This window comes from Talaromyces rugulosus, chromosome V (assembly GCF_013368755.1).
Source record: "Talaromyces rugulosus chromosome V, complete sequence".
NCBI classification, from domain to species: domain Eukaryota; kingdom Fungi; phylum Ascomycota; class Eurotiomycetes; order Eurotiales; family Trichocomaceae; genus Talaromyces; species Talaromyces rugulosus.
Genome location: NC_049565.1, coordinates 2,877,327 through 3,969,364, shown reverse-complemented (window position 1 = coordinate 3,969,364; position 1,092,038 = coordinate 2,877,327). Strand labels below are relative to the sequence as shown.

Sequence of the window (1,092,038 nt, the reverse complement as noted above, 5' to 3'; positions counted from 1 at the left end):
CCCCCAAGCAGCTGGAACGGCTGCATGCTGAACGACCCAGATGTCCACTTTTTGTCTCTCTTTTCGAAATTCACAGCCAAATCAGACAATTTAGGCGTTGCAAAAATATCTGCCACGCGCAGATCGAAGCCCAGCTTTCGAGCACTAGCGACCAGCTTCATGGCCGAGATTGAGTCACCGTTGAGATCGAAGAAACTATCATCTGCTCCAATGTGTTCCGCCGAGGTTCCCAAAACTGCTGCCCATAGTTCTTGCATAGCCTTTTCGTTTGGAGTAGATGGATTTCGACGGATAGTTTTCCGGGTTGTACGGCCTCTATATACATGCTCTGCTTCAGCTGTATCGGCTAGTTCCATGAGCCGTTTCCTGTCAATTTTGCCGTTGTGCGTGCGCGGAAGCGTCGTGATGAAATAGTATACGGAGGGGACCATGTATTTGGGAAGAACAGCTCCAATTCTTTCGTCCAGCCCTTCCAGTGCATTGACGGTTGTTTGTTTAGGGCTCAAAAATTGACAAATGCCCTTTGTGTCTCTCTTGTCATTGACGAGAAATGCCGCCAGTCGTTGGTCCTCGCCAGAGCCTGACTGGCCCAGAATACAGCAAACGACTGGTCCAACATGGCCTACTAGAAGCTTGCTGACATGATACTGGACTTCTTCAAGCTCGATACGCTGACCGTGTAGTTTGACCTGGAGATCCTTGCGAGAAACGAAATGAATATTTCCATCTTCGTCGTATCGTGCCAGGTCTCCAGAAAGAAACCCTTTTCTGGGGCCTATAACCTGTATTTTCTCACTTGCAGGTTGAAGCTTTGGAAGCTCAAGTGACAGATATGATCTGCTGGTCAAAGTTTCATTACCGTAGTAGCCCTTGCCCACAATCGGACCTTCAATCAATATCTCACCCACTGCTCCAACTGGCATCAGTCGGCGATAGTTTTGTGGATCGACGATCCACACTACACATGCAGCTCCCTTTCCAATGCCAGCATCGGCAGAGCTAGCGCCTATACCAGGGTTCATGGTTGCAACAGACGTACATTCTGACGGCCCATAGCAGACAACCACACGTGCCCTAGGCTTCCATTCCTCAAACTCACGCAAGTCCACCGGCTCACCGGACAGAATGAGTGTTTCAAGATCGGGAAGCTGGCCCGGATCAAGCAACCGAGCAACCGATGCTGTGAGTTCAGTGAGAGTAGCAGCGGATCTGATTAATGCCCCGGAAAGATCGTTGTGTCGTTCCTCCTCGCTTGGAACGACGAGCGTACCCCCGACGGTAAGGACTTTGAATATCATGTTCCAGCTGACATCAAAGCTGTATGAAGCAAACTCAAATGCTCTTGTCTTTTCGGTGAATCCAGACTCTGCCGTTTGGTATTGGACGGCCGATGAGAGTGCTCGGTGTGTTTGCATGACGCCCTTCGGCGTTCCAGTGGTGCCAGATGTAAAGAGAATACAGGCATTGTCGTCGATATTAGCTATGTCAGAGTGTCGGAATTGCTCAGCTTTACCAGAAATAGGCTCGAGACATGCTTCAATCAGAACAATGTCCCCAGCAAGACTGGTAGCAAGTTCTCGCACCGACCCAGCAGCAAGAATGACTTTTGGCTTGACTTGATCTATGACCGCAACCAGTCGATTTAGTGGTTGTTTTGAATCCAGGGGCAAGAACGCTGCGCCTGTTTTTAGAACAGCCAACGCTGCTACAGGAACATAGCCGGATTTGGGCGAGAGAATAGGAATGACCGAGCCTCGGCCTACCCCATGGTTGTGAAGATGCATTGAGAGAGCGCCTGACATTTTGCCCAGTTGCGAGTATGACAATTTGGAGTCCCACGCATCAATAGCTAGTTTCTTGGCATTGTCGATTGCGCTTCCCAGAATTACTTCATGGAGAAGCCGACTACTTGATGGCGGAACATTGGAGTTCCATTTCAATATATCCTCGAGATCTTCCCTTCCTAGGCCATCGATTTCGGAAACAAGTACGTTCTTATTAAATGAGTAAATCACACTCTCCAATCGGCCAGTAAGACGCTCGATTTCTCGACGGTTGAAGATGGCCGGGTCATAAACAACCTGCAAGTCGAGATGGGTTTTCGAAGGGTACACGAATAAGACCAAGGCGAATGTGTGGAAGGCCCCCCCTTCTTTGCTTTCGACGTCATATGTCGAGGTTTTGATTGCATTGGCATCTTCACTGCTCGATTTTGAGCTGGGTGTGATGACAATGAGGGTCTGGACTTTACACGCAGCCCGTGTGTCTTCATTGATTTGCTCGATGTTCTTGATACCCATATGTTGATAGGGTGACATATCCGCTGTGTCTTTTTCAACCCCATCTAAGAGCTCGAGAGTTTTCTGGTTCTCGTTTTGCAGCTGTATCCGAATTGGCACTGGAGTGATTGTTGGGCCAACCACTTGTTCGACTCCCTCAACTGGAATATTGCGTCCAGCAAGCGTCGCAGCAAAAACAACATCGTTAGACCCAGAAATTTTGGAAACAACCAGTGCCCACGCAGCGTGCACTTTGGCCTGCAGGTTCCTGACAGAGCCACTGTCTGGACGAATTGTGCAATTGAATACCTGTGATGGTTGCACCTGATAATGTGCTGATGGCAATTGTGGGTAGACGTTGACAGAACTGCATCCAGAAAGACGAGTTTTCCAGAATTCTTGTCCTTTTCCGCGATCCTGTGAAGTGATATAAGCAACAACTGCGTTGAAACTAGGAGGCCTCTGGATTGTGCGCTCCTGATACGCCCGACGGAGCTGTTCATCGATGATCAAAGTTGACCACTCGTCGTAAAGAGCATGGTGTATTGTCCACGCGATTTTGGAAGAGTCTGTATCACGAATGATTGCTAGCTGACACAGCGGACTTCCCAAGTCTCTGTTCGAGGCAATGGACGAATCAATATACGACTGTAAACTGTCATGCTTGTTCCATGTATGTCCCTTGACGACGACTTGAACTAGACCAATATTTTCAACCTCGACAAAGCGCGTGCGCAGAATTGCATTGATTTTTATGACTACCTCCCACGCTTGTACGAGCTTTTCAACGTCGACTTTTGCTGGGACCTCATACACAGACCGTTTCATGTAAGCCTGAGGTTGTTTCAGCGTCAAGGCAACAAGTTCTATTTGCAATGGTGTCGATGGGTAAATATCTTCAATGTCCTCCACGGAGACGCCACAGGTTGCAGCGGTATTGGCCAAAATTTTCTCGCGGTTCGATGAATTAATCATGGAGAACGGGGCTGGTGAATTCGACGACGTTTGCAGAGAGCTAATACTGAGTGCCATCGCTGATAGTTTCGAATGCTTTATTATATCAGCAATAGTCAAGCCAATGTCCTGTTTTCGCGACAGATTTGACAGTTTCATTGCCGCGATTGAGTCGCCGCCCACGTCAACGAAATCAGTATCGGGTGAAAGCAAGATATCTTTTTGGCCAAGAGACGTAGCCCACAATGCACCCAGTATAGTTTCGTTTTCTGTAAGAGGCCCGTGCAAATACTCTACGCCGCCCTCGTTGTCTTGCTCTGTGGATGCAAGCAGAAGCTTAGGTCCTAATTCTCTCAAATTAAGACGATCAACTTTGCCGGACTTGTTCCTGGGGATATCTTCAATGCGAAAGAAGAATTCGGGCACCATATACGGTGGAAGCCGCTTGCTGAGATATACTCTGGTCGAGTGTTTATCCAAGGAGTCAGCTGCGGACAAAGCACAGAACGCCACGAGCATAGGACGACCAGAAAAGGGGTGAACGACAACATCGCATATAGTTGAAACATGTGGTAAAGCTCGCTTGAGATGATACTCTATCTCACCAAACTCGACTCGCTGTCCCCTCAGTTTCACTTGTGTGTCTGCCCGTCCCAAGTACTGGATTGTGCCATCATAACAGTACCTGACTAGATCTCCAGTTTTGTAGAGCCTGCCTCGGCGCCCCCTACTCCTCTTGAATCCACGTTGGAGGAATTCTGGATCTTCTATAAACACCTGGGCAGTCTTCTTGGGTAGGTTGTGATAACCGGATGTGACCAGAGGGCCTTCATTCACCATCTCTCCAACCGCTCCAATGGCCACCAACTCGTCGTGGTTGCTTGGATTAACAACCCATGACCTCACGCCGATACCTCTCCCAATGTTTGATGCGGATTCTGGAGCAAAGAGCCTGGTGAATATGCATAATGGCGTCGTTTCTGTGGGCCCGTAAGCTCCCCAGAGTTCCAGCGAATCTTTCCACATGGACACATCTAGAGGAGTCACTGCTTCTCCTCCCAAGTACAATCTCTTGACGGTTGGGACGTCTTTTGGGTCTATCGTACGAGCCACAGAGGGCGTTAGAAAGAGTGCGGTGCTTTTGAAGGCTGTGATGCTGCCTGCCAGGTTGCTAGTGCGCTCTTCGAGGGATGGAATGCATACGCAGGCTCCCACGACTAAACCAAGGTAGAAATGCCATATGTTTGCGTCGAACGCGTGAGACGAGAAGTCATAAACTCTGTCCTCGCAAACAAAGTCAAGTTCTCGGGTCTGGGCCACGGCGGCCGAGGCAAGGTTTTTATGTGTTACCTTTACTCCCTTGGGCACGCCGGTGCTTCCAGAAGTGAAGCAAACGTACATTAAGCGATCCGTATCCCGCGGTGAGGCCTCGATGATAGGATGTGTCTCGAGTGCGCCGTCGTCTTGGTAGGTGTTTTCATTGACAACAAGAACATTTTTGCCCAGTCTTTGCGCCAGAACAACCTGTGACGGGCTGCTAAGAAGCAAATGCGCCCCCAAGGCCTCAGTGATTAATTTTAGTCTGCTCTCAGGATAAGACACATCCATGACCCAAAATGCGGCTCCTGTCTTTATGACTGCTAACATTGCAGCGGGTACGAGAAAAGACTTTTCAAAACACAGCGGCACAAACGTATTTATGCCAACTCCCCTAGCAATAAGTTGTGCAGCTAGGTTGTTCGAGTATTGGTCGAGCTCTTTGTAAGTCATTTGACCATCATGACCTACTACGGCTAGCTTGTCTGGGTGCTTTTGTGCGTTTTGGGCAATCAGTTCATGGATGAATGCGTCGACAGTTTGCGCCGGCGTTGCATTCCATTCCCAGATTTGCGTCAAGTCCTGTTCACTGGCCACATCAAGCTCTCTGACCAGTGTGTGTAGCGGCAAGTCACATATAGCCGAGAAAGTAGAATGGAGTTGGTTGAGAACCAAATCTACGTATCCTCTTGAAACCGCATGTTCTCGGAAAACAGCCTGTGTCACCAGGCTTGTCCTCGTCAGACTTAAGTATATGAGAAGATGATTATTGTTGAAGTTTCGAATATCATCAATCGTGTCGTCTACCCGGAATATCGAGTCGCCGTCAACTCTGTCCTCTGCTTCTAGGAAAACGAGGAGTGTCTGGAAATTACAAGCCGCGCGAGCATCGTCACTGACACGAGATATATTTTGAAGACCAAGATGCTCAAACTCTTGCATTTGAATGCCGTCCTCTCGCACTGTGTCCAAAAGTGATTTGATGGCCTGCTCCCGGTCCACATTAAGCAGGATTGGAGCTGATGCAATAGTCGGACCAGGAATTTTCTCCATATCCTTCACAGGAACATTACGACCGAGACGTGTTTCGCCAAAGACGACAGCCTCGCTGCTCGTGTGTCGAGCCATGACGATAGCCCAGGCAGCTCGCAGCAGGACTGCTGGTGAATACCCTGGAGGTATTATCCGAGGTAAATCAAATTCTTTGCGAGTCAAGCTGTTTACTGAGTTCCCGACTAGGGACATAGGTGTTTTTGGGAAGAACGAAGCATTCGAGGCACCAGATAGATAGTTCCGCCACCACTTTGCACTCGTACCCTCTTGTCGCTGAAGAAAGTCCACAAAGATATTGTAACTCGGGGTAATTGTGTAGAGGCTTTGGGACTGGTAATATTCGGAAACTTGGCGAAGGATGATGTCCATAGTCCAGGCATCGTAAACAGCATGGTGCATTGTCCATATGAGAATATAGGAAGGCGGCGTTGTTGAATTATCGCGAACGACTCCAAAGCGAGAGAGCTCATTGCCTAGCTCCATGGGAACTTTTGCTGTCTCACGGATATACTCCTCTGTACTACTGTACCAATTCCATAGCTGATCTTTTTGCCGAACAACAACTTGGAAGAGCTGTGCATCCTCAGACTGGACAAGTCTGGTTCGTAAGATGCTAGTTGCGCCAATAACAGCATACCAAGCTCCTAGCACACGCTCGATATTTAGATCATTACCGAATCTCAACAGCGTATGCTGCACGTAGGCGGACGAGTTACTTGCTGTCAGTGCAAAGACTGCCTCCTGAAAAGCAGTACAGGGATACACGTCCATGATTGCATCGCGAGAAACATTACAGACGGTGGCTGCTGTCGAAACCAAGGAATCTACTGATTTACCTGAAACGAGCGAGAATGGCTGGATTATGTTTGCAATACTCTCTTTTTCCACAACTTCTGTGACCAGGCTGGTCAGTTCTTGGAGTTGTGAGTGTCGGAACACGTCTGCAACGGTGAACGACAATCCCATTTTTTGAGAGTACTTCACCAGGCGCATTGCGGAGATAGAATCGCCACCAAGCTGGAAAAAATCACTATGGGCTGTGATTTTGGCTATATCAGTCTTTAGTACGCTTGACCAAATCTGTGCTAGATCCAGCTGTCGCGGAGTAAGTGTCGTTTCTCCAGCATCCGCTTCGTGTCGTGTGAGTTCGCGAATCTGTTCCCACGAGATACTAGAAGCACGCTCTTTCAAAAGGTTACGATCAACCTTACGTGTTGTCGATAGAGGAATATGGGAGATTTGCAAAAACAGCCCAGGGATCATATAGCTAGGAAGGTCACTTTTCAGGGCTCGATTCAGCCCTAGAGGAGGAGGAATGGGCCCAACTGTCAAGGTGACATCCTTTTCTAGAGACATTACATGACCATCGTTTGAAGCAACGACGAATGCAGTCAGAATATTTGTTCCGCCAACGTCGACAACATCAGCGATAACTTCCTTTAGCGAAGTGTCCGCCTTTTTAACATAGAACTCAACCTCACTCAGTTCGATGCGCTGACCATGTAACTTGGCTTGCGTTGAAGCTCTGCCCATGTACACTATCGTCCCATTAGGTCGATAGCGGGCCAAATCTCCGGTTCGATAGAGATGGCCCTTTCTACCAGGTACTGAAGTAGAGCCCTCGGTCAACCACGATGGATCACGAATAAAACTATGATTCGAGTCATTCAGGTATCCTGGGCTGACAATGGGACCTTCAATAACGAGTTCTCCTATGGCGCCAATAGGTGTCAAATTGTCAGTTCCAAGATCCACGATCCAGGTTGCGCAGGCCACCCCAAGGCCAATGTCTGCTGCATTATCGACACCAGCAATAGTTCCATTGACCGTGCAAATCTGACATTCAGCTGGACCGTAGGCATTTATTAGGTGGACTTTCTTGCCCCATGTTTGTACGATATCTTTGCTGACCGCCTCCCCACTTAGAACAAGGGTTTCCAGGCCAGGAATAGCAGACGGATCAATCAGACGTGCCACAGATGGGGTGATATCGGCCCAATTGGCTTTTAGTCGCTTAAACGAGCCTTCAATATCGTTTTTTCGATCTTCCTCACTCGGTATACAAAGGCATCCTCCCACACTTAGGGCCATCAGTGCATTGTGGACAGCAATATCAAAACTGTAAGAGGCAAAGTCGAATATTCTCGAATCCTTCGTGAGCTTCAATTCCCGTGCATGATGTGCAATGGTTGTGGAAAAGTTCTCGTGTGTAATAATGATACCTTTGGGAACGCCGGTGCTTCCAGAGGTGAACACAACAAACGCAGTGTCAGAGGGTTGAGATTGGGCATCTTGTTTGAATGTATCATTGGTGCCAATTGTGAGATACTGTGACTTGTGGTCGCAAACAATGACTTCTTCACACAGCTGCCGTGCCAGGTCTGTGGTCTGGCTGGTGGTTACAATGCATGTAGCGTTTATCTGGTCAACAATAATCTTGAGGCGCTTCTTGGGCTGGCTGATAATGTCCATTGCAACAAAGCCGGCCCCTGTTTTCAAGATGGCGAGCATTGCGACTGTTGCCCACATGGACTTTTCCATGCAAATGGGAACCAAGCTACCACGACCAATGCCTTTGCTCTGCAAGGAATAGCAGAGATTTGAGGACAGCTTATCCAGCTCACTGAAACTTGCACTTCCGTCCCAGGCTGCGATGGCTTGCGCCTCTGGGTGAAGGCTAATAGTTTGACCTATTATATGGTGTACGCTCTCCTTTACTCCAGGAGAAATATACTCGTTCCACTGCCAGATCTTTTCAATGTCGCTTATGCCAGCTAACTTTAAATCTCTCAAGCTGCGCTTCACATTGTTGCTGCAACCAAGTTGCTCTGCTACATTCACAAATTGATCCAGCAATAGATTAGCATCGGCGTGGTTCAAAATTCGGGAGTCATAGCTGGCTTTGATCTGGAGTTGTTCATTTTTCTGCATGATGATAATCATCAAACTGTATTCGTTGAAGTTTGACAGCGCAGCACTTAATGTGTCATCCAGTTGTTCCAACGTTTCCTTTAGCTCCTGATCTGATGGACTTAATGACTTTGATATATCAATACTACATTCTCCCGGGGGGTCAACAATAAAAAGTGTCTGGAATTTGCTCCCGTCCCGCGTGGTTGCGTTGAATCTTCTGATGTTGTGCAGGCCCAGGTTCTCGAAAGGCATAGCTTCCAATGCTTGGTTCTGCACAGCTCTAACGAAAGTACTCACGCTGTCGTTGCTGTCAATTCTCACTCGTACCGGAATTGTCGATATGGTAGGGCTAAGAAGATCCTCAATACCATGGATCGCCACGTTGCGACCAGACACTGTTGCTCCAAAAATAACATCATCGTTTCCGGATAATTTAGATACCAGCAAAGCCCATGCAGCTCTGAGTAAGGAAGGTATTGATGTGTCTTGATTCGCGTTTGAGGGAACATGGACGCTTTTTGATACCACAGAGTCAGCTCTAGGCTCGCGAACTCCATTCCGTAGTGGTGGGAATGCTGCTGTCCTTTCTGGGTCTGCTAGTTGACGTGTCCAGAACTCTTCTGCTTGTTTGTAGGAAATCGACATGACATGTTTGACAAAGATATTGAATCCTACGCTGGGTTGAATTCGGACTCCATTATATGCCCGGAAAACTTCTTGACCTAGCCGTGGGAGAGTCCAGCCATCGTAAATTGCGTGATGCATAGTCAGGACGAGGTAGCTTAAGCCGAGATGACGCACAATACCCCAGCGACAGAGCTCCGTGCCTAGTCCCAACTTATTTTGACTGTCTTCTTTGAGATAACTCGCCAGCGGTTGTGTTTGGATGCCCCCAAACACAGGTCCGTCACGCAAAACCACTTGTAGCAGACCATTGGATTCTGTATCAACGATTCTGGTTCTTAAAATAGAATGAACAGCTGTTACACGCTGCCACGCTTGTGCAAACCGTTCAATGTCGATGTCCTTCGGTAGTGCAAATGTTCCGCGGCCGACATAATTTGTCGAATTCAAGCTCTCCGCTGATATCAAACCTTCTTGTAGTGGCGTGCACGGATAGGCGTCTTCTATGTCATCGATTTCAATTCCATACAGAGAACTTATTTCTGTGAGACCATCTTTTGAATTCAACAGTGAGAATCTTACAAGCGGTTCAAGAAATGATACGTAAGACCATTTTGCTTTGATTGATAGAGCAGAAAGCTGTGGATACCCAAATATCGTGGCGACATCAAGCTGAATGCCAACTTTAGAAGCAGCACTGACAAATTTGATAGCAGTTAAAGATTCACCGCCGTGAGAAAAGAAGGTATCTGAGTCATGGATCGACTTTATGTCGACGTGGAGGATATCGCTCCAGACACGCTTCAGCGTCTCCAGCTTGTTGTGCTGCTCTTGGCTGTTCACTCCATTTCCATTTTGCGGAATGGTAATTTCTCTAGAACCCCGAGTACTTCCATTGACAGGACCGTTTTCATTGGAGAGCTTTTTATCGTTGATGGGGGAATAGGAGCTTCCATTGGTACTTGGTTCAGCAACCGGCTTGTTTTGCCATACTATCCATTGACTTGTTGGCAAGGATAGTCCCAGCTGCTTGAGTCTTCTATGATCAACCTTGCCCGACAGAGAGAGTGGGACAGAGTCGATTTCTGCATATGCACTAGGCACCATGGAGGGAGGTAATCTTGTTTGTAGTTCTGTGTTGACGCGATCAACTAGTGTTCTCAGTCTTTTCGAGATTTGGTCCTTTGGCTCATCCGTAGTATTGACTACAAGGAATACAACGAGAAGCTCTGCTCCACTCTCCAGTTTCACAACCTCCGGACACCACTGGATAGATGGCGGAATGAACTCTTGTAGATGCGCCGAAACTTCTCCCAGCTCAACTCTCTGGCCCCGGATCTTAACTTGCAGGTCGCCACGGCCAATGTATTCAATATCTCCGTCATCTGTGTATCGAACAAGGTCGCCGGAGCGGTACAATCGCGCTTTACGCTCGTTCGCCAGCCCAGGAAGCCCATTTTCCAGCCACGGTGCGTGATCAAGAAATTTCTTCCTTGTAGTCTCTCCGTCGTGAAGATAACCTAATCCGACCAAGGGTCCTTCCAAAACGAGTTCGCCTACCCCCCCAACCGGTGCCAGCCGGCCATGGTCAACCGGATCGACTATCCAACAGGCGCCTAGTCCTTTTCCGATCACATTGGGCTTCTTCGACATTAGGACGTTGTAATTTGCAACCGTCTCTACAGTACACTCGGCTGGGCCGTATGAATTTATGATCCGCGTGTGAGATCCCCGCCACCTGGCGAGTGCATCCTCGCTGCACGGTTCGCCGCACAGTACTAGAACTTCTAAGCTCGGCGAATCCGATGGGCGAAGCGTCTTAGATATGGAAGGTGTAGTCATTAGGCGCGTCACTTTGTAGTTTTCGACCACTTGGTCGACATTATTTTTACATTCCCAGGATGAAGGAATACATAAGCAAGCTCCGGTCAGTAGGCTGATGAATGCGTCACCCAGAGACACATCATATGCGTATGAAGAGAGTGCAAGAATTCTTGACCGTGGTGTCAAGTCGCTCAAGGCTCCGCTCAATGTCACAAACGTGCACATGTTGTTGTGTGATAGCATGATCGCCTTCGGTACCCCCGTTGACCCTGAAGTGAACACAATGTATAGCAGAGAATCGGGTGTGACATGAATTTGAGCTCGCGTTTTTGTCGATGGCGGGTATGTAGTTTCCAGGAAGTTAGAATCTACAATAATAACCCGGGATGCCATGAGCTGCGCGCGATGTTTCTGCGAGCCTGATGAAAGTGCCAATATCGTTTCTTGCTTAACAAGCTTTGCAATTTGGCGCAATCTGTCGTTCGGAAGATTTTCATCAATCAAGGTGAACGCCGCTCCGGTTTTTATCACAGATAACATTGCAACTGGTGTCCATTTGGACTTTTCAAAGCACAATGGTACGATGTTGCCAGGTCCTAAACTAACCTCATTTGCCAGGCGCAAACTGAATTCAGTGGACAGGCTATCTAGCTCTGCATACGTGAAATCGCCATCCCATGCATTTACTGCTAGGGAATTCGGACGGTGTGCAACGTGTTCGGCAAATACATCGAGCGCCGTTCTTGATTCTGGGGTCGGGACGGTAGAGTTCCATTTCCATACACTATTGATGTCCCATTCGCTTGCGGTATCTATTTTATACACCAGGTGTCCGGATTGCTCGGTTAAGTTATTGACTTGACGAAGTACGTGCTCGAATTGGTGTAGAATACGTAGCGCCTGAGCGCTGCTGCTGAGGGTGGTATGCGGTATTGCAACGACCTTGACTTCTTGTTCATGGTCTAGAATTGTACATTTTACTGTCAAATCGATTTTTGAATTTGACAGTCGGGTAATATTATCGCCATTTGAGTGGTCTGTCTCTTTCAAGTGTCTATGACTTTTGGTTTGTTCGGAGTGTTTGTTGTCGATATGTAAATGTGTCTGAAACGCTGGCAGTTCATCGATTGTTGTAGAAAGAGATGGTTGTGAAAGCTGTGCCTGTAGACTTTTGGACAGCTGGTCAATCCTTTCCTGCTCGTCTATGTGTAGACTGATGAAATTCGGATTGTCCAGAGATGTGTAGCCGGTGGCAAGGAATGAGACACTTGACGAGCCGACATAGTCTTTGAGCAGAACTGTCCATGCTACAGCTATCTCTAGCTTAGAGGGGTTGTTTTGAAGCCGAAAATACGCGACGTGCATGTTGTCGTTTGAACTGTTGCGATATAATGTTTCACTAGCTAGCTGTTGCTAATGCAAGAATGAATCTATGCACCCAAAGCATGCATACACGTAGACTTGCAAAAGGTATTACTGCTGCTCGTGAACTCTGCAATTGGCACTAAGCTCACAGCTATCCTCTGTAAAGGAAGCTCTATGAGATCTACATGAATTGGGCCCATCCAAAGCTCATTTACCACATGTTGGTTTTTAGTAGATTATAGTACACGCCGCTAATCTTTTCTCGAAGGTAGCTGAATTTTCCAACATAGCACGGTAATTCTCCAGGTATTTCTCCACGGTATTTACCTACAAGCTGTATGTAATCATAACTTGGCCTAGGTACCCAGCCGTCAAGGTATACGAGCAGCGTTGCGCGTTACGGCGTGGGTACTTTCTGGTTCTAGCTCAGCGGGTCCATCTGGAAACGGGACAAGCAACCACAATTATCAAAACAAACACGGCTAACTTGAGAAAAGAGACTGATAAACTTGCAGTGTTGCCGTAGTAAGTGGCTGTAACATGTTGGTTTTGACTGCTGGAGTGTTCCGTATTCGTGCTCGGCTGTAGATGTTAGATCATGGGCATGACTCGACCGACTCCCGGAAGTGGAGCCGCCGCTAAAGTTTTAGTCCACGACTCCACCACTCCCGCGGGAGCCTCCATGTAATAAATATGTGGGCTGTATCGTCAGTAATGTAATGTCTGTATTGTTTGTATTGTATGTATAGAAACATGTCATAACAAAACACCCCTTTCGGTATTATTATGGCCGAGCAATCTCAAAGATAGCGAGGCCGTACCGTACGCTCGGCGGAATAGGCAAGCGCATGCAGTGTGTAGATTTCTTCGTTGTTTAGGCAAGCTACTGGCGTGTTTGTCAACGATGCCAGAATATACAGCACTCACACAGTCCGATCAAGGACCTCGCTCTACGAGTTCTACTACAATAGCGATTGATGATTCCGCTACAAAAATTTGCTGTGAGCATTGTGGACTGAGTTCGTTGCCCAGTCCTCGATTTCAGCGCCAGAGATGGCCGATTTATTTTCTTCTTTCTCTCTCTATTATTCTACTTGTTGTGAACCTAACTATATTCGTAATTCCGTACGTGAATTCCGAATCACCTTCGAGCCAGCCTGTTATAACATCCGGTTTGTCTTGTCGTTTTAATTGCACTGAAATGTACAGGAATGTTCTAACTTGATGCTCCAGCTTCCGAGTATGAGTACTTGATCCATGCAACAGATAAGAACTGCATCCAGAGGCTGTCACCTTATAGTATGTTTCTTGCTTTCTATTTTTCAACGCAAGTGCTCAAGTCAACCTTTCTAACTACTGTTTTGAAGCCCCGGCCATCGATGCCATTGAATATTTGACCGGGAACCTCTATGATACATACTCAAATGGAGATAAATACATTGGACCACCCACTGCGGAACGAGAACAAAGTTGGAGAGACCTTTGGCAACGTAGGTTCAATCCCTCCTCACTTCTTCACACCAGTTTTGAAGTAAATGGCCTCCTATTAGTGATCTTAACGCTCTTCTAAATATAGATGAAGCCACCATGGTCGAAAACTGGGCGATGCCAATCTTAAATCGCACCGACCCGGAGCCATATGAATCGGTTAAATCGGATGGAAAGGAGGGTTTTACAGCCATATCCAAAGTCTACCATCAGCTCGGGTGTCTCGTTAGTATTTACAATCACAAATAGTGGATACTTGCTTACAATTTCAATTCATCATTACAGGACTTAATCCGTCAATATACCTGGCTCCAGGCAGGGAAATATCCACAACATCTAATCTCGTTGGAAATGCAGAAGCCAGCAGACGAGATGCGCGGTTATATCAATCGATGCATTGAAGATCTGCGTATCAGCCTTCTCTGTTACAGCGATATGACGCCGCTACTTGTCACGAAGGAGCGAGACCTAGCCTCGGGGTTCAAGGTGGAATTAAATAGCCATTATAAGTGCCGGAACTTTCAGAAATTGCAAGAATGGACCAACTCGCATGGGGTTGAGCATTGGGAGAAACACGACGAATTCCACCAACACGACCGGCTGTAATACATGAGTCAGGTTATTCCGTACTCTTGCAAACTATGAACATATAATGAGGTGGAAAATGCGCATTTGAATAATTCACGTTAAATAATCTTTCTTGTATGTTTGAATAGTTGTATAATTTCATTTTGCACACAAGTCCAGTTTCTATAATAAAGCTTCGGGCCTGCTTAACGACCATTACCCGCGATACGTTTCCAGTACTTAAAACAAAGTAAATCCGATTGTTGACACTACTTTGAGTCGAGCACTAGATAGGGGAGGTAAGGACTTTATTTTTTTTTTAGCAATGTCCTATTTTTTCTAACTGCTATTTCAACTATATTCCTCGCACCTAATACGCAGAAAATACAGCAAGTATTTAGATTCAACTTAACAGTGGCAGAGTTCAAATTAATAACACAGATAACCCTCCAACCTTTCCCATGCAACCGCCTTGTAGTATTCCACACCGCTTCGTATATACTACTTTACATACGTGGCAACAACGGGTATTTCAAGCTCCAATACCTAAGAGCTGTTATTGAAAATAGCATTGTTATGCTCCTTAACAATCTCCTCCTCAGCTTTCTGCTGCTCTGGAGTCAACTCCCCAGAAGCTGAGTGATCCAAATTCCCTGAGTTTACGCGCCCAAGATCTTTATACGCTTTGATTAATGGCTCGTAAGGGCTTCCAGGCGGGCAGTAGGTGTATCGATCGAGCTGATGCTCAACGCCATGGTCCTCGCCGGAGCGAGTGATGTTGACGGTTTTGTAGCACGCAGTTCGTTCCTTTGCCCATGCCTCAAGTTTGCTCCAGTCACGGCATTTACGTGGCTGTCCATCCGCAACAAAGAACTGGTCGCCGTGATCTTTTGTGTAGTCCAAGAAGTCATCCGCCGCGCAGATGATGTCCTGGCGAAGCAAGTCAAGGCAGTGCTCGATATGGTGATAGGATACCAGGGGCTTTTTTCCAATATGAGAGTCATAGGTGTACGCATGGAGAAGACCCTAAATGATTGTTTAAGCCCAAGTGCGTTTGGAAGTCAAGCAGCAGTCACTTACGGTACAGTGCAGAGCATGATACCCGTGGGTAACATACATGCCTTTGTTAACATCCCAAGGAAATACCTGAGAACGTGGAAGTCCCAGGCTGTCTGCCTCATCATGTGTGATGGCTATAAACCCATCACTGATATCGATTGCGTTCCACATAGCGTCCTTTTCCTCAAGGGTATGATTATCGTCACTGTACTCCGTGGCGTAATGGAACGGGATTTCCATTTCACCTTCAGGTAACTTTGCTGTGATCATATATCGTTCAGCCATCCACCATCACAAGGGGTACCAATATGACTAGACCTACCATAGGCAGAACGAAAGACTGGCTTGTGCACAACGAAATATACAAATTGTGCAACGTTTAGAGCAAGCGATAGGATCAGAAAGACTGGAATCAACTTGACGATCTTTGCAAGCTTCTTCTTGTCAGCCGGACGAGGGACACCGGACACCAGACCATCATATTCTTGGTTGTATGATGACTCCGAATCACGGTGCTCGTCCGTATACTCGGCTCCCATGACTAAAACTCAAAGACAAGGCGGGCTTGTCGTATTGTTTTCGAATATCAAAGAGAGTGTTTTGGATCGAATGAAAAATTGAAAATTAATCCGTAAAGTCAAGTTTACGGATTATGCTGGAGGGAGACATCTTCCAGTCGAGTCCTCGCTAATTACGGCACTAAGATGCTAGTTTAGCGTCGGATTCAAACATAGATATCAGAAATTATGGATCTGGCCCAGTAACCGTTAGTCAAAAATACGAGGGAATTTTTGAGCATTAACCTCGATGTTATTGTAATGGTTATGACAGTACCATCCTTGCGTATTTACATGTGTTTCAAAACCCTCGCTTGGCCGAGCTAGGGTGCTGTGGAGAACCAACCGTAATACGTACTAATATCTGACAATAGACTGATTCTCGCTGAGCCGCACCCAGCAATAGTAATAATAGTACATATTAAGTACTACGAAAAAACCAACAGTATGGCGTGCTTATCTACAACACGGAAGATAGACTTGCAAACCTACTCCGTATGATTAAAAACATGTGCAATCAGTGCTAGGAAGGGCTTGCTTATCCAACCAACAACACACAAATACTACATAATATCAAAGTCCAAATTATTGGGCTTTACTTAGCCTTTTTAGAATGCTTGAGCTTATCATAAAATACATTGTTATGTATAATCAAACATTACAAGCTGCACGTATCAAGTTACAAACACGACTTTTTGCTCACTGACTCCTGTACGGAGTACTCCGTATTATCAAGTGAGCAAGCAGAACAAAAAATTGAGATTGAATAATTTCTCGCCCGCAGCGGCATGCAGGCTACTCAATGTAACACCAGCTAGGACCAGTTATTTTGTAATGCTTTAGGTATCTAGTGACTGTGTCTCGGCTCTTTTCTGTCAACTAACTTGTAGAAATTGCACAATGGCAAAAACCAAGTTATGAAGAGTTGGACCAACTTTTCCTTGATCAATGTTCTAGACCAATTACCTAGTAACTACCTAAGCAAAGTTTGCGGCAATTAATTGCCTCATGCCTTCAAAAGTAGTAGTCGCAAGGTGCAACTTGTTGGAATTGCGGTATCGCACAGTAACATTGAAAAAACAGTATTTTATTATGAGTCTTACATGTCCCATAAATGATACACGATGTGGTGGCTAGCTTCCATTATATCCTACAGCCTCTTTGCGGCAAAAGCCACGAGTAATGATAAGATTGAATTATCCGATTCGTTGTCTAGGTATTTGCCTCCTTGTTTTTATCACTTAGTAGTTTTGTTGGCTGCCAGGGCAGGTCAGGGGGTATGTCCAGCTCAATACCTTGGCTTATAGCCCAGTCTTCCAATCCGAGGTGATTGCCATACGGAGTCATAACTCCCTCTGGGTCCGTCTCAATGATAGGTTGGTCAGGGTACTCAGTCCAATTGGATAGCTTCGGTACGATAACATTGGCCTCCTTCCAATTTAGAATGTCTTCGTAGTTCCGGCATTGCTTGTTACTAGCAAAATTCATGCCCAATCCAGGCCATCCAGTGAACTTCTGGCCCACTTGGATTTCCAAGTCAGCGTGGCACATGAGACTTCGTAGCACAGTATATGTGCAGTGCAGGAGATGATCATCCCACTTCAGCGGATTATGCTTCCTTTTTTCTCGTATATCCCCATAATATTTAGGGAATGCGGTTTGTCGGAGAGCGTTGAGACAGTGAATCTGGTGGAAGACATCGATAACCCCGTAGTACACATCTTCTCCGAATTCGTTCTTGGGCGCCGGCCACACCGTAGCAGGATCATGACCGATACGGCGGATCTCCTCGGCAGTCAATGCAATGGAATCCTGTCTACTGATTCTGTCCCATGCGTCATCCACTTCGGGCGAGGGGTATTGCTGAAATATGGATGGATTGTTGTCTGTCCAGTAGTTGGAAAAATTGTGTCGTGATTCGGAACGATACACATGAAGACGATCGTACACGGGAGCTGTTGAAAGTTAGAACTTCTCAGACGCTTTCACCGAATAATGAATCAACTTACAAAAAGGACTATTATTCTTTTCCGTGTAATGAGTTTCTTTAAAGGCGATCCTGGCCAATATCAACGCCGTACTACTCAGCAGTAGTAGAATATTCGCTCCAACTAGAACAAAGACCAAAAGCCTGTGGGAAACATGCTGCCGCGTCTCCTTCGAATGAAGATATGATATGTGGGAACTGCCGGAATCATCAGAGCCTAGAGGTTGCAATTCATCTTTGGAGACGATATCTGAACGCTCATGCCTCGAGTAATTTGACGTCAGATAGGAGAACTGCATGATTAAGAAGTCATTTGTAATCCGTAGGAGAATTCGAAAGAGCTCGACATGAATATGTTTCGAGATGGATTGCTTCCACCGAAGCCACTCAATATGTCACTATGATCAGTGTCACGGGGAAGCTAACCTGATCTCGCTGGACGTGACTTGGCATATACCTAAAGAAGATCATAACCATTCATGAAGTAGTCTAGTTTCATAAATTTTACGAGTCTCCATTAAAAGCAGGATGGTACAATAAATACTAGTCTGTTATTCTGGGCCGTGTGTAAGAAACGTCATAAAATCGACGTACTGTCCTGTTAAAGACACATAGCCATACCAGTTTCAGATACAACGACCACAAATACGTAAATTACCTCTTTCCTCGAGTATGTATTATCCATCCTTCAGAACCCCAGTGCCATCACGCTTAGAGCTACGCGGCCCCTCCGGTGGGGCATACAATATGTGGCTGGACTAAATCTTGCTGATAAAGGCCGATCATACTTGGGTAATTTGTTCGACTCAAATAATAATATAAAGCTGAAGCGAAGGGCGTCGATTTTCTTCGAACTTTAACATCACAAACTGGTCCAAGAACCCGTAACACCTCAAAATCCTTCCTACATACATTGCTTTGTCTACTTATCACCATAACTACTTTCAAAATGCGTTTCTCTGGAACTTTGTTTGCCCTCCTGGCCACCTCGCCATTGCTAGCCCTCGCAGCTCCTGTCGAAAACGTGGCTAACGATGGCGCTGTTGTTGATAAACGCGCTTGCGCTGCGGTTGGTGGCGGCTCTGCTGCTGCTGCCTGTAAGCGTGATGAAGCTGTTGCTGCTGCTGCCCTGAAGCGCGAGGAAGATGCTGCTGTTGAGAAACGCGCTTGCGCTGCGGTTGGTGGTGGCTCAGCTGCTGCTGCCTGTAAGCGTGAGGAAGAGGTTGCTGCTGCCCTGAAGCGCGAGGAAGATGCTGTTGTTGAGAAACGCGCTTGCGCTGCGGTTGGCGGTGGCTCAGCTGCTGCTGCCTGTAAGCGTGAGGAAGAGGTTGCTGCTGCCCTGAAGCGCGAGGAAGATGCTGCTGTTGAGAAACGCAACTGCCGCCGTGCTACTGGTGGCACTGCTGCTGCTGCCTGTTAAGGTCTTTCAGTGGCTAGCACATGGCTCCTTGAAGTCTTCGGGGGTATATTTTCTCGCCAACTATCGCCGGTCCATACAGCAATACAAGTCTTATTGAGAGGTCTACCTACCTGGATTACTGTGTATGCAGTATACATGACTTCAGCTCGACAAGAAAGGAGTGTATCGTCACAGAAAACCTGTTCTCATCAACATGAGGAGTGAAGCAATGTTTTTAGCACCACGCCTTTTTCAAATACAGTCATTCTTTGGTCAAGGCAATTTCTATTTGATTAGCTTGGTTTTGATGTATTATTGTGTGATTTCCCAAGTTTAAAAGGTGTCCCAGTTCACATAGTACACTCAGTCTATAGTGAATTCAAGTTTGCGAGTACATCAATATATGTGTAGTGAAATATGCGTAGCTCGTTTTATGGACATCCACATTTTGGGCCAATGTGCCAGGCCAACTGCCGAACTACATGACGTTGCTCTTAGCAAATTTATTGTATAGGCTAAAATATAAGCAATACTGCCAGTATGTTAAAAATCAAGCAAAGGATGTATATACATAGCATACACAACATCGTGAATACAGGCTTTCCTATTTCCTTTCCTCTGACTGCAAGGGTCTAGGCATATCATTGATGTCTCAAGTGTTGATTATTCATGGACAACCAGGGAAGCTGTCATCGCGGGTGCCAGTGAATCTAGGCACTGACACATGTAAGATAGATACATGCAGTATTTCCCTCCCATATGCCTCTAATTATTCATATTTTTGACCTCCCAGGACAACAATGGAGCATAACTAAGAGGTTTTTTGCTTTCTGGCAGATGGGTCAAATAATTCTCAACTGCAAGGATCAAGTTGACAAAAAGGAGGAAGATTAGAAGGGCGAGGAGCCCTAAAAGAAGAGGCGACTGTTGATTTTGAAGCGGCCATGGTTCGTATCTTGGCTTTTCATCGATACTGGTATCTTTTGATGAGGGATCTGAATTCTCAAAGCCAGGGTCTGAATGCCCCAAGCTTGCATATTCTGGCATTCTGTTCTTGTGTGTGGTGGTGGGCTCAGGAAAGTCTTTGGTTCACAAATAATCGAATGTAGGACTTGAATTTTTGAGTTGAGGAATTGGGGCAGGACACCACGAAATATTTTTGCCTGGAAAGACACAGCGAATAATCTGGCGTCAATCTTCAGGGGTTCTCAAACAGATGCTGCGGAGTGCGGACCTGTGACAGCCCCTCGCTTCCATATTCTAGCGGGTTATCAACAAGCTTCCTTTTTTTTTTTTTTTTTTTTTTTGGCCCCATATCAAGCGCGGCTTGTTGGTAAACCAACTTCTTCACAACAGAGAAACTAGGGCTTGGTTATAGTTGCGTATTAGTATTACCACCGCTGCCGTTAAATACCGCAGAACAAAATTTGCCGGGAAATGAAGTACTCCCCGCGTAATCAGTAAGCAACTAGCAATTCTAGTCCCAACCAAAAATTAACTGCACCCTCTCGCTTATTAGTTATACTAAGCGCTGAATGACGGTGTGGCGTTCTGTTGGTTGCTGCTTGTTTGGTCCAATTCACGGCATGGCGACCCGCTGGATGGAACTGCAGCTTGTGTGTCATGGCAATGCCCCGACTCTGAGAGAGGTGTTCTTTGACGTTCTTTGAATTACTACTGCTTTGACTGTTATTACGTTACTGAGCAACACCGCGTCCGTGTTGTTCTAACGTAGGGAGACACTTTCAAGGCGCCTCAAAGGACGGTTTACCTTTGCAGGGCTGCTGACTAGGCTTGTTCTCAAGTTAAATATTTTAATACACAATACATTTTGATCTGGTCACAAGAGACAGGCTTCAAATGCTACATCTAATAAGGGCTGGCTTTCTATTCGGTCTGAAGTACCATGGGCACAAGACCGTCTCCTCCATCGCAACTTCCAAAGTTCTCAGTCACATCATCCCCTTTGGATGCGTAGCATGACGAGTATTCGGTGGCATACTTGCTCAGCTCGCTCCAATCCTTACATTTGCGAAGCTGACCATTTCCCACAACTGATCTTCCTGTGACACGCAAGGGGGTTGGGTCTGCGTGGCACAGTATGCCCTAGTTAAAGATTAGAAAAATGGTCCAGAAAAAGGAAATGAGCGAATCGCTCTACATACCTGCAGTAAAGTGTCGAAGCAGTGAGACACATGTTGCGGCAATGATGGCGATTGAGTACCAAGGCCATTCTTTGTAAATTCCCTCAGGAGTTGCACACAGTGGAGTTCATGATAGGCCTCCAACAGCCACACGCCTTTGCTATTATCGCTAGGTAAATCCATACCGTCATTAGGCCAGTTCTGCGACTCGGCCCATTTTCTATCCCTCGATATCATTCCATGAGTCCAAACAATCGAGTCCCAATACTCGTCTTGAGCAGTTTCATTGTAACCGCTGTACTGTGTGGTCCACAAGAAGGGCTTGTATGTTGTTTTGATTGACGGTGGAGTAGAGTACTCTGTAGGGGGATGGACTGTTTCTCTGTTCCTTTGTGTCGATATCCATAGCCCAGTAAATATACAATTCGATACGAAGAGGAGAAGAGTAATTGCTAGCAGATAGCTTGTGTACTTTCGGTTCCTATTGGACGCTACAGTATAGGCGCTTATTGAAGCGTCGTCCAGAGGCTTTTCAGTGTTCTCGTCGGTGGTAAGGGGAACATACTCCTCATTGTTCCCCATTTTGACACGAATCGTGGGCGTGCGGTGCGTAAATTGGTTTTTTTTTTTGGAATAATAGGTTAATTGGTAGCGAGTTGGTAATCTACCTAGGTATCTTTCACCTGGTGGTCACGAGTTGTTAGTCAATGAAACTTCTGCGAGATTCCGCTACGCCTTCTCCGCCCCCAACGACTCTTCGGTTGAGATTAGCAATAAGTCCCGAAGTCATCCAACTAAAATTTTGCCAAGTCCCACATTTATAGAAAGAAAACATAAACAAATTCAATGACAACCCGTATTTCACGTGTAACCGTACTATGAGCATCGTATAACAAGTAACTGTACAGAGTACTAAACGAGCGATAAGCTTTACTAGCAAATACACTGATGGGTCTTCCTACTGTTGCTCGCTGGACAATACTCCGAAAACAATAATACACAATAATTCAAATGTCCCTAACGGCCATTCGACCTATAAATTAGTCTAGTTTCTACAGAAGCGGGTCATTACGTGATATATATTACCGTGAACTTTAAAGTCAAACTGTTCCATACTTCTTAATGAACGTATTGTCACAGAAGCTTGTATAGATGGTGGGGAGAGCGGAAATTCAATGTTGGGCTTACTGCACCTGATGTGCTTTTAGCTTTACCAAGTACAGTAAATGTATCAAGCTTGTGTTTTCATACTGCCAAGAATACTCACGACCTTGTGGACATTTGACCTAATCTGAAACTGGAGAAACATGGCGCAACTACTCTCTTTCCATTATTGGCGAAGATGATCAAATACCGCATGTGGATCCTTTACTCCCGCTGAAGATGTTACATCTGAACATATATTAGACTTGTTCTGCAGCTCCCTACTCAGCTCATCTTGGAAATCCGCCTTCCTAAAATAGTAACACTATTTACTAGAAGGACAGACAGTCAAATAAAACTTGAGAAAAAGAGTTGCAACTGTTACAACAGCCTTCTCAAGTTAGATTGATTACCGCTTTTGGATGTGCAGTCATATAATTTAGTAGCTACGCGCGAGAGCGAAACTCAGGGGTTACTCGTTTTTGTAGGACCTATAATCATGTTGCAATTACCCCGACAGAGATAACCAATATCATTCATATGTATAACACAGAAGTGATGTCTGTGTTGATATTACGTCGCCGGCCGTAACATCGTCACCGAGACCACTAAACTTTAACACATCCCGCATCGAAATTAAATTGCCAGTATCAGAAGTCCCAAGACCTTCGTCGATACTATCATACCCTCTAAGTTCATTTTCGTGGCCGTGGCGCTGCCACCTCCACCACAACCGGTCAATCTGCGCATGATGGAGGAAGAAGATCGGGTCTGTAAATTCAAGTTAGGAATCCATGGATAATCGGCAGAGCCGCTGCAAATAAATCAGATAGAATTACCATTGCTCGACCACAGTTCAGGCATTTCACCTCCAATTCCCAAATGAATATATCGATGGGGTCCGCGTTCAAGCAGTAGGCGGAAGTCGTGGTACGTGCTTGTATTCGAGATTATATTGTCAACAATAGACGATGTGAATTCCATCCCGTGCATATTTTCAACCGCAAAGTTCCGTTTCAAGCAATGAGGCTGGGGATATTGTGGTTTCATGATAGCCAGCGGCCCATCTACCAGACAATTGTCTGGTCTACTGCCGTTGCCGCCTAAGCCGTATTGACTAGACCACACAGGAGATTCTGTGGGGTTAGATGAATCCAGCGTCCAGTCCCAATATCTATAAAGTATCAGTCGACTTAATCTTGTGGGAAAAAAAGAAAAAAAACAGGGAGCAAATCGACAACGGCACGTACGGTAAGGGATCTTTATATCCACACTCATTTCTCAAGGCATCTTCATATCGTTGCATATATAAACGATGCCATGGCAATGATATTGGAGTTCCATGGGCTGATTTACATCAGCTATCAGTCACATCGCATTCCAAGGCCCAAGGTCAACATACTATCATCGGCAACCCCTAGGTGAGAATAAACAAAGTCATCATAGCGAGTAGTGTTCAATCCCAAACGTGAAGGGCTGTTTGAAAGACATTGGATAGCAGCAACGTAGTTCTCCCGTTCTTTTAATGACAATGACCTCCATTCCGGCCGCACAGTTGTATGACCTGAAAATATGCGTTAGCCCAGAAAACAGGTATTGGCATTCCTATACCAGCGGTCAAAGATAACATAACTTACATGGTGTGCTCTTAAGGCTATTGAATGGAAGGCCCAAAACCCTTGAGCCCAAAAGAATGCATGATATAACTAATATAAATCCGCTGATAACAAAAATTATGCGGTACTTCACAGAGACGCGATGGCGGCTATCGGGGGTGCGCTCTGAGAGTAACGGCTCGAAGCTATCATCATACTTGGCAGAATTTTCTTTTCCATCCATAATCATATGTACGTGAATATCATACAAACTCCTACCCCCGACAAAAGTAAACAAACAAATGTCATCCCATCAATACATGGTAAGCGAGGCAGGTCAAGGCTATCACCGAATAAGAAAGTCTCATGCATGCATTTCATCATTCTACGGGATGAAGACGCAATAGTCTATTTAAAGTTTCGGGATGTCGGTTTAGGAACTTTTGCGGGGCCGACCCGTGCAGGGGTAGGATCACCGTCTAGCCGACCCTTGCCCCACTTAGCCAAGGTTTTCATATGCGCTGTATTCGGTAACGCCGATCGTCTTTTTCGTGTGTATTACCGATACATCAATACTAGAATTACAGATGATAATACCTAACCGAATGTAACATACATGGTCAGCACTATATAGTGCGATTGTCGGTGTCCACGTGTCTAGATTCTACTTAGTTCTTGACCAATAATAAACAATAATTGCAGTCTTAACATTCTTATTTCCTAAGTTGGTTGGGACCACTCACGTGCTAATTTTAGTAAAAAAGTATCCATAGTTACGCGCTCAATCAAATCGAGCTAGAAACAAAACAGTGCCTTCTTCCAAAATCATCGTGCGTTAGAAGCATCTGCAGAGTTGGTCGCATGGCTGAGGAATTTTAATTACCCCTCTTGTAGTGCATTGCTTGAACAACAGAAAAGACCAACCATGGGCAACGAAAGCAAACACGTATCTGCAGTCCATGAGCTATGGAAGCTTTTGCGCCAGCGCAAAAGTGAGGGGAGCTTTGAATTGAATGGGCAACTCCTACACATTGCTGAGGTTGTCGCTGCAGCGCAGTGAGCATTTATTCTAGCTGATCAAAGAACAGAGAAATTGTGCTGACGCTCAGTCAAGACAGGATAGCCTGCCCAAGCTCAGCGAAGATCCAAAACTCGGCAAGTCTTTGCAGGATAGTGTAAATGTGTTGTTTGACCATCTAGCGCAAGGATGGTATGTATATGGTTCGTATAGATTGATCTTTTTATTAGATTGCATAATATAAGAAACGCTACAGATGGCTAATATAACCCAGGTGTCAACACGGGTTTTGGAGGCAGCGCAGATTCGCGCACGACAGAGGTCATTGAGCTGCAAAAGTCTCTCATGCAGCATACCCAGAGTGGTATCCTCGTACGATCATCGGCGGAAGACACGGTCATTCCTGGACATTCCATGCCGCCATCGTGGGTTCGTGCGGCCATGGTTGTGAGATGCAACTCTACGCTGCGGGGTCATTCGGCGGTTTCGTTTCCTATTATCAAAGCCATGGAAAGGCTTTTTGAACATGGGCTAACACCTGTTGTTCCCCTCCGCGGCTCTGTTTCTGCGTCTGGTGACCTAATGCCTCTAGCCTACGTGGCTGGGAGTCTGGAGGGCAACCCGGACATCCTTCTCGAGAAAGATGGCAAGGTAAAGGCATCGCATGTGGCCCTAAAAGAGGCTGGACTTGAACCAATCTCTTTGGGGCCCAAAGAGGGTCTTGGTCTGATTAATGGAACTTCTGCATCCGCGGGCTTGGGAGCTCTAGTCGTGGCTGAGTCGCATTTTCTCGCATTGCTCACGCAGGTGTTGACCGGCGGAGCGGTCGAGGTATAGAGTCACACTATATATCTAGTTGGGTCAAGTTTGGCTAACTTTGTTTTAGGCACTCCGCGGCAGCGATGAGAGTTTCCATCCCTTTATAGCGCAAACACGACCGCACCCAGGTCAGATCGAGAGTGCGCGCAATATCTACTACTTCCTCCGCGGCTCCCACTTGTCACGAGACGTGCTCGAGCCCAAAAACCGCAGACGCGAGGACCTCGTTCAAGACCGATACTCCCTTCGAAGCGCGCCGCAGTGGATTGGGCCGCAGCTGGAAGACTTGCTGCTGGCAGATCAGCAGCTCAGCATCGAGCTAAACTCTTCCTGCGACAACCCGCTGGTCGACAGCAGTGTCAATGATATATATTATGGCTGTAACTTCCAGGCTGCAGCTGTGACATCATCTATGGAAAAGGTGCGCCTGGCGTTGCAGATGTTTGGACGTATCTTGTTTGCGCAGAGTACAGAAATGATCGACCCTCACCTCAGTGGCGGTCTGCCCGCGAATCTCGCAGCAGATGACCCCAGCCTGTCTTTTACGATGAAAGGTGTCGATGTGAACATGGCAGCCTATATGGCTGAGCTGTCGTATCTCGCTAACCCCATGAGCTCGCATGTACAGGCAGCGGAAATGCACAATCAATCTGTGAATTCGATGGCTCTCGCATCGGCGCGCATGAGCTTTGATGCCGTTGACATTCTGAAAAAGATGGCTGCATGCAGTGTGTATGTTGTTTGCCAGGCGCTAGACCTACGATCTCTCCATATCGAGTTCGTGAGGCAAGCCAGCAAGACCATTGCCGAAATTACGCGTACTTTCTTTTCTTCTGTCCTCGAAACCCAGAAACTGAGCGCCCTTCAAGACGCTCTTGAATTGCATGTTGGTCCGTCCTGGGCCACCACCTCAAAGCTCGACCTCCATGTCCGGTCCGAGCTATTGGTAACTTCAGCTGTGCCAATCGTTCTCTCACATGCTGTCGGCGATGTAAAGCACATTTCCGACTGGCAAAAACAAACCACCGATGCTGTGACCAATCTTTGGAATACGACTTTCAAGACCTTTTCGAATGCGCCTCATACCGCAACCCTTCTGGGTAAGGGCTCCAAGGTTCTCTACGAGTTTGTGCGCAACAAACTGGGCGTGCCGTTCCATGAGGGATTCGTGGAGCATCCCACATTCGATAACGACACTCACAAGGGTCGAGCGAAGAAGACAATTGGCGGGTGGATTTCTATCATCCATGGTAGTATTGAGGATCATTCAATATATGATGGGTTATTGGGTCTTGTTGAGGAGGGGTTGTTGAATACGACGAATGGGACGAATGGAACAAGCCACTAACTGGCATGCATTAGAGTATTTCCAGGTATAGATTATCGAGCTTGGATTCAATGTTACATGTACATGTAGAATTTAGTATGTAGCCAATCCTGCAATATCAAGGCACCAACATGTGAAAATATCGCTCTATCGCCGCTCCTCGGGTCCCGGTAGTCCTTGGTTTTATGTACAGAGATATTATATGTAGTCTAGTAAGATCTATAAAAGTACATATGTACATGTAGATGTAGCTTACAAATGAGTGATGAGAATAATATTTAAACAGATATCAGTTTGAATAAATTGTTTGATCTATCAACTGGTTTAAAAATTGACGATCAAATGTACATATATTAGAATTTAGATTAGTACCAGTTGACGGGACCAGGCTCCTATGACTAGGATATTACATGTAGGCTAATAAATATATATTATCTGTTTACTATGGGGATAATAAAACCATAGTGACAGGTACTTATAAATAAAGATATATAAAAAATAAGCAGAGACAGTAATAACAATAAATGTTAATTCAGCTTGATTGGATATAGTGTGCTGTGATTGGCCGTTTCTTATCAGGATTACATAACGGGCTCCTTCCCCGCTGTCCCTCACTCAACTCCACGATGCATCGATCAATCAATCAATTAATTCGCATACTTCCTGGAAATTGATCCATTGTCGTGTCTCAAGTATGCAATACCCAGGATGCGCGGCGTCAAGAAATCGCGCAATGGATGCGCCACCTGCAAAAGCAAACGGGTAACTAATAAACACACTATTGATACCAGATGATAAGTATAGATGTTGACATCTGATCAGTTAAAATGCGACGAGTCCAAACCATCCTGCGGCCGCTGTGTACGTCTCGGAATGATATGCCCGGGATATTCACAGTCTCTGCGATGGGTTACCAAACATGAAGTGCTCGAGAATACCGGCCTATCGAGAGCTAGTCCTACACACGCAGAGACAACGATGCAGGACGTGTCGAATACACCAGACGCGAATGAGCCAGACCAGGCTTCCGCTGTTGATAATGTATTACTGCTTAATGACGTTGACACGCCTTTGGATATTGACCAGTGGGATCGCCAAATGAATTCCATACTGCCTGGGCTGGATCAATTAGACACATGTAGCCCGTCGGCAGGGGGTCTGCTGGAGTTTTCCGCTGGCCCTATCATGGAAGGCTCATCTCGGCTCTCTGGCATTGATCCGAGTTCACCGAGAACACCAGTCTTTACCGACTTGTTGCCAGAGACTTTGCTCCATGAAGAGACGGCTCTGCACAAATCTCTCATTCCAGTACAGTCTTTACCTATAATACTACCTTCATTGCGCAGGTCGCTAGAAGACCCGTCATCGACTCTGGTCGAATACTACTTTAAAGAAGTTGCCGGGCTGTTCTCGAGCTATGATAGCCACATGAATCCTTTCCGGACTACCGTGTCTCGCCTATGGACATCCTCTTCCGCGCTGTATCGGACGTTGCAGAGCATGGCAGCGGCCACTTTGGTGGATGATTTCCCCCAATTCGGTGCAGTCGGACATAAAATGCGCTTAGAAGCCATTTCGATGCTGGAGAAACAAACAAGCCTCGACGACAAATCTCTGCTAGCGATTTTGATGCTTGGTCAAACCGCCAGCTGGCACAACGCCAATGACCTTGGTGTCTCCTTTTTCAACCTTCTTCGCAGCCATCTCAATACTATTTCTGCCGAGGGCGGCGGTGGGAATGCGTTATTGACTAACCGCAACAACTATCAGTTTTTCGAAGAAGCTCTCGTCTACTGGGAGATGCTGCTCTCATATGTAGCTGACCACGGCATATTGACGCCATCAACAAATCTCGAGTTACATTCGGAGGTAGACAACATTTTGACACAGCGAGTGCCGCATCCGTGGACAGGAATTGCTCGTGATACCCAGTTTGCCGTCCACGAGGTCGGCCGCCTCGTCCGGCGAGAGCGCAATCGGATGCGCTCCAAACGATTTACGTCGCGCGGAGATATTACACAGGCTGAGCGGGCAATTGAGGAGGCACAAGGACTAGAACAGAGACTTTTGGGTCTCTCGCACCCGACCGAGTTAGAGGTGGTCAACCCGGGCGATGACGATACACCAGTCTGGCACCTGCTCGCCATGGCCGAAGTGTACCGGTACACAGGCCTTCTTCAGCTTTATCGAGTGTTTCCAGATCTCCTCCAGGCGAGGATATTCTCGGAGGAGATTGTAGCAGGGTCACCGAATAGGAGAAACTCTACAAACCAGTCGACAAATACGACTTTTCTAGGCTACTCTGACGAACTTTTCGGTAATATGCAGTTCGACACTGAAACCAGCAATGTGTCACCCGCTGAGCAAGACGAGTGGCTCACTCGATTCGCGCTGGCCGCCATGTCGAAATTAAAGACAATCCCCTTTGAGTCACGAACAAGATGTCTACAGCCATTCCTACTCGTGGCCTCGTCCAGTGAACTCCGACTGCCGCCGGTGGCTAGCACGGAGACGTCAGACGACGACTACACTCTAAACCTGTCTACGCATGCGATTGACGTCTCGCGCACTCGGAAATTCATCCTTGGGCGGCTGAGCTCTTTTCTGCATGTGCTGCCGCCGAAGCCGATTCACATTTGTTTCGGGTTGGTCAAGGAGGTCTGGAGGCGCATGGATGCGGGCGAGGCGGATGTTTTTTGGATGGACGTGATGATTGAGAGGGGGTGGGAGACGACGATGGGATGATTTCTGGAACGAACTGAAGCAATAATACTCGAAATTGTATTCGATATTATTGGATTGCATTGGATGTGGCGAGTCTAGAACAATCAGCTGCACGATGCCGTGTAACCGGCACTAGCCAGCTGAAGGAACATTTAATGTTGCAGGATTTGCCATCTTGAGACAGCTATGCATGCACTCAGCCAGCCGCTAGCTGATGTCCAGCAGAATCTCGACACCAATGATTCTTCTATTCTCACCCTCTCTCTCTCTTTATATATATATACACATAATAATAACAGTCCTATCGCAGAGATTGGATTTGCAATTGGCCCAAAACGGCAAAAACGCGGAAAACTGTCTGCCCAATCGCGGCGAGCGAACCATATGCAACTAAGGAGTGCGCTGGGTGTGGCTAGCGTTCAATGCAGCCTAGCCTGGTAGCTTGCTCCTTGGTCAGGCAACAGAAATAATCATGAATAATAATAAATCTGTTTCTTAATTTCTCACATTTTTTCAGCTGTCTGGTTTTGGGGGAAGGGACAATTCCTTTGTATTTATTATTTTGGTTGGCCTTGAGAGTTTTCTCCTATTTAATCGGCACCCGCATTCTTCTTCTCTCCTCTCCCCGCCTCCCCCTTTCGAAAAATTTATTACTATCCCCGACATGCAGAATGGCCACTCGCGCAAGACGAATGGCAGCGTGAGGGGTTCCAAGAGCAAAAACAACAAGCCTCGAGCCACAGTGTCTGAACTGCAGGCACGATTCGCTGCGATCAACACCACGACCACAGATAACAACAGCAACGACGACAGCACCGACACCTCCGACGGCAGCATCCTGACGCCGTCCACCACCTCCGCCCCCAGCCCAAACGCCATTAATTCCTCCTCCATCTCCTCCAAAATGTCACACGGCCACGCGCGCAAGGCCTCGTCGCCCATGGCGCCGCCGTTCATGGTGTCGGCGCCCGGCAAAGTCATCGTGTTTGGCGAGCACGCCGTCGTGCACGGCAAAGCCGCGCTGGCTGCGGCCATTTCGCTGCGGTCATATCTGCTGGTCACCACGCTCTCCAAGTCGCACCGCACCGTGACGCTGAATTTCCGCGACATTGGGCTGGATCACACATGGGACATTGACAAACTGCCCTGGGACGTGTTCCAGCACCCATCGAAGAAGAAAATGTATTACGATCTGGTCACCGAGCTTGACCCGGAGCTGCTCGAGGCCATGCAGCCTCATGTCGCTGCTGTATCGCCAGATGAAGCGGAGGATCTACGCAAAATCCGTCAGAGCTCGGCCGCGGCGTTTTTGTATCTGTTCCTCTCGCTAGGCTCGCCAAACGCGCATGCTGCTGTTTATACCCTCCGATCAACGATCCCACCCGGTGCTGGCCTGGGTAGCAGCGCCAGTGTCTGTGTGTGTATCAGCTCAGCACTGTTACTGCAGATTCGCACTCTGGCAGGACCGCACCCAGACCAACCGCCGCAAGAAGCCGAAGTGCAAATCGAACGCATCAACCGCTGGGCCTTTGTCGGCGAAATGTGCATCCACGGGAACCCAAGCGGTGTCGACAACACGGTCTCAGCGGGCGGCAAAGCAGTACTCTTTCGGCGCGACGACTACAGCAAACCCCCAACTGTCAAATCCCTACATGATTTCCCCGAATTACCCTTGCTGCTCGTCAACACGAACCAGCCACGCTCCACAAAGACTGAAGTCGCCAAGGTCGGCCGTATGCGCGAGACGCATTCGCGTGTCACAGAGGCGATTCTGAATTCCATTGACCAGGTCACACTATCTGCAAACGAGATGATCTCCACCATGGACTTTGACGACGAGGACGACGACAGCAACGAAGCTCTAGAAAACTTTGGCGCTTTGTTCCGTATCAACCACGGCCTCCTCGTCTCCCTCGGCGTTTCTCACCCTCGCCTCGAACGTATCCGCGAACTGGTCGATTATGCAAACATTGGCTGGACAAAACTGACGGGCGCCGGCGGCGGTGGCTGCGCTATCACTCTCCTGCGACCCAACGCATCTGCGCCCACACTACGAAAACTCGAGCAAAAGCTCGACAGCGAAAACTTTCAACGCTTCGAAACGACTCTCGGTGGTGATGGCGTTGGCGTGCTGTACCCAGCCGTGCTACGCAACGGCACAACCGACGAAGAAGGCGGCGAAGAGATTGATCAACAGAAATTCGAGAATGCCGTGGGGAATGATGGCATTGAGCAACTTGTGGGTGTTGGTGGTGGAGTGAACAAGACGAAGAAGCGTGAAGGGTGGAAGTTTTGGAGGATAGGCGGTCGATGATCTCTTTTTTTTAATTTCTTTTTCATTTCTTCAACTGTTTTAATCACCGGGCTTTTGTGGGTAGCATTGTATATAGATATTTCTGTCTCTCAGACTCGGGTATAATTAATAATGATATGTCTAGGATATCTAACCAAAGGATTATGTTTAATATATCTCTATTTATTCCAAAACATCTTATATTTATGTCCTTTAAAAAAAACACTACAAATTCATAGTCACCGTCATACTATTACTATGCACCAACAAACACGGCGGCAACCCCTTACACAAAATCTCCAAATCACTGACATACGCTAAACTCGCCGACTCGTCCATACATGTGCCCTCAATCGGCGACGGAAGCGTGGTGAACATGACTGCCGTGTCGCTGCTGCTTTGGCGCGTCATGAGTTCGTTTAGAATCAAATGTTGTGCTTGGCAGGGGAGGTCGTTGAAGGAGAGTGGTTGTGCGGCTTGGCTTGGGTAGCCTGATGCAGCAGCTGTTGCTGTTGCTGTTGCTGTAGTAGAAGTAGTGGTAGGAGAAGAAGGCAATACAAGGCGAGAGTGCGAGTATATCGATTCGCGAACAGTAGCAGATGGCGATCCAAGGCGTCCTGCTGTCGCAGGCGGAGAATCAGAAAACATGATGGACGGTCCTGTTTCTTCAGTCGGGTTCACGCGTGTCTCCGGGATGGGCGATGATGTGAACCTATTGCTTGACGCCGTTCTCCCGAATTTTGGCCGTGATGGTGTGGTGGTTGTTGTCTCTGGATGGAGGTTTGTAGGGTTTGTTGGGGTTGTGGCAGCCCCGGTCATGTCTGGGGCCATGTGCTCGTCTGTATACGACGTGCTTTCTGGATCCGTTGCTGGTGGTTCTGTTGTGGAAAACATGACATCTCTAAAAAGAGGCGTCGGAAGTTCGGATCTCGGGGTAGGAGAGCCTTCATCCTCTTCCTCTTCTTCTTCCTCCTCCTCCTCCTCCTCCTCCTCCTCACTCACATACGGCTCAAACTCGTTGTCTCCAGAACTGATCGAGTCTTCGCTTTCCGAGTGATAGTCCACCATCGAGTCAAGCAACCTGCTAGTCTGCATACCCAGATTCACATTCATGCCTTGGAAGCTGGATATCGATTTTCGTCTTTGCCCTCGACCAGACCGCACCAGCCGCTGAATGCCCTCAAACTGCGGTAGCGCCTGGCGGTGGCCTCCCTGCTGCCATACCGAAACCGGCCAGGTAGGCCTTTCTCCAGAAGACCTACTATCTCGCTGAGAGCCTGGCGTCCCGCGCCGCAGATCCTGGATCTCGGTCCACCAGGGTTCTTCGCCAAGGACAGTGTTTACGTTCTCCAAAACATCCTCACTTGCATTTGTCGTGTCGTCGTTGACAATGATCTGGTACGTCTGCAACCCCTCGCTGGCTAGCGCGTACACAAGGATCTCCGCCTCGATTCGGAGCTTCTCGAGCAACGCCGAAACCCGTCCACGCTCCTCTTTCACGTCGCTTTCATACTCCACAAAAACAGCCACCCGCAGCTTGTACGATCTCTTCCACGATTGCACCGTGTTCAGAATGCATCCCAGCTGCAAGATCAGTGTATAAGTATCAAAATTCGTCGTCAATACGTTTTTCTTGCTCTCTCCATCCGCTGCAAGCTCGGCAGACATTTGGATAGGCCACAGGTCGATAAATGTCTTTTGGCTTTCGCCGAGAACATTCGGTAATTCGAGGCTCTCGAACCCGCGGGCAACAGCGACGTTGATGCGCAGTTTGAAGAGCAGATCTTCGAGAATGGTCAGATAGCTTTTGGCCGACTGTCCCGACGTGCCGTCCTGCGAATGAAGCGATGCAGGACCTTGATTTGAGTCATGCCTACTAAGCGCTAAATCAGCACCTTGAGACATGCGTCTTCCTCGTTTCTGGCTTAATATTTCTGCGATGCTTTCACCCGGTCGATGCTGATCAATAATCACAATATTAGGCCGCATGCCGCCCAGCCCCGAGTTCAAGACAACGTTGCGTACACCCCATTCTGCAGTCGGGGCCACCGTTACACTCGTAAATGCTTTCACTTTGGAGTTTTCAATAAACTTGGTCCAGCCAGCCTGTCGACGACGAGCTTCCGGCACACCATCGGTAAAGTCGTCTGTCACAACCACATGGCCCAGCACAAACAAGGCCCCCTTTTTGAGCGAATTGCAAAAATGAATCATCTTGTACTGTGAATCCAAGTCGTTCACAAAAAGGAGGATCTGAGGCCGCCAGAACTTGACATGTTCTTGCTTAAGTCGTAACAAGTATTTTCTCACCTGGTGATAAATCAGGCTTTGGCTGACATCGCCCCATAGTTTTGGAGGCGATGTATAATGGATGAGAACAAGGAGAAAAATCAAAATAATGATGCACCCTGTCGCATAAACACCGTCCACGAAAAACATGCAAGCAACGCTGAACACAGCACCCACTGCCGCTGTCTGCCAGTTGAAGTAGTGAAACGACGGCCGGAAATTGGGCGCCGATCCAATCTTCAAAAGAAAACAGGCAAGATTCGTCGCTAAAAAAGTCATTAGATATGTCATGGTTGTAAATGAGGCGATTTGATTGATGTCAAAAAGCATCGTGACCTGCGCTACAACGTATGTAAAGATAATCGCAAAAGTGGGATCGTCGCTTTTCTTGTTGCCTTGACTAAAAATCCCTAGTCCTGGGACTAGATTGTCTCGCGCAATGGCTTGGAGGAGCTTGGCTGAGCCAATAACGCCCATCAACGAGGAGAAAAATGAGGATGCGAATTCTCCGAGCAATACAACAAGCTCGGACAGGTTTGTCTAATGAAAGGTCAGCCATAGAAATTTTACTGTCTGCATGTCAAGTCTCACCACTTGAAGGACATTGACGTTGTTATAAAAGGACTGCCTAGTAGTTGATGCTGCCATGGACAGAATAACAATTGTATACGTGATGAATGTGAGAAGCAGCCCAGAAAGCGTTCCTTTTGGAATCGACTTGCTCGGGTTCTTCAAATCACCAGACATACTCGCGCCTCTATGTAGCATTAGTAAATGTAAACTGAAAAGTAAACTTAGGAGATTGAAAAAAAACAACAACAAACGTACGCGAATATTCCTCCAGTCGCTGGAAACAAGATGCCAAACAGGTCCTGAAAGTTCTCTCGGTGACTTAATTGACTGCCCGCTGCTCCTTTGGTAAGATGGGGCTTCAAGTTGTCCATAAAAGTTTTTACTTTAAACCCAGTAAACTCCACACCCAGTTCCGGGGACGTAAATGGGCGTTTAAACAACGCAGAAAAAGGAATGCTAAATGTGGAAATGAGAAGGATTGCCAGCAGGCCATTGCTGGCTCTAGCAAATATAGAACTTCCAGCCAAACATATCGCAGTGCAAAGAAGCAAGACCATAGTAGCCCACAAGTATTCCCACCAGAATCCTTCTTGCAGAAATTTTGACCACGACCCGGACTCGGTTCCAAAATATTGAACAATACAGTCGATCAGACCCAGGGCGTTCATTCCAGTGTTGAAGACGAATCCCATATAGAAAACGAGGCCGATAGATCCGCCAAACTCGGGCCCCAGAGAGCGCGAGATCAAGTAGTACGCTCCTCCACCGCGTACTGTCCCATTGGTAGCGATAGCCGAGATGGACATTGTCGTCAGCAGATTGATTGCGTAGGCCGTGATAAGCATGCCTGTGTTTATTAGCAACAAGTATCAAACAAAAGTATGCAGAATACCATACCCATTATTCCCAAAACACCACCTTGGCCAAGAATAAACCCGAACCGCAGGAACATCAGGATACTCAGCACGTTCAGCGTCGTAGGCACAAAGACACCTGAAAAAGTGCCTAGTTTATCTGGATGTGTGATTACACTTGTGGAAGCTCTCTGTGGCCGTCTCTTCTGATCCTGATCCACGTCCACAAGGGCATCGCCCGACATGGCCTGTTCCGGAGGGGTATTCCTCCTGACATTTTGTCTGTCCTGCAATCCAAACAGCCACAGAAACCTCCCGGAAAACAGTCCATCTGTCCACGAATTGCGCGGAGATGACTTTGACGCTGCGGTCAACGGTTCATATGGGTTTCTCGTGCTGGTAGTCGAAGAGCGCAAGCGGCGAGGGCTGTCCGGAGACAGTTCGCTAGGTTCCAATCTGGTTGCATCCTCGGCGGCCGATCGTGTCGAAAACACTGGTCTCTGTCGAGATTCACTCATTACACGTGAGGAATGGCCAGAACTTTCGATGGCCATTGTTTTCGTGAAGGAGAGGGCGTGTATTTGTCAAGCTGCTTATCGCATAATTGAGCACATGATTGTGTGCCCCGGAGACAGAGCGGGACAATTCAAGGTCAATAAAGAAATGCCAAACGTCAGAACCCGTTATTTACCCCCAATTAGCGCTGCTGTTAAACTGAAAACGCGGCAGATCTGCAAAAAATAGTCGTCCCCCTCTTGAAGTTGGAGAAGTTCGGGCAAGGCAGGTGATGACTTCACAGTGCATATCGCCGGGCAAACAGAGCAAACACCCGCAGGCGGTGGGGGGTGATGACAGGGCCACCTGATTTCGCCCGTTGGAGACTGCTATCGGTCCTCGCCGATATCTCTGCTCGATCTCACGCCACCAATTCCTCTTCTATTGCTTCTCTACGAAAGGAAGCAATATCAACCCTCTCAGTTCTGCATGGTCATTCCACAGTGAATCAATCTTTCCCCCCTCCCGCCATCCCGCCTCCGCATCTTTATCTACGATTGACGACATGGCTCACAATGACGAGGGAGCTTCCTCGCAGCCTCTGCTGATCGCGAGTTCGCCTAGTCGGCCGTCTTCGCCAGCTCAGCGAGAGTCGTCTATGGCGCGACTTGCATCTCCCATCCCGGCAAGTTCTTTTACCGGCACTCCTTCATCAGTAAGGTCCGGGGCAGTCGCGCCTGTCGTGCACAATGAGCACCTTCCAGCTCTGGAGAACCAGTCGTCTCTACCAGGCCCGGGACAATCTGCTTTAGCTTCAGCCCTCAGGGATCCTAGTCAATCCTTCTCTCAACAGCGAAATACCCCTCCGCAGCACTCGCCTCTCGCGAACGCTCTTAATCACCAACAATCCTTGGATATCATTCCTCGATCAAACTATGGGTCGTTCGAGTCCCGACCCGTTGACGATGGTACTGAGTCGAATCGTGGCATTGAAGATCCCGAGGTCGTGAGGAGGCATCTAGTGTTACCTCCTGACGTCGATACACGAGAGTCGGAGTCGCGAAGTGAGGTAGGAAATGGCCTTGATGGGGATGAGTTCTCAAGCTTGCGGTTACAAGGCGGCGACGTCACTCGACAGATTTATCGCTGGACAGAAGATGCGGAAGCCCAAGCATCTGGGCTAAGACGGCCCCTTCGAAGTAGAAGTTTCAGTGTCAATCGGCCTGAGCCAGAGAGCGATACTATGAATATAAACTCGATTCTTGTGCCCGGAGGTTTCCGAAGAGACCATCTACGGAGAACTCTGGGAAGTCCCGGCCCTCGAGGACCACAGGACGCCGATCATGCTGCCTCGGCACAACCTCAATTTCTGACAAGCAACTTTCTTGAATTTTTGACCTTGTATGGCCATTTTGCCGGTGAGGAGCTTGAGGAGGACGATGAAGCACTCGGACCGGGTGAATACTTTTCATCTGATGCCTGGGAGGGCAGTGACGAAGCTGAGCCAGGCGAAGGCACATCATTACTACGCCCGGAAACACCTGGTCGCAAGAAGCGCAAGTACAAGGAACGATCTCCGAAAGGGACAACTACTCCGATGGGAGCTGCACTTCTTCTGCTGAAATCCTTTGTCGGTACAGGTGTTTTGTTCTTGCCTCGTGCATTCTTGAACGGAGGCATGATTTTCAGCTCAGTCGTCCTTCTCGTTGTTTCGTTGCTCAGTTTCTACTGTTTTATCCTCCTGGTCAACTCCCGACTCAAGGTTGACGGGTCGTTCGGCGACATTGGAGGAGTCTTGTACGGGAAGTGGATGAGGCGAATTATTCTTGTGTCGATCGTGCTCAGTCAACTGGGTTTTGTTTCGGCATATATTGTCTTCACATCTCAAAACCTTCAAGCTTTCATTCTAGCTGTCAGCAAGTGCATGACTTATATCGACATCAAGTTCATGGTCCTGATGCAGCTGATCATCTTCCTCCCACTTTCGTTGATTCGCGATATCAGCAAGTTGGGATTCACCGCTCTGATAGCTGATGTCTTCATTATGCTGGGCTTGATCTACCTGTTCTACTACGACATAAGCACGATTGTTGACCAGAAAGGCGTGTCCGATATCATTCCCTTTAATGCAAATTCGTGGACTCTGTTTATTGGAACTGCCATTTTCACTTACGAGGGCGTTGGGTTGATTATTCCTATCCAAGAGTCGATGGCACATCCCAAAAAGTTTCCTTCTGTTCTCGCCGCCATTATGATCATCATCACCGTTATCTTTCTATCTGCTGGCGCTCTCAGCTACGCGGCATATGGATCTGCCACCAAGACTGTTGTCCTTCTCAACCTTCCACAGGACGACAAGTTTGTGAATGCAGTCCAGTTCTTGTATTCGCTAGCAATCTTGTTGAGCACGCCTCTGCAGCTTTTCCCTGCCATTCGTATCACCGAGAACGAGCTGTTCACTCGCAGCGGCAAGTACAATCCGGGTATCAAGTGGAAGAAGAACTTTTTCCGCTTCATGCTTGTCATGTTCTGCGCATTTGTAGCCTGGGGCGGTGCGGATGACCTTGATAAATTTGTCTCGCTTGTAGGTAGTTTTGCCTGCGTGCCTCTTGTCTACGTCTATCCGGTTAGTCTTCTCTCTTATTCGTCTTCCTAAAAGCCTTCTAACATTGCTGTAGCCTCTGCTCCACCTACGAGCCTGCGCAAGAACCCGCCTCCAGCGTGTCGCCGATATCTCACTTGCAGTATTCGGCATAATATGCTGTTTCTACACCACCGCGCTGACCGTCTATAACTGGCTTGGCGTGCCTACTCCACCCGCGCCTGGATACTGTGATACATAGAATAGTGTATTTCTATAACGGCGTTTCAACATGCTGTGTCTATCTTTGAGCTTTTTGGGCAGACATGTGTCTGATTATTTATATTTTTGGGTATCGTGTGTTTTTGATTGTAGATTTCAATAGACTAAATTGGATATTGGATAAACCTCTTTTGGTAGTGTTCTAATTTATAGGACGTATATAACATTAAACATTTATTATTTAAAAGTGTAGTGAGCCTTCTACATGTAGAAGTATTATCTCCAGCCACATGTCCACGAATCTCAAAAGACTGGCCATTCCCAAGTTCTCTAATACATACATCAATTGACGTTCTATTCCTTTAACATGTAGTATATAATACTTGATAGTCCCACAATTACGATATAAATCAACCCGAGTCAAATCACTTTCTATCATTCAAAATAACTTGATAGATGGTGTACATCAAAAGAGATATGAGACAGGCTAGTGACAAAAGAAGAAATGAGAAAAAGAAAATGAGTACAACTAAAAATAGTAATCAAATCAGAGATTATGTTTATTCCCCACCCTTCAAAGCAAGAGACTTCTCGCGACCTCCCCAGCTGTAAAAAAAAAAAAACTCCGTTAGAATGTCTTCGATCAAGTGCAAGTGCAAGTGGAAGGCGATAAGGTAACGTACTTCCAATAGTTCAGGTATCGGTATCCTTGTGTCAACTGCGAACCAAAGTTGATAGCGTGGCATGCGAAGAGAAGGTAGTTCTTGGGCGTGACGGCCATCGAGTAGCGCATGAAAGTGGCCGAGTAGATGACCAGGGCGCCGGTCATGGATCCGGAGATACTATATCGATGATCACACATGGTTAGCGAATGGTTCATGCCAAAAGAAAAGGAAATGTGTAAGAGTTGTCGTACATCTCGGGGTCTTTTTGAATGTCCAACACGGCAGCGATAGGAATACCAAAGTTGGAAGCTGGGCCCCAAAAGTCTAGGATAATCAATCATGTTAGCATTGTATCCTTTAAGAGGGAAAAAAAAACAGAGATAATCCCCCGAGTGTATCCTTCTCGACCCAGCGCTGAAGAAGTGTAAACACCCCCGGAGGTTCTCTTATCTATCGCTTGGGACGAACGTACGTGTTGAGCAAAAGTAGTCCAGCACCTTGTTGGAGCGGATCTTCGCATTGATAGCTTTGACAGCGGCCGCCATTGTGTCTAATTCCGACTGCGAGTAAAACTGAGGGAGAAGCGATTGATATCGTCGAGGTCTGCAGCTGGGCGAGGAAAGCTGTTCACCGGACGGAGTTAAAGCACAATCCTCTCTCTCCCCACCGGCATCGGCTGCCGTGCCGACTAGACCGGAGATCACGTGATACGGTTCACATAGTCATACATCGCATGGTTATAATTATGGATTTATAGAACAATAGAATAATAGATAAGTTAAACCGGCTATCTAGTCAGGTAGAATCTCCAATTTATATTATAACTACACTTCTTCCGCTTGATCGCACCGTCATCCACATGCGCCACAACGCCTTTGTCGTGATATTAGTTGATAGGTAGAAGAATCCTTTATAAGATGCAGTAGTACCCAATATCACGGCGGTTTTTCGGTTCAGAGCCGAACTTGAAATAAGGAGGAAAAAGGTGAAATAGCAAGACTTTTTTTTAAACAACCTTGAGACCACCAGTATTTGCTTTGAGAGGATATCGATATCGCATAAGCTTTTCGTGTCGCCTCCGACGTATCAGGCTAAAATCATCGTCCACCGAAGCCAGGGGGTGGGTATCCACGGCCTTGACCGGGAGGTTGGAATCCGGGAGGCGGTTGGAAATCTCCAGCTACGTAGCTATTAGTATAGATACAACAACGGGTTGAGACTCAAACTTACGAGGTCCACCAGGGCCACCTTGAGGGAATCCGGGGGGCGCAAATCCAGCTATATATGTTGTCAGGGACATAATCTTCATATGAATAGTACCATAAAACCAGAGACTTACCAGGTCCTCCAAGGGGTCCTCCACGTCCACCAAAACCAGGCGGCGGGCCTCCAGGGAATCCTCCAGGAGGTGCAGGTGGGAAGCCTCCAAAGCCAGCGGGAGCAGGGCCCCCAACACCAGCAGCCGGGCCGCCAAGTCCAACAGGCAGGCCTCGTCCGGCGGGCCTACTGATACCAGGACCGGCTGAAAGTGTAGCAGCGCCGGACGGAACGCCAGGCAGACTAGTCCCCAGACGTGCTGAAGGGTCTGCAGGAGGTGGTCCATCTACCGAGCACGAGACAACATTTGTGCCACGAACGATAGTCAACCCAAGAGTTCGCTTTTCCTCGGCTTCGACAAGAGGGGCGGTGGAGGCACCGGGGGCCTGTTTGGTGGCTTTCCGCTTCACACGGCGAAACTCTTCTGTATCGGCGAGAACAAGGTTCATATGCTGGAAGAGAAGTCAGTACTGTATACACAGAGACAGACAGACAGAACGAGCCGGGCTACCTTGTCGAATGCCATCATCTGGCCGGTCATCTGTCGACCATCGTTCAACGTCACACGCATGCGATAGTTGATCTGCGCAAGTAAGTACAAAGCGACAGAAACTCGAGAGGAAATGCAGTATATCACATACCAGGTTTTGCTAGAGAGGTGTCAGCTGTGCCGGTCAACCAAAGGTATGCCTGATAAAGCTTGCAGTGGGGGAAGACATACCATTTTACCCTGCTTGTTGGCCGCCATTCTGAATCGGAGCGCACGAATGCGGCTTGCAGTTTTCCAAAGAGTAAATATCCACAGACGCCGCCTGAAGCCTGGCAGTTGATAGTTGACGGTTGTTAACAAAGCGCGCAGACAGCTCGTCGCAAAGCCCGATGGAGAAAACAAGCGTGACTTTGCTAGTACTTTCGCAGGGCGGCTAAGCCCGGCCCAACTAGGAAAGGTGCCGCGGGCGTCTGGCGCTAAGCGCAACCGAGCAAGTGCCAAGCCACTAGGGCTTTCGCTTCCCACTGTCGTCGCCCACAACGACTTTTGCACAACTTTTTCGAGAGAGTTGTGAAGTCGAGAGACACTTCGATCCATTCCAACGAGTCGACCACCCATCACAACCGTCGCCATGGTATGTCACGAAATAATATCAATTATATTCTTGTTTACTTTTCTAACAAAATGCAGTCGGAAGGAAATGACAAGAGCGCCAACCCTATGCGCGAGCTGCGCATCCAAAAGCTCGTGCTGAACATCTCGGTCGGCGAATCTGGTGACAGACTCACTCGTGCCGCAAAGGTGCTCGAGCAGTTGAGCGGTCAAACCCCTGTTTACAGTATGGATACCCAGAAGACGAAACACTTGCGGCTTTCTCAACAGTGTGTGGTGTAAGGAAAGAAGCTGACACCGTCCAGGCAAGGCCCGCTACACCGTCCGTACCTTTGGTATCCGTCGTAACGAAAAGATCTCGGTGCACGTCACTGTTCGTGGCCCCAAGGCCGAGGAAATCCTGGAGCGTGGCCTCAAGGTCAAGGAATACGAACTGAGGAAGCGCAACTTCTCCGAGACCGGCAACTTTGGTTTCGGTATCAGCGAGCACATCGACTTGGGTATCAAGTACGACCCTGGTATCGGTATCTACGGCATGGACTTTTACTGCTGCATGTGAGTTTTACATTCTCGACGGTTTGTTTCGTTCGACGTATTGACAAAGATGTTAGGACCCGTCCTGGTGAGCGTGTCGCCAAGCGCCGCCGTGCCAACTCCCGCATCGGTGTCAACCACCGCATCAACCAGAACGAGACCGTCAAGTGGTTCAAGAACCGCTTCGAGGGTATTGTGCGGTAAATACTTTTCTCAGAGTGTGTGTGGGTGAAGGAAAAGGTCGGGTTATGTTTGTTGTGGGAAATGGTGAACTGGTGAAATAATTGGGCGCTATTTTACGAAAAACTTTTTTTTTCCTTGTCTCAATAAAAAAGAAGAAAAAGAAGGCAGTTTCCCGTCAACTTTTTGAGTCAAGACAGATGGGATGCCCAAGTCCAGCATCTCGTCTCTTTTTTTAGACGAATGCTCTGAAGATGGACTCGTTATCAAACATAGCTCACCATAGGGTGCTAGGATAACATGCATGAATGACATTATATGCTCGTCTACTCTTTCCTTTATGGTATCGCGGAATAACGTTATCAATTTGAGTACAGCTAATACAGACAACACAAGTCATAATACACGACAAGATCACAAGACAACAACGACAACAAAACAATGGCAGAACGCACTATCAGCTCATTTAAACATTATCAACTTCTCTTCTTTGATTCACTGATTCGGCCCCCGAGTATACCCTTGCCACAACTTTCCAAAAAAGCCCTTCTCCGGCGCCATCTCAGCCCAGCTCTTTCTGCGCTCAACGGATTCAGCGTCACTGGTTCGTTTTTGCGTATGCAGCTTCTCAAACAACGGCGAACTATTCTTCCTTCCTGCGGACGAGGAGCTCCCAGTTGACTTGGTAGATGCCTCGGAGGCCTAACATTACTCTTGTCAGGTATGTAACAACAAGGAGAAGAAGACAAAAAAAAGAAAAAGACTCACGCGACGCTTCTTGTCCGCGTCCCAGCCAGCCCATGGAGCTGGTCCCGCGGGAGACCGGACGCCGCCGTTCATCCACACGTTCTGGTGTTCATGGCGCGCGCCGGGCTCGCCATTCCAGTGGCGCCGGGGAGGGGAGGTGCCAGTGTTGTCTGACATTTTGATTTGTTTCTTCTTACTGATTTGATTGAGATGTAGTATTGTCTGGCAATGATAATAATCAAATAGAAGTAGTACTATTCAGAGAGCTACGTAATCGAAGCAAGATAGGTCATGCGACGTCTGGGAGGCCCGGCTTAATATAGTACCCCAGAAAAGCAATTACTAATACCACCCAACTCAATCCCTTTGGTCCAAACAAATCGTAAATAGAATACATCATTCCAGGGATTCTTCTACAGCCAGAGTTGCGTGACGGGTGTGGCCAGTCGGCCACTCAGAGACGAACAAATAAATTACGCATACAATGAAATCCAGTGACAAGGAAAATAACCGTTAGAGCGTTATTTCCCCGCTTTTACGTCTCATTCGAGGCTAGCTGTATTTATCATGCCTATTACGGCTAATGGAGATGTTCTGCCACCGCCTGCCGCATTCGCTGGCATCGTCAATATGAGGATAGATACCAGTCGACATTGTCTGGTACTGCCGGTACAAAACCTTTTTCTCATGAAAAGGGGTATGGACAGAATGCCTCACACATTGACAGAACGTTGTGGATTATCAACAGTCAAATGGCGGCTTTACTTGGCCGTATAGCTTCCTTTTTCGCAAGAGGAAAAGACACCCACGATCATATACAGCGCAGTTCACTCGAGCAGCTGCCGACCGAGCTGATCTTGCTAATACGCTCACACTTATCTCCCATGGACACTGCCTGCTTGACCTTGTGCTCACATGTCTTATTGCTCAAGATCGGAACCGACTCGCTTCTATTCGCAAACAATAGTGAGCAAGACGGCAAGAACCGAGAGGACATCCTCACCAGGATTTCACTGGACACTCCTTCATACTATTTCTGCCATGTCTGCTACAAACTTCATCTATGGAAGGCTGTGTGTATGCCGCAGGCAGGATATCCACGTGCCTTACTGTGCTTACTTCGCGACGATCATGGTTGTTTGGCATCGATCATGAACACGAATGTGACAGAGGTTACCACCTATTTTTTCCAATTCGTTCATCTGCAGCTCGCAATGAGAAGATATCAATATGGTCCCAGTTATGGCATCTCAACCGAGCTTTTGTCCCACGTGGAGGTAATGCATGCAGAGCCCGACGGTGTCACGACCCTGTTGTCTGTCGAAGCCCAAGTCTGTCCAGGGCAGGAGAATGGGAAAGGCTCACTACTGCTGCGGGTCCAACAGTGGGCGAAGATACCGGCTTCTTGTCCTGATATCGTTTCATTGGCTGACTTGGTCTATATGGAAATCTGCGATCATATCCATCTCAAAAATGCTTGTAAAGAATTTGCCCATTCGTCCAAGGCAGAGAAAATAAATACCATGTCACCGATGTATCAGTGCCACCGCTGTCTTGTTGATTTCCAGTTTCAGATTCAGGATATAGAGACTCGGGGTGATGGAAGAGCGCGGGTGCTGATCGTGACCAAATGGCTCGACCTGGGCGATGGGCTGGATCCCAAGGACCCTCAATGGGTAGCTCAGGTCCATCAGTACCCTAAGGTGCAACTCCCCCATCGGGATATTGGATCTGTGTGTTCGAGATTCGAGAGCAACTTTGGTTCGTCACAGCAGGAGTTGACACACCAAAACAGACGTTTGATGAGCAAAGAAGGATTTCGGGATGTCTTGCGGCGACACGGCACAGGGAGATGGTTTGGGCGTCCAAGATCGTAATACCAACTACTATATTATTGTCACCTAGGTATAATCAAATTCCAGGATCAGCTTCAGTCTCGTTTTTCCAAGATAAAAGGATACGGTACAGAAAATGAGGGGGAAATAGAGTAACTTGCGTTCACCCAAAGGCAGATGGCCGTCCGCACCTTCCCTGCGTGCAAGAGGGCTCCTTCCTCCCCAAGCACCAGGCACGGTCTGTTGGTGTTTCTCCCCCTCTTCCTCTCTCCCTCTTCTTCTCTTCTCTTTTTCTCTTCTCTTTTTCTCCTCCAGGATCGTTCCTATCGACTATTGTTCCTTATTCCTTTGATTCCTATTGAAGGCCATAATTTGGTTTCTCTGTCGCTTCGTGAATTTGACAACATGTCCGATCCCGCAAATCGCATCGCTCTCTGGGGGACGATTGGAACCTGGCTCAGCCCTGTTTACGGACCTGTCGTTACCTCGATTTGGAGCTACATGGTGGGTTTCGTGCAATCACATTACAAACACAACGCCCCCACTCAGGACATCGATCTTGAAGCTGGGGTGCCTTCCAGTGACCAGGTCCGTAAGTTGATCGCTGAGATTAGCCTCAATACTCGTGCCGTCACAAAGCATCGGGAGAAAATTGACGAGGTCCAGCAGTCTCTGGAAGAAATATCAAAACTTCTGAAGCTGAAGCCCTATGAGACTATACCCGCGGACCCCCGTGAAACCAGTGATAGTCCTCATCGCCAGGCTTCCTAGACATCCCGGAGTGGAAGTAGGGGCTACGCCTTCGAAACCTTCTGGTCGTTCTTTTGTGGTTCGTTTCGGCGGTCATGGGAGGGCGTATCGGAGTGGAAGTAGGGGTAAGCCTTCGAACCCTTCTGGGCGTCCTTTTATAGGACGCACCAGCGACGAGCTCGCACTTCTACGCAGTGCTGGTGACTAGTAATCCCCCCGTGGGGTGAAGCTAAGACGAGCTCTTGTGATGTATTTAGTACAGTTGGAATAGTCCTTTGATCTTTGTATCTCAACATCGACTGGGTTGACGATGGTCTTGTCTTGGCTTGGAGCTTTTCTCATTAGTGGTCTTTTTTTTCTCTAAACATCCTTTCAGTCAATTGATCTTTCTTCCACATTCCACTTGATATTGTCCATGTCTGGTTGCAACTTTTCATGATGTGACGAGATGATTCTTGAGAGAAGCTTTAGCCCTAAGCCGCTAGCTAGTTCGGGCTGAAGAGATAGCACGCTCGAAAGAACAACAACCCAATCTCTAATTGACAGTATGCTCATCTTTGACGAGATAATTAGTTCTCACATCACTAAGAAATTTATCATTTCTCCAAGCATTCAGATGTGACTGATACAGTTGACATGTGTATGTATGTGGTAGGCACGGGCCTTTTTTTATATACCACCCTTTGAGCTAACTAAGCATGTTAATGACAAACCATACAATACCGCGTATGTATCATAACCAGGCATAGAAACATGGTGTGCTAGAACGCCCAGTCATTGGATCTTTGTCCGTAATCAAATGTTCAAACCCGGGGAATCGATGACGCCTTGTGGGGTCGACTCGCTTTATCCAGATTTGCGGGGAACATGTTAATTACATACGACGTACACACTTGCAAAGAGAATCGGCCAATTGCGTGGCGCGGGGAAGGGCTGTTTCAGGATGTATTCATACAAAATACGTATCTGTATTTTGAGCGGTGTAAATTATCCGTATCAAGTGTCCGTTTCCGTTCCGTGTCGAGCGACGTCATAATCATCCGGTCAATATTTATATAATGTATATTTATCAACTGATATGTTTCATGTATTATATATATCATATCTACAGCTTCGCCGTCACCGCCGATTGCGCCTTACGCACAGCCTCCCATACCCTCACACCCCGATCAAACATCCCATCACGCCAGATATCAACCTGTCCATCCGATCTTAACCGCCTCACCTGCCGAATCCCATCTTCCCCTTCAGCCTGTGCTTGTGTCCACCGCATATCCTCCTGCCCCCTGACAAACCTTGCCAACGGCTCAATCAAGGCCGTCGATACAATCTGCTTCTCCTCTTCTTCCAACAACATCCCATTGCCCCAGAACCACATTGCCACATCCGACGAGTGCGTCACGCCCCAATGCGGCGGCAGCGGCACGCATTTCACGCGATACTCGATGCGATAGCGAAACACCAGATGTCCGGCGCCCGTATTAGCCAAGGCATTGACAAACCCGCGTTCGAGCATGTGAACCTGCGCATCTGCGTAGATGCGGCCAAAGGCGTCTTGCCAGTCGGCACAATTAGCCGGTAATTTGCCGTCTGGATAATAAAAGTTGATCAGGGCAGAGCAGGCTTCGCGCGGATAGTCGACTTCGAGACGTTGCCGCAGAGACGCCAGAGAGTTTTCGGAGGGTGTGTGCCATGTTCCATACAGGAAATGTTCGTCGCGGCATTCGCCGTTCATCAAACGCACATTACGATCCAGCATGCGCCGGGAAAAATCGCCGTTGTCAATGTCTTCGAATAAACTTTTCGAGACAAATTGTCCGTCGTTCCAGGGGCGGTATTGGTGATGTGTTACGTTCAGACTTGCGTTGATCAGTTTATTCACGGGGGTACGTCTGAGTATGACGAGTTTTTCTGTGGCGGGCGTGTTGAGAGGAATGTCTAGCGCGGTGAGAAGCTCGTCAAACTGTTCCTGCGAGCTCGCCGCTGATTTGGGCACCACGCCAGGTCCATTCGAAAACATGACAACGCGCCGGATGATGTTTTTGTCCTTGGGCAGGTACAAGTCGTGAGCGAGTTGATGAAACACCGAATACGATCCTGCCTATCAGTCAGCCCATATTCTGCTACGTATAGAAATAGACTTACCAGCAGAATACCCAGCGACAGTAATATTCGACACATTCCCGCCGAAAAAATGAGCATACTTGCTCGTCCACTCCAGCGCCATTCGCTGATCCCAAAAGCCTTGGTTTCCACTCGGCTCCCCGGCCGCAGCGGCCTCTTGCATGAGCTCTCGCGAGCTCAGAAACCCGAGAACGGCGAGTCTGTACGCTGGCGCCACAAAGACGCACTTGAGACTCGTCTCGCCCAGGAGCCGGGCTACATTGGAATCGTTTGGGCTGCCCATCTGGAGGAAGCCACCATCTAGACGCAGTCAGAAATTCACCCTTATAGTTAGAAATCGAAATCCAATACATACGTATATAAAACACAACCGGCCATCCTAACCCCATCATTAGCTTTAAACAAAAATCAGTAAGAGAATAATAGACATAACATACCACCCTCCGGCACCTCCCCCTCTGGCACCCACACATTACACCGAAAACAATCCTCATCGGCATCACCCCCAGAGTTCAACTGCGGACACGGCGCCACCCTTCCCTCACACTTCCCCGGGTTCGTCTGCGTGCCATATACATACCCATCCGGCAGCGGCCGCGCCAGACCCCATCGTTGTCTCTGTGGAGGTAGAGCGTATCGCACGCCACCGAAATAGCGCACTAGATATGTAGAGTCTGAGCCCTTTTCGACGTCTCTTGTATTAAAAGTAGCCGTGGTAGGCTCGCGCAGTCGTGATCCTTGGATGTACCCGTGCGGCCCGATACTCAGCACTGTAGGTTCACGCGCCAGCGCATCCATAGTATTGTAAGTCGCTGGCTGATACACACTCGTTGCAGTGTTACAAGTTGGGGGAGTCGTTGTCTTTTCCCTGCGTGCTCGGAATCTCCGAGATAGCTGTTTAAACCTCGGCGATAATCGGATCAAACTGCAAATAACCGCGATGATACAAAGCTGCACGAAGACGATACCACCAGCAAAATAGGAAATCATTTGGGTTTTTGCTTCCTCTTCTTCTTAAAACATTTATATATTTGTCAAGATGCAATACTAAAAGACGACAAGCTGAATGGCGAGTATGAATGTTTAGGAATGTTGTAAAGAAAGTCGGGGTGTTGTAGCAAGATGATCGGGGCGCTTAGTTAATCATTTTGTAAATACACTGTAAATTTAAATTACCGGCAGATAAAATACGAGTCTATATCAAGTTGTTCTACTTCACTGTTTCACATCTCCATCTGATCATTTGAAATCGTTGTTAACTATAAGAAAAACACTAAAAAAAATATCGCCTGACATGGCATGGCTCTTTTTCGCCATACGATATTACCCATAAACCGTAATGAAAATAAAAGTTCTACTTGGCAATCTTGCAAACAAGGTCCTGACCATCCACAGAATCGCCTTCTTTGACCGCCAGACTCGACACCTTTCCGTGGTGAGGCGCGGAAATAACCATTTCCTGTTATAATTAATTAATCGTTTTATAAAGTAAAAAAGACAAGTGGGTAACTTACCATCTTCATAGCGCTGAGCACAGCAATAGGATCGCCCTTCTTGACCTCGTGGCCATCGTGGACGCGGACCTCGACAACGACACCGCTCATAGGAGCGCCAACCTGGCTGGTATCTGTTGGGTCGGCCTTGGTGCGAGCCGTGTTGTCAACTGCCGCCTTGTTGTCATCGACAGTCACCTGACGCACTTCACCGTTCACTTCGTAAAAGACCTCGCGCTGGCCAGTCTGTTCGGAGAGAGGGCCAATAGCAAGCAGCTTCAGGATGAGCACCTTACCCTGCTGGAGCTCGACGTGGAATTCTTCGCCAAGTTCAGGCTTGGCCAGGAAGAATCGTGTCGGCAAGACAGACAAATCACCGTACTTTTGCACAAACTTTCGGTAGTCTTCAAAGACCTTGGGGTACATGGCATAGCTAGCAACATCTGTTTCGGAGGCATTACCAAACTTCTCCTTGATGTCGTTCTTGATCTTGACCAAGTCAAGAGGCTCCAGGTAAAGACCAGGACGCTTGTCAAGCTTGCGGCGGTTGCGCAGCGCCTTGGAGCGCAATGGTTCGGGGAAACCACCATATGGCTGGCCCATGAGACCCTCCAGGAACTCCAAGACGGAGCCGGGGAAGTCTAGCTGCTCAGCCCGGTCAATGACGTCCTGAGCGCTAAGCTTGTTGGACACCATGAACTGAGCCAAGTCACCGACGACCTTGGAAGTAGGGGTAACCTTGACAATATCTCCGAGAAGATCGTTGGCTGTCTCGTACGCCTTCTTAGTCTCCGCCCATTGGGCTCCAAGGCCAAGCTGGCTGGCCTGGAAAATGAGGTTGGTGAGCTGGCCACCAGGGATTTCGTGCTCGTACACCTCAGGATCGGGACCAGTCAAGCCAGCCTCGAAAGGAGAGTAGAGGAGGCGCAACTGTTGCCAGTATCCGTCGATAGCGCGTACATGGTGGACGTTGAGGTTCGGGTCAAGGTCGCTGCCTTCGAGAGAAGCCAAGATGGCACCCACGCTAGGCTGGGAAGTCATACCAGACAGGCTGTCAGTAGCGGCATCAACGGCATCAGCGCCGGCCTGGGCGCAGGCAATCATTGACGCAACACCAGTACCAGCGGAGTCGTGGGTGTGGACGTGGATCGGGAGGTCGGGGTATTTTTGGCGAATGCCGCCAATCAGGAGGGTAGCAGCCTTGGGCTTGAGCACACCGGCCATATCCTTGATACCCAGAATATGTGTGCCCATGGCGACAATCTTGTCAACCAAGCTCAGGTAGTATTCGAGGTTGTATTTTTTGCTTGGGTTCAGCATGTCTCCGCTGTAGCACATGGTGGCTTCGACGACACCACCGGCAGCCTTGACAGCCTTGACTCCGACTTCGAGCTGGTCAACGTCGTTCAGTGCATCAAAGATACGGAAGATATCCACGCCGTTCTTCTTGGCTTGTTTACAGAAGTGGTAAATGGCATTGTCCGGGAGCCTACATCATGCATTAGTTTATTAAATCGAGGTTACAGTTGGAGGGGGAAAAACTCACGAAGAATAAGCAACGCCGTTGGCACCACGGAGAAGCATCTGAAAGGGGATGTTGGGAACAGCCTTACGCAGCTTGCGAAGACGGTCCCAAGGATCTTCGTAAAGGAAACGCATGGCAACATCAAAGGTGGCACCTCCCCAGCATTCCAAACTGTAGGCGTTGCTGTAGGCGTGGCTAGTCTCGCGAGCAATGGCCAAAAGATCAACAGTTCGCACACGCGTAGCAAGCAACGACTGGTGGGCATCTCGCCAGGTGGTGTCCATGATGAGACAGCCCTTGTTGGCGCGAACGGCTTTGGCAAAGGCCTCCGGTCCTTGTTGGTCAAGAATCTGTTTCCATCCCTGTGTAGCTGGTTGGGAGACGTCAATGGGGTTGCCAGCGGCGTCACGCAACACGGGCTGGATAATGTCGCCCTTGAATTTGGGCTCGCCGATCTGGCCCTTGATGCTGCTTCCGTTCACAGCGAGATCTCCGAGGTACGCCAGCAGCTTCTGGGCACGGTTCTGGCCGCCAATGAGAGAGAACAGTTCGGGGGTATCATCAATAAAAGTAGTCCAGCAAGTGCCGTCAATAAAGACGGGATGCGACAGGAGAGAGCCCAGGAAGGGGATGTTGGTCTTGACACCGCGGATACGGAATTCAATAAGTGCACGGATAATTTTACGGCGAGCGATTTCATAAGTTGAACCCAAGCAGGTACACTTGACCAACATGGAGTCGTAGTGGGGTGTGATGATGGCACCGGCAAAGCCATTTCCACCGTCCAGACGGACACCGTTGCCACCTGCAGACCGGTACACTTCGATTTTTCCCGTGTCGGGAGAAAAGTTCTTGGCCGGGTCTTCAGTTGTGATACGGCATTGGATGGCAAATCCACGAGTGGAGATGCGATCCTGTGTGAGACCGAGCTGCTCAAGGGTAGCACCGGCGGCAATCTGGATCTGAGCGGCGACAATGTCAATGCCGGTGATTTCTTCTGTGATGGTGTGCTCGACTTGGATACGGGGGTTGATCTCGATAAAGTAGTAGCGGTTCTGCTGGTCGACCAAGAACTCGGCAGTACCGGCATTGCGGTAGTTGACAGACTTGGCCAGTTTGACGGCGTCTGCGAGGATCTTGTCGCGCACATCGGTGGGCAGGTCCTTGGCCGGAGCCAATTCGACGACCTTTTGGTGACGACGCTGAACAGAGCAGTCACGCTCGTACAGGTGAACAACGTTACCTTGGTTGTCACCCAGAAGCTGGACCTCAATGTGCTTGGGTTTGTCGAGGAAACGCTCGATAAAGACGGTACCGTTTCCAAAGGCAGAGCGGGCCTCGGAAGTGGCACGCTCGAAAGAGTCCTGCAGGCTCTCTTGCTCGCGCACAACACGCATACCACGGCCACCACCTCCAAAGGCAGCCTTAATGATGATGGGGAAGCCGTAGGTGTCGGTAAAGGCCTTGGCGTCCTCGAATCTTTCGACGGGGCCCGGGGTACCGGGCACGACGGGGACCTCGCACTTGATGGCCAGCCGGCGGGCAGAGACCTTGTCACCGAGGGCGTCAATTGTGTCTGGGGTAGGACCGACAAAGACGATGCCGGCCTTTTCGACATTGCGGGCGAACTCGGCGTTCTCGGACAGGAAACCGTATCCCGGGTGGATCAGCTGCACACCGTGCTCGAGAGCAATCTTGATGATCTCGTTGCCGGCCAGGTAGGCGCCGACAGGGGTATACTGGCCGCGCTTGCCGATGATATAGGCCTCGTCGGCCTTTTGGCGGTGCATGGACAGACGGTCCTCCCACGAGTAGACGGCGACGGTCTGCAGGGACAGCTCGTGGGCGGTACGGAAGATACGGATGGGGATTTCGCCTCGGTTGGCGACGAGGATCTTCTGGAAGTGCATGATGGTGGAATTGGCGCGCAGCCGGTGGTGCACGGAGTCGGCATGAATGTCATCGTCAATCTCAGAGTCGTCAATGGCCTCTTCGCGGAGGAGGACGGGGGCGTCGGTCGCCATGGTGGGCAGGTTGAAGGGAGGGGAGGGAGGAAGGAAGGAGGGGCAGATGATGAGAGAACTTGGATATAGATATGGATGCAGCTGCAGTGACAGCTGTCACCTAGCAAGACACACGACGTGAGACAGGCGAAGGAGGACAGACAGAGGACCGGTCTGGGGAGAGAGGGGGGGGGATGAAGAGGGACGAGGGCAAGTTTTATAAATGCTGCTGGCGATGCTTTTGGCCAAGCAGGCCGAGAAGCTCGGCGGGGCGGGCGCCGTGACCGGAGCAAGACCCGGCGGACAGCCAATCAGGGCGCGGAATGGCGGCAGCGTGGGCGCTGGTTGGCTGCGGGGGGAACAGCGGTACCGTGTATAACATACACGATTACACGATACAGAGACAGGAACTAGATATCTACACCGGTCAGCTCTCCGTATCTCTCGGCACACAGCAACAACAATCAATAGTGGTAAATCCAAGCAAGTAGTGGTAGCAGCCGTAGTAGATCTAGGACTTGGCGTACGATCAGCAACTTAGTGGGGGTAGAAACGCGGGGCCCGCAAAACAGGTCAACAAAGACACCAGCCAGCAAGCAATTGGCCAATCCTCAGCTTGGCCATGGGCATGCTGCAGTAGCCAGCGAGCCACAACACTAGTTGCGCTGCAGGATCGCACCGCAATGCTCGGCTTTGCTCCAAGTTTGGGGCTTTTGTTGGCTGTCCTTGGCTGAAGCTGGCCGGTCCCGTGACCCGCCCCGGGCATGTGGAGCTTTCCCGCCCTGATAACAAAATCGCATAACAAAAAGTTGATGCTAATCTTTGTACGTCACTGCCGCCCACCGACGAGATCGGCATGTTTGGCAAACAACATTACACTGAAAATTGTGGAAAAACTTTGGTGGAAAAAAAAAAATTGGCGTGCGCTCACCGGACCCCCTAACAAGAAATATATTGTAATCCGCAGCCAAGCGATGCAATGCGCGTTTCCTTGGAACTCTTGGAGTCTGCGGTGAACCGGTGAGTCACTCAGTGGTCGTTATCTCGTCCTTTTTTTTTTCTGATCAGCTGGTGTTTCCAACACCACAGCGCAGTCAGCACGACAATAATGCAACATATGAGTCCAAATGCAGCCAACAAAAAGAAGGCGTTGTGAACAGGGTAATGGTAGTATTCCTTCCGTCCGTCTGACAGGAGAAAAAAAACGGCAGCGGGAAATCCGGGGGTGCGGAGTCACTCACTGGTTGAACAATGATGATATTATTTGATATTATTGCAATTGCAGTCCAACGCCGTCGCTTCTCGCTCTCAAGTATAAATACATGCAGCACTTATCAGCACTATATATGGTGCTTCGGTGCTTTCTTCTACCGAAGTCTTGATTCTAATTGATTCCGCCCGGAGCTTACTTGGTACTTTATTTGTCCGAAAATCGCATTCTCCGCGCTTTTCCCTCCTTTTTCCGTCCCACATTCCACATGCGTACATACAAACTGTACACATTCAGTTGATCAATCGTCATCAGCCTAATAATAAACATTTGTTTTCCTTGTGGGGTTATGCTCCAGCTTCCGAGCCCGCCCGTCAGGACGTCAAGCGAACTAATGGCTGTCCCGACATATTCTCTTCAGCCCCGGCTGTCAGAACCGCTCAACCCACTCTATAAGTTCTCCTGACCTCGGCATCTCGGGTTTGTCTGGAGCAACCCTTTAATATCTTGATATCTCGTTGATTAAAAAGAGTCAATTCCCAGAAGTCTGGCCCATCGGTTATCCACGGTACCGGACTTACCCGACCCAACCGAGGCGTGCTCGTTTTCCGACTGGACCTGTGAATTGAAGATGCAAGATAAGATAGGCTATAGTAAAGCCTATCACGAATCCTTGTAGAAGCCTATACGTGCTTTGGGGAAAAAAAAAAAAAAAAAAAAAGGCCACGGCTTTGTGGAAATGTCAAAACCATCACGGGCCAAGACCCCTGACAAGCTTTGAGCCTCAGAATAGTATTGCTCCAAAGGGCCCTGTAATCTTTGGTCCACGAGGCTTAATCCTGTAATCCAGGAACATACAGTAATGCCAATGGCGAATCATATGCTAATCTCTAAATGGCTTAGGTTGATTTGCAGTGCTCTACGGGACTGTACTATCCAGTACGAGCATGTAGATCTAGTAGAATTATCATCACCAATGATAAAAAAGAAATGTGTTTTCTCTTCCGACTGACGTATGCACATATCCACTAAATTATGATTCAGCAATTGCACGTGTAATCTGCTTCCCGTTTCTGGGATCGGAAGATTAAGGGATCGAGCAGTGATTGTCTAGACATCAATTGATAGACATTTTTGTGCCCAGAGGTTGCATAAAGCTAACTTATATTATTAGATTACTTGAAGAAATATAAAACTATCTAAAGAGAAATATTATTTATGTATAAATAGTACTACTATAATAAAGAAATTTAATATTGAATTATGTCTCTATAGTATACATAGTATTACAACGCACTTCCACAGACACCTCCTCCTATTGGTTGATGTGTATGGGCATCTCTATGTTCTATTTCACTACTATTGCTTTAATGCACACCTTCGCCACAGTTGACATATCATATAGACATTTCACATAGACCTATTTCCGGGCCATACTCTTCTCAAATCTGTTCCTATGGAGTTGTGCTAAGAAAATTTAGAACTGCGGAACACCGGATAACATCATGGCAGTTGTCTAACAAATGTAGTCTAAAGACAGAGAGAGATCAAGCTGAACATAGCAAAACTACTCAACACATTCAGAGAGGGCTGGCACCGGTAGCGATGCAGTCAGGAGGTGTCGATCCAGATGGAACATGACCACCCTCAGCCAAATTGGTGGCCATGGCACAAACAGTCCGGCTATAAGTTACGTTGACACCAACACTAATCCATACAAGTACCCCGTCTTCCAGACGATCACCAATCTTGGTGTACTGGAAAAACGGGTATCCTCCGTGGGCTAGAGCAGCACTAAGGATAGGATCATCTGCGTTGCTAGTGACCGGCACATGATTAGTGCTATAAGGAGCGATCTTCTCAACTTCGCTCCGAAGATCCTCGTCAAAGAACAATTGCCCGACGTGCGAGGCAGTGTTGCCTAGGAGAGTGTGATTGCGCTGGGGGATGGCCGGATCTTTCGCGGATGAGTGATGCACCAGAGTGTGGATATGGGAAGCCCGGTGCAAGTAATGGCCGGGGAAAATAGTATCAAACTGGGCAACGCCGTTAATGTCTGTCGGCTGGATACCGCGAAGCCAGGTAGTTTCCCAGTTGGAATAATCGTCCCCAGTACCATCGAAGTCCGAAACAGTCCCGCTATACACGCCGGTCGTGTTGCAGTCTTGATTGCGTTCATTCCATGTCAGCAGAGGCGATAAATCGAAAGGTGAAGAGGAAAACAAAATTAAGAGAAAAGAGAGCGAAAGAAAAAAGGAAGTATGGGAAAAGTCTTACTCCAAATGTCTACAAAAGCACCAGCAACGGGCATACAAGTTTCACTATTGATAATCTGGATGTCGACATGCATAGGAATACCAGCCTGATCCTCAGCCAGATCCTTGCGGATGTACTCGCCCACAACCCCTGGTCAATTAGCACTTTGATCGCCTTGGAACGAACTTGGTCTTACAAAAAGGCCCAGAGTCAGTATCCTCAGGGGCGAGTGCGCAGGAATGATTTCCAGCAAAAATCTTCTCGGGACTAGTATGCGCAGTAAATCCGTCATTATTGTCATGCTCGTTTTTACCGCGCTCTTTTTTTTTCGGTCAGTCTCGAATTCATGTCCCAAAAGGGGTTGACCACCTACTTTCCAGACCTCTCTTTTCTCTCAAACCGTCTACAACAGCCGCTCGACGGTTGATTGCATCGCCCGAAATGCCTCTCTTCACTAGAGTTTCCGAGCAATGATCAAGGTTGGGTTTAACTCCAGCGAGAGCTCTCTCATACGCAGCAGCTTCAGCGCTTACATCATGCCCAGGGTGAGCGGATGCATGGCTTAAAACTGCAAGGGCAGCGAAAAGAGTATTTATTTGCATCTTGTTTTTAAGCTTCACAACAATTTATGTGAGCACAAATTCTCATAACTTTTTAACAGTGTATCAGCAGCCCCATCCCATATTTATAGCTGATAACCTAGGAAGAGAGGCCACCGTTCCACTCGGATATAAGACTGATCCTTTTCTATGAACTTATCATACCGCATATCCTGTGAACTCCTGTTTGACTACTACAATTGTACTATTTCAGGATTGGGTTAAGGATAGCGTTGTAGTAAGAATTAATGATTTCCAACCGTATGTGATAAATATTGCGGGACCTATTGAAACTTACTGCGGGACCACACGTATAGTGAACTAGGAACAGAACACTATGTAGCGTCCTCCTCGTCAGAGTCACATCTTCGCAAGGATCCCCAGATTTTCCAATAGTCACGCCTTGGCATGTTAAGCAAGGTAAATCAGTCTTGTTTAGCCGAATTTACGAGAATTAGCCTTATACAGAAGATTTACTAGAAACTAGACACTTGCTTTCAAAGTTTGAAATTACATGGATGAGAATGTTATCCTTTGCTTGAATCCCTCTTTCGGGAATGAAGTATAATTGTTTATTACTAAGCCCTTTTAACATTGCCCTAAAAATCCTTCCTGAATCCTTACTAACAGTCTGCTAGTTAAGTAGCATTTAACTATCACATTTGTCAGCTCATATTTGTCATATATCTGGTTTGGCAAGATTATGATATCCAATGAGGCAATAAATAATTTAATATAATGAGAATTATTTTGAGACCTTTATTCGGTCTGGCAAACCGAGTATGTAAAAATCCTTTCCTTTTCTCTTTTTTTTAAAAAGACGGTTAATTGAATCAATTTCGTACTCCTTATATTTATTTTCAATTAAAGATATTTCGAACTAGTTAAAAAACTATTACTTGACACTAATTTATTACTATATTTTAACTTTTTTTTGGTCTCCTAGTATGACCTGCAGGATTGTCGTCCCACAGGTTGTCGTCCCGCACGGTACCTGATATGCCATACCTGGTCAGCATTATTTCCAAGTATCCACACTGTTTATGCGATTTCAATCTACATAATGGCGCACCTTGAGCTCTTGCGTGTCGATATTAATCCACGCCTCGATATCTCAAAAGTGGGAAACGCCTATTGGGTAAGAGAATTACTTGAGATTACAAGTTTCTCTGATCTACTTCTTGAACATGATTTGCTCGTCCATTTTCTTCCTCGTTATTGGTTGGTCATCACTGGCTACAGCGTTGCCAAAATACAATGAGGCAGACCCAGCCCACACAATGTCTTTGATAAATCAAGATTATATCAACACTTTTTCAACATCTTTGCCCCATGGTTCCTGTACCTCTCAGAACATTGGAGTGCGCAAAGAATGGTAAGGCCTCATACACTACTTTACATAAATGGTGTACTCATAACATACTGTGGCTACAGGGAAATTTTGTCGGAAGATGAAAAAAATAACTACCTAAAGGCGGTACAATGCCTTCAGGCTAAACCTCCCCAATATAATGATACTATGGCTTTGAATAGGTATGAGGAATTCATACTCTCACACATAGAGCAGACCCTCAAGATCCACATCTCGGTATGTACGATTAAAACAGTGCTTCAAATTTTACATCATCTAATGACATATTTGGAAGGGTCTGCTTTTACCATGGCACCGGTACTTTGTTTCGTTATTTGAGCAAGCACTGCGTAACGAATGTGGTTATCAAGGATATCAGCCCTATTGGGATTGGTCCAAACATGTCATTCAGCAAAATTCAACCATTTTCAGTGGTTCTGAAAACTCTTATGGGGGCAACGGAGAGGCTATTCCACATGGAGAATATAATATTACAACAGCAGGCGGGCCACCTCCAGTCACGACATCCCTCCAACCTCCCGGAACAGGAGGAGGCTGCATATTTGGAGGGCCTTTTGCCAACCACAACCTTAGCATTGATGCGACTAACGATGGCGCTTCCACCCCAGTCCAAACTTTCAAGAAGCCTAGATGCCTGACACGGGATTTCAACTTAACGACGCTCTCACGGCAGAACTCTTACGAGAGAGTTACGGAACTGATTTTGAATAATGAAAATATAAAATCTTTTCATGCTCAGATCGAAGATGTAAATGGAGTCCATTTTGGTGGACATGCCTTTATTGGTGGAGAGAACTTCAACTTGTTTACTTCCCCATCAGATCCCGCGTTTTATCTTCATCATGGAATGCTAGATCGGGTTTGGGCAATCTGGCAAAGTCGGGACCCGAAGACCAGAACCTATGCTGTAGATGGAACATCGACCTGGGCTAATTGTGAGTTATTTCCCTCTTTTTCCAATGTTTCGTCTTGCTAAAAGAAATATCTATTTAAAATAGATCCCCCAAGTGCGAATGTTACCATTGATGACATCCTAGAAGTCAGTTCATTTGACTCAATGAAGATTAAAGATGTCTCGTCCACTATTGACGGAATTCTCTGCTACCGCTATCAGTAAAAGGAACAGCAGCTTTGAGGTCATTTTTCATAGTTACAAAATGCCGGGATATCAATTTACTTTGGTGTCACTGTTGTATTAGATAGAATAAATGCAATAGATATTATTTCTCCACTGTTCACGTATTTTGTATACAGATATGACTCGATTATTCCTGTACAGACTCATTCGAAAATGCTGTACTTTTATTTGACTTTTTGCCCGCTCGCCGTTTGCCACTGCTGATAGGTTGTGACCGGCGGGACGTACGTGGTGGGACTATGTAGCATCGTTTCAACTCTACGAGAAAGCGGGACATAACTGTATATGTATATATACTGACAAGCTGCATGTGTTCTTCCCCAAGCCTGTTTAAATCAATTGATCAATTGATAAATTAAAAGCATAATTTAATACACCCCTTCCTCCCCCCTAAAATGAGCGAAACCGTTGTTGACGGAGTTCAGAGACTCCCTGAAAATGGAATAAGCGTAATCATCATTGGTGCGGGTGTCTCAGGATTGCAAGTGGCATTAGAATCCTGGCGAAAAGGTTGTGATGTTGTGATTATTGAGAAAGCTCCCGAGCTGTCGCCAGTAGGTTAGTTGAACGGAGCTGATCCGATCAAGAAAAGTTTCAATTGTTTACGAGAGACCGCAGGGGACTTTTTCACCATTACTCCATCAGCCCTAACAACGCTAAAATGCTACCCAAGCATGCACAGCGACTACCATGAAAGGATCTACAATTGCTCGACTCATGTCTACACACCTTCAGGAGTTCAAATACACTCCAAGTTTCCGGAATGGAGGCAACCGGGTGTTGTCACAGCAGCACCTGACGTTGATATCTCTTTTTTGAAAAGGCGTCCTGTTTTTGCAAAAATGCAACTGGACCAGGTGACACGCTTGGGAATTCCGATATATTGGAACGAGTCCGTAATTGCCGTCCATGAGCATGAAAACTCCGTAAATGTGGTTACTGCTTCTGGTCAAGAATTTACAGGTGACGTATGTATCGGAGCAAACGGCATCTCTTCTAAGATTTCCGGATTCGATGCTGGACCCGACGTCGCTGTTCAAGATAGTGGATATGCAATCGCTCGCGTGGCTTTTCCGCGTTCGTCGATTAAAAGTGACTCGCTAGCATCGACACTCCTCAAGACCATCGATTCTGAACCCGAGTTCCGGGTCTACGTGGGCAAAGACATACATCTAATTCTGTTCCTCACCCCCGATTGGGTTGCGTTCGCGTTCACACATGCGGTAAGTTCTCCCTAACCTCACGACTCTTGTCGTAGCTTTTTAATACTAAAACAGACCCTTTATATATAAGGACTCGGATAATGCTAAAGAAACATGGACCAATCTAAAACGGCCATCTGATCTTATCCCGTATTTGGAAAAGGCAGCTGATGAATGGGACCCCGCTGTGCTTGACTTTGTCCGCTCAGCGCCACCCGAAATCGTTGATTGGAAATTGAGATGGCGTGACGGTGCAGAGCAGTGGACTTCAGATAGTGGCCGTCTCATTCGCCTCGGCGATGCTGCTCATGCCTTCTTTCCGACGGCTGGAAATGGGGCAGTGCAAGGGCTTGAGGATGCTGTATCGCTAGCGGAGTGTCTTCGAATTGCCGGTAAAGAATTTATCACAAAGGCGACCAAAGTGCATAACAAGCTAAGGTATATAAAATTTGTTGGTCACTTACACGTCTGTACATCTAGCTAACCTGGGACAAAGATTTGAGAGAGTGAGCATCCTTCAGCAAACAGGCTTCATAAACCGAGAGGAGTTGCATACCGCCGATACCGCTGCAGTAACTGGGAATCGCGAGAAGGCAAATATTGGTTTTTTCAAAATCGGCCGATGGGTTTGGAACCACAATCCCGAACATTACGCTCGTGACAACTATGATCAATGCCTGGCACATTTAGAGACTGGTGCACCATTCCACAACACAAATTTGCCGCCCGGGCACGTTTATCAGCCATGGAGTTTAAGTTCAGAAACTGAGCGCATGAGAGCCGGTATCAAATCAACTCTGAAGGAGAATGGTGATTGGAGTGCATAGGTGGTTGGACAAATCGGATTTAGGAATATTTGTTGGACGTAATGTTTAACATTTTTGAATTTAGTATCAATTGATATCGAGACAGATATATATATTTTGGTTTGATTCAGAATCACCGATAATTGGAGAACTCAACGTGACACAAAAATACCCAGAAAAAAGATATCCAGAGTTTCAGGACCCTCGTAGATCCAAACAGTCGAATTAGAAAAACAAAACACGTGTTTGTAGGATTTCAATATTTGTCACTGAATCTAACTTCACCGAGTGCGACTAACTGGAAGTCTACAAAATCCACAACAACGGAGACATGAAATTATTAAAGAAAATATGCAAAAGAACAGAAAGTCTGTGACAATTCAACATTTAAACCTATTTAACTTAACCTTGAGAGTTCTGCTCCGTACTTATCGCATGGCTAACGATTAGCTACGTCATTAGCAGGGTTGTTTCCAGCATGCAGTTTTCAATGTAAACAAGCTGCGATACATAATTTGCCATTTATTCTAGTCGCATGGGAGATTCCGTGGCAGATTATTAGTGGCAATTCTCAAACCTGTAGATATCAACGAAGCACCTATTATATACATATGCAACTTGAATGACCCAAGTAACAAATGCTGTAAATGGAAAGGTGATGTATAATGGAATATAACCCAAGACACCAATGGGGGTGAATGCCATGTCCAAGTGATAGTAAATTGAAATAAACATGACAATGACTTGACTTTTACTTCAATTATCCTCAGGACTAGTAAACTTCAATGTCGCAATCTCTCACTATAACCTTACTTTCTCCCGGATTCCAAGTTAACGCGTCTAATCAACCAATGGGTGTTGGGGTGAGAGCGAGCTATTGAATAATAGCCGGGTAGGGGTTCATAGTGATGGTTTTTTTTTAAAAAATTAATTTTAAAAAATTAAAAATAGTAATCGATGCAAACATAGAAATTCCCATATAATGCCGTCCCTGAGGTCTAGAATGATTCTAAGTTTAACCCACACGTGTTTGTTCCGTGAAGCCTTAAGGCTTAGGTAGCGCTCCCTAGGCGGCACGTGATATGAGGCAAGCGACCACCTAAGCAACTGACGGCCGCTGGTCCCCTGAAGCTCCTTCCGCATCCTCAAACGCTGTTCACTTCTCTCCCAGATTGTTCATTCTCTTTAATCGCCTGTCCTTTGCGACTCCCCTTTTTCATCAGGAGCCTTTGCTTTTATTTTAATTTCCTTTCTTCCCCCCTTTTTTTCCATTCCCTGGCTTTAGGTCAAGTCAAACCGGCGCTGGGTGGATGAGGTCGTCCTGCGGCCTAAAAGCATAAACATGGCTCCTCTTCCCATCAAGTTTACAGAGTTGCTACAGGTAACGTCCATTCTTCATATCAATTCACATTACAAAACCACCGAGACTGACTTGCAAACCTCTTTCTAGTTAACAAATGTCGAAATCGAGGTACGCGCTGTTTTATTGGTGTTGCTGTGGAAGTCGTCACCGTGTCGTCTATTCCACTTGACGCGAAATTTTTACTGACTCGATACAAAATATAGCCATCTTCAATTGGCTTCAACTCATGTGTAAGTTGCGACTGCAAAAACGAGTTCTCTATGAGAATTCTCGACTAATTTTCCTTTGTCCTGCAGACTCTAGAATCAGACCACTACATTTGTGTGCGACAAAAGGTCAACGAGACCGACAAACCCCAGGTCATCATCGTTGACCTCAAAAACAACAATGAAGTGATCCGACGCCCGATCAACGCCGACAGTGCTATTATGCACTGGACGCGAAACGTCATTGCACTCAAGGCCCAGTCACGAACCATCCAGATCTTTGATCTTCAGGCTAAGCAAAAGCTCAAGTCTGCCTTGATGAGTGAGGATGTTGTCTACTGGAAATGGTTCAGCGAGTCAAGCCTGGGTCTTGTCACAGATACCGCTGTCTACCACTGGGACGTCTTTGACGCCAACCAGCCAAACCCAGTGAAGCAATTTGAGCGACTTCCAAATTTGAGCGTACGTGTTTTCTTCTAATCTACAATGCTTTATGTGCTCATGTTGTGTTTCTTGAACAGGGTTGCCAAATCATCAACTATCGAGTCAACGACGAAGACAAATGGAGCGTGGTGGTCGGTATCAGCCAACAGCAAGGCCGTGTGGTCGGTTCGATGCAGCTGTGGTCTCGGGAGCGCGGAATTTCTCAGTCGATAGAAGGTCATGCCGCCACTTTCGCTTCCATCAAGGTCGAAGGCTCGCCTCTAGAACACAAACTCTTCACTTTCGCCGTGCGAACAAGTACCGGCGCGAAGCTCCAGATTGCAGAAATCGACCACCAAGAACCTAACCCCCGCTTCCAAAAGAAGGCCATCGATGTCTTCTTTCCTGCCGAAGCCGTCAACGATTTCCCCGTTGCCATGCAAGTGTCCAACAAGTATGACGTTGTTTACCTTGTTACCAAGTACGGTTTCATCCACTTGTACGACCTGGAGACAGGCACTTGCATCTTCATGAACCGAATCTCCAGCGAGACCATTTTCACTACCGCCCCCGATTCCGATTCGGCGGGTCTCGTAGGTGTGAACCGCAAGGGACAAGTCCTGGCTGTCAGCTTGGATGAAAACACCATCATCCCATACCTCATGGAGAACCCGGCTATGTCTGGTCTCGCTGTGAAGCTTGCTTCCAAGGCAGGTCTGCCAGGAGCGGATCACCTCTACCAACAGCAGTTTGAGAACTTGCTCGCTCAACAAAACTACTCCGAGGCAGCCAAGGTTGCGGCCAACTCTCCCCGTGGATTCCTGCGTACCCCCGAAACCATCAACCGCTTCAAGAATGCCCCCCAGAGCGGCCAGCAAATGTCTGTTATTCTTCAGTACTTCGGTATGCTTCTCGACAAGGGTACTCTGAACCGATACGAGAGTTTGGAGCTCGTGCGCCCTGTGCTCCAGCAAAACAGGAAGCACCTGCTGGAAAAGTGGATGCGTGAGAACAAACTGGAGGCTTCCGAAGAACTTGGTGACCTTGTTCGTCCGCATGACATGAACCTGGCCCTGGAAATTTACCTCAAGGCGAATGTTCCTCACAAGGTAGTTGCAGGTTTTGCCGAGACGGGCCAATTTGACAAGATTCTGCCGTACTCAAAGCAAGCCAACTACCAGCCCGACTTTACCCAACTTCTTCAACATATTGTGCGCATCAACCCCGAGAAAGGCGCTGAATTCGCCACACAACTGGCAAGCGAAGAGACTGGTGCTCTTGTCGACCTCGACCGCGTCGTCGATGTGTTCCTGTCCCAGAATATGATCCAACAGGCCACTTCGTTCTTGCTGGATGCTTTGAAAGACAACAAGCCCGACCAGGGTCACCTTCAAACGCGCTTGCTGGAGATGAACCTTATCAATGCTCCTCAGGTTGCGGATGCCATTCTTGGCAACGAAATCTTTACTCATTTCGACAAGACTCGCATTGCGCAGCTCTGCGAAAATGCCGGACTCATCCAGCGCGCTTTGGAAAACACTGAGGACCCCGCCGCCATCAAGCGAAACATTGTTCGCACTGATAGTCTGAACGCTGAATGGCTCAACAAGTACTTTGGTCGCCTCTCACAGGAGCAAGCTCTCGACTGCTTGGATGAGATGCTTAGCTTCAATATTCGCCAGAATCTGCAAGCAGTTGTCCAAATCGCGACCAAATTTTCGGATCTGCTGGGAGCTAACCGCCTCATTGATCTTTTCGAGAAATACCGCACCGCCGAAGGTCTGTATTACTACTTGGGAAGCATTGTCAACCTCAGCGAGGACTCGGAGGTCCACTTCAAGTACATTGAAGCTGCTACCACTATGGGCCAGATGACCGAGGTTGAGCGTATTTGCCGCGAGAGCAACTACTACAACCCAGAGAAGGTCAAGAACTTTTTGAAGGAAGCCAAACTTACAGAACAGCTTCCGTTGATCATTGTCTGCGACCGATACAACTTCATTCACGACCTTGTCTTGTACCTTTACCGCAACCAGCAATACAAGTCCATCGAAGTTTACGTCCAGCGGGTCAATCCTTCCCGCTCCCCAGCGGTCGTCGGTGGTCTGCTGGATGTTGATTGCGACGAGAGCATCATCAAGAACTTGCTGTCCAGCGTGGACCCTGCTCAGATTCCTATCGACGAACTTGTCCAAGAGGTGGAGTCCCGAAACCGTCTCAAGCTCCTTCTTCCTTTCTTGGAATCCACCCTGGCAAGTGGCAACCAGCAGCAGGCAGTGTACAATGCCCTGGCAAAGATCTACATCGACAGCAACAACAACCCAGAGAAATTCTTGAAGGAGAATGACATGTACGATACCTTGATTGTTGGTAAATACTGTGAAAAGCGAGATCCAAACCTGGCCTACATCGCTTACAGGAAGGGTCAAAATGACTTGGAGCTTATCAACATCACCAATGAGAATGCCATGTACCGCGCGCAGGCTCGTTACCTGCTCGAGCGGGCTGACACTGAAATCTGGTCATTTGTTCTCAATGATAACAACTTGCACCGTCGTTCCGTCGTTGACCAGGTGACTGCTACTGCTGTTCCCGAATCTACCGAGCCCGACAAGGTGTCCATCGCAGTCAAAGCCTTCTTGGATGCTGACTTGCCAGCTGAATTGATCGACTTGCTTGAGAAAATCATTCTCGAGCCCTCTCCTTTCAGCGACAACAGCAGTTTGCAGAACCTTCTTATGCTCACTGCTGCCAAGGCCGACAAGACTCGCTTGATGGACTATATCCACAAGCTCTCTGAATTCAACGCTGATGAGATTGCTCAAATGTGTATCTCCGTCGGTCTTTACGAGGAAGCATTTGAAATTTACAAGAAGGTCGACAACCACAGTGCTGCTACTGATGTCTTGGTTGAGAACGTCGTCAGCATCGACCGGGCTCAAGAATACGCCGAGCGCGTTGAACTCCCAGAAGTCTGGAGCAAGGTTGCAAAGGCCCAATTGGACGGTCTTCGCGTGACAGATTCCATTGAATCGTACATTCGCGCCAACGATGCCTCCAACTACACCGAGGTCATCGAGACTGCTACTCATGCTGGCAAGGATGAGGACCTCATCAAGTACCTGAAGATGGCCCGCAAGACTCTGCGCGAGCCTGTCATTGACACCGCAGTTGCATTCTCGTACGCTCGTCTCAACCAGCTTGCCGAACTCGAGGACTTTTTGCGTGCTACCAACGTCGCTGACATTGAAACATCGGGTGACAAGGCGTACGAAGAGGGATTCCACGAGGCAGCCAAGATCTTTTACACCAGCATCTCCAACTGGGCCAAGCTTGCAACTACGCTTGTCCACCTCGAAGACTACCAGGCTGCGGTGGAGTGCGCACGTAAGGCAAACAGTGTCAAGGTCTGGAAGCAGGTCAACGAAGCATGTGTCGACAAGAAGGAGTTCCGTCTCGCTCAAATCTGTGGTCTCAACCTTATTGTCCACGCCGAAGAGCTCCAGGACCTTGTTCGCCAGTATGAGCGCAATGGATACTTTGATGAGCTTATTTCGCTCCTCGAAGCCGGCCTGGGCTTGGAACGTGCTCACATGGGCATGTTCACAGAGCTGGGCATTGCTTTGTCCAAGTACCACCCTGACCGTGTTATGGAGCACATCAAACTGTTCTGGTCGCGTATCAACATTCCCAAGATGATTCGCGCCTGCGAAGAAGCCAACTTGTGGCCTGAGCTCGTATTCTTATACTGCCACTATGACGAGTGGGACAATGCTGCTCTGGCTATGATGGAGCGCGCCGCCGAGGCTTGGGAGCACCACTCTTTCAAGGACATTGTTATCAAGGTGGCCAACCTGGAAATTTACTACCGTGCCCTCAACTTCTACCTCCAGGAACAGCCTTTGCTGCTCACTGATCTTCTCCAGGTCTTGACTGCTCGTATTGATGTCAGCCGAGTCGTGCGCATTTTCCAGGCGTCCGACAACATTCCCCTCATCAAGCCTTTCTTGCTGAGTGTCCAGGCTCAAAATAAGCGTGCGGTCAACGATGCCATTAATGACTTGCTCATTGAGGAGGAAGATCACAAGACGCTCAAGGACTCGGTCGAGAACTATGACAACTACGACCCGGTAGACTTGGCCCAGCGCTTGGAGAAGCACGATTTGGTCTTTTTCCGTCAAATTGCCGCCAACATTTACCGCAAGAACAAGCGGTGGGAGAAGTCTATTGCTCTGTCCAAGCAAGACAAGCTTTTCAAGGACGCCATCGAGACAGCTGCCATCTCCGCCAAGGGCGAGGTTGTCGAAGAGTTGCTACGCTACGTAAGTTATATTTTTATCGTCTGTTTTTTCTCCGCCCCTTTATTAACACGTGCCTAGTTTGTCGACATCGGAAGCCGCGAATGCTACGTTGGCATGCTGTACGCATGCTACGATCTCATCCGACCTGACGTTATCCTAGAAATCTCGTGGCGCCACGGCCTGAACGACTTCACGATGCCCTACTTGATCAACATGTTGGCACGACAAACCGTGACGATCGACCAGCTCAAGAAGGACAACGAAGAGCGCAAAGCACAAGAAAAGAGCGGCCACAAAGAAGACGACAACGCGCCTATTCTAGGATCGAGGTTGATGCTTACACAAGGACCTGCATCTACAGGCAGCCCTGTGCCTTTCCAACCCAACGGCATCGCTCCACAGGTTACCGGATTCCGGCAATTTTAAATAATAGAGGGCCCCGTCTCTTCTTTTTTTTTTAGCAAATAATTTCCGTATGTAATCAACGATTTTGTAATCTAACGAAAGGGTGATGCTGCACAGTTTGTGGCCAGAATCGAATAGAGGTTCGAAAAGGTTCGAGCAAGCTTCGCAGCGGAAGATGCGCGGCTGGGGTTTGTTTTCATTTCTGCAATGATGTATTCGATATGCAATTGATTCTTTTCTTCACTTTTTTTCTTAACGTAATTCTAGCATTTATTCTCAACTCTATCAGTTGATAAATTAAACATAATATTTTTGAAATGCTTTATTGCACGTCTCCAGTATATACCCTACTGATATCAATTGATACCATTTTGAATAATGTACATATCAATCCGCTTTCAAGTTCAACTGCCTACTCGCCGTCCTTCTCGTTTTCGATTTTTGCAAATTCGTCAACACTTTAATCAATTTTGACCCGGAATCAATTGTTTCCTGCGACGTCTTGTGCCACGACCAGAACCGCATTGACCGATACTGATCGGACAACGAGCCACTATCGGTCCTGCTGAGCCCGCCTTTAAAGGGCGCGTCTGGATGGTCTTCGCCCTCGAGTTCTTCGCTGTTTGTGGTTAGGCGTTGGACTTCGCTGGCCTTGCGGATGTGGATTCTTTTTGTGACGCTGTTGTTGGTCGAGAGTAGGTAGGATGGGGTGCGGTTTAGGGTTGGGGAGAATAGGGGTGAGGATGGTGAGGATGGGGGGTTTTGCTGTTGTTGTTGCTGCTGCTGCTGTTGTGGTGGTGGTGGTTGCTGCTGGGAAGATGGTTTTTGAGATGAAGATGTCATCTGAAACGTCTCTTCGGAAAAAGTATCGAGATATTTCTTGCGCAAGATATATTTCCTTGCTTCTTCGCGCCGCACAGCATCCGAGCCAATCCTCTCCAGAGATGTACGCACAATATACTGAATAGCGAGATACGCCTGCTCGGTAATGAGCAGCGTCAACGGCAGCGACCACAGGTTTGTCAAACGCACATCGCCGTCTCGATACAAATGTACAATCGCCGCCGACGACAGCGTGCCCAGCAGACTCAGCACGCTGAGGACATCCAACCAGGGCCCAATGGAATCCGCACGAATAGGTGAGGGCCGTTGGCATTCTGTGCTGATTTTGAACAGGTCGCCACGCAGCTCGAGCCAGTTGTTTAGCCAGAACCCCAGTGGAACCAGAGGCCATGCCACGGCAAAAAGTGTAAGGTAGCCGAATTGAATACACATTTCGAGAATGTCGTCGTGCACGTTGTACACGTCAGCCTCGGCTTCGTTGCGGATGCGGGTTAGGAAAGCCGCTTCGTCTTGGTGGTCAACGAGCAAGGTATTTGTAGCCTGCGAGTATGCGCGGCTGCGCGTGGTGGCGTTTTGAGTTGATTGCGCTGTTTTCCAGTCGCGGTATTTGTGTAAGAGCACGCGTTTGACATAGGGCACGACCATTTCCTCGCAGAAGCTTAGGACCTGCGCAGTCAGGGTGAGTGACACAACTTCTTGCCGTAGACGCGCCGGGTCGACGACAAAGTTGTCTAGCTTGGCCCATTGCTTGGCTAGAAGAGTGTCGTTGCTGCTGCTGATCTGGGGCAAGGATGAGACCGTGTTCATCACACTGACGCGAAAAATGTCTAGATAGGGCACGAGTTGGGCGCCAAACGGGACGTAGACAAAGGCTGTCAGTATGATGGGCAGAAAGGCAGTGATGAAGTTTAGCATAAATGTCTTTTGCGTCTGCGCGCGTTCGTAGTGGTCTTCAGTGCGATGGTTTTCAAATTTGGAGAGTCGGGTTGCAATGCCTGTGAGGCGGGAGTTGATGGTTGGCAGGGTGAGAGAGAATAGGATTGTTGGGAGAAAGTCCTACAGATATTAGAAGAGAGGGGAGAAATAATAGCAAGATGAACTCACTAAATACGTCTTGAACGGCCCTTGATACATCTCGGAAATCAAAACCTCCATGGCAAAAGTAGCCACCACAAGCAGACCAAGCACAACTCCAGCCAAAATTCCAAAGGGAATCTGAAGCATCTGCCTCAGAACTTGTTTCCGCGAGGAAAAAACTTTACGAAGCTCGCCCGTCAAGGGGTCAATGACTTCCTTATCCCATACAAACTCCATGCGAGTGGCTTTGAGTACGCCGACACCTTTTACTCCCCATCGGATGCTCAGGTCGGTCTCTTTGAGTTTCCAATACTCGACAAAGACCACACTCCAGATGCAGTTAACCAACGCAAAGGCGATGGAGTAGGAGCCGTAGTACAACCAGCAGAGCACGCCGAGCACGGCCGGGAAGGTCAGAAAGGCAGAGTAGGATTGAGTAAAGGCAAAGTAGAAAGCCACCTGGCATTATTAACAACCGTATAGAAAGAGGGAGAGGAGAGAGAGAGAGAGAGATCTGCTTACTTTCTCCCCAAACAAAGCTCGAATCGCATCCAGATCTTGACTCGTCAAAAACGTAGTCCGGCTCCATCTGCGCAGCAACTCTTGGTTCGCCACCTGATTGTGCAGTGGGAACGATGCTTTTACATTCTGCCACAGACCCCAGTTCGGTGTGATGCCAGCGCCGCCGTCCTTGCGCTGCCAGGTGAGGAGATGATAGATAGAGCGCAGGTCTTCTGCCTCGGTCTCGCCCTCGATAGTTGCTTGGCTGTCACCAGCGGGTCGGATTTGCGTGATGCCGTATAGCCAGTCACGGACTCTACATGGTACATAGTGAGCACAAATGTTTCAATCTTATATAGAAAGCAAGGTCAATACGTACCTCGACATATAAATCCAGTTTCCGACCAGCTCATGCGGAGCCTTGACAAAGACCAGCAGCGACGAGCCATTGCCATGTCTGACTTCAGTGCGCAGCCCGACCTCATCCAGCGTGTATATCAGGCTCCGGTATTCCTCGACGGCAGATTGCTCGTCTTTTATCGACCAGTCATCAGCTTGGCTAGCTCCAGTCAGGTTTTAAAGAGAGAGAGAGAGAGAGAGAACGAACCAACGTCAGCAAAGTCATAGAGAATCACCCAGTCCACGCCGAGATTATCGGACGTCGTGCCCTGACTAGGTTCTGTGGTAGAGCGCTGTAGCAAGCCCATGTTGTGATGTTTTTACTCGTGTACGTCGTCAGTCATAGAGCGGGAAACAAGCGGGAAACAAGCTGAAAACTAGGCAGAAATTTATAAATTTAAAAAGCAAAAAATTCGACAGATCAGCACAACAGCATCACGTCTCGTTTCTTGACACCTAAGAAGACAGATAGACAAAACTCCTATTATGAAAGATGCACGATGATCACCGAGTTGAATTAATATTTGCCAGTCGAGACTCCGCCAAGTGCGGTATAAATAGAGCGCTTGGACCGACTGCTTATTGGCTCGGGAAGGGTCTTGGCTCTCCGTGTGACCCACAGTGGGTCGTGTAGCTGGATTGGATATATGATTGGCTGAAACTCTTTTGTGCAATACAATGAAACAAATGAACAACATATAGATTATAAACTCTTTTATGTATCTAACCTAGTGGTGGAACAGACGTGTACCCTGCTCGACAAACGTAATGCCAAGCTTCTCGGCAGTGTCAAAGACAGGTCCGTCGTTCTGGCTACCGCTCGGCGCAGCAATGTACTTGGCGCCCGAGCGCGCAGCCCGGAAGACGTTGTCGATAAAAGGGAAAAAGGCGTCCGACGAGACAGCAACATTAGTCAAATCCTTCAGCCATGATTCCCGCTCTTCAGCAGTGAAAGGAGCGGGCACCTGCTCAAAGACACGCTCGTAGTCGGCCTTTTCGACGTCGCTACGTGGGATCTGGCCCGAGCAGAGCATGTCGATGGCGTTGCTCTTGTCTGCGCGCTTGACGCCTGCCTTCCACTTGATGCCGAGTGTGCGCTCGTGGAAACGCATCCACCAGTTGTCGGCCTTGTCACCGGCAAGACGGGTGCAGTGGATTCGGCTCTGCTGGCCAGCTCCGAGACCGACGACTTGGCCGTTCAAAGCATAGCAGACCGAGTTGGACTGGGTGTACTTGAGCGCAATCGTGGCCACAGTCAAGTCCCGGAGAGCAGCTTCGGGGAGGGTCTTCAAGTCCTTGGGCGTAATGATGCTGTTAAAGGTCTTGAAAGGTGAGATGACAACGTCGTTACGACCCTGCTCCAGCTGAACACCGTACAAGGTGCGGGTCTCGGTGGGCGGGGGAGTGTAAGAGTCGTCAATTTGCAGAACAAGGTATTTCCCGCCCTTCTTTTTTTTAAGGATCTCCAGAGCTTCGGGCTCAAAGTCAGGTGCAATCACACCGTCAGAGACTTCTCGAGAGATGATCTTTGCCGTTGGCACATCCACCTTGTCGCTAAGAGCAATGACATCTCCAAAGCTGGACATGCGGTCGGCACCTCGCGCACGAGCATAGGCCTGGGCAAGACCAGACGACTCAATGCCGGCAATGTCGTCGACAAAGTAAACCTTGCGCTCTCTTTCATCCAGGGGGACACCAATGGCAGCGCCAGCTGGAGAGACGTGCTTGAAGCTGGCAGCAGCTGGAAGACCCAGTGCTTGCTTCAGCTCCTTGACGAGCGGCCATGCATTCAACGAGTCCAAGAGATTGACGTATCCGGGTGAACCACCGAGCACCTTGAAGGGCAGCTTGCCACTGGACACATAGGCAGCAGCGGGCTTCTGGTGTGGGTTGGTGCCGTAGCGAAGCGACAAGTGCTGGACGCCTTCGCCGGCGTACTGCTTGCGGAAGTATCCCGAGATGGCGGTGTCGTAGTCGGCAGTGTGCTCAAAGGCCTTGAGGGCGTACAGCTTGCGGGACTTGTCCGACACATCGCCGGCGTCGAGCTCCTTGATGAATTCCGCATAGTCGTTGGGGTCCGACAGGATAGTGACGCGGGCATGGTTCTTTGCAGCAGCGCGGAGCAAAGTCACGCCGCCAATGTCAACTTCCTCGACGGCTTCTTCGATGGTCACGTTCGGTTTGGCGATGGTGTCCTTGAATGGGTACAAGTTGCACACGACGTAGTCGACCTTGTCGATTTTCTGTTCGGCGAGGTCTTTCTCGTCCGATGCGATGTTGCGGGCAAGAATGCCTCCGTGGACTGCAGGGTGGAGGGTCTTGACACGGCCGCCCAGCATTTCGGGGGCATTGGTGATGGCAGAGACGTCCCTAAAAAGTCAGGTCTCGCGACGAACCACAAAAGAAGAGAGTAGACTCACTCGACAGGGAATCCAGCCTCACGGATCAATTTGGCAGTGCCGCCCGAGGCCAGCAGACGGACATTGTGCTTGACAAGGCTCTTTGCCAGGTCGAGCAGCCCGGTCTTGTCGTAGACGGAAAGAATGGCTAGTAACGAACTGTTGTTTAGCTGATGGTCTTGTATTGTGATGGTGTATGTGACATACCCGACTTTTGCTGCGCCATCTTGCTTTTATCTTTGGGGATAGACGGAACAGAGGAGAATGGGGAAAGTCAATTAGGATTAGGATTAGGATTAGGATAAATAATACATTCGTCTTGACGTCCGAGATCGCTCCCCGACTTTTTTCTCATCCCACTTTCTCGATTCGTCACTGCCGCCTCCCCGCCCTTGCCGCATGCAGGTTAGCGTGTATGCCTGGCTATTCAGGCCACAACTAGGCTTGGCACTCTAAGGAAGCCACTAGCGACAGCAATAAATACCCGCGTTTTTTTTCTCGCCTTTTTTTCTTTTCTCTTTTTTCTTTCTTCATGAACAACGCAAATTATCACATTCTCCTCAAAAAGCGTTCTTACGAGTGTACATTTCTAAATGTGTGCCATGAAGTACGGAAATCGTCTATGAGAATGAAGAGGGATTTTTTTTAAAAAAAGGTATCGATCTTGGGTGCAGTGCCTTTCTCATTATGTGGAAGGGATTGCAATGATTGATTCCACACTCCTACTGGATTGTAATATTATATTTACTGGTTCAAAAAGTTTATATATATGGAGATGCTCCGTCATAAGATAATAATAATGAAAATAAAAATATGGACATGACTTTTGAGAGTGAGTGAAAATTTCACTCTAGTAATATTAATCATTATATTAGGACAAGAACACGAGGATAATAATAGTAATTATAGTCGTATGCAACAACAGCAACAGCGGCTTCAACATCTTGAAGCTACCACCCTCGTTGTCTTTTTTTCACCTCTTGGCCGCTGCTTGCTGGCTTCCCCCCAGAGCAAGCTGTCGACCAATGTTCCCAAAACAGACACAGGCACTGAAAAACGCGCTGGCAAGCCAGATGGCAACCGCCGTGGCTTCTTGCGACAGTCCTCCCTGGATGTTAAGCGCGAGACGCCCGTTGTGCAGGCCGAGCCCGCCGGTTGGAGACGAAGGTATGATTTCCGGGTGCAGGCCCAGAGTGATTCCCATGCCGGTCAGGGCGACGACAGTCGACAGCCAGAAGCCAGTCTTGGTGCGGTCGATAAGGTACCACAAGAACGGGTTGACCAGGGCAAGCGTGAGCGATTCCTGTGTTGTGGACTCCCAGGGCAGTCTCCTCTGTTTTTTGTTAGACAATCAACTATATCCAAGATGAAATCTTTTTTTGGCAAGGCGAACTCACCATAGCAAAAGCAATTCCCACAAAGGCACCAATACTGCGTACTGCCAGAGTCCACCGAGAAGTGCGCGAGTCGTTGCCATTACCACTCCCTCCAACCTTTTGATATCCATTGGCAAACCGCTTGTTCTTCCCCGACGACGCGTTCTCCCACACATTATCCAGCCAGGGAAGTACAAAGGCCAGCGAGACACCGCCAAACCCCCACGCGGCCAGGTATACGTACGAGTTGCGGTCGATGAGCTCTAGCTTTATAGGCGTAATCCAGTTGTTCTCATGTAAATGGGCCATGATGGTACCATATGCGACTCCGCATACGAACAAGAGACTCGTCTTTGAGATCAGAGACACGTAAAACGCATTGCCCGCTCGACGAGAATGAGGAGGAGGAGCATGTTGTTGCTGCATCTGCGAATCCAGTGATTTGGCGCCACCGGCCGCCGCAGAGGGGAAGCGGTTATTCACATCAGTCTCAATCGGCGTGTGTACCTGCGTATCCCACGGACTGTTCTCGTCACGCCCGCTGTCAAACGCAGTCTGCTGAAAGATGCCCAGGAGCGTTGACGAGGTCAGGTTGAGGAGCGAGCCTGTGCGTTTCCCGTCCAAGTCGCTCTTGACGTCGAGCAGGTCGGCTGCACTGTTGCTGGCAGCTGTGTCGACGTTGGGTGGAGGAGAAGGTGGCCGTGACGATTCGTTCGAGGGGAGCTCAAAGGGCCGTCGCGGTCTGGGACGGAGGAGGCGGGGTGAGTCGGTCATTATCAATGTTGTTGTTATTGTTGTGTTGTAATTGGTGGTTTTGTAATAATTATAGGTCGTGGGATGAATGTCCTGCAGAGTTGAAAGGCCTGCGCGCAAAGTGTGGTTGAGGTAAGCAAGTCTGCTCAACAAATTTAGATCTGTCAACAGGATTTCGTATCCGCTTTATTTGGGTGATAAATAAGAGATGAAAAGCGCACTGAAACAGCAGCTTGAGCAGCCGGAATAATGCTCAGGATGCAGGGCAGAAGCGCACCAAAATAATATTAACGAAGAATATTATTATGTTGTTTGAAAGATTATTATTGAGGCCGCAGAGTTCAAAAGTCGGAGGAGCTGCTGGAGCGGAGCCTCGGCGCACCAATCGCGGGCCGCGGGTTTCAATCGTACTCTTTAGGAGTATTCTTCAGGGGTATATTGGCAATATTATTGAGCATTGTTATTCGACTATTTCTCTTGAGCGCAAGTTGGTTTGTCTTGAATATACAGGGTAGAATCACCTGTATATATGTCTGTACTACAACATTTGTCTCGGGCTCGCCCACCCACCCACCACGTCGTATTCCTCCTGTTTCGACCTGTCCAGAATCTTGATTCCTGCTGCACCCCTCTCACAAGCATAGTTTTCATTTGTTAGAATGCAAGTGGAGTTCTCCGGGGTTGAGTGGCAGAGAATGTGACATGTGCAACGAGACATGCAGCCCGAGGCAACGAATCACCACCCTTGCACATTTGATTACGGTACATACATTTATATGATCTACAAGGTCATACGCCGGAGGAGCAACATGCTAGATGTAGTAGCTATATGTTTAGCGGGTATTACAGTATATATTTTCATAATTAAATAAGAATGTATGTAACGTTTGAATTGTTTTCGTTCGAAATTTGCAGTAAACCGTAAGATCATCCCCAACTGAAACCGAAATATATACAGCCAACATACATACACCGAGTTGGGATCACATGTAAAAGCCACAAAGAATCATAAACGGGTTTTGGCCCATATTCATATTAAAGTTCCATCCATGGTATTCTCTATTTGTTCAGTGTGCATGCATAGTACATGTACATTTCAAACAACGTACTCCATGCATAGAAGAGGACTTCTAGATATGCCCAAGTGAAATATTCTCCTAACGTCTTACTTAACTAGAAGACAGAAATGCTCAAACATAAAACTGTTGACACAAAAACACCGAAAAAAAATAAGAGAGAAAAATAAAAATAAAAAGAAACAAGTGGGAAAAAAATTACTCCTCCATAACATCATCCCCATCGACATCATCTTCCCCGGCTTCCGAGTAGCTATCGTACCCGTTGCGACCTTCAAAAGTGGAATAATCACCGTATCCATCATCTCCCTCGCCCTCACCCTCGCCTTCCTCTAGCTCGTCCTCGTCGTCATGGTCGTCTTCTGCGTATGACAGTTCCGAGTCGTCGTCGTCTTCGTGGCCGCTTCCTTCGTTGAGAAGACCGTCCTTGTCGGCGTCGTCGAGGGTTTCGTCTCCGTCTAGATCTGCATCGAGACTGCGGCCTGTAGGGATAATGCCTGCGAGGAGGGACGGTGATGATGGTCGCTGGTGGTCTGATTTGATGGGCGTGACAGCGTCAGACATTGGTTGTTGGCTGGCACCGGCGTCGCCGTTTTTGCTACCAGATACACCGGCCGGACCCTCGGATTTCGACATGTTGGAAGGAGTGCTGGGAGCAGCAGCAATAGTCTTGCGTTTGGAAGGGCGAGGGGGTCTCGGTCGCGCCGAGCGAGATGACTGTCCACCAGTACGTCCTCCGCTGGCGCGTCCAGCGGCGGATCCGTTCTGGTATGCCCTTTGGCGCTCTTCGCGTACCTTTTTGCGGTCTTTGGTTGGTCCATTGGCCTTTTCCCAGTCCCAGCGGTCCAGTCGTCTAGAAGCCTTGCGAATGACTGACAAGAAGTAGTGAGCGGCCTCTCCATAGTCTTCCTGCGTGTTCCCGTTGCCCCAGAAATCTTCCTCTTCGATTGATCTAGTATTAGGCAAATCCTGAAGAATCCGCTTGTAGCGGAGAATAGCCGGTTCTCTCTCTCGACGGTTCCGTATCACCTTGAAGACTTCGGTTTTCCGTTGCGCTAGCAGGTATTCAATGCGGTGCCGGCGGTTCTGCTCCACAGCTAGCTGGTGCTGGGTAAGCGGTCGTGGCCGCCGAGTAGGTAGGCCATGCGCCGGCACTGCAGAATCGTTGACAAACTGATTAAGTACAGGATGGCTGGAACCCGGTGGCGCCGGCGAGGCCGCGTCCGAAGTCTGATCCATTCTCGTCTTGAGAACAAGACGCTGTCCTGTGGATCGGTTGAGAGACGACTCCCGCTTAGGCTTCTTGTAGCGAGGGCGAGCAGAGGACCCTGGCGTGGACCAGTCCTCCTCTTCATCAACCCCAACAATACGACGCGTAGACGGATGCAGTGGCGTAGAATTGGCAGAGCCAATCAAACCATCGTCATAGCCCGACTCTTGCTTTTTGGACCGTTTGGTGATTCTGGGCAGAGGCTCGTCTTCTTCCAGAATACGCTTGCGCTCCAGGCGCTTTTCTTCTCCGTATTTGATCTCCTCAGGACTATCTTTGTTCTCCTCGTTCGCCTGGTCCTCGGTCAAGCTCTCGAATGCCGGCACCTTGATAGGAAGCCCGCCGGCACCTTCTCCTTCCAGACCAGCGCCAAACGGATTGTTCAAGGCGGCCTCCCGGGTGAAGTCGCTTTCGAGGTACCACCACATGAGCCACAAAAACGCCCTCGCCCTGCTTTTGCTGCTGAGTGTGCTGCGCATGACGAGATCGAAAAAGTCGCGAGGCGCAAAGAAATGCGTCTCGGAGATCTTGGGCGCGTACTGTGCCAGAAGGAAAATGAGGTGGACCGGGTTGGTACGCGGCACCGAGCCGTCTTTGATCTTCTCGATGGTAGGCGGCTGGTCCATGTCTTCCGAAGCGCCTTTCAGGATTGACTTGAGACGGGGCGCGTCCTGGAGTTGTTTGTATGCGTTGGGATCTTGCTCTGCTTGTAAAGACGGAATCGAATGATACGTTCGCAGCTGCGCTCGCATTTCGGGGAAAACTAGACAAACAAACACATTAGTCGCGAGAACATAGAAAAAGGGAAAGAGAGAAAAGAAAACTCACAGTTCAATGTAGTATTCATCCTCCCAAAATTCACCAACAAACAAATCATAGCCATACTAATAGCCGCCTGCTTATCATTCTGCAACTTATCCTTGAGAATCTTACTCGTCTTACTACTCCGCGCCATGGCATCGATATACACATCCGCGAAATCGAGTTTTTTGGCACCGTCCGAATTGCGCGTGAACACAGGCGTCTTGTCCTCAAAGACCAGCTTCAGAAACTGATACTGAATGTCCTTGCGCCATAGCGGGATTCCATCTTCCTTTTTCAGGTGTTTGATTTTGTTGCCCGAGTATACCGATCCGATTGTACCGTTGGCTTGTCGACGCGTGCCGACGGTGGCGCTTACGGTGCTGTGTGAGGTGGCAGGTTGGTCGTCGCCTGCTTCTTCGGAGAGAGGACGATCGCCAGCAGCAGCATCAGGAGCATCAGGAACAGCCATCAGGGAGGAGTCGTCGTCGACGACTGCGGCGGCGGCAGCCGTCTCGATGTCTGCCATTGCGACTTTTCGATTCGGGGTAATCGGTTGGTAAGGTTTTTTTCGATCGAATTGACAAGTGTCTTGCGATGTAGGTTGTTTTGCGTTGCGTTGCGAGATAAGGGTTCGGAGCAAACGCAATAATATCTTCCTTCCTTCCTTCCCTTCCCAGCTTGTAATAATCACGCCGCTCTCAGTAAATACTCCTTGCCTGGGATACAATCGACAAGTAACAAAAGCGCGATAGAGAGCGTGCGTGATAGAAGAAGGATAGAAATTGTGGGAGGCAAAATGACGGATGCCAATGAATGAATGGTGGAAGCGCGCGGATTAATTAATTCTGGTCAGATCCGTTTGAGCTTGCTGCGGATGGCCGACCCACTCCGCCCTATACTGACTGATTACGGGATGCCTCATACACTGCATACATAATTTATTACTGCTAGTATCACTATCAACTTTATGCAGAATATTTCCCTAATAGCACTCCGTGATTAACATGTGAAAAATTCTACATTACTTGCCATTACTTGTCAACTACAAGATGAACGTCGAAAATTAGATAAAACGATAAGTCGATTCTTTTTAAGAGAATTTCAGGAGCCCTCTTCCCTGAGATGATCCTCTCCTATGCTCCTAACACGCCTTGTCATCATCACTAGTTTGTCCTGTAGCTAGCTAGCCCTTACAGAAATAGAAGTGTTTCGCAAGCAGAGACAGACCGACGATGCAGCGTATCATAAAAGAGACACAGAGCGCCAGCTAAAGCAGCCCAAATCCCAATCCTCCACAAGTCCATGAAAAAGAAAAAAAGAAAAAAAAAGAGAAACATCACATGTCGTATGTCGTAAAAAACGAAAATATCGTCTTTGGTTTTTCTCCCTTTCCCTTTGGACCCAGTACAGAGAATTCATCTGATCAAAGCAGCTCAAGCCAACGCCGAATGCAATGCAAATACTCCCCCGTTCTATAAGCTCGTCACCTTCCGCATGGTGTAAAAAAGAAAACCACTTTTTTCATCAAGAGAAGATGAAGAAACACAACATGCCTCCTTTCCAGTGCTTCAAAATCCAGAACATATGGAAGGGAACTTCATCTCTCAATGAGCCGAACACAACAATGGAGCCCGAAGAAGAAAGTCGTCTTTCTGGGAATAGTGTATGAAATAGAAACATAAAAAACGAAAAGAAAACAAAAACATAACAAAGCCTCAAACATTGGTCCCGCCGTAGATACCGAAACTCAAGAGATTTATCTTGGAATGCACGGTCTATCGATTATGTATGGAAGCGCCGAAAAAAATAATGCCAGCGCTCAGTTCGACAAGTCGCGCACTCGCTGCCTCCTGTCGAAGAATTCGTAAAGTTTTGGGTATCTGATAAAAGCGGTCGTGAGAACAGCAACGCTATCTATAATACATGCAATGCCGATCAATGCCGATGAGAAAGCTTCACGACGTAAAAAAAACGTCATGAGAGCCTGTGTGGAAAGCATCGAAACGCATCGCACGCCTGTCCCGTGTAGAGGGTGAGAGACAAGAGGAAGAAAACGTAACCCATGAAATGTGAACAAAGGAAATAAGAAACATTAAAAAAACGTTGGAAGAAAATCAAAAACACAAGTCGTTGCAGTCGTGACAAAGCCGCTCCGGAAGATTTAAAAAGTCGTTCCTCGGGAGTTTGAAAACCTGATCGTATCCGAAAAGAAGAAGAACCGTAGATGCAGAGACAACCAGATTAAAAGGCCTCGTCGAGAGACCACGATAGATTTACCACCAGGAAGATGGACCGGTGGAACCGGGGTTGCCGTAGCCACCGCCGCCATATCCACCAGCACCACCACCGCTGGCACCACCACCGTACGCAGAAGGAGCAGCAGCGCCGCCATAGGTACTACCGCCTAGTATCACAGTTAGTATGGATGGATGCGAATATACAAGATGCAGATGCTACTCACCACTGTTTCCACCCCAGCCAGCGCCGCTACCGCCGCTGCTGTAGCCAGTAGTACTACCACCGAAGCCACCACCACTGCCGCCATACGACGGGGGACCGCCAGCGTTACCACCCATACGACGCATGTCGCGAGTAGCATTGCCACCACGGCCACGACCACCACCTCGGCCGCCACGTCCTCCAAAGCCACTGCCCTCACGAGCAATGTTCTCCAAGAACGCAGGCACCTCCTGGTGGGCTTCCTTGAGAAGATCGATCATATCGCGGACAACACCACGGTTGCCACGGTTGAAGAAAGCGGTGGCGATACCGGTGTTACCAGCACGACCAGTACGACCAATACGGTGAACATAGTCGTCAATGTCGGTGGGCAGGTCGTAGTTGACAACGTGAGTGACATTGGGGATATCGAGACCACGGGCAGCAACGGCAGTGGCAACCAAGATGGGGCACCGTCCGTTACGGAAGAATTCAAGAGCCCGCTCACGCTCGCGCTGGGTGCGGTCTCCGTGGATAGCAGTTGCAGGGAAGCTCTGGTTGATCAGGAAGTCGCTCAGAGAGTCGGCCATACGCTTGGTCTCGACGAAGATGAGAGTGAGACCGGTAGTACCGTGGGTGTGCAGAATGTCCAAGAGCACGGAGCGCTTGTCGTGGTCCTCGACGTACTCAACACGCTGGGTGATGTTCTCAGAGGTGGAACCGACACGGCCAACGGACAAGAAAACGTAGTCCTTCAAGAAGTCACGGGCCAACATCTGGATGTCGCGGGGGAAGGTGGCCGAAAACATCAGGGTTTGGCGGGCGTTGACAGCGGGCATATCCTCACCCTCGACGATACGACGAATCTGGGGCTCGAAACCCATGTCCAACATGCGGTCAGCCTCGTCGAGAACAAGGTACTTGATGTTGACCAGAGAGATACGGCCACGCTCGATCAAGTCGACAAGACGACCGGGGGTAGCAACGAGCAAGTCACAGCCGCGTTCGATCTGGCGAAGCTGCGAGCCAATGTCGGCACCGCCGTAAACCACACAGGGGCGGACCCACGAACGGTAGGCAAACTTGCGGGCCTCATCGTAGATCTGAGACACCAACTCACGGGTAGGGGCCAGGATCAGAGAGGTTGGGTACGCCTTACGCTGACGACCATAGAAGGTGCCGCCAGACTGCTGGGTTGGGGCAGTCGAGGGACCGTTCTGGAATGCCTGAGACAGGATAGGGAACAGGAAACCACCAGTCTTTCCGGAACCGGTCTGGGCACAGGCCATCAGATCACGGCCGCTCATGACAATGGGGATCGAGTACTTTTGGACGGGGGTCGGGGTGGCGTAGTGAGCCAGGGAGATGTTGGAGATCAGATGGTCGTCCAGGGGAGGGTTGGTGAAGGTGTTGACGGGATCGGGGACGTTCTGGCCAGAGGCTTCGACGGGGATGTCATCGTAGTTGGAAAAGTTGATTCCAGTCTGCTGCTTGGAGGGGTCGTTGGGGACACCGAAGAGCTCACGCTCGACACGAGCGTTGACAGGGCCGGGGATGTGCTTGCCGTCGCGCCACTGTCCGTCGCCAGAGCCTCGTGCAGAGCCGCCGCCGCCGCCGCTGCTACCACCGCCGTAGCTTCCTGAGGTTCCTTGTCCTGGGTTTCCGTAAGCATTGGGATCGAATGAAGGGCGATTAGCTCCTTGGGTCCAGCTATCATTACCATTTGATTCTCGGAAGTTGTTGGTGTAGTTGCCACGGGGGGGTGCCGCGGTTCTAGGTCTGCATACAGCGTTAGCCACCGCGCTTTCTTTCCCTAGCAAGGACGTAGATACATACCCAGCGCTCCAAGCACCGGGAGCTGGTGCAGGGCCAGGGCCAGGCGCAGGTCCAGCACCAGGAAGAGGGCCAGCAGCAGCACCGTCCACGGCAGCGACGGGGTTCACGTTGCCGCCTCGGCCACGCAGGTGTGGCGGGATGTAGGCAGCCCGGCCAGTTGCCGCAGGAGGGCCGTTGGGGGCATGCTGGGAATCGTTGAGCGAAAGGTTTTGGATCTTGATGCTATCAGCCATTTTGGCGATTTGTCCTTCGAAAACGATATTAAGTGAGGTAGGTTCTGATGGGATGAAGTCAGCAAGGATGCCACGGAGCAGTGGGGGAAAAAAGAGAAGCAAACGGGGAAGGCGAGACTCGACATACAGTCAAATTTTTTTGGGGATTCTCTAAACGAGATGCAGATCGCCGCGTGGATGATTGGACTGTTCGAGTGAAAAACAGTGCCAAAGGAATTCGAAGAGAGCGACAGCTGGTCGGTAGGATTCTCGTCTGTAGTAGTGTCGATCGGATGACACAGAAGACCTCGCCGTGAGAGAAAAAGGCGTGAAAAAGGGAAGAATCTCTCTGAAACAAGGTCTAAAGTCTATGCTCGGAAAATGAGAAGGGAAAAAAAAGGAAGAAGGAAAAAAAACAACTGAAAGCGTCAAAACAAGAGGGTGTTTTGAGGGGAGATGTCAGGTTTAATTTTTTTTCCAGAGGCAAGGAAGTTGGTTGTGGAGGAAGTGCGACTGTTTTATTTGAAAAGGGAGTGGCGAAAAGGGTCCTGGCCAGTGGCCACAGGGAAGGGAGAAAAAAAAAATAAAGGTTGGGCCTGGATTGGCTGGATGCGGCCATTGTGGGGCTCGCTGGGCCACAGTTTGCGAACTAGTCGATTTGTCTTCAGTACTCACCACTACTTACGATTGTACTACTATTACTATTACTGGTATTACTATTAATGATGGGCTTGCTGTTTATTGTTGTGTCGTCCTTTTACTGCAGGCAGTCTGTCTATTAGACAGTTATCTGGTATTGTGGGAGAACTCTTTGCCTGCCTCAATAATAGCCTGGCATACAATAAAATTGATAGATGAACCCTCAAGAAAATCGCCAGCAGAGAGTCAGTGAGCACTGCCTAGGGAGAACCTGTCGCATAGGGACAAGATCGTCGCCGCATGTTCCTCAGTTTCATCTGGTTGACCGAGCAAGCAAAACGCCATCTCATGTATCATGTATGACTGTACCCCGTAGGCAAGACTGATAATCGGCCAAGCGTCGCACTGCCTGCTACCTAGTATTCGCATAGTGCGAATTTAAAAAAAATCTTGCGCGTGCCAAGGTCACAAGCGCCGATCATCCTGGCTGATGTTCTGGGCAATAGACTAAAAGTAGTAGTAAGAGAGGGCAGAAGCATGTGACATGTGGTTTCTACAGTTACACGCACACCGATAGAACATTGAATCATCTCGAGGAAACATCCCAATTCTTTTATATTGATCAAATATACCCAACTTATAGACAGCAACCATCTCAGACGACCGACCGCCGGCTCCGAAGATAAAGCACACAAACAACAGCAAAACCGACAAACGCAATCCAAGCCAAAACCTGGACTGTGCCGCTCCCCTTGACAATTCCAGAAAGTAGCTGCGAGGGTGTTTTGGGTGATTCAACCTCAACCTCATCCTCATTCACATTCTCAGTCTCAGTTGCGGTCTTCTCCGAGGATTCTGACGATTCTGGTGGCGAGGTGGTGACGTCCAACCAGTCGCCCTCGATGGCCGGTCCCGCGGTACCGTAAAGGTCTTGAAGTAGAAGAAGCAATCAGCAAACAAACCCCCCTCTCGCAGCAATGTGAAAAATTCAACACTGGAAAATTTAGAGCTCTTCGTGGCTACCTTCGGCAGGTTTCTCTAGTTCACCACTCTTGGCAATCGTGATCGCCTGGGCAGGCTTGTCGCCGGGCTTGGTCTTGGTGTTTTCGATCTTCTCGATCACATCGTATCCTTCGAGGACCTCGCCAAAGACGACGTGGCGGCCATCAAGCCAGCTGTTGGACATGTTAGCTTCGTACTATGACAGTAGGGTGGGTTGTTCTAACCTGGTGACGACAGTAGTAATGAAGAACTGAGAGCCATTGGTATCCTTTCCGGCGTTGGCCATGCCTATTAACAATTAGCTTTCTCTTCACATGCCCGACGGAGGGAGTCCGTACTGAGAAGTCCTTTCTTGGTGTGACGAAGCTTGAAGTTCTCGTCCGCGAATTTCTGTCCATAGATGGACTTGCCGCCAGTGCCTAAAGAAAAAAGCCGTTAAACAGAGGAAAACCACAGACAACGCCCGCCAAAAGAAGATTTACCATCGTGGTTCGTAAAGTCACCACCCTGGATCATAAAGTTCTTGATAACACGGTGGAAGGTGGAGCCTTCATAACCATAGCCGTGTTCACCAGTTGCGAGAGCGCTGACCAATGGTTAGTTGAATTGCGGGGAAAGTGATGTCCTTCTTTGGATATAAAGCATACCGGAAGTTCTCGGCGGTCTGCAGGGTATTATTAGCATTTGCTATTCCAGCTGAATTCAAACTAAGCACTCACCTTGGGAACGGTCTTGCCGTACAGACCGAGCACAACCCGACCTAGAGGGGCGCCATCCTGTTCGATATCGAAGTAGACCTGTGGTAGAAAAGTGTCAATACAGCATCCTCAAGATAAAAGCCCGACTCTCAGTCACAATCGGCGCAATGCTTTCCGTACCTTGTTGGTAATCTTGGGTCCACGTGCTTCCTCGGCCTGAGCAAGAAGCCCAAAGCCAAGGCACACGACAAGGAAGAGGGAGAAAAGGAGGCTTCTGAAGTTCATCTTGGCGCGATATTCACAGGTTTCTAAACTTCTACACTCGAGGAAGAAACCGTGGTTGGGACGATCAGGACAGCTTGCATGGCGTTCTTTCCTCAATGGCGGCGGAGGAAGGCGCTAACCAGGACGAGGCAAGCCGAGGACGTGGGATCGGTCTCTGATTGGCCTGCTTGGTGCAACTTAAAATCCCAAGTGGGGCGTACTCGGCGGCACCGGATATACGTTGTTCCCGCGGCAGTTTTGCTGGAGACTAGCATTTGTCGCGATACAAGCAAGGCGAAGCACGCAAGCAAGGCAAACTGTATCTCCAGAACAAACCGCAACCATGGTGAGTAACCCCCAGGGAACAGCAACAGTCAATTGCTATTTTCTCATGCTCTGAGCTAATCCAAATCCTACAGGTTTTCATCCTCGGAGTCAACTTCCCTGAGCGGAACCTCGTCAAGGCAAGCCCCAAACCCAACATTACCCCAACACTCAATTGAGTAGTATTTTGAGCATTCAATCGCTAACAGCCTCAATACAGAAATCCCTCGAGAGCTTCTTCGGAATCGGCCCAAACGTCTCCGCCCGCCTCCTGGCTCGCTTCCACATTCACCCACAAGCCAAAGTCAGCGAACTCGCCAACCCGCAGGTGCTCGACATCACGGCCGCGCTGTCCGAAATGAAAATTGAGAATGATCTGCGGCGACAGGTACTCGACAATATCAAGCGGCTCAGGGATACCGGTACTTATCGGGGCCGGAGACATGCGCTTGGGTTGCCTGTTCGAGGGCAGAATACCCGTAACCAGGTGCGTTTTCCTCTTTCTTTCCTCTGTCTATTGCTGACGATGATACCTTAGATCAAAACTGCTGTTAGAAAGAACCAGGTTGAGAGACGGTTGTGATAAGGCCATCACTATTATTCAATTGTTGATGGGATAGATGTATATGGAGCATTGGCGCGGCGTTTCTTTTCAATTCATATTCCTGTATCTATATGTTTTTTTTTTTGACTCACATCGCTCAATTGATAATACAATAGAAGTCGAAAAGTATATTGATATCAACATTGAATTCATATTTTTGTAAACGAAAAAAAAAAAAAAAAAAACACTATTCGTGCGCCTGAAGAACTCCTTCACCACGGTTAATTTGTATCCGTTTATCCTCACCAGCACTGACAATGCCCACAGTCGAATCCCAACAAACCCCAAAAACTTTTACGCCGTCACCGCCCACTCTCTTAGATCCATCTCTCCCGGCTTCCTCCAAGCTCTTGCGCGGTATCGAGTATATACTCTCACCAACAACCCCATCCTTATCCGTCCTCGAAGCCCTAACGTCCCAGATCCGACACGTACCATCGTGACTGCCGCTAATCAACCCATACGTACTCTGCGGATCGCGCGCAAGCGTCACTACCGCATTGGTATGCCCACGCAGCGTCATAGCCGACACCGACGTCGCCGAGACACGCGGGTCCATGAGCGTGATATGTCTGGCTGATGTGCCCGCAGCCAGCAGATGTAGTTCGGCAAGGTGCTCGAGGGACAACAGCGAATGCGAAGTTGTGCGTGTATCGACGAGGGCAGATGTCACCAGATCCCATGTTCGGACTGTGTGGTCCCACGACGCAGAGTAGCCCACGGTCGAGTCTTTGGCATCAAAGATCGCGGCTGACACGGGGCCGGTGTGCGAGGACAGCAGGGCCAGAGGGCCGCGCTGGGGTGTGCTCACGGATGAGTTGAGCTTGCGGCGCTTGGAGTTGCGCGAGGAGTTTGATGGCAGCAGTTCAGCTGGAGCAGATGGTGCGTCGGACTTTTTCGTAGACCAGAATCCGACGCTGTGGTCCGCAGATGCAGACAGGATTCTGTTGGATGCACTGTGCACGGCGAGCGAATTGATGCCCAGTTTGTGTCCGTACAGCTCCAGCTGGGGAGTAATCTGTGCTGAAGACCCGTCCTCTTCCTCGCTGTATTTCCACAACTTCACCGTCCTGTCCAGTCCCGCCGAGGCAAGTTGGGTTGGTGATATGATCTTGGCTGCCTTGATGGAAGCCGAGTGTCCGCCCTCAGAAGCCGCTGGCGAGACTGCAATGGTTTCCGAAGACATATTCCACATTCTTAAAAACCCATCATAGCTTGCCGACAAGATCCTCTCTTGGCCTGCCGCGATACTATCACCACCAACCGACGTCCGCGACAAGACATCTACCGAACTGATCCAGTCGTCATGCATATACGACGCAATATGCAAAGGCGGGATAAGAGCCCGAACATATTCAACTTCGAGCGTTGTCTCAGCAGAGATACCATTGGCGGTCAGGTATTCATCAATCGAAGTTCGCAGATACGTTCCGTTGACCAAAAACTCTAGCGGAATCGGTTTGTCGTTTTCGAGCAAATTGTTTACCAGCGTTGAAAGAGCATATCGCCGTAGACCTACAGAAACAAAAATATTAGATTCGTATTCGTCAATGCTTGAATTGAAAGACTAGCCTGTGGGTACAAGAATTGGCCCGGTATTCTCAGGCAGAGCAATCTCGCCATCTCGAGTCGTCAGAAGCAGACGCACCTGTCGCTGCGCTGCTTGTACCGAAGAGGAGTCTTCTACACTCATTTTGAAATGTTTGTAACGCTCCAACGAGCTAACCGGAGCTTGGGTGGGATTGCTCGACAAGCTTTGATAAAAATAATGTTGCGATGTTTTATCAGTAAAAAAAAAGATTAGCGGCTATTTGCGCATGCCCCACTTTTACCCTAATCGGCCTCGAACATTTCAAGGACCAGACTTCCGCGCCGAAAGGATACTTAAACATACATATGTAACGAGAAGTTGAGTGTGAAAATTGTCATTAGCTATGCTTATAAGTTATTGCCTGGATATATACACCCCCCTCAAGCTCCTACCCACGCGCCCGTCGAATTTCAGAGATTGTCTTCCGCCGGTGATCCGACTCAGCAAACAACGCCTGTATCAGATCGATGACCTCATCTGGACTGAACTCTAAGCTCAGCTCTCCTTCTGTCCACATATATCTAATATCAGCGAGAGAGCTCTCAAGTATGGCGATCAGATACTGGAACTTCAACCAGTTGCGGACGTAGACTGCCGCCGTAGATACTCCGTCGGCTTGCGGTTCTGGCATGAACATGTCTTCTAGTTTGGAAAGCTTGTTGCAGAATGAAACTAGTTGCTGCGATTCTCCCTCGGAGATGTCGGACAAGTCCTCAATGTCGACAATCGTCTTGTTGATGACCGCAGAAAGGAGGGAGCCAATGGCCTGTAGCAGTGCCGAGTGAGAAAGAATTGGCTGCCATTCCATAAACACCCCGCGGATTCTGTCAACCGTTGCGTCAATGGCATTTTCGCACTCTCGTAGGAATGGCTGTTCCGAGCAATGGATGAAACCTTGACTTCCGTCAAGAAGGTCTGTGACAATCGTGCGTTGTGTGTGCATTTCTTTGCTGTACGACAGCCTACCAAACCGCTCCAAACCGTCAACATCGGCAGAGAGTCTTGTCATCTGCTTCTCTGTCACGAATTTCCGGACCTGTTCCGCCAAGTACATACTATCGTTGTACAGATATATGTTGCCGGCATTTAACTTCAGTGAGTAAAAGGATGAAGCAATTGCTTTGAACATGGCTAGAATCAAGGGTGGTAGCGCCACCAGACCGGTTTTGGAGGAAACGATACGCTTTGTAGAGGAGCTGTGTGCAGATATTAGTAAAATCGATTAAAAGAAAAGTACACTCAAGTGCTTACTTTGGGCTTGACAATGACTCCGAATCTGAAATCTGTTGTTCAATGAGGGCAATAACCGCATCTGGAATGTCCGTCACCGTATAAGTCTCCGTCAAAGTAATCTCTTTGGCCGACGAAGGCTGCCTAGCAGAAGAAGACTTTTCTTGTGCAGGTTTTCTGGTAGGAGCTTCGTCTTTCTCGGCGGGTATATCTTCGGTATCATCTCCCCAACCCCAAGCATCTTCATCGTCATCTTCGTCCGCTTTCTCGGCGTTCTCTGCCTCGTCCTCCAAGCCCCAAGCACTGACGTCTTCTTCTTCAGCTGCCTCAGCCGGCTGCTCTTCATTCTCATTACCCCAGTCGGCGTCCCAGTCATCTGTTACTGTGGAATCCAGCAAAACGTCATCTTTGTTTGTAACCATCTGTTTCTCAACCCTGCTCACTTCCTTTGTGACGCCCTTGCTATGAATGAGGATTTTTCGAACCTGGTCAAGAGAATCAACTCTGCGTCGTGTGAGCCACAAGCGAGGGAATTGATCAACCCAGGAAACAAGGGCTTCCTGGCCATGCCACCCAAACCCTTCGATCGTCTTACAAAAGTCGTTTATGCAAGCCAAGGTCGCCTCGAAGCCTTGCAGCTCGTCCAAGTGCAAAGGTATAAAAGGCGTAAACCATGAGTCACATAATGTCGTCGATATAACCGGAACTATGGCCTCCGAAAGAGGCCTTGAGATCGAATGTGGTAGTTTTTGCTGTAAATAGCTGAACACCGCAGAGATTCGGTGGAGCAATTCGGGTACTGAGGTAGGCAATGTGCTCCCTATGTGAACGCCATCATTATCAACCAAAACTTCACAGCTCTCTCCGGGGACATGTGGCACCAGGACGGGTTGTATTATTGAATCCATGAGATCACGTTGTAAGGAATTGTTCACTGATTCAAGCATGATGAGCTGCGAGAACGAGTCGATTAATTCAGGCAGTCTCGATTGGTCTAGGCAATGAAATTAGCTTGGCTGTTTCATGAACCCACTTCAGATATCCTTACCAGGCTTGTCGTTGATAAATAACGTCATTTCGCTTTTATTGATGCGCACTTCGCTCGTCCATTGTAACAAAAGCAGCTCCTCGATGGATTTCCGTAAATGCGTTATACTCTCGTGTAGTATGCTAGATAAGCCACCATAATCTGATAGGTCTGATTTTCCAAGAAATGACTCTGCGTAATCAACGCATTTGATAGCATCCGCAATGCGCTCCTCCTCGACAGCTTTGAGGCCATTGTCTATGCGCGACGAGAAGTCCTTTACTTTCTCTAGTATACCCGTGACGGCCTCGTTGAAAGCAAGTTCCGTCTGTACCAGTTTCACTTTTGCTGATGCGTCCTTGACCATAGATCTTAGCGGTACGGTGCTCTCATGTTGCGCAACGATTTCCCGCGCTGTCTCTCTCGATCGCTCAATGTCTGCATGTAACTGGCGGGCCTGGGAAACCCATCCGTCGACGTCGGTAGCGGTATTATTGCTTAGGGAGGATATTTCTCTCTAGAAGATAGAGAAACTGTGAGTTCTTGGTTGTCAAGAAAGGGTGCTCACGACCAACCTGTACTTGTGTGCGGACCTCGGAAATCCTCTGCAACTCCTCCGGAAGAGACGAAGCGGGGAATTCAGAGGCTATGACATCTTGAGACTCTGGATAGATGCCGTCAGCCGCGAAGGCCAGAATCGATCCGTTTAATTCGTTCTCGCGCACTGTCGAGGGCATCGTGCACGGTGTCGGCGAGCTGTCCTCGCGGTCGGTGGCTAGTTGCGCCCGTATTCAGGATGGCAGCTGCTAGTTAGATATTCATGCATTCATGTCGCATTTCCGTTCTTATGTTTATGCATAGAACAGTCCAGGTGCCGGGTCTGGCTGGAGCAGCGTTGGAGGCGCAGAAGACAACACAGCATCAACTGGGGGTGCGGAGACAAATCCAAAGCTATGACATGGACAGCTCTTGCCTCCTCTGCCGCCGTCTTGCGCTTGGCGGCTCCAGCACTGCTCGCAGCTTCTACACCTACACTCAATGATTCTGGCATTTTAATACAGAACTATTTTTTTTAAACTAAAAGTTGCCCTACAGAGTGCAGGCGACAAGGCAAAGGCTCGCCAGAATTCTGTCCCTGCATCAACAGTTTCTGCTTATATATTCAGGCACTGGAACAACACTCCCCACCTCCGCCGCAGAAGAAGTCGCCCGCGACAAAAAAACAACTACGAGGTCCACAGCTTCATACTACTACCTGAGTATATCAGGCTTTTGTCTATCCCCATAGTTGGTCCCTCTGTTTTTACTGCAATTACGCTGTGGCTTGCAGGTGAGTGTGGATACGAGCAATCTGTTTACCCCTCCGTCCCGCACCGGCTCTGTCGTCCATGCAGAGCTCCCGATTCAAGCCTGGATTTCTCTCTCTACTGTGGATCGTGACTGTTGTATTGGCATTATACCATACACCATGGGCTTCGTTCTCGCCTAGAAAATCCTCGCCCGAGACACAGTCCCCGTTGGCTTCTGAGATCTGGGCTTGGAACCGGCCTTTGTTAGACCTAGCTGCTTCACATGGTGGCGCTGCTCTTACTGACCAGACGAATAGAAACGCAAAACCGTGGCTGTCGACGCTTCAAAGCTTCCTACAACCAGTACTGTCTCCGCGGCCCACCTGCAGGATGGGGACGTCCAAGCAAAGCGGCCATTTTCGCCAGCTTTTGAAGTTTAAACCCGATTACTCGGTCAATGAATTCACTCAATATGAGTCTGACCGGACTGGGATGAGAGTAGTTGTCGTTGATCACAAGGGACCTAAGGTCGCTGGTTATTTTGTTCTTGCGACTGAAATCCATGACGATTCCGGCGCTCCTCATACCCTAGAGCACCTGTGTTTCATGGGATCTCGAAACTACCGCTACAAGGGATTTCTTGATAAGCTTGCGACAAGAGCTTACTCAAGCACCAATGCATGGACTGCTACAGACCACACAGCCTATACGCTCGACACAGCTGGATGGGCCGGTTTCTCGCAGATTCTCCCTGTCTATCTGGAGCATGTCATCGCTCCTACCCTCACGGACGCAGGCTGCTATACCGAAGTCCATCATATTGACGGGACCGGTAATGATGCAGGTGTTGTATACTCTGAGATGCAGGCTCTACAGAATAGCCAGTCGGAATTAATAGACCTGAAGTCTCGACGCTTGCTTTACCCAGACGGCATTGGCTTCCGATACGAGACCGGTGGTATGTTGGAGCAGCTTCGATCACTCACATCAGAGAGGATCAGGGAATTCCATCGCGAGATGTACCAGCCAAAAAATCTCTGTCTCATCATCACGGGCGAGGTGGACCATGCCGATCTCCTCCAGAAGCTGGAGGATTTTGAAAGCACAATCCTTGACGTAGTCCCCAGCCCTGATGCTCCATTCAAGCGTCCATGGATTGAGTCTCGAAAAACACCCGCGTTGGAAAAGTCAATCATCGAAACCATTGAATTTCCAGAGGAGGACGAGTCTTTTGGTGAGATCGAGATTAGATTTTTAGGCCCAGACTGCACGGACTCCATCCAGGGTATGTTTGATAGTCTCATTCGAAGATGAAATATCCTGTTAACTGTTTTTAGGTGGTGCGCTGAACGTTGTCCTGCTCTATCTCGCTGGCTCTTCGGCGACTGTTCTTGAGAATATTCTTGTCGAAAAGGAACAAGTTGCCAGTGCCGTGTATTTTTCCACTGATGACAGACCTGACATTGAGATTCGATTCACTCTCACCAGTGTAGAGACGGCGAAATTGGCCCAAGTTGAAAAACGGTTCTTTGAGATTTTACATGAAGCCATGGAGAAGCCTCTTGATATGCAGTACATCAAAGAATGCATAGAACGCCAAAAGCGCAGCTGGAAGTTCTCTACCGAGAGCTCTGCGGTTCCCTTTGCTGAGTATGTCATTTCAGACTTTTTGTACGGAAGAAAAGACGGTTCAACACTGCTGGATGTTGCTACTCTGCAAGAATATGAGGCGTTGGAGAAATGGAACGAGGGGCAGTGGAAGGAATACATCAAAAAATGGATTGCAGATGCTCCTCACGTGTCCATCCTTGGTGTCCCGTCAGCCAAACTCTCTGAAAAGCTCAAGGCAGACGAAGAAGCGAGAGTGGCAGCACAACAAAAGAAGCTTGGCGAGGAAGGACTGAAGGAAAAACAAAAGAAATTGGACGAAGCCAAGGCTGAGAACGACAGAGAGATTCCGACTGAGATGCTGGAACAATTCAAAGTACCTAAAACGGATTCGATCCATTTCATCTCAACAACAACGGCCAAGTCTGGGCCTGCATTGAAATCTGGAAAACCAGATAACCAATTCCAATCATTGATTGATGCTGACCCCATGGATGTGCCTTTCTTTATTCATTTTGAGCATATACAGAGCAACTTTGTCCAGCTTTCTCTCTTGGTTTCGTCTGAAAAAGTGCCGGTCCAGCTCCGGCCTTTGCTGGCCGTATACACAGAGGCTTTCTTCAATAGCCCTATCAAACGAGACGGCAAAACAATATCATTTGAACAAGTGATTGTCGAACTTGAGCGAGACACAGTGGGGTACTCCTTGGAAGGTGCTCGCGATTTAGGAAACTCGGAAATGCTTCGGGTTTCTTTCCAAGTTGAAGTGGAAAAATATGCTACTGCCATTGCGTGGCTGAAGGAGCTTACATGGAATACGATCTTTGATGTAGACAGACTCAAGGCCATCACAACGAGACTCCTTGCAGACGTACCGGATTCTAAGCGCAGTGGTGATGACATGCTTGCTGCTGTCTACGTTATGGTCCATTACGCCCCTGAGTCGATTGTACGAGCACGAAGCACGTTGGTCAAGGCACGCTACTTGAAACGCATCAAACGCCTTCTTGCTCTCCGGCCTGAAGTGGTAATTTCGCAGATGGAAGAGATTCGAAAAAGTCTTTTTGCCTTTGAGAACCTACGTGTCCTTGTTGTGGCCGATCTGGAGAAATTGCAAAAGCCCGTCTCTGCGTGGAAACCATTCCTCGAAGGCTTAACCCCAGCAAAAGATCCTTTACCCATACCAAACCGCAAGGAGCTGCTTAGTGAGGCTGGAAAGAACTTTGGTAACCTTTCATATGTGGTTCCAATGCCAACAGTTGATTCGTCATTTGCCTATGCTACTGCCAAGGGGTTGGACTCTTACGACCACCCTAAATTAGCTTCTCTGCTAGTGGCTATTGCTTATATGAATGCAGTAGAAGGCCCTCTCTGGGTCGCTGTCCGTGGAACTGGGCTTGCATACGGCACAAACTTTGGGTATAACATCGACCTGGGAACTATCAACTTCGATGTTTACCGGTCCCCGAATGCCTTCAAAGCATTCGAAGCTAGCAAGCAGATCGTGGAGAATCATCTCAACGGAACTGTGGCATTCGATCCCTTGATGCTGGAAGGCTCAATTAGCAGTATCGTGGTCAGCTTTGCTAACGAGCAAACGACTCTCGCCAGTGCCGCACAAGGCAGTTTCATTCGTCAAGTGATCCGCAACTTGCCGAGCGATTATAAGGAACGCATTCTGAACAATGTCCGCAATATTACCGTTGACCAAATCAAGGATGCTCTTAGGGACATTATTCTGCCTTTATTCAACGCACAGAAATCTAACCTAGTGATAACTTGTGCACCGACACTCGAAGAGGTTAGTGACTATATACACCCGCTTACAGGCAACATTACTAAACGTTTATAGGGAATCAAAAAGGGGCTCCAATCCTTTAGTTTCAAGCCAATAAGCCAGCCTCTGAAAGAATTTGAGGACGACTATGGTTTAAAGGTTGACGGCGAGGAGGAAGAGGAAGAGGGATCCGACGAAGAAGAGGAGTCGGATGAGGAGGATGAAAGCGACTCGGAGTGAAGCTAATTGAGTGTGGTGGAACGGGATAGTAGTGTTAACCTATAGACCCCAATACTCAAAATATCAAGGCTGTATAGACCTGCATACCCCGTATATCTTGAAGGATTAGGGTTATCTATTGATGTTGCCTAAAAAAGCCTAGATGCATGTACAAGCCCCGCCTATCTCTGCGATAGTCATGATGGGTTCCAAAACGTCATTTATAACTAACTATCGCTCATGGAGAAGGATAATTCTAGGCATACATATATACGTATAAGTGACTTGTAAAATCAATAAAAACCAGAAGCAAATGGAATTGTGATCTGGCTTAACAGTGTTAAGACGCTGCTTTGTTTGCACTGTTTGTTCGGCCTTCTCGGCGGTGCGATGCGGCAGTACTTTATTTGTCTCGAAGATGACACGGCATCATCTCTGTCAAACAACCAACATTTATATTGCTTGCTCTAGCCGGAGTCATGATTAACATTCTTCAGGTAGGTATTGCGCATTTTTTTGCGTTTGCATTGTCAAAAGCCGATGATGACTGACATGTTCTAGGCTCTTGCAAACTTCCTGGACCGTCCTCTCTTCCCGTGGAAGACGGTCCTGGTAGGCTTCTCCCTCGGACAATATGTCTTGGAAAGCTTCCTCTCGTTCCGTCAGTACCGTGTCCTTCAGCAGACAAAGCCTCCCAAGGTTTTAGAAGGAGAAGTCACCCAGAAAGTCTTTGACGATAGCCAGGTAATTCTAGTAGATACTAAGCATTCAGGTGAACAACAGCTGACCATCGTCTCATCCTCTTAGACATATGGCCGCGCAAAGGCAAAATTTGGATTCATCTCGGGACTCTATGGACAACTGCAAAACCTGGCTTTCATCTACTACGATTTCTTGCCCAAAATATGGGGTGTGTCTGGCCTTGCGCTCGTTCAGTATTTCCCATCATGGTTCCAAGGCGAAATCGGACAAACGCTTGTGTTCTTCTTCGCTTTCAACCTGTTGACTACCGTTCTGTCGCTGCCTCTGTCGTACTACAACACCTTTGTCCTTGAGGAAAAGTTTGGCTTCAACAAGCAGACGCTCAAGCTTTGGATTACGGATATGCTGAAAGGTCAAGCTCTTGGAATTGCGCTCGGCGGCCCGCTCATGGCTGCTTTCTTGAAGATCATCCAGAAGACTGGAAACCAGTTTTTCTACTACCTCTGGCTGTTCAGCATTGTGGTGCAGGTGTTTGCCATTACCATCTACCCGATCGTCATCTTGCCGCTGTTCAACAAACTGTCTCCTCTCGAAGCTGGCCCTATCAAATCTGGCGTTGAGAAGCTGGCGTCTAACCTTGACTTCCCGCTGCACGACATTTACTCAATTGATGGTAGCAAGAGAAGCGCCCACAGCAATGCTTACTTCTTTGGTTTCCCCTGGAAGAAACATATTGTCATCTACGACACCCTGATTGAGAAGAGTGAACCGGAGGAGGTTGTCGCTGTTTTGAGCCACGAACTAGGCCACTGGAAACTCGGACACACTACCAAACTTTTTGGAATTGCTCAGGTAAGACCATGCATGTTTCTCAAAGATGAATGAACCAGTTGCTGACCAAGCCAAAAGTTCCATATATTTTATATCTTTGCGCTATTCACAGCATTTGTCAACAATGGATCATTGTTCGAGTCTTTTGGTTTCCATAACGAGAGACCAATCATGATCGGCTTCCTCCTCTTCTCGGACGCTCTGGCGCCAATGGATGCCGTTGTGAAGCTGTTGATGAATATTCTTAGCCGTAAATTTGAATTTGAAGCTGGTATGTCTTGTTGTTGTATTTTTTTATTTCGTTACTAATTCTCATTCAGACGCTTTTGCTTCAAACCTTGGCCACTCCAAGCTTCTGGCCCAATCACTTCTCAAGCTTCAGATCCAGAACCTGAGCACTATGGACGCCGACTGGTTGTATGCCAGCTACCACTACTCGCACCCGATTCTTTCGGAGCGTCTTGCGGCTCTGGGCTGGAAGGGCAAGGGAGCCGACAAGGCGGAGGACAGTGAAAAGCCTGTCAAAGCTGCAGACAGGGAACTTTAATAATATGCCAGCTGTCTGTTGTCTCTACAGCTATGCCACACATTCTTCGAATGTTAAAGTGACATGTGTTAGATTATGAAGGAACAGGCTGGAGGTTGATATAATTCATTGGATTGTATTTCGTTAGTTGCTAATGTGATTTTGAAACTGATAAAACTTAAGACATAAAAACCCATCGTTTTGCTCACTCGCTTTTCTCCAAATCTTCCTCTCCTGCCTCTCTTTCTCGTTGCTGTCTTGCCTTTTTCTCCAACTGCTTCCTCTCCTTCTTCCTTCGCTTGCGTTCCTCTTTATCAATGGGTGCATCGACCGGCATGCCATCTTGGTCAACCTCCACTTGCGCCTCAGTAGTATTCGTGAAATCCGCAGAGCGATCTTTCGTCAGCCCTTCGCCTGCTTCCAATTCCCATTTCTGCATATCCTCCCACTGTGCCACCCCATCTGCTCCGCCTTCTTCTGCTTCTTCCTTTTCTTCCGGCTTCGGCGGCGAACCCGTACTCAACGTTAAATCACGCCCTAGCGTTTCGCCTGCGAGTCCGGCTTGCACACGTTTTAAATTGTGCAACGTTAGATTCGGCGCGGCAGCCGTTGTGCGCGAGATGGGCCCGTGTTCTGTGATCATGGCACTGGGCTGCAGTGAAGGGTCATTGGCGGCGCGGTCGAGGTATGCGCTGAGGAAATCGAGAGCGGCGGATTGGGATATTGAGCGTGTGGTGAGGATTTGTGTTGGTGGGACGGGGTTTGGACCGGATGTGGCCATTTTGATGTTTGATTAGTACAATTGTACTGAATCCTTTTTTTCTCTCTCGTTGATGTTGTTGAGGTTGGAGAGAAAAGAAAACTGCAGGTGTAATTGTCGTGCTCTCACGAATTGGATTTCATGCAGTTGTGACGAGTATGTTTAAATTTGTTTTTCTCATGCATAAATTCTCGAGTTTCTGAATTAAGCCGATTGCGTATTAACTCAATCTTATTGAAAAAGATTTGCAGCTTGGCTGTCTTGCCTTGAAGCAATAATTTTTTTTTTTGCCGGTTTTTTTGGGCGGAGGCGGCGGAGATGGTTGGCCATCGCGGCCGCCGACTGGGCCAATTCTTCTCCGCCTCCCAATCCCATACTGAAAAAGGACCACCGGCCAAAATACACGTCACCTCACCACCTCTACGTTCCAGTATTACTCGGCAGTTAAGCTCCAATTGGAGCTTTCAGTTCCAGTCCTATCGAGTCCGTGCAAAAAAGAAAAGGAAATATGCAGGCTCTCCGGTATGGGCGGAGAGCCGTGCCTGGGCTGACTTTGTCGCCAAATATCGCTCAGCCTTTACGGTACGATTATACCTTGTCCTGAGCTGAGAAGATGAATGAATGTATTGATTTACTGACTGAATTTTTGTTTTTTGTTTGTTTCAGATCACAATCCCGCACATTCACAAACGTCATTACCGCAAACAGCAGCAGACCCTCGTCGCGAACATTACTCTCATCAACATCAACATCACCATTCACCCCATCGACACAATCCTCTGTCCTTCTTCTTCGTCGACCAGCGGTCGCCGGACCCATCTCCACATCTCTGTTTGACCAGAAGATCCGTTCCTTTTCGGCAACGGCGTGCCTCGGCGGCAAGCGTCGTACCTACAACCCGTCCAGACGGGTTCAGAAGCGTCGGCATGGGTTTTTGTCGAGATTGCGGACTCGCTCTGGACGTGAGATTTTGAAGAGGCGGCGATTGAAGGGGCGGAAGAATTTGAGTTGGTAAAACAAAAACGAAAAACAGACATTATAGGGGATGGTGGGAGCTATATTTGAGCTCTGTTCGAAAGATATAGAAGGGAAGAAAGAAGAGGATGGGATATTTTCACCTGTATTATACCAATTACCAAATCTTAGTCAAATGGCCCTGGGTCCTGTGTATTCTATCTATCCTTTTTATTTACATGCAGTCTTTATATCTGCTTAACTGCTATATTGAGTACCATATGTATAATTTCAAATTTTTTATCGTAATTTGTCTATTACTGCAACTAACTGCAACTTTTTTGATCATTGTCTCATTTTCATCATCATCACCCTCTTCCTCTCCCATGATCCGTGATACAAATGAATAAACAAACCACACAACCTAATAAAAAAACCCTTTATGCAAATTTGTCGAAATATCAACGAAAATGGCCCACTAGGCCCCACGCCAAAAAAGAATATGGGTATTTTGCGAAGCAGGTGAAGAATCGCCTGATGCCGTTGAAAGAAAAGGAACGGCGACCTCGACTTTACGGTCATGTAGTCACGACAATGACCGTGTTTTAGCTAACTGCTTGACGGATACCCGGACGTGTGCTCAAGCAAGCGCATGCATGAATACCGAAAAAGAAGAAAACATTTGATTTGAATGACACCTTAATCAATGAGTGGCTCCAGTGTGTTTCCGCTAAAGAAAATCTCGTTAGCATCAATTATAATGAATAATGTAGGGTACAAAACTTACGCAACAATGTTGGCCCATCCAATCAGACGCCAGTGCTTTTCAATTCGGCGACTGATGGCAATCTTCTCACCAATGTTTGTGCAGGCAGGGTTAGTCAAAACGAGCTTGGCAGCATCGGCCTTGACGCCCACCACCTTAGCACCCGTGGCGGTCGAGCCAATGTTGACCATCAGCACTTCGTTCTTTGACAATTTGGCGACCTTGGCTTGCTTGCCATCGGCGGTTTTAACACCAAGCAGACGGCGAAGCAAGAAGTAGTTGACCTCCAACTCGTTGTAGATGGCAGGGAGCTGGCCACGCAGACCGAGAACGAAGCCAAGAAGACGATCAGCACGGCAAAGCGTAGGGTCAACGCGGGTTCCGACACCGATCAAACCACCAGGCACGGCAAACTTGAGATCGTTGTGCTCGGCGAACAGGGAAACAACCTTGGAGAAGATGGGGCGACATTGGACTTTGCCGTTTTCATCCTTGGTCACAATACCAGGTCTGATCTCGATTTCGTCGTCCACCTTTATGACACCGGTCAAGATAGAACCACCGGCAACACCACCCTTGAGATCTTCAATACCAGCACCAGGCTTGTTGACATCAAATGATCGAATGATGATCATGTGAGGTGCGGCAGTGAAGTCGCGAACAGGTACAGGGATGTGCGAGACAAGGTGTTCGTTCACAGCATCGATATTGTACTTGAGCTGAGCCGAGATTGGAACGATCGGAGATCCATCGGCAACTGTGCCGCGGATGAACTTCAAGATGGACTGGTAGTGAGCCAGAGCAGCATCCTCGCGCATCAGATCGACCTTATTTTGCAAAATGATGATGTGGCTCAGTTTCATGATTTCAATTGCAGCCAAGTGCTCTGACGTTTGAGGCTGAGGGCATGTTTCGTTTCCGGCAATAAGGAGAAGAGCGGCGTCCATGACAGCGGCACCAGACAACATAGTGCTCATCAGAATATCGTGCCCCGGGCAGTCGACGAACCTAGCATTACATTATTAGTATTCTGGACGATATACCAAACCGCTTTGGAGAGGAACTTACGAAACATGGCGCAACAAGCGGTATGTGCCTGTGCAACCTTCTCGCTCACATGGAGGATCAACCTCTTTCTCACTCTTGAAGCTCTTGTAGCAAGTTGGTCTTGGACACTCTGGGCTGTCGCACTTGTAAATCTTCGCGTTTGCATAACCGAGCTTGATGGTAATGTTTCGTTCCTGTTCGGTCTTGAAACGAATTGTGTGAACCTCAGAGATAGCCTTCACCACCGTCGATTTTCCGTGAGCGACATGGCCGATTGTTCCAATGTTGATAGTCGCCTGACGAGCAATGATTTCAGGCGACAGCGGGGAAAAAGTTGAAAAGTCCACAGTGTTTGGGTCGGGCTGCTCAGGGAGGACGGGGCGAGTGACTGCGGGAATAGGAGGCACTGAGTCCTTCTTCAACGAAGACTTCAGTGGCTTTTCCTCGCCCTCGTCAAGGGGTTCCTGGTCCTCAAATTCGTCCTCGTGCTCGGTGTTCCCCAGGAGGGGCGAGCCAGGCTGCGAGTCTTCGTCGGAGAAGTCGCCGTTGTTAGCCATGATTGCTGATGGCACGCAGGTGTTGTCGTAAACTAGATGTGGTGATTTCAGTAGAGAGATCGTGAGTATTGCGAGACGTAGGGTAGAAAGCTGTGTTGTATTGTCGTGGTAGGTGAGTTGGAAGGTGGTTTACTAGGGCAAAATTGTGCAGTGGGGGAAGCAGCGTTTTCGTACTAGCGGAAGGTGGATCGTCACAGGCGGAATTCGCAGGCGGAAACCCATCAGGACCGCCATGACTCACTCTAGCTTTGGCAACATGCCTGTTCCTTCGTTAATCGGGTTTGTTACTTGATTATGACAAGTTACAAGGCAGCCTTTTCATTCGTCATCATCGTTCTTTGTTTAAATTTTTTTTAATATTTATGCTTCGCGCCGCCCGTGCATGGAACGGACCCATCAGGCAGGTACTAGGTAGCCATGTATGCGGCGATGACTCGACCTATGTGATTTGGGACCAATATATTTCTGCATATTGGCGTAACACATTGCCTAGGTGTATGACTGCCTAGACCTTACTTTTCCCTTCACAGGAGACCAAGGATGCCATCTCATCTCGGCCCCGAAGGTGTACGTTCCGCCACATACGGCAAAGAAAGATATACATGAATATTGGGAGCACAAAGTTTACTCCTCATCACTTTCGTCACTGCTAGCCGCCTCTTCCTCTTCTAGATCATCTGATTCCAGATCCGAACCATCGATTCCATCCAGTGCGTGTGGTCGCTGCATCACAAATGACGCCAAGCAGGTTACGCGGTTCCCAGTCTCATATGTGTCGAGAAGGCGGTAGACTATCTCGCTGGATTTGTTTGCCTCCTGCTTCTTCGCATTGGCGTTGGATTGAGTCTTAAGTAGCCATACACGGACGGCCCCATCGCTACCACAAGTCAGTAGTACGAAATGGTGCTTCCAGTTCTCAATATCCGCAAGATCGAGAATCTCAAAGTCCTTGACACGTCCTGAAAGACCACTGGCCTTTCCGCCTAATTGGACTATTAGCTTAGCATCGGGTATCGATGAGTCATCTGCTTCGCTCGTCTCTTTAGTGGAATAAAAAATCACCCGGCCATCCTCGGTTGAAATAGCTAGTAGTTCGTTTGTGCCATCCTTCTTTGTGCTAAAGTCAAAGTAGCGAATACGATGGATTTTAGTGCGACTGGGCGGAAGAACTCTGCACTTGGGTGTGGAGTCCTAGGAAAAGGTCAATCGAGTTCTTTGTCTAACAATCTGCGAAGGAAGGCTTACCACTCCGAATACCACGACGCCCCATTCAAAGGCAACAGCAAACTCCTCTCCTTGAGAGTCCCAAACAATTCCTCGTCCTTCGCCGGTTCCTCGCTTGTTTTCATTGATGGACTGCAATATGTCCCTGCTAAAATTAAGCACACCAGCCTTTTTCCCCGTGATTAGATTCCACAATCTCATGCACTTTTCACCACGACCGACACTCAGCATCAACTTCATACTTGGATGCACAGCAAACGCATTGACCCCGCAGGGCTCGCTTCCGAAAGGTGCGGTATCTCCACTGGGTCTTCCCTGAGACTTGGGTTGGGGTGCTTTGATTGTAGATACCACATTCCAATCGCGTATTCTGGTTACGGATATGACATTATCCTCGCCCGCCGCTAATAATTTTGATTTGGAGGGGAAGTTCAGCGCGGTGATGCTGGATGAGTGGTGGAGGAGAGACCCTAGTTCTCGATTTTTCGGGTTCTCCAAGATCTTGTTTCCTGCCAGAGTCGGAACCGAGGGGAACCGGTCACTAACGAGAGGAGGAGACGAGGACAGAGAATATAAATTGATCCGCTCATCGGAACCGCCGCTGGCTAACACCAGGTTCTGAGGCTGCGATGGATCCGTATTGCTGAGTGGTGACAGCGCCAATGATCGAATTGCCGATGTATGCGCCTGGAAAAGAAACGTATCTGCAAAATGCACCGTTGCAGACGAGTCTACCTTTTCGCTCTCGCCAGAAGTCAGATCCGGTGGCTGGATAGGAAGGGCTGCAGTAAATCCGTGTAGAACTCGTTCATAAGAACCGGTGACGATCTGGATGGTACCAGCAATAGCGGCATTGTCGGGAGATTCAGCAGTAGTCGTGGCCTTGACGGCCTTGCGAGGCTGCTCAATAGAGACTTGCTCCTTAGCAGTGGCAGCAGCTTCTCTCTTTCGTTTAGCCATTGTAATGCAGCACAAAAAACAGCAATAATGCTTTACAGTCAGTCGTTCTTTCCCTTATTATCCTAGCTCGGATATTTTTTTTTGTTGCGCGGGATCGTACTGCCACCCGTCACCGCCGGGACCCGGAAATACAGTGGTGCCGAACTAGCCCCTCACGTGACGGACCGAGAACAGGAATTTCGTCCTGAGGCAGCAACGCTTGGCCTCGACCCAGCCGGGTTCGTAGCCAAAGTTCCGCTGAGTCCGCCGCTCCTTGCGTTCAGCGCCCAGTGCTCTCACCCCCCCCCCCCAAAGGCAGCACTCCCGTCGAATCCACGCATCTGCCTGCACCCCCAGTCAATTCTGCCAGCCAAAATCTCGCGTCGTGTATATCCTTCATCGAACCCCTTCGAAACACCACCCATTTTATCATTTTCGAGCGATTTTTTCGGTCTGAATGATATCGCTCTCCCTACTATCCTTTTTTTCCACGCGTTAGTCGGATGACGCGTGGTCGAGGTAGACTCCATGCTCCGCGACGAGCTCCTCCGGTCCAAAAATGATGAGATCACGTAAGTTAAAAATTTTTTCGAGCGATTGTTATTGCTCAACATTTCATGCGACATCGATTCATCGCTTACCGTGAATTTTAGACAATGTTTGCAGTCGCGAAAGAGAAAATTGAGTGAGCTCTACTTTGCGACCGTAGGGTTTCCAGGCGCGGCCGAGGGAGCGACCGCGGATTCTCTCTACCAGCAACAGGAACTTCAGTTTCTCGACGCCAATGATCTCTCCAAGTAAGTAACCATCCTCAAATAATCATTCGCGTATAATAAAAAAGAATCATTATTTTTATATAATTCTTCAATCCCCCAATTCGCAAATTGGTCAACTAACAAGTAATCCAGAGGTTACTATTTCAACGAAGCTACCCTCCCCCCCTTCCCAAATCTTCCTCAGAAACCATCCCAGCAAAGCTTTCCTTCCACCGACTCTCCTGCTGTGAGCGTTTCTGTCCCGCAGGAAACCGCGACCGGACCGCTCCCGGTTGATAATCGTCCTGGCAGCCAGGATGCTCAGAGTCGCGCAACAACGAACAAGGCAGAACTACAGAAACCCTCCACTCCTATACAAATAGATGTCGCACCAACCAATAAAGCTGCCCAGCAAGTTCCTCGCATTCCTCCATCACCATCAAAACCGTCTACGTCGCAATTGACCCCCGCCGCGACTGGTAATGCGCCTCAACTCACAGCACCAGGAACTCCAGTTAGCACAGTAGCTGATGTTTCCACCTCCCCATCCCAACTTCGACAAAGCCCCAGAGATAAACCTTCTCAACTACCTTCAGTCGAACAGGCTGTTCCGGCAAAATCGCAGACCGTTCCATCGAAACTTGAAGTCAAACAAGATCGCAAGCCCGCTCTATCCCTAGGCGCAGTTGCGCATCTCGATCAACCTCTTTCTCCAGCTTCATCTATCGAGCCCTATTCCACAAACACCCCTGTCCCTCCTACTGCTTCTTCCGATACAAGTCCGGATGAGGCCGAAGAGGCTGATGACCATATCACTGTCTCGGAAAAGTCTGAGGTTGTGCCTAAAGGACATCCTGCTCCTCAGGATGCCCCAACGACAACTGTGCCCTCCACCCCTGACGAGCAACTTAGACTTGAGGAGGCCCAATCTCTTCGGGGTAATGCGCAGGCTTTGACTGCTAGTGACGCCATTGGAGACCGTGGTCAACCAGGGATTACACCAGTTTCAAACCAGGTCATCAAGGAGGATGTACATGTTACGCCAATAGCTCCGTCATCCGTTGATAAAATAGGTGCCCAGAAAGACTCGAACCTTGCGCCATCGCACATAGACAAACGATTGCCGACCAACGAAGTTTCTTCAGAGAGTATAGAAAGTCACCCTGTGCCCTCCGTGGATATCCCCGCAAACATCAAAACTGAGCATCCAGCTTCCGATTTATCAGGGTGCGTTTCCAAGATTTCATCAACCCCGATGCATCCCGCACCTGAGAGGATGACAACTCGGGTGTCATCAGGTGCTATAAGGCATAAGTCAGTCTCGGAAATTCTTGGAGAGACTCCCAAAACCCCAATATCGCGCACTGATGGATTCTTGGGAGATTCAACGCGCGAGACTCCGATGTCCGAGTTGGGGACACCTGACACCGCTACCCGAATCAAACAGAGAAAGGACCGTGAAAAGGATCGTGTCCGGTTGTCTACTGTGGTGTTCCCGCAAAAGCAAGCCGAAAAACAAGAGTCTTTGGACCTTGTTAGCCAACATGGAGGCCAATTGATAGCTGGGTTGACTGATGAACAAGATTACTTATTGACCCTTTTCCAGAATAAGGCCTATTCACCTCCCCGCAGTTCGAACATAAGTACGCTTTTGGGATCTGCTCACAAGACTCTGAGTACATCCAATCACTTTCTGGAGTACCAAGAACAGATGGACTGTCGTACTTTACGGCGAATTTACTCCCTTCAGAACGCCAATCGGTGGCCACTTCGCCAGATGAAAAGATCAGTTGAACCTCAACGCCAGGGCACGCATTGGGATGTCTTGCTAGATCATATGAAATGGTTGCGCACAGACTTTCGAGAAGAGCGCAAATGGAAAATCGCAGCCGCCAAGAGCTGTGCTGACTGGTGTGCCGAATTCATCAATAGTGGCTCTGAACAGCGAGCGCAGCTTCGCGTGAATGCCAAGATACCATCTTCGAGACAGCCGGAGATTGCAGAGACCAAGGAACCTCGTGCCGAGACTACAATTGCCCCAGAAGATTTTCTACCTGCTTCTCAGCCTACGCCTGAATTGGTGCCATCCGCAGAGGATGAGTCTGGTAGCGAGGGCTTTGCAGAGGAGCTGCGAACAGATCTGAAAGACATGGTTGCTCCTGCAGCCATGTTTTCGCTCGGATCTGATGAATTCACGTTTTCCCTCGACTTTACCCCAACATCCGAGAAATTATTGGATGAGCTTCCTATTTACTCTCCAATGGGCATATCACCGGAAACATGTTTGCCAAATTTCAGATTTCAGCCGGATACGGATTGGAATATGGAGATTCTTCCAGTGTCTAAATATGCCACAGGCAGGATTAGCTTTAGCGACGACCTACCACCTCAAAAACGAAGTCGATATGACTCTGTTCAAAACAGTAATCCACCAGAACCCGAAAATGAGGATGTTTCTCCTGATCAGACGAACGTTGCGCTATTTCGTCCCGAAAATAAGCACATTCGGGATCGCATCCATCCTGGTCACTCTTTCCGCCCTCCTACTGAACACCCAATGCCATCGGTTGGCTTTTTTGAGTCTAGAAACTCTTCGCAATGGACTGTCATGGAAGATGACGAGCTTCGTCGTTTAGTGAAGGATTACTCATACAACTGGTCCCTTATTTCTAACTGTCTATCGTCCTCTTCGATGTTCCCATCCGCAGCAGAGCGGCGAACACCGTGGGAATGTTTCGAACGATGGATTAGTCTCGAAGGCTTGCCTGCTGATATGTCGAAGACTCAGTACTTTCGCGCTTATCACCAGCGACTCGAGGCAGCTCAGCGTGCTGTTATGGCACAACAAGCGGCGCAACAGCAGCAATTGCAACAGCAAGCGGCGCAACAACAAGGAAATGGAAATACGGGACAAACACAACCCTTCATTAGAAAGAGGACAACACAACCTATGAGAGTAGAACGTCGACGAACTTCGCGCCATTTGGCTCTCCTAGAAGCCATGCGCAAACTAGCAAAGAAACGGGAAACAACTCTTCAGAAGCAACAGCAAGGTAGATTTGACATTTTACACGTTTATTGTGACTTTTTCTTGTGTCAAAAGGCTAATTTTTTTTATAAGCATCTCACCTTGCTTCCCTGCGGAAGGTTAATGAAGCGAGTCAGCCCAAGCCACCCATCACCAACCCAGCTGAATTCAGTAAGATGAAGTACGAAAGAGAACAAAAACTCCAGGAGAGACAAGAGCACTACCGCCAACAGATGATTGCTCAACAAAGGGTAAGTTATCAACAGATCCTTTTTTGGTCGTTTAATCGCTTAGCTAAAACCAGCATTTGCAGGCCACCCTAGCTGCCCAACGTGCCGGACAACTCTCAAATCAGCAAACCACTGCACTGAACGGTGCCAACGGCCGAGCTCCAGGCAATGTACCTGCCACCGGTTCTCAGCCAATACCTGGTACCACGTCGAACGCAGTGGCGAGTGGCGTTTCTTCCAATGCAGTTATCAACAATGGTAACGCCATGCCTATGCAAGCTATGCCCAACGGAAGACCTATGAATAGCCCTCTACCGCCGAACTCGATGCCTGTGAAGATGGTTCCACAGCCAGGCATGCAACAGCAAATAGCTGCACGGCCAGGAATTGCCATTCAAGGATCTCCTGATAACGCGCGCATCATGCGGGAGGCTAATCGATTGTCGGAGCAACAACGCATGCTTCAGTCTCGCCAGCAACAAGTCCAGCCGTCCGGACAACAGCAATTCCATAATGCTCAACAGTTCAATCAGCAAGGAGCCCACTCGCCAAATGTTAATGTTCAAGGAATGAACGGCAATCCCAGCAACGCAGCGATGATTGCCGCTATGCAGGCTGCAGGTGGAATGGCCAGTCCGTCTTTTCATGGCACCAATGCTCAAGGCATATCACCATCTTCTCCACGAATGGCTCAACCTCCCCACCTTTCAACCGGCGTCGTTCCAACAATAACAAACATCCAAAACCAGATTCAGAGGAACCACCCGAATCTATCGCCTGAGCAAGTGACTAAATTGGCAACAGAACGTCTTCATGTATATCAACAGCAACAGCAGCGTATGTCTCAAGCAGCTATAAACGCTAATGCCGGAAATATGAATGCCGTGCAGTCCAACTATCAAATCTCCCCAGATTCCAATTTCCAAGCCAACGGAAATGCTGGAATACCGAACTCTCAGGCGCAATTTTCACCGTTGATGCGAGTAACTCAGCCCAATCAACAGAATCACGTTCCTGTGGGTAGCTCTCCATCTATGAATGGCAGCGTTCTCCCACAGAGCAGAAGTGCTACACCGCAAGCTCAACGCAGTGGAAGCGCAGCTGGCACCAACAAAAGTCCACATCCTCCTCCGGCCCAAATGGCTAGCAGTTAAGCTAGTCCCCTCTGTCAATGGACCTCGATCCACGGAGAAACTTTTGTACATACATGACCTTTCTTATCTTCCCATGGGCGACATCCAGCCCTATATCACCCAATCCTATCATACGATTTATACGACTTTATTCTCTCCTAATCCCTACCCTTTTACCCTTTACCCCTTTTCACTCTTCATTCTTCGTCCTTTTCTTCTTTTTTTCCTATCTATTATTGTCCATGTCATTTCTTATCGTCTCCCTGCAGGAAATAGCTAGGGCGGTATGTGTCACCATGGACTGGCGTTGGGATGGTTCTTCTTGGGCTCGGCTTTGGTGGCAACCTCTTTCTTCTTCTGGCTATTAATTTGTACGAGTAGTCTTGATAAGTTTATACATCATGGTCATTTCGCACTGGATATAACCAGCTGCGTGAAAGCAATGAATGCCATATACCTACTATTAGGTATATCATGTTATTGTTATAGTTTATTCGAAACTAAAGGTTTTTTAATATTCATCTTAAACTCTTTTAACGTTAAAAATTCCTAATTGGCAAGTGGTATGTATATCTTTTTTAACCAACGGTTCGAACTGATGCTTGACATCATTTAGTGATCCCGTCAGAAATGTCTCGTGATTTGCGATAAGACTTCCGCGGCGGCGATAAGGAAATTTCCACTCCTTGCCAATCCCTCGGCGAACTTAACTACCTTTGGCTCATATTACACCACATACATTCTTTACATATAGGAGCGCAAAGGGGGACGAACAATATACATACTACTTGCTCTTCAGAAAAGCCGCAAGAAATGTCGTCGCGACAAAACGACGCGCCCGGGCGCCCGGGAAACGCGAAGCCATTCACGGTATCGCTATCCAAGAAGACCACCGAAAACAAGGCCCCCTTCAAGTCCCAACTACCTCCTCCCTCAAGGGGCCCAAAGGGCTTTCCAAACAAACGATCAAACCGAAACTTATACCGAGATTTCTCCGACGAGGAAGAAGAGGAAGAACCTGCACACCAAGAGGTGGTTGGGTTCGATAGCACAGCCGGTGGCGCAATCAGCAAGCACGCTGCGGCAGAGGCAAAAGCGCCCCTTGTTATCCAAGTGCAAAGCAAAAACAACTGGCGCGATCGACCGGGTGTTAATCGCAAGGGCAAGAATTTACTTCCGCAGGAAGTTCAGGCTGCTGGCGCTGGTGCTGCGGTGGTGGAGACAGAAGGACCAAGTATCTCTTATGGACTCAGCCTTGCGCCTTCGCGAGAGGGCGATATAGAGCATGTTGCCGAGGAAAGAAAAGATGTCGATATGCCTGATGCTGCCGACGACTCTACTACGCCTCAAAAACCAGAGCCTCTTGGGCAGGATGAGCTCGCTTTACAGGCCCTGATCAGCGAAAGCCAAGGGAACAAGGACCGTAAACGGTCGGACTTGGTGATTGAGTCTTCCTCCAAAGGTGAAGGAAGATACGACGAGACAAGTTCATTCCGTACCGATGTCGCAACGCGTCCTGACCAGGCCAGCCTTGATGCCTACAATGCAGTCCCCGTCGAGGAATTTGGCGCTGCCCTGCTTCGGGGTATGGGTTGGAAGGATGGGCAAACTATTGGTCGCGGGAGATACGACGGCTCGAGTAGTACAGCAGCAGCGACCAAGACCTCTGTGCCTGAACGTCGACCGGGATTCTTGGGTATTGGAGCAAAGGATATCTCCGGCGGCAAAGGAGCAGAGACGGAAATAGGAGCGTGGGGTAAATCCGCCATGCGCAAGGGCTCAAGGAAGGCTGGAGATAATAGCGGCAATACGGAAGGTGTATATATGCCAATTGTCATGAAGAACAAATCGACAGGTGAACGTCTTACCGAGGATGAATTTAAGACACTTCAGCTAGACGCCAAAAACCATGTGGCGCCGACAAACGGACGGGGAGATCGAGAACGGAGGCATAGGTATGACGACGAGGGCGAGTCTAGCACTCGGGATCGTCGTCGAGAACGCAGTAAGGATTCGTCGTCGCGAAGACACCGAGACCGCAGTCGGTCATCTGGGGCCTACGACCGGCGTAGTCGTCGATATGATGATGACAGAGGCAGCGAGAGAGAAAACCGGCGTTATCGAGACCGGAGCGACCGAGACCGAAGTGACCGCGACTACAAGGATCGGTCAAGTCGTAAAGATGATTACAAGTCTTCAAGACGAGAAAGAGATTCTACTCGAGACGATGATCGAGACCGAGACCGAGATAGACATCCCCGCTCTGGTCGTGACCGCCGAGATGGTGATTCAGGAAGGGACCGCGATAAATACAAGGACTCCTCGAGGCGTCGCTAACGACGTAAATAATAGATCATTTTAGAGATTTCGGTATATTCAGGATCAAAATAGTTGACGCTGGTACACAAAATTATACATAATTTTGAATATACCCGGTTACGGTTTTAAATTTTGCGACCAGTCCTATCCTCTAGATGTCAAAATTTTGCTTTCAATAAGTCTATATCATTATAGACCAAATGCTGATATCACATAGAAGAACGCGCAGTGCTTTTTTGGTGTGTAAAAAACAGGGATTGCTATATACACAATCTATACAAAGAATGAGGTGACCAACTCCAAACAAAACTATCATGCCTCTAACATGATCACATCCTTTTCATGGTCAGGGACATTATGACCATTAGGATCAGTATTCGTAACTAATCCGATTCCACCGTCCATTTCATCGAGAATCCATTCAACGAGATAACTCTCGTCAACCAGCTCCTCGACTCGTCGATAATGCCGATCGGTGTATGCTGACAGGGCACCAAAAACCTCTTTCAAAGCCGTATTGCGGGCGAACTTCCCGCTTCGTTTGCCCTGAGCTGCGGCGGGGGGAGGACGGCTGGCGAGTTCAACAAAGGTTGTTGCGGGATAGGAGCGTACGAGAGCATATAGGATACGCTGCGCGACTTTGGCTGTGCGTGCATTGGTGTTCCAATCACGGAGGCGCAGAAGCAATAAGTAGAGGTTGTCATGGTCAAGAGATTGCAAGACTGTGTCCACAGAGCTGTTGCCAGTAAGGAGAATCTTGTCTTCGGCAGTGTTGTTATCAGCGTCTACAGTTCCGTCCGCTTCTTCAATAGCAGTAGTGAATAGCGAAAGCAAACGGCCTGGGTGGTTGAGTTGAAGAGCAAGCGTGATGGCTTCTCTGAAAGCACCAGCCCGGATGTAGTTTTGCAACTGCTGGTCCTGTTCAATGCGAGCTGAATTGGCCGACACTGCAGCAGTCAGCGTTGCCGATGTTGTATCTGCCCAGAATGTGACGGTGGAATCGGCAGCGCCTGAAATCAAGGCAAATGGCGGCTTTTCCTCTGAGAGTTTGGTGTCTTCTCGAGACCCAGATGGCGTTGGAGAAGCAAGTGCCCACACTCGGTCTGTATGGTTGTCTAATGTAGTTTCTAGCTCGCCCGTATAAGGAGACCAAATTTTCACCAGGCCATCTGCAGCAGATGAAGCGAGAAGCGGGCGAGTCGCGACAAGATCTTTGTTTGCCGCCTTTACGTCTTCCTTGTCGCCCTCCGAAGCCAGTTGAACAGGTGGTAGCCAAAGGACCTTGAGAACGCTGTTTGTGTGGCCCTCAAAGGTGAGGAGACAACTAAAGTCAGTCAGGTTCCAGATCTTGACGGTTTTGTCACCAGAACCTGTGGCCACCAAGCCACGGCTGGTACTGGTGCCGGAATTCGAATTTATAATGGGCATGTTTTTAGGCGAGAACCGGACAGACCATACACCTCGTTTGTGACCACGTAGGATGCCCACCACATTGCCATCTTCTGCCGACCAAACCTTCACAGTGCGATCTTGAGATGCAGAGGCGAATAACGTGGCTATGTGGTTGACATCCAAGGCGTTGATATCCTTTTCATGGGCTTTCCTGGTATATGTTGCTTTAGGAGACGACAATTGACTGGCGCTCATTTTCCCCGTGTCCCATCTTTTGATTGTTCGGTCTTGAGAACCGGTGAAAATAAAAGCTGGAGGATAGCTTAATGGATCAGTATATGCTTTTGACCCCACCGGGGGAGGAGTTCGAGGCAAAGCAATCGCTCCAAGTGATTCGGCATGGCCTGTGAAAGTAGCTGCACAAGTAAAGGAAGAAGTTTCAGGATCAAGGCGCCAGAGACGAGCTGTATTGTCTTTTGCACCAGTAGCAAGCCAATGGCCTGACCAGTCGACGTCAAGGCAAATGACTATATCGTCATGGCCATCCAAATACGTAACGTCTGCTCCGAAATAGTTGCTGCCCTCTTCAGAACTCTTGGTCGAACCACCCATAGAAACGACTCTGATGCTCTCTGTATTGGCTGCCATAGCCAAGAGAGACCGGTCTGGGCCGACATAAGCCAAGTCAATCACTTCATCGTCGTTTCCAGAGATCCGCCTAATGACGGGCAAGGGTGGTATCGAAGACCCAGGATTATAATCATCCAAGGGTGCTATAGAATGCAACCGCAATGTTTGGTCGGCGTGAACAGTCACTACAAATGACAGCCCCTGAGAGTATTCAGCAGCAACAATGGCATCAGTTTCTGCGCCTTCAGGTTGCTCTTGTGTAATCTCCCCTCCTCTGTTGCCGTCCCAAATACGTAGAGTTCCTCTCTCGCCTCCGATGAAAATAAGGGCAGTGTCAGAAATAAACCCCGCAGTCTCCACACTCTCCAAAACTGGAATGATTCGTCGGCTTTTCCACGTTCGAGCGTCCCATACGATGACAGTTTTGTCGCGAGAAGCCGAAAGCAGAGCATTCTCAGACTCCGAGTAAGACAAACTACGTACCACAGAGACGTGAGACTCTAGAATAACCAAAGACTTTTTCTTGTTCAAGTCCCATACTCTCACTTTTCCTTCTTCATCACCAGATGCCAATCGAAGCGTGGTTGACGTTGATGCTTCCTCTTGACTGAGTTGATTTTTCTTTTTTCGAAGCGACTTGGATTTCTCTCCGTCCTCGGTAGCGGCGGTACTCGCTTCAAAAAAGCAGAGCGCAGAGATAACTCCTCCATGTCCATGAAACGTGTGTGTGATATATCCACCTCTGATGTCCCAAACTTTGATAGTTCCGTCAGAGCACCCAGTAGCCAAAAGAGTACCTGTTGAATCGATGGCGGTGGTGACCACAGGCGATGTGTGTGCTTTGACACTCTTAACCATATTCGCATCAAGAGTTCTCATTTCAGTATCGATATTTGTTAAAGAGTAGATGCGCATAGACAACGACCGGGAGCAGATCACGACGTGCGAAGCCGACGGCGTAACTAGAAAGAGAAGATTAGATAAGTGAGTCTATTTTCTCCGTGGATTAACTTACTCGCTAAATCTGTGATAATTTCTCCATCCTATAGAGAGAAATTGTCAGTATTCAGGGACTTTTGAAAGTCGCGATTCCGGTAGACTCACTCCTTCAAGGCTGGCCAATTGGTCGCCTGTGGTCAAGTCGATTACGAGAGCATCCTCTCCCACGCAAGACGCAAGGATGCGACCACTGGAATCTAAAGACGTGCTTCCTCCTGTGTATATCGGCCGGAGTATTCGCGACGCTTCAAATGTCGTCTTGACACCGACTTTGGACATATTGGATCGTAATGGCCGGTTCTGATTTTGAGGCCCAAATAAATTACTCTTTCATGGCCTATTTTCTCAAAATGTGACCTTCGGATATTTCGCTGAATAGGAAATATATTCCTTCGTCAGGTGAGTGTCTCAAGTTCGTATCGTAGGCCAAGGCGCGTTTTGATAATCATGACTTCCTTCGCAGTAACCACCGATAACTTTTTTTTTATCAGTATTTGACTTGTTTGACTTGTTTGCTGTGTTTGCTTTATGCGGGGGGCAAAATAAGGTGTGGACCGTGCACGTAGCCATACTGTGTTGGGAAAGCGCCAGTCGACTTCATCGTGCTACGCGATTTCTGCTCTTCAATCAACACACCTACCTCTCTTCGATGGACCATCGCTAATTCCGTCTAATGCTGCCCTCTTGTGATTGCTCTATAGTGAGCCTCACGCGCTAGGGATATGGGCCGACAACAGTATCTGATCCGGCTTGCTTTGGTACAGTTTTTCCTACCTGTTTCAACCAACCCTTTTCTTGAATCAATACATGCCCTCTGATGCTAGAATGTCAAGTCTTCTGGTAGACAAGACGTCCCTTTGAAATTGAGCTCTTGTTTGATACCATCTAGTGTTGCTCAACTGAGCGAGAACGTGCAGTTTTATTCAGTGGATAACATCAATGGCTAACTCCTTTTAGGGCCGCTCTCCGTACGAAGCTCCAGATAGCTCAAACAGCAATGTCTTAGCACGCACAGCAGAGACTTCCCAAGACCGTGAAAGTCCAAATAATGACAGTGGCTATGTCCAACAGTATGATGAAAGGGGACATCCCACCTTTCCTAGATCAAAAGCTCTTGCCCGCGATCTGCGCAGAGCTAAGAATGATGTTTTATCAACCATGGGCGTCGTGGTAAGTGGGGAGACCGGCAGACCTGGAACACCCAGAGATAGAAAAAGGGTCAAAACTATCACGGCAGAGAATGATTACGGGTTGCTGGTTGTAGCATTCGATCATATTACGCATTTCTTTGGGGCGTGGTGGATTGTGAGTTTAGTGAGCCGCATTCAGGTACGAAAAACGATACAAACCCTTAACCTTTGCAACCCTTTTCTCGCAATATATTGTTTATTCTACCGCTTACTTTCTACTAGACATTCAGAAGGTACTCGGTTGGCTCGCTGTGGGATGTTGTTCAATCTGATATCCGCGAAATTGGATGGACAGGTGTCCTTTTTGCCGGTATTCCTATTTGGGCAGTGAGGATTGTGTTGTCTATTTGTCGCCCACACCTACTCGATCCATTGATGGCAAGACTGCAACAAGCATTAACATCCCGATTTGACGTGTGCAGTACGAATCTAGTTCGCAATACTTTCTCGTTATTTAGAATCTCGTAAGTTTTTCTTTTTGAAGACTGGATCTTCCGACACTCATCAGGTATTTACAGGACTCGAGCATTGTTTTTCGTGTTATTGGAGCAGCAAACTCACATGTTTTGCTTTCTACAAACACTCCATCTAATCCCTTACTCTTCTTTCCCGACTGCTTCATTTTTCATACCATTCACTGAGTCTTCTATGATTCGATATCCGTCATTCCCGACTGAATTTTCCCTCCCTGCTTTTGGACAGCTTGCATCTGAGCTTTTTGCAGGTTCATTTGCTATGGTCATTACCTACACATTTCTCCGATCATTCGTTGAGGACAGAATCTACCGAATCATACGAAGGCATTTGCCTAAACAAGGACAACCTGATGACCTCTCAATTCAAGTTGCCGTCGATAATGATCTCCTAGAGTGGACAGTACCGGCCGCAGGGCGACATATGGAATATGAAACTTATCGCAGCAACCTAAGCTTGCTAGAAGACATCAAGGAGGAATTTCGGGAATTAAAAAAGCAGGTGTTGATCTGGGTTGGTTGGAATCGAGAAGCACCGTCGGACATTAAAAGTAGTAACTCCCCTACCCGAGACGCGACAGAAACTGTTCGAAATCGCAATCATTTCGAAGCAGAGCGACAGGAAGTAGACGGTGCAATGTTGAGAACTCCAGTGCAGTCTTCATTTGACGCCAGCCAGGGTCAGATCCTGGCAAATGAGCAACTCACACATTCGCCAGCTCAGATTACTCCGATTTCTCTGGATGGGCTACGTTCAGTTGGACGGACTGAGGCCGACTCCAATATTCGACAAGATGGTGTGGAGACCTCTTGGTTGCCATTCCAGGACACCGAGCAAAGATCGCGCTCAAACACATTGTTCTCGCGGCCTGCAAGTCCGGAATCCCCACTGACTTCACCTCGTATTCGTGCTTCTCTAACCCATCGGAACTCTTTCACCACCACCATGGAAATTTCACTCCAGTCCAGCCGAAATAGGCAGAGAACCGAGCAGGTTGATGCTGATGTGGCCAATCTTGACACTACGATTTCTTTAGAAGACCTCAATTTCGAGTCTATTCCTCTAAATTCAATAATGGACCCGGACGAATTGAGAATACTGGATTCCATGACTATACAAAGCGAAGCAAGAGATGCAGGGGAACATGCTGGTATAGAGGATCCTCCAACGGAAATTCCCGATGCATCTGAAGCTGCCCAGCCGGTGGAAAATCCGGATGTTGAGGCGGAAGATACTCTGGCGGGCTTGAGTGACGAGAACACTCTGGTGCCAGCTAGGCTAGCCACGGCGCAGCTGACGGTTCTTCCAGATATGGTCGAGGAAGCGCTACACAGTCCCACTCGCCAGGACATCATGGACATGATATCTGAGGTCGGAACACAAGACTTGCGACCTCGCTCGCCACCGCAAGACAGGCTCGCAAGCCAACAACGGCAGCAGGACACCCATCCAATCCAACAGCGAGTCACAGTGCTATCTTCCTTCCCCATGGACGGCTTGGCACATCATCTCGCTTCTATGATAAGCAGCGCTCTATTCGTGCCTTTCCGGTCTCTGCTCTACCGTTCTCTAGCCACCACCTATCTATCCTCACCAGCCGCTGCAGTGTTTAGCAGGAACATTGCGGTTTCCACCACCGACATTCGCAGTCTCAACGCGTTTGCGGGCGGTGGGAATCGACACGATATGATCGCGTATATGGCTAACGTGGCCATGGTAATCGGTCTTCAAACTGCTGTGAGCGGCGGCATTCTTAGTGTAAGCTCGGCTGTCGCTATGCAGATTGGAAAGAGGATGTTTGGCTGGGGTCAGTTGTGATTTGTCTTTTGTCTTATCTGTGCGATAAAAATTATACCCATGGTTATATCAATTGATTTATACGTGTGCTGTTTCAGTATCTAAGTAGAGGTAAAGAAGAATGTGGCTAATTTCACCTTCATAGTCTCCGTTTTACTGAATTCCTGGCTCATACAGTGTTACATCACAGCAGAGACGCATGTTATGAATGGGTCCAACACTACTCGTTTCATCTATAACTATAAGAAAAAACGGGTATACACTTTTTTTTAAAATATACATTCTGAGGAAAACAAAATCTACTTGGCAGTCTTCTTCCCCGGCGTTTTCCGCCTCTCCCAAACCATAAGATAACTTTCCCGCGTAAAAAGAGTTTCACTTTCAGTTCGCTGAACATACAAATCCTGAATCTCAAGCCACTCTGGCCCCCGCTGCTGGGCATGCTGGTGGTGATGTTTGGCATTCTCGGTAGCCATGGCCTTGTCATGCAGTTGAACAAGCCATGAGACTTTCTCGCTGCCGGCTCCGGCACCTGTTGTTGCTGTAGACGATGTAGCAGCGCCAGCGACCCCGGCGGCTGCTGCAGCTGCTAGCCCCCTGTCTGGAGTTGCAGAATCGTCGCCACCCCCGGGGGCTGGAGCGTCGGCGTCTAGGATTATGTTTGCGACGAGGTCGTAGATGATGGGTTCGCCCGGTGGCCAGATTTCGGGGTTTGGTTCAACATATGGAGACATGTCGAGAGAGCGAGGCGAGGGGAAAGTGACAATAGTTGGGTTTCGTTCTGCGACGAATTTGTTTTTGCTGAAGCGTTTGATGTGGAAGAGCAAGTATGGGGGTAAAGGATGGAGAAGGCGATGGCGTACTCGGTGAGAAAGTTTCTCGGATGCGGTGAGTCCGTTGTATTTGTTTAGGAGAGTCGTTAATGGGACTTGTGGGATCATGCCTTCTTGATTCGCCGATTGGAACAAAGGTGTGGGTGGGAGGTCGAGGGTGAGGATTGAGAATGGGGTTATTTGCGTGTTGGTCTGGCTTGACTCGGCAAACACTAGACGTGAGTTTGTCGTGTCAGAGTGAGCTGTGATGGCCTGGCTTTCTATTCGCAAGTGTCCCTGGAATGCCTGTTGGACAACGCTTGTCGGGGTTTTTGACGGTCGTTTGGAGCCTCCAAGACTCAGGTGGAGATTATTCAAGAACCATGAAAGGAACTCGACAGGGTCCGACTGATGAGTAAGTGTAAACCGTTTCGACGAACGTAGTGCGATCTCTTGAAGTAGTTCGTGAGGCGATACATGGGACTTGAAAGCCTTTGGGTTCCATAGCTTGCGCACCAAGGTGCTGAACCTCAGGGATAGCTGAGGGGAGCCAGGAACTGGAAAGTTGTGCAACAGGAAAAAGTTTCGAATAGGTGTGACGTGAGCAAGAACTTGGACCACGACGTTGAGGTAGTCATTTGCTTTGATGTTATTCATTCCAACGTATCCTGTAATAACTGTTAGCTCCCCTATGATACCAGAAAGATTCACTATTGCAATGAGTAAGACAACTGACCTGGTCTGTACTTCTTCCCAAGCAAACCCCACGCATCCTGCACTTCCTTATCCAATTTCATGACCTCTGCTTTGGAATACGTCGGATCAACCACATATTTAATATCATCCAAACTCTTGCTTTTAACCTCGTACCCCTCCGGCAACACATAAACTTTCTTCGTCTCCATGTTTACGAATACATGGTGTCCAACCTCCAAGGCATGGAAATAGGCGTGGGACTTGTTGCCTCGACCCTGAAAGTATTTCCCACATACCAAACACGCATAGACATTGATATTCGACAGCGATATAGAGCAAAGCTTCTCGAAATCAAAGTCCAGTACAGCGCGATTGATTGTGTCAAGATATAAATCGCCGTATCCGTCGATCGGTTGCGATTGGCGCTGTGGAGCTATGGACAGCGTCTCGTCGAGATCATCGGGGGACTCGGCTCTTTCCTGCGCTTCCTCAGTTTCTTGCACCTCTGCATCATGGCCATTGCGATCGTCTTCCGTAGTAGTGTCGCGACCATCGAGGGCGGTGTCGACGCCAGCGAAGCGCGGCTTTTTGGAGGCGGGCGAGCGCACATCAGCCTCTGCTTCGAGATCGAGGTCCGCTTGGCGTTTCGACATTTTCGCTATGACTCTTTTGCGAGTAGTTCTGTGTCGTCTTGGGGAGCTGGAGAGGGAGTGCATATGAGAAGCTCCGCCGGAAGACAAAAAGAATGCGGTAATGATGCAAACATTCCAAACACGGCCAAACATCGGCTTGGCTATTTGCGTTGGTCAGAATGAGAACAGACAGTAGACAGTAGACATTGCAATTTAGCTTGGTTATACTAATTAGTTATTTAAATTTGACTGGCTGGGTTATTAAGATTGAATTTCTGTATTTTGCATAAAATCTTCTTGTGAATGGGTTTGAGTTGACGTTTAATTAAGATCCTACGAACGTATAAAAAGGTATTTTATCTAGTACGTCGGATTCCTACGAAGATCATTTGAAATGCTATGGTACACCGCCATATCCGGCCAACCTCTAGAAAAATCATGCACTCGTAACCACCCTATTGTTGTCCCACTCAAGTTCTCGAATGCCATCCTTTGTCACGACTTTGACGAGGACCTAACGAGAGTTAGCTGAATTCTACATCAAAATTTATGGTTTCTCCTAGGGCAGACATACTCCTTTGAAGTCTATCGGCAGTCTGCGCTTCAACTCATCCGTGCAGAGTTGGAGGAGCTTCAATCCTTGCTCCAGCTGGATATCCGGGTGATGATGTTTATCGAGTATTGACAAGCAATAATACCTGTAGGGAGATGGTTAGCAAGGATCTAGTATTGCAGATATATACTAGATGCTGGTGGTGAATGTGTGAGACATACTGGGCATAACCGTGAGCGGCGTATGGGACTTGGGCCAGAGAGGCTAGATAGTCTACCCAGTACAGGCTGGGGGTTTCGGTGATAGCGTCAACACCACCAAGCAAGAGGTTGACGGTATACGGTGTTCGAGATCGTAGACTGCGGGCAAGCTCCCCTCGGACATAGCTACCCACGGCGGGAGGGCTGAGCTCTGTGTCGTTGCGCATCGAGTATAGCTGTACGTTGGCCTGGATATATTCGGCGAATTGCACTAGATATCGTTAGTGAAAAATAATTCGTTTGAAAAGCGACAGATTCCCAGATTCTCACCTCCATCACCCGGCTCGCCAGAGTATGCCATCAGAGTGTGATTGTTTAATTGGCGGGTCTTGTCATCTGTCGCCTTGAGGATGGTTGGTCCTCTCACGGCAGCTTTGGAAGCCGCGATGAGGACAAAGTCCTTTCCAGTAATTCCGAGTAAAACCTCCCTGCGAGAAATCGAGCAATTAGTTGAAGGATGCCCAGTCCGGACGATGACAGAGCTCCTTACATGTTTTGAGATCTTGCAGCGGCTGTGTTTTAGAAAAGGTGGTAAATCAAGCTCAACAGAAGTCCTGCAGTCTCACGACAAGTATCGATAATAAACGGCCGTCCGGAACACACAGGTGAATCGAGGTGAAGGCAGGTGTGATGGTCTCTGGATGGCAGCTCAGGCGGAACGCGCATTGAGCTTGACGCCTAGCTACGTCGCCCAGCCCGGCCCGAGCAAACAGGACAAACATTTAGGCGTTACTGTTTTCCCGAAAGCCCGGCTCCAGCGCCAAGAATTTGCAGCACGGGCCAATTGCGATGAAAAAAAGTTGAGAGCGAAGCCGACTGTGTTTTGTTTTTTTAACGTCGATACTACAAGATGCACGCCTTTTACAGCCAACATTGAACTGCTGTTGACGACATATTTTATCTGCTGTCTCTTCGCTTGAGCAATTTCCACTGCAGGTAAAATGTCCTCCTTTTTTACGCTGCCAGCCTCGCAGCGCAAGCGGAAAAGGGAAGATCGTGTCGCCGCACCTGGGTCAAAGAAGCGCGGGGTGGCAGTCAATGGGGATTCTCGCGGCAAACAGTCATCGCAGAGACAGGAACGGGATGAGTCGATATCCGGGAGCGAGTCGGAAGACGACCAAGGCTCTGACGTGTCTGGCCTCTCTGACGAGGATGGCGACACCTCTGAAGACTCGGAGCAAGGCGAGACGGGTGCGGACCGGAGATTGAAGCTCGCCGAGAGGTATCTGGACAATATCCGTGAGGAGGTAGACGAGGTCGGGTTCGATGCTGCAGAGATTGACCGTGATCTTATTGCGGAGAGACTGAAGGAGGATGTGGTATGCATATATTTCCGTTCTCTGATATTTTTTTTCTTACGTTCTAATAATCTCTAGGACGAAGCCAAAGGCCGCATATTCCGCCAATTAGCCACTCAAGTAGATCTCCCAGCGGCTTCACTTTCGTTCTTTCGTGCAGATACGCAGTCTACGACGGCTGTCGCCGTGCATCCTCCCTTTGCCTACACGGTTTCGAAAGATCGCACTCTGATCAAGTGGGAATTGGCCACACCACGAGCGGATGAACCCCCGGCATTATCAAACGGTGACAGCGGGCGTCGATCCCACCCGGGGCGCACGAAACCAAAAAATCTAAAATTTGTCAAAGGACTGCGAAAAGTCCGCGGAAGTCGAGAGCGTCAGGGTCATACTGGGAACATACTATCCGTGGCAGTATCGCCGTCCGGAAAGTTCGTTGTTACTGGAGGAGACGACAAGAAGCTGATCATCTGGGAGGCCGACACACTCAGCCCTGTGAGAACGTTTACTCAACACCGCGACGCTGTCAGCAGTCTGGCATTCACTCGACACATCTCGAGTCACAGCTCTGGCGAGCAACTATTCTCAGGCTCCTTTGACCGAACCATCAAGACATGGTCACTCAGCCCGGGGGGGCATGCCTACGTGGAAACACTATTCGGCCACCAAGACAACGTCCTTTCAGTGGCCTCGATGATGACAGACCAGTGCGTGAGCGTCGGCGCCCGCGACCGAACCGCACGACTCTGGAAAGTCGTCGATGAAGCGCAGCTCGTCTTCCGCGGCGACTCGTCCAGAAAGGAAGAATACAAAACCAACAACATCGAATGCGTAACCGCCATCCCGCCAACCCATTTCGTCACGGGCTCCGACTCGGGCGCGCTGTCGCTGTGGTCAATTCATAAGAAAAAACCGCTGCACACGATCCCTCTCGCTCACGGCCTCGACCCGATTCCGCCGCTAGACCAGCTGTCACCCGAGACTGACGTGAAGACGGCCGCGCGCAACGCTCGGTTTATGCGGCGCATGCCACGCTGGATCACGGCGCTGACAGCTGTGCCCGGTACAGATATTGTGCTGAGCGGCAGCTGGGATGGCTGGATTCGCGCGTGGCGTGTTTCGGAGGACAAGAGGTTTCTCTCTGCGCTGGGGCCGGTGGGATGTCCGTCGCCATCGTCGTTGTCGTTATTATCATCATCATCATTATCTTCATCATCACAACTCAAACAGACCCTCTTCAGCGATAACCAGACCAACTCTCCAACAAACCCAGAAATAGAACCCGCACCAGAACCAGTTTCAGAACCAGAACCCCTCCTCAAAGGAGTCATCAACAGCATCGCCGTCTTCGAACGCCGCCCTACCTCAACAAAATCTACCCAAAATGAAAAAGGAGGACTCTGCATAGTCGCCGCCCTGGGCAAAGAGCATCGCCTCAGCCGGCTGAAATGCTTTGAGAACAACCACCACAACGGAGCCAGCGCGCAGGGCCGTAATGGCGCGGTTGTTTTGGAAGTGCCGTTCTTGGATACTGTTGAGCAGCAGCATGATGATGATTCTGGAAGTGTATGACTTTAAAAAAACTGTCATTATTTGCGTCGCTAAGAAAAAGTTGTTCTCTTTCTCTTTTTTTTCTCTTTCATTTTCAAGTTTTGCAGTATAGGAGTATTATACGGTGTATATAGTTTTCGTTTTTACATAGCATTTACGAGATAGTACATTGGGAGCAAAAAAAATGAATGATGGATTCTTCCTATCACATTGCACTACTTCTTTAAAAGTAATACCAAGACAATCAGCATCAATTGATACTATAATATGCAACCTCAACCCGAAAAGCAAAAGCTAATAGAAAGAGACGCCTTGCAAATACCACATCAAAATTACCACATCAATCAATTCAATGGTTGACAGCTATGGGTAATAAGTGATATTTTTCGTTCTTGTTGTAACGGATAATTAACTAGTTATTCGTCTGCTCATTAAAACCGTTTGTTTGTTTTTCTAAACAGTCCAACGCTCGACTTGGGGGAAAAAACAAATTGGGATTAAGATAGATGAATAGAATAGAATGCAGTTTGGTTGTGTGTTTTTTTTTTTTAACTCCTATTCAACCGCGCTCGCCTGCTCGCAGGCACCGGCATTTCATCCTCCGAGTCATCCTCCAAGTTAATCGCATTGTTGACAGATGTCCCTGCTGTTGTTGTCGTTGCTGCTGCGGCGGCCGTTCTCCTCTGCGCAGAGGACGGGTGAGGACGTCGTCTGTGGTTTATTCGGTGTGATCCATCGCGAAGACTTGCAAGGGCTGCAGTAAGGTATGGGTTTGATACTGAGTTTGGGTGTCGTCGTTGGGGTTGGGATTGGGATTGTGGCTGTGGCGGTGGTGGTGGTCGCCGCCGCGATGCCGGGCGAATAGGCCCTTCGTCTTCGTCTTCGTCTTCATCTCCCTCTTCTCCATCGCCTCCTTGTCCTTCCTCGTCGGATTCTTCAATCTCATAATGTTCACTGCCACCATAGGACTCTCCCGAGGCACTAACATTCTCAAAATGGGTGACTGCGTTATGTAGGGCAGAAAGTTCGCTAGAAGGGTTATTAAAGTCAAAACTCGTATAGCTGTGATCGCCGACGACCGTGGAACGATCAGTGCCCGATTCTACTTCTTCGTCATCGATGAACGAGCCCATCTCCTCGTCTTCATCTTCCTCCTCTGAGCCCGACTGGCCGTCCCCATCGCTCGTGTGGTCGACAGAGCCGATGGAGCTCGACGGAGCAGGACCCCATGTAAGAGAGTCCCAGTATGAGTGATGGTGATGGTGATGAGGCGTGTGGAAATGAACATGCGGGGCTGGAACGAAATACTGCTCGGCGAATCTCATATGATCAAAATCGGGTCGAGCATAGGTCCAGTTACCCGTGAAAGGGTCGCGCCAGGTGGCAGCAGATTGGTTGTAGTTGTGGTTGTGGTTGTGGTTATCAGGGCGGTGGTCGTCGATATCCTCATCCATATCATCATCATCATCATCATCATCATCAATGTCATCCGACAAATCGGAAAAGTCATCACTGAAGCCCGACCCGTCGCTATCGTCATCATCCACGTGATATCCACAGTTCGAACAAGAGTCTTCTTCTAATTCCCATGCGCAGTTCGGACAACGGGCGACTCCATCTTCGGCATCGATTATAGGCCCTTGTGGTTGCGGCTTCGGCTTAAAAAATCCCTGGAAAAGACCGCCATTCCGCGGGTTTTCGTTCGACTTGTCGGCCTCTAGCTTTTCGGCTTCTTCGCGCTGGTTCTTGCCATGCTCTGCTGTGGTTTCGTCTTTATCTAAAAGTTCGGCGCGGCCGGTGAAAATTTGAACGAGCGTCCGCACCTACTCGTGAGTTAGTAAGATGTCGCATATACAGGGCATGGTAGTACACGTACCAAATAAGCTGGAGCAGGTTGAGTCTTCACCTGTGCCCTGCAATCAGGACATGTTTTGTGAGACCTTCCGCTGGCGAACCATGACGTGAGACACTAAGAAATTAGCTTAGCACGAAAGAAAGAGAGAGAGAACACGCACCCCATAGCAAAAGGTATGTCCACAGGCCAAGGTATAGGGTTCGTAAAGCGGACGCACACATATGCCACACTGTAGTAGCGCGCGGATATCTTCGACGTGACCTTGAAGGGTTTGCAAGAGCTATTTCACCAGCTGTTAGTTTCTTGTTCGAAATCACTTGTAGTTTGGACAACCTACTCCTGAGGAATCCGCGGCGGATTGCGCAACCAGCGATTCGGCAGACATGGCCACCTTGTCCGACGACCGAAATCAAAATAAAAAGGTGAGTCGACTTTGACGTGTGAGTGAGCGTTAGCTATTATACGGTGTGGTCGGTCGACAGAGACGCAGGAAGTCTTGAGGAAAGTTATGAAGATGGAGGCGATCAGGTCCCGCAACGGAACTGCTTGATGGAAAATCACAGATAGGCGCTATTCATGATCTTTTCTTCAGCGGAGGATTCCAGGAAGAAAGAGAACAAAGAGGGTGTAGTCGCAAGGGGGAAAAAGGCGCAAAGGAAAGGTGCTTGGTGGTGGTTGAGCAGCTGGATGGTGATCAGGTCATAACAATAATAATCGATTCTTTGAAGGGAGATCGTCTGGCACTAACTAACTGGCGACTTATCGCCGGTATTGAGGTTACCGCCCGGTAAGCCACCCGCCAACTGGCCGCCTGCCGCTGCCTGGCGCGTATGGCGCCCAGCAGCCGATCTGATTTGCTGGTATATATTACTTGGTCGCCAACACCCTGGCAAGAAGGACTACTGGTTATGTGCATGCGGGTTTTTTTTTCCTCTCAGACAGTCCCCACTCGATACTTAGGATGTAGTATTAAGGACCACAATGCGGACTGTACGAAGCTTCGTATAGTCGCATTGTATCAGTCGTGTATTATTCTTCGGGCGTGATGTGTAAAAACCGTATTCTTCCGTTATGTCACATGAGCTAGCCTGTTTGGGAATAGCCCATCCGGCTACTGGTTAGTGTGGGGCAGTCTAGTCTATTCTAGGGATAGTGTTGATGCGCTCAATATAATAAACGATCTCATCTGACACCCTTGCTCTATGTCAATTTTTGTCAATGTGCTAGAAAGGATTATTAATCATGAGGAAACAGAAATTCAAGCAAGCTGAACCAATGCACGCAGCCACATAATACAGCATGTGAACCAGAAGTAAAGGCAAGAAAATTCGTCATCGCGTGGCAACCTGCTCATAGGACTTCATCCTCATAAGTCCCCAGCTTCTTCGACCGCGCCTTGATCTCGTCCGAGATTAGGTGGCCGTTGCCAATATAGCCCTGTTTTACTTTGTCATCGTCGATGATCTCGCGGTCCATCGCGCTGAGGAAGTCGATCTGCTGGCGGATAAACTGCTTGACAGCCGCCGTGTCGTACTCGCGGTTGGCTCGTGTGCGGTCTCGCATCTTGCGGCCCATGTCCTGGAGTCGGTCCTGCAGCATTTCGAAGCGGTACTCGGTATACTGCTGGTACAGTTCCTTGAGGTGCGAGATGCCGCGCACTGTGGTGAGCACGGTGTCGTCCTTGACTGCAGCGACACGCGGCCGGAATGAAGTCACCGAGGTGATGCGCTCGTTTGTGCCGAATGCGCGTAGAGCCCGGTGCTCGATATATCGGCCCTGCATGATAACAGCGGATCCCTACTAAAAATCAGCTCACTGCAACCTCGTTGCTAGCAAAGTTGCTTTACTTACCATTTGCGGACCGCGAACCTTGACCACACCACCATTACCCTTGCGCAAGGCTGTCTCGCCACCAACCATGTCGGTACAATCCGAAAGCATGGTTACGCAGACGAAAGGGTAGCTGTCGCTGTGCCAGTCCAGCACGGCCTCGTCTTCGCCAGGTTCGAGCTGGGCTTTCTTTAAGGCTTTGAGCTTTTCTTCATCACTATGCACGGCAACGTTGATGTGTCCGATCTCGAGGTCCATCACTGGAACCAAGTCAATGCCTGCAATTTTAGAGATGATAGAAAGCACCTCGGGGCTTCGCCAGGCATCATATGCAAACGGGGCACACCTAAGAAGAACAAAAACGTTAATGACATTTACTAGACGAGGTCAGGTTTTGGTCACTTACTTTGGCGCATACCCTCGCAACATGCAGTCGGACAAGTTGCTAGAAAACTTGTATTTGTGCCACACATTCTCGCTCAGGATTTCGGCGCGCATCTGCTTGACGGCTTCTGCGCTGAAAAGAGGAAAGGGCTCCGAGACGCCAACCGGCGAAATTCCTTGGCCATCGGTGTAGTTGAGCTCCTCCATGGTCCATATTTTGGACGGGGCCGTGAACTGGATGTGTTTGGATGGATCGAAAGAAACCTGACCAAGGCAAGACAGGTCCTCTTGGATAGGGACGATGGACTTTGAGAGGGAGGCTACTTTTGGAAGCTGCTGAGACTGTTCCTTTGGTTTCTGGTTAGGGATAGTTTGCGCCATCTCTGGGGTTTCTTTTGGAAAACCAGGAGAGCCATCTGACTCTGGCTCATGAATGGTGTGAGCCATCTCGGGATTCTGGCACGATGTCTGCTGGATATCTTCCACCATGGAATCTTGGAAAGTTCCTGGAGTCTCATACAGAATAATATCCCCCATCAATGGCGCCATCGGCAGCAGAGGAGCAGGCATTGTCTCTACAACAGACATTTTCTGTGTGCTGACGATCATTATGGAACCAGAGTCAGAGAGGGATCAAATTGGACCGCAACAAGAGATAACGGGAAAAAAGGGTTGAAGGATAGATAAGGGAAGAAGGGGACCAAACTTACGAAAATGATCAATATATAGATAATCGATGTGGAAACCTTGCGTTTAATCCCCGGTCAGGTTCCGATAAAAGACAAAGCCAAAGAGGAAATTTGAATAACAAAGCAAGATATGGAACTTGTTTATATCTACGACGGCCCCCTTCTCTGAACAGAAGAAACGAACAGCATAGACGAAGAGAACGACGCTATCTCTGACTACCTTGGGATCTAACACTTTTTTTGCCCCAGAGTGTATACCGCACCGCGCTGAACGGATGAAGATACCCAACCACGCCGCATTATTACGATTGCTGATAACGGGCGCAGTGGCGACGATGGAAATTGTTGCTCCGTTTGGCTTGGCCCATTACTATCATTGTCATTTCTCTGACTGATGATACCTTAATCACACTCTTTGTTTCGTACCTAACCATGACCAAAAACACACACAAAACCAGCGACTGAAGTCATGGTTTGGTGGCTGGCCGGAAACACACGACGACAAATCATCACAGAGTTGACAGGATCGCCTGGAGAAGAATGATCGACATCATTCCAGCTCGCACGCGAGGTGTGGAGGGGTCAAGTGCTGGGTCCATGGGCGGATATGGATTTTTTGACTTGTTTGGGGATAATGTAAATAGGTTCTGGATATGGGCTTATCGCTCGCCATTCCGTTATCGGCAAATCATCTTTCGCCCGGGGGAGGTTTCCCTGGTCTAGTTCCATGGCGGTAAGGTTGATTGCCATGTCCAGCCTTTCTTTTTATTTGCTTATTCTTTCTCTTTATTTGCTTATTCTTTCTCTTTTCTCTCTTTTTTTTGTTATTGTCCTTTTGCGGCTATCGGTTATCAGATCCTCCGCCAATCCAAATTGCGTGACTGATTACGAGTGGACCGCATATAGATTAGTCGTTGAGGTTATTATTATTATTGCCTAATACTATCAGACTAATCTGTGGTAGTCCAATCAACTATGAAGAATGAACAATGAAACAGTCCAATGTTTATTCTTTCCCTGCCTCATGCGGACAGCTTGTTCTCCCTGGTATCCCTGGTTTAGCCGATATCAATGCAGTTTTATTGCCCTTCCTAATTGGGACTGCATCACAGTACCTGAAATGTGCAGCCAATGACAGGCAGGGCCGTGGGAATCCTATCTCGAGCCCAATGACATCGATGGGACATAACCGCGGCGACGACATGTGGTTCTGCGCCCGAATCGGCCAGCCCAGGCCAGGCGCTTATCAGAACGTTATTGCTATTGGCTAATAAGTAGAAATAATTAATCATAGGAAACAATGATCACGAAATAGCCCTAGATATCAACTCAAGTTTGACAGCAATTAGTAGATTCTATACCTCCTCCAGCCTGATTGGCCCGAGCTCCCTGCCCCACCGGCGGCCGAGCTCCACCGCGCATCAAGTAAGCTTTTGGCGCAGCTTCCGCTCTTCCATCACCACCTCGCTCGCTGCCTTTCAAGATGGCGTCTTCCCCCAGCGACGAAGACAAGACCGCGTGGGGCAAGGTCGAGAAGAAGTTTGAACAGTAAGTCTGCTGCCATCGATCCACTCTCACGCCCTGCCGTCATCACCATTGCTTGCACCCTCTCCCCCTCCCGACCTGTCTCGACTGGCACTGGCACTGGCACTTGTACTCCATACCGAGTATGGATGTCGCATGGATGTCGCCTCATCGCCTCCTTGCACGCCACGGAGCTCGCTTCAATCCGTTGTCCTCCATGTTTTTTCCCCGGCCAATCGCTGATGGACAAGTCATGCTGTCTTTTCTCCTCTGCCCTCGTTTCGAGTCCACCGTCACCGATACAGTCAATTCCACAGCTTCATACTAATGTTCTCTTGATTTTGAAGTAAAAACGCAAGCGAATACTACGACCCGTGCCAGGCGTTTGCCGAACGCAGTATCAAGTGCTTGCGTCGCAATGCCGGCGATCGAGACATGTGCTCCGACTACTTTCAGTGAGCCTCCCCCTCACTTTCCGCGTGCCTGCTTGTTCTGCTGGCCTTTTAGCTTGCTACCTAGCAGCATTCAGCAGGCAGGATCCGTCGCCTCGTTCAGGACTTGGGGCCCATACAACAAGACAGGGTGATATCAGAAACAACTAACATGTGTCATGTGTACAGGGCATATCGGGACTGCAAGAAAGAGTGGGTATGTAGTTGTCTCTATTACCGCTCGGATGGGTGCCTAAGATCATATGTCTTGTGACGGCACACTAAGAATTGTTCCAGCTGCTAATAATCTTCCAGCTAACGCAACGAAAATTCGCCAAAGCAAACCCTTCTGACCCTTCCTCTGCGAAATCATGACACCCTCTCTAAATAGCGAGAAACACCGATTACGAATATATCATGTACGAAATCGGCCCTCCCCAAAACAAAGAACGCTTCCCACTCAAGAAACCTCGGATGATCATTTGGATGGTATTTACTATTTGCATGCTTGGTCTCTTTCCATCGTCTGGTCTAGTCTGATCAGGCAGCTATGAACCTCCGATAACGGGGGCGTGTCTCGTGTTAGGGAATCTCATTCCCGATTAAGCAATTATGCGCTATCAGACCAGCGGATAATAGCCTTTGTATTTGTGTGTATTATATACCTATTTTTGACGTTCGTATTCACGGACTGGGCGTTAGGCTGTAAACATAAGAAGAGTTTGTTCCATGTCACATCTGTTGGCACGTTTTGTTTTTGTTGGTGGCCGTTGAGATGTATACGGGTTAGAATAACATACCGGCACTTCAAGTGTATATTGTTATTTACTTGAATGTTCTCCGTCGGCTTATTGATTCTATCGCTGTTAAGATGCCAATTTCATATGAATGTTGTTCGTCGGGAATGTCCCCATCAGCCATTTCATCCAGCAATCTTTCACATATACATCTCACTAATTCAGTCAATTTATGAATAATTTGATAATCACTTATAGAACTCCGTAGAAAAAAATTAACGCGGCCTACTTCCACTGCTACAAACCGGCACCTCAGGCCAGTATTGTGGCATTTACCCTCTGTGCAGCGGGGTTTATCCACCGGTAAATGTGACTTCAAGTATGATATATTGTCAATTACCTGGTCCTGCTGTGGCGAAATATCTTCAGCACAATGTCTTCCTTTACCCTCAAAACATACATTTACAAGGTAGTTGACAATCTGTCTCTGTCGGTGGATGTTTTCATACCACCTGACTTCTTAGAAAAGACAGGAGTCATTGTTCTTCATTTCCACGGTGGATTTCTGGTAATTCCTCTCGGTCGTAGAAATTTCTCCATCTGCGGCTAACAAAATTTTTATTTATTTTTTTGAACAATATAGGTGATTGGAGAAAAGACCACTTTCCCTCCTCATTGGCTGATCAATTGTTGTCGTGCTCGAAACTGGGCCTATGCAACAGCATCGTACCAATTTTTATCAGAAGTATCAAGATTAGATATCTTGTCTGATGCACTTTATGTTACAAGATATGTTTATGAAAACATCGCAAAAAGATTAATACTTGCAGGAGGTTATCTCGCTTTAGCCACAGCTTCCTCCGCACATGCACCACCCATCTTATCCCTTTTATTATTTATGGTATGCTAGATTTTGACCCATTCCAACTATGTGCGGCCAGGTCAGATCCTCAAGGTGCCGGTCAACAATATCACCAAGCAACCTGAAGACATATGTAGAGCGTCGGAGACCGGTAAAGCGATTGATGGATACATGTTTCCCGAGAATCTTTCGGCAGATAAACGATTTCATTGGATTGCAGCTTTACATGTAGTTGCCAAGATACCTGATATCTTGACTAGGATTCCTGGCCTTGCGGCACGCATTAATACTGAAGGGGTGGGCGTCATACCCGAGTCGTATCGGGCCTTATTCCCAGCAACATTCGGCATTACTGCAAAGCTCCCACAGGTTGCATTAATCCATGGCGATCGAGATGGTTTTGTCGGTTTCCAGCAGAGCGTCGAAACTGGTCAGAAATTACAGCAACATGTCGTCAAAGTTCTTCTGGAAATTGCCGAGGGACAAGATCATGGGTTTGATGTCCAAGATGATATCGATGTCGATGTCGTTGGAATTAATGGCCCGAGATTTTTACCAAACTTGTCACGCATCATCAAGTTCTTGGAGGAAAGTGCGTCGAACGCATAGGGCTACTTCAATGTTGGGTTAGGGTTAGCCGTTTTTAAAATTCTCAGTAATTAGACTCTAGGTGTTGATATAATCAACTTGTCTTCGCCCTCTTAGGGTTGATCTCCAATATTAGTCAGTACAAATCTACCGCAATCAATTTAAATTATTTGCTTGAATAAAGGGAATAGACCATAATATTGGCGGAGAGAAAGATGCTACATCCGAGTTTAGATGGAAGGTAGAAGATTCGGGTCTAAAAAATGCTAACTCATAGTGCGTAGGGCTAATTCTTGACAATCAAGGAAGTACTTCCAAGATCGCGAACCGTGGGGAACTACTTACTTCCATCGGAAACAGGTACTTGCGGGGATTGTGAGATATAAGCCGCCGCAAATCATCGGGACCATAATGTGCGGGGAAGATGCGGGGGAATGAGGTGGATTTCCGCCGCAAATCTGCAGTTGTATTTATTCAATACCATAGCATATTGTAAGATACGTAAACTCCATTAAAAGGTTGTATTGCGTTTACTGAGAACTCTACAGAGATGTGAATGGAATCGTGATATAATGCCTGAGCGGCGGGAAATAGCCACCACAGCGGAGAGAAACTTTGACGATCATTATGTATCTTGAATAGAGTGCGAGGATGCCGCCTTTAGATTTTGAGACAAGAGCAACGTGGAAGTAGTAACATATAAATTGCCTAGAGAGACGAGAAATTTCATCATAATATAATCCCCAGGCTCTGATTTTACTTGACTAGTTGCGCCCAGTATGGATCCCAAGAGAGTCACATCTACAAATTCTTCTTCTCATAATGCTTTTGATAAAGGGTTTGATGTGGTTATAAGTTGTGGTTATTTTACGGGCCAATTGTGATGGCATCCTTAACAATTTATTGGATGCTCCAGATTCTTTACAACAGATTTTTCCACTCATTCAGCAAAGTCCCTGGCCCGGCACTGGCCAGTATCAGTCAGATATGGAGAGATATCCGGTACTTCCAAGGGACATGGCACGACGATGTGGTTTCTCTGCACAAAGAATACGGAAAGGTGGTACGAATTGCACCCAATGAAGTAAGCTTTGTGGACGCTACAGCTCTAAAGAGCTTATATGGGATAGGGAAAGTCTCACAGAAGGTGAGTGACCAGACTTTTTTTTTTTTGAGGAATACAAGTCCTAAAAACAATCCTAGTCAAATTGGTATGATACTTGGAAAATCCCCAATATGACGGTCAGCTTCTTCGCAGCCACTGAGCCAAAGGTGCATCGACACTTGCGTTCACGCGTCTCAAATGCGTATTCAATGAGCTCTATTCTAGCCATGGAGCCATTCATCCAGGAAGTTGCCTCCGAGCTATGGGCGCGTTTCCGTGAGTTTAGCAGATCACCTGAGCCAGTGCCTCTGCATATATGGGGTAATTACTTTACCTTTGATGTTGTTGGCCAGCTGTCTCTAGGTGGGAAAATTGGGTTTGTGGAGCGCGGTGAAGATGTTTCTGGCATTATTAAAAGCATCCACGACGGCTTTTATCTTATGGCCAATATGGGCAATGTTCCTCTCCAGATGTTCTGGCTTAACAACAGCATTTCACAGTGGATGGTAAAGAAATTTGGTGGGAAACGGTTGAACTCTTTCAATGTTTTCCTCCAGTGGTTGGAAGAGCGAGTCACAGAACGGATGACAAACGGACTCGGTGACAAAAGAAAGGACATGCTTCAACACTTTATCGAAGCTAAAGATATGAGCGGTCAGCCAGTCAAAAAAGAAGATGTGATGATTGAAGGAGTGAACATCCTGGGTGCTGGGGCTGACACTACATCTATCTCCATCCTGGCGGTCCTGGGAGCGATTATGATCCACCCCCAAGCAAAAAGGAAATTACAGGAAGAGATTGATCAAGCCTATAAGGATCTCAATCTAGAGGGAAACAACCAGGAAATTGAATTCAAAGATGCGGAAAAACTCCCTTACCTTGCTGCTGTGCTTAAGGAGAGCATGCGACTCCATCCTTCTATTAGCTACCAGTTGCCACGGATTGTTCCTTCGCCAGGAATCAAGATAGGTGAACACTTTATAAAGCAAGGATCTATTTGTGGCATCAGCGCCACATCAATGAATCGATCCAAGGAAATTTTCGGGCCCGATGCGGAGGAGTGGAGGCCTGAGAGATGGATTGCTCTCACTGAAGAGGACCAGAAACAGATTTCAAACATGAATGGGTATTTGACTACGGTATGTCTCATGGGGTGTGTTTTACAATTTCTTTACACAGAGCTAACCAGAGATGACCAGTTTGGAATGGGTGCTCGCAGCTGTGTAGGGAAAAATATTGCCCTGGTCGAGGTTCACAAATTTATCGCCCAGTTTTTCAGACATTTCGATGCTAGCGTGGTGAACGAAGAGAGGCCCTGGGTTACCAAATCACAATGGTTTTCTATTCAGAAAGAATTCTGGGTTACTATCAAAGACCGTGGAGTATAACGTTTGGTTAAAGGAACGAAGTGTATCTGGCTTTCTTGTTTCTACATTAGAGGGAATGATAAGAATATTTTATTTTTTTTAAAATTTCTTGGGGATCTCCTCAGCGATTGTAGTAAAATTAGCACAGGTCGTACGTCTCTAAAAATATACATTTGGTAATGTATTAAATTTGATGACAGGTACATATATAGTCAATGCAAAATCATAGCCTAACTAGTACGAGGCTCAAAAATACAAACGTGCATACGAAACATGAATACGGAGAAAACCACAATAAGGTACAAACAAATGTTCCTTCAGTCAGTTAGAGAGACTGTTTCAAATTGCTTCATCAAATCATTAACCTGTTTCATATCTGTCTGGTCATACTTCGTAAGGGCTCGTCCGGGAACGGAAGAAGTGCTGTCGTCATGCTCATTTGGCCTGATTCTCTCGAGAATGACACAACAGAGCAGCCAGAATTCGCATGCATCTCTCATAAAGCCTACTCTCTTCCACATTTGAAACGACGAGTCGGCATCCTCAATATCATCTGAATAGCAAAGAACTACTTTTCGGTAAACCCAGACGTCTTTCCAGCTTCGCAATGCATTTTCGATCCTTTGAAAGGCTTCTGGAGGGGCCATTGCATTTTGAAGTTGAAATACTAAGGTGTGTAGGGCTTTTCAAAAAAAAAAATGGATCTCGTTAGCAAGGAAGCAGGAATAACGTGAAGTACTGTAACATACCAGTAACAATTATGAACAAGTTCAGGATTCCAAAATGCGCATAAATCCCTTTTTTCTCAACACTCAGATCTCTCCGAAACATGGTTTCAAGTACGGACACAATAGAGTACTGATAAAATTGTGGCGTTTTTCCTGCCCATGTTTCCAATATGGCAAGACACTCCGAGGCACTAGGTGCTTGGAAGCATTCATCAGGGCAAGCGAGTCCCATTTCCAGTTCTGATACGACCATTCTCGGCGGCATGTTGTTGAAAATTACAAAGCCCCCGTCGAGGAGAAAGACATAACTCAACGTCCTGTAAAATAATTATTAATATTGCCCATCTGGCCGGCATGATGACAAACCTGATTTTCTCTTCTGTGTTGATAAAAGATTCCCATTCAAATAATTGGTTGTTAACTGCTCGCAACGTATTCATATGGGTTACAGAAGCAGGCTGGAGGCTTCGGACAATCTATACATCGTTAAACCAAGTACTTTCTGAAGGATACAATTGCGATAAAGGCAGATTTTAGGGAGGGGGGAACTAACTGCAATCAACGTATTGTATCGATGACGCCTGATTCGTTGCTTGCTGCTTTCGGAACCCTCCCAGTTCTGGAAAAGGCAGACAAAATAGGCCGCCTGGAGTGACCGCAGACGCTTCATGTCGGCTCCCGGGTTCTGAATCCAGCTTGACGCTGTGTAATTTTCTTCGAGCCATTCGTCATCAAAAACCATCTCTTCCACAGCATTAAACCACGCTGCTGCAATTTTATTGTCACTCTTTTCCGGAGATAGACAACTTCCGATAATCACCATAGATGATAGAAGAGATGGAGATGCTCTAAGCGGATCGAAAGTTGGCCTATGAATAATGGGACAATTTGGGTACCACGAACACCAAAATATCTGAAGAAATTTGCAAATATTGGGAGGAGAGAAGAAAAAAAGGCACATGTCTTCAACCAGGCTTGACCACTCAAGTGTAATAGAGCTCTTCCTCGGTTTGTGTTGAATGGTATACTTCAATTTGTTAATTATTTCCTGGGTTTTAAATGCCAGCGGGTGGTGAGTCCAACTATGAAAGCTGGAGGTATTCGGGCCTGATTCGACACTCCCTGCTTTCATGGTTGACGAACGTTCCCATACCCATGGTTCTGGTAGCAAGTCATCCAAATTACAAGAGGTCTCAGGGAAGACGGGTGCCATAGAGGTCGCAGGGATACCAGGCGTTTCTTTGGGAAAGATGTCCCAATCTATGGTCTCAATTGAAGCAAATTGTTGTCGCTGAAAAAGAGTTCCACAGCGAAAAGAGTTGGCAAGCCCCTCCGCAGTCGTGAATCTGGCAAGAAAGTCAAACTTGACTATTATTTTGTCATTATCATGGCTAATGTCCGGCCAAAGAGCGTTTAGCGACGATATAGAGAGATCAAATGGCCACCAAGTTGGTTCTAAATTGCAAATTGGTGGAATAGAACGTGATGGATCTGGAAAGAGAAGGGAATTTATGTGAGCTGGTGAAGTGGATTGTGATAATTCCGGGAATGCGGGTTGGCCATTCAGCTGAAAAGGCTGAACGACTTCTTCCTCCTCAGAAAAACGCCTTGCTGATGAATCTAGACCTAATTCCTCGAAGGCTGCTTGTTTTTTCACGCCATTGTATGAGCAGTCCTGTTGATTTGTGAAGCAAGTGTTACACGGGAAACACCAATCACACGCCCTCTTCAACTTTGTGCATCTGTCGCATGCCCTTTTCTTTCTACCACAAGCACGCTTAGGGTAAAAAGGGATAGCAAGGCCCCTACTTAGTCGTGATTTACATGTTGTCCAGTGTCGCTTGAGTGCATCACTAGAGGTCTGCAGTTAGTTCTATCGGGATCTGAATACATGGATCAATATCTCACCGGCGGTTAAAGGATTGTGAACAAAAGATACACGTGTACGATTGATCGCCTTTATCTAACAGAAAGTAAAGTGGTGAGATATCAATTCTGGTGGAATATTTTGATAGAAGAAAGTGGCAAGTCTTACGAGTCAAGAGATGATGCTCAAAACTCGGCAGAGTGAAAAACTGAATAGCGCACAGAGGGCATTCCATATCGATACTCTCATCAGCAAGCAAATATTGCACGATGGTGAAGAACTCGCCCTGCCAGGCTCACTGTGCCTGAAGATATTTGACGGGGATGATGGCAATGAGTCTGGTAGTAGCGGCGACATCTTGACGAACATCGGTAATAATTGGCCATGATCCTCCCCACAGTCGGTTCCCCAGAAGAGCCGAGATCCACCTACGACCCCGTGGGCTGGCTCCTCGAGTATCCAAGACGATCTAGAGAAGATGAGGCGGGGGTGGCTAAATCCCGCTTTCGTAGAGGAGAAGACGGGGAACGTCCACACGCCAACACAAAGTCTCATTCCGTTGCCTGTAACTGCCGTAACACGTTTTACAATACCGTTTTTACATGGTCAGACCTCCAGTAACTGTCGAATTCTGACAATAGACATCTATAGCTTAGCCCAAGTATGAGAAATCCTTTATAACAACCACCTCAACCTCGCCCACGGTTTCTCGCTTTCGTTTCTGTACCATGTCCAACGCTAAACAATTGCTATTTCACGTTTCTACACTATGTCTGAAGCCAATAAATTCAAACCTTTGGCTTTGCCACCCCAGTTGACGTTGGGTGACTTCAATCAATTCATCCAGGAGATTCTTGAACTTGTTGGCCCTAAGTATGTTGAAGTCATAAGCTCGACAGATCAGATTGACGACGGTTCCTATATGAACCCTACACACACGCACGATCCCCATCATATCATGCAACAAGATTATTTTCTCGCTTCAGCAATTGTCGCCCCGCGCAATGTCACGGACGTACAGTAAGAAGACCAGGACTAAAGACGCGAGACGCACCCGCTCACTCCTTCGAACAGAACCATTGTACGACTCGCCAACAAGATTTCCTTTCCACTTTAGCCCATCTCAATCGGAAGAAATTCTGGATATGGTGACGCCGCGCCACGGGTTCGTGGTAGTATCGTGCTGAACATGGGAAAGAACTTGAATAGGATTCTGGAGGTCAACGTTGAAGGTGCATATTGTCTGGTGGAACCAGGTAAGCATTGCGAACCTCGAATGAGAGAGTCAGCCTGTTAAATCATATGCAGGTGTGACATATCATGATTTGCATAAATACCTTGTAGCCAACAACCTTCGGGATAAGTTATGGCTTGATGTACCAGATCTCGGTGGCGGGTCGATTCTTGGAAATGCCGTCGAGCGAGGCGTGGGATATACACCTTACGGAGATTAGTCTTTTCTAAACGTGAAAGAGCAAGGGAAAAAAGGGTATTATTGGTCTTCATTCTGACTTATACTGGATATAATCTAGATCATTGGATGATGCATTGTGGCATGGAGGTCATCTTACCAAGTGGTGAGCTCCTGCAGACTGGTATGGGGGCGCTGCCTGGCCCTAGACATACTGAGACTATGGAAGCGAGACCAGAAGACCAACCGTGGAACAAAACTGCTCAGTTGTTTCCTTATGGCTTTGGCCCATATATCGATGGGCTATTCAGCCAGTCTAACATGGGAATTGTAACGAAGATCGGTATGTGGCTAATGCCCAATCCAGGGGGATATCAATCCTACCTGATTACACTTCCCAGAGACGACAATCTCAAGCAAGCAGTCGATATTATTCGCCCACTTCGTCTAGGCAGGCCCCTTCAACAAAATGTTCTCACTATTCGCCACATCATTTTAGATGCGGTAGTGCTTGGTAATAAGAGATCTTATTCATCAAAGATTGAGCCTCTCTCCAACTAAATACGAGCACTATATTGTGGCGCATAAACGCCAAAGAACGCGTGGGGCGAAGGCCCATAAAGCCCTAAAATGATAATTTTAAAACTTTAGTATTTGCAAATAATCTTTAAACCTTATGAAAAGCGATAGAGCTAACTAGATATATAAATTTTTGGATTTTTAGTATTAATAAGTAGAATCTTATTGATTTAAAATCCTTCAAATCTACAAAAGTAATGGAAGCTAATCTAAAAAGGAAATTTTTCGCTCCACGATAAAAAGAGTTTATAGAAAGAATCTAAAGAAGAAAAGGTTTATTATTTGACCCCATTAAATACCCATTTATTCAGGCAAAAGGTAAGCTATGTGGAATTTTAGCGTTATTGCGCCTGCCTATCTAATATTCCAATCTTGCACCCAGAAGATCAGCTACTGTCTTCAACTGTCACCACAGGTGTTGTAGGTAGGCTTAGATCCTTAGTGTATACAAATATTAGTTTTCTACCAGAGATTTTTTAAGTTACTTTTTAATTTTAGAAAGACATCCTGACATTCACCGATATCGTCCTCAGCTATCTTCATTAATGCACAAAGATAACCCACCATCCTACACTAATTCCTTATTTCGGAGATAGTTTTGATCAGGGTAATTCTCCCTAAGCTTATCACGCCAATTCTAAAACGCACAGCATAAATATATCCTTTCCCAAAGGCTTATCGTTATAAACTACCTCGAGAAATCCCCAGACTCTAGCTCCCCCAGTGGCGCGATAACGTATCCGGAGTAAACCACAACTGAAACAATAAGTTTATATAATTATCTGCAGGTCGACAAGCTCATCTTTTATATAGCTAAAACAATAAATATGGGAGATCAGAGGTGACAAAACGCTTTGTTGGCATCGTTGTACAGGACGGTGTATGGCGAGTTTCCAACCGACCTCGGAGCGTTTTAACCAGTTCTATGGGTTTATAAATGATTGCAAATAGTCCGAGTAAATAATGTCTGTGCACCACTGATGGCAAGCAGCATCCTGCTTCATGTGATGATGGTCAATGCTTATACTGAAAACACTTTTACCTGCAGCACTCGATTGGTGTCTCAGCCTTGCATTTTTAAGCCAATAGTGGCTTAGAAGGCCCGTTGCCAGGCAGCTTACGAAACACTTAGGTGCGGTTACCATTGGCCACAGCTCCTAGGTGCCGTATCCACCCACTTGTATGTAGTACGATATCTTCGGTTTGGCCACTAGCACTTTGTCTTTGATTCGTTAGTCGCACGGGTTATATTGAACTTCGGGTGATATTATATGGAACTAGTCAGTGCTGGGAAGAACTTATTGGTGATATTGTGTTCATCCACCCCCAGTTCATGTGGCGAGTTTTGAATATAGATCAATGATGTTAATTAGCCCGTGGTTGATTGCAGAAAGGGATGCTGTAAGGCAACCTTAGCTGTGGGACGTTTGGCCGGATCAATAACAAGCAAGTGCTCGATAAAGTCTACACAGGAGTCGGAGCAGATATCCCTGGGCAGCGTCTGTAGCTCTTCCGGTAGAGGGCCAACACTTACATAGGGTTTCGGTTCGCCTGTACTGGGATCCAGATACCCACTGGTTTCCAAACCTGCGGCCAGTTCAAAGTCATCTTTGTATTCTGGATTGCCTGGTGTATCGATAGGCCCAACGAGTCTGAATATCTTTGCGAGACACCACGCTGTGTTATGATATTAAATGACCTTATCGCAAGGACCGAATAGACCACAAGACATGAGCCAGTGAGACAGCTGTAATCCAAGTTAGTTAAGGAATAGTGTCACAAGAAAATTAAGCATACAGTGACACCCAGAGACCAGATATCAGACTTAAGCCATACACCAAGACCTTGCCATACTTCCGGAGCGCGAGTTTCATGAGTCTGGGCATTTTGATTGTTCTTGGCGACGCCTTCAGAAAAAGCTATTCAAAACAGCCATTTAAGAACTTACCGTTGTCTAAATCACCCAGCTTAACAGTAGGCAAAAACACATCCAAGTCAGATAAGTCAGATATAAATATGTTGTTGGGGTTCACATCTGGTATAGAACATTAAAAAACTGGCAAAGACGTCAAAAAAGTAGAGTATACCTGTGTGAACCCCCTGCATTTCTTGGAAGACCACCAATGCTTCTAAAATAGATCGAGCAACAATTTGGGGCAATCTTGGATTAGAGAAGCTTTTGTCAAAAGGTCGAGCGAGCCATAAATCTGTATCCATCCATTCTAGAACTATGCGCTTTGTGATAGATGGCGGTGATGGGCCCCAGTCTTCATCTTCACGCTTTTCAATTACATCCAAAGTCTGACGGATGTAGGGAGAAGGTTTAATAGCAGGAAGCTGGTGTGCGCGGAGCTCCCACTCAAGGGCAAGATCCTTGATTACTACACTGAACAAGGGGTTAGAAATGTCTTGCGTTGAAATTTGCAGGAGAAAACGAAACTCACTGCTTGTTGTCGGAAGGTACTTGAGGTGACTTAGGAGGTACGGCAGTAGCCTTGAAAATAGAGGGCGACTTGAGCACCTCAATCAATTTGTATGACATGTGACGGCCTTGTAAAATGCGATTAAGTGAAGATGCCATGACTGCAGGCGAAAGTAATAAATAATAGGTAATTCTCAGCTGAGAGCATGTTAGAAATGCGCACAGCTAACTTGAATCCCGGACCGATTATACTCCGATTAACCATTGGCCCGGAGGAAAAGGAGTATAGAACTCTAGAGATATCACATCATATAAAAGTATTCACGAATATTATGGCTTTTTTTGTGCTTATTAACGACTTTATAGTCTGACAAGTATTATGTGCAGGATAGATAAAGCATCACTAAGCTAACCTAAATTGTTCATGTCCTATCCTATTAGCGCCGACAGTTGTTGATTTGGGCTCCAGCGATTCCCGCCAATTCTAGAATATAAATATCGCCAGCCTATATTAGACCCTTACCAAGTAAGGGTGCCCTATTGAGAAGGCAGGCTAGGATTCCAAAATGAAATTCTCACCATTCTTTATAATGGGTATAAAGGTAAGAGATATTTGAGGTAACGACCAATCACAATAAAACGAATTCAAAATAAATTAAAAAGATAATGCCTAACTCCAAACCCACTCGTCAAGCCCTTAAAGAAAGGGAAAACATAACTTCGTGATCAATTTCAGAGCTGCGTGTTCCCGATCGGCTTTGAAAAGTAACATTGTGCAAAGGATTTGAACGCCGCCTCGTCTTTCGTACGAAGATCATAAAGTTTAGTCGCGCGAACCACGAGGCAACGGCCGTCAAAGTGTGCTTCGATCACTCTGGCATGTTGGGGGCCCATATAGGAGAGAAGCAAAACCTGGCCGATAATTCCCAGGTTAGATTTATATCGGTGAGCATAGAAGGCCAGGGTTGCTTTACCGGTACAGTTAAATGTGAGAGAAAACGAGCTCGTATCATTTGTGCTCCTATCAAGCGTGAGACAAGCACAAGCTCTCCTCGAAGGATCTGGTCATCTCGACTCAGGATAGGCATGAAATATTCCTAATCTTTGCAGAATACGATGATAGCTATCTTGACTATATTATGAACGGGGAAACTCAAAGTACAACTTCGTCATTCTTGATCATGCACCAAGTTGGCCCGTGGAATACCCAAGATGCTGATTCTATGCGCAAGTTGGGTCCAATCCTTCTTGCCATCACCCTCTATGCTGATGCCCAAATGAAATCGACCTGAAAGGATTAAGTACTACATCTATACTACTTCTTCCTCACAAGATAGATAATATTATTAAATAAATGCTGTGTCTATAGCTTATATAAAACCTTTTAGCTCTTTCCCTTAGGATTAGATCTTAAGTATGGGCCAAACTGGTTTACTGATTTTTCGCAAATAAACTAGCTGTTAAATTATTATCTATCAATTTTGCGTACCACTTAAGCGAGATCTATCTATCTGCGAGTGCATATTGGAGCCTGAGGCATCCAAGAGCATATGAGGTGCAAGCCTGCAAGGCGTCATAGTCCTAATAAAACAGGCAGCCGCTGGTGGGACGTGTGTTTCTCTTTCTCCAAAACTATCATCTATCATTTTGCAGTATCCTAATGGAAGTTGGGACGTTGAGTATTTTACACTATATGAAAGTTCTCATCTTGCTACGAGGTATTTACAAAAGATGTAGTCATATCTGATTTGAATAAACTATCACTAATGAATGTAATCTTTTGATAAAGTAATTGAAAAGATCCTAGGCGTCAGAGTGTGAATCAAAGGAGTGAACTATAGACCTTATTAAAAAGACAGAAGAAACCGAAAGACCAAAAATTCCTTTTTGGTAAGCATTTTTCACAACCCACTACTTATCCAAACTTTGCCCATCGCCTCTTCATGTCTTACTTCTCTGAGCGGCACGGCACCTCTTGCCAATAAAAGTTCTGGCAACTGTTTGGGTTAGATGCAATGCCTAAATGAGACTGGCCTGGTGCCAGCGGGCAAGGAGCATGAGCACCACCAGGAGGAAAGCTAATGCAAATTGCACAACTTCCGCCGAAGCAAGTAGTCGAACCACCCACGACAAGTGCCGAGCTGGAGGAGTTTTGAATCGAAAGATCGCCGGAACCGCCTAGCCATGCAAAACCAGAACCGTTGGGGTCTCCGAACTGGTCTTGCATGTACCATGTTCCATTGGTAGCAACGTATTGATCGGCCGAGGTGGTGCAGTCGGTAGTGTCGCCACAGACGCGGAACACAACACCAGGGTTTTCGCCGTTAACGACGTACTTCGTACCAGAATCATGGCCCAGATAGTTGTTATTGAGACTGAGGAGAACGTAGCAGTGGCTGTACTTGATGCCTATATCAGTGCCCGTTTTGTTCGGGCAGACAGGTTCACCAGTACAGGTGCTACCGTTGGAGGTAGGGGCGACACAGTTGAACCCGTCAAGAACTTGGCCTAGGGGACAACACACCCCAAGACCGAGAAGGATATCAACCCAGAAGAGCTCTGCAGTCACGGTATCACAGCAACCTGTGTCTTTGGTGACGGGGTTCTTGAAAGAAACACAAGCCTTCCTATCTAGCTCAACCTCAGCTGAATCACTGGGGAGAGCAGAGATGAGGGAGGGGAGGAGGAGAGGAATGGAGTAGAAAGCTTTCATGGCTGTGATGTTGCTTTTCAAAGAAGTGTTCTTTTCTTTTTCGCTGCTTCCGAATGTTATGTGTGATAAAGGCAGTAAGGATGATCGGTTTACTTGGAATCTTCTCCAGGAAAACAAGTGCCTTTTATAGACAACCCTACCCCCCTTTTCCCTCACAATCCCTTTCAAACAGCTCAACAGATAATGGCCAGTACTCGATATAGCCCAAAAATTGGTCTTCAATAAAAACATGGTGTACGAACTTGCATTACGCCCAATCAAAACCGTTAGCTGAATCTGTAGAGATTCATTAGAACAGCAACAGTGTTGGTCATATTAAGCGAGGTGGACCAGGATCTCTGATACGGCGTCAATAATTCGTTCGCTCTTGGTAGCATGTCCAACCCACTAATGCGGGTTCATTCACACCGACGTCCGGCCACGAGCGTAGCGATATAGACACAGACATGGAATGCGACCCACTAGTCCTAATAGTATTATAAAAGATCGTAGATTACGTTCCATTTTCAGGCTCGCCTGCATTTATTCTCACATGGCTGCTGTTGATCATGGGGACGGCACTAATACCTCGAGGTTAGTAAATCCGCCCATCCAAATATGGAAATTAATGCCTTCAGGAGGGTATTGCTTTCCTTGCTGCCTTTGCTTTCTTTTCAAAAATATCAACCAGTTCAATGTTGCTCAGCTAGCCTTTGGCGGAGTCTGCTGGCTGTTAGCCACAATAGGGTACGCAGATGATCTCTTGGTGATTTTCCCTCCATTCCAATGCCGGGTTTCACGACCTGATTAGCGACTCACAATTATAATTCTGTTAAATGGGATTCAGGTGATGACTTCATATGCGAAGTGTGGAAATCCTTCAGCCTCAATGTAGCTGAAAAAGAGGAGATTGAGCATGGCAGACTTCATTCCGATACGTGCCCCCGGTAAAAAGTGCCAAATTTGTGCAATGAAGAACATGGGTTCTAGACTCAAGTTCCTTAAATCATTCTGGACTTCGACATAGACGGTTAGTGCCAGTATCAAGGACATCTAGGGGGGGTGGAGTGGACAGGTGATGACCTTGGAGTGGGCTCAGATATGGATCGGAAGGTAAGCGTCAGTCAATGTTAGGGACCAGATCAATCAATGCTAGGGGCCAGATCAGTCAATATATATATACCCATCACTAGTTTTAATATTCAATTCAAGACTTCTCCCGGACATTGTGTGATTTTTAGACGGAATTGTGTGAAGTCCATATGGCACATATAACAAGAAGACATACCGGTTAGTCCCCGTCTAAGAATGTAGGAACCCGTGCACCCACATTAAAAATTGATCAACGGTTCATGGCCTTGTCAAAACAAACTCCTTAGCCCGACCAATTTGAAATAACATGGTCCAATAAAATGAGTGTATCGGTGCATTTACCGGCCACATGACAGAGAGTGAAAAAGTTTAAGCAGGCTAGATCTCCATCCTAAACGGTACGTTTGCTAGGTCGTACGATCCTATAGGCTATCACAGACAATGAAGATCATTTTGAAATAAGTGTAAACCCTGGAAGGCTTTCGGGCACATATGATCCGTCTATGCAAAGCGGGCTTAGCTGATGGTCGTACAGGATTAGACTTTCAGCCAGCCACCCCAGGCTGTCATGTGCGGGTAAAAACTTTCTAAATATTGGCTAGGATCTTGGCCTGCATCCTCTTTCTTACATTGTTGTTGATTCTTGCCGAGTGGAGTTCTTGAGCGACTAGTGCTATGTATCACTCAACTAACCTTGTCGCCTGTAGCCGTGCCAGAGCGGGCAATAATTTTCTATATTATTTTTCTATTTTTATAAAGCATTGTTTTATATAAAAGATATACCACTATATAGAGCTAAATCACCTAACCTTAGGCTGCGCAGGATCAGCAGCCTCATGAGGTTTCTATAGAACCGGCCATTAAATTACTAAAAAATATCTACATAAATTAGTAGAAAGATTATATAAGTTAAAACAATATATTTTCTTAGAATAATTAATAATATATTCTATATTAGAAATTATTGTCAAATATCGCTTAATAAGCGACCCTACGATCCCGAAGCTTGGCAGGTTTGCACCAAGCATTACTCTTTATTTTTATCTTATACCCCTCGTCCAAAATATATCCTCATTGATTGGCTGCCCATTTGCGGAGGTTATTTTTTATAGTAGCCTTTTTTTTTCAATTAAAAGGGATAAGATAAAAGACACAGCTGTTTTGTTTTGTTTTGTTTTTGTTGGGTGACATGTCTGCCCAAACAGATGTCGTTTTTCACCGGCGCAATAAACCAATACAGGAGGCCATCGACTCTCGAAACCTGAAGCAGGCGCTGCAGCTGATAGATAAACGGGTGAAAAAGGGCGAGGATACGCGGTTTTTAAAGGTATACTTTCTTTTAAAGGAAATCCAATGTTGCATGCTTGTGATTTTATATCTGGTGGATACTAACGTAAACAGGCATGGAGAGCTCACATTCTGTATCTGCATCCAGATGAGATACACGCGCAACAGGGCATTACTGCTACCCTTAATTTGTGTCGACTTGAGCCACCGGCCACGGATTTAGATACCCTGCAACTGCTGCACTCGACCCTCCGCCAGCTCAAGGGCCATGATGACGTCGCCAGGTCTATCTGGGAAAAGGCAGCAAAGGCGAAGCCGCAGGAACTGGAGATTCAGTCTCAGTGGTTCTCAATCTCATTTGAGGCGGATGACTGGAAATCTGCCCAGAAGGTACGACCTATCCCTGTATATGGGTTTAAAGGTATTGTTTGCTGACATGTTATACTAGGCGGCAATGAGTCTTCAGGTCAATTTCCCGAAACAGCGCAAATACTACTTCTGGGCTATCTTTCTGTGCTATCTTTTGGCCGTGGACTCGGCCTCGTCGGATCAAGAACGGAAGCTCTTTGGGACTCTGGCTTATCGAATGATTTCCAAAGCAGCCGAGAGTGTGCCAAGCGATCCGGTATGGATCTTCCTTCCGTGATTTTTTCCTACCTTCTAACTATGATATAGAAAGAATTGTTGAGTCCGCCACGCGCCATCCAGAGCCAAGAAGAGCTCTTCCTTCTCCTAAAGATTTTCCAATCACAAGACCGAAACGACGAGATTCTAAAAATTCTCGGCAGTGAGAGCCTCGGCTTGAAGTCTCGAATTGTCCAGAATGATTGGTTCTTCGTTAGAGAAAAGATACTTTGCTTGGGAAGATCAGAGAAATGGGCAGAGAGTCTCGACTTTGCGAGGGATTTTCTGTCTATGCCCGACGAGGATGCCAAGGCCCAGACGCTTTTGAAAGAAAGAGATGATTGGGAGGTTTGGACTCTCTTGTTGTCATCGGCCAAGAAAGACAACACTGAAGAGTGAGTAACTCCTACCAACTAACCCCTACTATGGCTAATATAAAATAAAGAACAACTCAGAATGTCCTTGAATTCCTCCAAAACTTTGTCAAACGATTTCAAAAGTCGCGCAATGGCCATCTGGCCCTTCTCGACTTCTCGTCTTGGAGACTACAGACTGGTGCGTTGACGCAGCCGGGATATCTTGCTGCTTGCCAGGAGTATTTTGATTTCAACCGTGGGAAGTTGTATTGCTTCGAGGATGTGCGAAAATACGCAACACATCTTGACAAAGATCACATCATCAAGCTGGTCGAGTACGCTTTGGAAAAAGTAAACTCTCAAAAAGACGTTCGTGAAGAAATACATTCATACTACTTACCAAAGCTAACGTACTGTTAGATGTCAAATACAGCCCAGCAGATTACAGTCATCAACGCATTTAAACTGGAATACTGCTTCAGCTTATTCTCTTCTGAGAACACATCGACAAAGAAAGTGGAAGACTTTGTGGCCCGCTGTCTGAAGATCTACCGCGTAACCAAACAGCCCGAGTCATCAGCGACAACGATTGAAACTCAGCCAAGAGACGACCTCGGGCTACTTGTCGTCATGAGCCTCATCCGCATGGGCGATCATTGGCAGCGCGTCCAGCTCCAAAAGGGCCCTAGCACTGAGCTAATCCGCGCAGCAGCTCTGCTAGAGCATTTCCTACAGGACTCGCCGCACAACTATCAGCTACTCCTTCTCCTCGTCCGAGTGTACCTCCTTCTGGGAGCAGGATCGATCGCCATGAAGACATTTAGCAGACTATCTGTGAAACAAGTACAGAACGAAACTGTTTCCCATAATCTGTTCACGCGTCTTGCCACTATCCATCCTCAAGGGGGCCCCCCTATTGAAGCCGAATACAAGGATTTCATTCCCGAGGTCGCCCTCAACCAGGCCATCTTATTCTATGGGAGCGCAGATAGAACATCTAACAAACAACGCAACAGCGGTATGAACCTGGGGAGCTACGTCAACGTAGAAGGAACCATCGAGCTGCAAAAGCGCTTGAAACAGAGTATCTGCAAATACATGTGGGCTCTTGAGGGACGGCGCATCGACCGGCTTATTGGCTCAAACAGGATAGACCGACATGCCGATCTCAGTAAGTTTCATATTATTTTTTGAGTGACATGTCTAATTGGTATTCATCGTGTAGTCTCGAATGTTCCCGAACTGTTTGATCAACGAAAATTTGATGCTTTCTTGAACTGCGAGCCACTGGATCAATCAACGTTTGAAGAGAAAATGCGACTGGGACCTCTGCCAAAGGTATATACTAGAGTAACCATGAGAATAAATGCATACTAACATTTTACAGCAAACATGGATGCGGTTCACGCGTACAATTGACCGAATTTTCACAATTTCCAACCAGCTACTCTTGCAGAAACCAGTCAAAACAGACGTCGAACTTCCAGACCTTGGAGAACTGACTTTATCTGATGTGCAAGACATGACACTAGCCGAGAAACAAAACTCTGGTATTCACACTGTGTTGCTAAAAGCCGTGCTATTACTCGCAGATTCAAAGTCAGTGCCAGGCCAGGAGATCGACATGCTGCTCAAACAAGCGGAAGAATGGCTTGTGCAGACGCTACCATCTATTTCGAGCGAGAACACGCTAGACGACATAACGATTTCGATACCTTCTACAAAGCTACGAGTGCCTTCGTGGCTGTTCTTCCATAGCAATTACTCGATTGTTGAGACCGTCAAGGCTCTGTCATTGCTGTTATCTGTGGCCAAATCAAAGAAATCGCCCAAGGGCGGCGCAAAACCCTCCAGGGATCTCATCGAGCGCCTCGTCGAGCTTGTCAACCAGGTTCACGAAGCGATCAAGACCAATGCTAAAGCCTTGAGATCGAATGTCATGGGATCCGGCATTCTGGGCTCCATGACCGATCTGGTCTTCTACAAAGATTCACAAGACGAGGGCGGCGAGCTTCAAAAAGAGCTCGAGGACAGCTTGGACTCCAGTGCCGTCGAGATCCTCTGTGGAGAGTTGATGGAAAGCTGGGAGGAAGCACTTGGAGGCATCGTGTTTCTCAAATGACAGCTGTACAGGATATAGTAGTAGTATATAGATCAAAAAAGTAAACTTTACCGAATCGGTCTATATATCACGTGACTCTCAGAGCAAGCCCTTTACCCTAAGCCCTGAGCCCTAGCTCTCGCCTACCACACTAAGCAGCCGCTCCAGCCCCACCCGCCTAAACCTGTTTTGTCCATGCGCCCGAATTGGCGAGCACATCGATCGCTCCCGCGTTTGACCTCGTCTGCTTGTCTCGAAGAACTTTTCGACAAAACGAGCAACAACAACCACCCAAGTCCGACCTTTCCTTCCAACACAACCGTCGCAATGGCTAAGGAACGTTCCGGTATCATTGTCGGCTTGAACAAGGGTCACGTATGTTTTTTATTCCTGCAAAATATTTTCTTCTCTGTTGGTGGTTTGTCGGCCAAAAAATGTCAAGATCCAGTCACGCTTCGATCGATGAATCACCCCTTAATACGGCATGGAAGATATGAACCTGAGGAGGGACATGGAATGCTGGGAATGAGTTGGAACGAACAGTCGACAAATTGTTGAGCCGGGGAAAGTCCTATTTGAGGGCTTGGGGAACTTGGAGCAGCGACAACAAAAATCGACGCAGCGAACTGGATTTTGACTTCTACGCCCACACCACCGACGAACCTTCACAACACACGACAAACAGCCCGAATAACTTGCTAACCCTTTTGTCTTTTACAGAAAACGACCCCTGTCGAGAGCAAAGCCCGCATCAGCCGCAGCAAGGGCCGTCTCTCACGCCGCACCGCTTTCGTCCGCGAAATCGTCAAGGAGGTCGCCGGTCTTGCTCCGTACGAGCGCCGCGTTGTCGAATTGTTGAGAAACTCGCAAGACAAGCGCGCCCGCAAGCTCGCCAAGAAGAGGGTACGCTCCCTTTCACAACTTCAACTTGTCCTTGCAAACTAACGAATTTATACAGCTCGGTACCATCGGCCGCGCCAAGGCCAAGGTCGACGAGATGCAAAAGGTCATCGCCGAAGCCAGACGGGCTGGTCACTAGATTCGTTTTGAAATTTAATTATTTTTTTACGACTTCCGACCTCGTTTTTTTCTCTCGTCGTTTTCTACTCTCGTGCATCATCTGTCATTTTTACCCCAAGGTGTTCGGAAGCCTTTTTTTTTTACTTTCCGAGTTCGAAAAAAATAAATGATCGACTTTTTTTCACACATGGTTTTCCAGACCTAAAAAAACATGATTTTGGGGAAGAGGTTGGCAATGGGAAAGGGATTTTCTCGATTGCTGTGGACATGGGTGGTTGGAGAAAAATGACATGACGATGGGAGTTGTGTTGGGAACTGGTGGATGGGTTTTGTTCAGTGTCAAATCTGACCTTATCCTATGGGCTACTACTACTACTATCACCAGTCCTCTTTTCTTTTTTTGTCTTGTTTGTTCAAACAGGATGGAAAGGAATGGCCTTTGGGAAAATTATAATATCAAAAATTAGAAAAAAAACCCTCACCAATCCAGATTCTGATGACCTCGGAATGACCGCTATGCTAAGAAACCTTTTTGAAACAATGTCGTCCTATTCCAATTCGTACTTTGGAACCAAGGAGTATCATTTACAGTAATGCATTTAATAGGGGAAAAAAGACTATTATTTCTTGCCTGGCAGTTTAAGCCATTTGGGCACACCACCTTTGCGGCCAGTACTAGGTTGGCCGCCGTCCTCCCTTTTCAAAGCTGCCCCTAGTTTTCCCAGGGCTGACTTTTTGCTGTCGTCCTCTTCTACCACAGGCACGGCTGGGACTTTTATATCCTGGGCTTGGCTGCGAAGTTGAGGCTTTAGCAGATTTGCCCCGCTGTTCCGTGCTGCTGCAGATGACCGGTCATCCCATGTGAAATTGACCAATACTCGGCTCTTGAGGCCGACATCTTTAATCAAACGTTGCCGGTCAGAGTCTGGAATGACCTGGTGTTGATCGACGGTGCCCCGACGTTGTCCAGGTCCGAATGTCACCAGAGAAAACTTAACCGCAGTAAATGACGTTTCCAAGCAATCCCGGACGAAGGAATATAAAGTAGCCCCGGTGTCGGATTGATTAAATTTGGCAAGCACCTGGCTTTGCTCTGGAAAGCGAATTTTGACTTCTATTTCTTTTATCCCGGCCAGGTTTTCTTCGACTGCTGCTGCTCTTTCGGCAATTTCTTTGTCGCTGGGAAGACGTTTGTTTTGAGATAGCTGGTTGAGCCGTTCTTGGTGTGACTTGGCGTGTTCGATGCTGGGTATGTAGTCTTCCTCGCGGTAGGATTCTAGAGCGGACTGTGGTGTATTACCTGTGGGGGGTCGATAAACAGTGATGGGTCGACCAGAGGCCGACAGTTCGGTAGCTTGTTCCTCTGATGGCAACGCTTCCGTGGGCGGTTCGGGAGGCGCTGAAGACACAACTTCGGGAGTTGCATCAACATCTTCGTCGTTTTCTTCTGCAATTGCAGTTGGTGATGGTTCCGAAACACTTGTACTAACTGCAGTGCTAGGGCCTGCCTCTTCTTCGTTTTCTTTGAAATATTGTGTGATTTTCAGCATTGCTCCCTCCAGCGGCTCCTCCGTTGTTCGAAACGACAACCGGAAGAGCACATTTCCACTGTTGTATCCCAGCTGGGCTAATGACTTTTGCAAGTCTGCGAATGTTGATAGTTCGCGGCCCATGCTCTGTAAAACCGGTGTTTGATAATACAATCTCCCAGCTCCGTTTGTTCCACCACTCGTAGCGGGTGCCCCCCTGGCGGTGAAGTTCTTAGTTTGGCCATTTCCTGCCACGCCAGCCTCGAATTTCCTAAGAACAAGCCATAGAGTTGTCGTGCTGGGAAATTTATCAAGGACTCTTCCTCCGCTGGGCGCACCGTTTATTTCGGAATCGGGGAGTTGCAGAGCCACAGTGACCACTGACGGCGATTTGGATAGCTGTACGAGTTCAAGTTTGGCGCCAGAGCTTAGACCAGAAAGGCGGAACAGTAACGATAAATCGAGTTGCTTGCTCTGATGTCTAACTCCTCCTTGTTAGCTATGTTTTAGTTTCTCATACGACTAAGTGACTCTGCTTACTTTAGTCCGTACTGGCCAGCAGCGAGGCCGAGCTTGGTGCAAGCTTCCTGTAGAACGTCTGCCAGCGGCTTTGAAGGATTCGTTTTTACCACGGCCCGACGAGCTGTGGAATCGATCACGACGACATGAGAGCTCATGATGAAGAACTACCGCCCGCCTCTATCAACTGGATATTGCGGGGCAGTTTCCTTGCGGGCAAACAGCGACGTTTTCTGCGGATAGATAGACGGGAAGAACAGTGGGAAACAAGAAAATAGCGGTCAAGAGATGAGGAACCCAATAAAGAATCTTTCAAAAGAACAAAATGCTGATGATGTTGACAAATCGTTGCTGCGTTGTTGCTTGTTCGATGGGGTTCGGCGGCAAAGCGTCATCGTACTAGCAACTAGCAGTCACCGCCTGGCCCGAGCTTCCATCTCACGCGTGTCTCTTTGGCCGCCTGGAGAAGCTCTCTCGTCTCCAGCCCAATTTACCCTTACTCAACACCTCTCCCTCCGCTCTTGTCGCCTCTTTCAGCCGCCATCTCGATTCTCTGTTTCTCGTTCATCTTCCAATAATAGATAGCTACAATGGTTAGTTTCTGGAATCGGGCCCTTTGTTCCGGGAGATTGAAAACAGCTAGCTGACCTCAAGTGTGCCCAGGGCTCTCCCTTCGACATCAGTATGTCCACCGTCCTCCTTCAGCCCAGCTACGTTGCAGAGATGGATGGGCCAAAAAGCTCAGTGATAGTACTAACAAATGCAAACAAACAGATGGCGGTGCGTGCGTCGCCATGGTGGGAAAAGACTGCGTTGCAATCGCCTGCGATCTCCGACTCGGCATGCAAGCGCTGACGGTTTCAAACAACTTCCCCAAGATCTTCAACTATGCGCCCTCGACCTATCTCGGCCTGACTGGGCTCGCTACTGACGTGACAACCGTCTCCGATCTCTTCCGTTACAAAGTCAACATGTACCGCCTGCGCGAGGAGCGACACATCGCTCCGCAGACTCTGGCCAACCTCGTCAGTTCGAGTCTGTATGAGCGGCGGTTCGGCCCTTACTTTGTCTCTCCGGTGGTTGCGGGCATTAACCATACGACTGGGAAGCCGTTCATCTGCGGGTTTGACAGCATTGGGTGTATTGATTTCGCCAAGGACTTTATTGTCAGTGGTACGGCTAGTGATCAGCTGTTTGGTACTTGCGAAGGTCTTTGGGAACCTGATCTGGTATTTTCCATTCCCTTTTTGTTTTTCAAATGCATTGCTCTAATAGAATTTAGGGCCCCGAGGATCTGTTCGAGACGATTTCCCAGGCGCTTCTCAACGCCGTCGACCGAGACGCACTTTCTGGCTGGGGTGCCAATGTCTATATCATAGAGAAGGACAAGGTTACAAAGAGATTACTCAAGGGACGACAAGACTAGAGGGGGGTGGCTGTTATGATGTATTAATTTCAGTCTTGATCAATGACCGCTTCACGGGTTGTTTGCGATGAATCTACACTACCATTATTCAGTGATTTTATAGGTGTATTACCGGAGTTTAAACACACACCTCAAGGCATTGCTGGTCGTAAATGTCGTAAATATCGTGCCAGAGACATTGACTACCAGTGCTCGTACCAGTCAGTCATGGTCAAATCCCACCTGTTCTGTTTCTCTGCCCTGCTTGTTAAGCAAGCGAGCCAGTCAACCGGAACACAAAGTTTTAAGCGAGTCCAGTCTCGACTCTGTGCAAGTCTCTCCCACGGTGCAAGAATCTCGTCGATCTTGCCATCATCTATAGTTCCTCCCACCTTCTCCCAGGCCCGCATATGCATCGTCAAGCGCAAGCTGTGCACGTTGCAGAAGCAGTGCTCGAACAGATCAAACAAGGCCGGGTAGACCGTTTCCCAAGCTGTAGCAGCCTCTAGTCTGTTGTCTAATTTGTACCAGCAATCAAACGAGATATCCATAGACATAATGAGAGAGGAGCAGACGGGCGATAAAAGCCTAGACATGATAAACGGAGTGTCCGTAGAACGAAGACATTAGTCCCATACAGGACAGTTAAGACCTCTTCATATCTGGAAGAGTAAGCCATGTTAAATGCCTACGTCCGCCGAATAGACTTCTTCAAGACTCACCCGATCTGACAACACCTCAGCCACTCCACGCCCCCAAGTTTCGTCCCAGCTGGCGCACTCTTTAACCCCTCGAACCTGTAAGCATGCCTCTCATTCCTCCGGTCCCAGCACCGGTCATCAACAAAACGTCCACTCCTCTGACAAACACCATGCCACCATTCCCATCGCTTCCCGTCCCGCCTTGGTTTCGGACGAAATGGCGATGGCAACATCCATGCATGCTCGATATGTATGGACCGATTACCCATTAGCTCGATGTATATCAGTGTCCTGACTTCTACTGGGAGGAGCTGGAAGAAGCGACTTGCTTGTTGACGGTTGCTGCATTGTTGTCGGGTGTCGAGTTTGAGAGCGCGTTGTCCTCCTGGTGGTGGGATCGGTAGTTTCCATCCATTGAAAGGGTCACCGTTGACTTGGCAGGTAGAATCTGAAATTCCAATTGGATTTGGCGAACGACATTTAGGCCGGAGGTACGAATCATTTTCTTTCTCTTTGTGCTTCCTTTTGAATAATCTGGTTAGAATTTTGGGTGCCATGATTTGTTACATGTTCTGCGGGTAGATGTGGCGGAGTATATCCAACTATCGTGTTCAGAGACTGGGCTGATTTTCAGTTTGGTCTATTATGATTATATTATTGTCTAAGCCACTACTCGTTTAAATGGCTCAGCAGTCCTGTTCCAGATGACCCCAGATCCTTTTCATTTGATGGGATCGAGACAGAAATTAGATATAAGGAGTTTACTACCTATCTGTACAAAGGAAAACTGGGCGCCATGAACAGAACCACCACCAAACAAGAAGAACCTTCGCCCCAACTACAAACACAAGAACAACAATCACAATGAAACGCATCGGCCTGGGTTTGTGGAAATGAATCAGTTGTTGAGGAAGTGGTCGACGAAGCCGGATCCAGGTAATGGAGGGATTGTGGATTGGTTTTGGAACATGTGGAAATGATGTCTGAATGGTATTCAATGTTCCGAATGGTATCTCTCGGTTAAATACAAAGAGCATGTTGGATATGGACAGGATAGCTCCAAGATAAACCTATAGAGGGAGATTATAAGAGGTAAGAGGCAATTTCTTACACCCATGAATAGTTGACATTGATGTAAACAACATAATTAATAACCATCTTTCCCCGAAACAATACCATAACCCTCCCCTGCCTTTGACATGAACGCTTTAACATCGTGCGCGAGCAAGGCCGGCACTTCCCATGCAGCAAAGTGACCACCCCTATCAAACGTCGTTTCACGCACAACATTGCCAGCAGCCTGAATCCAGCTTGATGGCGACTGTAAAATTTCCTTTGGAAAATTCGCAACGGCAATCTTGACACTAGACGGCAGCGGGTCGTATACAGTCTGATCGCGAGAGATCATTTTACCGTCGTTTTCTTGTGGTCTGACTGGATGTGTCGATTCGTAGTATATACGCAACGAGGCAGCAGGACCCGCGCGCGAGAAGAGATAGATTGACACCCACTGCAGAACCTCATCGTCCGTCCATGCGTACGAGTCGGTCCACGCTTGTAATTTCTCATACACCCAGGCCAGCAGACCCACGGGACTGTCGTGCAGAGCATACCCCAGTGTTTGCGGTCGAGTGTCTTGCTGTTTTGAATATCCGCTGCCGTCGTCGAGATAGGCCCGCAACACGCTGACTTTGGCGCGTTCGGTTGCAGAGAATGGAAGCGTCAGCAAGGTTTGGAGGAATAGTAGTGGATGTTTCCACGGGTATGGTGGTGGCATGGGGATGAAGTTGAGGTGGACGGCCTTGACGTGGGTGGGATAGAAAGTGGCCATGGCGCGGGCGATGAATGAGCCCCAGTCGCCTCCTTGGACAACTGTTATAGTTAGCTCTTTTACCTTTTTATGTATTCAGGGAGGATCAACCGTATTCCGAGTATCCTAGAGCGGCCATTACGGCATTCATGGATTCTGCATATTGCGCGAGACCGAATCCTTTCTGGAAACGAATGAGCTGGATTACTAATATGTATAGCAGAGACAATACCTTGGAAGCACCCTCGGAGAATCCAAAATTAGGCAGTGAGGGCGCGACTACGTCAAAGACTGGTAGATCGTCTTCATCTTCACTGACCTGTGTCAAAAGAGGCAGGATTTTCTGGACTTCGACGAAGCTCCCGGGCCCTGGGGATCATTAGCTGCTTGATAAATATGTGATAAGAAGAATTTCTTACATCCATGAATAAACAACAGCGGAATCGCCACTCTTCCTTTTCTTGTCTCGCCCCTTTGATATACAAAATGCACGTCAAGCTCTCCGAACCCAGACACAGGCACACTAGCAACAAACTGTGGCAGCGTCTCGTTCAGCTCGCGCTCGGCCTTGCGCCAGTCAAACGAGTGTTTCCAATGGTTTGTCAGGCGTTTGATATCGTCTAGGGGAGCGCCCATGCTCCACTGTTGAGAATCATCATGGTCAACCTCATCCGGGAACGAGGCTAGGGCGAGTTTTTGGTGGAGAGATGAGAGTTGGGCGTCTGGGATGGATATTTTGAAGGGTTTGATTGTGCTGGTGCCGGTTCCTACGGTTGTCCCCATTGTATATACAAAGTGTCTGAATTGTTTGGATATTGGGTTGATATTGATGATTGATTGTGGTTGAACGGAAATATACGTCACTTTCTATAGCGGTGGGCTACCCGGTGGACCTCGGCACGTGGAATGGGGTATACATATGTATACAACACGATGCTGCTTTTTAAATATCTTCCATAAAATCATGCAGATAATAAATATTTCTGTCAATCAGTTGACAAGCATCAGTTGATGTCATGGCCCAACTAGTGGATACATATGTAGAGGCTATAGATGCATGGTATGAATTGTGGACCAGTCTCAGTTGGCCACAGATAAGACATATCAGACAGAACAAAAATTGAACACAAAACAAACTATCGTAAGAAAAAAAACATACATAAATATATAAGATTTAATTAATAATACCGGGCAGCGTACCGGAATCGAGCCGAATCACCATAGATCGACTGGTCCTTGTAATCCCTGAGGTATATTAATTATGGACTTATAGCGGAGAAGGGTCCTGAGTCAGCACTGATAATGACGCAGTAGAAAGAGGGTCTGGCGATCCACATATGTAGCCGAGATTATGCAACTGAATGTTTTTGGCACTCGTATTTATAATGATAACATACACCGGTAGTCAGTAGATACATGCATACTGGAGCATACACATGATGAAAGTTACACAGATGTATAGCGCTGTTATGTACAAACGCGGCGGTAACGCTACGCACATGCTGATTGGATGCCAACGGTAAAAATGGTACCGGCCGGGCGTGCCCAGACCGTGGCTCGTCTCCACCAGCCCCGTTGTGGACTAGCGCAGGGCCTGTGATTGGCGGGACGAGTCGCTCTGAGCCGTTCGACATGGCCCGCGTGCGCGGTGATTGTGCGGGTGTGCGTGTGCCGAAAGAGCTTGTGCTGCTTGCTCGTTGTTCCATAATGCAGCATTAATATCGAGGCAGAAATGCTTCAATTCATCGGGGCGACGCTGCCAATACTAGTCGTAGTACTACAACCGTGATGGAGGTGGCGGACCCACGGGGCTCCATCGGGCCCATTCAGATGATCGCGGCGGGCGGTCTGGGCCCATGGGCCTCTCTCTCTCTCTCAAGAGACAGATGGAAATCTGAACAAGGAGGGGAAAGCGCTTTCTTTCGCTCTAGCTTCTGTGTTCTCCGCTAACACCGTTCTTCGTCCCAACTTCCACCATACGCCGCCTTGCTCTGTCCACTTCGATTGCATGGTTGTTTCCACTCTAACGTACTTTCTGCCCCTCTCGCCCTGAACGACTACCACGTACCAAGTCCCAGGGATGCCGACCCGGTGTCGCGGGTGTGGTTTCTGATTCTCCGGTCGCTGGTCTGCTCGCTGCAACGACACCGTAGCATCATATTTTTTTTTCCCCCAGTCGCCGAATTGCGGCATGTTTGGGTCTCTTTGTTGCTCGATGGTTCTGAATCGGCCTTGGTGAGTATAGTGCTTGTTCAGCCATGTCGAAATTTCTGTCACCGTATGCTAATTGCGCTGGCCAGCCCCAACACTGCTCGCGCTGAGCTTCCCTCGAATCGAATGGTGCCTCACCGCGCCTAGTTTCCAGCTACGATGGCCGCTTCAACACAACAGGCTCACGGGAGGCAATCGCTGTGCCTGGCGAGTGAAAAGCCCGGCCTTGCTGTTCACCACGGTGACACGGCCTTTCCGTCGCTGGTCAGCAATCACTTTGATAACCAAGAAAACGACGCGGCCGAGCGGCTGGTCGCTTTAAAAAGAACACTACGGACGACTGGGACAACATTGACATGGGAGAAGTTTCTGGAGGAGCTGGCCGGGTTCGGCCATGCCCAGTGCGCCTTTGTCGTCCGGCGCTTATGTCCCATAGGCGAAAACGACGACGAGGAGGAAGAAGAAGAAGAAGAAGAGATGGGCGATGACTGCCAGGACCTGGCCATGGCTTGCTATTACGACGACGGACGCGGAAAGAAGGGCTGGCTCCGAGATCACACATACTCTGCTACCAACACCCCCTGTGATCAGATGAAACACGGCAAAGTGTTTTTGATTCCCGGTCATCTGCAGTCCTGCGCCGTGTCTGACTGTTTCCCCTTCGCTGCCGACGCCTACATCGCAACCCCACTGTGGTCCGGAAACCGGAATGTCGGGCACTTTGGGATGGTGTGGTCGGATGAAGGCCTGAGGCAAAGGTCACTATCCTGGTCATATATAGAGATGCTTTTGCATTCTCTCGAGGACATGGTGGCCCAGCGTGTCCTAGATGACAACGTATCGTCTCCCAAAACAGAAAACCAACTTCCACTACCCACCCCGACTTTTCCAAAACCACAACCAGCGACCGCCCCCTCGTCACCTATATTCGCCCACCCTTTGAAGCCTTTCGCCCCAAGCTTGTCTCACGAGCTACGGACCCCAATGCAAGGTGTGGTCGGCATGCTCGATGTCATGCATGCCAACGTCCAAGAGGCAATTGATGAGGGAACCATGAGCAAGGCGTCTCTCCTCCTGCAAGACCTAAGGGGAAACATCGAGCTGGTTCAAGACAGTGCCCGGCGTGCTGTCGAAGCAGCAGACAATGTGGTACACGCTTACGATCTCAACATGGAGGTTCCGGAAACTCCCCACAAAGAGGTTTATACCAGCATCATGGGCGATCCTCTACATGCCGAATCTATGCCCTATTCAGAAACAAAACTACCCCCTAACCCCTACAAACGCCGTCGAAGCTTCTCCGTTGAATGGTCGAAGCATGGCCGCGCTCCCAAGCGCTCTGCCAGGCGGAACGCTTCCCACGGAGACCTGTCACCGCGTAGCGAGGTCAAGAACGCGATTCATGAAAGCGACAAGATTGTCTATTCTCCGACAAAACACCGCATCGAAGAGGTCGTCGTCAATGCCGTTTCTCAAAGACCGTCGCTAGCTGCCCGTCGTATGGCTCCGCAAATGCTTCTCGAAGGTGTCCCATCTACCGCCGTCCGTCACACAAAGATACGCGAGCTTCTACATCTAGTCATCAACGAATCTTTACATATTGGCAAGCGGCCCGAATCGACTAGAAGCGAGAAAACGTCGTTGGGTGAACGCATCGATGTCCATGCACTAGCACCAAACGGCGAAACATGTGTGAAGAATATTGAGTGGTCTGTAGACGCAAATGTGCCCGAGACCCTGTTTGTTGACGAACGGGATCTGGCCAAACTGATCTCATGTGTCTTTCTGAATGCTGTCAAATTCACCGAACGTGGGGGGATTGGTGTGTCAGCCACGTTAAGCAGCAAGGCTCCTCAGCACATCCGCCTCAACATTCGCGATACCGGCACTGGAATTCCAGAGGAGTTTTTCCCTAACCTGTTCAAGCCATTTTCGCGAGAGGACGACTCGACCACGCGAACAAGAGACGGATTAGGACTTGGACTACTGGTCGCCAAAGGCCTCGCCAGGAAAATGGGAGGAGACCTCCTTTGTGTTCATTCGTCTACTTCTGGCCCTGAACGAGGGTCAGAATTCGAAATCCGGATCCCTGTTAGTCCAAGTGGAACATTGAGTCGGCCAAGCACTCCTCAGTCTATCTCTACACCAATTCTACCCACGCCTTTACCCACTGACCAACCTTCTAATTTCAACTCTCCTGCCCCGCCTTTGGTAGATGAATCCGGGTCAATAGATCCAGCTGACGACCTTGGCATTGCTCTTCCAGCGGCTGGCATGGCTGATCCAGCGAGCAACGCGATTCCCCATTCAGTGCCAACAAGGTTGGATGATGTTGTTCCATCTCGACCCTTTCTACGCCCTATTCTTCCCCTCTCACCTTCGAATGCGATCAGCAAACCTCAGAGCAAGCTAAAAAGACCTTCCCTTGTACAGGAAAACCCTCTTACATTCCTTGTCGCAGAAGACAACCAAATCAACCGGAAAATTTTGGTGAATATGCTACGGAAACTGGGATATCGCGACATATACGAGGCGTATGACGGACAGCAGGCTGTTCATATCATGGAGAAACAGCTCCTTTCTTCATATCCTTTACCGTCACCGGAATCGTCGCCGTCATTGCAAGGAAGCGACAGCGGCGTTGATAGCCCGCCTTCCTCGGACAGCAACAACGACGACACCAACGATAAGAAAAGAACGAAGCCGATCGATGTCGTCTTGATGGATCTCTGGATGCCAGTGATGGATGGCTACGAGGCGACATCTCAGATCTTCCAGCTGGTCAACGAACACTGCAATCGACTTAGTCCGCCTGTCAATCGTAAACAGGGCAGCCCGGTGGGAGACAGCGGGCCACCCTCGTATTGGGAAAGCCACGAAGAAACCGAACATTTTTCGTCCTCTTCCTCCTCCTCTTCGCCATCATCTGTGTCAGCATCGGATATCTCGCCCAAGGTTCTGGCAGTCAGTGCCGACGTGACGGACGAAGCTTTGAACCGAGCTTCGCAAGTCGGTATCCAGGGGTACATGATGAAACCGTACAAACTGGCCGATTTGGAAAGACTGATTGCCGATTGTTGCATATCTGACTTTGTATAGACAACATATGAGGATAGAGTAAATCATTCGACAATTTTTTTCTTTTCTTTTTTGAACATTATCATTTTTGTTTTGTTTTAGCGGGTTTTAATTTGATGACCATACTATCTATAATCTTTGTTTTTGACTGTCGGTCGGTCTGGTACCGGATTTATCCATGGGTCGTTGACCCAGACTTTTTTGTGAGTCAGTCGGCTGGTAGAAACATACGAATCAATCAAATGTTTTATATATTCCAATGTGCAATGAATTACCGTAGGCTGTATGTAGTTTACTGTCTGTCTGACTTGGATAAGTCGGTCAACATCATGCAGTGAGTCATGTGACCTCCAAGTCGTTAATGATGCGATCGATGACTTCATTTTAGCTCGTGCAAGGTCCAAGCTCCCAGCTCCAGACCGCCACTATCAGACGTCAGTCGACAATTGCAGCAGGTGGACGTAGTCTATATCGATTCTATATTTATTAAAAACAAAAAATGAAGACTACAACGCTTTTTCAGGCACTGCTGCTTACTGGAGCTCCCAGCGTCGTGCTGGGATGGTTTTTCTCCCCGCAGCAGCAGCAGCAACCACAACAACCAATCCAGCAGCTTGAAACTCAGCAACAGTCAACAATTCAAATCGACGACAATGGACAGTCACAGCAAAATAAACACTACCTAAAACACATCATCGACACATCCCCGCTCCTCTCGTTCCATCGAGACATTGTCGAAATCGAATCCATCACGACCAATGAAGCCGAAGTAGGCAATTTCATCATCCAGTACTTGCAGGCCCGCGGCTTTGTTGTCGAGAAACAGATTGTGGGTTCTTCATCAATAAATGAAGATGAAGAAAAGAAAGAACGGTTTAATATATATGCGTACCCAGAGTCGGGTCCTACGCCACGGATTCTGCTTTCGAGTCATATTGATACCGTGCCGCCGTATATCCCGTACAGCCTGGACCATCCTGAATCCTCTTCTTCAAGCTCCTCCTCCTCCTCCTCAACCTGGCGCGACGAGATACGAATCGCCGGCCGCGGCTCAGTCGACGCCAAAGCAAGCGTGGCCACGCAAATATTCGCCGCGCTCGAATACCTCCAAACACATCCCGACGCTCCCTTGGGCTTGTTGTTCGTGGTAGGCGAGGAAGTCAATGGAATCGGTATGCAGTGGTTCTCTGATTCTGAACTCAACACGTCTCCGCCTACGATCCACACTGTCATCTTCGGTGAACCCACCGAACTCGCGCTTGTATCCGGCCACAAGGGCGCGTTGTCCTGCTCCATCTCTGCAACGGGTAAAGCCGCGCATTCGGGCTATCCATGGTTAGGACGCAGTGCCGTCTCAGCTATACTTCCAGCGCTGGTCAGGCTGGACAAACTGGGCGATACGCCCGTTGCCGAAGGTGGCCTGCCCACGAGCGACAAGTTTGGCAAATCGACACTCAATATCGGCCGTATCGAGGCTGGTGTTGCGAGCAACGTGGTGCCCGTCCACGCCGAAGCGAGTGTGAACGTGCGTCTTGCTACGGATAACGTCGACGAGGCCAAACGCATACTCACGCAGGCTGTGGTAGACGCCACCAATGGTGATGAAGCTGTTACTATAAAATGGACAAATAATGGGACTGGCCACGCGCCCATTGATTTTGATGCAGATGTTGACGGGTTCAATGTGACGACTGTTAATTATGCGACGGACGCATGGTTTCTCAACTTCCACAAGGGTTCTGCTGGAAGTCCCGAGGGTCGTGTATATCGGTATTTGTATGGCCCGGGAAGTATTTTTGTTGCTCATGGACCTGATGAGGCTATTACGGTGGGAGATCTGGAGGCTGCAGTGGAGGGGTATAAGAGGTTGATTGATGCTGCTGTGGAGAGGAATTCATGATTAGAAATCATTATGAACAGTATATATACCATCTACCAATACGTTATCAATTGATCTGAACTTTTAAAAAAAAAAAAAATCAATATTCATGCTTTGAAACGCAATAATCAGTCAATTATATACACCCTTGACACTTAACACCCGTTTTAATCTTGACAAAAATCAAACTAAACAACTCGTGGCTTCCTCGTCCACCCCGTCTTCAAATCTCCTCCCATCTTAAACCGCGGGAAGATATGCGCCTCGGTATTCAGCACCACATCCTGCAACGGAATAAAATCAGGTTCAGAGAACAACAGGTAAAAGTACTTGAGCGTCTCGGCCATCCAGAAACTCTCCATATTGTCTCGTTGAACGGGCGGGTTGAAGTTGCCGTTGGATAGAGAGGTGAAACCTACGATTTTGCTGGAAGCAGCAGCAGAAGAAGAAGGGTCGGGGTGGTCGACGACAGGCTGGATGACGGCGGTGTGCTTGACAAAGGCCTTGAACATGTCCCAGCCCCATTCGCGGTACTGCTCGTCGCCGGTGATGCGGTACATGTACAAGAGGGACTCGATTGTCTCGGGCCGCTGCAGGTTGTGCGTGTCTTGAGGGTGGATGTCAATATCTTGTTCCCATATCTCGGTGTCTTCGAGCGGTGCGGAAATGAGTTTGAGGTCTTGACCTGAGGAAGGAGAGGAGGAGGAGCTTCCGCCGCCGAGGAGAGTTGAGTCGGGGTATACGTCGGAGAGCATCTTGGGCGGGTTTTCGGTGCGGAAATAGGTGATTTCGGGGGCTAGCCCCGTCGCCGTGGCCAGGTATGTTGCCCAGCATGTCTTGGCGAGTTCTTTGGCAAGCAGGATTTCTTCGTCTTGTCGTCGGCTCCAAGTTGAGGATTGCTTGGCCACGGACAAGGGCTGGCCTTCGGTGGCCCCCAGGGCGATTGTGCCGGGCATGAAGCATACCAGATGGTCCATCTTGGCTAGTAGAGGCCGGTGGAGGCCGTCGGGTCTTTCGGCAATAAGTGACATGTCTCCGTTCTTGGTGTATGTGATTAGATGTTTGCTGATTCCCTCGATGGTTTCGTCCCACATTTCCTTGTAGATTGGTTCTCCCTTGGACGTTTGGAGGTATTGTTTGATAAGGTATTCTATAACTAAATCAGCTCATGATACAACAACAAGAGTTTCACAATCACTTACCATAGTACGAGTCACCCCGGCTTCCCAGGCGGATGTTGTCCCCGCGAAACTCGCCGCTGTCTGCATACAGGAAAATCGGGAGCAGGCCATCCTCTTGCTGCTGGTCATCCACGACTTTCATAACATTCTCCACGATTTGCCAGTACTCTGCCTCGCCAGTCAGCTTGGCCAGGTATTTGAATTCCAGCTGCACAGTGGTTGCCTCTGCCGTCGACGAGGCGCCGCCATCAGCGTGTGATGGAATCCCGACAGAGGTATTGAGGTTGATACTGGCATAAGGAATGCCGGATTTGGAATCAAAAGCACCCAACAATCTATCTGCCAGATCAGTGGCCTTTTCGATATAGAGGTCTTCCCCCGGAGCGCCAACGTCGTCGTCCGTGATGGGCGCCAGGGTTGGGTAGTTGGTCGAGAGATAGTGGGCGGACAAAAGCCCGCCAAGCATGCGTATCGTCGTTTCAAACGTGTTTACGTCGTGGTCCTGGTCGTATCGTAGTGAATTGTGAATCCAATTCCGGGCATGTTGCACACGCGAGGTCAGGTTCATCAGGATCATGGTGTCGAGAGCGTCGACAATGATCCAGCCCATGCCGCCTTCAACCATGTTTCTACCCTTTTTGGAGACGGGGTGGTACTCATCATAGCCTGTAAGTTGACCTTAGCACACTGACCAGAATGTTAAGTATATCTGGCTTACCCCAGCCGTAAGTCTCGTAAGAGTCCCAGCTAATAGTGAAAGCGTCTTTCACTCGCTCTCGCCGTTCCTCCCAATCCACGTATTTCGACGTGCTTGTCTCTTCCTCATCCAAAGTCTGCACCCATTTCCACAACTCCTCGCCGACATTGCTACTAGGACCGATATCCGCCACCGATCCCCAACCGCCCCAAAACACATACAACATGGTCGTAACAAAGAGAGCAAACATGACATAGATAAACCTCGCCTTCATCTTATCTGAACCTGTACGACGCGGCTTAAAGTATGGCTTGTCCTTGTAAACCGGCAAATCGCGATTCGACCCTTTGCCGCCGAAGAAGCTGTTTATTTTGCTGATGCTGCCGCCATTGTTGTGATTCGCATTCGCCGTGGTCTGCGATTGAGAGAAGCCATAACTGCCGAGACTACCACTGCTGCGCGCCGAAGATGCTCGCCAGTCGAGGCCTTGCTGGGAATGGAGGTTTTGGGATGAATGTCCAAAGGCGGCGCCGCCCGCCATTTCGTCCCAGCTAGTCAATCTTCTTCTCCTCGGGAGAGAAGAAAAAGTACGACCTTTTTTAGTGTAAACGTACGTTTCCGATTCTTAGGTCCGGTAGATGTTTTTTTTTCGAGTCTTCAAAGACGGTGCGATTGGAAAAAGAAAGAAAAGTCTAGCAGACAGAGTCAGTAGAGTGCTATGTGGCCGCAACGGAGCTCCCCCAGGAGCACAACTCGCCTCTTTCATCCACACGGACTAGCAAACATTACCGGAATGCCACAATCTAGTCCGAACGACAGCGCGGATTCTTCATATCAAATTCGCAAATTGTTGAAAATGCAAAGCTGGCCTTAAAATCCCAAAAACAAATAATTAAGGAATCTGCGACGTAGCGTCAATGGCGAACTAAAACATTAGCCGCCGACTACGGATAAACGCGATTGGACGAACGCCACAATGTGCATCATCTATACTACTACAGGTTACATTCTTTTGAATACGTAGAGATAAGCCTCTGTTGAGAGTTGTTTAAATCCAAAGCATAATAATGGAGTGTCTCGCTCGAAAGTTTATTTAAAAGTATACGTACAGCCAGCCTGGATCGAAGTTCCAAGGTGCAATTACTATCTATGTAATTTACAGAAGTCTTCGAAGCCAAGCTAGATGAGAAAGCTCCTAGCCGCTACAGTTTTTGGTATTCCAGCTTGCCTTCGAGTTTCTTTGATTCAGCGACCTTGCGGACTGCCTTGCTGAAGTCGTCTTGGCTGATGGCGTCGCGTTCGTCTTTGATGGTGCAAAAGCCACTGTAAAAAAGGGTTAGCTGGGTCTATGAAATCAATATAAAATGACTGGGAACGTACGCTTCAGTCACAACATTACGCAGATCAGCTCCGTTGAGCCCATCGCTCATCTTGACAATGCTCTCAAAATCAATTTCACCGTCTGTGACCACGGTGCTGGCGTGGATTTTGAGAATCTCCAGGCGGCCAACCTCATTGGGCAGAGGAATCTCGATCTTTCGGTCCAATCGGCCAGCACGGAGAAGAGCCGGGTCGAGGGTATCCGGTCGGTTGGTCGCCATGATGATCTTTGTTTTGCCGAGATAGTCGAATCCGTCAAGCTGGTTCAGCAACTCCATCAACGTTCGTTGGATTTCACGATCGGCTGACGTTCCTTCAGAGAAACGTCGACCACCGATGGCATCAATCTCGTCCATAAAAATAATACAAGGTTCGTGTTCTTTTGCGTATCCAAACATCTCCCGAATTAACCTGGCGGATTCACCAATGTATTTGTCAACGATGGCAGACGAGACAACTTAGTAACACAAGGTTAGTAACGATGAGACAATAGAAGAGCTCGCGATATATATAGGCACATACCCTTCAAAAAGTTGGTCTCCAGAGAGCTTGCAACAGCTCTTGCAAGCAGTGTCTTTCCGGTACCAGGAGGACCGTATAGTAAAACTCCCTTTGGCGGCTTGATTCCCACTCGCATGAAAAGCTCTGGGTTCTTTAAAGGCAGCTCGATAACCTCCCGTAACTCCCGAATCTGATCGTTCAGACCACCGATACCTCCAAAACTGACTTGACCGGGGTCTTCCAAGGACATGTTGTAGACCAAAGGATCAACTTCGCGAGGCAGCATCCGCATTATAGTAAGCGTGGTCATATCGAGAGCGACACGGGTGCCTTGTTTCAGCTTTGACTTGTCGACTTTGGACCGGCAGCCGACGACATATCGAGGACCTGACGAGGCTTTGACGATGACTGCTTGAATTAGTATCGACAAACAAATAGCAGTCAGAACCAAATGGAATAGAGTGCTCACATCGCTCCTCATCCAGCTGTTTGAGCACTTCACCGATGATCTGCCCGACACTTTGCAGAGCCTTGATGTTCTCCTCGGTTATATCAAACTCTTTCTGAGCATCCTTGATGCCCATACGCAGCGTCTTGAGCTTGGCCTCCCACTCTCGAAGATCCAAGAGCGTCTTCTTGTAATCTTCGACGGCTTGGTCCCTTGCGGGATCAACGGCGCCCTCCATAGCAATGAGCGAACCAAGCACTGGCTCTTTCGGATGAAATGTCAGACAGACTGTCGAGGTGTTGGCAGATGCGACTCGGACTCGGAAAGGACGAGGTCGGAGCGAGCAAGGATAAACAGAAGGGCGCGCTGTATGTTGGGTGTTGATGAGCTTCCAGGAAGCTCCCGCTGCAGGCTAACCACGCTGACGATTGCTGGCCGGGGTCACGTGCCTCCTACCACGCACGGCCCATGTGACGGGCAGCTGCAAACACTGCAAACTGCAATCTCGAGTTGCTGCCCCAGGCCGAAATAATATTCCTGCCTGACAAACCAGGCACCAACCGCGTTGCCCTGATCCGCATCTCTCCGACGACGAATGCGGAAGAATTCGCTGAACGCGCTCAATATACGGCGAAACAGCCAGACATGTGTTGAGATGTTTTCCGAATGCTCATCATTGTCGCCCCACTGCAATTGTACCCTCGGCGAGGTGCGGTGCCTTGGGCGCGCAAGAGTCGTGGTGTTCCGAGCTTGCTGCATGTATATAGCGACGTAATGCCCCTCCACAACAAGCACTGGCTTTGAGCGAGAACTCGACTCACCACACCATCCCCTCTAAAAACCCGACTACGCCTGGATATACAGAGCCTTACCCCTCTACCACGCATACTACTATCTTCAAGTAAGTATTTTATCTATCTTTCCTCATTACTGCCCTCTCTCAGACGCGCATCTGCTGCGCGAGAGTTTGCCCCACCATCCCACCAAGCACTGTCTAGCAACGCATCGAGCCAAAACAAACAGCAAGCCCGCCATTTCCTTGCCCCATGGCGAGGAACAAAAGCCTCACAGGTCAATAGACTGGGCATTATGAGTCAGATATTGGCCCTGGCTGAGCAATTGCCGCTGTTCACCGGGTGACGTTGCGAAATTTTGCTCGTCTCTCGATTTGGGTTGTCGGTGAAGCTAGTAGCTTGCCAACAACACCTTTTTCTGGCCCATTTCTGCTGCATCCCTCGATTGCTTTCTTTCTCACCCCTCCAAACTCAACTGCATTCTAATCTTTGGTTCATTCAACCTCACAGACATTCAGCATGCCTATCTCCAAGATCCACGCTCGCTCGGTCTACGACTCTCGCGGCAACCCCACCGTTGAGGTGGATGTCGTCACCGAGACTGGCCTGCACCGCGCCATCGTTCCCTCTGGTGCCTCTACTGGTTCGTCCTGCGTGTGACTCGACTAGAAGAAGACGCATATCTAATCAATACTCTAGGTCAGCACGAGGCTTGCGAGCTCCGTGATGGTGACAAGACGAAGTGGGGTGGCAAGGGTACGTGATTATTATCAATTAAATGCTCGTTTCAACAAAAAGGCATTGCTGACTGTATGTTATTCGATCAGGTGTCTTGAAAGCCGTTAAGAACGTTAACGAGACTATTGGACCCGCCATCATCAAGGAGAACATTGACGTGAAGGACCAGAGCAAGGTTGATGAGTTCCTCATCAAGCTTGACGGAACCACCAACAAGACCAACTTGGGTGCCAATGCTATCCTCGGTGTCAGTCTGGCTGTGGCCAAGGCTGGTGCCGCTGAGAAGGGCGTTCCTCTGTACGCCCACGTCTCTGACCTCGCTGGCACCAAGAAGCCCTACGTTCTTCCCGTCCCCTTCCAGAACGTCCTGAACGGTGGTTCCCACGCCGGTGGACGTCTTGCTTTCCAGGAGTTCATGATCGTTCCCGAGTAAGTACAGGTCTTGTGGAGAAAGATAAATAGTGAATGTTTGCTAATTGCTATCAGCACCGCTCCCACTTTCACCGAGGGTCTCCGCCAAGGTGCCGAGGTCTACCAGAAGCTCAAGACTTTGGCCAAGAAGAAGTATGGCCAGTCTGCTGGTAACGTTGGTGACGAAGGTGGTGTTGCCCCTGACATCCAGACCGCCGAGGAGGCTCTCGACTTGATCACAGAGTCCATCGAGCAGGCCGGCTACACTGGCAAGATCAAGATCGCCATGGACGTTGCTTCCAGCGAGTTCTACAAGCCTGAGGCCAAGAAATACGACCTTGACTTCAAGAACCCTGACAGCGACCCCACCAAGTGGCTCACCTACGAGCAGCTCGCTGATCTGTACAAGAGCCTGGCCGAAAAGTACCCCATTGTTAGCATCGAGGACCCCTTCGCCGAGGATGACTGGGAGGCCTGGAGCTACTTCTTCAAGACCTCTAACTTCCAGATTGTCGGGTAAGTTTTAATTGCTTCTGTATTTCGATAGGAAACTAATGGCAATATAGTGATGATCTGACTGTCACCAACCCTCTCCGCATCAAGAAGGCCATTGAGCTCAAGTCTTGCAATGCTCTTCTGCTCAAGGTCAACCAAATCGGTACCTTGACCGAGTCCATCCAGGCCGCCAAGGACTCTTACGCTGCCGGATGGGGCGTCATGGTCTCCCACCGCTCCGGCGAGACCGAGGATGTCACCATTGCCGACATTGTTGTCGGTCTCCGCTCTGGACAGATCAAGACCGGTGCCCCTGCCCGTTCTGAGCGCCTTGCCAAGCTCAACCAGATCCTCCGTATCGAAGAGGAGCTTGGTGACAACGCTGTCTACGCCGGCGAGAAGTTCCGCACCTCTGTTGAGCTGTAAGTGACTTGTTAATATACTACAAATGAGAGGAACGATACGATGCGATGCTTGAGAGCGAATTTACCAAAATGAAAACAAGCCACGAAACTATAATCAGCGGCAATTCACCGTCTGGGAATTTTGACAATAGAATCTAGCCGCTATATCAAAATTCAGTTTAATGTTATGATTCACCAGTATAAATAACCTCAAGTTTCTCCACAAAGTAGTTATGTAGGCCATCACATGCCGACTAAACCGATCTCGCTGATCAAGGTAGTATTTATTACTATTCACAGTTGGAAATGTTGGAACCATTTTTGCAGCCCAAAGGGGTTCACGTGATCCGTGCCCCTCCCTTCAGCCCACGGGGAGAGTGGGAAAAAACGATTTGTTCCTGGTTGGACTTTTTCTCTTCTTCTTCGTTTTCTCTCTCTCTCCAGGAATTTCGTTCGCTTCCCTGCCCCTCATTTTCGTGCTCGGCACAAAGTCCTGGCTTTCTGGGATCTTGCGACTCTGCCCCTCCTTTTCCGGCGACGTCACTAAATTTCTGTCGATTAAAATCCGACTCTCGGCCCCAAGGGATTTATTTTTTGATTCTTGAAGATCACCATGGCACCTCCTAAGTGGGGTGAGTAGATCTCTTTTTTCTGTCTATATATTTTTATTTCGTTACATGAACATATTTTCTGACGTGAAAATGTGAAAACTGCACAGACGACGAAGAGGACAGCACCCCTCCTTCATCCCCTCCGCTAGTCGCAGCTCGTCGCAAATTTGACGACGAGGAAGAGGAGGAGGTAAGACACCTCTAGAATGACGGCGAGCGCCAAAACCTTGACGCTCGCTAAGATACAAAACGTCACTAACCGGCAACGCTTTCTTTTTTTTCTTTAGGTCCTTGATTCGTGGGATGCAGCAGAAGACTCGGAAGTCGAGCGCGAAAAGGCCAAAGCCGCCGCCGCCGCCAAAGCCAAGGCTGATGCAGAAGCTGCTGCAAAGAAGAAGAGCAAGGTCAAGCGCATAGAAGAACACCAGGTAGAGCGGAGACGGCGCGCGGAAGACGACTCGGATAGCAGCGAGGACGAAGACGAGGCGGAACGACGCGCGCGACTACGGCAAACGGAACAGGACGCTGACCTGAAGCACGCCCAGGACCTCATTGGCGACATTGACCTGAACCGCAGCAAAAACAGGGGCAAGGCTAAAGCAGTCGTTATCGGAGACGCGTCCGATCCGACCAAGTCTATTGACCTCTCGGCGCTGCCTTTGTTCCAGCCTACGACAAAGGACCAGTTCGCAAACTTGACCAGCATCCTGATCCCGTTGCTGACGGCCAACTCGAAAAAGGCACAGTACGCACTGTGGGCACCCGAGTTTTGCAAACAGCTTGTGAAGGAACTCCCCAGCGACCAGATCAAAAAGGTCGCTAGCTCGCTGACAGCACTGAGCAACGAGAAAATGCGCGAGGAACGCGCAGCTGATAAAGGAGGCAAGAAGAGCAAGGCTGCAAAGAGCAAGACTACATTGAACACACAACGAGACTTTACCAAGGTTGATACCAACACCTATGAGGAAGAGGACTTTGGAGATGAGGATTTCATGTAGTTTGTTGACTTTCTCAAAAAATGGACGTTCCCTTTGTTTGTTTTTGCCTTTTTTTTTTGGGATTTATATGCATAGGTGATTTCTGGTGTCCTGTTAGTCTGTTTTATATTTGGGTCTTTTGCAATTAGCATGTAGCAGCAATGCTTCTTCTACCTTTTCCATCTCTATTATTATCTTGAGATATTGGTGTAACTTTCTCGCAATGTTTCAACTTGAATGTTTCTTATTCTTGCTTGATAAATCATCTGCCTTGCTTTGTATACGATATAGAGAAGTGCGGTATTATACATGTTGAAGCGGCCATATGGATTCATTACTAGACGCTTTCAAAAACTATTATTCTTAGATTCTTGGCGCTCACACAACCTGACATGTCTGCTAAATATATAAATCGAGACTATATTTTTATCGTTTTCCCAAAAAAAGGGAATCCCTTACATGCACATGTGCACTGTAGCGGGTTTTTTTGGTTGGAGTCGTATATGTAAGAGTCGGAAACAGATCGGAATTGTGGTCTACCCACCTCCAAAGAACCCAAACGTTACCATAATCGTTTTGTAGCCTCGTGAGGAAAAATGCCTCCTAGTATGTACCGTTCTTAACTTTTCTACTCAAGGTCAAGTATCGAGAAAGCGTACAGGGAGCAGGCTTGAGGAGTTTATATATAGGGAAATGTGATAATACAGCGAGTCTCTACATGTAATGGTTTGATAAATTGCAAGCAGAATTACATATACTTTGGCAGATATCTAGTAATAGCAAGAAGTTAATACGTACCCCCCTAAGAATACACCTATCCTAATATAATAGCGAGCAAGACAAGTTCGGCTTTCATTTCTCCGTCTTAAAAAACAAATCCAGTGTCCAGACATCCACCTGCATAGGTTAAAAAGAGTATTAAATTAGGGTTTTTTTAAAACCCTCTTTTAGAAAACTTGAAACACTAAAGAGTATATGTTGCGTGTGAGAGCGAGATTTGGAAAAGTAGGTTTCGGTTTTGGATTTTTCGTTTGGTATAGCTTGTTAAACCCCTGCTCTGACGGCAAAAAGGTCTGGCTTCTCACCGAGATAAGATATAAGAGAAACAAAAAAACAGAGAACAAATTTCAATGGCACAAGTACTGTCTGTCTGTCTTGTACGAAAAACAAGGACAAAACATAGACAAAAATCTTGGCACATAAGGGGGTTGGGGGGAGGGGGAGTAAAGATTGGTTGGCTTTATTATTGAAAATAAAAGCGTCAAGGGGTAAGGGGGATGGGGGGGGGCATATTCGTGATGATAGAAAACTGGAATAAAAGCAAGCTGGATCTTCCTTTTCTTTTTCTCTCTTTCAAATCTTTCCGAGTCACAGACATTGATTGATGTAAGTGAGTATTGGAAAAGTATTGAAAAATAAAGGAGACTTGCAGACCAATATCCAGCACACCAGCTTAGGAATCTCCAAAAATAGCAAAAGGAACAAGCAAAATAAAAAAGATCAAACTCCGCATCCAACTACACAAGTTAACCACAGGAATACAATATAGCTGATAAACAATCATAGAATCAAGGATGACAGAAAAGTCAAAAAAGAAATGGCTGCATTATGAATTCGCCGAAGCAATCACCATGTCAATATCGCAAAGGCTGGCCGAAAGCCAAGTCGACGCCGATTGAAATGTGAAGCTTATGACTCGGAGGCGGGTGCGGGAGCCTCAGCGGGGGCTTCTTCCTCCTTGGGCTCAGCGGCAGGCTCACCCTCAGTTGGCTTGTCCTCCTTGGCCTCGGCGTTCTCGGGCTCACCACCGTCGGAGGAGGTCCAGAGAGTAAGGTTGTCACGCAGCAGCTGCATGATGAGGGTGCTGTCGCGGTAGGACTCCTCCGAAAGCGAGTCGAGCTCGGCAATGGCGTCATCGAATGCCTGTTTGGCGAGGTGGCAGGCACGGTCTGGTGAGTTCAAGATCTCATAGTAGAAGACGGAGAAGTTCAGCGCAAGGCCAAGGCGGATGGGGTGGGTAGGCGTGAGCTCGGTCTGTGCAACATCGGTGGCGTTCTAAAGAGCAACAAATTAGGAGTAGTTCATGGAAAGAGGGGAATAGGTGGATTACCTTGTAAGCTTCGTGAGCGGCAGTAGCTGCAACCTTGCGCTTGTTGCCAGAAGCAAATTCAGCGAGATAACGGTGGTAGTCACCCTTCCTGCAGACAAAAGTTAAGTTCTGACGTTGAGATAAGAGCAGTGGGCTGTGTACATCTTGTGGTAAAAGACCTTGGACTCGCCAGACTCGGCCTTGGGGATGAGAGACTCGTCGAGGACATCGAGGACATCCTGGCAGACCTTCTCCAGCTCGGTCTCAATCTTTTGGCGGTAGTCGCGGATGATGGTGACGTGCTGCTCGGAGCCCTTGGATTCCTCCTTCTGCTCGATGGACGAAATAATGCGCCACGAGGCACGGCGGGTGCCAACCACGTTCTTGTAGGCGACGGAGAGGAGATTGCGCTCGTCGACAGTGAGTTCACCGCTCAGCTACCGAGTTGTTAAATGACTGCGCGAAGAAGAGATAAATGATATCAGGAACATACGTTGGCAACCTCCTATATAGATATGTTAGAGTTTGTGGGGGGGGATCGTTTGTTTTGGTATTGAGCAAGACGCACCTTCATGTATGTGACCATTTCTTCACAAACGCAAAAAAACACCAGTCAGTGAACGAGATCGGGCATCGTTAGCCTTTCAGTGGCTTACCGTCATAGCGCTCAGCCTGCTCGCAGAGCCTGGCGAGAAAAGTCTTGCTTTTGCGGGTGTTAGCATCGCGACGGTGGGCTGCAAGCCTGCAACGGCCGTGCAGGCGGAACACGCAGGGATTAATACCTTTCACGCTGATAGTGATGGATCGAGTCAGCCTAGATGACCTCACAGATATTTGAAGGGCGTGGGGTAGACACGCAGCCAGCCCAGCATGGCGCTGGCTGGCGGTACAAGGAGGGGTTGCGCGATGAGTGTACATACCTCAGAAGTCATGGTTGGGATGTGTTTGGTAGCGGGATGGGAAGTCGCCGAGATCGAGGGCACAGGTTGTGAGGATGAGATTGGAAAAGAGAAGAAGCTTGGGGGGGAAAAGTAGTCAGAGAGAGGAAAAAAGTCGGATGGAGAAAACCCACGAGGCAGTCTTTGCCTGATGAACGAACCAGCCCGCCCGATAACAGCGCAGCCGCTCTTTGGGCCTAGCGTCGCCCAGTCCAGCATATGACCGGATGACTATTTTTATTATTCTATTTCCTGCTATTAGTTCTATTCGATTTTACACTTTTTGTATTATTATCACCATGGAATTGCGCCTTTTGGGCTTGTCTGCCTTGGCGCTGGCAGGTGTCACGTGACAAGTGAGGGGAAGTCGAGGCTGAGTTGATGACTCTTACATTATTGTTGTTATTAGTATTAGTATTAGTATGAGATAGAATAAATGGTTTCTTGTTTGTGGATAGGTCAATAACAAGAGTCTGATAGTGATGTAGTGTAAGAGGGACATGTTATGCACGTGACGAGGCTGACCTGATGCATCATCAGCCACCACAAGACAGCGTCAACAACACAGATATAAAATAGTAAATATAATAATAATAATAATAATAATAATAACAACAACAACAATAGTGGAGCTGGAAAGCCAGAGAAAACCAGAGACTTCGAACGGTCACCTGACTGGGCATCACCTGACCGGGTCTAGAACCCTATTAATAACATCTCCAATCAGGCTGAAGAGAACACGTTGCCGGACCAGATTATGAAAAAAGTCATTCTTATTTACTGTTTATTTTTTATACTGTTTATACTGTTTACATTGTTTACTGACTTCTAAAGTTTGCTGATACTTGATAGCAGTAGAGAAGTTGTGTTTTCCGCCCCTCTGGTAGACAGTTTGGATTTTCATGTCATATTATAATAATAAACAATAGCTTGATATTAAAACAAACACAGATAATACAGCCTAATCTCCCAACCAGCAAAGCACATGTATTTTTATGTGGCCAGAACGAACCAAATATAATAGGTCCGTCCGAGTGCCGCTTGGCCCTGCACGGCGGCCGACTTCCGCCCTACCGGCGCGAATAGCCGCCCTCTTCTTGCTGTCCTCTTCTGCTTTTCTTTTCTCTTCCCTTGTCCGTCCCTCTTTTGTCCACCCTTTCGTCGTCGTGATCAGCCTGTCTGATATCGACCGTGGATTCTTGCTGCCCCCAATGGAGCACTCATATACTCGCTCGCCTGCGGATGTCTTAAAGGAGTTCGGCGTGGCGGCCGAAGCTGGCTTGTCCAAAGAACAAGTCCTACGGTCACGGGAAAAGTATGGTCCAAATGGTGAGTCGTTGCCTTTGCATTTCAAGTCTAGATGCGTTACTTGTTCAATGCTGATCCTGTATGATACGAACAGCTATCGCCGAAGACGAAGCCACCCCTCTCTGGAAACTGGTTTTGGAACAGTTCAAGGACCAGCTCGTCCTGATCCTCCTTGTTTCCGCCGCGATTTCCTTCGTGCTCGCTCTTTTTGAAGAAGGAGACGACTGGACTGCCTTTGTTGATCCGGCTGTTGTAAGTGGATTTTTAATCCGCTTGAAAAAAATAAATAAATAAAAAATCTTACTAATGCTTGTTCCGCTAGATTCTTACCATCCTGATCCTGAATGCCATCGTCGGCGTGTCGCAAGAAAGCAGTGCTGAAAAAGCAATTGCTGCTCTCCAGGAATACTCGGCCAACGAGGCCAAGGTCGTGCGCAATGGGACACTGCAAAAAATCAAGGCCGAGGAGTTGGTCCCCGGAGATGTTATCAACATCGCAGTGGGGGACCGCATCCCCGCCGATTGCCGGGTGCTCTCCGTTCAGAGCAACAGCTTCCGTATCGACCAGGCTATCTTGACTGGCGAGAGTGAAAGTGTTTCCAAGGATACTACCGTCGTCAAGGATACCCAAGCCGTCAAACAAGACCAGACCAACATGATTTTCTCCGGCACCACCGTCGTCGCCGGCCATGCAACTGCCATTGTCGTTCTCACCGGCGCTTCCACCGCCATCGGAGGCATCCATGAAAGCATTACTTCTCAAATTTCGGAGCCCACGCCTTTGAAGCAGAAATTGAATGACTTTGGCGATGTTCTCGCCAAGGTCATTACCGTTATCTGTATCGTCGTCTGGTTGATCAACATCGAACACTTCAACGACCCATCCCACGGAGGTTGGGTCAAGGGTGCCATCTATTACCTGAAGATTGCCGTCTCTCTCGGTGTTGCCGCCATTCCCGAAGGTCTCGCCGTCGTCATTACTACTTGTTTGGCTTTGGGAACTCGCAAAATGGCTGCAAAGAACGCCGTCGTTAGGTCGCTGCCCTCGGTTGAGACACTGGGAAGCTGCAGTGTAATCTGTTCAGACAAGACCGGAACCTTGACTACTAACCAGATGAGTGTGGAGACAATTGTCTATCTGAACAGCTCTGGAAAAGATCTTGAGGAGATCGACGTCGAAGGTACCACTTTTGCCCCGCAGGGCTCATTGACAAAGAATGGCAAAGAATTGATCGATTTGGCGGCTTCTTCTTCCACGATTCGCCAAATGTCGGAAGTACTCGCACTTAACAACGAGGCTACCTTGGCATACGACCCAAAGACTGGTTATTCCTGCATTGGCGAACCCACCGAAGGTGCTCTACGCGTACTTGTCGAGAAGATCGGTACCGACGATGCTGTTTTCAATAAGAATCTGCGAGCACTTGGTCCCTCTAGTAGAATGCATGCCACCAGTAAACACTACGAGTCCAAGTTGCCAGTGAAGGCTACCTATGAATTCTCTCGAGACCGCAAAAGCATGTCTGTACTGGCTGGTGAAGGCAAGGAGCAGAAGCTTCTGGTTAAGGGTGCTCCGGAATCGATCCTCGAGCGCTGCTCGCATACTGTTCTTGGTGATAATGGCTCTCGTGTGCCCCTGACCCAGAGCCAGATCAATCTGGTTTTGCAGAAGGTGACTGAATGTGGTAACCGGGGCCTTCGTGTCATTGCACTTGCCAGCGTCAGTGATATCTCGACTAACCCGCTCTTGCGCACTGCAAAGACTCCTGAAGAATACACTCAACTGGAACGCAACATGACTCTGATTGGCCTTGTCGGCATGCTTGATCCTCCTCGTCCTGAAGTTATCGGCTCTGTCAAGAACTGCCGCGAAGCCGGTATCCGCATTATCGTTATCACCGGTGATAACCGAAACACCGCCGAGTCCATTTGCCGTCAAATCGGCGTCTTTGGCCCGAATGAAAACCTTCAAGGCAAGAGTTTTACTGGAAGAGAGTTTGATAACCTCAGCGAGAGCGAACAAATCGATGCTATCAAAACCGCGTCTCTTTTCTCCCGAACTGAACCCTCCCACAAGTCGAAATTGGTTGACCTCCTTCAATCTCTCGGCCACGTTGTTGCCATGACTGGTGACGGTGTCAATGATGCCCCTGCTCTGAAGAAAGCCGACATTGGTGTGGCCATGGGAACTGGCACTGATGTCGCCAAACTCGCCGCTGACATGGTACTTGCCGATGACAACTTTGCCACCATCGAGGTTGCCGTCAGCGAGGGCCGATCTATCTACAGCAACACGCAGCAGTTTATCCGGTATTTGATTTCCTCCAACATTGGAGAGGTTGTGTCCATCTTCTTGACTGCGGCGTTGGGCCTGCCCGAGGCTTTGGTCCCGGTTCAGCTGCTGTGGGTGAACTTGGTCACCGATGGTCTGCCTGCTACTGCTCTCTCTTTCAACCCAGCCGATAACGATGTGATGAAGCGACCTCCTCGCGGACGGAACGAAGCTCTCGTCGGAGGGTGGCTGTTCTTCCGGTACATGGTTGTTGGCATCTACGTGGGTGCTGCGACTGTGTTTGGATACGTGTGGTGGTTCATGTACAACCCATCCGGCCCCCAAATTTCCTACTGGCAATTGGTGCGTTACCCATCCTATATATATATGATATATATAATACTAACATGTGTATAGTCTCACTTCCACAAATGCTCCACCGAATTCTCCGAGATCGGCTGCTCCATGTTCGGCAACGACATGTCCAAGTCAGCCTCGACCGTATCTCTATCCATCCTGGTGGTCATCGAGATGCTCAACGCCATGAACGCGCTCTCGTCGAGCGAGTCACTCCTCACTTTCCCACTGTGGAAAAACATGATGCTGATCTACGCCATCATCCTGTCCATGTCTCTACACTTTGCCATCCTTTACGTTCCTTTCTTGCAAGGTCTGTTTGCAATCATGCCCTTGGACTGGGATGAATGGAAGGCTGTTTTGATTATCAGCTCTCCAGTGATGTAAGCTCCCGCTCTTTTCCCCCACTTTCTTTGACTTTTATTTGCATATAACTGACCTTTTTTTTTTTTTAAAGTGTAATCGACGAAATCCTCAAATTCGTCGAACGCCGCGTCTACGATCGACGTGTCGAGTCCGTTGAATCCGTCAACGCCAACGGAAAAGTGAAAGCCGCATAAACAAAAACCTTGTCTGGTTATGGACACATAGATTGGATAGTACATGTTTTTTTTGTTTTTTTTTCTCTCTCCCTTTCTTAGTAAAACAAGAAGAATGATGTAGAGGGCTTTTGCTGTATACAGTTTAGTATTGCGTGTTCGAGTGTGTGTGTGGATGTGTTTGGTGTGGGATGTATGTATGGGGGGCAAAGAAAGAAATTTAGAATAGAAGCGAAGCATGCAAGCAATAGACCCTGCATTTCATTTCTGGTTTCTTTTTCTTTTTCGGTTTGCATTACTTTATTGTTCTATGTATTCATTCAATTTTTAGTGAAAAAAGAGATAAAAAAGCAGGCATTCCGTATTCCGTTTCTAATAACTATAAGTAGCAGCAAAACAAATATAAAAAAAAGTATCTCAATTAGACAGATAGTAGTAGCAGCTAGCAGTAGGCTAAAAGGGGTATAAACAAATATGGTTATAAAGTGTATATGTACTCAAAAAGAAAACAGAAACGAAGGGAAAGGGAAATATATGATGGACATCGACATGATATGACAAAAATCAAGATAGATAAATAACGAGTGATCAGATAAACAAAAAAACAAACAAACGGACGGGGGGAAACATTTCTTGAACGAATGATGATCTATTGTGCGGTCGTGGTATCAAGTGCAGAGTCTTTTGGGTTGGGCTGTAAGGTATGATCTTCTTCTTCGGTGATGGTGGTAGTAGTGGTGCTAGCGTTGGTCAACTCTTTGTCAACATGAGCAGCAGATGGAAGGATGGCCGTCAAGTCGTCTCTAGAATTCTCTTCTTCTTCTTCTTCTTCTCCCACTTCTTGCAGATCCGGCGTGTTAAGCGACGACGAACGAGGCGGGTGAACACCTGGAGATGGCAGATCGGGCGCTGGCTGAAGAACCGGTTTAGACGAACCGGATGCTTCCGCTTTTTCTGCAAAAGCAGTTTCAACGTGCAGCTTTTCCTCGATTGGCTCTATACAAGGCTCATTTTTCTCGTCTGTAATGTCCGGATTGCTGAATGTATCAACTTCCTCGATGTCTTCCTCGTCTATTTCATCGCCTTCTTCGATGATCTGACTTTTGCGGGTTGCAGGTTTTGCAATATCTTGTGCTCCAGCGCCCTTGAGAAGTGGTGGAGATAGATTAGGTGTAGCAAAGCCGTTAGACACGACAGTATTACCGGTGTGGACCATTGGCCCTTTGAAAGGAGTTCGCTTCCGCCGAGCAAATACAAACCCAGAAGGAGACGACATCATCGGACCTGGAGCCGTCTCGTTGAACACAGAGTATATGCCGTGGTTTTCGGGCTCGTTCACGTCCCGCAACCCATGGGCCGAATTCCGGACTAGTCGAATATTGTTGGGAAAACGAGCAGCAGCGATTGGAGTTGCAGGAAGCACCTTGACAGAGGTATGAGGTGACCGGCTTACCCTGTTCGACGCTGTCGGTGTTGACAGGGTATCGATGCTGTTAGACGAGATAGACGAGGCCTTTGAATGCGTGTGGGCGTGATGGATACTCCGGACAGAGGAAATTGAAGAAGAGGTCGATTTGCGCCCGCGCAGACCAACTGAAGAGCGCCGATAGGAGGAGCCTCGCGGGGTGATAGGAGTGGGTGACAGGGAATTGCGGTTTGTTCGAGGCTGGCGACCATATGAGTTCCGATGGTTGGCATAGGAGACGCTGTTAGGGGCCAGGCTACTGGCATTCGAGGACCGCTTTACCTGCGTCGGGGTAACAACGGAAGCATTTGTGTTGGCCGAAGATCCTCCACCGGGTGTCTTGTTCGAATCCTGGCTCTTTCCGGGGCTAGACTTGTCTACTCGGAACTTGAGAGTCTGTCCGTTGCCGCTTTTTGGTGTTCTCGGATGAGGCGACTTGGCGCGTTTTGCAGATTCAACAATCCAATGCTTGAGTGAAGCCAGTTGACTGATGAATGAGTGGTGGTTACGCCGACCTGTGCGGCGTCTGAAGAGACCACTTGAATGCGACGCTAGCTCTGGCTGAGAAGCACTAACGTGGAGCATGCTAGGTCTCGAGCGGCGATTTTCTTTAGGCGGCGGTACTGGACGTCGTCGTGTCGAGCTCAAGGAACGTACGGAATCCTTGTCAATGGGTCTTGGAGGCAGCGTGCTATCCAAAGGCACACTGCCAGTGAATTCTTCAGGCACCTTGGGAACCTCGGGGATTGAAAACTCGGCTGTGAAACGTTAGTACTCTTTCCGTATAAATTCGGCCATGAAACTTACGGTTGGGCAAACTGCGACGATCTCTCCTACCGCGAGCTTGAAGAGTGTCTATCGCCGTACCCTCCTCATCAACTTCAACCAAAGCAGCAGAAATCCGTTCCAAGCGGCTGCTGGCGGCACTCAATCGTCGGATACTGCGGGCTTCAACTTCCTTTTCTCTTCGTTTCCGCTCGCGCCTCTTTTCCTTGCGCTCCTCTTTTTCAATCAGCAGTGCCCACCATCCAGCTAGAGCGTCGCATCTTTGCGCCAGGACGTTTTCAATGACTTGGTCGATATTCACACCAGCGCCCTTCATCCGCAACAATGTTGTCTTCTCAAGTGCAGTTGTAAAAGGTGACGGCCGTGACCGTTCCAGAATGGCCTGTTGCTCGGCTCCATGTTCTCCTAGAAAGGGGTGCGCCAGAATATCGGCCAATGTTGGGCGTAACAGTGGCCGCTTAGAAAGTAGTTTACTAACAAGCGACCGGGCCTCCTCTGAAAATTTGTCGTCATATTTTGGGTCCTCCTTGAGGATTCTGGCTTTGGTTTCCTGGTCGTCATCGTCGTCATACGGCAGTTCTCCAGCTAGCAGGGCATATAGGATAATTCCTAAGCTCCACACGTCAACCTTTTCACCGGCGTATTTCTCCCCCTTGAGCATTTCCGGAGCACTGTAGCATATTGTTCCGCAGAAGGTTTGTAGATGGCTCGTCTTGCCTTCGTACTCGCGAGTAAACCCAAAATCGCATAGTTTGACGTTCTCGTTCTTATCCAACAGAATATTTTCCAACTTCAAATCCCGGTGAACACACGACTTGCTATGTACGTAGGAAACAGCACCAACAAGCTGCGCGAAGATCCGCTGAACCTTTTCGACCGGCAAAGGACCATTGTTCAAGAGGTAATTGTACAATTCGTCGCCTGCGTGTAAGAGATGGCGTTAGAAATGTACTGTCTAACCCGATATAATGTGACATACCTGGACAGTATTCCAAGACCAACCAAACCAAATTCTCCGTAACGATGACCTCGTACAACCGGGCAATATGAGGGTGCAAAAATTGTCGATGATGGTGAATCTCACGCGCAAGGTTGGAGTCTTGTTTATTCGACGATTTGAGAACAACCTGTATAGAAATCGCGTCAGCATCTTAACACTCATTCTAAGCATATGTCACAAACCTTGGAATTGTTGGTGAGCTTGTGCGTTGCGAGGTAGACCTTGCCAAAGGATCCCTTTCCCACCAGCCTTCCGAGAGCGTAATTCCCTACATTCCGGAGGTCTGTTGCTGAGAATTCCCTGTAAAGGGTGTTAGAAAGAGTATGATGGGGAAAGTCGATAGAGTGGCATACTGAAGTAATTCATTGTAGGAGCTAGCAAGCTGTGTCATCCCCATCCGTCAGTTCTAATCCAAGGGCCAGGTAGCCGGAAAGCAGCCGGAAATAAACAGTAGCCAGAAACCACAGACGCAACTCACCTTTTCCTTCTGGGTGAGGGCCTCTGCTCTCGTCCTGGCCGGCTGCATGTGTCGAGATTGGAGCGCGCACACGACAAGTTGCCTCGAGGGGAGAACGGCACGGGGTTGCTAGTATTTCCAATGTTTACCACTCCGAGGCAGCCAGCTGTCTTCACACACGTGCCATTCGGATACGTCTTTTGTTTTATGCGATGTGAGGGCGATGGATGTCGTTAAGGCCGATGCTGACTAAAATCTCTAGGTCGGGCGAGAGTGGCAAGGATATATTGCGCCGTGTGGTGAATATCTGGCAAGGAGCCGAAGATGGGCGGAGATGGCGAATATGGAGGGAAATGAGCGGATGGAAAAATGACCAAAAAAAAGATGATGATGACAGAGCAGTGAATCAAAGAAGCAAGAGTATTTCCGGACACATCTAGCAGGGATTCTCGGGGCTGATTGTCGAAGGAGGGGAGGATCGGCGACGGAGGAAATCAGGGAACAACGTAGCAAGTCCGGGTGAAATGTAATAGGTCCTGGTAGGGTCGGTCCGGTTAAGACACGATTGACGGATATTTATACCAAGGGGCTGGAGACCGATTTGCATACCCTTTGAAGCGTGATAGTGAAGAAGTCGTAGCGATCGGATTCAAGCTTGAGGTGCAGTGTAGTTAGTTGTCTGCAGAAGGAAGGCGCTCGCTCCGTCGGAGTTGCGGGAGCGTGCCTGGAAACGTGGGCCTTCCCCATACGGCTAGCCGCAACGGTGCTCTATTTATATTTTACATTTTATACTACGTATATTCTACGAACTTATCATTTCTGCATGCCTATTGATATTTCCTTAATATGTAATCACACATCTATGGTTCTACCACCATGGGAGAGACTCCAGGTTCTGTGAGAGACTTGCTCCTGTGCACAATGTTGCATCTGCAGCTTCAAGTCCAGGCTCATTGATCAGGGCAAGAGCCATCATGCCCAGGTAGGCGTGGTAAAGATCTGTGCTCGGTCAGAAACAATCTATTGAACAAAATCCGGGGGGAACGTCTTACCTGGTGGCTCACCCACAGATTTTCCGAACCCTCCAATTATATGTTGTGTCTTCTCCAGGAGGTATCGACGGAGACTGGTTGCATTGATAACGGGCAATTGTTCAATGATCTAGAATTAAGTTAGTAAGAAACGTGAATAATAGGAAGGTGGGTGCTCACATCTAGAGCCCCTGTCACCCAGAAACAATAGCATGTATCTGCGATTTTGTTAGAGCGGCCGCTGAAGCCGGCCCACACCAATGAGTCGGCATTTTGTGGTAGGAGGTCCGGTAATATTTCGAATTTTTCATTCAAAGAAAGCGAGTCCATGGCCATCTTTGTCTCTAAGACAGGGTTCGTTGCTGCTTCTGGGTCTTCTGAATCGCTGTGTTCATCTTCGTCGTCGTCATCCTCCTCCTCTTCTAATTCCGTAGTCTGCCTCGAAACAAGAAAACTGAGAAGAGAGTTGAATCTTTCGCTTTGGGGAAGTAATAATTCCGTTTCTTGAACATTTCCATCCGTTCTTTTTAAGAAAGATAAAGCGCCAATTCCGCAGTAGGTATGGCCCGCTGTTGAAAATGGTCAGAGATGTGGATTTATAGATAGACAAGGTGATAATTACCGTGAGCTTCACAAAAGGATGCTTCTGCCAAACCACCTTCATACGACTGTTCGATGTAACTATGAGTACTGCTCCGTTAAGCGAGAGAATAGATCGCACCTGAGAAGATTGGATAAAAGACACCAATCTCGCCGCATCGATATCCTCAACACCCGGCACATCATTCTTGTGCGGACCGCGAAGCAGATACCTGATGCCAGCGGCACAATAGCAAAACCTCAGATCACTACCTCCCTCAATCTCCTCATCCACTCCAAGAGTCTCTCCAAAACTGCCATTCTCTCGCTGCAGCTTCCGCAGCCAGATCAGACACCCTTTCCGATTCAGCCGCGAGAAATCGTCGCCCAACAAGAGCAATGTCTCCAACGCCAAAAAGGTAGAGGGCAGATTTGCCGGATCCCAGGCTTCGTTTTCGGGGGTTCGTTTATCGTCTCCGCCAAAGATGGTACCAGTGAAACCCCGAATGCCTCCAGACGGGTGTTGGCAATGATATAGCCAGTCGATGTAGCGCTGCCGCTCCTCGGCGGTGGTCTTGGTCTTGAGCACGCCGAGGAGATCGAGCCCGGAAATGATGAAGAAAGCGAGAAGGATACGGCCCGAGTCACCAGATGTGTATTGGTGAGGCAGTAAGGTGCGGAGACAGCGCAAAAAGTACTTGATATGTCGCTCTTTTGTGAACTCGGCAGGTGCCATTGCGGGGCTCCCCGTCTGCCGGGTTGGCAGTCAGTAGACACTGGTGAATGTTATTGAGTCAATACTATAATTTCGCGATATGCATCTAGATAGCTTGTGCGTCCGGATGCTAGTCTACTGATGGAGGTTGTCTGGTTTTCATTATCATTGCTGGAGATTTGCGGATGCATCTAGACAGCCCCGCACTGCGGAACCAATCTTCACCCTTGATACTGTACGGGTTAAAGACTATTGAAAATATTTTCATGACAGATGTTGAAATGAAATTGGTTATTTTATAGTTAATGGTGTTATTTTATATATTAATCTCTATCTTGCCATCTCCTAAAAAGAGGACAAAAAAAAAAAAAAACATCATAGATTGATACTACTAGCAATACATGTATAACATTTCAATTTCTACTGGGCACTAATATTAAAACCCAAAGACACACCTACTCGTACTCATCCTGTACGATTTTTCGATATGAAATCCTAATGGATTTAAACACCAAAAATTTAAAGCAAGTTTTTCAATTGAATAAAGCAACATTGTTTTCAGTGATTAATAGCATGGATTGATCACTATCTATACAAAAAGCTCGCCATGGAGTCCTAAATTTCTCATATGTATGACCGTATGGTTTATTATTGCATGATATAGACAAGAAAAGATCATTCATTCGTTCTCATTTCCACCTCTTCAGGCAAGACACATGGCAGCAAACACAGCAGCCACCATGACACCAGCTGTGACACTGCCGTCAGCTTTGGTAAACGAGGTAGCAGCATTGGTTCCCGATGGCGACGCAGCCGTAGAAGTCTCTGAGCTGGAACCAGCCGACGTAGTAGAGGCAGTGGCAGTGGCAGCAGTTTGGCTTTCACCAGCCGACGAGGTCTTGCTGCCACCAGTGGCACTGGCGGTCGAAGAGCAAACGGCGGAGGTGGGCAAGTTGCTGACACCAACACCAGCGCAAATCTTGTCGGCGTATTCGATTGTAGCTGAAGAAGAGGAAGAAAAAAAAAATTAGTATGTTGATAAGGCTTAAGAGCTCAGCCACCGGATAAGAATGCTTACTTTTTTGATCATCGGCGTTGCAAGCGTCGGCGATACAGCAGGAGACACCACTAATAAAAGACTGCGCGCTGCAGATGCATTTCACATCAAGGCCGCAGTCGCTCGGGATGGAGTCGGTAGCGCAGGATATCTGAGAGAGAAGAATAATCAGAAACGAGAGTCAAGACAGAGAGACGCTTCCAGATCAATTTACCGCGCAGCTGGGCAGACTAGACAGTGACTGCGATGCAGCACCAGCAGCGAAAGCTGCAATAGTAAAGGTGACGCCAGTGAACTTCATGTTGGCCAAAAGAGTAGCTTTGGGAGAGGCAATTCAATGAGGTAAGATTGTTTAATGGTTCAATGGAGAATGGTGACGATGACAAAATTGAGCCCCAGTGGTGGTGCGGAGGCAGGACGGGGCAAACGCTCCATATTAAAAAGTTGGGGTTGCAGTTGGTGCCCTCGAATTCAGGTATCCAAAATGAGACAGACCCACTGCGCAGTCTTCAACCACTAGCCAGTTGTAGTTAATTATTCGCTAGGTCAAACTGGAAGTCTGTTTTCAATCGGTTTCATGTGCTCCTACCCTCCATCACGAGAAGCAAACACGAGTCATACTCAGGCAACCATGTTCTTCTGTCGATCAGTACTACGACAGACGAGAGTATCCGTGATAGTAACAGTATGGAGTACTCCGTACAGCAAGCCAAATCACGATGACGACAGGGCAGTGCTTTGCGGTTGGCGGGAGCAGCCAATGAGCAGCCGCAGAACGCATGCAGCGGGCCCCGTACAAGGTTCACGCCCCACTGCGGAGAAGGCCCCGTATTCTCCAGCCACTCCCGGAATAGAATAATCCCCATAGTCTCCACTTCCTGCTTTATGCGTTTCTTATTGGTAGACCTGGTTCAGGCAGCCAATCACCGCGCCGTACAAGGAAATCCGGCCTCTGGACATCGCAGTATGACCAGTATGACCACGATACCATGCATTATTGTACAGAGTACGATGTTGCTGTAGTGTGATGTGATGGTCGCACAGTATATATTAGTAGTAACAATATATCTCAGACACAAGTTGCACTGATGTGCTTCCTTGATCTAATGTGAACGTGAAAGTGTGCTGCCCCCACACAGGACCTCGGCCCCGCTAGTCCCAAGTAAATTAAGCCTTGTGCCGTCCGATGGCTGCTTCCTCAACCTCTCAAACTGGCTATCGATGACTTTATCGGGTTTCTCTTAGGCTAGGACTGGAATCTGGCCTCGACAACAATATAATAGTTAATGTGTTCAATGATTAGACATCATCCTTGACTGCGTCAACGGCCTTGCGTCTTCTTTCCGTGAATTCGTCCTGAATTGCCCGATAGAAGCCTTGAACATGGGTCTCGGAGTGCTGCAGGATACAAAGTTAGGGAATGTTCCTGGTTGGTTATGACTCCTGTTGCGCGAATAACCTTTTCGCGCCATGGAACTCTACTGATCCATGGATTATGGTACTATTAGGAACATCCTACGTCTTGGAAGATGCAGGTTTTTCTTATGACGAACATCACCGGTCAGGGCTCAAGTGCGATCGCTCAGGGCCGGTCCCAATCATCCTCATTCCGCAGCCCAGCGATGACCCATATGATCCTTTGGTATGCCTTCCCTTCATGCTCGAAGCAACTTTCTAATACATAGTACCTACAGAACTGGCCGTTATGGAGACGCGATCTGATTCTCGCGATTCTTTCTCTGGTCGCAGTCCTTTGCGCAACCATGAGTCCAATCTTGGCTGCCGACACCGTCACTGTCGCCCTTGACTACTCCAAAAGTTTTACAGATGTCGCCTTGCTGACCGGTTACCACTTACTCGGTGTTGGCCTGGGCGGCATTCTCTGTGTCCCATCAGCGAGAGTATGGGGCAAGCGCCACCTGTTTATCATCGGAAATGTCTTGATGATTATCAGCTCTGCCTGGGCCGGAGCCAGCTCGGGCAATTATCGCAGCTTGACGGCTGCCCGCGTATTCCAAGGGTTTGCCCTAGCTCCCTTTGAAGCCCTAGTGAATACTTGCGTGGGTGATTTGTATTTTGTGCATGTTAGTTTACTCCTATCCATTACAGGTCTTGTAGTTCTGACGGCGATCTTCAGGAGCGTGGAAAGCGCATGGCCCTCTCAAACGTGGCGCTTTTTGGGGGATCATTTTTGACGCCTGTCTTTGTGGGAAAGATAACAGCAACACTGGGATGGCAGTGGACCTTTTACTTTGTAGCCATCTTCACCGCAGTTGCGCTTCCCTTTATGATTTTTTTTGTGCCGGAAACTGCTTACCGCCGACCCGATCATCTGAACATTGATTATAAAGTGGAGACTGCTCCCAGCTACGATGGTGCGGGACTTGAAGAAAACGATAATTCGGATTCACAATTGCCTCTTGGTCACGAGCAGCGACAATCGGACGAAAAAGAGGATCGCACTGTGTACCGAGAGTACTCTTATTGGCAAACTGTCAAGCTTTTCAATGGCCGGAAAACGGACGAAGACTTTTGGAAGCTCTTGCTACGTCCTTTTCCGCTATTCTTCCACCCGGGAATTCTTTGGGTATGACTCGAGCAATCAATTACCAGAGTACTTAGTTCTAACAAATCTTAGGCATGCCTGACACAAGGTGTCCTCATCGGCTGGACAGTGTTCATTGGAGTCGTGTTAGCTGTCGTTTTCATGATCCCTCCATTGTGGTTTGACGAGGTCAAGACGGGGTATATGTACACCTCGGCTTTCATTGGATCAATCATCGGTCTGATCTTGTCTGGTCTTTTGACTGACCGGATTAACCGGGGCATGATCAAGCTCAACAAGGGTACCTACGAGCCCGAGTTTCGTATCGTCCTGGTCTTTTTCCAGTTGCTTTTCAGCGGAATCGGACTCTATGGGTTTGGCATCACGGCCAACGACGTGTCGCGGTATGGCTGGCTGATCCCGGATGTTTTCTTTGCATGTGTTATCATCGGCATGGTGATGGGTGCTGTTTCTAGTGCTCTGTATATTGTCGATGCACACCGTAAGTGAATTGCGATATATGTATGTCCCCGCTCGCTGCTGACATTTTTCGGCCCTAGGCGAAATTGCCGTCGAAGCATTTACGTGCATGCTCATCTTCAAAAACGTCTTCAGTTTTGTCCTCACCTTCTTTGCGTACAACTGGCTGGTGGTCAAGGACGGCTCTCGCGTGCCTTTTCTGGCCCTTGGTTCTATTCAGATGGGTATTTGTTTGCTGGCGATCCCGATGTGTAAGTTTAGGCCGCTTTTCAGCTAGTATGAACTCGAGCTAATAATTCGGACCAGATATCTTTGGGAAACGAAATCGTTCGTTTTTCGCGCGTAATGATATTTTGAAAATGCTGCATCTTTGGTAATTATTTCGCGTGGCTGTATGAGAGGTAGACGGAGATGTATCTGCACTATTCAATGCTTGATCTACCATTGCATTTACATATCTTTACTATTACTATAAACCAAACTGTTTAATGAGCGATGAATACAAAATTCAATGATGACATACCTACTAGTAGTTAATTTCCACATGTGGACGCATCTGGCTGTGGGTAGGGCTAGCGCGCAAAGAGGGCCGCCTGATTAGGTTAGATCCAATGGGGTCATCCGGACCAATACTGTGCAGTGCGAGATGCAGCCAGCCAATAGCAGCTCACAAACGTGCATAAGGTTGGTGTGGCTGGCCTGCTTCATCCCAATCAGGCTTAGGACAATACTTGCACCGCCTCATCCAGAGAATTTCAGGAAGGCGCCAAGCCGCGGGCTTCCTTTCCTGGGCGGCGCTGGCCTCCCCGAAGCAGTTAGCTCATGATGATCGCAGCCACCATGCGCTGACTGAGCCAGGCCTCTGATCGGGGCTAGCCTGAGACGACTCGCCCCGTCGACGTCACCATCGCCAAAACCGACCTCGACTCTAGCGGAGCTTCCGGCGTGGTCTTTAAACTCGGTCTGGACCTCAGTTCTATCCTTTTTTTTCTCTTCTTGTCGCTGCTTGGTATGGTCGCCATCCTTTCTATATAGACAGCCGACCCCATTCGAGCTCTCCTCGACCTCGCGCGTGTCGGTTATATACTTCTTTACTTCCTCTCCAATTGAAATGGCCGCTGTGCGGAGCAATAATATGGCTGGCCCAGCCCCGAAGCTGGCTGATCATGGTACGTCATCCATTGCGCCGTGGGATATTTTCCATTGTCGTCCTCTTCTTTCTTAGGCCTCGACTAATATATGCAATTTTCTGTTTCAGCTGCCACTGCTGCCCTCTATGCGACTGACCCCGAACGGCGGCGGGCCGCCGACGAGGCGCTCGAGGCGGGACGTCGTCGCAATGACTGTAAGTCCGCATTGCGATCTTTGGTATATATATATATATATATAAGTACAATGCCTAATGTTTTTTTTAATATCTTCTAGCTGCTCCTCTCCCCGCCGGTCTCACTCTTGCCAATGCCAGCGCCGCAGCCAGTCTTGCGCATGCTCGGCAGAAATCCATGGATATTTGGAAGCCCGAAAGACAACCGCACGCCGAACAGGCCGCTCTTCTCGCCAAAGGCTATCAAAAGAGACCGGAACCAACTCCTCCACCGAAAATCAACCCGGACGTATACAAGGCAGCTCTGTTGGCCGCGCAGGACCGTGGTATTACGGGCCCAGCTTCCTCCACCGATGCGCCCAACGGTACTGGGACCGGCCGTGGCGCGCGAGAGACGACTGTGGTGGCTATACACCCTGGCGCGTTGACCGCGGCCAGCGGCGCTGTCGCCGCCCGTCAGCGTCCCAGAACCGAGTCTGCGCCTGTCAAGCCGGTGTTTAATCAGGATGCTGCCTATGCTCTGACCGCCGCCACTATATCTCACCAAGCTAGTCGAACCCCAGAGGATGTTTTGAACGACCTCGACCCGTCAATCGAAGCTGCCCGCATACACCATATCGCTAAATCGAATGCCCAGTTATACACGTCTACACCACAAGTGGGGATTGAAGTGGAAGAGAAAAAGCATCGGGACACCCTCAGGGCTGCTGCAATTTCAATGGCAAAGGACATGTACGCCACTGCCGCTGCCAAAACCGAGACCGATGCCGCCGAAACCGCCGGCTCTACTGCTGGCAACCGGCAATCTCGTCCCCTCTCCCAGTCCCAATTCTCGTGGGTTTCCGGCGAAGAACAACCTGTGACTCGGCCCGCTCCAAACCTTCATGAAGCAGCCCAGAAAATTGCGGCTGAAAAGCTTGCCAAGATGCAACAAAATGAATTGAGCAACCAGAAAACTTACTACGGGTTTGGCCCTCGACCCCGTCCAAGCTTGAGTCGCCGATTTAAAAGAAGAACGTCAAGCGACGGAGATGTCTCTGCAATGGATTGGGAAAGGTCCGAGAAGATCAGGAATCAAATGTCATCCTTGCAAAGCCGCCTGCATGAAGTAGACGAGAAAAAGAACAAAGACAGGTCCAATTTGATGGAAATCGCGCAGAAGAACGTCAACGCCAGAATACACGACTTGGACGAAAGAGTCTATGCGCGTACCGGCAAGCCCTCCCCGAGCATGCAACGTGAATGGGAGCAAAAGGCACAAGAGCGTGCCGAGGCAGAAAGCAGCGCACGCATGGCCAACTTTGGACGCATTTCTGTGGGTGGCCAAAAGTACATGGATGAAAAAGAGGTCGAAGCCATTGCACGAGCTCGCATTGAACCAACGTTGAACGAAATTGACGACCAAGTCGAAGAGAAAAGAGCCAGGGAGATTGAAAACCGACTGGATCGGGAGAGGACGCAGAGACTGTCACAACTGGGTTTTATTGGCAATTCCCAGCCAGTATCAGCGGAAAAGGAGCACAAGGGTTAGTTGCCCCGATTCACTCTATTATTGATATTATCATTATAGTCACTGACAACAAATAGCCACGCTTGAACAAGAGCGTATAGAAAGAAAGCGCTCGCGGAAAAGCAGTGAAGGCTTTATGGCCCGTACATCGAGAGTCTTTGCCCTCGGGCGAAAACCGACGGTAAAGGAGGGAGGTGAGAAGGAGAACTCAAAGCCAAAGGAGGTAAACGGAACTGCCTTGCAATCTGAGGACCGACCTGTTACTCCGGTCGAACAACGCGCCGAAACCCCAGAGACTGGCCCTTCTCCGCCTCAAGACTCGGAAATAGCAGAAACAACTGGTCTTGCCGTACAGCCTCCACGAGACGACGATGTTGGTGCCTTTAGCAGATCAGGAACTGAACCCACCGGTCTTGCCGTACAACCTCCGCGAGATGATGATACTGGTGCCTTTGGCGGATCGGGAACCGAACCCACCGGTCTTGCCGTACAGCCCCCGCGAGATGACGATGCTGGCGCCTTCAGCAGATCAGGAACTGCACCTACTGGTCTTGCCGTACAGCCTCCGCGAGATGATGATGCTGGTGCCTTCAGCAGATCAGGAACCGCACCCACCGGTCTTGCCGTACAACCTCCGCGAGATGATGATGCTGGTGCCTTTGGCGGATCGGGAACCGAACCCACTGCCACGAGCCAAGAGTCGCCAGAGTCGCCAAAATCGCAATCCAAATTGAAATCGTGGTTCAAGTCCAAAGTGAACCGCCGATCCAGCAAACAACCGGTAGCGGAGGAAACTGGAGGAGGAGCAGAAACTCAAGGCCGAGATAATAGTGCTGGTTTCGGAGGAGAGGATGTCACGGCCGGTGATGATGGCTCGCGAGCAGCTCCCTTGTCGTCTAACCCGGTAACGGAACAAGATATTGCTCCCAGCGTGCAGTCTGACGACCAGAATGCTGCCATTCGACAATGGAGCGAATCTACAACTGGATCACCACAAGATAAAACCACCGACAGTAACCGCCGCCGAAGTCGACTGCGCACGAGCATCATGGGCATGATTAGCAGAAAGTCACCCTCTGAGGCCGGCGAGTCCCCCTTGCCCTCACCAACGACTCCGACAGCAGCACCCTCCGGAAATGTAGGCACTACCGTTCTCGCCCGCCCAGGTGCCGCACGCTTAAACACAATGGAACGAGGCGAACTCCGCGACAGCTTCACTGAAGACTCTTTACCACCGCCGTCACATCTATTCGCCAGTCCCGAACGAGGCAGCGTGAGTTCGGCTCGAGATTCCAAGTTTTCCGAGGATATTTGATTGATTTTCCTCGGTATATTGTCTTACCAAAAACATAATAAAAAAAAGATGATGTTATCTGACGTGATGTAATACATTTTTCATGTGTCTCTTTTTTCAATTTCTTTTTGTTTAATACTCTCTTTATTATTATATTCTGCGCCTATTTCAGAGTCTATAATCTATTTGCGTATATATTCAATCTTTGAACTGGGGAAAAAAGAAAGAAAAGTTTTGAGCGCCAGCGAGACTGGCGGCGTATTTGCCTTTTTTTGTGCTCTTTTTGTTAAATAATTGGAATACATAATAATAATAATGAAATATCAAAAGTTAGCTTTGTTGAATAGTATTAATATCTTTTTGAAGTTGATGACTACATGGCAGAATGTTGAATAGGCACCGATTGATGGGGTGGCAGTATGTAGTGGGCAGGTGGCCAGAAAAGGAAGGTAGGGCTAGATTTTACATACCGAATCGAGAAAAAAAATGTAGATACGCAATATCATTAATAAACTCATTTTTGTCCTAGTTTAATAAATCACGTAGAACTATGAGCGGTGATTTTGCGATGTACTGAGGTACATAAAACTGCACAGCCCCCTAGCTAACATACTCCAGCCATTAAGCTGAGCCATTCAAATTTTGAGGGGTATTTGCTTGCTATCAATAATTGGCCGCTGATTTCATACATTGACATTAGGTGCCAGTTTCACAATGGTTTCGGCTTGCGTATTACCGCCTTCGTGTGCCTATTCAAGCGCGATGATGTTATTATCTGTGTCGTCCTGTGCTGGAAGAAACTTGAACAAGTAAAGGCCTTCGGTAGCTACGGCGAAACGAGCACGTTTGACGCATTCGTTGCGCGACATGAGCCAAAAAAAACGTATCGTAGTGGTAATGATTGAGCGGCCATGATTGATGATCGCGGAGGCCCTGGAAGGAAAAGTGCAAGAGTTTTTCCTCATCGTCGACATAGACATCAAGAAAAAGGTTTTTTATTGAGTTGTAGTACCGACCAGTATAGCTATGTAGTAACTTTGGGTGCGTTCCTGGGATCCGTTTCGACTCAAGTGTTTTGTTCAGTGCTGGAAACTTGGTGACCTGGGCTGCTGCGGTTTGCTGAGAGAGCAGCTGATAATCGGCAGGATTGGAAGTCTCGAGAACAGCCTCCAGGACAGCTTGGCCAACCCAGTCAGCTGCGTCGTTCAAGGACATGGAATTGGCCAAAACAACCACTGCGCTCTGGGACTTGGGGACCAGGATCAGTGAAGTTGTATAGCCGGACATACTGCCTTAGTAGTAAAGTACTTCAGTGCCCGGAGAGTCTGAGCCAACGTTTGGCTTCTTTTCCAAGAGAGCCGGATTTGCTCCCCCATCACCTATTGGATTGGGAAGGGTGGTCATCATGAAACCCATTCCTAATTCGCCGGGATAGGAGGACATTAGTTGACAGTGGCCGCTCATGATACTTGTCAGGTGTTTAAGTGGAAGACCTGGTGTCGATGATCGACCTGATTCTCTCTGGTCGACAAGACCCTTAAGTAAAGCTTGTGACCAGATTAGCAAATCGTTGACCGAACTTCTAAGGCCCATTGCAGGGGACATGATTTTACCGTCGGCCAACTTCGGCCAAGGTATAGAGTATGGAGATGCGTCATCAAGAGCAACATATGGTTTTGCAACATTGTCATCGTAGGACCCTTCATTATCATTCCAGAATATTGTTCGGGTGAGATTTAATGGTTCAAAAAGCTTTTCTTTGACTGTCGTGCCCCAGCTTTTACCCGAGAGCTCTTCTATAGCTTCGCCCGCCAGAGCAAAATGCCGGTTATTCATGCTGCCGACGCGACGAAACGGGTCGACTTGTCGCAAATAATCGACGATAGGCACAATTTGATTTTTGTTCAGGAGGAGGCCGTTGTCATTGCCAACCCAATATTGGTTTGACCTTGCCATCCCAGCGCACTGAGAAAGCACATCTACCATAGTAGCCTGGTTGATTTCATCGCTACGGTGAAAACCTGGAATGACCTCGTGTACGGGCGTGTCCCATGGGATTTTCCCTTCCTCAACCATGATTCCAAAGAGAGAAGAAGTGAACGCCTTGGTCAGTGAGGCAACTCCGTAGATAGTATCCGAATCTGGCTTTATGCCGGTCTCAATGTCTCTGAAACCAAAATTATCGCGGAATAAAATGTTGCCATGGTAAAGGACACCCAGAGACAACGCGGGAGTGCCAGATGACTCACAGATCTTCTCAATTGTCGGACCAAGCAAACGAAGAAGCTCTAACAGTCCTTTCATACTCGCTATTAAGACAGCAAAAAGTGACAAGCACATGGAACTATATTGCTAGTATTACGCAGCAGGAGGTATCGCCAGGAGTGTTCGTCATTGTTGGTAATAATAGTGTGGTGTGTGTATGAGAGGGAATCTTGAGACGAAGGGCGGTAAAAAAGGAGCCAAAGTTGAGTCAAGTCTGTTTCTAAGGAGTTACATACTAGAATTTGAATCATCTTTGGCTCATTTGGATTCTTTCTCAAAATATATCGGTACGATGGTACAATCAAATCCTCAGGTCGCAGCTTTTGTCTGGGGCAGACCCCAGATTTTGATAATGGTAAGAAAGCGTCATCTTCAGTAGTAAAATGATTATGCGCAATTAGACATATGTAAAATTGTTGTTTAGTGTCCACCAAATTCATTACGCTCCTCCCTCCACATGATTTCAAATATGCTTTGTGTTGTCAGAGGCTGGTTTCTCAGGCTGGCCACACCTAAGCGCGGCGGTCACCGTTTAAGGGTGACCGCACATTTCTTCTTTCTTTCAGAATTCAGGTTTTTTCCTCCTGAACCCAACAGGTTATGGCCAGTAATCAAAGATTACTGCCGTGACCCGACAGGATCTGACTTTATCAAGTTCGAATTCTTTAGAAAAATGAATGAGACTCTAAATCCGAAGATATACCTACATATATGTATGTATATCTCTCAAAATGCGTTAGAATATACAAGGGTTTTGTCTCCAGATGTTATCAGCAATGCTCTTATCCAGGAGTTCTTACCTGCTACATGTTCCATCTGTGAGGAAGTGGAAACATAACAGCAGACGATGAGACAAATGTCCTTTCAACCACCTACTCTAGCAAATTCTAGCCACCATTAACTTATCGATCGATGACTACCCGGACGAGTTGATAAAGTTGGTAAACAAGGCACATAGATCCCCCTAGTACTCGCGAACAACAACATCGACAAGCGGGGGCCGCCGGAAATTCTCAATGGCAATGTGATGGTTACTGCTAAAGCCGGTTACCAAAACTCTGAACAAGCTTTTCGACCAGGTATCAGCCGAAAAAATAATTCTCGAAGTATATTACCTAGCTTTGAATGAGTTGAAAAAATCGCATGAATGGTCTATATCTACGTCTCACGATGCACCTTCGAAATAATATCTATTATACCAGATACTGAACGCCCACATTCATGAAAACGATAAAAGCTGTACTGAGTTCTCGAACATCGAACAGCACATAGAGTATGCAGTCATATTAGACCTAGGAAGAAGCAACGAGCGCCGTTCGCATCTAGACTTTACTTGTACAGAAGATTTAGGGTCGTGGTTGTTTCCTAGAAGGACGTTACTAAATGGATCAGTTACAAAGCCAATGCCCCCGAAAGCCTCACAAGAAGCTGCTGAACCATTCTACACTCTATTAACAAGACCGTAAACACCTACACTTTTGGAGAGTCGAACAGCAAAAACACTGTAGCGCCGAGAATGACGAGTAAGAAACGAATTACTACAGTTGCCGTTTCTCACACAGGATCAGCATAATCTGGAAAATACCGTCTACCGCAAGCCCTTTTCAAAGCGTGCTGATGATTCTCAACCTGGCCAAGATGATGCTGGACCCAACGTTGCACTTCAAAGTCAGCTCAAAGTTATCATCCAAGGATAGGTGATTTTGCCCAATCGATGATCGGGAGATTGACTGGCATGGTAGCATATTGCTATATAGATCTGATTCGAAATATAAGGCTCTCTTTTAGAAAATATAGTTTTACTAGTAGCACATTTCTCTCATGTATCCACATTAGCCCAATAGGGAATTATGTAGCGCCAGCGGCAAGCTCGGTCATTTCGTAGACTCCTGATTGAGAAGACATTGACAAATCATATTCACAAGATCGATTCCCACTAACACAGGTATAAATAGGAGTAGAATTCTGTTTATGGAAATTTCTCCCGCTCAGTATCCTCTCTCACACAGTCCTCTTTCACAGCAATATCCCTCTCGTAGTAAATCTCTCTTACGCAAATTTTCTCTTGTTTAATAATTTCTGGGTCTCTTTCGTCTAGAGCTCTTATGTAAATAGTTTCTTGTACGAGATCCCTTTAGGATGAGGTTGCTCTTGGGCAAGATGTCTTTTGAGCAAGGATCCTCTTAGTATGAGATGAAACGGATATGGCCCGTAATCATTAATTACCTTAAGGTTAACTGCTAAGCATGCCAAGAATTTGAATTAGGGCTATTTAATCCTACCACTACATTGGGATTGGATGTGTTTTTCACTTCGCCCCCAATCCCTATCTATCTAATATTTGATGACATGTGGATCTGTGGAGAGATAATCTTAGCCCAATAGTTTAATGTTACATTTTAAATGCTAAATGTGTGTGGGGGATTATTTTTATATCTTATTTTTGGAATAAGGCTACATTTTATACTTTATCTGGCTTTCAGGTAGTATTAGGTAGCTATTAATAGTGTTGTATTTTTTTGGTTTTTGAACTCTCTACTCTACTCAAAACTATTTAAATCGTAGATTATTCGCCTTTTAGAAACTGTTTCTAATACCCAAGACAATTCCCCTTTTACTGTCTGAATATATTTACGAGACGACTATATCAAACACGCAAAACGTTTGAAAAAATCAAGATGAAGACTTTTGCCGTTTTTATGCTTCTGTTGGGTTTGGTAGCTGCAAACGTCCAAGATCTTGATTGGGATTGTGAGGATGATGGCTATTGGCCAGGGCCTGTAAGTGATTTAATCTAAATATATATACATTATACGAATATACATGTAACTGACAAAGACTGGGTAGTGCTCCATCTCGATAAATGAAGCAGCATACTGTGACGTGAGTAAAGTTTCAACGGTTAATTGGAGTTTTATTGGATACAGCTGATATATAAATGGAATAGTGTGCTAGGGCATGCAAACTCGGTGTCGACGAGGTGATAATTAACCCACATATGAATACATATATTACTACTACAAGGATGAGCTGACAGAGATGACAGTGCCCGGGCTCATAAGTGACATTACAACACATCAATATATCTGCATGTAATGGATACCCATTAATTTCTTATAAAAATGAGGTTCGTTCCTTTTTTAATAACCCACAAACAAAACGTTTATAAGGCTAACTAAACAATTTCTAGTAAAAAAAAATGGCATTCGTTATATCAATTGATATCGTTATTGATTGTGAAGAGAGGCAAGGGTGGGAATTGAACAATATATATTTATTGTGATAGGCTTCTGTCGAATATTTCAGGTTTGCCTGAATATAAATGGAAATATAGAGAATTTTCTTTATATATAAAGATATAAATTTGACATCTAACATCTCACATCGGAAAGTTTCTTGGATGTATTTTGTAGCCGGGGGGGCGGGGTTTGTTGACCTCTAAACCTCGTTAAGATGTGAGTTCATTGGACTGTCCTAAAATATAAAACTATCATCATACATAAATCTCTATTAAACAATGTTTGTGTTGCGTGAGGTCTAATTAACTATTTAGGTCAAAAGTGGGTCCTAGGCCTAGCCCCTAACGAATAGGGAGCTCTGATTATCCACGACTTTTGACTTCTTGACATCTCGATCGACAACTCGGTCGGTTATACCCACCTCAATCGTACTATCAATAGGTGACCAACTATTGCAGTGATACATAATGTTTCTCTGCTCTGTATGTCGCAAGTCGTACAAGAGAAAAAGTCACCTAACTCGGCATGAGTTGACGCGTAAGAAACACAATGCCTGGCAATTGGTTCCAAGCTTACAAATAAATAGACACAGGGCAGCCCTCTGCCAGTTGCCAATTCTGCAATAAACCATTTTTTAAACCGTGAGAATTATGCACAAGTTCCCATACACCCCGAGCTAGCATCGAAGCTGATATTGGATAGCGAGGTTGCACGGCGGCATAGCATAATCTGTGCCAGAAAAAATAACCAGCCTCTGCCAGCAGCAGCAAAACCAGGCAGAAAAAAGCAGTCTTGTGATGAATGTGCATATGCCAAAGTGGCATGTGATAAAAGGACACCATGCTCTCGCTGCTGTTCTCTTCAACGTCAATGTTCTTTTGGACGTCAGGAGACCTCTTTGTCTTCAGCAAACTCTTCCTGCATGACGCTTGCGTTGACATCTATGAATTCATCGAGGAACTACAACCCGTTCTTCTTCCTTCTTCATCTCACCGACCCCTTGATCAAAAGGGATAGACTGGCGATTGCAGAAACAGCAGGATCCTCGATTAGAAGAAACCTAGAGACGCTTAATTCCACCCTAGAGGATGCCCTCCTTCCCAACAACCCTCTGCAGTCTATCCTAGGTGATTTTCGGGCCATGGATTGGTTTCCCCAACCTTCAGTTACAGAAGACTTCCTCGCTACCGACTACATATTTGACGATTGCTTCTCTTCAAAGCTCTCCAATCAGCTTCACCAATTGACGGTGGAAATAGTCGAGACTTCCGAGTCCATGACTACTGGAAATTGCGATCAACACCAAAAGACTCTTGAAATGGCAGACCTAGCTTCGCTCTTCACAATATCAAACCTGTCTGCATTCATATCGGCATTTTTTCATTCCCTCCACTGGCATTTGCCCGTCGTGCATTTCCCGACTTTCGATCCAGGACAAGTTTCTAATCCTCTTCTTCTCGCAATATTTTTAGCTGGGGCAAAGTATACCAACACTCGAGGCGAATCTGATATTCCGCCGGGACTTCTTTGCGTGGCTGAAGAGCATATTTTTCGGCGAGTTGCGAACCTATCAACGACAAAGCTTCTAGAAAATCCTGCTGCTGGTCTTGGTTCCGCCGTCGAAACCATTCAAGCTGCTCTTATTATTGAAATGTTACAGTTTGCACAGGATGATGTGCAAACGCGACGACGTATTCGAGTCGTCAGGCATCCGTGTCTGGTGTCCATCATCCGGTCCTTGGGATTCTTCAGCTTGAGACGTCGTATGATGCTCGAAGTCTGCTGTGATGAATCTAGATGGCGAGCATTGATTTCGGAAGAGATATGTATTCGGTAAGTTCGTTCAATTCATCTTTGAAAAGAAATGTAACTAACGCTCTCTCAGCATCGCATGCTGGGCTTTCCTTGCAGATGGATTTCTTACAGTCTGTTTCAAAAACCACCCTGTGCTGTCAGCATTTGAGATGGCCTGTGATTTCCCGTGGAGCACCGAGTTATTCGAAGCTGAAAGTGTGACATCTTTTAACAAGCTTGTGCCTACCTATGCGGCCGAGTCGTCTCTTCCTCCGCTGAGAGAAGTTGTTACTAAGTTGCTGAACAATTCTGATGCTGACAATCCATTACCGTGGAGTCATTCAATGTCAGAAGAACATCTTTTGATTTTAATCTACGGTGCGTGTGGCTTGCTTTTTTTTTCAGTCTCTTAAGTTCTTATAATCTAACTGAACCAAAGGAATAAGCTCTTTCGCCTTTCAAGCACGAGCTGGCTTATTCGGCCACATATCCCTAAACACCATCAAACAAGCCGCCAGCAAATGGAAATCCATCTGGGAATCCATCACCACAGGTCTCTGCCACTTGAACAAAGAAAAAGCGTTACATTTGGGGTATTCAAAACACGCTGAAGAACTCTGGTGGCTGTTGAATGCTACACTAGAAGCTTCTACGGTAGATAATAAGACCGAAAGCCTACGGTATTTAGAAAGTGGAGAGACGGATGAGTTGACGAATCTGAATGAGTTTATTCAGTGGTGTTACAAGACGTGATTTGCTTTTCATGTGGAAAATGCGAGTGACCTTCGTTTGATGATCCACTGGATTTAAGGACAGAGCAGGAATTCTGAAGATCGATCGATACAGGTTGATTGATATACATGATTAATTGGGCATAAAAATACACATTCTAGTCGGGTTTAAGTCAGCCATTAAGAACTTGACACGGATTATCGAACCACGGTAGCTGCCTGAGATTGTTCACTTCGTGACCAATCAATCTTGTTTGCCCGCGACTCGAGCTGCTTTCTTCTGAAACCCGATCAAGTCATCGCCATAGGGCTTTCGGTAAGTGCCACTCAAACGATCCCAGAAAGTCGTGAATTGGCCATAGTTGTAGTTGAAATATAGATGGTGCATCGTATGGCATGGCGGCCCGTTGACGATTTTGGATTCTGAAAGGTATTCGGCGTCATCTATAGTCGCGGACACGAGAAGTTAGTACCGGAACTGTTCACTTCTGCAAAAGGAAAAAGGGAATGAAGGTCAACTCACGAATGAGAACAGTCCAGAGAGTCACAAAAAGGAACAAGCCCAAGTATGCACATTTCTGCAGCGGAAAGATGAATGGGAATATATGATAAGGCAGACTCTGCATCCAGCCGTCAAGCGGATGAAAGGCATAACTGGCAAAAGGCGTGGGTACAATCCATTTGTGGTGTGGCTTATGCAACCGCCGGTAAACGGCAGGTAGATGCAGCCATCGATGGATCCAGTATATCCCGGTGTCCGTGAAAGCGATGAATAAAGGATACTGCAGCCAAGTATACAAGCCGAATGGGCTCTCGTCTGCGAAGTCGTACAGCTTGGTCCACCCCTGAACCTCTGCGAGGAAAATCGGTGCAGTGAGGATGGCCATCACGGGCATTGCGACCAAGCCTTGTTTTATCTCCATCTTGATTTGGTCTTTGAGATATTTGGGATGGTGGAGCAGTGTCTTGTCGAAGAATGCGTGGTACATTATAGTGCTGCCTATCAGATACATGAACAGCCCCAATCCCCTGTTATAGGAACATGTTTGTCAATTTTTATTTTCTTGGATGTGAAGGACGCGGTGCTTACCATATAATCAGAAAAAGGGATATTCCCTGCCTGAGCAGGTTGTCTCGTTTCCAGAGACTCGAATCTGCCCATTGGGACGGCTGGAGAGGAACGTAAAGCCGAACATGTCTGTTGTGAAGCCCTGAAGATTCGGGGGCTGGAGTTGTATCTGGAAGGATGGCAGCGTATAGTCGATCAAAGACGAAGGTATCCAGAACATCTAGAAAAACGTCCATAGTGAATGCTTTTTGTTACAGTGGTATACCCCTGTGGATTGTAGGGTTTTCCGAGCAGGGGATTCAATGTTGCTAGTATCTATATGCGGGAAATACCTACCACGGCGAATCCCTACTTCGGAGTATACCTACCTCGGGCAATCCCTACATCAACGACTGGACACTGGACAGTGCAACCTGACAACACTCTAGGAGTGACTAAAAAAATAATTGTGAAATTTGCTGTGCTAACCGAGAATTTCCGATATATAATAGCCAGCTCTCTACCAATCAATGTTGATGCCCCAGAGCTCCATGTCGAGATGGGTTGAAGCCATCTCGTTGCCCGGGTTTTATTTTGCCAGCAACTTGGGAAAAACTTCATCAGCAAGAGTATAATTTGCATCACAATATGAAGTTCTGTGCGAGCAACAATTCAAGGACAGCTTCTGGTCTGCGCAGCTCGGGTTAATGGCAGCAAATGACTACTCAAAATAATTGAACTCCCCCGCAATCTGTAAGCAATAAACGCACCCCGCATAGTCCCCTGGCTAAAAGGATTTGTCTAGGATAATCTCGACCTTTATCGCACGTCGAGCGATGTCCATTTCTCCGGATGGTATTTGTTCCACCAATCATGCGGCGTTCGGGGTACGTTTGTGCGAAAGGCCGGGGTGATGCAATGTCGAAATACGCAGACCATAAATGAAAGCGAAGAGTGCTTAAGAGACGAGATTGTGCAAACACTGGAGAGATCGAGACAAACTAGTGCTGTATGCACAGCGACCCAAGACAGCAATGGGCTTCTTCCGTTCCGTCGTATCTTTCCTCTTCTGGATCTGGACTCTCGTGCTAGCAACAAACTCCTCTTCTCCGGTCACTTGGGACAAATACAGTCTGTCGGTCAATGGCCAGAGGCTGTTCGTCTTTGCTGGAGAGTTTCACTATCAACGCTTGCCCGTGCCTGAGCTATGGCTGGACGTTTTCGAGAAATTAAAGGCCAATGGCTTTAATGCCGTTTCTGGTAGGTGGACGTCGCCATGTAAACTGAGCCAAGTCTGAATATTTTTTTGCAGTGTACTTCTTCTGGAGTTACCATAGCGCTTCCAAAGACCATTATGACTTCGAGACCGGGGCGCACAATATCCAACGTTTGTTTGATTACGCGAAACAATCCGGAATCTATGTCATTGCCCGCCCAGGACCATACAGTAATGGCGAGACTTCTGCAGGAGGATATGCTCTTTGGGCCGCAAATGGCCAGCTCGGGGAAGAGCGCACAAGTGATCCCCAGTACTATCAACAATGGTATCCCTGGATGCAAAAACTGGGCAAAATCATCGCTGCCAACCAAATAACCGAGGGTGGGCCAGTGATTCTTGTTCAGCATGAGAATGAACTGCAAGAAACCAGCTATAGCGCCAACAATACACTGGTCGTATACATGGAGCAGATTTCGCAGGCTCTCGCTGATGCTGGCATTGTGGTACCGAGTACTAGCAATGAAAAGGGGATGCGCAGTGTCAGCTGGTCAACAGATTACAACGATGTCAGTGGTGCGGTCGATGTATACGGCTTGGATAGCTACCCCGGGGGTTTGTCTTGTACAGATCCTGAGGCCGGATTCCAGCTCATTCGCACTTACTACCAATGGTTCCAGAACTACTCATTTACTCAGCCTGAATACTTGCCTGAATTTCAAGGCGGCTATTTTCAACCCTGGGGAGGCTATTTCTACGATGACTGCAGCTCGTCTCTTGAACCGGATTTTGCAGATGTTTTCTATAAGAACAATGTCGGTTCTAGAGTGACTTTGCAGAGTCTGTACATGGCCTACGGGGGTACAAACTGGGGTTACAGTGCGGCACCAGTAGTATACACGTCATATGACTACGACGCTCCTTTGCGAGAGACTCGAGAAATTCGAGACAAGCTGAAGCAAACCAAACTTTTAGGTTTATTCACCCGAGTGTCATCAGGTCTTTTAGAGACAGACATGGTTGGAAACGGAACGGACTATACAAGCGATTCGAGCATATTCACTTGGGCGTTGAGAAACCCACAGACGAATGCAGGGTTTTATATTGTTTCGCATGATGATAGCGCTTCACAGGACACCACCGAGTTTAGTATCACGGTTGAAACATCAAAAGGTGGGTCAAGTTTCATCATTCAATTAAAGCTCCTTTTTAAACTCTTCCAATAGGCACTATCGATATTCCGGATGTTGAATTAGCTGGTCGTCAAAGCAAAATTATTGTCACGGATTACAAGCTAGGAGAATCGACACTTCTTTTCAGCTCCGTAGATGTGCTCACATATGCAACTCTTGATGCTGATGTCCTTGCACTCTATCTTAATATCGGGCAAGCAGGAAGTTTTGCATTATTAGATACTTCTTCGCTGAATTTCACAGTACATGGCGAATCAAACGTGACAGCTTCTCAGACCAGTCACGGTACTGTATACACATACACGCAAGCTGAAGGCATCTCGGTGGTTCAGTTCTCAAACGGACTGATAGTATACCTTCTCGACAAGGTCACGGCATGGAACTTTTTTGCGCCACCGCAAACATTGGACCCAATTGTGAAGCCTGATCAGCATATATTTGTCATTGGGCCGTATCTTGTCAGGGGAGCCTCATTCAAAGGGAGCAGCATTGAGATTGTCGGTGATAATGAGATTACCACATCTATCGAGTATGTTCACGGCAGTTTCTAGGACCATTCCATTTTACTTCATACTCAGCGTGTATTCTTAAGAAATTATTCTAATATGGGATGCTAGGGTATATACAGGAAATTCGTCGGTAACTTCGATCAAGTGGAACAAAAAGACCATTGCCACGAAACGCACACCATACGGCAGTTTAATCGGTACAGTCCCTGGTACAGAAAACGTCACAACCTCTCTTCCAAAACTCACATCGTGGAAATCACACGACGCTATTCCCGAGATCGATCCTGGTTATGACGATTCGCGATGGACAATTTGCGACAAAAACACGACTGTCAACGCAGTGACCCCATTGTCTCTTCCAGTTCTTTACTCTGGTGATTACGGGTATCACGCAGGACCAAAAATCTATCGCGGAAGGTTCAAGACGTTGAATGCTACTGGGGTAAATGTCACTGCTCAGAACGGGGTTGCGGCAGGATGGTCTGCGTGGCTAAACGGTCAATACGTTGGCGGCTCGCCTGGCAATTCCAGTCTGGCAACAACGTCTGATGTTCTAAAATTCAATACAAGTTCCCTCAAAACAACACTGAGAGACAGTAACGAAGATAACGTGCTTACAATCCTGACCGACTATACAGGCCACGACGAGGACAACGTCAAGCCAGAAGGCGCACAGAATCCACGTGGTATACTTGGCGCAGTTCTGCAGGGCGAGGGTAACTTTTCATCGTGGAAAATCCAAGGAAACGCCGGAGGAGAGAAGAATATCGATCCGACTCGTGGCCCCATGAATGAAGGCGGTTTGTACGCAGAGCGTATGGGGTGGCACCTTCCGGGCTTTCAACCTGATGATTCCTGGGACACTTCAGCACCCTACGATGGAGTGTCTGGTGCGTCTGGTAGATTCTACATTACAAATTTCACCTTGGACATTGACAATGGCCTGGATGTGCCGCTCGGCTTAAAGGTCAATGCATCTGCCTCTGTCCCCGCAGTGGTGTATATATGGCTGAATGGGTATCAATTCGGTCACTATCTCCCACATATTGGCCCTCAATCTGTCTTTTCCTTTCAGCCGGGTATTATAAATACACAGAAGAACAGACCAAACACTTTGGGAATGAGCCTGTGGGCCCTTACAGACAAGGAGGCAAAACTAGAGCAGGTCGAGCTTGTGGCATATGGGAAATACACGTCTGGCTTTGATTTTGCGCAGGACTGGAGCTATCTTCAACCAGAGTGGAAAGACCGAAGTGAATACGCTTGATTATACGTACTTGAGGATATCAAATTATACATGTTTATTATCTTAGTACAAAGAAAAAAAAATTCAGGGTATCTCAGCACATGTGCAACAAGAACTACTATCTCTCCAACACCAACCGTTGACAAATCGTATCCATCTTCTCCTCCCCAACCCCAATCGAGAGCAAATACGCCTTGACTCCTCCATACTTTGAATCCAGATACTCCCTAACCGCCTCTGCAAAACCCGGCGGACACTTGGCATAATCCTCATCCAGCCCGATCTGCGTAATCTCCTTCATCAGATACTCCAACTCTGGCTCAAGTTCAGTCTCGGACTTGACATAATCCGCGCTTATCGTGTTTAGCGGGATGTCGACCGCCGTCGTCTCGACGAGCAGCAGCAGCAATAACAGAATAATCAGCCCTGTGCGGTCTTTGCCCTGCGTACAGTGAACCACAACGGGATAAGCGGCGCTGTCGGCCAAAATGTCGAAGATCTCGCGAATCTCAGCGCCGGCGCAGTCGAGCATATCCTGCGCAAGCCCGATCAGACCGCGCGGTTTCATTACATTGGTAGCGACGAGGCGGGCTGCGTCGGTGCGGTAGCCTGATGCAGCGAGGCCGAGTGCTTTTCTGTTTGAATTAGTTTTTTTTTTCCCTTTTAATCTAAATAAAGAGATATAAAATGGGGAGGTACATGAAGTTATACCAGTCCAAACGCCAGAGAAGCATTCTCTCAAACGCGCGGCCGGTCATACTGATCATGCGTCGTTTGACTTGCGGCAAATTGAGTAGATGCTCATTATCATTAGTAGAAACAGAAACAGAATTCTCTGGGTCTGCAGCGTCTGCGTTTTCGATTAAACGGGCATTCTGGCGTCTTTGTGCAGCGAATGCATGTTCAGTGCTGCGATGCATGAGTTGCATTCACTTTAGAGTATCCAGAAAGAGAGAGAAAGCCCACCTCGAGCGCAAATCAATTATAGTCCCCAGACCAATCTCGTCTGTCAATCGCTGCTTGTCGCGCTCAGATGCATCGTCTGGCTGGACATTTATTATCCATTAGCTATTACTGCCTGCCTACCAGTCTGGTAAGAAATATGAAAGATGCATACCCTGGCACCGCGAAACAGAACGCCTTCTCTGAGTAACCTATGAACAGTTAATCGACAAGGAAAATAAAACGTATAGATACAGAAAACCTACTTGGACCCATTGAACCCGTTAATCGACCTTCCGACATCGCGAAAATTCAATATGTTATCAAACGGGCGATCCGCAGAGCCCAGAACGAAGCTTTCAGCCATTATTATTATGATTATTATGCGAGGGTATATGTGAGCATCAATGTATGAAGTTTCAGTCTTGTGGAATGGATTAATTATAAAGTGTAGAATGATGAACAGTCATTAAGAAAAAAGGACAGAGTCGAGTATATCTTGAGAAGAATATGGAGAAGGTAAAAAAAAGCTCAACGGCTCCCGTCGTCAATCCCGACGACAGCGCCTAGTGTTTGTTAGTTGATAGAACAGTCCAGACTAGCTCGTAGCAGCCAAAACATTAACTACATAGTGGTACAAAACCAAATTGTCGGTGAGTCAAGGCAAGGCTAGTATTTTTAACGTTAAAATTCAAGAGCTAGGGACAATAGTCGGTGGAGAGGTTTGTTACTCGGCAACGCAACACCGCTATTTCAATTATTGATGATTTTCTGTTAAATAAATCTACTAGCAAGTAAATATTGAATTGCTGGTATTAATTATCGGCATTATATAATAATATATCCTCTAACCATCATACACATAGTACATATTCTAAGCGCTAAACGCGGTCATGAGTCATAAACAACCATAAAAAATTTATACAGCGTTCCCCCCATGGATTACCTGGCCGCGGTAGGTGTTTCCTCTGTCGCCCATCGAATCCGTAGTGACTGGCTCCTCGTAGGTCAGGTTATTATTAGGCAAAGCTCCAGAGCTGGCACTGGGCCGGCTGCTCATCTGCAATCCCTTTTCGCCCTGCGGAAGATGATGGCGCCGGCGTACCGACGGTAGTAGATCAATGACGAACGAGAGAACGTAAAAGGTGAAAATGAAGGAAATAACTAAAGAGAATATGTTAGTCGACACGAGATTCAAGTCTTGCGAGATACTTTTTGTTTGTTGGACGCACCCCATTCAATAATCGCAGCAGCATTCTGACGTTTCGACACCTTGTCCAAAACTCCAAACGCAATAGCCAGGGCCAGCTCCACGACGACGAAGATCGCCTTGATCCAGAAACTGACGATCAGTACGACGTACTTGCTGCGGTAGAAGATGCCCATGCGTAGGTATTCCAGACAGATGAAAATCGCGCTGATCAGGTAGCCGCCACTATAAAAACTACAGTCAGTCCATCATCCAGATGAGACTCCCCGAGGAAAAAGAGCCTACATGAACAAGCCCAGAAAAGCGCGATGCATGCTCGGATGCCGCACAGTATCGAAAATCGTAAGCAAAATAAGCCCGGCAGCGCCCGCCGCAGCAAAGAAGAGCGAAATGATAGAGCAGGCCTTGTCGAACCGGCCTTTGTTTCTCACCAAATGCCCACTGTGTCGCATCCAGCGCTCGGCCAGAAAAGCCAGATCAAGCGTGACCACAGTGACACTGCCCATGGCGATAAACAGAGGTTTGAGCCCCCTCGCGCCAATGTCGGAGATGTATCTATAAAAAAGATGTCAGTTAGAACAACAGCAAGAATACAAAGCGAGGAGACATACGGCACATGTTCGTCAACCGACATTTCGGAATAGCGAGGCTTCCCCTGCGCAGCCCATGTCGATAACATGGCAATCAGCATCGCGAGCCATACTATGGCCGATATGACGGGCAGCAGCCAGAACGAGATGATCCACATGACTGCAGCAGGCAACCCCTTTTTTGAGTTTCGGTGAGAAACGCGTCAAGAAGTGAAGAGATCCCAGATACCACAGCTGCGGCGAGTGGCTCTGGTTAATATGTACTTGTTTTCGGACGTTGAAAAATCGGCAAAAAAGCTGATGACTTCACTCGGGCTCCACCGCGTCAACGACGTCATCGCCGGCAGCGCGCGCAAGTCGCACAACCCTGCATATCCGTGGGTTCGCGGTTGTACATGAATTAGTCACTGCTTGACCATAATTGACATTGAAGTATTCCGTCCAGCCATTTGCTTCACGAGAATTCGAGATGCTGACGCAGCTAAGATATAAGCTACCGGCGATCATTCGGTCAGGTCAGAGCGCGCCAAGGGTACTCTGAACTTACTACGTACTCAATATTACTACTCCGTCCTTCTGAATGACACGGATTAAGATTGTATAATTCTATAGCTGAAAGAGACTGAAAAACATTAATCATCCTCTGTACAACTCCTTGCCGAATAAACCACGATGAGGTTGACCCAACCCTTTTTGAAGAAAAAAGAAAAAGACAACACAACACGCATGACAAAAAATATAAGACCAAAATAATATAAAAAATGAAAAGGGGTACTCCTTGGGAAACAGGAATTTTATTAGCGACCATTGCGACGACGTGGGCGAGTATTGTTGTTGTTGTTGTTGTTGTTGTTTTTGTTCTGGGCAGCTGTAGTACGCGCGGCAGGCTTACGAATCGGTGGCTGTTCAACGACCGCCACCTGCACGCCATGCTCTCCGTCATCATCATCCTCTTCTTCCTCACTGTCCTCTTCCTCGTCCTCGTCCTCGTCCTCGCTGCTCGATTCCTCTTCTGAAGACTCGGCTCGGGTCTGACGACCAGAGGACCCGCGACGAGGCTCTTCAGATACGGGTGGATAGCCAGACCCGTTATATGGCATACTGGTGGGAGCATAGCGGCGACCATTGTAGTTGAGGCGTGGGTCGCCTGGTCCAAGTCCATAAGGCTGGCCATACATAAAATTGTCCACAGGATATGGTGCTGCGTTGGACGAGGATCGCTGTCGCGGAGCCCATTGAGGATCGTCAGGAAGAGCTCGGATATAAGGAGCATCACGTGGAGAAGCCGGTTGTAGAGGGTCACGATCAGGGTAGCGTTGACCGTAGGCAGGTTGATGCATGGTTAGAGGCGAATTGGCACTAGATTGTGGACGTAGTGATTGCATGGTAGGTGTTCGAGGGCGGGATGAAGAGCTTGATGGGCGGTTATTTGGGGCTGCATGAAACGCACCTGAAGACGCTTTGGCGTAAGCGATAGAAGACTCGTCTAGAAGATATTGTTCTTGTGAGCTTCGTCGGCGCTCAGCTTGAGACGACGTCTTGGCCAGCTCGCCACTTTTGCGTCGCTTGCTATCCAACGGGCGAGTAAAGCCAGTCGCTTTCGAGAGAGGAACTTTTTTGCTGCTGGCTGCTTGCTTGCGTCTTCGGTCCAACGCATCTAGCTCTTCTTGGGAAAGACGGACATTCTTCTTGCCAAGCATCTGAGCCCGTCTAATCCGCTCCAAAGCCTTCTCGACCAGCATGTCCTCTTTATCACGCATGGCCAATTGCACGGCAAAGGCCACCGTACTGTCGGCGTCGTCGTTCAGGTCAAAGTCTTCGCCGTCCGATAATTCGCTGTCGTAATCATACCCATCATCATTCCTAAGTCGTACCTCACGTGTGCTACTCGTATTATTATTTCCCTTGGTTCCATGTCGCTGTAGGCTGCCGAGAACTGCATCGTCACCGTCGTCGTCGCCATCAATCTCCTCAAAACGCACGCCGTCGAAATCCTCCCATTGTGTGGCCCTCCGGCGGGCCTGTTTCCCATTTCGTACCCCTGGTGGTCTTCCCCATCGGGGCATATCGTAAGGAGTTCGCGGCCGACCACCTAGACCGCCTCCTCGGAAAAAGCATTCTCGATAGGTTTTTCCAGTAGAGCGGCGTGACCGATAACAGTCACGCCAGTAGCACCGATCAGCCAGAGCACCGTGGTGATGGGCGAAGCGTAGAGGCCCAGGGGAACGGCGATGATAAGCAGACCAGTGTATAGTTGCGAGGTTGATGCGCGGGCGACACCAATGTCAAGATCGCGGCCCTCCAGCTTGCCGATTCCATACAGACCCACAGTCACCAAGATGATGACAAAGAGCAGGACCGGGTTGGTGAGCAGGCTGTAGATGCTCAGCATCACAAATACGGCAGCATAGTTGCTGGAGAAGTAGGACAGGTTGTAGTTGACACGGCTCTGCACCTCGCCAAAGTCGGCGGGCTTGGACAGGCGCTTGAGGTCGAGGAACTCGGAGATGGGCTTCAGGTTGGCGAAGCGCGAGCTCATGGAGGTCGAGCGGATGCTGTTCAGGCGATCGCCGAAGCGCGAGGTGATCATGTCGACGGGGAACTGCATGCGAGCCATTGGATTGGATTGGTGATTAAGAGAGAGGTGAAGAAGAGAAAGAAGGGGTGGTTGAGAAGTAGAGATAGTAGTGGTGGTAAACGAAGAGGACGCAGTTAAGACGAAGAGCAAGGAGGAAGAGGAAAGGAAGGAGCGATGTTTTTTTTTTTTTTGGGCAACAACTGTCTGGAGGCAGCCGCGATGGAGCCGGCCGGGCCCAGGGGTCAGCCCCGGTGTTCAGGCCAATCCGCACCTGCCAAATGCGTCGTTTCTACCCGTCTTGCTCCTGCTCTCTCGACGCGAGCGGACCTTCTTTGCTGTTGCCTTGAGAGTCAAGATCTGGGTATATAGAGTGTTATATATATATACATATTTATTTACTCTCCCACCTGCTCGCGGGGTCGATCCACCTTTTCTGCAGCTGCGAGTGGACTGACGTGGCCATCACGACTCTCGTCGATGGGCTGGCGGTGTGCTGTTCACTAGCCGACTTGGTCGTCTTTCGCTTTGGCTATTTGTAGCCACCCAATATACGAACTGCCTGATACCCAATGTCTAGTAACAATAGAGCAATCGGTAATTCGTAATTCTGCCACGACCATGACCACGATAATACCACCATAACAACAACAACAATAACAACAATTTGTAGTACAGTGGCATCGTCTAGCCGGCCAATCACCCGCCGCCCAGAGCGGGCCCGGCAGATCATTTTGTCGACGCTGCAGAATGGTGACAACAACACCACCAATTATTCTGTGTCCATTGTAATACTACCAATATTCCAATATTGGTTCCAACATTGCTGTCCTCTCTGGCGAAGTAAAATAAAAGTCAATTTTCTTCTCCATGGAGTAGTCCGTCTGCTTCTGCCCCTTTTTTTTTTTTTTTCCTCGCGAAATATTTCCGCTCAGCTCCTCGTGTGTTGACACATTTTACAACCCAACATGCGGCACTTTGCCCTCCAATTTCTCGTGGCAGCTGTCCTGCTGGTGCTAGCTGCTGCCTGGACCAAGGAAGGTAAGAAGAACCCCAGCCGACTTCATCGCAGCAACCAGTCTAACCATCGCAGATCATGAGATCTTCCAGCTTCGAGATGAGATTATGGCGAATGACGGCGCCAATCTTACTTTCTACGGTAAAAATTTTCCCACATCCTTTCTCAATTTCTCTGGCTAATCAAGGTAAAAACCAGACTTCCTCGCCGTGAGCCCCACCGCAAACCAGGACGCCATCAACAAGGCCTACCGCAAAAAATCCAAACAGCTGCACCCGGACAAAGTCAGACGCGCATTCATCGCCAACAACTCGCGCCAGCCACTCGACAAATCCACCAAAAACAAAAAACCCGGCGTGCACGTATCCAAGGGCCCCTCGGATCGCCAGATCGCCAACGCCGTCAAAGAAGCCAACGAGCGCTCCGCTCGCCTCAATCTTGCTGCCAACATCCTGCGTGGACCCTCGCGCGAACGCTACGATCATTTCCTCAAGTATGGTTTCCCCAAATGGAAGGGTACTGGATACTACTACTCGCGGTTTCGTCCGGGTCTGGGGTCTGTGTTGCTCGGTCTGTTTGTAGTCTTTGGCGGGTTTGGTCACTATATTGGTCTTGTACTGTCATACCGACGCCAGCGCGAGTTTATGGGTCGTTATATCCGCCATGCCAGAAAAGCTGCGTGGGGAGATGAGAGAGGTATTGGTGGTATTCCCGGTTTGGATGCTACCGCTGCTCCAGCTCCAGCTCCAGCCCCAGAACCCCAGGCAGATGAAGCTCCCGCTGCAGCAATGAACCGCCGCCAAAAACGCATGATGGACCGTGAGAGCCGCAAAGAAAACAAAAAGGGATCCAAAAAGGACGCCGGTGCTGGATCTGGCACCGCCACGCCCACAGGCGAACCCACCACCAGCACCCCCAGCCTCGTCGGCGCCGTGGGCACCAAGCGTCGCGTGTACGCCGAGAATGGAAAAGTCCTGATTGTCGACTCTGTCGGAAACGTATTCCTCGAAGAGGAAACCGAAGACGGCGACAAGCAGGAGTTCTTGCTCGATGTAGACGAGATCCCTCGTCCGCAGATCCGCGAAACCGTTGTTTTTACGCTACCCGCTTGGCTGTACCGCAAGGCCGCGGAGAAACTTCTTGGAAAGGACTCGACCAAGCTAGAGGACGACGAGGATGCGCAAGCCGCAGAAGAAGAAGAAGAAGCAGAGTATGTGGAGGAAGAAGTCGAAGAAAAGCAAGCCACTTCTACTGCCACGTCGGCTTCTTCATCCTCGAAAAAGCGTGGTAAGCGCAACCAGAGAAAATGATAGATTTTTTTGGATGTATGATTGGAGGGATTATGTATAATATTGTTTGAGTATATTAACTTGGCTTAAAATAACACTTACATCTTCTTTTTTTGCTTCGAGTTTACATACGTAACTAGATGAAAAAGGTTTTTATAGCCAGCGGCGTGAGAGATTGCATTCGCTTAATCTGTTATGCATAATCTATCATGCATATCATTCAACATAGGAGAGTAGTAGTGTACAAGGGAAAGAAACGGCCATCGCCTCGGAAAATATTCATAACACAATCAATCACATCAACAAGCGCCAGGCACCGACAATAAGAGCTGCCGTACCCGTGCAAACACCACTAAACACAACCGTTAGACAAAACCATACACAACCCAAAAAAAAAAATTAGAAAGAAAGAACTTACACAAGCCATTGCAGCGTCGACTGCTTCACCACCTGCACACGCTCCCGCAATCCCGCAACCTCCTGCTCAATCCGCGTCTCCGTCTCCTTGATGCGCATATCCTGGCTATTGGCCTCCTCGCGAATACGTCCCTTTTCTAGATTGAGATCCAGTCGAACCGACGCCTGTGTCCGTCCAATCTCGTCACGCAGGCGCGAGTTCATCTTGGCCAGGTCGGCGGCGATGCGCTCGTGCGATGAGCGCGTGAGTTGGGCTTCGTTGGAGTCGGAGTTGAGTAGTTCGGAGCGCAGTTTGGCGAAGTCGACTTTTTGCGTGTATGTTGCACGTTCCGAGTCTGGGCGGTTACAATTAGCAAGAAACTCATATACATATATCCCAGGGTTTATGGTATACCCTCTTTTAGTACCATAGTTCGTGTCAGGTTATGGATCGACTCCTGGATAACGTCGTTGAGCACCTTCATCAGCGCCACGGATTGCTCCTCGCTGAACCCTTCGTTCCTCAGCCGTTGCACAAACTTTAGTGTATCGAAATGATGGGTGCGCCGCATCACAGCAGATGCATGGAATGCGCGTCGCGCCGGCCTGAAAGCTGCAACATATACTCCATTATGCCTGACGGGGTTGCTGTTGTTTTCCCTCGTCGTGCTTGTCGTCGTCGTTGTAGGCGCAGAGGGGCGACGAGGCTGTTTGGAAACCAACGACGGTCCAAGAGAGCCACGAGCAGACTCAACCACAATATTATGAAACTTCCTCCGCTGCAACCCCAAAAACCGGTCGACTGTCCTATCTTCTTGACGAGTTGTTGAGGCCGAGACGCCCTGGAGCGCCGTGCTGGTGGTAAGGCGGGGTGTGCCATTCCATGTCAGGCGAGGTAGGAGGAATCGAGGAGTCGGGGCGATAGGCTTGGGCGGCGCCATTTTTGCGTATTTGTGTGTCTGTTGTGTTTTGCAAAAAGAAAAAAGGTTTCTTCACGACGTTCTTGTCCGGATTTGTGGTAGAAAGGAGGAAAAGTGACGCATTCGTTCCTTAGTTCCGATGCGGGCGAACTTTGTCTAACCGAATTGGGATTGATCTATGGGCTCAGCCACCAAAGAATAATAATCTGGATCCTGCGTGATAATAATAATTAAATTATACCAAGAATTATTATGATAGTGAGAATATTATATTTGATGTTTCATTATTATATAGCTGTTTTAGCATTGCAAATGCCAGGCCAGAGTCTACATATCGTTCATTGTATTGAGATATTGAGACCAAATAAACAGTATTCAGATTACCAAACTTATAAGGTATGCAACTTTTCTTTTTAGATAGCCCAATCACGACAGCTCAAACAACTCCCTCAGCAACTTCATCGTGTGCTCCGGGCTGTCGACTGAGTGGCCAATCGTCCTCTCGTCGCTAAAGATCTCGTGGTCGTTGCCGCCGGGCATGCACTTGTCGCCGAAGAAGTGGATGTTCTTGTACTCGACTCCGGTTGATTCCTTTTCGGCCTCGAGGTGGCGCAGGCAGTAGGTCTTGTCCCAGCCAGTGGGGAAGACGTCGAAGGAGATCTTACCGCCGATGGAGTAGCTGTACAATGTTACTATGGGGGTATTCATATATATACGTATGTAAAGGGATCACTCACGTCAGGCCATAGTCTGGGAATTCTTTCCTGAGGGCCTCCACCAGAGTCTTTCTGACATTATGCACATTGTCGTACCTAGTAATAATGTCAGCGTGAACTTTTTAAACCAGACCCCGCTCGAAACGAAGAAAACTCACTCCTCAAACTCATTCCTCTCTGCAATAGTAGCGTTCCTCCCCACGGGGCTGATGTTGATCATCCCCTTCCGGAACTCGATAAAAGTACCTCTTTTCCGCGGCAGTCGAACATCTGCAAGATACCTGAGCGTGAAATTCACAAGGTTCTGGTATTTGTCCTCCCCGAGCCATTCAATAAAGCTGGTGCTTGCAAGTGGCTTTCCCAGACGAAACGAATTCAGCCCGTTCTCCGCAAAGCAAAAGTCGAAAAGCGAAACCACCGGGACGGACGAGGAACCGAGCTGTTCTTGCTGTTTGACAAAGTCGGAACCGCTGATCTATTGTTTTTTTTTAATCTGTCAGAATTTGAAGAACCATAGCATGGGGATTTCAAACTAACGTAACCAATTGCGCATTTATGGCGGAGCTGCGAGAGCAACTCGTGCATTTCAGCCGTAGCAGGCTACCCATAGATATAATTAGCGCGTCACCCTTTTAGCATATATTCCAGGAACACCCACTTGTCGTGCAGGGCTGAGGGTTTCGTCGACATCAAAGAGACAAACTGTCCCCTTGAGAGGCCGATTCTCCAAGGAGGGGTAGACGCCGGTTGCTGCGGTGGCCATTGTTGGGATCGTATGGGCGGAAGCCTCTGGTAAATTCGGGAGATTAATTTGAATTGTCAAGTAGAAAGTGAACAAAAGGCAAAGATACCAGCAGGCTACTTTACTCTCGAGTCGTAGGACAGACAGAGTCTGGAGTCAACACGTAGCGGACAACGCGAAGGCGGTGAGAAGAGGGGTGTGGGGATACTGCAGCTTCACATGGACTGGAGCCTCGCGATACAAATAAATACTAAATATTTGGTAAGTTGTATTGATTAATTATCTACATTCCTAGTCTTGGGTTCACGTAAAATGTTCAAGGTAATATGTTGCAGCCAAAGCCCTCCAATGCTGGCACAAACGCCTCGTCCCAAAAAAATCAAAAACCGTCCCAGCTAGTGTCCCAACGTCGTCTGAAATACTTTGGCCGCAAGTTCACTCAAAAGTCTCGCGCGGTCTGATTGAGGCAGCTCAATGAACACGTCGTAGACACTCTTCCCTTTGGCGTCGCGAACAGCACCGAGTCTGTTTCCAGCGACAGCGCCGGCCAGGGCGCCAGGCACATTCGCGACAATAAAGCCCAATGCACCACCACTCACTGCCCCGACAAGAGACCAGAATTTCTTCGTTGGCACTGACTGTCCATCGGCTTCCTCGCTAGCCATCCCTTCCTCGCGCAGCATTTCCTCAAACACCGACCCGAATTGATCAGAGTCACGTCCCTGGCGTTCCTGTTCTGAGCCACCAAAGCCAAATGTCGACCATGGGAAAGCCCCGGCTCCTCCACGAGGGACCTCTTCATCAGCGGTATCGTCTTCCTCGGCAAAGTGGTCTCTGCGGGCTGCATCGTACTGTCGACGTCGCTCTCGGTCTGACAGAGTGTAGTAGGCGTCGTTTACTCTTTGAAATTGCCGAGTCCGGGAAGCTCTATCGGGGGAGTCTACTGGTACACGATCCGGATGGGTCTTTAGTGACGCTCTGTCGTTAAAGTCAGTCATTGAAGTCGGTCATTATTAAATTAGCATGGTATTTTGCTGGGTCATACCTCTTGTATGCATCGCGAATTTGCTGCGCTGTCGCAGATGAGGCAACACCCAGAACCTTGTCTATTAAACACAGTCAATTGGGAGTAAAAACGTATTCAGTGGAGTTGTCACTCACAATAATCGGGTTGGTCTGGTGGCATGTTAGCAAGCAGGACACCCCGCAGCAGACTTGGAGAGAATAATTCGAGACATACCTGCCATGAATGTGGCTGTAAATTGGAGGAAATCAATAAAGAAGATGTGTTTTTGCCGCTTCAAATGAATAGAAGTTCAAAATGACTTTGTTGAGAAAACTATGCGAAGAGTTTGTCCTCGACAATGACGTACGTCGACTTTATCACATGTCTAGCGCCACATCGCACAGCCACACTTCTTGCTGCCTCAGGCAACAAGACAGGGCGTCAAGTCACGTGAACATATGGGGCCAGCCCCTGAGACAGCAGAAAAAGCAGCCAATGGCGATGGATTTGCAGCGGCCCCACACCCCAGCCACCGACTTGACGGGCCGACCCACCGCCTGCCTGCCCTGCATCCAAAGAGGTTCAGCTGTAGGATGCAGCTGCGTTCTGTCTTTCACAATTGAAGCTCCCCGTCGTTAGCTGCCAGCTGTTGTCTTCATTTGGTATAGAGAAGGCTAGCTCCCTGACGAAGACTATCGTGAAGAATCCTCGGATTTGTTGCAGACCGCCTCCGGACGGGCTTAGTCCAGCACAGGAGCCACCGGCCAGGATAGACAATTCGCCAATCGACGTGAAGCTGCTCCTCTCAAGGACGCAGAGGGTCTTCTTATATCCAAGTCCAAGTCCTCGTGGCACCATTGACTCGTTTCTGTCGAAATAACCGAAATAGACAGCAAATATGGGCTGGTTCGACGGTACCTCGTCTCCTTCCAAAGGATACTTTGTACGCAAGCGCTCCCCGCGCCGGTCATCGTCGGGCTACTCTGTACATCATTCAAAACACTCACACTCCGCTCCGTCGATTTTCAGTCTCGGCGGCCATCACAACAAGTCGAGCAGCTCGTTCTTTTCCTCGTCGTCCTCCTCGCGGCGCGCCCGCCCGCGATCGGGCTTCATTGAGCGCATGGTTCGTCGTATCAAGCGATGGATCAGAGATATCTACTACTATGCCCGCCGCCATCCAGTAAAAGTGTTCATGCTTGTCATCGTGCCTCTGATCACAGGCGGTATCTTGCAGAAACTGCTCGCCATGGTCGGCTTGCGCTTGCCTGGCGGATTGGCAAACATCGCCGGTGGCGGGCAAGGTAGCCGCGACGGCTTTGGGGATCGTGGTCGTTCAGGTGGAGGTGACAATGGGCTGGGAGATAGTGTCAAAGGACTGATGAACATTGCGAAAATGTTCATGTGAGCGTGGTGCTGGAAGAAGCGCCGTCACGCCATGATGAAAGTCCAACTCGAATCGCCCTGTCATCACGATGTTAACGAATCTCTACCTCAATACCATAGCTTGCAGGGGAATTGTCCTCGCCATCTCACCTTTTCCGCCCTCTCATGTTGTGAATAAGTGATGTCATTATAAAAAAAAATGTCTTGAAATCAAGTGTGTATGGTTTTGCACGTTATATAGGATTTGTTGCCGGTCATTATCTTCAATTCGAGTAGCAATAGAGAAAAAAAAAAATAACATTCCTGAGAGAAGACAGCTGGAATGTGCACCCTTTAAGAGGACCCACCACAAGGATTCTTAGTGAAGGGCAGCGAATGCCCAAGTCTAGTCATATGCAGTAACCAAGCATCACTATTTAAGAACGTAGCGTTTAGAATCAACCAGATATATGCAGCGTCACTTGTTTTAACCGCGCTACTACTGTATTGGACAACCTAGACGAGTAAACGGCGACGCTAATAATGCGCGATGGATCCCCGTAAAGCGTTACGGGGGCTTAAGGCCATGGGAAATGCCCAATATCACATTGCAAGCCTGACCGCCTCATACCAAAGGATTTTCGTCTGATGTGTCAGGCTGTCAGTCGCTGGGTGGAGTTCTCAGTGGGGAATTTACTTTGTCCTGTTTTGTCTGCTCTATTTTTCTTAAACACGTGGATTGCGAGAATAGTTGTTGCTTTTCTAATTCAATAGAATTGATTGATCCGCTGTGATGCATATTTCAAAGAACCATGTCAACGGAAGCACAGGTACATACATACATGATAAAGCAGCGGATATTGCATGTTTACATTGTATGTTCACGCCGACCAACTATATGAAACATCACTAACAGACGTGTTAGTACATCCAACAACAATAGTAAATTGTGCCATGCAAAGGCGATATTTTACCAGAATGCATGGCCGGCCAATTATTTATGTCTTATCTCCGCATTGCAACAATGCAACGCCGCCCTGGCAACCTGCCTAGAACGCGATAGCTTGCGGATCCGCATCGCCTTCCCCTCTCCGTCTCCGCGCTGCATCAACCTGGAATTGACGCAATCGTATCAGTTTCAAGCAATTTTAGAGCTTGTGGCGTGCTGTTAACGCGCAAACTAGCGACTAGTTTTATCAATATTAATATGATTCCGGTGAACTAACTGTTACCCCCTCCCTGCTCATCGATAATTGACAAGGGGGATGTCGCCGTCACCGCGAGACACCCTGAGCATCTCTTCTCGCCCGGACGTGCAGTCTCTTGCTGAACCTTTTTACATACTCTTCAACCGCTCGCTTGGTGATTTCGACCTTTCCAGACACACTTCCTTTTTGAGCACTCATCTCGGTCGTACTTGTTTGGTCATCTTGTCTTTGGCCCTTGTGTGGTGGGCTGCTTGCGGGCTGTTTTGGAAGCCTAAACATACACAATCATCGCCAAACGTCTCACAATATGAGATAATAAAAACAGAAGACACGCTTGCTTCAAATTTCCAGTCCAAAAATCACAGTCATAGAGTCTTCAATAGGAAAACAACCAGTTCCCGCTGTGTTACCATCATGAGGTTTCTGGGCAACGTGTTTATAGGTCTCCTCGGCTTCTATTCACTAGCGAATGCATTCAACAGCAACGTAGGACATTCATATCCTCGGAGCTCTGCGGCAAACACGAGTTCAGTCCTCGATGTCTTCGAGGTTTATAAGCCTGTCGAATTTGACCCTCCGAGTCAAGGATGTAGCGAGGTTCTCCTCCTGATGGAGCACGAGTTTGCACTTAGTTATGGGAAACCTTTTGTTGGTAAGTAGCGCCTTTTTGTCACTTTTTCCCTTCATATGAACGGCCTCAACTAATATCTTGCAGGGGACTACATGCCCCCACAGTGTGATTTTGATACTGTCCGGATCAATCTCACTGTGACATCGAAAGGGCGCCAGTTTGACCGACTAGCAGTAATGTACTTGAATGACACTGAAGTGTTCCGTACGTCCACAGCTGAGCCAACTACGAATGGGATCATTTGGACCTATGTCAAGGAAATGTCCCAATATCTTGCCTTGTGGAAGAATCCCCAGAAAATCATCTTCGATCTCGGAAATCTGATCGACAGCACATATACTGGTCCTTTCAATGTGACGCTGACTGCCTCATTCACAAAGGAAGACAAGGGACGAGTAGCCGACGTCATTCTTCCCATCTCAGCACGTCAATCGGCAAAGAACGCCTCCAGCGCATTCACCGTCCCGGGCGACAATGCCACGGTGAGCCTAACGTTTCCGAAGAATGCCCAAAGGGCAGTCATCTCCATCTCTGCATGCGGTCAGATTGGGGAGGAATTTTGGTGGTCCAACGTCTTATCTCAGGACACGGACGACTTCAACTCTACAATCGGTGAGCTATATGGTTACTCGCCTTTCCGTGAGATACAGCTTTTCATCGACGGCATTCTCGCCGGAGTTGTATGGCCGTTCCCCATCATTTTCACGGGAGGCGTGGCTCCTGGTTTCTGGCGGCCTATCGTTGGCATCGATGCCTTTGATTTACGTGAGCCAGAAATCGACATCTCTCCCTTTTTGCCTCTCTTGGCCAACGGCAAGCCACATACGTTCCAGATAAAGATCGCCGGACTAAATACTCCGTCCGCTGATGCAATCAGTCTGTCCGAAACCGTTGGCTCGTATTGGGTTGTTACTGGCAAGGCATTTATATATCTCGATGATGGCACAAATACCAACAGCCTGACATCCGGTCAACCGCCTACAATCGACGCACCAGACCCCGAATTCAGTTTCACGCGCAACTTGGTTTACAATGCCACCAGCGGCGTGAATGAGACTTTGTCTTATTCAGTAAAGGCTCACCGAACCCTGAAAATCACCTCGGGACAGAATTCATGGACGCAGGACCTCTCGTTTTCCAACGATGGTCTTTTGAACCAAGACGGACTGAGCCAGAGGAATATTCAGAATACTACCGGAACATCTACTGCTTCCGGTATTGGCACTGATGGCAAGTTTGCCAAAGAACGTACATCATTTAGCTACCCCATAGACGCCAACACGACCTATGGCCTTGGGGCGAATTACACGATTATCGATGCGGCCATAGACCGCGAACTGCAAATCTCCTCTACGGGCGGTCTTGGTGGTATATCTACTTATACCCTTGTCTCTGGCCCTATCGATTTGAAAACACGCCAATGGGGAAGTGCGCATTACTTTGGTATTTCCGGCGGCTCATCGACCTCTTCTGGCGACACATCCAACGAGTTTCATGAATCATCCGGCGGGACAACTTATGACACTTTTGTACGAGCTGTAAATGGGACTGTAGTCACAGGTAACGGTCCTGCGGGATCTCTGTCGTTGGTTACCCAAGGCGATTTGTACCCAGGGAGCGGTCGATCTAGTATTCGAAGTATTCTAGGACGAGGTCCAAGCAGTAACATTCTACGTCGTTGATCGTGCAGATTTGCTATCAGATGATATAGGTAGATTTGCTGGTACTTTGACTATTAATATTAATATTTCGATCATAATGAATCAATGAATGGGCGAATAAAGTTCTAGAATAGGGTTGCTAAAAGGAATTCTATTTTAGGTCTAGCGCGTTAAAAGTCGATAAGAAAATGGACATTTCCAGCCACGCACATATATTTATGATAACGCATCCGCTAGCCAATTTTGGAACTAGTGGCATTATTTTGTTACATATTAAATTACTTGTACTTTTGTGTATCAACACTAGAGTATGGCGTCGTTTTTCGTACAAATTTAGACATCTTTCCCAAAATATATACATCTATAGTACTTCTCACACACTCATGTTCTTATAAACAGTTCAAAATGGAACTTTGAGCGGTAATGTGCGGTCATTATTGATCACGTGACATATACTTGGCTGTAACAAATTACAACGTAACCGTATCATCCAAATAAAGCTAGTTTCGTGTGGCTACAAGAACAAGGATGTGTCCGAAAATTAGCCCCATAATAATTAAAGTTCAGCGGTTCGCCCGTCTCTTATCGCCACGTGATTAGTGGGTCCTCGTCTGATCCATAGATTCCCCTTCCAACAGCCTTACCTTTGCCTCTTACTTCTCTCATACCCTCACTCCGCAGAGACTGCTCGGGCCCAGCGAACAGCAGTCGCAGGGGTCACCATGGTAGTGTACACCCTTTTTCAAGATATTACAGGTACGTTTCTAGATGATTCTTTGATGGATGACAAAAAACTGGGCTTTGTATAGAAGATGAGAGCTTATGGATGGTTATGGTTTATAGATGAGGCTGCGAGCTTTGTAGAGCAACAGATTCTTGCATCACGTGCAGATGATGATAAGAGATCTAACAAACGTCGCAAGCTCATCGATGGTGCAGTTGATGCTTCTAGTCACCCTGCGGTCGATGATGCTAATGATGGACACGTTGTTCTATGTCGGATCGTTATCAATCTGGTAAGTTGAGAAAGTATCATTATGCATTTAAATTTTTAAACGGGAAATACTAATATATTTTTATAAAGACAAGTCCTGGAGAGACTCCTTCCAAATCACTGTTAGAGACAGAAGGACTACCTGTTTTGCTAAAGTACCAGCATGATACGGATTCTCTCCAATCCTTGGACGCCGACTCCGGCGTTGAAGCCTCATCAGGCGAGAGTGCAGAGGAACACTGGCTGGAATTGTCCACAGTACAAAAAAAGAAGCTCATTTTCTCGCACAAGTTAACTGGTCCGGATGTAGAGGATATGGTCTCTCATCTGTCACTTGCAACAAGGGAACCTGCGTTTGACAAAGCCAAACCGGACCAATTATTGTGCAGCTACCGAGCCCGTCTCTTCTCTCATGAAAACAACAAGTCTTTTCAACTAGTGACCGATATCCTATGGAAAGATTCGCTGTATATCTCAGGTTTTTCCAAAATTAGGCCACATGCCGACCTGGCGCTTCTCAAGTATGCCCCGCATGGAGAAGGGGTATACCAGAAGACATCCAATGATGTACATTGGCAACGGTCGCGCTGGACACCTCGTGACTTCTACGATAATGTCCATATACCACCTGTATCAGCCGAGACATCTGCAGATTTGAATTGCCCCTTGATGAAAACCGAACTGTATCCTTTTCAAAATAGAGCAGTTCGGTGGTTATTAGAGAAAGAAGCTGTGGGGTTGGACAAGGATGGCAATGTCGTTCCGTGCGAGAAACTAACCAACGACCTCCCAGAGTTCTTTCAAGAATTCACAGACGTCCTTGGCCGTCGTTGTTTTGTCAGCCAGCTCTATAAAATCGCGACGAAAAATATCTCTGGATGGTTCGATTTTGCGAGGGCCCTTCGAGGGGGGATTCTTGCCGAAGAAATGGGTCTCGGCAAGACGGTTGAGATGATTCTCTTGATTTGCGTTCACACACGCAACATGTCTCTGAATGACCCGATCGATCCCTTCAACAAACTTGTCAAATCCAGAGCAACCCTTATTATTACTCCACCTGCTATTCTGAATCAGTGGAAAGAAGAGATTCTGGCGCACGCTCCATCCCTTTCTGTCTTTGAGTACACCGGACTTCACAGACATTTGGACACATCCGATGAAGATCTTCTACAAATGCTTGCAGGCAACGATGTGGTACTTACCACATACAATGTTCTTTCAAGAGAAGTTCACCATGCAGGTGTGGCTCCGACGTGGACATTACGCCATGAAAAGAAAGTAAAGATTAGGCATAGTCCTTTGGTTGGTATTTCATGGTGGCGTGTTTGCCTTGACGAGGCTCAGATGATTGAAAGTGGTGTAAGCGGCGCGGCTCGAATTGCTCGCCTTATTCCCAGGATAAATGCCTGGGCCATTACTGGAACACCCATTCGCAAGGACATGAGGGATCTCTTTGGTCTTCTTCAGTTCCTTAGGTACGAGCCACTTTGCAACTCTCCCACGCTTTGGACTGCGCTTTATAATGATTACTATCCGGCCTTGAAGTCCATCATTAATAGATTGGCGCTTCGACACAGCAAGGACTTTGTCAGAAAGGATCTTCGACTGCCCCCGCAAAAGCGAGTAGTGATAACGATTCCTTTCACAGCGGTTGAAGACCAACATTACAGCCATTTATTTGAGACAATGTGTACTGAGTGCGGCCTTGATTCATCGGGTTCCCCTTTGCAAGACGACTGGAATCCTGAGTCTCAATCAGTCATCGAGAGAATGCGCAGCTGGCTTACCAGGCTTCGTCAGAATTGCTTGTACCCGGAGATTGCAGGAAGCAACCGCAAAACACTGGGTTTCAAGCATGGACCCCTCAGGTCTGTGGGGGATGTGCTTGAGGTGATGATTGATCAGAACGATACTCTGATTTGGACCGAGGAGCGATCTTTGCTCCTTTCTCATGCTCGACGAGGCCAACTGCTTGAAAATGCCGCTCGCCGACACGAAGCTCTTGATTTATGGGAGAAGGGTTTGCAGCACGCCACCGATAGAGTAACCGATTTTCGGGAACAATTGCGAGTTGAAACTGAAAAGGCCAAGGCTGATCGTGACGATGACGGTGACGATGCTTCGAAAGAGGACAAAGAAGAAGAAATGTCAGATATCGACAGCGACAGCGACAAGGAAGACATTGATGAACAAGAAAAGAATACTCGACTTAGAACTTGCAAAGTGCGGCTAAGGGCAGCTCTTGAAGTGCAGCACATCTTCAAATTCTTCACAGCGAATGCATTTTATCAAATCAAGACAGACACCAACCTGACAAAGCCGGACTCGGAAGAGTTTCAAGCTCTTGAAAAATCCGAAAGCGAAGCATACGAGGCAGCCAAGCAGATGCGAAAGGAGATGCTGGTTGATGTTTCGCGAAAAGTTAAGAGATATCTGAAGGTCGTCGATGAGAAGAATAATCACAATTCATTTGTCAAGATTCCTGCCATGGATGCTCAGCTCCCAACCTATGGTATTACGGTACGCGATCTATTCGAAAGATTTGAAATCCTTTGCGAGGAAATGAATACAGCGAGTCAACAATACAAGGAGTGGCGCGTTGCAATGGTTAAACTCCTCACCCAGTCGCTGATCGATGAAGAGGAAAGTAGCGACCTTGAAGGAAATGAGTATGAAACTTCGACTAAACACCAAGACGAAATGTACGTGTATATGGAAGGGCTCAGGGTTCTCTTCGCCGATCGCCATGATGCTCTTACTGGGCAGGAAAACCTTTTGATAAACAATGAAGTCAAAAAGGATTTGGCTTTGGCGGAGAAAGGAGAGGGTGCATCTCCTTCCTTATACATTGAAATAATGAAGAAGCGCGACGAAATCAAGCCAGACACTCAGCTTGGCTCACTTCGTGGGATTGTCAGTGAGCTTCGTAGCATGGCCACCTCCTTGGACTACCAAGCCAAAGACGGAAGTCAACGAGCTCGAGCTGAACTCGCGACTGTGAACCAGGTTCTTCGGCATGCGAGCCATATTTCTGCCGAGCAGTCCAAAACTGCATCGAGACTGGAGAAAGAGGTGGAGTTGTTCCGTGACACGATGAACAACAGATTAGAATACTACCGCCAATTGCAACAAATTTCTGATACTGTGGCACCATACGACGAAGAGAGTGTAGGAAAGCCATTGGACAATGCGCTCTTTGCTTCGAAATTGGAGATCGAGGAGTCAATAGAGCAGAAAATATCTACTCTTCGATCTAAGCGAAGGTACTTAATTCATCTTCGAGATGATTCAGGGCCAGACGAAAGCTCGCGCTTATGTGTCATTTGCCAATGTTCATTCGAGATCGGTCAGTAAAAACCCCGTTCAATTCATAATATTGAGACCAAAGCTAATGCTATGTTGCTTTAGGAGTTTTGACCGTATGTGGTCATAAATACTGCAAAGACTGTTTGCGCAAGTGGTGGTATCAGTATCGGACATGTCCCACTTGTAAAAAGAGACTCAAGGCAAACGATTTCCACCAAATCACGTACAAACCGCAAGAACTCATAGTTCAGGAGGAAAAGAGCCCTGTGAAATCAGAATCGCAAGGGTTTAGCAAAACGCTGAATAATTTCATATACTCCGATATCAGCACTGGAATGCTGCAAGAGATCAAAAACGTTGATTTGTCGAGTTCCTTTGGCACGAAGATTGACACCCTCGCACGCCACATATTATGGCTGCGTGAGCACGATCCCGGGGCAAAATCTATTGTCTTTTCTCAGTATAAGAACTTTCTTACCGTGTTGGGTACCGCGTTCTCGCGGTTTAATATTGGACATAGCAATGTGGATGCAAAGGACGGCATTCGTCGATTCAAAGAAGACCCTGCGGTATGAAACTTTCATTCTAGCACTTAAAACCTGAAACAAACGCTAATTTTGTGATGTATAGGTTGAGTGCTTTCTTTTACATGCCAAGGCGCATTCGTCAGGGCTCAACCTTGTCAATGCAACCCACGTTTTCCTCTGTGAGCCTTTGATCAATACTGCCATCGAACTACAAGCCATTGCTCGTGTCCATCGAATTGGCCAGCATCACCCAACTACAGTATGGATGTACTTGGTATCGGATACAGTTGAAGAATCGATTTACCAAATCTCAGTGTCGCGCCGATTGAGTCACATTGCCCAGAAAGAAAAGGAGAATAAAACGAAGGATGGTAGTGCTCTCGAGCTTAGCAGAGATGGCTCTGCGATCCCAAGTCTCACAGAGACAGCTATCGACGCGGCGAATTCTTTGGAGATTCAAGATGCGACTCTGGGAAAGCTGATGACAGCTGGAGCTGGAGGAGAGTTGGTCCGCAAGGACGATCTATGGCAGTGTCTCTTTGGGAGTGCGAAGAAGAAAGGCTCCTCCGGCCAGGCCGCTACCGATGCTGGAGGGGAGGTTGACAGGTTTCTACGAGGAGAAGCGGCAGATCAGAGAAGACAGGATGCTTCTTCATTGTGAAGATGTGTCATGTACTCATTTTATTTTCCAATCTAGGGAGTTGGTATTGAACTATACTAAAATATAAACACCTAGAAATTTGAATAAAATTAGAATCAAGATTGAAGTTGCATAAAATAGTTCAACTATAGCTCCAGAGAGAAAACAGTCGATGTTAAAGCATTAGGGAGAGAGAACCTTGAGAGCGGACCATGACGACGCTTTCCTTTACTGAGTATGGTGAATATTAGGTAAAGCAGATAATAGCTGGCTACTCTTCTAGCAATAAAAAAAATAATGTCTTTTTCTACTTCCCCGGTGCCAGTAGTAACAGATATGACTAACCCATTCGGGAAACGCTTATTAATCCGCGGTGCCTTGGTGCCTGACGCTTGAGGCTTGAGCCTCTTTGTCTCCACTGTTGGCGACTTCCCGATCCGACGTCGTCAGCACCGTCACTGCCTGCGCGTGGCGAAGATATATATGAGAAGATAATGTATTAAACCCGCCTTCACCCCCCAACTCCAATTCTCCTCTCGCCCCATCACAGCCTCGTTGGTGGTAGCAAGACCGCCGCGCCCATCCCATACAAATGGCGTCAGACGCGCCCGCGGACAGCCTCGAGGCTCGCGAGTTAAACTTAGTATCCAAAGTGGAGCTCCGCATCGCTCTGGCAGACTCGGACGACAAGCTCCAGAAGCTGTTGCAGACATACCTGGCGCCGCTGCTGCTCAAACTTACATCAGAAAGCCTGGCCGTGCGCAACAAAGTCATTGCCGTGTGCCAGCATATCAACACAAGAATTAAGCCAAATTCGATCCAGCTCCCCGTGGCTGCCCTGTTGAAGCAGTTCACAGAGCAGAATTCCCAGTTGATCAGACACTTTGACTTGCTATATATCCAGCAGGGCCTAGATCGCCTAGACGCATCAGCCCGGGTAGAGCTTCTGCCGGTCGTTTTCCAGGGTATTTCCCGCCTTGATACTACATCTTCACAATCAGCCATCGGGTTTAATTTGATTCTGAGGCTGCTGCCCCTACTCCGAATCCCCCCAAAAGAGAGCCGAGAAGACATTGGTCTAAAGGACAAGCTCTCTCTGTCAGCTGAGGACCTACGCTTCTTATCGGTCTGGTTTGGCAAGCTCTTTCTCCTGTCATTTGCAGGCAATGATGCAACTACCTGCCCGGGGCTCTCTCCGTCAGAATATAGCTTTTTGAATAAATCGTCCACTTTTGCTGAAACATGGGACCCAAAGGTTCCCGGCGGCTTGAACTTGACCGAAACAAAACTTGTGGTTGCCAGGTTCCTTACCAGTGGAGCTTTTACAGACCCCGATCGGTTTCTTCCAGCTGTGATTCTATCTGCTGATTCTAATTCTCGTCTCTCGGATATTGGTGACGATGTCCTCAAGCGATTTAATCCTAATTTGGAAGATGCTGAGACGGTGGAGCAACTTTACAAGCTCTACTTTGGAACCACCGGCCAAAACGCCACCCCCCCTGTCCGCATTCCTCTTCAGATCAAGGTTCTGGCTCTCCTTGGAAGATCTGTGATAGCAACCTCATATACGGACGACGTCACCAGGCTGCTCGACGAAGGCCTATTTTCGGATGCGGCCAAATCCAACCAGGGCCTTCAAGCCTCGAAGCTCAGGTCACAGATCTTTACATTTACTACATGGCTTGTCCGCATGGGGGCCCCATCCGACCTGAAATTGATTGCGCCCAAAGCTGTCGTGGGTCTCCGCGGCTATGTAGAGTACCAAGGGTGGCCTGACCCCGGAATTAGTGGCCAGAAACTGTCAATAGCTGATATCTCTGCACGAGGCTTGGCCTACGAAAGTATCGGTATTTTGTCGCCCAAGATTGCGCCAATATCCGGCACCGATTACGTGGATATGGATTTATTGAGATGGCTTTTTGCATCTCTCGCCTCAGACGCCTCAGCTCCGGAAATTTCCGTTAGTATCGAGCAAGCTCTTGGAAGCATTATGAACTGCTTCACAGGCAACCTTCCTGAAGATACAAGGTCGGAGCTCGGTGACTTTCTTGTGAGTCAGATGAAAATTCAACCTGGGAAAGATAACCCTCTGAATGGCTTCCCTGTTGTTCGCAGTCCACATTATACGGCTGTTAGATATGCAAACCGGTGTCTGCCATACTGGGATCTTACTGCTAGATGGGTTGATATCTTAGCCATCGGAAGTAAAGTTGGCAGGGGCAGGGAGATCATTGAAGAAGGCAAAAAAGGGTTACATCCATATTGGTATCGAATGCTCAACCCTGCGAGAGGTGTCTATCCCGTGCCTACTTCTGCGAATGGCCAAGGTGCTCGATATGATTTTCCCAACTTTCAGCTTTCAACGAAGCTGTTCGAGCTGCTAGCCGATCTTGAGTCTACACCCGTAGATATAGACGGGGTGATTGCACCAGCTATCCGGTTTTGCAAGCACCTTCTCGTATGGGAGGCATTTTCAAAAGCAGAAATACCGCTTGAGATTGACCAGGACTGGGAATACCGACTGGACACACTGCTACAATCTGATACCCAGGCCCGAGAGTCTGTAAGGGGGCATATCCACCAGCAACCTGCTTCTAACATGGCAACTTGGTTAGATGCCGCACTTAAAGGTGTTCTTGGAAATGGGCCAGAAGCCACTGTGTGTGGCAAAGACTTTGTAGACATCAGCTCTTTAATTTCTAATGAGGTTTTAGCGCCCGTTGTCAATCGAGCAAATTCACTGCCAGAGGTAGTCTATGCTACAAACGATCATCCTTTACAACTTACCGCTGCAAGGGCTCTTGGAAGTCTCGCTTCCCACCCGTCACTAGCGGCACAAGATTGTCAACGAATCTCTTCCGAGGCAATCAACCTGAGCGGCACGTGGAAGGGATCTGTTGGACAGGCAGCAAACCGAGTGAGAGGAGCAGTTCTCACTGCCGCATTTGTTCTCAGCAGGCTTTCCTTTCACAAGAGAATTGATGTCATTGCTGAAGCCAAGGTCAAAGAATACATTGGCACTATTGTTGCAATTCTTTGTGAATCACGAGACGCCCAGCTTGTAGATGCTGTTCAATTAGCCATCAGCCAGCTCGCAATGTCGCAAATTTTGACCTTTGAGGTGATGTCTGAAGCTGGCTTACTACAAACTATTAAGGATAAACTCCTGGAGTCTGCCAAAAACGAGAAAGAAAACGCGATTGAAGCATTGGGACATCTGAGTCTAGTAATGCCAAAAGAGGGCGAGCACGCATCTACATTCGGCAGCATCATGGACTCGTTGTACGGCTTGCATGAAATTCGCAAACCCGAAGTGCAGCTTTCTGTGGGCGATTCACTCTGTGCTGCGGCTGCAGGGTGGGAATCAAAGTCATTGATTGGTGCAGTTGACGTCGATGGCCATCCATTAAAAATCGAGGTTCCCAGGAGCATCCTCACAGAGATGGCCGATAAATTCATAACGAACTGCAAAGCCTCAAAGCCATCGCTGCGAAAAGCATCTGCAATATGGCTACTTTGTTTGGTCAAAAATTGCGGGCATCTTGAAGAAGTTCACGAACGCCTCCGTCACTGTCAAGCAGCATTCAGTGGTCTTTTGGCGGATAGAGACGAATTTGTTCAAGAAAGTGGCTCGAGGGGGTTGAGTCTAGTTTATGAAATGGGAGATCAGAATCTTCGAGACGACTTGGTCCGAGATTTGGTCAGTTCCTTTACGGGTAATGAATCCGGCTTGAAGGGAAATGTCAGCAGTGATACAAAACTGTTCGACGCTGGGGCTTTACCAACTGGAGAAGGCAAGTCAGTTACAACCTACAAGGATATTATGAGTCTGGCTTCCGAAGTTGGAGATCCAAGTTTGGTTTACCGGTTTATGTCTCTCGCGTCGAACAATGCCATATGGTCGAGCCGAGCTGCGTTTGGCAAATTTGGCCTGAGTGCCGTGCTGTCTGATTCTAGCATGAGCGGCTATCTCTCTCGGAATCCAAAGATTTACCCCAAGCTGTATCGTTATCGCTTCGATCCGAATCCGAATGTACAGAGGTCAATGAATGGAATCTGGCAAGCGGTTGTCAAGGAACCTAATGTCTTGTTGGAAACACATTTCGACGCCATCATGGATGATTTGCTGTCTAGTATTATTGCTGGAAGGGAATGGCGAGTTCGTGAGGCTAGCTGTTCCGCCATTGCTGACCTCATTCAAGGGCGCCAAGTTGAAAAGTACGACAAGTACATGAATGATGTTTTGACCAAGGCCTTCAAGGTGATGGACGACATCAAAGAGTCAGTGCGCGCGGCCGCTCTGCGCCTCTGTCAAGTTATCACCAACATTCTAACGCGCACACTTGAAACCGGAGACACCGAGTCAAAGCGAGCAAAGACGATGTTGAACCATCTCATTCCTTTCTTGCTGAGTCAACGGGGCATGGAATCCAGCGCGCAAGAAGTGCAAGCTTATTCGATATCGACAGTAATTCAAATTATCAAGAAGAGTCCAAGTGCTCTGTTGCGCCCGTTTATACCTCAAATATTAGAGAAGTTCGTGTCTTCCCTAAGTTCGTTAGAGCCTCAGGCTGTGAACTATGTTCACTTGAACGCAGACAAATACGGGCTTACCGGCCAGGAGGTTGATAATATGAGACTTTCGAGTATCCGAATGTCTCCAATGATGGAGAGTATTGAGCGGTATCTTCTGGATGGCCTCGATGAAGATTCCATGAAAGAGGTTGCTGCAAAACTGGAAGGGGTTCTACGAACTGCTGTTGGGTTGCCTTCCAAGGTCGGGTGCAGCAGAGTTCTTGCTCTGTTGAGCACAAGAAGTTTACTGTTCCAGCCCTACGCGGACAAGTTTATTGTCATATTGAAAAAGTATGTACTTGACCGAAACGAAACAGTGAGCGTGTCGTACAGTGCTTCGATTGGATACATGATTCGATTGGCAAGCGACGAAAAGGTTTTGGATATGATTGAATTTGCAAAATCTATATACTTCAATGCCGATGAGCCTTCTCACCAAACGATTTCCGGAGAGATCCTGCACTCCATGTCAAAGCTCTCTAGCGATCGGTTTTCCCACTTTGCAAGTGCAGCACTGCCGTTTGTCTTTGTTGCCAAGCACGATACAGATGAGCAGACGCGCGAGATTTTTGAAAAGACATGGCAGGATAACGTCGGAGGGTCCCGAGCGGTCTCTCTGTATCTCAGTGAAATTAGAGAAATTATTTCGGAAAGACTGGATTCTCCTCGCTGGGCAATCAAACATAGTTCATCACTGGCAGCGGCTGATGTGGTCACAAGCCTGGGGACATCTCTTGACCGCTCGACAGCCGAGCTTATCTGGCCTCTGCTAGACCGGGCCCTGAGCGGAAAGACGTGGGAGGGCAAAGAAACAGTACTAAAGGCATTTGTCAAATTTACGGAGAATTCGAAAGCTATTTGGGAATCCAAGCCGGATATTGGCCAGCAAATGAAGGTGAGTCACCCTTTTTACTTTACATCTGGGCCTACAGGTTACGCCTTGGTATGCATTTACTAACTGGATTGTCAGGTAATCATGCTCAGGGAGGCCAAGAGGAATAACGAGACATACCGGCCGCATGGGCTTAGTGCACTAGCCTCGTTTGCAGAGGCCCGGCAGGACTTGTACCTGCTTCCTGAAGCCATCAAAATCGTTGAGCCAATCGTTGAGGATTTGACGGATAAAGACGGCACTAAGATGGACATAGACTCGGATCATTCCAAGACTACGCTGTGAGTGGCCCTTCTGACCACCGCCCTAGCTAGGTATTGATTGGCTAACAAGGTTTGGGTGATAGTGGCGACGAGACGTTGGCAGCCAGCACTGACTGTCTCCTGCGATGTGTCAACCCCACCCTGATGGGGCCCAGTTCAGGTGAGATTGGACAAATACGATAGTTTATTTGCATACTGACAGCGATACCGGGGAATGAAGAAGATCTGATCGCGGCGTCAACAATAATCAATGACTGCGTTCGAGGAAATAGTCGCCGAGTGCTGGACAATCTCTACACGGGATTACGGGCTTTGTTTAAGAGGTTTGGGAAAGTCATGTCGCAGGGGGGGCGAACACCAGATAACGACAACGTCGAAAAGGGACTGCGGGTTCTGGCTGATCAGCTCTTGTTCCGGGATCTGAGCCCGACAGTCGAAAGCCTCCGAACAAAACGGGCCCAGGCGGCGGATGAATTCATCACCATAGTTAGCGAGGCTGGTATGCCAGTTGGTGAAAAGGAGCGGCAGTTGGTTGGACAGTGGCTGGCGCAAGAGCGAGCAGGGCCGATTCAGCATATCCTGGAGACTGCCCTACGAAAGCTTTGACGGATTCGTCCAATGTATACAGTTCACCACGTGGCAGATCGACGGGTTTGACCGTAACGCTGGGACAGTACCGGGAAGTTCGACTCCAACGAGGGGGTTACGAAGAGCGGTAAGAGCTGTCGAAAGGGATGGTATCCGATGGGCTATTTCATTGCGGCGGCCGGGGATTGCTCCCAGAACGGAAGGGATTAGGCGGAAACTTGACTAGATTTGGGGAGGAGGCTGGAGGAAACCAGGGCTGCTGAGGGCCTGAGGTTAAGCGAGTTAAACTGTATTACGAGTATAAAGTATAGAAATAAATTACGGGCAGAGCCCAAGCTGACGGACCGTGGTTAGAGAGATCAAGTGACACGAATCATGCAAGTTTAGTTTTAGTCTTTTAAGAGGCAAAAAAAAAACATGCTCACCTACTGCCGGATGGAGAAAGACAGGCATAGAAATGCCATGTGCGTGACAAGGGCCTGGCCAGGCCGTTCGGCGAAAAAACAAATAAATAAAAAACACGCTAGTGCACGGCGGGCCGCACAGAGCGCACTAGTCCTGTTTGGGATATCGCAAGCGGACAGTCCAACCAGCTGCTCCTCAGCGTCCTTACGGTTCCAGACTCTCGGTAAACGGTCTAGACTCTGGTCTCTTCCCAGTCATACATACATGTAGATGCATACTGCATACATCGACTGGGCAGTGCTGTGTAGTAAGTCGTACAGTTGATGAAGATGATGGTGCATGAGAAGTTTTTTTTTTTTTTTTTTTTTTTTCCCTTCTTCTTCTTCCACCCTTGTCAATAATCAAGTCAGCCAGCCTCATCCATCCACCTGGCCACGTCGCAGAAAACGTCATGGCAATACTGATTAGAGTTGGAAAAACGTGGAAATTTGACTGATCATGTTACGCAGAAGCAGGTTTTGACTCGGCCGAGATGTCAGGGTTTTTGACTTTTCGAATTGATGACAGCTGTTTCTTTTAACATTCTTCCGATGACAGTGGAATATGTGGGGGTGGCAATCCATGCAACACAGGTGCTGTTCCAGAGAGACTGAGGTGGTATCACCTGGTTAGAAAAGGTGGCTTAGCATGTCGCATACTGCATATCGCAAGGGGTATATATACATCTTCATAATATAGTTTCTTTTTCCTCTCATGCAGATGCAGATATGCAGGCAATTAGAGTAATAATTTCGGCCAATTCTATAAAGCCCGGCTGTAAATTATTACAGACTAGTCTTGCTTTAGGATTAGTGTAATTTACACGGTTAGCGCTAATACGGCCCCACATAATGGGTCGAACCACCAATCCGGGCTCGTTTTAACGGTTTCTTGACAAAGCTTGGCGCCCTGCTGTCTAACCTGACTTGCGCTAATTGGAGGAAGAAAAATAAGGCCAGACTTGTACAACGTACAGAGTACGGGGTGGTCTTTCGTGTTCAAGGGCCAGGGTAAGAATAGTGGGTTTATTTGGAATCAAACACAACCAAAAGCTAGTCTGAAAACGTCAATTTTCTATACGAAGTAAACGAGTGGGTCAGAAATGGTGATGTCGTCTTTGAGTCTGTTTTGACGCTGAACATGACAATGTTGTTGCTGGGTCGTTTGTAGTCTGGACCGTGTCTATTATTTTTCCCTTTTAAAATATACATGTATCCTCCAGCAGTGCCATAGACCGATTTTTTAAGGGTCCAGCCGCTACGGACAGAGTACTCCGTACCGATTCCAGGGTATAAGGTTAACAGCAAAGACGCTTTGGCCGCATCGTGGCATGCAGCAGGTGAACCACGGCGCTGGGCTCTCGGGAACACGCTGATCGACCTCGTCTCGCTGTCAGAGATATCTCTTGAACGCTTGCTTAATTGCCAATTGCTATTTTAATAAATGCCGTTCAGCTGTGTACTCTAAATTTTTGGTGGGGGCCCCTAAACCAAGAACTATTCTCGGGTGAGAGTCCCCGGCAAGTAAATTTCAATATTAATATACCCCGTACAATAACACCGCATGGGCGTTGTTTTTGGGGCGTCCGGAGCGTCCGACAAGTAAAAAGGAACCCAGGCGCAAAGCCCTAAGCTTAAGCAAGCTAGCTAGTCTCGGACCAAGGTTCGGAATTGACTCGTTCTCACCAGACAGCTAAGAAGCAAAACAAGTTGTAGTTTATTTCCGGATGATGGAGGGGTGTTCGTTCTTGGATCCGGGTGAAGGATTTTCCTAGCTAAGAGAGATCGATCTTTCGGAGAGTCCCGGTAACGGACTTGCATAGAACTAATAGATATATGTAATACGCTTGTATTGTGGTACTGGTTCGTTGCGAGTCAAGGTCCCGTGACACTTTTGCTTGCTTAGTGCGTGCTAGGATGGGATCACATGACTCATCGAACGATGAAAATGAAAGAATACGACCCAAAAAAAAGAGCTTTGGGCACCGCGTTGTGGTCGATAAAGTAAGACACACTGACTAGCCTGTGCTTGTTCCGAGTGTTTTGACGTCGGTTACGGGCCAACGCGACTCGGTGGTACGTATAGTATGGTATGGTATCGTATTGTATCGTATCGCATCGGATAATACGCGCTTGGCTGCTCGTGGTATGTTACTAGTCTCGGTTAGAAGATGTTTTTATCTGTCCTTCTTTTCCTTCTTCTCACATCCTTGTCAGGGTGGCAGCTGCCTTGTCCGGCGATATTTAATCCGGGGTGGTTATTTTTTGGGGGTTTTTTATTTTGGTCGAGTCTTCCATGGCTGGCCGAAGCAAGGGAATAAGCCCGGCTGCTCCGGCCCCTTTTAGCCTCCTGCATACAGACAGCGTACATGTCCAGAATTAGAAACAACGATAAGTGGTGAATAGAGTTCGGATCGGTTCCCCAGATGCTAGTGCGCTCCTCGCTTAGTGGCATAGTGCAACTAGCACTACGTATCTTGTCTGCTGGACTGCGGTCTTTCTGCCCTATTTCGCTCAAGCTTCGACTTGTCAGCGCCCAATCACTGCACTCGGACTAGGATCTGGTCCAAAACGCGAGAAAATCCCCGCCTGCAAGCTTATGAATATGTACGGATGACTGAGCCGGCTATCTTGGAGTCTTGGGAGTATCTTCGTACTCCGTACGTAGTTCCAGTGACCCGGGAAATGACAAGGCTGAACCCGGAAATGACAATACGCCGTTTTATTTTTATTTTTTCTGACAGACAACGTGCTCGACTATCGTTTTTTGCCTCCCGCATGATATGCTCTTTTCGTCTGGTCTGTTTCTGGTAAGCAGAGGGGAGACAGCTGAATAGAGACTAGCCCGCCTTCCCGTTTAGTCGACAAGCTATTGCCTCGCTGTGCTGTCTATATATTCCTTCTCGTTGCCGCCACCACGTCAGCCACGGTCTACCACCACACCACACAACACACAAACACCATCCGCCTGCGCTTCTTTGCTGATATTCTTGTATCTTGTTCTTGCCTACACCCTCAGTCGTGTCGACAACTGCCTACTACTCACCACAACCGAACACCCCGCGTCGACCGGGGAAGTCAGTCGCGCGCGCCATGACAGCCACGAGCATTGTGATTCCCACCAGCAGCGACATGCTGTCTGGGAAACACTCACTGCGAGTGCCAGTCATTGCTCCGCGCATCAAGGGCTTCGCTCTCCCATCGCCGCCAGATTCGAGTCCCCTGAAATCCATCAGCTTGGGAACTCCTTCACCCCGCATTCGTCTTCCGCCGCGGTCACGCACGGGCTGCTGGTGAGTGAGCTGCTTCTGTGTTACTTGTCTAAGCCTGTTGTGGGACTAACTCGTGTTGCAGGACATGTCGGGTAAGCTTTCCACCGTCAAAACACTGCACTTTCGGTATCTTTGGTTTAGGGTTTCGAGTTTGCTGACTGAACATTTTGTTGGTCATTATACAGAGTCGGAAAGGTATTTTCAAACCTAAAACTCTCATCTTGGAAACTTTCTAATCTTGACTAGTTAAATGTGACGAAAACCGTCCCAATTGCGGCCAATGCTCTCGCCTAGGGCATCTATGCGATTACAGCCCCCGTCTATCCTTCCGCGATGATACGTCCCGAGTTATGGAGCGCATGTCCGAGGTATCAACTGCTGGAAACGCAGTTTGGGATCGTAAGTTTTTACGGCAGAAAGAATTGGACTAAAAGAACCGGACTAATTCGCGCCTCTTTATAGCGTCAACCCGGATTCACTCTCCTCCCATATCCCCCGGACTTTACGATTCCATGCCCCCATTCTTCACTCTGACCTCGGATGAAGAGCGTGAGAAGAAAGCGGAAAACAGCCATCCCGGTACTTATCATGTCATTGCGACACCTGATAGCTTCACTGGTCTTCCAGAGTACTCGGACGAGTTGTCCGTTGATTCAAGTAGCAAAAGCCTGAAATCCAGGCGAGGGTCAGCGACTAGCTCACTGCTCAGTCGCGAGAGCAGTGAGACAAATGATCCCAATATTGTCATTTTGGATCGCTTCGAGGACAACAGTCAACGCTACACCACACCACAATGGAGGAAACCAAGGTTGTCCTCTGCCTCTTCAATGGTTACGTCTCCTCCGCCTGCAGCGTCTCCCCTTCAGTTCCCATTTGATGGGTACTATGCTCTTTCGCATGTCCTTGGAGTTGAGCGCGGCAGTCAAGATGAGAGACTTCTTACTCACTTCCGCAATGTTGTGTGGAAACAGCTCATCCAGGGGCAATATACCCAGGAGCTATTCTCTCCCTTGTCTAGCCCTATTATTCCGGGAGCAGAGATGTTTGAAGAGATTGCCTCTACATTTCCACCGGTTAGTGACAGCGATGCTCAAAAAAAAACAATCTTTATACTAATTAGAACAGCTACTCCATGCGATGATGGCCGTATCGGCCTTTAGCCTTTCCCGGCAAGAAAGTACTCAGAGCCTCGAGGCCTTGCAACATTACCAACAAGCATTTCCCTCACTACAGACAGCCCTGCGCAGCAACGAGGATCTTTGCTCTGATGGGCTGTTTCTCACTCATTTTCTTTTGCTTGTCTACGAGGTGAGAGCCGAGCTTCAATATTAATAGCAGTTAGTTTACTCACTCTTCGGATAGATTGCGGCTGCCGAAGAGGGCGGATCAAACCTGTGGTCTCATCACATGTCCCAACTGCTCCAGATCTCAATGAGGCGAGCATCAACCTTGGGCACTGAACGATACCCCTATATCATATGGTTTGTTTGCAACATCGACCTCTATGCCCTGCTCAGCGGTGCAGGGACGGGAAAGTTTTTAAAGGCAATGCTCGAGAACAACATGCTGCCAGACTCGAAATGCCAACTATATCCGTTGGCCTCGAGTGGATATAGCGTGATATACCCGGAAGAGAATGCCACCCTGCCTCATATACTCCAGCTATACTACGACACGTTTGTTCTTGCAAGCAGGCTGGCTTTTCTAGCTTCAGAGCTACGAGATGGCGAAGTCTGCTACGATGCGTCTTCTCCTACGGCTGCGAGTCCCAAGTGGCTGTACGAGGTTAGAGGCCGCTTGCAGCAGCTGTGGAATTCGGCAGATAATCATTATCTGTGCCAGCATATGGAAATCCTTCCGCAACGGTCTCGCGAGGTTTTTCAGAATGTCAGTCTCCGTTTTCTTCCTCTAGTCCAAGACTAACATGTAATAGGCGATAACCCTGTATCACTCCTGCATGATCTACTCCTACACAAGCATGTGGAGGGGTCAGCGTCTGGGAGCAGACACTGGTTCCGAAGAAATGATTAGCCATCACGCATCGGCCATCCTGCAAGTTGCAGAGGCAATTGTGCGTGACGAGCGCTTTGATCTCCGCTTTGTCATCTTCCCTCTCTTCATGGCCGGTGTTTCTACCTCATCGGCCGGGCAGAAAATGATGGCCATGGACTTGATGTCCAGCATGGAAAAACAAGCGTTGGGCCGCAATGCAACAACGACGCGAGACTTGCTGCAAATGGTCTATCAGTCACAGACGGAGCATCTCATGACTGTGGGCCACTCGGTGCATGTCGACTGGCGAGATGTCATGACTCAGTATGCGATGCAGGTTGTTAATTTTGGGATGTAAGAGTGTTTTTCTTCTTGTTTTTTTGACGTATTTTTTTTAACTAGTACGATACACATGAGCGAATGAGCGTGGGATGAGTTATGATTTCTGTTTGTTTTCAGTCGGGTACTTTCAGCAAGCTATTTCGATTTTGTTCTGATATATAAATACACATACACAGCAAGCATGTATCAATGAGATGTACAATATAATATTATTTATGACTTTTATAGCACTACCAGTAGTAGTCATCTATAAATAGAATAGGGACCGCCTATCAACGCCGTGAATCACAGTGTCCTTGGTACCAGAGCGGGTCTCGGGCCGGCGAGAGAGCACGGGTCGAACCGTAATTCTATCATTTCTAGGGAAGTTGAAGAACAGTGGATCCGCCGTCCTCTCTTCACAGCAATTCCTGGACGATCAATGCCCCCCAGGCGCGAATAGATCGTCTCGCAGCTGTGCGTAGGCGCCCGGCAATTTAGGTGATATCTCTCGCGCCGCCAATCGCAGTGCTCAGCACGTTCCTTGGCCGGTCGCCCCGCCACATCGCGTCGAGCCAATCGATGCGGGGTTCCTCGCTTTCTCGCTGCACCTCTCCTGCTGCTTCTCCTTCTCCTCATCTGAGGGGTTACCTTTTTTTTTTTTTTTTTTCTGTACTCGATCTTTCATCCTCTCTCTTCTTTACAGACTCATTCATCGGTGACCAGGCTCGTTTTTTGGTGCAAACAGTCGAGCTGTCGCATTTGGGTACGTACGTTTTCTCTCGCTGTCTCTGCAGCCCAATGGTGCTTCTGTTTATTTCTCCTCTGTTGGAACATCTATTCACTTTGGATGCTTTTCTACTTCTTCACTGAGGCGATTCTCTGGACAATAACTAATTGCGCACAGCAAACCCTCTCTCCCCTCTCTCGCACTGTTTATCGACTCACCCCCGCCATCATCGGGCTGAGAGCTCGCCATGAGTCCGACAAACAGCAGCGGCCAACGCGGCATCCCCGATGATGAAATGTTTCTCGGTTCATCCACCGCTGGCGCTGGCGCTGGAAATCGGCGAGACGATGATCGCGAATCCCCCGTCGTGGGACCGCTGAGAATCAGTAAACCGCCATCCGGAGTGCCAAACCCGCAGCCAACATCTTCGTCATCGTCTTCGTCTCTCCCGTATCCGGATGACCGGGCTCGACTGCTGCAGCAACAGACTGTTTACGATGCGCCACCGAATAGCCACCAGCAGCAGCAGACTCCATATCCTCAGACAGTCTACCCCGCGCCACAAGGAGCAGGCCGTGTCGCGAGTCCTCCGGTACAGCAGCAGCAGCAACAGCAGTACCGAGTAGCATCTCCTGGCAGTGCGCTGTCTCCTGCAGATTACCCTTCGGCTTTGCGACCTCATGAGCCGCGCGAGAACAAGCCTTCTCTGGCCGAAAGGCGTGGCAATGCGCCTCCCAAACCGTTGCCAGAGTCGCCCATCACAGATAATATTAATAACTCAGAGCAACTCTACCAGAGATTCCCCCCTCCCACGAGCCACCAACCGCAGCCACAGCCGCAGCACCAGCAGCAACCCGTGGCAGCTGAAGCTGCGAATCCGGCGAATTACAATCAGCAGTACTTTCCGCCGCCTCCTTCAGGCGCGGAAGCCCGCCTGCAGCCACCCGGTACAACAAACTCGATCAATAGAATCAGCTCGACGGCATCGACCTCGACAACCAGGGCGCAACGGGGATCACCGCCGCCTCCAGAAACCCCCGTCGTGGGTCCTAACCAACAGCCGGGTGCAGACATTGAGGCGAGATTTGCAGCTGCTGGAATCGCTGGCACGTCTACGCTGGCAAGCTTGCAGTCGCATAACGCTGCTGCCCAACAGCGCGCAAACCAGTATGCCAGTCAGCGTCCAATCCAGAGACCTTGGACGCCTACCGAACAACCGGGGACACAGCCCCATGGCCCACCTACGGTATACCAGGGTGCAAATGAAATCGGGAACCAACAACAACCACAGCAGCAGCAACAGCAGCCGCAACAACAACCACAAGCAGCCACCCCAGTACCGGCTCACCCTGCTACTACACAGTCCCCTGCCCCCTCTAGCCAGAGTGACCGACCTGTGATTCCTCCCAACGCCCTGGAGCAGGATCTACACCGAATGCAGCTTTCCTCCTCACCTCCTCCTGCATACTCGAGCGTTTCCGGGTCGAACCAGTCTCAATCATATCCTAATGAAAAGGGACGCCCTGCAGCAGTTGCTATTGCGCCTCCACAGGGCCACCCAGCTTCATCAGTTCCACCGTCAACCGCTGGCTCGGCCGTCGGTGGTCCTGTTGCTGCCGCTGCTAGCATTGCTCCGCTAAGCTCTCCGGCTCCCTCGGTCCAAAGTCATCCAGCCTTTGCCAACGATCCTAGACAACAGCAGCCAGGTACATCTCCACAACCGGGTTACCAACAAGCAAACGCTACCCCTGAACAACAAGCTCAAATAAACGCATCTCCGGCTCCTGGTATTACGCCGGCCTCTCCCCCGCCATTGCCTGAAGGTTGGATTGCGCATTTGGACCCAAACTCTGGCCAATACTACTACATTCATATTCCTACTCAATCAACACAATGGGAGTTTCCAAAGGGTCCCACGCCGCTCAATCTTAACGAGACTCCTCTATCCCCCGTGGGAAGTGTTTACAGTGCCCACCCTTTGACATCACCTGCATTTTCTACTTTTGGAGGGAAACCTCTTGCCTCTCCGGGCATGCCGATGACACCAATGTACGAAGGAAGTGTGATGGGACTTAGTACTGCGGGCACCGTTTCTGGCCCTCCGCCCATCAGTGGAGTTGAACTATACAAAGTCGCCGCTACAAACGGTGTCTATTTTGGTCCCTATCTGCGGTATTGTAACATGGACCTTGAACGAGGTCTCTGGCTAGGGTCCATTCTCCTCGTCACAGACGCGCCTCAACCCCCGACCATTCATATTCACCAAAGCGTCGATCTTTCGCCTAACCCGAGGCAATTAAAGGCTTTGAATATCTCGCAGCATCAGCGATGGGTGTTTTACAAGTATGACATTGATCTACAAATGGACGATTCGGGGCCTGCAAAATGGACATATGCAATTACGTCTCACTTGGGCTGCACACGCTACGAGTTCTTGGTCGCTGGACGACACGAGACAAACTGGCGGTTCATTGCCACCTCGGGCAACGACTTTGCTCTCAACGTTAATGCAAACGAACGAGCCCGCCTTGGCGGCGTGGGGTTTATGTGGAAAGATATAATGCAGAAGCATGCTGAGGTCGGTGGATTCCATTGCCAGCTCGGCCTCGGTGGCCAGATCTTCGCGGACCGGATCTGGAAAGAGATTCCCCTTCTCAAGCAGTGGCTGGGAATTCGTGGGAAAGACCAACGAAAAAACGCGCCTTGGACCCCGTCACATGAGGAGGAAGTAACGCATGCTTATTTCCATTTCTATACGAGTCATTTTGATCAGCCGCATCTTCGAGAAGCGTTTGCCCAGATACCGTACATTCTACAGCTAGACGACCATGACATGTAAGTTTTTTTATAACTTCTTCTGGCATATATATACGAATGTACTAACTTTGCAGATTCGATGGCTTCGGGTCGTATCCTCAACACATGCAATTTTCAAACATGTTCAAGAACATCGGCCGCGTCGGCATTGAGATGTACTTGCTCTTCCAACACCACACCACCCTCGAGCAGCTCCGGCAGCTGAGCACCGACCACGATCTTTTTACAATTACAGGCACGGGTTGGCACTTTGTGAAATACCTGGGACCGGCCGTTGTCGTTGTCGGGCCCGATTGTCGATCAGAGCGAAACCCGCACCAAGTCATGGCTGGTCCAACATACCAAGGCCTGTTCCCCAAGATCGCACTTTTGCCGCCCAGCGTCCAGCACTGCATCTGGATGATTTCCGTGCCTTTGATCTACCCACGCCTGGAATCTACAGAACAAATAGCAAATGCCGTGGCTACCGGCAAGAAAGCCGTCACCGGCGCGTACAACCTCCTGGGCAAAGTCACCAGCTCTGTGGCCGGTGTTGTTGGCGCCAAAGATGCTGTGGGCTCTGGGTTTGATGCTGTCAAACGGGCCGTTGGCAAGACTGGCCTGATGGGCGGCGTGCTGAATCCCTTTGGCGAAATCGACATCCTCGACGAGCTTCGAGACCAATGGACTCATGAATCCAAAGACCTCGAACGCACATACTTGATCCGCACGTTACAGGGGATTGCAAAACAAAAGTCAATTCGTATGACTTTCCTGTCTGGTGCAGTCAACGTTTGTGGTGCCGGTCTGGTCCACGATCCAAGCCATCCTTCAGACCATAAAACCATGTATCAACTCATCACGGCGCCCGTCGTCAACACCCCTCCATCCGCATACATTCTAAAACTGCTGCACAACAACAAACCACTCTACGTGCCCGCCAACGGGCAACGCTCAACCCCATCCCAGCCATCAGATACCAAAGAGGATATGCTGGAACTCTTCCAAACAGACGTCACCGGCCAGCCCAGAGAGTATCGGCGCCTAATGGGCCGCCGCAACTACGTCGCTATTGTCGCGTATGACCCGGAAGTTGTTTCGGGAACATTTGGCCAGACGGATATGCAGCGGGGCGCTGGGAAGCTCAGTCTGGCGGCCGACTTTATGGTCCAGGGTGAAGGCGCGTATGGAAATGTGGTCAAGTATGGGCCGGTGATTGTGCCGAATTTGGAATTTGGCCGATAGTTTTCCTTTCCTTTTCTTTTTCCTTTTTTTTCTCTCCTTCCAATTGCAAATATTGTTTGTGTCTGTTTGAGCCTAGTAGTAGTGTAGCATCTTTTTGGATCAGCATACATATGATAGTTTCGAATATACTAATAATCGATTTAACGATTTGTATTTACATGAGTATAAAAAGTAACCAAGCGACAAGGTATCAATCATTCATTCATAACAATATGTGAAAAAGCAGTCCTACCATCTCCACGACCCCGGATCCCCGCCCGGCACACACAGCCCGATTCTCCAGAAATAATCCCGATGCGAAAAAAACAACTCCCACAGTCGATACTTGGCTGGAATTAGAGACAGCTGCATCTGCATTTCATTGGCATTCTGCTGTATTTGTATCATCGCGGATGATGTCTGAGTAGTCATGTGTTCGAGCGAATCCGCCGTCTCGACACCGGCAAGGCATCGCTCGTCCTCGTTGCCCTCGCACACTTCCAAATCTGTTATTGATGGCGGAAGGCTGAGTTTGGAGATGTAGATTTCGCCGGCGTGGCTAGCATATCCCCATTCTTTCAGGGGAAGCAGTGGTACCGGATCATTGACATGCGTGACTCTGCGATACCTATCTGAACTCGTAGTAGATAGGTCAAGGCGAAAAGCCGCGTTGATAAATTCCGCAAACTCGCCATTTCCAACTTTCGGTTCCCCAAACGTCGTCACCTGCGGATCCAACCCGCGCAGACTCAACTCGAGACCTGCCAGCGCCGCCACCGCACCGCCGAGAGAGTGTCCGACCAGGACGACTTGATAGTCTGGATTTTCTTGCTTTGCGAGTAGGATAGCAGGTAAGATGGTGCTGCGGGAGTTTTTCCATGAGGACCAGAAGCCGGAGTGCACGGTGCAGTTGTCGCATTTTTTAGTGTTGTCGGACGCCGTGAAAATCTCGTCGTCGTCGCCGTCGGCTGGATATGGGACGTACTCTTGCGGCACGGTTGAGAGATCTACAATGGTGTTCGCCAAAGAATATGTACCTCGAAACGCGACAATGATGCGTTTCGCATATGGTGGATGCGAAAGGGCGATATAGCCGCATGAGTCTGAGAGCAGCGGGCCTGTGTTCCAGGTCTAGCCAAAAAAAAAAAAAAAAAAATATTAGTCAGTACGGTAGTACTCCAAACAAAAATAAATATACACAAACTCACCGTGACCAGCTTGAACCCTTCAAACTCGTCGCAGTGGCTAAGGCATTTGAACGGATTGTACACTCCAGTGGATCCAACACAGTATGAAATATCCACTAAACGCGCGAGTTCTTCGAGGTCTGAGAATAATTCCGCAGATACGCCTCTTCCGTCGCTGGGACTGGCTCCATCACCATCTGTGATAACGAGTGCCTGGCCCAGAGTAGCGAGTAAACCGGCCACCGCCACAAGAAAGACGCGGTTGTTGAGTTTCATGATCACCGTCTCGTCGTCGTTGGTTGGGTTTCGGTTTCAGGATAGACGCTGGTGCCTTTGCCTTCTTTTTTCCAAAACAAAAATGCCGTGAGCTCTACGCATGTTTGGGTTGTGTAGAGCCCGATGGTTTGCAACAGGGTGTACTGTACAAGGCAGGTTGGATCTGGTGATGTCGAGGAGATCAAGAGTCAAGGCCAATCAAGTCACACGATCAAACCTGGGGTATTAGCGTGAACTTTAATAATATCACGTGATGTTGAATATGACGTCATACTATATAGACGTATGTACTTGGTACGTACATGTCTGCCTGATAGGCATGCAACATGCGAACAAATATACTTGTCATACTTTGGGAAATATTGAAAACAGAAAATCAGACATGATATTAAAGGTTCTATCTAGAGGTCTGCTACTTTGGAGAGCAAGCTATTTTTGCCATCGTAAGGCCACTAATCAACGACGGGTTCAGTCATCCTTTTCAGAAGTTTGTATCCTCCTCATAACAAGCCCACAGGTGTGACATTTCCTGGACAAGTAGATCGGCATTTTGTACATGTATATTTTCCACACTATAACTTAGTGGTGGTGGGGTGGAAGAGTTATTGTCATCATCGTCCTCATCCAACATTTCTTCCGGCCAGATATTAAAAGCCAGTATCCAGTCGTCGTTTTCGGTTATGGGAACCGTTTTGTTTTTTCCCCATAATACGTTTGTAAAACGTAAAATCCCACATGTAGCTGAGATACGTTAGCAGGGTTTACAGTAACTGTTAAAATTTTTAGCGAAGGCGAACAGTTTCTTTTTTTTCTTATCGTAAGCTAGGAAGTCTGGGTGCTGTCCGTAAAGAACCCGCCCATGAAGCCTCATATGCCTAAATAATGTACTCATTAGTTCAGTAAACGGTAGCATGTTTGAACCATCTCTCCTTACTCGAGAATCCTAGCAAGCTGTGTTCTGATGATCCGGAGGTGTTCATCTTCCAGATTTTCATAAATTTTATCCAAGCGTGCACCAGGGAGGCGAGTCATAAAATAAACGTCTATTCTCCACCTGGGTACGGCATGCCTGGTATTTATCGGTTCGTGAACCAGCCCAACAGCTCAGGTGCATGACCGATGTTGTGAACGAGTTCGACCAAATCAATTTCGATGAAGTAACACTGTTCATTCCGGTCCTTTGCTTTCTCAATTGCCTCATATCTAAGACCAGATCCTTTTAGGTCCAAACTGGCCCAAGTTAGTTGCCAGCCAAGGTCTGTTGAGTTGGAGTTATTGGACATACTCGTAACTGATTTTGAGCATCACAGGGGTATTGCTGATCTGGTCGTGAGCGAGCGCGATAACATGGTGACGAGCTTGACAGAGGTTTTCTGCCTCTGTGAGCTGCCGATCAACTTTGATTTTCCAATCCCTGCCTTAAATGCCATGCGATTTGAAAATAACCCCCTTCCAGTCGAAAGCCCGGCGCCCCATTGTAAAATGTAAATGACGTTTGTGGAGAGAGTTTATAGAAAGTGCAAGATAGAAAATAAACATGAGTTGTGAGCTACGTTCAATTTAAACTCCAGGCACCGGCGACCAGCAGCCTTCCTATTGTGGTAAGCAGTTGCCTTTTCAGGCACCAACAGGGGATCATTACGTAGCATATGTTTTGTCGAGTAAAATAAAAATCGTCGACTATAGGTGAAATAATAAACAACAGAAAAGCGCTAATTAGGAGTCTAGAATTTCTTTCTCTGGGGCGGTCCGCAAGAGCAGCTCCTGAAGACCGTCCAAGTATACCGGCATCCTCTTCTAGCACCGCTTACCTCCTTATAAAGAAAATTTCTCTCCCACAATCCCACAAATTCTTTCTCTCCTGGAAAAACCATCAATATTTTAACAACTCTCAGAATGTTAATCACCAACCACAAAACCATTTACATTGGTCAAACCTTATATCTAACAACAATAATGGCTTCTCAACTAAGCCAAGAGGATAGAATCCTCATTTAGTCACGCTTACCGGGCCTTAACACACGGAGAGGGTTCAGGGCTCTATAGCCCAGTAATTCCAAATTCGCCTTTACCCAGGCTCAGGTTCAACCCTGGTCCCAGTTTCCCTCTGAAGTCGAGGCCTCCATCTAGGATTCAGCACAACTGGGAAAACCACCAGGTCATTCCAGGCAGTCCGACAAGTGATGTATGGCGCCACCGTCAACTATACTGGCATCGAAACTGTGTTCATCGACTCCGATAGCCATGTTGTGAACCGAGTATTCCACAAAGTCGGTATATAGGTGACCGTCCGGGGCTTCCTGTCTGGAGTTCCCAGAGAAGGCTCTTTGCCTGGAGATAGGAAGCCGGGTTTGATCATTCTCAGAATGGCTGACCGAGCCATTTGCGTCGCGGCGAGCTCAAAACTCCGTGGATGTGAAAGAAAAAAGAGTGGTAAGCCCAGGAAGAATTTCTAGCCGAGAAATTTAGTAATGCTTCTTTCTCTAGTAGACTTGAAAACATAACTGACACGTATTTACCTTATACAGGCCAACTCGGGCGCTACATGGATGACTTGGGGTGTACGTGTGGCTTAATGAAATCTGGTTCCTAAAAAGGATTGACTGCAACCAAAGCGGTCAAGTGGGACAAGCTGGCTTCTGCTTCGAACTCGTCCAAAGCCCTCTCGTGAGTATTTTTCTCTCCTTGTTAAATCTATTTCAAGAGTCAATGCTAACTGTGTGAAAGTCATCTACTAGTAGCTTGAAGGCTTTTCAAAAGACTTTACCAGAGAGGTACCAGAAGCCAGGAAGCTGAAGACGTCGGAAGAGACGAAAGATTTGCTCGAGGAGTTGGGTTCAAATTCGAAAAGAAGCAAGTATTGCAGGATGAACCGGTAATATCATCTGAGATTATTTCTATGATATGCAACCACTAAGTCGTCTGCTGGTAGCACAGGACCGACACGAGATGTTCCTGTTGCTCGCACAGCTCAGCTAGAAATAACTTAAGTATCTAGACCAGAAAACATTATTGCTAAAAATAACAACGGCCTCCTTCCCGACCAGATATGTGGCCTATGGGACCTCAAAATCGCCCGTTCCATAAACAACCAATGCGAGGTGTTTCTCGAGTCAAGACCATCAATTTCCTGAAGGCAGAACAGGGCATCGTATCAGGAGCACGCCTGGCGGTACTCAAGGGACAGCTCACTGCAAAATTCATCCCCAAGGAAAAGAAGCATGGAAACGCCCAAAGAAGGATGTTCGCATCCTTCACGGCAATCACCGATGGACAGCTGCAGGACGTGGCGCTTTTGGGAACTAAAGCAGTGGGGGATGATGAAGATGGATATTGTTGTTAATAATCTTGTTGGGTCAAAGGTGTAGAGATCACAAGAGACGTTGAACACCTCAGGGGACTTCAATTCTTCACGCTAAGAATAGGGATGATCTTGATTACCTCCTTTCACTCACTCTGTCACGATGAACTCAAGAGAGGGATCTGGAAGTATTAAGAAAAAAACAGGAAAACCAGAAGCATAGAAACGATCGGATGTCAACCAAGAAGGGAGAGGTTCAATTGGATAAGAAGATCCGCCAAACTGATCAACGAAAGCTGTCAAGTGATTGATTTGGTCACTAAAAGGTGTAAACAGCTACAACACACTAACAGCACTCTGCATCTCAAGAAATTCGAGTGAGCGGAGCCCGTATATTTCAGAATACAAACGCAACAGGCTGTGCGGCGCTATTATCAATTTCAGTACTGGGGTGTTCGTCAGAAGTAAAAAGACCTAATGTCCCTTGGGCAGTCAACCTAGGGTATACATAGCCGCCAATAAAATGCAATTCTTGATTAAATCTTAGGTGGTCAAAGTTTATACGATTTTTAAAATATGCGGTTTTATGAGTATAAATTTTATAGACTATCTCGTGATTGGGGAAGAGTTGTGGTTCTATATTATGACCTAGCAAGCTAGATTTATCAGTTAAGTTGTGAGATATATTTGTATGTTAATTCCTATTTACAGTCTAAGACATAATAGGACCTAGTCAACCATTTAGATAGTCCACACTACGACCCTGCCATCAACACCGCTTGCTACAAAACTGTCAGATCTTGCTCTCAAACACGTCTTTCAAGATACTTACTAGAGAATTTCTTCACATGGCCGCCCTGCTCTTCATAGACTCGAACCGTGCTGATCGTGTTCTGGTGAACGGTGTCGAGTTTAGTGTTGCTTTGGGCCTGGCCGCGAAGATCCATCTGACGGAACATATTCAAAGCCGACTCCTCACGGGCAGCACCAGCTTGGTCGCTTTTGATTTCCAAGGATCCGGCTAGCTGCCATCCATTCTCGTCTCCTTGAAGTCGATGAACTTCGCAGTCCTGCAGGAAAATTAGCTTCTGCACTCACAATTATAAACGGACAGTGTGCTCACATGACCACCAGCAATAATCTCGGATTCGCCGTTCCAAATAAGGCTTGTGAATGGCAACAGTCTAGTGTTGATATTCAACATGGCCCGTGGTGGCTGGTCGGGGGCGCTTGGGTACACGACAGTAACGCTGCTATCGTGAGCCGAAAACGCGAGGGCATTTCCACTAGGAGAGAAAGCAACACCGTGAATCCACCCGGCGGTATTGTTCAAAAATTCGCCACAGACGGTGTTGAAAGGAAGACGCTCGCCCCAAGCGGATGGTTCAGGTCTCTCATCAATACCCTTGATGTAACTAGAAAACACCCTTGCGTGAGAGTCGGTAGATCCAGCTGCCAGCAAGACAGAGTTCGGGTGCCATGCAAGCGTAGTGATTGTACTCCGGATGGGCTTCTTGAGATGTTTCGAAATCCACCAGTCATTCTCTTCTTCAAAGTAGCAAACGGCAATCACGCGAGCTCCGGAGCCCACCGCAAACTTTTGCTCAGAGGGAGACCAACGGACAAAGGTGGCAGCACGGTTGATTCGGAGGAGCACAAGTGTTGGCTTCCAGCCGTTCGCAGTTCGTTCCCAGACATAGGCATTGCGGTCTAAAGGATTCCTTCAGTTAGCCTCGCGAAGACAGTAGTTGCGAACCAGCAACTCAAACCTTGAGAGCATGTCACAATACGCCCACTGTTCGGGGCGATATCGACACTGGTAACCGTCTTGTCGTGACCTTTCAATTCATCTTGCAGGGAAAACTTGTTGCCTTCTAGCTGATAAAGGTCAACGCTGTTGTCTCGGGCAACGGCAAGGGTACCCTTGTCCTGAGAGAACGAGTGGTCGGCAATGGGAGCATGGAATAGATGGTGAACTTCGGAGGAGGCCATTGTTTCGGGTGTTTGATACGACAGGAGTGGCTCTCTACTGTCGCAATGTCGAGGGGTTGTTGTGTTTGGCAGAGTGTGGGGTCTAGCTGATGATGATGATGAGGCACATCCCGCCGCAACAGATGCACGTGCAGCTGACCGTACCAGCAACACTCCAAGGGTGATATTGTCTTCATTTTTTTTAGTTTCGCAGTATATAGCTCTTGTGACTAGCGGAATGCATATTTCTGACCCGTTTTCTCCTTAACAAATTAGCAAGACAGGTTCTCATGATTCACATTTCCATGCATGGAGTCACGTGATATAAAGCACGGACTCTCTCGCGCTAGCTTCCCTTGAACTCTGCTCAATGCGAATATTTCTATCCACGCCTTGTTGTCCATTGAACCACACCATACACACATTTCACCATGAGTACGAAAACAACAGTCGTGCGCAATGGCCCACCTAGCGGGAAGGGCGGTGGTGCTCCCAACCAAACGTAAGTTGCCACGGTGGATTGGTGACTTTCTTGGCTAACATCGATTTCTCCCGCAGGCTATACCTTAAAAACCTGCCCGACAAACTCAAGAAACCCGATCTTCGGCTCTCGCTCTATACTCTGTTTTCCACATATGGTCCTGTCCTTGACGTGGTGGTCATGAAGACGGCAAAGATGCGAGGGCAAGGGCACGTTGTCTTCCGCGACGTACAAGCCAGCACCCAAGCCATGCGAGCTCTCCAAGGCTTTGATTTTTACGGAAAAGAACTAGTAAGACAATTTTCTTTGCATATACTAAGAACTAAATTGACTGAATGATGTATGGCAGTCGGTCGCATATGCCAAAGGAAGCTCCGATGTGATCAGCAAGCTTCGCGGTACTTACGTCGCTCCGACTGCGAACGCCCCAGCCGCGTTTACAACAGACCTACAAAAATCCATTTTCAGCGGTCCGCCAGCGGCAGTCGCTGCGGGTACCAAGCGTCCTCGTGACGAAGAGAGCGACGAGGGAGATGCACCTATGGACGAGGACGAAAGTGATGTGCCAATGGAGGCCTCTTCAGATGAGGATTAATCAAGCTATCGCCCCTAAATTGGTAATGGTGACGGTATACCTGCGAGTACAAGATTTATTGTCAACGATCAAGTCTTGTGGGCCGAGTTTTGCATGAACATGTGGCTCGGGAGGTTGAGACCGATACAATTGCCCACCAAGCCAAGCCAGATAAGCAAATAAGTTTCAGGCTCGACACCTCTATCACCAGCGATATCTCTCATGGCGGTGGCGGTGTTGCAAGGGTGGATAAAGTAAGCTGGGATACCAGACTGGGGATGATACTGCCGTTTATGAGTAATATGAAGTGATGACAGCGTCTCAATTAGCCATTACATACCCCGAAGCTGATGCCACCCATGACGCCGCTCGATTTCAGTGGCTGCCTGTGTCGGTCTGGGACGAGGAGCTGATATACAGCATCTATTGCAGCGAGACTTGTTTGATGAATGCCTGGCACAACAAAATACATGACAGGAACCTGATATGTTTCTGAAAAAGCAATGTCGTAGTCAATGACCAGTTGGGCCTTTTTGTCATGAGATGCGTCGCGAATAAGAGTTTCCTATTCGAAGGGCTCTAAATTAGCATAAAAAAATACATCGGCAAGATAGTGAAATTTAACATGATCTTCATCCTGAATTGTGTCGTCTAATGACTCTGTATCTTCATCCACCAAGGTGTGCCCTATTGTGTTATGTTGGTTCGGTCCGGGTGTTACTGTTTTTGATATCCTCAGGATTCCTGGACTCGGCTGTATAGAAACCTAGGATGCATTAGTGCCGTTGTGACTTGTCCTTCTGGCTTGTGGAACATGTGATGAGTTCGAAAAAGGGCGCGTCAAAATTGTTCACCGTATACTGACCTCGGCTGGGTGGATATGCCTGGCCGATGACCACCCCAGGGCCTCGGGGCCTCCAAAGGCATGGAGTCGCGTAAGAAACGCTCTACAAGCATGATCAAACTCGGCGGCCGTCAAGAATGGAAATTCAGACAGTGTTGTAGATGCCATAGAAGACTGTGCGTACTCGTAGGGTGCGATATGGCTTGTTGATGTCAAGTCTAAAAGTGAGGTATCGAAATATATCGTGAAATTTAACTCTCAATACAGCATCCGATTGGATGGGGCTGTGTATTACATGTATTAATACCGTAATCGCGGGGCACCTTCCTTCCTTCCTTCAGCCCTACAGGAAACTAGCCATTCTCCTACTGTTTGTCAAACTCTGTTTACTTCTTATTACATTTTTTTTTCTTCTGCCTCACCGCCGGATGTCTATTTCCACCGTGAATTGCTCATCTGACAGGTCTGTTCGGACGAGGCGATGCTCCCGCAAACATCCCCGGATGCGTCGTGCCTGAATGTGGCTGGGAATTCCGGATGATTACATCGCCACATGTTGCCACGACATGAAACTGCCCTGGCCGCTTGCGGAAGCGCGTTTGTTTTGGGATCTGAAGACGCTGGCGAGTTACGAATCTGTCCCTGGAGTCGGTGTACAAGCGCCATAGTATGGAATCAATGAGCGAAGGGCGCGTAGCGGTGAACCGATGACCTGTCTGCCGCGAGAACAGTTGTTTTGCGCTATGAACTACTAGCACGACATATGTATGTGCAGTGGTCATGCATGAGCGGCTTGTACTTGCAGGTTGAAGGTCCCAGGAAAGTCGCAGTGGACCCCCCTAGATGGATCATGATTCATGGGGCCCTGATCGGCGACCCCAGCTCTCGATCAGTCAACCTCAGCCAACGAATGCATGCATGGCAACTCCCGCGTTTCCGTTTTCCCTCAGACGAGCTCGACGTGTCCTACGTCTCTACTGCACAACTTGCTTCTACTAATGGGTCCAGTATTGGCCGCTAGCGTCTGCTCTCAGATGATAACAGCGTTCTGCGCCTGCCATAAAAAGCAATCAGCAATGGCCGCATACAATATGCAGAGGCGCTTGAGGCGCTGGTCTGAGCAATATGTACGCATTCGTGTTTAAAAAAAGTAGGTGGACGTACTATTTTATAATGTGATATCCTTGCTTGGCCTCCCATTTCTAAAACTTTTGGCTCTCTCAACGAACATCTGTACAGTTTCCCGCCTTTCAAATCAACATAGCAAATCAATACCTCCCTTTATAAACTTTATTTCAATACTTTTTCAGCAACTATTTGCCAATTGTTCTCCTCCACGGGCTGAAATGCGGCTTGTATAGGTTCAACTGACCTGGGCCGAAGACGTGGACAACCAGACAAACTATATTTTTGGTCTGGGATTCATGCGAAGCAACACCCTAACTCTTTATTATGGGTCACTCTTCTTCAAAAGAAGCGCTCCCAGAGCTCCCCACCAGACCGCGGTTGCCAAAGTCGCCGTCAGATCAGTCATCATTCGACATCCCACAACCCAAATTAGCAAAAGTTCGCAGAAGACCTAAAGACAATCATGCTCTTCTCGACGAATCCATGATATGGAAGAGCCCGTGGACAGGAGATCTTCTGCCTAAAGCCGCTCCGGAAGTGTATGACACTAATCATAACCGCGGGCGGTCTTTTCCATCGTTTTCTGCCTTGCAGCGAGGGTCCTCTTTTTCAAGCAGCAATGGTGGGAAGCGCTGGTCAACACCGGATGCTTCCCTCCCAAGTAGGCATGACACTCCATTGGCCCGGTCTAGCTCTTACGTTTCGAGGAAGTTATCCAAGAAGAGGTTCGACCCGCAGGTATCCAGCCAGCAGCGACAGAGACAAACCCGCCGAAGAGAGCCAACTTTTGGGTTTCTTGATTTCGATACTTCAAAGGAAGCTCTATCATCTTTCTATGTGACCAGAACGGGAGACACTCCCCCAAATTCTCCCATTGGGACACCCAACGTTCCTTTAATGCGCCGTAAGTCTTTACGGACGCCAGGGATTCCAATGAGACCCCCTCCGCGAAAGTTATATATTCGAGATACTTCGTCAGTTGAACAGGATCAAATGAATGCATGTTCCTTTGCTGCCATCCCTGCTTCGAGGTTCTCACGCTGGCCGCTATCCGAATCTGACGAGGAGCGGGATCATTCCCATCCCTCCACTTTTAATCATCGGTCTATTTCTCCGGTTGAATTGGATTATTCACACTTGGGTGGATTCAAGAGAGGATCGCTACGAATAATGAACCGTTCGGCATCTCCAGCAAACAGTGTTCATACTCGGCATCTCATGTCAGGCAATGGCTCGACCACGTTTCCGAAACTGGATGATCATACCCTAGTCAATGCCAACGGTTTACTTAACAACATCGACCCGACCTCGTGCGTATTTGATTCCCAGAATAAACCTCTAGTCCAGTACTGTGGTTATGACGACCCTGGCCAACCCCATGCGCGTGGTCGTTCTCCTAGGAAAGAGCAAATGCCCTCTGATGCCCAAGTTTTGCTGAATCCAACCTTGAAGTCCTACAAGCGGAGTTCTTCGAGGTTACGTGAAGTGATTGAGACTGTTGGTGTCATTGAATCGAAAGGAGTCAGTATTCCTGAGAGGAAACCGGATCGGTTTCCAGGGAATACTGATAGCGGCTACAGCTCACTGGACTCTGACGGATCTTCTTGTCCATCCAACTCACCGCCTCGAGGATATCAAATGGTTCCTCCTGAGCAAAAAACTGAAAATCATGGTGCTATGAATGCCGAGAGTCAATACTTGCTATTATGTGAACCCAGAGACAACGAACTTTATCTAAAGCAGTCGGTGGACGGCATTTCTGTTCCACGGATCACCACATCGCCAGAATGCCGTACCCCAGAAAACGAGCAAAACATGTACGATGACAGTATGCAGCAGGAGTATATCCCCCCTGGACCACCCCGGTACTATTCCAATCTTGGTCCTACTGCCGTTCCCCCGGTTCCAGATGCAATCAGCATTTACAAGGGAGACAGCGACTCGGATTCATCAAGTCACGAAACAGACAGCATCTTGTCATTACGTTCGCGCCGTCTGTCTACGTCTAATTTGAAACGGGTACTTGGCAAAAACGCTGATTCGGAGGATAATCTCACCTCATATTCGCCTCGAAAAGGCAACGTCCTCTCCAAGGGTCGGAGAAGCCCCTCGAAATCCCCGGTAAAGGACTCTCGGCTTCGGTCTCTGTCAGAACCACGTTATCAAATTCGATATCGCAGCACAAGCCCTAGTCCTTTGAGGGGTTCTCAAAATTCTCATGATATTATCCCCCCAGTGCCCCGTATTCCAAGTACGTTTGGGGGACGCCGCAGTTCGCCTTCGCCACGCCACGCGACGGAAACAGCCCTTCCCCGTGGGCGCACTCGATCACGTACTGTTGGTCCAGAACATACCAAGTTAGTCAAGGCTCGGCAAGTCTCGGTGAATAGGGTTTCGAATGCACAAGTCATCGATCTCTAATATCAAATAATGTCAGTGATGTTTTGGTTAGTTAGTTTGTTGTTTCTTGTTTTTTTTACTGGTTGGATGAAATCATGATTATGGGCTTGTTTCGATTGGATATGGAAAAGTTGCTATTATATCATTTTTCATTTTTGATTGGAGTCAAGGCTGGTCACTCACATTCTAAATCAGCAGAATTGAGATTTATGAAGTGTGGCCCTACATCTCTCGTTGGGATTTTTCTTTTGTTTTGTATGAACTTGTTGTTATGTTGTTAATGAGGACGGACTGCTGTTGTGGCGGAAGTGATGATTGATATTTTTAACACGTATATACGTGGTCACCTACTGCCAAGTTTGTACAATTTATGCCATTCTTACATGTACTCTTCATTAAGCTTACATCGAGACTTCTGCTGTATAGGACAAATGCAATATGGCTAAATTCTTGGACGATAGAAATACATTGCGTGTGTATATAGTACAGCGGTGAAAACCACCTTGTGTTCCAAAAAAAAAAATAAGGCCAAACAATCCCTAGAGCGCCTAATAATGCTCTCGAAGGTAATAATGTACAGTAAGCTAATCGAAATAGAGTTGACCATGTAAAAACTCTTTCAGCACAAAATTGGCGAGATATCTGCTCCCTTGGTTTTATATAAAGCTATTTGGTTTTTTTTTCACGGATATGCCACATCGGCATCAAGCCGACATGGTCTCATGGATCATCATCGATCAGCGAAGCCCTCACCAGCTGATGTTCTTTATACCGGGCGAAGAATACATCTCAAGCTGGCGGTGGCCCTTTCGCAACAGATGCTCAACAGTGGCAAAGTCTTTTTTGCTGACGTGGAGCTGTTTTCCAAACTCGGACCTGGATCAATCAGCTACAGTCGAAAATAAAGAATAAAGAATAAAGAATACACACCGTGCATAAGCTCGAAATTTATCTCTTGTGTCCTGCGAGATAAAAGATTAGCAAACTGATCCATTTGCAGAGCTTGTACAAATTGTATTCACCAAAGGCTTCTTCCGAATCTCTCTTAGACATTGGCGATAGAGAGCGAGAACCTCTCGCTGCAGGCCCGACAACCGACGCATTTCCTCAATCAGTCATGGGAAGCCAATCGCATCCTTTTGTTGTATACAGGGTGGATTGTTTTTTTAGATTTGGACGTGATTGAATAGGCTAACATGAATAATAATGCGGAGTCGGCAGTGCCGAGCGGGACCGACTCTTCCCGCGCTGCATTTTCCCGGCCGAGAACGTCATGCATCCCATCTGTGATAAGCAGCTATAAATCATAAATTCCTTGTCTTTCCAATGTGTACGTAGCTAATATACATATCCATTTTCAAGTATATATTCGGTTGTCTTTCGACCCAAAATTTTGAATATGGCTACATTTTCGGTACGTCACACTAAATCGCTATCTTCGTAAATGGCATGCATTAAGCTAATGCAATAATATATAGCGTCTAGTTCGCTTTATTGCCAAAGATGGGTCGACCTACTACGGCGATGCTATTCTGCCATCTGGAACAAGCGACATTGCGCGCGCAACGACAGCTCGAGTGATCACAGGCGATATTTTCGGCCAGCATCAGGTCACAGACCGGATCGTCGAGATCAAGAAGCTGCTTTCTCCGCTGTCTCGACAGGATATAAAATCAGTGCGGTGTCTGGGACTCAACTATGAACAACACGCAAAGGAGTCCAATGCGCCAATCCCCAAATATCCAGTCCTGTTCTTCAAGCCCCTAACATCAATCTCCGGTCCTTCAGATGACATTCCTGTCTCGGCTATGGCTCAGGAAATCGAAGGCCTGGATTATGAGTGTGAATTGGTCATAGTCATTGGTAAGGAGGCCAGAGACGTGCCCGAGTCGCGTGCCTTGGACTATGTTCTGGGCTATACCGTGGGCAACGACGTTTCTCATCGCGACTGGCAGTTGAAGCGAGGCAGTGGTCAATGGGCGCTGGGCAAAGGCTTTGATGGATGGGCACCCATTGGACCGGGAATTGTTTCTTCAAAGTTGATTCAAGACCCCAACGCTCTCCAGATATCAACGAAGCTGAATGGCAAGACTGTTCAGTCCTCCAACACCAAGGACATGATCTTTGGCGTTGCTCAGACGATTGCCTTTCTTTCCCGGGGGACTACCCTGCTCCCTGGTGATGTTATATTCACCGGAACGTAAGTGTCGTCCTTTTTATAGGAGTGGGAGAAGAAGTCTTGCTAACGATTCATCTTGTAGCCCTCAAGGCGTGGGAATGGGCCGGCAGCCGCAACTATGGTTAAAGGACGGAGACACGGTGGAAGTGGCACTCCAAGATGTAGGATCCTGCGTCAATCGCGTAGTATACGCCAAGCCGGTTGCAAAGCTTTGAAAATTCCGACGGCATTGATGGGTTCAGAGGCAGATACCATGTAATACTTCACATCTACAAACTATCGTAACGAAACCCTTGTTTACAAATCGCATCGAGTGTTATTATAAGTCGTCATATTGTAGTATTGTAGTAGACACTCAATCCACGCAAGTTCACACATAAACTCCTGTAAACTACCTAGTTGACCTGGGTTCCATATCCACGAATATTCTCGGCAAACGCCCAGCTTTGGGCCTCGAGCTTTTCTTGTTCCTTCAATTCAATACCGTCCTGGGTAATGATGGCAAGCGAGTACTGATCCAAGCTTCGCGCATCTCGGTAATACAAGACTTTCATGCAATCCTTCAAAGCTGCAATGGCATCCTCCTTGGAAATGTTCTCGATAGGTGTCTCTTCGGGGAACCGACGACGAAGGATCGGGACAGCCAAGTGGGCACCAAAGCCCGTGGCAAGATGCGGCGCGGTGTAAGTAGTTCCTAGGAGGTCTGCAGAACTTAGGAATGGTTTACCCTCGCCGTCAAAACCTGCCACAAGAATGTGATTCCACAGTGGGTTCATGTCGGATCGGCGCTTGTAAAAGACTTTGGATAGGTAGGTGTGAAGGTTCTTCGCATTCAACGTGTTCCCAGTCGCCGAATAGTTTTCTCTGGTCTGGATGGAGCCAAGCAGACGGTCGATGTGCTGCATGTCTGACACGTCGCCGCCGAAACCAACGATGGCCGAATCATCAAAAACACGAATACGCTTGACATCGGTGAATCTGGCAAGAGATCCGTATGACGCTATTCGAAAAATCCTGGGTCAGCCTGTCTAAACCACAGGAGGCTCGGGTAGTTTGGGTTCCAAAATACCTAGGTTGTCCGTGGCCATCACCACTCCTCCGCTGAACTTGACAGCCACAACTGATGTTCCAGTTACCGCAGGAGACTGTGTGTGGGCTTTAGGGCCGGTCGTTTGGAGATAGGAATGGTCGTAAGCTCCGTAGACATCATCTCTGGGCTATTTCATCATTAGCACAACCGGGCATCCGTGATGGACAAAGAAGGGGACGCACACGACCCCAGGTGCCGGGGAAATGATCCATGATGGAGACGTTAAGGTGCGATTATAGATGGTCAAGAAATTGGAACTGGAGCACTGGTGGAAGAAGAGGAGCAAGTGGGCGCAGTTGCGGGCGATTGATTCCGCGTCGTGATGGACGAGCTTCGGAGCTCCATGTCTAGGCAGGAAGCTGACGGAGGCGGTGGGTCCGCGCTCCAACCACCACGCTGTACTCTGTGACTGGCGATACGCCCGCATTTAATGTATTATTGGTATTTTTACAACTATATGACAAGTTTAATTTACATGCCCTGCAACAAATTAATAACCAGTGACTTACTTCAAAGTCACTAGACTCCATTAGTGTATTTCCATAGAGACGCCTATTCCTTTGAAGAGTCAGCCTGCCCTGGGATGGGCTGCTCTATGGATGCAGTGAAATTGGATGCTCATTATTTGTGTGCATAATATTATTACAACACCCCCAGGCTACTAGGGCGTCACCCACGCCGAGCCCCAGAGGATACAAAATCAATCGATTGTCTGTTTTTGCTAGACTGCTCAATCTTTTGCCGGACGGCCTGTTGCATTTTCCAAAGTTCTTCCTTGTAAGCCCAATCCGGTAACGAGTCAGGGTTCCATATGTCATGCGGAAGAACGGTGGCGTATTGATTGTGATCGTTGATATCATTATGATCTCGCAGCTTGGTGAAAAGCATTGGATTCTTAAGGGAAGAAGACGCAGACAACTTTTCGTTGAAATGCACGCCTTGTTTCTTCAGTGAAAGGAAGTGGGATACTTTGCTCGTGGCAGTTGGGTCCGGAGATCCAGGAGGCGATGGAGGAATCTCGAGATTGGGAATTGGGGGTAATGTCAAGTCTTGTATTAAAGCTTCAGATGTGGTGTATAGAGAAGAGTCGTCCGTTTTTGGTTGAGCCTCGGTAGACACTAACGCTTCTTGGGGCTGACTTGGCCCAAGCATGGGCCCATTAACGGGGCCTGGGGCGACATCTGGCATGGCTGTGACCTGGGGTTCAGCATTATCTAAGCAATTGTAAGTGATTGCTAACTAGGTGTAGGTGCGTCGAGTGATATACACACCTTCCACGTTCGCGTCATGCTTGGCACGGGAATGATCCTTGTCTTCAGAGGCAGTCTTGGTAGACAATTAGTGACTATTCAAAATAACCTGGATATTCAATGCACACCTTGTGAGTTATCTCCGGTTCTGTTGTGTTGATCTCATCCTCGTCACTGCTCTCATAAGAGACAAGTCCCAGCATTGCAGCGGTAGATTATGGTGATTTTATAGCCGATTGACAGCTTGTGCCGAAGACGGTCGGATCCCTTAAAGTAGAATACACTGAAGTGTTTCTGTATATTTCGTGAGTTGTAAGTACTGAGAGGAGTCAAGTGGCTTGCAAGAAGCAACAAAAAGAGAGCTCGCACTTTGCAATTGTAGATCCGCAGGCGGGCTGCAGGCGGCCAATGACGTCCGGCGGGAGCTCAACGTATGGACCACCTTGGAGTGATTCTTTTTAAAACCAACTTTATATCATATAACTGTGAATAATTCGTATTTCATACTACTCTCGAATTACAACGGGTTATAGGATACACGATAGTAATTTGTTTGTATCTGCTTTGGCATTGCGGGAGGTGATTGGCTGCCGAGCTCTGGGAACCTTACATAAGAATTTCGAAGGCAGCGACAGCTCCGCGTCACTCGCCGAGCAACACCAGCTTAATCACCTCCGCCTCGTCAACATCAAATATCTTCTCGATTAGCACCTCACAGTGCTAATATTTACATCCCTCACAAGACAGCCATTCTCTTTCCAGCTCTGCAATGGCCTCGATTATGCCCAACGTCGCTCCCATGGTGGCTGCCAGTCATGGTAACAGAGAGCATTCCTTTAACCCGTACGTCACCCCGTTCTTTTTTAAGGATCTAGTTCCTATCAACTAACTATCTATTGTTTTTGGGAATATACAGCTACACAGACAACGGTGGTTCAACCTTGGGTATCGCCGGCTCAGATTTCGCCATTCTCGCAGGCGACACACGTTCCGTCGCCGGTTACAACATCAACTCCAGATACTCTCCCAAAGTGTTCCAGATCGGTGGCGATGCCGAGACCGGCGAAGGAGCGCATATTGTACTCTCAGTAGTTGGATTTGCTGCAGATGGCCAAGCCCTGAAAGAGCGACTGGACAGTGTTGTCAAGGTCTACCGATACCAGCATGGCAAGCCAATGTCAGTCAAGGCCTGCGCACAGCGACTATCGACGATCCTCTACTCCAAACGCTTTTTCCCATACTACGCATACGCTATTCTCGCCGGCTTGGATGAAGACGGGAAGGGCGCTCTGTACAGCTATGATCCAGTGGGCTCGTACGAGCGGGAGCAGTGCCGTGCCGCAGGAGCCGCGTCCAGCCTCATCATGCCTTTCCTCGACAACCAGGTCAACTTTAAGAACCAGTACATCCCCGGCAGTGGAGAGGGACATGCTTTGGAGAAACGTGAACCAGCGCCTTTGCCGCAAGATCACGTGGAGCAGTTGGTACGAGATGCGTTTACAAGTGCAGTGGAGCGACACATCGAGGTGGGCGACGGCTTGCAAATGATGATTATTACCAAGAACGGTATCGAGGAGACGTACACGCCATTGAAGAAAGACTAGATTTCTACACTTTTTCATGTTTTACTATGCTGTACCTAAGAAAATGAAACCTTCGGGGCTATTAAAGAGCCGTTGTGAATAATCGTGACAATCATAACAGTAAACCCATATATCTAAACCGTTATAAAACCGAACGCCGATGCTAATGCTCTTGGAGGGGGGGGTATATCAAAAGCGCTCCTTCATCCGAGACGCAATGGTACGCAAGTTTCCATATACCTTGCCCTGTTTTAAATGATTAGCTGGGTGAAAACAGTAAACGAGAACAAGTACATACCGGAGGACTGCCCAGAATTAAGCTGACAATGGCTTCTTGTGCCATCTTGGCGTTTTTGAAAGTACCCAAGATGTGAACTTTCTGTCCAGCCAACACCACTCGAGTTCTGGTCGCGTTCTCAATGGCAAACTTGGTCTTGCCATTTTGGCCAGCGATACGGCCAATTGCTCGGCTGAGGTGATCACCGGTCAATGTCTTGACGTCTTTGATTTCGAATGAATTGATATACAAATCGTCCAGGCGCAGTAGAGCAATAGCGTCGTCGACGTCGAAGCACAGAGTGAAGGCTTTCACAAAGTCGGCTCCTCTTTGAAGTGCCGAGGGGTCGGTAGTCAATCTTGAGAATTGTTGTCAATACGATAGTCTCTTTCACGGAAAAAAAAAACCACAGCTCCATACCTGCTGTTTCTTAACTCGACTGCGCGGTTCTTCACGTTCATTCGTACTTGAAGCTTCAGGTGTTCAACAAGTGGAGGGTAAATCTTCGGCCAGAAGGTTTTCAATGGGCTCATTCTGTTTGGTGGGATAGGCACTTTTCTCGACTCGATGCGGTAGGCCCCAGGTGTGTCGTTGGCGGGGGTGAACACTGGGCGGCCTTCTTCGTCGATATGCATGGCATCCTCTGATTTGTCTTCTTGAACAGACTCCAATGCGGAGGCGTTGGCGGCAGGGTCGATCAGTACTTCGTCGAAATCTTGTATATAAATGTCAGCAAATGCCAAAGAATGGATTCGCAACTACTGACCATTGTCCGTCGGCATGGCGAGGGGGGCCTCTACAGCCGTCTGAGGCTCCTTCAGGGCAGTTGGAGCAGGCATGATGGTCGCTTTTCTTGGGGAATTCGGAGCAGCTGGATGATGCCGGGGAGTCGTTTCCACTGGAGAAGCAACTGAATTTTTTTTTCTTCCTGAATCGTCGAGATAATTATTTGTTGTAGATTGTAGATTAGATTGTGGGGTTCCGAAAAAAATCTAAATGCAAACACCGCAAACAACGGAGATTGCTTGATTTGGCATGGACCCGCTCCTGGCGCGGATGATTTCATCGCTGCACCATTTTTGCGGCAAAGCAATTAGCATCTCTCCAAACACGGGTCTTGTTTTGTTGACATTCGCTGGACCAGCTATTTCGCTTGCCTACTTTTGCTTTGCTTCTCGAATGCTGTCCCTTTTCAGAATGTAAGGAGAAAGAGGATGTCTCTCAATATTGGACAGAAGCTGGGCGTCTTTGGACAATCGGCAGGTCCAATCTTCTCCCGGGGCTTGCGGACACAGTCATATATATCCCCCTTGAGTTTGCTAAGGCCGATTCCCGTGGCCCAAAGTTTTTCTCGGCGACAGTACTATGGCAGGTCTCGACCTCGAGAGCAGCGGCGCATCAACTCGAAACTCGCCTCTGGCAGTTTACTGGTCTTGACGGCCAACTCAGTCGCCGAAACCGGGACGACGACGTGCGCGGTATCAAACGGGAACAATGTTTGCGCAAGGAGCTTGCACTATTCCAGCAAGCAAAGGACATTAGAAACATTGGCCCGGCAGCTTTGGAGGCGGACGATACACACACAACATGACAACAATTCAGGCGAATCTCCTGAGAATAATAGACCGAAGGGCACGGACGCACCGAAAGAACAACTCAAGACAGAAAGCAAAGAGCACACGTTATTAAACAAAAACCTTCGCGAACGTTTACCACACTTTCACCGGCCTACAAAGGAGGAGCTGTTAGCGGCAGCCACTGGGTTTTGGTCCAGGTTACGGGTTAGATTCAAATGGTTCTCGATTCGGAGCGTGCGCCCATTCAACTTGGACGAGATAGGCACTCTCTTTTCATGGGTAATTTTGGGGCATATGCTCTGGATCATCCTCGGAACAACAACTTTCTTCTCTCTGCTGATATTTGCCATCAACACAGTTTTTGCACAAGGTAAGGAAATGCCATTAATATAAGTGGTTCGACATGACTAACTTGGATTTAGAAACCTTGGCTCGTTGGGTTGGAAACTATCTCACCAAATCTTCAGGGGTCAAGGTTGTCTTTGAGTCTGCCATTGTGCCTAAATGGAAGAACGGAGTGATTACCTTCAAGAACGTATTCGTCTCTCGTAGGCCCGGACATGGTGAAGGCCACGTGAGCAAAGGATCTTCAAGAACAGCCGCTGCTGCAGCCGCTGCCGCCGCCGCTTTGAGTGACACCAAGGATTCGGAGACGGACGTTCAAGAGGAAGATACAAACTACACCCAATTCGATGTTTCAATCGACACAGTCAACGTGACCCTTTCCTTCACAAAGTGGTTCAATGGCAAAGGGCCCCTGCGAGATGTGGAAGTGAGAGGCATCAGGGGCGTCGTTGATCGCACACATGTCCATTGGGAAGATACAGATCCTGATCCAAAGTCTTACCGGCATGAACACAACCCAGGGGATTTTGAGATCGACTCCTTCAAAATGGAGGATCTCCTCGTGACGATCTATCAACCCAACAACTTTCGACCCTTCTCAGTCAGTATATTTTCCTGTGACCTCCCTCAGCTCAGGAAACAGTGGCTGTTTTACGATTTTCTATCCGCAAACATGATATCCGGCTCTTACGACAACTCACTGTTCACAATCCATCCGCGTCAGACGCATAATTTCACCGGGACTCAGCTGAATGACTACGGAGAAGACGGTGCTGGAAGCAGTCCTTGGAAAAAGCAGAGCCGGATTCGGATCGACGGTCTGAATATTGACCATTTGAACCGCGGGGTTGAGGGCCCATTTTCCTGGATACATGAGGGAGGGGTCGACATAGTCGCTGATATAATGCTACCCGCGGACAGCAACGACGGTCTAGCAAAGGTGGTTTCAGACTTTTACGACCGTGTTGAGGCCACAGTGACTTCACATCGTTACCCTTCAGAAGTGGAACAGAGTCACCCACCTCATCTAGGGCTTTCTTTAACCACCGATGAAAACGACAAGAGATTTCTTGTCACCGATCTACGCATTCATCTAACAAACGTACGCGCGGTTGTTCCCTTGTTCAACCGGGATCTTTCATATATAAACAATGCTCTCATTCGCCCGATAGTTGCATACATTAATTCTCGACGCACTTTTATTCCGGTGCATTGCCGGCTTATCAAAAGACTTGATGACTTCGACGGAAGCTGGACCGTGTTTGACAGCGGCTTGATGGATGACCTTTCTGCAGCGGTAGGCAACCCACTCCATTGCTAACAGTATCAAGCCCCAAAACTGACTATTTACCAGACGTATGACGCATTCGCTCGCGATGTAATGGACGACCAAGCACGCAAACGACGGTTCAAGAAAGTCGGCTTCTGGTCATTACAGCTTGCTGCCCAGGCGATTTTCCTGGGGATGGCCGGAAACATTGTTTAATATATTGATCTAGGAGTTCGGGCGTTTCACCGGATTCGACAGGCGTCTTTTCTGCTATTCTTCACGCTGGAGCTCGGGGCTGGAGAACACAAAAGCACTCACCGGGTGGTTATATAACCTTGTACAAATAGAAATTTGCGGCGGCATTACATTTTATTTTCACCGAGTCTTGGGCGACGAATGGCCCAATTTTTTGACGCAGCAACGACCACTTTTTGCAACTATCTGACAGTGTACTTATTACTTTATAATGATTGGCATTTCCGCCGTACGGCGTTGGGTTGGATAGAACATCTCCTTTGATAAAAATTACACAGCATCATTTTTTAGCGCATGTTAATTGTTCATTTCACTATGTGCTTCCATAATAATCCAAAGTCGTTCAAGCTTTAATGAGGTTTGGCCAGCCAACCTAGCTCCTGAGGCATTTGCTGTGTGTATCAAACCGGTAGCAGCTAGTTAGTTATAGAGAGAGCCAATTAAGTATATGCTCCCCTTACATCATGTTTAAAACTGCTATGAACGGATTCTACGTATTAATTAATACTCCAGTCTAACCACGCCATATATAATCTGTAATTAATATTAATATCATTCCCTCAGCACAAGCCTTCCTTTTTTTTGCGTGTTGCGGAGTTGGTGCTTGCCCGCACGTCGATCCTCGCTGGTGCATCGCAAGCTCCACCAGCAGAAATCGCTGACCCCTTATTCCTGCGTCTGCCTCTCCCCCCTCTCTGACTCCGACTAACCCCCCACAACTGCAATCCTGGTAGCAACGGGGATCGCCAGCTCACAATCAAACCTTTAATGTTCGACATTTGAATCGCCCTAGGAACGAATCGCTGCCCACCTTGCGACCTTGCGATATTACTGCGGGAGCCTGGCCCTGCCATCTACCGGCATCCCAGTTCCCCCTGCCACTTCAACTCGTCTTCAGTATTCTACCTGCTGTCGAAAACGCGCAGCCCACAAGAGCTTGTTTTGCTCTTGGGTCTTTGAATCTTTCTTCTCGGAATCCGCCAACCCCTTCAGGGATCAGCTTCGTTTCGGCCAATACAGTAGTAGATGCGAGGCTGAGCATGGTGTCAGGATGAACGAAGCCAACACCAACGGAGGGCGCCACAGGATGGCGGCGGAATCCATCGATGCGACTGCATCGAATGCCTCGCCGTCAGATTCGCCAACACAGTCTCCTCCTAGCGTCCTCAACAAGGCTGGTGTGCGCAACCTACCCCGGACCTCGTCGATCGATTCCGCTATTTCGTCCATTTCTTCGGTCTCGCATTCTCAAAAGTCTGCTCTCGATTCGAACTCTTTGACGTCTGCCGATATCACCAATCTCATCACTACAGCTGGCTCTGCGGAAGCGGTGATTCTACATCTTCTCAAGGAAAGGCACCACGCTGTCGCACGGAATGAGCAACTATGGAGACTTCTTGAGAAGCAAAGGGCGCTTGTCCTTGGTTTGAACAAGGACCTTGAGCGCGCTGTCAAGGACAGGGAAAATTACCGGAAACGTCTAAAGGAGCTACAGAGTCAACCACCCCCGTTGGCAGTCAACAAAGCCATAGAGTCTCTACCTCTAAAAGACAGCCCTCCCCTTGAACAGAACCCAAAGTCAACGTCTTCAGGTTCGCCGCTCTCAGACAAGAACCTCGCCCCGTCTACTTACTCGCCGTATCGCCCACGCGAAGATCCAAAGTCGCTGGTTTCTGCAAACATCCCGGTCCAGGCCAACCAACTACTTACCGAACGCTCAAGAAATAACCCTGCGCAAGCCAATCCGATGACTGCGCCTACTGCTGAGTTACCGAAATTACCGCCGCCAAATCGCAAACCCCCTCCAGCCCCGTTAAATCTCAACCAAATCCATCGTCGAAGTTCCCCGATAGACCCGAACGCACCACCATTAGACTCTGGCTCGGACTACGATGACTCTGATCGCGGGCGGCGCAGGACGAGAGAGGAGGACGACGAAGACCGTGAAGCCGCGGTTGTCCGTGAGCAAGAGACTCGCAGCAGGTCGACTAAACAAAAGGCTACCGTTGTTGAACCGACATCATTCCCGACAACACCAAAAGGCATTCCTTCTAGCCCGAGGATCATTGCTCCTTCGGGTCCTTACAATGGCAATGGGCAATTTGCGGGAACAGACTCTCTGGCAGCCATCATCAACTCGAATATTTCGGACCATGACAGAGCGGGCATGCCTATTTCAACTCCAGGTCTACCCTTGAGCCCTAGACCGGGAGACCGCCCTCTTGGGTCTCCACTCCCCAGGCAGCCCAGAGATGGCTCCGCGGTTATTGTTTCGCCCCCTATGTCGCCGAGAGCTGTTGTGACAGGTCTTCCCCAATCACCTCGGGCAACCAAAATGCCAACACAGAAACCTCCTCACCAATTTGATGGGAACCCACGCTCGTTACCTTCCATCGATAGCACGGTTAGAAGTGACGGCCGAGGCTCGCCCTACAGTTTAAATCGGAGCATATACCAAGGGCTTGTTTCCGATGACTACCCCGGGCTGCTTCTACCTCCAAACGCACTACCATCCATTGAAGTCAGGGTTGCGTCTTCTCGGCTTCGACCGTCTAGAACCAGCTACATGGGAGGTAGGCCTTCAGATGAAGAACAGGTCTTTATCCTCAGTATTTACTCGCGCTCCAGTAGATCGGAATTGTGGCGCGTGGAAAAGGCCATTCAGGCTTTGCCTCAAATTGACTACCAAGTTCGACAGGGATGCGAATTTACAGGAAGACTGCCGGATCGATCGATATTCAGTGGACACTCTCCGGCCAAGGTTGATGCAAGAAGAGATGCTTTGAATCAATACTTTGAAACCCTTTTAGACACACCAATGACAGAATCGGCTGCATTGGTGATCTGTCGGTTCCTGAGTTCAGATGCGATTGAACCACGTGATGACGAGACCAATCTCCTTAGAGCGAATGGAAAGGGAACGCCGGAGCTCGTCCGCGGCCCTAATGGAAAGCTTAGGAAGGAGGGTTATCTTACCAAACGAGGCAAGAATTTCGGTGGCTGGAAGTCTCGGTACTTTGTATTGCATGGGCCAGAATTCAAATATTTTGAATCACCTAGTGGCGCTCATCTCGGCACTATCAAACTTCACAATGCCCAGATTGGAAAGCAATCACAAGGCGGCCAGAACCAATCTCCTTCACGCGGCGAAGATGACTCTGACAACCATTACCGGCATGCATTCCTCATTCTAGAACCAAAGAAGAAGGACTCCTCGGCTCTCGTCCGGCATGTGCTATGTGCTGAAAGTGATGATGACAGAGACTTGTGGGTTGATGCGCTCCTCCAGTATGTGGATGACCTGTCATCAGATGAAGAGAAAGCTCCCAGCACACCACCTGTAAAACAGCCGCAGAAAATCGTCAAAAACCCATCAGTCACTAACCCCAAAACTCAAAATTTGCAAAACAACAACAGGAAAGACAGTGTCAAAGGATCTGATAGTCCAGATCCCAGGCCGCTAGAAAGCCTTCAAAGTTTTAGTTTTGATGATGCTGTCGCTGCCGACCCCCCAGTGTTTGGGACTACATACGAAAAAGATGGCGCGAAGACATCACCGGCGTTGGGCGATAGTGCCAATGCAGAAAACCAGTTTTTGGGGGCTCCAGGCCCCAAGGTTATATCCGGCCCAACAAACGGTGCCGTTATTCAGGATGTTGGCGCATGGGGCAACAAACCAGCAACTTCGACAAAGGAGAAGAAGCGAAGCATTTGGGGGTTCCGAGCACGCTCGGCGTCGGATATAGCAGCAGCGGAGGCCGCTGCTTCTCAAAATAGCGGTTCACCGTCTGACAGAAGGGACATAGTCCGGCCGGTCTTTGGAATGCCTCTGGCAGAGGCAGTACTATCATGCCCACCCAGGAATGTGCAGGACACCGACCTCCCAGCTGTAGCATATCGGTGCATTGAATACCTGCAAGCCAAGGGTGCGGCATCAGAAGAAGGTATATTTCGTTTGAGTGGTTCGAATGTCGTGATCAAGGCGCTTAAAGAGCGTTTCAATACCGAGGGAGATGTGGACTTTTTAACCGACGAGACCTACTACGATGTACATGCAGTTGCATCTCTTTTCAAGCAGTATCTACGCGAACTGCCTACAACGGTCTTGACTCTTGAGCTCCAGTATGATTTCAGACGTGTACCAGGTCAGTACTCCCTACTCATTTTCATTGCATAATACTTATATTTTGTGTGTAGAACTGGAAGACAAGGAGCAAAAGATCGCGGCGCTCAATGTGCTGGTGCATATGCTTCCCAAGCCAAATTTAGCACTCATAAGCGCTTTGTCTCAGTTTCTTATCCAAATTGTCGATAACGCTGATGTCAACAAGATGACATTGCGGAACGTTGGCATAGTTTTTGCACCAACCTTGAACATGCCTGCGCCTGTCTTCTCTTTGTTCCTTACGGAATATGACAGCATCTTTGGGGATTTAGCAGATCACATCAAGACAGCAGGACTGCAATTTAATCCACCGATCCTCCCAGAGGATGTGCGTTCGCCTCGGCATCAAGTCTTTCCAACAACAGCTGGCTACAACCAAGCCCCGGCACCAACACCGGCCTATAACCAGACGTCATTTTTCATGCCTGACGACGCCGATGCTCCCGTATCGCACGATTCTATAAAAGCAAATTACGACACCGGGTTTGTTCCTATTCAATCTTACGACAAACCGCGTCCTCGCCAGCAGGACAATCCGCCTCGCACGACTCGGATGTTGGACCCCAACGAAAATTCAAGGGCTGCTAAAGCACAGCGGAGAGAGAGTTCCATGTTGTTTATGGACATGAGTCAGCAGCGCAAAAGCTCTATATCTCAGTATGGTGATGAATAATGTGAGTAATCTGGATCAACATGGCTAGGAGCAGAGCATTTACTAACTCAAACTACTAGTCACTCATCAGTCAGGCTTTTACTGATAGCCTATTTCTATGCGCTGTTTGGACAGTGTCATAGGATTAATTATAATGTTTGACAAACGAGGGAGGGGGAAGGTCACTTTGTCTAAAGTGACAAACAAGTACGAGGGACATGACTGATGTTTATTTTGGCTATTTGCAAGCTATTATTTATCCCGTGACCGTCATTGAGCAGGCTCATGTTTTTTTTTTTTTTTTTTGGAAGCAATGATTTCTTCTTCTCTTCGTTTGGATATACTGTTAACTATACCCTTGTTCTAGACTCCGAGAGGTGTCATTTTTTTTCTTTTCTCATCTGCTTTAGCATTTAGTATCAATCTTATATGTTTCCTTTCATCAATTAGTTGTACTTGAATACTTAAACATGCCTACAATCTACGAGTGTGTCACCATGGGACATGGGCTGTCCATGTTCGTAAGATTCGTTCAACATAGTGCTATATGACGTATGGAGTATATAAAAACCGAAAGAAACAACAAACTGTTCGAAGATATCATTTCGTCATCAGAACCCGCGTGTTCGCTCTCCCTGGTAAAATCCCATGAGCTCGCCCGTCTCCGAAGCCCAGTCCCGAATATTGTCCACCAGAGCCTTTGCCAACCCGATATTCTTACTCTTGCCCTTGACTGACGCAGAAGAAAGAGCATCTTGGCCGCCGCCCGTGGCGTACTCTGAGCCCATCGTCGGCAGAACATTATCGCCGGCACTCAAGCTCACAAACAACGCAAACGGGACCAACCAGACACACAAGCCGAAATACGAAGCGACCTCGGTAAAAGTAGGCATGTTGTCGTAATCAGGCGTGTAAGGACGGCGCCATGCGCTGGCGCCCTGCGCCGGTGGAGTAGGTCGCGAAAAGTAGCGGAACCAGACCCAGTGGTTGATGCATACAAGAATGCAGGAGGTGATGAATAAGGGGTCGGATAGCTTGACAATGGGGAAGCGGCGGAGGTTGCTCGCGTAGACGAGGTGCGATACGGCGCTGAGAAGCGACAGTGTGAATGGGAAGCTGTCGAACAACCAGAGGAGAACCTGCACTATGATGATGCCATATATAAGTCTCGTTAATATTCGGCGGGCGATCACGGTGTGTTCTTCAACTATTTCCGATAGATAGTAGAGTCCCGATGCTATACATAATCGCATATTATTAGTAACTGTCCACTTCAAGCTTGGGATTGAGGGCGTACCGATAGCTAGTGTTAGGAAAGCAAACCCCAAAATCACACCCAAATAACCAATCAATGGGAGGATCCACATCCTGAGTCAAGGTTGAAAGTTCCGACGGCCCAGAAACTGAGGGGGGAATATCAAAATGATCTGGTTCGAATAGATGTCATAAAGGAAGACGTCAAGAGATCTCGAGGTTTATGGCTGACGTAGAACACCGTGGCCAATCATCATGTCATTGGTGCCTCAGGCATGAATCCGCCGCCCGCAATGCACATCATAGTCTAACCGTAATAGGCTTAGTGTTTAATACGCCGTACAAGACTCGTACACAAAATTATTTTATCGATAGTCAACTCCACACACTCACCAGCACTTTAATCCTGCTACGCTGCAGAACGACTCGGATTTGACGGCCAGCAAATATCCAATATAATACCCTCTTTAGACCACCATGTCGCGTCCAGAAGACATCTTGTGAGCCCCTCTATCTCTATCTCTCCTCGAATTTAGTGGGATAGGCTAACAAGACCAAATCGAATCGTAGGCCTCCCGATCTGTTCTATAATGACAATGAATCACGAAAATACACAACATCTTCTCGAATCCGCAATATCCAGGCCGACATGACCCACAGAGCCCTGGAACTTCTCGACTTGAACACACCTTCACTCATTCTCGATCTGGGCTGCGGGTCCGGTCTTTCGGGCGAGATTCTTTCCAGCGTACCTCCTGAAGAGGGCGGCCCACATACATGGATTGGCATGGACATATCGCCCAGCATGCTGGACATTGCTCTACAGCGGGAGGTCGAGGGGGACCTGTTCCTCGCTGATATCGGCCAGGGCGTACCGTTCCGACCGGGTACCTTTGACGCGGCAATCAGTATTAGTGCCATCCAGTGGCTTTGCAACGCAGAGACAAGCGACGTAAGCCCCGATGGCAGACTGCGCCGGTTTTTCGAGGGTCTGTACGCAAGTCTCCGTAAGGGAGGCCGCGCAGTCTGTCAGTTTTACCCAAAGAACGACGCCCAGCGCAGCATGATTAGCGGGGCAGCTGTCAGAGCTGGATTCGGTGCTGGTATTCTCGAAGACGATCCAGGTACTAAGAATGGCAAAACATATCTTGTGCTAACTGTTGGTGGTGGGGGTCTAAATGGAGACATCACCGGTGTCGTTGGGGGAATGGATGGCGTTGATATTGTCGACTCGCGAAGGCGAGAAAACGCTGCTGGTCACTCCGGCTCCTCACAAGACAAGAAAGGGAGCAGGGCATGGATTATGAGGAAAAAGGAGCAGATGGAGAGAAAGGGCAAAATCGTCAAGCAAAACTCCAAATACACTGGAAGGAAAAGACGCGTGGCTTTTTGAGAAGGTAACAGTAGCCTGTTATTAAAAACGAAGACCTACTTCCCTCAAAAATTTGGGAACCCCAGAGCGATCACCGAAAGCTACGTCTCGACCACAGCTATACAGCTTTAGACGCTTGGGCTGCCAATGAACAAACTCTTATGGCTAGGCCCTAGCAAGGTCAGGACAGAGCCTTATCTAAACAGAGCCTTGAAAACATCCCAGATTCCAGAACTTGGGAAGCGACTACCACTATACTACAGACTTCGGCCAGCAGCGGACAACGCTATGGCAGTGTCAAACCAGAGTAGATACTATTCAAGTCTAACATATACCATACAACCTGTACCTCTTAGCAGGAGCTAATTTTATATGAAGCCTATACATATTAATTAACCCACAATAACGAAAATCAGTAAACATATATATATGTATATCAAGAAATCAACACGCAAAACAGCATCATCACCAACATTATCTCTGCCACCTAGTACCGAATCAATCTACACATCACCAAAGACACCTCCTACATATATCTCCCTAGATTGAGCTATAAAAGCGGCCACGATTATACAATAATTATAAATATATAGATTTTATACTTAATATTAATAGATATAAACCAACAACTAGATTAAATGAATAAGGTTTAGTATAGAGGTTTAGTAAACTAAGCGGTTAGTATAATATAGTTATAATATAAATTTAATATTATAATGATAAATAGCAATAGTGCTTATACCTCTCAATTATAAAGAACAACTTGGATAATCTGGTTATAAAATATTACTTGCATTACTTAGCCCCGATGTCATAAATAGTGGTTTCAATATTTGTATCATCTAGTTAGAAAGAATGGTTCAAACAGCCTACTAACTGATATGATCGTCTCCCACTTGATCACCTCCCATTTGAGGGCCTCCCTAGATCACCGCTTCTTCTTTACTACGTGCAATGAAAGTCTCCAATCTCGCCAACACCCGGTGATGATGTAAATACCTGAATACGTTCAGTATCCTCTTACGAGAATCCATTGGAAGATCAAATCTGGTCGCTGCTTTGTTGGCTGTGATGGATTGACGCTGCCATATCTCATGTTGTAAGTCCAACATAAACTCATACATATAATCCCGTAATTGATCCGCTGTTGGAAAATTGGGAAATGGGAAATCCCGCGACCCGGAGTGAGTGGGATCCTTGAATTTGCAGGTGGGTATTCACCTAGGGTTACTATCAAATTGTTCTCTTCGCAATATAGCCGCCTCTCTTTCAGCAGCATTTCTACCTCGTGGAAGCTGCTTAAAAGATACTCACGAACTTTGTATTGGGTATCATTGGCTGTATTAAGATCATCCGCGTAGAGAGTTATTCTAGAATTATTCTCGATATGTTCAAGTTCTCCGGCGGTAGTCCGGATTTCATCAGGCATAGCAGACCGGGACTATATAAAGCGTGACCCTATCACGAGATCCATATTGACTTTTGAAGTGCTGGTTTTTGCTATGTTTTTGCTATGGTTTCGGTGGTCGTGTCCGTTCTCGATGTCGCTGCGCTGTGGTGATCTGTGGTTGGGAAGGATATAAGGGTCGATCAATGTGAAGTTTATATATTCATTTCCAGAATATTTTTAATACATTTCTTCCGGAAAGGTTTCTGTCTCTTTATGTAAATATATCTAATTTGTAGACCGAAGGTAAGGCCTATGAAGTTCTTAAAGAAATATTAAATCCCATAATAAAGGTAATGAGAAAGGAAATTTTTAAGACAAAGTATTATCTTCTTATTGACAAATGGTGGCCAAACAGGGGATTAGTGAATTGACAACTTGACCAATTGAATCTCTTAAAGAAGGATTTTTGAAGGTTAATTACGGAAATAACATATGGCTCAGTCTAAAAGCTGTTTTCTTTGTTCACTTCCATGTGACCACAAGTTGCTGAAGCAGTCAAACAAATTGTATAAGTTTAAGATACATTTCTCTGCACTTACAAAAGACTAGTTAATAATATGACTAATAGAGGTTACTAATTCAGTACAACCCTTTCAGACTGTACATTATATACAGTGAATACAGCCCGCCCGTTTTGAGCACATTATTGTCAAAACGTATCAACCGTTCTTTACCAGAAAGGTGTTTGTTGGTAGGATTCTACCGAATGAATAGATAAGATGTGGGTAAACTAGGGTTGGGACTGTATCTTGAGTATAAGATGCCAGTTTAGGATAATCAGTTGATAAACTGGATAAAGTATGGATCTAATTTGGTAAAAAGATAAAACACGATTCAACTAAATATATGTTGGTAAATGAGTGTCTTTATATAGTTATTCCTGAATATAGCAATTATAGCTTTTGCTAATATTGTGCTCTGATTGCTATGTCCTATTAACTACAGCGCTCCTATAACTTAGCATCCTGCTATATTTGTTATACAGGTTATATGTCTAGTCCTAAGATGCTGTAATCTTAATTATTGCTTTAAAGCATTCTTCTAATAATAGATTTCGCTGTAAAGTAGAGTCTTCTTGCTGCTGTCATCTGCTATCCCATAACAGTAACGCTTTTTCGCTCGTAATAAGCCTATTACTCGCAAGCGTATCTTTTTCTGAGGGTGTCCCAAATAGGCGATTTGTTTGCTTATATAAATAGCGTCCGCTGCTTCCATCGATTAGCTGAGCGTTATTGATTCTTGTGACAATTATATGTATTATACATGATAGCAATAGTGTCACAGTCTTTGATCCAGTTAACTAGATGGTGACTGTAGCGGTAGGCAGTGCAGTATAGGCATTTATCGATAGATTGCCCGGGCTACACAAGACAGTACTATTTCTTGCACAATAAAAATGATGCTCAATTCAGTAGTCATATTGATTCAATTAGCCGGGCGGTGACCATACCCATAATGGCGGTGTATGAATTGATATATTGGTAGATCATTTAAATGATATATTCACTAGTTATACAAATATTTAATATAATTATATAATGACTAACATTACATCAGCTATATGTCCAATCCAAACGGTTCGAACCGGCTTGGCTGATATAGATATGAATGGATTGTCGAGTCACCACAAAGAAATTTCTTACTAGCTACACAGAACCTTTAACCAACGAGTATCACAGCGCATAGTGGCACTGTAAAATCCATCCCACCAAACTAAAATGTCTGCCACCGATCTTGACCTGTTAGCAGTTTCCTTGGTCCTGACATGCCGTAAGCTATTATCCTTCATATTTCTATTGATATCATGAATGAAAATGAAAAGTAAATTCTCCAACAAATCGACCAAATCTAAATGAATCTTTAAACTATACAAGTGTACAAGTGTACAAGGAGCTGGACGACCAGCAGAGGTACCAAGAGAATTTTTTTTGAGGGTGGCCACACAGAGGTTGTTTTAGAATTACTCCATCTTGTCCAACACAGCGCGCGTGAATTCATGAGTCGTAGCCAGGCCGCCCATATCACGGGTCCTTATTTTACTATATAATAAGTTAGAACAAAAAACTGCACTTTTCTCTTGATTAGATTGTACTCACCCTTCACCAATAACATCGTAGACAGCCTTGGAGATGCGGTTAGCGTGCTCGTCGAGGCCAAGATGGCGGAGGAGCATCGAGCCCGACAGAATCAAAGCGGTGGGGTTTGCCTGGTCCTTGCCCTTGATGTCAAGACCGACGTGACGGCATCCGGGCTCGAAGACGGCGACATCACGGCCCATGTTGCAACCGGGGACAATACCAGGGCCGCCAACGAGAGCAGCGCCAATGTTGGAGAGAATACCACCGTACAAGTTGGGCATGACCATGACGTCAAACTGCTGTGGGCGAGAGACGGCCTGCATGGAGGCGTTGTCGACAATCATATCGTTCGTCTCCAATGTCGGGTAGTTTTCAGCGACCTTTTTGAATGTGTTGCGGAACAGACCGTCGGCAAGCTTCATGATGTTTGCCTTGTGGATACAGGTAACCTTCTTGCGGTTGTTGGCCAGGGCAAAGCCAAAGGCGAACTTGGCAATGCGTTCCGACTTGGCGCGAGTGATGATCTTCAAGGATTCGACGACGCCCTGGACGGACTGGTGTTCAAGGCCAGAGTATTCACCCTCGGTGTTTTCACGGATGATGCAAAGGTCAACATTCTCATGGCGGGTCTGGTAACCAGGGATGTTCTTAATGAGCACAACGGACGCGTAGATGTCGAGTTCCTGGCGCAACGCGACGTTGAAAGACTGGTGTCCCGAGCGCTCAACGGGAGTGTGCAGGATACCCTTGAGACCGAGCTTGTTGCGTCGCAGGGATGCGATTGATTCTCTGAAAAGCTCCTCGGAGTGTTTGCTTCCAGTGTCCACACCGGTCACGTCGACCTGCTCCCATTCGATAGGGACGTTTTCCGCCTTGAAGATGGTCTTGACTGACTCGGCAACCTCAGCACCGATACCGTCACCTAGGGGACAATGGAGAGTCAGTTTTGGCTGCAATTGAGGTGTGTGTGGTTGAGTATCCCCGCCATACCTGGGATCAAAGTAACCGTATACTTTCCACCGTACTTGGTGGGCTTGAAGATGTCGGACTGGACGGTGGCCATGGCTGCATTTCGCACGACAGTTAGTATGGCGACAAGCGCTATATGGAATGAATTGGACAGAGACATACACCGTGCTGCCACGTAGGAGCGAGGACCAGTGGAAGAGGCAGCGCGCAAAAGCGCCTAGACGCGGGATTTTAGCTTTTAATTGAGCGCAGGAGAGGGGGAACAGCATACCTGAGCGGGCTGCGCGGACCTGAGAGACATCATCTTTGCGATTTGCTTCGAGAGACGAGTATCGAAGAGAAGTAACAGATGGTGAAGGGTTTTTAGAGAGAAAGAGACAAAAAGGGCGATGTAGTAGTAACGAAAGCGGCCGCGGGATCCGCCCCGATGTACCTTTGCTGCGACAAACGCCCGCTACGTGCTTAATGCCACCCTCCGGCACCCAATCGCCGGCGGGAAGCCGACTGCGAATTCTCCGCATCTCGGAGCTCGCCTCCTTAACCGACGACTATCGGATCTTGCAAATAAAAATAGTGTTATCATTATTATTCCTGGATGCCAACCCATGGTTTTATGTTTCCGCGACAGAGAATATAAACAAATATAAACACACGCCTTGATCGCATCTGCTTTTCCGATCTTTGATCCTTGCCCCTTGAAACGACCCGGAATGCACCGTTTATGGCTATGACAGCGCCATCATGCTGTCCTCTGGCGCTCGATATGGATAATCAAGCTTGCCGCTTCCCCCATGCTCCCACCACTGCTGCTGATTGAACACTGGGTCGTTGTATGGCGAGTAGGCTGGGTCAGGCGCGGTCTTGCTTGGTTGAGTATCCTGTGATTTCCAGCTCTGCTCTTCCTCGTAGCCGAGGACCATGTACGGCTCAACCAGGTCGTTTTCATGCGAAGGCTCGGGCGAGCCAACTGGGACAGCCGTGGTGGGAATATCCACACCGGTTTTCAGTTCACTTTCTGGCAAGCAGTCCATCTGACTACCAGGGAATGCATCAGGAGAGAATCCTTGGTGGGAGCTATTTCCATTCACATGCATTTCAGCCTCTCTATAAACCCAAAAAATCTTAGCCAGGCATGGTCTAAAAACTGGAATTTAAACCTACCGGCCGACTACGCTGGTTGTGTTTGCCTGGGGCGGTGGTCTGTATGGCGGTATGTAGATGCTGTGTGCAGCAGAAGAGGCAAACGGTATATGCTTGACTGCCGGTTTCACTACTGCCGGTTTCTGCAGGTCACTGTGACTGATGGTGTAGGTAGTAAACTGATTTACGAGGTCCTCCTGCGCTCTAAGCAGCGCATTCGATGTTGATAGACAACACTAGGAGCCTGTCAGTTTTGGATGTAGTTATGGGTTTCAAGTAGAAGAACTCTTTCTGACCTGACGGCACAGTACATCCCCTTCAAGTTGCGCACTGAACGAGACTAGACTATCAATATAACCGCAGAACGGGCATTTGTATGCCATTGTGAAAGTGTCGGTGAAATGCGAGCAATTCTATTGGGAGTATAGTTTATTTGCAAAGACTGGTAAAATCGGGCGAGAGGTTGAATTTCTTTCTTTAGACAAGTCATACTGGATGTCTTGGATGGAGTAAAATACTTTATATGGAAATAGCTGCCTGATCGGGCATCCAAAAACGCACTGCCAAGGGTGGTTCCCAGACAACAAGCAGAAACCGGCGTCTGAGAGATGCAGGTGCAAGTTCGAAGCAGACGGCCAGCATGGGATCGACTGGAGTAACTTAGTTAGTAAAGGTATCAGGCTGAGGCAGTTGCAGCAGGGTTGTTGGATCGGAAGACATCACGTGACACTGCTGTTGGCGCGGGTCTTGGCAGCGGCGCCGGGGGGCCCAGGCAGAGACGGGTGACGCGATGCAAGCTCCAAAGCTCCAGCATCACCGGCAGCGCACTCACTCCAGAAACTCTCACCCACCTCCTCCAGCCATCCCATCTCGACCGACAGGAAGCTCCTCGGCCCTGTGCTTCGTTACCTCTCGACAAATTTCTGCCTAAACTGATCGCCGTCGCTGTTTCGTTTGCTATTGTTTTGCTCAGCAAAGCCTACCTGGAACGATGGTTAGTTACATGAGCGTGTGCTTTGATAAAGGTAATATCTACAACTAACCCGTGCTACAGACTTCAATTGGTACCGGATACGATCTATCCAACTCAGTCTTCTCCCCCGATGGCCGAAACTTCCAGGTATGCATGGCTGGGTCTTGGCCTTGAGCTTGAGAGACTAATAACGCACAGGTCGAATATGCAGTGAAAGCCGTCGAGAGTGGGGGAACCGCAATCGGTATCCGGTGCAAGGATGGCGTTGTACTTGCTGTCGAAAAACTGATTACAAGCAAACTGCTGAAGCCTGGTGCAAACAAGAGAATAGCAACCGTGGACCGAAATATTGGCATTGTGAGATTCCATTTCCCCATTTCCGAAGGAACTTGGCGTCCCTATCATTTTGAAGAAAATGTTTTATACAAGTGAGGAATACTAACGGGTGAACTTTATCAAAGGTATCATCTGGCCTGGTTCCTGATGGCCGGCATTTCATTTCACGAGCCCGAGACGAAGCGGCATCCTGGAGAAACACGTACAAAGCCCCGATCCCATCATCCGCTCTGGCCAACCGGTTAGGCGGCTATGTGCAAGCCTACACTCTATATTCAAGCGTGCGCCCATTCGGTGTGACGTCCATAGTCGGAGGTTGGGACCCTGAGTCTGAGATGGGCGTCGATGGCCAAGTCGGGACAGGACCCAGTATCGGTGCTGGTGGAAAAGCCGAAGGAGTCAAAGCTGGTGGCCCGGGACTCTACATGATCGAGCCCAGCGGCCTGTACTGGGTACGTTCTTGTTCCTTGCACAAAACTTTTAACGATAATGAGCCAGCCCTTTGCTAACTAGTTTCAATCTAGGGCTACTACGGTGCAGCCACCGGTAAAGGCCGACAAGCCGCCAAGGCAGAACTAGAAAAGTTGGATCTGAGCTCTGGCAACCTTAGTCTGCACGACGGCGTCAAGGAGGCAGCCCGAATCATCTACGTTGCCCACGAGGACAGCAAGGACAAAGAATTCGAACTCGAGATGACGTGGATCAGCTCGCTCGACGGTCCAACCAAGGGAAGGCATGAAGAAGTCCCCAAGGATCTGCTGGAGGAAGCCGAAAAGGCCGCCAAGGCTGAATTAGAGGGAGAAGTTGAAGAAGAGAAGTCTGGCGAAGGAGAGCGCATGGAAGAGTGATTGGAAAGTTCCAAGATTTGACTAGATATTTGATTTTGTGTCAAATTACTTTCAAGCATTTTAATCCTTAGATGTTCTTATGCCCCAAAAAAGAGAAGTAAAAAAAAAAAGTAATCTAACAAGGCAGTCTGTACTCTAGGCAATCTTGCCCTCAGCCCATGCCTTACGCTTAACAGCCAACTCAACAGCAGCACTCCCCCAATCCTCGCCATGGTTGTGCTTCTTCCCACTTCCCAAGCCAGCACGCTCCAAACCCTGTTCCTCAGTGAGCAAGGTAAGCAGGCCAAAAACAACAGGCACGCCCGTCTCGAGCTGCACGCGCATCAAGCCATGCGACGTCGCATCAGCAATGTACTCGAAATGCATCGTCTCGCCCTTGATCAGCACGCCAATCGCAATGATTGCATCAAAGGGAGCTTGTGAAGCCGCGGAGCTTTGTGGGGTAGTAGGAGTAGTTGCAGCAGCTTGGGTCAGATCGGTTGTGGACGAGGACAAGAGATCGGTGGCGCTGATATCGCCCGTCGCGGAGTTGGCAGCGGCTTGAACGTGTGATGCTGAATATAACCTGTATATATTTCGAGATGTTTTAGCTATATACTGAAACAGTCATCACGCACAGACAGACAGGCAGAAAGAGAAGACTGACCTTTGAACAGCAAACGGCAGTTCATAACTCCCAGGAACACTCTCCACGACAATATTCTGCTCTGCAACCCCAGCTGCTGCGAGACTCTTGCGAGCTCCGGCCACGAGAGCGTCGATGATGACCGTATTCCATCGCGCGTGAACAATGGCGACTCGAAGCCCCGCACCTGGTTTTGTTTTTTTGTTGTTTAGATATGTCAACACAGAGAGGGGGGCAATCTGGTCATACCGTCGTATGTCTCGCGCTCGCCGGGTCCCTTCAAAGATGCCATGGTTTCTGATTGAGCTTTTGGTGTGTTTGTTCAATTGTTGTTTGTATGTGGTATGATGTAGGAGCGAGTTAGAAAAGCAAATGACGACTTCCGTATGGTTGACAGGGTGTTGGTGGGGGGTTGGCGCTCCACATTATTACATTACGGCATGCATTACGGCTGTTGTTAAGGTGAACTAATAGTAGTACGTAGTATTATTATTGCAAAAGAAGCAAAGCTCCGTATTAACATTCAACGGCTTACTCCAGGCTGTGAGATAGAACAAAAAAAGACACATGCAAATAATTAACACCAACTTCCTATCATACCATCGTACTTTTTTACGTTATCCTTCGTAAGATTACTCCACCGTCACCGACTTGGCCAGGTTACGAGGGAAGTCGACATTCAAGCCCTCGGCAACAGCGAGCCAGTAGGCAATCAATTGCAGGGGAATCACGTTCAACAGTCCTTGCAAGCAGTCCACCGTCTTGGGGATCTCGATTCTCTCGGTCTGAGAAGGGGGGAACTCCTCGTCGTCTGTGTTGCAGATCACGATGGGACGGCCGCCACGGGCAATGACTGTAAACTGTTAGGGCTACCATCTCAAAAATATAATTGTTTGTTGACAAACGTACCTTGTTGGTAGGCATTGAGCGATTTGGCAAAGATGTTGTCACGGGTGAGAATCATGATAATGGGGAGATCCTCATCAACCAAAGCAAGAACACCGTGCTTCAATTCACCGGACATGACAGCCTCGCAGTGAAGATAAGAAATTTCCTTGATTTTCAAAGCACCTGCACAAATCCGTTAGACCTAGGTCGAAAAACAAAACAAAAAGTAGAAATAGTAACTAACCTTCCAAGGCGGTAGAGTACTGGCTACCACGACCGAGGAGCAGCAGACTCTTTTGGTTCTTGAAGAATTTGGCGCACATCTCCTTGATAGGATCATTGAGCTTGAGAATCTCGCGGAATTGATCCGAGATCTTGCCGAGGCCTTCCATGATTTCCTCACGTCTCTTCTGCTTCGATGCACGATCCTCGCTCAGAGAAAGGGCGAACATGACCATGGCAACGAACTGAGAAGTGTAAGCCTTGGTAGAGGCCACACCAATTTCGGGACCAGCGTTGATGTGGACACCGCAGTGGGTGAGCAGTGAGATGGAAGAGCCGACGACGTTGACAACACCAACAGTCAAGGCACCACGCTCCAAGCAGTAGCGGAGAGCAACGAGGGAGTCTGCAGTCTCGCCAGATTGCGACACAAACACGCATGTATCATCACGGAAGACCGGGGCTTGGCGATCCAGGAAATCCGATGCAAGCTCAACAGCAATTGGAATCTCAGTAAGTTCTTCAAAAACACCACGCACAGCCATGCAAGAGTGGTAACTTGTTCCACAAGCGATGAATATGATGCGACGGCAGCGACGAATCGTCGAAATGTACTGACGAAGCCCACCGAGGGTCACCATCTTGTTCTCGGCATCCAAGCGACCACGCATGGTGTTGACAACAGACTCGGGCTGCTCGAAGATCTCCTTTTGCATGAAGTGGTCGAATTTGCCCTTCATGATCTCCTGCAATTCCAACTCAATCGTTTGAATGGCACGGACGTTAGAAGTGCCATCATCCTTGGTAAGACGGTGAATGTTGAGCTGTCCTTCATGGATATGAGCAATATCATCGTCCTCCAGGTAGAGAACCTTTTTGGTGTGTTCCACGATGGAAGAAGGGTCGGAAGAGAGGAAGAACTCGGCTGGCTGAGGAATTCCATCATCGGAAAGGAAGGCGCGGGATTGCGAGCGGTGCAGGAGAGACTTGTCGGGAGGAGCAAGGAGGCTGGCAGCCGAGTTCTTGATGGCAACGTTCTGGGATGCCTGCTCGGCGGGGAGAGCGCCTTCTTCCGAATACTCGACATCGACAAAGTCAACCTTCATCTTCTTGGAGGTGCGAACACCGATGACCAAGGGCGAACCCTTGCGGGCGGCAATGACTTCATGTGGGTAATGCACGGACTTCATGAGAAGACCAAAGGCACCTTCCAGCTCCTTGATGACAGCCTTGGCCAGCACGGTGAAGTCGATGTCTGGATGTTGATCGTAGAGGTACTTGGCCAGTTTGGCAATGCATTCGGTGTCGGTCTCGGTTTCGAAGCGGAAGCCCTTGGTCTCCAAAAGGGCCTTCAATTCCTTGTAGTTGGTGATGATACCATTGTGAACGACGGCGAATTCCCACTTGGGGTCGGACCTGACATTCGGTGAGAAAGCGTGCATTTTCTGGACGGAGAGGAAGTGATCTTACCTGTGTGGGTGGCAGTTCAAGCGGGAGGGGGTGCCGTGAGTGGCCCATCGGGTGTGAGCAATGCCTGCATGAGAATCGAAAGTCTTTTCGAGGTCGACACTGGATTCGCCAATCAAGGCTTTCAGTTTGGCAACCTTTCCTACTTCCTTAAAGGCAAAAACCTCGTTCTTCTTGTCACCGTCGATGGCGAACCCCGCAGAGTCGTATCCACGGTACTCGAGCCGGGAGAGACCTTGGGACAGATGAGCCAGGGGACGGGCAAGTTAATACAGATGAGGAAACTCACCATTGACCAGAGTGTTGATGATGTGCTTGCGGTCTTTTTCAACCAGGTAGTTGATGTAGCCAAAAATACCACTATGCAGAGATTGGGAGTCAGTAATGCATGCACAGGCATCAATTGGCAGTCTGAGAAGCGCACCACATGTTTGCAAGCTGTAATCGAGACGAGCGAGAGAATCAGAGAGGGAGCGAGGTTTGAGAAGCAGCACAGGCGCGCGAGAGAAGATGTCGAGACCGAGACGAGGGGGTCTTGGCAGCGAGGGGTACAGGCGCCGATAAAGGAGGACCGAGCAGGCGCAGCAGCAGAGACTGGGATGGAGGAATCGAACGAGGACGGCAGCTAGCTGGTAGGATGAGAAGCAGAAAACGAGAGTTGGGTTTTGAAAAGCGAAGTAGAGGTGAGGGGAACCACTGTGTCGGTCAGAGCTTCTATTTATTAATTGGCCTCTCCGCGGCGGACTCGGATCCACGGGGGCAGGCGCCAAGCAAATGGCAGTCGTTCCAGCCATCGGCTATTTCCCTGCCCGGCAACACCGCTCCACCGCCTCTGAAACCATGTCTCAACTGCTGTTGATAATATTTTTAGTTTTGCGGCCATGTTGATGCTGGGACTGACCCCTGGCAGTCTGTTTCTGTTCCTGGCCCGCGGCTGACCCTGTCCCTTTCGTCACGTCATCGCTCTTCAGCCCTTCAGCTCTTCTACGCTTCTCAGCAGTTGTCCTGGATTTCTCAGAAGATCAGTCAATAACAACAACAACAACAGTGATGATGCCCTGATAACCCGGAATGTGGCCAGGCCAATCGCAGACACACACGCCATGCAATTGCCACTGTACAGGGCCCTGCGTTTCTTCCCTCTTGGTACCTTGATACGAGTACGATTCACGACAACGCCCGAGGGCCTAACGAGACTAACACGCCGACGCCCCCTAGCAGCTAGTACTGGTACGTGTACGTCAAAACATCGACTTATCTGGCTTTGCTCCCGATGGGCTGAGAGCTCCCACCAGGCATGCATGCGACTCCACTATTCTAACGCTATCGAAATGCCATTGCTTGGTATTCCAATAGTTAAAAAAAGAGTGCTTCGATCATACTAGCGAAGAAGAATCTGTCCCAATTCCGACCAACTATAGCTTATCGGTTGTGGCGGTGCTGTTTCTATTTCCGTAGCCGTTGTTTTAGCCAGGAGAGCTTCTATTATTAACCCCTAGCTATAGTACGTACTACTACTAGGATTATTACGGAATTCTTTGCGCTACCATGGAATAACTCGCCAGCCGCCATTTTCTGGCAGTGGTTCAGGTGCCCGCTGCTAACCTGAAAGAGAGTTATCCTCCGGCTTGACGATCTTATTGTTGTTATTATTTTATGATGATGATGATGATGACAGGAGAGCGAGCATTCTTCCTTCACCTAGCCGGCGCAAGCTGAGTTGACCGTGTCGAAAACAATAACAATAATAATAGAATAAGATTGCACCAGGATCGCATTAAGATTTATTATTATCTTAATGCCGTTTCAGGGAAATAAGGAAACCAGCCCAGGGGCAAATAAATCATTGCCGTTAGTCATCGGCATGTGGCTGAAGTGCGCTAGCCCGACTGGGGTTAGCCCGTCCACGGCCAGCTTCCTCCGCCTGCGACTTCGCAAACTTGCGCTATATTTACCTGTCGTGCGATATTATTCTTTCATTCCACAATAATGGCAGACTCATCCCACGGATCTCACGAATCAGAGCTAGCCAAGGTGAGAAACCCTCGCCGCTTGTTAATAATGCCTGCTGGGCACTATGGTTAACATCAATCCAATATATACAGGCTTTTAAAGACCTAGCCGAGTAAACTATATACGGGTCCCCGCATCTATAGCCTTGAATTCTGACTCTCTATTATAGTGGCGAACGAACAGCGCTGGCTCTGGAAGATCATCTGACCAACATAGAGCTCAAGATAGACGAACTGCTGGCATCGGTAGAGAAGGGTAGTAACAACCAAACCACATCTCCCGACGCCAGTGACACCACAACGAAAAAAACCGACGCTGGAAACTACGCTTCCTCGTCGAATAACGAATCAAAGTGAAAGAATCCATCCGATCCCTTTTCCACAACGCCCTTTTCTGTGATTACCCCGTCGATGAGGGCTGCCGGCGTGACATCAAATGCGGGGTTCCACACGTCTATCCCCGGCGCAGCAACTTTGACAGTTTCCATCTGCAACGTCTCTGCCGTGGGCCGGTGCAAAGGGCCCTTGATGACGGTCACTTCGGATGGCGCTCGTTCTTCTATTGTGATATCTGCTCCTGTTTTTGTTGCTCGGTCAATTGTTGTGCGCGGCGCTGCAACCAGGAATTTCACCCCATGATGTTTTGCAAGCACCGATAGGCCATATGTTCCAATTTTGTTCGCAGTATCTCCATTGGCTGCCACTCGGTCTGCCCCGACAACGATAGCCGACACGTTTGCTTTGGGATCGTTCATCAGTGCCGAGGCCATCGAGTCGGTGATCAGTGTCGCGGGGATCTTGTCGTGCACTAATTCAAACGCCGTAAGCCGCGCACCCTGGTTGTAGGGCCTGGTTTCAGTGCAATAGGCACGGCCGAGCGCATTTCCGGAGTGAAGGGATCGGATGACTCCCAGGGCTGTCCCGTAACCTGAAGTAGCCAGTGACCTAGTCAGACTGTTAGGAGAAAAAGCATAAATTCAACTCTCGCAAGAAAATGACTAACCCTGTATTGCAGTGGGTGAGAACATTGACCGTGGTTTTTCCTGTTTTCTCAAGTATCCACTTTGCTCCATGCGCTCCAATACTCTGGTTATCGCTCAGGTCGTTGGCAAGCATCTTTTCTGCTTCCTGGAAATACGCGCTGGCGACACTTTCACCTGTTGAACCCTCCTTTGCTATTTGTTTGTTCACCATCTGCTCAAACTTGTGAGCAGCATCTCCCAAATTGACCGCGGTTGGCCGACTGGTCACCAGATAATGAAGTTTCTCGATGACAAAGCTCCCAACATCTCCAGCTGACTTGTTCTTGTCGGCGAGGAAGGCTCGCAACTCGATGGCTAGAGACAATATAGCGACAATTGCAATAGCAGGGGCGCCGCGCACGCGCATCTCTTTAATCGCATCCCATCCATCCTTTGCAGATTGAATATTCACGTATTCCTCGAGAAAAGGAAGCTGCAGTTGATCTATGATCAGCAGCTGCTTGCCGTCGTATTTGATCGCCTGGAGGGACATTGCGATACTGAGAAACCCCGCGATGATGGTCTGATCGGTCGGCGTGAAAATCGTCTTGCAGTTGATGTTCAAAAGAGTAGGGAAAAGTCTTTTGGATTGTGATAACAACTAGGAAACGGTCTGGTAATTGGGCGATCTCGCTGGCAAATTATTCTCCGGCCGAGGTGGGGTTACCGCCACGCCGCAGTATAACCAACTAAATCGTACATAGCTACATGACGGATTTATTTTTACCCAAGCACCCGGTTCACATAAAGAAATAAATGCTTAAAAAAAGAACTGACTTGCGGTACCCATGGTACTTGGCCATTTCGAGTGTGTGATTAAGAAACTCATCTAAAACAACATCCATCCACTCTATACAGTGAACTGAGATCATCGATTTACACAGGGATTCTGTTTGCATTCCTTCGATCGGTAGATGATCGGCCCAATGTACCTCTCATGACTTCAGGAGGACAATATTCCATGCAGTAAACGACAGTCTGTTGGCGGGCGTGATGTTGTTCTGCGGTAGCTTTAAATCGATCGGGTCTGAGCAATGGTTTTGCCAATCTCTTGCAGCCTCTCGGGGATTTGGGGGTTTATGGCGAATCACTTGGCCGAGATGTATAGAACTATATATCAAGATCGATTGTTAGGAGAGAGGATTATTGAAATAGAAGAAGACCGTGGTTCTGCTCACCGTTGTTTCCGCGTACAAAGGCATCGCCATAACTCCGCCTCAGCTGCCCGTTGACAAACTCCTCCGTCTTCTCCAGAGCAATGTTCATATAGCCGTCGACTGATTGAAGCTCACCTGTGCACCCATGTCAGTTAGCGACGCATGCTGTCTAGAGGGGGTTGGGAGAGCCGTTACCCTCATACACCACGCCCGAGTTGAGTTTCACGACAACCGGCGATCCAATAATTTCACCAAGGAAAGTTGAAGGATCCTTGCCTTCGGAAGCGGCCCCGTTCTCCATTTTTGGCGATATTGTGAATGTCGATTGCGAAGGGCTGGCTGCTTGCTGGTCGGAGGGACGCGTCGCATTCATTCAAGTTGGAAGGTTCAAAAGGTCATCCAAGGCAAGTATCGTAATAATACAGCCCCGCACAGCGATACCACTAGTGGTAATTTAGTGATCGTCGTCGTTCACGCAAGTCAGCACCTAACTATTTCTCTCTCTCTCTCTCTCTCTCTCTTTCTCTGTCTGTATACCGATTTTTCTCAGGTTGTTTGATTACAAAAGCTTTTTGGAATATGTTTAGAATCGCCCATTGAAATTCCCTTTCATATGCGTTCGTTTTTCAACAAGCCCGCTTGGGCTGCTGCAGGCGACGAATCCAATACCGCTGATTTTTATCGAAGATCAAAGCAAACGTACGGTGACATTATAGCAGCAAATCGCCAGCAGCATCGAGCAGCTACTACCACACCGGATCCTCCGAGTGATCGTGGAACCGCAAAGCCAGCACCCAAGCGTCGCCGTGTTACAAGGCGCGACGATCAACCATCCGACGATTCAACAACCAACTCATTAAACGGCGATCTTGATCAGGGGACTGGGGGAAACGACAACGATGACAAGGGAATTGTACAGGAAAGCGCACAAGGAAATGGCGAGATAGTCACACTCAAAAGTCCCACAATCACTGCACTACCACCATCAGACGAAAATGCCGCCATAGCCATCGCATCTTCTCCGGAGTCGACAAACTCGACAAAACTACATGATTCTTATGATTCCAACTCTGCAAATGAGAAAGCTGATTCGCCCCTTGGCGGTAAAAGGCCACTTACCAACGACGAATCTCACAACAACGAAAGCCGAAATAATAACACGAGTCGCGCAAATTCTTCTCGGCCCCCCGAAGCGTTACACAGCGATTTTACAAAGGATCGTGTTCCAGAGGAGAACGATGAGATAGTGCAGATATTTGTCTCATCAGCAATCAAAAATACCAGACCATTGCTGGTCCATCGACGAATTTCACAGCGTTTTCGAGACGTCAGGGTGACATGGTGTGAGCGCCAAGGATTTGACAATAAGATGACATCGTCTGTGTACCTGACTTGGAATAAGAGAAGATTATTTGATGTTACAACGTGTAGAAGCCTCGGTGTGAAGGGCGCGTCCTCACCCATATATGACACTTCGCAGTTTGAGGACGAGACCTCTCCTGGGAATGAGCCATTGCGTATCCATGTCGAGGCTGTGACAGACGAACTGCTCCAGTCTCAAGCCGATGAGACTCTTCACTCTTCTTCTAAGCTTGCAAAAAGCGAAGTTAAACCGGAACCATCTTTCAGCATTGCTTTGAGGAGTCGGGACTACGAAGAGATTTGGATCAAGGTCCGAAAGCGCACCAAAGTCTCACAGATTCTCAACGACTTTCGAGCAAGGGCGAGTGTCCCTAGCGACACAAATATTCAGCTATCATTTGACGGGGATATCTTGGATCCTGCTTCTCGTCTGGAAGCACATGACATTGCAGAAGACGACTTGGTTGAAGTTTTGTTTCGGTGACATTGGAAATAGGAGCAATTGTTTTGTTTTGTACTTTCATACCCCTCTAGCTATACTAAGCGTCTATTATATGATTCTGTGCCTTTTATACAGTCAAAACACTAGCTAGTAGAACTGACTGAAAGAAAATCCGCCAACAAAAACATTCGAAAAAAACTATATAATTCAGCGCGTCCATGTTTAAATGTCGATACATATCGGTGGGGATATCAAACAACGCTAGCCATATAAAGTTAGCGTGCTGTTATCGCTCTACAAATTAATTACAGCCTCAAGAAAAATTTACTGACATCACCATTCTCAAATTAAAACAAAATGAAGGTCCTCACAGTCAATTTCCTCACATGCGCCGTCAGAGGCTGCCGAGTGTCACAGTCATCGTCATCACTTCACTTCAAGGATGCAGAGCTTGAAAAGCTGGAACTCGATTTCAATCCGACTTTTGTTCGAAACATTTTACCCCGCCTGGACTGGGATCGTCTCAGAGCAACAGCACAAGAGGTCAGTTAGGCATCATCCCCTTGGATAAAAACTTTGTTGGCACAATGTGTTCGGAGGCTAATTTATTACACTAGCTTGGGTTTCCAACAATTTCAGACACAAAACCAGAGGGCGACGGCGTCAACGAAACAAACCTGCAGGATCTCCACCGTTTACTACTGGAAACCGAAGTAGTTGAAGGAAAACTATGCTGCACGAACTGCGGTCATGAGTATGAGATCAAGGATGGAATCGCAAACTTTTTACTCCCAAGTCATTTGGGTATGTGCAAATAAATTCCTTGGACACTTTTTGTTGTTTGCATGTACTAACGCTTCGGAACAGTGTGACAGTGTAGCCCCGACCCAAAACGAGCCCAACAACCACCCACTAAGGCTATATCCTCGAATATAATTGCTTGGTTTTTGTTCCACAAAATGAATACCTTCGCGGAAGCCACATCATTCGCAGGTTCCAAGCAGCGAAGTGACGTCGCCCGGCGCATAACACCACAAACAGTTTTGCTTCTGTTGGTATGGAAACAAATCCAGCCTGCATACACCGGAGTTTCAATAGGGTAGAGAGGGTTGTGAACGAGGAAGATTTCTCGTGGATATTGACAATCAAGCATAAGACGTGAGGTGAGGACTATTAATCATTGTTGAAATAAACTGAACTATTATCTCGAATGACACCAGTTTCATGTCGAGAAAAATCATGCATTTGTATACGGGACAGAGTATGAAATCCACCACGGCTTTTATAGTAGACTCTAAATAGACACACTTTTCAAAAGCTCATCTAATCTGGTAATCTAAAATACAATTTCACACAATATGGCGATACCATGTATGGAGAAGAAAAAAAAAGGGGGTCTCCACGCCAAACAGAATAATATACATAGCACATGCAACCTGCAATCTGCAACCTGCACACACAGCAGGACGCCATAACTCCCGACAACGTGCCAAACACTGGTCACATAATAAATTGCGCCCAAAGAAAATCGACCGAGCTAACTAAGGCTTCGCGCCCTAGTTCAACGCCTATTCGATGCATCAAAATGCCAACTTTTCGCCGAAAGATCCCTAGACACATGTTGAAAAAAAGAAAAGAAAAAGAAAAGAAAAGAAAAAGAAAAGAAAAAAGTTTAGTTCAAGAACCCTTTACAGCCAGTGGATCCGCATAGACAGGGGATCCTATCATCACTATCCCATTCTCTTTCGAATTTATAGTCATAGGTCAACTCCTCATCTGCAGGTAGTAGTTAGCATTTTGATGCATCACCGTAGGATAAGTTATTTTTTGGGGTGTGAGGAAACTGACCTTTGTGTATGTCTCGCAACGCATATATGACAATTCTCTTACTCCCATCCACTCTGATGATTTTGGCTGTGCAATTTGGCGTACAGCTATGGTTGATGAATCTTGCAATGCCGCCGCGTTTTGTGGCATCAATAACCGCATTCTCATCAATACGGAAAAGGTAGCTGCTTCCAATACCACTCTTCAGGTATCTCCTCTCCCTCATATCGGCAACTTGCTGCCTAACCTTCTCACCGACATATTCAATAATCATGTCGTTGGCCGCGATGTTCTCCTCTGCGTAAAGCCCCCAGTTATGAATAGCGGAACGAGCAAATCTGACAGGCTTCTTGCGTTTTTTAAGTTGGTTAAACCGCAAAGCATCGCCATCACCCCCTTGAACCGGAAGCACTTGCTTCTGAGCGTTGATGTCTGCTGCCAGTCGCCGGTTTTGGACCCTAGTCGACCGAGAGGTCGAATTGGATACGTTCTTGGGGTTAACGCTCTTTGCAGCTTCGGCAGAGGCCGCCTGTGAATCGCGTTGTGCCATGGCTTCCCTTTCCTCTCGGGCTTTCTGGACTTTGATGCGATGCGGCAGGTATTTTGATTTCTCGGAATTGAATATTTTCTTTCTGCCCTCCGTACGGGCTGAGCCCGTGGTGTTTGGAACAAAGTATCCAGGCACGCATATGGTCTTACGGATTGGCCCTGTTTCCCCGTGGGCGTTGAGAGCCTTGATTTCCCGCTGTTTCCAAGCCCACGCCACGAGGCTACCAACTTCAGAAGGTACTGAATCCGAGAGTATAATTTTGAGAAAATCAATATCTTCGTCGTCTTTAACCGAAGTCTGCCAACCATCGAGGTCGAGGACTAAAGAATCATCATCGTCCACAGTAGGTCGTGGTTCATCATAAGAAGCTTCAAAGTCTACTTCGGGCCGTATGAAATCGGTTTCAAAGGTACCTAGTGAGTGTCAGTATTGCCGTTTTCGTGGAGTTGACTGTGTACTAACCTGGAGTGAGATATTGGGAGTAAAGGGCGGTTTTATCATCATCGAAAACATCGCTGTCGAATGAATGGGGGGAAACAAGGCTCCTCGTTGCATCGTCGACAATATGGACATCATTAAGAACATCATCATGGTCATCAAAAAGCTGAGAGCCATCTTTAGGCCGTTTTCGAGCATCGAGAGCATCAAGATCTTTGCTAGCTCGTTTTCTCTTCCTCGATTGGACAGAGGAGTCGAGGTCCAATTTCTGCAACGCTAAATCTTCATCGCTCTTTCCAAACTCAACGCTATCGGTGATGCCATATCCAGCAGCACCATCCTCTGCAGATGGGGTACGGATTGTATAGTCGCCATACTCATCTTCACTGTCCGAGGCACCTGATTCGAAGCTCATCCGACTTGAGGGACGACTTTCCGGTTCATCCGTGTCCCTTGAATTAGGTGTCTGTGTATCATCATCTGAATCTCCCGTATCATGAAGATGCTGTAGGCGATGATGAAGTGGCCGTACTTCCCTTCCCCGAACTAAATGCCGGCGTCTTTCGTCAAGATACGTCAGTTCATTGCGACCACTTTTGCGAATGCGAGGAAGCGCCAAGACGTCAAGATGGGAGGACCCGAATGGGTGGTGCCCAGTGCCTGTGCAGTAGTCAGAAAGAGATCTTGCAGTAGAGGAAGCGACTTACCATGTATGGCGATATTGAGCGAATTTGGTCTATTTGACTCTGGACCACGAATGCCCAGTGCCTCCCTCCTGGCTGAATGCCTATCTGGATCAAGATAATCATACAAAAATGGAGCAGCGATGCGTAATTTTACATCTTCAAGTAGCTTTGTCTTCAGTTCCTGGACAACAATGCTTAGAACCTCTTTTGACGGATCAAGATTAGCAGCACGCAAGCTTTTTTCTTCGTTGGCTTCCAGCTCGGATTCTTTGCGGATCCTGTCGTTTTCAGCTTTCACCTTTTGCTCTGTTCGTAATCTTTCGGGACTTGGACTGCGTTCATAATTGGGATTTCCGTAAGGCTGGCTTTCCATGTTCATGATGTAGGTGAACAACGGTGTCATGTGACAACTTTTGTGACACCTCATTGTCTCCTCTTCGCCTCGGCGAGAGTTTTCGAAAAGTATGTAATACCCAGTTTTATCGCAACGGACAGCCTTCCAGTCGAAAGTCCTCAGTCGCTTCTGCAAGTGAGGCAATGTTGAGCTCAGCACTGGAACGTAACAGTGGGCAATGAATATATAGGGATCGCGCTTGATCTGTTCTAGAATGGGCGTCTCCTCGATGAATGAAGATGGGGCTGTCTTGGTCGAAGCCTTGGGACCCTCTGGTGGGTTGAAAGCTGGACGCGTGGATGAACGAGCCGCTGGGCCTTTAGGAGCAGTCGGTGGGGGTTCGTTATTTTTTGAGGAAATATCACGCATGCTCATATCTAATGACGATGGGTTGTTTTTGTGCCATGATGCAATAGCCTTGTCAACCAATCGCTGCGACACAATGCCATCGCGGTCAAGTTCGACTCGAACGCGGCGTGTTCCAATCCGCTGCTCTTTCTTGCATTCATAGTAAGCTCTTCTGGCAGCAGTAGAAGCCAATACTGGGCCTCTGCCATGGGAAGATGCGGAATCTTTGAATTTAATGGAGCAGATGCCCAGAGGTCTCCCAGTAACCGGATCGGTACGATTATCAATGTGTGCAACATCCCCAAAGCTTGTAAATAGCGCGTTTATCGGAGCGACAGGTGTCAAGGGATCAAATCCGGTGACAACAAGTTGAGTTGGAGGTTCGGGACCGATCGATGTCGCAGGGTCAAACGGCCAGTGTCGAAGAGAATACGGGGCGTTTCGAAATTTCGCTTTTGGTTTGTTGGCAGCACCTCTGGTGTAGTTTGTAATGGAGCGCCGTGGGTCATTCGAGGGTGACGCTTGATTGGCGTGAGAAAAGTCAACGTATTGCGGTTTCCGCTTCTTCTCCTTTGTTGGTGCTTTTTTATCCAGCTCAGGGTCGTAGACCATTTTGCAACCTTTGGAGAAATTTGCGCGGGCGCGTGAGTTTTCCGGATCTGTCTGGGGCGTTCGGGGGGGTTTGGCATGGTCTCGCTTTCTATCGGATGTGTTGTTCCCATTTTCCGTATTAAGTTGCAGAGTTGTCACGGATAGATCTTTGGCGTTTTTAGGCGGTAGAACCTCGTCAATAATAATTTTGTATTCGCACCCAGTAAATCCTACGTCGGGGGTACTTTGAGATGCACCCGGGGCCAACAACCCTGCGTCCGATTGAGTTGGAGTCGAGCCTGTGTTAACACCAAGGGATATGGGGGTACAGGCATCATCTTTGTTCTCGCCATCTGTCGAGATGCCATCAGTATCGTTTTTCACTATAGTCGAAGCAGCAGCAGTGTCGACAATACTGTCAGGTGTCTCGAGCCTGGACAAAGTGGTTCGGTGGTCACCAGGTATTTCTCTGGATCGTCGCGACTGCAGCACTGATGGTGCAGTAGGGAAAAAGTCTGCGAATCCTGCAGAAGATCGCGACATAGTGTGAATGGCTACGCGCCAATATCCTTGCGACGATGTCCAAATACCGGCATTGTTGGAGATTGCACGATAGCCTGTCAAGCTAATATGCGCGCAGCAGTTAAGCCGATCAACATCGAATGGTCGCTGCGTTTCTCTTGACTTGGGAGGTCTGCGGAAAGTAAGAGGCTCGAATATCAGGTAATGGGGTGAGAATTCGGAGGCATGAAGCGAAAGCTCGTGGGTTTGCGGATTTCTTTGGAGGGGAATAATTTCAGGGACGGGGTTGAAATGAGGTTTGTCAGGTCGACCGCGGTCCGCGCGATCGCAGCAAAAATAGCCCATGCCAAGCAAAGGCCGCCGCATCCCCAGTGAAGCATGACTCAGCAACTCAATGTATAGGATAATTAGTTTGATTGGCTGGATCTTGTTAATATGTTTTGTTTTATTTTAAAAGAAACCATTGAGTGTAAGTAAATTACACATAGTATTGCAGCTATTGCTATAATTCCGAACATTTGCCTGAAATTCCTCATATACCTAGTCCATAAAGTCGCCTTGAAGATTTACTACTTATATAGGGCGACTACACTCTCATATCTCTAGATAATGCACAATTGCTATCCATTTATGTCTATCGAGAAGAGTTGTAGCACCACTCATTAATTACCAGTAGTAATTTCAGAGCTGGTACCAAGGAGCGTATTCCTATGTGTTTGTGGACAGCAAATTAAGCGTCAAAATAAACCAAATTAAACATTATTTTAAGTACAAATTGAAGAAATCAGGGCTTCCCCCCCTGGGCATCCAAATCATTATTTCTTTCAGCATCCCTCCTCCAACTCCCAGCAAATTTCCACTGTACAAGAGGTCCGATCAGCGCCACGGCTTGTATAGCAACGCAAACAGTGAAAGTAAGGCCCACGCCGATGCTATTAATCATCGGCATCACAAAACTTGTGCCGCCAGCAGCAAACAAGCATCTAGCAAGATTAAGACTGGCGCTAGCCGCAGCACTTCGATCAGGAAAGATGTCGACAAGATAGGTCATTATGACCGATTGCGTAGAGACGGCAGTCCATCCGGTGATGAAAGTGGAAACTATGGGGACGGCGATGTGAACGTGGTGAGGATATTGGATGGCCCAGCCAAAGAGAATTATCGAAAGACACTGCAGCAAAGAAAAGACGGGAATGAGTCGAAGTCGAGCTTTCTCGATAGGGAAGCTCTCATCCCGGTCAACTGTGACACCTGACAGACCGTTTCCATCTTCAACACCAGCGTCGAATGAACGAGACTCAAACTTAGCCTTGACACGGCGGTATTCCAGATCGAGGATCCTACCCGTGATCAAAGTTCCGACCATCGATCCGACACCGTTAGCAATGAATGTTAAACCAATCTGGATTTCACTAAGCCCATAGCGGCTTTTGAATAGCGAAGACATGGCTGTGATGCTCATCTGCCACACGGCATAGTATATGGCGAGGAAAATGACTATAGGTGCTGCGAATTTGGCACCAAGGATGCGAAACGGCCCAAGGACATCGATGTTCTTTCTCGTAGCAAGTTCTGGTGGCGGTGCTTCACGGTCCCACTCGACTTTGGTGGTCTTCTGATAAATATCGAGTGGAAATTTAGTTAGGATATTAGATGGCTTCAAGTTCCCATTAGCCACTAGTGACCGGAGTGTCTCTGGTAGCAGAACGAGTAATAAAACCAGAAAGACGCCGCTGTATATAGCCAGAAACCAAAAGATGGCCCTCCATCCTAGGGAACCGGCAATACCGCCGCCAATAACCGGTCCCACAGCAACAGGTACAAGGAGTCCCGCTTGGAAGATTCCCATAAATCCTCCTCGGTCAGCTCGAGTGGTAATGTCGCCAATCACGCCGGACCCAATAGCAATGGTGCTAGCACTGCCAGTACTCTGAAGACATCGGAGCACGATGAGTGCAGCGTAATCCTTGGTTTGCGCGAGTCCAATACAGGCGCCGAGGAATACGAGAAACGTGCAAGTGTACGTGATCCGGCGACCTCGAACATCGGACATCGGACCCCAAAAACTTGGCGCTATTCCTTGGAATATGAGGTAAGACGTGACAGTCAAATTGACGAGCTCTAGAGATACATCTAAGTCGTCTGCAATGGTTGGCAACGCCGGGAAGTAGATATTCGATGCAAATCCAGAAACTAAGATCTTAATCAATCATGCAGCGTACGACATAACTAGATGCCATGTCGTGAGAGACTTACAAGTTGCAGCAAATGAGACGATGAAGACTATCAGCCATTTTTGTCTCTTATCAAATATCGTGTACGGAGGCTCCGGGTTGGTGGATGCTTGCGGTGTTGAATCACTGCTCCCTGGCTGCTCTTTTGGGCCTGAAGAAGGCATGATATGTCGATTGGTGCTCATAAATAGATGGATATAATTATTCCCAAGTATCCGGAGGTTAAAGAGAGACTAAGATGCCTTCATCTAGAAGGGCAAACGTTGTATTTATATAATAATATCTCGAGGTGTTTGATGGCGGAGTTGAGAGTGGAGCTGATATCCCGATTAGATTGGACGAAGAGACAAAATTAAGAGGTTTCATTGGAGAATTAGGGAAGTAGTGGGTCCCGCTTTACCGCTCTAGGAAGGGAGAGCTTCAACTCCGCTCAACTCCGTCGATATGTAGGGTTAAGGATAAAGTGCTGGGGTCAGGGGTAAATATAGCTTGCTGTTTAAACACTGCAATATGTGGTATATTTCTTTCTGCCTTATTCTAATTATCCTGTTATATGTCCACAATGGCTTCTACGCGGGAGCCTGTGGACTTTGGGCAACACTATGCTGTCCTGAATCTTGATTGGGTTGGTCTTCTGATAAAGGCTATTGAGCATACGCCGGAAGGAGGGTCGATGATTTCAAGCTGCTCCAAATGGAATGATGCCGTGCATTCCAAAAGCAACCGCCCTCTCACCGTCTTCACAACTCTCACATTCAATCGTGGCCAGCCAGAACTCGAGGCCAACAAGCCCTTTGCCAGACTCATCAGTTCATCTTGTTCCTTTGAAAACGGAACCCCTGGAGTCGATATTGATCCGCGTTTTACAGTAGACGAGAAAGATGTCGTGCTTTGGAAAACTAGGTGGTCAGCTACAACTGGCAACAGCCTGGAGCAAATCCTGAAAGCGTAGGGAATAGATACCGTGGTTATTGTGCGTGGACATTTTTCTTTGGAATTGTAAAGGTAGTGAGCTAACAGGCGCTCTAGTCTGGGTTGAGCCTTTCCGGTGTCGTGATGGCGACCGTATACCGACTCTTTGACTTGGATTTCAATATTTTTGTCATCAGAGATAATGTGGTGGAGTTGCCCGTGGATCAACAAGATAAAGAATTCTCTAAAGTGCTGCTCGAGGCTATAATTCCTAGAATGAACCTTCGGGTCATTTCCCTGGATGAAGCTATTCAAGCGCTTGGTCAATAGCTAGTTTTGTTCATAGAGAATGAACGTTCTAAAAAGTATCGAAATACAGTCGCACTGTTTGCTTTCGTTGCATTGTTTTGTATGTTATTCGTTACTGGTATCAACCACCGTGCGTACACTCTGTCACCGCAAAGATCATAGTCCCAAATTCATCAATATTTTCCAACCATTGATCCACCCTCCTCCGCCTTCGGGCAATATCTGCATAGCCCAACTCGGGGGAAATGGGCCAAAGCTCATCAATGGCCAGACTTTTTTCTATCCACTCAGCAAGAAAAATATTATATTCCTTCTCCCAATCGCTTCGGCTCCCAGCTTGCCACAGTGACTTATTTGATGGTGCAGGAAGGCCACGTAGTTCAGTCCCGAAGAAAGTAGGGAGGTTTTCATGAGCTGAAAGTACGCTGTCGAAAAGGTACATCGCGTACAGTGTGCGCCGCTTCGCCTCAGCCACAATCCACTCTTCCCAACTTGGACGTGTATGAGTTGCATCGGCCGCGCAGACTAATCCGCCACGGGCTGAGGAGCAAGCAAGCTCCTGAAGAGTCATCATAGCATTGCGGAAGAAAGGGTTAGGCCCCTGACTGAGCCGAAAAAATAGAATCATGATATATACTAAGTAGGCCTGAAACGCAGCGAGTAGTAACATGTCATCATAGCTTTCGTGATCTTGCGCTATGTTCTCCATCTCGCGCTGAATAACAACGGCGGTAGCATCTTCACTTCCTGGCAATGGATTTTCAGATACTCGAGCCAAGCTCAAGCATGTGGCGAGATGCGAACCGGGTGTGTTCATTTGTGTGGGATGAACGAACAGGGGTATGGCACGACCACGCGCTGCCACGGCTGCGTATGACTTCAAAACGCTATGTATGAAACGAGTGACAGCGGGTGGGTACTCCTTTATTGCCTGGTCAATATCTGGAATGTAAGGGTTCAGCCAGCGGTTATTGATGTCGTCGGCATTGATAGGACAGATCAAGTTCAGATTTGAGAATTTGAGAACATCCGGCATCTCGGGTACTTCGCCCGGGGCACTTGGACCGGGATACCTTGGAAGACGAAATTCAGGTAGGGCAATAGATGAGACAGAGGAGGTAACAGGGCCTGCATCCGGCTGTGTGTCTGTGGTGTGCTGTGGCAAAGCCAGGTTTACCCTCTCGGCGTTGACTGACAGGTCTGAGTTAGGGCTGGGGAATGATGCATCGGATCTCGAAGCCGAGATAGAGGAGGTATCATCTCTAAAAATACCCTCACATGTTGTGGCCTCTGGTGGATTCGACCTAGGGTAGACGCATGGTAGGCCTCGTTGGGTGCATCTGGTGCAGCGCTCCTGCTTGCGATCGCACTTTGATTTGGAACTTGAGCACTGTTGGCATGATTTTTGCCTTGAGCTGGCGTAGCGTGAGACTTTCATGTTAGACAGGACATCGAAATATTTTCCTATCTGCAAGATGAGAAGTAGATGTGATGTTATCCGGGTGCGGGTTACTAATTGTGCCTTGACCCGCAGTGGGAGCCAAGGCATAGAGAGGCACTCGAACATACTATTATGGTCAGTTCACAAATATTTGCTTTTTTGCTGCATGATTATATTTAGGGTTACTAACCGTGCTGGTATATGTAGCAAGCATTAAGCAAATCTCTCTTGATTGAGTTCAACGTCGATGAAAAACAGAAGTTACGGTCTGAGAATGAAACGGTGTAGGAAGCGGTAACATTCTACCTTGGATTATTTAATCTTAACCAATACAATTTTACTTTATTACTTTTTATAGGGTCTAAGGATTATTTACAAATACTAAAGTTTTTTAAATTGTTTTTGGTTGGCTTTGCCTTATTGGCCGTCGCTCCATGAGCCTGGCGTTATGCGCCATATTTTATAGTGGTCGTATAACTGGCGGTTCCACAACCAGCTTTGCCCGACTCACCCAAGAGCCAATCTCTGTCCAGCACCATATAAGCTATAATAAGCCTTTTACAGTGCATTCAAATTAAAAAATGAGCTGATTGGAATATCCCCAACAGGTCCCACAGGATGGCCGATGAAACTGAGTTATTTTCCGCCTCGGATTCGCCAAGTATAAATACAGGATGGTTTGCCGCTGCACCTCGCTGATAATTCCATCCTATAATACGTATGCCTGTCTCTTTGGCATCTTCATCATCAGAAAACCGCCAAAATGTTTTGGACCATCCTATGCCCAGTTACCTTTATTCTCGTCAGCCTCGGGCAAACGGCAACTATCCCTCTTCCTTCAAGCACCGGACCATGCGACGTCACGCTTCATGCAAGTGAACTAGTTGACACGTCTCGAACCGACCCCTATGACCCAAAAGGGGGTAAACGTTTTATCATGGTCACCACCTTTACTCCCGTCAATTGCGGAAGTGTGCCCTCTACATCTTACATCCCGAATGCAACTGCCAAGTATGAAGATGAGAGTTTCCAGTCTTCTGGACTTCTCCCGGGAACATTCGAGTCCCTTCGCATCCAGGCCCAGACACAGCAGCAGCTACCACCTTTCAGTCTTCACGGGGATTACCCAGTAGTGCTTTTCTCACCGGCACTAGCAACCTCAAGATTGTTGTACACATTGCTGCTTCAAGACATTGCCAGTAACGGATTTGCCGTTGTCTCCGTCGATCACCCATATGATGCTGACATCGTAGAATATCCCGATGGCCACACGGTTCGCGGAATACTCGTAAACCTCACCGATGCAGAATTTCCTGCAGCAATGAACGTTCGTGTTAAGGACATGTTATTTTTACTGGATCAAATGCACGACGCAAAAGTGATCAGAGGCATATTCCCTTTGTCACAGGGAAATTCGCATCTTCTCTCGCTTGATCGAGTAACGATACTTGGTCATTCGCTCGGTGGAGCAACAGCAGCGCAGACAATGCTGGTAGACAATCGGTTTGTCGGGGGTATCAATCTAGATGGTGAACTGTGGGGGTCTGTCGTGGACAAAGGACTGTCGAGCCCTTTCCTGCTTTTCAGTCAAACAAACCACACCCAGGCAACAGAGCTCAACTGGGCAAAATTTTGGTCGCATTTACGAGGATGGAAACTTGAGCTACAACTCGCACAGTCTAAACACTATACTTTTTCTGACTTTCCAGTGCTTGTCGATGCTCTTGGTGTCTCTGATGAAGCTAGGCAAATTATTCAGGCCGAAAGTATTGGGACGATAGGCGGGTTGCGGGCTAAACATGTGCTTGCTTCATATATAAGTGCTACACTGCAGTACTTTGTTTATGGGCACACGTCAGATTTGCTGAGCGGCCCTTCTGTAGCATATCCTGATGTGAAATTTGTGTCTTCCTGACTAGTTAAATGACATTCTAGAAAGTGTCCGGAATATTGACTCTCAATAGATATGGATGCCCACACTTGTGAAGCTGTTGCATTTGCAGGACCACTGCGAGTTGCTTGCTGTATTTAGGATCCTCTTGCGTGGAAAATAGTCAGATGCAAACTGCGTATATCAACAGCGATAGGACAATCAACATGACGAATAATGCATTCCATCTCAAACCCCTTCCGCGCACCCAACCTCGTAGATCTAAATTGCTCCAGTCATTTATTAAATTAAAGGGAGTGTTACACCGACAATTTTACGTGTTATTTACCTTTAGGTGCCACCGCATCCAGAAATAGCCGCGCCCGATGAGGAAATCCCTCAGAATATCTAGCTATCGTCCCCGGACAGATGATCCCAACCTCAGGCTCGCAGAGAAGAAAGAGTCTCCTAGAATGCAGCTTAAAGCTATCTAAATATGGGGAACTAATAGCTCATTAAGAGGCACGTAACCTCGTTGCTTACTATACAGCGGTAAACATATAAGCCTAGAGTATTAGTTCACTCAGTTCACTGCGATGTGTGATATTAAGTCTGTGAGAACTTGGTCTGTCTCCACGATGGTCGATCATGCTTTAGAACCATGATGACAACAGCTTGTCACACTGTTCTGCAATGTTTTTTAAGATTATTTGACTGATTTTATAGACCATATCAACGGTGCTGAAACCAAACCCCATTACGTCGTTCCGGTGCGTTCCGTGCCTCTGATAATCTCTGCAACTTCGATCGCTTGGATAACGGACAAACACCCTTTAGTAGAGACAAGATTTTGATACATGCCAACGCTACTGATTTCTATTCTGTTAGGATAGGAAACATCATAGCCAATATTGGGTCCTAGTTTCAATCGCATCTGGTGATGGTGTGTAAACTGTATGGTTAGCGGCCCAGTTGCCACGGAGCTTGTCGGAGAGGACCCAACTACTTAAGCTCGGCCAATATTGAATTGCGTGCGTTCGATGAGAGGAAGTTTCTCTACAAATCTACTGTTTCATATATCAACCAGAAAACGTAAAGCTCGGTTGTCCACTAAACGGGGTAGAATGCTAGGAATCGATATCTGGGATGGTGGCCGCTGGGTTAATCTTAGTGAGATATTGGATGGCATGTGTGAAGGTTATGTAGCGTCTATAAGCCAGCTTATTTTCAGATAGTTTAATAGTCAGGTGGGAAGCTAGAGTTTATAATAATCTTCTAACGAGCACGGTTATATTTTGATCATAATGTTTAACAGGAACAAATTGTAACGTCTTTGTGCGGTCATTTGCGGCCGACTTTCCGTTTTCCTCTCTTCTGGGTGCCTCTGGAATTCTTTTTATTTTTAGATGTCACTCCGATAGAGGAAGAATTTTGAGTTAGCGAAGAACTTATATTGTCCCGCTGGATTTCTGTTGTCGCCTTTGTGCTAGACTTTTGTGGATAGTCAGTTTCGATGATCTTGATTTCGTCTGCAAAGACGATTTCAGAGGGCGAACTTTGACCTGAGACAATAATAATCTTGGGCGCCAACCATTGTGACGTGCATAGAAGACAATTCGATGCACGAGCAATTCTGAGGTGCTGTCCAGGTGCCCGGTTGCAAAGAAGACTGTAGAGCTCTACAAACGAACCGCGGTAGATCTTCGTGGGCCATTCTTCTCCTTCCCATCCATCGAGTCCTCTACGCCGGCCATCTTCTAAAAGGATCCACTCTTCTGGCCGCGGAAGCAGATCAGTTGAAGCATCCGTCTCTGTTGAGATGTCTTCCATGATTGTAGAGCAAACTCCATGGATGAGTTTATTGTCTCGCATCACTTGAGTCTTCGTATTCTTGCAGCGTGGCAGGAAAGTGCGTTCAAACAGATGTTGTTGAAGTTCGGCTATTCCAAATGCAGTAACCAGCATCCTTGCAACTGTGTCAGCACGGCCCAGGACGTTCGGCCTAGGGGCAACATTAAAAAGATGATATTGCCATGAGTAGTTTGCTTGCAGCTTTCGGGCTTCTACCGTCTCTTTCACCAAAAGACCAGGAGGATAGTCATGCAACGAATATTCATGATAAGCCGTAATTTCTCGTTTAAGTCGAGTTTTGTCACAGTGTTTTCTTTGACTCGCACACCAAACCTCGAATCAAGATCATACACTTCCCTGAAGAAAACTCCATCTTTCTCGATATGGCCAGGTATCAGGTGGAAGGACTTTTGCTCTGTTGGGGCCAATGAAGGGTTCAAAAGAGAAGTACAACAGATTGACAAGCCGAATCAGTTTGTTGGCTGAGCTGAGCATTTGTTGTTTCCACGGTTACTTGGAGTATTTTCGAGAAAGCAGGTCCCGCTTCCAATGAGAATAGCGTCTGTAGATGATGACTGCTGAATGTATTAACCAGTATTGAATCCCATGTTGAACGACCGCCAGCAAAAACCATCCCCGGATTGGCATGAAAGATTGAAGCACCACTTGGAAGAAAGCATGTTTTGTCCATTAGGCGAAACATGGAACTTTTTGTGCCAAGTGTCCGTAAGATGGTGATCTGGGCAGTCTCATAATTTGCATTATCCAATTTTTGATACAGATATCTCCCAATTTTGGCATCGATGACTTCTACGCTGAGACACAGCACCCACTCTGCAACCGCGGCAAGCCAGGCACAATCTGCACCGCCAACAAATGTCGCACAACGAAGGGTCCCGTTTGCAACGTCCGCTAAAATAGACAGTGCCTCGCTCAGGGCATGAGGAGAAAGAAGTAGCCCCTCTCAGCTTCCAGATTTCTCCACCTTCAGGGTCATACCAAAGTCGATAAAATCCATCAACCATGTTTGGAAACTCAGAAGGTGACAGTACTCCAGAGCAGATGTCTACCAAGGCCGACCATTGTTGAATTGATGGACTCAGGTTAGATGGTGCTGCTAGCAATTTAGTCATTGCACGCAATACCTGAGCACAATAAAATTTGTCATAGGACACTGACAGGCAGCTACAGAGCGTAACACAAGCTGCTCCTTGCTCGGACTCCACTAACGACCTCAGCACATGCTTGATACCAAATCCAAACCAAAGTATATTTCCGTACGAGGAAATACATTTGAGTTTCGTGAGCGTCGTCAGAAGTCTTTGCTGAGTCTCGGGGGGCCAACGGGAAAGGTGAGCATATTGCTTGTCCGATGGCAATTGTGAGAGGCTCAACACCAGCACGGGCTAGTCTCGATAATATCTCCACGGATAAAGTAATAGTGGACCGGGATAACTGGGTCCAGTCAACGGTTCCCTGTTGCGAAAACGAAGGTGGCCCAGATTGGCTTTAATCCCAGTGCCGCTGTGCAAAGTATACTGGCTTTGTGTAGCAAACAGGTCGTTACGTATTGTTTGTTGTAACTGAGTGAAACTTAAGTAAGAGATAAAGAAGAGAAAAAATTGTTGTGAGTCTCTGAGAGAAATAAGATTCTACCTTCAGGGTGGCCATCTTGCATCTCACAGCCTTGTGCTACATACACTGCACGGCCTCACTTGAGCCTGACCCAAGACCAAGGTGTGCCTTAGGACGGCGCGGTATATGAGTCCTATTTACCTATGACAAATACTCTTAGTACAAAACATCATACCTTATTTTTCTATACTTGATTCTGATATTCTGCACTATATAATTGCTCGTACTATAATGTTGTAAGACCTGGTGGTGATGTTTATGTTGTTTGCATCTGTCGGTTACAAAATATGTGACACTCTTGGCATAGTTTTTCGCAAAAATTATTAACATCCACTTTTTTTAAAATATACATTTTTTCATATTTAACTATAATTATTCTATTTAACTTATATTATTTTATATTAAATTTAAAAAATATTAACTTTTTTTTAAATCTTTGAATTTACGTATTAAATTTTAAAATAAATAAAATTTAATATATCTTATTTTAATGCTTTTATTTTAAAATAAGATAATAAAAAATAAGAAAGATATAAAGATTTAAAGATTTAAAGTTAAAAAAAATATCTAATAAAAAAAGTGGATGTCGATAATTTTTGTCTAAAAAACTGCACTAAGAGTGCCACATATTTTGCAACCGACAGATTCGCTTTACCCCACCACCTCATCTACACGACCCACCTTATTAACTATTAACTAGTTATGTACACCATAACCTAAATAACACCCTAACGAACGTATGGATCCATCTGGATATCAGTCAGGTCAGCACTCGTTGACCCATACGCCACGTTGCCAAAGAAAAAGTTGCCTCCACCGAAAATGCCTGGAAGGTCCTCAAGTCTTCTGGTGCTCACAATGCACAAGATTCTGGTGTGAAGACTGTTGGACAAACATTGATGCCCATGAGCCTTTGGAGGAGCAATTACCTGGAATGCAAGATCACAGAAAGATAGCTCCTTATCGCAGCCCCGGAAGGCGAAGTATTCTTGATTCCAAAGCAGCTGTTACGGGCTAGGTCCCGTCTTACTGGCCTTATGTAGGTCCAGGAATTGAGTAGATTCGAACGTGAGAAAGAGAAGGAAAAGGTTCGCAGGGGTTCGCATTGTCGAATGTCGATACAGGCGAGTGTGGGTCCCGGGGGCGCCCTAGCGAATCTGGTGTAGCGTCAGGGGGTTCTTCTATGGCGAACCAGGTGCGGACCAGGTGCGGTTATTCTACGAGAGCGAAGCCTGAGTATCCCAGGGGCTAAGACCCTAACATTACTCCCCCCCTTCGGCAAGGGCGTTGTGGTGTTGGAGCCAGTGGTCGAGTGCTTCGGTGTCTTCCATGGACCGGGCAGGTTCCCATATAGGTCGCGCATATCCGGTCCAACGGACAAGGTATTGCTTCATATGTCCGCGGCCCCGACGTATGGTCCGTTCGTCGAGTATGCTATCGACTAGGTACTCTTCATTGCCTTCTACTAGGTGCGCTGGTGGCTGGTAATCGTGTCGGGTCTGTGAAGGGAGCGGACGTGTGCCCGCAGGGCGGAGGAGCGTCGTATGAAAAACATCATGAATAGTTCCGGGGACATCGAGTCGGTACGCATGGGATCCCACTTTCTCTAGTATAGTATATTTCGCATGTCGGGCGTCCAGCTTCTTCGAAGGTCGTTCGGTCCGAATGTTCCGAAGGTCTAACCATACCTTCTGTCCTACTTTATACTCCAGAGGAGTCTCTCGGCGACGGTTCGCACTATCTTCCATTCGCTGCTGCGCTGAGACAAGCTCAGTCTGCGCTATATCAAAGGCCTGCCGTAGCTTAGTAACTATATCGTTTGCACGTTCGGCGGCGGGTCTTTGCTGCTCAGATGTGGGGATAGCTTCATCTAACTGGAGTGGTTCGACGTTGTATCCATGGGTCAGGAAGAAGGGGCTGATACCAGTTGCAGTAGCGTCGCGCCCGTTTATTGCGAGTTGCGCAATTGCGGTTAGTGGGCTCCAGTCGGTTTGGAGGTAGGTACAGAAGTTCCGCAGGTATTCTTCCACCACAGAGTTAGCACGTTCCGTCTGTCCATCAGTTTGGGGGTGATGCGCGGTTGACAATCGTCTCATGATCTTTAGACGTTCGCACACGCCTTTCCAAAGGTCATTAACAAATTGCGTGCCCCGATCCGATATAATGCTGCTAGGCGGCCCATGTTCGCGTATGAATCGGTCAACGAACTTCGATATCACTGTCTCAGTATCTATGTGTTTGCATGGTACCAATATAATCCCTTTTCCCAGTCGGTCAACGATTACCATGAGATTCGTATTCCCGTCGGACATTGGGAGTTTCTCTATAAAATCCATACTAATATCTCGCCACATTCGCGAGGGAACAGGGAGCGGTTTTAATAACCCTTGTCGGCGTTGTCTCCATACGGTGTTCGCACCACATTTGTCGCAGTTATTCACGAACCTTCGGACATCCTCAGATAGGTTCGGCCAATATAGTTGTCGGGCCACGATGGCATAGGTCATGTTTCGGCCTGGGTGTCCGGTGAGATAGGAGTCGTGCGTATCTTGTATAATACGAGTGCGGAGTGGTTCGCTGTTTGGTACCCATTGTCGGTTTCGAAATAGTAACCGGTCCGCTGCATCGATCGTGCATTCGGATACCATGGTGCGAAGTTGTAGGTCTTGAGGGAACCGCGGGAGCTTCTGGCGTACGGCCTCTTTGATTCGTTCATAATTCTTATCCTCGGCTTCGGCTAGTCGCCACTGTTCTCCAATTGACGTTAAGTGCTCTATGTGGGTAGCGTGGACATGGGGTTCAGGTGCGGTGTTCGATAAGCGACCCTGGGGAGGTTGTTCTGGATAGTCTCTCCGTACCTTGTTAGGGTTGATAAGACGCTTATTTCGGTATGCTAGGCGTTCATCGTCAATCCCATCGGGCATATCTTGCGAGCGTCGCGATAGTGCATCAGGTCTGGCAGCTAGTCGCCCTGGCCGGTATTGGAGCTTATAGTTGAAGCGTGAGAGTATACCGGCCCATCTCATTTGCCTTTCATTCAACCGTCGGAGCTGCATGAAGTATTTAAGATTCCGGTGGTCGGTCAGGATAGTAAACTCCTTAGTGCCAATTAGTTCAGGTTCCCATTGCTTCAGACACGCTATTATCGCCAATAGCTCCTTATCGTGGATCTCGTAATTGCACTCCGCGGGCGTGCACTTTCGGGAGAAGTAGGCGCAGGTTCGTAGGAGTCCTTTGTTATCGTACTGTGATAATGTCCCCCCTACGACATATCCCGAAGAGTCGGCTTCCACGATTGTATCCTGCTCGGGGTCGAATTGCACTAGTATTGGGTCGCTCACAAACATTTGCTTTAGTTGTTCGAAGGCTTCATTGGCGGCCTTGGTCCAAACGAAGGTAGTTCCCTTTTTAGTCAGTTCTGTCAGCGGACGGATTATGTCGGAATACCCTCGGATAAACTGTCGGTAGAAATTTGCGAACCCTAGGAACGATCGCACGTCTTTCACACACGTTGGGGCTTTCCATTCCAAAATGGCAGAGACTTTCGCGGGGTCCATTCGGATCCCTTTTCCAGCTTCTAATATGAATCCGAGGTATTTTGTTGTCTGCACCTCGAACTCGCATTTATTGATATCTAGCTGTAGTCCCGCAGTGCGCAGGCGTTCTAGCACCCTCATTACCTGTTTCCGATGGTGCGCGCGGCTGCCTTCCGTAAAGATAAGCACGTCGTCCAGATAGGCAGATACAAAGTCGTCCAGGAACTCGCGAAGGGTCCAATTGATGTATCGTTGAAACGTGCTCGGCGCATTGGTAAGGCCGAAAGGTGTTACTAACCATTCATAGAGTCCAAACCTGGTTCGGAAAGCTGTCTTCCACTCGTCTCCTTCGGCGATGCGTATCTTATGGAAGGCCGCTGTAACGTCAAGCTTTGTAAACCATCGGGCTTTAGATATTCGTTGTAGGGTCTCATGTATTAACGGTAGTGGATATCGGTCCCTTTTTGTCATAGCGTTGAGCGCCCGATAATCGACGCAGAAGCGCAGTCCTCCTCCGGGTTTCCTTACAAACAGTACCGGCGCTGCAGCGGGCGAGTTGCTCACACGTATGAAGTCCTTCGACAGTAAGTCGTGGAGAGTTTTCCGTAGGACCAGCAGTTCTTCCCGTGACATGTTATAGAGAGGGCCCCATGGTATCTCTGGCTTGCGCCCCTTCGCGTCGGCGTCAATTAGTTCAATCTGATGGTCGATATTCGGACGTGACGGTGGTAGCTTGTCAGCTTCCTTCGGGTCAAATAGTTCCAGGAACTCGTGGTAATGCTTAGGTAGCTTGTTCCCTGGGTCTGTCTGTGGTTTCGGGGCCAGAGCTTTCTCAATATCCCGCATGGAGACTGCAAATATGTCGACCTCCTTTTTCCTGCTTCGCATCCTTTTCAAAGCGTTCACCGCAGCTGCACCGATCTGTCGGGGGGCGTACTCAGGTCGTAACAGGTTCTTTTTATCGACGGATATTCCGTTCCCGAATTCCAGTCGGCCTCCAGCGGCGTCAATTCTTACATGTTGGTGTTCCATCCATGGGAGACCCAATATCATATCGTATTCGCACTTCGGAACCACATAGAAGTAGGCTTTCTCCTGTATATTTCCCCCGATATCTAATGTCACGCATGCAATTTCTTTGATGTATTGAGGTGCCGAACCATCATATCCCTTAATAGGTCGAGGTTTAATAGCGCTACAATTCAGCTTTTTCTTTCGAGCGAAGGTCTCTTTGATGATCCCATAGGTGAGGCACCCACTATCAATTAAAGCATTGGCATTGGTTCTACGGTCTAACCATGCGTCTATATTGAATGGGGGTCCGTCAAACCTTCCAACCATCTTCTTAAAATTCTCGAAGTCACGAGCTGTTTTGCATTTTGGCTCCTGCGGGCGACTTTGCGCAGGAGCTACTCTTTTGACTCTGATGTGCTATCTGAGCCTGTATCAGATTCGGTTTCATTCTCCTTTACTCCGGTGTTGGATATTCTCGTGAACGTATCGTGTTTCTTCTTGCCACGGTTCCTCGGAGATGGCGCCCGACGGAGCGGCGCAGGCTCGGGGCAGTATTGGGCAATATGACCCGGTTTTCCGCATCGAAAACAGTTGTCCGTTCTGACAGTATTAATTGGCAGGCCCGCAGGTGTCCAGTCCATGACTTGGGGCTGTCCTCTGTCGGGGGAGGTTCCTTTTGTGAGCGGACGGGAAGTGTTCCGCTTGTATCGGGACTGGATGTTGTCAATCCTTTTCAGCTCTTCAAGGTCGTTCGCTACTCGGTGTAAGCGTTCGCAGAAAGCTTCGTACTGCTTCGGCATGTCGCTCCCGACAGTCGCACGCCTCATTTCTTGGTTAATCGCGGTTTTCAGTCGTGAGATTTTTACGTCGTCGGTCCATGATTGACCTCCTGCAAGAAGTAATATCCGTTCAAATTCGCTGATAAAGTCCTGGAAAGGGGTGCGCCCCTGTCGTATACGGTTAAGTTCAAGGTTCGCCTTCTCCACAAGTTGATGATCTTCGAACAGCACGTTAAGGTGCGCAAAGAAAGCTTCTAGTGTAGCGGGGGTGACCGTATTTACGTTCCCATGAAGCCGCATCCAGGGGTAGACCTTCGTCTGGGCCTTTCCTGCCAACCGTCCATAGGCGTACCACAGTTGCTCGTACGGTCCTCCGATCGCTGGTGCATCGACCGTCAATTTTGCATATAGGATTGCCACGAACTGCATATATCGTGAACGATCAGAGTCGTCATATTTATCGGGATGGTCAAGGGAGTGGCGCGGTTTGTTCGCACTGTACATAGGGGTTACCGATGGTGTGGCATCAGTAGGGACCTCGGGCATAGGTGGTTCGGTCGTATTGTTAACTTGTCCTTCGACATGCGATAGGCGAGCGGACATATTCGTCAGAAGGAGTTCCATTCGTTGCATTTGTTCCAATAACAGCTGGTTCGGTTCCAAAGGTATGCCCCTTCGGTCCGGGCCGTCCCTCGGTGGGCTATTCGTCATAATGGGGAAATTTCTCAATGCTCAACTCGGTCGTCGAGGAGCGGCGATATAATAATTCAATCCTCCGAATGAGGAGAGTTGGTACGGTTCTCAGGGGCTCGACTCGAACGAACGAGGAGCGATCGTATAGCTCAACCCTTCGGGTGAGGGGAGTGGCGCGTTCTCGACCCTTTAAATAGGGGAGGGGGGCGAGACGTTCGAATCTAATGTTACGGGCTAGGTCCCGTCTTACTGGCCTTATGTAGGTCCAGGAATTGAGTAGATTCGAACGTGAGAAAGAGAAGGAAAAGGTTCGCAGGGGTTCGCATTGTCGAATGTCGATACAGGCGAGTGTGGGTCCCGGGGGCGCCCTAGCGAATCTGGTGTAGCGTCAGGGGGTTCTTCTATGGCGAACCAGGTGCGGACCAGGTGCGGTTATTCTACGAGAGCGAAGCCTGAGTATCCCAGGGGCTAAGACCCTAACAGAGAGCGAGAGGGGGAAGGATAGCGGGCAGGGGCGGCCCGCTATTGTAGGCAACGCCCAAACGTTAGTGGCCATAAGGAGGGGGTAGTGGTTGCCACCCACTATAAGCCCCCGAATCGTCCTGCGCATATAAGCGGCATGGGGTGAGGAAAGTGCAAGATACCTTGAAAGCCTGGATCCAATGGGGGTAGAGGCACCGGCTTATGGGGGGCAACCCCTATAAGCAGGCCTAATCCACACGAATCGCTGTCTGTCATAGCCTAGGGCTCGGTATAGACGTTAAATTTGATTAAATAATAATAATAATAATATTAGAAAAATATTAAGACTTTATTAAATTATTTATAAAAAAAGAATATTGATTATTATAATATAAAAGAAAATATAAAGTAGAGATATCTTTTAAAGTAGGAGTATAGATACTATAAATTAAATAATAGTAAATCTTATAAAATAAACTCTAAACTATTAAGAAATTTATTAAGAAATTTTTAGTAGCTAGTTATATTAAAGAATTAAAAGTAAAAGCTTTTATATAAATAATATTTATATTAAAATGTGATAGATTATTATAAATAATTATTAACTACTAAAAATTAAATAATATAACTAAAAATAATATAAATAAAATACTATACCAGGAATAGAAAAAAGATTTATTATAAGATGTAAAAATTATGATAATATTTAATATTAAATAGAGATACTATAATCTATAAATAAAAAATAATAATATCTAGAAAATAGTATTTTTTATAGATTTGGGACTGTATAAATAGTTAGTAGTGTCTATAGGACTTAAATAGCTATTAATAGAATTTATAAGATTTATAATCTATATTTTATAAGAATACTTTAATCTCTTTATTATAATATATTTTAATGATATTATAGTCTATTCAAAAGACTTAAAGGAATATAATAACTATATATAACTAGTTATAATAAAACTTATAGAAGTAGAATTGACTTTTAAAATTAAAAAATATAAATTTAATACTATATAAGTTAACTATCTAGAAATAATATATATAATAAATAAACTAGAAATATTAAAAGAAAAATTAGATATTATTCTTGAATAGCTAGTTTTAATAAATATTTATAATATATAATTCTTTCTTGGAGCCAGTAGATATATTTAATAATATCTTAAGAAATATTTAGATATTATAATATCAATGATAAAATTGTTGAAAAAAAATGAACTATTTAATTAGATAGTAAGAAAATAATGATCTTTTAAAAATATTAAAAAACTTGTTAAAAATATACTAATCTTATAACTATTTAACCTAGAATTATAAAGTATTCTATAAATAAATATATTTAGATATACTCTTAGAGTAATTTATAAATAAATTAATAAAAAAAGAGAAATATAGATTATTATATTCTATTTAAGAAAGTTTATATTGGCAGAAGTTAACTATAATATTTATAATTAAAAATTACTTATGATAGTTTAAGTATTTTGATAATAGTGATACTATTTTTAAGGAATAAAATATAAAGTAATTATTAAAAGTAATTATTATAACTTGAAATACTTTATAATAATAAAAGAATTATTTAAAAGATAAATATAATAGGCTGAAAAATTAGTTAAATTTAATTATAGAATTAAATATATTCTAGGAAAGTAAAATATAGCTGTAGATATATTAAGTAGATAATTAGATTACATGATTAAGATAGAACCTTCTAAGATAAATATTCTATAAGAAGAATTAGGAGTTCTATACTATAATTATAATATAATTATTATGACTGTAATAAGAGTTATTAATAATAACCTATTTTATAAACGACTATATTAAGAAATAAATAAAGATTAAAAAATCTAAAAAGAATTATAAGCTGGATAAGTAACAAAAGATATTCAGAAAGATTTAATAATATAGAATAGAATAATTAGAGTATTATAGAATATAACTATAAAAGTTATTTAGTATTACTATAATCCTCTAATAAAAAGATACCAAGGAGTTAAAAGAATAATTAAAATAATTATTTAAATATTTTACTTTTTTTATATCTAAAAAAGGGTTGAAAATTATATTAGAAACTGTGATGAATATAATAAAAATAAAGTAGTATATTATAAACTTTTTAAAAAAATATAAATATTAGAAGTACTAGAAGAAGTATAAAAAAGTATTATTATTAATTTTATCTAAAGACTATTATAGTCTAAGGATCTAGTAACAGGAGTTATCTATATTAATATTATAATAATAGTTAATTAACTTATAAAATATATTATCTTAGAATCAATACTAAAAAATATAATAATAGAATAATATATAAAACTTATATTATAAAAAATTTTTATATAAACTAGATTATTAAATAAACTTATTATGGATTAAGATAAATTATTTATATCTAAATATTAATAGATAATTATAAAAGTATATAGAATGTATTATAAGTTATTAATTATAAATTATTAATAGACTAATAGTTAGTCTAAAAAAATAATTTAAATAGTTAAATAATATTTTTGATATTATTAAGATTAAGAATAAGATAATTAGATAAAATTATTACTATTAGTATAATTTATATTAAATAATACAGAAAATGCTATGATAAAATAAGTTCTATATTTTATGAATTTTAGATAATATCTAAGAATAATATGGTCTAAAATACTATAAGAAGGAATATCTAAAGCTATAATAATATAAATTAAGAAACTATAGATACTTTATTAGATAATATCAAAAGACATTAAATAGGCTAAAAACTAAATAAAAATCTATTATAATAAAAAGCGCAAAGACGCACTAATTCTTAAAAAAGAAGAGAAAATTTACTTATTATAATAAATAATTAGATAAAAAAAATTTAATATTCTAAGTAAGAGACTAAGTAATAAACTTAATATTATTAAATATAAAATTTTTATAATTTAAAAAAAACTTATTAATAATAATTATAAATTTTAACTATTAGTAAAAATAAAAGTGTATCTAGTATTTATTTATTTATTTATTTATTTAATCAAATTTAACGTCTATACCGAGCCCTAGGCTATGACAGACAGCGATTCGTGTGGATTAGGCCTGCTTATAGGGGTTGCCCCCTATAAACCGGTGCCTCTACCCCCATTGGATCCATGCTTTCAAGGTATCTTGCACTTTCCTCGCCCCAAGCCACTTATATGCGCAGGACGATTCGGGGGCTTATAGTGGGTGGCAACCACTACCCCCTCCTTATGGCCACTAACGTTTGGGCGTTGCCTACAATAGCGGGCCGCCCCTGCCCGCTATCCTTCCCCCTCTCGCTCTCCCTCATCCAGGGCCTCAATGCCCCAATTATCAGTCTTATAGGCCTGCTCCCAGGCCTGTTGGTTATCCTCTCGCTCCCTAATGGCCCCTATAAACGCCAGCAGCGCTGTAGTGGCCTTTGGGTCCTGGAATAGGCGTGCTTCGGGGCACTGCTCGCTATCCTGCAGGGCCTTTACCCCCGCTTCGGCCAAGCCGGCATATAGTTTTTCCCGCTGGTGGCACCACTGTCGACAGTTTGTAAGAAGGTGTCTTACCGTCTCAGTCCCCCTAGAGCACCCCAAGCAATTAGGGAAGTCTCGGGCCTTAATTCGGTGCAAATAGGCCCCAATTGGTGCGTGGCCAGTCTTGAACTGGTAATATCGCCGCGCTAGGTGCTTGGGGGTGTTCGCCAACATTGGGTCAAGCTTCCATCCCCGGGGGGGATAGTAGGCCTGGCTTGCCCGCTGGGCACGCTTTGCAAGCTTTGCAGCAAGCCAGTTGGCCCTGGCAGCTCTATAAGCTTCGGTACAGGCCCGTTGAGCATGTGCCAGTGAGATGCCCGAGTATTTGCCTGTTCGGGGCTTCCCCGCAGCTTTCTTGGCGGCTTTATCGGCCTCTTCGTTGCCTGGGACCCCCTTATGGCCTGGCACCCAGCATATAGTAACCCTGCGGCCGGTGGCCTGCAGTTCCTTGGCTAGATCATGTGCCCGCAGCGCCAGGGCTTGGCCAGGGCCTGGCTGGGTATGCTGAAGCCTGCCTATAGCGGCTTGAGCATCGAGAAACACCCTAATTGGCCCTCTAAGATTCTCTGCCAGCGCCCACTCTAGGGCTTCGACTACTCCTATTAGTTCTGCATCAAAGACTTCGAAGCCTGCGCCCAGGGGAGCTAGGCGCGACCTCCAGGGGCCAATAAGTGGCTTATAAGCTACCGCAGCGCCTACGCGCTGATCGTCTAACCTGGAACCGTCTGAGTAAAGGTCAGTGTTCCCTATCCCACTTAGGGGGTCTGAGGCTAATTGCATAGCGGTTTCAGGGGAGTCTATCCTGAAATCTAGTGGTATAGACCTATTACTAGGCTCTATTGTACGCTCAAAGCCCTGGGAGGGGTCGGCGGTCAAGGCCTCTCGTAGCCTGCGGGCCAGGCCCATGCCCAGCTTCCAGGGGCCTCGGCGGGTTGGTGTTGCCCAAGCTCGGTCTTCTAGCGGCTGCTCTCCAGGCTGTGCATGGGCGTCTCCCTCCCTAAGCGTTATGGGGAGTATTTCTGCTGCTGGATGCCCCTGGGGAAGTCCTAGGAGTCTCAGGGCATACCGCCGCTGTTTACTATCTAATAGGGCCTCTGCTGGTTCCAAAGCTGCCTCCCTTATAAGCGGTCCTAATGGGGTGGACTTCAGCATGCCTGTGACTGCCCGGGCCTGGTTATTAATTAGGCCCTGCAGTCCTTCTAGGCAGTTCTTTTGCCCATGCCACCAAAGCTCGGCCCCATAAAGCGCCACTGACTGCGCGGTGGCCTTTTGGATTCGCCATGCCAGGCCTGGGGGGAGCCCCTGGGCCTTGCACAGTGCCCGCACTCGTCTTTCAGTATTTTGACCTTTTTGCAGGCGGTACTTATAGTGGGCTTTGAGGGTAAGCTTTGGATCTAGTAAGACCCCTAACCACCGGATGGCTGTTGGGGAGAATGCCACTAAAGCGTCTCCTACCTGCACCCTAGCTTCCTGGACCTGATTTTTATGTTCCCTGCTGGTGGCCCTAGAGAATAGGATGGCCTCTGTCTTTTTAGGGTCGAATTTGACGCTATCTGCCAGTCCCCACTCAATAGCAGCTTTTGCCGCTGCTTCTAGCTGCCTGCAGATCTCAGAGACCGAGCTTCCCTGGGCTACCAGGCCTATGTCATCGGCATAGGACAGGGCCTTGATTCCTGGCACCTGCTGTTCCATAGCCTGAAACACACCCCGGATATAGATAAGAAAGAGGATTGGGGAGACCGGTGAGCCCTGGGGCAGCCCTGAGTCAATAGGCTGTTCAGGGGCTTTATAACCGTCAATTACGAGGCTGACCCTTCTATTTGTAAGGAAGGATAAGGTCCACCTTATAAGGTCATTATCTAGGCCTGCAGCTTCCATAGCCTCACTAAGCTTATAGGGGTCAACATGGTCGAAGGCCCCCATAACATCAATAAAGATAGTGCCTGTGAGAAGCTTTTGAGTCCATCCCTCGTGCACTGTTTGCACGAGGCAGGCCACCGCGTCAATAGCCCCACGGCCCCGCCTGCACCCCATTTGTCCAGGGTGTAAAGCCCCCTGGGCCTCACACCAGTCCGCTATAAGGCCTGCAGCCAGCTTCTCAACAACCTTGCCCAGGCAGCTAAGCAAGCTTATCACCCTCCAGGCCTTCACCTGGGTGTAATCGGGCTTCCCTGGCTTCCGAAGTAGGATGCCTTTAGCGGTCTTCCAGGCCCCTGGGTGCACCCCAAGCCGAAAGCACTGCCTAGCCATCCCTATGATTCGGGGCGAGTCTAGTGCCCAGAGTAGCCGGCATGCTTTAAAATTGAGCCTGTCGGCCCCCGGAGCTTTCTTGATGCTCTGGCTGAATAGGGCCTGATGCACCCGCTCTGGCGTTATAAGCATGTGGGCCTGTCCACCTGGCAGCTCCCCAGGAGGGGAGCTACGGGGGGCGTTAGGAAATGCCGTTTCCCTGATTAGAGCTTCTTTATCGGCCATGGTAGTGGCAGGGGGAGCCTCTAGATCCGGGCCTTGGAGTGCTGGGGTGGTGGGATTAGTCCGTGGCTTAGTGTACTGTAGGGCTATCCAACACCTATTAGGATCTCCTGGAGAAGGCTTTTCCAGGTCATCCCTAGGGCCTTTGGGAAAAGGGTTCCCAGTGGGGTTAGAACCCTTTTTCCACTCTTCCTTCCCCCCAGGGCCTCCCTCAGCAAGGAAGGCCTCCCAGCAGGTCCTTTTAGCCGCCTTTATTTCATGGTAATAAGCGGTTCTTGCAGCCTTGAATTCGGTGTCGGTACAGGCATGGGCCTGCCACCGCAATAAACTAGATAAAATATAGATCTAATTTAGTATAAAAATAAAACACAATTAAACTAAATATATTATTATTATTATTATTATTTAATCAAATTTAACGTCTATACCGAGCCCTAGGCTATGACAGACAGCGATTTGTGTGGATTAGGCCTGCTTATAGAGGTTGCCCCCCATAAGCCAGTGCCTCTACTCTTATTGGATCTAGGTTTTCAAGGTATCTTGTACTTTCTTCACCCTATACTGTTTATATATATAAGATGATTTAGAGATTTATAATAGATAATAACTACTATCTTCTTCTTATAGCTACTAATGTTTAGGTATTGTTTATAATAGCAGGCTATCTTTATCTGCTATTCTTTTTTTTTTTGCTCTTCCTTATCTAGGGCTTTAATGCCCTAATTATTAGTTTTATAGACCTGCTTCTAGGTTTGTTAGTTATTCTTTTGCTCTTTAATAGTCTTTATAAATGTTAGTAGCACTGTAGTAGTCTTTAGATCTTAGAATAAGTATATTTTGAGGCACTATTTATTATTTTATGAGGCCTTTATGTCTATTTTAGCTAAGCTGGTATATAGTTTTTCCTATTAGTAGCATCACTATTAATAGTTTGTAAGAAGATATTTTACTATTTTAGTCCTTTTAGAGTATCCTAAATAATTAGAAAAGTTTTAGGTCTTGATTTGGTATAGATAGGCCCTAATTAGAGTATAGCTGGTCTTGAATTAGTAATATTATTATATTAGGTACTTAGAGATACTTGTTATTATTAGGTTAAGCTTCTATCTTTAGAGAGGTTAGTAGGTTTAGTTTATCTATTAGATATATCTTATAAGTTTTATAGTAAGCTAATTAGCTTTAATAATATTATAAGTCTTAGTATATATTTGTTAGGTATAAACTAGTAAAATGTCTGAGTACTTGTCTGTATAGAGCTTTTCTACAGCTTTTTTAATAGCTTTATTAGCTTTTTTATTATTTAGGATCTTTTTATAGCTTGGTACTTAGTATATAGTAACTTTATAGCTGGTAGTCTGTAGTTCTTTAGCTAGATTATATATCTATAGTATTAAGGCTTGTTCTAGGCTAAGCTGGGTATACTAGAGCTTATTTATAGTGGTTTAGGTGTTTAAAAATATCTTAATTAACTTTATAAGATTTTTTATTAGTATCTACTTTAGGGCTTTAACTATTCTTATTAGTTCTATATTAAAGATTTCAAAGTCTATGTTTAGAGAAGCTAGATGTGATCTTTAGAGGCTAATAAATAGTTTATAAACTATTATAGTATTTATATATTGATTATTTAATCTAGAACTGTTTAAGTAAAGATTGATGTTTCTTATTTTACTTAAAAAGTCTAAGGCTAATTATATAATAGTTTTAGGAGAGTCTATTCTAAAATCTAGTAGTATAGATTTATTATTAGGCTTTATTATATACTTAAAGTCTTGAGAAAGGTTAATAATTAAGGCTTCTTATAGTCTATGGGTTAAGTCTATACCTAGTTTCTAGAGGCCTTAGTAGGTTAGTATTATCTAAGTTTGATCTTTTAGTGGCTGCTCTTTAGATTATATATAGATATTTTCTTCTTTAAGCGTTATAGAGAGTATTTCTGCTGTTAGATATCTTTAGAGAAATCCTAGAAGTTTTAGAGTATACTATTATTATTTATTATCTAATAAAGTCTTTACTGGTTCTAGAGCTGTCTTCTTTATAAATAATTTTAATAGAGTAGATTTTAGTATACTTATAACTATCTAGACCTGGTTATTAATTAAGCCCTGTAGTTTTTCTAAATAGTTTTTTTATCTATACTATTAAAGCTTAGCTTTATAAAGTGCTATTAACTGTATAGTAGCTTTTTAGATTTATTATATTAAATCTAAAAAGAGTCTTTAGATTTTATATAGTATCTATACTTGTCTTTTAGTATTTTAATCTTTTTATAGATAGTATTTATAGTAGGTTTTAAAGATAAGCTTTAGATCTAATAAGATCTTTAACTACTAGAAAACTGTTAAGAAGAATATTATTAAAGTATTTTTTATCTGTATTTTAGCTTTCTAGATCTAATTTTTATATTCTCTACTAATAGCCTTAGAGAATAAAATAGTCTTTATCTTTTTAAGATTAAATTTAATACTATTTATTAGTTTTTATTTAATAATAACTTTTACTGCTGTTTCTAGTTGTTTATAGATTTTAAAGACTAAGCTTTTCTAGATTATTAAATCTATATTATTAGTATAAAATAGAGTTTTAATCTCTAATATCTACTGTTTTATAATCTAAAATATACTCTAGATATAGATAAAAAAAAGAATTAGAGAGATTGATAAGTCTTAAAATAGCTTTGAGTTAATAAGCTGTTTAGAGATTTTATAATTATTAATTATAAGACTGATCCTTCTATTTATAAAAAAAGATAAGGTCTATTTTATAAGATTATTATTTAGATCTATAGCTTCTATAGCTTTACTAAGCTTATAGAGGTTAATATAGTTAAAGGTCTCTATAATATTAATAAAGATAATGCTTGTAAGAAGCTTTTAAGTCTATTTTTTATATATTATTTATATAAGATAGGCTATTATATTAATAACTCTATGGCCCTGTCTATATCTTATTTATTTAGAGTATAAAGCTTTTTAGATTTTATATTAATCTGTTATAAGGCCTACAGTCAGCTTTTTAATAATTTTATTTAGGTAGCTAAATAAGTTTATTATCTTTTAAGTTTTTATCTAGGTATAATTAGGCTTCTCTAGCTTCTAAAGTAGGATATCTTTAATAGTCTTCTAAATCTCTAGATATATTCTAAACTGAAAGTATTACTTTACTATCTTTATAATTTAAGGTAAGTCTAATGTTTAGAGTAGCTAATATACTTTAAAATTAAGTCTATTAGACTTTAAAGCTTTCTTAATGCTTTAGCTAAATAGAATCTAATATACCTACTCTAGCATTATAAATATATAGGCCTGTTTATTTAGTAGCTCTCTAGAAGAGCAGCTATAGAGAGTATTAAAAAATATTATTTCTCTAATTAAAGCTTCTTTATTAGCTATAATAATAATAGAAAAAGTCTCTAGATCTAGGTCTTAGAGTATTGGAATAGTAGGATTAATCTATAGCTTAATATATTATAAAGCTATTTAATACTTATTAAAATCTTCTAGAAAAGACTTTTTTAAGCTATCTCTAAAATTTTTAAGAAAAGGGTTTCTAGTAGGATTAGAATCCTTTTTTCACTTTTTTTTTCTTCTAGTGCCTTTTTTAATAAGAAAGGTTTTTTAATAGGTTTTTTTAGCCACTTTTATTTTATGGTAATAAGCGGTTTTTATAGCTTTGAATTTAGTATTGATATAGATATAGGCCTGTTACTATTTATAGGCTACAGTCTATAAGCTCTGGGCTTACTATAGCTCTGGCTTTTATTACTACTTAAAATATATATAAAGCTGTATTGTTTTAGTATGTCTATTAAGTATATTAATTAAAATATCTTGTATTTAATTAGCCTTTTTAGCAAGGTTTTTTTTAGTATATTAATTATTAAAAAAAAGGTGGCTTATAATCTCTGAGGTCTAAGCTGCTGTAGCTAGTTTTAAGGCTTTTTTATTTATTTATAGAGCTTCTATTTATTACCTAGTAATCTTTTTAAAGATTTTTTCTAGGGGAAGTTCTTCTAGGGCTTTTTAGGCTAAGATAATAAGCTTATGATTAGATATTATAGGCTTATCTTTATTTATCTCTTAGGCTTACAGAGGCCTTAAGACTGATAAAAATAATACTAAATTAATAATTAATATCTTTTTAGTCTTTTTATAGTATATAGCCTCTTCTAATAAGTTATTAATATATAATAAATGCCGTTCTATAAATTATTCTAAAAACTTAGTATTAACCTAGTCCTTAGCTAGTGAGTTTTATAAAGGGCTATAGATATTGAAATTATTTATTAATAGATATCTACCTACTATAAGTAGGTCCTAGTCTATATTCTTAATAGTTTAGTATTATCTAAAGAAGGCTTTTTACTATTAGTAACTAGTTTTAATTTATATATTATAGTAGTTGATTATTCTAGTGTATTAAAGAGTATGTTTGTTAATTATTAATGTTTTCTATATATCTAAGGCCTATAAATAGAAGTAGTCTACTAAATCAGTGTAGTTCTTAATCTTAATTATCTTTATAAGATCTTTATAGATAGCTATAAGCATCTATTAATCTTACTTCTTCTTCTTTGACTAGTATAGCAGATAGCCTAGATAAAAGAAGTTATAGATAATATAAGATTTTTATAGATATATAATATCTATTTACTGTTTTATCTCTATTTTTAAAATTTTTAAGATTGTGGAATAAATATAGCTGTAATTATATTAAATAATTAATATTAATAGGGGCTACAGTTCTAGATATTAGTATTAAATATAGAGATAAATATAGTAAAGATAATATTCTTAAGGTATTTTCTATAGTGTTATTAAGCTTTAGGGCTTAGGGGGCGTCCTAAATAATAATTAAAGGAGAAGTCTTCTTAGTAATACCTTTCTATTCAGTCTATTTAAGGAGGGAAGGGGGCATAACAACCTCTATATCAAGAAAGTGCTTATAAAGTCGTTAACAGGCCTCCTAAAGTTTAGGGCATTCTAGAGAATTAATCTGGTGCTTTTTTTTATAGTTGTCACATTTAGTAGATATATGTAGATATAGATGGCCTATTTAGACCTTATAGTCTAGTATATTATAAGTGTGCTTTTAGACTTTATAGACGTTAGTATATATAGTGCAGAGTAGTGATTAGATACTGCAGCCTTTATAAATTTAGTGGCTAATGCCACAGTATCAGGTATAAATAGTATCTTTATCTATTTTATAATAGGGGCTAGTAGGATATCTATTATCTCTAAAGTATATATCTTAGGCTAGTAGCCTACAGATATTATCTAAGCCTTCTACTATTATAATAATAGTAGAGAAACGCTGTTTATTAGTCTAAATAAATACTATTAGCTTAATCTAGATAAAGTTTCTTATTAGAGTATATATATTTTCTAATTTAATTTTTTTTTTAACTAGATCTAGTCTTAAGATACTATAATAGGCTACTGGCATTATATATATCTTAATCTTGTACTATTGTTAGTCTATTTTTACTAAGATAATTATAAGATTAGCCTAATAGTAAATAGCTACTAATAAGTCTTTATAAACTAGTAATAATAAGTCTATAGTACTTCCTTAGTTTAATAAGACTAAGATAGCTTCTAATTTAGTATAATTAGCATTTATTATCCTAATAAAATTTAGAAAGTTTATCTAGACTAGATAATAGTTAAGCTATAAAATAATATTAGTTTTAGACTTTCTAGGAGCGGTATAGCTATTTTTATATCTAAATATAAGTCTATAGTCTCCCTTATTGCTTCTATAAATAGACTTTAGGCTTTCTAGATCTATTTAGACTTTTAAAGGCTGGTTTAGAGAATAAGCCTATTTTTTTATAATAATTTACTATTTCTAGGTATTATTAATCACTATATTAGTCTATTAAAAGCCTATTATAGGCTTTATTCTAAAAAATAGTTTTAATATTAGAGATAAGATTTTATATAGCTCTATAAGCTTAACAGCCTTATTTAGATTAGTTTAAAGGCTATAGATAATCTTTATAAATATTATTCTCTAGAATGGCAGAGGCTGTTATAGGCCCTAACAGTCGCCTTTTAATAATAAAGACTTTAGAAGATGGTTCAGGATATTTAAAAAAGCTTATTAAGCTTTTAAAATTAAGAAATAATATTTTAGAATATTTAATTAGTTTATAAAGTGCTACTTTATAGTCTTTACTAGAGAGATTATATAGACTTTTATAACAACTATCTCTGTATATAGTGCACTATTATTATTTATAAAGTGGTTTAATAAAACTTATTTTATGTCTTTATAGGCTAGGCTGAGTAAAGCCTTTATAAGGGCTTTATTAGCTCTATTAGGACTATAATCTTATTATCTTTTTCTTAGAGCTTTAGAGGCTTCCTGAGGGTGTAGAGAGAGGAATAGTTCTCTAAGTTTGATTTCTAGGTTAGGCGTGAAGCCCTTGCTCTGGGGGACTATTATACTGGTCTTAGGGGGCGCTGGTAGTACTGTCCCTACTAGGGTGTCTATATAGGCACCCTCGGGGTTCACCAGGCCTAGCGCCTGCCCCCCTGGGTCTAGAGGGGCGTTGTCGATATTGAGGGGTCCTTGGGCCATAGCGAGGCCCTGGACACCGTCAAAAGGCATTGAATTTCAAAAGGTTGATTTTTGATTTTCCCGGCGGGTTAAAACTATTCTTTTGTCTATAGACTTATTGATTAGCTATAGTTAATCAAATTTTTTAATAATCTCTTTCTCTAAAGGCTGGCATCCTGATAATTACATAAATAGTTGTATATCCCTATCATATAAATAAACAAGTTTTAATTTTATTAATATTCTTAATAATAATATTCTAATTATATTATCAAAACAAAATATAAATTCAAAAAACCTTTAACTATATATTAAATAGTCTAGTATTATCTTATTAATTATTTATTATTATTATACTATTTAAAAGAAAGTATATATAAAATCTAAAATTTTAAGTTATTATAATAAGTATATTAATTTTAATTATTATAAGTATTATGATATATATAGTTTTATCTAATCTAATATAGAAAAAGCTTATCAAAACTTAAAAAAAAATTAAGGCTAATAATAATTAATTAAATATCAAACTTAAAGCCTTTTTTGCTAAATATACTTATCTATATAAATAAAAAAAACTTTTTTAAAAGTATATTGGAGAGTTTATTTAAACTAATATAAAAAATATAGAAAAATTAGAGCAATTAGAAGAGGAGAAAAAAAAGAAATATAAAAAAAAATAAAAAAATAAAGCTAAGTAATAGAAAGATTATAAAATTATTATAATTATATTTAAAAAATTTTCTTTTAATTCTAATAATATAGATTATTTTGATTTAGTCTTTTTTAATTAATTTATTAATAATATTTCTAAATTTTATTTAAGTAATTTAGATATCTAACTAATTTTTATAAATTATATTCTTTAGAATATCTTTTCTACTTAATAAAATATAATTTTTTTTTTCTTTCTATTTTTTATTATATTTAATTAATTTTATATTTTTCTTCTTTTATTTTATTATAATTTTTATATTAATTTATTATTAGTTCTAGTAATAAAATATAGAATATTAGATATATTTTTATTCTACTTAGTAGCTAGAGTTTATAATTATTATTTATAAATTTTTTTTTAATTATAAATAGTCTATAACGTATTTCACGACCCCCGCGGGCCACCCGAGCCAGCCGGGCCACCCTCTCAATTTTCTCCCACTTTCTACCCTACACAAATTTGAAAATCGCACCAACACAGCAATATGCCTCAAAAAGCTGCGAAAACCCCTTTAAACAATAAAGGAAGACTTCAGCTTGCTGTAAATACGTTAAAAAAAGGCTAAATCACCAGTATGCGCAAAACGGCATGCCTTTTCAACATCCTAAGATCAACACTTCAAGCTTATTATAAGAATCGATTATAACGCTTATATAAATATGCACACAACACCAAATTATCAGAAACCAAGGAATCCATGCTTTGTAATTAGATTATTTCTATAAATAAGTATAGCTGCTCTATTAGATCTTCAATAGTAGAGCTTATAGCCAATTACTTACTTGCAAAACGTGATTCCATTGACTCACCACCTACCATTAATAAGAACTAGATGGGCACTTATTTAAAGCGCCAGTAAAACCTAAAGACTTATTATATTTAAAAATATAATTATAAGCATGCTTTATACAAAAATCCAATAATTATAAATAACTTTTTTGTAAGATTAAAAACGCTTTTATAGAGTACAGGATTGTCAAAGATAACATTTGGAATTTTAACAAGACCAGATTTATTATAGAAATCATTTCTATAATAAAAGTTGTATACAGCTCTAATCATAGAGAGAAACCTCATCTACTTCAGCCTAGAAACCAGGAATAAATCACAGCTATAGAATATATAAACATGTGTGGAATCACTTTACCCTCACTTATTATATTAAAATCAGTCAATAAGCTACTTAATTAATATAATCTACCCTACTTATCCCCTAATTAGTCAATTACTAAATCACTAAACAGTTAGATATCTGACAAATTAGAAATTAAATAGCTTCAAAAAATATTTAATCCTTATACAAGACCATTAACAACTAAAAGATATTATATACTGATTCTTAATAGCTATAGCAGCTATCTTATATCTTTATTTAATTAATACTATACCTAGAATAATATTATTTCTATATATATACTGCCACACTCGTTGTATCTGCTTCAGCCACTTAATATAAATGTTTTTACAGTTCTTAAATACTTATATAGACATATAGTTAAGAACCAGATGCACTACAACATCAACCATATCAATAAAAACAATTTTTTGACGATATACTCAAAAATTCAAGATAAAGCCTATTCCATACAAAATATCAAGAGCAGTTTTATAGAAACTAAGATTTCTCCATTTAACCCAGAACATATATTATCAAAGCTTAACATCCAATTAAAAACACCTACCCCCCTTAGTATAGCCTATTCTAGTGCAAATTAGTCCCTAAAAACACCAAATAACATCAAAAATTTGATACATTAGACAACAACAATAGATCGACTTATAAGACACCAGCTTACAAACTTAAATTCACCCACTAGGCACGCGTTAGACTAGTTAATAAAAAGATACTCTTTAACAATAAATTCTGCCACTATTCTTACACAAAAAAATCACAATTTACGAGCAGCAAACAATCACCAGAAGCAAAAACGTACAATCCAGAGTCATCCAATTAACCAATCTAAGATTTTAACAGTCTCCGAAGATCGTGAAATCACTACAGCAGCATTAACAGCCCAAGAAGCTCTACAACTTCCTAATCCAGAAGTGACTTTAGGGGCACGCAGGCGCGCGCCGCGGACATATTCAAATTGTAAACAAATCGGACATATTCGCACGTATTGCCCGAACAATTCTACATAGAAATTATATAGTAATTCTGTTAATTTGTTACATTTTTGTCGATATATATGATTTTAGTGGGTCTGGTGGCCCGGCTGGCTCGGGTGGCCCGCGGGGGTCGTGAAATACGTTATTTAATAATATCAAGTTTATAATAAAATTTTTATTTAGAATATTAAATTTTTTATTCTTTATTATTTGTTATAGTAAATTTTTTTTTTTTTTTTTAAAAATAGATATATTTTTATATTTTTTATTATAATATATTTTTATTTTTAGTTTTATTTATTAAATATTCTATAATATATTTTAATATAATATTTATATATATTGTTTTTTAATTATTATTTATTCTAATAATCTTTTTTTTAGAATATCTATTTATAATATTCATAAATATTATCTAAGATTATAAGATAATTTATAATAATAATTATATTAGTGTAGATAACTTCTATAACTAGATCTTTAGATTATAATAATCTTTAGATAAAATTAATTATGATATTATATATTTATATTAATATATTTATAATATTTATTTTTCTATATAATTTGTATTATAATAGTTTATTTTAGTTATATTTATTGTATTTATAGATATATTCAGTTATTTCTTTAGTAATATTAAGATAGTAGTATACTTACTATATTTTTTTAAATATTTTTTTAATTCTTTAATATTCTTTATTTAGTAGATTATGATTTTCTTAAATAATTTTAATAATTATTTTTAATAAAATTATAATTTAATTATTTTATAGTATAAATTTTTTAATTATAATATTTTAACTTGTAATTTTTTTTAAATTTTATTATTATTTCTTATTACTTTTTTGAATCTTTATTTAAATTTAGTTTTGTTAATTATAATAGTTATTATTAGAATTATTTTTTTATTATATCTAATTCTGTTTGAATTTTTTTATAAAATATTTATTTTTGGTTGTTTAATACTGATAAAGTGATTTAGTTATTAGTTAAAGATATTTATTATAATATTTTCTTTATTTTTAGTTTTATCTATTAAATATTTTTTAATATATTTTAGTATAATATTTATATATATTATTTTTTAATTACTATTTATTCTAATAATCTTTTTTTTAAGATATCTATTTATAATATTTATAAATATTATTTAAAATTAATATAAAATATTTATCTTATTATTATATTTTCTGTATTATTTAAAGTAAATTATATAATTAATAATAATTCTATCTAATTTATTTAGTTTTAATCTAAATAATATCTTAGATATTATTATATTATCTAAATTATCTTTTTAAACTAGCTATCAATCTATTAGTAATTAGTAGTTAATAATTTATATATTATTCTATATATCTTTATAATAATCTATTAATATTTTAATATAAACAATATCTAATCTAATTAAGTATTATTTTAAATATTAATATTATATATTACTTTATAATTATATCTTTTAATATTAGATTAAGAATAATATATTTTATAAGTTAATCTATAATAATGATTATATTAATATAGATAACTCTAATAACTGGATCTTTAGACTATGACAGTCCTTAAATAAAATTAATTATAATATTTTTTTTATACTTATATTAATATATTTATAATATTTATTTTTCTATATAATTTATATTATAATAGTTTATTTTAATTATATTTATTATATTTATAGATATATTTAATTATTTCTTTAATAATATTAGAATAATAATATACTTATTATATTTCTTTAAGTATTTTCTTAATTTTTTAATATTTTTTATTTAGTAGATTATAATTTTCTTAATAATTTTAATAATTATTTTTAATAAAATTATAATTTAATTATTTTATAATATAAATTTTTTATTTAATTATAATATTCTAACTTATAATTTCTTTTAAATTTTATTATCATTTTTTATTACTTTTCTAAATCTCTATTTAAATTTAGTTTTATTAATTATAATAATTATTACTAGAGTTATTTTTTTATTATATCTAATTCTATTTAAATCTTTTTATAAAATATTTATTTTTAGTTATTTAATATTAATAAAGTAATCTAATTATTAGTTAAAAATATTTACTATAATATATATATTTTTTTTAATATATTTAATCTTAAAGTTAAATTATATTAAATATTTAATTTATTTAGCTTATTATTCTAAAAGCTTTTTTATTATTATAAAATAAATTAGATTATAATAGTTATTTTTTATAATTATCTTATACTTTACTCTTTAAAGATAATATTTCTAGTATTTAAATACTTTAATAATTATTAATAATTTTTAATTATATATATTATAATTTTGTTTTACTATTATAAATTATTATAAATAGAATATAATAATAACCTTTTCTTTATTTTTCTTAATTTATTTATATACTAATTCTAAAGTAAATTTAAAGATATTTAGTTATATTATACTCTAAAATTCTAGATTATATAGCTAAAAAATAGATATTTTTTTAATAAGTTTTTTAATTTTATTAAATATTTATTATTATTTATTTTATTTAAATAATAATTTTTTTTTAAATATTTTTATTATAGGCTTTATAATAAATTAATATATTATTCTAAGTATCTTTGTATATATCTATTTACTTCTAAAAATCTTTATATTCTGGTAATATCTATTAGTATAGACTAATTAATAATTATATTAACTTTTTTTAATAGAATTTATAATCCTTTTATTAAGCAAATTATTCTAAAATATTTAATAATAGTTATATTAAATTTATTTTTTTTAATTTTTAGTATAATTCCTATTTTTATTAATTTATCTATAATACTTTATATATAGTTATTATATAGTTTAGATTCTTTAGAAAAGACTATAATATTATTAAAATATACTATTATAAATTTATTTATATAATTTTTTATCTATAAAGATAGCTATTTTTAAGATATCTTTTTTTTTTTTTTTAGATTATAGTAATCTTATTTAATATAAATATTATTATAATTTTTATTTAAATCTTTTTTTTATTTTTGATATAATATCTTATTTATATTATTAATCATCTAACTATTTAGTTATTAATAGTTATATATTACTTTCTTTGTTCTATTCTTTTTAGATATATAAAGATTTCATGCTAAATTTATTAAGCTAGATTTCTATAGATATTTAGTAGAATAAAAAATATTAATAAATTTATTTTTAACTTTTTATTTATTTTTTAATTTTTATTTCTATTTAATTTATTTAAGTTAAGTCTTAAGCTTTAGCTTAATTATTACTTTATATTTTAGTAAATATATTAAAATTTAATATTCTTTTTTTATAAATAATTTAATATAATTATAATATTTTTTTAATAATTTTTTTATAATATTTTAAAAAATATAATATTGAAAATAATCTCTATATAATAATTATTTAATTTAATAATAATATTACTAATTTTTTATTTATATTTTTTAATAATAGTTTTTTTATTAGTTTTAATAATCTTTATTTATTTATTAATCTATTTAAATAATAGATTATATTATTTTATAAATTTCTAGTTAATATAATTTCTAGTTATTTCTAAATTTATTAAAATTCTAGCTTTATATTTATTAATTATTATCTTTAATATTATTAAGTTTTTATAGTGTTCTATAGTAACAGAAATCTAGTATTATTATTAATATTATTTCTTATATTATTAAATACTTTTAAAGTAGGTTTTCTACTATTCTTTTATTTCTATATAGATTTTTTTATATATTAAGTATTCTACTAATTTATATTATACACTAATAAAATTATAATAAAATAAATATTTAATTTCAGTTTTTATACAGTTATATTAGTTATAATTTAATAGATATTTAAAGTATAGTATATACAAGATTTTTAATATTATTAAAATCTATTTCTATTAGTTCTTAATTCTCTAATATCTTTAATAGTTTAGATTAAAATATAATACCTAATCTATTTTAGTATAAATATTTTCTCTATAGTTTAAGTAATATTTATATATATAGTTCTAAATATATTTTTAAGCTTTATTATATAAGTTTATTTCTTTTAATTATAATAATTATTTATATTTTTTTATTATTTTTATATTATCTTTTCTATATATTAAATATTTATTATATATTTATTTATAACACTTTAAATAACTTTAAATATATTATTATTATATCTATATAAATTCTTCCTAGTATACTGCTTTTAATAGCTAATAATTATATTTATTAATTTTTTATTATTTTTTTTTTTTATAATTATATTCTTACTTTAATGTTTTATTAATTTTATTTTCTATTTTTTTAAGTTTATTAACTATTTTTTATTCTTAATTTAGATCTTTATAATTTGTCTAATCTTTATTATCTTATTATATTTTCTAGAATATTTTAATATAATAAAAAATTATTAGTATCTTATAAATATTAATATTCTTTATAAAGTTTTTCGAATTTAATACTAATATTTTATTTAAAATATTTTTCTTAAGTTAATTCTTTTTTAAAACTCTATTATAAGTGTTCTTTTAATAATTTAAAATAAATTTAATTTTTTATAAAGATTCTTATAAATCTTTTTTTAATAATTCTTTAATATTATTTCTTATCTAATAATTCTTTTTAACTATTATTATTTTTAGTAATATTATCTTTAAATATTTATAGATTTTCTATAATTATTATAATTTTTTTTTATTAAATTCTAATTAGTTTTTTTATTATTTAAATCTTATCTATATTATTTTATAAAATAATCTTTCTTTCTATATTTATAGTATGTTTTTTTTTTTTTTTTTTTTTTTTTCTTTCTTAGTAATAATAATATTTAGTTATATCTTAATATCTTTATCTTTATATTATAGATACTTAATTATAAAATATTACTTTAATATTCTTTTTAATAGCTATTCTTTTTTTCTAATTATCTGTTATATTATTATAAATTAATATAAAATATTACTAATATTATTTTATAAAATATTTCTAGTTAAAATTACATTATAGTGATTATATTTTTAATATTTTTTTTAAACTTTTAATAAAACTAGTCTTAATTTCTTTAGTTATTATATTTTAAATTATTTAATATCTAAAGATACTTTAAAATATATTCTTTAATAGATCGAATCTATTAAATATTCTATATTTTATAGATAATAATTAATTTTTTATTAATAGTTCTATATAACTATCTAAATTTATGTTAAAAATATTAATAATTACTAAATAATATAATTATTTCTAGTTCTAATAATTATATTTTATTATTAAGCTTGTCTTTAATATAAGATAAGAACTATTTTAATATATTTTTACATAGATAACTTAAAGCAGCTAAGATCTTATTAATATCTTTTCTAATAAAAAAAATATTATTTAAGTAGATTTTTATCTAAATAAAAAATAGTTTAAAGATTTCTAATACTTTTAAAAATAATTTAATCTTTTTAATCCTTAACTTTCTAATTCTAATATTTTCTTGCTTTATTTCTAAAATCTTAATTTTTTAAAGACTTTATTAAGCTATTTTATAGTTAAATTTATATTATATAATTCTTTAGTTAAAAATACTATTATATTACTAATCATTATTAGTTTATATTAAAAAATAACTATACCTTTATTCACTATCTTTATTTATTAAAATGTTTTATTATTAAAATATATTAACCATTCTTTACTAAAATAAATATTTGTTAGTAGTATTCTGCTAAATAAGATAAAGATATTAGTAACTAAGATTAAATAAAAGAATATTTAATAATAACTTATTGATAAATTAGATAAAGTATAGATCTAATTTAGTATAAGAATAAAATATGATTAAACTAAATATATATTAATAAATAGATATCTTTATATAATAAATCCTAAATATAGTAAATATAATAATTATTTTATTAGCTATATTACCTTAATATATCTAAATATAGTCTAGCTATATTTAACTATATTATTTATATAATTATATAGCTTTGTCTAATTAATCTTCTTATAACTATCTATGTAAGTTTTAAAATGCTATAATTTTACTTTATTATTTTAAAGTATTATCTAATAATAGACTTTATTATAAAGTAATATCTATTGTTTTTGTTATTTATCATTTTTATAATAGTAATGCTTTCTTGTCTATAATAAGATTATTACTCGTAAGTATAAATTATCTTAAGGGTATTCCAGGCAGCCTAGTCACTTATGTAACTAGTGTCCGCTACTTCTATTGATTGGCTGAACGTCATCGATTCTTGTGACACTATTTCTGAATCTTATAAAGTAAAAGAGTATAATAGAAAGATAATAGAACTAGTTATATATTTTATAATCTTAATATTGATTATTGATAGCTAGATATAATAATATTTACCTTTTCTTTTAGTATGACTCGGCTGTTATAATATTATTTTAGGTTATATATAGCTAGAGAAGTATAATATATTAATAGATTATAAGAATTATTACTTTTTATAGCTGGAGGATATATCTTTTAAAGATTAAATAGAAAAAAAGCAGTTTATTTACATACTAAAGATAATATTAAAGAGAGAGAAACTAATTAATTTAAAATACTAAGCTAATATAGAGTACTGAGATTAATTAATAAAAGAATCTGTTTTATCTCTATAACTAGAGTCTTAAGTGAAGGTAGCTATAATTATAAAAAAAATATAGAAGATATAATTAAGAATAGAATTATAGAAAATAAAGAAAGTATTATAACTAAAAAGTATAATAAGACTTATTTATAATATTAAGAAGGTATTACTAATTATTACTTTAAAAAGAAATATATACTATCAGTGTATAGAGAGAAAGTTTTATAATATAGATATAGTAGTTATTAAGACTGCTAGATTTTATTATTATATAAAAAGTAAGATTATAAATATTTTTATAATTAATCTTTATAAGATAGAGCAGGTGTTAAAAACTAAGAAAAAAAAAATAACTAAATTAATTAAAAATAAAAAGGTTAAATAGTAACTATTAGATTAGTATTATAAATTTATTAATATTTTTTTAAAAATTTATTTAGATATATTACTAATTTACTAAAAGTATAATTATAAGATTAAGTTAAATTAGGACTTAAAGCTAGATTATAGTCTTTTATATTAAATATCAGAAGAATAGCTTTAAATAATCTAAAACTATATTCTTAATAATCTAGATAAAAGATTTATTATTCTTAGTAATATATTATTTATATTTTTAATTTTTATAGCTAAAAAAACTAATAGTAGATTTTACTTCTATATTAATTACTATAAGCTAAACACTTTAACTAGAAAGAACTAATATCTATTACTACTTATTAAAAAAGTTTTTGAATATTTAAATAAAACTAAAATCTTTATTAAGCTAGATATTAAATAGAGGTTCTAATAGACTAGTAATATTTTAATAACTAATTAATAATATTTTTATAAACTATTTTAACCAGTTTATAATTATATTTATTAATAATCTGTTAATATATAATAAAAATAAGCTAGAGTATAAGATATATATAATAGATATTAAAAAGACTTTAAAAGATAGAACTATAAGTTAGTATTAAAAAATATAAGTTTTATATTATATTAACTAAATATCTAGGCTTTATTATTATCTTAAAAAAGATAAAGGTTATTTTTTTCTAGACGTCTATAATGATTCTAAAAATATAATTATTTTTTAGTTTTTGTAACTTTTACTAGAAGTACAAATCTATAACTAAACTATATAGCTACTATATTATCTTATTTAAACTAATATTCTATTTATATAGAGTAAAGAATATAAAAAGGTCTTTAAAAGTCTAAAGAAGAAATTATTAAAAGTTCTAGTATTAATTTATTATAATTTTAACTACTAAATCCATATAGAAATTAATATATTAGATAGAGTAGTAGCTATAATCTTATCTTAATTATATAAAGATAAAAAATAGTATCTAGTTATATACTATTTAGTATTAATAATTTTAGCTAAGTATAATTATAATATCTATAATAAAAAACTACTAATAGTAATAAAAACTTTAAAAAAAAAAATAAAAATCTAAGTTAGTTAAACTAAAAGAATAGAAATTTTTTAATATTCTATTAAATTATTAAGTTCTTAAGTACTTTATAACTATTAAAGTTCTAAATATTTAATAAACTTAATAATATAAATTTTTAAAAAAATACTACTTTATATTTAAATACCAACTAGAAAAAATAAATATATTAATAAATATTTTTATCTAAAAAAAAGATAAAAAGATAAAAAGTTTTAATTATTAAAACTAAATACTATTACTACAATATAAAATTAATAATAAGATTATATTTAAAATAGTATATATAGAACTAGTTACTTTAATTATAGAAAATAATATTATTATTAAGATATTAACAGCTAATAAAGAATATATTATAAAGAAAAATACTAAAATCTTATTTTTAAAAAAAAGAGCTATAAAATAATTAAAAAATAACTTTTTTTAATAAATAATTCTATATATTTGAAAAGAATAACTTATAAGTATAATTACTAAATAAAATATACTAATAACTTATAATAATACATCTAGAATATATAAAAATATTAAAGTTAATTAAAGAATAGTTTTACTAGAAAATCTAGAGTAATAATATAAATTGATATATAGATAACTATAAAATATATAAAAAAATAAATATATATAAAAATAAGATTTTTAGATTTCTTTAACTATTATTAATTTTAGTATAACTATAGTAATATTTATTAATAAACTTTATAAAGCTATCTTAAGATAAATATAGATTTAATATATTTTTCTATAGATAGACCTGCTAGATAGTATTATATTAAACTAAAAAGATTAGTTTATCTCTAAATTCTGAAAAGAAGTATACTGAGTTTATTATATTAAAATAAAGCTATTAACAGTATGATATATTTAAATAGATAGATAAACTAAAATAATAAATCAGTATCTATAGTAATAGCTATAGCTATATATTAATTTTATTATAGATAACTAATTAAAATATTTATTAATAATTAACTTTATAATTATATTATTACTATAGAAATCTACAGAGATATCTTTATTTAAGATAGAAAAAAGTTATATTCTCTAAATATTATTTAATTAGACACTATTAGGGCCATTTAGAAACTATATACTGAATAAAAAGAAAATCTAAGTATAGGTATAGTAGTTAGAATATATCTAAAACTATACCTATAAAAATATTATAAAAATATAAAATAGATAATAATAGTAAGTAAGCATAGAAAAAAAATAGACTTTAAAATAGATAATTATATTTATATTAGTAATAAAAGATAGGACATAGAATAATTAGATAAAAAGTTAGATTATTAATCTAAAAAACTATGTAAAATACTATATAAAAAAGGATATATCTTTAAATTAAATTTATTATTAAATATATAAATATACTATATCTTTTTTTTAAATAAATTCTATTATACTACTTTGACTAAGTCTTTAGATAGTTAACTAAAAGAAAAATGTTTTACATTTAAAATTAATAAAAATTTAAAATAGAAAGTCTACTAGATCTTAGATTTCTAAATACATTAGAAAAAACTATATACTATTAAGTTAACTAACTAAGTAAAGATCTAGATTTAGTATAATATTCTATAAAATACTTTTTAAATATTTTATTGATATTAAAATCATTCTATAATATTAATTCTAAGAAATTAAAACTACCGCGCTAGTTAGATATATAAATAAAAATTATAAAAAAAAATTAATTTATTAAAGTTTATATAGATGATAATAAAATAATAATTAACACTTAAGAACAAGTATTTCTAAAAAAAAAAGTAATATAATAACTAAGACTAAGATTAAGACTATCTCTAAGAGTAAGAACTATCTTAAAGCTAGGTAGAAACTTTAGATAGAAAGCGGTTTTAGGCAGAAAAGGCATCAACTTTAATCTACAGTGCCAGATCTGAGAATAGCCTCATCTTAAGACTATAAGGGGTTAAGCTGATTATCTAAGCATATAAGGTAAAATCTTCCTGCAGGTCCTGGTAGTTAGATTTCTTCTCTATGCTTGTTGTTTTAGAGAATCGCACCCCTAGATAGAAATCAACATCTTTGAAAAAGGCACGTCACATCTTTATATAAAACTAATTGATTATATATAAAAAAATTTTATTTTTATTATAATAATAAATATTAGTTTAAAAAAATAGAGTATAATAGCTATATAGATTAATAATAAAAAATATTATTCTATAAAATATAAATCTAGAATCTAGATTAAAACTAAATAAAAGTATAATATTAGTAAATATAAATATTAAATAATTTAAAAGACTTTTAAGAAATTTTAGTACTAGCTATATAATATCTATTTTATTTTAAAAATTAATATTAATATTCTAATAGCTTAATTAAATAGATCTATATTTAATCTATTTAATATACTAGCTATAAATTAGCTAGTCTAGATTTATTTTTTTAATTTTATTATAAAATATATTTTTAAATATAAATATACTACTATAAATAGTTTTTTTAAATAATCTATAACTAAGCAAGAGTATAAAAATTAAATATAAAAAATAGATATTGATAAATATATAATTATCTAGTTCTTAGATATTATAGCTAAGATTTTATTAATAATAGCTAGTTAGATAATAAAATATATACTTTTAAATTTCTATTTAAATATTTAAAAAGAAATAGTCTAATATTTAATAATATTAAAAAGACTTATATATATAAATAAAACTTTATTTTATTTAAAAAGAAAATTTTTTATTTTTTTATTTAAAATATCTTTTTTATTAAAAGAAAGACACTAATATAATTTTTAAAAAAATTATTAATAAGTTTAGTAATCAATATTAGATTATAACTTCTTTATATAATAATATAGATTATTAAAATTATAAAAATACTTATTAATATATATAAAAAATCTACTAATAAAAAGATATATTTAAAGATATTTTAAAATAGATTTAGGAATATTATAAATATTAAATATATATTTCTTAATAGTAAAAAAAAGAACTTAATTTTAGTTAAATATTTATAATTTAGTAATAGATAATTATTAATATTATATATATATTAGAAAACTAAAGAAAGCATTATTTAATAATAATGAAAAAAGATCTATCTAAATAGATAAAGACCTATATTATTTATTCTATTATTACTATTTTAATAAAAGATTTTTTATACAAAGATATATTTTATAAATAAAGAATTTTAGTTATTATAATTATAAATTAAGACTAAAAATTAAAATTTTAAAGTATATTTATTTAAAAAAATATAGTATATATATATTAATTATTATTTTATATTATCTATAGATTAATAGATTTATTAAAAATAGATATAAAATTATTAAAAATATACTTCTAAAAATTAATAAAAATATTAAATAAAGCTAATTATTAAATTTATTAATAATCTTTTTTATAGATTATATTATTATCTATTAATCTATAAAATTAATATTATTCTACATAAATATAAAATACTATATAATTTTACTAATTAAAGCTATTATATTAATTTAAAATTTTTTTTTTTAGAAAACTATATCTATAATAAAAAATCTAATTATATTATAAACCTAATAATTTAAAAAATAAAATATAAATATAAAGAAAGCTTTATTAAATATTAAAAAATAGTATTATCTAAATTAAGATCAAACTAGTAACTATAAAACTATCTATTTAGAGTATTTAGAAATTAGAGATCTTATTTTTTTATATGATATATTTTAGTTTTATAATATATTAACAAAGATAAAGCTATTCTAATATTAATTAGATCTATACTATATTATATAAATTAATAAATAGGAATCTTACTATATTATAAAATTAAATAGCTTTAAAGTATAAAATATTTATAATAATAATAAATTAAAGAAATATTTTATTAGAATAATTTCTAAATTAAAAAGAGACTTTCTCTTCTAGAAAAAAAAGAATAAAGAAAGAATTTATAGATATAGACTATAATAGTATTTTAATAGAATAAAACTTTATAATAATTATACTACTATTCTAATAAAATCTTAATTAAGAAATTATTAAAAATATCTATTTTATTTTTTTTATTTTAATTTTATAAGTTTTTATTCCCGCCGGGAAAATCAAAAATCAACCTTTTGAAATTCAACGCCATTTGACGGTGTCCAGGGCCTCGCTATGGCCCAAGGACCCCCCAATATCGACAATGCCCCCCTAGACCCAGGGGGGCAGGCGCTAAGCCTGGTGAACCCCGAGGGTATCTATATAGACATCCCAGCGGGAGCAGTACCGCCAGCGCCCTCTAAGGCTAATATAATAGTCCCCCAAAGTGAGAACTTCATGCCTAGCCTAAGAATTAAATTTAGAGAGCTATTCTCTCTCCTAGACAGTATATAATATTTCTAGAAAGTCTCTAAAGCTCTAGGAAAGAGATAACAGGATTATAGTCTTGATAGAGTATATAAAGCCTTTATGAAGATTTTAATTGATCCAGTCTATAAGGATATAAAATAGGCCTTAATAAACTATGTTATAAGTAATAATAGTATATTATATATAGAAATAGCTACTATAAAGGCTTATATAGCTTCTCTAGTAGAGACTATAGAGTAGCACTTTATAGGCTAATTATATATTTTAAAGCACTATTTTTTAACTCTAAAAGCTTAATAGGCTTTTTTAAATATTCTGAATTATCCTCTGAAACCTTTATTGTTAGGAGGTGACTACTAGGGCCTATAACAGTCTCTGTCACTTTAGAGAATAATGTTTATAAAGGTCGTCTATAGTTTCTAAGCTAATCTAAATAGGACTGCTAAGTCTATAGAGCTATATAGAGTTTTATTCCTAATATTAAAACTATCTTCTGTAAAGCCTATAGCAGGCCCCTAGTAGGCCGATATAGCGGCTGGCAATATTTAGAAGTAGAAAATTATTATTAAAAAATGGGCTTATACCCTGAACCAGCCCCTTAAAGTCTAAATAGACCTAAGGAACCTGAAATCTATTTGTAGAGGTAATAAAAGAGACTATAGATTTATATTTAAATGTGAAAATAGCTGTACTATTTCTAGAAAGTCTAAAGCTGATATTATTTTGCAGCTTAATTACTATTTAGTCTAGGCGGGCTTTCTAAGCTTCGCTAGGGTAATAGATGCTAATTACACTAAATTAGAGGCTATCTTAGCTCTATTGGATTAGGGAAGTATTATAGGCTTATTTCTATTAATCTATAAAGACTTATTAATGACTGTTTGTCATCAGGTTAACTCTATAGTTATTTTAGTAGAAATAGATTAGTAATAGTACAAGATTAAGGTATATATAATATTGGTGGCCTATTATAATGTTTTAGAGCTTAGCTTAGCTAGGAAAAAAATTGAATTAAGGGGTATATATATTTTAATAAGAAATCCTATCTGGATCAAGCTTACAGCGGCTATTTAGGCTAATAAGCAGTGTTTCTCTATTATTATTATAATAGTAAGAGGCTTAGATAACACTTATAGACTACTTATCTAGGGCATATACTTTAGAGATAATAGATATCTTATTAGCCTTTATTATAAAGTAGATAAAAACACTGTTTGTATCTAATACTATAGTATTAGTTATTAAACTTATAGAGACTATAGCATCTAGCTATTGCTTTATATTATGTGTATTGATATTTATAAAATCTAAAAGTATATCTGTAATATATTAGACCATAGAACCTAAACTAGCTATCTATGTCTGTATGTACCTATTAAATGTAGTAATTATAGAGAGAAGTACCAGGCTGATTTCTTAGAGTATTTTAAGCTTTGAGAAGCCTATTAATGATTTTATAAGTGGTTTCCTAGTATAGAGGTTGTTATGTCTTTTTTATTCTCTAAATAGACTGATTAAGAAGATGTTGCTGAGAAAGCTTCTTTTTTAACTATTATCTAGGATGCCCCCCAAGTCCTAGAGCTTAGGAAGGATGATAATTGTCAGAAGAATCAATAACTCACAGCCAATGAATTACACTGCACGGGACTATTACCTAAGCAACGCAGTGTATTGATGGGTATATAATAACATAGCAAATAGAAAGCTTGATGTGGCTACTCTTTAACTGCACTGTCATATAACAAAGAAACTAGAAATAGCGCTTCTAGATATAAAATCAATAATTCTATATAGCGAAGCAGTGCTACTAGATATCAAAGTGATATTTCAGTATAAAGGATTATATAAGGACATTTATTTACTATTATATATCTAGCTTATTATATTTTATTTTCTTAAGCAAATAGTATACTACTATTACTCTTCAATATACTTTATAGCCTATCATTATGATAGTACTCTATTTATCTTAAGATTATCTTATATAATATTCTCATCTTATCTTCTATTAGCAGAATATCTACCTTGATTTATATTTTGGTGACAAGTTATTGAATTAATTAATAATAAAACACCTTTATAATATAAAGTTTTAAGAACTAGATAAACAATTAAATTTTACTAATAAGCTAATTATAGTAAGAAATAGTAATATGTTAGTAGTAGGACTAATAACTCTGCACCTATCTATAAAATAAATAAGATTAGTTAATTAAGATAATGATAATGAACTTGATGAGTAAATTTAGTAAAGATTTACTATATTGAAAAGAGTTATTAATTAAATAAATAAGTATATTCAATAACTATAGGCTGTGGTTGTTGAAAAAGATAATTATATTAATCAATTTAAAGTATAAGTTATGGCTATATTACCTGGTGAAGCTAGAACAGCTGGTAATAGAGTTAAACTATTAAAATCTATAATTTTTAATAGAATTAGATCTAAGTTGAAAATATTTTTAGTTAATATAGAAATGTATATTAAGGCTAACTAGATTATTAATAACAAAAAGAAAATAATTTTTATAGTATTATGTTTTACTAATATAGCAGCTGAATAGATATAATCTATATTAAGTGAACTATATACTACTGATAGAGATAATTAGAGAATTATTACTAGAGAACTGTTTTTAAACTATAGTATATTTAAATAGAAACTTAAAAAAGTGTTTAGAAATATTAATAAGCTACGAACTATAGAAAGACAACTAAAATATTTATAATAGACTAGATCTGTTCAGCAGTTAATAACCAAATTCTAATAGATAGTAACATTATTATATTATAATAATACTATTTAAATTACAATCTTTAAGAATATATTTAAGGAAGAAATCTAGATGAAATTTATTAAATTTGATTAACCTAATAATATTAATAGATTTATTAAAATAGTGGTTAAGATTAATAATAAACTGTTTAAGATTAAATAGAAGTAATAGAAGTTTTAGAAATAAAAGAAAGTTAAAGAATTTTTTTAGTATATTAATATATTAGTAAAGTAAGGAATCTAATATAATAAAAATAATAATGTTAAGATACAGCTTAATAATATAATTAGTAAAAAAGAAATAGCTAAGTATAAAGAAAATAAAGCTTGTTACAAGTATAGATAAAAAGAATATTTTATATAATAGTACTAATTAAGATAAAATAGATAGAATAGTAATATTAGCTTTTAGAAAATAATAATAGTTTATTAATAAGTTATGGCTATATACTAAATAATTATAATCTCTTCAGATAGTAAAAAGAAGAAGTTAGAAAATAAATAGATTAATAAAGTTAAGGACTTTTAAAGACTAATATTAAAAAAAGAATTTTATAATATATTTAAGAATTTTAAATAAGAAAATAGCCTTAAGTAATCTAAAAAATATCTTAGACAGAGTTTAGAAAGAGAACTATCCCAGGAAAAAGATGCTAAACTAGAAAAAATGTAATCCTATCTATGACAAGATTAAGAGAAAAAACTAATTAAAGAATTTTATAGAGAAGATTAATATAGTAAAACTACTAGATAGTATATTGATGATTTTTTATTAAAAGGTGAAAGCTAATATTTTTTAATATTTTAAGATAGTAGAAAAGATAAAGAAGTTGATTATAAGGACTTAGATTAAGAATTAAATATTTTATAATAATTATAATTAACAAGAATAATAAATCTTAGAAGAGATACTATAAGAGTGATTAACTAAGTAAATAAAATAATTAGATTATTTTAAAAATAATCACTAATTATAAAAAAAGAATAGAATTCAGTTTTAGAAATTAGCATGATGGTTCTAGGAACAAAAATTAAGATTCTAGAAATAAGTAAAAAGGAACTAGAAATAGATAGTAAAGACTTTGAAATAATAAAGAAATTCTTTAAAATTAACTATAAAGAACTAAAATAAGAATGTAGTTATAAACTACCTAAACCAGTATATTAGGAAGACTTTATTTAGATATATTAATAATACATCTTTGAATGTGAAAAATGCTATGAGTAGATATTTTATAAATATAATATATATAGGAAAAGAATATTATATTTATAAATAAATTTAAATATATTTTACTTATTAAAGGAATATAGTTATACTATTTAATACTTAGATATATTAAAAGATGTTTATGTATATACTATCTATAATATAGAGAATATTATTATAAGAAGATATACTAGATGTAATATTATAAGTTAAGATATCTAACTTATCTTAAAAAAAAGGAAAAAAATAAATAGAAGCTAATGATATTAATAATTATTTATTAATTTATTTTGGACTGTCTGAAGGGCTGGAATAAATGTTAATGTTATATAGAAGAAATTTAGCATTTTTTCTATAATAGTATTAAAACTAACCAGTGTTATATGAAAAAATATCTATATTATAAAAGATAAGTTATCTATACTAATAAAGATTAGATTAAAATTATTTTATTATAGAAATAATACTTTAAAAGATATAGGAAGGGATATTATCTTATTATTATAACTATCAAGATAAAAGAAACTATGATTATTATTAAAGAAATAATTAATAGATATAAAGCTAAATTACTTTTTAACTTAGAAGTATTGATAAATTATATTAGCGAAGTATATATTAAGAAAAACAGGATCTAAATATATAAAACAAATCTATAGTATATTATATAAAATTTTGAAGGATAAATCATAATTAAAGGATTTGTATAATGAACTGAAAATATTACAATTAAATTAAGAGAATATGAAGAAAGTATCTAATTAGATTTAAGTCTGTTTAAGTAAAAGGATTTTAATGTTATATTTAGAATGATATAGCTATGGAAATATAATCTTATTATTGATTAGAAATATAAAATAGTATTAATAAATTTAAAGATACTATAAATAGAGTAAATAGAGATTAAACTAAACTAATAGTTGAAAATAAAATATATTAAAAAAATAAATAAAATAGACCAACAAATTGAAATATAAAAGAAATCAAAAGAAATCTATAAAAAGGAACTGAAAGAAGTGTTTAATAAGTTATTAAAAAAATATCAAGACTTTACTGAATTATTTATGAAAAAAGAATATTAATTATTATAATATGAAAAAAAATATAAAGTAGAAATACCTTTTAAAGTAGAAGTATAGGTATTATAAGTTAAGTAATAGTAAATCTTATAAAATGAATTCTGAATTATTAAAGAATTTATTAAGAAATTCTTGGCAGCTAATTATATTAGAGAATCAAAAGTAAAGGTTTTTATATAAGTAATATTTGTACTAAAATATAATAGATTACTATAGATGGTTATTAACTATAGAAAACTAAATAATATTATTGAAGATAATGTAAAAAAAGCATTATATTAAGAATAGAAAAAAGATTTATTATAAAGTGTAAAAATTATAATAATATTTAACATTAAATGGGGATACTATAATCTATAAATAAAAAATGATAATATTTGGAAAACAGTATTCTTTATAGATTTAAAACTGTATAAATGGCTAGTAGTGTCTATAGGACTTAAATAACTACTAGTAGAATTTATAAGGTTTATAATCTATATTCTATAAGAATACTTTAATCTTTTTATTATAGTATATTTTGATGATGTTATAGTCTATTTAAAAGACTTTAAGAAATATAATAACTATATATAATTGGTTATAACAAAACTTATAGAAGTAAGATTAATTTTTAAAATTAAGAAGTATAAATTTGATACTATATAAGTTAATTATCTAAGAATGATATATATAATAAATAGACTAGAAATACTGAAAAAAAAATTAGATATTATCTTTAAATAGCTAATTCTAATAAATATTTATGATATATAATTTTTTCTTGGAGCTAGTAGATACATTTAATAATATTTTGAGAAATATTTAGACATTATAACACTAATGATAGAATTGTTGAAAAAAGATAAACTATTTAATTAGATAGTAAAAAGATAATAATCTTTTAAAAATATTAAAAAACTTATTAAAATTGTGCTAATCTTATAACTATTTAACCTAAAGTTATAAAATATTCTATAAATAAATATATTTAGATATGTTTTTAGAGTAATCTATGAATAAATTAATAAAAAAGAAGAAATATAGATTATTGTATTCTACTTAAGAAAGTTTATATTGATAGAAGTTAACTATAATATCTATAATCAAGAATTATTCGCGATAATTTAAGCATTTCAACAATAGTGATACTATTTCTAAGGAGCAAAACATGAAGTAATTATTAAAAGTGATTATTATAATTTGAAATACTTTATAATAATAAAAAAATTATTTAAAAGATAAATATAATGGGCCAAAAAGCTAGCTAAATTTAATTATAAAATTAAACATATTCTAAGAAAATAAAATATAGCTGTAGATATATTAAGCAGATAACTAGATTATATAATTAGAATAGAATTTTCTAAGATAAATATTCTATAAGAAGAATTAGAAGTTCTATGCTATAATTATAATATAATTATTATAACTATAATAAGAGTTATTAATAATAATTTATTCTATAAATGAATGCATTAAGAAACTAATAAAGATTAAAAAATATAAGAAGAATTACAAGCTAGATAAGTTATAAAAAATATTCAGAAAGGCTTAGCAATATAGAATAGAATGATTAGAGTACTGTAAAATATAACTATAAAAGTTATTTAGCGCTATTATAATCTTTTAATAAAAAGACATTAAGGAGTTAAAAAAACAATTAAAATAATTATCTAAATATTCTACTTTCCTTATATCCAAAAAAGGGTTAAGAATTATATTAGAAACTGCGATAAATATAATAGAAATAAAGTAGTATATTATAAACTCTTTAAAAAAATATAAATATTAGAAATACTAGAAAAAATATAGAAAAATATCACTATTAACTTTATCTAAAGATTACTATAGTCTAAAGATCTAGTAATAGAAATTACCTATATTAATACTATAATAATAGTTAATTAATTTATAAAATATGTTATCTTAGAATCAATATTAAAAAATATAATAGTAGAATAATATATAAAATTTATATTATAAAAAGTTTTTATATAAACTAGATTATTAAATAAATTTATTATAAACTAAGATAAGTTATTTATATCTAAATATTAATAGATAATTATAAAAATATATAAAATATATTATAAATTATTAACTATAAATTACTAATAGACTAATAGCTAGTCTAAAAGAATAATTTAAACAGTTAAATAATATTTTTAATATTATTTAGATTAAGAATAAGATAATTAAGTAGAACTACTACTATTAATATAGTTTATATTAAATAATATAGAAAATATTATAATAAAATAAGTTCTATATTTTATAAATTTTAGATAATATCTAAAAATAACATAGTCTAAAGTACTATAAAAAAAATTATTTAAAGCTATAATAATATAAACTAATAAACTATAGACACTTTATTAAATAATATTAAAAGATATTAAATAGACTAAAAACTAAATAAAGATTTATTATAATAAGAAGCGCAAAGATATATTAATCTTTAAAAAAAAAAAGAAAATTTATTTATTATAATAAATAATTAAATAAAAAAATTTAATATTCTAAGTAAAAGATTTAAATAATAAACTTAATACTATTAAATATAGACTTTTTATAATTTAAAAAAAACTTATTAATAATAATTATAAACTCTAATTATTAGTAAAAATAAAAGTATATTTAATATTTTATATCTTATTATTAGAATTAACTAAAAATTTAGAAAATAGTAATAATAAAGCAACTAAAGATAAATATAAAATTAAAAATATTTTAAAAAGAAAATTAATAAATAAAAGAATCTTTTATTTAGTTAGTTAAAAAAGATATAGATCTGAATATAATTTATAGGAACTAATTAGGTATTTAAATTATCCTAAAAAGATTTGAGTATTTTACTAGAAAAGAAGTTAGAGAAGATATAATTAAATCTGCTATTAGATAATATAAGAAACTCTTAAATAGTAATAATAATTATTTTATTTAATTTTTACTACTTAATTTCTTATTTCCATTCTTTCTTTTTTTTTCTTTCTAAACGCTCTAACTCTTCTATTTTCTTTATATCTCTTATTATGAAATTACTAGTATATTTCTGAAGCAGTTTGTTCTATATTTCTAGATATTAAAACTTCATAAATATTTTCTTCTTTTGAATATGAATCTGTTTTTAGGCTATAATAAGTTTCCTCTACTTTTTATTAGAAAATATTATAAGAGATTTAATATATTTTTAGTTAAAACAAGCACATTTGCTATAATAAAAAGAATTAACACATTTAACATAAGACTTATTTAATTAAATATAACAAGTGTAAGAAATAACCATTTTAAAACTTTCTTCTATAAGATAACAAGCTAGTTTATTTTTATGAATATCTAAAATTTTTAAAAATATAGTTAGACTATTACTATAAACATAGAAAAAAAAAAAGAAGATAGTTATTTATCTAACAAAGTGGGCAGTATATAACTATTTATTGAGCTGTTAGGACGCCAGCCTTAAAGAAAAGGATTATCAAAAAAATTAATAATTTATAGCTAATAAATTATATTATATAGAACTATTATCTAAGTAATATAGTGTATTAATAGATATATAATAATATAGCAAATAGGACATTTAATATAGTTATTCTTTAACTATACTGTCACGTGATAAAAAAGCTAGAAGTGATACTTCTAGATATAGAATTAGTAATTCTATATAGTGAAGCAGTGCTACTAGATATCAAAGTAATGCTTTAGTATGAAGGACTATATAAAGATGTTTGTCTACTATTATATATCTAGCTTATTATATTTTATTCTCTTAAGTAAATAGTATACTATTATTACTTTTTAATATACTTTGCAGTTTATCATTATAATAGTACTCTATTTATCCTAGGATTACTTTATATAATGTTCTTATCTTGTCTTCTGTTAGCAGAATACCTACCCCGATTCACATCTTGGTGACGAGTTGTTGAACCGATTGACAATAATGTTATAGAAGATATCTTAAGGATATCATCTTTACTATACTTATTTCTATGCCTGATATTAACGCCTGGAGTTACAGTCCTTATTAATATTAATTATTTAATATAATTATAGCTATATCTACTCTATAGTCTTAGAGGCTTTAGAAGTAGAGATAAAGTAGTAAATTAATATTATATGTTTATAAAAGCTTTATATTATTTATAACTTTTTTTACTTAGGCTATCTACTGTATTGGCTAGGGGGAGAGAAGTAGGATTAATAGATGTTTATAGCTATCTATAAAAACTTTATAGAGGTAGTTAGGGTTAAGAACTATATTAATTTAGTAGACCATTTTTATTTACAGGTCTTAGATATATAGGAAATATTAATAATTAATAGATATGTCCTCTGGCGTATTAGAATAGTTAACTATTATAATATATAGATTAAGGCCAGCTACTAGTAGTAAAAGAGTTTTCTTAGATGATGCTGGGCCATTGAGGACGCAGATTAGGACTTACTTATAGTGAGTAGATATCTATTAGTAGGTAATTTTAATGTCCATAGCTCTATATAGAACCCACTAGCCAGAGACCAGATTAACGCTAAGCCTTTAGAATAGTTTATAGAGTAGTATTCACTATATATTAATAATCTATTAAAGAAAAATACATGTTATAAAAAAACCAAAAAGTGTGACGTGCCTTTTCCAAAGATATTGATTTCTATCTAGGGATGCGATTCTCTAAAACAACAAGCATAGGAAAAGAATCTAACTACCAAGACCTATAGAAAGGTTTTATCTTATATGCTTAGATAACCAACTTAACCCCTTATAGTCTTGGAATAAAGCTATTCCCAGATCTGGCACTATAGATTAAAGTTAATATCCTTTCTGCCTAAAGCCTTTCATCCAGCTATAAGACTACTTCTATCTTTAGAGATAGCCTCAGGTTCAGTTATTATATTATCTTTCTCTTTTAGAAATACTTACTCTTAAGTATTAATTACTAATCTATTATTATCTATATACTTTTTAATAAATTAATTCTCTTCTATAGCTTTCATCTATATATCTAATCAGCACAGTAGATCTAGCTTTTTAAGATTAGTATTATAGAATGATTTCAACACTAATAGAGTATTCAAAAAGTACCCTATTAAATACTATATTAGATCTAGATCTCTGTCTAGCTAGCTTATTTAATAACACAGCTTCTTTTAACATATTTAAGAGTCTAGGATCTTGTTAATTTTCTATTCTAAATTTTTATTAATTTAAAGCTCAAAACATTCTTCTTCTACTTAATTAATAAAAAACTCAGTCAAAATAGAATAATAAAGCTTATCTAAAAAAAAAAGATATAGTATACTTATACATTCTATAACAAATCTAATTTAAAAATATATTTTATTTTATATAGTATTTTATATAGCTTTTTAGATTAATAGCTTAGCTTTCTATTTAATTATTCTATATTCTATTCTTTATTACTAATATAGATGTGGTCACTAACTCTAAAATCTATTTCCTATCTATATTTATTTATTTACTATTACTATCTATTTTATACTTCTATAATATTATTACAGATATAGTTCTATATACACTCTAAATACTATATCTATACTTAGATTTCCTTTTTATTTAATATATAGCTTCTAAACAGCATTAATAGTATCTAATTAAATAATATCTAAAAAGTATAATTTTTTTCTATTTTAAATAAAAATATTCTTATAGATTTCTATAGCAGTGATATAGCTATAAAATTAATAATTAATAAATACTCTAACTAATTATTTATTATAAAGTTAATATATAGCTATAGCTATTACTAAAAATACTAATTTATTATCTTTATTTATCTATCTATCTAGATATACTATACTATCAATAGCTTTATCTTAATATAGAAAATTTAGTACACCTCTTCTTAAAACTTAGAGATAAACTAGCCTTTTTAGTTTAATATAATACTATCTAGCAGATCTATTTATAAAAAGATATACTAAATCTATAACTTTATTATATTTCTAGCTATTATTCTCTTATAGTATAATATAGAAACTAGTCTTTTAATTAAGTAATTAATAGTAATAAAAATATTATCAAATTTCTATTTATTCTAAAATAGCTTTATAAAGTCTATTAACAAATACTGTTAAGATTATACTAAGATAGATAGTAGTTAAAGAAGTCTAAAAGTCTTATTTCTATATATATTTATTCTTTTATATATCTTATAATTATCTATATATTAGTTTATATCATTGCTTTATATCTTCTAGTAGAATTATTTTTAGACTAGTTTTAATATCTTTATATATTCTAAATATATCATTATAGATTATTAATATATTTTATCTAGCAGTTATACTTATAAATTATCCTTTTTAAAAATATAAAGTTATTTATTAAAAAAAAATTATTTTTTAATTATTTTATAGCTTTCTTTTTTCTTTAAAAATAAGATTTTAATATTTTTCTTAGCTATATATTCCTTATTAACTGCTAATATCTTAGTAATAATATCATTCTCTATAATTAGAGTAACTAGTTCTATATATACCATCTTAAGTATAATTTTATTATTAATTTTATACCATAGCAATAATATTCAGTTTTAATAGTTAAGATTTTTCATCTTTTTATCTTTTTTTTAGATAAAAATATCCGCTAATATATTCATTTTTCCTAATTAGTATCTAAGTATAAAATAATATTTTTCTAAGAACTTATATTATCAGGCTCATTGGATATTCAAAGCTTTAGTAATTATAAAATACTTAAAAACCTAATAATCTAATAAAATATGAAAAGACTTCTATCCTCTTAATCTAACTAATTTAGATTTCTATTTTTTTAAAGCCTTTATTACTACTAGTAATTCTTTATTATAAATATTATAATTATACTATTTATAAAATTATAAAAAAAATTTTTAAAAAAAAATAATAAAAATACTATTTAAAATATATAAATTTATTAAATCTAAATAAAAAAATCTTAAAAGTATATCTTTAGAATATTTAAAAAAAAAATAGATTAGATTATTAAAAGGTTTAATAGAAACTTTTATTCTATTTATATTTAAAAAAAAAATTTTTTTTTTTTTTTAATATTAAAAATTTATAAAAGAAATAAATTAATTTTAATATTATTATTATTATTATTTGATTATATTTAATATCTATATTAAGTTCTAAACTATAATAGATAATATTTTATATAGATTAAATATATTTATAAAAAATATTTTTTTTATATATTAATATCTTTAGTTTTTATAATATTTAATATTTTTTTTATTCTAAACTATTTATATATATAAAATAATTTAAAAATTTTAATAAACAATAATTATTATTTTTTTTTTATAATTATTAATATTTAGATATTATTTATGATAATAAACTATTTATATTTATTAATTTTTTTTTTTTTTTAAAGTTTTTATAAATGTTAATAATAGTTTTACAATTTTTAAATTTTAAAATAAGTATATTTTAGAATATTATTTTTTATTTTATAAAGTTTTTATTTTTATATTGATTAAATTAGTATATAGTTTTTTTTTATTAATAATTTATTCAAAGATATTCTATTATTTTAATTTTTTTAAAATATTTTAAATAGTTAAAAAACGTTTAGATCTTAATTTAATATAAATAGATTTTAATTAAAATATAGTTTATTTTAAATTAATAATATTACTATACTAAATCTTTAAAAATATTTATTAATTATTAAATTAAATTTTTATTTTTAAAAAAAATAGTAGATTTAATTTATTTATTAGATTTTTATAGGTTTTATAGTAAGCTAATTAATTCTAGTTATTCTATATATTTTAGTATAGATATTAAATATATATTAATAAAATATTTAAATATTTTTTATTCAAAATTTTTTGTATTATTTTTTTAATAGTTTTATTAGTTTTTTTTATTATTTAAGATTTTTTTATAATTTAATATCTAATATATAGTAATTTTAAAATTAATAATTTATAATTTTTTAACTAGATTATATATCTATAATATTAAAATTTATTTAAAGTTTAACTAGATATATTAAAATCTATTAATAATAATTTAAATATCTAAAAATACTTTAATTAATTTTATAAAATTCTTTATTAATATCTATTTTTAAGTTTTAATTATTTTTATTAGTTTTATATTAAAGATTTTAAATTTTATATTTAGAAAAACTAAATATAATTTTTAAAAATTAATAAATAGTTTATAGATTACTCTAGTATTTATATATTAATTATCTAGTCTAGAATTATCTAAATAGAAATTAGTATTATTTATTTTATTTAAAAAATTTAAAACTAATTTATAGTAATTTTAAAGATATTTATCTTAAAATCTAGTAATATAGATTTATTATTTAGCTTTATTATATACTTAAAGTTTTAGAAAAAATTAATTATTAAAGCTTTTTATATTCTATAGACTAGATCTATATCTAGTTTCTAAAGATTTTAGTAGATTAAATTTAATTATTAATAAGTTTTAACGTATTTTATAACCCCCATCGGCCACATAAGCCATCTCGGCCACCCGCCCCACAAAAAATTATTATATCAACAAAAATGGAATAAATAATCAGAATTACTATATAATTTCTATATCAAATTGTTCAGACAGTACATGCGAATATGCCCAATTTGTTTACAATTAAAACAGGTCCACGGTGCGCGCCTGCGTGCCCCCGAAGCCACTTCCAAATTAGGAAGTTATAGAGCTTCCTAGGCTATCAACACTACTACAGCGATTTCACAACCCTCAGAGACCATCAAAATCCCTGATCAGTCAATTAAACGACCTCTTGTTGTACGTTTTTGCTTCTGATAATAGTTCGCTACTCATAGATCATAGTTTTCTTATACCAGAATAGTAGCAGAATTCATTACTAAAGAGCATTCTTTTATTAACTAGTCTAACGCGCGCCTGGTAAGTAAATTTGAATCAGTAAAACATTGTCTTATAAATCAATCTATCATCCTCACCTGGCAGGCCAAATTTTTAATATTTTTTAGTGTTTTTAGAGACCAATTTACACTAGAATAGGCCATACTAAAGGGGGTAGATATTCGCAATTGAATATCAAGCTTCAATAATACATGTTCTAGGTTAAATAGAGAAATACCAGTTGCTATAAAGCTGCTCTTAATATTTTATATAAAATAGGCTTTATCTCAAATTTCCGAATACATCGTCAAAAAATCATCTTTATCAATATAATTGACACCACAACATATCCAATTTTCGACCACACATCCATATAATCGCTTAAGAACTGCAAAAACACCCACATCAAGCAGCTAAAACAGATAAGACGAGTGTGGTAGCATATATATAAGAATAATATCATTCTAGGTGCAGTACTGGTTGAATAAAGATATAAAATAACTACTATAGCCATCAAGAACCAGCATACAGTACCTTCCAGTTATAATCAATCTTATACAAAAATCAAAAATCTTTTGAAGCCATTCGATCCCAAATTCATCAGACATCCAACCATTTAGCGACTCAGTGATTAACCAATCAAGAAATAAGCAAAGTAAATTATACCAGTCAAGCAGCTTATTAACTAACTTCAATATAATAAGTAAAGATAACGCGATTCCACACACACTTACACATTCTACAGCTGTGACCTATTCCTAATTCCCAGGCTGCACCAGACAAGATTTTCCTTTACAATCAGAGCTGCATACAACTTTTATAGTAGAAATAATCCCCATAGCAAACCCAGTCTCATCAAAATTCTAAATATCATCTTCAACAATCCCATACTCAGTAAAAACGCGTGTAAAATCATCAAAAAAGCCACTTATAATTATTAGATCCTCACATAAAACACGCTTATAGTTATATTTGCGAATATAACAAGTCTTAAGATCTTACTGGCGTCTTAAATAATTACTCACCCAGCATTTACCAACAGTAGGTGGTAAGTCAATAGAATCACATTTAGCAAGCAAGCAATTAGCCATAAGCTCTACCATCAAAGGTCTAACAGGGCAGCCACGTTTATCCATAGAAATAATCCACTCGCGAAGCAATATTTCCTCAGTTTCTAACAATTTAGTATTGTAGGCGCGCTTATATAAGTATTAAAAGCGACCGCTATATCTATCTTAAAACATCGATCTTAAAATATTGAAAAAGCGCGCCACTTCATGCACACTAGTGATTTAGCCTTTTTTTAACACATTTACAGCAAGCTGAAGTCTACCCTCATTATTTAAAAGATTTTTTACAGCGTTCCAAGGCATATTACTGTGTTGGTGCGATTTTCAAATATGTGTAGGGTGGAAAGTGGGAGAAAATTGAGGGGGTGGCCGAGATGGCTTATGTGGCCGACGGGGGTTATAAAATACGTTATAGTTTTTCTAAATAATTTTTTTATTTTTATTATTATAACTTAGTTTTATAAAATATTATTAACTATATAAGCTTTCTAGATTTATTATATTAGATCTAGAAAAAGGCTTTAAACTTTATATAATATCTATATTATTTTGCTATTATAAAAAATATTATTAAAATATTCTCTATCTATATTCTAGCTTTTTAGATTTAATCTTTATACTCTTTACTAATAGTCTAGAAAATAAAATAATTTTAGTTTTTTTAAAATTAAACTTAATATTATTTATTAATCTTTATTTAATAATATAATAGTCTTTATTATTATCTCCAACTATTTACTAATCTCTAAAACCAAACTTTTCTAGGCTATAAAACCTATATTATTAATATAAAATAAGGCTTTAATGCTTAATACTTATTATTTTATAATCTAGAATATACTTTAGATATAGATTAAAAATAGAATTAAAAAGATTAATAAACTTTAGAAAAGATCTAAATTAATAGATTATTTATTAAATTTATAATTATTAATTATTAAATTAATTCTTTTATCTGTAAAAAAGGATAAAATCTATTTTATAAAATTATTATTAAAATCTATATTTTTTATAACTTTACTAAACTTATAAAAATTAATATAATTAAAAGCTTTTATAATATTAATAAATATAAATATCTATAAAAAAATTTTTAATCTATTTTTTTTATATTATTTATATAAAATAAATGACTATATTTATAGTTTTATAATGTGGTGGAAGATGTGAGCGTCCTGGTAAAAGGACTGGCATGAGATATAGCAGGGTATATGTCGAACTATCGTTCTCTATGTGTAGGTAGGATATATATAAATAGACTAATAAAATATTTCTAAATAATAACTAAATCAATTTTTTTTTATATTAGCTATATTAGATATTTATTATTTATCTATTTAATACTTATATATAAATATATCCTTTTTAACTATTAAAAAAACTACTTTTCTAAAAATATTAATATAATAGGCTTTTTTTACTATATATATATATATTTTTTTTTTTTAAAATATAGTCTTAGCACTCTTTATAAAGCAAATACAAGAATTAAAAAAATCTATTTATAAAATATAAAAAATATAATAATAAAAAAAAACTAAAATAGAATATAGAAATAAATAAACTAAAAAACTTTTTATTAATTCTATTTTAATAATAATAATTTTTTTATTAAAAGAGTTTTTAAAAGTTTTTTTTAGTTCTATTTTCTACTCTAATTCTAATTTACTAGAAAAAAAGATTTTAATATCTCTTTTCTTATTTAAAAAGTATAAATTTTCTTTATAGATAGTTTATTTTATTAATTTTATTATCTTTTAGTATTTCTTTACTATTTTTATATAGCTGAATTATTATTAAAAATATTATTTTTAAAATATAATATTTTTATTTTTTTAATATATATTTACTTTTTAAATAATTATAGATTTTATTTATTTTTTTTATTTTATTAAAGTATCACTTATTAAGCTAAATTTATAAAAAAAATTATTATAAAGAAAATATATAAGATAGTATTATAATAATTATTTAAACTAAAAAAAAAGATAGATCTAAAAATAAAGTTATAATAAATAATAATAAAATCTTTTTAAGTATTAGCCCTAATTATATTTAAATCTAAGTAATTATTATAAATTCTAATAAACTATAGAAATATTATTTAATAAATACTATTAATAGATCTAGTTAATCTATAAAATAAATAAATATTAGTTATTTAAATAGTATATATTTAGTACTTAATCTTTATCTATTTAATCTAGAACTATTTCTTATTTTTTTTAGTCTATATAGTATCTTTAATATAATATATAAAATTATTAGTTTAAAGCCTATACTTTTTAATGTTTTTTTTATTAAAGTCTAAGCTTATAATATATTATAAATAATATCTTAGTATAGTTATTATTTATTTTAATATTTAAAAATAAAAAGCTTTAAATAATATTTATATTTTATTTATTTTTAATATATAATAGAATGTTAATATTAATATATTTAAAAAATATTTTATATCTAGATTTAATATATTTAATATAGTAAAGATAAGAGATTATTTTTTATTTATTATTAAATCTTAATATTATATATATAGATTAATATATAGAATTTTATTTTATAGTCTACTAACGTAATCGGTAAGCGAGCCGCCACTTCCGCTTAAAAACATGTCGCATAACAATTCCAATTTGTTCAACACGCCAATATGTTATTAATTCGTAATGAAAATTAGTTAAATTCTTAGGAATAAGAGGAAAAATTCTTATTAACTATTTCTGATTTATAAAATAAAAAAATCTTGACTATTGAATAAATGGTAAAGATTTATAATATTCTTTAAATAACTCTATGAGATTAACTAAATAGCATTTAATAAAGATCTTAGATACACGTTAATAATTATAAATTGAATAAATTTGAAGAGGAATTGCTTATTTAATAGATATTAGACTTAGATAAGTAAAGATTATCTCTCTAATTATCTATAGTATAAGATATAGCTAATATTTTACTTATATAACATAGAAATTAATAGATTAAAAAGAAATAGATATATAATCTAGTTTAATATTACTAAAAGCTTAAATTAAGATTTTTATAAAAATATAACTATGAGCGCGCTAAATATAAAGATTTAAAGATAATTTAAAAATATTTTAGATCTGTATAAAAGGCTATATTATAATATAGTATCTTACTAAAAGATATTTATAACTTTAATAAGACTTTATATAACTATAAAGGTTATTACTAGAAACAATTAATATACTTATCTAAAGCTATTATAACCTAGTAATTAAGAATAAGTAACTTTAATTAAGGCAGTTAATTTTATTAAGTAGACTTTATTTTTATATATAATTTTTAAAGTAATAAAATACTCTTAAAAAAACTAGTTTAAGATTTTTTTAGAAGATTAAAGAATTAATATTAGTAATAATAGATAGACTATAGATAAGATTAGAATAAATTAGTTTATTAATTATTTTATTCCTTTTACTAATAACCATATAATAGGAAGATATCGAATATTAATTTTTAATAGCTATAGAAGTTATCTGACTATAGAATTTAACTAAATTTATATTAAGAATAGTATTATTCCAGTTTATATATATATCTCCTTAATTTTTTACATCTTTTATAGCTTCTTAATGTCAGCTGTTTTATGATTTTAAAATAGTAATATAGATAGCTTGTTAAACAGTAGATAAGGCTTAGATTTAATTATATTAATAAAATTGACTTTTTTATTACATTTCTAGAAGCCTATATAGTGGTATATAAAGTTAAAACTATTTGGAATAGCTTTATAGTAATTAGATTAATATTATTTAATCTAAATCAAGTTTATTAATAGTTTATTATCTAATTAAAGACTTCTATACCCTCTTTAAGTTAATTAAATGATATATAATTATTCTACTTATAAATATCTTAAAATCTATATTAATTTAAACACTAATTAAATATAATAAAAAAGTAGATAAGCTAGCATATAAAAAATCTCTCTAAAGTTATTAATAAAATAATTAATTATATGTCAAAAGCTTATGAGATAAATATTAATAAATTTTAGATTATATAAAAAGAAGTTTATAATTTATAAGCTATATATAAGAAAGAAAAATAAAAATATAGATAATTTAGAAAGCAGATATTCTATAAGTAAGAAATTATTAAAAAAAAAGTTTAAGCATTTATATAGAGTCAGATTAAGACATCTCAAACTATTATTACTATTTTGATTAAGCTAGAGCTTTTAGTCTCTTAATCGTCTATACAATGTTAATTTTACTGTAATAGTTATGATATTATAAGATATAGAATAACTGGATGTTCTAGTTGTACTGATAATTAATTTTTTATATATAATTAATATTTTAGATATAAAATTGAGATTTGAAATTTATATAGATTGCATTTTCAGGCGGAAGTAGCGGCTCGCTTGCAGTGGCGGCTTGCTTACTGATTACGATATATAAAAGAGTAAAATATTTAATTATAGTTATCTTAATTATTAATTTTCTATAAATATTAGTTATATATAGAAAATTTTTTTTTTAAAAATCTTTATTAGTCTATATTTTTTCTATTATAATATATATATTAGTTAAAAATAGTAAATTTTATCTTTATTTATAATTTTTAATTATTATTTATATTTTTATTAAATAGAATAAATCTATTTAATTAAAAAATTTATTTTATATACTTTAGCCTTAATACTTTTTTTATAATAATAGAACATTAAAACTTTTTATTAATATAAATTTATATACTTTAAAAATATTTTTAGATTATATAGATATATAGTTTTATTAATAGTTAAAATATTTAAATTATATTATTTTTCTAGAATATATATAAACTATTTTACTAAAATAAGATAAAAAAAAAATTTATAAACTAATATAGAAATTAATAATCTTTAAATATTAATAATAGAATCTTATTATTATATTAAAAAATAATTATTTTAAATTTTAAATTATTTTTTTATTTTAGATATATATATCTTTTAGAAGCTATAATATCTATTTTTTTATTAAAAAAAGATAAGAATAAAGTTTTATAATAATCTTTTTATTTATTTTTTTATAACTATAGATAGCTATAAAAAATAATTTATTGTTAAAAATTTTATTAAATTACAAGAAAATAGTATATTTTTTATTATATATTTTATTATTAGTTTTATTATTAGTTTTATTAGTATTATCTTTTTTAATTAATTTTTAGGCTAATTTAAATATTGTTTTAGTAGTAATAATAGCTATTTATTTTACTTTAATATTTAAGATAGTAGATATAGTTTAAATTAATAAAGATATTTAATAAAAGCTAAAAATAGGACTATTAAATAAAGTTTTAATTATCTAATATTTTAATTAGTTTAAAAATTTTATTATTTATATAAAGTTAAAACTTAATTAATTATTAAATATTCTTTCTAATAATATATAATTATCTATATAAATAGAGAAAAAAAGAATTATTTTATATAAAATTTTATTTATTAAGATAAATTAAATATCTAATATTATTAATAAAGTTTATAAATATATTAAAGATTTAATTTTATTTTTTTTAATAATATATATTTTTATAAATATCTTAAGTCTTTACTTTTTCTAGAAAATATAATAATTATTTTTTATATTAATAATAATGTTATAATAGTAGTTAGTCTTTCTATTAATAGATTTATAATAATTTAAAGTTCTTTTTTTATTAATTAATAAATAAATCTATTATTACTTATAATTAAATAGACCTAATAAAATAAAAAAAGCTTTATTAAATTAATACTAGTATTAATAAAGATTATATTAATATTTTTTATTATTATTTAATCTATATTAATAATATTTTATAAAAAATATATAATCTTATATATAATAACTCTATTAATATAATATTAAAAAATATTATATAGTATTTATAGATTATAAAGCTTTTTAAATTTTTAGACTATTTATTTAGATATTATATACTTAAATATAAGCTTAGTGTTATCTATATTTTAAATATTTATAGCTATTCTTTTTATTTTTTTTTATATAATAGTAATAATTTTTAATCTTTTTTATAATCTAAATAAGCTATTTTTATAAAGAATAAAAATTTTTTTTTAATTTCTTATAAAGTTCTATAATTCTTTATTATTATAATATATTTTATTAAAAAAAAGATATAGTCTTTTATCTATTTTTTTCATTATTATTAATTATTTTAATACTATAATTTATTTGTAATATTTATTTTTTTATAATAACTACTAGATATAATAAATAATTATTATAAAATCTTTTTAATTTTAAAATAAGATATTACTTAGTATAAAGTTTAAATTCTTATTAAATAGTATAATAATAAAAAATTTTTAATTTTATTATCTCTTTACTATTAACTAGATTTTTTAATAACGATGAGATATATTAGCATTTATTAATTATAAAAAAAAAATAAAATAAAAAAGAAAATAAAAAAAATAAAAAATTTAGAATTTATAGATCTAACTTCTTCTTTTTAGTTTAAAAATAAAAAAAGAAAAGAAATTTTTAAAAAACTTATTATTATTATTATTTAATCATATTTAACGTCTATACCGAGCCCTAGGCTATGACAGACAGTGATTCGTGTGGGTTAGGCCTGTATATAGGGGTTGCCCTCTATAGATTGGTGTCTCTACCCCTTATTGGATCTAGGCTTTCAAGGTATCTAGCACTTTCCTTGTTCTAGGCTGCTTATATACGCAGGACAATTCAAGGGCTTATAGTAGATAATAGCTATTACTCTCTTTTTATAGCTATTAACATTTAAATATTATCTAAAATAATAGGCTGTCTATGTCTGTTATTCTTTCTCTTTTTACTCTCTTTTATCTAAGGCCTTAATGCTTTAATTATCAGTTTTATAAGCCTGCTTCTAGGTTTATTGATTATTCTCTTACTTTTTAATAGTCTTTATAAACACTAACAGCGCTATAATAGCTTTTGAATCCTAGAGTAAATATACTTCAGGGTATTATTCTCTATTCTATAAGATCTCTATCCCCGCTTCAGCTAAGCTAGTATATAGTTTTTTCTGCTAATAGTATTACTGCCGGCAGCTTATAAAAAAAATTTTATTATCTTAGTCCCTTTAAAATATCCTAAACAATTAAGAAAGTCTTAGATCTTAATTTAGTATAGATAGGTCCTAATTAGGATATAGCCAGTCTTAAATTAGTAATACCACTATACTAAACACTTAAAAATACTTACTACTACTAAATCCAGCTTCCATCCTTAGAAGGAGTAGTAGGCCTAATCTACTCACTAAATATAATTTATAAACTTTATAGTAAGCTAATTAATCTTAATAGCCCTATAAGCTTTAATACAGGCCTATTTAGCATATACTAATAAGATGTCTAAATATTTATCTATATAAAGCCTCTTTATAGCTTTCTTAGCAGTTTTATTAGCTTTCTTATTGTCTAGAATCTCTTTATAGTCTGATATCTAGTATATAATAACCTTGTAATCAGTAGTCTATAGTTTCTTAGCCAGATTATATACCTATAATACTAGGACTTACCCTAGATCTAGCTAAGTATACTAGAGTCTATTTATAGCAATCTAAGTATTTAGAAATATTTTAATTAGCTTTATAAAGTCTTCTGCTAGTACCTACTCTAAGACTTTAATTATTTTTATTAGTTCTATATTAAATACTTTAAAGCCTGTATCTAAAAAGACTAAGTATGACTTCTAAAAACTAATAAATAACTTAACTTATAAGCTATTATAGTATTTATTTGCTAATTATTAAGCTTAAAATTATCTAAGTAAAGATTAGTATTCTTTATCCTATTTAAGAAGTCTAAGGCTAACTATATAGTAATTTTAAAAATATCTATCTTAAAATCTAATAATATAAGTCTATTATTAGACTCTATAATATATTTAAAACTTTAAAAAGAATTAATTACTAAGACTTTATATAGTTTATAGACTAAGTCTATATCTAGCTTCTAGAGGCCTTAGTAGATTAATATTATCTAAGCTTAGTCCTTTAGTAGCTATTCTCTAGGCTGTATATAAGTATCTCCCTCTCTAAGTATTATAGAAAATAATTTTGCTGCTGGATATCTTTAGAAAAAACCTAAAAGCCTTAGAGCGTACTACTATTATTTATTATCTAATAAAGCCTCTATTAGTTCTAATACTGCTTTTTTTATAAGTAATTCTATTAAAATAGACTTAAGTATATCTATAACTATCTAGATTTAGTTATTAATTAATCTCTATAGCCCCTTTAAGCAGTCCTTTTATCTTTACTATCAAAACTTAGCTCTATAGAGCACCATTAACTGCGTAATAATCTTTTAGATTTGCTATATTAGATCTAAAGAAAGTCTCTAGGCTCTATATAGTATCTATATCTGTTTTTTAGTAACACTTCAATTAATGTAAGTGAGACTTGATAGTAAGTAGATACTGTGCATTCTAGGTTTGGAAGAACTAAGGCATGATATGCTTAGTGGTGAAAACACAGCCATATAAGCGTTTAAGAAGTTTCAATTTTTGAAATTACTCGCCCAAATCAGGCCGGATTTGGCCCAGAATCTGATTAATTATAATTAACTCTCCGCGCTATCGATTGGTCCCGATGTTGTCGAGATTGACTAGTAATATGGCGCAGAGAGATTAATTAACTCTATTCACGATAGAAAAGTCGCTCCTATTATATAATATATTAGGAAAAACACGTCAACCAAAGTACCTAGCAAGCATGGAGGAACTGGACAAAGCAGCCTAGAAGACCCTCTATTATATCAACAACAACAAGGAGCGCCTTGGGGATAAATTTATCATTAGATTTATTAATTAGATGCGTGAATTCATATAAATAGCTAATAGTAATATCTTGGACGCGCTGGCAAGCTTTAAAAAGATCCTGGAGTAAATTCAACAAGATACCATGCTAATCTGCAAGGAAATCATTACTAAGTAAGCAACAACTATCTTTTGGAATGCCTCTTAATTAGCTTTAACCTTCTAGAAAAGCTTCTAGGCCTAGGAATAGCAAGCTGGGCTAAGAACAATGTCTGCCCCCCAGGCTTATAACATTGGAATGTTGATGCTAGGGATTAGTCCTGTGGAATTAGGAATTGATAATAAGATTGTGGTTAAGATTCGTAATATTATTATCCGCAAAGAGTTCTGTCAGGCTAAGCCAGTTAACATTATTAGATAGATAGAATATACATAGGGAGAAGCGGCTAGAAAGATTCTAAGCCTTGTATTTACTAGCTATACAGTAGTAGTCGCATGATAGCTTTTATTAAAGGATATAAGCTTTTAGGCTTCTAATGTCGCTGCAGCTGAGGTTTTGAGAATATATGCTGTATATTGGGTTCAGGCCTTTAGTATAGAAGTGTGGGTTTAGATACCTATATAGGAAGTGGTTGTTAATGGGATAAAAGTATATTCTATGAATCTTAACACCTCAGAGCAAGCTATAGTAAGAAAAATGGAACTACTGGCTTAGAATCAATATGTATAGAGGGATAGTGTATAGATTACCTATCTTAGCTGGTTTGTTAAGCCTCGCCGCAGGGAGGGTTTATTGGTAGTAGAATTCACCAGTCTATTAATAGCCAACGCGGCCATCTCTAAAGGAACAATTTGGCAGTTTAAGATTCACACCAATAGGTCTTACTGTTAAGAGGGACGGTATAGAATATATATAAAGTGTTAAAAATATGGGTATTCCTACACTCAGTATCTATATGAGAAGTTTATCTACAGGATCTACACGGCAGGGCATCTAATCTAAAAATGCCCTGCTAAGTAGGGCTAGGAAGTCGTTCTAAAGTGCGCTAATTATAATAAGAAACATTACGCTATAAATAGCCTTTGTAAGGTAAGATAGAAAGCTATAGCCTACGCTAAAGTAGCTATCTAAAGCTGCAAGGCTTTCTACTGTGTGTTTGAGTATCTTAAGCCAAAACAGATACCAGCGCTAATCTCTATTAATAATGCTACACTGGTGGCATTAAACGCGCTAACAACTAGAAGATCAGTCTTAATAGAAGTCTGACCAGTCCCAATTCAGCTATAGAACTAGCCACCCCTGGTAATCTACAAGGCTATCTAAAGGCATGAACGACCCTCTACAAAGTTAAAATCTTTGGGAGAGGAACCCCTGCCTAATATAGATAAATAGATTGAATTAATACTCTTAACTACCTAATTTAGAAGCTAGTTAGCACCAAAAGAACTAAGCTAACCATAGTAGTGCTTAGCTTGAAAAGAAGCTATTATAGCCACCATAATAAGCAATCCTAAGCATATTTTTAGGACTACTAAATCTATAAAGCGTGTACGTTTATTAGTCAGTAAAAAATTATAACAACTAGTAGTTTCTAAGCTAAGGCTAGAGTTAGAGCTTTCTTTAATACTGCTAATTACTATGATAATCGATATTAATAACTTTCTAGTACTAAATAGTGAAGCAAGCTTCTAGAAGCTTGATTCTAAGAGACTTTTAGAAAAAGACTATTAACAGCTTTTAAACAGATTTATAAATTATCACTCTTTACAGAACTATATAGTCTTTATTTAGGAAGACTAGTCCCTACAAGTAGACGCTCTGGCTAAAGCTGAAGCTGGACTAGATAAGATGGTCTTTGTTGAGGTTAAATAGACAGAAAAAGCAGCCAGAGTCTGAAACTGAAAGTTAAGTATATTAGAATCAGAATAGGGCTTTGATACTATGTTGGAATCTAAATCTAGATCTAAATTTATAGAGTCTGAGGAATCTACTTCTAGATCTAAGTAAATAAGCTGTTATATAAGAATCTTTTTTTAATAGAAGGCTTCTAGATTATCTAATACAACATGCATAAATTAAGGGATAAAGTTATAGCTATGTTCTTTAGAGACCTCTATGTGCTCCAAGCCAACATTATAGCGCTACAAGAGCCCTGGAAGAATGAATTTAGTGAAACTATATATTAGCTGGCAGCAGCTATCCATTAATTACTTTACCCCAAAGCTCGGGAACACAGAGGTAGTGGCCTAGCCTATGTGGCTTTATATATCTTTAAACAAATAGATCTAAAGAAGTAGATCCACTCTATCATATTAAAAGATTATTAGATTCTCTATATTCGCCAAGAATCTGGTAATAACCTATTTATTCATAATATATATAATAAACCAAACAGTGGTATAGTTAACTAGATAGAAACTGAGCTATACTGACTTAGTGAATCTATGCCTAAGGCTAAGTACCTTCTTATAGGCGACTTCAATACTTACTACCCTACTTAGGATGGCCTAGGCATAAAGATTGATCCTGAGGGAGAGTAAATCCTTAAAATTATAGACTGCTACTACATTGAACTTACCACTAAAGAAGATGTATCTACATAGGAACAAAGCAATTTTAAAATTACTATTAACTTAATTCTAATTTTCACTAATCTAGTTAACTAGCTAATAAGCTATAAATGTACTGATAATCTTAGATATAACTTAGACTATTACTCTATTAGAATATTTATTAACATAGAAATACTACTAAATAAGACGCCAAAACGCTGGAACTGGAAGATTATAGACAACAAGGTCTTTCTTAACAAACTAGACAAGATATGCCTACCCCTGTTAACAGAAGCTTTGAAGTAATAAATTAAGCTAATTATTACCCTATTTCTATCAATAATTCAATATATTATTAAGAAATCAACCTTATAGACAAGGCCTACTTAATGGTCCAACCCTGATCTTATTAATGAATATAAGGAATGTGACGTGCCTTTTCCAAAGATATTCGATTCCTATCTAGGGGTGCGATTCTCTAAAACAACAAGCATGGGAAAGGAATCTAACTACCAGGACCTGCGGGAAGGTTTTATCTTGTGTGCTTAGGTAACCAGCTTGACCCCTTATGGCCCCGGGGTGAGGCTATCCCCAGATCTGGCACCGCGGGTTAGGGTTGATGCCCTTCCTGCCTGAGGCCTCCCATCCGGCCACGAGGCCGCTCCTACCCTTGGGGATAGCCTCAGGCTCAGCCGTCACAAGGAAGCTATTAAGACCTACCACTATCTATGGTGCCAGTTCACACGCACCCGAAGCCTTTTAAGCTAGCAGCTATATAAAACTGCCCGGAACAAGAAGAAACATATAGTCAGCAAAGCCCTATACCAAGACCACTAGCGTCGTGTCTAGTAAACTACTGAGAAAAGCCTCTAGGGCCTATGACAGTTGGAAAAGTGGGTATAAACATAGATAGGCTTATACAAATCAGGCATCACCTTAATACTGCAAAATCTAAGTGGCCAAGTGGCTGAGATGGTGAAGGCCAAGGTAGAGCTATTCTAGAAAGTATTTTTCCTGATAATATTAGAAACTAACTTATCTAATATCTTAAATACTATTTACCTAAACCAGCTTAGCTTCCCCCAGATTCAGTCTTATAAGATTATAGCGGCGGCCTAAGCAGTATCACCAGACAAGGCTCCTAGAAAGAATAATATTCTAAATAGCATATGATATAAGATAATTAGCATACTAAAGGCCCTAGAGACTATAGATAAAATCTTTAACACCTACATAGAAGCAGGCCATAATCTAGCACACTTTTAATATTTAATAATTATTATTCTCCATAAATCTAGGGAAGACTGAGACTACTATATATTTAAGATATATAGACTAATGACACTACTCAACACACTTAGAAAGATCCTGGAGTCAATTATTGCAAAGTGTCTTAGCTATGTAATTAAGACCTATAGTCTACTCTTCTCTACGTATCTAGGCGGCTGTAAAGGTGTTTCTACTGACTATATGATTTAATTGGTGATTAAACGGATTCAGAAAGCCTAGGGATAAAGACTGTTGATAGTGTCTATGCTTCTTTTAGATGTGGTAGGCGTATACAATAATATACACTATAATTGATTACTATATAATCTATGCAGGAAGTAACTGGGGTATTATATTCTATAGATCTAGGCCTTCTTTAGCAGATACACTATATAAATCTATATGTCTAAGGACATGTCAGAGCGTATCTCAATAGCTACTAACATTCTATAAAAAAGCCTAATCTCACCAATTCTATATTTTATCTATAACGCTGATTTACTTAGTAACTATACCAAACCCACTGAAGGAATTACCACCAGTGGCTGGGTTGACAATGTCAGCTTTATAACCACAGGGGCCTTAGAATAGGCCAATGTTCAGAGACTTAATTGGGCCTGCAACAAAGCCAATAAGTAGGCTAAAAAGCATGCTTCTATTTTCAACACTAAGAAATATAAATTAGTATACTTTATTAATCCCCACAGCTCTATAGAGCTTTATTACACGCCGATTATCCTGCCTAACAGCATGGTTATTAATGCCTCCCGCGAAATAGAGTGATATCTCGGTTTTTGATTAGACCTGAGCCTAATGTTTGAAGCCCACCGCGCTAAAGCGCTTGCCAAAGCTAGTATTAGTCTGTATACACTATAAGGCCTTTTAGACTTTATATAGGGAGTGGTACTAAGCTATATATAATGAATCTACTAAGCAATTATGATTCTATAGATGCTTTATAGAGTGGTGGTATGGTTTCAACCAGGCGTATTTACAAAGAAAGAAGTTAATAAGACTGTATGAGAATTCGCGGTAATCTAGAAGCGGGCAGCAGTTCTGATTAATGGTACTTTTAGTATTACAGCTATTGAAACACTTAATATAGAACTGCATCTACTTTCTATAAGGCTTTAGATAGAACAGCTGGCTAAGGAAACCGCTTTAAGAATTTATATGGGGCCCATTCACACTATGCTGACCTACCTTTGGGTATAGTGTCTAGAGGTGGAAATTCAACTTAGGGGCTTTACTCTTATGGAAGTGTATGCCTAGAAGAAAGGCAGATGCCTTGAGGCTCCTCTGGTAACTTCCTAAAGTTAATAGGAGAGCTAAGAAGTATTTATCTAGACATCCTGACATGCACTTTTTAATGTTATTATTGAAGAGAAAGAGGAGGCGATTTGTCTGTACAATGTTATGCTATATAAACTTACTAATAAACTACTTATACTCTATATGGATGGCAATAGCTTTTAAGGCTAGATTGCTACTTCTATGGTGAGCTTATAAGCAAAAAAGTAAAGAACCGAATACCTAGATATTGAAGGCACTTCTACAGTGTATATCGAAGAAGTCTGTAGCCTCGAATTCATACTGCAGGCAGCGCTGTAATATAGGGACTTATCAGATTAGGAAGACCAAGTCAAGCAAGCAGAGATAGTCATACTATCCAATAGCCAGGCCGCTCTTAAGACGCTTCTTAACCCCCGCATGGTCTCTGGGCAGATCTTTATAAGATCCTGCTAGAGCCTGCTGAACAAATACACTAAAGAAGGAATCCCTGTTACCTTACAGTGGATTCTAGCCTATATAGACATTCTAGGGAACAAAGCTGTTGACAGAGCCATCAAACAAGCAGCTCAGACAGCTGCAAGGCAGCCTGAAACAATTATCAACTGGCCTAGAAAAGGCATAAGAGTCAACACTAATCGACAATATTGGCTTGCCGCAGCAGGTAAGTACTAAATTTACTAGTCCACCAAAGACACCTGGAAGAAGGACTGGGAGAAGGGTACGATCACGGCACCTATAAGGCACCTAATCAACACACTTACCAAGAAAGCCCTGCGCTATTAGAGAGGTCTCTGTAAGGCCACAGCATCAATTCTAATACAATTACGCACCCAAAAAATAGCTTTGAATTACTACCTCTAGCGAATCAACCGCCAGGACTTACCGTTATGTCCATATAATCTCAGGGAACAGACCGTGCGCTATATCATCATAGACTACCTGTAGTTTATTGACGATAGAGACCACATGTTCAAGAAGATTCAGGGCGTCAAACGCGCTGCTGGATTCGACAAAATCATGACTAAGAAAGGCGCGGCAGTTGCTGTTGCACAGTTTATACTCAATATCAGTATCCTAGACCAGTTCCGGGCTGTCAATCTACAAGCAACAGATAACGCAGATTAAGAGAAGGCCGACGCTAAGACTGAAGCCAACTAATCAGAATACTGAGCGTGGTCTAACACGTAGGACGAACACGCAAGCACTAGCGCGCCAGATAGGCGCCAGGGCCAGTAAAGACCAGCATATCATTCTAACCTAATTAGGAATAGGGAGCGAGGAAACAAACAAGGTCTAGTGGTCCAGGAGAGTGGGAGAACGGCCGGGGCACGTCAGCGCTATTAAAGCGCCTCGCAGCTGTTGCAGCGGGCAGCACGCCAGGAAACAAGATTGGGGAGAGAAACAACAGCCATAAGGATGTGATTAAGATTGAGCTTATCACTAAGGGTAGCCACAGATGCGCGGCAAAGCAGGCCCTGGTGCAGGCTGCAGTGGGAGAAAGAAGTAGAAGAGGGAACTGTAAAGAGCCAGCGAGATCGCGAAGCGCGAGATTTTATTTGTTTGTTTGTATTATTTGTGTTATTTGCACTGTTTACCGCACATACCGGCTTAGCATTATATTCTGTTCCAGTGACGCACCCTAGGCTGCGCCATGAGTGGCTGTGCCACCCTTATTCTTACCTATGCCCTACCGGATTAGGGCCTCAACCCTGCATAGCGGCGATAGTACAGAAGCTAGCTACATCAGGTTAATGAAATCTACTACTACTACTACTATCTGTTTTTTAGTATTTTAGTCTTTCTATAGATAGTACCTATAGTAAACTTTTAAAATAAGTTTTAGGTCTAATAAGACCTCTAACTATTAAATAGCTATTAGAAAGAATATTATTAAGATATTCCTAATCTATACTCTAGCTTACTAGATTTAATCTTTAAATTCTTTACCAATAGTCTTAAAGAATAAAATAGCTTTAGTTTTTTTAAAATTAAATTAAATACTATTAGTATATCTTTATTTAATAATAGCTCTAGCTACTGTTTTTAACTATATATAAATTTCTAAGACTAAATTTCCCTAGGCTATAAAGCCTATATTATTAGTATATAATAAAGCTTTAATCTCTAGAACTTACTATTCTATAGCTTAGAATATACCTTAAATATAGATAAAAAATAAAATTAAAGAGGCTAGTAAGCCTTAAGATAAGCCTAAGTTAATAAACTATCTAAAGATTTTATAATTATTAATTACTAAGCTAATCTTCTTATCTATAAAAAAAAATAATTTTATTTTATAAGATTATTATCCAGATCTATAGCTTCTATAGCCTTACTAAGCTTATAAAAGTCAATATAGTTAAAGATCTCTATAATATCTATAAAGATAATATCTATAAAAAGTTTCTAAGCCTATCTCTTATACACTATTTATATAAGATAGACTATTATATTAATAGCTCTATAGCTCTATCTGTATTCTATTTATCTAGAATATAAAACCCCCTAGACCTTATATTAATCTATTATAAAATCTATAGCTAGCTTCTTAATAACTTTATTTAGGTAGCTAAATAGATTTATTATTCTTCAGGCCTTCATCTAGATATAATTAAGCTTTCTTAATTTCTAAAGTAGAATATCTTTAGTAGTTTTTTAGATTTTTAAATATATCTTAAATCAAAAGTACTGTCTAGCCATCTTTATAATTTAAAGCAAGTCTAATATCTAGAGTAACTAGTATACTTTAAAATTAAATCTATTAGTTTCTAAGATTTTCTTAATATTTTAGCTAAATAGAGCCTAATATACCTATTCTAGTATTATAAATATATAGATATATATATCTAGTAACTTCTTAAGAAAAAAACTTTAAAAAGTATTAAAAAATATTATTTTCTTAATTAAAGTTTCTTTATTAGCTAGAATAATAGCTAGAAAAATTTCTAACTCTAAGCTTTAGAATATTAAGGTAGTAAAATTACTTAGTAGTTTAGTATACTATAAAGCTATTTAACATCTATTAAAATTTTCTAGAGAAGGTTTTTCCAAGCCCTTTTTAAGGAGAAAATCTATAGAAGCTATTTACTTTTTAAATAGATCTTCTAGATTATTCCTTTTTAGAGAAGAGTCCTTCTTAAGATCTTTAAGAAAAGGATTCTTAGTAGAATCAGAACCCTTTTTTTACTCCTTCTTCCTCTAGATACTTCTCTCAGTAAAAAAGGCCTCCCAATAGACCCTTTTGACAGTCTTTATCTTTTAGTAATAAATAGTTCTTGTAGCTTTAAACTTAGTATTAGTATAGGTCTAGGTCTATTATCACTTGCAGACTATAGCCTATAAACTCTAGGTTTATTATAGCTCTAGCTTTTATCACTGTTTAGAGCGTGTATAAAGCTATATTGTTTTAGTATATCTATTAAGTATATTGGTTAGAGTATCTTATATCTAATTAGCTTTTCTAGCAAGGTTTTTCTTAGTGTATTAATCACTAAAAAGAGAGTAGCCTGCAGTCTCTAAAGCTTAACCTGCTGTAACTAGTTTTAGAGCTTCCTTATTTACCTATAGAGCTTTTATTTGCTATCTAGTAATCTCCCTGGAGATTTCTTCTAGAAAAAGTTCTTCTAGGGCTTCCTAGGCTAGGATGATAAGCTTATGATTAGATATTATAGGTCTATTCTTATTTACTTCTCAGGCTTATAAAGACCTTAGGGTTGGTAAAAATAATATTAAATTAATAATTAATACCTTTTGGGACGGCTGAACCTGAGGCTATCCCCAAGGGTAGGAGCGGCCTCATGGCTGGATGGGAGGCCTCAGGTAGGAAGGGTATCAACCCTAACCTATAATACTAAATCTGGGGATAGTCTTATCCTAGAATTATAAGAGGTTAAGCTGGTTATTTAAATATATAAAATAAAATCTTCTTATAGATCTTAATAATTAGATTTCTTTTCTATGCTTATTATTTTAGAGAATTATATCTCTAGATAGAAATTAAAATTTTTAGAAAAAATATATTATATTATAATAAGTATTACTATATTTTATTTTTATCTTTCTTATAACTAGTATAGTTAGTATTTAGCTATAATCAGCGCTCTAATTAAGAATAGATTTTTTTTTTTTATCTTAATCTTTTTATATTTAGTATAGTCTATATAACTATAATAAATATTTTATTAGTATTTTAACTTTAAATCTTTATTTATTTTTATTTGAAATCTAGAAATCTTGTGAGCTAGTATAATAGTAAAACTAAATACTATTAATAGATATTAATATACCCGCCGGGAAAATCAAAAATCAACCTTTTGAAATTCAATGCTACTGGAAGGCATCCAGGGCTTCGCTATGGCCCCTGGACTCCCCAATATCGACAACCACCCCCTAGACCCAGGGGGGCAGGCGCTAGGTCTGGTGAACCCCGTAGGGGCCTATATAGGCACCCCAGCGGGGACAGCACCACCAGCGCCCCCCGAGGCAAGTGCAACAGTCCCTCAGAGCGAGGGCTTCTTGCCTAGCCTGGAAATCAACCCTAGGGAGTTGTTTCCCCCCCTAAGCAGCGTGCCAGGCTCCCAGGAAGCACCTAAAACTCTAGGGAAGAGACTACAGGAACACAGCCCTGACGGGGCAGAAAGAGCCCCCATGAAGGCCCTAATCGGCCCAGCCTACAAGGACATGGAACAGGCCTTATTAGGCCACTTTGCAAGCAGCAATAGCGCGCTGCACGCGGAGATGGCCGCTATGAAGGCCTATATGACCTCTCTGGTAGAGGCTATGGAGCAGCGCCTCACAGGCCAATTGGGCGCTCTGGAGCGCCGTTTCTCAACCCTAGAAGCTCAACAGGCCTCCCCGAACGCCCCAAACCACCCCCTAAAGCCCCTATCGTCAGGGGGCGACCGCCAGGGCCCACGACAGCCTCTGCCATCCCAGGGGACGACGTTTGCAGAGGTCGCCCATGGCCCCCAAGCTAACCCGAATAGGGCCGCTAAGCCCATAGAGCCACGCAGAGCCTCACCCCCGATATCAAAACCACCCCCTGGGGTGAAGCCCGCAGCAGGCCCCCAGTGGGCCGATATAGCGGCCAGCAATGCCCAGGAGTGGCAAATCGTTACAAAAAAACGGGCTTACTCCCCGAACCAGCCCCCAAAAGTCCAAATAGACCCAGGGAGCCTGAAGCCTATTCGCGGAAGCAACAAGGGAGACCGCAGGCTTATATTTAGGCGTGAAAATGGCCGCACCGCCCCTAGAAAGTCTAAAGCCGATGTCATCTTGCAGCTTAACCCTGCCTAGCCCAGGCAGGCTTCCCGAACTTCGCCAGGGTAATAGACGCCAATTACTACCGAATCAGGGCTATCTCAGCCCTATTGGACCAAGAAGCACCGTAAGGCTCGCTATTACCAGCCTATAAGGACCTATTGGTGGCTGCCTGCCACCGGGTCGACCCCGCAGTCATCTCAGTGGAAGCAGACCAACAGTGGCACAAGATTAAGGTGCATGCGGTGCCGGTAGCCCGCTATAGCGCCTCCAGGGCTAGGCCTAGCCAGGGAAGAAATTGAATTAGGGGAATGGCCACATGCCACCCCTAATGAGAAACCCTACCTACCATCCAGGATCAAGCCGATAGCGGCTATCCAGACTAACATAAGCAGCGTTTCTCTACTATCGTTATAACAGTAGGAGGCCTAGATGACGCCCGCAGGCTACTCGCCCGGGCGTACGCTTCGGGGGCAACAGGCACCCCCTTACCAGCCCCTATCACGAAGTGGGTAAAGACACCGTTTGCACCCGAATGCTGCGGCATTGGCCACCGAAATTTATAGCAAGACGGCTTATAAGGGCTGCGGCACCCGACCACCACTCTGCACCGCTGTGTGCTGGCAGCCCTATGAAGCCCAAGAAGCACACCTGCAACGTGCTAGACTGCAGGGCCAAGCAAACAGGCACCCATATGCCTGCATGCAACCCACTAAAATGCGGCAACTGTGGCGGGGAAGCACCAGGCTGATTCCCCGGCGGACCTGCCCCAAGCTTCGGAGGCCCGCCGGCGACTCCATAAGCGCTTCCTGGCGTAGAGGTCGTTATGCCCCCTCCCCCCCCCCCTGAATGGACCCGAATGGGAAGGCGTTGCTGAGGAGGCTTCTCCCCCAACCACTACCCAGGACGCCCCCCAAGCCCCAAAGCTTAGGGAGGGTACGATGACGCTATGGAAGATGCCCCAGGGACATCACCCCTACCGTACTCATCCCCGTGTCCAACACCAACGCCTGGAAGCCTGCAGCCCCTATTAATGTTGATTATTCAACATAATTGCGGCCGTACCTACCCGCAACCTTAAGGGGCTCTAGAAGCGGCGGATAGAGCGGCAAATAGGCATTATATGCTGCAAGAGCCTATATATTGCCTATGACATTCTCCCACCCAGGCTATCTGCTGTACTGGCCAGGCGGGGAGAGAAGCGGGATCAACGGGTGCTTATGCGTGGCCATCCGACGTAAAGACCTTATAGGGGCGGGTTTAGGGTCGAGAACCGCACTGATTTTAGTAGACCACCCCATATTTACAGGCCCTGCGACATATGGGAAGCACACCAATAATTAGCGGGCATGCCCCCCGACGCACTAGAATAGTCAACTGTCGTATATGTGATTGTGTGGTGTGCGATTGGGCCATCAACTGCTAGATGTGTGGCATGTTTGAACCTCGCAGCCAGTTAACGATGGTGAGGCAAGGAGGTACGCAGACTGGACCTTCCCTAGCGCCATCGATAAGTGGGACCTGCTTATTTATATGTGGGCTGTGTAGGTGCCTATTAGTGGGTGATTTCAACGCCCATAGCCCCTTCGTGGAACCACTGCACAGCCAAGCTCGGGATTAACGCCTGAGCCTTGCGAACAGCTATTATAGAGCCTAGGTCACTCACTATATGTTAATAACCCACTGGGGGAGGCCACACGCTATAAGAAGACCGTAGCGTGGGGTGTCAATTTTTTTTATTGATTTAGCGTTATCCTCGCCAACCCTAGGGCCTCTGCAAGCCAGGGGTGGATAAGAGATAAGCCTACAACATCTGACCATGAGCTTATCGTCCTAGCCTGGGAAGCCCTAGAACCCCCCCAGGAGGAATCTCCGGGGAGAATTACTGTGGGTGGCAGATAGAAGCTCTGCACAGGCCTAAACGAGGAAGCCCTAAAGCTGCCACAGACAGCTTGGGCCTCAGAGGCTGTAGGCCACCCCCCTCCTTAGTGATCAATGCACCGAGGAAGACCTTGCTAGAGAGGCCAATTGGTGCAGGACACCCTAACCAGCGTACTCGATAGGCATGCCAAAGCAGTACGGCTTTGTGCACGCTCTAAGCGGTGGTGGGAAGCCAGAGCTGCGGCAAGCCCGAGCTTATGGGCTGCAGCCCGCAAGCGGTGGCAGGCCCATGCTGTACCGACACCGAATTCAAGGCTGCAAGAACCGCTTATTACCATGAAATAAAGGCGGCTAATGGGACCCTAAAAGGACCTGCTGGGAGGTCTTCCTTGGCTGAGGGATCCCTGGGAGGAAGGAAGAGTGCGAAAAAAGGTTCGAACCCCACTGCGGAACCCTTTTCCCAAAGGCCCTAGGGATGGCCTGGAAAAGCCTTCTCCAGGAGATCCTAATAGGTGTTGGATAGCCCTACAGTACAACTAAGCCACGGACTAATCCCACTCACCCCAGCCACTCCAAGGCCCGGATCTAGAGGATTAGCAGGCTACCCCCTGCCACTACCATAGGCCGATAAAGAAGCTACTAATCAGGGAGGAAAAAACGGCATTTCCTAACGCCCCCCGCACGTAGCTCCCCATCCTGCCGCGGAGCCTCGAGCCCAGCAAGTGGACAGCCCACATGCTTATAAACAGCGCGGTATCCCTGATACTCCTAGGACTTCCCGCAGGGGCATCCAGCACAGAAATATCCCGATAACGCTTAGGGAGGGAGACGCCCTCGCCGCCAGACAGCGGGGCATCAGGCCCTATTCAGCCAGAGCACCAGAAAGCTCCGGGGGCAGACAGGCTCAATTTTAAAAGGCATGCCGGCTACTCTGGCACTAGACCGCCCGAATCATGAGGGATGGCGTAGGCAGTGCTTTGGCTTGGGGTCTATACCACTAGATTTCAGGATAGACTTCCTGTGAAACCGCTTATGCAATTAAAGGCATCCTACTTCCCACCCCGGATCTAAGTGAGCCATAGGGAAGCACTGACCATTACACCCAGTGACGTGGTTTTGGAGATATAGCTTGCTTGTATCTGCTGGGGGGGGGGGGAAGTTTGTTGGTGAAGCCTGCTGCAGGCCTTATAGCGGACTGGGTGGAGGCCAGGGGGCTTTACACCCTGGACAAATGGGGTGCAGGCGGGGCCGTGGCGTAGGGCTATTGACGCGGTGGCCTGCCATGCTTCGTGCAAACAGTGCACGAGGGATTGGACTCAAAAGCCTTCTCGCACAGGCACTATCTTTATTGACGTTATGGGGGCCTGCGTCGACCATGTTTTGACCCCTATAAGCTTAGTGAGGCTATGGAAGCTGCAGGCCTGGATAATGACCTTATAAGGTGACCTTATCCTTCCTTACAAATAGAAGGGTCAGCCTCGTAATTGACGCGTTATAAAGCCCCTGAACAGCCTAATGACTCAGGGCTGCCCCAGGGCTCACCGGTCTCCCCCAATCTCTCTTTCTTATCTATATCCGGGGTGTGTTTCAGGCTATGGAACAGCAGTGCCCAGGATATCAAGGCCTGTCCTATGCCGATGACATTAGGCCTGGTAGCCCAGGAAGCTCGGTCTCTCTGAGATCTGCAGGCAGCTAGATAGCAGCGGCAAAAGCTGCTATGAGTGGGGACTGGCAGATAGCGTCAAATTCGACCCTAAAAGACAGAGGCCATCCTATTCTCTAGGGCTCACCAGCAGGGAACATAAAAATCAGTCCAGGAAGCTAGGGTGCAGGTAGGAGACGCTTTTAGTGGCATTCTCCCCAAAGCCATCCGGTGGTTAGGGGTCTTACTAGATCCAAAGCTTACCCTCAAAGCCCACTATAAGTACCGCCTGCAAAAAGGTCAAAATACTGAAAGACGAGTGCGGGCACTGTGCAAGGCCCCAGGGGGCTCCCCCCCAGGCCTGGCATGGCGAATCCAAAAGGCCACCGCGCAGTCAGTGGCGCTTTATGGGGCCGAGCTTTGGTGGCATGGGCAAAAGAACTGCCTAGAAGGACTGCAGGGCCTAATTAATAACCAGGCCCGGGCAGTCACAGGCATGCTGAAGTCCACCCCATTAGGACCGCTTATAAGGGAGGCAGCTCTGGAACCAGCAGAGGCCCTATTAGATAGTAAACAGCGGCGGTATGCCCTGAGACTCCTAGGACTTCCCCAGGGGCATCCAGCAGCAGAAATACTCCCCATAACGCTTAGGGAGGGAGACGCCCATGCACAGCCTGGAGAGCAGCCGCTAGAAGACCGAGCTTGGGCAACACCAACCCGCCGAGGCCCCTGGAAGCTGGGCATGGGCCTGGCCCGCAGGCTACGAGAGGCCTTGACCGCCGACCCCTCCCAGGGCTTTGAGCGTACAATAGAGCCTGGTAATAGGTCTATACCACTAGATTTCAGGATAGACTCCCCTGAAACCGCTATGCAATTAGCCTCAGACCCCCTAAGTGGGATAGGGAACACTGACCTTTACTCAGACGGTTCCAGGTTAGACGATCAGCGCGTAGGCGCTGCGGTAGCTTATAAGCCACTTATTGGCCCCTGGAGGTCGCGCCTAGCTCCCCTGGGCGCAGGCTTCGAAGTCTTTGATGCAGAACTAATAGGAGTAGTCGAAGCCCTAGAGTGGGCGCTGGCAGAGAATCTTAGAGGGCCAATTAGGGTGTTTCTCGATGCTCAAGCCGCTATAGGCAGGCTTCAGCATACCCAGCCAGGCCCTGGCCAAGCCCTGGCGCTGCGGGCACATGATCTAGCCAAGGAACTGCAGGCCACCGGCCGCAGGGTTACTATATGCTGGGTGCCAGGCCATAAGGGGGTCCCAGGCAACGAAGAGGCCGATAAAGCCGCCAAGAAAGCTGCGGGGAAGCCCCGAACAGGCAAATACTCGGGCATCTCACTGGCACATGCTCAACGGGCCTGTACCGAAGCTTATAGAGCTGCCAGGGCCAACTGGCTTGCTGCAAAGCTTGCAAAGCGTGCCCAGCGGGCAAGCCAGGCCTACTATCCCCCCCGGGGATGGAAGCTTGACCCAATGTTGGCGAACACCCCCAAGCACCTAGCGCGGCGATATTACCAGTTCAAGACTGGCCACGCACCAATTGGGGCCTATTTGCACCGAATTAAGGCCCGAGACTTCCCTAATTGCTTGGGGTGCTCTAGGGGGACTGAGACGGTAAGACACCTTCTTACAAACTGTCGACAGTGGTGCCACCAGCGGGAAAAACTATATGCCGGCTTGGCCGAAGCGGGGGTAAAGGCCCTGCAGGATAGCGAGCAGTGCCCCGAAGCACGCCTATTCCAGGACCCAAAGGCCACTACAGCGCTGCTGGCGTTTATAGGGGCCATTAGGGAGCGAGAGGATAACCAACAGGCCTGGGAGCAGGCCTATAAGACTGATAATTGGGGCATTGAGGCCCTGGATGAGGGAGAGCGAGAGGGGGAAGGATAGCGGGCAGGGGCGGCCCGCTATTGTAGGCAACGCCCAAACGTTAGTGGCCATAAGGAGGGGGTAGTGGTTGCCACCCACTATAAGCCCCCGAATCGTCCTGCGCATATAAGTGGCTTGGGGCGAGGAAAGTGCAAGATACCTTGAAAGCATGGATCCAATGGGGGTAGAGGCACCGGTTTATAGGGGGCAACCCCTATAAGCAGGCCTAATCCACACGAATCGCTGTCTGTCATAGCCTAGGGCTCGGTATAGACGTTAAATTTGATTAAATAAATAAATAGTAAAATACTATTTACTTAAAAGAATAAAATATAATAAGCTAGATATATAATAATAAATGAGTATTTTTATATAGCTAATCCTAAATATAGCAAACATAGTCAATGCTCTGTTGACTATATTATTAACATATCTAAACATAGTTTAGCTATATTTAGCTATATTATCTATATAATCATATGTTATAATGCACTTTCACTAATATAGTATATGCGCACCATTAGGGTGCATCTGTACTGAGTGTACTTGCATAGGGTAGATAGTTCTACACTAAGTATATTTGTATAGAAATGATACAGCCATACTATTTAGGATGTCTATCTATTTAGTATATCTTTACTAAATTAATATATCTGTACTATTCAGATTATATAAGTTCCTATATAGTTATTTCCGTCTTTATTCTTACAATTAGCAAGTCTACTCTATAGGAGTTTCAGGCAGCTTGCTTATGTAAGTAGCGTCCGCTACTTATCGATTGGCTGAGCGTTCACGATTCTTATGACAGGTATTAGACTTATCCTAAATTATAAAGATAGCTAGACAGTGCTTTTAGCTTAGAATATACCCAGAGACCTAAAAAATCACTAAAGATATCTTACTTTAGAAACCAAAAAAGCCTAATTACATCTAAGTAAAGATCTAAAAGATAATAAGCTTGCTTAGCTACTTAAGCAAAATTATTAAAAAACTGGCTGTAGGCCTTATAATAGACTGATATAAGATCTAAAAGGCTTTATACCCTAGATAAATAAAATATAAGCGGGGCCATAGGGCTATTAATATAATAGCCTGCCTTATACAAACAGTACATAAAAAATAGACTTAAAAGCTTCTCACAGACACTATTTTTATTAATATTATAAAGATCTTTAACTATATTAACCTCTATAAACTTAGTAAAGCTATAGAAACTATAGATCTAGATAATAATCTTATAAAATAGACCTTATCTTTCCTTATAAATAGAAAGATCAGCTTTATAATTAATAATTATAAAGCCTCTGAATAGCCTATTAACTTAAAACTATTCTAAGACTTATTAATCTCTTTAATCCTTTTTTTTATCTATATCTAGAGTGTATTTCAGGCTATAGAATAGCAGATACTAAAGATTAAAGCCCTGTTCTATACCAATAACATAGACCTAATAATCTAGAAAAGCTCAGTCTCTAAGATCTATAAACAGCTAAAAACAGTAGCAAAAGCTATTATTAAATAAAAACTAGCAGATAGCATCAAATTCAATCCTAAAAAAACAGAGACCATCCTATTCTCTAAAGCCACCAGCAGAGAACATAAAAATTAAATCTAGAAAACTAGGGTGTAGATAGAAAACGCTTTAGTAACATTCTCTTTAATAACTATCTAGTAGTTAAAAGTCTTATTAGATCTAAAGTTTATTTTTAAAGCTTACTATAAGTACTGCCTATAAAAAAGTTAAAATACTAAAAAATAAGTATAGACACTATACAAGACCTAGAGGCTTTTTCTAAGTCTAGCATAATAAATTTAAAAGGCTATTACACAGTTAGTAACGCTTTATAAGGCTGAGCTTTAGTAATATAAGTAAAAGAATTGCCTAGAAAGACTATAGAGCCTAATTAATAACTAGGTCTAAGCAGTTATAAATATACTAAAATCTATCTTATTAAAACTACTTATAAAAAAAGCAGCTCTAGAACCAGTAAAGACTTTATTAAATAATAAACAATAGTAATATACCTTAAGATTTCTAAGACTTCCTTAAAGGCATCTAATAATAGAAATATTCCCTATAATACTTAGAGAGAAAGATATCTATATATAGCCTAAAGAGTAGCTACTAAAAGACTAAGCTTAGATAATATTAATCTATTAAAACCCCTAAAAGCTAGATATAGACTTAATCTATAGACTATAAAAAGCTTTAACCGCTAACCCTTTTTAAGACTTTAAGCGTATAATAAAATTTAATAATAGATCTATACTATTAGATTTCAGAATAGATTCTTCTGAAACTATTATATAATTAGTCTCAAACTCTTTAAATAAAATAAAGAATATCGATCTTTACTCAGACAGTTCCAGATTAAATAATCAGTGTATAGACGCTATAGTAGCTTATAAGCTACTTATTAGTCTCTAAAGATTGTATTTAGCTTTTCTAAGTATAGACTTCGAAGTCTTTAATACAGAACTAATAGAAGTAGTCAAAGTCCTAAAATAGATATTAATAAAGAATTTTATAGAGCTAATTAAAATATTTTTAGATATCTAGACTACTATAAGTAGGCTTTAGTATATTTAGTCTAGCCTAAGACAAGCTCTAGTACTATAAGTATATAACCTAGCTAGAAAACTATAGATTACTGACTATAGAGTTACTATATACTGAATATTAAGCTATAAAGAGGTTCTAAGCAATAAAAAAACCAATAAAGCTACTAAGAAAACTATAGAGAGACTTTATATAGATAAATACTCAGATATCTTACTAGTCTATACTTAGTAGATATATATTAAGACTTATAGCACTATTAAGATTAACTAGCTTACTGTAAAGCTTATAAAATATATTTAATAAATAGACTAGGCCTACTAACCTCTTTAGGAATAGAAGCTTGACTTAATAATGACAAGCACCCCCAAATACCTAGTGTAGTAATATTACTAATTTAAGATTAACTATATCTTAATCAGGGTCTATCTATATTAAATCAAGACCCAAGACTCTTCTAATTGTTTAGAGTACTCTAAGAGGACTAAGATAGTAAAATACCTTCTTATAAACTATCGATAGTGATACTACCAGCAGGAAAAACTATATATTAGCTTGGCCGAAGTAAAGATAAAGGCTCTATAGAATAGTGAGTAATACCTTGAAGCATATCTATTCTAAGACTCAAAGGCCACTACAGTGCTGCTGGCGTTTATAAGGGCCATTAAAAAGCAAAAGGATAATCAATAAACCTGGAAATAAGCCTATAAAACCGATAATTGGGGTATTGAGGCCCTGGATGAGGAGGAGCAAAAAGGGAAAAGATAGCAGGTAAAAACAGCCCGCTATTATAGATAACACCTAAATATTAATAGCTATAAAAAAGGGGTAATGATTACTATCTACTATAAGCCCCCAAATCGTCCTATGTATATAAGCGACATAGGGTGAGGAAAGTGCAAGATACCTTAAAAGCCTGAATCCAATAGGAGTAGAGGCACCGGCTTATAGGGGGCAACCCCTATAAGCAGGCCTAATCCACACGAATCGCTGTCTGTCATAGCCTAGGGCTCGGTATAGACATTAAATTTGATTAAATAATAATAATAATAATAATATAATAATAAAATAAGTATTATATTATATTAATTTTAGATAATATTTATAAATATTATAAAATATATTATAAGATATCTAATAGATAGAATTAAAAATAAAAATATATTATAATAAAAAATATAAAAATATATTTATTTTTAAAAAAAAAAAAAAAGTTTATTTACTATAATAAATAATAAAAAATAAAAAATTTAATATTTTAAATAAAAAATCTAGTAATAAACTTAATATTATTAAATATAAACTATTTAAAAACTTATAAATAATAATTATAAACTCTAACTATTAAATAAAATAAAAATATATTTAATATTCTATATTTTATTACTAGAATTAATAGTAAATTAATATAAAAATTATAATAAAATAAAAAGCTTTTTACTAATTAACTACAAATATAACCCGCCGGGAAAATCAAAAATCAACCTTTTGAAATTCAATGCTACTGGAAGGCATCCAGGGCTTCGCTATGGCCCCTGGACTCCCCAATATCGACAACCACCCCCTAGACCCAGGGGGGCAGGCGCTAGGTCTGGTGAACCCCGTAGGGGCCTATATAGGCACCCCAGCGGGGACAGCACCACCAGCGCCCCCCGAGGCAAGTGCAACAGTCCCTCAGAGCGAGGGCTTCTTGCCTAGCCTGGAAATCAACCCTAGGGAGTTGTTTCCCCCCCTAAGCAGCGTGCCAGGCTCCCAGGAAGCACCTAAAACTCTAGGGAAGAGACTACAGGAACACAGCCCTGACGGGGCAGAAAGAGCCCCCATGAAGGCCCTAATCGGCCCAGCCTACAAGGACATGGAACAGGCCTTATTAGGCCACTTTGCAAGCAGCAATAGCGCGCTGCACGCGGAGATGGCCGCTATGAAGGCCTATATGACCTCTCTGGTAGAGGCTATGGAGCAGCGCCTCACAGGCCAATTGGGCGCTCTGGAGCGCCGTTTCTCAACCCTAGAAGCTCAACAGGCCTCCCCGAACGCCCCAAACCACCCCCTAAAGCCCCTATCGTCAGGGGGCGACCGCCAGGGCCCACGACAGCCTCTGCCATCCCAGGGGACGACGTTTGCAGAGGTCGCCCATGGCCCCCAAGCTAACCCGAATAGGGCCGCTAAGCCCATAGAGCCACGCAGAGCCTCACCCCCGATATCAAAACCACCCCCTGGGGTGAAGCCCGCAGCAGGCCCCCAGTGGGCCGATATAGCGGCCAGCAATGCCCAGGAGTGGCAAATCGTTACAAAAAAACGGGCTTACTCCCCGAACCAGCCCCCAAAAGTCCAAATGGACCCAGGGAGCCTGAAGCCTATTCGCGGAAGCAACAAGGGAGACCGCAGGCTTATATTTAGGCGTGAAAATGGCCGCACCGCCCCTAGAAAGTCTAAAGCCGATGTCATCTTGCAGCTTAACCGCTGCCTAGCCCAGGCAGGCTTCCCGAACTTCGCCAGGGTAATAGACGCCAATTACACCGAATCAGGGGCTATCTCAGCCCTATTGGACCAAGGAAGCACCGTAGGCTCGCTATTACCAGCCTATAAGGACCTATTGGTGGCTGCCTGCCACCGGGTCGACCCCGCAGTCATCTCAGTGGAAGCAGACCAACAGTGGCACAAGATTAAGGTGCATGCGGTGCCGGTAGCCCGCTATAGCGCCTCAGGGCTAGGCCTAGCCAGGGAAGAAATTGAATTAGGGGGCACATGCACCCTAATGAGAAACCCTACCTGGATCAAGCCGATAGCGGCTATCCAGACTAATAAGCAGCGTTTCTCTACTATCGTTATAACAGTAGGAGGCCTAGATGACGCCCGCAGGCTACTCGCCCGGGGCGTACGCTTCGGGGGCAACAGGCACCCTACCAGCCCCTATCACGAAGTGGGTAAAGACACCGTTTGCACCCGATGCTGCGGCATTGGCCACCGAACTTATAGAGGCTGCGGCACCCGACCACCACTCTGCACCGTGTGTGCTGGCGCCCATGAAGCCCAAGAGCACACCTGCAACGTGCTAGACTGCAGGGCCCAAACAGGCCACCCATGCCTGCATGCACCCACTAAATGCGGCAACTGTGGGGGGAAGCACCAGGCTGATTCCCCGGGGTGCCCCAAGCTTCGGGAGGCCCGCCGGCGACTCCATAAGCGCTTCCCTGGCGTAGAGGTCGTTATGCCCCCTCCCCCCCCTGAATGGACCGAATGGGAAGGCGTTGCTGAGGAGGCTTCTCCCCCAACCACTACCCAGGACGCCCCCCAAGCCCCAAAGCTTAGGGAGGTCGATGACGCTATGGAAGATGCCCCAGGGACATCACCCCTACCGTACTCATCCCCGTGTCCAACACCAACGCCTGGAGCTGCAGCCCCTATTAATGTTGATTATTCAACATAATTGCGGCCGTACCTACCCCGCAACCTTAGGGGCTCTAGAAGCGGGGATAGAGCGGCAAATAGGCATTATATGCCTGCAAGAGCCTTATATTGCCTATGACTTCTCCCACCCAGGCTATCTGCTGTACTGGCCAGGGGGGGAGAAGCGGGATCAACGGGTGCTTATGGCCATCCGTAAAGACCTTATAGGGGCGGTTAGGGTCGAGAACCGCACTGATTTAGTAGACCACCCCTATTTACAGGCCCTGGACATATGGGAAGCACCAATAATTAGCGGGCATGCCCCCCGACGCACTAGAATAGTCAACTGCTATGATGTGTGGATTGGGGCCAGTTACCGGTGGCAAGGGGCCTTCCCTAGACGACGCCGGGCCATCGAGGACGCAGACTGGGACCTGCTTATAGTGGGTAGGTGCCTATTAGTGGGTGATTTCAACGCCCATAGCCCTTCGTGGAACCCACTGGCCAAGGGCCGGGTTAACGCTGAGCCCTTGGAACAGCTTATAGAGCGGCACTCACTATATGTTAATAACCCACTGGGGGAGGCCACACGCTATAAGAAGACCGAGGGGGTGTCAATTATTGATTTAGCGTTATCCTCGCCAACCCTAGGGCCTCTGCAAGCCTGGGAGGTGGATAAGGATAAGCCTACAACATCTGACCATGAGCTTATCGTCCTAGCCTGGGAAGCCCTAGAACCCCCCCCAGGAGGAATCTCCGGGGAGATTACTGGGTGGCAGATAGAAGCTCTGCAGGTAAACGAGGAAGCCCTAAAGCTGGCCACAGCAGCTTGGGCCTCAGAGGCTGTAGGCCACCCCCCTCTTAGTGATCAATGCACCGAGGAAGACCTTGCTAGAGAGGCCAATTGGGTGCAGGACACCCTAACCAGCGTACTCGATAGGCATGCCAAAGCAGTACGGCTTTGTGCACGCTCTAAGCGGTGGTGGAAGCCAGAGCTGCGGCAAGCCCGGAGCTTATGGGCTGCAGCCCGCAAGCGGTGGCAGGCCCATGCCTGTACCGACACCGAATTCAAGGCTGCAAGAACCGCTTATTACCATGAAATAAAGGCGGCTAAAAGGACCTGCTGGGAGGTCTTCCTTGCTGAGGGAGGCCCTGGGGGGAAGGAAGAGTGGAAAAAAGGTTCGAACCCCACTGGGAACCCTTTTCCCAAAGGCCCTAGGGATGGCCTGGAAAAGCCTTCTCCAGGAGATCCTAATAGGTGTTGGATAGCCCTACAGTACACTAAGCCACGGACTAATCCCACCACCCCAGCACTCCAAGGCCCGGATCTAGAGGCTCCCCCTGCCACTACCATGGCCGATAAAGAAGCTCTAATCAGGGAAACGGCATTTCCTAACGCCCCCCGTAGCTCCCCTCCTGGGGAGCTGCCAGGTGGACAGGCCCACATGCTTATAACGCCAGAGCGGGTGCATCAGGCCCTATTCAGCCAGAGCATCAAGAAAGCTCCGGGGGCCGACAGGCTCAATTTTAAAGCATGCCGGCTACTCTGGGCACTAGACTCGCCCCGAATCATAGGGATGGCTAGGCAGTGCTTTCGGCTTGGGGTGCACCCAGGGGCCTGGAAGACCGCTAAAGGCATCCTACTTCGGAAGCCAGGGAAGCCCGATTACACCCAGGTGAAGGCCTGGAGGATGATAAGCTTGCTTAGCTGCCTGGGCAAGGTTGTTGAGAAGCTGGCTGCAGGCCTTATAGCGGACTGGTGTGAGGCCCAGGGGGCTTTACACCCTGGACAAATGGGGTGCAGGCGGGGCCGTGGGGCTATTGACGCGGTGGCCTGCCTCGTGCAAACAGTGCACGAGGGATGGACTCAAAAGCTTCTCACAGGCACTATCTTTATTGACGTTATGGGGGCCTTCGACCATGTTGACCCCTATAAGCTTAGTGAGGCTATGGAAGCTGCAGGCCTGGATAATGACCTTATAAGGTGGACCTTATCCTTCCTTACAAATAGAAGGGTCAGCCTCGTAATTGACGGTTATAAAGCCCCTGAACAGCCTATTGACTCAGGGCTGCCCCAGGGCTCACCGGTCTCCCCAATCCTCTTTCTTATCTATATCCGGGGTGTGTTTCAGGCTATGGAACAGCAGGTGCCAGGAATCAAGGCCCTGTCCTATGCCGATGACATAGGCCTGGTAGCCCAGGGAAGCTCGGTCTCTGAGATCTGCAGGCAGCTAGAAGCAGCGGCAAAAGCTGCTATTGAGTGGGGACTGGCAGATAGCGTCAAATTCGACCCTAAAAAGACAGAGGCCATCCTATTCTCTAGGGCCACCAGCAGGGAACATAAAAATCAGGTCCAGGAAGCTAGGGTGCAGGTAGGAGACGCTTTAGTGGCATTCTCCCCAACAGCCATCCGGTGGTTAGGGGTCTTACTAGATCCAAAGCTTACCCTCAAAGCCCACTATAAGTACCGCCTGCAAAAAGGTCAAAATACTGAAAGACGAGTGCGGGCACTGTGCAAGGCCGAGGGGCTCCCCCCAGGCCTGGCATGGCGAATCCAAAAGGCCACCGCGCAGTCAGTGGCGCTTTATGGGGCCGAGCTTTGGTGGCATGGGCAAAAGAACTGCCTAGAAGGACTGCAGGGCCTAATTAATAACCAGGCCCGGGCAGTCACAGGCATGCTGAAGTCCACCCCGTTAGGACCGCTTATAAGGGAGGCAGCTCTGGAACCAGCAGAGGCCCTATTAGATAGTAAACAGCGGCGGTATGCCCTGAGACTCCTAGGACTTCCCCAGGGGCATCCAGCAGCAGAAATACTCCCTATAACGCTTAGGGAGGGAGACGCCCATGCACAGCCTGGAGAGCAGCCACTAGAAGACCGAGCTTGGGCAACACCAACCCGCCGAGGCCCCTGGAAGCTGGGCATGGGCCTGGCCCGCAGGCTACGAGAGGCCTTGACCGCCGACCCCTCCCAGGGCTTTGAGCGTACAATAGAGCCTGGTAATAGGTCTATACCACTAGATTTCAGGATAGACTCCCCTGAAACCGCTATGCAATTAGCCTCAGACCCCCTAAGTGGGATAGGGAACACCGACCTTTACTCAGACGGTTCTAGGTTAGACGATCAGCGCGTAGGCGCTGCAGTAGCTTATAAGCCACTTATTGGCCCCTGGAGGTCGCGCCTAGCTCCCCTGGGCGCAGGCTTCGAAGTCTTTGATGCAGAACTAATAGGAGTAGTCGAAGCCCTAGAGTGGGCGCTGGCAGAGAATCTTATAGGGCCAATTAGGGTGTTTTTAGACGCCCAGGCCGCTATAAGCAGGCTCCAGCATACCCGGCCTGGCCCAGGGCAAGCCCTAGCGCTGCGGGCACACGACCTAGCCGGGGAACTACAGGCCACCGGCCGCAGGGTTACCATATGCTGGGTGCCAGGCCATAAAGGGGTCCCAGGCAACGAGGAGGCCGATAAGGCCGCTAAGAAAGCTGCAGGGAGGCCCTGTACAGGCAAGTACTCAGGCATCTCACTGGCCCATGCCCGGCGGGCATGCACCGAGACTTATAGCGCTATCAAGGCCAACTGGCTCACTGCAAAGCTTGCAAGACGCACCCAACAGGTAGGCCAGGCCTACCAACCCCCCCGGGGATGGAAGCTTGACCCAATAGTGGCAAGCACCCCCAAGCACCTGGCGCGGCGGTATTACCAATTCAAGACCGGCCACACCCCAATCGGGGCCTATCTGCACCGAATCAAGGCCCGAGACTCCCCTAATTGCTTGGGGTGCTCTAGGGGGACTGAGACGGTAAGACACCTTCTTACAAACTGTCGACAGTGGTGCCACCAGCGGGAAAAACTATATGCCGGCTTGGCCGAAGCGGGGGTAAAGGCCCCGCAGGATAGCGAGCAGTGCCCCGAAGCACGCCTATTCCAGGACCCAAAGGCCACTACAGCGCTGCTGGCGTTTATAGGGGCCATTAGGGAGCGAGAGGATAACCAACAGGCCTGGGAGCAGGCCTATAAGACTGATAATTGGGGCATTGAGGCCCTGGATGAGGGAGAGCGAGAGGGGGAAGGATAGCGGGCAGGGGCGGCCCGCTATTGTAGGCAACGCCCAAACGTTAGTGGCCATAAGGAGGGGGTAGTGGTTGCCACCCACTATAAGCCCCCGAATCGTCCTGCGCATATAAGCGGCATGGGGTGAGGAAAGTGCAAGATACCTTGAAAGCCTGGATCCAATGGGGGTAGAGGCACCGGCTTATGGGGGGCAACCCCTATAAGCAGGCCTAATCCACACGAATCGCTGTCTGTCATAGCCTAGGGCTCGGTATAGACGTTAAATTTGATTAAATAATAATAATAATAATTATATTTTTTTTTAAAAAATTCTATATTAAAAAAATTAAAATTTAATTAGATTATTTACTATTTTTATTATTTTTAAATATAGATAATAATTATATTATCTAAAATAATAATTAAATTATAATTTTATTTATTTAATAAAAATATATTTTTTTAGATTTTTTTTAATAAAAAATCTTAATTTTAAATCTTTCTAGATATTTTTCTAATAAAAAAGTTAATATTTAGAATTATTTTTTTTAAATTATAATTTATTTATTCTTTAAATCTTTATTTAATTTTAAAAAATTTAATATTTTAGCTCTATTAAATAAGCTTTTTATTTTATTTAAATATTTGTTTTTTAGATTTATTCTATTAATAATCTATCTAGCTATTTTATTATAAAAAATTAAATTTTAAATATTACTTTATTAGATACTAAAAATAATTATTTCTATTTTAATTTTTTTTCTAGTTTATTAAAATATAAAAAATTCTATTTATTTTTTTTTATAATTTTTATATTTTTTAATATATTATTATTATCTAATTTTATTTATATTATTTTTTATTTAGATTATTTTTAATATTATTAATTTTTTTTCTAAAGAGTAATTAAAATATAAAAATTATTTTTAAAAAATAAATATTTAAAATAATAATAAATATATAATTCTATATAATATTAAATTAATTATTAAATCTTTATATAATTTTTTAAAGATATTATAGTATATATAGTTTTAGATGATAATAATTTAGTAAAGAGTTATAATCTTATAAGGCTGGCGTATCTACAGTAGTGCCATAGTGTGGCACAGGGCGGGTGTATTGGCCTCACACAGGAACGTTCGGGAATAGCCTCACACAAACACCCGGCATGCCGCTGTTCACACTAGCCCATTCCACGGGGCGGTCATATCTTCCACCACACTAATATTCTATATTAAACTTTAAGAATATATTAAAATATACTATGATAATTAGTTTAGAATTAATTACTATTCTAAGTTACTCTATAGTTTTAGCTATTTAAAGCAGCTAGAATTAAGATTTAATAGATATATATCCTATTTTATATATATTAATCTACTAGTTATTTCCATTTCTAGCTTCTTCTCTTATACTTAGTATTTTTATTAATATAATATTATCAAGTACATCTTTCTACTAGTCGTAACAGATTAAAAAAAAGACAATAATTTGCTTTTTCTCTCAAAAATCCATAAATTCCCATGTCATATGTGACTGGTAACCATCGCATATGAGAAGCCGGGGCTAATTCAAAAGGCAGCAACACTAGCTAGGATTCTAAGGGATCTAGGCAAACGGGCGGGATATTATGTCACACAAACGATGCATGATTTCCGAGCGTGAGAATTTCTTTCGTGCAAGAGAAAGGCAGCAGAATTTATTCGAGATGACATTCGCATACCGAGTAAAGCACGTAAATAGCTATACTAGATTAATTCTCGTTTCGCCACACATGCTAAAGATACAAATCAATCGCCAAGCCCTTCTTATCCGGAAGCTCGTTTCAGCATTGACATTTCACATGCCCTCGCACTTGCACACCACATAGGCGGCGCAGAGGTCCTTGACACCTCCCCCGAAAGAAGTGTATGTTTTCTCAGCGTTCATACTCACATCTAGACCTAGCTCTTCGGTGAACTCGCAGACTGTGGTCTGCTGCAAAACAGTGAGCATGGCACTTGAGGCGAAGACAAGGCCCTCGTGTGCAACTGCAGTGTGGCCCCAGAGCTCCTGAACAGGGCGCTTCACGCCATCAACGGGGACAGCGACGTTGGCAATGGCACCAGATTGTTCGTTGGCGAGCTGGATAGTGGCAGGCTTGACCCAAGAAGGAGGAGCAGCAAGGCCAGAGGAGGTGAGGAGGCCAAGGACCAGCGCGGTGACATTGGTGAGCTGCATTACCAAATATAGTGTTTGTTCTTTTGGAGAAATTTAAGTTGAATTTGCTTTGGTCCTTTAATATTATTGAAGGAAACGATCTGATAAGGGGACCTTTTTGTCGTTCTGGTGCGGGTTTAATGTTGGGTCAGACTGTGTTAATATAGATTTTACTGGTTGCTGGTTGCAGTTGAATTAATTTTATAAAAATAAGTCATCTAGCTGGAAGCATTGCAATTTTCCGTCCTCGTCGAGTCATTTCCAAGTTGTGGATGATTGTCTTGGGCAACCCGGATCAAGTCTAGTGTCGGTGCCGCACTCGGTAATCGCTAATTATAGCTGAAGAAGAAACACCCAGCAAATGACCATTTTGCAATATTCAATTAGATGGAAAATTTTACTCCCGATCGCTTCGCGCTACTAAGTGCATATGATGGTGTAATTCGGAAGAAGGATGGGTGTTAGCTCGGCGTGGAAAAGGGACAATTGCAGATTGAATAACTCGGCCGCTGGTTTTGAAACATCATAATAACGTTACACAAGGCGCCCATAGGGGCGAAGGAATTTGCCGTGGGCGGTGAATAACTTCGCAAAAATAATTTCATTTTTAGTTACCTCTGACGTGCAATTACTAGATTCTAGATGTATCAGTATCCCAGAGAATGTTTTAAATATATGGTAGCAGCCGTAGCATTCCATGTTTCGAGGATCATGCTTTTGCTGTTCATCGGCCAGTTACCGGCTCCAAATGCAGCTTCTTGTTTGGGTTCGCTGTTACTGTACCATTTGTTCTTTACCAGAATAGGTGTTCGTTAGTAGTATTCTACCAAATAAGATAGAGATATCAGTAACTAGGGTTAGATAAAGAAATATCTTTTATAAATAAAAGGATATTTAATAATAATTTATTAATAGACTAGATAAAATATAGATCTAATTTTATATAAAATAAAACATAATTAAACTAAATATATATTAATAAATAAATATCTTTATATAGTAAATCTTTATTATAGCTATTAAAGTCTTTACTTAGATAGCTATAGTATCTTTATTATATTTATTATATTAATTATTATAATTACTTTAATAATTATATAATTTTATAACTTTAATCTATCTATAACTATCTATAGACCTATTAATTAGCTATAGTTAATTAAATCTTTTAATAATCTTTTTCTTTAAAGACTAGTATTTTAATAGTTATATAAATAGTTGTATACCTTTATTATATAGATAAACTAGTTTTAATTTTATTAATATTCTTAATAGTAATATTCTAACTATATTATTTAAAAAAATTTTAAAATCTAAAAATCTTATTTTTTAAATTAATAGATTTAGTATTTTTTTTATCTTATTTTATAATTATTATTATTATCTAAATAAAACCTATATTAAAACTAAATTTTTAAATTATTATAATAGTTACATTTATATTAATAATTATTATTATATTATTATATCTATTTCTAAGTTATTTTAAAAATATTTAGTTTTTATTTAAGATAAAATTAAAACTAATAAAGAAAAAACTTATAAAGAAATAATAACTTTAATAATCTAAATATTTTATTTTTAAAAATAAAAAAAACTTTTCTAAAAATATATTAGAGAATTTATTTAAACTAATATAAAAAATATATAAAAATTAAAATAGTTAAAAAAAAAAAAAAAAAAAAAAATTATAAAAAAAAAGCTAAATAATAAAAAATTAATAAAATTATTATAATTATTTTTAAAAAGTTTTTTTTTTAATTTTAATAATATATATGTGAGGATATTATATAGAGAGCAGGCAAGAGTTGGATTCGATAGTAAAGCTATGGTTCGCTAGGTAGTCAAACTGATTGCTGACCTTCGACAACCCCTGTGCAAAGGTCAGTATATATATGCCGCTTTATTAGTGGCTTGGTAACCCTCTGTGAGGCTAGTGTAGTGAGGTGTGGCATCTAGTATATCTTGAAGGTCTTATGGCCTCATATTACCCCTCTTTTTTTTAGAAGCTGCGCCAGTGTTCTTTATGTAGATTCTTATAGAAGATATAAATAAGCTTAGGCGCTATTATTATGGGGACTAGTGCGTATGGTATATAGACCTACCTATATATATTATTAATATATTGTTTATAGGTCAGGTTATTATTTATTTTTTCTTCTTTACTACCAAACAGTTTATTGCACTACTGCTAATCTTGTACTTATCCTTTCTGCTCTCTTATTTATTTATACTGTCTAAATATAAGTAATATATCCTTTACTGGTTATCTTATATTGATTGTAATATCTATTTAAATATTTACTTAGTTTGTTATTCGCTAACAGTTTATAAAATAGTTCTAAAAAAGAAGATCCTCTGCTGCCTTCTAGCTACTTTGCTAATTATCTCATTCTCTAACAAGGATATCTCTATATTAAGCTGTATCTGGCTAACACATACTATTAATAATATAGCTACTGGTACACTACAATCTACAGTGTAGAAGAAATTATTAAAGAAATCACTCTTAAAAAAGGACAAGTCCGCTGCTGCTCTTCTTTTTACAAAAAAGTGCATACACTCTCTCTCCTCTACTAATACTAATAGAGACAACATCAAGAATAAAGATGACAATGATGATAAAGATAACAAAGTCAATACTGTGCCACTCAACACATCAATCTTCTCGTCCTATTATAGGCCTCATGCGTGTTTTTTAAAAACACATTTTCTGCCTTACTAGTGATACCTACGGTTATTGAACCATAATCCTAATCTAGAGTGCCCTAGTCCTAATAATAAACCCTGCCCCTAGTGCAAGAGATTGAAAAAGTCTATAACTAAGTGCTACCTAGTAAGTTTCTTTTTTGTTTGTATATTTCCACAGGTGTTGACATTTACTAGATTCTTACAAAGCAACTCGACTAGGCTATTATAACTATAGAATTAGTGGCAATCTATGCTGCCAGTTGAGAGAATGCTATTAAGATATTAGATATAGCAATATATTATTAGTCTGATCTTTATTTAGCTAAGCTTTTAACTGATATAGATAGTTCTACTTCTACTGTAGTAATATAGAGTAATTTATCTATTATTATAACAGTAGATCTCTTAGCTACTGCTTAGCAGTCTATAAGCTAATACCTTACCTCCTTTGATAATCTTATATTAGGTGTTGCTGCCCCATATAGACCGACTATATCGCTCTATATACAATATGGATTACCTGTCTCTAGTTATAAGGAACCTTTTAGTGGTTATAGTGCTAGGTTCAATCTTAAACTCGCGCGCCTGCTGGCTAGGATACATAAGGCAACTCGCGCCCTTGGTGACTATCTCTACTATTAGGGGTATGTCTGAAAAATTCTTTCTTATATAGTGATGCCGCGGTCTTTAGGCCTGAATTAAAATGTGTTTGCTTGCTTTTTAGAGCTTTTTATAAATATCTTAGTATTTTGGTGTGATGCCTTACAGGGCTTATATTTAGATACCCCTGGGTAATTTAGATTTATTTTATTCTTTATCTTTTTTACGCAGCATATGCAGCCTTTAGACCTTTAATAGAAAGTCCCTTTTATTCCTCTTCCCTTTAGTTTACTAGCATAGTTCCAATATAGTTTGTCCTTTAGCTTTCTTTTGTAAATAGACATCAAAGGCTTCAGTTTCTCTGATAGTTTCTTCTAGTTCCTAGATAGCTTTCTTAATCAGCCACCCTTTCTACTAGACTATATATTCTATTCCCCTGTTTTTCTTCTGGTTCTAAATTATTCCTTAAATAGTATACTTAGGTTTGCTATCTACTAGTACTGGTCCTAGGGAAGTATAGTTCTTAGTGTTAGTGTAGTACAGCTCTAGTAAAGAGATATAGAAAACTAGATAGATTTCTTTATATCTTAAAGTAAGGTTAAGTTTGTATATATTTAATCTCTATATATTTACTATTTGGAATAGGCTTAGATATCTATTAGCTAGTTTTTTATTATATTGGAGCGAAGCTATATTTTTTGTCTAAAACATAACTTATTCTCTGATTTTGAATTCCTAATAGATTTTTTCCTAGTTATAGTACTTTATTTGTGCTTCTTTAGCTTTTTTTAAGTGTTTCTAAATGTTTGCCTGTTTAATATAGAGCTCTTCTATCTAATTTATGGTATGTAGCTCTCAATTCTTTAGACTTAAAGAAGCGTCCTTAGGAATATCTATTCTTAGATCTTTCTAGAATTCTATAAAGATTTCTATTAAAGATTACTCTATGACATTATACCAACTATTATTGTATACATTCTGTGTCAGTGAGATCCACCATAGCTAATCTATCTATTTATAGTTTGTATAGCATTAGAGGAAGTATTCTATTGTCTAATTCTAGTACTCTGTTTATCTATCCATTTGTAGATAGACTATTATTGATAGTTTCTGGATTATCTCTAGGTAGAAGCATATAGTTTGCTAAAATTCATTAATAAATAGCTTATCCCGATCTAAGATAATATACTGTGAGAAAGTAATCTACTATACTAGATTCTCTAGAAGTAGCTTTACTAGTCTTTTAACTAATAACACTTTCTATATCGGCAAGTAGATAGTGTATTTTAAGAATAGGTTTGTCAATCGGTTCAACAACTCGTCACCAAGATGTGAATCGGGGTGGGTATTCTGCTAACAGAAGACAAGATGAGAACGTTGTGTAAGGCAATCCTAGGATAAGTAGAGTACTATCGCAATGATAGGCTGCAAAGTATGTTGAAGAGTAATAGTAATATGCTATTTGCTTGAGAGAATAAAACACAATGAGCTAGATACATGATGGTAAATGAGTGTCCTTATATAGCTGATCCTAAACATAGCGAGCATAGTCGATGCTCTGTTGGCTATGTTGTTGACATATCCAAACATAGTCTGGCTATGTTTGGCTATGTTCCCTGCATAGTCACGTGCCATGGTGCACTTCCACTGACATGGTGCATGCGCACCGCTGGGGTGCATCCGCACCGGGTGTACTCGCACAGGGTAGGTGGTTCTGCACTAAGTGTATTTGCACGGAAATGGTGCAGCCGCACCATTTAGGGTGTATGTCCACCTGGTGTGTCTTCACTAAACCAGTGCATCTGCACTGTCCAGATCACGTGAGTTCTCGTGTAGTCACTTCCGTCTTCGTTCCTACAATTAGCAAGTCTACTCCATAGGAGTTTCAGGCAGCTTGCTTATGTAAGTAGCGTCCGCTACTTATCGATTGGCTGAGCGTTCACGATTCTTATGACAATCCCCTCCTTCGAAGGCTGGCGTCCCGACAGTCACATAAATAGTCGCAGGCCCCCCGTCGCATAGGTAGGCGAATTTCTTTCTTGTTAACATTCTTGGTGGTGATGTTCTGACCATGTCGTCAAAGCAAAACATAAATACGAAAAACCTTCGGCTGCGTATCGAACAGTCTGGTATTATTCTGCCGATTCCTTGTCATCGTTGTGCAGTCCAAGGGAAGGTTTGCATTAAATCTGAAATTTCGAGTCGCTGTAGCGAGTGCGTTGGTTTTGGTCGCTGCAAGTGTCGCGATATGGCCTCGTCTGACCTGGCGTGGAAAAAGCTCATCAAGGCTCAAGAGAAGATTGAGGCCGATGACGATCGGTTGAATGCTGAGCTTGAGGCTCTCCTTGCCAAACGGGCTCGTTTGCATAAACAAAGGAAACTTCTCCGAAAGCGTGCTGGAGAATTTATTCAAACGGATATAAAGGATGTGGAGGAGTTGGAGCGTTTGGAGGAAAAGGAGGAGGAGGAACGGAAACGAGAGGCCGAGCTGCAAAAATCAAACGAGATGATTGCGGCTGCCATCCAGGAGTTTCCCGTGTCGTCTAACAACGAGTTCGACCACGTCCTCTCCGAGTTTCTTTCTGGCGAAACGCTCGAATCTTTTCGGGGCAGTTCAAGTGCCTAACTGGTTCCCATGAGTTGTGTTCCGGTCCGTATCCTTTCCAGCTGACTAAGTAAAAGATTCTTCCTTCCACTAACTTTCTCTTTAGAATGTTTTCAACTTCATATTCATCCTCGGTTGCTTCGTCGTTACTGTTTTCTGGGTTTTCGGTTGGTTCCAATAATGAGATGTGAAATACTGGGTGCACTTTCATTCTTGCTGGTAGTCGGAGTTTGTAATTGTCGTTAGCGAGTTTTTCTTGAATTGTGAAAGGTCCGTATTTGATAGCGTCAAGTTTGTTGCTTGGTCTCTTGCTTGGAATGTTGAATTTTTTCTGTCCAATTGTTCGTCGTAGTAAGTAAACTTTCTCCCCCTTTTTGAGGATTGGCGCGTCCTCGCGCTTCTTGTCGTAGTAGGTCTTCATTCGGTTTTCAGCCCACTTGATGTCTTTCGATATTGTCTGATGGAGTGCCTGTAGTTTGTTGGCTTGTATTATCGCGGCTTCGGATAATCCTTCTCGTGGTACTTCAGACCATGTCATTCTTGGGTGTCGTCCAAGATTCGCAAAATGTGGAACTTGTTTTGTCGTAGCGTTTTCTGCATTGTTTAATGCGAACTGTGCTAATGGTAGTAGTTCTACCCAATTGTCTTGTTCCCAATCTAAATAGTGTCGAAAATACTGTTCAACTGTTTGAATCATTCTCTCGGACTGGCCATCAGTCTGTTGGTGATTCGCGGTTGATAACTTGTGATGCATTCCGCATGCCTTTGCAATTGTCTGCCAATATTTGGATGTAAACAACTTGTCTCGGTCTGTGATAAGTTCGTTTGGTAATCCGGTCCATACAAAAACTTTTCGTAACATAAGTTTTGCACATTGTTCTGCTGTCATATCCTTTGGTGTTGGTTCTAAGATAACATATTTCGTAAGTCGGTCGACTGTTATCATGGCATCGGTGTAGGTAATTCCTGTTACTGGGTCCTTGGACTGCGGTAGTCCTTGGATAAAGTCAACAGTGATACTTTTCCATGCTTCTTCTGGTACTTCCGGTATTTGCATTTTTCCAAAGGGTTTGTGGTGTACTGCTTTGTTTCTGTTGCATTCGTCGCAGTTTCTGATGTAATTCTCAACCCTTTTTCGGACATAAGGAAAGTAGAATGTTCGGGTAATCATTTCGATTGTCCTTTCAACTCCTTGGTGTCCTTTTGTTGGAGGATCGTGGTATCGCTGAATGACTTCCGTAGTCATATTCTGCGGTACTCTGATCATTCCATTCCATATCGCTAAGCCTTTCTGAACATTTTTCGTAACTTGTCCGGCTTGTAATTCTTCTTGTATTTTTTGATCCTTGTTGGTTTCCCGATACATTCGTTCGTAGAACGGATCATCGTCAACAACTCTTATTGCGGTCGCAATGATCGCATTGTGATTGTGGCGTAGAACTCCTGATTCTTCTTGCAGAATGTTTGTCTTGGGGGGTTCTATCCCGATTGCGTAATCTGGTCGTCTGCTTAATGCGTCTGCTGCTGCATTTTGTTTTCCTGGAATATGTTCAATCCTGTAATTGAATTTGGCTAGTTCTTCGGCCCATCGTATTTGTCTTCCAGATAATTCTTTTGTTGTCGTGAAGTACTTCAAATTGTGATGATCGCTTTTGACGATTACTTCATGTTTTGCTCCTTGGAGATAGTGCCGCCATTGTCGAAATGCTTGAACTATCGCGAGTAATTCTCGGTCGTGGACGTCGTAGTTAACTTCCGCCGATGTAAACTTTCTCGAGTAGAATGCGACAATCTGCGTTTCTCCTTTTTCATTGATTTGTTCATGGATTGCTCCAAGAGCATATCCAGATGCGTCTGTTCGTAGAATGCTTTGTAATTCTGGGTTAAACAGTTGTAATATTGGCGCAATTTTAACGAGTTCTTTAACGTTTTCAAAAGATCGTTGTCTTCTTGCTGTCCAATCGAATGGTTCGTCTTTTTTCAGCAATTCTGTCATTGGTGTTGTAACGTCTGAGTATTTCTCAAGATATCGTCGAACGTATCCGCTGGCTCCAAGAAAAGATTGTACGTCGTGGACGTTCGTTGGAGTTGGCCATTCGAGGATAGCGTCTAATTTCTCTTTCGGTATTTCTAGTCCGTTTGTTGTATATACCATTCCTAGGTAGTTGACTCGTGTGGTGTCGAATTCACACTTCTTGATTTTGAGAGTTAATCCTGCTTCCATGAGTTTTGTCATAACCAGTCGTACATGGTTATCGTGTTCCTTGGGGTCTTTTGAGTAGACTATAACATCATCGAAGTATACTGCAACGAAGAGGTTAAGGTATTCCCGTAGGATGTGGGTCATAAACCTCGCGAATTCTGCTGGTAGCCGTTTGAGTCCCATAGGCGCTACTAGCCATTCGTACAGTCCCAAGTCTGTAAGGAATGCTGTTTTCCAGATGTCGTCATTTTTCATTCGTAGGTTGTAGTATCCCCATTCAACGTCGAACATTGTCATGATTTTTGCGCCTTGCAATAAATCTCTCTTCTGTTCCTGGTGTGGTGCTTTGTTTGCGTCGTCTTCGGTCATATTGTTTAATTTTCGGTAGTCGATGACCATTCGTGGTGATCCGTCGCGTTTTGGTACAAACATTGCTTGTGCAGAAGCCTTTGCTTTTGATTCTCTGATGTAACCGGCTGCTAAGAATTTCTCAATGAATTCCTTAGTAGTTCGGAGTTCATCTTGTGAGATTTGTCGTTGCTTCACTTGTGGTACTTGTGCTCCTTCCTTGAGCGGTATCTCTGCTTCGTATTCTGTTTCGTGTTGTGGTAGTCGATATTCTTTCTTCACAAATAATTCGGTAAAGTCCCGATATTTTTCTGGTAGCTTGTCGAGCACTTCCTTTAGTTCTTTTTCGTAGATTTCTTTTGGTTTCTTTCGTGTTTCAATTTGTCGGCCTATTTCGTTTATTTCTTCAGCATGTTTCACCTTCAACTGCTGGTTCGGCTTGATCCCCATCTGCTCTGTTTGCAGCGTTTTCAGGTCTATTGACACCGTCTCGTGTTTCCAGTCAATGACAGGATTATGTTTCCGTAGCCACGTCATTCCGAGTATAATGTCGAAATCCTTTCGCTCGAACGGACTTAAATCCAGTTGGATGCTTTCTTCGTGTTCTCCTGATTTGAGTGTGATGTTTCCAGTTCGTCGTACGAATCCTTCGATCGTGATTTGTCCTTCAAAATTTTGTACAGTATGCCATAGGTTTGTCTCGTGCGTTTGGATCCTGTTTTTCTTGACGTATGCTTCGCTAATGTAGTTCGTTGATGCTCCCGAGTCGAGGAGTAGTTTGGCTTCGTGTCCGTTGATTGTTCCCTTGATAATGATCACAGTTTCTCCTGTCTTGATAGTTGTGGCAATAAGGTGGTGTCCCTTTCTGTGCCTCTCAAGGTATCGTTTCTGTGATAGAACAATTTCGGTCCAGTCTTCATCGGTGTAGATGACTCGTCCTTCGTGGTATGGACATTTTTTCGCGTAGCACTGGTCAGTTTCGATGCTATTATGGAAAGGGTGCCAAATTTCTTCTGCGTAGCACCAACATTCGTTCCAGCCCTTCGGGCAGTCCGGGATGGGTTGATAGATGATCATCGGTGCCGTTGGCTTCCATTTGTTCTTTTCCTTTTCTTCGAGGTGAGTCGGACATTTTGACTCATAGCATTGCGTCCAGTGTATTTTCTTGTGATGGTGTCCTCCATATTGTGGGTAGTACATGCATGAACATCTTTCGGTATGCCCAAGCATCGGGTGGCACAACCGTGTTCCTTTGGTGAGTGAGACGTATTCGAATTCGTTTGCGAGTGCGATGTTCTTTTTTCCGTGCATATCGCATTTGTGAAATGTCCACTCGTGGCATTTTTCGCATTCGAGGATGTGTTGTCGGTATGTCTGAATAGAGTCTTCCCAACATACTGGTTTGGGTGGTTTGCAACTGCATTCTCGTTTTGGTTCTTCGTAGTCGATTTCAGGGAATTCTTCTGTTGTTTCGGAGTCTTCGCTGTCTGTTTTCAGTTCTTCTTTGCTTGTTTCTGGAATCTCAATTTTTATTCCTGGAACCGTCGTGCTGGTTCCTAGGACTGAATCCCATTCTTTCTTTGTGATTGGTGGTCGTTTCTGGAACAGTCTGATTGTTTCATTTGCTTGGTCGATCGCCCTTGCGGCGTCTCTTCTGAGGTTTGTTGTTCTTGTTAACTGTGAATGTTGCGGGGTGTCTGATTCTCGATCCGAGTCCTCGTGGTCAACTTCTCTGTCTTTTCCACCGTCTCGAAACGTCAGGGGGTGTCGGCTTTCACTTCCTGATGAAAGGTCATCAATACGCCGTCCAGCGGTTTTGCTGTATTGGTCTTCTCTGCGAGGTTCTCTGATCGGTCCTTTCTCTTGACCTCGTCGTAGGTGAGGTTGCGCTTCTTCCGGGTTAGCGTCTTCTTCCTGGGGTGGTTCCCTTTCTGAACTCTGTCTGAGGCGTCCCTTAGATTGCCCAGGGCTATCTTCTTGCTCGAATTTCTTGAGCGATTCGTATATTTCCTTTTCTAGTATCGGTCCCCAGAAGTCCTTGACTTCGTCGACCTGTTCATTTTCTGACTCCTCCTCCTCACTGTCCGAGGGGGTCACAATTGTCTGGTGTATGGCCGCAACTTGTTGATGGACTGTTGTTATTTTTTGAGGGCTGACGTTACCGTTCTGTTTGTTTTGCCCTGATCGACACTGTCGTGCAAAGTGTCCTTTTCGTCCGCACTTGTAACAAGCTTTGTTTTCCTTGCGCTTGGCCATTTCTTCCTTACTGATCACGTTGTTGAGCTGCATCTTGACATCGCCGTCCTTGTCGTATTGGGTTCCTCGCTTTGCCGATGTGTTGGCATACTGAGGGAATCCTCCAACTTTCTTCCATCTCTGAAACTCCTGTCGCTTCTGTTTGATCTCGAACAGTTTGTTGTCAATCTTGACCGCCATCTCAATGAATCTGTCAATGTTGTCGGGTCGGTCGAGTTTGATGAGTTCCGTCTGGACTTCTTCCTTGAGCATGTTCTCAAAGGTTGCGATTTGAATAGCATCATCATAGTGTAGTGGTGTTACTATCTGTCGGAATTTGGTTGCCAACTGCTGAGCGGATCCGGTCTGTCGTAGGTATCTTAGTTGTCTTTCCGCGGTCCGTAGCTCGTCGATGTTTCCGAACGCTTCTCCAAGTTTCTGTTTGAACATGCCGTAGTTCGAAAACAGTTCCCTGGTGATAGTCCCCCAACTACTTCTGTCGGTAGTGTACAATTCACTTAGCATGGGTTGTATCCATTCTGCTGCTGCATCGGTAAAGCATGATGCCACAAAGATCATTTTCTTTTTGTCATGGGTGATCTGGTTGGCTTCGATATGCATTTCCATGTTGACCAAAAATGTCTTCAACTTAGATCTAGTTCCGTCGAAGGTCATGGGTTTTGGTAGTTTGACCCTGTTGCCGGCTGTTCCAGCTTCGCCAGGTGGTATAGCCATGACTTGAGCTTCGAGTTGGTTGACATGATCGTCTCTTTCAGCGATTGCAGCTTGCAGTCTTTGAATGTGTTCATTCATTTGATCGATGACTCTTTCCAACGTGGTGAATCTTTGCTGGGTTTGCTCGTCGGGTTCATCGTCACTGTCTTGATCGACTGGTCTTGCTTGTCTTGCAGGTGGGCGCGGAGTTGCCGGTCCTGCTGCTGGTGCATTGCTATTTCCTGCCATGATTAGCTCGTTAGTAAGGTTTGATTGCTTACCTAGTTCTCAAAACTTCGTGTTATGAGGGTGTTTTATTGTCAATCGGTTCAACAACTCGTCACCAAGATGTGAATCGGGGTGGGTATTCTGCTAACAGAAGACAAGATGAGAACGTTGTGTAAGGCAATCCTAGGATAAGTAGAGTACTATCGCAATGATAGGCTGCAAAGTATGTTGAAGAGTAATAGTAATATGCTATTTGCTTGAGAGAATAAAACACAATGAGCTAGATACATGATGGTAAATGAGTGTCCTTATATAGCTGATCCTAAACATAGCGAGCATAGTCGATGCTCTGTTGGCTATGTTGTTGACATATCCAAACATAGTCTGGCTATGTTTGGCTATGTTCCCTGCATAGTCACGTGCCATGGTGCACTTCCACTGACATGGTGCATGCGCACCGCTGGGGTGCATCCGCACCGGGTGTACTCGCACAGGGTAGGTGGTTCTGCACTAAGTGTATTTGCACGGAAATGGTGCAGCCGCACCATTTAGGGTGTATGTCCACCTGGTGTGTCTTCACTAAACCAGTGCATCTGCACTGTCCAGATCACGTGAGTTCTCGTGTAGTCACTTCCGTCTTCGTTCCTACAATTAGCAAGTCTACTCCATAGGAGTTTCAGGCAGCTTGCTTATGTAAGTAGCGTCCGCTACTTATCGATTGGCTGAGCGTTCACGATTCTTATGACAAGGTTGATAATGACCAGTATAGCGTCAACTGTCATTCCCTATCATCCCACAAATAGCAATCCTGTTATAAAGTCTATAATTATTATTTTAAATAGTTTTAATGGAACTAGTAACAGCTTAAGTAGCTTATACTGCCAATGTCTATATACCTTGATCTGTTAATAGATAGAATAGATTTGGATATAGTAGTCTATATTGGCTTTTAATACTAGCTAATAATATTTTTGATAGATAGCTACTATAGTGCAGGCTTTTCTGAAATAGCCTCTCTATACATTATCATAGTTATTCTTTATAATTTCTGACTGTAAGGCCTTATTAGATGGCACATATGCGGCCCTCTTATACTAGAGAAGATTATGCTTCTTAATACTCTATACTAAACCCTTGGCCTATCCTATATAGAGTTCTTTTGACTTTTTCTATATAAAGACGTCCCTTTATTGATATTTTTAAAGAAGACTCTCTATGTCAGGTTTTATTTCTGAATAGGCCATCTTAGTCCTTATAGCTTCGGTCGCTAGGGACTATGGTACTAAGAGTTCTAGATCCCCTGTATTACCAGCAATAGTGTTTTTATCTATAAAGGTATTTTCTTCTTCAGGTCTGTAGACATTTTCTTTATTAACAGTAAAAGATATCCCCTAAGCTTTCTGTACTTACGCCAGCACATTCATAAATAATTCTTGATTATATAAAGAGATTAGGTTTTGTTCTTATTTCCTAAAATAATCTCTTCGCAGCTTTTTCTACAGGATTAGGAGTATCATTATATCTTTTTTAACACTATCTATATAGTCCAGACAATAACTTAGCATATTTATAGGGTTTTTTGAACCTAGGCAGTATTCTATATTAAAATTAAATATTGATAGATATTCTGCCCATTAAGCCTAACACCTGTTGAGTTCTTTAGTGATAACAAAGTACTACAGGTTACTATAATCTATCAGGATCTTAATTATATATTAGCTATCTTCTAGGTATTACTACTAGTACTTGAAAGCTTCTATTACTATTAGAAGTTCCAAATTATATACTTTATAGCGCACCTCTAGTTCCTTAAGCTTCCAGGACTAGAAAATTATTAGATACTATTAAGAATTCTTAAACAGCTAAGTAATTACCGCTCTTAGGGCTCTGCCCAAAGTATCTATTTCTATACAAATTAAGAGCGCTGGGTTATAATTGTCAATCGGTTCAACAACTCATCACCAAGATGTGAATCGGGGTGGGTATTCTGCTAACAGAAGGCAAGATAAGAAGTTTGTATAAGGCAATCCTAGGATAAGTAGAGTACTATCACAATGATAGGCTGTAAAGTATATTAAAAAGTAATAGTACTATGCTATTTATTTAAGAGAATAAAATATAATAAGCTAGATATATAATAGTAAATGAGTGTTTTTATATAGCTGATCTTAAATATAATAAATATAGTTAATGCTCTATTGGCTATATTATTAATATATCTAAACATAGTTTGGCTATGTTTAGCTATATTCTTTGTATAGTCACGTGCTATAATATATTTTCACTGATATGGTGTATATATACTGTTGGGGTGCATCCACATTGGGTGTACTTGTACAGGGTAGGTGGTTCTGCACTAAGTGTATTTGCACAGAAATGGTGTAGCTGCACTATTTAGGGTGTATATCTATTTGGTGTATCTTCACTAAATCAGTGTATCTATACTATCTAGATTATATAAGTTCCTATGTAGTCATTTCCGTCTTTATTTCTATAATTAGCAAGTCTACTTTATAGGAGTTTCAGGCAGCTTGCTTATGTAAGTAGCGTCCGCTACTTATCGATTGGCTGAGCGTTCACGATTCTTATGACAAGAAATAGATATTATATATATCTAAAAATATTATACAAGCTTTTTTACTAAAAATATATCTAAAAAAACAAATCTATTAATTCTAATATTAGCTAAAGCTTTAATACAAATTAAATATCTATTCTTAGCTAGCTAAATAAATATAATTATACTATTCTTCTCTCTTTCTATTAGCTATAAAAGATCTAAAACTTTATTATCTATATTTAATATACCTAAAAAAAAGATTTCTTCTAAATATAGGTATTTTCTAACTCTTTATCTATATTATCCTTATTTTATTTCTCTAAAATCTTTAGATTTAGAGCTTTCTTCTTAAAAAAATACTTATCAATATAGTGACTACTTAATTTATAATTAAAATATTTATCTTCATTTATTAATTTCTTCTTTTCTTTCTAAAAAAGCTATAATTAAAAAACTTTATTCTTTAGCTTTAATTCTCTAAAAATATTTAATTAATAGCCTCTCTAGCTATAGCTTTTACTACTCCTAATTCTATAGCTATAGATATATCATTCTTCTTTAGTAATCTACTTAAGATAGTTAATAATAATATAATATCCTTATATAAAAATCTAATATAATATTATTAAATTAATATTTTTCTTAATTATAGCGCGCTATATATCAAATAAAAATTTATAATAAAATTCTTTTTTTTATTCTAATAAAACAAGACCAGCTTCCTAAATATTATTTATTTATTTATTTAATCAAATTTAACGTCTATACCGAGCCCTAGGCTATGACAGACAGCGATTCGTGTGGATTAGGCCTGCTTATAGGGGTTGCCCCCTATAAACCGGTGCCTCTACCCCCATTGGATCCATGCTTTCAAGGTATCTTGCACTTTCCTCGCCCCAAGCCACTTATATGCGCAGGACGATTCGGGGGCTTATAGTGGGTGGCAACCACTACCCCCTCCTTATGGCCACTAACGTTTGGGCGTTGCCTACAATAGCGGGCCGCCCCTGCCCGCTATCCTTCCCCCTCTCGCTCTCCCTCATCCAGGGCCTCAATGCCCCAATTATCAGTCTTATAGGCCTGCTCCCAGGCCTGTTGGTTATCCTCTCGCTCCCTAATGGCCCCTATAAACGCCAGCAGCGCTGTAGTGGCCTTTGGGTCCTGGAATAGGCGTGCTTCGGGGCACTGCTCGCTATCCTGCAGGGCCTTTACCCCCGCTTCGGCCAAGCCGGCATATAGTTTTTCCCGCTGGTGGCACCACTGTCGACAGTTTGTAAGAAGGTGTCTTACCGTCTCAGTCCCCCTAGAGCACCCCAAGCAATTAGGGAAGTCTCGGGCCTTAATTCGGTGCAAATAGGCCCCAATTGGTGCGTGGCCAGTCTTGAACTGGTAATATCGCCGCGCTAGGTGCTTGGGGGTGTTCGCCAACATTGGGTCAAGCTTCCATCCCCGGGGGGGATAGTAGGCCTGGCTTGCCCGCTGGGCACGCTTTGCAAGCTTTGCAGCAAGCCAGTTGGCCCTGGCAGCTCTATAAGCTTCGGTACAGGCCCGTTGAGCATGTGCCAGTGAGATGCCCGAGTATTTGCCTGTTCGGGGCTTCCCCGCAGCTTTCTTGGCGGCTTTATCGGCCTCTTCGTTGCCTGGGACCCCCTTATGGCCTGGCACCCAGCATATAGTAACCCTGCGGCCGGTGGCCTGCAGTTCCTTGGCTAGATCATGTGCCCGCAGCGCCAGGGCTTGGCCAGGGCCTGGCTGGGTATGCTGAAGCCTGCCTATAGCGGCTTGAGCATCGAGAAACACCCTAATTGGCCCTCTAAGATTCTCTGCCAGCGCCCACTCTAGGGCTTCGACTACTCCTATTAGTTCTGCATCAAAGACTTCGAAGCCTGCGCCCAGGGGAGCTAGGCGCGACCTCCAGGGGCCAATAAGTGGCTTATAAGCTACCGCAGCGCCTACGCGCTGATCGTCTAACCTGGAACCGTCTGAGTAAAGGTCAGTGTTCCCTATCCCACTTAGGGGGTCTGAGGCTAATTGCATAGCGGTTTCAGGGGAGTCTATCCTGAAATCTAGTGGTATAGACCTATTACCAGGCTCTATTGTACGCTCAAAGCCCTGGGAGGGGTCGGCGGTCAAGGCCTCTCGTAGCCTGCGGGCCAGGCCCATGCCCAGCTTCCAGGGGCCTCGGCGGGTTGGTGTTGCCCAAGCTCGGTCTTCTAGCGGCTGCTCTCCAGGCTGTGCATGGGCGTCTCCCTCCCTAAGCGTTATGGGGAGTATTTCTGCTGCTGGATGCCCCTGGGGAAGTCCTAGGAGTCTCAGGGCATACCGCCGCTGTTTACTATCTAATAGGGCCTCTGCTGGTTCCAGAGCTGCCTCCCTTATAAGCGGTCCTAATGGGGTGGACTTCAGCATGCCTGTGACTGCCCGGGCCTGGTTATTAATTAGGCCCTGCAGTCCTTCTAGGCAGTTCTTTTGCCCATGCCACCAAAGCTCGGCCCCATAAAGCGCCACTGACTGCGCGGTGGCCTTTTGGATTCGCCATGCCAGGCCTGGGGGGAGCCCCTGGGCCTTGCACAGTGCCCGCACTCGTCTTTCAGTATTTTGACCTTTTTGCAGGCGGTACTTATAGTGGGCTTTGAGGGTAAGCTTTGGATCTAGTAAGACCCCTAACCACCGGATGGCTGTTGGGGAGAATGCCACTAAAGCGTCTCCTACCTGCACCCTAGCTTCCTGGACCTGATTTTTATGTTCCCTGCTGGTGGCCCTAGAGAATAGGATGGCCTCTGTCTTTTTAGGGTCGAATTTGACGCTATCTGCCAGTCCCCACTCAATAGCAGCTTTTGCCGCTGCTTCTAGCTGCCTGCAGATCTCAGAGACCGAGCTTCCCTGGGCTACCAGGCCTATGTCATCGGCATAGGACAGGGCCTTGATTCCTGGCACCTGCTGTTCCATAGCCTGAAACACACCCCGGATATAGATAAGAAAGAGGATTGGGGAGACCGGTGAGCCCTGGGGCAGCCCTGAGTCAATAGGCTGTTCAGGGGCTTTATAACCGTCAATTACGAGGCTGACCCTTCTATTTGTAAGGAAGGATAAGGTCCACCTTATAAGGTCATTATCCAGGCCTGCAGCTTCCATAGCCTCACTAAGCTTATAGGGGTCAACATGGTCGAAGGCCCCCATAACGTCAATAAAGATAGTGCCTGTGAGAAGCTTTTGAGTCCATCCCTCGTGCACTGTTTGCACGAGGCAGGCCACCGCGTCAATAGCCCCACGGCCCCGCCTGCACCCCATTTGTCCAGGGTGTAAAGCCCCCTGGGCCTCACACCAGTCCGCTATAAGGCCTGCAGCCAGCTTCTCAACAACCTTGCCCAGGCAGCTAAGCAAGCTTATCATCCTCCAGGCCTTCACCTGGGTGTAATCGGGCTTCCCTGGCTTCCGAAGTAGGATGCCTTTAGCGGTCTTCCAGGCCCCTGGGTGCACCCCAAGCCGAAAGCACTGCCTAGCCATCCCTATGATTCGGGGCGAGTCTAGTGCCCAGAGTAGCCGGCATGCTTTAAAATTGAGCCTGTCGGCCCCCGGAGCTTTCTTGATGCTCTGGCTGAATAGGGCCTGATGCACCCGCTCTGGCGTTATAAGCATGTGGGCCTGTCCACCTGGCAGCTCCCCAGGAGGGGAGCTACGGGGGGCGTTAGGAAATGCCGTTTCCCTGATTAGAGCTTCTTTATCGGCCATGGTAGTGGCAGGGGGAGCCTCTAGATCCGGGCCTTGGAGTGCTGGGGTGGTGGGATTAGTCCGTGGCTTAGTGTACTGTAGGGCTATCCAACACCTATTAGGATCTCCTGGAGAAGGCTTTTCCAGGCCATCCCTAGGGCCTTTGGGAAAAGGGTTCCCAGTGGGGTTCGAACCTTTTTTCCACTCTTCCTTCCCCCCAGGGCCTCCCTCAGCAAGGAAGACCTCCCAGCAGGTCCTTTTAGCCGCCTTTATTTCATGGTAATAAGCGGTTCTTGCAGCCTTGAATTCGGTGTCGGTACAGGCATGGGCCTGCCACCGCTTGCGGGCTGCAGCCCATAAGCTCCGGGCTTGCCGCAGCTCTGGCTTCCACCACCGCTTAGAGCGTGCACAAAGCCGTACTGCTTTGGCATGCCTATCGAGTACGCTGGTTAGGGTGTCCTGCACCCAATTGGCCTCTCTAGCAAGGTCTTCCTCGGTGCATTGATCACTAAGAGGGGGGTGGCCTACAGCCTCTGAGGCCCAAGCTGCTGTGGCCAGCTTTAGGGCTTCCTCGTTTACCTGCAGAGCTTCTATCTGCCACCCAGTAATCTCCCCGGAGATTCCTCCTGGGGGGGGTTCTAGGGCTTCCCAGGCTAGGACGATAAGCTCATGGTCAGATGTTGTAGGCTTATCCTTATCCACCTCCCAGGCTTGCAGAGGCCCTAGGGTTGGCGAGGATAACGCTAAATCAATAATTGACACCCCCTCGGTCTTCTTATAGCGTGTGGCCTCCCCCAGTGGGTTATTAACATATAGTGAGTGCCGCTCTATAAGCTGTTCCAAGGGCTCAGCGTTAACCCGGCCCTTGGCCAGTGGGTTCCACGAAGGGCTATGGGCGTTGAAATCACCCACTAATAGGCACCTACCCACTATAAGCAGGTCCCAGTCTGCGTCCTCGATGGCCCGGCGTCGTCTAGGGAAGGCCCCTTGCCACCGGTAACTGGCCCCAATCCACACATCATAGCAGTTGACTATTCTAGTGCGTCGGGGGGCATGCCCGCTAATTATTGGTGCTTCCCATATGTCCAGGGCCTGTAAATAGGGGTGGTCTACTAAATCAGTGCGGTTCTCGACCCTAACCGCCCCTATAAGGTCTTTACGGATGGCCATAAGCACCCGTTGATCCCGCTTCTCCCCCCCTGGCCAGTACAGCAGATAGCCTGGGTGGGAGAAGTCATAGGCAATATAAGGCTCTTGCAGGCATATAATGCCTATTTGCCGCTCTATCCCCGCTTCTAGAGCCCCTAAGGTTGCGGGGTAGGTACGGCCGCAATTATGTTGAATAATCAACATTAATAGGGGCTGCAGCTCCAGGCGTTGGTGTTGGACACGGGGATGAGTACGGTAGGGGTGATGTCCCTGGGGCATCTTCCATAGCGTCATCGACCTCCCTAAGCTTTGGGGCTTGGGGGGCGTCCTGGGTAGTGGTTGGGGGAGAAGCCTCCTCAGCAACGCCTTCCCATTCGGTCCATTCAGGGGGGGGAGGGGGCATAACGACCTCTACGCCAGGGAAGCGCTTATGGAGTCGCCGGCGGGCCTCCCGAAGCTTGGGGCACCCCGGGGAATCAGCCTGGTGCTTCCCCCCACAGTTGCCGCATTTAGTGGGTGCATGCAGGCATGGGTGGCCTGTTTGGGCCCTGCAGTCTAGCACGTTGCAGGTGTGCTCTTGGGCTTCATGGGCGCCAGCACACACGGTGCAGAGTGGTGGTCGGGTGCCGCAGCCTCTATAAGTTCGGTGGCCAATGCCGCAGCATCGGGTGCAAACGGTGTCTTTACCCACTTCGTGATAGGGGCTGGTAGGGTGCCTGTTGCCCCCGAAGCGTACGCCCCGGGCGAGTAGCCTGCGGGCGTCATCTAGGCCTCCTACTGTTATAACGATAGTAGAGAAACGCTGCTTATTAGTCTGGATAGCCGCTATCGGCTTGATCCAGGTAGGGTTTCTCATTAGGGTGCATGTGCCCCCTAATTCAATTTCTTCCCTGGCTAGGCCTAGCCCTGAGGCGCTATAGCGGGCTACCGGCACCGCATGCACCTTAATCTTGTGCCACTGTTGGTCTGCTTCCACTGAGATGACTGCGGGGTCGACCCGGTGGCAGGCAGCCACCAATAGGTCCTTATAGGCTGGTAATAGCGAGCCTACGGTGCTTCCTTGGTCCAATAGGGCTGAGATAGCCCCTGATTCGGTGTAATTGGCGTCTATTACCCTGGCGAAGTTCGGGAAGCCTGCCTGGGCTAGGCAGCGGTTAAGCTGCAAGATGACATCGGCTTTAGACTTTCTAGGGGCGGTGCGGCCATTTTCACGCCTAAATATAAGCCTGCGGTCTCCCTTGTTGCTTCCGCGAATAGGCTTCAGGCTCCCTGGGTCTATTTGGACTTTTGGGGGCTGGTTCGGGGAGTAAGCCCGTTTTTTTGTAACGATTTGCCACTCCTGGGCATTGCTGGCCGCTATATCGGCCCACTGGGGGCCTGCTGCGGGCTTCACCCCAGGGGGTGGTTTTGATATCGGGGGTGAGGCTCTGCGTGGCTCTATGGGCTTAGCGGCCCTATTCGGGTTAGCTTGGGGGCCATGGGCGACCTCTGCAAACGTCGTCCCCTGGGATGGCAGAGGCTGTCGTGGGCCCTGGCGGTCGCCCCCTGACGATAGGGGCTTTAGGGGGTGGTTTGGGGCGTTCGGGGAGGCCTGTTGAGCTTCTAGGGTTGAGAAACGGCGCTCCAGAGCGCCCAATTGGCCTGTGAGGCGCTGCTCCATAGCCTCTACCAGAGAGGTCATATAGGCCTTCATAGCGGCCATCTCCGCGTGCAGCGCGCTATTGCTGCTTGCAAAGTGGCCTAATAAGGCCTGTTCCATGTCCTTGTAGGCTGGGCCGATTAGGGCCTTCATGGGGGCTCTTTCTGCCCCGTCAGGGCTGTGTTCCTGTAGTCTCTTCCCTAGAGTTTTAGGTGCTTCCTGGGAGCCTGGCACGCTGCTTAGGGGGGAAAACAACTCCCTAGGGTTGATTTCCAGGCTAGGCAAGAAGCCCTCGCTCTGAGGGACTGTTGCACTTGCCTCGGGGGGCGCTGGTGGTGCTGTCCCCGCTGGGGTGCCTATATAGGCCCCTACGGGGTTCACCAGACCTAGCGCCTGCCCCCCTGGGTCTAGGGGGTGGTTGTCGATATTGGGGAGTCCAGGGGCCATAGCGAAGCCCTGGATGCCTTCCAGTAGCATTGAATTTCAAAAGGTTGATTTTTGATTTTCCCGGCGGGTATGCTAGGATCCTATTGTATTTTACTATTACTCTTCAATATACTTTGTAGCCTATTATTGTGATAGTACTCTACTTATCTTAGGATTGCCTTACATAATGTTCTTATCTTGTCTTCTGTTAGCAGAATACCCACCCTGATTCACATCTTGGTGACGAGTTGTTGAACCGATTGACAATACCTAGAGTAACTAGTATATTTTAAAATTAAGCCTATTAGTTTCTAAAGCTTTTTTAATATTTTAGTTAAATAAAGTCTGATATACCTGCTCTAATATTATAAGTATATAAGCCTGTCTATCTAGTAGCTCTTTAAGAGGAAAGCTATAAAGAATATTAGAAAATATTGTTTCTTTAATTAGAGCTTCTTTATCAGCTATGATAATAATAGGGAGAGTCTCTAGATCTAGGTTTTAAAATACTAAGATAGTGGGATTAATCTATGGTTTAATATATTATAGAGCTATTTAATATTTATTAAGATTTTTTAAAGAAAGCTTTTTTAGGTTATCTCTAGGGCTTTTAAGAAAAGGATTCTTAGTGGGGTTAAAACTCTTTTTCTACTTTTTCTTCCTTCTAAGGCTTTTTTTAGGTTTTTTTAGCTATCTTTATTTCATAGTAATAAGTAGTTCTTATAGTTTTGAATTTAGTATTAGTATAGATATAGGTTTATTACTATTTATAGGCTGTAGTCTATAAGCTTTAGGTTTATTATAATTCTAGCTTCTATTACTGCTTAGAGTGTGTATAAAACTATACTATTTTAGTATATTTATTAAGTATACTAGTTAAAGTATTCTATATCTAATTAATCTCTTTAGTAAGATCTTCTTTAATATATTGATTATTAAAAGAGAGATAATCTATAGCTTTTAAGATCTAAACTGCTATAACCAGCTTTAAAATTTTTTTATTTATTTATAGAGCTTCTATCTACTATCTAATAATCTTCCTAGAGATTCCTCCTAAAGAAGGTTCTGTCAATCGGTTCAACAACTCGTCACCAAGATGTGAATCGGGGTGGGTATTCTGCTAACAGAAGACAAGATGAGAACGTTGTGTAAGGCAATCCTAGGATAAGTAGAGTACTATCGCAATGATAGGCTGCAAAGTATGTTGAAGAGTAATAGTAATATGCTATTTGCTTGAGAGAATAAAACACAATGAGCTAGATACATGATGGTAAATGAGTGTCCTTATATAGCTGATCCTAAACATAGCGAGCATAGTCGATGCTCTGTTGGCTATGTTGTTGACATATCCAAACATAGTCTGGCTATGTTTGGCTATGTTCCCTGCATAGTCACGTGCCATGGTGCACTTCCACTGACATGGTGCATGCGCACCGCTGGGGTGCATCCGCACCGGGTGTACTCGCACAGGGTAGGTGGTTCTGCACTAAGTGTATTTGCACGGAAATGGTGCAGCCGCACCATTTAGGGTGTATGTCCACCTGGTGTGTCTTCACTAAACCAGTGCATCTGCACTGTCCAGATCACGTGAGTTCTCGTGTAGTCACTTCCGTCTTCGTTCCTACAATTAGCAAGTCTACTCCATAGGAGTTTCAGGCAGCTTGCTTATGTAAGTAGCGTCCGCTACTTATCGATTGGCTGAGCGTTCACGATTCTTATGACAATCCCCTCCTTCGAAGGCTGGCGTCCCGACAGTCACATAAATAGTCGCAGGCCCCCCGTCGCATAGGTAGGCGAATTTCTTTCTTGTTAACATTCTTGGTGGTGATGTTCTGACCATGTCGTCAAAGCAAAACATAAATACGAAAAACCTTCGGCTGCGTATCGAACAGTCTGGTATTATTCTGCCGATTCCTTGTCATCGTTGTGCAGTCCAAGGGAAGGTTTGCATTAAATCTGAAATTTCGAGTCGCTGTAGCGAGTGCGTTGGTTTTGGTCGCTGCAAGTGTCGCGATATGGCCTCGTCTGACCTGGCGTGGAAAAAGCTCATCAAGGCTCAAGAGAAGATTGAGGCCGATGACGATCGGTTGAATGCTGAGCTTGAGGCTCTCCTTGCCAAACGGGCTCGTTTGCATAAACAAAGGAAACTTCTCCGAAAGCGTGCTGGAGAATTTATTCAAACGGATATAAAGGATGTGGAGGAGTTGGAGCGTTTGGAGGAAAAGGAGGAGGAGGAACGGAAACGAGAGGCCGAGCTGCAAAAATCAAACGAGATGATTGCGGCTGCCATCCAGGAGTTTCCCGTGTCGTCTAACAACGAGTTCGACCACGTCCTCTCCGAGTTTCTTTCTGGCGAAACGCTCGAATCTTTTCGGGGCAGTTCAAGTGCCTAACTGGTTCCCATGAATTGTGTTCAGGTCCGTATCCTTTCCAGCTGACTAAGTAAAAGATTCTTCCTTCCACTAACTTTCTCTTTAGAATGTTTTCAACTTCATATTCATCCTCGGTTGCTTCGTCGTTACTGTTTTCTGGGTTTTCGGTTGGTTCCAATAATGAGATGTGAAATACTGGGTGCACTTTCATTCTTGCTGGTAGTCGGAGTTTGTAATTGTCGTTAGCGAGTTTTTCTTGAATTGCGAAAGGTCCGTATTTGATAGCGTCAAGTTTGTTGCTTGGTCTCTTGCTTGGAATGTTGAATTTTTTCTGTCCAATTGTTCGTCGTAGTAAGTAAACTTTCTCCCCCTTTTTGAGGATTGGCGCGTCCTCGCGCTTCTTGTCGTAGTAGGTCTTCATTCGGTTTTCAGCCCACTTGATGTCTTTCGATATTGTGTGATGGAGTGCCTGTAGTTTGTTGGCTTGTATTATCGCGGCTTCGGATAATCCTTCTCGTGGTACTTCAGACCATGTCATTCTTGGGTGTCGTCCAAGATTCGCAAAATGTGGAACTTGTTTTGTCGTAGCGTTTTCTGCATTGTTTAATGCGAACTGTGCTAATGGTAGTAGTTCTACCCAATTGTCTTGTTCCCAATCTAAATAGTGTCGAAAATACTGTTCAACTGTTTGAATCATTCTCTCGGACTGGCCATCAGTCTGTTGGTGATTCGCGGTTGATAACTTGTGATGCATTCCGCATGCCTTTGCAATTGTCTGCCAATATTTGGATGTAAACAACTTGTCTCGGTCTGTGATAAGTTCGTTTGGTAATCCGGTCCATACAAAAACTTTTCGTAACATAAGTTTTGCACATTGTTCTGCTGTCATATCCTTTGGTGTTGGTTCTAAGATAACATATTTCGTAAGTCGGTCGACTGTTATCATGGCATCGGTGTAGGTAATTCCTGTTACTGGGTCCTTGGACTGCGGTAGTCCTTGGATAAAGTCAACAGTGATACTTTTCCATGCTTCTTCTGGTACTTCCGGTATTTGCATTTTTCCAAAGGGTTTGTGGTGTACTGCTTTGTTTCTGTTGCATTCGTCGCAGTTTCTGATGTAATTCTCAACCCTTTTTCGGACATAAGGAAAGTAGAATGTTCGGGTAATCATTTCGATTGTCCTTTCAACTCCTTGGTGTCCTTTTGTTGGAGGATCGTGGTATCGCTGAATGACTTCCGTAGTCATATTCTGCGGTACTCTGATCATTCCATTCCATATCGCTAAGCCTTTCTGAACATTTTTCGTAACTTGTCCGGCTTGTAATTCTTCTTGTATTTTTTGATCCTTGTTGGTTTCCCGATACATTCGTTCGTAGAACGGATCATCGTCAACAACTCTTATTGCGGTCGCAATGATCGCATTGTGATTGTGGCGTAGAACTCCTGATTCTTCTTGCAGAATGTTTGTCTTGGGGGGTTCTATCCCGATTGCGTAATCTGGTCGTCTGCTTAATGCGTCTGCTGCTGCATTTTGTTTTCCTGGAATATGTTCAATCCTGTAATTGAATTTGGCTAGTTCTTCGGCCCATCGTATTTGTCTTCCAGATAATTCTTTTGTTGTCGTGAAGTACTTCAAATTGTGATGATCGCTTTTGACGATTACTTCATGTTTTGCTCCTTGGAGATAGTGCCGCCATTGTCGAAATGCTTGAACTATCGCGAGTAATTCTCGGTCGTGGACGTCGTAGTTAACTTCCGCCGATGTAAACTTTCTCGAGTAGAATGCGACAATCTGCGTTTCTCCTTTTTCATTGATTTGTTCATGGATTGCTCCAAGAGCATATCCAGATGCGTCTGTTCGTAGAATGCTTTGTAATTCTGGGTTAAACAGTTGTAATATTGGCGCAATTTTAACGAGTTCTTTAACGTTTTCAAAAGATCGTTGTCTTCTTGCTGTCCAATCGAATGGTTCGTCTTTTTTCAGCAATTCTGTCATTGGTGTTGTAACGTCTGAGTATTTCTCAAGATATCGTCGAACGTATCCGCTGGCTCCAAGAAAAGATTGTACGTCGTGGACGTTCGTTGGAGTTGGCCATTCGAGGATAGCGTCTAATTTCTCTTTCGGTATTTCTAGTCCGTTTGTTGTATATACCATTCCTAGGTAGTTGACTCGTGTGGTGTCGAATTCACACTTCTTGATTTTGAGAGTTAATCCTGCTTCCATGAGTTTTGTCATAACCAGTCGTACATGGTTATCGTGTTCCTTGGGGTCTTTTGAGTAGACTATAACATCATCGAAGTATACTGCAACGAAGAGGTTAAGGTATTCCCGTAGGATGTGGGTCATAAACCTCGCGAATTCTGCTGGTAGCCGTTTGAGTCCCATAGGCGCTACTAGCCATTCGTACAGTCCCAAGTCTGTAAGGAATGCTGTTTTCCAGATGTCGTCATTTTTCATTCGTAGGTTGTAGTATCCCCATTCAACGTCGAACATTGTCATGATTTTTGCGCCTTGCAATAAATCTCTCTTCTGTTCCTGGTGTGGTGCTTTGTTTGCGTCGTCTTCGGTCATATTGTTTAATTTTCGGTAGTCGATGACCATTCGTGGTGATCCGTCGCGTTTTGGTACAAACATTGCTTGTGCAGAAGCCTTTGCTTTTGATTCTCTGATGTAACCGGCTGCTAAGAATTTCTCAATGAATTCCTTAGTAGTTCGGAGTTCATCTTGTGAGATTTGTCGTTGCTTCACTTGTGGTACTTGTGCTCCTTCCTTGAGCGGTATCTCTGCTTCGTATTCTTTTTCGTGTTGTGGTAGTCGATATTCTTTCTTCACAAATAATTCGGTAAAGTCCCGATATTTTTCTGGTAGCTTGTCGAGCACTTCCTTTAGTTCTTTTTCGTAGATTTCTTTTGGTTTCTTTCGTGTTTCAATTTGTCGGCCTATTTCGTTTATTTCTTCAGCATGTTTCACCTTCAACTGCTGGTTCGGCTTGATCCCCATCTGCTCTGTTTGCAGCGTTTTCAGGTCTATTGACACCGTCTCGTGTTTCCAGTCAATGACAGGATTATGTTTCCGTAGCCACGTCATTCCGAGTATAATGTCGAAATCCTTTCGCTCGAACGGACTTAAATCCAGTTGGATGCTTTCTTCGTGTTCTCCTGATTTGAGTGTGATGTTTCCAGTTCGTCGTACGAATCCTTCGATCGTGATTTGTCCTTCAAAATTTTGTACAGTATGCCATAGGTTTGTCTCGTGCGTTTGGATCCTGTTTTTCTTGACGTATGCTTCGCTAATGTAGTTCGTTGATGCTCCCGAGTCGAGGAGTAGTTTGGCTTCGTGTCCGTTGATTGTTCCCTTGATAATGATCACAGTTTCTCCTGTCTTGATAGTTGTGGCAATAAGGTGGTGTCCCTTTCTGTGCCTCTCAAGGTATCGTTTCTGTGATAGAACAATTTCGGTCCAGTCTTCATCGGTGTAGATGACTCGTCCTTCGTGGTATGGACATTTTTTCGCGTAGCATTGGTCAGTTTCGATGCTATTGTGGAAAGGGTGCCAAATTTCTTCTGCGTAGCACCAACATTCGTTCCAGCCCTTCGGGCAGTCCGGGATGGGTTGGTAGATGATCATCGGTGCCGTTGGCTTCCACTTGTTCTTTTCCTTTTCTTCGAGGTGAGTTGGACATCTTGACTCATAGCATTGCGTCCAGTGTATCTTCTTGTGATGGTGTCCTCCATATTGTGGGTAGTACATGCATGAACATCTTTCGGTATGCCCAAGCATCGGGTGGCACAACCGTGTTCCTTTGGTGAGTGAGACGTATTCGAATTCGTTTGCGAGTGCGATGTTCTTTTTTCCGTGCATATCGCATTTGTGAAATGTCCACTCGTGGCATTTTTCGCATTCGAGGATGTGTTGTCGGTATGTCTGAATAGAGTCTTCCCAACATACTGGTTTGGGTGGTTTGCAACTGCATTCTCGTTTTGGTTCTTCGTAGTCGATTTCAGGGAATTCTTCTGTTGTTTCGGAGTCTTCGCTGTCTGTTTTCAGTTCTTCTTTGCTTGTTTCTGGAATCTCAATTTTTATTCCTGGAACCGTCGTGCTGGTTCCTAGGACTGAATCCCATTCTTTCTTTGTGATTGGTGGTCGTTTCTGGAACAGTCTGATTGTTTCATTTGCTTGGTCGATCGCCCTTGCGGCGTCTCTTCTGAGGTTTGTTGTTCTTGTTAACTGTGAATGTTGCGGGGTGTCTGATTCTCGATCCGAGTCCTCGTGGTCAACTTCTCTGTCTTTTCCACCGTCTCGAAACGTCAGGGGGTGTCGGCTTTCACTTCCTGATGAAAGGTCATCAATACGCCGTCCAGCGGTTTTGCTGTATTGGTCTTCTCTGCGAGGTTCTCTGATCGGTCCTTTCTCTTGACCTCGTCGTAGGTGAGGTTGCGCTTCTTCCGGGTTAGCGTCTTCTTCCTGGGGTGGTTCCCTTTCTGAACTCTGTCTGAGGCGTCCCTTAGATTGCCCAGGGCTATCTTCTTGCTCGAATTTCTTGAGCGATTCGTATATTTCCTTTTCTAGTATCGGTCCCCAGAAGTCCTGGACTTCGTCGACCTGTTCATTTTCTGACTCCTCCTCCTCACTGTCCGAGGGGGTCACAATTGTCTGGTGTATGGCCGCAACTTGTTGATGGACTGTTGTTATTTTTTGAGGGCTGACGTTACCGTTCTGTTTGTTTTGCCCTGATCGACACTGTCGTGCAAAGTGTCCTTTTCGTCCGCACTTGTAACAAGCTTTGTTTTCCTTGCGCTTGGCCATTTCTTCCTTACTGATCACGTTGTTAAGCTGCATCTTGACATCGCCGTCCTTGTCGTATTGGGTTCCTCGTTTTGCCGATGTGTTGGCATACTGAGGGAATCCTCCAACTTTCTTCCATCTCTGAAACTCCTGTCGCTTCTGTTTGATCTCGAACAGTTTGTTGTCAATTTTGACCGCCATCTCAATGAATCTGTCAATGTTGTCGGGTCGGTCGAGTTTGATGAGTTCCGTCTGGACTTCTTCCTTGAGCATGTTCTCAAAGGTTGCGATTTGAATAGCATCATCATAGTGTAGTGGTGTTACTATCTGTCGGAATTTGGTTGCCAACTGCTGAGCGGATCCGGTCTGTCGTAGGTATCTTAGTTGTCTTTCCGCGGTCCGTAGCTCGTCGATGTTTCCGAACGCTTCTCCAAGTTTCTGTTTGAACATGCCGTAGTTCGAAAACAGTTCCCTGGTGATAGTTCCCCAACTACCTTTGTCGATAGTGTATAATTCACTTAGCATAGGTTGTATCCATTCTGCTGCTGCGTCGGTAAAGCATGATGCCACAAAGATCATTTTCTTTTTGTCATTGGTGATCTGGTTGGCTTCGATATGCATTTCCATGTTGACCAAAAATGTCTTCAACTTAGATCTAGTTCCGTCGAAGGTCATGGGTTTTGGTAGTTTGACCCTGTTGCCGGCTGTTCCAGCTTCGCCAGGTGGTATAGCCATGACTTGAGCTTCGAGTTGGTTGACATGATCGTCTCTTTCAGCGATTGCAGCTTGCAGTCTTTGAATGTGTTCATTCATTTGATCGATGACTCTTTCCAACGTGGTGAATCTTTGCTGAGTTTGTTCGTCGGGCTCATCGTCACTGTCTTGATCGACTGGTCTTGCTTGTCTTGCAGGTGGGCGCGGAGTTGCCGGTCCTGCTGCTGGGACGTTGCTATTTCCTGCCATGATTAGCTCGTTAGTAAGGTTTGATTGCTTACCTAGTTCTCAAAACTTCGTGTTATGAGGGTGTTTTATTGTCAATCGGTTCAACAACTCGTCACCAAGATGTGAATCGGGGTGGGTATTCTGCTAACAGAAGACAAGATGAGAACGTTGTGTAAGGCAATCCTAGGATAAGTAGAGTACTATCGCAATGATAGGCTGCAAAGTATGTTGAAGAGTAATAGTAATATGCTATTTGCTTGAGAGAATAAAACACAATGAGCTAGATACATGATGGTAAATGAGTGTCCTTATATAGCTGATCCTAAACATAGCGAGCATAGTCGATGCTCTGTTGGCTATGTTGTTGACATATCCAAACATAGTCTGGCTATGTTTGGCTATGTTCCCTGCATAGTCACGTGCCATGGTGCACTTCCACTGACATGGTGCATGCGCACCGCTGGGGTGCATCCGCACCGGGTGTACTCGCACAGGGTAGGTGGTTCTGCACTAAGTGTATTTGCACGGAAATGGTGCAGCCGCACCATTTAGGGTGTATGTCCACCTGGTGTGTCTTCACTAAACCAGTGCATCTGCACTGTCCAGATCACGTGAGTTCTCGTGTAGTCACTTCCGTCTTCGTTCCTACAATTAGCAAGTCTACTCCATAGGAGTTTCAGGCAGCTTGCTTATGTAAGTAGCGTCCGCTACTTATCGATTGGCTGAGCGTTCACGATTCTTATGACAGGTTCTTCTAGAGCTTCTTAGGCTAGGATAATAAGCTTATAGTTAGATATTATAGACTTATCCTTATCTATCTCTCAGACTTGCAGAGGCTCTAGAGCTGGTGAAAATAATATTAAATTAATAATTAATACCCTCTTAGTCTTCTTATAGCGTGTAGCCTTTTTTAGTAGATTATTAATATATAGTAAATACCACTCTATAAACTATTCTAAAAGCTTAGTATTAATCCAGTCCTTAGCTAATAGATTCTATAAAGAGCTATAGATATTAAAATCACCTACTAATAAATATCTATCTACTATAAATAGGTCCTAGTCTATATTCTTAATAACTTAGCATTGTTTAGAGAAGACCCCTTGCTACTAATAACTAGCTTTAATCTATATATTATAGTAGTTAACTATTCTAGTATATTAAAAGGTATATTTATTAATTATTAGTGCTTCTTATATATCTAGAGTCTGTAAATAAAGATAGTTTATTAAATTAGTACGGTTTTTAATCTTAACTACTTCTATAAGATCTTTATAGATAGCTATAAATATCTATTAATCTTATTTCTCCCTTTTTGACCAATATAGTAGATAGCTTGGATAAGAGAAGTCATAAATAATATAAAGCTTTTATAGATATATAATACTTATTTACTGTTTTATCTCTACTTCTAAAGCCTTTAAGATTATAAGGTAGATACAGCTGCAATTATATTAAATAATCAATATTAATAAAGGCTGTAGCTCTAGGCGTTGATATTAGATATAGGAATAAGTATAGTAGAGATAATGTCTTTAGAGCATCTTCTATAGCATTATTAATCTTCCTAAGCTCTAGGGCTTGGGGGACGTTCTGGGTAGTAATTAGGAAAGAAGCCTTCTCAGCAACGTCTTTCTATTCAGTCTATTTAGAGGAAGAAAGGGGCATAATGACCTTTATACTAAGGAAGTACTTATAGAGTCATTGATAGGTCTTCTGAAGCTTAAGACATTCTAAAGAATTAGCTTGGTACTTCCTCTTATAGTTGCTGCATTTAATGGGTATATACAGGTATAGATAGCCTGTTTAGGCCTTGTAGTCTAGTATGTTGCAGATATATTCTTAGGCTTCATAGGCACTAGCATATATAATATAGAGTGGTGATCAGATGTCGCAGTCTCTATAAGTTTGGTGGCTAATACTGCAGTATTAGGTATAAATAGTGTCTTTATCTACTTTGTGATAGGGATTGATAGGGTGTCTATTGCCTCTGAAGCGTATGCCCTGGGTGAGTAGCCTGTAGGTATTATCTAGGCCTCTTATTGTTATAATAATAGTAAAGAAACACTACTTATTAGTTTGGATAGCCGCTATTGGTTTGATCTAGATAGGGTTTTTTATTAGGGTATATATGTCTCTTAATTTAATTTTTTCCTTGGCTAGGCCTAGTCCTAAGATATTATAATAGGTTATTAGCATTATATACACTTTAATCTTGTGCCACTATTGGTCTATTTCTATTAAGATGACTGTAGGGTCGACCTAGTAGTAGATAGCTACTAATAGATCCTTATAAGCTAATAATAATAAGCCTATGGTACTTCCTTAGTCTAATAGGGCTGAGATAGCCTCTGATTTAGTGTAATTAGTGTCTATTACTCTAGTAAAGTTTAGGAAGTCTATCTAGGCTAGGCAGTGGTTAAGCTGTAAGATGATATTAACTTTAAACTTTCTAAGAGTGGTATGGCTATTTTTACATTTAAATATAAATCTATAGTCTTCTTTATTACTTCTATAAATAAGCTTTAGGCTTTTTAGGTCTATTTGGACTTTTAAAGGCTGGTTTAGAGAGTAAGCCTATTTTTTTATAATGATTTGCTATTTTTAGGTATTACTGACTGCTATATCAGCCTATTAAAGGCCTGCTATGGGCTTTATCCTAGAAGATGGTTTTGATATTAGAAGTAAGGCTTTATGTAGCTTTATAGACTTAATAGCCCTATTTAGATTAGCTTAGGGGCTATGGGCGACCTCTATAAATATTATCCCCTAGAATAGCAAAAACTGTTGTAGGTCTTAATAGTCGCTCTCTAACAATAGGGGCTTTAGAAGGTAGTTTAGAGTGTTTAAGAAGACCTATTAAGCTTTTAAGATTAAGAAATAATGTTTTAGAATATCTAATTAGCCTGTAAGGTGTTATTCTATAGTCTCTATTAAAAAGATTATATAGGTCTTTATAGCAGTTATCTCTATATATAGCGCACTATTACTATTTATAAAGTGATTTAATAAGGCCTGTTCTATGTCCTTATAGACTAGGCTGAGTAAGGTCTTTATAGGGGCTTTATTAGTTTTATTAGGGCTATAGTCCCATCATTTCTTTTCTGGAGCTTTAGGGGCTTTCTAGGAGTGTAGAGAGAAGAATAGTTCTTTAGGTTTGATTTCTAGGTTAGACATGAAGCTCTTGTTCTAGAAAACTATTATACTGGCCTTAGGGGGCGCTGGCAGTACTGTCTCTATTGGGGTGCTTATATAGGCGCCCTTGGGGTTTATCAGGTCTAGTGCCTGCCCCCCTGGGTCTAGGGGGGCGTTGTCGATATTGGGGGGTCCTTGGGCCATAGTGAGGCCCTGGACACCGTCAAAAGGCATTGAATTTCAAAAGGTTGATTTTTGATTTTCCCGGCGGGTTTATTTAGAAATGTTAGTTACTGCAAAACCACTTTTAATATTTTATATGATATAGGCTTTATTCTAAATTTCTAAATATACTATAAGAAAATCGTCTTTATCAATATAGTTAACACTACAGTGCATCTAATTCTCAACTACCCGCCTATATAAGCACTTAAAAACCATAAAAACACCTATATCAAGCAGCTAAAGTAGATATGACAAGTATAGCAGCATATATATAGAAATAATATTATTTATAATATAATATTAATCAAATTTAGATATAAGATAGCTGCTATATCTATTAAGAACTAGAATATAGTATTTTTTAACTATAAATAGTCTTATACAAGGATCAAATATTTTTTAAAGTTATTTAATCCCAAGTTCATCAGATGTTTAACTATTTAGAGACTTAGTAATTAACTAATTAGAGAATAAATAAAATAAATTATACCAGTCAAGCAGCTTATTAACTAACTTTAATATAATAAGTAAAGATAACATAATCCTATACACACTTATATATTCCACAGCTATAACCTATTCCCAATTTCTAGACTATAGTAAATAAGGTTTCCCTTTACAATCAAAGCTATATACAATTTTTATAATAAATATAATACCTATAAAGAATCTAGTCTTATTAAAATTCTAAATATCTTCTTTCTAGATCCTATACTCGGCAAAAACACACTCAAGATTATTAAAAAAGCCATTAATTATTATTAGATCTTCACATAAAGCGCGCTTATAATTATACTTACAAATATAGCAAATCTAAAGATTATACTAATATTTTAAATAATTAATCACCCAACATTTATTAACAATAGATAGTAAAGCAATAAAATCACATTTTACAAATAAACAATTAGCCATTTATTCAACCATCAACAGCCTAACAGGGCAGCCTCACTTATCCATAGAAAAAATCCATTTACGAAGCACAATTTCTTTAATTTCTAACAATTTGATATTGTTTAGATACTTATATAAGTAATACAAGCGACCCTTGACTCTGGCTTGAAGCGTCAATCTTGATATACTAAAAACACGCGCTGCTTCGCGTACACTAGTAATTTATTCTTTTTTCAACGTGTTTATAGCAAGCTAAATTCTTCCTTTATTATTTAATAGGATTTTTGCAGCGTTCTGAGACATATTGATGTGGTGGTACGATTTTCAAAATTATGTTAGGTTAAAACGGGGAGGAAATTGAGAGGGTGGCCCGGCACGCTTATGTGGCCCGCGGTGCTTATAAAATACGTTAGTTAATAATTTATATATTATTCTATATATTTTTATAATAGTTTACTAATATTTTAATATAAATAACTTATCTTAGTCTAAAGTTATTTTTATTAATAATCTGGTTTAATTGAATACTATTCTAAGTATTAATATTATATATTACTCTATAGTTATATTTTTTAATATTGGACTAAAAATAATATATTTTATATATCAATCTATAATAATAATTATATTAGTATAGATAATTTTAATAACTAGATCTTTAAACTATAGTAATCTTTAAATAAAGTTAATTATAATACTTTTCTATACTTATATTAATATATTTATAGATATATTCAATTACTTCTTTAATAATATTAAGATAATAATATACTTATTATATTTCTTTAAATATTTTCTTAATTCTTTAATATTCTTTATTTAGTGGATTATAATTTTTTTAAATAATTTTAGTAATTATTTTTAATAGAATTATAATTTAATTATTCTATAGTATAAATTCTTTATTTAGTTATAATATTCTAACTTATAATTTCTTTTATTATTATTATTATTATTTAATCAAATTTAACATCTATACCGAGCCCTAGGCTATGACAGACAGCGATTCGTGTGGATTAGACCTGCTTATAAAAGTTACCCCCTATAAGCCGGTGCTTCTATCCCTATTGAATCTAGGCTTTCAAGGTATCTTATACTTTCTTTATCCTATACCACTTATATATATAGAATAATTTAGAGACTTATAGTAAATAATAACTATTATCTTTTCTTTATAGCTACTAATATTTAGATATTATCTATAATAATAGATTATCTTTACCCGCTATTCTTTCTTTTTTTATTCTTTTTTATCTAGAGCCTTAATACTTTAATTATTAGTTTTATAAACCTGTTTTCAGGTTTATTAATTATCTTCTTACTCTTTAATAATCTTTATAAATACTAGTAGCGCTGTAGTGGTCTTTAGATTCTAAAATAGATATATTTTAAAATACTATTTATTATCTTATAAAATCTTTACTTTTATTTTGGCTAAGCTAGTATATAGTTTTTTCTATTAATAATATTACTATTAATAGTTTATAAAAAGATATTTTACTATCTTAATCTTCTTAAAGTATTCTAAGTAATTAGAGAAGTCTTAGATCTTAATTTAATATAGATAAGCTCTAATTAAAATATAGCTAGTCTTAAATTAGTAATATTATTATATTAGATATTTAGAAATACTTACTATTATTAAATTAAGCTTCTATCTCTAGAAAGATTAATAGACTTAGCCTATCTATTAAATATATCTTGTAAGCTTTATAATAAGCTAGTTAATCTTAATAACACTATAAATCTTAATATATATCTATTAGGCATAGATTAATAAAATATCTAAATATTTACCTATATAAAGCCTCTTTATAGCTTTCTTAACAGTCTTATTAGCTTCCTTATTACTTAGGACCTTTTTATAGTCTAACATCCAGTATATAATAATTCTACAGCTAGTGGCCTGTAGTTCTCTAGTTAGATTATATATTTGTAGCGCTAAAGCTTATTTTAGACCAGATTAGATATACTAAAGCCTGTTTATAATAATCTAAGTATCTAAAAATATCTTAATTAACTCTATAAGATTCTTTATTAATATTTATTTTAAAGCTTTAACTACTCTTATTAATTCTATATCAAAAACTTTAAAGTCTATATTTAGAAAAGCTAGATATAATCTCTAAAAACTAATAAATAGTTTATAAATTACTATAATATCTATATATTAATTATCTAATCTAGAACTATCTAAATAAAGATTAATATTTTCTATTTTATTTAAAAAATCTAAAGCTAATTATATAGTAGTTTCAGAGGAGTCTATTCTAAAATTTAATAATATAAATTTATTATTAAACTTTATTATATACTTAAAGCTCTAGAAAAAGTTAATAATTAAAGTCTTTTATAGCCTATAGACTAAGCTTATATCTAGCTTTTAGAGATCTTAGTAGGTTAATATTATCTAAACTTAGTTTTTTAGTAATTATTTTTTAGACTATATATAGATATCTTTTTTTTTAAGTATTATAAAGAGTATTTTTACTATTAAATATCTCTAAAGAAGTTTTAGAAGTCTTAGAATATATTATTACTATTTATTATTTAATAAAGTCTTTACTAGTTTTAAAGCTGTCTTTCTTATAAACAGTTTTAATAAAATAGATTTCAGTATACTTATAACTACCTAGACCTAATTATTAATTAGATTTTATAATCTTTCTAAATAATTTTTTTATCTATATTACTAAAGCTTAGCTTTATAAAGTGTTATTAACTATATAATAGCCTTTTAGATTTATTATATTAGGTTTAAAAGAAATCTTTAGGCTTTATATAATATCTATATTTATTTTTTAATATTTTAATCTTTTTATAGATAGTACTTATAGTAAACTTTAAAAATAAACTTTAAATCTAATAAAACCTCTAATCACTAAATAACTATTAAAAAGAATACTATTAAAATATTTTTTATCTATATCTTAGTTTTTTAAATTTAATTTTTATATTCCTTGCTAGTAGTCTTAAAGAATAGAATAGCCTTTATTTTTTTAAGATTAAATTTAATACTATCTACTAGTCCTTACTTAATTATAGCTTTTACCACTATTTCTAGCTATTTATAAATTTTAGAGATTAAGCTTCCTTAGACTACTAGATCTATATTATTAGTATAGAACAAAGCTTTAATCCCTGATATCTGCTATTCTATAGCCTGAAAAACATCCTAAATATAGATAAAAAAAAAGATTAAAAAAACTAATAAGCTCTAGAACAGCTTTAAATTAATAAACTGTTTAAAGATTTTATAATTATTAATTATAAGACTGACCTTTCTATTTATAAAAAAAGATAAAATCTATTTTATAAGATTATTATCTAAATCTATAGCTTCTATAGTCTTACTAAACTTATAGAGGTTAATATAGTTAAAAGTCTTTATAATATTAATAAAGATAATATCTATAAAAAATTTTTAAGTCTATTTCTTATATATTATTTATATAAAATAGACTACTATATTAATAGTCTTATGGCCCTACCTGTATCTTATTTATCTAGAATATAAAGCTCTTTAAGCTTTATATTAGTTTACTATAAAGTCTACAGCTAGCTTTTTAATAACCTTACCTAAACAGCTAAGTAAGTTTATCACCTTTTAAGTCTTTATTTAGATATAATCAGGCTTCCTTAGTTTCTAAAATAGAATATTTTTAGTGGTCTTTTAAATTTTTAAGTACATCCTAAGCTAAAAGCACTGTCTAGTTATTTTTATAATTCAAGATAAGTCTAGTACTTAGAGTAGTTAGTATATTTTAAAATTAAATCTATTAGTCTTTAGAACTTTCTTAATACTCTAACTAAATAAGGTCTAATATATCTATTCTAGTATTATAAATATATAGATCTGTCTATCTAATAACTTTTTAGAAAAGAAGCTATAAAAAGTATTAGAAAATATTATTTCCTTAATTAAAGCTTTTTTATTAGCTATAGTAATAATAGGGAGAGTCTTTAGATCTAGATTTTAGAATATTGAAGTAGTAAGATTAATCTATAACTTAATATACTATAGAATTATTTAATATCTATTAAGATCTTTTAGAGAAAGCTTTTTTAAATTATTTCTAAAGCCTTTAAGAAAAGGATTCCTAGTGGGATTAGAATTTTTTTTCTATTCTTTCTTCCCTTCAGAGCCTTTTTTAGTAAAAAAAACTTTTTAGCAAGTCTTTTTAGCTATTTTTATTTTATAGTAATAAGCGGTTTTTATAGTTTTAAATTCAGTATTAATATAGATATAGACCTGCTATTACTTATAGACTATAGTCTATAAATTTTAGACTTATTATAGCTCTAGCTTTTATCACTATTTAGAATATATATAAAGCTATACTGCTTTAATATACTTATTAAGTATACTAGTTAAGATGTTCTATATCTAATTAGTCTTTCTAGTAAGGTCTTTTTTAATATATTGATTACTAAAAGAAAAATAGTCTATAGCTTCTAAAGCCTAAGCTGCTATAGCTAGCTTTAGAGCTTTTTTATTTATTTATAGAGCTTTTATCTACTATCTAATAATCTTTCTAAAGATTTTTTCTAGAAGGAGTTCTTCTAAGGCTTTCTAGGCTAAGACAATAAGTTTATGGTTAGATATTATAAGCTTATTTTTATCTATCTCTTAGGCTTATAGAGATTCTAGAGCTAATAAAAATAATATTAAATTAATAATTAATATCTCTTTAGTCTTTTTATAGCGTGTGGCCTCTTTTAATAGATTATTAATATATAATAAGTGCTGTTTTATAAACTGTTCTAAAGGCTTAATATTAACCTAGTCCTTAGCTAATAGATTTTATAAAAAGCTATAGATATTAAAATTATCTATTAATAGATATCTATCTATTATAAGTAGATCCTAGTCTATATCTTTAATAATTTAATATTATTTAAAGAAAGCCTTTTACTACTAGTAACTAGCTTTAATCTATATATTATAATAATTAACTATTCTAGTATATTAAAAAGTATATCTATTAATTATTAGTATTTTCTATATATTTAAAATCTATAAATAGAGATGGTCTATTAAATTAATATAGTTCTTAATCTTAACTATCTTTATAAAATCTTTATAGATAGCTATAAGTATCTATTAATCTTACTTTTCTTTTCTTAACTAGTACAGTAGATAGCTGTCATAAGAATCGTGAACGCTCAGCCAATCGATAAGTAGCGGACGCTACTTACATAAGCAAGCTGCCTGAAACTCCTATGGAGTAGACTTGCTAATTGTAGGAACGAAGACGGAAGTGACTACACGAGAACTCACGTGATCTGGACAGTGCAGATGCACTGGTTTAGTGAAGACACACCAGGTGGACATACACCCTAAATGGTGCGGCTGCACCATTTCCGTGCAAATACACTTAGTGCAGAACCACCTACCCTGTGCGAGTACACCCGGTGCGGATGCACCCCAGCGGTGCGCATGCACCATGTCAGTGGAAGTGCACCATGGCACGTGACTATGCAGGGAACATAGCCAAACATAGCCAGACTATGTTTGGATATGTCAACAACATAGCCAACAGAGCATCGACTATGCTCGCTATGTTTAGGATCAGCTATATAAGGACACTCATTTACCATCATGTATCTAGCTCATTGTGTTTTATTCTCTCAAGCAAATAGCATATTACTATTACTCTTCAACATACTTTGCAGCCTATCATTGCGATAGTACTCTACTTATCCTAGGATTGCCTTACACAACGTTCTCATCTTGTCTTCTGTTAGCAGAATACCCACCCCGATTCACATCTTGGTGACGAGTTGTTGAACCGATTGACAATAAAACACCCTCATAACACGAAGTTTTGAGAACTAGGTAAGCAATCAAACCTTACTAACGAGCTAATCATGGCAGGAAATAGCAATGCACCAGCAGCAGGACCGGCAACTCCGCGCCCACCTGCAAGACAAGCAAGACCAGTCGATCAAGACAGTGACGATGAACCCGACGAGCAAACCCAGCAAAGATTCACCACGTTGGAAAGAGTCATCGATCAAATGAATGAACACATTCAAAGACTGCAAGCTGCAATCGCTGAAAGAGACGATCATGTCAACCAACTCGAAGCTCAAGTCATGGCTATACCACCTGGCGAAGCTGGAACAGCCGGCAACAGGGTCAAACTACCAAAACCCATGACCTTCGACGGAACTAGATCTAAGTTGAAGACATTTTTGGTCAACATGGAAATGCATATCGAAGCCAACCAGATCACCCATGACAAAAAGAAAATGATCTTTGTGGCATCATGCTTTACCGATGCAGCAGCAGAATGGATACAACCCATGCTAAGTGAATTGTACACTACCGACAGAAGTAGTTGGGGGACTATCACCAGGGAACTGTTTTCGAACTACGGCATGTTCAAACAGAAACTTGGAGAAGCGTTCGGAAACATCGACGAGCTACGGACCGCGGAAAGACAACTAAGATACCTACGACAGACCGGATCCGCTCAGCAGTTGGCAACCAAATTCCGACAGATAGTAACACCACTACACTATGATGATGCTATTCAAATCGCAACCTTTGAGAACATGCTCAAGGAAGAAGTCCAGACGGAACTCATCAAACTCGACCGACCCGACAACATTGACAGATTCATTGAGATGGCGGTCAAGATTGACAACAAACTGTTCGAGATCAAACAGAAGCGACAGGAGTTTCAGAGATGGAAGAAAGTTGGAGGATTCCCTCAGTATGCCAACACATCGGCAAAGCGAGGAACCCAATACGACAAGGACGGCGATGTCAAGATGCAGCTCAACAACGTGATCAGTAAGGAAGAAATGGCCAAGCGCAAGGAAAACAAAGCTTGTTACAAGTGCGGACGAAAAGGACACTTTGCACGACAGTGTCGATCAGGGCAAAACAAACAGAACGGTAACGTCAGCCCTCAAAAAATAACAACAGTCCATCAACAAGTTGCGGCCATACACCAGACAATTGTGACCCCCTCGGACAGTGAGGAGGAGGAGTCAGAAAATGAACAGGTCGACGAAGTCAAGGACTTCTGGGGACCGATACTAGAAAAGGAAATATACGAATCGCTCAAGAAATTCGAGCAAGAAGATAGCCCTGGGCAATCTAAGGGACGCCTCAGACAGAGTTCAGAAAGGGAACCACCCCAGGAAGAAGACGCTAACCCGGAAGAAGCGCAACCTCACCTACGACGAGGTCAAGAGAAAGGACCGATCAGAGAACCTCGCAGAGAAGACCAATACAGCAAAACCGCTGGACGGCGTATTGATGACCTTTCATCAGGAAGTGAAAGCCGACACCCCCTGACGTTTCGAGACGGTGGAAAAGACAGAGAAGTTGACCACGAGGACTCGGATCGAGAATCAGACACCCCGCAACATTCACAGTTAACAAGAACAACAAACCTCAGAAGAGACGCCGCAAGGGCGATCGACCAAGCAAATGAAACAATCAGACTGTTCCAGAAACGACCACCAATCACAAAGAAAGAATGGGATTCAGTCCTAGGAACCAGCACGACGGTTCCAGGAATAAAAATTGAGATTCCAGAAACAAGCAAAGAAGAACTGAAAACAGACAGCGAAGACTCCGAAACAACAGAAGAATTCCCTGAAATCGACTACGAAGAACCAAAACGAGAATGCAGTTGCAAACCACCCAAACCAGTATGTTGGGAAGACTCTATTCAGACATACCGACAACACATCCTCGAATGCGAAAAATGCCACGAGTGGACATTTCACAAATGCGATATGCACGGAAAAAAGAACATCGCACTCGCAAACGAATTCGAATACGTCTCACTCACCAAAGGAACACGGTTGTGCCACCCGATGCTTGGGCATACCGAAAGATGTTCATGCATGTACTACCCACAATATGGAGGACACCATCACAAGAAAATACACTGGACGCAATGCTATGAGTCAAAATGTCCGACTCACCTCGAAGAAAAGGAAAAGAACAAATGGAAGCCAACGGCACCGATGATCATCTATCAACCCATCCCGGACTGCCCGAAGGGCTGGAACGAATGTTGGTGCTACGCAGAAGAAATTTGGCACCCTTTCCATAATAGCATCGAAACTGACCAGTGCTACGCGAAAAAATGTCCATACCACGAAGGACGAGTCATCTACACCGATGAAGACTGGACCGAAATTGTTCTATCACAGAAACGATACCTTGAGAGGCACAGAAAGGGACACCACCTTATTGCCACAACTATCAAGACAGGAGAAACTGTGATCATTATCAAGGGAACAATCAACGGACACGAAGCCAAACTACTCCTCGACTCGGGAGCATCAACGAACTACATTAGCGAAGCATACGTCAAGAAAAACAGGATCCAAACGCACGAGACAAACCTATGGCATACTGTACAAAATTTTGAAGGACAAATCACGATCGAAGGATTCGTACGACGAACTGGAAACATCACACTCAAATCAGGAGAACACGAAGAAAGCATCCAACTGGATTTAAGTCCGTTCGAGCGAAAGGATTTCGACATTATACTCGGAATGACGTGGCTACGGAAACATAATCCTGTCATTGACTGGAAACACGAGACGGTGTCAATAGACCTGAAAACGCTGCAAACAGAGCAGATGGGGATCAAGCCGAACCAGCAGTTGAAGGTGAAACATGCTGAAGAAATAAACGAAATAGGCCGACAAATTGAAACACGAAAGAAACCAAAAGAAATCTACGAAAAAGAACTAAAGGAAGTGCTCGACAAGCTACCAGAAAAATATCGGGACTTTACCGAATTATTTGTGAAGAAAGAATATCGACTACCACAACACGAAACAGAATACGAAGCAGAGATACCGCTCAAGGAAGGAGCACAAGTACCACAAGTGAAGCAACGACAAATCTCACAAGATGAACTCCGAACTACTAAGGAATTCATTGAGAAATTCTTAGCAGCCGGTTACATCAGAGAATCAAAAGCAAAGGCTTCTGCACAAGCAATGTTTGTACCAAAACGCGACGGATCACCACGAATGGTCATCGACTACCGAAAATTAAACAATATGACCGAAGACGACGCAAACAAAGCACCACACCAGGAACAGAAGAGAGATTTATTGCAAGGCGCAAAAATCATGACAATGTTCGACGTTGAATGGGGATACTACAACCTACGAATGAAAAATGACGACATCTGGAAAACAGCATTCCTTACAGACTTGGGACTGTACGAATGGCTAGTAGCGCCTATGGGACTCAAACGGCTACCAGCAGAATTCGCGAGGTTTATGACCCACATCCTACGGGAATACCTTAACCTCTTCGTTGCAGTATACTTCGATGATGTTATAGTCTACTCAAAAGACCCCAAGGAACACGATAACCATGTACGACTGGTTATGACAAAACTCATGGAAGCAGGATTAACTCTCAAAATCAAGAAGTGTGAATTCGACACCACACGAGTCAACTACCTAGGAATGGTATATACAACAAACGGACTAGAAATACCGAAAGAGAAATTAGACGCTATCCTCGAATGGCCAACTCCAACGAACGTCCACGACGTACAATCTTTTCTTGGAGCCAGCGGATACGTTCGACGATATCTTGAGAAATACTCAGACGTTACAACACCAATGACAGAATTGCTGAAAAAAGACGAACCATTCGATTGGACAGCAAGAAGACAACGATCTTTTGAAAACGTTAAAGAACTCGTTAAAATTGCGCCAATATTACAACTGTTTAACCCAGAATTACAAAGCATTCTACGAACAGACGCATCTGGATATGCTCTTGGAGCAATCCATGAACAAATCAATGAAAAAGGAGAAACGCAGATTGTCGCATTCTACTCGAGAAAGTTTACATCGGCGGAAGTTAACTACGACGTCCACGACCGAGAATTACTCGCGATAGTTCAAGCATTTCGACAATGGCGGCACTATCTCCAAGGAGCAAAACATGAAGTAATCGTCAAAAGCGATCATCACAATTTGAAGTACTTCACGACAACAAAAGAATTATCTGGAAGACAAATACGATGGGCCGAAGAACTAGCCAAATTCAATTACAGGATTGAACATATTCCAGGAAAACAAAATGCAGCAGCAGACGCATTAAGCAGACGACCAGATTACGCAATCGGGATAGAACCCCCCAAGACAAACATTCTGCAAGAAGAATCAGGAGTTCTACGCCACAATCACAATGCGATCATTGCGACCGCAATAAGAGTTGTTGACGATGATCCGTTCTACGAACGAATGTATCGGGAAACCAACAAGGATCAAAAAATACAAGAAGAATTACAAGCCGGACAAGTTACGAAAAATGTTCAGAAAGGCTTAGCGATATGGAATGGAATGATCAGAGTACCGCAGAATATGACTACGGAAGTCATTCAGCGATACCACGATCCTCCAACAAAAGGACACCAAGGAGTTGAAAGGACAATCGAAATGATTACCCGAACATTCTACTTTCCTTATGTCCGAAAAAGGGTTGAGAATTACATCAGAAACTGCGACGAATGCAACAGAAACAAAGCAGTACACCACAAACCCTTTGGAAAAATGCAAATACCGGAAGTACCAGAAGAAGCATGGAAAAGTATCACTGTTGACTTTATCCAAGGACTACCGCAGTCCAAGGACCCAGTAACAGGAATTACCTACACCGATGCCATGATAACAGTCGACCGACTTACGAAATATGTTATCTTAGAACCAACACCAAAGGATATGACAGCAGAACAATGTGCAAAACTTATGTTACGAAAAGTTTTTGTATGGACCGGATTACCAAACGAACTTATCACAGACCGAGACAAGTTGTTTACATCCAAATATTGGCAGACAATTGCAAAGGCATGCGGAATGCATCACAAGTTATCAACCGCGAATCACCAACAGACTGATGGCCAGTCCGAGAGAATGATTCAAACAGTTGAACAGTATTTTCGACACTATTTAGATTGGGAACAAGACAATTGGGTAGAACTACTACCATTAGCACAGTTCGCATTAAACAATGCAGAAAACGCTACGACAAAACAAGTTCCACATTTTGCGAATCTTGGACGACACCCAAGAATGACATGGTCTGAAGTACCACGAGAAGGATTATCCGAAGCCGCGATAATACAAGCCAACAAACTACAGGCACTCCATCAGACAATATCGAAAGACATCAAGTGGGCTGAAAACCGAATGAAGACCTACTACGACAAGAAGCGCGAGGACGCGCCAATCCTCAAAAAGGGGGAGAAAGTTTACTTACTACGACGAACAATTGGACAGAAAAAATTCAACATTCCAAGCAAGAGACCAAGCAACAAACTTGACGCTATCAAATACGGACCTTTCACAATTCAAGAAAAACTCGCTAACGACAATTACAAACTCCGACTACCAGCAAGAATGAAAGTGCACCCAGTATTTCACATCTCATTATTGGAACCAACCGAAAACCCAGAAAACAGTAACGACGAAGCAACCGAGGATGAATATGAAGTTGAAAACATTCTAAAGAGAAAGTTAGTGGAAGGAAGAATCTTTTACTTAGTCAGCTGGAAAGGATACGGACCGGAACACAACTCATGGGAACCAGTTAGGCACTTGAACTGCCCCGAAAAGATTCGAGCGTTTCGCCAGAAAGAAACTCGGAGAGGACGTGGTCGAACTCGTTGTTAGACGACACGGGAAACTCCTGGATGGCAGCCGCAATCATCTCGTTTGATTTTTGCAGCTCGGCCTCTCGTTTCCGTTCCTCCTCCTCCTTTTCCTCCAAACGCTCCAACTCCTCCACATCCTTTATATCCGTTTGAATAAATTCTCCAGCACGCTTTCGGAGAAGTTTCCTTTGTTTATGCAAACGAGCCCGTTTGGCAAGGAGAGCCTCAAGCTCAGCATTCAACCGATCGTCATCGGCCTCAATCTTCTCTTGAGCCTTGATGAGCTTTTTCCACGCCAGGTCAGACGAGGCCATATCGCGACACTTGCAGCGACCAAAACCAACGCACTCGCTACAGCGACTCGAAATTTCAGATTTAATGCAAACCTTCCCTTGGACTGCACAACGATGACAAGGAATCGGCAGAATAATACCAGACTGTTCGATACGCAGCCGAAGGTTTTTCGTATTTATGTTTTGCTTTGACGACATGGTCAGAACATCACCACCAAGAATGTTAACAAGAAAGAAATTCGCCTACCTATGCGACGGGGGGCCTGCGACTATTTATGTGACTGTCGGGACGCCAGCCTTCGAAGGAGGGGATTGTCATAAGAATCGTGAACGCTCAGCCAATCGATAAGTAGCGGACGCTACTTACATAAGCAAGCTGCCTGAAACTCCTATGGAGTAGACTTGCTAATTGTAGGAACGAAGACGGAAGTGACTACACGAGAACTCACGTGATCTGGACAGTGCAGATGCACTGGTTTAGTGAAGACACACCAGGTGGACATACACCCTAAATGGTGCGGCTGCACCATTTCCGTGCAAATACACTTAGTGCAGAACCACCTACCCTGTGCGAGTACACCCGGTGCGGATGCACCCCAGCGGTGCGCATGCACCATGTCAGTGGAAGTGCACCATGGCACGTGACTATGCAGGGAACATAGCCAAACATAGCCAGACTATGTTTGGATATGTCAACAACATAGCCAACAGAGCATCGACTATGCTCGCTATGTTTAGGATCAGCTATATAAGGACACTCATTTACCATCATGTATCTAGCTCATTGTGTTTTATTCTCTCAAGCAAATAGCATATTACTATTACTCTTCAACATACTTTGCAGCCTATCATTGCGATAGTACTCTACTTATCCTAGGATTGCCTTACACAACGTTCTCATCTTGTCTTCTGTTAGCAGAATACCCACCCCGATTCACATCTTGGTGACGAGTTGTTGAACCGATTGACAATAGCTTAGATAAAAAAAGTTATAGATAATATAAAGTTCTTATAAATATATAATATCTATTTACTATTCTATCTCTATTTTTAAAGTCTTTAAGATTATAGAGTAGATATAGCTATAATTATATTAAATAATTAATATTAATAAAAGCTGCAGCTCTAGATATTAATATTAAATATAAGGATGAGTATAGTAAAGATAATATCCCTAGAGCATTTTTTATAGTATTATTGATCTCTCTAAGCTCTAGGGCTTGAAAAATATCCTGGGTAATAGTTAGAGAAAAAGTCTCCTTAGCAACATTTTCTTATTCAATCTATTTAGGGAAAGGAAGAGACATAATAACCTCTATGCTAAGGAAGCGCTTATAGAGTTATTAACAGGCTTTTTAAAGCTTAAGATATCTTAAAGAATCAGCCTAGTGCTTCTTTCTATAGTTATTATATTTAATAGATACATATAGATATAGATAGCTTATTTAGATCTTATAGTTTAGCACATTATAAATATGTTTTTAGGCTTTATAGGCATCAGTATATATAGTATAGAATAGTAATTAAGTACTATAGCCTTTATAAGTTTAGTAATTAATGCTATAGTATTAAGTATAAATAATGTCTTTATTTACTTTATAATAGGGGCTAATAGGATATTTATTATTTTTGAAGCATATGCTTCAGATTAATAGTCTATAGATATTATCTAGGCTTTCTACTGTTATAATGATAATAAAGAAATGTTGTTTATTAGTTTAAATAGCTATTATTAGCTTAATCTAGATAAAGTTTCTTATTAGAGTGCATGTGCCTCTTAATTTAATTTTTTCTCTAGCTAGGCCTAGCTTTGAGATACTATAACAAACTATTAACACTATATATATTTTAATTTTATGCTACTGTTGGTCTGCTTTTACTAAGATAACTATAGGGTCAACCTAGTGGTAGACAGCTATTAATAAGTTTTTATAGACTAGTAATAATGAGTCTATAGTGTTTCCTTAGTTTAATAAAGCTAAAATAGCTTCTAATTTAGTGTAATTAACGTCTATTATTCTAATAAAGTTTAGAAAGCCTGTCTAGGCTAAGTAATAGTTAAACTATAAAATAATATTGACTTTAGACTTTCTAAAAGTAATATAGCTATTTTTATATTTAAATATAAGTCTACAGTCTTTTTTATTACTTTTATAAATAGGCTTTAGACTCTTTAGATCTATTTAGACTTTTAAAGGCTGATTTAGGGAGTAAACCTATTTTTTTATAATAATTTACTATTTTTAGATATTATTAGCTACTATATTAGTCTACTAAAGATCTGCTATAGGCTTTATTCTAGAAAATAGTTTTAATATTAAGGGTAAAGCTTTACATAGCTTTATAGACTTAGTGGCCCTATTTAGGTTAGCTTAAGAACTATAGATAACCTCTATAAACATCATTCTTTAGGATAGCAGAGGCTATTATAAGCCTTAGCAGTTGCTTTCTAATAATAAAGGCTTTAAGAGATAGTTTAGGATATTTAGAGAGATCTATTGAGCTTCTAAAATTAAGAAATAATACTTTAAAATATCTAATTAGCCTATAAAATACTACTTTATAGTCTTTATTAGAGAGGTTATATAGATTTTTATAACAGCTATCTCTATATATAGCGTGCTATTACTATTTGTAAAGTAATCTAATAAAGCTTATTCTATATCTTTATAGGCTAGATTAAGTAAAGTTTTTATAGAGACTTTATTAGCTCTATTAGGGCTATAATCCTGTTATCTCTTTTTTAGAGTTTTAGGGGCTTTCTAAAGATATAGGAAAGGGAACAATTCTTTAGATTTAATTTCTAGGTTAGATATGAAGCCCTTGCTCTAAAGGATTATTATACTGGCCTTAGAGGGCGCTGGCAGTGCTATCTCTACTAGGGTGTCTATATAGGCACCCTTAGGGTTTACTGGGCCTAGCGCCTGCCTCCCTGGGTCTAGGGGGGTGTTGTCGATATTGGGGGGTCCTTGGGCCATAGCGAGGCCCTGGACACTGTCAAAAGGCATTAAATTTCAAAAGGTTGATTTTTGATTTTCCCGGCGGGTTTTCCAACTTGATTTATTTAGCTTATTAATAAGTTATTTTTAAATATTTTTTTGTTTATAAAAGATATTTTTTTATCCAACCTTAGTTACTAACATCTCTATCTTATTCAGCAGAATACTACCAATGAACACCCATTCTGGTAAAGAACAGTTGATACGTTTTGACAAAAACTAAATATAAAAAAAAAAAAATAAAAAAATAAATCTTTTTTACTAGTTATATAAAAAATATTTTTTTATATATACTAATCTATTTTCTTTATAGTTCTATATAAGATTATTCCTATCTTAGTACCACTCTCGGCTTTCTTTCCTTGGTGGTGCCTCAGGCCGCCACTGCTGGTTCCCGAGGCCTGGGTCAGGACCGTCACAATTACTATTATTCTGAACGTTTGCCTGCTCTCTGAGAATAATCCTCACATACTAATCTAATAGTCTTATTATATTTCTATAAACTATAGAATCTTATTACTCTAATCTTTTTTCAATATCTTTCTGTTATGCAGATATGGGCATATATTGGTTGTAACGAAGATGCTATGCTAATCGCTGCCGGCCGACCTCAATATGAGGTTGAGGATCAGGCGGTGAGCAGACGGGAGTACTAGTCCCAAAAGGGAAAACAGCCGGCAGAAAGAGTGCGCACCAACACTTTCCTATCATCGTTAAAGCGTGTATATAGTTGGTTTCGGTTACTAACATCTTATATAACCTATATACTAACCACGGGTAACCCATTCTATAACACATACAAATTCCTGCTTATATAAACCCTAGATATGAAACATGTTGGAACCTTCTATCTACAATTCTTTATAGCAGAAAACTTAAGAGAGAAAGAGATTGCACGGCCGAGGTTCTATTATGATTTAGAGCAGACTTATAACCACAGGTAAGTTAGAGTGACTCTCTAGATATTACGTAGTCCGACCTTTGGCATCGGACCTAAACGTCGGCGTTTCGGGAAGCTTAAATTAGGGTGTCAGGAGTTCCGAAGGCGGTGAGGGATTCTGACACCCGCGCGCATGCTGACGGCACTCGTGTTTTGATCATTTCATAAATCGTACAGATCCAGCCAAGATCGATGATTCAGGGGTCATAGGTCGTTTGCAACAACTTCGTTGCTTTTAGCCCCTCTCGTTGACATAACTCAAGACTAGGCCCGCCAATGGGTTTGAGGATCCCCGATGCCGTTCAAAGTAGGGCTAGTCGATGATGACGTGCATTCCCGAGTCCGTATTGCCGAAGAGGTCAATGGGATCTGGCGTACTCGCTGGTCAGCGAACCAATGAACCCGAGGTTTTTGTCGGTATAATTGTATATGCGAATATCACGGAGTACATGAAATGCCTGTTATCCGTGACGCTAGCCAATAGTTGCATAACGGCAGAGTATGACGCTTGCGGTTTGCCTGAGGTTTCCGCGTTTACATCGGGGAGCTGCGTTCACAAAGCGCATAAATCGAAACTGCAGACCATGGTGATGATCCATCCTCCAACTCGTTAAGTAGAGCAATCAGTTCGTGTGACGCTGTACGCACCAATCATCTGATATCAAACTGCTACTTGCCATGCATGTAAGTCACTTTTCCCCCCTTACATACATAGGCAGTAATGACCTTTTTGTAACAAGGTCATCGTCGTTGGAGCCGGCCCCTGTGGCTTTTCCTTGAGCTTGGTCCTGGCCCGGGCTGGTATACGCGTGACACTGCTCGACAAAGCAGACGGGGTAGATTCTCAGCCACGGGCTGCACACATCTTTGCTCCTGGCATACAATTACTCAGGCGTGCTGGAGCCTTGGGAGACGTTCGGCGTGCTGGTTTTGTCCCCAAGAATTCGACGTTTCGCAAGCCTGATGGCACGCCGATCGTGACAATTGAGGACTTTGCACTGTCGAAGGGTCCAGATGCTACGACTGTACTGCCAATAGACACTCTGGGAAAGATTCTATGGTCGCATGCGCAGAAAAATGACAATATATCTGTGAGATGGGGTTGTCAGGTTCTGGACGTTGGGCAAGACGAAGACTCTGCATGGGTATCAGTCCGCGAGAATGGTGGAACTGAGAAGACGATCAAAGCAGACTTTGTGTGTGGCTGTGATGGAGCGACTAGCCAAGTACGCAAGTCGCTCTTTGGAGGGGATTTTCACGGGAAGACCTGGAACGACCAGATGGTTGCAACTAACGTAGGTGGAGACTTGAGAACTCGAATTTCTCGCTAAACGCACCTAGATCTACTATCCATTCGACGAATGGGGTTACGATGATCTCAACACCTTCATTGACCCCAAGGACTGGCGTATTGCTGCTCGCCTGACGAAGGATGGACTTTGGCGTTTCTCATACCGAGAAGACGGTAGCAAAACTTTGCGTGAAGTTCTTGATGATTACCCAGCCCGTTTAGAGGAATTGCTTCCCGGCCACCCCAAACCTAAGGATTACACTATTCTCAACATAAGTCCATATCGACTACATCAACGATCCGCGGAGAAATATCGAGTTGGCCGTATCTGTCTGGTAGCCGATGCTGCACATCTCTGCAGTCCGTGGGGTGGCTTAGGCCTGACAGGAGGCTTTGCAGATGCCATAGGATTATCCGAGTGCCTAATAGGTGTTCATATGGGTCGGGCGGATCAGAGCATTTTGGACAAGTACGACGAGGTGCGTAGATCCATTTACAGGAATTTCACGGACCCGGTCTCAACCAGCAACTTCATGCGAGTCTCAACTTCGGATCCGGAGACGATCCTTGAGAAGGACCCAGTTCTGGCTACTTTTGCTCGTATGAACGATGATTCTAAAGTTAGGGATGATTTTGACAAGGTATGTTTACATTAAAATACATCTGTCAACTTGGTCTCACTCATCGCAGCACATTTACGGGATTCTTCATGACTTTACTCAATACTACAGTGCTGGTGAGTGACAAACATCACTCTGAAAGAGTGAGGTTATATGAAATTCGGTGGTTTGGCGGTTATGTATCTGGAACTAAAGACTCTTTCTGACCTGGCTCTCTTTCTGTGCTTTATGGCCGTAAGTGATAGAGTATTGTTGTTAGCAAAATTTCACATCAAAGGTCAGATACGTACCCGCATAACAGCCGACATCGGAATGACGCTAGCGATTGGAGTCGTCGCTTACTTAATGGCTTTTCTACATCTGGCAGATTTGTGACACTGCCCACAAATGGTATGACCGTACAACGTTGGGCTTGAAGTCCGTCATAAAAAGGCGTAGTCTCAGACCCTTCCTTTGCAGAGCGAGAAAAGAACATGATGTTCCGAGCCCCATTCTTTACTATTCATGTTGAGATCATCCGACCGAGTCCCCCCAGTTGGGTTGAAACCGGATAGATGCAGGGACTATAGTGGTTATAGGGCTAAAGTTTTGAGAGCCAAAATCGTGTTCAGCAGGGCGGGTGGCTAGATTAGCATACTCTGCTTCAGCTGTTGTCCATTAGAGCCTCGGTATCTTGATCTCCCCATAAAAAATCGCGTATTCGTAGTCATGGTCAACGTCTTTCGATTTGGGGCGATGGCTGAGGCCTTCGTATATTTTGAGGAGCGATTTGCTCAAGCTGACATTCATCGTGCGCTTCGGATCCAGTTCCACCGTAAGTTAGTAATGTCCTTGGCCGAGTATCATTAGGATGCTTGCAATAGATCTGGACGCTTGGGTAACCCAGATCATTTTGCCTTTTATGCCTGAGACAACCTCAACAAATTTAGAGAGTTCGGCTTCTGTGAATATGGCTGTTCTAGGCTTCCAGATAGTCAGTCCATACTGACAAATCTACCTTTGCTAGAGCGGAGGGCATCTTGTTGCAAGCCGCAGTATGGACAAAGGATAGAGTTGGGTTTAGGCGCGATTGCTTCGCAGCCACTACGTTTTACCCCATATATAAGCACGCAGCAACCATCGTGCTCCATTTACTCCATCAGCTTCTAGATGCTCTTATCGGGTCATCAGACACGCAGGCAAACCCACCGTATACTCCTCATATTCGTTTTCTGCTGCTATCCGCTTATGCATCCATACCGTCCTATGTGCCCACAGACGTTTACACCGAGACTAGAGCTTTGCTGGCTTGCTACTTGCCACCGCTCTTTCATTAGATGGTATCGATGCAAATGCCTTGTTACCGTGGTCGGTAAACGGATGAGGCTGTGTCTGCTTTACTCCGAACACCGAGAATCGGCACGATCCAATGTATGCCATGCCAGACCCAACCTCGGGAAATTACATCTGGTGCATTGACAATCAGTGATTCTGTCTGCCGAGTACCGACCAACAACGTCGGACCCGCGTCGATTGGCCTCCTGTTATGAAGGGGGGTTGCCACTTTGACAGTGCCGGCTAGGCTGGGACGATCCCTGAGCCGCTCTATATCCTTGGCCAGTAAGATTACATAACAATGAACGAGCACGTTCACTATCAAATTTTATTACTAGTAGGATGCTGAACTTTCTTATGCAAAAATTTAAATGATTCCATCTTTGATTTTTATTAAAAACTGGTTTTTTCTTTCACAAGCCTCGCCGTAGCAGTGGAATTACGTTAGCCTGTTTCGAGTGAGCATTGGTTATTTTTCCTGCTGAAGAGCGGGTAGGACCTTTCGAAATCTCCATCTATATAGTTGAAGATTAACTCGGAAAGGGGCTAGAGATTCTTCAAGCTTTAAGCATTATCCTGATCAATCACGCAATACGGCCCACGATGTTGGCTCTCCTGTTTGTCGGTCTCGCTGTTCTAGCCCAGGCTAAAGACGTACTGTTTGAAATTACACTCACCTGGAACACGTCGAGTCCTGATGGATATGCGCGAGAGGCCATCTTAGTCAATGACTTGATCCCGGGTCCGCCGCTTTACGTCGATCAAGGTGATCAAATCTACTTCGTTGTCTGGAACCTGATGCCGTTCAACACTACTATCCACTTTCACGGTATTTGGAATCTTCCCTCGCTTGTGGGCAGTTCGCCGCCGAGCTGGCCGGTGGACTCGTGTACTGATTTGTTTCTTAGGAATTGAACAAGTCAACACACCTTGGTCAGACGGTGTCCCCGGGCTCGCACAGCGTCCAATTCAACCTGGTGCGGGATTTCTGTATGAATGGAATGCGAATGAATATGGAAGTTATTTCTACCATTGCCATGCACAGGGACAGGTCGATGATGGCTGCTATGGGGCAATCCACGTCCGAGCTTTAGAGGAGGTCGCCCGTCCCTTTAGCCTTATCACGAACGATTCGCAGGAAATGGCTTCCATCACTAAAGCGGAGAAAAGAAGTAGTCCCATTATTTTGTCTGACTGGACGCACTTGACGTCGACACAGCGCTGGAAAGCTGAAGTGGCCGCTGGCCGTGATTCCCCCTGCACCAATTCGATTCTCATCAACGGAAAGGGCTCCGCCGTCTGCTTGAGCCAGGCCGAGATCAATTCCAGCATGACTCCAAGAATGTGGACCGTGACTGGCGGGGTCCCGTATACAGATATGGCGTAAGATTTTCCTTGCGTTGAATTCAGGGACCCGATATGGTATGGACATGATTGCTCACTGTACCAGATGTCTACCTCCGCAGCTGGCTGTTGGCCAAGGCAACTTTCCGCACAATCTCAGTGCTGCGCCGCAAGGATTGTGGTTTGGCTGCCAGGCCTCCACAGGATTCGCTGAAGTCCTGAATGTTGATGCTAAAACACAGTATGTGAGCTACGACGTGATCTCCGCGGCTAGTACATCCACTTTTATCTTCTCCATCGACGAACACCCAGTGTGGGTGTATGCGGTTGATGGCCGATACGTTACGCCGACTTTAGCTGATGCATTCACGATAAGCAACGGTCAGCGATTTTCGATCCTGGTCAAGCTGGATAAACCAGCCGCATTGTATAATATCCGCACGGTTGTCAGTGGACTCAACCAAATTATGGAGGCTACCTCTTATTTATCATATGCTGGAAGATTAAAGCCAAATTCCTCCTCACAGCCGTACATCACGTTGAATGGAACTGCCTTGACCTCGGAGACCGTGTTCTGGGAAGAGACTGCAGCAATACCTTTCCCGCCTGTTGCCCCTTCTCTGACGTCGGATGAGACGTATATCTTGCCTATCGCTCGGTACAAAGCTTCATACAATTGGACACTGGGCATTACCCAATACCCAACCTTCCAGGCGGGGGGAGATGAGCCGTTACTGTTTAATCTCAACGCGCAGGGCTCCTCCAGCCCGTGGGAAATCCGCACCCAGAATGGATCATGGGTTGATCTGGTTATTGTCACCGAAGGCGTCGCATCGCCACACCCGATTCACAAACATTCTAATAAATACTTTGTTATTGGTAAGGGAACCGGGCTATGGAATTATTCGTCCGTTGCAGACGCAATTTCCGCCCAGCCATCAAGTTTCAACCTCGTCAATCCGCCGATGCGAGACACGTACTCCACTCCGGCGGCGGCTGGGAACGGATCGTGGCTTGTTCTGCGCTATCAAGTTGTTAATCCGGGGGCATTTCTCCTGCACTGCCATATTCAGTCTCATCTTGATGGCGGAATGGCGATCGATTTACTGGATGGGATAAATAAGTGGCCCGCCGTGCCAGCCAGCTATTTGCATTCCAATGGGTTTTGAACGTGTTAGCTCACTCCATAGAGTAGACTGGCCATAAGCATATAGAGAAGGCTGAAGCTTTTTGTGATGAGTACCTTCCTTTCTCAAATCTCTATATCATATAATTTCAATGGAAAAAGTTAATTCACATGGTATGGTAGTCCTTGGATAATACTCCTTTCTCAGTTCCTAGCCTTTCTCGATGAGCAAACTCTCACTATCTATTTGTCATATGACAAATAGAAAATAAACACACCTCGGCGTGAATAAAAACTTTTCGATAGTGGGTTCACTGGAAGGCAAATACAATAGGCAATCTTATATCGGCACAATGGATGGCATCTCTATGATATTTAGTTCTAGCTGGACCACTGGTATATTCTAACTTGGTTACATAGCCTGTGCCATTACCACCCCAAAAACGCGTCTATATGAGGTTTTCTACATTGGAGCTACTTGTGAGGCCGTGAGACCTTCGGGACGCACCAGATGCCGCACCTCGCTACACTAGCCTCACAGAGGGTTGCCAAGCCACTAATGAAGCGGCATATATATACTGACCTTCGCACAGGGGTTGCCGAAGGTCAGCAATCAGTTTGACTACCTAGCGAACCATAGCTTTACTATCGAATCCAACTCTTGCCTGCTCTCTATATAATATCCTCACATTCTGATTGCTCTTTACCTTCGGGAAGAGGGCTAGCAAGTTTCGGAATTATGGTTACTACCAGGAGCACCCCTATTCCCACTGATACCACCGAACGTTCCGTACCGGCGGCAGAAATCCAACCCAGCATGTCGGAAACACTGGATGGACATGGTAATAGGGAAGAACCGGCGGTAGAACTGGAAGGGAATCACCCCACCAGTGAAGACCTGGACCTAGGGATGGTGCGGCCACCCCCGGAACAGGAACTGGAGGACATGTCGATGGAAGAACTCGAAGCCATGAAAACCCAGCTAGACCAAGAGCTCCATATCGCGAACCTGAAACGGCAGATCCTACAAACCCGAGCGCAGCTACGTGGCGCACCGGCGCACGAGAACCAAGACACCGGAACCCCCGACAGCAGCGCTCATGGGGAAAAGAGACCCCGAACCGATACGATTCCTGCGGAGAAGCGCCCCTCGAGATTCAAAATGAAGGACCCCTACAGTGGGAAATCCCTGACCGAACTCGAGACATTCATAGGACGTGCGGAATCATGGTTCGGTAGATATCCAGAGTGGTATAGCCAATATCCACACCATAAAGTTGGCGAAGCTTCGGACAACCTGAGCTCCAAGCAATTTCTCAACTTCAATATGTACCGGAAGGAGAAGGAACCAGAACCTATCACTTGGGAAGACTTCAAAGCGCACCTGCGGCGACTGTTTCATGATCCTGAGCTCCTTCGCATTGCTGCCACACGAGATCATAATGATGCCAGGCAGTTGGAGGGTCAATCGGTATGGGAATTTGCCCGCTACCTGCGAACCCTCGAAGACCAGATGGACATGCAGTATAGCGAGGAACAGCGTATGAAGCTTCTCATGGTAAAGGTCCTGCGGCCCATCCAAGATGAGTCGCAGAAGTATCCAGAGAAACCCCGAACGTACGAGGGCACCGTGCAATTCCTGCAGAAGCTGGAAGATGCCATGCCCGAACGTCAAAAGACAAGAAATTCCCGACGGCGGGATGGTCACGGCAGCAGCGGTAACGAATACCGGGCAGCCCCGAACCATCGCCGCGCTGGAGCGAGACCCCCCATGGACAAACGTGGGAAGGATGACCAGTTCCCCCGAAGGGACGAGGCCGCTGCGGGCAGAAGCAGTGGCGGAAACCCGAAGGGAAAGGAACGTGGGAAGCCTAAAGGGGATCGGACCGGGTCCACCTGCAACTATTGTGGCAAGGTAGGACACTGGGAAAGGGAATGCTACAAAAAGGGGTTCGATGAAGCGCGAAAGGCGTCCGAACCGTCAAAAAACTAGGACCCCGGTGCTTGCATGTAGCGGCCGCGCTGGGGATAGCCCATGAGGGGGATATGGGGGAAGAGCAACTGTTGATAATAGAAACAGAACTCCCCAAGCTACTGGGAACCGCGAAGGTGCGGACCCTTATTGATAGTGGTGCCCAGGGCAATTTCGTAAGCCGGGAACTCGCTGAGAAGTTCACCGGGACTACTGGAAAAGCCCCCAGGCTAGTAAAAGCCATTGACGGGCGAGTTGTCCGAACGTACGGGCAACGCCACACAGATATAAGAGTCACGGACTCCGAGGGGCTGACCCGAATGAGCGGGCACCCCCTTTATACAGTGGATATCGATGGATATGACATAATCCTCGGTATGCCCTGGTTAAAAAAGACAAATCCCGACATAGATTGGGTCGCAGGGCGGTTTAGATACCGGGACCGTGCGTTGGCCGAAGGGATAGAGACTATGTCTCCCCATGAAGCATATGAAAGCCTGGTAGCCGGGTGCGCGGCATACTGGATAGACCCCCAAGACGCACCAGAATTGGGCTTGCGCTTATATGCCGCTCGTATCCCGCAAGGGGATGACGGGGCGCGCATCTGGGAAGCACCGTCGGACACAGAGATGTCTGGAACGGATGAGCTTCGACTGCCAGATTATCTATCCGACTATGCGGATGTATTCTCAGAGAGAGCTGCCGGTATGCTGCCCGAACATGCGGAGCATGACCATGCTATAGACTTAGAACCGGGGACAGCTCCCCCTTACAAACCTATATACGGGCTCACGGAAACCGAACGTGAGGTCCTAAAGAACTACCTGAGTAAAGCACAGGAAAAAGGTTGGATTAAACCATCCAAAAGCCCAGCAGGAGCCCCTATCCTTTTCGTACCGAAAAAAGATGGTGAGCTCCGACTGTGCGTAGACTATCGGGGACTTAATGCAATCACGGTAAAGAACCGTTACCCAATTCCCCTGGTCCGAGAGACGTTGGACCGCTTTGCTGGCGCGAAGTATTTTACCAAGCTGGATCTGAAAGATGCATACCATCGTATCAGAATCCGAACGGGGGACGAGTGGAAGACCGCTTTCCGAACCCGTTATGGCCACTTCGAATACCAGGTGATGCCATTCGGCCTTGCAAATGCACCGGCCACATTCCAGGCATATGTCAATAAGGCAATGTCGAACCTATTGGACACCTGTGTGGTAGTATATCTAGACGATATAGTCATATATTCAGCCGACCTGCAGGTACATGAAGCCCAGGTGCGGGAAGTTATGAGCCGATTGAGAAGCCATAGCTTATACTGCAAGCGAAGCAAGTGTAGCTTCGGAGTGGACACCATAGAATATCTTGGGTTCATTATAAGCCCACAAGGAATAACGATGGACCCGGACCGGGTTCGTACCATCGCAGAATGGCCCGAACCGCGGACGGTTAAGGAGGTCCAGTCGTTCTTGGGGTTTGCAAATTTCTACCGTAATTTCATACATCAGTTCTCGCGCATGTCAGCGCCGCTATCCGAGGTGACCAAGGGTCCTGCGGGGAGAACAAAGCGCAATAGCCGAAAGGGCAGCGCCATCCAAGGATTTAATATAACCTCGGAAGCCAGAGAATCCTTCTTGAGCTTGAAGCAAGCGTTCCAGTGCGAACCTGTGCTAAGACATTATGACCCAGCGCTCCCGATTCGCATAGAAACAGATGCTTCGGGCGGAGCCCTAGGAGCGGTAATCACTCAGCTGTTTGAGGATTCCCAATGGCATCCGATAGCCTTCTGGTCCCGGAAGCTCAAGGGACCAGAGGTGCGCTATGAAGTGCATGATTCGGAACTTCTAGCGGTAGTAGAAGCTTTCAAGCACTGGCGGCAATACCTAGAAGGTAGCCGACATACAATTAGGGTCCTGACAGATCACAGTAACCTGCGGTACTTCGCTACCACTAAGGAACTCAGCAGGCGTCAGGCCCGATGGGCAGAATATCTATCGGCATTTGATTTTAATATAGAATACCGCCCGGGTTCAAAGAACCCCGCAGATGCGCCAAGTCGTCGTCCGGACTATATGGACAGTGTTGAAGAAGACACAACGACGCTCCCGACCCTGCAGGAAAAGCTGCGAAGGGGTTACTTTGGGAAACAAGAACAAAACCTAATCTCCCCACATAACCAAGAATTATCTGCGAATGTGCTGGCGCAAGTACGGAAGGCTCAGGGGACGTCTTTTACCGTCGACGAAGAAAATGCCCGCAGGCCCGAAGAGGGGAATGCCCCTGCGGATGAGAACACCACCGCTGGCGATACAGGGGGTCTAGAACTCCTGGTGCCACGGTCCCTAGCGACCGAAGCTATGAGGACTGAGACGGCCTATTCAGAAATGAAACCCGACATGGAGAGTCTCCTTCGAACATGCCAACAAGGGGACGCCTTTGTATGGAAGAAGTCGAAAGAACTCCGTGCGGGACAGGCCGAGGGTTCGGTATGGAGTATCGGGGAGCGTGATCTTCTCCGGTACAAGGGGGCCGCATATGTGCCACCCGATAAGGCCTTGCAGTCGGAAATCATGAAGAATAACCATGACGATGCGCAGGGAGGCCATTTCGGAAAAGCCCGCACTGTAGCGGCTATCCGTCGGAAATACTATTGGCCGGCATTAGAAGCCGACGTAGACTACTACATCCGAACCTGTTCTACCTGCCAACGGGTCAAGGTACACAGGCACCGGCAGTATGGGCTACTCAAGCCGTTGCCAGTTCCATCAGAACCGTTTGAAACGGTAACCATGGACTTTATAACAGGATTGCCACCTGCGGGATGGCAGGGAGCGACGGTTGACGCTATACTGGTCATCGTCGACCCATTCTCAAAATACACTATCTACTTGCCGACGCAGAAAGCGTTATCGGCCGAAGGACTAGCGAAGCTACTCCTAGAGAACCTAGTGCAGTGGATTACCTTCCCGCAGTATATCGTCTCAGATCGGGATAAGCTGTTCACCAGCGAATTCTGGCAAACCATGTGCTTCTACCTGGGGATAACCCGGAAACTGTCGACGACAGCCCATCCACAAACGGATGGACAGACGGAGCGCCAGAACCAGACGGTGGAACACTTCCTCCGATGCTACGCGAACTATGAGCAGACGGACTGGCCACGGTGGATCCCACTGGCGCAGAATGTGTACAACAACAGTCGGCATAGTGTCACAGGGCAATCTCCAATGGAAACCCTCATGGGATTCCAGGGAGACCTGAGAATAGATGTTCCCAAGGACGCTCCCTCAAGTCCGAAGGATTGGGAGCCACGTGCCATAAACCGGATAGAAGAGCTCCGTACCAAACGGGCAAACATTCGGGAACGCTTGGAAGAAGCTAAGGAAGCACAAGCGAAGTACTATAACCGGGGAAAGATTCATCGGGAATTCAAAATCGGAGAACAAGTCATGCTTCGGGCAAAGAATATAGCTTCGCTCCGATATAATGAAAAACTAGCCGATAGATATCTAGGCCCATTCCGAATAGTAGATACATGGGGGTCAAACGCATACAAACTTGACCTTACTCCAAGATATAGAGGAATCCATCCAGTTTTCCATGTCTCTCTACTGGAGCCGCACTACACCAACGCTGGGAACCATACTTCTCCAGGACCGGTACTAGTAGATGGCGAACCTGAGTATACTATTCAAGGAATAGTTCGGGACCGGAAGAGAGGCAGGGGAACGGAATATATGGTCCAATGGAAAGGGTGGCCGATTGAGGAAGCCACCTGGGAACCAGAAGAAACTGTCGGAGAAACCGAAGCCCTTGACGTCTATCTGCAAAAGAAAGCCGAAGGGCAAACTACGTTGGAACTACGCCAGCGAACTAAAGGGAAGAGGAACGAAAGGGACTTTCCATTGAGGGCCCGAAGGCCGCGCATGCTGCGCAAAAAAGACAAAGAACAAAACGAACCCGAACCACCCAGGGGTATCTAAACATAAGCCCCGCAGGGCACCGCACCAGAACACCAGGATATTCATAAAAAGCCCCGAAGGGCAAGCAAACACATTTCAATTCAGGCCCGAAGGCCGCGGCATCGCCGCACAAGAAGGAATTTTTCAGACATACCCCCGATAGTGGAGGTAGTCACCAAGGGCGCGAGTTGCCTCGTGCACCCCAGCCAGCAGGCGCGCGAGTTCGGGATCGAACCCGGCGCCATAACCACCAAAGGGTTCCCTGTAACCAGGGGCGGGTAACCCGCGCTGCATGTAGGGCGACATAGTCGGCCCATACGGGGCAGCAACACCCAACATGGGGCCGCCGAAGGGGGCAGGGTATCGGCTCATGGACTGCTGGGCAGCAGCCGGGGGATCCGCCGTCATAACGGCGGGCGAATCACCCTGCGTCGCCGCAGCAGGAGCAGAACTACCCACACCGGTTGGGGGCTTAGCCGAACGAGGATCAGACCGACGACGCATCGCCATGTCCAATGCCTTGACGGCATCCTCCCAACCGGCAGCACGGGTCGCCACCAGTTCCACGGTCGCGGCAGCCTGGTCGAGCTGCTCCGCGGGAACCTAGCGAACGTCAACACCTGCGGAAACACATAGGCGAAAGGGGAACTCACCGGGCAGCACTCGGCCGCAGACTTTTTCAACCCCTTGCACCGGGGGCAGGGTTCGTCGCCGGGGCCGGGGCACTCCAGGTCAGGGTCGCGGCCCAACGACCGCAGGCACCGCTGGCAAGGCAGGAAATGCGCCTCCAGGAGACGCGCACGAGGCCTGCGACGGGGCGAGGGGGTCGGCGTGCTGGGCGGCGCAGCATCGGCTTCGTCGTCTTCATCATCGTCGTCGTCTTCGTCCTCGACGTCGTCCCCATCGGCATTGGCAGGGGAGGGGGAGCGCACGCGCTTCTTCGCAGAGGGGGGAGCAGCGGCGGACTTGCCCTTCTTCGAGGGTGACTTCTTCGACGATTTCTTCTGCACTGCAGACCGCAGCGCACCAGCGGCCACACCACCAGCAGTACGTGTTGGCCGGGTACGGCCCGACGCAGAGATATCCCCGCCAGAGGACGAGGTGATCAGCGAAGTAGCTGGGAGGCGGCGGGGGGTCTTCTTTTTTGGAGCCATTCTGCAAACCGTCAGCGAACAACGAACCGAGCAAACGTTCGAACAGGCATCGCAATCGACATGAGACAACCAGCAGAGGACATATCACTTACGTTCGGACAGCACAAACGAACGAGAGAGCAGGGGGGACAAGCACAGGGTCGGCAGCAGCGCGATAGACTGTTTGGTGGTGAGGAAGAAGAAACAAACGACGGCCCGACCCACAAACGATATATCAACAACACGCGTGGGTGGGTCCACACACCACACGCGCTGGTCCCCGTAACAACGGCGCCTGAGCTTATTTACACCTCCTACAAGAACCTGCGCGAAGAACACCGGCGCAGCTTCTAAGAAAAGGGGGGGTAATGTGAGGCCGTGAGACCTTCGGGACGCACCAGATGCCGCACCTCGCTACACTAGCCTCACAGAGGGTTGCCAAGCCACTAATGAAGCGGCATATATATACTGACCTTCGCACAGGGGTTGCCGAAGGTCAGCAATCAGTTTGACTACCTAGCGAACCATAGCTTTACTATCGAATCCAACTCTTGCCTGCTCTCTATATAATATCCTCACATTTATATTATACAAAACTGATGGGCTATCACTAGAATTTCTGTGTGTAGTATCTACTAATAGAAAAGTATTGTCGCTGTTTCTATTTAAAAATAAAATACAATTCTATACTAGACTCGTAGTTAGCCTTATTCTATATTATATAAACAATATTCTGCTTGGGTATATCTCTAGAGGCTATTTAGACAGCCACTAATTAGATTTAGGTTATTAAGGGGATGCTCTATAAAGAGCCATTCTTGTTGCCCTCTTAATTATAAATTTGCTTGTTAGGGTTATCTGTTACGGGCTAGGTCCCGTCTTACTGGCCTTATGTAGGTCCAGGAATTGAGTAGATTCGAACGTGAGAAAGAGAAGGAAAAGGTTCGCAGGGGTTCGCATTGTCGAATGTCGATACAGGCGAGTGTGGGTCCCGGGGGCGCCCTAGCGAATCTGGTGTAGCGTCAGGGGGTTCTTCTATGGCGAACCAGGTGCGGACCAGGTGCGGTTATTCTACGAGAGCGAAGCCTGAGTATCCCAGGGGCTAAGACCCTAACATTACTCCCCCCCTTCGGCAAGGGCGTTGTGGTGTTGGAGCCAGTGGTCGAGTGCTTCGGTGTCTTCCATGGACCGGGCAGGTTCCCATGTAGGTCGCGCATATCCGGTCCAACGGACAAGGTATTGCTTCATATGTCCGCGGCCCCGACGTATGGTCCGTTCGTCGAGTATGCTATCGACTAGGTACTCTTCATTGCCTTCTACTAGGTGCGCTGGTGGCTGGTAATCGTGTCGGGTCTGTGAAGGGAGCGGACGTGTGCCCGCAGGGCGGAGGAGCGTCGTATGAAAAACATCATGAATAGTTCCGGGGACATCGAGTCGGTACGCATGGGATCCCACTTTCTCTAGTATAGTATATTTCGCATGTCGGGCGTCCAGCTTCTTCGAAGGTCGTTCGGTCCGAATGTTCCGAAGGTCTAACCATACCTTCTGTCCTACTTTATACTCCAGAGGAGTCTCTCGGCGACGGTTCGCACTATCTTCCATTCGCTGCTGCGCTGAGACAAGCTCAGTCTGCGCTATATCAAAGGCCTGCCGTAGCTTAGTAACTATATCGTTTGCACGTTCGGCGGCGGGTCTTTGCTGCTCAGATGTGGGGATAGCTTCATCTAACTGGAGTGGTTCGACGTTGTATCCATGGGTCAGGAAGAAGGGGCTGATACCAGTTGCAGTAGCGTCGCGCCCGTTTATTGCGAGTTGCGCAATTGCGGTTAGTGGGCTCCAGTCGGTTTGGAGGTAGGTACAGAAGTTCCGCAGGTATTCTTCCACCACAGAGTTAGCACGTTCCGTCTGTCCATCAGTTTGGGGGTGATGCGCGGTTGACAATCGTCTCATGATCTTTAGACGTTCGCACACGCCTTTCCAAAGGTCATTAACAAATTGCGTGCCCCGATCCGATATAATGCTGCTAGGCGGCCCATGTTCGCGTATGAATCGGTCAACGAACTTCGATATCACTGTCTCAGTATCTATGTGTTTGCATGGTACCAATATAATCCCTTTTCCCAGTCGGTCAACGATTACCATGAGATTCGTATTCCCGTCGGACATTGGGAGTTTCTCTATAAAATCCATACTAATATCTCGCCACATTCGCGAGGGAACAGGGAGCGGTTTTAATAACCCTTGTCGGCGTTGTCTCCATACGGTGTTCGCACCACATTTGTCGCAGTTATTCACGAACCTTCGGACATCCTCAGATAGGTTCGGCCAATATAGTTGTCGGGCCACGATGGCATAGGTCATGTTTCGGCCTGGGTGTCCGGTGAGATAGGAGTCGTGCGTATCTTGTATAATACGAGTGCGGAGTGGTTCGCTGTTTGGTACCCATTGTCGGTTTCGAAATAGTAACCGGTCCGCTGCATCGATCGTGCATTCGGATACCATGGTGCGAAGTTGTAGGTCTTGAGGGAACCGCGGGAGCTTCTGGCGTACGGCCTCTTTGATTCGTTCATAATTCTTATCCTCGGCTTCGGCTAGTCGCCACTGTTCTCCAATTGACGTTAAGTGCTCTATGTGGGTAGCGTGGACATGGGGTTCAGGTGCGGTGTTCGATAAGCGACCCTGGGGAGGTTGTTCTGGATAGTCTCTCCGTACCTTGTTAGGGTTGATAAGACGCTTATTTCGGTATGCTAGGCGTTCATCGTCAATCCCATCGGGCATATCTTGCGAGCGTCGCGATAGTGCATCAGGTCTGGCAGCTAGTCGCCCTGGCCGGTATTGGAGCTTATAGTTGAAGCGTGAGAGTATACCGGCCCATCTCATTTGCCTTTCATTCAACCGTCGGAGCTGCATGAAGTATTTAAGATTCCGGTGGTCGGTCAGGATAGTAAACTCCTTAGTGCCAATTAGTTCAGGTTCCCATTGCTTCAGACACGCTATTATCGCCAATAGCTCCTTATCGTGGATCTCGTAATTGCACTCCGCGGGCGTGCACTTTCGGGAGAAGTAGGCGCAGGTTCGTAGGAGTCCTTTGTTATCGTACTGTGATAATGTCCCCCCTACGACATATCCCGAAGAGTCGGCTTCCACGATTGTATCCTGCTCGGGGTCGAATTGCACTAGTATTGGGTCGCTCACAAACATTTGCTTTAGTTGTTCGAAGGCTTCATTGGCGGCCTTGGTCCAAACGAAGGTAGTTCCCTTTTTAGTCAGTTCTGTCAGCGGACGGATTATGTCGGAATACCCTCGGATAAACTGTCGGTAGAAATTTGCGAACCCTAGGAACGATCGCACGTCTTTCACACACGTTGGGGCTTTCCATTCCAAAATGGCAGAGACTTTCGCGGGGTCCATTCGGATCCCTTTTCCAGCTTCTAATATGAATCCGAGGTATTTTGTTGTCTGCACCTCGAACTCGCATTTATTGATATCTAGCTGTAGTCCCGCAGTGCGCAGGCGTTCTAGCACCCTCATTACCTGTTTCCGATGGTGCGCGCGGCTGCCTTCCGTAAAGATAAGCACGTCGTCCAGATAGGCAGATACAAAGTCGTCCAGGAACTCGCGAAGGGTCCAATTGATGTATCGTTGAAACGTGCTCGGCGCATTGGTAAGGCCGAAAGGTGTTACTAACCATTCATAGAGTCCAAACCTGGTTCGGAAAGCTGTCTTCCACTCGTCTCCTTCGGCGATGCGTATCTTATGGAAGGCCGCTGTAACGTCAAGCTTTGTAAACCATCGGGCTTTAGATATTCGTTGTAGGGTCTCATGTATTAACGGTAGTGGATATCGGTCCCTTTTTGTCATAGCGTTGAGCGCCCGATAATCGACGCAGAAGCGCAGTCCTCCTCCGGGTTTCCTTACAAACAGTACCGGCGCTGCAGCGGGCGAGTTGCTCACACGTATGAAGTCCTTCGACAGTAAGTCGTGGAGAGTTTTCCGTAGGACCAGCAGTTCTTCCCGTGACATGTTATAGAGAGGGCCCCATGGTATCTCTGGCTTGCGCCCCTTCGCGTCGGCGTCAATTAGTTCAATCTGATGGTCGATATTCGGACGTGACGGTGGTAGCTTGTCAGCTTCCTTCGGGTCAAATAGTTCCAGGAACTCGTGGTAATGCTTAGGTAGCTTGTTCCCTGGGTCTGTCTGTGGTTTCGGGGCCAGAGCTTTCTCAATATCCCGCATGGAGACTGCAAATATGTCGACCTCCTTTTTCCTGCTTCGCATCCTTTTCAAAGCGTTCACCGCAGCTGCACCGATCTGTCGGGGGGCGTACTCAGGTCGTAACAGGTTCTTTTTATCGACGGATATTCCGTTCCCGAATTCCAGTCGGCCTCCAGCGGCGTCAATTCTTACATGTTGGTGTTCCATCCATGGGAGACCCAATATCATATCGTATTCGCACTTCGGAACCACATAGAAGTAGGCTTTCTCCTGTATATTTCCCCCGATATCTAATGTCACGCATGCAATTTCTTTGATGTATTGAGGTGCCGAACCATCATATCCCTTAATAGGTCGAGGTTTAATAGCGCTACAATTCAGCTTTTTCTTTCGAGCGAAGGTCTCTTTGATGATCCCATAGGTGAGGCACCCACTATCAATTAAAGCATTGGCATTGGTTCTACGGTCTAACCATGCGTCTATATTGAATGGGGGTCCGTCAAACCTTCCAACCATCTTCTTAAAATTCTCGAAGTCACGAGCTGTTTTGCATTTTGGCTCCTGCGGGCGACTTTGCGCAGGAGCTACTCTTTTGACTCTGATGTGCTATCTGAGCCTGTATCAGATTCGGTTTCATTCTCCTTTACTCCGGTGTTGGATATTCTCGTGAACGTATCGTGTTTCTTCTTGCCACGGTTCCTCGGAGATGGCGCCCGACGGAGCGGCGCAGGTTCGGGGCAGTATTGGGCAATATGACCCGGTTTTCCGCATCGAAAACAGTTGTCCGTTCTGACAGTATTAATTGGCAGGCCCGCAGGTGTCCAGTCCATGACTTGGGGCTGTCCTCTGTCGGGGGAGGTTCCTTTTGTGAGCGGACGGGAAGTGTTCCGCTTGTATCGGGACTGGATGTTGTCAATCCTTTTCAGCTCTTCAAGGTCGTTCGCTACTCGGTGTAAGCGTTCGCAGAAAGCTTCGTACTGCTTCGGCATGTCGCTCCCGACAGTCGCACGCCTCATTTCTTGGTTAATCGCGGTTTTCAGTCGTGAGATTTTTACGTCGTCGGTCCATGATTGACCTCCTGCAAGAAGTAATATCCGTTCAAATTCGCTGATAAAGTCCTGGAAAGGGGTGCGCCCCTGTCGTATACGGTTAAGTTCAAGGTTCGCCTTCTCCACAAGTTGATGATCTTCGAACAGCACGTTAAGGTGCGCAAAGAAAGCTTCTAGTGTAGCGGGGGTGACCGTATTTACGTTCCCATGAAGCCGCATCCAGGGGTAGACCTTCGTCTGGGCCTTTCCTGCCAACCGTCCATAGGCGTACCACAGTTGCTCGTACGGTCCTCCGATCGCTGGTGCATCGACCGTCAATTTTGCATATAGGATTGCCACGAACTGCATATATCGTGAACGATCAGAGTCGTCATATTTATCGGGATGGTCAAGGGAGTGGCGCGGTTTGTTCGCACTGTACATAGGGGTTACCGATGGTGTGGCATCAGTAGGGACCTCGGGCATAGGTGGTTCGGTCGTATTGTTAACTTGTCCTTCGACATGCGATAGGCGAGCGGACATATTCGTCAGAAGGAGTTCCATTCGTTGCATTTGTTCCAATAACAGCTGGTTCGGTTCCAAAGGTATGCCCCTTCGGTCCGGGCCGTCCCTCGGTGGGCTATTCGTCATAATGGGGAAATTTCTCAATGCTCAACTCGGTCGTCGAGGAGCGGCGATATAATAATTCAATCCTCCGAATGAGGAGAGTTGGTACGGTTCTCAGGGGCTCGACTCGAACGAACGAGGAGCGATCGTATAGCTCAACCCTTCGGGTGAGGGGAGTGGCGCGTTCTCGACCCTTTAAATAGGGGAGGGGGGCGAGACGTTCGAATCTAATGTTACGGGCTAGGTCCCGTCTTACTGGCCTTATGTAGGTCCAGGAATTGAGTAGATTCGAACGTGAGAAAGAGAAGGAAAAGGTTCGCAGGGGTTCGCATTGTCGAATGTCGATACAGGCGAGTGTGGGTCCCGGGGGCGCCCTAGCGAATCTGGTGTAGCGTCAGGGGGGTTCTTCTATGGCGAACCAGGTGCGGACCAGGTGCGGTTATTCTACGAGAGCGAAGCCTGAGTATCCCAGGGGCTAAGACCCTAACATTATCTGAGTCAGACCAAGTCGCAGCATTAAAAGCCCACCTTGACTAGATTAAAGATATTATAGACTAGATTCTTTAAATCTTAAATCAGTAAGTAAGTGTAATCTCTTTTAATATTACTTTTAATAGAGCTTTTACCTAGTCTAGTACTAATAGTAATAGAATAAATATTTTGGTATTATATCTGTTACTGCCCTTGCTACTCCTGCTTTCTCTATCACCTACCGCTATGGTAATATTTTATAGAGTCCTTCTACATAGAATAATCCTTCAGGACAATAGTTTAATCTTAATAGTTGGTTTTCTTTTATTTTTTGAATAATAAAATCTTTTTTCTTATTATATAATTTCCTTATAGAATCCTCATTAAACCTAAAACCTGGTGGAAAAAACAAGAAGAGTAATTCTAAAACACAACCAGCTCCCTCTTATGACTAAGTAGTAATCTTTGTTAGTAATGCTAAGGAGTGTAATAGAGGGTGAGAAGATCATATTTATATACTAGGATGATTCTGAATTAGCTCTGAATTAGAGCCTTTATAGCTCCTAGTCAGCTTTAGATAGAAGGTTCTAAATGTCATAAGAATCGTGAACGCTCAGCCAATCGATAAGTAGCGGACGCTACTTACATAAGCAAGCTGCCTGAAACTCCTATAGAGTAGACTTGCTAAATGTAGGAACGAAGATAGAAATGACTATATAGGAACTTATATGATCTGGATAATACAGATATATTAGTTTAGTGAAGATATACTAAGTGGACAGATACCTTAAATGGTATAGCTGTATCATTTCTGTGTAAATATATTTAGTACAGAACCACCTACCCTATGCAAGTATATCCAGTGTGGATGCACCTTAATGGTGCGTATGTACTATATTAGTGAAAGTGCACTATAGCACATGATTATACAGAGAACATAGCTAAATATAGCTAGACTATATTTGGATATATTAACAACATAGCTAATAAAGCATCAACTATATTCACTATATTTAGGATCAGCTATATAAAGATACTCATTTACTATTATATATCTAGCTTATTATGTTTTATTCTTTTAAGTAAATAGTATACTACTATTACTCTTTAATATACTTTACAGTCTATCATTGCAATAGTACTCTATTTATCCTAGGATTACTTTATATAATATCCTTATTTTGTCTTCTATTAGCAGAATATCCACTTTAATTCACATCTTGGTGACGAGTTATTAAACTAATTAATAATAAAACACCCTTATAACACAAAGTTTTAAGAACTAAATAAGCAATTAACTCTTACTAACAAGCTAATCATAGCAGGAAATAGCAACATACTAATAGCAGGACTGGTAACCCCATGTTTATGTGAGGCCGTGAGACCTTCGGGACGCACCAGATGCCGCACCTTGCTATACTAGCCTCACAGAGAGTTGCCAAACCACTAATAAAGCGGCATATATATTCTGACCTTCACATAGGAGTTACCAAAGGTCAGCAATCAGTTTAATTACCTAGCAAACCATAGCTTTACTATTAAATCTAACTCTTGCCTGCTCTTTATATAATATCCTCATATTCTAATTGCTCTTTACCTTCAGAAAGAGGACTAGTAAGTATCAGAATTATAGTTACTATCAAGAGCACCTCTATTCCCACTGATAACACTGAACGTTCCATACCAGCAGCAGAAATCCAACTCAGCATATTGGAAACACTAGATAGACATAGTAATAGAGAAGAACCAGCAGTAAAACTAGAAAGAAATCACCCTATTAATAAAGACCTGGACCTAGGGATAGTACAGCTATCCTTAGAATAGAAACTGAAGGATATATCAATAGAAAAACTTAAAGCCATGAAAATCCAACTAGACTAAGAACTCTATATCGCAAATCTAAAACAGTAGATCCTATAAATCTAAACACAGCTACATGGCGTACCAGCACACAAAAACCAAGATACTAGAATCTTCAACAACAGCGCTCATAGAGAAAAAAGACCCCAAACTAATATAATTTCTACAGAGAAGTATCCCTCAAGATTTAAAATAAAGGACCCCTATAGTGGGAAATCCCTAACCAAACTCAAGACATTCATAGAACATATAGAATCATAGTTCAGTAGATATCCAGAGTGGTATAGCTAATATCTACACTATAAAGTTGGTAAAGCTTCAGACAACCTAAGCTCTAAACAATTTCTTAACTTCAATATATATCAGAAGGAGAAAAAACCAGAACCTATTACTTAAAAAGACTTCAAAACATACCTGTAGCAACTATTTCATAATCTTAAGCTCCTTCATATTACTGCTATATAAGATCATAATGATGCCAGGCAGTTAGAGGATTAATTAATATAAGAATTTATCTGCTATCTATAAATCCTCAAAGACTAGATAGACATATAATATAGCAAGAAACAGTATATAAAGCTTCTTATAGTAAAGGTCCTACAGCCTATCCAAGATAAGTCGTAGAAGTATTCAGAGAAATCCTAAACATACAAGAACACTATGCAATTCCTATAGAAGCTAGAAAATGCTATACCTAAATATTAAAAGACAAGAAATTCTTAATAATAGGATGATTATAATAGCAGTGATAATAAATACCAGATAGCCCTAAACCATCACTATGCTGGAGCGAGATCCCCTATAGATAAATATAGAAAGAATGATTAATTCTCCTAAAGAGACAAGGCCACTATAGACAAAAATAATAGTGGAAACCTAAAAAGAAAGGAATATGGGAAGCCTAAAAAGGATTAGACTAGATCTATCTACAATTATTATAGTAAGGTAGGACACTAAAAAAGGGAATACTATAAAAAGAAGTTTGATGAAACACAAAAGATGTCTAAACTATTAAAAAACTAGAACTCTGATATTTACATGTAGCAGCTACGCTAGAGATAGCTTATAAAAAGGATATAGAGAAAAAGTAACTATTAATAATAGAAATAGAACTCTTTAAGCTACTGAAAACTACAAAGATACAGACTTTTATTAATAATGGTGCCTAGAGCAATTTCATAAGCTAGAAACTTATTAAAAAATTTATTAGGACTACTAGAAAAGCTCCTAAACTAGTAAAAGCTATTAACAGACAAGTTATCTGAATATACGGGCAACACTATATAGATATAAAAGTCATAGACTCTGAGAAACTAATCTAAATAAACAGGCACCTTCTTTATACAGTAGATATCAATAGATATAATATAATCCTTGATATACCCTAGTTAAAAAAAATAAATCCTAATATAGATTAGGTCATAGGGCAGTTTAGATACCAGGACCGTACATTAATTAAAGGAATAGAGACTATATCTTTCCATAAAGCATATAAAAGCTTAATAGCTGGGTACACAGCATACTAGATAGACCCTCAAAACGCACCAGACTTAGGCTTGCGCTTATATACCACTCATATCCTGCAAAAGAATGATGGGACGCGTATTTAGGAAGCATCGTTGGACATAGAGATATCTAAAATAGATAAGCTTCAACTACTAGATTATCTATCCAACTATATAGATATATTCTTAGAGAGAGCTGCCAGTATACTATCTAAATATATAGAGTATAACTATACTATAGACTTAAAACTAAGAACAGCTTCCCTTTATAAATCTATATACAGGCTTACGGAAACTGAATATAAGATCCTAAAGAACTACCTAAGTAAAATATAAGAAAAAAATTAGATTAAATCATTCAAAAGTCCAATAAGAGTCTCTATTCTTTTTATATTAAAAAAAGATAATGAGCTCTAACTGTACATAGACTATCAGAGACTTAATATAATCATAGTAAAGAACTATTACTTAATTCCCTTAGTCCAAGAGACGTTGGACTACTTTGCTAGCGCGAAGTATTTTACTAAGCTAGATCTAAAAGATGCATATTATCATATTAGAATCTAAATAGAAGATGAGTAGAAGACTGTTTTCTGAACCTATTATTGTTAGGGTCTTAGCCCCTGGGATACTCAGGCTTCGCTCTCGTAGAATAACCGCACCTGGTCCGCACCTGGTTCGCCATAGAAGAACCCCCCTGACGCTACACCAGATTCGCTAGGGCGCCCCCGGGACCCACACTCGCCTGTATCGACATTCGACAATGCGAACCCCTGCGAACCTTTTCCTTCTCTTTCTCACGTTCGAATCTACTCAATTCCTGGACCTACATAAGGCCAGTAAGACGGGACCTAGCCCGTAACATTAGATTCGAACGTCTCGCCCCCCTCCCCTATTTAAAGGGTCGAGAACGCGCCACTCCCCTCACCCGAAGGGTTGAGCTATACGATCGCTCCTCGTTCGTTCGAGTCGAGCCCCTGAGAACCGTACCAACTCTCCTCATTCGGAGGATTGAATTATTATATCGCCGCTCCTCGACGACCGAGTTGAGCATTGAGAAATTTCCCCATTATGACGAATAGCCCACCGAGGGACGGCCCGGACCGAAGGGGCATACCTTTGGAACCGAACCAGCTGTTATTGGAACAAATGCAACGAATGGAACTCCTTCTGACGAATATGTCCGCTCGCCTATCGCATGTCGAAGGACAAGTTAACAATACGACCGAACCACCTATGCCCGAGGTCCCTACTGATGCCACACCATCGGTAACCCCTATGTACAGTGCGAACAAACCGCGCCACTCCCTTGACCATCCCGATAAATATGACGACTCTGATCGTTCACGATATATGCAGTTCGTGGCAATCCTATATGCAAAATTGACGGTCGATGCACCAGCGATCGGAGGACCGTACGAGCAACTGTGGTACGCCTATGGACGGTTGGCAGGAAAGGCCCAGACGAAGGTCTACCCCTGGATGCGGCTTCATGGGAACGTAAATACGGTCACCCCCGCTACACTAGAAGCTTTCTTTGCGCACCTTAACGTGCTGTTCGAAGATCATCAACTTGTGGAGAAGGCGAACCTTGAACTTAACCGTATACGACAGGGGCGCACCCCTTTCCAGGACTTTATCAGCGAATTTGAACGGATATTACTTCTTGCAGGAGGTCAATCATGGACCGACGACGTAAAAATCTCACGACTGAAAACCGCGATTAACCAAGAAATGAGGCGTGCGACTGTCGGGAGCGACATGCCGAAGCAGTACGAAGCTTTCTGCGAACGCTTACACCGAGTAGCGAACGACCTTGAAGAGCTGAAAAGGATTGACAACATCCAGTCCCGATACAAGCGGAACACTTCCCGTCCGCTCACAAAAGGAACCTCCCCCGACAGAGGACAGCCCCAAGTCATGGACTGGACACCTGCGGGCCTGCCAATTAATACTGTCAGAACGGACAACTGTTTTCGATGCGGAAAACCGGGTCATATTGCCCAATACTGCCCCGAACCTGCGCCGCTCCGTCGGGCGCCATCTCCGAGGAACCGTGGCAAGAAGAAACACGATACGTTCACGAGAATATCCAACACCGGAGTAAAGGAGAATGAAACCGAATCTGATACAGGCTCAGATAGCACATCAGAGTCAAAAGAGTAGCTCCTGCGCAAAGTCGCCCGCAGGAGCCAAAATGCAAAACAGCTCGTGACTTCGAGAATTTTAAGAAGATGGTTGGAAGGTTTGACGGACCCCCATTCAATATAGACGCATGGTTAGACCGTAGAACCAATGCCAATGCTTTAATTGATAGTGGGTGCCTCACCTATGGGATCATCAAAGAGACCTTCGCTCGAAAGAAAAAGCTGAATTGTAGCGCTATTAAACCTCGACCTATTAAGGGATATGATGGTTCGGCACCTCAATACATCAAAGAAATTGCATGCGTGACATTAGATATCGGGGGAAATATACAGGAGAAAGCCTACTTCTATGTGGTTCCGAAGTGCGAATACGATATGATATTGGGTCTCCCATGGATGGAACACCAACATGTAAGAATTGACGCCGCTGGAGGCCGACTGGAATTCGGGAACGGAATATCCGTCGATAAAAAGAACCTGTTACGACCTGAGTACGCCCCCCGACAGATCGGTGCAGCTGCGGTGAACGCTTTGAAAAGGATGCGAAGCAGGAAAAAGGAGGTCGACATATTTGCAGTCTCCATGCGGGATATTGAGAAAGCTCTGGCCCCGAAACCACAGACAGACCCAGGGAACAAGCTACCTAAGCATTACCACGAGTTCCTGGAACTATTTGACCCGAAGGAAGCTGACAAGCTACCACCGTCACGTCCGAATATCGACCATCAGATTGAACTAATTGACGCCGACGCGAAGGGGCGCAAGCCAGAGATACCATGGGGCCCTCTCTATAACATGTCACGGGAAGAACTGCTGGTCCTACGGAAAACTCTCCACGACTTACTGTCGAAGGACTTCATACGTGTGAGCAACTCGCCCGCTGCAGCGCCGGTACTGTTTGTAAGGAAACCCGGAGGAGGACTGCGCTTCTGCGTCGATTATCGGGCGCTCAACGCTATGACAAAAAGGGACCGATATCCACTACCGTTAATACATGAGACCCTACAACGAATATCTAAAGCCCGATGGTTTACAAAGCTTGACGTTACAGCGGCCTTCCATAAGATACGCATCGCCGAAGGAGACGAGTGGAAGACAGCTTTCCGAACCAGGTTTGGACTCTATGAATGGTTAGTAACACCTTTCGGCCTTACCAATGCGCCGAGCACGTTTCAACGATACATCAATTGGACCCTTCGCGAGTTCCTGGACGACTTTGTATCTGCCTATCTGGACGACGTGCTTATCTTTACGGAAGGCAGCCGCGCGCACCATCGGAAACAGGTAATGAGGGTGCTAGAACGCCTGCGCACTGCGGGACTACAGCTAGATATCAATAAATGCGAGTTCGAGGTGCAGACAACAAAATACCTCGGATTCATATTAGAAGCTGGAAAAGGGATCCGAATGGACCCCGCGAAAGTCTCTGCCATTTTGGAATGGAAAGCCCCAACGTGTGTGAAAGACGTGCGATCGTTCCTAGGGTTCGCAAATTTCTACCGACAGTTTATCCGAGGGTATTCCGACATAATCCGTCCGCTGACAGAACTGACTAAAAAGGGAACTACCTTCGTTTGGACCAAGGCCGCCAATGAAGCCTTCGAACAACTAAAGCAAATGTTTGTGAGCGACCCAATACTAGTGCAATTCGACCCCGAGCAGGATACAATCGTGGAAGCCGACTCTTCGGGATATGTCGTAGGGGGGACATTATCACAGTACGATAACAAAGGACTCCTACGAACCTGCGCCTACTTCTCCCGAAAGTGCACGCCCGCGGAGTGCAATTACGAGATCCACGATAAGGAGCTATTGGCGATAATAGCGTGTCTGAAGCAATGGGAACCTGAACTAATTGGCACTAAGGAGTTTACTATCCTGACCGACCACCGGAATCTTAAATACTTCATGCAGCTCCGACGGTTGAATGAAAGGCAAATGAGATGGGCCGGTATACTCTCACGCTTCAACTATAAGCTCCAATACCGGCCAGGGCGACTAGCTGCCAGACCTGATGCACTATCGCGACGCTCGCAAGATATGCCCGATGGGATTGACGATGAACGCCTAGCATACCGAAATAAGCGTCTTATCAACCCTAACAAGGTACGGAGAGACTATCCAGAACAACCTCCCCAGGGTCGCTTATCGAACACCGCACCTGAACCCCATGTCCACGCTACCCACATAGAGCACTTAACGTCAATTGGAGAACAGTGGCGACTAGCCGAAGCCGAGGATAAGAATTATGAACGAATCAAAGAGGCCGTACGCCAGAAGCTCCCGCGGTTCCCTCAAGACCTACAACTTCGCACCATGGTATCCGAATGCACGATCGATGCAGCGGACCGGTTACTATTTCGAAACCGACAATGGGTACCAAACAGCGAACCACTCCGCACTCGTATTATACAAGATACGCACGACTCCTATCTCACCGGACACCCAGGCCGAAACATGACCTATGCCATCGTGGCCCGACAACTATATTGGCCGAACCTATCTGAGGATGTCCGAAGGTTCGTGAATAACTGCGACAAATGTGGTGCGAACACCGTATGGAGACAACGCCGACAAGGGTTATTAAAACCGCTCCCTGTTCCCTCGCGAATGTGGCGAGATATTAGTATGGATTTTATAGAGAAACTCCCAATGTCCGACGGGAATACGAATCTCATGGTAATCGTTGACCGACTGGGAAAAGGGATTATATTGGTACCATGCAAACACATAGATACTGAGACAGTGATATCGAAGTTCGTTGACCGATTCATACGCGAACATGGGCCGCCTAGCAGCATTATATCGGATCGGGGCACGCAATTTGTTAATGACCTTTGGAAAGGCGTGTGCGAACGTCTAAAGATCATGAGACGATTGTCAACCGCGCATCACCCCCAAACTGATGGACAGACGGAACGTGCTAACTCTGTGGTGGAAGAATACCTGCGGAACTTCTGTACCTACCTCCAAACCGACTGGAGCCCACTAACCGCAATTGCGCAACTCGCAATAAACGGGCGCGACGCTACTGCAACTGGTATCAGCCCCTTCTTCCTGACCCATGGATACAACGTCGAACCACTCCAGTTAGATGAAGCTATCCCCACATCTGAGCAGCAAAGACCCGCCGCCGAACGTGCAAACGATATAGTTACTAAGCTACGGCAGGCCTTTGATATAGCGCAGACTGAGCTTGTCTCAGCGCAGCAGCGAATGGAAGATAGTGCGAACCGTCGCCGAGAGACTCCTCTGGAGTATAAAGTAGGACAGAAGGTATGGTTAGACCTTCGGAACATTCGGACCGAACGACCTTCGAAGAAGCTGGACGCCCGACATGCGAAATATACTATACTAGAGAAAGTGGGATCCCATGCGTACCGACTCGATGTCCCCGGAACTATTCATGATGTTTTTCATACGACGCTCCTCCGCCCTGCGGGCACACGTCCGCTCCCTTCACAGACCCGACACGATTACCAGCCACCAGCGCACCTAGTAGAAGGCAATGAAGAGTACCTAGTCGATAGCATACTCGACGAACGGACCATACGTCGGGGCCGCGGACATATGAAGCAATACCTTGTCCGTTGGACCGGATATGCGCGACCTACATGGGAACCTGCCCGGTCCATGGAAGACACCGAAGCACTCGACCACTGGCTCCAACACCACAACGCCCTTGCCGAAGGGGGGGAGTAATGTTAGGGTCTTAGCCCCTGGGATACTCAGGCTTCGCTCTCGTAGAATAACCGCACCTGGTCCGCACCTGGTTCGCCATAGAAGAACCCCCTGACGCTACACCAGATTCGCTAGGGCGCCCCCGGGACCCACACTCGCCTGTATCGACATTCGACAATGCGAACCCCTGCGAACCTTTTCCTTCTCTTTCTCACGTTCGAATCTACTCAATTCCTGGACCTACATAAGGCCAGTAAGACGGGACCTAGCCCGTAACAATTATAACTACTTTAAATACCAGATAATGCTATTTAGCTTTGTAAATATATCGGCCACATTCTAGATATATATCAATAAGGTAATATTAAATCTATTAGACATCTATATAGTAGTATATCTAGATAATATAGTTATATATTTAGCTAATCTACAGGTACATAAAGCCCAGGTATAGAAAGTTATAAGCTAATTAAGAAGCTATAGTTTATACTATAAGCGAAGCAAGTATAGCTTTAGAATAAATATCATAGAATATTTTAGATTTATTATAAGCCTACAAGGAATAATAATAGACCTAGACTAGATTTGTACTATCATAGAATAGCCTGAACCGCGGACAGTTAAAGAGGTCTAGTTATTTTTAGGATTTATAAATTTCTATTGTAATTTTATATATTAGTTCTCATGTATATTAGCGTCACTATCTAAGATAACTAAGAGTCCTATAGAGAGAACAAAGTATAATAGCCAAAAAGGCAGCACTATCTAAAGATTTAATATAATCTTAAAAGCTAGAGAATCTTTTTTAAGCTTAAAGTAAGCGTTTTAATATAAATCTATACTAAGATATTATAACCTAGCGCTTCTAATTTGCATAGAAATAAATACTTCAAGCAGAGCCCTAGGAGTGGTAATTACTCAGCTATTTAAAGATTTCTAATAATATCTAATAGCCTTCTGGTCCTAGAAGCTTAAGAGACTAAAGGTACACTATAAAGTATATAATTTAGAATTTCTAGTAGTAGTAAAAGCTTTCAAGCACTGGTAGTAATATCTAGAAGATAGTTAATATATAATTAGAGTCCTAATAGATTATAATAACCTATAATACTTTATTATTACTAAAAAACTCAGCAGATGTTAAGCCTGATAGGTAAAATATCTATTAATATTTAATTTTAATATAGAATACCGCCTAGATTCAAAGAACCCCATAGATACGCTAAGTTGTTGTCTGGACTATATAGACAATATTGAAGAAGATATAACGACGCTCCCAACCCTATAAGAAAAGCTGCGAAGAGGTTACTTTAAGAAATAAAAACAAAATCTAATCTCCCCATATAACTAAGAATTATCTACGAATATACTGGCACAAGTATAAAAGGCTTAAAGAATATCTTTTACTGTCAATAAAGAAAATGCCCATAGGCCCGAAAAAAGGAATATCTCTATGGATAAGAACATCACTGCTGGTGATATAAGGGATCTAGAACTTCTAATGCCACGGTCCCTAATGACCAAAGCTATAAGGACTGAGACAGCCTATTTAGAAATAAAACCCAACATAGAGAGTCTCCTTCGAACATACCAACAAGAGAATGCCTTTATATAGAAGAAGTTGAAAGAACTCCATGCGGGACAGGCCGAGGATTTGGTATAAAGTATTAGGAAGTGTGATCTTCTCTAGTATAAAAAAGCCACATATGTGCCACCTAATAAAACCTTATAGTTGGAAATTATAAAGAATAACTATAATAATACATAAAAAGGCCATTTTAGAAAAGCCTGCACTATAGTAGCTATCTATCAGAAATACTATTAGCCAGCATTAGAAGCCGATATAGACTACTATATCCAAACCTATTCTACCTGCTAATGGGTTAAGATACACAGACACCAGTAGTATAAGCTACTTAAGCTATTACCAGTTCTATTAGAACTATTTGAAACAATAACTATAGATTTTATAACAGGATTACCATCTATAGAATAGTAGGGAGCAATGGTTGACACTATATTAGTCATTATCAACCTATTCTTAAAATACATTATCTACTTGTTGACATAGAAAGTATTATTAGCTGAAAGACTAGCGAAGCTACTTCTAGAGAATCTAGTGCAGTAGATTATCTTCCTACAGTATATCGTCTCAGATCAGGATAAGCTGTTCACCAGTAAATTCTAGCAAACTATATACTTCTATCTAGAGATAACCTAGAAACTGTTGACAATAGCCTATCCATAAACAGATAGACAGACAGAGTGCTAGAATTAGATAGTAAAACACTTTCTTTAATACTACACGAACTATGAGTAGATGGACTAGTTATAGTGGATTCTACTAGCGTAGAATATATATAATAATAGTCAGTATAATATTATAGGGTAATCTTCAATAGAAATCCTTATAGGATTCTAGGGAGACCTGAGAATAGATGTTCCTAAAGATACTCTCTTAAGTCTGAAGGATTGAGAGCTATATGCTATAAACTAGATAAAAGAGCTCTGTACCAAATAGACAAATATTTAGAAATGCTTGGAAGAAGCTAAGGAAGCATAAGCGAAGTATTATAACTAGGAAAAGATCTATTGGGAATTCAAAATCAGAGAATAAGTCATGCTTTAAACAAAGAATATAGCTTCACTCCAATATAATGAAAAATTAGCTGATAGATATCTAGGCCTATTCTGAATAGTAGATACATAGGGATTAAATATATATAAACTTGACCTTATTCCAAGATATAGAGGAATCTATCCAGTTTTCTATGTTTTTCTACTGAAGCTGCACTACATCAACACTGGGAACTATACTTCCCCAGAACCGGTACTAGTAGATAGCAAACCTAAGTATACTATTCAAGGAATAGTTTAGGACCAGAAGAGAGACAGGGGAATAGAATATATAGTCCAATAGAAAGGATAGCTGATTAAAGAAGCTATCTAGGAACTAGAAGAAATTATTAAAGAAACTAAAGCTCTTGACGTCTATCTATAAAAGAAAACCAAAAAGCAAACTATATTAAAACTATACTAGTGAACTAAAGAAAAGAGAAACAAAAAAGACTTTCTATTAAAAGTCTACAAATTATTCAAAAAAAAAAAATATTTAAGGCCGCGCATGCTACATAAAAAAAACAAAAAACAAAATAAACCTGAACCACCTAGGGGTATCTAAATATAAACCCTACAGGGTATTATATTAGAACACCAGGATATTCATAAAAAGCTCTAAAGGGCAAGTAAATACATTTCAATTCAGGCCTGAAGGCTGCAGTATTACTATATAAGAAAGAATTTTTCAGATATACCCCTGATAGTAGAAATAGTTATCAAAAACACAAGTTGCTTCGTGCACCCCAGCCAGTAAACACATAAGTTTAGGATTAAACCTAGCACTATAACTACTAAAAGATTCCCTATAACTAGAGATAGGTAATCCGCGCTGCATATAGGATAACATAGTTGGCCTATACAGGACAGTAATACCCAATATAAGACCACTAAAAGAGATAAAATATTAGCTTATAGACTACTAAGCAGCAGCTAGAGGATCTACTGTCATAATAACAGATGAATTATCTTATATCACCATAACAGAAGCAGAACTACCTATATCAATTAAGGACTTAGCTGAATAAGGATTAGATCAATAATATATTACTATATCTAATATCTTGACGGTATCCTTCTAATTAGCAGCACAGGTCATTACTAGTTCTATAGTTGTAACAGCCTGGTCAAGCTGCTCTACAGGAATCTAATAAATATTAATATCTATAGAAATATATAAATGAAAGAAGAACTTACCAGGTAGTACTTAGCTATAGACTTTTTCAACCTTTTATATTGGGGGCAGGGTTTGTTACTAAGGCCAGGGTATTCCAAATTAGGGTCATGGCCTAATAACCATAGACACTACTGGTAAGATAGGAAATATGTCTCTAGGAAATACACACGAGGCTTATAATAAGGCGAGGAGGTCGGTATACTAGACAGCGCAGTATTGGCTTTATTATCTTTATTATCATCATTATCTTTGTCCTCGACATCGTCTCTATCAGTATTAGCAGAGAAAGGGGAGCGCATATACTTCTTTATAGAGAGAGGAGCAGCAGCAGACTTACCCTTTTTTAAAGATAACTTCTTTAATGATTTCTTCTACACTACAGATTATAGTATACTAGTGGCCACACCACCAGCAGTACGTGTTAACTAGGTATAGCCCAACATAGAGATATCCTTGTTAGAGGACGAGATAATCAGTAAAGTAGCTAAAAAATAATGGGAGATCTTCTTTTTTAGAACTATTCTACAAACTATTAATAAATAACAAACTGAGCAAACGTTTGAACAGGTATTGTAATTGATATGAGATAACTAGTAAAGGATATATCATTTACATTCAGACAGCATAAATAAACAAAAGAGTAGAGAGAATAAGCACAGAATTAGCAACAATATAATAAACTATTTAATAGTAAGGAAAAAAAAATAAATAACAGTCTAATCTATAAACAATATATCAATAATATGTGTAGGTAGATCTATATACTATATATACTAGTCCCTATAATAACAGTGTCTAAGCTTATTTATATCTTCTATAAGAACCTATATGAAGAACATCAGTGCAGCTTCTAAGAAAAGAGGAGATAATATAAAGTTATAAGACCTTCAGGATACACTAGATGCCATACCTTGCTACACTAGCCTTACAGAAGGTTACTAAGCCACTAATGAAGCGGTATATATATTCTAACCTTCACACAGGGATTGCCGAAGGTCAGCAATCAGTTTGACTACCTAGCAAACCATAGCTTTACTATCGAATCCAACTCTTGCCTGCTCTCTATATAATATCCTCACAGTTTATCTGTAAGACAAGTAAGACTAGTTGATTAAGACAGTAACAATGAACCTGATAAGCAAACCCAGTAAAGATTCACTATATTAGAAAGAGTCATTAATCAAATAAATAAACATATTTAAAGACTGCAAGCTACAGTTGTTGAAAAAGATAATTATGTTAATTAACTTAAAGCTCAAGTTATAGCTATACTACCTGGTAAAGCTAGAACAGCCAGTAACAAAATTAAACTATCAAAACCTATAACCTTTGATGGAACTAAATCCAAGTTGAAGATATTTTTAGTCAATATAGAAATATATATTGAAACCAACTAGATTACTTATAATAAAAAGAAAATAATCTTTATAGCATCATGTTTTACTAATATAGCAGCAGAATGAATATAATCTATGCTAAGTAAATTGTATACTATTAATAGAAGTAATTAGGGAACTATTATCAGAGAACTGTTTTTAAACTATAGCATATTCAAATAAAAACTTAGAGAAATGTTTAGAAATATCAATAAGCTATAGACTATAGAAAGATAACTAAGATATCTATAATAGACTAGATCCACTCAGTAGTTGGCAACTAAATTCTAATAAATAGTAATATCACTATACTATAATAATACTATTTAAATTGTAACCTTTGAGAATATACTTAAGAAAGAAGTCTAGATAGAATTTATTAAACTTGATCAACCTAACAATATTGACAGATTTATTAAGATGATGGTCAAGATTGACAATAAACTATTCAAGATCAAACAGAAGTAATAAGAGTTTTAGAGATAGAAGAAAGTTAGAAGATTCCTTTAATATACTAACACATCAGTAAAGTGAGGAACCCAATATGATAAGAATGGTGATATTAAGATATAGCTTAATAATATGATCAGTAAAGAAAAAATGGCTAAGTATAAAGAAAATAAAGCTTATTATAAATGTAGATAAAAAGAATACTTTATATAATAGTGTTAATCAGGATAAAATAAATAGAATAGTAATATTAGTCTTTAGAAAATAATAATAGTCTATTAATAAGTTGTGGCTATATATTAGATAATTATGATCTCTTTAGATAGTGAGGAGGAGGAGTTAGAAAATGAATAGATTAATAAAGTTAAGGACTTTTAGGAACTAATATTAGAAAAAAAAATATATAAATTACTTAAGAATTTTAAGCAAAAAGATAGCTCTAGGTAATCTAAGGGATGTCTTAGATAGAGTTTAGAAAGAGAACCATCTTAGAAAGAAGATGCTAATCTAAAAGAAGTGTAATCTCATCTATAACAAGATTAAGAGAAAGGACTGATCAGAGAACCTTACAGAGAAGACTAATATAGTAAAACTGTTAGATGGTATATTAATAACCTTTTATTAAAAAGTGAAAGTTAATATTCTTTAATATTTCAAGATAGTGGAAAAGATAAGGAAGTTGACTATAAGGACTTAGATCAAGAATTAGATATTTTGTAATAATTGTAGTTAGCAAAAATAACCAATCTTAGAGAAGATACTGTAAGGGTGATTAACCAAGTAAATAAAATAATTAGACTATTCTAAAAACAACTACCAATCACAAAGAAAGAATAGAATTTAGTCCTAAGAACCAGCACAACAGTTCTAAGAACAAGAATTAAGATTCTGGAAATAAACAGTGAAGACTCCGAAATAACAGAGAAATTCTCTGAAATTGACTATGAAGAACTAAAACAAGAATGTAGTTATAAACCACCTAAACCAGTATATTAGAAAGACTCTATTCAGATATACTAATAATATATCCTTGAATACAAAAAATGTTATAAGTGGATATTTTATAAATACAATATATATAGGAAAAAAAACATTGTATTTATAAATGAATTTAAATATATTTTACTTATTAAAGGAACATGGTTATGCTATCTGATGTTTAGATATACTAAAAAATGTTCATATATATATTATCTATAATATAGAAGACACTATTATAAGAAGATATATTGGATGCAATACTATGAGTCAAGATATCTAATTCACCTTGAAGAAAAGGAAAAGAATAAATAGAAGCTAATAGTATTGATGATTATCTATTAATCTATTTTAGACTGTCTAAAGGACTGGAATAAATGTTGATGCTATATAGAAGAAATTTGGCATCTTTTCTATAATAGTATTAAAACTGATTAATACTACGCGAAAAAATATCTATACTATAAAGGACGAGTCATCTATACTGATAAAGATTAGACTGAAATTGTTTTATTACAGAAATGATACCTTAAGAAGCACAGGAAGAGATATTATCTTATTGCCATAACTATCAAGATAAGAGAAACTATAATTATTATCAAAGGAATAATTAATAGATATGAAGCTAAATTATTCTTTAATTCAGGAGTATTGATGAATTATATTAGCAAAGTATATATTAAGAAAAACAGGATCTAAATATATAAGATAAATCTATGATATACTATACAAAATTTTAAAGAACAAATTATAATCAAAGGATTTATATGATAAACTAAAAATATTATAATTAAATCAGGAGAATATGAAAAAAGTATCTAACTAGATTTAAGTCTGTTTAAATGAAAGGATTTTAATATTATATTTAGAATAATATAGCTATAGAAATATAATCCTGTTATTAACTAGAAATATAAGATAGTATTAATAGATTTAAAAATACTACAAACAGAGCAAATAAGGATTAAACTGGACTAGTAGTTAAAGATGAAATATACTAAAGAAATAAATAAAATAGACTAACAAATTGAAACATAAAGGAAACTAAAAGAAATCTATGAAAAGGAATTAAAAAAAGTGTTTAACAAGCTATTAGAGAAATATCAAAACTTTACCAAATTATTTATAAAAAAAGAATACTAACTATTATAATATAAAAAAGAATACAAAGCAAAGATACTGCTTAAAGAAAGAGTATAGGTACTATAAATGAAGCAATGACAAATCTCATAAGATGAACTCCAAACTATTAAGAAATTCATTAAGAAATTCTTAGCAGCTAGTTATATTAGAGAATCAAAAGCAAAGACTTCTGTATAAGCAATATTTATATCAAAACGTAATAAATCACTATAAATGGTCATTGATTACTGAAAATTAAATAATATAACCAAAGACGACACAAATAAAGCACTATACTAGGAATAGAAAAGAGATTTATTATAAGGCATAAAAATCATAATAATATTTGATATTGAATAGGGATACTATAACCTACAAATGAAAAATGACGACATTTGGAAAATAGCATTCTTTATGGATTTAGGACTATATAAATGGCTAGTAGCGCCTATAGGATTTAAATAGCTACTAGTAGAATTCACAAGGTTTATAATCTATATTCTATAAGAATATTTTAATCCCTTTGTTGCAGTATACTTTAATAATATTATAGTCTATTTAAAGGACCCTAAAGAACACAATAACTATATATAACTGGTTATAATAAAACTTATAGAAGCAGGATTGACTTTTAAAATCAAGAAATATGAATTTAATACTATACAAGTTAATTATCTAAGAATAGTATATAAAACAAATAGACTAGAAATACTAAAAGAAAAATTAGATATTATTTTTGAATAGCTAATTTTAATAAATATCTATAATATACAATCTTTTCTTGGAGCTAGTAAATATGTTTAATGATATTTTGAGAAATACTTAGACATTATAATACTAATAACAGAATTACTAAAAAAAAATAAACTATTTAATTGGATAATAAGAAGACAATAGTCTTTTGAAAATATTAAAGAACTTATTAAAATTGTGCTAATATTATAATTATTTAACCTAGAATTATAAAGTATTCTATGAATAGACGTATTTAGATATATTTTTAGAGTAATCTATAAACAAATCAATAAAAAGAGAGAAATATAGATTATTGTATTCTACTTAAGAAAGTTTATATTAGTAGAAGTTAACTATAATATTTATAACTAAAAATTACTCGTAATAGTTTAAGTATTTTAATAATAGCGATACTATCTTTAAGAAGTAAAATATAAAGTAATTATTAAAAGTAATTATTATAATTTAAAATACTTTATAATAATAAAAGAATTATCTAGAAGATAAATATAATAGACTAAAGAATTAGCTAAATTTAATTACAGAATTAAATATATTCTAGAAAAATAAAATACAGCTACAGACATATTAAGCAGACAACCAGATTACATAATTAGAATAGAATTCTTTAAGATAAACATTCTGCAAGAAGAATTAGGAGTTCTATATTATAATTATAATATAATTATTGTGACTGTAATAAGAGTTATTAATAATAATTTATTCTATAAGTAAATACATTAGGAAACTAATAAAGATTAAAAAATATAAGAAGAATTACAAGCTAGATAAGTTATAAAAAATATTCAGAAAGGCTTAGTGATATAGAATAGAATAATTAGAGTACTATAGAATATAACTATAGAAGTTATTCAGTACTACTATAATCCTTTAATAAAAAGACATCAAAGAGTTGAAAGAATAATTAAAATAATTATCCAAATATTCTACTTTCTTTATATCCAAAAAAGGGTTGAGAATTATATTAGAAACTGTAATAAATATAATAGAAATAAAGTAGTACACTATAAACTCTTTAAAAAAATATAAATACTAGAAGTATTAGAAGAAGTATAGAAAAATATTATTATTGACTTTATTTAAGGATTATTATAGTCTAAGGACCTAGTAATAGGAGTTATTTATATTAATGCTATAATAACAGTTAACCAACTTACGAAATATATTATCTTAGAACCAATATTAAAGAATATAATAGTAGAATAATATATAAAATTTATATTATAAAAAGTTTTTATAAAGACTAGATTACTAAATAAATTTATTATAGACTAAGATAAGTTATTTATATCTAAATATTAGCAGATAATTATAAAAGTATGTAGAATATATCACAAGTTATTAACTATAAATTACTAATAGACTGATAGCTAGTCTAAAAGAATAATTTAAATAGTTAAATAGTATTTTTAACACTATTTAGACTAGGAATAAGATAATTAGATAGAACTATTACTATTAGTATAGTTTATATTAAATAATATAGAAAACGCTATAATAAAATAAGTTCTATATTTTATAAATCTTAGATGATATCTAAGAATAACATGGTCTAAAGTACTATAAGAAAAATTATCTAAAGCTATAATAATATAAGCCAATAAACTACAGACACTCTATTAAATAATATCAAAAAACATTAAATAGGTTAAAAACTAAATAAAGATCTATTATAATAAAAAGTATAAAGACGCGTTAATCTTTAAAAAAAGAAAAAAAGTTTATTTATTACAATAAATAATTAAATAAAAAAAATTTAATATTCTAAGTAAGAGATTAAATAATAAATTTAATATTATTAAATACAGACTTTTTATAATTTAAAAAAAACTTATTAATAATAATTATAAACTTTAATTATTAGTAAGAATAAAAGTACATCTAGTATTTCATATTTTATTATTAAAATTAACTAAAAATTTAGAAAATAGTAACAACAAAGCAACTAAGAATAAATATAAAATTAAAAATATTCTAAAGAAAAAATTAATAAAAAAAAAAATCTTTTACTTAGTTAACTAGAAAGAATATAGATCTAAATATAATTTATAGAAACTAGTTAGACATTTAAACTGCTCTAAAAAGATTTAAGTATTTCACTAAAAAAAAACTTAAAAAGGATATAGTCAAATTTATTATTAGATAATACAGGAAATTTTTAGATAGTAGCTATAATTATCTTATTTAATTTTTACAGCTTAACTTTTTATTTCTATTCTTTCTTTTCTTTTTTTTCTAAACGCTTTAACTTCTCTATATCCTTTATATCTATTTAAATAAATTCTTTAGTATACTTTTAAAGAAGTTTTCTTTATTTATATAAATAAGCCTATTTAGTAAAGAGAGCCTTAAGCTTAGTATTTAACTAATTATTATTAGCTTTAATCTTCTTTTAAGTTTTAATAAGCTTTTTCTATATTAGATTAGACAAGGCTATATTATAATACTTATAATGATCAAAACCAATACACTTACTATAATAACTTGAAATTTCAGATTTAATATAAATCTTTCTTTAGACTATATAACAATAACAAAGAATCAGTAGAATAATACTAGACTATTTAATACATAGCTAAAGATTTTTTATATTTATATTTTGCTTTAATAATATAGTTAGAATATCATCACCAAAAATGTTAATAAGAAAGAAATTAGCCTATCTATATAATAGGGAACCTATAACTATTTATATAACTGTCAGGACACTAGTCTTCAAAGAAAAGGATTATTATAAGAATTATAAATATTTAGCTAATTAATAAATAGTAAACGCTACTTACATAAGCAAGCTGTTTAAAACTTCTATAGAGTAGACTTACTAAATATAAGAATGAAAACAGAAATAACTATATAGTCCGCCCCGGATCTGAACGCGCCGCCCTCCCCCATCCGACGCGGCCGTCGGCGGCGGCCACCACCCCCGGCTGCCGCCCCGCTGCCGCCGGCTGGCGTCGGCTGGGGCGTGCTGCTCCAGGGCTGCCCCAGGGGACCCAACGCAGCTCTGCAAGCCATACAAGCCTGCACCGCCCCGCCGATATCGCTGGATGGGCGGGCTCCCTTCCCCGGCAGCCCTGGACTTCCAGGGGGGAGGGGGGTAAGAACGGGGACCACCTGGCAGGGCAGGCCGGAGATATCACCGCATTGGGGCTGTCAGGCGGTCTGACACGCACGGCGGACATGGGCCAATCTTGTTAGGAACCGAGAGGCGTGTGTATATAGGGCGATGATGTCCTCCCTGGATGCGGGATCTGGGCATCATCGGGGGCACTCTTAGGGTCTATCTGTTGTCTTCGATACCTTACAAAAAAGAAAACAAAACCAAAAAAAAAGAAACGTGCCACGATGCCGCGCCGGAGGACGGCAGCTGAGGTCTTAGACGGTGCCGGAGATGACGACGGCCGGTTTGAGATCAATGGGAACCGCATCTTTCGTTCCCTCGCTTGCGACAAGCCTTACAAGGACATGCTGGAGTTATGGGCCGAGTGAGAACCTCCGCCCTGGTACCCTTCCCTTCGACTTCGTCGCGTGTCTGACCATGTCGGCAGGTATCAAAATCGAAATCCGGGCGCGAGCATCCATGACCTGGCCACGGCAAAACGGTTCATGAAACAGGTCGCTGAGACCAGTCGAGGCAATCTCAAAGAATCGCCGATGATTGTGAATCCCGCGGGAGAGCGGGTGCGGGCCCCGACGTTGGCCTACATCCAGCTCCGATGGCAGCAGTTCATCGCGATGTGGCCGCGGCAGAAGGGCAACGAGAAGCTGGCCGGCGACTTGACAGAGTCGGTATACCACGTACGGCAGACCGTCCCCACCCCAGTCCCACCCGAATTCACGATGTGCTGACGCGGGACCAGTATATCAGGGACGTGCTCCGGAGGGAGATCCCTCTCTCCCTGGCAACCAGACCGATCTACTGGTTCACACTGGAACGATTCATCGTCCTACAAGAGCATACGTGGCGCAGGGAATGGTCGCTCAGCCGCCATACCAGAACCCTGGTCAATGACCATGCGGGCGACCTTCTCGCGTGCTACACCTCCGGCCGCGTTGGTGAGCACCATGAATCCTCTGCCCGGCGCGGCAGCGGGCGTGGCCTGCTGTATCGGGTCAGTGCAATCCCAGGCTGTAGTCGTTGCGGACGGCGGGCTGACTCCCCTGGCAGGACATCGTCTTTCATGTGATTCGAAATGCGAAAGGGAACGCGGAGTTGATCGTTTGTCCCACGAGAGACCCGAAGGGAGCGACCTTGTGTCCTAGCGACAGGTAAGCCTCGCCATGGATGATAGGAGGCATGAGGCGCCTGACTGACCCGTGGATTCACGGCGTAGACCCGAGGGAAACCTCTACGAGGACATGCAGCCACTGTACGCGAACCCAGTGCTGCCTTTCTTATCCCAGGCACTTGCAGATGGGTCCTTTGTTCGCTACAAGTCCTGGAGCGAGATCAAAGAGATCCCCGTGCCCTTGAAGGGGTTCCCGATAGAGCTAGAAATCCATCCGGAGAAATTGGATTGTCCGGTTCTGCAGGAGGTCGACGGGGACGGGCCGCAGGGGAAGATTCGGACAGCAGGCAGCTATGCCAAGCGGCTGGCCATGCGAGGGCGTCATGCCGGATTTGACGGGAACATCAAGGTCCACGATATGCGACGGGAGGCGCTTGTCAAGGCTGACGGTAGGCTGGATGTCCCCGGTACGATTCCGTTCCTGCAGTGCTGATCCGGCCCGTAGAGAACGGCTATTCGATTGACGCACGGATGCAGTTCGCGGGACAGCGGGACCCGAAGATCTTTAACAAATCATACAACCACAAAAACCGAGTAAGTGGCGTCGACAGCTACTGGGGCCGGCCGCGGAGGGAAGACCACCTGCAGGAGATACGGGCGAGCAACCTGAAGTACAAGCCGCAGCTACTACATTGGCTGCCGGCCAAGCAACGGTACGACCTCGAACACGGACCGGAGTTCGTGAGTATTGCCCAGGAACTCGCGGATCTGCAGCATGAGAAACAGCAGGAGGGCTTGACTGGCCAGGAGGTCTGCAACTTGACCGCACGACAAGGCCGGCTCTACGAAGAGAAACGTCAATTGATCCAAATGGCGCTTAAGGCGTGGCAAGAGGATCCACAAAGCATGCCGCCGGGAAATAAGACCGGCGTGATGGATCCGCAGACCATATTCTTTGAGAGAACCCGGCGACTCGATCCGGTGCGGGACCGGCTTGCGGAAAACCTCTTTCTGGATGTTCCTCTTCGCAGCGAGACCGGTGATATGGTGATCGAGGACATGATTCGGCTCTGCAAGGGGGCACCGGAGGTTGCTTACCGTCCAAGTTGCAGGCCCACGGACAAGGGACAATGCCTTGTAGAGGATTGCGGGGAGAATATGGAGAGGTACGTGATGCGATCGGTGGCCATTGACTACTGGGAATGTCTAATTCGCCTCGTTTGGACAGGCTTCGCCCCGACCAAAGGTGGCCTCACGTGTACAAATGCTACCGGGAGGATCTCATACGCCAGCATGGATTTGCTCAGCTATGTTATATCTGCGATGAATGGATCTTGGGAAGACCTCCGTGGATCGAGCACTGCACGGGCCATCTCGAACAACCCGAAACCCTCCCCATTCGCTGCGAACCGGTCAATTTTCGCCTGACGGTGGCTTGGCCAGGTTACTGTATCACGTGTATATTCAGCCAGAAGAATGCGGACGAACGTTTGCGCTCCTGGGAGTACCCAAACCGGTGGAAGGAGCACGTCGACCGATGTCTCCGGGAATATTGGGCGGCAAGCCTCTCGAGCCGAAAAGCAGTCTCATGCTGTGATCCGCGCTGTCAAGGCGACTATGCGACAGATTACGACCTGCGTTTTCACATGATTGACTGGCACGGTTATCCACTCTCCAGATCAGCACCAAAAGGTGTGTCAGACCCAGCAAAGGGGGACGTGGAACCGTTCACCTTCGTTTATGAACGGCCGAATCCTTCTTCGGGAAACGTCCCTCCCGTGGATATCAAACTAGACTGCTACCAGAAAGCACCTACTTCCTCAGATCTGACTGCACCCGGATGTGGCGATCTAATTGAATTAGACACTCAGGCGGGGGTCTCGCCTCCCCCCCACCGATCTTCTCCGGGTATGGAGGCTCTGATCGACCCGTGGCTCCTGAATGAAGCGGCTGGGAGCGCCGCCTCGCTCGAAGTGACAAAAGAAGCGGACGTGAAGATGAGGGCGCGACGCGACGCAGACGGCCGGCTTCGACCTCTACGGGGGGCTCCGTCCAGTGTGATTGAGCTTGATTGTCAGGGCCTGGTACACCACCGTAGCAGGTCCCGCAGCCCCGCTTCGAACAACAGTGACGGGCGAGCACAGAGTCGCTGCTTCAGCTGTCCAACGCATGGCGGAGACGCCCAAGGGCCTGTGGTCCGTAAAAGAAAACGGTCTCCACACCCCGATACCACACAGAAGTGTCGGAGAGTCTCAGAAAGGGCGAAGCCTTCACGGCGCGAGCAGTCTTCCTCGTCCCAGCACGTTGCCCACAAGGGGCCACCACCTGAACTCATCGACGGCCAAGAAGAGTATCTGGTCGACCGTATCCTCGATGAACGTATAGTACCGAGAGGCCGTGGGTTTTCAAAGCAGTACCTGGTAAAGTGGAGAGGATACCAACAGCCGACATGGACTGTCGCTCGTCTCCTCGACGATACAAAAGCTCTTGATCAATGGCTAGCCTGAAAAGACGATCCGCGGGCTCTCCAACGATACTCGCTGTCCCACTGCCAAGGTACTTGCTTTTACCGTTGTATGTATAAAGTTAGTGCTGTCTTATTCAGTATTGCTATGTTTTGTTCAAAAAATGTAAATAACAACTTTTGTCTGTTTAAAGATAACATTCTTATCAGATATGCAGTATTATATCAATAGTTTCTAAATAAAACACAAAATAAACAATACCTACATATTATGTTGAAGGCGGTGAGGCCCGTGTATCATGTGACCGCACACATATTAGATAGGTCGGTTGAGGCTTCTCCCTCCTTTCTCTAAGCAACTAATATATTATATTAATTTTAACGCTAACTCTATATGTTCTAGTGAATATTTTCAACCATAAGAGTGGGGCCGAATATAAGAGAAGGAGCATTACTCCGTACAGGTAAAGCTGGTTTCGTTATCTACACTTATTTTTAATCAATTTCGAAACTAGCTACTAGCGCTACACTGGAGATAGACTAGCGTAGAGGCATAATGGACAGCATATAAACCGCATCCTGTTCCCACCACATTCACTTCCTGAAACTTCTTCGGCCGACACATTGAAATTGAACCCCTCCATCAACATGGAAAAACCATCCCCACAAGCTCCAAACTCGGCACCTGAAGATCACGCATGTACAAAAAACACAATGAATGAAGTTGCCGCACCAAATCTACCAGCCTACGCCGTATGTATCACACCTTATGCTCCAACCACGTATATTCTTTGTCATGGCTGACACTATGTAGGAAAGAATTATTGAATCCGCGTGCCAATCTATGAATAAGATAGTTTCAGATTACACAAGAGATCTTCGAAAGACGATCGGGGATCAAAAAAAGACGATCAGGGATCAAAAAAAGACGATCAGGGATCAAAAGAAGACGATCAGGGATCAAAAGAAGATGATCGGAGATCGTCGAAGGAAGTACGGTGTGTCCTGCCGCCATTCCAACCTACGGTCACGTGCAAGCAAACAAAGGAAATCGGCTTTATTAGCGAATCATGTATAAATCCTGTAATTATCTTTACACACATTCAATTCAGTTATTTTGATCAATTCTTAGTTCATGAATTGCCGACCCGCAAAGGGTTCGGAGCAGAACTCTTGCGCACACTGTGGAGCCCATTGTAGATGACCAAATCTCTCGAGGAATGTCGTGAGTGGTTCTTTGATAAAGGTTTCATAACTGACAGGCGGGCTGACCATGTTGACATCAGGAAAGTAACATTTCAACAATAGGGCAGAATGTACAAATCAAGACATGATTGAGACGACTGATATATATGTCCTTATGCATATATCATGGCTATTAAGTGTACGCTGCAGTGTTTTCCATGAAAGCCTAATTCCCCTCAATTTCCTCGACATTAAAAACCAAACCGGTGTCTTATACTCTGAGAAGGATCTGTAGTGGAACAATTATAAACATGTAAAAATTTATATCTATTCTCTGAAAACTGCTGTAAGAAACCTTTGATACTAGGATAATCGCTCAATCCTTCCGCTCGATAAAGAATTGGTATTTCAAATCATCCTCATAGGACGATGTGCAATATACTACATCGATCTCGTGTCGACCAGAGACCTTCAGGCAGAACTGCTGGGCTTGCTGAGCAAAGCATGCCTTAGATAAGTTTCGACTTAGTGGTTTGAAGACTATCACTTCTCACTAATTTAAATAACAATAAATATAATGAGATAATAAAGAATAACCCTTAAATATGTATACAGACTCAAAGATATGTTACAAGCAGGATTATGCAGAATGTACGTTAAATAGCTGTGCCAAGAGAGATGGAGACCCGCGACTCCTTCCAGTTATGCTTCGTTGGGATAATACCATGCAGCTATCGCAAATAGTATAAATGATGAGGTGAGAATTACCCCCTGGATCCTTGACAACAAGTTAGCATCAGCTGAATCGGAGAAGCAACATCTTTCCGTACCAGTGAGAAGAGCCGGTATGCATGATATAATTTACTAATAGTACGACCAGCCCCAGAATGGTCACCTGGAAGGCATCAAAAAATAAGCTCATTGAGTCGTCTCCAGCAACCCAGCCAACCAATACGGCCAATGGCAACACAAAGAGCGTGACACGAATACTGGAGTCTATTGCAATCTCAATGATCCAATCAATGTTCTCGGCCCGAGATCGGGCAGCAGTCACGGTTTGTTCAGCACAGCCATAGATGCTTGGAATGACCACTAGTCCCACAAAGCTCTTTGACATACCAATAGCCGTATGAGGCGCTTCGATCGACTGCACAACAAGAAGCGAGACAAAAGCAGTCAGTGCAAGAGATACGAACAAAATACAGAGGTTTACCACTATGGGTAACTTGGCTTCCTTTCCGCTATGCTCTAGGCTTTGGCTGCGAAGTTCTTGCAAATTGACATCTTTGAATGCATCCAAGACGGGGGCAGAGGAAACAGCGCCAGCAGACGCCAGTCCTAACATGACTGATGGCGGTGTTGAGATAGCATGCCTCCGGTACTCATATACGACATAGAAAGAAAAAACAAGGAAGAGCACAATTGCGGAGCTTCGTGAAACTTCCGGTAAACCAGACTCTTGGCTCACCATTAGACTCAAGACAGATATATGTGGACTCTCAACACTTACCTGTTTTTGCTTGTGCAGATAACTTGAAAACCGTGGGTAGAACAATACTAGCCAAACTAAGAACAAGCAACTGTGCTTTGTCTCTCGCCATGACCACCGGGTACGTCCGCACTCCATTCTGGAAACCTCCGCAAAGAAAGCAGGTGCCCAGAATTAGGAGACAATTGCTCAGAACCGCGCCTGTTAGAGAAGTCTGCGCGACCAAGGCCTCATTCTGCGCAACCGCAACGATAGCAAAACATATTTCAATGGAATTACTGGTCAGACATCAGCAATATTCATAAAGAAAAGAATAATGTAGGTATTAAGAGTACCCGAAGATTGCATTTGTGAGCCCCGCCGCTACCTCGTGATTATCAAGCTGGAACCTCACGACGAGGTCTTCCCTTGCGATCCGAATCAGAATAGAGAGCGGAATAACAGTGAGGATAGATAAGAAAAATTGGCCTAGGCCGTTCTTGGCGGTAAAATAGAATACCAACGTCGCCGAGAACAACAGGAGTGAGGATAGGAGTCCAATTAAAAGTTGTATCCTGATTTGGTGAATCGCCTTCCCGCACTTCTCTGTGCCAATGCATGCCTGGGCCCATCGTCTCTTCAAGCCAATCATGACGCAATTTCATTCACTAAATTCTCCAACTTCACGTGAAAATACTCACGATTCCAAAATATAAACTGGGTAGAAAGTAGGAAGGAAACTGATCGTAAACTCAGCCGTGAGATATCGTCTGAAATCAAGTTTTCTTCCCCCCAAATACCATGAGGGTTGTATTTCGAGGTATGCTATTTAAAAAATTTGGGTGATAAGTGCTAATTATAGTATATATCAACCCCACTTTATCTTTTATGACACGGAACATTTGAACCAACAAAAGACACAACAATATAAGGGACAGATGTTTTTCTAGAAATGCCCGTTACTACAAGGTAATGATGCGTTGAATTTACTGTTACAGTAATAAACAGGTTACGAATAAAAAGACGGAAAGTGTGAAATTCTTTCCCTTATTGTTCCTCTAATGGCATGTCGCTTGATTACATGTAATCACCTATTTGAGCATAGCCTCGATAGGGGTTATTGTTATCTAAATTTGATCATCGTTAGCATGCCAACTAACGCGTAATCAAGTCAGCTTAACTGCTTGGAAATTCGATTCTGAAAGTTGCGCACGTTATTCCTCCAAGGCTACACGATCTCTATCACGGACATAATTGTAGGCATAAATGGTTAAGGGAAGGGTCCCAGAAGCCATAGTTCCCTTGGAGATATGATACTGTATTACAGTACATATGTGGAAGTGTCACATTGTTTAATTGAATGCCTATGGATAGATAAATGGAACCCTACGTCTTTTCGAGAATTATCACAGAGCAATTATGCTGACGCAGTTTCCATGATTCCCTCTATAAATAGCAACTGATTGCAACAATTAAAACTCAACCGTACTTTATTTATTTAGGCTTATCAAGTGCTAAATACGTCATCACTATATCTGACTATTTTGTTTCACTCTATTTATCTCATCCTACGACCGCAAATATGCTTGGTGAAAGTTTTGCTTCAACAGAATTGCCGGTATAGTACCATACCTGCTATCATATGAAGGATAATTGTACTGATAATTTATTAGTCCTCCTTCTACAACATTGTCAACTACGTCACTGGGGTTTTTATTCAACCTCTGAAAAGAATAACACTGAAACAGATGGTCATTATCGCATTGTCCTCCTTGATTCTATGGAGAATAATCTCGAATATAATCGGCCAGCTTCTGATATTCATAGCGATATTAACAACTGCCTCGTGGATTTTCAGTACCATCCTGTCTAGCGGCTTATTACAAGATTCTGAGTCGGGTGAAAAATGGGAAATAAAGTGGGATCCGAGTCAGAGGATATGATGGAGACTACTGTGGATTTAACGAATAAATCCCACGTACAGTATCAAACGTGGGATGAAATTCTAATAAGAGGTCCTGGTCTCTTCCAACTGACATTTTAAATCATAGAGGTGTGATAGGATACGGCGTGCGAGAGAATAAAACCCGTGGTTTCAATTCAATGAATATTTAAATGGGCCATATGGGCACAAATCTCTAGAGAGATGCACTTCAGACTGTCTGTATCTAAGCTGAACGTATTTAATAAATATCATCTACAGTTACAGCAATGTATTAGCAATAACAACATTAAGCTCTACCGGACTGTCCTACGCGTAACCATGGCGATGTTGAATAATCTTACAAACTCTTCCCCATGGCTCCTTTCAATATCTCTTTGACCTCCGTATTTTTGGTTAAATCAATCGGTTTGATTTTGAGAGAGCCAAAACCATCAGTGGCGTTAACGTTTGCCCCACGATCAATTAAAAGGCGGACATCATCAACAAACCCTCGCCTAGCAGCCCGATGAAGAGGCGTGGTTCCCTTCAAATCTTGACCATTCACATCGGCTCCGAGGTCGAGGATTATGCGCATGATTTCGACGTTTTCGGCACCAACGGCAATGTCAAGAAGCGCCAAACACCGTCCCGCTGGCGTACGTCCCACTCTGTTGGACCTAGCTCAAGAACAATCTCTCTATGCCCATGACAAACTGCACACCAGATCGAGTCATGGCGAGAATCAGCGCCTGCAGCGATTAAATTCTTTACTGTTTGTATATGGCCGCGACAAGCAGCGTCTGAAAGCCACGTGCCATTCCTATAATGTTTCCGATCTTTCTCCTCAATTTCTATTTTTGCTCCTGTGATATTCAATACTATATTAGTTATTCAAAATAACGAACAGAAAATATTTAACCTACCTATTTTATGCAACTTATTATGCAATAGTCTGTTGAAAAACTTATTACTTCGAAATAGTCTAGCTACATCTTTCGGATGTAGCAAGTCTTTGTCTATGAGCCGTCAGTACGCAGCTGACGTAGTGATTTCTTCAAATATTTGAAACTATAGACTGCAATTTACATAAAAGAATCAAGTTACGGATCATTCTTTAAAACAAAGTACTGTACGTACCGTAAAGGAAAACGCTTAAAAGTTTAAAGAATGATGGTGTATTTATTATGTATAGACTTCTATGCATATGTTCAGGTTAACTTCCGGTGACATTTTACAACAACCACGAAATAAATTCCACACATTTGGGATCACGCATAGTTGATGCTATCTCATTAGTCCAACCATTCCGAAACTGAGAAAAGTAGTCACAATTCCCTATCGCACAAGTCCAAAATCCTAAACCCGGGATGCCGGTGTCAACACCAGCTCGATCCTGACGACTGACGCCACCACAATAGCATGGTGGGTTACTATCACGTATGCCACGGCCATCGTTCCATGTAATTCATCCTCTGTAGTGATCCCGTGGCCTTTGGCTGCGACTCCGGTTTCGGCAGGGGAAACAAATATAGTACTTTCGGCCGATATTGCCATTTTGATTGGTTGGTTTCACGGTACGTTGATGTTCAGGTCGAGGTCTCCGGCCACAGTAACGGCAGGCAGGAGTAAGTGGAAATTGAGGCCGTAGCGGCTGACTTAAGAAGTCCAAGATCTCGTCGATTGGAACGTCTTGAAATGGATAATGATTGGCTGGGACGGTGTATAGAAAATTCCGATTGGTCATCTTGGTCTACCCCATAAAAAGGTGAAGCCGGTTTTGAATCTGGGTGTATCGACAATAACTGACAGAGTGCAATAGTTTTAGGTGTAAGACAAGCAAATCATAATCAGTTGTATTTAGACTTCATACTACAGTATAAGGGGGTTTGTTGACTAAGTGAGCTTCCCGAATTTCTGCAGAGGGTTAAACTTCATTTCTGTAGAATGGGCTGCAAGGGGTGAAACTACGGAAACAAGCAAAAGACCGAATGAAACATGAAGTAGAATTCTCGAATATGGAATCTGCTCACTCAATTCTCGACTCGGCAATTCAGAGTCTTTGCAACTAGCGCTACCTACTCATAGTTGCTCTCAACTGAAAGCCATGACAACTTAGCCACACCTCCTCGTTTTCATCAAGTCTCTCCCACCACGCAGCTGGCCGTGGTTGCTATCTTGAATGTGTAACAAACCTATGTCTTTGAGGTATTCAAGATTGCGTCTCACAGCGAGTTCGATCTCGAGCATGTCCCCATCCCTTGCAAAAGATTCATCGTGGTCCTGAAGCACAGTTCCTAAGTCGCCTAAAAATTGCTGTACGGGCCACAACGGGTGAAGCTCCCGCTCTAGTGCCATTTCCTCTTTTGCTAACTCGACCCAGTCCTTCCAAGCGAGAGGTCTCAGATCAACTCTAAGGTGATCCTCTATAGCACTCCAGAAGTTGTCGAGCCATATGCCTCGTTTAATCTCAATACGGTACTCTGTATTGGACGCTGTCATTTGCTGCAGGATAATTTCCGATATATGCCTTGCATCAGAGATTGCGAGCCATGACCGCCTGGTTTCAATCGGGCGTGCTTTTAAGCGCACCGTAGTGATAACGAGCCTCCACAGAAAATCGTCCGGGTTTGCGATACCTGCGCTAGCGTCACCAATAATGAGAGCCGGTTTGATGGTCATGAATTTACATCGGGAGTTGGGATATTTGGATACCACCGCACCGACAAGCCTTTCTGAGATATACTTAGTCAGATCATAACCTGTCATCTGGTTCGTCTCGCTATTCGATAATATCGCATCCCTGTTTGCAGAAATTTCACCTCCGGATATGTATATGAACCGATTCATGCAAGGCGATGCCAAAGCGACTCTCAATAACTGCAAGGTCGATTCAACATTGACCTTCTTCAATTTATCGTAACTACTTGTCCAGTGTACAACGGCGCCATTATGAATTATGGCATTAATAGGACCATCCGCCGTCTGTGAGCCACTCAATGATAGCCATTGAGAATCGGTTAAATCAAATTTCTCTTTGGAGAGGTCGCCTTGCCAGACATCGATCGTTGAAGCGAACATATCATCCCACCACCCTGCTAATTCTGCTGACTTTTTGACTCTTTCGAGGCCTCCTTGATTATCCATCGGGCGAACAAGCAAAACAACTCTATCAAAGGTTCTATTGACGAGGAGTGACCGGAGGATTTGCGTTCCCAAGTAACCGGTAGATCCTGTTACGAAGACAGTCGTTCGTTGGGCGGCACACAGAACGTTACCCGAAGGCGAGAACAGCTTGTCGCTCAGTGCTCTCATCTCACGATCTATGTCAAGTGCAGATTTCTTATGTGTTAAATGACCCTCCTGAAAGTTATCAATCAGAAATGACAAGTCGCGAAGCGAATTTCCTGGTTCGGCTAATATTGTTATCGGGATTTTAAGGTTCCATTGAGTTTGAATCGCTATGGCCAACGACATTATCGTGATTGAATCTCCACCAATATCGGGGAAGCTCTTTCTAAAATCGATAGTTGCATAATCGATATTCAGAATACTGGCACATAAATTAGACAGGCGAAGTTCTGTTTCTGTTGTTGGAGGGGAATCGAGTGATAAAGGAGTCTCAACATATTGAGAGTCATATAACGCCCCAATATGGCGTAGAACTTTCCGATCTGTCTTACCGGACGCTGTCATGGGAAGCTGGGCGATAGGTATATAGGTCGAAGGGATCATATATAACGGTAGTCGTCGCGGCAACTCTTTTTCAAGTTCCGCTATGAATGGTCTGGCTTTCTGCTGCGCGTCCTCATTCCCTTTTGCATCCAAAATTGTGAAGAAGACTGCCAACTTTTGACGGCCTGTCGAATGTGAGGAAATTATTTCAGCAACAACATGCTGGACATATTGAATACTAAGTAATTGACGGACATGATACTCAATTTCTCCCAACTCGATTCGTTGGCCGTGGATCTTAACCTGTGTGTCCGTGCGACCAACGAATATCAGTGAACCATTCGCGTTGTAGCGGACCAAGTCGCCCGTTCTGTACAGCCGTCCACGGCGTCCCGGTATTCCAGGAGCTCCCTGGAGAAGCCATGACGGATTTTCGATAAAGCTAGCTGCGGTTTTTTCATAGTCACCAAAATAGCCAGCGCCCACAATAGGACCCTCAAGCCAGAGCTCACCGATCAACCCAACAGGGGTGAGACGGTCGGGATTGTCTGGTTGCACAATCCAAGCCACACCGCCGAGAGCTCGGCCAATACTAGGGTCATTGGTCTCATTCGGACTGATGGGCTCAATGGTGCTTGTCACTGTGCATTCGGCGGGGCCATAGGTATTGTATATATGAGGTCTGCCTTTCCATCGCACTGTATCCGTGTGCCTGAGTGGCTCGCCAATGAATAGGACATGCTCTAGACTAGATAGGGCTGACGGGTCAAGAATTCGTGCTACCGTAGGTGTTAGATGCAGAAAGTTTGCACGAAGTCGGCGTATTGACCCAACAATATCTCCTAGACGGTCTGCCTCTGAGGGAATGCAGAGGCAGCCACCAGCAGCCCAGGTGTGAAGGACATTGGACCACGCTACATCGAAAGCATATGACGTAAAATCAAATACCCGTGCAGTCTTGGAAAACCCGAGAGCGTGCTGTTGGTGATGGACTGCACTACAGAAGTTGGCATGGGTTATAACAGCACCTTTGGGATGCCCTGTACTGCCGGAGGTGAACACAACATATAGAGGAGATGATGGGTCCACAGGCAATAACTGCGGCACATCATATAAGTGCGGGAGATTAGAGAGCGCTGACTCGCTCACAATAAGAGCAGGAATATCTGTTGCCTCACAAGCCAGGTGAAATTGAGATTGAGAGGTTAATATAAGCTTAGCATTAACCTGGGCGATGATATTCTGGACTCGGGCTGTTGGCAGTGCAGCATTTAAGATGACAGATGCAGCACCCATTTTCATCACTGCAAGCATGGCGAGTGGCGTCCACATTGATTTCTCAAAGTAAAGAGGCACAATCTCTCGAGGTCTAATACCGAGACCCTTAAGATGTTCAGCCAGCCGAGTAGAGAGCTTGTCTAGTTGACTGTATGTTAAATCTCCATCCCATGCACATATAGCTGGAGCATCAGGGTCTTCCTGGACCCTTTGAGCAATCAATTCGTGCATACAGCCATTCATAATCTCTGGCACATGTGCATTCCACTTCCAGATGTCGTGCAGATCATGGTCAGACACCGTCTTGATATCCTGCATTGTCGCGGTCTGATCCGGTTGGGTAATCTGATTTATCACTTGCTCTAATCTTTGCATCATTCTCTTTATGTCCTGTTCACTGATTATAGTGGAATCAAATCGGAGCTGTAGAAGCAATGAGGATCTTCGAACACTGGCATTTAAATTGATAGCATAGGTGTCAAACATTTGTGTCATAGTATTGCCAGATGTGAGTTCCTTGTCATACAGGTCATTTTTGAATAATGGACCATTATCACTGTTGTCACTCTGCACTGTGGGAGGCTGGACGATCAGAAGCGTCTGAAATCGGCAGGCACTTGCAGCATCCTCGCTTATGCCACGGATATACTGCAGTCCTGTGTGCTCGAAGGGAATCATTTCAGCAGCCTGTCGGTGCACACGCTGGAGTAGATCTTGCACAGTGCTTTCCCTGTCAACAGTGACACGCAGAGGAACTGTGGCAATAGTAGGTCCTGCAATCCTCTCGATTCCATGCACAGGCACCTGGCGGCCCAGGACAACCACTCCAAATACGGCATCCGGCGAGCCGGCATACCAAGATAGCACGATGGCCCATGCCGCTCGAATGACAGTAGACAATGTTACATCACCAGCAGGCCAGTTGACGTGCTCGATAACATGGTCGATCATCTGATCGGCTCGTGGCTGGTAGGAGGCTGCTGGGAGAACAGGAAACTGTGTTGCTTCCAGGCCCAAGAATTGCTCCTTCCAGAATTCATTCTGTGTTTCTGTATCACAGTTATGGAGATACCGAATGAACGGCTGCATAGGGACCAGAGGCTCATATGGCTCTCCTTTATATATCTTTTCTGCTACCTCTTGTAGCAGTGGAAGTGACCAGCCATCGTATACAGCATGATGTAGTAAGAGATTAAAATATCGTTTGTTATTTACTGCGTCGACAGTAATCCCGAATTGTGCCAAGTCTTGGCCAACGCCAATAGAGTGTGGGTTTTCTAATCCATTACTTGTGGTCTCTTCAAGAGATGATTGCTTTTTCCATTTAACTGGTTTCCGTAGCACAACTTGAACTAATCCGTGACCTGGTAGATGAGTGATGCATGAACGTAGAACTGGGGCTATAGAAATAACCTCTTCCCAAGCTGCTTGAAACTGTTCAATATTCACTTCTGGTTGTAGCTCAACTGTGATGTGCAGTATATAGTCATCTGGAGACTTGGCTGTCATTGCAAGTAGGCCTTCCTGTAAGGGCGTACAAGGAAAGACATCTTCAACTTGTGATATATTAACAGCGCACAGGTCGGCCGCCTGTTGCTGGATCTCATCGTTGTTCACACTTTCTCCGAGTAGAGAAAATGGCTGGATGACCTTCTCCTCTAGGAGAACTTGACGGTTCTCTATGACTTTGGCCAAATCACTTAGTTGTGGATGCTGAAGAATGTCACCAACTGAAATAGCAAGGCCTTGTTGTCGCGCAAGGACTGTGAGACGCATCGCAGAAATAGAATCACCACCAAGGCGGAGGAAGCTGTGATGCGTACTAATTCCATCTTCATCTATGTTCAAAATCTCCTTCCATAATTCTCGCAATTTCACTTCGACTACCGTACTCGGTTCTATGTTTGTCCTGGCGCTCGATTCATTTCCTCGCGACACGGCGCTTTGGTACATCAAGGCTCCTATGTTTCTTAATGCTCTTCGATGGACTTTGCCAGTTGCCGTCATTGGGATATCTGTGATGGGTATGTACACATCCGGAATCATGTATGCTGGCAGTCGTTGTGGTAACTCCATCTCAAGCTTTGATATTATAGGACTGGCTTCATTCTCCAGTTTCTCATCACGTGAAGTGCTCGAGACTGTAAAAAAGGCTGCGATTACCTTCTTGGATCCTGGAGGTGGATTAATCACTTCAGCTATCACATTTTTCATGTCATTTGATGGTATTAGGTCACGGATGTTGGACTCAATTTCGCCTAGCTCAAGACGTTGGCCCCGAATCTTGACCTGGTTGTCCTTACGCCCGACAAAGATCAGCGTACCATCCGTGTGATAGCGTACCAAGTCGCCGGTCCTGTAGATCCTTCCGACTCGTCCAGGTATTCCCGCCGCCCCACTGAGCATCCACGGAGGACTTTCAATAAAGGCTGAAGCTATTCTATCTGCGCCGCCCATATAACCCTTTCCAATAAGCGGACCTTCCAAGGCTAATTCTCCTATTGCACCTATAGGCACCAAGGTATCTTTGAAGAGATCAAGAACCCATGTGGTAGCTCCACACCCCAAACCAATGCTCCCCTTAGGAACTTGACACGCCTTGACATTGACTGCTGTCGTGTTAATTGTGCATTCAGCAGGGCCATATGCGACAACAATGTTTTTGATTTTCATCAGATGCTTTAGCTTGTCAAAATCAACAAGCTCACCTCCCAGAATGATAGTCTGGAGCCCAGATACCAATTGCAGATCCAAGACCGATGCGACTGATGGAGTAAGCGTTATATGATTTACTCGCGTTCTTATCATGAAATTGACAAGATCATGTTTGCGCTCTTTTTCAGAAGGAATACAGATGCATCCGCCTTCAATGAGAGGATTGAGAAAGTTATACCAGGCGACGTCGAAGGCATATGATGCAAAATCTGCGACTCTTGATGTTGGTGAAATACCAAATATCCCCCAATGTTTCACTGCACTCGTAGCGTTCGAATGCGTAATCATGACTCCCTTTGGTTTTCCAGTGCTACCAGAAGTGAAAACCACATACAAGAGATCGCTTGGACTCACACGAGGTAGTTTTGGCTCCAATATGCTTGGAGTGTCGTCCGGATCCGTAACTGATAGTCTCTCTCTTTCAACAATGAAAACCTTTCTATCGCCAATGCTTAAAGCTAAAGAGGCCACAGAGGCGCCACAAATTATATGTGCGGAATCAATATTTCCTATAATATATTTCAGTCGGTCAAGAGGTTGTGATACGTCTAAAAGTGCGGAACATGCGCCGATTTTCATCACCGCCAGCATAGCGATGGGAGTCCACATTGATTTCTCGAAAAGTAGTGGAACTGTCATATGCGGTTCAATTCCCGCTACCATAAAAGACAATGCTAGTCGGGTTGAGAGTATGTCCAGCTGACTATATGTAAGGTCTCCATCCCAGGCGCATACGGCTGGTTCGAGAGCTTTATCCTGAACATTCTTGGCAATAAGATCGTGCACACAAGCATCTATTGTCTCAGGAACATTTGAATTCCAACTCCAGATATCATTCAGATCATGATCATCAATCTTTTGAACATTTCGAACTTTCATACTAGCCACATCCGGTGAACAAAGTTGGCGAAGTAGATACTCCAGCTGAATGGCTATCCGCTTTGCCTGTACAACGCTAATAACGTTCGAGTCAAAGTGAACCTGCAAGCAAAGTCCAGACTCTTGAATGTTGCATGAAACTGATATCGCATAAGTACTAGCATCTGATCCTATATTTTTAAGGATCCCATTTCGACCACTCCTGAAATCAGCGTTGTTCAGAGGCTTCTTGAATATGCAACTCTGTTTGGCAAGGTTACCGTGCAAGCTAGCAGGCTGAATGACCAGAAGCGTCTGAAATCGGCAGGCACTTGCAGCATCCTCGCTTATGCCACGGATATACTGCAGTCCTGTGTGCTCGAAGGGAATCATTTCAGCAGCCTGTCGGTGCACACGCTGGAGTAGATCTTGCACAGTGCTTTCCCTGTCAACAGTGACACGCAGAGGAACTGTGGCAATAGTAGGTCCTGCAATCCTCTCGATTCCATGCACAGGCACCTGGCGGCCCAGGACAACCACTCCAAATACGGCATCCGGCGAGCCGGCATACCAAGATAGCACGATGGCCCATGCCGCTCGAATGACAGTAGACAATGTTACATCACCAGCAGGCCAGTTGACGTGCTCGATAACATGGTCGATCATCTGATCGGCTCGTGGCTGGTAGGAGGCTGCTGGGAGAACAGGAAACTGTGTTGCTTCCAGGCCCAAGAATTGCTCCTTCCAGAATTCATTCTGTGTTTCTGTATCACAGTTATGGAGATACCGAATGAACGGCTGCATAGGGACCAGAGGCTCATATGGCTCTCCTTTATATATCTTTTCTGCTACCTCTTGTAGCAGTGGAAGTGACCAGCCATCGTATACAGCATGATGTAGTAAGAGATTAAAATATCGTTTGTTATTTACTGCGTCGACAGTAATCCCGAATTGTGCCAAGTCTTGGCCAACGCCAATAGAGTGTGGGTTTTCTAATCCATTACTTGTGGTCTCTTCAAGAGATGATTGCTTTTTCCATTTAACTGGTTTCCGTAGCACAACTTGAACTAATCCGTGACCTGGTAGATGAGTGATGCATGAACGTAGAACTGGGGCTATAGAAATAACCTCTTCCCAAGCTGCTTGAAACTGTTCAATATTCACTTCTGGTTGTAGCTCAACTGTGATGTGCAGTATATAGTCATCTGGAGACTTGGCTGTCATTGCAAGTAGGCCTTCCTGTAAGGGCGTACAAGGAAAGACATCTTCAACTTGTGATATATTAACAGCGCACAGGTCGGCCGCCTGTTGCTGGATCTCATCGTTGTTCACACTTTCTCCGAGTAGAGAAAATGGCTGGATGACCTTCTCCTCTAGGAGAACTTGACGGTTCTCTATGACTTTGGCCAAATCACTTAGTTGTGGATGCTGAAGAATGTCACCAACTGAAATAGCAAGGCCTTGTTGTCGCGCAAGGACTGTGAGACGCATCGCAGAAATAGAATCACCACCAAGGCGGAGAAAGCTGTCCATTGCGCTTATTTCATCAGGTCGAATCAAAAAGATAGATGCCCACAAGAGCTGCATCTTGCGTTCAGTGGTAGAAGTTAGCAGGAGATGTTTGTCTGGCACATCTGAATTTGGCTTAAGGATTGATTTCCTACTCATTATAGCACCTAGTTCTCTCAGAATCTTTCTGTCTGTCTTACCGGACGCTGTCATGGGAAGCTGGGCGATAGGTATATAGGTCGAAGGGATCATATATAACGGTAGTCGTCGCGGCAACTCTTTTTCAAGTTCCGCTATGAATGGTCTGGCTTTCTGCTGCGCGTCCTCATTCCCTTTTGCATCCAAAATTGTGAAGAAGACTGCCAACTTTTGACGGCCTGTCGAATGTGAGGAAATTATTTCAGCAACAACATGCTGGACATATTGAATACTAAGTAATTGACGGACATGATACTCAATTTCTCCCAACTCGATTCGTTGGCCGTGGATCTTAACCTGTGTGTCCGTGCGACCAACGAATATCAGTGAACCATTCGCGTTGTAGCGGACCAAGTCGCCCGTTCTGTACAGCCGTCCACGGCGTCCCGGTATTCCAGGAGCTCCCTGGAGAAGCCATGACGGATTTTCGATAAAGCTAGCTGCGGTTTTTTCATAGTCACCAAAATAGCCAGCGCCCACAATAGGACCCTCAAGCCAGAGCTCACCGATCAACCCAACAGGGGTGAGACGGTCGGGATTGTCTGGTTGCACAATCCAAGCCACACCGCCGAGAGCTCGGCCAATACTAGGGTCATTGGTCTCATTCGGACTGATGGGCTCAATGGTGCTTGTCACTGTGCATTCGGCGGGGCCATAGGTATTGTATATATGAGGTCTGCCTTTCCATCGCACTGTATCCGTGTGCCTGAGTGGCTCGCCAATGAATAGGACATGCTCTAGACTAGATAGGGCTGACGGGTCAAGAATTCGTGCTACCGTAGGTGTTAGATGCAGAAAGTTTGCACGAAGTCGGCGTATTGACCCAACAATATCTCCTAGACGGTCTGCCTCTGAGGGAATGCAGAGGCAGCCACCAGCAGCCCAGGTGTGAAGGACATTGGACCACGCTACATCGAAAGCATATGACGTAAAATCAAATACCCGTGCAGTCTTGGAAAACCCGAGAGCGTGCTGTTGGTGATGGACTGCACTACAGAAGTTGGCATGGGTTATAACAGCACCTTTGGGATGCCCTGTACTGCCGGAGGTGAACACAACATATAGAGGAGATGATGGGTCCACAGGCAATAACTGCGGCACATCATATAAGTGCGGGAGATTAGAGAGCGCTGACTCGCTCACAATAAGAGCAGGAATATCTGTTGCCTCACAAGCCAGGTGAAATTGAGATTGAGAGGTTAATATAAGCTTAGCATTAACCTGGGCGATGATATTCTGGACTCGGGCTGTTGGCAGTGCAGCATTTAAGATGACAGATGCAGCACCCATTTTCATCACTGCAAGCATGGCGAGTGGCGTCCACATTGATTTCTCAAAGTAAAGAGGCACAATCTCTCGAGGTCTAATACCGAGACCCTTAAGATGTTCAGCCAGCCGAGTAGAGAGCTTGTCTAGTTGACTGTATGTTAAATCTCCATCCCATGCACATATAGCTGGAGCATCAGGGTCTTCCTGGACCCTTTGAGCAATCAATTCGTGCATACAGCCATTCATAATCTCTGGCACATGTGCATTCCACTTCCAGATGTCGTGCAGATCATGGTCAGACACCGTCTTGATATTCTCGGCAGAGTGTTCTCCATGAGGCAAATCCTCTGGTTCTTTCAAGCTTCCCGTTCTTGGAGTAATGTGAATTGGTTCCATTTCGGTAGCTCAATAAGTTTGTATCGTTGGTCTCGTGTTTAAGGCTTCCAAATAGCTGTTATTTCTCATCTTTTATTCTGGGTTTCGGGAACCCCTCGCTTAAATAACTCATCTTGACTGCCCCTGCTCATACCTGAATTACATCATGTTTAGTCCCCGAATTAATTACGCAATTTAAAAGGAGAACGCGTAAAGGTCGAGTCAACAAAACTAGCGGGCGCCATTCTTACAAGGCTGGCAGTTGCATTGTGCCATCCATGTCGAGGCGTACATTCGGACTAGCTGCGTTGAATGCGCCAGAGATTGTTCACATGCCTCCTGTGCCGCATTTTTTCCTACAGGGATTATGCCAACGATACCATGGAAGGTATGATCTAGTTCTAAGCTAAACATATTGTTACATTGGCTGTGCTATGATATCACATCGGTGGTTTATTCCTATCTATTCATGGGAAGTAGTACACGATGGTTTTGCAAGTAATGTCAGAATTCTCTCATACATAGATTTCATTCCCCCCGCGGCATATCCACTTCTAAGGGACACGTAGAGCGATCAGAACACTCTCCCGGGTTGCATAATTGATGAATATAGAATCACAGTTATTACGGCAGCCGCGCTAATCGTGCTGATTGCCAATGATCTGTAATTGCGAACTTGTAACTCAAAGACCGGAGAGCCAACATCACACACGGGCCGTTGCAGCACAATGCTTTTTCCCGAGCCTTCTATTTCATAATCGTCATACATCACCTGTTGGAGCAGTATTTGGTAGTCCAGAACACCACCAGGCCATGCGTTGGTGATGAGCCCAGATGCGGTCTTATACCAGCTCCTGCAGCGAGTGTCATTAAAGCTCATCTTTTGCAGTTTTCCTTGTATCGCCCTATTATATTCATCCAACTTCTCTCTTTTTGGGGATAGAATAAGCGATTGTCCAAGCGCTTGTGCTTCCAGGATTGGTCGGATCAATCCGTTGATATACCGGCTTTGAGACTCGATTTGAAGAATTATACTGTTGTGTACAATACTCGTGTTTGGACCAAACAACATTGCAAAGTTTGGCATATCATCGACACATGTCCCCAGATACGCCCTGGCTCCATCCTTCCAGACATCTCGCAAAGGTCGCTTGTTCTTTCCGTAGATCAAGATTGGGTGCATGAAGTCCACAGTTTTAAAACCAGTGGCACAGATGATCAGGTCGTAACAAATATCATGTTCTTGATGTTGACTTTCAGCACTAGAAACTGTGATATTGTGTCCACTGATGCTCTTAATTGGCCTAGTCTCGAGATTGATATGTGCAAGACTCAGTGTCTGATAGAAGTCGTCAGAGACAATAGGGCGTTTGCAACCGAAGGAATAGCTTGGAGTCAACTTCTCCCACATATCAGATTTGTTTGGTAGCTGGCTACGCATGTAGGCTAAGGCCATCTGCCTGAACATCCCGGCATGCTTTCCTTCAGGATCAACTAGTGCTGAATGTTGACCTTCATTGGAAATCATCTGTTTCAGTCGGAGGTGCCATAGCAAGGGTGGCATAAAACGATACAGCATGCGTGTGAATCGCGAGATAGGCTTGTCAAGGCGAGGGAATATCCAATTAGGGGACCTTTGGAAAACGGTAACTTTCCCCGCCACTTTTGCGATCTCAGGGAGAAGCTGAACCCCGCTACACCCTGTATGACGATAAGTTTGATCCCAAATAACTGTAGGCAGCAGAAGCTTACCAGTTCCGATGATGGCAATATTTTTGTTTGCCATGTCGTAAGACCAGTCCCATCTAGCACTATGCATTACCTTTCCATCGAAAGTCTCTAATCCTTCAATTCCTGGCCATTGTGGTTGGCTCAGCTGGCCAACTGCACTAATCAAAAACAAACTCTCAATTTCGTTCAAAGATTCCTTCTGTGAGTCCTGAACATCTGCAGCAATCGTAAACCTGGTCCTCCATTTCTTCAGATCGTCATCCCACGCTGCCTCTTCAACGTTTGCTTTGAAGAAAATATGCTGGTATAGTTTATACTCTCGCGCTACATTGATAAGGTAAGATAAAATCTCTTTTTGTTCTGGAAAAAGGCGCGTCCAAGCGCTGTTCTGAGCAAAAGTGTAGCTGTAGAGGACGCACTCCACGTCACAACCGCACCCCGGGTAAATGTTATCATACCTTGCTAGTGATCAGAGCAAGACTTGTAGGGGGACACCATATTTATACGTACCAAGTACCTCCAAGATCAGCAGATTTCTCTAATATAACGAAGTCCCTACAGTTATTGCGTTTGATCAAGTCGACAGCAGCGCAGAGGCCAGATATCCCAGCTCCGATAATGACGACTGCTGTACTCGAAAAGCCCTTGGAATCAACCATTTTTACTTGATAATGGATTGCGAACGAAGAGTTCTGAAAGAAGTGTATCGAAAATGAGTCGTGCGTGCGCGAGATGAGAGCATGCAAGTGTAATGCGAAAGAAAGGAACTTCTTAAAGTCTTATATATAAAATGAGCTAGGAAGATATCGAGGATCCCGGGATTCAGAGATACGCAATATTTTTCCCGGTTAGATACGCAGAGGCAACATATTAATTAATACACAGCTGGCTGAGACACGGACTTTAGTCCATATGAAAGTGTCTCAAACTCTTTTCATTCGTCAAATATCCCCTGTACGGAGGGCGGTGATGTGTACAAAATCTGCTCGGATGTAATTGAAAAATTCTGTAAAAACAGTATGTATGGGTATGACCTAGTAAGCATATATTGACCTGAGTAAGGAGTATCTAAAGCTGCATAGGGCCAAAATTGCCATGTAATTGACAAATTTATTGGGGGAAGAAAAAATAATCCAAGCGGGCCACGTTCAGGCACTAATCAACTCTCGCCATTAATCGCGACGTCCGTGCGCAAGTGGTGTCCCTAGTCTCCGCAACCAAACTAACTTAAGAGCTAGGCGTACTATATGCCACTTAAGCCGGCCAAAATGCAGTAGAACACATGGAATGGTGGAAACGGGGCGGCGTCTGCGGCGTAGGTCATAATAATCACAATTTTATTTTTATTTTTTATTTTTCATCACCACCATCGTCGTTTTTCGCAGTTGCTCCTCCTGGACTCTTATCGAATGGAGGGGCTATCGGTGCTCGGTGGGCGAATGACAAACCAACCAGTTTCTTCTGCAGCAACACCCTCCAGAATTATCTGACGACAGGATTATAATATCCTCAATACTACATGTGGCGCTGCGGTCGACATGCATCGGATACAACGATGTGCTGGCAATCCATCTTGACATGAAACCGTCCAGCCTTTTACGCGGCGGATGGGGAGAAAGGGAGGGGGTGGGGGGAGGGGTTTGATTGCTCATCTAGCACTAGGGTGCTAGGCGTCTCTTATTCGTCCAAAAATCCCAGCAGAACGGTAAGCTAAAAATTTAGTGCAACTTGGTGTCATTTTGCGCCGAATCGCCCTGTCTGCTGATGTTGGCCGTGTAGGAGGAGGAGTCTTTTGCCATACGCTTCTCGTTTGCTTATTCAACTCCACTCATGTCCTCCATACGACTGGCTCTCTCACTATGGCCGTAACCCGTGGTCCTGGCAAGTTACACGCCATCTGCCCTTGTCGGCTCCGGCGGCTAGGCAACGCTACCGCATTCCGTCCGACTGAGAACATTTTCCCATTGGCTTAGTTACATATTTCATAATATAAGATAGAGGCAGGTGATCAGCAATTTCCTCTTTAAAGACTGGAGACTGAGGGGCACTGTACCATCATGCCGTGTCAATACTGTGCTCCACTATAATGAATTGCTTTTCTAGCTCGTAGTTTACACTAAAATCCAAGCACTGTGACATGTCGCCATGCATAGGATTTCCTCGGCTCGTGCGGTACGACAAAATTGAGGAGAACTCTGTTAAAGTATGCTGCATTAACCTGTAGCTTATGGATTTTCGCCCGTTTTTACTCGTTTCCACTTAGGACAGCCTAGTACATTGTGCCATTTTGGAAAATGTCCTGTGGTACTCCACTATTTCAAAAGTATAGTTTGGATGCTTTTTCCGCAAGTTAATATCTCTCCTTTGCCTTCTACAACTCATGTTTTGACTCGGGTGTTACTAAACCACTAGGAACTCCAGCTACGCCTTCATTAGCGTCTGTGTTAACTTATGACCTGATGTGAAATATGATTGGCTTAGATATGTCGTTGTTACAATCTATTTGTATTTGACTGCACTACGCCGCAACTAGTATGCGGCGCAGCACTGTACAGAACCCATGCAGGTGTCGTTCTCAAAATTGGGCTGAAAGCTAATGGAAGTAATGAGAATGCATGTACTGTACTGCCACGCAATACAACAAGTATTTTAATCTATACAATAAGATGAATGCAACCAACACACACGGTGATGCATGATATATTCATAGAGAATAGCGCTTTTGTCTAATTAGCGATGGCAGAACTTTCTTAAGGCAATCCAGGCCACTTTACGCTCATGTTGAGTCGCTAAAATGCTAATGATGGTAGACACATTCTAAAGTATCATAATACGTACTTCTGCCACCGCGCACTAAAAGCGAGAAAAAGTGTGTTAGATCTGCTTTGAGGGGGCACCTTACTAGCCCGTGGTACCCATTTACTGCCATACAAAGGTGGCCAGATTAGTGAAACATATTACGTAGTAGTTAGTACAGCCTTCACCGGCGTTTTTTTCGGGGTCTCTTTCGGTTTGTTTTTTTTTTCTCCCTAGTTTTCAAACTAAACTTCTCGTACGTAAGAGAGAACACTGCGAAGGTCTGCCCAGGGATCATCGGCAGCATTATGACGGGGATGGGACTCGTAATTCTGATATATCCAAGGCTTGATTAGTGAATCTAACCCATTTTGTTGCGTCCGACAGACATTTTTGTAGAGCTGCTCACTTTAATGTATGTATCAATTACCCTGCTGACTACTGTATACTTTATTTTATTTATTACTGTTTATAGTGCGTACCCAGCCTACTGGGTGTGACACGACTACTGTATATCAAGTGCGAGTGATTTACCTTGGCTGGTCGAAGAAATAGAGATCGCAAGACGCAAGACTTGACACCACGGATATTTACAATCTAGATATCTAACTATCCGAAAGCTATAAGAGATGACAATGTTGACCACAGTGAAAAACTGTATTAGTTTGTCCGAGGTTCAAAAGTATCCTTAAAGAATGCTGTAGAGAAGGCTGACTAATTGACTTTCGATTCCTTTTTAACAGAGCGCCATTCCATTGCCAAACTCCCAAGGATTGTAATGCACGAGAGCACCAAGCCAATATCCCAGATCCGTATGAACGCATTTTCCAAGCCAGCAATTATCTCTGGAGAATTATCTCCTAATGGATCAGAGTGCAAATCAGTAAACCCCAGGGCCTCGATAGTGGTTGCGTTCACACCAGGTATCGATCCCTGTAAGTTTGATAATAATTCGCTGGTAAAGACTTGCTGAGCAACTGAGATAAACAAAGCTCCTCCGAAATTCTGCGCAAACAGTGTAATAGATAAACCCAGGGGACCATCATCTTCCTCAAGCACTGTCTGTACTGCAATTTGCGGTATCTCGAATGCCAAACCACATGCGAAGCCGAATATACCGGAGTAAATAATATGCCGTGACAAGTCCGTTGTGATTGTCCAGGTAGTGAGTAGACCGGCCCCAACAGGCATCAAAATGGAAGACATGAGCATAAACGGCGTATAGTATCCTAGGATAACCGTAAATATTCCCTGAATAATAAGAGCAATATTGAAGCCAATAGTGACAGGAAGCATCATATACCCGGACTTCAATGCGCTGTACCCTAAGACACTCTGGTAGTAGATAGGAATGTAATATTGTAACACTCCCAAAGCACCATTGAGACAGAAGCTGAATAGCGCGCCAGCCATGACACTTCTCTGCATCAGGATGCGAGGTGGGATTGATGCGGAGCTGCCCTGCTTGTATTGATCGTAAATGAAGATAGCTAGGCAACCTGCGCACACAACTAGTAAGATAATAATCGCAGCACTAGACCACGTATACTTCGTGTTAGCCCACGTCAGTGCCAGGAATAAGCAGGTGACGGAAATTATAAAGAAAAAGTTGCCAGTAGCGTCGACCTTATGGAAAAGCTTCTTCCAAGAGAGGGTCTCATTTGTTGAATTAGATCGAGAATCTGGAAGAAATATGGCGAGAGAGGCCAGAACTAATCCACCTATAGGGAGATTGATGTAGAAGCACCAGCGCCAGGAAACTTCCGTGAGAGCACCACCCAATATCGGAGCCGCAATAATTGCAACGGCTTCTAGACCAGTGAGAAAGCTGATCAGCACTGGGCGGAGACGTAGAGGCGCAACTACCATTAGGGCAGTGAAAGTACCGCCTAGTATCCCCCCGGAGCCTATGCCAGTGATTGCACGTCCTGCTACAAACATTGCTGACGACGTTGCTGCTGCCGACAAAATGGAACCCAACAAGAATATGACGATTGCGCCCAGAAAGGTTATTCGAACGGAGAAGTGACTGTATAGTTGTCCCCACGTAAATTGAAAAGAGCAGGCAGTGAGTCGGTAAGCAACATTGTACCAACCTACGTCCGATATGGTGTGAAATTGCTGGGTGATTGCCGGTACTGCAACCCCGATTATGGAGAAGTCCATTCCTCCTAAGATCACGACAAAGCTCAGAGCTAACAGAGTGAGCCGTAGCCTGGTTCCAGAGACCGGGTTTGAGTTTGGAACTTCGCCTTCGTCGACTTCTCTGGTCGCGCTGAGATTTTGAGGAGCGAGCCCATTTTCACTGTTGCGAGTGCTCACATTCTTGGGACTCTGGACATTAGACAAGGGACTGGTTATCTCCTCGCTAAGCTCCATGATCAAGCCTTTGGTACGTTCGACTAAATAAAAGTTTTTGAATGTGTGAAGAGAAATAATTTTGATCTCATACAGAAATGTAATATTCCGAAGCAAATTCGGAGTGGTGTTTTGCAATAGCTGTCACAAGAAATACTGACGTACTTCGCTATGATATTATTAGTAGCAATAAGCAATTATTTAACCAGCACCTTTTTGTCCATGAAGCGGGTGGTAAGCATTTTTATGCACTTGCAGGGGTAGAGATTCACTCTAGTTCTAACAAGCAATCGGTTACATTTTCCAATGCCCATTCAGGCTTCAGAATATATTTTCAATGCACCAGGCCGCAAAATAAATTACTAGTATGGTACGCGGACCGGTCCGTAAGACATGCGACAGGGATCAACTACGGCTGGTCTGGGCTGGGTATATATGCGCCGCCAGGCGCAAAGATTTTGTTTTGTTTGATAAGTCTATGCGATTTGCACTGCCTGCACTATTTGCAACAGTTACATAGCTTGATATTTAGTTTAATTAGCTGCATGTAGCGCTGTGCAGGCCCTGGATTCCGTGGCGCTCTGCGTCACGGTGGGCCAAGCCACCACTTGACACCGCGCGTGCAGGTTGCCCTGCATAGCGGCATGTAAAATTAGCTCGCTCTAATGCTCTAACAAGGCAATGACTTCTACTACTCCTCCTACTAAGGCGCCCTGGCCGGCTATTTATGTCGCTGTTTGCACTGATTGCACTTTTTGCAACAATTGCGATATGTAATTAAATTAGCTTGCATGCCGCACCGGCATAATGCGCGCTGGCCAGCTACAGTATTTATGTCGCTGTTTGCACTGATTGCACTCTTTTGCACCAACTGCATCGTATGATATTTAACTAAATTAGCTTGCATGCCGCACCCGCATAATGCGCGCTTGCCGGTCATTCATGTCGCTGTTTGCACCGTTTGCACTCTTTGCAACAATTGCGATATGTAATTAAATTAGCTTGCATGCCGCACCGGCATAATGCGCGCTGGCCAGCTACAGTATTTATGTCGCTGTTTGCACTGATTGCACTCTTTTGCACCAACTGCATCGTATGATATTTAACTAAATTAGCTTGCATGCCGCACCCGCATAATGCGCGCTTGCCGGTCATTCATGTCGCTGTTTGCACTGTTTGCACTCTTTGCAACTAATGTCGCACAAGCATAATGCGCGCTAGTTGTTCAATATTGATGGCGAAATTAAATGCAGCTTGAGGTCGGAGAACTTTGCTCATTTAGAGGCGTCCATAGCGTCTTGCGTTCTTTTGCTGGCGTGTTTTGAGGGCCCAGGCAGCATCAGTAAATGGCGACTTTGCTAGGTTTATCGACGCAATTCCTTGTGTCTTGATATAATTATGCAATGTACAATGTGAAGCGCCTTACTATTACCGTACCGCCTGGTACAAGGGTGACGATGTTTCTCCTGATCTGGTATTATACAGCCTGTGAAGATAGTGGTCGTCCGAAAAAGGCCAATTTTGGCGAGACGGAGATCGTGTAGTGGTCTGTCATATGCATATTTTTAAGCGTGATAGAATCCGGGCATAAGTGATTTAATTGGAAGAGCGGAAGAGCGGAAGAGCGTCACGGGCACTCACATGTATACGCCATGATCCTGCCGATCACTGAAATATTGTCAGTCAATGTGTGTGACTGCTCGAACATAAATGCACATAGAAGACCACTTGGCTGACCTTTACCAATCTCGAATCAAGTCAAGACTCATCTGAAGAGCAGACGTTTCAAGTCCTTGCGAGCAAATTATATATAAATTCTATGATTGAAATCATCCCAATCACATCTCACAAACACTGCGTCATATCAAAATGCCTAATGGATTCCCCAACTTCCGCTCAGTGCCCGAAGTCTATCACAAACCGAAAAAGCCAACAACGGTGGCCAAACCCTCACCAAAACAAGTTGACAGTTCATCGGCGTCTTTCACTAGTGATGCCGAGACTCTACGAGACATTCCTATGAAGAAATCAGTTTTTCGTGCTACGCTCGACAGTAAGTTTACAAAGACAATCACATTGTATATTTTGCTATCACTGCGGCGTGATTAGCCCTAAGAGACACGTAGCTTAAGTCGAAGCTAACAGGTATTGTTAACAGCCATACATGACATAATGAACTATCCGGCACACCGAAATACCCGATAAGTAGAATCGACTCGCTACTTTCACTAGGGGTTTCATGAGCGCTTGAACGGGTCCGATATGTACGTAAACAGATTCGGAGTACGGAGTCACAATGGTAATCTTGGCATGATAGCAAAATAATTTGATGATTCCAATATATGTTGAGCGAGACTATCCATGTAGTATTTCCAAGCGGCACGGGCGCGATGATAAAAACCGAAGACTCTTAGGTTTCCTCTAGCAGCAGCAGCGTAGAGAGCATTACACCCCCTGAGCATTGAAATCAGCTCCCATTTGCAGTACTTATTGGACAACTTCAGACTAACCTCGCGCACTAGCCCATTAAATTGCATGTGTTTCTTACATACCCTCAAATGCCGTCAAAGAGTATTATCAAGAGTTCTTGCTTATGGGATAAAAACCGGCCAGGAATTTCCTATTTGTGTATCACGGAAAGCCTATGACGTTGTTTATACCGTTCTTGGGGGTTTGAATGGACTAGCTTTTGGTATGTGAAGCCGTCAGTGTGGGTGGGAAGGCCTCTGGAGTCAACCTTGTTAAAACTATGCCCAAGACTGAGGTCGCACGATGAAACCGCTTGCGAAGCGGTGGAAAGATGTTATCAAAGCATATGAGCGAAAATGTTGATCGTGATGAGAACGTTGTGCTTGTGGCCCATGGCTTTGGGATCGCCGCGATGGTCCCGTATTTCAAGAAGCTAGTCTATAGCTACAATACTTCAGTTTCTCGCGCGAGACGAGTGCATCTGGTCTGGCAGGTCAAGACTATTGGACCTCTGACAGTATCAGATATCCCGATCGCCATGCAACCCATCCTGAATAGTCTTCTTGACGGTGACGTCTTGAAGAAGCGTTATGTAAGTATCTTTTACCCTAGTGGCCATCAATTCTGACGCTGATTGCGAGACTAGATTTTGACCATTTTGATTTATGTGGCATCGGGTACTGTACCATTATCGGAGATGTCATGAAATTTGGTGACCGTAATCGAGCCGTCGCGTACAATGGTCATGCCGACTATCTTGCAGGCGGAGATTGGGTCCTAGAGTCGGACGGTCCCATCATTAGAACCAGACGCTAGCACCCGGTCATCGGGTGAGAAGGCCATTGACCGAACCCAGTCTGAATGGCCCTCAAGGGTCTGTAATTCTGCACTCCATTTTTCGTTAACTTGTGGAGAGCCGAAAAATATAGAATTTTATTTTATCCCCATACATATATTGTAAATAAAGATGTGAGGTAGAGGGCAAGCAAGTGGATTTCTGGTGTAGAGCTATAGGTATCTATAGAATCAAACTGATTACTGATCTCTGTCAGTTCCTCCCCTCCTGTGCGAAGATACGTCCTTGGACCGTGGCAATCGCAGCAAACCCATCATCTACTTGAATACAATTGAGTGACTTCAACGTGCTGTTTGCAATAATATTCTCAAACAGATTTTCTGTTTCTCCTTTATGGCAACATCTGATTATTAACGTGCTTAATGAAGGAGGTAATAAGGGATTTGTTGGAAGAGTATCCTTGTCAGTACCTAATTTTGCTAGAGCTGAAAAATCTTGAAAAGAGTCGAATTTGGGTGTCTTGTCGAATTCTTGATGTAGGTAGTCTGGTAACTCGAAACAAACTTCTTCCAAGCTATCTTTGTGCAAGTGAAGAGCTGGGTATATCTGTTGGGCATCGAAGTGGCTTTTATCAACTAGCCAGGATGCCTCAGGACGAAGGTATTTGAATGTTTTAAGGCGTTTGCAGCTTAAGATCAATGCGCGAATACTCTCATTATCCAAGAAACATCTACTGAGGGTGATACGCTGAAGGGGAAGACTAGCAGGAAGTTGTCTCAAGGTCATTTGACGGTACCAGCAGTTCGTTATGGAGACCTGTGATAATTTAGGAAGGGGCTTAATGAATTCCGATATTTGAGTCGGATAGCGAGTAAACTCATTTGCCGAAAGGTGAAAGGTTTGCAGATGAGGCAAAGATAATCTCCCTTGCTCAAGAGGATCCCTCAATATTCCTAAATAGTTTTCGTAATCAGGGATTGTGAGATGGCGTATACTGGGTGTTTTAGAAAGTAGTGGCAAGAGCAGGTCTCGTAGAACGTCCATCCATTTCCCGCCCCTGGTGTTTTCTATCCGTACAGTATTGATTTAACATAGTCTCCGAAAGACGGATTGTTTTTAATTGTTTCAAAAAAATGTCGAAAGTGATCTGGTGTTTTTGAATAATTTGTAAAGGATTTATAGAGAAGCGAAGTGCTGACACTTCGGAAATGCCGACTGACACAACAAAGACGGCTTAAAATGGAAGGTAGTAGCTTTTCAAGTATCATCTCTAGGATCTCAGTAGGTAAGTCTTGGACGACAGTCATGTTTAATTGAGAAGCAGATACGACTTAAAGAAAATTAATAACCATGTTTCCACTATATATATACCAAATTAAGGAAGAGGGTTAATAAGGCTAAAAATTGATTACCTACCCTTGGGGCTGGAAATATTGACAAGTGGAATTTCATAGTTTACGTCGGCAGGTTCCTGCCATGAGTTACGACAAAACCCGCAGTTCCCGTAACTATTCCACTGCTTGTGATTACGTCCAAATACTATAAGCCACAGAACTCAAGTATTACATGTAAGCATCATAGGCGTACACCGTTGACACATTTTTGGCATCTGGGGTTTTGTGTAATCAATTATATTTCATGGAGATAATTTTACACTTGACGATAGCTTTAAAAGACTGCTACTGTAGTCTTTGAACTGACGAAGTAGTTCTAATATGTCTTATCAACTATCGAGACACGAAGCAACCAGATCGCAGGTATCTTGTCATAAATAGCGTCATTAATAATGAACATCCCTGGTCTCTCGTTCCTGTCGGATAATCAGTTGTCCACCTCGATCGACATTCAAAATGGCGTTGTGAAAGGGGTTCACGCATTTGTGACTTATCGATTGCATCGTTGGCAGAATAATTCACACAACGGTTTGACGAAGGTGGAAGTATTCGAGCAATCCCTCAAGAAGCTTGGGGCGGCGCGTTACCACGGGGTTTTTACGGTGATTGGATCTCAGGACCTCGTGCCTTGGCGACGAGCCGAATTCATTTTCGTTTTACTGCGTTTTGATCACCGCTTAAAGCGACCTATCAAAGATATGTTCGATTTTGAATTTTTCGGTCTACCTGAAATGGTATATGTCCCTGCATGGAAGAAAGGAAAAAATGCTGTGCAACAATTCATCGACGAATGTCAGTCATTTATTGCTAGCCATTCAAGAGAAGAAATCGGGGAAACATTTGGGACGACTATTTCTCGCGGGAATAGTCAAATTTCCGACAAACAAAGTAGGCCTATACCAAGACAGCCCTTGGAACTCTTGCTGGATATGATGCGGGACCTGAATTATGAGATGAAAGAACTGAAAATGCTGCTTTTGAATATTTCCAACGATCGACGGAGTGCGCTACGAGATTCTAAGACTACGGGATAAATTTTGATTGTCGCTTAGTTAGTTCTTTTCTGTTATGTATGCAATAGCTAAAGCCAGATTTCGAATGACAGGATCGATCTCTCCATTTAAAATTCTACGGAAAAGTTAAAGAATATACATAAATAGTTTGCCGAGTAGAAATGGACTCGATATCCAACGCATTCTTTAATCTTACAAGTGATATGTATGTGCCATACTAATTTACATCTACCTTTACTAGTCCAAGGCAACAAGATAGTGAATCAATGTGTTTATAGGATCTCTGCTCACGATTGATACAGTTTTGTGGGAGCTTTCCATGGGGTCCACGCACATGTAAATATACCCAGCCCCCTTATAACGTAGTAGGATTCCTTCATATTGCATTCACATTCCCATGTTCATTTCAGGACCGATAGTTGTATGCGAATCGTGTTGATACCCCTGCTAATCCCACTAGTGGCTTCAGTAACGTGGGATGTGATCTCTCCGGTAAGAATGTATGCTATTGTCATTTAGCAGAGAAGCGCCCTCTAGAGGCAAAACTTACGGTCATTAATTCTTGCGGTTGCTCCGAACATGTGCATTTAATAAAATCAATTACAGTTTCAGACCATTTCTTTGAGTCCACCAGCAGAGGTCTACCTTCAGGAGCACAATATTTTTCCATCAATGTAACGAGAATTCTCCCTAATGCGACACTATCTGTGTTATGATCATTTGATACATGGGAGTCGAAAGGTGAACAGCTTTCTATTCTCGCTATAAGATGATGTAAGTTAGAAGCCCACGCAAAGAAGTGTCTACGAACCTAGTTTCACATTCCCCTCTTGTGAGATAAGAACATTTGTGCAACTCAAAGCACCATGAATAAACTTTTCTGACGAAATATACGAAATGGCTTGCAAGAGCTAATCACAGCAGACTAAGCTATCAATCAAGATGAGATCTGGGGTCATACCTGAAAAGCTATTTCTTGTAGTTGCTGCTCGGTTGGATATACGGGAGCGCGTATGATATTTTCTAGTGATATATACATCGGCTCAGAGACAACGAATATGGTGTGTTCGCTCAGAAAGATTTGCATGATGCTCAAGATATGCTTGTGTTTGAGTTGTGTGAGTATTTGAAGAGTTTTATCGTTGTCCGATATGTCAAATTTTCGAATATTATATATGCTATACTCGTGGCTGTCATGAACAGCTATTACCATTTGTTCCAGCTTAAATTCGTAATCATTTGTATATTCGTTCCAGGGTTCTCCTCTCTTTATGGGGATTAACGGACCATCGTCATTTAGCGCTGTTGGATACTGAATCTTTTCCGATGTTACCTCTGCGGCTAAGATTCCTGTACCATTTGCCGGAGAGAGAAATCCATTTGAACCCATGAATTTTGTTCGCCGGTCGATGGACATTATGCTTGGTTGACGTAGAAAATTTGCCTGCCAGCGTCGGATTCTCTTATTCTCACTGATTCACTTTAAGTCATGACGAAGCTTTCATCCCAATATTTTGCGCAATATTATAAATAGACCGGTTCGTATTATGGGCCTAGAAACTGACGCTATAATTAGAAATTGTTGATAGAATATAGGACTAGAAATCTTGGACCTAGAAATCCTGGGCACTGAAACTGACGCTATAATTAGAAATTGTTGATAGAATATAGGACTAGAAATCTTGGACCCAGAAATCTTAGACCTAGAAATCCTGGGCACAGAAATTTATGCTATAATTAGAAATTTCTGGGAAAATATAGGCCCAGAAATCGTGGATTCAGACATCCTGGGCACTGAAACTGACGCTATAATTAGAAATTGTTGATAAAATATAGGACTAGAAATCTTGGACCCAGAAATCTTAGACCTAGAAATCCTGGGCACAGAAATTTATGCTATAATTAGAAATTTCTGGGAAAATATAGGCCCAGAAATCTTGGACCTAGAAATCTTGTGCACAGAAATTATGCTATAATTAAAAAAACTTGCAAGGCTAAAGTAAAATATCTGTCAAAAAATCTATCATGAAACTGACTTCACCAAGGCAGTGATCCCAGAAAGCCTCCAGAAAGAACAAAAGACTTGGAAATGAATTCATGATCCCTTATGTACCAGAGTGAAGTTGACAACCAGGATGCCAATCTTATCAAAGAAGCGGCAGACAAATTTCTCGGTACGGTACGAATCAAATTAGACTCGCTTGTATTTGACTTTCCGCCGCGAAGGGAAGATATTGCCAATAACGTAGAAAAAATCGTTGAGACTTTTCAGAGGGGGTGCCATCGGTTACACCCTACAAACTATATACCAGCAATTATTCATAGAGATTTGCTTCGAGAAGTAGTGCATTTTAACCATGTTGATCCTCGGTCTTTAAGCCAGTCCAGGAGCCATCCGCCATTGATTATATTTCCACCAGGAGCGAAAGTACGATGCTTAAGAGGGAGGAGTCGCTCAGAAGCTGCATTGCGGTTTTTTCCGCCCTCAGAACAATGGTGGGTTGTTGACATATATTCTGAAGGTAAATATCAAACTGTGACGACGTTCTTGTGTATCTGATCGATATAAGATTCCAGTGAAACACTCCGTCACGCCCTAACTCATGATGACTTCCATGTTGCAAAATTCTGCGATGGAGAAATTTATCGAAAGATAAGGTATAGCCAGATAAAGAAAGAGGAAACCGAAGAGGCTTTTTGGAGAAGCAAATTAAGCAGCAATGGAGATAGATGCATGACTCAGTTCTTTGAGGATGGATCATATGTTGCCACCTTTGACAAACTCCTTCCAATTCCTGGGGTCTGGGAAGGAATGCAAGTATTCAAATTGCCAGAGCTCATGGCGCTACATGCGAAAGAGGTACTACCCGTTGCGTGTGCTTACAGATCATGTTCATTAACTGATGTGTCTAGGAAATATTCAATTACATCAATCATATTTACGAAATTTACACCTTTATCCTGAATAATAGACAGGAGCTCATGCCGATGGTAGACTACGAGTCCGTCAGGAATATAAGAGGTCGAATTCCATCCATGTGCCATGCAGATTTCGACTATTTGGATATAGAGTTTCGATCCCGAAGACTATTACCAGCCATTCAGGACCAGAATACGCGTGACGAAATATGGGAGCAGCTTATGAAAGTCAAAACGATAATTCCTTCCATGTACACCATGCTCCAAGATATGTACTATTTGGAACCACTCTCAAGTGCCATGAAAGGGCTTCTTGGGAACGCCAAACCATCCGTCGACCAAGCTCTGGGGAAGATATTCGTTGGAGATCCAATGGCCGGGAACCAGGTAGTTATTCAAATGAGCGAACGTACCTTCCAACTTTATCCAGGTAGCCATACAGACCAAAAAAGAATGGGCGTTTTCCAGTTGTGGCTTTTCGCTGCTCGGAGCTTTCCTGATCTAGTGCCTAAATGCCCAAGGAAAGACAACAAAGCAGCGTTACCCATTCCACGAAAGCCTAGTCCCTCAACTTGGTCGCAATTTGCACGACTAGCACTAGATCTAGGATTCACGTCACCTAAAATTCGCAAATTAGCCGAGGTATCTCCGGAGATTGAATTCACCTCTCCGCCTACTGGCCCTAGGCTTCTGGTTCGTGGTGATGGAGAAAGTCTTAAACGTCGGTGCGGACGTACGTTTCAGCTTGCGCATGAACATGACAGTAATTTCTTGTTCATTCCGCACCTACAGAATATAAGTTATCAAATCAAAACGGGGATTGGGTCTTTTTTTGTTAGACATTCAGTTTTAGACGCCTTCTTTGCTTTCGGCAAGATGCAGCTTCCCGAAGTCAATGGCCTCGGTTCTTCGTACGTACCTCGCCACATTAAAGTGTGCACAGAGCCTGTGGTCACTCAAGTGCAAGAAGGCAGTCATACGCCGAGAAAAGATGATATAAACACTCTGGGAGAGCTCCAGGGGCTACGTCAGAAATTAGAGCTTGCGGGTGAAAAGGAACGAAATATGGCAGCGCAGCTGGCTGAGAAGGAGCGTATTCAACAGGAAGCTAATGCTAAGGTTGCAATGCAAACGGTGGCATTACAATCAGCCCAAGCAAAAGTCGCTTCGCAGGCAATAGAACTAGAAAAGGTAAAAAACCAAGAGGAAGAGAGATCGAACCAAAAAAATGACCACATTACAAAAACAACCCAACGGCTGACGCGAGCGGAAGGTGAAGTGTCGGCACTAAAAGTTGAGATTGAAAACTTGAGGAAAATCAATCAAACCCATACCGAGCAGAAAGCCCTAGTGGAGGAACAGTTAGCTCAACAACGTCAGCGAGTAAGGGAGATGGAAACTGCAAGGGAGCTAGATGATGGAGGTGTTTCTGATATACTGGATGCAGACCAGGAATTAAGAGGGAACAATGATACTGCAGAGCTCCACGACACAGTGAGGAACCTGACCAACAGTATCAACAGGTATGAAGCAGAAAATTCCGAATTGCGCCATAGAGTCGGGGAACAAGCTCAATCCTTGGAGACCAGAAATTCTCAGCTTGCCGACCTTCAAAACACACTTGCGATAGTTAACCGTGAAAAAGAGGCGTTTCGGCAGCAGAACGCCACATTGGAGTCCAAAAGTGCGAAACTAAACGAGATCGTTCTCTCCAAGGCTCAGGAACTTCTCAAGGAGAAGGAATCGCTGGCCAGTGGCCTCAAGGACTTGAAGAATACTATTCGACATTGTCAGAGTCGAATAAACACACTTACCGGAAAGGAGAACGAGCAACAGCAGCTATTATTTGATTTAAACCTTGTACAGACAACCATTACGGAAATGACTAAAGAGCAAGGATGCAGACCTATTAACATGGCCAGTGTTCGCAACGGATGTTTCGAGATGAAACATATGTATCGTCTGCTAGATCGAGTCCATTCCCACGATGCAGGCGTTCAAACCTTTAGCGAGGGGGGTCGTGTTGCGACGATCAATAAGTCAAATGCGGAGGCTGACCTGAAGCTTGCAAAACCTATTATAGAGTCCCTAGTGACAACGGAACGCCAGATGGTCAACAAGTCAAATGCAGAGACTGACCTGAAGCTTGCAAGATCTGTTATAGACTCCGTCGTAACAACTGAACGCCGTGTCATACACTATACTATTGTAGACGGCAAATCCACAGTTTTCGACAAGAAGCAGACTAAGGATGAAACGGTTCGAGAGCTTTTAAAGTACATAAGAAAGGAATATTTCTTGTTTGATGCTAATGACCAAGGCCTTACACCAGAAGGAGCTTTCATCACAGGCGCGGTGGTGGTTCGTAAAAATGTTTCAACCCAACCTGACCCCACGACTACACAAGAAGTTTCAGACCAATCCGAATCCGAGCCTCGGAAGATCAAGACCCTCAAGAAAAAGTAAGGAGACTTCTGCCTACGTTGATCGGCATTATGAAGCCCACAGCAGATATAGAGGAGAGAATGACCCAAAAAGATCACGTGAAAAGTAGGTTATTGCGAGGGGCGAATTCATAAGCTGTCATGGTTTGACACGTATAGTTATCAGTTAGTTAGTTGGTCTGTTGACAAAACTTTGTTCCCTTTTGACCAGTTAGCGTGCCAGCTCGTATTTGTTAAATTACAGCCAATCAGGAAAGGTCAATGGCTCCATAGCCAGGCTGCCAAGTCATGATCTAATAATAGATTGCACGAAATAATTTCTAAAAATAATACAGTATATTAAAAAGGAAATATCCGATACGCATTCATCTAGGGTGCAAAATGGATTTTACTTTCTGGTACGCGATCGGTGTCGCCGCGATACCCTCTTACCTATTGATAAGGCATGTAATATGGAGGCTGGTATACGTCACTGCCCATCGTTCCTCTCCTAGCGTTTACCGATATTTCGTGTATTATCGGATTCCATGGCTCTGGAAATTTTCCGTGAGTATCAATATCTTTACAGTAACGGCAATTCTCTTTTTTTTTGGGATAAATTTATTTTTCATTGTCTTTAAAGGTGAAAATTTGTCAGATTTTACCAGACAGACAGGCAGAATCATGCTCATTAATCTGATTCCTCTATCCCTGGGTGGACGTGTCAATTGGATATGCTGGCTTCTTAACATTGATCCTTGCCAGCTGAGAAGGATACATCAATGGATTGGCTTTATTGCTGCGGTAGAGGGTACCGCACATGTCATTTTGTCTGTATTTCAGAATATTGACCAGCTTCGGGAAACGGTCTCCGCAGCGGATATATTGGTAAGTTGTCATATTCTAGAACAACGTAGATGCTGAGGAGTATAACCAGACGGGTTCTTCATTAGCTTTGATCCTAATGTCCTTATTTCCTCTGTTCCGGAAAAAGTCATATGAATCATTTTCCATCATTCACGTTACAGGGTCGGTTCTCCTGGTAGGCACTCTGTGGCATCATGTCATCGGGAGTTCACCATTTCAAAAGCCTAGAGTCTATCTACTTATTGTGACTTCAATTTGGCTCGTCGACCAGATTCTACGACTAGGCTGTCTTCTATACCGAAGTTTGCCGCATCGTGGGGTTGGAAATAAAGCTACATTGGTCGCATTTCCCGATACAACTCATATCTGCGTGAAGCTTTCGGCTCCATGGAACTTCAGGCCTGGGCAATATGTTTATCTCACCATTCCTCGAGCTAGCAAAACCGCTCTTATACAGTCACACCCTTTCTATATTGCATGGTGGTACGAGTCGCTTGGAGATCACAACGACGAAAAACCGAAGGTCCACAAGCCGGACACAATTGTTCTCCTATCAGCGACCAAAAATGGATTCACAAAAGAATTGACTCGAGTCTCTCAGCAGAATCTGTTGATGAATACGCGAAAGGCACTGAAGGAGAAACAAATGCCTGACCCTTGTTGGTGTGCCACTTTAGATAAAACGTGTCAAATACCAGCAGTTATTGAGGGTCCTTTCGGGCACGAAGTTAATCTGGATACGTTTGAAACAGTTCTATTCTTCACGTCCGGGATTGGTATTGCAGCGCAACTACTATATATGAAGCACCTTGCAGAAGTTAAAGAAAAAGACGGCTCTAAGCGGGTTGCTCTCTTCTGGGAATTGCAATCAGAATGTGAGTTGGCCAATATAAATCACTAATAAGCTAATCAAAGCGAGCAGATCATGCTTTCTGGGTTAATTCATGGATGACTGAAATACTGAGCATCGACAGCAGTAAAAAGGTGACTTGATATGTGTCCTTATTTTCCACATGATCAAGCTAAACTCTACTAGTTAATATATGTTCACATCTATGTGCTGGGTGATTATGTTTCTGAAGATACGCAAGTGGGGAACAAAGGTATGCGAGGGAATCGCATTGAAGTAAACTACCATTCCATGGATGTAGATACCATCCTTTCGCGCGAAAAGATTCTTAGAAAAGGGAAAACAGCTATTTTCAGTAAGAATTCTTCAACTAACTACTAAACAATACTAAGTTTGATAGCGTCCGCAACAAAGGGATCGACACATCGGATATACGATCATTTGAGCAAAGACAATGGAGAGTCCTGGTCTGTGTATGATCTAGGATTTGATGAATGATTCAAGTGGCTTTTGTCTGGAAAATATCGCCGAATGATGATAGAAAGTGAGTTTCTGTCAATTTACAAACCAGGTTGTAGGGTATGCATGTATGTATCTATATAATCGCAGTATATTAGTGCATTGGCAAAGCGTTTGTATGACAACCTCTTTAAGTTGCTGTTTTTGTCTCAGAAGAAAAGTAAACTGCTATACTGTATAATACCTGAACGATAACACAAACAAGTCAGCAGAAGTTATCTATTACCTGTTATATGAATGAAACAAGCCTCGTTGGTGGTCAGGACGTCATGTTACTAAGCAATACTTCGCACAACCACGTTAACTAAGTACGTTGCTCCAGCCAATCACAACGCGTCTGAACTATGTTACATAGGTATCTCTCAATCTGAGTCCCCATGCGGTTGTTCGTTCCAGTCTAGGTATGCTATACATGCTTCTCAGTCCAGATCCTTAATCCTGTCTCAATGATACATCGCTCAGCCACCTGTCTGTGATGAAGACATCGTGCATAACGTACCTTGTCATATCGTAATGATAGACCCATTAGAAGATATAAGCAGAATAAAAAGCAATATAGATCACTTAGCTCTTCCACTATTCTCCAGGCTTTGGCAGTGAAGTTTTTGTAAAATTAGGTCTTTGAATGCATTCGAGACTAAAGCAGATAAAACGCTGGTGGTAACTACAAGCCTTAACATGACTGATCACCGTGCTGACAGATCATGCATTCGATACTCACAGCCCATAAAATCATGAACCGTTAATTACAGTGAAAGGACTTTGAGCTCCTTGAAATTTAGGGCATAATAGTCCGCTATCTCTGTCTGCTTAATATGTGTGTATTCTGCTTAGTATCTTCCTAGTACTGTAACAATAGCACACTGTGAGAAACATGGATTCGTGGATATCGGCAGAGTTCGTAGAAATGTCTGGACACATGCAAGTGGTCTTATGTCTCGGTATTCGCATGCCAAATGGTCAGTGTAGTGTACGTATGAACAAAACACTCCCCTAAATCGAAATCAATCTGTCGCTTTGCACCTTTAGAGACCAGATAGTCATACATTTCCTTTATCTGGTCTTTTCCAGGGTCGTTTTCGAGAAACCACTCAAAGCGATTTTCCCTGCGGATCTTTTCATCTTCGACTAACCAATCAAGCGGCGTATTTCTACCTTCACAAGAACCTGTATTGATATATGCACCGTGGTCAAGAAGTAATTTCACAGCATCAAGTTGACAATGTTGCACTGCCAAAAATAATGCTGTCTGGAACTTGCCATCCACCGCATCGACTTTTGCGCCACATTCCAGCAGAATCTCCATTATCTTTGTATGGCCGTGTATAGCAGCAATTGATAATAATAGTTCTCTGCTATACTTCCAATCCCATAATTCATTAATAGAGCTATGATCAACTTCATCAAGATATTCCTGGACAACATCTTCTCGGCCTTCTTCAAGTGCAGATTGAAACTCTGCGGGCAAATTATGTGGAACATACCTACGGATTGGCAGCGGAGGGGGCTTGATTGTGTAATTCATATCAAAAGACATGGTGATAACGTACTGAGAAATACGGAAAAATGGGCAGGAAATCAGAAGTAAAATCTAAGCCTATGTCAATATCGACTGGAAATGAGATTTTACCTTCTACGGTGATATGGTTTATATATTACAGCTATTTATAATTATCTTATATCAATCTGGCTGTATATAATTACACCTAAATTTTGGTATTGATATTTATACATATGTAGATCTTCCATGAATTCGGTCTGAGAGCGGTCTTTCTAATTATGGACTTACAGTATTATGCCTAGGACCGGCCCTGGTTCTATTTAGGGAAATAAGCCTTCAAGTTTTCAGCTCTACACTACCCTAGCCCACGAGGTCCTATATTCAAGTGTGCCATCTGAGAAATGTGTATGAAACTATCGTAGTATGTATGCACCTCTCTTCATATGCCCCTTTAGTTCATTGTCTTCTTGATAAGTACTCTACCGGACCGGCGCATCGGCCCTTAATAAAATCCAACGGAATTTTCAATATGCGAGGTGTGTTTATTACTATCTAGAGCGACTACTGTAGTCTCCGTCACATATTCTGACTCAGCTTTACCAATTTCCTCTGCTTTACCCAATTCCGCTATAAGTCACTATTTGTCAGCCAATCGCTGGGAATTTGATACAGTATTATATTTGCATAGATGATGCGTTATGTAAATCCAATTTATATACTTAATTAACAACTATGAAGGACTACAAACTATTGTCAACCTTTATACATATCGATGACATGGAAATTCAAGCTCATACAAGTTCGGTGAAATCAAAGAAAACATTGAATATATCCCGACGCACAAATTGTAACTTCCAAGGTTTTGTTACGACTTATACTTTGGAAAATTCATCACAGCTTAACCCCTTCCCGGATCTCTACGAATTTTCCATTGAAGTCGTCCATAATTGTTTGGAACTTTTTATCGGACTGCTGCGTAATAGCCGTCATCATTGCCTCGAATTTGAGATCGATTTCTTTTCTAAAATCATTTAATTTCTGGTCACTCTTTTCCACATAGCTTGCCAACTTATTGTCCAATTGTGTAAGACGAGTCTCAAGGTGACTCTCGAATGCAAGATCTGGTGTGTTGCTTCGGGAGCTGCTTCGGGAGATTGGTCCTTGGCTTACTCTCTTGGAAAACTTAAATGGTAGGTCGTTCTTTATATGAAAATCTTCTATCATTTTATCTGCGCATTTCATCGTCATTATCTTGCGGAAATCGCTTCGATTCATAACCCTAAATTCGCCGGCTTCCCACGTGACCAAGACGACACCAGTAGGGTACCTATTAGGAGCTGTTTCCGGGTCACAGTCAAATCCGACAACCTTCCCAACTTTGGCCCTGTCCGCCCTTGTGAATCCCTGTTTTCCAGTCCCGAGATCCAAGCGCCCTGAATCAGGGATGTCTTTTAGATAACCTTTACACGCGCGTTCGCCGAGCTCGGAAGAGTCGACATAGGCAATTTTATTCTTTTCTGTTGGCTTGTATACAGCAAATTTGCATCTGATAGGCACCACCTCATTCAATGCAGTAGTCTGGCGTGTTGGAGCCATTCCTACTATGTCCTCTCCTTGTTCAGTCAGCCCTGGTTTCCATTTTGTATCGAAATTGAGGTTTGGTTTGTTCTTTCTAAGTTTTTCCATGTTCGGTTGTGGAATTGCCCAGGTTTCTGGTAAACGACTGCTTCGAATCAGTTTATCAGTGTCATGTCTTCAGATTTCATAAGTGTTGTAAAAATCCTCGTTATATGGGTCCTGTATTAACTGTTTCATGTATTTTTGGCCATTGCCATAGGCTTCCCGCAATTGACTTATAGGGATTTCTCCGTTAGGATCTGCTATCTTCTGGTTAATTTCGAGTATTTTTTGGAAAGAATCACTATCATCTGCTTTGCCAAATAACTTGTCAATGTAAGGTTTAGCTTCCAGGAGTAGTTCATAACGAGTTCGCTTTGGGGGATCTATATTTTGAGGGAGCCAACTATTGGGGTAATTATGTTCCTGGATAAACTGGACTAGCTTATTACGGCAGAGCTGAAAGGTATCATAATTTCCTTGAGTTGGGGCCTGAGTGTGAGCTTGTAAACTCTCAGCAAGATCTTTTGCAGAAGCTTGATATCCGTTAATATCGATTTTCTTAGAGTCTTCTGTGATTTGCTCATTGATTTTCTCAAGCTCCCCAACAGCATTAGGCTCCTGAGGACTATTTCCTAGCTGGAAAATCCATTGATCGGCCTGTGCATACAGATCGGCCACTGTCTTTGGGGGTGGGATTTCCTTGGTTGGCACTTCTGGCAATGTGAGACTCCAATCTCCGGGGAAGGCATTTTTTTTAACAACAATATTCCATTTGTCACAAAGTTCTTGAAGCTTTGATAGCGCTTCGATATTTTCCGGATCCTCTACCAGACGTTTGAGATCCTCGTACTCTTGTATATTACTTTGAATTTCCGGGATTGGGATAAGTCCGTCATTTTCTGTAAACCGGTTCTCAGTATTATATTTTTTGATAGCGTCATTGGCTTCATTTAAATTCTTGACTGCGTCTTTATCAGATGGATTGCTCTTTAAAGCAGCCACAAAAGACGTAGCTTCTTTGTAGAGGTCATCTGGTGGTATGTAACGCTCAACCGATGTTCTTGGAGTGAGGGACATTGTGTAACTTGAGGCTGATGTTATACTTTGTCGGCGGGAAATGCGGTCGATTTATAGCTGTGTCGTAGTCTATTTTGAAACTAATCTATATTTAAACCAATCTATTTTTAAACACTCTCCAGAGTCTAAATTAAGCAATACCCTTTTCTATTTTTGAGTCGGATGTTTCTAATTCAGGGTTTAATATCGTTGATTTCGAATGCTCCAAAGATGAAACCACATAAAGGCCTTAGTGTGGATTTATTTACTTTGAACATATACTACTGTATGGATAGAGGTAGAGCGACAAATCATTTTCATTCAACTAAGTATTAAGTACGGAGATACTAATGTTTACTGGTCAAATCGATTTCAAGAATGACTGTATAGACGTACATATAAAGCATTTCTTTTACTATCTAGAGTTTAGCTCCTCAGGGAACTATTTATTCAACTACGATGGGAGTCTTTATACAATGTCTAGCCTATAGACAAAGTCAAGTATCGAGTTACTGTAGAATAGACGATGTTGAGAACCTCCAGTATGAAGTAGCATGCGAATATAGTTCCTCGTCTCTTTTGATCTCCGCAATATCTCTCATTCTCGTCTAAAGTTCCTCATATTATGCTGAGAGTCCTCTACATTAATCGTGACAATGCTATAGAAATGATAAGTTTCGAGTACTTTTATCACCACCTTTTTTACGCCTTATTATTAAAAAGACTTCCGTAATTTCTCGGAGGTTTTTCTTCCGAAGATTTGATTGGATTTCTAGAATTTAAGCTACTATGCACTGACAAACGAACAAAGAAAACAGGTAAAGAGCGTAGTATTCCCAAACCGGGAGCCTGAAAGTCAACCACAAAATGGCAATCTAAGCCCTGGGCCCAAATAAAGTAATTCTTGAAGTGCCCTCGGATGAAACTATTCTCTTCTTTAGATTTGGCTTTGTTTCATCGTCCAAGTCAGAAGATTCGTCACGAGGGCGCTTCCCAGTCTTTCTCTTCTTTGAACCTGGCTTTGTTTTATCGTCCTCCGAGTCAGGAGATTGGCCACGAAGGCGCTTTGAAACTGGCTTTCTTTCATTATCCTCCGAGTCCGAAGACTCGTCTCGAGAGCGCTTCCCCCCCATTGTCCATACTTGTCGCATGGTGTCCTCTATATCACGAGTAGCACCTGTATTTAAATCGGATGTTTTGCTTTGCTCAATGAAGTTGCAAAATTTATTCAATTCTTCCAAGTGGGAAAGTATTTCATGATTTCTAATGTACTGGCGAATCTTTTGTATTTGTTCTGCCATTGTGCTTATATGGAAGACAAGGATTGTGGGGTCTGAAGTGGAAGGATGTTTGAAGCTCAAGTGAAAGGGACGCGGAACGGTTGAAATACTCTTTTTGAACCAAATTTGGAACTCTATTTATAGAAAACGGCACGCTACCTATTAATAAATGCCCTATATCGAGATTAGTGTATACCTATACATACGCCTGGTGTACGAGGGTTGTGTACACGGATTACTAAAATTGGTGGCAGGTACCAAAAATAAATAGTTAGAAGATCCTGTCTGCAAGATGTCATTCAAACTGGCCAGATGAAGCAGTCTTTTTTGAGTTGAACAGTGAATCCCGAGGACAAAATAGCATCTGCTGCAGAATTCCCAAGTTAATCTGGTAGACACATAGATTATCAAATTCTTGTTCAGAAGAGAAGCCACTGAACTTTTCTCAGTACAGTAGTATTCATGTTAATCTTGTAAAGCATCTCCATGTGCTGCATGGTCATGAAAATTGATAATCTCCAACATGAAGAACATTTCGCCGATTAACATTGAAGATTCCAAGTCATTTAGAGGTTTCAAATTGAGCAGCAAAAATCGCTGCTATTTCTACCGCCAAACGTGTTACACCCAACCAACAAAGGTATTCCACTGCGTATAATTCGCATGAAGCCTTAATACAGACGTCTTACTGTTGCTGTCCAACGTTCTCCGCTATTGTATAGAAAATCAACTTGTAACCACATGCTCCGAGTTCAAATCTGCGTCTGGCGAAGCAGACTCGATAAAAATAGACAAGACCCCCCCCAAGGTTGCAAAGGCAAGCATGAATTCGCACACATTATGAAATGATTTTAAAATAGCGGGGGCGACCGTCTCGCGACTCCCGGTCAGGGTACTTATCAACGACATGGCGTCGGATGCAATCTCGGTTGGGAGATGCATCCTTCTCAGGTGAACCACAAGTTGATTCTGAAAAACGGCACCACCAAGGGCAACACCAAGGCAAATACCGCATGACCTTAAGAAAGTATACATGACCGCAGCGTTGGCAGAATTCTGGCTATTTCCGATGACCTGAGTGCAGTAGTTGAGAGACATGAGAAGAAGGCCGTAACCGACACCCACTACAATCAGGATTAGCACCCAAGAATGAGTGGTGGTGTCGGCATTGAGAAGGATCAATAGTCCAGTCGCTGGTATGGTGATCAGCCACCCAGACCATATTGCCCAACGAAATCTACCAAGTCGGCGCATCGCTGCTCCTGTGATAATGCTCATTGGGACCAAGGTTGCTGTTGCTGGCATCAAGCTGAGTCCTGTCTTGACGGGACCGAAGTTTTTGACTGCCTCGAAATATACGGGGACATAATAGAGAGTGCAAAACAACTATCTTATTTAGTTTTATTGGAGATTGAGGATTTTCATGAGCACATACCAGAAGACCCTGGATTAGAGAGCCAAAGTATGCGGCATTCGCAGATCTACTGTCAAATAGCGACAGCTGGAGGAATGGCCGCAAAGGGATATAGTGTTCATAGAAAATGGTAAAAGGTAAGATAATTACTCCCAAGATAAGAGGCACTAGGGTTTGCCAACTGTACCAAGCAAACTCAACTCCCCCCCACGTGAGTGGAACCAGAATAGAAGTGATGCTCACAGTAAACAGACTCATGCCAATCCAGTCCATCCTTCTCATTCGGTCTTTCAGACTTGGACGTTGCGCGTTCAACCGCACCGCGAATGGAATCATGATCACGCCCACAAGGCAAAATGGAAAATTCAAGTAAAAGATCCAGCGCCACTTAGTATGCTCAGCAAATAGGCCGCCGAGCAGAGGACCGGTGATGGTTCCGATCGCCCATGCGAGCTGCGGAGCAGCCAAATATAAAGGTCGTTGACGCAGGGGGATAATATCAGAGATGATGACGTTATTCAAAGCCATGATCCCGCCTCCCCCAACACCTTGAATCGCTCGACCGGGTAAAAGCTGTGAAAAACTTCGAGAAAGACAGCATATCAAGGTACCCAAACTGAACGAGAGGCTACACAGGAAAAGTAGCAGACGCCGACCAAACTCGTCGGACAAAGCAATAATAAAGGGCTGGAAAATGGCACTAGTAAGTAGATATGCTGATCCCACCCAGAATGTAGCGGTGGTGCTGCCATGAAGGGAAGAGGCAATAGTCTAACAGAGTTAGAGCAAGTATAATAATAAGATAATGTTGGATCACCTACCGGTAGAACCGGAACAATTACTGTTGCATCAAGTGCAATGACTAAGCTCATTTCCGTTAAGCATCCGAGAATCAACCATTCGCTGACCCCTGGTACCCAGTGTCGTTTTGGAATTTCCTTGGCCCCCTCAGAGCCGGCGTATGACAGAGGAACAGTCTGCTTGGACTTCTTCTGGTATCTAGCCATGGCTAAGAAACTATGCATAAACTAATCATTTCACAGCAGTGCTGCATGGGTGGTATTTATACTGACTGATTAGGCCTGTTCATTACGTGACGACGATTAGCCATAATCATGCTGACTCACAAGAAAAATCACCTGTAATCCTTGGCATGTTAAGAGATACGGGGTATGTTGGATGAACGCCTGGGGCGTGATAAATATAAATTCAAGAGCAAGGCTCTCCATGCTCCGGACTAAACCAGTTATTTCCGCTGCAGGTACATATGTCAAACCCTCAAAGATCTTGTGGGTCTCAAACCCGAGTTTCAGCTTACACGACTGGTCCTTTTCCCACCATACCTGGTCAGTTGATACTCATATGCAGTTGGACTGATGCGGATCGCCGACATATTACCAAATACATAGACCTGTACAAGGTAATAGCACCTGGCGCCCAAATACTCCTCATAGAAACCGCTGCTACCGACCTAATCTCTTCTTATGCTTGACAACGGGCCAGTCTCAAGCCGGCTGTGCGGTCTGTTCTTAACCATGCAGCAAATCAAATACACCCGTGGGAGGAAGAGCCCCAGAACAATGAGGTCAAAATATTGCTTCATTCATTTTCGAATGGCGGTGCCTTGACAATGACTCAACTCCTATTTTTGCTCCGTGAAAAAGCCGCTCGTCCGCTCCATCTGCTCGGAATCATCATGGACAGTAGTCCTGACGGTGGGATGTATTGCCGAACTCACAATGCTATAGTTGCTTCACAGCCTCGCTCAAAGGTACAAAGATGTGGGGTCGCGTTACTAGCACATACTATACTGCTTCCAGTCTGGGCATCATATATCATGGGACGAGAGGAGAATTCTCAAACGGTAATGCGGCGTACAGTCTTAGACCCCGAATTTGTGAACACGACGAATATTTGCTATATCTATTCGGCGACAGATCAGGTGACAAATTGGAAGGATGTTCATTCGCATGCGGAAGAGGCTCGAAGGAAAGGATGGCTTGTAGACGAGATTGTGTTTCGTGGAAGTTCACACTGTGCTCATGTGACTGTAGATAAGAATCGGTACGCTGCTGTTATAAAAAAGATGTGGGATGGTGGGGGACGTTGTTTAAAATTGTAAACTCCATGCTGTGCTGTACACAAACGGATTTATACGCACAAAATTACTGAGTTAAAACATTTTTTGTCAGGATCATCGGCAGTGGCAAAATTATCATTATTCTCTTATTCGAACTTGAAAATCTTGAAGCGAGCCTATGTTACGCAAGCTTTCGCGTCTACCTCACACCTGATCATGAAACATAAACCCTGGAATGGATTTGCATCATGTATGTATACTGTAATGTCAAATTGCTTCCATCAGTCCATTAAAGGCAGATTCGAAACTTGCCGGACCCCACTCACACTCTCCATTGTGTCCCGCTGCGGTGACACGGATGCTTGGTTAGTAAGAAAATAGTTTTAATATGGCACATACAGAGACATTCGAAACCTCCTTCAGTGTTTTACACATTCTTCTTTTTTTTTGGCCCACTATCTAGGCAACAGCAGTTTCACGCCAACTCGTATACCGCTAGGTCGTATTTTATCTGTCATGTAATTACGCACAGTTTGTGGAGGCCCTGTAGAAATGATTGGTTTTCCCCAGGCTTGTACCGTATCTATTGGAGGGAGACATCTAAATAGTATTATGTAAGCTGTATTACAACGACTGATAAGGTACAGCCTAGCTGTATACAGGTTGGTGTGAAACAACTGTTGCCTAGATAGTGGGCCAAAAAAAAAAGAGGAATGTGTAAAACACTGAAGGAGGTTTCGAATGTCTCTGTATCGGTGCCGCAAGAATATACTAATTAACTACTGGGAGGTAGAAATTTCTCTATGATGGGGCGGAATTACCGTAAATCAGAGGTTACAAATAAGGAAATCTGGTTTCAAATCTCCCTGCATGTAGACAAACGGACACTAATAGGGGCTAGCTGTAGCTTTCATTTTTGTAAACATATTGCCACCTTCAAGGAAGGTGTAGTTCCAAATAGGCTGTCCTATTTCCTGCAAGAGTTTGTCGTACGTAAAGCGAAGAAGTCTCAAGAAACTGTGAAATGACATGCGTAAAAAATGCTTGTTTTACTTCGCCGTCACGAAGTAGACTTTAAGCTTTCATGTCGGAAATGGAATTCAATTTACGTGGTTGAAAACAAGGATTTGGTTACAGTCTTGTAATTTCTAATTTCAATTCCAATACAATACAGTACCTTTTCGGAGATCAAACATCGACCAAAGTTCAACCAATAGTTACAGTCAATGAGGTTGGAGTTTTAGATGTAACAAGCCCAGATTGGGATTGACAAACATCATCATATGAGAACGCATACCCTTTCCCATCAGGTTCGTAATCGTGAACAAATTTGCTGTAATAATTAGTCGGGGTCGCACTGTAGTAGGCCATTAAATCTGAACTGGGTTGGATATTATCTAGTAGTAGTGAACTTCTCACAAAGGCAGCGCAGAGACGCGGTACGACTAGCTGATGAATATCATTGTCCGTTACATCGATGTCGAATGGCCCACTACTACAGCTGAATATATCTGCCGCGGTGGGTTTGACATAACCGCGGTTATCTCCTATACATGTAAGGTTATTGTTGAATGTGGTGTAGGTCACATTACTAGCAAATGTCTGCGTATTTATGACAAGACCCTCACTAGTATACATGTCCCAAACCGTATCTACATAGTCGGCATAGTATCCTTTGAAAGCTTCAGGATATATAGTAATATACGAGTTGGGAGAGAGAATCCGAATGATATTATTAGCAGGATCCTTTATGCAAAGTTTGTCCCACGGTTGACCATCCTTCGTCGCTTGTGCTTTCAGATCTTGGCAGATCCTTGTTGTTGCAGTGGCTGGAAGTCCTAAAACTTTCTGCTAAAGACCATTTGCGGAGGAGAGCGATATTCCAAGTGAAAGACAAATAAAATCCACGTAACTGATATTAGCGAATACGCCGTCTCGTTTCGAGTAGGTAAACTCGATGAATCCCCATTTTACAGAAGCGTTTGGGTCTGACGAATCAGTGACCGAAGGTTCCACCAGTCTGACAACACCACCTACATCAAGGACGGTAAAAAATGCCAGAGAGTTGATAGAAATCCATATGCGCCCGGCGAGAAGATCGCTTGTGAGGTTTATCGCGGTCGTAGTCCCCTTTCCACCGACACGGATCGCAAAGTCCTCCGCGATCGATTTTGGAATTGAAGATTGTACTGCAGGATCTGGGTAATACCAAGAACCATCAGGTTTTAGCAGAACCAATTCGTTGTTCAAGTCTAATCCAGTGACGTATGCATTGATGGTGTCATTTCCGGAGGCGTTGTTCACTATAAACACTGGAAGCTGAGCGGCTGCAAGAAAACCAACCTTCATAAAAAGAACGAGCGATAATAAATTCAATGCCATCATGCCGAATGTCAATGGGTCCAAGCATGCGTATGGAACTTGAATGGCGAACTGGTTTATATATAATCTATCCCCATGTTAAGGGTCATTTGCTGTCGCTAAAAATAGGTGAGCAGATCTCTAATAATAAATTACAAGAATTACCGTGCATGTACAGATCTGATACAAGTTAGATTTTCATATTTGCCTATTAACGCGCGTCACCTCGTAGACAACGGATTGGAAATAGCGTAATTGGTATCCTTCTAGTTTTGAACCACCCGCGGGGTGATTTGAACCCACATATTCTTCTGGAGAAATAAGTTGTGGTTGACACTGGTCCACACTTGGAGAGGATCGCCAATTTCAAAGTCAAATTGACGCAGCAGCTGTGGAGCGCCGATCAGAAACTTGCACGGAGGATGGCAATTTGTACATACCTCTACAATCACTTTATGTAGTTCAAGATAGGCAATCGATTTGCCAAGACAACCCCACCGCGCATGGCCAAACACCAGGTCGAGGGTCTGTTCCATTTTCTCTCGCTCTGGGCCGGCTTTCATCCAGCGATAGGGATCAAACTGGTCGGTACGGTCGCCAAATATAGCGTGACGTTGAACTCCCCATATGTTATGACCGATTTTAGTACCCCCCCGGAACAAACACTCCGTGGATGACGTCTCCTTGTGGTGGGACTTCTTTCATCAAGAGACCAGTGAAAGGAAGATGAATTCGCAAGCCTTCTTTCACACAGGCTTGCAGGAACGGGAGTCTTTTGACGTCCGCATCACTGATAGGGCATGAAATTAGATGGGCCCCAATCGCGGAATAAATTTCGCCGCGTAACATCTCTAGATACTTCGGTTTGGTGATAAGATGCAACAAAGTGGCCCGGAGAGCAGTCGCCGTCGTCTCAGATCCGGCGGTGATTTGAAATAGTACCTCAGCTTGCATCTGACGTCTAGGAAGACGTCGCTGTACAAAAGACCCGAGCATGTCAGATTTGGTCACGGATAGCTCACCATACCGTTCATCTACCACCGCTTCCGCGACTCTGCAGTGGTCAGTGTCCGCGTGGTTCGACGGTATTCATGAAGTAACCTCTGGACCCGGCCAATTCCTGCCTTATCGCCAGGGGAAGGGCCAACCAACCGATGTGCCCAGGTCGAATCGAAGAGGCGCGAGAGAGCTGGAAAGCTGGTACAGAAAGCCACAAATGGGACCACACGCTCAATGGTCCGGAGATAGTCAAACTTATCTTCGTCGTCCCGTAGATACCCGAACGCTTTACCGTAGGCGATCTTTGTGATGACGTCCATGGTGAAGAACTGACTAAGCCTGGCGAAATCAACGTGGCGGGGATGGGATTCAGTCCAAAGATACTTCCGCCGGATCAACTTGACAAGAGAGTGTACCTGAACATTGATGTCTTCTTCCAATGTGCGGTTGCTTTTCCCCGAATACTATTAATAGTCAGCCAAATATCACACCTAACCTCGTTGGACGGCATCGAATCCTGGTACCCCTGGAGCAAGTTTCCTTTTCAACTGACCGTGCTCTGCATTATCTTGAATGCTGAACACGTTGTCGGTTTTGGTCAACTTCCTTGGCCTGTACCAATCTGAACGTTTGTAGCCAGGCTACACTTGGACATCTGGCGGATCAGAAAAGGATCATCAGTGATTAGTTCCATAGGTCCAATCCGGGCTACCGGTCCTGGTTCAACAATCAGTCCATCTTGTTTTCCAAAGAGTCAACAGTTCTATCTGCTCCTCTGTGTACCATATACAAGACTAACCTTCTCATAGATGAGGTTCATATTCTGGATAACGCCATTCGAGCCATCCAAAGATGGGATACCCAGTCAAACAAGGCCCTCTAAATTGCCGCAACGGAAACCATGTTGAGAGTTGATGCAGAGTTGTGAGAAACGTGATCAGTAAGACCAGAACAGATGGGTTAAGTAATATTGTGATATAGCTAGGCTCTATGACTGCAGAAATAAAGAGTCAACAATCTATCGTTAATAGCAGTTCTATCGCATAGTAGCCCGGTTTAAGCGGTATTACTGCTCAGGGTTTTTTAAGTGAAGAAACGTTGACTTACTGATTGTGGTGTTCGAGAGACTTGCCTATTTCGGAATTTGGCCGACTCTAGCCCCGTAGCCGCCGCACTTAGACCAATCATATGGATCGGGAGTGCAAGTAGAATTTTCGTAAATATCCTGGGAAATTTAATGGAACTCTAATTGCATCATGTTGTCATCTACAAAGCAGAGTGCGCGGGAAAGTGTGTGATGTTTTGAACGAGACCCTGAGTCTAAAGTGCTGCTGACCACATTGATTACAATTTCGACGATGACCAATACCCACATCTTCACCGGACGAGATGTCATCACCCGTTTTCTATGTCATCATGGAGGCACGTCTAGTTGCGTGGGTAATCACGGAGGCAAGTCGTGGAGGCAGGTTGTGTGTAATCGTGTGTAATCGTGGAGGTAAATCACGTGGGCTAATCGTGGAGGCAGATCATGTGTAATCATGGTGCTGTTAAGAGCCAGGCTCCTCTCAGAGATTACTCACTTTACCATGCACCCGGCCTTGTATGTGATTATTTTAGAGTTCCAGTAAATATCTCAGGATATTTATGGGAATTCCAATTGCAGCCTTCGCCCGTATGATTGGTTTCTTGAGGTAGAGTCATCTTAACTGGTAGTTACCTTCTCCTGATCCACCATGCGGAAAGATATTTTCTTCTTCTTTTTGGCCATAGTCACAACATCTAGCTAGATTTCTCATCGATAGTATTACATCAAAGCATTCCCCCTCACTGTAAAATCACTCGTCTTCAAGAATTGTAGCCATTATAGAAACGACTCCTGAGATAAGTTTTCGGAACCTCGGTTGCGTTGTTCTTGAGCCGTTCGATAACTCAGGTGACCAGCGAAATGAGGATAGGCCATCACTGGAACATTTATCACGATGTGTGAAATGACTGTTCGCATCACTTTTTAATTCTTTGGAAGTAAAGTTGCTTGTACTGTACACTATCTTGCAAAACCGGCGTCCGCATTAAAAGCTGTATTTCCAATTCTTAAACCCTAATGCCAAGATGCACTAAACCTCTTTTGATATTTCTCCGAGATTGTTTGATACAAGGATCGTAAGTAAGCGGTATCATTAATACAATTACCGAATCTTTCGTTATCAGGTGTTTTAATGATGCAATATTTCAAACACATGCCTTCTGGCCACGTGTAACTTTCCTTGAATTCACCCCAGATCCTCCGGCAGGATCCTCCCGGAAGATCTGTGGATCATCCTCATAAAGCAAGCCTCATGGCACCCAATCTCGCCGCGTCGACCTTACAACTAATCCATGACATGATATTAAGTAATGACCTCACCGTCTCCAAGATTGCTGAGGCTGCTGGCTGCAGTGAGCGTACGATCAGAAGAATACGCTCCAACCTGCGCTTGTTCGGTAACGTGAAAGTCATCCCAGGCCCTTCTTTTAAAAAAGATATTTGAAAATAGTAGAGTAGCTGCTGTATTTATGAATGAAACATTAGATTAACTTCAGAAATGTAACTCGACCCGAAGTATGACCCATAGCAAGCATGCTCTCATGGGTGGCGGGGCAAGTTACTCGATACTCCACAGGCAACCAAATAACATTAGTATCATCTCGAGTCACCCACTCCTGCTTCGCTAATATATTGTTATGAAGACTACTTGCTGTTGGAGAGAGACTGTGAACATTCGCTACATTGTTGTAGAGATCACTTGCTGTTGGAGAGATACTGCGAACACAAAGAGATTCAATATTGAATCGTCCTTGTTCAGTCTCCAGAAATTTGCCATCAGGAGAGAACCACACAAACAGAACTGAATCAGAACAGCCTTCAAGGGTCTGTAGTAGGGTGCCAGTAGCTGGATCCCACAGCTTGACTGTCCGATCACCAGAGCCTGAGGCCAGTAGTTTGCCATCGGGAGAGAATGCCACTGTCCAAACTAAACTAGAATGGCCTTCAAGGGTCTGCAGAATGGTGCCAGTAGCTGGATCCCACAGCTTGACTGTCCGATCAGAGCATGAGGCCAGCAGTTTGCCATCAGGAGAAAACACCATTTTCCTAACTGAACCAGAATGGCCTTCAAGGGTCTGCAGAATGATGTCGGTAGCTGGATCCCACAGCTTGACTGTCCGATCATCAGAGCATGAGGCCAGTAGTTTGCCATCGGGAGAGAACGCCACTACCTGAACTGAATTTGAATGACCTTCAAGGGTCTGTAGTAGGGCGCCAGTAGCTGGATCCCACAGCTTGACTGTCCGATCATCAGAGCATGAGGCCAGTAGTTTGCCATCGGGAGAGAACATCACTGCCCGAACTGACTTAGAATGGCCTTCAAGGGTCTGCAGCATTGCACTCCAATCTGATTCAACTTCCGGCAATCTTTGAATAAAACTAGGAATTTTATCAATATATATATTCCTAATTATGCTTCTCTTAGGGCTGAAAATAAGCGCAGATGAATGCACCTGAAGAGGTGCACGGTCAATTATTGAGCTATTTTTTCGGATAAATCGTATTGCATCATCAAGTAATTTGGATATTTCTGTATTTCTATCATTCTGAGTGAAATGTTAGAATTGGGGAGTAACCTAAAATTGAATATAGAAACACATACAACAAGGGTTTGTAATGTACGAATTATGGTAATACTTTCCGCAATTCGTCCTAAAAGGCTCAATGATTCTAGCCAATGTAAAAAGTGGTTAAGTAGAAACATATGGACTGGATCATTGTCATTGATGCACGTCTGAGTTTCTTTTAGACTTTCTTTTAAATGGTACACCCAAAAGCGGCAAGCATATTGCACGTCTGGTGGTAAGTAGTCGGTTATAATTCTGCTATCGATCTCAGCTCGTAGTGTTCCGTGGTCTGGCAGATTGCACATATTTTCTTGCAGGCACCCCGGTCGAGACATCCGATCAAGACATTTCGCCAGAACCTCACTATGCTTCTCTCTTTCATTTATCCAGAATGGATTCGTCTTGCGTGTTTCGGGATCAACAAGGAAATCACGAAATGAGAGGTGCAGCATCCTAATCGGCGATTCTGCAGAGGATGGCACACTAAGGACAGAATGCAGGGATGAGAGCTGCCCTTCAACCTGTTGGCTGTCGATATCAAGCAAAGAGGCTAGAGATGACCGTGAAAGTGGCTCAGCTAAGTGAACAATTGTGCCTACAATGATTCGGAATCTCTCCACCAGTGATTTCTGCGCCTTTTCTGGGCGTCCATGAATCAGCTGCTTCAGAATTGGAGAGTAAGTGGCATCCAGCTTATCCATTTCAAAGTCACTTTTCATATTTCGATACTTAAGAACTTTTTTCAGCTGGTCTGATGGGTTTGAATACACTTCATCTTCGACAAATCGGCAAAGGGTAGCAGCAAAAATAAAAAGTGGAACAGCCATTTCAACCAAGGCTGATATTGCCTCGAGGCCAGGCCAATCAAATGGAAGTGACCGGCCATCTTTCGTATATTTCTCCTGGATTTGTGCAAACCTGTATTCTAAGAAAGTGGTAATGTCTTGCCTGATGATATGATGCGGTATTTCATGAAGCTCTATGTTCTCGCGTACCTCTTCCGGTACTTCTGCAAATCCAGATCGAATTTGCTGCTCCGGTCTGCTCGTGATAAATATCTGCAAGCTTGGTGACCATTTATTCCTCGTTTGTGATAAAAGGCGAAGGAGAGTGTCTCCCTTCTGTGTACATTCATCTAAGGCATCAATTACTATAATGAGTTTCGGAGCTTGGGGGAGATGATGCCGTATCTGTGACAGAGGTAGACAGATCAGCTTCTCAAACTGCTCTCCTATCGATTTGTCAGATATATTGGGATCGGCATCAGTCGCCATTTCGACGTGGGTGATCAGCGACGGAATCTTGGCTAAGAGTTGTACGCAAATCGTGGTAAAAAGCATAGCCACACTACCCCGATCGGCCTCACCTCGTTTGAAGAAGAAACTGGCTCCTAATTTTCCTTCCTCGTTAAATGACTCGGCTACTGTTCGAGAAATCGTTGATTTTCCTGTACCGGCCATCCCCTTCAGCCAGAACATCGACTTTCCTTGTCCATTTTCTGCCCATTCTTTAATTTGACGATGCAGGTCAACTCTTGTTCCTGGATGGCATCTTGGATCAAGGGCCCCATCAAAAGAGTCGAATGTGGAGCCTTTTGCATATGGCAGCTTCGCAATTACTTTCTCGCGCCGTCGATCACTATCCAGGAGCTTGATTACAGCATTTGTCTTCTGAGCAGTATTTTGTACTTCATTTATGTTCTCTATAACTATAAATCTTGTTAATAAGAATACCGTGGAAGGTTCGCTAGGAGACTAACCCGAAGAAAGTATATCATCGATTCTCTTCTCCACTTCAACTTTAATCGGCAGAATGCGAGAGAGTAGGTCTTTAGCATAGGAAGCCGCAGCCATTGCAGCATATCCTTGCCATTTTTTGTTCTTGTGTGAGTCTGAATAGTCACAGATACCCCGTATGACGAGGCAAGGGAAGTGGTTCATCAGTCCTGCAGCTTCCATTTCAAAGCAGAGGACATCCTTCTCAGCGGAAAGTTTGTCTCGAATTAAGGCATCCTTCATCATCTGGTTTGCAGATGCAATCAAGCCATAATGAATAGCTGGGTTATCATCTTCATCGCTTCGGTCAAGCCGCATAATCAACTTCGATTCGTCATCTCCACACACTGCGTCACAACTTCCATCATTGCAAGGATGAATAATGTGTGATTGGTATAGTCGGTCGCTATTTAGCTCTGGTCGCTTGTAGTTTTTTCGCAGCTTTGGTCGCTTTTCAAGCACACTATCGATTGCTTCCTCAAGGCGATGGCCGTCCATCTCATATTCAGCTTCAATGTCACCAATTGCGGCTCGGAGTACACCAGGGGGTTGATCTAAGAATCCTGTAGACCGAAATTCCTGGTCTTGTATAGTTTTCCCAAAGTCATACTGAAATAAACCTCCCTTTCCATTGTGGGGTGCACTAACCACAATATCACCGAGTCGGATATCGTGGCGTTTACTGGGTGCACCACCACCGATGCCAACCATAAGGCCAATCCTGATATTGGGAAAGCTGCGTACCATATCCCGCGCGACACTGGCTGCAGACGCTATCCCATACTCCCCTTTTGGCAGCCGAGTGATCACCACGTTGTGTTTCCCCATCTCACCCAGTGTGTAAGTGTTGTTATCGTTGGCAGATCCATACTCCAGACTTTCATGCTCTTTGTCAAGAAAGGCTCTTGCGGCAACATATTCAGTAGTGATGGCGCAGATCCATCCAACAATGTATTTGCTGCAGTCTCCCATTCCTGGCGGCGGTGGATCCCCGACGCATCCTATAGTGGGTCTTTAGATAGATTGTGACGGATATAGGTGTGCAGCGAAAGCAAGTAAATGAACAAGGTTTTTTTTCTGACGATGGAAGAGGTTATGTTTTACTTAAACAAGACCAGTCCGATAGGAGACAAGAAATGTTCAGCAATACAGATTTTCAGCCTTGAGGCTTTTTACCCCGCCCGCCACGTGACGCTTATCTGCTGTAAGACTTTGTAACCACTACGCCAAAAATGGAACCCTTAATGGGGATTTGATAAATGGTAGTCTTCCGGTATTCTGACATCTGCAAGGCCATCACATGCAAGTCGTGCATGCGCCCAATGGCATGTATAGGAGATTTATCGCCTTTGAATTTTTGGACGCAGCATGCGGTTGGTACGACATCAATATTGTATTCTGTTGTCTACGACCTCCGGGGAAATCATCGCCCAGATATATCATGATCCGTGTAATTTACAATGAGGTTTGGTCACATCGGTGTTCGTATTATCCAAGCGAACATTCTAGAACAGAGAAACTTGAGGAGCTTAACCGTATACGAACTAGTTTGTTTCAGGTATGGATCAGAAAAAACATCGAGTGTGTATAACCCTGGATGAGGGAGGTTTCGAATTTCTATGTATCCTAGGACCATTAGGAATCATGCATCATAGAGTATCTTCAAGTTGGAGTTAGAACTGAATCCGAGTAATATTGAAAAGCCTGTGAGAGCAGGTTCTATAGGTCTTTACAAGATTTGAATAACAATATATATCAAACTTCTTCCTCCCTAGCTTTCCTCTTGTCACAGTGTTGAATCCACAGGGGAATATCGTTGACCCACCTGCGCGCAGCACCAATCTTCACATCTTCCTTGTCAAAGAAGTCTGGTTCTATGTGATCGTGGATTTTTTTAAGATCAAGGCAATATACAGAGACATTCGAAACCTGCTTCATGTTTTACACACACTCTTCTTTTTTTTTGCCCCACTCTCTAGGCAACAGTTTTTACGCTAACCATTATATAGTTAAGTCGAAGTTTCCTGTCATCTAATTACACGCAGTGTATTGAGGCCCATAGAAATAATTAATTTTAACCAGTGTTATGCCCTTATCTACTGTCGCGCCCGAAATGTCCTTAATGGCTTTGCACAGAGAGATTTGTTCCCAAACCCTAATGCCAAGATATACTAGCTGTGTAGAGTTAGTACCATAACGGATGTTTCTGTTCCTGTACTGAAACCTATAATACTAAACGGAAAGAAGTATTAAAGTAAACTGTATTATTACAAGACTAAAAATAGATAAAATACACCCTATCTATTATGTGACTTGCGATGCTAACATTCTCTCCTATTTGGGTTTAGCACCCGACGTAGTTCAGCCCATCCAGATAGACCCAGCGACGTAGCCCCCTAATTGGACCATTCGTGCTTCCCAGTCCTCTTAATTACCCCTCTCTTTTCCCATGTGACGAGCCTCCCTTGGTATGTCCCTAGTACTGTATATAGCGATGCAACACTCTCCGCGATCAGATATGTGGACTTGTGGAATGAACCGTGCTTAAATATTTAGTCCTGTTTCTCATTTTGACTCGGCAGGATAATTACGAATGGCTCCTCTCACACATGATGACTACACAATCGCGTGGATATGCGCCTTGCCGTTAGAGATGGCGGCGGCAAAGGTCATGCTAGATGAGCTCCACCAGCCACTGTCCAAACCGTCTACTGATCCAAACGTCTATGTACTCGGCAAATTAAATGGCCACCTTGTTGTCATTGCCTGTCTGCCAATTGGGATATATGGAACCGTATCTGCTGCGACTGTTATATCGCATCTGACGTCGACATTTTGTCGGATCCAATTCGCACTGATGGTGGGAATTGGAGGGGGAGTCCCAAGCAGAACTGATGACATTCGGTTGGGCGATGTGGTGGTCAGCAAACCGACCGGAAAATATAGTGGAGTGATTCAATACGACTATGGCAAGACATTGCAAGGAAGACACTTCGAACAAACCGGCATGCTCAACTATCCACCACCGAGACTTTTAACACATATTGCTCAGCTCCAAGCAGATCAGATGACGAGAAAAGACAATGCTCTCTCAACCATTATTCAGGATGTGCTGGAACGAAATCCGGACATGAAAGAACATTTTACGTCCCCAAGTCAACACACAGATTATCTCTTTCAATCCTCATATCATCATGTTTATAGAGAAAGCAACTGTGCGAAGTGTAATAAAGAGCACTTAGTTTCTCGACGGCCGCGTGATACGAAGGCACCTCATGTCCACTATGGATTGATCGCATCCGGAGATCAGGTGATGAAAGACTCTGAAACACGGGACCGTTTAGCTCACCAGCTGGGGATTCTCTGTTTTGAAATGGAGGCAGCAGGCCTGATGAATCAGCTTCCGACTCTTGTAATCCGAGGAATTTGCGACTACTGTGATTCTCATAAACAAAAACAGTGGCAAGGATATTCAGCCCTGAGTGCAGCCGCCTATGCTAAAGTGCTTTTAACAGCTGTTCCTGTCTACAGCAGTGACATCGATGACGTAAAAAGTGATGAGAAAGCCAGGATTAAATCGAACAGCGCGGTACAGTTTCACGAGCCAGCCACTTTATCATTTAATAACTACGCTTCTGGGCTTCAGTTCAACACTTCTGAGGGTACCCAAAACAATAACACAGGCAATGGCAATCAATTCTCTGGGGCAAGCCTCAGTGGGCCTGTTCATTTTGGCTGTCTCCATCCAGTGCCTAGGGATATCTAGATAAAGGTCAACTTATAGGGAGCAAAACACATACAAATCTTATCTGTCACTATTTCTAGAACTTTATTTGTTGTATCTAATTTCATGATTGTCGTGCGTGACATTCTCATTAATACTCTAAAGCCTTTCAGTTTACAAATGACGGTTACCCGGATTTAGACATGTAGGAGCCATCTTGTCAATAAAAACACTAGTTGAAGAAAACGAAACCCAAAAAATATTAGGACATATTTCTGCCGAAATGAACAGGTCCACTGAAGCTTGCCCCAGAGAATTGATTGCCACTGCCTGTGTTGTTGTTTTGAGCACCCCCGGTGGCATTGAATTGATTACCAGAACCATAGCTGGAAAAAATGTTGCCCGACTGCTCATTTATCACAGACGGCTCCATCTTAGACAACTTTTCGATCGCTTCGCGTAATACTTTAACGCGAGTTCTCATAATTGCTTCAATCGCGCCGTCCTTGGCCATGTCACACACGTCACTCATCATTCCCATCACCAAGACCTCTACAGGATTGCATTCACCCTTTCGTCTCACAGCCCTTTTATAATACTCGAATCTCTCCGTCTCTGGAGCTTGAGAGACATCCTTGAATATGCCCTCAGACAACTCTGCTTTTGCTTTGCAGGCTTCCAACAATCTTATAGTGTCTCCATGGTCTCCACGTATGTTGCGTCCATCTGTTTGTGATTTGACATACTGGAAAACTTCCTCGATAAGAAGTAGCCCTTGACCTGCTTCATGGAATGCCCCTGGAAGACGCCTGTCACCACTGACATTATTGTAGTCGTTCTTGGTAGAATTAAGAACAGTGATCGTGCTGGAAACTAAGCTACTGAAATTCGCGTCCAACATCTTTGAATCAAAAGCAAGATGGCGTTAATCGATCTGCTCAAAAGAAGGAGAAAGTATGAGCATTTAACTGGGTTCAAAAAATCGCTCGCATCGACGTGGGCTGGGCTGGGTTGAACGTCTGGGTTGGGGCCGGACGCGCCAAGAAGTGGGTTTGGTTCCAAAAAATGAGTTTGACCCAATCCATTGGCCAGGGGGTCCCACTAACCCGCACGTGTCAACCTGAATGGTTTCATTCTTCCACTGCGGTAATCACGCAGTACTTGCACGGTGAAATCGCGAAAATTGATATAGGATTCCACGTCATCATCGCTAAGAAGCAGCCTTGGAGCTTTCTGCGCGTCAAACAGTTATATTTACCCGAGAGGCACTCTAACCCGACGTTTGAGATTGAGTATATTCCCTTCTCCGGATTGTCCAGGTACTGCCAACTGGAACCGCGTCAGACTGCTATTCGCCCCCGCCGGCAACCTATCCACTTGATCTGAACTATACAACGAGACGGACCGGCCTGGGCCGACTTTTGGGATGTCCAGCCCCAATAATTATGATATCCAGAACAAATTCAAAGCCTCCGGGGGTCCTCAGAACAACAACACAGGCACTGGCAGCCAATTTCCGGGCGCGATTTTCCATGGACCGGTGAATTTCAGTAATCCAAAAGTCGGTACGAATTATTCTATCGCTGATTGAACTGACATACAATGCGGGTAACTAACCTATGACAAAGCCTCGGGAAATGATGACTCTTGCCTGCTAGCTCTACAATGCGTGGACCCATTCATCGTCAAAAATCAGCTGAAAGAACACAAGGATAAATTACTTTTCAAAGCCATCGAATGGATCTTTCACGATTCGCACTATCATCAATGGCAGAATGAAGACAATGTTCGCCTCCTGTGGATCCGGGGGGGCGCGGGGAAAGGGAAAACCATGATGACGATCGGCCTCATCGAGAAACTTTCGCAGGATAATTCTTCTATCGCTACGTATTTCTTCTGCCAAAATGCAGATTACAAGCTCAACACCATCGAAGCCATCATCAAGGGATTGATTTGGCAACTAGTTCAGCAGCGAGCAGAGCTGATTAGGTCTCTTCAACGCCGCTGGGACGCAGTGCGCTCACGCTGGAAAGAGACCATGTCTTGGCGGACTCTGTGGGATATTCTTTTGGAAATGCTCAACCGATGTTCGCATCAGCGAGTGTACGTGGTGGTGGATGCTCTGGATGAGTGTGAACATCAGGGCATGGCTGAACTTTTGAGGCTCGTTGTCCGAACGGGACTGGACCACCATAATGTGAAATGGTTGTTGACGAGCCGCCCATTAGATAGTGCTGATCAAGAATTGCTTACGACGGCTGAACAAGTTGGGATTGGCTTAGAGCTCAACTCTAGTCATCTTGAGGCAGCCGTTCAAACATATGTCAGTCATAAAGTGAGTGAGCTCTATCCTGATCGCTACTACGGATCACAAACTCCATGGAAGGTCACATCTGAGCTTCTGAAACGAGCGGAAGGAACATTTTTATGGGTCAGTCTGGTCTGTAAGCGGCTCGAAAGTGGTGAGAATGCGGAGCGTGTCCCCCCAGATGAGGCATTGTCGACTATTCAGGATCTGCCCCCCGGCCTGCACTCTCTCTATGAACGGATTTTCAGTCAGATCATCGATGGCCATTCTGTAATTGTTCGGGGCTGCCTACGGCTCCTTAGGGTGATGATGCTGGTCTATCGGCCTCTAGAAAGGGCGGAACTGGCCAGTGTGACCGGCATCTCGGAGACCAAGGTCACAAGTGAAAAGATCGTAGATCGATGTGCGTCGTTTCTCAGGATGCGAGGAAGTGTCATTGAATTTGTGCATCAATCATCCCGAGACTTCTTGGCAGGATCATCGTCATTCCGCTCTTATGAGCAATACGGACATGGGGAGATCGCATTGAGCTGTTTGTCGTATATGTCGAAAGTGCTGAAGCCGAACCTGATTAAATTGCCACTGCCAGATTCAATGAGAGAGGGAAACCTGCAGGAAGCAGGAAGTCTTAACGAAGATATTACCGTTCTTCATAGCCTAAACTACGCTGCTACCCTGTGGGTGGACCATCTCGAATCCGCAAAGAACACAAAAGTTGGACAAAGCGCACTTGATGACCACGGCCCAGTCATGACGTTTCTGCGTGTCAACTTGTTAGAATGGCTGGAGTGTCTAAGCCTGCTAGGTCAGCTGCGGCATGTCATTAAGGCTCTAAACATATTGGAAAGTATTGCTGAAGTAAGTCTTGCTCCTACCGTCAGCCGTTGGGGGCTAACCATTTTAGAACTCTTTATTACAAGCTATTGTTTTCGATGCTACGCGTTTCTTGCTGCGCCACTACCAGACGATATCCGCTTGGCCGCTTCAGATCTATAGCTCGGCGATTGTGTTTAGTCCCGAATCCAGTCTTGTCCGGGCAGACCATAATATTAAGAAGACTCCCGAGTGGCTGAAAATAATCCCACATCTCGAAAACGCATGGGAAACTCTAATACAGACTTTAGAAGGCCATTCCGACTCGGTTACTGCCATCGCCTTCTCACCTGACGGCAAGCGAATCGCTTCAGCATCTTATGATAAAACCGTCCGGCTGTGGGATGCAAGCACAGGCGACCATCTAAAGACGTTGCAAGGCCATTTCAAATGGGTTACTGCTGTCGCCTTCTCACCTAACAGCAAGCAGATCGCTTCAGCGTCTTATGATAAAACTGTCCGGCTGTGGGATACAAGCACAGGCGACCATCTGAAGACGCTGCAAGGCCATTCCGACTGGGTTACTGCCGTCGCCTTCTCACCTGACGGCAAGCGGATCGCTTCAGCATCTCATGATAAAACCGTCCGGCTGTGGGATGCAAGCACAGGTGACCATCTGAAGACACTACAAGGCCATTCCAACTCAGTTACTGCCGTCGCCTTCTCACCTGACGGCAAGCAGATCGCTTCAGCATCTCATAATAAAACCGTCCGGCTGTGGGATGCAAGCACAGGCGACCATCTGAAGACACTACAAGGCCATTCCAACTGGGTTACTGCCGTCGCCTTCTCACCTGACGGCAAGCGAATCGCTTCAGCATCTTATGATAAAACCGTCCGGCTGTGGGATGCAAGCACAGGCGACCATCTAAAGACGTTGCAAGGCCATTTCAAATGGGTTACTGCTGTCGCCTTCTCACCTAACAGCAAGCAGATCGCTTCAGCGTCTTATGATAAAACTGTCCGGCTGTGGGATACAAGCACAGGCGACCATCTGAAGACGCTGCAAGGCCATTCCGACTGGGTTACTGCCGTCGCCTTCTCACCTGACGGCAAGCGGATCGCTTCAGCGTCTGATGATGAAACCGTCCAGCTGTGGGATGCAAGCACAGGCGACCATCTGAAGACAGTACAAGGCCATTCCAACTCAGTTACTGCCGTCGCCTTCTCACCTGACGGCAAGCGGATCGCTTCAATGTCTCATTATAAAACCATCCGGCTGTGGAATGCAAGCACAGGCGACCATCTGAAGACGCTGCAAGGCCATTCTAACTTGGTTACTGCCGTCGCCTTCTCACCTGATGGCAAGCGGATTGCTTCAGCGTCTGATGATGAAACTGTCCGGCTGTGGGATGCAAGCACAGGTGACCATCTGAAGACGCTGCAAGGCCATTCCAACTGGGTTACTGCCGTCGCCTTCTCACCTGACGGCAAGCAGATTGCTTCAGCATCTTATGATAAAACTGTCCGGCTGTGGGATACAAGCACAGGCGACCATCTGAAGACGCTGCAAGGCCATTCCAACTCAGTTACTGCCGTCGCCTTCTCACCTGACGGCAAGCGGATCGCTTCAGCATCTCATGATAAAACTATCCGGCTGTGGGATGCAAGCACAGGCGACCATCTGAAGACGCTGCAAGGCCATTCCGACTGGGTTACTGCCGTCGCCTTCTCACCTGACGGCAAGCAGATCGCTTCAGCGTCTGATGATGAAACTATCAAACTATGGGATGTTAGCGCTTTCGTGCGCTCAATAAGGTTGATGGGGAGCTCCTTAGGTGCCATCCGCAAGTTCCGTAAATGGTATCACCAAATTCAAACCTCAGCTATAGTTACAACCTTGAAATTTTCTCCTGACGGTCAATTTCTCCAAACAGACCTTGGTCTTATTAAAATTACCAATAGTGACTCCGAGGCCGGAGTTACAACCTTGAAATTTTCTCCTGACGGTCAATTTCTCCAAACAGACCTTGGTCTTATCAAAATTACCAATAGTGACTCCGAGGCCGGTCTCTATCTTGAGAACGGCTGGATATGCTATAGATCAAGACCTGTATTTAGAACCCTACCGGGCTTCCAACCGTCCTGTTATGATGTGCAAGGCAATTATATTACAGTCGGTTGTAGGAACGGTTGGGTGCTGTGTCTGGAGTTTGATTGTAGAATATTGGACGAGTTATTTGATCCTCATTACGACAGATAAGAAAATAGGTCGTCTACTTTCTCTCATATTTATCGAATCTCTACAAAGGAGTGCCTGGGATAACCGAGGAATTTATAACGTCACATTTTGCCACTGGACTTTTCTGGATCTCGCTTTTTGATTCTAGTGGCGAGAGACTGTCATGAAGGAATCGTAGCTGCATATGTGTGATTCTCCATAGTAGCCTAGAGTGGGGCCAACGACCTATGGGTCGATTGACAGGGACTGCAAGATAGATTTCAAAGAAGTAGTTCTCCGTCATTGTCCAAAACCTAATAAACTGGAACCCTGGCCATCGGTGGTTAGTCTCTTACACATCTTATATCCTGTAATGGAAATTACGTGGGCACTAACAACCATTGGTGTTTACTCTCAAACCCGCAGATAGACCCAGAAACCTGAGGAGGTAGAGAGGTGGATTAGGAAGATATAGCACATATATGTTGCTAGTCAATACGCTTCCTGTGCCCTATTCCCTAGTGCACGACATATCCAACCATGAGATTGACAACTCCACCCTCAATGATTAGAGTAATTAACTTTTGTAACTAGAGGTAAGTTAGTGCCGCAGAACTCGAGTGGTCCCGGTTGTCTGGGTAGCCTTGCAAGATACATAACGACGTGATGTTGACAGGTTGCCTAGTCATAGTGTTTGGTATGTTTGCAACCAACCGAACCTTCTAGACACGGTTTGTATCTATAGTACAGTCTTTGACGGGTACCAATACGAGTTTCATACAAAACAATGTAATTAGCTGTATACAAATTGGGTTTAGCGTTGTTACGTAATTAGGGTTTGCGAACAATTTTTTGTCTCTGGAACCATAAAGGACATTTCGGACGTGACAGTATTAAAAAAAACATCATATTTTTTATAAATTATTATATAAACCGTATTACAATGACAGATAAAATACAGCTTAGTTATAAGAGTGTGAAACAACTGTTGCCTGGATAGTGGGGCAAAAAAAAAGAAGAGTGTGTAAAAAGGTGAAGGAAGTTTCGAATCTGTCTGTACAGTGTCACGTCATATGCCTTTTGAATATTCTCTTTGAAGATCTCAGAGCTTACCTGAGACAGATGTCACTTGGCGTATTCCTCAACCGCTACATCGAGGAGGCCGGAAATATCGATAGCAGACTTTTTAGTGGGTTTACATGCAAGAGTTTCAGTGTCTGCATGTGATGTCGCCAATGGTTGGGATGAAGGAGGGAGAACATGGATATTGATTGGCGGGCACGTGGATCCAGTCTCTGGATGGCTGGAGGTTTTCTGCTTCTTTTTACGTCGCTCCTGCTTTTCATCGTATATCTGTTCCCGAATATCGTAAGGAACATTATTGTGAGTCTTTAAGGTGCCGTCTTTTTCCATGTACTCGACGAGCTTTCTTAGGTGAGTTGTGTTCAATCTATAGTGCTTTTTGTCCAGAGGATCCAGCCAGCAGAACTGCCAGCAGAACTGCCCATCATGGTCACATGGTTGGCCAGGACAACGCATTGTCCGGTACACACGTCGCCAGATATCTGGCTGTCCGGAGGAAAACTGTTCAGCGTCAATTTCAGCATCTCGGTCGCCTAGCATCCTCTTAGTTCTTGATGTGTTTCCTCTTTTGTCGGTAGTTGCTGCGAGAGAATTGTTGTCGTCTTCTACATAGTTAATAGTGATGGAAAGTCTGAGTTCCTTGCCCATAAGGAACAAATTTTCCCACATCAAGAGTTGCCTCTCTATAGCTGTCTAATCAACATCAGTTTTCTCGAAGTTTTTAGTAAGATCATGTTGTGAGCAATCATTTACACAGACCACTACTGTCATATCATCCACCCTTACCCGTTGCTTATGGTTTATTTTTCATTAAACAGCATTTTCGGCTTTCTCCTTTATCCTTTGCCAATACGAGCTAAGTCTTCGGGTCAGGTATTGTTAAGTATCTTTTGTCAGATTCTTTTAATTATTGAGGGTCACCTTCCACTTGATCAAATAACTGATTGATGAGGGCGGATCTCCGTCATTTATCCCCTCTTGGTATTCAGACCCCTCCGAAAATCCCAGGTGGTGGGATTCGGAATGACCTAAGGGAGTGGGGCATCCATTAATTGAACGGTTCGGGGAAAGGCAATATTCAGATGGCGTAGACCCCCGGCCAAAGTAACCTGGGGTGGGGGCATACAAAGGAGTTCGTTCCCATGCGCTATATTGGGAGGCAGCATTATTAGTGATATCCTCAACGCAATAAATACCACCGAGGAGCCTGATATCAGAATCATATAGTCTTGGTTGCCTCAGGCACCGAGTATCCACCCGCAGCCCCTCGTCTCGGCTAGCGAGACGCACAGAGATAATCCAGACCAATCCATTCCCCAAGATATAGTGTTATGTAGTTTTCACGCGGAGAAGGTATTTGGTACGTAGAAATCCTGATACAGACAAGCTGAGGAGAATTATGGACAGTATCATCAATGTAGATCCACTTAGTTCTTGCATCATGCATTTAATCACCAGGATGAGTATGATAAGAACAGGAAGAGTGTGGATAGTGTGCCACGTCTGCTAGGCGGCTTTCCTCTAGAGTTTGACTGGTTTGCATAGAATCTACCACGCAGATCATCCGTTAGGGTTATAATGGCGCGTATTATTTCATTGTATTACCGGCTAAAATTACATTACAGTAACATTGTTATTCCGGAACTTTTCCCTATATAGACTAGTATAAATATTCTTAGGGTTTAAAAACAAATAATTAATGCCCGGTGCGGACGCCGGTTTTGCAAGATAGTGTAGCAGAACGCTGGGATTTCTCGGAACACATCGTCTAGACAGATACTGTAAGGAATTTACCGACTTTCTTTTCCGTCAACTCGACGATATTGTACCGTAGTGGCGTTTCTATCTCGTTCGACTGTTCAGTATTTTATGTACGTGAAAGAAGAGATATAATTTTACACTGTACAGTGCATTATTTCATTATTGCGAGAAAAACGTACGTTAGAAAACATCGCTGGATTACAGTATCAGTCAATGCCTCACTGATGATACTGTAATCTTGATACATTGAAAGTATGCATAACCGGTACAGTAACTTGTCAAAAGCAATGGCGTTTATGGATGTAATCATCGTGGCCGGTGTATTTTCTTTTGCGGTGGTTTGCTTGGCCAAACAAGGCGTCCAGTCCTTGATCTCGTACCCTTTGATCCAGAGAAAAGGGAGAGCCACTAACATCGAGTAACTCAGAGTCCGGGAACTTTAAGCATATTGACACGCTATCACGCGTCTCGAACTTAACTGGCTGACCTCGGTTTGACTTGAACGTTGAGTAATCAATCCCACCAAGAATTTCCCGATTATTTATCCATACGCTGACAGAATCTGCAATTAGTCTTGCTATTAGGACATGATATGCTGGATGTTCCACCTTCAATCTACATTGGAGAAAGCCGGACACAAGAAATTTATCCGGCCCTTTACAAGGTAGTGTACAGAGACATTCGAAACCTCCTTCAGTGTTTTACACATTCTTCTTTTTTTTTTGGCCCACTATCTAGGCAACAGTTGTTTCACGCCAACCTGTATACAGCTAGGCTGTACCTTATCAGTCATTGTAATACAGCTTATATAATACTATTTAGATGTCTCCCTCCAATAGATACGGTACAAGCCTGGGGAAAACCAATCATTTCTACAGGGCCTCCACAAACTGTGCGTAATTACATGACAGATAAAATACGACCTAGCGGTATACGAGTTGGCGTGAAACTGCTGTTGCCTAGATAGTGGGCCAAAAAAAAAGAAGAATGTGTAAAACACTGAAGGAGGTTTCGAATGTCTCTGTATCCAATCTGAAATGGCCAAGTCCCAATCAAATAATAACAACATGCTCGATCCCGCATCCGAAGAATTCTTCATTTCAATAGTTGGAAATGCACCATAGACTGGGACCTTTAGCTGCACCGTTGGAAAGCTTGCTTGATATTGTTGAAGCAAGCCGATGGTTTCATGCAGATTGGTAAGGTCATAGTTCATTTGGAGAAAGTATTCTATGGAGTGCAATAAGAGATTGCCATTGCGCGTGTGTCAACTCGCCAGGGTTTTCACTTTGCTGCTTATCAATGCGATGCATTGTTTCTCGACCATGACAAGAGGGTGGTTTTGGTTTTGCTCGATAGCTTGATAGTGACGGGCGAGGTTTCTCTGTGTCAACAACATGCTGAAACCCTTGTGGCTGTAGCTCGCCCTGATTGGGTTGTTTAACACTGGCAGATTGAGAGTGTGCCGGTGAACTACTATCAGTGGCGTGTAAACTTCCGCGAGCGGCGTTGCTCAGTGCGTCTGATCGAGTTTGACCGTGCTCTACTGGACTAGGAGCTTCTAGCCCATTTTGCGTTGTCGCATGATTGTAACTTTCCGCTAACAGACTGGAGAGCCCCGGAGCCGGTTCGTGCTTAGCTAAAGACGCAGACGCTGGGGTGTGGATAGGATTGGAATTTTCAGATGAACTGGAGCTTCCAGCACGAATATGAAGTTCTCCGAAGCGATCCGCGCCAGGAGAAGTGGCAACCGAAGGAGGATCGGCCGTCGCTCCAGACAAAAATGCAAGAGTTGGGGCTTCGACGCCGCTGTGCATTGCGAATCTTAGTTGCATGCAATAAAAGTATCATGGTGATCGCACCTCTGGTTGTTCATTCTAAGTCTTGGAGACGCTGCTCGCATATGTCTTCTGGAGTATTAATCAAAACTTGCAAAATCTAGAGACACAGAACACATCGCTCGCTTTCAATAATTCGACTGAGGGCGGTCATCAGGTTTTAATCCTCGAGTTTCACCAAGGTTGTGTGCGGACGATCGCGGCTCAAGCTGCAAGGCAAACACTAACAGGCTGCACAAGGCTTTTTATTGGTATATATTCGTATTATTGCCACGAAGGCGAGCTAGTATTTACCCGGGCTCTGCATGCTGTAGCCTAGGCCTTGGGAACAACACTAAACATCCGCGAAATGCATGGTTGGTAACCAGTCATATTCATTTTACTCGATATCTCCGGCTCTTAAAAGAAGGAGCTACATCCATGCCATTGTAGAAGGACATGTGTCCAATCCCACAACCATGGCGGGAAAGCGGGAAGACAAGGATCGCATGCACTATACGAAGGGTATGACTCAAATACTCCCCGATATAGCAATTCGACCAGTAGGCTTAGGTGTAATTATGACTGGGTATCGACATTTATAAATGTTTGATCTCGGTATTAGCGTGTACTCCGACTTTACTAACTAACTTGGGTGGTCCTCTTTTCTAGACATGTCCTAATACAGCTGACACCTCCTGTGGCGTTGGAGGGCGGGTTGTGATCCACCGACTAGTAGCCAACAATACATTTGGCGATAGCCCTAAATATGCACTAACGCAATGTATCGCGATGCATCCTAAAAAGGAAAAACCGAAATTGTTACATGTAATTTTGTTACTATAAAACAACGCCATGCACACACCACCAAGGGGCTTGATCCCGACTGAGAAGCAACCTACCATGCACTTCAATAGGCAGTTCATCCAATAAGATTACAAGCATACGATTGCGCCGCGGGATGAATCCTTGATAATCCTTGTACTGTCTTGAGGTAGCCGGTGTCTAGATGGCCGCGGACCAGCGGCTAACTGCGGCGAGCTATATACAGCCCGCCGTCGCGGTCTGGACGCGCCGATATCGAACAATAGCTGAAAATTACCGTCTATGATCGGCAGATGTTTTGCATATCACAATAATTCGATAAGCGAGCTATGCGCTCGTTCACGCGGGTATAGAAGAGAGCAAGCTCCTCCGTCTTGCATGGGCTTGAAGCTTTGACAAGTTCACTTCCGCGCATGCGGTCAGCTTAGATCTGGGATCCCAGAGATTTGATAACAAAGGCGCTGTTCCTTTTATCCAAGCATACAACGATTTGATATGGCCCGACGGCAGTGCAAGAACTGCCGGAAACGCAAAGTATGTGCTTTTATTGCTGTCCAATCAATGCTGTACGAGTAACAAATACTAACATAGATTTCAAAAAAACAAACAGGAACACTGCCCGAGGAGTGAAGGTTTTTCCAATTGCGACAACTGCGTTCGAAAAGGACTGCCACGCGACACAGCCTTGAAGACATACATTTCAAATGAAGAGTATGTCACAATGATGATCGAGAAACCAACGTCGCTATTCTGGCAAATGGTTGTCGACAGGGAATCTCTTCCTCGTCTTAGATACAAAAACGAGCTGAGAATAGTACTGAAAGATACGGAGCGACGCTTGGAAAAACGATTCAAAGCTAGTCAATTCACTGAATGGCAAAAAAACAAGAAGGGCACATGCACAATTAAAATTTGGCGTCAAGGTCTAAATGCGCATAAGAAAGGTTTTCACATCGAGAGTGAGATATCCTTACTAAACTACTTGGCTTCGGTGCTACACGTTGAACAGCCCCGTCAACAAACTGAGACCGAGGATATTACCGAGGGTCTTCGGATTCTATTTCTGGAACTATTACTTCAAGATGGGCTTGGAATCAAAGGAGACGGGTTACCATGGTTTCTCTCAATCTCGCCAATCTCGTCATTCTTGGTTAGATTGAATCTGGATGCGATCCCCCCTCTGGCTAATCATCTGTGCGCGTTTTCGACGAAAGTCAGTATACAGACCACGTTTAATGGGAAACATGTCGAAGCATCACTTCCAACAGTCATAAAACGAATGTCGATGTTGAGGTTCTGTCCAGACTCGCATATTCGCATGAAGAACCTTCTCAACTCTCTTGAAATGGTGGATTGGTATCAAAATATGATCAATATGCAGTTGCCTTATCGTGCACCCGAGAATCCATATCAAACACGACCATCCGAATCATTGAAATCTTTCCCGGACAACCTGGAGCTGCCACAACCCCGGCCATTTCCCCCAAAGTATAAATCGACTTGTCTTATTATTGTTTTTTGAAGCTAATTTCTTTCTCTTATAGTTCAATTACTTTTCGAACCTCTCCACACATCGGACAACCAGTCGACCCCGACAACGCCCAAGCCCAAGAGCCAGGTTCAGTGCCCGAATCGATACCGGAAGTGCAGTTCTGGGACCATGGATTTAACGCCCACGAATTCACCTATGTCGGGGATCTCTATTCAATTGTTATGGACTAATCTAGTGGGGAGATAGATTGAAAATCTCTAGCGTTTGGGCTATCTTGTTTTCGTTCGCTTTAGGGGTCGATGTGAATAGTCTTGCTTGTTAAAAGTAGGGAAATTGATATCGTAAGGTCCCCATTTAGATTTGATTTCATGATTAAATCTTTTGCGAGATTCCTTCACTTTCGGGACGGCGTTTCTCTGCCATTGATTGTCCGAAAGAGTTTGGGATCGGTATGTTGGTAGAAGAGTGTTGCCTAGTGCTGGTAAAGTTTCCCTCCGACGGTAATGTTTCCCAGCGCTAGCAACCCGACACTGCGTCGGCAGCGGCTGGCTCACGTGATGGCACGGGCTGGATAAATAATCTTCCAGTAGCCCCCTGAACGGAAAAAGAAAGCAACAACTATTATCCGGCGCCCTTCCTTCTTCGTAGGTTTGATCTGGCAGTGTCATTCTATCTATAAAGATGTCTCAGGATCAAAACTCTCTTGCTGTCCGGAAGCCTCGTCTTTTAATCCGAGGCGAGATCACCTACTCTCATGCGGAAAAACAACATGCCAATATATTGTATGGAATATTAGCTGTCTTATTGACCTTGAGTGGGCCTGCTCTCGTCCTGTGGAGATGATACGACCGCCACGCATACAGCTTGAAACTTGTAGTGCCAGAACCGCCTCGCTCAGCGTAAATTTCGTATGATGACCCCCTCCCACAACTCTTGTTTTCTCGTTGCGAGCGAAGAAGAAAAAAAATTAACCAACTGGTTTTTATAGGCGCGAAGTTGAAGCGTCGCTTGGAAGATGCAGCATCATCCTCCGCGTCACCTGAAAAGTTGCATGCAAGCCCCGAGCAGCCCAAGTCGGCGAACAAGTCGTATTTGGCTCTATCCTGCAGTAATTCGACTCGCTCTAAGCAGCCATCCAAGACGCTCAACCACTTGAGTACGAGCGAGACCGAGATGAGCATGCAACTGGCCTATGGTGCTGGCTTGCAAGAAGACTACAACATGTTTAGCCAGCAGTCGACTCAGCAACTATTGACCTTGCCGCCGCTGTTCTTATCACATCCATCTCACTGGAATCTGTATGGTCAGTTCAACTACTCGTCGCAGCTAGCCCATTCATACCATCCTTACCAAACGATTGCACCGGTGACTTCGACTAGCAAGAGTGTCGAGGCCTGTCCCGACGATGAGGTTATACAGGGAATCACGAGGGAAAATCGACAATAGCGATTGCCATTGGGCGAGGGGCACGGTTACCATTGATACTTTTGCAGTCCAGGCTAGGACCCCTTTATGTTTAGAAATACCTATTTTGGTGCATCTTCCGTTGGTACACGTAGATTCTTATAATCGATTGGAATAGTTTTTCACAACATGCGATCGACTATTACGTCTGAGATACAACATATTCAATGCGTTATGCATTTGATGTTTTGTGTGAGAGGCCGTTCATAACTATACTTATTCAAGTTTAGGTCCTGGCCATGGCTTTAGGAAGCATAATCCAATTTCTGACAAAGTAACTCTCACGGCTGTATAACGGCTGTCGTAATGTCGAAATGTAATCAATCTTGCACTTGCCAACCTGTAATCAGTAACCGCTCAAGATAGCGTGGATATGCATTAATACACAATCGCCGACCCTCGGAGAATCACGAAAGTCACGTCTGCATCATGGAAGACGCAGTAGTTGGAACACCAATCGACAGGGTGCCGCTCTATCCTGGCCTGCTCTCGGGTTGGAATGGACCAGAAGATACGGAAAATCCACAGAACTGGTCCGTTCACCGTCGATGCTTAATTACGGCGTCTTTGTGCTCTCTTAATGTCTGCTATACGCTATCTAGCACAACGTTCTCGACACTGAATACGCCTGTTGCAGAGCAGTATGGTGTCTCAACCACAGCAGCATCTCTTGCGACAAGTTTGTTTGCCCTAGTAAGAAAAGTCTATCTTTTCATTTTCACCTACTCACTGCGTATATATCACAGGGCGCAGGCGGTGGTTCGCTACTGTGGGGCCCCTTGTCTGAACGATTCGGACGCCGTCTGCCTATCTTTGTCGGCTTTTCGACGTTTCTTCTTTTTCATGTATCCAGCGCAATCTCCACAAACTTTGCGACTCTCCTTGTCTCTCGTTTTCTACGCGGGGTTTTGGGAACGGCCCCAGTTATCGTCGCGGGCGGCATATTGACGGACATTTGGGACCCAGAGAGAAGAGCAGCCGCCGTTATGACGTTCACGATGGCGACGTTTATGGGGCTGGTCCACGGGCCAATACTTGGAGCATCAGTTGTCGCTGCTCATATCACGTGGCGCTGGGTGGTTTGGATCACCATGATTGTCTCCGGAATTTGTTTATGTCTCGCTTTGACCGTTCTTCGTGAGACGTATCAACCTACGATATTGCAAAAGCGAGCGCGTCGCATACGTTTTAGAGATCGGGACTGGGCTGTTCACGCTATACTCGATGAACAACAGCTTTCCCTCAAGGAGGTTTACCGAAACTATCTGGTCCGGCCTCTCGGTTTGCTGATGAGAGAAACCATCCTTCTCCTGGTTTCCATTTACCTTGCGTTTGTGTATAGCTTGCTTTACGTGTTTTTTGAGGCATACCCATATTCATTTTCTCACGTTCGAAAGTGGCAAAACATGGCTCTAGCCGCCCTTCCACTTCTCAGCATTGCTCTGGGTGTCTGTATCGGTGGTTCCCTCGTAGCATGGGACACATGCAAACGTTATAATCGTTACGTCAAACAGTACTCTGAGCAAAGGCGTGTTTCGCATCCAAATTCTCTGCTACATAATGAGCTGGCGGAGGAACGACTTCCGCCAATTATTGTTGGAGGTATCATTCTTTCAGTCGGCTTATTCTGGTTTGCAGCGACGTCGAATGCCAGTGTCCTGTGGTTACCGCAGGCCACAGCTGGCATATTCCTGGGATGTGGTATTTTCATGATCTTCCTTCCCGGTCTAAACTACATTATTGACGTATATGTGAACTGTGTCAATAGTGCCGTGGCTGCCAATTTTTCTTTCAGATGTCTTGCTGCGGCGGTCGCTCCTCTAGTAAGCCCACCAATGTTCCGTACTATGGGTGTCCCTTGGGCAATGGCTACCATGGGATTTTTGAGCATTGTACTGGTCCCCGTGCCGATCTACTTCTATCGGTGGGGGAAAAAGTTGCGTACAGTGAACCTGACGCCGCCTTCATACAGAGTCCACCCTGCATTGCGCACAAATATTTCACTGCCATCGGTACCACTTGAGTTGAACAATGTTGAAATAGAAATACCTCCACCGGTCTGGTCAAGCATTGGAAAGTGATCGGTCATTCACTAGATATCTCACTTGGTTACGGGGTGCTTTTGGGTTTTCGGTCCTAGTTACCAACATTGAGATTTTCAGTTTTGAGAGCTTTGTATCTTAGAATTGACATGTACGGGACATTAAGATTGCATCACTGGATACTATTTACCTTGCCTATTTGAAACTATTTAGATGGAGAGAAATCTTATGGTTCTTGCTTATGTTCTAGCAATAGTAGTGATGCATACCAATATGACGCGATCATTCAATTGGCTTTAAAAAGTAGCTCAGAGATATAAAACAGTAATTTAAAGGAAACTCTCAATTGTCTGTGAACATTGTGCGGCCGACGTTGTCTCAATTTGTCTTACTGTATGCATTAATTCTTGCTCGAGAACTTGAACCGTTGTAGCCCATTGAGTCAGCCCGCACCCAAGGGGGAAAAGGTCAGTCCAATAAGGTAAGCACAGGTCAATGTAATCAATTTTAAATAGACCTTTCTAATTTTAGAATAGAGTTAATCAGAAGCACTCCGAACCCGATAAAATAACAATGAAGCACACCGACATCCCCTAAGGAGCTTCACGCTCAGGAACTTCAATATGCGGAGGTATATTTTCACCCAGATCACTCCTTTACCCTGGTACATTGATCGACAAACTGTCGTGGAATGTCTACACAACCACCCGGAAATGATCAGATTAAACCCTTTGGTTATTGATCATGAGCGCTGTGATCCCGTTCGGGCGGTTCCTGCGGATGAATATCACTGTGTGTGGTTTCGTATCACGGACAAAATTCGCTACTTGCCCTGGCTCTCACGAAATGTGTCATACAAAGCGTGCTTCTACGATCTTCCATCTGGTCTACAAACACACGTGTATGCCCCGTCAAATTTGGACATTAGAGAAAAATGGTCCGTTGGTGGGAACATGCCCAATGAACCACGGCAGATTGTCGAACTTGGACTGACAGATGCTCCAAGGAACGGCCTTTATCTCCGAGAAGATGTGAATATGGGCTGCAAATCATTTGTGGTGCCATTTGTACAGAAAAAACTGAAGGATGCCCACAAAGCTTTGGTTGAGCGATTACTAATACGCGCTGACATACTACGGGGATCATCTGAAATGCAAACACCGTCGAACGAACAGTTCCGGGACAATTCTCCGATATCTCTTGATGATGATACATGCTTATCACCCGGCACTATAATTTGTAGTTCAGGGCATTATGAAGCAAATAGAAATGCGGGACGTCAGGATCCGGTTGAAATTCCATTACCTCTTCGACGAAGATATGAACTAGTTCCAGAGTTACCCTGAAAGTTTGATCGATTTGCCACAAATGTCGCGTAAACCTCTTTATTCACGGGGTATATTGGTCCCAAGTCGGAGCTCCCCAGTTCTCAACTACCGTGGAAGAGGTTTCATATCGTTCATTGGCATTCGTGCTTGAAAAGGAATAATTTGTGACTTCCTTTTTATATGACGAGGTGCGAGGTACTATGGTCGAAGTCGTACCGAACGGAGAGAAAGCGTTGTTAAAAGGTACCATACTTTGTGTATCCATTTCTTGGTGGTTGGGATAAAAGTTCAATGCACTTATCCATTCTGGCGCCGGGGTTGTATTCCACTGCAATAGATCAATTGGCTCTTGGAATGGCCCGGCCACATGTCCAACGTTGGACGAATATGGCAGTGGAGTCGTGCTCACTTGGGGTTCGTCGGCTGATATTTCATCAAACCCTTCCAATATGCCGTCTTCATGTCCCGCGATGTCGGCCTCTCGCTCTCTGTCTTTGGTTTCAAAGGTGGGAATGGGAGAGAATTGGTCAGATTCGGAAAACCACGAGGATAAATTGTCAACTTCCACAATCGGGTCTTCCTGTTGCGAGGACTGTCCCGTTGCTTCGGTGCCATTCTCTGCTGTGGTCTCGACCATAGAATGGTATTCTCCAACATTGTCCATGTTTGGACTGGGAGATGGTTTACGCCTCTGGGTACGAGTCCTGGGACCTTTTTCCTTGGGCTTCACATGGCCTTCAACCAATAAGCTTTAGAACGGGATGACCAGTGTTATCCACTTACGCATGCGGTATCTTTGTTGGTTCACTCGATTTTGCATTCTTCTTCTCTCCTTTTGGTCATTAGCCTGTCTGTAATCTTCGTCTTTTGAACTTGAGGCCATAATTGAGCGTTTGATGTGTTCGTTTGGGGCTTACAGAAAACCTTCAACAGGTCAAAGTGTTACTGCTTTATTATATATCTGAGAATTCGACTTAAGAATGTGAGACATGACTGTTCTAGACCAACAGATATTCCTCGATTGCCCCAAGTATATCGGACCTCCTTCCCATTTAGTAGCTAGAGCACCCTGTCACATACGCTAAATTAATTGCCAGTAACCAATCAACCTAACGGATTGGCCTGTTTTCAAAGACAAGGAATTATTTAGAGTTCCACTAATTATAATGGATGTTGCCAACGCGAGAGGAGTTATATTAAGTGTCCTTTACTGATTCGCGCTCGAATTACCGCAGCAGCTCAGATAATGATCAGAAGTTGTGTGCTTATTTTATAACAGAAAATGCTCTTGTGTTAATGAGAAAGAGAAAAAAGTATAAGAGTAAATGAAAGCTCTCTTATTCACACTGCGTCCCATGGGGTAATCCGGCCTGCGGTGTTTATATTTAAGTTTGTGGCTAAAACCTCGGTGGTGAAAAAAATAGCGATTCCACCACTGACTTGCATCCCTGTAAATTGCTTTACCCCTTGTAAAACGCTTTAACTCAGAGGGCTGTTTCTTCCTTTGTTAGGCAAAAATCTCGCCGTCTCTTTTACGGTATTGACTCTGTAAATCCATTGGAAGTTATTGGTTATGTTTCAACCAAATTCTGGTGATGGATCGCGCACCGTTGCATCTTTCACTTTGGCTTCCATCTGAAAAACCTCCAACATTAACTCTGTAGCAAAGAAAGCCATAATCCATCATAAAGCCTCCGTGCAGCGAGATAATGTTGAAAAAACAAAACAACCCCCCTCTTCCCAAAAACCAAAATAAGGTGGGGTGCAAGCGCCTACAGTAAGCATCAAGATTCGGTCGCAGTAACATTCTAGTTAGCCAGTGTGTAACAGAGAGTAGCGATAGCAATTTATACCAAAATGGGAAGGTGGAGACAGACTTTGCTTTGTATTGGATTTGCTATTGGCTAGTTTCTTCTCAAATAAGCCTTATATAACAGGGGCGAACCGATTTCCCGGGCCGCTCCTAGCGCAATGCTCCACATAAGTCGCTACCGAAGAGGGCCACTTGCATACGAAAGTTTGATCTCAGTCCGGAGGGGTTGATCCAGACCGCTCTAGCGCCGAAAGAAGCCGAAAGTTGTATGATGACACAACACCGACTATTGCTGACATTTTCGACACAAATTACAAATTTTGCGACGATCGAAGTAGCGGCCACCCAACAGTCTATAACAGAAAAACATCGGTTACATATCCCATTGAGAACCCCACTCAGACAACTAATAAATCGGTCACGCATGCAGTTCCGATTGCAATCTGTATACACAAGCAAGCCTATCACATCTCCAGCGCACGGGCCCCGCCAAGAGGGTAGACATGTAACGGTGTTCGCGGCTGATAATGTATTGGCTATTAAGTGGGCGCGTAATCATGACACTGCTGTAAGCGATCGTGCCGCTACTGCAAGGCTGCATTCGCAAATGCGAACAAAGAAACGCCATTTGGATAGTCCCCATTGGGCGGTTCACGAATTGGAATGGCTCTTATCCACCAATAATGTATTTCAGACAGCGCAGAGGAGTGCAACCGTCATACCCTTCCTAATGTGGTGGTACTAGAACCTACTGTAAAAGAACAGACACCAGAAGCTTTGCACTTGTGGTTGACAGGATCGATAAGCCGGCTGATTTAGAGCGCTCCTGAGAAGAAGAAAATGAGAGGCATGCATTGTGTAGAGCCAGCAGGCTCACTCTAATAATAGGGCTAGGATCACATGACCATGACATGCAAACATAGAGTCTGCGGGGACATCCGGCGGAGTTTCAACGGTCATCTATTGTGACCAACGTGTGGAATAATTTCTACCCAATCCAGCGACGACACAGCTTCACCCCGCTCTTCCCCTGTGAATCCAAATCCACCATGACGAATCAACTCCACCGCTCTTAGTTTAGTGTAGTTGACTCCCCAGGCTTTTCGCGGCCATTGGCTACATCTAGCCCCTAGCCAGTAGACGTTGCTGTGTTACCATCAATCATTGGTTGTCGCAGGTCGTCCTAGCCTCGTCCTAGCATTTCCATCGGAACAAAAACTGTTTTGTGGATTTAACTTCTTCTCCACACTAACATTGGCTGTCTTCTCCGCACGGTGGATTCTGAAAGAAATTCCCTTAGTTGGGAACAGCTGAGCTATTGCTGTGGCCGTGAGTCGGGTTAATTGGTTGCATAGCCGTGATTTATTTTCCTGGTAGAGCTAAGCCAAGGGATCGCGTAAGTCGCCTGTGATTTTCCTGTTGGAACATGTCCTTCCCCTCTTTTTCGAGTATGTTTCGAAAGATGCGCCACGTCGAGGTATTACTAGAAGGATATTTTCTGGTAGTACACTGTACCCGAGCGCTTACCAAGAAGGTTTCAAATATTTGGACAAATATTTGGACAAAAGTTCACCAGGGCTGATACCGTACTCTCAAAACAAGGCAACTAAACAATTCTGACGCACCCCTGTAAATTAGTGACAATTTATGCAATGCTCTTATGGAAAAGCGAAGCGTATGGAAACGGAATATCTCTCTCAGATTTCATTTTTTTAAGACCTATTCTCGAACTGGTCCGCTGGACTCATGGTCTCTGCGTGCATTCCTGACAAAAACAAAATGATAAGTCAAAAATATACACAACGTAATACCAGTACAAAAGGATCCTGATATAATTCCAATCTTTTGCACAGCAGATATGCCACTACTGGTGGTATAAACAGTTAGGACATTTCCGAGGCCAGTTGCGGAGTTGATGAATGACGGCCTTTTAAAGGTCAATAACCAGACCTTAGCAAGCTTCGATAACTTACAGAAATATCCTATTGGCAAGCCAAATATAGTTAGAAAACCATCGCCACCACAAGTATCCTAAGATTATTAAGCCCCCAATGAAACAAATTGCTGCAAGAACAATAAAGGCGTTCTTCTTTCTCAAATCCAACTTCATGGACAGTTCATCCACGTAAGGAGATGAAAGATAAGACCCGGGAAACATAAACGAGGCTGCTAAAAGAAGCCAAGCCGAAGTGTTTGCAAGAGAGTTATAAATCCATGGTATGTCTTCTTGTTCAACCAGCATGGCAGAGTAATAAGAACCATGACCCGTCTGTTGCAAAAAGAAAGCTCTGGATGGCACCATCATGAGTCTAAATCTTACGAGTGGATGTACAGATTAGAACTGTACGCGACTCAGAAATATAAGTCGTAAGTTTAGTTCTATTTTTAGAATATATGTCTGACGTCAATGTTTTTCTATTATGGTTGTATGGTTGTCTTAACCCATCATTGAAGTATCATGATCATTCGAGGCGGTCCCGAGACAGAGGGTAGCCAGCTGATATGGGAGCGATAAAGAGGGGGAGGAGGAGGAGAAATAATTAATAACGCCCAATTCGATAATTAGTTTATGTGACATTCTTCCTAAATATAGACTGGATGCGTGTCTTGCTACCGTCCATGTATAGCATGGTTTCGGAGACAGTACTTGAATTGATATAGTTTAGATCCATCCATTGGATGAAAAAGGTGTATCAGGTTTGTTAATGTAACGTTCGGCTTTTTGGCCCACTTCCAATTGAGAGATATGATTCTGGGAGAGAAGGATTGGTTGCAGAAGATCTGTGTTGTAACACGAAACCTTGTACGTGGCGTACTTAGCCAAGTATCAAGACCTATGCAAGGCTATGACACATGCCCAACCATCGCATCATTGGCCAAGGACTCAAAATTAATCTTACCTCACCGGACATAGAGCTAGAATCAGTATAGCTTATTCGCAACCTTAGTTTCACGTGAGTTCGGATTTGGTTACTTAAACATGTTCTGCCCCCTTTCACACTAAGGTGTAAAGTGACATGGAGAATTTCTTTTTTTCTCATTCTCAGCCATCTTATACTGCAGACTTCATCGGTGTATGTTGACCTTGTAACAAATATCTTTACAAGGGAGAAACTCGAAAGGAAATAATGACGAGCCAACTTTCTATGGCTAAGTCGTCTCGACGAGGGCGCGAATCTTCTCCTACCCCCCCTAACCCGCCGGCCAAGAAAATGAAAACTTCTGGTGGGCTTCCCGTTCCTGTGCTTTGTGGGACAGACCTCACAATAGAGAAGTTTGATGGCCTTGAAAAGTCGGCTCGGGAGAATCACTTTCAGTATATGAAGGAAACAATTCGACAATACGAGAACTTGTCAAAATCATTGCCACGAATTGACAGAAAAATCTTTGAAGAAGGGGATGATCGATTAAGTCAGGAAGAGCAGGAGCAAGCCGCCAAGCAAACGGAATATCTCAACGATATATGGGAGTTGAGACTTGAGGAAGAAGTGGAAGAGTTCAACAATATATCGGAATTGAGACGTGATACCCCACACAGAGTGACTAGATGGGATGATGATAATCTTTATTGGATTCCCAAAAAGTCTTTGTTTACGCACTGCACCAGGAGATATGCGAAACAATATGGATTCAACACCCAAGGTTTACACCCCCACATCTCTTCACAGCTCCTCATGTATCGCCTGGCTCTTTTTTTGCGCAAGCTGCCGATTAAAGAGTCTGATGGTTATAAGTCTTGCTGGGAAATACACATTTTCCACTCAGGCAAGCAAAGCTTTTTAAGGTTTTGGGATTCTAAAGGCTCTGCGAGAGTTGCTTTTGATGGTCTTCAAGAGTCTGAAAACGACGCTCTTGAACTACTTAATGTTCTTACAAAGTGGGATTTTCCTCATACTTACGATGGAGTGATTGCAGGGAGAATGGCCTAACAGGTATTCTATTTCACGGCGTGGCGGGAAGTTTTCCGTGAAACTCACATTGTAGAGGCATACAGTAGTTTGCACCTTCAGAGTACAGTGCTTTGCACCCTCAGAGTAACAACTAACACTCTCTTCTCTTTCCTCTGAAACAGCGCTAAGGATTGCCTAATGTATATATAGCTAGATCCGGAATAACCCTCGCTCGTGTAATTTTCTCCCTGGGATATTGCGCATTCGCAGATTTAATATGCACGTAAATTACATGTATTGCTGCCTAGAGTTTGGTATCTTGCCATTTTCAAGTCCTTTTCATTCCTTTCTTCTTCTGTACACCAGTCACTAGAACATAATGTAGCCTTGTACTATAGGATGGCACTGCCCCTTGCACGATCAACAGTTAAGCTCCTATGTGATATGCTAAGAAGTGATAAGCAGCTAACTGTATCTGAAATTGCGTGTACTGCTGAGTATAGCCGCAGAGCAGTCTATCATATTTAACGTTATATATTAGTAAGTGAATGATCAGCACAACCACCACAGAGCTCTGATAGTAGTATATCTACGTAAGACTAATGGCTTATTGAATAATTCCCTAGATTTCTTCATAGCCAACAGGCATGTCCTTCTCGGCAACCCAAGCCTCGACACCCTCCGCAAATAAAGCAGGATGCGACAAATTCCACATACGCATCGTATCACGGACGACGTACGCCTTGTTGTGATTATTTCCTTTGTGATTATTTCCAGGGCTTGCCTTTTCCAGTGTCATCCCCTGCTCTCTCGTCATCTCTATCGGATCCAGCTTGCCGCCTGCTAGCACGCATGTGCGCACTCCCGACTCGCTCACCTTCTTCCACACCTCTGGACCCGAACAGCTCATCAATCCCCTGATAATTATACCTGAGATGCCCCGCGCCGTAGCTGCTTGTATGTCTTGCAGGAGCTCCTCTGTCACTGCCGACGTGTCTTGCCATCCACATAATTTCAGCGACCAGGAGAGCGGGATCGCACGGGAAAAAGCAGCTCCGAGCGCATTTGCGGCGGAGAGGAAAGCACATATCAACCAGGCGGGCAGATTGGTGCCCCCCTCTCCCTGGTCGAAACGATGTGCACATCCCGTGGCGAAAAGGGAGAGACATAGTTCTGGATATTTTGCTGCCAGCGAGAGAGCTAAGCATCCGCCGAGCGATATGCCGACGATATGTGCGGTGCCTTCCTTGGCATGCTCGCGGATCAATTGAGCAATATACTCGACAGCCGTCGCGTGAGAGTACGGGATTTTTGACGATTCGCTGCCCTCTGCGCCGTGTTGGGGCAGATCTGCGACAAGCAAATGATACTGCGTCAGATGAGGAACGACGCTATTCCATTCGTGAGCGGAGGCTAGAATTCCATGCAGGAATACGATGGAGTTTGAGGCATCGGGATTGTGTTCTTGGAAGGAAAGACTTTGCGTCTGGTGGTCATCGATCTCGCACATAGTTCAAGTCAGGGTGTACCGTGATAGTTGGCCTGAGGTGAGGCTCAGGCAACCAGGCAGACCCGTAGGATCCAAGCCGAAAAAAGCTTAGGCCCGCCGGTCCCTGGCGGCAAGGCGGGATATTGGGTGGGGGGATATGGAAGGTCATTATCCCATGAATTGTAAGGCTAAGGCGATATAGTATTGTCTTGGCAGGACCTGTAACTCATGGCTACAGTGTGATACGTGGTGCTAGTGGATACATGCAAGAATAGTTATGCTTCCTTAGGTCTCAGCTTGGTGCGATATTAAAACTGACAATCCCATATTCATGTCAAACAAAATACAGAATATTCGGACACAGCCTTCCGGCGGTGGGATAGAGGGAGAATTAATGAATTGGAAATCATAAATTATAATAATGATGCAAAAAGGGACTGTCCCATTTCTGGAGTGTTCTGTCTGGAGATTTGTTCATTCAATTGTAAATTATGGAATGAGAAGAATGCATAAACTTTATCTGCGGTTATTCACAATTGGCCTCCAGAACATATTTCGCCAAAACACTTATTCCTTGATGATTTTCAGATTTGGAGAAAATTGTTTGAAATCACTACCATTTTTCTGGAGACATTCGAGGTCGGAAATTTCTTCAGCGGCTTCATACTACATATCAAAGAACTAGTTAACTGGATTCGAAACATGGGAGGGGATAGGAGACTCACAGATGATATGTCGTCAAATACCAGCATTTTCACGATAAACCCACGATCATTGTCGTAACGGACGTGATATCTAGCAAGCGATAGACGAATTCCAAGTTTGTTGGCGATTTTTACAACAGTTTTCAGTAAAGGCATGGTTCGTATGAGTTATGAGATTTCATATACATGTATCTGAATTGCAAACCCCAGCGGGGACTTGACGGCTTAAGTAACTGTTCAATAGTACAGGGTTGTGACCTGTGCACTACTGATAGCCTGCTTATCTCATGTCATCATTCCCCGGCCGCTTCGTATGGTTGAACTTGTCATAAGTATATATTCATCTAATAAAACTCACTTACATTGCTGACAGAAACATATAGTTTTAATACAATGATTTCCTATACCGTAGCTGTTTTTACCTGTAAAAAGTTTGAGGCTATTCATTGCCTTTTTTCGATTCATCAAAGCGTTAATGCTTCAAAGCAACCCCATGAATAGAATAGATCTACATAGCCTCGATGTGTATAATTATACATTTGTTGTGACGCAGACATGTAATACATTCACTTTGAATAGATCAATCAATCCTTGATAAAACAAGTCTGGAAACAGAATAGTGGCCGATGTGATTACTAGACAGACAGCCCCGCGTAATAGTTTCATCACTTGAATACTATTGACCGCACAGACTCAAAGCGCAACGACTCTCAGAACGCCACACTTTTCAGCTTTTTTTGCTCTCGACAAGTCGTTTCTTTTTTGACACCAACTATGCTGCGTTACTTTTTCCGTTGACTGGTTGGCAGACGTGATAAAAAGTAGCCTCATACAGTGTTTCCGGAAACTGGTGTCACCGCGATTGCTCTCTTTTTATTTCCGGAACCCTAATGTGAAACTGAGCTAAACTACATCTAGTCTGGAAGCGGAACAATAATGTTCAGTATATATTTCAGTATTGTACTTACAAGTAATAGTGTACAAGTGTGACAAAACTCAAAACAGATGGCAAGTTTACCCCACAATAGAATCACAGAGAAGATTAGATTTTAATAAAATTAGGATTAAATGATAGTATACTGTAGGAAGTTAACCGTAATTAAATCCTAGGCAAGATCTAGTCAGGATTAGGTGAGTAATTTTACGTAGTAGATCAGTGATAGTTGCCCTTTCGGTTTAGCCGCCGGGCGTTAATAAATTGTGTGTGTGTGTGTACATGCCCATGACTGCCCTGTAAATGAAACACAGTGCTTGCTGCCCGTGGAAAATTTTGACGGTCGCAACTCTCCCTCATGAGGGACCATGAATGCTTGTAGGCTTTTCGGTCGAAGTATATGTTTGAGTTGCTTTATCTTTAAGCTGTTTATCCATCTCTGTAATGTATTAGACGAGAACCAGTTTTTAGACCACGAGTTTCAACCTTTAGCATGTTTAATCTGATAGAGAAGCGTGTACCATGACTTGTCAAGGGATTTTTGGTATTCGCTGAGAGACCGAGACGGACTGGTGTCTGCATTGTTGCTAGACATACTGTTCGACGTCATCAGAAAGGAAGCATGTATTTGCCAGGTGAATAACTATTACCGTACCGTAAGCTTTCCCTCTGCCATATATTTAAATAATTCGGGTAGTTAATATGTATGTAATGCTAGTTAACTTAGTGGGAAAGTTGGATTTTTTCTGTCATCAATTGGTGCATCACCGATGAAAACCATTCCGTGATTACGGCAGTAAGCAATTTTAGACCAAGGAGAACTAAAATAAGCGATTACAAATTTCTAAAATTTATGAGATGAAATTGAGCAAAATATTACTGTAGCATACACTCGGAGGCAAAACCAGTGTCGGGTTTTTACATGTTTCCCAAACTTTACGCCAAGAAGGGCTAAACTATTTTTAGACTAAGTCCCACATAGCCTGGTCCGCGGTATGACGTATGGTACTGTACCAGACAGATATACACAAGTTTTGTATTTAGATTCCAACAGACTGGGAAACTACTGTATCTAAATTTCTTTGGCAAATGCTCTTCATTAGGCTTTCCAGATTAACACAATCCCAAACTTAATAGCTCAGAGGGTTGACTATCTCCAAGAGCTTTAGATTCGTACGTTATATAGTATTATCAGCCACTGATATATTAACATCCAACTTCTCCAGACCAACTAGTCAATGTCGCAGAGGATGATAAGGTATTAGGGTGATCAACGCCCAAAATCTTCCTCTGTAGCCGTACACAATCCTTCATTAAGTTAAGGGCTTCCACGCCGCGGCCCTGCTGTTTCCACGTGAAGGATAAGTTATTCATGCTAGTCAGTGTGTCAGGATGCTCTGCACCTAGCACTGTCTTTCTCATCTCTATCACTTGCACCTCCAGCTCTTCGGCCTCTTTCCATCGGTCTTGATTCCAGTACATCGATGCCAGGTTAGCCATGCTGGTCAGTGTGTCTGGATGTTCTGCATTCAGCACTCTCTTTCTTGTCTCCATCACTTGCATAAACAACTCTTCAGCCTCCTTCCATCGGCCTTGATTCTGGTATATTGATGCTAGGTTGTTCATGCTAGTTAACGTGTTAGGATGCTCTGCACCCAGCACTCTTTTTCTTGTCTCCATCACTTGTACAAACAGCTCTTTAGCCTCTTTCCATCGGCCTTGATTCTGGTATGTTGATGCCAGGTTGTTCATGCTGGCCAGTTTGTCTGGATGCTCTGCATCCAGCACCTTTAAACTTGTCTCTATCACTTGCACAAATAGCTCTTCGGCCTCTTTCCATTGGCCTTGCTCCTGGTATATTGATGCCAGGCTGGCCATGCTGGCCAGTGTGTCTGGATGCTCTGCACCCAGCACCTTTAAACTTGTCTCTGTTACTTGAACAAACAGTTCTTCGGCCTCCTTCCATCGTCCTTGTCTCCAGTACGTCGATGCCAGGTTGGCCATGCTGGTCAGTGTAGATGGATGTTCTGCACCCTGCATCTTTAAACTTGTCTCTATCACTTGCACAAACAGCTCTTTAGCCTCTTTCCATCGGCCTTGATTCTGGTACGTTGATGCCAGGTTGGTCATGCTGGCCAGTGTGTCTGGATGCTCTGTACCTAGCACCCTCTTTCTTGTCTCAATCACTTGCACAAACAGCTCTTCGGCCTCTTTCCATCGGCCTTGATTCCGGTACGTCGATGCCAGGTTGGCCATGCTGGCCAGTGTGTCTGGATGCTCTGCACCCAGCACCTTTAAACTTGTCTCTGTTACTTGCACAAACAGCTCTTCGGCCTCTTTCCATCGTCCTTGTCTCCAGTACGTCGACGCCAGGTTAGCCATGCTGGCTAGCGTGTCTGGATGCTCTGCACCCAGCACTGTCTTTCTCGTCTCAATCACTTGTACTTCCAGCTCTTCGGCCTCTTTCCATCGGCCTTGATTCCGGTATGTTGATGCTAGGTTGTTTATGCTGGTCAGCGTAGAAAGATGCTCTGCACCCTGCATCTTCAAACTTGTCTCCATCACTTGCACAAACAGCTCTTCAGCCTCTTTCCATCGTCCTTGTCTCCAGTATATCGATGCCAGGTTGTTCATGCTGGACAGCGTGTCTGAATGCTCTGCACCTAGCACTCTCTTTCTTGTCTCCATCACCTGCACAAACAGCTCTTCGGCCTCTTTCCACCGGCCCTTAAGCGAGTATATTAGCCCTGTCATTTCTATACTACTCAGCGTTTCTTTATGTTCCTGACCCAGTAACTTTGTCCGAGCTTTCAATGCTATAACTGACAGCTTCTCTCCCTCAGCTCTATTCCCTTTTCTCCAGTCATACCACGCCGCTTTATACATCAGCGAGGCCCACTCTAGCAGTGAGTCACGTTCCTGCGGTTGATGCGTGGCTGCAGACTTTGCATGCGGGAAAAGCACTTGGCATTGTGCCCAATTCTCATATTTTCCAGTGGGAAATTCCAAATTTAGATTCCGAATATACTGCCGTTTCCACTTTTCCAGCTCCCCATTCGCTTCAAGCCACATTCGCGTCGCTAGCTGCACCAGGTTGTGCATTTCGAACGTTGTTCTATCCACACTGATCGAGATAAACATGTACCTTCGCAGCACTAGAACATCATTTTGGAACTCATTGGTTACGCTAGACTGTAATTCACTGCCTTCGTCATCGTCGCGATCACTCTGCTCAGCGTTTTCCTGTCTGCTTCGATTTTGAAGGAGGGCCTCGGGTATCCCTTGGCGGTCGAAGAAACTCATCAGCGACAGCAAATCAGCAGCGGATCGCCGTGTTTGACGGATACGGTCAAATGAGATCTGCCAAGTCATGAGAACGCAGTTCTTAGTCTCCCAATCTCGACGAAGCTGTCCTCCGTCGTGATCCAAGAGACTCATCTTCTTGTAATCGCTTCTCTGGAACTCATCAAGGTACTGTCGCACTGAACAACCCCGATCTGGGTCAGAAATATATGCCGCGGCTTGGACAATCGCAAGCGGAATAAACTCTAGCGCGGCTGCAAGCTCGGTAATACCATGCATCTTATCCTGTTTCTCCAGCTTCTTCTCAAATAATTCTAGCGCTTGGGCCTTATCCATTGGTTCAATGGCGATGATATCACGCTGTTCGACCAGCTTCAACGCAGCCTCCTTGCTCCGTGATGTTATTAGAATGGACCCATTCTGGCTTTGTGGGAGATACTCTCGCAGTGGTTGACTTGTATGACCCTGACTATCATGGTGGACGTTGACAAGAAATTCAGCATCATCGACGTTGTCAAGTATTATCACCCACTTCCCATTCTTGGCATCTCGCAGCCAGTTATATACAAGCTTAAAGATGTTGGCCTGGGGATCCCGCCGCCCAAACAGCTTGACGGTATCTGCAATTTCCTGGTAGCTCTGTTCAAATCGGGTGGCATTACTGGCATGGGCCCAAAAAACCCATGTTTCGGGGGACTGCTCGTGGGCTCGGTACGCATATTCAATCGCAAGCTGTGATTTTCTTCATCTCAAGTTAGCACGACTGGTCAAGAGCATGGACCGTTTTCATACCCAACACCACCGAAGCCGACCAGCGCAGTCTTGGAACCTGGTGTAGCACATCTTTGGTGGAGCTGATTCAGGACTCTCCCACGATCGACAAAGTCCCGGTCGCGGGGGAAACAGATCGATAGTAATGGATTGGGAGGAGTCTCTGGACGCTCTGCGCAACCAGGATGCTATCAGCAAGTTCTTCTAGGGGCCCTCTACTGGAGAAACCAGTGACTTGCCTGCGTGAAAATGATGATGGGTCTCGACGTTCCCAGCGTTATAGCCAACTTGTACTCCTCGGTTATCCGAATCTAAGAAGGTAGCATGATACACAGGATGAGCCATAGCGACTTGTGATCATTTTAAAGTCTTGTTTTATCTCGAATTCAAGCCAAACGCAGCGGCATCTCGGATCGGGATGATCTCCCTCTTAAATGAAATGGACACAAGTGTTCTATTTATAGTTCTGCCAATGACACTTCGAAATATGGTGGCCAGCGGGATGGTTAGGCACGATGGCCCAGCGCCGCACTTGCATCTTCCGGGCTACCGTTGGCTGCTCTTGATGCGGAAGTGCCCAACTTCCGTGCCGCATAAATTTACAGGCCCTACCCCCCCCAAAACAATAGACTGACCTGTTTTCTACTGGTACCCGTCAATCCGACGTCCTCCTGCTTTACGGTAAGGTCTTAAGCATCTTTTATTTGATCACATGAGTCCAGAACACATGGATCCGTTCAGCATCGCTATCGGTGCCCTTAGAATTACCGAGTCCGCTATTTTCAGTATCAATCACCTTCGTGATTTGATTGGTAGCCTCGCAGAAGCTAAAGAAGTCGTCCAAGATATCGCTTCAACCCTGGAAGCTATCCAGCGTCCGCTAGCTGCTCTCGAAGAAATTAAAATTTCCGATAGCGGGACTTGTGCCGAGGCCAAATCAGATCTTGAGAAGACTGGTGTTGCGGATGTTGTGAACAAATGTGGTCAGGTGTGTGCTGATTTTAGCAAGAAACTTCAGTAATGGACAAAACATTCCAGCAGTACAAAGCTTTCTCTTAGAGATCGCCTTTCGGTCGGCGTATGGAACAAAGAAAAAATCCGTACATTCAGACTACAAATTCAATCGTGCCAGATTATCGTTCAGTTAGCTATCGAAAGCACCCAGCTGTAAGGAACCATTACTAAATATCTTCCTAATATACTGTACTAATACTCTGAAGACTTATTCAGTTTCGCTCAGAATTCGCCTCTAAGACGGATCGGGAGTTGAATAGCCAATTATAAAACCTGGGGAAAGCTATCCAGGAGCATATTGATCTTACAAAGAAACAGCAAACTGAAACCCTGAAGCGCAAGGAAGAGCTTCAGGAGGAGAGGCGAAGAAGATGGTGGCGCTCAACGAACTCTCGCAATGAGAGAGATTGAAGAGCAGTCACGCTTCCTAGAGGCTGACCAAGCTGCCTCTGGAGTAGTGTCATCGCAATTACGCTCTAAATTATTAGGTCAAGGTAGTGGCAACACATATAGCGTAGTAATTTTTAGGTAACAATAGTGGCATTCAAGTTGGTTACAGCACGGGTACTATCAGTTGGAATGCAAATGGAAAAAACAACTAAAAGGTGATTATGACGGTGAATCTTCGTTATACCTGGTGCAGATGCAGTGCACGCATCTATAACCCCTGGATCCTGTCTCAATCCTTAATGTCACGATGAGCCAAACTATGTTGGGTCAAGTCTCCGATGTAAGTTAGATATTTACTGAAACAGTGCAAGACTGCAAAATGAGATGATGTCAACTTGTACGGCCTCAGTATTTGAGATCATGTTCCCTGGAAGGTTCCATGCCTGGCAGATGTGACTGGTGTGTCAATACAGAGTAGTTACCCTCCCTTCCTCTGTCCAACCCAACTTTAGGTGCTTATTTGTGGGCTATGACAATTTAATAGAGCACCAAGAAATGACCCTGTTTATCATCCTTCTCAGCTTGTCAGCATCAACTCTCCCCTTCCACTCCTTGTGTTGAAGCTAACACTGAATGATCTCCATCCTTCCACGCTGACTAGTATGAACAACCTCGCCCTCACGTGGAAACAGCAGGGTCGCGGCGTGGAAGTCCTTAACTTAATGAAGTATTGTGTACAGCTACAGAGGAGGATTTTAGGCGCCGAACATCCCTATACTTTATCGTCTTCAACGACATTAACTAGTTGGCCAATGGAGAAGTTAGATGTCAATGTATCAGCGGCCGATAATACTATATAATATGCCAATCTAGTGCTCTTGGAGATAGTCAACCCCCTGAGTTATTAAGTTTGGGCTTGTGTTAATCTAGAAACGCCTAATAAAGAACATTTGCCAAAGGGTTTAGATAGTTTTCCAGTCAGAACCTAAATATAAAACTTTGTGTATATCTGTCTGGTACAATACCGTACGTATTACCGCGAACCAGAGTCGTTTCGGACTTGGTCTACAAGTGGTTTAGCCGTTCTTGGCCTAGACTTTGCGAAACAATTGAAAGAGTGTAAGACCCCGACACCGGTTTTGCCTCCGAGTGTATTTGTAAATCACGATTCAATTAAAATATACACGTTTAACCTATGTAAAATTTTGGCACTTCTCACGACGTACAGTATTTCAACAATTTCGGCTTTGTAAAGAGAAGAGGACATCCAATCTATTGACTGCAAAGCTTTGGACAATCTTGTATTTTTTTTTAACACAAGTGGCTTGTCGTTTTGCTTTCATCCACCTTGTTCTCTGAGCCGTAATACAATAAACTTTTTTTATCTTCGCGCACGTTCGGCAGGGCCGTTTAGGAACTCTTGGCGTCGCGGTCATGAAGTACTTCGTCCTAACAGAGACAATAGTCAGTAGGCTATTGAAGTTTGAATGTACTGTATACAGAAAGAAAAATATACAGTTGATAATTTATCATACTTCAAGTGGGCGGTGCCCATCATAAAGCCAGGATGTGTGAGAAAATAAGTAACTTGATAATATGATTCAATTGACCGATGCAACATGATTTGCCACCATGATTATACAAAACAGAGTATTATGACTGTCTAGCGTTGTTTCCAAAATATCAATATATCTGTGCTTTTGATATGTAAGTCTTAGGTTGGAAAATAGAGGAACATGAACATTAGATTAAATGCGGTCCCTAAACCTGTGATTATTTCTCTCTAAAAACGTTATGACACGCTACTATCGTACAAGATGACACCGATTATTGCCTCAATATTATATAGAAGATTACTACATCTTCATTTTTGGCACAGTTTGATTATGATGCACTAGTAATTGTTCATTCTTACAGTAATTTAAAAAAAAATAAAAAAATAAAAAAAAACACCACGAGTCACCACGATTTGTCACAACGAATATGGGAAAGTTGCCAAGTACAGAGAAGTTTGAAACCTCCTTCAGTGTTTTACACACATCTCTCTTTTTTTTTGCCCCACAGCCCAGGCTGTTGCCTGAAGCTACGTCAAACACAAATAGAGTGGTATTTTATAATACACCTGGTTGCAAAACCAGTGCGCGCTTTTACTCAGTTCGTTTCTTAAACATGTTTCACCCTAACCCATATAAGGGAAAGCTCCGGAATAATAATATTCCAAAATTTTCACGGTACGGTAATTTACCATAGAAAAAACATGACATCACTCGAAAATCTCAATACAATGTAGAAGGACGGTCCATGGTTTCTTTGCTGGAACCTTCCATGCTAACCAGGGGCGGTGGCAGATCTGGCAATCTGTCAACAACATCCTGGTTGCGCTCGTATTCCCGCCCTGCCATCTTACGTTGGCAATAGAGCCTCTAATTTAAGGTTGTGCAGGACGCAACTACGAGGAGCACCAATAATGATGACTCTGTTCATTATTCTTCTCAGCTTGTTGGCGCCACCTTCCCCATCCTGGTAATTCAATGAGAGCTGTACTAATGCCAGACGTATGAAACAATAGGCTCCTCAGCGGCATCTATTGCCTTGAGGAAAGTGGCTCTGTTTCTGATAATGGGATTGCTCCCCAAGCAGAACCCTGGGAACAGACCTCGTTGTATGCCCCCACCCCGGGTAACTTCGATCGTCATACGCCGTCTGTTTATTTTCCATCCCCGAGCCACGCTGAACGTTCAACCTCATTGCCTCGACCGGGCTTTTTAGGTTTCTACGACTCGGTTAGAAGCGGTAGTACCCCATATGATGACGATGGGCCAACATGTATAAACTACCTGATTGAGTGGAGGGTACTTCTGAACAACCGTGTTCTAGCCAAAGATACTGAACAAGATCTGGTTTTGAAGCCTTCTTCATACTGGCAACAAATAAAAGAGAAGGCCGATCAAGTTGTGCGCCAGAAAAAGGCTCGTCACCCCCACCATTCTTCCTCGGCGGCAGCCTGATTAGCTGTCGCCGTTGAGGTGCCTCGGGTGTTTGTATTCTCTTGCTGCGATTCACGGTCGGCACCAGTGGACGAGCTATTCGCTGAGTTGGTTGTTGAATGAGAAGAGGCTGGTGGAAAAACCTGGGCAGCTGATGTGGCATCGCGGTGCACTCCCCCGTTCAGCTCCTGTAGAAATAAGGGGGTGACAGCGGACGACCGATTGCAGCAACGCCGGATGATCAGCTCCCTCGCATGGTTGCTCAGTTCATCTGTATCGACATCCCACCGAAGAAGCTCGTCCGTTTCGTTTCCATCCACGTACTTCTTTCCAAACTGATACGTCTTCACTCCTCGATTCACAAACCAGGCCCATTCTGCCTGCTTCCGGCTCCTAAGTCGCTGGTTATACTTGTCCACCTGACCTTCCCAGAAGGTAGTGACAAAGGTCAGGTGCGGAAAGAAAGCCTCACCACATAGCTCAGTGAGCCATGTATATAGCCGCCGGTCGAGGGTATCAGGCTGTCGCATGAACGCATTAATTGGGGTAAGGAACAGGATTCCCGCGATGATTGCATGACCACGGATTTGGTCAAAGATGTTGGCAATGTCGCAGAAGATGCGCCATTGACTCTCCTCGTCGTGAAACCCGGGGGTATCGACGATGAAATACGTGGTTCCGTTAATCTCTGTGTCTACTATCTGACATGTTTCTGTGCCTGGGGAGAAAAATGGCAGGTGGTTAGATCATACAGTCATTGAGGAGTGGAGTAGAATAGAAGTACCTCTGTCATAACCTGAGAGACCGGTAACTCCTGCACTTTTCTCCGTAATTGATGACTTTCCTACCCCCTCCTTTCCAAGCATAAAAACAGCTAGGGCCGGAGGGTCGGTGTGACGTTTTATCGACTGGAGGCATCTTTGTGTCCTGGAGGTGGCTTCCGGGTTGTTTGATGCCATGATGCTTCGTATATCCTTGGAGAGTTAGATAGTGTCAGGGCCGGCCTGATTCCACGATTATGTGTGGTGAGTTAATATTCCTGTTCGATATTGTTTTTCCTGGCTGGAAAGATAACGTTTTATATTGAAAACTACGGGCTACGGAGAGGCGAATCGAGCCGGGTAATCGATCAGTGAGCCTCAAACCCATGACTTTTTTTCCTGTCTACGTAATCCGGGAGCTTCCGGTTAATAATGATTATGGTGGTTTGCCGCTCTCAGGCATTGGTCAGTGTCTTGGACGAGGCTGTAGCCGCGAGAACAGATTCAGCCACAACTGCACAATGCGAGAGAGAAGGAGCGCGTCAGCAAATGATATGACCCGATAACATTTGGTCGGGCTGCAAGCGTCGTATTCGTTGACCAACCAGTTGGGGACAAGTCGCTGTGCATCACATAACAGTATCACGAGTCAGCTCAAATGGCACCTGGGCGCAAGGCAGACACACCACTAGACGGTTTGCTGCTGAGTAAAAAATCCCCCGATAATCGGTACCAGGCACAAAAGCAGAAAGAGCTGGGTTCTGACGGGCTATAAACAAACCGCTCACCACCCATACTCTGTTCATCATATTGGCAGTTTCGATTACGACGGCAGAGGACCGCATATCAGCGGTCGCACATATAAATTCACCGATGTTAGACATTAATGATTACACCGTCGCATGGCTGTGTCCTCTCTACTTCGAGGCTGGAGCGGCCCTGTTCATGCTCGACGAGTACCATGGCGTCCCTCGACGATTTCCTGGCCAGACAGTCCAGTACCACCTCGGTCGGGTCGGGCAGCACAACGTCGTAATTGTTGGGTTTCCCCAGGGCGAAATTGGCATTGGTGTTGCTGCTAGCATAGCCACAGAAGTCAAGCGCGACTTCCCTCACCTGGAAACTGGAATGCTTATCGGTGTCGCGGCGGGTATTCCCTCGGCGGCGAATGACATTAGACTTGGCGACGTCGTTGTCGCGGTACCGACGGGTGACAGCTCTGGGGTCATTGGATATGACCTGGTTAATATTGAGCCAGAACGGATACGATTAAAGCAATGGCAGGACGCGACACACCCTGCGCTGAGATCTGCCATTTCGGCTCTCAGGGCACGCTCAACTCTGCTACTGGTATAACTGGCGAGGGTCTACCACTAGACTTGTTCTGGGCTCACGTCGATAAACTTGGAAACACATCTTTCCAGCGGCCTTCGACGCCACCACCGACTAGTTTCTCTCCACATGACACACGGCCATCTGGCGATAAGCCAGTTGTGCATTACGGGTGTATTCTGTCCGGAAACCGCGTTGTGAAGTCGGCAGCCCTTCGCGATGAAATGGCGCAAGCAAATAACCCTATCGCGATCGAGATGGAAGCTGCAGGAATAATGAATCGCTTGCGAGTGGCCGTTATTCGGGGAGTGAGTGACTTCGCTGATGTCGAAAAGAACGATGACTGGCAATTTTATGCGGCTGCGACGGCGGCAGCGTATGCCAAAGAACTCTTACTGTGTCTAAGTCCGCTACGAGCGGAGACTGGTGGGCTACCCCATCCTTCCCCGCGGATTATAGAGAATATCGTATCTGACCTCACATTGAAAAGCAGCACCAAGACCGACCGTAATCCCACAGGCGCGGGTAAGAATGTCACGTGCAGCCTTGAATCTCCGACTGGACGAGAAAGTGGAAAGTATGAACCGACGGCTGGACTGGAGGAATTCAGTCGTCAACTTGCTCAAAGTTCTTGATCTAGACTCCTCCCCCGAGGCACGAGCACGACTAGCGAGAAGGTGGTCGGTTTTTGTCGGCGAGGACGGGAGCGCCGCGCGAAATATTGCGCTTCATGGGGTAATCATGGATGAGGTTGCAAAGAATGATGGCAGAGCTACTGCAAATCTTGCCGCGGCCCTTTCCGTGGCGGGGAATCGTCATTGAAAATATTTCAGCGGTGAGAATCCGAGGTTGTAAGGATCAAGCGAAAGGTTCAAAAGCGGCCATATAGAGGGAGGCTGAACCCCGCTACTGACCATTTGCATAGAACCAAAATCATACCTTTTAACGCACGGTAGATTATGACTTGGCGTAGTCTTGTGCAAGGTATGGAGATGTGCGTAACTGAGGCTGCGAATGTAGGCTCAACGAGCTCAACCTGGGCTAACTGTCAGCTGAAAGGCAATGCGTAATCCGACCTTGGGATCCAGCCTGTAGAGGTCACGTCACACAAATTGTGGGCTCGCCTGCCGTGGTTGGACTTGCGGTGCATGCGATGCATGAAGGCTTTTCGATCACACCCACACCCAACTGGTGTATCGGGTTCTGGATAATCCTTGGGCCGGCTGAAGGTCCGATTTATTAAGAATCTGTTGAGTTAACTACGTTAACTTAATTCCCATCTGGGTAGCTTATGTAAGCCGTCTAAAAAACCAGATTGAAAGACATGAATGATAATAGGTCACGTGGTCTGTCGAGCGCAGTGTCACGGACGGCAGCGGGGCTCGTGAATGTAAATCTTAGTCAGTGGGTACGATTTTAAATTGTGGACCGCTCGACTTCCCCCACCCCTCGGCGTGCTTGTGACCCAGACGTATCACCAAAAAGCTGCCAATCGGTCTAAAAGGTTACAGTATATTTGTGCCTTAGAGATTTTATTCTTGCTAGCTTCACAGGATGAAATCTAAAGCCCAGAAGAAAAAGAACAAGTCGAAGAACGAATATTATGCCGTTTACAAAGGCCGCGTTGATGAGCCAACCATCTTTTCATCTTGGTATATTCTGCCTAAATGCCATATCAGTTGGGAGATTAACGCGATGTAAAGGGGCGACGCACATCCACGAGTGACTGAATGCGATGCAGATCACGGCGCTTTCCCAACTCTTGAAGAAGCTCGAGACTCTATGAAAAGACGTGGAATCATAGGGCCTAAGGAGGTTTTCAAGGAGGGAGCAGGTGAGACTGCACCATTACCAGGCAACCAGGCATTCTATGCCGTAGCCTATGGTAGAAATCCTGGAATTTATGAAGACTACCAGTTCGTGCGCATCCTCCGGCGTGTCTGTATTTTACTGACAAAGACTAGCAAAGAAGCTGGTGCGGAATCAAAAGTAAACGTTTTTCCCGGATCTTGTCATAAGGCTTTTAGAACGCGAGCTCAGGCGGAAGCTTTCATTGAGGATTGGAAAGACACGTATGCTGAAATATGGCGAAGAGAGATACGCAAGGCGCTGGATCAAGGCCTTAGGCCCGAGAATCTAAAGTTCCAGGTTGAAAAGATACTACATTCTCAGGAGAGCAGTGAATTATCAGATCAATTCAGCATTTTGAGTGTAAAGAAAGAATAGGGCTGTGCGAGTTCTTGTATTTTTGTTTACTGTACCCTTTCGTTAGTTTTGTTCAGCCCTATAGTGTCCTATTTAGACGCTGACGTCAATTTCCCTGAAAGATGAATCGAAGCAAATGCCTCAGGACTACATTGCTATTTCCTGTTTCATCAAGATTATTGCGGAAGATTTTGCGCGTCCTTTTTGTATATTCACGCAGCTCCTCCAAACTATGGAAGAGCCTAACCTGATCCTCACCTCCCCCATTGCGAGCCCAAGCAATCAGGTCAACGATATTAACATACAGTCCTCTAACAGCCTATCATATGATGTTAATATTCGTAGCTGTGGCAAAGTATAGACACCATGAATTACCTTCTCACAATCTAGACAAGTTCGTGGTAACGGTTCAATCCTTAGTGCGCGGCAAAGGGAATGCCAAGAGCCAAGGTCGTCCTCTGCCCCGAACCAGAGCTTGAACTCTTCAATCAGAGCTCTCTGGAAATTGTTCCAAGCCTGGTTAGATTCCTCGTCGCCTCTATGCCAGCCATAGAATCTTTGCAAAGCTAAATACGATTCATTTGGTGGAATATCTGGGTCAAAGGTAAAATCCGAAAATGACTGGAAAAATGTGTTTAACGGAGTTTCGGGCAGTTGGAAATGTGCAGGCGAATCCTGGGTATGTTGATCGAGAGCTTCCTGGGTGCTGAATGATCGGTTGCAGAGATCGCAGTCGTACGATGGTGCATGAGCAGGCGAGTTCTGGGTATGTTGATCGAGAGCTTCCTGGGTGCTGAATGATCGGTTGCAGAGCTCGCAGTCGTACGATGGTGCATGAGCAGGCGAGTTCTGGGTATGTTGATTGAGAGCTTCCTGGCTGCCGAATGATCGGTTGCAGAGCTCGCAGTCGTACGATGGTGCATGAGCAGGCGAGTTCTGGGTATGTTGATCGAGAGCTTCCTGGCTGCCGAATGATCGGTTGCAGAGCTCGCAGTCGTACGATGGTGCATGAGCAGGCGAGTTCTGGGTATGTTGATCGAGAGCTTCCTGGCTGCCGAATGATCGGTTGCAGAGCTCGCAGTCGTACGATGGTGCATGAGCAGGCGAGTTCTGGGTATGTTGATCGAGAGCTTCCTGGCTGCCGAACGACCGGCTACAGAACTCACACCTCGGCATCTGGGTCGTTATATATCAAGTTGACCTACAATATTTAACTTAATGTTTTGGACTGTGGAATCGGTCTTAACACAATGAATATTCAGTCCGGATTACCCCGCTTTGTACTATACGTATCCCAGGATAAAAGCAAAAGCAAGGCTGCCCAATCACCAAACCCTCCAATCACTCTATTGTAACCAAAAATAGAAACAAAAAAAGCTTAGAAAAGCACAAGCTGGTAGCGTACTGAAATTATCGCTGCATATACTGTGGCATCTATCTGCCCTCAACCACAGAACTTGGCTGTTGTTCTATGTCAATGCCCGCATTTCGAAAATGTCCCTTTGCACTCTGCTTCCTTGCACCCACTTTTTCAACACACCACCCAAGAAAGTTATTAAATCCTTGATCAGGGTTATCCTCATACGATTGCCAGTGACGTCGTATAAAGGCTTTCAACTCAGCAAAGAACTCCTCAATTGGATTTAAATCTGGAGAGTATGGCGGTAAATATACAAGCTTGACACCAGCTTTTGAACACATCGCTTCAATTTTTTCAGAATGGTGAAAAGAAGCATTGTCCATAACAAGAACAGACTTTGGCTCTGGCCATTTACCACAATGATGAAGTAGCTCTTCAATAAAGTCTTCGAAGAATGAGGCGTCAGTGGAGCCTTTAAAGACACGTGACATGATAACTCCATCCTGAGCATATGCTGGCAGGATTTGGTAACGTTGATCACGACGAAATTTGGTTACCTGAGATGGCGCTATGCCCAGAGGTGACCACCCTGTTCTCCTAAAGCCAACCCTCTTATCACATCCCGATTCATCCACATATACTAGGTGATATGATCGAAAATCAGATATGAAGTGCATATATGTGTCCCGTAAATCAAGATTTCTTTGGCTAGCTTTCTGTTTGGTTGTCTTTTTGGACCAGCCCGCACGTTTTAGAGCACGACTAATAATGTCTTTCTTCACTTGTACGCGAAATTCGTCCCATACAAAAATTGCCATCTCATCTAGGTATAACTGAGGCTTTTCAAGAAGGTGGTCACAAAGCGCCTTGACCATTACTGGTGTAAGACGGCGTGGGCGCCCGCCGTTATTTGGAGGCGATGTCACGCTACCATATAGGCGTAAATTGGAGCGATGTCTTCTGATTGTACTTGGATCGCATTCGGCAGCTCCAGCAATCTGGGACGTAGTGAGTTCATTACTCATAATCATATCTTGTATAAACTCTCGGGTTGATGGTGCTAGTGGTGGAGCCATTTGGCTTTAGGAATAGTTCTCCATCAAGTAGGATGGATGATCAAGGTTACAAGGATCTCCGGGAGGATCTCCCGCAGGTGGAAGCTAACTCACGTGAGATAACGTCTGTATTACGAATACACAGAATCTGCTATTCTGAGTCATAAAATTTCCCGTACCGTTTCATTACCAAAACCTGAGACAGGGGCTCGGATTAATTCACAAATATGGTCTAGCGCAATCTTGGCTACAGGGGTTGAGAAACAATTGAAGTGAGTAAAGGCGCGCACTGGTTTTGCAACCAGGTGTACAACTTCTATACGTAATATTTGCTATATTTAGTTATCAATACCTCATTAGAACTTGACATCTAGTATTACGGTAACAGGAAAGATACTAAGCTAATGTTTATTTGACTAGCGTCGGGCAACGGCCTGGGCTGTGGGGCTGTGGGGCAAAAAAAAAGAGAGATGTGTGTAAAACACTGAAGAAGGTTTCGAGTTTGTCTGTATGGGTTTTCATAATCATCCCATTCCAGTGAGTTTAAAATTTGGTTGTAAATATAGTTTCCCAAGGACCTGCGAAGCCAATTTGCTAAGAATGCGATATCGTCGGGCTTCGTGGTTCTACAGCTTGCAAATGATGAAAGTGTTTTTAGTTGCGTCTCATAAATTTTGAAGCTTCGAAGTTCAGTTGTCGAGCCTGACAGTTTCTTGGGACTCTGAGCACTCTTCCAGAGTGTATTTCAGCATCATTATCGCGTCAAATGTTTCCCGGAGGAGTTGAATTGTTGCATTCCACTTCTTCCGACCGAGCTTGATTTCTTGCCGGAGTAAAATATTTTCTTCTTTTATTTTATCAACCTGTGATGAGTCTTCAATTTCTTGTATAATATCGATCCTGTCTAAAATGGATCCTATATTGGAAACTTCACTAAAGACTGATGGCCGCCGCATATTTATCGTCTATGATTATTCTAAAGAGCAGTAAAAGCCGTGCAGAAGATCATTCTTATGCCATGTGTATGTTCCGGAAATAGCAACTATTATCTATTGTTAGAAATCAAACAGAAACCCAGTATGTATCTATATTTAACCCTCTTTGGTCAACCAATGACTTTATAGCGATAGAAAATTAACTACACAATTATGAAAATTTAGATAAAAGACTCCAAAACAATGTAAAACGACGCTATCAGGAGGACACCCTTGATTCCCATAAATGTTGACAAGCAACTGGCTGAGCTTAGAAAAGGGACCGGTGTGACATTAACCAGATGATTCGATAGACTGGCTGGTGCGATATGGTTGCTGTGAAATGCACTGCTAGGGCCAGATGTCATATTCCTAAATCGTGGATGTGCAGGGAGACTTGCACTAGGCGTGGATGTCGCCCGCATTGTGGGTGTTGGAATGAATATGGCTGAGGAATTAGGAATCGACAGCTCAATAAATGTGACTTCAACAATTTCGGTAAGACCATCAATATCCACCTCAATCATTACATCTTCAAGTACTGTATTATTGATTGGTTTGTCCATCCTTGCTTTCTCTCTTGCGGTACAGTTGCACACCATGGGATGTGGGAAGATTATCTCATGATATCCCGACTCTGGGAAATCCCAGATCTATTTTTAGCTGTACTATATATAGAACAAAGGTTGGATACAAGGTATAAGTATTCAGAACAAGAATAGGGCTGACTAGACTGTATTTATGATATATACTACCGGAAATTGCGAGACCACCCTCTTTTAGCACCCATTAACTCAGCCCAACACCTTCGAGTGCTGAATATTGACGCAGATATTGTACATGGATATGACCTATATCGATCTCAAATTAATTTGGCCATCATGAATTTCTGGAATTATTAAATTTATCATCAATACTGTTGAGCTATGGCGGCTTTTGTCAAAACATCTAAGTATATTCATTATAGTATATAACTGGATTTATTAATAGCCGGCCCGGCTTTATATCAGCGATAATAAATTGAGTGCTGTCAGGCGGACTGTCAATAGGTACAAGCATGCATATGGAACTTTATGTACAACCTATCCTCATGTTAAGGCGCGACTCTACGGTGGTCAGTGTCTGCAGGGTTCGACGATATATATGAACTCACCTCTGGACCCGGCCAATTCCTGCCTTATCGCCAGGGGAAGGACCAACCGATGTGCCAACGCTTTACCGTAGGCGATCCTTGTGATGACGCCAATGGTGAAGAACTGACTAAGCCTGGCGAAATCAACATGGCGGGGATGAGATTAAGTCCAAAGATACTTTCAAATCAACATGATAAGAGAGTGTACCTGGACATCGGTGTCTTCCTCCAATGTGCGGTTCCTTTTCCCCGAATACTATTGATAGTCAGCCAAATGTCACACCTAATCTTGTTGGACGGCATCGAATCCTGGTACCCCTGGCTGAACACTTTGTCGGTTTTTATCAACTTCATTGGCTTGTGTCAATCCAAACGTTTGTAGCCAGAGCTAAACTTGAACGTCTAGCGGATCAGAAGGGGATCATCAGTAATTAGTTCCGTAGGTCCGATCCAGGCTACCAGTCCTGGTTCAACAATCAGTCCATGTTGTTTTACAAAGAGTCAACAGTTCTATCTCCTCCTCTGTTCACCCTTCTCATAGATGAGGTTCATATATCTGGATAACTCCATTCGACCCATCCAAACATGGGATAGCTAGGCAAACAAGGCCCTCTAAATTGCCGTAATGAATACCATATCAAGAGTTAATGAAAAGTTGTGAGAACCGTGACTGGTAAAACCAGAATAGGTGGGTTAAGTAATACTGTTATATAGCTAAGCTTCATGACTGCGGAAATAAAGAGTCAACAATCTATTGTTAAGAGCAGTTCTATCGCATCGTAGTCCAGTACAGTGGTTTGCGCATTCAGCGTGACAACTTACTCTCTCTTTCACTTTGCTCTGAAACAGCGCTAAGAAGACACCATTGTAAATATGGAATAGTGTAGGAATAACATTAATCCAGAAATAATACGGTATCACTTAAAACAACTTTTTATTTACAATACATGTAAGGTGATAAAATACAATTCTGGAATATTCGACTCTCGAGTTTGAACACGTGTTCTGAAACTACGTGGTAAATCTGGCAATCCGTCGTTAGCAGTGTTCCGTAACCATCGCGAAGTAATCGATGTAATTTACTTATCTAGTAAGCCAAGCTTGCGGCTGTTAAGCCTATGGCTGTGTGGACGCTAGCAGCATGAAAGATCTGACTATGAAGACACCATGCCGATACTGTACAACTAATCGACGCCACAAGCCCGTTTCAATATTCTAAACACCTTTAACTATATAATATTACTGTACGTGCGCGTGCGATCTATGTCAACTTGAGCTTCCTGAGAAGCCTAAGTCGTTTTGATGATTTGGAAGCTGCTGATTCTGCCGCAGGTAAAATGTCTGCTACATGGCGAGTAAGCCGACTAGCGCGGCTTGTCGGCGAAGTCGAGCGAGAACATTGAGAGGTCTTCAGGTTCTTAAGCCGCTCCTGGACTGCCCGGTACCAGCGATCATCAGTTCCAAAGACAAGCTTATACCCTGCAAGTGCTTTTGTGTACATTAATTTTGCATTACTTAGGCGGCCTTGATCCTCGAAGAGCATACCATAGCTATAGGCGTTATGAAGCGCAGGAACGTACGATTGAATATAATCGGGCCCGAGGGCATCCTCGTATCCTTCCAGCGCCCGCTGGTACATCTTCTCCGCATCTGCCAGCTTCCCCTGGTTTTTGTAGAGATTGCCCAGGTTATTGACAGTATCAAGTGTCGATGTATGGTCAGGGCCCCAGGCCTTCTCGTAGCCTTCCAGCGCCCGCTGGTACATCTTCTCCGCATCTGCCAGCTTCCCCTGGCCGGCGTATAGAACAGCCAGATTATTGACGGTGTTAAGTGTCAATATATGGTCAAGGCCCCAGGCCTTCTCCTTGCCTTCCAGCGCCCGCTGGTACATCTTCTCCGCATCTGCCAGCTTCCCCTGGTTTTTGTAGAGATTTCCCAGGTTATTGACAGTGTCAAGTGTCGATGTATGGTCAGGGCCCCAGGCCTTCTCCTTGCCTTCCAGCGCCCGCTGGTACATCTTCTCCGCATCTGCCAGCTTCCCCTGGTCGGCGTATAGAACAGCCAGATTATTGACAGTTTCGAGAGTCGATGTATGGTCAAGGCCCCAGGCCTTCTCGTAGCCTTCCAGCGCCCGCTGGTACATCTTCTCTGCCTTTCCTAGGTTCCCTCGATCCGATAATAGCATACCCATCATATGCAGCGCGTATAATACCTCCACATTCACTTCTGCCATGGTATTCACTATTTCTCGCTCCATTCTTTCTATCCAAGACTCTGCATGTGGAAATAACTGCCGCTGCTTCTGGTGATATTCGGTGGCGTACTCGTCTGGAAAAGCATATCCAATTATGAGAACGGCTAGTCGTGATAGCTCTGCTCGTTGATCTTCATCTTGTATGTGAAATGCCCACTGGTGCACTACAGGATGAGTACTATTGGTCGAACTCCCATGTAGGCTGTCAATCAAACAATAGCTCCGTAGAAGTCGAACAACTTGCAAGAATTTCACTTCGTCATCGGCGGCGTCTCCCAGCCATGCCGACAGGTCTTTAGCCAAGGCACTAGAACCACGTGCTCCAGCTTGAAGAATCCAGAACGGCAGTGTTTTATGGTCAAGGTGGGCCCATAGCAAAAGAAGATTTGCTGCCCCCTCATTCTGGGCTCGTATCGCATTATAGGAGACCGTCCACGTCGTGTTTATGCTGCGGGCCCCATAGCTTCTCAGCGGTGCCGTGTTCTCAATCTCCATCAGATCCTTCCATTGCTCTTTGTATAGCCTGGTGTACGTACGAAAGCTCGTCCCCGTCTCGCTCATATAGGCCGCCGCTTGGGCTAGCGCTAGAGGTAGCCCATCAAGCAGTTGAAGCAGCTCGTCGCTGTCATTCAGATCTGTATGTCCCGGTTAGTCACACCATGCAACTACTAGATATAGATATGTACATAGAACTGCCTTACCAAAGTCTTGGTTATACCACTTTCGAAAGATAGCATGTGCTTCGCTCATATCAACAGTCCCCAGCTGCAAAGGTTCGCCCAGCTGTTGGAGGTTCGCAAGCCGCGTGGTAATCAGAATCGATCCCTGATCAACCTCGGGTATGTAGTTGCTGACATTATAAGCGTCGATATCAGTCTCTTGCTGGTAGTCGCGGTCCACATTATCAAATATAATCAGCCAGCGCTTGTTCTCTGTTCTGCTCAGCCACTCCATGAAATCACCGATAACAGCATTAAGGTCACCGTGTGCGCTAGACGAGTATTTCCTACTTGTCTCAGGAATCTGCCCTTCTGGAATACGACCGGCACAATCAGCAATGCTTTGCTGCAGGCTATCTTCGCTACTACCGTCCAACCAAAATACCGACGTGAACGCAGCCTGGTGCTTCCTGGCACACTCGGCGGCAAGCTGCGTCTTGCCTATTCCGCCTAGGCCATGCAGCACTACTACTTGCTGCCGATATTCTTCTGATTGAGCCTGTCTATGTGGTATAAGAACTTTTTCTAAACGTCTCATTTCTTCCGGCCTATCCACAAATCTACCTCGTGGAATGCCTTTCAGACTGAATGAGACTCGGTACTCTTCGGCATCTAACATGTATTTATTAGCAATACAACCCTGTCATCACACAACAAGCACACCTACCGCTTACTCTCTCAGATATGTTAGTCTTGACGATCTCTTCGGCCGGGACCACCCGCAGCAATTCTTTCGCAACTGCCGCCGCTGTCGCGGCAGCATATGGCTGCCAGCTCTTATTCTTGTGCGAGTCGGCATAGTCACAGATGCCACGAATCACCGCGGATGGAAATGCACCAGCCACACCGGCCCCCTCCATCTCAAAGCACAACACTTCACCGAGCTCAGCACTGATCCTGTCCCTGGTCACGCCATCCTTCATTACCTGGTTCCCTGACGCAATGGTGCCATAATGAATTACCACCTCTGTGGACTCTCGCTTAGGCCGTTCGATGATCATTTGCTTGTTGCAGCACTCGCAGTTGTCTCCCCCATTGTGCTTGTATGTCGCTTGAAAGAGAACATCAGGGCCTGTTGTGTTTCGACTAAATTGTGCCAACCGATCGAAAACAGAGAGATGTGCGGAGATGTCGTTCAGACGACGGTAGTGGTTTTCTCGCAGCTTTGCAATGGCATTGAGGAGCACCTTCGGCGGTGCGTTGGTGAATCCTGTTCTGTGTACTTGTCTGTTTGGACCAGTCTTACCGAAGTCATACTGGACCACGCCACCATACTGCGAGTGCGGGTGGCCGATCACAACGTCCCCGAGCCTTATATCTGCACTCGCTGTTGGGACGCCACCACCGATTCCCACCATCAGAGCGAACTTGATTGACGGGAATGCAGTTGTCAACCGCCCTGCGACGTCGGCGGCGGAGTTGTTTCCCATGTGGCCCGACGGTAGACAGGTCATCACGATGTTGTGGTTCCCTATCCGGCCGAAAATATATTGGTCCGTATTGCTACCGCGGCTTCGAGGATCACAGTGTTCTTCGTCTAGCATCTCTGCGGCCGCTGCCGACTCGAGAGGCAGGGCAGACACCCATGCCACGGTGTAAGTTGCTGGTAGAAGACGCGGTCGGCTCATCGTCGAGTTGCATAGTCAACGACCAGTAGAGGCAACAGCTCATGCTACGTAGAGAATCTATATGAAGGTGATAAACGGAAATATGCAGTCAAGAAAACACGATTTCGTTGTTGGAGGTTGCGGTTCAGCCTGGAAGTTGCGCGGAGCCTTGTGCTTTGTTGAGCATCGCGTAGCCTTGTCCCTCGCTGTGTCCGAGCTGGGCCTGAGCGCAAACTTAAGAATCTTATTCGAAGAACCGTCGGTACTACTACAGGAACAGAGCTAGTTAGTTAATGGAAATATACCGAAGCTAAACGGCGATACATGTAATTTACAGGCGTGTTAATTTTGTGAATGCAGAATACCAACGAAGAAAAATACGCGAGCCAGGGTTATTCCGGATCTAGCCATATATATACTAGTCCCATCCTTGGCGCTGTTTCAGAAGAAAGAGAAGAGACTTTGAGTTGTAACTCTGAACCTGCAAACCACTGTATAAGCAGTATTACTGCTCAGGGTTGTTTAAGTAGAGAACTATTGACTTACTGATCACGGTGTTCGAGAGACTTAGCCTATTTCCGAATCTAGCCCCGCAGCCGCCACACTTAGACCAATCATATGGATTGAGAGTGCAAGTAGAATTTGTGTAAATATCCTGGGAAATTTGATGGAACTCCAATTGCACCATGTTGTCAGCTACAAAGCAGAGTACGCGGGAAAGTGTGTGATGTTTTGAACGAGACCCCAAGTCTAGGGTGCCGCTTGCCACATTGATTACATTGATTACAATTTCGACGATGACTAATACCCACATCTTTACCGGATGAGATGTCATCACCCACTATGTCATCATGGAGGCACGTCTAGTTACGTGGGTAATCACGGAGGCAAGTCGTGGAGGCAGGTTGTGTGTAATCGTGGAGGTAAATCACGTGGGCTAATCATGCAGAATTGCAGATCATGTGTAATCATGGTGCTGTTAAGACCATGCATCCGGCATTGTATGTAATTATTTTAGTTTTTCACTAAATATCTCAGGATATTTATGGGAACTCCGATTGCAGCCTTTGCCCATGTGGTTGGTGTCTTGAGGTACATAGAGCTACTGTATCTTAACTGGTACAGAGACATTCGAAACCTCCTTCATGAGAAAACATACTCTTTAATTATTTTGCCCCACTGCCAAGGCAGCCTAATTTGGTTCAGTATTTTTCAGTGTCCTGCGGGATATGTTTTGTTTTGTTCATAACCTGTTTTGAAACACTAAACTGTTATAGGTTAGTGTATCTATCAAATGTGGTGTGTCCTGTCAATAATATGGCAAACAGGTATTTACCATATGTTTATATTACAGTAAATATTATACTAACCATTTGAGGTATAATGCAAGCGACTTTTTGTAGAAGTGGGGTAAATTTGAGAAAAGAGTGTGTGTTCAAGGTGAAGTAGGTTTTGGGTTTTGCACTTTATTTTGAATAAATTCGAAACCTCCTTCATCTTTCCATACCCTCTCTCTTTTAATTTTGCCCCGCTGCCAAGATCACCTAACTGTATTGGGCTAGGTAGCCAACTTTCATGACTGTAAGCAGCTTGAAATATTTACCTCGTTACAATACCTTACACCCGTCGTCACGGTTATGTTGGGAGTTTTGCTGACTCGCGCCAGGCTCGGTAGCAATCGGAGAATAGTAACACCTGATCCGACTACTGACTAAACTCGGACTCAGAAAGCTTTGGGGAGCAGGATGACGAGTTCAGAATAAAGATGCAGACAGTAACAGAATATCTTGGTGTACCCCAGTATGGATTGCTGTTGCCGCCAGCATGCAGATTGGCTATGCGACCATACGTTGAGTTGTCAGCCTTGCGGGAATTCGCAGGAAGCTCTTACCCCTCCCTCAGCTAATGAACAGTATTTTTCATTCTCTTGTCACCACGCAGAAAGGCTTCATATTTCATCGTGCCATCTATACATCTATACTAAGTCTGTTTGATCTATTTCTCTATTATGACCCACAATGACGACTGTGACGCGCGACAACTACTCAATCGCATGGATATGCGCCCTACCGCTAGAAGCAGCAGCGGCCCGCAGTATGCTGGACAGAACCCACAGTCCGCTGCCTATACCCCACACTGATTCGAATGCCTACCACCTTGGTGAATTAAACGGCCACTATATTGTGATTGCTTGCCTACCAACTGGAGTATACGGAACAGTATCTGCCGCGGCTGTGGTATCTCGCATGCGTTTCACATTTCCTCGGCTTCAATATGGACTGATGGTCGGAATTGGAGGAGGGGTTCCAGGCAAAAACAATGACATTCGACTGGGAGATGTCGTGGTCAGCAAACCGGTTGGAAAGCACAGTGGAGTAACCCAGTATGATTATGGCAAGGCAATTCAGGATGGCCAATTCGAGTCAACAGGCACCTTGAACAAACCACCACAGGCCCTTTTAACAAATATAGCTCAAATGGAGGCAAAACGAATGAGTGAGGGCGATGACGCTTTTTCTAAAATAGTGGAAGAAGCCCTGGCACAGAACCCTAACATGCAAGGACGATTTTCACCTCCAGAAGAGTATACGGACTTCTTATTTGATTCTTCTTATCACCATACCGCAGGGGAAGATACATGTGAAAAGTGCGATAAAGAACAGTTAATCAAACGGCAACCTCGTGGCACCAAGACACCTTATATCCATTATGGATTGATTGCTTCGGGAAATCAGGTTATGAAGGACTCCAAAACACGAGACCGTCTAGCACAACAGCATGGGATCCTCTGCTTTGAGATGGAGGCAGCAGGGATCATGGATGAGCTTCCAACGCTAGTAATCCGGGGGATATGCGACTATTGCGATTCCCATAAACAGAAACAGTGGCAAGGATACGCAGCGTTGACAGCGGCTTCCTACGCAAAGCTGCTGCTATCAGTTATACCCATAAACTGTACGGACACGGACCTCATGAAGACCCAGAAAAAGCGACATTGGGTGGTCTCTCTCGCAAGAAATCCCAAATTTGTCGGTCGTGAGGATGAAATCACAAAACTGGAAGAATTAATTACAATGCAAGATGGGCCCAGAAGGATCGCAATCACTGGATTAGGGGGGGTCGGCAAAACTCAAGTGGCCCTTGAGTTAGCATACCGCATACGGGACCGAGATAAGGAGTGCTCAATCATGTGGATTCCTTGTACCAGCCATGCCATGATTGAGCAGATGTACCTGCACATTGCACAGAAACTCGGACTTCATGACGTGAATCCGGCCGAGGTTAAAGAACAGGTTAAGATATACCTCAGCTCTGAGCGCGCGGGAAAGTGGCTTCTGGTTTTTGATAATGCAGATGATGCAGAAATATGGTTCGCCGCTAGTGATGCAGCTCCATCTCTTGAGGACTATCTCCCTGAGAGTGAACAAGGCCGTATCTTGTTCACCACCCGAAACCGAAAACTCGCCATGAAGCTGGCATCATTTAACGTTGTTTCCATTCCAGATGTGGACAAAGAAATTGCAAAAGAAATCCTAGACAAGACATTGGCACAGAAAGACTTGTTAAGAGATACTACCACGATTACTGCCCTTCTTGAACAACTAGCCTTTCTTCCCTTGGCAATAACGCAGGCATCAGCATATATAATCCAGAATGGGATTGATTTGTCGACCTATCTTGCACTTCTTCAAGAGCAGGAACAAGATGCTGTCGAGCTTCTCAGCGAAGACTTCAAAGATCCAGGACGCTATAACGATATCCAAAATCCTGTGATCACCTGCTGGTTGATATCCTTTCGGCAGATTCAACATCAAGATCCATTAGCGGCCGACTATCTCTCTTTCATCGCCTGTATTGACCCGCGAAACATCCCCCAGTCCCTCCTTCCTCAACCAACATCCAGAAAGCAGAAAGTCGATGCTTTAGGACTTCTAAATGCGTACTCGTTTACGAATGGCCAAGAGAGACATATAGGTATGCACCGACTTGTGTATATTGCCACCCGAAACTGGCTTCGAAAGAAAGCATCGTTTAGCCACTGGATCCAACGGGTAGCTGAGCATCTACAGGATGTATTTCCAGACGATCACCACACCAATCGAGAACTTTGGCGGGAATACCTTCCCCATGCTTTAACGCTGTTGCATGAAAATGAATTTGTTGTACAAGAAAATAATTACCTCGATTTAATTAAAAGGATTGCAGGTTGCCTCGCCAGCGATGGAAGATATCAAGAAGCGGAGGCATTTTATACGAAGCTGATGGAGATCAATCAGGAGAAATTTGGCCCTCACGATCCTTCCACTCTGGCCAGCATGCATAATCTAGCATTAACCTTCCGGAACCAGGGTCGATGGGATGAAGCTGAGAAGCTAGGTGTGCAAGTCATGGAGACAAGGAAGACAGTACTGGGCGCTGAGCATCCCGACACTCTGACCAGTATGGCAAATCTCGCATCAACCTTCCGGAACCAGGGTCGATGGGATGAAGCTGAGAAGCTAGGTGTGCAAGTTATAGAAACATCCAAGACAGTACTGGGCGCTGAGCATCCCGATACTCTGACCAGCATGGCAAATCTCGCATTAACCTACTGGAACCAGGGCCGATGGATTGAAGCTGAAAAGCTAGGTATGCAAGTCATGGAGACAAGGAAGACAGTACTAGGCGCCGAGCATCCCGACACTCTGACCAGCATGGCAAATCTCGCATCAACCTACCGGAACCAAGGCCGATGGATTGAAGCCGAGAAGCTAGGTGTGCAAGTTATCGAGACAAGGAAGACAGTACTAGGCGCCGAGCATCCCTCCACTCTGACCAGCATGGCAAATCTCGCATCAACCTACTGGAACCAGGGCCGATGGATTGAAGCTGAAAAGCTAGGTATGCAAGTCATAGAGACAAGAAAGACAGTACTGGGCGCTAAGCATCCCGATACTCTGACCAGTATGGCAAATCTCGCATCAACCTACTGGAACCAGGGCCGATGGGATGAAGCCGAGAAGCTAGAAGTGCAAGTTATAGAGACATCCAAGACAGTACTAGGCGCCGAGCATCCCGAAACTCTGACCAGTATGGCAAATCTCGCATCAACCTACTGGAACCAAGGCCGATGGGATGAAGCCGAGAAGCTAGAAGTGCAAGTCATGGAGACATCCAAGACAGTACTGGGCGCTGAGCATCCCGATACTCTGACCAGCATGCATAATCTTGCCTCAACCTACCGGAACCAAGGCCGATGGGATGAAGCCGAGAAGCTAGAAGTGCAAGTCATGGAGACATCCAAGACAGTACTGGGCGCTGAGCATCCCGATACTCTGACCAGCATGCATAATCTTGCCTATACGTGGAATTCGGTGGACAAACAGGCCGAAGCCTATCAATTGATGAGAGAATGTGCGGGACTCCGAGCCAAAAAGATAGGAACCAGTCACCCCGATACCTTATCTTCCAATAATGCTCTTACCGAATGGCAAAAAACGAAGCATAATGAAATTCCAAAGCCTGTCAAAGGCCAGAGAAGAGAGGCCGTGAAACGCGTCCTGGGCTTCAAATAGAGATACTATTTTATTGTGGCATATATCAAGTAGCACGACGTCTGTTCTTGCGATAAAGAGTGTGTTATACAGAAGTTTTCTCTAGTACTGATCAATGAAATAATAGTCCATATTGATGTTTACTTCAACTAAGTATTAGACAGATTCTTCGTCGTTGAACATTTGCCCGCTGCCAATAACATATCGGGTTAATGTCGGACCGACAACTTCTGGGATTGTAAAGAGTATGTACCAAACATACACTAGTAAGAAGTAAAATACAAGGGCTTCTACTAACTTATAACTAGTGTATCCACAGTGGAGCAAAATTAAACAAAGAGAGTGTAAAACACTGAAGGAGGTTTCGAATGTCTCTGTAGTTATCTTTTTCCTGATCATGCGGAAAGGTTTTTTTTTCCTTCTTCTTCTTTTTCTTTTTTTTCTTGTTTTTTTTTGGCCACAGTCACAGCGTCCGGCCATACAGTATTTCTCATCTATACTGTAGCATTACATCGAAGCATTGTCCCTCACGTCAACATGGATAATAACTATACACGCCAACTTGAAACCTTGGGGAATCCTATGATCAATCGGCCTCTTAGGACGTTCATGTTGATGGGTCGAAGCCGTGTATTACAATACTAGATAGCGATCGGAAGGAGAAACCTGACTAAATACTTGGATACTCGTCTTTCAGAAACGAAAAGACGATGAGTGCCAGCTGACGCCGTAATGGATGCCAAGACGGACTGCAACGAGAGGATTTGGTCGTGCTGAGCTTGTTCTAGCTTTATTTCTAAGTGTTTTATTTTATTCCTACCAATGCACATTGCTCAGCTGTATAGCCAGGGACGTAAGTTGCATCATCTCGAATCTAGCTGGTCGGCTTTATGTACATATCGATGTACTGTAGCCTGCCATCCTCTTCGTCAATTGTACCTCACTTCCAAGGATTTTCCGCCTTAGCTTGCAATTGGTTCAACAATTATCGCTGCTGAAAGGCCAGTATTGATGATCGTTTACGTGTAAGGTTATATACAACTAAACATAAGCTAGTAACACTTAAAAGTCATTATTAAACATCATTAAGAACTTATTGCTTACAGTAAAATGTTTAAATGATTACTTATTAAGATATTGTGATTACTTTAAAAGATTTAAATGATTGCTTAGGCGATTTCCTGGGGGATTTAAAGGATTTGTCGATACTGAGCATTTGGACTTTGTTGTTTTGTTTTGCCTTTTTTAAGTACGAATCCGTAGCATCTTACATGTATCTTGCGATATGAGTTGGAGACACAGTCTTTTTGCTTGTCATTGCGACAGAATATGTTAGTTCAGCCTATATAAAATGATATGGTTACTAACACTTTAGGCTTGCTTGGTAACTTCTTACCATGTATCGCTTTTGGTCGTATACAACAGCGACTAAAAGGTCAAAATCATGATGTATCAAACTGCAATCTTTCAGTAAGTACTTCTTTGAAACTATTTCGTGATACTTACATTTTAGTGTTGTACATGGTGTATTTTACTTCCATGTGGTCTATTTCCCTGTCTACAGTGTGCCCAAAGACGCAAGATCAAAGAGAGACGCGGCATGGAGGAAAACTGTTGTGCGGATTGTATCATATCATGGTGCTGTCCCCCATGCAGTCTGATTCAGCAATATAGAGAGGTGGAAGACCTCTCACAGGTGGAAATGCAACAGCCCCGTCCACTCGCACCAATGACCCTGCGTTCGGATTGGGTGGAAACATGAGCCACATTCGACACCAGCCACTTGAACGTTGAACTGGATATTCAATAAATATGGCTACCGATGCTGCTATTGCTCCTTGTTTGACCAAATACCTATTTGGGGTATGTAGGGTAAATAATTTATCGATATACAACCTTTTTTTTTCTGTTCTTAGTTATGATAATACTGTACCTGGGTGACCATACATATTTTGCGACAAGCTGCTGCCCCGTGTAGGAAGAGACTTTATAGGGGAAGCCCCAGAGGGATACAACACTAGTTGTATTACTGTACCAAACATATCAGTCTTGATGAAGTGAAAATGGACGGATGCTGGACGCAGATCACGGCAATATTATAACATGACCAAGAGGCACGGGAAATGGTACGTATCTGTGCTGAGCTAGCTCGTAATCCGCTTCAATAATATTGGTCGTTAAAACAATAAATGAGCCATACAGGTCGATCCAAGGAGTATATTACTTGAAATAAAGACATTGTGAACCATTCAAACGCAATCAACGCGTAAGCTGTATATTGTGCAAATGTCGACTCCCGCATACGTATCCAAGCTAGAAATAGAGATAAAACAGATTCTCGAATCGTTGGCAACATTCAACACACACAGAATATAACATTTTAAAGGCTTCACTGACACGTCGGCTCCCGATACTTCACAGCCATACCCCAAAGCTCCTGTAGAGAACATGTATGTAAAATACTCTCGCCCTTCCCTTCATTCGTCGGGCTTTCCTTGAACTGTGCGTTTTTCTTTTTAATTTTCCCCTGAAGCCTTGCATGTCAGCTGTCTCATATTTTGCTAACTCGTATTGACCCAGAATGGTCGACATTTTGTTCGAAGAATCAGGGAAGGAAGAAAAAAAGAAAAAGAGAGAGAGGGAAAAAGCGTTAATTTTCGGCTCTTCCGCGGCTGCTTTCCCGGCCAGTCAATGTTGGGGTGCATGACATGCATGTGCCGCGTGAGAGAATCGCGGCGCGAGAATGTCTTCTCATCAGTGCAAATAAGGCATCGCCATTTTTCGTTGTGGTTTTTGTGAACCGTATCCTCATGCCGAGCCAGGTCGTACGGCCGCGAGAAAATAGTTTTGCAAGGTTTGCCTCTTGAAGGATGGATCTGCAGGCACTGGAAAGGGCCAGCCCGCCGATGTTCGTACTTGTGTTTCTGGAGCTCGGATAGCGTCTTAAACCATAGGTTGCAGCCACGGTACGTGCAGGTGTACGTCCCCGGATCAGATGACGTGTAGCTAGGATGCTTCATGTCGATCAATGTTGATTCACTCTTTGTAGAGTCCATTGTAGTCCATGACGCCGGGAATACCGGTGTTTTCTGCATCGGCGCATGTTGTTCGAGATAGTCTAATGATGGATTCATCTGGGCTCGGCGATGGAGGAAGGGTATTTCGAAGCCGGGTGACATGTATGCATTGAATTCATTAGATTGTGTTTCATCATGAACGATTTCGAAGAAATCTTGGGTCCTGACAAGATTCAGTATAGGCTTAGTAGGTCTACATAAATCGACTCACATGCTTCTGGGTTATGAAAACGATAAGGGCTTGGTATTGGTAGAAGATGTGAACCGGCGCGAAGTGCTAGTTTTACACTGATGCTCCCAGGCTGTAAACCACCCTCGTTAGCGATGCCACTGCTCCGAATTTGTCCCTGTCTTCAGTCCGCCAATTACTGCTGATATTGAACTAGTCGGGACAGTTCTTGTACATGTGTGATGGTCATTTGTGTTGGTACTGTATAATCGACAGAGTCTTATTCCCCCTAGATCCACGTTCTGAGTACTCCACTACATATGTCCATGTGAGATCAGAAGCTCTATTGGAGATATTGGGAGAGGAGAATAGGGATTTAGTAAGTGTCCTATCAATTTGAGAAATATTGAAAGCTAATATTAAGTAAGACTATGATTGAGGAACTAATTCAGGCCTTGCCGGTACTTGAGAGCAAACTTGAGCGAATAAGTGATACTGTAGTATCGATGGTGGTCTCTCTTCCAACACGTTACGTGAGCATCTCCCTATCCTCATCGAGAACCTCAAGAATCACGAAAAGAATGTTTCATTTGCCCGCAAGGAATGGGAACGGATGGTATTGGATACAGCTGGATGGATGGATGGATGGATGGATGGTTTCATTTACCCCGACCTCTCCCCTGGGGGGATATGCAGGCTGCTACCACTATAAGTATCCTTGTAGCTCTAATTACAGTCATCGTCACATTTCTTACGGGCGAACTTTATGCCTCGCCTAGGGGCCTGTAGTCGGTCTTTGCCTTGGGTTCTGTTCATGTGGGCCCTTTGACCCACGGCTACGAAACCTTTGAGATGCTTCTGCGAAGTCAAGTACGGCACTTAAAATGCTGCCCTTCGCGGAGCTACTAGTAGTACCTTGACCCTTTGCCCCAAGCATGAGCGGTATGTTGCCAAACGTTTCACTAATCTCTTTCCGTAGTGTCTGCCTTTCTGTTGTCAATTTCGGGCAATCTATTAGGATGTGGGTGACGGTTTCCTTAGCACCGCATTCGCATTTCTCATCTTCGCGAAATCGGAGGACCTTCCCATGGGTTGCTAACCAAGAGTGTCCAGTTCGTAATTGAGTTAGTAAGTAGGCCCGGTGTCGTGGTAACGACTGGTATAGTCGTCGGGTGTGGATGGCTGGGAGCTTGGTGTCGATTCTCCGTAGGTGGGCCCCTTTGCGAGATGTCTTCCATTCGTCTTCCCATTCTTTCAGGATTTGTCTTCGAATCGCCGCTTTCTCGCGTGAGACTGGTCGACAGAAGGGGTGCGCCTTGTTGGGGCCGACCGCTGCCTTGGCCAGGTGGTCTGCCGCATCGTTCCCCGGGTTGTCGCAGTGGCCGGGGATCCATTGGAGGCGGAGAGGGATGCCTCGGCTGTCCAGTTCATACGCTGACTGGTTAATCGCCTGGATCACTCTTTGTCCAGATGTGTTGCGTGGGTTTTTGATTGCTTGTAGTGCCGATTTGCTGTCACTAAGGATGGTTATTACTTCGCTCATTCCGTTTCGGGTGGGCTGTTGGTTTTGGTGGGAGACTCTAAACGCCAGGCTGATTGCGTAATAAATGCCAATTAACTCAGCTATGTGAACGGACCAATGTGCCGTCGAGCCTATGGCTGTTTTGCGACACGCAACTATGTTCTGGTTGCGGTCTAAGACCACTGCGGCTGCTCCCAAATGGTTGTTATGTCCCGAGGCGTCTGAGTAGACTACTTGGTGAGGGTTCGCGAGGAGGGCCGAAGCGCTCTTTCTCGCTATTTCTCGATCTGGGTTGATGTCGATTTCGATAAATGCCGGTACTTTCCATGGGGCTGTCGGTTTGGGATTGATGGTTTCTAATCCGCTGAATTGTTCAAGGCCCATGGTTTTCATGGATTCTGCAAGGGGAAACCGTGGGCCGCTGCCATTGCCTGCGTTGTCACGTCGCCTTCTGGCCCTTGATAGTACCTCTTGTATCGGGTGGTCCCAAGGGAGCGTGAGCAGGTTGACAATAGTCATCTGTGCTCTCTGTCGGAGGCGGAGACGGGTCGGCAGTGTGAACAGTTCAACTTCCATGGTGGCGGTCGCTACCGATTTGAAGGCTGACAGGATTCGTATTAGTGCCGATCTCTGGATCGTGTTGAGAGCCCTGAGGTGCATTCTGTCTTTCGGGGGGTTGTGCCAGACCGTGGATGCGTAATCTATGATGGGGGTGACGTAGGCTTGATATAGCTGTCGCATTTGGCCTGGGCGCAGGTATCGTAGACCACCCAACGCCGTGTTGACCCTCGTGGCTCTTTTTAAAACCTGCTGTACATGTTGTTTCCATCGGAGTTCACTGTCGAACACCACGCCGAGGAGCTTGGCGGTGGTGCTCGGTTTGACAGTGGTGCCCTGTATGATCAGCTGTCCTTTGCTCAGCTCGGTCTTTCTCCGGGTTAGATGGATCAGTTCTGTTTTCTCTGCTGCGAAGCATGACCCTGTCCGTTTGGCCCATTTTTCGATCCGTGGAATATCGTCTTCCTGCAGTTTTCGAAGGTTCTCCTCAGCGGACGGTCCCACGACCCATCGGAAGTAGTCATCGATAAACGCCGATGAGCCACCCTTATGGTTGACCGGCTGGTTCACCAAACCAGCGTTGAAAAAGATGAACAGTATCGGCGACAACGGAGATCCTTGGGCCAGACCGGCGTTCTCCAGGGGGACTCTGGTGGATTCAAAGTCATCAAAGGTAATACTGGCGGTCCTATCTTCCATGAAACTGACGACCCAGGCTTGGAGGACGGACGGAATCCCTTTTGCTATGAGTTGGTTGTCGAGAACCCCTCCATTGACCCCGTTGAAGGCTCCTTTGAGGTCAAACGCAACCAGCGTTAGTACCTTAGATCGGAGCCACGCCTTGTCGATTGCGTTAGATAGTATTAGTAGTGCCTGTTCAGTGTTTCGTCCTGGTCTACCCCCAAATTGAGTGTTCGGTAACAGATTATAGGTCTCTGCATAGTAAGAGAGGCGTTTTGCGATAACTGCTTCCAGGATCTTGCCGAGTGTGTTCAGGAGTGAGATTGGACGGTACGCTTCCGGGATGGCATAGTCCGGTTTGTTCGGCTTCCGGAGAACCACGATTCTCGCTCTTTTCCACTGTCGAGGGTAATGTCCAAGGTTGATTGATGCCGTGAAGATCTGAAAGATCTCCTCGCTGAGGTATGGCCAAATTTGTTTCCACACTAGCGTCGGGATTTCATCTTCTCCTGGAGCTTTCATGGGACATGCTTCAGGTCGAGTTACTTTTCTGAAGTTGATCTAATGATGCTTCATTCATGGTGTAACTACTTTCAAATATCTTTTTAAAAGAAGGGCCTGGTAGGACTTGGGCCCACAAACCTGGAGTTTTGGAGGAATCTGTCTTGGCTGCTGGCTACATACTGTAACTGTACATTAGATATACAGTACAGAGACATTCGAAACCTCCTTCATTGTTTTACACTCTCTTTGTTTAATTTTGCTCCACTGTGGATACACTAGTTATAAGCTAGTGGAAGTCCTTGTATTTTACTTCTTACTAGTGTATGTTTGGTACATACTCTTTACAATCCCAGAAGTTGTCGGTCCGACATTAACCCGATATGTTCATTAGCAGTGCGCAAATGTTCGACAATCTCTCCGTGGACAGATCTTTTTATTTTTGCTTTCTTTTCCTCTGTCTAATAATTAGTTGAAGTAAATAGCAATATGTACTATTAGTTTGGCCCATTAATCCAAGTACATGCTGGGAAAAATAGTGGAAAAATTAGTAACAAGGTGAAATGTAAACTCTTGTAAACTTGTGGGATAACAAGTTTCCTCAACATATGATAAAAGGATGACCAGTTTACTACATTGGTATGACTCTTCAGGATTTGCACGTACGGACAGCAATAAAACTAGCCTAATTTGAACGGTTCAGCTGGAGACTAGGGTTACTGCCTGAGCTTGGAAGTCAGGTAACTCCTGTGGTTGCACGCACAACAAATAGCTTCAATTACTCTCTGTATTATAATTCTCTTCTCTAAGCTTAGTTTCTCGCAGTAGACACCATATGTCTATTTTATGACCAGTCCTTCACATACTCTAGTGCCCAAGCCTCAAATTTTCAAGCACCGAGCCCAGATTATTAACACTGGTCAGTGTATCAGGATGTTCAGCGCCTAGCACTTTCTCTCTGCCAGCCAATGCTCGTCGATACAGAACTTCTGCCTCTTTATATTTCCCTTGGATTTCAAGCACTGAGCCTAGATTACTGACACCAGTCAGTGTATCAGGATGTTCAGCACCTAACACTTTCTCACTGCCAGTAAGTGCTCGTCGATACATGGCTTCAGCCTCCTCATATTTCTCCTGGTAATGAAGCACCACGCCCAGATTATTAACACTGGTCAGTGTATCAGGATGTTCGGCGCCTAGCACTTTCTCACTGCCAGTAAGATCTCGTCGATGCATGGCTTCAGCCTCTTTATATTTCCCCTGGTAATCAAGTATCAAGCCCAGATTATTAACACTGGTCAGTGTATCAGGATGTTCAGCGCCTAACACTTTCTCACTGCCAGTAAGTGCTCGTCGATACATGGCTTCAGCCTCCTCATATTTCCCCTGGTGATCAAGCACCAAGCCCAGATTATGAACACTGGTCAGTGTATCAGGATGTTCAGCGCCTAACACTTTCTCTCTGCCAGTAAGTGCTCGTCGATACATGGCTTCAGCCTCCTCATATTTCCCCTGGTGATCAAGGACCATGCCCAGATTATTAACACAGGTCAGTGTATCAGGATGTTCAGCGCCTAACACTTTCTCTCTACCAGTAAGTGCTTGTTGATGCATGGCCTCAGCCTCTTTATATTTCCCCTGGTGATCAAGCACCAAGCCCAGATTATTAACACTGGCCAGTGTATCAGGATGTTCAGTGCCTAGCACTTTCTCTCTACCAGTAAGTGCTTGTTGATGCACAGCCTTAGCCTCTTTATATTTCCCCTGGCTATCAAGCACCAAGCCCAGATTATTAACACTGGTCAGTGTATCAGGATGTTTGGCGCCTAGCACTTTCTTTCTACCAATAAGTGCTTGTTGATGCATGGCCTCAGCCTCTTTATATTTCCCCTGGTGATCAAGCACCAAGCCCAGATTATTAACACTGGTCAGTGTATCAGGATGTTCAGTGCCTAGCACTGTCTCTCTGCCGGTAAGTGCTCGTCGATGCATGGCTTCGGCCTCCTCATATTTTCCCATAAGGTACAAATACCAGCCACATCGATTAGATATTCTCGGCACATTCAATTCCTTGTCATTGTGTAATTCCTCAGTGCAACGGATCAACTCTTTCACATGTGGAAGGAGCATATGACAAGACGCTGACGTTTCATAATCTCCACTTGGAAACACGATCTCCATCACTCGCAGACTTCGTCTTGCCCATTGATGAAACAGTCCTTGTTTTTTTAGCCACTGTCGAGTGGATAATTGTATAAGTCGGTGTAACTCGAAAAAACTTCCTCCAATCTCGACCTGGACGAGAGAAAAGCTCATCAATGGAGCCATTACATCCTCGAATTGTAATTGATCCATCCCTTTGCTAATTAATTTTTCTGGAATTCCTTGTCGGTCAAACATACTCATCAATGCCAGTAGGTCTGTAGTTTTCGGAGATATATGGCGGATCTGATCAAATGAGATCTGCCATGTAGTGATGACCGGATGTCGGATACTCCGATCTCGTCGGAGATCATGAGCATCGTCATAATTTAGAAGACGCTCTTGGTTAGATTCACTTCGCTGAAAAAGGTCCAAGTAAGTCGATACGTCCATTCGAGATGAGCGATTTGAAATGTAGGCACCAGCTTGTGTAACCGCTAATGGAATACATTCAAGTGTCTGTACTAGCATTCGAGCCTTCTCTTCATCTGGCTTTTTAACATCGATGCGGGTTCGCAATAGGGTAGTGGCATCATGCGTGTTCATTGGCTCCACTCGTATCACCTGACCGGAAGGCTCCACTATATTCCGTGCTACCGTCTGGTTTCGTGATGTAATCAAAATCGATCCGTGTGAAACACGAGGCAAATAATCCACTAGCGGTACGTGCTCATTGGAGATGTTGAAAAAGGTATCAATATCGTCAGCATTGTCCAGAACCATTAACCAACGGCCGTTCTTCTCATCACATAGCCATATATAGACCAGGTGGAGGATGTCAGATTTTGGATCATCGCATCTAGGAATCTTTGCTACGGTTGCAATATCTCGGTACCCTTGCTCAAATCTCGTCATATTACTAGCGTGAACCCAAAATATCCATGTGCTAGGCGTCGATTCTCGAACACGGTACGTATACTCGATCGCTATTTGAGATTTTCTGAGACATAATCAGTTATTGTATATCATCCTCTCGTACGTTACTCACCCTACCCCTCCTAGGCCAACGAGCGCGGCACGCCTTGAGGTCCGCCCAATTCTTTCTTCAACAGCCTGATTAACACTCATAATAGTATCTTCTCGACCAACAAACACTTCATCTCTCTCAAAGGGGACCGTTGAAGATGGCTTAGGATGACTTGATGTTTCTGCGAAAAATGAAAAACTAATCAGCGTCGGCAAATAAAGTTACAAATAGTAACTATAGACGGTTCTTCAATGAGCAGAGATAAACTTACGTCGCTGTTGCGGAAGACCTGCTACCCAGTACGTCAAGCAAGCCTTAGCACAACATGCTGCCATTACTGTAGCATAGTGCTGCCATGCCTTATTCTTATGGCTGTCTGCATAGTCGCAGACACCCTTTATGATAATACAAGGTAGATTGTCCCATACTCCAGCGCCTTCCATCTCAAATCCAATGATGCCCTCATCTTTGGTCAGTCTTTCGCGATGCTCGCCTGATCGCATCACTGTGTTCGCCGAAGCGATTGTACCTATGTGAATAAAGGCCTCTGGTATATCTGTGTCAAGCCGATGTCGCCGAATTGACTGCCCCGCGCAACCAAGTCGTTGACAGTCACTCTTTAACGCTAGCTCACACACAGGGTCTTGGCTAGAATGGCAGTCAAAGCAGGCGCATTCCACACCAGGGCCTGGCTCATAATGCCTATGGCGATAAGTGGCGGGAAACAGTATATCTTGCGGGACACCGGGATAACTCCAGTGTCTCTCATCATCGCGTCCTTGGATGTCTTCGAGATAACGAGCGATTTGCTGTTGTACATGAGCTTGTCTCCGGGAAGTCCGTAAACCGTTTAGGAAAGATCGGATCTCTTGATTAGGCTGTCCAAGTGTCTCTTTAACACCACTTTTCCGTACAAATCCATCAGGATATTGTCGGCCAAAATCGTATTCGATGACACTGTCGCTGATGATCACATCACCTAGGATGATCTCCCTCTTATCTGTTGAATATGGTGCCCCGCCGCAGATTCCAACCACTAGAGCAAGTTTGATCCGTGTAAAACTCATTCGCAAGCTTCGGGCAACGCTGGCAGAACTCCGATTTCCCATCCCTGGCATAACGGCCAGCACGACATGGTGGCTGTTGATCCTTCCTGTGGTATACGTGTTGTCATCCCCTTCTTGCTTGCCGTATGTACGAATATCATAGTATTCATCGAATAACGCTTCCACCGCATCGGCTTCCACAGGTAGGGCACAGATTATCGCAATTTCGAATTCCTCGCGGGACCGTGGAGGCATCACTGCATGATTTATTCGTTTCAGATTTGGGAGTACCAGTATGGAATGGACATATCACTGAATATTGTCTTTTCACATAGCAAAAAGCTGTGCAGTTATAATGATCTGGTAACTCATCAGCTCACGTTTTGATGGAAGTCGGAATGGGCAAAGCGGGGCATTACAGGTTGTAGGGATTGATTGGGTAGGATACAAACACGTCAACATCCCCCTTCACAAAGAGACGAACGTCACGTGAAAACTCTGGAACCTCAATCTACAGATAAGCATTGCTGATCCGCTCCCTCCTGTATTTGGCTTAGTGGATCTACGGGTGAGCCATGTTTCTTGGTCAACTGGAAACGTGGCCTGAACCTTGGAGTATTCCTAATACGGCATGGCTCGTCACGTGGATATCCACCCGCGAGTTACACTGATAACGCCTGACATGAGATTCCCCATGAACTTATCTGCAAGGGACGCCGCAGCCCCACGATCATCAACTTGCAGGCATGGCCCCCCATCTGGCCGATTGGCAGCACGACATGATCCATGGCATGATCCAAGGTGGGATAAAGAACCCCGAAATTGTAAAAGCAGCTAAATGTAGCGAGCGATCCGTTTTCAACATCAGGTCAAACCTGCGACGCTACGGCACAACCAGAGCCCCTGCGAATCGTGGAGGTCGACCGCCTTCGATAACACCAGCCATGCTAGAATTGCTCTGCGACAAGTTATTGGACAAACCAGGGTTATATATTGATGAGATGGTGGTATACCTATACGATGTACTAGGCATTGTCGTCACAGAATCCAGCGTTCAACGGGCTTTGGCTAGAGCTGGTTGGTCTAGAAAAGTATCTCGCCAAGTAGCGAAGGAACGAAACGCCGATTTGCGAGATTATTACCTCCATCGCTTATCGGAGTATCGTTCATATCATCTCGTGTACATTGACGAATCGGGGTGCGATAGACGAGTTGGGTTCCGACGCACCGCCTGGTCTCCGATTGGCGTGACGCCAGTCCAGATTTCTCAATTTCGAAGAGAGCAAAGGTATCAGATTTTACCCGCGTATGCTCAAGATGGAATCATTTTTGCACGTGTGTATCAAGGGTCTACTGATGCTGCAGCCTTTGAAGACTTTGTGAAGCAGCTTTTGCAACACTGCAATAAATACCCAGATCCAAAGTCTGTCCTAGTAATGGATAATGCATCGTTCCATCGGACAGCTCGGCTCCAACAGCTGTGTTCAGAAGCAGGGGTGAAGTTGGAATATTTGCCGCCTTACTCTCCAGATCTCAATCCGATTGAGGAGATGTTCGCGGAGCTGAAGGCTTTTATCAAAAAGCAATGGAGTATATATGAGAACGATCCACGCCAAGGTTTCGATACCTTTCTAGACTGGTGTGTTCATATGGTTGGTTCCAAGATGCAGAGCGCAGAGGGCCATTTCAGACACGCGGGAATCGAGGTTGAAGATACTCCAGCCGTTGAGAGCTCATCATCTCAGGCGTAGAATAGGTTGTTAAGAAAAAGCAGTCCTAGCGTCTAAGTTTCAATTTATTTATGCAGATCAGAAGCGAATCACATGGTAGACTATCTTGGTTGGTCTCGTTAAGTCATAGAACCATATCTAAGATAGGCTAGAAGATGGTTTTTCCCCGCAGCACCCGTTTACCACACTAAAGTATAAAGTTCGCATGGCGTACCCCGCCGAATTAGCTTTGAGGCTAAAAAGTCTCATGCAGTTCTTAACATAGCTTGGAGACGCGTTTCCGTGGCATTGATAGATTAATGACCTGGTACGGTATACTGAAATTTCGCTCGTGAATGTAGAGATGGCTCGGGAGTTGACTCACGACGTCATAATCACGTGATCAGGTGGCTTTTGCCAGAACATTCCTAGCCAATGAGGTTGACAGACCTGGACTAGCGTCGACCCTTTCGCTTGGCAGACTTGATTCAGAGAAGGCCGAAATGACCTGGTAACAGCTAGCACTTCTGTCTATACGCATGCTTGACTTTCTGTTTGATGGGCCATGAGATATCGCTAGCAATCTAGTGGTCTTTTTGGAGCGCCGTGTGGTCCAGAGCACCTGGGAGTCTCCAGCTGGTGATTCGATCTGGCAAGTGTTTTTTCGAGGCTCGATCAAGAGATACCACGGCCACCCTTCTTTTTGTTACACTGGCTCGAGCTGACAAGATGCTTTTGATTACTAGGATGATCCAAAATGACCCAGAATGCCTTCGATTCCCGCGAAACATCGTATGATCTCCAAGAGGACTGGAATAACTTCAGTCAGTGGCAGACTGAAGCGAGCACCCCGGTGTGGCAGGCACCAACACCTGGCTTTCTCAGTTCAGCTGCGTCGAATACCTCATTCACTGATCATCATAGCTCCCTTCAAGCCGAGTCACAGTCGCAATTCTCTGTCCCTCCACTCCTCCAGTCGGATAACTTTGCTGTCCATTATGCAGTCGAGTGGAAAGCCACCTTGAACAAGCGTCCGGTGCTACACGAAACAGAGGATTCAGAGATGAAACCAAGAGAATTCTGGGAGTCATATCTCAAACCAAAGATCGACAAACTTTTGGCCGATAACTTTCCGGATAAAATGCTGCAAATCGTGAACACAAATCTCATGGTTTTGGTGGATGAGCGTGGTTATAGAAACAAAATAAAGTTGATCAGACAATTTCCGAAACTCAAGATTGACTGGCACGTTGTAGAGAGCCAATTAATCGAATGGGCAGAGTTGTATGCGGGCATGCAACTGCGGGTCCAGATCACTGTCAACTACAATGGCAGTAATAATCAGTTATCAACCAATCATCGAGGGCGAGTCAATAAAAGGGGAGGCTCGTCGGCAAGTCAGCATTTGCAAGCGGACCGTGCCGCGCACATACGTGCCGAGGAAAATTCGTTGGGTCGGCCTTCTGCCTGGGAGAGGGTATATGACCTAATGCGGTGTCCAGGGCCCCCATGTCGTTTGGGTCCACATTGCTGGCGTGATCCAAAAGATAAGATGCATTACAAACTTGGACCCCGCCATCTGGAAATCATGGTTCGATATGTGGAGCAACGTGGCAAAATATCGAGTCATGAAGACGTACCTGACTTTATCCGCCAAGAGATAATGGCCGCGGCAGAGCAACGGCAAAACCAATCCAAAAATTCTCACCATCGAGCTGCGTCCTATCCCCCGATTAGTATCACTAATGTTTTACCCACACCATCTTCGTCAGCTGCTCATCAAATGGCAGCAGGAGAAGCATCAACCTCTGCAACACCAACAAGATCCAACTCAACAGATTGTTTGAATGTGCAGGGATGCAGGGATGACGCTGTCATTGACTATACAGAATGGCAGATATCTCAAGCGAGAAGTGACTCTTGGAGAGACGGCTTTCAACGTTGCGGCGCTATCGCTTTGGAACAAGGCCTTGATCTTGACTTGCTGTATAGGAAGGGCCCAGCGGTTTATGATGGCCATAATATTAAAAAAGGCTTGATAGAACAGTATGCGCGAGACATCAAATTCTATGTAGAGAAGGTTCGACCAAGAAGGAGAGAGTTCGAAAGTGCAACCAGTCAATCATTATGATGTTTCTTGCATCTTTCTTTGTTTTCTTGACCTTATGCTTTTAGTTAGCTGTTGAAATTTTTGTTGCATAAAGATTGATAAGGGTTCAAACACCTGGCAGGCCATAGTGCTATGTTCCGTGATCATTTTTGTTTCATCTCGAAACTAGAAGGAAGGGTAATAGTTAAACAACTTGTTAGATGACATGTGCATATGAATGGAGTAGTAGAAATAAGACGGGATAACGAGGCTGGTTACATTCCGAGTTTTCACGTCACTGTGGGGTCAGTAAAACCCTCCGACATAACCGGGACAAGAGGTGTAAGGTATCGTAATTAGGTAAATATTTCAAACTACTTACAAACATGAAAAACCGCAACCTAACCAAATACAGTTAGATGATATTGGCTGTGGGGCAAAATTAAAAGAGAAAGTTGTGGAAAAATGAAGGAGGTTTCGAAGTCGTTCAAAATAAAGTGCAAAACCCAAAACATGCTTCATGCTTGAACATAGTCCCTTATTCAAATTTGCCCCACTTCTACAAAATGAATTTTAAACTATACCCAAAATAGTTAGTATAATACTCTTTATAATATAAACGTGTTGGTAAATACTTGTTTGCCATATTTTTGAAATTACACCCCATATTCATTAGGTAGACTAGCCTATAGTAGTTTAGTGTTTTAAAACAGGTTATAAACAGAACAAAACATATCTTGTAGAACTCTGAAAAATACTGAACCCAAGTAGGCAGTCTTGGCAGTGGGGCAAAATAATCAAGGAGTGTGTTTTTCATGAAGGAGGTTTCGAATGTCTCTGTACTGTACCCATTTTTACCTTTGAACTCCACTTTCCCTTGTATGTTGACAACTCCATTTATCCTGCCTAGTCTGATTATATGAAAAGATATTGTCTCATGATGTTTTCGTATGTGGCTGTAAGAATGTAATACAGTGTCACGAAAATGGATGGCATGCAAGTATACTTCGTCTGTCAACGCCGTTCGATTCTCAAACCAGCATTCCGGAAATGTCCCTCAGCGCTTTGCTCTCTGGTAAGTACACTAAGTGAACTCTGGCCTGTGAGCATAGTTGCTTAATTTTCTCAGAGTGATGAAAAGATGCGTTATCCATGACAATAACAGAGTTGGGGCCAGGGTATGGGTTGCAGTGATGAAGAAGCTTTTCAATAAAATCCTCAAAGAGTGAAGCATCGGTTGATCCTTGGAAGATCTGATAGAAAAGTATGCCATCCTGGGAGTATGCTGGAAGGATATGATACCGCTTATCACGATGGAACTTGGTAATCTGAACTGGGCTAGTACCAAGTGGAGACCATGCTGTCCTTCTTATTCCTATCCGCTTGTCACAGCCCGTTTCATCAACGAAGAGGAGCTGATAAGAGTAATAATTTGAGATTGTGTGAAAGTAGTCATCACGTAAGTCGGAATTACGCTCTCGTGCTTGTTGCTTCGATTTCTTCTTTGACCAACCTTCGCGTTTAAGCGCACGGCTAATACTGCACTCCGTGACTTCTTTACCAAAATCTTCATATAAACGAAGAGCCACCTCATCAAGATATAAATGAGGCTTTTCGACTAAATAATCGCATACTGCTTTCACCATAACTGGCGGAAGACTTCGTGGCCGGCCGCCTGGGTTTAGAGGTGCTTTCACGTTACCGAACAGACGCAGGTTAAAGCGTATTCTTCTAATCGTACGCTCACTGCACTCAGCAGCCTCGGCAATCTTGGAGGTAGTCAGGTCATTACTTAATATCATGTCATGGATTAGTTGTAAGGTCGACGCGTCGAGGTTACGTCCCATGAGGCTTGCCTTACGAGGATGATCCACAGATCTTCCGGGAGGATCTCTGCCGGAGAATCTGGGGTAGATTGCAGGATACACGTGTCCAGAAGCCACGTGTTTAAAATCTTTCGCATCATTAAAACACCTAACAACGAAAGTTTCGGTAATTGTATTTATGATACCGCTAACTTACGATCCTCGTATCAAACAATCTCGGAGAAATATCAAAAGGGGTTTAGCTTGTCTTGGCATTAGGGTTTAGGAATTGTAAATACAGCTTTTGATGTGGACGCCAGTTTTGCAAGATAGTGTACCACCAATTTCTAAGTGCTCTGTTTTCAAGTGCGTTCAGTCTTAGTGTTAAGAATGTATTGTTGTTGGAGACGGATGGTCTAGCTCCATTTTCGGGTTTCGGATTAACTCACTTGCCGCGACTAGGTCACCGGATAGCTTTAACCTCATTAAGTGACATCATCTATTATCAAGGAAAATATTCCCTCCACCCCGATCGTCACTGATTTGCCGCATTCTCAGTTGATTCAAAATTTACTAGAGTATCCAGGAAAGAAAATACGAACAATATCCGAAACTAGCAAAGGGAATATCCGGCATGGAAACCTTCCCTTCGGCCGACGTTGTTTGGTGGACTGATACGGATGTTTGTATCAGCTGCCCCTACTGCGAAGAACTCCACCGTCATGGTTTCGTGGAACGCGAAAACGCGACACTTACATACGAAAGCGTGACACGTATACCACACTGTGGTTTTTCACGACCTCCATATCGACTTAATTTTCCTGTTGCGTACGAGATCGATAAAGTCAAAGCGCGTTTTGTCAATACCCGCACTATTCAATATTTAAATGACGAGTCTGAGGAAGAGATGTCTTTGCTGGGCGAATTTTCTAATATGAACATATCGGACACATCAAACGGGTCTCAAACGTACGAGAGTTCTTTTGACGATTCTACAGAGACAATCACCATTCAACTCAATGGTGAAGAAACCTGGGAAGAGCGTCGCATTATCTTTGCCATATCAGATTGTGTCAGTGGCCACATATCCGAAGTGAAGAAATACCTAGACGAAGCATCTGATAAATTGATCTTTCTTCGCGGGCACAATCGCAACGGAGATACGTGTCTGACCATGGCTTCACAAGAGAAGAACTCATCCATGGTTTCTCTTCTTCTCGATCATGGCGCTGAAATTAACGCCACGAATAAAGACGAAAGAACTGCGCTCATGGAGGCAGCCCTTTGGGGTAGATTGGAGACAGTAAAGATACTCCTCTCTCGAGGTGCTAATCGATACTTGCATGACGTCAAGAATCAGAGAGCCCTTGACCTTGCCCAGCCAACCCGACGAAACCAGAAAGAGAGACATATCAAAGCAGGTGGAATGTGGGGTGATCCATCCACTGAACCCGTTTACAAGGAAGATGTTATTAGTCGAGATACTGACCGGCGGGAGATTGCACGGATACTTGGGGGAAACTCACAAATGAGAACTGACCTCCAACCACATTTGCTGGAAAGGACATATCATTCCTTCAGTAGATCTCCTGATGGCCACTCAATCATTCATTGTGGTCCAATTAGAGAGTATCCCATATCGACTCGCAGAAAAACAATAGCCGTACTAGAAAGGGGCAGCCCTTTTCCAACTATAGCGGCAATGAGCGGATGGAGTCATTCGGAGTGGCCTTCAACAAGAGTGAGCGGCAGGGACTGGACGGGAAGAGTGTTGGAACTAGCAGCGATTGTTGGCCATAACTTGTCTGCTGATTCTATCAACGACCAAGGAATACCAGGAAAGTTTCAATCATCCCACGCCGAGAAACAGTTGATCGCTTATTTCCTTGACCGGCATGTTTTTCTACCAGAAGATACAACTCTGGATCCGCGCTTTGATACGGAAATAGCGCGTCTAGAATCTGAAATTGTAGATATGGTGGCAATGCAGCCCGACCCCAACCGTCTCTTTCGCCTTGAACAAGAAAAAAGGGAATTGGAAAACGAGCTTTTTGATAAAGATGATCGACTACTTGGAGAGGAGTACGATGCGGAATTGGTTGAACGGCTAAAGGAAAAAATTAAAAGCCTGAATAAAAAATGTGCTCCCCTCGAAAACAGGTCTGGTGTGAAGGCGATTAGGGCTCGAGAACATCAGATACGACTATGTGAACATGATAAAACTGTCCAGAGCCGCCTCAACCGCATATCAAAAATGACACGAAAACACAAGTTGAGTCGGGCAGCCATTTTCATAAGCGCACCCAATCATAAAATCTGTCCGGACTGCTTGCTATTTCAAGGCAGGGTCAATCATTTCTTCGGTCTTTCGATCGAACTTCATGAGTGTACTCAATGATCAAAAGTAGGTTCCTAGTTTCAGATGCAGTACTACTACGTAACATATTCAACTCTTTTTATAACTGAAGATAAAGCCGATTTCAGGCATAACTAACGTGCTCCATAATGACATAATGTAAAAAAATTGCTCAGGCCATGAAAGAGACGACATATAATAGTTGCATGCAAGGTCTCTCATGGTACATGATTATATGATTAATGAACCAACACCTAACTCACGTCTCATCTAGTATTAGACCAGCGTGCCGGAAATGACCTTTCGCGCTATCTTCTCGCGCACCGACTGTATCTACACACCATTCTAAGAAGCCACTGAAATCTTGATCGGGGTCCTCTTCAAAGACTTTCCAATTCCGCTTGATAAATGCTTTAAGTTCAGCGAAGAACTCTTCAATTGGATTTAAGTCTGGTGAGTATGGTGGTAAATATACCAGCTTAACACCTGCGATCGCACATATATCCTCTATTCGATCCGAGCGATGAAAAGATGCGTTATCCATGATGAGAACTGATTTTGGTTCCGGCCATTTTCCACAATGTTGAAGTAGTTGCTTGATGAAATCTTCGAATATAGCAGCATCCGTGGACCCCTGGAAGATTTTAGAGAACACTATACCATCTTGGGCGTAAGCAGGCAAAATTTGATGACGTTGTTCACGATGGAATTTGCATATCTGCAAGGGTGTTAAACCGAGAGGGGACCAGCCGGTTCGTCTAAACCCTACACGTTTATCACATCCAGATTCATCCACAAAGACCAGCTGATCAAGTTGAAAATCAGAGATATAATATCTATATTCATCTCGCAAGTCCTGATTGCGCTCCTTCGCCTTATTTCGTGCTGTCTTCTTCGACCAACCAATCGAGGTAAGGGCCTTGCTGATGCTGCTTGTTGTCACACATATGTTGAACTCATCCCATAGGAAGATAGCCATCTCATGTAAATATAAAGTAGGCTTTTCGATGAGGTAATCACAAAGGGCTTCCAACACCACGGGCGTGATGATACGTGGTCGACCAGCCCGAACCAGCGGGGCCCTGGCGCTACCAAATTGTTCCAGGTTTGATTGTATGTAATAAACTGATTGTCGGCTACATTTAACAGCGCTGGCAATCTCTGGTATTGTGACCCCATTGCTACTCAACATATCACAGATGAGTTGAATTTCTGATAGTGCAAGTCTTGGTGCCATGTTATGATAATGTACTCTAGAACGGTCTCATGTTGTCTCGCTTTGGAGATTGAACTCCGGATTGTGATGAGTCATAAAGTTCTAGATAGTAATACAGGTAATTTACAAGCGTATCTGTTCCATAACCATCTAATACTACAAAGCAAAATTACAGAATGCAGAATTGTTCCGGCACTAGCTACTTATACACTAGCGTAGCCTTGCTCCCGTCTATAGTTTAGAGTAATGTTTATTAGATTGTCAAGCTGATTATGCAACCTACTGTACTGTAGTACTACACCTTCGATTCGGTTTATTTAGTTGTCTTCAAATTCTCCTTGAAGATTTCTAAGCAGACCTATGGTCGACGACGCGGCATTGGCGTGGCACCCTGCTGTGTGATGTGGAGGGTATTCTTGAACATGATTGGCTAGTGTATGGCTGCGGGGATTGGTCATTGTTCAAATGTTCAAGCACTAAGTTATTGTGAGGTATAATATAGCCCAAACGCGACCCGTCAATAGTTTTACTTTCTGACAGGTAAATTCGACACCGGTTTCACCTTTTTACACTCTCTTTGTTCAATTGTGCCCCAGTAAAAGAAGTTTCTGCCTTAGACTATTTCAGAAATAGTTAGCAGGTATACATTTATAGTGGTGATAGACATCAAACCAACCATACATTCACTAGCCCAAGGCAGCAATACCACAGAAATGGGGCAAAATAGGACAAAGATAGTGTTAAAAAGTGTTAAAAAGTTAAGGCAGTTTCAAAACTGACTGTATCATAAATTAAAATTGATAAAATTCTGCAGGGCCTATGTTTTATGACTGTAGGGCTACTTTTATAATCAATAAAATTATTCTGATTCAATGTTCACTTATATAAAGGATCCTCAAGGCTAAAGAATTTCATTAACATAGTGATCAAATATCATACATTAACAGTCTCAAATAATGCAGCTTCGGTCTGGTGAAAGCTATCCGCCTCTCTACAGGTCGAAAAGACTAAAAGATGGCCCAAGTAAAGAAGATCTGATCTATGCCCTGATTGAAGCCGGAGAGATTACCGGCAAGACCCTCCAAGGTTATAAGTTTGAAGTCACCGTGACGGAATCACTGAGCAAAATACCTGCAATTTTTACCAAAGTGAAACAACACGAAAAAAAACAAAGAACCAAAATTCAAAAACCAAAAACAACGAAAGTGAGGCTCAAATAGGACCTTGGGGAAATTTTCGGTGCTAGGATAGTCCCTTCTATGTAATTTCAAGTATGCTACAGTATATTAGAGATTACCTTTACAGTACAATAAGTTGCGTAATCAGCTTGGCAATCAAATAAACATTACTCTACACTATAGACGGGATCAGAGACACGCTAGTATATATATGGCTTAGGTCAGTAATAATGTTAATCCGAAAGTTACGCTTGACGGTATTGTTACACATTTTATTCTATAATACAGGTAAACAATAAACCATTTCTAGAAGATTCTACTCCCACACCTGAACACGTGTCTAGGCGTGCCTCCTACCTGTCAAACTGGCAGGTTGGAAGCATGGTGTATCCTCGATTCAACATCAAGATACTGATCTTTGGGCAAGCTCTGTATACGCAAGCCAGCTAGAACTCTCGATTGCAGAGTACTGTCGCGCCCGGAATGTCCTTTATGGTTTTGCACAGAGATCTTTGTTCCTAAACCCTAATGCCAAGAAACACTAGCTGTATATAGTTAGTATAATACTTAATTTTTCTGTTCCCGTACTGAAACCTATAACATAAACAGAAAGATGTATTCGAGTAAACTGTATTATTACAAAACTAAAAATAGATAAAATACACCTTATTTCTCCAAGTGACTTACGATGCTACTAAATTGAGGCAGCCTATTTCCGCCAACTCACAACAAAATGGCACGACATATGAAGCCATGGCGTCGTACAAAGATTGTTCATATGATACGTAGTGGGAAATTTACCATACGAGAGATAGCACTGGCTGCGAAATGTTCTGACGTGTCCGTTTCGAATATTTGTAAGAAATTGCAATTGTTTGGCTGTGCTAAACCTGATCTAGTCCGTGCTGGTCGACCACCAAGTATCACTCCTCTGATGATTACTGACCTTTGCAATCATCTTGCTAAAAACCCCACGCTCTATGTGGAAGAAATGGCTATCTATCTACAAAATGAGTTTGACATTCCACTGCCTTCCTCGAGCAGTGTTAAACGAGCCCTTTCTCAAGCAGGCTGGACAAATAAGAAAGTACGATACAAAGCAAAAGAACAGAACCCTCAATTACAAGCATTCTACCAGCATAAACTGTCCCAGTATTTTTCATATCAGTTAGTTTTTGTCGACGAAACCAGGTGTGATAAACAGGTAGGAGATAAACAGAATAGCTGGTCTCCACTTAGCATAGCACCGGTTCAGATATCAAAATTTTATTGAAGCTAGAGATATTAGATATTACTAACTTACACTCAGGATAGTATTATTATATCTAATATTTTTCAAAGATCTACCGATACTGTTATTTTTAAAAACTTTATTAAACGGCTTCTTCAATACTACAGAAGATATCCGGCTCCAAAATCCATTCTCATTATAGATAATACATCATTTTATCACTCAGACAGAGTTAAACAGTTATGTTCTGATACCAGTGTTAAACTACTGTTTTTGCCACCTTATTCACCTGATTTTAATCCTATTAAAGAATTCTTTGCTGAGCTAAAGGGTTATATCAAGAAGGCTTGGCCAGTGTTCGAGGAAAATCCTGAACAAGGATTTCGTCATTTCCTCCAGAGATCCGTTCTTGCAGTTGGCGAAAGAAAAGAGAGCGCTGAAGGCCACTTTCAACACTCAGGGATCACGGTTACATGGCATTCCTGAGAGAACTACGAGTATTGTAATGTAAAATCGTCTGTTTTCTTTTATATGATATTGGTATGTCTAGTGTTACGTCAAGTTTTCTTAGAGTACTGACTTCCAAGTCTTTTCACTGTAAAACCGGTTTTTATATCGACAATCAAATAGACGTCATGCTCGAGATAGAGTTGACCACTTTGATACCCCATCCTACTCCAAGCAATCGCAATAGATTTTCTTAACGTTGAACCTACTTGTCCCGTGCAAATAGTATTTACTTCCTTCCAAAAATTTGATTTGGGAGTCAGGGACTTTTTTTTTTGTTGTAGAGTTTATCATTTTCCTCAGCGACTTGCTTCAAGACCTCAACTGCTTAATTCGGGTATTCAGCAAGAACGGCTTTTATGTCCGCTCCTCAACCTCAAGCCATTCACAAAACATCTCAGCAAAATCTCATAGAGGAATTCAGTCGGATCCAGGTTTGGGGCTGTTCATGTAGGTATCTGCTTCAGACTGGATCATACCCATCTGAATCTCACTCCAGGTGGGACTTTGGGGTATATCATCCTCACTATACTCGTAATCTGAACCCCACAATTCACGTCTTCTGGCTCTTCTCATTCTTTGTTCATCTCGCAGCCTAGCCCTTTCCTGTCGCGCCCTGTTTTCCTCGGTACGCTGTTCGATAGCTCTGGAGAATAGCCGACATCGTTTACATTCAGGCATTCCGCTGTCTCCGTCTACCGCCGCATCACCGAAGGCACCGCAAGATTGGCAAATCACATATTGTTCTCCTTGTATGATGATGAGAGAGCCACGGGTATATCGGGTAGTGCCTTCGCGAGGATTTATGCCGCAATCCACGCAGAACCGTTTCCCTGCATCAATAGCAGACCTTGCTTTCTTTTTTCTTACCATATTGTCCGCAAATTTGGCCCGTGGACGTAGGCGCAGACAATCTCGACATGTATACAGGTCTTTCCGTATGCCAAAAGCTGAGACCTCCACTTCCAGCATCTGATTGACACTGAGCCGGGGGATCAATTCGTGGAAATATTGGCATATCATTCTCAGTTGCATAAGGCTGGGAAAATCAAGGTACTGAGCGATGAGTTGATGGATTTCGGTTGGGAGGTCAAGAAGTTCTGTGGATTCCGCCATCATGGTGGTTGAGAGCATATAATGGCCCAGTGCGCCGTGAAGGATTGTTTGCTGCAATTAGCGGCATAGGTAGTCTGCAATGTAGTCAGTTCCAGCTGTGGGATTTTCAAGTTTCGCGCGCCATCACTTGCATGCAAGTTCCTTCTCATAACGGACCGAGAGGACACACAGACGGACTGCAATCGCGGGAACACCCACGTTGTGTATTATTAATACTAGCCTCATTTGGTCTAGTGTTTTTTAATGAACCTATTTACTTTACATATGGACCATCGTTAATCCGGTCTACACAATAAATATAACCAAGTACGTCATCGATAACTGATGTACTCGTTCTGTAGTAACCAGGCGACTGCAACGTTCGACTTCGCTATACAATAATGTCCCCCATGTCCACCGTCGATCGCGAAGTAGTTTTGAGTCTTTTACGTTCTTTATCTAATCCCTTCCTGGCCATAGAAGAGGACCAGCATCCATGGAGTATTAACCGGTTTCCGGTCTTTGAAAGGCCTTTTTTAAGAACATGGGACTTGATGTCAGGAAGCCAGCCAGATCAGGGAAATCGCATGCAATCGAGAGCCCCGCGTCAGCGTCTAGACACTATCGACACTCGAGTGCAGTCTTTGACCACACATGCCGATCATGGTGACTGGACGCCTACACCGTTCATCTCTTTCACGGTATCCAAAATAGCTCTTCAAAGCCTCGCCAATTACCGAGAAGGGCGTAGAGGAACGCAAACTATCACCGTTGTCAATCCGAATGCTCGAATAGCAAAAGGTCTTCCAGTTCTCGATATGATGAACGAAATGGATTATTACGATGTACCGAACCCGTATGGACGCATTTCGTATTTCGAGGACCATTATCTCTGCTTGTGGGAGATTACAGACGATGAGATTGTCGGACACTGGGACTGGGGTGACCTCTCCAAGAATGATTACTGGTTTGAAGAAATAATTATACCTGCATTCAGAGAACATGATGAAAGGGCCTCAATCGCTCCTCTACGTGGAGGAACATTCGATTTATCTGACCTCTTGAATGAGCTCCCGGGTATGATACTCCAAAAGGTTGATAATGCAGCTAACAAGCGAAGGTGTGGATATTTCCCCCGATCCAGAGATCTCATCTGGACACTCATCATTTGAAGATGGGCTTAGCACATCCTTCGATGATGAACTTGACTGGAGCGACACTGATGATGAAGCCGAGGAGGCCAATGCAACAGATGACATGTTCAAGATACTTGAAGAAGATTGGTAATTCGATACTCGTATCGAGCTAGGTAAAAGGTTTTCTCGACCAGGGCTGGCTGACTGACAGCTAAATTGTAAGGACAAAGTATTGTAACAATATAATTTATTTTTTTTTAAAAAAAAAAGAACAAAGGATGTGGTTGTATTTTGATTAGGATATTGGCTAATGTAGAACATATAAGGAAAAATGATAGTCTAAAAACGAGTTTCTTCAGCACGATATTAGCGAGCATACTCCGAAACGGTACTAGTAGTGATCTCCATCACAACTTACTGACCTGCACCCAGCCACACTGAGATAAGTTCATTGGTCAATATCATTCGAAATCCCCCTAGAGGGCGAGATTCGTTTCAGATATTCAGCCCATTTGGGGATTTCACAAATCACCCGAAGCGCAGTTCCTTCAGGTATCCCTTTATTCGTAAATCTATCGGGTTTTGGATCCTTGAGGATTAGTTCAAGATCCATACGAGTTTCTAGGATCACATCTCGAGCCCTCCGAAAATCAGCTTTGTACGACTCATTGGTGTACTGTGATTCCAGCCATTCAAAGAATTTCTCCACTGCCGTCACTCGATCTCCAGGAATTTCTGGAAAGGAAAATGAAGGGGTAGGTGGCAGGGAAGCGTCCATAGAATGCGTCGCTTGTGCTGGCACGAGATTGATGTTCACTGGATGCTGATAGGGCATCTCGCTTGTCGGCATGGTGGCCTTTTTAGATTTCCTCTGGCTTTCTAGAATCAGGGACCGACGGAGAGATTCAGGAACATCGCTGTGACTCTCTAGTCTGTTCTCATCATCGACGTAATCACAGAGTTGCTCCAGATGCGGTTGCCTGAGTTTATAATATTTTCCGTCTTTGGGGTTCTCCCAGCACCAATCAGAATTCAACTGACATGACGTGGTGTTACATTTCATAAGCCCGTACACACGGTTCCAGGTCGAAGGTCGTCCAGTTCTCTCTTCTTCTGCAGTAATATCTTCATCACATTCCGCAAGCATTATGTTCGTTGTTGACACACGGTTTCTTTTCTCGCCCTTTTTAGATTTGGTCACACGTTTAACATCACGTTCCCGTCTATATTTAAAGACGAGATTAACCGTAAGTGTTTTCCCAATACGGGGCAAGTGGCCCCATTTACACAGTTGGGCCTCAACTGGCAGCCAATCAATGTTAGTGGAACTGGCAAAATCCTCAAAGTTAGTCTGCGTTCGATCATTCACCGATACGACAATGTCTGCCCCTTCAAATCGAAAGCGGTGGTCCGTCTTGCTCTTGGTTTGTAACATTTCCTCAAGGGCGGCTTTGAGTTTTTCCTCCCAGTATTGACTGGGAGCTACAGTCAGATCCTTTGCAGTGCGGCTGCCTGCTTTCTTATCATTGACATGGAGCTTCCATGCAATCGTATAGCAAACATGCTCGGCTCCCTCCTCCCTTTCACCTGACTGGAGAAACCCGAGAGGTTGCTGTACCTGCGAGAGAGGATGCGGGGAAGGACTAGGGGAATATACGTGTAAATCTCCATAATAACCCGGAGTGGGGGCGACGACCCATGGGTCGACTGATGGGGATTGCGAGATATCATAGAATTGGCTATCCACCATTGTCCGAAACCTAATGTACTGGAAGCCTTGCCATCAGCGGTTAGCCTCTTCCATATCTGATATCCAATCATGAGATTGACAACTCGAACCTCAATGATAAACAGGAATTGACTCTGCAACTAGAGTCAGTGGTCCTGGTTATCTGGATAGCCCTGCGAAATACAGAACGACGAGAAGTTGACAAGTTGCCAAATTTACACTGCCATGGTGTTTGATATGTTTGCAATAGATCGAACCTTCTAGACATCTCTGTATGTACCGTACAATTTTTTACAGACAGCATTACGAGTCTCATACAAGTTAGTGTATTTGGAACTATCTAGATAAGGCTTAGCGTTGTTATGTAATTAGGGTTTGGGAAAAATCTCTGTGCAAATCAATAACTAAAGGACATTTCGGGCGCGACAGTACTGGTGGTGGAGAAGTGCATTATTCATGCAGCTACTAGTAATTCTTCTCGGCCTGTTAGCTGCAGCCTTCATGCAACCTGGTCGATGGTTTACAGCTAACATACGGGAACGCTAATATTAGATTTATCAGCCGCACTTTTCGTATCGAGACTATGAGTTACACTCCCGGCTATGCCGAAAACGAATCGCCTCAGCTTTGATTTTTCTCGTGATTAACATTGGCTTACTGAGTCCTAGTCTGAATAGTAGTAATCGTAGTCGCAATTGTTGATGATATCCCTGCAGCTGGTCGGACCATCATCCTCCCAATCATCAAATTCCTCAGGTCCATCGAAAACATCCGCCCAAAGCATTTCATCCAGGATATCATCCTCAAATGCATTATCCAGAATATCATCATTCCATTGATTAAGGGCTTCTTCGAGAGACTCTTTGTCCCAGGTTCCGCGGGCATTGGTATTCGATGTCCCATCAAAACTTGGGCTTTGTGAAAGCTTGATCCGCTCTTGAGTAGCTTCCAAAACATGAAGTTCCCAAAATTTATTGCCAGGTTGACATAACTTAGCATTATATGCATTAAAAAGATCTGGCAATAGCGTGACATCTCCTGCGCAGTATTTCACAATCATTGGCTGAATAGGACGCTCATTGAATATATCATATCGTCCTCCAAAAGCAGGATCAAAGAGTCGTCGAGTAGTGCTTTTGGTAAGCTCCCATGCCTGTTTCTCCGCTGCAGAAATCGTACTGTCTTTCTCAACGCATTTGCTTAGCCCAGCTAGGAAATCTTTCGGGCCCTTTCTTGTTCCGATTTCCATTAGTTGAATATCCCTGATACCGTCAAGGGCAATCCCGTAGTGGCTGAACAATGCATCCGAATCATGTCGAACATCAAATAGTACTTTCAAAATGACTGAAGATTCCAGTATGAATTTGAGAGATTTCCCCTTGCTGTTGACGGTAGAAATTGCTTCAGTTCCTAGTTTATGAATATCGATGAGGTATACCCGCTTCTTGGGGGCCAAATAAAGCGACATGATAGATAATGAACCATGCCGGCCAAGCTGTATCCCTTCCAAATCCATAAAAAGTGATGGAACGTTCGTTGGAAGTTGGATGATCTCATCTATGACTGACTGTAAGAGAGACCCCGAGTCCACAACACTCGTTTCAATCCCAGCTGGTTCAATGGGCATGGTGAATTATTGTGTGCGCTGAAAAGCCTGAATAGTTAGCTGCGGAAAGGCCTGAAGATACCGTAGTGTGTAAGATGTGCGAAGAAGAACTAGAGGTGAGGGAGTGGTTGCCACATCCCTTTTTAACCCTTGCTGCATCCAAAATATCCCTCGGATTAACACTGATGCTGATTTTGCCACCAGGTAGATTATTAGGCCCATGTAAATATCAAACGCTTGACATGTGTTCGCCACAAGATATTGAATATTTTCAGAAGTATCCCACACTAAGGGAAACTACCAAAATCTGCGACCAATTTCACGCGAATTGGTCACGGAACAACCAGGTTATATGGAGCGGCATTCCTCGTGCAACAACACAGGCATGGGCAGATCAACATCAAATGCAAACATTGACCACAGCAATGGGACCGTTGATGAATTATGGTCATTCAGAATCGAAGTCGCAATCAAAAAAATGAAGCATATACATGCAAGGCGCCTCCGCGCTTTTCGCTTATCACATCGCTCTAGAAGAAGGCACTGTCACAGTCCCTACACCACCGCCTCCCGAGAGATTCAACCCATTTGGAGAGACCAATTATCAGGCAATTGAAGAGCCCATATTGAAGGGCAAACTCGGAACCAATCGTGTTTCACATATTGAGTTGGTACATCTAACAGTGACCATTGCTCAGGAATTTCGCTACCAATTTTGGCCCGTGGACCAGGCCGATTCTTGGGATTCTCAATTTAAAAACTTGGCTCCACAACAGCGAAGCTAGAGACGGCCGAAAAAAAAAGCGCTGGACATTATAGCAAGCCAGTTGAGCTTGTCGTCATACAATACGCTACGTACTCGGTACCTTAGACAAAGCTCATAGTTTCAGGTTTCAAAAATAATTCATTTGTGGCTACTCTGTGCAAAAAAGTCTTATCACGAAGTTGGCAAAGCACAAATATGGAAGACACAGCTATTCACTATATCCTGGGGGTTTTCAGCAATTGCACCAATTATCTAGGTTATCTTTCAACGACTTACACGTAGGTGCGAAATGAAACAATGTCATCTCATCTACAGAAAACCGTCGCGTAACCTCTGCTTAAAATTCTGTTAATTTTCAACAAACAAGTGAAGAATTTTTACTTACTGTAGTCATAAATGAATTATTTTCGAAACCTGGATAACGAAAATAGTCAATGCACCTGGAAGACATGTGGCGGCATGATGCGGGGAGTATTCGGCATATTGGTAATCCCGCCTCCTTACACGCTGTTAATGGAAGGGAATCTTCAGGCAAGGGATGTTAAAATGATTTGCCTTTCGCCGCAGCAGCTAAATGGCCATATATAGCCCACCTAACCCTGCAAGTCCACTAGTGTTAGTACCCCCCTTAAGCGGCTATCTCCGTAGCACTGTCCATCATCTATTAATCTCAAAATCATCACATATTCTTGCACTGTACACTAGGTTTACAATATGTCAGATTCAGATACTGAATACTGCTTTACCCCAACCCACACGACAATCCCTCAGGAAGACCACGATAGCCAGTCTACCAGCCTACGCCTATCTCCGCCACTCGCTAACGAAACCTTTATAATCCGACACCCCCAAACCAACCTCGTTGTCACCCTCAAAAACAGCAAACTATGCCTTCACACCCTCGAATTCACCGACACAAATTGCCACTGGCGGGTAATCGAAGCTGCGAGCGGCTGGCTTGGATTCCGAAACATTCACTCAGACACATACATAATGCATAATAATAGCTGGAATAACTGGAAGTTCGTCGCGGATGTGAAGCATCATTCACTGTGGGAATATTTCTCGACAAGGCCTGGCCCGGATGCACGCCACGAGCTACTTGTTATGTATAACTTTGGGTTTCGGGGCATGAGGGTTGGTGGAGAGGAGGGTATGGAGCTCATGGTTGCTGAGCGCGGGGAGAGAGGTGTTGCGTGGGAGTTTATTAAGGTTAGCTAGGAGTTAGTGGAATAACCTCAGGTAATCAAAAGAGGCACTTGACGGATTCTCCTTTTAAATCGGTAGAATATAAGGTTTAGATTAGAACTGTATTATACTCCTAACCCGGCCTATTTCTTGATAGCTCTCACGATGAGTTTTGCTGTACTTGTTTCCTTGGCATGGGATTTGGAGTATTAAGATTTCGTAATTGCTACAAGTTCGATGCGTAACTTTATTTTTGCGAGTTTTTAATACTACCAATCTTGGTGCCATGTTGTGATAATATACTCTAGGCTGTTGTCCTGCTTTGGAGATTGAAGTCTGCAGTAATTCAGGGTAATTTACAAGTGTATCTGTTCCTTAACCTAATACCACAAAATGTAGAATTGTTCCGGCACTAGCCACTTAAATACAAGCGTATCCTCGCTCTCGTCTACAGTTGAGAGTAATGTCAATTGGATTGTCAAGCTGATTATGCAACCTACTGTATTATAAACCAGTCCAATGTAATGTATACATCAGTTGATATTTCAACACCACTATATCAAGCCTAGGCTGTAGATGTTTGTAATGGTTATATGCACATATAATACAATTTCTTTGCTCAGTCCACATGCTAACTCCTAACGGTTATGCAATATCTTTCTGCACTTTCCGTACTGTAGGGATTTATAAACAATATTTGAATATTGGACTTTATTCAGGAGTTTAAATAACCTGGTACAGACAGATTCGAAACCTCCTTCATGTTTTCCCTCTCTCTCTTTTCAAAATTTGCCCCACTGCGGAGACACTAGCAATAAGCCTAGTGTACAAATGTATTTTACCTACAATTAGCGTATGTTTCGTACATACTCTTACAGTTCCATGAGCCGCCGGTCCGAGATTGACCCGATATATCTTGGCAGTGGGAAGAATCTGTCCTTTTACTTTCCCTTTCCGTCCATCTCTGACAATTAACTTCTCCATTTACCGTAAGCCAGGCTTAAATTCTAAGACTGAACGCACTTCAAAAAGCACTTAAAATTGGTGGTATAGAGAAAGATTCGAAACCTTCTTCTGTTTTACACTCTCCTGGTGTTAAAACCTTAATCCTTGAATTTTGATTATTACCAGTGTATGTTCAATACGGTAGATACTCCTTACAATAACCCCAGATGTGATTGGAAGTGAACAGATTAACCAAAGCATAGTCCTAAAGTGAAATTACAGGATAGTAATTTCAGTCAATATATTATGAAAGAATAAGAATCTTCTCACAGCCCTATATGATTACTTAAGATTCTGAATGAAGTAGCTCAAAAACTACATTTTGTTGCATGTGTACATACAGTGATGAAATCAACGTAGTTTATACAATCTCAAATCAGTGCAGAGCCTCTCCATGCTTCCTGTGATGGGTGAATGTTGCAGCCTCAACCTTCCCTTGTTTTGCCAATACCCGGATCAAGTTGTTAACACTGGCAATTGTGTTAGGGTGTTTAGCACCTAGCACCTTTTCTCTGCCTGATAGAGCTCGTTTGTGCATAATTGCGGCCTCCTCAAACTTTCCCTGTTTTTCAAGCACCAATCCAAAATTATTAACACTGGATAATGTGTTAGGATGTTCAGTTCCAAGCACCTTTTCTCTGCCTAATAAAGCTTGTTCATACATAATTGCAGCCTCCTCATACTTTTCCTGTTTTTCAAGCGCCAAGCCTAGATTATTCATACTGGCAAGTGTGTTAGGATGTTCAGTACCTAGCACTTTCTGTCTTCCAGCAAGAGCCTGGTGATGCATCATTATAGCCTTCTCATAATGTCCCTGTTTTTCAAGCACTAAGCCTAGATTATTAACGCTGGCAAGTGTGTGAGGATGTTCAGTGCCTAGCACTTTCTGTCTTCCCACAAGGACCTGTTGGTGCAACATTGCAGCCTCCTCGTACTTTCCCAGGCATCTGAGTACCGAGCCTAAGTTATTGATGCTCGATAGTGTATCTGGATGCTCAGTGCCTAGCGCTTTCTCCCTGCTAGCCAAAGTTTTGCGATGCATAATTGCAGCCTCCTCATATTTTCCTTGTCTCGACATTACTGAGCCCAGAATACTAGCACTAATTAGTGTGTCAGGATGTTCAGTCCCTAACACCCTTTCTCTGCCACTTAATGCTCGCCATTGCATGATTTCAGCCTCCTTGTACTTCCCCTGTCTCGAAAAGACCCAGCCAAGAATACCAACACAGGTTAAGGTGTTAGGGTGATCAGCGCCCAGCACATTTTCTCTACCAATAAGAGCTTGTTGGTGCATAATTGCAGCTTCTTTATACTTCCCTTGTCTTGAGAGCACTAAGCCTAAGTTATTGATACTGGTTAGCGTATCAAGATGTTCAGCGCCTAGTACGCTCTCCCTGACAGTCAGAGCTTGTTGGTGCATGGTTTCAGCCTCCTCATATTTGCCTCTAAGATAAAGATACCAGCCACATCGATCGGCAATGCTCGATCGGTTCAACTGATCGTCCTCTTCCAGCTTTTCTGTGAAACGCATCATCTGGTTCAAATGCGGAAGGAGCATTTGACAAGATTCCCAAGTTTCGTAGTCTCCACTAGGAAATTTCTCCTTCATAATTCGTAGGCTTTGTCGTATGAACCTCTGAGATTGGCCTCTTTTTTTCAGCCATTGTTGGATTGATAATTGTACAAGTCGATGTATCTGAAAACACTGTCCTCCAATCTCTACTTGGATTAGGGAAAAGCTCAATAACGGAGCGACGGTATCCTCAAACTCCAATGGATGCATAATATGGCTAATCAAACTCTCTGGAATTCCTTGTCGGTCAAATATGCTCATCAATGCCAGCAGATCTGTAGCTTTTGGAAATATGCGATGGATCTGATCGAATGAAATCTGCCATGTAGTGATGACCGGATGCCGGATGCTTCGATCTCGTCGAAGATCATGAGCATCGTTGTAATTGAGAAGATGCTCTTGATTTGACTCACTTTGTTGAAAAAGTTGCAGGTAGGTCGACAAACTCGTTCGGGGTGAGCGATTCAAAATGTATGCACCAGCTTGTGCAATTGCCAGGGGAATGCATTCAAGTGCCTCAACGAGGAGTTTCGCTTCAGTTTCATACGATTGATCCACCGTAATGCGGGTTTTCAATAGGGTAATGGCATCATTAGTGCCCATTGGCTTCACTGGTATCACTTGACCGCGATGTCCCACGATGTTCCGTGCCGCTGTCTGATTTCGGGAGGTAACCAAAATGGATCCATGGGAAACATGAGGCAGGTAATCAACTAAAGGCGTATTGTCGCCAAATGTGTTAAAAAAGATATCCATATCGTCTGCATTGTCTAGAATGATCAACCAGTTGCCATTCGTCTCGTCACATAGCCAATTCTTAACCAGCCCGAGGACATCGTATTTTGGATCATCGCGCCTAGGAATCTTTGCGACTGCTGCAATATCTTGATACCCTTGCTCAAATCTCGATGTATTACTCCCGTGAACCCAAAATATCCAAGTATTCGGCGCAGATTCTCGAATACGGTATGTATACTCGATTGCGATCTGAGATTTGCTAGAATATATTTAGTTTGTCGCATCGTCAATATCTTCCACTTCACTCACCCTACGCCCCCCAAGCCAACGAGTGCGGCACGCTTTGAAGTATGCACCGTTCTTCCTTGAAGAGCGTTCCTAATACTCACGATGATGTCTTCTCGACCAACAAACATCTCGTCTCTCTCAAAGGGAACCGTTGAAGATGGCTTAGGACGACTTAAGGTTTTACCTAAAAATAAGGCTCTAATCAGAATTGACATAATAGAGATACAAATAGTTTCCACCGGTGACTCTCTGATGGGGTGGAGATCGACTTACGTGGCTGCTGCTGAGAACCATCCTGCCAGTACGCCAAGATACATTTCGCACAAGATGCTGCTGTTGCTGCAGCATAGTTCTGCCATGCCTTATTTTTATGACTGTCTGCGTAATCGCAAACACCTTTGATGATCACACAAGGCAGGCTGTCCGATACTCCAGCACCCTCCATCTCAAATCCAATCACCCCCTCCTTTTCAGCCAGTTGATCACGATGCTCACCAGACTTCATCACAGAGCTCGCTGACGCAATCTTGCCAATATGAATGATCGGTGCCGGGTTGTCGGAATGTAGTCGGCGTCGCGGAACCAAATCTCCTGCACATCCAACCGTCCCACAGTCACTCTTCAATGCCTGCTGGCAGACTGGATCGAAGCTCGAGTGGCAATCAGCACAGATGCATTCTGCTATAGATTTTTGATTATAGTGCTTGTGGCGATAAGAGGCGTCGAATAACCGGTCCTGTAAAATACCTGGATACATCCACTGATTTCCTTTCATTTCTTGAAGCATTTTCAGGTATTCCGTGGTTTGCCTTTGTACTAGATCTCTCATTTGTAGAGTTCGCAAAAAGTTCAGGAAGGACCGAATTTCTCGATTAGGTGATGCGGGCGCTTCCATGATACCTTTTTTCCGTTCGAACCCATCCGGGTACTGTCTGCCAAAATCGTACTCAATCACCCTATCGCCGATAATAATGTCGCCCAGGACGATCTCCGTACGATCAGATGTATACGGTACTCCACCGCAGATGCCGACAAGTAAAGCTAGCTTGATTCCCGTGAAACTGACGGGCAAGACACTAGCGACGCCAGCGGACGTTCGATTTCCCATACCCGGCATGTAAGCCAACACGACATCATGATTTTTGATTCTTCCAGTTGTATAAATGTTGGCGTCGCCCACGTGCTTGCCATGTATGGGACCCAGCTCATCGTAGCGTTCATCGAATAATGCCATCATAGCCTGCGCCTCTAGAGGCAGGGCGCAGATTATCGCGATCGTGAACTCATCACGGGACTGTGGAGGCATCTTTGCATGATTCTCGCTTTCTTCGACTCGAACACACTCATGGACACGTCGTGTGAGTGAATGTATTTTTCGCGCTATGCGTCGTCATAGAATTTGAGCAGGTCATCGCTCTCCATGGGGTCAAGCGGAGTATCAGGCTGAGAGTGGACTGTGGGCATTGGTTGGTGTTGGATGCAAACACGTCAAATGGAAGTGTCACGTGTGAATCACGTGCACGGCCCGATCGCGTGCCACTTTTATGGCTTAGTGGATCTGCGGGTAGGCCATGTTAGTGATTTACAGACAGATTCGAAACCTCCTTCATGCTGTTACCCTCTTTGTTTAATTTTGCCCCCACTGCGGAGACACTAGCCATAAGCCTAGTGTGAAAATATTTTTTTCCTGTATTTTACCGACAATTAGCGTATGTTTCGTATGTACTCTTACGATTCCACAATGTTTTGGCTCTGAGCAGAGTATCCAAACACGAGGAATCTGCCATTACTTTGGCTTTCTCGTCCATGTCTGACATTTAGGCTGTTACTGTAGTTACATATGTACTATAACTAGCAAAATGTTTTCCAGTCTGACTTATAAAACTAATCGCACTTGCAGACCACTCCCCGCGCAGTCTAAAAATTGAGCCATCAAAGTTGGAGGTAAATTTTGTTCAACGTGCGGTATTACAAGTACAGTATTATCAAGGCATGATAAAGGAACAAGTAATTTGCATTTGCGTGACTTATCTAACTATACATTAATGTGAAGAATTTAACCTGCTTTGAACCGCTGCCCTGTTCGACCTGAAGACTCTGTTGCCTAACCCTCGTATCCCACTTAGCTTTTACAGTCAGTTTCAAAATCGCCTTCACCTTATTTACATTCTCTTTGATAAAGTGTGCCCCATTATAGAGACAGGCTAGTAAATATATAGTTAGATTAGTGTCTATCACTACCGTAAATGTATACTACTTAACTATTATCAGACTAGTACAAGGCAGCAACTTCACAATAGTGGGGCAGAATTCAGCACAGAGTATGTAAAAAGGTGAAGCCAATTTCGAAATTGGCTGTAAGAACCGATCCTACACCTTCTCTTTGCCAGCGAGTACTCGTCGATGCATGGCCTCTGCCTCCTCATATTTTCCCTGGTTTTCAAGCACTAAGCCTAAATTATTGACACTGATCAGTGTGTCAGGATGTTCAGCGCCTAGCATTTTCTCACTACCAGCAAGTGCTCGTCGATGCATGGCCTCTGCCTCCTCATATTTTCCCCGACTTTGAAGTACAAAGCCTAGATTATCGACACTGGTCAGTGTCTCAGGATGTTCAGCGCCTAACACTTTTTCTTTGCCAGCGAGTGCTCGTCGATGCATGGCCTCTGCCGCCTCATATTTCCCCTGACTTTCAAGCACAAGGCTTAGATTATTGACACTGATCAATGTGTCAGGATGTTCAGCGCCCAGAATTTTCTCACTACCAGCAAGTGCTCGTCGATGCATGGCCTCTGCCTCCTTATATTTTCTCTGACTTTTAAGCACAAAGCCTAGATTATCGACACTGGTCAGTGTCTCAGGATGTTCAGCACCTAACACTTTCTCTTTGCCAGTGAGTGCTCGTTGATGCATGGCCTCCGCCGCCTCATATTTTCTCTGACTTTGAAGTACAAAGCCTAGATTATCGACACTGGTCAATGTCTCAGGATGTTCAGCACCTAACACTTTTTCTTTGCCAGCGAGTGCTCGTCGATGCATGGCCTCTGCCGCCTCATATTTCCCCTGACTTTCAAGCACTAAGCCTAAATTATTGACACTGATCAGTGTGTCAGGATGTTCAGCGCCTAGCATTTTCTCACTACCAGCAAGTGCTCGTCGATGCATGGCCTCTGCCTCCTCATGTTTTCCCTGACTTTTAAGCACAAAGCCTAGATTATCGACACTGGTCAGTGTCTCAGGATGTTCAGCACCTAACACTTTCTCTTTGCCAGTGAGTGCTCGTCGATGCATGGCCTCCGCCGCCTCATATTTCCCCTGACTTTTAAGCACAAAGCCTAGATTATCGACACTGGTCAGTGTCTCAGGATGTTCAGCACCTAACACTTTTTCTTTGCCAGCGAGTGCTCGTCGATGCATGGCCTCTGCCGCCTCATATTTCCCCTGACTTTCAAGCACTAAACCTAAATTATTGACACTGATCAGTGTGTCAGGATGTTCAGCGCCTGACACTTTTTCTTTGCCAGCAAGTGCTCGTCGATGCATGGCCTCCGCGTCTTCATATTTCCCTTGGCTTTTAAGTACTGAGCCCAAATTATCAACACTAATCAATGTATCAAGATGTTCAGCGCCTAGGAATTTCTCTCTGCCAGCGAGTGCTCGTCGATGCATAGTTTCAGCCTCGACATATTTCCCCATAAGATGGAGATACCAACCACATCGATTGGCAACGCTCGACACATTCAAGTGATCCTCCTCATCTAACTCCCAATATAACTCCTCAGTAAAACGGATCGCCTCTTTCAAATGTGGAAGGAGCATGTGACAAGATGCTGTTGTTTCATAATCTCCACTTGGAAATATAGTTTCCATTACTCGCAGGCTTCGCTTGGCTAATTGATGGGCCAGGCCTTGTTTCTTTAACCACTGTCGGATGGATAATTGTACAAGTCGGTGTAACTCGAACAACCGTCCTCCAACCTCGACCTGCACAAGAGAAAAGCTCATTAGTGGAGCCATTGCATCCTCGAATCCTAATTGATCCATCCCTTCACTAATCAGCTCTTCCGGAATCCCTTGTCGATCAAACATACTCATCAATGCCAGTAGATCTGTCGCTTTCGGAGAGATACGTCGGATCTGATCAAATGAGATCTGCCACGTAGTGATGACCGGATGCCGGATGCTCTGATCTCGTCGAAGATCATGAGCATCGTTATAATTTAGAAGATGCTCTTGGTTGGATTCACTCCGCTGAAAAAGGCCCAAGTAAGCTGATATACTCATTCGAGGTGAGCGATTTGAAATGTAGGCACCAGCTTGTGTAACCGCTAATGGGATGCATTCTAGTGCCTGTACTAGCAGTCGAGCGTCTTCATCTGACTGTTGTACATTAACGCGAGTTCGCAACAAGGCAATAGCATCATGCGTGTTCATTGGCTCGACTGGTATCATCTGACCGTAAGGCCCCACTATATTTCGTGCCGCGGTCTGATTTCGTGATGTAATCAAAATTGATCCGTGGGAAACACGAGGTAAGTAATCCACTAACGGCACGTTTTTACCAGAGTTGAAAAAGGTATCAATATCGTCCGCGTTATCCAGAACCATCAGCCAGCTGCCGTTCTTCTCATCAAATAGCCATTTATGGACTAGCTGGAGGATGTCAGATTTTGGATCGTCGCATCCAGGAACCTTTGCTATTGTTGCAATATCTCGGTACCCTTGCTCAAATCTCGTCGTATTACTAGCGTGGACCCAAAATATCCATGTGTTAGGCGCAGATTCTCGAACACGGTATGTATACTCGATCGCTATCTGAGATTTTCTGGGACATATTCAGTTATTGTATATCATTCTCTTATATGTTTGTTACTCACCCTATCCCTCCTAGACCAACAAGTGCGGCACGCTTAGAAGTCCGCCCAGTTCTTCCCTGAATAGCCTTCTTGATACTCATGATAATGTCCTCTCGACCAACAAACATTTCATCTCTCTCAAAGGGGACCGTTGAAGATGGCTGAGAATGACTTGATATTTCTGCTAAAAAATGGAACTCTGATCAGCATTGGCAAAATAAAGGTACAAATAGTAACCATAGGTCGCTGTCCAATAAGCAGAGATCAACTTACGTCGCTGTTGCTGAAGACCGGTTGTCCAATTTTCCAAGAAAGCTTTAGTACAACACGCTGCAGTTGCCGACGCATAGTTCTGCCATGCCTTGTTTTTATGACTGTCTGTATAGTCGCACACGCCTTTGATAATGATGCAGGGTAGATTATCCCATACTCCAGCACCTTCCATCTCAAATCCAATGATGCCCTCGTTTTCGGCTAGTCTGTCGCGATGCTCACCTGATCTCATCACTGTGTTTGCCGAAGCTACTGTGCCAATGTGAATAAAGGCCCCTGGTTTATCTTTGTCAAGCCTGCGTCGCTGAATCGACTGTCCTGCACAACCTAGTCGTTGGCAGTCACTCTTTAACGCTAGCTCGCACACCGGGTCTTGGTTAGAATGGCAGTCAATGCAGACGCATTCTACAGCTGGATCTTGCTCATAATGTCTATGGCGATAAGAGGCAGGAAACAGGATATCTTGTGAGACACCAGGATAAGTCCAGTCTCTCTCATTGTGTCCTTGAAGGTCTTGCAGATGCTCCATGATTTGTTGTTGAATCAGAGTTCGTTTTCTGGAGGTTCGTAAACTGTTGAGGAAAGATCGAATCTCTTGATTAGGCTGCCCAAATGTCTCTTTAACACCACTTTTCCGCACAAAGCCGTCAGGATATTGTCGGCCAAAATCATATTCAACAACACTATCGCTAATGATCACATCACCTAAGATGATCTCCGTATTGTCTGTTGAATATGGTGCTCCGCCACAGATCCCGACCACCAGAGCGAGCTTGATCTGTGCAAAACTGATTCGCAGGCCTCGAGCGACGCTGGCAGAACTCCGATTTCCCATCCCTGGCATAAAGGCTAGCACGATATGGTGGCCGGCGATCCTTCCTGTGGCATACGTGTTGTCGTCCCCTTCCTGCTTACCATATGTGTGACTATCATAATGTTCATCTAATAATGCTTCCACCGCATCGGCTTCCACAGGCAGGGCACAGATAATCGCAATTTCGAAGTCCTTGCGGGTCCGTGGAGGCATCGCTGCATCATTTATTCATTTCAGAATCGGGACGGAAGTAGGAAACAAAATATATCACCAAATGTTGTCTTTCCTATAGCAAGAGGCTGCAGACGACCAGAATGATTTGGTACAGTAACTCATTAGCTCATGTTTGAAGGAGTCGGAATGGGCAAAGCGGGGCATGAGGCTGATTGCGGGTTGTAGGAATTGATTGGGTAGGATGCAAACACGTCAAAACATCCCACGTCACAGAGCCGAACGTCACGTGAAAACTGTGGATTCTACAGATAAGCATTAGTGGATCTACGGATGAACCATGTTTCGTGACTCACTTGATCTACAGGAAACGTGGCCTGAACATGAGAGTATTCCCAATACGGCATGGTTGGTCACGTGGATAATCACACTGTCACTGACACTTACTGTGCAACATCTGCAAGGGATGCCGCAAAACCCAACAATTAACTTGCAGGCATGGCCCCCCATCTGGCGGATTGGCAGCACGACATGATCCGTGGCATGATCCAAGGTGGGAAAAAGAACCCCGAAATTGTAAAAGCAGCTAAATGTAGCGTGCGATCCGTTTTCAACATCAGATCAAACCTGCGACGCTACGGCACAACCAAAGCCCCTGCGAATCGTGGAGGTCGACCGCCTTCGATAACACCAACCATGCTAGAACTGCTCTGCGACAAGTTATTAGACAAACCAGGGTTATATATTGATGAGATGGTGGTATACCTATACGATGTACTAGGCATTGTTGTCACGGAATCCAGCGTTCAACGGGCTTTGGCTAGAGCTGGTTGGTCTAGAAAAGTATCTCGCCAAGTAGCGAAGGAACGAAACGCCGATTTGCGAGATTATTATCTCCATCGCTTATCGGAGTATCGTTCATATCATCTCGTGTACATTGACGAATCGGGGTGCGATAGACGAGTTGGGTTCCGACGCACCGCCTGGTCTCCGATTGGCGTGACGCCAGTCCAGATTTCTCAATTTCGAAGAGAGCAAAGGTATCAGATTTTACCCGCGTATGCTCAAGATGGAGTCATTCTTGCACGTGTGTATCAAGGATCTACTGATGCTGCAGCCTTTGAAGACTTTGTAGAGCGGCTTTTGCAGCACTGCAATAAATATCCAGGCCCAAAGTCTGTCCTAGTGATGGATAATGCATCGTTCCATCGGACAGCTCGGCTTCAATAGCTGTGTTCAGAAGCAGGGGTGAAGTTAGAATATTTGCCGCCTTACTCTCCAGATCTCAATCCGATTGAGGAGATGTTCGCGGAGTTGAAGGCTTTTATCAAAAAGCAATGGAGTATATATGAGAACGATCCACGCCAAGGTTTCGATACCTTTCTAGACTGGTGTGTTCATATGGTTGGTTCCAAGAGGCAGAGCGCAGAGGGCCATTTCAGACACGCGGGAATCGAGGTTGAAGATCCTCCAGCCGTTGAGAGCTCATCATCTCAGGCGTAGAATAGGTTGTTGAGAAAAAGCAGTCCTAGCGTCTAAGTTTCAATTTATTTATGCAGGTTAGAAGCAAATCGCATGGTAACCTACTTTGTTTAGTTTCGTTGGGTCATAGAACTATAACTATCCAAGATAGGCTACAAGATGAAGGTTTTTCCCCGCAGCACCCGTTTACGACACCAAAGTATAAAGTTCGCGTGGCGTACCCCGCAGAATTAGCTTTGAGGCTAAAAAGTCTCATGCAGTTATTAACTAGCTTGGAGACGCGTTTCCGAGGCATTGATAGATTAATGACCTGGTACGGTATATCGAGATTTCGCTCGTGAATGTAGAGATGGCTCTGGGGTTGATTCACGACGTCATAATCACGTGATCAGGTGACTTTTGCCAGAACATTCCTAGCCAATGAGCTTGAGAGACCTGGACTAGCGTCGATAAATTGGCTTGGCAGACTTCATTCAGAGAAGGCCAGAATGACCTGGTAACAGCCAGCACTTCTGTCTATAAGCATGCTTGACTTTCTGTCTGATGGGCCATAAGATATCGCTAGCATTTTAGTGGTCTTCTTGGAGCGCCGTGTGGGCCAGGGCACCTGGGAGTCTCCAGCAGGTGGTTCGATCTGGCAAGTGTTTTTTTGAGGCTCGATCAAGAGATACCATGGCCACTCTTCTTTGTGTTATGCTAGCTCAAGCTGACAAGATGCTGTTGATTACTAGGATGACGCAAAATGACCCAGAATGCCTTCGATTCCCGCGAAACGTCGTATGATCTCCAAGAGGACTGGAATAATTTCAGCCAGTGGCAGTCTGAGGCAAGCCCTCTGGTGCTGGCGTGATCCAAAAGATAAGATGCATCACAAACTTGGACCCCACCCTCTGGAAAGTATGGTTCGATATGTGGAGCAAGGTGGCAAAATATCGACTCATGAAGACGTACCTGACTTCATCCGCCAAGAGATATTAGGCGCAGAAGAGCAGCGGCAAAACCAACCAAAAAATTCACACCATCGAGCCGCCTCCTCTCCTTCAATTAATATCACCAACGTTTTACCTTCACCATCTTCATCAGCTGCTCATCAAATGGCAGCAGGCGAAGCATCCACCTCTGCACCACCAACAAGATCCAACTCAACAGATTGTTTGAATGTGCAGGGATGCAGGGATGACGCTGTCATTGACTATACAGACTGGCAGATATCTCAAGCGAGAAGTGACACGTGGAGAGACGGCTTTCAACGTTGCGGCGCTATCGCTTTAGAAAAAGGGCTTGATCTTGACTTGCTGTATAAGAAGGGCCCCACGGTTTATGATGGCCAAAATATTATAGAAGGCTTGATAGAACAGTATGTGCGAGACATCAAATTCTGGGCAGAGAAGGTTCGACCAAGAAGGAGAGAGTTCGAAAGTGCAACCAGTCAATCATTATGATGTTTCTTGCATCTTTGTTTGTTTTCTTGACCTTACGCTTTGAGTCGTCTGTTGAAATTTTTGTTGCAAAAGATTGATAAGGGTTCAAACACCAGGCAGGTTATAAGTGCTATGTTCTGTGATCATTTTTGTTTCATCTCGAAAATTAGAAGGAGGGTAATAGTTAAAGAACTTGTTAAATGACATGTGAATTAAAATGGAGTAGTAGATATAAGATGGGATGACGAGGCTGGTTACCTTCCGAGTTTTCACGTCACTATGGGGTCGGTAAAACCCTCCGACATAGTTAACCGAGACAAGAGTTGTAAGGTATCGTAATTTGGTAACATTTCAAGCTACTGACAACCATGAAAAATGACTACCTAACCCAATGTGGTTAAACAATATTGATTGCGGGGCAAATTTAAAAGAGAAAGTTTATAGAAAGATGAAGGAGGTTTCGAATTTGTTCAAAATAATGTGCAAAACCCAAAACCAGCTTCACCTTGAACACACAATCTTGTCTTAATTTGACCCCACTTTTACAAAAATATTTATATACTATACTATAAATGGTTAGTACATTACTTACTGTAATATAAACATATTGGTAAATACTTGTTTGCGATACTATTGACAGAACACACCACATTTAACAGATACACTAACCTACAAACGATTAGTGGTTTAAAACAGGTAACAAACAAAACAAAACATATCTCGTAAGACACTGAAAAATACTGAACCAACTAGGCTGCCTTGGCAGTGGGGCAAAATAATCAAGGAGTATGTTTTCTCATGAAGGAGGTTTCGAATGTCTCTGTAGTGACGGTGGCACCTTCAAAAGTTAACAACCCATTTGGTCTCTACATATATTATATTATACCTTGATTCATATCACCTCCTGAGTCAGATCATAGTATCATGTACCAGTCTACTAATATGTTTCTCCCATTGTTCTCTTTTCTTCTGGCAATTTTGGCCATGTCCAAAACTCCCAATACTACATATCCCACCGCCACCCCCAGTCCTCGTTCTACGTGTTTGTGTCAAATCTCACAGAGCAAAATGTTGTCATCTTGTTTGGCGGCATTGTCAGTAGTAAGGACAACCCCGGGGTTTGAGCTACCAACAACCTATTCTTCATTCTCGCCTTCAACGGATGTTTTGGGCTCTAGCTGGACAAACACCCATCCGATATCAGTTCAAACAACGTTATCGGAAAAAACGTCAACACCAACGCTACATACATCCAGCATGAACCCTTCACCTTCATCAATTGCAATGACTATACTTACAAGTAATTCGTCTGCAAGGAATGGAACTAATTACTTTTACACAATTCCTTTGAGAGTTGGAAAGTACATTTTGCATTTGCAATTACATACATTAGCGTCAAACACGTATGTTCTCAACACGTCTGAAGAGAAAACATAGACTGACTAGTTGAAGTATTGTGTACACCTCCCAACCCAGTATGGGTAATAATATTACTCTCTATGTGCCCTCCCACGCAAACTTGTCGCAGAAAATTCCGTGGAAGTGGCGCGGAGATAATATGGAAATAGACGGCCCCGATCTGAACGGGACTCTGGTTTATCGCGACAACATCATCATGCACGATGGTCCTGTATCTGTTAACCAAGCCCTTGCGATTGCCAATCCATCAAGGGAACTGGAATTACCACAAGGTGCTCTGGCCTATCAGTCGTGGGATGGGCTGCTGTCCCTGACCCGGCAAAATGCAAGCCTACTTTTCATACAGGACGGGGAGACCACTCTCATCTCACATGCGTCATGGTTTGACAATATCTTGCCCCAGCTTCGAGATCCAGTTATTGGAATTGCATTACGACATCAAGATGAGGGATTTATTGACCTTGGCTGGACGAATAGCAAAATGTATTCAGATAAGATCCAGTGGGCATACTCCAATTCTCTTGCGACTGGGTATTGGGCGTTTCATGTAAATTCGTGGAAGATTGGCACTCAACCTGCTGTACCCTGCGACTTTGACATGCAAATTAACACAGGCACAAGGTATACAACGCTAGATCCCGGAATTGTCAACAACTTTCGAGCACAAGTAGCGCTTCAAATGGATACTGAAACTCTCGGGGAATCAATGTACTATAAATGCAACATTACCCTACCCAATGTCACACTCACTGTTGATCGTGCCGGTGGTGGGACATTTGACTTGGATATTCCTGGAAAGGCTTTTAAATTAGGTGAGAATGACGACGGGACATGTGAGTTTGGGCTAGTTTCTATGGGAGGATTTAATCCAGATGACTTCGGAGGAGAATCAGCTTTGGGGATTACCGCCCTGCGGACTTTATACGTGGTTTTGAACGCATCAGAATCGATAGGCTTTGCGCCTCAGGTTGACATACCTATTCAATTTTGACTAGCTCATCCCTAAATTCTATCCGCTATGATGCTTTTCTGGTCTTTTTCTTCTATTTTAACATTCTAAAACCGCAGGACGCAGTTTCATTAAGCCATAGACAATAGATAGCAGAATATTCAAAGTAGTTACAGACAGATTCGAAACTGGCTTCACCTTATTTACACACTCTCTGTTGAATTTTACCCTAATATGGAGATATTTCTACGTTAGACTAGTGTGATATTGGTTAATTAGTATATATTTATAGTAGTGATATACTATATACTAACTCTATATTTATTAGCGCAAGGCAACATAGTGGGGCAGAATTTAACAGAGAGTGTGTAAACATAGTGAAGCCAATTTTGAATTTGCCTGTACTGCTTTACCCTTACCTGTGAAGCACACATTATACCGCTCTAGCTATTCAAAGTATACCAAATAGCATATAATAGCAGAAGGATAGAAATAAACTAAAATTTATAACAATACTGTAGAAGCGACCGAAGTTTCCTCGGTTGTTATTGGCAAGAAGACCACCAGGCACTTTCTTCGACACACTTCCAAGGAGTCGCACATACAGTAGAACCTTTATAGTCTTGGCCGCCGCACTTTATTTGTCAGCTATTGGTGGGAACCTGAGAGAATAGCACACTAACCTGACCCCATTGTGATATGAAAGGACCCGTCACAAATGATGTTGAATTAAGCGAAGAAGTTCGGCTCGGTGCGTTAGTTACTGTTGTTCCTGTACCTGATCCTGAGCAGGGTGAGCCTTTATTGAGGATATTTTTACTTTGTTGTGCATAGGTGCATCCACCAATGACATTTGCGTCTGAAAATCCAGCATCCCAGAGCATAATACCTCCCCAATGCGAATTCATGGTGTACTTTGTGACTGTAATGGCCAAATCACTTGGACTCATGTAGTATTTTTCTCCGCTTATTTTACCATTTGCTCCCTTTGTGGATGCCGGCACACCAATGAAGACCTTGGCGGCAGCTGAGGAGCCAGTTGTAATCAGATCTACCCAATCGTTATAATTTATGGGATTCGGGTGCGAACAGTCATCATTGTTGTAGAACTGAACCCAGAGATAGTCAAAAACCGCTTCCTGGATTGCTTGCCTCATATAAGGCTCATTAAGAGGGCACTGGGGCGCTCCACTTATATAGTAGACGTGGGAGGGATCTGAAGCAAAATTGGAACGTAAAACCGATATCAGGTATTGATAATACTGGCTACCTTCGGGCTTTTCAATATCAAAATCCCAACCATCAACAAATGTTTTGCCGAAAGGGCGAGGGATATTACCCTGTGAAGTATTTCCATATGCATCCCAAAGGTTTTGGCCGATTGCTTCAGCTTCAGCTTGTGACTGTAGTGAGTACGCACCACTTCCACCACCAAGGGACAGTATTATCTTAACACCATGAGATTTACAAGTTTCGATTGCAGATGCAAGATCATCGCAGTTACTGGGTTCCCCTTTCAAAGAAATAGAGCAAGATTGACCAATAGTACCCGACGGTATACTATTGCTATTCCCATATTCATAAAGGAAACTCAGAATAATAATATCAACTCCAGAATCTGGTGCACAGTAACTGGATAGATCATTATTTTCCACTGTGTTTCCGCCGTTTTGGCCCCAGTAAACCGCAACCTCTCCTGCAGAAGAGTTGGAACGACTGATATGGGAGGTCGCCGAGACAGCTGTAGCCACGAGACTGAATATGTTGACTGTTGTTGAAAAATGCATATTCTTAATATTTATCTTAATTTTTGTGCATAAAATATATCATTTTAGAAACCAGACAGAGTACTTTAGTCGATTTAAAAGTAATCCGGGTTTCTTTAATACTTTGTTCTTTGTTTGAAAAGTTAGTGCTGACATATGGACCTAAACAAGGCACAATTAGGCCGGGCTGATGAAATAAAGATTTTTGTTTAGATTTTCGACCAAAAACTTTCTGGTAGTTTGGTAAACCTTAATATCCAATATTGAACAGTTTATAATATATCTATATCAAAATGATCTATAGCATCTATAATTTCTCCTACCTTGACAAATCCAACATCCTCAATATCAATTGATACAGTACAATGTTTGAACAGATTGTTCCAGATAACTTCTCAATATACCTGAGGAGGTTTAATAACCTAAAATAAAGTTGGTGATGAATTCGCCTTTATCTAACTACCAACTCTATGCCGTATACTCCTAGAAATCTGTAGCATGCGAAATTATATGGGCAGATACAGGTAAATTCAAAACTGGCTGCACCTTGTTTACACACTCTCTGTTAAATTCTGTCCCACTGTGAAGATGTTGTTTCCTTGTGCTAATAAATATAGAGTTAGTAAATCGCATATCACTACATACCACAAACATATACTAATTAACCAATATCACACTAGTCTAAGGCAGAGATATCCCCACAGTGGGGTAAAATTCAATAAAGAGTGTGTAAACAAGGTGAAGTCAGTTTCGAATCTGCCTGTATTAGGTACATGTATCTCTAGTAGGATTCCTCTCTCTTGACTTTTTTGTGGTAGGAGATTTGAGTTGTTGAGGTACTGTAAACTAGATATCTTCTCAGCTGGTCTACAAAATCCAAACTTTCACATGTTTTTTATCTTAAATTTTGGTTAAGAGACAAGGTCTTCCTCACTAAATAATACGGTCTAACGGTCGATTGGAATAACATCTCTGATCATCCTACCAACCTATCCAGCCTGTTTCAGTTACGGTAAACTACGACTGAATCAATTATTATGCAAATATGTACAGTATTATTCTTAGATATATGAGGATAATTCCTGGGCAATTGGGGTCTTGTACGAATATGGTGTATATATGGGGAATCACACTAAGTCCATTCAAATGCTGTGCTACATAGCGAACCACCAATCTCCTGGATGAGAGATTCCAGTCAACAAGCCGCGAAATGCGGGCTACGCATGCATATATTAACTTTGGACATAAAAGGTTTAGCACGCTTAATCGGGAAATCGATCCAGGCTCCTATTCGGATCGGTTGATTAACCTTCAGAGCACCGATCCATTGCGGAAAATGGCCTGGCTTACATATGCGTAGCAAAACTTGTCAATCGATGGTCCTGCAAAGATGCGCCACAAGACAGGTACAAACAAGGATTTTTACTCTCCATGAGGTCCCTGTACTTTGAGAATACCTCACATAAACGAGTCTCTCGGCTCCTCCACGTGGTACATTGTTGCTTCGATTGATGATTTGCTTTGGTGATGATCATCCATTGCGTGCTGAGGTCAGCTAGATCTTCATCATCCAAGCATTCGTCACACAGGGTATCGATGAGAACATTCCGCTTTCCGGGGGAAAGAAAGATTAAAAGTCCTAGGTATGCTGCACCTGGATCCGAAAAACGGACACGAGCCTTCCAGTCACGAGAGTTGCGACGAGGACAATTCACACACATCCAGGTAAGGGAACCACTCCGAAAGCCCAACATGGTCAAACCCGCGCCAAAACGTATCAATTTGAGCCTGCATCGGAGTTCTCAATTAGCCCATATCAGAATTTTGTACAATGTAAACATTAAGTATGGGAGTTATCGTAAGGACAAGTGGCATACCGAGGATGAAATCCCTTTTCACTGTAATATATAGAATTGACAAACTCAGGGTTAGGTTTCTGAGGCAAATTTAAATGGCTTTTTTGGTGGTACTGTCAAGCGAAAGACAGGCTGTGTCTGGTTACAGTCTGGTGCCGAGATGCTGGCTAGGTTATATACCGGCAAAGAGAAGACCAGTTCCATTCATCCTCTATTGCCTCAGAATAAGAACCAGCTCTATCTAGGTTAAGGGGAATAAACACATGGTTGAGAATAACTTGATGCATAATAGTATAATGATGTGTTAACGTAAAGTTTATATTTAATCAGTGTATCGACCTGTTGTTAATGTCATATTTTAAACCCTTTTTTTAATAAGGATATATATAGACGAAACTTAAGCTGCCTCTTGAATAAATTGTGTAGGGTAACAGCAAAAAGTTGATCAGCAAATCGATAGTATCTATACTATCAAAATAATACAGTTTATTAGGTCTTTGAAGGAACTTAATAATGATAGCAAAGTTGTATTTCTTAATGTTTGTGGTTAGGATTAAGATCTTGTATTTTTATATGTTTAGAATGTGACGGCTGAACCTGAGGCTATCCCCAAGGGTAGGAACGGCCTCGTGGCCGATACGGGAGGCCTCAGGCAGGAAGGGCATCAACCCTAACCCGCGGTGTCAGATCTGGGGATAGCCTCACCCCGGGGCCATAAGGGGTCAAGCTGGTTACCTAAGCACACAAGATGAAACCTTCCCGCAGGTCCTGGTAGTTAGATTCCTTTCCCATGCTTGTTGTTTTAGAGAATCGCACCCCTAGATAGGAATCGAATATCTTTGGAAAAGGCACGTCACATAGAACCTCTACAGACAGATTCGGAGTTGGCTTCACCTTATTTACACACTCTCTGTTGAATTTTACCCCATTGTAGAGATATTTCTGTGTTAAACTAGTGTGATATTAGTTAATTAGTATGTATTTATAGTAGTGATATACTATATACTAACTTTATATTTATTAGCGCAAGGCAACATAGTAGGGCAGAATTTAACAGAGAGTGTGTAAACATAGTGAAGCCAATTTTGAATTTGCCTGTACATCAACAATTTAAACACAATATAGATTGCCTAGTTTAAATATTATATGTGACTATATTGTACTTTAAGTAGACAAATTAATATATATGTTGAAGAGATGTTTAAAAATGTCAGCCATGACAGTGGTGTGGTGAAATATTTGTGAAAGTTTTTGCTAGTCAAAAACATCACAATAAATGCCAGGTGGCCTTGTTCAAACATGTATGCCAAAACATAGCTTTACATTATTTTAAACCTATCTCTAGTTAAAAATATGATATTGCATTTATGTCTGTATTAGTTTAAGTATGTATATATACAGTCAGTTTCGAAACCACCTTTACCTTATTTATATTTTATTATAGAGATATTTCTATCTTATGTGACGTGCCTTTTCCAAAGATGTTGATTTCTATCTAGGGGTGCAGTTCTATAAAACAACAAGCATGGGAAAGGGATTTAACTACCAGGACCTGCAGGAAGGTTTTACCTTGTGTGCTTAGGTAACCAGCTTGACCCCTTATGGCCCCGGGGTGAGGCTATTCCCAGATCTGGCACCGCGGGTTAGGGTTGATGCCCTTCCTGCCTGAGGCCTCTTTCTGCCTGAGGCTCCCACCCGGCCCCGAGGCAGCTTCTACCCTTGGGGATAGCCTCAGCCTCAGCCCCAGCTGTCACATCTTAGACTAATAAAAATATAGCTAGTTTAGTATTTATTACTATTATAAATATATACTAATTAACTATGACTAAACTAGTATAAGATAGTAAGTTCACTATAGTAAAGCAGAATTATATAGAGTATATAAAAAGGTGAAGCTAGTTTCAAATCTGGCTGTATACTATCTTAACAGTGTTTATAAGTTGAAGATATGAGCACTATTTTAGACACTGAGAAAAGAAAACTTATCTGGTGTTGATTACGTAAGACACTATCTAGTGTAACGTAATCGGTAAGCGAGCCGCCACTGCAAGCGAGCCGCCACTTCCGCTCAAAAACGCGTCCCATAACAATTCCAATTTGTTCAACACGCCAATATGCCACCAATTCGCAATGAAAACCAGTCAAATTCTCAGGAACAAGAGGGAAGACTCTTATTAGCTATTTCCGATTTACAAAATAAAAAAATCTCGACTATTGGACGAGCGGCAAAGATTTATAATGTTCCTCGGACAACTCTACGAGATCGACTAAACGGCACTCAACAAAGATCTCAAACACGCGCCAATAACCATAAATTGAATAAATTTGAAGAGGAATCGCTTGTTCAATGGATATTGGACCTAGATAAGCGAGGATTACCTCCCCGACCATCTATGGTACGAGATATGGCCAATATTTTACTTGCACAACATGGAAATCAACAGGTTGGAGAGAAATGGGTATACAATCTAGTTCAACGTCGCTCAGAGCTCAAATCAAGATTTTCACGAAGATATAACTATGAGCGCGCTAAATGCGAAGATCCAAAGATAATTCAAGAATATTTTGGATCTGTACAAGAGGCTATATTACAATATGGTATCTTACCGGAAGATATTTACAACTTCGATGAGACTGGCTTTGCTATGGGACTTTGCGCAACTGCAAAAGTCATTACTGGAAGCGATCGATATGCTCGTCCAAAGCTATTACAACCTGGCAATCGAGAATGGGTAACTTCAATTGAGGCAGTTAATTCTACTGGGTGGGCTTTACCTTCATATGTGATCTTCAAAGCAACAAAATACTCTCAAGAAGGCTGGTTTGAGACTCTTCCAGAGGATTGGAGAATTAATATTAGCGACAACGGATGGACTACAGATAAGATTGGAATAGATTGGCTCATTAATCACTTCATTCCTCTTACCAATGGCCGCACGATGGGAAGATATCGAATGTTGATTCTTGATGGCCATGGAAGCCATCTGACTGCGGAATTTGACCAAATTTGCACTGAGAATAGTATTATTCCAGTCTGTATGCCTCCTCATTCTTCACACCTTTTACAGCCTCTTGATGTCAGCTGTTTTGCGGTTTTAAAACGGCAATATGGACAGCTTGTTGAACAGCGGATGAGGCTTGGATTTAATCATATCGACAAAATCGACTTTCTTACTGCATTTCCAGAGGCCCGTACGGTGGCATATAAAGCTGAGACTATTCGGAACGGCTTTGCAGCAACTGGATTAATGCCATTTGATCCAAATCGAGTTTATCAACAGCTTACTATCCAATTAAGGACTCCTACACCCCCTCCAAGTCGATCAAGCAATACACAATCATCCTGCTTACAAACACCTCAAAATCCACGTCAATTTAAGCGCCAATTAAGCACAATAAAAAAGCGGATAAGCCGGCGTACAAGGAGTCCCTCTGAAGTTATTGATGAGGCAATTAATCGCATGTCAAAAGCTTATGAGATGAGTATTAATGAGCTTCAGATTGTACGAAAGGAAGTTCATGATCTACGAGCTGCACATGAGAAAGAGAAGCAAAAACGCAGACGATCTAGAAAGCAGATATCCCATGAGCAAGGAATCACCAGAGAAGAAGCTCAGGCGCTTATACAGGGTCAGATTGAGGCATCTCAAACTGTTACTACTGCTCCGGTCGAGCCAGAGCTTCCAGTCTCTCAACCGCCTGTACGACGTCAATTTCGCTGCAGCGGTTGTGGTATTGCAGGACATAGAATAACTGGATGTCCTAATCGTACTGGTAATTAATTTTTTATATATAATTAATATTTTGGGTATAAAATTGAGATTTGAAATTTATATAGATTGCATTTTCGGGCGGAAGTGGCGGCTCGCTTGCAGTGGCGGCTCGCTTACCGATTACGTTATATTGTTAAATCAATTGACATGCTGATTATCATCGTATGGATAGAAAAACTGTAAGTTTAATAATCAGAAATCTGTTGAATTGGGTGCGGTTACGAGCATACGAATATGGCATGTTGCTTGGGGAAGTGGTCAGCGATGGCCTGGAAAACTGACCGAGTAGCTATATTATACGACACTGTCTAAGTAATCTGCTTATTGTCTGCGTAAGATTCCATCTAGGAGCGCGTCCTTATAGAACACGCTGAGGCTTCTTTTGAGCTAACCGCTTTAGGAAGCCACCTCCTGATTGGTTCCGAGTCGGACCAAACTGCCTCATCATGTTACCTCATTCCTGGGTGGGTTTCTAACAAAATCTAGCTTAATTTTATATTTTTCTTCCTGGAACAATCTGAAGCATTTTCTTTTTTTCCCAGATATCCATTCGATCCAATATATGGGTCACATGAGAGTAGAATCAATAGATTCCTAAAGGCACATATTTTACATAACAAAACTCCCTTTAGGACCTGTAAATTTCAGCTTTAGTTTTGGCTTTTGTTCTTTAGCTTTTTGTGGGCGACCATGTCTTTTCGCTTTGAATCTTTCTTGCTTTTGATATTTCGCCACTTTGGTAGTAATCGCAGGTACCTTGCTCAGCGAATCTGGCAAAAAGGTTTCAAATTTATACCCTCCCTGGGTCTTGCCAGTAATTTTTCCCGCCTCAATCATGGAATTGACTAAAGTCTCCGTACTGGGACCGTCGTTTGGCCTCTTATGCCCCGAGTCACTCGAATAGTTTATGCCAGAGCGAAGCTTCATTGTGGTTATGGATCTGTATCCCCTTACGGACGCAGCTGTAAAGAAAGCCGTGGTGGTGCAATCGTTTATATAATCAAATCCGATCAATACTAAATGTTAGAAGATGAACAAAGAACCGGCCCTGTTCAATATTAGGTATGATTTAACTGATGGTTTAGACTATATGAGGTTGAGAGACCTGACATATCAGGTCCCATAGAATCATATTCCGATAGTGAGGCAGCGAAAAAAAGGGAACTGCTCCGCCGTGAAGATTAATACATGGAGTACATATATCTAATGTTTACAAACCTTTCGTTTATATGAGGACATTTCTTATACGACAAGCATGTAGGTTCATATTCAAACTTCTAGAGAACCCTTGAAAGTTACAACGCCCATACCTTTATAAATGGAGCTAATTATACCTCACTAAACCATATCGACATATACCGGCAAGATATTGCCCATCTAGTAGATCTTAAGGATAAAAGAAGAGCTAGAGTTCAACATAACCCATGTGAATAGATCGAGGAGATACATTTTCAATTTAAAGAGCATATATTTGAGGTTTTTACATGTAATTCTCTTAGTGAACAGCATATATTGCTCTGGTATCTTGTTCAAACTGTAGTTTTAGAGTTATTGATCAATAATGGCTCCTGTTGGGTATGAAACCGTGAATGGTGACCCTCCGGACGATATTAGTTAGCTCGAATATACTGTTAATGGCCAGATATTCTATGACTGGTCTAATATCGACGGCCAGCCATTTATTGAGAATGATTTTACAGTTTGGCCATCTTACACGAACCCGCAGTAAAATTGCGTGGATATCATCTGTAAATGGGCATGCCCAGGAGTATACTAGTACAAGGCAGTAACTTCACCACAGTGGGGCAGAATTAAACACAGAGGTGTAAAAAGGTGAAGCCAGTTTCGAATCTGGCTGTAGGGATATGTGCGAGAACATTATAGGGCATTATTTCCTGTTATTAATTCATCCGTTATGTATCTCTGTGACGCGCCACTCAGGATTCAGTTAAATATGATGTGGCTCACAGGCTGTCGAGATTTCAAGTAAAAATTTCCGAGAACATACTCAGTTACTGTATGACATGTAGAATAATTCAATCATCGACAAATAAAACCGACTTCAAAGGGGAATAGTGACGGATGTAATTAATACGTAGATGACTCGGAAGTTTTGTTAAGCTAGAGAACGCTCCGAGAGGGAACTAATATTATCATTTGTATATGATTGGGCTAAGTCACGGATTGGCCCGTTTCACCTGCTAGTTTGTGCGAGTCAGGTGATGAACTAGATGATCTACTAGCCGATAAGGTTTTGCAATTGGCTGTAATAAGGATGCATTTTGACATGTAACTGTTAAAAGATCAGACAGAATGAAATGTTTCTTCTTCTGTCAATCTGACATGTGATTCTAATGTGGTGTCCGAGGTCTTTTCGATCAGATCCTTGAACCCATTACCGTCTCGCTTTTTTGGATCAATAAACGAATGCTAGTCATATTAGTTCCAATCTAAATTATCTTGGGATAGTAATATTGTCTAGGGTCCCTACGTAATGCATCTGGTGAAAATCTTTGTTATTTTGAAGATCCTGGAGAAACTTGCACGCTTCATCTTGTGGCGGCCATCGAGCGGAGTCTTGTATGCTCGTCTCGCCGGGCCCATTTTCATACTTTTGCATCAACAACACCATGATCAAGGCCAACTGCCTGATTAAAATTGTTGTCGAAGCGCGAATATCTTTCTGTATCTCCGCGTCTGCAAACGCCACTATTGCCAGTTAGATATTATATTCTCCGTGGCTTCGTGAACCCACCGATTTTGACGCAGCCATCTTTGTTAGCCAAGATCTTCGAACACGACAAAGAATTGCATATGATACCATTCGATACCAGGTATACAAGGCCGTCCATCACCTTTCACCGGTCAGTGCATTTTCGCATTGGTAGCATGGAATGAGCATGACGAACTTGGCCCATCATGGATGCTAATGCCCTGGAAGAGGGATATTGACGGCATACGACAATTCGTTCAAACGAAACGTCCGTAACGGGAGAACGAATCAAACCTCTATCTCCTTGCCTAAAGAATTCTTGCGCTGGGAGGACATTGTGGTGATCTAAGAGTTTGAATTGCTGCTCAATTACCTCGAAATTTTTATCCACAGGAAACGTGCGAAAGCAAAACATCTGGCCTGACGCCATCTTGCGGACTTTGGTCACCGTTTCGTGTTTTTTTATTATTTCATCGACGAACACGTATACCTCCCACGGGTTTTCATCACGGCGTTTCACATCTTTCGTTAACCTTGGTCCCTTGGACTTGGTCACCCTGCTCGGTCTACGCGACGGGTTCAGAGATCCGCCGGTGTCGAACGACACTGTCTTTTTCGACTTTGGGGCCGTGTCGCCGATTGAAGATTTAAGGGCGGGCTTGGGCTCTTGGCTTAACAGCGTATGCGGGAACTGGCTTACACGGCGAGTCGCAGTCATTTCTGTTGAATTGCCAGTCTTGAAATCTTAATCGGGTTCTCCTCTGAAGATATAAGCAACTGATTGTTGGGTGATGTGATTTCCTCAAGGAATGTTTGACGTGGTTTGACTAGGCGGCTTTTGAGTGCCGCATATATCAATGCCCATATAAAAATTTTTCTAAATGAGCTGTGCTTAAGAAGTCGCTGTGTTTCCAACTTCTCTTTCTGCTCGCATACTAACGATATGGCTCCCTTGGCAGGCCGGCAGGCTGAGTTAACGCGAGAGCCACTGCAAAAATTTCTAGGCACAGTGACTGTACAGTTGTCCCAATTGACACAATTCGAGGACAACCAACCTGCCTTGCAGCCAAACGAAGACAGAGTTAAGGTCTGGAAACGCAACTTTCGACGATCCGCTGTCAAGGACGCCATACATGAGAATCACCTCAGTGCAGTGGTCCGCAGTCAGAGTCTCGACCGCGCCCTACAAGTCAAAGGACTCAGTCGAACGGTACTTCAAGCTCGTGACTCGATTGATTACGTGAGGTTGGAATTTCAGCATGGCGAGTTGGTATGTCTCGATGGGCGCTCCCGAGTTATGGCGGCGCGCGATATCCCTCCGGGGGATCGGCTGTGGCCAATTGACTTATACCGTGAAGGTAAGTCGCCGTTGAACTGTGCAATCGGTGGATCTTATAGAACCTAGATATATCACTAGAGCTACGAAACATGTTAAAAAGAAAGCACGTGGTTCAAGCTCCCCTCAGCGACGGCGAGATCTTCCTTACTATTGAGCAATATAGGCACACTGGTGATCTTGAGTCGGCGAGGGATTGGTGTGCCTATCTCTCCCCAACAAAGGAGGATAACCTGATCCGCATAGCCGGAACCGAAATTGGTGTTCTTTTGACATCACTGCAGCGGATACCAGCGCTATGGGATGGCATTCATCTAGGCGTGCTCCACAAGATCCGGTCTCTTCATGTGAATTCAGTAAGTCCTTGTTTGACACTTCTAATAAGTTATGCTAATCCTATAGGAAATCGTGCACTATCTCACCGAGATCAAGGATTTTTTCACAAGACTGGTTAGCCAGGATGAGGGACGTATGACGGAGCTCACAGGGCGACATGTTGTCACCCTACAAGGTGTCGCACCGGGAACGGTTAAAGATGAAGGCTGGGAGCAGTTTTTACAAGATGGAAGAATTCTAGGGGCTTTCAGTGCAGTCGAACGTAGCCTTATTTTATCTCGGAGATTTTTGATCCCAACATTGTTCACATTTTTTCAGGATGTCCATATTCTCAATCAATGCGCCCCCGTGATCCTAAAACTAATCGATAAAGCCAACCTAGTTCCTGACATTGGATCACGCGAACCGGATATACGAGCGTCGATGCAACATATGTTCGAAAGAAAAGTTGACGCACAGCTGAGTGACAACTTCCAAATTGAAGTATCTGAGACAAGTACCCGAACTGTGACAGCTGATAGCAGGTTGCGCTTCGAACTCGCATATCGGCAGCTTTGGATATACACAATTCGGCATATTCTTCGGCCAGATCATCGGAGGCACAGAAAAATCAGGTTTCATATCGATGTAGAAGGCGAGACTAAAATGGTAGCGGTCTTTGCCTCGAAGCTTGGCTTTTCGTCCAATGCCATACAGTACCTCATTTCACAGGAAGGCCAGTCAAGGTCGAGACACTTGACATGCGAGTCTTCCGCCAGAATATATGCAGAATCGGCGGAGACATACGGACTTCCTAGCCCCCAAACATGGCAATGGGATTGCCAATTCCTCTTTTTGGACCATATATATACTATACGAAACGAGTCCAGAATTACAACATTTTTTGTGTTACAGAGTTTGTTCTACAATTTTTTTGGATTTCCACAAGGGTTTTCGCCAATTAGTGAAATACATGGGAACGGCAACATGGACCACAGCAATTACCATAACATGAACCACAACGTGGACGAGAATACGGGTGAAAATCTGGACCACACTATGGACGATGCTGTGAACCACAACATGAACCACGTGGACAATAATATGGGTGAAAATCTAGACCACACTATGGACGATGCCGTGGACCATAACATGAACCACAGCGTGGACAATAACATGGGTGAAAATCTAGACCACACTATGGACGATGCCGTGGACCATAACATGAACCACAGCGTGGACAATAACATGGGTGAAAATCTAGACAACACTATGGAAGGTGCTGTGGACCCCAATGGGATCGATGGCATATCTGGGGACGACTACAGGAACCCATCACCGACAGCTGGTCCTGAAATACTTCCACACCTTCGATATCCCGATACGAGCGACTCCATTGACGTGTCTGAGAATCCTGTATCTCAAATCAATGTGGATCTCACGATCAGTAGAATTGACGGCATGCTGAGTGATGTTTCAAAACTTGAATCTGATATATGCTGGATTGATGCCAACTTATGTAAACACCGTGGTGTGTTGCATATTTACGATGCCAACACATTAACATCAAAGGAGCAAAAGCGGCTCCAAGACCTTCGATCCCAGGCCGATGCCCTGCAGTTGCAGGTGGATTTACGACTTTCCGGTCTTGCAAATCCACGTGAAATGTCTTCACTCTTGAAATTCGAACTACAGCACATAAAAGAAGGATTGTTGAAACCTGTGCAGGATATTAATCCTGCAACAATCCAAGCTTTAAATGAGAGCAATCAGCTCTACACACGACTAGTCAACATATTGCCTGGCATTATCAACCATTACCGCTGTCAAGCTGATGATGACATATCATTCACACAGCAAATATCTACTCACATTAATCAATATAAGGTCGTATCTAACACCATGGAAATATCACACCTGTTTCATACTAGTAATCCCGTGTTCCAGGAGTTTTGTGGTATAGGGAAACATCTTAAGGAAATGATAATTGGAGAACAACGTGCGGAGCAGCTGGAAATATTGAAAAACAAGAAAATCGAGTGGGACAGTTGTTTCCGGCTGCTACAAAAGTGGACTAAATCAAAAACCACTTTTGAAAATGCACAAAATACTGTGACCACCCTGGATGAGCAATCGTGTTACGCCATACATATCAAGCAATCACACTGGATAGATGAATTTCACTCCTCTTCTAAACAGTTTACAAATTTTATACAGAATACACAACCTATAGTGCGAGAATACGCAAGCAACAATTTGAGGCTGAAATTCCAAGAGCAGACTAGGCGCGTGAGCTTAATCAAGAAGAACTGCAACTATGTGACGGATGAGAACAAAAAAGCCCAAATTAAAGAGGAGCTTCTCAAGGAGCATGAAGTGCTACAATCCGACATGACACTTCTAGACCGATTGGGTCCCAATGCCGTAATTGATGCTATGGTCAATACTACGACAGATTGTGAAAATCGAATACTCTCGCGAGGGAAAGTCTTAGACCAGCTGGAATCGAGACTTCAAGAACAGTTAGATGAATTCCAAAGAAGGCTGTGCAAAATATACAGTCATGTTGAGTGTGTTGTTGGACATCTTGCGAAAGACCATGATTTTGGACAAGAATTCAAAGATGCATATGGCAAATTTGAAACGGTCAAGAATAACGGTGCTACACAAACTCTTGAAAGCGGGAAGATGGCGGTCGATACTGCATGGAAACAGGCTGGAGTTGTAGAAGATTCAGTGTACCATGGACTGACACAACTGATACAGGGAAAAGTGAAGGAACTACTCGGGACTACCGCCCCTCCCACACAACAAGAAAAGCAGTCTCAGTTGAGTGGTCAGTGCAACATAATACAAGATCGAATAAATCAAAGGCAAGGCCATATCAGAGACAATATTGAGCTCGATGCCAGCCCTAATACAACAGAATGTGCCACAATTGAACAGCTCGCCCATGATTACTGCGAGATTTTGAAAGCGATGAATGACGAACTGGATAGCTGGAAGAATATGGAGTACTCTCCCCCCAGTGAAGCTGGAAATGCTCCGCATAAGGAAACACAGCGAATCATTGACAGCACCACTACTCCGCAAAGAAAGCGAAAAACAGCAGATGAACAAGGTCCACGGCGAAGTGTACGCCAAAAGGAACGCATACAGGTCAAATTCTGGGTCAGGCTCGCACCCAAAAAATGGCGGCCGATACTCTTCGATATAAAGCAGCTGCATTTGGCGGCATTGGGGGCAAAATTCACCCAGGATGGTTTTACTCTCGAGCGAGTTAAATCCACGGGAACAACAGATCCTGTTAATCTATCAATCAGCAGTGGATATATTACCTTGAACGGTGTGATAGGATTGGTTGCGTACAAGGAACGTATTGATTGGCAAAGTAGTTACGGCAGGTATCTTGATACTGTAGCATCTTTCTTACAAGTGAAGTGGGAACCTCAATCTGGGAGAGATAGGCCCTGGGATGTAGCAGACAACAATCTCGATTTTGACCTAAAATCAGCAGCGGATGAGGTAGAGGATGATGAAATCTTATAGTAAAGCGGCTAGGAGTCTATGAGTCCTACTACTACATACATCCCAGGAATAGTATCCTAGAAAACTATGTAATACAGGAGTAACTACCTGAAACCTCCCGCGACACCATCGCCGAATCTCCAGAAGCCGCAGTGAAAGAACATAACGCAACAGAACGAACAACACTAAGTATATATACCGATGGCAGTGGCATCGACGAACGCGTAGGGGCTGCTGCAATAGCACCTATGCTCCAGTTTCGAGATATACAGACAAAGAGGACAGAATACATGGGTGCATCGACCACTTCCACGGTGTATGCGGCTGAACTAAGAGGGATCGACCTGGCATTTCAGATTGTACTTGACATACACTCAAAGACGAACACGCCTGGAAAATGTGTGGTCTTTACCGACAATCAAGCCGCCATTCAAGCAATGGCCAACCCGAAATGTCCCTCGGGACAGTATATCCTAGCAGAGGCCATACGATCACTCGACAAACTCCGAGATCAGGGTTGGGAAGTGCAGATTCGATGGATTCCAGCACACATAGGGATTCCAGGTAACGAAGCAGCCGACCGAGCAGCCAAGGAAGCCGCCGGTCACAATCCCAACACAAGAACGAACCCAGAGCCACAGCCAGAACCGGAATCTGTCCAAACCCTAACGGCAACCACAAAATCGGCCATCCGACGGACGATGAAAAGCGAGTGGGAAAAATCTTGGGAAAAGGCTAAACATGGCAGAGAACTGTTCAGACTTGGTGTTCGGCCCGGAAAGGGGGTACTAACCACACATATCGGCACACACAGAGCGATTAGCTCGGTCATTACACAGATGCGCACAGCCAAGATAGCCCTACGCGCATATCTCCACAGCATCGACAAGACCGACACCGATCAATGCCAATGTGGACACGGGCGCCAAACAGTGCGCCATATCCTGCTAGAATGCAGGAACTGGACGGACGAACGACACCGAATGTGGGCAGGCAAGCATCCATGCATAGACATCAAAAGCATTCTCTGTAGCCCGACAATGGCAGTACAAGCAGCCAAGATGATGTTGAGGACGGGACTCCTGGAGCAATTCCGGGCAGTTCCAACCACAGTACTGAAATACACATAACGTAGACGAGTGTTTTATGGTATACAGAAGCAGAGGAGGACCAGGAAAGGTCTGACAAGAGCAGAGATATGGAACAGTTATTAGAGCTATGAGTAGGGTGCAACTGCCGGGACCAGAAGGAGGAAGTAACTCTGGCCGGAGCGACTTGATTTCTGGATGCAAGAAGCAGGAACACCTGTATTTATAGTTGTACGCTGCATAGCTGCCACTAGGGCGGCTGGGTCAGTCTATGAATTGAAGAAGAAGAAGAAGAAGAAGAAAAAAACCTCCCGCGACCTGGGAAGTGCTTCCCAGGAAAGTTCTCCTAACACAAGTGTCCTAGACCCACGTCTGATATGGGACTGGCACCCCAGGTTCAAAATAATACTGGGATTAAACACCCAGAACCAGATGATACCCAGAACTCTAAACCCAAGATATTATCCTGCCTGGGATAGAATGCGTCCTGGGAACTTCATCCTGGGAATCCTTTTCTGGATTAGGCTGCACGGTATAAAGTTTAGTCATTTCCTCGCCAAGCAGTGTGAAATATATGTAATTTATCATATACTCTATGGAAAAAACCATGCTATAAAGTTACAGGGCCCAGTAATATGAATACCTAAGAGTCAAACGAAAAATGGGACATGTTAGGGTTAGTTTCATTCCTAATTGGAATAGTGCCCGTCGTCCTTCGGAGACGACCTGTGAAGAAGAATACGGCCAATGCAAGACAGACAGCACCGCCGACGGCGCCCGCGGCAATTTCGACACTACTACTCAAAACGGGGTGTGAGTCGCTCGAGTTGTCTGAATTTGGCGATTGACTCGTGGAACTAGTTTGTTCGCTCGCGGCACTCCCTGTTTGGGCCGGAACCATGGAACCAGAAGTTTCACTTAGGGTAAATGTAAAGCTGGTAATGGTTTCCAACAGACCCGATGTGGATGTGGTATCACTCTGTGTCATTTTTACACGGGGTATACTATGAAGAGACGTGACATCTTTTGATGGGCCCGGGAAAGCTATCGGCAAAGTTGTGGCTTGTGAAAAAACGGAGATGAATGTACCAGTTTGTTGGTCTTCAGAATTAAATTTCTGGGTAGTATGTGCTTTAAGATGAGATGTTTCCCAGCCAACTGTATCTGACAATTGCAATTTATCACTTGATACGGATGGTAAACTAACACTTGTGGTAGATGGGTGTAGGTCTAGTTGGATGGCACTGTGTTGCCATTGTGTCAATGAATGAGTGGATACTGATGAGCATGAATCAGGGTCACAACTTGATGTGAGTGTATGTGAGACATCTAAGTCTCTGAGTGACCTCACTGACGTAAGTACATCTCCAGGTTTAAGACCACTTTGTGTTTGAGCCTCAATATCATTGAAAGAAGTTGCACTTCTTGTTGAAGTGGGATTATTTCCCAAAATTTCGTCATAGTTGGAATCGGCTTGACTGATTATTGTGGGCATGTTGGACACCGTGGAGAGCGGGATGCTACTGTGGTGGCCGTTGTCAAACGAGGGCTGAGTATTGCTGCTGTAGATTGGCAAACCATATGATGTTGGTAATGTAGTCATAGTAGATGACATTATTGAGCTGGGATGGGTGTAAACATCATCGCTGGCAGCGCTGACATCTGTCAATGTTCCGGCCAATGAAGAAGCAGGTAGATCCAAAGAAGCCGGCGGTATGGTGGTGGTCTCCACACCATGATCAACAGAATCATGGATTGCTACAGATTTTGAAATAACTGAGGGGTCAAAGGCCGTTGGTGGTTTTGTGGAATACAGGGACTGCAATGTATTCTGTGCGATAGAAGACTGTACCGTTCCCGGGTGTGTTACTTTCTCTGTGCCACTGTGCTGCACAGGGCTATAATGCACAGTTTTGGTTGGTGATGAAATAGTGTGGACAGTATTGCTATGGGTCCAATGAAGCGATTCCTTCCCAGAGAATGCCTTTGTTGTTGAATTATTTGACGGCCGATTTGCCCGAGCTTCGATATGACAAGATGTTGGAATGCACGTAAAAGCGGTTCCACTAAAAAGTATAAAGTACACAAAATGTATCAATGACATGGCGGAAAGCATTAAAGACTAGTAGTCCCTGCTTGGAATATCGAGCCTCCACTGTATGTACGAGGTAGTATACTCTGTCCATGTGTGTGGCATTGATGAGATACACCCAGAATCCGCTGTCTCATAAAATTTTAGATTGGGGAACCGAGAGGGATTTATGTATGAAATGGTTACTACCACTAGATGGCCCTCTGCTGTATTCGATTTTAAACTTTTTTTTTTTTTTTTTTTTTTTTTTCAATCTAGTTTCCAACATATACTTTCAAACAGCTATAGATTACAAATTGACTGCGAATTATGTGATTCCTGAAACTAAACATTTGGCTCTACACTAGCCGTCTAACGAAGGAAAGTTGTATGAGCCATTCACTCTACCAGTCCGTAGTTCAAACACGTTGCTGGCTTGTCTACGAAATTTGGACATTCTGTCATATACTTATCAAGGAATGGATTGTTGGCATAGATCATTGGTAGATATGAGCCCCATATTTCCTGATTATAGTACACCAAGAATTAATTTGTACTTTCTGCGGATAGAATCGAGTTTCCGTCATATGGTGGGCGTGGAAGAAGCAAAGGGGGTGGGTCACGAATTACAAATGAATCCCGAGGCTTAGACGCATAATCGGCCGGAGTTTTGTGAATAACAGGCTGTTTATTTTCGATCTAGTGTCGAATGGTCAATAGTGGCTCGTAAATTGCAGTTTTGCGACTTACCATCTCCTCTTCTGTGGGAACATGCTCATCGGGGTTGGTGTAGAAGGTGTAGATCCTGCCGTTCGGCGTTTTCATGATCATCCATATGTCCATACCATAGCGATCATTAAACTCTGCAAGGCGCTTGAAAAGGTTATGTCGTCTTTTCCTGATCTGTTCTGGCTGTGTACTATGTCCCTTTTTTGGGATCTGGGGCTTTCTTCCTAGCCGCGTCATTCTACGTTCGAGTTTGGTTTCCAAATAACAGGAGGACACTCTGAATTATATTTACTTTGGCGGAAAGCTGAATAACTATAGCCATGAACAGTCAAGAGAACTTGTTGCACACGCCGTTAAAAGAATAGGGGTGCAGCTTTCATATGGCGACCTTACTCTCGCTGGAAACCAAATCTGGTTTGAAAAATCACTGCGATCCCTCTTTATATCCAGGGCATCAAAACTTCAACATCCTTTTTTTGTTTCCATTTATCTAGCCATGCGTTCTTTGCTTCTTCCTCCTTTTGGTGTGCCCGCTGCACCTTTGCGTCCAACTTGCCCACAGCATCCCTCATAAACTCCTTGCTCATTGGTTCATCCTCGGGCTGCCACATGCGCTTTAGTGCCGCAAGTTGGCACTGAGATATTATCTCATTCGACACGTCTAATACAGAAAATAGAGTTTCGTGAAATGCATCGTTACAAACACCGAAAAATTCATTTTCCCATTTCAGTGAGTCCAGATCGTAGTCAAGGCGACGCTGCCGTTCTTCCTGTGATCTGGGAACGTTCTTCTTTGAAACTTGTAAACGAATAGGGGAAAGTTCTGCCGATACGGTGAAGCCGCCAATATCACGGATCTGATGCTCAATGTCCAAGGTAACAGGCTGTGTGGGCAATGGTGGTAGTAGTTTCTCGTACGCGCCTACGCATGGCGGCTCCCGGCCCCGTTCGTTATCCGCACTATAGCAACTTGATGAATCATCAGCCATCATTGTGTATCTCAAGACATCTAATTTCAGCCAAGGGCAACACGGCGATACTTATAATGACATTTGTACCACGTGATATCTACATTTTTTCTGATGTCCGCAGATAGCTTAGAATACTTACTATAAGCACAAGTAACAAACAGCCAGAGGCGTTCATTCAACGGCAAGTCAATTGACTTTTCTTCTAGCCTTGCTTTTACTGACTTAAGTCGCAGTATGATCACTTATATGTAGGCTTACGGGCAACACAAAACTTTCATTGTTGGGTTCAATTTAATAGGACTTCCTAACCACAAAACATTCTCGGCATTACGTTTAATAAAAACCTGGTCATCGATGAGGTTCTCAAAAACAATTGCTCCGGGAACATATTTCCCGCAGGCTTTCCTAACACCTAGAATACGCCACTCCTTTGAGGATGGTTATGACTGTCATAGACTGCATGTGCCCCGCATCATTCGAGTTCAGGGATTTTAAACGGAATATCTCTACACTGTCCTCGAGAACAGTTGCCTTTCGTTGGAAACATCCATGGGTCTATTTCATGCAGTCGATGGTAACGGCGTGATCGATACCTTTTACAGTTTTGACATCTGAGGATTAGAGTGTCATTGCGAGCTGTCCTCAACCTTTTTTTTAGAAGGCTTAGAAAGAATTTTCGCGCTCGTGTATCTTGGTTTCTACTGTAGAAAAATCCAAGAGAAGTGGCATGATTATTGGGAATCTTACTCTGTCCCGTTGGCCTTACTTCGTGTAATCCTGAACCCTGTCAGCATCATAAGCCATAAGTTGAAAGCCAAGTACCTTTCGCAGATTCCAAACCATAGCCCCCGCCAAAATTTCATTTTGATTCACAACAGATACTTGAAGTCAGAAAATGAGGCCATATATTCTCTTTATATCTGGGTCGTTGATCTTTTTTTTTTCTTCTTTAACAGTGTTTGAACAGCGCAGCCTATGATTAAATATGTTGGAAATTGAATTAATATTATACGCGTCGTTTGCCTGTTTAACCAATGCCTTGGCAATATGAGGGGCTATTTGATAATATAAACAACTTTTGTGTATCTAGCTAAAAGAAACAAGCCCTTTTCCCGCGTATTCAGTAATATTCGAGTCTTCTTCCACCCTTTCTCCTTATTAAATTCTGTCCCACTTTCTAGATATTACTGCCTGGGGCTGGCCAGAATATCTGCTACTGTTACACACTCAAGGCAAACATGTCTCCACACTGGGACAGAATTAAACATGTAGTTTGGATCTAGCTATATAAAAACTTGTAGCTGTTATGAGAAGAAAAGTTAGTGAGAGTGTTAGTAGTAGCATTCCCGTGGGATATAATATTCCACCGTCGACACAGATATCGATTCACGTAAAACTTACCAACATGCTATCTATACGAATGAGGATCTATGATATTCTTACACGCAGTCGATACATCCTAACCTGGGGGGTTTCGTCACTTTTTTGGGTAATACCACACGCAATAGTGGTGTTTTTCCAAACCTTGTCACGAGAACTCCGCCGTTAGTGCTAAAAACCCTGGTATTTGCTCTACCCGAGGACTTTATTCCTCTTGAGGTATATGCTGACGCTTCCGCAAGCCCTTATTTACCAAGACCCAGTGTCGTCCCTGTTCTTTCAATCTTCCGTTTCTTTTTCCTCCATTGGCGTCGTCTCGCTTATTTTTCTTGCGCCTGGGGAGTTTTTTGGTGAAAGTTGGCCAAGTGTCACCACAGAGACAATCGGACAGCAGGGCTACTCCCAACGCCAAGAACTTTCCGCATCTTTAGACGGTCACAACGATTGACATTTCGAGTGATTTTCGTAGTCCAAAAATATAAGAGCAACATGATATTCCGATTGACTAGTGCCTCAATGACCGCAGATAATCAAGTGATTTTCTTTGGTGATGACCGTTTCAAACATACAATTCACGATCCTCTATGTGGTTGCATTCCCAAGCTTAAAAAGGCGGAATTACACATTTTGCTGTCGAAGTCTATACACAAATGGACACCTCTGTTCCAATACCTTACTGAAAGCTATACGAAACTATCAGTCACTACGGCATAAAGGTTGTTCTATAGTCGATATTGACCAGCCTACAAACCTGAGTCGTGAAGAACGAGAGGTGTACTGTATACAGTATCACGGCAAACATTATCAATCTACTCCAGAATACAAAGGATATAAGGCTGGCCATACTGCTTGGAGAACTTCACCTAACAGGATCGACCTTGTCTGCCCAGATCGAATCCGCGGGTTATTCTCAAAAAATGGTATTGTTCCACGATTGTCCTGCGGGACGTGTTACGATGACAACAATACCTTTGACAACAAAGTTGATTTTGTTATATACCTTCCCCGTTTAATAGGAAACAGCAAATTTATCGAAATCAAATTTCAAAACCGACTTTGGACATAGGAATAACGTGATTCTACATTCATGGAAGAGCGATACAGTAATGGCACCGGTTTTACTTCAATACAGGTTGGATGGCATTGTTTATTCTATTTCTCATTCCAAATTCAGTGATAAGCCTTGTATTGCGTATGATCGGGAACTTGGGGGCGTAGATTGGTTAGAGGAATGTTCAAAATAGTGCCATGAAATACACAACCACGACTTGCAAATGTCAGCATGCAATTCAAATACTTAACACTTAAATACATAATTTTCTGAGTGGTGACTTATTATTAGCGTAATTTAATTATCAAACGAATTTAGAAAAGCTCTAGGCCCGTGAGAAATTGTAACGTAACAAGTATGTAAGGACCATAGTCTAGTAATAGCTAACATACATAACTAACTGCTTTAATACTAATTTATTAATCAAAGGTTTGAAAGTAGGACACAATGAATGAAAGAGGGTGTAACTAGATAAAGGCAGTTTTGATTCACCCTGTAACATGACGTCACTTCATACTCCAACGATAGAACCTTCACATACGAATGGTACTTGGAGGACATTGCAAGATCTCAACAGCATCTCCGGATAGCTTCGAGTCCCTACCTCGCTACTTTAGTCCAAGGAAAGCTATCATAAATAGGATATGGCCGCATATCTCAGTCCCCTACAGAAGTAGCCCGAGGACAATTGCCATAGCTTTTATTTGACTAACGCCCTACGCACCCTAAGAATTAATATCGGTTTTATCCTGGGGTAATCAACGCACATATTTATGGTCTGCACCATTACGGTATATAACCATCGGCAGAAGGCCCCAATGAGCCTGATAGCATTCTTGAGCTGGGATTGAATAAATGGCTACCATGTTCTCTTATTGGACGGCCTGGAGTCTATTATCCATTGTTGTACTAGGTGGTAGACACGAACGGAGCCCTGCACCTGGGAATCAATCCAACTTCAGCTCCGTGGTCCCGCTTACCATCTCCGACATTTGGGGGTATGTAGTTACCCCTACCCGCACAGTAGAACTGATGCATTGATACAAACAGCTTGACCGGGCAGATTGAAATAGGAACCCCTGGCCAACTTCTCGATGTCCGCTTGGATCTAGAAACCTCTGTGATGGTACTAAATTCCACAGGTCATTATAATAGCTCCGCTTCTACGTCCTTTACAGATGTGGACAAAAGCATCTGGATGGAACTAGACGATGGCTCTTGGCCTCTAGTCTGGCTAGGAAATGAAACTTTTAATATTGGTGGTACAAGTTTCAGTGACGTGTCGTTTCTGCAACTTGGCGAGTTTTCACCGCCAAGAGCTTCTAATAGTTTAGTTTTCGGTGGATTAGCTGGTATCTTTGGTCTGAATTTCATTGCATCACAGGGTTTTGAGTTTAGTTACAACCCTAGTTTCATGTGGGCCGTAAGGAAGTATTTACCAGGTGAGCTCCTACGTTTCATTTCCTTGTTATGCCATTGACCAAAAAAGAATGGGTAACCCCCATCCCGGCGACATGAAACGCCCTGTGTGATGAAACAACTCCCAGATACCTACACGTTCTAGCAACCTGATCACAACTCCACCGACTAGAAATCAATAAAAGGGAGTCTGCATATTTTCATTCATTTTGTTTCTTGAATCTCTTATCCAAGCAAAAATTACATGGTAGTGGGGCTGCCAATTACAGCCTGGCGCTTACCAGCATAAAACCTCCTCGACACGATAATGATGCCAAGATGGCCTCTATCAACATCTGAAATGCATGTTCAACAGGATGTGTTAATAAAGTATCGGCCTGAATTCCTGGGGTGCGTTTAATATCAATCATACCATCTGAGAGTGTAAATATTGATAATGTGTGCAATCCTTGGCGGTAGAAAAGATACATGGAGGAAAATTACAGACTAGCTCAATACGGTGAAATAAAAACAGCTGTGTAACAATTTGTATGAAATTTACTACTGCCGCTGAAAAGAACGAGGTCCAATTCAGATAGGTGACGGCCAAGGAGGCCAGCTTCGACAAGGAAAGAATGAAAGTACCAAATAATTGAAAGAGTACAAAAATGAACGGATGTAGATGTGGCTATTGCAGTAAATATGAAGGTTATAGGTACAAGATACGTATTGAAAGGGTGTACTATAAATTTACATGACTATAGTCCTATATGAGTATTTCTACATGCCAAAAGGTCGAATCAGTCAAAGCCATCTATCTACGCTTTCGTTGGTTAAAAAAGCGAGTAAGTCTATGTATCAATGGTAGCGAGCGTGTCGGAGTGTTCTGGACCAAGCACTTCTCATGTGTAATGTCCACTTCCGCCTCATCATATTTCCCTTGGCTGGAGAGCACATTGCCAAGGTTGTTGACACTGGTGAGCGTGTCGGGATGCTCATGTCCAAGCACCTTCTCACTTCCTTCTAGATCCCGTCGATGCATCGCTTCCGCCTCGTTATATTTCCCTTGGTTGGAGAGCACTAAGCCAAGATTACTGACACTAATAAGCGTGTATGGATGCTCATGTCCAAGCACCTTCTCATATCCTTCTAGTGCCCGTCGATGCATCGCTTCCGCCTCCTCATATTTCCCTTGCCTGGAGAGCACATAGCCAAGGTTGTTGACACTGGTGAGCGTGTATGGATGCTCACGGCCAAGTACCTTCTCACGTGCTTCTAGTGCTCGTCGATGCATCGCTTCCGCCTCGTCATATTTCCCTTGGCTGGAGAGCACATTGCCAAGGTTGTTGACACTGGTGAGCGTGTCAGGATGCTCGCGTCCAAGCACCTTCTCTCGTGCTTCTAGTACCCGTCGATGCATCGCTTCCGCCTCGTCATATTTCCCTTGCTCGGAGAGCACATGGCCAAGATTACTGACACTGGTGAGCGTGTCAGGATGCTCGCGTCCAAGCACCTTCTCATATCCTTCTAGTGCCCGTCGATGCATCGCTTCCGCCTCGTCATATTTCCCTTGGCTGGAGAGCACTATGCCAAGGTTGTCGACACTGGTGAGCGTGTATGAATGCTCATGTCCAAGCACCTTCTCATATCCTTCTAGTACCCGTCGATGCATCACTTCCGCCTCGTCATATTTCCCTTGGCTGGAGAACACTAATCCAAGGTTATTGACACTGGTGAGCGTGTCGGGATGCTCACGTCCAAGCACGTTCTCTCGTGCTTCTAGTGCCCGTCGATACATCGCTTCCGCCTCGTCATATCTTCCTTGGAGGTCTAAGTACCACCCAAGATTATATTGAACTGTGGCGGCGTGGAGTTGATCTCCGTCATCAATGTCACCCGTAGCCTCCAGCACACTTCTGGCATGCGCAAGGAGTGATCGACATCGTGTCCAGTTTTCATAATTGCCATTGGGGAACACCCGTGCCATGACCTTCCGTGATTTAGCCTGCCAGCCGCGGAGCTGCTGGTGCGTCTCCAGCCACGCTCGGACCGATAACTGCACTAGCCGGTGCATATCAAAAAGCCGTTCGTCCTGTTCCACCCGGATCAGGGAATAGCTGATCAGCGGCGTCAATGCATCGTGAAAGTCGAGGATATCTTGGCCCTCGTCGCGCACCAGGTCTTCCGGGACCCCCTGCCGATCAAACATACTCATCAGCGCCAGGAGATCCGTCGCCGCTGGCCGCGACCGCTGGATCTCTTCGAACGACAGCTGCCACGTCGTGATCACTGCATACCGAACGCTGGGATCGCGCCGCAGATCCGTGGAATCCTCATTCTGAAGAAGCCGGATCCGCTTCGGCTCGCTCTCATGGAACAGCCGAAGGTATGCCGATGCGGTAATCAGGGGCGACCGGGTGGCAATATACGCCGCCGCCTGCGTGATCGCTAGTGGGATATACTCTAAGGCCTGGACGAGCGCCGTTTCATCCTCGGCCGGCGATGGGCTGTCCGGGATCCTCGCCCGCAGCAACGCGAGCGATTCATCTTCGTTCATGGGCGGGAGGTCAATGACAAGACCGTCGGTCCCGACCAGATTCCGTGCCGCCAGACTATTTCGCGATGTGACCAGGACCGATCCGTGGGTGGCCTGGGGCAGGAAGCTCACCAGTGGGGCTCGTCCGTCCACGTCGTCGCTACGGAAAAAGATCTGGTCGTTATCCGCATTATCCAGCACCATCAGCCAGCGGCCATGGCTCTCATCACACAACCACCGATAGACGAGCTGCAGGGTGTTCGTCTTGGGGTCGTCGCGTCCTGGGATCTCGGCCACGGCCGCAATCTGCTGGTAGCCTTGCTCCACTCGCGCCGCATTGCTGGCGTGAATCCAGAACACCCACATGTCCGGTGCGGATGCTCGCACGCGGTCGGCATACTCGATGGCTGTCTGGGTTTTGCTAGGGAACAAATACATTAGTTGGAATGCAAATAGCCCTTTTAAGAGCAACTACTAACCCCACCCCGGCCAACCCTACCAATGCCATCCGTTCGTGGCGCTGACCGATCGCTTGATGCCACGTCTTGATGTCTTCGAGAGTATTCTCACGCCCCACGAACATCGGGTCCTTCTTGAACGGTACCGTAGAGCATGGCTGGGGTCGGTTACGTGCCTGCACTGGAAATCGTCCGCATTAGCTCGTGGAAAGTCTCTCGAATCAGTCACCCACCAAATCGAGCCGCCACCACCGGTGGGGCGTCTTGGGCGAACTGTCGCAGTTTATCGAGCGTCGTTCGATACCCAGCCGCGTTGCGATTGTTGAATTTTACGATCATCGAGTGATCAGCATGCAGTGGCACCTTGTCCTCCACATGGTCGGGAAGCTGGAGAAGCGCCGAGTCTGCATCCACCGTCGTGATGAAATCCCCCGTGCGTTCCCATCGTCCGTGATCCGAGTTCTATGGCGATAGTTAACACGTATCTCTGTCGAAGACGCAGACCAATACGTACAAAGACCAACTGCCTCGTCTGCTCCGTCTCGTAGAAGCTGACCACCTTGCGGTCTCGGATCAGATTCTTGAAATCCGCCAGCTGGTGGATCAGTAGGTCTGATTGGCTGGAGATCTGCTGCAGTAATCTCTCGCGCGGATGGCTCTTATCCCCAGCTAGCATCTGCTGGATATCGCTCACGAGGAGGCCCCTGTGCGGGATGGCAAAGAGGATCATGCCGTACGTGGCCCGATACAGCGATGTGATGGCTGGGTGGTCGTCCTCCATGGTCTGGATGGCCCGGACCAGGCACTAGAAGTGTCAGCATACTATACCTCAACTTTGATGGTGGTCTCACATGAGCCAAAATAATGCCTCCGAAGCTGTGTGCGATGAAGAAAAGCGGTCGTTGTTGCAGCTAGTCTCGTAATCAGCGCGAACTTGATCAAGCACACCGCTCAGTAGATAGAGTTCTACCTCCTTGGTATCCCGGATCTTCTTGATCTCCTCCATCAACTCTCGCCCGTAGTCAAGGATCGTGTCCACCCCATGACTCGAGAGCTTGGAGTTGTACCCATAGATCATCGTGCGACATCGAGGTAGGTCCTTTGATAGGAAATCGCGAAGCCACATTCGACCGAGATTCCCCCTTCCCTGCCACGATCCATATGCGTGTCCATCTAATCCCGCAATAGCGATGATACTATGGTGTTGTCCGTGAGCATTTCGCCTAGTAGTTACGAGTCGTCTTTCTTACTCTGCAATCACCGGTTCGTTTTCATCCAGCGCGTACAGTTGGGTAAACCCGAAGAAATGGCAGTCAAAGTTGATGTCACAGTCATCCATCTCGACCTGCCAGTCTCCGAGAGGGTCGACTCGCAGCTCACCGAGGAACCGAGGCACTCCACCACGAAACTGCACCAGCGCTATTCTCTCACTGTCAGATTCATAGCAAGATGGCGCGATTAAGATCTCAGCCTGGATTTGCAATCTCTCATCGTCGGTGAAATTGTCGTCGAGCGCCTTCTGTAATGCGGTGTGGAGATCTGGATCAGGTCGATCCCTAGAGAAACCCGTCACCCGGAAGACGTGCGACTTTCGCTGACTAGCCATAGCGATGTGCGGTCATACTCAACAATAATGGAATAAATGAGAGCGAGTTGGTCATGTACCGGGGAAAGAGTATTTCAGCCTGGTCGACAAGGCTGAATCGATCAGGTAGTGCGGGGTATTGGGTCAGCACTCTGCAACCCTCACCCTGTAACATTTCGTACAAAACAAAATGTACCTTATCTCCAACTAACTATCACGATGTATGGAGAATTTTTAACTGTTGGATATGAGTTTCCTACTCACAGGATCAAAAAGTAAAGAGTCCGGTCGCGAGCAATGCCAAGCACTGCCCTCGCATCAGTGACTAATATATGACTAGTTCACATTCGGTTTAGCCCCAATCTAGCTACTTTTGACGTAGCTTCGTGGGAAAACGCCGGTTTCCGTGGGACCTGCTTCAGGGACGAGCCAAAACATGTCTGCACCATGTCCGCACCTGGGGGGTGCTGTAGACCCTGTCATTCGCGTGACCTATGACTCATATCTAGGCAGCAAGATGTGGTTTCCATAAAGTGACCGTTAAACACACTGGTGAAAACATATAATTGGTCAAACTTGCCCATACAGTGTTTAAAAATGCACAGCGTCAGACCCACATACCTTGCCCTCTGAAAACACTCCAACAAGCAATTAAACACCAGTGCTACTACAGGAGGTCGATTGTTTTGAATTGTTTATTGATGGTCGATAATCGTTGTGCTGTCTATTTCAACATACCCACGTGGTCATAATTTGCTCATGCTCTTCAAATGTTCATCTATTGCTGTTTAAAGGTCAACACATATTTCATTTTATCATACTCCGATTTTATTTGCTGGGGTGGTTAACTGATAACTAATGAACCTAACCAGCATGTTCATTTCCCAGCAGTTGTCAATTTTGCGTGGCTGAAGAGTTAACAACATGGAGCAAAAAAATAATCGAGAAGTAATCAAGGCCAGATAATGATTTCACTGGTCAGTTGAAAGTTAATCAGCCCACATATACACTCATACACATAGATTCAATACTCTCAAGTTTCAATGAATTGCGCCACATAGTTTAAATCGGGTTTAAAAGTTTTGAACCGGGTAAGCTAAAGATGATCCTCCGCTACAATATAGCATATCTAAAATCTATTGTTGAGCGATAGACAGGTGTTTGGCAATGTCTAGGCTGTACCCTTGCTAGAAAGTGTGAATAGCTTCAATTCCATCCTGTGTAAAAGGCCGGACTTCGATGCCCTGCACCAATCGACGTCATACGCGGACATCATACGCGATCCAGTCCAGATCGACCGGGATTTCCGCCGCCACATTATGGCGTAGGGCCAACGAGAAGCCTTCCATCTCGGACAAGGCCGCTAATCAGCAGTATCTCACCCCACAGGAGGAGCAGGCGCTGACGGAATATGTCTTGCGAATGGCGGACAATGGCTATCCACTCCCAGTAAGGTTTCTCCGTTCGCTTGCCCAGACCATCGTGCGCCAACGATCCTCGATCTTCCAGATCGCAGACCCAGATCTCGAGGTCCGACCGCCGGGAAAGGATTGGCCACAAAGCTTTTATCAACGACATCCAGAGCTGAAGTCACGACGGCTAAAGGCGATCGATTGGAAGCGAGATGGCCGACAGATCAAGGCGAAAGTCCAGGAGTGGTTTGCTGTCATTGGCCGAGAGCTGGCCGATCCCGCCATTCTCCCGGCGAACGTGTATAATATGGACGAGACGGGAGTCCTCCTCAGCGTTCTCAATTCTCTAAAAGTCCTCGTCAACAAGGACGACCTGAGAAAGCATCGAGGGACCACGGTGAAGCGCACGCTAGTCACCGCCATCGAATGCATTTCTGCCGACGGTTGGTCCCTCTGTCCTCTCATTATCTGGCCAGCGACCACCCTTCGAAGTTCATGGACCACCCACGCCACGCCTGGATGGCACTTTGCGTGCTCTAAGACGGGCTATACGAATACAGACATCAGTCTGTACTGGGTGCGACATGTGTTTGATCCGCAGACCCGAGATCGAGCGGCCGGTCAGCCGCGACTGCTGATCTGCGATGGATTTGGCACGCATGAGTCTCTGGAGCTCATGGAATTTTGCTTTGCCAATCGTATTATCCTCTGCCGTCTGCCCTCCCACACATCTCACAAACTGCAGCCATGTGATGTGGGCGTCTTTGGTCCTCTGAAAACCGCATACCGCGCACAGGTGGAGCAGGCATGTCGAGCGGGAGTAAACACGATCGGCAAGCAACACTTCACCTATCTTTACGATCGCGCTCGTCAAGCAGCATTTACTTCTCGCAATATCCGATCCGGCTGGTCGAGAAGTGGCCTATTTCCGTTCGACCCATCCCATGTGCTCCAGGAGTTTCAGACCTCACAGCCCACGATACAGACCAAGATCCACGCAGACCACCCCGCCGTCTCCGATGCGTCGATTTACAGCCCCGTCACCTCCGATGGCTTTGCCTGGCTTCGCAACGAGGTGGAGCAAGACGCCCAGGGCTTGGACAGAATGTGCAAACAACGCCTGCAGCGACTGACCCGCGCCGCCGAAAAGGCCTTTGCGGAGCGCGCCCTGTTGCTGGACGAGAACCGGATCCTGTTCGAGCAGAATAATGAAAAGACCTGTCGACAATCCAGCAGCTCAACGATCGTAGGAAATGCGAAAGTGATGAGCTATGACGATATCATTGAAGCGCAGAGGAAGCGCGACCTGAAGGCGGTGAAACCAAGCTCCACACGTCAAGAGAGCTCGAAAACTGCAGACAGATTGCTGTCCAAGTTGGAGGAAAAACGCAAGGCCGAACGCGAGATTCATGGATGGAATATGAGTGATTATTGTTCCGTTCTGGACCTCTAATATCGTCATTCTCTTGCACCTGTCTTTGTGAGCCTGGCCTTGCGAAATCAGTGAATTTTAATTTTGCTAGCCAGGTACTCTAATTTTATATATAATATCCAAGATGCCTATCCCTATTGCTGTTGATGTTATAATATAGGTAATATCTCGGCATTATTGTTACTCATGAAGCCACTATTATTTTTTGGTAGCTACAGATGTGCTGATGGGTAGGCTGTTGGCGGATGTGCCTTGGATGGTAGGCTGGGTCAGGCATTGTTGCATTCCCGTGAGGCTGAATCAACGGAGCGGTTTGATGCGGGGTTCCGTCATACAACACATCTGGTACTGATATTAACGACCATCGCAATGATAAAAACACATGTCTCTTTTGACATTGTTGATAGTAATTGGATTTTTGAAAATTTTTCGGTTGATTCAATACCTTGATTTTCCAGAAGGCTCTCACAAGGCTGGATGCAAATTTCGCTATATAATCAAATCTGAGAGTGGAAATTCTCTTCTCTCCTTTAATTCTCCAACAATCAGCGCCCGGGCGACTCCATTTATCTTAAAATCCTGCGCTTTCACAAGATGACAGGTTCTGCACGAAACTCTTCACTGCCATGTCCATTTCAAAAGGCCGACCAGCTGAGCAGTGACCTTGACGGGTCGCAGGACTGCCTACCAGGCCATCCCCGGATCAAGCTCAGCGACCAGAAGAGTCTGTTCCACTTTATTCGGCAAGAAGTCTGGGCGACGGACCTCGAAACAATATCGAGCAAACTGTGGTGGATGTCGAAGCAGGATAACGGCAATATCTCTCCGTTGCATCGACAGATGGTCAAGGGGCGGAAGATCATCATCACGGAGGATCCTCGCCTTCATCTCGTCTGGATCGATGATCGGATTTTTGTCAAGCCTCTCCCCCAATACTTGGCATGCTATTCATTTTGGCATAAATATTTAAGCAATCCATCTCAGCACGATGATATCATCAATCTCAGAAAGGCTGCACTCGGCTACTTGCGATCTTATCTTTACCTGATCCAGCATGAGTCGGATCTTCGCATTGCTCAAGATGCGGCTCTCTGTCTGGTACCCAAGGAAGTGACCTGGTATCAATTTTGCCATTTTACTGCCAATCTCAACGACGTCACCGACAACGAGGTTTCCGGACGATATCATTACGGAGAAATTCGACTTACTCGACTCAACTACTATGCGCTAATTCTTTTAGGTAGAACACGTTATCAACGAGTGGATTATCAGTATCGGGCGTACTTCGCACGGATCCAAGGTCTAATTCTATGTGCGTTCGCCTTTCTTTCGATTTTGCTGAATTGCATGCAAGTCAACCTGGCCGCAGCAACGTTAGAAGAAAAGTATACGACTATCGCGATGACCGAAGTCTGCTATTGGATCAGCCTCATGATCGCAGTTGGAACATGCTTCCTTTTACTGATACTGGTGCATCTCTTCATATTCAAAATTATCAGGGAATGGAGATTTGCTGTACACAATCGTCTAGCGGGGAGAAAAGAGCAACAGAAGTTAACATCAAATGGCCTGCATGTGTAATGGGAACTGTACATGTGATACGAAGGATTCATTTTTTTTATTGAATTATAGTGAGGGAAATATCGATATGGGTTTTCCCACAGTTACCCAACAACATATTTTAGCTAGTAAATTTATAAGTTAGAAGGGTGCATGCAGTCCGAATACCCCGCACTAGTGATTTGTTTCAGCCTCGCACGTCAGCACAAGGCTATCCCCAGCTTTGTTCAGCCGGATGTAGAAAATGCAAATTCCCTGTTTATATGTATACCTTACTCTGTCAGTCATGACACATAATCGCTATGGCTAGCCAGCGAAAGTCGCACGTCTTCCGGGTGACGGGTTTCTCTAGGGATCGACCTGATCCAGATCTCCAGAAAGTATTACAAGAGACCCTCCAGGACCACTTCACCGACGACGAGAGAACGCAAGTCGAGGCGGATATTACGATTGTACCTTCATGCTACGAAGCGGATACACAGAGAGTGGCGCTGGTGCGGTTTCGTGGTGGGATACCTCAGTTCCTTAGTGAGCTGAGAGTCGACCCTCTCGGCGACTGGCAGGTCGAGATGGGAGACTGTGACATCAACTTTGACTGTCACTTCTTCGGCTTTACCCAGCTCTACGCGCCGGACGAACAAGAACCAGTCGTTGCAGAGTAAGAACCTGTGCATTTATCTATGCCTCGAAGATTATTAATAGATAACGGGAAACAGTATTATCGCAATCGCCGGACTGGACGGCCATGCTTACGGATCGTGGCAAGGGAGAGGGAATCTCGGTCGAATGTGGCTTCGCGATTTTCTATCCAAGGATCTGCCACAATGTCGCACGATGATCTACGGGTACAACTCCAAGCTGTCGAGCCACGGGGTGGACACGATCCTCGACTACGGGCGGGAGCTGATGGAGGAGATCAAGAAGATTCGGAATACGAAGGAGGTGAGACATACTATCTGGATTATCTGTTAATAGTAAGGTTAGGTTAATTCTTTGACTAGATCCAGCAACGACCACTTTTCTTTATTGCACATAGTTTTGGAGGGATTATTCTAGCCCATGTAGGTGAGCGGTCACGGTTGAGTTGGTATAGACTGACGGTAGTTCAAGTGCCTAGTGAGAGCCATCCAGACGATGGAAGAAGACCACCCGGCGATCACTTCGCTTCATCGGGCCACATACGGCTTGATCCTCTTTGCGATCCCGCACAAAGGTCTCATCGTGAATGATATGCAGCAGATGCTGTCAGGTGGAAATCATCTACGACAGCACTTACTGCAGCAGATCTCCAGCAAATCCGATCTGCTGGTCCACCAGCTGGCCGAATTCAAGAATCTGATCCGGGACCGCAAGGTGGTCAGCTTCTATGAGACCGAACAGACTAGGCAGTTGGTATATGTACGAGTTGGCCCCAAATATCACGCAAGTCGAGGTGTTGACACCCACAGTAGGATCGTAACGGCCGACAATGGAGACGAGCGGGAGACTTTATCACGACGGTTGACGCCGACTCGGCTCTGCTCCAGCTTCCCGACCATGTGGAGGACAAGGTACCGCTGCACGCAGATCACTCGATGATTGTCAAATTCGACTCGCGGAGCGCGCCTGAATATCGTACGGCGCTCGATAAACTGCAACAGTTCGCAAGAGACGCGCCGCAGGTGGTGGCGGCTCGGTTTAGTGAGTGACCTGCTCTGAACAAGGCCAAGGCCGACTGGCTAATGGCCGCTTCCCCCTAGAGCGACCAGAAACTCCGCTCAGCCCGTTATCAACTGTCCCGTTCACGCGCGATCCAGACTTTGTTAGTCGCAACACGCTCCTTGATTGGATTCACAAAAAAAGCTCAGTGCCAGGGTCCAGAATTGCGCTAGTCGGCCTTGGAGGTGTCGGCTGAGTGTAGAGCGAACAATGTGTGGCTAATAATCTCATTGCTCACAACTTCAAGAAAATCGCAACTTGCGATCGAGTACTCCTACCAGGTCCGATCTGAATCGCCGGCGACATGGGTTTTTTGGGTCCACGCAAGTAACGCAGCCCGGTTCGAGCAAAGTTTCCGAGACATAGCCGACCGGGTTAAAATCTCGGGGCGCCAGGATCCGCATGCTAATATATTCGGACTGGTCGAAAACTGGCTCCATGATAAGAAGAGAGAAAGGTGGGTTCTCGTTCTTGATAATGTCGATGATCATGAGTTCCTTCGTAAGTCTCCGGCGACAGGCCTAGGAGATCCGAACAGTCTAATGAACGCCTCCACGAAGCCACTGTTGGAATACCTCCCTAGAAGCTTGAATGGATCTGTCATTATCACGAGTCGGACTCGAGAGGTTGCATTAAAGATGGTCGATGACAAGGATATTATTGAGGTTAAACCTATGGAAAGGTCCGAGGCGCTAGAGCTTCTCCAAAGAAAGCTTGAACAACCAGGGGAAAGCCAAGAGAGTCGCGATTTAGTGGAAGAGCTCGAGCTTATGCCACTGGCGATCGTACAGGCAGCAAGCTATATTAGGAATCGAGCCCCTCGTTGTTCCGTATCGCAGTATCTGAGACACTTCCAAAAGAATGACTGTAAAGCAACAAAGCTCTTGGAAACCGAGCCGGGTAACCTCTACCGGGACTTGGAGGCAAAGAACTCAATTTTGTTGACGTGGCAAAAATCGTTCGATCATATTCGCCAAACAGAACCGTCGGCGGCGGATTTACTTTCTCTCATGAGCTTTTTCGATCGGCAAGGGATTCCAGAGAAACTTCTCCGAGTTCAACCTGAGAACAGCCATATATTAAGTTCGGATCTTTTGAACGACTGCAGTAGTGATGATGGGGAGGTATCTGAATCTGATACGGTCGACAATTTTGAAAATGATATTGCAATACTCAGGAATTTTTCATTCATCTCTGTTGGCAAGAACAGCGTCTTCACGATGCACCGGCTAGTGCAACTGACTACACGTGAATGGCTAAAGACTCATAATCAAATGGAGCAATGGAAGGAGAGGTTTATTAGTAACCTCTATTACATGTTTCCGATAGGTGACTATGAAAACTGGGAAATATGCCGACTGCTCTTCCCTCATGTTAAATTAGCGATATCGCAACGCCCAAAATCACAGGAATCTCTACGGAATTGGGCTACGCTACTTTATAATGGCGCATCGTATGCGTTGACTAGCGGTAACGTCGCGGATGGGAGGGATATGGCGTCAAAATCAATGAAGCAGAGGGTTAGTGTACTAGGTGGAGAAGACAGAGGCGCTCTTGAAAGCACCGAAATGTTAGCGGTAATTTGCATGTTTGAAGGGGACTGGAAGGTAGCCGAGAAACTCCTTATGCAGGCGATGGAGACTTGCAAGACGAAGCTTGGCGAGGATCATCGCGAGACGTTGACCGTCATGGCCATCCTGGCGGGGACATTTGGTGCCCAGGGACGGTTGGAGGAGGCCGAGAAGATACAGTTGCAATTGATGGAGATTCAGAAGAGGGAGCTCGCCGAGGACTATCCTAACATGCTGCCGAGTATTGCCACCCTGGAAACGATATTTGGTAACCAGGGCCGGTTGACTGAGGCCAAGAGGCTCCTAATGCAGGTGATAGAGATTCAGAAGAGGAAGCTCGGCGTGGACCATCCCATCACCCTCATGAGTATGACCAGCCTGGCGTTGGCGTACCAGAGCCAGGGCCGGTTGGAGGAGGCTGAGAGGCTCCTAATGCAGGTGATAGAGATTCAGAAGAGGAAGCTCGGCGTGGACCATCCCATCACCCTCACTAGTATGGCCAGCCTGGCGTTGGCGTACCAGAACCAGGGCCGGTTGGAGGAGGCTGAGAAGCTCGAGGTGCAGGTGATGGAGACTCGGAAGACGAAGCTTGGCAAGGACCATCCCAACACCCTCACTAGTATGGCCAACCTGGCATCGACGTACCAGAACCAAGGCCGGTTGGAGGAGGCCGAGAAGCTCGAGGTGCAGGTGATGGAGACTCGGAAGACGAAGCTTGGCAAGGACCATCCCGACACGCTGACAAGTATGGCCAACCTGGCATCGACGTACCAGAACCAAGGCCGGCTGGAGGAGGCCGAGAAGCTCCTAGTCCAGGTGATTGAGACTCGCAAGACAAAGCTCGGTGACGACCATCCTGACACGTTGACGAGTATGTCCGGCCTGGCGATCACGTTATGGAACCAAGGCTGGTTGGAGGAGGCCGAGAAGCTCCTAGTCCAGGTGATGGAGACTCGCAAGACCAAGCTCGGCGAGGACCACCCTGATACGCTGAGGAGTATGGCCAATCTTGCTTTCATGGAACTCTTCAGGTCAAAACGCCGATGCACTCAATTCACTCCTAGCTTGCTTAGCTGAGCAGGATGTCCTCGGCCCTAATCATCCTCGTTTTTTTTTTAACTTATGAAACTTTGCTGGAATGGGAAATGGAAGGTCCACATATGAATGCCTAGATACAGTAAACTAGATATTTAAATATCACATGTTTATATAGCAGTTTATTCTTTATATGTACGTACGTGCACCGACTAGTGCAGTTGCCGATCCCGACATGGTTGGAGGTTCACTAAGAGCTCCAACGCTGACAGGCTGAGTCGCGAAGAACTGTGGCACGGATATTCCCGAATGGAAATTACGCCAGCTGGGCACAAATTCAGACACTCCTTGCGCATGCCAAAAGTGTGCTGGCGCCTATCCCTGACATCGGTGATGAAGATCGATTGAATATAGCCAAACTCTTATCTCATTATGGATGGTATCTCGATCATCAGGGAGTTTATAATCAGGTGGAAGTGATGTATCGACGGGCATTAGAGGCACGAGAGAAGGTGCTTGGACTGAACCATCCCAACACCCTCACCAGTGTCAATAACTTGGGCAATGTACTCTTCCGTCAAGGGAAATATGACCAGCCCTTGTATCCTATCTAATTTCCTTGAGCCGCGCAGCGAATGTGGAATTAGTTGAAAATCTGAATTAAACGTATTATAGACATTCTTGTAGATGCTACGTACGCGGTCTTGAAGACTTTTTTCCGGTAATTTATTCTTTGATTTTTTTTACTAAAGAAATTGCATCCATATTGTCTGGTTGTATTGTAATTCCTAAGACCACGTTTGTTCGATCATTTTCTTATCGTCTCGTGTTTTAAAAAGTGAGGCATCGCAGTAACTACTATTTGCAATCGATCTTTGTTGTTCTCGCTGCAGTAGAAATTTTGGTATAAGGAATTTCACGCTTGTCTCAATTGTATCGTATTGGCCTAATCGGTAATTTTGTGCCATGTACCAAGAATCCCTCAACATCATGCACATTATCCCCTCAGACGGTATATAATTAAAAAACGATCACGGGCAACCACTCTAATAAAAATTTGATTATTTGATTATTTTCATTTGTTATAGACCTTCGCGGGGTGTATCTTGGAACCAAGGTGGTCATAAGCGGTTCAACTGGCAGTTTGCGTCATGGTGTAACTGCCTATTCTACTTCCGGTATTATTTCTTGAAATAGGAGGAACAGCACCTCAAAATGAGTCTGAAATATCTCAACCTATATCGGTTAATTTCCAACAGGTCGATGCTGGATAAACTCACTGGTAATCGTAGGTACCTGGGAGTTGTTCCATCACACAGGGCGTTTCATGTCACGGGGATGGGGGTTACTTGACTTCGCAGAAGCATCTCAAAGGTTTCGTAGCCGTGGGTCAAAGGGCCCACATGAACAGAACCCAAGGCAAAGACCGACTACAGGCCCCTAGGCGAGGCATAAAGTTCGCCCGTAAGAAATGTGACGATGACTGTAATTAGAGCTACAAGGATACTTATAGTGGTAGCAGCCTGCATATCCCCCCAGGGGAGAGGTCGGGGTAAATGAAACCATCCATCCATCCATCCATACTGTACAATAGAGGGTGTCTGGCTGATTATGAGATCTGACTATTTGGTTCACCAAAATAATACAATGGATTTGGATACAGTATTGTGTCTTGTCTCACATCGTAAATACATTTTCAAAGCTACTTAAACATCGAGTCTGGCGAGTTGTACAATATAAAACCATAGCTATATATAACTCTAGCTAGATAGGTCAGAGGAGGTACGCATCGAATTGAACAAGCACACAGTATCTACATGCAGTACTATTGTGAAAAGTACATATTGCCTATGAATATTCATTTAATCAAAGATCAACTCTATTGGAACCTTATAAAAAACATTTGTGGTCAAGAAATATTTATATGGTGTTACGGCGTGGAAGCGGAAAGGTAACCAGAACGCTAAGTCATGAATTTAACTAGGACGACAACTGACTAAGAGAACTAAATTACAGGGGGGAGCAGGCCTCTATTTATAATGGCCTGCGAGCACTAAAAGATCTGGGAATTTCTAGTAACAAAGAGTTGTTTGCCACTGCGGTTCTATACCGCCTGAGCGAATTACACTCCCAGGCAGGATAAGCTGCCTAGTGACGAATTAGGACTGATTTGGTTAGTAAGCACCCTGAAGGTTGACAGAATTAAACACAGAGTGTGTAAAAAGGTAAAGCTAGTTTCAAATCTAGTTGTATAATATATTATCTATACATACATCCATACATATGAAAGGGTTTAATAGTAGCTCAACCTAAATAAATCATGAAAAACATTGTCTTGAATGTGACGTGCGTTTCCGAAGACATTTGATTTCTATCTAGGGGTGCGGATCTCGAAGACAATAAGCATAGGGAAGGAATCTATCTGACAGGACTCACGGGAAGGTTTTATCTTGTGAGATTATGTAATAGGCTTGACCCTTTGTAGCCCCAGGGTGAGGCTATTCCCAGATCTGGCACCGCGGGTTAAAGTTGTTGCCCTTCCTGCCTGAGGCTCCTGCCAGGCTCCGAGTCAGTTCCTACCCTTGGGGATAGCCTCAGCCGTCACATTGAACACTTTAAGGCCAACTTTAGAAACTGATTTTACACGATGATGATGGTGTGAATGTGGCTGGGTTTGTATTTACATTTATGGAGACTGTCTAGGATCAAATTGAAGGAAATGGCGAGGCATCTTTCATTGCCACTAATCTTATCTCCCACCACAATGCTATCGTGTCGCCTCATATTGTGACCTCCCCAAGCCACACAAAGTTTTGTGGTCCATTAATGCTGATAGCCACTGTTGGCTTTTAGACTATGAGTGATGTATAGGTTAGATTAAGTTCAATAAAGTATATAATCTATTTTCAATTCTGACCGAGTAGAAAATTATATGTACTAGTTAGTCTAATATTATTGATGTATCACCGTTATAGTTTATTACCAGTTCTCTAACAGTGTAAAGCAGGACTAATTTCACAGTACAGACAAGTTCCACATAGAAAGTGCAAATGAGGTGAATATAGGTTTTGGTCTGGCAGGGCTATTAAATAATTAATAAGTAGAAGTGTACGTCTGTCCAATAATACTAAGATCTGTTCCAGAGAGGAGATATCCATCACTAACAAAAAAATAAGCGTAACGTTCGATAGCGGTATTATTAACAAGCCATGGAATGACGTCTTGTAGGAACGTGACCTGACTACCAACGGACCCTGTATGTTGAAACTCGGTGATCCAGACTCTTTCAATCCCGTTTCTACGTGCAAGTGTGACTACAGCAGTAATGTAATCAATAAAATCAGCCGAGTAACTATCAGCATAGTAATGGATCGCGACAGCATCTGGTTTGCACTGGTCATTGCATTCAGCAAACCAATTCTCCAACCAGTTCAAACCAACTAGCTCCCCCACGCCGTTTGTAACGGCTGGAGTAACAAGCTGGGTTTGATTTGCGTAAGGAGTAATGTATGTCTGATAATCTACTGCCGCCTGTTTTGGAGACATATTTGCCTGTTCTGCGTTGTCTGGTTCATTGAAGCCCAGCAAGCAGCCGCTTCCAGATAAAAGAGCGTTCAAGGCAGCAGAGTGCCACTGGTCATACATTTTTGGTCCCCAAAGCATGGGACAGTATTCCACACCAAATGGAAGAACTCCATCAGCGTACATATCCCAGTTGTAGGCCCAGGAGGCGTGTTTCAGACTGTCGACAAGTGTGACATTGTTGTATGCCGCTCCAATCTTCGTGATTCCAGTATTGCGCGTCATGTAGTTATCCTCGCCCAAGTCAAGTGATGTGGCGATCACTGAAGATATGCCTGCAACGGCAATAACTCTGTAGAAGAGCATACTGCTTCTTGGGACTTAATAGCAATGAAATGCAAGGAGGACATTCGGAACTCGCTTTCGCTGCCTTAAATAGCGCACAATATATAACATTGAAGCTTTTAAACATAATATATCCCTCATTGGTTGTTAGAATTCAATTTCCTGCTATGGCGGTAGGGTGAAACTATAGTCTTCTCACTTCTTGTATGTAGCTGCTGGAATACTCGTTTTATCCATATAGTTCCGGTAATGCAGCCGACAACCAACAGCGGTCCGCCCTGGTAAGTATTTGCTGATCTGCTCCCATGTTAAAAGAGGGTTGCAATAAGCTCAGTAAGTTTGGCATTTTCTTCCGATGACCACTCGCTTGACTTTTGAGGCTTGCTGTCCATGTTTTGTTGTCAGAAGTGGCACTGGCGTAAAGATAAGGTAGGTCATCAGATTCATTGACGATTAATAATGACTTTGTGTAATCCTATATTTGGATTAAGTATAAGTACCTTGGTAAAGATTTTATGTTGTGGCGCGACGTGACACAGATTTTTTCATACTTGATCAAACATCTGGAACGATCTTGCATTAGGAAAAGTTACCAGAGAGTCACCTCCCAACAAACTATATTAAAGCTCTCAGATAGTTTTAAACAGGTGTTGGAAAACTCAAATTTCAATCTAGTTTATGTATTTTCAAGCATAATGAACAAAAATACAACTTAAACCTACATTTGAACTTATATGTCGATAACAACAAGAATTAAACACTCATTGGTCATAAGAAACTGAACAGTTTACTTTGAAACATGAGATGCCCAAACCCCTAAGATACTCGATACTGGAAAGTGAACTAACACTATGAAATATTGGATTGGTTGATGTATCAATATTGTAATAAGCCTCCCTAAAATAGCAAATACTTCGGGCTCGCTGATACATCCCTTAGGTTACTATTACACATGTGTCTAAAATAGGTTATTGGTGGTGTTTGTGTATAGTATGCTATTTAAAATGAATCTACAGTGTTTGAAACGGTGGCAATATTTATACTGTTTACAGTGGGTGTTTAAAGTAGACCCACATGTTTAAAATGATCGACATAATTTAGACTAGTATTTGCGGGTACACTGATTCATACCCGCAGTGTTTAAAACCATCAGCAATATCTAAACCCTTTACGTGTATACTGTTGAAAATGAACCCACAATGTTAAAAAAGAGCAGAAAGTTCTTTACTATCGATACGAGTTTTTTTTTTGTTTTTTTTTTTTTTTTTTCAAATAATGAATTTATAGTGTTTAAGGAGATCAATTATTCTCTAACAATATAAACATTTCGAATATGTATAAACACTAGATCAAAATACTAGATGGCTAGTGTGAAACACTACTTACGCCACCAACAATAATTAACAAGGTTTTCATAAGCTAATTATAAACACATCTAACTATGTAACAGGTTAGTGCGAGATAGCTGGATATTAGATAAACTGTAATAGATATAAACTAGCGGACAGTATTTAATATATTTAATCACTACTTGGCCTTAGTCCAACTTAAAGAGAGTTCCAAGTCCAATAAGAAGAAATTTTATACCATAGAAATGGAATACGTCTATAGCTCTTACCATATTAAGTATCTTAGTTAGCAGCCTTTTCATGAAAAAGAAGACGCTAAAATCAATAATATAGATATCACGCAAAAGAAGATATAACAATAATAATATAAATATCTTTAGCAGTAGCATAAAAAACTCTAGCTATAAATTTCTATCAGTAAGTAAAATTATTTTAGAAAACTCATTTTTTACTCACTAAAGTTACAAAAGAAAGTTAAAAGTCTTCCAACCTCTCAGACCAAGCAAGCCAAGCCTCTGATTAATTAATATATATAGAGACAAAATCCACACAATAACTTACTGTAACAAACACAGGGCTTTCGATCTATCACCGAAAAGAATCAATCATTTGAGGGGTCCTTAGTGCAGTGCCAAGTTAGTAGTGAAAAGTGGATAGACAGATTATATAAAGGCATACATGCCTATGAAAGAACACTGAGAGCCCATGAAAAATCAGAGACGCCAAAAAAGAGCTCGAAGGCGCTAAAAAAGAAGTGCAAAGCATCTCAAAAGAAATTGAAGACGCCAAAAGGGAAGCCGAGGATGACAAAAAATTTGCTATGAATGTGAAGGAACTCCAGGTACATGTGGAAATCTTGAAAATTGAAAATCGTCGTACTGTTTTTGGTGATCTTCCCGTTCATAGAGTTTCGTGTGCTGATTTGCGTGAAGAAATTTATTTGGTACTGTATCTTGTGTTACTTGAGTAGAAAGAAAAATTATAGCTATGAAGGAGAGAATTTATAGCAAAAATATGTTTCTTGCTTGTACAGTAGATCGCATATTGACAGTTCCATCAACTTGAGCTCTCTATTATGCTACGTACCTACGTCCACAATCGCTAATCATAATGCTCGAAATAACATAGTAAGCTACCTATTGCGGTGTCCATCATTGTCTACGTATCAACCCACTCGGCTCTTTCAGGAGGAACGATGAACTGCAAGTGTAAGGGGTTTATTTTGCCAGTCCAGTGCTACAGCCTTCAATGCTAATATGTATTCTGCTGATTCGTTGTGCTGATTCAGAAGCTGTGTGTCGCCACCTTGAGACCATAGAAAACAAGTAATTCGCACATGCGAGGGCTGACACGGCAACTGGTGGTTTCGGACGGAGTGAAACTCCCAGAGGAAATGGAGAACGGTAAGGGAGGGGTGCGGGAGAAAAAAATATCCTTCCAGAGGGGTCCTAGTTGTTGATGACACCTCCATCAGAATGTGGTAACATCCTTATCAAGAGATAGTGTAGAAGATGAAACGATTGGTCACGCAGATGACAAATCCGTTAATGAATATCAGGCTTATCCAGAGCATTGGCCGACAGGAATCCTTCGCTGAGACACCGTCTGCTGCATTAGCAGGCCACGCTTCATCGAACTCGGTTAGCGGATTCTTCCGCTGAAGGTGACGTGGCTGGAGTCTTGGTGATATGGGGCCTCGTCAGATTGGCCGTGCTGGGGACCTAGGTACAGGAATCTGAAGAGGCAGGTCTGATAGGGGGTTAGTGCGTATCATCCCATTCCAACCCATCGATGCTTCAGCAATGTACTTCTTTCTGTAGGTCCGTAGGGATGATAAACGGGGATCCCCGGACGGGAGACTGTCTGAATTCATACGCAGCTTCACTGTCTGTCTTGATTTCTCACGCTTTATAAGCAAATCATATTCTATTGGTTACATTCTTAGTTAAGACCATACGATTCTGACACGGTAGAGTAGAGTATTGGGTGACACATCTTTGCTATGACCTTACCGGCTTGGATTGGGGGCAGCTTCACATGATGAAGGTGACAAGGAAGATCGGATTGGCGGTGTTGTCCGGTAAAGGCAAGGTAATGGGCCGGCTAGCACGGGGGCAGAGCCAAGAGGGGGACAGCGCTAGGGGATATTAGGCATTAATGATTCATCGAGTATTTATAAGCCGTGTTTTTCCTTCCACAAGCCCATTTCGACAAACTCCAGGATCCGCAGATACACCCATCGAGGCCACAACTGTTGCCAATACCCTCGAAATGAACACACTTATTGAACTCCCAGCTGAAATATGTCTCAATGTTTGCGAGTTCCTATATTGTACGGATATTTATGCATTCTGTGAAGCGTGCCGGTTTTCACAAGTCCCCCCCGAATATGTACGTCTATGTGGTGGCATAGAATCCGTTTTCAAATGGGCAGTTGGTGAATCCAAAGACATCATGGCGATCAACACCCTCAAAATGTTATTTGAAGAAAAGGAGTATGACTACAGCAGTATCAAGATCTGTGGCAGATCCCCGCTGGTATTCGCTGCTATTATCGGAAATTATGCGGCGGTTAGTCTCTTCATAAAAAATGGCTTTGTCGTGACAAGAGACAGTTTTACCACCGCCTATTGCCTTAGGAAAGACATCTTACTAACTGCGTCGAACGGAATGGTGTCAGCCCTTGAAATAATGATTGATTGTTTCCCTGAAGTCATAAGCGACATCTGGAAACATCTTGACCGCCATATGGTCCCTATGGGTACTTTAACAGGCGGGCTTAAAGCTATTAAGTGTCTCTTATCGATAGTACCTCCTGAGCATCATCGGAAGGTATTGTCTCAAGGGGTGTTTTGGATCATTCTGGATGAACGTTTCAGCCTAGCCGAGAAGATAAAGGCCGTGGGACTCCTCCTCCAGCAGGGTGCCGATGGATATTATCCGTGTGGTAGCAGGACCCCGCTAGAGTCCGCAGCATGTCGCGGTTACGTTGAAATTGTCCAACTATTAGTTAAGGAAAAATACGATCCGAGGTCAAGATCGTCTCGAAATGCACGAAAGCTTGCGAGAAAACACGGGCATAGTCAAGTTGTGGATATTTTAACGAGAAACAGCCGCAAAAGCCACAGGATAGCTGCAAGAGGTCGGAAAAGCTAGCTCGTTGGAACATTACAGGGGGTAGATGAAGATGGTGTTACTATTGATTTCTATAGATCCCTGTTTATTTCGCTACTGCATCCACTTTGGGCGTGTTTCCCAACTATCTCACTAGCAAAGGGGGGGTTCGGTGTTGGCTAGTTAGTTGATAATATTATTGTCTTGTGACCTTGTCAAAACCTATGCATGGTCTCATAGATTGCATGATACGAAGACCCACCTCTACTTCCTATCCTGCCAAGGCTGAAGCTGTGTTGGTAAGCTCAAAGTGACGTAGAAGGCGTTCCTGCAATGTTCTACTTCCTCCAATCTAGTCTAGCCTGCAAGAACCCTTGTCTGGTGGTGACGTGGTTCGTATTTAACTGCTGAGACCATCAAGCTCTGGAATGCCAATACCGGCATGTAGACGATTACAGGCCATTCATCTTCAGTCCAATTAGTGGTCTTTAACTTACTTCCAATGGGCAGACCCTGGCCTTAAGTTTAGACGACCACACATTTAACACTGATGGAGTGTGACATAATAATATCATGTTCTCCAGCTGCCATATAATGATTACAACCAAGGATTAAAGTGTCCTTGGCAAATAACTGGGTTACCTTGAATGGTGAGGATCTACTATGGCCCTCCCGAACATTGTCAATACAATTACTCCGCGTTCATAGGTGCCACCATTGGTTTAAGATACAATGACGGCCGAGCTTCTTTCATACACAGCAAACTTATTATTCCTCTCCACTATTCCAAATATAGTTTAGATTCGTTTTGTATTACATAAGATTATAGAAACAGTAAAGAGTTTACAATGGTGACAACGGTTTCTAATGCCTTATACATATTTCCATCCTACTTCCCCGCGGATAACCGGCTAAATTGGCATTTAAGCCATGAGAAACACTATTGGGCGTGGTCCGTCATGGTTTTAAGGAACTCAAAACAATAGTCTGTAGACATGAATCTTCAACAAGCCATAGAGATTGAACTCGTCCCTGCATACAGTCCGACCCTAGATATCCTTCCATGCTTGAACCGACGGTCTTGCTTTTAAACCCTGATTCCGAAGCCCTATTTTGCTAAAATACATTGGTTTATATTCCCGTACCTGTCGTGAATATCTGGCAGGAACTCAGATAACTTAACGATAGGCCAACAACCAAGCTTATGCAGTCATCAACATATATTAAACCAAATAAAAAAAAATTTTACGGCGACTTCAAGATTTTCAAGATTGTAGATGTTTTGGAATCAGAAAACAAATATCTTGAACACTGTGGCTCTAGAGAAAGCTAAAAATAGCATGAACTGCGTAGCAGGTCGATGCCGAGATGGTTGGGTGAAGACATTGTCGAAGCCATACCAAGGCAATAAAGCAAACAACTAGGCAGTAATATGACTTCTGCCAGCGTCATCCTACTAAACTATATTTGTTTTAAGCCTATGTATACAGTATCTCCCAATAGCCTCAACGTCTGGGCAAACGCAATATCGTCCTCTGGAACTTTTTCTACCTTTTTTTTACAACACTCAAGGACACGGAAAAGTTATATAAACATGAGCCGATGCACTTCTGAATTGGTAGTGTCGCCAAATACGAACAAACAAACATCATCTTATCCCACTCGCTTTGCTTTGTCGGATAAGTTTGCTGCTGCCGCAATTCCTCCAAAAGGTGTCCGGCGAAAGAAATCCCAGTCGTAGCAGTATCTATACTATAACTTCAAATATTACATAATGAAGGCACTAATTGCAATTATACAATGTACGGTGGCACCCCAGCTTATTTTCTCACAGTCAGTCTCGTCGTATGGGAGTCGGATGAGCCGATCAGTGCCCAGATTGTAGTCATTCTCGAAATCGGTTTGACCGACATTCAACGATTATTTGGTTGCCCCACCGCCAAGTCCTTAGTGTAGATTTATTTACTTTGATTGGACATACACTATGGATAGAGATAGAGCGACAAATCAATTTCATTCAACTATGAACTAGGGAGTTAGCAGTGGGGCCCTGTAACAATCAACGCTAATGTTTACTGGTCAACCCGATTTCGAGAATGACTGTAAGGAACAGAAGATGGGAGGTAGTTGAATCTCCTGGACTATGCCATAACTACTGAAAGATTATTTTATAAAGAGACCGGAATATTTCTGTTTAAAATGACGCAACAGTGCTCATCATACCCCCTTGGCAACCGCAATTAGGACGTCACATTATTACCTTCATGCTGAAGAATATATCATTCATGGTATAATTCCGCCTTGGCACCCTTGTGTACAAGATACTCGCGTATCTCGTTTATATTTTCTCCACCACCCGCCTCATTTAGCCACGTCAGAGGTGTTGTCCGCTCTTCATCTTCAGTGTTGACATCCGCTCCATGCTCAACCAGTGCCTTCACTGCCCAGTACTGACAATATTCCGATGCCCAGGATAATGCAGTTCGGCCATGAAAATCCGTCCCGTCAACTTCTGCACCATAACTGAGAAGAAGTTTGATAAGGTCTACATGCCCATTAATAGCGGCGAATATCAGTAATTGCCGCCCTTGTTTCCAAGGATCTTTGTCATTGCGAATATTTGGATCAATCCCGTCATCTAAATACTTTTGAACTGTAGATTGGCGGTTGTTCTCAATAGCCTTTATAAGCTCCTGTGGAGCTGTTTGTCTTGACATCTCCAGGCTAATAAATATCGGAACTCGTGATACTGTAAATACAGAGGAAACCACCATGTAGCATGACTTTATATGTAAGGGATTTACCCAAGATGCCCCATACCCTAGTAAAGACTAAGATCAGCTTGTCCTCAACTACATGCATGGCCCAATTTCATAGTACTGGGGTGTTCATAAGTATTAGAGTAACTAAAATGTACATGCGGGTACAAAATACACAAATTGATATAGCGGATACGATCGTAACGCAGTTTAATCAATTCTATAACAGTCAAAAGGTGTTTACATCTTTGTTTAGTAAGAATTTATTTGACTTGGCTAGACAACAAACTACAGTCAGATTCGAAACTGCCTTCATCTCATTCACACACTCTCTTTTTCAATTAGTCTCAAAACTGACTGTGGCATTTATCGAGCTTAGGGGTCAGCAAGGGATGTATCAGCGAGCCCGAAGTATTTGCTATTTTAGGGAGATTTATTACAATATTGATATATCAACCCATCCAATATTTATTCACTTTCCAGTATTGATTATCTTATGGGTTTTGGCATCTTATGTTTAAAGGTAAACTGTTCAGTTTCTTGTGACCAATGAGTGTTTAATTCTTGTTGATATGGACAAAGTCATTATAAATCATTAATAAATCAGATGACCTACCTTATCTTTTCCCCGGTGGCACTCATAAGAACAAAACCAATTAGCAGCTACGTAAAACAAGTGAGAAGACTATATACCCCACCGCCCTGGAAGGAAATTTAAGTATTACAACATCCCAGAAAGAAGGGGAATATCCGGCGAAGGATGCGACAGGGGATATAAACTTCACGGTAAGTAGTTAGCGAGCAACATATAGATCAGTACATATACCAAAGCATTGCCATTTACTTATTTTAAAAAAACTATAATTACTTGTACAATCCTCTACTGAACCATATAACCACAAATAATACAGTAGTTTGCACCTTCAGAGTACAGGCAAATTCAAACTACCTTCACCATGTTTACACACTCTCTCTTAAATTCTGCCCCACCGTGGAGATGTTGTTGCCTTGTGCTAGTAAAGATAGAGTTAGTATATAGCATATCAACATATACTAAATTAACAAATATCACACCAATATAAGGCAGAAATACCTCCACAGTGGGGTAAAATTCAACAGAGAGTGTGTAAACAAGGTTAACCAAGTTTCGAATCTGCCTGTACAGTTCTCTGCTAGTTCAGCTTTCATGAAGTGCTTTATTGGCTTGCTCAATAGCGGCACGAAGCTAGTACTTATTGCCGGACTGTCATCCATAGAACTCGGCCTGACCTGTCAGAATCAAACTCTATAGCGGGCGGTTCCTGTAGACTTTGAAAAAAAACATGTCTTGTTTCTTTGCCGCAAGGAATGGTGATAGCGTAGCCATATTTAAGAATTTCTGCATCGTACGGTGGCCCACCTACAGCAATTATATGAGATGGGAGGAGCGCAGAGATCTTGTTCCTGTCGTAAAAGGAGTACTGCGAAATAGCCCGGCTATTATATTTAGAAAAGAGTCGTACTAGCCATTCACTATCCAGTTGTAGGGGACCTTCCGGACATTCGATTTCTGAAACGTTGAGTATGATATCTTTACAGAATGTGATCTCCTTTGTAGATTCGTTATATTCATGTTTCTGTAATGATTCCCTGAACAGTCTAAAATCGTAATCAGGATTGGTTGTTTTATCGCCACAATGAATCGTTATATAAATTGGTTTCTGATGTTGTTTTAGCAACCCGATTTTATCAAGTTTCGGGCCGAAAAGAAAAGGGTTTCCCTTCATCTGGATCATTTTTCGAAGCCATTTATCATCCTTGAAAATGGAACTCCATAGTGCATGGTGTCCATCAAGGTACGACCGAATGTAGTCCCAAATTTGCCTGAGAATATACCGTACCATTGTAAAGGTAAGGTGTTTTTACTGTACTTTGGCGTCTGGTGAGGACAGCATACACAAGAACTAATAAAAATATGTGTTGGAAACGAATCCAGGAATAGGCTTCTGAGAGATGTCCTAGGAAACTGGATTGAGTAATTAATCAAGAAAGCTTCGCCATATAGCAGGAAGTGTAGCATTTATACATCTGAAGAAGTGCTGGTTTCCAACAATGTAAGCTTGTAAAGACTTTTTTTCAAGCTTGGTTGACGTGTATGTGACGAGGACTAGCGATACAGTCCCATGCGTACTTTCTAATTATATTTGTTATTATTGCTCTTTATTTTTTTAAACCAAATTCAGTTTACACAGTGTTTAAAACTTTAAAGAATATATCTCTAGTGTTTAATATACTTTGAAGTGTTTTACTGCACATGTACTAATGTGGCGATAGTTTGGTGTAGGAAAATAGAGAACTTTAATCTTCATTTATAGCTACAGAGAAATTTGAAACCTCCTTCAGTGTTTTACACACATCTCTCTTTGTTTTTGCCCCACAGCCTAGGCTGTTGCCTGAAGCTATGTTAAACATGACTAGAGTGGTATTTTATAATACGACTTTTATATGTAATATTTAGCTAAATTTAGTTATTACTATCTTATTAGAACTTGATAGCTAGTATTACAGTAACGGGAAAGATACTAAGCTAATGTTTATTTAACTGTGACGTGCCTTTTCCAAAGATATTCGATTCCTATCTAGGGGTGCGATTCTCTAAAACAACAAGCATGGGAAAGGAATCTAACTACCAGGACCTGCGGGAAGGTTTTATCTTGTGTGCTTAGGTAACCAGCTTGACCCCTTATGGCCCCGGGGTGAGGCTATCCCCAGATCTGGCACCGCGGGTTAGGGTTGATGCCCTTCCTGCCTGAGGCCTCCCATCCGGCCACGAGGCCGCTCCTACCCTTGGGGATAGCCTCAGGCTCAGCCGTCACATCACCCCCCCCTTCGGAAACGCTTGCCCTCAAGCGTTGGTTGCCGGTCTGTCATCATCTGCATGCTCTTCAACAAATCGATCCTCCTCCATGGCTTTCATCCACGCATCCAACCGGCGCGGCGGACCTGGCTTCTCGGGGTTGGCATCATGGAACGATTTCAGCGCCAGTGGAGCGTTCGAAAAGTACCCTGCTGGATACCATACTGGATCTGGGTCCCTGCCTAGCCAGCTTACTCGATAGCACAGCTTCTTCCAGCGCATCCGGGAGTCCAGGATCCTGTCGACTTCCCATTCCGAATTTCCGTTGACCTGGAGCTCAGGACATTCCTCCTCCAGTTGACCAGCGAGGGGCTCGGTCGAAGCGGCGCGGCGGAGCTTGTCCGGGGAAAAGATACGGTGCACTCGTACGCCCTGCGGCAAATCCAATTCAAAGGCATGTCCTATCTTACGCAGTATCTTGTATGGCCCTTCGGACTGATGGCCCAGCTTCCTGCCTGGTCGTCCTGTATCCCATCCTTCGTTACTGACGTAGACGTGGTCACCAACTCCGAAGTCTATCTCCCGTCTGCGCTTGTTCGCTTGCCGTTGCTGTCTGCCTTGTGCTTCCGCAATATTATTGCGGGCGTGGTCCCATATGCGCTCTAAACGCTGTACCCATGCTCGGGCTTCCTTCTCGTTCAGTGTGTAGCTTCTAGGCGGCGTTGGTGGCGCCCAATCAAACGACATCCGAGGAGCATAACCTTTTTCTATCTCAAATGGGGACATCCCTGTAGATTCCTGTGGCAGTGACGCAGCTGCAAAGTCGATGATTGGTAGGTACTCCGACCAGTCGTCCATTGCAAAGTTAACATATGGCCGCAGCCGCTGCTGAAGATACTGATTCGCTATCTCTGTTTGTCCATCTGTCTGGGCATGCCGTGCTGTCGACAGCTTTACCTTGATGTGAAGGATTCGGCACGCCTCTCCCCAGAACTCAGAGATGAACTGGCCTCCTCGGTCTGATACAATGCTGTCTGGCAGGCCTGTCCACGGGAAGATATACCGAATCCATAACTTTGCCATGTCTCTAGCTGTCACCCCCTTGTGGCACGGTATGGAGACCGGTCTTTTGGTCAAGCGGTCGACGGTGACAAAAACGTTATCGAATCCCCGTTTGTCCTGGGGCAGCTCCATGAAGTCCATCGACAAATGCTGCCAAGGTCGTACTGGGATAGGTAACGGTTGGAGGAGTCCAGGGGCCCTGTCCCTGCGCGTGTTCGTCCTCTTGCATGTCTTGCAATTGTCCACATACCGGTTCACATCATTGCTCCATGCCTCCCAGTAGAACCGTTCTCGGACTAGCTTCAGCATCTTTGTACGTCCTGGGTGCGCTGTTGCGGGTTGTCGATGTACTTCGTCTAGCAGTCGTGCTCGTAAATCGTCCTTCTTGGGAACATAGAGTCGTTCATTAAAGAAAAGTCGTCCTTCAATCACCCTATGGCTCTCCCCTTTCCCTGAGAGTAAGACTTCGGCACCTTTCTCGGCCACATATTCCTCGTTGGCCGCCAACACCTTGGTGACAATATCATCCTCTGCAGTTAGGGTGACCAGTTCTGCATATGCCATCTCAAGTGCGATCTTATCGTCGATTTTATGCCGCGGCAGTAGCGTTCGGTTCCGGTGGTCGAGGTTTTTCGCCTTTTCATCTTCTCTCCGGGTGAGGGTGTCCGCCAATACATTCGCTTTTCCTGGTCGGTATCTGAGTACAAAGTGGTATTCCTCCAAGAACTCGCACCATCGGGCTTGTCGGGCGTTCAGAGCTTTGGTAGTCATAAAGTACTCAAGAGCCCGGTGATCCGATAGGACATCAAAGGACTCCTGTCCTCTCAGTCCGACCAATTCGGACTTCCATTCCCTCAGAGCCTTTATTACTGCCAGTAGTTCCTTGTCATGGATGTCGTAATTATGCTCGGCTGGGGTCATCGATGCGGAGTAGTACGCGACCGGATGCCATTCCTCATCCTCACACAGTTGAGATAGGACTGCGGCCACTACTCCGTCTGACGCGTCCGTTTCCACGCGGGTTTGGCGATTGGGGTCGTAATGGGCTAGCACCGGGGCTTCCGATAATTTCTTTTTCAGACTTTCAAATGCTTCTTCGCACTCCTTACTCCATATAAATGGAACGTCAGTTCGAGTGAGGTAATGCAATGGCCTTGCAGTTCGGCTGTAGGCCTTTATGAACTTCCGATAGAAGTTGCAGAAACCAAGGAATGACTGTACTCCCAAAACTGTCATTGGCGTCTTCCAGGAAAGGATAACCTCAATCTTTGCTGGGTCGACCTCTATCCCCTCTGAGGTAATGATAAAGCCCAGATACTTGGTCGATGTGACATGGAACTCGCATTTTTTGATACTGGCTTGCAGTCCTGCCTCTCGGAGTCTCTCCAACACCTGTCGCACATGCATCTCATGCTCTAGCTCGTTCTCGCTGTATATCAATAGATCGTCGATGAACGCAATCACGAACTGGTCAAGGTAGTCCATGAAGATATCGTTGATCAGTCGTTGAAACGTCGCTGGTCCATTGGTGAGGCCAAACGGCATTACCTCATACTTAAAAGTGCCATACCGACAACGGAAGGTGGTCAGATCTGTGGAGTCTGGGTGCATTCGGATTCGGTGGAACCCCTGCCTAATGTCCAGCTTAGTGAAGATCTTTGCCTTACTCAAGCGCTCAAAGACTTCCTCGATGAGTGGCAGTGGATATCGGTCCTTTCTGGTCAAAGCGTTCAGCTTGCGGTAATCAACACAGAAGCGGAATCCGCCATCGGCTTTCTTGGCCATGAGGATTGGAGACGCGAATGGTGCATTGCTAGGGACGATAAATCCTTTATCCAGGTTATCAATAATATAGTCTCGGGCTGCTTGGAGCTGTTCCTCTGACATTCGATATAAAGGACTATAACCCAACTCTAGGTCCTGATTCAACTCGATCTTGTGGTCATACTTCTGGTGAACTGGCAACTCGTCTGAGCGGATCTTCGAGAAGACGTCGGCGAACTCGCGATACTGATCCGGCAGCTGCTGCTTGATCTCCTCGCTTTCAGTCGACTTGGCCGTTCTTTCCTTCTCAGTTTCCAGCGCCTGCTCTATCTCGCAAAGACTAGTCATGAAGACATCTGTAGTCTTGCTTTTCACACAACGATGGAATCCGGCAGCTCCGATGATTGCTATGTCCATTCCATACGTCCTTCTTTCTGAGCGTTGGCGATGTGGGTTTCTCGTCGGACTGACAACTGGTGACGCTTCCTTGGTACTGCCAAAGGGTCCTGTGGCGTTCTCTGATCGTAAGGCTTTCTCCATTTTCTGCAGTTCCATCCTTGATTGCGTCCTTTGCGTTCTTCCTGTAACTGCAGGCGCTTTCCTTTGGGGTTCTGGTTGTAGGAGTGGGACAGGTTCTTCCATCAACCGATCTCGGCGCTCCATATCAGCTTGGTGCTCGAGATTGACTGGTCCATTTCTCCTTAGTATTGTCTTTGGCATGCGGATGAACTGCTCTCTCTCCATTTGATCTTTGAGAGACACATCCTCCGGCCATAAAAGGCGACGGTTTCTGCAATCCACCAACACATTGTACTTCTCCAGCCACATACGACCCAAAATGACATCGTGACGGCCTAGTCGCACTAAGAGAAAGGGTAGATGCCGCTGCATCCGGCCATCAACAACCAGTGTTAAGATCATGAGGTGCGTGACCGGTTCCACTGTCTTCCCATCATACCCTCTCACCCCACAGGGTTCAGAAACGGGTACTGTGTATGTCTGAAAGTGTCGTGCAAGCTTCTCCGCTAAAAATACATCTAAAAAGGCAAATCCGTTGGCTCCAGTATCGGCCAAAGCTTTGGTGCAAATTGAATATCCATTCTTAGCTAGCTGAATAGATACAGTCATGCTGTCCTTCTCTCTCCCCATCAGCTGTGAGAGATCCAAAGCTTCGTTGTCCGTACTTGATGCGCCTAAGAAGGAGACTTCTCCTAGGCGTGGGCGTTTTCCGACTCCTTGCCTGCGTCATCCTCCAAGGCCTTCAGATCCGGAGCCTTCTTCTTGAGGGGGCACTTGTCAGCACGGTGACCGCTCAGTTTGCAATTGAAGCACTTGTCCTCGCTCATTAGCTTCTTCTTTTCTTCCCAGGAGAGCTGCGGTTGAGGGGCTTCATTCTTCGGCTTCGATCCTCCGGAGGTATTCGACTGGTGGCCTCCCTGGCTGTGGCCTTTGCTGCTCCCAATCCCACGGCTGCGGGCGCGTCGTTCCCCTTCAGCGATCTGCTCGAGGCGGTTGGCAGTAGTGTGGCATCCTTGTACAAAGGTCTGGTACGACACCATTGGGTCGGTGCTTTCCTTGATCATGGCGCGCTGCATGTCGAACGAGAGTTTGTGGTAGAGTTCCTCCTTCCATTCTGATAGGGCGAGGCCAGCTTCCTGGGCAAGAAGCGTGAATTTCGACAAAAAGATCTGAAACTTCGAATCTCTCATTGCTAGGCGACGGAGTTCCATCTTCGCATTGATCACGCGGTTCTCGTCCATGTAGATTGTTCTCAGATGCTCGAAGATGTCACCGACATCCTGGTAACGTTGTGCTGAGTCCTTCCGGAATCGTGGGAGCAAGTGGTTGGCCGCTTCTCCCTTACACATCCCCTTCACGTACGCCATACGGGCCAGGGCTGTTGGGTAATGGTCGGCGTTGGCTTCCAACTTGTTCTCGACGTCGATCTCCCATGATTCGTACTTGGGATCGATTCCATCCGATAGCAGCTGGCCATCTGGCAGCTTGGTGGTCTTCTTCTTGTGGTCTCCCCCGGCTGGAGAGGTATTGGCGATTGCGGCATCACGCTCCGTGATCAGTTCGGACATGGCCTGGCGATGGTCGGCCAGGTTGCTCTTGAGGTTCTGAATCTCCTCTCTCATAGAGTCGATTTCCTCTGTGTCGTTGTTGCTAGACTCAGCGAGAGCCTCTTCTAGTCGTTTCTCCTGCATGGAGAGGTGTTGGAATAAACCTTCAAACAGGCCTCCAGGGTCGCTTCTGCAAAGCTCAAGGAATTCATCCTTATTGAGTGGTCCCTCAGGAACATCTCCAAGCTTCAGTTCTTCGAGGTTAACGGTCAAGCGGCGACTGGGCTCTCCCACATCGTCGTTGCTGGCGCTCTCGCCATGCTGACGTCCGTCAGCGGTACTTGGTCTTGCCATCGTGCTGGCTCACAAGATTTCCAGGTTTCGAATGAAGGTAAATGAAGGTTCAGGGTCAGAGCGCTGACAAGGCGTTTGTCGTGGCTGTACGGACCGTGCTGAACACAAAGAGGTTGAGATAAAGAAAAGTCTACCCCCGACCAGAGCGCTGACTGCAGCTGAGTGCTGGCTGTGCTAGTCGTGAGAAAGACAAAGATAAAGTGTAGCGATGCTTGTTGTAATGTGACGTGCCTTTTCCAAAGATATTCGATTCCTATCTAGGGGTGCGATTCTCTAAAACAACAAGCATGGGAAAGGAATCTAACTACCAGGACCTGCGGGAAGGTTTTATCTTGTGTGCTTAGGTAACCAGCTTGACCCCTTATGGCCCCGGGGTGAGGCTATCCCCAGATCTGGCACCGCGGGTTAGGGTTGATGCCCTTCCTGCCTGAGGCCTCCCATCCGGCCACGAGGCCGCTCCTACCCTTGGGGATAGCCTCAGGCTCAGCCGTCACATAACTAGCGTTAGGCAACGGCCTGGGCTGTGGGGCAAAAACAAAGAGAGATGTGTGTAAAACACTGAAGGAGGTTTCGAGTTTGTCTGTACCACTTATACCAAGTATCAAAGGCAATAAAACTATCAAAAAAAACTATAAAATTAATACTAGTCTAAAAGATCATATTTTAATAGATATTCTTATTAATACTAACCTAGATAGATAATGAACTGGCCTTGCTATTAGCAGATTTAGGAGTGGGCACGCTGAACTTAGCTAAAACAGAAGTGAATATGGTCCCTGAGGAGGAAGCATTCAGAACAGCACCAGACCAGTTTGAAGAATAATTGGAATTAGTGGCGTCATTATGCATTGCCTGAACACTGTAGACTCGTTTTGAACAAAATATATGTAGAGTGTATAAATATTTCTGATTGTTTCAACACTGTAGATCCAGTTGAAGCTATACCCACAAATAACTAGTATAGACACTGCTGGTTTACTCTGACAACGTATCTAAATATCGTATAAACATTGCCAATAATTTTAAATACCATATATTCATTTTAAACACACCTGTAAATAGTTTAGACATTGCCGATCATTTTAAACACTGTGGATCCATTTTATACATCATGTGTAACAGCAACGAGTTAACAAAACTTATATTAGCCTCTATCCATAGAGTCTAGGAATCTTGAACAAATGAGGAAATTAGCAGCACGGTCATTTCTAATATATATGCGTTACTTACCTAGGCGAATACAACAAGGAGTCATTGCCTAGAAATGATATAGTCGTAGTTAATGCTTTATGAAGCTTTTCAAAATCCAAAACTGCGGCGGTCGCTCCCCTACAAGCAATACATATTATCAAAGATACATCTATTATCTAAAACTAGTCTATTCTGTGTTTATCGCAAGCACTGTTTGAATGAACACACTATTCTCAAAAACTGATTGGAGCGTTCAAAATAGCTCCTCATAGTTCTAGAAGTAGAAGTATTCAAAGGAAAAGCGTGCACAGAGGTCAGGGAGGTATCCAACCTATACGTACCATATATTTCAACTAAATCTATAGTGTTCATGTAACGCATGTTGGCTATGAATTGGTTCCTAGCGCGTACATAGTTTAATTATCCACCCTCATTTAAGGCTTTAATGAACACCTGCATCCCCTTCAGGTTCTTTTAACCATCCTCAACTCTTCTATAGGTTTGCTTCATATAATATATTAAATTAGATCTTCTTGCAGAAAAACTAACGAGATCCAGATGGTAATGGTGTCATTTCTCGAAAGCCAGCTCGTGGTATTAGAAGGGGATGCTCGCCAGACATGAACATTGTTCAAGAAAAACTACCAGAATGGGTCCCATCTAAGAGACACCATAACGACCTATTATCTTGACTATTCAATAAGCTCTTAGAGCAACAAACTGTCGACAAAATAACTTTGCTGTTGCTTGAACTGTGCCAATTATGATACTGTAGAAGCTTCCGATATCAAAGTGTGGTCTAAGTATTTCAAGGTAGGAGTGTCTCATTGGGCTGGAATTGAACCATTAGGCAGTCTTGAATCTCGTTGTACACATGTTTGTGTGTGTGTGTGTGTGTGTGTGTGTGTGTTCATACGCTGCAACCTCGCTGGGGCTATATACATTATTCATAGTAGAGTCGGTGGGTTGCACATTCAGAGTAACAACTGAATTACTTGTGATCTAAAATCTAGCGTTGGGAGATAAAGTCTATTAATCATCAAAATATTTCTCCCTAGGGATTCCGAGCTAAAACTTTCGAATGGAGTGTCTTAGTATAAAATGCTTCTCTCCTTTCTGGCTCTAGATGGAATTTGAAGCTTGGAAAAAGGTGTTTTTACAATGTATGAAGAGTGCACAAACATGGATAATCCCCGCGTCTGTCATAGATGGACGCCAAATACGATATCATCTGTCAATTCTTTCTCTGGTACCATCACTGGGGATATCGGCTCCAGCTTCTCTGTGCCGAAGATATCAGACGGGCTCAGTTTACAAACATTGTTCGCGGATTGTGATTCTCAATGTCTCGAAACCGCCGTCACCCACGGAATTAACGTGCTAGACCGTTTGAGGGAGCCATTAAGCCAGCTGTCTGATGTGGATAAGTCTCAGTGGCTGCAACCCCTCGAATATCTCCAGAAACAAGCCGTACGGCCGAAAATAATTATCGGTGTTGTCGGCAATACAGGAGCGGGAAAATCCTCAATTATCAATGCTGTGTTGGACGAAGAGCGATTGGTACCAACCAATTGTATGCGAGCTTGCACCGCGGTTGTCACCGAAATCTCCTATAATTACGAGGAGACCCCATATCGAGCAGAAGTTGAATTTATTACGGCCAACGATTGGGCAAAGGAACTTCGAATTCTTTTTGATGATTTGTTGGATGGCAAGGGAAATATTTCTCAAGACACCGACGCTGGCATAGCATACGCGAAGATCAAATCAGTGTATCCAAACTACACAAAGAACCAGCTAGAGAACAGTACCGTTTCGGAGCTAATTGAACATCCCAACGTGAAGAAAGTGCTCGGCAGGATAAAATCAGTTGTCGAGACTAACCCGAAAACTTTTTACAGGAATCTTCAGACTTACGTTGACAGTAGAGAAAAATTTACTGGGGAGAAAGACGCGACAGAAAACCCACCCCTAGATATGGAGGTCTGGCCCTTGATTAAGGTTGTTCGTGTCTATGTCAAGGCTACCGCGCTCTCAACAGGAATGGTCATCGTCGACTTGCCTGGTGTACATGACTCCAACCCGGCTCGGGCTGAAGTTTCTAGAAGCTACATAAAACAATGCACAAGCCTATGGATCGTGGCACCAATCACTCGGGCTGTTGACGACAAGGCGGCAAAGTGCCTTCTGGGCGGGACCTTCAAGCGCCAACTCAAGATGGACGGTGGCTTGAACAGCGTTACATTTATTTGCAGCAAGACCGACGAAATTAGCCTTCTGGAATGCCAGGATTGTTTGGGCCTTGAGAAGCGAATGAGCGCTCTTCGGGACAATGCGGACGAGCATTCTGAGAAGAAACATGGCAACAGACAATATCTGGAGAGACTCCAGAAAGCTATGTCTGAATGCGCCGCGGTTGCAGACGAAATCGATGAGCAAATTGAGATGTGGGAGACATTAAAGGAGGAAATTGCAGATGGCAAGGCAGCCTATGCTCCTAGTCGACCTAAGAAACGGAAGCGAGTCAGAAATGGTAACATCTCAAGAACGTTACTAAACCGCGCTAGACCATGGGACTACATTCTCAACGATTACCGTGCCGATGGCGATACCGGGTACGAAGTCGATGAACATCAGGGTCAATCGCCAACGTATAGTAGACCTCTCACGGCAGGAGAGGTCGATCGAAGGCTTTTAGAACTTAGGGCAAGAAAGAAGGAAAACCGTCACCACAGGCAAGATCTTAAAATCGAAACGGAAACTCTCTTGAGGCAGATTTCAGATATTGAGATTGTAATAGCCCACATTCAAGCTGAACTAAACGGTTTAGCGATCTCCGGTCGAAACGAGTATGCACGGTGTGCGATTCGGAGAGACTTTGCAACTGGAATCAAAGAGCTTAACCAAGAACTGGCAGAAGAGACTGATTCGTCCAGTTTTAATCCTGATGCTGATGATCGCGATTATGAGGAAGTAGCTCGATCTCTTCCTGTGTTTTGCGTGTCTTCTCGGGCGTATCAGAAGCTCCAAGGCCGCTTGGAAATGGAGCCCACTATACCGGGGTTTCAGGCCCTTGAGGACACAGAAGTCCCTCAACTTCAAGCCCACTGCAAGAAGCTAACGGAGGCTATTAGAGATGCAAATTCTCGATGCTTTTTGAATAATTTAGACCAACTTTTGAACTCTCTTCGGTTGACGATCTCAGCTGACGGGAATCAAACCTCTGACGAGGAAAAGACAATTTGGGCCAGCACAATCGAAACTCACTACAAAGTGCTCTACGTTGTACGTCGGGCTTCTTGGTTCCATCGCTCATTTTTCTAGTGCATGCGTGGTTGCCGTCATTTGATACGTGCTAATGATTATGATCAATGTAGGATCTTGAGGAACTTATTCTAGACATGTGCCAGCGATTCCGGAATACGATCCAATGCAACATATTTACGGTCTACGGTAGGTTGATTTCAAACCCACTTCCATTGGCTGATATGTATTGGTAAAATTTTACTGATCAGTGATGATGCATTTTGTAGAAGACGCGGTAGAAGCGGCGGCGAACAAAGCAGATGAGACTGTAAAACGATGGGGCGGGCGTGTAAACTACGATAACCGTGCTGCTGGGGGGTTTTTCTGGTCTACTTATAAAGCTATCTGCCGTCGTGGTGGAGTCTATACAAATGCAGAAGGCACTCATGATTGGAACGCGGAATTGACTGAGCCAGTTCTCAAGGTCGTCGCTTCTGGTTGGGAGCGTACCTTTTCCCGACGGGCTCAATCCCTCTTTCTTAGTACAGCATCAGAAGGGGCACGCTTACTGCAGTCGTTCCACGACAGTATCCATCATACCGATAGCCAAACCACTAACCGATTAGGAAACCATCTGCTGCCTCAGCAGTTGCGTGTCTATCAACAGCTTCTAAAGGGCCTCTGTCTGGAAGATCTTACAATGGTCACAAGGAGATCAAAAGAAATTAGTTGGATGTTCCAGCTTGTGGTAGCGGAGAAAATCAAACCCGCGTACGCGAATTGCACAGTATTATCAGGTAATATTTCTACTTTTGAATGAGAATATCTCGTTTGTTGCTAAGATGAACATTCTCCTGTAGGCCCTGGAAGTTTCGACCAAATGAAAGAAGTTATGTCTTGCTTTGTGAATCAAGCCAAGTCAACAATGTTTCATAGAAGTATTGAAACAGTCCGGAAAGCCCTTGATGAATTAGTCAGATCCCTGGAGGAGAGTATGATGATCAAAGTAGGCGAGATGTTAATTTCTGTAAAGCGAGATTACACATCTACACTTGGTGGAAACCAGTCCACCGCTAGCAAGTGCTTATTTCGATCGATTCTCAACATCATCACAGACAGCGAATCGTATTTCAGGCGTCTAGCTAATATAGAGCTCGAAGGGAATGTGACTACTGTGGATACAGAGTTCTTTTCTATTTCATCACACTTTTCGTCGTCGTCACCAAATTATTGCCCATTATCGCCAAATTTTGGTCCTACGTCTGTCAGTTTCAACTCACGTTCTCCGACGTACAATCCTACAAGTCCAGCAATTGGTAACAGCAGGCAACATTCGCATTCCCCCAAATACTCTCATAAATCCCCAGTACGATCACCAACAAGATCAGAGATTTCTGACTTTACAATCGATGTTGGCTCAAATGAAGAACGCCAGCTTGCATTACCATCTGAGGCAGAGACTGCCCGGTTCGGCCTGCTTAGGTCTTTGTTCAACCAACCTATTTACGATGAAGAGTTGCGTGAGATTTACCAAATAGGTGATCGGATAATTAGTGACACGGCTTTTGTTTTGAATGACTTAAAGGGATGGCTGTGGAAAGACTTCCAACAACATGGAACTTTGCTTCCATCTTGTCACAATCTTTCTTCAGCAAGAATCTCTACCTCAATGCTTCGGTTTTTAATAGAAACTAATAATGATAGACAACGAAAGTCGATATATCGTCGTCTAGCACGAGTACTTTTTTTCATCTTCGTCAAGAATCATGTGGAACAGCTCGAAAAGAGAGAAGCCAATGGGGAATTCATTGACCGCCATCATCAGAACTTAATAACTATAACCCATAAGACCATATTACAAGAGGTTGGTGACTTGTCAGTGAATGGCAAGGAGTTGGCCCAGAAACAGATATCAGATAGCAAGAGCTACGGCAAGCGATGGTGGAAACTTGGAAGTGGTATTGGGATCATTGCTATATTGGCCGGTGGACCAGACGTGGCGAAATATATGTATTCCACCACCCCTCTTTCCAATAAACTGAACTGGGTGCTTATTTTATATTAGGGAGAGTCGCTGTTTCTCTAATAGCTCACTAGAGCTCTTGGTCAATTACATGAGAAACGCGTATCGAAACGCTATAGCCCATTTCCATTCACTCGATGCCGTTATTCAACCACTTTTAGCGAAAGCATCGTTGACTACAAATCATATTATAGGCTGGACCGGCAAGATAAACCCCTTACACTTGCAGTTCATCGTTCCTCCTGAAAGAGCTGAGTGGGTTGATACGCAGACAATGATGGATTCCGCAACAAGTAGCTTACTATGTTACTTCGAGCATTATGATTAGAGATTGTGGACACAGCAGGTACGTAGCATAATAGAGAGCCCAAATTAAAGATCAACCTATGGAACTGTCGACTTGCATCTACAAGCACGAAGAATATTTTTGCCATGAATTCCATTTTTACAAGTTCGCCTTTCCACTCAAGTACTGTAACACGAGATACCAGATAAATGTCTTTCAGCAAATCAGCAAACGACCTCCTATGAATGGAAAGACCTTCATAAATAGCGCCATAGGACGATTTTCAATTTTCAAGATTTTCCACATGTACTTGGAGTTCCTTCACGTTCATAGCAAATCTTTTGTCATATTCGGCTTCTCGTTTGGCGTCTTCAATTTTTTCTTGGGTACTTTGCGCTGCTTTCTTAGCGTCTTCGAGCTCTTTTTTGGCGTCTTCAAGCTCTTGGTGGATGTCTTCGACTTCGTTTTTGGGATCTGCGAGTTTTTCATGGACTCTAAGTACTGTTTCATAGGCGTGTCCGGCATTTTTGAAAGCGTCAGTAGCTTCATATAAACCGTCTATCAACTTTTCACAGCTGACTTGGCACCGCACTAAGGACGCCTGAAATAATTGCTCGTATTTGGTGATAGATCGGAAGCCCTGCGATTGTTGTTGCGCGGATTTTGTCTTTGTATATATTATTTGATCAGAGGCTTGGCTCTCCCGGTCTGAGGGGTTGGCAGCCTTTTTTTCAACTTTCTTTTCCTTGTAGCTTTAGTAAGTAAAAAAGACTTTTCTAAGATAATTTGACTTACCGGTAGAGATATATATGTATATCCTTCTGTGCTGCTACTAGAGACACTCGTATTGTCGTCATCATGTCTCCTTTTATGTGGCATCTATATCATCGATTTAGTGTCTTCTTTTTTATGAAAATGCTGCTACCAAAGGCATCTAAGGTGATAAGAGCCACAGACGTATTTCATTTCCATGGTGCGAAATTTCTCCTTATTGGATTCGAAACTCCCTTGAGATAATAGTTAAGCCAGGCAGTGATTCAACACCTTGAGCTTACTGTCAGCTAGTTTATATCCATTGCAGTTTATCTAGTACCTAGCCATCTCAGCACTGACCTGCTACGTAGTTACATATGTTCATAACTAACTTACGCAAACCCCATCGATTATTGTTAGTGGCGTCAGTGGCGTTGGATTACCTACTAGTACGAGCAATTTACAGGGAATATACATTTCATGACTTACGCAATAGCAGAACAAATAAATACTAAGATTATAATTTTCAAATGAAAATAAAGCTGTATTAAAGATATTATTTGACAAATAGAACTAGTTATTGATATACACCTTGAATATAGATATAGAATGTTTGAAAACCACCTTCACATTTTACACACAATTTGTTCATATTTCTACCTTATAACTAGTGGTCTAAATAATAGTTAATAAACAAGTAGCTGTTTTTAGTAGTGATAAACATGAACCTAACTATAAATAGTCTAAGGCTGCACAAGTGGGGCAGAACTAAACAAAGAGTGTGTAAAGAAGTGAATGTTATGAAACTACCTGCATGACGCTAAGAAACACTATAACCAAAAGGGAAAGGACTATTTTGGTAATCGCAATACCAGAACCAACCATTAAGGACGAAGAGGAAACACTCGGTATGGGACACACGGGAAGTCACGTGTTGATATGAATAATATACCACTATCTCGGACCAGATAATAGTAGGAAGAACTAGGGAAGATTACTGGATAATGAAAGATATACCATCTACTGTCTACCATAGGTAATAGATGGTATACGATATACAGGACGCCAGGGACTGGATATATAAGGAAGCTTAACACTATGTATTTAGTCTTCATAGTTCTTTAACCTAAGTCACTCTGCTTAGTCTTTACCAAATCCTAATTGTTTACTATCGTGTTTACTTGTACTATTTGATCATTACTTTGAGGTCAGCAAGGCAATCCATCTCAAGATATACGTACCGCGAGAGGACCTCTTCCAACTTGTGTCGTGAGCTACTTAGAGTACTCTACACCAACGTCTACGAGCCGATCACGAACGAGACGGATCCAGGTCCGTGACAGTGAAGACCAAAATTGTCTATTACAATCATCAACATGCACACCACCTGGACGCATAGGCTTCCACAGGCTGCGATGGGACTCGAAATTTATTGATACTGTATGTAATTGGTCACTAAAATAGACAGATATAGCTAGAATAACACCCTACATATTACTTCAACAAGGTGGCTACGTATTAATATATGTCCACACATGTTCATATACACACATAAACATATATTTTAAGAGAGGTAAATTACATAATCATTACAGCAGTAGATACTACACTAATTATATATTCACATATATTTTTATCTTCATAAAAAAAGACCTTGGTTACATTCTTAGTTTTTTCCTAGAGCCACGGTGTTCAAGATATTTGTTTCCGATTCCAACAACAACATCTAGACTCTTGAACATCTTAGAGTTGCTGTTTGCAGAAATATATTTTGTTTTATTTGTTTTATTTTGTTCAAATACCTGAAGGTCAAGCAGAAGGTAAGCGCGTATATATCTATGTCTAGACATGCCCACCTGCTCCCCAAGGGTAGGCAAATCATTCCTTGAGACCAGCCTCATTAATGCTATGAGCTTCCGCGTGCACCTTTCTACCTATTTGTAACTGATATGCTACTATTCTTCCCGCCTTGACCTTCATGACGTTAATCTACCCCCCTTCATATTCAGGGTACACATTGCTGTGGAGCGATAGCTTTGCCGGTTCGGCGGGGACGTTACCCAACCCCAATACTTGGAATATTATGACAGGGAACCTGGGAGTGAATGGCGAATTAGAGACATACACCAGTTTGAACACAAATGTTCAGCTGAGTGGCGGCAACACTCTGCAACTAATTCCATGGACAGACAGTTCCGTGCCCGGTGGGTGGACTTCAGGCCGGGTCGAGAGTAAGAACATCATTTCGCCCAGTATGGGAGCGATTACTTTTGCCGAGGCCAGTATCCGGTTTGGAAGCAATTCTGTCTCGGGTAAACAGGGTATTTGGCCAGCTTTCTGGATGCTCGGCCGGTCGTTCCGATCGGGGACTTCGTGGCCCGAGTGTGGAGAACTCGACATTCTCGAGACCATCAATGGTGACTTAACCGGCTATGGCACTGCACATTGCGGTAGTACCACCGGTGGCATCTGCAATGACCCCAACGAACTTGGAGGGAGCATCACCATCTCTGATCAGTCATGGCATACATGGCGCATAACCTGGGACCGCACCCCTTCTACCTGGGAACTTGAAACTATTACATGGTATATGGACAACCAACAGTTTCACCAGATCACTGGTTCTCAAATTCATGACTTGAATACCTGGGCAACGCTATGTCATAACCCGCTATACTTTATTCTTAATGTGGCTATTGGCGGCGGTTGGGTACGTCCAAGGCACTTTATGCATATTTTTTTTTTCAGATATATGGTCGATGCTGATAACAATTTTGTTTTTTTAGCCTGGTTATCCTAACGTCGAAACTCTTGAAGGTTACGGTAGCATGATGGAGATCGCCTATGTGGCTGTCTACGCATCTTGAAACTTCTTGATTTTGAACCTCCACAGCCCCGTTGAAGATTCATGTCTAAGTACATTTAGATTTTTATTTTCCGTCATGATTTTATATCCTTCTGGGTCGCTGTGCCCTGTATGATGATGTTCTATAAGGATAAAACGGTATACAGAGACATTCGAAACTTCCTTCATCTTTTACAGATGTTCTCTTCTATTTTTGCCCCACTGTGGACACACTAAGAAACACACTAGATCGAATATAGAAGTTTTCGTATTTTACTATTACTAGTGTATTGTTCTTACATATCCCTTATCGAGACCGACGCTAACCTAAAATAATGACCCACGGCACTAATCACGTGCAACTTAACAGTGAAACGGGAATCCCATCTCTTCCTCAGCTTCCAGCATCTACCTGCTATAAGGATGTCGCTGCACCGGCATCAATCATCCTTATATCTCACCTCATAAAGCACACCGTTTGTTACTGCGCTGATATTAACCGTCGTCAAGTATCTTCCGATGAAGGTCATGAAGTGACTGAGCTTTCTGCCGTGATATGATGATGTCCAGACCGGAGGAGTATAGTGTTGGCTGGATATGCGGCATCACCACTGATTACGTCGCCGCACAAGCGCTCCTCGACGAACAGCATCAACCCCCGGAATATCTACACCCTGACGACAAAAATGACTACACTCTAGGAAAAATTGGAAAGCATAACGTGGCTCTTGCTGTAATACCTATTGGAGAACATGGTGCCTCTTCAGCTGCAGAGGTGGCAAAATATTTGATGCGCAGCTTTCCGAACATCCGGATCGGGCTATCTGTCGGCGTCGGCGGCGGGGCACCAAGTCAAAACAATGATATCCGCCTTGGAGATGTTGTTGTTGGTATTCCATACAATGGCCAAGGTAGCGTACTTCAGTACGACCTCTGTAAAACAATACAAAGTCAAAGCTATCCTACGATCTTGGATCGCCCACCCTTGATTCTCCGCACGGCAGTTAATGGGCTTCAGGCGGAGTATGAGACCAAAGGCCATCAACTTGAAGAAGCAATCAACAAGGCTCTTGAAAGGAAACCAAGATTGTGGAAGAAATTCAAGCGACCAGATCCAATCAGTGACAAGCTATACCGTAGTGACATATATCCTGCCGACATTGGGCCAACTTGTACTTTGCTTTCCCAGGATGATTCATCTGAACTGGTGTTACGAGATCTTCGCACCCATCAAGATGACAATCCAGTCCTTCATTACGGTCTGGTCCTATCAAGCAACCTTCTCATGAAAGATGCCTTACTTCGTGATAAACTTGCTGCGGAAAGGGGTGTTTTGTGCTTCGAAATGCAAGCAGTGGGGCTAATGCAGAATTTCCCCTGCCTTGTGATTCGCGGCATATGCAACTACGCCGATACCCATCAGAACAAAGAGTGGCAAGGATATGCGTCAATGGTCGCAGCAGCGTATGCAAAAGATCTCTTGTCTCGAATTTCGCCCCAAAGAATGGAGAGTGAGACCAAAGCAAAAGATGTTCTCATGGGGAGCGATCATCATACACATGCCACATTCGGAAGGAAAAACTCTGGATTACAGATTGGTGTAAATTATGGCCCTATTAATGGAGTTACTTTTGGGTCCAAAAGAAATACATAATGCTTTACTTGATACACTTATTTTCTACCTCTAAACCGGGTATGTATTGGGGTGGGATGGGCACCTTTTCAGAGATTAGATCGACCCGAATCAAGGGCAACACGCGATAAACCAGCGAAATTGACTTAACGTTAGCATGGTTTCGACCAGTCGGAGACCAGGACATGCAAGTCCCCTTTTTAGACGGCCAAGTCTCTTACAAGACGCAAGCAAACAAAACCCACTAGTTCTGTCTCGCTCATCCACACTTGCCCAATAGAACTAAACGTATTGCTAAATATTTTCTTTTCGCGCAACAAAAGGCTGCTGGTAACTTAGCAGTTTACGTTTGGAAATGGTTAAAGCGGGGCATGAGGCTGATCGCAAGTCGTCGCGATTGATTACCACCAACATCTAATAGCCTTGAAATGGCTGTCAGGTATTGTAATTAGGCGACCATTTCGAAACATATTCAATCATGAAATTTCCGTATCTAGACAAAATGTGGTTAGTGGATCTTGGCAGCGGGGCAAAATTTAAGAGAGTGTGTTTGTTACAGGTGAAGGAGGTTTCGAAATTCTTCGAAATAAGGTGCAAAACCCGAAACCTGCTTCACCTTGACACACTCTCTTCTTTAATTTTGCCCCACTTTTGAAGAAAAATTTGCAATCTATACTGTAAATGGTTAGTTGAACATTCTCTGCAATATTACCATAATCGTGCAATACTTGTTTCGCCTTGTTAATGACAGGACACACCATATTTAATAAATAAACTAACCCATAAAAGTTTAGTGGTTTAAAACATGTCATAAACAAAACATAACACATGTGGCGGAACACTAAAAAATACTGGGCCGCCTGGGCAGCGGGGGTAAAATAATCAAAGAGTGTGTTCGATATGAAGGAAGTTTCGAATGTCTCTGTATCCATCCTCTATTGCTGCGGTATGATTAGTCTATCAGTCGTCATGCATCCTCTGGCATCGTTTGGGAGAGTCTGATCGTAATGACTCTTCGGGAGTGTCGGTTGCATTAAATGAGAAGTATGATTTCTCAGTAATAGATGCCGCGGAATCATTACTCGATACTGTATTTCACAAACTGTACTGAATCTCGCATTAAGAGTCGAAACACCTAGGTTGTTGGTAGCTCGTTCGATTGCTTTGTCTCGTTGTTCCTTTGTCTATTCTCTAATATTCTGAAACCAGTGTGACGACGAGTCGATTCCTATCCTCTAAGAGTACTCTGCAACGAGAAAACCAAACATGAGAAGGGAAAGAGGAAGAGAAAGAACCTCCCCCGCTAGTTACATGAGAAATATTCCTTTGTGTGCGTCAGTCTATTCCCTTTATGGTTCCGCATGAGGTTATTCCCATCTCAGTACCGCTCTCGGTTCCCTTTCCCTGGTGGTGCCTCAGGCCGCCACTGCTGGTTCCCGAGGCCTGGGTCAGGACCGTCACACTACCCCCCCTTCTAGGCCATGCTTGCCCTCAAGCATGCTGTCATCTCCCCCGTCTGGCACGAATCTGTCCTCCTCCGCTGCCTTCAACCATTCCTGGAGGTGTTTCGGTGGTCCTGGCTTCTCTGGGTAGCAGTCATGGTACTCCTTCAACATGACAGGAGCGTTCTTGAAATTTCCGGCTGGGTACCACTCCATATCGATGTCATGACCTAACCATTTTATCCGGTAATAAAGCTTTTTCCAGCGTACCCGGGCGTCCAATACTTTTTCAACCACCCACTCATCCTGTCCATTCACCTCGATAGGCTCTGCCGGCTCTTCCAGCTGTCCTGGTAATGGTTCTGTGGTTGCCGCTCGCCTCAGTTTCTCCGGTGAGAATACAGGATGCACGTTGATCCCGTCCGGCAATTCCAGTTCGAAAGAGTTGCCAATTCGCTTCTTGATTCGGTATGGACCATTTGCCTGGATGTCCAGCTTCCTACTAGGCCGCCCCGTTTCCCAGTGCTTCGTGGTAACCATGACATGATCACCTACATCGAAGTTGAGTGGTCGGCGCTTCCTGTTGGCCGTCAACTGCTGTCGCTCCTGACTCTTCTGGAGGTTCGTCCTCGCCACTTCCCAGGCGCTATGCATTCGACCTAGCCATGACTTGGCATCCTCTTCGTTCAGGGTTAGTTTCCTTGGTGGTTCAGGTGACTTCCAATCGAATGAGGTGCGTGGCTGGTATCCCCTCTCGACCATGAATGGCGACAGTCCAATCGACTCTTGAGGTAGGGTTGCTGCTGCGTAATCCATCATCGGCAACCAGTCTGACCAGTCGTCCTGCGCGTGGTTCACAAATGCTCTCAGCTTCTGTGATAAGTACTGGTTGGCGATCTCTGTCTGTCCGTCGGTCTGAGGGTGGTGGGCAGTTGACAGCTTCAGCTTGATTCCAAGGCAGCGGCACACCTCCGACCAGAATTCTGACACGAATTGACCACCCCTGTCTGATACAATAGAGTCAGGGGGTCCTGTCCAGCGGAACACATTCTCCAACCACAACCGGGCCATTCCCTTGGCCGTGGTCTCTTTCTGACAAGGTATTGACACTGGTGCTTTGCTAAGTCGGTCCACAATCACGAATACTGTGTTGTATCCTTTGCGGTCCTGCGGGTAAGTCATGAAATCCATTGAGATATGTTGCCAAGGTCGATCTGGGATAGGCAACGGGTTCAGCAGTCCGGGAGGCAGGTCCCTCCAAGTATTCGTCCGCTTGCACACCATGCAGTTGTCCAGGTAACGGTTCACATCCTTACTCCATGACTCCCAATAATAGCGTTCTTTAACCAAGCTCCGAGTCTTTGTCCTTCCAGGATGGGCAGTAGATGGTTGGCGATGGATCTCATCCAACAAACGTGTGCGCAGGTCTCCTTCCTCAGGAACGTATAAGCGGCCTTTGAATAGTACCGTCTCGTTGATAATTTGCCAGTCCTCTCCCGAGTGCTCTACTCGTTCCTTTGCTTCAGCTGTGGCAGCATATTGCTTATTAGCCATTATGGCGCGAGGCACCAGATCGGTCCCAGCCATGACCACGTGGACTTCTGCTCCCAGGTTATCGGCCTGTGGATACTTTCCGCAGTTCAGCTCCTCAATGATTCTGCTATCTAAGACTTCTTCTGGGAGTAGAATCCTCTTCCGATGGTCCAGATTACCTGCCTCATTACCATGTCGTCGGGTCAAGGTGTCCGCGAGTACGTTGGCCTTGCCCGGTCGATACTTTAGAGTGAAGTGAAACTCATGCAAGAATTCGCACCATCTCGCCTGTCGGGCGTTTAATGACTTTGTGGACATGAAGTATTCAAGAGCTCGGTGGTCGGATAGGATCTCAAACCGCTCCTCCCCTTGGAGCCCTATCAACTCGGGTCTCCATTCTTTCAGGGCCTTGATGATCGCGAGCATCTCCTTATCATGAATGTCGTAGTTCCTCTCAGCTGGCATCATTGTTGCCGAGTAGAACGCTACCGGATGCCACTTGTTATCCTCGCAACACTGCGACAAGACCGCTGCGACCACCCCATCAGAGGCATCTGTTTCTACCCGTGTCGATCGCTCTGGTTGGTAGTGGCATAACACTGGAGCCTCGGTTAACAACTTCTTTAGCTTCTCAAATGCCAGTTCGCAGTCGCTGTCCCAGACAAAGGGGACATCTACCCGAGTTAGGCGGTTCAGGGGTTTGGCTATCCGACTATATTCCCGTATAAACTTCCGGTAGAAGTTGCAGAACCCTAGAAACGATTGCACTCCTCGCACAGTTCCTGGGGCCATCCATTTCAGGATAGTATCGATCTTAGTCGGGTCAACCTTGATTCCTTCTGGCGTGACGATGAATCCTAGATACCGTGTGGTTTTGACATGGAATTCGCATTTATGGATTGCAGCCTGCAGCCCAGCTGCTCTCAGTCTTTCCAGCACGAATTTCACATGTGCCTGATGCTCAAGCTCATTCTCACTGTAAATCAGTAGGTCGTCGACGAACGCTACTAGAAACTTGTCAAGACAGTCCATAAAGATGTCATTCACCAGTCGCTGAAAAGTTGCTGGTCCATTTGTCAACCCAAAAGGCATCACCTTGTACTTGTATGTTCCATATCGACATCGGAAGGTTGTCAAGTCCTCTGACTCCGAGCTCATTCTGATGCGATGGAAACCTTGCCGTATGTCCAATTTGGTGAATATCTTTGCCTTGCTCAGCCGCTCAAAGACTTCTTCAATTAGCGGCAGTGGATATCGGTCTTTCTTGGTCAGAGCGTTCAGCTTCCGGTAATCCACGCAGAATCGAAGTCCTCCATCTGGCTTGGATGCCATGAGAATTGGCGATGCGAAGGGTGCGTTGCTAGGCACAATAAAACCTTTATTCAGATTGTCCAGGATATATTCTCGCGCAGCCTCAAGCTCTTTCAGGTTCATTCGGTATAAGGGGCTGTAACCTAGCTCTTGCTCGCTGGTTAGCTCAATCCGATGATCGTAGCCTTTATGATCTGGAAGCTTGTCTGATTCCCGTTTAGAGAATACATCCGCGTATTCCTGATACCTCTCGGGTAGTTTCTGCCTAATCTCAGCAAGCTCCTCAATTCCTAGGTGGTCTTCCTGTTTATCCTGTATGACCTTTTCGATTTCATGGAAGCTCGTCATGAAGGTGGTTGTATTCTTATCCTTCAAGCACCTCACGAATCCTGTGGCCCCAATAAGTGCTATCTGCACCTCAGGCTTCGGTTTCGCAGGCTTGGCTTGTTTCTGGCGGTGTACTGGATTTGCCTTTTCCTCGGAGAGGTCATTACGCGCGCTGCTCAACTGTTGGTTCATCTTTGCCAACGCCACGAGCTGTTCCTTTCGGTGGCTGGTCCAACGTGATCTGGGGATAGTATCCACAGGTGTAGTCTCACATAGTGCTTCACCAGTAGCCTCCTGTCTGATTTCTTCATTAAAGAGACCATCTCGTCGATCGGCATCCTTCTGATGCTCTGTGGAAACTTTCTTCGGTCGGGAGAGGATTGCTTTGGGGATAAAGAGGTCTTGCTTGGACAACAGCTCATCCTTCAGGGAAACCTCTTCTGGCCAGAGTAACCGATGATGGCGACAGTCTATCAAGACACCGTGCTCTGCCATCCACATTCGTCCAAGGATGACATCATGTTTCCCTAGCTCTACTATCAGGAAAGGAAGATGCTGCTGTACTCGTCCTTGTATCTTCAAAGTCAGGCGTATTAGGTGTGTAATCGGTGCGGCTGTCTTGCCGTCATACCCTTTCACTGCACAGGGTTGTTCCAAGGGGATTACGTGAGTTTGGAAATGGCGTGCGAGCTTCTCGGCAAGAAAAATATCAAGGAAAGCGTAACCATTTGCTCCAGTGTCCATTAACGCTTTGGTGGCAATAGAAAGTCCATTCTTAGCTAATCGAATAGGTGAGACTAGACTATCCTGCTCTCTCCCCAATAACTGGGAAAGGTCCAAAGATGATAAATCAACACTCGCAATGCCTAGAGAGGAGTCTTTCCCTAGGCATGGTCGTTTTCCGACTGACTCTCCGGTGGGCTGACTTCCTCAAGATTCTTCAGCTCTGGTGCTTTCTTCTTCAGAGGGCAATCAAATGCTCTGTGCCCTGGCAACTTGCAGTTAAAGCACTTGTTCTCCTCCATCAGCTTCTTTCGTTCCAACCACGGTAGGCCTTCTGATCCATTCTTCGCTTTCGGAGTTGCTGGATTTGGGTAGCTCTCGCCAGGTCTAGGGTATGTATCGGTCTTACGTGGGCGTGCACGCTTCTCGCTGGTGTTGATCTGCTCGAGACGATTGGCAGTGGTGCTGCATTCCTTGACGAATTCCTGGTACGAGACGCGTGGGTCGTTACTCTCTTTGATCATTGCGCGCTGCAACTCAAAGGACAACTTGTAGAACAGGTCCTCTTTCCACTCGCTAGTGGCCAAGCCTGCATCCTGAGCAAGCAGTACGAATTGCGAGAGAAAAGGCTGGAACTTGGTGTCTCTCATCATGAGGCGTCGCAGTTCCATCTTGGCGTTGATGACCCTATTGGCGTCCTGGTACAGGGTACGAAGGTGGTCAAAGATGTCGTCCACATCATGATATCGATCAGGCGAGTCCTTTCTCATGCGAGCAAGCAGGTGATTCGCTGCTTCTCCTTTGCACATGCTCTTCACATAGGCCATGCGTGCCTGGGCAGTAGGATAGTGGTCAGCGTTGGCTTCGAGCTTCCCTTCGACATCGATAAGCCACGACTCAAACTTAGGGTCCTTCCCATCCACCAGCACCTGCCCATCTGGCAACTTGGTACTCTTGGTGTGCTTCCCTTCTGGAGCTGGAGTACCCCACCCAGTCCTGTCGGCTCTATCCTGAGCGGTGTCGCGCTCCTCAATGAGCTCCCTCATAGCAGCTGTCTGGTCACGGATGGTCTGCTTGAGGTTGGCGACTTCGACCATCAGGCTCTGCTGTTCTTTCTCGTTCTGGATCCTCAGATCCTCTGCTTGCTGTGCACTCTTGTCCTGCTGTTCGTACATCCGGTCGAACAACCTCTGGGGATCAGTGCGGCAAAGCGACAAAAATTCTTGTTCGTTCATCTGTGTAGGCGACAGATGTTCATCCAGCTCAAGGTCCTCCAGACCAAAGGTCAAACGACGTCCCGGTGCTTCGCTCGACTCGTTTGCCCCCATCGGGTCTGCCTGTGCCTCTTGCACTGGCCCTTGGCGATCCTCACCCATGCTTACTGGTCGTACCATCTTGGTCTTCCAGGCTCAGCGGTGATACAATAAAAGGATCAAGACGTAGCTTGAGCGATAGTCAGATTGCTGACACTGCTGTACAAGCTTTGCAGTCTTGAGTAAAAGATAAAGGAAGTGATGTTTGGTTTTATGTGACGACGAGTCGATTCCTATCCTCTAAGAGTACTCAGCAACGAGAAAACCAAACATGAGAAGGGAAAGAGGAAGAGAAAGAACCTCCCCCGCTAGTTACATGAGAAATATTCCTTTGTGTGCGTCAGTCTATTCCCTTTATGGTTCCGCATGAGGTTATTCCCATCTCAGTACCGCTCTCGGTTCCCTTTCCCTGGTGGTGCCTCAGGCCGCCACTGCTGGTTCCCGAGGCCTGGGTCAGGACCGTCACAGTTGTAATTATACTTAGCTAGGGTTATTAATATAGAGTAGTATATAACTAGATACTATTCTTTATCCTTATATAGTTAAGATAGAACTGTGGTCACTACTCTATCTAACATGTCTATTTCTACGCGGGTTTAGTGATTAAGATTATAATAAGCTAGTACTGAGACTTCTAATAATTTCTTTTTTAGATTTTTAAATATTTCTTCGCACTTTTTATTCTATATAAATAGAATATTAGTTTAAGTAAGATAATATAATAGCTTTATAGTTTAGCTGTAGGCCTTTATAAACTTTTAATAAAAATTATAAAAACTAAGGAATAACTATACTTCTAAAACTGTTATTAACGTCTTTTAGAAAAAGATAATCTTAATTTTTACTAGATCAACCTCTATTCTCTCTAAGATAATAATAAAGCCTAGATACTTAATCAATATAATATAAAACTTATATTTTTTGATACTAGCTTGTAGTTCTACCTCTCAGAGTCTCTCCAACACTTATTATATATATATCTTATACTCTAGCTTGTTCTTGCTATATATTAATAGATTATTGATAAATATAATTATAAACTGGTTAAGGTAGTTTATGAAGATATTATTAATTAATTATTGAAATATTGTTAATCTATTGATAAGGCTAAACAGTATTATTTTATACTTAAAAATACTATATCAACAATAGAAGATAATTAGATCTGTAAAGTCTGGGTGTATTTAGATTTAGTAGAATCTCTGTCTAATATTTAGCTTAGTAAAGATCTTTATTGTAAAGTGCGTGGTGTCTGAAAGACTTATATATGAGGGAGTTGGAACCTACTGGGCTCCGAGGGGGTTCCTACTAGGAGTCGAGGCAGTATATAAAGTAAATAGAGATGGGTTATATTGATATAGAATAAACCGCTTGAGCCCCTTCATCCTGGGGGATGGGGTCTCAAGCTTATAAGCCTGATCTAGATGAGATCCTACTTCCTAACAGGGTTATATTCACCGAGCATGAGGGGTAGATGTATCCTTTGTGATGTATCAACTCAATCCGCGGAGGATATGCAGGCCTTTGTAAGCTGGATTGGCATCCCCAAGCCTGGCACTTCACAATCTATCCCTCCTGGAAAGGATCGTCCTCAAGACCTTGTATCTGTAGGTTGGAAATAGACTTCCGCATAACCCATTTTGGGTCGAAGGTCACGACCCAAAACCCAACCCGGTCTGGGTCTGGGTCGAAGCTTCATAACCCAGGCCCAACCCAGGCCCAGTCACTGGGGCCCCAGAAAACCCAGAAATAACCCATTTCGACCCAGTTCCGGCATAAATTATGGTATAATTATTTAAATTACACGCCGTCATTTTTCCCGTTTTGATGTTTACACTGAAATAGAACACTTTCTACCAGGAAATCAATGAAATCTTTAAGGAATTTCTTAAATATGAAAAGGGCATATCGAATTCACTGTTGCTTATCTTTTACAATGCCTCGTTCTACATGGAAAGGCCGTATCTACGGTGTGGTGGGAAAATGCACATCTATCGTCGTACCGATGTAGTTATATATGTTAAACATATATTCACACATTATACATTTCTACATGAATCAAATAAATATTTCGGGGAATATTAGAATGTATTGAACTGTTTAAATGTTCTACTGTTGTCAGAATATCAAACCGTTCTATTGATAATTCCGACGCTTGTCAGAATACCTAGATATCTACATTTAAGTCGAAGGCTTCAACTTTGAAAGTAGGACGGGATGAATTTTTTTGGCTAGGCTTGGGGAAACTGGGGTGGGAATTGGGGTTTGACTGGGGTTTGACTGGGCCTTGACTGGGTTCTCTGGGTTGTCTCTGGGCTATTACTGGGTTATTACAGGGATAATGCATTAGGTCCACATAATATCAGTATACCAAACCAATGAATGAGAGGACAAGGATTCATTCCATCTGACATATCAATTAACTTGACTTTCTCATTTTTCTCATTTTTCTAATTGTAGTGCTTTTCCATCTCAGTATGTTATTCATATTTTCCCTTTACCTCTCCCCTTCGTGATGCTTACATATCTTTTGTCATGTCTCAAAGCCAGCTTTCCGACTTCACATCGTCACTTTATAGTGGAGATATTGATGATCTTCCATCTCTCTCAACGCAACAAATCACTCCATCCGCAAGTCATCATACAATTGATTCTGGCTTCCACCGGCCAGATGACCTCCTCGTTCCTCCTTCTTTGATACGTGTTGGACCTGATCGCCGGAATAGGTTTGTTCTCTACGACAAGATGTCACACAACGAGTTTATCGACTGGTGGTTACAGACGGACTATGGGCGGAAAAGAAAGATCAACTGGGATTCACATCGCCACACGGTGATCTGGAATAGCTACAACCAGGTTGCTGAGGGTGTAGATGGCACACCAAAGGTCATGTGCAAACGCTGTGGAAAGATTCTTGAGCATCCTTATTCCCTGAGTCTGAACAGTTCCGGCAAAGCGCAGTATCACGGCACATCAACAATCCAGAAACATCTGAAGACAGCTGGGTGCCTACGGTCGGAGAAGGGAAAGAAGGCAGAGATTACAAAGTTTCTCCAAAAAGAGGTATGTTTTAGACTGTGAAACGATACTTAGATACTAATCTATGGTATGTCTTCCTAGGGCGAAATCTCAGCAGATATACCCTTTTTACAAGAGGACTGGGAAGACGATATCTTGCAATTCCTGACTCTCAATCGGCTACCATTCCACCTCATCGAGCATCCATCATTTAAGCGGATTATCTACAAAGCGCGTTCTGCTCTTGTCGCTCCAGTGATCCCGTCTGCCGATACAATCCGTCGCCGATTAGGGAGCTTGGTCAAAGACCGGCAGCAGCGGGTTCTTCGTACGCTACCTGCTGGTTCAAAGATATCTATTGCGCTTGACTGTTGGACATCTCCATTCTCGCAGGCATTTATGGCGATCACTGGTTATTTTATCGACAGTGATTGGGTTTATCGTGAGGTGCTTCTTGGTTTTAAGCCACTTCACGGTACACATACGGGGTCTTACTTAAGTGGTGTTCTGATGGAAACCCTGGTAGAGAACAACATTGAAGATAGAGTGTTTGGGCTGACCACAGATAATGCATCAAACAATAAGGCATTAGCTGCGTCTCTCCAACAAGCTTTATCAGATGGTGTCATTATTACACGAATACCATGCCTTGCCCATGTTATCCAGCTCAGTCTTAATCAGCTTCTTGTTCGGATTAAGGCAGTTCCATCCAATGAATCCGCGGAGACAAAGTGGACAGAGAGTCAGTCCAGGCTGGTTCAAGAGAATGCGAAGCAATGTCAGATCTCTTCTACATTGAACAAAGTACGTTATCTTGCAATTTATATAAATGCAAGCCCCCAGCGCCGAGAGACATTCTACAATCTTCAGACAACAAACGTCAAGATTGTTCCCATCCAAGATGTGAAAACACGATGGAATTCTACATTTCTTATGCTTCGCCGGGCCAAACGGCTACGTGCTATCTTCTCTTTATTTTGTGCAGAGTATGACTGTGAGGAGATGCTACTTAGCGAGCACGAGTGGCGCCAAATTGACTATCTTCTCTGTATCACTGAGCCGTTCTTCGATTATACAACCCAGTTATCAAAGACTCGAGACGTCACTGCCCACTATGTGTTCAAGATTTACAACCGACTTTTTGATCATCTTGAGCGATCACAGACACAGCTACAACGGAAGCGTGTCCCATGGAAGAAACAAATGCTGGACGCACTGGACGCTGGACGGACCAAGCTTGATGAGTACTACGCTCAAACCGATACTATTCGAGGGCATATCTATGCCGTCAGTACGATGCTTGCACCAGTGAATAAATTTAGATTCTTTCTCTCTAGCGATTGGGATCAGAAGTGGCGAGATATCTATCGCAACGCCTTTCAGCAAGCCCTCATCCCATACCAAGCGCAAGTAAAAAGTCAAAGCCAGGATGCATACAGCTCTCACACTGCAGCTCAACCAAGCTCAAGGCTGGAGGAGATGCTTGATGGAAAGGATATACAGCCACGAGCGATGACTGATGAAATTAGTCAATATCTTGATAGTGGTCAGTGATTATCCACTACCTATGTATTGCTAGTTCACTAATCTTAAACTAGATACTGTTTCTGTTGGGCCACTTATCTTTTGGAAAGAGCATCAATATCGCTTTCCAGCTATTGCCGCCCTTGCGCGAGATGCGCTCTCCTTCCCAGCCACTGGTGCAGGAGTGGAACGCCTCTTTAATACTGCTCGAGATGTTTGTCACTATCGTCGTGGGAGAATGAAGACCGAGACGATTGAGGAGTTGATGATGTTTCTTTGTACATCCAAATTCGATATAGAGGCACAGGAAGCAAAGCTTCTTGAAAAATTCTTCTCACAGGATGAGCTTGAGGCGGCGAAAGAAGAAAGGGAAGAGAAGCTTAACAAGGATGAGATCAATCCAATTAGTGATACAGAGGAGCAAGAGGATGAGCTAGAAAATGGACCAGAGAATGAAATGGAGGATATAGGACTAGATACGACTTTCTTATCTGCTGCTGAACCAGATAGTCCAGGCTCACCGTCATTACCACCAACCTGTACACAGACACGGGTATCAGGGCGGAAACGTAAGAGCCGGGAAGATGATATATTTGAATATCATTAGTTAAATATGTAAATTCTAAATAAAGGCTTTTCTTTTACCTTTTTTCCTAATAAATCTGTAAAGTAAATACTCAAAAATACAACTACAAAATGCATAAGTTATGCAATTAGAATTCTTGGTATATTTGTTATGTTTGTAACCCAATTTGGGGCCCCAGGCCCAGTACTGGGTTACCCAGTCCAACCCAGACCCATTACTGGGTCGACATGTTTGACCCAAAACCCAACCCAGTCTGGGTTGGGTCTGGGTTGGGTCTGGGTTTTACTGGGTCGTGCGGAAGACTATTCAAGATCCAATTTGCCATCCCTAGAAGACATCATAATATCAGAGCCATGGTTATCCATTGCATAGGTGACCCGATGGTTCTTGCCCAGTGTCAATTTGATGGCGCCCTCGATAAAGAGATTCGGTCCGAATTTGTGTCGAAATGTTTGACCGTCAATATTGGCCAGAATTTTATCCAGAACCACCTCTGACTGCCTCCAGCCAGCTCACGCCCTGAGAGGGCCTGAATGATCAGTTACATCTCCAAAGGCAAAGATAGGGAGGGGGGTCTTCTTGCGGGTCAGTAGAATCAAATACTTGTAACATTGGTCGAACTAGAATGCGGGAGTCCTCCTTCGAAAAGGTGTTGGAATAGACACCAGCGAGAACGGATGAATTAGGCCCTGTCCTGGATGCGAGTGACGATTCCAGCAGGAGCTCCTTTAGCAACACCATCCTAGGGAATGAAAGACATGTGCTTATGCCCTGTTAAAACGGAATAACGTGGGAAATTGAATGAGTAGTTGAGGTGAGAGTTCTTTTCGATCCACATAGTCTTGTATCCAGTTGGCAGTGTCTCGGCCAACCGGTACGTATTCCCTGCCCCTTATCCCTGGTATGCCTTCACCCACTCAACGGGTGTAACATTATAATAGCCCTTCAGGCAGCAAAATAAATGGATACTAGATCACAAAGACAGATTATATCCGCAAAACGGTACGAAAGTTTGCTGTGAGCGGAAGTTCCGCGGAGGTGTGCTATGAGAGCCCAACCTCAAGGTAAGCTTGTAGTCCAGGATTTCTTCCCGTGGTGCTCCGTGGAATAAGTCCATACCTTGGTCACATTATATTTTCAGTTTCATGTTCTTATAAAGCAGTTCCCTCAATTTTTTCTTCACTCACTTACACAGGAAATCCAACCACCCGCTATCCCTCGGACTACTTTCGAAGTTCAGGACCTGGCACCCCAGGGACTACACCCGAGAGCTGAAATAAAAATGGGCGAGCCAAGGACCGAAGTTTTCGAGTCGACTGCGCTGGCTTCGCTCCACACCGATATTGAGCACGATTCTGCTGCCATCAAGACACCCGATGAGGACAAGTCAAGTGATCCGGATGTGGTCGATTTCGAGCGAGATGACCCTGCCAATCCGAGAAACTGGTCGACAGGAAAGAAGTCCTTCAACCTTACGGTCGTGTCCTTGATAACACTCCTCTCGTACGAAGAGCTTCCCCCCTCAAACTCGCACAGCAGACTAACGCCAGAATCTTCGCAGACCAACCACCTCTACCGTCTCTTCTCCGATATCTCCTGCCATCATGAAGCACTTCAACACAACAAATGAGATGGTCGGAGCTTTTGTAACTACAGTATTCTTGCTTGGCTACGTATTTGGTCCTTGTATCATTGCACCCATGTCAGAGATGTACGGCAGAGCTATTCTTTACAAGGTCTGCATCGTGCTTTTCATTGTCTTCAATGTGGCTTGTGCCTTGGCACCTAGTATGGGAACTCTCATCATTTTTAGACTGCTTGCTGGCATCATGGGTTCCTGCCCCATCACACTTGGTGCCGGCTCGGTCGCCGATATGACTACAGCTGAAAAGCGAGCCGGAGCCATGTCAGGCTACGTGATTGGCACTATTCTAGGTCCTTCGCTTGGACCAATCATCGGTGGATACGTGAGCCCTGATAAAGGATGGCGGTGGGCATTTTGGCTCATGGCTATTCTCTTGGGTGCGATAGCAATTCCGGTGATGTTACTTGCAGAGTCGTACCCTTATGTGATCCTGAAACGCAAGACAGAGAAGTTGCGCAGTGAGACCGGAAATATGCATCTACGGTCAGCATTGGATACCGGCAAGACACCACGTCAGCTGTTTGCCTTCTCCATCTGGCGTCCACTGAAAATGCTCATGTCACCGATTGTGTTCTTGCTATCGCTCTATTGTGCGCTCGTCTACACCTTTCTTTACCTGTGTTTCACCACTTTCCCGGTACTTTTAAACGATGAGTACCGATTTGGAAGTGGGCCGTCGGGCCTGGCGACTCTGGGGTTGGGAGTTGGTTCTATTTTGGGGCTATTTATTTCCGGTGGCAGCTCAGACAAGATCTCCAAGTATTTGACTAAGAAGCATGGAGGAGAGGCCAAGCCAGAGTACCGACTCCCCGTGCTGATTATCGGTGCCTTCTTCACACCCATTGGTCTGTTCTGGTACGGATGGACAGCATACTACCACACTCACTGGATTCTTCCTATCATTGGCACAGGATTTATTGGTGCCGGAATGCTTATTGCCTTTGTGAGTGGAAATAGGACTGATTTGATACCGATGAAATGTCCGTGGGCTAACTTCATGCAAGATGGCCACCACTATGTACGTCGTCGATGCCTTCACGATGTATGCAGCCTCAGTGACGGCCTCAAACGCCATCTTTCGTTGTCTCTTTGCAGCTTTGATCCCACTAGCTGGCCCTTCTATGTACACAAAATTAGGCTATGGCTGGGGAAATTCGCTCTTGGGGTTTCTTGGTGTCGCTTTCATACCGGTTCCCGTGATTTTCTACCGCTACGGCGAGCGCATTCGCAAATCCAAGATGTTCAACGTTGAGTTCTGACGATGTCAATTCCCAGTCTGTACCAATATTCTTGCATCTAAGTTAGCTATGGACTTTCTTTGGCTGGTATATTGATAATATGTGACGGCACGTTGCTTCAATCGACTATTATAAGCTGAAGGAGAATGAAAGAAGGTGAAAAGAACGACAAACGAGGTTGAATCTGGTTTGGCTTTGCTAGGCAACAATACATCGTCTTATAACAACCGAACCGTCATAAATACCAGTATTCAGGTGGCAATTGCGAGACTTACACCCTTGCCTACTGTGACACTGGCATCCAAGGTCAGGTAATAGGCCCTGAGGCAGGCTACTAATTATAACTTTGTATGTATTTGTTTCCATATGATCTAGTTCAGGACAAAATTAATTAATCTTTACTTTATAATATATTCCTAGTCACTATCGTAGAGAAACAGTGACTATAAATTATTATGGTTTAAGATTAGCTTTATTAATGCTAAAAGAATCGTACTGAAAGGAAACATTTCCTTGAAATTTGCTATGCCTCCCTAATATAAACGCAACAAGGTCCTTAGATGCTAGCTTGTAACCTATCTAGCTTTGTAATATCAAGCGCACACTTTAGTTATCAGCTATAGACTAAGAGCTACAAGGCACTCCTGGTCTATACGTATATAATAAAGGGATCAGATAGCAGCCTCCACTATTCTAGAGCTGTCTCTCTTACAGTAAGACAACGGGCGGGCAGGGGCGAGAAACATGTACCACTCGTGGGTGGTCCGCGGGTTATCCGTGGAACAAAGCAGATTGTCCGCGGAACAAACGGGGTATAGATTTGCTTTATAAAAGTAACATCGACCTTATTGTAAAGCACTTTTCATCTCTCTCAATCTATCTCAAGAATCGTTTACTATCTTATACGACCAGAATTGGACAGCTTTTACCTCTACTTTGTTTTAGTATTTCTAATCTTGTCTTTAAGAAGACTAATCAGCAGCTATGTCTCGACATCTAAGTGATGCAATAAAAGTCCACGAGTTCATGTCTTACCAGACATTGATAGGCACGGCTACCATTCTCGTTGTATCGCTGCTCGTCCGTCTATTCAGAAGCAACAGAAATCTCAAATTTCCTCCCCTTCGTGACTCTACTTCAAAGGGACTTGGCAGAATCCTCTCCGAAGCTTATTCCGAGGTACGACCTTGGAGCTACTCTATAACTACATACACTTATCGAAACACCTCGGCGTTTAGCACCCTAAGTCCCTATTTGTCCTTAATGCGGCCCATCACCCAACTGTCGTTCTGCCTATCTTGCTTCTGGACGAAGTCAAGTCCCTACCTGAACATCAACTCAGCTTGGCCGAGTCATTTTACCATCATTTCTTCGGCCAATATACATCTATAGGACTGCCACCTGCAGGAGCAATAAAAGCCATCAGACTTGATCTGACAAACAATATTGCCAGTAGTCTAGATCGTCTACAAGACGAATGCGCATATGCCTTCTCTACCGGAGTACCTGAATGCCCAGCTAACACCTGGACACCTGTTCACGTCTATCCAGTGCTGACACGAACAATTGCATTGTTATCCGGCAGAGTATTTGTGGGTTTACCTCTGTCGCGCAATGACAAATGGATCAATCTCACAGTTAATTATACTCTGGACGCTTTTCACTGTCTCTCAAAGCTAAGAGGCTATAAAAATTTCGTGCGACCCTTCGTTGCACCATTTCTTGCAGAGACCAAGGCCATTCGCAGACACTTCGCTGATGCTAAGACCCTCCTTAAGCCAGTCTTAGAGCAAAGACTAAAAGATATGGCAACTCCTGGCTTCCAACCGCCTAGTGATTTACTGGAGGTTAGTTCTATAAGGAAAATTATCTGCTGCTTGCTTTCACATTGTCGATTGAGCTTGTGTTCATGACTAACCTCTCTTGTTTGACAGTGGGTTATTAAACAAGCTGGTGAAGATGGCAAGTCATTGGATTATCAAGTGAATTCTCAGATTCTTGTAAGCTTGGCTGCGATTCATACTACTAGCCAACAAGTATGTCATAAATGGTTTTTTTTTTTTTGTAAATCCTTAATGAGCACAAGTACTAATTCCCGTGCCACAGCTTGTGCATACCATCTATGATCTTGCACTGCGACCAGAATATGTCGCACCTCTTCGTGAAGAGCTTGAAAAAATCCTTGCAGAAAACAATGGAGCTCTTGGGAAACAATCAATGGCAAAGCTGAAGAAGATGGACTCATTTCTGAAAGAAGTCCAGAGGGTGAACCCAATAAGCATGCTTTCAATGACTCGGTATACTACATCCACTCTAAAGCTCTCGACCGGCGATACCCTTCCAAAGGGGACACACACAGCTTTCTCCTTGGCCGGAGTTTCAAGAGACCCATCGATTTGGGACAACGCAGGCGAATTTGATGGGTTTCGTTTTGCAAAACTACGCGAGAGACCTGGACAGGAACATTCTCATCAATTTGTTACTACAGGAAAAACTTCTTTTGCTTTTGGTATAGTTATCCTCTCTACTACTCACTCATATACCCTTGCTTGTTTTTCCTCCAACAACATCTCTCAAATACCTAGCAAATACGTAGTTGCGAGATGATAAAATTAATGCTGTCTCTGACTTTGAACCAGGCCACGGAACCCATGCATGCCCAGGACGATTCTTCGCAAGCAATGAGATGAAGGTAATATTGGCACACATAATACTGCACTACGATATCCAGATCTCAGAGCGACCAGAAAATATATACAGCAGTACTGAAATTACGCCTAACCCGATGGCAAAAGTGATGTTCCGTAGGCGAAAAATGTGAAGCCTATATTGTCACGGCTTGGTACCCTCTGGCAACGGGCTAAGCGAGGCGGCGAGCTGTACACTGGAGTTGGTTCTGATTTTTTTTATCTTGCTTCTACGCCTTTGTTCATCCTGTGACTTGAATTATATTGTGGAAAGTAAGAGATAGCAGTAAGTATATGTTTAGATATATAATGTTGTTTTACGTTAATTTGGCCGTCACATCTCCATAGGCAAATAAAGGAGAGATGAACGGGAAGGGAAGGCTTGAGAACGAAAACTAATAGGATAGTTCCATTGGCTTCTCTATCCCTTGTGTGTTTTTTACTGTGGCTGTTTACCAGGCCAAACCACTGGCTGTGGGCTTGAAGGAACAGCTCCATTATAGGAGGGCTGCGCTCACGCTTCACGACGTCAGCTGGTTTTTTATAAAAGGAGCACCACACGAGCGCTGCTCACATACTTTTACGGCGCCACTTGTCTGTCGTAGAAAATTTGAATTAGACGACGAAAATATGCTTTTAATTGAATCCTAGAAGTTGATAGGAAACATCGATGCCTTAGTAGGGCAGCACGCTTGTGAGAGCCATGCTAGAAAGAATTAGAGGTAGGAGTTAGGACACAGAGTCTAGTCCTCTCTACCATGCTTGCTTTACTGGGCTCGTAGTACCTGCAGAAAATCTCATTTGCAAGGGAGCGGACCTCAATGCGCAGGGCGACCAGAAATGGAGAATCTGACACAGGATTGATCGATATGCGGCGGCTTGATGATCTTGCTTGAAGTTGGAATGCTGAAAGAAAAATTAGATGGTTTTCTCTGGAGCTGAAGTATGCCATATATTCCAGCATTCCCTATTATAACAGAGCACCATCATGGTTCATGCACACCGGCGTCGCACACGACCGTGGCAGTACACCTAGGAATCCAACCATCGGTCGGTATCAGAACTATTGGCGTTCCTACGAGAGTGCCACATAACAAATTTGCAGTAACCTCCCTATAAATCCAAGGTAACCGGCTGCATTGTTTATATCTATTATTATTTTCATATACAAAATGCGGCTACGCGTGCCAAATTCTATACCTAGGTAGCAGTAATCAGTCTGGCTACCTATGTTTGATTTCCTAGTTAAGAAAGCATGCGCTTTCTATGTAATGATTTTCAACGGTTGCGAGCGCTGAGCGGTTATAAGAATTTATGCTCAGAAGAAGTGACCAAACTCAATTTAATATAGAGCACTATAAATGTTTGATAATAATTTATTGATAGCTCTCATTGTCATCAGATGGCAACGTGGCCGAGTTGGTTATGGTACGATTCCCGCTGTCGCTTTCTCTGTAAACACTCTCTAATTCTCAAATAGGCGCTAGACTCAAGTTCTCAAGCTTACCCAAAGTCAACTTTGGATTCTAGTATCGAAAGATGCGCGTGTTCGAGTCACGCCGTTGTCAAATTTTTTATTGCACATTTGCAAGTAGGGCCATGCATCGCTGGTACCCTACTTATGTTTTGCGCCGGATTCCAAAAGATTGCAGCCGTGCGCACCTTCGCTGGTTTGTCGTGTCGCGGGATTGTAGTCGAGCATCATTTTATTGCACCTCGAGAGCTCCTTTCATGTTTGCGGCCCCATAGATCATATGATTTTCGTTGACCAGTTGCGTTACACCGGCTACGCTGAAAAAAAGTTGTATTAATCGACACTGGGTCGAATATTTATTGAAACATACACAGTATAGAAAAAAAAAGTATATCACTTTGATTCTACAGCGCTCTTGTCTAATCCTGGAAATTCACCAGAGCCGTTTAAAATAGTGCCCCGCGTCGTCAGTGTACCCCCCACTAATAAACTTTGAAAGATCGATATGAAAAGTTCAAGGCCCTTCGTATTGATCTCACCTGTGAATATTCACTGGAGCACTATTGGGACCAACGCGAAAGTTAAATTGGGCCAGCTGGCCACTAAGCTTATACGGGACTTTTCCAATTGCAAATTGAGATTTGCTACTTTATTTTCTTGATCTCCTCGCCATATTCTTATGCTATTCAGATCAGAATAAGATGACGGTAGAAAATTTAGCAGCCTCTTTTCGAACGGGTCTACTGTCCTACCCGATTCATAGTCGAGATCCCCATGAGTACAAACAGAGCCAGAAAGTGTTGATCTTCTTGGTTCTTAGAAAGATCCACACACAAACGGGTCTCATAAAAGGAGACCGATGGGTCATGTGCCTCTTAGTAAGCATACGTAATCCTCAACCAACTATGTACCTACGTACATATGTGTTACCACCTCGGTAAGTAAGCAAAAATGTACGAATGAAGCGAATACAATTCAGATGTTACTCCGGTTACCAAATGAACTACTGCTGTCCATTACGGAGTGGCTGGAGTCCGAAAAGGATATAAACTCTCTTGCTCAAACGGATACTCGCCTGTATAGTCTTATCAACCCCACTCTTTATCGCTACAACGTACAACAAGGAAGTTCGGCATTGTTGTGGGCTGCAAGACGGGGACAAAAAGGGACAGCTCAAAAATCGCTCGCAGCAAGACCTCATACCCAACCACCGTCCATTGCCCTGCAAAAAGGACTTTCAAAGGCAGCAAAGCATGGCCATGAGGTGGTGGTCAGATTACTACTCAATATAAAAGGCGTTGATCCTAATTCAAAGGATTCTCAGGGAGGGACACCACTACTAAAGGCAGCTCAAAATGCGTGTGAGGCTGTGGTTAAGCTACTACTCACAACTGGGGGTGTATCCCCTGATTTGAAGAATTCTAGGGGAGAGACACCACTATGGTGGGCAGCACGGAATGGACACGAGGGCGTGGTCAAGTTGCTTCTTGCCACGAAGCGCGTTAACATCAATTCCAAAGATGTACATGGAGAGACACCGCTGTTGAAGGCGGCACAAAATGGACATATGGCAGTGGCCAACTTGCTGCTCACCACGGACGGCGTAGACCCTGATTCCCAGGATTGGAACGGACGGACACCTCTATCATGGGAGTCACAACATGGACATGAAACATTGGTCAAATTGCTTCTCGCCACAGAGGGAGTCAATGCTAATTCTAAAGATCGTTGGGGAAGGACGCCATTATTAATAGCAGCACAAAATGGACATGAAGCGGTAGTCAACCTGCTACTCCACACTGCGGGTGTTAACCATGACTCTGATCATAACGGACAGACGCCTTTGTTGGAGGCGGCACTTGGAGGACATGGAGTGGTAGTCAATATACTGCTTGATATAGCGGGCGTCAACCCTGACTCCAAGGATTTTGACGGTCGGACACCCCTCTTGATGGCGGCATGGGTTGGAAATGTAACGGTGGTTAAATTGCTGCTTACTGCGGGTTCCGATCCTAATACCAAGGATTATATGGAAGAGACGCCATTATCAAAAGCGGCACAGGAAGGGCATGATATGGTAGTTGAGCTTCTGCTTGCTACAGAGGGTATCGACCCAGACTGTCGGGATTCTAACGGACGTACACCCCTGTCAAGAGCGGCAGAAAATGGGTATGAGACAGTGGTTAAACTGCTGCTTGCCACTAAAGGGGTTAACCCAGAATCCCAAGATTTTGAAGGACGAACACCCTTTTCATGGGCAGATGATTACGGCAATGAAACTATAGCCGAAATACTGCGGGACCATGTCAATGCAAACACTCCTAGAGATTCATTCGATGAATTTGCCTAAAACCCTCATCTGTAACGTGGCAAATTAATGCAAAGCTTCTTTTTTTTTTTTTTTAGGGACTCGGTGTTTCCGACTTCTGGCTTGCACTAGGAACCTTTCTAAGAGCCGATATAAGGCGATATTTGATTTCCAATTAATACCATGGATATTTTTTTCTTTGGATTAGGACCTATGCCAAAGCTTATCTCACATAGAAGGCGCTTGGGCTTATTTTTTTCGGATTACGTATTCCGTGGCCAAAATACTGGGACTGCTTCTATATAGATTAAACCTTTTGGGAAGCGACCCCGATCCCCAGTAATTAAGATCTGATAGGGGATTAATTCATGATGAGATCTAATCTTGAGTGATCTATCTAGTTTGTATTGAAATCAACAGGGTTTAGTCTTGCGGAGGAAATAAAAATAGCCCTAAATATCACGGCTTGCGAGAAAGAGTATTCACTCAGTAAGCTACTGCAGCAAAGAAACTAGAATATTAAGGACTTTATTCTTTATTCTATTTTAAAACTTAATGTGACTTCAAATTTTGATAAATATAATGGAATAGACTACTGTTTTCTTAGTTTTTATTATATAATACGTAGTACTTTTTAATAAATTATAATTTATAATAGTATCATTAATGGAAGCTTTATATCAAACATTTTAACAATGAAATATCTCTAAAAAAAATAATACATACTATTTTTTAGTAGAATAATAATATTTAACTATTGTGAGAGGCCACATCGCGCCGGACAGGATCCAGCTACAAACTAGCTAGGCCAATCAACTAGCTCAACGATTAGCTCCGCTGATAACTGATAAGTGGCCAGCTTGGCCGCATCGCATCATCATCTTCGACACATCCTCAATTCCGAATCAAGCTCCTTTTTCTTTGTCGCAGTCACTCAATATGGTGAGATGATCTCCAATACTCGCAGAATATTTGGTCTAGGTTGCTAATCATGTCTATCATTCTCAAAGGCGCAAACACCGAAGCAGAGGAAAGCAAATGAGAAGTTTGCGAAGCACGAAGCCGCGAAACGAGGGAAGCCAGAAACCACCGTCAGCAAAAAGAGCCAAAAGCAGAAGTCCCCGGTATCGATCGGGTGGGTCGGTATGTGAATCAGTTATGGAAATCGAGCTTTGGCTTGTCGCTGATTGAAGCTGAAATAGTTCTACTTGCATTTGTTGTCTGTGGTGGATTGGCCTTTGAACTCTTGAAGATCCTTCCGGAAATATGGTCAACAATCACTTCCTTTTTCTAAACGATTCGGGCGTATAGCAGCGCGCTAGTGTACAAATACTTGTATTCGAGGAATGAGGGAGATTGTTCAACTGGTCCTTTATTATGTCACATGGTGATACGTGTTAAATTCGCATGGTTACACAAAGTTTGATCATTGTCCTGTATGTTGATAACAGAACCGCTATACCCCAACAAAGACGTCAGCATTTGCGTATAAATTGCGTATCCAACTATGGACCAGACGCCCCTGTATTTGCGTCGGATAAATCAGTGGCCGTTGGCTTTTTCTTCTTTTTCGTCTTCTTTTTCTTTATAAGAGTTCCATCCGGAGGTATTCCATCAACATTGACACGCTCGGATTCTCTTTGCATCTTCAACCGAAGGCCTTCTATCTTCCGCATAGCCTCGGCCATCTCCAGCTCCTCTGGACCCTGGACGGGTCGGGATGGTTCGAGTAGCGTTTGTTGAGTATCACTAAGAGTCAAACGTTGGAGTCCACTAGAATCCACCTGTAGTAGATTTCGTTGTAAACGGGCCTTAGAGTCGGCCTTGTTTTCAATGGTCTCCGGAGACAAATTTTCATCAATATCAATCGTCTCATCGGCGGCAATTTCAAACTTTTCAGGTCGCGTGCGAACTCCTGCCTCGATGTTTTGAATACCTGTCGTGGAATCATTACCAGTTCCGCCTCCCGCCTTGAGATCAATAATAGGGATAGAATCTATATCGAGATCTTCGTTTTGAAAGTCGAGAACGTTATAAGGACCGGTCCTCTTGAAACCTTCGTCTTCCTGTCCAATATAAAAGGGGTCATCTCTGTTCTGATTCCGGCGAACTGAGCGGTAATCAGAAGATTTGGTAGACTCCTTCGAGTGTTCCGCGATTTGGGAGCTGTTGTCTGATTGTGCTCCTGACGAAATATCCCACTGAACAGGTGTCAGATCCTGTTGTGTGTAATAAAAACTGTGAATACTGCTATATCCTTCAGCCTCCAGCCATGATTCCATAGATCCATCGAGGGATCGTGGCAGAATATCGTTTATTGGTTCATTCAGGTCTAGGTTCCCAGGAAGCGGAACTTTCTTCTGCGCACCGATTGCTACGGAGTTCAGATCAAACCCTCTGAAAATACCGGGAATAACTCCGGTTAGTAAAAATGGCGGCTGTTGGGTTTCATCTAATCGTGGCTCTAAGGCATCCTTTGATAAGCGTAGAAGTTCGAGGAATTCAGTCGCCCTCTCTTGAACATCTAAATCAGGATGTGCCCCTAGCTCTTCAAGAAATGTGATCAGGCGTGCAAGGATGATAGAAAGCTCGGCGTACGAGCTTGTGTTGTATTCCAGTCGAGAGGATAACAGCTGCAAGAACACCTTGGGCATTGCTTGAAGGTAGAGAGCCAACGTCCCACTAGGCAATGTCGCACTATTTGGGTTGATGAGTATGTTGAGAACACGATCAGGGAAGGTCAGGTATTCCGCAAATTCGCCTGCTACCCAGGCCGCCGGCCCAAGCGCTCCGATATATGGAGATATAACAGTGCGCTGTGTTTGCTGATGATCAGCCAGGAAAAGAAACGATTCAGCCGTCCCAGTGGCTTCCTTGCGGATTGCTTTCACACGGACTGCAATATTGCGAATTTCGGACCCTATTCTCATTGCGATATCGGCTTCTGGGGAGTCTTGTATAGAATCATCACTGTAAAAGGTAAAGCTGCCCACGTTCAGGCGAAGCAGGAGTCTCATCAATTGTCCCAACACGTTGACATACCACTCGAAATCAATGATATCAGAATAATTATCCCGAGAACAGATGTCGAGGATACGAATGAAAACTTCGTTCCTATATTCAGCCGGCAGGTCAATCGATGACGGAAGTTTTTGGTTCCCAGTCTGCGGTCTGGATAGTTGAGAACTGGTATCGGAACCAATCTCTTGGGATGTCTCCTTATTGTGCTCCAGATCCAAATCATGACCCTTAAGCAATTGGGAAATGAGACGATCGACAATACCTTGCAAAGAATCTGATGTGACCACCTGAACAACAAGCTCAAGCGCCTGGAGTCTAATAGAGATGTCCGCGTCATCTAGACAATCCATGATGACAGCCTGTTGCATTGCTACAAGCTCGGGGTGCGATACCGCAATGCGATTGAATGCAAGAAGCGCGACATACTTGACTGTTTCATATGGTTAGATATGCAGATAACTTGGGTGAAAGGACGCCTCGTACGATTGGGATCAGCATCCATAACAACCATCCCTCTGAGTTTCGTCACACATAAACTAGCAATCTCATCACCTTCTTGGGTGCCTTCGGCTTCGCCGAGGACGCCCCCTTGGATGATTCCATTGATACATTCGTAAAGGAGGGACATTGCAGATGTGGTTTGGATAATGCTTATTAGTGGTCGCATCAACTTCCGGATTAGACGAGGTTCCAAAGGTATGAGTGTTGCAAACTGTGAGAATAAGTTTTCTGATATCCTACAGAGGGGTCCACGCCCGACTTACTAGTTTTATGATTTTGATGGCCATCCAATTATTTCCACTATCAACCAAAAGCTCAAAGAGCCTTGGGGCCAAGGGAAGGAAATCGTGCGGTCTTCTCCACCCAAGTTCACAGACAACGTTGACTGTTGCAGCAATGACACTGTTGTCCTCGTTGTCATCCATCAGATGTTCCTTCATCTTTGGCCACGCTAGTTTCAAGGTTTCCGGATAGACTAGAGCCATACGATAGAGCACAACGACCGTTTTTTTGCGAACCGTCGTGTTTGAATGGGAAAGCCTCGGGAGCAAATCATTGAGCAAGGACATCGAAAGTGAAGGCGTGATTATATGTGGCAATGTTGCTAGTGGCAGTGAGAGATTTATGACTGACGACGACACGGCATCCTGGAGTTGAATATAAGCCTCCATATCATAACTGGGGATGTTTTTTGTTTTGTTTTCGAGAGCCTACCTTTTTGAGCAGGTTTGTCGCTAGCATCAGAACTTCTGTTTCGGCACGAAAGCTTTGCGCCGCAGCTAAGTAACCGACACGCTTCTGCAGGTACTTGGGGGAAGACATGACTTCGAGCACATGGAAGGATGCCCAAGACATATCGTAACCAAACATTTCCAGGTATATCAGTTTTAAGAGAGCAATGGTCTTTTTATCTGGTATCATTATCAGCAAAAAGAAAACAAGGTCCGTCGAGCTGGCAAAGCTAGACAAGAGACTGCATACCCATATCCTGTGACTTGATCTCTGACCTGCATTCTTTCAAGCTGTTTTGGATATATTCAGCCTCACTACCCCGGTGGCTCCTCAGACCTCGAATGAGGTCATAGAGCGATTTTTCAAACCTGCCGCCGCCATTAGCTCATCATTTGTTGGTGGGAGGAGACATGTGGAATCAGCAGACATTTTGAGAAAGAATAGCCATTACACACTCCCGTGTGGGCTTGCCAGCTTCGCGTTTTATCTGGTGCAATAACATCAAGTGAGAGTGGGGTTTATCATCATCATCTCGAATAACGTAATCGGTAAGCGAGCCGCCACTGCAAGCGAGCCGCCACTTCCGCTCAAAAACGCGTCCCATAACAATTCCAATTTGTTCAACACGCCAATATGCCACCAATTCGCAATGAAAACCAGTCAAATTCTCAGGAACAAGAGGGAAGACTCTTATTAGCTATTTCCGATTTACAAAATAAAAAAATCTCGACTATTGGACGAGCGGCAAAGATTTATAATGTTCCTCGGACAACTCTACGAGATCGACTAAACGGCACTCAACAAAGATCTCAAACACGCGCCAATAACCATAAATTGAATAAATTTGAAGAGGAATCGCTTGTTCAATGGATATTGGACCTAGATAAGCGAGGATTACCTCCCCGACCATCTATGGTACGAGATATGGCCAATATTTTACTTGCACAACATGGAAATCAACAGGTTGGAGAGAAATGGGTATACAATCTAGTTCAACGTCGCTCAGAGCTCAAATCAAGATTTTCACGAAGATATAACTATGAGCGCGCTAAATGCGAAGATCCAAAGATAATTCAAGAATATTTTGGATCTGTACAAGAGGCTATATTACAATATGGTATCTTACCGGAAGATATTTACAACTTCGATGAGACTGGCTTTGCTATGGGACTTTGCGCAACTGCAAAAGTCATTACTGGAAGCGATCGATATGCTCGTCCAAAGCTATTACAACCTGGCAATCGAGAATGGGTAACTTCAATTGAGGCAGTTAATTCTACTGGGTGGGCTTTACCTTCATATGTGATCTTCAAAGCAACAAAATACTCTCAAGAAGGCTGGTTTGAGACTCTTCCAGAGGATTGGAGAATTAATATTAGCGACAACGGATGGACTACAGATAAGATTGGAATAGATTGGCTCATTAATCACTTCATTCCTCTTACCAATGGCCGCACGATGGGAAGATATCGAATGTTGATTCTTGATGGCCATGGAAGCCATCTGACTGCGGAATTTGACCAAATTTGCACTGAGAATAGTATTATTCCAGTCTGTATGCCTCCTCATTCTTCACACCTTTTACAGCCTCTTGATGTCAGCTGTTTTGCGGTTTTAAAACGGCAATATGGACAGCTTGTTGAACAGCGGATGAGGCTTGGATTTAATCATATCGACAAAATCGACTTTCTTACTGCATTTCCAGAGGCCCGTACGGTGGCATATAAAGCTGAGACTATTCGGAACGGCTTTGCAGCAACTGGATTAATGCCATTTGATCCAAATCGAGTTTATCAACAGCTTACTATCCAATTAAGGACTCCTACACCCCCTCCAAGTCGATCAAGCAATACACAATCATCCTGCTTACAAACACCTCAAAATCCACGTCAATTTAAGCGCCAATTAAGCACAATAAAAAAGCGGATAAGCCGGCGTACAAGGAGTCCCTCTGAAGTTATTGATGAGGCAATTAATCGCATGTCAAAAGCTTATGAGATGAGTATTAATGAGCTTCAGATTGTACGAAAGGAAGTTCATGATCTACGAGCTGCACATGAGAAAGAGAAGCAAAAACGCAGACGATCTAGAAAGCAGATATCCCATGAGCAAGGAATCACCAGAGAAGAAGCTCAGGCGCTTATACAGGGTCAGATTGAGGCATCTCAAACTGTTACTACTGCTCCGGTCGAGCCAGAGCTTCCAGTCTCTCAACCGCCTGTACGACGTCAATTTCGCTGCAGCGGTTGTGGTATTGCAGGACATAGAATAACTGGATGTCCTAATCGTACTGGTAATTAATTTTTTATATATAATTAATATTTTGGGTATAAAATTGAGATTTGAAATTTATATAGATTGCATTTTCGGGCGGAAGTGGCGGCTCGCTTGCAGTGGCGGCTCGCTTACCGATTACGTTAGCACATGAGGTGTTATGTAATACGCCGCGGAGCGCTAGTCTTAAATGACCCCCAGTGTATTGTTATGTATTTATGTACCCGGAGCTGAAGGCTTTGATTGGTGCATTTCCTGACCGCCTGTAATCATGACAGTACGTACTAGGTCGGCCGCGAGATAACTCCGTACCAGCTCGAACGCTTAAACCTCACCTCACCAAGGCATTTTATTATTATGCCTATCAATGCCTTTCAATGGACGTGATTCAAAGTGTTGGTGACCAAAGCTTCGGCTTATCGCATCCAAGCTCTGCCCTTCATGCTTCACAGCAGGCCCCTGCTTTCTTACAAAACTCCTTTGCATCGTGGGCCCCCTTGACAGCAGCAGAGAGCTCTGATCAATGGGCGACCTATGAGTATCTTTTACTTGTTTGCCTGCGCACTGGCGACGATAAATCTGCGCACCTTTGCCTGAATCGCCTGACAGATCGGTTTGGTCCAGCTAATGAACGGATTATGGGATTGAGAGGTCTATACCAGGAAGCTACAGCAAAGGACACTTCAACTTTACAGAGCATTCTGCAAGATTATGACAATATCCTCAAAGAGAATGCCGTCAACGTGGTCAGTTTTTAGCAATTTTTTTCTACGGTTATGAACTAACGTGGTGCAACAGCCTATTCTGAAACGCCGAGCAGCCCTACTACGTTCATTAGGCCGAGACGATGAGGCTATATCGGCATTGGTGGACTACGTCGAGGCTTTTCCGACCGACGCCGAGGCATGGTGCGAGCTGGCAGACTGTTATCAATCCAATGCCATGAGTGCGCAAGCAATATTCAGCGTGGAGGAAGCACTGCTAGTGATACCTAATTCATGGAACGTAAGTGTCGCTCGTTGATGTGCCATATATCGCGGAATCACACAATTTACATGGTCGATAGCTTCATGCACGTCTTGGCGAACTCCTCTACATTTCAACCACCTCTACAACTGTCGATGGCTCTTCTGCACAAATATTGGCGAGGTCAATGAGACATTTCCTAAGGAGTCTCGAGCTTTGCGACAGCTTTGCAAGGGCATTATATGGCCTCATTCTGGTAATACATCCTATCAGCACCCCCTGCCAAACCAATTTTGCGCGAAACACGATGGACGATTTTCAAATACCTGTGCTGATCATTTGCTCTCGGACAACAGGTTACCTCCAAACTCATCGAATACCTGTCAGGCAACAACACGAGTGGCGCCAAAGTGCCGTCAAAAGAAGTCGTCGAGGAAGTCAAATCAATGGCTCTGCACAAATCAGAGGACCTTGTACGTTCGCAACAATCGCAGTCCACCCCACATGGAGCCCAAGGCGACCTCCTTGCTTTGAAGGAGCTAGTGCAGCGGAAGTAGCCCGGAAGGATATGGATTGAGGCGTGGTAGCTACTCATAACATTCGCCTTCCAGTGGCGCAATCAATCACGGCGTTAATCATATTGGACCACTTTTGGCATTGGGGTTGGGTTCGCTTATGTGCTGCCCAAGTGTAGTTCTAGAAAGATCGAAGCTCTCTTTGTCAGACCTACCTGACAGAAAAAAGCCCAAGTTAGGACCGGGAGCATGAGCCTGTATGATGTGGCAAGTATGACCCGGGCTTGCTCTCAGTCTCCATATGACTGACCTGCCTGGTCGTCACTCCCCCTGTGGAATGCTGAGCAGCTGGGGGCCTGAGAACGTCTTGACAAGGGCGTATACGGTGCCATGTACGACCATGCCATACCACGACGTAACCAGGTGGGCTTGGGCAGCAAAATTCTTGGTTTCACGGGCACTATTGTCGATAGTATGGCGTGTAGACCGAATTTGCTTGTTGAGGCTTAAGTTGAGGTTGTGTACCCGGCAGAAATTTTTTTTTTTCCACCTTGAATTATTAATAAAATGGTATTTGTTTACATATTTATTATTTTCGCAAGAAAGCCATATTATTCTTAGTTGGTTGGTGTGACAGGTACACACACACTACCGCCTAGTTAGTTTGTTTGTTTTGGGTCCCGGATCGCCCCTCCCTGCCTCATCCAGGCCTGTGCCCAACTCCTCTCTCTCTGCGCCTTTAGGCACACTCGTCCTCCCTCTCTCTGAATTCCAGCGCCAGCCCAGGCGACTCTCAGATGTACCCAACCCTAGGCAGACTACGCAGTGGCGGTATAATGTACCTTGCATGCTCCCAGTTCGCCTCCTCTATTTATTTCTTGACCAACTAACCGACCCGACTATTATGCATGCTCGCCCTGATGAAGGAAGACGCCTCTGGTTAATGCACCATCCCTTCGCACCAAGTTATGATTTTGCTCTCTAGCACCGTCAATCATCGCTCAGATCGAGGTCGCACCACTCTCCAGCCTGTCGTCACACGCAGTTCGCTCCTCGTCGCCGTTGTCGCCTTCTCTCATAGAGAGCGCTACCCCGCCAAAGACTCTTATCCATGCCGTAAGTGGTGTGCAGACCGCAAAAACATACACACACACATACACACCAAATATGCTGTTAAACGTTCCCTCCGTGCTGACTCACTTTGGCAGGTTCAGTGTCACCATAAATCAAGACAGCCCTGAAGATTCGGATCGCTCGTCTGTTGGTGACGAGGACGATTCCTCTGGCGTCGACGTGTCTCCGCCATCCGTGACAGCCAGCAACGGCTACCAAGACTACGACGACGAATGGGACCATGTGCAGCATTTGCATTATCCTGACGAATTAAGATCCGATTCAGCGTCTCGTCCAAGAACTTCACGCCACAGTCGCAACCCCATCCCCGAGTCCCGCTCAAGGTCTGGTCGTCGCTACTCGCGGCGAGACATTGGGACGGAGTTGCCCCCTCAGAGGGCGGCGCGTCACCGTCGGTCGCCAGACGAGTCGCCTGAAAGCCTGGACTCAGGTGAAGAAGAAGGCCTTGAACCTAATTACGCTCGACAACCACGCGATAGGCGGAATTGGCCACCGGTGCCCCCATACGCGCAAAGCTCGTCCTCAGGGCCGTCCTATAATGCATTACAACAAGGGGGGATGGGGCATTTACAATTTGGTCATCCCGGGCCTACGCACCAGCACCATCCATCCGATCAACTGGTAAGACTCGGTCATATGGGTCGCTCCGGTCCCGGTCAGTACGCGCACCCTCCGCCCTATGGATACGCGTCATCGCAGTTTCCTCCAGCACAACATGGTGGCATTCCACCATTGTTCAGCCCTGACCAGCATCCTGGGCATCCCGGTCATCTTCCACACCACCATGCACCAGATTCCCGCAATCGAAGTCGAGGACAAAGTCCTCCTGAGCAACCGTTGGCCCATATGATGCCACCTCATGCCAACTCACCCTATGGTGGTGCGCCTTACCCCCCGCCAGATCTCATCCCGTACAGCCCTGGTGGGTATTTTCCTTACAATCAAAACTATCCCGGCGGAGTTGTTGGGCATCCTTTTTTTGGGCAAATTCCTCAAAAGTCTGAATCTCCTTCGGCGACGTCTCAGGCAGACCCGGCGAAAGATGAAGCTATTGCTCGACTGGAGAAATTAATACTGGACGAACGAGCAGATCGCGAGGCGAGAGATGCCGCGCGTGAAGCTGCAATGGTAAAGGCCGCCGCAGACAAACTTGCCGCAGAAGAAAGAGCAGCTGCGGAGAAGAGAATAGCGGATGAAGCGGCTGCAAAGGCCACAGCAGCTGCGAATCAGGAATTTGAAAAGAAATCTGCCGAAGAGGCTGTCAAAGCCCAGAAAGCTGCCGAAGAGATGGCAGCGGCGGCGGCAGCAGATGCTAAGAAAGCTGCAGAGGAAGCGGCCGCGGCTGCGGCAGAAGAAGCCAAAAAGGTAGCAGACGAAGCTGCAGCTGCTGCTGCAGCAGAGGCCAAAAAAGCGGCAGAAGAAGCCGCAGCTAACAAGCCTCCTCCGGAAAAGAAGAAACCTATCAAGTTCAAGGACGCTGTAGGCAGAAAATTCAACTTTCCTTTCCACCTATGTAGTACTTGGCAGGCAAGTATCATCAAACACCCTGTTTCTCTCGATCGATCTTCTAACTTCTGATAGGGCATGGAGGAACTTATTCGCCAGGCGTTTCTTCATGTGGAGGTGATTGGACCTCATGTTGCCGAGGGCCATTATGACTTGGTCGGCCCTAGCGGTGACATTATCTTGCCGCAGGTCTGGGAGACTGTTATCGAACCCGACTGGACTGTTACCATGCATATGTGGCCGATACCAGAAAAACCGAAAGAAGAACCGCCGCCGCCGCCTCCCGAGAAGCCTGCCCCTGCTGCAGATGATGCCAAGAAGAAGCCTGATGGTGCGGGTATGTTAAAGATAAACTCTCCGCAGTTTCTTGTTGGGATCAATGCTAACAACTTTGACGCACCTCCAGGCCCGAAGAAACCACGACCGGGAAATCCTTCGCCCTTCGCCAAGTGGATGATGGGGAATAATCGACCCAAGCCAGCAGGCAAACCTTTAAAAGTGTAAAAAAAGCCTGAAGTTGTACAAGATACTGACGATTCCTGTGTTGTTATGTGACCTTGTTTACGAGCAGCCTTGGAGGGTATTTATTGACTTGCACACTGCCGTCGACATTCTGCTGCTTGATTATTTGAATCGGGTATAAGAGGCAACGCTTTACAGTGCAGTACATTTCAGGGGGCATGGCTTTTCCTCTCGATGTGTCGGGATTGGTTTCTCATGCCTCATTTTGTCGAGGGAGTAATACAGAAAAGGAACTTAAAAAATATACTCGTTATTGTTTGACATTATTGCTTTGATCTTCTGAGCCCTTTGTTTTTATCAGAAGAGCATACCGTTGATTCACTCGGCAGCTCATAATTGATACCCCTGGTACATCAAATAGCGATAGATAATTGTTACGATTTAGCTTATGACAATCGATTTTCAACAACCTTGCTTTACCATATTCTAGGACACCAAGAAACAATGGAATTGAACCAAAAAAACTCGTATTGGCAACGGACGCTTTGATATGTATATCGTTGAATATTTTTAATGCAAAGAAACGTCAATTATATGGCCTGTTCCCTGTCTGTACACAACCATGATAGGCCGGACTGACTGGATATAAGTAATGGTACTGGACTTCATCGTATCTCATTAATATCACGTTGATCTAGCGACCCGGGCTCAAGGGTTTCCATTCCTGCAAAAGTGTATTATCCGCATCATCTAGCAGATTTGTGGTGCGCGGTGCGCCTCCGCCAGTACTCAGTGATTGGATCCTGTCTTCTATTGGAGTGTGATTCTTCGTTCCAGACGGTGGTACCCTAGGAGGTAACGCAGGTTTAGTTCTAAGACTTGGGTCAAAGCCCCCCGGGCTCCCATGTTGCGGAGATGCAGGTTTTCGCGTTGGTGGTGTTGGTTTTCTCGGAACTAGAACAGCAGGTTTTCGTGGGACTTCAGGTTTCGAAGTCTTTCTGTCGTGGAACCCCCGGTCCTTGTCGGTAGAAGATCGAGTGTCCGGGCCTGTAGACCGTAGCGAAGAAGTTGGGCGCAACATACTCTCTTGGCTGAGTAACAGTTGAGGATATACCCAATCAGGCTGACCAGTTTCGCTGAAAGGATTAGGCTTCCCAACTATGTTGGGTATGTTCCCCTGTACGTCAGGCTGTATATCAGATCTGACTTGGTAACCTAATCCAATGTCAGCAAAAAAAAATAAAGCGACCAACACCATCCTACATAGAGATTCTTACCTCGGTCAAGCCACCACTTGTGACGATCCGAGCTAGCTGACGGTAGTCCAGGTGAAGGAGACGTGTAATCTGCGGCTTCGTCATCGCTGTCGATGAGAAGATTTTGTGATGCTGCGTCACGTAGTTCCGCGCGGCGCTGATCATAGAGCAGGCGGTTCAAACGATCCTTCTGGCTTTCATTGACGATGCTGATTGAACAATCAAACAGGGCTAAAACAGGGCGATGATCTGATGTCTTTAGATCTGCAGAGCAGTAATGTATCTGTTTGAGTCCAGTCCCTTTCCAGAGGATTCGGTCACACCACGCTGGTATCCTAGCTTTTTCCCTGCATTAAAATTAGCGTATGTAAACCCTCTCAGTTTGTGATTGCTCACGAAGTATCGTATTCGTCGCTTCCAAAGTCAAACTTGTATGTTGGAGGAAATTGTATAAGTCCTTCAGAGTAAAAAGGGAATGTTCTCCCGGCTATCATTTGTAAATTCAACTGGTGTGCAAATGGCTTAGTATTTTTTTTTCTTTTCTTCTTTTCTTGCTACAGGAAAGGGTGGATTTTTTACCTGATCATTTTCATAGAGTTTCCCATATTCGTGTGCCTTAATAAGCTGCCGTACTTCTCGATCACCTGATCCTATACGATAGTTGAAATCCCCAAGCCAAATAATCGCGTCATGGTCTTCGATAGACCTGTTATAGCGAAACCTGAGCCCATTGCTGATTGTCGCGTAGTCCCTATTTCGCTCGTCGTAATTTGCGAACCCAGCTGCAAGATGAGCTGTAACAAAACAAATCCGAGTGTTTGAAAACTCAAGGCGTATGGCACACCCTCCTTTGTTGCCAGCCATTCCCGAAAGACCGGTCTACCTCTTCATGTTAGTGCGATGGCTGATAACTGCAAGAGATAATTTCTCACCTTTTTCACACTACCCTCCACGTTCTTGACATCATGAATTGCATCCTCTCGAACATACACCAGAAGAGCGGTTCCAACAAGCTGACCGCTTCTCAGTAGAACATAATTCTTCGTGTTGTACTGATTTGCATGTGCATTCAGACAATCCTTGACTGCATTCTCCCAGATCATCCGCGGCTCAGGGTCAGTAGACATAATTTGTTGGGGACTAAGCTCCACGATTTCCTGAAATGCCACAACGACGATACTAGGGCTGTCACCATCTTTTTCACGCAAGGAAAAAAGCCAGGAAGATAAATCCGTCATCGCCCCGTCGGATCTGCCGTTTACATTGAAACTCCCCACCCATATCCTTATGTTTTTCGAGGACGTATATTCGTCAATTCGACGCTCAAGTTCTGCAGAAACGATATCATTCAGGGGGTCGTAGAGATCGACTGGAACTTGGTTGGCTAGTCTACCCATCAGAACGTCGATGGTATTCTGTCTGGCTTTGTCTCCAAATGTATTAACATATAAACGAGTAGCACTTTTTCGAGCGTCTGCAAAGGCGCCTGCTAGCGACATTTTCCCATGCCGCGTAAACGATGACTTGAGTGCGCCGGTGCCAGCGTAGATGCGAGACAGAGCATCTCCATTATCTGCCCATAAACTCGAATGTCTCATTCGAATTTCAGCAACAATATCAGTTCCTACCAGATGAAGAAAATTCTCTAGCGCCATGATACTGATGTTTGTTTGTATTAGGTTGGTTCTGTCAAGACAGTCGAGACAATTCGTTCTAAAAATCCCCTCTTGTTGGAGTATTATTCTCGGGTCTCTGCGTCTGGTATCAATGGAAGATGGAGACTTTTCGTAAGGAGGATCTTCCATTAAAAAGTATCCAAATCCATCCAGTGACAGGTTGATCAAATAACGGATCTGGCTACTAGCCTCGTAACCAAGGGGCCCTTTCGTCTCCGCATGAAAATCGTATTCCGTCATCTGTAGGAGATGACGATTAGCCGATATTGCGCCTTCGTTTTCTCGTGATTGTGTCCTCCGTGAAACGTGTTTCCGAAACTGGGCTGATAACCCCAATTCCCCGGGTTTACTTTCACTCAAAAGATTAATAATGTGAACAGCCCCGTACTTTAGCTCGAGAGCTTCGAAATGCTTGTCAAAAGCATGTTTTGTCGCATCGAAGGAGCGAGATATATCAATCTTTTGTTGTCCAGGAATGAGGCCTGGTGCTTGCTCCCAGAACACTGGAACTGATCCACGGGCTTGCACATATGAGAAAGTAATTCCTGTTGGGCTCCTTAAAATAGTCTCGGTTTCGACAAAGTTTGCCACATTTCCGTCATCATCAATTCCCCGGGAATTGAACCGAGTTCCAGCTCGACGAGAAGATAGTCGTGAGATCACTGTCAACGCCGAGGGAAGATTTGAACGTAGCTGAGGGGCTTTCAATGTCGATGCAGGCATCGTCAGGGTTCCAGCAAAGCCTCTAATTACCAGCGTCAGAATGCGAGAAGCATCCAGGCTTTCCTTTTCATGCTTTGATAGGCGACTGCGGAAAAGAAGAAGAGGAGCGATCATATAAGAATTCCAGAGCATGTCTTGATTCAGATTATCGATGTCGAAAGCGGCCGAAGTACTCGACCTAGATCTTGTTTAGCTACATTTTACTGAGAGGGGTGCAGGAAGAACTCACCGATCCTGAAGATGATCAGTAAGGTTGAAGTCAAGGCTATAATAGAAGCTGCCATCGCCGAGCAATCTTTTCAGAGCCAAAAAAGGGTGGTCGGTGACCATATCTTTATCCTCGATGTCATCCTGGAGGTCCTCTGCGGCAAATCGAGTAGTTGATTGGTAATCTTCGCCATGTTCATAATCTAGGCGATTTAAACAGTCTACATACAAGTCAATGATACTGCATGTTAGGCGGAATCAAAGGATACGCACAAAAATCAACGTTATCGATTCTGAGAACATTCTCTGCGGGCCGGGGAGATGCTGCTCGAGAGGATCCGGTCACAACACAGATGAAGACATCGTTGTTCAGGGAAATCAATCCAAGCGTGCCCCAGCCCTCACCCAAAAGCCGATAGCCGTCTAAGCTTGCTGGCTCGCGAGGCGCAAATTCCACCAAGCAGCGGGTTGCCCGCTGGTGGGCTAATGACACATTTCTGCTGCTATCTACGGGGGACGATGTGTATTTGAATTCAAGGATAGAGTCTTTCGTGGCCAATGCAATCGAATAGTCTCGACGGAACACTCGTAGAGTTGACATGGTCCTATTGCATTTTGCTCGATGCCTCCGATGTCCGTGTCTGCCAGGATGTTTGTTGCAGCATCACAGAATACTCAGGATGGTCGTCAACGTCTCGACAGGTAATGCGATGCGTCAAATTAAAAAATTCCCGTCCGTTCCCTGTAATACCCCGCTGACCGCCCTCAATGTGGAATATTTGCACACTGGGAGCGGGCCGTTACTTACGGTTTGATAAACAAACCTAACCATTACAGGAAACTCTGCGTATTTTAATTTAGCCGTATTAGGAATAGCGTCTTAAAATACCGCCTCCGGAAATCACGCGTGGGGCGGAAATAAATTTCTGGGCCGATGCGATAAGAGAAACATAAACCAGACAAGAAGTCCCTGGCTCGTCCAACTCGCCGCGTGAGGGAGCAATCTTTGGCACATATACGTCCAATGGGTCTCGCCGGGCCTCGAAAGTAAGATACACTTAGTAGGACTCGTCATTTTGGTTCACTGACTGAGGCAATGCAGGAGGGTCAAGATTTCCCATGATCCCAATAACACGACTTGGTCTCGGTCGACGGATGGCTTCGGACATAGGATAATGGCGTCCCAGGGCTGGACTCCTGGCAGCTTCCTGGGCGCTCGCAATGCATCTCACGCCGATTCCTTCACCGCCGCCAGTGCGTCCCATATCCGAGTAACGCTCAAAGACGATACGCTGGGCCTGGGTGCCCGAACAAAAGGACAGGATGAGCCCACAGGGCTTGACGCTTTCCAGGGACTTCTGGGCCGGCTCAACGGAAAAAGCGACTCCAAACTGGAAGAGGAACAACGCAAGCGAGACGAGATCAGACTGGCTAGGTATGTCCAACAAAAGTGGCAAACGGTCAGATTCGTCAGTGCCGGGTATCTCGCCCAAGAAAAAAGCGACATATGTCCCGAAAGGAATAATATGACGAATGACAAGACGATCACCGAAAACCGCTCACTACGTACCGATAAGGAAGACCTCAAAGCGGATCAAAGCCCCAGTGCGGCCGACGGCAAAGCGTCGTCCTCCGAGAAGTCCTCCGAGAAGAAGAGCAAAGATAAAATGAAAAAGAAAGATCGCAAAAAGAAGGAGAAAAGAAAGGCCAGCAATGATCTCACAGCCACGGAAACGCCTGCTGTGGTTGAATCCAGCAAGTCTAGTGACGAAACTGTGTCTCACAAGGCAACACCATCGCGAGAACAGAGACCAATGGGAAGACATGCGATACGCGGCCGTTATATACAGCAAAAGAAGAAGGCTCTTATGGACGACCGGTCACTAAACGAGGTCAGTGGCGCCTTTCCGTTCTCTCTTGTTTTCTTTCGCATGCTAACAAGCACGAAGATTTTCATGATCAAGACATAATACACAGTCAAAACAAACAAATGGGCGATGGTAATTATATACGACTGATTTTAGGGATATAGAGATCATCTCATTGCGTAGGAGGTGTGTTATTTTGCACAAAGTTCATTATCCATGAAACTATATACCTAATAGAGCTGGTCGAGCAGTACTTATGTGTACCGTGTCTGCTTATACTTATACTCAACACAGGGCCACTTGGGCCCCTCTTCTGTTTTATTTACCATTAATTTATCATAAATACAACCCATTATTAATTATAGTCCAGTACTATGAGGCTCGATCGCCATGTCCGAATCCGTAGTCTGTGCGGATATAGGGTCTTGGCGAGGGCCCACGGGCTGCCGGTTCGACGTCATCTCTCCAGACTTGCAAACGGTGCCTGGACAAGCACATATTGACACCTGGATACCAGACTCCAGTCGTCCTGTTTTTGTCTCATTTTCTTCAGTACGCTAGAGTTCTTCCCCGCATGCCCGAGTCTTCTGTGAAATATTATCCCCAACAACTTCCCCGCAGCTTTGGCTATCATGGCGCCTGCTAGCCAGAACGAAGAGTCCGACGATGGCTCTTTCAATGTCATCAGTGAAAGAACTCCTCCTAAACGACATGGGTGAGGCCTATATTTGCTCCTTTATTCTTCTCACCCAATTTTAATACTTATAAAAAACCATAGAATCCGCTGGGCTCCTCTGAACATCGGCATCGAACGACGCCTCCAGACCCTCATCGTTCTCTGTCACACCTTGACCATCGCCATATTCCTAACTGCGTTTTTCTTCGTCTGCGCAATGCCCCTATTCTGGCCGTTACTTGTCCCGTATCTGGTCTACATCTCTCTTTTCTCGACTGCCGGAACGTCAGGCAGCCTAAAGTCGCGTTCTCAGAGACTTCGTGCGCTTCCGATCTGGAAAGTGTATGCTGCCTACTTCCCCGCACGCCTGCATCGCACTGAGCCGCTGCCGCCGACTCGAAAGTATATATTTGGATACCATCCCCATGGGATTATTTCTCACGGGGCCTTTGCGGCCTTTGTAACTGAAGCGCTTGGTTTCTCTAAGCTATTCCCCGGCATCACAAACACTTTGCTCACATTAGACTCCAATTTCCGGATCCCGTTCTACCGAGAATATGCCCTGGCATTAGGACTCGGTAGCGTGTCCCGCGAGTCCTGTGAAAACCTGTTGACCAAGGGTGGCCTCGACGGTGAGGGCATGGGTCGGGCCATCACTATAGTGATTGGCGGGGCCCGTGAATCTCTCGACGCACAGCCAGGTCGTCTTCGCCTCGTGCTCAAAAGCCGCAAGGGCTTCGTAAGACTGGCTGTGCGTACCGGCGCAGACCTCGTCCCCGCAATCGGGTTTGGCGAAAACGAGCTCTACGAGCAAGTCAACCCGGAAGAACACCCTTGGATCCACAAGTTTCAGATGCTTGTGAAGAAAACCATGGGATTCACAATACCCTTGTTTCATGCGCGTGGCGTTTTCAACTACGATGTTGGCATGATGCCCTATCGACGACCCCTCGACATTGTCGTTGGGCGCCCGATCCAAGTGGTCCAGCAAAAGGACAACAGCAAAGTTGAGGAAAGTTACATTGATGAATTGCACGATAAATACGTCCGAGAACTGAAGCGACTGTGGGAAGAATGGAGGGATGTATACGCAGCAGGAAGAACATCGGAGATTGAGATTACGGCGTAGTGATCGAATTGTCCTTGTTGGAACATCCGTACAATTTAGGCTGTGGCACATATGTACTACAATTGATTTGTTTAATACATATTATTTATTTATTTATTTAAAAATATTCAGATGAAACAAACTCCATTAACCGGATGCTGTATATGCCCAATTCCAACTCCCATCTACATTTTGCCATGCTTCATTTGTGATAGCTTGTTCCCAGCCCATCATCACAGCCAAGAGACGACAGGACGCACTGCCTATGCCACAGATCACCCGGTCACTTTGACCTAAGACGGCCAAGTCGAGCAGATACGCTCGCCCAATCAACTCTCGCAAGCTCAGGGATTCCTGTGAAGGCTGAAAACGAAGTTGGTCGAGAGAAGTATCCAGCTTCGGGCTTTTGGGTTCTTGGTTCGTTGGCAACGGGCTGTCCTTGGGGGAATATGAGTCGCTGCTGACTCCAAGCGACCAGAACAGGTCCTTGTAGAATCCGCCTTCCCAGCCGCTGTTTTCGCCGCGCCGTGAGTCCGCTTCTTGTGCGGCATCTAGAACGGATTTGCTTGCTAAAGAGATGTAGCTCTGAGCTTTCTCTGCCGCCTTTAGCTCAGAGGCTGTGTATACATCTGGGTCGTCGGAAGCCAGGATGATGCGTGAATATGATTTCATTGCTCGCTGCAAGATTTCATCGCCGGCTGCTTGTGCTAGATAAGTATCAAACAATGTCTCTGCCCTGTTGGCGTACTTGTCGAGGGGTATATAAGAGTCTCTGTATTGGGCTTCTAGTGGATGAAGGTCCCCTCGACGCACATGAAGGCCGATCTCAAGCCCACCCTGACCGCGAACCTGTCTGTCTAATTCGCGGATGCGATACTCGAGAAACTTGGCATCGTTCCCAACGAGGCGGAATAGCGCCTCGTATCCACTGCGGGCCATTTCGAAAATCGCCTTTTGATGTTGTGCGGCAGGTCCACGAGAGCTCCCAAAACGTTCCTTGAAACTGTCACCAAAGATCCAATTGGAGTTGGCCGAGGAGACAACTAAATGTCGTGCCTGGAGGGGACATGGTAGCCTATGTGATGGTGGCGGCGGATGACAGGCAGGTTTTGAAGGCGGTGTGAAATACAAAGAGAAATCTCCGTATGCCCAGTTAGTGTCGTCAATGAAAAAGCTGCGACCTTGTCTTTGTGCGAGTCCGTAACTCAACCACAGTTGCATCAATGTTTTCCCCAGTCCCGCGTCTTCCGATTGCATCACGAAAGTGAGACTGGTCTCACAGATGGGATTTTCGTTGTCGTCTGCATTTGATGGCTGTTTGACTGAAGAAAATTCATCGAGTCGTGCTTCTGCTATATCCACAAAGCCCCAATCCGGACGGGAGTAATCGAAGGGCTGGGATTTGTTACTCGAAAGCTGCTTGGACATCTCAACGCAATGCGAGCACAAATCTGTTATTTGCGGAGGCGACAAAGGAAACCCCATTTGAGCAGGTATAGATATCGTCCACTTTTCTCGACCATGTCCGTTCGTCAATTTTATAGGCGCAGGGGTGTTTGGGAGCACATCTGACGGTAGATAGGTTTGCCGATCCGAAAGCCACTGTTGTATAATGTCTGGGATGGCTTTGAGGTTGAGAAGAAATATTATCCTGACGAGGATGAAAATCACCATGCTCCAAAAGCAGACGCGCATAGCCTTACGTTTCCCGGACCCTGGTGGTCTTTTTCCATAACTGGGGATAATCGATGGTAGGACCGGAGATGGTAGAGGCGAATCGATCAGTGGAACTAGCAAGCCGCTGCTCTTGGCCGGCGCAAGAGAAGGTGTATCAGTTGTATGAAGTCTTCGAAGAGACATGGTTGGTCAGCGACAACGAGGCGAGAAAAATTTTTTGGTCAGTTCGACCGTAGGTCTAGGGAATTGCGTCAAGCGAAAGGGACAAGAAGTCAATATTTGACACTTGGACGTGTCAGACATGCACATTCATTTTCCTAACACCCCCAATCGTTTTGAACGAGACGGTGGAAATGGGGGTGGGCGAAGATGATGACGCCAAACAGGTAACCACAAACGGGAACAGGGTGGTTCTTCTTCTTTCAGTTAGACAACTTGCAATCGGACGACGATAGTAACTGTTTGCTGCTAGGCACGAAGTGGTTGAACCAGCAAACCAGAATCGAGTCAAACAGAGGATACGAGATAATTGAGAAGGAAAAAAGTCCCCGTGATCCTACCAAAGCACAATCAAAGCACAACGGTCACTTTCTGCGGTGAATAAGTGCAAAGTGCAAAGTGCACAAGGGAAAAAGCCCAGCACCGATCAGCTAAATGCAACCATTGCAGAATGGGTCAGCCAGAATAGCAGGGTGGCTCTTGTTGGTTAATTCAAGGGGGAGCAGCAAGGACTGCTATGGTGGGATGGTGGCCATCTAGGAAGCCGCCACCGGGGCGGCGGGGGCGAGTTTCAAGGAGTTGACTGGGCATAGTGGCATGGTGAGTTGGAACATTCCCATCGGGGCTCAGGAATGAGGTGATAACAGCTGCGAGGCGCGTTTGACTGGATCCCCTAGCGAGTAGCGGCGATGACTTTGACGCCGATGGACGGCGGTGAGTGGGCGGTCGGCGTTGGGAGGTGAAACCGTGAAACACGGAGTGTCGCACTAGCGCCGTCGGGGCCTGTTGCGACCCATGGCTCGTTCCATCGGGATCGGCCCGCTTACCGCTGCAGCAGTTAAATATAGCAGCATCCTTATTAGGCAGGCGTCTAAGTTAAAGCAGGACAGACTACCGTGCATCAATGATTCGCTATGAGGTAGGAAAGAAAAGCAAAATTCATGATAAACCTACAACAGGCCTGGGGTATCAGAAAGCCAGCCCATTACAGGCTAGAGCGGGCATGAACTCACGCTCAAAAAACATGAGTGAGAAGAACGAAGAGAAGAGACAGAAGAAGAAGAAATAAAAGTAATGGAACAAAACAAAACAAAAAAAGGCTGCAATAGCATCAACAACAAGAGCAGAATATGAAAGATATCCTTGAAAATCCATGGCCTCCGCCTCTGTAAAAGAAAAAAAAAAAAAGAGAAAAAAAAAAAGTCAATCCCATTGCGTTCAATTCCCAATGAACTGCAACGCCCGCAAAATAGCCATTTCCTGCTCTCGTGAATGCGTAACAAGCACCAAGTCTAATGATTACATCCAAGAAGTGCCCACGGTTACACGCGTATGACCCCAGGGAATGTCAAAACCCCTGTGGTTTCAGATAGAATGGGAGCGGGAGATGCTCAAGCATCAGCCTCCGGGGTCTCAGCGATCGCACTGCGTGGGCCAAGAGCTGGTGGTACAGGCCCTATCGACTCCCGCCGATTCGCCGTTCCACTTAATACACGTATACTGCCTCGAGAACTCTTGGCCAGATGACCGGTCTCTACACGGTCTTGAATCATTTCGTCCAGCATTCGAGACATCTCGTCTGCGCTCTTCCTCTTTCCGTCTTTTTCCTTTTCCTTTTCCAATGCTTTGATTGGAGACACTGGATTGGTAGGGCTGGTAGGACCTGTAGCGGGTGGACTTGCAAGTACGTTGGCGTTGCCCTCGCTGTTGCGTTGGCTAGCCTGCTTCTCTGAGCCTGCTGCCTCCATCGGCATCTGTGCAATGTCGCGTTGACGAGCTGCAGAACGAAGAGCGGTGAGCATGCGGTCTTTGTCGTCAAGCTGAATGCGCAACTCAGTGATTTCCATGTCTCTCTCGCGCAAGACCGCTGTGACATCCACATCTTCGCTATTCTTATGTTGCGAGAGACCCATAGACATTCTCGAGTGGCTAGAACGTCGGGCCTGCAACAGGCGTCTTTCCAGTGTGGATATGTACCGATTTTTGTCTGAAAGGTCGGCTTGCAAGGCCGTGATCTGCATTTGAAGACTTGCATTTCCATCGCCATATTCGCCGATAGTGTCGTCATCATCCTCTGGCACCAATGACGAGCGTTGCAGCTGGTACCCGCTTGAGCGATCTCCGCTAGCCAAAGAATATTGTGACACAGTTCTGCGCAAAGAACTGGCGCCAAGAGTGGACTGACTTGCCGACGAACGAAGTGAACGACTGCCTGATTCAAGGTTTGCAGAAACTCGAGATAACCTCTCCAAGGCTGCTGTTGCGCTGCTGCTATTGACACCGGTAGACTTCGAAGAAAGGATGAGGCGGTTAAGGTGCTCGATTCGCTCTTTGAGGGCAGTTCGAGCAAGTTGCATCTCGAGCATTTGCTCTTCATGGCGCGCCTCATGTTCTTTTTCTATTCTCTCTTCTTCGACCTTTGTTTCGTTTTCAACCTGAACCTTGGTTTGATTCTCAAGTTGAGCCCGCAATGTTTGAATTTCGACCCGGTAACGCTCAAGTAGGACTCTGCTTCCAGCATCACCATTCCCGCCGCCAAAAGCCTCCTCGGCTCGCTTTGCATGACTGACAATATTATTCTTTGCCCTAGCAGCGAACTTGAGAGTGTTCAATGTCTCGTTTGTATGAGTATTGGCGGGAGCGGCACTTCCAGACGATCCAGTCTGAATGGTACAGAGAATGCTGACAAGGGAGTTACCAGATAATGCTGGTTGAAGTAGCCTGGTCAACTTGCTGTCTCGGTACGGCAGATGCTTGCCTTCCTTATCTGTCGAGTTCGCGGCTTTCTCCTTGCTTTCGGATAACCTGGCAATGACAGTACCTAGAGTAAGCAAACTTTTATTGATGTGTGCTCCTTCTGTCCGCCTTTCCTTATTCTCCGCTGCGCGTTCAGACCCGGCTAAATCGATTAGACTCAGGGTAGAAACTCGGACACCTCCAGGGGGGACAGCAGCTCGCTTGTCTTGAGATGAAGTGCCCCCAGGGGCTCGCTCACGACTCTCCACGACAATTTGGACGACGGCATGACTACGCGAGCTTCGTGCATTGAATTGTGTGCTGCCAGTCCTTCTTGCATGATCACCCCTGGCAATCACACGAAGAAGCTGTGTCGGACTTTGCACAATTTCTTCCTTCAAGGGTGTTGCATAAACACCTCTTTTACTGTCTTCTCGAAGTTTAATCTCTTCCTGTGGAGCAGCGGCCCCTGGACCAGTTGCGGTAGAGGCCGAGAGAAGATCGTTGATCCTCTCATTATAGATCTCCAGATAACTCACACGGAGGAGAAACTCTCGATGTGGCGTCTCACGGATATAAGAGAAGATATCGGTAATTGCGAGGGGGATCACTCCTGGAGATGACGCCGTGCCTTGCATAGAAAATGTCTTTCCAGTGCCAGTCATTCCATAGGCAAAAACAGTTCCGTGATATCCTTCCATTACTCTTCGAACTAGACGCTTGGCCGAGGAGTCGTAAACTCTGGAATTATTATCATGTGTAGTGAAAACATTATCTATTGAAAATACAGGTTAGCAACATGAGCTTTAATAGAAGCAGTTGAGAGGAACCTTACCATAGAAATAATCATAACTTTCCTTCCCTTTGAAGGCGATCAACGACCTTCGGCCATCTACCATCCATTCACCATCAGCTCGAGAGCCTTCGTGTGCTCCATTATCCGGGCGGACTCGCACGCTGACAAGGACATTGCCCTTGGCCTCTTTGGGTCGCGGGCCCTTTTTCCCAGCAGTTGTGCTATCGGCACCCACATCTTCGGTATCGTCGAAAGTTGTTGCGCTAGTGGAATATGAACCTTGCGCGGACGAGCTTCTGCTTTGTGGCGGTGAGGAAGCGCTGACTAGGCCTTCAGAATCCTTAATTCCTGCCAGGTTTTGCACTGCCTTGCCATCAATGCCATTGTTTAGCGATGAAGTTTTGGAGCCGCGATTGCTATTCGTCGTAGCAGAACTAAGTCTGGATTTCTTCCTTGTTGTACCGGTGGCCGACTTGACGAGATCAGGAGAACCCCGCGGAGTTTGCGACGTAGAGCTGGCGACCGATGCTGTTGATAGCCTGGAGTTTGCTTTGGGAGGCTGAGGAAACGAAGCGATGCTGACTGTCCTCCGAAGGCCCTTGTCGGTACCACCGCTTGCGAATGCAGCCGAAGTGGATCGCAAAGACGTTACGCTGGAGGAAGAGTTCGATTGAACGCCCCCGCCTAGGGAGGGGCGCGCTGGCGAGCGGAGCTTTGAAGGCGACGCCGAAGATACCCTGCGGGCGTCTGAGGCTAGTTGTAAAGGTTTGAGTCTGGTTGTCGAAGAAAGGGATGTCACGCTGCCTGTGGGCGTGCTGGTTGATTGACGCGACGGCTGAGGTAATGCAGATGCCATGATAGATACAAACACTGGCGTAGGATACTGGCGGTTTAAAAAGGAATATCGACAGAATAATCAACGCGATGAGGTCATGAGCATTATTGAAAAGCAATGGACGCGAGGTGATAAGATGGAGGTAAGAGGTCTGTTCACAGAAACAAGTGCGGCATGGACGGTCGCTTCTAGGAGAGCGGATCAGTATAAACAAAACTTGTCGGTAGAATATTCGAAAAATTGCACCGGCACATGTTCTGGAACGGGCGCAATGAAAACGAATTGACACAGGATATGTCTTCCTTGTGTCTCTCGGGTTTCAGAGACACGGGAGGGGGAGCAAAAAAAAAAAGACTAACATATCACGCCAAACTAGGCCGCAAAATCATCCGCCTCTCAGAATGAGAGAAAATATGACTGTAATCGCTTGTCCGCGGCGAATAACTGTGTGTCTTTTCTTTCTTTTTTTTGTTCTTGCTTCCTTTTCTTTTCTTTTCGTCTCCCTGTTCTTTATTTTCGCGTCGAAGTAGAGAGCACGAGTCAGAAGGCTGGCCGGGTCTGGGTTATCACGAGCTGGATCCCTTATCGTGTGGAGGCGGCGAGCTGGGCGCGTCGAGACCGGATGGAGACGAGATCTCTTTCTCGTTCTTTCGGGCGCCTGTACAATTCGGACGCAGAGAAGAGAGAGCGCGGTGCTGAGCGCCTGAAGAACATGTAGGTATGTAGTAGCGAGCAGGAGATGGACGGTCCATAAGGGGGACTAATTAGCAGGATGAGCGTGTTCGTTCGCCGGGTTGTAGGGCGCGCACAGGCCACAGGGGTGGCTCCTGCCGCAGGGCGGGGCCCCTTGCGGCCAGAGGAATCAGGCACCCATGATCCCTCAGTATTTACACTTTACGCTAGAGTCAGCACCTAGCCTCAAGCAACCCTAGAGCCGGCCTCGATCCATGGAATCCGCAAAGCCTAACGCTCGCGGTGCTACCTCCAGGCTCCAGCAAGTGAACAGCCGATGATCGGGCCTACATTACTCATGCTTGGAGCAAGGGAGCGTTAATGAATGTCTTTTGATATCAACGTTATTTCACAGGTAGGTAGACAACAGCCATCTGTAATTCCGAGGAAGGATATGCTCTCTGTGGATATTCTCGAACGGCCGGCTAGGCAATTGGTCAGAACACAGAAAGCAAGTCCTGGTGCGTGTTTCAACAGAAGACCTGGCTCAGCTACCACAGACAGGCGACATCCTGAACAGCCTAGAGCCAATTGCAACATTGGCGGTAGATGGTTTGATCACTTGGATATACTGGAATCAAGAAATGGGGGGGGGTCAGTTGTGTGTGCTTCTTGCATTGAGAATTCATTTCGACCTGGGAAGCATTGGTTCACGCCATGAAAATGAAGACCAGACACCTCATACGGCTCCCTAGTTGATCTCCAGCTTCAATGATTCCCTTTCCCCGCGATTGAGTCCCCTTTTCAGCATACGGAATTCGTACTCGCTTCATACCATGGCGCCAAAATCCAACTGTCGAGCGGCATTCTTGAAACGGTTGTCGTCTTCCTCTCCGGCTCGGCGTGAAAGATCGTTGCCCATTTTCTTCGAGCCCCCGGATTTCCTCGGCAGAGCCTCCTTCGAGGTTGGTTTGGGGTCGCTTTTCCACCAGTTGTGTCCTAATATCTCGCGCGCGGTACTTCGCTTCCGGGGATCAAGAGTAGTCATTGACATTAAAAGATCAGCGCCAACGGGACCTGCCGTAGGAAATTGGCGGAGGAAGAAATCTCGTCCTTGGAGGGGATTCACACGATCTCCCGGAGGTACATAATTAGGCAGTTTCGTCACCCCTGGCCAGTTTTCCTCCGTCGGCGTTCCAAAGGCCTCGCTGATCTTTGCGATTTGATCCATGTCGCTGCTCCCAGCAACAAAGGGGACGCGAAGCAAGAGCTCGGCGAAGACCATGCCCATGGACCATACATCCACCACGGTGGAATAGTGCCGAGCACCAAATAAAAGTTCCGGTGGCCTGTACCAGCGTGTGATGACTTGATGCGTCATGTTCAAATACGGGTCTGCGAATGATCGTGCCAAACCAAAATCAGCCAGCTTGACTTCTCCATCCGCAGCAATCAGCAAGTTGTTTGGCTTGATATCGCGATGCAGCACAAAGTTCTCATGGCAGAACCAGGTGCCCCTAACGAGCATACCCATCCAGGCCTTGATATCAGCCACTCCGTACTGGATATTCTCATCTTTGATCAGCATTTCGAGATCCCCCAGGGGCAGAAATTCGAGCACGAGGTTCAGATTCCGATCTTTGGAGGAGAATACATCGTGAAGAGCGATGACGTTCGGATGAGACAGCTCTTGTAAATATTTTACTTCGCGAATCGCGTCCATCGAAAGGCCATCTCGATACTCTGCGTTGACTTTGATCTTCTTGATTGCGACGAGGGAGGAAAAATCGGCTTTCATGTGCCCCAGATACACGACAGCGTAGGTACCTTCACCCAATTTCTTATCTTTGGAATCCCAGCGCGTAAGCATTCAACTAGCAAGCTAAACACGGAGAATCGGTAATACCTTTGACGTATTTCTGCCTCACGCTTGCATTTATCTGTTCTGTAAGCTCCGATGCGTTCTTGGCGACGGACTCTTTGGCTTTGGACACTGTAGAGTCTAGCATTGAGCCTTCTGAAGCAGGCTGAGAAATAAACGGGGATACTGCCATGTTGGCGAGATTTCTAGTTATCTCGATGCTGGTTCGAGAAGTAGAGCTATGGCAAAAATGAGATGAAGGAAAGACCCCCTGAAAGAGCCGCTTCGCTTATGGCAATATCATTTCAACATGAACAAACGTGTTGGCCAGGTTTTCTCCAGAGAGTAAATATTATCTAGCAAAACAGCAACAATGCGTGGACAGTGGCTGCGGCTCATGATTTGACTATCGTCGTTGGAGCTCGGTGGCACGGATTAACGTTAGTCCCGGAGCCTTTGTAAAAGTTCCCGCATAGAGGCCGGGACGAGACAACAGCAACTCACAGAACCAACCTCGCCTTTCGAATTATCCGGAGTTCGGCTCGGTCCTTTCACAAATTATGTTCCCTTGATACCATTGGGCTTGATATAATCGATTTGGGAGCCAATTCACCCACGACAACCCAGTCCGCTTTTCGCAATGCTGGCCCCTACTCCGCGTGTCGGCATCATGCCTTCCAAGATTCTTGGGGCCTGGAGATGCGTGCGATGCTTTCACCAGTCCAAAACCAAGCTCTCGACTACTGCTCGTCCTCCTCCTCCTTCTCCAACCCCCTTTGTGCCCAATGTCGAGACTTTTTTGTCCCTAATCGGCCGCGACATGTCCAAACACGCGAGCAAATTTTCGTCCTGGGAAAGTCTCTTCTCGCTCACATCACCGGAACTACGAGAGCTCGGCATCGAACCCGCACGGCAACGGAGGTATCTTCTTCGGCAACGCGAGAAGTTCAAGAATGGAGTATACGGGCCCGGAGGCGATTTGGAGACCGTCGTGGACGGGGTCGCTCAACTCCGGGTCGTTGAGGTGCCGGCAGACAAGACAGAGTCGAACAATCGCGAAGTGCCTCGAGCATCTGCCACACTGACCCCTGGTATGCAAAAGCGAATTGTCAATCTGCCACCCGATGCGGAAGCGTACGAACACAGCAAATCGAATATTCTCAAGAAGTTTGCGCACATGAAGGTCCACCAGGGAACTATGGTGAAAGGTCCGTATCTCCAGGCTATCAAAGGCACAAATGGGTCAGCGGCCTTGATAAAAGTTACCGAGGGGATGTGGGAAGACAAACGCGGTCAAAAGGTTGACGGTGGTGAGCGACGTCGTGCCGAGGTGCGAGCAAAGAAGAGAAGCGCCGAGAGACGCATGGCTAGTTCTTGATTTGCCTTGTAAATAATATTTTCGCGTATCACCCATTCCCTATCTATCTATCTATACCTTTGTACTTTTACAGCTTACGGAAAACTGGTGTCTAAGAGTGGCTGTTGGCTTGAGGGATTGATATAATTTCATTTCAATGTATTATCAGAACAAAAACAACCTAAAACTTTTTTTCATGACCAATCAATTTGTAAAGTATGAATTGAAATTTGCATTGATGGGTAACTCGTGGGATTCATAACGCTCCACAGGAACACAGTATTAAATAATATACAAGAATCAAAGAGTTTCCAGCAAGCCCAATCTTCAAAAGCGCAATGCTGGAATAGATTACTCTTATTATCCATGAGAAAGACAAAAAAAAAAGGCATCCATATGGCGTCTTCGCGTCTATATAAGTAAAAATCGAGCTGCAGAAACGGGTCATGACCTGACTTGAACAAATTAAGCTTTAGTGGCTGGGTTACGTCTTTCGTACTCGATGATTGAGTTGGCCCAAGGTTTTGAGAAAAGGGACTAGATATACACTGTTAGCATCTCGATCGGAACTTTAGAAAAGGCGGGGGTAAACTTACAGAGTAGTCGGTCTCTGGGATTTTGTCGACGCCGGGCGCATTTCGGAACTTGAACTGTCTCACCAATGCAGCGGTGATGGCGCCCAGTTGCACATAGGCAAATTGCTCACCGATGCAGCGATGACGTCCAGCACCAAAGGGAAGGTAGGGGCTTCCTGCACCCTTGCTAGTCAAACCATAACCATAGTCAACCTGCTCATCATCTTCTGTGTTCTTGACATCGTCCCAGCGATGAGGGTCCCATTCCAGAGGGTTAGGGAAATGCTCGGGCGATCGAGCAGTTACACCGGGCGACGAAAGAACGTTGTGAGTGGTAGGAATGACATAGCCAGTCCCTTCCACGGGCATTGGGTTTTTCACAGCACGGATGATGGAATGAATGGGGGCGTGCAAACGAAGGGTCTCTTTAATCACACTTGCCTGTAGCTCCAGTTTCTGCAAGTCCTCAAAGGTGATTGGAGGAAGGTCAGATCCTAGCACCTTGAGCTGTTCCTGGTACAATTGTTCGGTGATGTCAGGGCGTGAGGCCAGACGAAGGACGATCCATGAGATGGTAGAGGACGATGAGTGTTGACCGGCCATGAGGAGGGCAATCATCATGTGAGCGACCTCGACATCGGGAACTTGTGTACCGTTTTTGTAGACACAGGACATCAAATTCCAAACCATGTCTTCAGAGTCCTTCTGTCCTCCGGCCTCGCGACGCGCCTTGATGATTTCCATGTATGTCTCAGCCATCTTCTGCTGGGCGCGGTCACGCTTACGGTTGTGCGGAAGTGGTGCCCACGGAAGCATGAAGTTGATGGGAGCGAATCCCATGTCGAGATCGTGGTAAAGGTCGGCAAAGGTCGAATCAAACCTGTCTCGCACCTCCTTTCCTTGTAGAGATCGGGAAGCAGTGTAAATAGTAATTTCTGCCATGGTCTTGCACACGTCCAGGGCACCCTGTTGGCTCTGGAGAGCGCTAGAGGACTTCACGAAATCATTAACTTCCTTTGTGATGAGTTGAACGTAGGACCGGAGAGCATCTGAGGTGAGTCCGAATTTGACGAACTGTTTCACTTAGCATTTTGTCCACTCGCGCGCATTGCGACAGTAGAGTACCGACCTTTTTTTGCTCCATCAATTTGGCGTTGGGGCAGTCGTATACGACGTGCTTGCCAAAGACAGGTGTAGTCAACGGAGAGTAGACCTCTTCGGCGCACACGTCACGCAGCTTCGCATTTAGGATAAAGTCGTTGCCCTTGGTACCCAAAAACACCGTGGTTTTCTTTCCCAGCAGAATAAAGGTGAAAATATCGCCATACTAGAAGCATCGGCATTAGTTAGGCGGTCTTGCTTCGGTTGAACAAAAAAAAAAGTTGTAATCGGTACGCACCTTCTTGCGGGCATTGAAGAAAAACTTGTAAGGGTCGATACCATAGGTGACGGTGCTGCCAATGAAGGGGAACCAGTGGAAGACAACGGGAGGCTCATTTGGATTCTTGAACAACAGCTGGACCAGGACGTTGGTCAAGACCGACAGCACAATCAGAGTCAGGAAACCCAGCCCGGCGACAACGAAGACAGATTGCGTGGAGCATTGCTCGCAGAAACGATCGAGAATGGCGGCGAAAAGCCCCATGATGCAGAGAAGTGATCGATAGACACACGAGGGGAAGAGATCAGGGAAGCAATCGGTCAGCGTTGAGGCTTCATAAACCGAGGGAGCGAGGGAGCGAGGGTGTCGAGCGATTGCAAGAAATCGTGGTCGCCTCCTGGGTGGAAACTGGCAAGCACGATATGGTTTCGCGAAAATAATACAGCTCAAGACTGGTCCAGGGGAAGGCGCACCGCGGCTAGTCCGCTTTTGGCCTTAGCGTTGGCGGGACTAGGCTGTTCTGGGTAAAGTGCATGATTCTAGATTACCGTACGCATTGAAACGGTTATGCAGGGTCCGTGTTTTTATTATTACTGGTCCTAGATAGTATTCTATCATGTGATTTCACAATTTGTGGGATTCCAAATACATACTATGGCTTCCACGGTCTAGGTTGGCTTGTGTTTGCTGCGAACACGCCAACCAATAGAAGATCGGCCTTTAGAATTACAAGCGTCCTATTTCTTGAGCCTGCAACAGTGCAGCGGGCCGGCGACCCGAGTCACGCCACACATGCTTACATTACAGTACGGTATCATTGTTGCTGTAGCCTTGCAGAAGATTACTCTTCAAAAGACACAAAGACCTTGTCATTGACCATTAATAATAATAATAAACAGTGAACAGCTGAAATTTCGGACAAACAAGGACAAGCCCCAATAGTGTCGCAACGCCCAAGCACGCCAACCAGTTATAGCCCAACCTATGTTACAATATTGACTGCCTGGCATGAAGATATACAATAGGATTAATAACAGATAGACGTAGCCAAAGTCGCTAGCCGTGGGAGTCGCCAGGTACAACTTTTTTAGGGCTTGGTACGAGGATAACGACTATCCGGGTCTTCTTCAAACAAAACAGGATCTCCACGGCCACCCATGTTGACAAACTCAGCGGCAGGCCGATGAGCAGCAGGAGAGGGCTCGCGACGTTTTTTCGCCTGGCCGGCGTGATTGTGGACGCGCTTCCCTGCAGCATTCTTCCGGAAAACTTTGACCTGTGAATCTTCGTCTTCCACAATCGTGCCGACTTCGACATCATTGACGGAACTAAGTAATGTGCGCTCCCGTTCAATTTTACGTTTGGAGAAGTCCAGGTTGTCCATCGCACCGGTCAAACCGTCCGTGCTATCATTGACGCTTGGGTATTTGCCAGTAAGCCAAGGATGCTCCAGGCATTCATCCACTGTAATTCGCTTGTCGACGTTGACTGTCAGCATCCGATCAATCAGATCTAAAGCGATATCTCCAACAGAGTCCCAGTAAGGTGATGGGTAATCAAAGCGGCCCATCTTAATCTGCTGTGCCAGGCTGTAGGGGCTTTCTGGCGTATATAGCTCGTCTGAAAAGGGCGGAAATCCGCAGAGGCAAATATAAAGAACCACACCCAAGGACCAGATGTCCACAGCCTTTGTGTAACGCCGATGCCGAGACTCGTCCAAAATCTCAGGTGCGACATCTAAACCCAGTCAGTTGGTGCATACCAAGGCTACATAATATTAGAACTTACAGCTCGGAGTCCCACACCTACGGCGCGTCAGTATATAGAATCTAGACTGATATAGGGAAAAGAAGACTTACAATGTAGTAGTGAACGAATCCTCACCAATGATTTTGGCAAGTCCAAAATCCGCTAGTTTCACAGTCAATCCCTTGTCCGCTAAAAGGATATTTTCAGGCTTTATGTCACGGTGCACAACGCCCCGGTCATGCTAGGTTGCATTAGCCATGTCCAAGTAGACAGGATCAATAAAGTGATAGTTACCAGATATTTTAGCCCCTCGAACAATTGAACAAATACCTTTCGGGTGTCGCTCTCGGATAGCTTTTGGTTAGAAACAATGTAGTTAAAGAGTTCACCTTCAGGTGCCAGCTCCAAAACCAAGTATGCCCCGTCCCGTTCATCAAAGGTATCTTTTAGACACAAGACATTCGGATGATTAACGCTCATCAACAAGGCAATCTCTTGTTGAAGGGTATCCGCTTGGGATTTCTGAGATTCACTATGGCGTCGTTCAAAGACCTTGACAGCATATTTTGTACCAGTTGCTCGCTCAACGCAAAGATACACAGTGGCAAAATGGCCTTTGCCGAGTTGTTGAAGCATTTTGTACTGCTGGCGGAAACCATTGGTGTCTCTCGTCCGAGGATAACGAAACACAAATCTAGCCTCGTCGAGAATCGTGACCTCGTCGCCATCTTCGAGTTCTCGGTGTTTGTTGCGACCTAGGATGGCGTCGTTGACGAAGGTTCCATTGCTGGAGAGGTCCTCGAGCACAGCCACGATGTCGCCGTCTCTAGCTTCATTAAAGATTAAGCAGTGGCGATTTGAGATAGTTGGGATATCGAGAATAAGATCTAATAAGATGATTAGTCTTAACCTTGTGCCAACTTTGAGTTTCTCTGTCTATGCTTACCGCATTCTGGGTGTCGGCCAATCAGATATCCGCTCGGAGGCAATGCTGGAGAGTCTTTGCCCTCAGGCTTCTTGAGTGGTTTCGACTGCGATTTGGTACTCTTGTTTGGCGTGGCTGTTTTCGGCGCAGCTGGTTTGGTGCATGGGCTTGTTTCACAATTGTTTCTCTTCTTTAGAACTAACGGCTTGCTGGATTGAGCGTCGAGGGGGATTAAATAGCCCCAAACGCCCTCGCTAGCCTCATCCTCCACATCATCAGCAAATGCACGAGGAGGATAGACGAATTGGGAAAGCGCCTGTGTGTCTCCCGGGGGAGATGAGAAGACTTCAGATGCAGGAGTATGGCGTCCCTCGGGGGTCGCAGTCAAGTCTTTATGGAGATCTGTAGCGGTCGAGTTGTGGTGCGTCAATGGGGTTGGAAGGTAGGTCTTCTCGACGGGCGTCGCTCCGATGTTTGCAGTGACTTGTGAAGAGATACGTTGTGATCGTCGTCGCGGCTTCTTGGGGTCCTGTGCCTGGCTATCCAAGCTCACCTACACCACGCAGAGCGATTAGCGACAGTACATCGATTGCGAAGGGACAGAGAATGGGAAGTGCGCCGTACTCTCCCACGTTTCAACGAGCTCTTCTCGTTCTGGGGTGCCATTGTTGCTATTCCCCAGCGCGGAAAAGACCAGACCTTCCAGCAACGCGCTTCTCACCGTTGGACGATTTTTTCGAGGTTTTCAGGATTTGACAGTAACAAGTCTCATAATCTGGCCAATAACAAGGGCTTTTTCAGGGCTCGGACGCAGGAATAGCAAATACTAGCGATTAGTGGACAGCGGACGAAGACAAAGCAGCGTTCTGGGAGGCAGTGGTGGTGACAGCCTGCCTAGGGTGGGCCCACCAGCACGTTACTGCTATTCCCAGGCAGGCAAGGCATGGGACTAGCAGATGAGGCTGAACCTTGAAAGCCGCGGCCAACAGATTCTTTTTCTCGTTTCGCAGCCACGTCGTTTTTTCTTTTTTTTTTTTTTTGGAGTGAATCGAAGTGGTACGGGCTTTTAGACGAAAAAGAAGGCTTGGGGGGGTTTTCAGGCGATCAAACCTATCACATTAATCAATCACTCTATTAAATGTAAACATATATATATATATATATATATATGTATAATCTTTATTCTTCTAGCACATCTCGCGGCAGTACTACTAGTAGATGACGTGCAGTATTAATGATGCCGGTCGAAGTGTTTATGAAAAGCCTCGCTGTTCTCTAACCACATCATTGTAAACAATATGCCTGTTATTATTACCGGGTCTTCAGTGTCCCGTATCCGGTTTAGCGTTCCCATTCCGGTATAGCGGAATACTGTCTTGGCATCGATGATATTTACCTTGTCTAACATCTTATAGGCACAGACAGACAGGTTGCTCACAATATTAATGTAATGACTTTATTTGGCGTAGCTACTGTGGATTAAATGACAAAAAATAAAACAATAGATAAAGTGTGTTTGGCAAGATGTGTTATGTATAAAACCAAATATGGGGTCAGTAAAATGTACAGGCAAAATGTGAAAACATGATATATGATATATTATTATTCCAGGAAGAACTCTATTAATTAATCAAGTCGAAGCCGGCCGAGGAAAGTACTTTTGCGGGCCCCACCGGGCGGTCCCAGGGAAGCGGCAGGGCATGTGCAGCCGGCCAGCCGCGGAGCTGGTCGTCACTACTTATTATCATGGTCAGGAGAGCTGCTTCGTTTTGTTCCTGTTGGCAATTCCTGCTTCGTACGGTTTACAATGGACGCGTGAGTATTGGCTGCCCTTCCACCTTGCATCGCGTGTACCAATAATTCTGCGTATACTAGATCGACAACGAATATCAGACGCGCAGCGTTTGAGCGACTTGCTGCCTTCGACGCAGCGAATCCCGGACAGGGCGATAAAGGACGCAATGTCGCACCGCTTCTCAGTGAATACAGGCCAAAGAGCCTGCTGAATGGCGTTCTAAAAGGACAGCCCCCGGTCTCGCAAGTTCCTATGGTTTGTTTATCGATTCCCAAACCGAGGCGTTCCCTCACCCACCAGCTAACTTTGTTGACAAACAGACAATCCGAGAACTCGAAATCCTCCTCGCGCTGGCCAAAAGCTCCCCGAACGTTACCCAGCAGGATCACGCTCTCCGCCTCGTTTCGCAACTTGCCGAGTATTTGCCAGAATCACACAGCCAAGTGTTCCAAGCGTCGCCACTCCTGCTCGATGTAGAGAGTTCTCCTTGGGAAGAGTTGACACGAAGCCTAACAGAAGCTCTCTTATCGCTGACTTCGAACCATGCATCCGTTCGCGAATCTGCCAACAAGGCGATCATCGAGTACTTCAGCAACTATACACACGTAATCAGAGGAGCGCGGCTTGAATCGACCGAAATCCTAATTCTGACTGTTTCGTTGGTTGGCTTTATGGAAGGCGCTTCTCGCTCCACTCACGTGTGGACTGCGACGGAGAAATCAGGCATAATTCAATACTTGCAGGATATTCTATCCGAGGGTTTCCTTGTCGCTGTCGAAACAGCTGCTTCCAAGCTTCGCAACCAATCCATATCTGACTCGTCTCTACGAGAGTGGCGCAAATATTCTCGAAGATATGCTTCCCAGGGACGACCCCTTGGTTCCATGTTGCTGCAACAAGCATTTACCCACTTTATCAAATCTTGCACAACAACTACCGTCTTGGGCTCCCCCAATTTGGATGACAATGCCTTGTTCAACAAATATAACAGTGGCTATGCCCGTGCGGCGAACTATCACGATGAAGATGAGAGCTCCCTAGTGCAGAGTCTCACCGGCATTATTGCAGATGAGGTTCAGTTTTTGCAAGATGGGGCAGACTATTTGCAAATTGGTTCACCATGGCAGCAAGGTCTCGCTTTCTCCACCAAAGCCTCAACCTTGGTTGCCTTCTTGAATTGTACTATACTGGATCCGGATGCTGCCGATACTGATTTGTTGCTATCGTGGCTTGAGGATACAGTGACTGACACAGCCCAAATGGCTAATTCTGATCTGGCAACTACCGTGCTCGGTATTACTGCGGCTACTGCGCGGCTATATCCGGCACACGCCTCCAACCTCAGCCAGTCACTCTTGAAGTTTATTGTACAAGGCAATACAAATGCTTCAGTTGCTTCAGTCGCCGCCGATTGTCTCACCAAGGTCCTCAATATCCTATCTCAAGACTCTGTGATTACCACTCTATATTCACTCGGAAATGCTCTCAGTCCAGCAGCTGTAAATGATGACCGAAGTGGCCAGCTTCCTGTGGAGGCGCATGAGAACAATAGCACTCTTGACACTTATTATTCCAATGCCGAAAGCGTTATATCCTTGCCTGGAAACAGTGAAGAGGAAACTGCGGTTACCCATCGCAATGTCATTCACACCATCGTCAACATAGCTGTTGGATGTGCAGACGAGAACCTGACAGCTTTGGCCCAGTCCATGCTTCTTCAGAAAATTGGCAAAATTAACATCATCGTGGATGCATATATCATTCAAGAAACGGCAAAGTTGGTCCTTGCCAGCAGACACACGGAATTCCAGCTATTGTTGAAATTTTATGCTCGTCTTTATCAAGAGGGTACCCTCAGAGGTCATAGCATCATCGTGGATGCAGTACACAATGCAAGGCTCTACATCTCGTGCAGCCTGAGTAAAAGCCCATCTCACTTCAGGATCTACCTCGTTCATTTGCTGGAAAGAATCATCAGTAAGGGGGACGTGACAGACATTGAACACCATAAGCAAAAGGACGTATCGCTGACACCAAACGATATTACGCCGTTTTTGAAGCCACTTGGACTTCTATTGTCGTGGGAAAGTGAGACCACAGGCCAGCTAAATGACGTTTCTTATTATTATGACGAAGACACCGCCGCTTTGTTCCGTGACGCCTGGTTTAATATCGCTGTGCATGGTATCTCGTTCAAGTCTGAGATCGGGAAGCGATATCGTGATGAACTACGCGCTATTGCAGCAAAGTCCCCTTCGCTAGTCCCTGAAAACCGCGCTGAAATTTTGGAGAGTGACGTGGAGCTCAATATTATCCTCAGACGTGCTGTGACGCCCCAGCGGACAACTGAACAGAAGAAGTCGCTCTCCGACGAGCTTCCAGAACGCGAATCTGATGTCAAGCGACTTAGCTACCAACAAGTCATCTTTTTGAATGCCAGTCTCCTGATAGAAACCCTCCGAGCATCACGTGGAGACTGCAACAAGGTTTTGTTGTATTTTCTGGATCCGACTCTGAATTCGTCCGAAATGGGCAACTGTATGGCTGCAATTGCCGATAAAGTTGTCACCACATACCTGTCGATAACTCTCACTGGCAAAGTTGAAGACTTTTCTGCCCCGAACTTGTCGAATCAGCTTGCAGAGATTTTTGTTTATTGCTGTCACCGTATTCACAGGGTCCAGGAGGTTGCCTTATCTTGTGCCAGCAAAATAATAAGCACGTCTCCGTCCTCCCTATGCGATAGAAAGTCTCTCTTTGTGCTATTCGATCTTCTCACTATCATGTGGTCATCGTGCCTTGAAAACGAGCTTGACGAATTTGGATGGAAGTCTACTTTCAGGAAAGGGAATGTGCAAGTTGAGCTGTCTGACAACTACGACTCGAGGAAGCGCACTTTGGCCTCGTTCCGTGTTCAGGCGAAAAATTGGGTAACAATTGCGATCAATCTTGCCCCTTTAGATGTGAAGGGCCTCCTACAGGTGAGCAGAATTCCTTTCTTCGCTATGCTCGTTAATTTACTGACCCGTATTAGACGTACCTTTCTGAAGATGAGGATGATGACGAGTCCTATGGACGCATCTCCCTTGGACGCTCGTTTGCATTGGAGATGGTGGCTCTCATTCCCCAGAGCGATCTACGACTAGGTATAGTTTCATGACGAGAACTGTCAAACCCGTCGCTAATATTTTATTGCCTTAGGTGCTATTGACAAATACGGTGTGGAGAATATCAATTTTGCCTCGGATTTCATTGCACAATATACCGCACGGCAAGAATACAGGTTCTCGGAGATTTCTGCTAAAAGCCAACGCACAAAGGGTCGATCATTGAGTAAGCCCCAACGAATCAATTTCTCAACTCTTGCTAATCTGAACGTCAAGTCACCAATGGAAAAAGCAACTCTATACACCAGCCTGTCAAAGCAATCGAGGAAGATCTGGAGCAGCTTTCTTATCGTCTCTCAGCCGGGGTTGAAGGATTTGGCGACGAAGTGCGCGAGGTTCTGAGGAATGCCTCGACCCTGCTTTGCAGAGACATGGAGATTCAACCTACAATCATTCACTTCCTGGTTGGTATACCATTCCAGATTTTCACCAAGGAATCAATCAAGTTTGGTATATCAGTGTGGCTGGGCGTTATTCACGAGAATCCGGAAACAGAATCCAGAATCTTGACGGAGATAGCAGAAGCTTGGGAAAGAACTGTTTCGAGAAGAAAGGGAATATTCGATCCCTTTTTTGAGTAAGTTACTAAGAAGCCAACTGTTTTTGACGGAGATAATAACACCATACCAGGCACCCGGACCCTTTTTTCGCAAACATTGAGCTGCTTCCTTCAGACAAAGCATTGCTCCTTCGGCAACAACACAAGGCCCAAGATATCCTGTCACCGCATTTCCGTATCTTGCAGTTTTTTGGAAGCCATTTTAACGCCATTCGCCTGGGTAACCCCCATTCTCAGCGAATATTTTCTCGAATGATTCACCGTACCCTGGTCGGTCTGAAACACACCAGCAGCCACCCACTGGCACGAGAAGTCCACTTCCACATAATTCTTCTAGCACTGAAAATAATTCAGTACTCAACGGTGCAGAGTGACAAATATAAGTGGAAATTAAAAGATCTAACCCTCTCTGCTGCTCTTGGTTGGTTTAGACTTCCTCCAAGGTCAGTTTATCTTGTGTTTACTCCAGGCTGTATCCTTTAACTAATGTTCAATATTTAGGTGGTCGTTGGGTGGTAATCGCCTGCAAATGAAGGCCGAGGACAGATTGCTGGGGGACGTCGAGACTAGTCTCAAGAATCTCGCTAATCTAGGCTCTACCAACGTGGGACCTCGCAAATCATTGAAAAGTAAACAAGAGCTTCTGCAGATTCTTATTGAAAATGAAAGGATGCGTTTAAGAGTCTGGCTCTTCCCTCTTGAACAGGACCGAAAGAGTTACATATCGACCTTTGGGGGGAAGAGTCAACCAGAGGTTTGTATTCTTTCACATTCGTTGTTTTGCTCTAAACTAACGTGAGAAACAAAGGCTGTTGGCTCCCTGCTTCGAATTGCATGGAATGAAGATCCCAGTTTAGCTCTACAGATAGCGTGCCGCTTTCCTTCACAAAAGATCCGAAACGACGTTCGCTGGCTGCTTCTCAATTTCCCTGAGAAAGCGATGGACGTGCCCGAGAGTCTTGAAGTAATGCTTGGCTTAAGCTTGCCATCCGACATTTCTTTCCAATTAAAGGTTCGTGGCCCTTCGTTCTTTTATATCGCCGACCAATAAAGAAGCTTGGTCTAACATGATTGCAGTATCTATTGTATTGGACTCCTGTTGCGCCTATCGAAGCATTGACCTACTTTTTACCGGCCTATGGCAACCACCCCTTTATTCTCCAATATGCCATGCGAGCCTTGGAAAGCCATTCGATCGATGTCAGGTTCTATTTTGTCCCACAACTTGTCCAAGCCTTGCGATACGACGCCATGGGCTATGTTGAGCGGTATATTTATGAATCAGCGAAACTTTCGCAGCTGTTCGCGCACCAAGTGATTTGGAACATGAAAGCAAATGCTTACAAAGACGAAGATTCCCAGATTGTATTTCTCCCCCTCGAGTTTTCTTTTAGTTTTGTACATGGGTTGCTAATTGCTCAATAGCCCGATTCCATCAAGCCCACCTTGGATAGCTTCATGGATCGACTGATATCGAGTTTCTCGACTGAAGAGCGCGACTTTTATGAGAGAGAGTTCTCTTTCTTCAATGAAATCACAGGAATTTCCGGGAAATTGCGGCCGTTTATCAAGAAGAGCAAACCGGAAAAGAAGCAAAAGATTGAAGAGGAACTCCGCAAGATCAAGGTTGAAGTCGGCGTTTACCTGCCGAGTAACCCGGATGGTGTTGTTGTTGGCATTGATCGCAAGTCTGGCAAACCATTGCAGAGCCATGCAAAGGCCCCATACATGGCCACGTTTCGAATCCAAAAGAACAAGGCGATAGAAAACCCTACACTTGACCAGCACTTGTTAGAGGAGGAGGATGCCGCCACGCCTACTACTCCAACATCGACCGAAGAAGCGTGCGAGACTTATGAAGTTTGGCAGTCAGCGATCTTCAAAGTGGGTGATGACTGCCGGCAGGATGTGTTGGCGCTGCAATTGATCGCGGCTTTCAGGAATGTGTTCAACTCAGTTGGCCTTGACGTTTGGGTGTTCCCTTACCGGGTGACAGCTACAGCGCCCGGTTGTGGTGTGATCGATGTGCTGCCCAATTCGATCTCTCGAGACATGCTCGGCCGCGAAGCAGTAAACGGACTGTACGACTACTTTGTATCGAAATACGGAGGTGAAGAGTCGACGCGGTTCCAAGAGGCACGAACGAATTTCGTCAAGAGCATGGCCTCATACTCGGTCATTTCGTATTTGCTACAATTCAAGGACCGACACAACGGCAACATCATGATTGACGACGCAGGACATATCATCCATATCGACTTTGGTTTCTGTTTCGACATCGCTCCCGGTGGTGTTCGATTTGAGCGGTCACCATTCAAGTTGACCTCGGAGATGGTGGCGGTTATGGGTGGCGGACAACACGTTGCCAACGGCAATTCTTCAAGCGGCTTACATTTGCCGGGCACTCACAGCCACGATCCCACATCGACACAGGCATTCCGGTGGTTCGAGTCGCTCTCGGTCAAGGCGTTCCTGGCCTCGCGCCCCCACGCCAACAAGTTCATCCAGATCGTGACAATGATGCTCGACAGCGGCCTGCCGTGTTTCAAGCCCGAGACGATCAAGAACTTTCGTGATCGGTTCGTGCTAGAGAAAAGCGAGAGGGAGGCGGCCGACTACATGCGCGAGTTGGTCCGCAAGAGTTATCTCAGTTTCTCGACCAAGGGTTATGATCAGTTCCAGCTGATGACCAATGGTATTCCTTATTAGGACAGTATATAGAGAGGATATGTATGTAGTTAATAGTCAGTTAATCAGTAATTTATTATTACTTCTGCAGATTGTAAATTGAACATTAAAGTTCCTTGTATACATGATATCTATTATCGCATCTCAAACACACATTATACACACTTCTTCGCACTGATGAAATAAAGCCCCTACTCCCTCATCAGGGCAAACCTCGACCGCTGTCGAATCGACTTTCCATACTTATAAAAGACAAACGGGATTGGAGCAAGTACCACTGCAACTCCCCCGATGAGAGAGCCAGCGCCACCAACACCCAGCGCATCAAACATGTACTGTGTAAACAATGGCGATGCCGCCGCACAAGCAGATCGAGCCACCGTGTTGGCAGCGAGGGTCGAAGCTGCAAACATGCTATACGTGTCGATTAGATAGTTGACATACGACACGAAGATTAACAAAATCGAAGCAGACAGAAAAGTCCCTGCGAGCGTGGGAACAATCCAATGGACCGAGTTGAGTTCTGCACTCCAGGCGAACCAGAAGATGGTGACTGCGAATAATATTCCGCCAACCATGGCAACTGGGAGTCGATCTTCGGGGGTTCTGGGACGATAACTCCTAGTAGTAAGGGTTTTCCTTTTCTCACGCGTGTTAAGGAAGTATATAAACAATCCCCCCAAGCACCCGCCTATGACCACTCCAATGAGTGGTAACTCTCCAACTCCGTAATTCCAACCTCTCTTTTGTTGAAATACAATTGGATAAATGCTAAAGAGCATATACAGCAAGGTATAAACTACCGAGTAGTACAGAGCTACCAAGAAGCTGATAGGATCGAACAATATTTTCCAAGGTCTTGTCAACGCGGCTTTGAAGATAGACGCTAAATGCCGATCTGTCGCCTCGACGGGAGCGATTATGACATGGCTATCATTCTCCGAGCTATTTTTGCGAATATCTCGAGCTTTGTTCAGCAAGATGATGCTCGGTAGGGTTTCGGGAATGGTGAAGAGGAGTATCTCCGTTACACCAGCGAGCCAAAGCAGAACGTAAAAAGTCCATCTCCAGGATTCCTTCAGCTCCAAGAATCCAGAGACCACAGGGCCCAGTGCAGGACCCACGAAAGTCATGATTGAAAACAGAATCATGGCGTTGCCTCGCTCGGTAGGATTCCATATATCTCCGAGTACGCCGGGTGTGTTGGAGAGCGCGGAACTAGCAAATGTGCTGGATAGAAAGCGACCGAGTAATAGACCGGCAAAGTTTGGCGTGAAAGCGCAGAGGAAATTCAAAATAAAGTAAAGGGAGAACGTTATGTAGAAGATATAGCGACGGCTGTTGTCAAAAAGTTAGTTTAGACTGCTTGACATGCAATCATCACTTCCGAGGGTGAATACTCACCCATAAAACTCAGACAACGGTGCCCATATCAAAGGACCGGCGCAGTAACCCAAAAGAAACATCGTAGTAACCAAACCGGCAGCCTCGATCGAAGTATGTAAATCCTGGCTGATCCCTTGAAGGGCTCCGGATGGTGCTGACGAAGCGAACGTAGCATTCACGACGAATAGAATAGAGACTCCAGTGATGTAGCATTTTCGTTTTGTTGACCAGTTCTTTGGATTTGAGGGATCATCGGGGGCAAAATCAAGATGCCCGTTTGAGTTTAAGAAGGGTTTCTCTGTCATTGTGTGAGGCTTGGTGAGAGTTTGGTTGATGCAGAACGTGAGAGAAGGATTTCGAAACAAATAATGGCAACATCAGTTAATAAAGGAGGAATTAGGAACCGACATCAAAAAAGCCCGGAGCTAGGGAATCTTTCTCAAAAAAATAACAAGGAGAAATGTCCATCCAAGAATATAACCGGTCAGCACTCCCCCAAATAGCTTGTTCCAAGGCTTGATACGGTGTTAAATCTGATTTATAATAAGAAGAATGCAATCTAGCTGTTGTAAGCAGCGCTCCCCAATAGTTTAACCCTCGTTAAACAGAGAGTCAGCTTACAAATCTCACTAACAACCTCCATGAACGGTCTCAAAGCTAGCAGAGCCCTAAGGCTCTTTTTAATAATTGGTATGATATACTAATTGATAAGGAGAAGTATTCTGGTAACCCTTTGGAGCATAAATATTCCTCAAGATCCTCCAATTATTAGTCTAAATATTCCACATATTCCCATCCATTACTTCTAAAAGACGAAAAAAAAAGACACTGATAATGACCGCTACAAAAATTATGAGTTTCGCAATCGCTACCCAAAAACGCCGTTCAATCCGGGCCCTCCAACCAATCTCGCCCATTCCAGATAGCAGCATCATCGAGCTCGCCTCCAGCGCTATCCTCCACGTGCCTTCGGCGTTCAACAGTCAAACTACTCGCCTCACCATCCTTTTCTCCGAAGCTCACCTCAAGCTCTGGTCTATCACAGCGTCGACCTTTGAAACACATCTCGGTGCCGAACGTTACAACTCCGGTCCTGCAGACCGTATCGCAGGGTACATGAAAGGGTACGGCACAATCCTATTCTGGGATGATGTGGAAGTGGTAGAACAGGCGAGGAACGGTGCGCCAGATGTTTATAAAGATAAGATGGACGAATGGATGCATCAGAGTAATGGTATGCACCAGTATTACCTGTGGGTTGCGCTTGAGGAGCAAGGATTGGGTGTTAATGTACAGCATTACAATCCGCTGATTGATGGCGAGGTAAAGAAGGAGTGGGCTGTCAGTGACAGTTGGAGGTTGAGAGCCCAGATGGTTTTTGGGTTACCTGAGAAGGGAATTGTGGTGGGGGAGAAAGAGCAGAAGCTAGCAATCGAGGAGAGATTGAAGGTCTTTGGTGGTGAGGGAGAGTCGTGAGATTATGTTACACCATTTAAGTTTTCGGTAAATTTTGTACATATTTTGCTGTCCTTTTCGTTTCATCCGATCGCTACTCACAAGAGTAGAGTACTTCTAAATATATCGATACCGTAATACCTCTGAAAGCTATCAGACAACCTGATAGAAAATAATATGTATGGTTCCTGAAAAGGACTATGCATCAAATGCCCCAATAGGGCAAAATAAAGGCTTGAGTTATATTTGATTAAGTATAACCTTTGAGTTTATTGCCCCTCGGCAGCGACTCGAGCAGCTCCCAAAGAGTACAGTTCCTCGAGATCAACAGCGACTTTCAGGGTTCTGTCGTGATTTGCTCCCAAAGCCTTCTCGAAACCAGACAATGCACGCACATACATCTCCTCTGCGTGAACAAATTTTCCTTGTTTGGTATAAAGCTTGCCAATGTCATAGACAGTATCCAATGTAGTGATATCTTCTGATCCCCAGGCCTTCTCCTTTGCTTTCAGGGCACGTAGATACAGCGACGTTTCTTTGTATAATTGATCATTCACTGAGGATTGAATTGATGCGTTCTGTTTGAATTCTAATTTTGGAGGATCCTTTACTTGAAAGGAGCTAGGTAAAGTATGTGATAAAACCTCTGTGTTTGGATCCGAGTTGCTTGGATTTGCGGGTGGGCTGGAATATTGTACAGTTGTTTTATTGGGCGGGTTTGTCACAGCCTCGAGATTTTTTTGAATGTCTGTAGACATCAGCATTATCCATGATACATTGTCCATCTGTTTTACTTTTTAACTAACCGTGAAAAAAGCGCTGAGCCCAGTCCGGGTTGCACGTGGTGAGATGAGTATAGTATGTCCCCCACCTAGCATTTACCCCTATCCTCTCAAAAAAGAGATCACATTGACGAAGAGAATCAGTATTGCTTGCGAGAATTTTGATATCCGGTAGAGGCAAAAAAGTCACTAATCCGACAAAGGCATTGATTGTGATGCTGCTCAAGTCGAGCCCGTCGGAACTGGGAGCATAGCGAGCTGCGGCCGTCACTTTGACGGACTGTGGAGTGCATCTCACGACTCGATTGTTATGGAACCTAGCATGTAGAAGATTTAGGGAGGCGACGCCTCGTTTTGCCTGGTCCAAACGTTCTGATAAGGCGTCGACATATAGTGAGAGCTTATTTAGTTGGTCCAGATCACATTCAGTAAAGGGAAAATGAATAGCTGGGACGTTATGGAAGAAAAAATGATCTGCCATGTTTCTTTGACTGCATGAACGAGTGCTTGGCGTATTCGATATCAGCTGGAATAGTATTTTATACCACTCCATCCTCGCTCGCAATGCCATCTGCTAGTCGATGGAGCTAGCATAGCGATTGCTAATGGAACCGCGCTAGCACACTGAGTGCAGATCGCCCACGCTAGCACGATGATGATAAATCAAGAACGCAATCGGTAACTGGACTAGCGAAATTGTTTTATCTGCATATCTTTTTTTTGTAATATGGATGACAGTCTCAATAGTGCTACCGATGCTGCAATACATTACTGTAGACCGTTGGTACTCATATGCACATATTGTACATACGCAACTGATAAATCTCCTTGTTACTGGAATAGCAAATACTGATACAAAAAAAAAAGTATTTGATGATATCAATCTTGAATAAATATGCTTTCCGCAACATAACATTGTGCTAAACAAAGAAAAACCACAACGCCGCCAACTTCCAGCTATAAAAATACGGAAGAAAAAAGAAATCACTGATGCTATGACAAAACTCAAACAGGCCAGACCCTAGTCATTGTAGCGAACTTTCAATATATGAACGAACAGAGCGTTTGGTCAATCGACTGTGCTATAAGTCGATTTCACCTTGTGAGAAGTCTGTGGTCTGGGTTGTATTTCCACAAAACTGTATGCAATTTGAAATTCCTGGCCAGCAGGATCAATTTGATAGTCAAGTGAGGCTCTCAGACAGCTGCGGAAATGGGCTGTCCAGTAGATGCCTTTCTCAACCGCAGACATGCTTACTGAAACCCGGCCAAGCGATGTCTTTGACGTCAAGAGATAGCAAAGATAGCTAGTCCATGAAATCGGCACGGAGAATCTTCTCCTGGAAAAAGTCTGGCTTGTTCTGCCTCGGCTCTCTAGGCAGCTCCCGCGTGGGCTGCTCCATGATGGCAATAGAAGCCGCTCGTTGGTGGCGAGCCTGCGGGTCATTGCTCATCGCCGGCTGCTGAGTTTGCGGCGAGGTAGAAAACCCGCCGCCAATAGAAGGGGCTCGTTCGGCTCTGTTTCGAAGAGCTGCGGACCAGTTAAAGCCCTCGCCTGTAGGTCGCCACGACAGGTTAGATTTTTCATTTGTCTGAATGTTTTTGCTAGTACTTGCAGCAGCAGAGGGTGGTGCAGAAGGATGGTCTTTGGCAGTGTGGGTCGACGACGAGGTGTTCCGCCTCGTCGCCGGAGAGAAGGATCCAGAAGAGGAGTATCTACCATTTGCAGAACCAGATCCGCCACGGGCCTCGCGCAATGCTTGGGCCCCGAACGACACCCGCCTGGCAAAGGGCGAGGTTGGTTGATTGGCTGGTGCACTCTCGCTGTCGTCTACGGCATCTTCATTGCTGACCGAGCTCGATAGACTCTCTCGTCGACCAGGGAAGTTTGTGAAGGGAGATGCTTGCGTGGGAGAGCCAGACAAGCCCAGGGTTGTAATCGACATGCGACGTTGGTTTGTGGCAGTGGAGATGGGGCCGGGGAAGGAAGAGCTATTACCTGCCGAATTGTTGTTGCTGTTGCTCATGGTGGCGCCGTTATGTCTCGAGAAAAGGGATCCTGGATTTAAGGAGGCGCGACGTTGAGGTGGTGGGGAGGACGTTGGTGAATTTTCGCGATTCGTGGACATGACCCGGTAATTTGTTCAGTTGGTTGGGAGGGTGTTGATGTTGTGTGTATGCGTTGCGTAGAAATAGATATGGGAGTCGAAATAGAAAAGCAGTAGGTGTTCGATAAGGCCGACACAGAACCACAATAACGATCTTGTTTAGGTCATTGCGCAATGACGTCAAAACAAGGTCGATCAGGAAAGAAAGGAAAGGAGAAAGATGGCGGCGAAATATCCAGCAGTCCGACTTTTCTTTCTTTGTTATCCGAAGGAGTGTTGGCTAGGACGATTGATCTAGCGAAATAAAAAAAGTGAGCAGGTGGACTCGACAGGTGGGGGGGGAATGAATTCGGTTGCAGCGGTGCAAACAAATATCCTTACCGAGGGATAAGATAATGATGAAGTTCGTTTTTCACACAAAGGATGGAAGAAAGGAATGAGAGGAGACAGAAGGGGAGAAGAAGGGAGAAGGCAGAAGAGAAGAGAAGGAAGGCATTAAGATGTAATTGCGGCGTCAGAAGGGGGCAGAAGGAGCTCTGGGCCGTGGAAACAGCAAAGGCGGGGAAGCGCAGCGACGCTAGGCCCTGGAGGGTGGCAGCGGACCCACCACACCGCAGATGTGACCTATCACATGGCAGATGGTCCTTTCGATCCTTTTCCGGCCACGTCCTTTCTTTCTGTTCTGTTGGCCTGTTAGGCTTTCCGATCCTACGGAGTTAACACGTTGGTTGCTGTTTTTGAAAGCCAAAATGGCCATTGTGCTGTAGCATCGGTGGTGAACACCTTGAGAAACAACCGCCAATCGACGCTAGAATCGGGCCTCAGGCACCAGCTCTTCACATGCCGTGCTCCATCCTCGTACGACTTCGCTCCCTACTGCTGCATAACTGCCCTGCCAGCTGTAGCATTATTCATGGCGCTAGTCCTCTCTAGGGACTAATGGGCCCGGTGACTAAGCATGATCTGACGGATCACCGTATCCTGTGGGGCGGGATGCGCGTGCTGATTGGCTCCCCCACAGAAACACTAATTTTTGCAATCGATGGAGTCGGCTCACCGTAGCCGGATGCGGCCTAGCGCCGTTTATAGTGCAACGGGCAATCCTCTAACACATGTTCATACCACGGCCTAGAGAGCATAGTATTAATTAATAATGGTGGTTAATACTTCCAATATTAACACAGCAACATCTGATGCCAGAGTCCGTGTCGGAAGGGATTTGAGTAATAGGTGCTGCCATCCGACCCAATGGCCTGCCTGCCGTCGAGTCTATGACGTCGTCGACCAGCGACGCTGAACTTTGAAGCGTCAAGTTTCCCCGTCCCCAGTCAACCGCCCGATCGGGATCGTCGAGTCTCGTTCTAGTGCTGACTAAAGCGTCTGTTTAGTGTTGGGACGGCACAAGCACACCCATGGGCCGGCTCGCGGCGGAAATAGTAAACAGTGAACACAAATTCGGCCATGAGTCACACTACCAACCAACCTAGGATCAGTGAACGTTGTGTGTTATTGCCACTCATTTTGAAGGGAACAGCTATGCTGCATTTTTGTAGATCACTTACTACCAACATTTGAAGCAGGGGGGTGTGACATAGCTAGTGGTTTTAGGATCTTATGTCTGCGTCACCTTGGCTGCATCGTCGATGCTTATTTAATTGAGTGACACTGTTGTTTGGTTGGCTTATTTATTTAGAATGGGTAACACACAAGGCAACCCTAGCATGCAAACCGGTTTCAATCTCAACTGGTCATGATACATGATACTAACAATGGTGGGAGGTCCTGAAGTCAGTTTCGCTTTCAACATACCCTATACTATTTTGTAGTAATTTCACTATTGAAAATATCAAAAACATATAATGGTATGAATATCATTCGACACAGGCCTAATAAGACCAAGTCGAAAAGTAGATAATGATAAAGTTTGATCATGGCCTGTGATGTAGATCTACAAAAACGTATTTTTTAATACCATCACTTGTTCCCGCCGAGATTGATAAATCTTGTGGCTTTAAAAAAATACCGTTCTTCATTTCTCTTTTATGTTATTTCATTAGCCATTGTAAGCGCACCGCCATCTCAAGCCAATCTCAAATGTATGTCCATGTCACTAACCCGCTATCCGCCAATGCCCATCAATACGGTCTCTGGAAACCAATTCCAGCCAGTCCGTTTGACGGTGTTGTTGGCCCAAGAAGATGGGAATGAAACAGCTGAGTCAGCCTTCTTCCGACGCTGGGCTCAATCTCAGTGCCATCGCGAGCGATTTTGACCTCACGGTTGGCATTCCAGGGGTTGCGCAGTCCTCGCGTACGATAAAACGGGACACGATCCGTCGACATCCATTGGATTCGGAAGGGTTTGCCTAGAGACTGCGCACCAGTGGCCCCGGTTTCGTCGGGTGTCTCGACGACACCCTTTTCACTCCGAGAGACATTTCCATCTACGCCGGGGCCCTCCTCATCGTCGTCATCATCATCATCATCATCGCTGCTGTTATCCTCACCAACACTCTTCTCTTCCTCATCATCGTCGTCCTCTGATGAATCAGCTTCCCAGAATATCGTGCCGCGGACCGAGTCATCGATGATTCTTCCTTTCGGGGCTGTCGCCGTTGCTTCTGTCGAGATCACCTCGAGGTCGTCTGTTTCAGCCAGAGTATTCCCGACACGCAATGGTGCCTCTCGAGCGAGATCGCCATCATCGACGATGGGAGAAGCCATTCGGGCGTAGCCAAAGTATTCTCCGGACTTGTTGGCTGAAAATATGAGGTACACATTATCCGCAGACTACCGCAATAAAAAGTTAGTCAAGAGTGGCCAGGAGAGAAAGACACCAGAAAAACAAGGAGCTCACATCGTATGCTTCGTTCAAAGTCACTTCGTTATGAGTCTGCGTTGCCCATACGCCGCTTTGGCGGCTCCCCTCGAGATCCTCGACAGTAAGGCTTTTGACAATAAAGAATCGCTCAGGCACTCGTGGCCGTTTCCGCGCGGGGCTCTCAGGACCACCTCCATCCTCTGCAGAGTGCAGCACGCTGGCATCCTCGCGGGCTGTAAAGGCGGTGTTGTTGTTGTTGACGTTGACGGCCGGCTGGGCAGGAGGAGGTTGACTCGACCCCGGCACGGTCACTCCCTTCCGCAGCCGACACACTAACCTCACACCGTGGAAGCGAGAATCATGGAACCGCGTGACTGCCGCCACACAGGCATCTTCGCCTTTGTAATTCACAAATGCGCAGTTACTCTTCGCTATCAGAAACACGCTTTCGATATCACCCGTCGCATCCAGAGAGAAATGGTCCTTGAGATCAATCACACTCGTCGCCGGCGGGAGATTGCCAACCCACAGAGCATGCCCAGACTGCTTCGGTTTCCGCGGCGGACCGCGTGGTGCACTGGATGTAGCTGTGAAGGGCAATCGCAATGCTGTCTGTTCGTCTGTACGCGTTGCAAGTTAGCAAGTCATTGCCGCATTCTCGAGGATCAGGGCTGAATGCATACCCGGACTATTCAAAGAACCTCTCCGTGAAGGCTTCATAGGAGAGGACCCGTCGACGATTGTTTGTGACACATCATAGTTTGCCGCAGAAACCCGTCTCTCTATCTCTCGTTTTGGCGGTGCTTGCGTCAATTGAGAGGGGTGGTAATCCTTCGAGGCCGTTGGGTTTGTTTCAAACCTAGTGTTGTATGGGTGCTGCGAGTAATATGACGGACTATACATTCCCGCATTGGCAGCTGGATTCGGCGGGTGATATGTTGCGTATCCCTGAGGTTGTTGCTGCATATACGGATTCTGATATCCTGGCGAATAGGGTACGTTGTACATGGGTTGGCCTGGAGTTTGACCCATGTAGGGCATGTGTTGAACCGGATACATAATCCCTGGCGATTGATGCGCCTGGACGTACTGTTGCCCAAAAGGAACCCCGGTAGCTTGATACGGGGGCAATGCAGGGTTCATGTCGGCCATGTTTAGTGGTATAGACATCTTGTCACGGCTTGGACGAGGCGCGCATTGGTGCGATCCTATGTTGTATTCTGCGCCGGAAAGTCGAATGGTGGGGTTCGCAGGACATGTTGACTTTGCAGGTTCTTGCAAGATTTGAGAAGAGCCACCTGGACGACAATTTAGCTTGATTAGAGCAAGAGCAGAAGAAGGGGTGTCAAACCTGAACGAGTTTTATTGATGGTCGATATCACTTCTATATCGGATGGTAACTTCTCCTCAGCAACCCCGTCTCGAGACCGGACTGGAGGAACATCGTCCATGGGGTCGATTCTGGCTAGAGAGTAGGGGGGGGGGGGGGGGTTTCTTAGGTTCGTTCTTTTCCTGATCGAAGGATTAGACAAACGATTTTCTAACGTGAGGCCGAAAAGCAGCAGACAAGCTAGTGAAGTAGGGAGGGATAAAGCGACAAAAAAAAGTACTTACCGTCAAGAGACAAGGGTGTACTTCCTCGACGTTTCCCTTGCTCTATAATGGGTGATTGGTCTAATGTCAGGTAGAACTATGTCAAGTTCTGTTCCGTTATTAGCGAATCGCAGCCAAGATGGAACGTCAAGGCAAATTGAAAAGCAAAGGGCTGAAACGACAATCAATATGCATGCAGGCGGAGAAAGAATAATAAACACCCGCACGGGTAGTGGCGATTTTGGGCAATGACAACTTCGAGCCGACTACCACACCACCAGAAAGTGGAGGAGACCGGCGCAGAATGGCCAGCGACCTAGGCCCACTGGTGTGGGTGAGAATAGGGTTCATGGATCACAGAGGTGGCAGGCAGATGCACCCAACGAGGATATGATCATGCAGAGGAACACACCGGTCAACCGGTCTGTTTGTTAAATAGCGGATCGGAAAAAGTGCGTTGAGAGTCGAGGGCGGAAACTCAACACCAAGTCCAAGTGGCTGCGAATACAAAAAGCCTTGTCTCTCCAAATACAAGCATTGGGCCGATGCGGGAATTGGGGACAAGCGAGAGAAAGGGGTGTCTTACCTAGCGGTCTAAGATTGTGTGGCCAATCCTTTTTCGGCCACGATGGCGTCGCCTTGGGCCGTTTGTTGATGGGTTTATCAATCACGCCCCAAATCAAGGTCCGATACCAGATTTATGGCTCGGATAAACCGAGGGTAAGTGAGTGCTTGTTTATATGCTCCTATCTAACTTTGATTGTCTGTCTGCAGCTAGAGCTTTGATTTAATGAATTGGAGTAACAAACAAGGGAACAGGGCTAATTGCCAGCGCTTACCGGGAGACCACTTTCAGATAAAACATCCAATGGCAGGCAACAGCTCGCAAGGAGCCCAAAAGATATATGAAATTTTACCCAAAGACTTGCTATGTGGGAAAGAAATATTTTTCCCTCATGCAAGCAATACTGGTCTTATAGCTGACAAGCGTCAACCAAGTGGAGAATGGAGATGATGATCTCTGTCAACGGGAAAACCGAGAGCGCCACAGAGAGTCGCCGATCCTTGCGCTCTGCCACAACACCTCTCTCCGACGTCCAAGCTGTGATTGCAGCAGTGGCTGAGATCAGTCGGGGGTACGAGCCGGGCGAATAATACAACAACAGGTAGGGCTGGAGCTTCACTAGCAGCTAATTAGAGCCCTGGGAGGAAACCACTTGATATGTCAATCCTTTCCCCAATGGCAAGCCAAGGCAACCTTGCAGCCTATCGACGGTGGATGATGATCGCAATGCAGAATGAAACTTTGCAAAACCCAATAAGAGCTGTAGGTGAAAGCCTAGTGGTGGACTTTGCGTTGCACTTTTTTGTGTAGTTTTGGAGGGCAGGTGACTATTTATGGTCGAAATAGATTCGTTGTCCCGGGGCTCCAAGAGCTAAGTGTTGAAGGTCCACCAGGATGGCCTTATTTATGTGGTGGCGGATGCCTGAACAGCCAACGACCTTTTTTCTATTAACCGAAACACGGGAAACTGCTGGAAGCAATTACGACGACAAGTTATAGTGGCTTATTGTGATCTGTAAGAGGAGTATAGATCGAGGTGTAGGTTTTGACTTTGGTCTCCACCGGGATTCGTAAATTCGGGAACGTTCTAAAGCGCCGTTTGTCTGTGATAGGATAGTAACAATAGAAATAAATAGAAATGTAAAATAAAATAATAATAGTAGCAGTAGTAATAGTAATTGTGGTAGAAAGGCAATCACTACTGTCTTCATTTCAATGTGGAGAAAGCCACCTGAGTTGGTCTGACATCGGCGGCGCTTGGATTGACGCAGCTATGTTTGTTTCTCGATAGTTCTGTAGGAAGTTTGGGTGCAGCCACATTTGCATATTATTACGGTACCTCGTTGGATCCTAATGGGTCTAGCTGGGATTGATTTACATAGGACAATACGTGACAGCGTACTAGAGTATACAATCGAGTCAACTTCCGTGTTCGGATGACGCCCTGTATAATGGCAATGCATTATCTCTTTTTAAAAAATATATCAATTAGGTCCAGATATATCGAAATACGTGATTACATAGTATCTTTTTTGGGGGGGTTAAAATCCTAGCTATTCATGTAATTAAATAAAATAAAGACAAGAGCTACAGTACGCTGGACACTGTATCTCATTTACCACCTATTGTTGATCTGTAACGCCTTACACCTGTGGTGCAGATCGCCGAGGCAATGATGGGGGTTGAGAGTCATGAGCACACTGCGATCGGCCCGCACGATCCTTTTTTTTTTCTCCTCCCAATTCCGCTATTATTATTATTTTTTGCCACCGCGAAACAAAAAGGTACAGTGTCAGTCGGGCCATCATTGGTGGGGATTGCCCTAGCATCCTCATATTATTATCTTTGTCGCAATTTTTGGGGGGGGAGTGTGACCTTCCACCAGTTGAAAAAGTGGCCTTGGCCTTAAGGAAGTAGTGCTCTGTATGTATGATTCTTTAGTACTCCGTAGAAATAATATTGATAATGTTTCTATTGTTGCCACATGATAGGGCCCGGAAAATTGTGGTCAACTGTCAGGGCTACATTCCCACTAGGTCCGAAGCTTAGACTGTTGCCGTCGAGCCGATGCTAGTGTCTCAGAGTACTTGCTGTTGACTGCTAGTTCTACTACTAAATAATGTATAAACCTGCACGGGAGCTGTCCACGTCTTTGCTCTCTCGTAATTGTCACGGTAATAGGGGGGTGTTTTTTTCATGTGGTGATACAGCTTGAGCAAGGGAATGGTCTTCCTTGAGGCGTGCATCCATACTTCATCCAGCTATAGCCTATATCGGATGCCGCCCCACAGCGCCCGGCATCAAATACCAGCCAATCATTCTTAATTCGGCTTTTCCTATTCGGGTACTTGTTCATATCGTAGTAATAATAATGTTCCTGTTGTAGAACAATATTCACTGATATTATTGGCGTAGGCCTTTAAGTCAATACTTGGACTCGAGCTGTATCTAATTTTTCAGTAGAATATTTATTCTAGCATTCGCATTCCTACAACCGATACCTTGATAGCGGCATGTGTATAGTCGCAGTTAAGCATTGATACTGAAACTAACGGCCTGTGTCTCACGGTCTACGGGAGTATGACTATGAACTCCGAAAAGTAACCAATGTGTCGGTGGAGCCAGATTCCTAATCAACACCCAAAGAAAATAATACTGTTAAAAAGAGCATCCTTATCATCAAATATTCAAAAGCCACACCGCCCCGTCCGCAAAAGCATCTGATTTCCCAATCGGGCGCCAACACTTGAGATGATGACGTCACCTGCCTGAATCGGCACCCTGGGATTTCCTAATATGACCCGAAGCCACCTCACTAGGGTGCGCCATGCATCCACATGTCTGCTCTAGTCAGCATGATTCAACGCTGTCACCTCGATTGAATTCGCCCCCCTCTCTCCAAAACTCCACTTTGACGTGTGTGATGGGATATTTGGCCTTTAGTCGTTCGTTCGCTGTTCCCCCGCGGGTCCGTCGGGCTATTTTATTACTATTCTGTTATGATAGATCCATAGTATTTAAATACGCAGTTGCATCTAGTGTGTGACATGTTGCTGATCATAGACAAATTCGACAACGAATATAATCAGCAATCAGCAATGAGCAATTCAATTCTCCGCATGGGGAAATGACTGTACAGAGTATACATTCTTTGTTTAAGTTCCTATTTTGCTCTTTCAAGGTATTTTTCTTCCTTTCGATACCTTGATTTTCTTTTTTTTCCCCCCTTCTCCCCTGGAAAATAGAATTCACCTAGCAAATCACCGACAGCCTTGTACTGCTGTAGTGACTGTACGGGCCGCGAGATGTGGATCTCCAACTCTATGTTGAGCCAAAGTAAACGCGGGGAGGGAAAAAAAGGTGCCAATCGTGCCTCTTTGCGGCAGCCGCACGACGTATGAGGCGTTGACTGGCGTGTTTCGGGGGCGCGCGGCACTGACGCTGGTTGACTCGTGCGCTGGGCAGGAGTGGGGCTGCGGATCTTAAGTGGATCGTGGCGTCCCGAACCCGTCTCCACTATATGCACTAGCACTACTTTACACTAGTCTGTTGACCCATGGTTTATTATGCATGTATGAATATTGGCTTGTTGCGAAAATACATGGAAACATTGTAAAATTTTCCCAGGTACTTCTATGTTTGTCAAAATTCCAAAACCTTGGGAGTCAAAAATAGAAAATGTAGACGCAATATATGTGATATCATCCGGATCTTTTAGCCTGACCAATCCTTGCATGCTCTCTCTGTATGTGACTTTTAATCAGTGGCGAATTCACAAATACAGACAGTTGCACAACATCATTATTATCCAGGTAGACAGAATCCTCGAAACCTGTAGGCAACAACAACAACAGCGCTTTCAATTTGCATGTGATTTTACAGACACTGCCACAGCCCATGGGTGTTCCGGGATGGGGCAATGCCCCCCAGATTTAACGATTCAACTGTCGATTCGAAAGGATACGATGGTTGATCATGACCTATTGGTTCTAGTCTAGCAATTTATAATAGTAAATTACTATGATTACACATATCCTTTTTATTATGACATTCAAATGTGAACACACCACAGGGAAAATCTACAATATGGCGGTGCATTGCCATAAATTACAGATAGTTTTCTTATTAGCAATTGCAAATGGGGTCTCAAATCTATAAGTGTACACAAAGTGGAGTCAAATCTATGCAAACAAACACAAGCCTGAGCAGAACAGTAAAAAATTAGCACATATTTCCAATTACTTAGATCCAATACTTACATGGTAAATATAAAAAAGGAAAAGGAAAACACCAGTTGACAACACATAAAATTAATCCACGATATAAACAAAAAGGATATCACCTTGGTAGAAATGATCAATAAATGCAAAACAAAAGGGTCAACGTCAGCCCGGCGCCCTGGAAAACCTATAAACAAACCCCATTCCATCCATCCACCTGGGAAAAAAGAAAAGACAAAAGTCCATAAAATAGATACCAATAAAAATTATGTCCAAAATCATCATGCTCCGGCCAGTCCAACATCCCATATAGCAATAGCAAGTAGAAAAACATACCACCAGGTTTGGCACTGCTTTTATTACATAAATATGAAAGAAGAGAGAGATATATATCGGGTCCATGGACCCTACTTGTCATTTCCAAGAGATGCAACTTTGCCGGCGAATCTGGCGCCTGCGCTGCCTCTCTTTTGTAATTTTTCTCGCTCCCTGCCGTCCAACGGAGCCAGAGCATGTGCTGCCGAATGGATCTCGGACCCTGAATTACCCCGGATCAGGGGAAATGCCGAAAGCGTGCCGCCACTTGAGCCCTGTTTTCCAGGTGTCCCCGGCGGAACTGGCGTCGTCGGAGCAGCATTCGATATAACTGCTGTGCGTTGGCTGACATATAGCTGAGCCGCCGCGGACAGCATTATCGGTGCTGGCTGGGGCGGAATCTCGGCGCCATTCTGGACGAGTAGTTCGGCGATTGGGAATGGTATAACTTTGGCGGGCGTTTTAGGGCTGGCGGTCATCCCTGGAGAGGTAGACCCAGGCGTGGCCGGGTCTGCGGCAGCGAGGGCAAGAAATACTGCATGGGTGTTGCGCGAGCGATCAGCAACATTGACGTTCGCTCGCAGTGCTATTCCCTGGAGAACACCTTGAATGTCGTTCCTTTTGATCGATGCCAGGAGCGTTTCATTGGCTGTTGGATAATGTGAACGACCCGCAGTCAAGGGCTGTACATATGCCCGGTCACTGTACTTGGCCGTGATGAACTTCAGCCTCTGCTCGCGAGACGACTGTGGCTGTGGCTTTTGCGATTGATCCAAATTCGCTTCCCACACCATGTTACTGACCCGATTTCCCACCTGCAGCAGAATCTCGACGATGTCGTTTGAAAACGAATTCACATCCAGAGTCAGCGATCGGACCTTGGAGATGTGAGTTCCAAGCGAGCGGTGAATACCACTGCATTCGATACACAGGACTATCCCGAGATTGATGGAAACCCACTCAACCTTGATTGTCGATGCGCAGTCGGCACACCACTTGTTCCCTTGGTCCGCGTCACGTATTGTTTGCAATAACTTGGCTGGGTTCTCTTCGTAACTGTTACTGTCACTGCGTATATAGCTGGGCCGCGCACCCACAGTCGTTCGCCGATTTACGCTACTCGTATTTGAAGATGTAGAATGTGAGTGTTGCCCAGAATACGAAGAGCTCTTGCCAGTCAGGATAGATCCAATGTCTCGTCGTTTGGCACTGCCGTCGCTATGGGCTGAAGATGGCATGGACGGAAGAGGGTTGCGGCCTTCTACTGCACTTTGTAGCGCATTATTAATTGCTGTGATCCAGGTGCTCATGTCTTCTCCCGAGGTCGCCTGATAAATGCGCTTGAACTGAGGCGTGATGACCTCAAAGCAAAACCGACGTTCGGCGTTCCTTGCTTCCCGCACAGAGGCCATTCGCAAGTCGATCGGGTCCATGTGAAGATCCAATCTTTGTTTCCAATTACTATACTCGGAAAGTTTCCCTTGGTCCAAAACAATCCAAAATCTGCTAAGGTCAGAAATACCCTCTTTGCTAAAAATTCAAGATATAAAACTTACTTATGCCACGCTTGCTTGTTGATACCTTTCGGATCGATATGAGAGCCAGGGCGCGAGAGAGCCCAGAGCAGACCTTCTTTTCTCTGTGGGCCTCCCAATTTGTCCGAGCCAGCCACAGAGAGTCTATCGTGTTCTTCGAGGTCCCGTATCCCCTTGAAGCGACTCGCGCTGGGATTTGTGCTGGCATTCGAAACAGAGCTTGTTAGATTAGAAGCTCCACTGGGTTGAGTGGTTTGTGAAGAGGCCGAAGACGCGTTACTATGAACGCTTCTGAGCTGTGATCCAGTACTGTCGGCTCTGTTGAGTTCTGATTCCGATGGCTGCCCGTTGTTCACAATACTACTTATCGCACTCGGTGTGGAAAAGTTTTCTGGCTCTACGTAAGTCTTGGTGCTTTTCTCCAAGACCCTTCGTTTCGTCTCTCTTTCTGTCCGTTGGAACTGAAACTCTTTGTCGGCCTGGTCGACTTCCCGCACAAGGGCTTCTAGTTGGGGAATCATTTCGTCCACCTTCTTTGCCGTCGAAAGATAATTTCTGGCCTGTGTCTCCGCGTATTTCGTCAGATGAGAGAGAACCTCTTGTTCCTTTCGACCTCCGTGGAGATCTTGCATAAATGACGAGTAGTCGAAGCGCTTCAACTCAAAAGTCCGCCGCTTCGCTTGATACTTGGAATCACTTTCAACCCGCTTTTTCTCTTTCAAAGAGTCCTGGCGTTGGCCCAGATAGCGCCCGACGTAGGCATAGTAATCTCTGCTTTCTTCATCAAAGTCCTTCTTTTTAGACTCGGCTTGCTTAATGTCATTCGTGTATAGCTTGGAGAGGGGATCGATGACTAATTTTTGAAGGTGCTGTGCGTTGACTTGCTCAAAATTAAGGATCTCACGCGCAATCCTCTCGAAATAGTGCTCCATAGCAGGCTGAATAGCATTGGCGTTGGAGCTGGAGGCGTCATTCAAAGCCGAAATGAACCCATGAACGGCTTCATTACAAGCGACCTGCGCCGTATAGGCTGCTTCTGCTTTCTTCAGCACCTTTTTTATTTTTGTGCGCATGCTTCCAGTTTTTTGCTCTAGAGATTTCATCGTAGCCCGAAAGAGAGGTCCATCTTCCACGGCACCCATGTCTTCCCCTGGTCGAGAAGGGAGATCAACTTTCACCGGAACAGGAGCGTTAGACGATGGCAAATCTGCCGGTTCCCCAGGACTAGCCAAAGGGACATCTGTATCGCTCAGGTGAGACAAAATCGACTGAGAAGAAGGAATTCGATTGCGATTGGGAGGGGCGGTTATATCTAGACTCGGCGGGGACAGTATCTGTGGGCTGGGCAGAGGTCGTGCTGTATTCTGCACCCAAAACGTAAGGTTCGCAAGCGTGTTTAATCGGTTTGTTCTCTGGTCGTAGTCGAGAAAGCTGCAACTGTTCCTCCACCCGCCACCCTTGTCCTCGATCACCTTTGGAGCTCTCCATTTCCATGTCCATTCAAACTGAGTTGAAGGACTGCCGCTGGTGGAGAAGTCCCCGACAAACTGTACATTTGAGTTGTTTTGGAGATTGGGGTTGGCATGGAATTCTCTCGTGATGAGGTTATCTAGCTCCTTCACGTTGGACGCGTGCGCAAACGTCAAGCCTGTGAGAGCGGTGTCGATGGATTCCGGTAATGACGTCGAGACGCCATTTACGGTGGAGTTGAAGACATTGCTAGTCTGTGTCTGTCTGATAGTAAACAAGAATTTGAAGGAGAGTTCGTCGTCGTTGGTCAGCCGGAGAAGGAAAGAGGGGGTTGATGCGGACGCAGGAGGATCGGGATCCTAGATCAAAGACGGGTTTGGTCAGCTCTTTGTGCAACGAAGTCCAAAGATGAGCTACGGTACCTGGACATATTCCACCGGGGTATCATCACCGCTGTCGCGCTTGGCGATATATCGGGCGGCCGGAAATGCGTTTGGCGAGAGATGGAGAAGAACCTGGTTCCGCGAATTCGTAACGGTTATGCTGGAAATCGCGACTGGGCCAGACGCGACCCGGTCAGCATATGTTTCATGCCAAGTTCCATTTCCGAGACTCACATCTGTTCTGGTCCTTGAAAAAAAGAGCCCCCGAATCATCGATCCGGCTTCCTACGTTTCCCATTTTTGCCTCTTCCCTTTATTTCTTCTTTTCTTCTTCTTCCTCCCTCTAATTTTCTTTCCAAATTCGGTGCGATTCTAGTTTCAGGCTGCTGCGAGACGTAGCAAAAACCTCGGCGACGACAGGGTCGAATAAATGGCCACCATTGAACTGAGGGGTTGTCGCAGTTGTGCAAAGAGGAAGTGTGACGAGCGCTGTTCAAATGGCGAAAGCTGCGGGTATGGCTTTCCCAGCGACTATCGTAGGCTGAAGCGATGTTGTTTGTTGCCTGGGCTGAGGAGACACAGCAAGCTAGAGTTAGATGGTGTCGGGCTGTGGCTGGGGTTTTGCAACTGAAACGGATGTCACAAGGCGAAGGAGGTTTGCCTCACGACACGCACATGATCCTTTTGTGTGGCAATAGAGTCAGGCCTGGTCAGATTGCTAGGAGTCGTCCTGGGCGTCTGATACAGGAGCGAAAGTAAGGCAGAAGATGAATTCGTGAATTGCGACGTAGAGATGGTGGAGAGTAATTACGTGGTGGTAGGTTAAGTTAGTCTAGATGGCAAGTGGGGGCTCTCTTGCTGTTATTATTAGCGTCCCGCATGTCTCAATGGAGAACAGGCAGAAGGCAAACCAGTAATGATTCTTGCTTGAAACACGGAATACTTTCGCATGCTTTCGGAACTTGGGGATCTATTTGAAATGTGTTTTGTGCTTTTACTCCCAAATGTTGTATTAAATATTTGTTATCCATCGATCTATTTGAGCAATGTGTGGGATGTAACGTAACGCATAGTTAGGATGCAACAGCACTTTTGTTATTTGTTGTTCAATGCTCCAGCATGCTCAAGTAGAAATAAATTGAATTAGTGTCATTACTGTCGTAAAAAATAATAAATCACAGTCTGGCAGTTTGTTGCGGGAAATATAGTGACATGCAGGTATCCCCAGGGTATAGTTATAACTATACACGAGAGTGTAATAACAAGATGAATCGAGGAATGCGGGTATAACAAAAATATTAGACAAAGATTCATACAAGAGAGCTGAAAAAAAAAGAGAGAGAGAAATTATGCAGCCTTTGTCCCGTTTCCATTATCCTGAGCTTTGCCCGTTCCGTCTGCCGTTTCCAGCCAATTGCGGAATTTGCCCTTGACGTCTTTCATCTCATGGATATTCTCATGGATGTTGTGAGCAAAACTCCCTTGCTGTTTTTTCGCCTCTTCTTCCTGTCCGACTCGTCGACGCATATCCTCTTCATCAGAGCTGGAGAAGGATGATTCGGAACCGTGCACCTGCTGCATGTATACTATTTGGCCCTGGGCTTGTTTCCTTTTGACCCGCCGCTCTTCTTTGAGGCGGCTCATGCGCTCTTCGTCTTTCTGACAGTCTAGAGTGGTGATGTGCAGGCCGGGGAAATTGGAAGATAGGAATTCGCGGAGAAGCGGGAGTTTCTCGGCATTGGGCCGGTATGTCCCACTGTCGTTGTCAATCACCAGTTCATATTCAACAGGATCCTCGCAATCCTGGTTGGAAGTCAGGACTTCTTCGTTTTCTTCGCCTTCCAGAGTGTTGTTATCTGCGGATTCTTCCGGATGGTGGTGCTTTTTCTTTGGACGCACGAAAAACTCGCCCGAGAATGCAATGTATATCGACACGTTACTGTGCATCGTGTGCTTACTCAACATGTCGATTCCAAACTCCTTGCCGGTTTCCGTAAATCGAAGATGACCATCTAGAGTGAGCACATAGGTAAATATGCGGCCGCCACGGCCATGGTCCACGAGATCTAGGAAAAGTTGAGTGACTTCCGTAGAAGGAGAGTCAAACTTTCCATCCAGAGTAGTGCGGTCAAAATTATAGATGCGAGCATGCTGGTGGTGCAGAGCGCGGTTGAGAATGCGCCCTCGTATGCTTTGCGAAGTAAACATGCCCGCAACAAATGGCCGGAACTCGACATATCTGTGGTATAGCGACTCAGGAACAGGGCCCCTGAGTTGCATCTGAATGGCCTGAAAACTAGAACAATGTGTTAGAGAACGAATAATTGCCAATACTACATTACACAACTTACTTGTAAGGAGTGGTCTTGCCTTCTGCATCCTGGCTCTCAGAGGCCGCCGACGTTTTCAACAATCTTCCGATCAACGGAGATGAATGCTTAAACCAGTACATAGGCCCCTGTGTATACATGTGGCCGCCATTGTCGGTGGGGGTTGGGCCAAGAACTTCGACGCTCACCACCAATTCCGCATTCAGACTCCGGTGCGCAGAGAGTGATGCCGAAATTGTCCTGAAAAAGTAGGCCCGTTTGCTACCAGAACGCTTCTTGATGTGATAGGAGCCTTCCTTGATTCCAGCCCAGTCCTTGGATATCGAATCCACCACGATATGGGCATTCCCAAGCCGGTCATCGTGGTCAGCAGGATCCTCGTCGTAGACACGGCACTTGAGGTGAAACCCCGTTGCCGGCACATTGGCAACAATCCACTCGGCATCCCAGACGGGGTTTACATCCTTTCTGATGGTGGGCGTCCGAAAAGCAATCTCTGGATCTTGCTTATGTCGCTTGGGCAAGGCGACGCGCAGTTCCGCGCGAAGAAAGGGATCAGACGACAGCGTATTGAAGTCTGAAACTGGAAGATTGTTTGCGCGGTGGAAAGTGAATTTGACGGTATAGCCCGGAGGCATGCGCGGAATGGGCGAGTCGTCGAAACCGCCCGCAGGGCCCTTGTTGTGGAGGTGGAATTTGCCGGGATCGTCCGGGTTCGCCAAGGCCATTGCTTTATCCTGAGCCTTTTGCGTCTTTTCGACGAGTTTAGGGCCGTAGGCTTCCGTCACATGTTGACGTCGCACCTCTGGAGAGGCTTCGGAACCCATCTCTCAGGGGAGCTGGTTGGTGTATTTGGTATGATATAGCGCCGGCGAGAAGGGTCGGAATTAAGGACGACTGCTGTTTGCTGCCAAACGCTGCTTGCTGTTTCGCTAGATGGCGGAGTTGTGGGATCTGAAAAGATAGAGAGAGAGAGAAAAACCGGAAAGGCGACAAGACCCCTCGATCGTCGTCCGGTGGATTTTGTTGCTGGCTTGGCACAGCCAAGCTTTGCTTGGCAGGATTTGGCGTGCTCGGGCGATGGGACTGGCCGGAATGACGCACATCCAGTCAGCAGGTGGACCTTGAGATGCTCGATCCGAGGTTGTTTTTGTGTAGAGTGTATAGGTTGACAGATTGACTGGCTGTCTCGCTGGTCTAGTTTTGGGCTATGACGCAGAGGCGCCCTGGCGCTTGCCCGATTGGGACATAGCGACGCTCTGCTATTATTAGTACTAGTATACCAAGTATTTATGATGAGGCTAATATAGACGGAGGAACCAATAGATTTTCACCAGTTGACTCGGTTTTTTTTTTCTTTTCTTTTTTTTCCCCTCTTCTAATAATATCATATGGTCCTCTGTTAAGCCTACCCCTCTAGGCCAGAAGGTACATATATATACCACAAAAAATTCCAAACCGTGTTACAAGACTATAAAATAATAGTCCTACTAACAATTTATAGAATAACTCGCGCAAATATCAGTCCAGGGCGACCCAATTTCCACAGGAACGAGCGAACTGTGGGGGCGATCCGCGCTGCTCATTGGCCAGCCCTACAATACTCGATAGATATTCATCCCAAGTCTACTGAACGAACCGTTGTATAGTCAAGTAGAAGAAAATCAGTGGTAGATTCCGTGTAACGCCTAAATCCCGATCGAATTCATGATAGCAAATAATCATCAGCCGTAAACATCACTTCATTTCAGACCCCGACTCCCTTGCGCTCCTCTCCAGTCTTTTTTTCCTTTGCGCTTCTGCTCTACGAGCCCCGGAACAAAAATTGCATATCTTCTGGTGTCAACTTTTCAAGCGCTTCTCCCCCATCCTTGTTGATGGTGCCGTTGATCATGTTGGCCTTTTTCTCCTGGAGAAGGACCATGCGAGATTCCACCGAATCCTCGATGCAGAGTCGCGTTATGACACACGGCCGCCGTTGTCCAATGCGATGGCACCGGTCCGCGCTCTGCCATTCTGCTGCCGGATTCCACCATCTGTAAATACAACCTATATTAGTCCTGCCATCCATCACTAGAAAGAATAAACTTACGGATCGACAATGAAAACCCGAGATGCTTCCGTTAGATTCAAAGCTACTCCCCCTGCCTTCAAAGAAACGAGGAAGACCTCGACATTGACATTGTTCATAAAGTAATCAATCGAGTTCTGACGCTGCGTTGGAGTCATGCTGCCGTCTAGCATGACTGTATTGAATCCCGCCCGACGCAGCCGCCATTCGACTAGCTGTAGCATAGAGGTAAATTGGGAGAAAACAATCGACTTGTGCGTCTGCTTTTTGCTTCGAAGCTTGTACAGCTCATAAACAAGCATCTCAATCTTGGTTGAAGATGTCCAATTTTCCATCCGAATACGGTTGATAATCGAATTCTTCTTGACCACATCTTCTTCTTGCTCGATTTCGGGCTGCTCGAGATCAATCGTTAGAGCAATATGGCAGCGAGGGCAGTCTATGACGGAATCAGTGTCAAAAGAACGCATGTAGTCTTTTGCGCATTGTCTGCAGAACTCGTGATGGCAGCGGGACCGGATGGGACTCTCTGCTGGCTCGTCACAGATACTGCAAACAAGCACGTTCTGACCACCCTCGGCATGTTTCTTTAGGATCAAATCAGGGTGGTTGGCTACTTGTCGCATTTGCATAATCAGCCCAAAGATGTTGGCGTAGTTATTGAGCATAACACCACGACTAACGTAGGTGTCAAACTGCCGGGTAGTGTTTGTCATGATGCTGGTAGAGAAGTCGCGTTCAACTTCACCAAAGAACTCGTTATGAATGACCACCCTGCAGTAATGTCAGAACATATTCGCGGGAAAGAGAAACGGTTGGAAAGTACCGTTTAGGAGGGAGTTCCATCGAAGCCGTATGATCCTTCTTCATGCGCCTTAGCATGATTCTGTCTGTGATGAGGCGAAGCTTCTTCAGAGCATCCTGACGAGCTTGGCCGCTGCTTTCCGTGACTAGAGCATATCAGATTTGAAAAATAGGCTGTATGGGTTACTAAGCTTACTTGGGTTGAGGATCTCCTGATTAAAGACAGACACATGGCTGAATCCACTGTTTTGTATGTCAGAAAATTGTTGGGAAGTATGGGCGAAAGGTTACCTACCTGTGCTTGCAGTGGGTGCATCTTTTTTCTGCATCTTGAGACCAGTGAAGCTCCTGACACTTGCACATCTTACAAAAGTAGCAAGCAAAAGGACGAACTTCGAGGAAGCGGAGAAGCGAAAAGAATTCTCCAATGCGATTTTGCACAGGGGTACCAGATAGACACCATTTGTAAGTGGATTTCAAGGCGAAGCATGCGCGAGCCACACTTGTGGTACGTTGCTACAATATATGTTAGTAGGCGAAGAAATATAGATTGTCCAATAATAACTACCTTGATACTGTGCGCTTCGTCAAGAATGAGGCGGTGGAAATGAATTGAATGTATTACACCTGCACCTGAGTTAAAAAAGTCATCCTCTGGAGGTCCAGCCCGTTGACTTACTATCTTCTTTGACAATGCCGTCGTCTCGATTCCAACCCTTTGATTCTTTACGATACATGGACTCTAGACCCGAATCTAGAGATAGATCAGCATATTGGCAAAGGCTTTTTATGCACGGTGACTTACAAGAAATCATGATCACATCATGACTTTGAATATCTTTCTTTTTCATGAGCTTGACCTTGGGGTTCGAATTGTGATACACGAGCACTTTCAGCTTTCCGTCCGTATATTCCTATAAAAAGTTAGAACCTTTGATAATGTAGGAACTAAGGGTTAATTTTGCTGACTTTTATTTCGGATTGCCATTGCATCAAAGCGACCGGAGGCACAACAACCAGGGACGGCTGACTGGCGGGATAATCTGACATGAGGAGCGAGACAGCTTGAATGGTTTTACCCATACCCATCTCGTCACCAAGTAGGCCTCCTCTATATTCGGTCTTTTCTTGGCGCATCATCCAGTTGAGACCCTCGAGCTGGAAAGACTTGAGAGTACGGGAAATGCCAGCGGGCTGTTCAGCTGGGACCGGAATAATAGGCGGCTCATTCTCGAGGTCGTCCCACATGCTCACAATCAACGGATGCTGATTTTCGAGTTTCATGCGTTCTCGTGCGGCCTAAAGCTAGGTTAAAACTACCGAAATTCTTTATGATTCGAACCATTGATTCTTACCCGGCGGCTCATTCGAAAATAAGGATGGTCAGGCCTAGTTGCGCGAGGCCTTGGAGCTCGGCCACCTCGGCGACCAGAGGCAGCGGCCCGACGCGGTCGAGTGGCAGGTGTCGCTTCTACTGTTGTTGGTTCTTCTTCTCTTTCCGAAGGCACCACATCACTTATGCTATCGTTTGAAGAGGAATAATCGTAGTCGTCGTCAAGATCAGAGAGAGACATGTCGTCACAAGCTGCCAAGGAGCCTTGAGGCTGTGATTTCCGTGGGCGACGCCGTGAAGCAGATTGAGGAATGTCTTGAGAGGCCCCCGAGTCCAGGCCAGAACTGTCGTCGTCACTATCAGGGATTACAGCTTTTTTCCCATTGCCATTGGCCGATAATTTGGGGTGTTTTATGTCCATGCCACCGTACTCCTGGAGCTGCAGTTCGCGGGCGAGATCGGCATCAGACAGACCAGTATTTGATCCCCCATTTTTCATTTCAGAAACGGACCTCTTCTTCCTGGTGGTAGCCGTGGAAGCATTCAAGGACAGAACGCTGGACCGCAGCTGCTGGGCGCGAGCCGAGGCGCTGACTCTTTTCTTGGCCGGGCCACGATTGCTATCAGACTCCCCGGGGGTGGCTACCACGCTTGTAGCGGGCGTATCACAGAGGCTTCCATCGAGTGACGAGGCATTCGCCGAGGGAGACAGGGACGAATCGAGAGAGTGATGGTCTGCTGGGAGGGGGACGACGATATTAACGGATGATCTTGTAGAACGGCGAGTTGCCTTTGAGGCGTTGGCATTGGGAGTTGTTGCCGTCTCCATGGCGGTTTTGTCGTCAGACTCCAAGGCAGACGCAGCGGCCAAGCCGCGACCGAGTCTCGTTGAGCTTCGTCTCATGGGTGTTTGAGAGGGAGGTGAGTCGTGAAGATACGATCTGGAGACAAGTCAGCGTTTTCTGGCGGCTTTTTTTTTTTCTTTTTCACTTTCACTTCCACTTCTCCTTCCCATCCTCTTTCCAACTCCACAGGGGTAGTGTATACTAACCGGATGAACGAGTGATTCCTGCACTAGTTCTTGCAGAAGCAGGGTGTCCTGAGCGACAGCACCCTCTGAGAGCCTTTCGCAAGCCCAGGGAAGGGAGTCAGGGACAGGCAGCTTTGTCATCTCGCGATCGAGGTGACTGCCTGCGAGCGACGGCGGGCGAACCACAGGGCGGCCTGCGGCTCCACAAGCCCGGGCACCCGGCACCGCGATAAGGAAGGAGCGAGACTGCCCTGTCGCCACTGCCAGTTTGCTTCTTTTTTCCCCTGTTTGCAACCAGTCACTTTTCTCTCTGTCTCGCTAATGACTCTTCTGTGACTACTTGCTGGCGAGAGCAGGCTGGAAAGACGCTGAGAACTCCCACTGGAGAGAAGAACGCATTGCAAGCCTCAAAGGCTCTCAACACGTCGAACCGTGGATCCCCGCAGTGCTGCCTAGTCTCGCGTTAAGTGGAACGCGAAACTACCACGAGTTCCAGTGACTTCCTCAGCCCGCATCGAGAACGTTTTTTCCTAAACCAGCGAAAGATAGACTCAATCATTATTCAAGATGTCAGTTACATTGTGCAGTCACGCTTTCCTTGCTCTGAGGCTTGGCTAACAAATTATAGGTCGAATCGACGGCAAGGAGGCAACCAGATCAGGGGCCCGTAAGTCATTCTCCCATGATTTCGCTTCACCCCGAATCGTGCTAACTCGATCTTGCAGCCATTCAGCCTTGACTGATTTTCTGGCGGTGAGATATTTCCTGTGGAGACAGAACATGCATCAAAAGGCTTTTCTTGTGGTAATCAAGACCGCATTACTAATTACTTTCATGCGCTTTGCAGTCGAACAATATCTCGGCCGCCCAGATCCGGGATGACTACGAACGGCGGCTACGTGAACCCGCCCGCGAGGCAGAGCGGGAGCAACGAGAAAATGAGGCAGAAGAAGAAGAGTACGACGACGACCAGTCTACTGAAACTCCTGAAGAGAGAAAGAAGCGGAAGCGGAAGGAGGCTGCCACCTTAGCCAAGATCAAGCAAACCAAGGAATTCGCACGACGCAAAGCTCGTCGTGCGGGAGAGCCCGATGACGATGACGAACTGTTGGCGCGAGAGATGATGTACCAGAAAACCCGTCCCTTGCCTGGCCAACTAGAAAATTGCGAGGTCTGCAGTAAACGCTTTACGGTCTCGCCTTACAGCAAAACTGGCCCCAATGGAGGTCTACTTTGTGGCAAATGCTCCAAGGAGATCGCAAATGAGGAAAAGAAATCAAAGCCCAAGAAAACCGGGCCTAAGACTGCCCGTCGGCAAAACCAAAGTAAAATACTCGATGGAGTAGCTGCACAAGGCTCCCCAAGTCTGGTGGAAATGTGTACCAGGGCAAGTCTTCCGCCTCCTTATTCGGTTTACAGAAAAGGTTAACAGATATCACAGAAAGTCGCCGACAACATTAATGATGTTGAAGAGTTTGGCGACTTGCCCTCGCAGCTTCTTCATCGTCTCAGCCAGATTCTGTCCAAGAGACGCGTTCTGACACCCAGGACACTGCAGCTATTCCTGCGGGCAGATCTCGATTCTATCAACATTTACGACTGTGGTAGTAAGTTAGTCATGCTGTTTCCCGGGGTCAAATTTTTTAACCAAGGGCAGAGCTTGAGACGGGTGATTTCGAAAAGATATTTGCATTTATGCCATCGTTGGAGAATGTCAATCTTCGGTTCGCTGGTCAGATCAAAGACAAAGTCTTTGATTACATGACACAACGGCAGCTGAAACTCAGGCGGCTGCAGCTAGATTCTTCCAACCTCGTTTCGGATAGTTGTTGGAGGCAGTTTTTCAAGACCCTTGGACCTCAGCTCGAAGCACTGCGGCTATCAAATCTTGACTATTCCTTTGATGACGAGACGGCTGAGATTATGAGCAAGAACTGTACCAACCTCCGCCGATTGAAACTGACTCTATGCTGGAAACTCACGGACAAGGCGATTGCCGCAATTTCCACTCTACCGAAACTAGAGCACCTATCGCTTGAACCATATGAAATCATCAAGCCAGAGACGGTAACCAATCTAATCGACAAACTCGGGGCTAATCTGCGCACGCTCTCTCTGAAAAGCTTCCATGAAGTCAATGACGTGTCGCTAGAGTCCATTCATAAAAACTGCCGTCGGCTTGAGAAATTACGGCTGAACGATAATTCCGTCTGTACGGACAAAGGATTCGCGAGCCTTTTTACCGGATGGTCGAACCCGCCGCTGAAATTCGTCGACGTCTCGTCTACCAGAGATGTTGATAATGCCAATCCAGAAGGACCCGAAGAGCCGGTGGGACTTGCATCGGATGGGTTCATCGCCCTGATGAAGCACTCGGGTTCTCGACTGGAGTCGCTCGACATCAGCTCCTGTCGCCATGTGTCTCGCAGTGCCTTTGAAAGCGTCTTCTCCGAGGGCCAGACATATCCATGCCTAAAAGATTTAGATATTACATTCCACACGGTCGTGGACGGCTTTATTGTGTCGTCTATATTCAAATGCTGTCCGTCAATCAAGAAGCTTACGGCGTTTGGTTGTTCCAATGTCGGTCACGTCAAGGTTCCGGCTGGAGTGGCGCTGGTTGGCGGTCTCCGGGCCCAGGATTCAATCGTTGTCGAAGGGGACTATGGAATGGCATGAGTTGGGAATTTGGGAAGGTTATTTACTATGGAGGAAACTTGATAGCGGGGTGTTTAGCGTGGAGTTCTTTTTGACCGATGGTGGCTTTTTCCCCGATATTCGCTGAAACATTTAAAAGCTACTGATTCTCAGAAATAATTTTCTTTGTTTCTTTCAAAGCCGAGTGAGGATCGAAGACTAAGTTTACGGAATGAAGCCACAAATACCATACAGTTCTGAATGGAATGCTATGAAAAGAAAAAAATCTTTTTCTTTCCTTATCAGAGGCGTTGAATATCCGTAGTTGACTTATCGGTCGTATCCTCTAGGCTATCAATAGCCGTAAATTATGGTGACGACTTGCAAATGTCGATCAGGGTCCCACATAAGAAGCCAGGAAAACTGGGGGCCGATCGCTGCGATCGAGCGACGAGCACTGGTGGCCCAGAAGGATTATTTTTATTTGATTGTTATTTGCTGATTGATGAGAGATTGACAGGACGTACGTAATCTTGTTGCAGGCGCTGTTCTCCACCAGTACTACTACGACTACTCCAGCCGAGCTGCAAACAGCAACTTAACTGGCACCTAACTCATTAATGATATTATTTCCAATCCGAGGAATGAATATTGGTGGGTAAGGGCAAGGCTGATGGTATCATTTCTTTTCTTTCTTTTTCTCTTATGTTTTGTTGTGTTTAATATACAGAGTAGCTATTTTGTTTATGTTTGTTTATTAATTACAGTGTACTGTACGTACCACGTATTGCGTGTGCGAGGATCTATCGTGGTCCACTCGCATTCCGAGCCGGAAAAGGTTCCCTAATCCTCGATCGATATGGTGAAACCAATGGTATTTGAAATCATGGCTTCGGAGTAAAGTGTCTTTGAATTTATTTTGCGAAGAGTTCGTACGACTTGGTATAAACCAGAAAGACCGAGACATTTTCACGGGGTTGCGTTTGTGCGGATGGTTTGCTTCCCCTGAACAAGCAGGCGAAAAGAAAAACTCTTTTTTTTTTGCTGCTAGCAGCGTAGCAAGGATCAATATGGCTGTGTGTTGTATTCGTAGTCTTAAAATTCTCAATAATAAGGACTGAACTGTGGCCAGCTAAGCTCTATCGAGAGAACTAGCTTGCCGCCGGATACCGAAAGCGAGGTCCAGCCCGGGCCAGATCACACCAGTTGAAACTTGGAACGCCACCCTGTGCCTGTGCCGAAAAACCACAGGCATAGACTGTTGTTCAGCTCTTTTTTTCTTTCTTTTTTCTGATGTGACGTTGTGAATGTAAAACACAGTTTGGAATTACGTGGGTTTCGATGTCGATAACGCCCACTTTTATCTTTTATCAAGACGCTTTAGCCTTCACTTCAACACGTTCCGAGGTAACTTGCACGAGAAATGCTTGTAGAGCTAGACAAGCAAGCTAAACATAGTACGCGCCGGCAATGTCCAATAAAATGGGCACGCTCTGTTATTATTATTATTGTTATTATTACTGCAGCGTGCAGAATTACAATTTGCGCTGGACTGGCAGTTAGCCGCCAGCATTGGAAGTGATTGTTATTATATTAGTATTATTCTTATTATTTATTATTCTGTAATTATTATTATATCCTGTAGAAGACAAACGAGACATGCTAAATTTGGAGATCGTCGGGCGGCGCTAGTAACAATGTCAGAGACATGTTCCGTGGTATCGCCGTATCTCCGTTACGCCGTCCGCCTGGTGTGATGTCGTGAATCCACGCCCAGCAGAGCTTTCCACCTTCTCAACCGCCCATTCCTGTCAGCTTTTTGACCCATGTTACTTTATTTCGTTTGATCTGCTCTGCTCTGTTTCTTTTTGCGTTTACCATCTCCTTTGCGCCCGTTAAACTCGTGGCTCGCAGCTGCAGCCCCGTCCGGAAACGGTGGTGTACACATCATCCCAAACACGCCCCTGCAACAAGCCTTAGCCCACCACCACACCCCCGTCCGCCTGCCGTCGACCAAAAGTCTCGTCTCAGCCAAAACACACAAAAAAAAGCCTGCCTGTCCTCTAAAAACCATTCTCGACTGCGACGAGAGAAGAAGAAGACGCCGCAGAAAGAGCCTCCTGCCCTGCTCTGCTCTTCCCTCCTTCCTGCCTGACTGACTCGACTCTCCTCCGCCACAGCCTCTTTTTCAGCTAGGCTCAGCCTTTCCCCCGTGTCTCTCTCTCTCTGTTCTCTGCGGCCCCGTCAGCCCTTCTGACCCCTGTGGCTGCAAAAAAAAAAAAGGGTCTCGCTCGCTGAACGAATCCCTCGACTGTGTTCTTATTCTACTGCTGCTTTCTTCGAGCCCCTCGCTTCTTCGCCGAGGTCCTTCCTAACCGTGGTTGTGCCTGTGGAACAACTCGCGCTTTATCCCTCCAATGCCGATCAAACTGCCCAAGGGCTTTGCCCGCCGAAAGTCGTCGGGGAACGTCTTGGATGAAGTCGAAAACGGACAAGAGCCGTCGTTCCGTGTATTTGAGCGTCCTGGTGGTGGCACCAGGTCGTTCGAAGGCGGCATGATGCTCAAGAACGCCGCTGCTGGCCGATTCTATAATAATCGTCCTGCCACTGCAGAGTCCGACAATCTCTTCGCCGGAATAGAAAAGCCTCTGCCAAATAACAGGTATGTTGTACGCCCTTCTCTTGATTGCGACGACATGTCATGCTGACCGTTGTAGGGGCAGTGGAGGTACCCACCATTCCACCTCCACTGCAGGCGTATACGACAGCTCGTCCTCTGCCCGATATAGCTCATCCTCCACGCTGCCATCCTCTACAGATGGTGCTGCCCATAATGATCACTCGAAAACCTTTCACGATATCCCCCCTGCGCCTATGCCAGAGTCGCCCTCCCTGTTCTCGCTGCGTGCCGCCGGCCGTACCTTCTCTTTTGGCACCAAACCATCCCGGTTCTCCACTCCTCCACAGACCCAACAGCAACAGACTCAGCCTCAATATCAGCCGCAGGTTCAGCATCAATATCAGCAGTCCGAGTCAACGGCTCAAGCCAGGGACCGTGCCATGACTGCAAGTTCTGCCAGTACGGCAACAGCGACACCTCCTCGACTCTTGGAGTCCGATTTCCAGCTATCCGAAACTGACGATGATAACTTTACTAGCATGTTTGAGAATTTTGGGAAACGGAAAAGTGCTATTCAACTTCGGCCCTCAAATTCGGTTTGTCTCTGGCAATTCAAGTTTCTTGTCTGTTCGCACAACTAATATGCCGCAGGACGATATACAATCAAAAGCTTTGCCCATTCCTCCACAGGATGAACGACCCACCCCAATAAACGTGGACCGCTCTCAGCCTGTCGAACCCTCTCCTTATTCAGGGAACAGCGAAACGTCTCACGACGGATTGATCAGCGACCGCAATGCCCCCATCTCCCGCAAATCTCTGGCTCCATCCCAGTCGAACCACAACTCGAATATAGCGACATCCCCTGTATCTATAAGCAGCGAGTCATCGGGCCCCTCGACCGCCTTTGTAGACGATGCCGATGCAGCCATCGTCCGTCAGTCTCTCCTTCTTTCTTCTAGCAAACCCAACCCACCAGCTGTGTCGAACCCCCGCCACGAAAGTGTAGACGAAGACACTCCACTATTCACTAATGACGATATCACATCCAACGCGCGTTTGGCATCTCAATATGAACAGGAGGTCAGCTCGAGACCAAATGTCCAAAATAAAGTCATGACTCCTGCTCAATTCGAGCGTTATCGGCAGCAGAGAGAACTCACTCGCAAATATAGCAATGCGTCGAAGAGCGATAGTTCTGGTGAAAACGATTACGACGAGGACGAGGACGAAGCCGAGAAAAGCCGAGAAGCAGCAAGGCAGCGCCGCAAGCAAGAGGCTCACTTATCGGTCTACCGTCAGCAGATGATGAAAGTCATAGGAGAACAGGCACCCGCAGCGAACAGTTTACAGCCACCATCGCTATCGCGCCTTACAATCGACCAGAGCAGTGTCAGCACACCAAATCTATCGTCTCGTATGTCAACATTGGGATTGCCCGTAGTAGGAAGGCAGGATGGCTCCAAGAGCAGCGATGGCGAGGATGACGATGACGTTCCTCTTGGAATATTAGCTGCTCACGGCTTTCCCAATAAACTACGTCCTCCCACAAGACTAAGTGTCTCCACGTCGAATCCCAACCTTCGGGGATCGGTTGCTCCAGGCTCTGTTTCCGGCGAATCTGGTCGCGTACGGGACAGTCTGCCTGTGTTTGCCCGAAATCTGCCTTCTGATCCATATTATGGCGCAGGTTTGGTCAACGGCCCACCTCGAGAGGGCCTGGCAATGGGCGGTGGTAACCCTGCGTATGGGCCTGGTTCGTCTGGTTCTTTGCACCCTGGAGGTTTAATCGGCGTAATTGCATCCGAGGAACGAGCTCGTGCGATGCGAAGGGGAAGTCCGAACGCCCAAACCGCCGGGGTTCCACGGCCATACTCCACGGCCAATATAGGCCAGATGGGTGGCGGTGCTCCCCCGGGAATGTCTCAGCAGCCATCGCCTGGAGAACTGGCACAAATACAGATTAACCAGCAAATGACGGAGATGATGCAAGTTCAGGTCCAGATGATGCAACAGATGATGCAAATGCAAGGACAACAAGGCCAGATTAACCCGGGTCTTATGCCACCTCCCGGCCAGTTTCTCAACCCCGGTGGGCGACCAATGTCCACGGCATCGTCTTATAATAATATGGCTGGGCAGGATCAGCGAACCCTCAGTTTATTGGATCCCGCCACTATGTCTCGATGGAATCTTAACCGGCCCGCTTCTGTTCATCCAGATGCGACGGGTCGTCCGGGCACGCCCCAGGGTGTGCACGTTTATGCACCATCTATAGCTCCGTCAGAACGAAGCAGTGCTGGAATGGCTTCTCGCTACCGACCAGTGTCGACCATTGGTCAAGACCCTCACATGGCTCGCTCTTCGACCTTCACATCGACGTTGAAACCCTGGAATAACGAAAATCAACGCTCCGGTTCGATGACACCGCCGGCTTCATCGCAAGCATCCAACCGAAAGTCCACGTCGATGGCAACCGTCACCGTTCGGGCAGTCGGTGCCCAGGGTCGGCACAGTCCGGCGGCTAGGGCAGGTGAGGACGAAGACGAAGACGAGGGATGGGCAGACATGAAGAAGAAGCGGGAGAAGAAAAAGAGCAGTTGGAAGATGAAAAAGGAAACATCGGCATTGGGGGATTTATTGCACATGGTTCACTAATATATTGCTGCACGTAATGTGTCTGCATCTGCATTTGCATCTGCATCAGAGTCACTACACGGCTCGATTAATATATTTATTCACGCACTTCGAGTTTTATATTTTCTTGATGGTTTCACGAGATTGAGTTACTTGTTGCGTATATTTCGGTCTTCTAGATTTTCCCACCCTCGCTCGCATCGCGAAGTCTTTTTCTTCTTTGCGAACCAAGACTCGAGTTACTACTACAAAAAAATTGATTGGGATTCGTGGGCGAAACGGCGCATTGATGGTATACAGGATCTCGGGTTGTATTCGAATTTTGAATATGGTTTTTCTCTTTTTTTCTTTTACAAATTCCCTGCATGCAAGCAAAAGGCTCTCTGTGTTCTCTCTTTTGACATGAAATGGCCTGGGGTCAGTTGATGTTACTCGATAGGCACAAGGTTGCTTCATTTCAATTTGCTATGTAACTAATACATGTATATATTCTTACAGCGAGGGTATAATTAATAGATGGCTTCGCGGGTGGAGCTTCTGATATACGACTACGTCAAGTCATATTATCTACGTAAATCTTTAATATTTTCTATGTGTTGAAAATGATTCTCTTGAATCGTTATCGCCGGTCACGTGGTGATAAGCGTTTTGTCCGCGCAACAAAGAGCGAGCGGACGGCGAGTCTCATCCATTCTATACAAGCTGTTTTTTTGCGACCACTTGATTACTTCTGAATCCACGACAACACAGTCTGATAGTCGTATCTTCTATCAGCATATATAACATACCCGCTCTGTCCCTTACTAAACGCTTATATTTATTTATTTTTTGGTTTTCCGATTTTGGTACAAGGAGGAGGGTTTTAGAAAGTGCCTATCGACGGACGCCATTCAGCAACGGAGAAAACGATAGTGAATCCGACACCATGAATGCTCCAGATAGGTGGGTTACCTTTTTTCCTTTACTCCCTCTCTCCATCTCTTTCTTTTGTCCCCATGCGCATCATCTCATCTCTGTCTGCGGCGAAGGAAGAAGGCCCTGAGAGAAACAAAACCGGCGGGCTTGCGCCTGCTCTTCTCCGCTTTCCCTCGACCTTTTCTCCCTCGTCATGTCCCTTTGCTCTCACGCTTGGTTTCCATCCTTTCTCCATCTCCCAAGACCTGTTTGTTGTCGCTGTTGCATTGCATATGACTATCTCATTCGCCATGCCTTGGACTCGGAACGGCCATCGTGCTGAGGCGCCGGAGTCTCGTTATCGAGATGCTTCTGTTCCGCCGCCGGGTGCGAACATACCTCGAAAGTACCAGAAATCCTTTGTTTTCTATTTTTACGAGCCAGACCCATTATTACTGCTCATGGTTTATTGTATCTACTTGTCTTTCAAATCGTCACACAAAAACGCTATGCAAAGTGCATGAGCTGATCCTTTGACCTACAGAACAGAAACCTTTCTTCTAGGGGAGAACGAAAAGAAAATCGAAGAAAAGGCAGACACGCGTATGTACAGACAGCGCCTTTAGACAGAGCACTTGAGAGACAGAGAGGGCACTTCTTCTGACGGCTTTTGATAGGAACTCCTTCCACCTCGATCTTCACCCTCAATAAAGAGGATCACACGATTGGGAACTTGCTGCGCTCTCGGCTGCTTCAGAACCGCCATGTCACATTTGCGGCGTACAAGGTATGCCGATGATATTACCTGGGTATCTGTCACTTTTCGGAGTTGTGTAGGACTAATCTCTCTTTCAAGGTGCCTCATCCATTGGTCAACAAGCTTGAACTTCGTGTACAAACAGACGGGGAAATGACCCCCAAGGATGCACTTCTCGGCGCTTGCCACGATACAGTGAAAGATCTCGGTACGCTGTCTCGGGAATTCACCAAGGAGTTTGAGCTGCGCAAGATGGTTGGAGCTGCTCAACAGCAGAATGGCGCGCAGGACTGATAACACCAATACCAAAAAAGGGACAGGCTAAGATTCTATTTCCTGTTCGAGCTGGGTTAGGCGTTCTTGGGGTTTTCTTTTTTTTTTCCTAGCGAGTTCCTTTTACCAGCATAGAGAAAATGGACGGCTTTTTGTCTCTTCGTCAGAAGCTAGGCTATGTCGTTCTCGGTCGATATTCCTTTCTATTTCATACAATCTAGTGTTTATAGCTACTTCCTTGCATGTGTGTCTTAATGAAGTGTGCTTCTGCTGCATTGATCGATCGTCTAGGTCAGAATATCTAAGTTGCTCTCAATGGTTGAAGTAACCAAGCAATATATCATTACACATATATATATCTATATCGATTGAACATTGCGAAGGCGGCAACATCTTCAACACCAGTTGATCAGCAATCCCAGTCTTTACCAAGGACGACACTAAGGAAATTCCCATCTAATTACTCCCAAATTCATCAAACCCAAACAGGCAAAGTGAAAAGCGACAGGAGATATATATACATCCAAGTGGGGCGTAGACCCAAGGTCCCTGAAGCCTTACTTCGCCCTCGTGCTCCTCGTGCTAAAAGATAAACACCGTTAAAAACTAGAGGCAATCGTGCAGGATGCTGGTTTTCAGAGATATCTAATATCTATAGACAAAGCAAGATTGCCTATTTACGCCATAGTTGGCAGCAGTTGACGCGTTGACGTCGCTGCTGCAGTGTCACGACTCGTTGTGGCTAGCGCGGAATTGTTGCTGCCTTCGCCGTCTCCGTCCACTGCGCCGTGCTTCGTGCCCGTTCTCCTTGCCATCTCCTCTCTCCGCAGCTGCTGTCCGCTCCATCATTGACCCTCGACACCTCGTCGAGCTTCTTATCACTGGGTTGTTTGAAACTATGGTGATTCCCGTTTTGTAAATGTACTCCTCCTCCAACACTTTCCTGGGCGGCGCTGCTGGCGGCCGCCCAGGCCAACAGCAACAGCAGCCACAGCCCTCGCCTTTCGGACAGCAGCAACCCCTTCAACAACAACAAAATATGTTCTCGCAGCCCGCACTGGCGCCCCAGGCAACCGGATTCCCAGGTGGACCAATGCAGCCTCAGTATACTGGATTTCCCGGTGCTGCCGCTCCTCAACCTCAACCGCCCATGCCCGCTCTTGGCCACCTGTCGCAATCGCATCTGCAGCCGCAGTACCCTTCGCAGACGGGCTTCCCTGGCCAGAACCAGCAATCGCAGTTTCAACAACAGGCGCCACCGCAGCAGCAGCAGCAGCAACAACAACCTGCTGCCCCGCAGTTCCCAGCGTCGACGCCTTCGATTGCCGTGCACAAGACCTCCGCGCAGATGGCTCAGTCTTTCCAGGAAGTCGATGGTTCTTCTCGGCCAACTCCGCCGCCCAAGACTGGCGGTTCGAGAATTCCGAGCATCAGGCTTTCGTTCATCACTGCGCAGGACCAGGCCAAGTTCGAGCAACTTTTTAAAGCGGCCGCTGGGGAAAATCAGACATTGGACGGTAAACACGCTCCGAACATATTTGGGGGGCTTTAAGCTGGGATGAGCAATGAGCTAATATTGGGTCAATAGGTGACAAAGCTAGAGATCTGTTGATGCGGTCCAAGTTACCTGGAGGCGAATTGTCAAGAATATGGTGCGTTTGTTTTTCTCACAATGTGTTGGAGAGAACTGGCTGACGTCTTCAAGGGTCTTGTCCGATACCACAAAGTCGGGCCAGTTGTTTTTCCCGGAATTTGCGCTCGCCATGTACCTTTGCAACTTGCTATTGACGCAAAAGGAAATCCCAGATGTGCTACCAGAGAAGATCAGAAATGAAGTGTCCAGCATGGTCGATATTATATCTTTTGGAGTTCCTGACAACCACTCTCCAGCGCCATCGTCAAATGTCCCCCTCATGCAGAACTCGGCCACCCCCCCGGCGCCTCAACAACCCCAACCCCAGCAACCGTCGAATACCCAATTGCTCAATCAACTCACGTCCCAGCCTACAGGTTTCTACAACCAGGCAGCCAACCTTCAAGTTCCCGGTGGATACTCTGGTTCAAGCTTGGCACCTCAACAAACGGGTTTCCTAGGACAGCCTCAAGCGACTGGCCTTTTGAATAACCCGCAAGCCGCTGGGTACACTGGGCCGCGCCCTCCTATGCCGCCAATGCCTGCTGGGTTTGGATCGAATTTGTCACCTTCGCAGACCGGAATGACCGCATTGCAAGCACAACCAACAGGAATTCCCGGTCAATGGGGGTTCGTCAACGCTCCCGCTACTGGCCTGCCAAACATCGAAGCTCTGAAGCAGCAGCTAATGCCCCAGCCCGGCCGCGAAGGCGCCTTCTCTACAGCTGGGCTTTCGGGCAATGCAACAATTCCCTGGGCTGTCACAAAAGACGAGAAGAAAATCTACGACCAGTTGTTCCGCGCTTGGGATGGTCTACACAAAGGTTATATTGGCGGTGAGACTGCCATTGAGATCATGGGACAAAGTGGCATGCCAAGGGATGAATTAGAGCGCATCTGGACTCTCTCCGATCCTCACAACCGAGGAAGATTGAACATGGATGAATTTGCAGTCGCAATGCATTTGATTTACCGGAGATTGAACGGCTACCCCGTTCCCAATCGCCTACCTCCAGAGCTAGTCCCGCCATCGACAAGAAACCTGAACGACTCCATCGGCACGGTGAAGTCGCTTCTCTCGCAGGATGCGGAAACTCGGAAAACCACTGGTGCCTTCCTCCAGCCCCAAAAAACCGGTGTTAGCTACTTGAAAGACCACTCATTCCGTGGCGGCGCTACATCTCCAGGAGCCAGCCGCCGTGATGCCACGCTTTTCAAGAACAACGATGAGTTTGTGGGCTACAAGTCTAGCGCCCGTCGTCGACTTGGAAATGAAGGCAGGGCGCCATCTCCAGCAACATCGCAGACTTCAGAGAAATCCGAGGATGAAATGACTGTGGACCAATTGAAGAAGAAACTCCGCGAGACAAAGGTTATGCTTGATGCGGTTGACTTCAGAGATCAGAACCAAGCAGAGGAAGACGACGCCTCGGAACGCAGGGACAGACGCGAGGCAGAATCCATGATGGATCGTATTCGACGTGTCCAAGACGACATCGACACTGACCCAAATGCTGCTTTCCGTCATGTTGACTCGGGGGCAGAGCGTAGGGCTCTGCGTCGCCAACTTCAGTCTTGCCAGGATCAAATCCCCGAGGTTGCATCCAATGTGCGCAAGGTAGAGAGGGCCATCGCCGAAGCAAGACTCGAACTCTTCCGCTTGCAGGATGCCAAGGCCAACCCGAATAGTGCTCTGAATATTATCGGAACAGGTCCAGGTGGTGCCATCACTGAAGCTGACCGAATCAAGGCTCGTGCTAGAGCTCGTATGCAGGCGCGTGCTGCTGAGCTGGCTGGACGCCCGATCCCTGCTTCGGACGACGAGGGGGCATCCACTCGCCGTCTCGAGGAGGAGAATGTCAAGATCAAAGCAGAACGTGAGCGAAACGAGGCCATGACAAAGGATGTGGAGGAAAGCGTCAAAGATTTCTCGGCAAGTCTCGAAGATAGCTTGAAAGAGGGAACTGAAAACTCCACTCGTGAGCACGAGAGACGCCGATGGGAAGACGCTTTGGGAGTGGAAGATATTATCAGGGATTTGATTTACGATCTGCAACGTGGTGGTCGGACTGCCAAGATTCGTAAAGAAGAGTGAGTTTTTCTTTTTTATTGCTCTACAACCAACTGAAGGTAACTAATAATTTCCTTCAGACAACGAAAGCCTTCTCAACCTTCTGAGCCGGTATCAGCAAGCGCCGAGCAACCGTCTCGGCCTTCCCCACCTCCATCAACAGATTCGGCCGGATCCTTGGCTGGGCTCACTCACCAGGAACGTGTGGCTTCTGCTAGGGAGCGCGCGCAGAAACGCATTGCCGAGCGAATGGCCGCAGCTGGACTCAAGCCTAACAATGGAGGCGACACCTTGCTACAACGTCAGGAGCGTGAGAAGAAGGAGCGCGAAGAGCGTCTTCGAAAGGCAGAGGAAGAAGACACCAAGCGAGAGCAAGAAAGACAACGTCGTCTGGCAGACGAACAAACCCCGGTGCCTTCGGCAGCGAAATCTGCAGGGAAAAAGCCTCCTCCAGCACCTCCCTCGCGTAAGATCAAGCCAGATACCACAGGTAGTGAGGAAACGGCCAAGGCAGAAGAACTTGCGATCAAAGAACAAGCTATTCGGGAAGAGCAGGAAGCACAGGGGGCGGAAACAAAGCGACTTGAGTAAGTACCATTCTTTCAAATTTACCCTAAAGTACAATATCTGACTTTGATGATAGGGAGGAGGCCCATCAGAAGGAAGACGAGTTGCAACGAGAACGGGATGAACATGAGGCTCGTCTCCGCGCTCTCGAGGAGCAGGTCCGCCAGGGAAAGATCAAGAAACAGGAAGAGAAACGACGCAAACAAGCGGCTGAGCGAGAGGCAAAAGAAAAGGAAGCCCGAGTTGCAGCTCAGAGGGCAGAGCTGGAGGCAGCCAAGGAGCGTGAACGTCAGCTTCAACATGAACTCGAAGAACTCGAAGAGCAATCTTCGTCCGACGATGAAGAAGGACCAGTTGATATCACCACCCCCCAGGACAGCACTCCAGCTCAAAGCCAAGTTCTGCCAAGTGCGGCTCCACCTATACCAACGACAATCGACAGGGAAGCAAGCCCAGAAAGCGAGCACCCTCCTGCCGATAGCCCCGAGATAGTTGTGACCGAGTCAAAGAATCCCTATTTCCGGTCATTGAGCCAGACTACTGAAGTGCCTCCACAAGATGCATCTCCGGCCCCAATCGCGCCCCCTTCGCCGGAAGTCCAATCTACCAATCCTTTCCATCGACTTGTGCAACAACAGGAAACCGCGAAGCCCACCGCCAGTGCGCCCGCAGCCATCCCAGGCCCCTTGGCTAGTAAGACTCGTACGCGTCCAGAAATGGATGACGACTGGTCTGCTGGCGAGTCAGAGGACGACGATTCCGACGAAGATGATGAGCGTCCAGGGGGTGGAAGCGCCAAGCAGCTTGCCAGCATTCTTTTTGGTACGATGGGACCTCCTCGGCCGCTGAGTGCAACCGATGAACAGAAACCTGCTACTCCTCCTCCTGCTCAAGAAAGCAGTCCTCCTGCGGCCGCTCCGCCACCACCACCACCACCTCCTCCTCCCCCAGCTTCTGATGCTGAAACCGCTGGTGGACCGCCATCAGCGCCGCCTCCACCTCCACCACCTCCTCCAAGTGGAATGGCACCTCCTCCCCCGCCGCCGCCGCCTCCAGGTGGTACGGCACCCCCTCCTCCCCCTCCCGGCCCTCCTGTTGCCGTTGGTGGTGGAGGCCCTACGGATCGCGGTGCTTTGCTAGCATCGATCCAAGCCGGAAGGGGATTGAAAAAGGTAGAAACCAAGGACCGCAGCTCAAGCTCCCTTGCTGGCCGTGTACTGTGATTTCCTCTAAAAACAAGTCCAGAGATGCCCCTGCTATATCTACATGTATATATATAACATGTTGATCATTGCTTTTTTCTGACCTGTTGTTTTTTTTTTTCCCTTTCGTTGCTTTGTTGTTGTTTGGCTCTGACACGCCTTAATACTTTGGACTTTTTTTTAACAAAAAAAGGATTAGCTTTGATCTGTCAGTGCTATGTAATCCAATTTCGAATGTTATTTATTTTAGTCCTTTTTATGTTACACCAATTGAGCAATGTAGATAATGTTTCTTGAATATATGTCATGTGTAGATTTTTTAATATTCGTTCCTGATATCCTGTATACAAATGTCTTAGTTGTTTTATATATTTGAGGATGCATATTAAAGATATGGCTCAAACAACAGTGAAGTAAGCGACCAAATGTCATAAAGAGAAAAAATAAGACTTGCGAATGATATATATACAGTGTCTCGAAATAAAGGTAAGAGTCAAAAAACTATATAACAACCTCGGCAATGACATTTCCCAACGTACTTAGCACCCAAAGCGCGACAAGGCCCCAGCCGATTCTCCGATCCATTTTCCAGTTGTTCAGCGGAACGATGATCAAAAGGCCCAAAAGGGTGACGAGAAGCGTCACGCCGCTGATTACCAAGGTCTTTGAGATTACGATTCGGTATGGTCCGTTTGGGACGGCGCCAGCGGATAATGTCTGCTGGTGCTGGGTTGAATGCCATGACATGTACAAACCACCAATGCCGATGCCGAGTAAGATGTTCAGCATTGGCCCTCCAAAGCACGCACTCAGGGCCATGACGGGAAACCCCAAGCGGGCCACGGTGACGTTGGCGACGAGATCGCCGAGGGAATTGCCCACGGCAAAGACGGTGAGGCCGAGAAGTGAGTCGCTGATGTTCATGATGACTCCTATTGTCTTGAGCAGACTTACGACTTCGTCTGCAATCGTCGCGATCCAGCATATGCCGACAATGAAGCCGATAAAGGAGAGAACTGGTCGAAGCCAGTTGGGCGGCTGGGACAATTCGCGGTTCTTGAGAACGATGATTAGTGTAGCTGCGCTGACCAGCGACAGTAGAAGACCGCTAAGAATAGGAATAACCAAGTTTCGTGGATTGTGGTCACCGTCTATGTTGTACCAGCCGACGACCACAACAAAGAAAGGAGAAGTGAATGCCTGCACTATAGTGAGCCAGCGACACCAAGATCTTGTCGTTGTTTGTGAGGAAGTTTCGTTAGACTGTGTCGGCACAGCTGGCATCTCAGAATCAAGCCTCTGTCTATCTACAGGTATCGGATCCAAAAGTTGATAATCCACACTGGGCGACGCATTGCTTGGAGGCAGCATTGGCGAGTCATCAGGTAGGCGTATGATTGGCCTTGGTTGGTCCTCGTCACTTGCACTTGCACTTAGTTCAACTTCACTTTCTGCATCGCCCCGACTAGGATCCATTACTGGAACCGTGAGTGTCAAGATAAAAACACTGGGGGCAGCCACCACACCTAGCAATTTCTCAAAAACAGTTTTTGTGCGCCAATTGCATAATGTGGGAAAGAGCGTAGCAAATACAAGCTGAATAGGAGGAAGAAATCGGCGCGGCATCGATCTGTAAATTGTTGACCCAGGACTGGCTCCTTCGACAAGGCCCTCCAGCCCTGCCCCCGATGTTGCCCACGCAGGAGGGGGAAATGCATTTGGCAGATGTGATAACGGAGATGCTGGAGCTGGCGAATCAAGAAACGATGGAAAAGCCACAATAGAGCTCGTTTCGCTATTGTCCTCAGAACTGACAGTGGTGCCCAAGGCATAGGAGCTGGATAATGGCGAGACATCAGAGGGAGAAATGCTATGTGACAGCGGAGATGCTTGGTAATTGGGAGCACGGAAATTCTCACTCGGAACAGTCAACAGATCAGATGACTGCCTTGTCGGTGAATGCGGAGGCGTAGGAGAACGAGTCGAGTTATTTGATGAGGCCGCTGGTGACATAATAAAAGGTGACTCAACAATGGACGATCCGTCTCGGTATTCAGAATGTAAATAGACGTTATTTTGAGGCACTTCAAGCCGGGGAGGTGCGTTCTGATTTGTATTGACAGCAGCGTCAGCTTGTGTACCGGAGGCATCATTCATTGAAACAGATCGAAGGCGATTCCGGCCATCTTGCCCGTGTGTATTAGAATCCCCACGGTTTCGGCTCAAAAAGGTAGAGGCACGCCTTCGATGTGAAAGTTGATCACCAATATTATCATCTGAATACTGGGGAAGATCAATCGTATCATCACGAATGTTCTTTGCCTTTTTGAGAGAGGAAAGAACCGATTGAAATTCCAAAGCTCCGACTAGACTTGGTCGAATGGGGTTAACAGTGGTACGTCGTCGAGGCGGCGTGGGCCTAGTCACATGCATATTTTCACGAATTTCAGCAAGGTATCTGTTGCGTGTTTCATCGTCTTCATCTTCGGCATCCTTCCAAGCTGGTATTCCCAATTCTTCAAAGTCTGGAGCTAGTTGGGCGTGGAGAGGGCTCCGTGTTTCTCCTGCAACAGGATCATCGTCTGTATATGGTTCTTCCAAGTCCAGCTCCTGGCTCTGAGGAATATGAAACTGAGCCCTGGCGGCAAATTCTCTTTCAAACCTTCGGCGCTTTTGGGTGAGATACCAGTGCCACGATACAACCATCACTACATAGAAGACGTAAAGGCCGATCATTGTGACACATTCCCACACATGTAGTTCCCCGTCTGCAAGAACTACTAGGCTGAAGCTCCCGGCAATAATGAAATATCCAACATCACGAACAAAACTGCGACGTGCTACTCGGAAAGGTCTCACGAGAGCCATTGACCCGGCGACCACGGCGGTGATGAAACAAGCAGCTCCAATAAGCTCCCCGACAGCCAGACTGCCACTGTTGGAACCCATCGCAGCAAAGGTCGAAAAGACATCAGGACTGCCATTACCAAATGCTAGGAAGGTCACCCCTGTCAGACTCTCACTCATGCCCAAGATACTGGCGATAGTACTGAGGTTGATGCAAAGAAAGTCACTGGCAGCAATACCGATAGTACTGAAGAGCATCGACAGCCAAGCTACGATAATGGTGAAGGCGATAGGTTGGACATGACGAAGATTACAATAGTAGAGCTCAATGTAGGGAAACAGCCCAGCCTCATCGGGACAATTTTGCTTGACGAATGCACACTGGTCGTCTGCGTGACGAACAAGTCGACACTGTTTCGCGTTAGTGACTGGTTTCATACACATGTAATTGAGGGGCAAAAGGCACCTCTAGCTCTTCATCAGTTGTGTTGAGCGATGAGATGTTGAGGAAATCCGCTCCATGGTCCGCACGCTTCTGAATTGCGATGTTGGATGCTGCTAATTGGCCTTTGCCAGACCAGCCGGCGATCCAACTCGTGAATGCCAGAAGGGTAAAGATCGCAACACTAATAAAAAACGGCCGAGGATTGAAAGCTCTATGGCCCTTGTGCCTCACTGAGCGCACCATGGTTGGCTATAATTGACCGATGTATTCTTGCTTGGCTGGGCATCACAGTGGCGGCATTGCGATCTGGAGTTATGTACAATGGCGAGCATATATTTGCAGGCGTTTTTACAAATCAATCATGTAATTGACAGGGACAACGGGTGGAACAAAAGGACACAGCCATATGATATATGCATGGATATAAAGAGTAGGCAGCGTTGAAGACAGACGAGACTGCAGCGCGCGCTGTGAGCGTCATCAGAGTGGCTTGCTGATGAATTTGTGGCGGTGCTGGCTTGGCAGGCACGTGATTGCACACATGGCAGCTGCGGGGCGCCGTATGTTTTGTTGACAATCCCCACCTACCCGTGGTTGTCATCATCACCAAACAAAGCGGAAAGAGCCCTGCGATCGTCTCACCTCCTGCTTTTTTATCTGCACGCTCGCCGCCCTGCAGTCTGCCGGTCAAGCGACTGATATGGATGTCTGATTATTCTTGAATATCGCTTTCTATCCAGCCTTTTTTTTTATTTATTCAAGTTTGTTACTGTTTGTAATATTTGCCACAAAGAAATAAGAGAGACACCATGCCTCGCGTCGCCAATGCTTCGAAGAGCCACCGTCGCTCAAATGGCGGCACCACGACACCGCACAAGAACTCTCCCATCAAGTACGGAAGGAACGATGCTGCTGCTGCTGCTATTGGGAACGCTTGCTAACTTGCCCTCGCTAGGATCCCGCTAAACGATGACATGGGAGAAAAGGCTGCTCGGATGCAGTCGCGACAAGCCCTTCATGACCGTCAAATGAACCAGATCAAAGCGGCTGTGAAAACGCCTATGCCCCCGCGCAGGACAGCTTACGACCGCGCTGACAGCCAAAGTCCGACGACTCCGCGCGGCTCCCTTCGCCGAGGTCGCGAAAGCGATGTGGATGGCCGTGGTGGCAGGGGCGCAACTCCAGTCAAAAGAGTCCCGATCCTCGCCAACTTTGAAGAGTGGATGAAGATGGCGACCGACAACAAAATCAATGCTGCCAACTCTTGGAATTTCGCCCTGATCGATTACTTTCACGACATGTCTCTGCTCCGAGAAGGCGACGGCGTCAACTTCCAAAAAGCCAGCTGCACGCTTGATGGTTGTGTCAAGATCTACACTAGTAGAGTGGACAGTGTGGCCACTGAAACTGGAAAGCTACTCAGTGGTTTGGCCGACAGTCGCGACCGCAAGGCCCAGGAAGCTGGCGAAGGCGCCGAGGGCGAAGATGAAGACGAAGAGGGCGAAGACGGCGCCCCGAAAAAATCCAGAAAGAAGGTTCGTCTCGTTGAAATCTTTTATAGAGAAGTTGCAAATGCTCATGTTTATTCTAGACTCGATCTCACGAAGCAACACTGGCCCCATCCTTTGCTTCCTTACAATTGAAAAAGCTTGAACTCGAATTTGCGGTAGACCCCTTGTTCAAAAAGGCGTCGGCAGATTTTGATGAAGGCGGCGCCAAGGGATTATTGCTGAATCACCTTTCGATCGATGGCCAGGGCCGAATTGTCTTTGATAGTAGTGATGACGTTGACGAGACAACCAATCCCGAAGGTCCCACGCAAGAAGACGAGGCACAAGAAGAGACTGAAGAAAAGAGTAAAGAGCAACAAGACGATCCAATGGATGTCGACCCAGTGGAAATTGATATCACGGCTCTAGCCAACAAGTTTTTCCCTGACCTAGATCGCCTTGCTGAACAAGACATTTGCCCGTCTCTCAAGAATTTCGACTTAGGCGACCCTAGTGGCTCCAACATGGCAATGCTGAAAGCTCCCGATGAATGGCGCAATGATAGGGTCGGTGAAAATGACGAACAATCCGGTCGCTTGGGTGATGCATCAGGCATCATGCTTGACGATGATAATGCAGTTGGTTTTGATGATGATGATGGAACGTTTGCAGGCTTTGACATTGGTGAAGATGCTGGCTTTGGAGAGGGCGGAGAAGCCTGGGCGCGAGAGGCGGCATTAGAACCGATGCTGAAAGTTCATCGAATGGAGATTGATGGCGAAGACGAAGACGGTGAAGGACTGGACAACGGAGATGCATATACTCTATCGCTCTCTCACCAACCATCTAACAAAGAGCACGAAAACATTCTTAGCTACTTTGATAATGCGCTTCAAAAGAACTGGGCTGGTCCTGAACACTGGCGAATTCGGAGAATCAAGGAAACTACAGCGGCATCGTCCACAACTACTGCGCCCAAGCAGCGCAAAGAAAAGGAACCGTTTGAGATCGACTTTTCGGCTCCACTCGATTCATCAGCGGCCGAGGTGATATATACTCAAGCAAGCTCCAACTCAGCGATTTCGATACCCAAGACGCAATGGAAGACAAAAGGCCGCAACCTTCTCCCCGACGACAAACATTTCAACTCACAGCAATTGCTCCGGCTCTTCCTCAAACCTAAGGCCCGTATGGGATCCCGACGATTCCTTGGTGTTCACAAGAGCATTGAACGGCCACAGGGTGTACCCGTGGCTGGAGAGATGGACGAGGCTTTCTGGGCGAACCATAAGCCAGAGAACGACATGGCCGCAGGGGAGGACGATGGCGGCGCAGCAGGAACCTACGATGCGAACTTCTTTGCGGATGACGATGGCCTTGCTTTCCCCAACGGGCTGCCAATGGGAGACGATGACGACGATAACATGCCGTTCGCAGATGCTCGAGAAATGTTCTCTCCCCCGGTCGATCCAAATGCTCGGCCGACGACATCGGCTGGCGGTGGTGGTTTGACAGCGCTCTTGAACATGGTCGGGGCGACGCCTGGATCTGCTCTCCATGGCGGAGGATTCGGGTCTCAGCTAGTGACACAAGGTGGCCGTCGTGTCCGGCCAGACTATGTAGCTTATGCACGTGTTGCTAAGAAGGTGGATGTTCGACGGTTAAAGGAGGAAATGTGGAAAGGCATGGGTGATAGACTGATTGAGTCGATGGAATTCAACTCGTCCTCGGAGGCGGCAGCTGTGGTCAGCGCGCCTGAAGAGCAAACCGATGACGATGGCCCGCCCACACCTACGCCGAAGAACCGGCATCCAGACGGTGACCATGTCATGTCGGATGCTACAGCAGAGCCGGAGAAAGAAGGCCAGCTGCGGTTCACCAACATTATGAACTCGCTCAAGTCGGTTTATCCAGAAGAAACGCTCCGAGATATTAGCACGTCATTTGGATTTATCTGTCTTTTGCATTTGGCCAACGAAAAGGGACTGGTGTTGCAGGGCGGAGACCCTTTCGCGGAGGGCGGTGGCTCTTTGGAAGAGATTTACATTTCTCGGGACGTTGGCGCAGTGATTGAAGAAGGTGGAATGTAGAGGTCTATGTTATTACTTTGCCTTGCCATGGCGTTGGAGGTTGGTTGACTTTGGGATTATTACAGTTATGTTTGTGTGTTCTAGTCTTCCTGCACATAGGATTCTCATGTATGCTTGTTGGGGCTATTGATAGTTCAGAGTATACGATTGACGTACGAATTTTGCCATGATAGGAGATTGATATATGTTCTAGACCGTGCCAGCGCCAATGTAATTAATTAATACTATCACGAGGGGGGTCCTGGCGGGGCAGCCAATGGTAAAAATCGAGCATGTTTATTTTTAACCTGTGGTCCGAGCTGTACTTAAGAGTCTCAGAGCGAGGTGATGAAAGACTTTGTCACGCATGATCGACGAATTTCCCCTCACGGAAACTTCCCGATATGGCTAGCGCGGGATACAACCGTAGCGCCGGCGCTAATGCGAGGCTAGTAGCGGCCCGCGCTTCTACAAGACTGGTTATTGGCTAAGAGACAGCCAGGGGCCCACTGGAACGCCGGCACTAGCCATGTATGGAGCCTGATTGGCTGCGTGCTGTGACGAAAGTTGCATCACTGCACGCCGTGCACGGTCGCTCTTGTCGATACACCATTGATGCGAGCGTGATTTGCTCCCCTCGTTGCATCTCCTCTCTCTAGCCTGACATCGCTCAGGCCACTCAGCGCACAGAAACCTCGAGTCCGCCGCTCGTTCTCGATAGCTCGTTTTTACTGCCGCCCAATCGCTGCTCGCAGACCTGCATCGCCAGCCTTTTGGCACATGTCCTGGCCAATCGCGACGTGCAGGGCTTCGGCCTCACGACAAGGCCGGGCGCTAAAGCACCTGAGGATGTGATGATTTGACGGTGTGCAGCGACTGCTCCTGCCCAGTCGATGGGCTGGGAGGGGAGCATTGCCATACATAGACCACCATGGTCGCGGCCTCTCTCCCTCTTCTCTCTCTCTCTCTCTCTTTCTCCAAGCTGCGCTTCCATTTTTTCCATTTCCTAATATCGTGCTTTCCGTCTGCTCTGCTTTTATTCCCACTCTTGTACTGCGCGGGTTTCGCAGCCTCCGATCTATCTTAATATATACCGCACATATCCGGAAATCGCTCCAGTCGGATCGTCAGATCGACACTTCCAACGACACACCGTTGGCTATCTTGTGTGAACGACCGACTGCTGGCCAGTTGAGACATATATCAAACTTCCCTGACCTAGCCGAGGGCTTGACGAGAGCTTGACAAAGCTTGACGATTCAATGTCTACCTTTGGTGATAGTAGTCGAAACAGCAGTCCTCTGAACCAACAGCCTGCCGAGCCAGTGGAATTCCTCAACAACGACCGCAACAATTCCAGCATGTCGAACCATTCTCACACACACCCGGCGCCGATTATGCGCCACTCGTCTGGCTCATCGTCACATTCTTCACTAAAGAGCCCGCGGACTGCGCGCTTTGCCGAGGAGACCACCGTGATCTCCCCGGTTGCAGGCCACTCGCCCTTTGCAGACCCATCGTCCGAAAAGGCACCGCAGCCGCATGTGTCCGATGTTGGCTTTGGGTATGTCGCAGACAGCGATCCGTCGCGACATGCAGCACAGCCGCCTCTGACGCCGGCGTCGCCATTGAAGAGCGCGCTCAAGACGCCAGGAACAGCGAGGACGTTGAACCCGCTGAGTCCGACTTTTCGCGAGGAACTCCGTTTGGAGAAGGAGGAAAAGAAATCTGAACGACAAAATGCCCGAGACTTGGTAAGTTTTTCCAACCACTACCATTCTTCCAGCTTCACTGCTAATAATCTTTTTAGAAAATCAAAGTCCGAGTACGAATGGCCAAGGTTATGCTGCGTTTCGTGAACTTTGGCTGCAGCTTGATCGTGCTCTCGCTTCTCTCGACTAGTTTGAACATCTTCAGAGCCACCAAGGGTCTCGAGACCCGAAACAATCTCCCTCCATGGGCAGAAGGCACCAATCCATGGCCACAATACCTCTTGCTGGTGCTATCTTCCGTTTCCCTGTTTACTGCCGTGATCGTCTTCTGGGGTTATTGGAAAGGAGGACACCGACGAGGAGAGAAAGTCGCCATATACTACTCGCTCTTCTCCGTCGGCTTCTTCACTTTTAGTGCAATCATGTGGGTTGTTGGCGCGGCTGTTTTCCAAAACTCCAAGGCCAACGGCAATGGCAAAGATCTTTGGGGTTGGTCCTGCAACCAGAATCTTCGAGAGCAACTCTTTGACAAAGAGGTCAACTACAGCCTGGTCTGCCGTATGCAAGACTGGTCGCTCGTATGCGCCATCATTGAGGTTGTTCTCGAGGCAGTCGTCCTGGTGATCTACGCCGTTGTGTTTTACCGCTTCTACTCTAAGCAGCGCCTAAAGAAGACCATGGATCTCCGTGACAAGGCGCGTTCGGACCTGTATCTTGCCCAGCTCCGTGTTCAGTCCGCGCCTAATACCCCCGGATTCATGCCCATGACGCCCAGATCACCCTACCACCCCATGACGCCCAAGTCTCCCTACGTCACCATGGCGCCTCCTCAAGACGTCTACTCCAGCGCGGAGAACGGCGAGAGCTACGCTGTGCAATACGCAAACCCCAAGTCGCCGACGCGCGCAGTCACGAAACCATTCCAGCTGCAAGCGCCGCCGATTCGCGTCCAGCAGGCCACACCCAAAGTCGCGCAAGACGGGTTTTCTTCTCAGCGAAGTGCTTCACCTGACGAAGAGTCTCTGTCGGAAAAGGTTAATGAGCATGTTGGCGCCGCGCCGGGCGAGAAGACGTATGATGCAGTGCCAATTCCGGGGGCTTATGATGGCCCCATGAGCAGCCCTAGCTATCCTCCTGCTCAGCAGCATCAATACCAGTGATGGATACCGTGGGCATGTACTTCTGTTGATTGATTTATGAGTAATTTGGGTCATGTGGTTAGGCGTCTGTCGACTTCTCTTTTTTTTTATGTTTTTATATCTACAATCTTATATCCACAATGCGATCCGTCTTTTTATTCAGCGTATTATTCTTCAGGCGGCTGCTTAGTCGAAATGTGGTACGAGCGCGGCCACTATCCCTATTGCGGTTAGGCTATAACTTAACCCTAACCGTCTAGAGTATAAAGCCTGAGTATTATTGGTTTAGATGCCCCACTATTCCATTGGAACATGTTCGTATTGCATGGGCCACCTCCAGGAGTATAACTATTCTATATTTCAATGTTATTAAGATATCTTTAAAACTTAAATATATATAGTCATATAACTTATAAGGTTGTTTTATACTTTATTCAATCGTCTTGTCATATTTTTACGAGAATTACTCTGTATAGATTGTTACTTTCTTTAACTACTATTCTTCTGATCTTTTCTTAATAGCGTTACAACATGCATATATTAGTGTCAATTGATGACATGGACATTTGAAGGCCAATGGGGTGGCAGTATCTTTCTACCACCGGCGAATTCGCACCAGTGCCAAGCGCGTTGGATATCACAAGCTTGTGACCTAGTACTGAAAAAAAAAATGTAACCTTTTAAGGTACCCTCAAGTGTAGAAAAATCCCGTACTCTGATCCGCGACGAGTATTAAACTACCTCCTCCGAATTCTTGTTGTACCGGTTTGACCAGCCGATCTAATGGCGGAAAAATCCTCCCAGGATGCGCACAGTCATGTTATTGGCAGCTTCCTGGAGAAACCTCCAGCCGGAGGCGTTGTCCAGAATAATAACATGATGGATCCCAACGAGATGAGCGAGGCTGATCGTGCCCTTGTCGCTGAATTTGGGTACACACCAGTTTTCAAGCGACAATTCGGCTATCTCTCAACATTTTCTTTCGCTGTCAGTGTCGGAGGCGTGTTTGCGTCAGTCGCTACGACCTTCATCTATCCGCTCCAAGCAGGTGGTAGCGCGTCAGTCATTTGGTGTACGTATCCTTTTGTCTCCATCACCATCATACTAACGACCTCGAAGGTTGGCTTATCTCGGGTGCTGGGTGTATGTGCATTGCGGTATGTTGAAGAACTGCCCAACTCGAAACCTTTTTTCAAACTGACATTGCTTACAGCTCTCTGTCTCAGAACTGGTCTCCGCATACCCTACCTGTGGTGGTCTCTACTACACCGTGTCTCGACTCGCGCCAAAGAGATATGTCCCAGTTCTCAGTTGGATCACTGGATGGCTTAATGTTCTCGGGCAGATGGCCGGGGTTGCTAGTTCCGAATGGAGCGCTGCGTCGCTTCTGCTTGCTGCTGTCTCAATTGGCTCGGATTTCACATACTTTCCCAGCGTTGGTCACACTGTAGCCACGATGGCTGGGATGGTTGTCCTATCCGGTCTAGCTAATTCTCTGTCAACGTACTGGATGGAGAAGATGACCAGATTATATGTCATCTTTCACGCCCTAGTCCTGGTTTCTTGCGCTATTGCTCTTCTCGTCATGGCACAGCCTGAGAATGGCACTCCCAAGCACACCGCCAAATACGTTTTTACCCATGTTGAAAACCAGTCTGGATGGTCGCCCATAGGCTGGAGCTTTATGTTTGGTTTCCTCTCGGTCTCTTGGACAATGTGTAAGTTTTCCGGTGTCCATACACGATCACAACTAATATTTCTCCAATTTCAGCCGACTACGATGCGACCGCTCATATTGCGGAGGAGATCCATAACCCCGAAATCAAGGCCCCTTGGGCAATCTCGATGGGCATGCTTTTCACCTACGTGGCAGGATGGTTGTACAATATCGTCCTGTGTTTTGTCATGGGTGATACCACCGGAGAACACTCTATTCTTGCATCTTCCATCCAACAGCCGGTCGCACAGATCTTCTACAACGTTTTAGGTAAAGCTGGAGGTATTTTCTTTACGGTTTGTGCGTTGATTATTCTCAAATTTGGGAATTTTACAGCCATGCAGTCGCTTACACGGACAATCTTTGCCCTCTCTCGCGACGGGCTTCTGCCACTCAGCGGAGTCTGGACTAGGATCATGCCCCAGACTGGGATACCCGTCTTCGCTGTCTGGGTCGTGGTATTCTTGGCTATTGCCGTCAATTTAATCGGCCTAGGCTCCTATCCAGCTATTGCCGGTGTCTTCAATGTCTGTGCGATTGCTTTGGATTTGTCTTACTGCATTCCGATCTTTTGCAAGATCGTTTATGGAAACTTCACTCCTGGTCCGTGGCACTTGGGCAAATACGCGATATTCATCAATGCCTATGCCTGTCTCTGGACCATTTTCGTGGTGGTCATATTTATCATGCCTACAAATCTGCCAGTAACGGCTCAAACCGTGAGAAGAAAAAAATCCCCCTTCGTTTTTGGGAAGATGCAACCAGCTAACAGAATTTCAGATGAACTATGCCGTCGCTTACTTGGTCGCGATTTTATTCCTATCAACAATCTACTGGATAATTCGTGGCAAAAAACACTATACTGGCCCTCCTCGGGAGGGCTACAATCACTCAGTGGGATTCGTCGAGCCTCGCAAAAGTAACGACGAGGAAACCAACGCAAAGCGCAATGAGAATTTGCGCTCTACTCTTACTTAGTCCAGGATATATTTTTGGACTGAATAGTGTGTTTTTTTGTGCTGTTTTGCAGCACGCCATCTTGGCTAGAGATAGAATTGGTTTTTGATCAATCTTTCGACTGCTAACGATTATACGAGTGTAACAGCTCACATGTGACTGCAGAATAGGAGGCCTTATTAGAAATTTTTAGAAAATTGTCTTTAAGGAGAAATTAACAGAAGAACCTGCAAATCAAATTTAGCAGAGCTATAGATGGTGGGGGGAATTTTTTCTTCTTTAGAAAGGCGGTCTAAAAGTCCTGAAAGGATTTCCTGATTAGGAAATTACTGCACATCAACGTCTCAAGTGCTAAAATTATATTAGGTATAGCGTCCAACACTTATGTTGGTTAAGTTCTAGTTACGATCCAGCCAAACATGGTTTGCGATCGGCGAGTTCTTCTGTTAGTTTTCCTTGGCGGATTGCTCAAAGTCTCTATTGGTGGTCTCTATACCGCTTGTCTGTAATTGTTTGATTTGTATAAGCTTGCTCCACTAGGCAAAATAATATCTAAGCGAGAAGTCGTCACTCTAAACTTAATCAAGGCAGGGATTATTCTAGGAGTACACATTATTATATACTACTTCGTATATCATTTGCTTTAATTTCAATAATCATTTCGACAGGCTGGCCTCTGACATGATGCTGTCCTCTAACACGTATGCCACGTTTGTGGTCGGCTTCGCGATTATGACAGTGAGCTTCAAGCAATGGATTGGAAGGTTGGCTGTGCTCATACTATCGTTCTAGGACTCAATGGTCTATACACTAGTGAGTGTAGCTGCGATTCTTTCTGCGTTCTCTCTATTTCTTTTTTTTTCTGAGCACAGAATATAACGTCTGGCTAGGTTTTACCATTTCTCCCAGAGTTGTTTTCAGGACGACTGCACGTCCCTGAGCACCAAAGTATTCACTGGGCAATTCAATAAGTCCATATCGTACGCTGACTATAGACCTTTAGTATCGCAATGGAATGCCTTGGCGTTTGAAGTTTTTGCGGTTGCTACGCTTCTGTCCAATAGTGAGTATGCCAATCTTAAAAATGGAGTATGCTATCTGACTGACTGCTCGTTTATAACAGTTGTGGTCGGTTTCTTTGCAGACGCGAGCGCATCCAAGAGCAAACCCTTCCTACTCAGCGTCGTAATCATGGTCTCATCAACTATTATCTTCTTCGTCGCCACAACACCAGAGATGATTCTCGTATCCCGTGCAATCCAAGGCGCCTCCACCACATTCACCTGGGTAACGGGTCTTGCATATCTAGTTGCCAAGGTGGGAGAAGGCGAGTTGGGAGCGTACGTCGGCTGGACGACCGTGGGAGTGGCCGTTGGAGAGATCATTGGACCGATGGTGGGTGGCCCTATCTACGATTACTTTGGGCATTGGGCGGCATTCGCAGTCGTAGAAGCTCTCCTGCTGGTAGATATCCTGTTACGTGTTCTTGCGAAGGATAACAAACCTGGGGTACACACGGAAACCCCGGTGGAGCAAAATACGAATGCTAGCATAGATCAAGACTTGGAGACAAACTCGCTTCTTGAAAATGGGCGAGTAAGTTCGACTGACTACAACACGGTAACGAATAGCCATATTGCAAGAGGAACAGATTCCCACAGATCTATTCTGAGTAGGCTGGCGTGGGAGTGGTTGGGCACTGTGTTCACCCTGATCGTGATCTTCCTGGTCCGCGGTGCCCTCGAAGTGGTAAGTTAATAAGGCTTATTTGTTGCCTCGCTGACGGCAATAGGCGGTACCTTTGTATCTCACACTGCAGTATTCCTGGACCCCGACCAAGATCAGCTTGGCTTTGTTGACCATAACCCTGCCGGCAGCGGTGAATCCGGTAGTTGGAGAGCTCACCTCGCGCCAGGGACCTAGATGGTGGAGCACCAGCACGTTCGCCATTTGTGGTGCTGCATTCATCAGTTTCGGAAACGTGGCCGGTAACTCCGACGAAAGCAAAACGCTCTTTATTATTCACTCAGTCGTAATCGGCATAAGTCTCGCTATTCTGGTGAATTCGAACCAGGTCGCCATCTCGGTCGCTGCTCAGCGGTATGGGTTTGCGAGGACTCGCGCCGAAGACAAGGACGAGGACTTGGGGCCCATCTTGTCCAGGATCAGCCCGAGCACGATGTTGAGCGGAGTGACCACGTCCTGGGCTGCGGGCATTCTTCTTGGCCCAGCATATAGCAATTTGATGGCGTATACCGAGGACGCGGGTTGGCAAATCTTCTGCCACGGCCTAGGCGGTCTGTGCATAGTGGCCGCGGTAGCAAGTTCGTTTCTCTGGAGAACATGGTAGATTTTGGATTTCGAAGAAGCCTGTAGTTCAGTTAGTGAAGAAGTTCAATGAATTGAATGTATGTATACGACGAGCTAGGGACTCTTATCGTGACGTCATGTTTCTTGGCACGCACCCCGGAATCCCCGCACGAGACTAGTCTATTAGAACCTCCTGGCGCACTCCCTTGGTACCATTCTTGCTAATGCTTGCGTCAGTTTAAAACATAAAAATGCGTTTGTTTACCATCCTCGCGCTGGTAACCGAGGCCCTCGCCGTCTCTTATCCCGGACAACAGGTCCTCAGCGGAGATTCGAGCCATTACTCGGTCCAGACGCCTCCTCTGGATACAGACTGGACATATGAAGTTGGGACAGACCCATGGCCACAGTATCCCAGGCCCAAGCTAGCCCGGTCGCAATGGCAAAGCTTGAATGGCATCTGGACGTACACAAACGCTCCAAGTCACGACGCTCTCCACGACCCACCATTTAATCACACGCTGTCACAAGAGGTCTTGGTGCCGTTCTGCTTGGAAAGCGGCTTGTCGGGCATCCAAGGCGAAAACACAATATACTCCTGGTACAGGACTACGTTTACAGTGCCATCGACGTGGACTGGCGACCGAGTACTCCTCAACTTCGGCGCGGTTGACTACGAAGCCACTGTGTTCGTCAACGGTTGGAATGTTACCTTTCACCGCGGAGGCTACTCTGCCTTTTCCGTGGACGTGACAGACTACCTCATTGACGAGCAGAACGAACTGTGTGTAGTTATCCTGCGTAGTAAGAAACAACTAGAGACTGATAGTTGCAGAATCGTCTTCGCCTTTGATCCTACGGACAGCGACGGCTATGTGATCCCGATCGGCAAGCAGACGCTAAACCCTAGCCACATATTTTACCGACCATGCAGCGGCATCTGGCAAAGTGTCTGGATTGAATCCGCACCAACAAATTACATTAGTGACCTGGATATCAATGGAGACGCTAGTGGCGTAGTGAACTTGACTGTGGGCGCGGCGAGAAGCAATGGCGCAAATATCCAGATTACCGTTCGAGAGAGGGCAAGTCAGCTCTTTTGAAGTTTATTACGTACAGTACGCTAATAGTATACCTAGGGAACCAACAACCCTGTAGCCACGCATACCGCCACTGCCGGCTCCCCAATAACCTTCAAGGTCGAGTCGCCGAAGACGTGGTCTCCTGACTCCCCAAATCTCTACGATGTCACGATCAAGATGGATGAAGATACGATCAACAGCTACACTGGATTTAGAACGGTGACAAGAGAAGTGGTCAATGGGGTACAGAGAATTTTACTGGTACGTTTTGAAACACTTTATTAAGTCGAAAGGCAGTGTGAATCCTACACAATTGCCATTTGAAGTCAAGGCGTTGGCACGGTCTAGGGCCTTCTATAGGAATGTCATATTGAGACAAGCTTGAGAGACAGAGAATGTCAAAATGATAGGTGCTGACCCTTCGATAGAACGGCGACGTTATTTTCCCTTTTGGAACTTTGGACCAAGGTACGTAAGAAGAAAATCCACTCAAAATATCTTTGCAAGGCGTTTCTCGCTGGACTATCGGGAGTCGGTCTCGTATAGACCTGCAGATAAATTCTCGGTGAAACAAAACACCCAGCTTAGGCTAACTCGCCCACAAGGATACTGGCCTGACGGGCTGCACACGGCACCAACATACGAAGCCATGACCTTTGACATTAAAACGCTCAAACTTCTTGGGTACAATATGCTCCGAAAGCATATCAAAGTGGAGCCGGCTCTCTACTACACAGCTGCAGATGAGCTTGGTATTCTGGTTTTGCAGGACATGCCTTCTCTTCCAACCACAAGATTGCCCAATAAGGCGCAGCACGCGGAATTTCAGCGGCAGCTGGAGGTTATCATCACGCAGCTGAGAAGCTACACGTCAGTCTTCGCGTGGGTAAGTGACTCGAGGCGTCATATCATACTCTTTTTCGTGGCTAACAAATTCGTATTCTCTAGGTCATCTACAACGAAGGCTGGGGTCAGCCCGATCAATACTACCCAGAGTTCGACCTTACTGACATAATCCGCGAACTTGACCCAACGCGCCTTGTCGACGCGGTCAGTGGCTGGTTCGATCACGGGGCTGGCGACTTCAGTGACAACCATCACTACAGTAACCCACAATGCGGTTTGCCACAGAGCCTCGACCCATCTCGCGTCGGCTTCCAAGGTGAATTCGGTGGCACTGGACACAATGTCTCCGCCGAGCATCTTTGGAAGGTTCAGAAGGCCATCGACCTTATCGGTGAGACCTATGAAATGTATGAGACACTTGATGCCTGGAATTCCCGCAATCATGACCTGTTGGGTGAGCTGCTATCTCAGGTTCAAAGCTATTCCTGCGCTGGCGCAGTGTGGACTGGGACTACTGATGTGGAGGGTGAAGTCAATGGGATGATGACCTATGATCGTCGGATTTTGAGACCAGATGTTCGGAAGTGGAATGCAGATATGCAGGTGAGTAACATATCTTTCGTGTCGAGGCGGTTTCGTCCGAGACTAACTGGTATCAGGCTGTGTACGATGCTTCTGCGCGTCGTTCGAATGGCTTCACTCCAAATGCATATTGACTCGTAGATGGACTGTGAATTCAATGGCGGGATTTACCGTGCGACCAATCTTCTCGCATGCTCCTATAAAGCTATTATCAAGCTTTTCATCTTGATGATGATATTGTTCAGTTTAAAACTGCCATCCTCGGGAGTATAGCATAGTTCTGACTCCTACATACAACTTTGAGTATCTGCTAGGATTGAGTTGCTATCACACTAGTATATAAAATTAAAGATTAAATATAAAATCAATTTTATATACAAAAAATAAAATAAAATGCAACTACACAGTCTATACTGCATACTTTGAACATGATAGTGGAGACGCTAAGCACGGAGCACACCCCTTTTCTTTTCAACAGTCAGTCAGACTCAGACTTTGTCTCTGACTCTGGGATATCATTAAAAACCAAGAACAAAATCTACAGGAATGCCCCGCCTCACCGTTGGCCTCTTCCCCCCTAAATTATTTAGGCCATTGCTTAGTCGAAACGTGAGCTCACCGAGCTCAACCGTGCAACGAGGATCATCAGTGCCCCACCACCACCACCACGCTCGCTGTGTTTCTCGTCACCGCCACTACTCTTCTTCCTCTTCCTCGTCCTCGCCGTCCGATAAGAACACATCCTCCTCTTCGTCTCCATCGCCGCTCAAATTCGCTCCGTTTGTAGCCATTGTGGCAATTGGCACGGGCTCGTATATTCTGCTGGTGAAATCTCGCTCTTCTGGCAAGCCAGCCCCGCGTTAGTCAACCCACCACAACGAAAAGCACCGCCACGACAATAAGACGACAAGAAGGAAAATTTATAAAAAGAATGTCTACCCCCCGCTTCTCCTCCGACGACGTCACCGTCGTCTTCTTCCTCGGCGGGCCCGGCGCCGGCAAGGGCACGCAATCCGCCAACCTCGTGCGCGACTATGGCTTCAACCACCTGTCCGCGGGCGACCTGTTGCGCGCCGAACAAACCCGCGAGGGCAGTCAATACGGCGAGATGATTCGGGAGTACATCCGTGAGGGCAAGATCGTGCCCATGGAAGTCACCGTCACGCTGCTATCCAACGCCATGGCCGAGATCCTCGAGCAAGGAACTTCCAAATCAACAAATCCGCCGCGGTTCCTGATTGATGGGTTCCCGCGACAGCTCGATCAGGCGCATTTCTTTGAAGCGTCGGTGTGTGTCTCAAAACTGGTGCTGTTCCTCGAGTGCCCCGAGGAAGTCCTGCAGGCGCGACTGCTGAAACGCGGCGAGACGAGTGGGCGCGAGGACGACAATGCGGCCTCGATCAAAAAACGGTTCACAACTTTCTTGCAGACGAGTATGCCTGTCGTCGATGAGTTTGAGAAGCAGGGCAAGGTGATCAGCGTGTCGGCCACGGGCTCGATTGACGAGGTCTATGAGCTCATCAAGGAAAAACTGCAGGAGAAGGGTATCTCGCCTGTATAAAGTACAGTCCAAGTAACATAGACATACAATATATACTTTTCAGTTTAGATATTATCCACACTTTTACTATCAACGATGATTATTCTTAGTGAACATTGAATATAAACAAAAACCCCGGCCTTTATGACATGACAAAAGAAAGCTAACTAGGTCATAAGCATAACAGAGATTTCATCGTTGCGTACATGGATAGAAACCCTGTTTCTTAAAAGTAAGACATGAAAAATGAGAATGTTTTTTTCTTTCCCTTTTTTTAATTATCTGCCGCCACAAGATCTATCTCGCGCGGTTGTTGTTGCCGTCTCCGATCTCCAACCGACTTTTTATCTCCCTTAGCAGTACCATCCTCTGCAGCCTGCGCGGCCTGCTGCTGCTGCTGCAACTCACGCGTGTACCGCTCGCGCTCGGTGCGGATGACGCTGAGCACGCCCTCGAGGCTGCGGCGCCAGACAAACAGGCGGCCCTGCACCTCGGCCCACTGCTTCTCGCCAAAGACGCGGTATGTGGCGCGGTGTACGAGGAACTCGGAGCGCAGTTGAGACAGTTTGCCCTCGATCAGGCCGGCGCGGATGGTGTCGATGACCCATTTCTCGACATCGGCGCTATCGACGCCGAGCGCAGAGGCTATCGTCGAGTACGGCAGCGATCGTGAAGACGCCGACGAGGCGATAGAAGCCAGTGTCAACAGACGCATTTTGGTCTTTAGGGCATCGCCGTCGTCGGCCAGCACGCCACCAGAAATCGAACTCAGCGGGGTCGACGAGACGAAATCGTCGTACGTGTCGAGTGTGTCCGCGGAAAAGATCTCCAGCAGCTCAAACAGTGAGGTGTCGCTCGAGCGAAGCGCCTGGATCGCATCCGAGGCCGTCAGAGGCGTAAAGTCAAAGATGGCCGGGTGTGTCAGGGCCGACGTGAGGGCGCGGATGGCGAGTTCGCGGGCTTCCTGGCTCGATGACTCGCTCGCATCGATTGTCTGCAGAGCCGCAACGACATGCGAATGGGCAGTCTCGCGGTCACCTGCGGCCTCGGCGGCCTCGGCAACGGCGAGATGCAGTTTTTGCGCGTCCTCCTCGTCCAATTCCCAGGCCTCGATCCATTCGGGCAACTGCGTGCTGAGTTGGGCCTTGAGAGCGTCGTACGAGCTAGTGGCGCCTGCTTGACGAATAACGCCAACGATGGCGAGGAAGACATGGTACCGGCTCGAGTCTGAAGGAGTGAGAGTGTTGAAGACGGTGGTCAAGATCGAGAGGGCCAGAGTGGCACCGAATTGTGGGGAGGATTGAATGGGTTTGGAAAGGTAGGAACAGATGCGCGACAGGAAAATATCGGGGTTTGACGACTGCTGGACCAGGTGAACGAGAAGGTTATAGGCAGCGGTGACCTCTATGATAAGTGTTAGAGAATTCTTTGGCATTTTTTTGACATTTCGACCCTTTGTCACGAATCAAACATACCCTTTTCAGGAGCGTTGCTGAGGAAATTCGCGGCAGCAACGATCTTCTTCAAGACCTCGTCTCGCTGCTGGAGGTTTGGCTCCTCGCCATTCTGTTCTTGCTGACGCAGGGGTGTGAGAAGAGGCACGACGTCGGCGTGGACGCTGGACCCCTCATCCTTGCGGAGGACGTCGAGGTACTGGGCGAGCTCCTCGCTCAGCTCGGTAAAAGACCCTTCGATGAGAAGAGTGTTTGTGGGAGCCGGCATGATGACGAGGCTGGCGACACACAGAAAAGATGGCAGGTGGTGAGGGAGGTCGTGGTGGTTGACGCTCGCTGCCCGGACTAATTAACTATCGATAAAGTGTGGGAGAAATTTCAGTGTGTGTTTTGCGCGCTGGCCAATCAGCGCGCGGGAAGGTGGACTCGCCATACCCCGGTGGGAACAATTTACGATTAATTCTACAATTCTAGAATTTAATAAAAAAAATTCTGGCAGTCAACATTAATTAGGCCATTACGCTACTAGGCTAGGTACTCAGGTACTTTGTACAAAGGAGGGGAAGGCATCGAATTCGTTCACCAGGGATATCATCATGCCAATAAGCAAATAAGAAAATAAACACATCATACGCAAAACACCATGCTGCAAAGAATGCGACAAATGCCTGCAACCGCAGGGGATTAACTGGGTCCTCTCGAGGACAATAGTATAGTGTCGGGTCAAGATACAAATGAACACGTCCGATCTACATCATCAAGCCCAAGACAGCCATCGCTGCAGCGGTTAGGAAACCGGCCGACTGGCCCTGAGTGATCTGGACAGCCACGGCGGCGCCCGTGGTTGGCGATGAAGTGCCGGTGGCCGCAGAGGCAGAGGCAGAGGCGGAGGTAGCGGTGGTGGCCTGGGCATGGGCGGTAGACAAAGTCGAGGAGCTAGACGGCGCGCTCGAGGTGGTGGTCGAAGCATGGCTGACACTGGCAGTTATGGAGCCGCAGTTGGCGTTATCCTTGCATGCCTTTTGGGCGTCCAGATCGTTAGGGTTGTTTTGGATGCATTGGTCGTAATTGGCCTGACAGACGAAGAAGGGAATGGTGTTGGTGTAGGGCTCGACGTCTGGGACGGTGCCATTGACGCAAGTGCAGTCAAAGTTCAGGGTGTCCTGTCTTCTCGTCAGTATGGTGTTTTCCATGTTTCATCGATGCGAGATCCGAAGACGGCACGGAAGACTTACCGGATCGCAGTCATTGGGCGAAGCAGCGCCTCCGCAGATCTGGGGGCAGGTGTTTGTCTCGGCCAAGCACCAGGATCCTGCACACAATGGGTTAAAAAAAGGGAATTAAAGCAGTTAGCAAGAAGAAGAAAAACTCACTCTTTTGCGCGGGGGTGACCTCGCCCAGGTTGAAGCCAGCTGGGAAGGTGTAGTTCGAGGCAGCGGCTCTAGCGACCAAGGCAGAAACGATCAACACGGCAGAGGAACGCATGTTGGCGAGCTAGTCGAGTATCAATTGAGATATCAATTGAAGAGAGAGAGATACACAATGGAAGCGATGCAATGTGTGAGGGAAAATGCTGAGGATGGACAGAGACAAGCGTGGGAGGCGAGAGAGAGAGAGGGAAGGAGGAAGAGAAAAAGCCCGAGGGTAAATAATAACAATAATAAAGCGAGAGGCGAGGTTTTTCCTGCTTTTGGCTGCATAACTCTGGCCGGACAGCGAGCGCTAGGCCGGAAGGGGCGGCATGCCAGCCACCGTAACTAGCTCTGTTTTCCTAGTGAGGCAGGCGCGCTCCTGCCTTGGATGCCCGTTTCCGTGATTATGTGTATACTCGGTCTACTTCGTTCTGTATGTACTCCGTATATACCGTATGCATACTGTATTTACTGCATCTTGTACCCGCACTGTACCTGTGCCTGCCTGTATACTTGCACAGACACGCAACGGCAAGCTGCTCCCGGGAGTCCGGGGACTGTCTCACACAGTCACATCTCCTAATCATCACTTCTATACTAGATTTTCCAGCTAGACTACTTGCAGACTAGCCCTGTGCACTAGCGCGCGACTAATAATCTATGTCTGACGGCTATTGATGCGGGCTGCATGGTTATCTCCGTGATCATCTGCTGCGTATGAGTAGGACTAGTATTATCAATAAGAAGTTAAATGAAGCTGGAGCAAGGCATGCAAGGCATGTAAAAAGCAGTAATAAATACGAATGGCCTGAAAATATAGGCGCCGATGGTGGAATGTTCCACTGGTCGCCTGGCTGTAGTAGGCTTAGCGCAAACGCCACCATCCGACTTCTCGCAGCCAATCAGGACACCTCCACTATCTATACTCTATTGCTGTTTCAGTGTTTATACTTTATATCCTCGCTTTCTTCCCATACTCGCGTCCGCTCGTGTTGCGCGCTGCACTGACCACCAGTCCGACCTGCGACCCCAGCGCCACAATATCGCCCGTTTCGTCCTTCATAATCACCTCGATATCTGTCCGCCCGTTGCGCACTGCCTTCATGTTGACCCGGCAGTACAGCCAGTCGACGCCCTCGGCCGGCAGCCGTTTCTTGAAATCGACATTCAGCGTCACCGTCGGAAACCAAAACGGTGGCGTCGCCTTGTCGTTGGATGCTCCTGCCTGCTGATCGATCTCGCCCAATGCCATGGGGAACAAATCCATCAACACCATCGTCGTCTCGTTCGTCCAGCGTCCCGGTCCCCCCTGAGGCCCCGTCGTCCGCAGTCGAGCCCATTGATCCACGATCCCGACGCGCTGCTTGTCACTCGCTGGCCCAAACACTACGGAGTGGTTCCCCGCGCGTCGAAAGTCGGAAAACGTCGATCCGACAACTTTCCACACACTGTTGCTGCTGCTGTCTGGCACGAGTTCAAACGATGACCCGTCCGCTGTCAGACGCACCTCTGGTGGTTGATCACTCGGCGGAGGTGGATAGAGAGTCCAGTCTGATATGCTCGTGGGGCCAACATCTGAGACTGTATCAGAAACCGTGATGTATCCCACCACGCGTGCTGTTTGTTTGTTGTCGCGCGGATCTGTCTGCGCAAGCGTCACGTGTATTGTCGACGTCCTCGCGCCCAGCTTCGCATCTTCGATGATCAGCAGCGCCGGGCCGACGGCGCTGCGTCGGAGAAATGACATTTGCATGGCAATGGGCATTGGGTCTGCGTTGTGGCGGGTTGGATGCGTGTGTTTAAAATGTGCAATGGCGGTGCGGTACAGCACAGCCATGGTGTAGCCGCCATGGGGGACTATTCAGTCAGTCTAGAGCTTTATATATTTGGCTTTTTGGGCGAGAGGAATGAATACCTGCGCCAATCGCCCAGGCTAGACTGAGGTTCGCTGAATACGTATGCGATGACTCGGGCGTGATGGTCAGCGCATCTTCGTATGCTTGGGTGTGCGGTGGCGTCATGTTTCCGTCTACCTTTCTTCTGGGTCAAACTGGTGTTAGGATACCAGTGTTGTTGTAGAAACTATACCGAGAATCGCAGCGCATTACTAGTAGTAATACGAGCCGAGATCTGGACCTCGGCATCTCGATCGTGTGGGGCCCCGCAACAGGTCATCTTTTATATATTTACATACGTGGGATCAATTACCAATTTCAATTAAAAGAATAGCAATGACAGTGATCAGAAGAATAAAAACCGTTAATTAATGCGCCTATTCCAATCTTCGTATATCATGTTTTGTACACAACAACAAAAAAATGCCCGAAAAACCCCAACATGCCCGGATATGAGATTTATAAATAGTTATATGCTACGATTGGAGATGTGATTTGTCAGTTTGATGCAGCCAGCCGTTGAAGACAAGATAAGGCCCCTACACAATCGAATTAGCATTGACATGTCAGACATGCCCAAGAGCAAAAACTCACCAGTCACGCCCTGCGTCAGCGTGGCTTTCGCCTCGGTGCTGCGCGAGCCCAGCGTCACCGTCATGGCCTCCTCCACCGCTTTGGCGTCGTGCAACTTATTAGCCCAGTGAAACACCACCTCGTCTTCACGGTCGTCCCCGACGACAAACAAAAAGTCTGGCGTTCCATCAACCCCGTTTCGCTTGCCGTACTCAATGCAATACCGCCAGACGAGCTCGGCCGCGTTGGCCTTGTTGGTATCAAACGACTGGATAATCAACGCCCCTTCCACGGGGATAACGTGCACACGCTGATTAGCACAGGCGTCGTTGATGTGATCTGCGCATTCAGAGGCCTGGCGCGCCGCGGCAACTTTGTCCTCTGCACCACCATAATGGAAAACAAGAGAGCAGTGGAGCTCCTCGATCCAGCTGCCCTCGGTTCGCTCGCGGAAATAGTTAAGGATTCCCTTGGTGCCGGCCTTCCACTCCTGCGTGTCCTTGCCCTGGCTGAGTTTGATCCAGCTATCCTTGGACGGCTCTCGCACGAAGCAGCCGTTTTCAGCAATTAGGCCAATTCCAGAGACCTGGCGGAAGAGCCGCTCCATTTCCTCGGGCCTTCTCGAGCTCATCACGTAAACAATGTTTTTGGGGTCCTCGAGAAGGTCGGCTAGTGTGATCAGTGCCCGTTGTGGCGTGGTCAGGATGATACTGGAGGGCGAGCCCCATGATGCCAGCGTGCCCTCGTAGTCGAGGAAAAGTAGCCGTCTGTTGCTCTTCTTGTAAGCCTCTTCCAAGCGAGGTACCGACAGTCTGGGCACAGCAATTGTTTCCCGCGACGAGTGCTCGTTCCACACTTTTGACAGCGCATCGCGGAACGACTTGACCCAGTTAGTCGTCGAATTCCGCAGCACTGCGTCGTACAGCTTGCGCCAAATGGCTTCTCGCTCCGACTCGCTTAATGTCAGCGCCGTGTGGATTGCCTCTGCGCATTGGCGGTAGTCCCACGGGTTGACCAACAGTGCATGTCCGTCAAATATCGACGCACTGCCAGTAAACTCGCTGAGAATCAATGACCCGTGAGCCTTGGGCCCGTATTTGCCGTCCTGACAATACACGAATTCATGGCTCGTCAGATTCATGCCTTCACGGAGACTGGTCACCATCAGCGCGTCAGCGACGGTGATGAGAGCCAGGTACTGCGCAAAACTGAGATCTTGCTTAAGGAATACTAGTGGCTGATGTGCTAGTGTCGAGTGAGTGGAATTTATCCGCATTGCAATGTCCGAGATGGTAGTTTCGAGCTCCATCTGCTCGTTTGCAGACGAGGCAACTTGGATGAGGACAACCTATGTCTATTGTAAGTAGTGTACTAATTTGAGGAAAAAAACAACGTACTTTGTCACGGAACTCGGGATACGTATTGAGAAAGAGCTCGTAACTCAGAAGCTTCTGTCTGACGCCTCGGATCGAATCGAGCTTGTCCCGGGAGACAATCAGCCGCTTGCCCTGATACCGTTCTGAAATTATGTTGATAAAGTGGTCAACATCAGGGCTTTGGCGCCTGTAATCCCAGGACTTGGGGTCGATTCCAATTGGAAACTTGTCCACGTTCACGAAACGGTCTTCTAGCTGGACTCCATTGTTACGAGCCTCTACACATAGAATGCGACTGCACGTTTGTAAAAAGTGTCTACAGTATTCTTCAATCTGGAACCCGATGAGATCTGCGCCCAATACGCCCTCGAGGAGTTCCTTCCGCGGTGCTAGACACCGAAACACTTCCGACGAGGGAAATGCAACGTGCAGGAAGAAGCCAATCTGGGCGTCCGGCAGTAGTTTGCGGAGCATGGCGGGCACCAAAAGCAGATGGTAATCGTGAATCCAGATAGTATCGCCGCGCTTCCAATTTTTAGCAATACATTGGGCAAACGCCTCGTTGAGCTTGACGTAATAAATCCACGAATGGTCTTCGTAAGCCTTGCTCTTGGGATTGTCAGGGATCTGATAGTGGAACACCGGCCATAGGATTGTTTTGCAAAAGTGGGTATAGTGACCATCAAAGTCGCCGTCATTTACAAACACAGGCAGAGACTGGAACTGGTCCTCGAGTCTCTCGGCAATCTCTGCCTTGACATGTTGATTTAGTGCATCCGTGGGCATGCCGAGAGTGCCAACCCAGACCGTATCGTCAGTCAGGGTAGTTAGGCTCGCCGAGCGTATGGCGTTCCGGAGGCCATTGTTCCCTTGCTCGGTGTATTCGATACCCCAGTCGGCATCGGAGAATGAAAAAGAGCCACGGGATGTGAGACGAGTCTTTTGTTGTCGTTCTTCTAACTTTAATGCATCGATCCCGGAAACTGGTTTCTCAGTGTCTAACTTAAAGGGCTCCTGGTGGTTTAGAATTGAGGGCGAGGGTAGAGGGACATACGTCCTCGGCCGGGGCTGGTTCAAGGTCTTGGTCGCTCCCCAAAGAGGAGGATGACCTTCACTTTGCGACAAGGTATTTAGGGGTTCATCCGTATTGGAATTGGAAAACGGGTAGATGTGATTATTTTCATGTTTCTGGTGGTGGTTGTTGTTGTTGTTGTTGTGGTTATTATTCTGTGTCTTGTTTTTGGCGTCGGCGACAAAGATGCGTTCGTGTTCTGTCGTCGCGCCGGGAGTCAGGCCTTTCTTAGCCGAACCATTCTCAGCCTTGTGGAACAGGCTCGCGGTGGCCGTGTTGGACGCATTGCGCGGTGGTGATCCTCGTAGAGATGCCGGCCTGGGACTGAGGTAGGGCGACTTTTCGGGGGACCTGTCGACACGAAAGTTGACCGTGTAAGGTAGGAATCTGCCATTGAGAGTCATCATTAGCCACTAGCCATCCAAACAAGCACTATTCAGCCTTTTTTTTTTCATACAAAGAAGCGACAAAGATAGTCATGATGTGCAGATCTGTCTCTTAGACCTGTATACTTTTGTTTTCGAGGCTTTTTGTCTCCCGGGAACTGGCCGTTCCTGACAACGGCGACGATCGCGACAACAGAGCAATGGCACAGGGCGTTGACGAGCGATAGCAACCAGCTTATACAGCGACACCATTAAAAATAAGACACAGGCAGGGTCGATATACGCCTGCTCATGATTCTTTTTTCCTGTTGCAACTTGCACGCAGCAGAGAGAAAAAAGTGGAGCGGGCAGCGCAGTAATTGCGACGTCATGAGCGAAAAGGAAGAAGACTAAGACGAGAATAACCTACGGTGATGACTGCGAGACTTTTTGGCGGTCCACTGCGGGAGACCCACTTGTCGTTTATTTACGGTATTTATTGGTGAAGACATATATACATATTATGGCTATGTAACATAGACAGTAGTAGTTGTGTTTCTGCATTTATATCTCTCAAAATATCAGCCTGGTAGTTGCAGTGTACTGAGATGTATCACGAGAAACACCTGAACGCGCATCATGTAGAGCCGATCCCTACGTCACAGTCTGCACATACAGACCCAGACTCGACAGGATATCGCCGACTGTTGCGGAATCCTGAATTGGCGTGTCAGATCTAGACCAGTCTTTCGACTGACATCAAACATTGAAACATGGCGAATACAAAGTTAAAAAATCGAAAGAGAATCAATCAGCCCTGTGATTGGCAGCGTGTGGGCCGCCAATCGCGGGGCGCGATGATATGCATGAAGCGCTGACTAAGGCGGCTCTCGATTATCAGCCTACTGCCGAACTCTCGCATCTCTGCAGTATTCTACCTGTGCATGTGTATACTACTACCACTGGCGCGAACAGCAATATACTCACATCCATGCCCCTCCGCGTCACGTCTGCCACCGTCTCTGGAATCAAAAAGAACAAAAGCAGCAGCACCCGCGCCTCACCATTCGCAAGCCATGCACGCACCAAACTATCCGCACGCAGAGATGGCCAGGCCACGAGCAGCAGCCTCGATAAAGAATTCCTGAACGACGATTTGACCGAGCCGCTGTCCGATAAAGGACCCTGGCGGGAAACCAACAATGTCGAGGGCGTGTTGCAGGCAATGCGCCATATCACCAAATCCATGTTCGATGAGCTTCCCGCAGCGCGCACAGGCATGAACAGTACACGGATCGCCGAGGTTTTGAATCTGCGCCGGTCGCTGCCACCTTTGGTCTCTGTCGCGCATATCCATACGGTTTTGGATGCGCCGACGCAGGTGGAGCGTGAGATTATGTCGTTGTTGCGCTCGGGACAGCTGAGGCGTCTGATTGTGCCGGGACGAGGCAACGATGCTGCGGGCTTGGGCGATTGCCTTATTTTGGCAGATGATTTGAATGCGCTTGTGCGGGATAGCGGGGATATTGAACAGGGTTTAAAGGGTATGTAGTATGCGAAGTATATGGAAATATAAGGTATCTTCCTAACTGACGGTAGACCGCTTTACACATGTCCTCGACCAATTGGCCAATACATCTGCGATACCGGCAATGGCATTCTCGCCAGACGAGTCTATGGCCCTGGTCCGCGCAGGCTTTCTCGTAACTGCATCATCGCTTTCCAAGGGCTCGCTGAGTGTAGCCTCGCTCCCCGGGTTGCCGCCAGCAGTGTTAGGAGGCGGCCAGGGCGCAGATGAGACGAAAAAGGCCAGCCAACCACGCGGGGCACCCACTTTTTTCCTCTCGCTTCCCAACACCGGACCATATCTTCGCCTGTTGAACGCTGGCCGCTCGCATCTGTTGACGCTTCTCAAACAGTCCAAATACCACGAAGCTCCCCTGCCCCTCCTGCGAGATCGCTGGGACGGCGCGGTCGAGACGAATCGAAGTTTCTCGCTGGCGAAACGAACTCGGGGCGAGTTTAGCGGGGTGCTTCCGGGGCGGACGAAGAAATGGAAGCAATTCTTTGGGATGGATTTTCAGTGGATTCTGGAGCATGCTCTCGGCGCTGGTCTGGTTGAGCTTTTTGATACCGGAAGTGTGGGGGCGGCAGTCCGATGTTTATAACTGCAACAACATATAGAATAGAAATGATTTTTTTTTGAAGAAATGCCCTCTTGTAACTAGATTCAAGACCGCCTCTGTCCACCAGTCCAGCCGAGAAACAAGCCTACATCAGCCACCACAGCCTTGGGCACGCCGCCCATCGTCCAACTGCGCTGCACCCACTGCGGAATGAGCCCACCGGCATCCGACGTCGTAGCCATCGTCCACTCGATGCGCCGCTCCTCATTTGCGCTCTCAGAGGTAGGTAGTAAACCGACATGTTCAACACTGGCATAATGCGCGAAAATGGTATTCTTTGGAACAGCGGATTTGATCTTTTCCCTCAGATGGGCAGATGAAGTTTTGAATGAGAGCGGGATCTGGATTGTGTAGAATCCCGGCTGGTGAGAAGAAGTCGTGCTGTTTTCTGGTTGTGGCTCATAGGCCGATATCACAAGAGAAATAAATGTTCGCGGGGAGATGAGGGCTCCGGGGTTGAATGTATGCGTGATCATATTTACTTTTACACGAGGATTAGCATCAATCATCGAGCATAACCAAGCCAAAAAAAAAAGGAAACATACCATGCATATCCACTTCCCTCCATCCACCCCTCACCTCCTTCTGCACCGGCCACTGCACCAAATGCTCCACCGCCGCGACACTCGGTGTATACGCCATTTCATTCTCTGAATGGTTCCGTCTCAGCCCATTCTCAAACTCAGCCCACGTCGCGGTCCCCTTTTGCGCGGCGTCGGCGTGGACGCTCTTGCGACAAACCCAGTACTCTTCTCCTTTACCTCCATTACCGTTGCTCCTTTCTGTTGTCAGTAGCTGGACTTTGGCAGTCGACGGCGGCGATGCGCGCAGTTTTGAGTCTGGCGTGAATATTTGCGTAATTGTTTGCGTGGTGAAGGTTTGGGTCTCCTTGAGGATTGAATGCAGGAATTCCTCGAGTTCGGGGCGAGATGCTTCTTCTCCCTCACCGAGGCTTGAGTGAGGCGGTAAGCTGGAGAATGGATGGGGGGATAATCGGAGCATGCTGAGGTGGTCGTGTTATTTGTTGTTGTGTCGCATCTATTGATATCAACTGATGTTTGTTTAGACTAGCCGATGACCTCATCCATCACGTGGGTATCTAACTACATTTACTCTACAATATTGTTCGAATACTTAGCATTGATTGCCTATCTAACAGCATTTGAGAGTCGAGATTCAACAAGGACAATCAACATAAGAACACAACGCACTAGACATAAACAGTAAATAGTATTTCTCTGCCTTCCAGGCAAGAGATAAAATCATAAAAAGACAAGACATATATAGGTTTTACACGCCGTACGCCTTCTTTAGAACCAAAGAAGAAGAAGAAGAAGAAGAAGAAGAAGAAAAAGCCCACCAAACGAAAAATCATAATCGGCTGTGTCTGAAAAAAAAAAATACCCTGCGCAGATAAAAACGCCTCCCGTGAGCCGCAAAACCTGGGATGCATGTCCATGAGCAGTTCCAGTTTTTGAGAAAATCAATAATACATCAAAAAAAAAAAAAAAATGCAATGTGGATATCCAACATGGATAAAGATGAAGAAAGTTTGAAAATATTGTTTGTAAAATTAGCTGGAGTCTCAAGACTCCGCCAATGACAACTGATAACCCCCGTTGACCTTGAAATTTCCTTATGTTGTCAAGTCTTCAATGAGACACCGATAGTGAAGACTGATTCCTGTGACAGTCACCGCGTAAACACCTGGTTCGCGACACAACGGGAATCCATATATACATCAACCGAAATAGTGTCGGGAAAAGCACAACACTCGATGCTGTACCTACCGCGCGTTCGGATCCCGAGATTCGCCTTGTCCATGGGGTGCTGAGTTCGACCCTTGATTTTGTGCAGCAAGCTGGGCTCTCAGCGCGACAACTTCGGTCCGAAGCATGTTGAGCTCATCGTGGACAGATCGAACATATGTCCATAGCTTTTCTTCGCGATTCTGGTCGCCCTGTCCATTGGAATCAAGAATGCTCGACTCAGCCCCTGTTTGACTTTGAATAGGGCCACCGTGACTGCTTGTATGGCCGTGTTTTGAGGATAGACTAGAAGGTTGACTGTGCAGGAATCGAGAGTCGGGCGTATTGAGCCCTGGAGGCGGAGGCAGCTGCGGAGCCCCCGGTTGCGATGGCGGAAGACCTCCCAAAGAACTTTGCGATGGCTTAGCTCTAAAGTGCGATTGTGGTTGGTACTGCTGGTTCAAGCTCGGCGAATGTGCTCGGTGTTGTGAGTGCGAGTGAACACCACTAGGGTCAGACCCGTGGTTAGAAGCTAAAGCATTTGGCGATAGTGGTTTCGGACTCTCTGCCATGCCAGAACTGACAAAATTCGACGTAGTAGAATGCGCGATAGCAGGAAACGTCATCGTGCCACTTTGGGAAATAGGGGAGGTGGACGAACTGGAACCTCCGTGACTCGGAGGGGGGAAAAGACCACGCGGCGGGGGTGGAGGAGCAGGCTGGCTGGTGGCGATCGGAGGGTATGTGCTCGGAGCACGAGGCTGAAAGACGCTTGGTGCACGTGGCATTGGTTCTGAAGAAGGCACATTGTGCTTGCGGATACTTGGCATACTGAGGCGTCGCTCATCTTCTTCGTCCATCCTCTCTGGTTCCGTGTACATAAGTCCATCCATGGCGTCGTCTCCGCCAGCACCGGCATCCCCATACTCGTCTTCCCCGGCATAGCTGCCCATGCTGGACCGCCGGCCGGCACAACCGCCTTGACCTTTGTTATGGCGAGCTAGCGCGTCTCCTCGAGCAAATCGCCGTCCGCATTTTTCGCAAATATGTGGCCGTTCGCCTGTGTGTAGTTTGGCGTGTCGTTTCAGATCATGGAGACGCCGGAAGCGGGACTGACACGTTTGGCAAGCATAAGGTTTCTCCTGGCTGTGCGTCAACAGGTGGCTCTTGAGGTTGTGATGTCGTGTAAATTCGGTTGAGCAGTAAGGGCAGCGATGCCTTTTCGTAGATGGCGATCGAGGACTCCCCTTGTGGAAACCGGAATGGGGTAGACTCAGGCCGCGACGAGGGTCATTGAAGCTGGCGGCAGGCATGGGGTACGAAAAGGCCTTGTTTGCTTCTTCTGACAGGTCATGGTGTTCATTTGGAGGTCGCGAGCGGTCGCCATCTTGGGAGACAGTGTCTTCAATGGGGCCGGGGCTGGCCACGGTCGAGCTGTTCATTAACGATACAGAGTTGGCAGCCGGGTCACCAGAACCGGCCGACGGCTCGGGAACGGTGCTAGGGCTTGCGTGGGAATCTACTTGCATGTCGTCGGATACGTGGATTGAGCGCGAAAGCGGGTTACCTGAAGGTTCCCCGAACGCGTTAGAGTGTTCTTGGGATTTGGCTTCTCGATCACCAGCGCCGACAACTGCTCCTAATGCTTCTCGAGCCACCTGCGGACCACCTCTGTGTTGGTCCTCCAACTCCTTCTCTGGCTCGGCCACCCTTTCGGCAACGGCCGGGCTCGCCATGGTAGAAGTCGGCCTTGAAGCTTCAAGACCGGGTGAGGGTGAGGTACGTAGGCCGGCACTGGCAATCGAGCTCAGGTGCGAGTCGGGTTTGGCGGAAGATGGTTTGAGCAGAGAAATCTGATCAGCAGGAGTGGCGCCCAGGATTGAATTCGACGAGGGCACGGGTAATGGATCTGGGATGGCGACGGGATCGCTGGTGGCTGGCATTGGGCTGGCCATGAACGCAGCGTACCTACTGCGCGGCGGTTTCAAGTTACGAAAGCGAGCAACGGGTTCTGGGGGAAAACTGGTAATCATGTCAGTTCACTGCAGACGATTGTCTGTTGGTTTGCGACTTGGTGGTGGGTAGATAGATAGCGTGAGGAGAGAAAACAACAGAGACAGTAACGCCAGAGGAAATAGTGGAGGAGAGATGAGAAAACGAAGGAAGGACGACCAACCAAAAAGAACGCGGGATTTGATTGATAATGGGGCGATGAAGATGTTGTTGCGAGAGTCGATATTCCTAGAGCGAGTGTGGCGCAAGCTGATGGGCGCGCGGACAGAGAGAGGGGATTATTTCAGCTGCGCCCAGAAAAGATGGATCGAGTGAGCGAGGCGCAGTCGGATGAGATGCGGAGAAGTTGGTATAAGAGCAGGCGAAATCAGCCTCGCGCGAGGACGGATGGATTTCACGCTGGTCAGATGGCACACGAAGACCCGGATTGCTGAGGTGGGTGTTGTGGTGTCGGTGTTGTTGGTGTGTTTTGTTGTGTTGTTGAGGCTTCTCTCAGCTTGCTAGGCCATGGACAGACAGGCGGCTTTTCGTCTGGGCCCGCAGCAACGACAAGATGGAACGAGGACGGTGGAGACAGACACATCAATTCAGGATAACCATCAATGGATGAGTCAGGGCTCTGCCGATGGGGTGGATTGGGTGCTGGAATGGACCAATGCAGCAGAAGGCGGCGAAGAGAGCAGCGGTTCGCACTGGCGAGCAAGATGATCGCAGGTTGGCGACGGGGCAACAACCGTGCGAGACAGCAAAACGTGGACCGTGGGATCACTTGACCTGCGCTGCTGCTGCTATTATTAACACCGCTTACCGTACGGAAACCGTATCCGTACCGCCAGCACTGCGTGCGCCCCCGGGGCAGAGCCGCCCAGCCCGTAACGCGGTGACGGTACCGATACCGCCGGCGTACCGTACAAGCGGTATCGTTGCCACTGTCGTTCTAATTATGATAGGCACGCTACTCCAGGCAAACAGTGCATACGCAGGCAGGAATAATAAAATTTAATAATCTTAATAATATGATATTCCAAATGCCTCTAGCTTCCGAGGCTAGGTACATTAGCACCGCGTATAGTATCAACTTATCAAGGTTATCGAAAGAACCGCTGGGGCTTGGCTGGCTGCGTGGCTGGCGCAGGACGGGGCTGGGCCTGTAATTTGTAATTTACGCGTACGGCACGCCGATTGCATGTCACAGCGCGGATGCGCTCATGGATGAATCCGCCTTTCTGGAACAAGAGATGGGCTTGTCTCGTCTTGTTTCACAAAAGAATCTTCAAGGCTTCCACTGTGGCGCGGTCTCGTGTCGGGTCATCGCCACACTCGCCCGGCCAGTAAACCTTGACCTTGATAATAAAGAAGATGACAAGTGACGCAAGCGTTTCTCTTTTTAATGGGGCTGTGCATGTGCTACAGTGAAGTGAGCCTCAGGCAGCAAAGCCGTAAGTGTCTGTGTCTGTGTCTGTGTCTGTGTCTGTTAATGTATCACGCGCTCAAGAGACTTGGGTACAATGCGAATTACGTCAGCCACCAGACCACGTGCATTAGCATCATATATGATATTGATACCACTCTCCTCTAAGGGTTCAACTTACTATGCTGGAAGCACATGTACTCGTCCTTGGAACCGTCCCTATTTTCAAGCCTTGTCAATCAATATACTTACTGCACATAGTAATGAATCTAATGGTATTGTTTCATATGACTCGATTCAAGCATGGCGCTGTAACATGACGAGCAATATTTGAAAGAGCTATTCTTCACCCTTTGTCCTCAAATCCTCAGAGTGTATAGAATATTAAATCTAAATCCATCCAGAGTACTACGTGCTATATACTTTTTATAGTCGGTCGGAGGTTTAAAGATAGGGCAGTCGCGCTAGCCGCTTTAGGAAAAAGTTGATCCAGCTCGCGGTCCACCTTTTTCCATCGCTTCTCCTGACCGGATGATTCACTCCAACCTCGCATCTCGCTGGTCACGCTGACTCTTGTCAACGTGCTGACTGTCCTCCCTGTTGCTTGCTCTGCCTCGCTGCTCTTTCTTGCCCTGGCAGCAAGTTGACGGTACACATCGTATATTGGGCCGTCATAGAGCTCTCAGGCGCAAGACGACAAAGCTGGGAGGTCCTGACACACGTGCTCGCGCTTGCGACAGACAGCCAAAAGACATCATCGCCTTTTCGTCTACGGCCTTCCCTTCTTCGTACGCCTTGCTTCTATTTCGCGCCAAGTTCATCGACTGACTTACTGTTACCCCCAGCCTTGCTTGCGCTTTCAACTGGTGCGGGGACTGTCAGCCCGCTCGCTCGCTCACGGACAAACACCAAACGGATAACATCCTGATCGCCTACTGAGCGCGAACGCCTGAGATGTACGGCTCTCAATACACAGGGAACTATCAAGCCCCTCCCCAGCCAGAATGGCAGCAGCAGCACCCTCCGCCGCCGCCGCCTGCAAATGCATACAACCCCAACACCTACGGCCCCATACAGCCGTCGACGAGCCCTGCGCCGGGGCTAGATACGACCAGCTGGGGTGTGCGCTATAATCAGAATGCGCCGCCGCCTCCTTTACCTGTAGGATATTTGCAGTCGAGTGTATGATTCTTTTCACTAACCAAGGATTTTCTTTCTAGCCTCGCACCGGCCTGTCACCTCCCCCATCTTCATATTCCTCTCCTCTAGCTACGACGGCTCCTCCACTACCCACTCGTCCCGTGGCGGCAGAAACGAATTCATGGGACTATGGTGCTGGCTATAATCAGCCCTCTCAAACCCCTGCGCCTCCTCCGCGGCCGCCGTTACCCGCGGCTTATCAAAACGAAGCTCAGCAGAATGCGCAAGCATGGCAACCTCCCCAGCAGCCATATGTACCCCAATATTCTCACCATGCACCTACGCACCATTATGATCCATCAACGCCGCCGCCTGCACCGCCACCCCAAAGTCATACGCCTACGTATTCGGCTGGAAACCATGCGCCGCATCCAAGTATGAGTTATTACCAACCACCGCCAATGGATCAACATCCAATAGCACCTCCAGTTTCTTCACCGGCACCGCCAACCATGAGCCCTCCACCAGCGCATTACCAACCGCCACCAATGGACCAGCATCCAGTAGCACCCCCAGCTTCTTCACCAGCACCGCCAACCATGAGTCCTCCACCAGGGCATCCTTCTGGACCTCCATCGGGACCTCCACCAGGGCACCCACCAGGCCCTCAAACAAGCCAAGGTACATCGGGTGCATCTGCCCTAGGGTTCGGCAATCCATCTGATTGGGAATACCTATCGGCCACACCGGGCGACGTGGATGACGATCATCTGTATCAGCAAAATGTAGCTTCTGTGCAAAGTCACACTCAGCCAGCCCCGCAAAACCAAATCTACCAGCCTGTCCAGAGCCAATCTCCAGTCTCGTCGCATGTTTCCAACTCGGCATTCTCGGCGCCCATGCAATCCACGCCAGCCGCTAATGCAGCTCCTGATCATCAGGCTGTGCCTCATTCAACCCACCCCGCGAGGGATGACAGCGTGCGGTCCGAATACAGTGCAGTTTCATCAATGGGCCGTTCCGAGACAATTGACGGCGTTATCCAAGCTTGGAACCAGCCCGTGTCTCCGGTTATCAGACCACAAGACGAGGATTACTCCCAAAGTCCGATTTCGGTCTCAGCAAAACTTGCTTCGCCCCCTGTACAATCGAATCTGCAGGCTCCTCCTCCGCCAAACACATATTCCGAACTTAAGAGCTCCTCGCCTATGAAGGCTAGCCCGGATGCCGATTCAAGGGCGCAAACGGCACCACCTGACCAAACTAGAACTGCGACACCTGGCGCTTCTGAAAAGCCAGCCAAGCCAGTTGACCCGTACGACGACCTTGACCCATGGTCCAAGTCGTCTTTATTCCGGTACGTCACGATGCTGCGGAAAGAAGCCGTGGCCGAGTCGGATGAGGAAAAATACAAGATTTTTACCGGGTTTGTGGCTAAGGAGACACGTCTACGCGAGGTGCTATATAACATCGAGCACGTCGCTAAAGAGCCCAAACTATCATCCGACGTTACTCCACCGGAACCTCTTAAGCCAAAACCAGACAATAAAACTGAGCAGAAGAATATCGACCGGAGTGACGAGTCTGGCCTTATACCCGTTGAATCGGAATATTTTCCAGCCAACGCCGTCGCTAGTTCTGCGCAGTCCCCAGATGTGGACGATATTCCCTACAGTCCAGGGGGGCGGCCGATACTGCCTCGACCGTATACGGCACAGGGAGTTAAAAACCAGCATGCGTCTCTCCAGAGATCAGCCTCGAACCCTTCTGGCCGTGGTAGCTCCCCGCTAACCAAGGTATCGCCAGCCCAACTCGAAAGTGATTTGGCCATTCGATCTACATCTGTACCGCCGCAGTCGGCGACTAGCGAGGAACCCATGGCTCCTTTGAAACCAGACTCACCTCAGCCCGCGTATACGCCTTTTCGGTACGCAGAGGGACCTCAACGTGGCTCGGAAAGTCTCAATATCGTGCAGCCAGCTTACCAAGCATACTCTGCATTACGTCAAGCATCTGCTGAGAGTGGACGCGCAATGTCTGGTGCTCCTGTCGAAACTGGCCTCAGCGTTCCCGGCAGCGCTCCCTCGGACGAGACTTTTCTTGGTATCATCCGGGAAAAGAGCGTCTCATACCGAGGAAAGTCGCCATCCTTGGGTTCCGGGCAGTCTGCGATTGAGGGACTGGGCGCTTTGATTCCTAGTCCTTTCCCCATTGTTGAACCAAGCCCTGAAGTTGCCAGCATCGAGAAGAAGATAGAGATCTACTCTGACGATTTCAGATACATTCCCGTAGCCACCGAGTCTTGGGAATTATCAGCAAGAGACCGACGCGATAAACTAGATAAAGAACGACTCACACGTCAAGAAAAGTCAGAAGAGCACATCGATTCGCTGTTCAACGATAAGGAGATTGGCTATGCCGACATCAACCCGCTAGAAGAAGAATTCCGGCAAAAGGAAGCGCGAACACAGCTAGAAGAGGAGAGGAGAGAGCTTGAGCATTTCATCCGCAATGTTTTCAACCCGCTCAATACTCGCCTCAAGGAAGAGATTGTGGAGCTGCGAGCGCTCAATCAAAGAGCGATGGAAGAGCTCAAGAGGCAGACTGTTCAGGGGGAGCACAGTAGTGCCAATTACCAAATCTCGCACACGATGAAAACAGTAAACACGCTGGCGGCCAAATTGGAAGACCGGTTCCAGAAGCGACTAGACATTGCGCTGGAGCGAGAACAACGGCGGAAAAGGGCAGAGCGCCGACCATATGTGTTTTTGGGCGATTCTCGCGCGCTGAAAAAGCTCGACGTTGATTTCGAGAAGATGGAAAAGCAAAACATTGTCGAAGCCGCCAAGGACCGCGACGAACGAGCCAACAAACTGACAGATCTCTTTGACGGGGCCATTCTTTGCGCTCTGGGCAATCACCAGCGATTACTCGACGACATTGCATCCAAGACGAAGAAGCTTGATGCCAACAGCAGCAAAACAAACAACCTATCCGAATCCGACACGGAAATGGTGATGCGCTCCATCTTAGGGCTGACAAAGCTACTCGTCGACGACGCCGAAGCCATGCTTACTAGCTTCAAAACAGCCGACTCGCTCCTCAACGAGGCCGACTACAAAGTCTCCGTCGCAGAAGCGCAGTACTCCAACGCAAACCCAGACATTTTCCGGCAACTCGACGACGAGAAGCAAAAGGAGGATGGCAAGATTCAGGAAGACCACGCATCGAAACTGGAGAGTGTGCGCCAGGGACCAGCGCAGACTAATGCCACGATTGATCAGGTCCTGCAGGCGATGAACAAGGAGCCGGGAAGCGGCACGGGGCCGTGGAAACGACCAGCATCGATTACTCTTCCTGTTGTGAATGGCAACAGCACCAGCAATAGCCCTCCGCCGCCGTCTACTGTCAAGCCAGTTATAGAAGAACAGCAACAACAACACCCCGGCGAAGTCCTAATGCCCGGCCACCGTCCCCGCGCGCCTTCAGCAGAGACAGAGCAGCAAGAGCGACTCCGCAAAGCGCTCGAGGAAGCGAAGAAGCGGAATGCCGCAAAAAACTATACTTCCTGACCTAAAGACCTGAGATGAGATACGATTTTCTTTTTTGCGACATTTGATTCAATTTTGGATAGTATATAATCACGGAGCAGCGTTTTACATATATATTTGTTTGGTTACTGTTATACATGTACGTGTTTTATTTAGATATAATTTATCAATCGATATCCCCATTAATATATGAAATGACTGACCAATGACTGTTACGATTAATGCCAAGCAGACCGCATCCAATAGAACGCGGCGCTACCAATCATTTCCCAATCCGGTTATCCTATTTCCAATAGGGGCAATTTCGCCTACGCTCGCAGTGAACGAAATCAACATGTCAAAAACACCATTTATTCCATGTATAAGCATATGTACGCACAATTTTTCCTAAAACAGAGGCTACACAAATTCTAGAAAGACGGTACACGCTGTTTATGGAAGGGATGTGTCGGCGGTCCCGAAACCCGGGTTCTCGTGTTGTTAGTTCGAGTTTTAGGGTACCAGACTTTGGCGAGAAAGTTTAGTCTGGACTCTGAGCCGTGGTAACAAGGGATGGGGGGGAGTTTTTTTCCCTCCTTTTTCTTTCCAGTCAAAGTTTCTTTCCCTTTGTTTCCCGGTGGGCTTCTCCGCGAATCTGGTTGCTGGGACCTTCTCTGACATGGTACTGGGACCCCGGACACCCCGGCCCAAACGTCAGCGGTTCAGCCGGACCCAGATCCAGGTCCATCTTCAGAGTTTCTTCTTGCTTGCTGTAGAGTTTGTACCGAGTACTGACTCAGTCATCTTGGTTGGCGCAGATCATCGTGGGGATTTTTTTCAAGAACTCTGGTTGGTTTTTCGGCCGAGCTGAAGAGTGGTGGACGAAAAGGGGCGTCATTTTTCTACTTCGCCAGGCATACGAAACTCGCCACTTGTTGGCTCTTCGAGATTGACCGAGGTATTCCGAATTCCATTAACAACAAACTGTTTGCAGGTGAGTTCCAATATCATGGATCAGATCGGAATACGAGCGACCTTGCCACGGAACATCGGTTTTCTCGTGGCAACACAACCGAGATCAAGCGAACGGACGGACCAGTACGATCAAAATCTTTCCCAGATCAAACGAACAAAAACACGAATCTACCGAGTACGCTTCGGGCTGCCGCCTGCATCCGCCGTTGCCGGCCGTTTGGTCCTGGACGCCGCCAGACTCGCCTGCGCCTCATGAATCAGCGCCTTGAGTTTGCGCACAAACGACACCGGGGGGCGGTTGATTTCGACTTTGCCGAGGATATCATCGAGATTGGAGATGTATGACGCCAGCACCGATGCCGGGAGAGTCTCGAGCACATCCAGCACGAAAAAACTGTCCCCTGTTTCGGCGTTGCTGCTACCACCGTTGGCCTGCCCGATCAGCTGCTCGTACAAGTTGCGGTCGTCTTCGTCTTCACCCGGAGGCGGCTGGCGGCCCCAGGGGCTCTGCTCAAAGGCGTCGATATTGCGAGCGCTGATATCCTGCAGCAGAGCGAGCAGGGCTTCGGCAGCCCCCTTTGTTCCATACGGTACACGCGACGCCAAATTGACTCGGATCTGTTCGACATGGTGCCGCAGCTCTGCGGCGACTTCTTTCACTTCGAGTGATTTTCGGCCGGGGGGTGGACGGCCCGTTCGACGGTATTCGTCAAAGCCTATGAGCAGATTGCGAGACTGCTTTTGGACCTTGTCGAAGAAGATGGCAGCGCAGGCGCCCTCGGGCATGGCTTTGCGGATGCTGGCGTAGACGTTGTCGTCGTGAACGGCCAGGCGAAAGACGGTGGCTTCAAAGTCTCCCTGCACAACGCACTGCTCTGGTGTGCGTGGTTCTGTCGTTCTTTCGGCGAGGTCCTTGCGGAAATCGGCGGGCAGCGTGACTTCGTTAAAGGCAGACATGATGTCGCGGACCTTGTCCTGGCGCGACATCGCGGTAGTAGTAGTAGCCTCCGGGCTAGAGCCCGAAGATGCGGTGCTTTCTGGAATAAAGTGCCATTGCATCTCTCCGGCCACCGTCTCGAGCCGGTCGTTCAGGAGGGAATGCAGCGGAGGTAGTCTGGGGGAGACGCCGTCCTTGGATAGAGGTAGGGGAGTATGAGTTGAGACGGTTTCGTACACCTGGTCGACGAGCCACTAGATGGCTATTAGTATTTTCTTTCCCTGTAGTAGTAAGATAGGAGCTAGGTCATCCAGACTCACAAAAATATGGCGACAGGCCATGTCTGGACGGTTCTCGTACTCGGAGCAGGTGCATTCTGCACCTCTCTCTCTCACTCGAATGCGTGGGCGTTCGGTCAGTTGAAACTCGAAAAAGGCAGGGTCTGCCCGGCAGTAGACCATATCAAAACGGCCGTTCAAGCCGGCCATGGCTCGGGCTCGTGATTCAAGCTCGAGATTCTCAATGTCGTAGACAATCTGAGAATGTGCGCGCACCATTGATGATAACGATGATGTTGGAATGTCGGTATCGTCTGGATGCTGCTGCTCCTCGTCGTGGCTTGGTGATGGACGACGACGACGATGCGTCTGGGATCGAAGAGTAGGCATATTCTCAGCTGTAAGAGACAGCTGCGCCAGCTGCCTGGTTGGCGGGGGCGACATGCGTAGATAAAAATAAGAAAAGCTGTCAAAATGGCGACTGGGTCGGGCCCAGGGGACGGGTCGCCTGGGACTATATAGCGTTTTTGCCGAACCACGGATCTGCCTCAACTGGTAGACCCAACATGGGAACCAAATATTGGCCCTGTTCTCTTTGGGATATTTCCAGGGCTTCAGGTTTTAGGCTTCCGCTTCAGCTTCAGCGCCGTATCCATTTAACCCAAGTAGCGTAGCAATGACGAAGCTCCCGCGGCGTCGACTTGACTCGGCCTCCTTGTTGAGTATAGCCTCATGCCGTAATGACTTTCTCTCTCTCTCTTTAGTTTTTCTTTGTTGCTTCCTTTAGGTTTAAAGGGAAATTTTTCAAAGTCAGATATCCAATGGATCCCCGTGCGGCACAGCGTCGACCGGCGCGTAATTTAGGGCTAAACGAGCGAAAAAAAAGATGGAGAACAAGAGCTAGACGGCGCTCTGATCGCCTCGCGCCTGGCTCTTGGAAATGCGCCGGTTGCTACCTAGTTTCGAGCCAGAATTGATAGTGCCAACCAACAATGTCATTGTTATCCTAGACACGGTGTACTCTGTACTGGTTGCCGACTACAGAGTACGGCGCTGCAGAGATCTTCAAGGCATGAGCCGCTGCTTGAACAAACACTCCTTCCTTGAAAAGCTGCAATCCATGTTGATTATCATTGAAATTTCCAGCTCTATAGTTCAGCTCCAGCGGCGCAGCGTTTTCTGGTCAGTCCGGGCTTTATTTGAGCATACGTATAGAACCAGCCCCCGGAGCATGGCTTGTCGTTTAAGACACGGAATACAGTTTGGTCCATGTGGGCGGCATCCAGGACACCAGGGTCGCTTGTCTATTAATTATTTTCTGAAATTATTATGATTATGTCGTTTTGTGTCAGTCTCCACTGTGGACAGAGAGCTAGGTAGCTAGGCTGCTAGCGTTGTCTTTGTATAGCACGGGCTGCACGGCGACTATCTTATTTTTGGTAATGTATTATTGATAATATGCGGCGTACGGAGTATATATCCTGGTGTTGCTTGTCGATGAGTATATTTCGATAAATATAGTGTTCTCGAGCTGAACGCGAGGCTGCAGGTATGAAACTGGATGACCGGCGACACGATGTCCTGCACAGGGCTGATCCGGAGAATGCCTTGCTGCAAGAGCCACTACTTGCCAGCATGATTGTGCATGCATCAATGCCCATTGAATCGCGGCGCCTGTTCTGCGAGGGAGAGAACACGACGCAGAGAAAGGAGAAAAGGGAAAAGAAAATGCGGCACAGTCAAACTCAAGGCTGACTCGCTACACGCGCTAACCCGTTTGGGAAGTCCCCAGTACGACTGCTCCTTCTCTCTTCGTCGACTTTTCCATTTTTATACCGGTTGCTACTGTTCATCTCCTCAAATCACTATATACAGACGTGTCACGCCGATTCAGCCAATCTGATGACTGGTGACAGCGCCAACATGCGTACCACCGCCGCACAAGCGCCCCGACGTTGAAATGACAGTCGCCCACGCCCAATCGATCTGCCCCTGATCGCCATCGGCCAACCCTCGACAGAGTGAGCAGTGATCAATATTCAGTACTGTGCATTGGGTTACATCGATCAATGGCCCGATATATACACCATTGAACGATAGTCCATGTACGCTGCTCATCCTATCTGCGCCGAGCCAGCACTCCATCGCGCGCCCTCGTCGCTACCAAGCGGCAAAACAAACATCATTGGAAAGGAAACAAGGAGAAAAGAAGTGATAGAAAGAACAAGGAAAAAGAAATCAGGACAGGTCGAGCACTACCCGCCCCTGCAGCTCGCCCTTCTCCATCCGCTCAAACACCCCGGTCAAGTTCTCCAGCTTCTCTACCTGATGATGGGTCTTGATGATCCCGCGCGCCGCAAACTCCAGCGTCTGCATCGCCTCCTGCCGGTTTCCAACTGCTGACCCGGTGATGGTCAGCTGCTTGGCGATCAGGATCCCTGGTGCTGCTCCGGCGACGGCAACGAAATCGCCCTCGGGAATGCCCACGCACACCAAAGTTCCATTGAACCGGAGAAGCTGGACTGCTTGCGCATACGCGGCATTTGCGGCCGTGCATACAACGACCGCGTGGGCGCCCAGCCCGCCGGTGAGGTCATTGACGTGCTGTGCCATACTGTCGGTGTTGAATTTGGTAAAGTCGATAAAGTGCTCGGCTCCAGATTGCTTAGCCAAGTCTTCCTTGCTACCATGGTCGATTGCAATCACTCGAAATCCCATGCCTCTGCTCGCCAACTGAACAGCGAGATGGCCTAGGCCACCGATGCCGGAAATGGCCACCCATTGTCCCGGGAGGGCTTTGCTGCGGTTGAGAGCAGACAACATAGTGACGCCAGCACACAACATTGGCGCGGCTTCCTCCGAGGAGAGGGCATCCGGAATAGGCGTCACATAGTTGGCTGGGCCGAGAGTATACTGCTGGAACGTGCCCGGCGTGTAGTATCCAGAGATTTTCTGGTTAAAGCAACATCCGTCGGCGCCGGCGAAGCACGCCTGGCAGCTGGTACAGGCGCTGGAGACCCATTTGATGCCAACTCTGTCACCGATCTTGAGACCTGATGTTTCTGCCCCGGGGCCGAGCTTGACGACTCGCCCTACACCTTCGTGGCCGCCAACTTGGCCGGGCTGTGTAGGATAAGGAAGCGTCCTCCACTGTCATTTGTTAGTTGGGGCCGCATTCATATGAGGACTTGCCTGTTTCACTTTTACCTACAGTATTAGTCATGACCCCAAAGTCAGAGTGGCATACACCAGAGTGCGTCCTGTTGTTATCCAGGTCAGCGCCCAAATTCTACCAGCAACACGCAGCAGCACTCACAAGTTGATCAGCACCTGGCCGTCGCCCGGCTCAGGCACGTCAAGTTCGACAACCTTGGTCGAGACCTTTCCTGGCTCATCGTAAATGGCAGCCTTGTGCTTCTGTGGGATTTGAACGGTTTCAGTTGCCATTGTGGTTTTGCTAGTTTTGCTAGGGTAGGATGAGACTTGGTGTACGGTATTACTCAAGAGTGAGTAAACAGCGGAGAGTCGGGGTCAATCAAATGATATACAGCCGCGGAATCACACGTGCCCAGAGACACAAGAAGAACAAGGCACACCCCATCAATAATAATTGAGTATTGCCCAGCGCCGAGGAGCGAGTGAGGTGGGGAAACATCCCGGGTCCCATATCCATTAGAGTGAGGGGAAGCAAATCCTTTGCCGAAAACCTAGGCTGGCTGCGATCGGATCGCGGGATACCAGATAAAATATATATTTGCTATTGGATATAGAGGTTGCTAGCTAACTGGTAGTAAGATGCCGTCTACCCTGGCCAACATACTACTTGTCTTGGTATCTGGAGTATCCCCGCAATGGGGCGGGGAAATTCCGCTCCTCGACATCAATAATAACCTGTAGCTGTTGACCACGCTATATGACAATCATTCGAACATTGTTATATTCAATGTTCAAATGTTGTATGTGGATTGTTGCTAACTTGTTAAGCTGACGCATGTAAAGCTAGCGCTATCATAACATGTCAGTGCTATTTTGTACCCATGTCGTCTCATTGTACATGTCTTCGCCCTTAGGAGGCAGCTTGTTCGGTTGCTAGAATAACTGCGCAGAAAATTGTCATAAGTCTGGCTACCTGTGCAGGTTCCCAAGGGCCTGGATGGGTATGAAACTCGACTCGTTGACCTCAGGCTTCTTGTTCTGCAAATAGTCTGAATATCCTGATCCCACGAACAGAGAAATACCCCATCAGCGTCTTGCGAAATCATTAATCTACTGGTTTTGTTAGTGATAGGAAAACTTTGTGAACGACGCTGGGAACAACTTACTTGGTGTTGAAAAGACAACATTCGTCTCCCTTATCTAGAATCCAGGCTAAAATCTCAGCCGACTCTTGCATATGTATGCTTTGCATATCTGTGAATCGACTGCGTTTTTTTGACTTTTAGAATTGACTGGATGACATTTCAAATCTTTGTCTGAAGAGGCAGATAGCTGATCACTGTGTCTAAAGTATCTTCGCCTGAAACCTCTTCAAGGTATTTCTCAATATCGATAGAGAGACGCATAAACGCATCATGAACAATCATCCAATGTTCTCTTTTGTGAATGGGTTCGCCGTTTGTGTTAGCTTTGTAGCTGGCCTTCTAAAAAGTCGCAGGGAACCCAATTCGCTGAAATGTGGCCTCGAATTTGGAATGGGGAATGGTGCTAGAAACAGTATCAGAGCTGCGTTGACCATGTTCTCGTCCGCTGCTTCTTTTCCTTTCTCTGCGGTGGGTCTACTACTAATAAGGAGTATAATTAGTCTTTGCTTGACATATAAATGTCGAAAAACTTACTTTTAGAGGATCCTTGTAGATTTTTCGGTGCCCTGGTTTGTACATTGCGAGGCCGAGAAATTTTGGAGGGCTTCTGTACTGCGCATTTTGTTGTAATTTGAAAAGTGGCATGAGGGTTCTGGCCCAATATAGGCTTCTTTCGTCGGCATAATTTTGTTTTCTAGGCAATACCGCCGGGCCTCTTCGATGATGAGGCCACAATCTTTTCCGCTTCTTTAAGGAACTTGTCAAGGCCGTAGGTTGGAGTCACATCCTCAAATAGGCAAGGTCTTAAAAGCCTTGGCCACAAGGTCTTGAGCATGAGGAATTGTTTCTTTAATGGTTGCCTCAGGCCAGGGACCGCGGTACGGTAATAATTGCAACTGCCTTTTGTCTTACAGCTCGCTGAACGACTTTCATGATACTCTTAGATCTCACTTCTTGGTGGATTATATCAGAAAGTCTACAATACTGCACTTAATAAAGCTATCATCCATAATGATTTACCTTTATCCAATTATAAATGACAGTACTACCAACAACCAAGACTATATTTGATATAAATCCATATTGAATTATTGAAATACATATATCGTATCTCTATTTAATTTTTCTAGTATTTTATACTTGAAGGAATAAACATATTTTTTCTATATATGGTTTCTTGATTACTTGCTCAACTTATTAATATATGCACAAGTAGTGAAGGTCGCCTCGGGGTAATGGCTCCCGAAATCCACCAATGATCCAAGGATGTGTGACTGCCCAATCTGAACCTCCAGTGTTAAATAACTACGATGTCACGACATCCCCATTGATACGACATCTGGGCTTGATAAATAATGACTGAATGACTTTAATTATTAACGGCTGCCTCTCTACGAAATTTAAATAATGGCCATCCCAATTGTCGACTCGCACGTGCATCTCTGGCCGCAAGCCCACTTGCCAACCATCGCCTGGCACTCGGACGACAACCCTCTGGGCGCGCAGTACTCTGTCGACGAATACCACTCTGCCACAAACCACTTGCCATTGACATTTTCCTCTCCCGGATCAGCATCCGCATCGACATACCTGCGCGGCTTCATCTACATCGAAGTCGACCGCATCTCATCCACCGATGAGGCCGGGGAGCAAGGATGGAGACATGTCCTGGATGAAGTCTCGTATGTAACGCGCATCGCCACCGGGAATCCGGTCTTGGGCGAGGGCCACTCGGCCTCGCAGCGTGAGCCTTTGCTAGCGTTTGTACCCTGGGCGCCGATCCCCCAGGGCCCCGCGGCACTGGAGCGATATATGACCCTTGTCCGAGAGCGCACGCTGGCGGACGAGGTTTGGTTGAAAGTGCGCGGCGTGCGGTATCTGGTGCAGGACAAGTCGGTGGGGACGATGCTGACGCAGGATTTTGTCGATAGTTTGAAATGGCTAGGAAAGCAAAAGCTGGCTTTTGATCTGGGCGTTGATGCGAGACAGGGAGGGCTCGCGCAACTGAGAGAGGCAGTGTCGATGATGCGTCGGGTTTATGCTGGTGTGGATGAGCGGGAGCAGGTAGTTATTATAATCAGTAAGTTTCTTCGTTTTCTTGTCTTCACTGCGTGAGTGAATGCTGAGTGTGTAATGCAGACCACCTGTGCAAACCGCACCTGCACATCCCCCCATCCGACACTGTCCAAGGACACCCCCAGTTCGTCGAGTGGAAACGACTCATCGTCACCATGGCCTCTGAGCCAGCCACATACATGAAGCTGTCGGGCCTCTTCTCAGAACTGCCGCCGACGCTGTCCGACGCCCAGACCAACGATCTCGTGGAGCATATGCTGCCCTGGCTCAACGTTGTGTTTGATAGCTTCAAACCGCATCGTATTATGTTTGGTTCTGACTGGCCCGTCTGTAACCTGGGCGGAGGCGGTGCTGGCTCTTGGGCTAAGTGGAAAGCTGTGGTTGAGTGTATACTCGATAAGCGTGGGTTGACAGAAGACGAAAGGACGGCTATATGGGGAGGGACTGCGGCGAAGGCATATGGGTTGGATTTAGCTGGGCATAACTGATAGTTTGTCAACCTATTCAAATCAATTACATTCTGCAAAGTCAACTTGGCTGAAATGTACTCATGTACGTATTGAACAACTACATACAGGTAGGTTCTATCAAGACCGCTCCAAATGCTCATAATAATAGCTAAACCAACATCGCTAGACACCAGACACCAGACACCAGGCACCATGCAAAAACATAATACAAACACAAAAATTACAAGTTTATAGACATTCACCCGACAACATCGCCTTTAGAATTCCTTCACCGGGCCCGGAAATCTGATCCACAATCTCTTTCTCCGTCACAAAGCAAGCAAGCCCCTTTTCATCACTGCCCTTGAAAGGCGTAGAGCTGCCGCTCTTAGATGGCGTGCGTAGGATTCCTGAGCCGCCGGCAATCGTCCCTCCTCTTCCGCGGCCCTGGAATTCACCAACTAGACCCAGGGTCTCCAAACTACCCACTACATCCTTGAACTCCGTAGCCGTTAGCGGATGAAGCACGTTGTCCATCCGACACAAAGAGCAGTACGTCTCGAAGAGTTCTCGCACGGTTGGTGCGGTTGTCTTTGTCTTGGATGGAGTAAGACAGACTTTGCCACTGCGCCGCTTTCTGTCGAGGGCCACGAGGGCACACAGAGCCGCCTTTTGCTGCAGATTGAGTCCCTGCAACCGCTGCATGGTTCCTTGGCTGAAGACTGCAGCAGTGATGCGTGCCACATGGGCAATAGACGCCCTTGGTGCAGTTAGAGCGGTATACATATTGGCCAAAGTGCTTGGTTTGTCGATAGGAGTCCTGGGAGGCGACGACATATTGAGCTTCTCCGTTAGAGCGGGTTTTGACGGACTTTGATCAACCCTGTTGGCATCGTCCTTTTCCAGCTTCTTCTGGGTCTCTTGTTCGATCACGTCAACGGCTCTCTTCACCAAATCAAACGCCTTTCGTAGGTCTCCTGTCTGGGATGCAACCTTCTTGGCGCATAGCTGGACTGCGGCAGGCTGCATAAAAGGCACGAAGTCTCCGGCACCCTTGGCTTCATTATCCGGTAAGAGCGATCGCAAACGAGCGGTAATCACGTTGGCAATCTGAGCAGCGCTGTAGGGCAAGAACGGAAGTAGAGTAGGTTTCAAGTTATTGGATTTGAGACGAGGCAGAAACCGATCTGTGAGGTCCAATGCATTGGCGATTCCAATAAGAAGCAAATGTGACTTGCTGTGCAAAGACCACTCAAAGAGTGAGTATAGAATTTCCGGGTCTGCTGTCAAAAGATGGTCAATCTCGTCCAAGGTCACCAGGTACAAGTTTGCCGATTTTTGAGCAGGAATGAACATCGACTTGAGCTTCTCCGTCTCGCTCATTGAGAAAACTTCCGAGTCGTCGCACAGAGTCTCGATGAGTTTGCCATAGATGTCTCGAGCGGTTCGCATGCTCACACAGTTGACATGCGTAGACTTGACGACCGAATGCAGATCCAAATCCCGGCATACCTCGTCAAGCATGGCGCTTTTCCCAGTCCCAGGAGGACCGCTGACATAGAGACAACCCCCTTGGCGCGACCGCATGCCATTTTCCAGAAACGAAGACAATTCAGCTCGTTCCTTCTCTCGCCCAACTAGACGGCCAGGGTTCGCACTGCGCGCAAACATTTGCCGGGCAGGAGTGTAGACTGTTATGCTGGTTGCGGGGGTTCCCGCATTCCTAGGCGTACGGGGAGTCAACGACTTGGTTCCAATCTGGACTCGGTGTTTTGGTGTGACTGGAGGAGAATTGGCGAGCGCATCTCGAAACCGCTTGGACTGCGGAGTCTTGAATTCGACTGGCTTAACATTTTCATCTGCTTGAGTTAGCCTGGAACGCCGCGGCGCAAAGAGTGCGAAGAGTTTGTCAGACGTACTGTTAACCGGCTTAGAGGCCTTGAAGTGCGAGTCGATTTTTGGTGGTGATAGGGTATTTTCGTTTCGAACGATACGTTTCGAACGACTATTACCGATCGCCGATTTTCTGATACTGGCGTCGTTTTCGGCTGACGGGCCGACACTGTCTACAGCCCTTGATCTGCGGCGGGTTGTTGGTAGAGCAGATGGAGGTTCATCTTCTTCGTGAATTCGAGGAGTGCGCGCACGGCGCTTGCTCCCAGATCGCAGAGGCAGTGGTTCTTGGAGAGAGAAGAGTTAGCCGAAGGAGAAAGTGAAGCTTAAGGAAAGACCAATTTACCTTCGAGGTCGATTGCAGTTCGGGAGCGCTTTCCTAGAACCGTGGTTGCCATTTTGGAGGTGCGTGTGCGGAGGAAAATGGGGAGAGCGACTGTGGAAGGCGATGTACCTGCCGCGGCGGAGGTACATTAAGGTACAAAGTGGAACGCGCTTCGCGTCCGAGGAACGTTAAAGTGGCAAGAGCGCGAAACGCGTTCCCGACGCGTATGGCAGGTCTGGCGAGTGTCACGTGATACTCAGTCAACATGACTACGGTCGGCTTTAGTATCCATAAACGCAGTGTTAATTCTGCTTCGCGTGAATGCACCTTTGGTAGTTGATGCCCACCGTATCCACGGCTAAAACTGCCGTCGGTGTAGAGACGGGATAACTTTATTGCGTAGTCCCGCGATGACGATAGTGGACGCAGCCTGATACTTGAAGCTTCACACCAAAAAGAAGCGTTGACCGCGACGTCTCTCTTTTCTCTTTTTCCCTTGGAGCAACAGATCAATGTACTTTAAATTACTTGAGCACACTGGAGTTTTTTAAAAGCGTACTCAAATCAGAGGTCCATTCAAATTGCTCCCATCGACTTCTCGTCAAAGCGGTGGTACCTGCGGGTCGGTGCATCTCCCACACCAGCTCTGAGTCTTTGACATCGCTCAAGTCTGCCTGCCATGGACGACGATGCGATAGCCCAGTTCACTGAGATTACAGGCTCTACCGCAGAGCTTGCAACTCAGTACCTGGAAATCGCCGATTATGACATCCAGCAAGCTATGCAGCTCTACTTTGAGAACGGCGGGGCAGAGATACGACCGTCGGCTCCTTCACACACAACCCCAACAGCTCCACGCCCTAGCGAATCCGCACACAACACCGTTCAGATAGATTCAGATGACGATCTCCTTGTTGACGAGGCACGATCATCGGCCCCACCTCGCCCTCAGGCTGATGGAGCGTTTGAAGACGATGCTGCCATGGCTCGGCGTCTACAAGAGGAGTTATATTCCGGTGGCGATTCTTCAGATGGAGTGCGAGCACCGATTGCAAGGACCACAGAAACGCTTGTAGGGCCAGGCGCAGAAAGCTACGGTGACTTGGATCCTCTCTTGGACCAGTTTCGAATGCGGCAGGCTAGAAACAGTCGGTTATCCCATGCCCCCTACTTTAAACGAGATTTTAAGCTAATATCTGTTTTTATTTTCAGCTCGTCCCGGGATTTTCAACCAACGAGATACGTCCATCTGGGATCACGGCGCCGAACCCTCACAGCGACCCGACCTCGCTCGAGCGACCGGGGGAGCTTCCGAGGCCTCTTCCAAATCCACAATGCTAGCTGAGATGTACCGGCCACCATTCGAGTTGATGTCAAAACTACCGTGGGATGCGGCGCGTGAAGAAGGTCGAGAGACTGAAAAGTGGTTGCTAATCAACATCCAAGACCCTTCGATATTCGACTGCCAGCTGTTGAATCGTGATCTCTGGAAAGAACCAAGCGTGAGGGATACTGTAAAGGAGAATTTCATTTTTCTACAGTACAACAAGGATGATGAACGTGGTATTCCGTATTTGCAATACTATTTTCAAAACAGTGACGTTCCAGACAACTTCCCGCATATTGCCATCGTCGATCCTCGCACTGGAGAACAAGTCAAAGTTTGGTCTGGTCCACCAGTTATCAAGGCTGCCGATTTCCTTATGCAACTTCACGAATTTCTAGACCGATACAGCCTGAAACATAATGCCCGGAATCCGGTTGCAAAACGAAAGGCCGACATTCCGAAAGAGAAGAAGCTGGATGCAATGACCGAGGAAGAGATGATGGAGATGGCTTTGAAAAACAGTCTTGAAGGGTCTGATTCTCAGGGAATAGAAGACCCGGATGAGCTGACCAGAAGCGTTGGAGATCTCAAGGGCAAAGGCAAAGCTGTCGATACCGATGATATTTCCATGGACGACGAGGAGGCTGAAGAGCAAGAAGATCCTAGCGTCTCTGTTTTCCGCTCTATTCCTTCAGACCACACTCATACGGAGCCCGATGCGGACCCTGCCACTACTACTCGCATCCAATTCAGACATCCTTCAGGAAGGGTAATCCGCCGCTTCGCGCTCACCGATCCGGTGCGGCGTATCTATGAATGGCTAAAGTCCGAACCGCCGCTGGAGGACAAGGCCGGCCTTATCTTTGAACTCAATGCCATGGGCAAGAATCTTCTTCAAGAGCTCGACACTTCCATACAAGATGCCGGTCTCAAGAACGGCACAATCATGATAGGTTACGTGGAGGACTGATTGAAACGACATTACTCGAGATACGACTTGCATGAGAGGCGTTGCAATGGATGTGGATTGTTCCTTGGGAATTTCATTTTCCGTAGGACACATCATTTTTCCGACTGCCCTTGCCTCGGAATGATTACATGACTTTTTTTTCATTTGACTTGGCCAGTTTTGTTTTTTTTAGGGTCGTCGTGGATCTAGAAATTATTTCCGTAATCTAGACTTCAACCGTCTTCTATGTCTTGAAGAGTGGTACATGGACGTGATTCAACTCTAGCATTAAATGCATTAAAGGCCAATATAGGTCTAATCAACTTGGAATCTTTCAACTAGAAGATCTTAAAATACTTTATTATCAACTAGCCACTAGAAGAGTAATCCGGTGTCCACAGTACTTAATCCCCGGCGAGAAGAGATCGTCGACCATTTCACCGAGCTTGCTTCCGAGCTTCTCTCGGAGCCGGCTGATCAATAAGCAATACCCCTTATGAACATCTGTAGAAAAAGGTATAAAAGTATAGCATTCTGCACGATAATGACCACTCTTTTTCTTGGCTCAAGTATCTGAGTTGGGGTTTATAAACTACTTTATTAATTGATATAGGTAGTATGCGGCTATTCATCATCCTCGCGCTCTGCGCTAGCTCGGTTTTCAGCGAGCTCGTGATAAGAAATGAAAAAACTCTTGGTATGCATCGAAAGATTCCATCCAAGTATGATCAAGGCTAACTACAGCTTTTTTAGTCAACGACGAGACGTACAAAAAGCTTGTGTACTATGCTAGCTTTCCAATCTTTACAGGTGCTATCGGGAATGGCACTGCCTGTTCTCATCCTGAAAATGGCGCTGAGCTGGTCCAATACTTTAGCATCAACTCAACAGACACCCAAGCTGCATTATGGAAGAGCACCAGCACAAAAGAACTCATTCTCAGCATCCCAGGCACATCTGGCCTCCAAGACATCTTTACTGATCTCGAGCTTTCCCTGGTAGCATATGAGTCGCCTCGTGTGAATTGCACTGGCGACTGCAAAGTTCATCAGGGCCTTTTGAATGCGTGGAACTCGCTAGAGCCTGCTGCCACCAAAGCAATCAGTGACTCTCTACGTGCCAATCCTGGCTACAACACAATCCTCAGTGGCCACTCCCTCGGCGCCGGAATCGCAGGTGTTGCGTTCGCCTCGCTGAAAAACGGTCCCTATCGCCTCACCGAAGCGTACACGTATGGACAACCAAGAACCGGAAACCAAGAATTTGCGGACTACGTTGACAGGATATCCGGAGCCTCGGACGCCGCACCGGGCTGTCTGTATCGGGTCACGCATTTCAACGATGGCATTCCGCAGCTCCCGCCTACACTACTGGGCTACCGGCACTCTCGCACTGAGTATTGGGAATCTGCAACTGTGGCTAACGAATCGTCGACGTATCAGTGCGATGGTCAAGAGCCATCTGATTGTAACAACTCGGTTTTTGGCTTGGGCAGTAATGCCGCCCATACAAGCTATGCAGGCTTCAACGTGGCTTGTGCGTGATGGTGAGATGGTGAATAACATCGGGTGGTGTATATTTCATATTAGACCTATATGTTTGAGCATAAAATGTTGCCGACTGAGGGGTCTTGAATAGGTTAAATCAATATTTCCGAATAGGGTAATTTTGCTTGGACCAATCAGAATAGTGCAGTTTGTAAAACACCGTGCTTCATCTATTCCTGCTTCGCCTCACTCGCCATCATTTGGCCCCTCTCAATTTCCGACGTTACATACATACCATAATTCCTCGAGGGATTATTAAGCCTTCCCCGGAAATTATTGGCCCCGTGAAGAGTTTTGCCGAGCTTTCTTCCGAGCTGCCTTCCGAGCCGGTTTTATTCTCACTCAACATTGTACCAAAGATGAAACAGATGTTGAGATAAGGAAAAAAGTCAACTAAAGACTTTCTGTTTTTTATCTAGGTCACTATTTATATCTGTGCACACCAATTTTATTCTTATAGCACAGTTATAGGCATGTCTCCATTGGCAGATCCGGACAAAGTCGAGATTAGTAGCAAAATGCCCAATATTATTGAACAATACGACGCAAAATACGTCCAAGTAGGTCTTGTCCCGATACATGTATTCTATTTACTATTACTAAAGACGCGCCAGGAAGCATCCAAGTTAGATCTAGGCAAAGTCGACTCAATCGACCCTTCTGATCACATTGCCATGCGAAAATGGCTGGAAGATGTATACATGCCGTTACCAAAAGCCCCTCAAATCAAACGCATCCGCAGCCAGGTGCCCATTCAAATCACAAATATTCCAATTACATATAACCTAGATGACCACTTCTCGGTTCGGATTTACGATCCAATTGACAAAGAGGCCTCTCCAGGGCGTCTACGGCCAGCAGTCATTATGCTTCATGGAGGCGGCTGGATTCACGGCCATCCAGAAGTAGACGAGGGTATGAACATACTGTAAACGTGAAAATTAAAAGAAAAGAAAATAACGCAACAAGCTTCAAAAAAAGATTTATCAAAGTTCTTCGCCTCTGAACTGCGAGCGGTGGTAATCGGTGTCGACTACCGTCTAGCCCCAGAACACCGATTCCCTCTTCCAACCAACGACTGTTACGAAGCTCTGAACTGGGTGTTTTGCAATTCGAAACAGTATATGATTGATCCATCTCGAGTTGCGGTCTGGGGCTGCTCTGCTGGTGGGAATTTGGCTGCTAGTATTACCTTGAGAGACTCGTTCGAGAATGAAGTTTCGCGTATTCGACATGTTAATCTTGTGGTCCCAGCAACCTGCCATCCCAGCTTGCATCCCCCCATTCTGCAATCGAGTAATGCTTCAATGAATGCCCTCCGGTCTGACAATACTTCCTCTGAGGAAGGCATGGCGGCCATTTTGAAACTCTGGGGTGAGCCATATCTCCTTTTCTGGAATCTTTTTGGTTTCTACTCTTGCTCACAGTATCATAGAAATGTACGCCGGTAACAAATTCTCTGATCCATACGCGTCGGTGCTCCTCACCCAGCCTCGAAGCAATCACCCCTCAACCCACATAACCGTAGCAGGCTGTGATGTATTGCGAGATGAGGGGATCGCATATGCGCTTCAGTTGCGGGACGCTGGCATTGATACACAACTAGAGATTGTGCCTGGTGTGCCTCATGGCGTGACTATTTCACCTACCACTCCTGTGGCAGAGCAGTTCTTCCGTAACCAGGCTCGTGTGTTAAATTGTGCTCTCAATACAAACTTTTGAATCGTTCCAATTAATCCAGATTGACCTGGGAATTTTTTGTATGTGTAATGTATTGATCCCGATAATAAATCTATCTCAAGTCGTTACTGGATCATAACCTCTTCGTTGTCGTTATCATAGTGTGGAGAGTCATCATCAAAAATAAGTGAGCGCGGGATATCCCCGATACGAATCTCCGTGATACTTAATTGAGGCGCAAAATATCTGTCGTAATCTGTTTCTGCCACTGTCTGGATAAGATGGCGAATCGTAGCTGTACAGGTGCTCACGCTCCCCAGCTTCGATGAGATGTTACATATTGAATCCGCTAGTTGTACCACTTTTCCGAGCCCTACAATCCTCAGATGCCCAGGCTTTAGGGTCCTCCCCCAGGTTAAAGCTGTCGTGGCAAGCATGTCGATCGTATTACTGACAAGTACATCTGACAACTTCAGAGTTGGCTGGCGTGAGATATCATCCCACCATAGTCCGGCGAGTTTCCACTGGCGAGTTATAGCTACATCAGCTATCTGTGTCTCGCAGTATGAATTCTGAGGGCTAGTGTTGTATTCTTGGGGACTCGACATCGAGGTCATTAGCTTGTCATCAACCGTGATTTTTGCAACATCGCTAACTGTGGTAGCAAGATGAAGCCGTGTCATGCGAATCAGCAAATCAACAGTGTGCTTGTCAATATTGGCCATATCAGCATCAGAGATACCACCTCCTATACTATCTTGTCCTTCCGTTTCTTGACCATGCCAGGATAACAAACTGCCCAAATATGGAGGAATCGACGGACAGTCCGAGATCATTCTCTTCCTCTGTGAACCATATATTGAAACCGTTGCCGATTCTGTGATGTAGAGCACGTAACGTAGACGCTTCTGACGGACGACATTGATCGAGTCAGAAAATTCTCCGAGCAGATCAAAAAGTCCAATTGCTTCTGTAAGGCAGCAGAATGCTCGGCTATGCTTATCCATCACGTTATAAGCAATGAAGAGAAATAGCGAGACTACCACAGCATCTAACGACGGATTATTGGCAAAGTGGTAATGGTCTGAATCAGTCCTCAGGTTCTCAACCATCCGAGCAAGGGACTTTATTGCACTCTGGTCGTGCTGTGGGGACAGGCGTACTTTGCATGCTTCATTGAACATAGCTATAGATAGAACGACGCTGCGGAACTCCGGATGGCAGAGGTGCTTTCCTTGATTGATTTCACTCATTATAGTTGCATAATGAAGAACCGGGTAGACCACATAGCCCTGACGAAAGAAAAGCGAAATCTCCGAAACAAGCTTCGGTTTTGATAATGGGAAGCTATTTTCAGGTCCGAGCCACAGTTGTTGTGACTCTTGACCATATGTGAATCCACGAGTTAATAGAGTATCTGCTTCCAATAAGTCGAAGCCAGTTCCTGAAAAAAGGTTGGCTACGGTGTCCTGCTGGGCAGGAACGCGATGTTCGTTGTTCATATAGCTGGATGTCATTGGTATTTCTGCTTGAGCATCCAATGTATACGTTGCCGTGTTAGGAACTAACGACAAGTATTCCTCGTCATTAGACGGCAATATTATCGGAGTCGCCTCATTTGAGCTTCTATAGGGCCATTCTGCTTCGGACATGGAGTCCCTGCTCGATGACTTCTGAGCTGATCGTAAAGCTCGTAGTCGCCTAGAGGATAAGCCTCTGGACTCATATACCAGAAAAATGTAACTCACTTTCCCGTCTTTGGCCCTCTTTTCAGCTGCTCGTCATCGAACGTGCAGGGCAAGTCCGTCTGAATGCAACGTGTACATTTCTCAGGAGGTGATCTTTCGTATAACGTTCTTGAACACTGAGGCGGTTTGGCTCCTTAGCCAAGTACAAGAATGGAGGTCCACGAGCATTTACCTTTAGCTTTCGACGACGACAAGCATCGCATGCCTTCCCAGAGGTGTTTCGGGTCATAATGTCAATTGATGCAAGTTGATATAGAAGCAATTCAGAAGACGATGTAGCCATGAACAACGGTCCAATTAGAATGCGCTGAGTAAGATAGTCAGAGCTAATCCTAAATAGGAATAGCTCTGAGAGCGTGGCGCACCACGTGATATCTTGGCGCCTAAGGAATCAGGCACCCATTACCAGAACGAGCCAATGAGCGGCCGCAGGTGCCTGGGACAGTTGGCGCCGGGCTCCGCCAATCACGGGGCTCACCGCCTGCCTGTTTTGCGCACCCCGCCAATCCGCCCAATCACCACCTCCTTCGATTGTTTACCTGCTATTTTTGCTCCATGATTTCTCTCTATTCGGGGCTAGCTGGACGAGGATCCAGTTGTATATAACGCCCATCGACTCCCATGGGGACGCCTTGCGAATTTGCCAATTCGTGTTCCCTATCAACTCTTGCTGCAGGTAAGCAACACCGATTAGATACCGGGGGCGCATACATGGTGCGCCACTTGGGCCCGTTCTGGCAGCAGCTGACGATCTAATCCAAACAACAGCTGCATAAACAAACACTCGCAAAGGCAGTGTACTGAAGTTCGCCCGTCCTCAGTCCCATTCCGATCCCTGGCATTGCCCTTCCACCGAGAGCTCTTCCGCATCCTCCATTACTCCCGACGTTTAACTCGACCGCCGTTGGTCTTCCTTCCGTTTAAGAACAAATAGTTACCGAGCGGGGAAGGGCTAGTGGATGACAGCGTCTGGACTTTGTCACTATCCCTGAATCTGAACGACTCTCCTCGCGTTTTCTGGGGAACTACTGTGCTTATCGCCGTGCTTGGTACCTCCAAAGACCGCCCAGGTCCAACGTGGGTACAGCGCAACTCCTTGCTGGCGCCCCTTGACTGCAAGGAGCGCTTATTTTAATAGTGAAACCCAGGTGCATAATCGAAGACAAGCTACACAGCTCGAAATTGACTATACTACTGTTTCGTTTCTTACCTTCTCTATAAAATCCGATTACAACCCACCAAAAGGCAATCGAGCCACGGTCTCCGAGCACAATTGACAATGCAGGTCGTGGCGGATCCTGAGACGCTTTATACCAAGCAAAACTGCCTGGGTATGCCACCCTTTAACGCAGTGGAATACATTCATTATTTGCCCTAACAACGTGTTTCATTTATTCTAGGCGGTGGAAGCTTTGGAAAAGTGTACAAAGGGTAAGTTGACCATCGTTATCCTGTTGTCAACCGCATTATGTCTAACAAGTCTTTCGGTATAGTGTCGACAAACGCACGGGTCAGTCGGTCGCAATCAAAATAATAGATGTTGAAAATGCCGAAGATGAAGTCGAGGACATCATCACCGAGATATCCATCATGTCCACCATGAATTCCCCCTACGTGACCAAATACTTCGGCTCATACCTCAAGGGGTCCGATCTCTGGATAGTAATGGAATATTGTGCTGGGGGGAGCTGTCTCGATTTGCTGCGTCCAGGACTCATCACCGAAGACTACATTATGATAATTGTCAAGGAGCTGCTGCTTGGGCTGGACTACCTTCATAGCGACCAGAAATTACATCGCGATATAAAAGGTATGACATTCGCTGCAACAGTCGTGTCAACTCTTGAATCTAATTTTAACATGTGTTTAGCCGCCAATATCTTGCTTAGCGGAAATGGTCAGGTGAAATTGGCCGATTTCGGTGTCTCCGGCCAACTAAGTGCAACCATGACCAAGAAGAATACATTCGTTGGAACTCCATTCTGGATGGCCCCGGAAGTTATCAAGCAGTCAGGCTATGACTACAAAGCAGATATCTGGTCACTCGGAATCACCGCGATTGAGCTGGCCACTGGACAGCCCCCCTATTCTGATATTCACCCGATGAAAGTCTTGTTTCTTATTCCCAAGAACAATCCTCCGATGTTACAGGGGAATTTTAGCAAGGCTTTCAAGGAATTTATTTCTTTGTGTCTCCGTCGAGACCCAAGAGAACGACCAACGGCAAAAGAACTCCTAAGACATCCGTTCCTGAAAAAGGCAAAGCGAACGACATATTTAACAGAGCTGATTGAACGACATGAGCGGTGGCAAGCAATCCATGGGCGTGGTACTCCAGACTATGATGAAGAATACCCCTCCGAACCAGCTCCACAATCATTGAAACCTTCGCCGGAAGATGAAGACCTCTGGGATTTCGGCACTGTGCGGCCAGCTGGAGGCCGTGGTGCAGGTCTTCAAGCCTTGAGTGGTGCGGCGGCAAACGCAAGGAACCAGACTCCTGATCACTGGCCATCAGACACTGCCCATAATAGCGGGGCCGATAGCAGCATTGATCTTGAGAACAAGCAGTCGAAGGAGACATTGCGCGTCGACTCGGCGCCCCAATCTCCTCAAAAGCAGAAATTTTCAATGCCGTCCCCCATGCCATCGCCAACCAAGGTCCCACTTCCCCAATCACCACAGAAACCATCGACGTATGCGGTCCCTAGGACGCCGTCGTCCCAACTAAGCCAACCACAGCTGCCGCCCGCCAGAAAGAACGAGAGCCCCGCAACAAAGGATTACGACAAAGCCCTTCAACAATCTTTATCTTCTGACTTGACATTTCTTCAACTCGGAGAAACACCCAGTGTCGCCACACCTTTTCATCCACAGAGTCAAACCCAGCGGCCTACGCCAGACAGCGTGATACGCAAACCGGTGCCTAGCAAAGCATCGATTCGAATGCACAACGAAAGCCGTCATACTCCTAGTGTTGTTTCCAATTCAAAAATGACAGAAACGTCCAAACTGACAGAGCAAAAATCTCTTCCTCCTTTTCAACCGCAATCACTGTCGACCCCGCAACCATCTTCGCACAACCAAAGGACAAAGGAGGCTGAAAATATTGACTCAAAATCACCAGCGTCCAATTCACCAGCTTCGCCATCGGATGCAAATGCCTTGGGGAAGTACGTTATCATCCCAGCTCTTGAACACGCACTTCACTGCCGGGCAAGAGGCCTCAACACCATCTTGCAGGAACCAGGGAGGATGCCCACCGAGTCCAGACAGCGCTACCAGTATGCCCACGAAAGGATAAAGAAGCTCGCCATCAAAACCGCAAGTATTTTCAACGAGATAGATAAATGGGATCAGGATGCTCCAGTCGATATGGCAATGGGGCAATCGTCCTTTACCGAAGCATTCCTAGATGCACTGATGAGATTCTGTGAGGTAGAAACTGCCGAACCTGAGGGGACTGTTGATCGATGATGCCATTCTTTCTTTCCTTTTTTTTCAAGTTCCCCTTTTTTGTTTGGTTGGATACATAAATATACTTTCTACTTCGTACAAACTGGATATGGGGGTTTTTTTTTCTTCGTGTCGCAAGCTTTTTACTTTCTTTTCTTTTTGGAGTTAGTTATGGACTCGAGTGTTAGGCCCTCATTTGGAAATGATTATGATGTATCTGTACTTATCAAAGTTCCACTATGAATATCTGACGAACTGAAATACTTGTGAATATTGAATAATTGGAATGAATTGGTTCCTCCACTGACGCGTCGTATATACATGTGTGCATATATATGTAAAATCCTTCAAAATTATGTACTACTAACTCGTTTCTACTAACCCAAACGATGGTAATCAATAGAGAAAATAAAGAAAAAGGGGAAAAAACTCATGATACATGAGAGAAAGAAAATCATGCAGTCGGTTGAAACAGCCAATCAGTTTCTGGCGTGGGGATTAAATAGTTGGTGATATTAAACTCGTTATTACTCGCTGCCGATGTGAGACCATGTATTGACATAGGATTGCTAATTTCGTTAATACCCAAAGTTTGTAGTGGTGTCGGCATGTTGGGTACACGGGGCACGTTGAAAAACCCGAAGACATCGAGATATTCGAAATCATTACTTGTTAGGTTCCTGCCAGTAGGAGTAACTGGCGCCTGTCCATTGTGCTTGTTCCTAGTTCTGGATGAGTCGTGTTGGGGCTGGCGAGATATCAAGAAATCCAGATCAAATGCGCAGCGTCTCATGTCAGCCAGGATTTTGACTGTCGATGGGGTGGCACGGTCTGCCTCCGCTCCCCCAGTTTGTTCGTGCTCAATGTATTCGTCGAGAACACGTTTCAGAATCGTGCTGTAGCGCTCCGCGACTTTCCAGTATCTTCCCATTTGTGCCAGTGTGTCAACAAATAAGTAGATGTCTGGGCTCAGAGTGCGCGCAATGGTGGACCCATGCACGAGTAATAACCGGGCAGAAACCCAGAGAGAAAATGCAAATGCGGGGCCTAGCTTTTCAACCATAGAATTCTCCACAGCAAATCGAGTAAGTGATACGACGTTATCCACGGCCACCAAGCAACGCTGACTAGCACTGTACGATGGTGTGAAAATTGGGGATCGCGTCGTGGGGTATGCAGCAGACGAATGCAGACGGATCACGGTCCTAGATATAATTGTTAAGCGGGGCTGCCGGAGTGTGTACATTGGCAGACTTACGTTTGGTATGTTATATGCAGCATTACCCAGTCACACTGGACCTTCTTTGTTTTTGAGTTACCCGAGTTCTCGTGAGCATATTCCGTGGGTAGGCTGTATTCCCATGCCGAGAGTTCGTTGTCCAACTTTCGGTATGTTGCTTGCCATTCTTCGACATCAGAAAGGGCTCCAATATCTATAGGTCGTTTCAGGAACTGGTGTATACGAGACAGTACGCCCAGTATTTCAATGTAGAACCCAAAAGATCCAACGTTTTCGCCATGTTTGACGTAATCTCCTCTGTCAACGGTTGCACGAAACCATCGGGTATCAACCGGTTGGTTTCTTATGAAGAATTCGTCCCGACAAGGCAGCTTTCGATCGATGTCTTTTTCATCCAAGGCAAAGTCAAACGCAGTAGCGATAGTCGAATATCGGTCTAATAAGTAAACCATCCAGAAAAGACGTCTTCGGCTTTCGTCTTCAATCCAGGTTTCCGGGTCAGAAAGGACGTTTGCCCTTAAAGTATATATGGAGGGATACACCGAAGAGACAAGTGAGGACCCAGTCTCTGCTGCCAGTCCTAGTTGGACCACGGAACGAGAAATCAATGCTAGAAGTTTCCCTCCTGGGGGACCGTTCGATGACCCAACAAAGTCGAGCGCTAGAATGACAAGCGCTTGGATAGATTTGACAGATGAGTTTTCTAGGCCGTATAATAACACTTTTTGTTTTGACGAATCGTGATACCGCTTACGACTCACGTCATTTAGTCGTGGATCGGAGGAAAAGCGCAAAGTTGTAGCGACAATCGCGTGAAGAACAACCCGATCTGCTTCTTCTAATGGAGACGGTCCGAATAAAGTATCTAGAGTCGATCTTCGGTGTAGGATTGGGCACCAGCTGTTAATATGTTCAAAATATAGATCGACCAGTGCGTATAATAAATCGTAAGGAGGCAGAGCAAGTTCCGGATGGGCAAGGGACTGATCTTGATTATTGAAAAGGCTGACTGGGACATTTAATGAAGAATCGTTGTGAGAATAGTCTCCACTGCCCCCATCAGGGACCTGAGAATGAGGCGTCGTATGTGTCAACCCATTAGCGAGTCGCGATTGGTTGGCAAGCTTGACTGATGTATTTGAGGGGCTTCTCATAGGCAAATCATGCTGGTTTGCCGTCGATTCAAGAGCTCGTTGTGACGTAGGCAAGGCGGAAAACTCTCCCCTGTACGAGCTTGTATGAGGACTCGGTCCGGTTGCATTGGAACGGTCTGATGGTGAGCCATACGATAGAACACCCCCTCCTTGTGCTTTGTGAGAGCCTGCCGGTTGTTGATTAGGTTGAATAACATGAGTTTCAATCAAGCGCGCTTGGGTCTGAACAATCTCCTCTAGTCTGTCTATTGGTTGTTAACCTCGGTGTTTCCATAAAAGAAAATGTAGATAAAGGGGACCCACCAAGTCGTTGTTCCAGCTCTTTGCCATAGCCCGCTCTCAGGCCAGGTTTCTTCCTTTCTTTATATTCACAGACTTGGCCGTTACGAGAACACCAGCCGCAGCTTGGCTGAGCTCGATCTAGGAAACGATTAGTCGCGAGGCGATTGGCAGGTGGCATTCAAGAAATCATACCGCATTTTACCTTTCTCTGTTTGCATAGTTCACATCTGGGTATGTCAGAGGTGGATCGAGTCATAGGAAATGCAACGCGCTGATCTTAGAAGAGCTCTGTACGAGGGATGAAACAGCACATGAAATCACAAAGGAGACATAACCAAGACAAAGACATATAAATGAAAATATATTATGCGACAATTGATGGTTTAAGCGAAGAAGCGAAAGGACTAAGATGCGTGGCAGCAGGAGGAATGAAGACTTACGACACCATCAGCGGGCGCTTCCTTTTGGACCCGCGAGACGCTTGAGAGCCATTGTGGTCACCTAGGTGTTCGCTGCCGGATTCCGCAGCTGAAGAATCTCCGTCTGCGCTTTGCATCTGCTCAAAGTCCTGCATATGCAGCGGAGAATACTTGTTGGTGGTAGCCATCCCGGAGATCGGGATAGTGGACAGCGAGATTGCCGGGTTTGGCCGATCAGGACGGCCTCGAGAGTACTGGCATCAACGGTATTCGAGGAAAAGTACTGCCGCTGGCGCAATCGTCACAGGAAGATGAAAAGGCCACATGGAGGCAGCAAGAGGAGTTGCCCTTTGCAGCAGTCAAGTTCTGTCGCAGAGCTGGCTGCCTTGTGGTGAGAAAAGCGCGAGGTTGCAAGCAGACCCCACCGGTTTGGCCCAATCAAGGGCCTGCCAGTCGCCCCTTCCCCAGATTCTTTGGGGGCTCGGGGCTAGGCCGCTCTGGGACTAGCGCATCCTGGTGATTTACACGGCAGTTGACTTGGAAGTTAGTGCTAACGACGTATCACCGACGCTGTTGTCCCTGGTGACACGCTTCAGTCCCAAGCTGGGGCCACTCGCTTATTATGTCGTGTCGCCAAAAATCGACTGTGCGATCGCCACACCCACACTCCAGCACACGGACGACCTCCGGAGTGTGACGGTGGAGGCTGCGCTCGGGACAGATTCTCCCGAGGCCGGCTTCAAGGCGATGGATGAGAACATGTGCAAAACCAAAAACTGCAACCTGCATGTCGGGCTTGTTTCCGATCTTCTAATTTTTCCGGTCGGATAATTTGTGCTTTTTAAATACCGGTCTTCTCGTCGCTCTGCTTTTTCTCCTACAAGTTTTCCATCGACGAGGCGCATCCAGCAAAATGGCTTCTAACCCCGCTTTTCCCACGATCAAACATGTGCGCACTTTCCTCATCGACGGTGTGGGGTCTGGGGGTGACTATCACAATGTAAGGAAGACAGCATCATAAGTTCCCCAAGGAGACATGGAGCCGTCGCTAAAACGAATCACAGGTAAAAGGTGGGCATTGGTTGGTGGACAGCTCCATTTCTACTCCAATGGCTAAATGGGAACAATACCGCGCGTCAAGAACCAGCTGGGGAATCAATGTATTGGGCTCCTTCTGTGTCGAGATTGAGACAAGTGATGGGAGCAAGGGATTCGCCACGGGTTTTGGAGGCCCCCCGGCCTGCTGGCTGGTTCATCAGCATTTTGAACGATTCTTGTTGGGCAACGGTACTAATCACACCTCCAAAAAAATAATCTAGCGCGAAGACGGCTGATAACAGTGTTTTTAATAGACCCCCGAGATATCAACGACATGTTTGAGAAGATGTACCGCGGATCAATGTTCTACGGTCGCAAAGGTCTTCCTATCGCTGTCATCTCCGTTATCGATTTGGCTCTTTGGGATCTCGTCGGCAAGCTACGAAACGAGCCCGTTTACAAGCTGATTGGCGGAGCCACGCGTAAGCGGCTGGACTTTTACTGCACCGGACCTGAGCCAGCGATAGCGAAGGAAGCTGGTTTCATCGGTGCCAAGGTTGCGCTCCCATACGGGCCGGATGAGGGGCCAAGTGGATTGAGGCGGAACATTGAATACCTCCGTAAGCACCGCGACAGTGTCGGTCCTGACTTCCCACTCCGTGTCGACTGTTACATGTCGTTGAACGTGCCCTACACGATCGAGCTCGTCAAGCGAGCCGAGGCCGAGGGACTCAACATCGACTGGTGGGAAGAATGCTTGACTCCGGATGACTATGACGGTCACGCCTTGCTTAAGAAGGCCCACCCGACTGTCAAATTCACCACCGGTGAGCACGAGTACTCGAGATACGGATTCCGCAAACTAGTCGAGGGACGCAACCTTGACATTATCCAGCCCGATGTGATGTGGCTTGGTGGTCTTACGGAGCTTCTCAGAGTCTCTGCCCTCGCTGCAGCTTACGACATCCCAGTCGTGCCTCACGCCTCGGGTCCTTATTCGTATCACTTTGTGGTGTCCCAACCCAACACACCATTCCAAGAGTATCTCGCCAACTCTCCGGACGGCAAGAGTGTGCTGCCAGTGTTTGGCAACCTGTTCGTGAACGAGCCTATCCCTGTCAAGGGCTATCTGGATTTGACCCAGTTGGACAAGCCCGGATTTGGCCTTGAGCTCAATCCGGCAGCACCTTTGATCCCCGCTGCGTCAATTCTCACACCTGCGCCTGCGAGGAGTTTGAGGGCCCCAGAGCCCGAGTCAGTCCCTGAGCCAGTCCCTGAGTCTGTTCCTGCGCCCGTTTCCGAAGAGCCGAAACCAGAGGAGGCATCGAATGGTCACATTTAGATATTTTGTTATAGACTATGCAGTGGATTATATAGCGAGTCCATTTCGTTTGTCTTTATTTTCTAGCAACCACATGTACATGTGCATCCCTTTCTGTGTGTGATGATATATGAAGAATGCAGTCCTATCTAACAGTTGACTTCCAGTCTCATAGTTTCAAGACATTTCCCCTTCTCTGTAAAGACAACAAACAGACAAAATAATTCAAGCGTCAAATTGAGACAAAACTCGGCACCCCGCACGGTAAGTAACAAATACTAGCCGGATAAGAGAAAATCCCTGTCCCCGGAAATAATAATCCATCAATAATAATCAACCCCCCTCATCCCCCTCCCTCCCCTCATCTCCACACCTCGGGCTACCCTGTACCGATCACCGAGCCGCAAAGCAACCTCAATGTGAGTGTGGGGTGTTGGGTATTATGTTGCATAGAGACAAATGAAACAATAATATTAAACAAGAAGGAAGCGCGTGAAGGGAAAGTAAATACGACGATATTCTTGCTTTGGATTTCATCATCATCATCATCATCATCATCATCATCATCGTTGTTGTTGTCGATCGGCATTTTCCACGTCTTGTCGCCGTCGCTAACCGTTCGTTGTTGATCGAACCTACGGAGAGTTGAATAAATCAAACCAGAAACTAGAAAATGGCAACGCCTCAGTTATTAGTTGGCAAAATATGCGGAATTACAGGTGGATTGACGGGAATCGGGAGAGTATATACACACATTTCTCCGAAACTAAAGAAACCAATTTATCTGAAAATATACAGGCAATCGCTCTTGAATATCTCCGCCACGGCGCAAAAGTCGCCATCAACCACCTCGGCGGCGCCAATGACGACGCCCTCGTCGAAGCTTTCCATAAAGATGCCACTGAGGTCCTCTCAGGAGAAGAAGGGAAACGATTCATCACAGTCGCGGGCGACATCTCCAAGCCCGAGACGGGGGCAAATTTCGTCGCAAAGATCGTCGAGACCTTTGGTCGACTAGATATTTTCGTGAGCAATGCTGGGGTTTGTCAATTTGCCGAGTTTCTCGAGTGAGTCTTTTCTTTGTTTCCGTTTATTATAAGGGCGCTGGCTGATATAGATCTGCCCAGCATCGAACCATCCCTCCTCAACCAAACCGTCAACATCAACCTTTGCGGCGCGTTCTACGCGACCCAGGCAGCTGGCCGCCAAATGGCTCTTCACCAATCCCCTTCCGGCGGTTCGATTATCGGAATTAGCTCAATCTCTGCGCTCGTAGGCGGTGGGCAACAATGTCACTACTGCCCGACCAAGGCCGGTGTTTTGTCATTGATCCAGTCGACCGCAGTGGCGCTAGGGAAATACAATATCAGATGCAACGCTCTTTTACCGGGTACTATCCGGACGCAGCTGAATGATGCTGATATGAGTGACGAGAAGAAGCGGGCGTATATGGAAGGGAGGATTCCGCTGGGAAGACTCGGGGCTCCCAAGGATTTGGCTGGGCCGGCGGTGTTTTTGGCGTCGGACCAGCTTAGTGGTTATGTGGTCAGTTTTCTTTCCTTCTTTCCTTTCCTTTTCTTTTAGGGTATATGCTGATCTATACTAGACTGGTGCCCAGATTCTGGTCGATGGCGGCTTGTTTGTGAATCTACAATAGTAAGACGCTTGATATAATGATGCACAAGAACATCCCATTCGTGGATTATATCATCCATCCATCCATAAATACATATCTTCGTGGTATCGAAGCAAAACGTGAATATAAAAAAAAGAACAAATTAACACGGGAAAAAAAAAGTAACAGGAGAAAAAATCTGTAGAAACATTCAAAAACCGCAGAGGTATGTATACAGAAATCAGAAACTCTGCGCAATGTCTCTTTACAACCTTGCTTCAGCTAACAGTTTAGGCGAAATCCTCCATGGGCTTGTCTTCCAGAGTAACCCCCTTCATATCGGCTTCAGCTGCTGCTGCGCTGTCGGTCTCGTCCGTGCTTTCACTTACGTGATGGCTACCGCCTGCACGGCGAACATTGCGTCCGCGGTTAAGCGAATCTCTTTTTCCGACTGACTCAGCGTGGGCGGTGGGAGGAGGTGAGCCCTCAGGGTCGCCGCCAGTTGGTCCTTGCTCATCAGGCGTGGTGACTTCGGCCTCAGCTTTGTCGTCCTCGGCTGTCGTCGCTCCGTTGGCCTCGGTGGTTTCTACGGGCTTGGCAGGCTGCTCCTCTTCAGCTGCTCCTCCATGTAGAGCAGCAGCATTTGGCACGTCGAGGCTCTGTCTTGCCTTGCGGTCCGCACTTTGAGGGCTGCCGACGTTAATCGGGAACCGGCCGGCGGAGCCATCGGTGGATCGATCTCGGCGGTGTCGAGTAGTATGAGCAGGGCTGGTGGCCCGGCTGCGACTTGCAATGGCACGGTTCCGAGCCTCCATTGCGGCTCGACGGTTGCTTTCATCAGTGCTGATTGCCCGTGGGCGAGCTGCGGCAGCTCCTGCGCCGAAAGCACTGGCGCTGGACTGTCTTTTCAGTTCACCGAAAATGGCATCTTTGTGCTCAAACAGATCCCGGATCAACCGATAGCTGTGGCGTTCATTCATGGTCAATGTACTCTCGAATCGGGGTCGCAGAATGCATGGTGATAATGCCTGCGCAAGAGTGGAAACATAGGTTTCGTCGGCAGAGGTCAACTCAATCAACCGAGTAAAGTGAGTCATCAGAGCATCAAGGGTCGCTATATTGTTGAGGCGAAGCTGCCCAAGTGTGCTCTGCAGGACTTTGATCCTACCCTCCTCGGTGGTTTCATTGGCAGTGGTGGAGTAAATCGTCTTGACTATTTCGTAAACTTGGGACGACACAAGGGAGTCTGCAAATAGAATAAGCATCATGCCAAAATACTGGGAGAAAAAAAAAACCAGAATCATGTGACATACCAGGAAGCTCCAGAAGGTATAACTTTAGAACGCTAGCAACAATGGGTATCTCGTATTTGTCTAGAATTGCACGGTGATCGCCTGTACTGCTGTTCAGGGCTTGTCGTAGATGGTGAGTGGCGGCCAGCGGCACATCGTGAAGCCAGATTGCTCGTCGTGTCTCATCGCCTTCAAGATCAGGATAATCTAGAGAATTAATTTAGCAAAGATGACGTAGCAGAGAAATTAGAACTCACGATTGTCAAGGAATGTCAAGATATTCGTAATGAGAACCGGCACGCGCTTCTTGTCGGCTCTAGCCCTAGCCTCGAGATCCACGCCAAAGATTTGGTCTATCACACATTAGCTAATTTTCACAGACAGGAAAAAGATATAACTTACCTCCAACGGAGCCGTAATAATTTTCATACGGTTGAACCTTGGGAACAAATCCTCCAGTGCGATAATTCTCAAGCATGTACCTCAAGTCACCCAGTGGCTGGATAGTTTCCTGATATAGCATCATGTGGTCGACGGTGCTTTGCAAGCCAGGAATGACATTGCTAACCGCCCCGGAAAAATCGAGGACTACCGACTTAATAGCCTTGAGACGGTCGAGCTCGCAGCGTTCCATAAAGCGGAGATGGTCAATAATCTCTTCTTCTAGCATACATCTAATTTGATCCAGCTTGATGACGGCAGCTTTGTAACGTTCATCGGACTCGTGGGCTTCACGATGGAGTTTTTCGGCCGGGGTTTCATCAGGGTGAGGGTTGTTCAATGGGTTCCAGCCTGCAAACATTTCAGATACACTGGCGATAGTTGGCGATCCGGCGTTGTCGTCGTTGGACATGACCGAGGTCATACGAAGAAGCGGCTTTTTGTTCTCAGGGAATCCGGTGAGCTGGAAGACTCTCGATCTCCACTGGTAGTTCATACGACTACTGTTGGCAAACGTGCTGCCCATGTTTCCGATCAGACGCAAGAATCCAATGTCCACCATATCCTGGCCAATGCGTTCGGCGTAGCTGACACTCGAAGCGCCGAGGTTCTTTTGGAAATATTCCACGATATCGGCACCTGAGGAAATGTTCTGGTAAGTGCCCAGAATCGGGACCTTGACATCGCCCATCTTAATTGTATTGAGTATATCGCTGAGAATCTTTGTTATTTCCTCCGTGGTATAAGACCTGTCGCCGATCTCAAAGAATTCGGGTTCGTTTGGTTCTGGATCTGTGAAGACGATCTTGGGGGGCGATGGCTTGCCTTGCGGGCTCGTGGCCTCTGGGCTTTGAAAGGCCAATTTGTTTTCTTCTTCCAAATCTTCCACTAGGCGGCACTTGTTGAAATACTGGCTACGGAGTTTCTTGACGAGCTCCGTTTGTTTCATGTGATCTTTGATGCGAGCCTGCAAATCGTCGTGGGAATTTTGGATACGAGCGGCATGCTGGTCGCACCAACGGCCAAACGGGGTGACGACAAGTTCCCGAATGTTGGCGGAGATCTTCTGGTGGTTCTTGGAAGCCTCGACCATCTCAGTACGAATGCCATCATAGGCCTAATGAAGCAGATATTAAATTAGAACAATGTCCAATCAATGCTTCCAATAGACCTGCATACCTTTTTCACACTGGCGCCTTCATCTCTAGAGAAGCCCGTGCTGATTCGATCAACCGAGGGCGCAATGTCACCGAGCCGTGCACTGTAGGCTCCCTCGGCGTCAGCTCGCAAACTGGCGACAGTGAGAAGCTGTCTATTCTCGGCAACACCCTGTTGGAGTTTCGTATACAAGACTCCCAATCCTGACGCGTAGTCGGGGGTCCAGAAAGAGTCGGCGAAACCAGGCATCGTGGGCAACGTTTCAGCTGGGGCGACGATCGGCTTCGACTTTGCGGAGTAACGGGACACCAGGAATGAAGAAAAGCAAGAAGGACAAATACCAGCGCTAAGAGCGAAATTAACGAAACGAACGAGCGAAATGTACAGGGGGGGAGGAGAAGGGAGCAATGCGCAGAAAGGCGCAGGCGGGTTTATGGTCGTAGGTGTAATACGTGAAGTCTGAAGTAGCGAAGCTGGCCAAGTCAACGAGTCCTTTTCTTGCGACGGGCTCGGAGTTAACGCAAAATGGTTTAGCGCGTGGAGGAGCTGGCGATTGGGCAAGACACGGGGCGGTACGCGCTCTGATTCGCCAATCCGAGGAAGTCCCCACGTGCTAAACTGTGAGTGATCTATAATTAGACGACCCTTCATAGAGGTCTATACAATACGATTATTTGGAAAGTGGAGAAGAGTAAAAGGATCTGTGCTAATTCAAAATGCTTGTTTGTGAGATCACTAGGAAAAATCCGCTATCTTCAATGTAGAATTAAGAGAATAGTAGGTGGTATGTAGCTATGTATTTACACATCAAGACAGACAAACAACCAGGACACACTTGTAATATAAACACAAAATATTGTTGTGACCTGCAAGCGGAATGACTAGCAAAAGACGTGATAGGCCTTTTTCCACCAGGGCCATTGCGCCTGTTCTGCACGCTCCTCGTCAACAAGGTGCTGGACATCGATATCGCGACGTCCAGTAGCCAAGTCCATGGAGGAGGCAGCCATGAAAGGCGTGCGGTAGTAGATCTTGTAAGGAATGTAGCACGCAATGCTAATGGGGGCGGCAAGGTAGAGAGAGAAGAAGTTGTAGGCAATCTCCGATGGGCTCTTGCTGCCATAGCCCACAGGCGCAAAAGCAACCCAGAACTGGGCGATGAGGACCAGGCAGTTGAAAAGAAAGCCAACCCACGAGCCAATGACACCGACTTGGGATCGGAAAGGCAGTTCATCCAAGGTGTGTCCCTGGGCTTTCCAACCGGCGCGGAAACGGATGTGGGCCAAGCAAATCGAGCCCCAAGTGAGGACGGAGGACAGGCCAGAGATGGCAAGCATCCAAGTGAAAGCCTCGTCTTCCTTGCTCGATGCTGCAAGGAAAGCCAAGAGACCGAGGACACTAGCAAGAATGATGGCAAACAAAGGTCGACCTTGGCGGTCAATGTAGGCCAAGAAGTGGGGTGCTTGGCCCTGCTCAGCTAGAGCGGCTAGGGTACGAGAAGAACCGTAGACGGAAGAGTTTCCGACAGACAAGACAGCAATCATGATAACGACATTCATCACTGAAGGTAGCCCGCTAATGCCAGCGTTTTCGATGGCGATAACAAAAGGCGAGGCGTGGGCATCAGCCGAGGACGATCCGTTTATAAGACGATCTTCGGTGTACGGGACCAGCAGACCGACAATGGTCAATGCGACGACGTAGAACAGGGCAATTCGCCAAAAGACCTGCTTGATCGCACCTGGGAGGGACTTGCGTGGGTTGGCGGTCTCGGCGGCGGCCAAACCAACCAACTCAGTGCCGGCAAAAGCGAAGGCAGCGTTGACGAAAACGCTGCAAAGACCCTTGAACCCATTGTTGAATGCACCTGGATGATACCAATATTTGCCGCCAATATAACCACCCTCTGGACCACCACCACAGTTCAAAATGATGCCGAGGATGCTATGAAAGAATGGCGTTAGCTGGGAGACGATAGAAGAAGGAGAAAAATACGAGGAAGAGGAAGGAAGACAAACATGAAACCGACAACGGCAACGACCTTGATGAGAGCAAACACGAATTCAGCTTCACCGTATCCGCGCACACCGAAAAAGTTGATGACGACGATTAAAACCCAGAAAATAGCAACCCAAGCAGCAGGGCTAACACCGGGATTCCAATAATCAATTGTCATGGCGGCGGCGACGATTTCCAGGGGCATCACGACAAGCCATTGCAGAGCGTAGTTCCATCCCATGGCAAACCCCCAGGCGGGATCAATGAAACGGGTCGAATAAGCAGCGAAGGAACCGGCGACAGGATACAGGACAGCCATTTCTCCTAAGGCATGGACGGTGCAGTACAACATCATACCAATGAGAATATAGGCGATAACGACAGACGCGGGACCTCCAGTGGACAGGACAGCTCCAGAAGCAACGAATAGACCGGTTCCTATACACACAACAGTTTTAGCATTATTCTTGACCGACACGCTGGCGGCGCTGCTTCCCGACTCAGCTTACCGATTGAACCACCGATAGCAATCATCTGCAGATGACGACCCTTCAAGCGGCGCTGCAAGGGCGAGTTGGCCGTGGCCTGCGCGGCGGCCTCGGCATCAAAGACATTTCCATCAGCTCCGACCTGGCCACGCTTGGTGACATGGGCATTTGGGTCTCTCTTGAAGCTGTCGATAAATCGCCGGGAGAAGCTGCCGGCGGGCTCGCTCTCGCCGTAGCCCGAAGCCTCGTTGATGGAGGGGTCCACGGTCCCCCCTTCCTTGGGGTAAGAAGCTTTCTCCATGTTTTTGGAGGTGATACACAAATGCGCCTAGGAAGCGATCTGACTGCACGGGGTGTAGGTTGAGAGTTCCCTGAGGAGAAAGGAGAGAAGGGAAAAAGAAAGACACTTGAGAGCAAGTCGCGAACAGCTAGCCTTGCCGACTAAATATCTAGGATCGAGGGAGGGAGGCTGCGGCGTCGTCTAGTTCGACACGCCAATGCGCTACTAGGCTTCTAGACGGACGATGTCCTATTTTGGGTCTTTAGGGTGTGGCTTTGATTATTTGCGCAAGGGCGATGAATGCTCGGACATTTTCTCTTTTTCCCTCCCAGCATCCGAGCGAAAAGAAAGCCAGAAACGGCACTACTCGCAGTGGTTGAAAGACGAGGGCTGATAAGAAGCGGTCGTAGCGGGCAAATCACGACGCTCAGCGCATGCTCTGGTGGATCCGCGCTAGTCCCTTTGCGGCCGAATGACAGTCTCCGAGGCAGAGTACTGTGATTGGCCAGATCGCCACCCGCGGCCGGAGAAGGCCGTTTTTGGCTTTGCAGCCTCCAATCAGCGCTGAGAACGACACAGCGCTATGCCGAATCCAGCGACAAGCCCATCCCGAGAGAGTGGATCCTCGCTATCTGTGGGTAAACGCCCGCCAATCAGCACTGGTAGAGAGGCGGGTTTGCGCCCCACATTTCATGGCGTGACTCGTGACTCGCGGCGCGTGGAAGAGCGGGGGCGGGTCTCTCCTGTCCGCACCGCTGGTTGGCTGCCGGCCCGTGCCAAGCCTAGTCCGGGGACTGATTGCAGTGATTGGCGATGGAACGGTCTTATCACAGCCTAAGCCCAGAACTTCAGCCATCTTCAGATAACGCAAATTACTGTGCCAATCCTTCGGACGACCCTAGTTTATGCAATGGTGTGTGTCAATACTACGATTGTGGCAAAAGAGACAAGATAATAATATCAACCGGTTATATTATACTCCCTGATTAATCAATTATACCTCGACGAGGGCGATCCGGAACCATCCCAGACGACGCCTCCTCGACGCCTCCGAGCAACGATCCTTCTTGGGGATGCATCGAAGCTCGGGAGAACAGTGCCCCAGAGTCAAAAAAAAACTCTATGCTCGGTACTACTACCAGCTCCGGACACGAACAATAACCTTGTTCCAGGCAAGGCCGCATCCCCGACTGACATGTGCCCATTGGACTGATAGGCTCGGGTCAAATCCTGAGCCAAAATAGACTATACGTCGCAGTCCTAAAGTCTAATACGAGCGACCTTTTCTTTTTCGGTAACGCTGGCGTCGCTTACCCCGTGCCTAGTTGCATACGAGGCGTCATTGGCGACAATCGGACAAATAGCATAGACTGCACAGGCCGCCTTCACCAAACTGAGAGGGCCGCTGAGCAGGCTGAATCATGAACGGTACCCCATGATATGAGACGAGTCTGGGAATGTAACGTCGGTTGCATGCTTGCTGTTGGTAGCCTATCATGCTATGATTCTACTCGTGCGTCAATTAAAATAAACCGCAATCTTCCATTATAAGAAGGTCGCAAGGCCGCCACGTCTCTCTCTTGCCGGCTACTTTCGGTGATACATGAACGCGTGATCATTGACCAGAATGATGACGGACTCGGTATTCAGCTGCTTTGTAGAGCCTCGTGGCCGCCAGCTCAGCGGAATAATAAAATTCAATCCCGCCTGTTTTCAATTCGATCCAACATGTCTCAAGCCACATGCCAGTTGCCACATGGGCCAAGGATCTGACCCGCTGATGGCGTTTTGGGAACTGATAACCAGGGGCCATGGGTTAGGTGACTTAGGTCAGGTTGTATCATGTCGTTGCCGAGGGACCAGCTACTCTCATACGATACTTTGACTCGTACATTCATTTCATTGGCCGAGTTCCATGAGATGTAAATTTCGTAGATCACCGTCCAAGTGGTTTGAAGATGTTAAAGATGACTACTACAGCCTTATTCACAGACTTCTCGAGGACCCTTCCCGCCATAATTCATATTAATAAATAATACGTAGTATTAAATGCGCTATCCCTGACTGAACACCAAAAAAACTAGAGTGAGAAGTGGGTCTGAAAAACGTGGCAGACTGCATCACAAGCTCTGGGGCCACCCGATTCCTGATCAAGCATAACGGATCACCCTGATGCGTATGCGTATGCGTTTAGTACGAAACATCAGATAATGTAATGTTTCAAATTTTGAGTCAATTAGAAAATTTTCTACGTGGTCATCGACTACAAACAAGCTTTCTAGAGCAGACATAAAGTGCACATAGCTATGCTACCAGGCTATCTTTCAAGGCAGAGAGCAGGGATTAAAAACACAGTTAAGGCCCTTCTTAAGTTTGTAGCAAAATAGCCTCCTGCTAGCCACATGATCTTCACAGTTGATGACTTAGTACCTCTTATTCCTCTTTCAGAGGCCTCATTTAATCATGTCGATGCCTTTTTCACTATACGCTTCTTTAGTGCCATAGCCTCAAGTACATGGCCGTAACAAAGACATCATCGATTATCCTAACTTCTGGCACTCAAACATAGAAGCAAACAATGTGGGTATCTACGGTTATTAGTGGTGCCATTGAAGGATGAATACATGTGTAGTTGTCACTTCACTTTAATCTGTATAAGTACGGTATCACCAGTGTTTATTTAAACTAGTCGTATTCACTGACTGTCTAAGGGAATGTCTAAACAGGCTATTTAGAAGCACAAACAACAAGCTCTGGCAAAAGATGTGGGTTATTTAGGAGATATTACCAGGGCATATCTAGGGGTTATGAAGGATCGCTTTGTGACCTGCTCACTGCTAGTCACAAATGTCGGAATCCTTCTTGTATAAAAACGAATAAAAGTTCGAAATTTGGTGTGGTACTTAGCGAATGTCATATATATTTCCGCTAGTATCTCCTTTAATACCTACAACATTGAACAACGCCTCTGTATGTAATTAAAATTAGGGAAAAACTGCGAGTTTAGGCAGTCGGCATAGATAGATTAGCTCGAAACGTACTAATCTTTTATACATCTAAGAATTGTTTCCTATCAACAATCAAGTGTTAATCGAATAGTCTTCATTCAAGCATTGACTGGTCTTGTTATAACGGAAATGAAATACAAATGTCCGACATGCTAGTTGCTTAATTTCACAAAAATTTCACAAAATACCGAAATCAAGTATTTACCGACGAGAAAATGAAACTTGAATACGAGAATTTCTATATAAAAAGAAATTGAAACTATTTATGCGCAAATAAACAAGGTAATTACCTGATAGCCTGAGCTGTCATATTATCCCATCTCTGAGACATATGCTCCTTGGCGATGAGATTATCGCTTATTTGGCTTTAACACGGGTAAAGTATCTTCTGAACGAAACTTGAAGAAGTTGTTAAGATATAAATATATCACCAGGGAGCAGGCAAGGCGTTTCCGTCTGGCACTAAACAAGTTCAATCTTAGAAATACTCTGGCACTGGGAATTACTGGAGCACATATATTTAGAATTCAATTTCTTTATAAGATTTATCTCTCTTTATTAATAACTACAGGGACTCAAAACTTCAATGTTCTTCCATTCGAAGCATAGGAGAAACCCAGAGGGCTTCTACGTATAGTATTCCAGGTTTAATTTTCAAGGCCGAAACAATCTAGGGTTTCAATGTTGATTCATTTGAGTTTCTGCACATGTAGATAAAGGCGCATACCGATAATCTAAGGGTTTCTTTGACTACACTAGAGAAGGGATAAAGATATTTTTTTAAAGGAAACTCTCCAACAAGCAATAAATTCGCCATCCATAAATCTGTTGTCTGTCTATCTTTAATCAATCAATCACTAAACTTCTTCTTCAACATAGCTTGGAAATTGGTTCACTGGCGCTTCAACGTCAGGCTTCTAAAAGTTTTTCCAGCCGACTGTATGGGGATAAAACATAGGATCTTAAAGTAGTTTCATTTTCTAGTCATTCTTCATCATTAATAATCCTTTTTCACCTGAATCAGCAACTTTATGAGCTATTGACTGGCCCCTCCCCTCCGGGTATCAACTATTGAATATCCCATTAGCCTCAAATGCTCCAATCGATAGCTAGAGACAATGAAACTCACCATGCACACATTGTTTCCGTTAAGGAGAATCTTGGGAAGCTTTTCTTGGTTTCCAGAGTAATCACTAGTAGCATATCAGTCACCGGGCTATCGCGCAACAGAGCAACTTCAAATAGAGAAGACCTACAACTCCGTGACGTCCTCGAGAACCATATCTGAATCTCACGCTTAGTATACAAAGTAATGTTTTACTTTGACAAAGATATGTATATACGTACTGACATAGTCGTCAAAGCCGAGCAATGTACCGGAGAATTCTGAATTTGTGGTCAGCTCTTGTCCTGGGATTCTCGGACCATACAGAAAACCGCGGGGGACAAACCCTTGTCGCCCTTCATCACAACCCAGATCTTTGAGCCGACGCACTTGTCGATCAGTTCTATGGCTGTGTTAGCGACTTTCGTTCGAAGGCTCTTCAATCAGATAGGATTGTAGCTTTTACCAAGAGGCAATAATTGAGAAGCCATTTCATACAACCGCCACCGAATACGTGGTGAGGGAAATCCAACAGCAGTGACTCAGAAATAAACAACTACCAAAGTAGCAGAGCGAGAATCAGGTAAAAAATCGAGGGGGTGTCGTTGAATATCAAATTGAACTGATCGCCCGGACCCGGCGCCAAGAGTTCTCCAGCTAGCCATAGCAGGACTAGCGTATTGGAAGCCGCAGCGGAGACCTTTGTTTTCCTTTTTGCTCATAAATCAAGTTTTTGATCGATCTATCTCAATAGCATTTTCAAGGCCTACTTGGACTTGATTTCACCCATGAATAACTGAACTCTCTGTGATACGTTTGCCGGCCAGGATGGTTGCTCTCAATGCGGCAACGCATCAAATCAACAGCGCGCTGGCCAGCCAGTAGTCCTACCTACCCCCTCGGAAAGCGGAACATTCTCGGTATCAGACTCTTTCACAGCGTACGCACGCCGCAGAGCTCTCGGCCTGGGCTGAGTCGATGCTCGCCATGGCCCTCTTACTTGCAGAGATGTTGTAAGCCGGCGACTCATTGTCGACCTTCGTCTACGGCACCCCGTCGCCTGTTACTGCTACTCCCGAGCAGACGGCGATTCTCCGTTTCCACTCCGCGGCGAGGGGACGATGACTTTGACGACTTTGACGACAATGATACTTTTTCCGATTCTTCTGAAAAGAAAGGTCTCAGCTCAATGGTCCGCAAAAAGTCGTCCGAGGAAGAGGATCGCATTCTGAAGCTCAAGCGAGCCGAAGAAGCACGAGTGGAGAAGGAACGACAAGAAAATTTTCAAAGAAAATCAGACTCAATCCAGAAGCGATTACAAGAAATAGAAGAGGTCACCAAAAGTGATGACCTACAGGGAGAGTTAAAACGCATGATCACATTGGTTGCAAACCGAAAAGAACAAGCACGAAAAGAGAGAGAAGAACGAGAACGGCACCATGCTCACGAAGAGTTCATGCATCAATATCATGCCGTGATGTCAAAAGCCAAAGCTTTGAACGACGTTGACATGGTCCTCTTCGATGAGCTTTATCATATTAAATACCCCAAGGCCACAATTATTAAATCCCAGTTACCGACACTTGTGCGAACGCTCAAAGATTTGAGAATCCAGTACCGAAATTGCAGATTGGCCCTTCAAATATGTAATCTTCAAAGTGGAAGAGCATTTATTGAGGGGGAGCTAGCCGATTCGAATGACCTACTTAACTTGATAACTCAAGATCTGAACCATTCTTTTGTTAAGGCCCAAGCCTCTGGAAGGAAAAATATAAACCTTGTGCTCCAACCCAAGTTTGCATATCTCCGTGCATACATAGAATCACAAGAGAGTGCCCACGAAATCCAGGAAACTTCTAGATATATCTATGTGTTACTCAAAGAGCTAGCTTCAGAATCACCTCGATATCGGGCTTTCCTTCGGAAGATCAAAAGGCCGTTTCTCTTGGGGCAAGCGTTACATCAATATCGACAAATAACAAGGACAGCTGAATTCTACAGGCCCCTGGGCCATACGCAAGTACACACACTTGCGTCAAATTTGTCCCGTATTGGCTGGAAGACGTTTGGGATTCAGCGAACACCTGAAACTCTTAAATGGTCGTACCAACGTGTGATCGCAACTATTTTGGCTACTTGGTATTTGCCGCGGTGGAGCTCACGCCATCCACGCGATCCTGAACTTGACATCACTTGGCGATATATTGACGTTCTACATCCATTCGATGTGGCTCGTGCATGTGATACGAACATATTAAACTTAACGGGAAACATCGGGCATATGCTTGCAACCAACGACTCCCCTTCTCCAATCATCGCGAAGGCGCGTGCCGACCATGCCAAGATTCTTAACAACTGGCATAAAGTTTTTCAACTTGCAGCTGGGTCTCTAGAAAGCGAAATTAGCTCGCTGAGATACATCACATGGGCGAGGTTAACCACCGAGTCAAAAATCCATGCTCTTGGCGGCGTTCCTGATACTGTCTCACGGGGGTTGTTTTGCTCGCGAAACCCTCTGAGCCAGGACCTACGGAAATTTTTCGAGTACACGCATGCTTTTTCCTCATCCACCGACTCTTCCTCCTTGTATGCTCAAGAGCTTAACGCGCGGAGGCTCGGCCTTTTGGCAGCGGATGATACCCCCCCAACGAGGGTGCGTCTCAGTGATTACCTCAGACGAGAAATATTAGGATCGAGACGGTTATCGAAAATCACTGCTCCAACTGATCGCAGACGCAACCGATCTAGCCGCCTTGCCTCTAGCGCCGTGAAAACCAGCAAAATCCAAAAGACTACGCGCATGAGTGGCACTAGCAAAAAGCCGCCTACACTTGAACCTCCGCCTTCAAGTGACTCACCTGAAAGCGTGGGGGGAAGAGTTGAGAGACAAAAACATAGGGCACCAATGATAGTGAGAAGACAGCCATCGGTAGTGAGAAGAGAGCCATCGGTAGTGAGAAGAGAGCCATCGATAGTGAGAAGAGAGCCATCGATAGTGAGAAGACAGCCATCGGTAGTGAGAAGAGAGCCATCGGTAGTGAGAAGAGAGCCATCGGTAGTGAGAAGAGTTGAGCCATCGACACATTCGAAGCGAGAATATTCTACCAGTTCTAGAAACACTCCCGGTTGGCCACTTGAAGAAAAATTAAAGTCTCCTGTCAACGGAGCCGATGAGGAAATTTACCCGACTATAGATGAGGAAGTGTTGGTAGCAAGTGAACTGAAACCGAGATCCTCCCAGTCTCCAACTCCTCCACTCACCAACTCGGCGCAATTCTGGAGTCACAAGAACCACCAAGGCCAAAACGGGAAAGGCATTACCGTCCACTATTGCAGAACTCTTGAGAGTGCGGAGCGAGTTGCCAAGTTATTCTCCGAGAGCCGAGTGATCGGGTTCGACCTCGAATGGAAGGCTCATGCCTTGGCTACAGCTGGTATCAAGAGCAACTTGTCTCTGCTTCAAATTGCTGACCAAGATCGCATAGCTCTATTTCACATCGCGCTTTTTCAGTCCAGGAACCACAACGAAATCACTCCGCCGTCCTTGAGGAAAATTCTTGAATCTGCCGACACCGTCAAAGTTGGCGTCAACATCAAAGCAGACTGTACTCGCGTGCGTCGGCATTTGGGCATCGAGGTGCAGGGCCAGTTGGAGCTTAGCCATCTCTACAAACTAGTGAAATATTCCCAGTCGAACCCAAAACTGGTTAATAGGCGGGTTGTGAATCTCAGCCAACAGGTTGAGGAAATCTTGGGACTTCCCTTGTACAAAGAGAACGATGTCCGGTGTAGTGACTGGTCTAGACCTCTTGCCTACACCCAAGTTCAATGTGAGTTTGTTATCTAGGAAATATTTTCTTGGATTAAGACACTATGCTTACTTGTACAATGTTCACTAGACGCCGCTTCTGACCCCTTTGCATGTCTGTGCCTCTACCATGCCCTTGAACTAAAACGCAAAGCACTGCACCCTATCCCTCCGTCACCAGCATATGCCGAACTCAACCTTCCCATTCTAGTCTCAAGTGATGGTGAGACAAAAGTCAAACGCCTTGGACACTGAAAAAAAAAATACATCTCTCTGAATGAGCATCTCGGGGCGTTTTGTGCAAATTTGGAGTTGGCTAGTAATGCCATCCACATCATTTCATTGATCGTATATATATATAGCCTTTTTATGCATTGCACATTTAATATCCATGTGTGGGTTGGGGTATGCGATCCTACAATACTTCACACAATTTTGATTCAATATATGTATTTTTATTTTAATACCACTTGGAAAAGACATGTATAATCGCCAGCCTCCAATCCATTTCAAGACATTATGTTTAACATGTATCGAATGAATTCAATATCGATTGTTAAATTGCATTCGTAAGATCATTTTATTATTATAAACACATGGTATATCTGAAGTCTCCATAAAAACGCCGTAGAACATGCTCCGTTATCCAACCAAAAACTGTATACTACAACACTAGCCTCGAACTGGCAGAATCTTTGATGCAAGAACTTCTTGTCGACATAGCGGGCATTCGGGCTTTTCGCGAACCCAGTCTCGTATGCATGTCCAGCAAAATACGTGACCACAGGTAGTCACACTAGGATCCTTAAACAGCTCGAGACACAATGTGCATTTCTGATTTTGCCCTTCTGGAATCCATGCTACCGCAGACGGGTTTTCGGAAAGATCATACCGAGGAGTACTCGCGTTGAGGGTGGGAATCGACGGCGGGTTTTGGATTGATGAGAGTGAGGTCTCTCCCTTTTGTTGCTCAACTGGCGCGGCTTGGGCACTAGAATCTCGCTCTTCTTGAAACGATTTTATTGTTTTTCGTAGATGGATTATGCCTTGTATGGTCATTTGTAGGACTAGAAGGACGCCGAGCACTTCGTAGCCCACCCGCTGTTCGCTTTCGTCTATCCGCTTCGTGAAGATATATCGCAGGCCCCAGATTCGTTTTGACAGGTGATAATAGGCGCCCGTGAAATAGAAGGTCGCTAAACTTAGGGCGTACATAGGAGACGGCGAAGTCAAGGAGTCGAGGTGTTCAAGGATATATTCCTGGACTCGCAGTGAGTTCCAAAAAGATGGTTTCTTCGAATTATTCTCCGTGCTAAATGAGGATCCCTGAGTCGCTGCTTTCACTTGTTGCCTGGCGATACTTCGTTCTAACCTGGCGCGAAGCTTGCGGCGCAGTGACGGGAGCGAATGGCTAAACATCCAGGGGATCAACACACTGCTAACGATATAACCAAGTCGTCGCGCAAGCGAAGGGAGCTGCAATGTGTCATTTTCGAGCTGTACAACATCGCAATATTCTTCCCCCAAGGTGCGATTCCCAATGAGCGTTGTTAGGGAAAAGTATAGCAGTTCGGTCAAGTTCTTGATGGTATCTGCATTTCCGTGCGCGAACCGGGCTCCCTTGAGAGCTCGGACGACCGATTGCGCCTGGTTCGTCAGATTGGCTGTGGCGAAAGAATCCTTTTCATGAGAGCGAATGATATCCGGAGACGTTGCGAAGGGGAAGAAATGCGTTGTCGGAGCAGACGCGCTGGCTATCGGAGACTGCTTGGAGGAGGGCTCGGAGCTCCCCATGACGTCGTCGGGCATCTTTCTTCAAGTTCGTTATGAGACGACTGCTACCTAGAAGTATGTAGCCTGGCCTAGCAGTGGTTTCATAGAGCAGAGAACAAGTTGTGTGAAAAGTACGTTCCTCACATTGAGCTTGCGTCTTGGAATACGATTCCGACGGATACTCTCCATTGCCCGACTTGCCTCGGCACGGATCAGATGGGAGTCTATACCCAAAGTGGCAATTCACTTGTCCCTGTCACACGTGACTCCCCGATAACCTTCAGTGCACAGACCAGGCCAGCGATTAGTTTACATCTGTCTAGATGATGGATCATTGCTTCTCACGCTGTTGATATTCGCATTCCCTCCCTTTCGGTTCGCAACGCTCTGATGGCTATCTGCTTTCCGTCTGCAGTCCCTCTTTTCTTGTGATTGTCTTGTTGTTTGCGTCCCGTTGCATTGACAATCGCATTGCTGTCATCTGTCATCTCTGTCGTCAAAGTGAGGTGATTGCGCTGGCTGCTTTATGAGACCATGGCAGGCAGAGGACGATTCGAATCGCCAACGGATATAGATGACTTCAGTATCCTTTTCCCTCTGCCATTCCGGGTTGCCATTCTCCTTGTGGCAGGTAAGCACACGACCATGCCTGTGTGTCAGGGGAAATCACACTAAACTGTTACACAACTATAGGCTTTTGGGGATGGGGAATCAACTTACACTATCTGTCAAAGACAAACATTGTATGTCACCTACCCACGCGCTTTTTGTAATTTTAATTTTACTTAAACGCTCACTGACTCTTTAGGACGTTCCGGGCTTAATTCGTTATCCGTCTCGACAGTCACCTCACCAGATTACACATTATCTTTCGACGTATCGTTTAGCGACACTTCTCTCGATTCCGTTGGGCGTTTTTTTGGTTTTATTTTGGATCGTAACACGTGCAACCCCACAACTAGTACTTCTCTGGGAGGTCATTCCGCAGACCTACATCTTTCTCATGCTGGTCCTTGTACTCTTCCCTTTTCATCGCCAGTCCTCAAATGGACGACATCGACTTATTACTTCTCTTCGACGGATTAGCATTGGGGGGTTGGCAGAGGCACAGGATGGAAAATTTGGTGACATACTCCTGGCCGATGCGCTCACGAGCTACGCCAAAGTTTTTGGAGAAATTTATATAAACTACTGCTTGTTCTTCTCCCGCACCGTCTCAAGTACGGGAAAGGCTGATCGCAAATGCGGGGCGCCATTTATCGTCCCTTTGCTCATTGCCATTCCTTATGCGATTCGGTTTCGGCAGTGCATGATAGAGTTCGGCCGAGTGCGACGCGCTGGCGATGGCTGGGGTGGACAACATCTGGCAAACTCCATTAAGTACTCGACGGCTTTTCCAGTGATAATATTCAGCAATTTGGAGCGCAACTACAGCTCCACGTCATCTCATATATTGAGTGAAACCGCTGTGTCAAGGTTGTGGTATGTCACCTTTCATCAATCACAGCCGTTCTTTTTTCTCCTTTCCCTCTCAGCTAACAAACTACATATTGTAGGGCGCTCTTTTGCTTCATCAACTCTGCCTATTCTTTCTATTGGGATGTTACCAAAGATTGGGACTTGACCTTGTTAACACAGGAGAACCGAGTTCGACGACGTGATCATCCGTTTGGACTACGTCGACTACGAACATTTCCTCGAAAAGAATTATACTATGGCGTGATCGCCATTGATCTTGTCTTGCGATTCACTTGGCTCTCTCGTCTGTCTTCCCGCTTAGACAGAGTCAACAACGTCGAGAGCGGCATCTTTTTGCTGATGCTCCTTGAAATTACTCGCCGATGGATATGGGTTTTTTTCCGTATAGAGACCGAATGGGGTGAGTTTACATTGTTCTTTATAACCCAGTTTCCCTCCCCTCAGAAGTTGCTAATTCCGTTTTTTTTTTTGTTTAATAGTCCGGTCAAATCGGGGCCCAGCCCCAGATGATATATTACTCGGCGATTTCGACGGAAAACTTGACGACGATTAGAAGAAACTTAAGTATGACAACCGGTTATATTAAACTCCGCATTTGATCTAGTAATGGTTTTATTTTGTTTCACTTTTTGCTTACACGGCTCTTGTACAATGTATTCACCTATACGGCGTTGCTTTGTTTTTATTTTTTTTTCGATGTTATTAGATCTATATCCTAGATAGGTTCATTGAACCATGTACATATACAAATTAATCCATGCTGAAAAAAAAAGATAATCACGAAACATGCTCGCTGCCAACTATTATAGAACTACGAAGCACATATATAGTTGACACATTTCCATCCAAAATTGTATACTTTCGTTTTTTTGTATATAACTATATGCTAAAAAGAGGTGTAATATGACAATCATTATGTACAGAGCAGCTTGCAACAAACAGCCTGTATGCCTACCTGGAAAAAAAAAGCCGAGATTTAGAACACCTGAACGAGATGTGAAAAAAGAAAAAGAAAACAAAAACAAAAACGCCAGCCGTTGAAAACCGCAAAAATAGAATTTCTTGTTCAAGTGACAAGGACGGATGATGTGTTGTTTATATGATAACATAGCATATCAAAAAAAAAAAAGGTTGAGCAAGCAGTGGTGTATTACAAGTGGAGGATAAGGGAGAAATTCCATGAATAAAAAGCGAGTTGTATATAACTCATTGAGATTGATTGTGATCATGAGGCGGTGCAGGCGAGTGACTGTCAAAAAGATCCTCGAGGTAGGCACTCGGTGCCCTACCCTGGGGCGGAACATTTAGATTCAGAGTGCTGGTGGATGCGCCCACATGGTTGGACGAGCGAGTCCTCTCGTGGCCACGGCTTGGAGGCAATGAAGGAGACCCGGGCGGACTGCGCCCGAGGTTGATTTGGCTTTGGCTTGGTCCTAGAGTTGTATTCCCAGCGGCGTAGTAGCCGGAGGGCAGATAAGCCGATGCTCTATTCATGGATTGATGACTTCCAGCACCTGCCGTTGGCGAAAAGAACAAATTGCTTTGAGAGGCCGAGTGCATGGTTGTAGAATAGTGGCTCTGGCGATTATCTGGCTTGGCAAGCTTCTCCATGTTCATCGAAGTTCCCCTGGTTTCGCGACGAGATTTGCGACGGGTCGAATGACGCCGGGATTTCCTCTTGTTGCGCAGCAGGGCCTTGTTCTCGGATTGCGCGAGTTCGTAGGCTGCGCGGCGAACGGAGCGGTTGATCGACCACGCAACCATGGCCCGCCATGCCAGCAGGGAGAAGGCGATGAATCCCAGAGCGGCGCCAACGCCAATAAAAACGGTACCCTCGGGGACATTGGACTGCTTCATATACGGCGCATTTGATGTTGGAGGGACGGTAGCTGTGGGAATCGGGATGGAAGTCGTCGAGTCTGTTATTCTCGGCAGACCTGTGCCTGTCGATGTCGATTCCGCGGAGGTCGTCGAGGTCGTAAGTCCCGGAAGATCGGTATCTTGACCATTGGCCTGGCTTGAGACCATCAGAATCGCAAAGAGGAAGTAAGCTGGTTGGAAAACCAGCCAGTTGCGAAGGATATGCATTGCAGAGCAGGGTCGCCGGGGGGCGTATGTGTCACAAGTATTCCGGTAGTGAAATGTGCTACCCCGATCAATCCAACTTAGCTGGGATATGAATATGTATTATCACAGCCCCGACATCCCCCTGGGTTCTTTGAGGCGATTGGTGAAGTCCCCGCTTCCGGAGTAGAATGTAATGCTTAGTCGGATAGCGATTTGAGGCTGCAAGTACCGAGAGACGACAGCGGTCTATTCTGGGAGGTTCTTCGCGTTCTGCCGCGCTAACAATGAATAGAATCGCCTAGAACAGAGAGACAGATAAAACGAAGGAAGAATATTAACAGCGAGTGGACTGCAAAAAAGAAAGAATAGTGTCGCAAAAGGTCGTCAACGTGAACAATGAATGTTTGGTCGGTTTAGAGGGGCGAGGCTTGTCTCAGGCGAAGTGAAGAGCCTAAGACATTAGTTGTTGGCTAGCAACCAGCGCCCCTGTCCCGATCTGGCACGCTGATCACGGGACCGCGTTATATTTAGCCTTTACTCGCGATATATTGACGAGACTATTTTTATAGAGATATATTTTTTGTTGAATGCAGCTACGATTTTCACCTGGAATCCCGCTATTTTTGTATGCTTACAGACAGATATCAGTCAAGAACAATCATACTAACAAGTTGACGTCTTGACAACTAAAACAAGTCACTCAAATAAATCCGGAAATATTCAAAATCGTAATAATTGCAGAAAGTCAAAGCACGGGAATAACTGGCTATGTGCGTAAAATACAGGTCATCATCAATGACATATCACAGCTGCTTCTTCTGTCCAGGCGTGGTGTCCTTTTCAAAAGCAGCGTACGAGACTTCCAGGCTCAAGAGAGCCGAGATACCGACATACAGGATTCCAACGAGAACAAAGAGAGCGATAGCTCCCATGAAGATGCCTGTTCAACGGGCTCGGTTAATAAAAGCCCGTCAAGGGAACAACGAAACAAACTAACCTGGACTGAAAAATTGGTATTTATCAAAGAGAGATTGGTTGCTGTCCGCGTTTTCCTGTCGAGCAAATTCTCCAAAGTCGCGTTTTAGGTCCTGGTGAAGGTATTCCTGGTCTTTGATATCATCGCTGTTGTAAGTTACCGAAGTGCTCTCTCCCTCTTCAGACTCCCGAGGTGAGGTGGTGTACACGAGGGAGTATTTGGAAGATGGGATTCGATCAATGATATCGGAGAGGAATCCATCTACACAATAAATATCAGCATCGAATATGCAAGATGTCAAAAAAGGCCCAAACATACCGTTATCAGAAAGCTGCTGGGCACGCTGGTCCCGCAAAGGCAGGGCCGGAAACGTCACATAAATCACTCTGGGGCCTTTTCCAAAATCCGAAGGGTAAGAACCAGCTGAAGAAATGGCTTTTGTTAGTGCCTGTGTAAACATCTTATCATTTCACTGCGAACCCAACTCACTTGATGCGTCGATTTCGGTCACTTCTGCGCCACACTCATCCCTTAGCCCATTCCCAATAGCCAAGGGGTCCAGGACACCTGCGACCTCTGTGACCGTGACATTAGATCGTATGGCCTTGTCCTTTCCTAGCACCTTTTCCCGAAGACGAGGAGCAGCTCGGCGGCCCGAATAGTCGGCAGCGTGCACGCCGGGCTGCGACGCGACGATGTAGTAGTCCGAGGGACAGGTCTTTAATTTCTCCCAGACATCGCTCAGAAGAGAAGTAGCCGATTTGAGGCTTGACGAGGATGAGGGGAAGCTATCGAGCTCATTTCGTTAGCGATGCAACTTGCGCGTGGAAGTGTGGAAGGAGCGCTACTACTCACTCTGACGTCGAAAGGAGCACAAAGGGGGATGTATCCGTAAAGCCTTCCACCGCCACAGCGCCGAGCGCTAGTAGCAGTAATTGTCTCGGATTCATATTAATGCTGTCTGTGAAGCGATATTCCCGCAGCAGGTGAAGGTTGATGTTACTTACTGAGCTGGCGGGTCACGGCGACGGGAAGCCTTGGCATGGGGAAGCTCCCGCTAAGGATTTTCCGATAAATAATTATGCATGCCGCAAAAAAAATTAATATGATTGTCATTCAATAATACCAACCCCAAAATTACTTTGAGAGGGAGAAAAAATTGCTTATTACACAATGGGACCGCCTGTGAAACGACGCAAGGTGACCAGCGCCACTGAAGAGATCAATTTCGATCCTACAGCCAGACATGATTTCCTCACAGGCTTTCACAAGCGCAAGCAACAGCGCATAAAAGACGCCCAGGAATACGCAGAAAAGAAAGCTCGCGAGGAAAAGAGAGAGGATCGCAAGAAGGTATGGTATTTTTTTTGTGTTGTATATGGGAGTTGGTCACAGGAATGCTAATATTTTTTTGTCAATAGATTCGCGAGAACAGAGCGGCAGAGATCCAAGAGGCGTTGGAGGCATCTAAGAAAATACTCCAGCAAGCCCGCGGTAGTGATTCAGGTTCGGGGAGTGATGGTGAAAGCGAAGACGAATGGGAAGGATTCGAAGAACCGATTCCAGTCGACTACGAGGCGGAGTATATTGATGAAGACAAATACACGACCGTTACCGTGGAGGAGATGGGCACTACGAGAAACGACTTTCAGAGCAACAAAGAATATTCTCCGACTGGTGACGATGTCGATCACAAGGCTACTAGCAGTAGTACCGAGAAAAGTGATAAGCCGGCCAAGCCTCGTCAGAAAGCAAACAGCGAAAAGAAGAGGAAGAAGAAGTTTCGCTACGAATCAAAAGCAGAGCGCAAGGTCACCCAGAGAAAGGAAAGGATGAGCAATCGAAAACATGCAAAATCGCGACAAGACAGTTGAGGGGTTCAAAAATAAGCATAGCAGACAATATTGGTGCAACGCCGTTACGATAATAAAAAGCCGACACCTTGGACATAAGGGCAGAACTTGGAAAAAGACTTCATTAGCTAACAGTGCGAAGAGAAGGAATCCTTCTTTCTGGCAATAACACATGGATATTTCGAAACAGGCGGAACTCGGCACATGTGGCTTATGTAGAGGCATTATTTAAACATTGCTAATCGAAACCTCCAGATCGTGCAATTCCTTCTGCAGGTCGGTGTATTTCTTGGCCATCTCCTCGTATTTGCTTTCCCACTGGGTGTTGGATGATTCCAAAGCCTGGACCTTGCGCTCGTAGTGGCCCGCCTTGACATCGGTTTGACGGAGCCTATGATTAGTTTTTTGTTAGCTGTTGTCCTGCTTTCTTTTCTTTTCTTTTTTTGCCAGGGGGGATAAGTACTTTTCATTGGTCTCGCGCAGGTTCTTATCGGCTTCTTCAGCCTCCTCCTCGAGAAGCTGGAGGCGTCTCTGCAAAGCCTCGTTCTGGGTATCATGTTGAGCGCTGACATCGGCCTTGTCCTTGAATTCCTTCATGTTGCCTTCGATCTTTTCCACCTCGCCTTCGAGGAGTTGGTTGCGGTGTGTCAAGGAAGTGATCTCCTGCTCCTTGGCCAGGTTCTCCTGCTCCAGAGTCTTGACCTTGGCCTTGAGCTCTTCGACAGTCGCATGGGCCTCATCCGCCTCGATGCGGAGAGAGTTCATTTTCTGCACACAGAATGATTAGCCATGTTGCAATTCACAACACCCTCCTGCCGTATTTCCGGACGGCATCGATTCGGATCAGTGACGCTGGCAGGCACCGAGCTGGAGCTACCCCGCCGCCATCAGGGGCTATGCTGAGGGGTGACCGGAATGGAATACGCACTTCTCTGATCTTATCCATTTTGGCTGGGTCGGTACGACGATGCGGTGGTGTATGAGGAGGGAGACAGCTGGGCGAGAGCGAGCGAGCAGGGGTTCAAGCAACGCAGCGATGAAATATAAGATGTCTGGGGTTGAGAAAGTGTTGTTGGCCCATTGGAAAAGTGGACGCACCAAACTGACTAAGACAGGCGCCTTCCCCTCCCGCACAGGGGCCAAGCCAGCCCGACCCGGCAGAGAAAGGCGGTGGAGCCCTGCAGCGCTGCTGATCGGCCCGTCTCCACGGGCAACCGCCCCCCCGTCAACAAAAGTATCCATCACGCCCACCGCCTGTTGTAAACTCAACCACCCACCCCTCAGCCGATGATCAAGCCACGATAAGAACATGCTCGCTCTACGCGATCAGGAGAATCTGGTGCACACGCACCAGACCACCGCCGCCGGGAAGCCCCTGAACCAGGGCGTGCGCCCGCTGCAGCCAAAGACTCCGGGAGCCCGGGCTTCAAACAAGGTCCCGTTGAACGACGAGAACAATGCAACGGCATTCGGGAAGAGGACTATGAAAGGAAATGGAGGGGGGAACACTCAGCAGTCGAGCAAGGATGCCTTCGTCACGCCGCTGGGTAAGTGGCCTTGATTGCACGAGGTTCGAAATGGCAGGACTGACGCGCTCTCGATGAGGTGTAGGGCCACGCAACCGGGCTCCTTTGGGCATGAAGACGACGAATGCCAAAGCCACTGCTTTTCAGACACCCGGGCTTCAGCCAGACAACCTAAAGACACAAAAAACAAATCGCAAAGGCTCCAGCCTGAAAAAAGCCAAGAAGATTGAACCTTTGATCCAGCAAAGCGAGCCACAGACTGTCAGCAAGCCCGAGGAGGAGGACGTGCGAGACGTTGAATATGCTCCTCCCAAGCCGAAAGGTAAGAACTCTTCTTACGTGCTAACCTCCAAGAGACTGAGAATTGACATTACAAACAGAGCTCTCTGACGACCCAGAGGATATTACCTACGACACCACTTTCCCGCAATTCAAGGGACGCAACATGGTACGAGGATGGGAAAAGATCTACTTGCATGGCGACATCGGCGAGGACGGCCTGACTGATCGTCAACGCAAGTTCAAGCAAAGTTCGATCTCTTACGACAAAATGGTCGACGAAATGATCCAGAAACAAGTCGAGGATTTGGACTGCTGGGATGAGTTTGATCTACAGCCACGCAAATCTGAGCCCATCAAAGGCAATGAGAAGAAAGCTCCCGCTAAAAGCGTTTCCACGATGAAGGCACGAAACGCTGCCGCTGCTCTCTCTCACACCAGGAGCTCATCCAGGGTCGAAAACAAAAAGCCGCCTGTGCCTACCAAGGCCAAAGCGCCAATTTCCCAACTGATGCCAAAGAGGAGAACACCTACTCCAACAAATCCGTCGATTGCTGCAGCTAGCTCTCGCACCACTGTCGGCTATTCGAAGGGCAGGAGCGTGTCCTCTACGCTGCAGACCAAAACAGCTCCGGTCAAGGAGAAGCAGGCCCCGAAGAGCATCCTCGATCCAGTAAGGTACATGCAGTTGTACGGAGCCCCACCGGCTGGTAGCGAAATGTGGATGCAGTGCAGGGATGCCGGACTAGTTGCCGACCCCGAAGAAGTTGCAGATGAGAATGATGTTGTCCTTTCTCTGCTGGAAGAAGACGAAGAATCCCGGGACTTTCAGCTGACTCTTTAAACATGGACACAAACAAGAGGCTGACGGGGTGGCTACGGCGTACAAATGAACTTATGCTTATATTGATAGTGGTGAATTAGGTGGAAACGGCTTGGCTTTCGGATTCCGGCACTGGCTTATTGCGGCGTTTTCACGGACTCTGGTTACACTCTGGTTATACAGGACAGCACAGGCTGTATTTGTTTCATGTATTATTACTGTGCAATTGCTATATGATTATCAGTTGAGTCGTTCGCTGTTACACGAACGGCATCGTCCTCGATTGAATGAAATACTTTCGTTTCTCAAACCGGGCTTCTTGAATTAACCAACACATAAGGGCTTCATCAAAATAGAACAGCAGCCCAGCCAGTTCGACAGCTAGTGATACATTTAATTAAATTGTCCGTGCCACTATTGCTGTCAATTGTCAGGGTCTGCAGCTCCGAGGTGGCACGGGCCCACAAGCGCACCTTAATTACCATTGTTTCTTTCCCATCCCATCCACGGGGCACTCCAACTCCCCAGGAACATCAACAGTTAACTGCGAGCAAATGGCGAGGACACACTCAGAGTCCTCTGATGACTTTGAATTCATCGAGACCCCCGCGGCCCCTACAGCAACTCCTGTCCCTGATAACTGTGGAGTCAGGACCACATCGGTAGGTCTGAAGTTTAAATGTACCTCGATGAAGATCACCGTTGTGCTGACCCAATTTTCTCTACTACGTACTACTAGTATCCTGCTATCAAAAATGCCCCCCTCCCAGCCGATTCTGCCGGCAGCGACAGCTTCTCCAACGTGCTCTTGATCACTTTGTTGCTCGGTATCCCCTTTTATCTGGCTCGTCAAGTCTACGGCGGCTTCTACACCACCATCTTCTTCGCTCTGTTCACCAGCATTCCCATATTAGTGGTCTTTTGGACCGTCGCATCGTCGATCTCGCCCCGAAAGAACGAGAAAGCCAAATACCCTGGACGGCCAGTTGAGCACTACCTAAAATTCCACAGCGAACATGATCGTGCTCGGTATCATGGCAAGAGCAAGATTCCCATGGTCACTTTTTACGAGAAATACTTTAACGGCGAAGTCGACTTCAAGGGTGATGCACTTGATGTCTTGGAATTCCGACATGACTGGGCAAGCTTCCGTTTCACCTGGTCTCTTTACAAGCATTTCTTGACCGGCTTCATTCCTGAGATGCTGTTGCACACACGTTCTCAAGGTATATAAAACCTAATATTCCATCTCTAGTATGTTAGCTTACAGGTCTCTCCAGATGAGGAACAGGTCCGTGACCACTATGACCGCGGTGATGATTTCTATGCTTGGTTCTTGGGCCCTCGTATGATCTACACGTCTGGTATCATCAGCGACGTCAACAAGGAAGAAACCCTTGAAGAGCTCCAAGATAACAAGCTTTCTGTTGTCTGTGAGAAGATTGGCCTTAAGCCCGGTGACACCGTCCTGGATCTTGGCTGTGGCTGGGGTACTCTGGCCAAATTTGCTTCTGTTCATTACGGTGCTCAAGTAACCGGTATTACCCTCGGCCGTAACCAGACCAAATGGGGAAACAATGGTCTCCACAAGTCCGGCGTTGAAGAGTCCCAGAGCCGCATTCTCTGCATGGACTATCGTGATGCGCCTTATGTGGCTGGCGGCTACAAAAAAATTACCTGCCTGGAAATGGCCGAGCACGTCGGTGTGCGTCATTTCAGCAAGTTCCTCGGCCAGGTCTATGAGATGCTCGATGACGACGGTGTCTTTTTCCTTCAGATTGCGGGTCTGCGTAAGTCGTGGCAGTACGAAGATCTCATTTGGGGTCTTTTCATGAACAAGTATATCTTTCCGGGGGCCGACGCCTCTACACCTTTAGGTTTTGTCGTGGACTCTTTGGAAGGTGCTGGCTTTGAGATCAAGAGTATTGATACTGTCGGCGTCCACTACTCTGCAACTTTGTGGCGCTGGTACCGCAACTGGATGGGCAACCGTGGCAAGGTCGAGGCCAAGTATGGCAAGCGGTGGTTCAGGGTAAGTTGAACCTAGTAGATTTGCGGTTGCCTTTCTTTTCTCTCTCTCTCTCTCTCTCTCTCTCTAACCTTTGACCCGAATAGATCTGGGAGTACTTCTTGGCTTCTTCTACCATCACATCTCGCCAGGGTGGTGCTACCTGCTGGCAGCTCACTCTTGTGAAAAACATCAATTCTACTCACCGTGTCGAGGGCATCAACTCTCAATACGGACTTTCTGGTGCTCGCCAGGCAGCCATCGACACTGTCGGCCATGGCAAGCTGCCTAGCGCTCATATTCCGGAGTGATTCTACCATTCTACAATTCTACTGTGAGGATAAGCATGTCATTAACTTGACTGTTTCTCTTGCATGCAAAAAGATGCCTCAGTTTAACAAAGTGAATCGTGACAGTATATATTATCGCAATAATTGCTTCGAAATAGGTTTCAATGCTTTGAAAGGTCTCAACAATCGTCTCTTCTTTTGAATTCATGTTTCCGGCTCATTATTTTGATTCTTTTCTTTTCTTCTCTTCATTCACTATTTCTTCCCATTTTTATTAAATATAGATTTCTCTTTGATTATACCTTACATAGCATTTCACTTAATGAGAAGACGAACTGTATAACATGAATGAATATTACAAAAGGTGAATACTGTTGACATATGGCTAACTAGTTTGAGATACAATCCCAATAACTATCAAAAAAACCATCACTCTACCCGTTTATACAACTTTGCTCGATCCGTCCCGCTCCCCGACGCATGACTGCAGCAGTCAGCAGCCCCTTGGTGTAAAGTAGACTGGTTGAACGATTGCGCAGAAGCAGGCACATCCAACGCTGGGTTCCTAGTGAAAAAGCCGTCGGGCTTGAGCATCACGCTCACTTTTTCAATGGGCATTACGGGGAAATCCTCGACACGAGGGTTGTGCGTGAGGCCGAAGGCTATTTATTTCGAGGTTAGAATCTTTTATTATTCCCAGAGAAAAGGGAGAGGAAATAGGCTTACTATGCCAAAGGACAACATCCTTGTTCTCAACAGGGTCGTTTCTCGCAACCCACTTTTCAACGCCATCCGAGCTCCGACTTTGATTTGTGAATTCGCCGGCAGCGTACAACTCGTCGTCTTGGTAGTTTGTCACCCAGATCGGCTTTGACGCAAACTCGGCGCGACGGAAATTGAACGAGTTGGGGCCCATGAGGAGCATCTGGGCGGGCGATGTTTGCAGTTTGTATGCAACCGGTTTGTAAGTAATCGGATTGATCACGCTGTCGTTGCGGATCTTGAAGACGCGGTGGCGGTCTACAGAAGTGTTCGCAGTCCCGGATTTCTTCAGGATGGTTTCTTCTGTGACATAGCCGCATCCAAAGGGGTTGGTTTGGTCGTCTTGGGGCATCGGCACGCTGTCTTCGTAATATATTGTGTTCTCGAAGCCGTCGATGGCAGGGTCAATACGGTAGGAAAACATGTGCTGGTGGAATGCTGCCACGACGCCGGGTCCAACATTGGTTCCCCATGGAACTGTCTGTCCATTCTCGTTGTCGAGAGGAGCAGTCGATAGAATGCCCGTGGCTCGGACCTCGAGCTCAATGCCGGCGGCCTGGTCGAAGACGTAGGCAAAAATGTATTCGTAGTTTGACACTGTGCAAATCATTTGCACCACCAACTGGCGGTTGCGCACAGCGGTGGCAGCGCCTGTACGGTAGTTAGTGTGTTTGTGTTGCAGACCGTTGTCCTGCTCGTGAAGGCAGATCACATTCTCTAAATGGACGGGCTCGCCCTTGGAGTCTGTACGCCATCCATCAAAATACTTGATGTGGCCGAGACAGTCGCACCCAAGAGCTAGCTGGTTGGCAGTCACGCCGAATCCAACATCACCAACGTCAAAGGCTTGCTTGCGATGGAACGGTTTGCGAGGGTCTTTTAATTGTCAGCAAAAAATAAAACCAAAAACAAATCATTGTTGACTGGTGACCAGCTTACCTCCGTATGGAACCGTCATTTCACAAAGTGACAGTCTATAAAACAAGTTTCTTCCTTCATATGTGACATTATGAATCACAAGGCCATCGCGAGTGTTGAAGCCAACCCTGAACCGCCACTTTTGCCAACTCACGAGGTTTCCGTCCACACTGAAGGAAGGGCCTTCAGGTTGCTGCACAATATAAGGCTTTAGGTCCGTTCTTAGTGGAGTATCCAAGAGCTCGTGAGCATACTGGATGGTTTTGACTGGCTTCCAAGGCGCCGTACTAGCCATGACCGTGTGGTCAACGCCGGCAGGAAGATAATCCATACGGATGAATTCATGGGTGATTCCGTCAAAGACAGGCGAGAATTTGCATGGTGTGGAGTAATGGTTGTTCTGAGGGTGATCGACGGCGACGACGTACACATAACATTGGAACAACCGCCGGTTTTCATTCGGGTCGTCGGTACCGTAGATCCAGGGGTCGTTGCATACGGTGACACCAGCTGGGAGATTCAGTTTCTCGACCTCTTTTTGTACCTCTGGGTTTTCTAGGCAGAGCTTCTCGATTGCTATCATCTCATCAACGTCGACCGGTCCCTGCAACACAACCAGACGTAAGTAAAACAAAACCTCATTGGTATACCGAGCTCAGTCATAAAAGTACCTGAATATGTTTGGGCAATTCTTTTGCGTAAATAATAGACTGAGTGTCAGCATTCAGCAAGGCTTTGCAAAAAGCCCCCGAGTTCAATCGGTGAAAAAGGGCTTGTAGCACACGCGCCGGCCTTGGAGGCAGCTGTTGGCCCTGTCTCTCGGCTTCGATGTAGGGAATCACATCCTTCTTCAAAGGCTCCTGTACGTCAATGCGCTTGTATCGCAGTGGTTCGCCAGGAAACGCGGCCTCCAGAACTTTCACAGCCAGTTGGATCTCGGAGGGCGTGAGGGGATCAAATGGATGCAGTTGCGCCAGGGTCGCCTGCGAGGACACCTGAGGGGGGGCCGACATGGTTCCTTTTGCGTCTTAGGGTTAGCTTTGTGTGCTATGTGGAAAAAAGGCCAGAATAACACATTGTGAGTAGATAACTTGCGCGAGGGACACAGTTAAATACTTCATTCCATAAACATATAGGTGGGGGATAACGGCTCGACTTGCCATTTTTGGTAAGCGCCACCTATCAAATGCTTATCGAAAGCAAGGTCTTTTTCTCTCGAGCCTCTCAGCTTCTCTTAGAATTTCGTGCATTTGGGATCCGATTGGAGGAATTGTGCAGGGTACGGGCACCTCAACGTTTATTAGCATTTTATCAACTCGTTGATCTTAACCAACCATCGCAGGAGTAGTTTTCTCGGCGCGATAAGCGGCGGCCCCACAGTGCCGGTAAACACGGCCCGTGATAGGCTGGCGCATTTCTTTCCATAAAGGGAATAGCGTAATATGGCTCCTTCCGGATCCTAGCTCGACTCAGTTCAAGTCTCTCTTACTTCAATCTTTCAATAATATGACATGACAGTGGCCAAAATCCTTTTCGCTAACGGTGCACATGCAATCCACTTTTCCTTTTAGAACGTCCACCGTTTCCGATAATTGCCCTAGACTGCTAGTTTCTTGTCTGAACCCTGCCGCATGGAGGGGCGCGCGACTCTATACGAGGGTTGGTCTATAGACCAGCCACCATCGAGCAAGAATGCTGGCACCCGGTCTTATGGGAAATGGAGTCGCTCTGGATGTCTTACCTGCAAGAAGAGACGAAAGAAGTGTGATGAGAAAAAGCCAAGGTAGCCCCATACCGTTTAGTATTCTTCCTTCCGGGGAACTCGTCTTTGACCAGTGAAAACAGGTGCGGCAACTGCATCAGACTCGGACGTGTATGCGAAGGATATGTTACTTTATGGCAAAAACCATTTGAGCCGTCAACTAAAACGTCCCATGACCAAAAGCCCCTAGGCTCACGGGCAAAGCCTGCGTCAGTGTCTCATAATCCAATTTATCACGGTGGATCTTTCAGCCATGAAGATTCGGAGTCTACAGAAGGTGCCTCCATACACGCTTTGGATATTCCACATTGTACAAATTCATCAGCTAGCAAAAGCACAACTGGAAACGAGCTGATTCGCTCCCCTCCCGGAGTGGTATCATCAACCGAGCTGTATTACCTACAGTACCATGCGGAAAGAGGTTCTAGACTAATGTCGAATCTGGAGACCTCACACAATCCATTGCTAGAAGTCTTACTCCCCCGGGCCTTTTGCTCGTCGCTGGTTCAAGATGCCATTTGCACTATGTCTGCCAGCCATATGGCAAATGGAACATCCCTCGACCAGCTCAGTCTGAGAAACGCGGAAATCACATACCATGGACGAACCCTTTCCGGAGTTCGGAATGCTTTGGCAAAACTACCGAAACAGGATATGTTTAGTTCGTCACATACGACTTTGGTGGAAGAGATAATCCTCGCTGTTGCTTCTGTCTGCAAGTATGAAGCCGTACGAGGAAATATCAAATCATGGAGAGGACACCTGGAAGCTTTGCAAAACCTCGTAGACTATTGTGGAGGATATAAAAATATGGATGTTTATATTGCAGATTGGGTCTCGGGATTGTAAGAAGCCGAATCTTACTGCCATTCTTTAGGTTTCATTTCTAACAGATACCAGGGTTATCTACTGGCAGCATCTTGCGAAACTTACAAACCCCAAGTTTGCTGCGGGTCTTGTTTTTTGTGACGGCCTTTATGACGCCCCCAAGGTGGACTTGTACTTGGGATGCAGCGAGCAATTGGTGAAGATTTGTGCTCGAATATCAGATCTTCGTTTCTTTGCTCATTCTACGGCCGCTCTAATAAAAGAAGTTACCGAAACGTATGCTGTTGAAATACCCCCAATTTTTAAATATTTGACTGACAACATGCAGAAATAATATCCTTATAAGCTGGTCCTGTGACGAACAAGATTTCATCATTCCTAAGGGGGTCAGCAAAGTCACATTTGAACGACTTAGGGTCATAGCGGACTATTATCGCTATGGTGCTTTTATATTCCTCCATTCTACTATTGAGGGGATATCTCAGTCAAGTCCGTTGGAGCTTCAGGGCTCTCAGTCCACTTTTTGGGACATGGTCCACTCGCTTGTTGCTTTTACCAAGCCAGTTGCATTGCAACATTTAGTATCTTTGCTGCGTTCCTTTCCCCCCGATAGCCATCCTGAGTTCTCGGGCCTGGTATTCCCTCTTTTCATCGCCGGTTGCGAATGCGAAGACAATGAGCAACTGACTATGATATTGAAATCGCTGCACACCTTGGAGGTAAATTTCGGTATACACAACACGAAACGTGCCCAGGAGGTCTTGGTGATCTTGACGCAATTGCGGTGTGAGGGAAAGCCGAAACACTGGTTGGATCTTCTGGAAGAATTGGAATGGGAACTCATTCTCGTTTGAGCTAGTATACAATTGGGGAACAATGCTTTATAACCAGATATTTGGAGATTTGAAAAGGTTTCTATATCTATGTTCGAATCATATACACGATTGCCAAAAACGTTGCGATTTGTTTACAGCTTGGCCTTGGGGGTTTCCTGTTCCTTCTTGGCCTGATCCTTGAGGACTCGGCGGAGGATCTTGCCACTGACACTTTTCGGAATGGCATCGACAAATCGAACGCCACCGCGCAGTCGTTTATGCTGCGCAACTTTGCTGTGCATCCAGCGAACTATATTATCCGCTTCATCGGAGTCACTGGAGCCAGACGATTTGCTCTTGGCGCTGCGCACAACGTATGCCCTAGGCACCTCTGAGCCGTGATCTTCGCTATAAACTCCGATAACAGCAACATCGTCAACCAGCTCATTGTTAACAAGGAGACCCTCCAACTCAGCTGGGGGAACCTGGAACCCTTTGTATTTGATGAGTTCCTTGACCCGATCGGTGATGTAGAAATCAAAGTTTTCGTCCTGATAACCGACATCGCCAGTGCGGAACCAGCCATCTGCAGACAGGCAACCCTCGGTTGCCTTTTTGTTTTTGTGATAGCCCAAGAAAATGTTTGGTCCGCGCATGTATAGCTCGCCAACCTGTCCGGCAGGCACCTCTACAGGCTCGCTGTCGTCTTCTGGTGTAGTCATGTATTTGGCTTCCATGTTACCGACCAGCTTGCCCACCGATCCAATTGTCTTGTCCCATTCATTCCAGGGTTGCATGTGTGTCGTTGGGCTAGTCTCACTGAGTCCGTATCCCTGCTTGATACCGACTTTAATTCGCGATGAAGTGGTCTCGACCAATTCCCGAGTGAGGGGCGCCGCTCCAGAGTTCATCATTCGCAAGCTTGACAGATCGTATTTATCGACAATGGGATGCTTTCCGAGCAAAAGTACAACTGGGGGCGCGACGAAGGCATATGTAATTTTGAAGTTTTGGACGTGAACGCAAAACTGTTCAATGTCGAATTTCGGCATGACCACGACCTCGTAGCCAGTGTATATACCGGCATGGATCATGCAGGTCAAACCTGGGGGATCAGAGTATGAGCAAGTGATCTTTATATATATAATAATAACAAATAATAATAGTAATAATAAAAAAGACGAGCTTACCATATATGTGGAAAAATGGCAAAAAGGCCAAGATCTTGTCCCCCTGGTTATCCGGTCCGCCGTTCCACTTTAGATTGTATGCGTCGCCTTGTTGCGCTTGCAGAACGTTTGCAATGATATTTCTGTGAGACAGCATGACACCCTTGGGCAAGCCAGTCGTTCCTGAAGAGTAGACCAGGTATGCGACGTCCTTAGCCGGGTCGACCTTGGTCCTGCGGTACCGGGCAGTTCCAGCCAGGTTCCTGACCGAAGTAAAATGCTTGAAGCGAGCCTCCGGATCGCGCTGATCTCCAATAAGAATAATTCTATCCTCTGGCAATCCGATTTTTTTCGCAGCAGCTCGCGCGACAGGGAGCATAGCGACCTGTGTGGCGAGTGCCTTGGCTTCGCTATTCTTCAATTGAAAGGCAAGTTCTTCGACGGTATACGTTGGGTTTGCCGGCGAAATCACACCGCCAGCCCAGTGGACACCGTACATGAGTGGAGGCGTGTCGATGCTGTTAGGCGAGAAGATTGCCAGAACATCGCCCTTTTTCCAGTTCCATGTCGCCTTGAGGCCGTGCGCGAAACTCTGCGCGGTGTCGCGGACCTGTGCGTAGGTGTACGACCGCTTGGTGTCTGCGTCAACGAAGAGGACTAATTTTATTTTTTCGCAAGTTAGCCACTGAGAAATTTGGAGGGGGGTGGTCAAGTCAACATACCCTTATCATCGGGAAATGGCCGGTCCTTGCGCTCAAACATAAACGACCAGATGTCGACATTGGGGATTGTGAGGTCGGGAAACGACGATTTGATAGGCATGATTAAAAGAGGCGCACGAAAGAAGATCCCTATATATTCTATATATATATGTCTGTGTGTGTGGATGAGTGGGAGTAGTTGGCAGAAGACGAGGCGAGGCGAGATATTTACGTTGACGGATAAAACGGCCTCTGGTGGGGCGCGCGAAATCCTGGGGTAATGATTGATTAGTCCGGTAATCGTAAGGGCCTCGGTTCACGGCTAAAGAAGACCTGCTGACGCTGCGATTGGATGCACCAAAACTACAGCAAACAGCAAACCAGATCAGGGGCGTGTTTTTTTTTTTTAAATGTAAAATGGCGTCATCAGGGTCTTTTATGATTGCTGTTTTGGATCGACTTCGTAGATGTGAAGCTGATTATAGCCAGGCAGTACTATGTACTGCTGCCTCAGGCATTGAAAAAACTAGCATAATGGGGCAGCTTATATATAGAGCTATCTGATTGGTTCAATCCGTTTTGATAGTGGCACCTTCCTAAAAGAGTAATGTCGGTAAGGATAATTTATGCCACATGACCAGAACAAATAATCCTCCTCCTCTTTGTCTTCTCTCCTCTTTTCATCGTATCTTCGATCTCTTCTTTGCTGGGCTATGTGGAAATGAGTCCTCCCAAAAGATATTGACGCAGATGTGACCGGCTATCGTCTGGGACAAGTGCTGTCCAACCTCATGATCCCACAGGCGTTATCGTGAAGTGTCTTATTGACTTGGACAAAATCATTGGGACCAATATCCCACCATCGTATCGAAAGGATATCGAGGTCACTTTTAACAAGTCGGAAGAGTTTAGTCGGCTCTGCAGAGTCTTGACTACAAGAGTACCAAACAACTGTTCACACAATCATGAGCAGCTCTGCCAATTACCAGTCGTTTATCAAGGGTGACCTTAGTTCAGCTGCTATAGCGGTTTGGTAGATAGAGGCAAGTCTCGATGAGAATTTTTATACAAAGAACATTTTGATTTTATCTTAGGCTGAATAAAGCACTGGTGGAAGAACCATACGGGTATCCACTGGGGGATTTACAAAATGTACGATGATAAAAGACTTCACAGGCCGCATACTTGCGTCGCTCTACTTTGAAAATGAATTGTTCTTCCTCGAGTTTCCGGACAAATAGCGAAATCGATGCTGTACAGTTCGACAATACTATTTAGCCGCTCGTGACAAAAAGACTGAACTACGACCACACAGCACGTCTAGAATGAAATGAAAGCATCCACACAGCAAACATTCGGGTCGACCTCAGAGCCCTCGATTATCTCGAGACTATCAATCCGAAACAATTTAAACCCGCTTGCGAGGGGTTCAAATATCTCTATGGCTGTGAAGATAGTTGTGAGAAATATGAAATTACATTTCCTACGTGCGATATCCACAATCGACACATGAATCGCAAGAATGCTGAGACCACTTATCTAAATTGTCAATATTGTGGATTTTTGTTTACTCGAAAAGATTACAAGGACAGACATGAATGGTGAATGACGACGACACACCTGGGTGGAGAGTGTTCAAAGATATTGAATGGGGGTCTGGTACTGGTACGACAATGGGGTAACAGACAGCTAGAAAGCGGAACAACGTTTCCGTGTGGAAAGGAAACTTGCAAGGCAGTTGATCTCTATGAGCTCGACAAACTAAAAGATCTTGCCGAATTTGATGAAGAGATGGCATCAGCGGCTGACGACGATGAGGTTATTCCCGAACGCATCCTGAAGGCTTTTCCATCAGTTGATGACATTTTATCTTGGGATGCTTCTATATTTATTCACTGGGCAGCTTAACGTTTTCCCAGTCAAAGGTGACTTAATTCGATAATTGATCTAGCTAGTATATCAATTGAGTGGAGGCATCACAATAAGCCCCCGGAATAAAATGATGTTGACAACTGCACCAAAAGGAATTCTTGGGATACCTCGCGTTAGCGATTTGAATTGGTCGCAAGGTAGCTTTTCCTCGCACACGCAAGAAACTACCATCAAGCTTTTCCACCGGGACCGTCGTTGGATAGTTAGCACCAAACAGTCGTGATGTATAGGGAGATGTAAGGTATTCGGGACAAAGAGAAATCTGGAAAAATGTTGATTGTCGTAAGAATCCAAATGATAGGACGGATGCAACTCTGTATATGACTTATATAGAGGGGTTAAGAACTGACAGAGATCAGTAATCAGTTTGATTCTATAGCTACCTATAGCTTACACCAGATATCCATTTGCTTGCCCTCTAAAACACCTCCTCACAGAATCATCTTATCTAAATCAGATAGAAAGAAGTGGAGGCTTTAGTGACTAGCTACCTTATAAATCGTACCCTATAAATCACCCAAATACGAATATAATCACGCTCTTCGAACCTTATTCTCTCAGGTTTTAAATAAGCCATAATTTTACAACATCCAATTAAGAACTGTAACTAGCCTATATAGGGTGTCCTGTTCAGGAGACGGAGACTATGTCTGCAAAATTAGATTTCATATTACGTTGACTATATTCTGATCTTCATAGCTTGATTGTACAGTGTAATTACCTATGGAATCGGCGCGTAGAAGCTAAACTTGTTATCCGGGTCGTACTTCTTCTTCAAGGCGGCCAGGCGCTGTTGGCGCCACTGCTCACTACCGTACAGCTGCTGCGGCGTCTCATTCCCATAAGCATAATTGACGTATGCGCGGATGTCCTGGTAGCCGCTGGCTTCGAAGAGGATGTTGCGAAGCTGGCTGCCCAAGTCGGCGGCCTTTTGGTCGAGTGTTGCGTTGGTAGGAATGTAATTTATGAGAGGCGCAGCAAGGATATTCTCGCTGCGGAAAGCAAAAGCACTCTGGTAGCTAGGAATGTTGTGTACGGCCTCGACGGAATAACCTTCAAACATAAAAATTGAGTTGTTGAAGGCAGATGAACCGCGGATGGCCGGAGCATACATGTCCCACGCCCTCTTTTGCGCCGCGACGTTGTATGTTTGAAGATAGAAGGGGAAACGAGGATTGGCGAACCCAGCTTTCTGGCATGGAGGGGAATCGAGAGCGATGCCGGTCCATCCAGCAAGGTCCTTGTATGTACCTGCCTGACTTACGGCGGAAAGCGGTCCGATGTCTTGGAAAGGCTTGGTATATACCTGGTCGACTGCCCTCACTCCCTCTTGGATGATATAAAATACGATGACCGGGTTGTTTGGGTCAGCATCTGGATTGTTCATCCAATATGACCAGTTTATGACACTCACTGGCTGAGTACCATTCTTCACCAGGTGGTCGTTAGCAGTTTGGTACACAGCCTCGACCTTATCGCCACTGAAAGTGAGTGTATCAATAGCCCAGTCGGTATATTCAATGTCGTATATCTGAATAGTGATAGAAGTCACAATGCCGAAGTTATGGCCGGCACCCTTCATCGCCCACCAAAGGTCGGAGCTTGCGTTGATGTGGCTCAAGGTACCATCCGCAAGCACGACATTCATCGAAACAAACTGATCCGAAACGAGTCCGCGTTGGCCTTGCAGCCATCCATGTCCCCCACCAAGCGCCGGTCCCAGATAACTGACACATTCACAGGTTCCAGTAACCGTCTGCTTTCCTGCAGCCCAAAGTTCGTCGGTTACCACCTTGGACATTGTTCCGCCACCGATCGTGGCTGTCTTGCCGTCGTCCGAGACTGTAACACTGCTGAACTGGTTCAGGGCGATTCCGATACCATGGTCCATCTTGCCCAAAGAAACGAGGGCTCCGTGGACACCGTTGTACGTGAGGAAGGGAAGGTCCTTCTCATTGGCAAATTTCACCTAAACTACAGTCAGTATTGACATCTATCTCGACCTGATTGACATGCAAAAAAAGAGAAATAAAACATCTTACTGTCTCGACAACATCGTTCTCAGTTCCAGGCACGATTACGACGTTTACCTTCGGCTCGTCTAGAGAAGACCACCGTGTTGTGATATTCGTGAACCCGCTCGACCCAGGATAATACACAATAGCAGAGCTTGAAAGCTTGTTCCTGAGCCCCGTCAAGGTTATGTCGTCTCGTGGGCAATGACTGCCCTCGACATTTTTGCTGGCAGCGGCGACAGCCCAAGCCGCAACGGCTGCGATCACCTGCAGCTTGAGACAATACATTGCTCAAAAGTCAAAGCAATGCCCACCAAAATAATTAAATAAAATAAAATAAAAACAAAAAACACAAGTGCCAAGGTAGCCGTTCTTACGTGCAGTAGGCCAAAGTTCTTCCACTACCTGCGAGGTACGGAGTACATCGGAACTGCTCCGAATTAGCTCGGACCACCAGGTAATTTGTGTGTGGCGCGCGCTAATGTTATTATTTTTATTAGAATTTGCTTAGCGCTGCAAGTATGTACCTCCTTTCTGTACCTTTCTCGTCCCTGGGAATGCGCCGAAGTGGCTGTAGGTAGGCTTTATAATTTCGCTTTCGAGCTTCTCTACTTATAACAAGCCTGGGTGTCCCTGTTGAGAGTCAAAAATCGCTCCGAAAGAGGCCATATGAATCTTCCCTGAACCACGCTAATGCAGGTCTGACTTGAGCGGGTGTTTCAGTGCGTCAAATAACCAGATCCCGATCATCCATCTGCACTAAATCGACGAAAAGCGGTCCACTTTTGAGATTGGAGAGCGTTTTTTCAGCTTTTTCATCTCGTATCCACAAGATATGCAATATTAGTCGCAAGTCGAAGTGGAGCAGCGCAATGACCTCACTGGCCCAGACTGGCCCTCAGTACATAATAATATAATAATACCTGCCCAGTCGAGACGAGCGTGAGATGCTGGGAGGCTCCACTCATGTGGTTGGCATGAAGCGTACGTGATTTGCATTCGAAAACGGAAGCGTTCCAAAACAGAAGTGATCAACACGACAGATCTTCGTAAGTTTCCGTGTTCCGTGTTCCGTGTTCTAGTGTTTCCACTTGCACAGTGTATGAGGGCCTGTGTCCTTTGACCGAGCAGGCGTTCCTTGGTGCAGCCCAGCGATTAGAGCAAGGCTAAGTAGCCGTAGACGAGATGGCCAGAAATCTACTGTCCTCAGCTTTCCATCTTCATCGTTGACAAAAATCCTCACGACGCTGATATTCACGCATGTCGACCATCATAGCGTCTAGTTTAGAGGCTCGAGATGCCGTGTCGGACGCCCAGAGGGCCACAATTGAATTATGGACGCTATATTCAGTCGGCGTTGCGGTGACAATTCTCAGAACGTTCGCCCGGGTGAGGACTGTTGGGCTGGGCAACCTAAGACTCGACGATTGCCTGGTTTGGGTCGCGATTGTGTGTGACTCTAACTGGTTTCGCATTGCCTTCCTCGGTCACTGATTTTGAACCCATGCAGGTCTTTTACACTGCGCAGACCGCTCTTGCATATAACGTGAGCAATGTGGCTCATGGTCTCGCAAACAATAGCATGACAACTGCCCAGAGGGCAGCACTGTCACCCGGGAGCCCAGAATACAATGCCAGGTAAATCTCATTACAATTGGAAGCGGATGAGCAAATTTCCTCAAATGCCAACCATCGTACCAGGGTGATCGGCTCTAAAATTCAGATTGCGGGCTGGACTACTTATACGGCACTGATCAACTCACTCAAATTGTCTATGCTGGCATTCTACGTTCGACTGATGGTATGATTATTACCCATCTCCGACAGCCTCTAGCTATTAACACCAAGTAGGAGGGTCTTGGCCGTCGTCATCAAATTCCTATTTATATCGGCTGGATTCTTGTCATCGGGAGTTTTCTCGCAAGTGTCATCACAGTTTTTGCGGCGTGCCGACCATTCCACAAAAACTGGCAGATCAATCCGGACCCTGGCAGTCAGTCTGAATATGGTCTTTATCCTTCAATATTCGCTAATTGGGTCTCTAGGGGTGTGCCAACCAGCCATTTCCAAGCCGGTCATCGCAGCAACCTTCGCCGGAAACCTTGCCACCGATCCATACCTCATTTTTATCCCAGTCCCCATGCTTTGGCAATCTAGTCTGAAGCTCTTGAAGAAGATCGCGGCGACTATCATACTTGGGGCTGGTGTCTTTGTTCTTGTCTGCGCCACATTTAAGAGCGTTGTCCTCTTGGCAGTTAGTCCTGCCACATTGTATATCCACCAGCTTTGTGATTATTTCTCTAATTTTTCGTTTTTCGCTATAGGATCCGGACGACGGCGCACAACTCGCTGACGAATGGGGCACCCGAGAGACATTCGTTGCCGTCATCACGACTAACCTTCCAATGATCTTCCACTTGATCAGAGTTTGGCTCTCGAAAGTTTTCGGCAGCCGTTTTCAGTCGTCTCAGAAGACATCGAAATCCCCCTTGGATGGTTTTCGCGGTGGCAGCTACTATACCAATCGTAAAGGTCGAAGTCCTGCGAACACGAATCCTATCGCCATCGACATGACCTTCACTGAGAGCGAGGAGCGGATGATGGACGATGTCAGGATGCAGAACTTGAAGACGTCTCCTGCACCTGCATCTGGCAACCCGGCCTCGAACGCCATCATGGTCTCAAACCAGATTGATATTACTCATGAGACTCGGAGCAGTCAACACAGCCAAAATTCGACACAAGATTTTCATGATGTGTGGTAAGGTCAGGGCTATCGACAAAGTACCCAAAGTGAATATATGTTTCGCGTAAATATTACATGTACTACAATCATCCCATGATGCACATGAACCAGCTTGCCAATGATGTCATAGAGGAGCTTTCTAACTTCGAGCTATATATACCGATCGCCATTAATGGGGCTGTTCCTGATAAGGGAATTTATTTGTTGAGATATTGTTATTAGAGAGCCAATAGATATATAGATATGGTACAGTATGACTGTGGAAAGAGGCTTCTTGGTGGGCAATCCCAAGTTCATTACAGTGGTAGTTTTTATAACTAATAGATTTTACGACTTTTAAATCAAAAAATTAGTTATATTTATAGCAAAGATCTCATATTAAAACCTAAAAGCAGATTTCCAAGTAAAAAAAACATCTTTTTCTGCGCGGTTTCAATTTTTGAAATTACTCGCCCAAATCTGGCCAGATTCGGCCCAGAATCTAATCAATTATAATTAACTCTATTCACAATAGAAAAGTCACTTCTATCATATGACATATTAAGAAAAACATAACTAAGCCACTGAGGCCATCTCTTCATCAAATTCTGCAAGATCTTCCAGTTCGTCGATTGAAGATGATACGTCGACATCCATGATGATGTGTGTCACTGGTGGTCAACAAGTGATGGTTCTCAGAAACGGTTGGATTTTTGAGCGGTCAAGTTCGCAATGCTGAGTGCGGGAAAGAAAGACCGTGGCGGTGTTCCAAAATAGGGCAAATGGCTCACCGCAGACAAAAGCCTTACTACGTAGTTGTTATGATCAGGACATATGCGGATCTGAGGTCTTTGTTCTGAGGTCTTTGTTGAGTGATATCCCCATTTTATGTACATGAAATGTGCTCGAACTGAGGCTATTTAATAAAGATTTTAATACTAATTACTCCCATTAGCAAGTTATATCTTCTATCTCTTTTATTGCATATTTGCGGTTGCCATTTGTAGGTATATAAACTGTAATACTACACGTATTATTACATGTGCTAGCAGCCCTAGTGGAAACTACGGCGGTGCTTTGTCTCTCTTCCCACCACCTCCACATTGCTTGGTCATATGCGACTTTTTGAACTAGATTTATCGGATTTTACCCCAGCACTGGAAATAATCAAAAGATAATGTCATTACTAATCTCCTGAATTCTGGTTTACCCCCAACCTTTCGTCTCAACTGGTTTTGGACGAAATGGTGAGCACGAAGAAAAGTTACAATGTGAAAAAGTCGCCCTATCGCATTTCACACGCTGCTCGACATGGTCTATAACCCGAGTCTGAAACCCTCTCATTAACACTACCCAGACCCTCATTATTCCCCGTCATATGCTGTGCTTTAACATCACTCCTCCAAGATTCGGTTTTCTTTTTCGTTTTTGGTGTTCCATTGTGGCCTCAGGTTTACAATCCCACCCGGCAAGCGAACCAATCAAAGAAGAAGTATGCCTTGACTCCCGTGCTATATAAACCATTCTATTCTTTCTACTATTGCCCTATGGGCATTTGGTCAATTTGAAACAATACAGAGAAGATTAGCATGGCCCCTGCATAAGGATGACACTCTATATCAAAGAGAACTACCTTTTTTTTTCCCCACCTCTAACAAATGAAAAATGACGAGGTGCGATGCTTTTTGTACCTTAAAAGGGCTGCGGTTCGAAACGGGCGTAGCCGAGGGGGTTTTTTTTTATCATATTAGATACAATTACAGACAATTTTTGGAAACGAATTTAAATGCGTCATGTATTAACTACCAGTAGCTACCGTACGCCAACATCACTCCATATCGCTCGGTCATTGTATGGTCAAACCAATAACATTAAACCCCATGATTTGGGACACCAAAAGAAAGAAAGAAAAAGCCTAGTTCTACATGTCCATGTCTTCGTCATCGTCACCAACATCAATGAAAACGAGGCGAGTGCCACTGCCGGCAATTTGCCAAACCTAGTATAGATCATCAGTAATCGGTCGTCATGTTTACCTGGGATAATGGATCCATCACTTACGTTCATTTCGGCGTATTCTTCAACCGTCTGTGTGAGCTGATCTTCCGTAAAGCCCTTGGCCAGCACGCGCTCGCGGACCTTGCGCAAGTTGAGTTGGCCGTCTCCGCCGTCACCGGCTGCGGCAGCACCGCTTTCTCGCATGCCTCGGATCAAGTTGTAGATCTTACTGCTAGGAGTGTGGTCTGTTCCTGCGCTGGAATCGTTTGATAGTGACGCTTTGCTGACTTCGACCAGACGGAGAGCCTCGTCAACGTCTCCGGTGACAACTACGTCGCTAAAGCGAAGTCGTGCCAAAGCCTGCGACAGACGGACAATACCCAAAAGCGTACGAGGTGTGACGTGCGAGAATTGCCGTTTGCCTGCTTCATCCCGTTTTTGCTGCTTGCGCATACTTACATACGCGCCAACCATGTAGTCCGACAGTTGCTTGGGAACAATAGGTCGGTAAGCTCGAGCACGTGCAATGTACTGACGAACTTCGCTGGGGCTGAAAACCACAGCGTTGTCGCTGGTTTCGGGGTGTTTGTTGTGCATGTGGACATAGGTCACATGGTTGGCCAGCTCTTCGTCGGAATCGCGTGACGGAGTGTCGAGCATAAGGAACATGACGTCGAAACGCGAGAGAAGGGCAGCTGGAAGATTGATGTTCTCAACTGGAGAAATGCGGGGGTTGTAGCGACCATAGAGAGGGTTGGCGGCAGCCAGAATAGACGTTCTAGCATTCAGTGTTGTGGTAATGCCCGCCTTGGAAATAGAAATAGTCTGTTGTTCCATGACTTCGTGGATAGCAGTTCTGTCTCCATCCTCCATCTTGTCAAATTCATCAATACAGCAGATGCCGTTGTCAGCGAGAACTAAAGCACCTCCCTCAAGGACCATCTCGTCGGTGACTGGATCCCGCATCACGGCAGCAGTAAGACCAACACCACTGCTACCACGACCAGTCGTGTAAATGCCTCGAGGAGCCACCTTGCAGATATATCTGAGCAATTGAGACTTGGCCACACCAGGGTCACCCATGAGACAAATGTTGATGTCGCCACGAATGTGCATTCCGTCAGCCATATCCTTGTTAACACCCCCGATCAAAAGCAACAACAAGGCCTTCTTAACGTCAAGGTGTCCGTAAATCTCAGGCGCAATCGATCGAGCAAGATATTCGTACATGTGTCCAGAGTCTTTGTACTGGTCGATTCTCCGCAGAGTTCGGGAATCCATAATCATGCTGTCGTAGGCTTTCTTGTGTTGGGTGATGTATTGGGCCTCAAGATAAGTGTCTGTCAGTAGACCGGCGCGGATTGCCCGGAAACCGGTGTATGGTGTTGGAAGGAAAACGCCAGCGATATCGACAACATCTCCGGGGTTGAGTTGCCGTGTCAGACTTCCGTTGCAGTTGACAGTGAGAGATCGTGGGATGTGACCGACTGGGACCTGGTCTGCCATTTCCTGGATTTTGACTTCCTGGAATGGAACAAATTTTGAAGCCCGAGTGGATAGAAAGAGCTGTCCTTTTGAACTGTTGGCGACACATTCTTCAGATGGACATTCCGTCATGGGCAAGAATGATTTCGTGGTAATGGGCTGGAAGATTTCACTTCCACATCGATCACAGGTATAGGCATTGATCTTGACTGCTGGCTTGACATCAGAAACTCGTGTTACGATACCCCTCACTGTGATCAGAGATCCAAGGTGTTCTCCTCGCACATGACGAACGGCCAGAGCCTTTGAGCTTTGTTCACTGCTAGACCCAGACGGTGTCAATGGTTTGAAGTTCAAAGTGTATCGTCTCGTCAACTCAGGTGGGAACATTGACTGGGGTGGACCGGCATCCATCTCGGCCTCTGCAGCCATGTGGACCGTTTCGTTGCGCTTGTCACGCTGTGACATGATGATATCAAGAACATCATCTTTGAACCTGGCATTACTGTTAGTCAAGGCCGTGGCGGTTTTTGGTGTTCTGGGGACTCACGAAATTTCTTTAGTCTCTTTTGGCATAACGGAGTCAGCAGCATCGGAAAAAACGTCAATGTAGCGCCTCGCATTTCCTTGAATGGAGTCCACCAATCTTAGGTCCGTATCATCAGGGAGAGATTTCTCAAACTACAAGCAAGAAAAAAAAGTTAGCGACAAGCGCCATAAGCAAAGGCCACATAATTCATACAGTAGCGAGATCGTCCAGTTCAATCAATATGCAGTTACTATCCCTATTTGCGACGTCCTGGAGCATTTGCATATATTTGTTTTTGGGATCGCGGCGTTTGCGACCGGTTTGGGCTTGCCCCCCCTCGGCATCGTCCATGAAATCATATTCGTCGTCGGTCTGATCGCCATCAATGCGCAGGCCTTCGATTGCCTCAGTGGCAGCAGATTCCGACGCGGATGCGAACGACTTGAAATTCTGCAGAAAGTCCTTGAAAGCCTCTTGTTGGGCAGCGTAGTCGACGGGGGCAGGATATTGAAGGAGAGCCATTGTCGCGCCAGTTGGATGGGACCTGTAGACAGCCAAGTTCCTGTTAATGGGTGCGCGCAAAGTTATTGTATGGCCTGCATGCAGAACAGCGGGCAGAAAGTTCTCGTTGCTTTAGGCGAGTCTGTGGTAAATACTAAATCGGAGGTTGGCATGCCGGGCGCTAACCACGGAAGGCGCGGACGCGTCGGGCACGCGCCACGCGTTTTCCACTCAATCGGTTCTGATGCGACTTTATTGTTGCAAACTTTGGCTTGGAATAAAATGTTTTTATAGAATTGGTTTTGCTCTTTGAAATTAGCGTATGGAGTACGCAGAGAATTCTGGGTATATGGCCTTTTTAAACGCAATTAATAGTAGAGATGCACCAAGAAAGCGTGCCTAACACTGAGAACAGACTTAATTCACCAATAAGAATAAAAAAAATCAAGTTTGAATTAGATATACTAACTACCAACTTACAATATTGTTAATCAATTAACATACCATTATTATTATTACCACCGTTCTATCCAAAAGAGCTTGAATCGAAACACCCAATCCGGACTAGCCCACAGCACGTGCCCCGGCGCGGATTAACCCTCGGTCCGGCGACACGGGCCGCGGAGTAGATGGACTTGCCGGGGAAAGAGCGAGCCCGATGCGGAGTGGCGTGGGAGCTCTTTCTGCTTGAAAACATTCATCGCCAGCTCTTTTCCTCCTTCATGGTCTCGCGTAGCTGCTCAGTCTTGCTGTCTTTGCGTGCGCCATGGCTCCTAGCAGAAAGTCCTCCACCGCGGCCGAAGTCGCGTTGGTGCCGCTGAAAACATGCCTCGTCAATCTACCGACTTCCGTGGTCTCTCTGCTAGTCAATGCGAATGCAGTACGTCCTAGCCGTGAATAAGCAGAGAGTTAAAGCTAATACTAGCTCTAGGCCGCGCAAAATGTCATTGTGGAATTGCAGTATCGCTCGTCAGGCTCACAGTCGGCTACTCAACGGTCTTCATATCTGGGATGGACGGGGATGCCCAGCAGGCGCAAGGTGGCACCCGTGGTGAGCAGAGACGGTATCAGTGCCAGCTCTTCAAGCAGAGAGCAGGAAGTGGCAGTCGTCGAAATAGATTCCACGTTCGGCAGGGTCCTAGGTTTGACTGAGGGGCAGAAGGTTGGCGAAAGCTTCCCCGCGTGTAGAAAGAGATCATGTTAATCTTTCTAGGTCGGACTGTTTCTACATCTAGATCCTCCAATTGCACATACAATTAACATTGAACCATTGACACCCGCAGACTGGGAGAGTGCGTATTAAAAACCAGCGGCATGAGAAACAGAGCTAACATCGCTATCAGTCATTGAGCTGCACGCGTCATTCCTTGAACTGAACTTGCTGCACCAAATTCGTGCTCTACCGAACCCAGCATTCACTGGGGCGTCAACAACTCCGGCAGACCACTTACATCCGCTTACATTGCATCTCTCGCCCACCTCCACGGCCAATATCGTCGTCACCTCTCTCACTCCCGCGCCTCCTACAACCTCACCCTTCGCTAAAATTGCACCCGATGCCGAAGTTATAGTAGCGCCAAAAGTCCGACCGAAATCCGGCAAAGCCAACCGAGGCGAAAATCGAAGTACGACAAGCAATAGTCGCAAAAGCGTTGGGGGGAGAAGCACAAGCAGCACAGTCAAGGCAAAAAGTCGGGATTCAGAGTCAGACCAACCTGCAGTATACTTCAGAGGCTTAGACAGGCGATATGCGGAAGAGTGGTTCGATGAAGATGTTAATGGCCACGCCAACGAGGGGCTCAAAATCTGGGTTGATCGAGACGTTCTTGCAACAAACCAATTGCGTGGGAATGAATGGGCAGCCGTTTCAATTGTCCAACCGGCAGGCTTACAAGCTCCACTCGATCCCCAGCAACAACTGAACCAGAAAGAACAAGAGTCTGCCGAGGTTGGCCGACCATCGGCCAAGCTGGTGGCTAAGCTCATTCCTTGGGATGATGCCCCAGATGATCGACACGCTGCTCTGTCATCGATGCTTTGTACAGCATTGAGCTCTTCGGGAATTGTTGGAGGCGTTGTCAAAGTCGAGCCTGCGCCTACCCAGCTCTCTCGGTCTACGGTCAAGTCGATCAAGCTCTATCCGTTTGCATCGGACCCGAGTAAGAAGAAGGATGGCTTGAAATTTGGCGGGGACACTGCTGCCTCCCGAAGTGCTTTGGCCGAGCGTATCAAAGTCACATACGGTAGCCCTGGGTCAGAGGCTGGCTTCATGTCGGGTCCTCTCACTGATGGGATGGTACTTCCGGCAGTCGACAGTCAATTTCCCGCTGCAGTCTTTGATGGCGGTATTGTGAAGTTTGATCCACCTTCCAAGGACTCTGGGCCTTCAACCACTAGGTGGATACTGGGTTCCGAGAGCAAGTTCAGTATTGATGTGCAAGCCGAGATACCCAAGCCAATTGACGCTACACTTTCTGGAGTTCCCACAGACGAGAATATACCTTCGTTACGCCCAGAAATGGTCGGAATTGATTCCATCATCAGCCAGAGTTTGACCAATTTATCACGCAACTCGTCAATGCTTCTAACTGGTGGTCTTGGATCCGGTAAGACCACGTTGTGCCAGTTACTTGCTCACCGGTTACGAGAAGAACATTTGTACAATGTGACATATTTCTCCTGTCGAAAACTGGTAACGGACGAAACCCGTGTTTCAACTATCAAAGAAACACTCAGTCGTCTATTCCTGACCGCATCTTGGTGCGCGCGCCTTGGTGGACGAGCCCTCGTGATCCTTGATGATTTGGACAAGATCTGTCCTGTGGAAACAGAGCTACAGGTTGGCGGAGATAACGGACGTAGCCGACAAGTCAGTGAGCTCGTTGGTTCTATCGTTCGGGAACATTGCACCATGACTTCATCTGTGCTATTATTGGCCACGGCACAGGCCAAGGAATCCCTGAACAACACCGTTGTTGGTGGCCATGTTGTTCGAGAGATTGTAAGCCTGAAGGCGCCTAACAAGGAAGGACGACGAAAAGTCTTGGAGAAATTGACCAATCAAGACAAGAATGTGACAATGTCCAATGGTCACGCTGGTCATGCTGGTCACTCCCGAAGTGAAAGTGGATCGACTCAAGAGTCATGGCTGGATCCATCCAACCCGGGGAGTCGACCCAGTTCCTCTGACGCGGACGGCTTCGTTCTGTCGCGAGATCTCGACTTTTTGGACCTGGCCGGGAAGACTGATGGATATATGCCCGGTGATCTTGTTCTTCTCGTGTCCCGAGCGAGGAACGAAGCTCTAATACGGTCCGTCCAAGACTCCAATACAGAGTCAACAAAGATTACGTTGACTACGGATGATTTTGACCGTGCTTTGAAAGGATTTACTCCTGCATCGCTTCGAAACGTTACATTGACATCTTCCTCAACCACATTCTCTTCTATTGGTGGCCTTCACGAAACCCGTCAAACGCTTTTAGAGACTCTAGAATATCCGACTAAATACGCTCCTATTTTCGCTCAGTGCCCTCTTCGACTACGATCGGGGCTGTTGCTCTATGGGTTCCCCGGGTGTGGTAAGACTATGCTTGCCAGTGCGGTAGCAGGAGAATGTGGCTTGAACTTTATCAGTGTCAAGGGTCCTGAGATTCTCAACAAATACATTGGAGCAAGCGAGAAAAGCGTGCGTGACCTCTTTGAACGTGCCGAGGCCGCTAGACCGTGCATCCTCTTCTTTGACGAGTTTGACAGTATCGCCCCAAAACGTGGACACGATTCCACGGGAGTCACTGACCGGGTGGTCAACCAGCTGTTGACTCAAATGGACGGCGCCGAGGGACTTTCTGGAGTATATGTTTTGGCGGCCACGTCGAGACCAGATCTCATCGACCCTGCTCTGCTCCGTCCTGGGCGTTTAGACAAAAGTTTACTGTGTGACATGCCGTCTCATGACGACCGCGTCGATATAATTCAAGCAGTCAGCAAAAAACTCAAATTGAATCACGAGGTCGAGTCACGCGTAGGTGAAATCGCGTCGCGGACAGAAGGTTACTCTGGAGCCGATATTCAAGCTGTTGTATATAACGCACACCTCGAAGCCATCCACGATCTTCTAGGCGACCGAACTTCAGGAAACACAGCGGCGTCGACAACAAAACGAGCTAACGGTGCGCAAACCAACGGCTCCGACGCAGCCGCCCACAAAACCTTTATCCAATTCCTCTATTCCGACGAACAAGTAGACGGTGACTCTGTCGCCCGCACCAAACTACCACCTCCCGCTGTTGTGGCTGCAAAGCTAGAAGCCTTTAAACAGGCACGCCGGCGTCAAAGACAGCTCGAGCACGGATCCCATCAGGATGACACACAGCAGCAACAGCCCAATGGGACCTCAGCGGCCGACGATCCTGGCGATGAAGTCATCATCGGGTGGCAGCATATCGAGAAGTCACTAGCAACGACTCGGAGCTCGCTGAGCGACCGGGAACGACGTCGTCTTGACGCTATTTATAATGAATTCGTGGTGGGACGCAACGGCGAAATGCCAGATGGAGAGGGAGCCAAGGAAATCGGAGGGAGGACGAGTCTGATGTGATATATGATATGAGAAGAGAGCCTGTATATATATGGATTCCATTGATAGTTTTCAATATACCCTTGTATCTATATAACAAGTCTATATAATAAATATGTGCAACGCGAACCGGGGCAGCGAGATGCTGCTTTCTTCTTGGCCAAGTTCAGTGAGAACTCAGAGCCAAAATCCCTCAATTGGTTGATAGAATGGGACCTCAAAAGCATTTGCTGGGCACTTTCAGTAAGTAATCATGTCCGGCATGACTCCATTATCTCGGATCTGCTAGCAATCGGTCCATTTAGTCTGGGTGACTTTTCCGGAACTTCTTCTCGGTCTTGTAGCGTTTCTATATAAGATCCAAGACGCCAATCAGCCAATCAACTGGGTGATAATCAGTGAAGAGGTAGATATTAGAATAAAAAAAGCCAATATAAGTTACCCTCCTACCACCCATTCCCCCAATATAGCCTTCATGCAAATCGCAGCAGTAACAGCGGCATAGTGTTGCCAGTGCTTATTCTTATGGCTGTCAGCGTAATCACACACGCCTTTGATAACTAGACACGGTAGATTATCCCAAACGCCCGAAGCCTCCATCTCAAAAGCGATAAGATTATGCTGAGCAGCAATCTCATCGCGGTGCTGGCCGGACTTCATGACCCTATCCCCGGATCCGAAAGGACCGATGTGGATTTTTGGGTTTGGCACGCAGCTCTCTGCAGAAGCTTCCTGTAGTCGCCGACGGGGGATCAGGGAATATTTTCGACATCCAAGCTGCTGACAGGTCATTGTTCGTGCCTCTTCGCATACTGGACTTGCCCCTCTTCCTCCTCCTTCACAGGCACCGCATATGTTGCATGCTGCTGGCTCTTGGTGCTTGTGTTGGTACGTGGATTTATAGAGCTCATCCTTGTCTGTCCCCGGATAAAAAGCCTTTTTGTTAGGTACAGACTTATCTTGCAAGGATTTCAAATTTTTGGATATCGTTGTTTCAACACGTTCTTGCACTTGCACCCCCTTCAGCTTAGCCAACATCGTCCGAATACTTGGAGGAGGTCGGCTAACAACTCCTTCCCTGGTCGAAAATGTGTCTGGAAACTGCCTACCAAAATCGTACTGCACAATTCCATCACTTATCACAACATCGCCAAGTATGATATCGACGTTGCCCTCTGAATATGACGGCACTCCACCGCAGATTCCAACCACTAGCCCGAGCTTGATCTCCGGATAACTAGAGAGTATGCTGGAAGATGCTTGAGATGCAGCACCTTTCCCTATACCAACCATATGGACGAGAACTACATTATGGTGTAATATTTTACCAAAGGTGTAGGTATTGGCGTCTCTGGCCGCTTTACCGTAGTTTTCTCCTTCACCCCAGATCTCATCGAAAAGCTCTCTGACCGCATCTGCTTCTAGTGGCAATGCACAAAAAATGGCGACTGTAAATTGAGAACGATGTGTTGGTTTGGAATTATGGGTATGCTTTTGGGAAGAAATGCCAGTTTCGGCAGTGGGAATCTCTTGAATCTCCCAGTCGTCTTTATATGCAAGATATAGCTGCCGAAGAGGCAGCACAATTTTCTCGTAGAGAAGCGACTGCCTCGTTTCAAGATCTTTCTCGGTGTTTGGCGAATGGAAGGAGCCGTCTCTGAACAGTTCGGCGTCGAGACAGTTGTTCACTACTGCTTTATAAGCAGCGCCAATCGTGTTTCCCAAGTCACTGCGATTTGCCGTCATCCAAGCCCATTCGTAGTAATCATTTATAGTGGTTTCATTCCAGAGGTAATGAGAACTATCAGGCTTGAATGACTCCTTTGCTGCAATCTCAACAAGAACAACCCCCAACGCAAGGATATTGGGGTACATATGAAAGAGATCGTCCGCGATGCAATAGTCTAATACCTCCCCCTTGTATTGCTGCAGCTTCGTGGTGAAATATGGATGTGGCCTGACATGGTTCCCATCACTAATCTTTTCCTTGAGAATTTGAATATTCTCGTGTGTCCATGGTTTCACCATCCAGAAGGAGTTATAGTATTGCCATACTGATCTCGCTATGGTGTATGCTAGCGTAACCTTTACCCTATTGGAAAGGTGTATAGTCTGGTCTAGCCATTCTGCCAGAGGCATGCCAGCTTGGGGAAGAAAATCTCGAAATAGATTCCTCTGAACGGTGTCGTCAACCTTCATTATGTTATTATGGATATGGAAGTAAACTTGTTTGTTGGTTTCACTTCCGATCAATCTGCAGAATTCGCCGACTTCAACTTTTCGGAGACCGTCTGTCAAGGACGAATTAATCTGCTTCTCAGGCGATGGTCTTGAATACTGGGCTACAAACGATACTTGTTTCTTCCGGGGGCGTTCATTTCGTCTATCACAGATAGCAAACATGTTAGCTAGATATATACCAATAATCAAACATTTCTTTTCAAAATCAACCATACCTGGCAACAGATATTTTTGCCTGCTTCCACCGAAACTCACGGTCAGTTGTACAATACTTAGGGCTTACTGCAAATGCAAATTCGAATGGGATGCCCGTATTTTCTTGGTCATCATGCTCAAGACCCAGTCGTAACCGCGCGCATTCCAGGTGCTGCGTGCTACATGAGCAGCTAGAATACATCCGAAGTTGAGTATAAAGAGTATTGCTGACTTGGGTTGGATACTTGATATCTTCATTAGATGGACCCATCTGCTCATCAGATTGAGCATCCTCTGGATCTATTGCGCGCACATAATCACTGATGAAACGCATGAGAGAAAAATATTCGGGGTTCCGCTGAACGAATCGTAGTAGGCTGCGTCGGATGTCGCGAATAAGAATTTTTTCAGCTGGCGTGTTTGAGTTCTTGCACTCCAAAATATTCCAAAGCGCACCAAGCCGCCTATTTTCTCTGACGTGGTTCTCTCTCAGGACCTAGGCGGTAGTAAGTTATCATGCATTTTTAGTAGGCATGAACCTATCGATCACTTACAGAACAAGCTTTATTGACAAGCTCTACTATTTTAATCAGCTTCGGGTTTAACTCTCTCTGGCCTGTAGAGGAGATTTGTTGGTTCAAGATGAAGAGTTCACAGCCCAGCTGAGCGAATCTGTTATCCTGCGTTTCGAGACCGAGAAGTATTGCCTGATTGCTGACCCATGGGAGGACCTCCCAGCAGAGCTCAGGAATGTCCTCAACTTCAGAAGACATTGTCTATTTTTCACCTGCTGTATATTGCATGAAAAAGGAGCGGAGTTAACGAGTGTAGTCTCAGCCTTGCCCTAACTGCGGGGTAGATGCATAATCCAACATCCAACGAACACATCCACCTTGTTTTAGTGTATCAAAAGAAAGATAAGAATTTCGCTCCTTTTCATCGATACGAGCACTCTAGAATCCCCAAGATGTCGGAACCACCTACAATCTTCAACTCGGCCATCGCGTGTCGCGAGATCTTCAGGACAGCTACGAAATTTTCACGACTTATGCGGCAAGAGTGGGCTGAAAATAGACTTGCAGATTTCAATCTATGGACTGCTGGTTCAGGGGCCTCAACAACAGGAAAGACCTCGCTAGATCATCGATTACAAGCCAACCAGGAAACACACATCATTATTGTCAATCTCTTGTGTATGCTGAGGATCTTGATTGAAAAATGTATAAAGGAAGCCAGCGCCACAGAAGAAAACGCCTCGGAGCTATCTAGTGGAGAATTGTCGAGAATAAAGGACGTGGAAGATAGTTTGAACCAGCTCTCCAGGTTAACGGTTGCAATTCGCAAAGCTGGGGTCAGGTCTCGACTCCAAAAGGCAGAAAGCTCATTTAACCCCGAGAATTCTCAAATTAGCTCCCTGCGCCGACACCTTGAACTCCTACTTCTAATACATCCCGAGAAGCATGGAAGCTCAGAGTCAAGTCGAAACCAACTCGATGCAGCACGATTGACCCCGATTCAATCGCGGCTGATTGATGCCAATCTGAAGCGGCGGAATCGCTTTCTATACGCTCAACGACATGCTCAGAAACTAGAAATCAATTCCAAAAAACAAGACGATAGGCCGAGTGCACCGGTCGTGGTAGTAAAGTCGCAGCAGCCACAACAGGAGATTATACTTACGGAGAATCCACGTGCTCAAAGTACGACAACTGCAACAGTAGTGGATGAGCAAATTTTAATTCCGCCAAAGGCAGCTAGCACTACAACAGTCGTGTCGGTCACAAGCTCTCGAATCTCGTATCCCAAGCCTCCGCCTATACACGACGACCAAATAATTTTCACATGTCCATGTTGTTGTCAATCCCTTCCTACTACGGTAGCTCGAGGAAGTCATTGGAAGTAAGTTTATTTTCCTGAATTTTATGGATCTATCTTCATTCTCATGTAACAAATTTGCTGGACAGGAAACATCTCATGGGAGATATTTTACCGTATACATGCATTTTTGAAGACTGTGCCCAAGCCGATAAATTTTATAATACCAAAGCAACTTGGTTAAACCATATGGAAATGGAACACGGAGGTTCAGAACAATGGGTGTGCCTCGCATGCTCACAGAAAAGCCTCAATGTAACCTTCAGGGAACCCGTTGATTTCACTGCACATCTGGAACAGGAGCATAGCAAGATCAAGCCGCAGCAGATACCTATGTTACTCTCTACATGGCGACGCAAAGTTCCTCTCAAGATTTCCGCTTGCCCACTTTGCGGTTTTGAAGACAATGATCAGAATTTTGTGCTCGACCACGTTGCGGAGCATATTCATTCGTTTTCGTTGAGGTCACTTCCATTGCCACCGGGAGAAGGGATAGAAGAAGATAGGGATGAAGGAGAAGAAGACTACAGTTCTTATTTCAAACAGTATCCATATTTTGACGTTGACAGCTCCAGGTCAGAGCTCTCGTCAAGTCTATCTAAACGATCATCGTTGGGAACAGATACAGGAAGCTTTGCGGGTTTTAATTACAGGGAAGCTGACTCTTCCGACTACCAGCAAGAAGAACTAATGGAATATTTTCTCGAAATACCTTCCCTGGCACGTATCAGTGACGAACCAGAGAGTTCGCTTCGTACCTTACAAATTATGATCGACTTAGGTGCCGACTCAGCAGAGTTGGTCAAAATATGTGTCGAGGTATTATCAGCACAATTTTCCAAGATTTTACAGCTTGGGGATGAGGTAGACCCTGGTAAACCACTAACAGCATATGGAATTGACTCGCTAGAAGGCATGGAGTTGCAACATTGGATCCGTCACAATATGGAGGTAGAGCTTTTGACCTTCGACATTATTAACGAGAATTCTCTTATTACGTTGTCTGAAAAGATAGTCTCGAAACTGCTAAAGTAGAGGAATATGAAAAACGGCCCATGAGGTTTTTATATAAACCCTAGGCTTAGATGCTTTCACTATTGAATAGATGAAAATAGTTCTCTTTATTTTTTCTTCTTACATTAATATTAGAATTTATAGGGTATATTATATTTCTAAGTAATAATAAAAAATCGTCTCACTAACCAGAGAAGCTTAGCGTTACTCCTTTCATTTTACTTATCTAGATGCACGTAGTTTATCATGAAAGACTAAATTTATATCTGCTCTATAGAGAAAACTTGGGTCTGTTTTGGTACTGATTCAGATCTCGTCAAGGCTTGATCCTTTTCAGTGCGCGTTAGATTCGTCCTTCTACGATGCCAAAGTTTTTCACCGGTTTACAGCCAATAACGGTGAAGTCTAACTTGAAATTATATCAAACATCCATAGAGGTTTCTTTGAGTTGGAGGGAAAATGGAAATGCTATCGTTCCAAAGCATTTTCTGTCTCGTGCTTATTCACCCTCCATCCTTATTACCCGGCTGCCATCTACTTCGTACAAAGCTATGAATGGCTAAACCAGTATGTATCCGTTTTCTGTAACAGAGGGATCAGAATACGCGTCTCCGAATCCAAAAATTTCTAGCTGCCTGGCCCAATATTAGCTAATATATGAGGGCAGACTTCTGGTTGAATTCCAGCCGGTGCAACGCGAGTATGGCCACTTAAAACTAAACGGGCACGATTATGAGTAAGAGAGATCTGAGAAAATTGATAGAAGAGAAGGTCGTCCGTGGCTGGGATGATCCGCGCCTGTCTACCCTTAAAGCAATCCGGCGACGAAGTGTGCCCCCAGGACCTCTTCTTTCCTTCATCCATGAGTTTGGAGTGACTACAACCCAGTCCTCCATCGATGTCAAGCGTTTCGAGCAGTCTATCCGTCGAGATCTTGAGAGAACTGTTCCCCGCCTTATGCTTGTCCTCGACCCTGTCCGTGTGACAATTGAAGACGCTGAGGAACAGGACCTTGATATCCCCTTTAATTCCAAGGATTCCAAAATGGGCTCCCATAATATTCGTCTGACAAGGAGTGTCCACATCGACCGCTCCGACTTCCGTGAGGTTGATAGCCCCTAGGCAAGACTGTTGGTCTTTTGCACATGCCTTACCCCATAAAGGCCATCTCATTTACCAAGGATGAGGTAACAGGAGCTGTCTTTGACAAGGACGGTAAGAATCCCAAGGCATATATACAGTGGGTACCTGAAGGCTCGCCCACAGCTCAAGTTCGTATTCACACGGCCCCGTTCAAGTCAGATGACCCCAAAACGGCACCAGGAGGATTCGTGAACGATATCAACCCAGATAGCGAGACAATCTGGCCAAATGCCATGATCGAGACAGGTTTCTACCAGGTGCGCCAGCGTGCGCTATGGCCGGAGGCGGAGGTGAAGAGCAACAAGACCGATAGACTTGAGCCTGAGAATATCCGATATCACGCTATACGCATTGCCTACTTTGTGAGTGATAGCCCAGCCCATCATTTCTTTCTTTTTCTTTCTTTTACCCCCCTCCGCCTACTCCCTCATTCATGCTAATAGTGCCTTGTTACTGGTTGGTCTGCGACTCGGACAGCACGGATGATGGAATTGTACTCAACCGCATTGTACCCTTAAAGGAGGATTCTAACAAGGGCGACTAACCTCTCGGTCCTCCTAGCTGGCCATGAGTAGTATGAAAAAGAGATATCTGAAAATCGAATATGCAACCTCCTGTTTGGAGAGATAATCTAACTAATGCGAAGGCAATTTTTAACCTCACAGCAAGACTTACATTCCTTAGTCACCAAGTAGACGAAAAACCGCTGGAATTATTGAATAGATTTGTATCTCAATGATGCCATCAACCCTACCTCTAAATTAATGGCATATACATGTATTCTTAAAGCTATGTATGTAGATATAATATCTCTATACATTATGTACTCTCTTAATTATAAGTAACACACCAGCTACCTCGCATAAGCCTTGATAGGAGGCTCCGTCGCCGTCCAACTACCATACCCAATAATATTTGCCACAGCAAGCAAAAGCAAACCCTCGGTCCCCAACAAATCCTCCAAATCCAAACCCTCTGCCAAAAAGTTCGAGCACACTTTATCAAGATCCAATCTGGACGGATCACCAGGACCGTCATGCGCGATAGCGTCGATGGCCAGCGCCCATGAAAGCGGGTTGTATAGCATACCTTCATGCGTGTAGATGGAGCCACCCAGTTTTCCGATTCCGCAAACTTGCTGGACCCAAGCATTCGTGACGCCGACATTGCGCGCGTCGAGCAAGTATGCAGATGCATACTCGCCGCTCATGGGCTCGACGATTTCGTCAAAGGTTGAGAAGAGAGTGGTAGTGGGGACGTAGGCTGAGTCGCCGTCGTCGGCACGGAGAGTGGCGATGTATTTTGATGTGTAGATTTGTTGGGCGACAGATGGGGTGCAGCTCGGGCTAGGCAGGCCAGGGCAGATAACTGGCGCCAGGATTGTGCCATGGAAGTCTGGGCTGATGGCGACGAAATCTTTGACGCTGGAGCGCGTCGACGGCCAATATTTCAGGGCCCATTGGGTGTCAAGGCCGCCCTGGGACCAGGAGAGGACAGCTACGTTGGATTTGGTGATTCCGGATATGTAGTTGATGGCGTACGCGACGTATTCGGCGTTGACTTGGGCATCGCCTAAAGAAGCACCGGGGATATTCACCCAGAGCGGGTCAAGGATGCTGGTGAAGTTTGACAGTTTGCTGAAACTGAAATGATACGTAATTCCGGCCGGGATGAACGTTCCAGGGATTAGGATGACGGGGGTTTTGTTTCCGTATGTGAACGACTCTGGGATGTAAATGGCAGACCGCAGGGTGTTTTCGTCCAGTGAATAGGGAGCATCGTCTGGCAATTTGGAAGGGTAGACCGGGGTTGTGGGATTTTTTGGGTTCGTGTTGTTCTGGGAATTAATAGTCGACTCGTTTGCAAAGCTGTTGAGCAAGTCCAGAAGCTGTCCCACAAGCAAGCCCTGCGACAGGAGCTCATCAACCGCCACGGTCAGATCCGCCGGACGCTCTCTAAAGATATCCGAGATTGTCGCGGCGGCGGACTCAACAGAGCTCGAATTCAAGGTCGAGGGGAGTAATCTCGCCGACTGAACTTTGTTTTTGATAGACGTTGCTTGAGAGAAAAGATACGGACTCAGACTAGCCAGGTCGTCCGTGACAGACGACAAAATCCCTATAACATCGTCACCAAGGGTTGGTGGATTCGACGCTCTATGCTCAAGAGGACGCAATGGCTTGGCCACTGCCAGGCCCAGCAGTATGTAGACGCCGATAAACCGCATCTTCATCAGCACGTTGTGTGCAGGACTAAAGATGTAGAGGCAAAAAAACATGGCAAACTGTGGAATTATCTACTTTGTTCGTTTCTCATACACATGTACCATTGTGCCACTACACCTCGGTCGAAGGAACTAGCTAGCTACTTCCATTGGATAGCTACTGGGGTAGACTTGGTTGCGGGGAAATAATGATTCACTAGCTTACGCTTTGATAGGGTGATGTTTTGGTGATCAACATTAAACTACGAGACTGGCCGTAGCTAGACACAAGGTCAGATTGCGATTTGCCGAGGATTGTGGAGATGCGGGGATATTTTTTTATTTTGGAATATTTTTACGGAGTACCTTACACATACTTACACGTCAACCAGCTTAATCTATACATATAAGCTGAAATACCATGTAATTGGTATTTTATTGTTTTAGTGTTTTAATTCATCTTGTCAGGGCCCTAATACAATAGTCACAGTCCAAAATGGACGACATCCCAACAGGCACAAACCCTCCAAAATTCCGCATCAACCTCTCTCTGCCACCATCTGATCGCTATGTCGCACTGGCGCGCATCGTAGAATGCGCTCTCTGCGCGGCATATTCGACGAACTGATCGCCGCTGCACTTTCTCCCAAAATCCCAATGACCCTGGTCCACTGGATATCGCGCATGTGCTTGCGGCGGCTGTACAGCGATGAAGAAACCGACGAGCTGCGCGGGATTAGCGCTGTGACGGATATTGATCTGTATCTGCTAGTGTGTCTAAACACTGTGCTGGATCTACTGATGGGCTGCACGAGCGGCGGGGTACGAACAATACAATCTGAATCAACAAAAACATGGTCAACAACAAAAATGCTGCATTTTAGGACACTGGACTGGGCCATGGATCCGCTGCGCGACTTGATCGTCCAGCTCGATTTTTATCGCGATGACATTGAGGAGAAAGTGCTTGCTTCGAGTATCACGTATGTAGGATTTGTTGGCGTGCTCACGGGCGTGCGCCGAGACCTAAGCGTGTCCCTGAATTTTCGGCCTGTGCATGATACTACGAAGAACTGGACGTTTTATGCAAATCATCTACTTGTGCTGCTGGGGATGAGGCAGTCTATTTCATCGCTGCTGCGGGAGTGCATCCTACTTCCTCCCGGGAGGTTAGGTACATCATCCACACCGGAAAAGTCAAAATTGTCGACTCTGGACGATATTGTTGCCAACGTGCCCGGTATGCCGACGACAGCGGCATATCTCATCTTCAGCGATGGTGACAGAACAGTAACCATGGAGAAAGACTATCGCAAGGCAGCAGTCTGCTCTTCCTCGTCATTTATCGTTGCAACAAACCACGACCAACAGCCTGATTCTGCAAAAAGCAGAGGCAATCATTTCGGCCTGAGTTTGATTTCATCCGATGCACAAACCGTGTCCGATATAATCGAAGAAAGCAGCGAAAGGCGCGCGTGCATGCAAGACAAATGGGACAGGAAAGTTGCTCAGAGAGATTCCTCCTATCCACCGCGGGTTCAGGGCATGCGGTCGTCATTGCGCTTGCGGCAAAGACGTGAGCATACAGCGAATGAGACATGTGCTGATGTGGCGATAACACAAAATGAAGCGATTGAGTGGCTCACGACGTATCCGGTGCTGAATGAGTCGACTCACTATGCAGCCATAATGGATCCAACGAGAGGCAAGGTGGTGTGGGCGAAGCTGTATAATATTTAATCAAATGAATTTTTATTGTAGTTGTTATATGCCGGAACACAACATGGAGTTAAATAGAAGAACAAGACCCAATGAGATGAATTTCCTAAATAGGAAATTTCCACCCCGTGCCAAGACCGCCGGACTATTTGACGAATGTCAAACTACAGGGGAGTTTGACAAACGAGAAGTAATGATATTTGAAATAGCTTCAAATTTGATATAACTGATGCAGTGTTAAAATAGTCGAGAGAGTGGTTAGTCCCAGCTATAAACTTGAATCTACCCAACAGTGGCAAACAACAAATCAGTCATATCAAATATATTTTTACATACTTTCTACTGTTGACAAAACTCAACCACCCCGGCCCACAAAAGACGTCTTGGACAGCGTAGTCGGATTGTGCGCGACACGATCACCATGCTGGTCCGTAAAGACAACCTGCCAGATTAGCACAACGTTAGTTGATGATATCTCAAGAATAAACCCACCTTGGGCGGATTCGCAACGCCTTCGTCTCGGGCCTCTTTCTCGTCTTTTACAATTTTGTGCACCTAAACACATATAAAAATCAATAATCTGATAGAAGAAGACAGAGGAGAAAAAAAAAAAAAAAGACCTCGCCCTCGCGCACGCCACCACGGAAGCGTGTCCAGACCCAGTCGCCCTCGTGGATTTCCTCGTCTTTGCGGTCGTGGATGCGTTCGATAGACATTATTGTTACATTTGTTGATGATATTTGATGTTGGTAGCTTACGCGTAAAGTTGGAGGTTAAGAAATACGCCCGGGATGGCGACATCTGACATCATGGTGACATTGATACTGACATACTGACAGCAAAAGTCGACATTTGCGTGCCGAATTAGATAATAAATCTAGATACTGAACTGTAACTATTACTATTTTTTCATGCTCTATGTAGTATGTATCAATTTATCCATGTGTCCACGTGCTATACTATATGACATGTAACATCTAGATCATAGTCGAGGTCAACTAGTACAACCATTCTTAAAAAGACGTCAACAGCGCTTGTATGGTGTGATGATATCACAGCCGACACAGTACTAAGTTCGGAGTGCATACCACTTTCTAGAAGACCTGGCTAGCCAGGCTAGTCTGTCAGCACGATCTAACAGCCTAGCAGGTCAAGTGCTCTCCAGAGGCCATGTGGCATGTGGCATCTGCTGGGACGGCCCCCAGTTCAACAAGAACTAGTCGGCTGAGCTATATTATCTATTTAAAGTGTATACTACAGACTACTGTACGACAGTCACAATGGCTGGCATACTATGGGACTTTAAAAAATGTTGCACATATATATACACGGATATACAGAGTAATGTCAACTATGAGATGGTAGCATGGATACGTGTCACCCTACAGGGTCACAGGCTTGAATATAAAGAATACGAGTAGCCTGCTTAGTCATCCCATAGTTATCGATAAGAACAAGCTCAGCAGGGCGCGCTCTGATTGGCCGGAGGAGGGGCGGGCCGGTGCAACAGTTACATACCGGACCCACTAAACCGGGCCAATCGGGACGCAGCACGCGCCACACATTGCGACTGGACTATACAACTATGTCTTGAATTATGAATAGTAGACGAATAACAAGTGGAAATTGGTGGTAAACCAGCGGGACTTTTGGAGTAAATCAGTAAAATAGTAGATGACGCGTCGGCTCTGGCCGGAGGCATGCTGTTCATATTTATGCCCCTTGCAGAGTGCAGGGCAAGAGTAATGTAACTCTAACAGCGCCCCACAGCCGCTAATCCGTCAGCCTGTGCTTGGATATTATTATTAAAAGCAAAAAAAGAAGGAAAAAAAGACTTGCTGACAGAATAACTTTGTTAATTAGCTAACTAACTGCTACTGCTATTATTGTAACTTGTTGGCTGGTTATGTTGGTTCCTAGGGAACGGATTTCAGTCTGTTCCCTGTTTCTGGGTTCTATGTGGAGCAAGCAAATGCGACGTAGCGTCTGATCTCCACGGCCACATGGACGATCAGCTTTGCTTGCGTTTGTTGAGACTCAATAGTAATAAAGATGCACAAGTAGTAAGTAGTAGTATGATACACGTAGTACTAATGTCTCACACTGTTACATGAATGCCGCCAATCGGCAACAATGGCGGAGTTTGATAGATAGAAATGGATCTAGCATCGAGTTCATTACTATAGTAGGAGTAGGCGTAAATAATTGACAAAGTGGGCCGGAGTAAATGTTTCTGTCCGGATCCTGCTAGTATGCTGCTGACCGGTAGTATGCTAAGTTTTAACTCGACAAGACTCGATTCAACTGTAAATGCCTATTTCATATAAATATTTTAGTATGAAGATGATAAATAAAATATATTTTACATCCACAATATAATGGATAAAAACAACAGAAATAACACACACACACACAAAAATGTTAATGAAAAAAATAAAAAAGACGAACATTGTCATCAGGACAAAGTAGCATCAGATAGCCGGTGCTACCTCAGCCGCGTCACTGCTCTGGCCTTAGCAATGCTACTCAGGGCCCAGCGCCCATTGATGGCACCCTGCCTCAACCTCGTCCTCTGTTTGCGATTTGCGATCTCTGTCTTTGCCAATTAACTCGACTCTCTATCGCTCGCTCCATTACTCCATCCGCTCGATCCCACATTCCCGCCCCTACGACGCTCGCTCGACTCTATCGCTGTGCTTTCGTTTCGTTCTGCCAATACAGCCGCATACTACTACACTACTACCTGCATACGACGACTTGCATTACCACTTTCTTCTTGCATTTCCACTTCTCTTGCGTTACCACTTGCTTCTTTCAATACTACTACTACCACCACTCGTGTCAAGTGCTATACTTATCGTCGCCATCCCTCGTTCGTTTGTCAACAACAACAACATTCCATCCATTCCTCGGCACGGCAACCACAATTCCACGCGAACCAGAAGGGAAGAAAGGAAGAAGGGAGGAAAAAAGAAAGAGAAAAAAAAAAAGAAAACAATACCCTAGTCTTTGTTGTGTTGAAGGAGAGGAATCCAGCTATCTAGGGGAAAGGTGCTGGCCACTTCCCACCTATCCATTCGACTCCTCTCGCTTCAGTCTTGGACCTTTCGTTTAATCCCACCCCCCCCGTCAAACATGGCGGCGCCACTCGTTAAAGTCCTGCATCGCATGCAGGAGCTCTTCCACAACATCGTCGCCGCCTTGGAGGCTGCGCTGTTTGGCGGCGCCGACTCGCCTCGTCGCCAGCAGCGAAGGGCATACCGTGGAAAACAGCAACAGCAGGAGCGCTCGCTCGAGGACCTGGCCCAAGAGATTGACCATCTGTTCAACTCGCCGCTGGGTCGCCAGAACATGCTCGCCATGTCGGCTCAGATCCGTGACCAGCTCAAGGCCTGTCTCGACGCCAATCCAGCCTGCATGCTGCCCTCGTACAACACCGCGCTGCCCACGGGCGCCGAGACCGGCACGTTTCTCGCCCTCGACGTTGGCGGCTCCAACTTTCGCGTCGCCCTGATCGAACTCGCCGGCCGGGAACAGGGCATGCGCATTGTGAATGCCACCTCGACCGCCATCGACGAGGATATCAAGGCCCTGCAGGGTCGCGCCTTTTTCGACTGGATGGCCCAGCGCATCGACACCATCCTGGCCGCCGTCGACGCAAAGTACGGCCGCGAGGAGACGCCGCTGTCGATTGGCTTGTCGTGGTCGTTCCCCGTTGAGCAGACTGCTATGAACCGAGGCAACATCCAGAACATGGGCAAGGGATTCCGCTGCGCCGACGGGCTTCTGGGCCAGGAACTGGGCGGGCTGATCGAGGCGGCGTGCCAGAAGCGCTCGCTGAACGTGCGTCTCGACGCTATTGTGAATGACAGCTCGGCCACGCTGCTGACACGCGCCTATGTCGATCCCCAAACCCGCATGTCGCTGATCCTGGGCACTGGCACGAACGCCGCCGTCCATTTCCCCGTGCACGAGTTGGGGCTTACCAAGTTTGGCGCACGGCCACCAGGCTGGTTCGACAACGCACGCCATGTCATTGTGAACAGCGAGCTGAGCATGTTTGGCGGCAAAGTGCTGCCGATGACGCGCTGGGACGATGTGCTGAACCAGACTCACCTGCGCCCGGACTTTCAGCCCTTGGAATATATGATTACCGGCCGGTATCTGGGCGAGATTGTGCGGCTGATCATTTCCGAAGCTGTTGAGACGGCGGGCCTGTTTGGCGGCGACATGCCACATTCCATGAAGGATCCGTATACGCTGGACACGGCGATTGTGGCATTTATCGAAGGCGACGCCTCGCCGTCTCTCGCGCCGTCAGCTGCTCTGCTGCAAAAGAACCACACTTTCCCTGTGACTCCGTCCAGTGAGGATCTGGCTTTTATCAGACATGTGTGTAAATGCGTCTCCAAGCGGTCTGCCGGCTATTTGTCGACAGCAATCCACAGCATGTGGTGTCTGCGCAACGAGGCCGAGTTCCCAACCTCGTCGTCGACCGAATCCATCAAAAAGACGACGGGCGACGACGAACTGTCGCCGCAAGAAGTCACCGTCACCGAGATCGAAGCAGCCGCAACAAAGAACCTGAGCATTGCGTGCGACGGCAGCGTGATCAACAAATACCCTGGATTCCGCGACCAGTGCCAGATCTATCTCAACATGCTGACCGAGTCCGAATCTGCAGATAAGCCGGCGATTACGCTGGAGTTGGCGAATGAAAGTGCGATTTTTGGCGCTGCTGTGGCCGTGGCTATTTCTGTTGCGGAGCGAGCATAGACTTGTCCTATCTTACTACTATCTTGAGTTGTTACTACAGTTGTTGCTGTCTGAGATTTTCAAAAAATCTCCTGCATAGGCGGTGTTTGGACGGAGTTTCTTTCCCTTTTTTTTTTTTTTCCTTTCTTTTCTTTTCGGGATTATCTGGCGTTGATTATACTACTATTGCATACCGGCCTCATTGTAATGGACCTTCATGCACATATTTGTTTGATTTTGCGTCTACTGGCCGCAGTTAGCATAGAGGCGAAGAACCTATATCATTATCATTATTATCATTATCTTTTTTGTTTCCTTTTGTAATTTTAGTAAAAAAAGGCAGGTTAATCAATCCCGACACAAATCCTGCAAAAGCTCCAACATGCGTCTTTTCAGCACTGCCAATTCTTGCTTGGATATCTTCTTCCCTTCTTTTTCTTCTTCTGTCGTATTAGTATTATTTGTATCTGTCGAGACTATTACTAAACTCTCATCAATGGCAAAAAAGGGCACGCCGAGTCTGCGCAGTTCAGTTGCGGTTGTGCGTGACAGGTCGGTGGCGGCTTTGTATACTTTTGCGTCGTGGTAGGCGAGTTCTACTGCGTTTTCTTCTGTCTGTTGGAGACTTAGTAAACATGTTCATTTCTTTCAGGGTGGGGATGAAGTACCTGTTGATCATTCTCAGACTTACTATCCGTGGCGGTAGTAGTAGTGGTGGTAGCAGCAGCAGCACCAGCACCCACAGACTGCCTACACAACGCATCAGCCACATCCATTGTCATAGTCATAGCTATATATAAGAGAGATAAAAGGTAAAAACTTACAAAACCCGCTCCAACTCCCTCTTCCGCTCCCCTCTCGCAGCCTGCCTGCGCACCAGGGCCTCACGCTCCTCCCACCATTTCCGCTCCTGCGCGTGCTGCGTCGTGACGAGGCGGCGGATATGCGCGGTGAAGTGGTGGGCCGCGTGGTTGTGGGCGGTTTGGTGGTGCATGATGTGGCGGAGGGCTGCGGGCCATGTTGTTATTTGGGACGGGTTTGAATGTTTGGATTGAGAGGAAGATGAAGATGAAGAAGAATGATGAGATAGGGAAGAAGAAGAGGATTGTTTGACCGTGGTAGATGTTGAGGTAGAGGTGGAGGCAGAGGCAGAGGTAGCAGGGGGAGGCCGTTGTTGAGTCTGCGTCTGCGAGAATGTAGAGAGTGTCTGCAAGACAGCAGAGAGATCTGGACTAGACATTGCAGAGTTGCTAAACAGTTGTTGAAACAATACAGCGTATAATCGTTGAATATAAAGAAAGCAACAACAACAGTCATGTTTCCCATACAAAGCGATGATTAACGGAAGCAGGAAAAGTGGATCCGCGCGTGCGGCAGAAAATTAAGCAACGCAAAACAACCTCACAATCTCACGCTGACCACGGAAACCCCGGCAAATTCCCCATCCATTTCCACAGCCATTGCCTCATTGCATGATATGTTTAATTATTCGATATTGCGATTGAATTCTCATTGAGATTTGTGATTTGAGACTCTGTCCGTCTCATGTGCTGCAATTAGATCCGGCAACCTCTGCCGACCTCAACCTGACCTTGCTCGAAACACCAAGACCACACATCAACATCAAACATCAAGAAAAACATGTCTCGCTCAGCCGCCGACGCAACCCGCTTCACCGCGACAGGGCCCTACGTCGGCCCCAAAGCTCCTTACAAACTACCTGATCTCAATAAATCGAAACAAAAACCGCCGCGTCCATCCAACAACACCAACGAACCACAAGACCCAAAACAACAAGGACAGCAAGGACAACAAGGTGGACAAGAAACACCACGCCAAAAAGTCGAGCGTCTGCGAGCCCAAGCCCGCGCGGCGCGCCTGTCGCAAAAGTCCAGCTTGGTCGATCGCATAATCGAGCGTGGAGGGAGGGCGGCGAATGGCGCGCACAAGGTGATTATTTACACGCTGATTGCGGCGTCGGGTATGTCTTTTTCTTTCCCTTTCCTTTCCCTTACTTTTAAGACACTTCAATCTAACCTTCCGTAGGAGTCTGCGGCGCCCTCACAATCTACTCCGCCGTCTCCCTGACCATGTGGAACCGACGCCAGCGCGAGCTCTGGCTCGACCGCCAACTGCAAGACCTGCAATCCGCGCGCGAAGCCTACGTGGCCGGAACCGCGACGCCGGAACAACTCGAAATCCTACGAAATGAAAAAATCGGCGAGATTGAGCAACAGAAAATAAAAGAAACAAAGGAACAGCGGTTGTGGAATAGGACGAAGCGGTTTCTTTTTGAGGGGATGAAGAAGGAGGGGGCATCAGATGACAATAAAAAGATTGGGGTTTTGGAGGCGTTGAATGCGAGCAAGGCTGATGAAGTTGCTGCTGCTGCTACTTCCTCCACAGCTGTGTCGAAAGCTGTTCCAGAGCCAGGGCCCCTGGATGTGCTCGCGGCAAATGCCGAGACGTCGGCGAAACAGTCAGCCAAGGGCTGGTCAGATTGGATATGGAGGCGATGAACAAGAGGAAAAAATATCCTCAACCCTCAACCCTCAACCCTCAATCCTCAATTTATGTCTAACAAGACACAACATTTGTGGCGTTTGTATTCTAATCATTCCTGTTTTCTGCCGGAGTTCTTTTGACTTTTCACTTCCCACTTCCACTTCTACTTCTACCTCTACCCGGAATTACTAGAATCGTCGCTGTATGTATACTCTGTACATAATGGAATTCAGTTCATTTAAATGCTCAGATCAGTGAAAGAGAAAAAAAACTGTTGATTGAAATCTATCAAACCCTATACGCCATTGCTATTTTCCCATGCTTTTGATTTTCCTCTTTTTCCTGTTTTCATTTCCATTTCCTACTTCTGCTTTCAGCTCCGCTCCTATTAAGCACCGTTGGTTCCATTAGCCTTGGCCTTGGCAGCACGACGTGCACGCACGCCGTCGGCCAAGTCCTCGAGCACATCAACCGTCATTTCCCAGTTGATGCAGGCGTCGGTGATACTGACACCCTTTTTGAGACCGGACGGTCCCTCGGGCGGGACCTTTTGGGCGCCCTCGTTGATGTTGGACTCGACCATGACGCCGATAATGGCATCCTCGCCCTCGCGCAGCTGGTCGGCCACCTCCTTGGCCACGAGCGGCTGGTTGAGATGGTTCTTCTTCGAGTTGCCGTGCGAGCAGTCAACCATCATAATCTCGCGCTGCTTGCGGGCCCGCAGGGCCTCGCGCGCCGCCTTGATGTTGGCGCGGTCGTAGTTGGTGCCCTTGGTGCCGCCGCGCAGGATCACGAAGCCGTGCTCGTTGCCAGCGGTCTTGGTGATGGCCGCCAGTCCTTCCTTGGTGACACCCAGGAAGTGGTGCGGGTTGGCCGCGGCGCCGATGGCGTCAATGGCCACGCCCAGGTTGCCGTCGGTGCCGTTCTTGTAGCCGATGGGGAACGACAAGCCCGAGGCCAGCTCGCGGTGGAGCTGCGACTCGGTGGTGCGTGCACCGATGGCGCCGACGGAGATCAAATCGGCGAGGTACTGCGGCGAGATTGTGTCCAGCATTTCACTGGCAATGGGAATGCCGAGGCTGGTCAGGTCGGCGTAAAGCTTGCGTGAGACACGCAGGCCCTTGTTGATGTTGTAGGACTCGTTGATATCAGGGTCGTTGACCAGTCCCTTCCAGCCGACTGTCGTGCGCGGCTTCTCGAGGTACGCGCGCATGATGATACACAGATCCGACGACAGCTTGTCCGAGAGCGCCTTGAGCTGGTGTGCGTATTCCAGCGCAGTGGCTGGGTCGTGGATCGAGCATGGGCCGACCACCACCAGTAACCGGTCATCTCGCTGCTCAATAATCTCAATGGCCTGGTTGCGGCCGGACTTGACAGTTTCGACTGAAGCCTCGGGCTGTCGGACTGTTAGATTGATTGATTGTGCTTTTGTTTGGTTTGACCTACCGAAGGGACCTCGGACTGGATGTAGCGAGGAGAGAGAAGAGGATCGTAGGCCACGACTAGAAAACATTAGAGAGAATTCCGTATACCGGAAAAAACAAAGACATACCGCGAGTGTCCTCGTTGACCTCTGGCTGGGGCTTGACGAAAGGCATCTTGATCTGCTTCCACTAGTAACAAATTGATATGATAATCACAGCTGTCCTAGAAATTTTCTGCCGTCAGGACACAAAGCTCTTTAAGAATAATATGCCATCATCCTATGGGGCCGTTCTCGGTGAAGAGCCAAGAGGATGCATATGAGTCATCAGGCTTACCTGGACTCTTCTCTGCTCAGCTCAGAAGCGGAATTACTTACGCACGCAATAATCGCTTTAGCGGATGCCGAGGCCGGGAGCTGTTGGAATGTCCACTTTTCGCTCAATTGAGTTGGCTCTGGCAACAATGGCGACAATGTACATCGTATTTTAATTTTTTTTTATCCCGATGGTGGCATGGTGGGCAGGTTCCCCGCATGTGAAACCGGCAGAACAGGCCAATCAGCGGCCGCATGATGACCACAATGTCGCGGGCGGTGAGCGCGTTGCTTGAATCGCCATTATTATTGACACAGTCAGACATTAGTTGGATTAGCAGAGTTGCATCTGCTCAGGGCTTATTTCCATGCAGGCGATTACGAGGGCCGGCCATTCTTCACGGCACCCTGCAGTTAGTGAGTAACTATAGCTTATAGCTTTGTTATGGTGCTAGTATTCGTCTCTCCGTCTCTGGATTCGTCTGTATCCTCTATATTGATCTCTGTATCCGTCTGTATTGGTCTCTAGACTATACGTATGCAGGATGCATCGTCGAGATAATCCTCCTCGGGATTGGCGTCTGGCTCGGCTTAGCAGAGGCGAGCTCTAATTTCTTAGTCGGACTGTGGGAGCTTCAAGCTCTTCTCAGCACAGTAAGCAAACCAAGCATGCCGTATTGTAAATACTTACTGTGCCACAGTCACTGTCAGCCATGTCGATCTGCGGACCGCCTGGTTGCTGATGCTCACCTTTAGCTCGACTGTTCGAGGCTAGACGTAGGACTAGCTAGAGGCTAGCTGCACAGAGCGTCAGACTAGAGACGGAGACTCGGAGGCCTCCGTTAGGACCGTTGCTGCCGGTTTCAGATTGATCCATCTCGAGGCTAGCAAAGTTTATCTGAAGAGCGTATCAGCTGGATTACGCAGAACACGCAGAGATGAAGCGATGAGTGATGATTGATGCCACAGACACAACAGAGTCAAGAGAGTCAAGAGAAGCAAGCATGTGGTGACGAAGGAAAGAGGACGCAGCTCCGGCCAATGAGAACGCCTCCGTTGCCGCCGCCGCTACGAATTGCTCGCGCCGGCCCGCGACACTCTCCAATCAGCCCAGTAACCCTGGCAGAATGAACGACAATCTGAAACGGCTCTCTCTCGTCAAGGCTGTCAAGGACTCAAAGGTGGCCTGAGCAAGCCTGCTTCAGATCTGCCTCGTCCAGCCTCCAGCCTATCGCACACCCGCGCGCATCGCCCCTGCAGCCGACGTCCGTGCGACTGACTGACGAGTACGACCTCTTCTTTGACCGAGCCTCATCTTCACTCTCCTCTTGTTCGACAAAAGTTGCACGACGACTCTTTCATCCGATTTCGTGTCTGTTTTTCCTAGCAGCTGATTTTGTTTGGTTTGAATCATCAGACGATTCAAAAAAAATTACAAACAAAAATGTTTTCGGCTTTCAAACGCCCAAGAGAAGAGGACGAGGCCGGCTTTGGAGAGCATGAAACCAAGGTATTTCTTGCATTTTTTTTTCCCCTGCTGGAACAAAACTAATATTGTTTCTGTTTGAATAGAAATTCCGGGGAAACCTGAACTTCTCCTCTCCACGTACAACCCTACCGTTCCTCATCCCAACTCCACCGCCCGTGCCCCCGCCATCAGTCGATGAAGAGCATCCCTGTTCGAACGCCGTGCCTGAATCGTTTCGGGAGTGGCGCGAGGAGAAAAAGCCAGCCCTACAGAACCGCCGTCCACCGACTTTGACCGTGGACACTGCCATGGATATCGACATGGTGGATTCCTATCCGCTCCAGAACGGGGACAACTTGTCCCCGTGGCCTGTGAGCGCAATAGCAGCAGCAACAAAAGGAAATGGCAGTGGAGGAGGAGGAGTTCGCTCTCAGCCCTCGCCTATCCCTCAGCATCTTGTCAGCCAGTCTCTTAATATCAGTGGGGGACGTGCTGCCACTCCGATCCACGGCCACTTTACACTGAACATGCGTCCGGAGCGAATGACAGAATCCAACAGCATCAACAGTCCGGTCTGTCTCCCGTCGAAAACCGCTGAAGAGGCAGACTGGTGGCGTCGACGACGGCTTCCGAGTCCCATTAGTGAATCGGGAGACACTGCCGAAGAGCAGCAGTTGAACGAGCCGCTAACTTCTCCTCCTATCGACGAAGAAGACACTCTAGACATGTCCAACTGGCCGGACTCTCCATCGTCGATGGCTGTTGATAGCGACATCACATCACCACCACCACAAACGTTTTTGCAGGTGCCAGAGCAGAGCCTCGACATCCCAGCTCGTCTATATAGCGACGACCATCATCACATGGCCGCAATATCAGAACCAGTAACGACAGCAACGACAAGAAGAAAAGGAAAAATCAGTTTTGCAATGGGCTACCGCGCCGACTGCGAAAAGTGCCAAATGAAAGTCCCCGGGCATTACAGTCATATTGTCCGTTCATAACTTTTCTATTAGAATCCGTCGAGAATGGTTCTATATATAACTTACGATGCGATGAGCATTTTTTATCCTTTTTATATTTTACGTTTGTATTATACCCCCGGAGTTGTCTTCATAGCTGAGGATGATAGATCAATGATTCACTAGTTTTACATTTACACGAGCGTTTTATATAATATTTCTCGTTAACACGGCACCTGAATACAACGAGTACTACTAGACAGCACCGGCAAACAGGTTATCCGGGGGCGCTATCCGGTCCCGCATCCGAAGCATTCCCCGGATTTGCTGCCGTTTCTCGATACTCTCTTGAGATAAAGAAAAGCCAAAACAGAAAGAAAGAAAAAGAGAAAGAAAAGAAAGAAAATATTCAAATAATGAAACCATACAAACCTATACTTTAAATCCTCAAACAGTAAATACTACGTATGTAGCTCTCCTGTAAAGCTCTTCCCCACACTGTATATACGATAAGCTAGCTAGCTGCCGGATAAGCTATCACTGCCGGGCCCTTAGCCGATGGACGCTGATTTATTTCTCGACCCAGAGGAATCGGAAGACAGGCCGTTGTTTTATTTCTGAATTAATTCCTCTCTCGTTTTCTTCTTCCTTGTTTTCCTGCTTCTTACCCAGAGTCAGCTTTTAACAGACAACATCGCAGTTGGACACTGACAGAGCCCCACTACCTGCGATAACAATTGCATATTGAAGATGGGCTCAGTTCCGCGGGGCCTCCGCCAGGTGCTCCAAAAATCCCCCTCGGACATTGTCATCCTCTCCTCGGTGCGCACCGCCATCACACGCGCCAAAAAGGGCGGCTTCAAGGACGCCTACCCCGAGGAACTGCTCGCACACGTACTCAAAGCCACGCTCGCCGCAAACCCAAACCTCGACCCTGCGCTGATCGACGATGTCGCCATTGGATCGGTACTGCAAGAGCTCGGCGGCGCAAAAGCCGGGCGAATGGCACAGATCCACGCGGGGTTCCCACACTCGGTGCCCTTTCATACGATAAACAGGCAGTGTTCTTCAGGGCTGGCAGCTATCACCACCGTGGCGAATGGGATTCGTAGTGGGGGCATTGATATCGGTGTTGGAGGTGGCATGGAGTCGATGACGAGAAACTACGGCTCGCGTGCGATTCCGACGGTGCTGTGGCCTGAATTGAAAGACTCGCCCTCAAAGGACTCGAGAGACTGTATTATGCCCATGGGTATAACCTCGGAGAACGTGGCGAGCCGCTACGGCATCTCCAGGGCCGACCAGGACGCCTTTGCGGCGCATTCACACCACAAGGCCGCCGCAGCACAGGCAGCAGGCCTCTTCGATGCCGAGATTGTGCCCGTCACCACTAAAGTTTTTGATGCCGAGCACCCAGACGCACCTCCACGCGATCTCACTGTTTCCAAGGACGACGGCATACGCCCAACCGTGTCTGTCGAGAAGATGGCCAACTTGAAGCCAGCCTTTGCCGAGAATGGCACCAGCACGGCGGGAAACAGCTCGCAGGTGAGCGACGGCGCTGCAGCGACACTGCTGATGCGCCGCTCGACCGCGACTGAGCTGGGTCTGACGTCTGCGATCAAGGGCCGATGGGTGGCCACCGCTGTCGCCGGCGTAGCCCCCGACGAGATGGGTGTGGGACCTGCCGTGGCCATCCCAAAACTGCTGGGCCAGGTGGGCTTGGAAGTTGCAGATGTCGGCATTTGGGAGATCAATGAAGCCTTTGCGTCGCAGGCGCTGTACTCTGTACGGAAGTTGGGGATTGATGAGGCCAAAGTAAACCCCAAGGGAGGCGCTATTGCGCTGGGTCATCCGCTTGGTGCTACAGGTGCCAGGCAGTTGGCAACACTATTGCCGGAGCTGGAGCGCACTGGGCAAGAGGTTGGTGTTGTGAGTATGTGTATAGGTACGGGGATGGGCATGGCGGGCATGTTTGTGCGTGAATAGATGGATGAATAGAAATAGTATTGTAAATAGCGAGTATCAATTATATACAAAATTCCATATTGGCATGGAAAACTACATCAGATGTAATGTGAGTCATGTGGTATAAGTCACGCAAATCAGTGTAACAGTCATATTTAACCCCCCTATATGGGCATGTAGAGCCAACTACTTGACTCTTTCAATACTACACACACAACACAACAAAACTTCATCTTCCACATTTGTCTGGCTCATCGCAACCCGGGATGACTCCCGTGAGCTCCCTCAACCCGCGCATTTCTCCGTTTTCGTGCCATTTATAACCGATCCGAGGGAAGGCAGCCTGATAAGTATTGTCGGTACTCCAACGACCGGCTATCAACTTGAATTTGAGCGAAGCTATTCTTACAAGACGATTTGTCTGTACTGTGAGTCTTATCCGATTAGGGTAGTCGATTTGTCAAATGTGGTTGACTCTACCACACCAGGTCAACCACCAATCAAGGAATCGGTACCTCAAGGAAACTTGGAGATTACTGCGACTCAGGTGCCAGTGCCGGGGATAACTGAGGGTTTTAAGGGTTCTGCTAGTGGTGTAAGCCAAATATTTCCCCAACCTTGTATGGATTTTCAGGCTTATTCCTCCTTTTCTAGAAATCCGCAAAGCGAAGCCAGGAATGGACAACAGAGTACATTAAACACCTCATTTTCAAAGACTACGTAGACCCTGTCGCTATTGAAATCGTCCAGTCAGTCTTCCCAGACCTGTGAATAATTAGTCTGCCGCCTGTACCGAGCGTGCGGCAGTGTGGTGTGCCAGGTTCCGATGTTTAAATGTCATGAGCTATATACAGAGCAAATTGCTATTGTATACTCTTATGCACACAAATTCAATCTATGACTATCCCATAAAGTTCAAAGTAATAATAAAATTATATGAAAAATTCGTAGGATCACGAGGGGAACATTGTTATACGGCATTTGTTTTCGCCCATATAAGCTATCATCAACGTTCCGTTTGAAATTGGTGAATACTACTCCTCCTGTATTTCTACTATTACTCCAGGGAGGCTCTGTAACTCTGCGATAGCCTCTCCAGTGAGTCTGCATTGTTCATGTCAGAAAACTTTCTCGGAAATGGGCAGAATGTACGTACTGTGCACCGAAAATGATGGGAGGAAGAGATTTAGTGGCAGGGTAGTCTGATGTTCCAGTATGCTTATCCAAAAGACTTGAAAAGTTTGTCAGCAGTGCCACTGGAAACCATATGTTTGCAGTCATTTCGCACCTGTTAACTGCCTCAAACTGGTTTTCCCACTCCTCCGGTCCCTCGAAGCGAATTGTAACCTGCCAGATAATCACCAATCAGTATTGCTCGATGTGAGGAAGCTTTGAAGCTTTTTCAAGTATTTATATCGAACCTGTGACATGATATAGTTTCCAAAAAGTCAGACTCTGCTAGTAGTATGAATGTATGAATTCTAATGAACCACGAGTGATCCAAGTAGCTCTTTAAGTATACAGCGAAGGACCCTTGCCCCACTAAGATTGCCCCTCCTATACAAGTGCAATCGTGGCGTAGCTGACGTTCAGTTTGTCGATCAGTACTATTGCGCAGTAAAGGTTAAAGTGCATGGCTGGCTGAAGAATCGCACGCGCATCAATTGATCGCTCGTTCTATTGGTGCGATCCATTTTTAGGCGCAGATGTGGCGGGCTTTGAGTCGTTTTTTTTTTATCATCGACGCCAACTAGCAATGTACCCTTGTCCCCAAGATCAGCCAGCCTTAGCACAAGCAGAAACATGTATATGGAGCATTGCGAAACTATAGACAAAGCCTGCGACGCACACATGTGAGAGTGACAGAGGTCTGAAGGGATAAGCAAATATGATTTTTTTATATCTTATTACGAAGACAAACCCCAAGTGCTAACTAATTAATCATACGCCCTGTGCTTTACATTTCCCTCTGCAGCCAACATTGTATTTTCGACCGGACCGCCTCGTTCTGGAAGTGAACGATTGACTCCACCTTGGTTAATGACGACACGACAGGGGCCGAGGAGATATCTTCGAAAAATGAAGTACTTGGTCAGTAGACCGTTTTCATATATGGACGAATCTACGAATCGGGTTTAGGGGAGCCTACTAAGGCTCGACTAGGAGGCGACCCGGGCCGCGGCCAAAGTATAAATTTGGTATATAGAAAATAAATCGCTTGAGATCTCCACCGTTTCTGAATGGGATCTCAAGCCCGGTCTGGGTAGCCCTAATCTAGCCGTGATGGGAAATATAACGCGGGGCGGGATAAATGCAGAGAAAGTAATACGTATATCAGCTGCAAGATGACTTCATAACTGCGGAGATGATTTCATACAAATCTGCTGGCGACAAGCGATTGGTTTTCGGCCGGATCAGGAAATCCGGCCATGACCCAACTAGACCTACCAATCGAGGGTCTTTGCACCATTGCAGGAAATGTCTTTTTAGTGTTATCCTAGAGTCGGAATACAGGGGACCCATTTTACTTCCAGCCATCATCCCAGATCTCTGGGGGGTACTGAACCAGCCACTGCAAACAGTAATTGAGGGCACACTGTAGAAGTCAGCTGGTTCCATTAATTGTATCAGCGTACAAATAGATCAGTAATGCACTCACCAATTATCAGAGTTTGCGAATGGTGGAATAAAGTCATAGAATCAGTCTACAGCTTATATAGTATTAATCAATTGTATAGTAGATAACATGTTAGGTTTAGATTAGTTAGTTATAAGCTATACAGAATTTATTTCTATTATGTATTTAATATTTATATAGTTATTATATTAGTATTATTTTGAAAATTATAGTCTAATAGATAAATATACAAATATACAAAGATTTGGAGTGGAAGTTGTCTTTGCCAGTTGACATCCTTGGGAGCTGTACACTACGAATCAGCTTCTCTCAGCACTCAAAGCCTTGAGTGCAACATTTTGAACACCGATGTGTTGTTAATTATATCTACCCTTTGCTGTTGAGGGTAAATATCCCAAGTGTCTCAGAGAAGCATGCCATTGGATATTGACATATTATAGGCACTGCATTACATTCCTTGATGGAGCAGAATCTCGTGTCTTTGGGGCTTCAGGTCAGGGACCTTGTTAGTTATTTGCATTTTCATTGATCGTTCCACAAAACTGACGGCCAGAATCAAGTTCTCTCAATGTTTTCCCATTATGCAGAACCAACAATCTTAAACAATAATGAAAAAGGGGTTATCATTGTTCAACTCGGAAGAACTGGACTGTCAAATTTCCAAAGAACATGCAGTTTTGGCCTTCCTTTACTGCAATTATATCCCAGCCTGTCATGTCAGGGCCCGTAACCACATTTAGCACCTGGTTTGGTGTCCCAGGTCCTGTAACTCTCACAGCACCCGGTTCTCCCCTCCTATGCACTAGTACAGCACATACCGATGTGTCAGCCGTCGTGAAAGATTTAGGATGAGTGGCGAGTTTATCAATCACTACATTCTTGGAAACCTAAGGAGGATATTAGCGTGATTTCGCTAGACTGCATCCAAATGAACCGAACTAATTCATGGGCTGCCCGCTCTAATTCTTCGTCGTTCGGACATAGCCAGTTAACCGATTTCACTTGGCTTTCCACAGACATCTTCTTCTGTCTTTCCTTTTTCTAAACAAGATATATCAAACATTCAAGACTAGGAGGAAGGCATGTATATCCAGAGGCTGTGCAGTCGAACTTGGCTAGGAGGGGTAAGGCAGATGTAGGGCATTCATTTAGCAAATGACAATACCTGCTTGAAGGGCCTTTTGTCTTTCATAACACACCGGCTTCAACCAAGCTAGGCAACGTTCATTATTATAAAAAAATCAGTCTATCTATTAGACTTGTAAATTAAACTATATTTATAAAACTTTTCTTAAAATATTATGTGTTGAATCATTTATTTGCGTATATATGCACGTGACTCGCGGCTAGGCCACTTTGGGCTAGAACCGGGAGAGATTCGCGGACATACAGAGAGAGATCTTTTGCCCGGACAAACTTCACCAAACAAACCGCAAAGATGCGCCCACCGGTGCGGTTACTGCAGCCATTGGAGGCGCCTAGCCTTCAATTATCAAAGAGCCTTTATGTCTGCTCCAGTTGTCGACACAATGTGCTCCCCGCATGCTCGCTGAAATACGCTCACGCACGACGCCATGCCTCCGGCCAAACGCCGCTGACCGAACGACTTCGCCAGCGCATCTGGGGCACCAATCAACCACCAGGCCTGGAAGACCCTTATGGCGGCGAAGGTATCATCTCAAAGGCCTGGAAGAAGCGCAAAGGTGAACACACGGGGGAACAAGAACGGGTGCAGGAAGTAGAAGAGGAGGAGGAAGAAGCAGCCGCCGCCGTCGCCGCCGCCGCAGAAGCAGCAAGAGTCGGAGCCAAAACACAGCGTAAACCTACCATCGAGTTTACTCCTGCAAAGACTGCAGAAGGATTGCAGGTAATTGGTCATCGTAGGAAATGGACGGACCTTGGTCGTAAGGAAGGTGATCAATACAGCCCGTGAGTGTTTTTCTTTCCTTTTTTTTTTTTTCTTTCTCCTTCTTTTGGTGACATTTCTAACAATGCTCCAGTTTCCTCACCCGCAGCAAAGCCCGGACCAAGCAGCATGTGCGTACCGCTGCTCACTCGGTTGCTGTCGAGCTGTCTATCCTGCACGATCTCGACAAGCCCCTGGAGGCCGCCCTCGAAGCCACCGAGCACGCCAAAATGGTTTGGACTATGATCAGGAAATGCCGAATCAACCCAGACGCCAAATCATTGGATGATGCACTCATTTATCCAAAAGACTCCCAACCCAAGAAAATCCTTCACTTTGTCTTCAATCAGCTGGGAGAACAAACACAGGAGCCGCCAAGCGGTGCGGAAGCCAAATTTAACCAACCGGCTTCGAAATCGCATGCAGTGAAAATATCTGTCGAGCCAAAGGACAAGGGCTATCTATCTTTCCCTCTTACTGACCCTGCGGTCCGATTTACCGTGAGTAGCCATTTGCTTTCCAACTTGAAACGAAAAAAAAAAGCTAACTATTATTGTGCACAGTATCTGGCCCGTTTGGCCCAAATCACTGGTCACCACGTTCCCGACTCGGAGATGGCCAACATAACAACCGTCCAACAAGTGGTTGACTATCTCGAACAGGTAATTGCGCCTCGCAAGAAACTGGCCGAAGAACTTTCAGCCCTGCCATCTCGACAAGGCATCCCGAATCTTACCGTCAAGTTCTCGCGATACACCAAGGCCGACCATGACCGTGACATTGGCAGAAGAAAGATCATTGAAGAAGCTCTCCGGGAACGAGGATTGCTCAACGAACAAGACACTTCGTCCAAGTTTCGTATTTAGTGCGGTTCTATAGGAGCCATAACTTTCTTGTCTGTTACCTTTTTTGTGTGTATTGCCCGAGGTTGGAAGGTTGAGGTTTGTGTTTGATAGTGTACAATAGCAAGTCATTTCATATCTAATCCTAAATATATAGATCGTTATACTCCACACTAACACCAAGACCCGTAATATATACATGAATTAATTTAAACCAGAATCAACGCCGAGCATCTGCAGGTATCGTGAATCCTCTGGTCATAAAGTCTCCGTCTTTGTGTTTGTGCTTGTCCTTGTCGCTGTGAAACAAACTCTTCAAGGTCTCATTACGACCAACGACTTTTTGCTTCTTTTTCTTGTTCTCTTCTTCCAAGACCTTGGCTGTCAACATGGCCGTTGCGGCGTTCTTGATAGCCCCAGATGAGGCTGTGCTCGACGCAGACTTTGACGATTGTTCTGTGGTGGTAGAAGATTCGGCAGCAGCATGCTTCTTGCGTTTCTTCGACCCGGATGCTTTTTTCAACGAGTGCGTGAGGCCCTGTTCACCGAGTTTCACGCCGCGAGCCATTTGTCGCTGTTTGTCGGCGTCTTTGGTGGGGAGGATGACGACGACGTTGTCTTGCGTGTACGGCTCGGCGCACTTGGTTGAAAGTTAGTAAAGCCAGTAGTTACACTACCAGAAGAACCTGTTACTCACCTGCAAGCATTTATCGCTCTTCATCTCCCGGACAGCCTCCTCGGCAAAGACATGTCCACAGGGAACAATATAAACTGCCTTGACACCAGGTCCCAGCTGTTTCCTCGTCACCGGACACACCCATTTCTCTCCCTTGCGAGCACTATTATCTTGCACGGTTGCAGCAGTTTCGTCTTTGTCCTCCTCTTCAATCTCAAACTTGAGCTCAACCACATCCTTCAAACTCTTGACTCGCCGCTGCAAGATCTCGTCGCAATCGGCCTTGGAGCTAATACCTTCCTCGTCCTCGGCGCCGATCAGGTATTTCAGGATCGCATCTTTGTTGTACAGATTACCCACGGAGTCGGACACAATAGGGCGCTGTAGGGGTTTGTGTGAGAGTGGACAGGTGGTCCAGTAGTGTTCTTGTTGCTCGCGCTGCGCTTCTTTGACTTGAGTTGCTGAGGGGGCTTTGGCGGCTTCGCGGACGAGTTCGCGCCGGGTGGGGATGCTGTTTAGCCAGTTAGTTTTGGAATAGAGCATATAAAAGACATTTAGAACTTACCTGCCACCGTCGTTACCCATGGTCCTTTTTCTTTTTATAAAGTTGAATACTGCAAGTCAGATCAACCAAGAAGTAACGATGGCGAAAAAGGAAAGAAGAGAAAGCGGCTCTAGATACGTGACTAAGCAGGGCCCCACCCGATAACTAGCCGGGCCACTCTCGAGCTCGCTGGACCCCGGACACGACAAGCAACCTGGCCAGAACTCCGGGGTCTATAATACTTCCTAAAGTTCTTGGGTAATACTAGCAAAGCTCAATGCCGTGAATATGAAGGGCCCGGGGAATCTGCTCGTCCTCTTGGGCATATCGACATGCTCCTCCACTGTTTTGGCTGCCTCGAGTGAGGCTTCGTCCCGTCCGCGAGGAGTAGGACCTGAATGTATGTTTACTTACCTAGAGAGAAAGAAGAGTGCTAACGACCACCCAGTTGCAAAATTCTACAAGGATACCACCTCATTCAGCTGCATTTCCCATCCAGCAATCAAGATCCCCTTTGCCGCCGTCAATGACGACTACTGCGACTGTCCGGATGGCAGCGACGAGCCAGGCACGTCGGCCTGCTCTCATCTCTCCCGCCTGTCGCCCTCGACATCTGGTGACCATCCTGCAAACGAAGGTATCAACCTGACGCCCGCCCTTCCCGGTTTCCACTGCAAGAACAAGGGCCACCAAGCCGCATACATTCCATTCCAGCGAGTGAATGACGGTGTCTGCGACTACGATATCTGCTGCGATGGCAGCGACGAGTGGGCGCGTGTCCGCGGCACCAAGTGCGAGGACCGATGCAAGGAGATTGGCAAAGCATGGCGGAAATCCGAGGAGGCGAAACAAAAATCGCTGAACGCAGCATTGAAGAAAAAGAAAGAGCTTGTGGCCGAAGCCGGCCGTCTGACTAAAGAAATCGAAGACCGCATTGCCGACCTTGAAGTCGAGGTCAAGGCCCAAGAGACCAAAATCCAGGCTATGGAGGTCGATCTCGAGAGAATCGAAAAAGAGGAGCGCGGAAAAGTGGTCAAGGGAACCAAGAAAGGCAAGGTTTCTCTGCTGGCCGGTCTCGCCAAGGCCCGCGTGAACGAGCTCCGCGGAGCTCTGGATGAAGTGCGCGGCCAGAGAGATGACAGCCGGTCACGAGTCAAGGAGCTCGAAGAGATCCTGTCCAAATTTCAGGTTGAATACAACCCCAACTTCAACGACGAGGGTGTCAAACGCGCTGTACGCAGCTGGCAAGATTACGCGGCCAAGGGGGCTGCTGGGGATTACTCAGAGGAGGCTGCCAAGGACCGCGATTTCGATGCGATTGCAAAGGAAGATAGCGAGACGTCTGGCGTCAATTGGGAACACTGGGAGAATCAAGACGATAGTAACGATGTTGATATTGGTGAGTTTTCTCCCTTTTCTTTTTCCTTAAAAACCAATGTCTAATGAAGTAAGTCTACAAATTATTGGCCTATCTCCCGCCTCCTGTTGTCGAGTTCCTCGAGGACAAGTTTCACAGTGCCAAAAAGTTCCTTGTCGACAACAACATCATCCCCGGATCTAACAGCGAGTCTGGGTCCGAGTCCAAGGCCGTGACGGAGGCGCGAGATGCGCTCAAGGCCGAAAAGTCACTGTTGGACCGACACACCAACTCGATCAGAGACCACCGGGCCGATCTCGAAAGGGACTATGGCGCACAAGACATCTTCCGTACTTTCAAGGGAGTGTGCGTCCAGAAGGACTCTGGAGAGTACACATACGAACACTGCTTCCTCGACAAGACCAGGCAAATCCCCAAGAAAGGCGGTGGCACAGTGACCATGGGCAATTACAAGGAAATCATCACAGTCGCCGTCGACGAAGTCAACCCGGCCGGCGAGATCCAGCAAGTAGACAAGGTGGCTCTCGAGTACACGTCCGGCCAGCAATGCTGGAATGGACCCGCGCGGTCGACGACCGTCATCCTTGAATGCGCGGAGGAAAATGAGATTCTCAAGGTGATGGAAGACGAAAAGTGTGTTTATTCGATGCTGGTTACGACGCCTGCGGTCTGTGGCGACGCCAAAGAGAAGGAGTCGTCGCGTAAAGATGAGCTGTAATTTAGACTAGAGGATAGTATACAGTTGATATGATAAAGATTTCCTGTTTTGTTACCTACATTAATGTTACAGATGAGCACATCTAGAGCCCTCTTTTAACTTGCCCGCAAACCCTCTTCCAACAGAGCAATCAAAGGGTCCCCAAGAGCATCCTCTGCAAAGCTAACCCTCGCAGTCACCCAGTCAAGCCAGTCTTCAGCCCTCGCACCAGTTTGTGCTCGCAACACGCCAACACTTACATCGACAACGCCGGGACGCTCACTACAATGCCAAAACACCGTAGCACCGCACAAATTACAAAATTCCCTAAACACTCCGGGACTACTCTCAAAGCACTGCAACGTAGCACTCGTCGAGCGATACTCAAACTCGGTCCCGGATTCGGCGGCAGAGACAATATTTGTCTTGGGTACGAATGCCCATGTCTGGATAGGGAACCCACTGGCCAGCCGACAAGACGTACAAGCGCATGTTCCGGCGAGGTATTTGGTATTATCAGCGCAAACCCACCATTTCACATCGTCCGGGTTACTTTTCTCTCGCAGTGACGCTGAATGATACGGCACGAGCAGGTCTGGCCATGGCGACCACACGCTGCGAGACCGGATATCGTCGGGACGCGTGATGGAAAAGTCTACGCCTCCACAGTGACAGCGCGCCTGCAGCCTACTACTGTGGATATCGCCGTTGTTTTCGTTCTTGTCGTTTTCCTTGTCGTTGGCGACAGTGGGTCCCAGCAGACATGCTGTTACATCTCCATTCGCGGATGCATCATTGCCCAGCTGCAAGAAACGACTCAGGCCGCCGTCTCGAGTGTGTCGGGTGCCCCAGTGGGTGACACGTCTTTGTTCAGAAGGAATCGTCGTCTCCAGCAGCCCCGTCGCGACATAGTATCTGTCTGCGTGTTTGGCATACGCAAAGACATGCGCGCCACAGACGGCGCAGAACCAGCGACTGACATTAGCGGACTGAGCGTATTCGGTCAGACAGCATTTGTTAATATCGGGAGGAGAGTTCAGAACGAGGTAGGATGTGCAGAGGACTCCGCTTGTTGAGCGACACGAGGAGCAGTGGCAGACCGAGAATGACTCTGCCAGTGTCGGCGATACTCGCTGAGAGACTTGCCCGCATAGGCAAGTGATGCATGAGGTCTCCGACATGCTTCTTTTTCCTTGTTTTTTGCAATGTTTTTTGCACTCGTTTTACAGGATTTGCGCTGTAATTAATACATGGATGGCATCATCGCGCCGGGTTTATATAGATTGATTAGATAGGCTGATCGACCCCGCACTCTGCACACTTGTGTTATAGACCACTGGTGCCTGTCTCTGTTTCTCGTAGAACTACCGATAGCCGGGCGCTATATTAGATTAGCTACAGCAGGGATATCTTATTGTCTGTCCCTGGTTATCATCTCATAGTCAAGTAGTCAATACATGGCAAAGTTGTGGATAATAAGGGTCCGGCTAGATAGATCGGGATTAAAAAAACTCAAAATTTCAAAAAAAACACTGCCAAAACAAAATACTCGGAGAGCCAAGAGAGAGGGGCGAAAAGCAAAAGAGGAAACCAGACTGATTATTGCGCATATAAAGCGGGTTTTGCCCCTCCAACCGTCTCCGCTTTACTCTTTCTCTCTCTCCGTCAACAACAACTACGTCTGAATCTCTCTGAACATTCATCACCTACAAATCACTTTACTTTCTACAAGTACTTTCTCAAAACAATCACAATGGGTATGTTTACTTTACCCTTTTGGTCTAGAGAAATATGTTTCAAGAAATGTATTCACTGACTCGCTACCTTTTAGGTCCTTGCAACTGCAGCTGTGGCGATTCTTGCGCATGCCCTGCCGGCAAGTGCGAATGCGTAAGTCCAGTTGGATAAATACTATTCGGATGAATGTCTAATGCTTTGCTCTTTTAGAAATAAACGCCCAAATACATAGCAGCCGGCCTCGGATTCTCGCCGTCCCCTGTCAAGCTCTATCCGGCTATACGCTACGGCAATTTGTACAAGAGAGAGAAATGAATAAATGATCAGGAGGAACAAGGTTGCTTTCGAATTCTTCGTGTCAAGGATATCCTGCAAAGGATGTCCCTGACTGGGAAATACTGTGTTAGACCTAGCTACCTCGGTTAGACAATAACATCTCGGATTGCCTTGGTTTGCTTTTCAAACTATAAACTATAACCTATAGAATTTGTGTACTCTATCATCAGCCATAGTACGCTGAAGAATGTTTACCATATTATCTCTCCAAATGACTCGATCCCGATACAATCTACGATCCAAATCTAGGACAAGAATCGGAACCATTTCCCGCTGGTCTCGCGGCGTATTCTTTGTAATAATACCGGTCTACTATTAAGTAATAATGAGCATAATATTTTATCTAACAGAATCCATCCTCGGTGACTAAACCCAATATACACAAGGGCCCGTGCGAGGAGAGCCTTGTTGGTGTTTTTTTTTTTTGGACTTGCATGAAGTATCCACCGTCTTTCTATTCTGCCTTGCGCTCTCTCCGTATCGGTCTAAATGCACATTTCATTGATCGGATGGAATCGGGGTTAACTCAAAACAGTGAGGCGCCCAGAGGCAAACCAGGCTGTCACGTTCGCCATAACTACAGTCAGCTGGCCAGCCCTCTCTCCCCCCCCCCCCCCCCCCCCCGCGGGAGGCCGATGATCGTTCAGCTGCTAGGCACCTGAGAAGCTTGCTAGAATCGTTCTGGACTGGATATACCATTTCCATGATGGAGGGGCGGGCATTGCCGTTATGAAACTTTTTTTTTTTTTTCGAGAAGAGTCCAATGGGAGAGTTTTCATGCATGCTAGTCCTCACGCTATTGGCTTTTTTCCAAGAAGTTTGTTGGATCTATCACAATATCCACCGGCCCATCCACCAGATCTTAATTTGGCGCGTGTAGCGGTTGCAACGTCATGATCGTGGTCAGGGGTGGTAGCAATTAGATCAGGCGGGAATTTGCACTGTGGACCAGTTGGCTTTCTTTTCCTCGACCAATCCGGATTGCAGTTGAGAACAGCTCCATTCAGGATTAGCAAATGCTTCTCACGCCAATACGGTGCATACACGAACGCATACGAGAGGGGTTGCCATTGTTACAGGGCCCATACGAGGGGCGCTGCTGCGAGAGAAAATGAGGGGGTCGTGATGCTCGTAATTGGTCCGATTCAGGGATTCTGAGACGCGGATGTCGCTGACTGGACTGTTTCAACACACCATCTTGTATCTTGCTATCTGTGCAAACCCCCCTCGAACAGCCTGATGGATCCTAGTCAGAGGTTGGCATACTGGGCAGGCTTATAGCTTTGACAACGTGTGCTCCGGTTGACGGAGAGATAGCCGTGTGTGTATGGAAAGTTGGGCATAAAAGCAGCCGTTTCCCGGCCCTGTACTTCAGTCTTTCTTCTTCCTCCAAGCAATATCAAAGCATCCAATCAACTCAATCACTACATTCATATTATTCGAGATATTTTCATCTCCCAACAACAACCAGCCAACATGTCTCCCTGCTCCTGCAACTGCTGCTCCGGCAACTGCAACTCTTGCTCTTGCAGCACCTGCTCCGTAAGTTGGCCTCTTTTTATACTATCAGCAATACATACCCTTGACGAGACTGACTTGTTACGTGCTAGCACTAAATGCAATGACTTCCGAGACAAATCCCTCCCGCTATTTATGAATACGCCCCATGGAACGACTTGACGATAACGATATTGAGAGATCAATAGAAGGAATGGATACATAGATACCTGGGAGAGAAGAGTCTTAACTGTCGTTTCTGACTGTTGCACTTTTTTCAATTCTCTTTGGAGTTGACGATGGATTGACTGGTGGCAGAGCCTCCTTTTTGTCAGTTAGCAAAACATCGGAAGCTTCTTTTTATATAAAGTATTATTATCTGAACGACGACTTGTATCTCACTAAGATTTTTTCTCATTTCCAGCTGTATAAAACCGTAGTGTTGCTTGTAGTTGCCTAATTAGGAAAGACAGAGAGATTATGTAAGCACAGCGGCACCGCCTTCCTCAAGCAGGGTTTTTGCCGCGACAACGTTGAGATTTTTTCGACTCGACCGTGCTTTCTTTTTGTGTGTCACTAGAGAGAAACCACGTCAATCCCGGAGTTCTTTTTGTCGATGGGCGTCACAATGCCGAATTTCGCATACGAGTTCCAAGGAGACCAGGGTCGCGACCGTGACCGCGACCGTGATCGTGGTGACTACAATCGGGGCGCAGGTGGTCGACCAAGAAATTTCGACGACGACAGGAGACGACGACCACGCCATGACTTTACATTTCGATTTCGTCCGCCAACCGCTGAGCGTCCGCTGCTGTCGAGACAACGCGATCGCACACCGGATTTTCTGGCAAACACCGTCGACGGGCAAGACACACCGCAGTTGAAGTTTGCGAACCCGGACGAGCTGACCGATAGCGACGAGGCTGAGATGGAGGAATCCGCGTCTTCTGGTGGTGACAATGACAATGACAATGACAATGGCGACGACGATGAAGATAGCGGTACTGCTGCAACCCCCCCGCGCAAAAAACGTGCCTTGGAAAGCACTGTCAATAGTAACACTGTTGAACGGCCCAAGTGGTCGAACCCCGATCCGTACACTGTGCTGCCTCCGTCGGACGAGACGCAGGGTAAGCACGTCGATGTTGTCAAGCTTATCCGCAAGGCCCGTCTTGCTGCTAATGCGCCGGCGAATGCTGATGCGGTTGCTACGAATGAGGACTATATTTCCTTCGATATGGGCGATGATGCAGATGTCGTCGACGAGAATGTGCCTCCAGAAAACGCCCCGACTGGCCCAAGGGCACTACGGGATCGGCCTGATGATTCTATTGCGGGGAAGAAACGCACACGAGACGATGAGATAAAACCGTTTACTGGGAAGTTTGGAAAAGTTGGCTATAGTCCGTATGGAGATATTGTTAGCGTGTGGAAGGCCGGACCGTCGGATAACGGAACCCCTTGGCTTGAGTTGATGGAACCAACGCTGCATCTTGGTACTAGGTATGAACCCGCCTTCTTCTCTATACAATAGGAGGGGAAATCTAATGCATGAAACAGACTTCACAACGAGATTTTGGCGTTCTACGACTGGGTGAAGCCCCGCCCGTACGAGGATATGATTCGGCGAGACCTGGTAGAAAGAATACAAAGGGTATTCGATGTGCAGCCGAAGTTTAGAGGCATGGAAGTCAAACCATTCGGGTCCTTTGCGTCGGGCCTGTATCTCCCTGTTGCTGATATGGATCTGGTTTTGCTTTCTCCTAGTTTCATCCGCAATGGACGAGAAACATTTATCCCGCGCAGGCGAGGGTTTGGAGGCCAAGTGTCCATTTATGAAGTTGCAAGGCTTTTGGAAAGGGCTAGCGTTGTCGCTTCGGGCTCTATGGAGATCATTGCGGGTGCCAGGGTCCCCATTCTTAAGTGGGTTGATCGTTTGACTGGGTTGAAAGTGGACATGTCGTTTGATAACGACAGTGGCATCCGTGCCATCTATTTTTTCAACAAGTGGAAGGAAGCATATCCAGCCATGCCTGCTATTGTTGCTATCATCAAGCAATTCTTGCTATTGCGGGGCTTGAATGAAGTGCCCACGGGTGGCCTGGGAGGTTTCTCTATCATCTGTTTGGTTGTCAGTCTTTTCCAGCACATGCCGCACACAATGGATGGCCACGGCCCAACTCTGGGTAGCGTTTTGATGGACTTTTTTGATTTCTACGGAAACAAATTTGATTTCTCGTCAGTTGGAATTAGACTGAATCCCCCGGGATATTATAACAAGGTGGGTTGCAGAAATGCTTTAGTTCTAATACGCGTGACTAACAAAGAGATAGGTCGTCTACAGCCATGACAGAAAACCACGACTGTCCATTGAGGATCCTAACAAGCCTGATAACGACATTTCTGTTGGCACCAAGGAGATTGATTTGATTTTGCGGTCTTTCTCCAAGGCACATAGTGCGTTGAAATCCCGGATGAAGTCGTTGGCGACTTCGCACCAACCAGAAGTCTGCTTCCTAGACACAATCATCTCGGCGTGCTATGATGAATATGCTGAACAGCGGGCACAACTACGGATCATTTTTGAAAAAGAAACTCGTTTTGAACCATACTTGCGGCTCCTCACACCGCCTCCACCGCCAGAAGAAAGCCCATCCGAGTCTGAGTATGATCCAGAGGACGCGCCTGCCCCTCCTCCACCTCCTCCTGAATTGAAGTCCGAGGCGAGCACAGTTAGCAAGTCTAGCAAGTCTAGCAAAGAGGCAAAGGACAGCAAATCTTCATCTAAGCGACAAAAAAAAGACGGCAAAAAGCAAGAGCAAAAGGAGCGAAAAAAGGTAGCTGCACAGGATCGGACAAAACGCCTCAAGCTGCTACTCCCACATCGAGCATCTGAGATCAAAGATGAGATTGGCCATGAAGAAGCCTTTCTTTTTAGTGGGTATGAAAAAAGAAGTAAATTTTGGAGTGACATGGCTCAGGTGACGAAAAAGCCTTTGGGCGTGTGAACGCTACTCTTTTTCCTTTCTTTCTTCTCCAAATTATAGCGATGGAGTTGGGCGTCGATTATTTTTGGCCATTCAGTTTGGGGTGGCTCTTGTTCCTTTATGCTATGAGATACCATGGTTTTTCATCTTTATTTTTACTTTCACTTTATTTATTTTCCTGCAGGATGACATATCCCAGAGCATGGCTTTACCTTCTGTTACGTGTCTATGGATGTTATTACTCACATATCTGGTGACATTTCTTACAGAATCCCCCGTCATCAAGAAAATCGATACAGCTCATTCTACAGCTCATTCTCAACAACTCCACTCCCTTGTTTTCTTTCCTCCGATGTTTTTTTTTTTTTTTTTTTCCGCCTTTACTGACGTCTAGGGCCGATATGGATGACCCACAAGATTCGAGCGCTTATAGAGTTGACAAACTACACAAATCCCCTATCTGTGTCTGTCTGAAAACTTCTTAAAGCTGCAGAGAACTTGTGCGAAAACCCAGCGACAACAAGCAAAAAAGAGGTGACAGCAATTAATGGGCGTCGGCTCATATGCTGTTTTTTGCTTTATTTTTCCCTTTCTCACCCAGTAGTCGCTATAAGCGCCTGCTTGGAGAGGATAGGCCCTTTTTTTTCTTTCTAAGATAGAACCTCAGGCTTTATAAGTATTATCTAATAAACAAAAACCTTTTTATATCTTAATTAGACTGTATCTTGTAAGTATAAGGGGTAATTGCCTTGTTTATAATCTATCAACTCAGCCCGCGGGGAATCTGCAGGCTTTCCCGTATTAATACAGCTATTTAATATAGGATTACAGGTGGCCCAGCGGGCTTCGATGACCCAGGAGGCCTACATGTATAAAATACGTTACGCATTATGTCCTTAATGTACCTGTAGTGTGTCAACCGGATATGACTGACTGCATACCACCTATAGGATCTCCAATAAGGGTCCATTTTTGGTGTAGTGGTAATAGAAGTCTGACATATAGTCTACGCTACCAAGGCGCACGGACAGGATTGTTTGAACGAGCCAACTGGCAAGAGGCCACAGTCAATTATAGTGTCGTAGAACCCCTCTGTACATTTTCAACCTGTGGCTTTCCCCCTTTCACCCTGTGTAATGAACCATACCTGATCTGGCAATTATCTCTTTGCTTCGGGCCTCATCACTGCAGAGCAGACGACAAAAATCTCGAACATAATCCAGTGGGGCGGCAGTCGATAGCGTGAAAGAGAGCTCGAAACCAAGCAAAACAACACTTCTCCTGGTACGATTTCTTTCCAGTAGTAATTGGTGGGCCCCCAGAATGTCAGACCCGGCAAACTACACTGTAGGCTGGATCTGCGCCTTTGGCGTGGAATATGTTGCTGCGCAGGAATTTCTCGATGAACAGCACGAAGGACCGAAATTTGTGGCACCAAACGATACCAATGATTATACATTGGGCAAAATATGGCAACACAACGTTGTCATCGCTGTCTTACCGGATGGTGAACATAGTACAGCTTCTGCAGCCAACGTGGCAACAAGCATGATGAACAGCTTCCCTAATGTCAGAATCGGCCTCATGGTCGGTATCGGTGGTGGCGTACCAAGTGAGAAGCATGACATCCGTCTAGGCGATATTGTGGTCAGTGCGTCTCGCCATGGTGAGGGTGGTGTGTTCCAATATGACTTTGGCAAGTCTATAGAAGGTCAGGGCTTTCAGCACACGCAGTTCTTGAACCAGTCCCCAACTACACTGCGCACCGCAATAGCGGGGATTCAGGCACAGTATAAGAGAAAGGGACACCGAATCCAAGAAGCTGTCAACGGAATTATTGACAGGAACGCGAGGCTACGCCAGGAGTACGAACGACCGCACCCAAGCACTGACAGGCTATTCAAAGCTGAAGTTATTCATAACCCAACAACAGACTGCACTAAATTTTGTATGGCCGATCCCTTCAATTTGATATCGCGGCGCGAGCGGACTGAACACGAGGATAATCCTACTATCCACTACGGCCTGGTTGCCTCTGCCAGCCAGTTGATGAAAGATGCCTCGACCCGAGATCGACTTGCAGCGGAAAAGGACGTTCTTTGTTTTGAAACGGGAGCCGCGGGGCTGATGAATCATTTTCCCTGTCTGGTCATCCGGGGCATCTGTAACTACTCAGACTCGCATGGGAACAAGGAGTGGCAAGGATATGCATCGATGGTGGCGGCTGCATACGCCAAAGACATATTACACAGGATCTCCCCGAGCATGCACATTGAGGCTGAGAAGGGGGCTGACTCCAGGTCAAAAGATAATCATGGCCGGACTCTGCTGCCCATGGCAGCAGGGAATGGGCACGACACCACTGTCAATCTATTACTCAAGAAGGGTGCTGCCTCTGAATCAAAAGATAATCATGGCCGGACTCTTGCTGTCATGGGCAGTTGGGAATGGGCATGATACTACTGTTGATCTATTACTTAAAAAGAATAATGATGTCGAGTCAAAGAACAATTATAGCCAGACTGCATTGTTATGGGCTGGACAGAATGGGCATAAAGCTGTTGTTAAGTTATTACTTGAAAAGGGCGCTGACTCTAAGTCAAAAGATAATTATAGCTAGACTCCATTGTTATGGGCTACAAGGAACGGGCACAACGCTATCGTCAAACTGCTACTCAAGAAGGGCTCTAGCGCCCAACATAGACTATACGGCATTGCACTCTAGGTTGCGTCATCTGGAAACCATAAAACGGTGGTGTAGAAGCTTCATCTAGAAAGCTTCGTCCTTTCTAATAGATAGCAGACAGACACACTAACAATGCACCTCTAGGTGATCCACATAAGTATTGGATGCGCTGGCCGGAAAAATAGAGCTTCGGAAGAAGTACAGACAGGGGGTGGATTGGAAGTACCCCGCAAACAACCCCATTTTCCATTGTTTTACTTGTTATTTAGGCTATTTATCTGTTTATTTGTTTTATTTTGCTCTTTTAAAAAGTTTTCGTTGTCGGAATCTACAGTTTCGAGTTCTATCATTAGTATTATTATTATTAAAGCTACAATGAAGTTTACAGATGGCATGTGGTGTATGCGGGTGAGCTTGCTTTCTTCTTTCTAATGTTTGACAGCTCACCAATCACTGTAACACTTCAGGAGGGCATATCCATCGACTGGATGAGCAATGTGGAGCGCTTCACCGTTGAGGATGAGACCGTCAATCTGCTGCTGAACAAATATCAGCGGCATCGGGGGGATACACTAAACTCGCGTATGTTTGATTTATATTTACAGTGAGTGATGCTGATGCTCGAGCAGCGGCCATTTCAGCAGAGGTGACCTCGCCGCTTGAGGGGATTATTGGAGTGAAGCTGGTTCACTGGTAGGGCAAGTCTTAGAAGAAGAAGTTAGGTCAAATGCTGATTCAGGATTAGGGCTGGCCAGGTTGACAATGGACCGCACTATCATCTCAATTCTGCCAAGGGACATGCAAAGATCGAAAAAGTTACTACGCCTAACAGTGCCGCTGTCAGCTACCAAAGCGGCCCACTGAATCTGAACATCAAAACGTCCCCCAACGACCTCGAGTTCGTCTGGTCTTCTTCTCATGACCAAAAAAAGCTAACCGGCCACTCATTCCGCTCAATTGGGTACGTGCGAGATGGCACTACAGACAAGACGCGCTGGCAGGATGGCATGTACATCGAACACCAAGGATACATGCTCGCCGAACTTGATCTCGGCGTGAACGAAAAACTGTACGGCTTGGGCGAGCGCTTCGGTCCCTTTGTCAAAAACGGTCAAACGGTCGATATCTGGAACGAAGATGGCGGGACGTCCTCGGAACTGGCGTATAAGAATATTCCTTTTTACCTCAGTTCGAAGCGATACGGAGTGTTTGTTCGTCATGCGGGTAAAGTCAGCTTTGAGCTGCAGTCGGAGCGCACGACCAGAGTCAATATTTCGGTTCCAGGGCAAGAGTTGGAGTATTTTGTTGTGTATGGGAGCACGCCCAAGGAAGTGTTGAGACGGTACACGGCGTTGACGGGACAGCCGAGCTTGGTACCTTCGTGGAGTTATAATCTGTGGCTTACGACGAGTATATTTTTATAGAAACTTTTTTTTGGAAAGGCAATAGCTGACGGTCCCAGGTTTCACGACAAACTACGATGAAAAAACAGTCACTGGCTTTCTAGACGGATTCCGAGACCGCGACATTCCCTTAGGCGTGTTCCATTTTGACGCCTTCTGGATGAAGTCTTACCAGTGGTGTGACTTGGAGTTTGACGAGGATTATTTCCCAAACGCAACGGAGTATCTTAAAAGACTCAAAGACCGTGGCCTGCGTATCAGCGTATGGCTCAATTCGTATGTCGGACAGGCGTCTCGACTATTCAAGGAGGGCAAGGAGAAGGGGTATTTTATCAAGGTAATAAGCAATTGTCCCCAATTTTCCTTTTGCCTTTTTTTAATAGCGTGGCAGCGTCTCGACGGTTCGGTCTGGCAATGGGACCTGTGGCAGGCTGGCATGGCCATTGTCGACTTTACGAATCCAGCAGCCTCGGAATGGTACATCAGCCACCTGATGCGCCTGATGGACATGGGCGTGGACTCATTCAAAACCGACTTTGCCGAGCGCATCCCCTTCAAAAACGTGCAATTCTACGATGGCTCCGACCCAGAACGCATGCACAACTACTACTCGCTGCTATACAATAAAGCCGTCTACGAGGCCATGACACGCCGAGTCGGGCGCGCCAACAGCTTGCTCTTCGCGCGCAGCACTGCTCCCGGCGGCCAAGCATACCCTGTACACTGGGGTGGTGACTGCGAAAGCACGTTTGAAGCCATGGCCGAGTCGCTGCGTGGCGGCCTCAGTCTGATGCTGTCCGGATACATCTTCTGGGCGTCCGACATTGGCGGATTCGAGGGCACGCCACCGCCGGCTCTGTACAAACGCTGGGTACAGTTTGGCTTGTTGTCGTCACATTCTCGCTTGCATGGATCAAGTTCGTTTCGCGTGCCCTGGATCTATGGAGAGGACTGCAGCGACGTGTTACGGGATTGTGTCAAACGCAAGATTTCTCTAACGCCGTATATCCTGCAGGAAGCACTGAATGGTCATCGAGAGGGCGTGCCGCTGATGAGGCCAATGTTTCTCGAGTTCCCGGACGATCTCAACGCGTACGCTATCGACACGCAATACATGTTTGGCAGCAATCTGCTTGTCGCCCCTGTGTTTACTGAGGACGGGTCAGTATCGTTTTACGTGCCGTACACCACCAACAGCAGTAGTCTAGACGAAGACGGTCACGGGAAATGGATCTCCTGGTTTGACCACGAAAAGACATACGAGCCAGGCCGGTGGTATCACGAAACCCACGATTTCTCGTCTCTGCCCGTCCTCATCCGACCCGGGACGGCGACGCCGGTGAACCGTTCGCTCAAGACTCCGCAGGATGATCCGTTTGGTGGCTTGGAGTTTATTGTTAATGGAAAAGTTGCACAGGACTACAGAATTGAAATCGTGAATCCGGACAACGTGCATGAGGTGATTAAGAGCGTTGCTGTTGGGGCGGTGACTCAGGACGGAAATGTTATAGTTGTACCTGTCAACGCCACTTAGATACCTGAACCACATTTACATCTATATAAATTAACTAGAGCTTCATAAAAGCTACAACTTATTACTGGGAACATTAGAAAGAGCTGCAAATTACCCGGTTCGAAGCCAACCTCCTTATAGGCTAGGGGAGGCCATGAAGACTGCAGGTCTAGATAATCACCTTATAAGATGGACCATATCTTTCTTAATTAATAGAAGGGTTGCCGATTATAAGGCCCCAGAACAACTCATTGATTCTGGGCTGCCCCAGGGCTCACCAGTCTCCCCAATCCTTTTCTTCGTATATATTACGTGAGTCTTCCAAGTTATTGAGCACCAAGTTCCGGGAATACAGGCTCTATTCTATGCTGATGATAGAGGCCTAATTGTCCAGGCAGCTGGATCTCTAAGATCTCCGAGGTCTCCAAGTAGCTTGATAAGGCCGCCGAGGCAACATCAGCAGTCACATAACCGAGCCTGTTCTCTACCACCAGCTGCACCACTACGTTGTGCAGCGCTATTGCCCCATTGTTACTTTTTTCTAGCCATATCAGCGTCTTTGCTTGCTGCTCCTGCATGAAACTTCTCATCTGCCTTATGGAGCGACGTTTCTCCGCTTTTGTCCCCTGCAGCGACATCCGCTTCGTTGTCCAGCAGCAAGCTCACCAGTTCCATGTACAGTATACTCATCAACAGCCAGCAGGTGAAGTGCAGTATGTTCCCCCATGTTTTCTTCAATTTTCGCAGCCTTCGCGTCTACATCGGCCATATCGTCATCTAGTAGAAGGTGCACCGCCTCCTTATATCTATTCCTTACAGCCAAATACAGTGCCGTATATTCGCCAACGATGGGTCTTGATATTATGGTTATCCGATTGGCCAGCGCCGGAGCGAGGATTTTGGCCAATTATTAGTTTATTATCCAGGGATTCCGCCATTAACCCCACAAATCTGACAATATTTAAATTAATAACTAGGAGCTACAGTAGCACAGATCCATCTACTGCGAAACCTGCCTGCAAGCAACCTGTAGGCAACCCGCTAAGTGGGTCGATGTAGCCAATAGTATTGTTGTCTTTGTTGGTAAAGCTCTATAAGTAGTTTTCAATATTTCTGCTCCCATATAAAGTTGCTTAGAAAAAAGTTGACATCCCTTTCAAAAGCAACTCCTTCTTATAAGCAACCAAAGTGCCTGTCTGAATTGGTTGCTTCTAGACTGGTTTTAAAGTATAAGGAGTAACAAGGGCCGCTTTAATAGTGTGTTATCCTCTTCTTGGATTAGTTTCATGCACGTTGAATTTTGTATCACAAATCACTACTACTCAACTAAATCGCCAAATGCAGTAGTGTGTTTTCTAATGATTTAGTGGGCTTTCAACCCCTATCAAATGCAACATAATTTTAATTATTTGTTTAATACGATGGGTTCGGAAGTAATTGGGCTTGATCGACTAGCTGTTATCTAGAACATGGGCTCCGAATTTTCCATAACCACAACAACATCCTGGTCAACTACCTAAACATCAATATACCTCGCCTTATTCGAATGCGCTCATTTATCTCCGCCTCACTCGTGGCTGCGGCTACTCTGTGCTCTACTGTGCATGGTGAATTTCTCTTCTAATGGATAATATATCCAGAGCATCACTGATATCTCGCAGGGGTTATAATCACTAAACCCGCCGCTGGCGACTCTGTCGATACCTCCCAAGGCTTTGACATCGTCTGGGAATACGACTCGTCTGACCCACTGGATTGGGAGATCGAGTTGGGCAATCCTATTCCAATCCAACTACTAGCAGTCAATGTAAAGCCCACCAGCGTTGCGTCCGGCCAAACGGCGCAGTACACATACCACGTCGAACCACAGACCATTGATGCTGGCGATAACTACTATATTCTACTCGACGCGCGAAACAAAGCTGGCGATTCTCCGGAGTCCGATGAGTTCACCATTGCCGATAGTAGTAGTAGCAGCACTACCACGACTTTGCCCGTACATTCTACTTCATCTCTCACCAGTACTTCTACAACGTTCAGCTCTTCTCTTAGCACTTCTATTACCTCCGGAAGCGACATAGAGCAGCCAACTTCGACGACGAGCACGTTCATCACGACTACAACAACCACACCAGCACCAAACACGGCTACGCCTACCAATTTATCAAGTGATACGTCGCCTTCCCAACCGTCAGGTGCTCTTTCAACGGGAACAAAAGCGGGAATTGGAGTGGCTATTCCAGTTTTCGTCATCATACTTGTTCTGGGCATCCTCTGGTATCTTCGCAAGCGTGGTAAAAACAAGAAAGAGGTATCTCCAGAAGTTGGTAAAGAATCCAATGCACAATTTTCGCCGCACAATTGTCCTCCGAATCCCAATCTCGCTGAAGCAGACGGAAACCCTGTCAGTGAATTGGACAGCAAATCTATATTACCATTACAATCATCACCTAAGGGTACACAGGATCAAGTGGTTTATGAATTGAGTAGTGATCCTACAATTTAGTCTGCTTTACCTGCAACATTTAACTTCCTATAAATAGCTAAGTCCCCGAATAAATACTATTTCAGCTTTTACAAATAACTAAAATCACAATGCTAGAGCAGGTTTGGGAAGAAATTGGACATATAAGAGAACACAGCATCTGTCTTTTCAAAGAAATTTCTTCAACGCTGTACAGATTCTATTTTGTTATAAAATTAGTGAGAAACTGCTTCATAAGTAATAAATATTATAATCTTGCCTTCTCAAGAAATATCCCGACGTAATCTCCTTCAATACTGTTATCATTATATTCTTGTGTAAGAGCAGGTTCTTAAAAACCAATTTCTGAAAAGCTAGATTTCATGTAAGACATTCCATAAAAAGCAGAAAAAAAGTCCTACAGACATGTAATGCCCTTCTTATAAACCTCTCAAAAACTTTTCACCAGTATAAAAACCTAGAGTCCCTGATTAGAACATATAGAATTTATAAATTCCAATGATTTCACTCCTTTCACAGTATTCTTGAAATATTCTAAGTAGTGATAGAATACTTCGATACCAGAGGGACTGGTCAATAATTCTTTTTGTGGGTTCTTTATCGCATGATGCATCTAAACAATCGAATTCCAAGCAACCGAGGTAGGGCAGTCTACGTTCCCGACAAGTCTTGCCTAATTCGGAAAGTCGCGGGTGGCTGCTAACCCTAACCGTCGGCCAACCGGTAGAAATCGAGATTAATGATTGAGCATCAGAGCGTAAAATTACCATATATTCGATATTCGTTTATAGAAAAAAGCTAAGCTACCCCCATGCTACTTTCGAAGATGTGTGAAATACCGATGCTCACCAACCCGCGTCCAGTCTCATTTCAAAATAACACCCCATTCTCCTTCGACCAGTATGAAAAATTCTTTGATGATCCCCAAAACTCAGGCATCCGGGCCAAAGACATCATCATCATCATCATCATCGTCCTCCTCCTGTGCCTGCACATAGCCGTTGGTCTGGCTATTGCCCGAGGTCAGAGCAGGGCCAAAGTCCACAGGCACACCCATCTTTTCGTGCTCTACTTTGACTCCCGCCATCTTGTCCTCGCATACGACAGTCTCGCTCTTGATCGATCTCGCATCACCGTCGGACTCGGTGTCGCTCAAACGAATCGCGTTGATCAGGGCTTCCGACTTTCCGGACTTGCCAGCCTTGGTAGGCGATTTCAAAACCTTGTCCTTCTTGACAACTGATCCGCCGCGCTTTCCGCTGCCGGTCGATTTGGTGATGCCGTTTGTCTGGCTGCTGCGTGGGGTACGTGGTACGCGAGGAGTGCTGCTCTTGGACTGAGTACTTTCGCCGTCGGGAGCGCCGCTGGCCAGCTTTTTGGCCATTTCTCGGTATTTGCGAAACTGGCCCTCGACCGAGTTGTAGGTTGCACCGCGACCGAAGACTTTGGCGATCTTGTTGTAGTCGGGCTGTAAAATTATAGCATGAGCATTTCATCGTAGCGGAACTACAGAAAGGGGACACGTCGAAAACGAACCTTGAATTCTGTGTGGGCAGCGAGAAGAGCGCCCATCAGGCGGTCGTTCGCATCTGGGGCTTTCCAGTTGACGACCATTTTAAATTTTAGCTGATTGCAAACGTTGGGGCTTGTTCGGTTAGCTTTGTAGTCCGGTGAGGAGATGTGTGGGTAGCTTACAGATGAGAGGATCGGTGAAGCGACAGAAGAAATTGAGTGAGGAGGTGACTGAGGGAATGGAGCGCAGTTCAGATGAGGCCGCTTTAGCACAAGTAGAGAGATTGGGAGAGAGAAGGTGGAAAGTGAGATGCTGAAGGTTGAAGAGAGAAGCAGTCAAAGTCTGGAGTGAAGAGGAGTTTGAGACGGAGAGCGTAGGCAGGGATGTTGTAGTATGACTTGAGGGTGGCTGGGGAAAGGAAAGGTGTAGTCAGAGATATTGAGTTGATAAATACAAAGGTGTGTATCCAGACCCACAAGAGCTTTAAATGATCTCTTTGTTTCTCTTACTTGCGCCTCCACCACGCTAGAGGCTGGTTTTAAGTGTGTTGCGCACGTATTACGCTCGATTATATGGGTATAGCAGTAGGAAAAGAACGTATTTGTATCGTATTTCAACAGAATTACAAGATATATACATGCGAACCAAACCTGATACTAGCTGGAGAGCAGCAGGCTGCAACGTTGCCATGACACTCCGCTTTCCCAATTAGGAAATTCTGGGGCGTCAACATCCCATCCAGGCGACACTAGATAGCAACGCCCGGCCAGCAGTGGAGCACGCAAAACAAAGGAAATGCCCTGATACCAGCCACCAAACATGGAAATTTGATACTTAGCTAGCTCCACTGTGCCCCAGCTTTTCATCTTTGTTTTCATCGCCCCTAGTTTTTGTCTTCTCTCCGTTCCTCTGATATTGATGGCCATCTCTCTGACAAGTCTTGTCATCTCTCCAACTCTCCTCTCAACTCTACCTTAGCTGCTCATCTGCTCTTGTCTACTCATCATCACTACACGGTCACTACAGCTCGTCAAAATGCCTATGCAGTGGACTGCAGAAAATGACAACATTGTAGGCCTCCATCTCTTCCCTTCATCTTTGCCATTGCTAACCCATATTAGTTGTTCCTGAAAGTCCTCGAGACGAACAATATCTCTGTCAATTACAACGCAATTGCAGAAGCCTGGCGTAAGCACAATACTATTTTTTTTTACCTCTACTACAAAAAAAAACATCCATCCAAGCTGACCTATCCCTCAAAGCCGTCGAGAATGGAAAGGACAAACCGACTCCGCGCGCCATCTCGGAACGCATCTTCAGGCTGAAGCAAAAAGCAAAACAGAAAGGAGTCTCCGTCAGCGCTCCCAGCACCCCGGCAAGCGGACTTGCTACCCCTCGTGCCCGTGGCAGCGCTCGTGGTGGCCGCAGTGGTGGTGGTGGTAGTGCCGCTGCAAAACGTAAAAAGCAGCTCACACCAGACGAAGACAGCGAGTCCGAAGTATCAACTCCCAAACGCGTCAAGAAAGAGGTGCAGGAAGTGACAGTGTCGGATTTGAAAGCGCTTCAAGTGTCAACACCGTCCAAGCGTTCTCGCAAGCCCGTTCAGTATTTGAACATGGCAGCGTATGCGGACAGCGAAAACGACGCAAATGACAGCTGTGATTCCTTGGATGCTGATTTCAATCCGGATGAGGTTCCGACATACTGCGCTGATGAGGAATATCATCACGCCATTATCACTGAGATGACCGACGGTAATGATGCTTAGTGTTTACAAGGGAACTATCATGTTCAGATATGGCTTGGTTGTGTCCTGGAAGAAATAAAACCGTAATTTGTTAGGTTGTTATAGTAGCTAGTCTCGGAATAAAATTCAATGCATATTTGCTGTCTTCGATAGTACATCTTGATGTACACATAAAGCTGTTTTGATAAAAACACCAATACAGTCATGTAAATAACACGCCCACCACACAAACACGAAACCCCCAGAGCATCATACTATTCCTCCAGACTTAAGATCGGACACCCCTCTCATAGTTGACAGGCATAGTTCTGGACGTACTAGCCGAGCTTGCGTTTCTTGGGCGAGTCGGTTTGAGCTTGGGACGCAGCTTGCTTTTTAGGAGACGGGCTGCTGGCTCCTGGAGAGTTTTCAGACTGAGAAACCATCCCCTTCAGCCTTCTGATGCGATGGTGTATGGCGTTGCCGGTCAAATCTGCAAGAAACAACGGTCAGCTTCCAGCCTGATAACTGTTATATAGAAAGATGAGGCTTACCATCGCCGAGATACTGGGCTATTTTTTCATAATCGAGAACTCCAGGCGGGAGAGTGTTGACGATAGCCACGAGCAGCTGTGTGGGTGTCAGCGGCATTCTGAGATATCACAGCGAGGCCAACGGAATCGATACTTACTTGTTGGTCGTTGGCGGCTGACCATGTTTTGCGCGCTTTTGTCGCCATGTTGATCTTTTTTTTCAGTAGAGGTTGTGGTAGAGATAGATGGAGGATTTGGCAGAAGGAAAGGGTTTGATAGTGGACTGAACGAGGGAGAAATTTTCTATGAGGGTACCCCAGCCACGTAGTAGGAGAGTATAGTGCTACTACGTCATCAGACAACCCTTCTAGGTAGGGAGATATCTCTAAAGGTACAATACAGTATTCTACTCTTCCCAAACCCCGTGGTTGAACTGAGAAATCCCACCGACTTCGCCCAGAACGACAACTTCTTTCCTTCATCTCATCTCATCCCTCTCCACCTCTTCCCTCTTCCCTCTTACCTCTTCCACTTTCCAGCTTCGAACTTTTATTATCCTCTACTACTTGATATTTGAGCCTCAGCAAATATTCAAATCCACGAAAAACTATCACAACATGGTCAAATGGACCCCCGAATTGGAGGGCAAGTTCCTCAGTGTGGTTCTGAGGAAGCTTGATATACACGTTTCTGGCGAAAACTGGGCTCAAATCGCCTCTGATCTGGGCGACGGCTTTACAGCCAAAGCCTGCCGGTAAGCATAAATAGCAGTTCTTCCTTTGTTGTTGCTGTTATTTATCCTTTACCCTCTCCACCCGGCTATCTCCTTGATAACATCACCTCTCATTGACCAGCCGTCCATCTACTGCACATTCTTGCTACCCTTCAATTTTCATTTACACTGCAATCTCTTCTACTATATCTTGCAAACACACAATCAAAGCAACCATGCCTGTCAAGTGGACCAAAGCGGTCGAGAGCCGCTATCTCAGCGTTGTTCTCAAGCAGATCAACGCGCGTGTCTCTGGCGAAGACTGGGTTCAGATCGCAGCAAAATTGGGCGATGAGTTTACTCCCAAGGCCTGCACGTGAGTTCCTGTCATGTTCTTCTCATTTCTTGGCTCCCCTTTACTCCCAACTTCTTCTTCTTCCTATACTCACCCCCTTCTACTCTGTCTCTCAACCATCTTTCTCAGTTTGATTGTTCACCTGTCTATCAGACCAATATCTATCTAATCCTGCTCTCTATTTATTTATCGCTTTTGCCTCTACTCTCCCAATCTCATTTCGCCATCATGTCTGGTGGTCGCTGGACCGATGCCTTGGACAAGAAGCTTCTGCTCAAGTACATTTCTATCAATGCCACTGGACCGCGCAACTGGGACAAGGTCGCTGCAGCAATGGGCCTGGCTTCACCACTGCGGCTTGCAAGTATGCTCACTGTTTTTTCTATCTGGACATTCTCTTCTTGCTATCTGATCGACTGTTGGGATGAGGGCCGGGTGTCTGTGTTCTCCGTCTCCTTTTCTTTAAATTCTCTCCTCTTCTATTTTCATTTCCTTTTTCTTCTTCCTCTTCATCCCTCTTCATTTCAATTATACCTGGTCACCACTGCCACTAGCCTTGACTGTCCACACTCCAATCAACCCATCACCTCCATCTCATCAAAAACACCATCATCATCATGCCTGCCTGGTCTGAAAAAGAAGAGTCGAGCTTTCTCCGGACCATCGTCCAGGTTAAAGGCCTCAAAGTTTCCGGCGCAGAATGGGAAGCCATCTCCTCCCTGGTGGAGGGTGACTATTCCGCAACTGCGTGTCGGTAAGACCACTGGCTTCACCAAAGCACTACCTTCTCAGTTTTAATTTTAATTTTATTTTAGTGTTTGTACTGAGCAGCTAACTCGTCTTCGTCTAGACTCCATTTCGCCAAAATCCTAAAAGACGGAGAATCCGATGCCGGTGCTGCTACTCCGGATGGCTCTGGCGCCACTCCTTCTACCACAGCTGGAAAAAAGCGCAAGGCTGCTACTGCTACCACCGACGGCGGTAAATCCCCTAGCAAACAGCCTCAGAAACGCCAGCGAAAGACTGCCGCCAAGGACAAGGGCAAGTCCAAGGACGAGGATGAGGATGATGAGGACAGCCCCTTTGTGAAGAAGGAAATCAAAGACGAAGAGAGCGAAGCTCTAGACTCTGACGAGGCTTGATGTTTCAACACGGTTAGTAGAGACCACATTCAGCGTCTCCTTTTTTTTTTTTTTCAATGTACTGCAGAGCTGACTCTTTTGTTCAGGCCAAGTCGGTAGCCATCAAGTGCAATCGCAACCGCAGCCAGCATGCCGTGTTTCTCTACGTGATGATCATTGGCTAGCATCGCAAGTTTTATTTTGAAGTCGCAAATGCTTTCGTTTCTTATTTCGGTTATTCAGTTATTCAGTCATGGAGTTGGTTCCGAAGAATGGAGTGGATTGGAAAAGGGGACGCAATCTCGTTGGGATGTATCTAGGAAAGTGAAGCAGCAGAGAGAATTTGAAGTCGATCTTGATTTATTTGAAAAAGTTTTTCATCCAAGCGTAAAATAATATGACTCCTCTTGCGAGATATTTTGTAAACATCTGAGTATTATCGACCGTTGTTGCATTCCCGGTTTCAAAGCCATGGACAACAAACCGATGATTAATCCACCAAACCTAATAAATTGAACAATCATACCAGTCTTGGGGGAAAGAAAAAGGAAAAAGGAAAAAAGCAGTTCAACAAACAGAAACAGGCAAAATGCGGCGGGGAAAGGTGTGATCTGTCTCCATCTGTCCGTTTGCTGCGGGCAACCTGCAACACCAAGAGAGCCGCAGTCAGTCTTGGTTTGCCGCTTCACACTCTCTGAAATGCCACACGTCTTTTCCTAACAATGACTCCGACATGTTGCGCATCAGCTGTTTGGCTGTTCAGGAGAAATCACAAATCACCAAAGAACCATCAACCCAGCCAGGGCTGCTCAATGTGCTGTTGTTGTTGACGTTGATGCCTTTGTGTTTGCGTTTGACACTGTGACAACTCATGCATCAACTCATGCATTTGTGTTTGTGTTTGGCGCCATGATGGCTGATGCATCTGGCTGGTGTCTGGTGGTGTGACAACTGAAGTGATGGCAGTGATCTGCTGTTCCCAAACATCCTAGTTCACTGATCAATCCTTCAAAGCTGCCACCAGCACTCTCTCCTCTGCATATCGCTGAAGAAAGTCACATTCTTCCCTGTGCCAGAACAACAACTAGCGAATCGAACACCATGGCTAGCAGTGGTCTACCCACTCCCCGGCGGAGCAGGACGATGCCAACAGAGGGCCACATAAGCAAGTTCCTGTATAGCATATTGAAGCAGCTCGACCTCAAGTCGGTAAGTATACTGTCCACATCCTTAGGAACTTTTCCAGTGCTTATTCGGGGCACCAGATCGACTGGAGCCTTGTGGCAACCGAACTGGAGATTTCAAACGGCCATGCAGCTCGCATGCGATACTCCCGGTTCAAGCAGCAGATGGAGGGCACCGTCTACGTGCCCAAGACTACAAAACTGAAAAATACTGCTACTGCCAAGGGAGACACAGCAAAGGGCAATTCCGGCAAAAGCGTAAAGCTCGGTAAGGGTGGTTGTGGTACCCTTGACAAGGAGAAGAAGTTTGGCGGCAACACTACTATCTCCTCCGGAAAAGGGGGGATGGAAGCGCCTCCTGCTTATTCCCAGAAGCGGAAGGCTTCTCAAGAGGTGTTAAAGCATGAGACGGCTGGTTCCAACAAGAGGGGACTCACAGAGTCTCCCTTGCTTTCTACGTCTTCGCTCCCACGCGCCTTGTCGACACCATACGCTCTTCCTCTCCGCTCTCCTACCCAGTTGTCTATGAACGGAGACGACATGGTGATGAGCCAGCAACCTCACCACTACCATCACCCGTATGGCCATGCGAACCCTGAGTACACCACCGATTCTTTTGCGCGTCCACAGCAAAGCTGGCATCACCCCGAGCATTGCTTTTCCGGATGCTGTCAGCCTCCTCCGTACCCACCTACGCCGAGCATGTACCCTAGCTACCCAGCTGCTAGTACTGTCTCTACGCCATCGATCAGTGCGCTGTTCCCGTCGCAACAGAATATTCATCCACAGCTATTGCAGCAATCGCAGGATATCTGGGTGCCGGTCAAGCAGGAGGACGGAGAGGAGGGCGAGTCCGATGAGTTGTTTATCAAGGTTGAAACAGCGGAGGGAATCTGAGATGCGAGTTGATTGATGGAAGTGTCGCCTTTTTCATGAGTATTTGTTTTGTTGAGTGTTGGGTTGGAACGTTTAGGATTGGCATGGTTGGGATTGGAATGGCAGGTTCTGCGTTGTACTAGGAGGAGTTTTACTGGTTGGAGATGGAATTTTGTGGAGTTTTGTGTTGGTAAGTAAAAATGCAATAGCAATCTTTGAAATAATTTATTAAGCTCTGGAAGCTGTCCTTGGCAAAATCATCGTATCAAACAGTGATAGATCCAGTAAGCTTGTATTGGCCACTGGGGAAAGCAGGGTGTGCACACTCAGAAACACATCACCTAGCAACAGCAGCTGTGTGCACCAAACACCACAGTACAAAACATCTCTTGTTCATTCCCTCTCACTTTCTCTCATCCATCATCCATCATTCACCTACTCACCCATTCACTTCTTGCCAACACCTACTTGTCACATTCTACTCCTTTGTGATACACAAGCAAAGCACAGTGTGTATTTTTCTTTTCCTCTTGTCTCTTTCTCATTTCATATCTATATCAGATCACTAATTCACTCAGATCTATCCATCTCACCACTTGTCAGAATGCCTCCCAAAAAGCCTACCAGCCCTTCTCTCACCGAGAGCTCAATCAAACCCGAAGATGCCGAGTTCTTCCTTCAATGTCTCAAGGCATTCGACTCTAGCGGTGTGGTAAGTTCAACATCATCAACAAAATCTATTTGTGTATATGTGGCATGGCGTGCTAAAAAAAAAAATTATTCAAGATGGATATCACCGCTGTCTCTGTGGCCATTGGGCATACCAATGTCTTGTCCACACGTAATGCCTTTTGTCGTCTGAAGAAGAAATGGGGACTTGGAAACATTCCAACCAAGACAGGATGTAGCGGCAAGGCTGGCCAGAAGGCAGACGATGATTCCGGTAGTGGTCAGGGTATGTCATGTCAACCCCCCTCCCAAGATTATTTTTGTTTTATTACTAACAAGAATACAGACGACGTGCTAAAGCCAAAGACTTCCAACGACAAGGTTGTCAAAAAACGTGCGCGTGCTGCTCCAAAGTCAAAGACGTCCAAGGCGGCACTCGAAAAGGAAAATGTCAAGGCCAACGAAGACACAGACACTACTGAAGCTGACGTCAAGAACGAGGATGCGAGTGAGGATGATGCATAGAGATCATGGAGTATACTTCGACTTTCAAATTGGTGGTGGTGGTGGATATTTTGTTACCTATGCATAGCATATGTTTTGCTCATGCCGAGTGTGCGCTTTTTCGTTAGTGACCCAGGTCTTTTACTCTTTTAGCTAGCAGATTTACAAAGGAGTCTTTACAATTGAATCTTGAATCATTCTCAAACATCTCATTAATCTGCCTTGGTATATTTTGGTTTTTAAATCCAAGGCAAGACAAGCTGTTTGCGGATCCTAACTACCGGTTGCCCAGCACTCTGAGGCTTGTCCCCTCCCGTCCTGTCCTCACATCCAGCCATCTTCTCTTTCACTCAACAACTCTGACAGCTTCTTCTCTCAACTATCTTACTGTCGCTCACCCACTTGAGGCTACAAGAGGCTACAAGAGGCTACAAGGTAAGACTATACACCTCACCCTCCGCTCTGTTACTTTCAATTCTTGCAAACTTTCAGATCTCTGTTTACTCCTCTGCTACTTTCCAAGAGACTTTCTCTAACATCCACCTCTCAGTATATCAGTTCATCTCCTAATTACTCTTCCATCCCGAAAGAGACAAAAAAAAACATCTCAAAATGGCAGCGCGTATCACCGAAAACGACCAAATCCAATTCCTGCTCTCATGCGTCCGTCACTCCAACTATGGACAGGTGTGTATCTCTCTACTGCTCAGTTGAACTTGCACACAAAAATATATTGACCTTTTCTTTCAACAGGTTGATTTCGATCCAGTAGTCGAAGAATGCCAAATCATTAGCAAGGGCGCTGCGTACGGAGCCATCCAATCCTTAAATTTACACACTGACTAACTGACGAACCCATTTTTTTTTTCAGCGCAAAACGGCTCAGTCGCCTCCTCAAACGATACCCAGCAGGAGCCAAGTCCAGCACTACCTCATCAAACACCACGAACTCAAAGACTCCCAAACCGGCTACCGGCGAGTCCAACGACGAAGAGGAGGAAAAGGACACAGCCGTCGGCCAGAAAAGCGGCCGTAGCGGCAAAGGCAATGGTGGCGGCGGCGGTAGTCCTGCTAAGAAATCCTCGGCTGGTCCAGTTGTCGGAGGCATCGTCAAGAAAACTGCAAGTACAGCGACCAAGGGCAGAAAGGGGAAGGCTGCTGCCGTTTCTGCTGCTCCTGTTTCTGCTACCGAAACCCCGGGGTTTGGAGAAGATGGGTTGCTCGATGGGATCAACGTCAAGACTGAGGAGGACTACGACGATGGCATGTACAATGCAAGCCTTGATCCAGCGGGGCTTTTTGGAAGTGACGCCTGATTCTGGTGGCTGTAGGACAATTTGAAGGGAGAAAGAGGCTCGATACTGGTTTTGCAAGAATGCGTTTATTTCTTTATGCGTTGGTGAACCTGTCTCGAATCTTTAAAGCTACTTTTTGCTGCTGTGCTCGGAGAATGGATCAATTGAATATTCACAGGTAGTTAGGCAATTCGAATATCCAACTTACTATCAACATGTTCCAACCAAAAAAATCGGTAGAGCGAGCTCGTATATACAAAAAAAAAAAAAAATAAACAACAAAAATATAAACAACAAAAATCAAAAAAAAAAATTCATCAGGGGGTATCGTATCTCATCAAAAACAAACTTATACATCAGCCATAACAGATTGCAGGAGATTCTTTTTATATTCACGCAACGCCGACTCCTTGCGACGCATCTGCTGGCGCAGCCGCATGTATCGCTGCTTCCAGTTTCCTTCTTCGGTCGTCGAGCCACCGAGAAAATCGTCGTCGTATTCATCATCTTCGGTATTAAAGTCGAGCGGTTCACTGCTGTCCTTTAACCCGCCGCTCTCGGACTGGCCAGGAGATGCCAAAGAGAGGTTGCTCAGCATGCTGCTGAAGCCAAATGCATGGGACTCGACGATGAGCGAATAGTATATCTGGCCACCACCAGAGTTGTGATTTGGTGGGCCGGCGTTTCCCGAGTCACCACCATTTTGCGGTGATGTGTGGTCGACTTGAACAGTGATAGATGAAGGAGATGTACGTGCGAGTCCTAGTTTGTGTCCAACGCTGAAATACATGGCACAGAACATGGCCAGCGAGTCTGCGGGAATTGTTGGGTAGATAGAGCAAATTCGTTGTACAGCGACATGCGCGAGGGCGTGGGCTTCATCGGCCTCAAGCGGGGTTGAGCGGCCGACTAGTTTTTTGGTGTGCTGGATTTTGCTGGCGATGGCGCGGGTTACCTCGTCCAGTGACAACACCTTGCCAGGCTGATGAATTGACTGCGGCGGTGGTCCTCCTCGGTCTGTTGCCATTGAGCGGAGAGATGCAGCATCGTCAATGTCATTTGAAGTTGCGATTGACGCACGACGGCCGTCGAATCGATTCGAGGAGGAGACGTCGTTGGTGCCGTTGACCACGAGCGTCGGCGGTGTCGCCAGGCGCACAGGGTGTCCGTCGTGGTGTGGCACGTGTAGATGGAGTCTCTCTGGTCTTGGGGCGCCGGATTGCTCAAAGGAATTTGGTGTCGGGTTACGTGGTGGTGGTGCTAAAGAATACATGTGGTCTACCCCGGTTGCTGGAGATGAGCGAATGCTGGGAATAGGACCTGATGATGGATGATGTGACCGGCTAGGATTCACCGGGAATGAAGAGAATGGGCCGTTCGGAGCGGATCCTCGGTTGGGTGGTCTTCCTCTGACCTTTCCTGTCATTGTCCCTGTATTGCTAGGCCATGCAGATGACACAGCAGGTCCATGTCGTCGACGACTGCGAGGCTTTTCTTGCGAGGAGGACATCACGGCAGACCGAGGCTCTACAAAGGATCCCGGATCCGTTTCATGGTGATTCCTTGGGATAACCGCTGATCGCGGAAAACCTGGAGGAGAGCCTTCCCCTTCAAACGGTCGCCAGCGTAGATCTGGGCCAGCAGCCTGGTGCTGCTGGTGCTGTTGGTACTGCTGTTGGTGCTGTTGGTGCTGTTGGTACTGCTGTTGGTACTGCTGCTGGTGGTGGTGCTGGTGGTGCGGATGGTGCTGCTGCTGATGATCGGTCCCAAACGAAGACGCAGCGGCGGCCCATGGATCGTTTTGGTCGGCATCTTCTGGGTAGGCACTGAAAGGAATAGCGCTTTGCGGAAAGTTTGCTGCATGAGCAGCCAGAGAGTTCCCATCCATCATAGTCATTGCCGTGTCCAGCTGAGGTCGTTTGGGGAAGCGGGGGTCTTCTCTTTCTCTCTCTTCGAAACGCTTTCTACCTCGCTTTGGCTTCCATTCGGGTACCAGGGCGCGCAGAGCCAGGTCTTCTTCCAAGGGAACGCCGTCTCTATCCTCGCCGCCTGGCCCTTGTCCATTGAATATGGGAAGTTGTTTGTAGTAGATGTGATCGTGGCCGAGAAGATATTCAAAAAACGCATCCACGTGCATGGCATGCATCCAACGCTGCATCTTAATTAGCACCATGTCGAGCCAAGAGGCTACAAACAAAAATCATACCTTTAGTCGCACGGCATATTGCTGCACCTTTTGCGTGCTCTGCTTCTTTTCGAGCGAAGGCGGCTCGACCCCCATCTCAATGGCCAGCTGAATCCAGGTCTTGAGCTCCTTGCGATCGAGTTTCCGAATGAGCTCCCACAAGACAAAGGTACTAAAGCTTTTCCCATCGCTGCGCGGTGGGCCTCGAAAGGTCTTTCGTAGTTCGATGGAATTCGCAGTCGCGGGGACATTGGGGTTGCAGTACATGATAAATGCGACGTAGGCATCGTCTATCGTTTCATCGGTGACATCTCGCAAAGGCAGCACACGGCGCTCTGCATCGCCTACTGAGTCGCGAGACATGGCTCGCTGGTGGTGAGGAGCGCGGCTGTCGACCTCGACCTCGACCTCGACCACTGCCGGCGGCGGCGGCGACATGGACATGCCTGCGCGCAAGCCCGACGGCACCATTGGGCCAGACAGTGGCCCTCGAGGCGACGACTGCAAACTGCGAGGCGGCGTTTCTTTGCGGCGCAAAGGTGGCGAGTGCGATGCAGCTATTCTGCTGCGCGCGCTTCCAGGAGAGCTGCTGCGCAACGGCGTGTCAAAAATAGGCGGATACCTGGCGAATTGCTGGACGACGATGGCATTGCTGCCAGTATTATTGCTGCCAGCATCAGCTGGCTCTGGCTGCGGCTGTGGCTGTGGCTCTGGAGACTTGAAAGGCGCCTCCATTTTTGTTTCTCTCTCTCTCTCTCTCTCTCTCTCTCTTTTGAAAGGATCTCGGGGGGTCGATCCTCCGATTGCGACCAAAGCTCTCTCTCGGTCTCTCAACTCAATTCAAACAAACACAAACGGTACAGTTCGGCGGGGGCAATCGCATTTCATAAACAATGCACAGCTGAAGCTCAAGAAACAAGCAAATCAGACAGCAATGATAATGATAGTAATGCGACAGGCGTCATCGCATCGGGAGAGAAGGACGCGACATCTTGGACAAAAGAGGAGAAAAGCTTCCAGCCTCCTCTCGGACGTCCCTGGGCGCGTTCTATTTTGGGCTGCGGGGCTTGCCGCTTCCCGCGCTGATCGGTCTGTTGTGGGCGATAGCGCCGTATGGCATCACGTGTGCGTATAATATATACATATGTGGCGGATTAACTAATGCAGAGATTTTGTTTTTTCACAATTTAGATAAGCATATAGCACACAATGGCAGTATCCGTATATTGCGCCTTCTACGCCTGTCCCTTCCTCACAGCAGCATCCATCGCCTCTGCTACATACCTCACATTACTCGAAGTTACTACCCAAGCAATATTAGTAAGAAAACAAAACAAAACCTTAGGACTACCTTACACCCGGCAATTGAGATCCGTCCACTTTTCAGAATATAGACATGGCTGTCAGCTTGGACAGTGGCCACTTGCTCGGGTGTCAACCCAGTGTAGGAAAACATTCCAATCTAATTAATACCCAGGTAAACATTACTATTTCAGCCACTTCCAATATTTAGGAACACGTCTTACCTGCGAGCAAATATGGTCCCAGTTGCCCGGTGTTCCTAGCGAGACCAAATTATCCCGGAGTGCTTTGCGCATGTTTTTGATTCGAGACGTCATCTCTTGAAGATCCAACAGCCATTCCTGAAATAAATCCGGACTCGTTAAAATCGTTGCCGCGATTTTCGCTCCCCTAGTTGGCGGCGTAGAAACACTACCCCGTTGTAAGTGGGAAATATGGCCATGTGCTTTGGACGCAGCGTCGGGAGAAGCAGTGTATAGATGAAAAGCACCGACTCGTTCGCCATAAAGACCCATGTTCTTCGAAAAAGACTGGGCTACTGCCAGTTCAAGTGTGCCTCGAGAAAAGAAGTGTCTCACAGCCCATGCGTCCTCGTCAAGGTCACCGCTGGCAAATCCCAGACTTTGGAGAGAAAATGGGATATTAGCATGCAAAAAAGAAATTTCAGGGACATGCACTTACTACGCGCAATCAAAAAACGGAAATAGTTTCTTCCTCTCACAAACATCCGCGATTTTCTTCCACTGCTCTTTGGTCGGATCGAGACCAGTCGGATTATGGGCACACGCATGTAAAACAATAACATCTCCCGCGGAAGCATCAGTCTCCAAAGTATGAATCATCTTCTCCAAGTCTAGGCCTTTCTTGGAAGCACTCCAATACGGATAAGTCTTGACTTCAACTCCCACCAACCCCCAGATATTGTAGTGGTTCACCCAGGTTGGGCCAGAAACCCAAACGGCCGATGGGCTCAGGGACTCTTTCAGGAACTGGGCTCCAAGGCTATTAGCTCCAGTGCCGGCAAGTGTGTGTACTGACACAAATTGGTTCGCTTTTTCGCCCAAGGAACCAAAAAGAAGTTCCCGAGCGGCGTTGTGAAATGGCGCATAGCCTGTAATGGGGAGATACTCATATCGACCAGAGTCCTGAGCATTGTCGATAATTTCTTCGGCCTGTGGCTCCAAATCAGTACAATTTTTTATTTTTTTTCAATGCTCGTAGTAGTCAAGAGGTAATTCACCTTTTTTACTGTAGGCAAGACCCACGGCTTGGAGTTGTCATCTCGGTAGATTCCCGATCCCAGAATGACTTTCTTCTCGTAGTTATCGGCCGAGTATAGCTTTTTCAGGGTATAGTGCGGATCAAGGGGGATGAAGTCGAGAGCAGAAAAGGAAGAATTCAAAAAGTGGGAGCCCATAATGATTATTTTTTATTTTTTTTTGGTCTTTCAAACGTTTTTGCTTATTCCTCAGGTTGCGTATGTCGATGCAAAAGGAACGAGTCCGGAACTTGCTTTTAATGAGTTGTATTTCTGATTAATTATCCCAACATCACTTGAACATGCAATATAAAAGAATCTCACACGTCTAGACAACATTCGGATTGAGCGATTTCTTCCCTATTCCCTGCAATGACGTGCGAAGACACGTGAGTCATGTGAGTCATAACCGCTGTTGTCTATTAGATCCAATCAAAACATACTTCAAAAACATGAAGTTTGCAATATCGAAATATTATTTCTTGTATTTTCTTGTTTCCTTTTTTTTCTCGTGCATACCCTGCAATATGTGACGGTCATACATTAATTGATCTGTTGCCAAGCATGAATGTTGTAGATCAACTATAACAATTACGTGATAAGAATGAACAATGCGGCGCAACATATGGCAAGATGCTTCTTTTTTTACCATTGGCACTTTCTCTTTTTTTTAAAAAAAATGTCGCATAGGAATATATTGTTAGTAATACCAAGACAAAGAATTCCGTGCCGATCAGGCGCCAGCTATTATTGAAATTATGCAAATCGATCGAGTAATACCGTAAGCAAGGGTCTAAAGCTAGGAAAAATCTAAATCACATCGTTGAATCTAGACAGAATTAGGTCGTACCCTATTACTACTTCTCGACTAAACCAAAACAACATCGTTGGTTGCGCCGAGCCTTTGCTGTATATGCGTGGCGATCATTTACATGTAGGATGATCCGTCGACCTTGGGCATGTATTATCAGTAACCTCATCTAACTCCTTTATTTCAAGATATTCCGAAATTTTCTAGCAAGGTAAAAACTATCTCACTGGTTCTATCTATTAGGACTACTGGATCTTGTTGCTCGGAAAGTAGAGGTATATTTTACTTGGACAACTATCCCTACCATACCACTCGATATTCATCTGTTGTCTTTTCTCTAATCAGGATTCTTTAGAGAATTCAGAGTCGAGAAATAAAAGGCCATCATGTTATTCTATAACTTTATAGTTTAAATTATTTATTTATTTCTAAAATTAAATTATGATGCTATATATACAATCTGCAGGTAAGCGCCGGGCCCACACAGGGACCCACCTCCAGGCACGCCACCATCACTCTCTCCTCCCAGCTTTCATTTCTCCTTCATCACTGCCGTCGTCGTCCGTGTCGAGCGTGACACTCTTTGGAGTCAAAGCTTCCTCTAATCTAGGTTGTCGCCCGTCAGCTCCTTGGTCTAGAAACTCACTGATTGGCATCGTCGAGGAGCGTGCGGACTATCTCGATTTGGCGATTTCAATCAATGTCGACGTCGACGGACAACTCCACTGCCTGGTCTTCTTCCAATCTATGAGCCTAGGTCAAGCATTCGGTCGACACTGCACCTTTCCAATGAGATATTGGTTAGCCTAGCATATCCCTGTAACCCGCCATAGCTACTTCTTTGTGAGACACAATAAACGCCATGGCAGACCCAGAACACGAGGTCAAACGTCAGAAGAAGCTATCCAGTCCCGATGCGAGAACGCAAAAAAAGCAAAGACGTCAACAAAAGAGCCGGCGTAGCAGTACGCTTATCCGCAAGGCTTATGACTTAAGCGAGTTGGCGGACGTCGACGTGTTTCTTGGTATTCGGGATCGGACTACGGGGCGAATCAAGACGTTCTGTTCTGATGATGATACTGGGTTTTGGTCCTCAAAAATGTCGCATTTAGTATGTCCCTCTATTAGACAGCTGCATGTCCTTTAAGCTGATTTTATAGGATACTTATTATCCTGTTCCCGAGCAAAAAACGCCCAAAGATTTTTCGCCTCGAAAGAAGACCAAAACAGCTACCTCAAAAAAGCACGCACGTCAGAGTTCGTCGCCAGAACTCGGATCCGTTTCACCAGCCACGTCTTCAGATATAGCAAGTCAAGTTAACAAACTGGATAGTATCAAGCAAGTTAATGAATCAGCTAGCTACAGAAAGCGGTAACATAGGCTAGGTTTTGCTCTAATAAAGTATCTTGGCCCTAGTCAAAGGATTCGCTCTACATTATCCTCATTCCAGTCAAGACAAAAGATGTCACTAGCGCCGAACCCAATTTAACGTGCATTTTGGGTGGCGTACATGTAACGCAGTGAATATATCTGTATTGTGTGACGTGATTTATATTGAAGTCGGCATAGATCTTACTGTTTGCTTCCTCGTGGCCTTGTAGACCATACATAGGTGATCGAAGTTGGGAGGAAATAGCTTTGCCTAGTATAATCCGGTTTTGGGGACCTAGCCCGATCCGTCGTAGACTCGAGATTGAATTTCCTAAGAAATTCCTAGTGATTTTGATCCTTAATATATACATCAATTTAACAATTCCAAAGGATCCTAACCCTAACCCAAATCTACCACGATAAGAGAGTCATCTTATCGATAAGCGATAGGCGATAAGCTGCCGGGTCCGGAGTTTCCCCATTCGGCCAGCGCCCTCCTTCCGCCGGTATCGATCGCGGCTGCTGCCTCCGCCTGGCCCTGTGCAGTTGCTTCTTGCAACCCTCGCAAAAGTGTCCTTGCGGTGTCCCAAGACTAGCTACACTCTCGCGACGAGCCTCTTGCTCTCGCTCTGTGCTCCTGCAAACCTGCATTTGACCATTATTATGCATTATGCATGAGCTGATGCACGGCAAGAAGCTAACTGAGCAGCCCCACTTCTGACTACCACCACGCTTCGTCTATCGGCATCATGTCTTCTTCAAGACCAGCGGCGGCGGGGACACGATCTCGTCCAGTCCGCAGCAGCAGACGGCGAGTAGAGTCATATACTGAACAAACCCCGGAAGATTCCGACTCCAGCGAGGCCGGTCAACCGCTGGCGACATCCCGCGCTGCTCACTCCACCAGACGCTCTCGCAATCAACACGCCGCAGACAGTGCCCGTCCGAAACGAACAACCCGCACCCCGAGATCGTATCGGGAGCCCTCCTCCGACGAAGATTTGGATCGTGTCATTGCTCGGTATCCTGAAATGGTCACGCCGGGCAGTAGTAACCCGCAACCCGCCGCGGGGCTTCCCCATCGAGTTACCAGGCAACAGACCAGACCGTCTCCTAGCAAGAGGAAGCAAACTACAGTCGCATCACCTCGCAAACGTCGGCGTCCGGAGTCTGTTGATGTCGAAAACATTATTCCAACTGCGAGCGGACCTGTGCCCCCCTGGGACACCCTTCCATATCATATCCTCTTCAGCATCTTCTTCCATGCCGCCCACCCTCTGGTTGACTACAGGCAAGGCAATCATCTGCCGTCGGTGAAATGGCTGTTGGATGTCTCCCTGCTCTGCCATTCGTTCACAGAACCAGCACTGAGTGTGCTTTACCACACCCCCGTCCTCATTCCGCCCCCAAAGGCGCACAAAATCCTACGACTTCTCTCTCAGCCACCCGATGAAGTCTCTTTCAACTATGCCAGAAAAGTGCAAGAAATTCTGGTAGATGTCCGTCTGACCTTGGCATACAAGTCTGTGCCGCCCTATGGGTATTTCGATATCTGTAAGCTCATCGAAAAAGTACCACATATCAAAACGCTTCGACTGTACCACAGACATGACGGCATTCAACCGGTTGTACTTACAGACACTCAACGATGGAGCTATCCTGCAGCCTTGTTCGACACGCTCAAAGAGAAAAACCTCCGACTCCAGACATTTGATTGGAATGCACGCTTTAGTGAACCGCGAGTGCTTATCAAGACCATGTTGACACGCCATCTAGAAGCTCCTTTCCAGACCATTCGCACTTTACATCTTTTCCAAATCCCATCCGATGACTGTGTTTTGGAAAGCGAGAGTGATGTTGCTGAGATGGGTGACAAACTCATAGAAGTTGGACTTGCTACAGCATTGCGTCGACTCCCGGAGCTGCGAACTGTGTCATTCACCGACTGCATGGCAGTCAATGAACTACTCTTTGCGGGTATGCCATCCACATTGGAATCACTAACTCTCGATAACTGTGATGAAGCCGCCACTTTCTCACTCATGGCATTCTTGAATAACCGTGGAGCCAACTTGCGCGAACTGGTTCTTAAGCACAATCGGCATCTTAACATGTCGTTTGTAACAACTCTTCGAGATTCTTGTCCTAAACTGGAACGACTGTCAACTGACTTTATCATGCACAACTGGCCACCGTACTATGATGGAACGCCTCATTTCGACGGGCTGCTCAAACCAGGCGAAGTCCCTACCTGGCCAACAACTCTTCGAGATCTCGAGCTGCTGCAGTTGCGCCAGTGGGACAAGCCTCGAGCAGCAGCATTCTTTGGGTCGTTGATCGATGCTGCTCCCGAACTTCCGGATCTGCGTCGAATCGTGATTAGCGCCGCTGTGGAAATGGGATGGCAGGACCGAGCCTCGTTCCGGCGACAATGGATGAAAAAGTTCGAAAAGACATTTCTTCGCAAGGACGGCGTACCAAAACCAGAGACAACAACAGTAGTAAAGCCTGGAAACGGCCTGCCTCCTCCTCCTCCTCCAGATGCAACTTCTTCAGCAGCTGGCCGACGACAATCGCATCGAGAGAGTGCTCGCTTAGCGAACCAGCGCCTTTCCGGTGTCGATGATGACACTTCTGATGATGACAGCAATAATGCGGGCCACAGCGAAGGCGCAGAAGATGACACGGAAGATGACGCCACCGAAGTGAAATACGTCCAAGGTCTATGTGACGAGGTATCCATACGCATCGACAATCTCAGACCATCCGACACGCAATTCAACGAAGGCGACTTTTTAAATTCCGAGGAAAGCGGCGATGAAGACTGGAATGGGGAAGATTGGGAGCCCGGCGACGATGGACATGCCTGGTAAGGTGTTTCTTATTTTCTTTCTCATTTTCGTCCGTCCGTTTTTTTTTTTTTTTTTTTTTTTTTTTTTTTCATTTTCCTCCATCAAATTGTTATTATTTTATCTTGAATTTATTGTTGGGAGTTTTATTAGGGAGAAAAAAAAAGGGAGCGAAGGGAGTAATTTTTCTTTTTTCATAGGAGTTTTTGTTCTACTCCATAGTTGATCCTGTACTATTTAGATCGTTATTCTACGGTTGAAGGAAAGTTTAGTCCAAGGAAAGTCATCAAGCATGGAAATGACGGCGTTTTCAATATCAGATTATTATTTGCAAGGCTCATGGCGATGGCAGCAGATGTGTGAAGAATATTTATCAATCACTTCATATGTATTTACGAGACTTTGATAGTGACTCACGACCATATATGGAGTATTAATATTGAAGTTATAATAGTAAGAAATTAGCAACCAAAAAAAAAAAAAAAAATGGAAAGCAAAAAAAAGTATCTATTTATTTGAAAAGAAAAATTGTCAACTGAAAAAAAGCTGGAGAAAGAATTCATCTCACGCAACAATACCCAAATCACGCTCTTCAATCGCCATCTTAAACTCCTCTGCATTCTCACCACGCTCATTCATCACCCACACCAAGGTATCGGTAAACGTCTCGCCATTATTTCGAAACCAGTCACCCAGGGACTGCACATAATCTTCGACATGTTCCTTGAGCGGGGCATGGTCACGCAGCCACAGGATTTGGGCAGGGTCGAGCTTGAGCATGTCTTGCACAATGTAGTAGTGCGGAATCTCGTCGCCCCAGCCTTCTTGGCCGGGATCGTGGAAGGGGTCGGAGCGGAGTTTGGATGCTAGGGACTGTTTGGGTAGGGATGAAGAAGCAGGGCTGTAGTGAGTGTGATAAAATGCGGTGCTGTTGTTGTTGTTGTCGTGGGTTGTTGTTATTGGACTGTTGTTGTTGTTCTCGAACCGGCCAAAGTAACTACTACTACTACCAGTACCGCTAGATAAACCAGACCGCTCAGGGGGACGATAGTTGAGATGAATGTTAAACGACAGCGGGTGCACGTTTTCCGGATATCGTTTGTGAAACTTGCGCTGAATATTGCCGTTACTCGGACAAATATGGTTCTGCACAACATCTCGAATCACCATGCGCACATCCTCAATCTCAGCGAGCTCCTCCGTCGACCAATTATGCAACAACTGCGCCCTCTCCACCACGACATTTCGCAACCGGCGCGAAAAGCGATCAAACTGATCGACATGAAAGGAACGATTATAAAGCCACAGCCGATAGATTGCGCGACGCAACCGAAACCGCTCTTCGCTGGTCAACAGGCGACGATATTCGTAATCGTTTTTCCATTTCTTCACGGGGTATATCGCTTCCCATTTCTGCGCAACGCGGCCAACTTGGACGATCTGTTTGAAGAGGGCATCGGATAGAGATGCTTCACGCACAAGATGTGCCGGTTGGCTCGCGTTCTGGGTTACTATCTGGATGATATCGTGCAAGGGGCCGAATTCGGTATTGGCGACTCTCATGAGGATCGGCAGCTTTGATGACGAGGCCAGAACGCGATGAAGCCGGTGGTTGGTGGCGGCCAGGTGCAGGACGTCGGAAATCGAATCGCAAGAACGGAAAACTTGGAGCAAAAGCTCCGTGGGGAGATTGTGTAAATTCATCGGGAAATATTATAAACTGTCGCGGATTCATTTCATTAGTACACAATCAACTCCGCCGATCAGGAAGCTCTTACCTCGGGATCTGGTGTATTGTAACTTGATAGCTAGCTCTAAAAAGCGTCTTTCAATCGAACTGGACGGAATGATTGTGTTTTGAGAATAAAATCATTCAAATAAAAGGTCTAGATGGTGTAGCTGATTCGTAGCAGGAAAAAAAAAAAAGTCGACAACGCGAATACACAAGTGCTCACGTCGTCGTCGAGGCGCGTGACGGTCTACAGGACGATGACCCCTTCTTTGGGGCTTCCAAGTGTTTCGGATTGAAAAAGAGTAGTGGAAGTAGTGTTTTCCTGGGCATACCGGCCCTGCAGTCCAAAAGGACTGCTGATAATATGGACAGCCATGGTGAGTTGGTGTGTAGAAAACAACAGGGAGGTTGGGGCGAATGGCCATATTTATACGGACTGTTTATGTAAGCCAGCCACCACTATCACCATCAACTTCAGTAACTACCAGACTACGTTTATACACATGCCGACTACAAAAATACTTGATAACTAAGTTTTGGGGATGAAAAAAAATATATAGCTTTTGATTCATCATGTATCGTAACTCCAGAAAACGCCGAACCAGCATACATGAATACTGATATCACATCTGAAATAATGCATAATTCTCGAGGGAAACGTATTACAGCACACAAAGTCACAATTTTTAACCAAACACTTCTCTCGTGTCCAGCGCATCTCTCTTCTTCCCTTCTCGGCCCAAGCCCAATGTCGACTTTTTGGCCAAATGATCCGTCTGTGTATCCCGGCGCTGGGCGTAGCGGCTTGCCTTTTCAAGACGGACGTCGCGACGGACTTGGTTGGGACTGACATATTCCTTGTTCTCGTAGATGACTGGTCCACCAAAGCTACCTTCGAGAATAACGATCGGGGTCAAGACAAGGCGGGGGCCAACCTCGACGAGCGAGACATCGGGCAAGCCATCCTTGCTCTTGGACGATGACTTGGGCTTCTTTTTCTCATCATCCTTCTTTTCTTTCCCGTCTGCTTCTTCAGGCTTGTTGCTCTTGGAGTTGCTGTCCGACTCTCGAATCTCATAAACTCTGATCCAGATCTTCCCATCGACACCAAAAATGCCAATAATACGATCAACAAACGGCTTCATACCTCTGACGCCGCGCTTGGGCACGCAAAAGACTTTGCGCAGCATCTCCCTAATGAGGCCCCGATACTCTGTACCATTGGCAGACCCAACCTCTGGTCCATTTGCATCAAACGACTTGTCGAAAACAACAATACCGCGGCCACCCTTGAGACAGTTTCCTGCAAAGCCCGTACCCATTTCGCCCATGGTGTGCAAATTGGTGATGGAGAATTTGATCGTGGGGCCGTTGGGTGGGCGTGCCAGCCACAGGTACAAATCCTGGCCGCGTTTGCGAGCCTCGAGGAAAAAGACGACGTTGCACGAGTGCAGTTCGGCAAGAGAGTTGAGAAGATTGTTGTATCCGCCGCTCTTCTTTGTGTCCAATTTATTCTCCTTGTGTGCGTGAGGAAGCAGTGCGGTCATGTCGGAAAGAAGATGTCGTTGTCTGTAGAAAATATATTTAATTAAAAAAAAACTCGTAAAGCAAAAAAAAAAAAAAAGTCATCCTTACCGGTGCGTAACTCCTCTCGAGGTGAGCATCAGAACACGGCTCTTGGGCATCGTCCCATCGCTTTTGGCTCCATTGACTCTGACTCCACCAGCCTCTTCCTCATCTTCTTCTTCTTCATCATCTTCTTCGTCACTGTCGGTATCATCGCTGAGATCCTCATCAAGCAGATCCTCCATATCGATATCCTCGTCGTCCTCAGCCACAGGGCGCTCTAGCTTCTTTTTCGAGATGGATTTGTAGACGGACGCCATTTTTGCTTCAATTGCTTGCGAATGATACGCAAGCTTTTGAGAGAAAAAAAATGCAAAAAAGGCAATGCGACGAATTTCTATTCGAGAAGAGATAATCGGTATTTTTTTTTTCTGGGCTATCGATCCCGGCGGCAGAACTTTTTTGGATCTTTCACCGCCTGTATGCAGCCCCACTTAACGGACCGGCCAATGAACGATCGGATACAAGATTACTGTATATAGAATCAGAAACGTAGGATAAAACGAATAAATTCAGTACCCAGCTTATCCAAACTTGGGCTTCCAAGCTATCTAAAACACAATAAAAAAAATCACCCAACCGCCCAGTTTAACATTTTCAGGATATCATTTGCATCATCAAGTCTTGGCACCAAGCAAAAAAGAATCAGATGAAGGAAAAAAAGAAGGGCTAGAAGAAGAAAAACTGAAGGAAAATTAAAAGACAAGTCGTGACTACATCAAACATGGATTCGCATCATTCGTGAAATAGTAGCAACATTTCATCGTGAAAATCCACTGCCATTGTTAAATCGATTTTGTGGCGGGTACTGGTTTGCGCCTGCTGGAGGCGATGCCCATGGTCCGCTCACAAATTGAGAATCAGTGGGCGTGTGTCGTATGGGCTCTGAACCGGGTAGTTCGGAAACAATGCCATTCGGCGGAGGTTGGTTCATATGCGGTAGATTGTTGGGTTGGCTCGTGGGCTGGCTCACTCCGACTTGATTGTCCGGCAGCTCAGCAATAAAGGAGTTTGCCGGTCTGTTGGTTGACGGATGGTTGCTAGATAGCGATGCCAAGCTAGGGTGGTGTGATAGGTTTCCTTGTTGTGGGTTTATGTTTGAACCGCTCAGAGACGTCATGGATGAGTTGTTGGCAAAGTTTGATGCGACAACTGGAGGCGCATGTATTCCCCCGCTTCCTGGCGTAAAGGGTGTGCTGTGCTGTGAGCCATGTTGAGGGTTTTGGTGGTACATGTTGGCCATTTGTTGCTGTTGTGGAGGTTCTGGATGACTTTGACTTGGCGGTCTAACCATCTGTTGAATATCACCAGGCGCTTCGTATATAGGATGGCCCTGTTGGTACGGATTTCCCGTAAATTGGTTCGGCTGTTGAGGGTTCTGTTGATGAGACACGGGGGGATTATGAAACTGTGGCTGGCTAGCGTGAGGAGCAGGATGGTTGGAGTTCTGCTGTTGCAGATGATTCACTGTAGGCTTTGTCGCGTGGGGTATAGTAGGCTGCGGGCCCAATTGCCATTGCGGTTGTTGACCAACGGGCGACACGGACACTTGACTGCCGTCTATACTTCCCTGCATCTCAGGAACTTGGTAGGCAGGGGGATAACCCGGAGGAGGCTGCTGGTGCCATGAGTGTTGTGATGCGGGGCTAACGGGAGAAAACTGAGGAGTCATTGCCGGTTGATTCGGGTACTGATGCTGGGAATAGTCTGGATGGATCCCCTGAGACTGGTGGAATGTGCTCGGGGACATGGGTTGGCCTTGGGCTGGAGCTTGACCTTGAGGATAGTATTGCGGTACATCGCCGGCATAATTGCCAGTTTGGCCGATCGAAGCATAGCCATACGGGTTTGCAGACTATTCAGTGAGTCAGCTTACAGAGCAAACAGAAACTCCATCCCTTTTCAAGTACCTGGAACTGCGGTCTCCCAGCCTGCCCATACGCGTTTTGTGAGGCTGGATGGTTCGGGTGACCCGGCGGGAATTGCTGATATGCGTTGGCACCTTGCTTCGCAGGCATGAATTCCTTTGATATTTTACTGAACATGCGATCAGCCAGTTGCGTCAGACCACCTCCTCCGCCGCCGCTGCCGTGAGAGCCAAGGAGACCCTATTCCCATGTCAGTTTATCAGTTTGTCGGATCGTTTGTTTACGGAATCGTACAGATAAACCGGCTCTCTCGGTCGAGTGGCTGAAAATGCCCCTGTTGGCAGCATAGTTCATGCCTTCAATTGGCGAGACTGCCGGCGAAATCCCTCGAGGAGCCTGGGTTGGACCAGCACCGATCGAACCGGGGGTCGTAGAGGGGGTGAGGATAACGGGTTCTGTTGGGATTTCCCATTGCGACTTGCCCGTGGCGCGTTGGACAAAGTACCACTTTCGCGAAACGCCTTCCCACTGCGCGAGCCTGTTTGTCACCCACAAACTTTATATTAGCTAGGCGTTCAAGTTGGTATCGCGTCAAAAAGTGGACTGGAAGAGTGAAGCAAACTGACCATCCGTCGGGCAGTTGCGGAGGTGGAGACGAGGGCCCCGCGCTGTCCTGGGGAGCGTCTTGAGCCATCAATCAATCAATCACTCGAAAAACTGAGACGAGGCGGCGGTCGGAAATGCAATGATGGGGCAGGGACAGACAGACTGATATTTGGCATCTCTCAGACGAGGCTAGAATTTCGTTTCGCGCGCACATGTGACGTGGCTTGGGCATCGCCGCAAACACGGGCCGCGTTGGTGCCTGAGGCTTCGTATTCTAGTTTATACCAAGTGTTCTACTTTATATCGCATGTATACATGTATATATGTGTGTATGTATATATATATATATATATATACAGCATATGTATATCCAATCAACTAATACATCCTGGTACCAATGTGTCACTATCTACAGTGGAAAATCAACACTGCACTGACCAACACAGTACATACTACATCGTAAACACTAAGCTATAATTATTATTACCACCTGACAGGCAGACAATTAATATGCCAAATATAACCAGTGTCACCCAGCAAATAAAGTTTGGCAGATCCCCCCCCAAGCCAGCCAATAATAAAAAGCGTCTTCGGTCACTGCGGGGCTGGATTATCGTGAACACGAAAGGCGATACGAGGCTGGATTAATTTTATCCACGACTGCTGCGTGTCATGCTGAATCTCCTGCAGAAGCGTTGACGCCAGCTGCGAGGATACGCCATGTGGCAATGTATCGTGTCCACCGTCGTCAGACGAATCCCACACTGTTTCCCCCTGGGGATTTAATGATTCAGCCACTGCAAGCAGTTTGTCTTGGCATGAGTAGTGAATACGAGAAAATCATCCAAAAACGGAAATGTCCATGGCAGTCCAGACCCGCTGGTTTTCCCAAAAACGAAGACTGGAGAAGGGAAAAAAAAAAAAGTCTAATCGTGGAGATCTCCAATTCTTGTTTCTTGGCTGGACAGAGAGGAGTGTCGTATCTTTCGTTCTTCTCTCCTCCTGCCCGACTTTCTCTCGTCTCAAACTCCCCTCCTCCACACCACTTGATCACTTGATGCATCGACACAGTCACTACCACTACTACTACTCCTACTCCTACTACACATCAACGATATTCTCCATGGAGAATAGGAGATACTACAGGCAATGTCGCTTCTCGGCGCAGTGAGTGCATCACTGCACTCGTCGTCTGCCGACACCGACAGACAAGTCGCAGCTCGCGACTTTTCAGAACCCAACATCGACCCCCTCCCAGCTTACCATCGCCATGGCCTCATTGTTATCTCGGCATTTGCGCTGCTCTCGGCCGTGGCGACGCTGGGCATGTTCATCTTTATGACCGTGCGCCTAGTCTTTTGGCGACGCTTTGGGAACGTCTACCCGGGCTACAACCAATACATAATCCTAATCTACAACCTACTCATCGCCGATCTCATCCAGTCGTGCGCGTTTTCGCTGAATCTGTATTGGATAGCGACCAACAGTATCAAATCGCCGTCTGCCGTGTGTGCCGTGCAGGGCCTGTTTATTCAGCTCGGAGATCCAGGTTCCGGGCTGTTTGCCCTGGCCATCGCCGCGCATACGTTTATGCAGGCTGTCTTTGGCCGCAAGATCGAGTACAAGTGGTTTGTTACTGGGATTCTGAGTATCTGGGGGTTTATGGTTATCATGTGCATTATCCCAATAGCCTCGCATTGGGACGACTCAGACCCGGTGTTTGCCCCGACAGGTGCATGGGTATGTTTTTTTTTTTTTCTGTCCATTCATATACTAACATTGTTATACAGTGCTGGCTCAATAGCAAACACGAAGCAGACCGCCTCTGGACCCACTACTGTTGGATCTTCATGGCCGAGTTCTGCACTCTCGTTTTGTATGGTATCATATTCATCCAACTCCGCCGCAAGATCGCCTCGTCGATGGCCGTCAGAAACGGAAACCGCAATGCTCAATCGCTGACTCGTCTTACCCGAATCACATATCTCATGGTCATGTATCCCATTGCTTACGTTGTGCTCTCGCTACCACTAGCCGTTGGCCGAATGTCAACAGAACGGGGCCACACCCCATCCGTCACGTATTTTTGTGTGGCCGGTTCAATGATCACGAGTACTGGGTTTTTTGATGTTATGATGTATACTTTTACGAGGAGGGCAATTACTGTGGAGCATCATAATCATCATCATAATCATCATCATCGCCAATCACCGCCAGATCCTCGGCATCCTCAACCTTCTACTTTGACTTCGTCTGCTCTTAATCCGTTTCATCACTATGATTATCGGAGTAATCATATTGCTACCGTTGTCGCCATGACCACATTCGTCCCTGACCCGCCTTCATCTCGTTATCAAAACACATCGAAAAGAAGAAGAAACAACGGCGGTTTCTTTGCTCGACTCCCCTTCTTTTTCCGCAGACGCACTGCTTCTTCTCCTTCTGTCGAAAATGGCAATAACGAATCATGCGAAAGCTTTGCCAGACTCAAAGATGATGAAAGAAACGCCCATCATCATCATCATAATAATAATAATAATACTGCTACTACTAATACTAACAATCCAGAATCGGATCTCAGTCGTGTTTTCCAGGAGACGACTATTGAAGTGACCAGTGAACCGGCGTATCCTGCAGTGGAAGGGGGTGGCCGCTCCTTGTCGTTGAGTAGCAGTAGTCGGAACCGTGCTACTACTGCTGGCCATTTTGAGACGATGGAATGAAAAAATGGTTGTATATATATATATATATATATTTGTATTTTTATTTAATGTCGTGATGCCTCTATTTGTATATATATGCATGCATTATCCAATGTCAATATTGAAAGATTATATCCAAATCGTATACTAGGGACTCGGTGCTTGTGTAGATGATATATGGATTGTTTCAAAGTCCATAATAAGTGTGGCTCGCACAAGTTGATATCCACTGCATCGAGCCGGGTGCGTCATAGTCACCTGTCGTGATGGTTATAGAGGCGTATGTCCGCCTCCATTTCATTGTGAAAAGAAAGAAAGAAAAGAAAGAAAGAAAGAACAGCTCAAGCTGGCAAACCTCCCTGCAAAATCAAAAAGGCGACAAATCCGTCACAATCTGATACCCGCCGTCTTCCCGGGGGACGTTTCTCATATACTGCAAAACCCACATATCCTCACCAGTCTCGCTTTCCCCTGGTTTAATAAAAAAATGCGAGATTCTGCATTCTTCTGGGATAAACATTTCCCCGTCAACCAATTCTACTGCAGCAGCAGCAGCAGCTTCTTCCTCAAGTGCAATGACTTTTGCCGCCATCACAGCATGCGTTGCCGCATTACAAAGACCCTGCACAGGCGGCGCTTCCTGTAGCAGCTCCAAAGCTTGATGACGAATACGATAGTCGCGACACTTTGTAGCACACACGAAAATCGGCAGCGCCATGCTCGTCTCCAACGAAAACGGCGGCTGCGTTCCATCGGGATACCGGGTTGCCTCGATCCCAAACCGTCCATAACGCACAATATCCTCAAACTCGGCTGTGAGCGAATCGTTCCTCATTTCAGAAAGCACCATTGAAGTCGCTATCGAGACACGGAATGTCGCATGGGCTTGGAGGAGTTTTGCGGTTACGTATTTCTCGGCAGGGGTTGTATTGTTGCTTTCTAGCGTGAAGCCCATGGCGCAAAAAGTCTGGTACCATTTTGCTAGTTCGTCCCAAAGGAACTGCTTTTCGGCTTCGAGTTTGGCTATTCGCTCTGCCGGGACGTTCTCTTCGAAAAGGAGGACCTGCTCCGATGCCCGGATGTGGGTTACGCCGCGCGATAGGAACCGGTGCAAGTTAACTTCGGCTTCTTCCAGACTCGAGAAACGGTCGGATATTTCGAGGGCCTCAAGCTGTGGGGCAGCCGCTCCCGTGGGGATATAATCCATGCAGGTGGCTAGAGCACTGAAATTGTAGAACAAAGGCGCAACGCATTCCTCCATCAAGGCCGCCTTGCGATTCGACATGATACCAGTTCCATGATGATAGAGCTGGAGGACTTCGGTCACATTATCTTGCAAAAGCTCAATGCAGATGTAAAGAATACAGCTGACCAGCAGAACGGTATCGTTTACCATACCCTTGTCGAGGCTTGTTCTTAGCTTTGACAATGACCGGCTATACCACACCAGCGCTTGCTGATGGGCCGGGTCTTTGGCGGGCGTTCCTGGGCTATTGCGTGGAGCGCCTCTCAAGCCACGTACGGGCTCCTTGGAGTACTGCGGGTGCTCGAAGAGAGCACTGAGCGATATCACCTACAGTAAATTAGGTGAGAGCTTCTTCTTTGTTTGTTGTTGAAATCTTACTGCATCCCAAATAACAGGCTCCGCGTGGCACGCCTGCAAGATACACGTCTTCCAAAAGCGATTATCAGTCGCTCTCGGAAAGATCGAAAGCCCCCTCATAAAGAAATACTCAAACGCTCGTAGCTCCAACGAGCAACCACCCCTAAAGGAGGACCCGTTGGCTGCTAGCGGATGCGAGTCCAACGCAACAATCAGCGGCGGACTCTGCGAGCTACTTGACGGGCTCCGGGAAGTTGGAGAATTGCGACTCCATGACCTAAAATCGTGGCCTGTGACAGCTTTGTACTCGCATTTACGGCCGGTGCTAGTGCAGCGATGGCACTGCGGCCGCTCTTCGCTGCATTTTACTCGACGAATCCTGTTGTTTTTGTTTTTGCGTGTGAGATATGGGTGCCGGACGACGGGGTGATTAAAAGACGCTAGACGTACTTGCAAGTCAAACAGCCGTTCTTGGACTTTGTCTGGCCAACACGGCCTTTTGAGCGGGCCAATACGGGTTCGTTAAGCATGTTGGGTATAATTAATTATTCATGGAGAGAAGTTGGATTCAAGGTTGATTGATCGCTGAAGAACGAACGGTGTGTGGGGCCACGGACCCACCCGCTGCTACTCCTCCTCATATACTGGAGAGCATGCTGTCATCTGTTTCTTTATTGGTTTACCACCCTGTTCTCTGCATATATAATAAAACTGAACAAATGCAAGAATGATAATTAAAAATTCCCCATTATCATTCATTATATATTAAGGTTCCACACCCAACAATACGTTGAGACTAACGAACATCGGCCATCGGGCCCGCGCGACGCAGAAATTAGACCGAATGTCGGCCAAAGCAAATACGACGCCGACTACATCAACACATGTATTTAACAACCCGGAACCCTGGTTGAAGTGATACAGTGGCCCGCGATACCACATCAGAAATAATAAGCAAACTACCCGAAAAGAGGAAGAAAGAAAAAATGTCCTGCCCCGACTGCTTCGCCGGCAGCATACACGAGGGCCAGCCCAAGGGCCAAATCACCAAGCTCCACGGCCTGGACGTATACGTGAGCTCTCCACCACAAGAGCCGTCCAGGCCGTCCAATGGCATTGTGATTATTGTGCCCGACGCCTTTGGCTGGGAGTTTGTCAACAACCGGTTGCTGGCAGACCACTATGCCGAGAAAGGGAATTTCACGGTATATTTACCGGAATTCATGAACGGTGTGTACTATATCACTCTCCATCTGGGATTTTTAACTGATACTGAGAAAAGGCCATCCGGCCCCCCTTATTGGTCTCACTGTTATTCCGAAATTATTCCAAGGCGGGGTTTGGGGATGGTTAACGAAGCCGTGAGTTTTCATATTATCACCCTCTCTTACTTGAACGTCATAACATTGACTTTTTGTTCCAGGTACTGGCTTATTCGCACCCTACAGGTGATGCTTCCATTCCTGATCCGCAACCGGCTCGGCAAGAGCTGGCCCATAGTCGAAGGCCTTTTCAAAGCCGTTCGCGAAAACGAGGGCTCGAATGTCCCCATCGGAGCAGCGGGATTCTGCTGGGGTGGGAAACATACTGTTTTGCTCGCCCATGGTGGTGGATCAAACACTACTACCATCAACAACAACAACAACAACAACAACAAACCATTAATTGACGCTGCTTTCACGGGTCATCCAAGCATGCTGAAATTTCCAGAGGACATTGACAAAATCACAATCCCCACTTCGTTTGCACTTGCTGGCCAAGACGTGACCGTCGACGCTTCCAAAATCGAGCAGATTCAAAGGGCCATTGAGAAACAACCAGAAGAGAAAAAGGGCGAGTCTGTAATCTATCCGGCGACTGGACACGGCTTTTGTGTGCGAGCAGATCACATTACCAAAGAGAAAGAACGTGCTGCAGCGGAAGCTGAGGACCAGGCTGTTGCGTGGTTTTTGAAGTGGTTTGCTAGTGCCGTGTATTAAGCGGGTTTGTTTTTTTTTTTTCTAAATGTGATAAATACTTATAGATACCTCGTTTCAGTTTAATTAGTAGATAAACTATATAAATGACAGATGATACCAGAACCCGGAGCCGAGCAGAGCAGCAACGGCCATGCTAAGTTATCTCTCAACAACCCTTCTTTATCGCAACACACAATACTATTCCACTATGCCATTGCTTCATAGATCCAAATACGGCCGACAAAAATCACAGCGGTCCGTTGGCCCAATGGCAAGGCGTCCGCCTACGGAGCGGAAGATTGCGGGTTCGATCCCCGTGCGGACCTTCTCAGATATCTTCGGATTATCTTTTTGAATATATTTTTTTTCATGTACAATTTTTTTTAAAGCATCTTATGGTAGTGAATCTTTGGTCCCGCGTTTAGAAAGACTCGTTGTAGATAGAAATGCCGTGTTGATTCGTAAAAATTATATACACAGAAACGTGATACACGTTCACCCCCACCAATTTGGAATACCACTTACATACCGTTCGATGCCCGGTTTCGATATTCTGCAAAGCTAGACGTCTCATTATTCTCATTGCCACCAGGAGAAGGCTTGCGCTGGACCCTAGCCTCCCATTCACTTTCCTCGGCGGCAATCATGGAGTGAAAACGGCTTCCTTGGCCACGGGCAAGATAGATGGGCTTTTCTTTCCGATCCGCCACTTTTTCAGTCACAAGGACAAACTTGACCGACGATCCCGGTGCTTCAAACATGGGGTCAGACAGAATAGTCTCGAGCTCGGTGCGCAGGGCGCGCGCGCCAGTTCCCATGGACAGGGCGTTCGCGGCAATTTTGTGTAGTGCGGCGGTGGTGAATCCCAGTTTGATCCCGGAAAGGTCGAAAAGGGCCTCGTATTGTCTGACGAGTGAGTTGCGGGGTTCAGTGAGAATGCGTACTAAGAGGGTGTGGGACAAGGGAGATAAAGCTGTGGTGACGGGGATACGCCCAACTAGCTCAGGAATGAATCCGAAACTCTGGAGATCAGTGGGTGTGAGAAGGTCAAGAGGGTTGAAGTAAACGGGTTCCTCGTTTGCACCAGGCAGGGTTGCAGACGTGAAAAAAGGAAGGTGCTTTTTGTACAGAGCTTCTTCGTCGGAGCCTGGAAGAACAGGCGTGAGTGTCGCGTTGTTTCCAGGTTGTGAGCGGCCATCTCCAGGTGACACAGCAGAAGATGCCCGTATGGGCTGTCCAAACCCAATCGAGCCCTTGGAAATACGGTCCATCACAACTTTGTTGAGCCCGACAAATGCACCGGAGAACACAAACAGGATGTTGTCTGTTCTCACATTGTACACCTCTCCTTTGGAGGGCGAGGATGATCCGGATCCACTTGAAGAGAATCCAGAGCCCGGCATGCCCCCTGGACTAAAGGGGCCGGAAGGGCCTGTTGTATGCCGATGTGACTGTTTCTCTGGCTTCGCTTGAACTTGTATTGTGGTTCCTTCGATAATCTTAAGAAGAGCCTGTTGTACACCTTCTCCGCTAACATCTTTGCCGTGACTAACCCTAGCAGTGGCTATTTTGTCGACCTCATCAAGACAGATAATACCCCGCTCAGCTGTTTCCACATCGTAATTAGCAGCAGCGAGCAATCGATGCACACACACTTCGGCATCCTCTCCGATGTATCCAGCCTGCGTGAATGGCGTGCAGTCTGACATACTAAATGGGACATCCAACACACGAGCCAATGTCTTGGCCATCAATGTCTTGCCCACCCCCGAGGGGCCAAGTAATAATATATTTGATTTTTCAATCAGCACGGAGGATTCATCAGTCAACGAGGGATGCTCGGATAAATGGTGTTCAGAGTCTTTTGGTGGAGGTGGCATATGAATCGTGCGTTGCTGGCCGGGGAATTCACCTATGGCACTATACATCAGCAAATTTTATCAGCAGCGCTACCAGGGTTTGATCCTCTCGTACTCTCAAGAGGGTGAGCTTCCGTTGCCGCTCGTCTTTCCCTTTTGGCCATTCGCTCCGCGGCTGCCTCCTCCTGCCTCTGAATGTCCATGATGCGCTGGTAGTGATTGTAAACAGCCACACTAAGGATCTTCTTCGCTCTGTCCTGGCCAACTACGAACTGATCGAGATACTGTTTCAACTCTCGGGGCGTCAATCTGGGGACCCCGAAACTCGGAGCCGAGCCCAGGGGACCGGATGTAGGAAGTCCAGCTTCATAACTGCCGGTATATGGCTGACTGGTAAAATCAGAGCGGTTAAAATTCGAAGATGATGGCCGGAAGCCGAGTGATGTGAAATTCTTATAGGTATGTATAGCGAAAACGGGGTGAGTTTGTTGTAAGCTATGCAATCCAGCCCGTCGCCGGCCGATTGCGCACGCAAGGCGGGGAAGCGGTCGCATGGTGGTAGGATATACAGCGTCGGCTGTACAGGCTCTCTCTCTCTCTCCAACTAACAAGACGTCAAGGAGCACGGCAGTTCTGGCCCAGATTACAATAGACCACGAGCCAGACTTTCGACCTGGTTTTGGTCTGACTCGGAGTTGTATGAGGTGTTGACTGATGAGTCGACAAGTCAAGCAGGTGCGGATGAGACGATGCGATGTGGGGCCGGCATGCATACTATTGGCTGTCACTTCCAGCTCTCCATATGATCTACTAGTCCATATGCGGCTAGAGGGGCTTAATACCATACCCACATCCAAATCGTGGATTTGACTAAATTTTTATTATGAAGACTGTGCCTTGGAACGAGTATTATAAAGAGAAATGATTAGAACCAGACTATGGTTAATCAATTGTAGTATCGCAAGTTATATAGAACAGTAAGAAAAAAATAATATACCAGTTTTCCAACCACCCTCCGTCCGATCCGGTTATACAGACAGTTAGCAGCGAAACTTCCAAACAAAAAGATAATCCGAAGATATCTGAGAAGGTCCGCACGGGGATCGAACCCGCAATCTTCCGCTCCGTAGGCGGACGCCTTGCCATTGGGCCAACGGACCGCTGATGATTGTGACGGTCATATTTGAATCTAAGAGGCTAGCTATATCATTTTCTTGATGCAGCCATCCCGGAATAGCCATGTAAATCAGAACACACGGAGGAGGTAGAGCAGGAAGGATACTTGTGAAAAATCTAACATATTTGCGTCTGGGAAGAAAGTAGACGTGTAGAAGATATTTTGGCTGCTTTAATTTGCACGTATGCAGCATATACACATCTGACAACGCAATGTTGAACATTCTCAAACTCATCTATATATATGTGTGTGTGTGTAGTCCCTTATCTCGTCTCAACTAGTAGTTGACGCTGGCAATTAATCAACCCACATACCCAATATTGAATTTTTTTACCAAATAACACTAAACTATGTGTATGTAGTTTTAATATTTCTATTGTTCGTTTTATCGTTCGACAGTGTACTTCGTTCTCCCTACAAAAGAGGATATTTGGGATATCTATTAACCTGGAATGAATACCAATAAACACCCAAGTATTAGAAACGACGTAGTCTTAAAAAAGCCCATTGATTAAAACCGGGCCCCAGGCAAAATCATAACTTACTAACCATCTCCGAAGGCCTTCATAATGAGAATATTCTACGCCTTTTTGTATGGGTTTTGCTTCATGGACGTCAAGAGTAATAACAATAGTAAAAAAACCGAAAAATAAAACAAAACTAAACAAATACACAAAAATCTCGAGCGATGTTCCATTTCTCGCATGTTAATTAGAGAAATCCAGCCAGAGTCCCGTCGACAAATACACCATAGTCGAAATGAAACCCCTCGCTCAATCTAGAAAATCCGTCAAACAAACTCACCGCGAACCATCTGAAGTTCCCTTCGCTCTTGGTGCTTATGATACAGAAATAATAAGTTGGGCCAAATTTCGCCGGGGGCGCTTTGGTGGATATAGTTTTCTTGAGCCATATCGGACATGACATTATAACTGTTTTGATAAATTAAACCGAGAATGCTTTCGACGGTTTCCTTAAACTTACACCCACCACCGGCAGCCCGAACCTCCCCCGGACATGTCATATCTATCACGGCGGAGATTGTAAATGAGGCGTGCGAAGAACAACACAGTGATTCCGGCTGCAACTGGGAAGTCCCAATACCTGACTGTAGATATAGAGTGGACGTAGTCATGTTTTGTCCACTCAAGGATCCCCGTCGGATCACCAAACTCCGCTCTCATATTGATGCGAATTGACGATGTGCCATTAGGATGAACCAAGTATAGTGACCAATGATTATCGCTTGTGTTTGGGCCAGCTGCACCCTGTGTGTGTACTACCACGCGGACCTGCGTGACTGGTGTGGCATCCTCCTGAACCTCTTGCGAAGACAATACACGCGATGGCATTTTTTTGAAAGATATATACTAGGCGTTATGGCTCTGCGCTTTTACTACTTCAATAGCATGGCCTTTGTCGAATTTATACGTGTCGAAAAGAGCGGGGTATCTCATGAGCACTAGAATAGGATACATCAGCTTTCGGGCTCTGATCACTAGCGTCAATCCCAGACATAATGCAACAACCAACGAATTGTATATTGGTTTCACAAAGCAACCGCTGTTTTTTATTGACTGGACAGCAAAGGACGAATCCGACTATCACGAAACGGGAACGCTATATTCGTTACGTCATCAAAACATTCTCCCTGTTCTGCACCTTTACACCGCCTTGAGCTGAACGTTGTTGTCTCTGTGCTCTTGTAGCCCTTTTTGCTCGACGTTTAGAATTTCCCAACCAGAAAGCTATTGGCTACTGCCAGCAAAAGAATGATACCCCCTGAAGACCACCAACGAGCCTCGGTGATCGCTTCTTGCACTGATCCGTTGCCTGGCAATGTTGTTAGCCAATATGGAAAACGAGTTATCAAAATTTCCGACCACCAAGTCGTCAAATGGGGCATAGAGGTGACGAAAGAAGAAGCCGAAAACCAAAAGAGGCTGTATGAACTTGTGGATAGACGCATAGTTCGTATCCCGCGTGTATATGATTTTTTTACTGATGGACACTATGGCTACATTGTGATGGAGTTTCTACAAGGGAAAGTCATCGACCCATTGGAGGACGATGACGCTATACAGAGAGTTGCGAGAGTGGTTAATTACCTTGCTACGTTCAAACACAACGCCCCTGGCTCACTATATGGGGGCGCCTGTCGCGGGCTTTTATTTCCTGACACCGAGGACTTGGCCTTTGACAGCCTCGACGAGATGGAGAAATGGTTCAACACCCGACTTTTCGCACACAACCCGAAACTGACCCTCCAAGGCTGCGAGCTAGCGCTGTGTCATTTAGATATAGCGCCTCGTAATGTTTTGTGGCAGGAAGATGGGACTCTCTGCCTTCTTGATTGGGCAACTGCCGGCTACTATCCAAGATTGTTTGAGTTTTCCGTTCAGTGGATTCTGGACGGGAAAGATGGGAACTTCAATTCTCTTATGCTGAAATATATGAATCCCCTGTCCGAGCAAGAGATGGCTCAGAAAGAAGCCTTTATGTGTGCTTGGAGAAATATCCAAAAGCACCCTTTGTAAGTGTTAAGAACGACTGACTCTTCAAAAAGAAAAACCCCCCAAAAAAACAATTGATTGACAAAAAAAACTCACCCGAATTTAGTCGAAGCAAAACATCACCACCGTTTCGAAGACCATCGGCTCGTCGCTACCCCGTGCCCGCTCATCCAATGCCAGATTACCCACCGGGCTGGCATGAAGCGGCCCAGCTTGAATCTCCTATGCCCACAGAAGTTTCCCCGGGTACTCCTCCAACGACAGCCTTAGGACCTGGGGAACAAAATAATATTTACAGTCGCATTACACGCTATCTACGCGCAATATTTCTCCCGCGCTCCAAGCCATCTGAGGCTGTCTGTTGAAATAGAATGCATATTATGATACTAACGCCTTTGATATATCTTCACCGCTGTCTCAAAGAAGAAACCTCGAGTCTTGGTAATCAGTAGTACCAAAAACTGGCCATAAACTGGGGGGAAATACTATCCTGAACCAGTTTTGAAGCCAAAAGGAAGAACGTTTCCCACGACTACAAGAGTAGGACATTATCTATCGTGGCCTGGTGACTGAAATCTACTAATCATTAAATCAATGTATACTTAGCACCTAATAAACTCCTATCATATCAAGAAAATTAAAATACATAGTCTGGTGACAACAAAGGTAAATTGGAATTCCCTCGATAACTCCACGCTCATAAAAGCCTAGATATCATATCAAACAAAATCCAATACATGAGACTTGCCATGTACCCATACAGCATAACCGCATATCTCGGATCACAACAACTCCAGTCCTTTGTAAGTAGTAGTGTTCATACAGATTTCACTGGAGATCCCGCTCCATGGGGCGTTTGATTGCCTGGCATTGCAGTTGCCGGTAGTTTCGACGTATCTTGGGCCAACCATTTCGTGTAGTGTTCTTTGTGGACACCCCATTTCTGGTAAAATTCATTGGGGCCGCGGCTTATCTCGAGCTGAAATACAAATAAGCATTCGAACATTCCATGTCGCAGATATTTAAAGGAAGAAAACAACTTACGTGAGCCCAGCTTCGCCACAGCTCTCTTGGCTCATCATGCGTGATGATGCAGAACCGTCGCATCGACGCCGCGTTGAGAAGCGCCCAGGCAGAGAATATCTCACATACATAGTCTCCATTCTGTTGTTGGGTTGCTTGATCAAAAAGAGCTCCAGAATTGGTCTCTAGAGAACTGTGCTTCGGCTTCGGCATATTTTGGAGAGAGACCGCAGGGCTTTGGAGTAACGGATCAGCAAACTGGTCAAGATCGCGAGGTTCAGTCGGCCAATTTGATGAATCGCCTCGACAAGCAATATCGCCAATCAGAACAGCCATGACATTAAAGCTGGGGTTTGTCAGTACGTAAATTAATCCATCGTCAAGTGAATCACTAACCGGGGGTCTTTCTCAGACATTGCATTCAGCCAGTTCATAATATCTGGACGGAACATCATCCTGTAACTTCCTGGAAGCTTTGACTTTGAGTTCTCTCGGAACCAAGCCAGGATGATGATCGCTGCGTCCATTTCATGCAGCATAAAGTCCTCGGTCATAAGAAAACCTGCCCCATTAGGGAAAATCCTCTGAAAGTTCACTTCCTGATCAAGGCCGGGAATCTTTCCACTCAGTGAGACATTCCAAAAGTTAAACGACGTATTCCTGGTGAGCCTGTATAAGCCGGGGAGCGCATAATAACGCATAAAACTATGGTGGAACTAATGACACCAATCACATTAGCTGAAAAGTAGAAATTGACAGACCTTGATACATACCAATGCAACTCCTGAATGTGACTTTGTGAACTTCTCCCAATCGTTTGCCCGGCGGTTTGAAAGAACAATTGCAAAGTGGCTGTCGAGATACTTCTCTAGTATCTGAAAATCCGCACTTGCCTCTTCCGGGAAATGCAAATAGAAGCAATTTGTTGATTTGGTTCGGTTGTTGCTAGTTATAGCAGCAATGTTATTGAAATTCAACTTGAACGCTTTAGGGAATGCCTCCTTTAAGTAATCTTCGACATTGACGTTTTCCATGGCGCTTGCATCCAACATTTCCACATCCTGCCTGCCCCCAGCGCTGTCCGTTGGTTGTTCATTCATTGATGTGTCCGCAGCAGGTAGCGGGGCGTTCCCAGAAGCCAGAAGATAGTCCATCGACGAATCAGCAATGTCCATTGCATCTGATATAGTAGACAACGGCCTAACAGATCTTGTATCGGGACTTGGTTCAACGGCCTTTCCACCATGTGGAGGAGTAGACCCCGTGACTGGTCTCTTGTCACCACCAAGACCCGAGCTTGCCGACTGTAATTTTTGAACTGTAGACTTAGGGACTGAATTAACAACACTCCTTCCATTAAAAGAGGTTGTCAATGGGCTAATGTCTACCGATTCGGGCTCAGCGGACAAAGTGTTGCCTAGAATCTGCGTCTTTTTGGCCATTGAAGTATTTAACTGGAGTTTTTGAGGAATGCTGGGGCCCGTGTCATCTGAGTTGAGCGTTGGGACTGTTTCGGTGTTCTTATCGGAAGATTTCTTTGAAGGGGATATGGGTGTCTTTGAAACCTTTCGTACTTTCAGAGGGTTTGGTGTGGATATTGTCGAAAAAGGTTGCATGTCTGCACGTGAAACAGAAGGCGCCCCTAGAGATAAGCGCCTCTGAGAAAGCAAATCTTCCTTTTGAGAATATGTTGATTCGTAAAACCGTCCTTGTCGCTCCGGCCTTTCCAGCCTGCTAGAGTTTCCGTGTTCGCTTCCATTATCAACATGTCGGCGAACTCTTGTCTGAGACACACGCGGTAATAGACCAATAACGCCTGCAATGCGGAGTGATCCCTCTGCAGCCTCGTACGAGTATCTATTCAAGAATGAGAAACCTCTTGACTGCGCTGGAAAACAGAGGAGCGTAATTGAAAAATGAGGGTAAAATTTGTTTGGAATCCTTGCCATGGCAACGAAATCTTTTTCTAGCAAGAGCTTGCCAAATTGGTTGAGTTTTTCCTGGGTATCACTAAAGGCAGTAATGCAGCCGTTGAACTGAATGTCATTCCCTGTCTATAAATTAAACTATCAGCAGAAGTAAATCTCAATCTCATAGAGAGCCTTTACCTCATTTGTGATGGCGCGATAATGGTTCAAGCTGCAGAGTTCATCGAAGACAAGATCGATATTTCGAACCTTTTTTGTCGTATATATCGTTCTCCTAGCAGATTCAGATACGTCACGGAGGCATACCTCTCCAACTTCTACCTCGTCGGAACCATATGAAAGCAAACATAGGAGATCTGACTTTTTACTCAGTTCACGACTGTTCACCCGGTAGATTTTCTTAGGAGAAGTGAGAAAACGGGGGCCTGTCGGGGGCTTTGACAAGAATTGAAAATTGTTTTTATTTTGCACCGGCGAAATTTGTAGCTGCTTTTCGAAAGTAGTACTAGTCAAGATTGGAGAGCTATGTGTGCTATTGAATAACGGCGTCGAAGGGGCGTCAATATTCATATCGTCATCGTCATCGTCATCGTCATCGTCATCATCTTGCTCCACAAAGAGACTGTCATTTTCTTTGCTTCGTTTCTCTCTCAAATACGAGGACATTTGAAATGGCGTCCAGTCTCCAGGCTTTTGTAATTCCAACTGTTCTTGAAGTGGTTCATGATCCTGTCGTGTGGCCTTTTCAAACTTGTTCGAAGTCGAATAGAGTTTCCAAGTTTTGTTGTTTTCATCTGCAGAAGATTTTCGCTGTTCTTTGGCCCTGTGCAGGATATGTGGAAGGGTTCTCCTCTTAGCGCGGTCGTCCGTCATGGTTATAGCAACAGGCTCAGGTGCCGCTATTCTTGGGCGTGGAGTAGTAGAAACGGACATTTTTTCAGGAGCAGGATTGCGGGCCTTGAGTCGGAAGGATATTTTGTGCGATCCAAGGGGATTATCTGGCTGACTGGGATGCGGTAGAGGTGTGTTGCTTCGTGCCCTCGCTTGCACGAGGGGAGCGTCGTCATCAGATGCTGAGGATTCCACCTCAGCCCCCGAGACTTGCTGGACTGGCCGGCCTTTTGTCTTTGAAGAACGGAGGTCCTGCGCACTCTCCTTGGAGGGCGGAAGTCCAAGCCTGGCTCGCTTTTCTCTTCGTCGCCGTTTGCGCTCGTCTTTGGCGTCTTCAGACGCTTCGATCATTGCTTCCCATGCTTGGATATCGAATGGCTTATCTGTACCTTGCTTTATCGCCCGTTCTTTTTTCTTCCAATTCTTGAGGCAATCGTTGCCGTTGAATGAAGAAGCGGGTTCCCATGTGCAGCGTAAATCGGAGTACCCTTTCCACTTGACAAGATATGCCTTGACGCCATATCTCTTCTCCTCTGCGTAGATGGTTTCAACCTCGTACTCGTCTTGAGACTCGCTGGCAGCAGTCGAGGTGAGCGATATGTCATCATCGTCTCGCAGTTCATTTGGGTTCGAAGTTGGGCCAGAGTCCGTGCCCATTGGACTCATTTGCATAGACGCAGAACCACTTGTGGGAGTATCCATGGCTTCCATGTTCGTTCAGTTTACATGGGACAAGCAGTCTCACTGATGAGGAATGTTTCTAATTCCAGAGTATAGTGGCTTTCAAGATCAGACTTGATAAGGGGGGATGTGAAGGAGCAGTGATGATATGTTAGGCGGTGTCACTGGGGAAAGAGAAGCTTAGATTAGCGCTTGCCTGTATGTCTGTGCTGCTCCACATTGCCAGATGAGTCAACAGCTACTTATGTGGAATCGCTTGGATGAGTCAAACGACCACATGCCATGCTCATGATCCTGCAATATGCCCTGGAGGAAGTGGAGCGTCGTGGGTTGGAAAAAAAAGCTTCGACAAACGCGAATTTGCTTAGTCATCGGTGGGATGGCCATTGTCTCAACGAGGCAAATGTAGAGATGATATATCCCAAGATCGAGTCCTAATTTGCGAAATATGCTTTTACTCAATTTTAAAGAAGGAGACAGGGAACACGAATCCTCGTTACTCGCTGGAGATATGGTGTCACCTACCAATTACTAAGGAATCCCCGACCGGCTATTAGTATAACTATATGGTGGTGAGCATCAACTGCTTTACCACCACAATATTTACCACGATAATGTATCATTAATTTATTAATTAATTAATTATTATTTTAAATTACTATTAAACGTACTTTTTTACATGAAGATTTTATTAAAATTTTTAACATTATTACAATACATATTTTTCTAAACACCTTCCTCACAATTGTTTTTAAACAATAGAAACTTAAATTTAGATAATTTAAATATAAGGTTTCAATATACTTTATGCAAAGGATTGACTAATGTATTTGGATAAGAACAGGTGATGTCTATCTAGTATTAAGCACACTCACTCGGCAACCTCAACAACCAGCTTCGTACAGCTCACCCCACGGAGCAGCACATCCAAGCCAGCATTAATAGCTTCCAGGCCCTTTCCCATGACCCTTGGCTCTGGACTCGGCCTGATATTTCCTTTGGCTAGGTTCTCTACCAGCCACGTCCCCATCCAATACCGGAACCGAGCCAACCTCTCCTCTTCGTTCGCCGACGGCAGCACAAAGATGGTTTCCATCCCGTTCACCTCCTCTGCATCCGGAGGAATAGGCGGCGCCGACGCAATCTTTGCCTTTTGGTTCTCTCCCCCTTGACTTTTATGCTCGAGGAAAGCCTTGAGCACGGCTTGACACAGCGCCAATTGCCCCGTCGCAAGAAAACAGTGCCGGATCACCAGACCATCTTCTCTGGCCGCCGAAACAATCGCATCCACAACATGCGGATCTCTGTGATCAAAAACACGATCTGCGCCTAGGGAGCTTACGTACTCTTGATTCGCTGCGCCGGCCGTGGCATACACGGCGGCGAAAGAAGAGTCGTGATCTTCTCGCAGTAGCCGGGCGGCTTGCACGCCCATCGTGCCTACGCTGGAGGAGGCGCCCCAGATTAATAGGGCGTCTCTCTTTTGCTTCCTATTTTCCCGAGTTCCTCCGCTGGTACCCGCGGAAGAAGAAGAAGAAATCCCCAGGATATCCCACGCGTTAAGGGGCACCTCAACGGCGACGGGCAAGGTTGCCGCTTGGTTCCAAGAAATACCCTCATCCGGAAGAGGCGCAGCGTGCTGCCAGGGAACTAGGCACCTCTCCTGAAAGGCGCCATAGTCGGGGTGGCAAGACTTCCAGAAAAAGCCGGCGTAGGCGGCGACGCGAGTAATCCCAGGTTGGAAAAGGGAGCCTGGGACGCTGTCGCCGACCTCAAGCACCAAGCCCGAGATATCAAAGCCAACTACAGTGGGGTAGGTAGATATGAACAGGCCTTGATCACGTATGTAGCCGTCTGCTGGGTTGAGGGCTACGGATTTGACCTCGATGAGGAGCTCGCTTGGGCCTGGTTTCGGCGTCGGGCGGGTTTGGAGCTCAAAGGGTTGGCCCTTTGCGAGGGAGACGGCGGCGAGGTGGGCGGCCATTGTGCAAGTATAGAATTGGATATAATTTTTTCGTGGGATGTCGAGGAATACCCTTCTTATAGATGTATATGTATGTGTATAGTCTTGCTCCAGCCAATCAGAGGCCTCTGCATCCGAAAAATGGCTAGCGTGAAGGTGGAATATCCAAAATAGGGTTAGCTCAGATATATTTAGCGTTATCCACCGTACCAAAAAGGGACATCGGGACTCGTTTCTTGGTAACTCAGTCATCAATTATATTCCGGTTTGTCATGCACTTGGTGTCGTTGGCTGTAGAAGAGTGCTGTCACTGGCCTCAAAGTACGCATCTAAGCTCAGATGAACTCCCATCGACCTCGGGAAAATCCAATGGATGATTAGCCGGCATGGCTTCGACCTGTCGGGGGAGGACTCTGCGGAGGTCGAGATTTGGCTGCCGAAATTGCAAGCTTCGAAAACTCAAAGTGGGTGACCTCAAATAGGGTATGTTGGTGCTCTGGCTGACGTGGCTCACTCCTAGTGCGACCAAGGCAAACCGCAGTGCAAGAGGTGTAGTTCATTCGGCGTATTATGCAACTTTATGCCCAACATCCCCGACCTCCAGCCAGTCGCCACTGACACAGGGCGGCCATTGGTGGTGGCTCGAGGGAAAGCAGAGCTTCAGCCGCCTCTCATGAATGCTGTCTGGACGTCTGACGCATCGACGACTTATCAATTGAACGCAAAGTGTCAAGACTTTATAACCCGGTATCTTGGGTGAAGCCTCATTACCCCAGATGACTTTAATATGATACAAGTCAATCGCAAGCTCCTGGAACTAGCCTTTGCCGTAAGTTTTATTATATTAATTCTGTCTATTAGTTTATGGGTCTTGGCTTACCTAACAAATTATTATAGTACCCTTTCTTAATGCATGCTTCTCTAGCTGTGGCGCTTACATATGACCGCCATCTGAATGGTTCCTTAGACTGCCGTCGCACTCTAGAAGAGTGTTACCACTGGTCTCAAAGCACAGTCCTCTTGAACAAGCGACTGAGGGAACCGATTGAAGCGAAAGACAAGGATCCAATCTGGGGTACTGCGGCTGCTCTGGCCATCTTAACCTTCTCGTCCCCCGATGCATGCACACCGGAACAAGCATGGCCTCTCAAGCCCTCCTCCGACTCCTCCTCCGACTTGGACTGGTTGCGTATGAGTAACGGTAAAATGTCATTATGGCACACGGTTAACCCGCTGCGACCAGACAGCCTTTTCCGCGTCATGGCGGCGACTTATGCTCATATGAATTCACCGTTGCCAGAGGGAGGTATAGATGGTATACCAAGTGCCTTGGCTGATCTATGTAACCTCAACGAGTCATCTACGCCGGGAAATAACCCGTATTTTCATGCTGCTCACACGCTATCCCAGACCCTGGAGCTCCCGGATAGCGAGGTCACAACCGGTCAGACTCAACTCTTCATACGGAGCATCCGCGGCCCTTTCAAGGACTTGCTCCGGGAAAGGGACCCTACAGCGCTATTGTTGCTCTATCTATGGTACCGCAAAACAAGTCGCAGTATATGGTGGATTGAACTTAGGGCTAGAGCGGAATGCCCTTCTATTTGCTTGTACCTGAGACGGTATCATAAAGAGAATGCTGCTGTGCAGGCATTCCTTCCGGGAGGAGATCTTGCCGATAAGTGGAATTAGAGGCTGACTATGCCTACATCTTATGCAAGCTCTTGCAGCGTTGTCCGCATCTAGTCCTGTTACCCTCTCGTCGCTGATCCTAGCGGCGTTTGATGTATTACACAGTATAGTGTATCCCCATCTAGGTTCAGCGCCTACCCGCTGCCGAAATGCAACCACAAGAGCACGACTCCTCGTAAAGCAAGGGAAATACGTGGAAATAGATACTCGTTAGTGCCTGAAATCCGAGGCTGCCCAGACCCTGTCAAATATGGGACCGCAGATCGCTTATATCAATGCTGATTGGCCAATGAGCGAGATATTATTAGATCCGGTCTATAATTATATGTAGTCTAAGGCTCTAAGCAACAATAAAGAAATCAAAAGTATTTTCGGAAAATTGAGAGACAGGGGGTATATACAAATTCAAACAAACGGCATTTTAGCATCATGAATCGTCCAAACGCTTAGCATAACTATCATACAGTTCCCAACGCCGGTAGGTCATTACCAGAAGAATATCTATCACATGGGAGATACCCGAGGTCTATAGGGGCATCCCTTTTCGAGCCAAGAGCTTCTCCATTCGTGGTTTCATTGAATCCACCAGTTTGTTGATCTCTTTGGTCGTTATCTTGTCCCACTCTTCGAGGACGGCGATCTTGAGTTGGATTTTGTCGCCGATACTCCTCTTTTGGAGCCTTTTCTTTAAGATGAGCATGACATCTTTGAAGATATTGAGGTCAGGCGATGCTTCTGGATTGCGAAGATAGGGAATGTGTACTGATTCTAGATAGGCGTGAACCATGTTCTGACCCGGTGCCTGGCCTGTGCTCCCCGTGTCGAGGTATACGAACCGCTTTACCGACGCGATGGGTTGGACGTTGGGCTGTAGTATTTGAGAGATATAATCATGCTGGCTAAGGACAGGGTGGTCGGCATCTTCGGTGTTGAGGAAGACCAGCGGGCTCTTGTAGTCGTAGCCCACCATGGCCCAGCAATAGAATATGGATTTGTCGATGCCTTCCCTCGACTGGAGGCACTCTTCGCAAAGTCGCTCGTCCTTGCGGTTGAAAACTTTTGCTTTTCGCGTAGTCCCCAGACCAAAATTCACACAGTCACTAAACAAGACCGACCGCCATTCGTTCTGCCACCTCTGGTGTGCCAGAGCATACTGCATTCGCATCTCTCGCGCGTGGTTCGTCAGCCACTTTTGCTGGCACGCAATTCGCTTGCAGTAGCCCTCCTTGATCATATAATTCCGTATCGTTTGCAGATGTACGCCGTCGACTCCAACGGCGTGCCCTAGTTCTTCCAAGGAGACATCGTCATTTGAGTTCTCCAACAGGCGGATCATTTTCTGCGTCAGGTCGTCGCTAATCTTCTTGGGCCGCCCGCGGCGGTCCGACTTCTTCGACACACGGCCGTCGCCCTTTGACGACTTCTGTTCGGCATTTGGATCGACTTGAGCTGGGCGTGGTTTGTTCGTTTTGTTGTTGTCGACCTGCGGACGGGGCTGTGGCACTTGAGGAGGGCCCATTCTCTGGAGATAGGCGAATGTGTTGTTGGGCATGGGGGGCGCTGGATTTGGTGGTTGTTGGGCAACAGGTACACCAGAAGTACCTGGAGTGAAAACGGTGCGCATTCCTCGTATCATCGACATGCTCTTTTTTTTTCGCGATCCTTGAATGCTTCTTGTCTGCTGCACGAGGGAAGAAATTCAACAATATGAGTCACGTGTGGACGCGCTAGACCGCTTTAAGCGGGTGTGTGTCGGAGCGACTTGAGGAGCCACCACGGAGGCAGACGAGTTGCTTTACTTTGCTGCATCCTCAGGCAAAGGCAACGACTGACTCAACCTCAATAACAACTCACCCACTGCTCTTGTCGACGTAAGCGTGCTGCAGTCCCCTCGAGCATTATCGCATTTCTCTGACGGTCGAACGAGCCTAGGTTTCTGCACTTCGATAACTCCTCCCACTTTCTCCACCCCGTCTTTCTTCCGCCATCTCTCCGCCACGTTTAGCTTGAATAGCCCACATCTTCCTCCCCCCCTCTGGTGAACGACACGATGGCCAACGACGAATACGACGTGAGTCTCTTCTACCGCTTGTCTAATACTTAAAACAAACTTCCTGGGCATGGTCTGATATTGGTTTCTGTCTAGTTTCTGTTCAAGGGTACCTCTCCCCTTTATCTCCTTTCGCTGGATTGATGATAACGGCGTCGTGACGAATATCCCTTACTAACTCTAACATGTAGTCGTCCTTATTGGAGACTCTAGCGTTGGTAAATCTAACCTGTTGAGTCGATTTACCCGCAATGAGTTCAACCTAGATACCAAATCCACCATGTGAGCGGAAACCACCGTTATTGATATGGAGAGTTTACTAACGCCCTCCAGTGGCGTCGAGTTCGCGACACGCTCGATCCAGGTCGACTCGAAGACTATTAAAGCTCAGATCTGGGATACGGCCGGACAAGAGCGATACCGTGCTATTACCTCTGCCTACTACCGTGGCGCTGTTGGAGCCCTGCTCGTGTACGATATTAGCAAGCACCAGACTTATGATAATGTGACTCGTTGGTTGAAGGAACTGCGTGACCATGCCGACTCAAACATTGTTATTATGCTGGTTGGAAACAAGAGCGATTTGAGACATTTGCGCGCCGTGCCCACGGAAGATGCGAAGCAGTTTGCCAGTAAGCAGCGCTCGCGGCAGTCTATATAGTATGCGGGTTTGAATTGCTAACGTTTATTTACCCAGGCGAAAACAACCTGTCTTTCATCGAAACCTCTGCACTCGATGCCAGCAACGTCGAGCTTGCTTTCCAAAACATCCTGACAGGTTAGTTCCTCATTTAAATCGACGAACAGTACATAGTCGTTTACTCATATGTGATGCCGAATAGAAATCTACCGTATCGTCTCAAGCAAGGCTCTTGACCAGGGCGAGGGCGGACAGAACCCTCTTGGAGATCGTTCCACTATCCCTCTCAGCAAGACTGAAGACCCAGAGACCAAACAGGGATGCTGCTAGAGAACTATTTCGGAGAAGACGATACGCCGCCGTGGCCTAACGATTTTTCTACTCTTTTCTCAATGTGGACATGGGAATCGGTATCTTGACTTCTTTTTTTTGTTTCTGGGAAGGTTGTCGACGATTATTAATAGGCCGGGTTTCTTCTTGGGTGGGCGTGTAGACATTGAGACCAGAGAGGAAGGTCTTTTTGGTCTTTCCCCCCCTTTTTTTCGTCGATGACAATCCATTCACCTTGATGATTTTGGACTTTTCCTAGAGTCTGACTAATTGAACCTTACTCCCTACCTAAAGGCCCGGTGGCATTCCAACCTTTCATGTACCCTATGAATGAATCCATTTTTCTTGTTTCGAGGTTTAGGCGCCTTTGATTGTTATTACATGGATTTTATTTTATGATATTAGTGACGAGCTTTGTCTACGTGGTCTTTGTTTACATGCAGTACGTAACTTACTAGTTGATTACTATTTTTATCCCCTTCAGTACCTATACAACATGGAAGCATTTTAAAATTGGTATGAAAATCATTAGTAATTTGTTAATATTATTTTCTCTCATTTTTCATTCCTTGAGTCTTTAATCGTGTGTATCACCAGAAAATATAAAAAAAAGACATGACTTTTTTTTAGTTCCAAAACATACTATCAGGGGTATAATTGATATCGTGGGAAAAAAAAATTCGACAATCAACGTGAGAACCTGTAAAAGAAGGGAATCTCTATCCGTCGCAAACCCGATATTGTACAAAGATTAAATTATTCCCCATCCGGGGGGAAAATAATAGTAAGCGTGATGTGTAAAAATGGCCGTATAAATAATAAGAAAGAGGGGGGAAACTCTATCGAAGACGGGACCTTCCCCTCCCGACACGCGAATCCGTACTCCATCTCGAGGAGTCCATATCCTGCAACTCCTGCTGCTCGCCACCGGAGGAATGTGGCCTTGAATTCACCTGCTCAATCGAGCGAAGGCGTTTGGGTTTACCCATGGGATCCTTTTGGGCATGGATAGTCAGGCGACGCTGCGAAGGGGAGGGCGGGGTCTGGAGGTGCGAGGATGCCTCCTGCATGGTTTTGCGGAGCGTGATGATTTGGATAAACTCGTGGCAGGCGGTTTGAGAGGTGATGATGTATACGGCTGTGTTCCAGAAGGCTTGCAAGGGGAACACGAATGAGGCGGCGTAGTTCATGCCAAAGTTGACGGTGTTTGGGTTGACGAGGCCGTATACTCGGTTGACACTCGATGGGACCTGATATATATTGTAAGTAATTTGTTCTCTTTTCTTCTCCTTTCGAATTGTGAGGGGGCTTACCCAGGTAATCAGCAGCGCAATAAAGAACAAAAACGCCACACGCGCATACAACCACGCCTCGGCATTGGCCTCGTTCTTGGCCACCTCGCGCGTTAGACTCCTCATACGCAGAGCCGCCGGGCGTGCAGCAGCCTGCGCCTGCGCACGCTCGTCCACTGCGATGTCGACAGAGTACTGGTTACCGACACCGCGGTCGGTGGATCGCTCGACTCCACGGATGCCGACAGAGACATCTTCCTTGCCGCTGTTGACCATGGGGCGCTCCTCAGTGGTGATTTCGATCTGAGTGGTGATGGTGTTGACAAAGGGGCTCTCATTCAGCGGGTTCAGAAAGCCGTCGAGGTGCTCGCGTTTGTCCCAGATGGCTTTGGCTGCCATGCTGTAGATGATGACGGCGAGAACAACGGCCACCCTAGATCTGGTTAGTTTCCTTCTTTTTTTGTGTGTGCTTGGAGATAATTTGATATTGGGTATTTGACTCACCAGACAATGCCGTAGAGGAAAACCATTCGCATGAAATCCCACTCGGTTGTGATCCAGCACCAAATAATGGCTGGTCCATAAATTGGTCCTCGGCTAGCAGTCGAAATAAACAAAAACACAAATGCTGGGATAAACGAGAGGCCGTAGCAGATCAACAGATATGCGGGATCCAAAGAACGCAGTCTTTCGACGGTGTAATTTCGGAAAAACACCAGATAAACGTTAATCGCCATGCAAAACGCCCAGTAGCAATCCACACCCAGAAACATTTGCACCAAGAAGGCCTGGAAATTGCATACTGGCGTATGAGAGCCTGCTCGCGGCCCAACTTCGGATATCAAGGCCGCGATGTTCGATCCCAGGTTTCCGAAACTGGCGAAGAAGATCAACCGGTTGATGGGCTTGTTGAAGCCGGGGAATAGGAGGTAGGTGAAAATGACGAAGAAAATGCTGATGATGGAGATGACAGAGTTTACTCGCTCAGTCACAACCAGTGCTTGCATCTGGCTTGCAGATAACCCTTCCATGGCGTTTTTGTTTTCAAGCGGCGTTCCTCATATAGAGGAGGCCAGAAATGACTTGTGACGCAGACCGGAACTCCCACGGATACGTACGGAGTATGGAGTGTGGTATATATGAAAACCTGGAGTGAGTCGACAAGAAAAGGACCCGCCCACAATTTGGTGGACACCGGGCAAGTTTAGGGGAGCAAAAGGGTTTTATACAGAGGAACCCTTGTTTTTTTCCCTCTCTCCAGTAGCAGTAGGTCAAGGGAACAAGCCTGACTAGTGAACTCCACAAGACCACATTATTTCCGGGTCCTACCAACTGCAGAGTAACTAATTATTCGATAGTGATTATTTAACAAGGGTTCTGAGCTATGACTATGTACTCGTTAAGAGCCTAGTCATCGTTCTGTGGAGCATAGTCCAACAGCGGTCTGGGGCGGTCCCATCGCGGCACTCCAGACGACAAAGACTTTGGTACGTACTCCGTACTACTTTAATTGAATGCCATTATAAATGTATGATTGCACAAGAAATGATCAGCAAAAAAAAATCCCCACAAGGTTCTAGCTAATCCCCCCTCCAGTGAACGGGAAACCTATGCCCACATCCGACATAGTAGCCAGCCATGGGGCCCTGAAGGATTCGGGCGGAAACACGTTCTTCTAACTATCAAACAAGCGAAGTGCGTGTTAAGCCTAATTAGAGGTCCTACGGGGCGTGTGAAACCAAGGATATTGCGTTGGTTGTCGATTGGTCTTCGTTTACGCTTGATGGCCAAGAAGCTCCTCATGACTCGTCACTTCCGCGATAAGATGTGCGATTAAGGCACGCCACATGCACATGTTATTGAAAATCCATTCAATAGCATTGCATTTACACCTAATCTTCAGCAAAAAAGTAAAAAAAAAAAGAGTCGTCATAGATCTGCAAGATTGTACGTCTAGTATCTAGCTTATCACCCGGCCAGTGTGCCAATTGGATCACTTCCGTCGGCTTCTCCTATATTCATCATAATAACAACATGGCAAATGACGAGAGCTAGTTAATAATTATTATGAAAATAATACTCCGAAGTCTGTACAATTACCTACGGATATGAAAATAATACGAATTAATAATCGACCGAAACCCACCGACTATACTAGCAGTCGTAAGTACGCCTTTGGCCCCCCCAGACTAGCTCCAGGCTAGCCCGTCTCTCTTGGCCCCTTGCAGATGCCTACTTGATGATACCCGGTACAATAATACGAACCCGAGCCCTAACAGAAGTAACTGGTCGAATGGATAACCGGAAAAGGTTATCGGGAAATTTTACGATTAAAAAGTATATTCTTTTTTTAAAGAAAGGATAAATAAATTCAATTCTTCAACCGTCCAGAAAACAAAAGCAAACCCCCAAGTTCAACCCGCAGACCGATTGCCAAATGACAAATCACTGCACGGTAAATAACCAACAGCAAAGAAGAAAAAAAAAAAGATCAGCGGTTACGGTTACGCGATACGCGATACACTCATTTTGAAACAGAACTGGCCCGCAAGTCGTACCTACTACAGAGTGCTTACCGGGAAGTTTACTTATGTAAGGCGCCAGTCAAGTCTCAGACTGGCTTCATATCGTCAAAAGTAAAACCAGGCGAGCTCCGTGCGGGCCATAGTCCGCTGCGTGGCTCTGCTGGCTCAGGTATGGCGAATCGTCAAAGTGGGGGTATACCAACTATAATTACTAGTACATGTAAAGCTCTGATTTCTTTTTATGCTCATAAAAAGTCCATACTCAGTACTCCATTCGCACCTGCGAATTTGGCGGAGTCTACTACCGATCAGAACATGGCGGGCTGTGAATAGTTAGCACTAATACTCTAACAGACGTTCCGAAGCGTAGGATTGTTGCACGATGACCATGGACACTGCAGCATGGACGGCTTGACAGTTTTAACTAACTACTATTAGAGCTGCTCTGCCGAAGCCAAAGGATCGAGTCCGTGTAATAGCACATGGCAACTATTATGCTAATCACCCATCAAGCTATCAACTTGTCGATCGAAATAGAGAACGAGCTTACGAGGGTATTATTCCTCGTGGGTAATCGTTTGGCAGCAATAATGGCAATGGAGATGAGCCCAAATTTCTCTGCCGTCCTAGCTAGCGATCTAGTCGATCTTGTTGGGCCGGACAGCCAGTAGTGGCTTCGGACAGCCAGAGCTCTGATATTTAGTAGCAGCTCACCCGTCTTCCCAGCCGGTCATGTGTCTGTCTATCATAAACCGTACTCGCGTTGCCAGGAGAGCCGGCCGTTTGCTTCCCAGAGCTACTTGTTCGACGACACGGAAAGATACCGGAGTTCTTCGGCAAGGGATGATTTCCCCGCTGACCGCGCAAAAGACGTTGTTGAACAAATAATCCATGCCGTGGATCGTGCAGCCGCAATAAATCCTCGTGGTCTAAAGGGAAAGCTGGGACTTCTGCGTGGTCAATCCGTTGAAAGGTACGCGGGATCCCAATCTCTTGGAAGTTGGAAGTTGGATAAATAGTGTTGTGATTGACCAGGCTAGTCTGGATATTATTTAATATTAAACGGGTATAAATACGCCATCAAATAGTAGAGCAGAGATAGGCGTGGAATACTCCGTACATACTGCCAGGTGGAAATCGCCGTTACGAGTCATACTAGTTTTACCGCAAGTCAGTTTTAACTTTTGATAATTGGGTTCAATGTTTGCGAAGAAAGAGTCTTCAACTCTTGAACAACCTCGGATAAGACCTTCGATTTCGACAATTGGGAGCGCATTTTGTCCACGTGCGAACTAGATTATTGTAGTAGTTGGTCAGAGCAACCGCGTGCCCATCGACTTGTTTAGCCTGTAAGATTGGCGGAATGCCATAATTATCATGCAACATATGCTACGGATATGACCGTAGCATGCGTGACACGAACTGGAGGCCCGAGGGTATATGGTTGAAAATCCCTGGGGTTGTGCTGCTCATGCAAAGCAATATAGCAAGGATTTCATCTGTTGGCTCTTTTTCGAAGCTTTCGGCAGCACCGGAACGAGATCTAGGTTTGTAAAAGTCTAAAAGGTAACTACGTAACTGGCTTCGAGATCCCCTTCGTTTGAGTTCACGCTGCATGCAGAAAGCTGCGTTACTTGCATCATGATCTCCTTAATAATAATGACAACGTAAATCAACATACCCGGTCGATATAGGTTCATTATTGTGCGGTGGCCTAAGGCATTCGCATGTGAGCCGTCGTTTCAGGCATCGCACACACTCGGACCGCTTAGAGTACAAAGTACCATGACCGATGTGCACTGCTTGTACGCATTATTTTCCCGGATGGAGGCGTGGGCGTGGGCGATGATTCCCAAATTTGGGCAGAGTTATTGAGGGGAAGTTGGACCTGCGTACGGTAACGGTAAGGAATACATATGATCCACTTTAGTTTCTAATGTGACTGGCCAGCAGCCTGTCATTATCAAAAAAATATCGTATTACCGATTCTGCAAGAATTATATAGTAGTACTACAACTATAGGTGACTTCCATCTTCCATTATTAATAATACCGCTTTTGGACAGCGCAAGCCACGCAAGCAGACAATTGTTTTTAGGCGCCCTAAGCCTCTTGTTACCTGTGTCAATGATACCGCCCCAATTCCGGTTAATAGCAGTATCATCCAGGGCGAAGGATGCCCGCTACTGCGCTCTATGGCCCGCCGGAACATCAAACCGATGCCTCCCCGAACACCAGCAAAGAAATTTACGATGCTCTAAAGCGGGGCCTTAAAATTTTACTTGCTATACATTGGTCCTTGGATCCTGCAACTGTGCACAGTGTGCAGTAGTGCACGAGCTGATAGTCTGATACGTCAGTTATCAGTTTAACATTGTGCAGATCAACACACGGGATGGCAGGGGCTAGCAGGGTTAGCAACTTAGCATGCGTCTGCCATGCAACCATGCTTTAATAGTAAGAGGGGTGTTAAGCCTGAAGGTGAAGACTCGGTTAGAGTCGTACCCGTCGAAGGATTCACACTGCCAAATATTGAAGCAATAATAAGCTTGAAGCTACTTCGGATGGAGTACGTACTACGTACTACCTATAGTTTATGGTTATTATTATTATTATTTTAACAATTCTGTGGAGTCGAGCCGTTGCTTCGATCATGGGGAGTTAACCCTGTCTAATATTTTGTATTTTAATAAACGAACAGATGTCTGTGACATGCATTTCCCAGATTTCCCAGCTACACAATTTCAACTGGTGAAATTTGACCTGAGAAGATTAATGCACCTACGAGCAAAAAAAAAAAAATTTTCAACATGATCCACAGTCTCAAGTCTCGACTCTCGGAATCCCTCGTAATACAATAGTAAAAGGAGCCGGCGAATCCTACCGAGAAAACTAGTATCGCCCATTTTTTAATGTCCGGTGAAGTTCCAACGAAGGAAGAATAGAGTGAGGGTTAATCCTTATTGAAAAAAATCAAATTTTCTAGGAAAAAAGAAAAGAAAAGGTGCCACTTGGTGGCGGTGCATAGTCCGTACTCATAATTGGTATGTCCAAAATGTCTTTTGTTATCGTCCAGAGAAAGGGGTATCTCTTCAATGCGAGTTGAGAGAGACTGAAATTTTTTCAACAGAAATCAATTCTCTTTATCCAGAAATTGCTACATGTGTTTTTTTAATCTTGATGATAGTGCTCAGTGTACATCCAAAAAAGAATAGCGCTAGTCCGTATTTGGACAAGTCCACAAACGCCCCATCCATTTCATTCGCCAAACAATGTAAATCATTTTTAGACTCGACATGTCTTTACATTTCTCCGTATAGCATCATCATGTCGAATTTATTATCAGGCAGTTTTGTTCTCGTGGCGTTGGGAATAGCCATGCCTCAAAGTGGATTCTCCCCCGCTCGTCTTGTGACTCAATGTTGTGTTGGGATGACTAATAGCAGCCCAGTTAAACTTCATTCAGAATAATTTTTTTTCGAGCATGAGAGCATGAGACAAACGCATATTCAAAATGGCACAAAGCTTCTCCGAGATTCTAAAGGGCGCTTCCCTGGATTTGGCTCCGTATGAGGACCTATACAAGTACTTCCACGCTCATCCCGAGCTCTCGCTTCAGGAGAAATCCACATCTGAAAAAATCACCGCCCACCTATCCCAGTTGAGCGCTTATAAGCTGCACACCAACATCGGCGGCTATGGCCTTGTCGGAATTCTCAGAAATGGAGACGGAAAGACGGTTCTTCTGCGGGCTGACATGGACGCACTCCCCGTTAAAGAGCTTACGGGACTGCCCTATGCCAGCACGGTCACTATGCGTGATGCCGACGGAGTCGAAAAGCCCGTGATGCATGCGTGCGGACATGATATGCATATAACCTGTCTACTCGCCGCGGCCGAAACACTTGCCAGGCTTCAACATGCATGGCGTGGCACGTTGATCGTCCTGTTTCAGCCCAATGAAGAACGTGGCGGTGGTGCGCTGGCCATGGTTGACGATGGGCTGTATTCCAAGATCCCTGTCCCGGATTACGTCCTGGGCCAGCATGTAATGCGTATGCGTGCGGGCAGTGTTGGCTCACGTCCGGGAACAATCATGGCGGCGGCTGATAGTATGAAAATCACTGTCTATGGGCGTGGTGGACATGGTTCTCTGCCACATCAGACGGTCGACCCAGCCCTTCTCGCTGCCCACATTGTCGTCCGACTCCAAAGCATCGTGAGCAGAGAGATTGACCCAAGCGATCTCGGTGTCCTCACTGTTGGAAGTCTGCAGGCCGGGCAGACGGAAAACATCATTGCAGACCGAGCTGAAATCGGGATTGATTTCCGGACCGTCAAGCTGGAGACTCGACAACAGATTATCTCGGCTGTCAAGCGTATCGTCGAAGCCGAATGCGCGGCCAGTGGCTCGCCCAAACCGCCAGTTTTCACTCCCACGCGGCGCTTCCCACCCACAGACAATACCGAGCAGGTAGCCTCTCGGCTGGCAGCATCCTTTGAAAGCCATTTTGAGCACTTTGACGGGAACACGCCGAGAACGAATGTGAGCGAGGATTTTTCCACGTTGGCTACTTGCAAGGGCATTCCCTGCTGTTTTTGGTTCGTTGGCACCACAGACCCCGTGCTCTGGGATAAAGCTGTCGGGGATGGCACCACGGAAGAAATAGCTGGAAACCACTCGGCCCTTTTTGCGCCTGTGATTCAGCCGACTATGAAGGTTGGCGTGGATGCGCTTTGTGTTGCGGCGTTGACGTTTTTGAAGTAGCAGAATATATAAATATCAATTCATGTCAGCTACTGACCAAAAAGCCATTGGAAGGTTGGTCAGTGGTTATATCTAAAAATTCTGTCTAGAAGATTCGATCGTATTTATGCAGAAAAATAATAGTTAATGTTTACAATGAAGTAAAGAGGCATCTGCTTTGAGCACACATGTAAAGTTATTTTTACGTGTATAGCTGATATAGATGTATTCAACATGTATATAGTGCGGTGAAAGAGGTTTCAGTCCCATCTATATATTTAAAAATTGATATATTTCTAGTAACCTTATAATTTAACAGTATACATACGTATAAAACAAGAATAAGACTTATAATAGCCGCCCCCTCATTGGTCAAGATCCGCTTACATAATTTCACCTCGCCCGCCAGCCCTACGTCCAAAGAAAGTCACCCCTCACTTTCACAGCATGTTTCCGCTTCGCAGACTCTTCAAAATGGCTACTGAGACTGCTTCAAAGAAACTAAAGACCTCGGGGCCGCTCATCGGTACTCACAAGTGCGTATATGCCCTCACACATGGCATAGGCCTACGATATGACCGCTTTAAAAAAATAAAAATAAAAAACTAACAGATCGATAGTGGGCACTTTCATGCCGACGAAGCTCTCGCCGTGTACCTCCTCCGTCTACTGCCCGAATACGATGCCTCTCCTCTGGTGCGCACACGAGACCCAGCGCGCCTGAGCGAATGCCACACGGTCGTTGACGTGGGCGGCGAATACGAACCGGCAAACAACCGCTACGACCACCACCAGCGGACGTTTGCTACGACGTTCCCCAACCACAACACCAAGTTGTCGTCTGCTGGCCTAGTGTATATGCACTTTGGCCGAGCCATCATCGCGCAGCACACCTCCCTGCCGCTGGACCACCCGGACGTGGATCTGCTGTACGAAAAGCTCTACTCGGATTTCGTCGAAGCGCTGGACGCGCATGACAACGGCATCAGTGTCTACGAACAGACTGCTCTGAACAACTCTGGCCTCGAAAAGCGATTCAAGAATGGCGGCGTCAACCTGGGCTCTCTGGTGGGAGATCTGAACCACGCCGACCCCACCAGCAGTGAGCCGCAGGACGAAGATAGCTTGTTTGGCCGCGCCAGCACGTTTATCGGCGACGCATTCCTGCGCAAACTCCGGATTGCGGCGGCTTCATGGCTGCCTGCACGTGCGACTGTCGAATCTGCCTACCAGAGCCGCCAGACTGTGCATCCGTCTGGCCGTATCATTGTGCTTCCCCAGGGCGGAGTGCCGTGGAAGGAGCATCTATACAACTTCGAGCAGGCAGCTGACGGTACGACTCCAGAAAGCAATCAGGTGTACTATGTGCTCTACCCAGAGAACGGCGCCCCCGACGCGAAATGGCGTGTGCAGTGTGTGTCCGAGAACGAAAGTAGTTTCGTCTCGCGGAAGCCATTGCCAGAGGCATGGAGGGGAGTGCGCGATCAGGATCTTGACGGCGTTCTGGCAGCTGATGCAGAAAAGGCTGGCAAGGACAAGATCCCCCCCGGCGCGATTTTCACGCATGCCAGCGGATTTATCGGTGGACACCAGACCAGGGAGGGGGCGTTGGCCATGGCGGTTCGCAGCTTGGATAATTAATGAGTGATGAGATAAAAGTTTTGATGCTCTATGTTATTCAATACACCAAATAAGTCAGTTCCTCGAGAAATCAATCACACAGCGTGTGTGCATATCACGATGTCTTTTGTGGCGCCTGTGGCGTCTATGGCGCGATCTGCAGACTGAACATGATCACACAGTCTGTTATTAGTTTTATTAGTATAAACTAATATCAACATAAGAGTAATGGCTGACCGAAGCATGTGACTTGTTCTTGTTGAGAATTACTTATTATCCACGACCAGGGGGCTTGGCGGCACCTCCCGGGCCAATCGGCACGCCTCCCTGCACGCACGTTCCTGGCAGAAGCTTGTCATTGTATGCTTCCGCTGGTACTTCCACTACTGCCACTACCAGCACTGTTCTTCTTCCTCCTCCTCCTCCTCCTCCTCCTCTTCTTCCGCCTCCCCCCACTACTAGTCTACTACTCCTCATAGTGACTAGTGAACCAACAATGTCATTCAGCCGGAGTGTTAGTCTCGCTTCTTTGTCTCCGAGCGATTCCGGCATGACTGCACAACGTGCAGCCGTCCAGAATGCTGTTTGGCGGCTGGCCATCCCTGCGTTCTTGTCCTGTGGTTTCAAGCCTCTGGTGCCAATGCCAATGTTGAATGTAGTACTCTCGCTCTCCACCACAAACTGGAGCCTCCTTCTGCAGCTAGGGGAGTTAAAATATTAAGAGTGACCACTGGCGATCACCATCCACCACCATGTGCGCCTTCCTCTTGCTCACAGGCGAGCAGCCTGCACCAGGCAGGCCCGGCCAGACTGCCGCTAGTTGGGGCATGTGCAGAGTTCTGGCTGACAGAGTGGTCGGCGGCCTCTCTCTGCTCATCTTTTCTAGATGAGCTTGCGGGGAAATAATCTGAACTCGACTCAACTGACTCACCATTATGAGCAACTCCCATAAAGTCTCCAGCTCGCTTCGACGCGCGGCATTCGACCCGATATCCATGTGGCGCTGCACCAAACAAAAGCCGCCGACAGGGATGACAGGAATCTACTGAGAGGGGGTTTCTTATAAGAATGTCGCTAGCCTCGAGCTCGCCTAGAGGAACGCTATGTTCGGTTGATACCATTGATCTTGAAAAGGCTGGCGTTGCATCGGACAAAGGCCTTAAGAACTGCAGCGGCGGCAGCAAAAGCAAGACAAATACCAAGACCAAGAGTGTGAAAGCTTGGTTTGACCGGCATAACAGAACTTCTTCAATCTTGCTCTTTTGCCTACTCGGTGTGGGCATCATGCTGTTCGTTCTCAGCTTTCTCTTGCTCTTCAAGATCGGCCGCGGTCTCGCCGACGAGACTGTCAAGGCAGTCGACAAGTCAAGCGACCTCACCCAGTATGTCAATGTCTTCACTGGCACCGAAGGCGGAGGAAACGACAATCCGGCTGCTGCACGCCCGTTTGGAATGGTGAAGCTGGGCCCAGATCTGCTCGACTCTACCACAGATGCATACTCGGGCTATCTCCCCAAAGGCGACTTCTCGGGCTTCAGTATGATGCATGAACAGGGCACTGGTGGTGCCCCCAAGTATGGAACCGTTTCCCAGCTGCCACTGGTCGGGGAAGTTCCTCAGCCGCTGTCCAATATCACCGTAGGTCGGACCGGCTCAGACGAGGGTTCTGTAGGCTACTACAAGGCTGTTACTAGCGAGTCCGTCACCGTAGAGCTATCTCCCGCCAATCGCGCCGGAATCTACCGGTATACATTCCCCAAAATTGGGGCAAATAATATTCTAGTCGATGTTTCCCACGTGCTGCCCTCGTTTCGCGGCCAGGGTCTTGGTCAGGGGTACGCAGGCGGGGATATCACCGTTTTTGCCGATAGCCACTACGAGGGCCATGGCGTTTATAACAATGGCTGGAACCGGTCGCCCAATTGGCCCATCTATTTTTGTAAGTGTGCCAATTTAGAGACTGAATATTCGCTTACTTACGAGACATAGGTGGATATTTCGACAGCACGCCAACGAGCAACAAAACATATTCCGGTACAGATGCTAGCGGCAGCGTCGAGCAGCCCAGTGGACACGCCTCCTCAAACTCGAGCGAGGTCCGCATCGGCAGTCTTTTCACCTTTAACGACACTGAGGTTATCTCGCGCGTGGGCATTTCCTGGTTGTCCATCCCGCAAGCTTGCCAGAATCTAGAGGATGAGATCCCGCAAGGAACAGAGTTCTCCCAGGTTGTCGACGACAGCAAGGCGGCATGGAACGATCAGGTGCTTTCGAAAGTAATCACCTCGTCGAAAAATTCAGACACTCTCTCGTTACTGTACACCTCGCTATACTTTATGCATTTGATTCCTACCAACCAGACTGGCGAGAATCCGGGCTGGGTATCGGACGAGCCTTATTGGGAGGACATTTTCACTTTTTGGGTGTGTACTACCTATTAGTAGTTTGCTTGTCTTTTAAATTTGGATCAAACTGACGAAGACAGGATCTCTTCCGCTGCGGAACAGCGCTGATGCAAGTCCTCCAGCCCACTGCCTACGAAGAGCAGATCCGATCTCTGATCGACATCTGGCGCAACGAGGGATACATGCCCGACGCGCGATCCTCCAACTACAACGGACGAACGCAGGGCGGCTCCAACGCCGACAACGTGCTCGCTGACGCCTACGTCAAGGGCGTGCGCGGAAAGGTCAACTGGATCGATGGATATGCAGCTATGCTCAAGGACGCCGAAGTGCAGCCGGCCAACACTGTGCCTCCAGACCCCATGGCGCCGGATTCCTCAACCAAGGAAGGCCGCGGCGCTTTGCCCGACTGGAAAAAATACGGCTTCATCACTCCGACATACTCGCGCGCCGTCTCTCGCGCGGTTGAGTACGCATACAATGATTTTGGCTTGTATCAAGTGGCGGCCGGGTCTGGCAACCAGCTCGATGCTGCAAAGTATCTGAACCGATCTCGCAATTGGCGCAATCACTGGAACCCCGAGACCAGCTCTTTGGGGTTTACTGGGTTTGTCGTACCTCGCAATTTGTCCGGATTTCATTCGATTGACGTCCTCAACGCTGGCGGCTACTGGGCTGATCCGTGCTATGAGGCCAGTCCCTGGGCGTACTCGTTCACAGACGTCCATGATGCTGCCCATATGATTGAACTGATGGGAGGCGCCGAGACGTTTGAGGAGCGTCTCAATGTGACTTTTGAAGCAGGGGCCAATGCCGGCAGCACCATTTTCGACTCGACCAACGAGCCGTAAGCCTTCCTTCCTGGTTCTGACTGAACTATCTGACTGACTTCTAATAATAGCATGTTCACAATCCCCTACCTCTACAACTATATCAACCGGCCCGACCTCTCCGTCCTACAGTCCCGCACTGTCGCCAAAACCTCATACAACACTGGCGTCGACGGCCTCCCCGGAAACAGCGACGCCGGCGCCATGCAAACCTGGCTACTCTGGAACATGATCGGCCTGTACCCCATCACCGGTCAAACCACATTTCTAATCCACTCCCCCTGGTTCGACTCTCTCGAAATCGACCTCGGATCTGGTAAAAAACTGCAAGTAACATCAACCAACGGCGATAACAACGGCGACTCGGACTACTACGTTCAGAGTCTCAAAGTCAATGGCCACAGATGGAAAAAGAGCTGGCTCACTTGGGACGATGTGTTTGCGCACGGTGGCACGTTGGAGTTTGAGTTGGGTGCTGAGCCGGTGCAGTGGGCGACTGGGGATGTACCGCCGAGTCCGGCGTCGGTGGATTATTGAGTAAGTAATAAATAGATATATTTTATTCGTTGTATATAGTTTACTGCGGCATGATATATATATATGTCTGTAGGGATTTATGATTCGATGAAACGTCAAATTTGAGGTTAACCCTATTTCTTACATTGTTCATTTTATGAAATATCAAGACATGAAATGAATTCAGCGTATGCTAATCAACTAGGCCCATAACAATCTAACCCAGTCCAATCCAATCCAGATGCTTCCATATATCATAACCAAAACCGGTATTTCACTGCCAATCAGTACTCGGCCAACTGCAGTTTCTTCCCCACCGGCCGCCGGCGCGCAGGCTTCTCGACACGGTCTCGATCAGCCTGCACGCCTTTGAGCGCGTGCAGTAGCATTCCAGCGTCAAAGAAGCCGTCTATCAAGTCGTTAGCAAATGATCTTTATATTTAAAGGGGAAAGAAAAGAGAAAAGAAAAAAAAACTTACAACCACCCATCCCATCATCCTCAACCTCGCCACTATCCGTCGTCGGCGTATCTGCACCATTCCCAACACCAGCAGTACGCCCATGATGGCTCGTATCCTGCCTAATCAACCTGCCACGCCTATTATCCAACCTCTCCGAAAGCATCTCCATCTCCCTCGCGCGGCTCGTGCGCGGACTAGTCGCGGTTGTCTTGCGGCTGATTGTGCGCAGTAACTTGCGAATCTCGAGCAAATACGACTCGAGCGTGTCCATCAGGCGCGAAGTCTGGCGGTGTTTGGAAGATGCGCAGATGGAGATGGAGTCGTCCTTGATAATGTACCCAATACCGAACCCGTCGCCAGAGGTTGGACCAAACCCGAAATGGCGCAGGGCCGGGTTGCCGCAGTTGGAGGTGGAGAGGACGGTGTTGTTGATCTTGTCCCAGCCGTTGTCGTTGAAAATGGCTGGCGTGGAAGGAATGGTGCGGAAGCGTGGGCTGCTGCTGTTGTTGCTCGTGTTGCTGGCCATGCTTGCTGTATAGGCGCCGTCGTCAGATGGGATGGGCGAGGAGGAGAGCGCGCTGCTAATGGAGTCACCGTCGGCTACGACACTATTCGAGGAAGGAGAGGCAGCGCCGTTCGTGGTGGTAGACGACGAGTCTTCGTCAAAGGACCGCTGCCAGACGCAGTACAGCGCATACAAGTGTCGATCCTGACCCTGTGCTTTCGAGCACTCCTTGGTCATGGCGACATGTCTATTAGTGGCCTTGCGCAGAGCATCGACTTTTTGCTCAATGGGGTTGTCGCCCCAAAACGTCTTGACAAAGTCAACCGACTCCTTTGTCACGGGCCGTAGAGCTTCGGTGCGCCCGTGCAGATACATCTTGGTCATGGCCGGTTCGTATGTGTTTTCCACACGGCCATACAGCCCGTAGTAAGCCGCCTGAAACGCCATTTGGACAAACGCGTCTGGCGAGAAGCCCATGGAAGTAATAAAATTCTTGCCATAGCCCGAGAAATCCAGCACTTGAAACTCATGCTGATGCAGCAGATCTGCCAGATGCGACTCGGCGAAGCGGAGAGCAATGCTAAGCTCGGGAATCATGTCCCACTGGAGCTTGCGCGGCGTCGTGCTCACGTTTCCAAAGCTGCGAGGATCGCGCTTGGACGGGTCTGGGCTTGTCGACGCCCACAGCGAGGGCGCCTGCCCGTTGATCGTCTTTGCGTAGCGGAGGATAGTATCGGTATAAACATCGCTGGCAAAGCGCAACACCGTGTGGCCGTCAACACCCGTGTGCTCGAAATTGATGCCCGCACTGCCGTTCTGACACACGATAATCTGCAGTTTGTCGTACCACCGATTTATGCACGTTCCAATCTGCACGCCACGCACGATTTCGTTTGTGCCGCAGAGCATGTTGCCGCACAGCTCCGCCGTGCTGGTGGGCTCCATGTGGTCGAGACAGAGAACGAAGATGGCGCTGTCGACGATGTGCAAACACTCAGCATTGTTCGAGCCTTCTTCTTTGGTCAGCAGGTCTCGTAGCCCGGACCAGACTTTGCGGTTTTCTGTGCTCAGAATGCCGAGAGCGCCCTTGGCTGCTTCCTGGATCGGGGTCTGCTGGGCGTCGTCGAGGATGACTTGGAGATTGAGAGTGATGTCTTTCTCACTCATGATGATATCATTGTGGTCATCAAGGACGTCAAACCAGTAAAACTGACCTCGGCAGAGGACCACAATATGTTTCGCAGACGGGTTCTGCCCGATAATGCATCCATTCTCCGTGGGCACACGCGCGGTGCCAAAGAGTCGCGAATACTGAAACATACACAGCGGCGTCCCCTTGACCTTGTCCGGCGGCAGCTCCTCTCTGCGGACTGCACGGACAAAGGACAAAGCAGACGAAACGAGCGAGGAGGCCCGGGTAAGTTGGTTGTTTCGTGCCGGAGTTGGGTCATCTTCCAGCAGGAAGAACGGGTTCAGATTCAGAACGACAGCTACAAAAAAAAAAAATCAGCATCGTTCATACACCAAAAGAATGACATATATCCTACAGTTGTCAAAATTCAAGTATGAATCATACCCTGGATGAAAATTAGCACGAGTATATAAAATTTGATCAGTTAAAACAAAAACCTACAAAACTGCTCAATATAGCTCGTCTTGTACGAAGCATACTTTTTCAGCTTCTCCTGCAGCTCCGGCCCCTCAGATTTGAGAAAGTCGTACACCGAAGCCTTGGTTTCCTCGTGCTCTCTGGGTGTCTGCAGCGGCACCAAGGATTCGATATACTTTCGACATGTACTTTCAAGATCCGGAATCGGCAACTTGGGCAGCGAGTCCTGGTTCGCAAACGTGACGCCCTGTTTTGAATCTTGCTTTTGCTGCTGCTGCTGCTGCTGTTGCTGTTCTGTGTTTGACGACGTCGTCACGCTTTGTCTCTGCGCAGGCTCCATGGTACTACCAATGGCCTGCAGCTCGGGTGACTCTGTTGGATGATGTTGCAGTTTCGAGGGCAGGATGGCTTCGCCGCCTCCAGCCGAGGACATGGTGTTGAGAATTTTGACTGCGAGGGTTGAGTAAGACATTGCTGCGGTAAAAAAAAAAAGATTCAGGTGTAGACGGAGGAGAGGACGGTGGGGATAGACAGGAGGCGCAAGGCGCTGCGGTAGAAGTAGTGGCAGTCTTGGAGGCAGTAAGAAGGCATGGGGAAGTTCAGCTAGAACTGGAGTGGCATATCATGCAACATCAGAGTAAACGTCAAGGCAAAAGATGAAGATGAATACGAAGGTGAAGGTGATGGTAAAGTAAGATAACGGGAGTAATCACGGGATACACTGATATATATGTCACAAGCGCAAAGGGCAATCTCTCGGCCGGGCGCTGCCGATTCAATAATAGCAAATAAGCATAATATCAAGAAATAATAATACGTACAGGCCTGCAGCCAAGCTAGACAATCGGTGATATTAACCCTACTACTGTCTGAGGGTTGAAGGTTGACCCGCTGAAGACCGACTCGCCGACTTGACAGCGCGGGGGAGGGCCCAGCCGGGGCAACGGAAGCAGTTTGTAGGTAGCAAAAGGTAAGCGTGGGCAACAGAGTCGTGCGAACGGAGCCGCTAGACAAGAACGGTCCACCGGAGAGGCTTCGCCAATACTTGCTAGAGTAGTAGCAGCAGTAGTAGTAATAATAAAATTGGAGATGGCGAGATCTGTTTGTCTGGCTGCTGATCCGGCTGTTATAGATGCCGAACTCGGATATATCATATATGTATCAAGTACATGTGCCACGGCCTACAGCAGTTGCACTGTGATGTATAGTTTGACAGCGTATGGTAGATGAAATCACTAAGCTCAGGTAGACTTGAAAGCTGCTACGAAGCAGGTTTTACCTGACATATCAAAAAACGACGAACACGGCCTGGCCAAGCAGTGAAAAAGGTCAACTGCGGTGCAACGTAGCTGGCTGGTCTAATTCATAAAGCCGGCAGTATCTCTCATGTCATAGTGGCAATTGAGTTATTCCGTAAAGCGCCTGGGATTATTTAGTATTGTAGCCGCGAAATAACCGATGTCGTCCGGTCGTTCGGTCGAAGGGATCGAAGCGGTTGGACACGAGATCACGTGCTTTGTATCACCTCGTGAATCTGGGGTGAGTCGTGACATCATCGGTCACGTGTCGATGACTAACAGTATAGTCACGTGAGCACTCGCGAGGTACCTGGTGTGAGTATTATTCTACTAAAAATAGTAGAATATTGAAAATAAACATGTAAAGACTAACTAAGCCTATCGGATCCCAACAGCATCAAGATTATTACAGTACATTGCCGATCATCACTACATCCCGGCTAGCTACTCGCAACCGTCTAGCTTAGATCTTCCCCGGGCAGAACATCGGCTTTATATACTCGTCCGAGTCTAAAACGTGAAACCGCCAACCTAAAATATACTACTGTATAGTATGTACATTTAAACAAGTTGATCACGTTGTCAACTTGTCAACTAGTGTAGAGAGTGTGGAGCACAATGGAGATATGCCGGCGGAAACAAGCGTAAACCCCGGGTTTGGACTGAGGATTCGGATTTATTAATTATAGTCGAGTGTACCATCAAGTATATATGTACAATGAATGTAGGAAGGAAGAACCAACTAATCAACTGATGTCGGCATTTCACATACGCGCATTGAATAGTCAGCCAGAAAGGGAAAAAAAAAATGGAATACGTCAAGTACAAACCTCTTTCCCTCCCAACCCTTCAAAAATCTATATCTAATAATCAAATAAAAAAAGTCTCGGCCGCTCCGGCCTAAAAATCTCCAAAATCGTCCTCGGATGCATGTCCTACGGCACGCCCGAATGGCAACAATGGGTTCTCAGCGAGGAACAAGCGCTGCCGCTGATTGAGTATGCGTATAGCAAGGGGATCAACACATGGGACACTGTACAATACCTTTTCCCCTACCCTGAACATTCCTCTCCAAAGATTCCCTAATAGATAGTTCCTACAGGCCGACATATACTCCCACGGCATATCCGAACAAATCCTCGGCAAAGCACTCACCACCTACAACATCCCACGCAACCGCGTAGTAATCATGACCAAATGCTTCGTCGGCGTGAGCGACGAGCACGACCGCGACCGCAGCGGTGCCACAACACAAACCAGCATTGCTGCCAGCAGAACCAATGATGGTCCCTGGGTAAACCGTGTGGGCCTATCACGCAAACACATTTTTGACGCCGTAGACGACAGCGTGCGGCGGCTGGGTACGTATATCGATGTTTTGCAGATCCATCGTCTAGACCGCGAAACCCCGCGCGAGGAGATTATGCGTGCGTTGAATGATGTGGTTGAGAGTGGGAAAGTGCGGTATATTGGCGCGAGTTCGGTGAGTATACTTTACCTTTCACATTTCCAAAAAAAAAAAAAATAATCCCTAATTTGGGTAGATGGCCGCGTGGGAATTCCAAGCACTGCAAAACATTGCTATTCGTCGTGGCTGGCACACTTTCATCTCCATGCAAAACTACCACAATCTGCTGGCGCGCGAAGAAGAGCGCGAAATGGTGCCGTACTGTCAGGATGCTGGCATCGGACTAATACCCTGGTCGCCGATTGCGCGGGGCGTGCTGGCGCGGCCGTGGGATGCGCGGGGGACGAGTGTTCGGGATAGTACGGATAGTGCTGTGGGCACTCTGGTGCGAAGCCGAGAGACAGAGTCTGATAAAGCTGTTGTGGACCGGGTTGAGGAGCTGGCAACCCGTAAAAATGTGTCCATGGCGCAGGTTGCCACGGCGTGGTCGCTCAGTCATCAGGGGATGAATCCGATTTTGGGGTTGAATACCAAGGAGCGCATCGACGAGGCGGTGGCTAGTATTGCTGTCAAGTTGACTGAAGACGAGATCAAGTACCTGGAAGAGCCGTATCAGCCGAGGGCAATTTCTGATGCTCATGAACGGTGATTTCTAATTGACTGTCCTGAACACTGAGATTATAAAAAACAATGTAGATGAATTAGTCAAATATACTGATATTAAACTGAGCTATACATATGGCATCAAAATCAAAGCGTGCTTTCAAGAGCAAAAACCTGATTTCGTTAGCAAAACCTCACATTCAGATCGAAAGAAAACCTACCAAAGCTGTCCTCGTCGGAATATAGATGTGCAAGAAATTCTTGCGCCCGTTCCATGGCATGTCCGTCGTGAAAAACCGAGTCTCCTTCTGGTTGCGCCCATGTCCACCAAAGTCAGAGTCATCCGTGTCTAGGACAATCCGGTACGTGCCCTCCTGTTCAACACCAACCCTGTAATCGGAGAAGCTCTGGGTTGGGTTAAAGTTGAACACCCACAACAGCCCAGCCCGTTCAAACACAATCACCTTGTCGTCCTCATTCTTCAGGCTCACGTACGCTTGCGGCGAATGCAGCCAGCCGTATTTCTCCTCGGTCACTTGCATCGCACGGTCAAAGTCGTTCAAAAACCGATAGCGCAGAAGTTTGTCCTCGGTCAGGTTCAATTGTCGACGCGCATACCAGAAAGAATTCTGATTTCCAGCACGAGGGAAATCAAGCCATTCGGGATGACCAAACTCATTTCCCTCAAAATTCAGCCAGCCTTCGCCTCCTAGACTATGTGTCACTAGTCGGATCATCTTATGGAGCGCCATTCCACGCTCGATGATTGGAGTCAGCTCAGTCAGAGTGGACATGTTGGTGTACAATTCCTTGTCGCACAGCCACATCATCAATGACTTGTCGCCAACCAATCTGTTAATATGTTAATACCATTACAAAATAGAAGAGGGGGGGAAAAAAATACGCTTGGTCATGGCTCTCGGCATAGGCAATGGTCTTTTCACCATGACGACGGTTCGTCAGGGTGAAAGCTAGCTGGCCCATGTCCCAGTCTTCGTCCTTTTTCTCTTTGAGCCACTTGATATACATGTCCGGAATGGCCATGGCAAGACGGTAGTCAAACCCAATTCCTCCCAGCGATAGCGGCAAGCAGAGCGCTGGCATGCCCGAAACATCTTCGGCAACGGTGACTGAGTCGGGGTAGAGCTGGTGAAGCAACTCGTTGGCAAGCTGCAGGTACATTACGCTGTCGGTATCAACTCCTGGGCCAAAGTACTCGTGGTAGCCACCGGAAAATCCACTACAAATGTTAGTACCTCGTCTAGTGATTCGTCTCCATGTTTGATTTACGTACGTTCCAATGCCGTGGTGCGTGTACAGCATGCTCGTGACGCCGTCGAATCGAAAACCATCAAACTGGTATTCATCCATCCAAAAGCGAAGATTGCTCAGCAAGAAACGAAGAACTTCATGACTGCCGTAGTTGAACAGACGGCTATCCCACAGTTCGTGCTGGCCCTTGACTCCACCATGGAAGTAGAGATGGTCGCTTCCATCAAACATGTTGAGGCCGTCCAACACATTCTTTGACGCGTGACTGTGCACAACGTCCAGCAAGACGACAATGCCCAGGCCATGAGCAGTGTCGATCAATTCTTTCAAGTCCTCTGGAGTGCCATAGCGGCTACTAGCTGCAAAGAAATTGTTGACCTGGTAGCCAAAACTGGCATAGTAGGCGTGTTCCATGACGGCCATCAGCTGGATGGCATTGTACCCGAGGTACTTGATACGCGGCAACATGGTGGCAGTGAAGTTCTTGTATGTCGCAACTTTTGTCTCGGGCGAGGAGATACCGACGTGGGCTTCGTAAATACGCAGGCTGGCCGGCTTCTTCGGGCGAGGCTGTTTAAAGGTATACCTCTCGCTCGGGGGCGGATTCCAAAAGACGGCATCGTAGACGGGCGACACATTCAAGTCTTGCGTGACGCGTTTGATCCAGGCGGGGATGCGGTCAATCACTTCACCAGCACGGGTATTCATGGTGATCTGGGATGCTCAGTCAATTGGGGGGAGAAACGATGCGCGCGCACGAAATCGAGGTCGGGCACCTTGATTTTGCTCTCATGTGCAATGGCCGGCTGTCCGTCTTTGGCAGGAATCGTAAGTTCCCAGACGCCAAAGTCGTCCATTTTCATCGGGTGCGCTGTGCGGTCCCAGTTGTCTGTCAAATAAATCAGCTAGAATAGATGGTAGGTATGCGACAGGTCGTACTGAAGTCGCCAATGAGACGGGCGTCGACGGCACTGGGCGCCCACTCGCGGTAAACAATATCGCCATTTTCGCGCACATTGAGACCGAATTTATCAAATCCCTAGACAGTAAAGTATGTATAAGCCGTCGTACAACAATGGCAATCGTCACGGTGGGGAAAAGCACACCCTGCTGAACTTCTCCAGGCCTCCTTCGAGCTCGTCAATCTTTTTGATCCACTGCTGGGCATACGAGTATCGCGTCTTCAAAGCGTCTGTGTAGGGTTCGAGCCACGGGTCGAGCTGGAGGACACCTGAGCATAGCTGGTTAGCAGCGGCAAACAGCAGCGGAGCGGGGAAGGTACGTACCAGTACCATCGGGCGGGACGGTCGAAACGGCCATGGGTTTTGTATTTAATTATAGAGTAGAAGGTAGAGATCGATGAGAGTAGAACAGAACAAAAAAAACAAGAGTGAATTGGTCGAGATAGAAGGGAAGAGAAGAAGACGAGGGGGGCGGCGAGGAGGGGGCGGGGAAGGAAGGTTGACAGGGAAGGAGCGTTGTAGCTAATAATGAAGGAAGGAGGTCTGGGGTAGCGACTAACTGCTAACTAGTCCCACCGTAAAGTCAACCACTCCATTTCATCCCAAAGAGCACAAACAAGGAACAAGCAGTGCGACTGTGACAGTGACATCATGGCATACTTGCTAGCACATGCGGCTTGTTTACTCCATTTTGGCATTTACTCTGTGCTTCTCTAGATTATGGGATACTCTCCTCCACACGCCCCTTTCCAGCCCCTCCTCAACTACTCCGCGCAGCTCTAGATTCCAGACTGGAGCTGTTCCAGGCTTCCAGCGCGACAATTCCTGTTTTTGATAGCGAGATAGCGCGTGCTCTAGCGGAATAGCCTCACCGACCGCCCGCAACCGTCATATTGGCGCTGGCCAATCAGGGTGTCTGGGTGGGGCAGAGCTTTCTCCAGACTCTCCAGACTTGAACCTCAACAGAACCCGGCTTACAACATATTCACACATCCAGTAGTTCGCAGGTTATGCGCCTGCGCCATGCGCTCTGTGTGCAAAGTCTCCGGCTGGCTCTGAAGCCACACCTTTTTCCGGCACGAGCCGAAAGTAGTACCATTACGACTGTCAGCATGCCACCACCAACAGACCTCCCAATCCACTCATTCCCCAACGCCTCGGCCCTCGAGTCCTTTCTCGAACACTCACACACCCAAATCCCCGGATTTCATCTAAAAATTGCCAAAAAGGCGTCCGGCATCCCCTCCGTCTCCGCCGCCGACGCAGTCCAAGTCGCGCTTTGTTTCGGCTGGATTGATGGACAGGCCAACTCCTTTGACGCAGACTGGTATCTGACCCGCTACACCCCGCGTCGTCCCAAAAGTATCTGGTCGCAGAAGAATGTGGACACTGTAACGCGCTTGTTGCAGCAACAGCAGGAAGACGAGGGGAAACCACAACAACAACAACAACATGCTTTCCGCATGCGTCCAGCGGGGATTTCGGCAGTTGAAGCAGCCAAGGCAGATGGCCGATGGGCGCGCGCGTACGCGGGACCCGCGACGATGACGGTTCCTGATGATTTTGCGGCGGCGTTGGCTGCGGTGCCAGCTGCCCAAGGGTTTTTTGAGAGGCAGAGCAAGACTGCAAGATATACAGTGCTAATGAAACTGTATACGGGCGCTGAGCGGACGCGAGCGAAGCGGATTGCCGGGTTGGTGCAGTTGTTGGCAGAGGAGAAAATGCCGGGGGATACAAAGTCGACTGTTTTAAAGAAAGGTGCTACTATAAAGAAAGTCGCGGTGAAGAAAGCTGCTGTTGAAAAGGCAGCTGTCGAAAAGCGCAAGGCTTTGTTGGAAGATGGCGACGAGGATATCCCTACAAGGGCAAAGACGCGGCGTGCTGGACTACGTCGGAGAGTCTGAATTGTATATACTATCATTAAGTGTGCATCTACTAAATACATACTAGTACATGCATAGACATCCGTATGTATATGCCGAAAGCCTCCCGCTCTTGATTACCGAGGTCAACCCTAACCACAACATTGAATATATAGCATATACATTCAACACATTTAACCACACGTATGAATACTACCACACACTCTATGCATAAACCATACAATGACCATCCCCCCAACCCAAAAAGCCGTCTGGATAGACAACCCCGGGCCGCACGGCACCGTCCAAATCCGCACGATTCCCACCCCACAGCCCGGCGACGGCGAGATCCTCGTAAAGATTGAGTATTCCGGAATCTGGTCTCCTCCTCTTTCCAATCCATATATATATATATATATATATACTAATGTAAAAGTGTATCCAGCGGCTCAGACCTCCGCAACCTACACGCCTTCAGCAAATACACCCCAATCCCCGGCCACGAAGCCGTCGGCACCATCGTCCAACTCGGCCACAACACTCCTACTAAATGGTTGCATCGCCGCGTGGGCATAAAATGGGTCTGGCAGGCCTGCGGTTCCTGCTCACTATGTCTTCGTGGCCAGACAAACCACTGCCCAAACCAACTCAACACTGGGCGTAGCGTGCATGGCACATTGCAAGAATACGCGCTTGCGAGACCGGCGTTTGTCAGTCTTGTGCCGGATGGTTTGGACTCGAAACTGGCGGCGCCGTTGATGTGTGCGGGGCATACGCTTGTTGGTGCTGTTTCGAAGCTGGATGCTCATCTTGCTGCTGCTGCTACTGCTGCTACTACTAGTAGTAGTAATACTACTGGTGATAAACCGGTGGTGGTAGTGCTCGGCGCAGGCGGAGGACTGGGCCATCTCGGCGTACAGATTGCGCGACACCGGGGATATCGCGTAGTCGCCATTGACGCAGGCGCCGAAAAGGAGAAACTGTGCCTCTCGCTCGGCGCTGAACATTACATCGACATCACCACTACTTCCGACATACCCACTCGCATAAAACAACTAATAGACGACAGCGAAGAAGAAGCCGCGCACGCCGCCATTATTGTCTCTGGCGCCGAGGACGCATTCAGTCTTGCGCCACGGCTTGTACGCAACGGCGGCGTGCTTGTTGTTGTGGGACTGCCCAGGAATGATTTCTTGTTTCCGGTCGCGCCGATTGAGATTAGCAGTCGTGGGTTAAGCATTGTGGGAGCGAGTGCTGGCACGGAGACGCAGATGGATGAGTTGTTGGCGATGGCAGACGAGAAAATCGTGGTGCCTAGAGTTGAGGTTGTTGCGTTTAAGGAAGAAGAAGTAGCTACGGCGTTTCAGAGGTTGGAGGATGGAGATGTGGTGGGGAGGTTGGTTGTGCGGGTTTCTTAGTATATATATATATATATATATACACTAGGTATGCCTATTTAATTCCTCATATACAATATTTGTTTGGATATATACTGTACATACAACAGATCGATCACTCAATCAAAACCAGCAGCTTCTTGTACCATGTATCATACACCGGCGCTGGCCTCTCCGCCGCAATAATCTCGTCCAGCCCCGTATGCATATCGACATCCTCAGGCTTCCACGCCCAGGGATCATTCCAATACACAATGCGATGTCCAAAGTACAACAACAAAAACGCGGGGATACCGATATAAGCCGTAAAAAAGTTATTGACCGACCACTTGGACGGGAAAAACACCGAAAACCCATTAATCAGCGTCAAAAACAACGCGCCGGCCATGCCAATGTACGATCCGTACGGCTGCAGCCAGGATTTGTACGGCCGCTCGACGCCCTGGGTGTCGGCGGCCTTGCGGAAGCGGAAATATACAATGCAGCAGCAAAACCAGGAGATGAAGCCCGAGGTATTGGTAAAATTGACAAACCAGTTAAAGACGACAGAACTCGAGGTGCCGACGGAGAGGTAGGCCAGCAACGAGAAAAGCGCGGAGCAGGACACGGACACCCAGGGCACACCCCATCGGTTGCAGGTTTTGAAAACGCTGGGGGCGTTGCCGGACATGGCTAAACCATACAAGGATCGCGAGGACATGTACAAGAACGAGTTGCCCGCCGACCAGGCCGAGGTCAACACGGCGGCATTGACAATGCTGTCCAGCACGGGGATGCCGGCGTTTTGAATACCGACCACAAACGGCGACGAGCCTGCGCCGGCACCACCGTTGGTCAAGCGCGAGTCGTCCGAGGGGCAAATGACACTAATGGCCAGCACGGCAAAGATATAGAAAAACACCAGTCGGTAGATGTAGCGACGAGCAGCGCGCGGTACGTTGCGACGGGGGGACTCCATTTCACCGCCGGAAATAACAATCAGCTCCGGCGCAAAAATAAAAGCAATGGCACTCGACACAATGCACTGCAGTAAACCGACAAACCGGCCGGCATTCCCCTCGACAATGTACGTGTTCATGGCGCGCGGATTGTGCCAGTAGTGGAAGCCCAGGCGATGGCGGTTGGGGCCGCCTCCCCAGAAGAGAATAAAGCTCAGAAACAGCAAGCCGACCAAGGTCAAAATCTTCAGACCGGCAAACCAAAACTCGGATTCGCCGTAAACCTTGACGGGCAGGTAGTTGAGCAGCACGATGATGACCAGCATGATAGTAATCCACACAGCGACGTTGACTCCCGGGTTCCAATAATCAATAACCAGCGACGCGGCAGTGATCTCGTACGGCACCAAAATGCCAATCGAGTACCAGTACAGATATCCCATCGCAAAGCCCAGACTGCGCGACACGTAGCGAAAACCGTGGTAGCTCATGGTACCGCCATGCACGGGCAGGTAGGCGCCGATTTCCGCAATGCCGGTGACCAGACAATACACCAGACAGGAAATAAAGATGTAGCCGATCAGCAGCGAGGCTGGGCCGCCAATGGCGAGCGACTGGCCAGCACCCACAAACAGACCGGTGCCAATGGTGCCTCCGAGAGCCATCATCTGCACATGGCGACTGCGCAGACCTCGCTGGGTCTGGGCATATCGCTCGTCCAGCAGGTCGGTCTCGACCAGGGCGCGCATCGCATTGTGTTTTTCGCCGCCGGCCTCATAGTCGTCGTGCGCCGGGGGGGGGGAGACCGATTCAATCCCGTGCGTTGCCATTTTGTTCTAACGAGGGGATGCCATGCAAATTGATGAAAAAGTCAAGGACCAGCAAACAGCCAAGGGCGACGGTCCATTTATGTAGTACTCGGTAAAGTAACGCTCTGGCTGTCAAAGCGATAAAAGGTTCGCGAACGGGCTAAGAAGGCGGGTGAAACGTGGTAACGATCATCAACGCCGGAGTGGGGAAGGCGCTGTCTCCCCAGATAGGAGTGGTTTCGGCCAATAATAGGCTATCCTTAAGCCAAGCCCGGGTGGAGTGGTTAGTTTATTAAACTGATAGTGGTAGATAACTACGAGTCAATTATCATTTATTCCTGGTAATTATTACACAGAGTCCAAGTAGACCGGCTCCCGGGCCGGTCTCCAGGCGTAGCCGTACCTATGCGGCCCCCGCAAAATAGGGCAAATCAGCTTTTCTAGATTTTTCTCCAGGATATACTTTTTCATACCGATGGTTCGGAATTGGGAAATAACGAAAAGCTAAATCGCTAAAAAATAGTAGGGTAAGAGGCTCGTGGGTATTTAGAGTGGCAACTTGTTTGCTAATAATTTATATAGAAGGCTTGGAGGAACTAGGAGAAATAGTAGATAGCTATCACTGAGAAATGTATAATGGAGCTTTAACAGCTTTGGAATTAACATTGTATAAGAACAGCCCACGGGGTTTGCCGAATCAAGTCAGAATCAAATAGCTCAATCGCTAGGAATTTAGTAACGTGCTGAAAATAGATGGCGGAAATTGAAAGGATTCGTATTATATTATGCTGATAACATCGAATCAGGTGCGACAATGGTAGTCACAACAACGTCCTTCATTATATATATATATATATATAAAATACCAACTGTGTTTATTATATGTAAACATACAAATATTTATTTACTGTTACATGTATATATTTAATCTATTGCATCTTATTTTTCTCAAAAATAATATACTACTATCATTCTTTAATGATTTTTATACGGAGTAGGCTGGTCAGCATTCCTGGGTGCTATTTATAACCGCTAATAGGGGGCAACAAAAACATTGGCATCATGGTTGATCGTACAAACTGCATATTGACGTTTCACTCAGGTGCTAGGATCATGACTCGGGAAACATCGCTATTGGCGAAGAGAAAATAAGACCATTTTAAAAGCCCCAAGGACGTTATATCTAGTAAAAAAGCAATTATTTTCATCCTCACAAATAAGGGGATGCAGCAACGAAATATCCCCAGCGAGGTTTTCGGTTTCCAATGTGGATACACACTACAATCCTGCCAACTTTAATATACCAAATCATCCTGCAAACAGCCAAGGGTTGGCAGCTCGTTCGGCAAATGTGGCCAAGGTTCATCAGACGACAGCTGCCCGGATCGATGCCCGGATAGCGATACCCGGATATGGACGACATAGACCGGTTTTCATCGTCACACCAACAACAACAAGTCTCTATGGCTCAGTTGGTTAGAGTAAGCGACCCGTTCGCCTTGGTTAATAATCCGCCTGTACTAATAAAATCTTCAGGCGCCAGTCTCATATCACGCATATGATCAGTTGCGAAAACACCTGAACAAATCTGGAAGTCGTGAGTTCGATCCTCACTAGGGACAATTTTTTTGCCATTCATTCCCATGAATATAGCGAAAACGCTTAAAAAAGCGATCCAAGCGTCTCCCGGACCATGGATTTCTCTAAAACACAGAAGAGGGTTTCTGTAACCTTCAATATCATTGTATAACCAACCACACTTCAATCACAACTGTGGTTGACATTTTTTCATGTGCTTAGACAAAATATAACAATTGAAGTGAAGGACCAGAAGTTATACATATATTTATAGGTAGAAGCTACTGACAGAATTCACCAAGAATTTCCCCACACAAAAATGCGACAATCTTTAAAAAAAAGAACATTCAAATTGACTGGCGATCTCAATGCTGTGGAAGCGACCCAAATCGTCCAAAGCGTCCCACCGGCAATAGTTGGATATTATCGAATCTCCCCCGTCTAACGAGAACTCAACTTTCACTGCTTTCCAACGTCATGAACAGTTTCTGGAACTCCGAGTCCCGCGCAAGCAAGACTCGGGGACTATCACATTCCACAATCTGCCCGCTCTTCAGCAGAACAACTCGGTCGGATCGATCAATGTGTCGTAAATGATGTAGAATAGCGATTACTGTTTGCGAGGACGTGAATCCCGTGTCGATGACATCTTGCATGATGGCTTCTGTTTTCTAGTCCAATAGACGTTTCCAACGTCGTCCAAGGACTGTATCATATGGGACAAGGGACTGATTGAGCGTTAAGACTTTGTGTAATAATACAGTTCTGTCCTGCCGTCCCTGGTATAAATAGACCGATAAGATGGTTAGAGGAAAAAAAAAGATGCGATAAGGCGATATAACTATAGAATATCACTATAGAAAGATAAATGCATTCTATTTCTATCTTGAAGCTTGAACTAACTGAAACCCAGTGCTTGAATCACCGTTCAGAACAATAACTGTGTTTGCTGCTTCTTTCTCCATATCCTCCTCCGTATCCAACTTATTGTCAAGGTCCAATGCAGGCCCATTGAATAGAATCGGAAACAGTAACGTCTTCCACCTCGGTATGTTACCCTTATGCACTTTTATAATAGTGAGCGCAAACAAGACACAAGTGGATACCGCAAGAGACAGCGGAAGAGTGATCCATGGCCAGCGAACATGCAAACACGTTGCAGAGTGAAGCACATCGCCGGTTATAGGTGCGCTTTAATTGACATGTCCTGTAAGGCGCATATAATTCGTCAGTGATTCGGCCATGTTTTGGACGGCACTATCGATTGACTGGAAATCCGTGAAACTGTTGTTGTACAACGTTTTCAATGATTGGGGGCCGTTCACTTCACCAATCATAGTGGCATCTAGAAGCTCACCGGTCAAATTGCCAGTGAAAAGTTTCCATAGATAGTCGCCCCATAAACTACCCGGAAACTCGTAGTTTATGGCATACACGCATTGCCGTGTATAGAGGGACTCTGGGAATGGCACATCGGTATCGTTGCTCGGGATAATCTCATCCAGCGCTACCGAATCAAAAGTGATGTTGTAGCCAAGCCATCGACCGGTGACTTCGTAGCCCAATTGGGTCAAATTTGCTTTTTGATGGTCGGAAATACACTGTGTGTCCACAAGGCCGTATCTGGGGGCAGAGCCACTTTCGTCCTGGTGTAGATAGAGACTCGACGAGTCAATGCGCGGACACAGGGCTCGAAACTGCAGCTGACAGCATTCGCAAGACGGCATTGCCACAAAGTGTTGTTTGCGCCTGGAGCTTCGCACTGATAGATAGCGTCGCCAGTATTTGGGTTTATTTTATTTTGCGAAAAGTGCGTTGCACCCTGCAAAAATTCCATACTCCATTGGGTTCCGTTTTGTACGGCGGCGCCAGCAAAGAGGATCTGACGCGAATCGTCATTTCCATAATTATCCCATATGGTGGAAAGCCCTGATGGTGAGGTCGAAATGAAAAGATTTGGGTCGGTATTTTGTGTGTAGGAGTGATTTATGAAAGCAAAAGTAACGTTAATTTGATCGCTGATATCTTGACATGCGCTGCAGTACCCAAGGGATGCATATTGCGGAGGAAATGTACAGTTTCCAGTGGGACAGTTTGGGGTGATGGTTTCCTGTGACCCAAATAGTCCTAAATTGATAGCATTCTGGACACCAGGCTCGATGGTCTCTTCCAATGGTCCCGAGTGCGCACCGGAAGATTCAAAGTGATTTGTACGTGGTATGGATGCGGTTGAATTCGTAATAGTAGAGCAGTCTTCATAGAGGACCAGCTGCTGTATAAAGGGATCGATGACAATAGAAAAAATAGTGATGATCGCTCCAAAAGCTGTCAAAGGCTCACGTATATGGTTGGACCACAACCATTGCAAAGACCCGAGCGCTCCATTTGCTGCCGAGTTGTATCGTACCAGGTCTAGAAGTGGTCGTTCACGTACAAACCAGCTCCATTGCAATTGGCCCAGGCATGACGCAACAACAACCGGAATCGCCAGCTTCAACACAAAACCGTATATAGAGAGCAGCGTGTTGATAGAGATTTGAAAGGGCCACTGCGGAATCGGTTTATTCTGGTGCGGATACAAAGTCACAACCATTGCGACGATAGAAATCAACCCGAAGACACAGGCTGTGACCTCAAGCCATACCGAAACCATACCAATGGAGCCCTTCACCTGAGTATTTGATTTATTTCCATTCTTATTGTCTTCGCTTGCCTATAAGTAAAACCCGGTCCTCCCCGAGTGCTTGCATGTGGTGGCTCTCATGTGTCATGTTATCTTGGCCTGGCGGATGGTCATCACCTCAAGAGGCTATTAAGCGTGATTAAAAAACTGGATTTTTTTGAGGGAAGGGCCGGGAGTCGTATAGAAAAATGATACAAAATAAATGATCCATGTCGGATGCGGCTCTAAGCTTATACGGCTGGGGAGATTGACTTCTTAGTGCGATTATAGAAACGGGGCCGAGGCTGAGTCTGACGTGATAATATGTCGCCCGCATATATGGCCTTAAAAAGGGGGTGATATGCAAACTTGCGGGACTTTCAGAGGCCGAAACAGACTAGTAGCTGAGATAACACTGTTGCCTCTGAAACATCTGAAATGAATACACTACGTGAGCTAAACCGAGTCCAAAACAAATTAGCGAGCATCTTGAACTCGCTGTGTGAGGAAATCATCCTGTTATTTACATAAGCTTAATACGCAAGCTGTGTTATTTCTGTGTATTAAAAACATAGAGGATAGAGGTCTTCCGATCAAAGTGTGCAGCTTATCATAAAGCGCTCATATCTAGTGAGTAACAGTTGAAACTATAGGTAATTAGTTTTCAGCAGAGTAATTTTATTATTGCATGGGTTTGGTTGGGTGGTTATCATTGGTCAGTCGGACGAGCATTTTAGGGGCCGGGTTGTATTGAGCTGGCAAGGCTAAGCCGATGAGGCTTAGAGGTGAAAAGAATAAGATAGATAGGTATGAGCATCGCACCCATATTTATTTATTTACCGCCTTAGTTAATAATCGGTGGTTTAGCTATAGAGGCCACATCGAGTATTAGGTTGAGACTAGTAGTCTTACAGATGACGTGACATGCTATGAGGATTACAACGAGACATATGAAGAATGGAAGCAAGAACCAAAGCGTCATCGATATAGGATATAAACCAAAGAATATACGGTGACAGGCTTTTGTGCTAAGTGTACCTAATATCGTATTCAAATTGACCATATCTAGATACTTTGATGGTATTGACTATGAACTACTACATAGCGTAAGATCTCCGATATATTTTATAATCAACCTGTTATCACATAGATTGGTACTTACACTACATATTGACATACTGATAGTGCTTTCCGGTTATAATAAGTAAATAATAAGGAATGATTTTACTTATCTTTGTTTGTCTTCGGTTTTGCGACTTTCACTTTTGTTTGATGACGTGAAAAAACAAAAGGAATTTTATTAACTGAAAAATGATAACTAGAATAATGATTATTAAAAAGAACTTGTTTCTTATTTGCCTTATAGTGTTACTTGGCGCTCTTACTGGAAACAACTGGGTGGCATTAGTTTCGTTTATCCTCCGCACCAAGTCATACCAGTGTCAAAACCCTAAATACGATGTTCGGGTTATATCTTACCACCCTCTTCTAAATCATTTTGAGAACTTTAACGCTGCCGGATAGCATGAAATTAAAGTATAAACGGCGGGTTAGAGTACTGAAGAAAGAAAGCCAAGGTTTATTCGTGTCTTAAAGCATATTGACTACCAACGTTGCGGATTTCCGCTACTGTCTCGTTCTTGGCCGTGCAACTGTCAACTCGTCTGATATTTCTGCATTACCCCATAGTGGATACCGGGGTATAGTGTAGAATGAGGTCGGGGAGGTTGCTTCCAGGAATCTAAATGACGGGGCAAGGCGGACAGAGATGGGTCTCTTAGGCTGGTATTGTCAGTGTGTGCTATCCCGTCAAGCTAGATATTGATTCTGGTTGGAAGATATTAACTAAGGATAGAGATCGGTTCCCACGCAGACATTCGGGTGGACGACTTGCTAGACAGGGCCTAAAATTTGCCTCCATTCAAAGTTACGAAAGCGACCGGCATGTAAACGGGATCTTTTTCCCGATATGAAGATAATAAAGCTGTAGAATGAGTCCGCACAGTCTCCTCGATTCCGTGTATGATAAGATGGCCGACGGGTTTTCCGTGTCGCTACATATAGGACCTAATATTCCAAGACGTGCTATCATCGGGATACCCGACACAGTTCTCCGGCTTCGCGGTCTCGCGTGGTAAGCTCCACAAGTACCCCAACCCATCTGAACTTTCCCCTGACTAGGGGTTCATGGGCGTTGTAGCGAGTGGACCAGCTATGCTACGTTTTGTATCTGGATTGTGTATCCAACTTCGACCCACATAGCAGAGGGCGGGAGATGGATACTGTCGATTTCTCTAATTATTGGCTTCTACGAGTAAATTTAGTCTTGATTACTCAAGACATAATGCTACAAGACCGAGGAGACTGGGTTCTGTATAATAATTCAAGGTGTCTAAAGCTACCACTAAGACGGTCACATTATGACCCTTCCGAGGACGAGTTTGCTTAGGAAGTCAGGATTCCCGACCACTCTTTGTAAAACGTCATGATAGTTCTGTCCCGGCGTCACTACTCCCATGATGGCTGAGTGTGTACTCTCAGCGTCTGCTGCTACCGGGACTGTACGCCCACAGATAGCAAGGAACCCTAGGAGCGCAAACAGGATAGCCTCTTTTGCGCTCGGGTCTAACTCGCTGGGTGCAGCATCGAGATTCGAGACCCGACTCTTTGGTAGGCGAGATTGAATATGCTTCTTGATATTGGGGTTGTAAGCCCCGCCTCCACATATATAGATCTCGTCAATGATTCCATCGCCCTCAAGGAGAGGAACAACGAACTGCTCGTAGGCACGGACGATCGACTCGGCCGTGATGCGAGTGATAGTGGCAATAATTGCCTCTGGGGACTTTCCTGCGCTTTTCATTTTTGTTACTATCGAACGAGCGACATCGTCGGAGAATAGCTCCCGTCCTGTAGTCTTTGGTGGCTTTTGTTGAAAGTACGGCTCGTTGGTCAGGTAGTCATCAACAACGGCGCCATCAATGTCAGCCTCGCCTTTTGCACCAAGAGCACCATTGTGATCGTAATGTTGTTCCCCATTCGTGAGGATGCGCATTGCAGCGTCGATGAAGACATTCCCTGGGCCCGTGTCAAAAGCCAGGTACGTCGACTGGATGTTGCTGGTTGCGGGAAGAATAGTTGCATTGCCTGTGCGCATGCGTGTTAATAAAGGTATCCACGGATGGGTTGACCTATCTCGCATACCTATCCCTCCAATGTTCTGGCTAATTCGTGTCACTTGTGGGTGGGAAAGCAGTGCGTGTTCGAAGAACCCAGCTAAGGGGGCTCCTTGACGACCAGCGGCCAACTCAGCAACTCGAAAGCCACTGACGACCGTTCTAATCCATCAGTCAGTATTCTGAGGCGAGCCATGGAGATTATTTTCCGAACTTGACGTACTTGCCAGTCTTCTGGGCAATCACAGCAGGCTCTGCCATCTGTAGCGTAGATCGCTGCTCGCCTAAAGGTTGGTGCCACAAGGTTTGGCCATGGCTAGCAATAACATCGACATTTTCGAGGTCAATACCAGAATTCTCAACAGCCCGAGCAAACTCCCGGCCAAGTGCAAAGTTGAGATCACAGACTTCGGCCATGGAGGTGGCAGCGTCCTCCTGGTTAGGACGACAGAGACGGAGTACTGTCGCACGGAGACTGGGATCAACCGCAATCTCGGTATACGAAAGCAGCTCTATCTTCACATCACCGGACGCCGGCACCGATGAGATTCGGCAGAGGGCAACATCGATGCCTAAGCATAGCGTTAGTGAGGGAGTAGTAGATTGTAGGGGTGGCGTTGCTCACCGTCGATGCTTGTCCCACAATTCAGGCCGATGACATTGAGGGTGACCATAACTGGATTAATTCTGATGTTGGATAAGACCTCAGGTGTTCAGATGCCATAACGGTGGGCTTTGTACCTGGAAATATTAATCCATCCGAGTTGAATTCGGTACTTATCATCGTTTCGGAGCGATAGTTAATTGGAGAGACATAACTAGCCCCACATATTATCGACCTGAAAATTACCTACCAAAAAGGGAAGTTGGTGGGGATTATAGTTCTGTGGTCATATTCTTGTATTTTTGTGGCGAAATCTATCTAATCTGCCCTACAGGCGGCTTTTCCGCTTCTGCTACGGAGCAAGAATATGTGACAATGCTTCTCTTTAGCAGGTGGATTTTGGTGAGATATACCATCATAAAACAAGATCTAACAATTACAAAGTAGAGTCTCTATTACATTGAATAACATGCCATCTTGAATGATTATTCGGAACGGACTTGTAGTGCCCGCTTCAAAGACCCCGACGAGGCTTCAAGAATGGATCGGCCTTCGTCGCAAGAGCACCCCAGTGTCGCTACCAAAATGCTAAGTTTGACCAGGCCATCGCATTTAGCCAAGACCTCGTCGAGCACTTCTTCTCGCCCAACATCTAGCGTTGCGGTCGAGGGCACCACCATCCGCACCACGCGACGAGCTCTATCCCGTAGCTTCTCGTTTGTCATTTTCAAGTCGACCATCTATTGTTGTTAACATGCGGCCTCATGCCTAACACAGCTGGGAAAGACTGACCAGGTTCCCAAAAGTTTTCCCCATGCGGATCTGCGATCCAGTCGATATCATGTTCAAAATCTGATACTCGCGCTGTTTAGCCAGCTGTTCCACCGGGTCAGAATGTACGTATTTCTCACCATCTTGGTTGCAGTTCCTGCTTTTAGCCTTGTGCTTCCAGTTACGACCTCTGGGCCGGTCACGCATTCAATAAGGATGTCACAGAGTCCCCTGAGTGCGCTAGGTTGTACGCACGCCAGACCGACCGTAGCAGCCCCGACAGAGCGGGCGTGCTTTAGAGCCCCTAGAACGTAAGGAGTCCTTCCAGACGAGGCAATTCCTATGAGAACATCCGTCTCCCTGAGTGGTGGAGACAATTGCATGAGATCTGTAGCGCCCATAGCTTCTGAATCTTCAGCACCCTCTACAGCATTGCGAATAGCATAATCTCCGCCAGCAATCATGCCAATGAACTGCCCAGGAGGTGCTGAGAATGTGGGAGGACTATGAATAATACTAGTCAATGGCAAAAATCTTGCAGAACGAACAGTGTGGCCTCACATTTCAGAAGCATCAAGGACACCGAGCCTACACGGGAACTTAGCCTTTGAACTTGCGTGTCGGGGATAGAATAAGCAGCCAACCTTCCACTCGTCCCTGCTCCAGAGTACACCACTCGCCCGCCAGCTAAAAGACGCGGGACAATGGTATCTATTGCAGAGGCCACTTGCGGTAAGCAAGCCTGCACAGCACTGGCGACAGTTGCATCCTCATTGTTAATTATTTCTGTGAAAATTCTTAGAGAGAGAGAGTATTAAACGTATTCACGATTGAGCACTTACGACAGAGCTCCAAAGATGATACCGTGTCGATATTGGTTGTCTTGGAATTGCTCTGTTCTGTCTGGAGGCTGGCAAGATCCAAGTCAATATCGGGACGAATGTCTAGCGGTGAAACGGTGCTGTGATTCTGCTGTTTTTTGTGTTGGCTATCGTAAAGTCGATCCGGAGCATCGTCCTCAGTTACAGATAGCAAATGCATGGTGAAGTTGAGTCTTCACCACTTGCAACAGTTCTGAAAGAGGTGTTGCGGATGATTATAGATGGACCGGTTAGACTCATAACACACACACGTGCTTAACTACATTGAATAGGGCTAGTTAATCTCTAAGCTAAGCCTAGTCCTTGTCAGAACTTGGACCGCGCTGCCTAACCATAACGTCTATCGGGTTATCCGCCCTGACCCGCGAGGGGACGGAATGGTCGGCGTTGTAGACCACTAAAATATAATTTACACTAATCCCATCCAATACCAACAAACCAATTATAAATTAAAATAAACCTTGGTTGTCGGAAAGATATTGACTCATTAGCGTCTTGGCTTTTATATGTATTGGTTGAATATCCTATGCTTCTCCGTAAATATCCACTTAGCGCGTGTATTAGCTTAAACAATACTAATCTAACCACTAAAAGCCTAATAACCAGGTATTAGCAACGGGGATATGCTGTAGAGAGAAATCTATCGGTTTCACGGCCGAGACCGCTAGAGATATGACCCCATATCTTCTCGCCTCGCGGAATCCCCGCTCCAGGAATCTTATCAGACTGATGGCACTACATATGCCACAGATAAAGGATAAATAGGTAGCAATACTTACTATTTGAGCAGCCTATCCTGCTGTCACCCACTCCAAGACTGAGTCCACCACCCATTAACCCTCATTGTTGAGACCTCCAGTGTACTAGAGTTACCATCATGGGCGCTAAACTACACAACCTCCGCATTGCCGTATGGGGAGAGGCACCTGAAACAGTGGAGGAGCAAAAGGTTAGTAGTCTGGGGAAGTCTGGAGCTGGATTGTAACTGACCGTCCTGTAGCTTCTGCGGAAAATTGACTTCTTCATTCTCGTAAGCAATACTATTCCTTCCAACGACCATACAAGTATTGACCTCACGGGTAGACCTATTGCTGCCTGGCCTTTTTCTTCAACTATCTAGGTACGTCCATACTCTCAAGTGGCCTATGGGTTTCGAGCCTAGATGCACTGACGATTCTGTAGATCGTGCTGTTCTTGCAAATGCCTACGTTTCTGGCATGAAGGAAGACATCAACATCTCTGGCACCCAGTACAACCTTCTAGTCACCATCCTCTCTGTGGGCTGTAAGTTTCTCCACGTCCTCAAAAGGGAAAGCAATTTGCTGAGAAAAAAACAGACATTGTTGGACAAGTCCCGCACGGTCTTGTCATCCAGAAGGTCGCCCCACGCATCTGGTTCCCCTTGATGACGGTGGTCTGGTCGTGTTTGACTATGGTTTGCGCTGCCTGCAACGGGTTCTCATCGCTGGCAGCGGTCCGCTTCTTCCAGGGGGTCGTTGAGGCGTCGACTTACAGCGGCACGCAGTACATCATCGGCAGTTGGTACAAGGGCCCAGAAGTGGGAAAGCGAATTGGACTTTTCCAAGCTTCTGGGATGGCAGGGACCATGTTTGCGGGTTAGCCGCCGTTTTTTTAGTGTACCGAAAACCAAACTGACGTTCGCTGCAGGCCTCATGATGACGGCGATTTGGAATACTATGGATGGAGTCTCGGGCCTGGCTGGTTGGAGATGGGTTCGTGCTAAATGTGCTCACATGGTGCCATGGGCTAACTTTCTACCCCAATAGTCGTTCATCATTGACGGAATCATCACTATTCCAGTAGCTATTTTTGGTTTCGTTTTCTTTCCCGACCTGCCCGAGTCTACCGAGGCCTTTTACCTGAAGCCTCATGAGCGTCAGCTTGCGCTGAGCCGTCTACCACCTAAGAACCCCGAGGGTCACAATATCGGGCTGAGCCTCATTAAAAGAGTTCTGTTCACCCCCAACTTGTAAGGCCCACTGCCTCCCACAATTTTTCTTCAGAACCTGTATTCACCTGAACTCGCAGCTGGATCTTCAATATTTTCTGGATGCTAGGGGGAGCCCTGGAGGCCTTCTCCTCTCAAACCTGTATGGTTCTTTGGATGAAAGCATCCAAGTTGTTCACTGTGGACCAGAATAATACTTACCCTCTTGGCATCACCGCGATCGGTTTGTCTTCTCTCCATCATGCTATTTTTTGTGGTCCAAGACTGACTGACATGTTATCAGGCATTGCCCTGACTCTGTTGACTTCTGTTGCCATTGATGCCACCAAGGTTCATGCCCCATATGGCATATTAGCCTGTGCTATCCAAATCATATCTTGCGTGATCTTACTGTGCTGGAACTCAGCGAGTACTGGCGCGATCATGGCTGCCTTCTGTAAGCAACCCCCCCTCCCCCCATTGGAAAACTGTGCTGACTTTGACAGACTTGGCGGGAACTGCATACTTGATCCAGCCTGTCGTATTTACTTGGGCCAACAAGGTACTGGCCAGAGATGGCGATGACGCTGCCCGGGCAATAACTCTTTATTCCATGAATGGTATGTCAACGTGTATTCAGCTTCGTTTAATATACTCATGTGGTTTTAAAAGGTGCTTCCTCCGTGCTCTACGCCTTCTGGGGGATCGCTCTCTACCCTGCAACGGACGCGGCTACCGTGAGTGTCTTTTCTTTTCCGTCCTCAATCCATTACTCGCGGACTAACTAGGACCACAGGGATTTAAAAAGGGCACGATTGCTATGATTGTAGTCGCTGTTCTCCTCGCTCTTTGGATATTAGTGGTGTGGTGGCAGGATAAAAGGACATATGATTTGCATGTTATTCAAAGCGAATCGGATGCCAAATCTAGCGCCTTGGAAGCCGATGAGAAAGATCCATCGGCGGAAACGTATGGAGATACTAAATAAGATCATCTCCGCCCACGTAACAAGGCGCTGTACGAAGGTTGGGTATTTTCAGAGAACTCAAGCAGCTAGCTGTCATATGTACACATTCAATATATCCTAGGAAACTAATTTTAACATTATTTACTTCAAAGTACTAAAATCGCAGTAAATTATTTATATACGGAGTGGAGTATATGATATATTTGAATATCTCACCACGGATGAAAGTGGTATAATTAGATAGAATACAAGTTGCTAAATTTATTAACTGAAAACTCTCATTATTTCAAATGTTATCCGTAGGTTTGATTGAGCAGAATTGGGGACAACGATACTAGTTTTTTCTATATTCTCCTTGTATATATTACAAATCTATATATGAACATGTGATAGCCACCAACAATAAGGCCGTCATCCCACAAACGTGATATTATTATTGCGGATTCGCGACCCCATGTTGTCCAATGCAGGCTCCGGGGCTGCTGATTTGGCGAGAGCATGACACGCATGTTTCTCCCCGAGCGCTTTCCGGAGTCGTTTAGAAATTGCTTGTTCGAAGCCTTCCTCGAGGGCGACTTGCTCAATAGATTTGAAATACTGTTCCCATGTCAACGACGACCATACCATCTATGTTAATTAGCATCTTACCTTGACGGTCTTGACCTGCAGCTCAAGCGTAGCATCTTCATCGGCAACAATCATCGAGTGCCTGTGTAATTGGAGACTAGAAAGAGTCCACATATGGCTCACGCCGCCTTCAATGCACCTTTGCAATGCAACAGCCTTGCGCGCACCCAACGCAATTGTGACCACCTCTCGTGCATCTAGGACCGTCTGTACGCCAACAGTTAGCGCCATCCGAGGCACCTGGTTTATATCGTTGCTGAAAAAGCGCGAGTTGGCACGTATGGTGTCGTATGCTAAAGTCTTTACGCGCGTTCTGCTGACTAAACTGGATCCAGGCTCATTAAATGCAATATGGCCGTCTTCGCCGACTCCGGTCAAGAACAGATCAATGCCTCCCGCTGCCTGTATCGCGGCTTCATACTGGAGGCACTCGTCTTCAAGGTTCGAGGCATTGCCATTGAGTATATGAACGTTTTCCGGTCGAATATTGATGTGAGAGAAAAAGTGACGCCACATGAAGGAGTGATAGCTTTCCGGATGGTCTCGTGGGATACCGACATATTCGTCCTCCATTGAATTTAGTATGAACATCATGGCACACGGAAAGCTTCAGCACGCACCATATTGAAAGTTATCACGTTTTCGAAAGAGACCTGTATACATTACTAATTAAGAATCATTGTCATATCTAGCGGCCTTACCTCGCCATTTTGGTAGCTGTTGGTCAGGATTTTGTAGACCTCAATCGGAGTACTGCCCGTTGGGAGACCCAACACAAATTGCCGCGACTGACTGGGCTCGAACTCCTTGAGGCGCTTAAGAATATATTTGGCGACGTAATGTGCTGCCGAAATAGCATCGTCACGCACAATGAGTCTCATGGCGGGCGAAGGTAGATCGGTAACAGAGACAACAAAGAGTGATATATATATATAGATATATAGATATAAAATTTACCTTTTTTTGTCCGATTTTTCTCCCGCCACCCTTAAGATGAACCGAACATCCGAATCCAATAGAGAAGCCCCTAGCTTTACACGTTACAGCGTTGGCTCCGAAAGAGCAGCTTTCCGGCACATCACTCGGATTAACAGGCCGGGGAGCGTCATCCGTTGGAAGTACGCATCCGATAAAGGCTTGCAGTTGCCCGTTGTTCAAACACAAACATACTCGATAGCTATCATGTGCCGTGGTGACAGGACATTCCTCGAGCTAGGGCTTAGTCTCCCCCGTGATTCTGTGCGGGTTATCCGCCCATAGTATATCTGAACGGCCACAATCAGCGGAAAAGCCGCGGTAGTCCACATGCTTAGTCTGAAGGACGATATACTAGCAGTAAACTTTATTATAATGAATGGTGGAGTACGGAGTATTACAATGACTTATACGGGTTTTCCGGCGTAAATTAAAATAATCCTCCTCGCTTGCGCTGCGCGAGCGCCCGTTTCTTAACCACGCGAACCTGGGCCCTGTACGGAGTGCAATATCCATTCCACGTGGAATCTAATTGGTAGTGGTAGTAGGTGCAGCTCCACGTTGAGCTAGTGCTCGTAGTCGATATATGCGCCTGATGTATACGCTTACAGCCATACTTTGCATCCATGTGGAGGGCAAATATGCGCGCTCGCATAGTAAGGTCTAGCTCTTTGCGTGGAAGCATTTTTGATTATAAACATCTACAACGTAGAATACATACAAATTACTATGTAACACGCTTTTTTGACAAAAAACCGAGCGGTGTAATTGTATGATAAAATAAACAATATACGGCGCTCGGAAGAACAATACCCCGGCGAAGCATGAAGCCTGCGGCTAGTTTTGTATCTACATACGAGACTACTACTACACCTGCATTAATTAGTCACTTGGTGGGCCAGTTGAAGTGCATGGCCTATGCAAAGTCGGACCTAATTATCCAATCGGAGGGAACGCTACTTTTCCATTCGGCCATGCGCGAAAACGATGCGTCGGACATTTATCAGAACCCCGCAAGCGTGTGAAACATGGTGAGTCTCTACACCATGGATTCTCCAACCCCCTAATGCTTTCCTCGATGCGAGCTTGGACTAATCTCTATCTCACGAAGCCGGCGCCGTAAGATAAAGTGCGATGGGGTCCGGCCACGATGCCGGCGCTGTGCAACCAGAAACGCCTCATGTGTTTGGTCCCGGCCGGATCCCGGTTACAATCCTGATGTCGCATCTGAAGCTCCAGTATCGTCAGCAGCTGTCAGTTCATTAGAGCAGGCCAAAAAGGGAATCCATACTTGCCTTGACATTTTCTTCGAGCGCCATTTCGCGAATGACTTTTGCTCATTCGACCACTGGCCAGATTTTGAACAAAAATGTCAAAAAGATGCATTCCTGTCTTCGGCCGTTGTTGCGCTCTGCGGTCGATATCTAAAGCCACAGGATGCGCAATCTTGCTTTGGACTAGACTCTGGCCGCCAGGTATCCAAGGCGTACTTGCATAGAGCCCGAGCTTTAGCTAAGGAGTCGTCAGATGACCCAACTGGTAAGTACGGCCTTCTCGCAGTGTCTCGCCCGCTTGGTTGACCACATGCCAGTTTCCCATATTCAAGGCAATCTTGTCCTGGCCATGGCTGAGCTCTTGCACGGTTCTGGATCTCGTCACTGGCTATTTGCTGGCATGGCAATCCGTATGGCCGAGGCAATGCGACTCAACAAAGACTTTCACCAGAAACATAGCCTAAAGGTTCAAGAAGTCCGTAGGCGGACATTTTGGGCATGCCTCATGTTTGATAGGGTGTTGGCATACTTCCTTGCCAAGCATCGCACCATCGATATAGAGAACATCGGCATACCGCTGCCAGGAACGGACATGTCTCTAGCCTATCAGGAAGAGACGAAAGGAGTCACGTTGAGTGACATTGCCACGCGACAGCGCCCATCAGAGCTGGGACTGGGTTCGTATCTGATAAAAACGGTTTGTCTGTGGAGTGATCTTGCCGACTTCGCTACGTATTCTCGTCGACGGCTAGATAGATTCCCGCCTACCGACCCACACAGCATGTTCTCCATCAGGCACGAAGCACTATGTACCTGGGTTGACTCGCTTCACCCGAGCCTTCGCTGGAACTCTGAGAACTATCATACCCAACGTCAGCTTGGCAAGGGAAGTTCTTTCGTCGCTATGCACCTCTTACTTCTCAGTGGCTCTTGTGCCGCTCATCAGTGTTATCTACCTCATTTCACCTTGTTCACCAAGCCCGATGACCTAGTGGATGCGGCTGGCTGGTCATACCTGCACAGGGAACCGTTGCTGATAGATACATGTGTATCCAATGCCATCAAGTTCGGCGAAGTGCTCACTTATCTTGTTGAAGGTGGCAGCACCGGCAACGAACTGAGCTTGCAGGCTGTCTGGGTCGCCCCCTCCGTTCTGATAGTAGCAAATGTATTTCTGTGGCTCCAATACACCCAAGACAATGTCTACTCCGACGACTCTCTCCGACAAAAGTCCCAGAGTTATTTTCAAACTATCCATACGTTGGTATCGTCCTGGACGCCGCACTGGAAGGCAGCTGAACGATGGAAGTTGTCGCTCAACGCCATGCAAGATCTCTATAAGGCGGCCTACGTCGGAGACATCAATGAAACCATCCTCAGCCCAGCTGCCACGATCTCAATGCATTCGGATGACGAGTCTGCACCTGATTTTTGTCCTCAACCAGGTGATGGATATCCGGCACTCATCTCTTTACCCAATCTGCCGGCCTCTGTTAAGTTTGTTACTAGTGATACCTCGGCCAGATTTATCGATATGCAGTCGATTTGGCTACAGCTATCCGGTGGTTGGCCGTATGGGGCTACAGGAGCAGCGTACTTGATGGAGCACGCACATGTAGATATGGCTTTGTTGAACGACTCGGCGCCTGCTGAGTTGTAGTTGATCGTGACTGTTCAGCTTCGAAGCCTATGATTTTGGCCAAGTCATGGGAACCGCCAAGATTATCTTTGGTAAAATGACCAATAGCGACAATTATATCTGACTGAAGGGAAGAAAATCCATCACCTCTGGTTATGAGCAGATGAGCCAGCTGTGGGGGTTCGAGGAGAAGGCGAACGACATTGTTGATAGAAAAGTAGATATCCATCCTATTCTTGATATGGGAATTGTGACGCTGGAGCTTGAGGATGCAACTCCCTGCTGTGATGATGACTTTAGCTTTCATGTCAAGAAGGCTTGATGTTGTTGATGAGATGGGTAGAAAATAGTCCTTCATCATTTCCACAGGACGTGGTGGTCGAGAAATGTGGTTTCATTTTTTAGGACTTTTTTTTATAAAAAGAAAGGGAGAATCTCTCCTTTGTTGTCCTGTCGATAGAGTAAAAAGGCTTGGAGCTTCTAGTCATATGCACCTTGTATTGCTATGACGACCTCCTCGGATTGTACGTTTCCAAGCTCATCTAATCGTCCAGAAGACCTTGAAGTACGTTAAACTTCATGGTTTGACAACGCCAAACTTTAGTATTGAGCTTGGAATTTAGCCCATGTAAGTATGCGCTGTCATTAGCGACCCCCCGGACAACCGCTAAGGCAGCGGCCCGAACCATGATGCTAACCTTGATTTTTGCCAATCCTCAGCAAGCCACCAACACCCCTTATATCTTGTTTATTTGATCATCTCACGCTGGCTGATAGATGATGCTGTTTCCGCAGTGACGTGACTTCGGTCAAGGAACGAGACAATCGGCGAAGAATGCAGCTGAGAGTGGAGTAACCCTGGATGTTACTTTATAAGCGGACGACTTGTCACATACATACACATATACATGGCCATGTTCTTACGCCTTGGAACCAAGGACAATCCAATCAATATGCCTTCAACATAATTTTTCTTTTTTCTTTTCAAATATGTATACACACGATGCTATCATCAAGATTATCAATTACACTGGCGAATCTATTTTTCTAGCCAGACCGTTGTTACGAGTGTATATATCCTTGCCATCACCATTTTGAGGTTCATTCGGATACTGACTGCAATTACCCCCAACAGTGGCCAATTTCCACCAGCCAGGCAACAAAGACGTGGAGATTCCCGCCGACCAAATCGACAATACCGAAATTTCTCCCAACGCTTCTATCTTTATACGAATATCTTGTCTTCCAGACATCATCAAGAGCTATGCAACCTAATATTTTGGCAAGTTCTGTTTCTCGGAAAGTAATTTGAGTAAATCCTTTCATCTCTCTGATAGCGACTGTCCTGTCGAGGCCTGTAGACATAGAATCATTCACTGCATATGACAATTGATCAGATGTGGTTGTCTGAGGATCTCTAGTTTTCACCGCCTGCCCTATCTGACTCAGCCCGTTGGAATGTGGCAGAAAAAGAGCGCTAAACTAGAACTGTGGGAGATGCTGAGGTAAGCAGCCGAATTAGGCTGTTGGCGCATTCCTGGCCCAATCAGGAATAGCGTGCTGGAAGCCGCCTGGGCGCCGTTGCCCTCATACTCGCTGCCGTGGCTGCCTGAGAGACAAGGCAGCAATCCAGATCCGACAACCTCACGAGCCTGGCTCCTTTCTGTCTTGTCTCTCTGGATCATGCCACACATCCCTATTCACCCACGAGAACACTTACTCTCTCTTATACGCTCTCTCACCATTGACTATCCGACCGCAACATTATCATTATTGTTATTCTAGCAAGTCCGGCCAGATCGTGCAATCCGCTGGGGCCCGCTAGCCGCAAATTACGACCTTGCATGATTGGCGGCTCCCAGCTAGCCTGCAACTTGCAAGCGCTTGCTCGCTGCAAATCTTGGTGAATTACGCTTCTGACCACTAGCAACCCCCTCCTCTCTCTCTCTCTTTCTTTTCTCCTCTAGGCTCTCACCAGTCTAAAGCGCTCATCCCGAATTGCCATTGTCGCTGAACTCTCTTGCCCTTGATTTCCCGAAAGATACAACACCGAACCGACCGGAAACGCCAAAATCCTTGCTTATCGCGCGCTCTCGGAACTGTCTTATCCGCCAAGCCCTTAATTAACCCAGGCTCGTTTTATCGTACAACCCCCCGACCGCTGGGGAATCACCGTTAATAGCCGTCGAGCAAGCGGTCTTACAGGTCCGGCGGCAGCTACGTTTTGATACTGGCAGAACAAGAAGAAAAAGGAGGAATCATAATAATAATGGCAGACCAAGCGCCGGCCTTGGATCAGTTGCGCCCTGGCCCGGCCGAAACCAGCACCAATTCCATCACGCCGCCAAACAGCGCTGACGGGAAGAAGCATACTCTAGACGGCCTACCTTCTGAGCTGTCAGATCTCGAGCTGGATAATCATAATAAGGCTGCGCCTTCGGTGGAGGCGGTGGAGGAAGAGGACATCGAGCCCGATCATTACTACGATGGCGGACAAGTCCCTGTTTTTAAGCCAGTGAGTCTTTTCTTTCAGAAAAAGGAAGAGGCAGAATTGACGGTTGCAGACAATGGACCAGTTTCGCGACTTTCAGACGTTTGTCCGCAAGATTGACAAGTACGGAATGAAGTCCGGGATTGTCAAGATTGTGCCGCCGCAAGAATGGTATGCACCGTTCCCCTGGTTTCGCTACCCCCATGGTTCAAATAGTCTAACTACGTATAGGAGAGATTCACTCTCGTCACTTGACGACGCCGTCAAATCGATCCGCGTCAAGAACCCCATCATGCAGGAATTCCACGGTGCCCACGGTACCTACACACAAGCGAACATTGAAAAGCAAAGGTCATACAATCTGCCGCAGTGGAAAGCTCTATGCGAAGATGGCAGTCATCAGCCCCCCGCGCGGCGAGGAGAACGCCGGCGCAATTTGGAAAAGACTGTCCGCCCAGCGACATCAAAGCCTGCAGTCGCTCGCGCCGGTTCGCAGAGGCGCGGACCCGGGCGTCCTCCTAAAAAGTCCAAGGAACCCAAGGTCAAGGAAGAATCGCCGGCCGATGATCATTCTGAGAAATCCAGACTAGAAGGGCCTCCCACACCAGTGTCTCCAGAATCTAACCCGGTCGAAGCAAAGACCGAGGACCTCAGTGATGGAGAAGCGCTTCCGGCGGCCAAGCCAAAAGGAAGACAGCCCAAGTCGGTTTCATCGCGGAGAAAACACAACCGCGGCGAAATGCTGGACCAGGTTGACGAAGAAGCTTTCAAAGACTTTGACTACCGCATCCACGACCACGATCAATACACGCCGGAGCGGTGCGAGGAAATGGAGACGGCGTATTGGAAGTCACTCATGTTCAACAACCCGATGTATGGTGCCGACATGCCCGGGTCACTATTTGACGAATCCATCAATACGTGGAACGTGGCCAAGCTTCCGAATTTGCTTGATGTCCTGGGACAGAAGGTCCCGGGAGTCAACACAGCATATTTATACTTGGGGATGTGGAAAGCTACGTTTGCGTGGCATTTGGAAGACGTCGACCTATACAGCATTAATTATATCCACTTTGGTGCTCCAAAGCAGTGGTACAGCATCTCTCAGGAAGACGCGCCGCGCTTTGAAGCGGCCATGAAGAGTATCTGGCCGAGTGATGCCAAGAACTGCGACCAATTCCTCCGGCACAAGACCTACCTGATCTCTCCCAGCATTTTGAAGTCACGATTCAACATCACGGTGAACAAAGTGGTGCACTACGAAGGAGAATTCATGATCACCTACCCGTACGGATATCATTCCGGATACAACTTGGGGTACAACTGCGCCGAGTCGGTCAACTTTGCAACCGAGCAGTGGCTGGACTACGGCCGGGTTGCCAAGAAATGCCACTGTGAAGCCGACAGCGTCTGGATCAACGTGGCCGAGATAGAGCGCAAGCTGCGAGGCGAGCCCACGCCGGAAGTCTACTATTACGATGAAATGATGGACAGTGAATTGGATGAGGTGGACGGCGCGTCGGACCTGCTGACACCTCCGCGCAGCGTACCCGAGAAATCCAGCCGGGGCCGGAAGCAGAAGCGCAAGCTGGATGGCGAGGAATCGCAGTCCAAGCGAGTCCGAGTCCGGGGAGACGCGATGATACGCAGGATGCCGTGTGTACTGTGTCCGAACGACATGGACTACGAGGACCTGCTGCCCACGGAGGACGGCAAGGCACACGCGCACCGGCGCTGTGCCACGTATATCGAAGAGACGACGATCCTGCGCGACGAGTCTGGGCGCGAAGTGGTCTGCGACATTGATCGCATCCCCAAGGCGCGCCTGGGGCTGAAGTGTCTGTTCTGCCGCGAGGTGCGCGGGGCGTGCTTCCAGTGCAACTTTGGCAAATGCACGCGGGCATACCACCCAACGTGCGCGCTGCTGGCCGGCGTGCAGGTCGAGTTCGGCTCGGTGGCCGTCATAGCAGACGACGGGCAGCAGTACTCGGTGCCCAGCGTCGACCTCAAGTGCAAGTTCCACCGACAGCGACGGCACGGCGGGCCGGGCGAGCTGCTGGACGACGACAACCGCAAGGTGGTGCAGATGGCGCGGCGGCTGTCGATGGGCGACCTGCTGCAGTTCCAGGTCGACAAGGAGATCAACGGGGCGATCGTGCTGGAGAACCGGACGGACGAGCGCGCGCTGAAGCTGAAGGTGCTGCCGCGCGGCGACCTCATCGAGCTGCCGTACCGCTGGATCCTGGTGGTGCGCAAGACCAACTTCGGCGCGCTGCCGGCGGGGATGAAGCCATTGCCAGCGCACCTGGCACGCACGGCGGCGTCGCAGAGCGAGATGACGCGGATGCTGCCGCAGCCGGGCACGCCGTTTGGCGATGGCAACGGGCCCTGGCAATGGGCCGAGTATGCGAGCGCAGCGCTGCCTCTCGAAGCCATTCGCAACGTGCGCGTCGACCTGGGGCGCGAGCTGTGGCACTACCTGGGCGCGCGGTCGACCGAGTGTAGGGCTCAGTTCACGCACAGCCCTAGCGTTGCGGCCCACAACCCGCGCGCGAATTTCCTGGAGCGGGCGCGGGCCTTGTGGCCTGAGGCACCCGCGGGCCGGCTGCTGCCTGGATCCTCAGGCCGCCCAGGCACCAACAACAAGCCCGGCTGGTCCCCCCACCACCTCGCTGCCCCTCCAAACAACTCGCTGCGTCCCCCTTCTTCTTCGCCTTTGCAGCGACGCCCGACAGACTCTGCAATGACTCCTGCCTACCGACACCTGCCGCCCTCCAGTCTCGCCAGTGTCTCCAATGCCTCCAATAACTACGCCGCCCAGTCGCTCCAGCTTCACCAGTCTCATCCCTTCTTGCCGCCCAATGTCGTGCGCCCGAACCCCTATGCCGCCCTCAGCCACAACCACAACAACCACAACCACAACCATCCCCATCACCACCACAACAACAGCGCGTCGTCCATCATCACCAAGCCCCAGTCCGACCCCCCGTCATCCAACACCTTTGCCAGCGTCCGCGAGTTGATCGCCCGCCGCCGCCTGGCCCAGATCACCGACCACGCCAATGTCTTTGCCGGCTACAAGATCGTCAGCCCCGAGCTGGTCGTCGAGACGCTGCTCGGGCCCATGGGCTCCGTGCCACCACCCAATGGCTTGGAAAAACTCGAGCTGGCCATGGCCCAGCAGCGCGTGCAGCCGCCCAAGGCGCTGGACGGCACGCTGCTCGCCCCGCAGCCGCTCAACATGCGCTCCGAGGAGGTTACACGTCTGCTGCAGATGCTGCGGTTCTCCGTTGTCAGCCACCGCGACCGCCTCGATGTCATCCCGAAGCGCGAGCCCGAGTACGTCAAGCACGAGCCGTTTGACCGTCCCAACTACACTGCCGGCCGCGTCGCCGGCCGCTACCCGTACCTCGAGCAGCAGCAGGCTGAGACGCCCACCGTGTACCGCTCGCCGTACGAGTCCCCCTTTGGCCTGGCCGAGTGGACCAAGAAGGAATACAATCTCACCGAGGAGGAACCCGCGTCCAAGCCGTCGCTGGCCAACGACTTTTTCGCCTCGCTGTCAGCCGCCGACCAAGAAAAAGTCGTCAAGGCCTGTGGCAGCTGGGTGCAGGAACGCATTGTCGACCGGGCGCCTAGCCATAGCCGACAGCAGAGCTCCAGTTCGAATTTCCGGCTATCGGCGGCCCTCGCCCAGCAGAATAATAACAATAACAATAACCCCAACCCCACCATCGATATAACCACCGTAGACGACATGCCCATGACGGAGCTGGACCGACTGGACCGATTTGATTTCCCGCTGCACGCCGACTCGCCGGCGTCGAGTTTCAGCCGACCGCACCTGGTCGGCTTCCCTTCACCTCTGCATCACGACTTTACCAACCACGGCGACCACGACTCTTCCATTGTTCCACGACACCTCTCGGACCATCATGATCTTTTTGGTGACCAGCAAGCCAACACGCGGTTCTGGCAGCATGGGCCGTGGGCACCGGCGGGCGACGGCACGACGCCGATTGAAGAACACCGGCCGTTCTTTGGACCGCACGAACGACTCAAACATGACTACGCCTCGTCCGAACTCTCTCTTGGCCGCGGGGGCCCTGGGTCCCTCCATTCTGTCGATATGGCTGGCTTCGGCATGGACACCACTGATGATTTCTGCGGGGGGCTTAGTCCATAGCCTTGCTTTTTTGTGACTGTATCCAAATGATGACTGCATGATCTGGGCGTTTCGTTTCGTTTCGTTTCTTCTTTTTTTTTCTTTTTCTTACATCCCCTTTCGCCATCGATTCCTTTTGACTCTGTCTTCCTCTTCCTCTTCCTCTTCCCTTCCCTTCATCTTCCTCTTCCATCTTCATCTCCCATCTTCATCTTCACCTCCATCCATTCACCTGTCTATATTTCCGACGTGATTGATGATCCTGATGACCCTGTTGCTTTGAGCCCTGCCAATTGAACAAGTTTGTCGCTGGCTGTCCATTGACGGCATTGTTAGATAGATACGAGACCGCGGCTGGGTGGTGTTGGGAAAAGTTCCTCATCGCGCCCTGACCATTTTACCTTCGACCACACTACCAGATATTCTGCCTGACAGATATCACCACACCATCCAAGCCCGACGGTCGGCGCGGCCTACTTTCGCCCGCCATGTTTTACCATTACTGTGCTACTTGACCACGTATATTAGAACCAAACAAAACAAACAAACAATGTCAAACATTGAATTTCGTTCAACTGTTGTATCTAGATAATAATACATTAATAATATTGTTCATATTACTAGAACTTTAGAAGGTTGCATTCTTATCAGCCCCACCGGCTTGGCGTCGGCCGCAGTTCTGATTGACGCGCTGCGCCGTGTGGTTCACGTCCTTCTCGGCCTTTGCTTCCTTGCACTTACTCGGTCCGGCGTAGTCAGAGCCAACAGTGAAGTTAATTGTCAACTCTGGTTTGGCTAGGTTTGGGTGAGGTTCTGGAACTAGTCTCAATGCGGGGTTCTGGCTCGCGACCACGAGATAAGGATGTTGCTTCTCCGGACTTGCGTTAGGACTGTCTCAGTGACTACCATGATAGTGTCCCTTTTCTTCCCTGCTTCTCCTTCCTGACCTTTTTTTCTGGTTGTATTCTTTCTCCTGTTAATGCTCTGATCCGTTCAGAATGACGATCGAGATGACGTCCTCGGCCGACGCTGCTCTCGAGCGCATGGGCTACAAGAGCGAGCTGCCACGGCACCTGGGCATGCTGAGCGTGCTGGGCCTGTACGTCTCCTTTTTTTTTCTGCTCTTGTTTTTACGTCGTACTTACCAATAGAGCAGGTCGTTTGCCATCATGGCCGCCCCCTTTGGCCTCAGCACCACCCTATACATCACGCTACAAGACGGCCAGTCCGTGACCGTGATCTGGGGCTGGGTGTTTGTCACGCTGATTTCCATCGCCATCGCCGCCTCGCTCGCCGAGATCTGCGCCGTGTATCCAACTGCCGGCGGCGTGTACTACTGGAGCGCCATGCTCTCGACGCGCGAGTGGGCGCCGCTCATGTCGTTTATCGACGGCTGGCTGACGCTCGTGGGCAACTGGACGGTCACACTGAGCATCAACTTTTCCGGCGCGCAACTGATTCTGAGTGCGATTTCGCTGTGGAATGAGGATTTTGTGGCGAATGAGTGGCAGACCATTCTCATGTTTTGGGCAGTGATTGGCGTGTGTGCGCTGGTGAATATCTTTGCGTCAAAGTGGCTGGATTGGATTAATAAGTTGTGTATTGCCTGGACGGCGGCCAGTGTGGTTATTATCTTGGTGACGCTGTTGACCATGGCGGACCACCGGCGCTCGGGCGAGTTTGTTTTTGCGCATTATGATGCGTCGGCCAGTGGGTGGTGAGTTATCCTTCTGTATTATTATTTGGGCGAGCTGATTGCTGAATTTTTTTTTTCTGGACAGGCCCTCTGGCTGGGCCTTTTTCGTCGGCCTGCTGCAAGCAGCATATACGCTGACCGGCTACGGCATGGTCGCCGCCATGTGCGAAGAAGTGCAAAATCCTCATCTCGAAGTGCCACGCGCCATTGTCCTCTCCGTCGTCGCCGCCGGTATTACAGGGCTCGTCTACCTGATCCCCGTGCTCTTCACTTTACCGCCTGTGGACGTGTTACTCGCCGTCGCCAACGGCCAACCCATCGGCCTCGCCTTCAAAACCGTCACTGGCTCCGCCGCCGGCGGCTTCGGCCTGCTGTTTTTGATCTTGGGGATTATGATGTTTGCCGCAATCGGCTCGCTGACAGCTGCAAGCCGGTGTACCTATGCCTTTGCGCGCGACGGCGCGATCCCCGGGTTTCGCATTTGGTCCAAAGTCAACAAGACCCTGGACGTGCCCGTCAACGCTGTGATTCTGTCCACGCTAGTGGATTGTCTCTTAGGTCTGATTTATTTCGGATCTAGCGCTGCATTCAACTCGTTTACGGGCGTGGCGACCATCTGTTTGTCGACTTCGTACGGCGTGCCCATTTTGATTTCTGTGATTCGCGGCCGTCGCGCTGTGAAGAACTCTCCCTTTTCGTTGGGAAGGTTTGGGTATGCGATTAATGTTACGACTGTCTGCTGGGTGGCCTTTTCTGTAGCCCTGTTTTGTATGCCTGTGGCACTGCCTGTTACGGCAGGTGGAATGAATTATGCGAGTGTGGTTTTTGCAGGGTTTGCAGCCATTAGTGTGTTGTGGTATTTTGCGTATGCGCGAAAGAAGTTCACGGGCCCGCCGGTGATGGTGGATGATGATGATGTTGTTGTTGGCGGTGTTGTGGATGTTGGAGGAGGGGTGGAGAAGGGGAGGCTTGTGTAATAGTATACTTTTATGGCATAATAAATATTAAGAATCAGCAAACATCAATTGATCTAATGCATTGTTCGTAGTACTCATTAGACTGTATGTAACCATAACAAGTCAAGAAAAAAAAAAAAAACATGGCTATAACTAACTCCACGTGCTGTGTCTGTCATCACATGCTGTTCATCATATCAAAGCTAAAACTTAAGAGAGAAAAAAAAAAAGACCATTTCATAATTCTTCCAGTCGATCAGAAAATATCCTCTGGCCATGCAAACTCGCGCGACGGAATCCGTTTTGAGTCTTTGCCTGTTTTGATACCGCCCTTATTTGCTTCTTTGCTGTTGGCATTAGCAGATTGCAAGAGCTCCTTGGGGACTGGAGGGACTGGAGGGATGTTTTCAGCGCCTTCGTACATCCATTCTCCGGTTGTTGTAGCAGCAGTAGCAGTAGCAGAAACAGAGGCAGGAGAGCGAGATGCATTATTATTTCCGTCTTGTTGCTGCTGCAACTGCTGCAGCGGCCTGTACCCTTCACCATCACCAGCGTCGTGATTCGGTGTAGTGCTGGTCTGACGTAGATTCCGCGAGGACTGCTTCGCTTTCAATCTCTGACTAGCCTTGGTCGTCAGACTGGAAGCGCGCTTGTCACGGTTTGATTTGAGTTTGTTTGGGGTTTTGTCCTTGCTTTCAGACTTGGTTTTGGTCTTGGACTTTTTGGGTGTTGTAATTGTTGTTGTTGTGGTGGTGGTGGTGGTGATATTATTGCTACTGGGTTTTCCGCAGTCGGCATCAAAGTCTTCCATTTCCATTTCCACGTCTTGGTCAGTAAGTTCTGCGGCAGGCACGAGTTCAGTATTGCCAATGTTGGGTTTGCGTTTGCGCGAGAGACTGTCGACAGGAGGCCATTTGGCTTTTTGCTGTGCTGGGGCCACCGACTCTGCCTCGCAAAGTAGCATGCCCTGCTCCTCAAGCACTCTCTCTGAAGGAACTGTCGGAAGCGTCTGCCTGTGTTTGACAATATCCACGCAGTCGTCCACACAATCGTCCACACAGATAGTCGGCACTACAACTTGTTGTTGTTGCTGCTGCTGCTGCTGCTGTTGTTCCAGGACAGAAAACTCGCGCAACTCGCGTCGTGCCCGCAGCAGTTTGTCTTCGAGATTGCTCACCCTCTTCAACAGTTTTGCCTGCCGATTCAACTCTTTGCGCGATTGGCGACGCTCAATCCGATGTTGCTCTGTGCCATCATGCTCCTCCGACACCTGTAGATTAACCGGTGACGAAACGTCGCGAACAACACGCATCGCCGCCGGAATACTCAGTGTTGATGTACGTTTGCGCAGCTCAGAAAAGGATTTTAGTTTGGACACGCTTTTGAGTGGTTCTGCGATAAGCGTGTCGTCTTGTGAGATGCGACTGCTTTTTTCGCCGCCGCTAGGTACCAATTTGTAGTCCATTTTGTCTTGGATTGCTTTCCATGTTTGGTCGGCAATGTTGGCATCGACTTTGTGGTTTCCTGCAGCAGCAGCAGCAGAAGAAGAAGAAGAAGTACCCTTGAAGCCAGACTTTTTGAGCTCGGCGTAGGCCTTTTCGGCGCGTACTTGGCGCTGCTTCATTACATCTTTTTGCGATTTTCCTGCATTTGTGTTACTGCTAGCATTGTTGTTGCTGCTGTTGTTGCTACCATTCCAAGCGCCAAACGGGTGAAACGCGGATGCAATGGCTTTCCCAAAACGGAAAATACCCGACGATCTCTTTTCGACATGTTTTTTGTTGTTGTTGTTGCTGTCGTCTTCGATTTGTGCTGTTTGTGGCAGCAGCTCGTCTTGAAAGAAAATACTCGGCGGTTTCTGGCTGATGCGGTCGTTCATACTACCCTCGATGAACCGTGACTGGCGTACTTCTGTACTTGTTTTTCCTACTGGTGGTGGGACATGCTTTGCGGCTGCCCGCTCAATGCGCATTCCGTTCTCGTCGTATGCAATTTCGTTTTGCAAGGGCCAGTTATTCGAGCGTCCGCGTTTGGCAGAGTGGACGGAGCGCGTTTCGAGTTTTTCTTCATCGTCTGCAAGAGCAACTGGCGTGACAGCTACCATTTTGCTTGTTGAAAGAGGATCGCTTAGATCGGCAATGCCAGCGTCAGACTCATTCGCATCGTCGAACCGGCCAGACGTGTCTGACGACGACAAATACGCTGCGTCGGAGGAGGACAGCTCGATGAGCGAGAGTTTGCGTTTGTTGTTGCTGTTGCTGTTTTTGTTGTTGTTGTGTCGGTCGACGCTCATGCCTGTTGTTTCTTCTTCGTCTAAACTCGTGCGAATTCTGGAAATGTCGTCTTCGTCAAAGTTGTCCTGGTAAATTTCCGTGTCCGTGTTTGGGTCTGAGTAAAGAAGCGATCGCTGCAGCAGCGGATCTGTTTGTAGTGAATCAAACTCGACTTCGACGTCGATGTAGTACGATTTCTAGTAAAAAACAAAAATGTTAGCAATGGGTTTACTAGGTGAATAGTAGTAGCAAGTATCACTTCTTTCATCATGGCAACAAGCACAGCGACAGCATCAACACCAACATGAACCGTAGACAATCAGAAAGAAAGCAAACGTAAAAGTACGTACCACCGGAGATGAATCTCAATAAATATTCCGCATTGCAAATACCAAATACCAAAAATCAAAAATCAAAACAAAAAAACGTGGCTTTGCATCCAGGGATGGCATGAGATAAGATTAGAGAGAGAAGAAAAGAGGGAAGGTGTTTGTTTACGGCATACTGGAAGCGGATAAGACTAATTCTTTGGGGCCGCCTCGCCGGTTCCCCGCAACAACCACGGACTACTACTACTTACTCCGTACCTAGTCTTGACAACGGACAGTCTAGTGACTAGAAAGAGACAGACTACAGATCAATAGTGCACACACAGGTAGTCAGACATTACTATACTTATCACCAGTACAGCGACACGATGTACATACTACATCCCCTCATACCACCAAGAATTCATTGATCAATACCCTACATTCACTACGCTACATCACTACTACATCACTATATCACCATTCAATCACAATAAAAATGTCTTCCTATATACCAAAGCAAATTCCCTACCTATAATTTAAACATGTAACAAAACCAAATGCAAAGTCAAAGCTAGGTAAACACAGAAGGTGAAGTGTAATCCAAAGAAACAAAACCATTAGACAATTATCCTCCTGGGATACCTGCCGTCACTCTTCTAGAATGCATGACAATCCCATTCCTTGAACCAAGAAGAAAAAAAGAAAGTAAGATAGAAAATCGCGACGGCAGACATGGACAAGAATGTCATAAAAAAAGAAAGAAGCGAGAGAGTATAGTATGGTAGTAGGAAATGCTCGGCGAGCAGCAAGTGGTATACAGCAAACGCTGATCAGAATCCAAGGGATAAAATGTACATGAAGACGTTCGGTAACAACCCCAGGTAGGAAAAAAAATTTATAGCATTCCGGCCAACAATCAACGAACGCCAATACTAGACCTTAACACCTCGTATAGATTCTCCGTGGAGAAATAAATGTATATCGTAGGCAGTTGCCATTTTTTAAACTTCAAGGCGTACCTTGGTAGTCATAGTTCCGTTCGCACGTCGATATTCCATTGACGAGCCCTCCCAGCGTGGGGCAGCTTCCAAGGTATCGCGTTTCCCTGCATAGACAGCATGTTCATTTTCAGAGCGGATGCTCTTGTGTGCAAGATGTTCGCCACGGCCAAAAGAATCGTCGTGCGACCGTTTCGACAAAGACGTCTCGATCGGGTAGAATGGCGGTTTCCGTTGAGCACTCTCATGCATAGCAGGAGACGAAAACTGACCCAGCGAGCTGATCGGCGGCAGCATAAGCGACGGCGTGCGAGGACGAGCCGTTGGCTGCGACGGCTGATATGTTATTCGGTCGGCCATGTGGTCTCCAAAAGCAGGAGGATCCACTGGTTTCGGGTTCAAGATCGGAGGCAGATGAGAGCGAGAGGGATATGGCTGGGAAATCGTCTCTCGTTCGGACGTGTTGGATGAATGCCGTGAGTGTGGCGGCGTAGAATGAGCAAACACAGGCGTAGGAGGACCACCTGGAGTAGCGGGCAGTTGAGGTGTCTGGTAAGACGGAGCGGACCCAAAAGACAGGTAGCCAGGAGCATTTGCAGATGGAGCAGGAGGAGGCGGAGGGCCAACAGGATGCTGGAAGGTCGAATGAGGCGGTGGTGGTGGTGGGAGAGCCTGGGAAGCGTGAAAGTCTGGGATGGAATCGCGTCGCTGTGGTTGGGCTGCATAAGGGTACGCGGTTTCGACCGTGCTGTTGCTCGTCGAGCGCGGACGTTCAATCGGACTAGGGGTGGTGTATCGTGGAGACCGGGTGTAACGGTCGTCTTCAAACTCCCCATAGTCCTTGCCACTCTTTTCGCCACGGCGTCTCATGCGCACATCACGTCGAATACGCACACGGCAGCCCTGTTCGGCGACAACGCGGCTGAGCGCGGTACTGGTAGCAAGACCGGGAAACTTCTTCGCACTGTAAACCTGGAAAGGGGTCGACTTGACCTCGAGTCTAAAGTTCAGGAAGGTCTTGGGAGCAGTAGGTTTGCTCGATGGGGCGAGGCTCTCGCGCGACGGCATGGGCGTGTCCTTATCCAGATCCTTTCCATCCTTGACTTCTTCGTACAGGTTGAAGTTGAGGCGATAGAATCCTTCATGGCGAACAGACAGATCCGGGAAGATGAAGTAGCCAGCCTGGGAAGGGCGATCCAGATAGGCAATGCCGGCGACAGGGACACCGGTCAGGACGGGGCAGGTAGGAGGCTGGCCGTCGACGCGGCCATGGGCGATGGGACGGGCATTGTCGAGAGTTGCGAACAAAAAGAAGTTGGCGTTGTAAGCGAAAGTAATGTCGATCTGGTTCATGTCATTTTCCGGGTCGGCTTCGAAAACGCGTAGCTCCACGACCGGTGGAGGATCGACGGGACGACGGTCGGCGGAGGCTGTCAACATTATTAGCAACGTCCAATATTATCTAGTCCGGACAAGATGAATTTACACTTTGCTCCGGCACCGCAAGCACGAGCTCGCTCGGGTTGTTGGATGACCTTCAAGTTGTAGGTGATCTTCTTGCCCTCGCGACTGATGCGGCTGACCGAGTGTTCGGTCTCGTTGACGGGCGTCATGAGCCCTCTGGACGCAGCCATGGTTGTGTTGTGTGTTAAGATGAATGTAGAAAAGGGAAGAAACTGAGACGACGATGTTAGTCGGACGACGGTGGTCAGATGAAATCGTAAGACGTACAGTTCGGACGCGAGTAGTGTGTAGTTTATTGATGCATCAAAAAGTCGTCATACGAAGTCAGTCGGTGAAGAAAGTGAAGAAAGTTGGTGATTCTTCAGGGCGTGAAGAATACAATAGGCGTTGTCGGACGAGTCGACGGACTCGGGGCCAGGACAGGAGGACAAAGAAAAGGCGTGGCACCGGCGCTTTTTCTTCTTCTTTTTGTCTCGTCCTGCTAGCAGGGACGATGGTTCGAGATGGTGTGGACAAGAGGACCAGCAAGGACAGCAGAAAGGAGAAGAGAAGAAGAAGATCGAGGGAGCTGCCAAGGACCGACGAGGACTAACAGCAGCACAGACGTTGGACCTTGGGACGGGGCAGGAGCAGCAGAGCAGGAAGGCGCGGGTGGTTATTGGGAAGGCGAACGGGCGGGTGAGTGGGTGACGGCGTGACGGTTGATGGGTGGGTGGGGCTCCTGCCGGCATGGCTCGGCCCACTTGCTGCGTCCTTGGAACTGGGTCTGGCTGGATCCGGCCTAGCGCGGGCCGGGGCCTGAGGAATTGGCTTCGATCCCTCGCGGTTGGAGACTATTCCTGTTCTGGCCTTGGCGTCAGCTGTTACTTTTGCCATGGACACTATTATTATTAATTATTATTCTTGTTTTTCTTTTTTTTTTTAATATTATTATTTAGATTGGTTCTGTAAACTGGATTTGCTGATAATAATGTACTAATAATATCATGCAGTAACATAACTCCCGACTAGTTACTACGGACACTCACGACTCAGTCGAGTGACTCCCTAGTCACTTAGTACGAGTAAGACTGGTAGCCATTGTGGCGGGTCGACACGGCCCAATCAGGCCCCGTGCCGCCGCCAGAGGCTACTTCCAAACACGGCTAGCGCCCTTGGCCCGCGCACACTCCGCTGGTCGAGCGTTGCAGGGAAAAATTCTCCTCTGGGCTGGGAGCACCCAGCACCCAGGCGTCTGGATCTCTTCACTACAACTACGTACTACGAAGTACTAAGTACTAACTCGGACAGACGAACCAAGGTTAGCATGGACTCGACTATGGAGAACTACCTACGTGTACAGGCTCCAGCTTGCCTAACCAGGCAGTTGCTGGACTGCTGACAGCCTGGCTCCTCCCACACCCAGATTGCTGGAAAGCAGGCTGTGAGACAGTGGACAGTGGACACTCGCACAAACCCAAAGACTGCCGTACTCAACTCTTACCGAGGCGAGTGACGACAAGTGCAACGCCATCGCGCTGGTGCAACCCTGCTCTGCCGGAGAATTATTCTTCTAGCTAGCAGGGAGCCCATCGGCCCAGGGTTTATGACAGGTCAGCCTGGGTCCGTCTCCCAAAGTCAAAAAAATACCCAAAAATTGGGATCTGTCAGCTTGTTACCGACGGCGCGTTCTTTGGTCTCCCGTGGCGCCGCGACTTAAGTGCTAGTCACTGCCTATTTTGGTTTAGGAGGATCCGTTCTTTGGGCCCGGTCTCCGCGAACTTAGATTTAGCGCTCACTAGCGCCCCAGCCTCAGATCGCACCCGCGTGTTTTGCGTGTTTTATTGGCTAGAGGTTCGGCCCCGCCCCGCATTGATCACGTTATCGGATTAGTTTTTGGGCAAGACTGGACAAGACTGGACAAGACAGCGGGAGCTTGCCATTGGTGCTGTAACCTTTGCTGTCTCCATGAAACAGATCAGGCCTCCACGTCCATGACATCGGCGATCTCACCAGGGTAAAATCTACTCCGTCTCCGTGTAGACTATACAGTTGATTAATGTTCTTTCCTGGATAACATGATAATTTTGCTCTGCACCTCGGTTGTTATATTAAACGGTTTTTATATTGCACTACATAGCTGTAGACAAGTACCGAATTTGTGTGTGTGTGTGTGTGTGTGTGTAACAGTCGCTCAATTTGGCAAGGACATGTTCCAACACGGCAAGTTCCCAACAGAAACCCTGTAAACTTAATTTATCCATCATCGCTTACGATGATCCTCTTGCCCCAAATCTTTGTACGTACGGAGTACGGAGTACGTAGTATCTTGATGAACCGAGTAATTCCCATTTATGAGTTT

The 1,092,038-nt window shown here is 45.7% G+C and overlaps 331 protein-coding genes and 2 non-coding genes across 333 annotated transcripts in view; 167 read left to right on the top strand and 166 right to left on the bottom strand.

The window, feature by feature from the left end:
• The window catches only part of TRUGW13939_09873 (uncharacterized protein), a gene marked incomplete at both ends in the record, with an annotated part of 16,932 nt that extends 4,603 nt beyond the window's left edge, over positions 1-12,329 (bottom strand). The window contains 2 exons of the mRNA XM_035492993.1: positions 1-4,815; positions 4,879-12,329. The exon at positions 1-4,815 is cut by the window's left edge and continues 4,603 nt beyond it. Coding sequence (XP_035348886.1) covers positions 1-4,815; positions 4,879-12,329 — 12,266 coding nt within the window. The remainder of the gene's footprint in view (positions 4,816-4,878) is intronic.
• Positions 12,330-13,233: 904 nt separating this feature from the next.
• Positions 13,234-14,423, top strand: TRUGW13939_09872 (uncharacterized protein; the record flags this gene model as incomplete). The annotated part of the gene is made up of 4 exons (XM_035492992.1): positions 13,234-13,330; positions 13,670-13,819; positions 13,906-14,042; positions 14,103-14,423. 4 exons carry the CDS (start codon positions 13,234-13,236, stop codon positions 14,421-14,423), a joined length of 705 nt encoding a protein of 234 aa, XP_035348885.1.
• Positions 14,424-14,930: 507 nt separating this feature from the next.
• TRUGW13939_09871 (uncharacterized protein) lies at positions 14,931-22,112 on the bottom strand (the record flags this gene model as incomplete). The annotated part of the gene is made up of 7 exons (XM_035492991.1): positions 14,931-15,410; positions 15,465-15,703; positions 15,766-15,984; positions 17,296-17,955; positions 18,010-18,373; positions 21,292-21,492; positions 21,552-22,112. 7 exons carry the CDS (start codon positions 22,110-22,112, stop codon positions 14,931-14,933), a joined length of 2,724 nt encoding a protein of 907 aa, XP_035348884.1.
• Positions 22,113-23,205: 1,093 nt separating this feature from the next.
• On the bottom strand, positions 23,206-24,512 carry TRUGW13939_09870 (uncharacterized protein; the record flags this gene model as incomplete). Its single annotated transcript, XM_035492990.1, has 5 exons — positions 23,206-23,444; positions 23,513-23,847; positions 23,924-24,020; positions 24,076-24,237; positions 24,311-24,512. 5 exons carry the CDS (start codon positions 24,510-24,512, stop codon positions 23,206-23,208), a joined length of 1,035 nt encoding a protein of 344 aa, XP_035348883.1.
• A 681-nt stretch (positions 24,513-25,193) lies between these two features.
• Positions 25,194-27,453, top strand: TRUGW13939_09869 (uncharacterized protein; the record flags this gene model as incomplete). The annotated part of the gene is made up of 4 exons (XM_035492989.1): positions 25,194-25,324; positions 25,383-25,489; positions 25,561-26,117; positions 26,173-27,453. The coding sequence occupies 4 exons, from the start codon at positions 25,194-25,196 to the stop codon at positions 27,451-27,453; spliced, it is 2,076 nt and encodes a 691-aa protein (XP_035348882.1).
• Positions 27,454-28,140: 687 nt separating this feature from the next.
• On the top strand, positions 28,141-30,177 carry TRUGW13939_09868 (uncharacterized protein; the record flags this gene model as incomplete). The annotated part of the gene is made up of 2 exons (XM_035492988.1): positions 28,141-28,194; positions 28,255-30,177. The coding sequence occupies 2 exons, from the start codon at positions 28,141-28,143 to the stop codon at positions 30,175-30,177; spliced, it is 1,977 nt and encodes a 658-aa protein (XP_035348881.1).
• A 643-nt stretch (positions 30,178-30,820) lies between these two features.
• Positions 30,821-32,470, top strand: TRUGW13939_09867 (uncharacterized protein; the record flags this gene model as incomplete). The annotated part of the gene is made up of 1 exon (XM_035492987.1): positions 30,821-32,470. One exon carries the CDS (start codon positions 30,821-30,823, stop codon positions 32,468-32,470), a length of 1,650 nt encoding a protein of 549 aa, XP_035348880.1.
• A 204-nt stretch (positions 32,471-32,674) lies between these two features.
• TRUGW13939_09866 (uncharacterized protein) lies at positions 32,675-36,719 on the bottom strand (the record flags this gene model as incomplete). The annotated part of the gene is made up of 4 exons (XM_035492986.1): positions 32,675-35,278; positions 35,330-35,495; positions 35,567-36,158; positions 36,209-36,719. The coding sequence occupies 4 exons, from the start codon at positions 36,717-36,719 to the stop codon at positions 32,675-32,677; spliced, it is 3,873 nt and encodes a 1,290-aa protein (XP_035348879.1).
• A 506-nt stretch (positions 36,720-37,225) lies between these two features.
• Positions 37,226-39,503, top strand: TRUGW13939_09865 (uncharacterized protein; the record flags this gene model as incomplete). The annotated part of the gene is made up of 2 exons (XM_035492985.1): positions 37,226-39,286; positions 39,339-39,503. 2 exons carry the CDS (start codon positions 37,226-37,228, stop codon positions 39,501-39,503), a joined length of 2,226 nt encoding a protein of 741 aa, XP_035348878.1.
• A 520-nt stretch (positions 39,504-40,023) lies between these two features.
• TRUGW13939_09864 (uncharacterized protein) lies at positions 40,024-40,673 on the bottom strand (the record flags this gene model as incomplete). Its single annotated transcript, XM_035492984.1, has 4 exons — positions 40,024-40,069; positions 40,147-40,305; positions 40,380-40,452; positions 40,601-40,673. 4 exons carry the CDS (start codon positions 40,671-40,673, stop codon positions 40,024-40,026), a joined length of 351 nt encoding a protein of 116 aa, XP_035348877.1.
• A 552-nt stretch (positions 40,674-41,225) lies between these two features.
• Positions 41,226-42,193, bottom strand: TRUGW13939_09863 (uncharacterized protein; the record flags this gene model as incomplete). Its single annotated transcript, XM_035492983.1, has 6 exons — positions 41,226-41,308; positions 41,359-41,406; positions 41,468-41,897; positions 41,957-42,028; positions 42,087-42,095; positions 42,167-42,193. The coding sequence occupies 6 exons, from the start codon at positions 42,191-42,193 to the stop codon at positions 41,226-41,228; spliced, it is 669 nt and encodes a 222-aa protein (XP_035348876.1).
• A 426-nt stretch (positions 42,194-42,619) lies between these two features.
• TRUGW13939_09862 (uncharacterized protein) lies at positions 42,620-43,285 on the top strand (the record flags this gene model as incomplete). The annotated part of the gene is made up of 3 exons (XM_035492982.1): positions 42,620-42,773; positions 42,853-43,102; positions 43,159-43,285. 3 exons carry the CDS (start codon positions 42,620-42,622, stop codon positions 43,283-43,285), a joined length of 531 nt encoding a protein of 176 aa, XP_035348875.1.
• A 471-nt stretch (positions 43,286-43,756) lies between these two features.
• Positions 43,757-44,185, bottom strand: TRUGW13939_09861 (uncharacterized protein; the record flags this gene model as incomplete). The annotated part of the gene is made up of 2 exons (XM_035492981.1): positions 43,757-43,963; positions 44,030-44,185. 2 exons carry the CDS (start codon positions 44,183-44,185, stop codon positions 43,757-43,759), a joined length of 363 nt encoding a protein of 120 aa, XP_035348874.1.
• Positions 44,186-44,760: 575 nt separating this feature from the next.
• Positions 44,761-45,885, top strand: TRUGW13939_09860 (uncharacterized protein; the record flags this gene model as incomplete). Its single annotated transcript, XM_035492980.1, has 1 exon — positions 44,761-45,885. The coding sequence occupies one exon, from the start codon at positions 44,761-44,763 to the stop codon at positions 45,883-45,885; it is 1,125 nt and encodes a 374-aa protein (XP_035348873.1).
• A 363-nt stretch (positions 45,886-46,248) lies between these two features.
• Positions 46,249-46,614, top strand: TRUGW13939_09859 (uncharacterized protein; the record flags this gene model as incomplete). The annotated part of the gene is made up of 1 exon (XM_035492979.1): positions 46,249-46,614. One exon carries the CDS (start codon positions 46,249-46,251, stop codon positions 46,612-46,614), a length of 366 nt encoding a protein of 121 aa, XP_035348872.1.
• A 1,084-nt stretch (positions 46,615-47,698) lies between these two features.
• TRUGW13939_09858 (uncharacterized protein) lies at positions 47,699-53,759 on the bottom strand (the record flags this gene model as incomplete). The annotated part of the gene is made up of 7 exons (XM_035492978.1): positions 47,699-48,690; positions 48,739-49,017; positions 49,073-49,096; positions 49,155-49,642; positions 50,076-50,176; positions 50,232-51,699; positions 51,757-53,759. The coding sequence occupies 7 exons, from the start codon at positions 53,757-53,759 to the stop codon at positions 47,699-47,701; spliced, it is 5,355 nt and encodes a 1,784-aa protein (XP_035348871.1).
• Positions 53,760-56,528: 2,769 nt separating this feature from the next.
• TRUGW13939_09857 (uncharacterized protein) lies at positions 56,529-57,806 on the bottom strand (the record flags this gene model as incomplete). The annotated part of the gene is made up of 4 exons (XM_035492977.1): positions 56,529-57,112; positions 57,226-57,354; positions 57,401-57,523; positions 57,578-57,806. The coding sequence occupies 4 exons, from the start codon at positions 57,804-57,806 to the stop codon at positions 56,529-56,531; spliced, it is 1,065 nt and encodes a 354-aa protein (XP_035348870.1).
• A 1,277-nt stretch (positions 57,807-59,083) lies between these two features.
• Positions 59,084-60,292, top strand: TRUGW13939_09856 (uncharacterized protein; the record flags this gene model as incomplete). The annotated part of the gene is made up of 4 exons (XM_035492976.1): positions 59,084-59,178; positions 59,238-59,391; positions 59,450-60,110; positions 60,174-60,292. 4 exons carry the CDS (start codon positions 59,084-59,086, stop codon positions 60,290-60,292), a joined length of 1,029 nt encoding a protein of 342 aa, XP_035348869.1.
• Positions 60,293-60,708: 416 nt separating this feature from the next.
• Positions 60,709-62,342, top strand: TRUGW13939_09855 (uncharacterized protein; the record flags this gene model as incomplete). Its single annotated transcript, XM_035492975.1, has 4 exons — positions 60,709-60,871; positions 60,932-61,536; positions 61,607-61,953; positions 62,012-62,342. 4 exons carry the CDS (start codon positions 60,709-60,711, stop codon positions 62,340-62,342), a joined length of 1,446 nt encoding a protein of 481 aa, XP_035348868.1.
• A 1,321-nt stretch (positions 62,343-63,663) lies between these two features.
• On the top strand, positions 63,664-69,040 carry TRUGW13939_09854 (uncharacterized protein; the record flags this gene model as incomplete). Its single annotated transcript, XM_035492974.1, has 6 exons — positions 63,664-63,702; positions 63,772-63,792; positions 63,888-63,914; positions 63,981-64,352; positions 64,412-68,635; positions 68,693-69,040. The coding sequence occupies 6 exons, from the start codon at positions 63,664-63,666 to the stop codon at positions 69,038-69,040; spliced, it is 5,031 nt and encodes a 1,676-aa protein (XP_035348867.1).
• Positions 69,041-69,406: 366 nt separating this feature from the next.
• TRUGW13939_09853 (uncharacterized protein) lies at positions 69,407-72,147 on the bottom strand (the record flags this gene model as incomplete). The annotated part of the gene is made up of 5 exons (XM_035492973.1): positions 69,407-70,918; positions 70,967-71,398; positions 71,462-71,756; positions 71,820-71,973; positions 72,048-72,147. 5 exons carry the CDS (start codon positions 72,145-72,147, stop codon positions 69,407-69,409), a joined length of 2,493 nt encoding a protein of 830 aa, XP_035348866.1.
• A 420-nt stretch (positions 72,148-72,567) lies between these two features.
• Positions 72,568-74,464, bottom strand: TRUGW13939_09852 (uncharacterized protein; the record flags this gene model as incomplete). Its single annotated transcript, XM_035492972.1, has 3 exons — positions 72,568-74,209; positions 74,260-74,386; positions 74,446-74,464. 3 exons carry the CDS (start codon positions 74,462-74,464, stop codon positions 72,568-72,570), a joined length of 1,788 nt encoding a protein of 595 aa, XP_035348865.1.
• Positions 74,465-75,211: 747 nt separating this feature from the next.
• TRUGW13939_09851 (uncharacterized protein) lies at positions 75,212-76,388 on the bottom strand (the record flags this gene model as incomplete). The annotated part of the gene is made up of 2 exons (XM_035492971.1): positions 75,212-75,571; positions 75,636-76,388. 2 exons carry the CDS (start codon positions 76,386-76,388, stop codon positions 75,212-75,214), a joined length of 1,113 nt encoding a protein of 370 aa, XP_035348864.1.
• A 1,253-nt stretch (positions 76,389-77,641) lies between these two features.
• TRUGW13939_09850 (uncharacterized protein) lies at positions 77,642-80,043 on the bottom strand (the record flags this gene model as incomplete). The annotated part of the gene is made up of 2 exons (XM_035492970.1): positions 77,642-79,476; positions 79,542-80,043. 2 exons carry the CDS (start codon positions 80,041-80,043, stop codon positions 77,642-77,644), a joined length of 2,337 nt encoding a protein of 778 aa, XP_035348863.1.
• Positions 80,044-81,790: 1,747 nt separating this feature from the next.
• On the bottom strand, positions 81,791-84,025 carry TRUGW13939_09849 (uncharacterized protein; the record flags this gene model as incomplete). The annotated part of the gene is made up of 3 exons (XM_035492969.1): positions 81,791-81,921; positions 81,979-83,735; positions 83,793-84,025. 3 exons carry the CDS (start codon positions 84,023-84,025, stop codon positions 81,791-81,793), a joined length of 2,121 nt encoding a protein of 706 aa, XP_035348862.1.
• A 1,273-nt stretch (positions 84,026-85,298) lies between these two features.
• TRUGW13939_09848 (uncharacterized protein) lies at positions 85,299-86,628 on the bottom strand (the record flags this gene model as incomplete). Its single annotated transcript, XM_035492968.1, has 8 exons — positions 85,299-85,573; positions 85,667-85,818; positions 85,870-85,933; positions 85,984-86,064; positions 86,128-86,231; positions 86,293-86,309; positions 86,365-86,442; positions 86,524-86,628. The coding sequence occupies 8 exons, from the start codon at positions 86,626-86,628 to the stop codon at positions 85,299-85,301; spliced, it is 876 nt and encodes a 291-aa protein (XP_035348861.1).
• A 322-nt stretch (positions 86,629-86,950) lies between these two features.
• Positions 86,951-87,514, top strand: TRUGW13939_09847 (uncharacterized protein; the record flags this gene model as incomplete). The annotated part of the gene is made up of 4 exons (XM_035492967.1): positions 86,951-86,953; positions 87,027-87,065; positions 87,152-87,418; positions 87,470-87,514. 4 exons carry the CDS (start codon positions 86,951-86,953, stop codon positions 87,512-87,514), a joined length of 354 nt encoding a protein of 117 aa, XP_035348860.1.
• Positions 87,515-87,722: 208 nt separating this feature from the next.
• On the bottom strand, positions 87,723-92,120 carry TRUGW13939_09846 (uncharacterized protein; the record flags this gene model as incomplete). Its single annotated transcript, XM_035492966.1, has 5 exons — positions 87,723-89,050; positions 89,523-90,322; positions 90,378-91,350; positions 91,405-91,900; positions 91,959-92,120. The coding sequence occupies 5 exons, from the start codon at positions 92,118-92,120 to the stop codon at positions 87,723-87,725; spliced, it is 3,759 nt and encodes a 1,252-aa protein (XP_035348859.1).
• Positions 92,121-92,771: 651 nt separating this feature from the next.
• On the top strand, positions 92,772-96,297 carry TRUGW13939_09845 (uncharacterized protein; the record flags this gene model as incomplete). Its single annotated transcript, XM_035492965.1, has 3 exons — positions 92,772-93,957; positions 94,010-96,081; positions 96,133-96,297. 3 exons carry the CDS (start codon positions 92,772-92,774, stop codon positions 96,295-96,297), a joined length of 3,423 nt encoding a protein of 1,140 aa, XP_035348858.1.
• Positions 96,298-96,755: 458 nt separating this feature from the next.
• On the top strand, positions 96,756-98,356 carry TRUGW13939_09844 (uncharacterized protein; the record flags this gene model as incomplete). The annotated part of the gene is made up of 5 exons (XM_035492964.1): positions 96,756-96,773; positions 96,838-97,020; positions 97,084-97,830; positions 97,888-98,080; positions 98,130-98,356. 5 exons carry the CDS (start codon positions 96,756-96,758, stop codon positions 98,354-98,356), a joined length of 1,368 nt encoding a protein of 455 aa, XP_035348857.1.
• A 184-nt stretch (positions 98,357-98,540) lies between these two features.
• TRUGW13939_09843 (uncharacterized protein) lies at positions 98,541-99,116 on the bottom strand (the record flags this gene model as incomplete). Its single annotated transcript, XM_035492963.1, has 1 exon — positions 98,541-99,116. The coding sequence occupies one exon, from the start codon at positions 99,114-99,116 to the stop codon at positions 98,541-98,543; it is 576 nt and encodes a 191-aa protein (XP_035348856.1).
• Positions 99,117-99,603: 487 nt separating this feature from the next.
• On the top strand, positions 99,604-100,110 carry TRUGW13939_09842 (uncharacterized protein; the record flags this gene model as incomplete). Its single annotated transcript, XM_035492962.1, has 2 exons — positions 99,604-99,677; positions 99,762-100,110. The coding sequence occupies 2 exons, from the start codon at positions 99,604-99,606 to the stop codon at positions 100,108-100,110; spliced, it is 423 nt and encodes a 140-aa protein (XP_035348855.1).
• Positions 100,111-100,748: 638 nt separating this feature from the next.
• On the bottom strand, positions 100,749-102,419 carry TRUGW13939_09841 (uncharacterized protein; the record flags this gene model as incomplete). Its single annotated transcript, XM_035492961.1, has 3 exons — positions 100,749-100,779; positions 100,837-101,823; positions 101,884-102,419. 3 exons carry the CDS (start codon positions 102,417-102,419, stop codon positions 100,749-100,751), a joined length of 1,554 nt encoding a protein of 517 aa, XP_035348854.1.
• Positions 102,420-103,043: 624 nt separating this feature from the next.
• Positions 103,044-104,603, bottom strand: TRUGW13939_09840 (uncharacterized protein; the record flags this gene model as incomplete). The annotated part of the gene is made up of 2 exons (XM_035492960.1): positions 103,044-103,610; positions 103,665-104,603. 2 exons carry the CDS (start codon positions 104,601-104,603, stop codon positions 103,044-103,046), a joined length of 1,506 nt encoding a protein of 501 aa, XP_035348853.1.
• A 507-nt stretch (positions 104,604-105,110) lies between these two features.
• On the top strand, positions 105,111-109,749 carry TRUGW13939_09839 (uncharacterized protein; the record flags this gene model as incomplete). The annotated part of the gene is made up of 5 exons (XM_035492959.1): positions 105,111-105,154; positions 105,236-105,379; positions 105,491-108,390; positions 108,459-108,616; positions 108,679-109,749. 5 exons carry the CDS (start codon positions 105,111-105,113, stop codon positions 109,747-109,749), a joined length of 4,317 nt encoding a protein of 1,438 aa, XP_035348852.1.
• Positions 109,750-110,541: 792 nt separating this feature from the next.
• Positions 110,542-112,065, top strand: TRUGW13939_09838 (uncharacterized protein; the record flags this gene model as incomplete). The annotated part of the gene is made up of 1 exon (XM_035492958.1): positions 110,542-112,065. The coding sequence occupies one exon, from the start codon at positions 110,542-110,544 to the stop codon at positions 112,063-112,065; it is 1,524 nt and encodes a 507-aa protein (XP_035348851.1).
• Positions 112,066-112,359: 294 nt separating this feature from the next.
• Positions 112,360-115,347, bottom strand: TRUGW13939_09837 (uncharacterized protein; the record flags this gene model as incomplete). The annotated part of the gene is made up of 3 exons (XM_035492957.1): positions 112,360-115,031; positions 115,085-115,112; positions 115,174-115,347. The coding sequence occupies 3 exons, from the start codon at positions 115,345-115,347 to the stop codon at positions 112,360-112,362; spliced, it is 2,874 nt and encodes a 957-aa protein (XP_035348850.1).
• Positions 115,348-116,819: 1,472 nt separating this feature from the next.
• Positions 116,820-118,550, top strand: TRUGW13939_09836 (uncharacterized protein; the record flags this gene model as incomplete). The annotated part of the gene is made up of 1 exon (XM_035492956.1): positions 116,820-118,550. The coding sequence occupies one exon, from the start codon at positions 116,820-116,822 to the stop codon at positions 118,548-118,550; it is 1,731 nt and encodes a 576-aa protein (XP_035348849.1).
• Positions 118,551-118,828: 278 nt separating this feature from the next.
• TRUGW13939_09835 (uncharacterized protein) lies at positions 118,829-120,690 on the bottom strand (the record flags this gene model as incomplete). The annotated part of the gene is made up of 2 exons (XM_035492955.1): positions 118,829-120,009; positions 120,078-120,690. 2 exons carry the CDS (start codon positions 120,688-120,690, stop codon positions 118,829-118,831), a joined length of 1,794 nt encoding a protein of 597 aa, XP_035348848.1.
• Positions 120,691-121,105: 415 nt separating this feature from the next.
• On the bottom strand, positions 121,106-122,204 carry TRUGW13939_09834 (uncharacterized protein; the record flags this gene model as incomplete). Its single annotated transcript, XM_035492954.1, has 5 exons — positions 121,106-121,183; positions 121,244-121,367; positions 121,444-121,693; positions 121,753-121,910; positions 122,086-122,204. The coding sequence occupies 5 exons, from the start codon at positions 122,202-122,204 to the stop codon at positions 121,106-121,108; spliced, it is 729 nt and encodes a 242-aa protein (XP_035348847.1).
• A 219-nt stretch (positions 122,205-122,423) lies between these two features.
• TRUGW13939_09833 (uncharacterized protein) lies at positions 122,424-124,352 on the top strand (the record flags this gene model as incomplete). Its single annotated transcript, XM_035492953.1, has 2 exons — positions 122,424-122,801; positions 122,859-124,352. The coding sequence occupies 2 exons, from the start codon at positions 122,424-122,426 to the stop codon at positions 124,350-124,352; spliced, it is 1,872 nt and encodes a 623-aa protein (XP_035348846.1).
• Positions 124,353-124,879: 527 nt separating this feature from the next.
• On the bottom strand, positions 124,880-126,571 carry TRUGW13939_09832 (uncharacterized protein; the record flags this gene model as incomplete). Its single annotated transcript, XM_035492952.1, has 4 exons — positions 124,880-126,154; positions 126,208-126,300; positions 126,347-126,466; positions 126,524-126,571. The coding sequence occupies 4 exons, from the start codon at positions 126,569-126,571 to the stop codon at positions 124,880-124,882; spliced, it is 1,536 nt and encodes a 511-aa protein (XP_035348845.1).
• A 965-nt stretch (positions 126,572-127,536) lies between these two features.
• TRUGW13939_09831 (uncharacterized protein) lies at positions 127,537-129,009 on the bottom strand (the record flags this gene model as incomplete). Its single annotated transcript, XM_035492951.1, has 3 exons — positions 127,537-127,983; positions 128,038-128,362; positions 128,423-129,009. The coding sequence occupies 3 exons, from the start codon at positions 129,007-129,009 to the stop codon at positions 127,537-127,539; spliced, it is 1,359 nt and encodes a 452-aa protein (XP_035348844.1).
• Positions 129,010-130,572: 1,563 nt separating this feature from the next.
• On the top strand, positions 130,573-131,419 carry TRUGW13939_09830 (uncharacterized protein; the record flags this gene model as incomplete). The annotated part of the gene is made up of 4 exons (XM_035492950.1): positions 130,573-130,637; positions 130,961-131,068; positions 131,234-131,261; positions 131,360-131,419. 4 exons carry the CDS (start codon positions 130,573-130,575, stop codon positions 131,417-131,419), a joined length of 261 nt encoding a protein of 86 aa, XP_035348843.1.
• Positions 131,420-132,214: 795 nt separating this feature from the next.
• Positions 132,215-135,724, top strand: TRUGW13939_09829 (uncharacterized protein; the record flags this gene model as incomplete). The annotated part of the gene is made up of 6 exons (XM_035492949.1): positions 132,215-132,349; positions 132,692-133,235; positions 133,516-133,591; positions 134,162-134,378; positions 134,435-135,475; positions 135,536-135,724. 6 exons carry the CDS (start codon positions 132,215-132,217, stop codon positions 135,722-135,724), a joined length of 2,202 nt encoding a protein of 733 aa, XP_035348842.1.
• Positions 135,725-136,020: 296 nt separating this feature from the next.
• Positions 136,021-137,254, bottom strand: TRUGW13939_09828 (uncharacterized protein; the record flags this gene model as incomplete). Its single annotated transcript, XM_035492948.1, has 4 exons — positions 136,021-136,385; positions 136,453-136,748; positions 136,798-136,907; positions 136,985-137,254. 4 exons carry the CDS (start codon positions 137,252-137,254, stop codon positions 136,021-136,023), a joined length of 1,041 nt encoding a protein of 346 aa, XP_035348841.1.
• Positions 137,255-139,067: 1,813 nt separating this feature from the next.
• Positions 139,068-140,270, top strand: TRUGW13939_09827 (uncharacterized protein; the record flags this gene model as incomplete). The annotated part of the gene is made up of 3 exons (XM_035492947.1): positions 139,068-139,318; positions 139,508-139,554; positions 139,831-140,270. 3 exons carry the CDS (start codon positions 139,068-139,070, stop codon positions 140,268-140,270), a joined length of 738 nt encoding a protein of 245 aa, XP_035348840.1.
• A 1,387-nt stretch (positions 140,271-141,657) lies between these two features.
• TRUGW13939_09826 (uncharacterized protein) lies at positions 141,658-142,869 on the bottom strand (the record flags this gene model as incomplete). Its single annotated transcript, XM_035492946.1, has 4 exons — positions 141,658-141,965; positions 142,237-142,323; positions 142,376-142,674; positions 142,733-142,869. 4 exons carry the CDS (start codon positions 142,867-142,869, stop codon positions 141,658-141,660), a joined length of 831 nt encoding a protein of 276 aa, XP_035348839.1.
• A 1,789-nt stretch (positions 142,870-144,658) lies between these two features.
• TRUGW13939_09825 (uncharacterized protein) lies at positions 144,659-145,423 on the bottom strand (the record flags this gene model as incomplete). Its single annotated transcript, XM_035492945.1, has 1 exon — positions 144,659-145,423. One exon carries the CDS (start codon positions 145,421-145,423, stop codon positions 144,659-144,661), a length of 765 nt encoding a protein of 254 aa, XP_035348838.1.
• A 2,260-nt stretch (positions 145,424-147,683) lies between these two features.
• On the top strand, positions 147,684-151,901 carry TRUGW13939_09824 (uncharacterized protein; the record flags this gene model as incomplete). Its single annotated transcript, XM_035492944.1, has 11 exons — positions 147,684-147,821; positions 147,896-148,171; positions 148,230-148,406; positions 148,457-148,800; positions 148,851-149,130; positions 149,182-149,932; positions 149,987-150,099; positions 150,149-150,868; positions 151,031-151,237; positions 151,583-151,765; positions 151,821-151,901. The coding sequence occupies 11 exons, from the start codon at positions 147,684-147,686 to the stop codon at positions 151,899-151,901; spliced, it is 3,270 nt and encodes a 1,089-aa protein (XP_035348837.1).
• Positions 151,902-152,502: 601 nt separating this feature from the next.
• On the bottom strand, positions 152,503-154,088 carry TRUGW13939_09823 (uncharacterized protein; the record flags this gene model as incomplete). Its single annotated transcript, XM_035492943.1, has 2 exons — positions 152,503-153,892; positions 153,952-154,088. The coding sequence occupies 2 exons, from the start codon at positions 154,086-154,088 to the stop codon at positions 152,503-152,505; spliced, it is 1,527 nt and encodes a 508-aa protein (XP_035348836.1).
• A 636-nt stretch (positions 154,089-154,724) lies between these two features.
• Positions 154,725-155,356, top strand: TRUGW13939_09822 (uncharacterized protein; the record flags this gene model as incomplete). Its single annotated transcript, XM_035492942.1, has 2 exons — positions 154,725-155,159; positions 155,213-155,356. 2 exons carry the CDS (start codon positions 154,725-154,727, stop codon positions 155,354-155,356), a joined length of 579 nt encoding a protein of 192 aa, XP_035348835.1.
• A 1,827-nt stretch (positions 155,357-157,183) lies between these two features.
• On the bottom strand, positions 157,184-158,629 carry TRUGW13939_09821 (uncharacterized protein; the record flags this gene model as incomplete). The annotated part of the gene is made up of 3 exons (XM_035492941.1): positions 157,184-157,908; positions 157,958-158,215; positions 158,266-158,629. The coding sequence occupies 3 exons, from the start codon at positions 158,627-158,629 to the stop codon at positions 157,184-157,186; spliced, it is 1,347 nt and encodes a 448-aa protein (XP_035348834.1).
• Positions 158,630-160,216: 1,587 nt separating this feature from the next.
• On the top strand, positions 160,217-163,156 carry TRUGW13939_09820 (uncharacterized protein; the record flags this gene model as incomplete). Its single annotated transcript, XM_035492940.1, has 1 exon — positions 160,217-163,156. One exon carries the CDS (start codon positions 160,217-160,219, stop codon positions 163,154-163,156), a length of 2,940 nt encoding a protein of 979 aa, XP_035348833.1.
• A 478-nt stretch (positions 163,157-163,634) lies between these two features.
• On the top strand, positions 163,635-165,035 carry TRUGW13939_09819 (uncharacterized protein; the record flags this gene model as incomplete). Its single annotated transcript, XM_035492939.1, has 1 exon — positions 163,635-165,035. The coding sequence occupies one exon, from the start codon at positions 163,635-163,637 to the stop codon at positions 165,033-165,035; it is 1,401 nt and encodes a 466-aa protein (XP_035348832.1).
• Positions 165,036-165,202: 167 nt separating this feature from the next.
• On the bottom strand, positions 165,203-167,433 carry TRUGW13939_09818 (uncharacterized protein; the record flags this gene model as incomplete). The annotated part of the gene is made up of 3 exons (XM_035492938.1): positions 165,203-166,164; positions 166,217-166,861; positions 166,914-167,433. The coding sequence occupies 3 exons, from the start codon at positions 167,431-167,433 to the stop codon at positions 165,203-165,205; spliced, it is 2,127 nt and encodes a 708-aa protein (XP_035348831.1).
• A 661-nt stretch (positions 167,434-168,094) lies between these two features.
• Positions 168,095-169,459, bottom strand: TRUGW13939_09817 (uncharacterized protein; the record flags this gene model as incomplete). The annotated part of the gene is made up of 4 exons (XM_035492937.1): positions 168,095-168,215; positions 168,273-168,729; positions 168,795-169,181; positions 169,243-169,459. 4 exons carry the CDS (start codon positions 169,457-169,459, stop codon positions 168,095-168,097), a joined length of 1,182 nt encoding a protein of 393 aa, XP_035348830.1.
• A 1,075-nt stretch (positions 169,460-170,534) lies between these two features.
• TRUGW13939_09816 (uncharacterized protein) lies at positions 170,535-173,672 on the top strand (the record flags this gene model as incomplete). The annotated part of the gene is made up of 7 exons (XM_035492936.1): positions 170,535-170,658; positions 170,715-170,771; positions 170,843-171,182; positions 171,240-171,675; positions 172,671-172,695; positions 172,782-172,864; positions 172,962-173,672. The coding sequence occupies 7 exons, from the start codon at positions 170,535-170,537 to the stop codon at positions 173,670-173,672; spliced, it is 1,776 nt and encodes a 591-aa protein (XP_035348829.1).
• A 1,668-nt stretch (positions 173,673-175,340) lies between these two features.
• TRUGW13939_09815 (uncharacterized protein) lies at positions 175,341-176,672 on the bottom strand (the record flags this gene model as incomplete). Its single annotated transcript, XM_035492935.1, has 7 exons — positions 175,341-175,706; positions 175,762-175,849; positions 175,903-176,177; positions 176,234-176,245; positions 176,309-176,328; positions 176,397-176,439; positions 176,661-176,672. 7 exons carry the CDS (start codon positions 176,670-176,672, stop codon positions 175,341-175,343), a joined length of 816 nt encoding a protein of 271 aa, XP_035348828.1.
• Positions 176,673-177,889: 1,217 nt separating this feature from the next.
• TRUGW13939_09814 (uncharacterized protein) lies at positions 177,890-181,175 on the top strand (the record flags this gene model as incomplete). Its single annotated transcript, XM_035492934.1, has 5 exons — positions 177,890-178,007; positions 178,081-178,238; positions 178,309-180,621; positions 180,676-180,998; positions 181,073-181,175. 5 exons carry the CDS (start codon positions 177,890-177,892, stop codon positions 181,173-181,175), a joined length of 3,015 nt encoding a protein of 1,004 aa, XP_035348827.1.
• Positions 181,176-181,803: 628 nt separating this feature from the next.
• On the bottom strand, positions 181,804-184,931 carry TRUGW13939_09813 (uncharacterized protein; the record flags this gene model as incomplete). Its single annotated transcript, XM_035492933.1, has 6 exons — positions 181,804-183,377; positions 183,427-184,326; positions 184,385-184,532; positions 184,588-184,705; positions 184,759-184,787; positions 184,884-184,931. The coding sequence occupies 6 exons, from the start codon at positions 184,929-184,931 to the stop codon at positions 181,804-181,806; spliced, it is 2,817 nt and encodes a 938-aa protein (XP_035348826.1).
• Positions 184,932-185,730: 799 nt separating this feature from the next.
• TRUGW13939_09812 (uncharacterized protein) lies at positions 185,731-187,208 on the bottom strand (the record flags this gene model as incomplete). The annotated part of the gene is made up of 5 exons (XM_035492932.1): positions 185,731-185,861; positions 185,915-186,023; positions 186,074-186,462; positions 186,516-186,561; positions 186,615-187,208. The coding sequence occupies 5 exons, from the start codon at positions 187,206-187,208 to the stop codon at positions 185,731-185,733; spliced, it is 1,269 nt and encodes a 422-aa protein (XP_035348825.1).
• Positions 187,209-187,890: 682 nt separating this feature from the next.
• TRUGW13939_09811 (uncharacterized protein) lies at positions 187,891-188,545 on the bottom strand (the record flags this gene model as incomplete). The annotated part of the gene is made up of 3 exons (XM_035492931.1): positions 187,891-188,189; positions 188,266-188,395; positions 188,459-188,545. The coding sequence occupies 3 exons, from the start codon at positions 188,543-188,545 to the stop codon at positions 187,891-187,893; spliced, it is 516 nt and encodes a 171-aa protein (XP_035348824.1).
• A 1,082-nt stretch (positions 188,546-189,627) lies between these two features.
• Positions 189,628-191,646, top strand: TRUGW13939_09810 (uncharacterized protein; the record flags this gene model as incomplete). The annotated part of the gene is made up of 7 exons (XM_035492930.1): positions 189,628-189,673; positions 189,753-189,886; positions 189,939-190,328; positions 190,382-190,831; positions 190,883-191,291; positions 191,350-191,520; positions 191,576-191,646. 7 exons carry the CDS (start codon positions 189,628-189,630, stop codon positions 191,644-191,646), a joined length of 1,671 nt encoding a protein of 556 aa, XP_035348823.1.
• Positions 191,647-192,380: 734 nt separating this feature from the next.
• TRUGW13939_09809 (uncharacterized protein) lies at positions 192,381-195,418 on the top strand (the record flags this gene model as incomplete). Its single annotated transcript, XM_035492929.1, has 4 exons — positions 192,381-192,438; positions 192,528-192,614; positions 192,695-194,119; positions 194,181-195,418. The coding sequence occupies 4 exons, from the start codon at positions 192,381-192,383 to the stop codon at positions 195,416-195,418; spliced, it is 2,808 nt and encodes a 935-aa protein (XP_035348822.1).
• Positions 195,419-196,146: 728 nt separating this feature from the next.
• TRUGW13939_09808 (uncharacterized protein) lies at positions 196,147-197,701 on the bottom strand (the record flags this gene model as incomplete). The annotated part of the gene is made up of 3 exons (XM_035492928.1): positions 196,147-196,330; positions 196,410-196,645; positions 196,706-197,701. 3 exons carry the CDS (start codon positions 197,699-197,701, stop codon positions 196,147-196,149), a joined length of 1,416 nt encoding a protein of 471 aa, XP_035348821.1.
• A 4,122-nt stretch (positions 197,702-201,823) lies between these two features.
• TRUGW13939_09807 (uncharacterized protein) lies at positions 201,824-203,448 on the top strand (the record flags this gene model as incomplete). Its single annotated transcript, XM_035492927.1, has 3 exons — positions 201,824-202,734; positions 202,787-203,073; positions 203,135-203,448. The coding sequence occupies 3 exons, from the start codon at positions 201,824-201,826 to the stop codon at positions 203,446-203,448; spliced, it is 1,512 nt and encodes a 503-aa protein (XP_035348820.1).
• A 222-nt stretch (positions 203,449-203,670) lies between these two features.
• Positions 203,671-204,731, bottom strand: TRUGW13939_09806 (uncharacterized protein; the record flags this gene model as incomplete). The annotated part of the gene is made up of 3 exons (XM_035492926.1): positions 203,671-203,870; positions 203,950-204,455; positions 204,517-204,731. The coding sequence occupies 3 exons, from the start codon at positions 204,729-204,731 to the stop codon at positions 203,671-203,673; spliced, it is 921 nt and encodes a 306-aa protein (XP_035348819.1).
• A 777-nt stretch (positions 204,732-205,508) lies between these two features.
• On the top strand, positions 205,509-208,659 carry TRUGW13939_09805 (uncharacterized protein; the record flags this gene model as incomplete). The annotated part of the gene is made up of 4 exons (XM_035492925.1): positions 205,509-205,734; positions 205,787-206,863; positions 206,917-207,412; positions 207,501-208,659. 4 exons carry the CDS (start codon positions 205,509-205,511, stop codon positions 208,657-208,659), a joined length of 2,958 nt encoding a protein of 985 aa, XP_035348818.1.
• A 97-nt stretch (positions 208,660-208,756) lies between these two features.
• Positions 208,757-211,556, bottom strand: TRUGW13939_09804 (uncharacterized protein; the record flags this gene model as incomplete). Its single annotated transcript, XM_035492924.1, has 9 exons — positions 208,757-209,273; positions 209,338-209,547; positions 209,605-209,684; positions 209,756-209,792; positions 209,847-210,004; positions 210,527-210,744; positions 210,813-211,015; positions 211,076-211,345; positions 211,402-211,556. Coding segments are annotated over 9 exons (1,848 nt in total), but the record flags the coding sequence as incomplete, so codon positions are not given.
• A 621-nt stretch (positions 211,557-212,177) lies between these two features.
• TRUGW13939_09803 (uncharacterized protein) lies at positions 212,178-213,446 on the bottom strand (the record flags this gene model as incomplete). Its single annotated transcript, XM_035492923.1, has 1 exon — positions 212,178-213,446. The coding sequence occupies one exon, from the start codon at positions 213,444-213,446 to the stop codon at positions 212,178-212,180; it is 1,269 nt and encodes a 422-aa protein (XP_035348816.1).
• A 26-nt stretch (positions 213,447-213,472) lies between these two features.
• TRUGW13939_09802 (uncharacterized protein) lies at positions 213,473-213,997 on the bottom strand (the record flags this gene model as incomplete). The annotated part of the gene is made up of 1 exon (XM_035492922.1): positions 213,473-213,997. One exon carries the CDS (start codon positions 213,995-213,997, stop codon positions 213,473-213,475), a length of 525 nt encoding a protein of 174 aa, XP_035348815.1.
• Positions 213,998-214,923: 926 nt separating this feature from the next.
• TRUGW13939_09801 (uncharacterized protein) lies at positions 214,924-216,283 on the top strand (the record flags this gene model as incomplete). Its single annotated transcript, XM_035492921.1, has 3 exons — positions 214,924-214,996; positions 215,049-215,114; positions 215,172-216,283. The coding sequence occupies 3 exons, from the start codon at positions 214,924-214,926 to the stop codon at positions 216,281-216,283; spliced, it is 1,251 nt and encodes a 416-aa protein (XP_035348814.1).
• A 273-nt stretch (positions 216,284-216,556) lies between these two features.
• Positions 216,557-217,599, bottom strand: TRUGW13939_09800 (uncharacterized protein; the record flags this gene model as incomplete). The annotated part of the gene is made up of 3 exons (XM_035492920.1): positions 216,557-216,614; positions 216,681-217,014; positions 217,074-217,599. 3 exons carry the CDS (start codon positions 217,597-217,599, stop codon positions 216,557-216,559), a joined length of 918 nt encoding a protein of 305 aa, XP_035348813.1.
• Positions 217,600-218,004: 405 nt separating this feature from the next.
• On the bottom strand, positions 218,005-220,289 carry TRUGW13939_09799 (uncharacterized protein; the record flags this gene model as incomplete). Its single annotated transcript, XM_035492919.1, has 9 exons — positions 218,005-218,257; positions 218,316-218,390; positions 218,453-218,769; positions 218,832-218,894; positions 218,953-219,186; positions 219,459-220,014; positions 220,082-220,142; positions 220,198-220,212; positions 220,277-220,289. Coding segments are annotated over 9 exons (1,587 nt in total), but the record flags the coding sequence as incomplete, so codon positions are not given.
• A 651-nt stretch (positions 220,290-220,940) lies between these two features.
• TRUGW13939_09798 (uncharacterized protein) lies at positions 220,941-221,450 on the top strand (the record flags this gene model as incomplete). Its single annotated transcript, XM_035492918.1, has 1 exon — positions 220,941-221,450. The coding sequence occupies one exon, from the start codon at positions 220,941-220,943 to the stop codon at positions 221,448-221,450; it is 510 nt and encodes a 169-aa protein (XP_035348811.1).
• Positions 221,451-223,029: 1,579 nt separating this feature from the next.
• Positions 223,030-224,928, top strand: TRUGW13939_09797 (uncharacterized protein; the record flags this gene model as incomplete). Its single annotated transcript, XM_035492917.1, has 2 exons — positions 223,030-223,267; positions 223,331-224,928. The coding sequence occupies 2 exons, from the start codon at positions 223,030-223,032 to the stop codon at positions 224,926-224,928; spliced, it is 1,836 nt and encodes a 611-aa protein (XP_035348810.1).
• Positions 224,929-225,629: 701 nt separating this feature from the next.
• On the top strand, positions 225,630-230,395 carry TRUGW13939_09796 (uncharacterized protein; the record flags this gene model as incomplete). Its single annotated transcript, XM_035492916.1, has 5 exons — positions 225,630-225,663; positions 225,751-225,923; positions 225,992-229,247; positions 229,310-229,776; positions 229,838-230,395. The coding sequence occupies 5 exons, from the start codon at positions 225,630-225,632 to the stop codon at positions 230,393-230,395; spliced, it is 4,488 nt and encodes a 1,495-aa protein (XP_035348809.1).
• Positions 230,396-230,966: 571 nt separating this feature from the next.
• Positions 230,967-236,710, top strand: TRUGW13939_09795 (uncharacterized protein; the record flags this gene model as incomplete). Its single annotated transcript, XM_035492915.1, has 4 exons — positions 230,967-235,844; positions 235,920-236,122; positions 236,188-236,264; positions 236,325-236,710. 4 exons carry the CDS (start codon positions 230,967-230,969, stop codon positions 236,708-236,710), a joined length of 5,544 nt encoding a protein of 1,847 aa, XP_035348808.1.
• A 3,518-nt stretch (positions 236,711-240,228) lies between these two features.
• Positions 240,229-242,757, top strand: TRUGW13939_09794 (uncharacterized protein; the record flags this gene model as incomplete). Its single annotated transcript, XM_035492914.1, has 8 exons — positions 240,229-240,428; positions 240,490-240,499; positions 240,593-240,602; positions 240,654-240,806; positions 240,870-241,480; positions 241,533-241,715; positions 241,770-242,294; positions 242,341-242,757. 8 exons carry the CDS (start codon positions 240,229-240,231, stop codon positions 242,755-242,757), a joined length of 2,109 nt encoding a protein of 702 aa, XP_035348807.1.
• A 940-nt stretch (positions 242,758-243,697) lies between these two features.
• Positions 243,698-247,491, top strand: TRUGW13939_09793 (uncharacterized protein; the record flags this gene model as incomplete). Its single annotated transcript, XM_035492913.1, has 2 exons — positions 243,698-246,285; positions 246,342-247,491. 2 exons carry the CDS (start codon positions 243,698-243,700, stop codon positions 247,489-247,491), a joined length of 3,738 nt encoding a protein of 1,245 aa, XP_035348806.1.
• Positions 247,492-247,719: 228 nt separating this feature from the next.
• TRUGW13939_09792 (uncharacterized protein) lies at positions 247,720-248,933 on the bottom strand (the record flags this gene model as incomplete). The annotated part of the gene is made up of 2 exons (XM_035492912.1): positions 247,720-248,601; positions 248,679-248,933. 2 exons carry the CDS (start codon positions 248,931-248,933, stop codon positions 247,720-247,722), a joined length of 1,137 nt encoding a protein of 378 aa, XP_035348805.1.
• A 1,076-nt stretch (positions 248,934-250,009) lies between these two features.
• Positions 250,010-254,226, bottom strand: TRUGW13939_09790 (uncharacterized protein; the record flags this gene model as incomplete). Its single annotated transcript, XM_035492910.1, has 6 exons — positions 250,010-250,163; positions 250,219-250,347; positions 252,389-252,416; positions 253,067-253,304; positions 253,358-253,944; positions 254,004-254,226. 6 exons carry the CDS (start codon positions 254,224-254,226, stop codon positions 250,010-250,012), a joined length of 1,359 nt encoding a protein of 452 aa, XP_035348803.1.
• TRUGW13939_09791 (uncharacterized protein) lies at positions 252,028-252,352 on the top strand (the record flags this gene model as incomplete). Its single annotated transcript, XM_035492911.1, has 2 exons — positions 252,028-252,271; positions 252,330-252,352. 2 exons carry the CDS (start codon positions 252,028-252,030, stop codon positions 252,350-252,352), a joined length of 267 nt encoding a protein of 88 aa, XP_035348804.1.
• Positions 254,227-254,636: 410 nt separating the features above from the next.
• On the top strand, positions 254,637-255,281 carry TRUGW13939_09789 (uncharacterized protein; the record flags this gene model as incomplete). The annotated part of the gene is made up of 3 exons (XM_035492909.1): positions 254,637-254,707; positions 254,764-254,977; positions 255,036-255,281. 3 exons carry the CDS (start codon positions 254,637-254,639, stop codon positions 255,279-255,281), a joined length of 531 nt encoding a protein of 176 aa, XP_035348802.1.
• A 68-nt stretch (positions 255,282-255,349) lies between these two features.
• TRUGW13939_09788 (uncharacterized protein) lies at positions 255,350-256,272 on the bottom strand (the record flags this gene model as incomplete). Its single annotated transcript, XM_035492908.1, has 4 exons — positions 255,350-255,544; positions 255,601-255,825; positions 255,886-256,026; positions 256,126-256,272. The coding sequence occupies 4 exons, from the start codon at positions 256,270-256,272 to the stop codon at positions 255,350-255,352; spliced, it is 708 nt and encodes a 235-aa protein (XP_035348801.1).
• A 1,284-nt stretch (positions 256,273-257,556) lies between these two features.
• TRUGW13939_09787 (uncharacterized protein) lies at positions 257,557-259,653 on the top strand (the record flags this gene model as incomplete). Its single annotated transcript, XM_035492907.1, has 1 exon — positions 257,557-259,653. The coding sequence occupies one exon, from the start codon at positions 257,557-257,559 to the stop codon at positions 259,651-259,653; it is 2,097 nt and encodes a 698-aa protein (XP_035348800.1).
• Positions 259,654-260,381: 728 nt separating this feature from the next.
• Positions 260,382-260,735, bottom strand: TRUGW13939_09786 (uncharacterized protein; the record flags this gene model as incomplete). The annotated part of the gene is made up of 3 exons (XM_035492906.1): positions 260,382-260,508; positions 260,563-260,594; positions 260,655-260,735. 3 exons carry the CDS (start codon positions 260,733-260,735, stop codon positions 260,382-260,384), a joined length of 240 nt encoding a protein of 79 aa, XP_035348799.1.
• A 296-nt stretch (positions 260,736-261,031) lies between these two features.
• Positions 261,032-262,026, top strand: TRUGW13939_09785 (uncharacterized protein; the record flags this gene model as incomplete). Its single annotated transcript, XM_035492905.1, has 3 exons — positions 261,032-261,046; positions 261,111-261,832; positions 261,894-262,026. The coding sequence occupies 3 exons, from the start codon at positions 261,032-261,034 to the stop codon at positions 262,024-262,026; spliced, it is 870 nt and encodes a 289-aa protein (XP_035348798.1).
• A 180-nt stretch (positions 262,027-262,206) lies between these two features.
• On the bottom strand, positions 262,207-263,113 carry TRUGW13939_09784 (uncharacterized protein; the record flags this gene model as incomplete). Its single annotated transcript, XM_035492904.1, has 3 exons — positions 262,207-262,811; positions 262,881-263,028; positions 263,084-263,113. 3 exons carry the CDS (start codon positions 263,111-263,113, stop codon positions 262,207-262,209), a joined length of 783 nt encoding a protein of 260 aa, XP_035348797.1.
• A 457-nt stretch (positions 263,114-263,570) lies between these two features.
• TRUGW13939_09783 (uncharacterized protein) lies at positions 263,571-264,354 on the bottom strand (the record flags this gene model as incomplete). The annotated part of the gene is made up of 3 exons (XM_035492903.1): positions 263,571-264,115; positions 264,173-264,227; positions 264,280-264,354. 3 exons carry the CDS (start codon positions 264,352-264,354, stop codon positions 263,571-263,573), a joined length of 675 nt encoding a protein of 224 aa, XP_035348796.1.
• Positions 264,355-264,920: 566 nt separating this feature from the next.
• TRUGW13939_09782 (uncharacterized protein) lies at positions 264,921-265,755 on the top strand (the record flags this gene model as incomplete). Its single annotated transcript, XM_035492902.1, has 2 exons — positions 264,921-264,994; positions 265,068-265,755. 2 exons carry the CDS (start codon positions 264,921-264,923, stop codon positions 265,753-265,755), a joined length of 762 nt encoding a protein of 253 aa, XP_035348795.1.
• A 168-nt stretch (positions 265,756-265,923) lies between these two features.
• Positions 265,924-266,850, bottom strand: TRUGW13939_09781 (uncharacterized protein; the record flags this gene model as incomplete). The annotated part of the gene is made up of 4 exons (XM_035492901.1): positions 265,924-265,980; positions 266,033-266,369; positions 266,432-266,726; positions 266,778-266,850. 4 exons carry the CDS (start codon positions 266,848-266,850, stop codon positions 265,924-265,926), a joined length of 762 nt encoding a protein of 253 aa, XP_035348794.1.
• Positions 266,851-267,225: 375 nt separating this feature from the next.
• TRUGW13939_09780 (uncharacterized protein) lies at positions 267,226-274,296 on the top strand (the record flags this gene model as incomplete). Its single annotated transcript, XM_035492900.1, has 5 exons — positions 267,226-267,958; positions 268,011-269,230; positions 269,288-269,413; positions 270,252-273,603; positions 273,656-274,296. The coding sequence occupies 5 exons, from the start codon at positions 267,226-267,228 to the stop codon at positions 274,294-274,296; spliced, it is 6,072 nt and encodes a 2,023-aa protein (XP_035348793.1).
• A 590-nt stretch (positions 274,297-274,886) lies between these two features.
• On the bottom strand, positions 274,887-275,642 carry TRUGW13939_09779 (uncharacterized protein; the record flags this gene model as incomplete). The annotated part of the gene is made up of 2 exons (XM_035492899.1): positions 274,887-275,512; positions 275,573-275,642. 2 exons carry the CDS (start codon positions 275,640-275,642, stop codon positions 274,887-274,889), a joined length of 696 nt encoding a protein of 231 aa, XP_035348792.1.
• Positions 275,643-276,006: 364 nt separating this feature from the next.
• TRUGW13939_09778 (uncharacterized protein) lies at positions 276,007-276,922 on the top strand (the record flags this gene model as incomplete). Its single annotated transcript, XM_035492898.1, has 2 exons — positions 276,007-276,029; positions 276,100-276,922. 2 exons carry the CDS (start codon positions 276,007-276,009, stop codon positions 276,920-276,922), a joined length of 846 nt encoding a protein of 281 aa, XP_035348791.1.
• Positions 276,923-280,311: 3,389 nt separating this feature from the next.
• TRUGW13939_09777 (uncharacterized protein) lies at positions 280,312-281,702 on the bottom strand (the record flags this gene model as incomplete). The annotated part of the gene is made up of 5 exons (XM_035492897.1): positions 280,312-280,390; positions 280,448-281,351; positions 281,420-281,494; positions 281,561-281,615; positions 281,670-281,702. The coding sequence occupies 5 exons, from the start codon at positions 281,700-281,702 to the stop codon at positions 280,312-280,314; spliced, it is 1,146 nt and encodes a 381-aa protein (XP_035348790.1).
• A 421-nt stretch (positions 281,703-282,123) lies between these two features.
• Positions 282,124-282,921, bottom strand: TRUGW13939_09776 (uncharacterized protein; the record flags this gene model as incomplete). Its single annotated transcript, XM_035492896.1, has 3 exons — positions 282,124-282,502; positions 282,560-282,774; positions 282,835-282,921. 3 exons carry the CDS (start codon positions 282,919-282,921, stop codon positions 282,124-282,126), a joined length of 681 nt encoding a protein of 226 aa, XP_035348789.1.
• Positions 282,922-283,529: 608 nt separating this feature from the next.
• On the top strand, positions 283,530-284,695 carry TRUGW13939_09775 (uncharacterized protein; the record flags this gene model as incomplete). Its single annotated transcript, XM_035492895.1, has 5 exons — positions 283,530-283,532; positions 283,593-283,658; positions 283,710-283,868; positions 283,973-284,299; positions 284,372-284,695. The coding sequence occupies 5 exons, from the start codon at positions 283,530-283,532 to the stop codon at positions 284,693-284,695; spliced, it is 879 nt and encodes a 292-aa protein (XP_035348788.1).
• Positions 284,696-284,830: 135 nt separating this feature from the next.
• Positions 284,831-288,592, bottom strand: TRUGW13939_09774 (uncharacterized protein; the record flags this gene model as incomplete). The annotated part of the gene is made up of 8 exons (XM_035492894.1): positions 284,831-285,260; positions 285,342-285,507; positions 285,570-285,626; positions 285,985-286,173; positions 286,230-286,391; positions 286,453-287,846; positions 287,901-288,132; positions 288,187-288,592. Coding segments are annotated over 8 exons (3,036 nt in total), but the record flags the coding sequence as incomplete, so codon positions are not given.
• A 1,640-nt stretch (positions 288,593-290,232) lies between these two features.
• On the bottom strand, positions 290,233-292,389 carry TRUGW13939_09773 (uncharacterized protein; the record flags this gene model as incomplete). Its single annotated transcript, XM_035492893.1, has 6 exons — positions 290,233-290,854; positions 290,913-291,512; positions 291,709-291,781; positions 291,864-291,941; positions 292,110-292,223; positions 292,284-292,389. The coding sequence occupies 6 exons, from the start codon at positions 292,387-292,389 to the stop codon at positions 290,233-290,235; spliced, it is 1,593 nt and encodes a 530-aa protein (XP_035348786.1).
• Positions 292,390-292,701: 312 nt separating this feature from the next.
• Positions 292,702-293,934, top strand: TRUGW13939_09772 (uncharacterized protein; the record flags this gene model as incomplete). Its single annotated transcript, XM_035492892.1, has 1 exon — positions 292,702-293,934. The coding sequence occupies one exon, from the start codon at positions 292,702-292,704 to the stop codon at positions 293,932-293,934; it is 1,233 nt and encodes a 410-aa protein (XP_035348785.1).
• A 315-nt stretch (positions 293,935-294,249) lies between these two features.
• Positions 294,250-294,764, top strand: TRUGW13939_09771 (uncharacterized protein; the record flags this gene model as incomplete). The annotated part of the gene is made up of 3 exons (XM_035492891.1): positions 294,250-294,435; positions 294,510-294,696; positions 294,760-294,764. The coding sequence occupies 3 exons, from the start codon at positions 294,250-294,252 to the stop codon at positions 294,762-294,764; spliced, it is 378 nt and encodes a 125-aa protein (XP_035348784.1).
• An 800-nt stretch (positions 294,765-295,564) lies between these two features.
• Positions 295,565-299,614, bottom strand: TRUGW13939_09770 (uncharacterized protein; the record flags this gene model as incomplete). Its single annotated transcript, XM_035492890.1, has 4 exons — positions 295,565-295,668; positions 295,741-296,682; positions 296,732-297,367; positions 297,415-299,614. 4 exons carry the CDS (start codon positions 299,612-299,614, stop codon positions 295,565-295,567), a joined length of 3,882 nt encoding a protein of 1,293 aa, XP_035348783.1.
• Positions 299,615-300,032: 418 nt separating this feature from the next.
• Positions 300,033-301,646, bottom strand: TRUGW13939_09769 (uncharacterized protein; the record flags this gene model as incomplete). Its single annotated transcript, XM_035492889.1, has 2 exons — positions 300,033-301,441; positions 301,505-301,646. 2 exons carry the CDS (start codon positions 301,644-301,646, stop codon positions 300,033-300,035), a joined length of 1,551 nt encoding a protein of 516 aa, XP_035348782.1.
• Positions 301,647-302,044: 398 nt separating this feature from the next.
• On the top strand, positions 302,045-302,434 carry TRUGW13939_09768 (uncharacterized protein; the record flags this gene model as incomplete). Its single annotated transcript, XM_035492888.1, has 1 exon — positions 302,045-302,434. The coding sequence occupies one exon, from the start codon at positions 302,045-302,047 to the stop codon at positions 302,432-302,434; it is 390 nt and encodes a 129-aa protein (XP_035348781.1).
• A 390-nt stretch (positions 302,435-302,824) lies between these two features.
• TRUGW13939_09767 (uncharacterized protein) lies at positions 302,825-304,141 on the bottom strand (the record flags this gene model as incomplete). Its single annotated transcript, XM_035492887.1, has 1 exon — positions 302,825-304,141. The coding sequence occupies one exon, from the start codon at positions 304,139-304,141 to the stop codon at positions 302,825-302,827; it is 1,317 nt and encodes a 438-aa protein (XP_035348780.1).
• Positions 304,142-304,907: 766 nt separating this feature from the next.
• Positions 304,908-306,059, top strand: TRUGW13939_09766 (uncharacterized protein; the record flags this gene model as incomplete). The annotated part of the gene is made up of 1 exon (XM_035492886.1): positions 304,908-306,059. The coding sequence occupies one exon, from the start codon at positions 304,908-304,910 to the stop codon at positions 306,057-306,059; it is 1,152 nt and encodes a 383-aa protein (XP_035348779.1).
• A 1,296-nt stretch (positions 306,060-307,355) lies between these two features.
• Positions 307,356-307,979, bottom strand: TRUGW13939_09765 (uncharacterized protein; the record flags this gene model as incomplete). Its single annotated transcript, XM_035492885.1, has 1 exon — positions 307,356-307,979. One exon carries the CDS (start codon positions 307,977-307,979, stop codon positions 307,356-307,358), a length of 624 nt encoding a protein of 207 aa, XP_035348778.1.
• Positions 307,980-314,445: 6,466 nt separating this feature from the next.
• TRUGW13939_09764 (uncharacterized protein) lies at positions 314,446-315,462 on the bottom strand (the record flags this gene model as incomplete). The annotated part of the gene is made up of 1 exon (XM_035492884.1): positions 314,446-315,462. The coding sequence occupies one exon, from the start codon at positions 315,460-315,462 to the stop codon at positions 314,446-314,448; it is 1,017 nt and encodes a 338-aa protein (XP_035348777.1).
• Positions 315,463-319,277: 3,815 nt separating this feature from the next.
• On the bottom strand, positions 319,278-321,554 carry TRUGW13939_09763 (uncharacterized protein; the record flags this gene model as incomplete). Its single annotated transcript, XM_035492883.1, has 1 exon — positions 319,278-321,554. One exon carries the CDS (start codon positions 321,552-321,554, stop codon positions 319,278-319,280), a length of 2,277 nt encoding a protein of 758 aa, XP_035348776.1.
• A 46,199-nt stretch (positions 321,555-367,753) lies between these two features.
• Positions 367,754-367,910, top strand: TRUGW13939_09762 (uncharacterized protein; the record flags this gene model as incomplete). Its single annotated transcript, XM_035492882.1, has 2 exons — positions 367,754-367,847; positions 367,903-367,910. 2 exons carry the CDS (start codon positions 367,754-367,756, stop codon positions 367,908-367,910), a joined length of 102 nt encoding a protein of 33 aa, XP_035348775.1.
• Positions 367,911-376,923: 9,013 nt separating this feature from the next.
• TRUGW13939_09761 (uncharacterized protein) lies at positions 376,924-377,895 on the top strand (the record flags this gene model as incomplete). Its single annotated transcript, XM_035492881.1, has 1 exon — positions 376,924-377,895. The coding sequence occupies one exon, from the start codon at positions 376,924-376,926 to the stop codon at positions 377,893-377,895; it is 972 nt and encodes a 323-aa protein (XP_035348774.1).
• Positions 377,896-381,878: 3,983 nt separating this feature from the next.
• Positions 381,879-383,273, top strand: TRUGW13939_09760 (uncharacterized protein; the record flags this gene model as incomplete). The annotated part of the gene is made up of 2 exons (XM_035492880.1): positions 381,879-382,315; positions 382,760-383,273. 2 exons carry the CDS (start codon positions 381,879-381,881, stop codon positions 383,271-383,273), a joined length of 951 nt encoding a protein of 316 aa, XP_035348773.1.
• A 4,037-nt stretch (positions 383,274-387,310) lies between these two features.
• TRUGW13939_09759 (uncharacterized protein) lies at positions 387,311-389,242 on the top strand (the record flags this gene model as incomplete). Its single annotated transcript, XM_035492879.1, has 1 exon — positions 387,311-389,242. The coding sequence occupies one exon, from the start codon at positions 387,311-387,313 to the stop codon at positions 389,240-389,242; it is 1,932 nt and encodes a 643-aa protein (XP_035348772.1).
• Positions 389,243-389,405: 163 nt separating this feature from the next.
• TRUGW13939_09758 (uncharacterized protein) lies at positions 389,406-393,272 on the top strand (the record flags this gene model as incomplete). The annotated part of the gene is made up of 2 exons (XM_035492878.1): positions 389,406-390,460; positions 391,430-393,272. 2 exons carry the CDS (start codon positions 389,406-389,408, stop codon positions 393,270-393,272), a joined length of 2,898 nt encoding a protein of 965 aa, XP_035348771.1.
• A 1,817-nt stretch (positions 393,273-395,089) lies between these two features.
• On the bottom strand, positions 395,090-395,470 carry TRUGW13939_09757 (uncharacterized protein; the record flags this gene model as incomplete). Its single annotated transcript, XM_035492877.1, has 1 exon — positions 395,090-395,470. One exon carries the CDS (start codon positions 395,468-395,470, stop codon positions 395,090-395,092), a length of 381 nt encoding a protein of 126 aa, XP_035348770.1.
• Positions 395,471-399,538: 4,068 nt separating this feature from the next.
• Positions 399,539-407,085, bottom strand: TRUGW13939_09756 (uncharacterized protein; the record flags this gene model as incomplete). The annotated part of the gene is made up of 2 exons (XM_035492876.1): positions 399,539-399,574; positions 404,104-407,085. Coding segments are annotated over 2 exons (3,018 nt in total), but the record flags the coding sequence as incomplete, so codon positions are not given.
• Positions 407,086-410,647: 3,562 nt separating this feature from the next.
• Positions 410,648-416,579, bottom strand: TRUGW13939_09755 (uncharacterized protein; the record flags this gene model as incomplete). Its single annotated transcript, XM_035492875.1, has 2 exons — positions 410,648-414,648; positions 414,734-416,579. 2 exons carry the CDS (start codon positions 416,577-416,579, stop codon positions 410,648-410,650), a joined length of 5,847 nt encoding a protein of 1,948 aa, XP_035348768.1.
• Positions 416,580-421,675: 5,096 nt separating this feature from the next.
• Positions 421,676-424,670, bottom strand: TRUGW13939_09754 (uncharacterized protein; the record flags this gene model as incomplete). The annotated part of the gene is made up of 2 exons (XM_035492874.1): positions 421,676-421,714; positions 421,764-424,670. Coding segments are annotated over 2 exons (2,946 nt in total), but the record flags the coding sequence as incomplete, so codon positions are not given.
• A 10,113-nt stretch (positions 424,671-434,783) lies between these two features.
• On the top strand, positions 434,784-440,442 carry TRUGW13939_09753 (uncharacterized protein; the record flags this gene model as incomplete). Its single annotated transcript, XM_035492873.1, has 2 exons — positions 434,784-440,382; positions 440,435-440,442. 2 exons carry the CDS (start codon positions 434,784-434,786, stop codon positions 440,440-440,442), a joined length of 5,607 nt encoding a protein of 1,868 aa, XP_035348766.1.
• A 5,043-nt stretch (positions 440,443-445,485) lies between these two features.
• On the top strand, positions 445,486-446,833 carry TRUGW13939_09752 (uncharacterized protein; the record flags this gene model as incomplete). Its single annotated transcript, XM_035492872.1, has 4 exons — positions 445,486-445,491; positions 445,548-446,102; positions 446,149-446,739; positions 446,789-446,833. Coding segments are annotated over 4 exons (1,197 nt in total), but the record flags the coding sequence as incomplete, so codon positions are not given.
• A 1,802-nt stretch (positions 446,834-448,635) lies between these two features.
• On the top strand, positions 448,636-450,545 carry TRUGW13939_09751 (uncharacterized protein; the record flags this gene model as incomplete). Its single annotated transcript, XM_035492871.1, has 3 exons — positions 448,636-448,861; positions 448,941-449,415; positions 449,483-450,545. 3 exons carry the CDS (start codon positions 448,636-448,638, stop codon positions 450,543-450,545), a joined length of 1,764 nt encoding a protein of 587 aa, XP_035348764.1.
• A 696-nt stretch (positions 450,546-451,241) lies between these two features.
• Positions 451,242-452,495, top strand: TRUGW13939_09750 (uncharacterized protein; the record flags this gene model as incomplete). Its single annotated transcript, XM_035492870.1, has 1 exon — positions 451,242-452,495. One exon carries the CDS (start codon positions 451,242-451,244, stop codon positions 452,493-452,495), a length of 1,254 nt encoding a protein of 417 aa, XP_035348763.1.
• Positions 452,496-452,548: 53 nt separating this feature from the next.
• TRUGW13939_09749 (uncharacterized protein) lies at positions 452,549-456,454 on the top strand (the record flags this gene model as incomplete). Its single annotated transcript, XM_035492869.1, has 1 exon — positions 452,549-456,454. The coding sequence occupies one exon, from the start codon at positions 452,549-452,551 to the stop codon at positions 456,452-456,454; it is 3,906 nt and encodes a 1,301-aa protein (XP_035348762.1).
• Positions 456,455-456,577: 123 nt separating this feature from the next.
• TRUGW13939_09748 (uncharacterized protein) lies at positions 456,578-457,587 on the bottom strand (the record flags this gene model as incomplete). Its single annotated transcript, XM_035492868.1, has 2 exons — positions 456,578-457,036; positions 457,087-457,587. 2 exons carry the CDS (start codon positions 457,585-457,587, stop codon positions 456,578-456,580), a joined length of 960 nt encoding a protein of 319 aa, XP_035348761.1.
• Positions 457,588-462,365: 4,778 nt separating this feature from the next.
• On the bottom strand, positions 462,366-463,382 carry TRUGW13939_09747 (uncharacterized protein; the record flags this gene model as incomplete). Its single annotated transcript, XM_035492867.1, has 1 exon — positions 462,366-463,382. One exon carries the CDS (start codon positions 463,380-463,382, stop codon positions 462,366-462,368), a length of 1,017 nt encoding a protein of 338 aa, XP_035348760.1.
• Positions 463,383-468,421: 5,039 nt separating this feature from the next.
• Positions 468,422-469,438, top strand: TRUGW13939_09746 (uncharacterized protein; the record flags this gene model as incomplete). The annotated part of the gene is made up of 1 exon (XM_035492866.1): positions 468,422-469,438. The coding sequence occupies one exon, from the start codon at positions 468,422-468,424 to the stop codon at positions 469,436-469,438; it is 1,017 nt and encodes a 338-aa protein (XP_035348759.1).
• Positions 469,439-469,506: 68 nt separating this feature from the next.
• TRUGW13939_09745 (uncharacterized protein) lies at positions 469,507-473,121 on the top strand (the record flags this gene model as incomplete). Its single annotated transcript, XM_035492865.1, has 1 exon — positions 469,507-473,121. The coding sequence occupies one exon, from the start codon at positions 469,507-469,509 to the stop codon at positions 473,119-473,121; it is 3,615 nt and encodes a 1,204-aa protein (XP_035348758.1).
• A 3,673-nt stretch (positions 473,122-476,794) lies between these two features.
• Positions 476,795-477,192, bottom strand: TRUGW13939_09744 (uncharacterized protein; the record flags this gene model as incomplete). The annotated part of the gene is made up of 3 exons (XM_035492864.1): positions 476,795-476,863; positions 476,914-477,005; positions 477,063-477,192. The coding sequence occupies 3 exons, from the start codon at positions 477,190-477,192 to the stop codon at positions 476,795-476,797; spliced, it is 291 nt and encodes a 96-aa protein (XP_035348757.1).
• A 7,728-nt stretch (positions 477,193-484,920) lies between these two features.
• Positions 484,921-488,311, top strand: TRUGW13939_09743 (uncharacterized protein; the record flags this gene model as incomplete). Its single annotated transcript, XM_035492863.1, has 7 exons — positions 484,921-485,060; positions 485,124-485,373; positions 485,436-485,687; positions 485,744-485,844; positions 485,910-486,253; positions 486,310-486,970; positions 487,033-488,311. 7 exons carry the CDS (start codon positions 484,921-484,923, stop codon positions 488,309-488,311), a joined length of 3,027 nt encoding a protein of 1,008 aa, XP_035348756.1.
• A 1,938-nt stretch (positions 488,312-490,249) lies between these two features.
• On the bottom strand, positions 490,250-491,573 carry TRUGW13939_09742 (uncharacterized protein; the record flags this gene model as incomplete). The annotated part of the gene is made up of 3 exons (XM_035492862.1): positions 490,250-490,911; positions 490,964-491,220; positions 491,278-491,573. The coding sequence occupies 3 exons, from the start codon at positions 491,571-491,573 to the stop codon at positions 490,250-490,252; spliced, it is 1,215 nt and encodes a 404-aa protein (XP_035348755.1).
• A 1,541-nt stretch (positions 491,574-493,114) lies between these two features.
• TRUGW13939_09741 (uncharacterized protein) lies at positions 493,115-493,440 on the bottom strand (the record flags this gene model as incomplete). Its single annotated transcript, XM_035492861.1, has 2 exons — positions 493,115-493,118; positions 493,208-493,440. The coding sequence occupies 2 exons, from the start codon at positions 493,438-493,440 to the stop codon at positions 493,115-493,117; spliced, it is 237 nt and encodes a 78-aa protein (XP_035348754.1).
• A 1,517-nt stretch (positions 493,441-494,957) lies between these two features.
• Positions 494,958-504,740, bottom strand: TRUGW13939_09740 (uncharacterized protein; the record flags this gene model as incomplete). The annotated part of the gene is made up of 1 exon (XM_035492860.1): positions 494,958-504,740. One exon carries the CDS (start codon positions 504,738-504,740, stop codon positions 494,958-494,960), a length of 9,783 nt encoding a protein of 3,260 aa, XP_035348753.1.
• A 553-nt stretch (positions 504,741-505,293) lies between these two features.
• TRUGW13939_09739 (uncharacterized protein) lies at positions 505,294-507,109 on the bottom strand (the record flags this gene model as incomplete). Its single annotated transcript, XM_035492859.1, has 3 exons — positions 505,294-506,420; positions 506,472-506,908; positions 506,961-507,109. 3 exons carry the CDS (start codon positions 507,107-507,109, stop codon positions 505,294-505,296), a joined length of 1,713 nt encoding a protein of 570 aa, XP_035348752.1.
• Positions 507,110-509,960: 2,851 nt separating this feature from the next.
• Positions 509,961-511,625, bottom strand: TRUGW13939_09738 (uncharacterized protein; the record flags this gene model as incomplete). Its single annotated transcript, XM_035492858.1, has 1 exon — positions 509,961-511,625. One exon carries the CDS (start codon positions 511,623-511,625, stop codon positions 509,961-509,963), a length of 1,665 nt encoding a protein of 554 aa, XP_035348751.1.
• Positions 511,626-513,473: 1,848 nt separating this feature from the next.
• Positions 513,474-513,809, top strand: TRUGW13939_09737 (uncharacterized protein; the record flags this gene model as incomplete). Its single annotated transcript, XM_035492857.1, has 2 exons — positions 513,474-513,657; positions 513,763-513,809. The coding sequence occupies 2 exons, from the start codon at positions 513,474-513,476 to the stop codon at positions 513,807-513,809; spliced, it is 231 nt and encodes a 76-aa protein (XP_035348750.1).
• A 595-nt stretch (positions 513,810-514,404) lies between these two features.
• Positions 514,405-514,779, top strand: TRUGW13939_09736 (uncharacterized protein; the record flags this gene model as incomplete). The annotated part of the gene is made up of 2 exons (XM_035492856.1): positions 514,405-514,665; positions 514,720-514,779. 2 exons carry the CDS (start codon positions 514,405-514,407, stop codon positions 514,777-514,779), a joined length of 321 nt encoding a protein of 106 aa, XP_035348749.1.
• A 1,876-nt stretch (positions 514,780-516,655) lies between these two features.
• On the top strand, positions 516,656-517,297 carry TRUGW13939_09735 (uncharacterized protein; the record flags this gene model as incomplete). The annotated part of the gene is made up of 1 exon (XM_035492855.1): positions 516,656-517,297. One exon carries the CDS (start codon positions 516,656-516,658, stop codon positions 517,295-517,297), a length of 642 nt encoding a protein of 213 aa, XP_035348748.1.
• Positions 517,298-520,010: 2,713 nt separating this feature from the next.
• TRUGW13939_09734 (uncharacterized protein) lies at positions 520,011-522,661 on the top strand (the record flags this gene model as incomplete). The annotated part of the gene is made up of 3 exons (XM_035492854.1): positions 520,011-520,136; positions 520,190-520,928; positions 521,049-522,661. The coding sequence occupies 3 exons, from the start codon at positions 520,011-520,013 to the stop codon at positions 522,659-522,661; spliced, it is 2,478 nt and encodes an 825-aa protein (XP_035348747.1).
• Positions 522,662-523,302: 641 nt separating this feature from the next.
• TRUGW13939_09733 (uncharacterized protein) lies at positions 523,303-524,833 on the top strand (the record flags this gene model as incomplete). The annotated part of the gene is made up of 5 exons (XM_035492853.1): positions 523,303-523,506; positions 523,556-524,360; positions 524,408-524,469; positions 524,522-524,588; positions 524,736-524,833. 5 exons carry the CDS (start codon positions 523,303-523,305, stop codon positions 524,831-524,833), a joined length of 1,236 nt encoding a protein of 411 aa, XP_035348746.1.
• Positions 524,834-525,785: 952 nt separating this feature from the next.
• TRUGW13939_09732 (uncharacterized protein) lies at positions 525,786-526,391 on the bottom strand (the record flags this gene model as incomplete). The annotated part of the gene is made up of 1 exon (XM_035492852.1): positions 525,786-526,391. The coding sequence occupies one exon, from the start codon at positions 526,389-526,391 to the stop codon at positions 525,786-525,788; it is 606 nt and encodes a 201-aa protein (XP_035348745.1).
• An 855-nt stretch (positions 526,392-527,246) lies between these two features.
• Positions 527,247-528,041, bottom strand: TRUGW13939_09731 (uncharacterized protein; the record flags this gene model as incomplete). The annotated part of the gene is made up of 1 exon (XM_035492851.1): positions 527,247-528,041. One exon carries the CDS (start codon positions 528,039-528,041, stop codon positions 527,247-527,249), a length of 795 nt encoding a protein of 264 aa, XP_035348744.1.
• A 69-nt stretch (positions 528,042-528,110) lies between these two features.
• TRUGW13939_09730 (uncharacterized protein) lies at positions 528,111-529,052 on the bottom strand (the record flags this gene model as incomplete). Its single annotated transcript, XM_035492850.1, has 1 exon — positions 528,111-529,052. One exon carries the CDS (start codon positions 529,050-529,052, stop codon positions 528,111-528,113), a length of 942 nt encoding a protein of 313 aa, XP_035348743.1.
• A 1,985-nt stretch (positions 529,053-531,037) lies between these two features.
• Positions 531,038-532,597, bottom strand: TRUGW13939_09729 (uncharacterized protein; the record flags this gene model as incomplete). Its single annotated transcript, XM_035492849.1, has 3 exons — positions 531,038-531,697; positions 531,747-532,496; positions 532,547-532,597. 3 exons carry the CDS (start codon positions 532,595-532,597, stop codon positions 531,038-531,040), a joined length of 1,461 nt encoding a protein of 486 aa, XP_035348742.1.
• A 2,414-nt stretch (positions 532,598-535,011) lies between these two features.
• TRUGW13939_09728 (uncharacterized protein) lies at positions 535,012-535,443 on the bottom strand (the record flags this gene model as incomplete). Its single annotated transcript, XM_035492848.1, has 1 exon — positions 535,012-535,443. The coding sequence occupies one exon, from the start codon at positions 535,441-535,443 to the stop codon at positions 535,012-535,014; it is 432 nt and encodes a 143-aa protein (XP_035348741.1).
• Positions 535,444-535,656: 213 nt separating this feature from the next.
• On the bottom strand, positions 535,657-537,730 carry TRUGW13939_09727 (uncharacterized protein; the record flags this gene model as incomplete). The annotated part of the gene is made up of 5 exons (XM_035492847.1): positions 535,657-536,254; positions 536,332-536,346; positions 536,831-537,220; positions 537,319-537,629; positions 537,719-537,730. 5 exons carry the CDS (start codon positions 537,728-537,730, stop codon positions 535,657-535,659), a joined length of 1,326 nt encoding a protein of 441 aa, XP_035348740.1.
• Positions 537,731-539,733: 2,003 nt separating this feature from the next.
• On the bottom strand, positions 539,734-543,422 carry TRUGW13939_09726 (uncharacterized protein; the record flags this gene model as incomplete). Its single annotated transcript, XM_035492846.1, has 3 exons — positions 539,734-540,798; positions 540,855-542,527; positions 542,579-543,422. The coding sequence occupies 3 exons, from the start codon at positions 543,420-543,422 to the stop codon at positions 539,734-539,736; spliced, it is 3,582 nt and encodes a 1,193-aa protein (XP_035348739.1).
• A 1,765-nt stretch (positions 543,423-545,187) lies between these two features.
• On the top strand, positions 545,188-546,360 carry TRUGW13939_09725 (uncharacterized protein; the record flags this gene model as incomplete). The annotated part of the gene is made up of 1 exon (XM_035492845.1): positions 545,188-546,360. One exon carries the CDS (start codon positions 545,188-545,190, stop codon positions 546,358-546,360), a length of 1,173 nt encoding a protein of 390 aa, XP_035348738.1.
• A 220-nt stretch (positions 546,361-546,580) lies between these two features.
• Positions 546,581-547,219, bottom strand: TRUGW13939_09724 (uncharacterized protein; the record flags this gene model as incomplete). Its single annotated transcript, XM_035492844.1, has 1 exon — positions 546,581-547,219. The coding sequence occupies one exon, from the start codon at positions 547,217-547,219 to the stop codon at positions 546,581-546,583; it is 639 nt and encodes a 212-aa protein (XP_035348737.1).
• Positions 547,220-547,744: 525 nt separating this feature from the next.
• Positions 547,745-551,702, top strand: TRUGW13939_09723 (uncharacterized protein; the record flags this gene model as incomplete). The annotated part of the gene is made up of 3 exons (XM_035492843.1): positions 547,745-547,883; positions 547,947-549,484; positions 549,531-551,702. 3 exons carry the CDS (start codon positions 547,745-547,747, stop codon positions 551,700-551,702), a joined length of 3,849 nt encoding a protein of 1,282 aa, XP_035348736.1.
• Positions 551,703-555,709: 4,007 nt separating this feature from the next.
• TRUGW13939_09722 (uncharacterized protein) lies at positions 555,710-556,321 on the bottom strand (the record flags this gene model as incomplete). The annotated part of the gene is made up of 1 exon (XM_035492842.1): positions 555,710-556,321. One exon carries the CDS (start codon positions 556,319-556,321, stop codon positions 555,710-555,712), a length of 612 nt encoding a protein of 203 aa, XP_035348735.1.
• A 1,582-nt stretch (positions 556,322-557,903) lies between these two features.
• TRUGW13939_09721 (uncharacterized protein) lies at positions 557,904-558,868 on the top strand (the record flags this gene model as incomplete). Its single annotated transcript, XM_035492841.1, has 2 exons — positions 557,904-558,634; positions 558,691-558,868. The coding sequence occupies 2 exons, from the start codon at positions 557,904-557,906 to the stop codon at positions 558,866-558,868; spliced, it is 909 nt and encodes a 302-aa protein (XP_035348734.1).
• Positions 558,869-559,407: 539 nt separating this feature from the next.
• Positions 559,408-560,084, top strand: TRUGW13939_09720 (uncharacterized protein; the record flags this gene model as incomplete). Its single annotated transcript, XM_035492840.1, has 2 exons — positions 559,408-559,420; positions 559,627-560,084. 2 exons carry the CDS (start codon positions 559,408-559,410, stop codon positions 560,082-560,084), a joined length of 471 nt encoding a protein of 156 aa, XP_035348733.1.
• A 447-nt stretch (positions 560,085-560,531) lies between these two features.
• On the top strand, positions 560,532-562,183 carry TRUGW13939_09719 (uncharacterized protein; the record flags this gene model as incomplete). The annotated part of the gene is made up of 2 exons (XM_035492839.1): positions 560,532-560,795; positions 560,849-562,183. 2 exons carry the CDS (start codon positions 560,532-560,534, stop codon positions 562,181-562,183), a joined length of 1,599 nt encoding a protein of 532 aa, XP_035348732.1.
• A 584-nt stretch (positions 562,184-562,767) lies between these two features.
• TRUGW13939_09718 (uncharacterized protein) lies at positions 562,768-563,490 on the top strand (the record flags this gene model as incomplete). The annotated part of the gene is made up of 1 exon (XM_035492838.1): positions 562,768-563,490. The coding sequence occupies one exon, from the start codon at positions 562,768-562,770 to the stop codon at positions 563,488-563,490; it is 723 nt and encodes a 240-aa protein (XP_035348731.1).
• Positions 563,491-563,533: 43 nt separating this feature from the next.
• On the bottom strand, positions 563,534-564,355 carry TRUGW13939_09717 (uncharacterized protein; the record flags this gene model as incomplete). The annotated part of the gene is made up of 2 exons (XM_035492837.1): positions 563,534-564,207; positions 564,256-564,355. The coding sequence occupies 2 exons, from the start codon at positions 564,353-564,355 to the stop codon at positions 563,534-563,536; spliced, it is 774 nt and encodes a 257-aa protein (XP_035348730.1).
• Positions 564,356-568,413: 4,058 nt separating this feature from the next.
• TRUGW13939_09716 (uncharacterized protein) lies at positions 568,414-569,214 on the top strand (the record flags this gene model as incomplete). The annotated part of the gene is made up of 1 exon (XM_035492836.1): positions 568,414-569,214. The coding sequence occupies one exon, from the start codon at positions 568,414-568,416 to the stop codon at positions 569,212-569,214; it is 801 nt and encodes a 266-aa protein (XP_035348729.1).
• A 583-nt stretch (positions 569,215-569,797) lies between these two features.
• On the bottom strand, positions 569,798-570,685 carry TRUGW13939_09715 (uncharacterized protein; the record flags this gene model as incomplete). Its single annotated transcript, XM_035492835.1, has 1 exon — positions 569,798-570,685. The coding sequence occupies one exon, from the start codon at positions 570,683-570,685 to the stop codon at positions 569,798-569,800; it is 888 nt and encodes a 295-aa protein (XP_035348728.1).
• A 2,823-nt stretch (positions 570,686-573,508) lies between these two features.
• Positions 573,509-576,448, bottom strand: TRUGW13939_09714 (uncharacterized protein; the record flags this gene model as incomplete). The annotated part of the gene is made up of 2 exons (XM_035492834.1): positions 573,509-576,337; positions 576,398-576,448. The coding sequence occupies 2 exons, from the start codon at positions 576,446-576,448 to the stop codon at positions 573,509-573,511; spliced, it is 2,880 nt and encodes a 959-aa protein (XP_035348727.1).
• Positions 576,449-577,103: 655 nt separating this feature from the next.
• TRUGW13939_09713 (uncharacterized protein) lies at positions 577,104-577,397 on the top strand (the record flags this gene model as incomplete). Its single annotated transcript, XM_035492833.1, has 1 exon — positions 577,104-577,397. One exon carries the CDS (start codon positions 577,104-577,106, stop codon positions 577,395-577,397), a length of 294 nt encoding a protein of 97 aa, XP_035348726.1.
• Positions 577,398-582,186: 4,789 nt separating this feature from the next.
• Positions 582,187-583,682, top strand: TRUGW13939_09712 (uncharacterized protein; the record flags this gene model as incomplete). The annotated part of the gene is made up of 4 exons (XM_035492832.1): positions 582,187-582,223; positions 582,346-582,878; positions 582,953-583,385; positions 583,471-583,682. The coding sequence occupies 4 exons, from the start codon at positions 582,187-582,189 to the stop codon at positions 583,680-583,682; spliced, it is 1,215 nt and encodes a 404-aa protein (XP_035348725.1).
• Positions 583,683-584,414: 732 nt separating this feature from the next.
• On the top strand, positions 584,415-585,086 carry TRUGW13939_09711 (uncharacterized protein; the record flags this gene model as incomplete). Its single annotated transcript, XM_035492831.1, has 2 exons — positions 584,415-584,512; positions 584,564-585,086. 2 exons carry the CDS (start codon positions 584,415-584,417, stop codon positions 585,084-585,086), a joined length of 621 nt encoding a protein of 206 aa, XP_035348724.1.
• Positions 585,087-585,171: 85 nt separating this feature from the next.
• Positions 585,172-586,241, bottom strand: TRUGW13939_09710 (uncharacterized protein; the record flags this gene model as incomplete). Its single annotated transcript, XM_035492830.1, has 2 exons — positions 585,172-585,384; positions 585,441-586,241. 2 exons carry the CDS (start codon positions 586,239-586,241, stop codon positions 585,172-585,174), a joined length of 1,014 nt encoding a protein of 337 aa, XP_035348723.1.
• Positions 586,242-590,847: 4,606 nt separating this feature from the next.
• Positions 590,848-594,187, bottom strand: TRUGW13939_09709 (uncharacterized protein; the record flags this gene model as incomplete). Its single annotated transcript, XM_035492829.1, has 3 exons — positions 590,848-592,475; positions 592,542-593,171; positions 593,227-594,187. The coding sequence occupies 3 exons, from the start codon at positions 594,185-594,187 to the stop codon at positions 590,848-590,850; spliced, it is 3,219 nt and encodes a 1,072-aa protein (XP_035348722.1).
• Positions 594,188-596,184: 1,997 nt separating this feature from the next.
• TRUGW13939_09708 (uncharacterized protein) lies at positions 596,185-599,721 on the top strand (the record flags this gene model as incomplete). Its single annotated transcript, XM_035492828.1, has 1 exon — positions 596,185-599,721. One exon carries the CDS (start codon positions 596,185-596,187, stop codon positions 599,719-599,721), a length of 3,537 nt encoding a protein of 1,178 aa, XP_035348721.1.
• Positions 599,722-607,075: 7,354 nt separating this feature from the next.
• On the bottom strand, positions 607,076-610,678 carry TRUGW13939_09707 (uncharacterized protein; the record flags this gene model as incomplete). The annotated part of the gene is made up of 3 exons (XM_035492827.1): positions 607,076-609,350; positions 609,399-609,558; positions 609,649-610,678. 3 exons carry the CDS (start codon positions 610,676-610,678, stop codon positions 607,076-607,078), a joined length of 3,465 nt encoding a protein of 1,154 aa, XP_035348720.1.
• A 2,211-nt stretch (positions 610,679-612,889) lies between these two features.
• TRUGW13939_09706 (uncharacterized protein) lies at positions 612,890-614,049 on the top strand (the record flags this gene model as incomplete). The annotated part of the gene is made up of 2 exons (XM_035492826.1): positions 612,890-613,416; positions 614,022-614,049. The coding sequence occupies 2 exons, from the start codon at positions 612,890-612,892 to the stop codon at positions 614,047-614,049; spliced, it is 555 nt and encodes a 184-aa protein (XP_035348719.1).
• A 2,611-nt stretch (positions 614,050-616,660) lies between these two features.
• TRUGW13939_09705 (uncharacterized protein) lies at positions 616,661-618,424 on the top strand (the record flags this gene model as incomplete). The annotated part of the gene is made up of 1 exon (XM_035492825.1): positions 616,661-618,424. One exon carries the CDS (start codon positions 616,661-616,663, stop codon positions 618,422-618,424), a length of 1,764 nt encoding a protein of 587 aa, XP_035348718.1.
• Positions 618,425-622,934: 4,510 nt separating this feature from the next.
• Positions 622,935-623,633, bottom strand: TRUGW13939_09704 (uncharacterized protein; the record flags this gene model as incomplete). Its single annotated transcript, XM_035492824.1, has 1 exon — positions 622,935-623,633. One exon carries the CDS (start codon positions 623,631-623,633, stop codon positions 622,935-622,937), a length of 699 nt encoding a protein of 232 aa, XP_035348717.1.
• A 377-nt stretch (positions 623,634-624,010) lies between these two features.
• TRUGW13939_09703 (uncharacterized protein) lies at positions 624,011-624,896 on the top strand (the record flags this gene model as incomplete). The annotated part of the gene is made up of 2 exons (XM_035492823.1): positions 624,011-624,686; positions 624,730-624,896. The coding sequence occupies 2 exons, from the start codon at positions 624,011-624,013 to the stop codon at positions 624,894-624,896; spliced, it is 843 nt and encodes a 280-aa protein (XP_035348716.1).
• Positions 624,897-625,193: 297 nt separating this feature from the next.
• On the bottom strand, positions 625,194-626,495 carry TRUGW13939_09702 (uncharacterized protein; the record flags this gene model as incomplete). Its single annotated transcript, XM_035492822.1, has 1 exon — positions 625,194-626,495. One exon carries the CDS (start codon positions 626,493-626,495, stop codon positions 625,194-625,196), a length of 1,302 nt encoding a protein of 433 aa, XP_035348715.1.
• A 643-nt stretch (positions 626,496-627,138) lies between these two features.
• Positions 627,139-628,101, bottom strand: TRUGW13939_09701 (uncharacterized protein; the record flags this gene model as incomplete). The annotated part of the gene is made up of 1 exon (XM_035492821.1): positions 627,139-628,101. One exon carries the CDS (start codon positions 628,099-628,101, stop codon positions 627,139-627,141), a length of 963 nt encoding a protein of 320 aa, XP_035348714.1.
• Positions 628,102-628,571: 470 nt separating this feature from the next.
• Positions 628,572-628,865, top strand: TRUGW13939_09700 (uncharacterized protein; the record flags this gene model as incomplete). Its single annotated transcript, XM_035492820.1, has 1 exon — positions 628,572-628,865. One exon carries the CDS (start codon positions 628,572-628,574, stop codon positions 628,863-628,865), a length of 294 nt encoding a protein of 97 aa, XP_035348713.1.
• A 695-nt stretch (positions 628,866-629,560) lies between these two features.
• On the top strand, positions 629,561-630,067 carry TRUGW13939_09699 (uncharacterized protein; the record flags this gene model as incomplete). Its single annotated transcript, XM_035492819.1, has 1 exon — positions 629,561-630,067. One exon carries the CDS (start codon positions 629,561-629,563, stop codon positions 630,065-630,067), a length of 507 nt encoding a protein of 168 aa, XP_035348712.1.
• Positions 630,068-631,415: 1,348 nt separating this feature from the next.
• Positions 631,416-639,794, bottom strand: TRUGW13939_09698 (uncharacterized protein; the record flags this gene model as incomplete). The annotated part of the gene is made up of 9 exons (XM_035492818.1): positions 631,416-631,635; positions 631,702-632,377; positions 633,026-633,609; positions 633,660-633,822; positions 633,912-634,932; positions 636,015-637,823; positions 638,028-638,463; positions 638,516-638,678; positions 638,768-639,794. 9 exons carry the CDS (start codon positions 639,792-639,794, stop codon positions 631,416-631,418), a joined length of 6,099 nt encoding a protein of 2,032 aa, XP_035348711.1.
• Positions 639,795-641,986: 2,192 nt separating this feature from the next.
• Positions 641,987-642,676, top strand: TRUGW13939_09697 (uncharacterized protein; the record flags this gene model as incomplete). Its single annotated transcript, XM_035492817.1, has 1 exon — positions 641,987-642,676. One exon carries the CDS (start codon positions 641,987-641,989, stop codon positions 642,674-642,676), a length of 690 nt encoding a protein of 229 aa, XP_035348710.1.
• Positions 642,677-644,132: 1,456 nt separating this feature from the next.
• On the top strand, positions 644,133-645,065 carry TRUGW13939_09696 (uncharacterized protein; the record flags this gene model as incomplete). Its single annotated transcript, XM_035492816.1, has 1 exon — positions 644,133-645,065. One exon carries the CDS (start codon positions 644,133-644,135, stop codon positions 645,063-645,065), a length of 933 nt encoding a protein of 310 aa, XP_035348709.1.
• A 602-nt stretch (positions 645,066-645,667) lies between these two features.
• TRUGW13939_09695 (uncharacterized protein) lies at positions 645,668-646,810 on the bottom strand (the record flags this gene model as incomplete). The annotated part of the gene is made up of 1 exon (XM_035492815.1): positions 645,668-646,810. One exon carries the CDS (start codon positions 646,808-646,810, stop codon positions 645,668-645,670), a length of 1,143 nt encoding a protein of 380 aa, XP_035348708.1.
• Positions 646,811-654,722: 7,912 nt separating this feature from the next.
• TRUGW13939_09694 (uncharacterized protein) lies at positions 654,723-655,849 on the bottom strand (the record flags this gene model as incomplete). The annotated part of the gene is made up of 4 exons (XM_035492814.1): positions 654,723-654,848; positions 654,910-655,127; positions 655,216-655,273; positions 655,328-655,849. 4 exons carry the CDS (start codon positions 655,847-655,849, stop codon positions 654,723-654,725), a joined length of 924 nt encoding a protein of 307 aa, XP_035348707.1.
• Positions 655,850-656,074: 225 nt separating this feature from the next.
• On the top strand, positions 656,075-661,440 carry TRUGW13939_09693 (uncharacterized protein; the record flags this gene model as incomplete). The annotated part of the gene is made up of 4 exons (XM_035492813.1): positions 656,075-656,489; positions 656,537-656,823; positions 656,870-660,330; positions 660,519-661,440. 4 exons carry the CDS (start codon positions 656,075-656,077, stop codon positions 661,438-661,440), a joined length of 5,085 nt encoding a protein of 1,694 aa, XP_035348706.1.
• Positions 661,441-662,041: 601 nt separating this feature from the next.
• On the bottom strand, positions 662,042-664,435 carry TRUGW13939_09692 (uncharacterized protein; the record flags this gene model as incomplete). Its single annotated transcript, XM_035492812.1, has 3 exons — positions 662,042-663,420; positions 664,027-664,168; positions 664,220-664,435. The coding sequence occupies 3 exons, from the start codon at positions 664,433-664,435 to the stop codon at positions 662,042-662,044; spliced, it is 1,737 nt and encodes a 578-aa protein (XP_035348705.1).
• A 203-nt stretch (positions 664,436-664,638) lies between these two features.
• On the bottom strand, positions 664,639-665,190 carry TRUGW13939_09691 (uncharacterized protein; the record flags this gene model as incomplete). Its single annotated transcript, XM_035492811.1, has 1 exon — positions 664,639-665,190. One exon carries the CDS (start codon positions 665,188-665,190, stop codon positions 664,639-664,641), a length of 552 nt encoding a protein of 183 aa, XP_035348704.1.
• Positions 665,191-669,812: 4,622 nt separating this feature from the next.
• TRUGW13939_09690 (uncharacterized protein) lies at positions 669,813-673,598 on the bottom strand (the record flags this gene model as incomplete). Its single annotated transcript, XM_035492810.1, has 7 exons — positions 669,813-671,955; positions 672,014-672,173; positions 672,226-672,454; positions 672,507-672,797; positions 672,844-672,903; positions 672,963-673,188; positions 673,243-673,598. The coding sequence occupies 7 exons, from the start codon at positions 673,596-673,598 to the stop codon at positions 669,813-669,815; spliced, it is 3,465 nt and encodes a 1,154-aa protein (XP_035348703.1).
• A 1,218-nt stretch (positions 673,599-674,816) lies between these two features.
• TRUGW13939_09689 (uncharacterized protein) lies at positions 674,817-676,442 on the top strand (the record flags this gene model as incomplete). The annotated part of the gene is made up of 1 exon (XM_035492809.1): positions 674,817-676,442. The coding sequence occupies one exon, from the start codon at positions 674,817-674,819 to the stop codon at positions 676,440-676,442; it is 1,626 nt and encodes a 541-aa protein (XP_035348702.1).
• A 573-nt stretch (positions 676,443-677,015) lies between these two features.
• On the top strand, positions 677,016-678,002 carry TRUGW13939_09688 (uncharacterized protein; the record flags this gene model as incomplete). Its single annotated transcript, XM_035492808.1, has 1 exon — positions 677,016-678,002. The coding sequence occupies one exon, from the start codon at positions 677,016-677,018 to the stop codon at positions 678,000-678,002; it is 987 nt and encodes a 328-aa protein (XP_035348701.1).
• A 281-nt stretch (positions 678,003-678,283) lies between these two features.
• On the top strand, positions 678,284-682,899 carry TRUGW13939_09687 (uncharacterized protein; the record flags this gene model as incomplete). The annotated part of the gene is made up of 8 exons (XM_035492807.1): positions 678,284-678,639; positions 678,698-678,923; positions 678,983-679,046; positions 679,099-679,373; positions 679,433-679,661; positions 679,721-679,782; positions 679,961-682,281; positions 682,572-682,899. 8 exons carry the CDS (start codon positions 678,284-678,286, stop codon positions 682,897-682,899), a joined length of 3,861 nt encoding a protein of 1,286 aa, XP_035348700.1.
• A 2,479-nt stretch (positions 682,900-685,378) lies between these two features.
• Positions 685,379-686,173, bottom strand: TRUGW13939_09686 (uncharacterized protein; the record flags this gene model as incomplete). The annotated part of the gene is made up of 1 exon (XM_035492806.1): positions 685,379-686,173. The coding sequence occupies one exon, from the start codon at positions 686,171-686,173 to the stop codon at positions 685,379-685,381; it is 795 nt and encodes a 264-aa protein (XP_035348699.1).
• A 6,721-nt stretch (positions 686,174-692,894) lies between these two features.
• TRUGW13939_09685 (uncharacterized protein) lies at positions 692,895-693,332 on the bottom strand (the record flags this gene model as incomplete). The annotated part of the gene is made up of 1 exon (XM_035492805.1): positions 692,895-693,332. One exon carries the CDS (start codon positions 693,330-693,332, stop codon positions 692,895-692,897), a length of 438 nt encoding a protein of 145 aa, XP_035348698.1.
• A 6,075-nt stretch (positions 693,333-699,407) lies between these two features.
• On the bottom strand, positions 699,408-701,456 carry TRUGW13939_09684 (uncharacterized protein; the record flags this gene model as incomplete). Its single annotated transcript, XM_035492804.1, has 3 exons — positions 699,408-699,443; positions 699,508-700,142; positions 700,346-701,456. The coding sequence occupies 3 exons, from the start codon at positions 701,454-701,456 to the stop codon at positions 699,408-699,410; spliced, it is 1,782 nt and encodes a 593-aa protein (XP_035348697.1).
• A 2,373-nt stretch (positions 701,457-703,829) lies between these two features.
• Positions 703,830-708,244, top strand: TRUGW13939_09683 (uncharacterized protein; the record flags this gene model as incomplete). Its single annotated transcript, XM_035492803.1, has 5 exons — positions 703,830-705,932; positions 706,025-706,100; positions 706,181-706,690; positions 706,754-707,903; positions 707,959-708,244. 5 exons carry the CDS (start codon positions 703,830-703,832, stop codon positions 708,242-708,244), a joined length of 4,125 nt encoding a protein of 1,374 aa, XP_035348696.1.
• Positions 708,245-708,485: 241 nt separating this feature from the next.
• TRUGW13939_09682 (uncharacterized protein) lies at positions 708,486-709,059 on the bottom strand (the record flags this gene model as incomplete). The annotated part of the gene is made up of 2 exons (XM_035492802.1): positions 708,486-708,954; positions 708,998-709,059. 2 exons carry the CDS (start codon positions 709,057-709,059, stop codon positions 708,486-708,488), a joined length of 531 nt encoding a protein of 176 aa, XP_035348695.1.
• A 1,874-nt stretch (positions 709,060-710,933) lies between these two features.
• Positions 710,934-711,822, top strand: TRUGW13939_09681 (uncharacterized protein; the record flags this gene model as incomplete). Its single annotated transcript, XM_035492801.1, has 2 exons — positions 710,934-711,665; positions 711,742-711,822. The coding sequence occupies 2 exons, from the start codon at positions 710,934-710,936 to the stop codon at positions 711,820-711,822; spliced, it is 813 nt and encodes a 270-aa protein (XP_035348694.1).
• A 540-nt stretch (positions 711,823-712,362) lies between these two features.
• Positions 712,363-713,454, top strand: TRUGW13939_09680 (uncharacterized protein; the record flags this gene model as incomplete). Its single annotated transcript, XM_035492800.1, has 1 exon — positions 712,363-713,454. The coding sequence occupies one exon, from the start codon at positions 712,363-712,365 to the stop codon at positions 713,452-713,454; it is 1,092 nt and encodes a 363-aa protein (XP_035348693.1).
• Positions 713,455-718,209: 4,755 nt separating this feature from the next.
• TRUGW13939_09679 (uncharacterized protein) lies at positions 718,210-720,163 on the bottom strand (the record flags this gene model as incomplete). The annotated part of the gene is made up of 3 exons (XM_035492799.1): positions 718,210-718,256; positions 718,319-718,447; positions 719,179-720,163. The coding sequence occupies 3 exons, from the start codon at positions 720,161-720,163 to the stop codon at positions 718,210-718,212; spliced, it is 1,161 nt and encodes a 386-aa protein (XP_035348692.1).
• Positions 720,164-722,617: 2,454 nt separating this feature from the next.
• Positions 722,618-723,163, top strand: TRUGW13939_09678 (uncharacterized protein; the record flags this gene model as incomplete). Its single annotated transcript, XM_035492798.1, has 1 exon — positions 722,618-723,163. The coding sequence occupies one exon, from the start codon at positions 722,618-722,620 to the stop codon at positions 723,161-723,163; it is 546 nt and encodes a 181-aa protein (XP_035348691.1).
• A 1,140-nt stretch (positions 723,164-724,303) lies between these two features.
• Positions 724,304-724,654, top strand: TRUGW13939_09677 (uncharacterized protein; the record flags this gene model as incomplete). Its single annotated transcript, XM_035492797.1, has 1 exon — positions 724,304-724,654. The coding sequence occupies one exon, from the start codon at positions 724,304-724,306 to the stop codon at positions 724,652-724,654; it is 351 nt and encodes a 116-aa protein (XP_035348690.1).
• A 1,838-nt stretch (positions 724,655-726,492) lies between these two features.
• TRUGW13939_09676 (uncharacterized protein) lies at positions 726,493-728,114 on the top strand (the record flags this gene model as incomplete). Its single annotated transcript, XM_035492796.1, has 3 exons — positions 726,493-726,713; positions 726,772-727,798; positions 727,860-728,114. 3 exons carry the CDS (start codon positions 726,493-726,495, stop codon positions 728,112-728,114), a joined length of 1,503 nt encoding a protein of 500 aa, XP_035348689.1.
• Positions 728,115-729,077: 963 nt separating this feature from the next.
• Positions 729,078-730,914, top strand: TRUGW13939_09675 (uncharacterized protein; the record flags this gene model as incomplete). Its single annotated transcript, XM_035492795.1, has 5 exons — positions 729,078-729,272; positions 729,332-729,940; positions 730,028-730,129; positions 730,200-730,602; positions 730,733-730,914. 5 exons carry the CDS (start codon positions 729,078-729,080, stop codon positions 730,912-730,914), a joined length of 1,491 nt encoding a protein of 496 aa, XP_035348688.1.
• Positions 730,915-733,233: 2,319 nt separating this feature from the next.
• Positions 733,234-734,604, top strand: TRUGW13939_09674 (uncharacterized protein; the record flags this gene model as incomplete). Its single annotated transcript, XM_035492794.1, has 1 exon — positions 733,234-734,604. One exon carries the CDS (start codon positions 733,234-733,236, stop codon positions 734,602-734,604), a length of 1,371 nt encoding a protein of 456 aa, XP_035348687.1.
• Positions 734,605-735,501: 897 nt separating this feature from the next.
• On the top strand, positions 735,502-735,856 carry TRUGW13939_09673 (uncharacterized protein; the record flags this gene model as incomplete). The annotated part of the gene is made up of 3 exons (XM_035492793.1): positions 735,502-735,504; positions 735,573-735,705; positions 735,765-735,856. 3 exons carry the CDS (start codon positions 735,502-735,504, stop codon positions 735,854-735,856), a joined length of 228 nt encoding a protein of 75 aa, XP_035348686.1.
• Positions 735,857-736,067: 211 nt separating this feature from the next.
• On the bottom strand, positions 736,068-739,069 carry TRUGW13939_09672 (uncharacterized protein; the record flags this gene model as incomplete). Its single annotated transcript, XM_035492792.1, has 5 exons — positions 736,068-738,013; positions 738,067-738,295; positions 738,348-738,731; positions 738,799-738,995; positions 739,066-739,069. The coding sequence occupies 5 exons, from the start codon at positions 739,067-739,069 to the stop codon at positions 736,068-736,070; spliced, it is 2,760 nt and encodes a 919-aa protein (XP_035348685.1).
• A 2,398-nt stretch (positions 739,070-741,467) lies between these two features.
• On the top strand, positions 741,468-742,613 carry TRUGW13939_09671 (uncharacterized protein; the record flags this gene model as incomplete). Its single annotated transcript, XM_035492791.1, has 4 exons — positions 741,468-741,836; positions 741,889-742,095; positions 742,157-742,312; positions 742,413-742,613. The coding sequence occupies 4 exons, from the start codon at positions 741,468-741,470 to the stop codon at positions 742,611-742,613; spliced, it is 933 nt and encodes a 310-aa protein (XP_035348684.1).
• A 1,125-nt stretch (positions 742,614-743,738) lies between these two features.
• Positions 743,739-745,715, top strand: TRUGW13939_09670 (uncharacterized protein; the record flags this gene model as incomplete). The annotated part of the gene is made up of 3 exons (XM_035492790.1): positions 743,739-745,184; positions 745,287-745,548; positions 745,618-745,715. 3 exons carry the CDS (start codon positions 743,739-743,741, stop codon positions 745,713-745,715), a joined length of 1,806 nt encoding a protein of 601 aa, XP_035348683.1.
• A 652-nt stretch (positions 745,716-746,367) lies between these two features.
• TRUGW13939_09669 (uncharacterized protein) lies at positions 746,368-750,136 on the bottom strand (the record flags this gene model as incomplete). Its single annotated transcript, XM_035492789.1, has 7 exons — positions 746,368-746,888; positions 746,951-747,276; positions 747,326-747,435; positions 747,509-747,808; positions 747,862-749,506; positions 749,558-749,756; positions 749,809-750,136. The coding sequence occupies 7 exons, from the start codon at positions 750,134-750,136 to the stop codon at positions 746,368-746,370; spliced, it is 3,429 nt and encodes a 1,142-aa protein (XP_035348682.1).
• A 423-nt stretch (positions 750,137-750,559) lies between these two features.
• TRUGW13939_09668 (uncharacterized protein) lies at positions 750,560-751,505 on the top strand (the record flags this gene model as incomplete). The annotated part of the gene is made up of 3 exons (XM_035492788.1): positions 750,560-750,582; positions 750,638-751,427; positions 751,485-751,505. 3 exons carry the CDS (start codon positions 750,560-750,562, stop codon positions 751,503-751,505), a joined length of 834 nt encoding a protein of 277 aa, XP_035348681.1.
• Positions 751,506-752,035: 530 nt separating this feature from the next.
• Positions 752,036-753,208, top strand: TRUGW13939_09667 (uncharacterized protein; the record flags this gene model as incomplete). Its single annotated transcript, XM_035492787.1, has 2 exons — positions 752,036-752,118; positions 752,182-753,208. 2 exons carry the CDS (start codon positions 752,036-752,038, stop codon positions 753,206-753,208), a joined length of 1,110 nt encoding a protein of 369 aa, XP_035348680.1.
• A 126-nt stretch (positions 753,209-753,334) lies between these two features.
• TRUGW13939_09666 (uncharacterized protein) lies at positions 753,335-755,047 on the bottom strand (the record flags this gene model as incomplete). Its single annotated transcript, XM_035492786.1, has 1 exon — positions 753,335-755,047. The coding sequence occupies one exon, from the start codon at positions 755,045-755,047 to the stop codon at positions 753,335-753,337; it is 1,713 nt and encodes a 570-aa protein (XP_035348679.1).
• Positions 755,048-756,474: 1,427 nt separating this feature from the next.
• TRUGW13939_09665 (uncharacterized protein) lies at positions 756,475-759,471 on the bottom strand (the record flags this gene model as incomplete). Its single annotated transcript, XM_035492785.1, has 2 exons — positions 756,475-758,594; positions 758,655-759,471. 2 exons carry the CDS (start codon positions 759,469-759,471, stop codon positions 756,475-756,477), a joined length of 2,937 nt encoding a protein of 978 aa, XP_035348678.1.
• A 1,480-nt stretch (positions 759,472-760,951) lies between these two features.
• TRUGW13939_09664 (uncharacterized protein) lies at positions 760,952-762,176 on the bottom strand (the record flags this gene model as incomplete). Its single annotated transcript, XM_035492784.1, has 2 exons — positions 760,952-761,967; positions 762,029-762,176. The coding sequence occupies 2 exons, from the start codon at positions 762,174-762,176 to the stop codon at positions 760,952-760,954; spliced, it is 1,164 nt and encodes a 387-aa protein (XP_035348677.1).
• A 447-nt stretch (positions 762,177-762,623) lies between these two features.
• On the top strand, positions 762,624-763,361 carry TRUGW13939_09663 (uncharacterized protein; the record flags this gene model as incomplete). The annotated part of the gene is made up of 1 exon (XM_035492783.1): positions 762,624-763,361. One exon carries the CDS (start codon positions 762,624-762,626, stop codon positions 763,359-763,361), a length of 738 nt encoding a protein of 245 aa, XP_035348676.1.
• Positions 763,362-763,805: 444 nt separating this feature from the next.
• On the bottom strand, positions 763,806-768,636 carry TRUGW13939_09662 (uncharacterized protein; the record flags this gene model as incomplete). The annotated part of the gene is made up of 11 exons (XM_035492782.1): positions 763,806-763,877; positions 763,937-764,989; positions 765,045-765,242; positions 765,315-765,704; positions 765,770-765,816; positions 766,398-767,033; positions 767,085-767,101; positions 767,156-767,286; positions 767,340-767,932; positions 767,992-768,523; positions 768,595-768,636. 11 exons carry the CDS (start codon positions 768,634-768,636, stop codon positions 763,806-763,808), a joined length of 3,711 nt encoding a protein of 1,236 aa, XP_035348675.1.
• A 1,141-nt stretch (positions 768,637-769,777) lies between these two features.
• TRUGW13939_09661 (uncharacterized protein) lies at positions 769,778-776,200 on the top strand (the record flags this gene model as incomplete). The annotated part of the gene is made up of 11 exons (XM_035492781.1): positions 769,778-769,785; positions 769,846-770,020; positions 770,086-772,746; positions 772,800-772,911; positions 772,967-773,098; positions 773,149-773,509; positions 773,563-773,934; positions 773,993-774,245; positions 774,300-774,503; positions 774,569-774,856; positions 774,917-776,200. The coding sequence occupies 11 exons, from the start codon at positions 769,778-769,780 to the stop codon at positions 776,198-776,200; spliced, it is 5,850 nt and encodes a 1,949-aa protein (XP_035348674.1).
• Positions 776,201-776,370: 170 nt separating this feature from the next.
• On the bottom strand, positions 776,371-777,870 carry TRUGW13939_09660 (uncharacterized protein; the record flags this gene model as incomplete). Its single annotated transcript, XM_035492780.1, has 2 exons — positions 776,371-777,517; positions 777,584-777,870. The coding sequence occupies 2 exons, from the start codon at positions 777,868-777,870 to the stop codon at positions 776,371-776,373; spliced, it is 1,434 nt and encodes a 477-aa protein (XP_035348673.1).
• A 547-nt stretch (positions 777,871-778,417) lies between these two features.
• TRUGW13939_09659 (uncharacterized protein) lies at positions 778,418-779,041 on the top strand (the record flags this gene model as incomplete). Its single annotated transcript, XM_035492779.1, has 1 exon — positions 778,418-779,041. The coding sequence occupies one exon, from the start codon at positions 778,418-778,420 to the stop codon at positions 779,039-779,041; it is 624 nt and encodes a 207-aa protein (XP_035348672.1).
• Positions 779,042-779,289: 248 nt separating this feature from the next.
• On the bottom strand, positions 779,290-780,283 carry TRUGW13939_09658 (uncharacterized protein; the record flags this gene model as incomplete). Its single annotated transcript, XM_035492778.1, has 2 exons — positions 779,290-779,768; positions 779,827-780,283. 2 exons carry the CDS (start codon positions 780,281-780,283, stop codon positions 779,290-779,292), a joined length of 936 nt encoding a protein of 311 aa, XP_035348671.1.
• Positions 780,284-781,109: 826 nt separating this feature from the next.
• TRUGW13939_09657 (uncharacterized protein) lies at positions 781,110-781,931 on the bottom strand (the record flags this gene model as incomplete). The annotated part of the gene is made up of 1 exon (XM_035492777.1): positions 781,110-781,931. One exon carries the CDS (start codon positions 781,929-781,931, stop codon positions 781,110-781,112), a length of 822 nt encoding a protein of 273 aa, XP_035348670.1.
• Positions 781,932-784,045: 2,114 nt separating this feature from the next.
• TRUGW13939_09656 (uncharacterized protein) lies at positions 784,046-786,181 on the bottom strand (the record flags this gene model as incomplete). Its single annotated transcript, XM_035492776.1, has 4 exons — positions 784,046-784,699; positions 784,767-785,350; positions 785,414-786,028; positions 786,082-786,181. The coding sequence occupies 4 exons, from the start codon at positions 786,179-786,181 to the stop codon at positions 784,046-784,048; spliced, it is 1,953 nt and encodes a 650-aa protein (XP_035348669.1).
• A 5,334-nt stretch (positions 786,182-791,515) lies between these two features.
• Positions 791,516-795,109, bottom strand: TRUGW13939_09655 (uncharacterized protein; the record flags this gene model as incomplete). The annotated part of the gene is made up of 4 exons (XM_035492775.1): positions 791,516-792,926; positions 792,980-794,787; positions 794,851-794,984; positions 795,046-795,109. The coding sequence occupies 4 exons, from the start codon at positions 795,107-795,109 to the stop codon at positions 791,516-791,518; spliced, it is 3,417 nt and encodes a 1,138-aa protein (XP_035348668.1).
• Positions 795,110-796,158: 1,049 nt separating this feature from the next.
• On the bottom strand, positions 796,159-797,968 carry TRUGW13939_09654 (uncharacterized protein; the record flags this gene model as incomplete). The annotated part of the gene is made up of 2 exons (XM_035492774.1): positions 796,159-797,107; positions 797,163-797,968. The coding sequence occupies 2 exons, from the start codon at positions 797,966-797,968 to the stop codon at positions 796,159-796,161; spliced, it is 1,755 nt and encodes a 584-aa protein (XP_035348667.1).
• Positions 797,969-798,945: 977 nt separating this feature from the next.
• Positions 798,946-802,253, bottom strand: TRUGW13939_09653 (uncharacterized protein; the record flags this gene model as incomplete). Its single annotated transcript, XM_035492773.1, has 10 exons — positions 798,946-799,177; positions 799,234-799,986; positions 800,039-800,162; positions 800,213-800,259; positions 800,312-800,532; positions 800,585-800,643; positions 800,696-800,770; positions 800,822-800,930; positions 800,986-801,315; positions 801,372-802,253. 10 exons carry the CDS (start codon positions 802,251-802,253, stop codon positions 798,946-798,948), a joined length of 2,832 nt encoding a protein of 943 aa, XP_035348666.1.
• Positions 802,254-803,007: 754 nt separating this feature from the next.
• Positions 803,008-805,058, top strand: TRUGW13939_09652 (uncharacterized protein; the record flags this gene model as incomplete). Its single annotated transcript, XM_035492772.1, has 4 exons — positions 803,008-803,046; positions 803,227-803,748; positions 803,821-803,986; positions 804,037-805,058. Coding segments are annotated over 4 exons (1,749 nt in total), but the record flags the coding sequence as incomplete, so codon positions are not given.
• Positions 805,059-807,433: 2,375 nt separating this feature from the next.
• Positions 807,434-810,294, top strand: TRUGW13939_09651 (uncharacterized protein; the record flags this gene model as incomplete). The annotated part of the gene is made up of 3 exons (XM_035492771.1): positions 807,434-807,678; positions 807,734-808,232; positions 808,288-810,294. 3 exons carry the CDS (start codon positions 807,434-807,436, stop codon positions 810,292-810,294), a joined length of 2,751 nt encoding a protein of 916 aa, XP_035348664.1.
• Positions 810,295-811,268: 974 nt separating this feature from the next.
• Positions 811,269-812,218, top strand: TRUGW13939_09650 (uncharacterized protein; the record flags this gene model as incomplete). The annotated part of the gene is made up of 4 exons (XM_035492770.1): positions 811,269-811,573; positions 811,712-811,770; positions 811,845-811,954; positions 812,024-812,218. The coding sequence occupies 4 exons, from the start codon at positions 811,269-811,271 to the stop codon at positions 812,216-812,218; spliced, it is 669 nt and encodes a 222-aa protein (XP_035348663.1).
• Positions 812,219-813,116: 898 nt separating this feature from the next.
• On the top strand, positions 813,117-817,691 carry TRUGW13939_09649 (uncharacterized protein; the record flags this gene model as incomplete). The annotated part of the gene is made up of 5 exons (XM_035492769.1): positions 813,117-813,714; positions 813,786-813,849; positions 813,903-815,921; positions 815,982-816,488; positions 816,545-817,691. The coding sequence occupies 5 exons, from the start codon at positions 813,117-813,119 to the stop codon at positions 817,689-817,691; spliced, it is 4,335 nt and encodes a 1,444-aa protein (XP_035348662.1).
• A 480-nt stretch (positions 817,692-818,171) lies between these two features.
• On the bottom strand, positions 818,172-821,205 carry TRUGW13939_09648 (uncharacterized protein; the record flags this gene model as incomplete). The annotated part of the gene is made up of 2 exons (XM_035492768.1): positions 818,172-820,928; positions 820,984-821,205. The coding sequence occupies 2 exons, from the start codon at positions 821,203-821,205 to the stop codon at positions 818,172-818,174; spliced, it is 2,979 nt and encodes a 992-aa protein (XP_035348661.1).
• Positions 821,206-821,771: 566 nt separating this feature from the next.
• Positions 821,772-824,542, top strand: TRUGW13939_09647 (uncharacterized protein; the record flags this gene model as incomplete). Its single annotated transcript, XM_035492767.1, has 3 exons — positions 821,772-821,854; positions 821,918-822,497; positions 822,554-824,542. The coding sequence occupies 3 exons, from the start codon at positions 821,772-821,774 to the stop codon at positions 824,540-824,542; spliced, it is 2,652 nt and encodes an 883-aa protein (XP_035348660.1).
• A 1,241-nt stretch (positions 824,543-825,783) lies between these two features.
• Positions 825,784-827,393, top strand: TRUGW13939_09646 (uncharacterized protein; the record flags this gene model as incomplete). The annotated part of the gene is made up of 2 exons (XM_035492766.1): positions 825,784-826,275; positions 826,332-827,393. The coding sequence occupies 2 exons, from the start codon at positions 825,784-825,786 to the stop codon at positions 827,391-827,393; spliced, it is 1,554 nt and encodes a 517-aa protein (XP_035348659.1).
• Positions 827,394-828,155: 762 nt separating this feature from the next.
• On the top strand, positions 828,156-830,067 carry TRUGW13939_09645 (uncharacterized protein; the record flags this gene model as incomplete). Its single annotated transcript, XM_035492765.1, has 5 exons — positions 828,156-828,444; positions 828,492-828,529; positions 828,586-829,090; positions 829,144-829,808; positions 829,870-830,067. The coding sequence occupies 5 exons, from the start codon at positions 828,156-828,158 to the stop codon at positions 830,065-830,067; spliced, it is 1,695 nt and encodes a 564-aa protein (XP_035348658.1).
• A 660-nt stretch (positions 830,068-830,727) lies between these two features.
• TRUGW13939_09644 (uncharacterized protein) lies at positions 830,728-835,000 on the top strand (the record flags this gene model as incomplete). The annotated part of the gene is made up of 13 exons (XM_035492764.1): positions 830,728-830,784; positions 830,839-830,859; positions 830,937-830,994; positions 831,050-831,109; positions 831,170-831,795; positions 831,839-832,370; positions 832,753-833,140; positions 833,192-833,429; positions 833,496-833,699; positions 833,867-833,906; positions 834,044-834,324; positions 834,387-834,887; positions 834,944-835,000. The coding sequence occupies 13 exons, from the start codon at positions 830,728-830,730 to the stop codon at positions 834,998-835,000; spliced, it is 3,063 nt and encodes a 1,020-aa protein (XP_035348657.1).
• A 412-nt stretch (positions 835,001-835,412) lies between these two features.
• Positions 835,413-836,427, top strand: TRUGW13939_09643 (uncharacterized protein; the record flags this gene model as incomplete). Its single annotated transcript, XM_035492763.1, has 2 exons — positions 835,413-835,725; positions 835,778-836,427. 2 exons carry the CDS (start codon positions 835,413-835,415, stop codon positions 836,425-836,427), a joined length of 963 nt encoding a protein of 320 aa, XP_035348656.1.
• A 253-nt stretch (positions 836,428-836,680) lies between these two features.
• On the bottom strand, positions 836,681-838,128 carry TRUGW13939_09642 (uncharacterized protein; the record flags this gene model as incomplete). The annotated part of the gene is made up of 2 exons (XM_035492762.1): positions 836,681-837,810; positions 837,882-838,128. 2 exons carry the CDS (start codon positions 838,126-838,128, stop codon positions 836,681-836,683), a joined length of 1,377 nt encoding a protein of 458 aa, XP_035348655.1.
• A 481-nt stretch (positions 838,129-838,609) lies between these two features.
• On the bottom strand, positions 838,610-839,345 carry TRUGW13939_09641 (uncharacterized protein; the record flags this gene model as incomplete). The annotated part of the gene is made up of 3 exons (XM_035492761.1): positions 838,610-839,023; positions 839,096-839,172; positions 839,234-839,345. The coding sequence occupies 3 exons, from the start codon at positions 839,343-839,345 to the stop codon at positions 838,610-838,612; spliced, it is 603 nt and encodes a 200-aa protein (XP_035348654.1).
• Positions 839,346-840,224: 879 nt separating this feature from the next.
• Positions 840,225-844,668, bottom strand: TRUGW13939_09640 (uncharacterized protein; the record flags this gene model as incomplete). Its single annotated transcript, XM_035492760.1, has 5 exons — positions 840,225-841,129; positions 841,188-841,301; positions 841,648-843,088; positions 843,138-844,575; positions 844,646-844,668. 5 exons carry the CDS (start codon positions 844,666-844,668, stop codon positions 840,225-840,227), a joined length of 3,921 nt encoding a protein of 1,306 aa, XP_035348653.1.
• A 747-nt stretch (positions 844,669-845,415) lies between these two features.
• Positions 845,416-846,721, top strand: TRUGW13939_09639 (uncharacterized protein; the record flags this gene model as incomplete). The annotated part of the gene is made up of 2 exons (XM_035492759.1): positions 845,416-846,097; positions 846,153-846,721. 2 exons carry the CDS (start codon positions 845,416-845,418, stop codon positions 846,719-846,721), a joined length of 1,251 nt encoding a protein of 416 aa, XP_035348652.1.
• A 62-nt stretch (positions 846,722-846,783) lies between these two features.
• On the bottom strand, positions 846,784-847,741 carry TRUGW13939_09638 (uncharacterized protein; the record flags this gene model as incomplete). Its single annotated transcript, XM_035492758.1, has 2 exons — positions 846,784-847,220; positions 847,285-847,741. The coding sequence occupies 2 exons, from the start codon at positions 847,739-847,741 to the stop codon at positions 846,784-846,786; spliced, it is 894 nt and encodes a 297-aa protein (XP_035348651.1).
• A 784-nt stretch (positions 847,742-848,525) lies between these two features.
• On the bottom strand, positions 848,526-850,520 carry TRUGW13939_09637 (uncharacterized protein; the record flags this gene model as incomplete). The annotated part of the gene is made up of 1 exon (XM_035492757.1): positions 848,526-850,520. One exon carries the CDS (start codon positions 850,518-850,520, stop codon positions 848,526-848,528), a length of 1,995 nt encoding a protein of 664 aa, XP_035348650.1.
• Positions 850,521-851,007: 487 nt separating this feature from the next.
• TRUGW13939_09636 (uncharacterized protein) lies at positions 851,008-851,503 on the top strand (the record flags this gene model as incomplete). The annotated part of the gene is made up of 2 exons (XM_035492756.1): positions 851,008-851,185; positions 851,247-851,503. The coding sequence occupies 2 exons, from the start codon at positions 851,008-851,010 to the stop codon at positions 851,501-851,503; spliced, it is 435 nt and encodes a 144-aa protein (XP_035348649.1).
• Positions 851,504-852,865: 1,362 nt separating this feature from the next.
• Positions 852,866-856,623, top strand: TRUGW13939_09635 (uncharacterized protein; the record flags this gene model as incomplete). The annotated part of the gene is made up of 2 exons (XM_035492755.1): positions 852,866-853,072; positions 853,132-856,623. The coding sequence occupies 2 exons, from the start codon at positions 852,866-852,868 to the stop codon at positions 856,621-856,623; spliced, it is 3,699 nt and encodes a 1,232-aa protein (XP_035348648.1).
• A 1,101-nt stretch (positions 856,624-857,724) lies between these two features.
• TRUGW13939_09634 (uncharacterized protein) lies at positions 857,725-859,215 on the bottom strand (the record flags this gene model as incomplete). Its single annotated transcript, XM_035492754.1, has 2 exons — positions 857,725-858,747; positions 858,814-859,215. 2 exons carry the CDS (start codon positions 859,213-859,215, stop codon positions 857,725-857,727), a joined length of 1,425 nt encoding a protein of 474 aa, XP_035348647.1.
• Positions 859,216-861,009: 1,794 nt separating this feature from the next.
• On the bottom strand, positions 861,010-862,218 carry TRUGW13939_09633 (uncharacterized protein; the record flags this gene model as incomplete). The annotated part of the gene is made up of 3 exons (XM_035492753.1): positions 861,010-861,921; positions 861,983-862,031; positions 862,088-862,218. 3 exons carry the CDS (start codon positions 862,216-862,218, stop codon positions 861,010-861,012), a joined length of 1,092 nt encoding a protein of 363 aa, XP_035348646.1.
• A 2,261-nt stretch (positions 862,219-864,479) lies between these two features.
• TRUGW13939_09632 (uncharacterized protein) lies at positions 864,480-865,636 on the top strand (the record flags this gene model as incomplete). Its single annotated transcript, XM_035492752.1, has 2 exons — positions 864,480-865,152; positions 865,212-865,636. The coding sequence occupies 2 exons, from the start codon at positions 864,480-864,482 to the stop codon at positions 865,634-865,636; spliced, it is 1,098 nt and encodes a 365-aa protein (XP_035348645.1).
• Positions 865,637-865,846: 210 nt separating this feature from the next.
• TRUGW13939_09631 (uncharacterized protein) lies at positions 865,847-867,888 on the bottom strand (the record flags this gene model as incomplete). Its single annotated transcript, XM_035492751.1, has 3 exons — positions 865,847-867,456; positions 867,517-867,777; positions 867,837-867,888. 3 exons carry the CDS (start codon positions 867,886-867,888, stop codon positions 865,847-865,849), a joined length of 1,923 nt encoding a protein of 640 aa, XP_035348644.1.
• A 606-nt stretch (positions 867,889-868,494) lies between these two features.
• TRUGW13939_09630 (uncharacterized protein) lies at positions 868,495-870,112 on the top strand (the record flags this gene model as incomplete). The annotated part of the gene is made up of 2 exons (XM_035492750.1): positions 868,495-868,963; positions 869,028-870,112. The coding sequence occupies 2 exons, from the start codon at positions 868,495-868,497 to the stop codon at positions 870,110-870,112; spliced, it is 1,554 nt and encodes a 517-aa protein (XP_035348643.1).
• Positions 870,113-870,709: 597 nt separating this feature from the next.
• On the top strand, positions 870,710-871,635 carry TRUGW13939_09629 (uncharacterized protein; the record flags this gene model as incomplete). Its single annotated transcript, XM_035492749.1, has 2 exons — positions 870,710-870,788; positions 870,845-871,635. 2 exons carry the CDS (start codon positions 870,710-870,712, stop codon positions 871,633-871,635), a joined length of 870 nt encoding a protein of 289 aa, XP_035348642.1.
• Positions 871,636-873,443: 1,808 nt separating this feature from the next.
• TRUGW13939_09628 (uncharacterized protein) lies at positions 873,444-875,295 on the bottom strand (the record flags this gene model as incomplete). The annotated part of the gene is made up of 3 exons (XM_035492748.1): positions 873,444-875,019; positions 875,067-875,182; positions 875,239-875,295. The coding sequence occupies 3 exons, from the start codon at positions 875,293-875,295 to the stop codon at positions 873,444-873,446; spliced, it is 1,749 nt and encodes a 582-aa protein (XP_035348641.1).
• Positions 875,296-876,345: 1,050 nt separating this feature from the next.
• On the top strand, positions 876,346-878,543 carry TRUGW13939_09627 (uncharacterized protein; the record flags this gene model as incomplete). The annotated part of the gene is made up of 4 exons (XM_035492747.1): positions 876,346-876,397; positions 876,467-876,497; positions 876,560-876,876; positions 876,937-878,543. 4 exons carry the CDS (start codon positions 876,346-876,348, stop codon positions 878,541-878,543), a joined length of 2,007 nt encoding a protein of 668 aa, XP_035348640.1.
• Positions 878,544-878,976: 433 nt separating this feature from the next.
• Positions 878,977-881,805, bottom strand: TRUGW13939_09626 (uncharacterized protein; the record flags this gene model as incomplete). Its single annotated transcript, XM_035492746.1, has 5 exons — positions 878,977-879,727; positions 879,781-881,161; positions 881,220-881,336; positions 881,391-881,425; positions 881,639-881,805. 5 exons carry the CDS (start codon positions 881,803-881,805, stop codon positions 878,977-878,979), a joined length of 2,451 nt encoding a protein of 816 aa, XP_035348639.1.
• Positions 881,806-882,530: 725 nt separating this feature from the next.
• TRUGW13939_09625 (uncharacterized protein) lies at positions 882,531-883,997 on the top strand (the record flags this gene model as incomplete). Its single annotated transcript, XM_035492745.1, has 3 exons — positions 882,531-882,617; positions 882,682-882,904; positions 882,970-883,997. 3 exons carry the CDS (start codon positions 882,531-882,533, stop codon positions 883,995-883,997), a joined length of 1,338 nt encoding a protein of 445 aa, XP_035348638.1.
• Positions 883,998-884,649: 652 nt separating this feature from the next.
• TRUGW13939_09624 (uncharacterized protein) lies at positions 884,650-885,633 on the top strand (the record flags this gene model as incomplete). The annotated part of the gene is made up of 4 exons (XM_035492744.1): positions 884,650-884,718; positions 884,775-885,043; positions 885,104-885,521; positions 885,583-885,633. The coding sequence occupies 4 exons, from the start codon at positions 884,650-884,652 to the stop codon at positions 885,631-885,633; spliced, it is 807 nt and encodes a 268-aa protein (XP_035348637.1).
• Positions 885,634-885,881: 248 nt separating this feature from the next.
• On the bottom strand, positions 885,882-888,731 carry TRUGW13939_09623 (uncharacterized protein; the record flags this gene model as incomplete). Its single annotated transcript, XM_035492743.1, has 5 exons — positions 885,882-886,837; positions 886,905-887,090; positions 887,141-887,236; positions 887,286-888,441; positions 888,504-888,731. The coding sequence occupies 5 exons, from the start codon at positions 888,729-888,731 to the stop codon at positions 885,882-885,884; spliced, it is 2,622 nt and encodes an 873-aa protein (XP_035348636.1).
• A 632-nt stretch (positions 888,732-889,363) lies between these two features.
• TRUGW13939_09622 (uncharacterized protein) lies at positions 889,364-891,269 on the bottom strand (the record flags this gene model as incomplete). Its single annotated transcript, XM_035492742.1, has 3 exons — positions 889,364-890,426; positions 890,501-890,918; positions 890,990-891,269. The coding sequence occupies 3 exons, from the start codon at positions 891,267-891,269 to the stop codon at positions 889,364-889,366; spliced, it is 1,761 nt and encodes a 586-aa protein (XP_035348635.1).
• Positions 891,270-895,285: 4,016 nt separating this feature from the next.
• Positions 895,286-895,852, bottom strand: TRUGW13939_09621 (uncharacterized protein; the record flags this gene model as incomplete). Its single annotated transcript, XM_035492741.1, has 6 exons — positions 895,286-895,324; positions 895,386-895,449; positions 895,513-895,540; positions 895,604-895,642; positions 895,708-895,764; positions 895,828-895,852. 6 exons carry the CDS (start codon positions 895,850-895,852, stop codon positions 895,286-895,288), a joined length of 252 nt encoding a protein of 83 aa, XP_035348634.1.
• A 496-nt stretch (positions 895,853-896,348) lies between these two features.
• TRUGW13939_09620 (uncharacterized protein) lies at positions 896,349-899,424 on the top strand (the record flags this gene model as incomplete). The annotated part of the gene is made up of 5 exons (XM_035492740.1): positions 896,349-896,374; positions 896,445-898,227; positions 898,260-898,398; positions 898,457-899,191; positions 899,261-899,424. The coding sequence occupies 5 exons, from the start codon at positions 896,349-896,351 to the stop codon at positions 899,422-899,424; spliced, it is 2,847 nt and encodes a 948-aa protein (XP_035348633.1).
• Positions 899,425-899,841: 417 nt separating this feature from the next.
• TRUGW13939_09619 (uncharacterized protein) lies at positions 899,842-900,978 on the bottom strand (the record flags this gene model as incomplete). Its single annotated transcript, XM_035492739.1, has 1 exon — positions 899,842-900,978. The coding sequence occupies one exon, from the start codon at positions 900,976-900,978 to the stop codon at positions 899,842-899,844; it is 1,137 nt and encodes a 378-aa protein (XP_035348632.1).
• Positions 900,979-901,476: 498 nt separating this feature from the next.
• On the top strand, positions 901,477-902,974 carry TRUGW13939_09618 (uncharacterized protein; the record flags this gene model as incomplete). The annotated part of the gene is made up of 5 exons (XM_035492738.1): positions 901,477-901,573; positions 901,636-901,685; positions 901,751-902,424; positions 902,499-902,821; positions 902,901-902,974. The coding sequence occupies 5 exons, from the start codon at positions 901,477-901,479 to the stop codon at positions 902,972-902,974; spliced, it is 1,218 nt and encodes a 405-aa protein (XP_035348631.1).
• A 653-nt stretch (positions 902,975-903,627) lies between these two features.
• On the bottom strand, positions 903,628-904,509 carry TRUGW13939_09617 (uncharacterized protein; the record flags this gene model as incomplete). The annotated part of the gene is made up of 1 exon (XM_035492737.1): positions 903,628-904,509. One exon carries the CDS (start codon positions 904,507-904,509, stop codon positions 903,628-903,630), a length of 882 nt encoding a protein of 293 aa, XP_035348630.1.
• A 782-nt stretch (positions 904,510-905,291) lies between these two features.
• Positions 905,292-906,414, bottom strand: TRUGW13939_09616 (uncharacterized protein; the record flags this gene model as incomplete). Its single annotated transcript, XM_035492736.1, has 5 exons — positions 905,292-905,428; positions 905,486-905,725; positions 905,783-905,887; positions 905,954-906,252; positions 906,320-906,414. 5 exons carry the CDS (start codon positions 906,412-906,414, stop codon positions 905,292-905,294), a joined length of 876 nt encoding a protein of 291 aa, XP_035348629.1.
• Positions 906,415-906,637: 223 nt separating this feature from the next.
• On the top strand, positions 906,638-907,338 carry TRUGW13939_09615 (uncharacterized protein; the record flags this gene model as incomplete). Its single annotated transcript, XM_035492735.1, has 2 exons — positions 906,638-906,817; positions 906,886-907,338. The coding sequence occupies 2 exons, from the start codon at positions 906,638-906,640 to the stop codon at positions 907,336-907,338; spliced, it is 633 nt and encodes a 210-aa protein (XP_035348628.1).
• Positions 907,339-907,545: 207 nt separating this feature from the next.
• Positions 907,546-908,263, bottom strand: TRUGW13939_09614 (uncharacterized protein; the record flags this gene model as incomplete). Its single annotated transcript, XM_035492734.1, has 3 exons — positions 907,546-907,708; positions 907,781-908,085; positions 908,246-908,263. The coding sequence occupies 3 exons, from the start codon at positions 908,261-908,263 to the stop codon at positions 907,546-907,548; spliced, it is 486 nt and encodes a 161-aa protein (XP_035348627.1).
• A 363-nt stretch (positions 908,264-908,626) lies between these two features.
• Positions 908,627-909,966, top strand: TRUGW13939_09613 (uncharacterized protein; the record flags this gene model as incomplete). The annotated part of the gene is made up of 3 exons (XM_035492733.1): positions 908,627-908,864; positions 908,929-909,165; positions 909,224-909,966. The coding sequence occupies 3 exons, from the start codon at positions 908,627-908,629 to the stop codon at positions 909,964-909,966; spliced, it is 1,218 nt and encodes a 405-aa protein (XP_035348626.1).
• A 533-nt stretch (positions 909,967-910,499) lies between these two features.
• TRUGW13939_09612 (uncharacterized protein) lies at positions 910,500-912,264 on the top strand (the record flags this gene model as incomplete). The annotated part of the gene is made up of 4 exons (XM_035492732.1): positions 910,500-910,607; positions 910,685-911,171; positions 911,226-911,977; positions 912,061-912,264. The coding sequence occupies 4 exons, from the start codon at positions 910,500-910,502 to the stop codon at positions 912,262-912,264; spliced, it is 1,551 nt and encodes a 516-aa protein (XP_035348625.1).
• Positions 912,265-912,672: 408 nt separating this feature from the next.
• TRUGW13939_09611 (uncharacterized protein) lies at positions 912,673-914,936 on the bottom strand (the record flags this gene model as incomplete). The annotated part of the gene is made up of 4 exons (XM_035492731.1): positions 912,673-912,905; positions 912,970-913,881; positions 913,945-914,527; positions 914,595-914,936. The coding sequence occupies 4 exons, from the start codon at positions 914,934-914,936 to the stop codon at positions 912,673-912,675; spliced, it is 2,070 nt and encodes a 689-aa protein (XP_035348624.1).
• A 1,181-nt stretch (positions 914,937-916,117) lies between these two features.
• On the top strand, positions 916,118-917,367 carry TRUGW13939_09610 (uncharacterized protein; the record flags this gene model as incomplete). Its single annotated transcript, XM_035492730.1, has 3 exons — positions 916,118-916,530; positions 916,586-916,789; positions 916,842-917,367. The coding sequence occupies 3 exons, from the start codon at positions 916,118-916,120 to the stop codon at positions 917,365-917,367; spliced, it is 1,143 nt and encodes a 380-aa protein (XP_035348623.1).
• Positions 917,368-917,480: 113 nt separating this feature from the next.
• TRUGW13939_09609 (uncharacterized protein) lies at positions 917,481-919,319 on the bottom strand (the record flags this gene model as incomplete). The annotated part of the gene is made up of 3 exons (XM_035492729.1): positions 917,481-918,433; positions 918,519-919,154; positions 919,220-919,319. 3 exons carry the CDS (start codon positions 919,317-919,319, stop codon positions 917,481-917,483), a joined length of 1,689 nt encoding a protein of 562 aa, XP_035348622.1.
• Positions 919,320-920,796: 1,477 nt separating this feature from the next.
• TRUGW13939_09608 (uncharacterized protein) lies at positions 920,797-921,106 on the top strand (the record flags this gene model as incomplete). The annotated part of the gene is made up of 2 exons (XM_035492728.1): positions 920,797-920,863; positions 920,937-921,106. The coding sequence occupies 2 exons, from the start codon at positions 920,797-920,799 to the stop codon at positions 921,104-921,106; spliced, it is 237 nt and encodes a 78-aa protein (XP_035348621.1).
• Positions 921,107-921,851: 745 nt separating this feature from the next.
• Positions 921,852-923,433, bottom strand: TRUGW13939_09607 (uncharacterized protein; the record flags this gene model as incomplete). Its single annotated transcript, XM_035492727.1, has 2 exons — positions 921,852-923,099; positions 923,173-923,433. 2 exons carry the CDS (start codon positions 923,431-923,433, stop codon positions 921,852-921,854), a joined length of 1,509 nt encoding a protein of 502 aa, XP_035348620.1.
• A 972-nt stretch (positions 923,434-924,405) lies between these two features.
• Positions 924,406-925,910, top strand: TRUGW13939_09606 (uncharacterized protein; the record flags this gene model as incomplete). The annotated part of the gene is made up of 6 exons (XM_035492726.1): positions 924,406-924,594; positions 924,656-924,783; positions 924,847-924,946; positions 924,997-925,138; positions 925,191-925,399; positions 925,470-925,910. 6 exons carry the CDS (start codon positions 924,406-924,408, stop codon positions 925,908-925,910), a joined length of 1,209 nt encoding a protein of 402 aa, XP_035348619.1.
• A 1,881-nt stretch (positions 925,911-927,791) lies between these two features.
• TRUGW13939_09605 (mini-chromosome maintenance complex protein 7) lies at positions 927,792-930,404 on the bottom strand (the record flags this gene model as incomplete). Its single annotated transcript, XM_035492725.1, has 4 exons — positions 927,792-927,869; positions 927,932-929,849; positions 929,904-930,034; positions 930,096-930,404. The coding sequence occupies 4 exons, from the start codon at positions 930,402-930,404 to the stop codon at positions 927,792-927,794; spliced, it is 2,436 nt and encodes an 811-aa protein (XP_035348618.1).
• Positions 930,405-931,149: 745 nt separating this feature from the next.
• Positions 931,150-934,983, top strand: TRUGW13939_09604 (uncharacterized protein; the record flags this gene model as incomplete). Its single annotated transcript, XM_035492724.1, has 4 exons — positions 931,150-931,263; positions 931,315-931,545; positions 931,597-931,675; positions 931,727-934,983. The coding sequence occupies 4 exons, from the start codon at positions 931,150-931,152 to the stop codon at positions 934,981-934,983; spliced, it is 3,681 nt and encodes a 1,226-aa protein (XP_035348617.1).
• A 417-nt stretch (positions 934,984-935,400) lies between these two features.
• TRUGW13939_09603 (uncharacterized protein) lies at positions 935,401-938,171 on the bottom strand (the record flags this gene model as incomplete). The annotated part of the gene is made up of 3 exons (XM_035492723.1): positions 935,401-937,345; positions 937,419-937,894; positions 937,953-938,171. The coding sequence occupies 3 exons, from the start codon at positions 938,169-938,171 to the stop codon at positions 935,401-935,403; spliced, it is 2,640 nt and encodes an 879-aa protein (XP_035348616.1).
• A 194-nt stretch (positions 938,172-938,365) lies between these two features.
• On the top strand, positions 938,366-940,308 carry TRUGW13939_09602 (uncharacterized protein; the record flags this gene model as incomplete). The annotated part of the gene is made up of 2 exons (XM_035492722.1): positions 938,366-939,297; positions 939,363-940,308. 2 exons carry the CDS (start codon positions 938,366-938,368, stop codon positions 940,306-940,308), a joined length of 1,878 nt encoding a protein of 625 aa, XP_035348615.1.
• Positions 940,309-941,019: 711 nt separating this feature from the next.
• On the top strand, positions 941,020-941,974 carry TRUGW13939_09601 (uncharacterized protein; the record flags this gene model as incomplete). Its single annotated transcript, XM_035492721.1, has 3 exons — positions 941,020-941,394; positions 941,451-941,796; positions 941,874-941,974. The coding sequence occupies 3 exons, from the start codon at positions 941,020-941,022 to the stop codon at positions 941,972-941,974; spliced, it is 822 nt and encodes a 273-aa protein (XP_035348614.1).
• Positions 941,975-942,283: 309 nt separating this feature from the next.
• TRUGW13939_09600 (uncharacterized protein) lies at positions 942,284-943,663 on the bottom strand (the record flags this gene model as incomplete). Its single annotated transcript, XM_035492720.1, has 1 exon — positions 942,284-943,663. The coding sequence occupies one exon, from the start codon at positions 943,661-943,663 to the stop codon at positions 942,284-942,286; it is 1,380 nt and encodes a 459-aa protein (XP_035348613.1).
• A 564-nt stretch (positions 943,664-944,227) lies between these two features.
• On the top strand, positions 944,228-945,373 carry TRUGW13939_09599 (uncharacterized protein; the record flags this gene model as incomplete). The annotated part of the gene is made up of 1 exon (XM_035492719.1): positions 944,228-945,373. The coding sequence occupies one exon, from the start codon at positions 944,228-944,230 to the stop codon at positions 945,371-945,373; it is 1,146 nt and encodes a 381-aa protein (XP_035348612.1).
• Positions 945,374-945,707: 334 nt separating this feature from the next.
• TRUGW13939_09598 (uncharacterized protein) lies at positions 945,708-946,068 on the bottom strand (the record flags this gene model as incomplete). Its single annotated transcript, XM_035492718.1, has 3 exons — positions 945,708-945,794; positions 945,845-945,907; positions 945,973-946,068. 3 exons carry the CDS (start codon positions 946,066-946,068, stop codon positions 945,708-945,710), a joined length of 246 nt encoding a protein of 81 aa, XP_035348611.1.
• A 2,419-nt stretch (positions 946,069-948,487) lies between these two features.
• TRUGW13939_09597 (uncharacterized protein) lies at positions 948,488-950,128 on the top strand (the record flags this gene model as incomplete). Its single annotated transcript, XM_035492717.1, has 1 exon — positions 948,488-950,128. The coding sequence occupies one exon, from the start codon at positions 948,488-948,490 to the stop codon at positions 950,126-950,128; it is 1,641 nt and encodes a 546-aa protein (XP_035348610.1).
• Positions 950,129-950,455: 327 nt separating this feature from the next.
• On the bottom strand, positions 950,456-951,347 carry TRUGW13939_09596 (uncharacterized protein; the record flags this gene model as incomplete). Its single annotated transcript, XM_035492716.1, has 3 exons — positions 950,456-950,722; positions 950,776-950,857; positions 950,932-951,347. The coding sequence occupies 3 exons, from the start codon at positions 951,345-951,347 to the stop codon at positions 950,456-950,458; spliced, it is 765 nt and encodes a 254-aa protein (XP_035348609.1).
• Positions 951,348-951,748: 401 nt separating this feature from the next.
• Positions 951,749-952,626, top strand: TRUGW13939_09595 (uncharacterized protein; the record flags this gene model as incomplete). The annotated part of the gene is made up of 2 exons (XM_035492715.1): positions 951,749-952,088; positions 952,154-952,626. The coding sequence occupies 2 exons, from the start codon at positions 951,749-951,751 to the stop codon at positions 952,624-952,626; spliced, it is 813 nt and encodes a 270-aa protein (XP_035348608.1).
• A 374-nt stretch (positions 952,627-953,000) lies between these two features.
• Positions 953,001-954,213, bottom strand: TRUGW13939_09594 (uncharacterized protein; the record flags this gene model as incomplete). Its single annotated transcript, XM_035492714.1, has 3 exons — positions 953,001-954,011; positions 954,062-954,117; positions 954,168-954,213. The coding sequence occupies 3 exons, from the start codon at positions 954,211-954,213 to the stop codon at positions 953,001-953,003; spliced, it is 1,113 nt and encodes a 370-aa protein (XP_035348607.1).
• A 1,584-nt stretch (positions 954,214-955,797) lies between these two features.
• On the top strand, positions 955,798-956,825 carry TRUGW13939_09593 (uncharacterized protein; the record flags this gene model as incomplete). Its single annotated transcript, XM_035492713.1, has 2 exons — positions 955,798-955,863; positions 955,926-956,825. The coding sequence occupies 2 exons, from the start codon at positions 955,798-955,800 to the stop codon at positions 956,823-956,825; spliced, it is 966 nt and encodes a 321-aa protein (XP_035348606.1).
• A 708-nt stretch (positions 956,826-957,533) lies between these two features.
• On the top strand, positions 957,534-959,522 carry TRUGW13939_09592 (uncharacterized protein; the record flags this gene model as incomplete). The annotated part of the gene is made up of 5 exons (XM_035492712.1): positions 957,534-958,719; positions 958,803-958,860; positions 958,932-959,179; positions 959,240-959,346; positions 959,406-959,522. 5 exons carry the CDS (start codon positions 957,534-957,536, stop codon positions 959,520-959,522), a joined length of 1,716 nt encoding a protein of 571 aa, XP_035348605.1.
• Positions 959,523-959,785: 263 nt separating this feature from the next.
• Positions 959,786-960,181, bottom strand: TRUGW13939_09591 (uncharacterized protein; the record flags this gene model as incomplete). Its single annotated transcript, XM_035492711.1, has 4 exons — positions 959,786-959,855; positions 959,908-959,982; positions 960,040-960,098; positions 960,173-960,181. The coding sequence occupies 4 exons, from the start codon at positions 960,179-960,181 to the stop codon at positions 959,786-959,788; spliced, it is 213 nt and encodes a 70-aa protein (XP_035348604.1).
• A 2,646-nt stretch (positions 960,182-962,827) lies between these two features.
• TRUGW13939_09590 (uncharacterized protein) lies at positions 962,828-964,161 on the top strand (the record flags this gene model as incomplete). Its single annotated transcript, XM_035492710.1, has 3 exons — positions 962,828-963,318; positions 963,390-963,795; positions 963,859-964,161. The coding sequence occupies 3 exons, from the start codon at positions 962,828-962,830 to the stop codon at positions 964,159-964,161; spliced, it is 1,200 nt and encodes a 399-aa protein (XP_035348603.1).
• A 196-nt stretch (positions 964,162-964,357) lies between these two features.
• On the bottom strand, positions 964,358-965,398 carry TRUGW13939_09589 (uncharacterized protein; the record flags this gene model as incomplete). The annotated part of the gene is made up of 3 exons (XM_035492709.1): positions 964,358-964,777; positions 964,835-965,324; positions 965,379-965,398. The coding sequence occupies 3 exons, from the start codon at positions 965,396-965,398 to the stop codon at positions 964,358-964,360; spliced, it is 930 nt and encodes a 309-aa protein (XP_035348602.1).
• Positions 965,399-965,645: 247 nt separating this feature from the next.
• On the top strand, positions 965,646-967,453 carry TRUGW13939_09588 (uncharacterized protein; the record flags this gene model as incomplete). Its single annotated transcript, XM_035492708.1, has 3 exons — positions 965,646-965,757; positions 965,806-966,756; positions 966,810-967,453. 3 exons carry the CDS (start codon positions 965,646-965,648, stop codon positions 967,451-967,453), a joined length of 1,707 nt encoding a protein of 568 aa, XP_035348601.1.
• Positions 967,454-967,548: 95 nt separating this feature from the next.
• On the bottom strand, positions 967,549-968,613 carry TRUGW13939_09587 (uncharacterized protein; the record flags this gene model as incomplete). The annotated part of the gene is made up of 1 exon (XM_035492707.1): positions 967,549-968,613. One exon carries the CDS (start codon positions 968,611-968,613, stop codon positions 967,549-967,551), a length of 1,065 nt encoding a protein of 354 aa, XP_035348600.1.
• Positions 968,614-971,630: 3,017 nt separating this feature from the next.
• Positions 971,631-979,612, top strand: TRUGW13939_09586 (uncharacterized protein; the record flags this gene model as incomplete). The annotated part of the gene is made up of 9 exons (XM_035492706.1): positions 971,631-972,505; positions 972,563-973,283; positions 973,336-973,943; positions 975,213-976,289; positions 977,118-977,257; positions 977,305-977,368; positions 977,421-978,048; positions 978,125-978,415; positions 978,470-979,612. The coding sequence occupies 9 exons, from the start codon at positions 971,631-971,633 to the stop codon at positions 979,610-979,612; spliced, it is 5,547 nt and encodes a 1,848-aa protein (XP_035348599.1).
• Positions 979,613-981,137: 1,525 nt separating this feature from the next.
• On the top strand, positions 981,138-982,097 carry TRUGW13939_09585 (uncharacterized protein; the record flags this gene model as incomplete). The annotated part of the gene is made up of 2 exons (XM_035492705.1): positions 981,138-981,198; positions 981,253-982,097. 2 exons carry the CDS (start codon positions 981,138-981,140, stop codon positions 982,095-982,097), a joined length of 906 nt encoding a protein of 301 aa, XP_035348598.1.
• A 910-nt stretch (positions 982,098-983,007) lies between these two features.
• Positions 983,008-983,690, bottom strand: TRUGW13939_09584 (uncharacterized protein; the record flags this gene model as incomplete). Its single annotated transcript, XM_035492704.1, has 2 exons — positions 983,008-983,544; positions 983,613-983,690. 2 exons carry the CDS (start codon positions 983,688-983,690, stop codon positions 983,008-983,010), a joined length of 615 nt encoding a protein of 204 aa, XP_035348597.1.
• A 934-nt stretch (positions 983,691-984,624) lies between these two features.
• TRUGW13939_09583 (uncharacterized protein) lies at positions 984,625-985,357 on the top strand (the record flags this gene model as incomplete). Its single annotated transcript, XM_035492703.1, has 3 exons — positions 984,625-984,660; positions 984,711-984,777; positions 984,852-985,357. The coding sequence occupies 3 exons, from the start codon at positions 984,625-984,627 to the stop codon at positions 985,355-985,357; spliced, it is 609 nt and encodes a 202-aa protein (XP_035348596.1).
• Positions 985,358-985,653: 296 nt separating this feature from the next.
• TRUGW13939_09582 (uncharacterized protein) lies at positions 985,654-986,054 on the bottom strand (the record flags this gene model as incomplete). Its single annotated transcript, XM_035492702.1, has 3 exons — positions 985,654-985,808; positions 985,870-985,945; positions 986,007-986,054. The coding sequence occupies 3 exons, from the start codon at positions 986,052-986,054 to the stop codon at positions 985,654-985,656; spliced, it is 279 nt and encodes a 92-aa protein (XP_035348595.1).
• A 411-nt stretch (positions 986,055-986,465) lies between these two features.
• TRUGW13939_09581 (uncharacterized protein) lies at positions 986,466-988,057 on the top strand (the record flags this gene model as incomplete). Its single annotated transcript, XM_035492701.1, has 4 exons — positions 986,466-986,602; positions 986,703-986,886; positions 987,069-987,279; positions 987,747-988,057. The coding sequence occupies 4 exons, from the start codon at positions 986,466-986,468 to the stop codon at positions 988,055-988,057; spliced, it is 843 nt and encodes a 280-aa protein (XP_035348594.1).
• Positions 988,058-989,137: 1,080 nt separating this feature from the next.
• TRUGW13939_09580 (uncharacterized protein) lies at positions 989,138-990,117 on the top strand (the record flags this gene model as incomplete). The annotated part of the gene is made up of 2 exons (XM_035492700.1): positions 989,138-989,245; positions 989,302-990,117. The coding sequence occupies 2 exons, from the start codon at positions 989,138-989,140 to the stop codon at positions 990,115-990,117; spliced, it is 924 nt and encodes a 307-aa protein (XP_035348593.1).
• Positions 990,118-990,700: 583 nt separating this feature from the next.
• On the top strand, positions 990,701-991,290 carry TRUGW13939_09579 (uncharacterized protein; the record flags this gene model as incomplete). The annotated part of the gene is made up of 3 exons (XM_035492699.1): positions 990,701-990,808; positions 990,883-991,051; positions 991,112-991,290. The coding sequence occupies 3 exons, from the start codon at positions 990,701-990,703 to the stop codon at positions 991,288-991,290; spliced, it is 456 nt and encodes a 151-aa protein (XP_035348592.1).
• A 591-nt stretch (positions 991,291-991,881) lies between these two features.
• Positions 991,882-992,585, top strand: TRUGW13939_09578 (uncharacterized protein; the record flags this gene model as incomplete). The annotated part of the gene is made up of 3 exons (XM_035492698.1): positions 991,882-991,956; positions 992,023-992,075; positions 992,141-992,585. 3 exons carry the CDS (start codon positions 991,882-991,884, stop codon positions 992,583-992,585), a joined length of 573 nt encoding a protein of 190 aa, XP_035348591.1.
• A 328-nt stretch (positions 992,586-992,913) lies between these two features.
• On the bottom strand, positions 992,914-995,484 carry TRUGW13939_09577 (uncharacterized protein; the record flags this gene model as incomplete). Its single annotated transcript, XM_035492697.1, has 2 exons — positions 992,914-994,716; positions 994,771-995,484. The coding sequence occupies 2 exons, from the start codon at positions 995,482-995,484 to the stop codon at positions 992,914-992,916; spliced, it is 2,517 nt and encodes an 838-aa protein (XP_035348590.1).
• A 500-nt stretch (positions 995,485-995,984) lies between these two features.
• Positions 995,985-997,468, bottom strand: TRUGW13939_09576 (uncharacterized protein; the record flags this gene model as incomplete). Its single annotated transcript, XM_035492696.1, has 5 exons — positions 995,985-996,052; positions 996,106-996,211; positions 996,276-996,672; positions 996,733-997,223; positions 997,292-997,468. 5 exons carry the CDS (start codon positions 997,466-997,468, stop codon positions 995,985-995,987), a joined length of 1,239 nt encoding a protein of 412 aa, XP_035348589.1.
• Positions 997,469-998,982: 1,514 nt separating this feature from the next.
• On the top strand, positions 998,983-999,496 carry TRUGW13939_09575 (uncharacterized protein; the record flags this gene model as incomplete). Its single annotated transcript, XM_035492695.1, has 2 exons — positions 998,983-999,231; positions 999,281-999,496. 2 exons carry the CDS (start codon positions 998,983-998,985, stop codon positions 999,494-999,496), a joined length of 465 nt encoding a protein of 154 aa, XP_035348588.1.
• A 745-nt stretch (positions 999,497-1,000,241) lies between these two features.
• Positions 1,000,242-1,002,365, top strand: TRUGW13939_09574 (uncharacterized protein; the record flags this gene model as incomplete). The annotated part of the gene is made up of 1 exon (XM_035492694.1): positions 1,000,242-1,002,365. One exon carries the CDS (start codon positions 1,000,242-1,000,244, stop codon positions 1,002,363-1,002,365), a length of 2,124 nt encoding a protein of 707 aa, XP_035348587.1.
• A 540-nt stretch (positions 1,002,366-1,002,905) lies between these two features.
• Positions 1,002,906-1,005,959, bottom strand: TRUGW13939_09573 (uncharacterized protein; the record flags this gene model as incomplete). Its single annotated transcript, XM_035492693.1, has 3 exons — positions 1,002,906-1,004,005; positions 1,004,765-1,005,642; positions 1,005,709-1,005,959. 3 exons carry the CDS (start codon positions 1,005,957-1,005,959, stop codon positions 1,002,906-1,002,908), a joined length of 2,229 nt encoding a protein of 742 aa, XP_035348586.1.
• Positions 1,005,960-1,006,459: 500 nt separating this feature from the next.
• TRUGW13939_09572 (uncharacterized protein) lies at positions 1,006,460-1,008,261 on the bottom strand (the record flags this gene model as incomplete). Its single annotated transcript, XM_035492692.1, has 4 exons — positions 1,006,460-1,007,554; positions 1,007,610-1,007,807; positions 1,007,862-1,008,105; positions 1,008,194-1,008,261. The coding sequence occupies 4 exons, from the start codon at positions 1,008,259-1,008,261 to the stop codon at positions 1,006,460-1,006,462; spliced, it is 1,605 nt and encodes a 534-aa protein (XP_035348585.1).
• A 1,061-nt stretch (positions 1,008,262-1,009,322) lies between these two features.
• On the top strand, positions 1,009,323-1,010,896 carry TRUGW13939_09571 (uncharacterized protein; the record flags this gene model as incomplete). Its single annotated transcript, XM_035492691.1, has 2 exons — positions 1,009,323-1,009,913; positions 1,009,964-1,010,896. 2 exons carry the CDS (start codon positions 1,009,323-1,009,325, stop codon positions 1,010,894-1,010,896), a joined length of 1,524 nt encoding a protein of 507 aa, XP_035348584.1.
• A 346-nt stretch (positions 1,010,897-1,011,242) lies between these two features.
• On the bottom strand, positions 1,011,243-1,013,008 carry TRUGW13939_09570 (uncharacterized protein; the record flags this gene model as incomplete). Its single annotated transcript, XM_035492690.1, has 3 exons — positions 1,011,243-1,012,448; positions 1,012,500-1,012,857; positions 1,012,929-1,013,008. The coding sequence occupies 3 exons, from the start codon at positions 1,013,006-1,013,008 to the stop codon at positions 1,011,243-1,011,245; spliced, it is 1,644 nt and encodes a 547-aa protein (XP_035348583.1).
• A 456-nt stretch (positions 1,013,009-1,013,464) lies between these two features.
• Positions 1,013,465-1,014,457, top strand: TRUGW13939_09569 (uncharacterized protein; the record flags this gene model as incomplete). Its single annotated transcript, XM_035492689.1, has 3 exons — positions 1,013,465-1,013,708; positions 1,013,761-1,013,839; positions 1,013,902-1,014,457. 3 exons carry the CDS (start codon positions 1,013,465-1,013,467, stop codon positions 1,014,455-1,014,457), a joined length of 879 nt encoding a protein of 292 aa, XP_035348582.1.
• Positions 1,014,458-1,014,690: 233 nt separating this feature from the next.
• On the top strand, positions 1,014,691-1,014,762 carry TRUGW13939_09568. Its single transcript has one exon. It is a non-coding gene; the product is annotated as a tRNA-Arg (tRNA).
• Positions 1,014,763-1,014,957: 195 nt separating this feature from the next.
• On the bottom strand, positions 1,014,958-1,016,849 carry TRUGW13939_09567 (uncharacterized protein; the record flags this gene model as incomplete). Its single annotated transcript, XM_035492688.1, has 2 exons — positions 1,014,958-1,016,348; positions 1,016,411-1,016,849. 2 exons carry the CDS (start codon positions 1,016,847-1,016,849, stop codon positions 1,014,958-1,014,960), a joined length of 1,830 nt encoding a protein of 609 aa, XP_035348581.1.
• Positions 1,016,850-1,017,383: 534 nt separating this feature from the next.
• Positions 1,017,384-1,017,455, bottom strand: TRUGW13939_09566. Its single transcript has one exon. It is a non-coding gene; the product is annotated as a tRNA-Arg (tRNA).
• Positions 1,017,456-1,018,262: 807 nt separating this feature from the next.
• Positions 1,018,263-1,018,824, bottom strand: TRUGW13939_09565 (uncharacterized protein; the record flags this gene model as incomplete). The annotated part of the gene is made up of 2 exons (XM_035492687.1): positions 1,018,263-1,018,404; positions 1,018,457-1,018,824. 2 exons carry the CDS (start codon positions 1,018,822-1,018,824, stop codon positions 1,018,263-1,018,265), a joined length of 510 nt encoding a protein of 169 aa, XP_035348580.1.
• A 420-nt stretch (positions 1,018,825-1,019,244) lies between these two features.
• TRUGW13939_09564 (uncharacterized protein) lies at positions 1,019,245-1,020,350 on the top strand (the record flags this gene model as incomplete). Its single annotated transcript, XM_035492686.1, has 2 exons — positions 1,019,245-1,020,005; positions 1,020,092-1,020,350. 2 exons carry the CDS (start codon positions 1,019,245-1,019,247, stop codon positions 1,020,348-1,020,350), a joined length of 1,020 nt encoding a protein of 339 aa, XP_035348579.1.
• Positions 1,020,351-1,020,802: 452 nt separating this feature from the next.
• TRUGW13939_09563 (uncharacterized protein) lies at positions 1,020,803-1,024,178 on the bottom strand (the record flags this gene model as incomplete). Its single annotated transcript, XM_035492685.1, has 6 exons — positions 1,020,803-1,020,964; positions 1,021,030-1,021,354; positions 1,021,405-1,021,724; positions 1,021,782-1,023,062; positions 1,023,117-1,023,185; positions 1,023,243-1,024,178. 6 exons carry the CDS (start codon positions 1,024,176-1,024,178, stop codon positions 1,020,803-1,020,805), a joined length of 3,093 nt encoding a protein of 1,030 aa, XP_035348578.1.
• Positions 1,024,179-1,025,379: 1,201 nt separating this feature from the next.
• On the bottom strand, positions 1,025,380-1,026,492 carry TRUGW13939_09562 (uncharacterized protein; the record flags this gene model as incomplete). The annotated part of the gene is made up of 1 exon (XM_035492684.1): positions 1,025,380-1,026,492. One exon carries the CDS (start codon positions 1,026,490-1,026,492, stop codon positions 1,025,380-1,025,382), a length of 1,113 nt encoding a protein of 370 aa, XP_035348577.1.
• A 365-nt stretch (positions 1,026,493-1,026,857) lies between these two features.
• Positions 1,026,858-1,028,163, top strand: TRUGW13939_09561 (uncharacterized protein; the record flags this gene model as incomplete). Its single annotated transcript, XM_035492683.1, has 4 exons — positions 1,026,858-1,026,935; positions 1,026,992-1,027,199; positions 1,027,248-1,027,300; positions 1,027,369-1,028,163. 4 exons carry the CDS (start codon positions 1,026,858-1,026,860, stop codon positions 1,028,161-1,028,163), a joined length of 1,134 nt encoding a protein of 377 aa, XP_035348576.1.
• Positions 1,028,164-1,028,689: 526 nt separating this feature from the next.
• On the bottom strand, positions 1,028,690-1,029,787 carry TRUGW13939_09560 (uncharacterized protein; the record flags this gene model as incomplete). Its single annotated transcript, XM_035492682.1, has 1 exon — positions 1,028,690-1,029,787. One exon carries the CDS (start codon positions 1,029,785-1,029,787, stop codon positions 1,028,690-1,028,692), a length of 1,098 nt encoding a protein of 365 aa, XP_035348575.1.
• A 426-nt stretch (positions 1,029,788-1,030,213) lies between these two features.
• TRUGW13939_09559 (uncharacterized protein) lies at positions 1,030,214-1,031,183 on the top strand (the record flags this gene model as incomplete). The annotated part of the gene is made up of 6 exons (XM_035492681.1): positions 1,030,214-1,030,234; positions 1,030,310-1,030,322; positions 1,030,405-1,030,495; positions 1,030,547-1,030,845; positions 1,030,911-1,030,991; positions 1,031,056-1,031,183. 6 exons carry the CDS (start codon positions 1,030,214-1,030,216, stop codon positions 1,031,181-1,031,183), a joined length of 633 nt encoding a protein of 210 aa, XP_035348574.1.
• An 839-nt stretch (positions 1,031,184-1,032,022) lies between these two features.
• On the bottom strand, positions 1,032,023-1,033,506 carry TRUGW13939_09558 (uncharacterized protein; the record flags this gene model as incomplete). Its single annotated transcript, XM_035492680.1, has 3 exons — positions 1,032,023-1,032,433; positions 1,032,497-1,032,908; positions 1,032,980-1,033,506. 3 exons carry the CDS (start codon positions 1,033,504-1,033,506, stop codon positions 1,032,023-1,032,025), a joined length of 1,350 nt encoding a protein of 449 aa, XP_035348573.1.
• Positions 1,033,507-1,038,513: 5,007 nt separating this feature from the next.
• TRUGW13939_09557 (uncharacterized protein) lies at positions 1,038,514-1,039,767 on the top strand (the record flags this gene model as incomplete). Its single annotated transcript, XM_035492679.1, has 1 exon — positions 1,038,514-1,039,767. The coding sequence occupies one exon, from the start codon at positions 1,038,514-1,038,516 to the stop codon at positions 1,039,765-1,039,767; it is 1,254 nt and encodes a 417-aa protein (XP_035348572.1).
• Positions 1,039,768-1,040,220: 453 nt separating this feature from the next.
• Positions 1,040,221-1,041,387, top strand: TRUGW13939_09556 (uncharacterized protein; the record flags this gene model as incomplete). Its single annotated transcript, XM_035492678.1, has 2 exons — positions 1,040,221-1,040,282; positions 1,040,367-1,041,387. 2 exons carry the CDS (start codon positions 1,040,221-1,040,223, stop codon positions 1,041,385-1,041,387), a joined length of 1,083 nt encoding a protein of 360 aa, XP_035348571.1.
• A 1,047-nt stretch (positions 1,041,388-1,042,434) lies between these two features.
• TRUGW13939_09555 (uncharacterized protein) lies at positions 1,042,435-1,045,138 on the top strand (the record flags this gene model as incomplete). The annotated part of the gene is made up of 4 exons (XM_035492677.1): positions 1,042,435-1,043,305; positions 1,043,356-1,043,789; positions 1,043,852-1,044,618; positions 1,044,673-1,045,138. 4 exons carry the CDS (start codon positions 1,042,435-1,042,437, stop codon positions 1,045,136-1,045,138), a joined length of 2,538 nt encoding a protein of 845 aa, XP_035348570.1.
• Positions 1,045,139-1,045,401: 263 nt separating this feature from the next.
• On the bottom strand, positions 1,045,402-1,048,164 carry TRUGW13939_09554 (uncharacterized protein; the record flags this gene model as incomplete). Its single annotated transcript, XM_035492676.1, has 4 exons — positions 1,045,402-1,045,526; positions 1,045,597-1,047,573; positions 1,047,631-1,047,660; positions 1,047,717-1,048,164. The coding sequence occupies 4 exons, from the start codon at positions 1,048,162-1,048,164 to the stop codon at positions 1,045,402-1,045,404; spliced, it is 2,580 nt and encodes an 859-aa protein (XP_035348569.1).
• Positions 1,048,165-1,049,798: 1,634 nt separating this feature from the next.
• On the top strand, positions 1,049,799-1,051,047 carry TRUGW13939_09553 (uncharacterized protein; the record flags this gene model as incomplete). Its single annotated transcript, XM_035492675.1, has 4 exons — positions 1,049,799-1,049,812; positions 1,049,875-1,050,025; positions 1,050,093-1,050,473; positions 1,050,535-1,051,047. 4 exons carry the CDS (start codon positions 1,049,799-1,049,801, stop codon positions 1,051,045-1,051,047), a joined length of 1,059 nt encoding a protein of 352 aa, XP_035348568.1.
• A 101-nt stretch (positions 1,051,048-1,051,148) lies between these two features.
• TRUGW13939_09552 (uncharacterized protein) lies at positions 1,051,149-1,053,593 on the bottom strand (the record flags this gene model as incomplete). The annotated part of the gene is made up of 8 exons (XM_035492674.1): positions 1,051,149-1,051,175; positions 1,051,223-1,051,853; positions 1,051,906-1,052,241; positions 1,052,296-1,052,987; positions 1,053,032-1,053,162; positions 1,053,213-1,053,312; positions 1,053,380-1,053,504; positions 1,053,560-1,053,593. The coding sequence occupies 8 exons, from the start codon at positions 1,053,591-1,053,593 to the stop codon at positions 1,051,149-1,051,151; spliced, it is 2,076 nt and encodes a 691-aa protein (XP_035348567.1).
• A 754-nt stretch (positions 1,053,594-1,054,347) lies between these two features.
• TRUGW13939_09551 (uncharacterized protein) lies at positions 1,054,348-1,056,515 on the top strand (the record flags this gene model as incomplete). The annotated part of the gene is made up of 3 exons (XM_035492673.1): positions 1,054,348-1,055,133; positions 1,055,186-1,055,202; positions 1,055,534-1,056,515. 3 exons carry the CDS (start codon positions 1,054,348-1,054,350, stop codon positions 1,056,513-1,056,515), a joined length of 1,785 nt encoding a protein of 594 aa, XP_035348566.1.
• A 94-nt stretch (positions 1,056,516-1,056,609) lies between these two features.
• TRUGW13939_09550 (uncharacterized protein) lies at positions 1,056,610-1,058,262 on the bottom strand (the record flags this gene model as incomplete). Its single annotated transcript, XM_035492672.1, has 1 exon — positions 1,056,610-1,058,262. The coding sequence occupies one exon, from the start codon at positions 1,058,260-1,058,262 to the stop codon at positions 1,056,610-1,056,612; it is 1,653 nt and encodes a 550-aa protein (XP_035348565.1).
• A 2,750-nt stretch (positions 1,058,263-1,061,012) lies between these two features.
• On the bottom strand, positions 1,061,013-1,062,412 carry TRUGW13939_09549 (uncharacterized protein; the record flags this gene model as incomplete). The annotated part of the gene is made up of 2 exons (XM_035492671.1): positions 1,061,013-1,061,581; positions 1,061,659-1,062,412. 2 exons carry the CDS (start codon positions 1,062,410-1,062,412, stop codon positions 1,061,013-1,061,015), a joined length of 1,323 nt encoding a protein of 440 aa, XP_035348564.1.
• Positions 1,062,413-1,064,894: 2,482 nt separating this feature from the next.
• Positions 1,064,895-1,066,331, bottom strand: TRUGW13939_09548 (uncharacterized protein; the record flags this gene model as incomplete). Its single annotated transcript, XM_035492670.1, has 4 exons — positions 1,064,895-1,065,628; positions 1,065,686-1,065,819; positions 1,065,881-1,066,229; positions 1,066,283-1,066,331. 4 exons carry the CDS (start codon positions 1,066,329-1,066,331, stop codon positions 1,064,895-1,064,897), a joined length of 1,266 nt encoding a protein of 421 aa, XP_035348563.1.
• Positions 1,066,332-1,066,746: 415 nt separating this feature from the next.
• Positions 1,066,747-1,068,073, bottom strand: TRUGW13939_09547 (uncharacterized protein; the record flags this gene model as incomplete). The annotated part of the gene is made up of 6 exons (XM_035492669.1): positions 1,066,747-1,067,001; positions 1,067,054-1,067,113; positions 1,067,173-1,067,536; positions 1,067,594-1,067,620; positions 1,067,677-1,067,818; positions 1,067,875-1,068,073. 6 exons carry the CDS (start codon positions 1,068,071-1,068,073, stop codon positions 1,066,747-1,066,749), a joined length of 1,047 nt encoding a protein of 348 aa, XP_035348562.1.
• A 717-nt stretch (positions 1,068,074-1,068,790) lies between these two features.
• Positions 1,068,791-1,070,849, top strand: TRUGW13939_09546 (uncharacterized protein; the record flags this gene model as incomplete). The annotated part of the gene is made up of 12 exons (XM_035492668.1): positions 1,068,791-1,068,862; positions 1,068,914-1,068,943; positions 1,068,997-1,069,033; positions 1,069,096-1,069,197; positions 1,069,251-1,069,529; positions 1,069,582-1,069,646; positions 1,069,701-1,069,903; positions 1,069,963-1,070,105; positions 1,070,166-1,070,318; positions 1,070,368-1,070,481; positions 1,070,534-1,070,598; positions 1,070,658-1,070,849. The coding sequence occupies 12 exons, from the start codon at positions 1,068,791-1,068,793 to the stop codon at positions 1,070,847-1,070,849; spliced, it is 1,455 nt and encodes a 484-aa protein (XP_035348561.1).
• A 390-nt stretch (positions 1,070,850-1,071,239) lies between these two features.
• Positions 1,071,240-1,072,336, bottom strand: TRUGW13939_09545 (uncharacterized protein; the record flags this gene model as incomplete). Its single annotated transcript, XM_035492667.1, has 4 exons — positions 1,071,240-1,071,425; positions 1,071,477-1,072,022; positions 1,072,076-1,072,108; positions 1,072,157-1,072,336. 4 exons carry the CDS (start codon positions 1,072,334-1,072,336, stop codon positions 1,071,240-1,071,242), a joined length of 945 nt encoding a protein of 314 aa, XP_035348560.1.
• Positions 1,072,337-1,073,458: 1,122 nt separating this feature from the next.
• Positions 1,073,459-1,075,364, top strand: TRUGW13939_09544 (uncharacterized protein; the record flags this gene model as incomplete). The annotated part of the gene is made up of 4 exons (XM_035492666.1): positions 1,073,459-1,073,461; positions 1,073,542-1,073,549; positions 1,073,602-1,073,969; positions 1,074,037-1,075,364. 4 exons carry the CDS (start codon positions 1,073,459-1,073,461, stop codon positions 1,075,362-1,075,364), a joined length of 1,707 nt encoding a protein of 568 aa, XP_035348559.1.
• A 2,248-nt stretch (positions 1,075,365-1,077,612) lies between these two features.
• Positions 1,077,613-1,082,020, top strand: TRUGW13939_09543 (uncharacterized protein; the record flags this gene model as incomplete). The annotated part of the gene is made up of 3 exons (XM_035492665.1): positions 1,077,613-1,077,858; positions 1,077,908-1,078,005; positions 1,078,066-1,082,020. The coding sequence occupies 3 exons, from the start codon at positions 1,077,613-1,077,615 to the stop codon at positions 1,082,018-1,082,020; spliced, it is 4,299 nt and encodes a 1,432-aa protein (XP_035348558.1).
• A 977-nt stretch (positions 1,082,021-1,082,997) lies between these two features.
• On the top strand, positions 1,082,998-1,084,672 carry TRUGW13939_09542 (uncharacterized protein; the record flags this gene model as incomplete). Its single annotated transcript, XM_035492664.1, has 3 exons — positions 1,082,998-1,083,098; positions 1,083,156-1,083,716; positions 1,083,781-1,084,672. 3 exons carry the CDS (start codon positions 1,082,998-1,083,000, stop codon positions 1,084,670-1,084,672), a joined length of 1,554 nt encoding a protein of 517 aa, XP_035348557.1.
• A 235-nt stretch (positions 1,084,673-1,084,907) lies between these two features.
• On the bottom strand, positions 1,084,908-1,089,867 carry TRUGW13939_09541 (uncharacterized protein; the record flags this gene model as incomplete). Its single annotated transcript, XM_035492663.1, has 3 exons — positions 1,084,908-1,087,121; positions 1,088,255-1,089,663; positions 1,089,720-1,089,867. The coding sequence occupies 3 exons, from the start codon at positions 1,089,865-1,089,867 to the stop codon at positions 1,084,908-1,084,910; spliced, it is 3,771 nt and encodes a 1,256-aa protein (XP_035348556.1).
• Positions 1,089,868-1,092,038: the final 2,171 nt, after the last annotated feature.